The sequence below is a fragment of the Artibeus jamaicensis genome, unplaced genomic scaffold (genome assembly GCF_021234435.1).
Source record: "Artibeus jamaicensis isolate MK-2021 breed Jamaican fruit bat unplaced genomic scaffold, CSHL_Jam_final contig_410, whole genome shotgun sequence".
Lineage (NCBI taxonomy): Eukaryota > Metazoa > Chordata > Mammalia > Chiroptera > Phyllostomidae > Artibeus > Artibeus jamaicensis.
The window spans coordinates 810845-1917329 of record NW_026521820.1 but is presented as its reverse complement, the minus strand read 5'-3'; the positions used below and the strand labels follow the sequence as shown (position 1 = coordinate 1917329).

Sequence of the window (1106485 nt, the reverse complement as noted above, 5' to 3'; positions counted from 1 at the left end):
AGGCTACATGTCCAGGCTGCCTCCCACCTCCACTCTCCACTTCAGGGGCAGGTAATTCATCATGCTTCCCAAGGAGAAGAGGGAATCCTGGAACCCAGGGCTAAAGGATAACTCAATGGAAAGAATTCAAAAGCTAGATTCATTTAAAGGGTGTGAGGATAACTTTGCTCCACTGGGTTGTCTGATGTATGGAAGATCAATGAGACCTATGTAATAAGATAGGAAATTCAGTCTTGTCTCCCTCATTTTGAGCAATCTCTTCACTACACAGATATTAATTTCAAACTGCATTTCTGCACCTGCCTTTGTTTTCTTGACTTGCCTTTTCAGTTGAACATTATTAGCTTAGATTTCCTGATAGGACCAGTTGCTGCCCAGTTATTCCTGCATTTCATATTCCTCAGTGGTCCACATTCCTGTGGGGATAGCCTGTGCCTCATCTCTGCTTCCCACAACCCCTTTTCCATCAATTAATTTAATATCAATTATAATTTAATTGCTACACTGTGAGCCATAGTGTTATTTTTAAAAGCTGTTAACACAAGGGCCCTTTGGGAGAACATTTTGTAATACTCATTAATTTATTCATCAGGGAAGGTTGGAAAAAATGAGTTCCTCTAGTTTTAGTTCTGAAAATTAAAGCCTAAAGGAACCAAAACATTTATTTACCCAAATGCTTGTTTATTCATTTAATCTAACATCCACAGACTTGCTCTCCATGCCCATTAGAGTTGAGTGGAAATAGAACCACAGAGTGACATACCAGGGTTCCTGGAGGGGTGAAACCTTAAGTGTCTGGGAACCGACTAAGTGGCATTTGTAAGTACATCCCTGAGGGACTGAGTAGAGAAGGGAAGACCGACTTGAAGTGGGAGCCCAAGAGAAAGAGCTGGAATTCATGGAGATGGTCTACAACCCACACTGCCCTTGCCTCCTGGCCTCCACTTTCCAAGATGTTTTATCACAGAGCTCCCCAGGCCAAGCCTAGGTCACAAGAAGCTGATGGAGGAGGTGCAGGTGGGTTGTCTCTCCCCATGCCAGCAGGTGTGCAACAACCTGCACACCGACCGACCTTCACATCATAAATGTGGCTGCCACTTCGATTTTCCTTTCAACTCTTTAAACTTCTTTTGAAATCAGCCCAAATTCATTAATTCTGGAAACATGTTTCAGTTTAGCTAAACCAATACCAAAAACCCACCACTTATGTCCTGTATTGAAGGAATTGTGTCCACAGTCTCTTAATGTCATTCTCTTCTGTTTTTTTCCCCTAAAGTGACATGAGATGTTGATTCAAAGTTTATGGAACCATGGAGACTTTGGGGACGGACACATCTGGACTTTTAATCTGAGCTCCACTACTCACATTTCATCTTGAGAGTTACAAAGCTTCTGTTTCTTACCAGTAAAATGAGGCAAAAAGAGGACTTGTCTCACAGGGTGGTCCTAGGAATCAATATGTTACACAATATGTGACTTGACAGCTCAGGAGATACTCCAATGTCATCTCCCTCAGCCCCCGAGGGGCTCATCACCAGTGGAAGAAGGAATTTCACTTCAGTGTGGAATCAGGCAGAAGGAGCCACAGGCACAAAGCGCAGTGTGGTCAGAGAACAACAGGGCATGAATCTTGTGTGGTGGAATGTAAAAATGTAGAGGAGACAAGGGGGGGGGGACTTGAATCCCGTTTTAAGGGTTTAAAACCATCATCCAGGCAGCTGGCCTTTAAGCCAGAAGTGATATGCAAACCTGCATATCTGAGTGAGGAGGCCCTGGAAGAGAGTAGCCTGGAGTATTGAGTGAGGGGGTCCGGACAGTGAGGACTCTCTAAGAACAGCTATTGCTGAGCTTAGTCCTTTTCCAGGTAGCCCTGTTCTAGATGCTTCACAAGTACTAAGCTCAATTTTCAGCATCACCCTATGAGGCATTTGCTCATTACCCTGATTTTATATATGCAAAACTAGATGCTCGACATTATCCAATAAGTACAATTCAAACCAAAGGCCCAGAAGCAGGAGCCATAGAACATGTGAGATATTAAGGACTTCACATTGAGCATAGTTCCACACCATTTCTTGAAGATAAGGGTGGGCAAAAGAGTGCCTCACAGGCCTGTGTCCATGGTGATGTGCTTAGCCAAGATGGGACTTAAGACAAGGAGCAGTCACAGGAGAGATTGTGATTTCAGCGCTGGGCCAGTCAGGTGTCCAGTGCCTAAGGCACCATGTGTAGAGGTCCACTTGGCCATTGAGCAAATGAGTCTGGAGCTCAAGAAAGGTGTGAGCCAGAGGCACTGCTTTGGGGGAAGGAGGGTCACAGATTTCAGAGCAACTTAAGTCTGAGTGACAAGGAAGCCATACATTCCTCATTGCAGTTTGAACCTCGGAACCCACCCATATTTCCATGTGCTTTCCTTTGTATTTTTACCTTATCTGCAACTGTCTCATACTTGAGACACTTCACCTCCCAGTGGACGCTCAGGAGGAGACCATGCCCCTCCACTGCAGTGTTGTTCTCTTGTTCAGTCAGGGGTGAGCGTTACTGAGTTGCAGGAGATCCAGCCACACCTCCTGACAGCCCAAATATCCTTTCTCCCTAACAGCCAACAATCAGGTTCTTTTTGTATCCACCAGGCCGAGATATGGGCCACACTGATCCAAGTCTTTGTCTGAGCCTGTTAGCTATGTCACCCATAGCTAGTCATTAAGAGTTTTGGTAACCATATTACTCCAAAGACTAGGCTGACACACCATTTTAAGTGCCATTGGAGGCTGGCAAAGGTTGAGGGAGAGGGAGAATGGGGACATCTGTAATAGTGGCAACAATAAATAAATAAATAAATAAATAAATAAATAAATAAAAGGGCCATTGGGACAAAGGGTTGGTTGTTGTTGTTTTTTTAATTTTTATTTTATTGATTATTCCATTACAGTTGTTCTATCCCCCCTTCATTCCCCTCCACCCTGCACACCCCACCCCCACCATTTCCCCCTTTAGTTTATGACCATGTGTCTCAAGTTCTTTAGATTCTATATTTCCTGTAGTATTCTTGCCCTCCCCCCTATCTATTTTCTACCTACCATCTATGCTACTTATTTTCTGTACCTTCTCCTCCCTTCTCCTCCTCCCACTCCCCTGTTGCTAACCCTCCATGTGATCTCCATTTCTATGGTTCTGCTTCTGAGCTAGCTGTCCTCTTAGCTTGCTTTTGTTTTAGGTGTGGTTCTTAATAACTGAGTTTGCTGTCCTTTCACTGGTCATCTTTTTTCTCTTCTTTTTCTTAGGTAAGTCCCTTTAACATTTCATATAATAAGGGCTTGGTTATGATGAACTCCTTGAATATGATCTTATCTGAGAAGCACTTTATCTTTCCTTCCATTCTAAATGAAAGCTTTGCTGGATAGAGCAATCTGGGTTGTAGGTCTTTGGATTTCATGCCTTGGAATACTTCTTTCCAGCCCCTTCTTGCCTGTAAGGTCTGATAGTCTGATGGGAAGTCCTTTGTAGGTGACTGTCCCCTTATCTTTTGCTGCTTCTAGGATTCTCTCCTTCATTTTAATCTTGGCTAATATAATTATGATATGCCTTGGTGTGTTTCTTCTTGGGTCCAACTTCTTTGGGACTTTCTGAGCTTCCTGGATTTCCTGGAAGTCTATTTCCTTTACCATATTGGGGAAATTCTCCTTTATTATTTGTTGAAATAAGTTTTCCACTGGTGGCTGTGCCTTTCCCCCTTCTGGTACCCCTATAATTCGGATGTTGGAGTGTTTAAAGATGTCCTGGAGGTTCCTAAGCCTCTCCTCATTTTTTTGAATTCTTGTTTCTTCATATTTTCCTGTTTGGTCATTTTTTCCTTCCTTCTGGTCCACTCCATTGATTTGAGTCCCAGTTTCCTTTTCATCACTATTGGTTTCCTGTGCAATTCCCTTCATTTCCATGAGTTTAGCCTTCATATGTTCCTCTAATTTGTGACTAAAATTAACCAGTTCTGTGAGCATCCTGATCATCAGTGTTTTAAACTGTGCATCTGAAAGTTTTGCTATTTCTTCATTGCTTATAGTTATGGGTGCTGGAGCTTTGAGATCTTCTTGAGCCATTTTTGGTCTGTTCGCGTCCGTTAAGTATGAGGAGCAGAGCCTTAGGGGTGGGGCAGGGCCACCAGGGTGGGGTTGCTGAGTTGTGATGCTGTATGTGAGGGCGGGGTCAGAGCGGGGAAATGGTAGCCCTCATTGCTGCCTTCCGCCTCTGGGGGCTGCTCGGTCCTGTCTCACTGGCCACTCCCTCGCTGGTCTATCTGCTCAGGAATGCACCACCACTGTCAACCCACTGCCCTGCCAGTCTCTCACTGAGTTGCTCACTGGGTCACTCACTGGGTCAGCACTTTGCAACCCCACGCCTGGGATCCACGCACCTGAGTCCATCTGACTGAGTTTTCCTGTGCAACCCTACTCTGCCAGCTGCTGGCTTCACCCTTCTTACCAGTCAGGCTGAAGAATTTGTTGTTATCAGACTTCTGAAAAGTTCAATTTTCTGTGTTCTGGCTGTGTTTTTTGTTGCTAATATTTTGTTGTCACTAAACTTGGTTGTGTGAGAAAGTACGGCGTCTCCACCTATGCCTCTATCTTGGCAGAAGTTGACACCTTCATTCAAGGGTTGGTTGTTGATCACCCAGTCAGGGCCTCACTGTTTCCCAGTTCCTGCCTTCTGGAGGTCCTGACTAGGATCCCAGCTTCAGGAACAGAGGCAGAGCCCTAACTGCAGTCTGTTGTTCCTGCTATGGAAGAAAGGAGCCTCTGCTGTTTTCCAGAGCATGATATTCATATGCCCATGACTTGCCTATCTATATGATTGAGGCTCTGTGCTGCCCAGGGTGTGGGAGGAAGGAGGAGGGTACACTTGCAGCTGTCTGTCAGTGTCTGGGAGCACCAGACTAGCCTTCACCTTGACCAGGGACCATTTCCAAGCAGAGCAACTATTTTTGGCTGTCACTTTACTGTGTTTGTCTGGATCCAAGTACAGCACAAGGCCTGAATAGCCCGGAAACTGGCATCTAGAAGAGAGGGCCAGGTCAAGGAGAGGGAGCAGGGTTTGTGACACCAGCACTAATAGGAAAAGCTCAGGATCTGGCCCTGGCCTCCTGATGTGCAGCCAGGCTCAGGGGTCAGAGCTGCCTGTGGAATGGCAGTGTTGAGCTCATGGGCTACTTTACTAGAGACAATCCCCTGGTGTCTCTATAGTCCTCAGGCTAGTGCTCCCTCCTTGGATCTCCTCTCTGGAGCCTCCTTCAACCCCAGGAGGTGAGTATGCACCAGCCAATTCATTGTAGATTGGCTGTGGTGTAGAGTTCAGGAATATGTAGAGTGCCTGCCCCACCAAATGAAACCTTGTTCATTGTCAACCCTCCCAGGGACAGGAAAGACTGTGACTACTGCCTAGCATGCAATGGCCTGCCCAAAGCTGGGAGGCGGAGGTGAGTTTGGATCTTGATCCCATCCAGAGGCTGCATGTGAGGACCCAAAAGGCTGCAGATCACTAAGCGAACCCCAGCCCCAAAATGAGCCAGCCGGTAACTCTGAATCCACACTCTGCTTCATGTCTGCAAGCATCTTTTGTCTCATCTGAGGAGGCTGACCCACTGACACCAGCTCCTAGGTAAATAAGAGGCTCAGATCTCTGTGGGTTGAGGGAGGAGGAAGACACATCTGGTGCACTGGACATTCACTCTGACATCCTGAGATGGGCAAATAGAGGCTCAGTCCCTCTGCTGCCTCCACCTTGGTCCAGGAAAGAAAGCACATTTTGCTCTCTAGGAGTATATGTGCTCATAGGATTATACCCTCCTGCTCAAAAGCCTAATCCTCTTCATTATTCACATGCTGAATTAGTCAGCTTGGCTGCCATAACAAAACACCACAGATTGGGTGGCTTAACCAATGCAAATTTTTTTCTTACAGCTCTAGAGGTTGGGAAGTCACAGGTCAAGGTGCTAGCCCAGTCAGTTCCTAGCAAGGCTCTCTGCCTGGCTTGGCACATGGTCACCTTCTCCTTGTATTCTCACATGGCCCGATTAGTACCACATCCTGTGACCTCATTTAACATTAATTATTTCCATAAGGTCCCATCTCCAAATACAGTCATTTAAGGGTTTAGAGCTTCAACACACAAATCTTGAGGGAATAAAAATACTCATTCCATAACAGATATTCCTCTGCTTAAGACACTCAAAATTTAGCTCAGAGTAAACTAATCACTAGAAGAGAGACATTCTGAATTTCAGAATGATAACTAGAGAAGTCACAAAAAGTAACAGACTTGAATTGCAACAAGACTTTATTGCATTTTATTTTCTCATTTTTAATTTTTTTATTGTTATTAAATTACAATTCTCTCCATTTTTCTTGTATTATTCTCCCCTGCCCTACCTACCTACACCTCTCACATTCAATTCTCCCCCAACCTGTTGTCTTTGTCCATTGGTCCTTTATACATGTTCCTTGACTTGACCCTTCCCCGTCTTTTCCCCATTACTCCACCCATCCCCTTTGGTCAGTGTTAGTGTGTTCTTTATTTGCATGTCCTTTGTTCTATTTTATTCACTTGTTGTTCTGTTGATTAGGTTCCCCTTATAGGTGAGACCATAGGCATTTGTTTTCACAGCCTGGCTTATTTCACTTAGTATAATACTCTCCAGTTCCATCCATGCTGTCCTGAAGGGTAAGAGTTGAGTTGGAACAAGATTTTGATGAAAAAAAAATTTTGTAAGAGTGGAGGGTTGTTGATATTTCTGTCTTGCTGATTTTCTTGTATATTTACCATGGCCACACTCCTCAAAACCCTTATTTCAATTCACACCATGCCCCACTTGAGATGACCACTCTGGTATCTATGTATAGTCTGTGAAAGTTGAGCCTTTAAACAAAACCTTCTTGGACTTGTGGGGAAGATGGTGGCTGAGTAGGACAAAGGATTACAATTCCCCTCACACACTGGGGAAAAAACCTGGCTGATCTGCGGAGGAGTGCCTCAGACAGCCAACAGGGACCCAGCATATGGGAAGGTAGGACTCCAGAAATTGGAGCAGACTCTGAATGACCAGATGGTGAAGAGAGATGGCTGCAGGTCAATAAGGTACCAGGGAACAGTGCAGAGGCCACAGGCCCTCTGCCAGGCCGCACCAGGGCCCAGGACATGCCAGGGCCCAGGCTTGTCCGCCTCAGTCTCTGGGAGTGCCTTAGTCTCTGGGATCCAAGGGCTGCCTCAAAGACCTAGGGAGAGAGCCAGTCACCAGCTCCCTCCCTACCCAGCCTGGCACAGTTTGAAAAATGACAGGAGAGATCCGTTTGCTTGGAGTATCAGGAAGAGGAGTGGGTATGAAGAAGCAAAACAGAGAGCATTGATCACATGTGGAGTCTGTGGTTGCTGGCTTGGGAGAATTGAGAGTAGCCTTTGGGTTCCCACATAGCACTGGGAAGGGTTCTTGCCAAGGCTGGCGGGACCAGAGAAGCCTGGCCGGACCCATGTCCACACACCAGGCCAGGACTGTGAATCCTGGGGAGAGTCTGCTCTCAGTGGAGCACTGAGGAGAGGATTTTGGAAGACGAATCGTGAGACCAGCTGAGTTCATCGAGAAGGGAGAAGACAGTACTAATCGACCCTCAGACTCCTGCAGCTAGTGTGACCAGAAGAAGAGGCTTGACCAGCTGGAAACCAAGAAGAGGTGGGGTTTTTTTTCATTTTTCATTTTTTAACTTTATCATGGTTTTATCTTTCAATACTTTAACCCTCTCTCTTCTTGTTTCTTGTTTTATTCCTTCTTCCTTTCTTTCCAAACTCACCACTTTCTCCACCCTTCTGCTGCTTTTTTTTCTCTTTCTTTTTGACACCCTCCCACCCAAGTAAGATGAAAGACTTGGAGCGGCGAAAAGACCAGAGTTGGACTCAAAGAGGGGGTATCCCAACATTAGAGACAGAGAGACAAAATTCACTTTGCTATAACAGAAAAACTACAAGTTACTACATATTTGAGGTTTTTTTCATCATTTTGCATTATTATTACATCTTTTATTTTAATGGTATCTCTGTATTCCTCCTCTTTCTGTATAGTCTTATTTACATACAGCGAAAGAAAGCAGTATTAAAATAAAAAGAGATCCAGTTGTATGGGAAAACATATTTGCCAATGACAAGGGTTTAATCTCCAAAATATACAAAGAACTTACACTACTCCACTCTAAAAAGAGAAACAACCCAATTAAAAAGTGGGCAAAGGACGACATACAGAAGATCCAGGGACACATGAAAAGATGATCAATATCACTAGCTATCAGAGAGATGCAAATTAAAACCACAGCAAGATACCACTTTACACTGATCAGAATGCCCATCATAAACAAAGCAACAAACAAGAAGTTATGGAGAGGTTGCAGAGAAGGAGTGACCCTAATCCACTGTTGATGAGATTGCAGACTGGTACAACCACTGTGGAAAACAGTATGGAATTTTCTAAAAAAAAAAACTGAAAATTGACCTGTCTTTTTATCCAGCAATTCCACTGCTGAGATTATATCCTAAGAACCCTAAAACACCAATCCAAAAGAACCTATGCACCCTAATGTTCATAGCAGCACAATTTACAATAGCCAAGAGCTGGAAGCAACCTAGGTGCCCATCAGGAAATGAATGGATCAAAAAATTGTGGTAAATATACACAATGGAATTCTATGCAGCAGAAAGAAAGAAGGAGCTCCTACCCTTTGCAACAGCATGGATGGAACTGGAAAGCATTATGCTGAGTGAAATAAGCCAGGTGGTGAAAGACAAATACCATATGATCTCACCTTTAAAAGGAAGCTAAACAATGAAATAAACAAACAAACAAAATAAAAACAAAGACACTGAAATAGAGAACAAGGGGACATTGACCAGATGGGAGAGGGAAGGAAATTTCAGGAGGAAAGGGGAAAGGATTTACAGAAACTAGTATAAAGGACACATGGACAACAACTAAGGGGCGTGGCAATGGAAGGGAGGTGGGGAGCACTGGGGGAGGTGGGCTGGGATGGGAGTAAAAAACAGAAAACTGTACTTGAACAATAATTAAATAAATTTTTAAATAAATAAATAAATACATATTAAAAAATTTTTTATATAGTCTGTGTCACATAATACATAGTACATGCATTTCTTAGTTAGGCTATGTTTTTCCTCTCCAAAACATACATTGGAGAAAATCGTGGTATAGAAACTTACTCTCTCCTTTTTTTAAATATATTTTATTTTATTGATTATGCCATTACATTTGTTCTATTTTCACCCTCCATTCCCCTCCACCCTGCACACCCCTCCCCCACTATTCCCCCCCTTTAGTTCATGACCACGTGTCTCAAGTTCTTTAGATTCTATATTTCCCCTACTATTCTTACCCTCCCCCCTATCTATTTTCTATCTACTATCTATGCTACTTATTTTCTGTACCTTCTCCCCCCTTCTCCTCCTCCCACTCCCCTGTTGCTAACCCTCCTTGAGATCTTCATTTCTATGTTTCCACTCCTGAGCTAGCTGTCCTTTTAGTTTGCTTTTGTTTTAGGTGTGGTTGTTAATAACTGTGAGTTTGCTGTCCTTTCACTGTTCATCTTTTTTTAACTTCTTTTTCTTAGGCAAGTCCCTTTAACATTTCATATAATAAGGGCTTGGTGATGATGAACTCCTTGAATTTGATCTTATCTGAGAAGCACTTTACCTGCCCTTCTATTCTAAATGAAAGCTTTGCTGGATAGAGCAATCTTGGTTGTAGGTCTTTGGTTTTCATGACTTGGAATACTTCTTTCCAGCCCCTTCTTGCCAGTAAGGTCTCTTTTGAGAAATCTGCTGACAGTCTGGTGGGAAGTCCTTTGTAAGTGACTGTCCCCTTATCTCTTGCTGCTTCTAGGATTCTCTCCTTCATTTTAATCTTGGCTAATGTAATGATGATGTGCCTTGGTGTGTTCCTTCTTGGGTCCAACTTCTTTGGGACTCTGTGAGCTTCCTGAATTTCCTGGAAGTCTATTTCCTTTGCCATATTGGGGAAGTTCTCTTTTATTATTTGTTCAAATAAGGTTTCCACTAGTGACTGTTCCTCTTCCCCTTCTGGTACCCCTATAATTTGGATGTTGGAGTGTTTAAAGATGTCCTGGAGGTTACTAAGCCTCTCCTCATTTTTTTGAGGCCATTTTTTCCTTCCTTCTGGTCTACTCCCTTGGTTTGAGTCCCAGTTTCCTTTCCATTACTATGGTTTCCTGTGCATTACCATTTATTTCAATTAGTTTAGCCTTCATTCGTTCCTCTAATTTGTGACTAAAATAACCAGTTCTGTGAGCATTCTGATCACCAGTGTTTTGAACTGTGCATCTGATAGTTTGGCTATTTCTTCAGCGCTTAGATTTATTGGCTCTGGGGCTCTGAGTTCTCCTTGAGCCATGTTTTTATCTGTTTGTGCCTGTTACGTATGAGGAGAGGCGCCTTAGGTGTTCACCAGGGCGGGGCCTGCCAGGTCGCTGGTTTGTCGCTGTATGTGGGGTCAGGGTCAGAGAGGGAGCAATGGCAGTCCTCTCCGCTCACCCAGTTTGCCTCACCGCTCGCCCCTGCCTGTTTATCTAAGTGCAAATGTTCGAGCCCACCGCCCTGCGCCAGGGCCTGCGTGTCTGTCTCAATGCTTGCCTCTTCACTGGTTTATCTGTGTGCAAATTCGTGACTGGAGACAGCCAGCCATGCCTCTTCCCCAAGTCCGCTCATAGCTAGCCCACACCTGGGATCCTTGCCCTCAGCTGCCTGTGCACGGTCCAGGTCGGGGATCTTTTTTGCCCAACCCGCTCCACTGCTGGCTCGCCCCTCTCACTGGTTTAGCTGAGCACTTCATTGTTTTCGGACTCTGTATTGTCGATTTTCTGTGTGGTTTGGTCATGTTTATTATTATTAAAACTTTGTTGTTTTTAGATTTGGTTGTTCAAGGATGCAAAGTGTTTCCACCTATGCCTCCATCTTGGTGGAAGTCCCGAAACTTACTCTCTTTAAGAGTTGACGTATCCTTGTTCAGGTGATCCCTTTTTTGCTGTCAGAAAAATGATTCTGTAGCTCTTATATTATGAAACTCACCATGACACTGATATTACACAAAGATACTGCAACAGAATGCTTATGACAGTACATAGTATTTGAGACATAACTAATTTCATCGTCTCCTAAATGAGTGCATTGATTATGTATTCCACTCTGTGGATGGCTTTTGTTAAAAACCTACTCTTCATCGATATTTTTATTCCAAAGTGATTAGAAAGAGTGGAAACTCTTCAATACAGCCTTACCAGAGTGAAATGAACTGAGGGGCCCAAAAGGGTACTTTAAATTTCATATTCACTTAGACACTAAGAATTTATATAGTCCATGTTGTGTAGTACAGAAAACATGCATTTCTTAGCCTAAGTTTTTCTCTTTGAATGAATATTGGAGAAAACTGTGGTATACAAACTTACTCTCTTTAATAGTTGACATAAAGCCTTGTGCAGGCGCTCCCTTTTTTCCTGTTAGAAAAGTGATTCAGTAGATCTTATCTTAAAGCACTTACCGTGACATTGATATTGCCAAAAGATACTTCAACATAATGCTGATGATAGCACATAGTATTTGAGACACCACTCATTTCATCCTCTCCCGAATGAGTACATTGATAATCTGTTCAACTGTGGGGATGCCTTTGATGAAAAGCAGCTCTTAGAAGATATTTCATTCCCAAGTGATTCAGAGTGGAAACTCTTCAATACAGCCTTACCAGAAATAAGGCACTGAAAGCCCCAAAAGGGTATTTTAAATTTCATACTCACTTAGACATTAAGAACCTATATAGTTCACATTACATAGCACAGAACACATGCATTTCTTAGTTAAGCTATGATTTTCTCCTAGAAACAATACATTGGAGAAAAGTGTGGTATAGAAACTTGCTCTCTTCTATAGATGACATAGCTGTGTGCTGGCTTTCCCACTTTCCCTATCAGAAACGTGATTCGGTAGCTCTTTTCCTATCAAACCTATGATAAAAGTGATATTTCGGATAGATATTTCAACAGAAAACTGATAACAGTACATACTATTTGCAACACCAGTCATTTCATAATCTCCTGAATGAGCACATTGATTACCTGTTCAACTGTATAGATGGCTTTTGAATAAAACCTGCTCTTAGAAGATATTTTCATTTCCACCTGATTTAGAGGGATGGAACCTCTGCACTACTTTGTTACTGAAGTGAAATGCACTGTGAACCCCCAAGGGCTACTTGAAATTTCATATTCACTTGGACATGAAGAACCTATATAGTCTACATTACCTAGTAGAGAATGCATGCATTTCTTAGTTAGGCTATGTTTTTCCTCCACCAAACAATACATTGGAGAAAACTGTAGTATAAAAACCTACTCTCTTTAATACTTGACTGAGCCTTGTGCAGGCGCTCCCTTTTTTGCTGTGAGAAAAGCGATTTGGTAGCTCTTATCTTATGAAACCACAAACCTAATATTTCAGAAAGATATATCAACAAAGTTCTGATCACAGTACATACTATTTGAAAAAGCACTTATTTCAGGAACTCCTGGATGAGTGCATTGATAACATGTTCAACTGTGCCCATGGCTTTTCATGAATACCCACTCTTAGAGGATATTTTCATTTGCAAGTGATTCAGAGGGGTGGAACCTTTGCATTACTTTGTTACCAAAATGAAATGCACTGTGACCTTAAAAGGGTACTTTAAAATTCATATCCACTTAGAAATTAAGAACCTATATAGTCCAGGTTATCTAGCACAGAATACATGCATTTCTTAGTTTATGCTTTTCTCCTAGAAAGAATACATTGGAGAAAAGCGTGGTATAGAAACTTACTCTCTTTCATAGATGATATAGCCATGTGCCGGCTTTCCCACTTTCCCTGTCAGAAATGTGATTCGGTAGCTCTTTACTTATGACACGTATGATTAAAGTGATATTTCAGAAAGATACTTCAACTGAAAACTGATCACAATACGTACTACATTGGAGAAATATGCACAATACATTGGAGAAAACCGTGGTATAGAAACTTACTGTCTTTAATACTTGACAGAGCCTCATGCAGGCGCTCCCTTTTTTGCTGTTAGAAAAGTGATTCGGTAGCTATTATCTTATAAAACTTACCACAACACTGATATTTCAGAAAGATACTTCAACAGAATGTTGATGACAGTATGTAGTATTTGAGACACCACTCATTTCATCATCTCCTGAATGAGTACACTGATGACCTGTTCAACTGTGGGGATGGCTTGTGAAGAAAACCCGCTCTTGGGAGATATTTCATTCCCAAGTGAGTCAGAGGAGTGAAAACTCTTCAATACGGCTTTACCAGAGTACAATGCACTAAAAGCCTTAAAAGAGTACTTTAAGTTTTACACTCACTTAGACATTAAGGTTCTATACAGTCCATGTTACATAGTACAGTATACACACATTTCTTAGTAAGGCTATGCTTTTCTCTTTGAAAGAAATCATTGGAGAAAACCTTGGTACAGAAACCTACTCTCTTTCATAGTTGACATAGTCTTGTGTAGACACTTTCTTCTTTGTTTTCCAAAAAGTGATTTGGTTGCTCTTATGTTATGAAACTTACCATGAAACTCATATTTACAGAAAGATTCTTCAACACAAGGGTGATCACAGTATGTAGTATTTGGGACACCAGGCATTTGATAATCTCTTGAATGAGCACATTGATAACCTGTTCAACTGTAGGCATGGCTTTTGAATAAAACCTGCTATTAGTAGATATTTTCATTCCCAAGTGATTCAGAGGGGTGGATCCTCTGAACTAGTGTGTTCCTGGAGTGCAATGCACTAGGAACACATAGTTCCCCATAAAATTTTGTGATCCCCATAAAATTTTAAAAGATAAAATCTTCCTAAAAACATAACATCTCCCAAAATTGAATTAGAAAAAATCAGAAAATCTGAATAGATGGAATACAACTAGTGAAATTGAAGGAGTATTAAAAAAAACTAGCTTTTCTGTGGCTGCCTGTGGTGTAGGTTTGAGCTGGAATGAAGAAGTGCACTCAAGGCCGAAGGGAGCAAGGAGAATCTGGAAGGAGCTTGGTGAAGGGAAGCACACCTATTCTCCTTTGCTGCTGTGATGTTAGTGCTGCGCTGTGTGAGCCAGGTGGCAGCATAGGTAAACACAGCTTACCTTCTCACACAACCATGTTAAAAGTGAAACTAAATTATAGAACAATCATCACTCAGAACTGGCAGAAATTGAGTTAAATGGAAGTCTGACAAATATAGAATTAAAGACACCACAACCATTTAGATTGGTAGGAGGAGTGGATATGCAGATTGGACTGGTCCCACATACACATGTGGTGGGTAAAAATTCAGGAGAGATATTTTGGGAGCAAGGAATTCCAGCCCCATACCTGGCCCTCAGTCCTAGGGTACCAGTACCAGGAAGATAAGCCTGAACATCTCCTGCTTGCAAAAACCAGCAGGGAATGAGTTGGTGGAAGAAACTTGTGGCATCCCAGGCAGTTCCTCTAGAAGAACCCACACACAAACTTACTCAGACTCACTCCCTCTGAGTTCCAGCACTGGGATAACAGCTTGAAAGGCACCAGTGTCATACAGGGAGAAACCAAGTGGTAGGCATGTAAGGCGAGAGCCGGGGGACAGTTTTCTCCCAGACAGGAAGGTGAGCAGAGTCACAGAGTCAGCAGGTGCCATATCTGAGACTTCATCAGTCTGGATATTACTGTTTGCCAAGCCCTGGAGATCCCCTGAGACTCTGTCCCCACCCAACTTACAGCTGTTGACAGTAACTTTTCTATATGAATGATGGGTCTTGGCTCATACTTCATGACTTCCTAAATCCTTCAAACAAGCAACAGCTGGCCTCAGTAAGCCTCTAGCCCCAGTACCCCTTGCTAAATGGCCCTAGGCATGGTTGTAGCAGCAGCCAGCATAGATTAACAGCTTGGCTTTGCCTGGGAATCTCCAAGCCCAGCACAAGTAGCAGCCATCTCAGAAAGCTCTATAGCTTAGGCAGGGTTGCCCTGGGTAAAACACAGTTGGGGGCTTCCCTTCACCTGCACCACCCAGGACACCCCAGGGCCTGAGCACCCAGTGGACAGCTACAGACCATGTCAGAACACCACTACCCTACCCCTGCACAGCTGATCCTCCAAGGGGGTGAGGGTTGGTGATCAGCCAATCCTTGAAACTGACTGTTCTGGATAAGTCCCTATTTACCTTCCAACAGCAATCAAGGCTCAACTACAACAGGAGGATGTACCAAGCAAACACAAGGGGTGTACCCTGAGTACCCAGCTTGGGTGATAGGGAAGGCTGTGCCTGCGGATCCTACAGGACACTTACTACATTAAGCCATGCTACCAAGATAGGGAATCATAGTGGCTCTACCCGATACATAAAGACAAACACAGGGAGACTGCCAAAATAAGGAGATAAAAAAACATGGCCCAAATGAAAGAACAGATTAAAAACTCCAGAAAAAGAACTAAACAAAATGGAGATAAGCAATCTATCAGATGAAGTGTTCAAAACACTGGTTATAAGGATACTCAAGAAATGTAGCAAGGACCTCAACAGCATAAAAAAGATCCAGTCATAAATGAATGACACACTTATTGAAATAAAGAACAATTTACAGGAAAACAACAGTAAAGTGAATAAAGCCAAGAATGAAATCAATGATTTGGAACATAAAGAAGGAAAAAATAACCAATCATAACAACAAGAAGAAAAAAAGAATCTATAAAAAAGATAATAGTACAAGCAGCCTCTGGGACAACTTCAACTGTACTAACATTTGCATAACAGGGGCGCCAGAAGGAGAAGAGAAAAAGCAAGAAATTGGAAAAGTATTTGAAAAAAATAATGAAAGAAATCTCCTCTAGTTTGGTGAAGGAAACAGGCATGCAAGTCCAGGAAGCACAGAGAGTCCTAAACAAGATGGATGCCAAGAGGCCCACTTCAAGACACATCATAATTAAAATGCCAAAGTTTAAAGATAAAAAAAGAATTTTAAAAGCAATAAGAGAAAAAAAGTTAGTTACTTACAGGGGAGTTCTCATAAGACTATCAGCTGATTTCTCAAAAGAAACTTTGCAGACTAGAAGCTATTGGCAAGAAATATTCAAAGTCATGAAGCAAGGACATACACCCAAGGCTGCTCTACCCAGCAATGGTATAATTTACAATCATAAATTGTAATTGTAAATTGTGCTGCTATGAACATTTGGGTACATAGGTTCTTTTGAATTGGTGTTTCAGAGTTCTTAGGATATAATCTCAGCAGTGGAATCGCTGGGTTAAAAGTCAGTTCCATTTTTAGTTTTCTTAGGAAATTCCATACTGTTTTACACAATGGCTGCACTAGTCTGAATTCCCATCAGCACACTAGGGTTCCCTTTTTTCCATATCCTCTCCAACACCTATTTGTTGATTTATTTATGATACCTGTTCTCATGGGTGTGAGGTGGTATCTCAGTGTGATTTTAATTTGCATCTCTCTGATGGCTAGTGATGATGAGCATCCTTTCATATGTCTCTGGATCCTCTGTATATCCTCCTTGAAGAAGTATCTGTTCAGGTTTTTTGCCCCCTTTTTTAAAATTGGCTTGTTTGTTTTCCTAGAGGGGAGTCATGTGAATTCTTTATATACTTTTAAAATCACACCCTTTTCTCAGGTATCATTGGCAAATATGTTTTCCCACATAGTTGGTTCTCTTTTCATTTTAGTTTTCTTTAGCCATCCAGAAGCTTTTTATTTAGGTGAAGTCCAAAATGTTTACTCTTTCCTTTCTGGGGACATATCAGTGAAAATATTGCTTCATGGAAAATCTGAGTCTCTCCTGTTTACATTTTCCTCTAGGACTTTTACAGTGTCATGACTTATATTTAATTCTTTCATTCACCTTGAATTTATTTTTTTGTATGGTGCAAGTTGGTGATCAAGTTTCATTTTTTTACATGTAGCTGTCCAGGTCTCCCAACACCATTTGTTGAAGAGGCCATTTTTACTCCATATTATGCTTATGCCCCCTATGTCAAATGTAAGTGATGATAGAGGCTTAGGTTTATTTATGGGCTCCATTTTGTTATATTTGTCCAAGTGTCTGTTCTTATGCAGTAGGCAGTTTTGTTATTTTTCTTGTTGCTATATCAAATGGGAATTTTCCCCTCATATCTGTTTCTGATATTTCATTGTTGGTGTACAAAAATGCCTTTGATTTCTGATTATTGACTTTGCATCCCACAGTTCTGCAAAATTCACTTATTAGGTTGAGTAGTCTTTTGGTGGAGTCTACAGGATTTTCTATGTACAGTCTCTTGGCACTGGCAAACAATAACAATTTTGCCTTCTTTTTTCCAGTTTGGATGCCTTTTATTTCTTTTTCTTGTCTGACTGTTGTGGATGTAAGTTCCAATACTATGTTGAAAACTAGTGGTGAAAGTGGACATCCTTGTCTTATTCCTGATCTTAGTGGGAAAACTTCTAGTTTTTGCTGATTGGGTATGATGTTGGCTATAGGTCTCATATATGGCTTTTATTAGGTTGAGGAATTCTCACTCTATTCACACCTTACTTAGTGTTTTAATCATAAAAGGGTGCTGTACCTTATCAAATGATTTTCCCCATCTATTGATATGATCATGTGATTTTTGTCTTTGGTTTTGTTTATGTGATGTGTTACATTTATTGCTTTGCGAATGATGTACCATCCCTGGGATGAATCCCAGTTGGTCATGGTATATGATCTTTTTAACATATTGCTGGATACAGTTTGAAAATATTTGTTGAGGATTTTTGTGGGGGAGACTTTCCTCACAAGTCCCCCCGAGTGCCACGGATGAGATGCATAAATATGACTGAGATATGATGTGATCTGCTTAGGGAAGAGAAGTGGCCATTTTCCCAGAGGGAAAAGGCTATGGGCAGTGGCCAGTTTCTCAGGAAAAAAGGCCAGCAGTGGCCAGTTTCTCTGAGGAGAAAAAGGCCTTGAGCCCCCTCCTCCAGGGCCTTTTATTGGGTTGTAATACACAGGAATACAGGGCGATAAAGATCAAACAGTAGATAACATTTCAAAGAAATCTGAGGGCTTAGTTTGAGTCAGAGTCTGTCAGGAACAGAGTTTTAGGGTTTCTCACTTGAACCCTTAACATATGAATGAAAGCACTCTTATCAGAGCAGATTTCACAGGTTTATCAGCAAGTCTTTGTGATGCCAGATTTTTCTCCAAGACACGCTCTAGCAAGGCAAGGAATTGCACCTCTCCCCAACTGGTATTCAGGCTTAAGGGGATTAGAGCCAGGAAGCACTTCTCCCAGAGAACATGGGGACTTGGCCTATGTCAAAGCTTGGGGTCAAGAGTCCATTGCTCCCTCTTTGTTGCAGCCCCCCCCCCAGTCCTTCCATGAAGGCCACCCAAGTGATCTAGTCTGGCTTAGGTTGCCCCCCGCTGTGAGGGGTCTTACCCATCATTGACTTCCGACAAAGCTTTGGGGGCAGGAAGAGGAACTGAGGCAGCATTTGCTACCAGAGACTAGCTTTGTCTCCTGCAGCTCGCATTCCAGAGGTCGTCCCTCACTCTTAGCCTCAAGGGGTAGAGATACAATTCCTAGAACTAGGCAGAGCGGTCTACAACAGATTTTAGCATCTATATTTATCAGCAATATTGGCCTGCAGTTTCCTTTCTTTTTTGTGTCTATATCAGCTTTTTGGATTAGGATGATGCTGGACTCATAAAGAGTTTGGGAGCCTTCCATCTTTTTAAATTTTTTAGAATAGTCAGTGAAAGATAGGGGTTAGCTCTTCCTGAAATGATTTGTAGAATTCTCCAGTGAAAATATGCAATCCAGGACTTTTGTGTGTCAGGAATTTTTTGATTACTGCTTTCAATTTCATCAGCTGTTATTTGCCTGTTCAGGCTTTCTGTTTCTTCATTCAGTTTGGAAGATTATATTTTTCTAGAAGTTTGTCCATTTCACCTAGGTTTTCAAATTTCTTGGTACATACTTCTTCATAGTAATTTCTTCCAATCCTTTGTATTTCTGTGATATCAGTTGTAATCTCTCCTCTTTCATTTCTGATTGTGTTTATTTGTTTCCTCTCTTTTCTTTTTTATGATGAGTCTGCTTAAAGTCTTGTTGATTTTGTTTGTGTTTTCAAAGAACCAGCTCCTGGATTTATTGAGTCTTATGATTGTGCTTTTAATCTCTATGTCATTTAATTCTGCTCTAATCTTGGTTATTTCCTTCCTTCTACTTGCTCTCAGCTGTTTTTGTTGTTGTTCCTCAAGTTCTTGTAGGTGTAGGGTTAGGTTGTTTGTTTGATATGTTTTTATCTTTTTTAGGTAGGCCTGTATTTATATGAACTTCCCCCTCAGAACTGCCTTTGCTGTGTCCCATACATTTTGTGTTCCTGTGTGTTCATTTTCATTTGTTTCCAAAACCTTTTTGATTTCTTCCTTGACCTCATTCTTGACCCATTGATTGTTTAATAGCATGCCATTCAATCTCCATGAGTTTCAGTGTTTTTGATTTTTTTCCTTGAGGATGGTTTCTAGTTTCAGTCCCTTGTTGTCAGAGAAAATGCCTGATATGATTTCAATTTTATTGAATTATTGAGGCTTGTTTTGTGTGCTATCATATAATTTATTTTTGAAAATGTTCCATGTACATTTGAAAAGAATGTGTATCTTGCTTCTTTGAAATGAAAGGTTCTATATATATCAGTTAAGTCCATTTGATCTAGGACATTGTTTAATGCTGGAACATCTTTGTTGATATTTTGTTTGGGAGATCTATATATTTTTGATAGTGGGGTGTTGAAATCTTCTACTATAATTGTGTTGTTGTCAATATCTTTCTTAAAGTCCTCCAAGATTTTCTTTATGTATTTGAGTGATTCTGTATTGGGTGCATATATATTTACAATGTTTATGTCTTTTTGGAGGATTCTTCCCTTGAGTATTATAAAGTGGCTTTCTGGGTCTTTTTTAATGGTCCTTTTTTCAAGCCTATTTTGTCTAATATGAGTATTGGTGTCCAGGCTTTTTTTCCTGTCCATTTGCTTTGAAAATTGGTTTCCAGCCCTTCACTTTCACCCTCTGTGAAGGTCTTTTGTTCTGAGGTGGGTCTCTTGGAGGCAGCATACTTGTGGGACATAATTTCTTATTCATCCAGCTATTCTGTTTTTTCATTGGAGCATTTCATCCATTTATGGTTAAGATTATTATTGATAGGTACTCGTTCATTGCCATTTTTTCATACCTGTGTTCCTCCCTCTCTCATTCTTTTTCTTCCGTTTCTTAAAGCATTCCCTTTAGCATCTCTTGCAGAGCTGGTTTGGTTGAGGTGTATTCTCTTAGACTTCTTTTGTCTGGGAAACTCCTATTTGGCCTTCCATTTTAATTGAGAGCCTTGCTGGATAGAGTAGTCTTGGTTGCAGGCCTTTGTTTTTCATTACTTGAAACATTTCTTGATGGTCTCTTCTGGCTTGGAGCATTTCTATTGAGAAGTCAGCTGCTAGTCTCACTGGGGTGCTAGTCCCTTGTAAGTTACCTGTTGTTTCTCTCTTGCTGCTTTTAAAACTTTGTCTTGGAATTTTGCCATTTTAATGATAATGTGTCTTGATGTGGACCTCTGGGATCCTCTTGATTGGGACTGTGTGTTTCCTGGATTTGTGTGATTTTTTTTCTCTCATCAAATTAGGGGAGTTTTCCATCATTAGTTTTTCAAACAGGTTGTCTATTCCATGCTCTTCTTCTTCTCCTTGTGGTATCCCTATTATATGGATATTATTATGTTTCATGTTTTTCTGCATTTCCCTTAAAACTTTTTTTTTCTGAGTCTTTTTTCCTTTTCTTGCTGTGTCTGGGTGTTTTTTTCTACCTTGTTCTCTAGCTTGCTGATTTGATCCTCTGCTTTATCTAGCCTGCTTTTGCCCTACTCTGTTCTTCAATTCAGAAATTGTATTTTTCATTTCCTCTTGGCACTTGTTGATAGTTTCTATTTTCTTTTTCATGTTGATATAGTTTACAGTGAGTTCATTGTAGTTTACCTGTAGTTTCTGGTAATTCTCTGTGATCTCATTGAGCTTCCTTAAAATCATTGCTTTGAACTCAATATCTGATAATTGATTTGACTCTATTTCATTTAGCATTCTTTCTGAGGCTTTTTCATTTTTTTTATTTTAGGATTGTTTCTTTGTCTTCCCATTGTTTCTGAGACTCTTCTTGTTAGACTCTGCTTCTTAAATTGATCTGTCTGACTCCCTGGTTTTCTGTTGTGATCATCTATGGTAGAAAACCTGTGAGATTCAGTAGTGCAATCTCCTTGATCTCCTGAGCTCACTTGTCTTGGGCTGTTGCTCTGTATGTCTTTGGATTTTGATTGTTGTTGGGTCATTCTTTGGTGGATCCTTCCCTCCAAATAATGGAGGGTTACTCTGCCCAACACATCTTGGTATGCTGTTGCACAGGTGTGGACAGGTTGTCTTGAGGCTGGTTCTTCTGTCTGTCTGAGATTTTGAGATTTCTCTCTCACTATTGTTCAGTTGTTTGTTCTGGGTAATTTATCCACCATTTAGTTGTTATTCCAGATTGGTGCTGGGCGGATGTTAGTGTGGCTTCCACTCACTCCTTCACCTTCTTCCTTTATTACCTGTTGATGGTTCCTTTTTTGGTGTTTTCTCTCCTCCAGCAGGTATACTGGTGTTCACAGCATTCACCTACTCTTTTATGTGATGATCAGTTGGAGGGGGAAGGCAAAATGCTTTAAGACAGGAGAAGGGCATTTTATAGGATTAAAAGTACCAACCCATAGAGAATAGATAGGAGATCATGGATAAGTATAGTGTTAACCATGATGCTACACCCAAGTAGCCACTTTTTAGGAAGGGTGGGAAAAATATGACTCTTATTAGAGGGGGGATGTATTGTGAGTTGAATCTAGAAAACACTGGGCTTGTCGGAGGTCAGATTATGAGATGTCGTGAAATTAAAGGGTAGAAAATTAGGCATAGTGTGTGAGAGAAGAGTTAACCACAACAGTAATAAAGTTTCGGAAGACAGTGAAATGGGCTAAGATCTGGGGGAGGGGGATGTGTGGGTGGTGGTGGTGCTGTGTAATATTTACAATTGTATGGAACAACAATTATTATAATAATATTGGAACAATAATCATATGACAGAATCTATTTTTGGAATAACAAGAATAGGAAGTACACGACCTAGAGTAGTGTGCTATTGGAACACCAGTGAAGTGAAAGAAGAAAAATTGAAAATACACTATGAAAGGGAGGACAAGGAAAACCATTCAAATAATGCAATTGAAGAAACAAATAACATGAAGAAAACTAAACAGAAAGAAGATGAATAAAAATATAAATAAAATAAAACAAGTCAAAATGAAAAAAATGATAATAATGCAAATAAAGAATAATGTGCAAGAAAATTGTAATAGTATATTCAGTAAAAACTAATTTAGAAAAACAAAAGGCATTTAAAAATAAATGAGTTTGATTAGAGTGAGTTAAAGTGATAAGGTAAAAAAAAAACCCAAAATTTTCTGGTAAGCAGGATAATAAAAAGCTGAGATAGGAAAGCTAAAGATGTAATTCACAAACCATACAATTTACTTTTTAAACTATATGATTTGTTTGTTTTCAGTATATTCACAGTGGTGAAATGAGAAACATAATCCATTTTAGAATACTCTCATCAATTGAAAAAAGCCTATGCCCTTTAGTTGTCATTCCCTGTTTTCTCACCTTCCCCTGCCAAGTAACCACTACACAACTTTGTCTCATAGATTGGCCTATTCTGAACATTTCATGAATTATATAATATATGGTCTTTTATGACCATCTTACTTCACTTAGCATAATGTTTCAAAGTTTACCTATGTGTAGTATGCAACAGTACTTAATTCCTTTTCATTGCCAAATAATACTTCATTGGGTGAATATACCACTTTTTGCTACCATTCATTAGTTAAGAGACATTTGAGTTGTTTTCCACCTTTTTATTTTTATGAAATATGCTGCGATGAATATTCATATGCAAGCTCTTGTGTAAATATATGTTTTTATTTCTCTTTGGTATATACCTAGAAGTAGAATAGCTGGGTCAAATAGTAACTCTCTATTTAACTTTTTGAAGAGCTGCCAGACTGCTTTTTAAATTGGCCGCACCATTTACATTTTCACCAACAGTGTAAGAGGGTTCCAATTTCTGTACATTCTCAACAACACTGTTATAATGACTTTTAATTCAGTCACTTTAGTGGCTGAAGTGATATCTCATTGTGGTCTTTTTTTTTTTAAGAATGTAGTTACATATTTTATTTTATTTTATTTTATTATTTTATTTTATTATTTTATTTATCTTTAATGGGGAAGGGAAGGAGATAGGGAAAGAAATATCAATGTATGGTTGCCTCTTGTGTGTACACTGCGGGGAACTGGCCTGCAACCCAAGCATGTGCCCTGACTGGGAATCGAACCACGATACTCTGGTTCACAGGCCTGTGCTCAATCCACTGAGCTAGACCAGCCAGGGCTCACTGTGGTTTTGATTTGCATTTCTCTGATGACTAATGATGTTGAGCATCTTTTCACATACTTACTGGCTATTTTTTTTTAACTTCCTTGGACAAATGTCTTTTCAGATCCCTTGTCCATGAAAAATTTCTTTTTGAACAATCGAGCGAAGATCAGATTCTAACTCTTGGTTACTTCAGATGTACTCTTTTACTGTATGAATTATATTAGTCCTAATTGCATGAATTTGAATTCTTCCAATCCTAGCTAGGTCCATGAATCTATGGGTTGAAAGAAATCACACATCAAGCTGGATTTTCACTGAGTGGAAGCTGAAGATAAAGTGCTATGAAAGGTCTCCACTTTTGGAAGAAATGAGCATTTTATAATGTATTTTATTGATTACGCCATTAGAGTTGTCCCCTTCCCCACCTTCATTCCCCTCCACCCTGCGCACCCCCTCCCACCCACATCCCCCACTTTAGTTCATGTCCATGTGTCATAAGTTCTTTAGCTTCTACATTTCCCATACTATTCTTACCCTCCCCCTATTTTCTCCCCACTGTTTATGCTACTTATTCTCTGTATCTTCTCCCCACCTCTACTCCTCCCACTCTCCTGTTGCTAATTCTCCATGTGACCTCCATTTCTGTGACTTCGCTCTTGATCTAGCTTTTTGCTTAGTTTGCTTTTGTTTTAGGTGTGGTTGTTAATAACTGTAAGTTTGCTGTCCTTTCACTGTTCATATTTTTCATCTTCTTTTTCTTAGATAAGTCCCTTTAACATTTCATATAGTAAGGGCTTGGTGATGATGAACTCCTTGAACTTGACCTGCCCTTCCATTCTAAATGAAAGTTTTGCTGGATAGAGCAATCTTGGATGGAGGTACTTGCATTTCATGATTTGGAATACTTCTTTGCAGCCCCTTCTTGCCAGTAAGGTCTCTTTTGAGAAATCCTCTGACAGTCTGATAGGAACTCCTTTGTAGGAGACTATCCCCTTATCTCTTGCTGCTTCTAGAATTCTCTCTTTCATTTTAATCTTGGCTAATATAATTATGATGTGCTTGGTGTGTTCCTCCTCGGGTTCAACTTCTACGGGACTCTCTGAGCTTCCTGGACTTCCTGGAAGTCTATTTCCTTTGCCAGATTGGGGAAGTTCTCCTTTATTATTTGTTCAAATAAGTTTTCCACTGGTGGCTGTTCCTTTCCCCCTTCTGGTACCCCTATAATTTGCATGTTGGAACATTTAAAGATGTCCTGGAGGTTCCTAAGCCTCTCTTCATTTTTTTGAATTCTTGTTTCTTCATTCTTTTCTGTTTGTTTCTTTCTTCCTTCTAGTCCACTCCATTGATTTGAGTCCCAGTTTTCTCTCCACCACTATTGCTTCCCTGTGCATTTTCCTTCATTTCACTTAGGGTATCCTGCATTTGTTCATCTAATTTGTGACTAAAATCAACCAGTTCTGTGAGCATCCTGATCACCAGTGTTTTGAACTGTGCATCTGATAGGTTGGCTATCTTTGGTCACTTAAAAGTATTGGCTCTGGGGCTTTGATTTGTTCTTCTGTTTGAGCCATATTTTTTGGGTTAGGTCATGCCTGTTATGTAGTAAGGGGCGGAGCCTTAGGTGTTCACCAGGGCAGGGCAACCCAGTCACTCAGTTGTGATGCTGTATGTGGGCGCAGGGTCAGAGAGGGGACAATGGCACTTGCTCCATGCTTTTTTGGATTTCATTCCCCTCTGCAGCTTCCCACAAGCAAATTGGGAAGCCTTCTGATGTTGGTTCCCAGGTGGGTGGGTTTGTGTACATTTTACAACCCTGTGGGTCTCTCCAACAAATTCTGTGAAGCTGGGAGTCTCTCCCAGCACCCTTTTAATTGGTGCTTTTAGGCTTTATTTCACCAGCGCTAGAGCCCTGGGTTGGGCGGTCTGTCTCACTGCCCGTTTTTGCCCAGTTTATTTGCATGCGAATGTGTGACTGTGGTCAGCCCTGTGCCACCTGTGCACCCGGGTCTGGCAGCCACTGCCTTTTCCTGCCACAACCCCTCTCCACTGGTTTCAGACTCCACCCCTCTTACCAATCTGGATGAATGGTTGTTGGACTTGCATACAGTTCAATTTTCTGTCAGTTCTGGTGGGTGTTTTGTTTCTAAATCTTTCTTGTCCTTAATTTTGATTGTGTGAGGAGGCACAGTGTTTCCACCTACGCTTCCCTCTTGGCCAGAAGTCCAGAAATGAAATTTTGATAGAAGATCCATACAAATGAATTTCAGGTCTTTTGAGTGGTAAGTCCTGCCAAACAAATCCTCTATATTAGTACAAAAACTGGCACAGAAAGGAGCCAGTGGAGAAATGTGCTTCATTTTCTGTGACACATTGAAATTATTGCATAAAAAAATTAAATCCAGTTTTTGTCTGAGTTACATTAAGGGTACTGTATCTTCTATCTCAGGTAAAACTGTAGCTGAGGTACTTTACTAACTGTATGATGCAGCATAAAAATATGCACCCCAAGAAAAGCAATGCAACAGGGTCTCAGCATAAACATGTTCTTGAAGGGGCAGCCATGGATGGGAAAAGCTCGTATTTTGCTTCCGGGCCTTTCTCTTCAACTTTGTAATAAGTTATTATGTTGTCTCATTTAAATGTAAACATTCAAATACTTTTTTTTAAGTGGCTAGGCTCAACATTTCCAAAAATAAGGCTAATGATGGTAAGAAGGAAATAAGTATGTACCGACTTGTGAGTACATAGATGTAGATGCAAGGTTTGTGAATAAAGAGTGAAAAGTTATGACAACATCTGGAGCAGTTGAGGGCACCAAAGTTGATTACTCGAAAACATGAGCTCACTGAATATTTAATAACTAAGAACAGAAATTTTCCTTTTTAAAAAAAACACAAAAGGCCATTTATATTATCTATCACTAACATGTATACTACCATCCCAAACAGTAGTATTAAAAGAAATATTGTGAGGATTATATAAACAACTTGAAGAATCAAAACCTATCATTACATGAAGAAGGATAAATATTCAAATGATTATTAGAAACTTTATATTTTTAAAGAGAAAATAAATAAGTCAGAGTTTATTGATTATCCAAAATTCTCACAACTCATCTGGTTCTAGCCATAAAATGGAAAAAAAAATGCCAGCAGGGCCTTAATGCAAAATAACCTCCACAGTTCTCTGTACACTTGGTGTTTTGGCCTACCTTTATCTACCTCATGCTTCCTAGTCAACTGTTCTTCCACTTGATGGGTGCATGCTGATGGAGAAATCAATAGATATTCCTCTAAATCCAATCTCTGTTGTAGGTTTGGCATGCCAAATATCATCCAGGGCAGTTGAAGTCAGCCAGCACCTTCCATAAAGTTAAAAAACTGTCAATACCACATGGGATGGAGGAATGGCTGGGATTAATTTTTTCAATGTGTTCTTCATTCATCTTATAATAATTCAATTACTTAAACTGCATAATTTCTAACTTTAGACTCTTGGTAGTATCTTTAAGCAAAGAGCCATAAGGATACCTCACTGCCATCACCCCAGCCCATGAGCCAAAATATCAGAATAAACTACAAGTGATAGACATGAGGACCAAGAAGCAATGAATGATACTGAAGAGCTTTCAAGATGATGTCTAAAGTACTTATACTTCACATTTTACCAGGAAACACTGTGACCCATCCAAAGAGGTCTGTGTACATTTTCTGAAATGATTCTAAAAACCAAGAAGTTTGGTTTCAATTCATTATCTATGAAAACTTATAAACGGAACGATGGAATTCTAAATGTAGTGAAACTGGGTCATCCAGGACCCAGATAGTCTAGGCCGAACCTTCAAAGTTAATATATCACATAAAAATTTAACTACAAAATGCCACAAACTCTAATAGGAAATTTTCTTTTTTCCATATAAAATTTCCTTTATCTCTATGAGATCCATTTTTCCCTCAATATTGAGTTGCAGAACAGAATTGAAATTCATAGGTAAAGAAACTATTTCAGGACTTCCGCCAAGATGGAGGTTTAGGTGGATGTGCCGTGCCTCCTCACACAACCAAGTTTAGGGACAACTAAATATTAGCATCAGAAAACACAACCAGAACACGGAAAACTGAACTTTTCAGAAGTCCGCTAACAACAAATTCTTCAGCCCGACCGGTAAGGGGCGAAACCGGTGTCGGGTGAGGAGTTACAAAGGAGAGCTCGATCGACCCGGGCGCGGAATCCAGTCGCACGGGTTCCAAACCCAGGATTGGACCTAGTGAGCGACCGAGCGGCCCACCGGGTGAGCGACTACGGAGGAGACAGTGGGGAGGCGGTGGCAGCGAGTTGACTTCGGTTGCCTGGTTGCAAGCGGGTGAGGGAGTGAGCGGTCGGACCGGCAGCGGCGGCTCCCCGCTCTGACCACGCCCCCACATACAGCGTCACAACCCAGCGACCTGGGACTCCAAGGCGCCGCTTCTCTCACTTAAAGGGCCAGAACAGACCAAAAATGTCGCAGGGGGACCTCAAAGCCCCGGAGATAAATCTAAGTGATGAAGAAATAGCAAATCTCTCAGACGCACAGTTTAAAACACTGGTCATCAGCTTCCTCACAGATCTGGTGGACTATAGCCACAAATTAGAGAAACATATGAAGGCTAAATTAAGGGAAATGAATGGAATTCCACAGGAAACCCATAGAGATGACAAAAAAACTGAGACTCAAATCAATGGAGTGAACCAGAAGGAAGAAAAAAATGATCAATCAGAAAGGAATGAAGAAATAAGAATTCAGAAAAATGAGGAGAAGCTTAGGAACCTCCAGGACATCTATAAACGCTCCAATATCCGAATTATAGGGGTACCAGAAGGGGGAAAGACACAACCACCAGTGGAAAAACTATTTGAACAAATAATAAAAGAAAATTTCCCCAATCTGGCAAAGGAAACAGACTTCCAAGAAATCCAAGAAGCCCAGAGAGTACCAAAAAAGTTGGACTCAAGAAGAAACACACCAAGGCATATCATAATTACATTAGCCAAAATTAAAACAAAGGAGAGAATCCTGGAAGCAGCAAGAGCTAAGGGGACAATCACCTACAAAGGAGTCCCCATCAGGCTGTCAGCAGATTTCTCAAAAGAGACCTTACAGGCAAGAAGGGGCTGGAAAGAAATATTCCAAGTCATGAAATCTAAAGACCTACAACCAAGATTGCTCTACCCAGCAAAACTTTCATTTAGAACGGAAGGACAGATAAGGTGCTTCTCAGATAAGACCAAATTCAAGGAGTTCATCATCACCAAGCCCTTATTATATGAAATGTTAAAGGGACTTATCTAAGAAAAAGAAGTTAAAGAAACATGAACAGTGAAAGGACAACAAACTCACAGTTATTAACAACCACACCTAAAACGAAAGCAAACTAAAAGGACAGCTAGATCAGGAGTGGAAACATAGAAATGAAGATCTCAAGGAGGGTTAGCAACAGGGGAGTGGGAGGAGGAGACGGGGAGAGAAGGTACAGAAAACAAGTAGCATAGACAGTAGATAGAAAATAGATGGGGGGGGCAAGAATAGTATGGGAAATATAGAACCTAAAGGACTTGAGACACATGGACATAAGCTAAAGGGGGGTAATGGTGGGGTTGGGGGGGCAGGGTGGAGGGGAATGAAGGGGGGAATAGAACAACTGTAATAGCATAAACAATTCAAAAATAAATAAATAAATAAATTTATTTTAAAAAAAAAAAGAAACTATTTCAAAATGGAAATTGATGATATATTTGTGTCCAATCTGAGAAGCCCTCAAAAGCATGAGTTTTTCTTTGAGTTCTCAAAGGCCAGAGCTCCCTTTCCCTTCCGTGTCTCTGGAAACAGCTGGGTTAGTTTATAACATGTGAATGCCTGAACACCTTGTAAAACTTGTTTGGTGGGCAAACTGAAATATGCCAACAGCAAAGCACTTCTTACCTGCAATGGGTCACAATTGAAGTCAGATGTCTCCATGGTGACCTCTCTGAGCCAATAGGATGGAACTGTGGGGTTCATGACATGCCACGACAGGAGTGACCACAGTGCCGAAAACAGCTTTGACTACTGTAAGCCATCCCCAAACCTCAAATTCAGATGAAAAATATTAAGAACTTAATCCATATTGAGGGGTAGATAAGGGTGATTCTGGAGGGAAAATATCTCCATGTGAGATCCAGGGGGCCATTGCAACTCTTTTACCTTCCAGAGTACCCATAGTAGTACCTAAGAAGAAGGAAAGACCAACAAAAAAAAAGATTTTGAGCACTGATTGGAAAGACACCAAGAATGAAAGAATAAGAATTTTGTGATTGCTCATTGTTCTTTGATAGTGTATCCTACATTACCTGATGCCTGTCTCTGTATACTTTAGAAAGTATCATTTTATTAGAATTGCCAAAATAATAAAAACTGTTGTCCTAATTATTTGTGTAGCCTTCTTGAAACAACTTCAAGAAGATGAGATACTAAAATGAATTTTTATTTCATTTAGGTGGTTCCAGAGAGAAACCTTTCCAGGATCCATGTATAAGCACAGCTGTTTTCCCTGATCAAGATCCTTGTTGTATATACCCAAGTAAGATATATTTTATACCATCTCTGGCCACTGCTAATTGTGTTCTTTATTTCCTTTCTAATAGAAATTTTTTAATTTTTAAAAACATTTTATTTTGAAGCACTGATTCTGAAACATAAAAGAGTTATATAAAACTTCTTTCCAAAAAACCTTTGGACTACTAAAAAAAAAAAAAAAAAAACAGATTAAGAATTTGTTGTTCAAAGGCTGCCATCTGCTGGCCAAAAATAGTAAACCAGAAAAATAGATCATGAAAAGAACCTATATCCCTAATCACCTGGTTTGTTAGCAAAGATTGATAATCTGGAACATTATGTGAAGAAATATATGCAGAATTATGTGCAAAAATATTAGCATGTGTATGTCCCACTAATTCTGATCTGTAAGAGATACTATGCCTGTAAACAATGGTAGCAGGATGTTTATCAAAATGTTTCCAAAAGCCAGTTGCAACCTCACCAGACAACACACTTGACAGTTAAATCCACCTGCACCAGAGTTTTCTTTTTTTTAAGTAAATATTTTTTTAATTTAATTATTGTCCAAGTACAGTTTTCTGTCCTCTACTCCCATCCCAGCCCATCCCCCTCAGTGCTTCCCACTTCCCTTCCACCTCCATGCCGCTTAGCTGTTGTCCATGTGTCCTTTACACTAGTTCCTGCGAATCCTTCCACTTTATCACCTGAAATTCCCTCCCCTCTCTCCTCTGGTCACTGTCCCCTTGTTCTCTATTTCAGGGTCTTTGTTTTTATTTTCCTTGCTTGTCTGTTTTGTTGCTAGCTTCCTGTTAAAGGTGAGATCATGTGCTATCTGTCTTTCAACACCTGGCTTATTTCACTCAGCATAATGGTTTTCAGTTCCACCCATGCTGTTGCAAAGGGTAGTAGCTCCTTCTTTCTTTCTGCTGCATAGAATTCCATTGTGTATATGTACCACATTTTTTTGATCCATTCATTTCCTGATGGGCACCCAGGTTGCTTCAAACTCTTGGCTATTGTAAATTGTGCTGCTATGAACATTAAGGTGCATAGGTTCTTTTGGATTGGTGTTTTAGGGTTCTTAGGATATAATCACAGCAGCGGAATTGCTGAGTCAAAAGGAAGGTCCATTTTTAGTTTCCTGAGAAAATTCCATACTGTTTTTCAGAGTGGTTGTACCAGTCTGCAATCCCGTCAACAGTACACTAGAGTCCCCTTTTCCCCATAACCTCTCTAACACTTGTTGTTTGTTGCTTCGTTTATGATGGCCATTCTGACTGGTGTAAAATGGTATCTCATTGTAGTTTTAATTTGCATCTCTCTGATGGCTAGGGATATTGAGCATCTTTTCATGTGTCTCTGGATCTTCTGTATGTCTTCCTTGGAGAAATGTCTGTTCAAGTCCTTTGCCCACTTTTAAATTCGGTTGCTTGTCTTCTTAGAGTGGAGTAGTGTAAGTTTTTTATATATTTTGGAGATTAAACCATTGTCTGAAGTATCATTGGCAAATATGTTTTCCTATAGAGTTGGTTCTCTTTTTATTTTAATACTGTTTTCTTTAGCCATGCAAAAGCTTTTAATTTTGATGAGATACCATTTGTTTATTTTTTCCTTTATGTCCCTTGCTTTGGGGACATATCAGTAAAAAAAATTGCTGTGTGAAATATCTAAGATTTTCTTGCCAATGTTCTCTTCTAGGACTTTAATGGTGTCACGGCTTATACTTAAGTCTTTTATCCACCTTGAATTTATTTTGGTATATGGTGTAATTTGGTGCTCGAGTTTCATTTTTTTGCATGTAGCTGTCCAGTTCTTCCAACACCATTTATTGAAGAGGCTATTTTTACTCCATTTTATGTAGCTGCCCCTTTTGTTGAATAGTTACTGGCCACAGAGATTTGGGTTTATTTCTGGGCTCTCTGTTATGTTCCATTGGTCTATGTGCGTGTTTTTATGTCAGTACCAGGCTGTTTTGATTACAGTAGCCTTATAATACAGTTTGATGTCAGGTATTGTGATCCCTCCTACTTTGTTCTTCTTTCTCAAAATTGTAGCTGCTATTCGGGGTCATTTATGGTTCCATATAAGTTTTTGAAGTGTTTGTTCTGTGTCTGTGAAGTACGTCATTGGTACTTTAAAAGATATTGCATTGAATCTGTAAATTGCTTTGGGTAGTATGAACATTTTGATGATGTTAATTCTTCCAATCCATGAACACGGTATATGTTTCCATTTGTTTGTGTCTTTCTTGATTTCTTTCTTCAGTGTTGTGTAGTTTTCTGCATACAGATATTTTACATCCTTGGTTAAGTTTACTCCTAGGTATTTTATTTTTCTTTTTGCTACATTGAATGGGACTTTTTTCTTGATTTCTGCTTCTTCTGTTTCATTGTTGGCATACAAAAATGCCTTTAATTTCTGGATATTGACTTTGTATCCTGCTGTTTTGCCAAATTCATTTATTAGGTTGAGAAGTTTTGGGGTAGAGTGTATGGAATTTTCCATGTACACTATCATGTCATCTGCGAACAGTGACAGTTTTGTCTCCTCCTTTCTGGTTTAGATGCCTTTTATTTCTTTTCCTGTCTGATTGCTGTGGCTAAAACTTCCAATACTATACTGAATACAAGTGGTGAAAACAGACAACCTTGTCTTGTTCCTGATCTTAGTGGAAAAGATATTAGTTTTCGCCCATTGAGTATGATGTTGGCTTTAGGTCTCTCATATATGGCCTTTATTATACTGAGGAATGCTCCTCTACTTCCACTTTGCTCAGTGTTTTTTATCATAAATGGGTGTTGTACCTTATAAAAAGCTTTTTCCCCATCTATTGATATGATCATGTGATTTTTGTCTTTGCTTTTCTTTATGTGATGTATTACATTAACTGACTTGCGAATATTGAACCATCCTTGCATCCCTGGGATAAATCCCACTTGGTCATGGTGAATGATCTTTTTAATGTATTGTTGGATGCGGCTTGCCAATATTTTGTTGAGGATTTTAGAGTCTATGTCCATCAGCGATATTGACCTGAAGTTTTCTTTCTTCGTTATATCTTTATCTGGTTTTGGGATAAGGATGATGCTGGCTTCATACAAAGAGTTTGGAATTCTTCCATCATTTTGGAATTTTTAGAATAGTCTGTGAAGAATAGGAGTTAGCTCTTCCTTAAATGCTTTGTAGAATTCTCCTGTGAAACCATCTGGTCCAGGGCTTTTGTGTGTCAGGAGAGTTTTGATTACTGCTTCAATTTCATGTGCTGTTATTGGTCTATTCAGGCTTTCTGCTTCTTCTTCATTGAGTTTTGGGAGATTATATTTTTCTAGAAATTTATCCATTTCACCTAAGTTTTGAAATTTCTTGGCATAGAGTTCTTCATAGTAATTTCTTATAATCCTTTCTATTTCTGTGGGGTCAGATGTAATCTGTCCTCTTTCATTTTTTATTGTGTTTATTTGGGTCCTCTCTCTTTTTTTCTTGTTGAGCCTGCTTAAAGCCTTGTCTATTTTGTTTATCTTTTAAAAAAAACAGGTCCTGGATTCATTGATCCTTAGAATTGTGCTTTTAGTCTCTATGTCATTTAATTCTGCTCTGATCTTGGTTATTTCCTTCCTTCTACTTGCTCTGGGCTGGCTTTGTTGTTGTTCCCCGAGCTCTTGCAGCCATAGGATTAGGTTGTTTGTTCGAAATGTTTCCATCTTCTTTAGGTAGGCCTGTATTACTATGAAATTCCCTCTCAGGACTGCCTGCACTGTGTCCCATAAGTTTTGGGTTGTCATGAGTTAGTTTTCATTTGTTTCCAGAAACTTTTTGATTTCTTCCCTAATTTCATTCTTGACCCATTCGTTGTTTAGTAGCATGCTATTCAATGTCCATGATTTTGAATGTTTTGGGTCATTTCTTTTGGGATTGGTTTTCAGTTTCAGTCACTTGTGATCAGAGAAAATGCTCGAGATGATTTCAATTTTCTTAAATTTGTTGAGGCTTCTTTGTGACCTATCATGTGGTCTATCTTTGAAAATGTTCCATTTGCATTTGAGAAGAATTTGTATTTAGCTTCTTTGGGATGAAGGGTTCTATATATTATCAGTTAAGTCCATTTCACCCAGGACATTATTCAATTTCACAGTATCTTTTTCAATATTTTGTTTGGAAGATCTGTCCATTTTTGACAGTGCGGTGTTAAAATCCCCAACTGTAACTGTGTTGCTGTCAATATCTTTCTTGAAGCCCTCTATGATTTTCTTTATATATTTGGGTGCTCCTATGTTGGGTGCATATATATTTACAATGTTTATATCTTCTTGGTGGATTCTTCCCTTAAGTATTATGAAGTGACCTTCTGGGTCTCTTTTTATGGCCCTTTTTTTTTTTTTTGAAGTCTATTTTGTCTGATATGAGTATCGCTACCTTGGCTTTTTTTCCCTGGCCATTTGCTTGGAAAATTTGTTTCCATCCCCTCACTTTTAGTCTGTGTACGTCTTTTGTCCTGAGGTGTGGGTCATGCTTTCTTATTCCTTCATCTATTCTGTCTTTTGATTGGAGCATTTAATCCATATACATTTAAGATTATTATTGATAGGTACTTATTCATTGTCATTTTTATACCTGTGCTTCTCATTATCTCTCTCTTCGCCTTCCTTTCCTTAAAGCAGACCTTTTAGTATTTCTTGCAGAGCTGGTTTGGTAGGGTTGTATTCTTATAGACTTTTTTTTGTCTTGGAAGCTCTTTATTTGGCCTTCTATCTTGATTGAGAGCCTTGCTGGATAAAGTAACCTTGGTTGAAGGTGTTGCAGACCTTGTCCAGCAGAGTCCACCTGTTGTGGTTTACAGCAAGAATCAATGCACAGGCAACAAGAACCCTGTGAGGGAAAAGGGAACAGGCATGACTACTCTCTCAAAAGGAGAGTGCCTATGGTGCCTCGGCCACTCCCTCAAGAGGGGAGCACCCCGACCCTTGTCTAGACAGGCTTTTATTGTTTTCCTTGGGTCTTACATCAAAGAAAGATTTATTATCTATCACACAGAGCATTATTATCTACATTCTAGGTACAATCAAGGAAATAGAAATAGCATGCACAGGAGGATGGCAATGAGCTCATTAGCTCTGTCCTTGGGAGTGCTCACACGGCTTTTGGGAGTTACCTTGAGGATAAACAATATACATTTGTTACTTTAGACCAGGGTGAGGGAGTTGTAGCAAGAGTAAGCCATAACAGTCTGTAAGTATTTTCCCATGGAAAAACTTGGTTTGAAGATCTGGCTTCTGCCCACCACTTCACATCTATAGGTTTTCCATACAGAGATGAGTCACATTTGCCAGGCCAAGACAAACTGGTCCTACAGAAGGCCTCTGATTCTCATTATTTAGAATATTTCTTTCCATTCTCTTCTGGCTTGGAGTGTTTCCATTGAGAAGTCAGTAGCTAACCTTATTTGGGCTCCCTTGTATGTTACTTCCTTTTTATGCCTTGCTGCCTTTAAGATTCTTTCTTTGTCTTGAAATTTGCCATTTTAATGATGATGTGTCTTGAAGTGGGCCTCTTTGAGTTCCTCTTGTTTGGGACTCTCTGTATTTCTTGGATTTGTGTGACTTTTTCTCTCATCAAATTAGGGAAATTGTCCATCATTACTTTTTCAAATAGATTTTCTATTCCTTGTTCTTCTTTTTCTTCTCCTTCTGGCATCCCTATTACTCAGGTATTACTATGTTTCATATTGTCTTACATTTCTCTTAATCCCTCTTCATTCTTTCTGAGCCTCTTTTCCCTTTCCTGTTCTTTCTGTGAGATGCTTTCTACTTTGTCCTCCAACTCACTAATCTGATCTTCTGTCTTATCTACCCTATTTTTAATGCTTTCTACTGTGCTTTTCAATTCAGAAATTGTATTCTTCATTTCCTCTTGGCCCTTGCTAATATTTTCCATTTCCTTTTTCATGTTGATATAGTTCACGGTGAGATCATTATAGCTCCCCTGTAGTTTCTGGTAGCTCATTATGAGCTCTTTGAACTTCCTGATAACCAGTGCTTTGAATTCAATATCTGATAGATGACTTGCCTCTATTTCATCTAGCATTCTTTCTGAGGCTTCTTCCTTTACTTTCATTGGGGTTTGTTTCTTTGTCTCCCTATTGTTTGTGAGATTCTTCTTCTTAGCTTCAGTTTCTTAAATTGATTTGTTCTAGCTTCCTGGATTTATGGTGTGAACTCCTGTGGTATAATACCTGTGAGATTCAGTGGTATAGTCTCCTTGATCTTCCCAGCTCACTGGTCTTGGGTTGTCCTTTACATTGCCTTTGAATTTGCCTTTGGGTTCTTGTTGTTTCTGGGTATTTTTTTGTGTGGGGGGGTCATTCCCACCAGCTGGTGAACTGATGGTCCCTCTGACCACTACCCATTTTAATTTGGTGTGCTGGTGAGGGCAGGTGTTGTTGAAGATAGTTCTTCTGCATGTACAGGGTTTTTAGGATTCTCTTTTGCTCTTGTTCTGTTGTTTGCCCTGGGAAGTTTCTCTGCTATTTAGCTGTATTTCCATATAGGTCTTGGGTTGAGGTTTGTGTGGTTTCTTCTCCCTCCTTCACCTTCCTCTGTTGTTATGTGTTGGTGGTTTCTTTGTTGTTGGGTTTCCTGTTCCTTTGGGTATCCTGGTGTTTACTGCTTCCACCTACTCTTTTTTGTGTGTGTGTGATCAGTTGGAGGGGAAGGCAAACTGACTTAAGAAAACTATTATAATATTTATTTTTTAAATTGATTTTGAGAGAGAGTTGTTGTTCTAGTCATTTATGCATTCATTGGTTGATTCTTGTATGTGCCCTGACCAAGGATCAAACTCCCAATTTTGGTGTATTGGGATTATGCTCTAATCAACTGAGCTACTTGGACATAGAATTTTTATTTCTTAATCATTTCACCTTTTATTCACCAATTAATCTAAATCCAATTCACCAGGACATTTTACCTGACTTTCCTATAGAAAAAAAAAGCACGTAGAAGCAGTATGACACAAAGGTGCTTAACTTTGTCAAGTGTCTCAAAGTTCTGTTTAAAATTTTTAGAATTCCAATCTTAGGCTTCTGTACATTATGGTTGTGTCCTCTCAGAGGCTAAGTATATTTTATCTTAATTTTCAGAGATCAAGTAAATGAGATAAAACATAATTCATTTTTATTGTAGAAAAATTAATCACTAAGTAGTCAAAAGACTACCTTCCCCTAGAATGTAATTCTCTAAGTAGGCATAAAAAAGCCAAAATGTCATTTTTACAAAAAAAATTAGATATAGGAGATTTGTTAATGGCAATGTCTTTGTTAAATAAAGTTTAATTTAGACCTCCCTAAATAGTTTTGTTCTACTATTCTGTCACTTAAGTGTTTCTGCCTATATATGTTGGAACATTCATAACATCAGTAGTCTAGTTAATCCTCTATAACATAGTTATGAACCACCAAATGAAAAATACCTGAGTGGCCAAATAATTGTTAAGCTCATGCATGTACTCTATATTAAATATACTAAGCTTTCTATATGAAATATACTCTGCTTTCTACTTTGTGCCTATTTCATATACCATGTAATATACTTGGTCATCTGGTTTCCAAAACACATAGATAACGATATGATGATAGCAGCTGATAAGCAGAGACAGCTGTCATTTTATGTTGGCAGCTCCAGTATGTGGCAGTTGACTGACAGAGAAAATGGAGGGAGAGAAATCTTCTAAAATACAAGCAGAGATATAAGACCTCAGATCCCAGATATCCAGAGCAATTTAGTTTCTGGAAGACCAACCCAAAGTGGCCTCGGTAATCATCACTCTATTTCAACCCAGTGTGATAATTGATTTAATGATACTCCAATTTTGTAGCTGAAAAGATACACTGGGATTCTAGATAAGGAAATGGGGGCTTAGAAAAGCTTTGAAAGCCCAGTTTAGGGTCATAGTAGGTTGGTGGTAAAGCTGAAAATGGAGCCAGGATCTCCTGATCCCAACAAATTTTTTCATGACAAAAATGATTGAAGCCTCATTGGTTAAATATGAGAACTAACTGAGATAAAGTACAGAAGGTTAGCACTCACAGATAAAGATCAAAATCTTGTTAGCCTTTATTTTGAGTTAAAAACCTGATATTTTAAAATGATTGCACATTTTTAATACTAATCGATTAAGTAACTTTGCTCTTTCAGAAAAATAAGTGCTATGAAGCAATCCATTCTCAGATGCTAAATGTTCCCTTGACCACTGTATTAAAATTAGTACCTCTTTCACTTTCTATCTCCTTGCCTTGTTTAATATGCTTTATAACCTATCAACATATGAAGATACATATATATTTTCCCATACAGTTTCTTCTAAATTGAAAGCTTAAATATGACTTTTTTCTAGCTTTTAAATAAAATAGTTCTCTTCTTTCTTCAGAAAAGATTTAGTCTTTATTCTCAATCTCATAACGACAAAGCAATTAATATAAGCCTGTGGACTCTAACCAACTGAGTAATGGGACCTTTAAAATGATGGAGCTTAAATATGAGGACTAATATTCCATTTTAATCTGTGTTCCATCAATATTTTATAAATGTAGTTATGTTTTAAGAGAAAATTTTGCCTATGTTATAGCTGAATCCCTGTAACACAGGCATTTTTATAACATGGCTCCAATGTCACTCTTATTTTAGATGGCAGATAAAACTTAAAATATACTCCTGCCTTTCCCATTCCTTTTCTGCATTCTTTAAAAAAGCAGGCATATTGGACTTCTGGCCAAGATGGAGGCATAGGTGGAAACACTGTGCCTCCTCACACAACCAAGTTTAAAGAACAAAGTTTTAGTAACAAAAACACAACCAAAACACAGAAAATTGAACTATATGGAAGTCCAAAAACAACGAACCATTCAGCCAGGTCAGTAAGAGGGGCAGAGCCAGCGGTGGAGTGGGGTCGGGCAGGAAATATCCACTGAAACGACCCAGGTGCACAGGCAGCTGTTGGCGGATCCCAGGTGTGGGGTAGCAACAGGAGGTCCCAGTGAGGGCTCAAGGTATAGGCTGACCATGGCCACACATTCATGGGCAAATAAATCAGGCAAAGGAGCGAGTAGTGAGACAGACCATGTAGGTCCCAATGGTGGGAAGCAGCAGAGAAGACCACCATTGCCCCTCTTTGACCCCACCCCCACATACAGCATCATAACCCAGCAACTGAGTTGCCCCGCCCTGGTGTACACCTAGGGCTCTGCCCCTCATATGTAACAGGTGTGAACAGACCAAAACATTATGGCTCAAGAACTCAAAGCCCCAGAGAAACCAATACTGGCACTTTGAGTATTGTACAGGAAATGCACAGAAAACAATGCACAGGAAACCAATACGGATGAAAAGAAAACTGGGACTCAAATCAATGGAGTGGACCAGAAGGAAGAAAAAAATGACCAAACAGAAAAGAATGAAGAAACAAGAATTCAAAAAAATGAGGAGAGGCTTGGGAACCTCCAGGACATCTTTAAATGCTCCAACATCCAAATTATAGGGGTACCAGAAAGGGAAGAGGAACAGCAACAAGTGGAAAGCTTATTTGAACAAATAATAAAGGAGAACTTCCCCAATCTGGCAAAGGCAATAGACTTCCAGGAAATCCAGGAAGCTCAGAGAGTCCCAAAGAAGTTGGTCCCAAGAAGGAACACACCAAGGCACATCATCATTACATTAGCCAAGATTAAAATGGAGAGAATTCTAGAAGCAGCAAGAGATAAGGAGACAGTAACCTACAAAGGAGTTCCCATCAGACTGTCAGAGGATTTCTCAAAAGAGACCTCCCAGGCAAGAAGGGGCTGCAAAGAAGTATTCCAAGTCATGAAATCCAAAGACCTACATCCAAGATTGATCTATCCAGCAAAGCTTTCATTTAGAATGGAAGGGCAGGTAAAGTGCTTCTCAGATAAGATCAAATTCAAAGAGTTCATCATCACCAAGCCCTTATTATATGAAATGTTAAAGGGACTTATCTAAGAAAAATAAGATAAAAAAATGAACAGTGAAAGGACAGCAAACTCACAGTTATTAAGAACCACACCTAAAACAAAAGCAAACTAAGAGGACAGCTAGATCAGGAGAACCATAGAAATGAAGATCACATGGAGGGTTAGCAACAGGGGAGTGGGAGGAGGAGAAGGGGGGATAAGGTTAAGAAAATAAGTAGCACAGATGGTAGGTAGAAAATAGATGGGGGAGGGCAAGAATAGTATGGGAAATATAGAATCTAAGTAACTTGAGACATGTGGACATAAACTAAAGGAGGGGGGAATGGCGGGGAGGGGTGTGCTGGGTGGAGGGGAATGAAGGGGGAAAATAGGACAACTGTAATGGCATAATCAATAAAACATATTTTTTTAAAAAGCAGGTATATTATCCTTGATAATCAAGCACAAACTTAAGCATAAACAAAATTAACTAGAAAAATGCTTAGAATGAAATGGGAAGACATCATTTGGCATCTTAGTATTAGTTTGACCTAATTTCTTTATAAAACATCCTTTCTAAGTGAGAGGTAGAGAAATAGATTAGATTATATGGTTGAAGATGTAGAGAAGCACTGAGAAAATACCACTTCTTAAAGTATCAAAAATAAAAATAAAAGTAATCCCCTAACATAAAATGTTGTATAATTTACTTTAACATTGTGCTTACTTGTTCTTCCACTAACTTTACATTCATTAGTGGATTCCTAGGTACTAAAGAAATGCTTGCAATCAGAGATCAAAAAGAAATTAGAACTTAAGGTGAGTAATGTTCAATACAATGCCACCAGTTCCCTCTTATGATATTTATATTATGAATTAAACCCCCCCCCTCTGCCTGACCTCTAAGTGTTGGAATGTCTCAGGACTGAGTATTTCACCCTCTTTTCTCTTCCCTGGGTGGTGTCATCTACTTCCACAGCTTCCAATGTCATAAACCTGATGACTGAAATTATTTTCAACTCTGCCCTCTTCCTGAGCTGGCCCTTCTGTCCAACTGCTTATTGGACATAACCTTTTGGATATCTACTAGGCATCTCAAACTTCTTATGAAGGAAACCTGAGTTATTTTGCTCCTTCCAGACCATAACCAAAGACATTCTCATTTTAATGGTATCACAACTGCTCAGATCAAAAACCTAGGCATCCTTGATATGTCCACTAACCCCCATCAGAGTTGAAGCCACCATGAAACTCATGAAGCTTAAGCTGCTGAGCCCTTCACATGCACAGAAACCTTCTAAAGCACTTCATTTTGTATTGTTTATTTTTCTTATAAATGGCCCTCAAATTATGTAAATTTCATGTCCCACAAAACTTGGATCTGCCTCTGTACCCTATATCCAGGTCTATTTTCAAAAGAAAAATTATCTAAATCTGACCACTTCAGACACTGGGGAATCACTGTAGCCCAAGCCACCATCTTCTCTGGAGTGTTATAATCATGTCAATGCTCACCCACCTTCCCCACTTCCCTCCTACAGTTTATTTCCTATATAGAAGACAAAAAATCCTGTAAAGCTGTTTTACAGGTCACGTCTCTTAGTTAACCATCAAATGCCTTCCCATTCCACTTACAATAAGTCATAATACTGTACTATTACAATGCATTATGTGATCTGGCCCCTACTTACCTCTCAGCACTTTCCCTCATAGCTTACCCATCTCTATGTCAGTTTTTCCTTGCTGGAATGTATTAGACTCATTTTTTACTTGGGGTTTTTGCACTGTTTCCTGTTTGGGGGAAATTTCCCCCTTTTCTTCACTTGTCTCCTCATCTTTCAAGTCTCAGCTCAAATACCACTTCCCCTAAAAACACTGTGTCTCTTAAGTAGTGCCCAACTCTGCTTCAGTCATTCTTGATCCCGTTATTGTTTTTTGGGGTTTTTTTTTTTTGCCAGTGGTCACTGTTTAAAAATACGTTTCCTACTCAGTTTACTTGTTCATTGTCTGATTTCCTCGAAAAGATTTTGAGCTCCATGAAGGTGAGAACTCAATCCGCTTACTCACCACTGAATCCCCACAACCTATAAGTGCCCATTGCAGAGAAGATGCCCAATAAATATTTGCTATGTAAATAATTTGTTGAGTGAATACTAACAATAAAGTATAGCATAAAGCAGTACTACACATAGAGTGAGTAAAATTGAAGAATATGAACTACTGTAAAGTTCCTTTTGTTTCTTCCTTATTAACTTTAGGCTATTAAAAAATCTATCTTGCCAGGGGATGCTAATTTGAGATGTGGATTTATGTCACAATTAATATTCCACTATATAAGCCATCATAATGTATGAGGTAAAATGTGTATGTCGTTGTGTCTAAATTGTAAGATACTTGCTTTAAGTAGCAAATACATGGAGAGGAAATTATAGAGATTAAGTCATATCTATTTCTCCCCATTTCTCTTGCCCCCAAATAATGGTTTAGGAACATTCAGAAGGTTTGAGAACTATGAATGTTATTCATGTATTCTGAACTGAGTTCAAAATAATGTAAAAAATAGAAAAAAACCTCATTATTCAAGGTCTAAATTAAGTTTCTTCAGATCTTCAAGAAAAAAACAATTTTAAAGAGTAACAGCTTTCTTGAGATATCATTTACATACCATAAAGTTAATGCTTTTAAAGTGTACAATAGAGTGTTTAGAGTATTTAGAGTTGTGCAACCTTACCACTATCAGATTCCAGAATATTTTCATCACCCCAAAATGAAACTCCATACCCATTAGCAGTCACTCCACATTCCCTCCTCTCCTCTTCTGCTTACCCTCAGTCTCCCCAGGCCCCTAACAACCACTAGTGTACTTTCTGTCTCTATGGATGTGCTGCTTCTGGACATTCCATATAGCAGAAATAAAAAAATATGTGACTTTTTATGTCTGTTTTCTTTAACTTATCATATTTGTAGTTATTTATTTACTTATTTGCTTGTTTATTTATTTATTTATTTATTTGGGAAAGGGAGGAGAAAGAGAGGGAGAGAAACATCAATGTGTGGTTCCCTCTTACACACCCCCTACAGGGGACGTGGCCTACAACCCAGGTATGTGCCCTGACTGGGAATCAAACTAATGACCTTTGGTTCACAGGCTGGCACTCAATCCACTGAGCCACACCAGCCAGGGCACTTACCATGTTTTTAAAGTTTATCCATGTTGTAGCATGTATCGATACTTTCTTTTTATTGATAAATAATATCTTACTGTATGGTTATATCACATTTTGTTTATCTGCCCATCAATAGTTATACATTTGGCTTGTTTCTACTTTATGACTATTATGAATATGTACAAGTATCTGTATAGACATGTTACCATTTCTCTTGAGCACATACTTAGTAGAATTGCTGCATCATATGATAACTCTAAATGTAACTTTTGGAGAAGTACCAAACTGTTTTCTAAATTAACTGTATCATTTTATATTCCCATAAACAATGTATGAGGGTTCCAATTTCTCCATATCCTTACCAACATTTAGTATTGTCGTTTTTAATACAGCCATCCTAGTGGGTATGAAGTGACATTTCATTGTGGTGTTAATTTTTATATCCCTAATGAAATGATGTTGAACATCTTTTATTGTACTTATTAGTCATTTGTATTCTTGTATCTTCTTTGGGAAGTAGTCTACTCAAATGTTTTACCCGCTTTTTAATTGGGTTGTCTTTTTGTCATTGAATGTAACTATTTTTTATATGTTCTGGATATAAGTCCATTATATGATTTGCAAATATTTTTCTCCATTCTCTGGGTTGTCCTTCCACTTTCTTGATTGTTTCCCTTGAGGCATAAAAGCTTTTTTTAAATAAAGTTCAATTTTATCTATTTTTTCCTTTTGCCTACGGTGATTTGGGTGTTACATCTAAAAAACTATTGTGTAACCCAAGACCATGAAGATTGGTCTGTTTTCTTCTAAGAATTTTATAGCTTTAGCACCTACATTTAGGTCTGGGTTCTATTTTGAGGTTTTTATATGGTGTGAAGGAGTAGTCCAGCTTCATTCTTTTTCATGTGGCTGTCCAGTTCTACCAGTAACTCTTGTTGGAAAGTTTGCTCTCTCTTTCACACTGAATGGTACTGCACTTTTATTCATCAGGGTTCTCCACAGAAATAGGATCAATAGGATACAGAGAGAGATATTTAAGAAATTAGCTCACATAATTGTGGGGCTGGTATGTTTGAAATCTACAGGTGCAGACCAGCAAGTGGAAATCCAGGTAAAAGCTGATGTTGCAATCCTGTGTCTGAAATTTGCAGAGCAAGCCTGCAGGTGTTTCTGTGCTATAGTCTTGAAGCAGAATTGCTTCTTCCTCTAGAAACTAGTCTTTGCTTTCAATCAAGGCGTTCCACTACTTGGATGAGACCCACCCACCTTTTGGAAGTTCATCTGCTCTACTTAAATTCAAGTGATCTTAAATGTTAATCACATCCACAAATACCTTCACAGCAATGACTAGCATTTGATCAAACAACTAGGTACCATGGCCTGGCAAAATTGAAACATTAAATTAACCATCACAGCATTCTTGTTAAAAAAATCAATTGACCACAATTATAAGATTTATTTCTGGATTCTCCATTCAATTCCATTGATCATATGTCTATCCTTAAGCCAGTACCACAGTGTCTTCATTATTATAGTTTTGTAGTAAGCTTTAAAATCAATATGTGAATCTTCCAACTTCTGTTTTGTTCAAGATTGTTTTAGATACTTGTAGTCTCTTACAATTAATATGAATTCTAGATTAGCTTGTCCATTTCTTTAAAAAAAGCTGTTGTGTCTTCTGGCCAAGATGGAGGTGTAGGTGGAAACACTGTGCCTCCTCACACAATCAAAATTAAGGACAACAAAGATTTAGAAACAAAACACCCACCAGAACTGACAGAAAATTGAACTGTATGCAAGTCCAACAACCATTCATCCAGATTGGTAAGAGGGGTGGAGTCTGAAACCAGTGGAGAGGGGTTGTGGCAGGAAAAGGCAGTGGCTGCCAGACCCGGGTGCACAGGTGGCACAGGGCTGACCACAGTCACACATTCGCATGCAAATAAATTGGGCAAAAACGGGCAGTGAGACAGACCGCCCAACCCAGGGCTCTAGCGCTGGTGAAATAAAGCCTAAAAGCACCAATTAAAAGGGTGCTGGGAGAGACTCCCAGCTTCACAGAATTTGTTGGAGAGACCCACAGGGTTGTAGAATGTACACAAACCCACCCACCTGGGAACCAACATCAGAAGGCTTCCCAATTTGCTTGTGGGAAGCTGCAGAGGGGAATGAAATCCAAAAAAGCATGGAGCAAGTGCCATTGTCCCCTCTCTGACCCTGCGCCCACATACAGCATCACAACTGAGTGACTGGGTTGCCCTGCCCTGGTGAACACCTAAGGCTCCGCCCCTTACTACATAACAGGCATGACCTAACCCAAAAAATATGGCTCAAACAGAAGAACAAATCAAAGCCCCAGAGCCAATACTTTTAAGTGACCAAAGATAGCCAACCTATCAGATGCACAGTTCAAAACACTGGTGATCAGGATGCTCACAGAACTGGTTGATTTTAGTCACAAATTAGATGAACAAATGCAGGATACCCTAAGTGAAATGAAGGAAAATGCACAGGGAAGCAATAGTGGTGGAAAGAAAACTGGGACTCAAATCAATGGAGTGGACCAGAAGGAAGAAAGAAACAAACAGAAAAGAATGAAGAAACAAGAATTCAAAAAAATGAAGAGAGGCTTAGGAACCTCCAGGACATCTTTAAATGTTCCAACATGCAAATTATAGGGGTACCAGAAGGGGAAGAGGAAGAGCAATGAGTGGAAAACTTATTTGAACAAACAATAAAGGAGAACTTCCCCAACCTGGCAAAGGAAATAGACTTCCAGGAAGTCCAGGAAGTCCAGGAAGCTCAGAGAGTCCCGTAGAAGTTGAACCCGAGGAGGAACACACCAAGCACATCATAATTATATTAGCCAAGATTAAAATGAAAGAGAAAATTCTAGAAGCAGCAAGAGATAAGGGGATAGTCTCCTACAAAGGAGTTCCCATCAAACTGGCAGTGGATTTCTCAAAAGAGACCTTACTGGCAAGAAGGGGCTGCAAAGAAGTATTCCAAGTCATGAAATGCAAGGACCTCCATCCAAGATTACTCTATCCAACAATGCTTTCATTTAGAATGGAAGGGCAGATAAAGTGCTTCTCAGATAAGGTCAAGTTCAAGGAGTTCATCATCACCAAGCCCTTACTATATGAAATGTTAAAGGGACTTATCTAAGAAAAAGAAAATGAAAAATATGAACAGTGTAAGGACAGCAAACTCACAGTTAACAACCACACCTAAAACAAAAGCAAACTAAGTGGACAGCTAAAACAGGAGAGGAGTCACAGAAATGGAGATCATATGGATGGTTAGTAACAGGGGAGTGGGAGGAGGAGAATGGAGGAAAGGTACAGAGAATAAGTAGCAGAGATGATGGGGAGAAAATAGACAGGGGGAGGGCAAGAGTAGTGTGGGAAATGTAGAAGCTAAAGAACTTATGACACATGGAGATGAACTAAAGGGGGGAATGTGGGTGGGAGGGGGTGTGCAAGGTGGAGGGGAATGAAGAGGGGGAAATGGAACAACTGTAATGGCATAATCAATAAATTATTTTAAAAAGTAGTTGAAATTTTGATAGTTAATTACTTTAAATACATACGTAGGTCAATTTAGGGAGTGTTGCCATCTTGATATGAAGTCTTTTAGTCCATGCATTGTAATGAGTTTTCATTTGTTTAGACCTTCTTAAATATCATAATAAAATGTCCTCCTTTGCCTCAGATAACGATTTCACTTTAAAATCTATTTTGTGTGATACTAGTATAGCCATTTCAGATCTCTCTCTCTCTTTTTATTGTTGTTCAGTTACAGCTGCCTCGCCTTTTTCCTCATTGCTCTCCCCTGGCCCATCACCCCATTCCCACAGTCAACCCTTCCATTTTGAACAGTTTTCATGGTATATCTTTTTCCATCCTTTTACTTTAAACCTATCTGTGTTCTAAAACACTCACACATACACAACTTAAATATGAAATTCTTCTGCTAAGCATGTCTTTATTTCAGGTGTTAAAATGCAGCCAATGGTGGTTTTTAAATTCACTTACCACATTTAAAAGAAAATAATAAAAAAAAATAAAAGGTATTCTTTCTTCCGCCAACTCTTAACCAGTCCTTGATTTAAGTTATAAGTATTTGTTCTACAGGATCAAATCTGGAGTCTTACCTTCTAAAGGTTAACAAATCTGTCTCATGTCAAACCAGCAGGGAAAGAAAATTCCTCAGCAAGGAACCCTGCTCAGAGTATTGTGCCATGTTACCAAATTCCTGAGAATCCAGTGGGAAAACTGGAAGCAACAGAAAGCTCTATAAGGTAGCAAATTTTCACTTTGTAACAAATCACTTACTAAATCTAAATGAACAAAGTATGGACGACACCTGTATATAGCTAGCTGGTTATTTTATTCTCTAGTAAAGCACTGTCCAATAAAAATATGTGACTCACAAATTTAAATTACATATGTAACTTTAAAATGTCTAGTAGCCATAGTTTAAAAAGCAAAAACAAGCAAAATTGTTAATATAATAATTATACTTTATTAGTAAATATAATCAACACATTTAAATCAGTGTATTATCATTTCTACATGTGATCAGTATAAAACTGTTATTCTTAATTTATACTATGTCTTTGAAATTTACTGTGTTTTTATATTTAAAGCACACCTTAATTTGAACTTACCACATTTCAAGTGATCAATGACCATAATGGCTTGTGGCTACCACACTGGACAGTGCAACTATAGCATTTAAAGTTTAAAATGGCCTTAAAATACTCTATGATGACCATATCAAACTGAAAAGTTTTTTCTTAACTATAGTTATTATGCATTGTGCTATAGCATGACTGTTTCTATAATAGGATTATAAAAATGTAATAATCTAATAGGTAGATGTGCAATCAAGATTAATTTTACAAATTTTGGAGGTTTCAATCTGCATTAGTAATGACAGCTAATATTTATTAAGTATTTACTTTGTACCAGGCACTATGTTAAGTATTTTAACACATAGTGAAAGGTACTTCTGTTATCTCCATTTCATAGAAGAGGAAATGGGGACTGAGAAAAATTACTTAACTTGGGCAAGATCACATAAGCACACAAGTTGTGAAGTTATTATTTGAACTCTCAGTCAGGCTGGCTCTGGAATCTGTGCTTCTAGCCTCCAAACTTGACTGCCTCCCTACAATGCATCCTACTATCTATAGTCATTCAGTGACTTTCATAAATAAAACTATGAGAGAGAGCAAAAGAAGTTACCATAATTTAGTCCACATTTCCTCTGCCTGTGCTCAATTCAGCAATTTGTTGAGGGCCTTTTGAACGCAATGCTCTCAGGAAATGTGAAGGTTTCCCATGCCCCTGCCTGGAATACTTTTAAGTAACACACTGCTTCAGAGATCAGGGACTTGAATATATTGACAAAAAGCAGCTAAAAAAGTGTGAACAGTTCAGCATTTTTATTTTCAGTAAATAACCTTTTAAAGTGAGTGTGAGTGTAATGCACTTGAATTATCTACAAACCATCCCCAACCCCAGGTAATTGGAAAAATTGCCTTTAATGAATCTAGTCCCTGGTGCCAAAAAGGTTGGGGACCACTTTTTAAAGTGTTCTAATTTTTTTTTTTGCTGGCTTTTATCTAGGCAACAAACAATATTATTATTAGAATAAGTTAAAAATTATATTTATCAGCCAAGTGTTTATGAACTATCCTTAATCCATTCCACATACTATTTTATTGCACAATTGGGAGACTAATAGAAAATATACACATATATTTTAAAAACACAAAAATGTGACCCACACATCTATACCACATGTAGTTTTAAGGGTAATTATTTGCTTAGGTTGATTTCTTATTTAACCCCCAAATTCATCTAATTAATCAACAGCTAAAAATTACTACTATGTAGACACCATGCTATGTGGATTTAACAAATACTATCTTAACTTTTACAACACCCCTATGAAGAAGTATTATTCTCATTTTCAGATAAGGAAACAATGCCAATCTTTTTTTTTCATTGTACCATGTTAAATAATACCATCACCATACATCTGTGCACAGTTACAGATCCTAATTTATATTATCTATACTGACCCTCATAAGTTGTGATATAGAGAGCACATGTGCTTACAACAATCAGAACAAATGGTTATAGTTTTTTTGGAGTCTTGGGGCAACTTTTAAAAAATTACAATTGTTCATTTGGAAAAATCTTATTTTGTTTATATTCAGACTAATAATAAACGAGAAATAGGCAAGACCAAATTCTACCACAGCTGAGAGACCCTTTCACAGAGGTTTCATAAGCCTAACTTCTCCAGCAACCTCCCATTTCTAAAACACTTTCATTAACATGGAAGTCCATCAAAGAACGGTAGCTGGAGCATATTCTAATGCTCTTATTTTTTTAAAAGATTATTCACTCATTTTTAGAGAAAGGGCAAAGGAAGAAGAAAGAGAGAGAGAAACATTAATGTGTGGTTGACTCTTGCACACCCTGCACCAGGGACCCTGGCCCACAACCCAGGCATGTGACCTGACTGGGAATCAAACTGGTTGACCCTTCAGTCAGCAAGCCCAGGCTCAATCCACTGAGCTACACCAGCCAGGGCCTAATGCTCTGTTTTTAAGGAGTCTTGCCTGCTGTGTTTTTATAAATGTCATGATCAGACTATGCAATGACTTTTAACAAACATCAAAAATCCTAAATCAGCTAGATTTCATGTACCAATTGAGAGAAACTTCCAGTCTTCTATTTTCCCAACCTCACCCTTTTTCACAAGGGGTTTTAAATGCCCTAAGCAAATATGCTACAGAACCTAACTGATGTAAAGTCAGGTCTAATAAGCTAAAAGGAAAGGCATCAGGAGCTGGCCACTCACTGTAAATCATCCCAAAGCAATGGCAGCTGTCAGGAGTAAGCAAGATTTGAAGTTTTCCACCCTTCCATTTTATTTCCAAGTATAATATAATGTTAGAACTTTTGTGATTAATACTATACCTTAACAGTCCATTATTATTCCATTTTATAGATGAGTAATTGAGGCTTACAGACATTATGTGGTCACTGAAGTTTACATAACTAGAGACTAAAGACCCAAATCAACTCAAGTTCGTTTTTTACCTTCTACCATCTATTCCTGAAAAATAAACTCTCTATTTTGAAATGTGCAGACTTAAGTTGGAATTTCTATTATTTAATAATTACTGAACAAATATATATACTCTATGGAGTCACTGCCAATAAAAACACCACAGCAGGTGTTAAAAAATAACTGGAGATCATGCCACACTCTTGAGCAAGACTCCAGGCAATTTACCTGATTTCAATGGTAATGCAGTCATTAAAAATGGTTTGTAGTATGTGATTCCCCATATCACCTTGGGTGAGGAAAAAGCCTCCTCTGAATAAAGACATTCCAACTGCTAAGGTCTTTGAAGAAATGTATCATAATAATGATAAATTGTCACATCTAAAAAACCTCAATTCTACAAAGATAGGTCTGTAAACTTTTTGTAGAGAACCCTATCACTGTCACTGCTAAAACTTAGGGGAGTTTTCTCCACAAATTAATTAAAATCCTTTAAAATGTCTTGGCTGATAATCACAAATGTATGGGGATCCCAGTAACTCTGCCCAGAGATTCTGGACACAGCAGCCCAGATTCTAATGTACAGCCAAAGTTTTAAGTCCTTCGCCTAAAAGCAAATGTTTTAAGTAGACTTCCAAAGAGCAGAACTTGAGCAAAATAGTCAACAGGAAATTAAATTTCCTAAATTAAATACGATGGCCTGCCAGAAGTGTACTAACCTCCATCTCACCCAACGTGTAACCTCATTAGAAAAGCTGTGTCCTTTTAAGGCAAAGATGAATTGTTATTTTCTTCACTGTTAAATTCAGCCCAGTACGATGGACAAAGTAGGGGCTGATCTCTCAGCCTTTGGCAGCTCCAGTAGTAAAGATTGGCTGTATTAGCTAAGCATTAGTGCGCTGCAATTGAAATCAGGTCTCTGGGCTCTCAGTACCTGTGGTAATCAGTAACACTTGAGAGATCAGCCCTACAAATGTTGCTTTAGGGAGAGGGGTGTCTCTCTCAACTTCCCCAACCGTTTAAAGAACAGGACCCCCAAACCCGGAATTTAAGGAAACAGTCACGGTTCCCGAGGTGGGGAGGGAGTGGGGACATGTGCGCACACATCTCAAGCTGGATAGACAAGGCCTGGAGAGAGAGCCCAGGGCTGAGTAACCCTCTTCCGGAAAAGCCCGGGGCGTGAGTCACTGGTGAGCGCGGTGGGAAGGGGCGGTCTTGAGGGAAGTCAGAGGATCTGACAGATGGAGGGTTCTGGGAAACGCAGGGCGTGGAATTTAAGTGTAAAGTAGGTTTCAAATCAGCTCTCTCCTCGAGGAGTGGGAATATGAAATCGCAGGGGCCAAAGGGCTTGAAACTGGGAGAGCACCCCAACATGCGGCGAGGGCCTGGAGGTGATGAGGCCGGCTAACCCCGGACCCCGAAATCTCCCGCGCTCTGAGCTGGCCCCTCCTTCCCCCGCCTCGGCTCCAGTTTTTGCAGTGGGCAGCCCAGTCTGCCTACACCTCCCCCGACCCCGGCGACGCAGTATTCACGCCGCTAAATTCCTTACTCGCCCGGCCTACTCCAAATCCCAGCAGTACGCCCAGCGCCACCAGTGACCTTATTGCAGGGTGCTTGGCCAATCCGCACGACCCCGTCCCGCCCCACACTCCCAGGGCCAATGAGGCGAAGACGCCTGCGGCCACGGCGGGGTGAGGGGTCGAGAGGCCCCGCCCCATTCTCCCCTTTCCCCTTTGCCCCGCCCTTTCCCGCTTGCCTCCCGTCGTCCGGCGCGCGCGGCTAGTGCTGGGTCTCCGCGCTGGGCCCGCCTCCACCCCACCCCACCCCCGCCGGCCGCCAGCCGCCAGCGCGCCTCACGGCTTCTGTCTTCCCTCCCTTCTCTTCTCTCTCTCTCTCTCTCTCTCTCTCCCCCCCTCTCCCTCTCCCTCCCTGTCTCCCTCTTGTCTCTCTCACGCCTAGCGCAATGGCGGCGTCCGCGACGGAGCAGCAACAGTTCTACCTGCTCCTGGGAAACCTGCTCAGCCCCGACAATGTGGTCCGGAAACAGGCAGAGGTAATCGAGCTTGTCGCCCAGACTCCTTGCCCGGGCCAGCGCGCTGACTCTTCGAGCGACGTTGCCACACCGGGCCTTGGCTGCTCAGCCGCCACGGCACAGGCCGGGACCGGCGAGCGGTGGCTGTTCAGTCCACGTGTGAGGGGGCCAAAGGATCCCGGAGGTGCCCTGGGGCCCTTCCGACTCCTGCAGCCACGGGGGCCAAAGCCAGTTTTTTCCCAGCCTCGCCTCGCACACGTGTGCGGCTGCTGCTGACACACATCACCCGCCCCGATGGGGAAACCAGGCAGCTGTGAGGGGTGTGGGGCGGGCCCCGGGGTTCCCTGCTCCCCTTTCTGGCTCTCTCCCATTGGGAGCCTCCCCCATGGGGTCCACCCAGCCCAACCTTCTTGGTTTCCCAAACCCCGGCTGCTACCTAACCCATTACCCCTGCTTCTTTCCTGATCCATCATTTAAAGGTACCATCTGTCTCTCCATTCACCAATCTCTCCTTTTGAAATGTGTCTAGCCCTTTCGCCTTCCCACTTATTTCCATTTATTCTCTTCTCTTGCCTAGTTCTTAACACAGGAAGCTGGGTTTCTCCCACATCTCTCACAGTCTTGTGAAATTACCTTTATGGTCTCTTTCTAAGCAGCTTCTATCTTACTTTACTCTTCTCTGAACAGCAAAGTATTTGATCTCAAGAGATTTGTGGTCTCATAACATAAATGGGATGTCCTGGGACTTCCGTTGTTTAACTGGGCCAATGCTGTATGCTTAAATCTTTGATTTCGTTAAACCTAACCTGAATCTCGTTTTTTAATCACCTCTAACTCCTGACCTACAAAATGTGCATCTGTGATACAGTTTCAAAAGACGATGTTTCATGTACATTTGCAAGTTCATTTACCAAGTAGTAGTAAGACACATTTGGTGTATATAAGACTAACATTATTCTATCAATGTTGAGACCACAATTTATTCAACAGTTCAAGGGAAGGGCAGAAACTTTATAGTTTCTTTGAAATGCATTATCAGAACCTATCTTCAGACTTGATTATATCTGGAGTTCTTTGCCACCTGTGATTGAAGATTTCTATGATTCAGTGAAGGATGATGTTCAGCCATATCTTTTTACAGAGTAAACATTTATATTACATATAGCTAATGAATTGGGGGGACACTGCCTCCTCTAGACTCACAAGGTTTATAGTCTTTAAAATCACAGTGTTGTTCATAGATTTTGAATAGATTTAGGGATGCTGGTTACACTTAAGTGATTTTATAATTTGTAATGTAAATACACCGGAAGTTCTGTATGAAAAAGTACTTTAAATAGCTATTAACCTTATCGTAATGACTTGATTGACTTGTTTATTGTACTTGCAAAACTTGTTTGGGGTAAAAATTCAAAAGGTGCAGATAACTTTTAATCTCATTCTCTAAACATAACCACTTTTTAAGTTTCTTGTGTATCATCTGTGAAATTACTTTGCAAGAAGTGTTTGTATGTATATAGGTGTATGTATACATTTTTACATGAATGGGCTTCAATACACATGCTGTCGGTGCAGTTGGTATATTTCACTCAATATATTTCAAATTGCCACATAAGAGATTTTGTTAAAGCAGCTAGTTATATAGTATTCCATCCAATGGATGTACATATTGTTTATGCAACTAATTCTCTATGCATGGACATTGAGATTTCCAGGGTCCTGCTCTTGAAAACAGTGCTATACATAGAAGTCATGTATCCCTATCTTTTCAGACTTTACCAGGTTTGTTTGTAGAATACTTAAAAGGAGCATTTGACCTTCGAAGTAATATGCATTTATTAGTTGGATCAAATTGCACTCCTATCACTGGCATGTGACAATGCCTAGTAAAATATTTTGATGATTTCTGTTAACTCTACAGGTAATTTTTCACAGAAATAAGTTCTTAGTCCCAACCCGTAAGAGAGATTGTCGTGTGTTACAAAGTAGAACAGCATTGTATTTAGTAAGTTAGTTTAATTCTGCCTCTTCCTTCCAGTTGCTTAAGTCTCTATTGGGGTAGCTTTCTTCTATTGAACCAAATACACAGATGGTTCAGCTTGAATTCCAGTTGGTGCCTGTTGTAAATCTTTTATTACTTTTACCACTTTGGGGGTAGTTAGCAGCATTCAGTACATTTTCTCATTATAGAATAATTGCAAATAAGTACTATTATTCTCTTAAGTCTCTTTATTTCTAGTGAAAACATTAAAATATTATATTTTTACTTTTTTTGTATAGCCTTGGAATATACAGATATATTTAATCCTCACCTGAGGAAATGTTTTTATTCTGAAGAGAATAAAAACATCCCAGGTGAGAGGAAGGGAAACAAACATCAATTGGTTGCCTTCCATACATACATACCTTGACTGAGGCTTGAACCCACAGCCTAGTCATATGCCCTGACCAGTAATCTAACCTGCAGTGTTTTTTGGTGTACAGAGCAATGCTCCAACCAACTGAGCCACCTGGCCAGGGCTCTTCAAATGAAGCCTTAATACTCTTTTTTTTTTTTGCATCATGAAATGAGCCTTTTATTATAGTCTGCTGTAGCAAATACAGATTTTTTTTTCTTAAACTAAAGGCTTGGCAAGGGCTTAGTAAATATCTTTGTAATTTAATCAAAATAAAAGTACATAGCTGACACATACATACCAAACTGTTGACTAAGATGACTTGTTTTTATATTGAAATATGAAATCAAGTACAGTTAAAGGTTCATTTATAGTAATTACTGTTGAAATCATTGAAGGGCTTTGAAACTTTAAAATGTTTTTCATTGTTTTCCATTGTAAACCATTTGGTAGGATCTGTATCTTTTTTTTTTAAGGGGGAGAGGAAAGTACGGAGAAAACATTGATGTGTTGTGCCACTTATTTATGCATTCATTGATTGCTTTTTTTTTTTAATTTATTTACTTATTTTTTGGGGGGAGGCAGGGAGAGAAACATCAATGTGTGATTGCCTCTGTGCTTCCCCAACTAGGGACCTGGTTTGCAAGCTAGCATTCAATCCGTTGAGCCACACCAGCCAAGGCATGATTGCTTCTTATATGTGCTCTGACCAAGGTTCAAACCTACAACCTTGGCATAGGTGGATGATGCTGTAACTATCTGAGCTATACAGCCAGAGTTAGGCTCTATTTCTTCTACTAAAAAAATCTTAGAGGATTTTTCTCTTTAACTTAAAAAAAAATATTTGTGATATTTGAAGAAATCATTTAAATGTCCTTGTCTCAAAATATAATATGAATAAACAATTGAATAATTGACAAGTAATCCAAAGTTAAATATCCATGACATTCATAATGACATATAAAATATTTTATCAATCATGCATGGATTTTATATGTTCATTAATTTTTTGCATTGACTTTGTATTTCATTGATTCTTTTCTTAAGTATTTTTTATTGATTATGCTACTACAGTCTTCCCAGTTTTCCCGCTTTATCCTTTCTTCACCCTGCATGCCCAACCCTCCGGCATTCTCCTCCCCTTACATGGGTTTTACATATAAGTTCTTCGAGTTCTCTGTTTTCTATACCATTTTTTATCTCTTCATCTATTTTATGTCTACTAATTATGCTTCTTCCCTGTATTTTAACCCTGCTATTCCTTCCTTCCCTCTGCCCCCTGAAATCCCTCCATGCAATATCTATTTCTCTGATTCTGTTACTGTTCTAGTTGTTTGCTTAGTTGTTGTTTTCATTGTTTTTCTTTTCTTTTAGGTTCATTTGTTGAAAGTTGTGAGTCTGTTGTCATTTTACTGTTCACATTTTTTATCTTTTTCTTAGATAAGTCCCTTTAACATTTCATATAATAATGGCTTGGTGATGATGAACTCCTTGAACTTGATCTTATCTGGGAAGCACTTTATCTGCCTTTCCATTCTAAATGAAAGCTTTGCTGGATAGAGTAATCCTGGATGTAGATCCTTGCCTTTCATGACTTCACATACTTCTTTTCAGCCCCTTCTTGCCTACAAGGTTTGTTTTGAGAAATCAGCTGATGGTCTTATGGCAACTCTTTTGTAAGTAACTCTCCCTTTTGCTGCTTTTAGGATTCTCTTTTTATGTTCAATCTTGGTTAGTTTAATGATGATGTGCCTTGGTGTGTTTCTCTTGGGGTCCAACAACTTTGGAACTCGCTGTGCTTCCTGGAAGTGTATTTCCTTTGCCAAACTGGGGAAGTTTTCCTTCATTATTTTTTCAAATAAGTTTTCAACTTCTTGCTGTCGTTTTCCTTCTGCCACTCCTATAATTTGGATATTGGAATGTTTCAGGTTGTCCCAGAGATTCCTAAGTTCCTCTTCACTTTTTTAAATTCTTTCTTCATTCTGTTCTGGTTGGATGTTTATTTTTCCCTTTTGTTTCAAATCGTTGCTTTAAGTCCCGGTTTCCTTCCTGTCACTGTTGGTTCCCTGACTATTTTGCTTTATTTCATTTTGGGTATCTTTCATTTGTTCTTTCACTTTGTGAACAAGCTCAATTAGTTCTGTGAGCATTTTGATTACCAAGGCTTTTAATTCTCCATCAGATAGGTTGGCTATTTCCTCATTGCTTAGCTCTATTTCTGAAGTTTTGCTCTGTTCTTTCATTTGGGCCATATTTCTTTGTCTCAGCGCACTGGTCTAGTTGTTCTGGTTGACTTTTTCTTAAATTCCTCGATGGTTGGAGTTCCATGCAGTTTGATTTTTCTGGCACTTCTGGTTGTTTATTGACTTTAGATTGGTTGTTATCTTCCTTTTGGTTGTATGAGGAAGCAAAGGGTTTCTACCTACACCTCCATCTTGGCCCAAACTCTCTCATTGATTCTGGTACAGAACTTCATTAGCAAGATTTGAGTTGAGGGAAGGTAAGGAATGTATACTTGAAAAATGTACTTGAATTTGTTTGTCTCCTCTTTTATATATCTGTATACAAGGTAGGCTCCCTAAATATTTATGGAATGGGTGAGAAGAGTATATAGGGTGAAATGTGCTTTACATTGTGTGATTGTTCATAGTAGAATCAAATGGAATTGAAATTTTATTTGCCACATGCTGGTAACATTCACTGAACCTGCCTGGGCTAGTGGAAGGAATAGTCTTAGATATTTGCTTAGAAATATTCTTTCTGTTTGCTCAGAAATATTCTTTATACTGTAATGTTCTGTATGCTGGGAATACAGATATGGAAAAGATACCATACCTGTCTTTGTGGAACTCAACTGTTTCGGCTAAGAAAAAGTTGCACTTTAGATTTTAAAGCTGTGTTCTTTTTGTCAAACTATTACCCTTTTTTTCCTCCCAAACTGTTGTCCTTGACCCATGTTTTGTAATACTATATCTGGATTGCTACAGAGGAACATATCGAATAAGGAGAATCCTCTCTTAGGAGTCAGATGTCACTCATACTATACTCTTCTTCCTTGATTTCTAATTCATTATGGAATAGAGTTTAATATTTAATGTTTATATGTCTCTATTAGAATTAGCACTGGATAACTCACAATAATAGTCTCAGCAGGGCCAAGGCTAGAGACCATCAGAATTCATAACAGGTTTTCTGAGAGTGGTATCCTAAGAATTTTTTTCCAAAACTTGATTTAGCCACGGAAAATTTAAGTGTTAAACACTTACAACATCTACAGTACATGAGGGGCTAAGCTAAGCATTGATACAAGGAATAAAAAGATTTTTATTGTACTGTGAGATATTATATTTAGATGAAAAGGCTATATTGGTTTTTTAGTTGCTTTGATAAATGAAAAACCTGAAGATACCGTATCCATTTTTGCAATCTCGTGAATATCGTTACATAAATTATCTCATTTCTGGATAAATAAATGTAAACTATCTTCTCTCCTCAGCAGGGAATACTTTGTGTCATAGTTTTCAGCATTATAATGTCCCCATGTGCCTGTGTATTTGAGAGGAACCTGAGGTTATCAGAAGACATCAAGTTCTTTCTCCCAAATTTGTTCTTCCCCAAATTGAAATATGTTCGAGAAGTTTGAAAACTATGTAGCACTGCATAAATAGAACTGGTTATTTGGTGGTGCCAGTCCTCAGGGGTAAAACCCAGAAAGCATTTAGTGCCAAGGAGATTTTGAGTACAGTTTGGCCTCAGAAGACCAAGCAAGACCTTGGGCAGATCATTTAACTTTTGAGCCTTTATTTCCTTCTCTGTCAGTATCTCAAGGATGCTGTGGAGCATTCACTTAACTAAAGTGTAAGGTAGATAAGGATACAGAGAAGCCTTGTTTTCCCTCTCTTGTTATCACTTCTCTCTAGCAAAACCAAATAAATTTTATGGGTGGTAGTTATTAGAGAGTAGACAAGCTCTTTGAACTCAGACTTCACAGAAATTAAAGTTATCCACAATACCCTTAAAGTGGATACATCAGAGTAAACTATCTTATTTACTGATTGCCAATTCTAGTCAGTTTAAAGAGACTTTTTTTGGGGGGAAAATCAGTGTGCTAAAAATAATGGTTTCTTTTCCATTGTAGTACTACTATTGTTAGAATTTTTTACACATGCACATGAATTTATATTTCCACTCAATTTTATAGACATATACTTAGGCCTTGACTTTTGATCCATTTAGATCATTTACCTTTTTAATTGGTGTCAGCTTAGTTTTTATTGTTAACCAATTTGCTCTTATTTTACATTGTTAATGGAGAAGAAGATCTGAGTCTCAAAATCTAGATTTCTAGATCTAGTAAAGTCTCCTGGCCAAATTTCTTCAGACTGTATTCATTTATTGGTGTATATAAGTATGGTTTTAGTATAATCCTTGCTTTAAAGAAAAGGTACATGGAGAATTTGACTACTTTTCCTTTCTCTGACTTCCTTCATCTGAGGTAGTCTCTGGTGTTTCTTAGTGCACATTTGAACCAGTTCTACATCTTCTGATCTAAAAAATGTTGACAAGATAACCAGTTTTCCATGACATAAGGAGATACTCAGCACTTACTTTGCAGCAAGGTAGCTCAAGTCACACTAACGCCTACCCTCTATAAACATTAAGTTTTGTTAGTCAGGATATTAACAAAAGCTGGGGAAATGTATGCACACATCATTTTTAAAAGGGAAAGGTAGAAAGGAACTTGAAAGTAACTCCTTGAATTGTGTTCTCTTTCTGAAGATATTATACTATCTGAAGTATATTTTATGTTACAGGATAAATTTTTTAATACTAGTTCTAGATTATATGACTTCCCATGAATGGATCTTTCCCAGCCTTCATTTCTTTTCCCTAGTGTAATCATGAGGCTTTCTAATATTATATTCTAACCTTTAATGTTTTTCTTTTTTATGTAGGAAACCTATGAGAATATCCCAGGACATTCAAAGATCACATTCCTTTTACAAGCCATCAGAAATACTACAGCTGCTGAGGAGGTACTGTAATATTTGAGAATATATTCTTAGAAAATAAGTTGGGTATTAGATTGTGGTAAAAGTACATAGTAAAAACTGTTATTTACTGCCTGGATGTTACCAGAATTCTGAACTTATTATTTGGTAAAAGCTGTTTGGAGTTAAAATTTCTGAAAAACTCATATTAAGAATGAAAATATTTTTCCCCATGTCAGATGATATGTCCAGCATATTTAAAAATAATTATATTAAAGTTATTAAATATAAGTGATTTCTGTAACTAAAAAATTTTCTTCCTCAAACAAATTCATTCTAAAAGGAGGAAATTATTCAGTGTTTTAATGTGTTGCCAAATGATTTTGAAAAACTACTTTTTATCTATCTTTTAAAATGTTATGCTTATAGCCATCTCTAAGTAGAGAATAGTATATGCTATAAAGATGTTTAAGAAACAAAAGACACTTTGTAGAGTCCTTTAAAGATCCTGACTTTTAGCCTTAACTGGTGTGGCTCAGTCTGTTGGGCATGGGTCTGCAAAGCAAAAGATCACTGGTTCAGTTCCTGGTCAGGGTACTTGCCTAGGTTATGGGTTTGGTCCCTAAGGTAGTATAAAAGAAGCAGCCAATAGATGTTTGTCTCTCATATCTATGTTTCTTTCTTTTCTTCCTCCCTCCCTCTTCCTCTCTCTAAAAAAATGTAAATAAATAAAGACTTTTTAAAATAAAATCATGGCTTTTAGGAAATAAACTAGTTACTGTACCAAATCAAATACATAGTTTCTTACTGCTTTTCTGTGCATTTACAAGCTACTTTTTTTCTTTACAAAAGTAATATCTGTATATAACATTGAATATTAACCAAATATCCTGTTTGTTTCAGGAAAAACATCAAAATACCCAAGTGTATAAAACTTATCCCATTTATGAAATGAACTTAAAGTTTGTGAAGTGAGGAAGCTCCTTTATTAACAGTCACACTATATGTAAAATGCTTATATTAACACATGATGGAAATGAAGTCACACTAAACTAGCTAGTAATATACCTGACTTTATATTGGCGATTTATTATTCTCTGAAAGTATTTAGGAAACAATATACACATGCCCTGGTTTTTTAAAGTAGATGACAAAAGGTGCTCCTTCAGCTTTGCAATATTCTTTTTCTTTAATCCAAAATGAATGTCAAATACAAACAACAAAAAGATAGTACTTAAATCTCTAAAAAAAAATTGGCTATTTTAATTCTTGAAGATGGATGCAAGTTAGCTACGAAACAATGTTTTTTCATATTACAAGAGAAAGTTTATTTTTGAAGTTACAGAGGTAATAGAAGTAAGCCAACTGGCTGCATAGGCTTAGGAAAAAAGTTACAAAAGCAAAAGAAGGGCCCTTGGAGCTTGGGAGAGAGAAAGGCAAAGGGAATGTGCCTGGTGGGAAGAAGGAGGGGAATAGAAAGGCACAAGCGTGCTCCCCAGAGGGAGAGTGTGCCACTACAAAACAATTTTAAAGCTGAGATTATTATGAAAAGTATTGAATTTTATTTTTAAAAAACCTATACTGAACCCCATTTAAATATTGATTTAGGAATTAGATGATGATTATGAACTAGCCTTATCATGTTCTGGCTTCATAGTTTTCAGTGTATATGTGAGAATTGCATAAATTTCATCTGCTTTTATGGGAATGTTAACCACTTTGAATCCTTTCTAGAGCATAAATTTTTAATATGTTGACTATCTGCCAAAAGTATTTCAGATTAAAAGATTTCTCAGTGAAAAGTAAATGGGGGAGAAAAGGCAAATTTTATTTGTATAGCTTAACTCTTTTTGTTGATCATAGTCCCAAAGTAGTTATAGTGATAATGAATAGCTGCAGCCCAGAAAAGAAAAAAAACATGAATAATTGGGTTTATTATTTTCAATGGCTTATAGACTTAATATGATCAAATTTTAGAAAGGTGTATGTCTCAACTTTTTTTAATATATTTTATTGATTATGCTATTACAGTTGTCCCATAGTTTTCTCCGTTTTATTCCCCTCCACCCTGCACTCCCCTCCCACCAGCATTCTCCCCCTTTTAGTTCATGTCTGTGGGTCGTACATATAAGTTCTTTGGCTTCTCCATATTCTATACTATTTTTAACTTCCCCTGTCTCTTCTATACATACCATTTATGCTTCTTATTCCCTATACCTTTTCCCCCATTCTCCCTCCACCCCTTCCCTACTGGTAATCCTTCATGTGATCTCCATCTCTGATTCTGTTCCTGTTTTAGTTGTGTGCTTAGTTTGTTTTTTGTTTTGTTTTTTTGTCAGTTGATAGTTGTGAGCTTGTTTACATTTTACTACTGTTCATATTTTTTATCAACTTTTTGTTAGATTAAGTCCCTTTAACATTTTATATAATAAGGGCTTGGGGATGATGAACTCTTCTGTTAATTTGACCGTTGCTGGAAGCACTTTATCTGCCCTTCCATGCTAAATGATAGCTTTGCTGGATAGAGTAATCTTGGATGTAGTAGGTCCTTGCCTTTCATGACTTTGAATACTTCTTTCCAGCCCCTTCTTACCTACAAGGTTTCTTTTGAGAAATCAGCTGATAGTCTTATGGGAACTCCTTTGGAGATAACTCTCTTTTTTCTTGTTGCTTTTTTTTTTTAAATTTAATTTATTTATCTTTAGAGGGGAAGGGAAGGAGAGACGGAGAGAAACATCAATGTATGGTTGCCTTTCATGCATCCCCTGCTGGGAACTGGCCTGCAGGGAACCAGCTTGCAACCCAGGCATGTGCCCTGACTGGGAATCAAACCGCGACTGCCTGATTCGCAGGCCCGTGCTCAATCCACTGAGCTACACCAGCCAGGGCTTTTCTTGTTGCTTTTAAGATTCACTCTTTATCTTTAATCTTGGGTAGCTTAATGATGATGTACTTCAGTGTGTTCCTCTTTGGGTCCAACTTCTTTAGGACTCTCTGAGCTTCCTGGACTTCCTGGAAGTCTATTCCCTTTGCCAGATTGGGGAAGTTCTCCCTCACTATTTTTTTCAAATAACTTTTCCATTTCTTGCTCTTCCTCTCCACCCCTATGATTTGGATGTTGGAACATTTAAAGTTGTCCCAGAGGCTCCTAAGCCTCTCCTCATTCTTTTGAATTCTTGTTTCTTCATTCTGTTTTGATTGAATGTTTATTTTTTCCTTCTCCAAATCATTGATTTAAGTCCCAGTTTCCTTCCCCTCACTGTTGGTTCCCTGTATATTTTCCTTTATTTCACTTTGCATAATCTTTACTTTTTCCTCTCTTTTGTGGCCATACTAACCATTTCTGTGAGCATCCTGAGTACCAATGTTTTGAACACCTCATCTGATAGGTTGACTATCTCTTTGTTGCTTAGTTGTATTTTTGGAGCTTTGATCTATTCTTCCATCTTGGGGGGGGGTGTGCGTGCGTGTGCACGTGCTTTTGCGTGCGTGTGCACGTGCTTGTCTGTTAACATTCGGAGAAGTGGAGCCTTAGGTATTTGCCAGGGCGGGGCACCCCACTTCATTGTGCTGTGGGGGTGGAGTCCAAGAGGGAACAGTGTGTCTTTCTCTGCTGTGGGAGGTTTTCAGTCACTTCTGCCTTTACCCACAAGCAAATTGGGCCCTTCTGGTGTTGATTCCCAGGTTGGTGGGTATGTATACATCCTAGGACTTCCTGGGTCTGTCCAACAAACTTTCCTGTGAGACTGGGAGTTTCTTCCACCACTGCATCCCACACAGTTTTTTATACACAGAGGTTTTCGAGGCTTCATTTCCCTGTGCTGGAACCCTAGGTTGCACAGTCTCTCTCTCCCCCCAGTTGTTTCTCTGTTTATCCACAAGCGTATGTGGGATCACCCATTCCTCCAGCTGCCCTGGCTGCCCTTCTTCACCACTCCTACCAGTCTGGATGAATGTTTCTTCTTTAAGTCTTTGGTTGTCGGACTTCCGTACTGTTTGATTTTACAGCACTTCTGGATATTTTTTGTTTTTATATTTGTTGTTGTTTTTCTTTTGGTTGGTTGAGGAGGCAAAGTATATCTACCTATGTTTCTATCTTGGCCAAAGTCCTATTTGTCTCAACTTTTATAATCCAAAGGAATATTATACAGAAAATGACAAACTTGATTTAGTTCTACAGGTCTGAAAATGGGGTAAGAGTATACACATTGAAATTAATTATCACTTTTTAGATGTTGGGAACTTGTAGTGTTTCTTTATATGAATGAGGCATAAAGATAAATACATTCAATAACATTTTGTCTCAGAAGTTAATGGAAGGTCAGTAATACAGCAAGGTAGTCCAGGCTGGGAGTATTAAGATTATGTAGAAAAGGTACTTCACATACTAGAATGAGAGCCAAATAGAGAGGTAGGAAAAGAGCATTCTATGGTTTACAATTAATATTAAGATCTGTTTTTCTCCAAAGAATGTATTAAAAATAGGAATTTTAAACAGGTTTATTATTGCTATGATAGGTGTTCCTGTTTGAGATTTAATATGTTCAGGGTTTTCACTGAGGTATAAATAAAAATAGTTTTTTGTGGCATTTTCCATGCAGCAGGCTAATGTGATTACAAAGTTTTATTTTTCACAAAATCTAATAAAATGCTTTCAGGATAAATTGTAAAAATGGAATAGTGACATCAGTCAGTGGCAGAATGAATCTAGTATGTTGGAAATTCTCTAGTAAGACACCAATATATTAACCATGTTATCTTTTTATAGGCTAGACAAATGGCTGCTGTTCTCCTAAGACGTCTTTTGTCATCTGCATTTGATGAAGTCTACCCAACTCTTCCTTCTGATGTCCAGAATGCTATCAAGAGTGAACTACTACTGATTATTCAAATGGAAACACAGTCTAGCATGAGGAAGAAAATTTGTGATATTGCTGCAGAGCTAGCAAGAAATTTAATAGGTGTGTATGCAAAAGTACTTATTTTATAAAAGAAAATGAACACAGTTGACCCTTGAATGACACAGGTTCAAACTGTGTGGGTCCACTTATATGGGGATTTTTTGCAATGTATACCTGTACCTTTTTCAATTTATTGTTGGGAGTCTGGATGTAGAATGTTGACTGTATGCATTGTTCTACACCATTTGATATGAGAGTTGAGCATCTGTGGATTTTGTTATCTGACACAGGTCCTGAAATCAACACCCAGCACATAATCAGAGACAAATTAATTTTAGGGGAGTCAAAAGTTATGTGCATAGTTCTGTTGAGTTGAGGTTCAGTATCTCTAAACCTCCACATTGTTTAAGGGTCAGTTATATAGAGGTCTGTCTGGGAAAAGTCCAGCCATTGTTAATATAATGAGAACAGTTTGCATGACATCAGTGTAACCTTACAGCCAAGTAGAGTGGACTGGGATGCACATGTGTGAATAATGGTAACTTCACTGTACTAGTTAATGGGGGTTGTAGGCTCTGACGGGTGACATGTACTGTGTGGCTGTCACATTTAAAATGACTGAGGAAGGAGAGCAGTGAATCTGCATCAGATTTTGCATTAAACTTAAACATTCCTCCACGGAAACTATTTGAATGATTCAGAAGGCCGCAGCTATGGGCAACTGGTGATTGGCCGCTTTATCACAACAACACGCCTGCTCATGCTTCACGTCTCGTGCAGAGTTTTTAGTGAAACATCAAATCACCCAGGTGACTCAGCCCCTCTACAGCCCAGATTTGGTGCCTTGTGACTTCTAGGTTTTTCCCAAAACTAAAATTACCTTTGAAAGTGAAGAGATTTCAGACTGTCAATGAGATAGATTCAGGAAAATATGATGGAGCAGCTGATGGCAATTGGAAGAACAGTATGAGGTCCCAAGGTACCTACTTTTAAGGGAACTAGGATGTCATTGTCCTATGTACAATGTTTCTTGTATCTGTCTTCAATAACTGTCTCTATTTTTATTTTTTATTTTTTTTAACATTTTATATATTTATCTTTAGAGGGAAAGGTAAGGAGAAAGGGAGGGAAATATCAATGTATGGTTGCCTCTTTTGCGTCCCCTGCTGGGAACTGGCCTGCAACCCAGGCATGTAGCCTGACTGGGAATAGAACCGTGATCCTTTGGTTTGCAGACCCATGCTCTATTCACTGAGCTACACCAGCCAGGGCTCTATTTTCCATATTACATAACTGGATACCTTCAAGATAGACCGTGTAAATATATATATATTTTTAAGTAGAATCTTTAGAAGAAAATCTCCAGCTGCTTAAGTACCATTTATTCTGTTGAAAATGAGAGTGATTATGAATTCTGCGTTTGGAGCCAAAAGTTACACGTTTATGAAATGCAGTCATCATACCATTGGTTCTAATACAGTCATGTGGAGAAGTTTTTATAGTTTGCCTGAAAGTTGTCTGTTTTATTCCCTCTTAATCTGTAAAGTTTTGAAAGCATAGTCTAATTTAGAATCTTCTTTACAGACTTGCCAATAGAAGTCGAAATCAGTGGATTTCGACTCCAAGTGCTTTTGCAGTTATATTTGTGTATTTATAAATTATGTACATATCCTTTTATGCTACTATAATATTTACATTATAAAATACCCAAATATATGTATCTTTTAAGATTTTATTTATTTATCTTTAGAAGGGAAGGGAAGGAGAGAGGGAGAGAAATATCAGTGTATGGTTGCCTCTCATGCGTCCCCTGTTGGGAACTGGCCTGCAACCCACACATGTGCCCTGATTGGGAATCAAACTGAGGTTGTTTGGCTCATGGGCCCACGCTCAGTCCAGTGAGCTACACCAGCAAGGGCCCAAATATATTTTTAAAGGAGAACATCTACTACTGCATTTTATCAACTCTCAAAACCTTTTGGTCACTTCAAATAAAGTATAATTAAACATACTTTTGTGACAGATTCATAAATATGATTTTAAACTTAAATCATTTAGGTAGGATTTTTAAACGTCAAAAAGGATATCTCACTAAGGGCTAAATGAGAGAAGTTGGTTGGTTGTGCTTAGTATATCATAACACTAATTCTTTAATTTCAGCTACCTATTGAGTTCAGAACTCACGGAAACTCTTAATGTTGAATTATTTTAAAAGTTTAGAAGATTCTATTAAAAAATTTTAAGTGTACAAATAAGAATTTTTGTAGGCTACATTTGTAACTCAATCATTTAATAATGGAAACATTTTCAAAATGTTTCAGAGTGATCTCTTCATAGATTTTTTAAAGCAATTATTTTAAACCTCATCATTTTTATATTGAAGGGACAGATTAAGGGTGTTTTTTTTTTTTTATGTCAGCCAAGTAGTGTTCATTTCAGAAAATATTGGTAAATATGGAGGGAAATGTTTAACAAGAAAACATGTATAACTTGAGTGTGATTTCTATTGGGATGGCCAAAAAGTCTGCTTAGGTTTTTTTTTCTTTTTTTCACATAAAATAAAAAACACATTTTTTTCATTTTCACTAGTACTTTTATTGATTGGCTATTTTGAGTATGCTAGTTATCTCCTGCTATCTTTTAGTGAAAGAGGCCAAAGGTGCTGCTAAACATCTTCCAGTGCACCACAGCAGGAGTCATTTGGCCAAAATATCATTAGTACCAAGAAACTTTGCAAACCACTTTGATACTTTCCATCAGTCACAGCACCTCCTCCATACATTGCACAAATCGTTTTTGTACTTTGGTTGCATTTTTACCTTTCTTGAAGTAGTAAAGCATAATATGCCAAAAATGTTGTGTATCTTCTTCAGTATTAAAATGACTGTACAAAAATTCACTAGTTTTGATTTTTTTTATTGCATGCTGATATGACAGCTATCCCAGTACAATCTAACAAAATTGTTTGAATGAATTTAAGACAGCTAAGCACTACTAGAGCCATCTGATGGAAAAAACTTAAATGAACTTTTTGGCCAACCCAGTACAACTCAAGTTCTTTATAAGAGTATAACTAATGAGTCTCTTAACTAATATAGTAGTTTATTGAGATTTCTCATTTTTATTATAAGGTATGACAAAAATTTTATTATTTTAAAATCTTGTTGAAAAGTAAATACATAGATAACATCTGATAGGACTTAAAACTGGAAAGTGTGAGCACCCCACTCTGAGTCCTGGTTTAAAGACTTTGTTACCATATATTAACTTTGCCTTCTTTTTAAACTCTTTAATAACAATAGTATATATTAAAGATTCAACCAAACAGTCATAGTTATATTTTTTCTCAATCCTCCTCCTTCTAAATGACTACGGGTAACATCTGTGCTTAAGTAAATCAAATATAAACAGTTGCTTTTTACAAGATTATTGTGTTATTTTTAGGTTGAAGGACCTAATTGTATTGGAATTTTTAAAAAACATTTACAGCAAATGACACTTTCGACTACCACATATTTCAAATAAGACTTATAATGAAAGGATTCACCCTTTAGTTTTGACTTGCCTACTTTATGCCTGGACTTCTTTGTTTTTAGATGAGGATGGTAACAACCAGTGGCCTGAAGGCTTGAAGTTCCTTTTTGATTCAGTCAGCTCTCAAAATGTGGGATTACGAGAAGCCGCCCTTCACATTTTCTGGTATATACGCTGATCTCATTTTTTATTTTTTAAACTTGAACGTCATGAATATGCAAAGAACATTCTGATTTTTTTAGTCTAACTTAACTATTTTTTTTTAGTTTTTTAATATAATTTATTGATTATGCTATTACAGTTGTCCCATTTTCCCTCATTTATTCCCCTCTGCACTGCACACCCCTCCCACCAGCATTGCTGCCCCCCCTTAGTTACTGCCCATGGGTCATACATGTAAGGTCTTTGGCTTCTACATTTCCTGTACTATTCTTTTTTATGAGTTTACTTACTTATTTTTAAAGATCTTATTTATATTTAGAGAGAAGGGAAGAAGGGAGAAAGAGGGGGAGAGAAACATCAATGTTGGGTTGCCTCTTGGGAGCCCCTCACCAGGGTCCAGGCCTGCAACCCAGGCATGTGCCCTGGCTGGGAATCAAACCTGCCACCCTGTGGTACACAGGCCCATGCTCAATCCACTGAGCTGTACCAGCCAGTTTCCTATACTATACTTAATCTCCCCTATTTTCCACGTATTATTTATGCTACTTATTCCCTACACCTTTCCCCTACTTCCCCTCTCCTTCCCTGCTCATAACCCTCCAAGCGATCTCGATTTCTGCGATTCTATACCTGTTCCAGTTGTTTGTGCAGTTCATTTTTATGTTTGTTTTTTTTAGATTTGCTTGTTGACAGTTGTCGATTTGTTGTCGTTTTACTGTTTATATTCTTGATCTTCTTCTTAGATTAAGTCCCTTTAACATAATATAATAAGGGTTTGGTGATGATGAACTCCTTGCACTTGATCTTATCTGGGAAGCGCTTTATCTGCCCTTCCATTCTAAATGATAGCTTTGCTGGATAATTAGGTCTTTGCCTTTCATGACTTTGAGTACTTCTTTCCAGCCCCTTCTTGCCGGTAATGTTTCTTTTGAGAAATCAGCTGATGGTCTATGAGAACTCTTTTGTAGGCAATTCTCTCCTTTTCTCTTGCTGCTTTTAAAATTCTCTCCTCTTTAATCTTGAGTAATGTAATTATAAAGTGCCTTGGTGTGTGCTTCCTTGGGTCTACCATCTTTGGGACTCTCTGAGCTTCCTGGACTTCCTAGAAGTCTATTTCCTTTTCCAGATTAGGGAAGTTTTCCTTCCTTATTTTTTTCAAATAAGTTTTCCATTTTTTGCTCTTCTCCTCCTCCTCCTCCTGGCACCTCTATGATTTGGATATTGGAAATTTAAAGTTGTCTTGGAGGCTCCTAAGCCTCTCCTCATTGTTTTGAATTCTTGTTTCTTCATTCTGTTCTAGTTCAATGTTTATTTCTTTTTTTAATAATACATTTTATTGATTATGCAATTACAGTTGTTCCATTCCCCCCTTCATTCCCCTCCACCCTGCACACCCCCTTCCACCAACATTTCCCCGCTTTAGTTCATGTCCATGTGTCATAAGTTCTTTAGCTTCTACATTTCCCATACTATTCTTGCCCTCCCCCTGTCTATTTTCTCCCCATCGTCTCTGCTACTTATTCTCTGTACCTTCTCCCCGCCTCTCCTCCTCCCACTCCCCTTTTGCTAACCCTCCATGTGATCTCCAGTTCTGTGGCTCTGCTCCTGTTCTAGTTGTCCACTTAGTTTGCTTTTGTTTTAGGTGTGGTTGTTAATAACTATGAGTTTGCTGTTTTTTCACTGTTCATACTTTTCATCTTCTTTTTCTTAGATAAGTCCCTTTAACATTTCATATAATAAGGCCTTGGTGATGATAAACTCCTTGAACTTGACCTTATCTGTGAAGCACTTTATCTGCCCTCCATTCTAAATGAAAGCTTTGCTGGATAGGGCAATCTTGGTTGTAGGTCTTTGGATTTCATGACTTGGAATACTTCTTTCCAGCCCCTTCTTGCCAGTAAGGTCTCTTTTGAGAAATCCACTGCCAGTCTGATGGGAACTCCTTTGTAGGTGACTGTCCCCTTATCTCTTGCTGCTTCTAGAATTCTCTCCTTCATTTTAATCTTGGCTAATGTAATTATGATGCGCCTTGGTATGTTCCTTCTTGGGTCCAACTTCTTTGCGACTCTCTGAGCTTCCTGGATTTCCTGGAAGTCTATTGCCTTTGCCAGATTGGGGAAGTTCTCCTTTATTATTTGTTCAAATAAGTTTTCCACTCGTGGCTGTTCCTCTTCCCCTTCTGGTACCCCTATAATTCACATGTTGGAAGGTTTAAAGATGTCCTGAAGGTTCCTGAGCCTCTCCTCATTTTTTTAAATTCATGTTTCTTCATATTTTTGTTTGGTCCTTTCTTTTCCTCTTTCTGGTCCACTCCTTTGATTTGAGTCCCAGTTTCCTTTCCATTACTATTGATTTCCTGTGCATTTCCCTTCATTTCAATTAGTTTAGCCTTCATATGTTCCTCTAATTTGTGACTAAAATCAACCAGTTCTGTGAGCATCCTGACCACCAGTGTTTTGAACTGTGCATCTGATAGGTTGGCTATCTCTTGGTCACTTAAAAGTATTGGCTCTGAGGCTTTGATTAGTTCTTCTGTTTGAGCCATAATTTTTGGTCAGGTCGCACCTGTTACATATGAGGAGCGGAGACTTAGGTGTTCTACAAGGTGGTCAACCCAGTCACTGGGTTGTAACACTATATGTGGGGGCGGGGTCAAAGGGAGAACTATGGCACTTACTCCACTTGTATTTCAGTCCCCTCTGCTGTTTCGCACATGCAAATTGTGCCCTTCTGGTGCTGGTTCCTGGGTGGGTGGGCTTGTGTACATTTTTGGACCCTGTGGGTCTCTCCCGTGAGGCTGGAAGTCTCTCTGGGCATCTCCACCCCCACAGCGTTTTCAATCAGTGCTTTTAGGCTTTATCTCCTGGTGCTGGGGTCCTGGGTTGGGCAGTTTGTCTTGCTGCCAGTTTTTGCCTGGTTTATCTGTACTTGAATGTGTGACTGTGCTCAGCCAGCGGCCTTACACACCTTATTGGGTCTGCTTGTTTCCTCCCCCGGCCTGGGGTCTGTTAGCGCCACACCGCCTGCATTCCTGCCTGTGTGCCCGGGTTTGTCAGCCACCTTTTCCTGCCATGACCTCTCTCCACCAGCTGCCGGCTCTACCCCTCTTACCAGTCTGGATGAATGGTTTGTTGTTGTCAGACTTCAATACACTTCAGTTTTCTGTCTTTTCTGGTTGTGTTTTTGTTTCTAAATCTTTATTGTCCTTAATTTTGGTTGTGTGGGGAGGCACAGTGTTTCCACCTACACCTATCTATTATGGATGGAAGTCTGTTTATTTCTTCCTTTCATCCAAACCATTGATTTGAGTCCCTGTTTTTATTCCATCACTGTTGGGTTCCCTGTACATTTTCCTTTATTTCAGTTTTTATACTCTTCACATGTTTTTTTTATTTTGTAATCATACCCAACCAGTTCTGTGAGCATCCTGATTATCAGTGTTTTAAACTTTGTATCTGATAGGTTGGCTATCTCTTCATTGCTTTGCTGTAATTTTTTCTGGAGCTTTGATCTGTTCTTTCATTTGGGCGCTATATATATATTTATTTTATTTTATTTTATTTTTTGTCTTGGTGGGCTTGTTACATTCACAGCAGTAGAGCCTTAGTTATTTGCCAGGGCTGGGCAATGCACATCATTGGGTTTGGCGCTGTATGTAGGGGAGGGGTCTAAGAGGGAACAATGCCACATGTTCTGCTCTCTGCTGGTTTTCAGTCACTTCCTCAGCTACCCACAAGCAAATATGGCCCTTCTAGTGCTTATTCCCCAGGTGGGTGGTTTTGTGTACATTGTAAGACCCTGTGGGTATCTCCAATGAACTCTCCTGTGAGGCTGGGAGTTTCTTCTGCCATCTCAACCCTCACAGGTTTTTTCAGTCAAGTTTCAAGGCTTTATTTCCCCACCTTGGGACCCTGGGTGGCATAGTCTATCTCGTTCCCCCCGTTGTTCCTCTGGGTTTTTCAGCACACAAATACAGGACTGCCTGCTCCACCAGCCACCACTTTGCCAAGTCCCAGTCCTCCAGCTTCCACCTTGCTATGAGTCTCTCTCCACCAGGCTGCCAATCTTGGCCCCTCCCACTGATCTGGATGAATGTTTTTTAACTCCTTGGTTGTCTGACTTCCATCTAGTTCAATTTTCTGTCAGTTCTGGGGTTTTTTTTGTTTTTAAATTTGTTGTCCTTCTTTTGGTTTTACAAGGAATCACAGTTTATCTGCCTACATCTCCATTTTGCCAGAAGTCTCTGCAAAGTCCCTAATAACTTTTTAAACTTAACATAATACCTTTGATAAACTTTGTATTTGATTTGGAAGTAAAACTGAAAAGAAAGAAATCTTCGTATTTCATATTATGATCCTCATTTGTATATAAGGTTCTCTGGAGCTTGGTTTCTTTCCTTTATTTTTTATGATTGTGAAAAAGTTTCTGGAATGGTTTCTTATGCTTTATTTGGAGATTGACGCAGTATTAAATGTAACTCTGAGAAAGCTGCTTTAATAATGACATCTTGAAGAGAAAATGCTCGTGAATCCCCATTGTTTTCTGGGTCTTCTACAATCAAGCTTTATAAAATGTAACATTTTAATAAACTCTGTATTTATAAGGAGAGGATTGAGGTTTAGAGTGCAAAAACTATTTACATTAAGAAAAATTCTACCCTGCTATGTAATACAGTATACTGCATTTACAATATAAGTAGATTTATAATTTTTTAAGATCATATACATTTTGTTCAATATGATATACTTTGAGCATCAAAAAGCATGGGTATATATTAAAACCATTGTCTACTTTCCTTGTCAAATGTATCTTATTTATGTCAGTAATCTAGAGTAGAGGATTAAGTAAAAGTATTTAGTTTAATTGTTTACCTAATTTAAAGTAGAGCAGAATTTAAGCTGCCCTGGATCACCAAGACTAAGAGCAGATTATCAGAAAGCATGGGTGTTGCAGTACCACCTGAAACTGCTCTTCTTCCTGCCCTCTAAGTTAGCTTCTAACAGAGACAGTAATAAGAATAAAATATTGGACTACGGGTGGGTGGCTGAGTCCTGTACGACTGGGTCTCTCCAAGTTCCCAGACTAATCCTCTTTATTGTGTTTGTTTCCATTTATCCAACACCAAAAGAGGATTGCTTAGAGGGAGGATGGGTATTCAACCTTAAGTACTAATACACAATCTTCGAGTCATGCAGACATTTAATTAGATATTCTAGTTGATACTTTACTAACATGTAATGTACTTTTTAAAAACCAATTTGGATCATTTTTTAGGAACTTTCCTGGAATTTTTGGGAACCAACAGCAGCACTACTTAGATGTCATCAAACGGATGTTAGTTCAGTGTATGCAAGATCAGGAACATCCATCGGTGACTAATTTTAATTTCATTAATATTAACACCTAATTTAAGATAATATCTAATTCGTGAAAGAAATTTATGTATTTGGATATTGTCTTTAATACTTTAAAATATAAATACTAGTTTTTACTGCTAAAGGAAAATTACTAGTTTTACTGATAAAGAAAAATTTCATTTTGTGTAAGAAAACTTAAACTTGGCATCTGTTTAAAATGTCTCATGTTTGTCATTTTTTACTCTCTTCATTTTAGATCCGAACATTATCTGCTAGAGCTACAGCTGCATTTATACTTGCAAATGAGCATAATGTTGCTCTGTTCAAACATTTTGCAGATTTGTTACCTGGATTCTTACAGGTAAGAAAACTGTTTAAAATAGGTGATAACTATATTTTTATTAGCTTCTATCGTTTAATAAATTCACATCAGAGTTTACTAGTGCATTCATTTATTTAGTAAATATTGATCACCTATTATGCGGTGCTACTAAGCACTGAGGATACAGCAGTGAACAAAACATGCAGGTCTTTGTCCCAATTGAATTTACATCTATCCACTAGCTTTGATAGATTCTTAGTCTTCAAATATTTAGGTTAGAGTTTCAGAATTTTTCTATAATGAAAATGATATGAACAACTTATGTTTATTGAATATATAATTACATAGGTTATTCCCATTGAATGAACAAAATAACCTGTGAAATTAGCCTATGAATCATTTTACCTAAGGTGAAACCAAGGTCACAGTGTTGGTTAGTGGTAGAATCATGTATGATTCACACCCAGATAAGACTGCAGTTCTTACTGTTACCCAGAGGGTTTAACAGTTTGTATTAAAAAGTAAATAGTTTATGGTTCATTCCCATTATTGGATATTGAGGATAAGTTATTATTTTAAGGACACCTTCTGCCTCAGTGAGAAGATAAAATAAGATTGGCTGAGTTGGAGCAGTTATTCTTAGCTTTGTCAAACCCCAAACCATTTTTTAACAAACACTTTGTAACTTTTCATATTCTGTCCTAAAATGAAATGCATAGATAACATAACTCACATATATGCATGTTTTTAAAATATCAATGCACCTTTTAAAATATCCGAAGAAGAAATAAAAAGAAAGTAATACATAATAAAAATGGCATGCTTTCCACATACAAATTTTATGGCATGACTACCACAAGAGACATAGTAGATGAAGTGGTTTTTTTTTTAAGTGATCTATACAGATATAATAGCTAAAAATGTGAGCGAACAGATATAGAGGTCTCGTTGACAAGTCAAACACCACAATTGCTGTTACTACTTAACTACAGATTTCATTTCCAGAAGTGGTAAAGTTTTGAAAAAAATAAAGGTATTTATTCTTTTTTTTTTTTTTTAGATTTTATTTATTTATCTTTTAGAGGGAAAGGGAAGGAGAGAGGGAGAGAACATCAATGTATGGTTGCCTTTTGTGCGTCCCCTGCTGGGAATTGGCCTGCAGGGAACTGGCCTGTAACCCAGGAATGTGCCCTGACTGGGAATCGAACCGCGATATTTATTCTTGATTTATACAGTATTTACACTTAGGAGGGATGAATTTTTTAAATAACGCAAAAAAGGTTCAGATAATTATGAGTTTTTTTAATTTTTGTAAGTGTCAGACATTTATGATCATGAAAAATGTACGATAAGAAAGTTGTAAGTTCCTGAGAAGCATTCGTGTCACAGATGCAGACTATCTAGTACTCTTGGCTTTTGCCTGTCTTCAGCCATGACAGTCAAGAAAATACCTCCTAGGAGAAATAGCAACCCTGGTGAGAACTGGGTTAAAGAGAATTTATAGGAACTAAAACTGAAACATTCTACATGGGTCAAAGGATTTAGTAGAAACTTTTATCCCTGTAACATCAAACTGAAAAGATAGTTTAGGTCAGTGACAAGACATTAACTGTTCCATTCTGTTTTAGCAATTTTTATTAACAAAACATCTTGAATTACTTACTAAGCCTGATTTCAGATTCAGTTCCTCTGAATTTAGAGTAAGTTAAAATGTTAGACAAAACTTCTACGAGTTGTCACTCTGAAATAGGCAGTGGTAAATACAAAATGCACTCTTAAGTACTATGGTGACCAAGCTTGACATCAAAGAGAAATAAATTGGGTAACATGGGACACTTTAAATGTATCAAATGTATTTACTGTATATATAAAAAAGACTAGGGCATGGATATAAGAAGGATAGAGGAAAGGGATTCCTTTTGGTTATGAAAAAAAATTCCTTGATAGCCTTAAGTTTCATTGTGGTGGTTATTGTAATTTCACTGATTTTAATATTGACTTAGAATTAAATCCTTATTTTGTATGTCTAGTTAATATTAGTTAAAAGGAGGAAGTGAACATAGGGCTGTAGGTGGAACAAACATTTGCATAATGTAGATTGCTAAGTTATTTAGTGAAAAATATTCTAACAGTATTTCTCTGTTGTCTGCCTTTCAATGTTTTAGCTAATGAGTCATCATAAAGTGACTCCTGAGCACAGACTTTTTAAAATTCTCTTTCATCTTTTCTAGGCTGTAAATGATTCATGTTACCAGAATGATGATTCAGTTCTTAAATCCCTTGTTGAGATTGCAGATACTGTTCCAAAGTATTTGCGTCCTCACTTGGAAGCTACTTTACAGCTAAGTCTAAAGGTAAAATAAATAGTTCAGTAAATGTTCTGTTTATTATTTTCAATGAGTAAACTACTAAATGTATGCAAATGTGTCTTTGTAGTTGTGTGGAGACACTAGCCTCAATAACATGCAACGCCAGCTTGCCCTTGAAGTAATTGTGACCCTCTCTGAGACTGCAGCTGCTATGTTAAGAAAACATACCAATATTGTTGCACAGACTAGTAAGTCAAAGATCTTTAGTTTATATTAATGTGGAAAACTTGTTAAATAAATTTGCTGAGAGATATATAAGTTCACAGATTTGTTGATACAATGAATGTCCTTTCAAAATCAGAAGAGTGTGGGAAAGTGCAGCTCTATGTGCTTATACTCAGCTGGATGGATTTGCTTCAGCTTTCCAAATCCTCATGTGATAACAGGCATAACATGTGATACCTGGAAATCACTTAGAAGATGTTTAAGAACTTTATGGAGATAATTAGATAAGATATTGAAAGACTAAAACATTGAAAGAACTAAATATCAGTTTTCCCAAATTAATCTATAAATTTAATATAATTTTAGTCAAAACCCCAATAGAGTTGGTCGTAAGATTGATCCTGAAATTCCAAGTTAAAGAAAATGGGGCCTGGAGTAGCCAAGAGAATTTTTACAAACAAAATAGAGATCTAGCCCTGTCATCTGTGAAGATTTAGGAGTGGGAGCAGATCCACTCACATGGAAGCAAAAGCTGATTTAAAAAGATAATTCATGAAAGGTCATTGTGACAACTGGTTATTTCTATCTAAAAAAGCATACCAATCTTAAATATTCTATAACAGTCAGTTGGGGTTAATAAATTAAATACAGATAACATTTTAAAAGTAAAGGTTGATAGTAGAAAAGTATTATTTTTTTAAAGACTGGATCAGAAACCATAGGTGCAAAAACATTGCTAAATTTGCTAAAAGGAAAACAATTTTTTGACCAAGTACACCATAAGTGAAATTAAAAGATAAGTTACAGACTGGAAGAAAATAATTATAATGCACACAATCAACAAAGATTTGGTATCTGGACATTAGACAAAGGTTAGTAACAGGATATTTACAAAAGAAGAATCTAAAATAGCTAAAGAACACTGTACCTTCTCAATAAAAACAAGTGTAATTGTGGAATATAACTTGTTAGAAAATTTGACAATATCAAGTGTTGATAAAGGATGTAGTTAGAAGACTTTCTCACAGCTCCTGGGCACTTCACACATTGTTGTGAAATAAACAGGCCTTTTAAACTTAGAAATACAGGCTTATGCAACCAGTATGGAAAGAAGTTCAGTGATTTTTAATACCACTGAAGACACCTGCAGCAATTTCGTGTCCTGAACTAACACTTTTCAAGGAACTAAGTATAAAAATTTCATCAAAGCAAATTTTGTAATTGGAAAAAACCAAAATGTTCAACAACAGGAAAGAGTTCATGCAATGCATTGCTGTGAAGTAATTAAAATGAAATCCACATGTGTTGAGAAAAAAGAAAACTGCTAGAGGATCCATATAGTATGATACCATGTATTATATAAAAAATAAAAGCTTGAAATAGTTCTTTGTATATACATATTGAGATCTGTAGTTCAAGTGTAAAAACAGTTTGGGAATGGAACTATTTATTTTATCATGAAGCTCACTTATGCTGAATGGGGATGAGAATGCAATAGAACATGGAAAGTTTGGGGGTTTTTTTCCTTAATGTTACTTCTTAAAAAGAGTAAGATCTAAAGCAAATGTGGCCCTCCCTAAAAGGTGAAAACTTAACAAAATAGGCGTTGGGAACATAGGCAAATCGTTTTTTTGTTTCACTCTTTTAGAGGCAAAGTAAATTTTTTGTTTACTTCTTAAAATTCTTGTTTGTAAATGATTATATTGGCAGTAAAAAAGCAGTGGTCTTCAAGTGTGAAATTACTTTTTCCTTTAGTTCCTCAGATGTTAGCAATGATGGTTGATCTGGAAGAGGATGAGGACTGGGCAAATGCAGATGAACTAGAAGATGATGATTTTGACAGGTAATCAATCATACATACCAAATACATTATGGAGGTTCCTTGACAGGGAAAAGCAACATCAGGTAGCAGTAAGAGATCTCTTTCCTGATGTATTCTATAATCTGAAGTTAAACTTTTAAGTTTAGCATATGGAACGTGTAGGCTTTCTGTTGTATACATTTCTGCATCACCATTTTACTCTAAATTTTCTTCAAGATTTTTTATTTTGAGTATCTTAAAATATGGATAAAGAAGCTTTATTGTGATAATTGCCTTTTTATGTATACGTTTCATTTAGAATGGTTGTTTTCAGCACAGTTCCCAGTGAAACTTCTTATTTTCCTAATATAATACAATTTAACTTGCGGCTAGAGAGGAGACAGTAGTGGCAAGATTTGAACAGTAGGTGATAGTACCACTGGAATTACTATTTTACTTGTTGTGACTTACAAGTCCCCCATGAATACTGATTCCTGTGAAGTCAACCAAAATCTATATTCACTGTCCAATAGCAATGATGACCCCTTACATGTACATGAAACAACACTTCAGAACTCTGCTGATTTAATAGATTCTTTCAATAGTCATAAAGGTATATTATCATATTATTAGATGCAGTATGGAGAGAGAAGGTTGAGTGATTTGTTCAAGACTACATAAGCAGTTGGTAGACTGGGCTTTAATGCCATCTCTTTTACTTTTCCTAGGGCATCATACTACTATCTCCTTAAAAAGAACAAATTATTCCCCTGAAAGGCTGGTACACAGTATAAGTTAACTATAACAATACTAGAAATGAAAGAAATTTCACTTAGAGAATATATATAGTTTCTGAGGCTAACTGCCATCATTAAAAATGACTGACTTCTGGCTTAAATACTGTGTTGGATTGTATGAAGGTAGTCAGTCCTTCACTGGATATAACCTAGTAGGGCTCAGGAGGGAAATCAGTTCAGATCGAGTTTCCTCTTTCCAGTTCAGTTACTGTAATGTGCTGTTACCTGGCCCGGAATTTGCCCTGTAAAAGGCACTTGACTTTATATAGTTTATGAAGCTTTTTCTTCTGGACCAGATGAATACTATTTTCTTATCTGCGAGTAAATGACCATGAATATATTTTCAAGATCAGTTTAAGTCTACGACCCTCTTCTAAAGATCATTTGTAGCTTTATCTTTATATACAGATGTGGGCAAAAGTAGGTTTATAGTTGTGAGTAAGCAAAACGAGTTTATTATTTTCCATACGAACAACTATAAACCTACTTTTGTCCATCCTGTATATAGTCTTGTTCTCACAAAACAGTTAAAGATTATGCACATGACAAACTCTCTACTTTCCTTGGAGTTCTAAGAAAGTACAAAGACTTTTATGCCAGATTGTGTTAAGTTTTCAGCGAAAACACTGGAATGGAGTTTTACTTATACATAATTTTCGACAATGCAATTTATACCTCTTTAAACATAAATAAGCTTACAGTGAGGAAGAAAACTATGTACAGTCTCAGCACCCCTTTCAGTTTTCTGTGTTCCGTTCACTGATAAGTTTAAAGGATATATATCCAGGAAATGAGAAACACAAGACTCTTCTCCTGAGTCTTCAAAGTATCAGAAGCTAAGTTTTAGCCAGTGAGGGGTTTGTCATGTAAACAGAGAAGGGAGAAAGTCTTGAAAAATAAGATGCAGACTTAGGAGTTTTTAAACTACAATGGATTGTGGTAATTTTATTTGCCTTCCTCCCCCTTTTAACTTTAGGGTTTTTAACCCACAGCTTACTGCATATATTCAAGACTCCTTGACTTACTTCTTTTTCAATCCTCGTTTAATAACATGTACTGTTCTTGTGTATTTTGAACATTAAATTCTGTTGGTGTGTAGCAATGCAGTTGCTGGTGAGAGTGCTTTGGACCGAATGGCTTGTGGACTTGGTGGAAAGCTCGTTTTGCCGATGATCAAGGAACACATTATGCAAATGCTTCAAAATCGTAAGCTGTAACTTTCAAATAATAGAATACTGAAAAGTAGCTTATAAACCACAAACTCTAACAAATGCTTAGACTGTATCTAAAAATTAATCTTTATCTTTTTTTATATTTTCTTTAACCTGATTTTAAATTATACTGATAAAATTCTTGTTAGTTGTCTTTTCAACTCTCCACTCTTACGCCAAAAATATTTTTCCTCTATTAAAAGTACTCAAGCACTGTCCGCTGTCACTAAGCTGTTTGGGCGTCCACCAGTGGTTCGGTCCCCAGTTGGATCATGTGCAAGAGGCAGCTGATCAAAATTTCTATTATTGGTATTTCACTTTCTGTCTTTCTCCTTCCCTCTGCTCGCTCTTAAGTGTGTGCTCAGGTGAGGCTAAATAATCAATCAAGCAAGCAATTAATCAATCATACCCTATACCCATGAGAGGGATTAGAATCCAAAGCTGTACTTAATATTGGTGAAAAGTACTTTAATAATGGTAAATGGTACATATTTCTTAGCTAATGTAAGCCCCCTTTATTTTTTGTTTCTTTTAAATAATGAGTTGCAAGTTTTTTTTTTAATCTTTAAGTTTAGAGAAGGAAAACCATTTCCAAATTCCTATAATATGCCATCATCACATTTTATGCAGCGTTCATCAAGATACCTCGCACATTGAGAACATATGAGGCATATCTCTGAATCAAAAGGAGACATCTTTCTTTCAGTAAATATTTATTACTTTTCTTTAAATTTAATTGGTAAGTTTAGTATGCAATGATTAGTGTCAGATACTGATTGACATATTAGATTCCTACAGTTATTATTCCTCAGTTGTCTTAATTTTGGCTTAATGGTATATTAAGCCAAAACAAATACATATAATTGAAATAAATCTATATAATTTGGAGCACAGGTGGCAAACACGGCCCTCCACCTTGTTTTATCCAGCCCTGTACCTTGTTTCTACCTGGTGGCGGTGCCAAGCTCTCACTTAACTGTTAAGGAGTAACTACATTTATGTAGTTCTAAAATTACATCTGGCCCTTTGAAGGCAACCAAAAAGCTGATGTATGCCTCTGGTGAAAATGAGTTTGACACCCCTGATTTAGAGGAGTTCCAGCCAAGATGGAGGCGTAGGTAGATGCACTTTGCTTCCTTGCACAACCAAAAGGATAACAACCAGTATAAAAACAACAAACAACCAGAACTGCCAGAAAATCAAACTACATAGAAGTCTGACAGCCAAGGAATTAAAGAAGAAACATTCATCCAGACTAGTAGGAGAGGTGGAGACGTGAAGCTGGGTCATAGAGGAGGCACAGCAAGGCAGTGACTGGTGGACCACAATATCCCACATTCAAGTGCAGATAAGCTGGGAGGAACAACTGGGGAGCTAGACAATCCTCACAACACAGGGTTCCAGCATGGGGAAATAAAGCCTTAAAACCTATAGCTGTAAAAAACTGGGGGTGGTGGCAGTGGGAGAAACTCCTAGTCTCATGGGAGAGTCTGTTGGAGAGGCCCACAGGGTCCTAGAATATACACAAGCCCACTCATGCAGGAATCAGCATGTGAAAGGGCACAATCCACTTGTGGGAAGCAAAGGAAGTGACTGAAAGAGGGGCAAGAATCAAGCAAGCTAGGAAGCAGCGTTGTTCCCTCTTTGACCCTTCCCCTTCATAAGTGTTACAATGTAGTTAAGTGGGTGGCCCTGCCCTGGTGAATACCTAAGAATCTGCTCCTTAAACATAACAGGTGCATCAAGACAAAGAAATATGGCCCAGATGAAAGAATAGATCAAAACTCCTGAAAAGAAATAAAGAACAGCGAGATAGACAACCTATCAGATGCAGACATTGGTAATTGGGATGCTTGAAGAAATGACTGAGTATGGTCACATAATAAAGGGAAAAATGAAGGCTATCCAAACTGAAAAAAGGAAAATACACAAAGAACCAACAGATAAGGGAAGGGAACTGGGAGTCAAATCAATGATTAGGAAAAAAGGAAGAAATAAACATCTAACCAGAACAGAATGAAGAAATCAAAAAACTGAGGAGTGGCTAAGGAACCCCTGGGACAACTTTAAATGTTCAACATCCTAATCATAGGGGTCCCAGAAGGAGAAGAGGAAGAGCAAGAAATTTAGAACTTACTTGAAAAAATAACAAAGGAAAATTTCCCCAATCTGGAAAAGGAAATAGACTTCTAAGAAGTCCAGGAAGCTCAGAGACTGTCAAAGAAGGTGGACCTCAGGAAGCACACACCAAGGCACTTCATAATTACATTACCCAAGATTAAAGAGGAGAGAATTTTTAAAGCAAGAGAAAAGGAGAGTTTCTTACAAAGGAGTTCCCATAAGACTCAGCTGATTTCTCACAAAAAAAAAAAACATGCAGGAAGTGGTTGGATGGAAGTATTCAAAGTCAGGAAAGCAAGAACATACATTCAATATTACATTATTCAGCAAAGATATCATTTGGAATGGAAGGGCAGATAAAGTGCTTCCCAGATAAGGTCAAGTTAAAGGAGTTCATCATCACCAAGCCCTTACTATATGAAATGTTTTAGGGGGGACTTATCCAAGAAAAAGATAAGCTGTGAACGGTAAAATGATAACAAACACAACTATCAACAACTAAATCTAAAAATCAAAAACTAAGAAAACATCTAAAACAGGAACAGAATCACAGAAATGGAGGTCCCATGGAGGGTTATCAGTTGGGGGAGAGGGGTAGAGTTGGGGAAAAAGGTACAGGGAATAAGCATAATTGGTAGGCACAAAATAGATGGGGGAGGTTAAGAATAGCATAGAAAATGGAGAAGCCAACAAACTTACGTGTACAACCCATGGATATGGAAGGGTGGTAAAGGGGAGAAAAAATGGGACAACTGTAATAACATAATGTACTATATTGATATACTGTCAATAAAATATACTTAAAGATTTATATATTTTTAAAGATTTTATTTATTTATCTTTAGAGGGGAAAGGAAGGAGAGAGGGAGAGAAATATCAATGTATGGTTGCCTCTTGTGTGTCCCCTGCTGGGAACTGGCCTGCAACCCAGGCATATGCCCTGACTGGGAATCGAACCGTGGTTGCTTGGTTCCCAGGCCCAAGCTCAATCCACTGATCTATACCAGCCAGGGCAAGATTTATATATTTTTAAATATTTTATGTATTTTAAGAGAGAGGGGATGGGAAGGAGAAAGAGAAACATCAATGTATGGTTTTCTCTTGAGTGCCCCCCTACTAGGGACCTGACCCACAACCCAGGGATACACCTTGATTATGTATCAAACCAGCGACCCCTTGGTTCACAGGTCTGTGCTCAATCCGCTGACCTACACCAGCTAGGGCTAAAACATAATGTCATTACTAATGATAAAGTTTTAATGCTGAAGATAACATTAGCAATTTTTCAGAAAATCTCTACAGTAGAATTCGTTTTCACAGAGATCTCTTTACATGGGTTTTGGACTCTCCAACATGAAAAATTAAGTATGATATATTTTAGGATTTTTCTACAACACACTTAAACTCTTATACTACCAGTTCTTGAACTTTCCCTTAGTATCGCTTTACAGTCTTAAAAATTGCTGAGGATTCCACAGTGCTTTTGTTATGTGTGTTCATATGGGAAACAATACAATAATTAATAATGCAAGTGTACATTCTTTGTGTCATGTACTCAAAATTGTAAATCTGCTTTTCCCCTGCCTTGTATATTTGTATATTTTGCCTTGTTCTACAAGGAAATTGAAACAGCCTAAGGTGAACAATAATATATAAATATTTAGAAGTGAGAGTCATGGAAATTATAATATTAGAATAGGATATGAAGTCTAGTAAAAATAAGCGTTGTTTAACTAATATTCTGTTAACCAAAAAGCACGTATACATTATTAATATTAGAATACAAGTAAGGTTCACCCATATTTATTTACCACATCACTAAACAAAAATTCTTTAAAAGCAGCATTTTTTCTCCTTGGCTTTTTTCTGTTTTAAGGAAATACGATGATGGGAATTAGTAAATCTGTATTTAATAAACAGCAGTGTGTGAAACAGAAAATCTAGATATTTATTGCTTGTAGTAAAGTATTAGGAAAAAAGTCTCTTTACTATAAATATTTTATAAATACTAATATTAAAGCTCTTAGCTTTCATATATTGCCTTTTAACTCTTGGCATAGAAATGCTTATGTGACATAACCACTGTTAATACAATGAAATGACCTAGTCGGTCCTATTTTTTCTATCCAGTTTTTTTTTAAGATTTTATATATCTTTAGAGGGGAAGGGAAGGAGAGAGGGAAAGAAATATCAATGTATGGTTGCCTCTCGTGCATCCCCTGCTGGGAACTGGCCTGCATCCCAAGCATATTCCCTGACTGGGAATTGAACTGCGATCCTCTGGTTTGCAGGCCTGTGCTCAATCCACTGAGCTAAAACCAGCCAGGGCTATCCTGTTTTATTAATTAATAAATGTATAAAAATATTTTGTTAATCTTTTCAAAATAAGAACTTTTTATGCTTCTACTAGAATGACATGTTTGTAATGTCTCATTGCTGTTCTTTGATTTTTAATTTTCTATAGCTGACTGGAAATATCGGCATGCAGGATTAATGGCTTTATCTGCCATTGGTGAAGGATGCCACCAGCAGATGGAAGGAATTCTAAATGAGATAGTAAATTTTGTATTGCTTTTTCTTCAGGATCCTGTAAGTACCAGTAAATGTTTTGTTCATAATTATTACTACAATTTCACATGGGAAATGGAAAGCCTTTACTAATACCAAGGAGTATATTCCAGCATCCAAGAGTAAGGTATGCAGCCTGTAATGCTGTGGGGCAGATGGCTACAGATTTTGCACCTGGTTTCCAAAAGAAATTCCATGAGAAGGTAAATAACAAGTCCTCAGACACTTAAACTTTAAGAAGAGTGGTGACATTTCAAAGTGTGTGTTTACGTGATTTCATTTCACAGGTGATTGCAGCCCTGCTGCAGACCATGGAAGACCAAGGTAATCAGCGAGTGCAGGCCCATGCTGCTGCTGCTCTCATAAACTTTACTGAGGACTGTCCCAAGTCACTACTTATTCCATATTTGGATAATTTGGTGAAACATCTGCATTCCATCATGGTACTTAAGCTTCAAGAGGTAAGTTTTAAGGCCTTGAAGCCCCCTGGTTAGATATTAATTTAGGTCAATTTGATGGATAAGACCCCTGGAGAAAGGGGGACTTTTCAGCATGGCTATAAAGAATAGAAAGTTAGAGGGACATTATAGGCTTGACCAGAAAATGAGCCAGTTTTGGAATAGGGAAGATAACAGCCTAAAGGTTAGGTAAAGTTGATATATGGAATGCCTTGAACACAAAATTATTTTTTTAACTCTTTATCTAAACTTGGAAGAACCAGTTTATGTTCTTAATTGCTGTGAGAAATCATGATAATGTGATTTTAGGAAATCAGCACAGTAGCATTGTGGGACAAACGAAGAGTCAATTTAAGGCAAGACTATCTTGATCATTGTTCAAGGACCTTCCGTGGTAATACTGGAAATTGGGGAAAAGGTGACTAAAAAACATTTCTTGGGAAGCATTAGCAGTTTATTTCTACCAGTTTTAATTTTAAAATATGAAAGAGAAGGGGAAAAAATGTTGACCACTCTCCTAAGCTAGGTGATAGAAATAAAGGTGTGAAAAAGAATTCTTTCACCTTCCATTCTTTTTGCTTTAAATATGTTACTTTTAAAATACAGCCTGGACATTCAAATAGAAAATGGTTTATAGTTAGTTATAGCTTAAGAGAGGCAACCTACAAACAATTGAATGGCGTTATTAGTACAGCAGTGTATGTAAGAAAAGATGTGGATAAGGAAAGCAAAGATTGAGTCCTACTTATCAAGTACAATGAAAACAAATTGCAACTATAAAAATTAAATGAGTAAAAAGGACATAATAGCCTTTTTTTAACTATTTAACAGATATAAAGTTACTGTTAAATTGCTATAAAAGTTTTTTAAATAATATATTTTATTGATTATGCCATTACAGTTGTCCCATTTCCTCCCTTCACTGCCCTCCACCCTGCACATCCCCTCCCACCCGCATTCCCCCCCTTTAGTTTATGACCACGTGTCTCAAGTTCTTTAGATTCTATATTTCCCTCCCCCTTGTCTATTTTCTCCCCACCGTCTGTACTACTCATTCTCTGTACCTTCTCCCCTCCTCCCACTTCCCTGTTGCTAATCCTCCATATGATCTCCAGTTCTTTGGCTCCACTCCTGTTCTAGCTGTCCACTTAGTTTGCTTTTATTTTAGGTGTGGTTGTTAATAACTGTGAGTTTGCTATCCTTTCACTGTTTATATTTTTCATCTTCTTTTTTTTTTTTTTTAAGATAAGTCCCTTTAACATTTCATATAATAAGGGCTTGGTGATGAATAACTCCTTGAACTTGACCTTATCTGTGAAGCACTTTATATGTCCTTCCATTCTGAATGAAAGCTTTGCTGGATAGGGCAATCTTGGATATAGGTCCTTGCATTTCATGACTTGGAATACTTCTTTCCAGCCCCTTCTTGCCTGTAAGGTCTCTGAGAAATCCGCTGACAGTCTGATGAGAACTCCTTTATAGGTGATTGTCTCTATCTCTTGCTGCTTCTAGAATTCTCTCCTTCATTTTAATCTTGGCTAATGTGATTATGATATTCCTTGATGTATTCTTCCTTGGGTCTCTTCTTTGAGACTCTCTGAGCTTCCTGTATTTCCTGGAAGTCTATTTCCTTTGCCAAATTGGGGAAGTGCTCCTTTACTATTTGTTCAAATAAGTTTTCCACTTGTTGCTCTTCCTCTCCCCCTTCTGGTTACCCTTATGATTTGGATGTTGGAACATTTAAAGATGTCCTGGAGGTTCCTAAGCCTCTCCTCATTTTTTTTTTTTTAATTCTTGTTTTTTCATTATTTTCTGTTTGTTTCTTTTTTGTTACTGGTCCACTCCATTGATTTGAGTCCCAGTTTTCTTTCTATCACTATTGGTTCCTTGTGCATGTTCCTTCATTTACTTCATGCAGCCTTCATTTTTTCATCTAATTTGCAACCAAAATCAACCAGTTCTGTGAGCATCCTGATCACCAGTGTTCTTAACTGTGCATCTGACAGGTTGGCCATCTCTTGGTCACTTAAAAGTATTGGCTCTGAGGTCTTGATTTGTTCTTCTGTTTGAGCCATAATTCTTGGGTCAGGTCGTGCCTGTTATGTAGTGAGGGGCAGAGCCTTAGTTGACCCAGTCACTGGGTTGTAATGCTGTATGTGGGAGTGGGGTCAGAGAGGGAACAATGGTGCTTGCTCTGTTCTCCCTTTGGATCCTAGTCCCCTGTGCTGCTTCCCACAAGCAAATTGGGCCCTTCTGGTGCTGGTTCCCGGGTGGGTAGGCTTGTGCATGTTCTAGGACCCTGTGGGTCTCTCCAACAAATTCTCCTGTGAAGCTGGAGTCTCTCCTGGCACCTCAACCCCCACAAGTGTTTTCATTCAGTGCTTTTAGGCTTTATTTTCTGTTGCTGTAGCCCTGGGTTGCGAGGCCCGTCTTGCTGCCTGTTTCTGCCTGGTTTATCAACAGCATGAATGTGTGACCTTGGTTAGCCAACTGCCTTGCACTCCTCACTGGGTCTGCTGGTCTCCTCCCCACACCTGGGGTCCACTAGCCCTGTGCTGCCTGTGTGCCCTGGTCTTCCAACCACCACCTTTTCCTGCCATGACCCCTCTTTGCATGCCTCAGATTCTGCCCTTCTTACCTGTCTGGATGAATGGTTGTCGGCCTTCCACACAGTTCAGTTTTCTGTCTGTTCTGGTTGTGTTTTTGTTTCTAAATCTTTTTAGTCCTTAATTTTGGTTGTGCAAGGAGGCACGGTGTTTCCACCTATGCCTCCATTTTGGCCAGAAGTCAAATTGCTAAAAAAGTTTCTAACTCTCAGTTCCTCTACTTTAACATGAACTTGTAACAGATGGTTTTTAAACCACATTTTGCATAGCACTGGTCTAAAGAACAACAAAAAGGAAGACAAGATAAGCAAAAAAAAAGAAAAACCCTCATAGACACAGACAACAGTATGGTGCTTACCAGAGAGGAGAGGGGGTTGATAGGAGGTGGAAGTTGGTAAAGGGGGGATGAATAGTGATGGAAGAAGACTTGACTTAGGGTTGGTGGACACACGATACAATATACAGATGATGTATTATAGATTTGTGCACCTGAAACCTATATAATTTTATGAACTAGTGTCACCCCAATAAGTTCAATAACTAAAAAATAAAAATAACAATGTCTCAGCCCTGGCCCATGTGGCTTAGTTAATTGAGCCCTGGCCTGGGAACCGAAAGGTTACCCCTTCGATTCCAGACCAGAGCACCTGGCCTGGGTTGTAGGCTAGGTCTCCAGTTGGGGGTGTTGGAGAGGCAACCAGTCAACGTATCTCTCACACATTTATGTTTCTCTTCCTCTCTTTCTACCTCCCTTCCCCCCTTTCTAAAAATAAATAAAACCTTAAAAAATATATACAGTGTCTTAGAAGGCAAAGAAATGGGTTTGAAACAAAGGATATGTAAAGTGCCATATGATAGCAGAATAGGAATATGATAAAGGAATGTGAGTGTATCTGAGGATAAAGATGTAGACCCAGGTTGAAGGCACATTGGTTGGCTAGTTAAAACAGGAATTGATGAGAATTTGTTCAGGACTTCCGCCAAGGTGGAGGCGTAGGTGGAAACACTGTGCCTTCTCACACAACCAAGTTTAAAAACAACAAAGTTTTAGCAACAAAAACGCAGCCAAACCACAGAAAATTGAACTATATGGAAATCTGACAACAACGAACCATTCAGCCAAACCGGTAAGAGGGGCTGAGCCAGCAGCAGAGCTGGGTCAGGCAGGAAGGATCCACCTGACCAACCGGGGCACATGACCCAGGCGCTCTGGCAGCAGTGGGCAGGTCCCAGGTGTGGAGTTACGGGCTGACCCACTGAGGGTGCAAGGCAGCGGACCCACTGAGGCTGACCTTGGTCACATTTGCATGCAGATAAACCGGCAAAGGAGCAAGCAGTGAGTCGGATCGCACAGGCCCCAGCAGCAGGAAGCAGCAGAGGGGACTGCTATTGTCCCTCTCTGACCCCGCCCCCACATACAGCATCACAAACCAGCGACCTGAGTGGCTCTGCCCTAGTGAACACCTAAGGCTCAGTTCCTCATATGTAACAGGCACGAACAGACCAAAACATTATGGCTCAAGAAGAACTCAAAGCCCCAGAGCCCATAACTCTAAGCAACGAAGAAGTAGCCACACTTTCAGATGCACAGTTCAAAACACTGGTGGTCAGGATGTTCACAGAACTAGTTGATTTTAGTCACAAATTAGAGGAACATATGAAGGCTAAACTCATTGAAATGAAGGGAAATGCACAGGAAAGCAATAGTAATGGAAAGGAAACTGGGACTCAAATCAAAGGAGTGGACCAGAAAGAGGGAAATGACCAAACAGAAAAGAATGTAGAAACAAGAATTCAAAAAAATGAGGAGAGGCTTAGGAACCTCCAGGACATCTTTAAACGTTCCAACATCCAAAATTATAGGGGTACCAAAAGGGGAAGAGGAACAGCCACGATTGGAAAACTTATTTGAACAAATAATAAAGGAGAACTTCCCCAATCTGGCAAAGGCAATAGACTTCCAGGAAATCCAGGAAGCTCAGAGAAGTTGGACCCAAAAGGAACACACCAAGGCACATCATAATTACATTAGCCAAGATTAAAATGAAGGAGAGAATCCTAGAAGCAGCAAGAGATAAGGCGACAGTCACCTACAAAGGACTTCCCCTCAGGCTGTCGGCTGATTTCTCAAAAGAGACCTTACAGGCAAGAAGGGGCTGGAAAGAAGTATTCCAAGTCATGAAATCCAAAGACCTAGATCCAAGATTGATCTATCCGGCAAAACTTTCATTTAGAATGGAAGGGCAGGTAAAGTGCTTCTCAGATAAGATCAAATTCAAGGAGTTCATCATCACCAAGCCCTTATTATATGAAATGTTAAAGGAACTTATCTAACAAAAAGAAGATTAAAAATATGAACAGTGAAAGAACAGCAAACTCACAGTTATTAACAACCACACCTAAAACAAAAGCAAACTAAGAGGACAGCTAGATCAGGAGAACCATAGAAATGAAGATCACATGGAGGGTTAGCAACAGGGGAGTGGGAGGAGGAGAAGAGGGAGAAGGTACAGAGACTAAGTAGCATAGATAGTAGGTAGAAAATAGATAGGGGGATAGAGTAAAAAAAAATAGATAGGGGGAGGGCAAGAATAGTAAGGGAAATACAGAATTTAAAGGACTTGAGACACATAAACTTAAAGGGAGGGAATGGTGGGGGAGGCGTGTGTAGGGTGGAGTGGAATTGGGGGGGAATAGAACAACTGTAATGGCATAATTAGTAAAATATATTTAAAACAGGAATTGATAACCAAATATGATTTTACAAATAAGTCTGAATAGAGCGCTTAAACATAGAGATAGAGAAGGGAGTAAGTTAACGTCTTAAAGGAATGGTGGGATTTATGATACAAAGAGAGGAGCTCTGTGAAGAGTGTGGGTGTAGTTGATGGGGAAAATGTAGAAAACTTGGAGTAGTTACTCGGTCAAGTATTCAAATTAATCTTTAGGAATTATAAATAGTATTACCAGGTGACAGCATGAGTTTAGCTTTCACCTGGTAATGACAAATACCCAGGCAGTACTTGTTACTAGCAAGGTCAAAGAATACTGTAGATCTTTGGTGCAGCAGAAAGGATGACTACATTAAAGATGTAGAATGGAAAAATGAGTGAAAAAGAGGGCACCAGTATTATCATTAGTGGTATCTTCTCAGTTGAGTCTGATTAGAAAAGAAAGGAATGGATCAAAAAGGAAATTTCCTCCATCACAAAGAATAGGACAAAATATAGGGTAGGGGCAATAAATGGGGAAAAAATGAATAAGAAGGATAGGCATTTACTTGGTAGCAATTTTGTGCTCAAGGACTAGCTGTGCTTTGAGATAAAGCAAAAATAAGTAAGGAGTGCTGTGGTACAGAAGAAAGAGGATCTTCCATAAATAGCTCAACAGGGATTCTTCAATTTGCTCCAGAACCTGTCATCTCCACTCTGGCTGCTGAAGGGTGGTTGCCATTTACTGTTTCAGAAAACCATTAGAGTATTTCTTCCAGTTTCTCATTTATGTAATGTATTTTGTGTGTCTTCCTTCTAGTTGATTCAAAAAGGTACCAAGTTAGTTTTGGAACAAGTTGTGACATCTATTGCATCAGTTGCAGATACTGCAGAAGAAAAATTTGTCCCCTACTATGACTTATTTATGCCATCACTAAAGCACATTGTTGAGAATGCAGTTCAAAAGGAGCTTAGACTTCTCAGAGGAAAAACTATTGAATGCATCAGCCTCATTGGTCTGGCTGTTGGAAAGGAAAAGGTAAGTGATTTTGTAGTATGTGGAAATTACTGTATATAATTTTTCTATGGAGGCATTTAGGGTACAAGAAGGTTTTTTTGGATGCTTGTTTTTTCCCATTATCTTACTTTTCATTACTCCTATTTTATTTAAAAAATAAATTGTTGCCTTTTTTTTATTGTTAATATTAAGGTTCTTAACTCAGTTATGCTTCTGAGACCTCTCCCTTTTCTTACCACATGTACAGTCCAGGAGTTCAGGATCCATGTTTAGTTTCACCCAGCCTGGAAATATTCCAGTTGCTTTCGTGTTCACTAAAAAAGAATCAGGTGCCCTAGGAGAAAAATTTAGCTTTTCAGAAAATAATTAGGAAAGGCCATTGAGCCATTGTGTTTTTTTCTTCCAAGCCAACACATCAGAGTTGTCAAAGCTAATCCAAAAATAAATTCTTGTTATCAAACCCTTGTGTCCTCAGAATTATCAACATAGAACTAGAACCCCTTACTCTGGTTTCTGAAACCAGCAAAAGTATTAACTTACTTACAAATTGTTCTCTGTGGGTTACCAAGAAGCTAACCAGTAAAACATTTTTATGTTTTATACTCTGTATGTGGCTTTCAACTATTTTTAAAACACTGCCTGCTTATACAGTGGAGATTGCCAGAAACACAGAGTTAATTGAAAATTATACAGGTTTATAAAGCAATCCAAAATTTTCTTTCTGGATTGGTGTTTTTTTTACTGCTAGAAATGCATAAGCCATAGACCAAAACTTGATGCCATTAGGAATATCTTTATACTGCAGTTTACTTTGACTTAACAGAATATTTTTCTATAAAGAGCAATGAGTCTTTTGAATATGATGAATAATTTTCTGCATAATACTTATATCTGAGGGGTTATGATCCATATGGGAAATGTAATAGATCTTTTGGGGAAGTTTTGTTATTACACAAGAAACATAAAATGCCTCTCTGATTTGATATACGTAAGTAATATTGGTGTTAATTTTCTTAAATATCTTTTTTCTAGTTCATGCAAGATGCATCGGATGTGATGCAGCTGTTGTTGAAGACACAGACAGACTTCAGTGATATGGAGGATGATGACCCTCAGGTAAAGCAGCCTTCACACATTCATCTGGATCCACTTAGGAGTTGCAGCTAGTACAAGGCTAAATATACTTAAAAGAAAGAGAGGGAGAGGGAAGGGGAGAAGGGGGGCAGGAAGCAAGGAAGTGGGGCAGGGTGGGGGGAAGGGAAGGAAAAGAAAGGAAAGAAATTGAGTAATAGGTTTCCTGAGGTACCAGCCCCTGGTTTCAGAGACATTCTTCATTGGTTTGACTTCTACTTCTCATAATAATACTCACCACAATGCCTAACATAAATAAAACAGGCAGTTGTCCTAGCTGGTGTGGCTCAGTTGGTTGGGCATTGTCCCACAAAGTGAAAGGTCGCCAGTACGATTCCTGGTCAGGGTACATGCCTAGATTGCAGGTTCAGTCCCTGATCGGGGAGCAAGGCTACTCTCTCACATCAGTGTTTCTTTCCCTGTGTTTCTTACTCTCTTCCCTTCTCTAAAAAAAATATTAACAACAATAATTTCAGAAAAAAAACAGTCACTTAATAAATAGTTGAATTACATTTTGACCACTTTTTTTTATAGTTTCTTGTGGCTCTTCTTTAACTTTCAAGGTTCCGTTGCTCTTTAGGGTTCTGTCCTACACCCTCTTTTCTTCTCACACCTCTTAAGTTTAAGCAGTGTCATTTATAATCATGGCTTTGGTTTTCCTATGTATGCTTGTCACTTCAGATCTTTCTCTAAATTCAAGATTTGTCTAAATACTTACTAAACATCTCCATTTTGATGTCCCCTGCTCTTTTGAATGCCATGAGTTCCCTCCCCTGTCAAAAAAAAAAAAAGAAATACAGAAACTTAATGATCGTAGAATATGCCATGCTCTCTTCTCTCTGCCTGTGAATAAACTTAGACTCCCCCACTCAAACTGGCCAATAACTCCTTGTATTTCACATCCAATACAAGCTTCGATGGTAGGTACTTAATTACATTGTGTTGTATCATTTGTAATAATTATAAATGTTCATCCTAATCTTAATAGTATTCACAATGCCTAAATAAAACAGGCCCTCAATAAACAGTTTAATTAAATTTTGACTTTACACAGTCAGATTATATTTTCCATACATTTAAAATTTTTTTTGTTTTTCTAAATTAAGAGTGGGAAGTATATGCATGTGAGATAGATAGATATTGGGTAGTAAAAATCATATTCTGGGCCCTGGCTGGTGTAGCTCAGTGGATTGAGCGCAGGTCTGTGAACCAGAGGATTGCGGTTTAATTCCCAGTCAGGGCACATGCCTGGGTTGCAAGCCAGCAGGGGACGCACTAGAGGCAATCATACATTGATGTTTCTCTCCCTCTCTCCTTCACCTTTAAAGATAAATAATAAATAAATAATTTTTTAAAAAACCATATTCTGGGTTATAGGGATGATGAATTAGAACCAGATTCTCTATAGGTACTTTGTAGGTAATTAAATTTCTGTAAAAACAGTAGAAGGGTTTTAAATAGACCCAGCCACTTAAACAGAAAATTACAGTATCTAGGAGAAACAGATATATTGTTTCTTGACTGTAGTAAATATTTAATGAATGGAATACTAGGCAATAGGGATACAAAATCAAATAAAATGTGTTTGCCTTCAACAAAATTAGTGCCTAGGAATTGATATGTTAAGTGGGTTTTATTTGTGTGATTTGATGACATTAGAGAAAGCAATATATTGCTCATTGAAAGTAGGAAAAAATTGATACAATCGTAGTCCTCCTCTTTTGCCTCACTTGCTGACTGACTATATTCCAATGTAGGGGTTCATAGTGATTTTGTTACTGTTTTTAAACATTTTAAATATGACCTTAGAAAATGGAAGTATTGCCTAAAGAGCCATGAATGTAAAAACAAAAACAAAAACATTATTTCTATTAAATAGGGCAATGGCTTCTTTTATAATATCTTATTTGCCTGTTTTAAAGTTAATTTTAATTTTAACTTTCTCCCCAGATCTCTTACATGATCTCAGCATGGGCCAGAATGTGCAAGATCCTTGGAAAAGAATTTCAGCAATACCTTCCAGTGGTGATGGGGCCTTTAATGAAGACAGCTTCAATTAAGCCTGAAGTAGCCCTTTTAGATAGTAAGTGTCTTCATTAAGACAGCAATTGTAAAATTTCTCTTTGTTTCTAATTTTAACATGAATTTGGTTATTTTCCCTGTTAATAGCCCAAGACATGGAGAATATGAGTGATGATGATGGTTGGGAATTTGTGAACCTTGGAGATCAGCAAAGTTTTGGTATTAAAACTGCAGGACTGGAAGAAAAATCAACTGCTTGTCAGATGCTGGTAAGTGATAATAATGTTTACACATTGTTTAACAACTTCTCATAACACACATACTTTTCATCGAAAAGAAATTATTTTGAGGAGTAGGAATATATTCTTTTAAAAAAGTAGAAACCTTTTGACCCAACATTTCCACTTCTGGATTTCCATCCTAAAGAAATCATGTGGATAAAACTTCATTATCAGTGCTTGTTCTAATAACCAGAATTAAAAAGGACAAAAAATAAATAGTCTGCATAATGCCTATTATTAGGAAAATAACCAATAACTATAGTACTTTGGAGTATCATATACCATTACAAAGCCACGGAAGGCAAGGATTTTTCTGTTTTGTGGTTAGTGTATAAATAGGTAGCCAAGGAATTATTTCTTGAAATGTACTTCATTAAAAATGAAAACTGGTATGATTTCAATTGCAAAAGTAAACATGGTTGGAAAATTTAAATGTTTATAATAATTATCTTCGGTGGTGTTATGGAGGATGTGTGTTTAAGTGATCTTTGAATATTTTATTCTGTTCTTTATGAACATGTTATAGATCGTGAGGGTTAATATATTTCACCACTGAAATTATTTTTCTTTTAAGTACAAAATAGGATAAGCCTGTTGGCTACAGATTTACAAAGTAAGTGATGTACTACAATTGAGTTTTAGGGGTTTTATATCTTTTTAAATTATTTTTTCCTTAAGTGATATATATTGTTTGGAGTATTTTAAGAGTGCTGAAACTTTTGCTAAACTCACACAAATAAAAATATGGAGTATTTCAGACTTTAAGTGACTATATACTATAATTAATTCATGGCCCTTTCCATTTTATTTTATTGTATTTTATTTATTTAATGTTAGATAACTAATTTGACAGTCCTGCATGCATTAAATGTAAATGTATTCAGTCAGGATACAACATTGTGTGGTCCTTATGATTTTGCAATTTGTTAACTAAAAATACCTATAAACATGGACTTGATTTCTTTTCCAATACTTTGGTTTCAGGTTTGCTATGCTAAGGAGTTAAAGGAAGGCTTTGTGGAGTACACTGAACAGGTTGTCAAACTGATGGTCCCTTTACTGAAATTTTATTTCCACGATGATATCCTACAATTTTTAATTGCAAAATATGTCGAGATTTAATTAAATTCTAGTTTGTTCAAGTGTTATTAGACTTTGTGTTAACTGAAGGGTATATCACCATTATTGTTTGTATTTGCACTAACTATACTTTCAGATTATAAACTTGGTCCTTTGTTTCACTTGAGCCAAAAACATGAAAAAGAAATGTTACCTATCCTCTAGTTCAGCAGTGCTCAACTTTTTTGGCACCAGGGATCAGTTTTGAGGAGGGAGCAGGGCTTAAGCTCACCTGCTATGGATGGGGGAAGAGACAGGAGGCAGACAGAGCTCAGGTTGGGACCCCTGCTCTAGTTGGTAGTTTTCTATGACCCACTGAAGGATTTTAAGGATTAATGTTTTATTTGGAAATGTTTACATAGCATATAATTGCTACTTTTCCAAAATATCTTATGGTAATCTTTTAAAAGTAAGGTCTTTCTTAATAGGTTAGAAAGCCACTGATACTTAACTTTCTGTAGCGCAGAATCCTACATTGCAACTATGGGTAGAACTTTTGGAGATAAGACATCTCTTAGTAAATCTGTATGTTAAATGTTTTACTCTTTGACTTGGTGATAGTAAATGATATGTATATGTGCATTCTTATGCCTTTACACACATAAAATTTCATAGATGGGCTATAAATAAATAAATAAACAAGCAAACAGAATGGTAGAGCCCAGACCCAAACCTAGATCTGTCTGCTTTTGTTGTTGTTCCTCTTGGAATATTCTGGGTGGCATCCTTTACAGAAGATGGCTTTTGCTCAGCAGACACTTCTGTTACAAGAGGAAAAAACAGAATTATCGTTAAGAGGAAGTCTCAAGACCTTACTTTATAAAGTATTAGATAGGGAGAAGCAACTTAATCTTTACTGGGTACTGAAAAGGCTAGTCGAGGAAGCGATCCAAGAGCCCCCAGTTCTTTTCAGTCATTTTTATGTTTTTGGTTTACATTTGAGATTCATTCTTGCTATATTGCAGGTGACAGAACAGACAGGAGTTATGTCTTATGAGCAGGGAGACTTCTATTTTTATACACATACATTTAACACAAGCTCTTGGATGGTGGTCTTAGATAAACAGGTTGCCTAGAGCACATTTTAACTCAGTGATCACTTTTAACATTTAAGTGAGCAAAATGAAAGCAGTCTTTTGAGGATAATGATTACTATTTCCTTAACAATAAAACGTGTTCGAGTGGCAGCAGCAGAATCCATGCCTCTTCTGTTAGAATGTGCACGAGTTCGAGGTCCTGAGTATCTCACACAGATGTGGCATTTTATGTGTGATGCTCTAATCAAGGCTATTGGCACAGAACCAGATTCAGATGTCCTCTCAGAAATAATGCATTCTTTTGCAAAGGTAAATGTCTTTCTTTTAAAAGTATATATAAGGTTGTGTGTTCATTTATTAGTCTTGCTAATACATTGGCAGAATTTTTGTATGTGCTCTAACAGTTTTTTAAAACCAAATATGTTCAGTTCTTTTTTAAATATTTTGGTGTTGTCATTTTGTTTTTTAAGAGTAATATAGTCCAGTCTTGATTGGTTTCCACCATCATTTACCTATAATCCAATTACAGAAGTTCGGGTATCATCTCCAACTCATATCTAGTTTCTGTCCTAGTTTCTCTACTTAAATTCCTTTTTTTCACATTGCCTTATCTCTTTTTTGTGCTTTTGAAGTAGCCTCGGTTGATCTGTTCCAGAAGTCACTTTTTCTTTTCCTCCCAGTTTATTCTCCTTTTCTCAAGTATTAATTTGTCTTTTGTTTGAGTCACTCACCTTCTCATATCTTGGTCACCCCCATTGCTCACAGCTCCATAGTTTGTTCTACAATTTGTTTTAAAAGCGTCAGCATCTTTATTTGTCCACATTTCAAAATTTCTTCTATTTTCCCCAAGAATGCATGCTTCCATACCTCCATGTCTGCCCATATCATTCCCTCTGCCTATAATGCTCTTTCATGGCAGATTTACCTTTTTTCCAGTGCTGTCTTTTATAGAGTAAATATTTGTAATTGAGCTCCTAGATGCTAGTTGGTCTGTTCTGTCTTTGAAGCCTCAGCACCTACCATAATGCCTAGCATTTATGATATGCCAAGGACAAGTTTAAAAGGAAAGTTTCTAAAATTCTTTAAATACTAGCATTTTGGGAAAAAACAAAACCAAGTGTATCTACTCACTTAATCATTAGTTTCCAGTGTAGTGAATTATGTTAATTTATCTCATGTTTCCATGTGATTCTTAATGAAGTTTAACTTCTGACTCTTAAAAAACACATAAATCTCATTAGTTGCTTTCTTTCCTCAACCACATTTTAGTGCATTGAAGTAATGGGAGATGGATGCCTTAATAATGAGCACTTTGAAGAATTGGGAGGTATACTGAAAGCTAAACTGGAAGAACATTTTAAAAATCAAGAATTGCGGCAAGGTACCTTTTTTATATTTTTATTTCTGAATGCAATCCTTGATCTTTTCGGCAACCATTTAAAAAGACATTTATTTGGATGTGTTTTAGTTAAAAGACAAGATGAAGACTATGATGAACAGGTGGAAGAGTCACTACAAGATGAGGTAAATTACTCCCTTCAGAACTTAATTTACATCACCATTTACACCTGGGAGATTTTCAAATGCTTAAGTTTCTAATGCATCGGCTTGGCATTCTTCTGATGTAGTTATCAGTAATCTTTAGTAGGAGAATCTGACTTGTATTTTATTCATTAAATTAGGAAATAAATAGTTTGAAATTAGCTGATTTGTGTTTTGGATGCTGTATGTGCATTTTGTTGCAATATTTCACATATAAAAGTACTTTGGAATTTGCCTAGTATTTCCTTTTACATACTCCTCGTAACTGCTAGTGTTTTCGCTATCTTAAGACACTTGAACTCAGATGTTAAATTACTGCCTAAAGCCACACTTGATGACCTAGGGCATAAGGCTGGGTGTTTCTGTAATATGGGCTGTCTTTCTAATGTACCACAGAATAATGCAAATTTCCTTCCAGTAAATAATATATAATAGAATTTTTCACCTTGTTACTTGGTTCTCTCCTCATCAAACCACTTAACACCATCAAATACATTTAAAATGTGTATTTAGGATCCAGAATATGTGGTATTTGGCCATCCTGGTAGACCAATGCTGGTATATTCAGGTCATCCTAATCCTCTGCGTGTTGCTTACAGCACACCGTACACAAATCATTGGCAGGGATGAGATGTTGTAAGTAACATCTTACAACATCTGATCCCACATTTCCCCACCATCCCACCCCAAAATTCAAACCTTCCTGCAAAGAAAAAAAAATGCTCAAGTAAAAAACACCTTTGTTTCAGAACTTTGAAACTTAGGATAATTATTAATCATGTTTTTTAAGTATGTACCAAGAAAAGTCTTTGCAGTAAGTGCGATACTTGGGATACACATTTACCTTTCCATAGACACTAAGAGACATGACACCCATTGCTGAGGTAACGTGTCTCTAGATTCTTGATATGCCCTTAGGAAAGTGATGAAAGTGTGCTGATTTCAGGGCCCATGTGTGGAGGTGGAAGAGAGGGTATAAGGGGGATAAATGGTAATGGGAAAAAATACAATAATTTTTAATTTTCTACATTTCTTAGATTTTTAAAAATAAATGTTACTTCAATAATAGTGGAGATACTTTTTAATACATATGGGTGTGTTTTGTTTTGTTTTGTTTTAGGATGATAATGATGTTTATATTCTGACCAAAGTGTCAGACATTTTACACTCAATATTCAGTAGCTACAAGGAAAAGGTGTTACCGTGGTTTGAACGGCTGCTTCCATTAATTGTCAACCTAATTGTAAGTGTTGCCTCTCTTTGACAGTTACTTTAGATAACTGATCTGGAGTTCTTTCATTACACCATTTGAAAACTTACACTTTCAAGTTAAAATGGATCTTAGAAATCAACAGTTTTCCTCTATGCATCTTTAATTTTGTCAAATTTATTGCATTACTCTGGATATTTTCTCACTTGATATATACTTAAAGTTTGCTAATTAGGTTTTCCATAATTCAGTTAAATCATAATACATTCTATAGGCATGCAAGTGATTTCTTTTTATTATTTCAGATTATCCATGTCCTGCTAAGTTAGTAAATGAAAACAAAATGATTACATTTTTTGCAGTGGATCTTCAAGAATTCAATTAGGACCTTTGTTGCATACAACCAGCAATCAGATTCTGTTCTTTTGTTTTGTTTTGTTGTATAGGAAGACACTTTATTACATTGTTCAATCAAACCAGTCAGGAAAGAGGCACTTAGCACAGAGGCCAGTTTCAGCCAGAGAGCTGGCTGTCCAGGCAGTGGAGAGGCCATTGCTGCCACATTCTGGATGATGGCCTCATATTTCAGTTTTTTTAAATGTAAAGTAAATGTATATACATTGTTGCCACCCTCAGTTCTTTCTGGTGTATGGCAATGTCAGATTGTGGAATTCTGTATCAAATTACACAAGTCTTTTTTAAACCTGTACTTATTTAAATCTGTGATTGTTGCTAAGTTGTTTTTTGTTGCCTGTATCAGGAATATTTGTGTAAGCCAATAGTGATTATTTAGTTCTTTACATTTTTATGTACTTCAGTATTCAGAGTTTAAAACAGTATCTCTTTTGTAGTGTCCACATAGACCATGGCCAGACAGACAGTGGGGATTGTGCATCTTTGATGATGTTATAGAACACTGTAGTCCAGCCTCATTTAAATATGCAGAATATTTCTTAAGACCAATGCTCCAGTATGTATGTGACAGCAGCCCAGAAGTAAGGCAAGCAGCTGCGTATGGCCTAGGAGTCATGGCACAGTATGGTGGAGATAGCTATCGTCCTTTTTGTACAGGTACTGATGTTTATTTGGTTACCTGCATGTCCTTCCAGGCATCCCTTTTGTTTTTACCTCATTCTCCCTTCCATACACCCAAACATTATCTACCTATTTCTGCTTTATTATCTTTCTTTTTTTTTTTTTTCTCCCCAAAACTCCATCTGTAGCACTTAAGAATTTACAGCTTTTATTCTCATAGAAATGAAATGGAATCAGAGCCTCCCACGTTGATTTCATTTGGGTTTGGGAGGTATACCACAGCCCCAACACAGGATTTTTAAAACATACTGGAAGTGCCTGTATGTTTAGCACAAGAATATAGTTAGGTGGCTTTAAAAAAGCTTAAGTACCCTGAGGTGACCAGAAGTGTAAATTTGGAGGCTACTAACTTCTTGGGGTCTGTAAGTTAGTAAAATGCTAATGTTTGACTGTTGGGACAGTCTCTCTTCCACTCTCTTCCATTATATGTTAGTCATTCTCTGGACAAGATAAAACATTCCTTACACTTTAACATTTCCTCACTATAATGAATAACTGGACCAAAGATAAAAGAAATATTTATCCTCATTTGCATAAAATGTGAGCTTTTAACTGGCCTTTTTTAAATGCTTATTTTAGAAGCACTCCCACTGTTGGTAAGAGTTATTCAGTCTGTTGGTTCTAAGACCAAAGAAAATGTTAATGCTACAGAGAACTGCATCTCAGCAGTAGGGAAAATTATGAAGTACAAGCCTGACTGTGTGAACATTGAAGAAGTCCTACCACACTGGTTGTCATGGCTTCCACTACATGAAGATAAAGAAGAAGCTGTTCAGACTTTCAATTATCTGTGTGATCTGATTGAAAGGTAAGAAATAGAATAGCCCTGACTGGTGTGGTTTAGTTGATTGGGCGTTGTCCCACAAAGTGAGGGGTCAGCTGTTCAGTTCTCAGTCAGGGCACATCGGTCCCCAGTCAGAGGCACATACAGGAGGCAGCCTATCAGTGTCTCTCGCATTAATGTTTATCTTCCTCTCTCCCTCCTCTTTGCTCTGTAAATAAGTAAATAAATACATAAATAATTTTTTAAAAAGAAGGAGAACAGATGGACCTTACTTCTTTCCCCTTCACATATAACAATGCTTCCAGTGCACAGCCCTCAGGTCTGTAGGTTTGTAATAAAACTGTACTCCTTTCCTTTTCACATAAAACAGTGCTTCCAGTGCACAGCCCTCAGGTCCGTAGGTTTGTAATAATTCTGTCTTTATAAATCATGTTACTATTACTATTACAAGAAACCATATTACTATTAAGATTGCCTCGTAATCTAATTTGGGTTATTTATGGAATTAAATTGAGCAGATGAGGCATTATAGAATATGTTTTAAGACTTTCTTTTATTGTTCTCTCTCACCTCATTCATCCAATTCATTCATTCATTCATTTGGCTTTACATTTTCTTTTTTTTTACTTTTCATTTTACTGAGGTATAGATGACTATTAGTAGATGAGATTGAAATATTGGGTTGGCCAAAAAGTCCGTTTAATTTTTTTTGTAAAATGGAAGACAATTTTTTTCACCAATAACTTTATTGATTTGTATATTTTGAGTATGTCAGCTATCTCCTATGTGGTATAACATTGATTTTTCAGTTAATGTCTCGATTTGATAGTTGTCAACTTCAACTGTGGTCTACCCAACTTTGGAACTTCATCCAGGGAGAAATCTCCAGCACAAAACTTTGCAAACCACTTTTGACACGTTCAGTCACAATACCTTCTCCATACACTGTACAAATCTTTATGTTTGAGTTGCATTTTTACCTTAATTGAAATTGTAGAGCATAATATGTTGAAAATGTTGCATATTTTCTTCCATCTTCAATATTACAATGGCTACACAAAAATTTACTGATTTTGTTAAGTTTTTTTAACGCACGCTGATATGACAGCTGCCACGATGACAAAATTGTTTCTAATGAAGTTAAAGACAACTAAGCACTACTAGAGCCATCATACAGAAAAAAAACAAACTTTTTGTCCAGTCCAGTACATTTTAAGTACCATTATTTTTTTCCTCTGAAATTCTGTTGTTTTTCTCAAGAATCGGTGACAAAAGGAGGTATACCACATGGGCAATCAAGATGTGGCCCTGAGTCTTGGCATTATTAATACATTTTGTATCTATGAGTAAATCTAAGAATTTCAACAACCTGGAGGTTATAGAAGCCATTAAGGCATGTTCTCTGGTAGTATGTTTTTCAAAGTCCAAGTTCCCCTAAATATTAGATCTAGGCTCTCTCGCTATTAATTACTGCTTTTAGTTCATGAGTAAATCCAAGGCCTACAACCCACTCATCTCTTAGAGTTTTTAGAAATGGACTAATGGTCATATTTCTTCATGCTTGTAAGTTCACATTTACAGAAATAATTATCTTTGAGCCTTCCTGCTGAGAACAGCCATCCTGGAGACTATGCATTCCTTACCTGCTTCTGCCTCTGAAGTGACCATTTCCCACCATGCTGTTTGATCATCTCCTTTGGAAATGACTGCTCTGGAAATCTAATTAAATTCACTGTTACATTTCTTTGCATTAAACCTACCTGGAGTTTATTTCCTGGCTTATTCTCAAAATGCCCATCTATCATGATTTATTTTAGAAACCTTTTGCAGTATGTGAATGAAATTCGTATGAAGAAGCTGTTATTTGTATTAATATCTTTTTGTTTTAATAAGTCACATTATTTTTAGAGCAGTTAGAGTACAGCATTCTATTTTTTGGCCCTTAAGCAGCCCTGAGAGATGAGCCAAGTATTTTTTTTAATTTATATGGAAAAAAACTGAAGAGATAATATGTAAAATCAGCTGGGTTTCCTCCTACTGAATTTAAAAAGGCAGTTGATTTTAGTGCATACTCTGTTAAAACCTTATAACAAAATTTAGTGTTAGAGGAAGGGTGTAGGAGAGTATGAGTGCTTGAGTGATTTCTTTTTGTGATTTTGATTTGTAATGGGTTTCTTCTCTTTTGTCAGTAATCACCCAATTGTTCTTGGCCCAAACAATACCAATCTGCCCAAAATATTCAGTATAATTGCCGAAGGAGAAATGCATGAGGCAATTAAACATGAAGATCCTTGTGCCAAACGTTTGGCTAATGTAGTTCGCCAGGTACAGGTAAGCTGATCTGGTTAAATAGGTAAAGGGGAAGTAAAATGGTTTGGTGTTTTTGCTATTGTTTTTATATTCTTTATTAGAAAGAAATAAAGTTCTGAGCTAAGGAAATTTTATTTTTATAGTCTCTTCAACCCTCAAATGGATTATACTTATCTATATATCCTCATTATATATTAGAACTAACACCTTCCTCTTCAATTTGAGACATTTTGAACCTTTGGTTGGTGCTTAGCACATATTCGTTATGTATAAATTTGTGTAATTGGAGAAAAAAGATGCAGCTGGTCTCATATTTTTAAATGATTTTTTAAATTCATGTGTGTTGGTTACTTGAATGTGTCATCTACCTATTATAGCTTTATCAGTGCAAAAATGAAGAAAACTTACTGTAAATACAATGAACTTTAAAGAAATGAATAGTTCTTTTTTTAAATTAATTTTATTTAGTTATTTTTCAAGTACAGTTTTTTGTCTATTTTTCCCATCCCAGCCTCCCCCGCCCCTTGCTCCCCACCTCCCTCCCATTTCCACCCCCCTTAGTTCTCATCCCTTTGTCCTTCCTATTTGTTCCTCCAAATCCCTTCCCCTTTAAGAAATGAATAGTTCTTTTACAGTAATACTCATCAAACTAATCTACTTGGGAAGAAAGTATTTTGGCATTATTACTATCTGCCAAATTATGATTATTAAAATACTTCTAAATGACCATTTAGATTTCACCAAATCTAAATCTATGAAAATGTTTTTTCTCTAGACTTCTGGAGGATTGTGGACTGAATGCGTAGCACACCTCAGTCCTGAGCATCAGGCAGCCATACAGGAGCTCCTGAACTCTGCTTGAAGGGCCTTAATATCACCACCAGAAAACTAACTGCAAATAAATGTTACCATTTTGTTTAGGTTTCTTTGTTTTGTTATTAAGAAAAAGAGAACAGTAGAGTTGTGTGTAGGCTATTCTGCAAAGCTGCAACAACAGAAATAGAAGCACGGGGTTTCAGAATGGTATTTAAATGGATTCCTATCATACCACCGAAGAAGTTCCCATAAGCCCTATAGTAGAACTGAAGAATATTTTTTTATTGGTATTACCCACTGATCTGAAAGTGAAAGGGAAATTAATTTTTCTCTTTAGGCATAAGGAAATTTAAGATGAAAAGCTTTAAAATCCATTACTCACCGTAGATATGTGTTAGAATTAATTAGAGTGTGAGTCTTTTTATAAGGTAGAAAGATGCCTACCCTGCAAACTAGTAGATCCAAATATTGGAGGGGAAAAAAGCTGAAGATAAAAACAAGCATGAAGATGTCATATTTTATCTCACTTTCAGTTTTTTTCCCCAAAAGTCTTATGTGGCGACTCAGATTGGAAAGCTTTTTTAGCTTCCAGCCCTTGAATGTGAGGGGTCATTGGCATGTCTGGCAGTAGTTTCTCATTTGCTCCTCAATAAACAGCATTGAAATACAAAAGAAGTCTGTGTAAAAATTCCATATTGTCTGGCTTTGATTCATTTAATGTTTGTAATGTAAGAATAATATTTTTTAAAGTAGCAACTATGGCTCTGAATGTTTTTTCCCTAAAATTTTCCTTGTGCAGTTCAAACTTGAAAATACCAGGTTTTTACCATCTTCTTCTACTTAATTTAAGCTAAGTTATGATACATCTACTATGTTCACAGTTGGTGAACATTTTAAAACTTGTTATGATTAGATATAAAAAGATTTGGCTTAATATTTTCATTACAAATTGTAATTGCTATAAAGCCACACACAACTTTTAAGCATTTAATTTTATGAGAAATGTGATGACTAAAATTATTTTCTAATTCAGTAAAATGTTTGCTTTTTTATGTATTAACCTCATAGCAGTAAATGGCTTGTTTCCACAAATAATTTTTCTAAAAGATCTTAATAGATTTCTGTTGAAACATCAGTGTTAACATTTTTATGGTTTGTACTAAATTCAACCGTGATATAAAAATGCATTTTATGCTTAGATCAGAATTTAAATTAAAGGTTTTTTTCCTTAAGTGATTTGCATTATTTTATTAAAACTGAATCTGAAATGAAATATAAAGTAGAATGGGTTATATGAAGATGGTTCACTTGGTTGCAGCTTTGAATGCATTTTCAGTTTTGAGCACATTATTAGCCTGGAAACTTCAGTGTCTGAATAACATGTTGAATGACTTCACTGTCATAGTCATTGCTTTCAGTGGGTACCTATTTGACTTGTAATATTCGGTAATATTTGGGGCTACTTTATACTCCTTATTCTTTCATATATTTATTTTTATTTTTAAAATTTTTATTGAATTCATTTGGGTAATACTAGTTAATGAAATTATATAGGTTTCAGGTATGCAGTTCTATAATACATCATCTGTATTTTATCTATTCACCACCCAAAGGCAAGCCTCCTTCCATCACCATGGTATCACCTCGATATCCTCTTCTACCTCCTCACATCCCCCTTCCCCTCAGGTAATCACCATACTCTTGTCTCTGTCTATATACCCCATATTCTTGTTGGAGTAGAAATGTGTCAGAACAACCCGCTTCTGCTTTCTTATATAGAGTAGAGTTTGAAAGGCCAATCAACTGGAGCAATTTGAGTTTAATTATTACCACACTTAAACAAAACATGTTTAAAATGTGGCCTACCTGCCTACATTTAGATGGAAGTATAGTCTGAAGATGGCTACATTATTTTGGAGTGTCTAGTGTTTGCAAAGCACTATGCTAAGCACTTATGGGTAATAACTTCCTAGCTCCTCTTTTAAATATTAATGGAATAATCAGAAGATGGACCAGTGAAAAAGAGTGTAAGGTACCCAAAAAGAGTAAATGGACATAAATCAGTCAAAAGCTGACTGGATCCTTCTTGATAGAAAAATAAGTGGAGTTGAGTCAAAATAATCAGGGAAGGTTGGTACAAAAGGCTGTTATTGTGACATGATCTGTAATTCAGGACTCATAATTAATTGTAATATGTTATTCTGTTAATTATCTAAGGGAAATTTATTACTTGGTTTTATGTACGCTAAGATGAAAGTTGACAGTTTTTTTCTTTTATACCAAAGTCAGTGGCCTTGTGTTTCAGCCAGTAATGTAAACCCAAGCTATGTCAAGGAAGGGGGGAAATATGTGTGTCTCTTAGATTTTCTAACAGAGGATTGAGTTACATGCACAGGTTAGAAATTTTTAACATAACTTAATTTGTACTATTTTTTTAATGCTGTCAGCTTGAAAAGTAAAATTGTCAAAGCTAATCTGACAGTTCTGTAATAGGAGGCAACTGTATCAAAATGTTGCAGTTGTAGTTTGACTAACAGAACTATCAGTATATGCATAAGCAAATATTTTTGATGTACCTGGTCTTAGAACAAATAAGGGGGAGAGCATATCTACAGTGCTGTTGTAAGCATATTTTTATGATCTAATCTTTAATGATTATTTGAATTAATGCAATTTGAAAGGCTAAGGAGCTAGCTAGCTAAATGTTTTGCTTAAATTGGTACTACTTCGTTCTACCTACAAGTATATCAAAAGATCTAGCTCTTGTCTTGTTCCATAGAAATCACTTTGCTCCTCTTAATCCCTCTTTGCCTAAAATAAACAACATCCAAAACCTGCCATCATTCATTTTCTGAGCCCTGAAAGTGTGAGTACCAGTTTTTTTAAAGTGAATTATCTTCGAGGAGTAGGCACTGGAACTTCCAAATGAGTGTAAAGGGGGCTGGGCTGGTTAACTCTAAAACCATCAGTTGTAAGCCTAACAGTCATTTGCTAGACAGTATTTGAGCTTATTCTATATATTATGTATATTGCTATATATTTGAATGAACAAATACCAACACTTTGAATATAAATTGTAGCTCTACTTCTAAGAATAAAACCAAAAGCAGTGCAACAATGTTTTTTATGTAAAACATCACAAAATGGTCTTTAAATTCCAGTTGCAGCAGAGTAGAATTGTGAAATGTTCCTTGATAATTCTGGATCTTTCACTGTATGTTACTTGTTGATTGATCTAGACATCTGTTTTTGTCCTCTTGACTAGCATTCAGAACCTAACTGAAATTAAGACTAGTACCATTTTATATTGTTTAGAAATTAGTTCCCCTACTTCCCTGGGAGTTTTGTACCAGCCTGACAGAAAATACAAGTTTTGAATCACAGCCTGACAATATCCTGTGGTCTTAAAGTATACCTTGAAAGATTATAGTGTTTAACTGTTAAGACCAGGGATCAACAAATTCTAAAGGACTATACGATAAATACTTATATAGGGCATTGCAGGCTCCAAGGTCTCTGTCTCAGCTACCACAACCATTCTAGCACAATGCTAAATAAGTGTGTAGCTGTTGATTAAATTCCAAAAATAGGCTGCCCAAAGTTTGCCTGACACCTGACTAAAAACCATTGGCTGGGTTCAGAAATTTGTATTGTACATGTATTGATACCTTGGACAAATTCACCTGTGCCATAGTTGCCCACTCTCTAAAATGGGAATAATAGGACATGTGTGGTCCTAACTGCTTATGAGTCTGGACCTATGCCAAGCTCCTGAACCTCTTTCTGTATCAGTATTTGTGAAAGTTCAACTGTATCTACCCACAGGTTGGTTGTGAGGCTTGAGATAGTAGGCATACATAATATATAGAAATGCCTAGGACAGTGTCTGGCATTGAAGGTCCATTAAAAGTACACATTTGAAGAGATAGAGTTAAATTGCATTGTATGTGTTTTTACAAGTTGATTATCATATTCCATGGAAAATGCAGTACTCATGAACCAAAAAGAACCGTCATTTTTATTATGTAACAAAAACCACTGGGTTGGCCAAAAAGTTCATTTGTTTTTTTATCCATAAGATGGCTCTAGTAGTGCTTAGTTGTCTTTAATTTCATTCAAAACAACTTTGTTAGATTGTATTGTGACAGCTATCATATCAGCATGCATTTTTTAAAATATGAAAATTGGCAAATTTTTGTGTAGCCATTTTATTATTGAAGATAGAAGAAAATACACAACCTTTTCAGTGTATTATGCTTTATTATTTCAAGAAAGATAATGCAACTGAAACAATTTGTGCAGTGTGTGGAGAAGGTGCTATGACTGATCAAACAGTGGTTGGCAAAGTTGCATGCAGATTTCTCACTGGACGATGCTCCACAGTCAGGTAGACCAGTTGATGTTGATAGCAATCAAATTGAGGCATTAATTGAGAACAATCATTATACCACACAGGAGATAGCCAACATACTCAAAATATCCAAATCAATACATTTATTAGTGACAATGAAAAAACTCTTTTTACTTAAATGGATGTTTTAGCCAACTCAGTACAATGGCTCAAGTGCTGAAGAAAGCACATGGTCTGCCTTCAGGTAGGGGACACATAATTACATAGCAAGGAAAAGTATAGAGTGCTGAGTGTAATAGGAAGAAATCAGGGAAATGAGTCATTAAATAATGCAAGTAGGATGTGCATACAGTGGCTTTGAGACAGGATAGTAAGAAGCTAGGGAAATTCCCTAGCAAGTGACATTGGGAAACAGCTCAAAATTTACACCCAGGTGCAGAGTGTCACCAGAGTAGAAGGCCCCCAGTGCCAGGCAGTGCTCAGAATAACCTCTTCTGCCTTGACCTTTCCTTCCTGGAGATAACATCTAGGCCTCAGTTGTATTTCAGCTCCAGGCCCAGAGAAGCAGCAAAACCAGGTGGGCAACACCAGAACCAACTACAATAACTAAAGACCACCTACCCTGGCACTGAACATTCAGTAGAGACCATGACCCTGGAGAAGCGATAAATATTCTACTGCAACTGCCCCCTGAGAACCTCCTCTAAGATTCCCACCTGAAAGAAAGAAAAAGTCTTAAGACAAAGAACCTTAACGATTGTACTGTACGTGCTCTCCCCTGCGGAGAAGCCTGCACCATTCTCTTTCTCCTGCCCTTCACTTTCCTCACAGGCACTGGTGTCCTAAACTCTAAAGTAAATGCGCATCTGGCAGCTTGTCGAAGGCTAACCCCCTGAACCTGTTCCCAAAGCCCCCTTTCCTCTGACTTCCCAGTGAGCCAAGGCAGCCCAGCCTAGGCTCTCCTGTTGGCTGCTCCTATGCCAAGCTCTGGTTTCACTGTCCCCAGGTTTAATAAATGTATTTTATTAAAATACATTTGTATTATTTGTAGTCAACTGGACTTGTGAAATCTTTCCTACAAGAAGTCAAGAACCCACATACTCCAGCTGGCACCCAGGCAGACCTGCTTAGGGCAGACTCCTGTCTGGTAACAGCTCCAGTATAGGCATTCTAGCAAACCGCACCAGAGACAAAATATGCCCATTCCTGGTCATTGAAAAACCCTCCCTGGTGCAAGGCTTTCTATCCAGCTTTGCCACCATTGTGATTTTCGAGAGCCTGTGTGACAAATGGCCCAGAGTGGGGCACTTGGGACCAGTGCATAACAGGAGGGAATATCATGATTATGTTCACAGTGAGGAGAGATCATACCAAGTCATTTTTACCCCATTTAGACTTGGCCCCAACCTCCAACTGCAGTTACCCTCTTCACCGTATCTAGAAACCTCCCAGTGGAATAGGTGGCCTTTGTTTCTGTTCATCCCATTTGCATGTGGCTGCTGTTTACTACTTAAACTTCACACTCCCAGATTGTCTCAAACCCATCTCCTCTTGGCTTCAGCTCTCATTTTTCATGTAGATTTAAATATTTAGCCATTGAAATAAAGCCCTCTTTGGGCAAAAGAGTGAAAGAATAGTTATGATGTTCCATTTTCTGATTATAAAAAGATTTGAACTGTATTAAAGGTTCAAAAAAGAAACTTCTATTTCCAAAAATATAGATAGCCCATCAATACTTTAGTGCTCTTAAGTTGGGTCTCATGGGAAAAGTCACTGTAAATGATCAATAAGCTCATATTAGTAGGCATTTTAAGAAGAAAGTAAAAGTATAAAATAGCAACACAAATGTAGAAACAATTGTTCGAAATATTTCTCTAGAGTACCATAATAACCTAAATAGCAATAGTGAAGGATTCTGAGGAACAAGGTTTACATTTGAGAACACTTAATTTCTGATTCATAATAGGGATTATTTCTTCCCTCTGGAGATGATGAGTCAGGGGCTCTGGGCAGGCCTTCAGGGATTCTACTCACGCTGAAGTGAAGTGCTTCCCCAAACTACTCAATGTGAATGCAATGATCATCTCCTGAATGCAAAGTCATTCAGATAGAATGCAAAGTTGGAGGAATGGCCAGCAGCCCCAGATTCCATCCTAGCATTTGATTCCAGTCACCATATCCTCCCTTAGAGCCACGCTTGTTCCTTCCCACTTGTTAAGGGAATCCTGGACCCACGGGCTTTCTGCTGTTTAAAAACTGCCTCAACTTGCAGATAAGGAACTTTTTCTTTGTATCCACTTCTGCTTTATTGTACTAGGAAAGCATTTGTTTCTTGCCTGAACATGTTTTCATAGCAAACATCCCATCTTGGCTCTTGAGTTATCTAGAACAGATTATTTCTAAGCAGTTTCTTTTGGATGTTCCAAAGACTTCCTCTGATTTGTGTGTGAAAGTAAGTACTGGTGAGAGTTCAATGAAATAATGTAACCAAAGTGCTCAGGGGGAGAAGGCCAATGGGTGTTACTGTGACAGCTACATCCAAGCCCTGGAGACAAGCCCCAGTCATTCAAACATTCCAAAAACCCACCAAGATTGAGAACCTAAGCCCCGGCTGGTATAGCTCAGTGGATTTAGCGTGGGCCTGCAAACCAAAGGATCATGGTTCAATTCCCAGTCAGAGCACATGCCTGGGTTGCAGGCCAGTTCCCAGCAAGGGACACACGAGGCAACCATACATTGATATTTCTCTCCTCTCCTTCTCTCCTTCCCTCCTTCCCTCCTCTCCTCCTCTCCTTCCCTTCACCTCTAAAGATAAATAAAATCTTTAAAAAAAAAATTGAGAACCTATTGTTAACCTAAACTTCCTATTTCTGAACTCATCTGAACATTTTGCTCGAAATATTTTATTTATGAAAAGACCCATGACATTTTATCAAACCAGATGGCATGGGTAAGTGGATAAATAAGGAAGGAATGCTCTTTAATTTCCATGCATTACAAAATATGAAGGTATTTTGAGGAGAGTCCTGAATTCTAGAGAGTCTTCATTTTTATTTAACTTTTTTTAAAGATAGCATTTATTTTTAGAGCAAGGGGAAGGGAGGGAGAAAAAGAAGGAGAGAAATATCAGTGTGAGAGGCAGCCATCAGCTACCTCTGGTACACACCCAAACAGGGACTGAACCAGCAAACCCAGGCATGTGCCCTGACTAGGCTCCAACTAGAGACCTTTTACTTTGTAGGATGACACCCAACCAACTGAGCCACACAGGTCAGGGCTTATTTAACTTACTTTTTACACAACGGCTCACCTGTACCTCATTCAAAATTCAAAATTTACCAAACTTTCCACTCTGTCCCTCAGCTACCGCCACTCAGTTCCTTTGTGAAAGAAAAATTCACAGAACTTGGTCCCAACAGAAGGTTTTGGCTACCTGTAATTCATAACCTCCTTCTGGAAAGAAGTTAGCATTCCTGATGAAATAACTGAGTATCTTTCTAGTAGACACAAGTCAGGTTAAAAGCTGCTGAGAAACTACCCATCCACCTCATTAACAGAACCTGAATTGTTTAACAAGATATTTGAGTTATTTTTTTAATAAGCCAATGATCATCTATTGTAATTTTTTTTGCCTCTAAGTGCTTCTTAGAAATTGGCCTGCTTGGGGCCTATATCTTTGCAGTAAATTTATAGAAAGATTCCAACATAACTAAATTGTCTAAAAGAATTTTTTTAAACATCCTTCACAATAGGAAACATTATCCTTATGTATCCTTCCAGGATTATTCATATTCAAGTGGCTTTTTGGAATAAAAATTACTTCATTTTGGCTGGGAATAAATTCTCAGTGGAGATAGAGATTGAGCCCTGACTAGTGTGGCTCAATGGGTTGGGTGTTGTCCCACAAGTCGATGTTTCTCTCCCTCTTTTTCTCTCTTTCTTCCCCTCTCTCTAAACATAAATAAATAAAATCTTTTCTAAAAAAAAGAGGTTGAACATCCTTTGCTCTTTAATTGACATTTAAATTGATATGCTTAGCACTGGTTACCATGAAAATGTTAAAACTAGGTCATCACACTGACTTAGAACCTTGTTTCATCTTAAACTAAGTGGCATCAGGCTAAATATTCCTTTACTATTAAATCAGCACAAAAGGTTTCATTCTTATTAACATTTTAATTATGTGTTCATAAAATGATTATATTTACTAGCAATTTCATGTTATTTTTTCAAAATAACATTCTGGTTTTAGTATATTTTTGTGGTTGCTTACTGTTTTTTCATTTGTGGTAATGATTTAAATTTTCCTTTAAAGTACTTTTTGAAAAAAGCCAGTGAATTGATTTTTGAAAATAGTATAATGTAAACAATTGCTTTGGGGATGGGACAGAAATCATGCAGATGGTACTTATGATTGAAGTTTAGGAAATACATTTTCTTGGCCATGGTTTACAATGCTATCATATAGGTTCAAGAAGTTTTGTTTTACCTAGTGATGAGAAATACAATGCAATAATTATTCTGTCACATTAGATGAACAAAAGTCAGCAAGAATATGATTCACCCAACAAGACACTGAAAGGCATGAATGAGACAAAAACAAGAGTACCATACAGGGTTTTCTTAACTTTTTTTTTAAGTGAGAAAAAATGAGTTTTATTCTTATTTTGGTAAAATTTTTAAATGGAAGAAAGTGATTTTCATTCTTTTAACCAACATGTGGAAAATTTATTCAATGAGATTTCAAAGTAATGCATAGAGTACAATACTATTTTTGTAAAAAATAAAAAAATGAAAGTAGAGTTTGTGTTTGTGTGCTTGTCACTCAAGTGATTCCGAAGTAAATAGGGAGGGAAGATGGCAGCGAGATAGAGTCCACTAGAGGGAAGATGGAAGTGGAGTGGAGTCCACTTCTCCCTGTGCATGGGTGAAACACCTAAATGATCTGAAGAAAACAGTGGACAGCCAATGGTACCCCAGCATATAAGAAGATTGGAGGCCAAAACTGCAGAGGACATTGAAAAATCAGATGGTAGGGATAGTGCTTCAGGACAGTAAGGTCCCTGGGACCAGCACAGGGACCAGGGAGGCTGCAGCCCCAGGCCCAGGGCCCACCATGTCTGCCACAGGATTCTAGAGAGAGAGAGAGCCAGGTCAATGGCTCCCTCCCTTGCCAAACAAGATTTGAGCAGCACTGGGAGGGACCTGGATGCTTGAAGTCAGGGGGAGAATAAGGACAAAGTGGCAAACACACAGGGTTGGTGTGCACCCGCTGAAACTGTGGACACCAGGTGGAAAGAGTTGGGCAGTGATGGACCCTGACCCTGTCAGTCCCAGGTCTGGTTGGAGAGTTGGGCTGTGTAAGAGGCCAGGTTCTTGTATGCAGCAGCAGGCTTGAATAGGAAGAATTTTTGAAAAAGAAAAGGAAAAAAGAGGCAGTCAGGGGCTGTTTAGGGAATTCTTCTGCAGCAGCTGCCCCCCCCCACTCGTGCCTATACACTACCCCCGCACCCCACCCCCGCTACAGTGACTGCACTCCCACTGCAGCAGTGGAGACCAAGCTCTCATGTTCAGAGGACCAGAGGTGGAACACCCCTGACCCCACCATCCCTGCTGCCATAGCACTTGTGTGAGACTGAGCACTCACACCCAAAGCCCCGGGGACAGTGCACATGCTAACCCATGGTTCAGACACTGACAATCCCACTTCAGCAGTAGAGGCGGAGCACTCATGCCTGCAACCCTGGGACAAAGTGTTCCTGACCCTGCTGCCCAGAGGCACTTCACAGCCCAACCCCAGCACCCCCAGCACAGCTTGAGAGGAGGTGGGCACCCGCATCTGAAGAGGCAGCCACAGCTGCACCCCTGCCCTGCTGGGCTGACTGACTCTCTAAGAGAAAGGTGGAGAAGCCCCTGAAGAGGACAGTTACAGGGTTCAGGGAGTCAGCAATTCCCAGAAAGACTTAACTCAGTGGGGGAGGGGGCTGAACTACCCTGAAGAGACTAAGAGTCCCTGGCATCTAGGACAGCAAAGAGCAAAAAGGTGGTTTGTGATTGCCCCTAATTGGTGCACCTCAAGGACACCACAACTGGTGGACTTAAGGCACAGGCTGAGCACAGAAAAGCACTGGGGGCCCAGCAGCAAACTGAGGAACTGGACTGGAGGCTGGGCAACTGTGAAGAGTACTGCACAGACCTGGCCCCCATATGCACAAAATCACAGGAAGGGAGAAAAACGAAATCAACTCCCCCTCAGCTTGCCACAGCCAGGAGGACCAGCAGAACTGGCTAGACTAGTTTAAAGCCAATGGGAGGCCTTTTTTATTTTAATTCCTCCTTCCTTCCTTTTTTTATTCCTTCTTCCTTTCTTCCCCCCTCCCCCCAAGTGAGACAATAAAATCTGGAGCTGTGAAAGAACCAGAGTTAGGCCAAAAGATGGGTCGTCCCAAAACTGAGACAGTGAAACAAATTTCACTTTGCTACTCCAGAGAACTTGCAAGTTATTGTATATTTGCATTATTATTTTTCATTATTCCTACATCTTTTATTTTATTACTATTTGTTTCTCTTCTTTCTGTTTAGCCTTCTTGGTTTGTTAAATTGCACTGTTTGACTGGTTTCCCTTGTTCTCTCTTTCATAGTGTGTTTTTAATTTACTGTCTTTCACTTCACTTGTATTCCAATAGCACACTACTCTAGGTTGTGTACTTCCTATTCTTGTTATTCAGATCACATATATTCCATCATATGATTTTTATTCCATTATTATAGTAAATAATTGTTTTTCCATACAATTTTAAGTGCTAAACAGCACCCAGATCTTAGCCCATTTTGCTGTCTTCCAGAGATTTATTACAGCTGTTGTTAATTCTGTTCTCTCACGCACTATACCTATTTTCTATCCTTTACTCTCACTTTACCTCATAATGTGACCACCCACAACCACACTGCTCTCTAGAACCAACTCACAATACTTCCAGCCACTAACAAGAGTCTTATTCTTTTTCCACCCTTTCTAAAAGTGGATGATGGATGGGTAGAATATCATGGTTAACACTACACTTATCCAAAGGATCTCCATCTCTTCTCTATGGGTTGGTAATTTAAATACCATAGAATACACTCCAACTGTCTTAAACCATTTTGCCTTCCCCCTCCAACTGATCAGAAAAAAAAGTAGGTGGGAGCTGTGAACACCAGTATACCTGCTGAAAGAGGAAAATCACCAAACAGACAACACATGAACGTGAAAGAGGGAGTGGAAGCCACACTAACATTAACCCAGGACCAATCAGCAAATACAACTAAATGGTGGAGAAATTACTCAGAACAAACCACTGAACAAGAGTGAGAAAGAAGCCTCAAAACCACGTACAGACAGAAGAAACAGTTTCAACACAACTTGTCCACATCTACACAACAGAATACAAGACGGAGGGAACCTCAGTTAACCAGTTGGAGGGAAGGACCCATCAAGAAAGACCCAACAACAATCAAAACCCAAAGACATACAGAGAGCCAACATAAATGACAGTCCAAGACCAGCAAGCTCAAGAGATCAAGGAGACTGCACCATTGAATCTCACATGTCTCCTACCATAGAAGTTCACACCATAAACCCAGGGAGTCAAAAGAGATCAATTTAAGAAGCAGAGGCTAACAAAAAGACTCTCACAAACAATGGGAAAACAAAGAAAAAAATCCCCAAATGAAAGGAAAGGAGGAAGCCTAACAAAGAAAGCTAAATGAAATAGAGGGAAGTCAACTATCAGATATTGAGTTCAAAGCAGTGGTTATCAGGAAGCTCAATGAGCTCACAGAGAATTACCAGAAACTACAGGGAAACTACAATGAACTCACTACAAATTATATCAGCGTGAAAAAGGAAATAGAAACTATCTACAAGAGCCAACAGGAAATGAAGAATACCATTTCTGAACTGAAGAACACAGTAGAAGGAATCAAAGGCAGGCTAGATGAAGCAGATGATCAGATCAGTGAGCTGGAGAACAAGGTAGAAAAAAAGCCCCACATACAACGAGAAAAGGAAAAGAGACCCAGAAAGTTTGAAGAAGGGTTAAGGGAAATACAGGACAACGTGAAACATAATAATACCAGTATAATAGAGATACGAGAAGGAGAAGAAGAGCAAGGGATAGAAAACTTGTCTGAAAAAGTAATGATGGAAACCTCCCTAATTTGATGAGAGAAAAAGTCACAAAATCCATGAAAAAACAGTTCCAATCAAGAGGAACCCAAAAAGGCCCACTTCAAGACACATCATAATTAAAATGACAAAATTCCAAAACAAAGAGAGACTCTTAAAGGCATCAAGGGAGAAACAGGAAGTAACATACAAGGGAGCCCCAATAAGGGTTAGCTGCTGACTTCTCAATGAAAATGCTCCAAGCCAGAAGGGAATGGCAAGAAATACTGCAAATAATGAAAACCAGAGGCCTGCAACCAAGACTGCTGCATCCAGCAAGGTTCTCAATTAAAATGGAAGGACAGATAAGGAGCTTCCTGGACTAAAGAAGCCGCAAAGAATATACCTCCTCCAAACCAGCTCTTCAACACATGCTAAATGGTCAGCTTTAAAAACAGTAAGAAAAAGAGTGAGAGAGGAACATGGGTATGAAAAAAATGGCAATGAATAAGTATCTATTAATAATAACCTTAAATGTAAATAGTTTAAATGCCCCAATCAAAATACATAGAATAGCTGAATGGATAAGAAATCATGACCCACAGATATGATGCCTACAAGAGACCCACCTCAGAACAAAACACCTACACAGACTGAAAGGGAAGGGCTGGAAACAAATATTCCAACCAAATGGACAGGAAAAAGAAAGCCGGGGTAGCAATACCCATATCAGACAAAATACACTACAAAAAAAGAGCCATAAAAAGAGACCCAGCAGGGCACTTCAAATACTCAAGATAAGAATCCACCAAGAAGACAAATACTGTAAATACATATGTATCCAACACATGAACATTCAAATACATTAAAAAAAATCTTGGAGGACTTCAAGAAAGGTATTGACAGCAACACAAATATACTATGGGATTTCAGCACCCCATTTCAAGAATGGATTGATCTTCCAAACAAAATGTCAACTAAGATATGTTAGCATTGAATAATGTCCTAAATCAAATGAACTTAACACATATATATATAGAGCCTTTCATCCCAAACAAGCAAAATATACATTCTTTTCAAATGCACATGGAACATTTTCAAAGATAGACCACATGATAGGTTACAAAACAAGCCTCAACACATTCAAGAAAATTGAAATCATATCAAGCATTTTCTACAACCATGAGGGACTGAGACGAAACCAACCTCAAAGAGAAAATCCCAAAACATTCAAACTCATGAAAATTGAATAGTTCGCTATTTAACAATGAATGGGTCAAGAATGAGATGAAGGAAGAAATCAGAAAGTTTCTGGAAACAAATGAAAATGAACTCACAACAATCCAAAACTATGGGACACAACGAAGGCCATCCTGAGAGGGAAGTTCATAGCAATATAGGCCTACCTAAAAAAGATAGAAACATTTCAGATAAACAACCCTACACCTGCAAGAACTCCAGGAACAACAAAGACAGTGCAGAGCAAGTAGAAGAAAAGAAATAACCAAGATCAGAGCAGAATTAAAATGACATAGAGACTAAAAGCACAATTCTAAGAATCAATAAATCCAAAAGCTGGTTCTTTGAAAACATAAACCAAATTGACAAGCCTTTAAGTAGACTCACCAAGAAAAAAAGAGGAACCAAATTAACACAATCAGAAATGAAGCAGTAGAGATTACAACTGACACCACAGAAATACAAAAAATTGTAAGAAATTACTAAGAAGAATTGTATGCCAAGAAATTTGAAAATCTGGGTGAAATGGACAAATTTCTAGAAAAATATAATCGTCTAAAACTGAATGAAAAAGAAGCAGAAAGCCTGAACAGACCATTAACAGCACATGAAGTCAAAGCAGTAATCAAAAAACTCCCAGCACGCCAAAGACCTGGACTAGACAGTTTTAGAGGGGAATTTTTACAAAGCATTTAAGGGAGACCTAACCCCTATTCTTTACAGACTGTTTGAAAAAATCCAGGAAGATGGAAGACTCATAAACTCTTTTTAAGAAGCTACCATCATCCTAATTCCAAAACCATATAAAGACATAGTAAAGAAAGAAAGCTTCAGGCCAATATCGTTGATGAACCTAGACACTAAAATCCTCAACAAAATATTGGCAAACCGCATCCAGCAATACATTAAAAAGATCATACACTATGATCAGGTGTGATTCATCCCAGGGATGCAACAATGGTACAATATTTGCAAATCAATAAACACAATACATCCCATAAACAAAAGGAAAGATAAAAATCACATGATTATATCAATAGATGTGGGGAAAGCATTTGATAAGGTATAGCACCCATTTATGATAAAAACACTTAGTCCTCTATCCCCAAGTGGGAATAGAGGAAGCTTTCCTCAACATAAAAAGGCCATATACAAGAGATGTACAACCAACACCATACTCAATGGGAAAAAACTGAAGGTTTTTCCACTAAGATCAGGAACAAGACAAGGTTGTCCAGTTTCACCAGTACTATTCAACATAGTATTGAAAATCCTAACCAGATCAACCAGACAAAAAAAAGCGACAAAAGGCATCTAAATTGGAAAAGAGGAAACAAAACTGTCATTGTTTGCAGATAATGTGATAGTGTACATAGAATATTCTAGACACTCCACAAAAAACTGCCCAACCTAAAAAATGAATTTGGCAAAATAATGGTATACAAAGTCAATATCCAGAAATCAAAGACTTTTTGTATACTGACAATGAAATATCAGAAACAGAAATCAGGAAAAACATCCTGTTTGATATAACAACAACAAAAAAAATAGAATTCCTAAGAATAAACCTAACCAAGGAGGTAAAAAAACCTGTACTCAAAAAACTACACAATACTGAAGAAAGAAATTAAGGAAGACACAAACAAATGAAAACACATACCATGTTTATTGATTGGAAGAATTAACATCATCAAAATGTCCATACTACCCAAAGCAATTTGTAGATTCAATTCAATCCCTATTAAAGAACCAGTGACATATTTCGCAAATATAGAACAAATATTTCAGAAATTTATAAGGAACCATAAATGACCCAGAATAGCTGCAGCAATTTTGAGAAAGAAGAACAAAGTAGGAGGGTTCACAATACCTGATATCAAACTGTATTACAAGGCCACTGTAATCAAAACAGCCTGGTTCTGTCATAAGAACAGACACATAGACCAATAGAACAGAACAGAGAGCCCAGAACTAAACTGAAGTCTCTGTGGTCAATTTATATTTGAAAAGGGGCAAGAAGCATAAAATGGAGTAAAAATAGCCTCTTCAACAAATGGTGTTGGGATATCTGGACAAGTACATGCAAATAAATGATACTAGACCATCAAACTGCAGCATACACAAAAATAAACTCAGGATGGATAAGAGACAAATGTGAGTCATGACACCATAAAAGTCCAGAGGAAAATATAGGCAGGAAAATTTCAGATACCCCAGACAGCAATATTTGCACCAATATCCCTAGAGCAAGAGATATAAGGAAAGAATAAACAAATGGGATTGCATCAAACTGAAAAGCTTCTGCATGGGTAAAGAAAACATATACAAAATTAAAATGGAACCAACTGTATGGAAAAAATATATTTGCCAATGAGTTTCATCTCCAAAACACATAACTCACACGACTCCATACCATGAATACAAACAATCCAATAAAGAAATGGGCAAAGGACCTGAACAGACACTTCTCCAAGGAGGATGTACAGACAGCCCATAGACACATGAAAAAATGCTGAACATCACCAGCCATTACAGAGATGCAAATTAAAACAATGAGATTTCACTTCACACAGGTCAGAATGGCCATTGTTAATAAATCATCAAACAAATGCTGGTGAGGTTATGGAGAAAACAGAACCCTAGTATACTGTTGATGGGAATACAGACTTGTGCAAGCCACTGTGAAAACAGTATAGATTTCCCTCAAAAAGCTAAAGATGGAACTGCCTTTCAGTCCAGTGATCCCAGTGCTGAGACTATCATCTAAGAATCCTGAATCACCAATTCAAAAGAACCTATGAACCCTAACATTCATAGAAGTGTTACTTACAATTGCCAAGTACTGGAAACAGCCTAAGTGCCCATTAGTAAATGAGTGAATAAAAAAAAAAAAAAACAAAACAAAACACTGTGGTACATTTACATATTGGAATACTATGTAGCAGAAATAAAGAAGGAATTCCTATTCTTCCTGATAGCATAGATGGAACTGAAGAGCACTATGCTAAGTGAAATAAGCCATCAGGTGAAAGGCAAATACCATTGGATCTCACCTATAAGTGAAATCTAATCAAGACAAATGAGCAAAATAGAACCAGAGATTTGAAAATAAAGAACAAACTCACGGTGACCAGAGGGACAGCGTTTGGGGGAATAATGAGGGAAAATAGGGGAAGGGATAATGAAAGGACTGTTAATAAAGGATTCAGGGGCATGGACAATGGGGGATAATGACTGTGCAAGTGGGGGAATGGGGAAGGATGAGCAATGGGGGAAAAGATGGGAAAGCTGTAACTGAACAACAATAAATAAAAATAAATAACATTAAAAAAGAAGAGGTAGGAGGACTTCCGCCAAGATGGAGGTATAGGTGGATGTGCCGTGCCTTCTCACACAACCAAGTTTAGAGACAACTAAATATGAGCATCAGAAAACACAACCAGAACACGGAAAATTGAACTTTTCGGAAGTCCGGTAACAACAAATTCTTCAGCCCGACCGGTAAGGGGCGAAACCGGCGTCTCGTGAGGGGTTGCACAGGACTCCGGTCGGACGGACCCAGGCGTGGAATCCAGATGCGTGAATCCAGACGCATGGGTTCCAAACCCAGGATTGGACCTAGTGAGCGACCGAGCAACCCACCGGGTGAGCCACTACTGAGGAGACAGTGGGGAGGCGGTGCTGCGTGTTGACTGCGGTTGCCTATCTGTGGGCGAGCGGACAGGCGAGGGAGTGGGCGCTTGGACCTGGCCCAGCGGTCCCCGTGGCTTGCGGCAGTAGAGGGCGCCACCATATCCCCGCTCTGACCACGCCCCCACATACAGCGTCACAACCCAGCGACCTGGGAGTTCTAGGCGCCGCTTCTCATATTTAAAGGGCCAGAACAGACCAAAAATGTCGCAGGAAGACCTCAGAGCCCCAGAGATAAATCTAAGCGACGAAGAAATAGCAAAACTCTCAGAGGCACAGTTTAAAACACTGGTCATCAGGTTCCTAACAGATCTGGTTGATTATAGCCACAAATTAGAGAAACATATGAAGGCTAAACTAAGGGAAATGAATGGAATTCCACAGAAAACCCATAGAGATGAAAAGGAAACTGGGACTCAAATCAATGAAGTGGCCCAGAAGAAAGCAAATAATGGCCAAACAGAAAAGAGTCAAGGAGCAAGAATTCAAAGAAATGAGGAGAGTCTTAGGAACCTCCAGGACATCTTTAAACGCTCCAATATCCGAATTATAGGGGTACCAGAAGGGGGAAAGACACAACCACCAGTGGAAAAATTATTTGAACAAATAATAAAAGAAAATTTCCCCAATCTGGCAAAGGAAATAGACTTCCAAGAAATCCAAGAAGCCCAGAGAGTACCAAAAAAGTTGGACTCAAGAAGAAACACACCAAGGCATATCATAATTGCATTAGCCAAAATTAAAATGAAGGAGAGAATCCTAGAAGCAGCAAGAGCTAAGGGGACAATCACCTACAAAGGAGTCCCCATCAGACTGTCAGCGGATTTCTCAAAAGAGACCTTACAGGCAAGAAGGGGCTGGAAAGAAATATTCCAAGTCATGAAATCCAAAGACCTACAACCAAGATTGCTCTATCCAGCAAAACTTTCATTTAGAATGGAAGGACAGATAAGGTGCTTCTCAGATAAGATGAAATTCAAGGAGTTCATCATCACCAAGCCCTTATTATATGAAATGTTAAAGGGACTTATCTAAGAAAAAGAAGTTAAAGAAACATGAACAGTGAAAGAACAACAAGCTCACGGTTATTAACAACCACACCTAAAACGAAAGCAAACTAAAAGAACAGCTAGATCAGGAGTGGAAACATAGAAATGAAGATCTCAAGGAGGGTTAGCAACAGGGGAGTGGGAGGAGGAGATGGGGGGAGAAGGTACAGAAAATAAGTAGCATAGACAGTAGATAGAAAATAGATGGGGGGGCAAGAATAGCATGGGAAATATAGAACCTAAAGGACTTGGGACACATGGACATAAACTAAAGGGGGGTAATGGTGGGGTTGGGGGGGCAGGGTGGAGGGGAATGAAGGGGGGAATAGAACAACTGTAACAGCATAATCAATTTTAAAAAATAAATTAAAAAAAAAGAAGAGGTGGTATGTATACACAATGGAATATTACTCAGCCATAAAAAAGAATGAAATGTCACCATTTTGCCACTGCATGAATGGACCAAGAGAGTATTATGCTAAGTGAAGTAAGTCAGAGAAAGACAAATACCACAAGATTTCACATTTATGTGGAATTTAAGGAACAAAATAAACATAACTGAAACAGACTTCTAAATATAGAGAATAGAATAATGGTTGTAGAGGGGAGGGGTTTGGGCAGATTGGCTGAAAAAGGTGAAGGGATTAAGTACAAATGGGTAGTTACAAAATAATCACAAGGATGTGAAGTACAGCATAGGGAATATAGTGAATATTGTAATAATTATGTATGGTACAAGGTGAGTATTAGAAATATCAGGTAGTGGGAAACACTTTATAAGGTATTTGATTGTCTAGTTATTATGTTGTACACCTGAAACTAATACACAATAATATTGAAAGTAAATTGTAATTGAAAAATAATAAAAATATTTTAAAAAATCTTTTCTTTATATCCAATGCCTAAAAACTATCTGACCTTCAATAATGGTGGCAAAGAATTCATTGCTATTTAATATCTAGCATTATTTTTAAGTATAATTTACTGATTATTTTCTTATAGCCGTTCCATTTTTTTCCCACTTTATCCACCTCCACCCTGCACCTCTCCTCCCTCCAGCATTCCTCCCACTTAGTTCATGTCCATGAGCCATACATATAAGTTCTTTGGCTTCTCCAATTCCTATACTATTCTCAACTTCACCTTGTCTATTTTATGCCTACAAATTATGCTTCTTATTCCCTGTACCATTCCCCCCCCCCAATCAACCCCTTCTTACTCCCTGTTGATAACTCTCCATGTGATCTTGGTGTCTGTGATTCTGTTCCTGCTCTAGTTGTTTGTTTAGTTCATTTTTGTTTTTGTTTTTCTTTTTAGATTCATTTGTTGATAGTTGTGAGTTTGTTGTAATTTTACTGTTCATAGGTTTGATCTTCTTCAATTTCTTAGATAAGTTCCTTTAACATTTCATATAATAAGGCCTTGGTAATGATGATCTCCTCAAACTTGACCTTATCTGGGAGGCACTTTATCTGTACTTCCATTCTAAATGATAGCTTTGCTGGATAAAGTAATCTTAGATGTAGGTCCTTGCCTTTCATGATTTTGAATACTTCTTTCCAGCTCCTTCTTGCCTGTAATGTTTCTTTTGAGAAATCAGCTGATGGTCTTATGGGAACCACTTTGTAGGTAACTGTCTCCTTTTCTCTGGCTGCTTTTAAGATTCTCTCCTTATCTTCAATCTTGGCTAATGTAATTATGATGTGCCTCAGTGTGTTCCTCCTTGGGTCCAAATTCTTTGGGACTCTCTGGGCTTGCATGTCTAGTTCCTTTACCAGAATGGGGAAGTTTCCCTTCATTATTTTCTCAAATAAGTTTTCAATTTCTTGCTTTTCCTGATCTCTTTTTGGAACCCTTATGATTTGGATGTTGAAACATTAAAGTTGTCCCAGAAGTTCCTAAGCCTCTCCTCATTTTTTTTTTTAATTCTTGTTTCTTCATTCTGTTCTGGTGGAATGTTTATTTCTTCCTTATATTCCAACGTGTTGATTTAAGACCCAGATTCCTTTCTATCACTGTTGGATCCTTGTATGTTTTCTTTTACTTCATTTTGTATAGCCTTCACTTCTTCCTTTGTTTTGTGGCCATACTCAGTTATTTCTGTGAGCATCCTGGTTACCAGTGTTTTGAACTCTGCACCTGATAGGTTGGCTATCTCTTATCACTTAGTTGTTTTTCTGGAGTTTTAATCTGTTCTTTTATTTGTGCCATATTTCTTTGTCTCAGCATACATGTTACATTGTAAGGGGCAGAGACTTATGTATTTATTCACCAGGGTGGGGCAACCCACTTCATTTTGTCATGCTGCTGTATGTGAAGGAGTGGTCAGAGAGGGTACAATGCCACTTGCTTGGCTCTCATCTCACTTTCAGCCACTTCCCTCACTTCCCACAAGTGGATTGTGCCCTTTCAGGTGTTGTTTTCTAAGTGGACAGGGTTGTGTATGTTCTACAATCCCATGGGCCCCTCCAGGAGACTCTCCTGTGAGACTAGGAGTTTTTCCTCTCACTGCAACCCTCACATGTTTTTACAGACAGAGATTTTAAGGCCTCAGTTTCCTGCACTTAAACCCTGGGTTGTGAGGTCTATCTCATGCCCCACTTGTTCCTCCAAGTTTTTCTATATGCAAATATGGGACCATTTGATCCACCAGCCATCACCTTGCTGCATGTCCTCTGCTCCCCAGCTGCCCATCTCTGCCCCTCCTAATGGTCTGCATGAATGTTTCTTCTTTAACTCCTTGGTTGTCAGACTTCCACACAGTTCAGTTTTCTGGCAGTTCTGGTTGTTTTTTGTTTTTAAATTTGTTGTTACTTTTCTTTCTTTTGGCTGTGCATGGAAGTGAAGCATATCTACCTATGCCTCCATCCTGGCCAGAAGCTATTCCTGATATCTAGCATTATTTTTTTAAAGCAATGTATAGATCCCAGTTAATCACCTGTGGAAGAATTTGGAGAAGCCATGAGAGTTTATGATAAAAATAATAACATGGTAGGATTAAGGAAATCAATTAGGATGCATATTAGAAAATATAAAAAATGTTACCCTAAAATATAGGTGAATACATTTCTGCAAGGAAATATGTATACCATATTGTTAATGCCTTTTACATCTTTATAAATTTAGCATATGCCTGTGAAAAAATAATAGTCTTTATATATAATAAAATATGTAATTTTGACATAACACTGGATTTTTAAATTCTTCATTCTCCCACAGTAAGCAGTCAACATGAACACTCAATCTTTTAATTTCTGTGTATGATGAAAACTTATGTGTACTAAAATATGATATAGCTAAACATGTCGAACATGTTTTCAAGTGCTATTTTCCATGCATATCTCCTATGTGGCAAAGTATTTTTTTATATCTTTTGCCTTTTTTACAACTTGATTGCTAATCTGTGCATGTAGGGGTTTTTGTTGTCAAGTTTGGAAAGTTCTTTGCATTTGTAGATATAAGATCTTTTTCTGATATATGATTTGCTAGTATTGTTCACGGTTAGTAGATTTCTTTTTTAAATATATTTTATTGATTATGTCATTACAGTTCTATTTCCCCCTTCATTCCCCTCCACCCTGTACACCCCTCCCCCACCATTACCCCCCTTTAGTTTATGACCACGTGTCTCAAGTTCTTTAGATTATATATTTTCCATACTATTCTTGCCCTCCCCCCTATCTATTTTCTACCTACCATCTATGCTACTTATTCTCTGTACCTTCTCCCCCACTTCTCCTCCCACTCCCCTGTTGCTTCATTTCTATAGTTCTGCTCTTGATCTAGCTGTCCTCTTAGTTTGCTTTTGTTTTAGGTGTGGTTCTTAATAACTGTGAGTTTGCTGTCCTTTCACTGTTCATCTTTTTTATCTTCGTTTTCTTAGGTAAGTCCCTTTAACATTTCATATAATAAGGGCTTGGTGATGATGAACTCCTTGAATTTGATCTTATCTGACAAGCACTTTACCTGTCCTTCTATTCTAAATGAAAACTTTGCTGGATAGATCAATCTTGGTTGTAGGTCTTTGGATTTCATGACTTGGAATACTTCTTTCCAGCCCCTTCTTGCCTGTAAGGTCTCTTTTGAGAAATCCGCTGACAGTCTGATAGGAAGTTCTTTGTAGGTGACTGTCCCCTTATCTCTTGCTGCTTCTAGGATTCTCTCTTTCATTTTAATCTTGGCTAATGTAATGATGATGTGCCTTGGAGGATGAAAAGAAATCTACAGTTAGTATTTCTTTTCATCCTCTTAACAGTGCTTTTTTGCAGCACAAAATAAGATGGAATCTGTATGCTGCAAATCACAACATGCAGATAAAATGAATCAGATAAGATCTAAATAAATTGAGTGATATATTGGGCTTATGAATTGGAATACTCAATAGTAACATGTCAATTTTCCCAAAATTAGTATCTAGATTCAACACAGTTCCTATTAAAATCTCAGCAAGTTTATTTTGTAGATATAAAGAATCTTATCCAAAAATGCATATGGAATGGCAAACTAGAACAGCCAAAACAATTTTGACAAAGAATTAAGTGTGTGGAAGGGAAATACTCTACTTGATGTTAAGACTTACTATATAGTTATAGTAACTAAGATGCCTAGTACTGAAAGAGAAATAGACACAAAGATAATGGATAAAAAATGAGAACCCAGAAATAGATCAATGAAATATGTACAGTTAATTTTGGGGAAAGGTACAAATCAATTCAATGGCAGAATTATAGTCTTTTCAACTAATTATATTGGAAAATTGGACATTTATAGACAAAAAATGAAGTTCAACTTAAACTTCATATTAAATACAAAAATTCATTAAAAATGAATGTGAATTTAAATGTAAGACATAAAACTATAATGCTTGTAGAAAAAAGCATAGGCAAAATCTTTAAGACCTAGTGCAAGGTAGAAATTTTAGATAAGGAAATCAGAGTCATTGATAGGTTTTACATATTCTTCCTTTGAGATGGTAGTACAGGTTGATCCCACCCCTTCTCCAGGTCTGAAGGAAGGAATACCCCAGCCCACCTGTAACCCATGCACAGTATACTCTTCAGGAAGCTCTGCCATAGCCACCAAGTCCCTCCTCTTTGTATATGCTGTTTGTGTTGGATCCTTGTCAGTTGCAATGAAAGGAATTCTGATTACTTCAGGGCAAGTTAGTTTGTGGATCCAGGACTTTCTGATTTGAAAAGCTGTGGGGTTCTTTTTACCACAGTGGGGGCCCTCATGTTGTTGAAGCATCCTAGAGATACTTTTTTCTTTTCTTAGAAAATTGCCCTTTTGAGGGAATCATCATCTGTATGTCTAACGTGGTTTCCACTACCTTTTCAAGTAAAATGAATGTTCCTTTCAGTAAAGACTATTGGGATTTAATTAACTATTGTTGATTGTCTACACTATGTCAGCAAGTATACTTTCTCATGTTTTTTCATATAGTATTCAAGTATTCTTTAATGTAATAATTTCTATGTTTGACCAATGAGGACACAGAAAGTAAGGAATTGGCCCAAGACCAAAGGTAATCTCTTTTTTTAAATCTTTGCCTGAGGATATGTTTTATTAATTTTAGAGAGAGAAGAAAGGAGAGAGATTTAAAAAATCAATGTGAGAGAGAAACATCAGTTGATTACCTTATGTATATTCCTCAACTAGGGGTCAAACCCACAACCTTTTGGTGTATGGAATGATGCTCCAACCAACTGAGCACTTAGGCAAGGCAAAGGTAATTTTCATCCCATTAATAATCCTGTGTTCCCTGTGAACACTGCCCTTCATGAGCTCCAAGAATTTATATCCTCTCTAGTGCCTTCCTTTTTTTTTAATAATTAAAAAATCCTATTGGAACCTTCATGTTACTGGTGGAAATATAAAACTGTTCAACCACTGTGGAAAAATTGGCTGGTTCCTCAAAAATTAAACATAGATCCAGTCTTCATAATTGTGATAAAAAGTACCTGTTGTTTATAAGCCAAAAAAATTAAATATTGAATTACTATATGACCCAGAAATTCTATTCCTGTGTACATTCACAAAAGAATTGAAAGCAGGTACTCAAATACAAGTACATGCATGTTCATAGCTGTGCATTTCATAGTCAAAAGGTGGAAACACCCCGTGTCCATCAGTAAATGAATGGATAAACCAGATTAGTATATCTATACAAATGGGATATTCCTCAGCCATGAAAAGGAATGAAGTATTGATACATGCTACAATATGGATGAACTTCAAAAACATTATGCTAGGGGTTGGGATGGATGGGAGGAGTCAAAAAGGGGAAAGTTGGAGCCCTGGCTGGTGTAGCTCAGTGGATTGAGTGCGGGCCTGTGAACCAGACAATCGCGGTTCAATTCCCAGTCAGGGCATATACTGGGGTTGCAGGCAGGTTCCCTGCAGGCCAGTTCCCAGCAGGGGATGCATGAAAGGCAACCATACATTGATGTTTCTCTCCCTCTCTCCTTCCCTTCCCCTCTAAAGATAAATAAATAAAATCTTAAAAAAAAAAAAAAGAATTGCATGCAAAAAAAAAGGGGGGGGAAAGTTGGGACAACTGTAATAACATAAGCAAAAGCAATAAAATATTTAAATAAAAAAAACTTTTATGCTAAGTGAAAAAAACAGTATGCTAAGTGAAAGAAGTCAGACACACAAGTTCATATATTATATGATTCCATTTATAGGAAATATCTAGAATAGGTAAATCCATAGAACAGACTGCAGATTGTGGCTGCCAAGGGCTGGGGTCAGGGGTAGAGAAGGAATAGGGAGAAACTGCTTAATGGATACACAGGTTTTTTTGGAGTGATGGAAATATTTGAGAAATAGATAGAGGTATGGTTGTACAACATTGTCAATGCACTAAATACCACCAAAATTTTCACTTTAAAATATTTAATTTTATGTTATGTAAATTTCACCTGAATAAAAAATTTAATATTCTCATACATACATATAATGCATATCACTGAAATGTATGAAATTTACAGTCATTCTCTACTGTGATAGTTAATTTTATGTGTCAACTTGACTGGGCTAAGAGATTCCCAGACAGCTGGTAAAAAAAACTTTACTTCTACTTGTGTCTGTTAGGGTGTCTCTGGAAGAAATTAGTGTTTGAATCAGTAGATTGAGTAAAGATCAACCTCACCAATGCCAGTAGGCATCATCCAATTTGTTGAGAGCCTGGAATAGAACAAAAAGACAAAGAAAGGGCAAATTTTCTCTCTACTTGGGCTGAGACATCCATCTTTCCTGCTCTGAGACATTGGTGTTCCTGGTTCTCAGGCCTTAGGTTTCAGACTGAATTACACCGTGAGCTTTCCTGGTTCTCCAGTTTACAGATGGTAGATTGTGGCCCTAACCTCCATTATCCTGGTGTGTGTGTGTGTGTGTGTGTGTGTGTGTGTGTGTGTCCTGGTATATCCACATATATACACTATTGACTGTGTTTACCTAGAGAACCCAATGTAGCTTGGCTTTCTTCTTTTCCCTCCTCTCTGTATCTTCATATCATGTATTCTCCAGAGAAACTCATGTTAACACCGTGTTTCTCTCTATATATATGACATGTATACATATGTACATAGACATATACAAAGGTTTTTAGTTGTCTTATAAAATGGGATCATATTATATATGCCTTCTAGCTCTCCCTCTTTTTTTTCACCAGAAATTCCTACTGAATTAGATCCAAGCACTGGTGTAACTAATTTATTTATTTTTAATGGCTGTGTATTGCCCTTCTAGCAAAAACTGAAAGAAGACACTCATTCAATCTACAATGTTTGCTATTTCTTATTTTATTCATCCTTTTAATTTTGTTGTTCTCATGGTTCCTAAGCCTCTCATTTTTTTTTTTTAATTCTTGTTTCTTCATTCTGTTCCAGTTGAATGTTTATTTCTTCCTTCTGGTAGAAACCATTGATTTGAGTCCTGGTTTTCTTCCCTTCACTGTTGGTTTCCTGTATATTTTCCTTTATTTCACTTTGTATAGCCTTCACTTCTTCCTTTATTTTGCATCCATACTCAGTCATTTCTGTGAGAATCCTGATTACCAGTGTTTTAAACTCTACATATTATAGGTTGGTTGTCTCATCATTTCTTAGTTCTTTTTCTGGAGTTTTGATCTGTTCTTTCATTTGGGCCATATTTCTTTGTCTCAGTGTACCTGTTATGTTTAAGGAGTGGAGCCTTAGGTATTTGGCCAGGCAGGGCAAACCACTTCATTGCATTGTGGTGCTGTATGTGAGGGAGGGGTCAGAGAGGGAACAATGCTTCTTGCTTGGCTCTGGCCCTTATTTTGGTCACTTCCCCCATTACCCACAAGCAAATTGTGCTTTTCTGGTGCTGAATCCCATGTGAGTGGTTTGTTTAGGTATAGGATCCCATAGGCCCTTCCAGTGGACTCATCTCTCTGACTAGTTTCTCCTGCTGCCACAACCCCCACAGGATTTTACAGCTAGAAATTTTAAGGTTTTTATTTTTCTTCCACACTGGAACCCTAGGTTGCAAGGTCTGTCTCGCTCCCCAGCTGTTCCTCCCAGTTTATCAGCACTCAAATATGGCAGTGCCCAAACCTCCAGCTACCACCTTACCCACGCAGGCCATCACCTTGCTGCATGTTCTCTCCTCCCCAGCTGCTCATCTCCACCCCTCCTACCTGTCTGCATGAATGTTTCTTTAATTCCTTGGTTTTAGGACTTCCATACACTTCCATTTTATGGCAGTTCTGGTTGTTTTTGTTTTTAAATTGGTTGTTATCCTTCTGTGTTTATGCAAGGAATTGAAGTGTATCTACCTATGTCTCCATCTTGGCCAGAAGTCCTAATTTAAATCTTTATAGTATTTTTTTCATTACCATTTAGTCCCCTTATATGTCCCTCCTCCCAGTAGTTACCATGCTGTTGTCTATGTCCATGACTCATTTCTCCTTTTTGCTCATTCCATCTACTCCCTCAACTCTCACCCCATACTAGCTGTCATCTTGCTCTCTATCTGTGAATCTGTCCCAATTTTCCTTGTTTGTTCAGTTTGTCCATTCGATTCCACGTGTGAATGAACTCATATGGTCACTTCTGGCCAAGATGGACATGTACGTAGAAACACTGTACCTCCTCACACAACCAAGTTTATGAACAACAAATATTTAAAAACCAGAACGCAACCAAAACAGAAAGAAAATTAAACTGTACTGAAGTCAGACAAAAACAAACCATTCATCCAGACTGGTAAGAGTGGTGAAGTCAGCGGCTAGCAGAAAGGGGTCCTGCAGAAAAAAGCAGCCAACCGACCCAAGTGCACAGGCAGTGGTTGGCAGATCCCAGGCATAGGGTGGCAATGGGTGGGCCCAGTGAGGGCACAAGGTGGCTGGCTGACCATGGTCACACATTCACTTGAAGATAAACCAGGCAAAGGAGTGAGCAGTGAGATAGACCACGCAAACCCAGGGCCCAAGCGCTGAGAAATAAAGCCTTAAAGCACCAATTGGAAAAACTTTTGGGGGTCGAGGTGCCATGAGAGGCTCTCAGAGAGTTAACTGGAAAGACCCACAGAGATCTGGAGGGTGCAGAAGCCCACACCTCTGGGAACTAGCACCAGAAGGCCCAATTTGCTTGTGGGAAGCAGCAGAGGGGACCAAAATCCCAGAGAGAGCAGGAAAAAACTCCATTGCCCCTCTCTGACCCTGCCCCCCCCATACAGCATCACAACCCAGTGACTTGGGTTACCCTGCCCTGGTGAACACCTAAAGCTCTGCACCTCATACATAACAAGTGCAACCAGACCAAAACATTATGGCTCATGAAGAACAGCTTAAAGCCCCACAGCCAATATTTCTAAGTGACCAAGAGATAGACAAACTTTCAGATGCACAGTTCAAAACACTGCTGATCAGGATGCTCACAGAACTGGTTGATTTTAGTCACAAATTAGATGAAAAAATGAAGGCTACACTAAGTGAAATGAAGCAAAATGCACAGGGAACCAATAGTGATGGGAAGGAAACTGGGACTCCAATCAAGTGGACAAGAAGGAAGAAAAAAACAATCAAACAGAAAACAATGAAGAAACAAGAATTCAAAAAAATGAGGAGAGGCTTCAGAACCTCCAGGACATCTTTAAATGTTCCAACATCTGAATTACAGGGGTACCAGAAGGGGAAGAGGAACAGCCACGAGTGGAAAACTTATTTGAACAAATAATAAAAGAGAACTTCCCCAATCTGGCAAAGGAAATAGACTTCCAGGAAGTCCGGGAAGCTCAGAGTGTCCCAAAGAAGGTGGACCCAAGGAAGAACATACCAAAGCACATCATAATTACATTAGCCAACATTAAAATGAAGGAGAGAATCCTACAAGCAGCAAGAGATAAGGGGACAGTTACCTACAAAGAACTTCCCATCAGACTGTCGGCGGATTTCTCAAAAGAGACCTTACAGGCAAGAAGGGACTGGAAAGAAGTATTCCAAGTCATGAAATCCAAAGACCTACAACCAAGATTGCTCTATCCAGCAAAGCTTTCATTTAGAATGGAAGGACAGATAAAGCGCTTCTCAGATAAGATCAAATTCAAGGAGTTCATCATCACCAAGCCCTTATTATATGAAATGTTAAAGGGACTTACCTAAGAAAAAGAAGATAAAAAAGATGAACAGTGAAAGGACAGCAAACTCACAGTTATTAAGAACCACACCTAAAACAAAAGCAAACTAAGAGGACAGCTAGATCAAGAGCAGAACTATAGAAATGAAGCAACAGGGGAGTGGGAGGAGAAGTGGGGGAGAAGGTACAGAGAATAAGTAGCATAGATGGTAGGTAGAAAATAGATAGGGGGAGGGCAAAAATAGTAGGGGAAATATAGAATCTAAAGAACTTGAGATACATGGTCATAAACTAAAGGGGGGGAATGGGAGGAGTGTGTATGCAGGGTGTAGGGGAATGAAGGGGGAGAAATGGGACAACTGTAATGGCATAATAAATAAAACATATTTTTTAAAAAGAAATCATATGGTATTTGTCTTTTTGACTGGTTTATTTCACTTAGAATAATGTTCTCCTGATCCATCTATATTATTGCAAAGGCACAAGATTTTGCTGCTTCTGCTTTTTTCTAAGATTTTTATGGTTTGGGATCTAACAGTTAAGTCTTTGATCAATTTTTAATATATTCTTTCTGTGGTAAGAAAGTGGTGTGATTTCATTCTTCTGCACATATATATCTGTCCAATTTCCCCACTGCCATTTACTGAATAAACTATCTTTAGTCTATTGTATGTGTTTGTATGTGTCATATTAATTAACTATAAATTAATTTATAGTTAATGTATGGGTTTATGTATGGACTCTGTATACTTTTCCATTGATTTGTGTGTCTGCTTTTATGCCTGTACCACATTATCATATTAATAGATGCAGAAAAAAATCTGATAAAACCCAGTACCCATTTATAATAAAAACTCTCAGCAAAGTGGGATTACAGGAAACATACCTCAACATAATAAAGGCCATATATGATAAACCCACTGCCAGCATCATATTCAATGGGCAAAAACTATAAGCATTCCCCTTAAAATCAGGAACAAGACAGGGATGTCTGCGCTCACCTCTCTTATTCAGCATAGTACTGGAAGTCCTAGCCACAGCAATCAGACAAGAAGAAAAAGAAATAAAAAGCATCCAAACTGACAAGAAAGAAGTAAAACTGTCATTTTTAGAAGGCATCATACTGTACATAAAGAACCCCAAAGGTTCCACCAAGATAGCACTATAATAGATAAATGAATTAAACAAAGTAGCAGAATACAAAAGTAATATCCAAAGGTAGTTCCATTTTATATGCCAATAACAAACAGAAAGGGAAATTAAGAAAATAATTCCATTCACAATTGCTTCAAAAAAAGTACCTAGGAATAAATCAGATGAAGAACGTAAAACATCTGTGCTCAGAAAATTATAAGGCACTGAAAAAAGAAAGAGAAGATGCAAATAAGTGGAAGCATATACTGTGTTCATGGACAGGAAAAATTAACATTATCAAAATGTCCATACTTCCCAAAGCAATCTATAGATTCCAAGCAATTCCTATCAAGATTCCTATGATGAATTTCACAGCACTAGAAGAAATATTTCAAAAATTTATATGAAAGCACAAAAGGCCCCACATAGTAACAGTGATCTCAACAAAGAAGAATAAAGTTGGAGGAATCATGCTACCTAATATCAAACTATACTATGAGGCCACAGTATTCAGTGATTTCTCTTTCAAAGAAAAAATGTTCTGGTCACCAATTTTATAGTCAGTTTCTTCTACTCCAGGGAACACTAGAAAAGTACTCCAGGGAGTACTTCCTCCCTTCTTACCCAGTATATAGCCCCATTTATTGTTTATTTGAGTGGTGGATGTAATACCCAGTGGACCTTCTTTGAGAACTTATCCTCTAAATATACTGGTAGATATGGTGGAAAACTCACGTGCAGCAAGATTTGGTGCAGGGTTGTTTGTAAAAGCAAAACATCAGTTACAAAATAGATGTCTATTATAGGGAATGGTAAATAACATGGAGCCCATCCATGCCATAGGTAATGTGCCACTGTGAAGATGGGAGGTAGGTGTGTAAGCACTCACAGTGAGGCAAATTAAAATATGTTCTTATTTATGTAAACACAGTGACTCATGCATAATAATAAAAATCCGTAGCATTTATAATTATGTATAATATGCCAGGCTCAGTTCCAAGTATTAATACATAATTTATACTGTATAAATCCAGCTCATTTAATCCTCTTACCACACTGTGAGGTAAATTCTATTATTATCCTCCTTTTTACACTGAGAAAACTGAATCTGGTCAATGTTGCAGAGTTAGTGGCTGAGCCAGAGTTCAAACCCAGAACCCTGCATTCACCAAGGAGGGGTGAGTGCGTGTGCATACACACATACTTACACACTCATATATCAGTGGTATATTATTAGTTGTTGCCTTTGGGGAGGGAAGATTTTAAAGGATAGATGTCTCAGGTGCAATCAAAATATTTATTACTGAATACCATTTGTGCTATTGGTATTTATCATATTGTTCTTCTCAAATAACAAAAATGTTAGTACATTTTAAAAATTCACATGGTATGAAGAACAAAACAAAAGCAGTAAAGTATCACATCTATGTCTTTATTATGTGGAATATTTTTCTTGTCCCTCATTTTTTATCCCAAACTCCTTGTCAGCCTGAAATTGACCTTAAGTACCAAGGAAAAAAACAAGAATTCTTGTAAAAATAGCTTCTCATATTTAGGGGTAGTTAATGATACATTTTTGAAACTACAGCATTGGAGTAGTTTTTGTAACAATTTTATGACAAATAAAATAATTTTTCTCTAATAGCAATTATACTTATGTAAACCAATTACTAAACCCAGCTAATCATTGTAAAGAAAGAGTTTTATTACTTACTTGTACATATCATTCCACAAAAAAGTATTGCACACAGTAAGTATACAAGTTGCTTTTTTGTCTGTGATGTGACCCAGTGGAAAACCCAAAATGTGACCAACCTGCCTTCTTACTCACAGGATTGTGGTTGTGACAAATTACAGATGAATCAGTCCTTATATGGCTTATATGTTCCCTACAGAATGTTTAGCTATTCATGAAGTGAGTTAACTAAATATGTGGTGATTTAGGCAGTAGAAAACTGTTTCAAATTGACCACTGAGACAAAAAGCTTCTTGGGGATTCATGAAATCAGATTGTAATAAAGGATCTCAAGACATCTGTTAGTGTAGTCATTCCTAAATCTAACTGGCCACCAGAATCATCTGGGGAGTTTTTTGTTGTTGTTACTGTTTCTACAAATTGATGAGTCCTCCCTAATAATTCAGTAGCTCTTGGTTGGGATCCAAAAATGTGCAGTCCATCATAATTGATTTCTGATGCTCAGCCAAGTTTGGAATCACTGGTTTGGCTTATCCCACTCCATTTAGTAATGTAGTTTTGACTCATCTAATTGTGCTTTAGTGAAGTAGCTGGTAAGTCAATGAATAATGAAATGTACTTGAACAACAATAAAAAACATTAAAAAAGAAATACTCTATAATGTGTTTTAAGATAAAGTCTGCCCCATTTATATGGGCTATATTGATTATAATACAAAGAACAATATGTATTATAAAACATACACATTAAGCACTTTATAGTTAAAAAAGCATTTGCAGATACTGTAGTAGAAGCAGTATAGTGTAGTGATCAAAGAATAGGTTTTTAACTGAGGCCTTTTAACTTGCAAAGGCACTCAGAATTTGCCACCCCAAAATATGCCACTTTGGCATAAAAAGGATTGTGTTGAGCTGAAGGCAAATGAGAGTCGACACATGTTTAGAAAGTTCTTTGTCCTCTATTATCTGCCTAAAAGCAGGATATAAATTTCCTTTGGTGAAGATGCATTCCCCCCATACCAGAAAAAGAAGAGCAACCCCTATTACTGGAGACAGGGAAGTGACATTAAGATATATTTGCATAAACAGACCTTACTAAAATAGTTCTTGGCTTTCAGTAGTCCTCCCATATATTTCCTAGTCACTTCCCCAAGATCTATCATCTATAAAAGCCCAAATCCTCTTTCTTTTGTTAAAATGGTATAATAGCCCCTGAGTCAAACTATTCCTTTGAATTTCATTCTTTATTGTGAGCTCTAATGCACATAAATATTATTAGTCATATACTTTTTTCCTGTTAATATCTTTTGTTAGTTTAATTTCAAAACCGCCAGTGTATGAACATAAAAGGGTAAAACAAAAAGTTTTCCTTTACAAAACTTCAAACTTCAGTTCTATATTTTCCTATTTATGTGAGCTTGGACTCATTTTCTTTTTAAAATTTTCTCTGTGCATCATTTTGTTATCTATAATATTATGGTAATAGTACTATCATGGGTTTACAAAGTTCAAATAAGTTAATACTTTTAAGTCCTTACATCTGAGTCTGGAATATAGTAGTTGGCGGACATTAAGTATTTTATGTGGTTGTCACAGGTATTATAATCAAAATGTTATGACTATATAAATTGAAGTTTGAAGAGTTTAATTACTTGCCCCAGGTCAGATGTAAAATAGTGAAAACTCAATACCAGATCTTTTTTTTTTCATTCTAAAACATTTTTTATTGATTATGCTATTAAAGTTGTCCCAATTTTTCTCCTTTTTCCCCCTACACCCAGCAACCCCCACTTCCTCTGGCGATCCTGCTTCTTTCTTTAAGTCCATGTGTCATGGAGTTCTTTGACAACTCCATTTCCTATACTTGCTCATGACATCCCCTAGCTTATTCCTTCATTATGAATTTATACTTCTTAATGCCTTCACCTTTTGCCCCATTCCCCCAGACACCCCTCCCCACTGGCCACCATCCCAATGTTCTCCATATCTATGACTCTGTTTCTGTTCTGCTTCTTTGCTTAGTTTGGTTTTTAGATTCAGCTTTTGATAGTTATGTGTTTATTGTCATTTTAGTGTTCATAGTTTTGATATTTTTAAAATTTTATTTGATTTTACTGATTATGCCATTACGGTTGATCTATTCCCCCCCTTCATTCCCCTCCACCCTGCACACCCACTCCTCCCATTCCCCCCTTTAGTTTATGACCACGTGTCTCAAGTTCTTTAGATTCTATATTTCCCATACTATTCTTGCCCTCCCCCCTATTTTCTACCTACCATCTATGCTACTTATTCTCTGTACCTTCTCCCCCATTCTCCTCCTCCCACTCCCCTGTTGCTAACCCTCCATGAGATCTTCATTTCTATGGTTCCCCTCCTGATCTAGCTGTCCTCTTAGTTTGCTTGTGTTTTAGGAGTGGTTGTTAATAACTGTGAGTTTGCTGTCCTTTCACTGTTCATATTTTTAATCTTCTTTTTCTTAGATAAGTCCCTTTAACATTTCATATAATAAGGGCTTGGTGATGATGAACTCCTTGAATTTGATCTTATCTGAGAAGCGCTTTATCTGTCCTTCCATTCTAAATGAAAGCTTTGCTGGATAGAGCAATCTTGGTTGTAGGTCTTTGGATTTCATGACTTGGAATACTTCTTTCCAGTCCCTTCTTGCCTGTAAGGTCTCCTTTGAGAAATCCGCTGACAGTCTGGTGGGAAGTCCTTTGTAGGTGACTGCCCCCTTATCTCTTGCTGCTTGTAGGATTCTCTCCTTCATTTTAATGTTGGCTAATATAATGATGATGTTCCTTGGTGTGTTCCTTCCTGGGTCCAACTTCTTTGGGATTCTCTGAGCTTTCTGGATTTCCTGGAAGTCTATTTCCTTTGCCAGATTGGGGAAGTTCTCTTTTATTATTTGTTCAAATAAGTTTTCCACTCGTGGCTGTTCCTCTTCCCCTTCTGGTACCCCTGTAATTCAGATGTTGGAACATTTAAAGATGTCCTGGAGGTTCCTAAGCCTCTCCTCATTTTTTTGAATTCTTGTTTCTTCATTGTTTTCTGTTTGATTGTTTTTTTCTTCCTTCTTGTCCACTTGATTGGAGTCCCAGTTTCCTTCCCATCACTATTGGTTCCCTGTGCATTTTGCTTCATTTCACTTAGTGTAGCCTTCATTTTTTCATCTAATTTGTGACTAAAATCAACCAGTTCTGTGAGCATCCTGATCATCAGTGTTTTGAATTGTGCATCTGAAAGTTTGTCTATTTCTTGGTCGCTTAGAGTTATGGGCTCTGGGGCTTTGAGTTCTTCTTGAGCCATTTTAGGTCTGTTTGCGCCATTAAGTATGAGGAGGGAAGCCCTAGGTGATCACCAGGGCGGGGCAACTCAGTTGCTGGGTTGTGACACTGTCTGTGGGGGCAGGGTCAGAGCGGGGCAATAGAGGCTTCCTCTGCTGCTTCCTGCTGCTGGGGCCTGCTTGGTCTGTCTCACTGCTCACTCCCTCGCGGGCCCATCTGCATGTGAATGTGTGAATGAGGTCAGCCTGCTGCCCTGCGCCCTTGCTGAGTCCTCCCATTGCTCACTGGGTCCTCCCATTGCAACCCTACGCCTGGGATCCACGCCCCTGAGTCCATCTGACTGAGTTTTCCTATGCAACCCTGCTCAGCCAGCTGCTGGCTTTGCCCCTCTTACTGGTGTGGCTGAAGAATTCATTGTTAGCAGACTTCTGGAAAGTTAAATTTTCTGTTTTGGCTATGTTTTCTGTAGCTAAAATTTTGTTGTCTCTAAACTTGGTTGTGTGAAAAGGCATATTGTCTCCACCTATGCCTCCATCTTGGCGGAAGTCGATATTTTTCTTAATTAAGTCCTTTTAACTAACATTTTATGTAATAATGGTTTGGTGATGATGAACTCCTTTAGCTTTACCTTCTCTGAGAAGCACTTTATCTGCTCTCCGATTGTAAATGATAGCTTTGCTGGATAGAATAATCTAGGTTCTAGCTTCATGCTTTTCATCACTTTCAACACTTCTTGACAATCCCTTCTAGCCAGCAAAGTTTCTTTTGAGAAATTAGCTGACCATCTCATGGGAACACCCCTATAAATGACTAACTACTTTTCTCTTGCTGCTTTTATTTATTTTTTTAAAAATATTTTCTTTATTTATTTTTCGAGAGAGGGGAAGGAAAGGAGAAAGAGTGGGAGAGAAACATCAATGTGTGGTTGCCTCTCATGCGTCCCCTGCTGTGAACTGGCCTGCAACCCAGGCATGTGCCCTGACTGGGAATCGAACTGCGATACTCTGGTTCATAGGCCCGCGCTCAATCCACTGAGCTACGCCAGCCAGGGCCTCTTGCTGCTTTTAAGATTCTCTCTTTATCTTTAACCTTTGGAATTTTAATTATGATGTTTCTTGAAGTAATGATGCCCATCACTCCTTCTTGTTTGGCACTCTCTGCTTCCTGGACTTGTATGTCTCTTTCCTTTGCCAAAATAAAGAAGTTTTCTTTCATTATTTTTTAAAATAGATTTCAAATTTCTTGCTCTTTCTCTTCTTCTTCTAACACCCTTATGATGTGAATGTTGGCACCCCTATGATGTGAAGTTAGTTGTCCCAGAGGCTCCTTACAGCATCCTTAACTTGTTGGATTCCTTTTCTACTTGCTGCACTGATTGGATATCTTTTTCTTCCTTATATTCCAAATCATTTATTTGATTCTTGGATTCATCCACTCCTCTGTTGATTCTATGTAAATTGTTCTTTATTTCAGTTAGTATATCATTCATATCTGTCTGGATGGCAGAAATTTTTATGCTATTGAAATACTCACTGAGTTTCTTGAACATCCCTATAACCAATGTTTTGAACTCTGCACCTGATAGATTGCTTATCTCCATTTTATTTAGTTCTTTTTCTTGAGTTTTGTTCTATTATTTTATTTTAGACCATATTTCTTTGTCTCCTCATTTTGGCAGCCTCCTTGTGTTTGTTTCTATATTTTAGGTAGCGCTGCTTTGACTCTATGTCTTAGTAGCTTAATGTAGTGTGGCTTAATATAATAGGTGTCCTGTAGGGTCCTGTGGCACAGCCTCTCCTATACCCAAGCTGGGTATTCAAAGTGCTCCCCTAGTGTAGACTGAGTACTCCCTTCTCTTGTAAATGAGTCTTGATTGCTCAGGGGTCAGCAGGTCAATGGTAGGGATTTACCCCATCCACAGAGCTGGTATGACTGGCTGTGACTCCTGGCCATAAACCACCTCCTTCTATGGCTTGTGGAGGTGGTTGGGTGATGCTCTGATATAGCCTGTAATTGTTTGTTGGATGCGCAGATTCTGAGGTTTCTTAGATGGTGCAGGCTAAGGTCAGGTTCCCCATGTGCTCTGTCTAGGGCCCCTTGGCATAAGCTATAAAGCAATTTGCAGATGGTTGTTGCTAGTGCCAGACCTGGGGCCACTCAGCAAGAGGTGTGACGGCTGGGATCAGCTGTTGTTTTTTTGAGCAGATTTAGGAAGTATTGAAGCCTCTGCCTAACCCAATCCTTCATATGGGAAAGCTACTTTTACTAGGGTGGGAGCGTTGCTTAGGTAGGCCTGCAAGTTGGGTAGGGCATAACCTTAGGTAATCATTAGGGTGGGACTTACACTGTGAGCCAGGTTGATGGATTTTCAGATATGGTGCCACCGCCCTGTGGCTCTGTGTGAGGAAGGGCTCAGCAAAGGTACAATGGCCACTGTCTGCAGATCTGTCTGGGAGAAAGTTGTCCCCCAGCTCTTGCCCTGATGCCAGACACTTGAGTTCCTCCCAATATTCCACTGGTTCCCTTCAAGCAACTGCCCTAGTGTTGGAGCCCAGAATGAGTGAGTCTGAGTAAGTCCATATGAGAATCCCACAGTTTCTTCCACTGACACAACTCCTACTGGTTTTTATGGTCAGAAGTTATGAGGACTTATCTGATGGTATGACACTGGAACCCTGGGCCAAGCTATCTGATGTGGGGCTGGGATCCCTCACTCCCAAGACATCCCTCCATTTTATATTCACCACACATGGGTTTGGGACAAGCTGGTTCTGTGTTTACATGTCTCCACCTCTCCATTCCTTCTACCTGTCTGGATGAATGTGTTTTTTTCTTAATTTCTTAGTTGGCCTTCCGTTGGCCTTCCATACAGCTCAATCTTATGACAGTTCTGAATGATGGCTGTTCTACATTTTAGTTGTAATTTTACTGTGGTTACATACAAAGAGGTAAGCCGCCTTTATGTATGCCTTCATCTTGCTGACCAAAAGCAGATACTTTGACTCCAGATTTCATGTTTTTTAGTTTTAAAATATTTACTTAATGTTCTAGAGTTGTCTATAACTTTTATTCTTGCCAAGAGGATTTGGGACAAGTGTTTAATTCTGAGAGCCAGAGGACTCTTGGTAATATATGAAAAAATGGAAAAATATAAAACAGGAGAGATAACTCACTTTAAAAACATCTATTGACAACAAATATGATAAGCTTTAAACAACAATAAGTAAATGACATAAAAGTATGGCTATGAAGTTGAATTAGCAAGTGAGATTACAACAAATATTAAAAATCAGGTATGATTTTGTCAAATCTGCCATAAATGGGGGTAATATCAAAGAGAAGACAGGAGAAGAAGTTCCATCCCACAGTTACTTCCTCCCAGGTATCATTCAGTTGACTTGAAGACTATTCATAGACTTGTACTATATTATTGTAAGATATGGCTCACTCAAAACAATCATCTCAACACTGGGGTGAAATTGAATAGTGATCCAACTAGTATTCTTATAAAAATAGCTTCATGTGGGGAAAAAAATTATAAGCCCCATATTCTTTCATTCAAACTTGAATACAGATTATAACTGAAGCCAGAAACTATAGGCCCTGCAGGGTTTTTTTTTAATTAAAAGAAAGATGAAACAGATCTTTGAGATGGGTAAGCTTTCAGCCAGCTATTACTCTTTTTAAATAGACATGGAAAATTTACCAAATATTTACAAGCCTGTTACCATAATTTAAGTTGAATCTATATGGATTCTATAACTTGTTCTCTTAACATTATGTTTTTAAATTCTTTAAGAATGACAAAGAACTTTCTTATAAATTAAGAGGTAATTTTCAGTACTTCTAGGGAATATTCACTAGTAATTTTGAATCAAAATATTTGTCATATAAACCTCTTAAAGTTTATAGTTTATGTCAAGTTTACAGCTTATGCCAAGTTTGTAACTATGATTGAAACATGGCTTGATTTTACCTACCATGTTTGTAATAATTTACTGTCTTCACTAATCTAGCCTATTTAACTAAAGATCTGTGTAAATTATCTTAAATCACAAATCAAACTAAAGCACTTACTATTTGTAAAATTCTGAGGGTTTTCTTTTGTTTTACTGATGGTTCAAAATGGTATTACAATTCTCTGTTTTTATAAATAAAAATAAAAGATTTCTAATTGACTAAAATCTTGGCAGGTACATTTGTAGCTAGTAGACATGACTTGTAAGTCTTGGCCAAATTATGAAATGACTATATTTGGGTACTAAAATTAAACAATACAAACAAGGAGGAGAGACACTTAGGTCAGTGGAGTATGGATGATTGTGAGTTAATTATAAACCAAAAGGATGACAGGCTGCTAGAATATCCAGTGCAGACTCAAGCTAAACCACTGGACAAGTAGAGAACTAGGAATGAGAACAGGGAACAGAGAACAGGGCTTTTTTTTTTTCTTCATTTTTTAAACTTTATTTTTTTTTTAGTCCTGAAAGATGGCGACAGAGTAGGAGGGAGCAGATTCCACTCCCCCCTACACATGGGAGAAAAACCTGGCCGATCTATGGAGGAACAGAGCAAACAGCCAACAGTACCCCAGCATATATGAACATAAGAGACCAAAAATTGTAGCAGACACTGAAAAACCAGATGGTAAGGAGACTGCTGCAAGACAATAAGGTCCCAGGGACCAGTGCAGAGACCAGGGTGGCTATAGCACCTGGCCTGGTGCCCAGTGCCAGGCACTGGTGCTGGGTCTACCACAGACTCCAAGAGAGAGGCGGGCCTGCCACAGAGTCCTTGGGAGAGAGCCGGGTCAACTGCTCCCCACCTCCCTGGCCACTCAGGGTTTGAGCAGCACAAGGACAGACCTGGTTGCTTGAAGTTGCAGAGAGGGGAATAAAAACAAAGAGGCAAATACACAAGGGCCGCGATCACCCTCGGAGTCTGTGGTCACTGGCTTGGGGGAGTTGAGAGTCCCACAGTGACGCGCACTGACCCTGATAGTCACTAGTCTGGCTGGAGAATTTGGCTGTACTGAGCGGCAGGCTTGAGTAGGAGGAATTTCTCAAAAAGTAAAACTGTTTGGGGGATTCTCCTGTGACAGCAACTTGGTCTCCTCCTCACCCAGGTGGGCAGCGATCCCAAGGTTGCATGGAAGGCCCTGCATCCCCCCATAGCACTGGGAATAGTTTGACAAAGGCAACCTGGCCTAGCCCACGCATCCATGCGCCCACACCCCAGCCTACAGCAATAACCCTGGGGAAAGAGCACTCTGAAGAAGACCTGGATCCCCCACCCAAGGGGCCCTGGGGGGGGGGGTGCCAGACTACCTCCTGGGAGAGTGCTCACAAAACTGACTGAGTACAGACTGAGAAGGGAGAAGGCCACACCAATTGACTCTCAGCCTGCTGCAGCCAGCAACACCAGAAAAAACCTATTTGGCCAGTTTGAAACCAACAAGAGGTGTTTTTTTTTGTTTTGTTTTTTATGTAATCTTTTATTCTTTAATTTTTTATTGTTATTTCATCTTTTAATACCCCTTTCCTCTTTCCTTCTTTCTTGTTTTATTCCTTCTTCCTTTCTATCCAATTTTATCTCTTCTTCCTCCCTTCTCCTGCCTATTTTTTTTAATACCCACTAGTGAGCCAAAAAAAAAACCCTTGGAACTGTGAAAGGAGTAGAGTTAGATTGAAAGAGGGGGCACCAAAACAATAGAGACAGAGAGACAAATTTCACTTTGCTATTGCAGAGAAACTACAAGTTACTGCATATTTATATCATTATTTTTCATTATTCTTACATCTTTTATTTTAATCGTATTTTTTTTAATTTATTTATTTTTCAATAGAGGGGAAGGGAAGGAGAAAGAGTGGGAGAGAAATATCAATGTATGGTTGCCTCTCATGCGTCCCCTGCTGGGAACTGGCCTGCAACCCAGGCATGTGCCCTGACTGGGAATTGAACTGCGATATTCTGGTTCGCAGGCCCGTGCTCAATCCACTGAGCTACGCCAGCCGGGCCTAATAGTATTTTTGTATTCCTCTTCTTTCTGTTTAGTCTTCTTTGCTTGGCTGGTTATATGGTATTATTGGACAGATTTCCCCTGTTCTCTTCCACAATGTATTGCTAATCTACTATACTTCACGTCCCTTGTGTTCCTTTAGCACACTACTCAAAGTCCTATACCCACCATTCATGTTATCCAGATCACATAGATTCTGTCATCTGATTGTTGTTCTAATATTATTGTAAATAATAGTTGTTCCATACAATTGTGAATACTTCACAACACCCCTCCTGGATCTTAGCCCACTTCAGTTTCCTGAATTCTATTACTGTAGTGGTTAACTTTATTCTCTCACACACTACATCTATTTACTATCCTTTACTCTCACCTTACCTCAGAATCTGACCTCCAAAAACCTCACTGCTTTCTAGATCCAACTCACAATCCTTCCCTTCCAAACAAGAGTCCTATCTTCATTCCATCCTTTCTTAAAAGTGGCTAGTTGGGTGGAAGATGACAGTTAACACTATACATAGCCAAAGGATCTCCTATCTCTTCTCTACCAGCTGCTACTGTAAATATCATAGAATATTCTCCTGCTGTCTTAAACCATTTGCCTTCCCGTCCAATTGATTACAAAAATAGATTAAGTGGAAGCAGTGAACACCAGGATACCCACTGGAAGAGGAAACCCAACAACAAAGGAACCACCAACAGATAACAACACATGAACGTGAAAGAGGTCATGGAAACCACACAAACCTCGATCCAGGACCTATCTGGAAATACAACTAAATAGTAGAGAAACTACTGAGTACAAACAACTGAACAAGAGCAAAAGAGAATCCTCAAAACCTTGTACACACTGAAGCACTAGCATCAACACAACCTGCCCTCACCAGTACAACAAATTACAAGAGGTGGTGGACAGGGGGAACATCAGTTAGCCAGCTGGTGGGAAGGACCTACCAAAGAAATGCCCCAAAACAATCAAAACCCAGAGACAAACACGTAGTCAACTTAAATGACAGCCCAACATGAGATTGGGAGATCAATGAGACTACACCACTGAATCTCACAGGAATTCTACCACAGAAGTTCACATCATAAACCCAGGAAGGCAGAGCAAATCAATTTAAGAAGCTGAAGCTAACAAGAAGAGCGTTGCGAACAATGGGAAGACACAGAAACAATCCCCAAATGAAAGGAAAGGAGAAAGCCTCAGAAAGCATGCTCGATAAAATAGAGGCAAGTCAGCTATCAGATATTGAATTCAAAGCACTGTTGTAGAGGGAAATTGATAGTTATTTTAAAATACAGCACAGTATGTAGGGAGTGACTTGCTATTTTAGAATACCCCACAGCAATTAGGGAGTTATTTTTACAGCACACCAACTTGTTTTTCTTTTAGCTTCTTTTAAGCTGCTTATTGCCTGCATGCCAGAGGTAATGCTCCACTTCTCCTGCTTTTGTAAGCTGCCTCCTGCTTTTGCACCAGAAGTAATGGTCCAAAGGACGGGCCCCCCTTGCCCTATAAAAATAATTGCTCCCCCATTGTTCAGGGCCCAGAATTTAGAGACTGACTCCTCTGGGTCCATGTGCATAAAATAAAGTTCCACTCCATACACCCAAAAGCGGTTGAGTTGTCTTCTGTAACAATGTCATCATAAAGTTCAATGAGCTCACAATAAGCTACCAGAAACTACAAGGGGATTACAATGAACTCACTGCAAACTATATCAACATGAAAAGGAAAATAGAAACGATCAACAAGGACCAAGAGGAAATGAATACAATTTCTGAACTGAAGAACATAGTGGAAGAAATCAAAACCAGGATTTATGAAGCAGATCAGATCAGTGAGTTGGAGGACAAAGTAGAAAAAAAAAAAAAAGAACACCCAGAAAGAGCAAGAAAAGCAAAAGAGCCTCAGAAAGAATGAAGAGGGATTAAGAGAAATGCAAGACTATATCAAACGTAATAATATCTGAATAATAGGGATACCAGAAAGAGAAGAACAAGGGATAGAAACCTGTTTGAAAAAGTAATGAGGTAAAACATCCCTAATTTAATGAGAGAAAAAGTCACACAAATCCAGGAATCACACAGAGTCTCAATCAAGAGGAAACCAAAGAGGCCCACTTCAAGACACATCATCATTAAAATGGCAAAATTCCAAGAGAAAGAGACAATCTTAAAGGCAGCAAGGGAGAAGAATGAAGTAACATACAAGGGAGTCCCAATAAGGTTAGCTGCTGACTTCTCAATGGAAATTCTCCAAGGAAGAAGAGAATGGCAAGAAATATTTCAAGTAATGAGAACCAGAGGCCTGCAACCAAGGCTACTTTACCCAGCAAGGCTCTCAATCAAGATAGAAGGCCAAATAAAGAGCTTCTAAGAAAAAAGAAATCTAAAAGAATATGCCTCCACCAAACCAGCTCCTCAAGAGATGCTAAAGGGACTGCTCTAAGGAAAGGGAGGAAAAGAGAGAGAGAGAGAAAGAAAGAGAGAGAGAGAGAGAGGAACACAGGCATGAAAAAGGCAATGTATAAGTACCTATAGTTAATAATCTTAAACATAAATGGATTAAATGCTCCAATCAAAAGAGATGGAATAGCTGAATGGATAAGAAAGCATGACCCACAGATATACTGCCTATGAGAGACCCACCTCAGGACAAAAGACATACACAAACTAAAAGCGAAGGGCTGTAAAAAAAATTTACCAAGCAAATGAACAGGAATTAAAAAAGCTGAGGTAGCAATACTCATATCAGACAAAATACACTTTTTAAAAAAAAGTCATAAAGAGAGACCTAGAAGGTCACTTCATAATACTCAAGGGAAGAATACACCAAGAAGACATAAACATTGCAAATATATATGCACTCATCATAGGAGCACCCAAATACATAAACAAAATCTTAGAGGACTTCAAGAAAGATATTGACAGCAACACAATGATAGTAGGGGATTTCAACACTGCACTGTCAAAAAAGGACAAATCTTCCAAACAAAACATCAACTAAGATATGGTGGCACTGAACACGGCCCTAGATGAAATGGACTTAACTGATATATATATATATATAAAGAGCCCTTCATCCCAAAGAAGCTAAATACACATTCTGTTCAAATGCACATGGAACATTTCCAAAGATATACCACATAATAGGACATAAAATAAGCCTCAACAAATTCAAGAAATCTAAAATCATATCAAGCATTTTCTTTGACCTCAAGGGACTGAAACTAAAACAACAACCCCTCAAAAAAAAAACCTAAAACACTCAAAATCATAGAGATTGAATAACATGCTATTAAACAATGAATGGGTCAAGAATGAAATTAGAGAAAAAAATCCAAATGTTTCTGGAAACAAATGAAAATGAACTCACAACAAACAAAAACTTATGGGACACAGCGAAGGCAGTCCTCAGAGGCAAGTTCATAGCAATACAGGCCTACCTAAAAAAGACAGAAATGTTTTGAACAAACAACCAACCCTATGCCTATAAGAACTTGAGGAACAACAACAAAGACAGCCCAGAGCAAGTACAAGGAAGGAAATAGCCAAGATCATAGCAGAACTAAATGAAATAGAGACTAAAAGCACAATTCTAAGGATCAATGAATCCAGGAAAGATAAAATCAACAAGCCTTTAAGTAGGCTCATCAAGAAAAAGAGAGTACCCATATAATCACAATAAGATATGAAACAGGAGACATTAAAACTGACACCACAGAAATACAAAGAATTGTAAGAAATTACTAGGAAGAAGGTTATGCCAAATAATTTGAAAAGCTAGGTGAAATGGACAAATTTTTAGAAAAATATAATCTTTCAAAACTCAATGAAGAAGAAGCAGAAAGCCTGAACAGACCAATGACAGCAGATGAAATTTTTTTTAATTTTATTTAGTTATTTTTCAAGTACAGTTTTTTGTCTATTTTTCCCATCCCAGCCTCCCCTGCCCCTTGTTCCCCACCTCCCTCCCATTTCCACCCCCCTTAGTTCTCGTCCCTGTGTCCTTCCTATTTGTTCCTCCAAATCCCTCCCCCTTTTTCCCCTTAACTTCCCTTCCTTCTCCCCTCTGGTCACTATCCCCTTGTTCTCTATTTCAGTGTGACAGCAGATGAAATTGAAGCAGTAATAAAAAAAACAAAACCTCCCTACACACAAAAGCCCTGAACCAGATGGTTTCACAGGAGAATTCTACAAAGCATTTAAGGAAGAGCTAATCCCTATCTGTCACAGACTATTCCAAAAAATCCAAAATGATGGAAGACTCCCAACTCTTTTTATGAAGCCAGCAGCATCCTAATTCCAAAATTAGATAAAGACACAACAAAGAAAGAAAACTTCAAGCCAATATCGCTGATGAACATAGATGCTAAAATCCTCAACAAAATAACGACAAACTGCATCCAACAATACATTAAAAAGATCATACACCATGACCAGGTGGGATTTATCCCAGGGATGCAAAGATGGCTCAATATTCGCAAATCAGTAAATATAATACATCACATAAACAGAAGAAAGGCAAAAATCACATGATCTTATCAATAGATGTGGAAAAATCATTTGATAATGTACAGCACCCATTTATGATAAAAACAATCAGCAAAGTGGGAATAGAGAGAGCATTCCTCAACATAATAAAAATCATATATATTGCTTCTCGGCCTTTTGGCTAAGATCAAGTGTAGCCATATATGACAGACCTACAGCCAACATTATATTCAATGGGCATATCTAAAAGCTTTTTCACTAAGATTAGGGACAAGACAAGGTTGTCCACTTTTGCCACTTCTATTCAATATAGTATTGGAAGTTTTAGCCACAGTAATCAGACAAGAAAAGGAAATAAAAGCCATCCAAATCAGAAAGGAGGAAACAAGGGGACTTCCGCCAAGATGGAGGCATAGGTGGATGTGCCATGCCTTCTCACACAACCAAGTTTAGAGACAACTAAATATTAGCAACAGAAATCACAGCCAGAACACGGAAAATTGAACCTTTCGGAAGTCCGTTAACAACAAATTCTTCAGCCTGACCCGTAAGGGGTGAAACCAGCAGCTGGTGAAGCGGGGTTGCACAGGAGGACTCGGTCAGACGGACTCAGGCGCGTGGAATCCAGACACACGGAATCCAGGCACGGGGTTGGATCTAGTGAGCGACTGAGCAAGCGACCAGGCGAGCAACAGCAGGGGAGCGGTGCTGCGTGTTGACTGTGGTCGCGCATTTGTGCGCGGGTGGACAGGCGAGGGAGTGGGCGGTTGGACCAGGGCCCAGCGGGTCCCCGCGGCAAGCGGCAGTGGAGGGCGCAGCCATTTCCCTGCTCTGACCATGCCCCCACATACAGCGTCACAACCCAGCAACCTGGGAGTTCAAGGCTCCGCTCCTCACACTTAAAGGGCATGAACAGACCAAAAATGGCACAAGAAGATCTCAAAGCCCCAGAGCCTATAGATCTAAGCGATGAAGAAATAGCAAAACTCTCAAATGCACAGTTTAAAACACTGGTGATCAGGATCCTCACAGAACTGGTTGATTATAGCCACAAATTAGACAAATATATGAAGGCGAAACTAATTGAAATGAATGGAATTGCACAGGACACCAATAGCAATGAAAAGGAAACTGGGACTCAAATCAATGGAGTGGACCAGAAGAAAGCAAATAATGGCCAAACAGAAAAGAATCAAGAAGCAAGAATTCAAAGAAATGAGGAGAGTCTTAGGAACCCCCAGGACATCTTTAAATGCTCCAACATCCGAATTATAGGGGTACCAGAAGGGGGAAAGGCACAGCCACCAGTGGAAAACTTATTTGAACAAATAATAAAGGAGAACTTCCCCAATCTGGCAAAGGAAATAGACTTCCAGGAAATCCAGGAAGCTCAGAGAGTCCCAAAGAAGTTGGACCCAAGAAGGAACACACCAAGGCACATCATAATTACATTAGTCAAAATTAAAATGAAAGAGAGAATCCTAGAAGCAGCAAGAGCTAAGGGGACAGTCACCTACAAAGGAGTCCCCATCAGACTGTCAGCGGGTTTCTCAAAAGAGACCTTACAGGCAAGAAGGGGCTGGAAAGAGGTATTCCAAGTCATGAAATCCAAAGACCTACAACCAAGATTGCTCTATCCAGCAAAACTTTCATTTAGAATGGAAGGACAGATAAAGTGCTTCTCAGATAAGATCAAATTCAAGGAGTTCATCATCACCAAGCCCTTATTATATGAAATGTTAAAGGGACTTACCTAAGAAAAAGAAGTTAAAAAAACATGAACAGTGAAAGGACAACAAACTCACAGTTATTAACATCCACACCTAAAACAAAAGCAAACTAAAAGGACAGCTAGATCAGGAGTGGAAACATAGAAATGAAGATCTCAAGGAGGGTTAGCAACAGGGGAGTGGGAGGAGGAGAAGGGGGGAAGAAGGTACAGAAAATAAGTAGCATAGACAGTAGATAGAAAATAGATGGGGGGGCAAGAATAGCATGGGAAATACAGAATCTAAAGGACTTGAGACACATGGTCATAAACTAAAGGGGGAGTAATGGTGGGGATGGGGGGTAGGGTGGAGGGGAATGAAAGGGGGAATAGAACAACTGTAACAGCATAATCAATAAAAAATAAAAAAATTAAATAATAAATAAATAAATAAAATCTTCAAAAACAAAAAAAAGAAAGGAGGAAACAAAACTGTCTCTGTTTGCAGATGACATAATAGTGTATATAGAAAATCCTATAAGACTTCACCCCAAAATTCCTTGACCTAATAAATGAATTTGTCAAAACAGCGAGATAAAGTCAATATCCAGAAAGCAAAGGCATTTTTCTATACCAACAATGAAACAAAAGAAGCAGAAATCAAGAAAAAAAATTCCATTCGATATAGCAAAAAGAAAAATAAAATAACTAGGAATAAACCTAACCAAGGAGGTAAAAGACCTATATTCAGAAAACTAAAAAACACTGAAGAAAGAAATCAAGGAAGACATAAACAAATGGAAACATACTGTGTTCATGGATTGGAAGAATTAACATCATCAAAATGTCCATACCACCCAAAGCAATTTACAGATTCAATGCAGTACCTATTAAAGTACCAATGGCATATTTCACAGACATAGAACAAACACTTCAAAAGTTTATATGAAACCAGAATCGACCCTGAAAAGCAGCTGCAATTTTGAAAAAGGAGAGGAAAGTAGGAGGGATCACAATACCTGATACCAAACTGTATTACAAGGCCACTGTAATCAAAACAGCCTGATACTGGTGTAAAAACAGGCACATAGACCAATGGAACAGAAGAGAGAGCCCAGAACTAAACCCAAGTCTCTATGGGCAATTAATATTTAACAAAGGGGAGAGTAACATAAAAACAGCCTCTTCAACAAATGGTGTTGGGAGACCTGGAAAGCTACATCCAAAAAAAAGAATAAAGAAACTCGAGCACCAACTTACACCACACACCCAAATACCTTCAAAGTGGATAGAAGACTTAAATATATGCCATGACACCGTCAAAGTTCTAGAGGAGAACATAGGCAGGAAAATGTCAGATATTTCACGCAGCAACATTTTTACTTATATGTCCCCTAGAACCAGGGACATAAAGGAAAGAATAAACAAATGGATCTCATCAAAATAAAAAGCTTCTGCACAGCTAAAGAAAACATTATTAAAATAAAAAGAGAATCAACTGTATGGGAAAACATATTTGCCAATGATACCTCAGATAGGGGTTTAATCTCCAAAATATACAAAGAACTTACATGACTCCACTCTAAGAAGACAAGCAACCCAATTAAAAACTGGGTAAAAAACTTGAACAGACACTTCTGCAAGAAGGACATACAGAGGATCCAGAGATACATGAAAAGATGCTCAGTATCACTACCTACCAGTCAGATGCAAATTAAAACCACAATGAGATATCACTTTACACCGGTCAGAATGGCCATCAAAAACAAAGCAATAAACAAGTGTTGGAGAGGTTGTGGGGAAAAGGGGATCCTAATTTATTGTTGGTGGGGTTGCAGAGTGGTACAACCACTGTGGAAAACAGTATGGAATTTCCTCAGAAAACTAAAAATGGATCTGCATTTTGACCCAGCAATTCCACTGCTGGGATTATATCCTAAGAACCCTGAAACACCAGTCCAAAAGAACTTATGCACCCCAATGTTCATTGCAGCACAGTTTACAATAGTCAAGAGTTGGAAGCAAGCCTAGGTGCTTATCAGTAAATGAGTGAATCAAGAAACTGTGGTACATTTACACAGTGGAATTCTATACAGCAGAAAGAAAGATGGAGCTCCTACCCTTTGCAACAGCATGGACAGAACTGGAAAGCATTATGCTGAGTGAAATAGGCCAGGTGTTGAAAGACAAATACCATATGATCTCACCTTTAACAGGGACCTAAACAGCAAAACAAACAAGCAAGGAAAATACAACAGAAGACACTGAAATAGAGAACAGGCTGACAGTGACCAGAGAAGAGAGGGGAGGGAATTTCAGTTGAAAAGAGGAAGGGTTTACAGAAACAAGTATAAAGGACTCATGGACAAAATCTAAGGGGGGGTGGAAATTGGAGGGAGGTCTGCAGTACTGGGGGGGGGGAGCTGAGATGAAAGTAAAAGACAGAAAACTGTACTTGAACAACAATTACAATAAAACATTAAAAAAAAAACTTTTAAAAACTATTTTTATTATTATTGGAGACAAGTACAGTTGTCTCCATTTTCACCCCACCACAACCTCACCACCACAGCTGTCCCCACTTCCCAGCCTTGATCCTACCCCCGCTTTGATTATGTCCATATGTCCTTTATAGCTGTTACTGAAAACCTTTACCATTTTTGCCCCTATTATCCTTCCTACCTCCCCACTGGTTACTGTCAGTTTGTTTATAATTTCAGTATCTCTGACTATATTTTGCTTGTTTGTTTGTTTTGTTGACTGGGTTCCACCTATAGGTGAGATCTTATGGTATTTGTCTTTTACTTCCTGGCGTATTTCACTTAGCATAATGCTCTCCAGTCCCATCCATGCTGTCCCAAAGGGTAGGAGCTCCTTCTTTCTTTCTGCTGCATAGAATTCCATTGTGTAAATGTACCATAGTTTTTTGACCCATTCATTTACTCATGGGCACCTAGGTTGCTTCCAACACTTGGCTATTGTAAATTGTGCTGCTATGAATACTGGAGTTCATAGGTTCCTTTGAATTGGTGTTTCAGGATCTTTAGGGTATAATCCAACAGTGATATGGCTGGGTCAGAATGCAGATCCATTTTTAGTTTTCTGAGAAAATTGCATAGAGTTTTTCCATAGTGGCTGCACCAATCTGCAATCCCACCAACAGTGCACTGGGGTTCGTTTTCTCCACAGCCTTTCCAACATTTGTAGTATGTTGATTGCTTTACTTTGATCACAACTAGATTGTATATTGAGGCCCTATTTTGCAAGGGATTGTAAGAGTACAGAGTGTGACTCCATGTAGCAGCCATGGGGTTATACATCTGGGTTCTTGCTGTAAGAACTTTTGGTCCAGCAGTGGGAGATACAGAGAACAGGCAGCCCCCATCTGCAGCATTTTTAGTCTCTACCTCAGATTTCAGACTGAAGCCACACCCTGCCAAGGTATCCCCCAGCCCATGATTGGGCTCACAGGGAGTATGAGGCTTGGCCATTCCTTTCCAGCAAGACTCCTCTCACGGGCAATCTTTGAGCTCCTAGCTGGGTTCAGGAAGACTCTGAGACCTGCAAACCAGACTGAGGCTCTGTCCAATCCTGCTTCCTTCTTCCTTTCATTCTCCAGATGTTAGATTAGCATCATAATCTGAAGTCATTTTTTGCACAATTAATATTTGTCTCCCTTTTCTTCTCACAGGCATTACCCCCATCCCACCTGCCAAAATAGTTTGCACTCCTAACTGCATCTCAGCTTGTTTCCTGAGAAACCCAAAATGAAAGACATGATCAATAGTCCTTTAATTAATCAACCAATATTTTTTCTTCCATTTACTATCAAAGAATCAGGTTACAGCATGAAGAAACAAAAACTCTATTTTTTAAGAAGGATGAGTTAATTTTGGCAGCCTTCTGGTTAATGTTTGATATAAAAACCATGGGTCTTGCCTTGGCCAGCTCAGCTGGTTTGAATGTCATCCTGTATACCAAAAGGTTGCATGTGCAATCCCTGGTCAGGCATAAACCTAGGTTGCATGCTATTTGGTTCTATGAGTAATTGGGCATTGTCACATAAAGTGGAGGGAGCTGTTTTCTCCTGTGTTGCTGTAAAAGGTAGAAATAAAAGTAGTTATTGGGAGGAGGATTTTACTCCATATAGAGAAAAACATTTTAACAACCAGAAGAGCCCAGAACTGAAAGGCACTGCCACTAAAAGTTGTAGGCTCCTGTGTTAGTTTGTGAGGGCTGCCACAAGAAAGTATGACACATTGAGTGGATTAAATAACAGAAGCTTATTTTCTCACAGTTATAGAAGCTAGAAGTCTAAGATCAGTGTGTCAGAATACTTGGTTTCTTCTGAGGCCTCTCTCCTTGGCTTGCAGATGGCCACCTTCTTGCTGTGACTTCACATGGTCTTTCTTCTATGTGCATGTATGTCTGTGTCCAAAGTTTTTGTTCTTATAAGGACCCCAGTTATGTCATATTGTATTAGGGCCCACCCATCTTCATGACCTCACTTAATTACCTCTTTAATGATCTTTTCTCCAATACAGATATGTTTTGAGGTACAAGTGATTAAGGCTTCAACATATAAATTTTGTGCAAGAAACACAATTAAGACCAAACTAGCCCCTTCAATGGAAACTTTCAGTATGAGTCCTGATATGGCTGTCCAAAAATTGTAGACTATGTTTCCTGCATGAGTGTGCTTGACCCCCTGATGTGCCACTAGCTCCTCTACATTTCAGGTCCAATTTTGATTAATGTGCATGTGTTTCATGAGTTCCCCTAGAAACCAACCCTTAGACAAGAATTCAAGTGTAAGTAGTTTCTTTGGGCAGTGGTTCCAAGAAACACTGGTCAGGCAGGGAGTAGGAAATGATGCAGAAAAGAGGAAACCAATAAGAGGTACTCTTTTAAACAAAGCCTGCTGGAGATGATGTGGAGCTGCACCTCAGTTATCTCACCCCGGGGGTGAAAGAGCTGGAGCATTTGTCCACTGGCTCTACAGTGAGGGCTGCTTTCTGGGAACATTCACTCACTGGTGGTTCCATCCTGCTCTGTGCAACTAGAGCAAGCAAGTTGCCCAAGTCAGAAAGAGCCTCACAGTAAAGAGTTGCAGGTGCTAACAGTCAGAAATCAGAGTCTATATCTTTATGAAGTGTCTGAATCACTGTACTTAATCTCTATTTTTAAAGACTATTAAAAATAATTAAGCATGTCTAGGATTTTGAGCCATGATGGAGGCATAGGTATATATGCTTCACTTCCTCATACAACCAAAAGAAGAATAGCAACCAATATAAAACAAACAAACAAAAAAAACCAACCAAAACTGCCAGAAAATCAAACTGTATAAAAGTCCAACAACCAAGGAATTAAAGAAGAAACATTCATCCAGACTGGTAGGAGGGGCAGAGATGGGCAGATGGGGTGGAAAGGATGCATGGCAAGGTGGCAGCTGGTGGATAGGGGATTCTTACTTTCATGTGCTGATAAATTGGGAGGAACTGGGAACCAAGACAGACCATGCAACCTAGGGTTGCAGCATGGGGAAATAAAGCCTAAAACCTCTGGCTGCAAAAGTCTGTGGGGGTTGCAGTGATGGGAATAACTCTTAGTCTCATAGGAGAGTCCTTTGGAGGGATCCATGAAGTCCTAGAAGGTACAAAAACCCACCGACCTGGGAATCAGCACCATAAGGGCCAATTCACTTGTGGGAAGCAGGGAAAATGACTGAAAGCAGTACAAGAGCTGGGAAAGCAGCATTATTCCATTTCTGACCCCTCCTCCACCTACAGCACCAATGCAGCAAAGTGGGTTATCCCACCCTGGCAAATACCTAAGGGTCTGACCCTTATAATGTAACAGGAGCACTAAGACAAAGAAATATGGCCCAAATGAAAGAACAGATCAAAACTCCAGAAAAAGAACTAAGCAACAAGGAGAGAGAAAACCTGTCAGATGCAGATCAGGTTCAAAACACTGGTAATCTGGATGCTCACAAAAATGATTGAGTACAGACACAAAATAAAAAAAGAAGGCTATACAAAGTTAAATAAAGAAAAATATACAGGGAAACAACAGTGACAGGAAGGAAAGTGGAACTCAAATCAATGAGGAAGAATAAACATTCAATCAGACCAGAATGAAGAGATAAGAATTTTTAAAAATGAGGAGAGGCTTAGGAACACCTGGGACAACTTTAACCATTCAAGTATCCCAATCATACAGATGACAGAAAGAGAAAAGGGTGAGCAAAAAATTGAAAACTGATTTGAGAAAATAATGAAGGGCCCTGGCTGGTATAGCTCAGTGGATTTAGTGCCAGCTTGCAAACTGAAAGGTTACCAGTTTGATTCTCAGTCAGGGCATATGGGATCAGGCCCCCAGTTGGAGGCATGTGAGAGGCAACTCATTTATGTGTTTCACACATTGATGTCTTTCTCCCTTTCTTCCCCCTCTCTAAAAATAAATAAACTAAATATTTAAAAAACAAAAAAGCAAACAAAAATAATGAAGGAAATCTTCCCTATTCTGATGAAGAAAAATGACATACAAGTCCAGGAAGCTCAGAATCCCAAAGAAGTTGGACCCAAAAAGAAACACCCAAGACATATCATAATTAAATCACCCAAGATGAAAGGTAAGGGGAGAATCTTAAAAGCAGGAAGAGAAAAGGAGACAGTTACATACAAAAGGGGTTCCCATCAGACTATCAGCTGATTTCTCAAAAGAGACCTTACAGGCAAGAAGGGGCTGGAAAGAAGTATTCCAAGTCATGAAAACCAAAGACCTACAACCAAGATTGCTCTATCCAGCAAAGTTTTCATTTAGAATGGAAGGACAGATAAGGTGCTTCTCAGATAAGACCAAATTCAAGGAATTCATCATCACCAAGCCCTTATTATATGAAATGTTAAAGGGACTTACCTAAGAAAAAGAAGAGAAAAAAGATGAACAGTGAAAGGACAGCAAACTCACAGTTATGAACAACCACATCTAAAACAAAAGCAAATTAAGAGGACAGCTAGATCAGGAGCAGAACCATAGAAATGAAGATCACATGGAGGATTGGCAACAGGGGAGTGGGAGGAGGAGAAGGGGGAGAAGGTACAGAGAATAAGTAGCATAGACAGTAGGTAGAAAATAGACAGGGGGAGGGCAAGAATAGTATGGGAAATATAGAATCTAAAGAACCTGAGACACGTGTTCATGAACTAAAGAGGGGGACTGGTGGGGGAGGGGTGTGCAGGGTGGAGGGGAATGGAGGGGGGAAACAGAACAAATGTAATGGCATAATCAATAAAAAATATTTAAAAACTAAAAGAAAAAAGAAAAAAACAAGGATATAGCAGCATTAAGCAACACACTAGATCAAATTGATGCAATTGGTAATTACAGAATAGTTCGCACCAAATAAATAAAATATACATTCTTCTCAAAGGACATGGATCATTCTCAAACATAAGACCATATAGTAGGACATAAAATAAGCCTAAAGAAATTCAAGAAAATTGAAACCATATTAAGCATTTTCTTTTATTTTTGAACTTCTTATATTTTTATTATTTTTAAATATATTTTATTGATTATGCTATTACAGTTGTCCGATTCCCCCCTTCATTCCCCTCCACTCTGCACACTCCCTCCTATCCACATTCCCCCCTTTAGTTCATGTCCATGTGTCATAAGTTCTTTAGCTTCTACATTTCCCATACTGTTCTTGCCCTCCTGCTGTCTATTTTCTACCTACCATCTATGCTACTTATTCTCTGTACCTTTTCCCCCTATCTCCTCCTCCCACTCCTCTGTTACTAACCCTCCATGTGATCTCCATTTCTGTGGCTCTGTTTCTGTTCTAGTTGTTTGCTTAGTTTGTTTTTGTTTTGTTTTAGGTGTGGTTGTTAATAACTGTGAGTTTTCTCTCTATTTACTGTTCATATTTTTTATCTTCTTTTTTGTAGATAAGTCCCTTTAATGTTTCATAAAATAACGGATTGGTGATGATGAACTCCTTTAACTTGACCTTATCTGAGAAATGCTTTATCTGCCTCTCCATTTTAAATGAAAGCTTTGGTGGATAGAGTAATCTTGGATGTAGGTCCTTGCCTTTCATGACTTGGAATACCTCTTTTCAGATCCTTCCTGCCTACAAGGGCTCAATTTGCTTTGGGGAATCTTCAGAAGGGACTGAAATCCAAGAGAGTATGGAGCAAGTGCCATTGTTCCCTCTTTGACCCTGCCCCCACATACATCATCACAACCCAGTGACTGGGTTGCCCTGCCCTGGTGAACAACTAAGGCTCAACCCCTCACTATGTAACAGGTACCATCCGACAAAAAAATTATGGCTCACACAGAAGACCAAATCAAAGCCCCAGAACCAATACTTTTAAGCAACCAAGACATAGCCAACCTATCAGATGCACAGTTCAAAACACTGGTGATTAGGATGCTCACAGAACTGGTTGATTTTGGTCGCAAATTAAATGAAAAAATGAAGGCTGCATGAAGTAAAATGAAAGAAAATGCACAAGGAACCAATAGTGATGGAAAGGAAACTGGAATTCAAATCAGTGAAGTGGACTAGAAGGAAGAAAGGAAGAACCAAACAGAAAAGAATGAAGAAACAAGAATTCAAAAAAAATGAGGAGAGGCTTAAGAACCTCTAGAACATCTTTAAACATTTCAACATGCAATTTATAGGTGTACCAGAAGGGGAAGAGGAAGAGCAACAAGTGGAAAACTTATCTGAACAAATAATAAAGGAGAACTTCCCCAATCTGGCAAAGGAAGTAGACTTCCAGGAAATCCAGGAAGCTCAGAGATTTCCAAAGAAGTTGGACCCAAGGAGGAACACACCAAGGCACATCATAATTACATTACCTGAGATTAAAATGAAGGAGAGAATCCTACAAGCAGCAAGAAATAAAGAGACAGTCACCTGCAATGGAGTTCCCATCAGACTGTCAGCGGATTTCTCAAAAGAGACCTTACAAGCAAGAAGGGGCTGGAAAGAAGTATTCCAAGCCACGAAAGGCAAGGACCTACATCCAAGATTACTCTATCCACCAAAGCTTTCATTTAAAATGGAGAGGCAGATAAAGCATTTCTCAGATAAGGTCAAGTTAAAGGAGTTCATCATCAATCCGTTATTTTATGAAACATTAAGGGACTTATCTACAAAAAAAAAGATAAAAAATATGAACAGTAAAAAGACAGCAAACTCACAGTTATTAACAACCACACCTAAAACAAAACAAAAACAAACTAAGGAAACAACTAGAACAGGAACAGAGCCACAGAAATGGAGATCACATGGAGGGTTAGCAACAGAGGAGTAGGAGGAGGAGATAGGGGGAAAAGGTACAGAGAATAAATATCATAGATGGTAGGTAGAAAATAGACAAGGGGAGGGCAAGAATAGTATGGGAAATGTAGAAGCTAGAGAAACTATAAGTATGACACGTGTGTTGTGGACCACTCTGCCTGGTTTCAGGAATTATAACTCTATCCCCCGTGGCCAAGGATGAGCAAGTGACCTCTGGAATGCAAGCCACAGGAGATAAAGGTTGTCTCTGGTAGCAAATGCTACCTCAGTTTTTACTCTCCATGCCCCCAAAGCATAGTCTGTGTTGTTGATGGGTAAGTCCCCTCAGAGGAGGGGCAACCTAAGCCAGACATGATCACTTGGGAGGCCATCATGGAAGGACTTGGGGGGCTGCAACAAAGAGCAAGCAATAGACCCGTACTTCCTGGCTATGTGACATAGCCTGAGTCCCCATGTCCTATGGGAGAAGCGCTTCCTGGCTCTAATCCACTTAAGCCTGAATACCTGATGGTGGGGTGCAGCTCCTTGCCTTGCCAGAGCAGATCCAGGGGAAAAATCTGGCATCACCAAGAATTCCTGAAAAACTTGTAAAATCTGATCTGCTAAAAGTGCTTTCATTCATATGTTAAGGGTCCAAGCAGGGAACCCTAAAAGTTTCTGCAAAACTCCCTTCCTGACAGACTCTGACTCAGACTAAGCCCTCAGATATCTTTGAAATGTTATCTACTGTTTGATCCTTACTACCCTGTATTCCTGTGTATTGCAACCCAATAAAAGACCCTGGAGGAAGGGGCCCAAGGCCCTTCCCTTTTGAGGGATTGGCCACCTCTCCTCCCCAAGCAGATCATGTCTTGTTTACTTTCATCCATGGCAGACGGGGAGACTTGTGGGAAAAGTTGCCCCCACACATGTGGCCATGAACTAAAGGTGGGGAATGTGGGTGGAGAGGGTACGCAGAGTGGAGGGGAGTGAAGGGGTTAAATGGAACCCCAGTAATAGTATAATCAATAAAATATATTTTTAAAAATTACAAGAAGAGGAAATGCTTCCAAACTTTTCTTTAATGAGGCCGGTATTATCCTAATTCCAAAGACACAACAAAGAAGGAATATTACAGGCCAATATCTCTGATGAACACGGACCCTAAAATTCTCAATAACATATTAGCACACTGGATCCTGCAATACATTAAAATGATCTTACACCAGGCGGGGTGAGGTGGCAGCCAACGAGGTGTGAGCTGAGCCCACTTCCTCATGCCCCAAGCACAAATTTTTGGCTTATCTTCCAAAAGATTGTTCTGGTCACTTGTTAGTGACCTGAACAATCAATGGAATCTCAACTGACATAAATTTTTAAAGGCAAGAAGTACAGAGGATGCTTTGCACCACCTAGTAAGATACTTATAAGTTGAGGGGAAAATGCCCTTTATGAGGCTTCTGCAGCAGTTGAAAGACCAGACAGAATAAAACAGCTCAGTGCCTCCCTCCCCTCAAAGAGTGGGGGCTCTAGCCTCACACAGGGATTCTCCAACTCTAACAGGAGAGACTTGAGAGGATATAGAGAGTTTGGCAGACTCAGGCAGCACACACAGTGAGCAGAGGTCCACAGCTGCAGTGCCAATCAGGAGAATCGAGAGAGAAACTTTATCTCCTAAAACTTTTGGAAGTACTGGCAGGCTGTGGCCAGCCCTGATAAGAAAGAGACTTTTTGTTTTGGGGAAGGTGGAGAACATGGATAACCAGTTGGTGACTCAGGGCTAGACTATAGATGCCACATAGAGACTTTTTAAAAGGGAAGCTGAAGGGTGGCTGAGAAGGGACTCCACTTGTGTATGCACAATATCTCTGTCAGCAAAGAAATCAGATGGAAAGCACACTTCATTCCCACTTGTAGGGAAATACTTTGCATGGTGTAGAATTGTAGCTGAGCCTCCACAAGGAAAACCAGTAGGGAGCAAGTGGCATGCAGGACCACACCCATGGAGAGGTTTTCCCATGGGGAATCAGGCCTGCATTGTACCTAGACTGCTACGAGACTTGCTTTTGCTAAAACTCCCTCACCCTGAATTGAGGTAGCAAGGGCTTACTGCAGCTTCCTAGAATCTGAGCTAAACCTCCCGAGTATGAAATGTGACCAGTTCAACCACTTTTCCCCTTGGTTTGCAATATCCTTCTCTTTGAAGTAATTAGTAGCATTCTTTCCTTTGTTATCTGTAAAAGTTAATCACCTGCAGTGAACCTGTGCATAGTAAATGAGGACTACTGTTCATGTAATGTACCCAGAAAAGCAATAAAAGCCGGTCCAGGCAGAGACTGGGGTCCTCTGGCCCTCTCACCCTCTCTCAGAGTGGCCATGCTGTCCCTTTTTCTCCACAAGACTTGTGTTGTCCATGTATATTTGTTCACTAGCAGCCACAACATAGAAGGATCCTGCCAGCCAGGATCCGTCATACCCACTAAAGCCAGCTCGGCAGGATTAACAGAAAGTGGTACGGCAAAGTGTTTGCAGGACCCCAACCCAACACAGCTGGAGAGTGGGGGTCTGTGCAGAACAGAAAGTTTGTGTCTGAGTCACCTGTGAGAATAGTGGGCTGGGAGCTAGATGGAGAAGAGCTGAATTCCTGAAATTCTTTCCAGCCAGGCATTTCTCCTCACAGACAGCTGTGCCCACCCCCCCACCCTCATTTGTGGGATCAGACTCTGCAGAGCAGTGAGTTCAGGCTCAGGATACCCCTGCTGGGTACATATCCACAGGGGATGAAGGAGAATCTCCAAAAGGACCATTGCTGAATTTTTATCAAATGCTATGGGCTACTCTGGTTCCTCAGGCCCTAATCCATTGAAAACAACAGTGCAGAGAGATTAGCGGTAGATGCAGCAAGGGATGTTCAAGGTCCTGCCCAGTCTCAGCTCTTATACATAACTGCCATCAGTGCCAAGCCAGAAAGAACTTGCCCTTTTCTCTTTTTAAAATTAATTGTTATTTAGTTACAGTTATCCTCATTTTTTGCCCACATCACTGTCCCCTGCCTTACATTCCCCCATCTTTCACATTCAATCCTCTGTTCTCCTTTGTCTTTGCCCACATGTCCTTTATACATGTTCCTTGACTCTTCCCCTTCTGTCCTCCATTATTCCCCCCTATGCCATCTGGTGACTGTTAGTTTGTTCTTTATTTCCATGTCTTTGCTTCTATTTTGTTTACATGTTTGTTTTGTTGATTAGGTAACATTTATAGGTGAGATCATATGGTATTTGTGTTTCACAGCCTGGCTTATTTCACTTGGAATAATATTCTCCAGTTCCACTGCCTTTTGCCCCAACAATACCACTGTTGGGATTATACCTGAAGAATCCTGAAACACCAATTCAAAATAAGTTATGCACCCCGATATTCATAGCAGCACAATTTACAATAGCCAAGTACTGGAAGCAACCTAAGTGCCCATCAGTAAATGAGTTGATTAAAAAAACTGGTACATTTGTACAATGGAATACTATGTAGCAGAAATAAAGAAGGAGCTTCTACCCTTCACAACAGCATGGATGGGACTGGGGAGCATTATGCTAAGTGAAATAAGCCAGGAGGTGAAAGAGAAATACCAAACGATCTCACCTATAAATAGAACCTAATCAACAAAACAAACAAGCAAGCAAAATGTAACCAGATATGCTGAAATAAAGAACAAAATGACAGTAATCAGAGAGGAGGAGGGTGAGGGATAATAGGGGATAATAGATGAAGGGCCATCAAGGAACATGTCTAAAGGACGCATGGACAAAGCTTAAGGGGGAAGGTTCAATGGTGGGAGGCAGGGATGGGTGGCACAGGGGGTATGGTGGAATGAAAATGGTGACAACTGTACTTGAACAATAAAAAGAAAAAGAAGAAAAAATGTTCTCCAGTTCTATCACGCTGTCGGGAATGGTAGGAGTTCCATCTTTCTTTCTGCTGTGTAGTATTCTATTGTGTAAATGTACCACAGTTTTTTGATCCACTCTTTTACTGATGGGCATTTAGGCTGTTTCTAGCACTTGGTTTTTGTAAACAATGCTGCTATCAACATTGGGGTGCATAAGTTTTTCTGAATTGGTGTTTCAGGCTTTTGGGGTATAATGCCAGCAATGGGATTGCTGGGTCAAAAGGCAGTTTTATTTTTAGTTTTGTGAGGAAATTACATACTGTTTTCCATAGTGGTTGTAGCAATCTGTATTCCCACCAACAGTGTACTGGGGTTCTCTTTTCTCCACAACCTCCCTAGCACTTGTTGTTTGTTGATTTGTTTATGATGGTCATTTTGACTGGTGTGTAGTGGTATCTCATTGTGGTTTTAACTGGCATCTCTCTAATGGCTAGTGATGCTCAGCATTCTTTCACCTGTCTCTTGGCCCTGTGTATGTATGTCTTCTTTGGAAAAGTGTCTCTTCAGGCACTTTGCCCATTTTTTAATTTGATTGTTTTCCTATTATGAAGTCATGTGAAAACTCACCTGTTTACACAGATTGACCCCTCACATGAAACAGACAGCTAATTCATCAGAAACTATACATCACTGGAAATTATCTGAGGCAGACCAAGATAGACCAGGAAACACACCCACCATCTTCCCTGAAGACTGAAGAGCACCTCCCAGGGGTGATTCAGTGATCCCACCTTCACAATGACACCAGAGACCTCTTTGGAGGCAAATGGAAGTGGTACTTGTAGTGCTGTCAGATTTATATAAACCAAACCTGGGTCTTGTGCTGATGAAAAGCCAGCAGGACAAAATATCAAGGAACAGGGAGGCATGAAGGAGATAGCCATAGACTCCGGATCACTTGTAGCCTCAAACAGGCTGCCTAGGAGTAGAGTGGGACACCGTCTTAACCTCACCAGGGCAGATACAGAAGAAGAGAGTGGCAAACACTAGACTCTGCTGAGATGAATTTCACCTCATTCTACTTCATTATTTTTTTAAAGATTTTATTTATCTTTAGAGGGGAAGGGAAGGAGAGAGAGAGGGAAATATCAATGTATTGTTGCCTCTCATGCGTCCCCTGCTGGGAACTGGCCTGCAACCCAGGCATGTGCCCTGACTGGGAATCGAACCGTGATCCTTTGGTTAGCCCGCGCTCAGTCCACTGAGTTACACCAGCCAGGGCTACTTCATTATTTTTGGTTTTTTCTCCTACATAGCTTTTTAACATTTTTCCTTCAATTTTGTTCCTATTATTTCACTATTCTTTATTTTAGTTTTATTTTAAATCTCATATTTTAGTCCTCCTTTCTCTTACTCCATTTTTCATTCTTCCTCCCCTTTCTTATTTTCATTTAAAAATTTTCCATTTCTATAGCTTGTTACTATTTTCCACTCTTACTATTTCTCCTCCCTCCAGGCTCTAAAAACCATTTTTATTTCCATTAGTGATTTCACACTTTTTTATTTTTCTATAAAATCCTTATTCTCTCCCCTTTATTAATATTTGCTCCTTTGTCATTGATATTGTGGTTGTTTGTTGTACATCTTCAATTTTATTCCTAGACATTCACTATTTTTGTATTTCAAATCTCAAATACTACTGTTGCTCTGTTCCACTCTGCTTTGCCTTCCTCCTGCCCTATTTTCATTTTAAGTTTTATTTTTCCCCATTCTTAGCCTGATTTCTATTTCTTACTCTTGTTATTTCCCTTCCCTCTATCCTCTAAAAATCATTTTTCTTTCCTTTAGACATCTTGTCATCCTTTTCTCTTTTTTTATTTGTGATAGTATTCTTATACTCTCCACTTTTATTAACCTTTCTTATTTTCATTGATATTGCTGCAGTGGTTATTGCTGTAATTGATATTGCTTCAGTTTTGTTCCCATTTTTTCAGCAATTGATATTGCTGCAGTGGTTATTGCTGCAATTGATATTGCTTCAGTTTTGTTCCTATTTTTTCACTATTTTTAAAATTTCAAACCTCATTACACTATTCCCTTTTCTTACTCCATTTTGCCTTCTTCCTTCCCTTTTTTATTTAGGTTGTAAATTTTATTTTCTCATTCTCTGCTTTGTTTCTATTCCTTACTCTTACTATTTGTCTTCCAGGTACCTTCTCAGAATAACATTTCTTTCCATTAGTCATCGCATATTTTTTCTTTTTTATAATATTATTACTCTCTATCCACCTTTACTAATCTTTGCTCATTTGTTATAGATATTGCAGGTGTTGTTTGGGGCTATTTTTGCTTGTGTAAGTTTTGTTTCCTGAGTTGTTTGTTTTGTTCTGGCAGCACCTGTACAACAGAATACAAGATGTGGTGGGTGGTGTGACAGTCAGCCAGCTAGAGGGGAGTACATAGCAATGAATGAGCCAAAAACAACAAAAACCCAATTACCATAAGACAGCACAGGTAAACTGCAAAAAGTCATCCCTAGAGCATCCAGCTCAGGAGATCAAGGAGACTTCACTGAGTCCCACTGGTCTACCACAGGAGGTCACCCCATGAAGACAGGGAATAAAAGCAGATCAATATAATATGATGAAGCAACAAAAATGGGGACAGAAAGAAACAACCCCCAATAAAAAGGAAAGAAAGAATTCCCAGAAAAAGTACTGAGTGAGATTGAGGCAAGTGACTTATCAGAATAAAGTTCAAGAAGACTGCTTTAAGAACAGAAGAAATAGAAAGAGAGAGAAATTCAGGTACAAAAGGGAAAAGTGGCAATGATTAAGTATTTATCAATAATAACCTTAAATGTAAATAGGTTAAATGCTTGAATCAAAAGACATGGTGTAGGTGAATGAATAAGAAAACATGAACTGCATGTATGCTGTCTACAGAAGACCCACTTCAGGACAAAAGAGTGACACGGGCTGAAAGTGAAAAGAAGGGAAAATATTGTCCAAACAAATGGACATGAAAAAAAAAAAGGTGGGATAGCAATGCTAATATCAGACAAACAGACTTCAAAACAAATGCCATAATAAGAGACAAAGAGGGTAACTATATAACACTTGAAGGAGGAGTCCCTTAATCCTTGTAAACATATATGCACCCAACAGAGGAATACCTAAGTATATCACGAAAATCTTGGAGGACCTTAAGAGATTAATAGCAATAAAGTCATCATGGGGGATTTTGACACCCCACTGTCAGTAATGGATAGTGCATCCAAATAAAAAAAAATCAACAATGATGTAGCATTGAATGACAGTCTAATTCAAATGAATTTAATTGATATTTATAGAACATTTCACCCTAAAAAAGCAAAATATACATTTTTTCAAGTACATGTGGATCATTCATAAAGATAGACCACATTAGGACACAAAACAAGCCTCAACTTAGACAAAAAAACTGTACTTGAAAAATAACTAAATAAAATTAATTTTAAAAAAAAAACAAGCCTCAACAAATTCGAGAAATTTGAAATCATATCAAGCATGTGCTCAGATATGAATGGGTTGGAACTTTAAAAATCAACCTCAAGGGGAAATCTCAAGAACATTCAAATACATGAAGAATAAATAACATGTTATTAAATAATGAATGGGTTAAGAAAAGGATCAAGGGGGACTTCCGCCAAGATGGAGACATAGGTGGAGGAAACACCTCGCCTCTGTGCACAACCAAATCTAAGAACAACTATTTTTAACAGCAGTCACAACCAAGCCACACGGAAAATCGACAATACGGAGTCCAAAGGACAACTAGATACTCAGCTGGACCGGTACGAGGAGCGAGGCCAGCAGCGGAGCAGGTTAGCAAGAAAAAATTCCCGGGGCGGTGCGCGGTGCGTGCAGGCAAGCGAGCGAGCTGGCTGCCGGAGCGCACAGGGAAGAGGCGCGGTGGGTCGGTCCGTCGGTCGCGCGCTTTTACGTGCGGAGAAACCAGTGAGAAGGGAAGCCTGCTCGGGGCAGGAGGCTCGCACAGTTCCGATCGGATAAACAAGCCTGAGGCGTGTGGTGTGACTGAGGCGGGCTGGGCTAGCGGAGAGGACCGCCATTGCTCCCTCTCTGACCACGCCCCCACACACAGCGTCACAAACCAGCGACCTGGGTCTCCCCATCCTGGTAAACAACTAAGGCTTCGCTCCGCTCACTTAACAGCACAAATAGACCAAAAACGGCTCTAGGACAACTCAGAGCCCCAGAACCGATAGACCTAAGTGATGAAGAAATAGCCAGTCTTTCAGATGCACAGTTCAAAACACTGGTTATCAGGATCCTTACAGAACTGGTTGATTTTAGTCACAAATTAGAGAAACATATGGAAGCTAAACTAATTGAAATAAATGGTGATACAAAGGATGCCAATAGTAATGGCAAGAAAATTGGGACTCAAATCAAGGGAGTGGACCAGAAGGAAGAAAAAAATGATCAAACAGAAAGGAATGAAGAAATAAGAATTCAGAAAAATGAGGAGAAGCTTAAGAACCTCCAGGACATCTTTAAACGTTCCAACATCCGAATTATAGGGGTACCAGAAGGGGGAAAGGCACAGCCACCAGTGGAAAACTTATTTCAACAAATAATAAAGGAGAATTTCCCCAATCTGGCAAAGGAAATAGACTTCCAAGAAATCCAGGAAGCTCAGAGAGTCCCAAAGAAGTTGGACTCAAGAAGGAACACATCAAGGCACATCATCATTACATTAGCCAAGATTAAAATGAAGGAGAGAATCCTAGAAGCAGCAAGAGCTAAGGGGACAGTCACCTACAAAGGAGTTCCCATCAGACTGTCAGCTGATTTCTCAAAAGAGACCTTACAGGCAAGAAGGGGCTGGAAAGAGGTATTCCAAGTCATGAAAACCAAAGATCTACAACCAAGATTGCTCTACCCAGCAAAACTTTCATTTAGAATGGAAGGACAGATAAAGTGCTTCTCAGATAAGATCAAATTCAAGGAGTTCATCATCACCAAGCCCTTATTATATGAAATGTTAAAGGGACTTACCTAAGAAAAAGAAGATAAAAAAGATGAACAGTGAAAGGACAGCAAACTCACAGTTATTAAGAACCACACCTAAAACAAAAGCAAACTAAGAGGACAGCTAGATCAGGAGCAGAACCATAGAAATGAAGATCTCATGGAGGGTTAGCAACAGGGGAGTGGGAGGAGGATAAGGGGGGAGAAGGTACAGAAAATAAGTAGCATAGACAGTAGATAGAAAATAGATAGGGGGGAGGGTAAGAATAGTAGGGGAAATACAGAATCTAAAGAATTTGAGACACGTGTTCATGAACTAAAGGGGGAAATGGTGGGGGAGGGGTATGCAGGGTGGAGGGGAATGGAGGGGGGAATAGAGCAAATGTAATGGCATAATCAATAAAAAAAAGTTAAAAAAAAAAGAAAAGGATCAAGGAATAAATAAAGTATTGGTAAACAAATGACAATGAACACACAACAACTGCAAACTTATTTGACACAGTGAAGGCAGTCCTCCGAGAGAAGTTCATAGCAATACAAGCCTACCTAAAGAAGATAGAAAAAATCTCAAATAAACAACCTAACCTTACAGCTACAACTACTAGTGGAATAACAAGAAACAAGGCCCAGAGTGAGTAGAGGGAAGGAAATAATCAAGATCAAGCAGAAATAAATGATATAGAAAGTAAAAAATAATTTAAGAAATTAATTAACTAGGAGCTGGTTCTTTGTAAAAAAAAAAAAAACACAAAGAACAAAATTGACAAACCTTTGACCAGACTCATCAAGAAAAATAAAGAGAGGACCCAATGAAAAAAAATCAGAAAAAAAAAAAAGGAAAAGTCACAACCAATACTACAGAAATACAAAGGATTGTAAGAAAGTTACTATGAATAACTCTATGCCAAGAAATTAAACAACCTGTGTGAAATGAATAAATTGCTATAACCACACTGCCACGTCCACTGCCGCGTCCACTGTTGGATCCCTCTCTCCGTGACAAGGTCCTGAGAGGGGGTGTAAGACTTCAAGGAAGCAGTTTCCAACCTGGTGGACGTGGCATGGAAGGCCTTGCAATACCTATTGTGATTGTGCTTGCTTTAGAGATCATGACCCTTTTACTTTAATCACTATGAATACCCTGGCAGTGATTCAGATAGTGTGCCTGGACCTTTCCCGGCTCAATAAACAGAACAATAATATCATACTAGAACGTCAGGGAATATAGGCACAAGGAAACAATCAGAACAATCTGAGAATTCAGGCTTAATCAATAACAATCATTAGAAAAACACCCAAGATAAGATAGAATACTCTAGGAAATCATAAGATAATCTCACTACTTTCTTAGAAAGAATTAAAGTACAAAACATGTTTATAAAAAGAACTCCTAGAGAAACTTAAAAGAAGTACCCTTGAAAGCCCCCTGCTACATAGGAATAGCCCCTCCTTTACCTTGAATAGGAATATATATCAACTAGACAGGCAAAGTAATAAGAAAAGCTAGTTAGTTATTACAAACTGAACAGTTACTAGGGAGTCAGAATTTATGGTACACTGAAAAAACATTTTAAGCAAAAAAAGGTAGATAGCTAAGTTAGACATCACGAGGGCTTCATAATAAATCTCCTATTTTCTCTACTCAGTCTAGTGTATCCTTATGCCCTATACCAAATTCTGAGAAACTTTAATATACAATAAGATATTTTTAACTGTCTGATTAATGGCTCTCCTAGTTAAAATAATTTTTAACTGAATCTATGAGAACTTTTGTACTTTTACTGATTGCCTTTGTGTTGATTTTTTCTGCTTAAATGATCATGTTATACTGCAGATATTAATCACTACCTGAAATGAAAACTATAAAAACCTGCTTGTACTTTCAATAAACGGAACAGAGCTTCACTGTCCTTTGAGGCGTGTTGTCGTCTGTTACCCAGCGCCGACGCCTACCCTCACCTGTGGGACCCCCTGACCCGCTGTGGCTGGACCGCGGCACCACACAATCCTTCAAAACTGATTCAAAAAGCAGAAAACCTGAGTAGACCAATAATAACTTGCCAAATGGAGCAGTAATAAAAAAATCTCCTAGCATGCAAAAGCCCTGGCCAGGTAGCTTCACAAGCAAATTTTACTGAACATTCAAGAGGAATTAAAAAAATTGAATTGAAATCAATTCATCCTTCTCAAATTGTTCTAAAAAATTCAAGAAGAAGAAAAACTTCCAAATTCTTTTTATGAGGCCATTATTCCTAATTCTAAGAACAGGTAAAGAAACAACAAGGAAAGAAAATTACAGGCCGATATCTCTGATGAACACTGATGCTAAAATCCTCAACAAAATACTGGCAATCTGGATCCAGCAAAATATTCAAAAGATCATACACCATGATCAAGTGGGATTTATCCCAGGGATGCAAGGATGGCATAATATTTGCAAATCAATAAATGTAACACACCACAGAAACAAAATTTCTAGCCATAGCAATCTGACAAGAAAAATTAATTAAAAGCACACAAATTAGAAAGGAGGAAGTAAAACTGTCATTTGAAGACAACATGACAGTATACATAGAAAACTCTATGTACTCCATGAAAATACTACTCAACCTAATGCATGATGTTGGCAAAATAGTGGCATATAAAGTTAATATTTAGAAATTGATGGCATTTCTGTGCACCAACAAAAAACTATCAGTAAGAGAAACTAAGAACAAAGTCCCATTTAACATAGCAAGAAGAAAAATAAAGTACCTAAGAATAAATTTAACCAAATGGATAAAATGAAAGACCTGTACTCAGAAAATTACAGGACACTAAAGGAAGAAAATGAGGAAAATACAAATAAGTGGAAGCATATACTCTGTAAAGGATAAGAAAAATTAACATAATTAAAATGTCCAAAGCAATCTATAGATTCAATATAATTCCTATTAAAATACTAATGGCATGTATCACAGACCTAGAAAAACATTTCAAAAATTTACACGGAACACAAAAAATCCCAAAGATGGCCTCAGCAATCTTGAGAAAGAAGAACAAAGTTGGAGGGATACCTGGTATTAAACTGTACTACAAGGCCACTGTAAACAAAGTAGTCTGGTACTGGCATAAGAACAGACACATAGATCAATGGTACAAAATTGAGAGCCAGGAAATAAAACTATGTCTCTATGGCCAATTAGTATTTCACAAAGGAGGCAAGAGCATAAAATATAGAGGCATAAAATGGCCTCTTCAATAAATGGTGTTGGGAGAAGAGGATTAGTACATGCAAATAAGTGAAACTAGACAACCAACACCAGAATAAACCATACACCAGAGTAAACTCAAAATGGATAAAAGACTTAAACATAAGTTGTGTTACCTTAAAGATCCTAGCCAAAAAGATAGGCAGTAAAATCTCAGATATCCCATGTAGCAAATGGGACTACATCAAATTAAAAAACTTCTGTACAGCTAAAGAAACCATGATCAAAATGAAAAAGGAACAACTCTATTGGAGAACATATTTGCCAACTATATACTGGACAGGGGTTTTCTCTCCAAAATATATACAGAACTCATAAGATTCAACACCAGAAAGACAAACAATCAATTGTAAATTAAGCAAAGAACCTGAATAGCCACTCCTCAAGGAGAACATACAGATGGTCCACAAACACATGAAAATGGCTCAATGTCACTAGCCATCAGAGAGATGCATATTAAAACCACAATAAGATATCACTTCAAACCTGTCAGAATGGCCATCATTTGTAAATCAACAAAAAACAAGTGCTGGCAAGGATGTAGGAGAAAGGGAACCCTAGTGCACTGTTGGTGGGAATGCACAGTAGTGTAGCTACTATTGAATAAAGTATGGAATTTCCTCAAAATTAAAAATAGAACTGTCTTTTTACCCAGCGATTCCACTGCTGGGAATATACCCTAAGAATCATGAAACAACAATTCAAAAGAACTTATGCACCATGTTCATAGCAGGACTATTTACAATTAGGCAGGTTTTGGAAACAGCCTAAGTACCCACCAGTAGATGAGTGGATAACAAAACGGTGGCACATTTACATAATGGAATACTATGCAGCAGGAAAAATGGAATCCCTACTTTTTGCAACAGTAAGGATAGGCCTGGAGGCTATTACACTAAGTAAAATAAGCCAGTCAGTGAAAGATAAATACCATGCGATCTCATTTGAAGAGGAATCTAATGAACAAAATAAATGAGAAGCATGGAATATACTGACAGGTGTAAAAGGGAAAAGGGGAGATGCAGACTGATTTTTAAAAAGTGAAGGAATTAGTTCAAGAACATATGAGAAGGTCCCATGGATGTGGACAACGGTGTGGGGACTGACTATGGAAATGCAGAGTGGGTTGGGTGTAGGGGAACAAAGGGGAAAAGTGGGGCAACTGTAATAGCATAAACAATAAAATATTGTAAAAATAAAAATAATTTAAAATAAAAAGAATCAGACTGAAACAAAAGAAAAAGCAAATGGACAATTTATGTAAAGATATAGATATTGCTGTTATCAGTATTGCCTTATCTGGCCTGTATTTCATTCAATGTATCTGCTTTCACTGTCCCTACTTACTTTAGATAAGGATAAAAACACTGCTGTAGCCTATACCTCCCTATATCTCTCAGATTCTGTTCATCAGATTTTGTTCAACCTTCTCTAGTTTCCTGCCTAATATCCTCATTCTTCTGTTGGCACCACTTCCTCATGGGGTATAAGCAGCCAGTCCCACTGGGTCATCTATGATCTCTGCAGCTTTCCCATGGCTAAGCTCAGACTTACTGACTGGCTTTCCCTAATAACTGCTCAGTGGGGGGCTCCTGATGAGAAGTTCAAGGCATAACAAAAGTGGTTTCTGAAGTTTCTTGGTACAATTGCTATTCTGACCAAATATTTCTTTTCTGTGGGCCTGTCTTATGCAATGGTAGATGTTTAGAAGGACCCCTGGACACTATCTACTAGAAGCTAATAGTAGAAGATAGCTGACATACCAGTACTCAAAATATCCAATCAATAAAGTAATTGGTGAAAATGGGGAAAAAAAGTTAAAGACACAGGAAATTTGTCTCCTTGGAGGTAGAAGGGGGAAGCATGGCTTCATATTAATTATTAACACATTTCATTTACTAAGAATGTGCCAGGATCAATTAATTCTCCCTTCTTTAAGTGTCTGCTCATTTCTGTGCAGCAGCCTTAGGGTGGTTTCTTAAGGTCTTAGTCCCCAGGTATTGAGAGCTGTGTACCTATGCAGTGGCAACACCAATGCTTTCCACTGCTGGAGTCAGTCTCCATTCTCACCATTGTCTGAGGCTGGGGTGGGATGGAGTGAAGCTAAGGGTTTCTCCATATCCTGTGAAACAGAATGCTAATGAAATATGTCAGGTGAGTTGGATCAGTTATTGAATTCCCAGGTGATAGAAGAATCAACAAAGAATGTGCACCATTGTCTTCTTATGAACACAATTCATTTCCTACTCAGGTACCTGCATCTTAATTTTAATAGAGAAATGTGGGGGCAGTGGAGATTAGGTCTCTTATCTTACGTAAGCACTTAAATAAGGCAGAAAATGGCTCTTGATGTGTGAAGATTCAATAGAGGTTGAATTTACAAGTTGCATATGGATTGGCTGGGGTCAGGCCTCACATTTTCTCATTCTCCCAGTCAGGCCTCTGAAAGCCATACCACACACAGAAGGTACTTGGGAAATTCAACATTAATTTTCTTATTTTGAAATTCCTTGCTTGCTTTTTTCCCCAATGTATTTCTTCATTATGCCACATTTTAACATTCATTTTTCCTCTCTCTTCTCTGTTATCCTGTTACTTTTTACAGTTGTTTCTTTGAAAAAATAATTATAATAATAAAATTATTACTATACATGTGTAGGTCTGAGCACAGCATTCTAAGTTTTTGAACCAAATATACAATTTCACACATCAAATATATTAGAATTCATGAGTCCAGATTACAACTACTTAAAAATATAAATCACCAAACCCTAGGAGTCCTATAGGACCAACTTATTGTTATGAAACTGGTAACTTAAGATTTGGTCTGTCTTTCTAAATGAAGTGTGTTCCCCTACATGTTTCTTTTTCTAGAAGTGTTTGTCTCAGTTTCTATAAGTGAAGAAAGAACAACAGAATTAATATCTACAAATACTTCATTATACTTCTATAAAAAATAAAAATCTTTTTGCACACATAAATGATTTATTTTTATTTTTAAAGTATATTTTATTGATTATGCTATTACAGTTTTCCCAATTTCCCCCCCCTTTTTTCCCCTCTTTCCTGCACCCCTCAACCCTCCAGCATTCCCACCACCTTAGTTCATGTCCATAGGTTGTACTTATGAGTTCTTTGAATTCTGTTTCCTATACCATTTTTGACCTCTTCCTGTCTATTTTATGCCTACCAATTGTGCTTCTTATTCTCCATACCTTTACCCCCCTCATTCCTCCCCTAACCCTCCCCACTAGGAAGCCTCCATGTGATGTTCATTTCTCTGATTCTGTTCCTGTTCTTGTCTGCTAAATTTTTTATTTTGTTGTTTTTCTTTTTCTTCTTTTAGGTCCATTTGTTGATAGTTGTGAGTTTGTTCTCAATTTACTGTCATAGTTCTTTATCTTCTTCAATTTCTTACATAAGTCCCTTTAACTTTTCATATAATAAGGGCTTGGTGATGATGAACTCCTTGAACTTGACCTTATCTTGGAAGCACTTTATCTGCTCTTCCATTCTAAATGATAGCTTTACTGGGAACAGTATTCTTGGATGTAGGACCTTGCCGTTCATGACCCTGTATACTTCTTTCCAGCCCCTTCTTGCCTGCAAGGTTTGTTTCGAGAAATCAGCTGATAGTCTTATGGGCACTTCTTTGTAGGTAACTCCTTTGCTCTTGCTGCTTTTAAGATTCTCTCTTTATCTTTAATCTTAGGTAACTTGATGATGTGCCTTGGTGTGTTTTTTACTTTGGGAGCACAACTCCTCTGAGATTGTCTGATCTTCCTGGGCTTCTTGGAAGTCTATTTCCTTCACCAGATTGGGGAAGTTCTCTTTCATTATTTGTTCACATAATATTTCAATTTCTTACTTCTATTCTTTTCCTTCTGCCACCCCTATAATTTGGGTATTTGGAATGTTTAAAATTGTCCCAGAGGTTCCTAAGTTTCTCCTCATTTTATTTTTTGATTCTTGTTTTTTTCATTCTGTCCTGGTATTTCTTCCTTTTGTTCCAAATCATTGATTTGAGTCCTGGCTTCCTTCCCATCACTGTTGGTTCCCTGAATATTTTACTTTATTTCATTTTGGGTATGTTTCATTTGTTCTTTCATTTTGCGACCAAGCTCAATCAGTTCTGTGAGCATTTTGATTACCAGGGCTTTGAACTAACATCAGATAGGTTGGCTATCTCCTCATTGCTTAGCTCTCTTTCTGGAGTTTTGCTTTGTTCTTTCATTTTGGCCATATTGCTTTGTCTCTGTACACTGGTTATCTTTCTTTTGGTTGTTCAAGGAAGTGAAAGATTTCTACCTACACCTTCATCTTGGCTGGAACACATATAACCATGATTTAATTATCAAATTAAGTGTCCAAATGTTTGCACATGAAATTGCTTAGGCCAGAATCATCAATGAGCATAAACAACATAAAAAGAGACAACCAGGAGGAATATGGTGTTGAAATAGGTGATAGCTAAACCCACTTGCTTGTGCATCCACTGGGACACCTAGTCGATCTTCTGAGAAACAACTGAAAAACCAACAGAACTCCAAGTGGCATGAAGTTTGGAAGCCAAAGGTTGCAGAGGATGATTAAAAACACATGACAAGGTGATTTTGTAGGCCAGCAGGAGGGTCCAAAGGCCCTGCACCTGAGACTGGGCTGCCATGGAAACTTTGAAGGAGACCCAGGCCAGTAATTGTGACTTGGTGGCTCCCTCCCTTCCTAGAGTGGCAAATTTACAGACCTATGACAGGAGAGACCAGGACACTAAAAGTTGCTAAGAGGGTAAAGACTCAGTAAGAGACAAATAGCTGGCAGCATACCCCAGATGTGACTGTGGTGGCTGCCTGGAACAGTACCAGAGAAACTGGGGAGCTGAGTGACACCTGGAGGTGGGAGAAAAGAAGGGCTGTGACTGGCCAAGACTCAGTCTCTGGACTAATAAGAGAGTTGGTCTTTGTGGAAAGCTGAATGCTAGATAGAACAGCCTGCCTGCCTGCTGCAAACAAGGGGAATTCACTAAAAAAAAAAAAAAGGCTCTTAGCTGCTGTGCAAGGACCTCTCACACTAAGTGTAGAGAGGGCAAGTGTAGAGGGGGTGTGTGGGGGGGAAACAATTTGCTCCCATGCAGTGCACCTCATGGGCTGATCAAAAGTGGGTGCCAGAGGCTCAGAGAGGCAGCAGTGCTCAGAGAGACTTAATAGGGGAACTTAACTGCCCTGAAAGAATTTGCTCCCATGCAGGCCCAGGCCAACAAATAGGGAAAAGAATGGGGTCACTTTGTTCCCACTCAGTGCACCTCACAGACTAATCAAACAGTTGCACAGTGAGGTAGATTAGAGGCACTGGCCAGGCACATATATGAGACAATGTCAGCCACACAATGCTCTGAGGGAGTGGGTCTGAAACTGGGCACCCATAAATACTGTAGCCTAGACCAAGCACCCATCCTTGTGGAAACAAAGGAAAGGGGAAAAATACAATATAACCCAGCCCCACCCAGAAAGCCTTCAGGAAAACAGCAAAACTCACTTGGCAGGTTTATAGTAAGCAGGAGGGTTTTTTTTTTTCATTTTTGTTTGCAAGTGTAAGACAAAAAGACTTAGAGCTGTGACAAGACCAAAGATAGGTCCAGAAAGAAGTCAGAGGGCTAACACCAACAGTTGAGAAAATAGCACTTTACTATCCTTCAGAACTTGCATTTTTAATTTTTATTTTTTACTTCTCTCTGTTCAGTCTAGCTTATTATGGTTTTGTTTGTTTAATTTCATTGTTTGATTGGTTTTCTTTACTTTTCCCTTCACATTGTATTTTAATTTTTCTTTTTTCACTTCACTCATATGCCAGTAACACACTACTCTTGATCTTTAACTTTCTATGCTTTTTCTTCAGATCATATATTTCTAATCAAATTATTGTTATTCCAAATCCCACACAGCAACTTTCCCTGGTCTTAATCCACTTTGCCATCTTCCTGAGCTTAATTACTACTGTGGTTAACTTTATATTCTCACAACTATACCAAGTTTGTACCCCTTGCTCTTACTATATCTCATCATCTAACCTCACATAAGCACTCTGCTTTCCAAAGTCAGCTAATGTTCTTTTTCCATTCTAATAACAGTCTGACCAGTTTTTCACCTTCCATAAAGAAGTGTTAGTTGGGTAACACATCATGGTTATTGCTGTACTTCTCCAAGAATCTTCTAGCTCTTCTATACTTGCTATACTTTAAATCCCAAAGAATACTCTCCCACTGTCTTACTCCATTTCACCTTCGCCCTGCCCCAATCACATACAAGCCAAAATGGGAGTTGTGCATAACAGTTAACCCACTGGAGGGGAGAATGCACCAACAAAGAAGCCACCAACAGATAAAGACCAAGTATAACAAAAGAGCCCACACAAATAGAAGGAAGGGCAATGCTAGGGCATCCAGACCAGGAGATCAAAGAGAATGCAACACTGAGTCCCACAGAACTCCTACCAAAGAATTTCACTCTTCAAAGACAGCTGACAAAGCATAGCATCAGGAATCACATAAACAAATAAAAAGAATAACCTAAAATGGGGAGACAAAGAAAGAACCTGCAATCAAAAGGAATGAAAGAAGCCCTGGCTGGTATAGCTCAGTGGATTGAGCGCAGGCCTGCGAACCAGACAGTTGCGGTTCGATTCCCAGTCAGGGCACATGCCAGGGTTGCAGGCTGGTTCCCTGCAGGCCAGTTTCCAGCAGGGGACCCACGAAAGGCAACCGTACATTGATGTTTCTTTCCCTCTTTCCTTCTCTTCCGCTCTAAAGATAAATAAATGAATAAAATCTTTTAAAAAATAATAAAATATATAATTTATTATTCTGCACATCCATTCTTAAAGAAAAAAGGGAGTGAAAGATTCTGAAGTAAAAGAGCTAAATGAAATGGAGGTAAGCAAACTATTAGATATAGAATTCAAAAGGATGGTTATGAGGATGCTTAAGGAACTCACAGACAACTACAAGCAACTGAGTAGGAACTACAACAGGATGAAAAAAGAAAAAGCAACTATAAACAAAGCCAGGAAGAAATGAAAAATACAATTTCTGAAATAAAAAATACACTTGAAGGAATTATAATTGGGCTGGATAAAGTGAGCTGGAAGACACAGTAGAAGAAAACAAAACATCCAGGTAGAGCGGCTACATGAAAAAAGACTCCCAAAATATGAAGATAGCCCAAGGGAACTGTAAGACAAAATGAAATGCAACAACTTTCAAATCATAGGAATACCAGAAGGAGAAGAATATGAGCAAGGACAGAAAACTGCTTGAAAATACAACCACAAAAACTTCCCAAACCTGGAGAAGGGAAAAGCCATACAAGTTCAGGAAGCATAGAAGGTCCCAATCAAGATGAACTCAAAGAGTCCTACTCAAAGACACATCATAATTAAAATGGCAAAACTCAAAGACAAAGAGAGAACCTTAAAAGCAGCAAGGGAAAAACAAGAAGTAAAATAAGAGAGAACTACAAAAAAGCTAGCAGCTGACTTCTCAACAGAAACACTACAAGCCAGAGGGAAATGGCAAGAAATATTCCAAGTAATGAAAATCAAAGGCCTGCAACCAAGAGTACACTGCCCAATGAGGCTCTTAATTAAAATGGAAATTGATATAAAGAATTTTGCAGAAAAAAGGAGGCTGAAAGTATACACACCCACCAAAATAGTATTACAAGGTATGCTAAAGGGACTGCTGTAAGAGGATGAAAAAAAGAGTGAGATAGATTAATTCAGGTATAAAGGGAAAAAATGATTAAGTACCTATCAATAATAACCATAAATGTTAATGGATTAAATGCTCCAGTCAGAAGACATGAGGTAGGTGAACAGATAAGAAAATATGACCCCCACACATGCTGCCTAAAAGACACCCACCTCAAAAAAGAAAAGACTGACACAGACTGAAAATAAATGGTTAAAAATAATATTCTAAGCAAATAGGCAGGAAAATAAAAAGATGGTGTAGCAATATTTATATCAGACAAAGTAGACTTCAAAAAAAGGCCATAAAAAGAGACATAGAAGGGCACTTCATAATACTGAAGGGAAGAATACATCAAGAAGACATAAACATTGCAAACATATATACACCCAACAAAGGAGCACCCAGATATAAAGGAAAATTTGAGAGGACTTCAAGAAAGATATAGACAACACACTTTTATTTTTTTTAAAGATTTTATTTATTTATCTTTAGATGGGAAGGAGAGAGGGAGAGAAACATCAATGTATGGTTGCTTCTAGTACTTCCCCTGCTGGGAAATAGCCCGCAGGGAACTGGTCTGCAACCCAGGCATGTGCCCTGACTGGGAATCGAACTGCGGTCCTTTGGTTCGCAGGCCCGCGCTCAATCCACTGAGCTACACCAGCCAGGGCAACAACACACTTTTAGTAGGAGATCTTAATACCCCATTGTAAACAAACCTTCCAAACAATATATCAACAAGCATATTGCAGCATTGAACAACGCCCTAGATCAAATGGACTTAACTGATACATAGAGAGCCTTTCATCCCAAACAAACAAAATATACATTCTTTTCGAATGCACATGGAACATTTTGAAAGATAGACCACATGGTAGGTCACAAAACAAGCCTCAATGCATTCAAGAAAATTGAACTCATATCAAGCATTTTCTCAGACCACAAGGGCCCGAAACTAGAAAACAACCTCAAGGGAAAAACTCAAAACACTCACATTCATGGATATTGAATAGCATGCTATTAAACAATGAATGGGTGAATAGTAAGATCAGGAAGGAATCAAATGTTTCTGTAAACAAATGAAAATGAACTCATAATGGTCTAAAACTCAGGGGATGGAGCAAAAGTAGTCCTGAGAGAAAACTTTATAACAATACAGGCCTATGAGAAAAAAACAGAAACATTTGAAATAAACAACCTAACCCTACATCTACAAGAACTGGAGGAACAACAAACAAAGCCCAGAGCAAGGAGAAAACAACCAAGATCAGAGCAGAATTAAATGATACAGAGACTAATAGAAAAATCCAAAGGATCAATAAGTCCAGGAGCTGGTTCTTTGAAAAAATAAAAATCAACAATGATTTATACAGACTCATCAAGAAAAAGAAGAAGGGAGGTGGGAAGCATGGGGGGGGGATGGCCTGGGAAGGGAGTAAAAGGCAGAAAACTGTACTTGAAAAATAATTAAATAAAAAGAAAAAAAGAAAGAGGAAGGACCAAAATAAAATCACAAATGAAAGAGGAGAGATTATAACTAATAACAGAAATACAAAGGATTGTAAGAAATTGCTATGAAGAACTATATGCCAAGAAACTTGAAAATCTAAATGAAATAGACAAATTTCTAGAAAAATATAACTTTCCAAAACTGGATGAAGAAGAAGCAGAAAGCCTGAACAGACCAATAAAAGCTAGTGAAATAGAAGCAGTAATAAAAAAATTCCCTGCACATTAAAGCCAGTGTTTCAATGTTTTCACAGGAGACTTTTACAAACCATTCAATGTCTTTGGCTATATGCTTTGCTTGCTTGTTCATTTTGTTGATTAGGTTCCTGTTAAAGGTGAGATCATATGGTATTTGTGCCTCACCACCTGGCTTATTTCACTTAGCATAATGCTCTCCAGTTCCATCCATGCTGTCCCAAAGGGTAGGAGCTCCTCCTTCTTTTTTTTTTTCCTGCTGCATAGGATTCCCTTGTGTAAATGTATCACAGTTTTTTGATCCACTCATTTACTGATAGGCACTTAGGTTGCTTTGAGCACTTGGCTATTGTAAATTGTGTTGTTATGCACATTGGGGTGAATAGGTTCTTTTGAACTGATGTTTCAGGATTCTTAGGGTACAATCCCAGCAGTGGAATTGCCAGGTCAAGAGGCAGTTCTATTCTTAGTTTTCCGAGGAAATTCCATACTGCTCTCCATAGTGGCTGCACCAGTCTGCATTCCCACCAACAGTGCACTACGGTTCCCTTTTCTTTACAACCTTTCCAACACTTGATGTTTGTTGCTTTGTTTATTGTGTCTATTCTGACTGGTGTGAAGTGGTATCTCATGGTTTTAATTTGCATCTCTCTGATGTCTAGCGATACTAAGCATCTTTTCATATGTCTCTGGACCCTCTGTATGTACTCCTTAGAGAAGTGGAAACAGTCTGGTACTGGCATAAGAATAGACACATGGGCCAATGAAACAGAATAGAGTCAAAGAAATAAACCCAAGTCTCTACAGTCAATTAATATTTGATGAAGGGGGGCAGCAACATAAAATGGAGTAAAAATAGCCTCTTCAACAAATGGTGTTGGGAGAACTGGAGAGCTACATGCAAAAAAAAAAAAAGAAACTTATGCACCAACTTACACCATACACAAAAATAAATTCAAGATGGATAAAAGATTTAAATATAAGTCATGACACCGCTAAAGTCCTAGAGGAGAACATAGGCAGAAAAATATCAGATATTCTACACAGCAACATCTTCACTGATATGTCCCCTAGTGCGAAGGACATAAAGGAAAGAATAAACAAATGCGATCTCATCAAAACAGAAAGCTTCTGCATGGCTAAAGAAAACAGCATTAAAATGAAAAGAGAACCAACCATATAGGAAAACATATTTGTGAATGATATCTCAGACAAGGGTTTGATCTCCAAAATACATAAAGAAATCACATGAGTCCACTCTAAGAAGACAAGCAACCCAATTAAAAAATGGGCAACAGACTTGAACAGACACTGATCAGGTATTTAAATCTAACTACTAATTACAGCAAACACTGAAGTCAGTAGAACATATTAATACCACAAGCATGTGATTAGCAAAGTACAAAATATGGGAAGCTATACAAGGCAAATTATCTGATCTGTTTAACAACAAAATAATGAAAAACATACAGTAAGAAGAACCTATGTTAAAGGTGATTTATGAGACAACTGGAGAAATTTGCATATTAATGTCTAGTGAAAATAATGGTATTGTTTACAAAATAATCATGCACACATTATACACCAATATATTTAAATGAAATTATATGCTATTTAGAATTCACATCAAAATAATGCTTGATTTTGTGTATATGGGGAGGCTCATATGCAGGATTATAAATGAAACAAGATTGGGCAGGAGTTGGTAAATATTGAAGTCAACCTTTGAAAGTTTATTATATTGTAACAGAGGAGTCTGACCAGATGGCTGGGAGTAAGGAAGATACCCTGAGAGTGTAGAAAGGAGAGGGTTACAAGAAACATCAAAGGCACCCCAGGGTTGAAAATGGAGCTGAGGTTTATAGGTTTCTATGCCCCAGGGGAACTGTAAAGAAGGCCAAGGCAGCTATAGGAACCAGGTGCACTGCCCCAACAGGTGAGCATTTCGTGACAGACTACAGAGTCTATGCTGCCTGTGGGGGCTAGACGCTACACTTTATTTAGGCTGAGACATTTGCACTGCTGTTCATGGCCTGTAAACTTCCTCCCCTCCCACAACAGGGCAGCCAGAAGGGGCAGAAAGACCCTGGCAGGCTGACCAACATGGAGGACATTAGTGTGGATTGATTGACTGGCCTGATGCTCTGCTGTGCATGGATTTGTGGGCTGAGACTTTGAAACAGAGTGTGGGCAGAAACACTCTTTCTCTTCCTCACCCCACACCCTCAGGGTGTGGCGTAGAGTGTTTGTGGGAACCTGAGAGATCCTGGGCCCTAATTGTGGCTCCTACCTTGCCCTGCTGTCATAGTTTGGAGCAGGCCAGGATGCACTTTTCCAGTAGTGGGTGGCAGGATACTGCAACCTGTGGAAGGGTCCTGGACTGCTTCTACTGTCTCAGAGCAGGACACAGACACATAAGCTGGGAAAGTTCCTCTGGTCCAGAGGAATGAGCCACTCTGAGCCCTGGGTCCCCATGGAGGGAGATTCTTCTGCATGGTCAGCTGCAGTGAATTGGAAGCACACCCCAGACCCCAGGAGAGAAGAAGCTTCATGAGGCAATGTCACCTCTGGAGCCCACAAGTGTGTATCACTGAGAGGGAGAGCCTGAAAGCTGGAGTATGGAGACCTATTCCTATAGTAACTATGGGTTCCAAAAATAACAGATAAGCCTAATAGTGACCCTCTTCAGGAAAGTAGCAACTTGGAATAAAATCTGGCATGCCTCAGCTTTTCAGGGCAGAAGGTTACGTGCAATTAATTTTCTTTGCCTTCCTTTGGCTGCCTACATGTAAAAAATAAATAAATAAAAATAAAAAATACCTCCCCTCAAAAATAACAGACAAAGATGATGGGAAACTTCTGGATGTACATCTGGATTTCAGTCTCTCTGGGAACAAGGGGGTTTCTGTGTTTTGCAAGAGAATGGCTTGGAGAAAAGGAGACTTCAGCTCCCCCCAATTAAGAACCCTGTTAATAAAACCTTTTTCCATCTTTACCTATTTCTGTGTTACACTTGTGCATGGGGGCAAGCAGCCAAAACCCGGACTGCTTGGTTACAATATTATTCTTTCCAATTTGTATATGTCTGAAATTTTCCATCAAAGAGGAAAAATGAATGAAAGCAGCTAAAGCCTTGACATTCATTTTTCAATTCTCCTACATCAGAACAAAAACCTGTATTGATACAAATCATGCCAAACTTTAAAAATAATTAAATGTACATTTCATAAAGCGGAATTAGTCCACTTTAATATCATGTGGTCCTTAAATAATTTTAAATATTTTTCTCCCTAGGCCTTGAAAAACATTCCGTTTTCATCATGGCTTACTTGGAGATTTCGTATGTAATATGTACATAATATGTATTATATTTTTAAAAAATTTTCCCCCTGGGTGTTATAAAACATTTTTACTATCAACCTGCCTTAAAATTAGGTCAGCATTCATGGTTCGTACTTGATTTTTCTCTATTGTGTTCCTCATGCTGTTGGCCTAGTTAGTCTTGGCTGATGCTCTCTCTCTTTTAGCCGAACTGCAGGGATCCTATTGAATTATTGTCCCTGAAGCAACAGCTCTGACTCTCTGCCTTCCTTTGTAGGATGTAGAGCCCACTCTCAAAGTCTACTGCCCTCTGCTTTTTAGAATAAACAGGACAAAACAGTTTTTTTTTTTGCATTTGGAGAAAAGGTTTTTAATTTTTTTCCCGAATAAAGGGCTAAATCTTGAAAGGCTGTTAATTTTTAAGAACATTCAGAATTTGAGGATTTTTTTAAAGGAAAACAATACAAAAGTTATTTTGAGGTACTTTTAAACATTTATTTGTTGGGCTGAGAAAAAATAGTTTCTGCATGCAATAAAACCATATAAAAACATAGAATAGGCAGAGTATGATAATTTCTTTTTTTTTAAATTCAAGTAAAATGGCTAGTTTCTAGTCTTTAAATTAAAAAGAAAACTGGGCTTTTAAGTCCTTGTAGAGGCTTTATTTTAAAAGCATCATTTACTGCTTTAATAAAAACCTTTGCTGTTTTAATACTTCCTGTATTCTAATTTGGGAAACATTTATGGGAAATGTTAAAGCATTCCACTATGTTTGAATTGGAAGTAAAGGCTGAGAAAATAGAGATTAACTTTTAAAATACAGTTTTGCTTCTAATTTTATATTTCTTATTTTTAAGTTTTCTTACTTTCAAATTCTTTAAACTATGGGCAATAATCATAGTTTTGATACTACTGTGTACCCAGAATCCACTAATATTAACATGTTGGGAATATTATGCTATGACTCACCAGTAATTACAACTTTGCTCTGAATGACTGTCATTGCCATGTTAAACTCCCAGATTCTCATATATTTTAACAGTAAAATGAAATTTTATGGAGCAACAAGTAACAAATCTTAGTTTCAGCAAATAGGAGTCCCAATTTTTTAAAAGGAGTTAAAGTCGGATTCTAGAACCTATAGCCCAATGTTTGGCAAAAATTTCTTGCAAGCATTTAAGAAGTAACATGATTATGGAAGACCATATGGATCAACTAAGCATGTCATACAAAATTTGTATCATTTGTTTTTTTGAGGCAGACTCTAGGTTAATAAAGTGAAGCTATAGTTCAGTGTTCTGAATTTCACGAGGACATTAACATCATCTCTCAAGTTATAAGATAGAGAAATCTAAGGCTTAAGATAAGGAGATTTTAGATAAATTAAAATAAATTGATGTCATCCCAATGTTATTTAATGTCAATGGATTAACTTAGGAAGTTTCTAGGGGAATGTCATAGTGTGGCTTGTGAGTCCTCCTAGTGATGTCATATGAGATGAGTATGAACATGGACATGCAGAAGACATTTTGCAACTGGGCAGATAATGCAAAGATGGGAGAGATATGTACCGTGATAAAAGACTACCCCAGAGTTTCAAATGGTCATGACAGCTTGGAACACTGGGCCCAGGCTAACAGGAAAAAGTGTAATGAAGATAAATGGTAAACTGTTTAAAAATTTACCTGGGACTTGTTTTAATTAGGGATGGTAATACACACAGAAATGGAAATGACTGTAAGGCAAAAGTTTTTATTTAGTTGCAGTTCCCTAGAAACAGGAGGCAGAGCATGCCATGAAGAAACATAGGGAAGCACTAGGGTCAATTAGGTGGCAGAAAGAGCCAGGGGGAAAGGTGGACAAGAGCCTTTATGGTTTTCTTGGAAAAGGCAAGGAATGGAATGATGAGCTGGTTTAGATAATTTTAGCAGACTCTGGGGCACAGTGGGTGTCTGTAGTTGTCTTGAGATGATAAAGGCAGGTTATGATTCCAGAGTGTAAAAAATGCAGTAAAAGAAGTGGTTGGAGCCCTGGCTGGGGTAGCTCAGTGGATTGAGCACGGGCCTGCGAACCAAAGGATTGCAGTTCGATGCCCAATCCAGGGAGCATGCCTGGGTTGCAGGCCAGTTCCCAGCAAGGGACACACAAGAGGCAATCATACATTGATATTTCTCTTACTCTCTCCTTCCCTTCCCGTCTCCTCTAAAGATAAATTAAAAAATCTTAAAAAAAAAAAAAGAAGTGGTTGCAAATGTGGGCTCTGGAGGGTTGTTCTGCATTAGAAAGGTATACTTGCAGGCAGGTTTACTATTTCCAGAAGTTGGCTAGTCTCAGTGGGTGCTGTCCCTCTAGACTCAGCAAGGCTTCAAGATGTCAAAGCATCAGATAGAAAAATTAGAAAATGTGGTTATCACATTAATACAATGCATAAATCTCTTGCTGAGGAAAGGATAAAATTAGGCATTTTTAAAAATATTTTTTACTTTTCACTTACACTTGTCCCCATTTTTCTCCCTTTAGTCTCCCCTGCCCTACTCACCACCAACTTCCACATTCAACCCTCACAACAGCTTATATCTTTGTCAATAGGTCCTTTATACATGTTCCTTGACTTGACCCTTCTCCTTCTTTCCCCCATTATTCACCTCCCTCCCCCCTCTGGTCACTATCAATTTGTTCTCAATTTTTATGTCTCTGGTTATATTTTGCTCACTTGTTTGTTTTGTTGATTAGGTTCCACTTATATGTGAGATTATACAGTATTTGTCTTTCACCGCCTGGCTTATTTCACTTAGCATAATACTCTCCAGTTCCATCCATGTTGTCACAAGGGTAGGAGTTCCTTCTTAGATTCTGCTGCATATTAGTCCATTGTGTAAATGTACCACAGTTTTTTGATCCACTCATTTACTAATGGGCACTTAGGCTGTTTTCATCACTTGGCTATTGTAAATATTATTATTATGACCATTGGGGTGCAAAGGTTCTTTTGAGTTGGTGTTTCAGGGTTCAGAAGGTACAATCCAAGCACTGGGATTGCTGGGTCAAAAGGCAGTTCCATTCTTGGTTGTTTTTTTTTTTTTTTTGAGGGAGTTCCCTAGTGTTTTCCACAGTGGTTGCACCAGTCTGCATTCCCACCAACACAATCACAGGGTTCTGTGTGCTCTACCACGTCACCAGCATTTTTTGCTTGTTGATATGTTTATGATGGTCATTCTGACTCATGTGAAGTAGTATCTCATTGTGGTTTTAATTTGCATCTCTCTGATGACTAATGATCCTTAGCATCCTTCTATATATCTCTGGGCCCTCTGTATGTCCTTTGGAGAAGTATCTATTCATGTCCTTTCCCCAATTTTTAATTGGATTCTTCCTGGAGTGCAGTCATGGGAGTTCTTTATATATTTTGGAGATCAAACCTTGTCTGAGATATCATTGGAAAATATATTTTCCCATACAGTTGGTTCTCTTTTCATTTTGCTAATGTGGAAATTTTTACTTTAGCTATGTGGAAATTTCTAATTTGATGTAGTCCCAATTGTTTATTCTTTCCTTTATATCCCTTGCCCTAGGGGACATATCAGTGAAAATATTGCTGTGTGGAATATTTCAGATTTTCCTGCCCATGTTCTCCTCTCTTAATAGAGTTATGACTTATATTTAAGTCTTTTATCCATGTTAAGTTTTTGTGTGTATGGTATAAGTTGGTGGTTGAGTATCTTTTTGTTTTGGGGGGCTTTAGGTTTTTTTTTAATCTTATTTTTATAATTTATATATTTTTGCATGTAGCTGTCCAGATCTCCCAATACAATTTGTTGAAGGGGCTATTTTTCTCCATTTTATGTGTCTATCCCCTTTGTCAAATATTAATTGACCATAGATACATGAGTTTATTTTGGGGCTCTCTATTCTGTTCCACTGATCTGTGTGTCTGTTCTTATGCCAGAACTAGACTATTTGGATTACAGTGACCTTGCAATATAGTTTGATATCAGGTATTGTGCTCCCTCCTACTTTGTTCATCTTAAAATTGCTGAGCCTATTCAGGGTTGTTTATGGTTCCATATAAATGTTTGAATGTTTGTTCTACATCTGTGAAATATGTCATTGGTATTTCAATAGGGATAGCATTGAATCTACAAATTGCTTTGGGTAGTATGAACATTTTGATGCTGTTAATTCTTCTAATCCATGAACACAATATATATTTTCATTTATTTGTGTCTTCCTTAATTTCCTTCTTCAGTGTTGTATAATTTTCTGAGTAAAGGTCTTTTGTCCCCTTGGTTAAATTTATTACTAGGTACTTTATTTTTCTTGTTTCTATGGCAAATTGATGTAGTTCCTTATTTCTGTTCTGATATTTCATTGTCGGTATACAAATATGCCTTTGATTTCTTTTTTAAAATTTATTTATCTTTACAGGGGAAGGAAAAGAGAGAGGGAGAGAAATATCAATGTATGGTTGCCTTTCATGTGTCCCCTGCTGGGAATTGGCCTGCAATCCAGGCATGTGCCCTGACTGGGAATCAAACTGTGACCCTCTGGTTCGCAGGCCCATGCTCAATCCACTGAGCTATACCAGCCAGGGCTATGCCTTTGATTTCTGAATAATGACTTTGTATTCTGCTGCTTTGTCAAATTAACTTATTAGGTAAAGCAGTTTTGGGTGGACTCTATAGAGTTTTCTATGTAGACTATCATGTCATCTGCAAACAATGACAATTTTACTTCCTCCTTTCTAATTTGGATGCCTTTTAGTTCTTTTTCTTCTCTGATCATTGTGGCTCTGGAACTTCCAATACTATGTTGAATAGAAATGGTGAAACTGGACACATTTGTCTTGTGCCTGTTCTTAGTGGGAAAGCTTTTAGTTTTCACCCATTGAGTATGATGCTGACTGTAGGTTTCTTGTATATGGCCTTTATCATGTTGAGGTGTATTTCCTCTACTCCCAACTTTGCTAGTTTTTTAAATCATAAATGGGTGCTCTACCTTATCAAATGCTTTTTCTTTATCTATTTATATGATCATGAGATTTTTGTCTTTCCTTTGGTTTATGTGGTATATTATATTTATTGATTTGTGAATATTGTACTATCCTTGCATCCCTGGGATGAATCCCAAATGATCTTGATGTATGATCTTTTTAATATCTTGCTAGATGCAGTTTACCAATATTTTGTTGAGGTTTTTGTCTATGTCAATTTGAGGACTTTGTTGTTTATGTTCATCAGTGATATTGGACTGTAGTTTTCTTTTTTGTTTTGTCTTTATCTGGTTTTTACATTGATGCTGGACCCATAAAAAGACTTTGGGTGTCTTCCCTCTTCTTGGATTTCTGGAATAGTTTGGGCAGTATAGGGGTTAGATCTTCCTTAAATGTTTTGTAAAGTTGTCCCGTGAAACCATCTGCTCCAGGACTCTTGTGAGCGAGGAGTTCCTTGATCACTGCTTCAATTTCACCAGCTGTTATTGGTCTGTTCAGGCTTTCTGCTTCTTCACTGTTTTGAAAGATTGTATGTTTCTAGAAATTTGTCCATTTCACCCGTTTTCAAATTGCTTGATATATTGTCCATAGTAATTATTTACAATCATTTATATTTTTCTGGTATCAGTTATAATTTCTCTCCTTTCATGTCTATCATGTCTAATTTTATTTACTTGGATCCTTTTCCCTTTTTTTCTTGATGAGTCTGCTTAAAGGTGGGTTGGGTTTGCTTAGCTTATCATGGACCAGCTCCTGGTTTTATTGAACCTTTGAATTGTTCTTTTAGTCTTTATGTAATTTAATTCTACTCTAATCTTAATTAATTCCTGCCTGCCACTCACTCTGGACTGTTTGTTGTTGTTTCTCTAGTTGCTGTAGATACAGGGTTAGGTTGTTTTTTTCTTTTTTGAAATGTTTTTATCTCCCTTACATAGGCCTGTATCACTACGAACTTCCCTCTCAGAACTGCCTTGGCTGTGTACCATAGGTTTCAGACTGTTGTGAGTTCATTTTCATTTGTTTCCAGAAACATTTTGATTTCTTTCCTGATCTCATTGTTAACCCATTTGTTGTTTAATAACATGTTATTCAGTCTCCTTGAATTTAACTGTGTTTGAGTGTTTTCGTTGAGGTTGTATTCTAGCTTTTAGCCATTATGATCCAAGAAAATGCTTGATATGATCTCGGTTTTTTTTTAATTGGTTGAGGCTTGTTTTGTGTCCTATCATGTGATCTTTGAGAATATTCCATGTGCATGTGAAAAAATGTGTATTTTGCTCTTTGTGATAAAAGGTTCTATATATATCAGTTAAGTTCATTTGATCTAGTGCGTCCTTCAGTTCAACAATATCCTCGTTGATATTTTGTTTGAAAGATCTGTCATTGTTGACAGTGGGGTGTTGAAATCCCCTACTATGATTGTGTTACTGTCAATATCTTTCTTGAAGTCCTCCAAGATTTTCTTATATATTTGGGTGCTCCTATGTTGGGTGCATATGTGTTTATAATGTTTATGTCTTCTTGATGGATTCTTCACTTCATTATTATGAACTGTCATTCTGTGTCTCTTTTTATGTCCTTTGTCTTGAAATCTATTTTTTCTTTCTGATATAAGTATTCCTACGCTGGCTTTTTTTTTTTTTTGGTCACTTGGCTTGGAATTTTTTATCCAACCCTTTGCTCTCAGTCTTGTAGGTCTTTTGTTCTTGTGGTTCTGTGTCTCTTATAGGGAGCATATGTATGGGTGATGATTGCTTATCCATTCAGCTATCCTACTTCTTGGTATTCTTTTCTGGTGTGTAGTGTTTATATTGAGAAGTCCCCTGCTAGTCTTATTGGAGCTCCCATTTATGTTACTTCTTGTTTCTCCCCTGCTGCCTTTAAGATTCTTTCTTTGTCTTTGAATTTTGCCATTTTAATCATGATGTGTCTTGGAGTGCACCTCTTTGTGTTCCTCTTGACTGGGACCCTCTATGCTTACTGAACTTGCATGACTTTTTCTCTCATCAAATTAGAAAAGTTTTCCATCATTACTTTTTTCAAACAGGATTTCTATTCCTTGCTCCTTTTCTTCTCCTTTTGGTATCTCTATTATACTGATATTATTACTTTCATGTTCTCTTGCAGATCTTTTCAACCCACTTCATTTGTTTTCAGTCTTTATTTTTATTTTTTTGCTCTTTCTGGGAGGTTTTTTTTTACCTTGTCCTCCAGCTCACTGATTAGATCCTCTGCTTCATCTAGCCTGCTTTTGAGTCCTTCTGCTGTGTTCTTCAATTCAGAAATTGTATTCTTCACGTTCTCCTGGCTGTTGGTGACAGTGTCTATGTCCTTTTTCATGCTGATGTAGTTCATTGTAGCTTCCCTGTAGTTTTTGGTAATTCTCAGTGATCTCATTGAGCTTCCTTATAACCATTGTTTTGAACTTGGTATCTAATCGTTTCCTTGCCTCTAATTCATTTAGCACTCTTTCTGAGGATTCCTCCTTTCCCTTTCAATTCAGGTTGTTTCTTTATCTTCCCATTTTTTGGAAACTCTTTTTGTTTGCTTTGCTTCTTAAATTGATCAGTTGACTCCCTGTCTTTGTGGTGTGGACTTCTATGATAGGAGACCTGTGAGATTCAGTTGTGCGTTCTTCTTCATCTCCTGAACTTGATGCTGTTGGGATGCTCTTTATGCTCTTTATGTTGGTTCTGTAGATGTAATTGGGGTTTGATTGTTGTTGGGCAATATTTGGTAGGTTCCTCCTTCCAGCTGATTTTCTGAGGATCACTCTGCCCACCATGTCTTGCATATTGTTGTGTAAGTGCTATCAGGACAAAACCACAAAGCCCAGGAAATAAACTCACACCCACAAAAATAACTCCCCCCACCCTGCAATCCCACCATCAACAGCAAATAACCGGTATTAAGAAGGGTGTAAAGAGGTTAGGACTATTATAAGAAAGGAGAGCAAATAAGAGATGACCTACTGAAAGAAAAATGATTTTGGGAGGGTAGAGGGAAAAGCATTGATAAGAGTTTGGAGTCAGGGCAAAGAGGAGAAGTAAAATTTACATCATGAATTAAAAAGCGAAATGAAGAAGGGAAAATGGAGTAAGAGAAGGAAGCAGATAGTAGTAGGTTTAAACAGAAACTGAAATAAAATAAAATAAAGTTAGAAAGAGAAAAAAAGTACAGTAAATAAATATTTTTAAAAATAGGAATGAAATTGGAGAGAAAAATCCACCACAGCACTATCAACAACAAATGAGCTAAAATTAATATAAGTGAGATGGGAGTTGGAGGGGAAAAAAGAGAAAGAAAGCAAGGAAGAAAGGAAGAAATAAAGGAAGGAAGGAACAAAGGAATGAAGGAAGGAAGGAAGGAAGGAAGGAAAAGAAAGAAAGAAAGAAAGAAAGAAAGAAAGAAAGAAAGAAAGAAAGAAAGAAAGAAAGGTTTAAGAGAAGTCTAGTGGAAAGGGATTTTGAGATGATAAAAGGAGAAAGAATACTAAGAGTGAGGAATGAAAACCAAGCTAAGACAGGGGAAAAATTAAAATTTGAGAAAAAAAGAGTAGGAGAAGGGAATGATAAAATTTAAGTACTGAAATACAGAATTAGTGAAGATGTGGATATAAAATTGAAAAAATGCAATAACAACTACCCTATCCACAACCAATGAGCAAATATTGCTAAAGGTAGAGAAAAAACATGGTATTTTAAGAGCAGAAAAAAAGATGTGGGATGACCATTGACCAGAATATTGGTTTTGATAGGCTTAATGTGGGAGAAATAATAAGAGTGCAGAATGGAAACAAATTGTAGCAAGAGAGAACACAAAATTTAAAATGAAAATAATGAGAGAAAAGAAGGCAAAATGGAGTAAGACAATGGAGGGGAAAAACATGTGAATTGAAATAAACTATAGTATAGAATCTAGTGACTTAATATGCAGAAACTTAATGGACAAGAAATGAATGTTAAAAACTATATAGGAAAAGGAAATATCAGAAATCATGAAGAAAATATCACAAATCTGGTGGATTTTTGTCTCCATAGTATCTAATATTTATCACTGTTTTTATTCTGTGTGGATTAGTCTCTTGTGATGTCAGATGGTGACCCCATCTGACTTTAGGCAGCCTGTTTGAGACTTCCAAGAATCTATTGTCTGTGACTGAATTTTTCAGTTGTTAACCTAGTCATTTTGCACCCAGCAATCAGACTCAAGCACCACAACAAAGCACCTGGGGTTGGAGCATTGTTTCCCCTCAGGCAGCTGCCACTAGGAGAGGAGTAGTCTGCCTGAGTATGGTGGTTGCTGCTGTCTGGGGGTGATTCAGCACTGGGATCCCAGTGGGTGCTCTCTCAGTACTGCCCCCAAATCATACATCCCTAGTCTCACCTCTAATATCTCTAATCCACTCTACCCCCACCTTTGCCAGAGCCCAGGATAAATGGCTGCAAATTAAAATTTATATATTGGCCGTTTAAATGGTTCATTGTGTCCCCAGCCATTCACTTCTGGTAGACTGCAACACTACCACTTTATGATACTGGATGTTATCCATGTACTTTTGGGACTCTGATGCTCTAGGTTGGGGACCTCAGCCTAGGGTTTTGACTCCACAGTTCTCAGGGTGATCCACCAGGCCACTTAAAAATATCCCTCCAGCACTTTAGCTGCTGCCTGTGGGCGCCCTGCCAGCCCTCTCACATCTCTACTGCACTCCCTACCAGTCAGATTGTGCTAAAGCTGATTCTTCTGTCTCTCTGAGGTTATAAGGATTCTCTGTCATGCAGTTTGGTGGAATTTGAACTGGGCTTGAAGAAAGTGAAGGAACTTTTCAAACAGAGATTGAGATTTCCAGTAGAAGGAACTTCACATGGAGATCAGAATTAGGTGGAGATCAGAATTAGGTGATTGGAAAATAGACTGGAGGGTGATGGTGGTGGGCTAGAAGATTAGATTTTTTAAAATTTGTTTAAAAAAATCTAGGCTTTCCACCAGCATAAAAAAGAACATGGAAATTACCAATAAGAGCCAGGAGGAAATGATGAATACAATTTCTGAATTAACACAGTAGAAGGAATCAAAGCAGGCTAGATAAAAGAGAAAATCAAGGACAAGCTGGAATCATTAAGGAATCAGCAAGCTGGAGGACAAGGTAAAAAATATTCCAGAAAGAGCAAGAAAAGGAAAATAGACTCAGAAAGAATGAAGAGGTGGTAAGGGAATTGCAGGACAACATTAAACATAATAATATCCGTATAACAGGTATACCAGAAGGAGAAAAAGAGGTACACTGGATAGAAAACCTATTTGAAAAAGTAACGATGGAAAACTTCCCTAGTTTGATGACAGAAGAAGTCACATAAGTCCAGGAAGCAGAGGGTCCCCATTCAAGAAGAATCCAAAGAGGGGCACTCTAAGACACAACATAATTAAAATGCCAAATTTCAAAGATAAAGAGAGAATCTTAAAGGCAGCAAGGGAGAAACAGGAAGTAACATACAAGGGAGCTCCAAGGGAGCTCCAAGGGAGAAGCAGTTGACTTCTCAACAGAAATACTACAAGCCAGAAAGGAATGGTAAGAAATATTCCAAGTAATGAAAACTAATGGCCTACAACCAAGACTACTCTACCCAGCAAGGGTATCATTTAAAATGGAAGGCCAAATAAGGATTTTCCTTGACCAAACAAGGTTAAAAGAATATACCTCCATCAAACCAGCATTGTAAGTCATGATACAGGGGCTGCATTAAGAAGATGGAGAAAAAGAGAGAGGAACACAGGTACAAAGGGGGGAGGGAATGGCAATGAATAAGTACCTATCAATAATGATCTTAAATGTAAATGGATTAAATGTTCAAATCAAACATCATGAACAACAATTAAAATATTTTAAAAAGTCAGGGTAGCTGATGGATAAGAAAACATGACCCACATTTATGCTGCTTTAAAGAGACCCATGTCAGCACAAAAGACCTACATAGATTGAAAGTGAAGGGTTGGAAAAATATTCCAAGTACAAAGCCAGGAGAAAATGCCAGCATAAAAATACTTATATCAGAAAAAATTGGATTTCAAAACAAAATTCATAAGAAGAGACAGATGAAGTCACTTAACGATACTGAAGGAAAGAATTCATCAAGAAGACATAAACATTGTAAGCATATATGCACCCAACATAGGAGGACCCAAATATAAAAGAAAACCATTGGAGGACTTACAGAAATGTATAGACAATAATGTACTTATAGTAGGGAATTATGACACCCCACTGTCAACAATGGACAGATCTTTCAAACAAAGTATCAACAAGGATATTGTGACACTGAACCACACCCTCCATCAAATGAACTTAAATGATATGTATAGAACCTTTCATTGCAAAGAAGCAAAATATACATTCTTTTCAAATGCACATGGAATACTCTCAAAGATAGACTACGTGATAGGACACAAAACAAGCCTCAACCAATTCAAGAAAAATGAGATCTTATCAAGCATTTTCTTGGATCACAATGGCTTAAAACTAGAAAACAACCTCAAGGAAAACACTCAAACACAGTTAAATTCATGGAGACTGAATAACACGTTATGAAACAACAAATGGGTTAACAATGAGATCAGGAAAGAAATCAAAATGTTTCTGGAAACAAATGAAAATGAACTCACAACAGTCCAAAATCTATAGGACACAGCCAAGGCAGTCCTGAGAGGGAAGTTCATAGTGATACAGACCTACCTAAAAGAGATAGAAACATTTCAAAAAAAACAACCTAACCCTATATCTACAAGAACTAGAGAAACAACAGCAAACAGTCCAGAGTGAGTGGCAGGCAGGAATTAAGATTAGAGTAGAATTAAATTACATAGAGACTAAAAGAACAATTCAAAGGTTCAATAAAACCAGGAGTGGTTCTTTGAGAAGATAAACAAATTGACAAGCCTTTAAACAGACTCATCAAGAAAAAAAGAGAGAGGGCCAAAATAAATAAAATCAGAAACAAAAGAGGAGAAATTACAACTGATACCACAGAAATACAAAGGCCATAAAAATTACTACAAATAACAATATGCCAAGAAATTTTAAAACCTAGATGAGAATTTCCAGCCAAGATGGAGGCATAGGTAGATACACTGTGCCTCCTTGCATGACCAAAATAAGAACAACAACAACAAAAAAGAAACAAAATAACAACTAAAACTGAAAAAAAATTGAACTGTATGGAAGTCAGACAACCAAGGAGATAAAATAGAGACATTCATCCAGACTGGCAGCCGGGTGGAGAGGGATTGTGGCACAAAAAGCAGTGGCATTGGGTGCACAAGGCACCTTGGTTGCACAAGATGGCAGCAGGCGGATCCTGGGCGCACAAGTGGCAGCTGGCAGACCCCGGATGTGGGGTGACAACAGGCAGACCCAATGAGGTGGCAATTGTGAAGCGAGGCACTGCACACAAGGTGGCTGTCAGATGGGGCGTTCCCACATTCCCATGCAGATAAACCAGGTGAAATTGGGGAGACAGACAGACATTGCAACCCAGGGTCCCAGTGCTGGGAAATAAAACCTCAAAAAACCAACTAAAAACACCTATGGGGGTTGAGGTGCCAGGAGAGACTCCCAGCCTCACAGGAGAGTTTGTTGGAGAGACCCACAGGATCCTAGAACATATACAAGCCCACCCACACAGGAATCAGCACCAGAAAGGTCCAGTTTACTTGGGGTAGTGGTAGAAGGGACTGAAATCTGACAGAGAGCAGAGCAAGTGCCATTGTTCCCTCTCAGACCCTGCCCTTACATACAGTGTCACAACCAGTGACTGAGTTGACCCACCCTCGTGAAAACCTAAAGGCTTCGCCCCTCATACATAACAGGCTCGACCTGACCAAAACATTATGGCTCAAACAGAAGAACAGATCAAATCTCCAGAGCCAATACTTTTAAGCCACCAACTGATAGCCAACCTATCAGATAGCCAACCTATCTGATAGTGCAACCTATCAGATGCACTGGTGATCAGGATCCTCACAGAATTGGTTGAATTTGGTCCTAAATTACATGAAAAAAAATGAAAGCTGCATAAAGTGAAATGAAGGAAAATGCACAGGAAAGCAATAGTGATGGGGAGGAAACTGGGACTCAAATGAATGAAATGGATCAGAAGAAAGAAAAACCAAACAGCAAAGAATGAAGAAGCAAGAATTCCAAAAAAAATAGGGAGAGGTTTAGTAACATCCAGGATATCTTTAAACGTTCCAACATCTGAATTATAGGGGTACTAGAAGGGGAAGAGGAAGAGAATCAAGTGGAAAGCTTATTTGAACAAATAATAAAGGAGAACTTCCCCAATCTGGCAAAGGAAATAGACTTCCAGGAAGTTCAGGAAGCTCAGAGAGTCCCAAAGAAGTTGGACCCTAGGAGAAACACACCAAGGCACATCATAATTACATTACCCAAGATTAAAATGAAGGACACAATTCTAGAAGCAGCAAGAAATAAAGAGACAGTCACCTGCAAAGGAGTGCCCATCAGACTGTCAGCTGATTTCTCAAAAGACACCTTCCAAGAAAAAAGGGGCTGGAAAGTATTCCAAGTTATGAGAGGCAAGGACCTACATCCAAGATTGCTCTATCCAGCAAAGCTTTCGTTTAGAATGAAAGAACAGATAAAGTGCTTCTCAGATAAGGTCAAGTTTAAGGAGTTTATCATCACCAAACCCTTATTTTATGAAATGTTAAAGAGACTTATTTAAGAAAAAGAAGATAAGGGGACTTCACCAAGATGGAGGCTTAGGTGGAAACACTGTATCTTCTCGCACAACCAAGTTTAAAAACAACAAAGTTTTAGCAACAAAAATGCAATCAAACCACAGAAAATTGAACTATATGGAAGTCTAACAACAACAAACCTTTCAACCAGACCAGTAAGAGGGGTGAAGCCAGCAGCAGAGCAGGGTTGGGCAGCAAAGATCCACCGGACCAACCCAGGAGTGTGACCCAGGCGTGCAAGCAGCTGTGGGTGGATCCCAGGTGTGGAGTAGCAGCAGGCGGACCCACCGAGGGCACTCGGTGGTGGACCCTCTGAGGGCTGACCACGGTCACACATTCGTGCCCAGATAAACTGGCAAAGGAGTGAGCAGCGAGACAGACCGTGCAGGCTCCAGCATCGGGAAGCAGCGGAGGGGACTGCTATTGTCTCTCTCTGACCCCGCCCCGACATACAATGTCACAAACCAGTGACCTGGGAGGCCCCTCTCTGACTCTGCCCCGCCCTGGTGAACACCTAAGGCTCTGCTCCTCATACTTAATGGGCACAAACAGAACAAAACATGGCTCAAGAACAACTCAGAGCCCCAGGACTCATAACTCTAAGCAACCAAGAAATTGCCAACCTATCAGATGCACAGTTCAAAACACTAGTGATCAGGATGCTCACAGAACTGGTTGATTTTAGACACAAATTAGAGGAACATATGAAAGTTAAACTAATTGAAATGAATGGAAATGCACAGGAAACCAATAGTAATGGAAAGGGAACTGGGACTCAAATCAAAGGAGTGGACCAGAAGGAGGATAAAAATGACCAACCAGAAAAGGATGAAGAAACAAGAATTCAAAAAAATGAGGAGAGGCTTGGGAACCTCCAGGACATCTTTAAATGCTCCAACATCCGAATTATAGGGGTACCAGAAGGGGAAGAAGAACAGCCACAAGTGGAAAACTTATTTGAACAAATAATAAAGGAGAACTTCCCCATTCTGGCAAAGAAAATAGACTTCCAGGAAATCCAGGAAGCTCAGAGAGTACCAAAGAAGTTGAACCCAAGAAGGAACACACCAAGGCACATCATCATTACATTAGCCAAGATTAAAATGAAGGAGAGAATCCTAGAAGCAGCAAGAGATAAGGGGACAGTCACCTACAAAGGAGTTCCCAACAGACTGTCAGTGGATTTCTCAAAAGAGACCTTACAGGCAAGAAGGGGCTGCAAAGAAGTATTCCAAGTCATGAAATCCAAAGACCTACATCCAAGATTGATCTATCCAGCAAAGCTTTCATTTAGAATGGAAGGACAGGTAAAGTGCTTCTCAGATAAGATCAAATTCAAGGAGTTCATAATCACCAAGCCCTTATTATATGAAATGTTAAAGGGCTTACCTAAGAAAAAGAAGTTAAAAAAACATGAACAGTAAAAGGACAGCAAACTCACAGTTATTAAGAACCACACCTAAAACAAAAGCAAACTAAGAGGACAGGTAGATCAGGAGTGGAAATATAGAACTGAAGATCTCATGGATTAGCAACAGGGGAGTGGGAGGAGGATAAGGGGGGAGAAGGTACAGAAAATATGTAGCATAGATGGTAGGTAGAAAATAGATAGGGGGAGGGCAAGAATAGTAAGGGAAATATAGAATCTAAAGAACTTGAGACATGTGGTCATAAACTAAAGGGGGGAATGGTGGCGTAGGGGGTTTGCAGGGTGGAGGGGAATGAAGCGGGGGAAATAGAACAACTGTAATGGCACAATCAATAAAATATATTTTAAAAAAATTAAAAAAGAAAGAAAAAGAAGATAAAAATATGTATAGTAAAATGACAGTAGACTCACAATTATTAACAGCCACACCCAAAAGAAAAAACAGAAACAAACTAAGCAAACAACTAAAGCAGGATCAGAACCACAGAAATGGAGATCACATGGAGTGTTAGCAACAGGGGAGTTGGAGGAGGAGACAGGGGGAAAAGGTACAGAGAGTAAGTAGCATAGATGGTAGGTAGAAAATAGATGGGGGAGGGCAAGAATAGTATGAAAAATGTAGATGCTAAAGAACTTATGACACATGAGACTTCCGCCAAGATGGAGGCATAGGTGGATAAGCCGTGCCTTCTCACACAACCAAGTTTAGAGACAACTAAATATTAGCAACAGAAAACATAACCAGAACACAGAAAATTAAACTTTCAGAAGTTTGTTAACAACAAATTCTTCAGCCTGACCCGTAAGGGGCGAAACCAGCAGCTGATGGAGCGGGGTTGCACAGGAAAACTCGGTCAGAAGGACTCAGGTGTGCGGAATCCAGGCGCAGGGTTGGACCTAGTGAGCGACTGAGCGAGCGACGAAGCGAGCAACCGCGGGGAAACAGCCAGGGAGCAGGGCTGCGGGTTGACTGTGGTCGCGCATTGGTGCGCAGATAGACAAGCGAGGGAGTGGGGGATTGGACCGGGACCCAGCCCATCCCCGCAGAAAGCGGCTGGGAGGGCACCGCCATTTCCCTGATCTGACCACGCCCCCACATACAGCGTCATAACCCAGCAACTCTGAGTGGCCCAGGTGAACCACCTAAGGCTCCGCTCCTCACCCAGCGGCTGGAAACAGCAGCGGGCGCCGCCATTTCCCCGCTCTGACCACACCCCCACATACAGCGTCACAACTCAGCGACCTGGGAGTCCAAGGCGCCGCTTCTCACATTTAAAGGGCCAGAACAGACCAAAAATGTCGCAGGGAGACCTCAAAGCCCCAGAGATAAATCTAAGCGACGAAGAAATAGCAAAACTCTCAGATGCACAGTTTAAAACACTGGTCATCAGGATCCTCACAGAACTGGTTGATTATAGCCACAAATTAGACAAATATATGAAGGCGAAACTAATTGAAATGAATGGAATTGCACAGGACACCAATAGCAATGAAAAGGAAACTGGGACTCAAATCAATGGAGTGGACCAGAAGAAAGCAAATAATGGCCAAACAGAAAAGAATCAAGAAGCAAGAATTCAAAGAAATGAGGAGAGTCTTAGGAACCCCCAGGACATCTTTAAATGCTCCAACATCTGAATTATAGGGGTACCAGAAGGGGGAAAGGCACAGCCACCAGTGGAAAACTTATTTGAACAAATAATAAAGGAGAATTTCCCCAATCTGGCAAAGGAAATAGACTTCCAGGAAATCCAGGAAGCTCAGAGAGTCCCAAAGAAGTTGGACCCAAGAAGGAACACACCAAGGCACATCATAATTATATTAGCCAAAATTAAAATGAAGGAGAGAATCCTAGAAGCAGCAAGAGATAAGGGGACAGTCATCTACAAAGGAGTCCCCATCATACTGTCAGCGGATTTCTCAAAAGAGACCTTACAGGCAAGAAGGGGCTGGAAAGAGGTATTCCAAGTCATGAAATCCAAAGACCTACATCCAAGATTGATCTATCCAGCAAAGCTTTCATTTAGAATGGAAGGACAGGTAAAGTGCTTCTCAGATAAGATCAAATTCAAGGAGTTCATCATCACCAAGCCCTTATTATATGAAATGTTAAAGGGACTTGCCTAAGAAAAAGAAGTTAAAAAATCATGAACAGTGAAAGGACAGCAAACTCACAGTTATTAAGAACCACACCTAAAACGAAAGCAAGCTAAAAGGACATCTAGATCAGGAGTGGAGACATAGAAATGAAGATCTCAAGGAGGGTTAGCAACAGGGGAGTGGGAGGAGGAGAAGGGGGGAGAAGGTACAGAAAATAAGAAGCATAGACAGTAGATAGAAAATAGATGGGGAGGCAAGAATAGCATGGGAAATATAGAATCTAAAGAACTTGAGACATATGGACATAAACTAAAGGGGGGGTAATGGTGGGGATGGGGGGGTAGGGTGGAGGGGAATGAAGGGGGGGAATACAACTAATGACATAATCAATAAAATATATTTTAAAAAAGAAAAGAAACAGTTTATGTGAGGAATGTCTTTTATCAGATTTTCTTGGTCAAGTAGTTCACATTAATTTAGTGAAGCTCACTTTTCACTGCCTTTTTTTTTTTAAGACAATAAGTTTATTGGCTTTCTGTTCAATCTATATGACTTTAATAAAATAAATCAACACATTTATTTTTTAAAAACCCTGGGTGAAATGGGTAATTTTTAAAGGCATATAATCTTCCAAAACTGAATTAAAAAGAAGTAGAAAGCCTGAATAGACTGGTAACAGCAAGTGAACCTGAAGCAGTAATCAAGAAACTTTGGCACATAAAAGCCCTGGACCAGACAGCTTCACAGGAGAATTTTACAAAACACTTATGGATGAGCTAACCCCTATCCTGTCCTAACTATTCAAAAAATTCCAAGAAGAGGGAAGACTCCCAAACTATTTGCATGGGTCCATTATCATCCTACTCCAAAAACCAGATAAAGACACAACAAAGAAACTACAGGCTAATATCACTAGTGAACACAGATGCTAAAATCCTAAAAAATATTGGCCAAGCACATCTAGCAATACATTAAAAAGACATACACCATAATTAATTGGGATTCATTCCATGGATTTAAGGATGGTACAATATTCACAAATCAATAAACAACATGTGCTGGTTACGTGATGGAGAAAAGGGAACCCTTGAACATTGTTGGTGAGAATGCAGATGGATTCAGCCACTGTGGAAAACTGTATGCAATTTCCTCAAAAATCTAAAAGTAAAATTGCTTTTTGACCCAGCAATTCCACTGCTGGGATTATATACTAAGAGTTCTGAAACAACAATTCAGAAGAACCTATGCACTCCAATGTTCATAGCAGTGTTATTTACAATAGCCGAGTTCTATTGTAAATAACAACATGTGTTATTTACACAGCCCATGTGCCCATCAGTAATTGAGAAACAGCCCATGTGCTCATCAGTAACTGACTGGATCAAAAACTGTGGTACATTTACATAATGGACTACTACCAGCAGAAAGAAAGAAGGAACTCCTACCCTTCATGGGTAGCATGGATGGAACTGGAGAGTTTTATGCTAAGTGAAATAAACCAGGCAGGGAAAGACAAACACTGGATGATCTGACATATAAATGGAACCTAATCAAAATTTTTTTAAAAAGCAAAAAATAATCAGAGACATGGAAATTAGGAATAAACTGACAATGATCAAAGGGAAGGGGTGCTGTGAATAATGGGGAAAAGAAAGGGGAGGGTTAAGTCAAGGAACATGTACAAAGGACACTTGGTGAAGGGCAATGGAGTAGGGATTGTCTTAGGGAGCGGGGGTTGGATGGGGCAAGGGAGAGCTACAGGTTGAAATATGGGGATGTTGTAAATGAACAACAATAAAAGAAAATCTAGGGTTTCATTCTATTTTATTTTTGGTAAATGAACATTAACCAATGAAGCAGAGTAGCAAAGAAATGTTGCAGTTTGCTTTTCATATAGCAACTTCTCATCATTCAGGTCTCTGCTCATAAATCACCTCCTCAAAGAGGTCCTCCCGAACTACCCAGCCTAATACTGCTCCCCCTTCCCAGTCAACTCCCCATGTCATTTGACTGTTTCATGTCTTCCTGGCACTTACTCTCTGAAATGATCTGAGTTACTTACCTGTTTGCTTGTATATCTGTCTCCCCTAACAGGAATGCAAGCTCTAATTTACCTCTGTATCCCTAGTATCTAGAACAGTACCTGGCACATAATAGGTAATTCAATAAATTTTTGTTAAGTGAGCAAATGCAGAGCTAAAATAAAACGCAGCTGCATCTTGTAGTTGATTTCAAAATTAACGTTTCCTCTGATTTTGTTAGTAAACACAGAGTACAATATAATAAATTTTAGGTGCCACACATTTTAAGGAAAATATTGACAGAATAGGGAGAGGATGCCAGACCAGGGGTACACACACCTAGGATAGTCTAAATATTATCTTGTATGGAATTAAGGGGGAGTGAACGAATACCTAATTCACAGGTGTTATGTACTAAGAACTGTGTTAAGTTGTAAAAAAACAAACTTCTTGTTCTCACAGGTGGGTAACTTTCTTCTGTATAAAACTGGCTGGAACAAGGATTTGATCTCTAAAATATATAAATAACTCACGTAACTCCACTCCATATAGAGGCAATGGACCTGATGGGTGGGGGCAGAGGGATAATGTGGAAAAATAGGGGAAGGGTCATCAAGGAATATTATATAAAGGACATACGGACAAAGCCAAAGGTGGTAGGATCAAGGGTGAGAGGCAGCAATGGGTGGGATGGGGGTGTGAAATGGAGAAAACTACTTGAATAACAATAAAAAAACTGGCTGGAGTTGAGATGTGAATGTACCATTAGGAAATAGGCCCCCTAGGCCTATAATAATAGTAAAGCCCTGTTCTTTTATGTGGAGTCTGGAATTCAGCTCAAGCTGAGGTGCTTTCCTGGGAGAATGTAGACTTCAGCAAAAGCCAGATGGGGAGGGCTCTCTTCTTGGCTTAGAGGCAGCAACCTTCTTGCTATATCCTCACACCGGGTGGGGTGCTATATCCTCTCACTGGGGGGGTGAGAGAGGTAGAGAAAATGCTCTCTGGTTTCTGTTCATATGAGGGCACTAATCCTGTGATATAAGTCCTCACCCCCATAACCTCATCTAAATTTAATTCTCTCCCAAAGGCCCCATCTCCAAATACCATCACACTGAAGGTTAGGACTTCAACATATGGATTTGCGTGGGAGGGGCAGGGGACACAATTCAGGCCATTGCAGGGGTTTTACTTTCCTTGTGGCAGGATGGGAAGGGACCCCAGAATTATACTCTATTCTTCAGATGTATGCTGTTCTCTTCTGTAAAGTATTTAGTATTTTTTAAAAAATATTTTATTTAGCCCTGGCTGGCGTAGCTCAGTGGATTGAGTGCGGGCCTGTGAACCAGAGTATTGCGGTTCGATTCTCAGTCAGGGCACATGCTCAATCCACTGAGCTATGCCAGCCACGGCTTATTTAGTATTTTTTTAGTCCCTAAATTGGTAACCAATGAAATGGGACTGGCCCCATCCAGTCTTCTGGGATGATATATTAACACCTGGTACTAGATTCTGGCACATGGCTACCTCCTTTGATTCTGCACTGGACATCCACTAGCTTATGATCTCTCAGAAGTTCCCCATCTCAGCAGGCTTCAGATGACTTAGGGACCTCCTATAGGCACACGTAGGCTGTTGGGGAGGTAGGAATACCTTCGTTTCCAGTACAACTCACTCATTCACATGCTTTGCTGAAAGTGTACTGGATCCTAGAGGTGTGGAGGGTTCAGTGCCCAGAGAAGCACTAGCATTGACATTCTCATGGGTATCTGTCCTCTTGTAATGTTTCTATGATCTCTGGAGGGTGAAGAAATGGTGACTCTGGCACCTCCATTTCCATCTTCCCACACTCCAAAATTATTATCACTGTCTTCAAGGCCCTTCTTCAGAGAAGAGTTAACACAGCAGCCCTGACCATAACCTTGAGAGAGGCCTTGTTTGCAAGGTCAGCTATTGGAAGATACCTGAGAATTTAGATTTTGGGAAGGTTCCCATCATTAACTGGTAAGAGTAGCTCAAAGTGCCCAAATTAGTTGTACAAACAATACAGTTTACACTGAATACCTGCTTTCCTTCTGCAGTCTGGAATTTGGGTACATGCCAAGCAGAGTATTGTGTGCTCATCCAATAAAAACTTTGGGCACTGAATCTATGAGTTTCCCTGGTATACAACTGTTGTCGTAACACGTTGCTCTGAAAATTAAGTGTATCCTGTAAGACTGCAATGGGAGAGAAGTCTGGAAGTTTGCACCTGGTTTTCTTGACTACCCATGCGTTTGATGTCTTTGCTAATTTAGCTTTGGATCCTTTGCCTGTAATAAGCCATAGCCAAGAGTATGACTTATATGCTGAGGCGATAAGTCCTTCTATGAACTATTGAACCTGGGAGAGGTCTTGGGGATCCCTGACATACCCTGTATCATCTAGGCTAGGCACCTCTCTGACTTTATCACCCACCATGCTCTTACCACAACTCTCTACAAACTCAGGCACATCCACTGTTCCCTATATCTGGAGCACCATGCCACACACTACCACATGGCCTATTTCCTCACTTTATCAGCTGTTTCCTCACTGCTCTAATATCACCCATTCAGGTCTCTGCTCTAGTATCACCCATTCTGGAAAGAATTCCTTGTCCACCCCACATCATCATTCTCCATTATCTCACCCTGCTTTTATTTTTCTTGTTAGCACCTACCACCACCCAATACGTTAATATTTATTAATTTCTTGACTTATGCCCACTCCCAACTGTCAACAATATAAGGAAACCTCCATAATGTTTTTTCATTTAATTTCTGAATTGAGCAAACTTTCACAAAGGATGCCTGGGTGAAATGACATGATGTCTGGGACTTGATTTACAGAGTTTATTGAATTAAAAAGACACTGCCATGGCCAAGAGCACCAGGAACTCACTTAAGAAATTATCTAACATAAACTGTATGTTTGAGTTTACTATTATGTGATAAAGACAGGTTATCATATGTATTTTATTCACATGTATGTTTTAAGTGACCATGAAAAATTTAAAACAAAAGTAGAATAGTAGAATAAATTCCCATGAAACAAAAAATAGATTATCATCAAGATTTTGGCCACATTTGTGTCACATTTGCTTCCTCTTTTCCTCCCTCACTGTAATATTTTAAAGCACATTTCAGATCTCATGTCACTTTACTTCTATATTCTTCATAATGTGTCTCTAAAAATTACGGACATTTTCTTACATAACCACAAGGCCATTTGCACAGCTAACAAAATTAACAATAATTCCTGGAATAATAATATCTAGACCATAATAAAAATTCCCTGGTTGTCTGAAAAAATCTTTCTACATTTGTTTTGCTGGAATCAGACTAAACAAATGTCACACATGTTCTTTTGTTCTGTCTCTTAAGTCTTTTAAAATCTAAAACAGCCCCCCTTTATTTCTTTTTCATGCTAATTGTTGCATAATATGTTTTCCTAACTAAAGTTTTTATGTCAGAAACACACGTGAGGACAAAGAGAGGAACAAGAATGATATTTCCATGTATAGTAGAAATACAGTCTGGTTAAAAACACTTGGAAACAGAATGAAGGAATAAGGATCTCACTGGTTTCTTGCATAGTGACTGCTCTGTGGAACCTTGATTGAATTACAGTCTACTTGCTGTTTTTCTAAAGATAATATTTATCTATTGATTTGAGAGAGAGAGAGAGTGGTGAGGGGAGAGGGGTGGGGGAGAGAAACATCAATTTGTTGTTCTACTTATTTTTGGATTCATTGGTTGATTATTGTATGTACACTGACTGGGGTCCAAACCTACAAACTTGGCATATTAGGATGATGCTCTAACCAAATGAGCTATCCAGTTGGGGCAAGACAATAATGATTTTAAATTTATGTACTATAAATGTGTTGGTGTGGTCTCTGTCTCTGGAACATCTAGCTTAGTACCTGGTACACAGGAGGCTCTCTGTAGACAGTTGAAAAATCTGAAAATTTTATCATTAGATATTGTAAATCAATACATAATTGTTAGGATTTAATCATCAAGTGTGGTGAAGAGAACATATTTCCGATCTCAGGTTTCCTGGTTTGGGATGTGAGCCTTTGAGCAAGACAATAATCTTCCAAGTTCTCAGTTTCCTTAATCATAACATCTTATAAAAATTATTTTTAAGTGAAACAATATTTGGTGTATCTTTTTAATGAAACACCATTTTGTGTTTTTTAAAAAAATATATATTTTATTGATTATGCCATTACAGTTGTTCTATTCCCCCCTTCATTCCCCTCCACCCTGCACAACCCCTACCCCATCATTCCCCCCTTTAGTTTATGACCACGTGTTTCAAGTTTAGATTTTTTTATTTCCCATACTATTCTTGCCCTCCCCCCCATCTATTTTCTACCGACCATCTATGCTACTTATTTTCTGTATCTTCTCCCCCCTTCTCCTTCTCCCACTCCCCTGTTGCTAACCCTCCATGTGATCTTCATTTCTATGGTTCTGCTCCTGATCTAGCTGTCCTCTTAGTTTGCTTTTGTTTTAGCTGTGGTTGTTAATAACTGTGAGTTTGCTGTCCTTTCACTGTTCATCTTTTTTCTCTTCTTTTCCTTAGGTAAGTCCCTTTAACATTTCATATAATAAGGGCTTGGTGATGATGAACTCCTTGAATTTGATCTTATCTGAGAAGCACTTTATCTGTCCTTCCATTCTAAATGAAAGTTTTGCTGGATAGATCAATCTTGGATGTAGGTCTTTGGATTTCATGACTTGGAATACCTCTTTCCAGCCCCTTCTTGCCTGTAAGGTCTCTTTTGAGAAATCCGCTGACAGTCTGATAGGAACTCCTTTGTAGGTGACTGTCCCCTTATCTCTTGCTGCTTCTAGGATTCTCTCCTTCATTTTAATTTTGGCTAATATAATTATGATGTGCCTTGGTGTGTTCCTTCTTGGGTCCAACTTCTTTGGGACTCTCTGAGCTTCCTGGATTTCCTGGAAGTCTATTTTCTTTGCCAGAATGGGGAAGTTCTCCTTTATTATTTGTTCAAATAAGTTTTCCACTTGTGGCTGTTCTTCTTCCCCTTCTGGTACCCCTATAATTCGGATGTTGGAGTGTTTAAAGATGTCCTGGAGGTTCCTAAGCCTCTCCTCATTTTTTTGAATTCTTGTTTCTTCATCCTTTTCTGTTTGGTCATTTTTTTCCTCTTTCTGGTCCACTCCTTTGATTTGAGTCCATTTCCTTTCCATTGCTAATGGTTTCCTGTGCATTTCCATTCATTTCAATTAGTTTAGCCTTCATATGTTCCTCTAATTCGTGACCAAAATCAACCAGTCTGTGAGCATCCTGATCACTAGTGTTTTGAACTGTGCATCTGATAGGTTGGCGATTTCTTGGTCGCTTAGATTTATGGGCTCTGGGGCTCTGAGTTGTTCTTGAGTCATGTTTTGGTCTGTTCACGCCTGTTAAGTATGAGGAGCGGAGCCTTAGGTGTTCACCAGGGTGGGGCCACCCAGGTCACTGGTTTGTGACAGTGTATACGGGGGCGGGATCAGAGAGGGACAATAGCAGTCCCCTCTGTTGCTTCCCACTGCTGGGCACGGTCAAGTCTCATTGCTCGCTCCTTCAACAGTTTATCTGGGCTTGAATGTGTGACCGCAGTCAGCCCTCAGTGGGCCCATCGCCTTGCACCCTCAGTGGGTCCACCCACAACTCCACACCTGGGATCCACCCACAGCTGCCAGCGTACCTGGGTCGTGTGCCCAGGTCAGTCCGGTGGCTCTTTCCTGCCTGACCCCGCTCTGCTGCTGGCTCTGCCCCTCTTACCAGTCTGGTTGAAAGGTTTGTTGTTGTCAGACTTCCATATAGTTCAATTTTCTGTGGTTTGGCTGCGTTTTTGTTGTTAAAACTTTGTTGTTTTTAAACTTGGTTGTGGGAGAAGTTAGAGTGTTTCCACCTATGCCTCCGTCTTGGTGGAAGTCCTGAAACACCATTTTGTATGCTATAGATTAGAAAATGCTACCTACAATGCTAGCTTCAGTAACACATATACTAAAATTGGAATGATATGGAGAAAATTAGCATAGCCCCTGCTCAAGGATGACATACAAATTCGTGAAGAGTTCCATATTTTTAATATATAAAGAACTCACATGACTTCCTACCAGGAAAACAAACAATCCAAATAAAAATGAGCAAAGGACCTGAACAGATATGTCTCCAAGGAGAACATATAGAGGGCCAAGAGACATAAGAAAGGATGCTCAGCATCACTAGCCATCAGAAAGATGGAAATTAAAACCACAATGAGCCCTGGCTGGTGTAGCTCAGTGGATTGAATACGGGCCTGCGAATCACACGATCGTGGTTTGATTCCCAATCAGGCACATGCCTAGGTTACAGGCCAGTTTACAGCAGGGGACTCATGAGAGGCAACCACACATTGATGTTTCTCTCCTTCTCTCCTTCCCTTCCTCTCTAAAATAAATAAAATAAAATCTAAAAAAAAACACCCCACAATGAGATACCACTTTACATTGGTCAGAATGGCCATCATAAACAAATCAACAAGAAAGTGCTGGAGAGGTTGCGGAGAAAAGGAAACACTAGGGCATTGTTGGTGGGAATGCAGACTGGTGCAGCCACTGTGGAAAACAGTATGGAATTTCCTCAGAAAACTAAAAATGGAACTTCCTCTTGACCTGGCGATTCTAATGCTGGGATCATAGCCTAAGAATCCTGAAACATCAGTTCAAAAGAACCTATGCACCCCAATGTGCATAACAGCACAATTTATAACAGCCAAGTGCTGGAAGTAACCTAAGTGCCTATCAGTAAATAAGTGGGTCAAAAAACTGTTATACATTTTCACAATGGAATTCTATGCAGCAGGGGAAAAAAGAGAGCTCCTACCCTTTGGGACAGCATAGATGGAACTGGAGAGCATTATGCTAAGTGAAATAAACCAGGTGGTGAAAGACAAATACCATATGATCTCACCTATAAGTGGAACCTAATTAACAAAACAAAGAAGGAAGAAGAATATAATCAGAGACATTGAAATAAATAATGAACTGACTGTAACCAGAGGGGAGGGCAAGGGGATAATGAAGAAAAAAGGAGGAGGGTCATTAAGGAACACGTATAAAGGACCCATGGACAAAGACAAAAGGGTGGGGGGTAGAACTGAGTGTGGAGGTACTGGTGGGTGTGACAAAGAGAGTGGTAGGGGAAAATGGGGACAACTGTAGTTGCACAACAATAAAAAAAGAAAATGCTGTATTTAGATATCAGGTATAGTAGAACAGGCACATAAAAGCAGTTATAAGCAGACAGAAATCAGGTCAGAAAACCTGTATTTTGTTGGTTACACTTTTATATTTGTTTCCTCTGTGCCCCTTTGTAATTTAGTGAAAAAATGTAAAAGTTGTAGCATGTGTCAGGTGTGAAAAGAAGAAACAATAATAGGGGGTTGGGCCATGCCTAGTACATTAATTAGGACTCTGTTGATAATAAGTGGCACAAATCAGTTCTGACCAGACTACCCCAGGACTATATTATCGGAGTACTACAGGAATGCAAAGGCCAGGCTACAGCTGGGTCTTAGAGATGGAACCAGGGCCTATAACCAAGAACTACTTAGGTTTTGGATTGAACCGTGTACCTTAAAAAGATATGTTGAACTCCTAATCTCTGGTACTTGTGAATGTGACCTTATTTGGAAATAGGGTCTTTGCAGAAGAAATCAAGTTAAGATGAAGTCGTGCTAAAGATGGGCCCTGTGGGGGCAACTTTCGGAAGTCCCCCTGAGTGCCACAGATGAGAGTGAATATGATCGAGACATGATGTGATCTGCTTGGGGAGGAGAAGTGAGCAGTGGCCAGTTTCTACAAGGAGAAAAAGGCCCTGAGCCCCCACCTCTAGGGCTTTTACTGGGGTATAATCCACAGGAATACAGGGCAGCAAGGATCAAACAGTAGATAACATTTCAAAGAAATCTGAGGGCTTCAGAGTCAGTCAAGAACACAGTTTTAGGGTTTCTTGCTCTAACTCTTAACATATGAATGAAAGCACTCTTAGCAGAGCAGATTTCACAGGTTTATCAGGAAGTCTTTGTGATGCCAGATTCTTCCCCAGGACATGCTCTAGCAAGGCAAGGAGCTGCACCTCTCCCAACACGTATTCTGGCTTAAGGGGATTAGAGCCAGGAAGCACTTCTCCCAGAGAACATGAGGACTCAGGCTATGTCAAAGGGGGGAGGGGCAAGATTCCATTGCTCTTTTGTTGCACCCCCCCCACCCCAGTCCTTCCATGAAGGCCTCCCAAGTGATCATGTCTGGCCTAGGTTGTCCCTCCTCTGAGGGGTCTTACTCATCATTGACTTCGAATCAAGCTTTGGGGGCAGGGAGAGGAAACTGAGGCAGTGTTGGCTACCAGAGACAAGCTTTGTCTCCTGTGGCTCGCATTCCAAAGGTTGTCCCTCGCCCTTAGCCACAAGGGGTCGAGATACAATTCCTAGAACCATGGCAGAGCAGTCTACAACAGGGCCCTAATCCAACAGGACTGGTGTCCTCATAGGAAGGGAGAAGAGACACAGACGGACACAGAGGGAAGAATGCCATGTGACTATAAGACTAGAGACTGGACTAGAGTACTTACAAACAAGCAGCACAAGCATTGCCAGCAACACCAGAAACAAAGAAAAAGGCATGGAACAGATCCCCTGCTAGATTCTTCAGAGGGAGTGTGGCCCTGCCAATACCTTGATTTCAAACTTCTAGCCTCCAAAACTGTGACAGTATACATTTCTGACATTTTAAGCCATCCTAGTCTAAGGCACTTTTTTATGGCAGTTCGGAGAAACAAATACACTCTCTGCCTCTACCTCCCTCCACATATCTGTGTCACTCTTTTTTCATACTGCAACGTGAAGGTTTCTGTTTCCTGGTTCATATGGCAGAAAACAGTTGTCAACAATAATTTCCAAGTTTATATCATATAGCAATAGAGATACAGAGAGACTAAACAGTTTTCTTTATTCCTATTCCAAATTCTCAGGGAAGGGATGTTACCAGCATTGTGAGTCTTGGGTTTCCCAAGACAGAAATCAACAGGGAATTCCAGAGAAATTTCCAGGCAGGTTTTATTAATCTTATGCTCAGGTACAAGAGAGACAGCACAGAGGTAATAAAGGAAGGTCCTCTGAACTGGCTCAGGGGCTGGCTCTGCTTGGATACTTTTATAAGCTGGGGACAAAGCAGGCTTTCTGAGAAAAGGTGACTTTTTTTTTTTTAAAAGGCAGTCTTGCAGATTTTCCATTTCAGGGTTGGGTGACATCCTCTTCCAGCTGTATTGCCTGGTAACTACGTTTATACCTGCTCTGTGAGGGCAAGATGGCAGACTGTTCATTACCACCACCCTAGGAAGGGCAAATAGCAATCAAAGCTAGATCAACTGTGCATGCAGCTAAATAATTTAAACAGGCACTTAGCAGAAAAGTAAAATCAGCTACTTTTGTGTTTTTGAGTAGAGAATGGGGGGTAGTGACATTTTTGCATTCCTTCTGATCACCAGGTCTTAACCTGGCTTACTAGCCCCTCAGTATTTTCCATTTCCAAGTCCAAGTCCCTCTGCTATCTCAGGGACCCATGGTCCATCTTAGATTGAGTGCTCATCTTAGGTCCCATCAGATGCTCCCTGAGTGGTATGATTTAGGATTACAGCTATGCAGGAGGCAGGGTCTAATGCCCAAATAATCAAATGGATGTTCATAGATAGGTTCAGCAGAGAAGGAGCAAGAGGAAAGCCGGCCAAAGTCAGTGAAGTGAGAAAACCCCAATGGAAAGAGAAAGTTGGGGAAAAAGAGATAACTGACCATGTCAACTACCACTTCCCAGCAAGATATTTTCCTACCTATTGGGGTTTTGTCAATCCTTCTTTTTTTTTTTTAAAAAAAAGAAAGATATTTATTTTGCATAAATGTTTTAGTTGTATGATTTTATTTAATCCACCCAATAGTCATGTAAGGAAGCAACTTTCATTTCCACAAATGCAGAAAGAAACGCTATAAAAAATAAAATTAGAAGTTCAAGGTTAAATTGCAAATATGTAACAGAGTAAAGATAGCACATAAATGTAAGAGATTCTGGATAGTGTTGGGAGAGTTGAACAAAATACATTTTATGGCCTACGAAATTCTAATAATTCTAGGATGTTAATTCGTAGCAATACTAACAATACCCTTAAGTAACATCTTTTTTATAAGTATCTTGAAGTACTTCTCATATACTTCCATTTGATTTTATGTAATATCCTAAGATTTTTTGATATAAAATTAGTTTTTTAAATACAAAGTCATGTTTATGTTCTTCTGACCTAATCTTTCAGTTACCATTGGTTTTAATGGACATGTATTTCTGTTTTTCTTAAAGTGTATTTTATTGGTTATGCTATTATAATTGTCCCATTTTTTTCTCCCTTTTATTCCCCTCTGCCCTGCTCCACCATCCCACCAGCATCCCCCCCCCCCACCTTAGTTCATGTCCATGAGTCGCACATATAAATACTTTGGCTTCTCCATTTTCTACACTATTCTTCACCTACCCCTGTCTATTTTCTACCTACCAGTTATGCTTCTTATACCCTGTACCTTTACCCCCCCCATTCTCTCCCACCCACTCCTCACTGATAACCCTGCATATAATCTCCATTTCTGTCATTCTGTTCCTATTCTAGTTGTTTGCTTAGTTTGTTTGGTTTGGTTTCTTTTTAGGTTCAGTTGTTGATAGTTGTGAGCCTGTTATCATTTTACTGTTCAAAGTTTTGATCTTCTTTTTCTTAAATAAGGCTCTTTAACATTTCATATAATAAGGGCTTGGTGATAATGAACTCCTTGAACTTGACCTTTTCTGGGAAGTACTTTATCTGCCCTTCCATTCTAAATGATGGCTTTGCTGGAATAATCCTGAATGTAGGTCCTTGCCTTTCAGGACTTCAAATACTTCCTTCAAGCCCCTTCTTGCCTGCAAGGTTTATTTTGAGAAATCAGCTGATAGCCTTATCAGAGCTCCTTTACAGGTAACCATCTTCTTTTCTCTTGCTGTTTTTAAGATTCTTTCCTCTTTAATCTTGGGTAATGTAATTATGATGTACTTTGGTGTGTGCTTCCTCGGGTCTAACTTCTTTGGTACTCTGAGCTTCCTTGACTTCCTGGAAGTCTATTTCCTTTGCCAGATTGGGGAAGTTCTCCTTTATTAGTTGTTCAAAAAACTTTTCAATTTCTTGCTGCTATTCTCCTTCTGGCACCCCTATGATTCAGATGTTTGAACCTTTAAAGATGTACTGGAGGTTCCTAAGCCTCTCTTCATTATTTTGAATTTTCGTTTGTTCATTCTGTTCCAAAGAACGTTTATTTTTTTCTTTTTGTTCGTAATTGTTCATTTGAGCCCCAGTTTCCTTCCTGTCACTTTTGGTTCCCTGTACATTTTCCTTTATTTCACTCTTCATAGCCTTCACTTTTTCCTCCATGTTGCAACCATGCTCAATCATTATTGTGAGCATCCTGATTACCAGTGTTTTGAATTCTGCATCTGATAGGTTGGCTATCTCTTTATTTGAAGCTTTGATCTATTCTTTCATTTGAGATTATATATATATATATATAGCCTCTGCATGCCTGTTATGTTGTAAGCCTTATACCTAAGGCTGTGCTGCTTACAACAGGGCAACCCACGTCACTGCATTGTGGCACTGTATGTAGGGGGTGGTCAGAGAGAGAACAATGCTGCTTATTTGGCTCTCACCATGCTTTCTGTCACTTTCCCTGCTACCCACAAGCAAAATAGGCCCTTCTAGTGTTGATTCCCAGGTGGGTGGGTTTCTGTATGCTCTAGGACCCTTTGGGTCTCTCCAACGAACTCTCCTGTGAGGCTGGGAGTTTCTCCCACTGCTGCAACCCAGACTTTTATAGCCAGAGGTGTTGAGGCTTTCTCTTCCCACGCCAGAACCCTGGATTTTATGGTCTCACTTCCTAGTTGTTCCTCCCAGTGTATCCACACACAAGTGTGGGACCACCAGCTGCTGCCTCACTTACCCTGTTCTCTAGCTGCTGCCTTGCCATGTCTGCCTGTCTCTGCCTCTCCTAAAAGTCTGGATGAATGTTTCTTCTTTAACTCCTTAGTCATTGGACTTCCACACAGTTTGATTTTCTGGCAGTTCTGGTTGTGTTTTGTTTTTAAATTTGTTGTTTTCCTTCTTTTGGTTGTGCAAGGAGGCAAAGTGTATCTATCTATGCTTCCATCTTGGCCAGAAGTGCTATATATTTTTTCAAATACTTTTATTCTGTTTTTAAATACCGAAATATCAAACTACAATATATTAGGGAGTACCTATTTTAGAGATGCCTTGAATCTTACCACTTCTACCAAGGAAAGGTAATTTATTCTTACTTTCTTCTAGTAAGGATTGTTAGGTTGAGGTCAGATTCTGGATTTTGTTTTGTTTTTCTACCACTTACTTTATATTTCTATGTTATTCCCACACCATTCTCTTTGGCCCTTTTCTCATATTTTTTAAAGACTTATGTTGCTTTGTAGGTGTGTGCACCTTGTGTACTTTTCTGCATAAAGTAGAGTTTCCACTTCAGAGCTCCTATTCTGTGTTTCAGTATGCTCTGCAGATTGGTCTCCAAATACTGTACATTTTGAAGTCTCAGACATCAGTCAGTGTTTTTCCTTTTGGCTCAGTTACAGAGACCCAAAAGGGGTGGGTTTGGGTCTCTTATCTTTTGGCCTTCCTAGTTGCCTATTCAGAATGAGTTTGCTCCTGAGGACAGAGATTTGATGAAGTAGTTGGAAAATGGGAGTGCTTGTACTAAAATGGGGTCCGAGATCAACCCATCTTCCGCCTGTAGGAATTTTTTTGGGGGGGGGCTGGTTTTCTCTCCTCCTCTTCCATCTGGTCCACTAGAGTGATTCACTTTTCTTGTATTAACATTACTTTGATTCTAATTTTGCTAAATATACTCTAGCTTTATTTTGCTAAGAGAGCATCTGCTTCTCCTCCCCTCAACAAATCTCCTTCATTACTTTTTAGGCTAATTGACAATAAATTGTGTCATTCCCAAACCAACCCTTTGTAATTCTTTGTGCTTTAGGGCAATAGAGAAGCCTCCATTTACTCATCATGGAAACACTATGAAATAGAATTCACATAAAATGTAACCAGATGAACTCCATCATTGCAACATCTGTAAGTCAATGTAGTTTCAGTCCAACTTTTCCCAGGATTTAGGGAATAGAAGAATAAGGCAAATAATAAAAAGGAGTTTAATTATATGTCATGATAACTTTTCCCCACACAAAAAAAGGAAGTTCTCATTCAAGGTAGGTTACCATTCAATCTTAGAAGAGACAGCTCTAAGGACAAATTTTGGTTGATATACCATCAAACGCAGTTAGAAGAAAATTTAAAGAATATTAAGTAGGCAGTAACTATCATTTTATATTAGAAAACACCCCCAAATATTCACTGAGATAGAAAAGAGGGGGTCTCCTAAAATTCAAATATTCTCAGAGACACTCAGCAGCAAGAGTTGAGATATTGCAAGGTGTAACTAAGTCCACAAATATTTTAGCAAATAGTATTGAGAAAAGCAACTTTGAAGTTAAATGCTGCTGGGACCATCTTGTCCATTACCTGCCAAATCCGCTACCTGTTTCCTGCACCTTCAGGTCCCAGTTTAGTGTACTTTCTTTCCTCTCAGAAGTCTTCTGATGCATCTCGGTCTTCTTGCCTAAATTTAGGAGTAATTAGCATAAAATTATGTTAAGATAGTCAATGATGGGCAGTAGAAAGTTATTTAGACGACTGGATCATAAAAACTAGAATGGAAGATTATTGAGAGAATTAGAGGTTTTTCCTTGTAAATACTTTAAAATAAGAAAAATTGAAAACCTGTCTCTAGGAAGGAACCTGGGGGGTTGACTAGATATCAGTAGAAAGACCTTATTAGGTCTCTAATTTACACCAAAAAACTCAAATAAGTGAATAGACACACATAAAGTTCTCAAATAAGAAAAGACTTTGGGAGATGGTGACGGAGTAGGACGGAGCTGATTCTAGCTCCAGTACTCATGGGTGAAAATCCTGGCAGATCTATAGAGAAGCAGCGCACTAATCCATCGGTTATCCGGCCTTTGTGAAATTAAAAGAACAGAGATTGGTATGGACGCTGAAACACCAGAAAACGGCAGGTCAGTGGGGTCTTGGTGACTGGAGTAAAGACAAATCGGCGGCGGGGGCCAGCTCCCGCGGCCAGGTGGCCCCGGTGTTGCCTCTAAGGCCAGGGAACAGAGCCATCAGTCTGAGACCAACACCAGAGGTGTCTGCTACAGGAGCCTGGGCACCCAGCGGCCCCAGTGGCCACCAGCTCCCCTGCTCCCTGTATAAAGCAAAACTGGACAACACCGGGCAGGGACCTGTCTGCTTGCCTGGTTGCATTATCAGGGAGTGTTGCAAAGACACAGGGCCCGGTTCAACTGCAGACTCTGGGCTCGCAAGCCTGGGAGAACCGAGAGATGCATTGGCCTCACTGGTCTCGCTGGGAACTGGGCTGGACTGAGAGGCAGGCTGTCTGGAGAGTTTTGTGTTTTTTTTTTGAAAGTGGACTGAGGTATTCTCCTGCCAGGACAGCTTGGCTTGCTTTTCACCCGGCCTTGCAGTGAGCCAGGTGGAAAGTGGAGGCATTTGGGGACTCACCACAGGACTGGGAAGCGCCCTGCCGGTTTCTCGTCACCCGACAGACGGCCAGGTGGGCGCACGCAGGCGCAGAGGCTTCTGGGTCTCCGCCACAGGGCTGGGAGGCACCTTGCTGGTTTCTCCGATCCCAGACAGCTTGGCGGGTGCACACAGGTGTAGAAGCCTCTGAGTCCCCCACCCAGGACTGGGAAGTGCCTTGCCGGTTTCAACTGGCCGGTGTGCACAGGTGCAGAAGCGGTTGAGTCCTGCTACAGGACTGGGAAGGACCCTATCAGAACCCGTGGCACTCAGCCTCTGAGTCCCCGACATAGGACTGGGAAGCGCCTTGCCGGTTTCAACTGGCCGGTGTGCACTGGCGCCCACTCCCCAATCTGATAGCCTGGTTGGTGCGCGCACTTACACGGGCATCCCAGCCCACAGACAGATCCTGCTGCAACTAGAAGAACCAGTCTGGACATTTTGAAACCAACAGAGGAAGGGTTTCTCTGTTGTTGTTATTGTTTTTTGGTTGTTGTTTGTTTCTTTTTTGTTTTTTTCTTTTTTCCCTTTTTTAGTAACTTTTTTTGTGCGTTGGTTTAGTAATTTTATATATTTTAAAATTTTTATCACTGCTTTATCTTTTTACACTTTGTTCCTCTCCTTTCTTTTTCTGTTTTAGTCCTTCTTCCTTTCCTCTTAAGCTCATCGCTTTCGCCTCCCTTCTCCTACCTTTTTGTTTGATTGTTTGTTTGTTGCTTCATTTCCTTTTACCCACAAGAGACACAAACAACTAGGAACTGTGAAAGGACCAGAATGGGACCCAAAGAGGGGACATCTCAACAGTAGAGACAGACAGACAAATTTCACCTTCCTATAGCAGAAAAGCCACCAGGTGTTGCATAATTTTTTCATTATTCTCACTTCTTTTATATTTTAATAATATCTCTGTATTCCCTCTCTTTCTGTATAGGCTTCTCAGTCTTGAGTAGTTATATTGTATTATTAGACAGGCTCCCCCTGTCCTTTCCTCCACAGTGCTTTGCTAATCTTCTAAACTCCACACCACTTGTTTTCCTTTAGCACACTACCTAAAGGTCTATATCCCTTACTCAGACAGATCACATAGAGTTTGTTATATGAGGGCTGCTCCAATATTAGTGTAAATAATAGCTGATCTATACAACGATAAATACTCCACAACACATCTCCTGGATCTTAGCCCATTGTACAGGTCCCTGAATTCTATCACTGTAGTGATTAACTCTATTTGCTGACACACTACACCTATTTACCGTTCCTTACACTCACCTTCCCTCAAAATCTGACCATCTGAAACCTCACTGCTTTCTAGTTCCAACTAACAAGCCTTCCCTCCCCAACAAGAGGCTTATCTTTTGTCCATACTCTTGTAAAAGTGGCAAGGTGGGCTGAAGAATATGGTTAACACTATATGTAGCCTAAAGATCACCTATCTCCTGTCTACCAGCTGTGACTGTAAATATCATAAAAACTCTTCTGCTGTCATAAACCATTTTGCCTCCTCCTACAACTGATTACACATACACAATAAAAGGAGTAGCTGGAAACAGAGAACATCAAGATACCTGAAGGAGTCTGCACCACTGAAATTCACAGGTATTATACCACAGAGGTATAACATAAACCCAGTGAGTCAGAACAGATCAATTTTAGAAGCCGAGGCTAACAAGAAGAGTCTCACAAACAATGGGATGACAAAGAAAGAATCCCAAAATGAAAGAAAAAGCAGAAGCTTCAGAAAGAATGTTAGATGAAATAGAGGCTAATCAACTATCAGATAGTGAATTCAAAGCACTGGTTATCAGGAAGTTCAAAGAGCTCACAATGAGCTACCAGACATTACAGGGGAGCTACAATGATCTCATCGAAAACTATATCAACATGAAAAAGGAAATGGAAACTATCAGCAAGGGACAAGAGGAAATGAAGAATACAATTTCCGAATTGAAGAACACATTAGAAACTTTCAAAAGTAGAATAGATGAGGGGGAGGATAGGATTAGCAAGCTGGAGGACAAAGTAGAAAGCATCTCACATAAAGAGCAGGAAAATGAAAAAAAAAACCTCAGAAAGAATGAAGAGGGATAAAGAGAAATGCAAGACAATATGAAACGTAATAATATCCGAATAATAGAAATACCAGAAGGAGAAGAAGAAGAACAAGGGATAGAAAACATATTTGAAAGAGTAATGAGAGAAAATTTGATGAGAGAAAAAGTCATACAAATCCAGGAATCACAGAGAGTCCCAATCAGGAGGAACCCAAAGACGCCCACTTCAAGAGACATCATCATCAAAATGGCAAAACTCCAACACAAAGAGACAATCTTAAAGGCAGCAAGAGAGAAAAAAGAAGTAACATACAAGGGAGCCCCAAGAAGGTTAGCTACTGACTTCTCAATGGAAACACTCCAAGCAAGAAGAGAATGGCAAGAAATATTCCAAGTAATGAGAACCAGAGGCCTACAACCAAGAATACTTTACCCAGCAAGGCTCTCAATCAAGATAGAAGGCCAAATAAAGACCTTCCAAGACAAAAGAAGTCTAAAAGAATATGCCTCCACTAAACCAGTCCTATAAGAAATACTAAAAGTACTGCTTTAAGGAAAGGAAAGAAAAGTGAGCGACAGAGAGGAACACAGGTACAAAAATGGCAATGAATAAGTACCTATCAATAATAACCTTAAATGTAAATGGATTAAATGCTCCAATCAAATGACACAGAATAGCTGAATGGATAAGAAAGCATGACCCTCACATATGCTGCCTACAAGAGACCCACCTTAGGACAAAAGAACATCACAGTCTAAAAGTGAAAGGCTGGAAACAAATTTACCAAGCAAACGGACAAGAAAAAAAAGCTGGGGTAGCAATTCTTATATCAGACAAAATAGACTTCAAAAAGAGGGCCATAAAGAGAGACCCAGAAGGTCACTTCATAATACTCAAAAGAAGAATCCACCAAGAAGACATTAAATCGTAAATATATATGCACCAAACACAGGAGCACCAAAATATATCAGGAAAATCTTAGAGGACTTCAAGAAAGATATTGACAGCTACACAATTATAGTAGGGGATTTTAACACCCCACTGTCAAAAATGGACAGATCTTCCAAACAAAATATGAACAAAGATATTGCAGCATTAAACAACACCCTAGAGGAAATGGACTTAACTGATATATATAGAGCCCTTCATCCCAAAGAAGTTAAATACACATTCTTTTCAAATGCACATGGAACATTTTCACAGATAGACCACATGATAGGACACAAAATGAGCCTCAACAAATTCAAGAAAATTGAAATCATACCAAGCATTTTATCTGACCACAAGGGACTGAAATTGGAAACCAACCCCAAAGGAAAAAACCCAAAGCGCCCCAAATCATGGAGACTGAAAGGTATGCTATTAAACAACGAATGGGTCAAGAATTAAATTAGGGAAGAAATCAGAAAGTTTCTGCAAACAAATGAAAACAAATTCATAACAACCCAAAACTTATGGGACACAGCGAAGACAGTCCTGAGAGGGAAGTTTATAGCAATACAGGCCTACCGAAAGAAGATAGAAACATTTCAAACAAACAAACTAACCCTACACCTGCAAGAACTTGAGGAACAACAACAAAGACAGCACAGAGCAAGCAGAAGGAAGGAAATAACCAAGATTAGAGCAGAACTAAATGACATAGAGACTAAAAGCACAATCCTAAGGATCAATGAATCCAGGAGTTGGTTCTTTGAAAAGATAAACAAAATAGACAAGCCTTTAAGTAGGCTCATCAAGAAAAGAAGAGAGAGGACTCAAATAAACACAATCAGAAATGAAAGAGGAGAGATTACAACTGATATCACAGAAATAGAAGGGATTGTCAGAAATTATTATGAAGAACTGTACACCAAGAAATTTGAAAACCTAGGGGAAATGGACACATTTCTAGAAAAATATCCAAAACTCAATGAAAAAGAAACAGAAAATATGAACACACCAATAACAGCAAAAGAAATTGAAGCAGTAATCAAAAAACTCCTATCACACAAAAGCCCTGGACCAGATGGTTTCACAGGAGAATTCTATAAAGCATTTAAGGAAGAGCTAACCCCTATTCTTCACAGACTATTCCAAAAAATCCAGAATGATGAAAAACTCCCAAATTCTTTTAATGAAGCCAGCATCAGACTAATTCCAAAACCAGATAGCGACACAACAAAGAAGAAGAACTTCAGGCCAATTATCGCTGATGAACATAGATGCTAAAATTCTCAACAAAATATTGGCAAATCACATCCAACAATATATCAAAAAGATCATACACCATGACCAAGTGGGATTCATCCCAGGGATGTAAGGATGGTTCAACATTCGCAAATCAGTAATGTAATACATCACATAAACAAAAGCAAAGACAAAAACCACATGATCATATCAGTAGACGCAGAAAAAGCTTTTGATAAGGTACAAAACCCATTTATGATAAAATCACTCAGCAAAGTGGGAATAGAGGGAGCATTCCTCAATATAATAAAGGCCATATATGAGAGACCTACAGCCAATATCATACTCAATGGGCAAAAATTAAAAGCTTTTCCATTAAGATCAGGAACAAGACAAGGATGTCCACTTTTACCACTTTTGTTCAATATAGTTTTGGAAGTTTTGGCCACAGCGATTAGGTAAGAAAAGGAAATAAAAGGCATCCAAGTAGGAAAGGAGGAAACAAAACTGTCAGTGTTTGCAGATGACATGATTGTGTACATGGAAAATTCTATAGACTCTACCAAAAAACTGCTTGAACTAATTAATGAATTTGGCAAAACAGCAGGATACAAAGTAAATATCCAGAAATCAAAGGCATTTTTGTATACTAACAATGACTCAGCAGAAGCAGAAATCAAGAAAAAAATCCCATTTGATATACCAAAAACAAAAATAAAATATCTGGGAATAAACCTAACCAAGGAGGTAAAAGACCTGTATGCCGAAAACTACACAGCACTGAAGAAAGAAATCAGGGAAGACACAAACAAATGGAAACATACCTTGTTCATGGATTGGAAAATTAACATCATTAAAATGTCCATACTACCCAAAGCAATATACAGATTCAATGCAATACCTATTAAAGTACCAATGGCGTATTTCACAGACATAGAACAAACACTTCAAAAATTTATATGGAACCATAAACTACCTCAAATAACAGCTGCACTTTTGAGAAAGAAGGACAAAGTAGGAGGGATCACAATACCTGATATTAAACTGTATTACAAGGCCACGGTAATCAAAACAGCCTGGTACTGGCATAAAAACAGGCACATAGACCAATGGAATAGAACAGAGAGCCCAAAAATAAACCCAACTCTCTACAGTCAATTAATATTCGACAAAGGGGGCAGCAACATAAAATGGAGTAAAGATAGCCTCTTCAACAAATGGTGTTGGGAGAACTGGAGAGCTATGTGTAAAAAGATGAAACTTCAGCACCAACTTACACCACACACCAAAATAAATTCAAAGTGTATAAAAGACTTAAATATAAGCTGTGACACCATTAAAGTCCTGGAGGAGAACATCGGCAAGAAAATCTCAGATATTTCATGCAGCGACATTTTTACCAATATGTCCCCTAGAGCAAGGAATATAAAGGAAAGAATAAACAAATGGGATCTCATCAAAATAAAAACCTTCTGTGTGGCTAAAGAAAACAGTATTAAATTAAAAAGACAACCAAGTGTACGGAAAAACATATTTGCCAATGATACCTCAGACAAAGGTTTAATCTCCAAAATATACAAAGAACTTACATGATTACATTCTAAGAAGACATCTAACCCAATTAAAAAATGGGAAAAGGATTTGAGCAGACACTTCTCCAAGGAGGACATACAAAATATCTATAGACACATGAAGGGATGCTCAATATCGTTAGCTATCAGAGTGATGCAAATTAAAACCACAATGAGATACCACTTTATACCGGTCAGGATGGCTATCATAAACAAAGCAACAAACAGCAAATGTTGGAGAGGTTGTGGGGAAAAGGGGTCCTTAGTTCACTGTTGGTGGGATTGCAGCCTGGTACAACCATTATGGAAAACAGTATGGAATTTTCTCCGAAAAATAAAAATCGACCTTCCTTTTGACCCAGCAATTCCACTGCCAGGATTATATCCTAAGAATCCTAAAACATCAATATCAAAGAACCTATGTACCACAATGTTCATAGCAGCACAATTTACAATAGCCAAGAGTTGGAAGCAACCTAGGTGCCCACCAGTAAATGAGTGGATCAAAACATTGTGGTACATATACGCAATGGAATTCTATGCAGCAGAGAGAAAGAAGGAGCTATTACCCTTTGCAACAACATAGATGGAACTGGAAAGCATTATGCTGAGTGAAATAGGCCAGGTGTTGAAAGACAAATACCATATGATCTCACCTTTAACAGGAAGCTAAACAACAAAACAAACAAGCAAGCAGAATAAAAACAAAGACACTGAAATAGAGAAGAAGGGGACAGTGACCAGATGGTAGAGGGAAGGGAATTTAAGGGGGAAAAGGGGAGGGATTTGGAGGAACAAGTGTAAAGAACACAGGGACGAGAACTAAGGGGAATGGGAGGGAGGTGGGGAGCAAGGGTGGGGAGGTGGTTGGGATGGAAGAAATATACAAAAAACTCTACTTGAAAAATAACTAAATAAAATTATAAAAAAGAAATGACTTTGGGGAAATAATAATAAAGTGTAAATCAGAAATTTTGTTCTTTAAGGTTGTGGGAAAATGCTAAAAGTGTAAAGGTTGTATTTATAGGAACATTACTTTCAAATATTGGATGATTAGTTCAGTTGGATTGGCTTAATGCAAAGAAAATGGGAAATGTATAAAATGGTAGTTTAATTTTGGCTAATGATGGTCTAATTGCATATCAATACCCCAAAAAAGAAACATGTAAGAATATTGTTAGAAGGACTTCTACAATTATGGTGCAGTTTTGAGTAACACCTCCTAATTCCTCTGTGCTTTCATCTTTCACCTGGAGGCTATGCTTTCTATATATCAGTAGGCATTCAATTAATATTATAGAAGTGAATTATAGTATATAATGACCCCTTGGGCATGTAAGTAGTGTGTCCCTTTTGTCAAGGCTGGAGAGTGTCTACCTTTCTGTCTGCCCATCTGTCCACTCATCTCCTTGTTCCTCCGATAATTGATAAATTGTTGAATGGTGTGAGGAGTAGGAAAAATCACATGCCCTGAGATCATCACTTTCTTTGGTGCTGTTGCTGGGCCATAAAGGATATGAGTGTATAATGATAGGATAGAAAATAAGAAACACTTTTTAAAAAATTAATTAATTAACTAATTAATTAATTTTAGAGATGGGGAAGAGAGGGAGAAAGAGACAGAAACATCCATTCAACATCCATTTGTTGCCCCTCCCATGCATCCCAACCTGGGACCAGCCTACAACCCAGAGATGTGCCCTGACCAAGAATCAAACAGGCGACCTTTCAGTTTTTGGGAGGACACTCAACCAACTGAGGCACACAGTGGGTCAGGGCAAGAAAGGTTCTTAAACATACAAAAATACACACAACTTCACAAGTAAGAAGATATGTAAACCAAACTACACTGAGGTTTTTTTGTTTTGCTCTTTGGTGGGTTTTTTTCTTATAATACTAGAAAAAAACTTAAAACTGTGACAACCCACCTTACCGTGAGACAGTGGGAAAGCAGGAACTTTCATACATTGCTAGTATAAGTGTGAGTGGCAACAATCCTGTGAAGGTCAATTTCAAAATGTGCATCAGTTATATTCATGCATGTGCAAAATGGTACAGGCAGAGTCATTCATTGGTACATTGGCTATAACACCAAAAGGAAACAATATTAATGTCCATCAATAATTTGTCTTTAAAATAAATTCTCGTGTATCCATACAGTGGAGTACTATGCAGACATAAAAAATGAGGAAGCTCATTAAGCACTGATAGAAAATTATTGCCAACATTTTCCCAGAAAAAAAATAGCATTAAGTTCTACCACTCCTGTTTTTTTAATTTTTAAAGGGAAAAACAATATATATCTTGATTGGCTTGCATTCTCTAGAAACTATTGATAGTGGTGACCTCTTTGAGGGCTGGAAGTGGGATGAGAATTGAGTGATAGAGGAACAAGAAAATAGGAAAGCTTTTCATACAATACATTTTTGAATAGTTTGATTTAGAATCATGTTTTCTCTTTTGAAATTTTAAAGAGGTTGATGGTGTCATGCTCTGCCATGTTGTTGTCTATCTGCACACACTCACCCCTGCTGTAGGTTCTTGTATCTTGGGTCCACCTAGAGGAGTTAGACCATTTGGATTTAGGTTTTCAACTAACCCTCTGCCACCTCTCCAGGAACTCAGGATATTGCCCCAGGCCAGTGGTTCTCAACTCTACTGAATGTTCAAGTCTCCTAGGCTGTAAAAAATCCTGATGCCCAGATCACACTTCATATCAATTATATCTGGATCTCTGGGAGCAGGAGGAGGACAACCCAGGCATCAGTGCTTTTTTTTTTTTTAAGCCACCCAGAAGATTCCAATATGCATGCAAGTTTGAGAACTGGTGACCTACATAAATAATAGCTTTCTCATTTCACATGCACTCTCATTCCCTGTGTCTCTCTGTTCCTTTGGGACTTTACAGTTATCTAGGGTGAACAACAGAAAGAGTTTAGGCATTTCTAACTCCCTGGTCTGAGACATTTAGTAACTAGGAATTACTAAAACAAATAAACAAAAAACTAAACACTAAAAATAAAAAATAACCCCCTCTCCAAAAAAACCCCCCAAACCCCAAAACCCATCTGGTAGAATATTTGTCATTTGGTTGGAGTAAGTTTGATGAATCAAAGATTAATACTATGTTCATATGTTTTATGAATTTAGAAATTCCTTATTAAGAAATTTGCATTAAAATATACACATTGGAAAATATGACAGGATGTTTTCTCTTCATTTAGCTGAAGAGATCTGTGGTTCACAGGGCAATTAAGTGTGTGATAATAAGTCTGATCTAAACATTTTCCAGAGTTTTATTGACTATAATTCATAAACCATACAATTCACTCATTAAAATTATACTATTCAATAGGTTTTAATATATTCACAGTTTTACAATTATCTTCACAATCAATTTTAGTACATTTTTATCACCCCAAGAAGAAACCTGCTACCCGTTAACAGTTTAGTCCCCATTTCCCTCCAACTCCTCCAGCCTGAGGCAACCTCTAATCTACTTTCTGTCTCTTTAGATTTGCCTATTTTGACCTTTCATATAAATGCAATAATAATATCTATTATTCTATAGTGAGTATATTATGTGTTCTTTTCTAATTTCACTCACTTAGCATAATGTTTCAAGATTCATTGAGATTTAGCACACATTAGTATTTCATTTCTTTTTATTGCCAAATAATATTCCACTGTACAGATATAATATTTGGTTTATCCATTCATCATCTGATATTGGGTTGTTTCTACTTTTTGCCATCATGAATAATGCTCATATGAATATTCATGTATAAGTTTTTGTGTTAACATATGTTTTTATTTCTCTTGGGTTTATAACTAGCAGTGGAATTCATCATTTTACAATAAAGTTTTAAAACATACAAAAGTTGAGAGAATTTTATAGTGAACATGCTTCTAGTCACCAACGAGATTCTACTGTTAACATTTTATTCCCCTTCTTCTATTTATTTATTTTTTAGAGATTTTTAGAATTTATTCATTTTTAGAAAGGAGAAGGGGGAGAGAAACATCAATGTATGGTTGCCCCTCATGTGCCCCCGAATGGGGACCTGGCCCACAACCCAGGCATATGCCATGACTGGGAATTGAACCATAGATCCCTTGGTTTGCAGGCCAGCACCCAATCCACTGAGCCACACCAGCAAGAGCATATTCCCTTTCTTTTATTAAAGTTCAATATTTGTTTCATTTATTTTGAGGTAATATTTACACATGATGAAATCTTAAGTGTACATTCACTGTCTTAAAGTATTCATTAGTATAATCCCAACCTGTCAAGATAAATACATTATAGTCATTCTAGGACACTATCTCGTGTAACTTCCAGCCAATCTCCATCCTCTGCCCTTCAAAGACAATTTCCATGCTGAGTTTTTCTTCATGTATTTGGTTTGCCTATTGTAAAATATCATAAAAATAGAAAAGTACAATAAATACTTTTTTGTGTTTGAAGTTCCTTTCACTCAACAGAATGCTTCTGAGATTCATCTGTGTTGCTGCATGTATCAATAGTTCATTTCTTTTTACTGTTGACTAGTAAGTACATTGTGTATGAATATACCACAACTTACTTTTCCATTCTGTTGATGGGCATCTGGAGTTTTATGAATTAGGCTGTTATGGATATTTTTGTACAAGTCTTTTGTAGACATATGTTTTTGGTTTTCTTCAGTAAATACATAGGAGTGGAATTTGTTGGTCTTATAGTGAATGTATGTTTAACTTTATAAGAAACTGCCAGATTTTTCCCAAAGTGATTGCACCCCTTTGCATTTTGCAACTCATTAGCATGAACTTCAATTGTTCCACATCCTCATCAAGCTTTGATGGTGGTACTCTTTAATTTTAGCAATCCTAGTAGGCATGTAGTATGTCTCAATGTGGCTTTAATTTGTTTTTTTTTTCCAGACAGATAATAAGCTCTTTAATCACTGGCTATTCACATATCTTCTTCTGTGGTGTCTATTCAAATTTTTAGCCCATTTAAAAAAATTTCACTATCTTCATATTTGGGGCAGTACTGAAAAACAAAGGATAATATACAAATCTACTCTATTTTTAAGCATTTCTAGGACAGGAAAATTTTAATCTTTCTTTGGTATTGCATGATTTTTAACTGTAAAAAGTTAATTGATTTCAGATTTCTGTCAATTAAGTCCATTTCTCTTTGTTACTCCTCATTCAGAATTAAAACAAATATTTAGAGATAATTTGTGATTACACACTTATGTAGTTTATGTTTCAATGTTTAATAAGGCTTTAATTTGTTAAAGGATAAATATTATTCCCCACTGGTGTGGCTCAGTGACTTGGGTGACATCCCACAAACCAAAGGGTTGCATTTCTCCCAACTGGGGGACATTTCTGGATTGAGGGCCAGGACTCTGGTTCTGGTTGGGGATGTGCAAGAGGCAACTGATCAATGTTTGTCTCACACATTGATGTTTCTCTCCCTCTCTTTTTCCCTCCATTTGCCTCTCTCTCTAAAAAATAAAAATGATAGAAATTATTTCATTAATAATATGTCTTTACTGCCTCCTTTCCACTGGCATTTTCAATCTGTGTGAAAAAGATTAAAAAGAATAATTCAACCAAGTACTATTGCTATATTTGCCCACTTTTAACCCTTTTACTAATGAGATAAGGAACAGGCCTCTTCTTGCTGGGCTGTCAACATCCCATTGCTTAGGAAAAAAGTGTGGCTGTATTTAGCATTCACTTTATTTTCAAGGCTTAGGAGTTGCATTTAGGCAGCCTTGATTCCATGCAGGACAAAAAAGCACCAAAAGCCCAGTTCATAACAAATATTTCTCCACAGAGTTGGTGAGAATTGGGGTTGTTTAGGAGGACTAATTGTCCTATGCTATGTTGAGGGAAGAGTAAAGCTTGGCAATGCAAGCATCCATGTTGACCAGCAGCTGTCCCTCATCCTATTCAGGGAGGGGCAAGTATGTAGGTGATTTCTTCTTTAATTTATCCTTTGACAATCCTTCAGTATGCATTAGATTTTATAGATTTTCAGCAGCAATTATTAGGGGGAAGGGGGAGAAGAAGATTTAAATTTTTTGTCTTAAAATGTGTGTAGGTACAATTTTAAAAAGGAGATAATTACAGAAAGCATATGAAACTCCTACTACAGATTTCTATGGTATTTTTTGGACTGTAAGACACCTCTCCACCCCAATTTGGGAGGAATAATGGTTGTTAATGCTGCTGTTGAGTTCTGTTTACATTGGTGAAATTTTATTTATTTATGTTATTGAATATTTTACCACATTTTTTGCTTCAGAATCTTTTTTCCTACTTTCTTCCTCTAAAACCTAGGTGCATCTTCTGGTCTGAAAAATGCAGTAAGTGTTAGAGTGATTTTTGCATGGGTCATCATACATAAAATCAATAACCCAAAGGGATTTGCTATGTTGATTATGGAGACAAACACACACTCATATACTCCTTGGACCCCTACAATCCTATTTCAATTTTAAATGCATTTTGAAAAATGAAAATGCTTCAACTAACCATCAATAATGATATATTTCCCCTTATGTGACATTCATTCTCTGAGAATCAAAGGGCAAGATCACAGGCCAGATTCAAAATGACTGCAGTCTAAGGACCTTCCTCAGGTTACCTTCTAAATTTCTCCTTTTGCAAGGAAAGTTAAAAAATGACAAAAAGTTCTTACTTTTATCCCATTTTCTACCTTAAAAGAAGTATGTTTTCAATACTTTTCTTCAGTTGTCCTAGATTTATGAATCCAGAGCCACAACACAGCATGGTTAAGAGGACATTAGCCTCTGAAGTGTCATGACCTGAGTATGAAGTCCTTCTCTACCATTTATTTACTTGCTGTATGACCTTGGGAAAGTTACTAAGCCCCTCTTGGGCTCAGTTTCCTCATCTGTAATATGGGGTAAAAAAAAAAAAGAAGACCTAGGTAATTATAAATTTGTATAGTTTGAAAGTTAGGCATACATGACCCCAAATAATAAGAAAACACCTCAATTAATGAGGGTTTGATTGTCCAGGTTGCAGATTTTCTAGTCCAGGTACCCCTGGCTTTTCATGAAGAAGAATTTAAAAAGTGCTTTCAATTAGATTAGGTACAAAGCACAGAATGTTTGTTTGAGTTGGAACGAAGCTGGGGGCTTCTCTAGCCTCTGGTAGCTGGAGCCCCCAAGCCTCCCTTTTCTCCTCTTCTGTATTAACTCTTCCCCCACAGGCTCCTACCCTCAGTCTACTAACCTTCTTGGATGGCCTTTTTTAAAAGTCACCTTCTGAGAATGGCCATCACAAACAAATCAACCAACCTGTGTTGGAGAAGTTGTGGAGAAAAGGGAACACTAGTGCACTATTGGTGGGAATGCAGACTGGTGCCCTTACTGTGGAAAATAGTATGGAATTTCCTCAGAAAACTAAACATGGAACTGCCTTTTGACCCAGCAATTCCACTGCTGGGATTATATCCTAAGAGCCCTGAAACACCAATCCAAAAGAACCTATGTACCCCAATGTTCATAGCAGCACAAGTTACAATAGCCACGTGCTAGAAGCAGCCTAGGTGCCCATAAGTAAATGAGTGAATAAAAAACCCATGGTACATTTATACAATGGAACACTATGCAGCTGAGAGAAAGAAGGCACTCCTACCCTTTGGGACAGCATGGATGGAACTGGAGAACATTATGCTAAGTGAAATAAGCCAGGTGGTTAGGGACAAATACCGTATGATCTCACCTTTAAGTGAAATCTAATCAACGAAAGAAAAAAGCAAGCAAAATATAACCAGGGACATTGAAATTAAGAACAACCTGACAGTAACCACAGGGAAGGTGGGAGGGGATAATGGGGGAAAAGTTTTCAGGAACAACTATAAAGGACACATGGACAAAACCAAGGGGGACAGGGTAGAAGCAAGGGAGGGAGGTGGGTTTGGCTGGGGTGGGGGGGAGTGGTGAGGGTAAATGCAGACAACTGTAACTGAACAACAATAAAATAATTTTCGAGAAGTCATCTTCCCTCAAAAACGCTGGTAATATTAAGATAAACAACATTAGATGTTATATGCAATAGGTCCTCAAATAATGTTTTATTCAATGTTGTTTTGTTATAACATTGAGATGCCATAGAAACTCAACTTTTGTTTATATCAGTGAACCTCTGGCAAAATTGGTTTCATTATGGTGGTGTCCCTTAAAGTCACAAATCTATCACTGGCCATAAAGGAGGACTTAGTGTGTTATGATCATATGTATGTAAAGAGCAAAACAGTATTTGGCTCCGCGAAGCCTGGGCACTGAGGGTTTTTTGTTTGTTTGTTTTGTCTTGTTTTTTTAAACAACCTTAGGTGATTTTATGAATTTGAGACACATTAATCTAATATAATGATTAGGTCCTCAAAGTTAGGCCCATTACTATTAAGGAACCTGTTAGAAATGTAAACTTTCAGGCCCCACTTCAGCTTTGACCAGATCATTTAAATTAGCCCTCCCAGCGATTCCATTGCACACAAGATTGAAGAATTTGAAAAGGTAGGTCAGAAGTGGGGCCCAAGAATTTGCATTTCTTAGTTTCCAGGTGCTCCTGCTGCAAGTCTGAGGAGCATACTTACAGAATCACTGGCCTAAAACCTCTATTCACGGTTTGTCTACAGCAGGGGTCCCCAGCCCCAGGGTCTTGGACAGGTACCTGTCCTTTGGCCTGTTGGAAACCGAGCCTGGAGCAAAGCTTGCCTGAGCTCCGCCTCGAGGCTCCACTGCCCACCTTAGTCCCTGCTCCCATCTGGGGCTGTATGGGTTCCACAGCAGGAGGTGAACCCAGCGAGCAAGTGAAGCTCTCCTGACCCCTGCCCCCGACCATCACTACCCCCTCCTGAGCTCCACCTCTTGCCCTTTAGCCCCTCCATCCGTGGAAAATCTGTCCCCGGTGCCAAAAAGATTGGGGACCGCAGGTCCAGAGCCACACGTCTGTTAGATCAGAGCCAAACCTGGAACCCACTGTTTCTCTTCAACCAGAAACTACCCATCTGCCGTTTCTTCCTAGACCTGAGGTCTATATGCCCTTTTTACCTCCCCTTTCACCAAATATACAGGCAGTTAAAACAAAACAAAACAGTTCAGTACTTCATACTCAAAACATGTCTCTGCTCTTCTCCAGAAACCACTCACACTAGCTTTGCGCAAACACCCTTACTTGTAACAGGCCCTGCTCTTGTGTCAGACACTCTTCCTCATGGGGGCTCCCGCCTTGCTCTCACTCATCTGCAAGTTAACTTGAGGCCTCTCTCATGAAATCTCCACCCTGTGCTTGAGGCCACTGGTTACAAAAGGGCCAGGGACTTCAGAGGCGGACGCCCTCTAGTCTTGGGAAGTAACAGTGGGTTGCTTTCTTTCCTAACCTGCTGCCACCAGACCTTTTCCCACGAGCAGAGGGTCTACTGCGACAAGAAGATCAAGGGAAACCAGAGGTTCAGAAAGGGGAGATGGTAAGGCAGCAGAACTCAGCTGGACGGTGGGACAGTGACTGTTCCCCTTTAGGTCCTACATCCTCAGTCCCGAATCTTGCTCCCACCTTTATCCACTTCCACAAACGCCGAAGGCAAACAAAAATCAGCTCCTAATCATTTCATGCCTTTCCTCTGGAGAGGGGGTGGGGAGGGGATTGTCTTGGGATCCTCCGGGGTGGAGGACGCTGCGCCCAGGCAGTACGGTGAGGAGGCCAAAGGCAATTACACCTCCGTGGTTAAGTCCCTCGCTGCCCAGCGCTTGCAGCGCTCGGTTCGGTGGCAAAGAGCGTACAGGCTGGCTCTAGCCTTTGGACCAAGTAAGACACAAATCTGAGGTGTGCTCATCCGGGTCGCGGAGGGGCGCCCCGGACGCGCTGCCCCATTGCTCACCTACACCCTAGGTGGAGAGGGGCGGGGCGCGCCATCGCTCAGCTCCAAGGCCTGAACGCTGGGGGGGGCTGTGGCTCTCCGGCTGTCCCAGCTGCTGTAACTGCTTGGACTCTGGGTCCTGGCACTGGGGAGTGGCGCGAGCGGCTTCACTTCCCTCTCGCAGGCTTCAGAGGTGGCGAATCCCGTGTTGGCACCGAGTAGCAAGCGCTCGGCTAGGGCTTGGGGTTGGGGACGCGGCCGTCGTCAGCTTTGCGCCGCTCCTCCCCGCGCTCGGGGTGCTGGGCCTGTCATGGAGGCAGCGATGGCGACCCTGAGCACGCTCCCCACCCACCGTGCCTGCTCCGCCCTTCCCTCCGCCCCACGCCACCTTTGATGGCATCGACAACGCTAGCCACCGGCAACTTAGCTTGCACGGTAGCGCCGCAGCCGCAGCCGCAGCCGCAGCCGCAGCCCGAGGGTATTAATAGCCAAGCGTTCCAGCTACACTCGCAGCTCAAAGCCGCCGCACCCCTTGCAGCCGAGGGCCCGGAGCAGCTGAACGTGTAGGCCGGGAGTTGGAGGGAGCAGCGGGTGCCTGGAGGTAGGAGGCGCAGGGAACAATGACCGCTGTGGGGCGGGCGGGCGGCAATTTGTGGGAGCCCTGGCCCCCGGAGCTGACCCATTTGGGGTGCGGGTGGAAGTGGGAAAGTGGCTTGTAGGGTCGTTACTGAAAGCGGGATGGGGCGCGGGGGTGGGCAGGGGGAACCCGGTTTCTCCATCTAAGGCGGGAGATTCGCTCGCCGGGCCCGGAGCAGCCCTGGCAACATTAGCAGAAGCTTGGAGCCTCTGGGCTTCGCGCTGCCCTTTGCGCCTTTCTCCCCTTCTCAAGCTGGGGCTGCCCGGCTCTGCCTGAGCCTCCCTCTCGCCTTTTCCACCCCAGGGCGCCCTTCCTCCCTTTTCGTCCTATCCCACCGAGCGCCGTGACAGCGCCAGACTCCGCTTCCGGACCTCCGGCAGCAATCTCGGCCTCCAAAACAGATCGCTGGCCTGGAAGGTGGCCTCTGGTGCGGGTGCCATCGTGCTGCCAGGTGCCCCTAGGTCGCCCAGGCGCGGCGCTAAGACTCTGGTGGGTGACAGAGAGGAACACACCCAATGCTCACGTTAGATTTTGTATCTCTTTACCCCTTGCTTTTATGGAGAGCATTTTTTTTTCTTATTTTAAAGCAAAGGACACAGATTTTTGTGGTGAGCGTTTCAAAAACAACTTCTGATTGTGGTTTTACGATATAAGTTCCGGAAACTTTAGCTGTGTGAGCTGGCCAGAGCTTTCAGTGTACGTGTGTGTTTTATTTGGGGGCGGGGGAAGAAGGAGTTCACCGTAATGGGTTTGGCTTTTGTTTATGGCAGTTAGAGCCCAGCGGCTTGGGTTCTATGCACCGTTCCTCCATAAGAAGAGAAATGAGGTTCACAAAAAACGAGGGCCATGGTATTACATGCTCCTTGAGGTGTGGAGAGCTTGTGTCTCATCTGGAACAGTTTATCCATCTCAGCTTGTCTCTCTGAGCCTCTGGAGTACCATGTTAGCCTCTGGCTCTTTCGTTTTATTGTTGTTAATGTCTTGTTAGTTTCAGCCTGGCCCTCTTCTGTTTCCTTTTCCTCCTGAGCCATGGCTTTTATACACCCCCCATCTTCTCCTCTATTCAGGCAGTGCCTTCACCCTGGTTGTAGCTTTGGGTTATGTTTAATGTGGTGTCAGTGGTGACTTGCTAAGCCCATTTCAGGACATCCTCCAGCATTGTCTTGCTTTTTTAAATTCAGTCTAAACAGGCTTTTTAGTCCTGAGAGCTTTCGGTGAGTGGTATTAAAATTTGTCCTCATTGTTTAGATCAAGTGGGTCCTTGTGGAGTCCTGTATTTGGCTTTCTCCTCTCATTCCACAGCCTTCCTGCTGGAGGGTACCCTTAGCCTTTCCAGAGGGTTGGTTTTCTGGGTATTACATTTTATGATGATGCACTTCATATGTGGGTTCAGCATCCACATGGCTTACTTTGTATTCCTGCAGCATGGTTCTGCAGCAAGGCACCCGTATTGGAGTTACTCCAACCAGAATGAAACGTTTGTGTTTTTAGAATGTCTGGCTAATAAATCTGCTTCTGGGTAAGATAAATAGACACATTATTGGCCAGTGGTTGGTTTGATGAGTGAAGTGTTGGGGAAGATAGTGATGTCTTTCCAGCCCTTCCCAGAATCTCTTGTTTCTTTTATGTGGATGGGAAACTTCAAACACTTGGTTATGTTGTAGCTGTATCCCTTAGGGTCACAGGTTTTATAGCACACCCCTTGTGAGTTGGGGTATGGTTTTTCATGTAGGAGTTGTGTCCCTGCAGAAATTTTAGAGTTAGGTATAATGTTATTAGTATAATGCCCCTTTCATAGTAATAGTCTCATCCTGTAATTTATAGATGGATTTAATTACTTGGTTCATAAAAGAATATTAATGTTCTTCTATTGCCAAATATACTAAAAGGAGATTTAAAAATCCTAGAAAATTTTCTTCTGGTTTATGGCAGTTATTTCAGAAGTGAGAGTATAAGGAACACAGGTGAACATTTTTGTTTTGCTTCTCATGAAAGAAATTTTCCAAGAAAATGGCTTTTTAAAAAGACAAGAATTAAATAAGAATATTGAAATGTTTTCTTTTCAAAAATTGAAATTATTTCTCTAACATTCATTGAACATAGAAAAGTTTAATTCATTTGGAAAATTATATATATATGTTTATACATATATGAACGAGGAGGGTACTTGTGATAAATAAAATCAAAAGAGAAAACCCATTCCTGCTCTAAAGGAAGTAGAGAACACTGGACAAAAGAAAAAAAACCTTGTGTTTGATTGCTGAATGCTCTTTAGGAAAGGTGGCATTGTGACTTTTCCAGTGGATGAGGGAAGTTTTATGGATTCATAGGTACCTGGCTAAATGCTTTGACTGCATGGTGTCCCAGGCATTGAAACAAGCCCCTGGTAACTGGCCTTGCTTATTGCAGAGAACTGCCTAGTATTTTGAGGAATGCACTTTCCCTCCTAATTGAAGATGCTACAGGTAAGAGAGGGGCACATAATAAACCCCAAATATAGTTGCTTGAGTTCTTTCTACTTTGGGTATGTAGGTATTCTAGGTGTTCGTTACCACTGCCTGGGGAGAGGTGGAGGGCTTTCAGGTTCCTGTGTCTGTCTCTTCTATTGTGCTTTGCATAGAAAGGACTGCTCACCAAACCTGGAAAGTGGTGGATCAATTTCTTTTCTTGTTCTTTAGTGGTTAGAGTTTCTGCTGTGGCCTTACTTCATCATAATCTCTGCACCCTATGTTTCTGCCAGGTTACTGTGTTAACCACTTCTACATGTCTATGATGATCAGAGCCCAATAGTTTCCATTCAGGCTACTTGAAATACTGATTTTGCCAATCCTTTTATTCCAAATGCAACCTTTGTTTTTAATCAAGAAGCCCCCAGAAAATGTTTAGTATGAAGTAGGGCAATTGGCCTTTTATAGGCTGCCTTTGTCCTGGTTTAAGTCAGTTAAGTGCTTTGCAGAATGGGTACTTTGAGCAAAAGTGAATGATTGATACATATTAAATGTGCTCTAAGTTTTTGATGCTTGTGAAATAAGCCAGGGGACCGTCAAATATAGTTGCCTCTCACACACTCTTAGCTGGGGACCTGGCTTGCAACAGAGGCATGTGCCCTAACCGGGAATCATATCGCCACCCTTCAGGTTTGCAGATCAATGCTCAATCTAGCAATCACAACAGCCATGGCCTGCAGTTTTCTAATTTTAATGTGGGATGGAAATCATAGACAAATTGTAAGACTGGCAATTAAATTAACATGAGAATACATCACTGGTACTGAATTAATTTCATGTGTAAAATTGTCGTATTTTTACATGCATTTTCAAGCAAAAGAACTACAGATCAAACTAGATTGCCTTTAACTGTTGCCTTTATACATCTGTTACAGTAACATTCCTTGCAAAGAGTTACTTCACTTTACATGTAGACTTTTAGTTTTCCATACAGGTATCTTAAGAAGATTTGTAAATGTGGTATGATAATGACTTTTATTTTTTGTTCTCAAACTATTAATTCAGGATCTAGTGTAGTGCCTGGCACATAGCAAACCTTCAGTGAGCACTTATTGAGTGAATAAATAAGCCTAGTTTTTTATGTCCTTTCAAATTAATCTTTAAGGTTTTTATAAGAATTTGATATTAGCACTGATATATTAGTACTGATAGGTAGCTGTTCTGGGAATTTTAAAATTTGATATTTGATTTTGATTCTGTTTCATTCTAATCTAAAAATTTAAACTACCCTTTAAAGCTGTGTAATATTATAAAAAGATTCAGGTTTATTTTAAAAATCAGACAATAAAAGCATGAAGAAGAAAATAAAACTTACCTGAAATCCTTACCACACAAATCCACCATTGACCTTTTAGTGCCTGTTCTTTTATACATCCTTTTCATGTTTTAGGCTCCCTCAAATCGTCTTTGTTTTATATAGTTCTTGTCTATATAGATTTAATGTGCTCACCATGTCTACTTATATGTTGAAACTTGATTCTGTGATAATTTTCCTGCTCCCAGAGAGATATTTTTTAGATGTTCCATTAGTAAGCATTTCTTGATGGTAATGTCAGTTTTTGTATGCCTTTAAAATATCTCTGTTCTTGAATAATAGATTACCTGTAATAGATTTTACCTGTAATAGATTACCTATCCAAATCTGGATTGTTTTTCCTGTATCACACATATTGGCTGTCAGGTTAATTTTTTTTTTTTTTTGTAAATAGCCTGTCTTTTCTCCCTGGCTGTTTTTAGGTGCTCTGTGGTTTCATTCTGTCTAGCTGTAATTTCTTTTTTCTTTTTTACTTTATTCCTTCCTCCTCTCTTACTCCATGCCTCTCCTTCCTCTCATTTCCTTTCTGTTGTTCAGTAGTATTTCAGTGTCTGGATTATGTTACAGTTTAATTATCTGTTCACCTTTGGCCACTTTGGTTGTTTCCCGTTTTGACTATCATGAATAAAGCTGCTATGAACATTTGTGAACAAGTCTTTGTGCGATCTATTTTTGTTTTTATCAGTGGGTCTTATAATAAGTGTATACTTAACTTTATAAGAAACTGCCATTGTTTTTTTTTCCCAAAGCATTTGCCATTTTACATTCCCACCAGTGATGTATGAGCCAGCCAGTTACTGTAATCCTCACTAACACTTGAAATGGTTAGTGTTATTCATTTTAGCCATTTTGCTTGCTGGGCGTGTAGTGGTGTCTCATGGTTCAATTTTATATTCCCTGATGACTCATGATGGCTTTTCATGTGTTTATTAACCATTTGTGTATCTTCATTTGTTAAGTATCTATTATGTCTTCTGTCTTTCAAATTTTTAAAAAAATTTAATTGACTCTATTGGGGTGACATTGATTAATAAAATTAAATAGGTTTTAGGTGTACAGTTCTTTTTTAAAGAATATTTTATTGATTATGTTATTACGAGTGTCCCAGTTTTTTCTCTACTTTATCCCCCTTCTACTCTGCACCTCCCACCCTCCAGCATTCCCCCCACCCTTAGTTCATGTCCATGGGTTGTACACATAAGTTCTTTGGATTTTCCATTTCCCTTACTATTCTTAACCTCCGCTGTCTATTTTATGCCTACCAGTTATGTTTCTTATTCCCTGTACCACCACCCACTCTTCCCCTCCCCCTCCCCACTGGTAACCCGCTATGTAATCTCCATTTCTATTGTTTTGTTCCTGTTCTAGTTGTTTGCTTAGTTATTGTTTCTGTTTTTTAGATTCAGTTGTTGATAGTTATGAGTTTGTTTTTACTTTATTGTTCATAGTTTTTGATCTTCAATTTCTTAGATAAGTCCCTTTAACGTTTCATATAATAAGGGCTTGGTGATGATGAACTCTTTGAACTGGACGTTATCTGGGAAGCACTTCATCTACCCTTCCATTCTAAATGATGGCTTTGATGGATAGAGCAATCTTGGATGTAGGTCCTTACCTTTCATGACTTCAAATACTTCCTTTCAGCCCCTTCTTACCTGTAAGTTTTCTTTTGAGAAATCAGCTGACAGTTTTATGGGAACTCCTTTGCAGGTAACCACCTCCTTTTCTCTTGCTGCTTTTAAGATTCTCTCCTCTTTAATCTTGGGTAATGTAATTATGATGTGCTTTGGTTGAGTGCTTCCTTGGGTCCAATTTCTTTGGGACTCTCTGAGCTTCCTGGACTTCCTGGAAGTCTATTTCCTTTGCCAGATTGGGGATGTTCTCCATCATTAGTTGTTCAAATAAGTTTTCAATTTCTTGCTTTTCCTCTTCTCCTTCTGGCACTCCTATGATTTGGATGTTGGGATGTTTAAAGATGTACCGGTGGTTCATAAGCCTCTCATTTTTTTGAATTCCTGTTTCTTCATTCTGTTCCAGTTGGATGTTTATTTCTTCTTTTTGTTGCAAATCATTGACTTGAGTCCTGATTTCCTTCCTTTAACTGTTGGTTCCCTGTACATTTTCATTTATTTCACTTTTCATAGCTTTCAGTTTTTCCTCCATTTTGCAACCATACTCAACCATTTCTGTGAGCATCCTGATTACCAGTATTTTGTACTCTGCATCTGATAGGTTGGCTATCTTTTCATTGCCTAGTTCTTTTTTTTCTGAAGCTTTGATCTGTTCTTTCATTTGGGCCATATTTCTTTTGTATCATGGAATCTGTTATGTTGTAAGCACTGGAGTCTCAGGTATTCACCAGGGTGGGGCAACCCACCTAGCTGTGTTGTGGCCCTGTCTGTGGGACAGGGGTCTGAGAGGGAACAATGCCTCTTGCTTGGCTCTTAGACAGCTTTCATTCACTTCCTCCATTACCCACAAGCAAATTGAGCCCTTTTGGTGCTGATTCTCGGGTGGGTGGGTTTGTGTACATTCTAGGCTCCTGTGACTCTCTCCAACAAACTTTCCTGTGAGGCTGGGAGTTTCTCTTAGTGCCTCAAGCCCCACAGGCTTTTTTTCAGTCAGAGGTTTTGAGGCGTTATTTCCCCACACTGGAACTCTGGGTTGTGTGGTATGTCTCGCTCCCCAGTTGTTCCTCCTGGTTTATCCACATACAAAGGTTGGGACCACCTACTCAACCAGCCACTGCCTTGTGTGCTCTGGTCCTCCAGCCAGTGCCTTGCTGCAAGTCCTTTCCACCCAGGCTGCCTGTCTCCACCCCTCTTACTGATCTGGATGAATGTTTCTTCTTTTATTATTTTTTTAAAATTTTATTTATTTGTTAGAGAAAAGGGAAAGGAGGGAGGAAGAGAGGAAGAGGAATGTTGATGTTCACACGTTGATCAGTTGCCTCCTGTACACCCCCATCTGGACCTGGCCCTCAACCCAGGCATGTGCCCTGACTGGGAATTATATCCACAACCTTTCATTCTTGCAGGCTACTGCTCAACCCAGTGAGCCACATCAGACAGGGTGAATGTTTGTTCTTTAACTCCTTGGTAATTGGTCTTTCATACAATTTGATTTTTTGGCATTAGAAAGGGTTATTTTTTGTTTTTTAATTTGCTGTTTTCCTTCTTTTGGTTGTGGGAAGAGGCAAAGTATATCTACCTATGCCTCCATCTGGCTGGAAGTAAGTTTTTTTGGTTTTGTTTTTAAAGAAAATGCTTACTTATAAAAGTAATTTTAAAAATACACAAATCAACAACCTTTGCCCTATTGGCATAATCTAAAAAGCTTTCCTTTTTGAAATGATTGTAATGTGGGATAATGCAGTTCTGCCTGTTAATGCTGTAATTGAAAAGAAGGGTGACTGAAAGAAATCCAAAGTCTTTGCTCTATTTTCTTTCCAGGCCTGTGTTTTACCCTTTCCCTTTACTTTTCCTCTACCCTCATGCTGATCTGTGTGATGTTCCTGAAGCAAATTGCAGGAGCCCTTCTCTCTCACATCCTCTCATCTCTACCTCTTTTGTTTTCTCTGCCTGGAATGCAAGAGCTTTTTCTTCAGTTCTCATCTTTGATATCCACGCAGTTTCTGCCCACCTCCTTTCAGAAGTCCCTCCTGAAGCTAACTTCTATCTCTGCTGCTAACCTGGACCCTCTGGGTTTCTACCAATGTGTTTTCGCTCTCATCTACCCATTTTATTCATTTGAGCACTAACTTTTATTGAGTACTTCTGAGTCCCAGGCTGAGTTCTAATTACTTCATGTGTAAAAAGTTATTTAAACACCCCAACCTCACTGATTTTCAAACACAGCTTATAACTGGCAGAGCCAGGAAAGAAGCTCATGAAGTCTTTCCCCACTTATTGAGAGCATATTCTACTAAAATATTTTGCACCTCTGCATTGGCAAAAATTCCCTGAATGCAGGTAGGTTCTCGATAAATATTTGTTGAAACTTAACTCTCTTTATAGGTACACCTTGTCACAAATTATTTTTTTGTATTTCTTTGTAAAATGTGGTTTCCCCTCAGCCTTCTGCAGCATAATGAGGATCTGAGATTACTTCTAATGTTATTTGTTGAACCTCTTATGTCTAGGGTTCACCTACCTCTTCTTTTGTTATTCCATTTTGCTACTTAAAAGATGAGCACATATGTTTAAAATTCTGTGTAAGCTGTATGTTTATGTATGTCACAAATAGTTTTTTTTAACCTGTGATTTTCTTTGGATAGGACTAATATGAGTGTCTTTTTATTTTTTCCCTTTGTTTTCTAAATGTCCTATAATAAATTTTTATGGCTTTTATCATTAGCCAGCCATGTTATTTGAAATGATAAAAGTAAACTATTTTTTAGAGATTCAGGAACAGGAAAACCTTTTAAGGTTTTTTTCCTGCAGATTAAGCCAATCCTGTCTACATATGTAAATAGTCACATGATATATACTTTGGGCTTTGCAAATCTTTTCCCTCTGTATTATCGAAACCATCTACTCAAAGACCATTTTCTTCTTTCTAGTGTTTCCAAAGCACATAACAAGGAATATAGATCTTCATCACACTTGGGTGAGATGTGGTTTTCTAAGGGAGATGGCTATCAAAATAATTTATTTGTGATTTGGAAGTTCAGGTTTGCCTGAGGCCAGTGGTCCACATCAGTGTGTTGCTTTTGTTTAGGAGGTAGAATGATTTATAAGTCTGAACTCAGACTCTAGGTACCATTTGAGAGCAGTAATTCCCAGGTAGTGTAAATAAATCAGAGTCAGTGTTATCAGGTCTAAAGTTGACAATAAGACTCGGTGCCTATTGCTGGGGAACAGGATGGAGAAACAGTTTATTTTCCCAGATTTCTTAGGTAAATTAGTAAGAACTGTGGGCAATGATTCCATACGTTGAAGTTGGTCAGAAAATTCTGAGACTCGAAGAGATTGTTTTTGTCTTCTAGTCATGCTATGCTATTTGAGCATCACCTGCTTGTTCATCTTAAGGAGCTAACCAGAGTAGGCATCATCCTAGTTTTCCAGAACCCTCTTACTCTCTTCCCCTGGCATTATTCTGTGCTGGTGTTACAGAACAACAGAGGGGCTCCCCCAAAGAACGATATACTAATACTGTCAGGACCCCCTACTGGGCTTGACTGTCTTTCGCCAATAGGAAAGACATTTCTCAATGCCAGAGATTTGTGAAAAGGAAGAGAAATGTTTATTTAATGCTATACAGACTTAAAGTAGTGACCTAATGCCCCCGTTAAAATATCAAGGTCCTTTAGAATAACCACAGAGGTCCATAGCGCTTCCTTCTTCCCCTGTCCTAATTCAGGGTACCCGTAATTCAGGAAAAGAAGTGAACCTCTGGGATCCAGGCTTCTGCCACCATCCGGTGTCGCCGTCCAGGCAGGATCTCTAATTAATCCAAAGTCATGTGGCACCTTCTCATGGTCTACTGGCAAGAGTTCCTTGTACCCACTTTCCAGGCAAAGTCTCTTCTTTCCTTCACCAGAGCTGTGGGGGTCTGCACTCTGGTCAAACTACATAGATCTCTTTTCCTGGTACAGCCACGAGGGGGGTCTGCACTCTGCCAAAAGCACGTGGCTGTCTCTCCTAATGGCTGCCGTGTCTGGGTTTAAATCCCCGAGCCAGTCTTCCTCTGTACACCCATTTCCGACTCCTCCTACAATCAGTTATAACTGCCAGCATTCCTGTATTCTTCCAGCTCTACTGGGCTGCCATCATAAGTCTGGGCAGGTATGGCCCCATGGCATGGAGCCAGTCTTCTCCAAGCTCACATGCAGGCACTGTAACCAGGGGGAGCTGCCTCCCAGTTACATCTTGGGTGGAAGTCTCTTCCATCCCCCTGGCTTAAAGCATGGCCACAGCTATTTAACATATCTGTGAAACTAGTTGAAGGTTATAGATATGTTAAATGACCATGTCAGAGGTTAGCTGCAAAGCTGTTGCTATGCAAAACAGCTCTGCATGTTTCTACGCCATGTGTCCCTTCCCCCAACTCACACCTGTGGGGGAAGGGGTGAGGACATCTTATATGTCTCTGCAATATTTCCTAGATACCTTGATTTCTGGACCCCATTCCAAATCCCTTTTTGGGGCCCCCCTCTTTGCTGCACCCTGTATCACTGGGAATGACCATCAGTTCTAAAAACTAAAGAGACAAAAAGGAAAATCTGTCTTCAGGGTGATAGTAGGGAAAACCCAATAACCAATCAAAATCATCCCATGAAAATTGCTTGAAAGTGTACTGTGTGAATTAGAAGGGCAACTAGCACATAGAACACACATTCTAGCTTCCCCTTGGAATTCGGATACCAAGTGTGATGCTGTTTGGATTGCCAGTTTCCTAGTAGGTACTGTGCTAGACAGTGAACCTGGACTTTGCATATATTTTTATTTTATTTAAGGAGGAAGGTATTGTCACAGGTGGGCACAGGTAACCAGGATCTTGGTGATCGGGACAAAGATTTGAACGGAACACCCAGAGTTTATAGCAGAGAACATGGGAGCAGGCCAACTCCAAGCAGAGACTGACCTCATGGGCTGGAGGGACTCTATTCTTATAGGGCGGATCCTTCCTGGCTAATTTTGGCAGGCTTTTACTGTGACAAGTAGTTGTAAAGCTATTGCACATGTAGTCTCCTATGGTTTTCCCAGATTGGCCATCAGGGAAGGGGGTCCCACAGTGTTATCTAGTTGACCCCCCTTCTCCTGGGGTCCCCCTGTACTAGGTTCGCCTTTTCCTTCACCAGAGAATTATAGCTCTCCATGTTAGAGATTGGTGAAAAGGAAAGGAATTATTTATTCAAGTTGTACAGACTTAAGAGTAATGACTTAATGTCTTCATCAAAATCCCAAAGTCCCTTAAAACACCCATAACACACAGTCCTTTCCCCCTTTGCCCAGTCCAAGGTACCATATCTTAGGAAAAGAAATAGAAAGCTGCGTGGTGGTTCTCTGCTAAAGCTGCATGATGATTCTTCTCATGGCTTCGGGGAGAGGGGGGGTCTCCCCATTCTGGCCAAAAGCGTGTGGTTCCCTCTGCTAAAGCTACATGGTGATTCTGTCTCACATGGCTGCGCCAGTCCCCATTCTGGCCAAAAATGTGTAATTCTCTCTTCATTGGCTATCATGTCTACATTTAAATCCCCAGGGCCAATCTTCCTCTGCAGTCCCATTTCCGACTCCTCCCACAATGGTCTACACTTGCCAGGACTCCCATATCCTCCCAGCTTTACTGGGCTGCCATAGTGAGTCTCTGCAGGCATGGCCCCAGGGCATGGAGCCAGTAATCTCCAAGCTCTGGAACAGGTGCTGTAATGGGCTGGGGAATTGCCTCCTAGTTACATCTTGAGTGGAAGTCACTCCCTTCTCACTGGCTCAAAGCATGGCCACAGCTATTTAACATATCTATGAAACCAGTTAAAGGTTCTAGATAGGTTAAATGACCATTCTAGAGGTTATCTGTGAAACTGTTGCTATGCAAAACAACTCAATTGCCCTGCTCCATGTATCCTATCCCCCAGCTCAGATTTGTGGGGGTGAGGACATCCCATATTTTTAATATTTCTTGGACACCCTGAGTTCTGGACCCCATTACAAATCCTTCTTTTGGGGCCCCCTGGCTGCACCCTCCTACAGTATTACATCCATTTTAAAGAAGAGGAAACTGAAACTTAAATTAGTGGGTACCATGACCAAGTCAAGCAGCTAAATAAGTGAAATCAGGTTTTCCTAGAGTCCACACTCTTCTCTGTGCTTAGTTGGGATCTTCTGCCAGGACAGATCTTATCATACTGAAATTAGGATTTGGTGAAATGGTTCCTGCATTCAGGGTCAGATCCTGTCTTTATTTAAAAATTGCGTTACTTTGTTCATTGTGAAGCTTTTTACTTTTGATGTTGAAAATATTCTAAAAAGATAGTCTTAATTACAGAGTGTTTTGGTGCCCCCTTAAATTTTGCAACTAAGGCAAGGGCCTTACCTGCTTCTTAGTCCCAGTAGCAAGCAGTTCTGGAGTCAACAGGATGGTGGTTTAATCAGCTAATAGAGGATTTTGTCAGTGTTTTTAGCATTGTAATTCTGTTATCTTGACTTCACCTTAAAATATACTTCTCTGCCCCTGATAGACACAGTTATTGGTACTGTTGCTGTTGGAAGTGGGGGTCTTTCGGGGGATAGTGAGAAAAGCATTTCACGGACCCATACTTGGGAGATTGTTGTGTGGCAAGATTTATTCTGGTGGAAGTAGAAGGCTTCCATTGTGTCCCATCTCAGTTCATCCTGCCATGGAAAAAGTCCAATTTTGTCTTCATTAAGGCCAAAACAAATGCTAGTATCCAGAGTTTCTGTTTCATATTAAAGCTTAGTCCTTTGGAGTCCAGGTGGCTGGTAGGTGGTCTCAGTCCTCATCCTGGTAGCTTAGTAGTATTCTGAGCTGTTCTGCTATACCCAGGGTCTCACTTGGAGCCTGTGTTGGGAGTCCTCGTGGCTGCTAGACCCACATGGTTGCTATGGAGAGAAGGGGGAGGAGCAGAGAGAGAGAGAGAGAGATGGAGGGAAAGAGAGGGAGTGAGAGAGAGGGAGAGAGCAGCACTTCTTTGTTAAGCTGGGTTATATTATTTTGAGCTTGGAAAGGACCAGGCATTTTTTCAGAAAAACCAATCATCTTCCCAAGCTTCCCAGGCTGCTGAGGGCATCTATCTGTTGGGTCTATCTCCCACCTAATTGATCCCTTTCCAGGTTAGACTAACCAGGCCTGTATGGTCAAGCACCTCTCCCTATGCCATTTTGACTTGTACTGCACATGTGCTTATTTCCCCTCCCAGTGTTATGGGCGAGTGGTGGGGAAATTGAAAAGGTGGTCCATCCTATCTGTGTGGGGGAGGGTTGTTAATCCGCTTTGCAGGGCAGTGCTCTGATCCTCTGGGGAGTAGGTGAAGCTGTAATTTTCTCGTGGAACAAGTTTATGCTCCTCAGTTGATTATGCTTAATAATGTCTGATTTCCTTTGCTTCTTTCCTTATTAATATCTAGCTGCTTATGCTAATAGTACCATAGGTTACTCAAAGCAGTTTGGCTTTGAAAAACTGAGACTTATGTCCAATGAAAACCTGTTATACTCACCATAGCTAGAAAGCTGAGGATTTTGTACAACAGCTCAGTGCTAAGGCTTTGTAGTGGGCAGGAGCAGGAAGGATTTGTTTTTGAATTAAAGCCACATAATAAAGGAGCTGTGGTGAAAGTAGGCTTTCCCTGGATGCTAATGTCAGCCCTCTGGCAGGTAGGTGTTATTGGTCATTACCTGACGACAGGGGCCAGTGCAGCATAGCATAGGGCTGCAGCATGGGCCAACCTGGTGCAGGATGATGCTGGCTGTGCCTTTCCCCTGCACTGCTTACAAGAATTGCTTGAGTGTTCTGCTTGTCCTAAATAGATCACAAGTCTAGCCTAATATATTTTGTGTGGGAATTGGCTGTGTTTAACAGAATGTTTTTTATAAATAAAACATTTAAGAGTGACCTTGTTTTGTGTGTGTGTCTCTATTTAAATTCCCAAGATAACAGGGTCATCATAGAAATTATGAAAACGAAGACAAGTAGTCTGGCAAAACACACACACACACAGACATTGCTTTCTTCAGATTCACCTTATATAGTTTTTTTCTCCCTTAATTAAAACAAATAGACTTTATTTTTTAAAGCGGTTTTGGGTTCACAGCAAAATGGAGTGGAAAGTTCCACTTTGGAGTGGAAAGTTCCATTTGGGAACAGTGTCTGTAGACATTCTGCCTTCCTCCATTGTCAGCATCTGGCATTTTAAACTTCTAGATTTTTTTTACAATGTTTATTTTTTCCCAATTAGTAATATAGTGTACATATGTTTCGTGATTTTCCCCTCATTAATATTGCTTCAGTTATCCTTAATATGATTAAGGTCCAAGTTTTTATGAGGTCATTTCCTGTTGACCTTTCCTCAGAGGAATGCCACTAAGCTCACCAAGGGGAGGAGTTGGTCTCCAGATTGTTACAGGAAAATGAAGCAACCAGACACTGAGGGATTCTGGAGTACGAGGTTTATTAACGTGCAAGGGCCCAGAGGAGTTAGTCTCCAAATTCTGAGCCCCGAACAAAGGATTCTTGGGGGTTATATAGCCTACGGGGTCTTCCTGTCTACGTAGCAAAGCGGGATACAGAAGCAGAATGCAGTAATTAGTTCTATCTGCGGGGCAGAAGCAGAGTATAAAGGCCAAATGTGAAAATTAGTTCTATCTGCGGGGGTGCTAGCCCCAGTCCTTGTGACTATCCTGCTGTTTGCTTTTCCTAGATGGCCTTATCGCTCTCTCAGGGCACTTGGGATTTGGGTGAACAAAGGTCTTCCAAAGCTTCTCACTTCATTCCCCCCTGTCTTCTGTCTCTGCACCCAGGAGAGGGGTCCTTTGCTCGTATTATTGTTGAAGCATTAGTATGCGGCTGGCAGTCTTCCTTACTAATGTACTTTCTAGCTGGCTGACTACTGTTCTGATGGCCCAGGGCCCTACAGTAGTTATAAGTATGAGCACTATTACTGGGCCTAGGATGGGGGCAGGAAAGGAGAGTAAAGTATCCTGCCACCAAGACATGGGCCCATTCCCTGAGCCTGGCCTGAGTCTAATTTTTAATTCATTTATGTCCTGGATGTTTTCTTCAACTAGGCCGCTTTCATTAACAAAATAACAGCATTCTTCCCCTAGGAATATGCAGGTGCCTCCTTTGTCTGCAGTGAGGAGGTCCAGAGCTCGGAGGTTCTGCTTTGCTACTCTAGTTAGGGAGAGGATCTGGCCTTGGAGCGAGGCCATGGAGGTGGCTACTGAGGATAAAGCCTCGTGGAGTTCCTGGCATATGGCGTTTTGGGATTGCAGACTAGTGGCCAGGCCAGCTCCTCCTATGCTGATACTAGCAACGGAAGCTGCAAAACTTAGGCCTACTAAAACTGGGAGCAATACAGCTCGTTTACGCAAGGTAGAGTTGATATACTTAGCTTCTAATTCCCCTGGGGGATAAGCAAGGAGCTGAGGGGCTAGGGCTACTAAGATGTATACCTGAGTACCTGAGCAATTAATTTTTGGTATTAAGGTCTGGTTGGCCCAGAAAAATAGTCCATTTGGTGGGCAGAGGGTAGTGGTCTTCTTTCCCTTGCACCAGTCCGAGCTGTTGAGGTAGGACTCTTCTCCCTGGTTCTTATATAGGGGCGCCTTGACTGGTCCGGTGTGCCAGCCTGGGCTGGATCTTGTTGTCTGAGAGGGGGTGGCGTTTACTTCGACTGCTATCAGAGGGGGTTTACTGAGGGAAGCACAGAGGAAATAGTCTGAGAAGTTCTCAGGGCTACTTAAATTGAGGAGAGCTGCTCCCTCCTGGATTAGAGTGATCCAGGAGAAGGGGGTCCCTGGGTCGTTAACTGCTGGTTCATTATTCTCTATTGTTTCCTGAACAGTTTTTAGATGATGTAATCCTAAATATAATTCTCTTCTTTTGAAGACTATATATAACATCTACTTGTCCAGAATGGAGCATATTTACATAAACTTTCCCTTTAACTCCCTTTTCCCATTTTGGGTCTTCTGCTTTGTCTAGGGTACCTTCTTCCATCATTAGTGTGGACTCTGCAGTCTTGATAAGCACATCCTGCATATGTCTCTGGCCACCAATTGCAACTATCTTTGACCTGATCTTCTTGGAAGCAAACAAATGGGTCTGTGTCCCAAAACCAGTCATTTAGACATTCGAGGGCACTCACTTTAACGGCTGTTTTAGCTTTTCCCTTACACAATCCCTTGCAGTCTAAGGTAGCCGTAGTGGTTACTTTAGTCCGAGTCCCTTGTTTTCTACATTCTTGTACTACTATTGTCTCCTTATATTGCCCTGTGGTGAGGACGAGTGGGAAAGTTAGGACAGTCAGAGCAAGAACTATGGGGGTCATGATTCTATATAAAACAACTAAGAACTTGAAAAGTACACACTAGTCCAAGGTAAAGGAGTTCTAGGATGATTTGCTCCCCTGATGACCAGTCTCCTGGAGCGGTGTACCAGAGTCCAAGTCCCCTGAAGACAGTGAAGGTCCTGGTGATGGCGTGATATTCCCAGGAACAATGGTCCATTCTGTTCTCCCCTCCTGGGGGGTTTTCTGGAGCCTCAGGGCAGGTACTCAGTCTGGCTCTGATGGTCTCCTCTCAGCGGTTTCCTTGGGGGGTGCTGCAGCCTTGGCTCGTGTGTGGTGGATCCAAGGAGTTATACCTGCAACTTTTAAAGCAGTGGGGGTAGTTAACAGAATTAGGTAGGGCCCAACCCACCTGGGTTGGAGGGATTCCCTTTTCCAGTCTTTTACCCATACGTACTGTCCCGGCCGGAAAGAGTGGGCTGGCCCCGTCTGGACTATTTCTAGCTCAAGGTGAGCTTGCCTAATTCTACCTAGCTCTTGGCCTAACGCTGTTAAGTAAACAGTTTGTCTGGTTTCTCCTAACGTGGCTAGATCTGTTGTGCGGGGCAGCTGTGTTAGAGGGGTGGCTCTTCCGTAAAGGATCTCGAAAGGTGTGTACCCTGCCAGGTTAGGTGTGCATCTAACTCTAAAGAGGGCAAGGGGTAGCAGGTCTGGCCATGGCAGGTGGGTTTCTTGGCAGAGCTTCCCTAGAGTCTCTTTCGGGGTCCTGTTCATTCTTTCAACTTTTCCTGAACTTTGGGGTCCATAGGCGGCATGGAGGTTCCATTTGAGGTTCAGACTCTTAGTTAATAGCTGGATTACTTTGGCAGTGAAAGCTGGCCGTTGTTGCTTTGGAGGCTGTAGGGTAGTCGATGGTGAGGTATGATCTCCTGCAGTAGTACCCGGGCTACTTTGTGTGCCTTCTCTGTCCGGGTGGGGAAGGCCTCTACCTACCTTGAAAATGTGCAGATGAGGACTAGGAGGTACTTGTAACCGTGGCTGGGCTTGAGTTCCGTGAAATCTATCTGAAGGTCCACTACGGGCTGACTTCCCGTGTACTGGATCCCGGGTGGGACTGCCTTTGCTACTTTAGCATTGTGTTGGGCACACGTCTGGCACCGCGAGGCGACTGAGGAGCAAAGGGCATCAAGAGTTGGGTTGTACAGGTACTTTCCTAATAGCTGGTTCAGCTTTGTCCTCCCGAGGTGAGTTAGCTGGTGACGGTTTTGGACCAGGTTCCTTCCTTGGCTTTGGGGTATGTAGATGTGCCCATCTTGGAGTTTCCAAAGCCCTTCAGGGGTTTCCCGAGCCCATACTCACATGGCCCATTTGTGTTCTGGGCTATAATCTTCCTTGGCTGGAATGATCCCTAGCAGCAGTCCTATGGTGGTCGGGGCCTCTGGGGGCAGGCGCGCTGCTTCTTTAGCTGCTTGGTCCGCCAAGTGGTTTCCTTTTATTTCTTTACTGTTTCCCCTTTAATGTCCTCTGCAGTGTATGACTGCTACCTGGAGTGGTGCGTTGACAGCTTCTAGTAGTGTCAGTATTTCTTATTTGTTCTTTATCTCTTTTTCTTCTGAGGTTAGCAGTCCTCTTTCCTTATAGATGGCTCCATGGAAGTGTAAAGTGGCATAGGCGTATTTTGAGTCAGTGTAGATGTTGACCTTTTCCCCTTTGCTCAGCTCTAGTGCTCTAATGAGGGCAAACAGCTCAGCTCTCTGCGCCAACCACCCTGCTGGCAGGGCTTTTACCTTAACTATTGTGTCTTGGGTGGTCACAGCATATCTGGCGCGAAGATCCCCGGTTTCTGTCAGGTAACTGCTCCCGTCTGTGTATAATGTCCAGTCACTCGAAGGGAGCGGCTGATCCTTTAGATCTGGCCGACTGGCGTATACCTGATCTGTGACATCTATGCAGTGGTGATCTGGGGCCCCCTCCTCAGCAGGCAAGTACGTGGCTGGGTCGACTGATCGTACTGTCTTCAGGTTTACACGGGGGTTGCCCTGAAGTAGCCCTTGGTATTGGGCCAACTGAGGGTTGGAGAGGTACTTATGTCCAGCCCCCTCTAGGAGACTATGCATGGCATGGGGCAGATAGAGGAATGTCTCTTGCCCAAAGGTCAATTTGTCGGCCTCTTTCAGCAGGATGGCGGCGGTGGTGGCGACCGCTCTCAAACATGGCGGCCACCCAGCTGCTACGTTATTCAGCTGCCTGGAGAGGTAGGCTGCTGGTCACTTCCAGGGGCCGTAGTCTTGGGTCAGTACTCCCAAAGCAATTTTGTCCTTCTTGTGGAGGTAGAGCCAGAAAGGCCTCTCTGGGTCAGGGAGCCCCAAGGCAGGTGCACTGGTCAAGCAGTCTTTGATCTGTTGGAAGGCCTCCGCCTGGTCCCCAGTCCACTGAAAGGGCTCTGTGTCTGGGCCCTTGACCGCCTGATAGAGGGGCCTAGCCAACTGGGCATACCCTGGAATCCATAGGCGACAGAACCCGGTGGCCCCTAAGAACTCTCTGAGTTGTTGGCGGTTTGATGGGGCCGCCGTTTGTCTTATGACTGCTTTCCTCTCTGTGCCTAGCTTCCGCTGCCCCTGACTTATCTGGAACCCTAGGTATTTGACCGTCTCCTGACAGAGCTGTGCCTTTTTCTTAGACACCCGGTATCCTTGCTCTTGCAATAGTTGTAGAAGAGCCGCCGTATGGGCTCGACAGTTATCTTCTCCTTGCTCTGCCAGTAGGAGGTCATCTACATACTGGAGGAGGGTGACCTCTGGGTACTTGTCTCTGAATGGCTGCAAGTCGCGCACCAGGGCCTCACTGAAAATGGTGGGTGAGTTCTTAAACCCTTGTGGCAGTCGTGTCCACGTTAATTGAGTCTTTTCACCTGATATTGGGTCTTCCCACTCAAAGGCAAAGATAGCCTGCGACTGTGGAGACAACGGGATGCAGAAAATGCATCCTTTAAATCTAGCAGGTAAAATGAGTAGTGGTGTTTGGTATCTGACCAAGCAAGGTGTACGGGTTCGAGACAACTGGGTGCAAAGTTACTGTGGCCTGACTGACTGCCCTTAAGTCCTGGACCAGCTGGTACCCTGTCCCATCCAGTTTCCTTACCAGGAGCAGCGGGTTGTTCCACGGAGATTGGCAAGGGATTAAGATCCCTGTTTGTATATGCTTATTGATTATGGGCGCGATCCCTAGCCACGCGTCTCGGGGGATTGGGTACTGCTTCAAGCTCCGTGGGGTGGCTCCAGGCACTAGCTCTACTAGCACCGGCTCTCTGCCTCGAGCTAGTCCTGGTGGATTATTCTCTGCCCATACACTGGGATAGGCTTCCCATAGGGCATCCCGCAGTGCCGCCTCTAGGTGCTGGTGGAGTCAGTGTTTCTCCTCCCTCGTCAGTACTAGTGTGATTGTCCGTGGAATTGGAAGGTCTAACGTGGCTCCCCCTGGGCGGGAAAGTCACGTGCGCTGCTAGTTTGGTCAGGATGTCCCGGCCTAGCAGCGGGAGTGGGCAGTCTGGTAGTTATAAGAACTCGTGGGTGATCTGGTGGCCTCCTAGTTCCACCTTGCGGGCCTGGCAGAACCTCTGAGGGCTAGCTGAGAGCCCCTTCGCTCCCTGCACTAGTACCTCCCTTCCGGTGGGGGGGGGGGCTACCGGCTGGGTGACAACTGAGTGTTCTGCCCCAGTGTCTACCATAAAGTCAATGTCCTGGCCCCCTACTTGCATTCTGACCATGGGCTCTTGTGGGCCAAGAGTGATGGAGCCCGGTCGGCCCTGGTCTTGACCGAATCCTGCCAAGGCCAAAACGTTGGGGGCCGGTGCCCCATGACCAGGATCGTGGTCCCTGCCTAGTCAGAAGATTGTCCCTCCCGCTTCTTCCGGGCTGGGCAGTTGCGCTCCCAATGTCCCCTCTCTTTGCAGTAGATACACTGATCTTTCTCTGCCTTGAAATGGCCTTTTTTTCTAGTGGGGCCTTTTTGGGTTTGAGGCAGCCCACTTAAGGCTGCGGCTAGTAGGGCAGCCTGCACCTTTTGGTTCTGTAACCGAGCAGTGGCTGCTGCCTCCTCCTGGTTTTCAAAGACTTTATTGGCTACTGCCATCAACTGGTTCAGGTTCATGCCAGCAAATCCTTCCAACTTTTGTAATTTTCTCCTGATGTCTGGAGCGGACTGCGAGACAAACGTCATGGCTACCATACACTGATTTTCTGCAGCCTCGGGGTCGAAGGGGGTATATATATACTCAATAGGCTTCCATTAGCCTTTCAAGGAAATCCCCGGGGCACTCATCTGCCCTCTGGAGTATTGTGGCTACCTTGGTCATATTAGTCTGCCTTCGGGCTGCCACGCTAACTCCCTGGAGGAGGGAGTGGCGATAGAGGTCAAGGGCCCCCTGACCTTGTTCGGTGTTTGGGTCCCAGGCTGGCTGCTGTTCAGGTGCAGCTGTCCGGGTGTAGTCTAAGGGGTCTAGGGTCCCGGCCTGGGCATGCGCCTCCAGGAATCGCCGGGCCTCTAGGAGTATCTTTCTCCTCTTCTTGGTGTTGAATAAGGTGAGGATAAGCTGGCGGCAGTCAAACCATCTTGGCTGGTGGGTTTGGAAGATGGAGTCTGCTAACTCTATCATTGCTTGTGGTTTCTCTGAAAAGGGTGGCGTATGGTGTTTCCAGTTCAGCAGGTCAGTCGTACTGAAAGGTTAATAATAGTTCGTGACTAGACCCGGTTGGACCATCCCATCATCATTTATGCGGGGTGCTGCCTGGACTTCCATGAGGGGCATCTGGAATGGACCTTGGTGGTGGCTTCTTAAGTGAGCTGCCATTGGTGGTGAGTCTGGTCGGGGCTGAGGCAGCGCAGGGTAACGGACCGCCTCTAGCTCCTGAGGCTGCTGCGGGGAGACTGACTGGAGTGGTGTCAGGGGTTCAGCTGGCGGTGCCGTCGGAGGTGCAGGTGGTGCCTGATAAGGGGGGCGGCTGCAGGACAACTAATTCATCCTCCTGGGAGGGGTCTTGGTGTATCAGAGGCTTTGCCGGGCTACTCAGATGGCGGATGAGCCGCCGCCGCGGGATTGGGAGCAGCTAGATCGGAGATCTCGTCTGCCCCCTTTTGTTAGCGCCTCGCGGTTGTTAGCGCCTTGCGATCGACCCCGCACCCCTGTGCACTAGCTCAGCCACTGGGGCATGTCCTGCGCTAATTCCTGCCACCTATCTATATGGGAGAACTGATCTGGGTGTCCTGGCTTCCCTGTGACTATGACAGGGACTGCCCTAATTGTGGAGAGGTTCAAAGTTCCCTCTGGGGGCCAGCGGACTCCAAAGGTCGGCAATTCTGAGGTACAGAATGTTTCTAGCTGGTCAGCGTTTAGAGATGGGTCTTGTCCCCTGAATTTACTAAAATTCTGCAGCATGCAATCCAAGATGGTAGACGGCTTTCCTCCCATTTCGAAGCCTCCCACACGACGCGGACACACAAAGGGTGGGGTCCGTTCGCTCGTCTGCCTGGCCTGCTCCCTCGCGGGACTAAGTCGGTCTTGGCTAAGGTTGCCCCAGCAGAATTCGGGGTTAGCTGCCAACCGTTATGCCATATGACTTGACACAGGAACCACAGGTTGGGACCCACTCTTGCTCCCTAGGACCAGCCCGTGAAGCCACAAACACAGTCACTCACACTTTTGTTCTCAAGCACTCCGAGTTTAAACAATCCCTCCCCGGGTGAGGGCCTCCTGGGCTGAGTTTGGTTGGACTCCAACCGACCTAATTCTTGGTTTGAGAGGTGATCAGTCTCTCCCTGGTTTTGGGTCTGGTCCCCGGGGCACTTACTGATTTGGCGCCTTCTGTCAGGTCATAGCCCGAAACCCTTGTTTCCCCGCCTGGAGTGCGGGCTGGCAGCCGTAACCCCAACCGGACAGGGTCTGAGAAATCTCAGGGCACGTGCACCCCGCTTCCCCAGTTGGACCTCTGGCTGCCTCCCCGCTTATCCGGTTGGTGACAAGTTGGCCCGAATTTGTGTAAGGTCACTTCCCGGTCAGGGAATCAAATGTTACAGGAAAATGAAGCAACCAGACACTGAGGGATTCTGGAGTACGAGGTTTATTAACGTGCAAGGGCCCAGAGGAGTTAGTCTCCAAATTCTGAGCCCCGAACAAAGGATTCTTGGGGTTTATATAGCCTACGGGGTCTTCCTGTCTACGTAGCAAAGCAGGATACAGAAGCAGAATGCAGTAATTAGTTCTATCTGTGGGGCAGAAGCAGAGTACAAAGGCCAAATGTGAAAATTAGTTCTGTCTGCGGGGGTGCTAGCCCCAGTCCTTGTGACTATCCTGCTGTTTGCTTTTCCCAGATGGCCTTATCGCTTTCTCAGGGCGCTTGAGATTTGGGTGAACAAAGGTCTTCCAAAGCTTCCCACTTCAAGATGACTTACTTTGTGAATGATTATCATGTGTAGATTTTCCAAAATGGGCTTAGAAAGTTTTGGAGGCTCTTAAAATTCCTCCCTCCCCCCTGTATTTTTGTTTTATCACTGGATTTTTTTCTCAGTGGTGTTTGGAGGATGAGGTTTCAGATCCATTTTCTATTAGAATTGTTTAGCCTTCCTCATAAGTTAGAAAATAGAACTGTAGCAGGAGTGTTTCCAGAACAATCTTGAGTGTTAAGGGAAACACCTAATTCTGATGATGCCTGCAATTAAAACTCCTGGGGGCATGCTTGCCAGTTTGGGCTGCAAAGTGATGCAGTATTTCCAAGGTAGGAGGCAGGGGAGAAGTGGGAACATGTCTGACTCTTCTGTGATGTGTGCTGAAAAAAAGCCTCATGCCATTGTGTACCTGTAGACGCTGGTTTATTTCTGTGTAACTTTGGCCTAGCACAGGCCATATGGCCCATTGGTGGTCACAAAATCTTTGCCGAATGAAGGAAAATGAGACCCGTTTTGGGGGCTTGGTAAAATTATCTTGAACTTCTCATACCTGAGCTGACTTTCTCACCAGCTTTTTGGCTCCTAGAGTTTGTAAAATCCTTGAAATTACAGCCATAAGTTGATCTAAATCTAAATTTATACATGTATAAATTTATATACCCAATCCCTTAGATCACTTACCAGTTCATCTACTTTAGAATAAGTATCCTTCCTTCCCTCCCTCCCTCCCTCCCTCCCTCCCTCCCTCCCTCCCTCCCTCCCTCCCTCCCTCCCTCCCTTCCTTCCTTCCTTCCTTCCTTCCTTCCTTCCTTCCTTCCTTCCTTCCTTCCCCCAAGGACATAAATATCAAGCACTTCCCTTTCCTAAGTGCCCAACCAGGTCTGGACCACACACAGGCATGTGCCCTATCAGGAATTGAACTCATGACCTTTTGGTTTACAGGACAATGCTCCAACCAACTGATCCACACTGGCCAGAGATAAGCATATCTGTTATTTAGCTTCTGGGCTTTATTTAATCCTCATCAGGTACAGGCCTGCTTAGGCTCTAGTAACTTTAAAGATTGTTTAACTATTCTATAATGTCTGAGATACCATGCAAAGCAGGAGCTTTAAGATGTTAAAAAACAAATACTCTGTTTAGAGGAAAAAAATTACTTGTTTGGCAACTGTGATATTTTACATCATTACCTATGAATTTAACCTGGCATGGCCTTTTCTAATACTGTTTGCCTCTTTACCTGAACTCTGAGTAAATCACTAGATTGCTTGATTCTGTGAGTAGGGCTGTTGGCATCAACTCATATAAATTGTCGTTTAGTGATCAGTATACCTAATAGCATTTAAGATTGTCAGGGAGAGGAGGAAAAGAAAGGATCAGGAAATTAACATAGGAGTATTTGCCTTCATTAATGTTTGTTGATTTTCTAGCTACTGTGGTCTCTTGTGAGGAAATGCCATTTGTTTAAACCTTAAAGAGGCTGGTTGGATATCTGGACTCTATTTACCTGATACTTACTGGGCAGTATTTCACGGACTTTTGTTTTCAGAATGTCGGAAAGAGCATTTTAGATTGAGACCAAAAGAATAAGAAAGTCTTGCTGTTGGTTGGTTTGTGCTGAAGTCAAAGTCTCTTGATTGTTTTTAATTGAATCTCTTAACTACAACATAGTGCCACATCTGTGGCCTTGACTTTCTATGCATTTTTATTTTTACCTGCTGGTGTGAATCCAGTGGAGACATTACTAATCTGTTAGAGAACTTAGATTTTAGTTTAATGTGAAACAAGCTCATAGTCTTAATTGTTTTATAAATTATATAGCACTCTTTATTACTGTTGTTATAGCTTCCTCCTCTGTCATTGAATGTGTATTTATGTGAGGGGGGAAGTCTCTGTCTCTGAAACAGAGCCATCCTGGTTGGTCAAGGTGCTCAGCACTTAGGATTGTCGAAAGTGAATGATATGAATATTCCTTTAATGTTATCATTCATCTCCAGATACTATGATGTTTAGTTTAATTTAAAATTCTACTTTTGAGTCCACTTTTGAGCTTGTTATTTATCTTAAAAAAAACTTACAATTGTACTGTAATTTGGCACATTATGTTGATGTTAAAGAAACTTTTTTTGAGAAACATCAGTGCTTTAAGACAATTCATAATTTTTGATGTATTAATAGATATTGTGAGCACATCACTGTACATGTGAACCCCACTAATTAAGAGTTTAAGGCCATTTGAATTGTGTCAGGCTGAAGTTTGTTTTAACCCAGTGCTGTGGGAACTAGGTTGGTTAAGCAAATAGTGAAAATCAAGTTGCATGGAGAAAGTTTACTTTCTTTAAGAGAAGATACTTTTCCATCACTTTGGCAAAAATTATTCATGATTCTTACCCATTAAAACAAATTTGATAGGACCTTTATATGATAATCTTCGTTAAAAAAATTATTTCCCAAAATATTTTATGTAGCAACAATACAAATGGTAGCATGTAGTATATAGTGTTGTATTTTGTTCTCTTCACTTAATACACTCTTAAGATTGTTATATAGAGGACTTCCGCCAAGATGGAGGCGTAGGTGGAAACACTTTACCTTCTCGCACAACCGGATCTAAAAATAATAAAGTTTTAGCAACAATAAACACAGCCAAGCCACAGAAAAATTGAACAATATGGAGTCTGACAGTAACGAACCACTCAGCTAGACAGGTAAGAGGGGCAATAGCCAGCAGTGGAGAGGGTTGGGCAAAAAAGATCCCCCGACCCAGGCAGTCAAGGGCGAATCCCAGGTGTCGGGTAGTGATGGGCGGACTCAGTGAAGGTACAAGGTGGCTGGCTAACTATGCACATTTGCACGCAGATCGACCAGCAAAGGAGTGAGCAGTGAGACAGACCAGGCAGGCCCCAGCGGCAGGAAGGAGCAGAGGGGACCGCTATTGCTCCCTCTCTGACCCCACCCCCACATACAGTGTAACAAACCAGCGACCTGGGTGGCCCCACTCTGGTGAGCAACTAAGGCTCCTCATATGTAACAGGTGCGAACAGATCAAAACATTGCTCAAGAAGAACTTAGAGCTCTAGAGCCCATAAATATAAGTGAACAAGAAATTGCCAACCTATCAGAGGCACAGTTCAAAACACTGGTGATCAGGATGCACACAGAACTGGTTGATTTTAGTCACAAATTAGAGGAACATATGAAGGCTAAACTCATTGAAATGAAGGGAAATGCACAGGAAAGCAATAGTGATGGAAAGGAAACTGGGACACAAATCAAGGGAGTGGACCAGAAGAAAGAAAAAAATGACCAAACACAAAAGAATGAAGAAACAAGAATTCAAAAAAATGAGGAGAGGCTAAGGAACCTCCAGGACATCTTTAAATGCTCCAAAATCCAAATTATAGGGATACCAGAAGGGAAAGAGGAACAGCCACAAGTGGAAAACTTATTTGAACAAATAATAAAGGAGAACTTCCCTATTCTAGCAAAGGCAGTAGACTTCCAGGAAATCCAGGAATCTCAGAGAGTCCCAAAGAAGTTGGACTCAAGAAGGAACACACCAAGGCACATCATAATTACATTAGCCAAGATTCAAATGAAGGAGAGAATCCTAGAAGCAGCAAGAAATAAGGGGACAGTCACCTACAAAGGACTTCCCATCAGACTGGCAGCGGATTTCTCAAAAGGGACCTTACAGGCAAGAAGGGGCTGGAAAGAAGTATTCCAAGTCATGAAATCCAAAGACCTACATCCAAGATTGATCTATCCAGCAAAGCTTTCATTTAGAATGGAAGGACAGATAAAGTGCTTCTCAGATAAGATCAGATTCAAGGAGTTCATCATCATAAGCCCTTATTGTATGAAATGTTAAAGGGACTTACCTAAGAAAAAGAAGAGAAAAAAGATGAACAGTGAAAGGACAGCAAACTCACAGTTATTAACAACCACACCTAAAAGCAAACTAAGAGGATAGCTAGAACAGGAGCAGAACCATAGAAATGAAGATCTCAAGGAGGGTTAGCAACAGGGGAGTGGGAGGAGGAGAAGGGGGGAGAAGGTACAGAAAATAAGTAGCATAGATGGTAGATAGAAAATAGATATGGGGGAGGGTAAGAATAGTAGGTGAAATATAGAATCTAAAGAACTTGAGACACATGGTCATAAACTAAAGAGGGAGGGAATGGTGGAGGAGGGGTGTGCAGGGTGGTGGGGAATGAAGGGGGAAATAGAACAACTGTAGTGGCATAATCAATAAAATAAGAAAACAAAAAAAATTTTTTTTAAATACATAAATGAATAAATAAAAAGTCCAAAAAACAAACAAAAATAAAAGATTGTTATATGGTGCTACATACAGATCTGCCTCATTCTTTTTATTGGCACATAATATTTAATTTTATAGAGATACCTTTAATTATTTGTAAACTTGCCCTATTGGTAGACATTTAGGTTGTTCCAAATATTTTGCTGTTATAAACAATGATGCAGTGAAGATCCTTGATGTCTTTTTGTGAGTATATCTGAAATATAAATTCAAGAAGTGGAATCTGTGGTCAAAGGGTATATACTCTGGTCAAAGGGTACATTTGTTTTTAATATAGATAGATACTGCTGTATTTCCTTCTAAGAGTTTATACTCATTTGTTTTAGTAACTCTTATATAGTGATTACTTTGTGCCAGAATCTGTTTCAAGTGCTTTACAAATATTAAGTTGCTTAATCCTCAGAACAACCCTTGAGGCACTATCATCATCACAGCTTTACAGATGAAGAAACTGAGGCAATAGATATGACATAACCTGCCCATGGGCAGCATTCAGTAAGTGGCAATTTGAAAGAGGCAGTCTGGATCCAGAGTTAAAGTTTTCTGTTTACTAATCTGATTAGTGAGAGGTCAGTTTTCTTAATTGTTATTTTGCATTTTCCTTACTACTAGTTGAGGTTGGACACATTTTCATTGATGGCAAACTATGTGGATTGTCTTGGCTATCTAATCACTACCTGTTCCTATCTTTTGTTCATTTTTCTATTAGGTTGTAAATATTTTTCTTATTGATTCGTAGGAGTTCCTTTGCGCCAGGAGAAAATTAGCTGTTCATCAGATGTATTTCAAATGCTTTGTGCTACTTTGTACTTTGCTTTTGGCTTTGTACTTTATCAGTCTTTTCCTTTATGGCATTTGGGATCTAGGTCATGTTTAGAGAGAGCTTCCTCAGCCTGAGAGCGTTTTAAAAAATCTCATGTTGTCTTAGAACTTTATGGCTTATTTTTTTTGTAAAGATTTTATTTATTTTTAGAGAGAGGGGAAGGGAAGGAGAAAGACAGGGAGAGAAACATCAATGTGTGGTTGCCTCTCACATGCCCTCTACTGGGAACCTGGCCCACAACCCAGGCTTGTGCCCTGACTGGGAATCAAACAGGCAACCCTTTGGTTTCCAGGCCTGTGCTCAATGCACTGAGCTATACCAGCCAGGACTATGACTTACTTTTTAAAATGTATGTTGCTTCAAAGAATAATATGGAATCTAACTTTATTTTTTTTTCTAATCATAATCAGTAGCAATGATGTGCAGCTATACAAAAATGAAATACACACCTCACAGTAGCTTGGTACTTGCAAGTCCTGCTATTGTAATAGACTCTGCTTTGACTATTGATAGTAGAGCCTTACAGTTAGCATATGGCTTATGTTCACACCATGGCTGCTTTTCATTTTTTGCCCAACTTTGCTTTCCTTGGAGTTAATAATTTTCCAGCTTTTCCTCTGCTTCAATTTTCATATACTTATCTAATTTATTCTAAGATTCTCACCTCTTGTCTAAATCCCTTTCGGTATATTCAGACTCATCTGTTGCTCAGATATTCTGTGTTTTATCCATGAGATGATTTAGTTTTTGAAGTTTTTTGAGTTGTCTCCTTCTGGGCTGGGTTTCTCTCTTGGCCTGGTCAACATCAGTGGTCTCTCTGGCTTAACCTGGGAACCTCCCTTGCTTTTCTTTATGGCATCTGTTTCCTAGAATCTGTGTCTTTCTGTTTTCATGTTTTGCCCCTCATTTTGGTGGATCTTCTCCCTCAGTGTGTAGGGAGACCTTTTGGCTTGGTGGAAGATCTGAAAACAGGATGATGAGTTGAAAGGCTGTTTAAGTAGTTAAAACTTTCAGATTCCCCTGTCCTTCCTAATGCACACAGTGATTTAGCAATCTGAACCCTTATCTTACTCTTCTTTTCTCTCCCTCCATGTAATTATAGTACAGTGTTTTATTAACGCAGTCATTGTTGGATACGTCATTATCACTTAATGGTGTTCACTGTTTTTTTCTTCAAAAAAAATTTCTTTTCATGGAAATAATTTATTTCTTAAAATTTACTTATTTATTAATGTACCCATTGCTATTTTCTTCCAAATAACTTCAACAAGTCTGTCAATTTTCTTTCGATTTTTCCAATATTTTTTTATTACCAAACCCTCTTTTTGTGTGTAGTGTACCATCTGCATCACTCCCATCCTCAGACTCCTATCTGAATGTGTTGTACTTAACCATCATTCAGGGACTTTCCTTAACTAGTCTTCTTTCCTGGGCTCCCTCTTTTCTGGATTACATATCCTCTAATTTCATGGTTTATCCCATTGTTTTGATAGAACACATCCTCCATTGGCTTTCTCAGAAAGATTCGAGGGAGCTAATTTCTTACTAATCTTTGCATGTAAAAATGTCTTTAATGTCTACTTTAGGATTGCTTGATAATTTTACTACATGTGGAATTAAAATTTTGAAGTATTATCTTTTTAAAATATGTATAATCTTTATTATATTTTAATGATCATTTAGTGTCCTTATACCTGCCTCCATCCAGCAATCACCACACTGTTGTCCATGTCTATGAGTACTTTTTCTTTCTTGCTCAGTCTCTCCACCTCCTCATCTGCCTGCCTCACTAGCTACCATGTATTTACTGTCTATGAGCCTGTCTCTGTTTTGCTTGTTAGTTCAGTTTGTTCATTAGATTCCACATATGAGTGAAGTCATACTCATATAGGTATGAGTAGGGTATTTGTACTCATAGGGTATTTGTCTTTCCCTGACTGGCTTATTTCACTTAGCATAATGTTCTCCAGGTCCATCCATACTATTGCAAAGGGTAACATTTTCTTCTTTTTTATGGCCAAGTAGTATTCCATTGTGTATGTGTCCCATAGTTGTTTTATCCATTCATCTGTTGATGGACACTTGGGTTGCTTCCATATCTTGGTGTGTAAATAATGCTGCAATAAACATAGGGGTGCTTATGGTCTTTAGAATTATGTTTTGGGTTCCTTCAGATATATTCCCAGAAGCAGGACTGCTGGGTCAAAAGGCAGATCCATTTTTAATTTTTTGAGGGATCTCCATACTACTTTCCACAGTGGCTGCACAGTGTATATTCCCACCAACAGTGCAAAAGAGTTCCCCTTTCTTTTGCACTGTTGGTGGAAATACATCCTCACCAGCACTTGTTGTTTGTTGATTTATTGATGACAGCCATTCTGACAGGTGTGAGGTGGTATCTCATTGTGGTTTTGATTTGCATTTTTCTGATGATTAGTGATGTTGAGCATCTTTTCATATGTCTATTAACCATCTGTATGTCCTCTTTGGATAGGTTTTTTGCCTATTTTTTAATTGGGTTTTTTATTTTGGAGTTGAGTTTTGTAAATACCCCTTATCAGATGTATTGGTGATATGTTCTCCTATTCTGTGGGTTATCTTTTAATTTTGTTAATGATTTCCTTTGCTGTGAAAAAAGTTTAGTTTGATGAAGTCCCATTTGTTTGTTTTTTCTTTTGTTTCCCTTGTCTGGGGAAATATATCCAATAAAAAATTTCTATGAGCAATGTCTGAGATATTCCTACCTTTGGTTTCCTCTTAATGGTTTCAGGTTTAACATTGAAGTCTTTGATCTATTTTGAATTTATTCTTGTGTGTGGTGTAACAAGGTGCTCTAGTTTCATTTTTCTGCACTTACCTGTCCAATTCTCCCAACACCATTTATTAACTATCTTTAGGGCATTTTATGTACTTGTTTTCCTCTGTCAAGTATTAATGGGCTATAAAGGCATGGGTTCATTTCTGGGCTCTCTATTCTGTTCTATTGATTTATGTGCCTGTTTTTATGCCAGTACCCGGCTATTTTGATTACTATGCCTTGTAGTATAGTTTGGTATTATATAGTGTGATTCTTCTAACTTTGGTCTCCTTTTTCAGCATTGCTGTTGCTCTGTGGGGCCTCTTGTGCTTCCATATAAGTTTTTCAAATATTTGTTCTACTTCTGTGAAGTACAACATTGGAATCTTGATAGGAATTGCATTGAATCTATAGATTGCTTTGGGTAGTGTGGACATTTTGATGATGTTAATTCGTCCTATCCTTGAACACGGTATGTGTTTTCACTTATTTGTATCTTTTCATTTTCTTTCTTCAGTGTCTTATAATCTTCTGAGTACAGGTCTTTTACATCTTTGGTTAGCTTTATTCCTAGGTATTTCTATTCTTTTTGAAGCAATTGTGAATGGGAATGCTTTCTTAATTTCCCTTTTAGTTCATTACTGACATATAAAAATGCATCTGATTTCTGAGTATTAATTTTATATCCTGCTACTTTGCTGAATTCATGTATCAGTTCTAGTAGCTTCTAAGTAGAATCTTTTGGGTTCTCTATGTACAGTATCATATCATCTGCAAATAAAGACAGTTTTACTACTTCCTTTCCAATTTGGATGTCTTTTACATTTCTTCTTCTTGTCTGATTGCTCTGGCTAGGACCTCCAGTACTATGTTGAATAAGAGAGAGAAAAATAGACATCCCTGTCTTGTTTCTGATTTTGAGGGGCATGCTTGTGGTTTTTGCCCATTGAGTATGATACTGGCAGTGAGTTTGTCATTTATGACCTTTATTATATTTAGGTATATTCCTTCTATTTCCTCTTTGCAGAGAGTTTTTATCAGAAATGGGTACCGGATTTTATCAGGTGCCTTTTCTGCATCTGTTGATATAATCATGTGGTTTTTATCCTTCATTTTGTTTATGTGGTGAATCACATTCATTGATTTGTGAATGTTGGCCGTCCTTGCATTCTCAGGAAAAATCCCACTTGATCATAATGTATGATCTTTTTGATGCATTGCTGTATTCAGTTTGCTAATATTTTGTTGAGGATTTTAGCATCTATGTTTATCAGTGATATTGGCCTATAATTTTCTTTCTTCGTAGTTGTTACAGTCCGCTCTCACAAGCAAGAAGGATCGGAGAAGGTCGGGCAGTCAAAGATGTTTTATTGGCCAAAGTTTCAAAGTTTTACCTGCGCAGGGGCGAACTCTCGGGGTGTCCGGAGACACGGTGCCAAAATGGCTGCAAATGAGAGTCGCGCCTAAGGCTTACAGGCTAGGGTTTTTATTGAGGTGAGCAAGCAAGCGGGTTTCCAGAGGCAAAGGTGGCAGTTAGCGATAGGCTAAACGAGCTCAGGTGTGAAGCACTTAACAACTCCTGACACATGGAAGCCCTCTATACGTTTTGACCAATTCCTAACTCTCTGGAACACCTGCCTGGGGGTGGGTGCGGTTTCTACTCAGGCTTGAGTGAGCAAACAGCTTAGCACAAACAACTTATTTCCTCCTCGACTCTAACAGTAGTGTCTTTGTCTGGTTTTAGAATTAGGATAATGCTGGCCTCATAAAATGAGGTTGGGAGCCTCCCTCCTCTTGAATTTTATGAAATAGTTTGAGAAGGAGAGGTGTTAGTTTTCTTTGGAATGTTTGGTAAAATTCACCTGGGAAGCCATCCAGTCCAGGGCTTTTGTTTGTTAGGAGTTTTTAAAAAATTACTGCTTCAATTTCATTAGGTTTAAGCTGTCTGTTCAGAATCTTAGATTCTTCCTAATTTATTTTTAGAAGACTATATGTTTCTAGGTCCAGTTTGTTGGTATGTAGTTGTTCATAATATTTCTTACGATACTTTGTATTTCTTTAGTGTTAGTTTTTATTTCTCCTCCTCCATTTCTGATTTTATTTATTTGGGTCTTTTCTCTTTTTTTCTTGGTGACTCTGGTAAAAGGTTCGTCAATCTTGTTTATCTTTTCAAAGAACCATTTCTTGGACTCATTTGTCTTTTATATCATTTCTTTAGACTCTATTTCATTTATTTCTGTTCTGATCTTAATTGTTTCCTTCCTTCTACCCACAGTGGACTTTGTTTGTTGTTCCTTTTCAAGTTCCTTTAAATGTGAAGTTAGATTCTTTATTTAATCGTTTTCTTGTTTTTCATGTAATGCTATGAATTTCCCTCTTAGGATTACTTTCCCAGTGTCTCACAGATTTTTGGAGAGACTGTTGAATAAGAGAGATAAAAATAGACATATAAAAATGCAACTGATTTCTGCAAATAACCTTTTGCAAAATGACATTTCTGCAAAATGTCTTCCCATTTTGTCTCTTTTCCACTCTAGTGCTGTTGTGTCCTCATTTACATTTGTATCAAGGTATCTTTTGATTTCTTCCTTGATCAGATTGTTGACCCATTCATTGTTTAATAACATGTTATTTAGCTTCCATGTCTTTGTGTGTTTTTCAGTGTTTTGGTGTTTGATTTCTGGTTTCATAGCACCGTGGTCATAGAAAATGCTTGATATGATTTCAATCTTCTTAAATTTATTGAGACTTGTTTTGTGTTCTAGCATGTGGTCTTTCCTAGAAAATGTTCCATGTGCACTTGAAAAGTTGTTTATTCTGCTGCTTTGCATTGAAATACTCTGAAGATATCAATTAAATCTATTTGATCTAGCATGTCATTTAAGGCTGCTGTCTCCTTGTTGATTTTCTGCCTGCTTTCTGCCTGCTTTCTGTATCCACTGAAGTCAATGGGGTGTCAAAATCCTCAACTATGACTCTGTATCTATTGATTTCTCCTTTTATGTACATTAAGATTTGCTTTATATATAGATGCTCTTGTGTTGGGTACATTAATGTTTACTAGGGTTATATCCTCTTGTTGAATTGTTCCCTTTATCATTATGTAGTGTACTTATTTGTCTGCCTAGGTTTTAAAGTCTGTTTTGTCAGATACAAGTACTGCTACCCCAGGTTTCTTTTCTTTTCCATTTGCATGAAATATCTTTTTCTATCCCTTTACTTTTAGTCTGTGTGTGTCTTTTGATCTGAGATGGGTCCCTTGGAGGCTGTGTATATATGGCTCTGTTTTTTTAACCATTCAGTCACCCTCTGTCTTTTAGTTGGAGCATTTAAGCCATTTACATTTAAGGCGATTATTGATAGTCTGTAGTGCCATTATTGTTAGACTGTTCTCCTCTGTTTTTTCTCATCCTCTTTTTCTTCTCCTTAAAGCAAACCATTTAACATTTGTTGCAGTATTGGCTTGGTGTCAACAAAATCCTTTAGCTTCTTGTGTGGGAAACCCCTTATTTCTCCTTTGATTTAAAATAATAGCCTTGGTGTGTAAAGTAGCCTTGGTTGTAGGTTCTTGCTTTTCATCACCTTGGATATTTCATGCCACTCCCTTCTGGCCTGAAATGTTTTTCTTGAGTAATCAGATGACAGTCTAATTGGTGGTCCCTTTTAGGTAACTACCTACTTTTCTCTTGTGGTTGTTAGGATTGTCTCCTTATCTTTAAGCCTTGTCATTTTAATTATGATGTGTCTCCTTGTAGGCCTCTTTGAGTCCAACTTGTTTGGCACTCTCTGAGCTTCCTAGACTTGTGCAACTTTTTTCTTCACCAGAATAGGGATGTTTTCATCCCTATTTCTTCTAATTACTATTCTTCTAATAGCTTCTCAATCCCTTGCTTACTATCTTTTCCTGGTATTCCCTTGATATGGATATTGTTATGCTTCATGTTATCCAACATGTTTCTTTAAGCTCTACTCATTTTTTAAATTCTTTTTGCTTTTTTGCTGCTCCACCTGGATGTTTTTTTTCTTCCTTGTCTTCCAAGACACTGATTTGATCCTCTGCTTCATATAACCTATTATATATTGTTTGCAGTGTATTATTTTAATCAGATACTGCATTTTTTATTTCTGGTCTTTTTTTATGTATTTTTCATGCTGTTGAGAATCCTTATAATCATTACTCCAGACTCTCTGTCTGATAAATTGTTTACTTCCATTTTATCTAGTTCTTCTGAAAAATACTCTTTTCCAGAAAATTAAAATTGTTTTCATTTGGGGTCTGTTCCTTTGTCTTCCCATTTTATCTGCTTGTTTGTATTTTCTGCCTTAGTTGTTAAACCAGTTGCCTGTTAAACCAGTCGATTGTTAATGTAATCAATCTATAATCTGCATTCAGGTTTAAGCATCATGGGGTACGGCAGAGTAATTCCTGGTGGGGGTGCTATTTCTTCCCCTCAGGCTGGTGCCATTCATAGAGGAGTGCTTTGCTTGAGAGAGATATCTCCTGCAGTATGGGGGATGACTCTGCACATGGATTCTGGCAGTTGTTCTCTGAGCTCTCTCCCTAGAGCCACCTACCCCAGACTCTCCTCTCAAGTATCTCTAGTCCACTCTGCCCTCCCGTTGCCGGCATCTAAGGTAAGTGGCTGCAAATGAAATTTTGTGCTTTGCAGAAAACACTCTCTGTATCTCCTGCATTCTCTCCATGGCCGACTGAAACCCTGATGCTTTTCACAGGTAGATGTTATTTGGGTTCTTTTCCACTCTAGTGCTGTAAACTAGGTACCCAAGCTTGGGGTTTAGACTCCACACTTCTCGGGGTATCCTCCGGCTACTGAAATAACCCTTGAGGATTTCAGCTGCCACCCATGGGAGCCCAGCCGGCCCTCTTGTGTTTCCTCCATACCCCCTACTAGTCACACTGTGCTGAAGTGTTTTCTTCTATCTGTCCGTGGTTGTAAGACTTCTGTACAGGTGCTGTTCATTTGGTTATTCAAAATGATTTCTCTACAATTTAGTTATAATTCCAGATTGGTCTTGGGAGGAGGTTAGTATAGCTTTCGCTTAATCCTCCATCATCTTGGATCCTCAGAAAATATTATCTCTGAAGTTCTGAAAACATTGCTCCATTGTCATCTAGTATCCTTTATATGTGATTTATTTTTCTTTTTTAAAAAATAGTTTACTTATTTATTTTTAGAGAGAGGAGAAGGGAGGGAGGAAGAGAGGGAGAGAAATATCAATGTGTGGCTGCCTCTCAAGCACCCCGCTACGGGAGACCTGGCCCACAACCCAGGCATGTGCCCTGACTAGGAATTGAATCAGTGACCCTTTGGTTTGAAGGCTGTCACTCAATCCACTGAGCCACATCAGCCAGGGCTGATTTATTTTTTTCTCTTTATCTCCGAAACATTTTAGAATCTTCACTTACCTGTTATATTTTGAAATTTCGGAGTTTTTGGCATGTATCTCAATGGGTCCTTTTAAAATTACATATGGCGGGTGTTGCTTTTCTTTTAAAACTAGAGACTCTCATTTATCACTAGGCTATTTCTTGAATTTTGAAAAATAAATTATTTTAATTCTTTCTGTAATTCTCCCTATTTGAATATTAGGCCTTTTAGAAGATGCCCTACTTATTTTTAAAATTTTTCATATACTTATTTTTTGCCTGACTTTCTATAAAATTTCCTGAAATTAATTATTCACCTAACTATAGAAACAAAAATTTCAGGTATCTATATGTTAACGTCTAATAGTTATTGGCCTTTTTTCATAGCATCTCTCCCTGTAGTTGGAGATATGATATTCTCTCTGGGGATATGAATTCTAAATTAAAAGACTTTTTCCTATACTTCCTATAATGTCTACATGGTTTCAGAAGGCTATTTTCCTCTGCTTTGGTCCCAACTTTCATTTTGTAGGTTCTCCTTAAATTTTTGCTGATTGTTGGCTATTTATTAAGAGCAAATATTTAGAGTAAGGTACAAAAAATCAAATGTGTATCTTTGTGCATGTGGATAGGGCTTGTCAACTACTGATTTTTCTTTGTAGAGATGAAGCAACCCTCAAATATCAGTACATGGGTTCATACAGATTCTGCATGAATAACTTTCCATTTTTGTCCAGAATAATTTCACCAGGCTTGCCTAGGATAAACCTGGGATAAGTTATGAGTTTCTGGAAGCAGAATGGAGGAAGGGAACTTGGGTTCCTTGGGGTATTAAGTATATCCTTCCTTAATTTCTACCACCTCTTGCAGCATTTTCAGCCCTGAATCATATCACTCTTTTTCATTGTTCCTGGTGTTATATGAGTTTTTGATCTCCTTGGTTCAGCTTCTTTGAATAATAAACTTCTTCATCAGCAGTTGGGACAGATGAGGAAGGTGACCTAAAGCCCCAAGGTCCATTCTCTTTGTGTCTGATTTGCACCCTCTGTTCCGCCCTACCCAATCCTTCCCTTCAGCAGGAGCCTCCCAGGCACTATGAATGGGAACTGGCCTATTTGTCAAAACCCCTTTGAACATAACTTAGGACACAAGTCATCTCTTCCTCCTCTCTGCTACCTATCATCCAAGAGTCATTTGAATGTCTTGCTTCTGCTGGTATATATTTTTTCTTCTTTAAAAAAGATAGTTATACTTTTATTTTGGTAGGATTTTTGGTGAGAGAGGTGATGCAGGTATGTGGTTTATCTGCCAAGTTCAAATTATATTTTGAGCATGTTCATTTTATTTTGCCAAGGTGCAATATAAGAAGTTGATCAAAAAATTTACTATAGAAGCAGTAATACCAGATCTACATCGTTTAAAAAAGATGTAAGCTTTCTTTTTTCTAAGGGTGCATATTCAGTCCAATATTTATGGATTATTCAAAGAGAATTTATATGATTTGTTATATGATAGGTTTGCAGTTTAACATACTTGTGCCTCTGCGTGCTCATGCGTTCACATTTTTCTCGCCATCATACAGAAAATTAAATGTGAGAGGTTTGTTCTGGTTTTTGGTTTTGTTTTTAATCTCTTGACCAGAGATGTTTTCACTCTCTCTGTGGGGGCTTGTCAATGTTACATTAGTTTAGCAATTTTCTGCTGGATGGAACAAAGAGAAGATATCGCTGACAACTCGGACCTGGAAATCCTGCTGTGCTGTCTCTGCTCATTGCTGTTCTGTTGGGCAGGGTGGGAAAAAGTATGAGAATTCTAGTTCTGATTGGCCATGAATGACACAGTTCTGAGTAGGAATCCAGCACATACCAGGCTACTGGCTTAATTTTGGGCTGCTCAGAGAGTTTTTTGTTGGCATGGGGAGGAAGTGATGGGGAGAAGGGATAAATTGGCGGAGTAAACAAGGCTCTCAAAATAGGGTGTCATGAGGGTTGGTAAGAGGGATGGGACTGGTCTCAGGCTATTTTACCAGTGTCACTGAGCATTTATGTGACCCCCTTGGAATTTCCCCATGACTTAACCTCCCCAAGTATTGTAGGCAAAAGAATGAGAATCACAGGCTGCCTCTAGCAAAGCACCCTTCAAATACTCACCCACAATACTAACAGCTTCTTTTTTTATTTATTTTTATTTATTTAATATATTTTATTAATTATGCCATTACAGTTGTTCTATTTTCCCCCTTCATTCCCCTCCATCCTGCACACCCCTCCCCCACCATTCCCCCCCTTTAGTTTATGACCACGTGTCTCAAGTTCTTTAGATTCTATATTTCCCATACTATTCTCGCCCTCCCCCCTATCTATTTTCTACCTAATAGCTTCTTAAAGATCAGCATACAAAACCAGAAATATTACCTATAACCTGCCTACTTCCGGTTTTTTTGTAAGACCTTGAGCTAGTGTGATAGTTGCCATGTTTACTTGTTTGGATGTGGAGAAAATGGAGAGAGAAGGAAGTGAGCTAATTACTAGCTTTTGAACACACTGCTGATTTTGGCATTTCTTTGTATAGTATTTCGCCAAGCCCTTGAGATTGGTTTAAAGAAAAAAAGTTATTGCTCCTTGAATAACTGTGGGAGTGTTTAGAGCTCAGTGAGAATATGGGATAATTTACCACTTTTTTTTTAATGGGAAGGGAGGGGGAAGAGAGGGTGAGCAATGTTAATGTGCAGGAAATACTTCCATCAGTTGCCTCTGGCAGGCTCCCAGATGGACACCTGGCCAGCAACCCAGGCATTTGCTCTGACTGGGAATTGAACTGGCGACCTTTCATTTCCCAGGATGGTAGTCAATCCACTGAGCCACATAAGCCAGGACTAATGTAGTACATTTTTGAAAGTTAGAGTGAGAGACAACAGATACACTCTTGTATTTATGGGCAAGCATCCAGTAGTGAAGGCAGGCAGACAAATTGTGCCCAAAAGATGTATTCATAGTGCTGCATGATCACATTTTGAAAAATATGCACTAGGTAAGTGGCAAAATCTGCATTCTGTTTGCTTTATAAATAAAAGTAGTTGAGGATATCTGTCATTCTTACATATTAGCACTAATGTTGGATATTCATGTCAGAAAAAAGCACACCCAGTTCACTCAGTCTGCCCCTTTAAAACTCAGCATCATTTAATTGCATGTTAGTCTCTCACCTAGCTCTAAGTCAGGAAATCTCAGGTTTAATTAGGTCATTTGTTCTTGAATTCTGTCCTTGCAAAGCAAAAGAGGCATTTTATGGGCATTTGGCCTAAGTAAAAAGTCAATGGCAGATTGTTCCATGGTTTGCTTAAATTTCAGGTGATATTTATGAAAATTTCTTAGGAGGAATTTTCTGTATTTCAGGATATCATTCAGGGTAAAATTTCTTCAAATTTTGATTTTCATATATTCTTGGTTTTTGCCTCTCAACCTGGAGTCTTTGGATTCTTAAGGGGTTTATAACCTGGGAATGCAGGCCTGTGAAGTCTATTCAGGATTTCAGAAAGCCTATGACCCAGGGATGACAAACTCATTTTCACTGGGGGCCACATCAGCCTTGTGGTTGCCTTCAAAGGGCCAATGTAATTTTAGGACTGTATAAATGTAACTGCTCCTTAACCCAGGGCAAGGAGCTTGGCACTGCTGCCAGGTAGAAACAAGGTGCCAGGCCGGGTAAAACAGGTGGAGGGCTGGATTCAGCCCCTGGGCCTAATGTGTTTGCCACCTGTGCTATAACCAGAGTCCCTCAGACATGGTTGCTGGAATTGGTCCTGGGAAAAGGCAGCATGTCAGTAAAGTCCCTGAAAATCAAGGAAGACTTCCACATATTGTTGGGCTTGGCCAGATCTTTCTCACCTGGATGTGGTAACAGGCACTCTCATGCTGATCAGAGGACTTACTGACCAGTCACTACACGTGCCCTTCAATGAACAAAAAGGAAGTAGAGTTAGTTGTTGCTTTTTAACGTGCTGCCTGGCAGTTGTGCTATTTGATCAAGGGATTGTGGCTGGGGTGTAATGTGGTAAGAGACTAGTGAAAGGGAGACCAGATTCAGAGAGAATGAAGAGTTGGTGATCACAGTCCCCATGCTGCCCTGTTCACATCCTCTCGGTGTGCTGTGACAATGATCACCCTCAAAGGGGAGTGTTCTCATTCCTATTTGCTATTATTTAACCAAAAGCCAGGCATCTGCCACAGGTGTGGTCTTGGTGATGGGGAAGGACTCAACTGCCAGTGTTGTGTGGATTCCACTGGAGTCCTGGCTTCTTTCCATCTCTAGAATGTTATTTCATGTAGTAAAATAATAAAAACTGACAGCAAGTTGACCAAAGGGTTAACTTTCATTTACCGATTGTATACTGGTAAGGCAAATCACCACATTTAGCAACCCTTTGCAGGGATTGCTTTTCTGTTTTTATTTTGCAAAGAATCTATAATGAGATTTATTATCATTTTAAAGTGGGAGAAAAAGGTGTATTGTTTTCATGTGTATTTGGAATGTTTTCAAAGGTGATGTCTTGAAGCACTTGCTAGTGTTCATAAGGTATAGCTGAGCCTAGCACACCTCAGGGATTCTAAAACAGCCCTGAAGTTTTGTGATAGAAAGTCAAGTGAGAGTTGCAAAAAATACCACTCTGGGACCGAAGCTTAGAATTTCTGCTTATCCTCTCCTTGTTCATAAAGAGACTTAAGTCTTTCATCTTTAAAAACAATAGTGAACTGAAAAATTTCTTTCCCAAACCTTTCCCTATATTGACCAATTTCCTCATTCTCAAGTGGATTTCTTTTTTTTAATATATTTTTTATTTTATTGATTATGCATTACATTTGTTCTATTTCCCCCCTCCGTTCCCCTCCACCCTGCAAAACCCCTCCCCCATCATGCCCCCCTTTAGTTCATGAACATGTGTCTCAAGTTCTTTACATTCTATATTTCACCTACTATTCTTACCCTCCCCCCTATCTATTTTCTATCTACTGTCTATGCTACTTATTTTCGGTACCTTCTCCCCCCTTCTCCTTCTCCCACTTCCCTGTTGCTAACCCTCCATGTGATCTCCATTTCTATGGTTCACTCGTGATCTAGCTGTCCTCTTAGTTTGCTTTTGTTTTAGGTGTGGTTCTTAATAACTGTGAGTTTGCTGTCCTTTCACTGTTCATCTTTTTTATCTTCTTTTTCTTAGGTAAGTCCCTTTAACATTTCATATAATAAGGGCTTGGTGATGATGAACACCTTGAATTGGATCTTATCTGAGAAGCACTTTATCTGTCCTTCCATTCTAAATGAAAGCTTTGCTGGAAAGAGCAATCTTGGATGTAGGTCTTTGGATTTCATGACTTGGAATACTTCTTTGCAGCCCCTTCTTGCCTGTAAGGTCTCTTTTGAGAAATCAGCTGACAGTCTGATGGGAAGTCCTTTGTAGGTGACTGTCCCCTTATCTCTTGCTGCTTCTAGGATTCTCTCCTTCATTTGAATCTTGGCTAATATAATTATGATGTGCCTTGGTGTGTTCTTTCTTGGGTCCAACTTCTTTGGGACTCTCTGAGCTTCCTGGATTTCCTGGAAGTCTATTTCCTTTGCCAGAATGGGGAAGTTGTCTTATTATTTGTTCAAATAAGTTTTCCACTTGTGGCTGTTCCTCTTCCCCTTCTGGTACCCCTATAATTCAGATGTTGGAGTGTTTAAAGATGTCTTGGAGGTTCCTAGGCCTCTCCTCATTTTTTTGAATTCTTGTTTCTTCATATTTTTCTGTTTGGTCATTTTTTCCTTCCTTCTGGTCTACTCCCTTGATTTGAGTCCCAGTTTCCTTTCCATTACTCTTGGTTTCCTGTGCATTACCATTCATTTCAATTAGTTTAGCTTTCATATGTTCCTCTAATTTGTGACTAAAATCAACCAGTTCTGTGAGCATCCTGATCACCAGTGTTTTGAATTGTGCATCTGAAAGTTTGGCTATTTCTTGGTCGCTTAGATTTATTGGCTCTGGGGCTCCGAGTTGTTCTTGAGCCATGTTTTGATCTGTTTGTGCCTTTTACGTATGAGGAGAGGTGCCTTAGGTGTTCACCAGGGTGGGGCCACCAGGTTGCTGGTTTGTGATGCTGTATGTGGGGGCTCGGCCAGAGAGGGAGCAATGGCGGTTCTTTCCCCTCACCCAATCCGCCTCACCACTCACTCCCGCCTATTTATATGAGTGCAAATGTGTGAGCCTGCCGCCCTGCGCCGTGCGCTCTCAATGCTTGCCTCTTCACTGGTGTATCTGCGCACAAATGTGTGACGGACCACAGACAGACAGCCGTGCCTCTTCCCTGTGTCTACCCGTAGCTAGCCCGCACCTGGGATCTGGGCCCTCGGCTGCCTGTGTGCCACCCAGGTCGGGGGATCTTTTCTGCCCGACCTGCTCTGCTGCTGGCTTCACCCCTCTTACTGGTTTAGCTGAGCGGTTTATTGTTTTCGGACTACATATTGTCTATTTTCTGCGTGGTTTGGTTGTGTTTATTGTTGTTAAAACTTTATTGTTTTTAGATTTGGTTGTGCGAGGACGCAGTGTTTCCACCTACGCCTCCATCTTGGCGGAAGTCCTCAAGTGAATTTCTTGAAAGAATCTTCAGTTGCTGCTTAACTTCCTTAATTAACATTTGTTTGTTAGTGTATTCTGACACATCTTCCAATGGAGGAAGATTCCATTGTAATGGAGTCATCCACTGCAATCGTGGTTATCCTAAAACTCATACACTTATAAAAGATTTAAACATAGTGTGCACTCAAAGCAGAAAATAAAAGCACATATGCACACAAATACAAAGAAAAAGACATCTATAACCCCCCTTCTCAAAGTTAACTAATATGAATATTAACAGTTTCATGCATATTCTTTCTGGTATTTTTTCCATGTAGTTGTTTATTGACTACCATATCACACAGCATATATAAATTTGCAGTCTTTTAAAATTTTTTATAAAAGAAATATATGCATATATTAAAAAAATTTTAAACATTTATTTTATAATGAAAATCAGCTGCCCCATGCCCAGCCTGTCTACACCTCTTCTTTTTTTTTTTTAGTTTTTTTTATAATTAATTTTATTTAGTTATTTTTCAAGTACAGTTTTTTGTCTATTTTCCCCATCCCAGCCTCCCCCGCCCCTTACTCCCCACCTCCCTCCCATTTCCACCCCCCTTAGGTCTCGTCCCTGTGTCCTTCCTATTTGTTCCTCCAAATCCCTCCCCCTTTTTCCCCTTAACTTCCCTTCCTTCTCCCCTCTGGTCACTATCCCCTTGTTCTCTATTTCAGTGTCTTTGTTTTTTTTTCTGCTTGCTTGTTTGTTTTGTTGTTTAGCTTCCTGTTAAAGGTGAGATCATATGGTATTTGTCTTTCAGCACCTGGCCTATTTCACTCAGCATAATGCTTTCCATTTCCATCCATGTTGTTGCAAAAGGTAGTAGCTCCTTCTTTCTCTCTGCAGCATAGAATTCCATTGTGTACCACAAGTTTCTGAACCATTCGTTTACTGATGGGCATCTAGGTTGCTTCCAACTCTTGGCTATTGTAAATTGTGCTGCTATGAACATTGTGGTGCATAGGTTCTTTGATATTGATGTTTTAGGATTCTTAGGATATAATCCCAGCAGTGGAATTGCTGGGTCAAAAGGCAGGTCGATTTTTATTTTTCTGAGAAAATTCCATACTGTTTTCCATAATGGTTGTACCAGTCTGCAATCCCACCAACAGTGAACTAAGGACCCCTTTTCCCCCACAACCTCTCCAACATTTGTTGTTTGTAGCTTTGTTTATGATAGCCATCCTGACTGGTGTAAAGTGGTATCTCATTGTGGTTTTAATTTGTATCTCTCTGATAGCTAACGATATTGAGCATCTCTTCATGTGTCTCTGAATGTTCTGTATGTCCTCCTTGGAGAAGTGTCTGTTCAAGTCCTTTTCCCATTTTTTAATTGGGTTGGTGTCTTCTTAGAATGGAGTCGTACACCTCTTCTAGTACCTCCAATACCTAGAGGTAATCTTAGTAAAAAATTTTAACTCTTTTTTAAATGTCTATATTTATGTTTTGAAATAATTTGTTTATATCATTTTGATTTATTATATCAAAATCAAATAACAATTTATTAATTGTTCAGCAGACTTATACCGTAGAGTGGTCTATGTAATTTCTTGATTTCTTTTTTGAATTTAAGCTGCTTCTCTCTATTTTCTAGTATGGAAGATTAGAGGTAACTCACTTGCACAATTCCCCCAGTGCTGCTTCTATGGGATAAAGAAGCTGTTAAGAGTTTCTAGGTATTCTTAGACCCTAAAGCATCTCTACCTGGAGATTGCTCTGGGCATCTTAGACCCTGGAGCAAGTGAGATGAATGAGCTTTCATTGAACCAATGATCATTTGTCAGTCCTCCCTTTATTTCCTTCAACTGTTTGTTTGTTCTCATCTTTCATGTTGGAATTTTTCTACAATATCTTGTTATCTTTGGCTGTTTACCTCTGAGAGTGAGACACTTAAAAGCTGATTGGAATCCATGTGTGTTGAAAGGGTCGTACACAGGTGGGCCTCTCCTTTGTGTGATTGAGTTGGAGTTCATTATTATTATTTTTTGCAAGGGAAGGGACTCCCAGGTTCACTCTCCACAGGGACTGGGAAATATTCCAGATTTCAGCTGGCCTCCATCCTGTGTTCACTACCCTCTATTTTCATTGTTATCTGATGATGCCTGTAGTTCCTGAGCTTTCAGAGTTTGTCTTAGAATTGATGTACTATTTGTTGTCATCTTCCTTTTTAGGCTTAGGTTTCAGTGTTCTTCTATATGAGTTAACATTCTTCAGTTTACTTGTTTCTTCTAAAATATTGACATTCTTATATTCTTCTATCTTCTGACTCCTTTTGTGGGACCCTGCCTTTTTAATTTAATTATTATCATTGAGGTGGAGTTTTAAAGAGGAAAGAGATAAATTCTTGAGCACAATCATCTATATTTAAGTAGGAGTGCTGGTGGGCTCTCTTCACTTGGTGAGGTTTTTCCTATGGCACTTAGTATTTTTCATAATGTGCATTTTAATACCTGCATAGTAATGAATGCATGAGTCTACTATCCCTTATTGTAGCAATTCTCATGTTAGATATTGTGTGGCTGATTTTTTTTTGGCCATATAAATAATCCTCCATTTAATATCTTCATTTATATACTTTTTCTTGTCTTTGTGATTTTCTTAGATTAGATTTCTGAAAATAGAATTACTGTGTATATATATCTATGCATTTTTAAGCCTCTTGAACATATATTTCCAGCTTGCTTCCTGAAAGAGTTGTACCAGTTTCCATGCCCACCAGACATGAATAAATGTACCCATTTCATTGCAGATCACTCTTTCTTTTTTTTTTTTTTTGTCACTAGAGGCACAGACAAGCCTAGTGAGTGGGAAAAAGAATTGGAGTGAACCAAATTAACTCCAGTAATTCTGTTAGCATACCTGTTGTGAAGCCTGACTACCTAAGGTTATATCCTGGCTGGGTGACCTTGAGCAGATTACTTAACTATGGGTTTCAGTTTTCCTCCCCTTATAAAATGGAGATAATAGGCATAATAAGTGACTAGACTTAAATTTAGATATTTGCTTGGCTGACAGGAATGGAGAAGAGCAAAACCAGTAAAATTGTTTTGTAGGTAGTGATAAGATTTTCTTTGTTGTTGTTAGACAGTGATTTGTTTGGGGGAAATGATACATTCTTATTACAAAAAAGGTCAAATAGTACAAAAAAAAAAAGAAATTTAAAAACTAACCTCAAATCTCACCATTGAGAAATACAGTTGGATCTTTAACCACACAGGGTTTAGGGATGCCAACCCCTGTGCTGTCAACAATTCATGTATAACTTTATACTCCTCAAAAATGCTAATGTTGCCCTGGCTGGCTTGCTCAGTTGGTTGGAGCATTGTCCTACACATGAGTAGTTTACAGGTTTGATTCTCAGTCAGGGCATATACCTCAGTTATGGGTTTGATTCCTGGTCAGGGCACCTATAAATGTTTCTCTTTTACATCGATGTTTTCTCTCTCTCTTCTTCTCTCTCTAAAATCAATAAACATATCCTTGGGTGAAGATTAGACAAAAATCGCTTATGTTAACGTTTTGTGAATTCCACATAGAACTTACCATAGGTAAAGTCAGAAGGATGGATGAAATCTTACCTTACATGTTATTTTACTTAAAGGTATAAAATAAAATTCACTATAATTAAAGCAAAGAAAAAGAAATTAAAGTGAGCCTGAAAGAATTGCTGACTTTCTTCATCAGGAGAGATATTACAGTTTTCTTTTTAAAGTTAAACATATTTCTTTTTTTAAAAAAGATTTTATTTATTTATCTTTAGAGGGGAAGGGAAGGAGAGAGGGAGAGAAATATCAATGTATGGTTGCCTCTTGTGTCCCCTGCTGGGAACTGGCCTGCAACCCAGGCATGTGCCCTGACTGGGAATCAGACTGTGATCCTTTGGTTCATAGGCCCGTGCTCAATCCACTGAGCTACACCAGCCAGGGCTAGAGTTATCATTAGAAACCTAATTTATGAGAAAAAGATGAAATATATTAAGAATGAGCCCTGGCTGGTGTAGCTCAGTGGATTGAGCACTGGCCTGCGAACCAAAAGAATGAAATAATTTCTTAGAAACCGCTTATTTCAAATGGAGACAAACCAATTCCCTTGAAAGGTAAAAACATTGGCACTGACCTTATGCCACCTCTCTTCCCACCAATTTCAAGTTTTCATCAGTTATGAATTTTACAGTAGAAAGGATTATAACATTTATATCCTGTTCAAATAATCACAATCCCCATAGCTCTTTTACTAGTCTTTTTTTTTTTTCCAGTATTTTTTACTGTGGTTTTGCCATTCTTGACTTTCTTAAATTTTGATTCATTCTAGGTTGGCTGGATTTTATTGTTAGGTGGGTACTGGGTTTATTGTCTTTGTGGGTACTGGGTTTCCTGAGTTCTTTTTTTAAAAAATATTTTATTGATATGCTCTTAGACTTGTCCCATTTTTTTCTCCCTTTTAATTTCCTCCACCCTGTACCCCCCCCCCCCAGCATTCCCACCACTTAGTTCATGTCCATGGGTCATACATATAAGTTCTTTGGCTTCTCCATTTTCTATAATATTCTTAACCTCCTTTTGTTTATTTTGTACCTACCATTTATGCTTCTTATTCCCTATATCTTCCCCTGCCCCATCCTCTCCCCTCCTCCTCCTCCCTGTTGATAACTCTCCATGTGATCTCCATTTCTGTGATTCTGTTCTTGTTCTAGTTGTTTGCTTAGTTTTGGGTTTTTTTGTTGTTGTTTTAGGTCCAGTTGTTGATAGTTATGAGCTTATTGTCCTTTCACTGTTCATATTTTTTATCTTCTTTTTCTTAGATAAGTCCCTTCAACATTTCGTATAGTAAGGGCTTGGTGATGATGAACTTCTTGAACTTGATGTTTTCTGAGAAGCACTTTATCTGCCCTTAGATTCTAAATGATGGCTGTGCTGGATAGAATAATCTTAGATGTAGGTCCTTGCCTTTCATGACTTTGAATACTTGTTTCCAGCCCCTTCTTGCCTGGAAGGTCTCTTTTGAAAAATCAGCTGATAGTTTTATGGGAACTCCTTTGCAGGTAACTGTCTCCCTTTCTCTTGCTACTTTTAAGACTCTCTCCTTATCTTTAATGATGGGTAATGTAATTATAATGTAGTGAGTGTGTGCTTCACTGGGTCTAACTTCTTGGGGACTCTCTGAGTTTCCTTGCCTTCCAGGAAGTCTGTTTCCTTTTCCAGATTGGGGGAGTTCTCCTTCATTATTTTTTCAAATAAGTTTTTCATTTCCTGCTCTTCCTCTTCTCCTTCTGGTACTCCTATAACTCGGATGTTGGAATGTTTAAAGTTGTCTGGGAGGTTTCTAAGTCTCTCCTAATTTTTTCTTTTACTTCTTGCTTCATTCTGTTCCGGTTGAGTGTTGATTTCTTCCTTCTGGTAAAAAACCATTGATTTGAGCCCTGGTTTCCTTCCCTTCACTTCTGGTTTCCTGTACATTTTTCTTTATTTCAGTTTATATAGCCTTCACTTTTTCCTCTATTTTCTGACCATATTCAATCATTTCTATGAGTATCCCTGTTACTGATATTTTGAACACTGCATCTGATAAGTTGGCTATCTCTTCATCACTTAGTTCTATTTTTGGAGCTTTGATCTTTTCTTTCATTTGGGCCATATTTTTTTGTTTCCCTCACCTGTTATGTTGTAAGCAGCAGTGCCTTAGGTATTCACCAGAGCGGGGCAACCCATGTTGTTGCATTTTGATGCTGTATGTGGAAGAGGGGTCCAAAAGGGAACAGTGCCACTTGCCTGGCTCTTGGCCAGCTTTCAGTCACTTCTTTCACTACCCAAAAGTATATTGGGTGCTTCTGGTGCTGATTCCCAGGTGGGTGGGTGGGTTTGTGTACATTCTAGGACCTGTGGGTCTCTCCAATAAACTCTCCTGTGAGACTGGGAGTTTCTCCTTCCACTACAACCCTGACAGGTGTTTTTTCATTCAGAGGTTTTAAGGCTTTATTTCCCCCTTCTGGAGCCCTGGGTTGCGCAGTCTGTCTTGTTTCCCAGTTGTTCCTCCTGGTTTATCTGCATGCAAATGTGGGACCACCTGGTCCTCCAGCCGCTGCCTTGCCCTGTGTCCTTGCTGCCCCAGCTGCCTGTTTCCACCCCTCCAACCAGCCTGGATGAATATTTCTTCTTCAAGTCCTTGGTTGTCTGACTTCCATAAAGTTCGATTTTCTGGCAGTTCTGGTTATTATTTTTTTAAAACTTGTCGTTATCCTTTTTTTAGTTATGCAAGGAGGCAAAGTGTATCTACCTATGCCTCCACCTTGGCCGGAAGTTTCCTGAGTTTTTAACTGATTCAGAATGGCTATTTCTTGCCTTTATATTTGAAGGAGACTTTGGCTGAGTAGCAAGTCTTGAGTCACATTTTTTTTTGCCCTTGGATTTCAGACATTCCTCTTCATTTTTGTTAGTGGGTACTTGCAGAGGAAAAGGCTGAGGACAGGTTAGTATTTTCCTCTCTTATACATGACTAGCTTTTTCTATGCTATTTGCCCCTAGTATTCTTTCATTCTCTTGGAGTTTAGAGCTTTTTCAGCTTTTCTGGGCATTGGTTGTTTTATGTCTATAGATTTAAGTCTGATTTTGCATCAAAAAGTTTTCTTCTATTAGCTCTTATTTTCTTTTTCTAAAAATTTGCTTTTATTGTATTTTTTCTATTACTATTTATCCCCCGATACTCTCTTCCACCTCCACCCCCTTCATATGTCCTACAGTCAGTCACTACATTGTTTTCTGTATTCATGAGTTCTTTCTCTTTTTAGTTGCATCCCTCCATCCCTGAAACCTCCACCCCTTAAGAGCTGTTGGCCTGCTTTATATCTATGAGTCTGTATTTTGCCCATTAGTTCAGTTTATGGCCAAATAGACTTATGAAAAGTTGCTAAATATCATTAATCATTAGAGAGATGCAAATTAAAACCACAATGAGGTATCACCTCACACCTGTCAGAATGGGTATCATCAATAAATCAACAATGTGGAGAATGTGGAGAAAGAGGGACCCTAGTATGCTGCTGGTGGGAATACACACTGGTGCAGCCAGTGTGGAAAGTACTATGGAGATACCTCAAAAAATTAATAATAGATCTGCCTTTTGACCCAGTGATCCTACTTCTGGGAATATATCTGAAGAAACCAAAACTCTCATTTGAAAGAACATAAGCACCCCTGTGTTAATTGCAGCATTATTTACAATCACCTAGATGTGGAAGTAGCTGAAGTGTTCATCCGTAGATCAATGGATAAAATAGCTATAGTACATTTATACCACGGAATACTATGTGGCCATAAATAAAGGAAGAAAATTTTACTGTTTGGGACAACAAGGATGGACTGGGAGTACATTAGGCTAAGTGAAGTGAGCCAGTGAGACAAAGACCAATACCATATGATTTTACTCATGTATGAAATCTAATGGACAATCTATTAAATCTTTTAATATTTCTGTACATATTTTGAATTGTATTCATTTTTTTCTTTTTTTAATATATTTTGATTATGCTATTACAGTTGTCCCATTTCCCCCCTTCATTCCCCTCCACCCTGCACACCCTCTCCCACCCACATTCCCCCCTTTAGTTCATGTCCATGCGTCATTAGTTCTTTAGCTTCTACATTTACCATACTGTTCTTGCCACCCCCCTGTCTATTTTCTACCTACCGTCTATGCTTGTCCCTTTTCCCCCTTCTCCTCCTCCCACTTCCCTGTTGCTAACCCTCCATGTGATCTCCATTTCTGTGGTAGTGTCCCTGTTCTAGTTGTTTGCTTAGTTTGTTTTATTTTTTTCTTTTTGGTATGGTTGTTAATAATTGTGAGTTTACTATCCTTTTACTATACATGTTTTTTATCTTCATTTTCTGAGATAAGTCCCCTTAACATTTCATATAATAAGGGCTTGGTGATGATGAACTCCTTGAACTTGACCTTATCTGAGAAACACTTTATCTGCCCTTTCATTATAAATGAAAGCTTTGCTGGATAGAGCAATCTTGGTTGTAGGTCTTTGGATTTCATGACTTGAAATACTTCTTTCCAGCCCCTTCTTGCCTGTAAGGTCACTTTTGAGAAATCCGCTGACAGTCTGATGGGAATTCCTTTGTAGGTGACTATCTCTTTATCTCTTGCTGCTTCTAGAATTCTCTCCTTCATTTTAATCTTGGCTAATGTAATGATGATGTGCCTTGGTGTGTTCCTTCTTGGATCCAACTTCTTTGGGACTCTCTGAGCTTCCTGGATTTCCTGGAAGTCTATTTCCTTTGCCAGGTTGGGGAAGCTCTCTTTTATTATGTTCAAATAAGTTTTCCACTCATGGCTGTTCCTCTTCCCCTTCTGGTACTCCTATAATTTGGATGTTGGAGCGTTTAAAGATGTCCTGGAGGTTCCTTAGCCTCTCCTCATTTTTTTTCCTCTTCCTCATTTTTTTGAATTTATGTTTCTTCATTCTTTTCTGTTTGGTTATTTCTTTCTTCCTTCTAGTCCACTCCAGTGATTTGAGTCCCAGTTTCCTTCCTTTTCACTATTGGTTCCTTGTGCATTTTTCTTCATTTCACTTAGTGTAGCTTCATTTTTTCATCTAATTTGCTACCAAAATCAACTAGTTCTGTGAGGATCCTGATCACCAGTGCTTTGAACTGTGCATCTGATAGGTTGGCTATCTCTTCATCACTTAGTTGTATTTTTTCTGGAGCTTTGATTTGTTCTTACATTTGGGGGTAGATATATATATATATATATACATACATATACATACATATATGTGTGTGTGTGTGTGTGTTTATATATATATATATATATATATATATATATATATATATATATATATGGTCTCGTAGTGCCTGTTACATATGAGGGGCAGAGCCTTAGGTGTTCACCAGGGTGGGGCAACCCAGTCACTGGGTTTTGACACTTTATGTGGGGGTGGGGCTCGGGAGGGAACAGTGACCATTGCTCCCCTCTGTTGGATCTCAGGCCTCTCTGCTGCTTCCCCCAAGCAAATTGGGCCCTTCTGGCGCTGATTCCTGAGTGTGTGGGCTTGTGTACATTCTAAGACCCTGTGGGTCTCTCCAATGAACTCTTCCTCTGAGGCTGGGCATTTCTCCCTGTGCTTCCACCCTACAGGTGTTTTCAATTGGTGTTTTGAGGCTTTATTTCCTGGCACGGGGACCCTGGGTTGCACAGTCTGTCTTGCTCCCCAATTTCGCCTAGTTTATCTAAATTCGAATGTCAGACTGCCCTGTCAGCCACCTTGCACACAGTTCCTCACTCCACATTCGCAACCTGGCTGGGTCTGTCCTTTGTTGCCCTGTGCCTGGGTCCTGCCAGCCGCCACTTGTGTGCTGGAGGTGCTTTTCGTGCCTGGTGCCACTGCTTTTTGTGCTACAACCCATCTCTGCTTGGCCACCTGACTCTGTCCCACTTACTGGTCTGGATGAATTTGTCTATTCTTATCTCCTTGGTTGTCCGAGTTACATACAGTTCAATTTTCTGTCAGTCTGGTTGTCATTTTATTTCTGAATTGTTTGTATTCACTTTTCAAGAACTACAGTTACTGTATTCTGTCCTCTTCATCTTCCAAATCTAGTATTTGTTCTCGTAATCATTTATATCTTTGTTTCTTTCCATTTAATTTTGAGCGACTTCCTCAGTTTGCTTCCTATGTCTCTGTGTTCAGGTACTTATTCTATATTTTATTGTTGTAGTTGTATGACTTCTATTCTGTAATTTTCTTCTAATCCCTTTCTTTAGCCCTTTAAATCCATTTAAAATCTCATATTACTGACCATCATGTCTTGGAAACTTCATGTCTAGTATCTGAGTCCCCTTTTTTTAGAGAGACAATTTTATCTTTAATATTTTTCAAACATTGGAGAGCTATTTTTATTTCTGCACTCTTTCTCTGTTACCTTTGTTGATTTTCATGGCCAGCTTCAGGGGTGTGTGTCCTGTGCGAATGCACAGTTAAAGCTCACACAGTTAAATTAATGCTATGCTGTCACTGTCTTGAAAATCTTAGCAGTTTTTGAACAAGGGACCTGGATTTTCATTACGTAGTTACTCATGTTGATTATTTTTACAATGCATACTGTCATCTGCTTTTTACCTGTGTTCCTTCTAGTCCATGATTACTCATTTTTTAATGAGGCTGAGCTATTTGCTAAAAAACTGATGTGTGAAATATATTGAGAGTGTGAAGGCTGGAGTAGGGAGTATTGTGAAAAATCTATTTATACTCATTGCCTCCACTATCCTTTTTACCAATTGTTATTTCTTTTACTTTAAGAATGATGTTCCTTCAATTTTAGCAAGTATTTTAACATGTTATTTTAAACTGGTATAATAAGAGTGAGGGAGGATACAAAATAATTGGAAAATTGTTGATTTGATATTAAAATTTAAATGCAGTTTATGAAACAGTATGTGTAATATGATCCTGCTTTTTGCTTTTTGAAAAAGTATAACACGAACTTCCCTCAGTATGGAGGTGCAGGTGGAAATAGTGTGCCTTCTCGCACAACCAAGTTTAAAGACAACAAAATTTTAGTAACAGAAAACACAGCCAAAACATGGAAAATTGAACTATTTCGAAGTCTGACAAGAACTAATTCTTTAGCCAGACCAGTAAGAGGGGTGAAGCCAGCGACTGGCAGAGTGGCGTTGCGTGGGAAATCTCAGCCAGACCGACCCAGGCCTGCGGACGGGAGGTGGTTGGCGGATTCCAGGTGAGGGGCTGCGATGGGAGGACCCAGTGAGCAACGGGTAGACCCAGTGAGGGCGCAAGGTGGCAGGCTGACTGCGGTCACACATTCTCGCACAGATAAACCAGCGGAGTGAGCAGTGAGACAGACTGGGCAGGCCCCAGTGAGGGGAAGCAGCAGAGGGGACTGCTGTTGCCCCTCTCTGACCCCACCTCCCACATACAGCATCACGAACCAGCAGTCTGGGCGGCCCTGCCCTGGTGAATACATAAGGCTCCGCTCCTCATACTTAACTGGCACGAACAGACCAAAAATGGCTCAAGAAGAACTCAAAGCCCCAGAGCCCATAACTCTAAGCGACCAAGAAATAGCCAAACTTTCAGATGCACAGTTCAAAACACTGGTGATTAGTATGCTCACAGAACTGGTTGATTTTAGTCACAAATTAGAGGAACATATGAAGGCTAAACTAATTGAAATGAATGGAAATGCACAGGAAACCAATAGTGATGGAAAGGAAACTGGGACTCAAATCAAGGGAGTGGACTAGAAGGAAGAAAAAAATGACCAAGCAGAAAAATACGAAGAAACAAGAATTCAAAAAAAATGAGGAGAGAGTTAAGAACCTGCAGGACATCTTTAAATGCTCCAAAATCCGAATTATAGGGGTACCAGAAGGGGAAGAGGAACAGCCATGAGCGGAAAACTTATTTGAATATAACATAAGAGAACTTCCCCAATCTGGCAAAGGAAATAGACTTTCAGGAAATCCGGGAAGCTCAGAGAGTCCCAAAGAAGTTGGATCCAAGAAGGAACACACCAAGGCACATCTTAATTACATTAGCCAAGATAAAATGAAGGAGAGAATCCTAGAAGCAGCAAGAGATAAGGGGACGGTTACCTACAAAGAACTTCCCATCAGACTGTCAGCTGATTTCTCAAAAGAGACCTTACAGGCAAGAAGGGGCTGGAAAGAGGTATTCCAAGTCATGAAATCCAAAGACCTACAACCAAGATTGCTCTATCCAGTAAAGCTTTCATTTAGAATGGAAGGGCAGATGAAGTGCTTCTCAGATAAGATCAAATTCAAGGAGTTCATCATCACCAAGCCCTTATTATATGAAATGTTAAAGGGATTTATCTCAGAAAAAGAAGATAAAAAAGATGAACAGTGAAAGGACAGCAAACTCACAGTTATTAGGAACCAAACCTAAAACAAAAGCAAACTGAGGACAGCCAGATTAGGAGCAGAACAATAGAAATGAAGATCACATGTAGGGTTAGCAACAGGGGAGTGGGAGAAGGAGAAGGGGGGGAGAAGGTATAGAAAATAAGTAGCATAGATGGTAGGTAGAAAATAGATAGAGGGAGGGCAAGAATAGTATGGGAAATATAGAGTCTAAAGAACTTGAGACACCTGGTCATAAACTAAAGGTGGGAAATGGTGGGGGTGGGGGGTGCAGGGTGGAGAGGAGTGAAGGGGGGGGGAATAGAACAACTGTAATGGCATAATCAATAATTTTTTTTAAAAAAGTATGACTGCATTAAAAAATCCTGGAAGGAAAAAATACCAAAATGTCATTTCCTGATTTCTAAAATCCATTCTACTCTTGTGGTAACTATGGGTAGTGGTAGCAGGCTCTGTGTCCTTCAGGGTATCACAGTAATAATCTCTAAGAATTTGTGAGAAACTTCCAAAAGATTGTTTCAGTTACCCTACCTGTGGATTGAAATAAAATTCATTTTTATATTTTGAACAAATACTAAAGGTTGTTCACCTTTAAGTTTATAACTATTTTTTAAATGTACATAATTTTACTGATGAGGTAGTTTGAATAGGGAAGAACCAGTTTAACAACCAGTTCTCTGGAAAAACAAAAACAACACTCTGGTCCTTCAGTTCACTGATTTCTATGGTGTGAATATTTCCACCATATGGCTGGATTTCAGGCTACTTATGTGACATCATTGAACACAGAAAGGAATACGTTGTTCTATAATATTGTCACTGTAGAAGTACAGTAGTCAAAAAATAACCTCAAGATCATAGTAGAAATATAGGAAGATAATTAGGAAGTATTAACATTTGTGTAGTTATTATCCTTGTTTTAAATATAACAACTATAACTTTATAATAGTGTTTAATAATGTATTTAGTAACTGACTGGTAACAATTTCTGAAAAGTTGCTCTCATGAGCTGATACAAACTCGCTCTAGCATACCACTGAAAATAATCTTTTTTTAAATAGTTTTGATGATTGAAGATATTTATTTTCACAATGACAGTTTCTGCCCCCTTTTTTCTTCCTTCAGACCAACATGCATAAACACATACACACAGAGACTGGAAATAAACAAACATTTACTTGTCATATGTAGAAAAAAGGTAATCCATGGTATAGCTTGTCATCTTATAAGATCTTATGAAGATCAAAACTACTTTGGATAACTTTCTTTGTCTTTTATAATAACAAAGGTAGGTTAAGAACATATCTTGATAGTTGAGTGAGTTTTTTTCCTTCAAATTTCCTAGGTATTTTTGAATGGCTGGTGAAATAATCCAGTGGAGAGGTCTGATGGGGAAATGGAAAGTTCTTTTATTCCCATTCTTTTTGATGCTATGTCCAGGACCAGAGTTTTAATTTTTGTCTATCACTTTTTTACTTTTATTTATATCATTTAGTTGTGTGACATAATATATATGTTGACCATTCTCTAGGGAGTTATTCAAATCAACAAGGCAGTTAGTTGTGGCTTGAGGAAAATAAAACAGCCCTGGTGGGTGTGGCTCAGTCGATAGAGTGCTGGCCTTCGAACCAAAGGTTGCCAGTTGGATTCCTAGTCAGGGTACATGCCTAGTTGTCAGGCCAGGTTCCCAGTGGGGGGATGCATGAGAGGCAACCGCACATTGGTGTTTCTCTCCCTCTCTTCCCTTCTCTCTAAAAATAAATAAGTAAAATCTGAAAAAAAAAAACACGACACAAATCCTGAGGAGAATATTATTCAAATGTGAGAGATTTCAACCTGTGAGAGCAAATATTCTCCATCATCTAATGTTTCTTCCAATGGGTACAGTGTTCTGCTGAACATAAGGTGGCAGTATTACCAACTTGAACATGGCAGTTGGTCATACTTCCAGGTGTATTGCCTCTCCTAGTGAGGGTGTCCCATATTTCATATTTTGACAGTGCCTGGGAGGGCAGGGACTTTGTTTTGTTCACAGCTCCAGCCAGAAAACCTACAACAGTTTCTGTAAGCAAGAAGCCCCAATAAATGTTTGTTGAATGAATGGATTTTCAAGGTACAAAGGTGAGGGTTAATATTTAAAGGTTTTTAGTAATGCCCTCATGCCTTGACTACTTCCTGAACTGCCCAAATGTAGGGCCTGATGTGGGTCCCTCCGTGACTATGAGGACAGTGACAGCTGAGGTGGATACAGTTAATGCCCTTTGAAGGACCCACCCCTTCCTAGAGATGAGTCACTGAGTAATTAACAAGAGTGTTAAACAAGAGGGCTTGTCCTGGATATCCAAGATACAGCTAGTGTGCTTAGACTAGTTCTTTAATCGACATTGACGTTATGTGTGGTGGGGAAAAGCATGGGCTTCTTGCTCCAGGATGTTTCCAGGGTTGAAACTCCAGGTTGGCCGCAAACTGATATGGTACACAAAGGTTTCCAGCAAGTCTGACACCCCCAGCAAGTCTGTCAGACTTGCATCAGCTTCATAGCATCGGTGTGCACAGGGTAGTAGACAAGAGTACTTCCTCTTCAATCATTTGTGCTTTCCCAGGCCTCTTTACCATTATGTTCTCAGCGAGTGACTAGTACTGGGTAGCCTGCTGAGTGCTGACTGATGGAGACGTGCTCGATAACTAGGAGATAGAGGTGAGCAGGAGGCATGAACTCATCATGCCCTCTGAAGAATTTTAAGTAGATTGGGCACCTGAGACAGGCTTTTTAAGGTTGTGGTGGTCAGAAATAAGTTCTTTGTGGGTGTGTTGTTTTTGTTTGTTTATTTTTTGTAATCATGAAACCATATAAGAAAAACGTTTAAATTATACTTAAGGCCTTTTAAATAATATTCCTAAGTAAATGTTTAATGTTTACTTAGACTACCATTGGCTGCTTTAGACTAGGTTCACTGAGTATACCTGTTTATTTATTTTTTTCACTCTTTGATCACTGTTACAGGTAGATTGTAACTGTGTCTATGTGAAAATAATTAAAGATTCTGCTAAGACAACTGTTATTACAGTGAGCAGTACAGACATGGATTTGGATAAAGGATAAATTAGTCAGATTATATAAATCATAGAAATAGAAATTCCCAAATCAAGTGTATTAAAATTAAGTGTATATTCAGTACACAGAATGTGTACTTATTATTACCATGCATATTGCAAAGACTTATTAAGTTGTACATAGTTGAATTTTTAATATAAAAACTAGTTTTCAGGCCTATATAATAAATATATTTAATATTTTTATTTTCAGTTGCCCAGAAAATATTTCAAATGTAGTAGTGTATTATTAGAAAAGTGTATTGGAAATTTAGGAACAATAGTTGAAGTTTGTGATTTTAGTTAGCAGAAACCTTTGGTGTGATTCCTGTTTTTCTTCTTAATGTTACTCAAGTATAGTTGTCTCCATTTTCACTTCACCACTTCCCACGCCTGAAACTACCCTCTTTGGCTTTCTCCATGTGTCTTTTATACATGTTCCTTGATGGACCTTCTTAATGAAAAGTTTATGTTTTTCTTTCAGATTTAAGTTCTTCATTTTCATGTTATACAATATTTCCTTTACTAGAAATGTCTATGTTTAATGACTGGGATTTGCCCCTCTATCTTCTGCCTGTAACCATGTGTCATTCCCTCTCATTCCTATCCCTTTGGTTTTCATTACTCTGTCTATAATAGCCTTTTTTAAGGCTATTATCTTAAGCTTTTCTCTTTCTGAACTGACCTGCAGAAGTATTGTTGCTTAGCAATGCCTAGATATCTGCAGTGGTAGTGGGATTAAAATAATCTCCAGTCCTTTGTTATTTTTTTAGATTTTATTTATTTATCTTTAGAGAGGAAGGGAAAGAGAGAAGGAGAGAAATATCAGTGTATGGTTGCCTCTTGTGAGTTCCCCGCTGGGAACTGGCCTGCAAGTCAGGCATGTGCCCTGACTGGGAATCGAACCTCGATCGTGTGGTTCACAGGCCTGCACTCAATCCACTGAGTTACACCAGCCAGGGCTTCTTTGTTATTTTTTTTAAAAGTATTTTACAACAGTCTCTTTTCTGCAAGGTAATTTTGCATTGACATATGAACAGAATTGATTCTGTTCCTTTTATACCTCTAATCATCTTAATAAAAAGTAAAACTGAACAAAAATTTTTCCCTTAGGCCATTCTTTCAAGAGATACTTTCATTTTAAATCAATATTCAAGTAAGATCCTACCTCACGTTACAAATTTTTATCCCTGCATATGTTTATTTTGTACCTTTTGCTCTCTCCCAAATGTATTAGAAGCAGAATCAAGGTTGACTGATAGATTTGTGCAGTCCAGTTCCTTCTTAGCCAGGTAATTAATAGATAGCTAATGTAGTACGGCATTTGAAGTAGATCCATAAACTGTAGTGTCTTAGCTCAGGCTGCCATAACAATATACGATAAATTTATGATTTAAGAGAAATGTATTTCCCACAGTTCTGGAAGCTAGAAAGTCCAAGATCAAGGTGCCAGCTTATTTGATTCCTGGTGAGGACTCTTTCTGGCTTACAAATGGTCACCTCACTGTGTTGTTACATGGTCTGGTCTTTCCTTGGTGGGTGTGTGTGGGGAAGGGGCTGTTTCTCTTTTCCTTTTCTTATTAGGCCACCAACCCTTTCAGATTAGGACCCCGTCCTTATGACCCCTTTCATCATTAGTTAATTACTAAAAGCCCTCTTTTCAAATATAGTCATGTTGGGGGCTAGGGCTTCAACATATTTTTTGGGAAGAGGAGAACAGTTCAGTTCATAGCATATGGTTTCCTTTTTTTCCCCCCAATAAAAATGGTTACGTAGTTAGTTCTTGACTTCAGAATACCAATCATGAATACTCTAAATACAGATACTGGTTTTCTACCACCTCTCTCTCCTATACTTGTTCCTGGCTCCATTGCTCACCTGTGCCCCAACCCTTCATAAGAGTGGAAACTTGATAACACAACATGGCCAGGACTTTTATTCCTCCCATCCCACACTGCTGGAGGCATTATGGGAGCTTCCAGTCCTGCCTCAGCCATGATGGTGACCTCTGATGCTGCTGGGTTCCCTACAGTGGTCCCAGTTCTTCCTGCTTCCAAGAGCTTTGATCTGCAAAACACTTTAACATTATGAGCTGTTGTTGAGAATTTGCCAGGATTCTCAACATTAAAGACACTTCCTTGACTGGTCCCTTCCATTACCCTGCCCTTAGTGGAGCAAACTTAGGGGTCTGTGAAACAGATGAAGTGAGTATTGGGAACATTCTGCATTGGACTGCAGAATATAATTTTTAATAAAAGTGAAAGTATAAAATAGTAGTTAGACCTTGTCAATACTGTTCTAAGTTTCATTGTGCTGAAATGTGCTTCCCAAGGCTGGATTAAGAGCCCTTCTACTGTAACAGTGGAAAATGCATTTTAGTTTCTAAATATTCATCAATATGGAAGTAAATATTTGGAATATAACCTGTTCATAATGTATAGACTACCAAGATGGATTTTATCTCATTTTCATTAGTACCAGCAATGTAACTTTGACTTTTTCTTTTTATTCTACTCATAAAAAGAATAATCTCCAAAAAATTTATTTTGCCATTTAAAAAATCATTGAATATAGGTGTATATTTTAAACTGATGGGAAAAATGAGGAAGCCAGAGAAATTTACCCATATAAGTAATAAGAAAGGATGCTGTCCTTCTAATTTTCAGTGGATATTTTATCAAGCAAAGTTAGTTTTATGAGATGTATGTTTTTCTCCACTTCCTTACCTAAGCAACAAGTTGCAGATAGATGATAGATAGGTAGGTAGGTAGATAGATAGATAGATAGATAGATAGATAGATAGATAGATAGATATAGCTCACCAGTCTTTCAAAGTTAGATGCTAGGCTGCTAATTTTTGTCTTCTGATAATTATGGTTATCTAGTCACTAGCAAACCAGGTTCTTCTTAAATGTGTTTATTTCCCTTCATAGAAGTATACTCAAACAGCCAGCTGATTTCTTTATTTAGAACAGTATGTCAGAGTGGTGGCATACACTATAAAGAGATGTAATGTGGGATGTTTTGCATATTCTTATTAAATTCCTTCTTGGTGTTTCTGTGTTAGTCCTTCGTCATCCATAAATATGATTTTTATGCCATTAAAACCTTCACTGAAGCAATTAATGAAAGATACCAGGTAAGTTGCAATAATTAAAGATACTTTTTAATAATTCAAGACTTTGTTGGCATATGGTTCAGCCTAATTTATTTCTTGAATAATATTGAAACTGTGAGAGAATTTAATAGCCCATTCTTTAATGGTTTAATAGAAATTGCATTTCTTTCCACATCCTGAAGGGGAGCCCTGTCATATGTTTCCTTGGATTTGGTAACCTTTAGGAAAGCTTTCTTTTTTCTAAAAATTATATGACATCATGTCATTACTCACTCAAGGATACATGTCAGGAGATATGTTATATAGAATGTAGGACATGTTTATATTTGGGTGTTTATTTATTTATTTATCTTGACATCAGTAATTGTTGAACAAGTTAATTGATGTCCCCATTTCCCTCCTTTGCCTGCCTCCACCCAGCCCCCACACTCCCTTCCCTCAACATATATTTCTTAAGCATCATTTCCAGAGCATTTGAAAGTTTAGCAGAGAATAATAAATGGTGGGATAACTTTAGTTAAACCTTCCTTATTTAATAATGAGGCTGTTGGAAATATCTTGACTTATTTTGAAAACAAACTTAACAATGCTTTGTAGTTTACTAAAGAAAATACCTAATGCTTTTGACATTCTAGAAGTATTTTTAGTTATTTTATTGAGTCCTGCCATTTTCTCTTAAAGTAAAGGAAGAGAATTGTCTCTTAGGACCTGTGAGATAAGCTAAATTACCTGCCAAGATACTGGCTTGACTAAAGTGGAAATTAGCCACATAGTGTCTTCTCACTAAGCTCCAGGCCTTGTCTCTCATTTCTGACTCAAGCTGAGCTACTACTTTTGGAGGTAACATCTATATTCTCTCATTTGTATGACTGAAAAGCATTTCAGAGTAGACCCAAATGGAAGTAACAACACCCTGGCTCAGTTGGTTGGAGTATCATCCTGTAAACCAAAAGGTTGTGGGATTGATCCCTGATCAGGGCACATACCTAGGTTGCAGTTTCAATCTCCAATTGGGGTGCATATGGAGGCAACCAATTCATGTTCTCACTCACATTGATGTTTCCTTTTCTCTCTACCTCTCCCTTCTCTCTCTTTAAAAAAGCAGAAAGAAATGTCTGGTTGAAGAAAAAAATGGCAGCAACCACAATGTGTTTCATTAGGTTAATGGATAAACAAACTGTGGTACATCCAGACAATGGAATATTCTTTAGTGATAGGAAGAAATGAGCTGTCCAGTCATGAAAAACCATGAAGGAATCTTAAATAATGGTTTTAAGCCAGTCTGAAAAAAATGGTATACTGTGTGATTTCAACTATGACTTTATGCCAAAGGCAAAACTATACAGACAGTAAAATGATCAGTGGCTGTTGAGACAAGATGGGACAAAAGAGCAGGGATAAGTAGATGGAGAACAGGAGATTTTTAGGGGCAGTGCAATTATTCTTTATGATGTTATAATGGTAGATGCCTGACATTTTGCATTTGTCAAAACCCACAGTACTGTGCAACACAAAGAATGAACCCTAATATAAACTATGGAATTGACTTAATAATAATGTGTCACGATAGGTCCACCAGTTGTAAAAAATGCAAGATGTGAATGGGAAAATTGTGTGGGGAGAAAGACAATATTTAGGAACTTTGTATTTTCTTGGAAACATAAAAACTGCTGTAAAAACTAAAGTCTGTTAAAAATATTTTTGCTATCTGTATTACTGATAATGAGTCTGGCTTCTGCCTCCGTTTCTCAGTTGAATCTCTCTGCATACAACTGATTACCCAATCATACTGGACCAAATGAACAAACTTTTCTTAATCCTATTTCCTTATTTATTGCCCCCACAGCATTCAACATTGTGGTTCAGCCTCTGGTTCTCGATGCTGTTGCCTCCTTGATTTTCTGCTATGACTTTACAATGATTGTCGGGCTCCGTCTTTTATAAATTTAGGATTCATTCATCAGGGAGAAAGTTGTCATAGATGTTCTCCCAAAGTCTTTCTAACTCTGAGACTCCGATTCCTTCACTGATTCTACTTCTTCCTCCCACGCATGCATGATGTCATGAGCTTCAGGCTGCCATCTTGGTACTTTATTTTTGTTCTATTTCCGGCCTCTCCAAGGTGACGTCTGTTATAGTGTCACCTCACTTTTATGTGTGGATGACTTACAAAGTCACTTTCTAGAACCTCAGGCTTTATGCTCACCTTACCAATGTGAAATTTTGGAGAAAGCACTTGAGAGGACATAGTAAGGGGCTGAGGAAGGGCCAGTGTTGAGGAAATGGAGATCATGACTTTTGGAATATTACATGGCATCCTTCATGCCCCACAGTGACCTTCAGTCAGCCACAATTTGGACCTCTCGGCACTTTCTTATCCTGTTGCTTACTTGTGTCAAAGTTCTGGATTTGTCCATAACTCCATCTTTAGCCACATCTAATTTGTCATCAATTTGTAAAGATTGTTTTTTTTTACTTCTTTATATATCTTCTTTTTTTAGTGTTGTTCAGTTATAGTTGTCTTGCCGTTTCCCCCATTGTTTTCCCCTGACCCACGCCCCCAATCCCCACCCACTCTTATATCCAATCCCTGCCTGGTTGGCCATGCCCACGACTCCTCTATTCATGTTCCTTTTTTTAAAAAGTCTTTACCAATTGTCTATTGAGAAGGATTTAGCATTACTGTCAGAACCATATGGTATTTGTAGGTATAATTTACCTATTAATGAGCCTTTACAGTCATTAAAATGCCTAAATCCCCAGTGTGGATTTAGGCATTCTTATTTTGCCCTATCCATCACCATTTCAAAGTTTGGCATTACAGGAAGTCCCTGTGATGATAGTAGCATGAATAGTGAAAGGAGTGAAGCAGTAGACACATCTGATGACTCAGAAATGATTTGGCCCAGAAGGGGTAAAGCAAGGAAGCAGCTCCTTTTACCGAAAAGCCTATCTTTTGTGAGTGCCACATGTAAATTACCATTTCACACTCCCAAACTGTATATACCTCTTTGAATTTTTATTCATCGTGTAAGGGTATGATTACAATAGTTATTCCAATGAAAAGTATGTCTACAGTTAGAGGTCGGTATTTTTGGTGGGTCATGAAATTAAATTTCCCTTCAGTAGTGAGCTTATGTGGACAGTACATGGCACAGCTATGTACTTAAAGGATCTAAACCTAGAAGGAGGAAGTCTGTTACATTATGTAGATGACATCTTAATTACAGTGACATCATTTCAGTAATGTTTAATACTATAGCTACCTTGAACCATCTGGCATCTTTTGGCTATAAAGTATCAGCACAGAAGGCATAGATTTGCCATAAAGGAGTAAGTTTTCTTGGGTTCCTGCTTGAATCTGGCAAAAGAGTCTTACTGGAAAGCAAAAAGAAACCATAATGCAAATGAGAGTTCCCAGTGCCAGGAAACAGTAAAGAGGATTCCTGGGCATGGTGGGCAATTACTGCATTTGGATTCCAATCTTGGCTCATTGCTAAATCATTGTATGAAGTTCTGAAAGGACCAAAATATAGCACTTTAGCATGGATGAAGGAGTGTACTTTGGCTTTTGAGTCGCTGAAGATGCACCTGGCTTCTGTACCAGCCTTGGGGCTTCCAAACCTATTGAAGGCCTTTCAATGATATGTTCATGAAAGGCAGGGAATTGCTGTAGACGTCCTCACACAAATGCTTAGTAACATTCTGGAAGCCATCACATAATTGTCAAATTAGATCATGCTGTTTAAGGATGCCAGCCTGCTTGAGAGCTGTGGCAGCCACCTTTGAGCTTTTACAGGAACCTGAAAAGTTTTCTTTGGGACAGTCTATCACCTTTTATGCATCGCACCAAGTGTTGAGACTGTAGAGCAAAAAGGAAGTCCGTGGCTCACTGCTGGAAGAATGGGCAGGTACCAATCAATTCTTTTTTTTTTTAAAGATTTTATTTATTTATCTTTAGAGGGGAAGGGAAGGGAGGGAGAGAAACATCAATGTATGGTTGCCTCTAGTGCGTCCCCTGCTGGGAACTGTCCTGCAGAGAACTGGCCTGCAACCCCGGTAAGTGCCCTGACTGGGAATCGAACTGCAATTGTCTGGTTTGCAGGCCCGTGCTCAATCCACTGAGCTACACCAGCCAGGGCCCAAGCAATTCTTAATAATTCCAATGTCTCTCTCAAGACTGTAAGTTAATCCTGCCTCTCTTCTCCCTGAGCCTGGCTTGGCTACTCTAATGCATGACCGTGCTGAGGTAATTGATGAAATTTATCCTAGCAGAACTGATTTCCAGGACCGTCCTTTGGAAGTACACTGGACTCTGTGTGCAGATGGAAGCAGTTACAATGACAAAGGAAACAGAAAGGCTGGGTATACAGTTGTGACTTTGGAAGGACAGTAGAGGCCAAGGCCTTACCGTCAGAAACCTCTGCTCAGAAAGCTGAACCAATTGCATTGACTAGGACATTGAAATAGTTCCATGAAAAGAGAGTGAATGCATATACCTAATTTTTGCACACACATGGTTCCATCTGGAAGGAAAGAGGACTATGAACCTCCATGAAAAAGGAAACTTAAGCATGCAGCAGAAATTTTAAAATTATTAGAAGCTGTCCAGGTACCTTTATAGGTGGCAATTATGTATTCCTCCGGGCATCAGAAACAGGACACTGAAATGGCCAAAGGAAGCAGTCTGGCCGATTGAGCAGTGAAAGAGACTGCTAAAGGAACATTTGCAATGCCTTGGGTATCTGTTATATACTTGTCACAATGCTACCCTGAATATTTGACTGCAGACTTAGAGAAAGCTAAGAGCTGCTGTTGTGATGAAGAGGTCCCAGTAGAAGATGGAGAAAGAATAAGAAATGATTTGTGCTGTTTGCTGAACATTTACTAGAGCCAATCATGAAGCATTTGCATAAAGCTACTCACTATGGAAGGGATTCATGAACTGCCTATATTAAACCGTGGGTCACAGGTCCTGGAATTTCTAAAGCCATATGAAAAGTAATAGCTAGATGTATTGTGTGGCAGAAGAACAACCACAAGATACATCCCTATGAAAAGAAAGAAGTGAAATAATACCAAGGACTGAGCCCGTTTGAGGATTTGCAGAAACCCAGATTCCATGGATCTGAGGATGGAATGTTTGTTAGTCTTTGTTGATACCTTTTCAGGATGGGTAGAAACCTATCATGCTAGAACTGAGAAGTCCTTGGAGGTCGTGAAAATCCTACTGAAGGAAGTAATTCCGTACTTTGGCCTACCTGGCAGCATCCAGAGTGATAATGGACCTGCTTTTGATTCAGAAATTACACAGAAAGTTAATCAGTTTTTAGGAATCAAGTGGAGACTCCACATGACATGGAGACCTCAGGTTTCTAGGAAAGTAGAAAAGAGGACCCACACCTTAAAGAAAAATATAGCCAAACTGTGTCAAGAAACTCATCTCCATTGGGATTAAATTTTACCTATTGCCCTGCTCAGGATAATGGTGGCTCCTCGGAAATGGATTCAGTTGAGTCGTTATGAAATTGTGTACAGGTGACCATTTCAGGCTGTGATTCACATGGGAAATATGTCTGGAGGTGAAGGTAAAGAACTATGTACAACATTTAACTGAAACCTTAGCTTTAATTAATGACCTTGTTTGTATTAGAGACCTCTTCCTCATAGGGTCACTACATTCCTTTGAGCCTAGAGATAAGGTGCTACTCAAGACATAGAAGACAGGATCCCAAATGAGCCAACTGGACGAAAAGTGGATACAACCTTGGGACGTACTCCTCATCACCCTAACCATGGTGAAATTGGCAGGAATAAAACCTTGGATTCATCACACCAGAGTAAAAAAAGCACCGGAAGAACAATCGGTCACCAAACTGCAAGAAGACCTGAAAGTCATCTTTCAAAATTACTGACATACTTTTTTCATTACTTACTGTTTAATCCCATGTTATGGACAACTTATTCCTTTAAAATGAAAATAACAGGATTCTTTGGTATTGGCTTAATCTAAACTAACCTCCTAGCTGCCTAGTATTTATTGGTGGTCTAAGAGAGGCATTTGTTGCTTTCATTCTTTTTACCTTTTTCAGTATCATAGCTTGTTGCATACAGTAAGCCTCTGTATGTGGTTCTCTAACTTATCATATTCATAAACCCCCTATTGAGACTATCTAATGCTAAGTAAGATACATGCTTATCAGCAAAATGATTACTTCCATGTGAAACTAATCTCATAGAAATTAAGATAGTTAAAGGCTAACAGTAGGGAATGATGGGGGAACTCAAGAGTTCAAATTCTTTAGCTTTGGTGTAGTTAATAGGCTTAGTGATTAATGCATATAGAAAGCTGGTGTTCCAGGACTTGGAATGTATGACAGGACCTGCCCTGACTCCAGGAGGCCTGTAAGCAATTCAACCTCAAGTCCTCCAGGGAGACTGCAGGTGGTCAAGATGGTATCTGAGTAACTTTTTTTCCTGAGTTTCAGACTCCTTTCTTACCCTTTTCTTCTCCTTACAGAAAAGGTAAGCTTGAGATGAGTTGTTAAGATGGCATAACCTGCTATCTTCTCAGATTGCTGGCATTTGATTAAAGTGCCTGTAAAAATTCAATCCTTGTCTCTACTTTTTGGTTCTAGTAGTGACAGGCAGCATGAACACCAACTTTCCTGGTTTCACAGCCTGGTTTCTTGTCTTCAAGAAGACCACCTGTCTCCTTACATTTTGTTTATTACCCTGGACTTTCACTTAAAGATGTAATAGAGCGGGGGAGCTAATGTTGAAATTTTCACTCTCAGAATTATCAAGAAATTAACATTAAAATTGGAGATTTCTTTCTGGTTTTCTGATTTTTTTTCTACTTGGATAAAGGAGCCTTCTCTTAACAGCACCTTTTACTTCCACCTCCATTCTACACATTTTTGTCTTTGCCTATTTATTTAATTGAGGTAAAATGCTTACCAAATCAGTGAAAATACAAACAAAAGTATTATATTTTCACTTAAATTGTTTTTATTGATTTTTACAAAGCATTTTTAGAACAAGGTTAGAATATAGGTTAAAATTTGATTAAAAAAGGAATGCCAATTTTTCTTACCAGGAGCTGTTGAAAAAATGAGACACTCACTACATTTGATGTACAAGTAAAACGTGGAGTAGAGATTTTTTTTGAAGTTATCTAACCAAATAGATACTCGAAGTGTGTCAGTTGGATTTACCTATGTTAGCTGTTTGTCATTGGGCACCTGTTCTCAGGCTGTGGAACCTGCATCAGAACCCCTGCAAGGCTTATTGCAACCTAGGTGCTGGGCCCAGCCTTTCTTAAAAAATTAGCATTTCTGACAAGCTCCCAGATGATGCTGATGCTGCTAGCTGAGTTTCAAGCACATTTTAAGAAGCCCTATTATATTTATTAGCCTGCTGTATATGGTTGACTTTTTCTGTTTTCTAGGCAAATAACATAATGGCTAGAATGGATACAGGATTGCCTGAAATTCTTATAAGTCCCTAGGTGTGAGGCTAGGGCTGTCTCTTGAAATAAAACAAGAAGAGCACATCACATTTCTAGGTTATATAGATAGTACTATTCCTACCATTCTGGACTTGACATCTAGTTGACAGTGCAGGAAAAGGGGAGAAAGGCCTGGAGAGCAAATGAAATAAATACAAGCCGAAAGACACACAAAACTTTAAGGAGAATAAAGCGAGCTGTTCCCACTACCCCTGGATCCGCTCCCCCAGCCCACCATTTAAAGAATAGATAAAGAAGGGCTTTCTGGAGGAGATGCCCTTAGAGCCAGGTAGACAAGACAGTATTTTGGGAGGAAGAATATGTTGCCACCCTTCAAAGCCAGGCAGGTTCATGGTATTTGTGCAGACAAAAAAATATTCACAGAGAGGTTGGGATGTCTGGCATGCCTTTATTCATGGGTGGGTGAGCCACGCACACTGCAAGCTGCATGTCTATCTGCATGTCTCATGTCATGGCCCCTGCTCCCCAGCATGTCACCCATTGTGGCACCTGTGCCCTCGCATGTCTGTCATCATCACTGCCTGCAGAGAGCCCCTACTTGTTTAAGTACTAGAGAGGGGGAAAGCTGGCAAGATGCCAGAACATTACATAATTTTGCGCGTGCGAGCTCACTTCATGTTATGGGAACAGTTTATTGGACCCAGTCTGAAGGCTGTAAGAACACTAGTTATCAGGCCCCTCCAAGGCTATGGGAACACTGCTTCCCTTAGTTACCCAGACACCTGGGTAAGGAAGCCAGATCGCCTCTACTTACCCTACAAAGAAACAGTATCAACAGCACAGCACTAGGAAAATGCAGGTGTGCTAAACAGCAGAGTCCAGGTGGATTAGCAAACAGTTTACAAGGGGAGAAATCAGGGCAAACTATTGAAATGCCTTACTGGAAATTTTCACATTTAACTTGGTTTTTATTATACTCAAGTTTTTTAGTAGAAAAGGGATATGGTTAAAAGTAAACTTTTGAAATAACCTCTGTGAAAAGAGAAAATTTCTTTTTTTGCTTGGAATTTCCAGAGATTTGTTAAGGGGCATTTAAAATAGTCTGTTTAATTTAATTTTATTTTCTAGGAACAGAGAGGAAAGACAGTGAAGGAATAATCTTTATGTGGCTGCCACAGTTCAGTTCTCTTTACTTTGCATCTGCAATAGGGCACCTACTTGTAAATAGTATCCTGGTCTCCCAAATGATCAAACAGGTCAAACAGTCTCTGGCCTGTTTGAAGTGTCTGGTTGATGTAAAACTGCTGATCTGCAGTTGCTTCTTTTGCTCACAGACATTTTTGAAATAAGCAAATCTGTCCACACAGCTAGCTGTTTTTGAACTTGCTCAAAATCCCTTATCTAAAGTCCTTGTGGAAAAGCCAAACTTGGCTGCTTATGCTCTTAAGACTGCCTTACAGCCAGCTCTTCTGGGGTTATATCCTCCCTTATCTTCTCCCTCCCATCCCCACAGTCACCTCCTGGTCTTTGACTTCATGAGGGACAGGAACACAAGATAGCTTTGTAACCAGGTAGTGTGTGGCTCCCAAGGGAAGAGGCAAATTTGAATGGAACTGGTAGGAATCACACACCTTTCACCCTTTGCTTTCCTGGATGTCTGACATAGCTGATTTTTTGTCCCCACAAAATGGCAAATTCATGATCCTTCATGCTCTATATGGGGCAATTAGAAGTGCTTTCGTGGCTGTAGAGTCCAGCCCTGTAGCTTCCTACCAGTCTATCTTGTGAGCTTCTCTTCTCCTGTGAATAAACACTTTCTATGAATTTTTCTTTACCTAGTATTTTTAAGTGGCTTATATTTAAAACAGGAGGGAAAACTCTTGTCAAGAGTTCTTCTTGGTCAGCCTATTTTGATAGTTGTAACTCTTTAGTGTGATTTCATCTTAACTAGATTTCATTCTCTAAATGGGGTTGGGGTACCTGGCAAGATGTTCTTAGTAGATTTATTCATTTTATAAAATTGTTTACTTTTAATAGGTAATATGTAATATGATAAAAGATTTAAAAGGTCCAAAATGTGTACAACGACAGCCAAGTTTTAGGTCACTCTCACTCCTGTCCTTCACCAGACTGGTTGCCTCAGTGGAGCCAGCTTTCCTACTACTTACGTCTTTGTCCTTTCACAGAGGTTTTGTGTGTTCATAAGAATATTCATGTGTGTGTGTTCATTTACATATCATAAAGTTATGATATGTAACTACCTATTTGTTTTAAGTATACAATTCAAAGGCTATTTTGGAACTACCTATTTGTTTTAAGTTTACAATTCAAAGGTTTTTAGTAAATTTAGAGTTGTGTGACAATCTAGTTTCACCACAATGTAGTTTCAGAACATTTCCATTACCCTTCAAAAGATCTCCATGCCTTTGGCCCTTTGCTATTAGTCCCAGCTCCTGTCCTTAACCCCAGGCACCTATTTTCTGTCTCTACAGATCAGTAGGATCATATTCTATGTATTCTTTTGCATCTGGCTCCTTTCATTTAACAAAGTTTTTTGAGGTTATCTATGTTGTAACATGTATCATTGTTTCATTTCTTTTTGTTGATAAATAATAGTTCCTTGTGTCAATGTAAGAAACATTCAGACCCATAGAGAGAGAACTATTGTTTATTTGAGCCAAACTGATGACAATTGCCGAGAAGCAAAACTCTGGAAAATTGCAGTTTAACATCTCATTTTATACATTACAATCAAAAGAGGAGGTGTAAGGGGGTTACAAGAAATCCACTAATGATAGATTAGAGAGGTGGGAAAAAGCAAAGTGGGGGAACCTCTGGAACTGGATGAAAAGTGAAATGATAGATACTTTTATATAGGTGGGAATAGGGATAGTTAATAGTCAGTAATTAACACGATAATGATAACAATGTGGGGATTTGTGGTCTCTCCCTGGTGTGGTGCCTGGGCTTTGAGGGATCTGGAAAAGGGAAATGTGACATTCCAAAGGTATGTTATCATAGATGCAAAAAGACAACAGACAGGCTCAGGTAAGGTAAAGATTGACCTTTGTTAGGAAAACATACCTGCCTAGGACATGACTAGCTGCCATTACCTGCTTTTATTTAGGAAGTTTTAATTTTAGACCATCCTATCTGGTTACTTTAGGACTCTGAGTTTATAAGGCTGCCATATGGGCCTCCCCTGAGCTTGTCAGATTTTGCATGTGGCCCCTTTTCTGCCACACTTGTATGGATATACCACTTTTTGTTTATTCATTCACCAGTTGATGAACATTCGTGTTATTTCCACTTGTTGGTAATTTTTAGCTGTGCACACCTGCATCCATACAAGTCTTTTTGTGGACATTAGTTTCATTCATCTTAGCATGATACCTAGGAGTGGAATTGCTGAGTCACTAGGAAAACCCAACCCAAACCCAGCCCCTGGGTTGTGTGCTAAATTTGTGTTTACATTTTTTAAAAAGATTTATTTATTTATTTATTTTTAAACAAGGGGGGAGGGAGGGAGAAAAGTAGGGAGAGAACACTGATGTTAGAGAGAAACACTGATTAGTTGCCTCTCATATGCTCTCTGACCTGGGATTGAACCCAGGCATGTTGTCTGACTGGGAATTAAACTGGTGACCTTGTGAGAGGATGCCCAACCAACTGAGCTACTCTGGTCAGGGCTTTGATTTAATTTTTTAAAAACTACCAGTATGTTCGTTCACCAAAGTGTGTGTACCATTTTATATTGCCACCAGCCACCAGCATGTATGAGAATTCCAGTTTTTTCACATTCCCAATAATAGTGTTAGTGTTCATTCAGTGGGTGTGAAATATTGTCTCATTGTGGATGTAATTTGCATTTCCTAATGACTAAGGAACAGTGTTCTACATCTTTTTGTGTGCTTACTAACCATTTGTTTATCTTTGGAGATTTGAATTTTCTTTTTATTATTAATTTAAAAATGTGTGCTAATAGTTAACTTACAGTGCCTCTGACCACCTCTACTCCTTCCCCTGCCAATTTTTAGTTCTATTGTTGCTAATTGTCAGGACTTACAGTATTCTGCAGCTATGATCATTATTTTAGTCTTCCTTGCTATAATATTCTGCAGCTATTATAATTATTTTAGTCCTCCTCTTACAGTATAAATGGAAATTTACCAGTAATCATTTTCCATTGTTTTACCACTTACTTTTGCTTACTTTTACCACTTCTTGTTCTGCTGAATTTTATCCTTTAGGGGAGGTAGGGTAATATTTTTCTGAGTTCTCGACTACTTAACATATTTGGCTATTATATTTGAATGAAAATTCAGCTGAATTTGATTCCTCTGTTACTTCTTTGCTGACATTTAGGCATTGAATGTTGCTGTGAATAAGTCTGAACTTTTGTTCCCTCATATTTTTTTTAACATTTTCTCTCAGTGCCCAAATGATTCCTTTTTAATTTTTGAAGATCAGTGATGACACAGGAAATATCTTGGTGTTCATCATTTTATGTTAGTTATTTCTGGGATATGGTATGTTCATTTATTATGGAAAATCATCTTTTATTTCCAAAATGTTATCTAGAATTATACCTTAAATTTTTTTCTTATTCATTTAATTTTTTTTCTTTAGGGATACCAATTGTGGATATGTTGGATCTCCTATTTTTCCATGTCTTTCCATATTTATCATTTTTCTATCAGTTTAATATTTTCTTGTTTAATTATATTTTATTGATTAGGCCAAAAATTAGTTGTCCTGATGTTTCCCTCTTAGCCCCCCTCCACCCAGTGTTCCCTACTCCTTCAGGCAGTCTCCCACCATTTTTCATGTGCATGGTCATTTGTGTTAAGCTCTTCGGCTACTCCATTTCCTATACTGTACTTCACATTGCCATGGCTATTTTGTAACTACCTATTTGTACTTCTTAATCCCCTCACCTCTTCACCCTTTCTATCCACCTTCTCCCCTTTGGTATCATTGCAGTAACTAACTTCTTATCTCTTGCTGTTAAGAGTCTCTCTTTATCTTTAACCTTTGGCATTTTAATAATGCTGTGTCTTGGAGTGGGCTTCTTTGCATCCATCATAATTGGGATTCTCTCTGCCTCCTGGACTTGCATGTCTATTTCCTTCACCAAATTAGGGAAGTTTTCTTTCACTGTTTTTTGCCGATAGATTCCAGTTTCTTGCTCTTTCTCTTCTCCTTCTGGCACTGCATATGGGGCAAATATTGGACCTCCTAAAGTTGTCCGAGAGGCAGTTTATATGATCTTCATTTTTTTGGATTCTTTTTTCTCCTTGTTGTTCTGCATGGTTGTTTTTTGCTTCCTTATGTTCTAAGTCATTGATTTTATTCTCAGCTTCATCCATTCTACTATTTTTTTCCCTGTAGATTGTTCTTTATTTCAATTAATGTTCCCTTCATTTCTTTTTATAATTTTGTAAAAGATTTTATTATTTATTTGTTTTTAGAGAGAGGGGAAGGGAGAGAGAGAGGGATAGGAGCATCAGTGTGTGGTTGCCTCTTGCATGTCCCCTTCTGGGGATCTGGCCTGTAATCAAGGCTTGTGCCCTGACTGGGAATTAAACCAGTGACCCTTTGGCTTGCAGGCCAGCACTCAATCCACTGAGCCACACCTGCCAGGACCTAGTGTATCCTTCACTTCTGACTGGGGTCTTTTTTATGCTATTGAGGTCCTCACTAATTTCCCTGAGCATCCTTATAACCAGTGTTTTGAACTCTGCATTTGGTAGATTGCTTATCTCTACTTTGTTTAGTTCCTTTTCTGGAGTTTTGATCTATTCTTTCATTTGAGTCTCTTTGTCTTCTTATTTTGGCAGCCTCCCTGAGTTTGTTTCCATGTGTTAGGTAGAGATGCTTCAACTCCATGTCTTGGAAGTGTGGCCTAATGTAGTAGGTGTCCTGTAGGGTCTAGTGGCACAGCCTCCCGTCTCACCCAAGCTGGGTACTCAAGATGCACCCTTCATGTGGGCTGAGTATACCCTCCTCTTGTAGTTGAGCCTTAGTTGCTGTTGGTGGGTCAATAGGAGGGCTTTACCCCAGCTAGTGAGGTGCAAGGACTGTCTGTGACCACTGACCACCAACCTCCACCCTTCGTGGAGGATTGGCTGTGCAAGGACAGGATGGTGGTGCTCCTACATGGGCTGTAGCTATCCACTGGGTATAGTGTCCCTGGGGTTTCCTGGGTCGTGCTAGCCAAGGTTAGCCCATACCTTTGTTTTGCCCACTGCACCCTGCCTGAGCTGTAAAGTAGTCTGTGATGGCTGCTGCTTGCGCTGGGCTTGGAGATTCCCTGCGAAAGCCAAGCTGTGACTCTAATCTGGCTGCCACTAGGGCTCACTGAAGCCAGCTGTTGCTTGTTTTACAGGATTTAGGAGATAAGACCAGCCATTCTTATGGAAAAGCAGCTTGGGTGGGCTGGTTAATTGGGTGGGGTAGAGCTTCTGTGGATCTTCTAGGTGGGTCACACAGTGTTAGCCAGGTTGATGGAGTCTCAGAGATGGCACTAGCCTACTGGCTTTGAGCTAATAAGCAAAGGGATAATGGCCTCTGCCCACCTTGATGCCACACTTCAGTCTCTTCCTGTATACCACTGGTGCCCTTCAAACTGCCACCCTGGTGCTGGGGCTCAGAGGGAGAGTCTGAGAAGGTGAGTCCATTTGTGGGTTCCCCAAGAGGAACTGCTTAGGCCTCCAGCAACCTCCTCTACTAACTCAATCCCAGCTGGTTTTCATACCCAGAAGTTGTGGGGATTTATCTTCCTGGCACTGGAATCCTGGACTGGGGGGCCTGGTTTGGGCCTGGGACTCCTTGCTCCCAATATATCCCTCCCAAATTTTTATCCACATGGGTGTGGGGCCAGTCCATTCTGTGTCTGCACCCCTCCTACCAGTCTGGATGGATATAGTTACTTCAGTTTCGTAGTTGTCAGATTTCCATTCAAGTCAATTTCTGACGTTCCTGAGTGACAGTTGTTTTCTATTTTAGTTGTAATTTTGATGTGGTTGGCAAAGAGACAAGCCATGTCTGCCTATGTCACTGTGTTGACCAAAAGCCTTGTTTTAATATTTTTCAGTATTTCCCCTGAAAACCCTCATAGTTTCACCAGTGCATATTTTTTAGCTAGTTTAATTTTGATGATTATCTTAAGCTGATTGGGTTGCTATAATAAAACATCGTAAACAAGAAGAATTAAAAACAACAGAAATTTACTTCTTATAGTTCTGGAGGCTGGGAAATTTAAGATCAATGGCTAGTGGCTTCAGTGTCTTGTGAGGTCCCTTTTCCTGTTCATAGATGGCTGGCTGTTTTTTCATTTTGTCTTCACATGGTGGAAGGGACAAAAGAACTCTTTGGGGACTCTTTTAAAATTTTTTTTTCGTTTATTTTTAGAGAGGGGGAAGAGAGGGAGAAAGAGAGTGAGAAACATCTATGTGAGAGAGAAACATGAATTGATTGCCTTTCCCCCGGGACCCTACGGTGGGGGGGGGGAGCCCGCATCCACAACTCAGCCATGTGCCCAGACTGGGAACTGGAGAACTGACACTTTATAGGATGACTTATGCCCAGCCAGTTGAGCCATACTGGTCAGGGCTGGGGCCTATTTTTATAAAGATACTAATCCCATTAATAAGGGCTCCCCTTCCCAAGACTCTACCTCTTAATACCATTCACATTGGGGATTCAGTTTTAAAATACAGATTTGGGGGCAAGGCGCAAACATTAAGTTTATAGCAGAGATATTTTTTACTCATTCTTCCTTTTTTTCCTCTCTCAGGTCTGCCCTCCTACTTTATTTCCTTCTCATGTTTTTCCATAACTTCCCTGAAATCTTTTAAATTTTCTTATGTTTTATTTGTAGAATTGGTTATCTTAGTGCTTTGTTAATATGTGACAATACGTTTGTGCAAAATTTTGATCTGCACGTAACGTTTCTTTTGTGGGTGTTCTTCTGCCTTTCATTCTCATTTTTCTCTCTCTTATAGCATATCTTTGTAAACATCACTTTTTATTACCAGGTAAGTTTTTATGAAGTTGCTGTTTGCAGGAGCTTCCTGTGAGTCCTATGCTAGTAGAAATTCTGGTGACCTGAGCAGGGTGTGTGTATGTACAGGTAATATTTTTAACCTTTGTTTTTCTCTTAGTTGCTGAGACCTGACATTATTTCCAATGCTGTCTTTATCTTTTTTCACCTTGCCTTAGCAAATAGATTGCTTCCTGCAAATATGGCTTGGCTGTGTAATTTCTCATTCAAGTCCAAGTTGAGTGCTTCTGGAGATTTCCCACCACAATGCATCCAGTGAAGCGTTTAGTGCTAATCTGTATATCTGTTCCCCTTGTTCCCAAAAAGCTGTTGCTGGGTTTGTTGCTAAGAGTGTTCTACTTATTGGGGAGTGTGGCTCTGCAGGCATGGACAGCCTCTTAAAGCATTTTCCTCTTCTCTCTCTGACTTTCAGTGCAGTTTGGGCACCTCTTTGTCACATTTTGTGGTTCAGGATTGCAAGTATCTTTGTCTACATTCCTCAGTGATAGAGTTGCATTTGTGTGTGTGCCCAAGAGGAAGTCTTTAAGCCAGTACACTATGACAAGACAACTCTAACTCTGGTTTTTTATCTTTTCTCTGCCAATGAAAATATTATTACTTTTGTTTTAGCTACTATTTCCTTTTAACTAACTTTTCACATAGATCTAAAGAATAAAGTAGTTTTACAAATAGTTTTTTATTTTTGGTCTGGAATGATCATGTTAGTACAGTGTATCACAAGAAAAGAAATACTAATTTCCTTTACTCTGACTCTTGCTTAAGGCAGTCAGAAGTCAGAAGTTATGGAGGTAAAAATCAGAATAGAGCATGGCTTGATATTTATACACAGGAGGCTTTTAGGTTTGTTAGACTTCTAGTTATGAACTCAGTAGTTTAATATCAAGCATCCATTATGGTTACTTACTTATGACTTCACCAGTGTTCCTCAGATATTTCATTGACATTCTTAGGATGCTCAACTCAGAACTCTTGGCTGGATTTATATTTGAATTAAACAGTACTTTCCATGTATAGCAACAGTCTGCATACAAGTATGAAAGCAAAATAAAGTGTGATATACTTTGTTTAAACATTAATATCAAGAAGTAGAGATAATATAGGCATGAATGAAGTCCTTCAAAGACTAAAGAAAAAGTAAGTTAAAGTAGCAAGTATCTGTGAATCACTAAATCAGTGTTTTTAAAGGTGCTTAAAATAACAATATTCATCTGGAGATCTTGGGCCAGAGGGAGAGACAGGATTTAGTTTAGGGGATTAGGGGCCTTGCTCTTTGGGTAGGACAAGGAGAAAACGCATTTGTGGGGCCGGGCCCTAACACCTTTGAGTTGGGGTGACATGGGAGAATAGGCCCTTTCATCAGCTCCCGGGATGGGTGTCAGAGCCACAGCCAGACCCATGTTTCCCTGACTCAGAGCAGTGGTAAGCAGTGTGTCCAAGTCCAGCATCAATGTTGAAGGGCAGGACCCATTCATTCTGATGGTGTGCAGGGCAGAGAAGGCAGGTTCAGAGGTAGGATGCTTGGAGAGGCAAGGAGAGGTGAACACCAAAGTAGGGAATAAAGCAAAGAAGACAACTGGGAATGGGGGGAGGGGAGGCAACTGGACCGATATCATAGTTTTCTTGGGAAGTTGTATCTGTTGGGTTTGCCAAAAAGTCTGTTTAGTTTTTTCTGTAAAATAAAAGATATTTCTCATTTTCACCAGTAATGTTTTCAGTTTGAATTATTTTAAGTATGTCGGCTATCTCCCATGTGGTATAACATTGATTGCTCTCAATTAATGTCTCCATTTGATTGTTATCAACTTCAACTGGTCTACCAACCATGGATCATCATCTAATGGGAAATCTCCAGCACAAAACTTCACAAACCACTTTTGACATTAGTCACAGTACTTACTCCATACACATCACAAATCTTTTTTTTATTTCAGTTGCATTTTTACCTTTCTTGAAATAATAAAGCATAATATGCCAAAAACATTGCATATTTTCTTCTACCTTCAATATTAAAATGGCTACACAAAAATTCACCAATTTTAATAAGTTTCTTTTTAAACACATGCTGTTATGACAGTTGTCACAATACAGTCTAACAAAATTGTTTCAAATGAAATTAAAGACAACTAAGGACTATTAGAGCCAGCTTATGGAAAAAATCAAACAAACTTTTTGGCCAACCCAATATTTTTAACCATGAGACAATGAACAGAAAACATATAGGAAAGTGATTTCTGGGGCGCCAGCTGTTTTGTGAAGATTATTTTAAACACAACTGATTTCATAATTAACTAAATTTTTACCATCTAGATTTGATTCATTGACTAAATGTTGATGATCTCTTTTTTTACTTGCTATAAGGCACTGTGCTAAGCTTTATAGATGAACAAGGTCTAATCATGTCTCTTAAGACTAATGGAGGAATTAAGCAAAGCACAGATCACACAACCAAACTGGCTAGAATTAGGTTCTTTAAAAAACCTCATTTGCGGCCCTGGCTGGTGTAGCTCAGTGGATTGAGCGCGGGCCTGTGAACCAGAGTATCGCGGTTCGATTCCCAGTCAGGGCACATGCCCAAGTTGCAGGCCAGTTCCCAGCAGGGGACACACGAGAGGCAACCATACATTGATATTTCTCTCCCTCTCTCTTTCCCTTCCCCTCTGAAGACAAATAAATAAAATCTTAAAAAAAAAAAAACAAAACCTCATTTGCGGCAGAAATTAGAAAGGTACTTATATAACAGACCTGTGAAATCACAAAAGGGTATTCAAAAAAAATAGAGCAATTTTCAGAAAGGCTGGTCCTTAACTAGCAATGCCTTGTCATAGTACCCCAATTTTAAAGGATTGCATAAGGCTGAACAATAATCTCTTACAGGCTAGGGTGAAAGGTTGGTGGGGTGTGGGGGCGACTTCTCTGTGAGTCTTCCCCAGTGCCACAGACATGCGTGAATGACTAAATATATGGCTGAGACATGCTGGGTCTGTTTGGGGATGGAGGAGTGGGCTGTGGCCAGTTTCTCAGGGGAGACAAAGGCCAGCAGCGGCCAGTTTCTTTGAGGAGAAAAAGCCCCCAAGTGCCCTCATCCATAGCCTTTTATTGGGTTGTGAGACACAGGAATACAGGGCAGCAAGGATCAAACAGTAGATAACATTTCAGAGATCTGAGGGCTTCAGAGTCTGAGTCAGTGTCAGGAAGAGAGTAGCAGAAACTTTGGGAGACACTCATTTCCTCTCAGACCCTTATTGTATGAATGAAAGCACTCAGCAGAGCAGATTTCATAGGTTTATCAGGAAGTCTTTTGTGATGCCAGATTTTTTCCCCAGGACACGCTCTAGCAAGGCAAGGAGCTGCACCTCTCCCCATCAGGTATTTAGGCTTAAGGGGATTAGAGCCAGGAAGCGCTTCTCCCAGAGAACATGGGGACTCAGGTTTTGACAAAGTGGGGGGGGGAGGCCAGGGGTGAGAGTCCATTGCTCTTTGTTGCAGGTCGTCCGTCCCCCCCCCCCCCCGCCAGTCCTTCCATGAAGGCCTCCCAGGTGATTGAGTCTGGATTAGGTTGCCCCCCGCTGTGAGGGGTCTTACCCATCATTGACTTCTGACAAAGTTCTGGGAAGGGAGAAGAACTGAGGCAACATTTGCTACCAGAGACAGGCTTTGTCTCCTGCGGCTGGCATTCCAAAGGTCGTCTCTTGCCCTTAGCCACAAGGGATAGAGATACAATTCCTAAAACTAGGCAGAGTGGTCTACTACAGTGGGGAAAGTGTTGGGAGATGTAAGTAAATACTGTTTCTTATGTGGTGATCAGACCCTTTTCCTGCCTGATCAAAGGACATGTCTTTTTTATTATAGGGTGGTTTGAGGTGACTCTATTGCTTTTGATTTGCTACTTCATAGATAGCCCTTTGTATCATGGTGAGAAGGTCAGAGGTTTTGCTGAGAGGAAGGGAGTGTTTTCCATATGGAATTTTTTGTGGAGACTTCTGGAATCTGACCCTTAAGGATGAACATGAGTTGGGCAAGAAGAACCTACAAAATAAGATTTCAAACTGGTTAGTTTTTCCTGAAGAAAAGAGCTGAACGGAGACTCATTTTTAAATGTGCAGGTAATACACAGCCCCCTTAGTTTTGTCCCTTAGACCACAGGTGTCCCGTTGATGCCCCTTCCATGGCTTTCTTTGTCACTAAGTGTCACTTGGTCATTCTTCCCGTGCCTCTTTTCCATCTTCTCCATTGCCTTGTATGAGTTTGCTAAGGCTGCCATAACAAAGTGCCACAGACAAGTACTTTGTCTTAAGAGAAATTTATTTTCTCACAGTTCTGGAGGCTAGAAGTCTCAGATTAAATGTCAGCAAAGTTGGTTTCTCCTGTGGCCTCTCTCTCCTTGGCTTGCACATGGTTGCCTTCTTGCAGAGTCTTTAACATGGTCTTTCCTCTGTGTTTTCATATCCCTGGTGTCTTCTCTGACAATATTCATTTTCTTGAAAGGACAATATATTGAATTATGACCCATGTTAATGGCCTTATTTTAACTTAATCACAGCTTTTAATTTCTGCAAATATAGTCACATTCTGGTATTACTGGGGGTTAGGGCTTAAGCATAATTTGGGGGTTCAGCAAATAACAGACTTCATGACAGGGCATGTTTGTTATTTTTACTCTTTTGGTTCTGTGTCCCCGACTTTCCTTCACTTTCATCATGACTTTCACTTATACCTTGAGGCAGATTCTGAACCCATAGTTCACATCCAGGTCCACCTTCCTGGCAGCCTACTGCATGTCCTTTTTTTAAAAAAAATTTTTAAAGATTTTATTTATTTATCTTTAGAGGAGAAGGGAAGGAGAGAGGGAGAGAAATATCAATGTATGGTTGCCTCTTGTGCGTCCCTCACGGGGAACTGGGCTGCAACCCAGGCATGTGCCCTGACTGGGAATCGAACCTCGACCATGTGGTTCTCAGGCCTGCACTCAATCCACTGAGCTATACCAGCCAGGGCTACTGCATGTCCTTTTATAACCCTGAAAAGTGTCTCCAATCAAACACATACCTCCCCCTCCTACTTCCTCTCCTCTTCCCTCATTTAAAATTTTCTGATCATTATTATATTTTTATCTCTTGTCAGTAGCTAACCAATTACAATATCAGGTTAATTTTTTCACAAAAGTGGATTTTATACAGTCACCTTTTCATTTTCATCGCTGCTGTCCAGGTTATCTCCTCAAGCACAATCGTTGCAATAGCTTTGTAAGTAAATGCTCCCAGCTCTTGCCATCCCATCTCTCTTTTGGCACTCCTTATTATATATTATTTTTCAGATTCATTTTTCAAAAGTCCTATTTTGTGTCATTATTCTTAACCCAGTGGCTACCTACCATCTACAACGTAAACACCATATTTCTCAGTGGGCGTTTGAGGTTCTTTATCATCTGATTCCAAATTATTTTCCAAATGTATTTTTAACTCTTTGGCATTAATTCTCACTCTTTTTCCTTTATGGCATCTAATATCTGTCCCATAGCTTTGTTGGTGGTGTTGGCATTCTGGCATGCCTTCTCCTTGTGTATTTTTGTCTTCTTTCAAGTATTACCTGACATCTGAGACTGAGTTGAATTGAATTGAATCCCTACCTTTTCCATGATGGATGCCCCCTGTCAAATAAAACCCTCACTTCATCTCACATTGAAATCTCATTTCTTTGTGCTCTGGTCACATTTATGATGTTGGCCATGGTATAAATGTTCTGGCTGATTGATCCAGTCGTCAAGCAGGCATTATTGAATTCCACTCTGTGCTGGGCATTGTGCCTAGGTAGATGCTGAAGTCCCAAGAACATTCAAAATTTGGTTTCTCCTTTAGAGTTATCATGATGTTATGGCAAATGTAGATAGAACTGACCACTGTGCTGAAGCTTGCCAGGCTGAGCAAGAGTGGAAGCAAAACCTGAGCTCTGCCCTGCTGTCAGGGATGAGACATTTTAACTGAATTTTAAAGCTAAGGTAGAAGCTTCAGGTGGAGAATGAGTACAAAGCATTTATACAGAGAGAGCTAAACGTGCAAAAGACCTGGAGAAAGAGGCAGTAACAGAGTGGGAAGTGGGTTCGTGGCATGAAAGAAGAGTAGACAATTTGAAAAGATTATTATGTTTTATTTTTAGGAAAATAACTTTAAAAAATATTTTTATTTATTTTTAGACTGAGGGGAAGGGAAAGAGAAAGAGAGAGAAAAATACTGATATGAGAGAGAAATAATGATCCATTTCCTCTTCTCTGTGTCGACCAGGGACCGAGCCCACAATCCAGGCATGCGTCCTGACTGGCAATCGAATGGGCAACCTTTCACTTTTCAGGATAACATCCAACCAACTGAGCCACACTTGTTGGTGCAGGAAAATAACTCTTGATACAATGATAGATACTTGGGAAAGGGGTTATAACTTTGGATGGTGGCAAAGAAATGAATTAGGAGGTAATTGCCATGGAAACAAGCAGAAGAAATCAAAAGACCCTATATTACTTTACCTGTGTTCATGTGAGTGTACATTTAGTTTCCTCAACCAGGTTATAAACTTGGGAGCCACAATGTGTGTTATCTATTATCTTTATAATACTTATATTATTTCGTATATTAGCGTGTCCATAAAAAGTAATTAATGGATGCTAATGATATGGCTTAGGTACCATTAATCATCTTCCCACCAGACTTGAAATGTGTAAAAAGTAGTGCCTGGCTTATTGTAGACACCGAATATTTTGAACTCAATGAACTCTATGGTATGAATAATGAAGAGCTGACTGTAAAATGAGGAAAGAATAAAATATGTAAATATATGCAAAAGAATAAAATATGCATCAGTATTTTCATCCCTTGAGTGGTTAAAGGGGATGTTGTTGGTAAATGGACCAAAGCCTCACCCTGTGTGGTTCCTGTGCAGACAATGGAGAGCCTGGTGTGATTTGGGGAAATTCCTAAAATGAAGGGCAAAAGATGACAAGTGTTACTTAGGTGGTTTAAATGAGCGGGTCTTCTTCTGATTGATGTATTTCTCTTTGTTTCTGCTTCCTACAGATATTCTTTAATCCACTTTCATCATGGGAGAAACAGAACAGAGGCCAACTGCAGGATCACGACTGGGGGCCACAGAAAATTCGGGGATCAGTACCTTGGAACATGGACAGAGGCTGCCCCCACCACCTTCTGGAAAACTCATGTCCATCAAAATCCAGATGCTGGATGACACCCAGGAGGCATTTGAAGTTCCAGTAAGTTGGGGGTATATCTGTTAATTCAAGTGTGTGGGCAGCCTTCAGCATGGGGAGGTTCATCTCATTCCTGAGTTTCAGTGACATAAAGTGTCAGGAAGAAGGTTTATGTATTCTGCACCAGCCTACCTGGCCCCCCAACTTGCTCCTCTGACCTGCTCTAGTTCTGAACTGTCTCATATTTAGATTATGCATGAACTGCCTGTATAATGATATCAGTGGGTACATCACTTGAATTTTACTGATGTTCCATATGTAAGTATTCAGAGTTCGGCAGAAGTAAGGCCTGCTTGAGTGTGGTGGTAGGGTAATAATGGTGTAGTAATTTATAGTTTTAATTTAAATATTTTACCTAAAATGTCATATGGTGTACTTGACTGTGATATTGTTATGTTACAGAATTACATGCTTATGATTTTAATAATAAAAAGGGGCATATTTTGTGCTAAACCCTGTATATATGTATGTATGTGCATATTTATAATACATATTTGTATTTGAGAGAATTGTGGTCTTGTGACTGGATCTCAGTTTAATTTGCTTATTACAGACAGTTTCCTCTGTGTGTGTGCATGTGTGCATGCACTATTTCTATAAAGTACTGGTAAGAAAAATCCTGAGAAGACCATGGAAGACCGATATGGGTGTTCTCATACCAGAAGAGAAGTTGATGACCATGTTTGTGGGGAGTAAAGTATAAAAAAAATCCTGATCCAAGGCCATGGTGTGGCAGCTCTAGAGTGGAAGAGGCCCACTATCCCAGGGGCAGGGCAAAGAAGTATCTGGGAGCTGGGCAGTGAAGTAGGACCCGCCAGCCTCAGCTTCTTCCATCATTTGGAGCTCCATGCCCCCATGGTTCTGCTATTTACCTCAGAGTACCTGCCTCATCATCCTTCTCCCCATCCTCCTTCATAAACAGAACTCCTGCTAGAGGTTAGGGACCCACCATCAGTTATGTACAGATGGAGGATTTCTTGTTCCCAAGGCAGGAAAGGTCAGATGTGTGTGTCCAGTTATTCAGAACTTTGACTGCACTTTCCTCAAGAATCATTATTCCTTACATGGACCAGAGTCCATAGAATTCTTAGTACACTTGGGCTCTTATTTTTTGTATTCTGTCTTGAATACTAAGCACTACATCTAACATTGTTTGGGGGGAATAAAATAACTCCCGAACTGTAACAGCCAACTTACAAACAAATTTTGATACCGTTGACTAAAGCAACTGAAATTTAAGTTGGTGTTGTCATCATTTAATCATTTAAGTGATATGATTCACTGAATATATTCATTTCAAAGAATATTATCAAGAGAATGTGAAAAATCATTGTCTCAGAGAAAGATAAACCTCGGAATAGCCATGTGTAAAAACCACCAATTTACTGCACATCATAAACAACCTCTAATTTTCTTGTTTTAGAATTCATCTCTCTCAAGGCCTTGGAAACATCTTTGTATTTTGGTAAACAAAACTTGCTGAACTGCTGAAATTGTAAAAATAAATTGAGAGTGCACCTGCCAGTCTGTTAGAATTAGGCCTTTTAGAATGTGTGGCCTGCCCTCTCTTATCCCCAGGCAGTTTTTTCTCTGCATTGCTGGACTGGTTTGGTGAGGTATTTAGTTTCATTTTTTCCTATTTCATACTGCCAAGGACTTCTGTGCCCAAGTCTCTATTCTAGCAACAAATTCTATTAAATGGTGTTTCTGTATGTGGTTTGGACTGGAGAGCTATCAAATGCTGCTGTTGTGTGCATGAACTATAGGAAACATTGTACTATATTCAGTTGCAGTTCTTCACTTTCCCTAAACCAAGGGAACAGAGTTAAGGCTCTGTTCTTAGCTACTATTTAGGAACTATATAGGAGCTCCCTGCCTAAGAAATAAGAATAGAAATATGTGTTTATCTTTTAAATTTATATTACTTGACAATTTCTGATGTCTGTGCTTTGTATTTGTAACTCCTCTGCCTGGAGGGAACCTTTCACCTCCCTCCCCCTAAACTCATATGCACCCTTAAAGGCCCTATCAGCTATATCCAGATGCCAACTCCTTGAGGCAGTGGCTGAGAGTCTTTCTTCCATCAGTCAGACCTGTTTGCTCATATACTCATTAGGGTGGAGCTTGACTGCTTGGGTTCAAATCCCATCTTCTTTTACTAACTTATGATTATCCTGAACAAGGTATTTAAACTCTTTATATCTCAATTTTTCACCTTTAAAATGAGGCTAATAATAAACCCTACCCCATTTTATTTTTTCAAAAATATATTTTACTGATTATGCTATTATAGTTGTCCCATTTTGTTCTCCCCTTTATTCCCCTCTGCTCTGTGACCTGCCTCCTACCATCATTCCCCCACCTTAGTTCATGTCCATGGGTCATACATACAAGTTCTTTGGCTTCTCCGTTTCCCATACTATTCTTCACTTCTCCCTGTCTATTTGTACCTACCCTTTATGCTTCTTATTCCTTCTGCCTTTCACCACATTCTCCCCCATTCTCTTCTTCACTGATAATGTTCCATGCAATCTCCATTTACATGATTCTATTCCTGTTCTAGTTATTTGCTTAGTTTATTTTTGTTTTTCTTTTTTTAGGTTTGGTTGTTGATAGTTGTGAGTTTGTTGTCATTTTACTGTTCATAGCTTTGATCTTTTTTCTAGATAAATCCTTTTAACATTTCATATAATAAGGGCTTGGTGATGATGAACTCCTTGAACTTGACTTTATCTGGGAAGCACTTCATCTGCCCTTCCATTCCAAATGATAGCTTTGCTGGATAAAGTAATCTTGGATGTAGGTCCTTGCCCTTCATGACTTTGAATACTTCTTTCCATCCCCTTTTTGCCTGTAATGTTTCTGTTGAGAAATCAGCTGCCAGTCTTATGGGAACTCCTTTGTAGGTAACTGTCTCCTTTTCTCTGGCTGCTTTTAAGATTCTCTCCTCTTTAATCTTGGGTAATAATGCAATTATGATGTGCCTTGGTGTGTGCTTCCATGGGTCCAACATCTTTGTGACTCTCTGAGCTTCCTGGACTTCCTGGAAGTCTGTTTCCTTTGCCAGATTAGGGAAGTTCTCCTTCATTATGTTTTCAAATAAGTTTTCCATTTCTTCCTCTTCCTCTTCTCATTCTGGCACCCCTATGATTCAGGTGTTGGAATGTTCAAAGTTGTCACAGAGTTTCCTAAGCCTAAACCCTACCACATTTTCTGAGAATGAAAAATAGTTGATATAACTGAAGCGTTTGAAACAATTCTTAGCACATACAATGAGCTTGACACAAGAATGATTAGTAAAATTGACATCCATTTGCCACCCACTGTTGGCTTCTTGGCACAGGGGCCTTATCTCATTCCCAGTACCTAGCATAGCACCTTGGCATGTCGTGGGTTCTCATTAAGTGTTTGCTTACTGAATGTTGGACTGAGTTTATTTTATAAGTACAATTAGTTGTTAGTGTTTCACATGCCTCACCCATTCATATTTTATTTTTATTTTTCTAGTTTGGTTAGAATATTCCTTCTTAACCAATGGGCAACAGATGTTTTTATAATTGCTTGTAGAAAGGCAGGTATCAGCATTTTTATTAACTAACCTGATTCTCAATTGCTACCTTGTGCTCTTTAAGAAATGAAGCAACCAGGTCTTCATGCAGCTGGAAGACATCAGGCTGGCCATGGTGACACAGGATTGAAAGAGACCCAGCTCCTCATAACTGCTTTAAAACTTTGCTCCAAAACTCTGCTGTGAATACATCAAGGCTGAGTGACCCTAGAAGTACCCCCTTTCCCACATGTGATCCCTTCTTCAATGGGTGCCCCAAGAGAATGAAGTCTCCTTGCTCACTCACATTTGCCACACAGATGAGCAGGATGCATGGGTAGAAGTCATTACAGTTGTCCTTTGGGAACATTGTTCTCTGAAACATTTTTTTCCCTTGGGGATTGAATTTCCTGGGTGGTGGTGGTGTTTTTTTTTAAATCAAAGGCAAAATCATCTTTGTAAATGCAAATTCCCTAAACATTTCTGGCACAGATAATCAAACCATACTCTTCATGGTTGCCTCTATGGCAATTGGTATATATAGCCTTTAAAAAATTATTTAAGGGTTTAACCTTTCAAAAGGCCTCAGGAGTGAGCATCAGAATTTTCTACTCTGTAGCTAGTTTTACCACTACCTTTGCTGTTGAATTTGGGCAATCTTTTTAGCTATTTCCTGTGCAGAGTTGAAAGTTCAAAAACAGTATTTAGAGTAAATTTTTATATGGCGTTTTATCATCTTTATGTGGGTAAAACTGTGCAAATAAGCCTTACTCTGTGGTTTATGATATATGTAGCTTACTCTTTGAACCAGAGGTTATAAAACCAGCTGACTCTTGAGGATTTGAAAGGGTTAATTATATCCCTCCACTCCCCTGAAATTATTATCACCCCATAAGGTCCCTGAGAAGGTTTTATGTGTCCTGTCCTTATGACCCTGCTGGTAAACAAACTGGTTCCTACTGACATTTTGGGGATGAAGCAGATGGTTTTCTCTCCAAGTGTTTATTCAGTTTGTGTGTTTTCACTAGCACGGTCATTCTAGGAAGAGCCAAGAAGAACAGAGGAAGTAAAACCAAGCTACCTTTTGCTTCTTTTGAGCAGACCAAGTGAGAATGGTTGAGAAAGGTGCTCATGGGTGACAAGCAGACTACTAGTCTTTGTTGAGGAGTGAGTAGGAGTAGCCTGGGTGCAGGTGTGTAGAAAGTGATGGGGCCTTTATGAGGGCTGACCACAGTATTCACTGCGGCAGAAAGACCTCAGTGTAAACAGTGGTCATACCAGGAAACAATCATTTTGTATGTTTTTTTGGTGTCGTGTCTTGTCATCACTTTACCCAGATGCTTTATAGCTTCTAACTGCTTGAGGGTAAACTATGGACTTCTGAGTTGGAGAGGCTGGGAGAGACCAGTGATCCCTCATTGGGGGTCTGCTATAGACTACTCAGCTTTCTGAGCTGCTTCCATTGTTATCTCCACCATTTTCCTAGGCGTGTTACCTTTTGCATGAGCATCTCATGCCAGAAAATTCTTTTCTTTGTGTACATGCTAATTTTTGGCCTCCCACAAGTGGAGTGTGAATTCTTTGGGGAGCAAGGCCTCTTCTGTTCTTTTTTATCATTGGCTCCTACACCTGACCTGTTCCTGGACCCAGCAGATACCCGACACTTGTGACCAACTGCCGTACCTATGTTCACCCATTATAAGACAAGGTTGCTGTTGTCTTCCTTTTGAGATGAGGGAAAGAGGACCTTTTAGTCACTTCCTCATGTTTACACAGAGTTAAGATAGGACTGGGATTGGAAGTGACTGCAACCCAGGTGACTGCAACACTGTCTACCTTTACTGCACTAAGCAGCACCTTATAAGATCCATGGGCTTCCACCATTTCACCCCACTGGATCTTTTCATATTTGTCTCCAATGGCTCCCAAGTGGGAGGTCATCACATTCTTCCCTTTGTGCTGCTATGGATAATTCCCCATTATATATACCACTCATCCTCCACTTCTAACAAATTAATAAAATTCCACCAACTGTCCAGGCCTCCAACCAAACCCAGCTCTCACTGAGGGCCATTTTTCTCTTCTCACAGTACTTATTGTCTGTACCTCTAATTAGATTTTTAGTCATGGTCCCTCATCTTGCTTCTCTCCCTAATTAGTTCCTTTATATCCCTGCTGAGACTTTGTTTGCTCATCTGCAAAATGAGATGTTTGGTCCAGATGATATTTAAGGCTTCTTTTCTCCTTTGCATATTTGTGGAGAATATGCAAAAATATGCATATTCTCCAAAACTGCTCCCCCCCCACTCTGCCCCCTCATCCCCCTGGCCACCTTCCAAAGCCTGTTTAGACACAGTAGTTACAGTGTACCTGGTAAGTGCTAAAAAGAATATATGGTAAGGATAATTCAGTATGCAATGATTTATATATGAAATGCTACTTAAAGAACATCAGGAAATGTCAGGATTTAAATTGTGCGTGTGTCTGTGTGGTGGGGGGTAATAACATAAACCTCACTGAACTAAATTGGACTGAACTATATGCCACTTGGCAATGGGTGACAAAAGACTAAAAGAAATCAAATACATTCTAGAAGACACATTAGTAGTAGGAAATAAACAGGTTTCTTGAAAACAGAGAAATATCTAAAAATTTTTTAGAGAAGCAATTAGTTTGCATGTCATAGTAGAAGAGACTGCAAAGGATTTTTACTAGGTGCAAAATTGCCTCTGCTCTCTGGAAGACCTAGTTAGGGATCTCATACTGTTAGCCCTTCATTGATGAAATGTTTATTTCATTTTCTTACCTTTTGAAATTAAACAGTCGTGTAATTTCTTTCATTGTCACTGAAAACTGGGCTTGACATCATTTTAGAGTTTCTTCTTCCAAGGGTTTTATGATTCCAGGAAACGTCTTACATGATTGTAGAATTCTAAAGCCGTCTATATAACCTTTAGCTCAGAAAAAAGGATGAGGGAGATTCAAAGTGGTGGAGGAGTTAAGTGGAAGCTACACTGACCTCCTCCCAGGACCAATCTGGAATTACAGCTAAATTGTACAGAAATCATCCTGAATAACCAACTGAAAACTAGCGGGAGAGAAGCCTTATAACCACAGATAGACAGAATAAAGTATTTCACTACAACAAGACTGGTAGGGAGTGCAGAAGAGGTGCAAGAAGTCTTGCTTGGCTCCTATGGGAGGCTGCTGAAGTTCCAGAGTATTACAGCAGTTGGAAGGTTCCCCCCTGAGATGTACGGGGTCTAAACCCCAAGCTGAGCTCCCCAGCCTATAGGACCAGAACTGGGAAAGAAACCCAGATAACATCCAGCTGTGAAAAGGAGCGCAGGGTTCCTGTCCATCAAGGAGAGATGGCTAGATATGGAGAGCCTCTTAAAGGGCCAACACTCAAAATTTCATTTGCTGCCACTTACCCTGGGCTCCAGCAAAGGGAGGGCAGAGTGGACTAGAGACACTTGAGGAGAGTCTGTGGTTGATGGGTCTAGGGTGAGAACAGAAGAAACAGCCAACATGATCACTGTGCTATCATTCCCCATACTGCAGAGGCCATCTTTCTCAGGCAGAACACTCCTCTCTGAATGGAATCAACCTGAGGGGAAGCAATAGCCCCGCCTGCAGGAATTACTCTGCCCTACCCTGTGGAGCATAACTGGGACTGCTGTTTAGACCTTGAGGCTATATACTGATTAGTTTAACAATGGAGGTAGAAGGGAGACCTCCATGAGACTTAAGGTGGTAGTCTGCTAGAGCCTAGTGCTGGTAAAAGCAGGCCTTGGTACACAGCCTGGTTCTTTCAGCACACAAACAAGTGCAGCAGAGGGAGCCACACACTATGGATTGCTAATAGCTCCAAACAGGTTGACTAGGACCAGTCACAAGCAGAATATGACAAAGGTATACACCACAGCCTTTTCAGATCTACCTAATACATAGAAATACAAAAAAGTAGCCAAACTGGGAAGGCAAACACACCCCAAATGAAAGAACAAGAGTATTTTCAAGAAGAAGAACTAGACGAAATGTAGGCAAACAATTTATCAGATAGGGAGTTTAAAGTAGTGGTTAGAAGGATACTCAACAGCATAAAAAAGACATGGAAATCATAAAAAATGATCAGTTAGAAATAAAGAATGCAATATCTGAGATAAATAATACACTGAAAGGAATAAACAGTAGGTTAGATGAAATAGAGGATTGAAGCAGTGATTTGAAAGACAAGGGAGGAAAAAACACCCAGGCAGAGGAGCAAAAGAAGAAAGAGTTTTAAAAAATGAGGAGAGCGTAAGAAACATATTGGACAACATGAAGCATAACAGTATTGCATCATGGGAATGCCAAAAGGGGAATAGAGCAAGCAAGAGAATGAGAACCTATTTGAAGAAACAAGGACCCCAAACTTCCCTAATCTGGTAAAGAAAAAGGACATACAAGTCCAGGAAGCTCAGAAAATCCCAAAGAAGTTGGACAAAACAGGCCTACACCAAGATGCATCATACGAAAGCAGCAGAATATATATACTTTTCAAGTGCACATGGAACTTTTTGTAGGATAAACCACATGTTAGGACACAAAATAAGTCTCAATAAATTTAAGAAGATTGAAATCATATCACACATTTCCTCTGACCACATTGCTGTGAAACTAGAAATCAAACATAAGAACAACACTGAAAACCATTCAAAGACATGGAAGTTAAATAATATGGTATTAAACAATGAATGGATCAATAACTAGATCAAGAAAAAACCCAAAATGTACCTTGAAACAAATGAAAATGAAGACACAAAAATCCAGAATCTGTAGAACCCTGGGAAAACAATTCTTACTTTTTCAATTTTTTTATTGTTGTTCAGGTACAGTTGTCTCCATTTTCCCCTCACCACTTTCCCCTACCCCAGCCATCCCCTCGTCCTACCCTCAATCCTACCCCCCTTTGCCTTTGTCCATGAGACCTTTATAAATGTTCCCTCATAACCTTTCCCCTTCTATCCTCCATTATACCCCTTCACTCTACCCTCTAATTACTGTCTGTTTGTTCTTTATTTCGGTGTCTCTGGTTCTATTTTGCTTGCTTGTTTGTTTTGTTGATTAGGTTTCACTGCTAGGTGAGATCATATGGTATTCATCTTTTACCTCTTGGCTTATTTCACTTAGCATTATTCTCTCCAGTTCCATCCATGCCAATGCAAAGGGTAATAGTTCCTTCTTTCTGTTGCACAGTATTCCATTCAGTAAATATACCATAGTTTTTTCATCCATTCATTTACTGATGGGTATTTAGGTTGCTTCTAGCTCTTGAGTATTGTAAATTGTGTTGCTATGAACATTGAGGTGCAAAGGTTCTTTTGGTTAGATGTTTTCAGATTAGTCGGGTATAATCCCAGCAGTGGAATTGGCAGGTTAAAAGGCAGTTCCATTTTTCATTTTCTGAGGAAATTCTATACTGTTTTTTACAGTGGCTTCACCATTAGGCATTCCCACCAACAGTGTGCTATGGATCCCTTTTCTTCACAACCTCTCCAGCACTTATTGTTTGTTGATTTGTTCATAATGGCCATTCTGATTGGTGGGAGAAGGTATCTCATTGTGGTTTTAATTTGCATCTCTCTGATAGCTAGTGACACTGAGTATGTTTTCATATGTCTCTGGTCCCTCTGTATGTCCTCTTTTGAGAAGTGTCTGTGTATCTCCTTTGCTTATGTTTTAATTGGATTGTTTGTCTTCCTGGTATGGAGTCATATGAGTTTTGTCATATTTTGGAGATCAAACTCTTATCTGAGATATCATTCGCAAAAAAATGTTCCCACACAGTTGATTCCCTTTTTGTTTTGATGATGTGTTCTTTAGCTGTGCATAAGCTTTTTATTTTGATGTAGTGCCATTTGTTTATTCTTTCCTTTATGTCCCTTGCTTCAGGGGATTTATAAGTGAAAATATTGCTGTGGGGGATATCTGAGATTTTCCTGCCTATGTTCTCCTCTAGGACTTGTATGGTGTTGTGACTTACATTAGAGTCTTTTATCCATCTTGGTTTTATTTTGTGTATGGTATTAGTTGGTGGTTGAGTTTCTTTTTTTTTTTGCATGTAGGTGTCTAGATATCCCAACACCATTTGTTGAAGAGGCTATTTTTACTCCATTTCATGTCTTCCTCCTTTGTCAAATATTAATTGACCATAGATACTGCTGTGTATATCTGGGCTCTCCTATTCTGTTCCATTGATCTATGTGTCTGTTCTTATGCCAGTACCAGACTGTTTGATTATAGTGGCCTTTTAATATAGTTTGATGTTAGCTATTGTGATCCCTCCTACTTTGTTCTTTCTCAAAATTGCTGCAGCTATTTGGGATCACTTATGGTTTCATATAAATTTTTTAAATGTTCTGTGAAAAATGCCATTGATGTTTTAATAAGAATTGCATTGAATCTATAGATTGCTTTGGGTAGTATGGACATTTTGATGATGTTAATTTTTTCAGTACATGAACATGCTATATGTTTTTATTTATTTGTGTCTTCCTTAATTTCTTTTGTGAGTTTGTGTAGTTTTCTGAGTCTTTTACCTCCTTGCTTAGGTTTACTCCTAGTTACTTTATTTTTCTTGTTGCTATGGGCCAGTGGGAGTTTTTTCTTGATTTCTGTTTCTGATATTTTATAGTTAGTGCACAAAAATCCCTTCTGATTTTTTAATATTGACTTTCTATCTCACTCCTTTGCCCAATTCACTTACTGGGCCAAATAGTTTTTGGTGGAGTCTATAGGGTTTTCTATATACACTATTGTATCATCTGTAAGCAATGACAGTTTTATTTCCTCCTTTCCAATTTGAATGAATGCCTTTCATTTCTTGTCTGATAACTATGGCTAGGGCTTTTAATACTATGTTGAATGTAAGTGGAGAAAGTGGATATCCTTGTCCTGTTTCTGATTTTAGTGGGAAAGCTTTTAGTTTTGACTTTTGATTATTGGTGCAACCAGCATGGCTAGATTGGTCAGGTCCATGAGGGAAGGCAATGGGGGATTGAGAAATAAAGAGACAGAGTCAAAGCAGGGTCAGGTGGAGTCGCTTCTCTAGGATGCAGAGGAGGGAACTGTTTACTGGTGAAGTCAGGCTGTATATATTGGGCCAGCTTTGAAGCAGAGCATGAGAAAGACAGACCGAGAGGCTAGGTACATTGTATGTTTTAAGAACATTTGCTGTTCCTTCTTGGTACAGTCATTTAGCAAGTAGCCAAGTCATTCTTTTCTTACAACAATATATCAGACAGTCTTCTGTGGCCTGGGACAGCTGTGCTGAACCCGAGGCCTGCTTCCAGCTCCGCTGGCATGCATTATCCTGTTTGGCTCTCCACAGAGCATGGTGTTGAGTGTAGGTTTTTCATATATGACCTTTATTATGTTGAGGTATGCTTCCTCTACTTTCACTTTGCTGAGTGTTTTTATCCTAAATAGTTGTTGTACCTTATCAAATGCTTTTTCCTTATCTGTTGATATAACCATGGGATTTTTTTCTTTACTTAATGTTTATGTGCTGTATTACATTTTTTTGATTTACAAATACTGTACAACCCTTACATCTCTAGGATGAATTCCACTTGATCACTGTGTATGGTCTTTTGTATTGCTGGATGCAGTTTGCCAATATTTTGTTGAGGATTTTGTCATCTATGTTCATCAGTGATATTGGCCTGCAGATTTCTTTCTTTGTTGTGTCTTTATCTGGTTTTGGAATTAGGATGATGCTGGCCTCATAAAAAGTGTTTGGGAGTCTTCCCTGTTCTTAGAATTTTTGAAATAGTCTGAGAAGGGTAAGGGTTAGCTCTTCCTTAAGTGATTTGTAAAATTCTCCTGTGAAACCATCTGGTCCAGGGCTTTTGTGTGACAGGAGTTTTTTTTTATTACTGCTTCGATTTCATCAGCTGTTATTTGGTCTATTCAAGCTTCCTGCTTCTTCTTCATTCAGTTTTGGAAGATTATAGTTTTTTAGAAATTTGTCCATTTCACCCATGTTTTTAAATATTTTTCATATTAATTTCTTACAGTCATTGTATTTCTCTGATATTACTTGTAATCTCTGCTGTTTCATTTCTGATTGTGTTTATTTAAGTCATCTTTGTTTTTTTCTTGATCAATATATGTAAAGGATTTTCAATTTTATCTTTTTAAAGAAGCAGCTCCTGGAATTTTTTATTCTTTGAATTATTCCTTTAGTTTCTATATAATTAATTCTGTTCTGATCTTGGTTATTTTCCTCCTTCTACTCACTCTGGGCTTTGTTGTTTTTCTTCCAGTTCTTGTATATGTAGAGTTAGGTTGTTTATTTGAAATATTTTTATCTTTTTTAAGTAGGCCTGTATTGCTATGAATTTTCTTCTCAGCACTGCCTGCACTGTGTCCCATATGTTTTGGATTGTTGTGTTCATTTTCATTTGTTTCAGGAAACTTTTGATTTTTTTTCTTGATCTCATTGTTAACCCATTCATTGTTTAATAGCATGCTGTTGAATCTCCGTGAGTTTGAATGTTTTTCACTTTTTTCCTTGAGGCATTGCTTTGTAGTTTCAAGCTCTGTGCCTTGAAACTAGAGTGACCCTTTTAGGGTCACTCTGCCTACCACATCTTGTATGCTGTTGTACCAGTGCAGCCTGAAGAAAACTACAGGCCCAGGAAACAATCCCACACCCACAAAAATAACTCCCTTCTGTAATCCTACTATCAACAGCAAATGAACCATTATTAATCAGAGAAGGGTTAAGACAATTATAAGAAATGAGAGCAGATATGACATGACCTACTGAAAGAAAACTTGTTTTGATAGGCTAGAGGGGAGAGTGCTAGGAAGAGCTGGGAGTCTGAGCAATGTGAAGAGAGAAAGTAAAATTTACATCATGGATAAAAAAGTGCAGAACGCAGAATATGCAGAAACTTGAGGGAGAAGAAATTAATGTTAAAAAGCTATTCAGGAGAGAAAATAGCACAAGTCATGGAGAAGACTACAGTGGATTTCATCTAGGTAGCCTCTAGTATTTACCACTGTTTTTTGTTTATGAATCCACCTCTGGTGATGTCTGTTGTTGACACTATCTGATCTTAGACAGCTTATTGGAGACTTCTAGTGATCTACTGTCTATGGCTGTCTCCTTCAGTTGTTAGTCTAGTCATTCTGCACTGAGCAGTCAGGCTTAAGCACCATAGGGTGGGACATAATCACTCTTGGGGTTGGAGGTATTTCTTCTCAGGCTAGTGCAGCTCAGAGGGGAATGGTCTGCTTGAGCCAGGATGGTTGCTGCCTGTGGGGGATAACTCAGCACTTGGATCCTGGTGGCTACTACCCAGTTCTCTCCCCAAATCTTCTGCATCCTTAGTCTCTTCTCAAGCTCCTCCAGTCCACTCTGTCCCTAACGTTTTGCCAGGTAGCTACTGTCTGTGTTTGACTGCTTTGGTTGTTAATCTGGTCACTCTGGACTCAGCAGTCAGGATTAAGCCCCACAGGGTAAGGGAGACTTCTTCCTGGGTTGTGGGTATTGTTTCTGCTCAGGCTGCTGGTGCTTGGACAAGCGTAGACTGTCTGAGCAAGGTGGTAGCTGCTATATGCGGGATGACTCAGCACTGGAATCCCAGTGAGTCTACAATCTTACTTCTCTTCCCAGTGCTTCCATCCACAGTCTTTCCTCAGGTATCTCTAGCCTACTCTGGCCTGGACTTAGCCAGAGCACAGGGTAAGAGGCAGTCAGGTTGTGCTGAAGCTGATTCTTCTCTCTGTCCAGGATTATAAGTCTTCTCTCTAAATATTGTTCAGTTATTTGTTCTATGTGATTTCTCCACAATTTAGTTGTAATTCCAGATTGGTCCTGGGAGGAAGTTAGTGTGACTTCCATCTATTCCTCCTCCATCTTGCCCTGCCTGGGAAAGCAATTCTGAGAGGGAAATTCGTAGCATTATAGGCCTATGTCAAAAAACAAGAAAAAGCTGAAATAAAAAACATACTATTATACTTGAAGGAACTGGAAAAAGGACAACAAGTAAAGCCCAAAGTGAGTAGAAGGAAGGGTATAAAATTAGAGCTTAAATAAATGAAAATCTAAAAACAAAACAAAAGATCAGTGAATCCTAGAGCTGATCATTTGAAAAGATAAACAAGACTGAAAAAACCTTTAACCAGACTCATCAAGAAAAAATGAGAGAGGACCCAAATAAATAAAATCAGAAATGAAAGATGAAAAATAACAACTGATACCAAAGAAGCACAAATAGTTGTAATAAATATTATGAACAACTATAAGCAATGAACTGGGCAACCTGGATATAATGGATAAATTGCTACAAATTTATCCATTATATCCAATCTTCAAAAAAATAAATCAAGAAGAATCACAGAATCTGAATAGACAGATTACACCAAGAGAAATTGAAACGATAGTCAAAATTCACTCCCAAGAATGAAAAACCCTGAATCGGATGGGATTCACAGGTGAATTTTACCAAACATTGTGAGAAGAAATCAAACCTCTCCTCAAAGTATTTCATAAAATTTAAGAGGAGGGAAACTCCCAAACTCATTTTATGAGGCCAGCATTATCCTAATTCTAAAAGCAGATAAAGTCACTAGAAAGAAAGAAAATTGTAGGCCAGTATTCCTAAGGAACATAAATGCTAGAAACCTGAACAAAATATTAGCAAACCAAATTCAGCAAAGCATAAAAAAGATCATACATCATGATCAAGTGGTATTTTTTTTACGGGAATTGAGGGATGGTACAACATTTGCAAATCAATAAGTATGATTCACCACATAAATGAAATGAAGGATAAAATCCATGGTCATATGAATGGATGCAGAAAAAACATTTGATAAAATCCAGCAATTATTTATGTTAAAAAACTCTCAGCAAAGTGGAATTAGAAGAAATATACCTAAACATAATAAAGGGTATATGTGACAAACACACAGATAACATCATACCCAGTGGGCTAAAAGTACTAGCATTCCCATTAAGATTGGGGGCCAAAAGGGATGTCTGCTTTCACGTCTTCTACTACTATTCAACATAGTAGTAGCCAGAGCAATCACACAAGAAGAAATAAAAGGCATCTAAATTGAAACAGGATTACAGCTAAGGTGGGGTAGATAGTGGGTGGAGGGATTGAGCAAAAAGGAAAAGGAGTAATGGATGTGGTGATTGCTGGGGTGAGGGGGGTATGAAAAGACTAACTTGTCATGGGAAAAGAATTACAATAAAGATTAAATCAAAAAAGAAAAGATGAGCAGAAGTTGGTCTTTTTTAAAAGCTCTGTTTTTGTTTGTTTGTTTTTTTGTGGGCCTCCAATTTATACTAGGAAAAGCTGAGGTTGCCAGCTTTGATCTTGGAATGTGCTCATTCATAGCCCCTTGGTCTTGAGGAAATCCTCTTCCTTTTCCCTTTGTTTTATTTATTTTGAAAGAATTTTGTTTTCCTTTTTTAGTTTTTTTGAGCCATCTTAGGGGGAATATGCCATATTTTTAAAGTACATTTTATTGTTTATGCTATTATAGTTGTCCCAATTTTTTCTCCCTTTATTTCCTTCTGCCCTTACAACTTGCAGCATTCTGTCTCTTGCCTTAATTCATGTCCATGGGTTGTACATATAAGTTCCTTTGCTTCTCCATTTCCTATACTATTCTTAATTTCCCCCTCTCTACTTTGTGCCTACTAATTATGCTTCTGATTCCCTGTACCTTTCCCCCCCATACTTACTCTCCCCACTGATAACCCTCCATGTGATCTCCATTTTTGTGATTCTATTCCTGTTCTAGTTGTTTGCTTAGTTTTTTGTTTTTGTTTTTTAGATTCAGTTTTTGATCGTTGTGAGTTTGTTGTCATTTTACTGTTCACAGTTTCTGATCTTTTTTTTCTTAGAGAAGTCCCTTTGACATTTCCTATAATAAGGGCTTGGTGGTGATGAACTCCTTTAATTTTACCTCATCTGAGAATCACTTTATCTGCCCTTCCATTCTAAATGATAGCTTTGCTGGAGAGAGTAATCTTGGATGTAGGTCCTTGCCTTTCATGACTTTGAATACTTCTATCCAGCCCCTTCTTGCCTGTAAGGTTTCTTTTGAGAAGTCAGCTGACAGTCTTATGGGAACTCCTTTGTAGGTAACTCTCTCCTTTTTTTCTTACTGCTTTTAAGATTCTCTCATTATCTTTAATGTCAGGTAATTTATTCTTAATCTCGGGTAATTTAATTATGATGTGTCTTGGTGTGTTCCTCCTTGGGTCCAATTTCTTTGGGACTCTCTGAGCTTCCTGGACTTGCATGTCTATTTCCTTTGCCAGATTCGGGAAATATTCCTTCATTAATTTTTATTTTTTATTTTCTCTCTATTATACTTGTATTAGAATTACATACAGAGCTTACAAAAATATTCTTTGCCTTACCTCAGTTTCAATTCAGTTATTGCACTGGGTTTATCTGAGGCAGCTTGTATGTAGGCTTAATGGCCTGAATAATTACATCTCTTGTTTTCCCTGATCTGTGTGTTATTTTATCCCACATAATTTTAGATGGTTGCAAGCATATAGCAACATATACTTTCCAATGTATTTAATATACTAACAAACTCAGATGACCCAAGGCACCTTAATTTTGCTCTAACTTCATCTCTTACTACTTTTCTCCTCAATTTACAATGTTCTAGCCACACCAGGTTTCTTTAACTTCCTCAATCATGCCAGGACCCTCCCTGCCTTCTTGAACTTCATACAGTTCCTACCTCACATCATTAAAAAAATTCCAAATGAGTTAAAGTCAATAAATAAAGCCATGAAAGTATTATAGTGTATCATGGGAGAATATGTATAACCTTATGATAGGGAAGGCATTTAAACATGTTAAAACACAAAACCTATTAAGCACAAGTTTGATACATTTCAGTGTGTGAAAAAATTGTACATAACAGAATAAGGCTTCGAGAATTAAAAGTTATGTAGAAAATGTCGTATAACAATATTTTTTTCAAATATGTTTTCAAATTCTTGCTCTTCCTCTTCTTCTTTTGGCACCTCTGTGTTTCAGATGTTGGAATGTATAAAATGGTCCAAAGTGTTCCTCAGCCTCTTCTCTTTTTTTTTTTTTAATTCTTGTTTCTTCATTCTGTTCTGGTTGAATGTTTATTTCTTCCTTCTGTTCAAAATCATTGATTTGAGGCCCACTTTCCTTCCCTTCAACATTGGTTCCTTGTATATTTTCCTTTATTTCATTTTGTATAGCCTTTGCTTCTTCCTTTATTTTGCACTTGTACTCAATCATTTCTGTGAGCATCCTAATTCCAGTGTGATGAACTCTGCATCTGATAGGTTGGCTATCTCTTTGTCACTTAGTTCTTTTTCAGGAGTTTTGATATGTTCTTTCATTTGGGCCATATTTCTTTGTCTTGGCACACCTGTTATATTGTAAGGGGCAGAGCCTTAGGTATTCGTCAGGGCGGGATAACCCACTTTGCTGTGTTGTGGTGCTGTATGTGGGGGAGGGATCTGAGAGGGAACAGTGCCACTTGGTTGCTTGCTCGCCCCACGTTCTTTCACTTTCCTCACCCCCCACAAGTGGATTGTGCCCTTGAGGGCACTGATTCCTAGGTGGTTGGACTTATTTACATTCTAGGACCCCAAAGTCCATTCCAATGGACTCTCCTGTGTTACTAGGAGTTTCTCCCACCACCACAACCCCCACAGAATTACAGCTAGTGATTTTCAGGCTTTATTTCCCCACACTGAGACCCTGGGTTGCATGGTCTGTCTCACCACCCAGTGTGCCTGTGCCTTGCCTGCCCCATCTGCCAGCTGCTGCCTTGCCTTGTGTCCTCTCCCCCTTTACTTCCCATCTCCACCCCTCCTACCAGTCTGGATGAATGTTTCTCCTTTAACTCTTTGGTTGTTGGACTTATATACAGTTTGATTTTCTAGCAGTTCTGGATGTTTTTTGTTTTTACATTGGTTTTTATCCTTATTTTGGTTGTGAGAAGAAGCAAAACATTTCTACCTATACCTCCATCTTGGCTGGAACTCCAGAATATGCCTTATTTGATAAGCCAGTGATATTCTTTTTCTCTTATTGCTAAAGTGGTGGGATGTATATTTAACTAAAGGCCTTGGGGGAAAATATGTCTTATTTTCTTATGTGTTCTACTTCCCACTCCAGTTTACCTGATTATAGTGATATTAGAAGTCAGGTATGAGTTCCCGGGCTACTTTATTGTCTTTCTTTTTTGTAACATTAAATTTATTGGGGTAACATTGGTGAATGACATTATGTAAGTTTTAGGTATACAATTCTATAATACATTTCCTGTATATTGCATTATGTGCTCGCCAACCAAAGTCAGGTTTTGCATGACATGCCCATTAAAAGAAGTTTTGAGGGTGGTGGGGATACCTAAATAAAATATAATTGGCCATTTAAAACCAGAAACAAGATATGTATGTCCAGAGCTATATTAAATACCTCTTAAGCAGCTACAGTTTAAATCAGAATGAGGAAAAGGAATGTCACAAGTTCACTGAGCTTTTGAAAAATGGGTCAGTGTTTCTTCCTTCTTATCAGTGTTGCTTTTGGCTCCTTTTATTAGCAAAGTTTCTGAAACAGTATTTATGTCCACTCTGCTTTGCAAACTCCTTTCTGTGTTTTATTTAACTTGAATGATAAATGGTGCTATCTGGGTCTGGCCTCATGTGGATACATTTAAAGGCTATTTTAATAGATTAAAACTTTTTTCATAAATCATTTGAGCTCAATACTGTTAGCCTTTCTTTCTAGCTCCTTAGAAGCAAAGAGTGTTATTTAAATGTTGGCCTGGAATGTTTGTGTGTGCCCCTTTCAACTTTAGACAGTTGTGTGATCAAAGTCAGATCTGTAGCTCTGAAATGATGGCAAGAATTCTTTAACAGCTGTTTGCTATTTTCTCCCTGAGAAAAAGAACGACTGAGTAAAACCTAATAAATAAGAAGATAAACTGTAATTGAGAAGGTCTGTATCTGACATTAAAGTGGCCAACATTCTGAGAAAAAGTAGGGAGTTTGAGAAGCTGCTCTTTTTCCTCTCTTTTAAGTGGAGATAAATTTTCTTAATGATAAGAAATAACAGGTTGAAGGGGAAAGTGTAGGACCTTGGATTCTGGCTGTGTGGCTCTGGGTAAGTAGATAACTATTCCTAACCTATTTCCTTCTATCTAAATAAGGAGATTCCCTACTTCATGCTGATGAGGTAAAACTCGGATGAAATACACTCTGAACAAAATGCTTTGCAGAGTTCTGGACACATATTAAGTTCTCATTAAAGTCTGTCTTTTTTTTTTTTTTTTTCTTCATTCTAAGCTTTAGGTTCATTATTGTTCTTTAACAGAATTGAGACCCTGCTTTCATTGTAGAGCTGTTGGGTAGGTGAAATGAAACAAAAAGAAAGCATGTGAAAACACTTTAAAATAAAAAAATTGCATACTTGTGTTGGTGGAGATGGGTGGTTAATTCTCTTCCCCCTGTCCCAGCTTTTTGTAGTCTCAAATTAGAGTTGAGCTTTCTTTGGAGGGTGATTTATTAACTAAAACAGAGATTACCCCAGGTGGCTTTCAAAGAGCTATAAGAATGAAGTGACTCTTGGACAGTGGTGATGAATTCCTAAATTTCTGATAGCATATTTACTTCCTTTTTTTAAAAAAAATATATCTGCAGCTTGTCTGAGTTTAGTTAGGTTATTTTTTTAAATTGAGGGTGTTCTTTCAGCTTCAAATTCTTTTGTGTATTTTTGCTTTGCTGAGTTTTCTTGATCCATTTACTTGGCCCAAAGGTTTTCCATTTTCATAGAGCCAGGATTTTTCTAGGAGAACCTTGCCTCTGTCAGGTACAGACCAGATGTTGGTTTTCAAGACCCTCTGGGGCAGCTCTTCACATTGTGAGCTCTACAAGCCCATGTGAAAAGAATGCTTTGCTGGCTACCCACTTCTGTTTGAATGTTAATCTGAAACATACTGACATACAAATCAGACTGATTTTTAATTTGTTAGCTTTTAAAATCATTCACTTATTTGCTGTCTTCTGTCACCTTGAACATTTGAGTTGGGCATCATGGTTTTAACTCCTAAGAAAAGCATGAAAGAAATTATTCAACTAATTTGGGATCGTCTATAACTAAAATGATTGTGTAGAGTGATTCTAAAAGTCTTAACTATTTTATATTTGTGAGAGTTTTGTAGGTTTATCTTTCCTCATTTGGAAAGATAGTGCCTTCCTGTTTCCTAACACAAACAGGAAGTTAGCCTGGATACCCACAGTGGAATTCTGTGGCTCTGGTGTTATTATTTTATGGAATGTGAACTTGGAAATGTGATAACCATTCTACAAATGTTTGTGGACATGTGAAGCAAGGTGCTTCTGGTGATAAGAAACGAATAAAAATAATGGCTATCCCTTTAAAGATTCCTTGCTGTGTTATAGACATTGTGCTAAGTCTGAGCAGACATAATCCCATCGATGGCTGGTCAAGTGACCCTATGAGGTAGGCATGAATGACCCTGGTGAGACTTAAAGGGCATAAGGGATTTATTTGATCAGGGTCATAGAGCTGGGGACAAGAAGCCGGTCCTGGCCCAGCACCACCCCACACTTACATGCTTTTCCAGCACCAGTAGATGGTTCAGCCACTAACATTCAAAAAGGACCAGTCAGAGAGGATAACCCAGCATGTCACTTATGCTGTTCCCCAGGACAGATGCCAGTGATAGGCTCTCTTAAGTGGGTAGGTTATTGAACAGGGCTGAGTCTGTGGGAGGGATGCCCAGTGAACAGAGTACCTGCAGTGTGCTATAAGCATGGTAGAGACTGATAAGGGCCTCAGAAAGAATGCAGGAACTGACAGACACGAGAGAAGTGGAGGAGGTAGAATTGGTAAGACTTGGCAGCTGGTGGGAAGGGAGCACCCAGAGAGTGGGAGAACATAGACAGTCCTTAGGTTTATAACCTGAGTAGTGCTTTGCCGTCACAGAGGACTAGGAAATCAGATGGCACAGCCCTTTATATGACAATGTTATACTTATAGGGAACCAATCTGCCTGGCAATGGCAAATGTAGCCCAGCCTTATTGCAAAGCCCATAGGCATGTGGCAGCACACAGGATGCCAAACCCATGGATCAGTTCTCCCTTGGGAGACCAGGTCTGCATTATACCTACGCTGCTTTGTGACTTGCTCTTTTTTTTTTAATTTTTAAAATTGTTGTTCGAGTACAGTTTTCTGCTTTTTTCCTCCACCCCTCCCCATCACCCTGGTTCTCCCTTTCTCCTTCCCCTGTTTCCACCCCCCTTGTTGTTGTCATATGTCATTTACAGTTGTTCCTGTAAACCCTTCACCCTTTTCTTCCTTTATCCCCTCCCCTCTCCATTCTGATCACTGTCAGCCTCTTCTCAATTTCAATGTGTTTGGCTATACTTTGCTTAGTATGATTAGGTTCCTGTTAATGGTGAGATCATATGGTATTTGTCTTTCATTGCCTGGCTTATTTCACTTAGCATAATGCTCTCCAGTTCCATACATGCTGACGCAAAGGGTAGGAGCTCCTTCTTTCATTCTGCTGTGTAGAATTCCATTGTGTAGAAGTACCATAGTTTTTTGATCCATTCATTTACTGAGGGGTACTTGGGTTGCTTCCAGCATTTAGCTATTATAAATTGTGCTGCCATGAACATTGGTGTGCATAGGTTCTTTTGGATTGGTGTCTCAGGGTTCTTAGGATATAATCCTAGCAGTGGAATTGCTGGGTCAAAAGGCAGTTCCCTTTTTAGTTTTCTGAGGAAGTTCCATACTGTTTTTGACAGTGGCTGCACCAGTCTGCATTCCCAACAGTGCACTAGGGTTCCCTTTTCTCCACATCCTCTCCAAACATTTGTTGTTTGTTGATTTATTTATGATGGCCATTCTGACTGGTGTGAAGTGGTATCTCACTGTGGTTTTAATTTGTATCTCTCTCTTTCATATGTCTCTGGACTCTCAGTATATCCTCCTTGGAAAAGTATACTCATCTTTATTTTAATACTTACCCAAGGATATATTTATTGATTTGAGAGAGAGAGGAGGGGAGAGAGAGAGAAAGAGAGAGAAACATCAATGTGAGGGAGATATATCGATTGGTTGCTTCCTGTATGTGCCTTGACCTGGGATCAAACCAACAACTTCTTTGTGTATGGGATGACACTCCAAGTGACTGACCCAATTGGCCAGGTCTCACCTTATATTTTTTAATGCCAGTTTTAAACAGAAGAGCATTAACTCATATATGTGGAATCACTGAAATTACGAAGTTATTTCTTTGTGACTTGCTCTTGCTAAAATTCCCTCACCCTGAGATGAGGCAGAAAATTCTTATTGTATATCTTTAAAGTAACTTCCTGAAGTCTGTGCTGATTCTCCCAAGGACTGAAGTGTAACCAGACCAATTACTCTAATGGTTGTCTTGCATTTACAACATTTTTTTCTATGTTAATCTGTAAGAAGTAATCAGTAACATCCTTTCTGTTGCTATCTATAAAAAGTAATTACCTAAAGGAAACCTAAGTATAATGAATGAAAACCTTTGATGTATGCTATTAGAAAGCCAAAAAAGTCTGTCAAGGCAACGGTTGGGGTGCTCTCCCCTTGAGAGAGTGGCCGTGCCGCCCCTTTTTCTGCACAGGACTCAGTAGTCTGTATGAATTTGTCTCATCTCATCCATAATGCCATGGACACTGTGGGCCAGTATCCACATCAGCTGTGGCCCGGAAAAGAGACCCAGAGCTACCAGCTGTCATTGTGGACAACACATCAACTTGGTTGGAGTGTATGCATCAGCTCAGGTAAGGGCCGATGACACCAGGTGCTTTTTGGTTAGGTCATAGGGTGTGTTGGATTTCAGAGGAAAAGGGTTTTCTTCCTAGGTCACTCTCTCTTGTGACTGCTTTACAACTGTACCTTCTTTAGTAAGCAGAAGCCTTGCTCTCTCTCCCAGGTATTTGCTGCAAGGTCGAGCAGTTAAGAGCCACAACGGTGCTAGCCACTAGAAGACACCCATGAGAGGATGATCTAGAATGTGGACTGGGACAGAACACTTGGTTTCCTGCCAGCCTCAAGTAAAAGTGCACGCAATGAGAGGCACACTGTAAAAACACTCACAAGTCCATCCCCTAGGCACAACCCCCAACTAGGTCTGGGCTTGGAAGAAAGAGCAAAGACTTTCCCTTTAATCAGCTTTAAAAACAGCAACGAGTTATAGGGCTATTTATAAGCATATCAGCAAATTGCTTCTTTTAGGCTGCCTTTTGTGGTCTTTTTGATTTTGCCTTTTCCCTCTGCCCACTTGCATAAGGAAAAGCAGATACTGAACGAGTGTTTCGGTTTTGACTGGACTCTGAAGATTGCTTTCCAGAAGAATTTAGTGTTAATCACAGGTTTTTTATGAGAGCTTTTGGCATTTGTTGAGTTCTGAAGACAAAAGGCATTTCCTCCCCTTGGCTCAAGAAATTGGGTGTCCCCATGTGGGTCGGAACCTTGCAAGGGTGTCTGGGATCAATTCCCAAGATGTGCAGGGGCCTTATAGAGACCTCCAACACCACTTAATCTAACTTACAGCTCATCCAGGGAAGCGCAATACAAAGGTTGGTCATCTAGTGCTTCGAGCCCCACCTCGCAGTCTTAAGCGCTTGGAGGAGGACCAGAGACCCATAAGCACAGTTAGGGTACTCTGAAAGTTCATTACCCGCTACCTGACTGTCTTCCGCCAATAGCACATTTCATCCCACCACAGTATGTCCACCGGTAACTAACCAACTAGGGTTCAGTACAGATGGCAGAGTCTGAAAAGACAACAACTGAAAGTAAAAAGAAGCCTTTTAATAGCAAGAATGGACTCTGGTTTATCTAATCTAAAGAGCAGTAAGTCTACCTGTGTGTGTTACAGCAACTCTTCTGGGGAGCAGGATGTAAGGTAAAGGAACAGCATCTCATTGAGCTTTTACAAACTATAAAGGAATACTACTACCCTGCTTTTCCTAACAAGGGAACCTTAGATATTGAAATTTGGGAAAAGGCAGGCAACAAGTTGAAATCTTTATTAGGACAGTGGTGTTTCTATCGGAGATCACATCTTAGTAACTTGGGGACTAGTCAGGACTGCTCTCATGCCCATATGCACTAAGAAAATGGAGTTAGTCACAGAGGAGAATGAGGAGTCTAGTTTAGAGAAGGAAGTCATATACGGTATAACAGGAGAACAGGCCATGAAAGTTCTGCCTTCAACCCCACCGGAGTGCCTGCTGCATGGTTATTGCTCCTTGTCCCAACGCAGGGAGCATTCCTCCTCACAGGATATGTTAACACCAACAAAGCAAGAAAATTCAGACAAATATCCTATCAGGGCTATGCGACAGTGCAGGCAGCAGAGGCTGGGGATTGGGATGCCCTTTTAGCCTTCCCCATTATAGTTAAGGGTCAAAGAAATGTGCATGAGTCTCTTCCCTTTTCTCTTCATAAGGGTTTTTTAAAAAGCATTAAGGAAAATGGGCTTTGGTCTCCCTATACTAGTGGGCTATTTCAAGCCATTACTGATAGTTATAAAATGGCCCCTTGTGACTGGATTGCCCTCACCAGGACTGTTTTAACCCCAGCTCAATTAATTCACTGTCTGGCATTCAGAATATTCCCAATGGGCTGGCACCCAAGCCAAGCTGCTGAAAATGTATGAATAAATAATCCCATCACCCTCCCTATGCTGCTTAGGTCTGGTGAATTTGCCACCACTGCGGATCAAACCAGGCTTAATCCCCATGCTTTTAGTCAAACTGCTCTAATTGCGCTCAGAGTCCTGTCTGATTCTCAGACCAAGGAAACCTACCTTTGTGAATATCTGTCAGGGTGCTACAGAGGCATATATTGACTTTATCGATCGCCTCCAAGAAGCTATTGAAAGACAAATAGATAATGACAGAGCAGCCAAAATTCTTTTGTGCCAGATAGCTTATGAGAATGCTAACAAGGACTGCAGGGTCATTATAGGACCCCTGCAAACTACCACTGAAGACCTCAGTGAGTTTACAAGGCTTGCCAAGTTGTAGGCACAGAGCAGCATACGGCCTCTCTTTTATCTGCTGCTATTAAGTGATATTTGAAATGTTATAACTGTAAACAGTCCGGTCAACTGCCAGGGACTATCCATCCACACCAAGAGGGGGTATAAGTAATGACAAGCCTTCCTTCAAGGATTGTCAGTGCTGTGGCAAAGGTAAACATTGGGCAAGAGAATGTCGCTTTAAATTGAACAAAAGTGACCAGCCCACCGTGCATGACCACTGGCCCCATTTCCTCCTGCACATCTGGTGGGCCCTCCTCCAGGTGGGCACTGCTACAGTAGCCCCCTCACCCTTTGTTCTGATGTATATGCTGAGCCTCTACTGCAACCCACCCTGGGAGAACATCATCTGCAGTTTGCAGGCACAAGATGTGGAGGTGGATGGGCACAACTGGACCTTTGCTTTTGACTTCTCCTTCCTGAGCCAAGAAGAGGATTTGGAGTGGGCTGAGCACTGGCTACAGTTATCCAGCCCTGTGAACCTTTCCCCTGATGTCCCACTCTCCATTGAAATTTTCCAAATCAGCCAAAGCCAGAGGCAGATCTACACCCAGCTAGGTGCCTAGAACGTCTTCGGATGGAACTGTTCACTGTCTGTCCCAGGTTACCTTTTCCTTGGTCAGCATGGTCCTAGAGGCGACAAGGCCACTCTCCAAGTGGCTGAAGCACCCCAGGGAGCTGAAGGAGCAGATATCCAGTTTGGCTCAAGAATGTTGGCAGTGGCCTCCCATGCCCCCTGTCACCAATGTGCTCCTCCTGTTGTACTCCAACCTCTCTCCTGAACAGAGGAGGCTGGGTGGCCCCACCTTGCTGTGGGAAGCTTCGAGCTCCTGGAGGGCCCAGGAGCAACGGCTCTTCCAGGAGAGGGGAAGGAGGCACCCTTGACATCCTTTGCCCGACAGAGGCCGACTATGTCAGACAGTGAAGTTCCAGGTGGACTTCAACCTGATATCCCCTGTAATCCTACAAGTCACAAAGCAGCCTACGTATAATGCAGGCCTGATCTCCCAAGGGAGATCCAGTCCATGGGTTTGGCATCCTGTGTGCCACCACAGGCCAATGGGCTTTCCAATAGGGCTGGAAAGCCCTATTGGAAATGTAGAGGGTCTCTACATTTGCCATTGCCAGGCAGATCGGCTCCCTATAATACTAGGAATGATGTCTTCCTTCAGTTGATGTGAAAGGAACATTGCTAATGTTGCTAACAAAAGGCATTGCCTTATTATGATCACAAAGAAGAATGTGTGGGTCTGCAAATGAACCTCTAAGAATCATAGTACAAACAAGTATGAATTGGAGGTTGATTGCTTGGTTTCCATTTCTATTATAAAAATTATTTGCTCATTGCTTTTCAATTTCCTCATTATCTAGAAGCTACTCAGTTCACCTTGCCACACACAACTGAAGGCTGGGCTGGGAATACATTTAAATCTAGTATCTTCAACAGACTCTTTTCAAAAAAAACACTAGAAAGGGTAGGAGTAATTGCTTTTATTAGCTTGGTTAATTATGATGAAATTTACTTATGAAGTGAACCATAAAGTGCATTTGGCTATTATATAACCTTCCACTGATCATTTGTCAGAATGTTTCTGACAGAAAACAGAACTCAAATGCTTAGTTACCTTTGATCTGGACATAAGGCTGAATGTCTTACTTATTGAAAAGCAAGACCAGAGAGTATTGGTTATTAGGGTATCACAACAATACCTTTTTTATTATTAAAATCTGTGCTAATTTCCTAGGGCTGCTGTAACAGAGTGCCACAGATTGGGGGACAAAAGTGATTTATCCTCTTAAAGTTCTGGAGGCTAGAAGTCCAAGATCAAGGTGCTGGCAAGGTTGGTCCCTTCTGAGGGAGAATGTGTTCCACATCTCTTACCTTCTGATGATTTACTGGCAATCTCTAGTATTCTCCAGCTAGATGAAGGTCAATCTCTGCCTTCATCTTGACATGGTATGTAGATGTCTCCAAATTTCTCTTTTTTATAAGGACATGGGTCATATGGAATTAGGGCTTACCCTAATTACCTCATTTTAACTTGGTTACCTCTGTACAGAGCCTATTTCCAAATAAGGTCATTCTGAAGTACTGGAGGTTAGGACCTTAATACATGAATTTAGGGGAACATATTTCAACCCTCAACAAAAGCACATTTAACATTGTAAAAAAAAAAGAACATGTATTTCACTATGAGCCTCAAGAAGGATTTCCCTCAACATACAGCTCATTAAAATAAACCAGTGTAGACTTTACTCTCACTGCAAATTTTATAGAAAGATTTCCTTTTTTTAAAAATACATTTTGAGAAAAAAATAATTAAGACTTATTGTGTCTAAGACACTATCTGATAGATAAGTTAAAGCATCCCTTAATTCAAAATTCTGAGTATGTGGAACAGCAGAAGACATAAAGGGCATGCGTGACTGGTCTTCTCAGGGTACAGGGGACCCTTGAATGTGATAGATGTCCCATAGTAAATACTTAGTAACATTTCCATGAAAACTCATACCCTGGTGTTGGTGATGCTTTTCCATTGAGGTGGTGTTCTGAGTCCTAACTGATCTATTTATCTTGTCCCCTCCCAATATATCTGTCCTTTGGCTTGGTAGTGACCTCAGCCTTCTTTTCCCAGACACCTGGCCCTCATTGATTCTGTGCTCTCTGCTCAGATCTCAGGGATTTAGCATTTAGGATATTCATCCTATGCCAGCACCTCAGATCCTCCACTGCCTTGCTGCAATTCTGGCAGCAGCCCCAGCTCCTCCCTTCTTTGCTGCTATACCTGGGCAGTTAAGAGCTGTTGGAAAAAATTGGCAGTTGTCACCACTGTAAATTTACAAACTCAGATCTCACCTGGTCCTTGGAGCTTCCCTTGGACCACTGCTTTCCTGTGTCCCATGGAGGATCTTGCCGACCTTTCAGATCCTGCAGGTCCTTTTAGTCCTGTGACCCTCCCAACCCCTGCCACAAGTCAGATTCATGGCAGGAAACACATAACACCCTCAGAAGGTTTTACATGGAAATGATTTACTGACAGAACAGTTCATAGAATTGTGGACAGGAAGATTCAGGAATTCAGTAAGGGATAATGAAGCAGTATTGGGAAAGTCATCACCCTTAGTCCTAAAGGGGCAAGGAGAAGAATTGGGCCTCAAGGCAGTCATGCTGTGGCTAGCAGGAGGGGCCAGTCAGCAGAAGACGACCACTGCAAGGCCATGCAGGAACCAGAGGAGGGTGAGCAATGAATAGCCCAGTTTTTCTTCCTGACCACCCATCAGTGCCTATCATCACTGAACCCAACCAGAGCCCACAGGGAAACAGTGGTCAGCCTGGACAGGCCAGCCAGCTGGGGCAGTGAGATAATAGTCATCTCTTTTTGAACAGATGACCAAGACTCCTGCCTCACAGAGAAAATCAAGGCCTTCAGGGTGGGCTCCATCAAGGTCATACCTCTAAAACTTAAGCTTGTCTTCCTTTCACTGCCTTCATTTCTATCTCTGCAGTCTCAGGTAGTGTGTTCCCCTTTATATCCACTGAATCTCTATCCTTTATTCCATCTTTTGTAGGATGTTGCTTCACATATATGAGTAAAAGTCACCAAATACCTTTTCTTCATATTAAGTTCACATATGGACATGCTTTTATTTAATTTGTAGACAGTTTTATTGGTAGAATCTAAATGAAGAATATGTATGTGAGTTGAAACAAAACAGATTGGTTAGCCATTTTATCATCCCTTAGCCTGATTTAATTAATTTTATAAGTATCAAGATGACATATATTAGTAGAACAGGAATGTCTGGTTTCATAATATAGTGTGGAGAATTACTTTCCCTGTATTAATTGGGTTTCAGTTGTGTTTAATAACTTACTGCATCCAGATGTATTTCACTGTGATGACTGGAGTTCCTGTGTGCTGACCACATGATGAAGCACCTGGATTCATGCCATTGACCTGCTCAGAGTCTTTTGCTGTGTTGAACTCTCCCCCATTACTCACATCTAAAAAGTACCTTCATTCCAAGCAAGATCTGAGTGTTTCTTAACTTTCAGAACCCCTAGTGAAAAAGATCATCTTTTTTCCCTAACCTTTCCATTCCAAGGACAGTTTATCTAAGGTTGGCTTTTCTGTCAGTGCCCCCTGCTGCTTTGTTTCTGTTGTGAAGCTCAAAAAAGGTCCCTGGCAGTCTTAGAAAGTAAAGTCCTAATTTTCTCTGTAAAACTGGTTCACCAGAAACTAAGACACCACCAGCAGCCCTCTATGGCATCCTGCCAACCCAGGGCCATTTAGAGAGAGGTTTTATGTGGGTACAAGTAGCATTGTTTAGCTGCCAAACTTATTTTTGCCCTCTCTCTGGCTCCAGAAGTTTCCTGGGGTGTTGGTCATTGTATGGTGGAACACAAGCAAGTCCTTTTTCTCTGTGCCCTGTACCCACGTGAACCCTTGGTGGTCGGTAATGGTTGTAAGTCATACTAGCAACACGTTCTGCTGTCACATCAAGATGACACTTCAGTTGTAGTCTATTTCTTTGGCTATTTCCTCACTTAATGACTCACATTTTTTTAAATATAGGTATTAGTTTGCTAGGGCTCCTGTAACAAAATACACAGTTTCATATCTATTGTCTCACAGTTCTGAAGGCTAGAAGTCTGATATCAAGGTGTTGGAAGGCTTGGTTCCATCTGAGGCTGTGAGAGAGAATCTGTTCCATGCCTCTCCCCAGCTTCTGGTGATTTGCTGGCAATCTCTGGTGTTCCTTGGCTTAAAGCTCTAGCTCTGCCAATCTCTGCCTTCATCTTCGCATGATGTTCTCTCTGTGTGTGGTGTCTGTCTCCCAGGTTCTTCCTTTTATAAGGTCACAGTCATTGGTTAAGGGCCCACACTCATGACCTCATCTTAAGCTGATCATCTGCAAAGACCCTACTTCCAAATAAGATCTCTGGAAACTGGGGCTAAGGACTTCAGCATAAGAATTTTGGGGAGACATGATTCAAACTAAACATATAGCAGCTTTCACTGTTTGGCTTCTTAATGAAACATCATTTGAGAAATGGCTGCTCTGACTTCTAGCTGTGCAACCAACTTACATATCCAGTTTTTGTCTTTGATTCCTTTGGAGCACAGTGTAGAATGGGACATTTTTCCAAAACTGGAAGTGAACATTAGTTCCCTAAACTTTCTTAAATCATACACATGCATAATTAAAATGAGACCTGTAATTTGGACAGCCATATTAGATGAGAAATCTTGGCTGTTAAATCAAGTGAACTGTAGGAGTAGGTTGGTTTTGAATAATTTCCCTTTCTCCCCCCCAAAATTTCAGTGACTCAGTAATGGGAGAGTGCTAACTTGAAGGTCACTATATAGTACTTCCTAACATAGTCCTGTTGTGTTTCTAAAATTACATACTCTGATTCTGGCAAATAGCCATTCTTTTGATGTATTAGTCCAGGTTGAAAAAAAGATAAGCCTTCACTGTTATTCCAGAATTCTCTCAAGTCTCCAAAGAGTTATGCCAAAACTCATTAGTGAAACTCAAATTAAAACCACATTAGAATGGCTGCTATCAAAAACAGAATATAACAAGTGTTAGTGAGGATATAGAGAAATTGAAACCCTTATGCCCAGTTGATGGGAATGTAAAATGGTAGCCTCCATGGAAAAACTATATGATCCAGCAATCTCACTTCTGGGCATATGTCCAAAGTCATTGAAATCAGGATCTTGAAGAGATATTTGTACATCTGTGTTCATTATGGCATTATTTACAATAGCCAGGAGGTGGAAATAACCCAAATGTGTATCAAGGATGAATGAATAACATACTTTGAAATATTATTCAGTCTTAAAATGAAGGAAATCCTGTAAAATGCTACAACATGGATGAACCTTGAGGACATTTTATGTTAAGTGAAAAAGCCAGTCACAAAAAGACAAATACTATATGAATCCACACACAGGAGGTAGTAAGGAGTAATCAAATTCTTAGAGACAAAAAGAAGAATGGTGACTGTCAATTGCCAGTTGCTAGTCAATTGCCAGTGACTGGGGAGAGAGAGAAATAGAGTGTTGTTTTTTAGTGGGAATGTAGTTTCAGTTTTGCAAGATGAAAAAGTTCTGGAGATCTGTGTGAATATACCGTAATATTACTGAACTGTATACTTAAAAACAGTTAATGTAGGAAATTTGATGTTTTTTTACTACAATTTAAAAAATAAGGAAACTAGTGAAAATAGCCACTGCTGATTTCAGCTGTCGAGAAAACAAGTCTAGACCTTCATTCGCACTTGCACATACTACAGTTGAATTCTGACAGTACACCAGGCAGGTGCTGGGGGATGTGGGAATAAATTAAATCTTTGGTAAGACTTGGAGGACATGAAAAATTCATTTAAATGAACTGAAATACTACTTTTCAAGTATTGTCACTTTAGCTCTATAGATGACTAATGAAGATGCTTTGAAGACATCTAAGGTAACTTTAGGTTTCACTGCCATGCAGGGCATTATTGATATTTGTCTTCTGTCTACAAATCATTAGTTAATATTTTTATGGATCTTGTTTCCCAGAGAGATGTTAAATCCTTTAAGGCTGCACCTGGATTCTTTGTGACCCCCCCACAGCTGCAAGCGTGTGTCTTGCACGTACTAGGAATAGTTAAAAGACCCTTTTCTATCCATTGATCTACTTGTGGGACCTTTAGCAAATTACTTAATTCTAAGGATAATTTCACCTCCAGATGCATTATTTTCTGAGTTTTACACTATCTGATGATTTAAAACACATTGCAAAGATAATTTCAAGATGATACTGAAGTTACTAAGAAAGTGCATATTTATTAATATAGTTTTATTTTTGAATTTTTAAAGTTATTTAAATGTTTTTATTACAGTTGTCTGCCTTCCCTGACCCCCACTCCTCCAAACCTGAACCAAACGCAACTCCCTCCCTTGCTTCCATTGCCCCCCCTTTTGCTTTTGTCCATGTGTCCTTTAAACTAGTTCCTGAAAACCCTTCCCCTTCGATATCCCTTCCCACATCCCCTCCGGTTACTATCAGACTGTTCTTACTTTCAGTGTTCCTGGTTGTATTTTGCATGATTTTTTCTTTTGTTAATTAAGTTCCAATTAGAGGTGAGATGATATGGTATTTGTCTTTCACCACTTGGCTTATTTCACTTAGCATAATGCTCTCCAGTTCCATCCATGCTGTTGTGAAGGGTAGGAGCTCCTTCTACCCTTCACAGCTCTCTCTGCTGTATAGTATTCCATTGTGTAAATGTACCAGTTTTTTTATCCATTCATTTACTAATGAGCAAGTAGGTTGCTTCTAGTACTTGGCTATTGTGAATTGTACTGGTCTGAACATTGGGGTGCATAGGTTCTTTTGGATTGGTGTTTCAGGGCTCTTAGGATATAATCCCAGCAGTGGAATTGCTGGGTCAAAAGGCATTTCCATTTTTAGTTTTCTGAGGAAATTCCATACTGTTTCCACAGTAAGGGCACCAGTTTGCATTCCCACCAACAGTGCACTAGGGTTCCCTTTTCTTCACATCCTCTCTACACTTGTTTGTTGCTTTGTTTATGATGTCCATTCTGACTGGTATGAAGTAGCATCTTATTGTGGTTTTAATTTGCATCTCTCTGATGGCTAGTGATGCTCAGCATCTTTTCATATGTCTCTGGGCCCTCTGTATGTCCTCCTTGGAGAAGTTTCTGTTCAAGTCTTTGACCAATTTTTTTATTGGATTGTCTTCCTAGAGTGGAGTTGTGTGAGTTCTTTATATATTTTGGAGATCAAACCCATGTCCAAGGTATCATTGGCAAATATGTTTTCCCATACGGTTGGCTCTCTTTTCATTTTGATGCTGTTTTCTTTAGCCATGCAAAAGCTTTTTAATTTGATGAGATCCCCTTTCTTTATTATTTTTTATGTCCCTTGTTCAGGGTACATATCAGTGAAGATGTTGCTATGTGGAATGTCTGAGATTTTCCTGCCGATGTTTTCCTCCAGGACTATTATGCTGTCGTGACTTACATTTAAATCTGTTATTGACCTTGAATTTATATTTGTGAATGGTGTAAGGTGGTGACTGAGTTTCATTTTTTTTTTTTTTTTGCATGTAGCTGTCCAGATCTCCCAACATCATTTGTTGAAGAGGCTATTTTTGCTCCATTTTATGCTTCTCCCCACTTTGTCAAATATTAATTGACCATAAAGACATGGGGTTATTTCTGGGCTCTCTTGTTCTGTTCCATTGGTGTATTTGTCTGTTTTTATGCCAGTAACAGGCTGTTTGATTACAGTGGCCTTGTAATACTGTTTGGTATCAGGTATTGTGATTCCTCCTACTTTGTTCTTCTTTCTCAGCATTGCCGCAGCTATTCAGGGTTGTTTATGGTTCCACGTAAATTTCTGAAATGTTTGGTCTCTATCTTTGAAATATGTCATGGGTACTTCAATAGGGATTGCATTTAATCTATAAATTGCTTTGGGTAGTATGGACATTTTGATGATGTTAATTCTTCCTATCCATGAGCATGGTACATGCTTCCATTTGTTTGTGTCTTCCTTAATTTCTTTCTTCAGCGTTGTATAGTTTTCTGAGTACACGTCTTTTTCCTCTTTGGTTAGGTTTATTCCTAGGTACTTTATTTTTCTTGTTGCTAATCAAATGGGACTTTTTTCCTGATTTCTGTTTCTGATATTTCATAGTTGGTATACAAAAATGCCTTTGATTTCTGAATATTGACTTTCTATCAAGCTATTTTGCCAAATTCACTTATTAGGTCGAGTAGTTTTTTGGTGGAGTCTGTAGGAATTTTTATGTACACTATCATGTCACCTGCAAACAATGACAGTTTTGCTTTCTTCTTTCCAATCTGGATGCCTTGTATTTCCTTTTCTTGTCTGATTGCTGTGGCTAGGACTTCCAGTACTGTGTTGAAGAGGAGTGGTAAAACTGGGCATCCTTGTTTTGTTACTAATCTTAGTGGGAAAGCTGTAAGTTTTCCCCATTGAGTATGATGTTGGCTGTAGGTGTGTCATATATGGAACTTATTATGTTGAGGAATGTTCCCTCTATTCCCACTTTGCTAAGTGTTTTTATCATAAATCGGTGCTGTACCTTATCAAAAGCTTTTTCAACATCTATTGATATGACCGTGTGATTTTTGAATTTTGTTTTATTTGTGTGATATGTTACGTTTATTGATTTGTGAATATTGTACCATCCTTGCATCCCAGTTGGGAATTATCAAGTGGGATGATTCCCACTTGACCATGGTGTGTGAACTTTTCAATATATTGGTGGATGCTGTTTGCCAATATTTTGTTCATCATTTTAGCGTCTGTGTTCATCAGTGATATTGGCCTATAGTTGTCTTTCTTTGTTGTGTCTTTATCTGGTTTTGGAGTTAGGATGATGTTGGCTTCATAAAAAGTGTTTGGGAATCTTCCATCTTCTTGAATTTTTTTGTAATAGTCTGTGAGGATAGGGGTTAGCTCTTCCTTAAGTGCTTTGTAAAATTCTCCTGTGAAACAGTCTGGTCCAGGGCTTTTGTGTGATGGGATTTTTTTGATGACTGCTTCAATTTCATTTGCTCTGTTCAGGTTTTCTGCTTCTTCTTCATTGAGTTTTGGAAGATTATATTTTTCTAGAAATTTGCCCATTTCACCTAGGTTTTCAAATTTCTTGGCATATAGTTCTGTGTAGTAATTTGTTACAATCGTTTGTATTTCTGTTGTATCAGTTGTGATCTCCCTTGTTTCATTTCTGTTTGTGTTATTTGGGTCCTCTCTTTTTTTAAAATTTTTTTGTTGATTATGCTGTTACAGTTGTTCTATTCCCCCCTTCAGTCCCTTCCACCCTACCCCGCCATCCCCACCATTACCCCCCTTTAGTTTATGACCATGTGTCTCAAGTTCTTTAGATTCTATATTTCCCATGCTATTCTTGCCCCCCCCCGATCTATTTTCTATCTACCATCTATGCTACTTATTTTCTGTACCTTCTACCCCCTTCTCCTCCTCCCACTCCCCTGTTGCTAACCCTCCTTGACATCTTCATTTCTATGTTTCCACTCCTGATCTAGCTGTCCTTTTAGTTTGCTTTTGTTTTAGGTGTGGTTGTTAATAACTGTGAGTTTGTTGTCCTTCCACTGTTCATGTTTCTTTAACTTCTTTTTCTTTGATAAGTCCCTTTAACATTTCATATAATAAGGGCTTGGTGATGATGAACTCCTTGAATTTAATCTTATCTGAGAAGCACTTTATCTGTCCTTCCATTCTAAATGAAAGTTTTGCTGGATAGAGCAATCTTGGTTGTAGGTCTTTGGATTTCATGACTTGGAATACTTCTTTCCAGCCCCTTCTTGCCTGTAAGGTCTCTTTTGAGAAATTCACTGACAGTCTGGTGGGAACTCCTTTGTGAGTGACTGCCCCCTTATCTCTTGCTGCTTCTAGGATTCTCTCCTTCATTTGAATCTTGGCTAATGTAATGATGATGTGCCTTGGTGTGTTCCTTCTTGGGTCCAACTTCTTTGGGACTCTCTGAGCTTCCTGGATTTCCTGGAAGTCTGTTGCCTTTGCCAGATTGGGGAAGTTTTTCTTTATTATTTGTTCAAATAAGTTTTCCACTCATGGCTGTTCCTCTTCCCCTTCTGGTACCCCTATAATTCGGATGTTGGAGTGTTTAAAGATGTCCTTGAGGTTCCTAAGACTCTTCTCATTTTTTTGAATTCTTGTTTCTTCATCTTTTTCTGTTTGGCCATTATTTGCTTCCTTCTGGTCCACTCCCTTGATTTGAGTCCCAGTTTCCTTTTCATTGCTGTTGGTGTCCTGTGCAATTCCATTCATTTCAATTAGTTTAGCCTTCATAGGCTCCTCTAATTTGTGACTAAAATCAACCAGTTCTGTGAGGATCCTGATGACCAGCATTTTGAACTGTGCATCTGAAAGTTTGGCTGTTTCTTCCTCGCTTAGATTTATGGGCTCTGGGGCTCTGAATTGTTCTTGAGCCTTGTTTTGATCTGTTTGTGCCTGTTACATATGAGGAGCAGAGCCTTAGTTGTTCACCAGGGCGGGGCCACCCAGGTTGCTGGTTTGTGATGCTGTATGTAGGGGCGGGGTCAGAGATGGACAATGGCGGCTCCCTCTGCCACTTCTGGCTGCTGGGGCCTGTGAGGTCCATCTCAATTCGAGGTCCATCTCACTGCTAGCTCCTTCACCGGTTTATCTGCTCGTGAATGTGTAACTGCGATCAGCCTTCAGTGGGTCCAACGCCTTGCACCCTCAGTGGGTTCACCCACTACTCCACACCTGGGATCTGCCCACGGCTGCTGGCGCGAACCTGGGTAGCACGCCCAGGTCAGTCCAGTGGATCTTTCCTGCCCGACCCCACTCTGCTGCTGGCTCTGCCCCTCTTACCGGTTTGGCTGAAGGGTTCGTTGTTGTCAGACTTCCGTGTAGTTCAATTTTCTGTGGTTTAGCTGCATTTTTTGTTGCTATAGCTTTGTTGTTTTTAAACTTAGTTGTGCAGGAAGGTGCAGTGATTCCACCTACGCCTCCATCTTGGCAGAAGTCCATAAACAGCTGTTTTAATGGGGGAAATGTGCCTATTGCACATCTAATACTAAGCTTGGGTTAGGTATATATTACATAGTATCTCGAAGAATAACAAACTAGTTCTTTCCAAAATGTTCTATGATTTTTTAGCTGTTTCTACTGTACTTTGGTGGAATGAGACTTGATGGACTCAGTCAAGACCAGATGGAGTAGTGGATGAGAAAATAGCTGCGCATTACACAGTATGAGAGTCTCCCAGAACATGTGGCTCACTCAACATAATAGTTTTTTATGGCCATGGAAGTGATAAGCTGTCCTTTTATAGGATGCAACAGTGTCAGGGAAAGAAATGTCAGATATACTTTTTTATCATAACAAAAACTTCAGAAACATTTTTGGATGTTAATTTTTAAAATTGATGTGCTGAATTATTAATACTTATTGAACTATGGGCGATCCTTATTATTCACAGATTCCAATGTTTGTGAATTCACTTATCCCTCAAATATATTTGTAACCCCCAAATCACTACTCATGTTGCTTATGTGATTCACAGAGGGGTGAAAAATATGAGTTGCTCAATGTTTCCATCTGGGATTGAACAAGGCAACGTTCTGCCTTCTTGTTTCAGCTCTTAGTGTAAACAGGTGTCCTTTAGTCATCTCTTTAGTGCTCCATTGTCCACGTTTTTGTGCTCTTTGTTGGTAATTTTGCTGTTGAAAATGGTCCAAGGTATAGACCTGAAATGCTCTCTGGCGTCCCTAAGCACAAGAAGGGTATGATTATTATGCCCTATGGAAAAAGTGCATATGTTTGGGAAGCTTCATTCAAGCATGAGTTATAGTGCCGTTGGCTATGAGTTCAGTATTAGTGAATCAACAATATATAAATTAATAGTAGATGTCTTTAGACAGAAACACAGATAAAATGAGATTATATATTGATTGGTGAAAATGTTGAGAGAGAGGCTCATATAAGCCTAACCCTGTATTTCCCACAGGAGCAATGGTTCAGTATTCCCTAATTTAGCAGTAACTTTATAGAATATAACACAGGGAAAAATGAGAATCAATTGTATTTCAATGAAATGAACACCCAAGTTAAGCAGTGACTGCTTTTGGTTTCACAGTTTTCATTTAATAATCTAATAGTAGTTTCCAGATATCTTGTTTGCAAATGAGCACAGATCAGGTGCTCTTTACTTTTACGACTTTACCTTTGGAAATATCCAAGCCTAACAGCTCCTTGTTAATGTGTTAGGGGCTTTGGGGGAAAATGTTTTGGATGGTGTGATACTTCTTTTACTTGATGAGGTAAGAACTTAAACATTTGTAATATAAAACCCTTTTTTGCAACTGTCAGTCTTTGATCCACTTATTAAGGGAAGAGATGTTCTGCATTTTTGCTTGAGAAACATAGCATTAAAAATAACCATTAAAAATAGTCAGCCTTTCTTTTTCCTTATGCCACAGTAGCAAAAAATCTTGTGTTTCTTCCCATGTCCTCTGCACAAGTGATGGTTCTTGATGACACATAAATTGTGTAGCTTTCAAATTGATTGATGTCACACAGAGCTGAATCTTGGGAAAGCAAGATGGTGACCAGGTGAGTGTTTATGACAAAAAGATCCCAGAAGTCCTGTGTTTATACCTATCTTTGTGATAATAGAGGAAGAATGATCAGGGCAAACCTGACACAATGTTGTTTTTTTAATGTTGGTGTCCAGTGGTCATGTTTAAAAAATGAAATTCCAGTAGGAAATGAACACTAGTTCCCCACGTCTATCCTTTCAGTTACATGTGATCTTTGACAGTTCCTTCCCCAGATATCTTTTGGAAGTATTTAAAATTAATCAGGGATTATGTTGTTGACCTTTTCAAAAATCAAATTTTTCATATTTATAAGTTTTCATATCCTTAAGCCTTAGGTCTGGAAATGTATTTAATAAAAGGGAAAAATAATGTGTAATTATATATGTTAAATAATACATTATTTTAAATACATTTAAGAGATTTACCAGTGATTTTTGAACACTCATCACTGGAGCTGTCCATTGACTTAATTGCAAGAAGTTTGGCACTTTGAAAAGAAATGTGGGATTAAACTGAAAACAAACCTGAAGTTTGTTGTTCTTTCACATATCATCTCAAGTGGCATCCAAGCTATTAATCCTAAAGCCTGAAACCATTTATGTTTTGGATGCTTTAGATTCTAAAGAAATGTTCTGTGATGCCAATCTTTTGGGTTTATACATGATTTTTTTCTTAAGTAATCTGTTGAAAAATGACATATTTGCAAAAAGCTATTAAATGTGCAGTATAATTTTTCAAAGTACTTGCTGGAAGGTAGTTTGGTCTGTCTAAACTTCTCAGTTATTTAGTGTGAGAGTCTCATGCTAAAAGAAAATTAGTGTATTGGTATCACTCAATAACTTATGACTTCTAATGTGATTCTTAGCTGGTTGATATCCAGAGAGTCTTTGGTAGACTAAATACATATAAGATTTGTTACCTGACTTTTTTTTTTTTATGTTCCAAAAGATGATGTTTCTCAAAGAATAGGGCCTGGGTTTTGGTGTTTGAATTTTCTCTCGACCCCATTCCCTTTTACGGGACAGGGGCCTGGACATGAGTGGGTGCACCCTGGACCTGCCAGTAGCATGTGAGCTCTTAAATTCATGTAGGAAAATTTTTACAATGTGAGTCCAGGCAACTCTAAGGATGTATTTATTAAAGCTGGGAACAGTGAAACAAGGAAGGGCCTAGCTTTGATGAAGCAACAGAAGAGCCTAGGCTGGGCTGTCTTAGGTCACTTGGAAGGCAGGGAAAAGGGGGCCTTGGAGACAGGTTCAGGGAATTAGCCTTAGATGAACTGCTGCTGCCCATTTCTCCCCTGATTGCAAGTCTCCTGAGGAACCTTAGAGTTTAAGAGACTTGTGCCTGTGGGGAAAGAAGAACGGAAAGGGAATGACTGGCCTGCTCCACAAAGAGAGAGCTCTGGCCCTGGGTCCTTTGTTTTGAGGCTTTTATCTTTCTTGCAGCTGGGAATCTTTTTTTTTTTTTAAGCTGTTTTAAATATTTCATTTATTTTTAGAGAAAGGAAGGTAGAAAGAGAGAAATATCAATGCATGATATTGATATTGCATGGTTGCCTCTAGCATGCCCCTTACTGGGGACCTGGCCCACAACCCAGAGAGGGTCCTCATTGGGAATCCAACCTACAACCCTTTGGTTCACAGGCCAGTACTCAATCCACTGAGCCCCACCAGTCAGGGCAGCTGGGAATCTTAACAAAGGTCTCAGGAGAGGGTTTCAGTAGAATATTCAGTTCTTCAGATGTGCCCTTTTGAGGTCATGATCTCCACTGATTGGTCAGTGAGAGGGCAGGGTGTCTTCAGTCATTGTAGTTGGTTCTGGTGTCACCCACCTGTTTCTTCTGCATTTCTGGCCCTGGAGCTAAAATACAACTGAGGCCTTGATGTTATCTGTAGGGAGGTGACTTTCTGCATCTGACTGTAAATTGCTTAGCAAATTCAGCTGTGTGTCTCACTTTCCCTATTCTACTTCCTAAGGTAGCTTCTTACTTGGGCATGCACAACGTGTACACATACAGGGATGATTTTTTCACATTATTTTGACATGTGAAAATTATTTTCACATTGTTTTCACATTGTCTTTGACATGAACCCAAAGACAAGCCAACACTGGTCCAGCAAAAGGGCAAGAGAGATAGGATAGCAGACATTCAGGCCTGACCTCTACAGAATGCTCAGATTCCCACCTTCATAGGCTGCTTTGGAGCATGCCCTCTGAAAATACCAGCCATCTCTGTATGTTGTGCTTTAAACACTTTCGTAGACTTTTATCTCTCATACAAACCAAAGGCCTGAAATTATATGTAAGTCACTGTTAACAAAAGTGTCCAGTCTTTGAAGAAAGCTGTCTATTAGCCTACTCAGATATTCACATCCATACTTCATGAACCCTGGTGATAACTTATACTTTAGAGGAAAATATACTTGCCTCATTGTTACAGTGTTATTTTTAGAGCACTTCCAAATTGTTTGACACCCAAAATTTTTCCACTTGATTTTGGCAAGCATAGAACTCTGAAATTTTCAAGTAGCTTTTATCAAAGTAAAACCAGCTACTTGGGTATAAGAAAGTAGAATTCCATGGTTGGCACTGATTTTGTAAATGTGGAGTGCAATGAATTAATAACAGTATGTTGATTTAGCTGTAAGAAAAGCAGTTTTCAAGCCAAGACTGTTCAGTAAGAAAAAATGTGAAGTTTCTAATCTTTGAAAAGGGTGTTTAGAGAGATGAAAATAATTTTAAGCTTTAAGAAATACTATAAAATGTTTATTGGCAGTAGCCCCAAGTTTAGTGTTTTATCCTCTATAACATGATGATGTGGTGGTGGTGGTGGTGATGATAGTTAGGATGATGATGAAGATGATGAAAACATCAGTAGCTACCATTTAAAAAAATTTTTTATTGTTGTTCAATTACAGTTGTCTCCATTTTCCCCCATTATTCTCCTCTGCCCTGCCCACCTCACCTCCCACATTCAATCCTCCCACTCTCCCCCTCCCCCCATTGTCCTTGTCCATGAATCCTTTGTACATGTTCCTTGACTTGACTCTTCCCCTTCTTTCCCATGTTATCACCCTCCTCCCCACCCCCCGTCACTGTCAGTTTGTTCTTTATTTCCATGTCTCTGGTTCTATTTTGCTTGCTTGCTTGTTTGTTTTGTTGATTAGGTTCCAATTATAGGTGAGATCATATGGTATTTGTCTTTTACCACCTACCTTATTTTGCTTAACATAATAATACTCTCCAGTTCCGTCCATGCAGTTGCAGGGGTAGGAATTCTTTCTGCTGTGTAGTATTCCATTTGTAAAGGTACCACAGTTTTTTGACTCCTTTATTTACTGAGGGCTGTTTACAGCACAAGGCTGTTTCCAACACTTGCCTATTGTAAATTGCACAGCCATGAACATTGAGGTGCATAGGTTCTTTTGAATTGGTTTTTCAGAATTCCTAGTGTATAATCCCAACAGTGGAATTGTCGGGTCAAAAGGCAGTTCCATTTTTAGTTTTCTGAGGAAATTCCATACTGTTTTCCACAGTGGCTGCACTAGTCTGCATTCCCACCAACAGTGCACTAGGGTTCCCTTTTCTTTGCATCCTCACCAGTGCTCGTTTGTTGCTTTGTTTATGATGGTCATCCTGACAGGTGTGAAGTTGTGTCTCATTGTGGTTTTAATTTGCACCTCTCTGATGGCTAGAGATGTTAAGCATCCTTTCATATGTCAATGGGCCTTTCGTATGTTCTCCTTGAAGAAGTGCCTGTTCAGGTCCTTCACCCATTTTTAGTTGGATTGTTTGTCTTCCTGGAGTGTAGTCATGTGAATTCTTTATACATTTTGGAGCTCAAACACTTGTCCAAGGTATCATTGGCAAATATATTTTCCCATATGATTGGTTCCCTTTTTATTTTGCTGATGTTTTCTTTAGCTGTGCAGAAAATTTTTATTTTGTTGTATTCTGGATGTTGTCTTTAAGTACAACTGAATAAAGTAGCTACTGTTTATATTAAACCTTATTTAAAGACATCATCCCACATTCTATATCTTGTCTCAGGAAATCACTGTAGCAGTCCTCTGAGTCAGATATTCTGATCTTGTTTTTCAATGAAGAAACTGAGACTCATATCAAGAAACTAATGATAAACAGAAATTGCATTTGAATCCTGTTTCTGCCACATTTTTTAGTGTGTGCTGGGTTTTGTCATTCTAAACATGAGGATAGTAGTTTCTACCTCAAAAATGGTTTTGAAGATTAAATGAGGTAATGTATGTGGTAATGAAATGTAACATATGAGGTATAGTCAGTCCTTTGTATCCATATGTACTCCCAAATCCAGAGGAAAGTTGGCTTATATCCTTGGATTCAATCAACTGTGGATCAAAAATACTGTTCTTGACCCATGGTTGGGAATCTGAGGATGCAGAGGGGTGACTGTATGCACTGTTCCATGATATTATATATAAGGGACTTGGGGATCCTTGCATTTAGTATCTGAAAGGAGTCTTGGAACCAGCACCCCATGAATTTTAAGCAATGACTACACACAGTCAGTGTAGATTGCTGCTGGCATTGCTATTTTTGCCCAAAACATTGGTAAATGTTGAGCTCATTTTTATTTTAGTTTACTTTTTTTAGTTTATTTTATTGATTATGCTATTACAGTTGTCCCATATTTTTCTCTCCTTTATTTCCCTCCAGCCTGCACCCTTCTTCTCTCCAGCATTCCCCTTCCCCCACCATTAGCTCAGGTCCATATGTGTGGGTCATACATATAAGTTCTTTGGACTCTCCCCTTCCTATACTATTCTTAACCTCCCCTTGTCTATTTTGTACCTACCAATTATTCTTCTTATTCCCTGTACCTTTATCCCTTCCTTCCCCCGGTGTCTCCCCACTGATAACCCTCCATGTGATCTCCATTTCTGTCATTGTGTTCCTGTTCTAGTTGTTCCTTTAGTTTGTGTTTTTCTTCTTTTTTAAGGTTCAGTTGTTGATAGTTGTGAATTTGTTGTCACTTTACTGTTTGTATTTTTTATCATCTTCTTTTTCTTAGATAAGTCCCTTTAATATTTCATATCATAAGGGCTTGGTGATGATGAACTCCTTGAACTTCACCTTATCTGGGAAGCACTTTATCTACTCCTCCATTCTAAATGATAGTTTTGCTGGATAGAGTAATCTTGGATGTAGGTCTTTGCCTTTCATGACTTGGAATACTTCCTTCGAGATCCTTCTTGCCGGTAAGGTTTCTTTTGAGAAATCAGCTGATAGTCTTATGGGAACTCCTTTGTAGGTAACTGGCTTCTTTTCTCTTGCTGCTTTTAAGATTCCCTCCTTATCTCTAATCTTCGGTAATGTAACTTTGATGTGGCTTGGTTTGTGCTTCCTTGGGTCCAGCCTCTTCGGGACACTCTGAGCTTCCTGGGCTTGCATGTAAATTTCCTTTTCCACATCAGGGAAGTTTTCCTTCATTATTTTCTCAAATAAGTTTTCCATTTCTTGCCCTTCCTCTTTTCCTTCTGGCACCCTTATGATTTGAATGTTGAAACATTTAAAATTGTCCTGGAGGTTCCTTAGCCTCTCCTCATTTTTAAAAAATTCTTATTTCTTCATTTTCTGGTTGAATGTTAATTTCTTCCTTCTGCTCCAAATCATTGATTTGAGTCCCCATTTCCTTCCCTTCACTTTTAGTTCCCTTTTTATTTTTCTTTACTTCACTTTGTATAGCCTTCACTTCTTCCTTTATTTTGTGGCAATATGCAATCATTTCTGAGCATCCTGGTTACTAGTGTTTTGAACTCTGCGTCTGATAGATTTGCTCTCTCCTCATCACTTAATACTTTTTCAGGGGTTTTGATGTGTCCTTTCATTTGGACCTTATTTTTTTGTCTTAGTGTCATATCTGTTACATTGTAAGGGGTGGGGCATTGGCTATTCACCACAGTGGGGCAACCCACTTCCCTGCATTGCGGCACTGTGTATGGGCAAAGGTCAGAGAGGGAACAGTGCTGCTTGCTCAGCTCTCTCCCCACTTTCAGTCACTTCCCCCGTTTTGCACAAGCAGATTGTGCCCTTTTAGGTGGCGCTGTCTGCTCATTCCTTGGTGAGTTGGCTTATGTACATTCTGGGATCCTATGTGCCCCTCCAATAGAATCTTCTATGAGACTAGGAGTTTCTTCTGCTATTGCAACCCCTGAAGCTTTTTACAGTCAGAGGTTTTGAGTACTTAGTTTCCCACACTGGAACCCTTGGTTGTATAGTCAGTTTTGCTGCCCAGTTGTTCCCCTTGACTTATCTGCATAAGTGGGACCACCTGGTCCACCAGCCTCCTCCACTGCTTTGCCCACCCAGTCTACCAGCCCAGTTTGCCAGCCACTGCCTTGCCTGTGTGTCCTCTCCACCCTTGCTTCCCATCTCTGCCCTTCCTACCAGTCTGGATGACTATTTCTTCTTTAACTTTTTGGTTGTCGGACTTCCATACAGTTCGGTTTTCTGGAAGTTGTGGTGTTTTTTGTTTTTAAATTGTTTGTTCTTTTGATTGTGCAAAGAAGCAAAGTGTATCTGTCTATGCCTCCATCTTGGCCGGAAGTCTCTGTTGAGCTCATTTTTAGACCTCAGTTTTGATTCTGAGCTTTGAACCCAGGATTTTACCCATTTGACTTTACAGCCCTTCATTAGTTCACAGCAAATTTTCATGTAATCTGGGCCTTGTGGTTATTTTTTGGTTGGTTATAACAAATATAGTATTTGATAGAGGAGGTATTTCTGGGCTTGAGGTCAGAATCTCTAGTGTGTGCCTGTGTACATGCACTCACATATACTTTCCATGTGGGATCTGGAAGAAATTGAACATCAGTTTTTTCTGTTCGTAGTACAGTGTGGGACATATCAGATCATTGAGAACATTTTGAAAAGAACACTCTCTGTAGTTGTCCATGTGATCATTCATTCCAGTTACTTGTATTCTTAGGCTACCTCAGCTCACTCACTTCTCATTATGGGGACTCTGAGCTTCTAGACAAAGTGGTGATATGAGTGGGTGCCCTTGAAAAGCACCATGTCCTCCTCTACCATGCCCAAATAGTCATCTCATAATGATATGTACCATTACTCGTGTTTGTCTTGTCTTAGCATTTTGGGTTTGGTGCAAGAGGCAAGTGTTCAAATCTGAGCTCCACTCTTAATAACTGTGTGATTCTGAACAAACTACTTTACTTTGGTGAGTCTCAGTTACATTAACTGTAAAATTATGAGAATAATATTTGTCTATTTTTGAGTTAGGAATAGTGCCTGTAAAGTGACTAGATTGCACGTGTGAAATAATGAGATATGTCTGGGCACTTAACAGGTGCTCGGTAAAAAGGAGATCTTCTATCCTGGTGATATGAGGCTGTTGGAAGAATTTTGTCTGTATTTGTTTTGAATCTATTAATGAGAAAAGTACTCTTCTGCCTATATTGCTCTAAATGCAGAATAAGATTTAAGCCAGATAAGCCAAATACATAATAGTTTAGTGCTGGCCAGCTGTTTACACATTCACATTCAGCCTCTGCATTAATTACCTTACATGAATTCACAAGAAATTGTGGAGAATTCAGGAGTTAGCTCAGTGCTAGGATTAATTTCCTTTCAAGAGACTGACTGTCTAGAGAATATCCATAATACTATAAATGAAAAATGTATGTTACTATAACTGACAGTGCAGAAATGGGAAAAGTAACCACAGAGATTTTCAGGAACAACTTCTTGGAGAAGAGCTGCCGGCTTTGCCACAGCTGGGGGAAAGAAAAAGACACATTTAATACTAAGTTCCTTTTACGGCAATCCTCTTTTTTGAGATTGTTTGAATTGAAAAGCATATTCATAGAATAAAATAAGGAAACAATGAATTTCCAAAACCAAGGTAAGAAATGAGATTTTGGGCATATAGGGGAAGCAAGAGTGGGTAGGCCTCCCTTGGCCACCCCAAATTAGCTCAATTAATGAGCAAGAAAAAAATATAAAAAGTAGAAAATGTTCATTTTGCAAATTTTCTTGTGAGTGCAAAAGTGGTTATGTAATCATAAGATACACTGATTTGCTGACAACTTAAAATATTACAAAACAGCTGTTTTAAATTGAATTTATTTTCCCTGGGTTGGTTTTGAAAAATATTAATAATAAGAATTAGGTGGACCCATGTATTTATTTATTGTCTCCTATATAACCATTGTACATAGCAAATTTCTTTTAGAATCAGTAAAGCATGATACCTGTCAACCAATGATCATTGGTTTGAATTCAACACCAACAGGAATCTCCAATTTGGGGTGCAGTTAAGAAGGAAATTATTTAGTACAAACAGCGCAACAATGATATAGAATGGCTGCAAAAACAGTGCTGCTGTGGAACAGCTTAATTGTGCTACAGGGTGGCCATGAAAACTGTGCTGTGGTCAAGCTGCCCCAGGGTCAGGCCCCTCTTCAGCTAGGTGGCTCCCCTCTGCACAGGTCCACTGAGACATCAGGCAGGGAAATGCAATCTAGAGTTTTCAGTAAAAAGTGTGCTCCCCAATTCAGAGGGGAGCTGGCTTATACAAACAGAAGTCTCCACACCCTGGTCTCTGGTTGGCGAGACTAGAGTAGCTAATTGAATGGGGAAAGCCTCAGTCCTATTGGTTGAAATAGAATTTCAGGAACTCATTATGAGTGTTGGCTCAGAAAACACAGTTCAGGAAGGCAGTTTAGCACAGAGACTTCTCCATGAAGTACAGTTTTGTGGGAGGTCTTATCCCACAGAGTTCTCCTCTCTGCCACAGATGAGAATGAGTAGTCCTTGACATAATCTGTTGTTCTGGTGGGAAAGGGGGCAGCAATTCCCTCTAGTGGAGAATGCTAGAGCCCTTCTCCAAAACAGCTTTTATTGGGATTGGTATGCACAGGGGTATACAGTATGCATGCAAAGTTAATCAATGTCTAAAGGCCATAGTTACAGAAAACAGATATAGTCTATAGATAACAATTGAAGAAATACAGAGATCTGTTTCAGGTCAGGGTCTGTTAAAAATGTTGACACCAGATGGTTGTTAAGGGGTGTTTCATGAGATTAGGAGTTCACGCCCTTATGCTTTGAATTTAAACATCTGGTTTATATCAATAGGGCTATACAAAGCAAAGCAAGCTTCAAAGGATTCAGTATATTTTTCAGGCTTGATTTCTTTTCTTTTTTTAAAGTTTTTTCCTATTTAATTATTTTTCAAGTATAGTTCTCTGTCTATTACTCCCTTCCCAGCCCACCCTGCCCAGTGCTCTCCACCTCCCTCCCATTTCCACCCCCCTTACTTATTGTCCCTGTGTCCTTTATACTTGATCCTCTAAATCCCTCCCTTGTTTCCCCTTAAATTCCCTCCCCTCTCTCCTCTGGTCACTGTCCCCTTGTTCTCTATTTCAGTGTCATTGTTTTTATTTTGCTTGCTTGTTTGTTTTGTTGTCTAGCTTCCTGTTAAAGGTGAGATCATATGCTATTTGTTTTTCAACACCTGGCTTATTTCACTCAGCTTAATGCTTTCCAGTTCCACCCATGCTGTTGCAAAGGGTAGTAGCTCCTTCTTTCTTTCTGCTGCATAGAATTCCACTGTGTATATGTACCATAATTTTTTGATCCATTCATTTACTGATGGGCACCTAGGTTGCTTCCAACTCTTGGCTATTGTAAATTGTGCTGCTATGAACATTGGGGTACATAGGTTCTTTCAGATTGGTGTTTTAGGGTTCTTTAAGATATAATCCTAGCAGTGGAATTGCTGGGTCAAAAGGCAGATCCATTTTTATTTTTCTGAGAAAATTTCATACTGTTTTCCATAATGGTTGTATCAGTCTGCATTTCCACCAACAGTGAACTAGGGTCCCCTTTTCCCCACAACCTCTGCAGCATTTGTTGTTTGTTTCTTTGTTTATGATGGCCATTCTGACCAGTGTAAAGTAGTATTTCATTGTGGTTTTAATTTTCATCTCTCTGATGGCTAGTGATTTTGAGCATTTTTTCATGTGTCTCTGGATCCTCTGTATGTCCTCCTTGGAGAAGTGTCTGTTCAAGTCCTTTTCCCATTTTTTTAATTGGGTTGGTTGTCTTCTTGGAGTGGAGTCATGTAAGTTCTTTGTATATTTCGGAAATTAAACCCTTGTCTGAGGTTTCACTGGCAAATATGTTTTCCAATACAGTTGGTCGTCTTTATTTTAATACTGTTTTCTTTGGCTACACAGAAGCTTTTTATTTTGATGAGATTCCATTTGTTTATTTTTCCTTTGTATTCCTTGCTATAGGGGACATATCAGTAAAAATGTTGCTGTGTGAAAGATCTGAGATTTTCCTGCCAGTGTTTTTCTCTAGGACTTTAATGGTGTCATGGTTTATATTTAAGTCTTATCCACCTTGAATTTATTTTGGTGCATGGTGTAAGTCGTGCTCAAGTTTGATTTTTTTGCACATAGCTGTCCTGTTCTCCCAACACCATTTGCTGAAGAGGCTATCTTTACTCCATTTTATGTTACTGCCCCCTTTGTCGAATATTAATTGACTGTAGAGAGTTGGGTTCATTTCTGGGCTCTCTGTTCTGTCCCATTGGTTTATATGCCTCTTTTTATGCCAGTACCAGGCTGTTTTGATTACAGTGGCCTTGTAATACAGTTTGATATCAGGTATTGTGATCCCTCCTACTTTGTCCTTCTTTCTCAAAATTGCGGCTGGTATTTGGGGTCGTTTATGGTTCCATATAAATTTTTGAAGTATTTGTTCTATATCTGTGAAATATGCCATTGGTACTTTAATAGGTATTGCATTGAATCTGTAAATTGCTTTAGGTGGTATGGACATTTTGATGACATTAATTCTTCCAATCCATGAACAAGGTATATGTTTCCATTTGTTCGTGTCTTCCTTGATTTCTTTCTTCAGGGCTGTGTAGTTTTCTGCATACAGGTCTTTTACCTTCTTGGTTAGGTTTATTCCCAAATATTTTATTTTTGTTTTTGCTGTATTGAATGAGATGTTTTCCTTGATTTCTGCTTCTGCTGATTTATTGTTAGTATACAAGAATGCCTTTGATTTCTGGATATTGACTTTGTATCCTGCTGTTTTGCCAAATTCATTAATTGGTTCGAGCAGTTTTTAGGTAGAGTCTATAGGATTTTCCATGTACACTATCATGTCATCTGCAAACAGTGACAGTTTTGTTTCCTTCTTTCTGATTTGGATGCCTTTAGCCACAGCCTGATCGCTGTGGCTAAAACTTCCAATACTATATTGAATAGAAGTGGTAAAAGTGGACATCCTTGTCTTGTTCCTGTTCTTAGTGGAAAAGATTTTAGTTTTTGCCCATTGAGTATGATGTTGGCTGTAGGTATCTCATATATGGCCTTTATTATATTGAGGAATGCTCCCTCTATTCCCACTTTGCTGAGTGTTTTTATCATAAATGGATGTTGTACCTTATCAAAAGGTTTTTCCGCATCTATTGATATGATCATGCTGTTTTTGTCTTTGCTTTTGTTTATGTTATGTATTACATTTTCTGATTTGCGAATATGGAACCTTTCTTGTATCCTGGGATGAATCCCACTTGGTCATGCTGTATGATCTTTTCGATATATTGTTGGATGCGATTTGCCAATATTTTGTTGAGAATTTTAGTGTTTATCAGCGATAATTGGCCTGAAGTTTTCTTTCTTTGTTGTGCCTCTATCTGGTTTTGGAATTATGATTATGCTGGCTTCAGAAAAAGAGTTTGGGAGTTTTGCATTGTTTTGGATTTTTTGGAATAGTCTGTGAAGAATAAGGGTTAGCTCTTCCTTAAATGCTTTGTAGAATTCTCCTGTGAAACCATTTGGTCCAGGGCTTTTGCGTGACAGGAGTTTTTTGATACTGCTTCAATTTCATTTGCTGTTATCGGTCTGTTCATGTTTTCTGCTTCTTTTTCGTTGAGTTTTGGAAGATTATATTTTTCTAGAAATTTGTCCATTTCCCCTAGGTTTTCAAATTTCCTGGCATACAGTTCTTCATAGTAATTTCTTTCAATCCCTTCTATTTCTGTGATATCAGTTGTAATCTCTCCTCTTTCATTTCTGATTGTGTTTATTTGTGTCCTCTCTCTTCTTTTCTTGATGAGCCTACTTAAAGGCTTGTCTATTTTGTTTATCTTTTCAAAGAACCAGCTCCTGGATTCATCCTTAGAATTGTGCCTTTAGTCTTTATGTCATTTAATTCTGCTCTGATGGTGGTTATTTCCTTCCTTCTGCTTGCTCTGGGCTGTCTTTGTTGTTGTTCCTCGAGTTCTCTTAGGTGTAGAGTTAGGTTGTTTGTTTGAAATATTTCTGTCTTTTTTAGGTAGGCCTGTATTGCTATAAACTTCCCTCTCAGGACTGTCTTTGCTGTGTCTCATAAGTTTTGGGTTGTTGTGCGTTCATTTTCATTTGTTTGCAGAAACTTTTTGATTTCTTCCCTAATTTAATTCTTGACCCATCGTTGTTTAATAGCTTACCATTCAGTCTCCATGATTTGGGGTTTCTTGGGTTTTTTCCTTTGGGGTTGGTTTCCAACTTCAGTTTCTTTTGGTCAGAGAAAATGCTTGGTATGATTTCAGTTTTCTTGAATTTGTTGAGGCTCGTTTTATGTCCTATCATCTCATCTATCTTTGAAAATGTTCCATGTGCATTTGGAAAGAATGTGTATTTAGCTTCTTTGAAATGAAGGGCTGTATATATATCAGTTAAGTCCATTTCATCTAGGGTGTTATTTAATGCTGCAGTGTTTTGAAGATCTGTCCATGTTTGACACTGGGGTGTTAAAATCCCCTAGTATAATTGTGTTGCTGTCAGTATCTTTCTTGAAGTCATCGAAGACTTCAAGATATATAATTTTCTTGATATATTTGTGTGCTCCTATGTTGGGTGCATATATATTTACGATGTTAATGTCTTCTTGGTGGATTCTTCTTTTGAGTATTATGAAGTGACTTTCTGGGTCTCTCTTTATGGCTCTTTTTTTGAAGTCTATTTTGTCTGATATGAGAATTGCTACTCCATCTTCTTTTTCTTGTTCGTTTGCTTGGAAAATTTGTTTCCAGCCTTTCACTTTTAGTCTGTGATGATCTTTTTTTCCTGAGTTGGATCTCTTGTAGGCAGCATATGTGTAAGTCATGCTTTCTTATCCATTCAGCTATTCTGTGTCTTTTGATTGGAGCATTTAATCCATTTACATTTAAGGTTATTATTGATAGGTACTTATTCATTGCCATTTTTGTACCTGTGTTCCTCTCTGTCTCTCTGTTTTCCTTCCTTTCCTTAAAACTGTCCTTTTAGTATTTCTTGTTTGGCTGGTTTGGTTGGAGGCATATTCTTTTAGACTTCTTTTGTGTTGGAAGCTCTTTATTTGGCCTTCTATCTTGATTGAGAGCCTTGCTGGGTAAAGTAGCCTTGGTTGTAAGCCTCTGGTTCTCATTACGTTGAATATTTTCTGCCATTGTGTTCTTGCTTGGAATGTTTCCATTGAGAAGTCAGTAGCTAACCTTCTTGAGGCTCCCTTATATGTTACTTCTTTTTTTTCCCCTTGCTGCCTTTAAGATTGTCTCTCTGTCTTAGAATTTTGCCATTTTAATGATTATGTGTCTCGAAGTGGGCCTCTCTGGGTTCCTCTTGATTGGGACTCTATGTGATTCTTGGATTTGTGTGACTTTTTCTCTCATCAAATTAGGGAAATTTTCTTTCATTACTCTCTCAAATATGTTTTCTATCCCTTGTTCTTCTTCTTCTCCTTCTCGTATTCCTGTTATTTGGATATTATTACATTTCATATTGTCTTGCATTATTCTTAATCCCTCTTCATTCTTTATGAGTCTCTTTTTCTTTTCTTCCTCTTTCTGTGAGATGTTTTCTATTTTGTCCTCCAACTTGCTGATCCGATCTTCTGCCTCATTGATTCTACTTCTGATACTTTCTACTGTGTTCCTCAATTCTGAAATTGTATTCTTCATTTCCTCTTGTCCCTTGCTGATAGTTTCCATTTCCTTTTTCATGTTGATATAGTTTTCGGCGAGTTCATTGTAGCTCCCCTGTAGTTTCTGGTAGTTCATTGTGAGCTTTTTGAAGTTTCTGATAACCAGTGCTTTGAATTCAATAGCTGATGGTTGACATGCCTTTATTTCATCTAACATGTTTTTTTAGGCTTTTGCCTTTTCTTTCATTTGGAGATTGTTTCTTTGTCTTCCCATTGTTTGTGAGACTTCTCTTGTTCGCCTCAGCTTGTAAAATTGATCTGTTCTGACTCCCTGGGTTTATGGTGTGAACTTCTGTGGTAGAATACCTGTGAAATTCAGTGGTGCAAACTCCTGCAGGTATCTTGATGTTCTCCCCTCTACTCCTTTTTTTGTGTGTGTGTCATGAGTTGGAGGGGGAGACAAAATTGTTTATGACAGCAGAGGAGTATTTTATTATATTTACAGTCACAGCTGGTAGAGAAGAGATACAAGATCTTTAGGCTATATATAGTGTTAACCGTAATCTTCAACTGAACTTGGCACTTTTAAGAAAGGAGAGACAAAGGTAACATCTTGTTGCGGAGGGAAGGATTGTTAGTTGTAACTAGAAAGCAGTGAGATTGTAGACGATCAGATTATGAGTTAGGGTGAGAGTAGAGAATAGTAAATAGGTGTAGTGCGTGAGCAAATAGAGTTAATTCTTCTAGTAATAGAATTCAGGAACTTGTAAAGTGGGCTAAGATCTGGTAGATTTGTTGTGAAGTATTTACAGTTATATAGAACAGCTATTATTTACAGTAGTATTAGTGCAACAATCGTATGACCGACTCTATAAGATCTGTCTTAATAGTGGGTGTGGAGCTTCCGGTGTGTGCTAAAAGAAAACGAGGTGTGAGGTATAGAAAATTAGCAATACATTGTGGAGGAAAGAACAGAGGAAACATGTCAAATAATGCAATATAACCAGCCAAGACTAAGAAGCCTATACAGAAAGAGGAGGAATACAAAGATACTATTAGACTATAAAAGAAGTGAGAATAATGAAAAAAATAATACAAGTATGCAGCAGCTTGTGGCTTCTCTGCTATAGCAAAGTGAACTTTGTCTCTCTGTTTCTATTATTGAGATTCCCCCTCTTTGGGTCCCACTCTGGTCTTTTCACAGTTCCCAGTTGTTTGTGTCTCTTGTGGGTAAAAGAAAACAAAGCAACAAACAGATGAAACGAAACAAAAGAAAACAAAAGGCAGGAGAAGGGAGGAAAAGCAATAAATTTGGGAAGATGAGAAGGACTAAAACAGGAAAAAAAGAGGAGAGGATCAAAGTATTGAAAATAGAGCAATAATAAAATTAAAAATATATAAGATTACTAAAAAAACCCCACAAAACAAAACAAAAAACTTGTTGGTTTTAAAGTGTCCAAACCGGTTTTTCTGGTTGCAGCAGGACCTCTCTATGGGCTGGGTTGCTGGTGTGCGCCAACCAGGCTACCAGACTGGGGTGCAGACATCCCTGCACCCGCCAGGCTGCCTGGGTCCCTCCGTCTCTGGCACCGGCACCGGAATTTCCAGATCTGTGGTGGGACTCAGATCCCTCCGCCCCTTCTCTGGGTCGCCCGCAGGCTGAGAGTTAAGCAAGCCAAGCTGCAAGGGATGCCCTTGCAGGAGAGCACCACAGTCCATTTAAAAAAAAAAAAAAAAAGTCCTCTACAGACAGCCTGCCTCTCAGCCCAGGCCAATCCCCAATCAGACCGGTGAGGACAATGCGCCTCTCAATTCTCTTGGGCTGGCGACCACAGAGCCCGCTGTTGAACATGGCCCTTTTTTCTTGTTACTCTCTGCGTAAACTCAAGCAGACAGGCCTCTGCCTGGCATTGCTTAGACGAGGAGGGAGGGAGCTGATGACCTGCGCTGGTCCCCTACCAAGGCCACTGGGTGTCCCGGCTCCCATGGATGATGCCTGCATCGCTGGTCCCAGACTAATGCCTGTGAACTCCACCGGCCACAAGGGCAGCAGCACCAGGGCTGCCTAGCCCAGCTCGCCTGCCCAGTCGCCGCCCCTCCTGTCTCCACTCAACTCCTGAGACCCCACAGACCTGCCGCTGACCGGTCCCTCAGAGTCCATCACAATCGTTGCTCTCCCAATTTCATAAATGCTGTGGATCTGTTAGTTGATTGCGCTGTTCCTCAGTAGATCTGCCAAGATTTTCACCCTCGTGTTCAGGAGCTGGAATCCACTCCATCCTACTCCGTCACCATCTTCATTCCTCCCCAGGCTTTATTTCTTTCTTTCTTTTTTTAAAAATATATTTTATTGATTGTGCCATTACAGTTGTTATATTCCCCTTTTCATTCCCTTCCACCCTGCACATCCCCTCTCCCATGGTTCCGCCCCTTTAGTTTATGACCACATGTTTCAAGCTCTTTAGATTCTATATCTCCCCTACTATTCTTACCCTCCCCCCTATATATTTTCTACCTACCATCTATGCTACTTATTTTCTGTACCTTCTCTCCCCTTCTCCTCCTCCCACTCCCCTGTTGCTAACCCTCCATGTGATCTTCATTTCTATGGTTTTGCTCCTGATCTAGCTGTCCTCTTAGTTTGCTTTTGTTTTAGGTGTGGTTGTTAATAACTGTGAGTTTGCTGTCCTTTCACTGTTCATCTTTATTATCTTCTTTTTCCCAGGCTTTATTTCTCATAGGAACCCTCAGTGTTATTATAGGGTTGTGCTTGCCTCCTGCATCCCCCTCCTTCTGGTGGAGACTTACAGGCAAGGCCTTGCTCTGGCAAGGCTACAGTTTCTGATACTACACAAAGTGGTCCCCAACACAGTTTGCCTGACAGAAATGGATTCTGCTTTTTGTGCCTTTTTTTTTTTATCGCAGTTAGCCACCAGGAGCCCTTTTTAGTTCTAAGGGTTCACACAGTATAAATTCAAGTTTTTAAACTAAAAAAGGTCCCTTTCAGAAAATCTGATTCCCATTTCATGAGTATTCATGACCTTTATAGATTTCATATACTGTATGTCAAGCAGAAGTAATGTGGGAAAATCTCTTATAACTTCAAGAAAAGGATGTATAGCAGAAATATTTATTGAGAACTGTGGGTCATTGTTTGGGCATCGTCTAGCTTTTTTCCTTCCCCAAATCCAGAAAAAGCAATTTGAATACTAGAAATATCAATGAAAATTAAAGCAAAGACCCTTTTGGTGGGCAATTTGGCAACTGATCAAAAATGTTAAAAATGTGCATAGCTTGCTCCAGCAATTTCATGTCTAGAAAGTGCTCTTAACAGAGCTAGTAGAAAGAAAGAGCCCATGGAAAGGTGTTCATGAAAGTGATGTTAATAATAAAAACAAAACCATAAGTCTATTTCAATTATTGTTTAACCACACACAAAATTCTGTGTAACTATTATTAAAATGTTGATAAGTATTTTATTGCAAATAAATAGGATATTTGTCATCCTGTTTAAAGTAATGAATCAATATTTGAAATCTGAGAAATGTTTGAATAATGTTATTAATTCTGAATTTATGAAACTGTAAAGTGGATATATGGTAGAGACAGAAAGTAGAATGCTTGTTGCCAAATACTGGAGAGAGGAACAATGGGGAGTTATTGGTTAATGGTTACTCAGCTACAGTTTTGTGAGATGAAAAAAGTTTTGGAGATGGATGGTGATGATAGTTGCATGACCTTTATAGATTTCTTATAACATATGTCAGGCAGAGATCATATGGAAAAGATCTCTTATAACTACAAGAAAAGGATGTATGGTAGAAGTATTTAGCAAGAACTGTAGTGCTCATGTGCTTAATGCCACTCAATAACTGCACACTTAAAAATGGTTAAAATGGTACATTTTCCTTTTTTTTTTTTCTTTTTAAAGAGTGGGAGAGAAACATCAATGTATGGTTGCCTCTCATGCATCCCCCGCTGGGAACTGGCCCGCAACCCAGGCATATGCCCCTGACTGGGAATTGAACCCCGATACTCTGGTTTGCAGGCCCGCTCTCAATCCACTGAGCTATGCCAGCCAGGGCTAAAATGGTACATTTTGTCATATGATTTTACCACTAATTAAAAAAAGTGTAATAAAAATAATGAATATTAGCAATAATAACTTTTAAAATGTGTGTATGGTTGACACTCACCATTGGAAAGATATACTTTCTAAAGGAAACTTTTGTTTTCAATTAAAAACACTTTAGTATGTGCCTATCAAAATATCAATTCTTTCAGCATAGTTACTATACCATTATCACATGTAAATACTTATCAAAAATATCTTAACATTTTGAATACCAAAAAAACTTTTTTGTTAAAAAATATAGTATGTGTTCATCTCCATTTCCTCAAGCTTTTTTGAAAATGGAATCATCTGTGTTTTTAGAACACCACTGGTGTTGGCAGTGTCAAGAATCTGATACAATAGCCCTGACCAGTGTGGCTCAGTTGGTTAGGCATCATCCCACAAAGCAAAGGTTAAGCGGGTTTGGTTGCTGGTCAGGGCACATGCCTGGGTTCGGGTTCAGTCTCTGGTCAGAGCATATAGGAGAGGCAGTCAATCAGTGTTTCATTCTCACATTGATGTTTCTATCCCTTTATTTCTTCCTCCCTTCCCCTTTATCTAAAAATAAACCTTTAAAAAAGAGAGAGAATCTGATACAATAAAAATATGTTCTGTCGGACATGGTAGGATTTTATGAAGGGTGAGGGAGAGTGATAGGATTTGATAATTTTTCTTCCTGACAGAGTATAATGATGTCAAATTGAAAATAAGCATTTTCCTTTTTTCTCTTGTTTTTATTACTTTTCCCTCATCCTTTACTGCCTTCTACCTGCTCTGTATACATATATCTGTTCAAATCCCTGTTTAAGAAGTAGAACCCTGATGATGTGTGGCTACAGTGAAGATATCCTAGCTAAAACTTTCAATCTCTCAGATGCTGATGTTTTAGTCATTATTTACCTAATGAATAGGACCTGTTAAGAGTACATGTGAAACCCTCTTATTCTCACTATGATTTTGCCTTTAAAAACTCTGATAGTAGAGTTTATAAAGCCACTAACCAGTATGGTTTCATGTGAAGATGTCAGTACATCTTGATAATGTATTAGACCTGTGAACACAGTACTTGTTATTTGTTGAATTAAATGAGTATCATTTAATTTGAGAATGGCAAGTTACCAAGAGTACTGGTTTCAAGTGAGAAACCTGAATGATTGCAAAGAAGGTAAGGGAAGAAGAAAGCAAAAAATCAATTAATACCTCTCTGTTGAGCCTCTCATTCTCTGCCAGGCATCTAATTTCTTGCCATCATAACAAAGTGACAAATTCTAGGTCAAGCAACCCAGGAATGCTGCCATCTAGTAGGATTCTTTCTGTGTATTTATGTGATTTTATTTGGTAGTTAATTCAAGAATTGGAAATGTTCTCAATTTCCTTTTTTGTTTGTTTTGTTTGTTTAACCAGCAACACACATTTGCTTGACTTAAGAAATTTATTCTGGAGGTGGGCTGGGCATGTAACAGCTATCTACATGCCCATCTGCCCTCAGTGTTGGCCCTCCCCATACTGAGCATAAGGGACCAGAAGTTTGTATGCCCAGGTTTCCTGGCTACTAGCAGCTCACACCATCCTCTTCAACAAGTTTCAGTGTTTCATTATAAAAATGGGTATCATTACATTTTTTAAATTAATATTTCAAATGGTTTCTTGAAAACTTGATCTCGTGTACACTTTAGAGAATTAGAAGAAAAGAGGGACAGGCTCTTGGTATAAGCCAAATAGAGATTCAGAGCAAAGAATCTGGTTAGATGGAGAGAAGATGGCTCGAGGAATAGAAGTTCCCCAAGGGTCTATAGAAATACAAAATTTAAAAATGCACACAAAGGGTGTGTGTATATGCATGTCTGTGTATGTGTCTTCTCAGTTTATGTCTGTGTGTGTGCATATGTATATGTTGAGAAGAGCTGTGTAACCTTGGCAAGTTAACCTCTGAGCTTCAGTTCCAGTGTTCATAAAACAACAAATGATTCACTCAGGTACTTTTCTGCTGTTAAAACTCTGGGTTTCTGGACTATTTTTGATGTACAAATTCCTGCATTTGTTAGATGGACAGCCCATGTCAAGGGAAATTCTAGAATAACTAATGCTTACATTAGGTAAATGCCACAACAACAACAACAAAAATCAGGCACTCATCAGGCTTTATAATACATTTTTTTCTTTCACTGTCCACATTCAGTCTGAGAGCATTATTGCCTTTTGCAAGTGGGGAGGGACACTTTTTACTTTTAATAAAATTATTGGTTTTTTCTGCCCCTGAAAAGAATTTTTCACTACTAATGTTAGCTGGTTTAATAAATGACAGGGCTTTTTTCTTATTCCTTTTCTTATTTATGACTTAGAATACTCACTAGTTGTCCTGAGTGGTTCTGGACACCATGCCAATGGTATAATATGTTCTTTTGTGTGTATTTTTGCTCATTATTCATCTGACTGCTTAAAATGCATAAAGTTTGTTTAAATTTCAATAGGCTATTAATTGTTTCCTCTTTTGCCGATTGAATGTTAAAACATTGCTTCATTTAAAATATTTTTTATTTAAATTATTTTATTGTTGTTCAAACACAGTTGTCTGTATTTTCTCCCCACCTCTCCCTGTCACCCCCTCCAAACACACCTCCCTTCCTTGCTTCCACCTTCCCCCTTGGTTTTGTCCATGTGTCCTTTATAGTAGTTCGTGGAAACCCTTCTCCCCACTTTCCCCTCCCCCTCACCTCTGGCTGTTGGTAGATTGTTCTTAATTTCAATGACTCTGGTTATATTTTGTTTGCTTTTTTATTTTGCTTTTTTTCAGTTAAAGGTGAGATCATATGGTATTTGTCCCTTGCCACCTGGCTTATTTCACTTAGTATAATGCTCTCCAGTTCCATTCATGCTATCGCAAAGGGTAGGAGCGCCTTCTTTCTGTCTGTTGTGTAGAATTCCATTTGTGTAAATGTGCCATAGTTTTTTTATTGTTGTTGTTTTTAAAGATTTTATTTATTTGTCTTTAGAGGGGAGGGGAAGGAGAGAGGGAAAGAAATACCAATGTATGGTTGCCTCTCATGCGTCCCATGCTGGGAACTGGCCTGCAACCCAGGCATGTGCCCTAACTGGGAATCGAGCCTCAATCCTTTGGTTTGCAGGCCCGCACTCACTCTACTGAGCTACACCAGACAGGGCTGTAGGATAGTTTTTTGATTCACTCATTTGCTGATGAGCACTTATGTTGCTTCCAGCACTTTGGCTATTGTAAATTGTGCTGCTATGCACACTGGGATGCATGGGTTCTTTTGGATTGGTGTTTCAGGGCTCTTAGGATATAATCCCAGCAGTGGAATTGCTAGGTTAAAAGGCAGTTCCATTCTTAGTTTTCTGAGGAAATTCCATACTGTTTTCCACAGTGGCTGCACCATGTCTGAGGTATCATTGGCAAGTATGTTTTCTCATACATTTGGCCCTTTTTTAAATTTTAATGCTGTTTTCTTTAGCCATGCAGAAGCTTTTGAGGTCCCATTTGTTTATTCTTTCCTTTATGTCCCTTGTTTTAGGGAACATATCCGTGAAGATTTGCTGTGTGGAATGTCTGAAATTTCCCTGCCAATGTTTTCCCCTAGGACTTTTATGGTGTTTTTATTTTCTTCATATCTTACATTACAAAAAAAATACAAGGTTCAATCATTGGTCTCCTTCATCTATGCTGAGTTCAGCTATTGCAGATATCCTCTTCTTCCCAGATTAACTGTGCAAGCTTATGAAAGACTAAGGTTATGGTACCCAGAGATCTGGAACTCAACCCAGCTCAACTTTGGGCCTGTGAAAGGAAAACATGAGGGTAATTCTCAGCTTGCCCACAAGTACTTGATTATTAAAACTGTCTGAACTCCCTCCTTCTCTACCTGCCTTGTAGGCCCTTGTTCTTAGAATCCCTGACACTTTTAACTAGAGCTGCCTGTTCATGTTGTCCCAAGGCAGTGAGTTCTAACAGATACACTGTATTCTTTCTTTAATTACCCTTTCTACCAAGAAACTGGCCAGTGTTTGAAGTTCACTTTTTATCTGCTAGTTGCCAAGTTTACCAGTTCAAGAGCAGTGTTAAATGAGGCCACAGACCAGAGGCAAAGGGCCAAGCACAATCCCAGAGCCCTACCCACTGGAGAATCAAGGCTCTCAATATTAATCAGTTTGATAGACACAGAGGCAGGAGAAGAGGGCTCTGGAGAGACTTGCATGGTCTGAGACTTACATTCATATTTAATTCTTGCTCTGTTGAGGTGCTTATGAGGACATCTTAGACTGAAGTATAGACAAAAGTGGCAGTTTTCAGGAGAGGATTGGATTCTGAGGCCACCACCCTGTGAGATTTAGTATTGCTGATAGAGGGTGTGTTTTATAGGTGAGGCCAGAGTAGGACAGAGAGGGAGATGTCTTTCCCTGGGCTCCATGAGGAAGTGCTGGCCCTCACCTTTGGGTCCCTGAACAGTTAGGATTTGTTGTGCAACTGGTTCATCTTGGAGGGGGTGGAATTCCTGCCTTCCAGGAAGAAACTGTGTTGTCTATTTGCCTTCACCTCCCTTTGAATGTAACCTTTTGTTCCATACCCTCTTCACTTCTTTGACCAGACAACATTCCTCCTCATAGATTTAAATCAACCCCCATAAATCTGCCTGACTAATTTTTTGACCGGGAGCTTTGAATGGAATGAGGATATGGGGTAGCAGGGTTCATGTGTGGGACAGTGTTGGATAGGAAGAGCATTTATTGATGTTTGTGAAAATAGCAGTTGTTAGTATAGATGCTACCTTTTTCATATATAACATGCTTGTGTAGGACTGAGGAAAAGAAAGAAAAAGCAATACATAGTTTGATTTTCTGTGTGTGGATGGTTCCTTGAACAGCCCCTCTTTGTATTGTTTTGCTTCCTACAGGCTGATAATACATTATTTTTATTTGCCAACTGTTTCTCTTCTTTCAGGTTCCAACTGATAATGCTCAATACACACAGCTTATTTTAGGGATCCGTTAAGCAGCTGGGCAGTGGCTTATAAGTATGATTTACTTCTGTGCTGGGGTAGGTATTCAAGTGTTTTTCCATTCAAGATCATGGAAAATGGAGCTTCTTGCAGAAATGACCAATTAAAATGGAAATGGGTCATTCCAGACAGTGTCCTTGGAATCCATGCATTTTGTATTCATTAGAGATAACCTGGTGATATTACTGGCGTTGAATTATTGTGTTAAAATGGTGTGTTGATAATTTTAGTTGCACATAAATTGTAGTTGAAAATTTTTCCAAGAAGTATAATTAGAACAATGAGAATAAAGACTCTAATTTGTCAGACACAAGTTTAATTTACTAAACCATTCGATTGCTGTTCTTTGGGATATAGAGGGATTGGATTTTTTTCCATTTCATAATATTATCGATGTTCAAGTACAGTTGTCTGCCTTTTCCCCTCACCACTCCTCCTACCCCAGTCATCCCCACCACCACCCCTGATTCAAACCTTCCTTGGTTTTGTCCATGTGTCCTTTATACTTGTTCATGAAAAAACTCCTGTTTTTTCCCCTCTTATTCCCTCCTCCCTCCCCTCTGGTTACTGTCAGTTTGTTCTTTATTTCACTGTCTCTGGTTATATTTTGCTTGCTTGTTTGTTTTGTTGATTAGGTTCAACTTAGAAATGAGATTGTGTGGTTTTTGTCTTTCACCTCCTGGCTTATTTCACTTAGCATAATGCTCTCCAGTTCCATCCATGCCAATGCAAAAGGTAGGAGCTCCCTCTTTTTTTCTACTGCATAGTATTTCACTGTGTAAATGTACCACAGTTTTTTGATCTACTCATTTACTGGTGGGCACTTAGGTTGCTTCCAGCCCTTGGCTATTGTAAATTGTGCTGCCATCAATATTGGAGTGCATAGGTTCTTTTGAATTGGTTTTTCAGGGCTCTCAGGATATAATCCCAGCAATGGAATTCCTGGGTCAAGAGGCAGTTCCATTTTTAATTTCCTCAGGAAATTTTGTACTGTTTTCCACAGTGGCTTTACCAGTCTGCATTCCTACCAACAGTGCACCAGGGTTTCCTTTTCTCTGCATCCTTTCCAACACTCTTTGTTGATTTGTTTATGATGGCCATTCTGACCGGTATAGAGTGGTATCTCATTGTGGTTTTAATTTGCATCTTTTTGATGGCTAATGCTAATTTTTTCATGTGTCTCTGGGCCCTCTGTATGTAGTCCTTGGAGAAGTGTCCTGTTCAAGTCTTTTGCCCATTTTTTTAATTAAAAAAGTCTACCTTTATTAAGATATTAGACACAGACCACATACACAATTTAAGGTGTATGACATGAAGGATTACTACATGTATAATTGTGAAATAATTACCAAAATAACATTAGTTAACACCTATGTCCCCTTCCATAATTACCATTTTTTTGTGGTGGTAACATTTAAGATGTATTTCCTTAGTATGAGCAATACTTTAAACTCCCTTTATGGATTTTTAAAAATATATTTTATTGATTTTGCTATTACAGTTGTTCCATTTTCCCCCTTTATTACTCTCCACCCTGCACATCCTCTCCAACCCACATACCCCCCTTCATTTTATGTCCATGGGTGATACATGTAAGTTCTTTGGCTTCTACATTTCCTATACTGTCCTTAGTCTCCCCCTGTCTATATTCTACCTGCCATTTATGCTACTTATTCTCTGTAACTTTTCCCCATATATTCCCCTCCCAATCCCCTGCTGATAACCCTCCATGTGATCTCTATTTCTGTGACTCTGTTCCTGTTCTAGTTGTTTACTTTGGTTTTTTTTTTGGCTTTAGGTGTGGTTGTTAATAACTGTGAGTTTGCTATCATTTTACTGTTCTTATTTTTTATCTTCTTTCTATTAGGTAAATCCCTTTAACATTTCCTATAATAAGGGCTTGATGATGATGATGAATTCAGTGAATTTGATCTTATCTGAGAAGCACTTTTATCTACCCTTCCATTCTAAATGAAATCTTTGCTGGATAGAGTAATCTTGGGTGTAGGTCCTTGCCTTGCATGACTTGGAATACTTCTTTCCAGCCCCTTCTGTACTGTAAGGTTTCTTTTGAGAAATCAGCTGATAGTCTTATGGGAACTTCTTTGTAGGTAACTGTCTTCTTTTCTGTTGCTGCTTCTAAGATTCTCTCCTTATTTTCAATCTTGGGTAATTTAATTATGATGTGCCTTGGTGTGTTCCTCCACCAAGTGTGGGTCCAACTTCTTTGGGACTCTGTGAGCTTCCTGGACTTTCTGGTAATCCATTTCTTTTGTCATATAGGGAAGTTCTCCTTCATTATTTGTTCAAATAAGTTTTCAATTTCTTGCTCTTCCTCTTCTCCTTCTGGTACCCCTATGATTCAGATGTTGAAATGTTCAAAAATGTGCTGGAGGTTCCACAGCCTCTGCTAATTTTTTTGAATTCTTGTTTCTTCATTCTATTCTGGTTGAATGTATTTTTCTTCTTTCTGGTCCACACTCTTGATTCGAGTCCCATTTCCCTTCACTATTGGTTCCCTGTACATTTTTCTTTACTTCAATTAGCATAGCCTTCATTTTTTCATCTAATTTGTAACCAAATTCACACAGTCCTGTGAGCATCCTTATTACCAGTGTTTTGAACTGTGTATCTGATAGGTTGGCTATCTCTTTGCCACTTAGTTGTATTTTTTCTGGAGCTTTGATCTGTTCTTTCATTTGGGCCATTTTTTTTTTTTTAATCTCAGCACACCTGTTATGTAGTAAGGGGTGGAGCCTTAGGCAGTCACCAGGTTAGGGCAACCTACATCAGTATATTGTGACACTATATGTGGGGGAGTGGTCCGAGAGGGAACAATGTCCCTTGCTGTGCTCTCTACCAATTTTCAGTCACTTCCCCCACTAACAACAATCAAACCTGGCCCTTGTGGTGCTGATTCATGGGTGGGTGGGTTTGTGTACATTCTAGGACCCTGTGGGTCTCTCTAATGAAGTCTCCTGTGAGGCTGGGAGCTTCTCCCGCTGCCGCCTCAACCTTCACCGATGATTTAAATCAGAGGTTTGGGGCTTTATTTCCCTGCACTGGAATCCTGGGTTGCATAGTCTGTGTCCTCTGCAGTTGTTCCTCCTAGTTTATCCCTATGTGAATGTGGAACCACCCGGTCCACCAGCCGCTACCTTGCTGGATCCTCCAGATGCCACCTTGCCACAAGTCCTCTCTGCCCAGCATCCTGTCTCCGCCTCTCCAATCGGTCAGAATGAATGTTTCTTCTTTAACTCCTTGATTGTGGTACTTTCATACAGTTCGATTTTCTGTCAGTTCTGGTTGGTTTTAGTTTTTAAATTATTGTTGTCCTTCGTTTGGTTGTGCAAGGAGGCACAATATGTCTATCTATGCCTCCATCTTGAGTGAATCTCTTACCCATTTTTTAATTGGGTGTTTTGTCTCTGGAGTGGAGTCGTGTGACTTCTTTATATATTTTGGAGATCAAGCCCTTATATGAGGTGTCATTGGGAAAAATTTTTTCCATATAGTTGGTTTTCTCTTCATTTTAATACTGTTTTCTTGGACCATGCAGAAGCTTTCTGATTTGACAAGGTCCAATTTCTTTATTTTTCCTTTATGTCCCTTGGTTTAGAGGATGTGTCAGTGAAGATGTTGCTGCATGGAATGTCTGAGATTTTCCTGCCAATGTTTTCCTCTAGGACTTTTATGGTGTCACGACTTATATTTAGGTCTTTTATTCCCCTTGAATTCATTTTTGTTTATGGGGTAAATTGTTGATCAAATTTCATTTTTTGTCATGTAGCTGTTTAGATCTCCCAAACACCATTTCTTGAAGAAGCTATTTTTACTCCATTTTATGCTTTACCCCCGTTGTCAAATATTAATTGACCATAGAGACTTGGATTTATTTCTGGGCTGTGTATTCTTTTCCACTGATTTATGTATCTGTTCTTATGGCATTACCAGGCTGTTTCGATTACAGTGGCCTTGCAGTACAGTTTGATGTGTCAGATACTGTGATCCCTCCTACTTTGTTCTTCTTTCTCAAAATTGGTACAGCTGTTTATGGTCATTTATAGTTCCATATAAATTTCTGACATGGTTGTTGTATATCTGTGAATATGTCGTTGGTACTTTAATAGGGATTGTATTGAATCTATAAATTGCTTTGGGTAATATGGCCATTTTGATGATGTTAATTCCTCCAGTGCATAGCAAGGTACATGGTTCCATTTGCTTGTGTATTCCTTAGTTTCTTTCTTCAGTGTTGTATAGTTTTCTGAATACAGGTTTTTCACACTTCCTTGGTAATGTTTATTCCTAGCAACTTTATTTTTCTTGTTGCTCTAACAAATGGGATTTTTTTTCTGATTTCTGTTTCTCATATTTCATTGTTGGTGTACAAAAATTTCTTTGATTTCTGAATATTGACTTTCTATCTGGCTTTTTGCCAAATTCACTTATTAGGTCTAGTAGTTTTTTGGTGGAGTCCATAGGATTTTCTATGTACACTGTCATGTCATCTGCAAACAATGACAGTTTTGCATTCTTTTTTCCAATTGGTATTCCTTTTCTTTCTTTTTCTTATCTGATTGCTGTGGCTAGGACTTCTAATACTATGTTGAATAGGCGTGGTGAAAGTGGGCATCCTTATCTTAATGGAAAAGCTGTCAGTTTTTGCCCATTCAGTATGATGTTGGCTGTAGTTCTCTCATATATGGCCATCATTATATTGAGGAATTTTCCTTATATTCCCACTTTACTAAGTGTTTTTATAAATGGGTGCTTTCCTTTATGAAATGCTTCTTCCACATCTATGGATATAATCATGTCATTTTTGTGTTTTGTTTGTTTATTTGGTGTATTATGTTATTGATCTGTGAATATTGTACTATCCTTGCATCCCTGGGATGGATCCCACTTGATCATGGTGTATGATCTTTTAATCATATTGCTGGATACAGTTTGCCAGTATTTTGTTGAAGATTTTAAGCATCTATGTTCATCAGAGATATTGGCCTGAAGTTTTCTTTGTTTATTATGTCTTTATCTGGTTTGGGGATTAGGATGATGCTGGCTTCAGAAAAAGAGCTTGGGAGCCTTCCATCTTTTTGGATTTTTTGGAATAATCTGTGAAGAATAGGGGTTGGCACTTCCTTAAATGCTTTGTAAAATTCTCCTCTGTAACAGTCTGGTCCAGAGCATTTGTGTATCAGAAGCTTTTTGATTACTGGTTGAATTTCATCATCTGTTGTTGTTCTGTTCAGGAATTCTGCTTCTTCTTTATTCAGTTTTGGAAGACTATATTTTTTTAGAAACTGGTCTAGATTTCTAGACAGATTGGCATATAGTTGTTTGTAGTAATTTTTACAATCCTTTGTTTTTCCATGGTGTCAGTTGTAATTTCTCCTCTTTCATTTTTGATTGTGTGTATTTGGGTCCTCTCTTTGTCTTAATGAGTCTGTTTAAGGTTTGTCAATTTGGTTTATCTTTTGAAAGAACCAATCCCTGGACTTTTTGATCCTTAGAATTGTGCTATTAATCTCTCTATTGTTTAATTCTGCTCTGATCTTGGTTATTTCCTTCCTTCTACTTGCTCTGGGTTATCTTTGTTGTTGTTCCTCATGTTCTTGTAGGCATAGAGTTAGGTTGTTTATTTGAAATGTTTCTATCATTTTAGGTAGGCCTGTATCTCTACGAACTTCCCTCTCAGGCTGCCTTCTCTGTGTCCTACAAGTTTTGGATCATTCTGAGTTCATTTTCATTTGTTTCCAGAAACTTTTTAATTTCTTCCTGAATGTAATTTTTCACCCATTCATTGTTTAATAGCACATGCTATTCAATCTCTATGACTTTGAGTGTTTTGGGTTTGTTTGTTTTTTTTGGAGGGGTTGGTTTCTAGTTTCTAGTTCAGTCCCTTGTGGGTTTGAGATGATTTCAGTTTTCTTGAATTTATCAAGTCTTGTTTGTATCCCACCATGTGGTCTAGCTTTGAAAATGTTCCATATGCATTTGAAAAGCATGTGTATTTTCCTTCTTTGGGGGAAGGGCTATATATATATATCAGTTAAGTCCATTTCATCTAGGGCATTGTTCAGTGTCACAATATCTTTGTTGATATTTGTTTGGAGGATCTATTCTTTTTTTATAGTGAGGGGTTAAAACCTCCTGCTATGATTGTGTTGCTGTCAATATCTTCTTCAAGTTTTCCAAGATTTTGTTTATGTATTTGGGTGCTCCTATGTTGGGTGCATATATATTTACAATGTTTATGCCTTCTTGATGAATTCTTCCCTTGAGTATTATGAACTGACCTTCTGAGTCTGTTTTTATGGGGGCGGGTGTGTTGAAGTATATTTTGTCTTCTATGAGTCTTCTCATATTTGTCTTCTATTGCTACCCCAGCTTTTTTTCCTGTCTATTTGCTTGGAATATTTGTTCCCAGCTTTTCACTTTCAGTCTGTGTAGGTCTTTTGGTCTATGGTGGGTCTCTTGTAGGCATCATATGAGTGGATCATCCTTTCTTATCCATTCGTCTATTCTGTGCCTTTTGATTGAGGCATGTAATCTGTTTACATTGAAGGTTATTATTTATAGGTACTTATTCATTGCCATTTTTTTGTATTTGTGTTCCTCTGTCACTGTTTTTCCCCCCCATTCTTAAACCCTTTAGCATGTCTTGTAGTACTGGTTTGAAGGAGCTATATTCTTTGAGGCTTCTTTTGTCTGGCAAGCTGATTATTTGGCCTTCCATTTTAATTGAGAACCTTGCTGGGTAGAGTAATCTCGGTTGCAGGCTCTGGTTTTCATTACTTGGAATATTGCTTGCCAGTCTATTCTGGCTTGGGGTGTTTCTATTGAGGAGTCAGCTGCTAGTCTTATGGGAGCTCTTTTTTATGTTACTTCCTATTGCTCCCTTGCTGCCTCTAAGATTCTCTCTTTGTCTGTAATTTTGCCATTTAATTATGTGAGTCTTGCACTGGGTCTCTTTGTATTCCTTTTGATGGGACTAAGTTTGCTTCCTAGACTTGTGTGCCCTTTATATTTTCAAGTTGGAAAGTTTTCCATAATTAATTTTTTATACAGATTTTCTGTTCTTTGCTCCTCTTCTTCTCCTTCTGGTATCCCAGTTGCACAGATATTGTACCTTTCATGTTGTCCTGCATTTCCCTTAAGCCCTCTTAATTGTTTTTCCATCTTTTTTTCTTTTGTTGTTCTTTGTGGGAGTTTTTTTTTTCTACCTTGTATTCCACCTCACTGATTTCATCCACTGGTTCATCAACCCTGCTTTGATTCCTTCTACTGTGTTAATTCAGAAATTGTATTCTTCATTGCTTCTTGGCCCTTGTTGATTGTTTCTATGCCCTTTTTTATGCTGACATATTTTTCAGTAAATTCCCTTGCTTCACTGTAGTTTTTGGTAATTTGCTCTGACCTCATTGAGTCGTCTTATAACCATTGTTTTCAACTTGATATCTGATAGTTGACTTGTTCTATTTCCTTTAGCATTATTTCAGAGGATTTCTCCTTCCATTTTTTAAAAATTTATTTTATTGATTATGCCGTTACATTTGTTCTGTTTCCCCCCTTCATTCCATTCCACCCTGCACACCCCTCCCCCACCATTCCCCCCTTTAGTTTATGACCATGTGTCTCAAGTTCTTTAGATTCTATATTTCCACTACTATTCTTGCCCTCCCCCCAGTCTGTTTTCTACCTACTGTCTATGCTACTTATTTTCTGTACCTTCTCCCCCCTTCTCCTTCTCCCACTCCCCTGTTGCTAACCCTCCATATGATCTTCATTTCTATATTTCCACTCCTGATCTAGCTGTCCTCTTAGTTTGCTTTTGTTTTAGGTGTGGTTCTTAATAACTGTGAGTTTGCTGTCCTTTTACTGTTCATCTTTTTTATCTTCTTTTTTGTTAGATAAGTCTCTTTAACATTTCATGTAATAAGGGCTTGGTGATGATGAACTCCTTGAATTTGATCTTATCTGAGAAGCACTTTACCTGTCCTTCCATTTTAAATGAAAGTTTTGCTGGATAGAGCAATCTTGGTTGTAGGTCTTTGGATTTCATGACTTGGAATACTTCTTTGCAGCCCCTTCTTGCCTGTAATGTCTCTTTTGAGAAATCAGCTGATGGTTTGATGGGGACTCCTTTGTAGGTGACTGTCCCCTTAGCTCTTGCTGCTTCTAGGATTCTCTTCTTCATTTTAATCTTGGCTAATGTAATGATGATGTGCCTTGGTGTGTTCCTTCTTGGGTCCAACTTCTTTGGGACTCTCTGAGCTTCCTGGATTTCCTGGAAGTCTATTTCCTTTGCCAAATTGGGGAAATTCTCCTTTATTATTTGTTCAAATAAGTGTTCCACTCTTGGCTGTTCCTCTTCCCCTTCTGGTACCCCTATAATTCAGATGTTGGAACATTTAAAGATGTCCTGGAGGTTCCTAAGCCTCTCCTCATTTTCTTGAATTCTCGTTTCTTCATTCTTTTCTGTTTGGTCATTTTTTCTTCCTTCTGGTCCACTCCCTTGATTTGAGTCCCAGTTTCCTTTCCATTACTATTGGTTTTCTGTGCATTTCCCTTCCTTTCAATTAGTTTAGCCTTCATATGTTCCTCTAATATATGACTAAAATCAACCAATCTTGTGAGCATCCTGATCACCATTGTTTTAAACTATGCATCTGAAAGTTTGGCTATTTCTTGGTCACTTAGAGTTATGGGCTCTGGGGCTTTGAGTTGTTCCTGATCCATAATGTTTTGGTCTCTTCTTGCCTGTTACGTATGAGGAACTGATCTTTAGGTGTTCACCAGGGCGGGGCTACCCAGGTCGCTGGTTTGTGATGCTATATGTGGGGGCAGGGTCAGAGAGGGACAATGGCGGTCCCCTCTGCTGCTTCCTGACACTGGGGCCTGTGAGGTCTGTCTCAATGCGAGGTTCTTCACCGGTTTATCTGCGTGTGAATGTGTGACCTCGATCAGCCCTCAGAGGATCTGCCACCTAGTGCCCTCAGTGGGTCAGCCTACTGCTACTCCACACCTGGGATGCACCCACAGCAGCTTGCGCTCCTGGATTGCGCACCTGGGTTGTTCTGGTGGATCTTTCCTGCCCAACCCTGCTGTGCTGCTGGCTCCACCCCTCTTATGGGTCTGGCTGAAAGGTTTGTTGTCACACTTCCGTATAGTTCAATTTTTTGTGGTTTGTCTGCTTTTTTGTTGCTAAAACTTTGTTGTTTTTAAACTTGGTTGTGTGAGAAGGCATAGTGTTTCCACCTACACCTCCATCTTGGCGGAAGTGTCCTCTCCTTCTCTTTTGATTGTGGGGGAGGGTCTTATCTTTGTCCTCCCAATATTTGGGGGACTATTCTTGTTTTCTTCTCCTTCTTAAATTGATCTGTTTTGACTTTCTAATTTTGTGGTGTGAACTTCTATTATAAGAGGACTATTAGATTCAGTGCTCCAGTTTCCTGATCACCTGAACTTTGTGCTGTTTGGATGACCTTTATGCCTTTTATGCTGGTTCTCTATATATAATTTCGTTTTGATTGTTGTTGGGTTTTTTATGTGTTATTTCCTCCAGCTTGTTGACTGAGAGTCACCACACCTATCACTTCTTATGTGTTGTTGTGCAGGTGCTGGCAGAATAAAACCACAAAGCTAAGGAACAAACCCCCACTCACAAATATAACTCTCCCTTCCCATCCCACTATCAACAGCAAATGAACTGGTGTTAATAAGATTGTAACGATATTAAATCTATTATAAAAAATGATAAGGGATATGAGATAACATGCTGAAAACAAAAACAATTTTGAGAGAACAAAGGAAGGAGCACTAATAAGATTCGGGAGTTTGAGAAATGGAAAGAGAAAGTAAAATTTATCTCAGGAATAGAAAAGGGGATGAAGTATGTGGAATGAAGTTTGAGAAAGAAGCGTGTAATATTAGGTTTAAACAGAAATTAAAATAATATAAAATAATATGAGAGAGATAAAAAAGGAAGGAAAAGTAGTAAATAATTAATAAAAATGTTGGAGCCTAATTGGAGAGAAAAATCCACCACAGTAGTATCAACAATAAATGAGCTAAAATTAGTATAGATGGTATGGGAATAAGAGGGGAAAAGAAACAAAGTGTAAAAGGTGTTTAGAGGAATGGAAAATGATTTTGAAATGATAGAGGGAGAGAGAATACTAAGAGCGAGGAACAAAAACTAGGCTCTGAGGGGTAAAATAAAATTTGGGAATGTAAGGAAAAAGAAAAAAGGGAAAAAAGAGAATAAAGAAAAATAAAAAGAAGAATGAAAAAATAGAAGAAAGATAAAATGGAAAAACAGTCTATGACAGCAAAATTGAAATTTGAAATGAGAAAAAGGAGAAGGAGACCAGCAACATGTTATATTTGAAATATAGAATTAGTGAACCTGTAGAGATAAAATTGAAAAAGAATGCAAGAACAACTACCCTACCCACAACCAACTGGAAAAGATTATTACAGGTGGAGAAATAACGTGGGTGTTTTAAGAGCAGGGAAAAGTATGTAAATTGACTCTTGTGAAGATAATTGGTTTTGTGTTTCTGGACAGGGTGGAAATAATAAGAATACAAAATGGAAACCGGTTGTAGCTAGAAAGAAAACCAAATTTGAAATGAAATATTGTGAGGAAAGAGGAAGGTCGAATGGGGTAATAAGAGGAGGGAGGGGCAAAATATGTGAATCGAAATACACTATTGTATAAAATCTAGTGACTTATTATATATAAACTTTCTGGACAAGAAATGTGGTAAAAAGCTATGCAGGAAAGAAAATGTCACACATCATAAAGAATACTACAGTGATTTTTGTCTCAGTAGCCTCTTGTATTTACCATTGTTTTTTTCTGTCTGGATCTGCCACTAGTGCTGTCAGATGCTGGCCCCATCTGACCATAGGCAGCCTGTTCGATACTTTCAGAGATCTGCTGTCCCTGGCCGTCTCTTACAATTGTTAATCTTGTCACTCTGTACTTAGTAGTCAAGTTTAAGTACTATAGGGTGGGGCTGAATCCCTCCTGGTGTGTGGGGGCTATTGTTTCCCCTCAGGCTGCTGCCGCTCTGAGTCATCTGCCTGAGCACATGGCTGCTGCAGTATGGGGGATGTCTCAGCACTGAGATTCTGGTGGCTGGTCTCTCATTTATCTCCACAAAGCTTCAGTCCTTAGTCTCTCCTGAGGAATCAGCAGCCCACTCTGCCCCTGCCTTTTCCAGCAGCCCAGTGTAAATGCCTACAAATGAAAATTTGTGTGTTGGCCCTTTAAATGTCTCTTTGCATCTCCAGCCATCCATCTCTGGCAGAGAGCAACCCTGCCACTTTTTGCCATCACTTGTCTGTGTACTTTTTGGGCTCTGGTGTTCTAGGCTAAAGATCACAGCTTAGGGTTTAGATACCATTCTTCTCAAGGGGGTCCAGCCAGCTGCTTAATGATCCCTCTGGCACTGCCACTTGTGGGCATCCAGCCAGCCTTCTCAAGTCTCTACCACACTCCTTACTGGATAGGGACAGGTTGTGCCAAAGTTGGTTTTTCTGTCTGTCTGAGGTTATAAGGCTGCTTTCTCATTATTGTTCCATTGTTAGTTTGGGGTGGTTTCTCTACAATTGGGTTGTCATTTCTAGATTGGCCCTGGGAGGAGGTCACTGTGACTTCCACTCACTCCTCCCCCATCTTCCAGAATCCCTACTTCTGATTTCCAAAAATACATCACCCAGTGTGCTGGGACATAGCCTTTGCATATGCTGTTTCTCCAACTGGAATAACTTTCTTTCATGATCTCTTTTACTCCACTGCCCCATCTTGAAAACTATTCCCCTTCCAAACCTTGCTGGGGACAAATTTTCTCATTTGGGAGGTCCATGTCACCTCTGTATCTACAATGTGGTTTGTTATGGAACCTGAACAAATGATATTCTTTGTAGTTGCTTACATAGCACAATTCCTTCCTGACTTGTGCTCTTTAAACACAAGATTTTGGTCTTAGTTAACTTTATAACCTGATAAGGCACCAAGGATGGAGGATGGGCATCAAGAAAGGGGTTATTACTTTATCAAGGTGTTTAGCAAATTAACATAGTAAGATCTATTCTGCATAAACAGTTGCATTATTTAGCCATAGGCTAATTCTGAAACAAGGATCCCTTTTTTTTTTTCTAAAGAATCCCCCTCACTCTGACATAACCTGTTGGTTTTGTGGCATCTTGGGGAAGACCGACTGCAGGTGTTCTCCAAGCTTGTCTTCCTGCATCACAATCTCTGTTTTGTGTAAACTTAAGCCTCTCTACCTTTGTCTGGTTACTAGTGTGCAGGTGGGAAATGTGGGGTTTGTAAATGCAGCTTGTTTATCCTTTGTTGATTTTGTAGATGCTTTCCATAGCCTGACTGTGTCTCTCCAAACTTGTACTTGGTTTTTCTACAGGTCCTCTCCTTTGGCCATGGGGTGGGGGGAGGGTGTGCAGTAGCCTGGGGCCCCTGCCTCTGCTATATTCCTAGGTAGTGCATCTTTAAAGAGCTAGGTGGGTGGCTGTCAAAAGGACATGAAGACCCTTCCTCGGCTCCAGTTTTTTTCCCGGTAGGAAGGGATTCTAGTTCTTGGAAGTTCAAAGAGGCTAAAGGGATGTACCCTCAGTTCCCAAACTCTTAGGTGAGGTCAAAAGAAATATGACAGGAACCAAAACAGTGTCTTTGCCCTCACACAAAGGGTTACAGGACTCTAGGATTCCGGTTAATTGGCCTGTAACTGAAGCCATGTCTGGTGATTCTGACTGCTATTTTCTAGTCACTTTTGCTGAACTTGCAGAATATCTCACGGTCTGTCTCAAGATGAAGTTGAAAGGTGAGATTACATTAAGGGGCCGGCAAAGTACTGGCTAGTGGGAATGGTTCTGCTTTTTTTTTAACTTAAAATAAGTTTTGATCGTGGCAAAATACACATGCCATAAAATTCATCATCTTAACGAGTTTTAAATGTAGAATTCACAAGGGTTAAGTATGTTCATATTGTTGGGCCACAACAATCAAAACTCTGTTACACCCGAAGAGCCAACATCAATGTCATAAAGGGATCCCAAGAGCACCAAGTACAGAAGATCAAGGAGACTGCAGCACTGAATCCCAGAGGTTTGCTACCGTAGAAGTTAACACCACAAAGACAGGGAGTCAAAGTAGATCAATTTAAGAAGCAGAAACAAGCAAGAAGAGTCTCCCCTAAAATGGAGAGAGAAAGAAACAACCCCCAATCTAAAGGAAGGAGGATTCCCTAGAAAGAATGCTAAATGAAATTGAGGCAAGTAAACTATCGACAAGACATTGAGTTAAAAAAAGTGGTTATAAGAAAGCCCAATGAGGTCAGTGAGAATTGCAGGTGACTATAGGAAAGCTATAAGATACTTACTGTAAACTACATCAGCATGAAAAAGAACATAGCAACTGTAATAAGACCCGAGAGAAATGAAGATATAATTTCTGAACTGAAGAACAGTAGAAGGGGTTAAAAGCAGGCACAGTGAAGGAGAGGATTGAATCAGCAAGCTGGAAGACAAAGTAGAAAAAAATTCTCAATAGAGCAAAAAAATGAAACATGACTCAGAAAGAATGAAGAGGGATTAAGGGAAATGCAGGACAACATGACATGTAATAATATCTGTATAATACCAATACAAGAAGGAGAAGAAGAGGAGCAAGGGATAGAAAACCTCTTTGAAAAAGTAATGACAGAACTTCTCTAATTTGATGAGATAAAAAAATCATAAAAGTCCAGAAAGTACAGAGGGTCCCAATCAAGAGGGACTCAAAGAGGCCCACACCAAGACATATCATAATTAAAGTGACAGAATCTAAAGACACATAGAATATTAAGGGCAGCAAGGGAGAAAAAGGAGGTAACATACAAGGGAGCCCCGATAAGGCTAGCAGTTGATTTCTCAACAAAAACATTACAAGCCAGAAGGAACTGGCAAGAAATAATCCAAGTAATGAAAAGCAAAGGCCTAAAACTAAGGCTACTCTACCCAGCAGAGCTCTTATTTACAATGCAAGGCCAAATAAGGAGTTTCCCAGACAAAAGAAGGCTAAAATAGTACAACTCCACCAAACCAGCATTGCAAGACATGCTAAAGGGACCGCTTTAAGAATATGAAGAGAAAGAGTGAGACACAGTGGAACCACAGATACAAAAGGGGGAATATGACAATGAATAAGTATCTATCAGTAATGACCTTAAATGTAAATAGATTAAATGCTTTAATTAAAAGCTATAGGGTACCTGAATGGATAAGAAAACATAACCCACACATATGTTGCCTACAAGAGACCCACCTCAGAACAAAAGACCTATACAGACTGAAAGTGAAGGGTTGGAAAAAATATTCTAAGTAAATGGACAGGGGAAAAAATGGAGAAGAAATGCTGAAATGAGACAAAATAGGTTTCAAAACAAAGGCCATAAAATAAGACATAGAAGGACATTTCATAATTAATACTCAAGGCTAGATAGAATCCATCAAGAAAATATAAACATTATAAACATATATACACCCAACATAGGAGCACCCAAATATGTAAGGAAAATCTTGTAGAACATCAAGGAATATATATACAGCAATAAACTTATAGTAGGGGATTTTAACACCCCACTGTCAAAAATGAATAGATCTTCCAAACAAAGATTCAACAAGGATACTGTGGCACTGAACAGTGCACTAGATCAAATGTACCTATGATTGATATACTCAGACCTTTCACCCCAAAGAAGCAAAATAAACTTTCCTTTCAAATGCACAAGGAACATTTTTAAGATAAACCACATGATCGGACACAGTACAAGCCTCAACAAATACAAGAAAATTGAAATCATATCAGGCATTTTCTCAGGCTACAATAGCTTGAAACTAGAAACCAACCTAAAGGAAAAACTCAAAAACAGTCAAATTCATGGAGACTGAATAACATGTTATTGAACAATGACTGGGTTATCAATGACATCAAGGAAGAAATCAAGTAGTTTCTGGATACAAATGAAAATGAACATGCAACATCTCAAAACCTATGGGACATAGTGAAAGCAGTTTTGAGATGGAAGTTCATGGCAATAAAGGCCTACCTAAAAAGGGTAGAAAATTTTCAAATAAACAACCTAACCATGCATCTACAAGAACCAGAGGAACAAAAACAAACAAAGCCCAGAGTGAGTAGAAGAAAGGAAATAATCAAGATCAGAGGAGAATTCATGGCACAGAGACTAAAAGAACAATACAAAGGATCAATAAATCCAGGAGCTGGTTCTTTGAAAAGATAAAAAAAATTGAGAAACCTTTAGCCAGAATCATCAAGAAAGAAGAGAGAAGACCTATAAAAGTAAAATCAGGGGATGCTGGGAAGATGGCTATGGAGTAGAACGGAGCTGATTCTAGCTCCTGTACTCATGGGTGAAAATCCTGGCAGATCTATAGAGAAACAGCACAATAAACCATCAGTTACCCAGCATTTATGAAATTAAAAGACCAGAGATTGTGACCGACGCTGAAACACCAGACAGCGGCAGAGTCAGCTACTGGAGCTGGGATGCACGTGGCCTCTGTGCTGCCGCCATAGCAACACGCCTGGGAGGCCCCTGTGATGGTCCTGGGCGACAGAGGAGTCAGGTACCGAAGCTGGGACATTCTCGACCCCAGTGCCGCTGCCATAGCTACGGGCCTGGGCAACAGAAGAGTCAGTTGCAGGAGCAGGGACACTGGAGGTCTCTGTGCCGCCTCCATAGAGACAGGCCTGGGCGCTGGGGAGCCAGCTATGGGAGCCGGGACATTCTTAGCCCCTGTGCCGCTGCCGTAGCGACGGGACTGGAAGCTGGGGAGTCAGGTACAGGAGCTGGGACACTCCAAACCCCTGTGACGGTCCTGGGAGGCAAAGGAGTCAACTACGGAACCCAGGCATCGCATTCTCAGCCCCTGTGCCCCTGCCATAGCGATGGGTCTGGGCGGCGGGGAGTCAGCTGCAGGAGCCGGGACACTAGAGGCGCCTGTGCCGCTGCCATAGTAAATGGACTGGGCGCTTGAGGAGGCGGCTACTAGAGCCGGGACATTCAGCAGTGGTAGACAACCAACTCAGGGACCAGCGCGAGGACCAGCGTGAGAGTAGGTGGAGACGGAGAACATCAAGAAACTTCAAGGAGTGTACACCATTGAACTTCACAGGTATACCACAGAAGTTCACACCATAAACCCAGGGTTCCAGAACAGATCAATTTTAGAAGCAGAGACTAACAAGAAGAGTCTCAAACAATGGGAAGACAAAGAAACAATCCCCAAATGAAAGAAAAAGCAGAAACTTCAGAAAGAATGTTAGATGAAATAGAGGCTGATCAACTATCAGATAGTGAATTCAAAGCACTACGAAGTTCAAAGAGCTCACAGTGAACTACCAGAAACTACAGGGGAACTACAATGATCTCTCTGCAAACTACAGCAACATGAAAAAGGAAATGGAAACTATCAGCAAGGGACAAGAGGAAATGAAGAATACAATTTCCAAATTGAAGAACACAGTGGGAAGTTTCAAAAGTAGGATAGATGAAGCGGAGGATAGGATTAGTGAGTTGGAGGACAAGGTAGAAAGCATCTGACAGAAAGAGCAAAAAAATGAAAAGAAACTCAGAAAGAATGAAAAGGGATTAAGATAAATGCAAGACAATATGAAACGTAATAATATCCGAATAACAGGAATACCAGAAGGAGAAGAAGAAGAACAAGGGATAGAAAACCTATTTGAAAGAGTAATGAGAGAAAATTTCCCTAATTTGATGAGAGAAAAAGTCACACAAATACAGGAATCACACAGAGTCCCAATCAAGAGGAACTCAAGGAGTCCCACTTCAAGACACATCATCATCAAAATGGCAAAACTCCAACACAAAGAGAGAATCTTAAAGGCAGCAAGGGAGAAAAAGGAAGTAACATACAAGGGAGCCCCAAGAAGGTTAGCTACTGACTTCTCAATGGAAACACTCCAAGCAAGAAGAGAATGGCAAGAAATATTCCAAGTAATGAGAACCAGAGGCCTACAACTAACACTACTTTACCCAGCAAGGCTCTCACTCAAGATAGAAGGCCAAATAAAGAGCTTCCAAGACAAAAGAAGCCTAAAAGAATACGCCTCCACCAAACCAGCTCTACAAGAAATACTAAAAGGACTGCTTTAAGGGAAGGAAGGATAAGAGGGAGACAGAGAGGAACACAGGTACAAAAATGGCAATGAATAAGTACCTATCACTAATAACCTTAAATGTAAATGAATTAAATCCTCCAATCAAAAGACACAGAATAGCTCAATGGATAAGAAAGCATGACCCACACATATGCTGCATACAAGAGACCCACCTCAGGACAAAAGACCATCACAGACTAAAAGTGAAAGGCTGGAAACAAGTTTTCCAAGCAAACAGACAGGAAAAAGAAGCTGCAGTAGCAATTCTCATATCGGACAAAATAGACTTCAAAAAAAAAGAGCCATAAAGAGAGACCAAGAAGGTCACTTCATTATACTCAAGGGAAGAATCCACCAAGAAGACATTAACATTGTAAACATATATGCACCAAACATAGGGGCACCCAAACATATCAAGAAAATCTTAGAGGACATCAAGAAAGATATTGACAGCAACACAATTATAGTAGGGGATTTTAACACCCCACTATCAAAAATGGACAGATCTTCCAAACAAATTATCAACAAAGATATTGTGGCATTAAACAACACCCTAGATGAAATGGACTTAACTGATATATATAGAGCCTTTAATCCCAAAGAAGCTAAATACACATTCTTTTCAAATGCACATGGAACATTTTCACAGATAGACCACATGATAGGACACAAAACGAGCCTCAACAAATTCAAGAAAATTGAAATCATACCAAGCATCTTCTCTGACCACAAGGGACTGAAATTGGAAACCAACCCCAAAGAAAAAAACCCAAAGCACCCAAAATCATGGAGACTGAATGGTATGCTATTAAACAATGAATGGGTCAAGAATTAAATTAGGAAAGAAATCAAAACGTTTCTGGAAACAAATGAAAATGATCTCACAACAACCCAAAACTTATGGGACACAGCGAAGGCAGTCCTGAGAGGGAAGTTTATAGCAATACAGGACCACCTAAAGAAGATAGAAACATTTCAAACAAACAACCTAACCCTACGCCTTCAAGAACTCGAGGAAATGACAAAGACAGCCCAGAGAAAGCAAAAGGAAGGAGATAACCAAGATTAGAGCAGAATTAAATGACATACAAACTAAAAGCACAATTCTAAGGATCAATGAATCCAGGAGTTGGTTCTTTGAGAAGATAAACAAAATAGCCAAACCTTTAAGTAGGCTCATCAAGAAAAGAAGAGAGAGGACACAAATAAACACAATCAGAAATGAAAGAGGAGAGATTACAACTGATACCACAGAAATAGAAGGGATTGTAAGAAATTACTATGAAGAACTGTATGCCAAGAAATTTGAGAACCTAGGGGAAATGGACACATTTCTAGAAAAATACAATCTTCCAAAACTCAGTGAAAAAGAAGCAGAAAATCTAAATACACCAATAACAGCAAAAGAAATTGAAGCAGTAATCAAAAAACTCCCATCGCACAAAAGCCCTGGACCAAATGGTTTCACAGGAGAATTCTACAAAGCATTTATGGAAGATCTAACCCCTATTCTTCACAGACTATTCCAAAAAATCCAGAAGGATGGAAAACTCCCAAATTCTTTTAATGAAGCCAGCATCATCTTAATTCCAAAAGCAGATAGAGACAGAACAAAGAAAGAAAACTTCAGGCCAATATCTCTGATGAACATAGATGCTAAAATCCTCAACAAAATATTGGCAAGTAACATCCAACAATGTATCAAAAAGGTCATACATCAAGACCAAGTGGGATTCATCCCAGGTATGCAAGGATGGTTCAACATTCGCAAATCAGTAAATGTAATACATCACATAAACAAAAGCAAAGACAAAAACCACACGATCATATCAATAGATGCGGAAAAAGCTTTCGATTTAGGTACAACACCCATTTGTGATAAAAACACTCAGCAAAGTGGGAATACAGGGAGCATTTCTCAATATAATAAAGACCATATATGAGAGACCTTCAGCCAATATTATACTCAATGGGAAAAAAAGAAAATCTTTTCCACTAAGAACAGGAACAAGACAAGGATGTCCATTTTCACCACTTGTATTCAATATAGTATTGGAAGTTTTAGCCACAGCGATCAGGCAAGAAAAGGAAATAAAAGGCATCCAAATAGGAAAGGAGGAAACAAAACTGTCACTGTTTGCAGATGACATGATAGTGTACATGGAAAATCCTATAGACTCTACCCAAAAACTGCTCGAACTAATTAATGAATTTGGCAAAACAGCAGGTTACAAAGTCAATATCCAGAAATCAAAGGCATTTTTGTATACCTACCAACAATGAATCAGCAGAAGCAGAAATCAAGGAAAAAATCCCATTCAATATAGCAAAAAGAAAAATAAAATGTCTGGGAATAAACCTAACTAAGGAGGTAAAAAACCTGTTTGCAGAAAACTACACAGCCCTGAAGAAAGAAATCAAGGAAGACACGAACAAATGGAAACATATACCTTGTTCATGGATTGGAAGAGTTAACATCATCAAAATGTCCATACTACCCAAAGCAATATACACATTCAGTGCAATACCTATTAAAGTACCAATGGCATATTTCACAGACATAGAACAAACACTTCAAAAATTGATATGGAACCATAAACGACCCTGAATAGCAGCTGCACTTGTGAGAAAGAAGAACAAAGTAGGAGGGATCACAATACCTGATATCAAACTGTATTACAAGGCCACTGTAACCAAAACAGCCTGGTACTGGCATAAAAACAGGCACGTAGACCAATGGAACAGAACAGAGAGCCCAGTAATCAACCCAACTCTCTATAGTGAATTAATATTCGACAAAGGGGCAGCAACATAAAATGGAGTAAAGATAGCCTCTTCAACAAATGGTGCTGGGAGAACTGGACAGCAACGTGCAAAAAAATGAAACTTGAGCACCAACTTACACCACATACCAAAATAAATTCAAGATAGATAAAAGACTTAAATATAAGTCGTGACACCATTAAAGTCCTAGAGGAGAACATCGGCAAGAAAATCTCAGATATTTCACGCAGCAACTTTTTTACTGATATGTCCCCTAGAGCAAGGAATATAAAGGAAAGAATAAACAAATGGGATCTCATCAAAATAAAAAGCTTCTGCGTGGCTAAAGAAAACAGTATTAAATTAAAAAGATATCCGAGGACTTCCGCCAAGATCGAGACGTAGGTGGAGGAACCACCTTGCCTGTGTGCACAACGAAATCTAAGAACAACTATTTTTAACAACAATCACAACCAAGCCACACGGAAAATCGACCATACGGAGTCCAAAGACAATAAATGCTCAGCTAAACCGGTAAGAGGAGCGAAGCCAGCAGCGGAGCAGGTTAGCAAGAAAAAATTCCCGGGTGGTGTGCGGGGCGCAAGCAGCTGAAGGCGCTGATCACGAGCTAGCTACGGGAGCACACCGGGAAGAGGCGCAGCGGGCTGTCTGCGGTTGGTCGGTCGGTAGGTCGGTCGCGCATCTGCGTGCGGAGAAACCAGTGAGAAGGGAAGCCTGCGCGGGGCAGCAGGGTCGCACAATTCCGATGGGATAAACAAGCCCGGGCTAGTGGTGTGACTTGACAGGCTGGGCTAGCGGAGAGGACCGCCATTGCTCCCTCTCTGACCACGCCCCCTCACTCAGTGTCACAAACTAGCGACCTGGGTTGCCACGTCCTAGTAAACAACTAAGGCTTCGCTCCACTCACTTAACAGCACGAATAGACCAAAAATGGCTCTAGGACAACTCAGAGCCCCAGAACCGATAGATCTAAGCGATGAAGAAATAGCCAGTCTTTCAGATGCACAGTTCAAAACACTGGTTATCAGGATCCTTACAGAACTGGTTGATTTTAGTCACAAATTAGAGAAACATATGGAAGCTAAACTAATTGAAATAAATGGTAATACAAAGGACACCAATAGTGATGGAAAGAAAATTGGGACTCAAATCAAGGGAGTGGGCCACAAGGAAGAAAAAAATGATCAAACAGAAAAGAATGAAGAAATAAGAATTCAGAAAAATGAGGAGAAGTTTAGGAACCTCCAGGATATCTTTAAACGTTCCAACATCCGAATTATAGGGGTACCAGAAGGGGGAAAGGCACAGCCACCAGTGGAAAACTTATTTGAACAAATAATAAAGGAAAATTTCCCCAATCTGGCAAAGGAAATAGACTTTCAGGAAATCCAAGAAGCTCAGAGAGTCCCAAAGAATTTGGACCCAAGAAGGAACACACCAAGGCACATCATCATTACATTAGCCAAAATTAAAATGAAGAAGCAGCAAGAGCTAAGGGGACAGTCACCTACAAAGGAGTTCCCATCAGACTGTCAGCTGATTTCTCAAAAGAGACCTTACAGGCAAGAAGGGGCTGGAAAGAGGTATTCCAAGTCATGAAAACCAAAGACCTACAACCAAGATTGCTCTACCCAGCAAAGCTTTCATTTAGAATGGAAGGACAGATAAAGTGCTTCTGAGATAAGACCAAATTCAAGGAGTTCATCATCACCAAGCCCTTATTATATGAAATGTTAAAGGGACTTATCTAAGAAAAAGAAGATAAAAAGATGAACCGTGAAAGGACAGCAAATTCAGTTATTAAGAACCACACCTAAAACAAAAGCAAACTAAGTGGTGACAGCTAGATCAGGAGCAGAACCATAGAAATGAATATCACATGGAGGGTTGGCAACAGGGGAGTGGGAGGAGGGGAAGGGGGGAGAAGGTACAGAGAATAAGTAGCATAGATGGTAGGTAGAAAATAGATAGGGGGGACGGTAAGAATAGTAGGGGAAATACAGAATCTAAAGAATTTGAGACACGTGTTCATGAACTAAAGGGGGAAATGGTGGGGGAGGGGTATGCAGAGTGGAGGGGAATGGAGGGGGGGAATAGAGCAAATGTAATGGCATAATCAATAAAAAATGATTAAAAAATAAATAAAAAGATATTCAACTGTATGGGAAAACATATTTGCCAATGATACCTCATACAAAAGTTTAATCTCCAAAATATACAAAGAACTTACACAACTCCACTCTAAGAAGACACCCAACCCAATTAAAAAATGGGAAAAGGACTTAACAGACACTTCTCCAAGGAGGACATACAGAACATCCAGAGACACATGAAGAGATGCTCAATATCATTAGCTATCAGAGAGATGCAAATTAAAACCACAATGAGATACCACTTTATACCAGTCAGGATAGCTATCATAAACAAAGCAACAAACAACAAATGTTGGAGAGGTTGTGGGGAAAATGGGTCCCTAGTTCACTGTTGGTGGGAATGCAGACTGGTACAACCATTATGGAAAACAGTATGGAATTTTCTCAGAAAAATAAAAATCGACCTGCCTTTTGACCCAGCAATTCCACTGCTAGGATTATATCCTAAGAATCCTAAAACATCAATATCAAAGAACCTATGCACCACAATGTTCATAGCAGCACAATTTACAATAGCCAAGTGTTGGAAGCAACCAAGGTGCCGGTCAGTAAATGAATTGATCAAAACATTGTGGTACATATACACAATGGAATTCTATGCAGCAGAGAGAAAGAAGGAGCTACTACCCTTTGTAACAACATAGATGGAACTGGAAAGCATTATGCTGAATGAAATAGGCCAGGTGTTGAAAGACAAATACCATATGATCTCACCTTTAACAGCAAGCTAAACAAGAAAACAAGCAAGCAGAAAAAAAAAAAAAACAATGACACTGAAATAGAGAACAAGAGGACAGTGACCAGAGGGGAGAGGGGAGGGAAGTAAAGGGGAAAAAGGCGGAGGGATTTGGAGGAACAAATAGGAAGGACACAGGGACGAGAACTAAGGGGGTGAAAATGGGAGGGAGGTGGGGAGCAATGGGCGGGGGTGGCTGGAATGGGAGAAATAGACAAAAAAACTGTACTTGAAAAATAACTAAATAAAATTAAAAAATAAAATAAAAATTAAAACAAGAAAAGTAAAATCAGAAAAGAAATCAGAGAAATTACAACCGATACCACAGAAATATGTAGTATTGCAAAAATTACTAAGCATAACTATATGCCAAGAAATAGGAAAATGTGTGTGAAGTCCACAAGTTCCTAGAAAATTGTTATCTTCCAAAACCAAATCAAAACAAAGCAGAAAGCCTTAAGAGGCTTAGAGAACAGCTGGTTAAATTGAAGCAGTAATTTAAAATCTCTTGCCAATCAAAAACCCAGGACTGGATGGTTTCAGAAGAGAATTTTACAATACATTTTGAAAGAGCCCACACTATCCTTAAACTGTTGAAAAAAATCCAAGAAGAGGGAAGACTCCCAAACTTTTCATGAAGCCGGCATCGTCCTAATCCCCAAACCAAATAAAGATACAATAGAGAAAGAAAACTACAGGCCAGTGTCACTGATGAACATAGGTGCTGAAAGCCTCATCAAGGTATAGACAAACTGCATCTATGAATACATTAAAAAGATCATACACCATGATCAAGAGGAATTCATCCCAGGGGTGCAAGGATGGTACAATATTCACAAATCAATAAACGTAATACATCACATAAACAGGCAGAAAATCAAAAATCACATGATCATATCAATGAATGAATGCTGAAAAACATTTGATAAAATGCAGCACCCATTTATGATAAAAAGACTCAGCAAAGTGGGAGTAGAGGAAGCATTCCTTAACATAATAAAGGTCACAAATGACAAGCATACAGCCAATATCCTAAATAACAGGCAAGAACTTAAGGCATTCCTCCTCAGACAAGGAACTAGACAAGAGTATCTGCTTTTACCACTTGTATTCAACATTGAATTGGGAATTCTAGCTACAGTGTTCAGACAATAAAAAGAAATTAAAGGCATCCAAATTAGAAAGGAGGAAAAAAACTGTCATTGTTTGGTGATGACATAATAATGTACATAGAAAACCTTATGGCCCTGGCTGGTACAGCTCAGTGGATTGAAGTCTTGTCCTGTTTGAAAGGGTCCCTGGTTCGATTCCCAGTCTAGGGCACATGTCTAGTTTGAGGATCAGGTCCCTAGTAGGGGGCATGCAAGAAGCCTCCACACATTGATGTTTCTCTCCCTCTCTTTTTTTCTCCTTTCCCCTCTGTATTAAAAAAAAAAGAGAAAAAGAAATGAAATCTTAAAAAAAGAAAGAAAGGAAGAAAACCCTATTGACTCCACCAAGAAATGTACTCAACCGAATAAGTGAATTTGGCAGAACAGCAGGATACAAGGTCAGTATTCAGAAATCAAAGGCATTTTTGTATACCAACAGTGAGTCAGCAGAAGCAGAAATCAAGAAAAAAATCCCATTTGATATAGCAAAAAGAAAAATAAAGTATCTGGGAATAAACCTAACCAAGGAGGTAAAAGACCTATACTCAGAAAACTACACAACACTGAAGAAAGAAATTAAGCAAGACACAAATAAATGGAAACATGTACCATGTTCATGGATTGGAATAATTAACATCATTAAAATTTCCATACTACCCAGAGCTATATATAGATTCAATGCAATCACTATTAAAATACCAATGACATATTTCACAGATATAGAATACACATTTCACAATTTTTAAAAAGATTTTATTTACTTATTTTTAGAGAGAGGGGAAGGGAGAAAGAGAGGGAATGAAACATCAATGTGTGGTTGCCTCTCATGTGACCCCCACTAGGGATCTGGCCTGCAATCCAGGCATATGGCCTGACTAGGAATCTAACTTGCGACCCTTTGGTTCACAGCCCAGGGTCAATCACTTTGCTACACCAGCCAGGGCACATTTGAAAAATTTGTGTGGAACCATAAATGACCCTTAAAGGCCTCTGCAGTTCTGAGAAAGATGAATAAAGTAGGAGGAATTGAAATGCCTGATATCATACTTTATTACAAGGCCACTGTAATGAAAATAGTCTTGTACTGGCAAAAGAACACACACATAGATCAACAGAACAGAATAGAGAGCCCAGAAATAAACCCATGTCTCTATGGTTAATTAATAGTTGACGAAGTGGGCAGGAGCATGAAATGGAGGAAAAATAGCCTCTTCAACAAATGGTTTTGGGAGACCTGGCCAGGTATATGCAAAAAAAAAAAAAAGAGAGAGAGAGAGAGAGAGAGAGAGACTGGATCACCAACTTACACCATACAGAAAAATAAACTCAAGATGGATAAAAGACTTAAATATAAGTTGTGACACTATCTAAGTCCTACAGGAGAACATAGGCAGAAAAATTTCAGATAACGCACACAGCAACATTTTCACCAATATGTCTCCTAGAACAATGGATATAAAGGAAAGAATAAACAAATGGGACCACATCAAATTAAAAACCTTCTGCATGGCTAAAGAAAATATCCACAAAATGAGAAGAGAACCAAAATATGAAAAAATATATTTGCCTGTGATACCCCAGACAAGGATTTGATCTCCAAAATGCATCAAGAACTCACACAACTCCCCACTAGGAAGACACACAATTCAATTAAAAAATGGGCAAAGGACCTGAACAGACATTTTTCCAAGGAGAACATACAGAGGGCCCATAGACATATGGGCATATACAGAGGACGCTCAACATCATTCTCCATCAGAGAGATGCAGATTAAAACCACAATGAGTTGCCACTTCATACTGGTCAGAATGGCCATTATTAACAAACTGCAAACAAGTAGTGGTGAAGATGTGAAGAAAAGGAACCTTAGTACACTGTTAGTGGAAATGCAGACTGGTGCGGCTACTGTAGGAAACAGTATGGAATTTCCTCAAAAAACTAAAAAGGGAACTGCCTTTTGATTCAGCAGTTCCACTGCTGGGATTATACCCTAAGAATCTTGAATTGCCAATTCAAAAGAGCCTATGCACCCCAATATTCATAGCAGCACAATTTACCATATCCAAGTGCTGGAAACATCCTAAGTGCCCATCAGTAAATGAGTGTATAAAAACACTGTGGTACATTTGCACAATGGAATACTACATAGCAGAAACAAAGAAGGAATTCCTACAATTCTTAACAGCATACACACAACTGGAAAGCATTATGCTAAGTGAAATAAACCAGGTGGTAAAAGAAAAATACCATATGACCTCACTAATAGGTGGAATGTAATCAACAAAACAAACAAGCAAAAAGAAACATAGGCATGGAAATAAAGAATAAACTGACAGGGACTAGAGGGGATGGGAGGTGGATAAGGGGAAGTGTCAAATCAATGAACGTGTATAAAGGATCCATAGACAAGGACAGTTGTGGGAAGGGGTTGAATGTGGGAAAGGGAAGATGGCCAGAGCAGAAGAGAGCAATGTGGGAAAAATGGTGACAACTGTAAGTGAACAACAATAAAAAAAATTTTAGGGTTTTATCTGCATATTAGGTATATTTGGTATTCAGATCAAATCATTTCTCTCTCAAGGTTTTAATTTAGGTCAGGTAATGGAGATACTTGGCTATTAAATGATTTGTTAGTTTGCAAATAATATGCTTTTATTAAAAAGTGAATTTTATCCTCATGAAACTATTTGCCTTGTTGCCCTTGAGTAGTCAGTGAATTAGCTTGTGACACAGGATTGCATTCATCTGCTAAATATCTTCTCAAAGGAACATCACAGTTATGAGCAGAGGACTGAGGCAATGGTTTCACTTACAGAGATTTTGTATTAAGTTAATGCCTTAGCTTAGTCTCTAATGTCACCAGATTTTACAAACACCAAGAATTGAATTCTGGTTCTTATCATTCAAAAGTAGAGTCAACATACTGAACTATTTACATACATGAAATAAGTGATATCTGGGATTTGCTTCCACATAAAATGGATCTTGCTATGTATGACTGCTGTTAGGGATATAAAATAAACAGGATCCATCATGGGTTGATTGTTGTTGAGGATGTTTGGTAATTTGATATATGTTTTAAAATATTATGTACTAAAAAATTTAGTGGATTTAATTGTTTTCCTAAGGGCAAAATCTGACAAGTCTCCAGGGAGGAAAACGCTTGGCCAAATAGAGTAATTTGTCACATTTTTACATTTTGAAAGGAAATTGCTGGCCACCCTGTCCCCACCCCCCACTTTTTTTTTTCTCTTACAGACTGAGATGAACTATTGTGACAATTAGTATAAAATGTCCCTCTTTCTGAATGACTGGTTGGCTTTTGGTGACTCACCAATTTGGGGCCTGAGAAGAAAATAAAAGCTTAGAGTGACTGATGAATGGCTGACATCTGATCTCCTGGTCACTTTCTGGGGCTGCAGGTAGTGTGGCTTGTGTAACATTTAAACACAGTTGAGAGACATAAAACACTCTTCCTTGTCTGAATTTCTTAGTGCATTTTTAAAATGTTTTAATTGAAAAGCTGCAAAAGTTACAATCTGCATGTGAAACTAGCAGAGATGTGAGTTGCAATGGGTGATTATAAGAGGGCATAAGGGATACTGGCAATGCTGTCTTCATTCTTCTCACCCTTGTAGGCAAATGGAGGTCCACTTTGTTTGATTGTTGACAGCTCTGTGTAGTGTTTTCAAGGGCTCACATGATGGCAGGCCAGGCCATCACTGATGGCTTTGTTCCTGTCACCATTGTCATTAAACATAACTGAAGCCTGGAGTGCTGTGTTCAGCCTTCCCTTTATTAATGTGCTTGATTGAATGAGGACCTAGATACCAATAATGAGATCAGTTTCTAGATTACCGTTTATTTCAGAATCTCTGAATAAGACATTCAGAAGCATCCTAGACTACTGATTTTGCCTGGGGTGTCCAGGGTTTGTAACAGTGTAAGAGAACAAGAATTCTCCCTGGGTCACTGTGTCTACCTCTGCTTGTTTTATGGAGCTCTTGATTCATATATTACAGTATAATTGTAACTGAAAATAGAAGAATTTGAGATTATATGTAAATCTTCATTATAAAAGCTGTATCAGGATATTGCATATTGCACCAGTAAACAAATAGAAGACCTGAACAAAATTTTTTAAAGATTTTATTTATTTATCTTTAGAGGGGAAGGGAAAGAGAGAAGGAGAGAAATATCAATGTATGGTTGCCTCTCGTGTGCCTCTTGCTGGGAACTGGTCTGCAACCCAGGCATGTGCCCTGACTGGGAATTGAACCATGATCTTTTGGTTCACAGGCCCACGCTCAATCCACTGAGCTACACCAGCCAGGGCGACCTGAACAAATTTATAAATAGTTGTGTTAGGGCAAAGGGAATATGGGTGTTTTTTTCTTGTTTAATTTTATTTTTAGTGTTGTATTGTTTTACAGTTGTATTTTTTGTGGACAGAAGTAAAATAAGTTGGCATTCAGAAGTTCCAAAGATGAAATTTCCTATCATAATGAAATGGTTTAAATGGTTAGGTATGTAGGAAGGATAAATGAACCCATAATTTAATGGAATACCACTTAGCACATCTCTGTGCCATTCCTGAGACCTGAATATTACCTCCCAAACCCTGTGCAAGGGGAAGGGATTCCTGCTACTGCCACCTACCACCCACACTGGGTACTTTTCCAGCGAGACTGTGTAAAAAAGATTAGAAGAGGAGGAAGATTCCATTACTGCTTACATACAGGATTGTTTGCTATTCTGTTCTTAATTTTAAGATTTCCTGGTATTTTGTGTTGATGACAAAAGCTGATTGATATAAAAGCCTTAACACCATAAATACAAATACTTTGTGAAAGGTTTTCTTAGGCTCTGCCGAGGAAGAAATGCCAATCAACCACAAAGTTGAGCTTTATTGGAGTTTGCGCACCAAGGCGAGGTTCTCTGGTCCGAAAAGTGGGGCCAAAGAAGTCGCGCCCAAGCAGGGAATGTGGCAGGGTTTTATTTTGTTGGCTCTCTTCATGGGAGCTGGGAATTGGTCCCCTTTGAACAAAGTGGCAATATGTCATTGGTGGTTCTCCTCGGGCTCAGGTTGCTATGAGGATATCCGTTTTGGCAAAGCCCTTCGTTTTGGCTTCCTGGTTTGACTGAGCCGTCTTTTCCCGATGGTAGTTCAGCCGCCATTTTGTTCTACCCCACCCATCCTGACACTTTGTTCAAAGTGATCTGTCTCAAATCAAAAAATAGCCTGGATATTGTTCCAGACTATATCAGAACTCTTGGATTTCCTTGAAAAACATTTTAATTTACTCAACATGTATAAAAAAGTATTTATACCCACACAAATTGGTTCCATTTGTTCAATAGGCCATCCTTGAGTACTAGTTATGGTCACATACTGTGAGGAGGTAATACTGTGGAATTAGTGAAGGCTTGGTGTGAACACCTGGATGCTACCTTCAGGATAAATTCATGCACTTGTGGCAAAGCTTTGGACAGATTCAGTGGAGTGAGTCTGATTTCCTTGGGCTTATTTTGGGCACATGGCTGCTATTTGTTTCTCAAAAACAAGGCATCAGTTCATCTGTTGCAGGAATACTCAATCCTCCCTGCCTCCTAGAGTCACGTAGGAATCTTGTAAAACACACATGCCCAAGTTTCAGTACAACAAATAATGATACAGTTGATCTAGAGGGGGCCTGGGAATTAGTATTTTTAACGAGCTTCCTAGGTGATTCTAACATGCAGCCAGGGTTAAAATTCAGTGTCCTGGTGGATAATAGGACATTGTTTTAAATTGAACTTAAGAAAAATACTATTGTGACTATTAAAAAGGGCTGTGTTTTTTCCCACAGGTCCTTAATAAGACTTTAATAGTTTGCACGAAGACTATGTGAAAGTTTTGTCTAATTCCTGGCAGTTGTTTCCAACCCTATCTGCATATTATTTTTCCTCGGGGGCTCTTAAGAAACACAAGTGCTTGCCCTTACTTGCCACCCGCAACCCATTCTGAAGGACATGGTCTGGGACTGGGCAATAATGTGAGTGTGCTCATGTGTGATTATGATTCCTCAGATGACCTCAACATGCAGATAGGTTGAGATTCATCCACCTTTATTGGAACTCTGTTTCTACCTTCCAGGATTAGCAATTTAAATATGAACATTATATATGTATAGATATAACTACTGTTATCTGGCAATAAACATATCAAAAGGCACATAGGACTTGGTAGATTTAATAGTTTTAAATGCTACTTTCAGCAGTTCCTCAATTCTGGTTTCATAGAATATGTCATAAATTTTAAAACATGAATTAAGAACATTTATGAAAGCTTCTTTTTTTTTTTTTAGTTTGAGCCCCAAGTATAATTTTTATTTTATTTTACAATTATGATTTACATTCGATATTATTTGGCATTAGTTTCAGGTGTACATTGTAACTGTTAGACAATTATATACTTTAAGAAGTGATCCCCACAATATTTGCAGCACTCACCTGGCACCAAACAGTTATTACATTATTGTAATAACTATACCTTACTTTACATACCTTACATCCCCTATACCTTACTTTACATCCCTGTGACTATTTTGTAACTATCAATTTGTACTCCTTAACCCATCCCTTCAACTTCCCTGCCCTCTGGCAACCATCAGTCTGTTCTCTGTGTGTATGAGTCAGGTGTTTCTGTTTTGTTTGTTTTTTAAAAATATTCTACATATAAGTGAAATAATAAGGTATTTATCTTTCTCTTATTTATTTCACTTAAAATAATACACGCTAGGTCCATCCATGCTGTTGCAAAAAGTAAGATTTCATAATTTTATGGCTGAGTAATATGCCATTATATAAATGTACCACAGCTTTTTTATCACTCATTTACTGATGTGCACTTGGGTTGCTTCCATATTTTGGCTATTGTAAATAACGCTGTAATGAAAATATCTTTTTGAATTAGTGTTTAGGGATTTTTAGGACATGTTCCCAAAAATGGAATGACTGGGTCAAAGGGAAGTTCCATTTATAATTTTTTGAGGAACCTTCACAGTTTTTCATAGTATTTGCACCAGTCTACATTCCCACCAACACTGCATGAGGTCGCTTTTCTCCATATCCTTGCCAGCATTTGCTGTTTCTTGATTTATTTATGATAACCATTCTGACAGGTGTGAGGTGATATATTATTGTGGTTTAAATTTGCATCTCTGTGATAATTAGTGGTTTTATGACATCTTTTCATCTATCTATTGGCCATCTGTATGTCCTCTTTGGAAAAGTATATATTGAGGTGCTCTGCCCATTGTTTTTAAATCCTCACCAAGAATATGTTTTTATTGATATTTAGAGAGGGAGGAAGGGAGAGAGAGAATGAAACATTGATCAGTTGCCTTCCACATGTGCCACAAGAGGGGATCATATCTGCAACATTTTTGATGTATGGATTGAAGCTTCAGACAACTGAGCCTCCTGGCCAGGGCCTCTGCTCATTTCTTTATGGGTTTTTTTTCTTTTATTGGGGGGAGGGATGTAGAGTTGTATAAGTTCTTTATAAATTTTGGATATTAATGCCTATAATGACAAGACTGCAATATTGATTTTTAAAAGATTTTATTTATTTATCTTTAGAGGGGAAGGGAAAGAAATATCTATGTATGGTTGCCTCTCATATGTCCCCTGCTGGGAACTAGCCCACAACCCAGGCATGTGCCCTGACTGGGAATTGAACCACGATCCTTCGGTTCGCAGGCCCATACTCAATCCACTGAGCTACACCAGCCAGGGCCAATATTGATTTTCTTAACAATTTTTCCTCTTTCCACATTTTTATGTTTTAATTATATTTTATTGATTATGCTATTAAAGTTGTTCCAATTTTTCCCTTTTTCCCCTCTCCACCAAATATTCCCGACTCCTGATCAGGCAGTCCCGACACCATTGTTCATGTCCGTGGGTCATACATATAAGTTTTTTTGACTACTGCTTTTTCTATACTTTATATGCCCATGGTTATTCTGTAACTACTTATTTGTACTTAGTCCCCTCACCTCTTCATCCATTCCTCAATAACACTTCCTATCTGGTAACCATGAAAACACTCTCTGTATCCATAATTCTATCTCTGTTTTTGTTTGCTTAGTTTGTTTTTTGATTCAGTTGAGATGGATATTTATTTATTACAATTTTACTATTCATAGTTTTGATCTTTTCTCTTAGATAAGTCCCTTTAACATTTCATATAATAGTGGCTTGATGGTAATGAACTCCTTTAGTTTATATTTGTCTGGGAAGATCTTTATATGCCCTTTGATTCTAACTGGTAGCTACTGGGTAGAGCTATCTAGTCTATTGGTCCCCACTTTTCATAAATTTCAAAATTTCTTGCCAGTCCCTTCTAGCCTGCAAAGTGTATTTTGAGAAATCAGCTGACTTCTTATAGAAACTACCCTGGGGTAACTAAGTGCTTTTATCTTGCTGCTTTTAAGATCCTCTTTTTATCTTTAAACTTTGGCAATTTAATTATGATGTGTCTTGGTGTGGGCCTGTTTGCATTCATCTTGTTTGGGACTCTCTGTCTTCCTGGACTTGCATGTCTAATTCCTTCACTAAATTAGGGAAGTTTACTTTCATTATTTTTTCAAAGAGATTTCTAGTTCCCTTGCTCTTTCTTTTCTCCTTCTGGCACCCAAATCATGCAACCGTTGGAATCCTTGAAATTGTCCCAGGCTCTACTTACAGTATCCTGGGTTTTGGGGATTCTTTTTCCTTCTCGTTGTTCTCATTGGTTGTTTTTTACTACCTTATCTTCCAAATCTTTGATTTTATTCTCGGCTTCATTCACTCTACTGTTGTTTCTCTGTAAATTGTTCTTTATTTTAATTAGTGTATACTTCATTTCTGACTGGATCTTTTTTATGCTGTTGAGGTCCTCTCTAAGTTCCTTGAGCATTCTTATAAAACAGTGTTTTGAACTCTGTATCTGATACGTTTCTTATCTCCATTTCATTTAGCTCTTTTTCTGGAGTTTTGATCTGTTCTTTCATTTGGGCCATGTTTCTTTGTCTCCTCATTTTGGCAGGCTCCCTGTGTTTTTTTCTATGTATTAGGTAGAGTCTATGTATTAGGTAGAGCTGCTTTGACTCCCTATCTTGGTAGCATGGCCTAATGTAGTAGTTGTCCTGTAGGTTCAAGTGGCACAGCCTCCCCTATCACCCAAGCTGGGTACTCAATGTATACCCACTGTGTGGGCTGAGTACACCCTTTTCTTGTAGTTCAGTCTTGATTGCTGTTAACAGGTCAATGAGAGGGATTTATCCAGGCCAGTCAGGTGCAAAGATTTGCTGTGACCACTGACCACCAACCTCCACCTTCCATAGAGGAACAGCTATGCAGCGGCAGGAGGGTGGTGCTCCACTGGGTGCATGGGCACTGGTGGTTCCCAGGAGGTAAAGGCCAAGGTCAGCCCCATCTTGTGTTTTTCCCAGGGTGACCCTGCATGAGGTATAAAGCAATCTGAGATGACTGCTACTGGTGCTGGGCTTGGAGATTCCCAGGTGAAACTAAGCTATGAATCTAGGCTGGCTGTTTCTACTGCTGGGCCTGGGCTCACTTAGCAACAGTTATGGGGGCTGTGGACTCACTGAGGCTGGAGGTTGTTTGTTTGAGAGGATTTAGGAAGTTGTGAAGCATGAACCAAGACCAGCCATTTATATGAAAATGTTACTGTTAAACATTTGGGTGGGCTGGTAAGTTTTGGTGGGACAGAGTCCTAGGGGATCTCCAGAGCAGGACAAACAGTGTTAGTCTGGTTAATGGAGTCTCACCTATGGTACCAGCCTGCTGACTCTGTGGGGTGAGGGCTCAGAAAGGGAACTGTGGCCTCTATCTGCCTTTCTGTTTGAGAGAAAGCTGTCCCCCAGCTCTCTCTTGATGCCAGACACTTATTTCCTCCCTGTGTGCCACTTGTGTCTTTGAAGCTGCTACACTGGTGCTGGGGCTCAGAAGGAGTGAATCCAAGTAAGTCTATGCACGGGTCCTTTAAAAGGAACTGCTTTGGATTCCACAACTCAGCTCCTTTGGATTCTTTCACCAACTCAGCTCCTCCTGGTTTTTGCATCCAGGAGTTATGAGGACTTAAATACCTGGCACTGGAACCCTGGGCTGGGGGCCCTGGTGTGGGACTGGTACTCCTCACTCCCAAGATATCCCACCCAAATTTTTATCCACCACACATTGGGTGTGGGACCCGCCTGTTTCATGTCTGCACCCCTCCTACCAGTCTGGATGGATGTGGTTTCTTTAATTACCTACTTTCCAGACTTCCATTCAACTTGATTTCTTGTGGTTCTGGGTGATGGTGGTTCTATAGTTTATGTGTGATTTTGATGTCATTGTGCAAGGAGGTAAGCTGTGCTTACCTATTCTGCCATCTTGATTGGAAGTTTTTCTTAACATTTTAATGTTATTTATCCACATTGACAGCATAGTAAATAAATACTAAGTTTATACATATATACTAGGAAAACATTTTTAGGTAGCTGTGTTGGCATTTGAAGTTTGTTGTTTTAACATTTGTATATTCAAGACAATTTTATAGTTGGTGTATATATTTGTTTTCTACATTGATTCTCTTCACTGAAAATGTTGAAATAATCAATAATGATTAAGTGAAATTTCTACTTTTTTATTAGTAAAATTAAATTTATTCACCCTTTGAACATGCCTGTTTGAGACAAATTCCACACAGTGCTAGTTCACAGCAGCTCTGTGTGATAAAACTCCTGTTATGAAGGAAATGCCTGCATCTGTGCTACTTCTGGTAGGTACTTGAAATATGGTTCTTGACACAGACTGAATTTCTAATATTATTCAATTTTAATTGATTTATATTGCAATAGTCACATGTGATTATTGGCTACTGAATAGGCAGAGCAGGTTTCAAGGTTTGTTCAGCATAACTTGAGAAGAGTTTTGGCTGAGCTGTCCCTTAGTGGCAGCTGTCCCATGTTAGAGGCCTTTGTTCCCATGGATGGCATGTCCTCTGCCATCCCCTGCTTTGGTACCCTCACGGAGGCTGTGATGTTGGGAAAGGATATAGCGCTGTTGGATAGATGCAGTTTACATGCCCAACCCATGTCCTCAGACAGCCTGCTCTAATGTGTGTAACTATGTTTTTCAGGTATTCTCAACCTCTAGCTTTGTCCTGCCTCATTTCTGTCAGGATATAAGTATTGTCACAGCAATGTCCCTATCTCTGACTCTGCCTGCCTTTTTCCCATTCCTCTTTAGTGCACTGTCCCCCTACTTCTGTCACTTCAGCTGAGACCACAGTCCATGGCTTCCCTAAGAAAACAGGCTCCTGAATATGCTTTAGGGACCTCCAGGATCACTTGTCTCCCCAACTTCACCTTTGCTCCCACCCCTCAGCCCCAAAACCACTACAGTAAATACTGTGAACTGCTGCTGGGCCTTGGCAGCTTCCTAGTTCACATCTTCCTGAATTACGCTCTGTCATGGTTCATCTAATGATTGCTCCTTCTTGTGTTGGCTGACATGACTACAAGAAGCCCAGCCAACCTGTCCAGGATGGTCAGGTATCCTTTCTGAGTGTCCAGTCCTTGTGGTATGTAGTGTGTTCCCATGATGAATCTGTGAAGCCAAGTCATGCTTGGAAGGACCCTGAGCACATGTTGTACAGTTGGTGACTGCATTTGGTGAATGAGCAACATGAATAAGTTCATCATTAAACTCAGATTTTAGCTGGTATCTGCTTGTGCACATTTCTTTAAATCCTAAGTGTGATAAATTAATAAATTTTACAGAGAATCTGACTGCCTGAACTTCATTCCTCAGACTTTTTTTATTGATTGCTCAATTTCATCAACTTCATATTTTTCTTTTTACAAATGCTATATTCCTGTTCTGGGGCTATTAAATTGCTCACTTGGGGCCCATTGTATTTTAATCATCAACTATAGATGACTGAGTTCTAACTAAGAAAAGTAAAAATACAGATAGGATTGCCTTTCTTATGAGTAAATTTTTAAAGGACTTCATATGATACTGTTTAAAAAAGTTTTTGTATACTATAAATGATGAAAGGAGAAACAAAAGAATATTTACATTTATAGATAACAACTGATAAAAATCATTTGTTTTCTAAAGATAGTTTTCAGAGGAATAACTTCAGTGACATTCTGTTTGTTGATTACTGTTCTCTTCAATATATATAGTGCACGTGTCTGCCCGCTAGCTTGCATTTTCTTGTTGCCCTACATTCAGGTACAGATACATTCGTTCCATGTCCCCACCTTCCCATAAAATCAGCACAAGAAGGTCATAAAAGAAGATCACCAAAATGCTTTATGCACTAGCTAGTTTCAACAGGAAAAAATTAAATGGCACTAACTACCACGAGATTCTGCCACATGGTCACCATTATAGATGATAAGCCTTTGGCATTGGAGGCATTCCAATTTATGGCAAAGGCATTCATAAGCTGTTAATGAGCTATCATCTCTCTGATTATCACAAGAATTATATGGTTAACTTAATTCTGTCTAATAGTAAAATTCACCAATTAATTTTATATTAATTGAAATTGGGACGTTAGGTGTTCCTTGGAGGCCACACTTTTTTGGCTTCCTTCTCAACTTTAGCACATGTCAAATTCTAATATGGGTGTGGGTGGGAAGGAGAGCGGGACATGATCCTCTGAGTGCTTCAATTGTCAGAAATCCTCTGCTCCTCAGGCCTGAAATTTACTCTTTAGCTCCTCATTCAAAGCATAATTAATTCAGTTAAACTACACAGGCTTGGTTATTGTTCTTATTCCATGGAAAATTGGAAGCTATAATCTGGAAGATTAGGCAAAGCAAGCTGTGAGGGTTGATAGCTGTTGCTGACTTTGAAGAAGTAAAGAGTAACTAAAAAAGCAGCTACATAGAGGTAGAAACTATAGTTTGAATAGTAATAATATTTATAAATGTTCAGTGAAAAGTTTGACATTCAGTTCTTTTTCTTTAAGAAACTCAAGGAACTATAAACATTTAAAAATGATTTTTATCAAAGAGGATTAAAAGATATTTGAACTTCTCTTCTGAATGCTGTATTTTTGACATTGCTGTATATATGAAATATCATCGTACCTACCACCTTAGAATATGTATTTCACTAAAATAATTGTTCAGTGTGCACGTTATGTACTTTTCTGTATAATAAAGGACTTTATGTGCACTTGAAAGGATTTATCTTTCTATACTTTAAAAAGGATAATTTTTCTTGATTAAACAGGATAACCACATACAATAAATGCTGTGAAAGAAAATATCTTTCCCATAAATGGTGAAAGAAAGTGTCTTTCCTGTAAACTGACTTAGTTTGAAATGTCCATAAGGTAAATGAGGACATCTTTATCCATTCCAAGGAGAAAACCAAAGAGAAGTTTTAGAGGAAGCTATTTTTGCAAAATTAATGTCAGTAAAGGCTAAAGTTATTTGGGGATTTTTACTATCTTCAGACTTTCAGAATAGTAGAATGCATTTTCTTCTGTAAAATGTCATGCATAGTGGTTAAAACTTAGTATTTCCTCAAAATGCCTAAGGACCCAATAGAGTTTACTGAGGTATTGGTATAATCATCCAGAAGACCTTTTAGAGAGGCAAGATAAGAATTCAAGTCACTTGGTGCAATTGTGGCCAAGCCTGAGATTCATTATAGGATGCTATGACATTGTTGTTTTGTTTTTTATCTTAAAAGTTTTTTTATAATAAACCTTCTGATTTTATCAGACCGTCTACTACTATTCGCCTAGATATTTGTTTTTACTTGTTTTGAAGAAATAAAACAAAAAAAAATGTGCTTTTACATAATTGATGTACTCGTAAGTGAAAATTTCTTTGGTATGGATTGTCTATATATCTCTGAAGATGAAGATTAATTAATTCGCTGGGTTTTGCTGACTATACTTAAGGACTTACACATTCCTTAAATAATCCTAACATTTTCAAGGTTAGAATTTATATTTGGGTGCACAGTTGACAAAGTATTTAGGTTGTATCTTGTAAGTCTACACTATTTAATATGGTGGCCAACAGCCACATGTGGGTATTTAAACTTAAATACACTTAAAATGTTAGTTCCAAAATCACACCAGTCATGTTGTGCATTCTCAGTTGCCTCATAGAGATCTAGTGGTTACCATACTGGGCAGTGCAGATATGTGTAGAACATTCCCATCATTACAGAAAGTTCTCTCTTTTTTTTTTTTTTTTAAGATTTTATTTATTTATCTTTAGAGGGAAAGGGAAGGAGAAAGGGAGAGAAACATCAATGTATGGTTGCCTTTCATGCATCCCCTGCTGGGAATTGGCCTGCAGGGAACTGGCCTGCAACCCAGGAATGTGCCCTGACTGGGAATCGAACTGTGATTGTCTGGTTCACAGGCCCGTGCTCAATCCACTGAGCTACACCAGCCAGGGAGAAAGTTCTCTTTAGTCAGCACTTGGCTGACCATTGCCATCACCTCCTCTCTGTGTAAGTGTCTTAAAAAGTTGGGGATGATACATACACCATAATTTTTTCTGCGCTTGCCCTGTCCCTGCCCTGCTATCACTTCTCTAGGCAACAAAGCTAACTTCATGATAAATGTTCACACCAATTTGAGAGTTAGAAATTGAGCCCCAAGAACCAGGTGGATAAGCTGGCTTCAGCAGACACAGGATACTTGGAGGGTGGGGGCAGCAATAATTTTTTACAATCTCAATAATTAGTTGAGTAAACTGATTGTCCTTATCATTCTCCTGAGTGTAGTAAGGATTCATAGACTCTTCAGAATTATGAATCCCAGTTATTTATCTAGATTGCTGACTCCCTGTCTTCTTCAATATCCTTTTCTGGTTATATTTCCAAGTAAAGCTTGTTCTCATAATGAATTGAGAAGGCTAACTTTTAATATTCATAGGCTTTCAGTATGCCTCAGGATAATTTGAGTATGTTTGGCATTAGACAGACACAAAAATTACTCTTTCATTGTAAATTACTTGTTATGACTCTCCTTCAACTAAGACACACATCTCACTAATGCTGAGAGTACTTATTCCCTATTGGATAGATAGGAAAACAGCAAACATCATGAGCTCACCTGGACCTGAAAGCCACGTGGACTCTGTCTAATATTGTGGTCTGGCTTGTGATCTGATTTCAGAACAAAAGATTTTAAAAGCTGCCTTCATGTTGCTCTTCAAAAATGTGCCAGTATTATTTTTTGTTATCCAAAAAGTGGTGTAATGTTCTCATTGACATTATTTCATTCAGTAAAGAAGGCAATCTAGATTATAACAGTATAAATTTTTCTTTATCAGATTTAACAAAGCTATTTTAATTTTAAAGAAAAAAGGGCAACATGTACACATTTAAAAATTATTCCTAAATTTGTTCTAATTTGAAGAAGATCCTCTTCCCTCCAACCTGGAGACTGTCTTACTTATAAGGAGTTAGTAAAGTTGTCGTGAAACAGATTAATTTGTATTTTCTAGTCACGAATCCCAGCCTCTTCCCAATAGCTACATTTTCTTTACTATTGGATAAGCTATTCACTTACTTCATTCAGAAAATTCCAAGCGATTATTCTTCATCTCAAAGAGGATCCAGGAATATGTTTGGCTGCTTAGTGATGTCAGTGCTAGTGAGAAAGCCAGGTGCTTGCTAGACGCTAAAGCACACTCATTATCTTTCCTATAATCTGCTCCCTTGTGTTCACAGAAACTCAGAACTTAAGTAGATCCTGGTTGCAATGAAGAGAGTCATCCTTAGTCCTTTTGACATCTGACATGGGGCTAATTTTTTTATGCATACTGTTTTCAACTGCTTTTTCACCCAATAGCCAGCATTCAGATGTCTGTTTTCTTTCTGTGGACATAGTCTAATTCATGCTTGAGCTATTAGCAGTCTTAGAAGTTGAGAGGAAATGCTTATAGCAAATTGCTTAGTAAGATCAGTTGTTGCTTTCCAGTGATCATTTGCAATAATAAAAGGGAATTTGATGGGAGTCATTTGAGACAAAACCCTCCCAGTTTTTGCAACCTCTGGATTGAATCCTCTCTCCAGGCTAATATGTCCTGTCTTACCTGTGGCCCCACAGACTGACATATCTCCAAAGTTCACTGCACTTCCTGGCTTTCCAGTCTGTGCTTCTTTGGCGTATCTTGACCCCTGGTTTCTTGGGCAAACATCTGTATGGAGCTTACCACTGTCACTTCTTGTGAATCTTTCCTGATATTTCATGTGTGATGTTTCTTCTTTGTGCTCCCATAGCTTCTCTATGCCCCATCACCCAAACAGTATTTATTTTCTCCTCCAGGAGATTCTGAGACCCTTGGGGCAGAGATGATATCTTCTATCAATTTATTCTTGGTAGCTAGCATAACATCTAACATATAATAGGTCCTTTGTAAGTCTAATGGTAAGGGAGACCTACAAATGGAACCTTTGTATTAATGGAGGTAGTAACATCTAGTTTCTGCAAATGCTCAGGTAAATACCCAAATCCCTGTCAGATCCAATGAGTGAGATTCTGTATTTGGTCGGATATTGGCCTACATGGCATTTAAGTTTTCCTGTTCTGAGTTGTCACTGCTTGGTTTTCACTACATAATTTTTTTCCCAAGCTCCCAAATGTCTTCATTGAATCTGTCATATGTTATGAATTCTGTTTCTGGGTAGTATAGGAACTACTGTCCTAGTGCTTTTTTCTGTGTATGAGCAATTGAGCTCAGTGGGACAATGATATTTTATTTTATAACTCATTATTATTTGTTATCTTGTGTACCCAAATACTCAGTGCCAGCTCTCAGTTACCATTGGGGTTGATTCCACAGACCATCAGAATGTACTTTTCTGCTGTAGTACTCCTGTGTCAAGAATCAAGGGAGCATGCTGAATCCAGTAGCAGACAGGAACCACATGCTCTGCCTGGTATGGGTACCAAATCCAATCATGTCTTTCTTTCTGCAAAGAAAGAATTAACTTAAATGTTGCTTTGGCTAATGCAAAGTATCAAAATTAAATTAAATACAATTAAATTAAGTACAGTATATGAAATTCTAAGAGGTTACCCATAAAATGGAAAGCAGTGTCATTCCTATGGAGCGTAAATCTGGCTGCATGTATGGTGTCTAAGGTCATACACTTAATGTGGACTCCTGTGACACATAGTATGATACTTAAAAAAATACATCAGTTTCCAACAGTAGATGAGAAACATTTATGTGAACTATTCCTAAGTAGTAAACAACCTGAAAAATGTTTGGTTTACTACTAATTTTCAGTTGATCAGTACTTACCACATCCTGTGACAGTCTTCAGTCTTTTGTTGAGCTTTTACTATGCATTGGTAATGATGAATGGGAAAAGGTCCCTTGCTTACAAGGACATCACTGACTAGATAAATAAATGTCTGAGCACAGTGATTTATTTACATGAGGCTGTTTGCCAGATCTGTACTGTATGCTTTTTCTTCAGCAAAACTCTGGAGGAAGACCTGCTACCCTGGAGGTTAAGTCATTTAGTTTAATCCTGAGAGGATAAGCTTTGGCATCTGGTATTGTCAGCATTTATTATTAAAGGATCTGCTAAGATGGAATTAAAATTAGCTTGTACAGGAAGAACATGGGAACCATTAGTGAGATACATATTTCTGTTCTGGAAATAAATGGGAAAAACTTCACGTTGTGGTCAACTTTCTCTCAAAAGTAAAAGCAACCATGCCTCCCATGATGTCTAAGGTGCCATAAAGCCGCACAATCTCAGGGCTACTGGGGATAGATTAAATGTCAGACCCTTCCAGCTCTGAACTGGTGCCTTCATTATTCAGCAGACATTTATTTGAGCCCTTGCAGAGTTCTTGGTTCTGTGGAAGGCCCTGGGTATAGAAAGGTGAACCTAAAGGACAAGCATGCTGTCTTTACAGAGCCTTCTATGTGGTGACTGAGGTCAGGAGCAGGTCTAGAGGAGCACACAGCTTCCTTGTTGATGATAGAAAGGAGAACAGAATTTAGTGTCTAATAGACTTCTTGACAGAGTGGTAGGTGTTATTCACACACACCACATGCACATTCATTTTTGTACTTGACTGTACAACCTTTTCATGTAGACACATGTGGTAGACATTTCTCTCTCTTTTTTTTTAAGTGGGCGAGAACCATCTATGACCACTAACCCTTACTTTGCAGGGATTCCCTCATTTTATGTGGCTGAAGGGGAGCCATAGTCCCACCTCTGACCAGAATAGCTCAGTTGGGCAGATGTGTCTTTCACTTTGAGAACTGGAGGGAATGCTTCTGAGAAAGAACTATTTGAGGAATTAGGGAGTATAATTTTAGACTGGAGCCAATGACACGGAACTGTATTGTCTTAACTTTATTTGCTTTGTGTAAATTAAATTGTAATATTATGGTCCATAACTACATGAGTCTTCTTCATGATGTTTACATAGTTACAAAAATTTTAATTTTGAGAGAAGTCTGCTTTGTAAAGGACCAACCCAAACATTCAAAAGGAAAACCCACACATATTTATTGAGTACCTTCTATGTGCTAGGCAGGTCCTGATATAGCAGTGAACCAAACAGACAATACTCCTGCCCCCATGAAACATAGTCCGGCATAAAAAGATAGAAACAGAACCAAATACATCAAATGCCAGGTATTATTAAGTGATGAGAAGAAAAATCAAGCAATGGAGAAAGGAGTGTGTAGTGGTCTACACTTTAAAAAACTTATAGTGTCCATATTTTAGATAAACTTGTAAGGAAGCTTCTATGATAAAATGGTATCTAGCAGACCGTATAGGAAATGAGGGAGCGAGTTCTACATTTTGGGGTAAAAGTCATTTCTCAGAGAGTGAAGGGGATGTGCAAAGATTCTGAGGCAGGAATGTGTTCAATGTATTTCAGGAACAGTAAGGCTACCACAGTGGCAGAATAAATGAGTGAGAAATGGAATGGCAGGGGGTATGTTGCCCAGAGAAATAACAGGGTCTGGTAAGTCAGGAGGAGTTCAGACTTTATTCTAATTGACATGAACTGACTGGACCTTATACAAGGATCATACCACCCACTGAGTTCCACAGACTATAGTGCTTGGGTAAGGAGGCCAATGAGAAAGTAAATGTGATCAGGAAGACTAATAGTAGCAGTGTCTAGGATATATTCTGAAAGTAAAGCTCACAGGATTTGCTAAGGAACTGGATAGTGGTTGAGAGAGAAAGAAGCAAAGATAACTAGGAGGGTTTGGTCTGAGCATTTTTTGACATGGAGTTAGTTAACAGTTTTGCATAGAGGAAGTCTAAGAAGTAAACACAAGGAAAAGAATGTTAGCCCTGAATCTTATCTATTTCCTTTGCTCAATACCAGGGAACTTGAAATTCAAAAGGATGCATATCTCTGAATGTAAAAGTAAATATTAACAATTTGCCTAATGTCCGAGAGTATTTAGATCTGAGGTTGTTTTTAGGGTTTCTGTTCACACAGTACCCTGGGTTCCATGCAGCTTCCGTGTGTGTATTCCAAGCTTGCAGAGTAGCTCTTATGATGGGCAAATTTCTGCCAGTGGGCACTTTCCACACCAGCCCGAGTGTTCTACATGTCCAGCAAGATGTTGCATCCCAATACTAAGCATAGTTGTTTTGGACTTTCCCCCAGCTAGCTACCACCCAATATTGGGGCAAAGGGTGTTCTTGCCACAGGTTGCTTTCTCCCATTTGGATGGAGTGACTGACAGTCTGTGGTTTCTATTCTTTGGTGTTGGGTGACCCTGCCACCTCTCTCATGTTCATTCTGGGAACAGTCTGTAAATACCACCAAGCTGATACAATTTGGCCCAATTATTCAGCAGCATTTTCTCTGAGACTGTATCTCCGAAAGCATAAAGACAAAGCCTTATTTGAGAAGAGTTGTTGGGCGAAACAATAGCATCTGTGTTCTGTACAAGAACCTGTTTGAACAGCAAACTAAACTTGGGTGGGTGGACATTGAAAAGGTTTTCTCAAGAGTAGGAAACAAAATGTAATTCTCCTCCTTTGCCAGGCTTTTTCTGTTGAAATTTCCTGCTCCTTAACAAAGCATAGTATGCACCCTGAAGTGCGTAGTTGTGGAAGCATCTACAGTCATTTCAGCATCTCTTAACATGCTGTAATTTAAAAGAACCCATATATCACACAGGTGGGGGAAAGTAAGGCAGATAGCATCAGTAGTTTTAACTAGAAACCTAAAGTTTTAATCTGCCTCCCATTTTTTTTCATTGAACTATTAACATTTTCTTCAATGAGAGGAAGGGTACTGTAAGTGATAGAAGATAATAAGCTCTTGGTAAAATGAAATAGGATGGTGGAAAGCTGCAGGGGGGGGAATGGATTTGTCAAAACACATTAGTTTTTAAATAAAGTAAAAATAATTGTATCTCATAGTCAGAAACTGTACCATCCAGTACAGTAATCAATAGCCTCGTGTAACTATCTAAATTAATACTGTTGCCCTAGTCACATTCATGTGCTTAATAGCCATTTGTGGCTCATGGCTACTGTATTAAATCAGATATGGAACATTTCCTTCATCATAGAATGTCGTATTGGACAGTACTGGTCTAGAATATAAAATAGAACAATTTATGATAAATTGTCATACATTTCACACATTGCCATCCTTTTTATTTAGGCTGATGTTTATCTTAAGGCTCAGGGCCTTAAGGTAGGAATGTGCTGAGAGGCTGAAAGAAAATCTTAAGTCTTCTGAAAATGGTATGATGTTGGAGGTGTTGCATGGGAGGGGAGGGGCTCACTTTGCATCCTTCGGTTTGCACCTTTATCCTGCTTGTAACTCGGGTGGAAGACAGTTAAGAGTTACCATGTGGTAACATGCTTGCTTCTTTCGATGATACTTAAATAGAAACATAACCATTTTAATAAGAAAGTACTGTATTTTTCAGACTATAAGATGCACTTTCTTTCCCCCAAATTTGGGAGGAATAATGGTTGTTAATGCTGCTATTGAGTCCTGTTTACATTTACATTGGTGAAATATTATGTTATTAAATATTTTACCACATTTTTTGCTTCAAAAATTTTTCCATATTTTTCCCCCTCTAAAACCTAGGTGTGTCTTATGGTCCAAAAAAATACAGGTAGTGGAGTAGTTTGAATTAATGAGGCCATAAATATACAAAGCAGAATGGGGGCAATTTTTAAGTTCTATGTGTATTGTGTGATTCGACTCTCAATAACAGCTAACCAGATGGAGGGATCTTTTCTTAATTTGATTGTGGATTACCAACATGGTATTTATATCGGTTATGTTTAAATAGAGTCAATTGTTTTCTCTTCTAGTGTGATGAGTAGACAAAGTCTGGTTAGCTTTCTTTTGCCTTGGTCAGGTATGCTGAGTAAATATCTACTAAGCTGGCTAGGCCTGTAAGAACACAACTGGGTTGGGGTGTCTGGCAGCCAGTAACATTCCCCTCATAGCAGAGGTGCCTGACACCACTGCTCCAGATACATCAGGTGTCTTGAGGTTATTACTTCAAAGGAGGTGACTCCCAGCCACTTGGTGGAAGGTACAATGACTTTTAAATCGAGACCATTAAGGAAATGTGACCCTTCTCTGAGACACCAAATCCCATTCCTCTGGTTGCCCCAGAGCCATGGAAAAACTTCCAGGTATAATGCAGCCCACCCAGAGAGAGGCTTGGAAACACAGGAAAGAGTCAACACAACATGAAATATAGTCAGTATAAGTAATTGGAATTCCTAAGTTCACAGCTTATCAAGAATGTGTGCTGAAGCCAGTGATGTTGTAATGACAAACAGTAATAGGAGAAGGCTGGGGTAAGGCAGAAAAAGGATTTATCAGGTCAGCATGCATGGGCCAGCAGAGAAGGTTCCCTGGCTGGCCTTGAGGGAGAGGGGCTATAGTTTTGCTTACCTAGATCTTTTCTCCTATGTTCACTACTAACTCAGTAAAACTTTTGGTCATGGCTGTGTTTCCAGATGTGAGGTATATATGATGATTCCTGAGAATATGCTGCTTTAAAGACATGTTGGTAAAGCAACCAACTTTAAAAACAGCTAAGTTAAATACAGCAGATTATTGGATAGCCTGAAAATCAACCATCACTTTTCAGGCATCCAAGAAATATTGATAAATGTTATTAATATATTTTGTAAACTTTATTTATATCGTGCCATGCAGTTGGGTTTTCCTAGATGTCATATTACTTAATTTTAAAAAATAACTTGTGAGGTAAAGGCAATATCCTTACCACTTACTTCTCTATAGTGAGTCCTTGTATGGAGTGTCATAATGAAATACACACAAATCTGACTCTTGGAATGAAGGTGAGTTTATATTACTACTTTTGAAGAGATTATGCTCAAAGGTTAGTACAAAAGGTTGCTTTGAGATTGGGTTTTTTCCTCATTCCTTCTTTCTCTTCTGACAGGAATGAAAAGCATTTCATTCTTCCCCTAAAATTTATGTCTTGAAACATTTTTTTGTAAGTCCACTTCTTACCTAAAAGGGTATGCTGTTAGTTTAAATGAATGGAATCAATGTTCTGGGCTTTTTGCCTGAAATAAATTGGTATTCTTTTGAAGTAGTCCTTGTGAAAGATTTTTTTAAGTGGTATTAAATTATGGTGCAAGAATCATAACTTGGTTTTAATTTCATCACTGAGTCCAGTTGATTCATGAAGCAACTGGACATGAAAGCCACTGAAGGAGCACTGTGTTGAAGGACAGCAGGTGTTATTGTTAGTGGTGTCCTTGTTGGACATGAGAAGGGTGAAGGGGGAGTAGACATGACCCCGATTTGCTGACCTTGCTACCTGGGGAGTGCTAGCCATTTAGATTTATGAAAGTATGCTGGGTTGCTACCTCTGATTCACCTATTTTCCTTATAAACTGCAAATTAGTCAGAATGAAAGCATCGAAGCTTTTCAGATAAACAGCATCTGCTAGGCCTCCCTCTCTCTCCCATATTTTACTGGTGGGGTGAGTCAGTTTACAAAGTATATTGGACTTGTTAATCTTGTTCAGAGAAGCATCATGGTCTTAAAGAATGGTTCAAAGTATAAGGAGACATTCACAATTTTTTTTTCTACTCATGTGATCCAGAAATAAAGGTCAGTTTGGATTTGTTGGTATCCATATTAATTAGGACATCTTGCATATTAAATTAATGTTAAAATTCTAGCTGTAATGAAGAGCTGTATCTGAAGCATTGTCCTATGTGTTGTACTGAAAACCTTCTCTCTGCATTATTTTTTTCACTCTTAAAATTGGTATATGAAATTAAAAGGCAGTAATTGCTACAGTTTAAAGCCCAAGAGAGAGCCCTGAACTTGAATGTCCTTAGGTGCCTGCTTAACCTTTAGGTCAGTGCTTTTCTGTGCCAACTGCACATTAGACTCACCTAGGGAACTTTTTAAATGGAACACTGATGCTCAGATCCCACACCAGGCTAATTGAATCCAAATCTTTGGAGGTGGGACCTGAAGGGCAATGCATTTCTAGAAGCTCACTAGGTGGTCTTAATGTACATTGTGGTTTGAGAACAACTGCTCTAGCCATTCTATGTCTTCAGCTTCCTTATCTATAAACTCCCAGTATCCACAGTAGGAAAGACCATCCTTGGTGTGGCCCACCTTTTCCTGTGCCTCATCCCCTATCACTCCCTCCCCTTGTCCTGGCTCCCCAGGCTCCTGCACCTCTAGCCTGCAGAAGAGCGCCCTTTTTCACCTCTCTACCTTTGCATTTGCACACACTATTTCTGACTTGAATGCCATTTTCCCAGTCTCTTTCCATTTCAATTCTTTGCACAAAGTTACTTTCTCCCTCAGAACCATTGTGTCCCTCCCTCATAAAACCATCCCCTTTCCTCCCCAAGGCACACTTGGCATTCTTCTGTATTTCCATGACCACTGGAAGATAGGGATGACCCTTCTTTACTCCTCCACACCTAGTACAACCTATATTCAAAAAACCTTTGTTAATAAATGGTGAATTGGCCTTTCTTTCTAAGCTTCTGAGATTCTGAACTATGTTAAAGTGCTTGCTTGTAAACTGTAAAGCATCTTATAAAGTGACTTATGATTATTATTCATTTTGATCCTTAAATGATAGCAAGTAAATATTCATTTTTCACCTTTATGTAGACAAACTACTCTTTAAGTTATAGTGTGGGATGTTGTGTTTTGTTTATTGTTTAGAATGTAATCTGGTTGCCTTCCAGGTGGGTGCAACAGCCCCCACGCCCTGAGGACAGGCTGTTTGGTACTCTACATGGGTCCACTGCAGAGTGCAGCTCAGCTAATTAGTTGAAGCTAATTGGATGCCATGTTTGCCTTGGCAACATTTCCATAATTCCAAAATTATGTCCAAATAACTGAGTTGCCAGTGAACTTTTATTGCGTGGGCTTTCGTCTCTCAAGGTTGTCTGTGAGTTTGATTTTGTGAGGTAGTTATGTTGCAGATGTGCAAAAGAGTCGAAGTAATAGATTAATTATTTGGTGAAGCAGCAGGCATTTTTGGACCAGAGACTGGATTCACATACCTCTCAGGTTTTCTTCATGATATTTGTTCTTTGGAATTTTAACACAACCTAAAGAGAGAGAATTTTTGGGACTGCAGCCAACTGTATGTATAATAATTTTTAAAAGTCAGATTGTTCCACATTTGAATTACAAGAAGGCCTGCCTGATTCTTTTATTACTACTGTGGGGCAAGGGTCTTTAGGATAGGGATGTGTGTTCATGAATTGTCTGAAATGTAAGCAAAATTGAGATATGTGTATATGAGACAGTATAGTAAGAAGCTAGGAAAATTTGTTGGCAAGTGGAATGGGAAAACTGAGACAGATAGCTGAACACACTGGCCAAGCAATTTACAACCAGATGCAGATATACACCAGGGCAGAATGCCTGGTAGGGGGCAAAACTGGGAAAACAAGGACCTTACCCCCAGGGTAACCTGTTCTCTTTTGACCTTTCCCCCAGAGATTATATCTAGGCCTCAGTTGTATTTCAGCTCCAGGCCCAGAAAAGCAGCAAAACCAGGTGGGCAACACCAGAACCAACTTGGATGACTAAAGACACCCTGCACTGGCACTGACCAGTCAGTAGAGACCATAACCCTGAAAGGGCACACCTGGAGAACTGATGAATATTCTACTAAAACTCTCTCCTGAGACCTCCCCTAGGATTTGGAGCGGCAAGAAAGAGATAAAAGCCTCAAGACAAAGGACTTAGCATAGAGGCTTACCTATACCATTCCCTTTTCCTTCTTCCCCCACTTCTTTTTCCTACAGGTACCCCTAAGGGTACCCCTAAACTCTAAGGCAATGGGCAGCTGACAGCTTGTCCCAGGCTAACCCCCTGAACCTGTACCCAAAGCCCTCTTTTCTCTTACTTCCCAGTGAGCTAATGTGTCCCAGCCTATACTCTCCTGTTGTTTCTTCTATGCTAAGACCTTTCCTGTTCCCAGCTTTAGTAAGTGTATCCTCACAGTCACCTGGACTCATGTTGTGAAATCATTCCTACACAAAGTCAAGAACCCATACACTACAGCTGGCCACAGGCAGACCTGCTCAGGACTAGGCCCCTGTCCAGTAACACATATATTGCGGGGAAGGAGGCCTCTGTCTTTCATAAAGTTCTCAAAAGGATCCTGTGGAAAACCTTCCTTCAAGAGGAATGAGAGTATTATGATTTGTGTCTCTTGAAGTTGTCAGTAATATCTAGGAGTTCAAGATAGATCTTGAATGAGTTTCTTGTCATTCTCTATGACATAGAAGTAGATCTTCATCAGAAGCCAATTCTTTTCTGAATTATCCATAATCCTCTATCTTTTTTGCCATCATCCTATGCATTTGCATTTTGATCTTGACATTTCTGATGAGGACAAACAAAGAGTGGGAAAGTGAAATGAACCACAAAATAGGAAGTTAAGAAAAAGATGATCCAAGATTTTTGTGGAAGGCTGTGCAGGTCTGTGGTGGAAATGTCCTCCATAGCCCCAGAGCTGTGTTACACAGTGGTCCTTGGTGTATCCTACATTTTTGAGTACCTGTCACATATCGGACCCTTTGTATTTATGAGGTCTGTCTAGAAAAGTTCAGCCACTGTTAATATAACAACAGTTTTTGGGACATCATTGTAACCTGATAGCCAAGGAGAGTGGAATGGGATACACCAGCATGAACAATGTCAACTTCACTGTACTAGTCAGGGGGGTGGTAGACAATGTTGAGTGAGCATTTGTACTGTGTGGCAATCACATTCAAAATGACTGAGCAAGCAGAGAAACAAATCTGCATCAAATATTGTGTGAAGCTTGGACATTCCTCCATGGAAACCATTTGGATGATTCAGAAGGCTGCAGCTATAGGCACCTGGTGATTGGCAGCTCTATCACAACAAGGTGTCTGCTAAAGCATTGCATCTCTTGCAGCATTTTTGGTGAAACATAAAAAATCACCCAGGTATAGACAGGTATGCCAGCCTGTGTACAGCCCAGATTTGGCACCCTGCAAATTCTGCCTTTTCCCAAAACTAAAATCACCTTTGAAAGGGAAGATATTTTAGACCATTGATGGGATTCAGGAAAATATGACGGGGCAGCCATTGGGAGAACTGTGCAAGGTCCCAAGGTGCCTACTTTGAAGGGGACTGAAGCATCATACAATGTTTCTTGTGTCTTGTATCTTCTTCAGTAAATGTCTTTATTTTTTATATTTTGAGAAGGCTGGATACCTTCTGGACAGACCTGGTACTTTTATTTTTAGCCCTCAGATTGGCATTTTGAGGAGGCTTAATTGTCCACATCTACCGAAGAAAAGTGAAGAAACTATGGCATGTTACAGTATGGGGACTGCATTGGAGTAGTCCCATACCTGCACAGAGATTGGGCTCAGGAATAATTTGTTAAATTTAACTGACTAACAGAGGAAACATAAATCCCAAAGTGGTAGATATAGCTTTCTTACGGAGCTGTACTTCAAGACTCTTTGCTTTGTATCATCAGTTTATGTGAAAGATTTAGTTAGGGTACAACAATCAGCTTAATTCTTTTTGGCTTACTGTGTGTTTCAGTTATTTTGAGTTAGTTCTGCTAGCTGTTCTCAGGAATGCAGCAAACTCCTTGTTTTGTCTTTATCTGAATTATTGTTGTTGACCTTTGGTGCAGTCTTTTCTTCATTAGACATGTATCAATTCTGTGGTCATGGGAACTAAGCACTGCGCAGAGGAGTTAAACACAGTTCCTGTCTTGTAGGAGCTTAGACCATCATAATTTACTACGTCATAAAGTACTATTCTGTCTTTTCAGCAACTTGGTCTGTATAGTAATTTGGGCTGTAAATGAGGTGAGTTTTACCTGCTGACAACTAATCTATTTCTTGCTTTAATGTTAAAATATAAAGGAACTAGTGAGCAGGGTTTAGGAATTAATTGGTCGTATACTAAGCTTGGTGTCCACATAGAGGATTCTGGATTTCCGGCCAAGATGGAGGCCTAGGTAGACACACTGTGCCTCCTTGCACAACCAAAAGAAGGACAACAATAAATTTAAAAACAAAAAACAGTCAGAACTGACAGAAAACTGAACTGCATCTAAGTCCGACAACAAAGGAATTAATGAAGAAACATTCATCCAGACGAGTAGGAGGGGTGGAGACAGGCATCCAGTTGGAGAGGACTTGTGGCAAGTCAGTGGCTAGAGGACCAGGCAGTCCCACATTCACATGCAGATAAATTGGGGGTAACAACTGGGAAGTGAGACAGAGCCCTGCAACCCAGGGTTCCAGTACTGGGAAATACAGCTTCAAAGCCATTGACTGAAAACACCTCTGGGTGTTGAGGTGTCAGAGGGAGAAACTCTCAGTCTCACAGGAGATTTTGTTGGAGAGACCCACAGAGTGGGGAACATACACAAACCCACCTACCTCGGAATCGGCACCAGAAGGGCCCAATATGACTGTGGGTAGCTGGGGAAGTGGCGGCAGAGAATGGAGCAAGTGTTCCCTCTTGGACCCCTTCCCCACATACAGCATCACAACGCAGCAAAGTGGGTTGCCTAAACAACCCACTTCATGAACACCTAAAGCTCCACCGCTTTTTATGTAACATGCATGCTGAGGGAAAAAAAGGCCCAAATGAAAGAATAGAACAAAGCTCCAAAATACAACTAAGCAATGAAGAGATAACCAACCAATCAGATGCATAGTTCAAAACACTGGTAATTAGGATGCTCACAGAAATGGTTGAATATGGTCACAAATTAGAGGAAAAAATGAAGGCTGTGAAAAGTGAAATAATGGAAAATGTACAGGGAACCATCAGTGAAAGGAAGGAAACCAGGACTCAAATCAACAATTTGAAACAAAAGGAAGAAATAAACATCCATCTGGAACAGAATGAAGAAACAAGAATTCAAAAAAATGAGGAGAGGCTTAGGAACCTCCAGGACATCTTTAAATGTTCCAACATCTGAATCACAGGGGCACCAGAAGGGGAAGAGGAAGAGCAAGAAATTGAAAACTTATTTGAACAAATAATGGAGGAGAATTTCCCCAATCTGGCAAAGGAAATAGACTTGCAGGAAGTCCAGGAAGCTCAGAGAATCCCAGAGAAGTTGGACCCAAAGAAGCACACATCAAGGCACATCATAATTACACTACCCGAGATTAAAGAAAAGGAGAGAATCTTAAAAGCAGCAAGAGGGAAGGAAAGAGTTACCTACAAAGGAGTTCCCAAAAGACTGTCAGCTGATTTCTCAAAAGAAACCTTGCAAGCAAGAAGGGGTTGGAAAAAAGTGTTCAAAGTCATGAAAAGCAGGGACCAACATCCAAGATCCAGCAAAGCTGTCATTTAGAATGGAAGGGCAAATAAAGTGCTTCACAGATGAGGTCAAATTAAAGGAGTTAATCATCACCAAGTGCTTATGATATGAAATAATAAAGGGACTTATCTAAGAAAAAGATGATAAAAAACAGGAACAGTAAAGTGACAACAAACTCAAAACTATCAACAACTGAACTTAAAAAAAACAAACAAAAACAAAGGGAACAACTAGAACAGGAACAGAATCACAGAAATGGAGGTCACATGGAGGGTTATCAGCTGGGAGAGGGAGGGGGAGAATGGGGGAAAAGGTACAGGGGATAAGAAGCATAAATGGTAGGTACAAAGTAGACAGTGGAGGTTAAGAACAGTATAGGAAATGTAGAAGCCAAAGAACTTATATATACACCCAAGGACATGAACTAAGTGGGTGGGAATGCTGGTGAGAGGTGGGTGCAGAGCAGAGGAGCATAAAGGGGACAGAAAAAAATAGACAACTGTAATAGCATAATCAATAAAATATATTTAAAAAAATAGGATATTCCATGCAGAAAAAATAGACACCAAAATTTTATAACTACAGTAAACGATCCATGGTAGAATTTCATTTCCTTCTCTTTACTTTCTTTGGGCTCATTTTTTTTTTTTAGATGGGAGAGATACTACTTTCCTACTGAGAATTAAAGTAAATTAATTTTTTAAAATTATAATACAATCAGCATTTTCTGAAGTTGGACATTATGTTGGCTAGAATGCCTAGTAGGTCTGCTCCCTACACTCCTAACCAAACCTCTGCTTTTCTATTCCATTCCTCCAGCCAGATGTCATCTGAGCAGGATGCCTCTGAATTTGGCAACCAACTGTACTGACAATGTGATCGTCTTATTGAGACTAGGGTCAGAACCTCTTTTTAAAAAATATATTTTATTGATTATGGTATTACAGTTGTCTCATTTACCCCCTTTAGTCCCCTCCGCCCTGCACACTCCCTTCCACCAACTCCCCCTTTAGTTCACGTCCATGGGTGTATATATAAGTTCTTTGGCTTCTACATTTCCTATACTGTTCTTAACCTCCACTGTCTACTTTGTACCTACCATTTATGCTTCTTATCCCCTGTACCTTTTCCCCCATTCTCCCCCTCCCTCTCCCAGCTGATAACCCTCCATGTGACCTCCATTTCTGTGATTCTGTTCCTGTTCTAGTTGTTCCCTTTGTTTTTGTTTGTTTTTTTTAAGTTCAGTTGTTGATAGTTTTGAGTTTGTTGTCACTTTACTGTTCCTGTTTTTTATCATCTTTTTCTTAGATAAGTCCCTTTATTATTTCATATCATAAGCACTTGGTGATGATTAACTCCTTTAATTTGACCTCATCTGTGAAGCACTTTATTTGCCCTTCCATTCTAAATGACAGCTTTGCTGGATCTTGGATGTTGGTCCCTGCTTTTCATGACTTTGAACACTTTTTTTCCAACCCCTTCTTGCTTGCAAGGTTTCTTTTGAGAAATCAGCTGACAGTCTTTTGGGAACTCCTTTGTAGGTAACTCTTTCCTTCCCTCTTGCTGCTTTTAAGATTCTCTCCTTTTCTTTAATCTCGGGTAGTGTAATTATGATGTGCCTTGATGTGTGCTTCTTTGGGTCCAACTTCTCTGGGATTCTCTGAGCTTCCTGGACTTCCTGCAAGTCTATTTCCTTTGCCAGATTGGGGAAATTCTCCTCCATTATTTGTTCAAATAAGTTTTCAATTTCTTGCTCTTCCTCTTCCCCTTCTGGTGCCCCTGTGATTCAGATGTTGGAACATTTAAAGATGTCCTGGAGGTTCCTAAGCCTCTCCTCATTTTTTTGAATTCTTGTTTCTTCATTCTGTTCCAGATGGATGTTTATTTCTTCCTTTTGTTTCAAATTGTTGATTTGAGTCCTGGTTTCCTTCCTTTCACTGATGGTTCCCTGTACATTTTCCATTATTTCACTTTTCACAGCCTTCATTTTTTCCTCTAATTTGTGACCATATTCAACCATTTCTGTGAGCATCCTAATTACCAGTGTTTTGAACTATGCATCTGATAGATTGGTTATATCTTCATCACTTAGTTCTATTTTTGGAGCTTTCATGTGTATTTTCATTTGGCTCATACTGTTTTTTGTTTCATCACACCTATTAGGTTTTAAGGGGCAGAGCATAGGTATTCACCAGGGCAGAGCAACCTACTTTGCTGCGTTGTGATGCTGTATGTGGGGGAGGAGTCCGAGGGATAGAACACTGCTTGCTTGGCTTTGGCCAGCTTTCCGTCACTACCCACAAGCAAATTGAGTCCTTCTGGTGCTGATTCCCAGGTTTGTGGTTTTACATATGTTCTAGGACCCTATGGAGTCTCTCCAGTGAACTCTCCTGTGAAGCTGAGAGGTCTTCCTGCTGCCATAATCCTCGCATGTTTTTTCATTCAGGGTTTGAGGCTTCATTTCTCCACACTGGAGCCCTGGATTGCACAGTCTGCCTTGCTCCCCAGTTGTTCCTCCCAGTTTATCTGCACACAAATGTGAGACCGCCCAGTCCTGCAGTCACCATCTTGCCATGTGTCCTCTCTACCTTGGCTGCCCGTCTCTGCCCCTCCTACCAGTCTGAATGAATGTTTCTTCTTTAACTCCTTCATTGTTGGGCATGCATAGAGTTTGATTTTCTGCCAGTTCTGGTCATTTTTGTTTTTAAATTTGTTGTTGGCCTTCTTTTGGTTGTGCCAGGAGGTAAAGTATATCTACCTACACCTCCATCTTGGCCAGAATTCTGAGTGCCCTAATAATATTGACATTTGCTAAAATCAACCTTTCTCTTTATACTATCTCTGTCATAAACTGACAATAAATGTTAACAGTCTAGAGGCATAAAACCTTTCCCAGGCCATCTCCATTTGAAAGATGGATCCTGGCTGGTGGAGTGTATGGAAGTGTATGGAAATTCTAGAGGAAGATAGCAGAGGTTAGTGACCAGCTCTTAACCTTCTCATTGCATTTTCTGTCTCTTCTTTTGGACTGGGGTTCTCTCTGGTCTGTGTTTCACTTTCAGCACTTTCAGTATCCATTGACTATCTGAAACTTCTCTAGGTGAAAAGATGGAAGAGCTTGCTTATGGAATAAGTGAGATAGGCTCAATTAAAGAAAACAACGTTTCTATTATGTGATGTTGCTAGCAAATGTGAGAAGCCTGAAGTCACTGCATATGTGGAGATGTTGGTTTTCTAAGCCATGTTAAAAATATGTGGCTTGTTTTCTTCTCTCATTTAGAGTTTTTTTGACAGTGACTTGAAAACCTGGTGTTTGTTTACTTTTCCATATTTCCAGTACATTTTGGGACTTGGATTGTTAAAGGCTTAGCATTTTCTAGATGATCATGTATCATTTAATCTTCCTAGGGGTTGATGCCTGAAGAAGAGGCCTTTTGACAAAATAAATTAACATGATTGTATAAACCTTTCCATGATCTTTCTCAGGGAGAAAAACAAGCCAAGAAATCATGGCACATTGAAAACACACAGAGGCATATGTAACTTGCCTTAAGAAGCACATGTTTTTATTGTTTATTTATTTAATGGCACATGTGCTTAGTGGCATATGGCTTAGACCTCTTTAAAAAGCAGAAATTGAAAACTGTCCCCTAAGCAAAAGCCGGGGCAAGAATGTTGCCCAGAACAACCTTGTTAATTAGGGTGATCCAATTTCAGAAACAAAATAGTCCTGGCAATTTTCTCTAAGGAAGCTTGATTCCTTTTAAGGAATATTTGTAGACACATCTCAATTTTGATCCCATATGCAGGCACTCTCTGTACATCTCCTTAACTCCTCTGCCAAGAGGCAAGAAGCAGAAAGGAACTTTCCATGCTTTGGATTCAGTTGCCACAAAATCCAGGACCCACCAGTTTGCTAGTACTCCACTGTTTGATAGAAAGTCATCATCAAACCTTTAGAATTAACAGGACAAGTGCACTTAAAGAAATTCATTTCTGCCACTTCTATATACTCTCCTGTGAGGACCAAGTGCCACACTGTGCTTGTCGTTTTGTCTGTCACAAGGAATGAGTTTGTACCTCACTGTATTCTTCCACTCTGCCAAGTTACTGTAAACACCCGTCCCCACCAGAACACAAACACCTTTTATTAACTACTGCAGTCACAAATGGCCAAAGATGGTCACTTTTGCTTTCCATGTGCCACTTCTTCCCAGCCACAAACAGATCTAGTTTGCCAAAATCTTATCCTTTATGGGCATGATCATTAAGCACCATCTGCTTTCTCCATAATAATAGTTCTCTGGGCTGATAGAGAAAAGGAATATGAAGAATAAGGAGGAACTGATGATCTAATTAGAGTAAAAATGGTCACAATCACTTTTCAGTTATGGGACATAATCCTCTTCACTGAGAGAAAGAATGAAGCAGCAGGTAGCCTAGTGAATAGTGACCCCTCAGGTTGGAGGCAGGAGTCTGAGCTGAAGCTGTGGATGCTTTGAAATTGGGCAATGGAGTTATAGTGAGTGAAATAAGCCCACTTGGGTGAATGAGAAGAGAGGTGTCAGGCAGGCTCTGGTGTGGTAGTTCCTGAGACAAGAACTGAGCAGAGAGTCTGTGCGGTAGTCTGCTCAAAGTCTGGAGGTGACCATTTGGCTCTAGTGGAGTTTTTAGATTTCCCTTGGGTGTGCTTTCTGGGTAGCAGGCACTTTTTGATCCTGATGGGAATATCAGTAAAATTTACTTCAATAGGCAGAAGGTATAGGGGGGATAAATGGTAATAGAAAAAAATTAAATACATACATACCTCATTTGAACAGGCTTACCTTGTATGAACCTCACAAACATTATGATAAATGAAGGAAGCCAGGTAAAAATGACTACCTGTCTATTCCATTCATATGAAGTGTTAGGAAGTTTAAAGAGACAGGAAGCTGATAACTATCGTTGACTGCGAATTGGATTGGGGAACATTTAGGAGAGATTGAAATGGTTTAGAACTGGATTGTGATGATGTTTACACAACCCTATGAACTTACTAAAAATCATTGAATTGAACACTTCTGGCTGAATTTTGTAAGATTTAAATTATACTTCAGTGGAATTTTACTTTGATTGGATTTTAATGGTGGGCTTGTAGGGAGCAGCTGAGTAATGCACAAAAAGAATTACATGGTATGGAGTTGGTCCCCATTATGTTGATTCTGATTTGGGGGAAATAGTTGATGAGTGATGCTATTACCAGTTGAAACTTTTAAGCAAAGTCCTAGTCTGAACTTGCTCACCCAGCTTTAGTCAGTAGACCTGTTATGATCCTCATTCATTTTCTGAAATGCTTAATATAAAGTAATTCATAGTTTATATATATAGGTATACATTTTTATAGATGGGAAGATGTCACTAATTTGGGTATTTAAATATAGTCCAAATTAAGAACATCTCTATGTGTAAAAGGAGTAAAATTCTGTAAGATCTCAGGGTTGGAAAGGACTCTAAAGGTTAAGAGCTAGAGGACAGACACTGAGAAATAGCAGATGATTTAAAAAATTAAAGAATCTGGAGTATATTTGATTAGCAGATTTAAAGACCTCAATCTAGTGAATGCCCCTTTAATTAGAAAGTTCTCTTCATCAGAGTTTATTCGTTATTTGACCACAGTACTGGTCTGAATTTAATCGTGAGTCTCCTTTCTCCTTTCCCTTGGTATTTAGATAACTCCACCCCTAATGGTACTCCTGGGTTTATTTTGGAGAATACTGTGATTATTAGTAGGGCTGCTAATAATTGATTCAAGTCTAGTGAAAATGTAAGCTTTTCTTTCTCTACCTCCACTGGTAGATTTGTGTTGGTATGCAACTAGTGGGGCCTGAGCTCGCTTCCAAAAACTTCTCTTACATTGCTAGACTTGATTATAGATTACAGCATCACAGTTAATAGGCTGGGACTTTCTAGCTGCTTAATTGAAGGCCCTTGTTTTCACCCTTATTCACCAGTTTTTCTTTATGATTTTTACCTGAGACCAGGTGGGCAAAAAAAATAATTTTTAAATGGTTATAAAAGACTGCTGAAGCAATTTACATTCTTTACTTATTTGTTCACTGGGGAACTAGTATTAAGATTGTACTTTGCATAGTTATTCCCGGTTCTCAATTAGGGAAACTATACCTGAAATTTGAATTGTGTTGTTTGGAAACTGGTGATATTTAACCAAATCGTGGTATCTGAAATTGGTGCATATCAATTATACAAAGTGGGGACTGCCTGTATTCTTAAAAATATAGGAAAAGGGGCAATCGTTTGACCCACTCTAGTTCTTTTACTTAAGGTGAGGAAGTAGCAATGCAAATCACAGAGAAGCTCTGAGTCTAAACAGAGTCTAATCATCCCTCATATGACTACTATGCTGTTTCACTGGTATTATTCTACAGCTTAATTCTTCACTTATATATTGTAGGGGAACAGATTAGAAAGCTGGAAAAAAGCAGAGGTTTAGGGCTTTACTTATAAATATTGATATTTTTCTCAAAAGGTGGTTTTAGTTAATATAAAATTAATGACTTTTGAATTAGGTTAGGAATTTTACAAAACTTATTAAAAATTGAATTTAAATACATCATACAGATCATGAGGGATCTATGGATGAGGATTTATAGAGGGTTATAACCCATGAGGGTTATGGATGGGATTTATAGAACTAATTCCTAATGAAAAGTATTTTCTTTTCCCACTGAAACACATCTCTTGCCTTAGGTCCACCAGATCCATGTCATTAACTGACTCCTGTCCTAGGTGCTCAACATTGTGGGTGTCCCTGAGGTTCTCTCCTAACATTTACTGTCACCCCACAGGCCTCACATCTTGGAGATTACCATACCAGACATACAACAAATGAATTCACACTGCTGTCTTATCTGTGTCCTCTTTTCTTCAAGGCTGCACCAACTTCCAGTGCCCCCCTGCTGAATAAATATTCCTCAACATCTGTTTATTTCATTTATTATCTCTGTTGCCAGTGATCTGTTTAGTTCTCTATAGCAGCTAACTGGAAATACAAGGCCTATTTTCCTTATGTTTTTGTCTTCCCCCCTTCACTATTACCATACCTTCTACCAGAATTTCTAAATTCCAAATTTGACAATGTTATGCTTTTGCAGTATACTTCAGTGATTATTCATTGCCCACAGGATAAGTTCAAATTACTTAGCAGGACATACAAGATCTTTTACAATGTGACACTTGTCTAACTTCCTGCCTTATTCCCTTGTCATCCTTTTTGCATGTCATATGTCTTTTTTTGGAACGAGACTCTAAAAAGTCATGCTTCTCAGCCTTAGCATAGTCTTTCCCTTGCCTTGGTTTCCCCTCCCTCATCTCTGCGGATTTCCTGGGCTCTGAAACCCACAGAATTCATTATAACTATTTCTCCCACTGTGGTTCCAGCACATATGACATTCCTTCAACACATAACATTCCTTGTATTATATTTTGTTTCATTTACATAGCTCCTCCCAAAGGATAAAGACCTTGAGGACAATTAACTGCCATGTCTGCATTTTTCATATAGTGGGTATTTGGTAAATATTTAGTCATTGAGTAGATTTCAAGACCACTGCTCCTCTGATGCTCATTTGGGTCCAGTTATATATGCCTAGAGAACCAAGTTAAAGGATGTCCTCTATTGATCCAGTAGTTAAGAACTATGACTTGGAGAGATTGACAAATCTTCACTCACTTAGATGATACATGGGATGAATGATAAAGGGAGGATGGTAGATAAAGGTAGAAGATAGGCTAACAGGCTATACCAATATAGTCACATGTTGCCAATGAGTACTTGAAATGTGGCCAGTCTAAACTGATTTCAGACTTAGTTACCCCCCAAAAGTAAAATAGTTCAATTTCAAAATATTGATTGTTAAAATGGTAGTATTTTTAATATATTGGATTAAATAAAGTATGTTAAGGTTAATTTCATTAGTTTTTTTAACTTTTAAAACTAGAAAAATTTTAACTTTATTTGTGTTTCACACTACATTTCTCTTAGCTGGGCTAGAGAGTTGCTATAGGAAGCAGAGGATGAGAGAAAGAACAAATGCTTAAAAAATAATCAAGGGAAAAGAAAGGGAAGTGGGGTGGTATTTTTGACAGAGTGAATAATAATATACTGTGAAAAGTTCAAAGGAATAAAAAAAAACAGTGTATAGGCAATGTGGAACATAGACTAAGTAGGCAGCCCCTTTCCTAAAACTTAGTTCAAATAGTAGATGAAAACTTGGATTTTTTTCCTTATGAAGTCATTCCTGTTTACTGTAGCAAACAGGAGGAAACATTTATTATCTATAGTTCTAGTCTTCAAAAACAATACCCTTAAACCTTGGTATAATTCTATCTTTCAGATCTCTCTGTATTCATATGCATTTCTATTTGGTTATTATGCAAATGAGATCATTCTTTATATACAGGGTCCTGCAGAATTAAGGCCTGGTTGAATGTGATTGGTAGGGTAATAATATGGTTATGAGAATTTATAGTTTTAATTTGAATATTTCACATAACATGTCATATGATAGGCTTGAGTGTTATATTGTTGTGTTACAGAATTACATGTTTATGATTTTGTAATAAAAGATTTTTGCCATGGCTTGTGTGGCTCAGTGGATGGAGTGCTGGCCTGTGAACCCAAAGGTCACTGGTTTGATTCTCGATCAGGGCACATGCCCGGGTTGCAGGCTGGGTCCCCAGTTGGGGGCTTGTGAGAGACGCAACTAAATCATGTATCTGTCACACATTGATCTTTCTCTCTTTCACTTTCTCTCTCCCTGCCCCTCTCTAAAAGTAAATAAATAAAATCTTTTTTTTTAAAGTTTGTAATAACTCTTTCTGTAAGGGGCATTCATTATTTGTGCTGCACCCTGTATACTTCTCATAATCTGCTTTTTTGTTCCACTTAATAGATTAAATATTTTCCCAAAGTAGCCTTAAATTTAAGATACTTATTCCTGGGATATATAGAAAAGTAAAGATAGAAGATGAATGTTATTTCCATAATGCAGAATGTTTGGTTCCTTCCTTCTCTGGATTTCCTGTTGGGGTGTCAGCATTTTTTACTGACCTTGATCTGACTTTCAGAGAAGCAGGTCACCTCTATGCTCCCTCAGGAATGGCCCAGTTAGAGGCATTTCCTAAATTCCACTGCTTAAACCCTTTCTCCTTCTAAGAATTATAGCAATAGACTAGTAATTCAGATTCAAAGTCCATCATTGCACACAGCTGTGCATATGCCTGGGCACAGCTGTGTGTAGGGGCCCAGAGCACATTATACTGAGGAATTTGAAGTTAAAATAGTTTTTTGAAATTACTATTCTAGATGAAGTTTTTAGAATTACTCTTTTACTAATTCACAGGTTGTATATCATGGAGACCCTAATATGACATTTGAAGGTGGAGTGGATAGGCTGCCATAACAAAATACCACAAACTTGGAGGCTTAAACAACAGAAATATATTTTCTCACAGATCTGGAGGTTGGGAAGTCCAAGATCAAGGTGCTGGCTGATTCAGTTCCTGGTTAGGACTCTCTTCATGGTTTGCACATGGTTTCCTTCCCTTTGTGTCTTCTAATAGAGAAAAACAAACTTGTGTCTCTTCCTACAAAGATACTAATCCTGCCAATCAGGGCTCCATCCTTCTGACCTCACTGAACCTTAATTACTTCCTTATTCCAAATTCAGCCATACTAGAGGGTAGGGCTTCAACATAGGAATTTTAGAGGAAAACACAATTCAGTCTATAAAAATTGTTACTTCACATAATCAGGTAGAAAAGCACAGGAGGTACTCTGGTGTAAAAGGTCAGACCACCCATCATAATCTGTCTTTTGAAAGTGGCTTGTTGTTTTCCTGGACTTCTTGTCACTTTTCCTGTCTGGTCTTGCATTCTGGCAGGTGGTGAGGGCTGGACTGTTATCCAGGGTGCTGGCACTAGTCCACCAAGCAACCCGTCTTTTCTTTAGTTTCTTTTGCCGTCTACCCTGTTCCTTCTAAGCTCCATGCTCCTGCCTCCACTTTCAAGCAGCAGGTGATGGGTTCCCATTGCTTGACCTTGCACCTTGTGGCTTTTGTATATGGAGTATGTGTGTTTTGTTTATGCATCTGCATGATACATAAAATAGATATATCTTCAGATATGTATATAGTACACCCTTTGTAGTTTGGTTTTTAAACTTAATAAAGTACTCGGACAAGAAAAATATAATCCACTATAGAAAATCAAGAATAAATTCACAGTCTTTACTTATTTCTCTAATTCCCCCCCTTAAGTTATATATAAATCTATAGGAAAGACAACTCTCAACTTAGGTATAACTTGGCAGGACCAAATTATTTTTGTTTTTCTCAAATAACTTGTTATAATCCACTATTCTAGAATATTTTTTAAAGTTCAGCTTTATTTATATATAATTGACATAAAATTGTAGGATTTTGAAAGTATACACCATGCCGATCTGATACATGTATACATTATGAAAAGATTCTCCCCATCTAGTTAATTAACACATCTATCACCTCACATATTTATCTTTTTTTTTTTTTGGTACGAACATTTAAGTTCTTCTTAGCAAATTTCATTTATACAATACAGTGGTATCAACTATAGTTATCATGTGTTATGTTAGATCCTCAGACCTAATTCATCTTATAGCTGGAAGTTTATATCCTTCTACCAACTTCTTCCTATTTCCTCCTCTCCCCAGCATCTGGTACCCACTTTTCTACTCTGTTTCTCTAAATTTGACTTTGGTTGGTTTGTTTTAAGAGTCCGTGTATAAGTGATACCATGCCTGGCTTACTTCATTTAGCATATTCCCTCAAGAACAAAAATATTCCACAATATTTTAAGTATAAATCCAAGCCTAGTTTTTATTTTTGAAATCTGGACAGCTATATTCACTGTGGAGAAAATTTAAAGTGTACTTCTGAATTGGACATCTTAGGTTATAAGTGAAGGTCTATTCAGCAGAGGAAGAAAATCGATTCCCGGGCTGCAGGGGCATCTCAGCCACTTTGGTTGAAATGCAGTTGAGGATTGTGAGTATTCAACCCTAGTCTGAGGGTCAGACACACTGTCTCCTTTTCTTGTGAGCCTGTCCTTTTCTATCTGCAGAGGCCTAATGGAAAGTGAGAGATGCCAATTCTTGGAATTGAGTCCAGGATCACAAGGAGAGGTGCAATGTCATTTTCTCAGTAGTGATTCCAAATTCCTGAAAAGGCTCTCTCTGATTGGCCCAGTTGTACTAAGACTCCCTCTGTCTCTCTCCCCCTTCCCCCATAGAATAGTCCAGATGTACACCTCTTGTTTGTCTGAATGTAGTTTTGCTCAACTTTCCACACACCACTTGGGAATAACTCGTATAATCATCCTAAGCCATACAAGGCTGAATTTTATTTTATTTTATTTTTATTTATTTATTTTTATTTTTTTGTCTTTTAAGTTGAGAATTTAATGCATTTACATTTTATTATTTAAATATCACCTTTAGAAGATTAGAATAAAATGGAAAAAGAACAGGTATTCTCTTCTCCTTTTACTTCTTTCATTCCCCATAGCTGGTGACAAAACACCTAATGAAATACTAACATGGTTCCTTAAGTCAGATCAGAATAAGCAGATTCAGCTTGCTTTCTTGGTGTCCATGTGACACCTTAAGCTATTACATAAACTTTAGAATTTGTTAGAATTTGAAACATAGAAACATAGGCTCTTTGTTTCTTTCTGTGTATATTTTTTCACTTTTATTTTTCATTTAATATTTATTGTATTTTTTCCCATCACCATTTGGTCCCCTTATGCCCCACTCCCTGCAGCAATCACCACACTGTTGGCCATGTCCATGAGTCCTTTCTCCTTTTTGCTCAATCCCTCCACCCCCTAACCACCTCACCTCCAGCTGTCATCTGGAGGTGACAGCTCTCCATCTATGAAGCTCTTAAGACAGTCATTTTAGTCATTTATTCAGAACTTCTCCGATAGTGACCTTTGAAGAAAAGCAGGCATTGTTCTTATCCCATTTCCAAAAAGCCACCAATCCTGCAGGTTGATAGGGGCTTCTGGAACCAAGTCCTGTGTCAACAGCATCAATGTTATTTGGAAGTTAATTGTGAGCTCTCCATCACCTCTGTGCCCTCTGTACAAGACCTGTGAATCTGAATACAAACTGGAGCTGACATTCCCAAGAGGCACTTCCAATTTGGGAAAGTACAGTTGACCCCCACAAGTGCTTGTCATTGTCTGTGACTCAAAGACTTAGAGTCCTTTGAGTTGTGTAAGAGGTATATGACTGGAACCTCTAACCTTTCACAGACTCCTTTTACAACATTTGAAGCTCTGTTGTGCTGCTGTTAATCTGATTCAGACAAACCCTCCAGTCCTGCTGGTCTGGAAAGCCAGGGAAAGCCAAGGCGCCGCCACTGACTTTACAGAATGAATAAACCCCTTCTCTTTTAATTGTTTGTCACCTGTTGTCTGGCTTCCTCCGTGCCTTGAAAGTGAGGATCCCACTTCTTTCTGTAGAGTCAAGAAACACACTCACAGCCCTTGGCCAATGGATTAACTTATGAGAAAACTCTTAAGTCCAGGTGACTAAAGCAAACCTGAGTTACATATCAAAGCATTAACCTAGTTTAAGTTAAATTTGTACTTAGAGATGGTTAGGTCTGAAAAAAAAAGATCTAAGAATTAAGCAGCTTTAGGGTAGGAAAACGTCACTATTGATTTCATGCAAGGTTTTAGCAGTATCATGTTCTTTAAATGAAAGTTGGCTGAAGTGGCAATACTCAGAGAAAATTCCAGGAGAAAAATGATGTGATGTTATTGCAGAAAAGAGCCATATTAATGTTGAGGTGGAAATAGAAGGCTGTGGAAAGTTAACCATAAGTAATAAATGGTTGACTCATCTAAAAAAATCAGTTGAAGAAAACCTCTTTGCTTCAAATGACCTTCACATTTTAACTTCTCAGTTAGTAAAAGAAAAGCATAGCTTGTGTGAACATTGCTATTTGTAAATCTTATGGAATGGAAGAATTCTAATTCCTTCTTTAAATTTTTATTATATTTTCAATTAAAGTTGCCATACAATATTATCTTAGTTTCAGGTGCACATATTGATTAGACATTTATATAACTGTTGAAGTGATTACCCCATTAAATTATACCCATCTGACACCATACATAGTTATTACAGAAATACTGATGATATTCCCTGTGCTATGCTTTACAGGCCTGTGGCTGTTTTCGTAACTGGCAGTTTGTACTTCTTAATCCCTTCACCTTTTTCATCTATTCCCCCTAGCCCTCCATCTGTCTGGCCACCATCAATTTGTCCTCCATATCTATGAATTTGTTTCTCTTCTCTTTGTTCATTTATTTTGTTTTTTTAGATACCACATGTAAGTGAAATAATATGGTATTGGTCTTTGCCTGTCTGACTTACATAAATGTTTTTAACTTATTTATGCTTGTGTTAAAAGTATAACTCTAGAAAGCAATAATGATATATCTATATGCAAAATAATACCCTTTTAATACAGAAAGCAAGTATCTAAATATAAATAAGTAAATAATTGAATTAAAAATTAAAATGAAGGATTTTCTTTCTGAAAGTTTGGGCCAAAAACATTGGTGCACATTACACATGGGAAATAAGGTGTTTCACTTAGCATAATACTCTCTAGATCTATCCATATCGACACAAGTGGCAATATTTTATTCTTTTTTAAATAATTGAGCAATATGCTGTTTTATATATATACCACATCTTCTTTATCTATTCTGCTATCAATGGACAGTTAGGTTGCTTCCATTTCTTTGCTATTATAAAATAATGCTGCAGTTAACATAGAAATGTATATATTGTATCAATTAGTATTTTGGATTTCTTCAGATAAATACCCTGAAGTGGATTTGCTGGGTCATATAGTAGTCCTGTTTTTAAATTTTTGAGGAAGCTCCATACTGTTTTCCACATGGCTGTATCAATTTCCAATCCCACCAACATTTCATGAGGGCTCCCTTTTCTTTACCTCCTCACCAGAAATTGTTGATGCATTGATGATAGTCATTCTGCCAGGTGTGAGGTGATATCTCATTGTGCTTTTAATTTGCATTTCCCTGATGATTAGTGATGTTGAGCATCTTTTCATATATCTAGGTGGGCCATCTGTATGTCCTCTTTGGAGAAGTGTGTCTTTAGATCATCTGCCCATTGTTTAATCAGGTTGTGTGTATACATGTTAAGTTGTATGAGTTCCTTTTATATTTTGAGTATTAATGCATTATTGGATGTGTCATTGGCAAGTATCTTTTTCTATTCAATAGGTTGTCTTTTCATTCTGTTAATGGTTTTCTTCACTGTGTAAAAACTCTTTTTAGTTTGATGTGGAACTATTTGTTCATTTTTTTCTTTCTCTTGTCTGAGGAGACCTATCCAAAAAAAATATATTAACAATGCCAAAGTATTTACTGCCTCTGCTTTTTTCTAGAAGTTTTATAGTTTCAGGTCTTAAATTTAAGTCTTTAAGAGATCTTGAGTTTATTCTTGTATATAGTGTAAAAAAATGGTTTACTTTTTTTTGGCATGTGTCTGTCTAGTTTTTTCCAACACCATTTATTAGAAAAGCTAACTTTACCCCGTTATATATTCTTGCCTCTGCTGTCATAAATTAATTAACTGTAGAGGTGGATTCTCCCTTCTGTTCCATTGGTCTTTGTGTCTGTCTTATGCCAGTACCATACTGTTTTGATTACTATAGCCTTGTAGTCTAGTTTGATACCTCCAACTTTGTTGTTTCTCAAGATTGCTTTGTCTATTTGCAGTATTTTGTGGGTTATTATTTCTAGTTCTGTGGAAAATGGCACTGGCATTTTTTTATAGGGATCACATTGGATCTGCAGGTTCCTTTGGTAGTGTGGGCATTTTAATTAATTCTTCCTATCAATGAATGTATATTCTCTTATTTATTTGTATATTCTTCACTCTCATTCTTCAGTGTCATAGTTTTCCAAATATAGGTCTTTTACCTTTTTGGTTACATTTTTTTCCTTGATATTTTGTTCTCTTTGATGTAATTGTCAGTTGATGGTTTTCTTCTCTTTCTGGTGGTTCATTATTGGTATATAAAAATGTAATCAATTTATGAATATTAGTTTGTATCCTGCTACTTTACTGAATTCATTTGTTAGTTTGTTTTTTGTTTTTTTTTAAAGATTTTATTTTTATTTACTTCTAGAGAGAGGGAAGGGAGGTAGAATGAGAGGGAGAGAAACATCATTGTGTGGTTTGCTCTCACATGGCCCCCACTGGAGACCTGACCCACAACCCAAGCATGTGCCCTCACTGGGAATTGAACCAGTGACATTTTGGTTCACAGTCTGCACTCAATCCACTGAGCTACACCACCCAGGTCATTTGTTAGTTTTAATTGGGCTTTTGTGGCTTCTTTAGTGTTCTCTATATATTATCATACATCTGAAAATTATGATAGTTTTACTTCTTCCTTTCCGATTCAGATCCTTTTATTTCTTTTTCTTGTCTGATTCCTGTGGGTAAGAATCCCAATACTATGTTGAATAAAATTGATAACTGTGCACATTATTGTTTTGCTCCTCATCTTAAAGAAAAAGCTTTCAGCTTTTCATTGTTGTGTATGATGTTAGCTGTGGGTTTGCATTATATGGCCTTTATTGTGTTGAGGTATTTTCCCTCTATCCCCACTTTGGTGAGAATTTTTATCATAAATGGGTGCTGGATTTTCACAAGTGCTTTTTAAAAATATATTGATATGATTATATGATTTTTATCCTTCATTTTGTTTATGTGGTAAATCACATTAATTGATATGTAGGTATTGAACCAACCTTGCATGCCAGGAATAAATCCCACCTCATTCAGTTTTAGTAATATTTTCTTGAGGATGTTCACCTGGGATACTGGCCTATAATTTTTGTTTTTGTAATACCTTTGTCTGGCTTTGGTCAGGTTATTATTGCTGGCCTCATTGAATGAGATTGGAAACCTTCCCTTTCAATTTCAAAAATTACAGGAAGCCTTCCTTATAATTTTTTGGAATAGTTTGAGAAGGATATTAATTCCTCTTGGACTGGTAAAATTGATCTCTGAAGGCATCTGGTCAAGGACTTTTGTTTGTTGGGAGCTTTTTGATTAGTAATTCGATTTTGTTTGGAGCTATCAGTCTGTTCCAATTTTCCTAATTCAATCTTGGAAGATTGTGTTTCTAGGAATTTATCTGTTTCTTCCAAGTTGTTCAATTTATTGGCATATAATTGTCGTATTTTTTTTAATGAGTATGCTATTACAGTTGTCCCATTTTCCCCCTTTATTCTCCTCCTCCCTCCACACTCCTCTTACTCACATCTCCCGCCCTTTAGTTCATGTCCACTGGTCATACATATAATTTCTTAGGCTTCTACGTTTCCTATACTATTCTTAACCTCCCTCTGTCTATCTTGTACCTACCATTTATGCTGCTTATTTTCTGTACCTTTTCCCCTTCTCTCGCCCTCCCACTCCCCCACTGATAACCCTCCATGTGATCTCCATTTCTGTGATTCTGTTCCTGTTCTAGTTGTTTGCTTAGTTTTTTTTTAAGTTCCGTTGTTAATACCTGTGTGAGTTTGTTGTCATTTTACTGTTTATATTTTTGATCTTCTTTTTCTTAGATAAGAACCTTTAACATTTCTTATAATGAGGGCTTGGTGATGATGAAGTCCTTTAACTAGACCTTATCTGAGAAGCACTTTATCTGCCTTTTCATTCTAAATGACAGCTTTGCTAGATAGAGTGATCTTGGGCGTGAGTCCTTGCCTTTCATGACTTCGAATACTTCTTTCCAGCCCCTTCTTGCCTGCAAGGTTTCTTTTGAGAAATCAGCCAATAGCCTTAGAGGAACTCCTATGTAGGTAACTCTTTCCTTCACTCTGGATGCTTTTAAGATTCTCTCCTTTCTTGAATCTTGGCTAATGTTGTAATTATGATGTGCCTTTGTGTGTGCTTACTTGAGTCCAACTTTTTTGGATCTCTCTGAACTTCCTGGACTACTCAGAAGTCTATTTCCTTTGCCAGATTGGGGAAGTTCTTTATTATTTGTTCAGATAAGTTTTCAATGTCTTACTCTTCCTCTTCTCCTTCTGGTACCCCTATGATTCGGGTGTTGCAATGTTTAAAAACATCCTGGAGGTTCCTAAGCCTCTCTTAATTTTTTTGAATTGTTCATTCAAAAATTGTTTCTTCATTCTGTTCTGGTTGAATGTTTCTTTCTTCCTTCTGCTCCAAACCATTGATTTGAGTCCTGGTTTCCTTCCCATCACTGTGGGTTTTCTGTAGATTTTTCTTTATTTCACATAATGTAAACTTCATTGCTACCTGGGTCTTTCTTATGCTGTTGAAGTACTCAGTGAGTTCCTGGAGCATCCTGATAATCAGTGTTTTGAACTGTATATTCGATAGGTTGGCTATGTTCTCGTCACTTAGTTGTATTTTTTTCTGGAGCTTTAAACTGTTCTTTCATTAGGGCCATTTTTTTTGTCTTGGCACACCTGTTACCAGCTTGTCATATTTTCTTATAATCATTGGTATTTCTGTGCTGTCAGTTGTCACTTCTCTTCTTTCATTTCTGATTTATTTGAGTCCACTCTTATTCTTGATGAATTTGATTAAAGGTTTATCATTTTATTTATCTTTTTGAAGAACCAGTTCTAGATTTTATGCATTTCTATATTTTTGGGTCTTCATTTTGTTTATTTCTATTCTGATAGTTATTATTTTCTTCTTTCTAATCCCTTTTGGCTTTGCTTGTTGTTCTTTTTCTAGTTTCTTTAGGTGTAGGTTAGTTAGACTGTTTATTTGAGGGTTGGTTTTTTTTTTTTTTTTGTCATTTCTTGAGGTAGGCCTCTATTGCTATGGTTTTCCCACTTAGAAATTGTTTTGCTATGTCCCATAGCTTTTGGTTCATTGTGTTTTCATTTTCATTTGTCTGTAGGTGTCTTTTGATTTCTTCCTTGATCTCATAATTGACCCATTCTTTGTTTAATAACATGTTACTTAGCCTCCATATGTTTGTATTTTTCATTTTCTTTGTAGTAGATTTCTACTTACATAGCATTGTGATCAGAGAAGATACTTGACATAATTTCAATCTTCTTAAATTTATTGAGACTTGTTTTGTGCCTTAGTGTGTGACTAGACTAGAAAATGTTCCCTGTACACTTGGAAATAATGAATATTCACTGCTTTGGGTGAAATGTTCTAAATGTATCAGTTAAATCTATCTGGAGAGATCAAACTGAAGCTCATTGCCTTCCTTACTGTTTCATAGTTGTGATCGCCTTACAGATTTACACTTCAGCATGTTTGACCAAGCAGGGTTTTTCAAATTTCACCGTGCACCAAATATCCCTGGAAGGTAGTTTAAGATAAAGATCCTCAGGGTAAAAATAAACGTTCTGTGTCCATTAGGTTGCAGATAACAAAACCAATCTACTTAGTTTCAGAAGAAAGAATTTTAACGCAGGCAATTGGATGCCCACACAGTTGTTGGGGAGAGTTTGTGTACCTGGCTCCAGGTGTGACTTCCAGGAATAACTGCCCAAATAACATCATGGAACTTGGTCATCAAGGGAGCTTCTTTGCCTGTCCTGATTAGGCCATTAAGGAATTAGTCAATCTCTGCCGCCAAATATGCCAGCAAAATAGATAGCACTCCCCTCTCCTGGGAGCACCAGAAAGCTATGGAAGAAGAACAGGGAACACCTACAGTTGTCCCAGGAAAGTCTGACCATAACCTCACCTACATGCAGCAGAAATAGGGAAAGTATCAGGAGAAGGGCCACTGCTTCATAATAGCCACTCCTTCCCTTAAGTTTCATGGCTGTATCTGCTTGCAAAAGAGGAAGCTAGTCTGAACCATCTGCTACATACCCTAAGTAAATCTGATGCAAGTATCAGTGGTCCAAAAATTGGGAAGCAAATTACCAGATGGTAACTCACTGGGTACAAGTTGGTGGATTCTAAAAAAGATGAAGAACATCCGCCAAGATGGAGGTATAGGTGGAGACGCCATGCTTTCTCACACAACCAAGTTTAGAGACAACAAAATATTAGCAATGGAAAACACAGCCAGAACACAGAAAGTTGAACTTTTCGGAAGTCCGATAACAACGAATTCTTCAGCCTGACTGGTAAGAGGGGAGAAACCAGCAGCTGGTGGAGCGGGGTTGCACAGGAAAACTCAGTGAGACGGACTCAGGCTCGTGGATCCCTGCCATGGGGTTGCAAGGAGCCGACCCAGTGAGCAACCTAGTGAGCGCCATCCAGTGAGCAACCGGCAGATCTGGGGAGGGTGAAGGGTGGCAGGTTGACTGTGCTGGCGTATTCCTGCACAGATAGACCAGCGAAGGAGTGGGCAGTGAGAGGGGACCAAGTGGGTCCCAGCCACAGGAAGCAGCAGAGACTGCCGCCATTTCCCAGCTCTGACCCCACCCCGACATACAGTATCACAACCCAGTGACCCCGCCCTGGAGGCCCCGCCCCACCCCTAAGGCTCTGCTCCTCATACTTAATGGGTACAAACAGACCAAAAATGACTCAAGAAGATCTCAAAGCCCCAGAGCCCATAGATCTAAGTGATGAAGAAATAGCAAAACTCTCAGATGCACAGTTCAAAACACTGGTGATCAGGATGCTCACAGAACTGGTTGATTTTAGTCACAAATTAGAGGAACATATGAAGGCTAAACTAATTGAAATGAAGGGAAATGCACAGGAAACCAATAGTAATGGAAAGGAAACTGGGACTCAAATCAAAGGAGTGGACCAGAAGGAGGATAAAAATGACCAACCAGAAAAGGATGAAGAAACAAGAATTCAAAAAAATGAGGAGAGTCTTAGGAACCTCCAGGACATCTTTAAACGCTCCAACATCCAAATTATAGGGGTACCAGAAGGGGGAAAGGAATAGCCACGAGTGGAAAACTTATTTGAACAAATAATAAAGGAGAATTTCCCCAATCTGGCAAAGGAAATAGACTTCCAGGAAATCCAGGAAGCTCAGAGAATCCCAAAGAAGTTGGACCCAAGAAGAAACACACCAAGGCACATCATAATTACATTAGCCAAGATTAAAATGAAAGGGAGAATCCTAGAAGCAGCAGGAGTTAAGGGGACAGTCACCTACAAAGGAGTTCCCATCAGACTGGCAGCGGATTTCTCAAAAGAGACCCTACAGGCAAGAAGGGGCTGGAAAGAGGTATTCCAAGTCATGAAATCCAAAGACCTACAACCAAGATTGCTCTATCCAGCAAAACTTTCATTTAGAATGGAAGGACAGATAAAGTGCTTCTCAGATAAGATCAAATTCAAGGAGTTCATCATCACCAAGCCCTTATTATATGAAATGTTAAAGGGACTTATCTAAGAAAAAGAAGATAAAAAAGATGAACAGTGAATGGACAACAAACTCACAGTTATTAACAACCACACCTAAAACAAAAGCAAACTAAAAGGACAGCTAGATCAGGAGCAGAACTATAAAAATGAAGATCACATGGAGGGTTAGCAACAGGGGAGTGGGAGGAGGAGAAGGGGGAGAAGGTACAGAAAATAAGTAGCATAGACAGTAAATAGAAAATAGATGGGGGGGCAAGAATAGTATGGGAAATATAGAATCTAAAGAACTTGAGACATGTGGTTATAAACTAAACGGGGGAATGGTGGGAGGGGGGTGTGCAGGGTGGAGGGGAATGAAGGGGGGAATAGAACAACTGTAATGGCATAATTAATAAAAAATATTTTTTTAAAAAGATGAAGAACAATGGAAGAAATGGCCTTTCTAAACATGCCTGCATTTTAGTGTTACTACATATGTTATAATTACTGTGAAATACATAAAGATACTATCTATGAAAAAAATAAAAATAAAAAAATCTATCTAGTCTTATGTGTCATTTAAGGCCACCATTCCCTTGTTGATCTCCTGTCTGGATGATCTATCGATTGATGCCATTGGGGTATTAAAGTCCCCAACTATGACTATGTTACTATCAAGCTCTCCCTTCATGTTCATCAGTGTTTTCTTTATATATTTGGGTGCTTTTTTATTGGATGCATAAATGTTTATAAGAATTAGATCCTCTGTTGAATTGCTTTCTTTTCATTATGAAGTGTCCTTCTTCATGTCTCATAGCCTTTGTTTTAAATTCTATTTTGTCTGATACAAGTATTGCTACCATAACTTTTTTGTTTCCATTTGCATGGAATATCTTTTTCCATCCCTTTACTTTTAGTTTCTGTGTCCTTAAATCTGAAGTGGGTGTCTTGTAGGTAACATAAATACATAAGCACAGGGTGTAGTAGACAGCAATACCCACAAGGTAATTCATGCATAATATTGCCAACTATGCAGAAACTTCAGTGACATGCAGTTGACTCCCAAAGTGAATGCCAGCCTGCCTCTGGCCTGAGTCTGTATGCCTATAACACTGTGATTTGGACCACTCTCCACCCTACTTTGCAGCAGCAAAATGCTGTGCTTTCTTTCTTTTCTGTTGTAAGTGATCCTTGGCTGAATGTAGTTTTCTCTGAATGCCATGTGAGCAAGACCATGATGTTGCTGGAGTGTTCTTTATTGGAAACAGAAGGCCAACTCTTGAGGAACACAGAAGAAGGCAGTAACTGAATAAAAGCTGTTACTTGGGAATTATCCAGGGATCACAGTTTAACTGCAGAATTTTTATTATTAGTGTAGAATTTACAAATTTTATTTTTTTGTTGTTGTAGCCATTTTGCATAAGTGGCAGCCAAACCCAATCAACTGGAAGCATGCACACACCTACACATCATACATACCACACACATTAATGACAGCAACAGAGAGAACTGCTTTACAGAAAAAGGTATATTTATCTCATTTGTAATGATCTGTGGTAAAAGAAAACATTTGTTGCACTTAATATATAAGATGATCAATATGTTTTAACACCTTTGAGAGAGGGCTGATTTTTAGTTGTTAAAAGCAATTACCATACAAGTATTTCATAGAAGGTTTTAGATATGTTATTGCAATTTTTATTAGTATATAGCAGAATTAGAAAGGCAACTAGACCTTATTTAAAATGTGGTTCAAAAGACCTATATAATGAGAAATTCATTGACTTACATATTCTTTTTCTTTTTCTTGCTGAGTTTCCTACTGGCTTCAAAGGTGTAGTTATTTAAAGTAGTCTTTTCCCACCATTTGAGACTTCATCATTATTATATCAATAAGAGATATGTCAAATTTATGCCTATTAAATATTTTCTAGCTTCTTCCTAACACATAAAAATATCACATACTTTTCTTGGTCTACATGTCTTTCGGTTCTTTCTGGATTGCATCATTTTAAAGGAAAATTCTTGAGGGCTATCTTTTAGATTTCCCTAATTGACCTACTTATGCTTATTAATTTTTTACTGTTTAAAAATTAATTAACTATTTTTGTAATTTTAATTGTATATATTCTATTACCATTTACCCACCTTATACCCCCCTTCCCCCTGCAAATCACCACACTGTTGTCCATGCCCATGAGTCCTTTTTCCTTTTTGCTCAGTCCCTCCACCCCATAACCTGCCCCCAGCAAGAGCTGTTATCCTGTTCTCTATCTATGTGTCTAATGAACAATCTAAACTAACAAGCATAATACAATTTTTTACTTTTAAAGGAGCCTAGAAAAACAGGTCTTCAAACAAATATATCTAGTTTACTTTGTTACCGAAAATGTAACAAAAAATTTACATTCTTACTTTTTGCTTTTCACCTTATTCAACCTTTAAAGGGAACAAAAAAAATATCTCCCTTTATGGAGTAATTCAGAGAATATTTGCAATGCCCCATAATTTTGTCTTTCTGTTGAGTGTCAAAAGTTTTGTTTTTAATCCTCTATGGAAGTTACCTTTATAGCAATTATATACTTAAGAACCAGAATAGAATTCACTCATCTTTATATTTATAACTAATACACATTTTGAGATGCCTCACAACTGAAATATATCTAAAGAATTGAACATAAATCAGAGTTGTATTACTTGGTTAACAGATTCAATGCAATAGGAAAATTTGCTCATAGGTCTGTCATTTAAGGTTTAAAACAGTTCTTCACTTTATTCCATCTGTATCTTTGAGTTCTTTTATAGTGCTGCTTTTAAAGATGTTTTCTCAATTCCAGGTGGCTCTCGGTTTTCTTTGTGTTTTAATTTGTACCTTGGAAAGAAAAAAAAAACATTCAAGTTGCTCTCATACTTTATTGCCTAGTCTTTCATGAAGGAAATCCCATTTTCATGATGAAATCTTGGTACACGTAATTCAGCCTGTGTATTTTGGCAACAGGGACAAGGAAAATACAGTTCCTACTGCCCCTTATGTAAGATTTATTTTGTAGTGGGTAACCTTGGTGTTTAGACTTTTCACATTTAATTTACAACTTATCTGCAAATTATTACCAACCTGAAATTCATGATCCATCAGTTTAGACTGTATAGTCTGATGGAATCATGTTTTGACATTTTCTGGAAGGAGTCTTCTTTTTGATACCTTGCCTTTACAGAACTCTTTTTATATGTCTTCAAAAGAAAAAAAATTTTACCATCATCAGGAAAAAAAATGAAATACTCACAGGTCTATTTTCTGTGGTCAAAATCTGTTGACAGACCCCCTGTGTTTCTGAGCATCTTCCACAGCCTCTGCCTTCACACCCATTCCCTTTCCAAACTCCTTTCCTTTCCCCTTTGGATTGGTAAAGACCCCTGGTAGCATCAGGTCCTAATGAGCTAGAGGCCCATTCTGGGGCTTTGCAGGGTACTGTTGTTTCTGCTGTTCACTGTCTAGTGAGGACTTAACTGATCTATTGACCTCCATGATCTTGGCTGCCTTCCTAAGTGTTATGGCAGGCATTGCGGACTTCTGTTTCATGGCCATGCCTAACAGCCTTAAGACATTAACAAGGTAATTGAAACTTCTTAGTCAAATTATATAGAGAATGTGAACTAGATACTGTGAAAGCAGTTCAGGACACTGTTGAGAACCATCAGAAAATAAGGAAAATTTCTCAGCCTGGTTGGTAAATAACTTGTAAGGAATATTCCTGAAAGTAAAGAATAAAAGAAAAATTGCCTGGTACACAGTGGCAATTATTATTACAAAGTAATAGTTAAGACAGCACTGTCTTGAAACACCATTATGTTATGGGGTTTCCTTCTGTGTGTTATGGAGAGATATACCAATCCTATTTATATTAGAAATCCTTGAAGTATGTGATTTTTATTTGTTTTAGATGCCAGGAAACACATACTTCAGTAGAGGGTCAGTACTGGAGGGTGATTCTTCTATTCTTATATTCACTTTTCATCACTCCTCTTACCAAAGTAGTATTAACAGGAAGTCAAGTTCCATGATATAACAAGGGATGGGCAGCTCCTTCACTCTCTAGCTCTCATTCTTCCCCAAGCCTGAGGTGATCTTGGCAGAAATTCACAGAGCACCAGCTGTGTAGTTCATCTTCCTCTCCTCTTCCTCCTCCCAGACCCCAACACTCAAGGGAAGGGAAGGAGCAGCAAACAGAAGCTGTCTACTTTAGGGTAACATAGAGGACAGCATCAGCATTCTTGTGGATACCCATGGTATATCCCATAAGCAGGAAGTTTGTAAGGCCAGTGCAACAGACTGCTGTTCAAAACTACTCCAAGTTAATATTGCAGGAGCCTGACTAAAGGAGTAAGAATCTACAACTTAAGTATTTGTCAGATTTTAGGAGCACAGAGTTAGGTCAGTGATGAAAATAAATGAATTCTATCAAGTTATAACAATAATTCATATAGAAACATGCCCAAATTACAAGGTGAACACACTCAGATCAACTAATAGATTTTCAATCCCTAAAAGTTTCTCCTTGCTGGTCATTACTTCCCCCAAAAGATAGCTACTATCCTGATTTGTAATATCATAGATTAGTATGACAGATGGATTCATGAAGAGTGGAATGAAATGTTTATTCTTTTGTGTGGATTCTTTCATTTGACTTTATATTTGAGAGTTTCATCCATAGTGTTACTGTGGCTGTAGTATATTCATTCTCATTGCTGGAATGAACACCACAATTTAATCATTCATTCTACTGACAATGGACATGTGGATTGTTTCTAACTTGGGGCAATTACAAGTGTTTTGGGGAATATATATATACCAGTTTCTGTTGCATGTTTATGGAATTGTTGGGTCTGTGCATACCTTCAGCTTAGAAACTGCCCAGCAGTTTCCCAAAGTAATGGCACCAATTATTCTCCCAACAGTTCCACTTGCTCAATGTCTTCACCAATATTTGGTATTTTCTGTCTATTTCATAATAATATACTTTAAATTTTTTAATTGTGGAAAAATACATGCAATGTGAAATTTACCACTTTAACCATTTTAAAGTTCAGTATTATATATATTCATATTGTTGTACAATCTCCAGAATTTTTTCATCTTGCAAAATTGAAACTCTATGCTCATGTACTAACAACTCCCTGTATGTCCCTCCCTAAAGGCTCTGGAAACCACCATTGTATTTTCTGTTTCTATGAGATTGACTATGCTGGATACCTCATAAATATTATCACCCAGCATGTGCAATATTTGTCCTTGTTGTGACCATGAAATACTTTTAAAGAATAGTGTTTGCCTACTTAATATGAAGTTAGTTACATTATGTTGAATGCATAGTCACATTAAGTTGCATTCAACCTAACATTATGCAATGTAGAATTTTAAGATACTTCATTAGACTCAGTAATGGTACATGTGAGCACCCAAAGCACTTGACATAATGTGAAAGGCCTTGAGGAGTTCATCATACTAAACACTTAAAGCAACTTCTCTTTGCTGTTTAAATGACTATGATTAATCACAGTACATTTTTCTTTAAGTTGGTAAAAAAATGTAAATTTATTCTTTCTTTTAAAACAATGTATTATAGGAAATCCCAAACTGTAAGCCTCTCGCTCCACTCCCTTTATAACTACTATCTTTAAATTATTTTTCAGGTGTTTCTTTAATGTCATGCATTTTCAATTCCATCACCTCTTGTGGAACTTAAACAGATTTAACTAAACTTTGTTGTTTTTGTTTTTTTTTTTCAAAAAGTCACATACTTTCCTAAGTGTCATTTAAATAGTGATGGTAACATTGTTTTATCTGGGTGGGGGTGTGTATGGAAGAAAGTGTGGAGAGATTTGGGTCCTAGATGCACACTCTTCTGCCTAGACTGACAGCCAGTACCAGCTGCCTTAGGAAATCAGCTGTCTCTTACAATGTAAATCCTTACTTGAGATGCAGATCACTAGGCCACTTATAAATTTTGTTGTGAAACTAATTTGTGGCCATGTACACACAAACCCATGTATGTATGTCATAACTGAATTCATAGGTCCATTTATTCCTCAATGTTACTCTGACCATATTGTTTCAAGTGATATTCCATTTCCCCACTGGATCACATATCTTGGTGTTTGATGGCACTTGAGACCTTGCTTATCCAGATGCAGAGTATTCTGCTTCATATTACATTTTAGAACTATAAAAAAATAAAAATCTAACCATGGGCCCATCCAGGAGTAAAAAACGAACTAGAAGGTAAAGCAGAAGAACCAATGTCTGGAATTTGGGGAGAAAAAAGCGCCATGAAGCAGGTAAAGCAACATTCTTTCTAATGCCAGTGTCTTTTCTATTATCTGATTTATATTTAACCCTGTTGGAGGTGGCAGCTTTCTAAGACACACTGTTAGGCTGTTGAATATTTTTACGTCAGAAGGTTCATTCTCTCTAAACTAAAAATCTCCTTTCCTATACATTTTTTAATCCTCACCTAGGGATATTTTTATTGATTTTGTAAAAGGGGAAAGAGGGAGTAAGAGAAATATTGAGTGGTTGCTTCTTATACTGGCCCCAACTGGGGATCAAACCTACAATTTTTTGGTATATGGGATGATGCTTCAACCATCTGAGTCACCCGACCGGTGCTCCTTTCCTGTAATTTTTGATGTTTTCTTAACCTTTTGGGCCCTAGCCCTGCCCTGTCACTACTGGCTGAAACAGTGGAACAACTCTACATTATCAGCTACAGCATTGGCTGCCCTTGATCTTAGAGTCAGTTGCATCCGCATTATTTGTCATTTGAATGGTTTGCCCTTCTTGTCCCATTTTTAGAAAGTGAAGATCTGAATGTTAAGTTTTTCTAATGTTAAATTTTCTTTGCTGGCTCTTATTTCTCCTACCTACAAGATCTAGTTGGCCCTTACTTCTTTATATCCCTCCAATAGCAGATGTATTTTTCCTAGGTGGTTGGATCCCAAATAAAATGGGTACAGATTCCCTCCCACTTCTTTCTAATGTAAAATGTGTTTTGGTATAGTTACCCCAGGATCTTAGGTCCAGGCTAATCTAACAATATAATACCTTAGACTAGGTGGCTTAAACAACAAATTTATGTCTTACAATTCTGAGGCTGGGAAATCTAAGATCAAGGTGCCGGAGATTTGGTATCTGGTAAAAATACAGCCCTGGATCTCTGCACTATGTCCTTACATCAAATATGAGGGACAAGAGAGGTCTTGGGAGTCTCTCTTATGGGCACTAAGCCCATTCGTGAGGGCTCTACCTCCATGACCTAATTATCTTACAAAGGCCCTCCTAGTATCTACACATTGGGGATTAGGTTTCAATGTGTGAATTGAGGGGCAAGGGGGTGCACAAACATTCAGTCCACTGTACCAGGGGTGCTAAGTTTACACATTTGATATTGAAATGGGGAAATTATTTCTTTCCTATACTCATTCCCATGAGTACTGAAAACAGTACTTCTAGGAATACGTACTTAATTTTTTTTACATCATTGGACCCATCTTTACATGCAACTTATTGCTGATTTGATTAAAAAAAACAAACAAAACGTTAGCCTTTGTTACTAGCTCTCTAATTCTTGTACTGTTCCCAGTATACTTGGGTATCCATACGATGTTACCAAAAATAAAGGCCCTTGCTTCCCTCATTAGCTGATTAAATTTAGGTTAGGTGGGTCATTTGGGAAGTAAACAGTCTCTCCAGCACTCTTCCAGCTTCTTCATTGGTGAAGTAATGTAGACTTCTGGGTGGAGAGTTATAGCTGAAGTCTAAGGGAAATGCTAGCCCTGCCTATGTTGCTAATAATCCATTTTGTACCTGTGAATTCAAAATCAGGTTTCTCACTTCAATATTACATGTGTGTCAAAGGTATTGGTAAATTGGAGATGTACCTTCTTGAACACATACTCAGTAGTTTTCTCAATAATACTTACCTAATATTTGTAGCTTTTCCAGTTTGGTCTCAATAGAGCTGTAGTACAGAAAGAATTTGTGGCTAGGGAGTTGGTAAAACACAGTATCTTGGTTAAACTTATGTCTCCTGTTTTAAAGAAAGAAAAGTAGAAACTGAAACCACCAGAGTCTGAAAGCTTTTTACTTTTCCTAATACCCTGAAACAGCCACAGAACATTTCAGCAGAGAAAACAAGCTTATTTTGTTACTCCTTCCTTCCTTCCTTCCTTCCTTCCTTCCTTCCTTCCTTCCTTCCTTCCTTCCTTCCTTCCTTCCTTCCTTCCTTCCTCCCTCCCTCCCTCCCTCCCTCCCTTCCTTCCTCCCTCTCATCTCTCTCTCATCTCTCTCTTTCTCTGTGTCTCTCTTTCTGTCATTCATTCATTCCAGATTGGGGCCATAGGAGGAATGGAGTCCAGGTCTTAGCTTAGGTTCCACTGTCCTGTGTCCCTGCAGCATCCTGTGTCTCTCAACCCATCAGAACACTCAGCACATGGCATTGTCCCTCCTGCTTCATTGCTGGTCTGTCCTACCTGTGAACAAGTACCATGTCTGATCTGGTCATCAGTTTATTCCCAGTGCTTTTGCATATGATGGGCATGTGATGAGGACTAATGAACAGATAGATGATGGTAAAGGAATATTGCCCAGATACATACTTTTTTGAAATTATATTTTATTCATAATGCTATTACAGTTGTCCTAATTATTCCCCCTTTGCCCTCCTCCACCCACTCCCTGCACCACTCCCTCAAGCTATAGATTTGCCTAACAGACTTAGAAGCACATTGAGTTAAATTGAAATTGTTAACGTTATAATAAATGCTTTTGAAATTTTCCCATTGGGAATTCCATCAATAGATGGCTGCTTTGAAAAATGGATGAAAATCAAACATAAAGACACAAATGGCTCACTCAGTAATAAATAAACACATGACAAAGAACATTCAAGTGCATGTGTGTCACCTGTCTATAATGTTTTATTTCTGCTTTATATTTTTGTTCCATGCAGGTAATAAATCACCTGGCCTATAGTATCATGAAGGGAAGATTCTATTCCACAGGCTCATACTTAGAGATTTAGTCTTTCTTACTTACTTTAAAAAAAAAATGTGGTTAAAAACACATAACATTTTCCATCTTAGCCATTTTTAACACAGTGGAATAGTGTTAAGTATATTCACATTGTTGTGAAACATGTATCCAGAACTTTTTCATTCTGCAAACCTGAAACTGGATACCAATTAAAAAAAACAGCACCCCCTCCCCCCATCTCCCATCTTCTAATAACCACTATTACACTTTCTGTTTCTATGAATTTGTTCTTTTACAAACAATTACTCCCAAGTCTCCTCTCTTGCTTCAGTACCATTTGGACTAATCATGCCTTTAAATAAGAGAGGATTCTATGTAATTTTCACAGTGACTTTATAAAATGTAGTGTAAACTCACACTTAGGAGTAAATGGGCTTCTAATTAGGTTTTAGCATGTAGCATAAATGTTTAAAATATATTAAAGTCATCTTGCATGATTAACTAAGAAATTAGATAATGAGAGGCTAACCAAGCTTTAAAAAGTAGATAATTTTCCTTTCTCTCTCAGCCAGAATTGTTGGACTATCCAATTACTAGGTAAACCTGTTAACTCTGTTTATTCTACCAGGGTATATTTAATTTTGAACAGATGATGGAATCTGTTTCAAAAACATGCTATTGCCCTCCAGTATTTTAGTTTGATTGGTTTTCAACACTAATGTAACTATTTATAAATTTGGACAAAATGCATTTAATGACTACACACTTGTTAGAATGTCACTTTGAATAACATTAACTTTATTGAGGGGACATACTCAATTCTCAGTGGCATGTACCCCTTGCTGTGTCCCACCACAGCAGATGACTGTTGTGAATGCTATGAAATTATGGAGGACTGTTTTTAAATATAACCCTTAAAGGTTGGCTTTGTTATTGTTGTTGTTTTTTCTAGAAACATCTGTGTTTTTCAATTGGCTTTTTCTCTCAGTGCTGATATTATGTCACTGGAGGCTGCCCCGTTACTAATTTAGCTTATAAATTTATAATGAGCAAAATTTTACTCAAAAGGTGTAATCTGCACCCATTCCTTTCACTGTTTTTTTAAAAATTATTTTATTGTTGTCCAAGTACAGTTATCTGCATTTACCCCCACAACTCCCCCTAACCCAACCCATCCCCACCTCACTCTCCTGTTTCTAACCCCCCTTGGATTGGTATTTCAGAGTTCTTATGATATAATCCCAGCAATGGAATTACCGGGCCAAAAGGAGGTTCCATTTTTAGTTTTCTGAGGAAATTCCATACTGTTCTCCCAGTGGCTGCACCAGTCTGCATTCCCACCAAAAGTCCACTAGGGTTCCCTTTTCTTCACGACCTCTCCAACACTTCTTTAAATAGTTACACATGAGTAAACTAATGAACCTGCTCAAAAGGGAGCTAATGTCCTGGATCCTCCAAAAGCACTACACCAAAACAGCCAACACATTGACATGTCCTCTGAACATTTGAAAGAACATAAACCCTCCTTTTATTTATACTGGTGATGTGACAGTTTTCACTGTCAGTTCAGTCTTGTGTATTGTTGCCCAGTTTGACATTTGTTTCCTAATTAGTGGAATGGCATTCTTTATTTTCTCATTTTCCTTGTAACATTTTCCCCTGTAGTTTTTTCAAAATATACTCAGATTGGCTTTAGAATTTAGACCCCAGCCTATAGTTGTATATATTTGTTAAAGACTTTGTTATTATAGTATCTCTGTGAGAATTACAGTTTTAAAGTAATTTCATACATTCATCTATTCAGCCCCATTCATCCATTTATTTATGAACCCCCACTGTGTATCATGCTGTTGTGATGAACAGAACGGATGCAGATCCACGTGCTAGTAGAACATGCATTCTATCAGAAAAAGACTACCATGTATAAGAACCACTATAAACACATTGTTTTGGGGACTTCCGCCAAGATGGAGGCAAAGGTGGAAACACCGTGCCTTCTCTCACAACCAAGTTTAGAGACAACTAAATATTAGCAACAGAAAACACAGCCAGAACACAGAAAATTGAACTTTTCGGAAGTCTGATAACAACAAATTCTTCAGCCTGACCGGTAAGGGGAGAAACCAGCAGCTGGTGGAGCTGGGTTGCACAGGAAAACTCGGTCAGACGGACTCAGGCGCGCGGAACCCAGTTGCAGGGTTGGACCTAGTAAGTGACTCAGCGAGGGACCGCGGGGAAACAGCGAGGGAGCAGGGCTGCAGGTTGACTATGGTCGCGCTTTCCTGCACAGATAGACAAGCAAGGGAGTGGGCGGTGAGACTCCAGGACTGAGCAGGCCCCACGGCGAGCGGCAGCACAGGGTGCCGCCATTTCCCCGCTCTGACCACGCCCCCACATACAGCGTCACAACCCAGCGACCTGGGAGTCCAAGGCACCACTTCTCACACTTAAAGGGCCAGAACAAACCAAAAATGTCGCAAGATCTCAAAGCCCCAGAGCCCATAGATCTAAGCGATGAAGAAATAGCAAAACTCTCAAACGCACAGTTTAAAACACTGGTGATCAGGATCCTCACAGAACTGGTTGATTATAGCCACAAATTAGACAAACATATGAAGGCAAAACTAATTAAAATGAATGGAATTGCACAGGAAACCAATAGCGATGAAAAGGAAACTGGGACTCAAATCAATGGAGTGGACCAGAAGAAAGCAAATAATGGCCAAACAGAAAAGAGTGAAGAAGCGAGAATTCAAAAAAATGAGGAGAGTCTTAGGAACCTCCAGGACATCTTTAAACGCTCCAAAATCCGAATTATAGGGGTACCAGAAGGGGGAAAGGAACAGCCACCAGTGGAAAACTTATTTGAACAAATAATAAAGGAGAATTTCCCCAATCTGGCAAAGGAAATAGACTTCCAGGAAATCCAGGAAGCTCAGAGAGTCCCAAAGAAGTTGGACCCAAGAAGGAACACACCAAGGCACATCATAATTATATTAGCCAAGATTAAAATGAAGGAGAGAATCCTAGAAGCAGCAAGAGATAAGGGGACAGTCACCTACAAAGGAATTCCCATCAGACTGTCAGCGAATTTCTCAAAAGAGACCTTACAGGCAAGCAGGGGCTGGAAAGGGGTATTCCAAGTCATGAAATCCAAAGACCTACAAACAAGATTGCTCTATCTAGTAAAGCTTTCATTTAGAATGGAAGGACAGATAAAGTGCTTCTCAGATAAGATCAAATTCAAGGAGTTCATCATAACCAAGCCCTTATTATATGAAATGTTAAAGGGACTTATCGAAGAAAAAGAAGTTAAAGAAACGTGAACAGTGGAAGGACAACAAACTCACAGTTATTAACAACCACACCTAAAACAAAAGCAAACTAAAAGGACAGCTAGATCAGGAGCAGAAACATAGAAATGAAGATCTCAAAGAGGGTTGGCAATAGGGGAGTGGGAAGAGGAGAAGGGGGGAGAAGGTACAGAAAATAAGTAGCATAGACAGTAGATAGAAAATTGATGGGGGGGCAAGAATAGTATGGGAAATATAGAATCTAGAGAACTTGAGACACATGGTCATAAACTAAAGGGGGGTAATGTTGGGGACGGGGGGTAGGGTGGAGGGGAATGAAGGGGGGAATAGAACAACTGTAATGGCATAATCAATAAAAAAGAAATTAAAAAAACATTGTTTTGGATACTGTGGAGTTCAAATTGAAAGTTAAAATGAAAAGAAATGGAGCAGAATAAAAGGGATGGAGGTGTGGGGGCAAATTACAATTTTTAAGTAGGGTATTTAAGGTTAGTCCTTTTAAGAAGCTGACCCTGAGGCAGAAGCTGCCCTGAGGCAGAGGGAAGAGTCAGTGCAAAGGCCCCGAGGCTGGTATGTTTCTGACATGCTCAGAAAACAGCCAGGAGTCCTGTTGTTGTGTGGCTGGAGCTGAGTGATCAAGAGGGAGAACAATTTGATATGATCTTGAACACATGACATGGGGTAGAGCAGATTCCCTGGGACTTTGTTTTCCATTGACAGAATTCTTCCTGGCTTTTACTCTGAGTTTTGAGCAGAGGAGTGATACATCTGATTTAGTAAAAGATGACTTTCTGATAGAGCTGACTTGGGAAGCTATTTGGAACTTAATTATATGGTAAGTCAGTAATCATAAGTGACAAGAAATACAAGGAAACTTTCATGAAAAAGTTCAAGGTATTCAATAGGTAAATTTGAGGAGAATGTCATAAAAGGTAAGCTGAAAGGTTTCCAAGTTCTTGTGTGCCATCTATGTGTGTATGAATCAGAATTGTTGAGAGATACTTTCCCAAACCCTTAATAACATGTGAGACTCCAGGTATGTATGAGGTTATACTCACCTGTGGGTGATCCGAAGTTTCCAGATGGACCTGATTTTCAGAATCTCTGAAATGGTAGAATTAGCTCCTTAATTAAATCCTGGCTGCTGATCAGCTTTCCTTCCTAGTAAGTTTGTAATAACTTAAAGAATCTGTGATGTAAGCTATGCAGAAAGATCTTGTTTATGAGCACTATAGCTTATTAGCACACAAGGGGCTTGTTGTTTGATACTTAAAGGAAAAATGTGTTTAGTTCATACTCTTGGCAGTATTTCTAGTGGAGTATTTTTGGATGTGCTTTCCATACTTTTGCTATATACTTATTTGTATGTTTCTTTTTCCTAAATGTATGGTCTCTGTGCTTATATTTTATTGTACTCTAGCAAGTTGCAGGTGGGAAGGGACTATCATCAAAAGTGAATGTACAATTTTTTACTTTTTTGTGGTTTTCCAGTTTTTAGATCATGCAGTCTGTCTCTCTTCACCCCCAACACACACTTTCTCTTTTATCCATTATCTCATTCCCCAACCCTTCATCAGAAGATACTTGAATATAAGGGAAAGTATATGTTTATTTTATAGTGGTTAAAGTAGTTAGGCTTAAAAATACTCAAGAGGGGGTTTGCATAGCAACCAAAAGTTGGAAATAACCTTGAAGAAGTTTCAGCTAAGCTAAAGTATAAGGTTCACTGTGATTTTTTGAGTACCTTATACATATGGGCACTTTACGTGTCTTTACCTTATTTAATTATCCAGCCACTTCTTTAGGGGGTATTATTATTTCATTGTATTCCATTGTTCAGACTGGAATATCAATGCTCAGGCAGTCCATTTAACTTGCTTGGGCCACATAGCTGGTAAGTGACAAATTGGGCATTGAAGCTGTGACCTGATGATACTCTGTGCTGCTTTCAAATGTAATCTTATACATTTTTATACCTAATAGTAATAGTTTCATTGGAAACGATGCAAAAGTTAGGTTTCCCTCTATTTTTATAATGAAAATGCTTTTAATGGGTCTTGACTCCCTCCCCCCACCAAATTTACCAGTCCCTTAAATAGAGTGTAAATATTTTTGGATTTTTTCCAATATTTATTGTGGTAAAACTACATATAATATATACATTTATTTAACCATTTGTAAGCATATAGTTCAGTGGCATTAAATACATTCACATTGTGCATCCATCTCCAGAACTCTTTGTATTCCCATACTGAAACTCTGTAGCCACTAAACAATAACTCTCCATTCCTACCTCTTGCTAGGCCCTGGGAACCACTATTCTACTTTCTGTCTTTATTGCGTATGCTTCTGGTACTTTTATTATATACTTACATATAAGTTTCTTTTTCCTAAAAAGAAAGTGCTTCTGTATTTACATTTATCTGAGTAATTCAGTTTTTCAAAGGAAGAGAAGTGTTAACTTTATGACTTCCTTGCAGATACACAAAACTGAAGCTGGAACCCACCCCCACCTCAAGTTGTACTGTTAACAAAATCCTAACCTGAGAAGTATATGAAAAAGAATGAAAAATAATATTGATTTGGGAGGTTTTCTGGGTATTCCAGAGCCGAGAATAAGTTCTTAAAGGAAACTGAAAGCAATTATTTACATATTTTTAAATTTAAAAGCCATATGTATAAAATAATTAAAAATCTTTGTTTAGGGTTGAGAAAACATTTCTAGTCTTTCTAGTAATTGAAAAGCACTAAAAATGTGTTCTGATTAAAGTGTCTGTAAACATTTAACAATAATTTTCTTTCATTTAATGTTCTTAGAATTTCTCCAAGAACCTTGGGAAAAGGCTGTATTTCAAAAACCATGGTTTAAGAACTCTTCCTGAGGATAAGGAAAGATGAAAACCAGGAACTACATTTGGTGGTTTTGTTTTACAAAGTCTTTACCTTTCTGTTCAAATGTTAAACTAAATTCAATAAAATATCTACTTTCCATCTTCCTATAGAATAATCATTTTGGAGGCCAAGTGTATCATGTGAGGTATATTTTCAGAAAGTTTAGGCTCAGCAGGCTGAATGCACTTTTGAGGTTTAATTAGATAGACCACTGAACCCAACAAGAAAAGTGCCAAAGCAAATGAACATAAAGAAAATGCAAGCATTTTGTTGCTGGAAAGGATTGAGTGCTTTCTTTGAGCAGTCATAATCTAGTTTCTTCTCACCTCATTCATTATTTGTGTGATATTTTAGTTCCTGCCGAATGGATATTTAAAGTAGCAAGATATCAAGCAGGATTTTTTTTATTCTGGTGGGTGAATTTTGGAATATTTTTTACTCATCTATTTCTAAAAGTGATCAAAAGACAATGAATCGCTCAAGGTCAAGAGCAGACAAAGCCAGCATCATGAATAGCCAGCCACATTCTCTATAAATATTTTTTCTTTTGCTCACTACAATACAATGAGCAAAAGAAAGCAATAGAAATTTGCTATTGAGTGAGTGTGCATGCACATATACACAATCTTGGAGTGAAGGAAGAAGAGCAGTTCTCTATTAATGACGCTGTGGTTATAACATAGCTAAATTATAGCAAAGGAGCTGAAAGGGCCCATTCTCTTCTCGGCCTGGAGTTGGGACTTTGAAATCCAATCTGAAGTGTGTTTAATGAGTGTTCTGAACGCTGGGGCTCAGTGCATAGGGGAACAAGGAGCACAGTGTGTCCTGGCAGACAGTATGGCCACCCGTGGAACCACAGCAAGGAGAAAGAATTGCTGCATTTGTGGACCCAGTAGATGGGCAGGCTTAATAAACATTTAGCAGTATTCTCCCAGAATGAAAACCTTTACCTGGTTCCCCAGACTTTGGTTTTAAAGTTGTAATTCCTTTTCTTGCTCTGGTTGGCATTTCACAACAATGGTGATCACACTGTATGTTGACCTGGCTACCACCGGGTCTGCTGTTCGGCATCTGAGTGATTTTCTTTCCAACTCCTCCTCCCCCACCACCACCACTACCTTCCCCACCATCACCACCCCTCCCACCATTTACACCCTCACCCTCACTCTTACCCCCCACCACCCAATAGAGCTTACTTAGTACTAGATACTATTCTAAGAGCACAGTGTATACTAAGTCATTTAACCTGTACCACAACCCTTGGAAGTGAGTCAGCCATTACTCCCAGTCTACAGAAGAGAAAACTGAGACCCCAAGGTAACTTGACCAAGGTCACACCTCCATGGACTAGAGATGGGGGATTTGCAAAGAAGCCTCCAGAGTTTGTATTTTTAATGATTATATAGCCTCTCCAAGTCACTGAAGGGCTGAAGAAACATCTCCCACATTTCAGCTTTCCCATTTCTGTTTGCTAAAAATTTATTTTTAATTATAATTGACATACAGTATTGGTTTTCATTGTACAATACAGTGATTCAACATTTATATACCTTACAAAGTGATCACCACAATAAGTTTAATAACCATCTGTCACTGCGCATAGTTATTATGATGTTATTGACTCTATTTCTTATGCTGTACATTTTAGCCTAATGACTTATTTTACCACTGGAAGTATGTACTGAATATAAGAAGTACAAATGTCCCATTTCTTTGTTAACTAAGGATTCCTGCCTTTGCAGTGGAAGATCCTGCTTGGTTTATGTGATACTCACTGTAGCTTGCAGGGACAGTCATACTATGGTCATACTAACCATATGTATCATACTAACTATACATATCATACTGTATATCCTATTAACTAGCTTTGGTGCCTTAGCACTCGCAAAGCCTGAGCCTCTTCCCTTGGTTTTATCAGCAAGTTTTCTCTAGGACAACTTAGTTCATCAAATTATGGATGCAAGTCTTGAAAGAGAATAAGAGAGTAAATAGACTCTGCGGTGTAATGGTTAGGAGCAGATTCTCTGAAGCTGGGTTTGAATCTGAGGTCCACAGTAAGTGTGACCTTGGCAATGTTGTACCCTCCAGCCTGGCATGTTCCAGGGCATGTAGCTTAGGTGAACTGCAGGTGTCAGATGTATTGATCCTTCTGTCCCCAGGGTGAGCCCCAAGAGCAGTCACATCTGGTCTCCAGTGTCTATTTACTGCAGCAGGTCACACAGACATTATTATTAATATCCCATAGGGAAAATTATAGGGACTCGCTGTTCTGGCTTCTAATGTGCTGTCAAGAAGTCTTGTGCCATTTGATTCTAGCCTTTGCTTTTCTCATAACTTTTAGAATCATCTTTTCAATCCTTGCATTTCTGAATTTCTTTGCCTTGAAATGGGTTGTACTCCATTCTGTGAGATACTGGCTCTTTCAGTCTAGGAAGTTAAACCTTTCAGTTCTGGAAATTTTCCTTATGTTATTCTTCCATTATTTTCTTTCCTCTTGGGTGTCTCTACCCAGAAGTTACGTTATTTACATGTTGAAACTTTTGAACAGAGTCCAAAACGTCTTATATTCTCTTCTGATTTCCATCTCTATGTCATAAGGACTAGTTTCTAGGAATTTTCAACTGGATCTTTAGACTCTTCTAGTGCAAGTTTTATTTCTGAAGTGCCATTTTTTTTTATTTTGAAGAGCTCTTTCTTGTTATCCAAACATTTCTTTTTATAACCTTCTAATTTTTTCTCTTCGTTGTAAACTCTTAGCTATATGAGGATACAAATTACAACATTTTCAAAAGTTATGCTACCCTGCATTATTGAAAGTACCTGGCATCTCCCATTTCTGACCTTCTAGGGAGTTCTATGTGGTTTGGCTTCTTGTTCCTAACTCTCTCTCCTCTCCTCTGTGATTAGATTTCATCTTTCTCCTCTGTCATCTTCTAGAATCTGGGGGGAAATCTCATGCCTATTGTCTCTTCTTTCGTTTTTACTGTTTTTTAATGAATATATTCCTTTTTTCTTTTACTGTTTTGTTTTGTTTAAAGCAGGCTTTCTGGGTATTGCAGAGATAAACTTGCACATATTTAGTCTGCCATATTTAGTCACAAGTCTGACATTCTTTTCGTCATTTATATTAAGCCATGGCCTTTTGCTCAAACTGTACTCTACTTCATTGATAGCTCCAGACTGTGTGCAGAGGGGCTGAAAAGGTGACGTCCTGGATGGATCTGGGGTGGAGGAAAGGGTGTGATCTGTGTTACTTTTTAGTCTGAATTCCACCCTCTACATCACTAGGTAGAAGGCTCTCAAAAAAGAATACTTTATAAGAAGAACTTTAGTTGTAGAACACCATTCACATCTGACGCAAAATAGTAAATAGAGGAACATCTTTTAACAGCAGGAGAAATGAATTAATTAATCAACTACTACTATAATTAGTCAACTACTAGCTGAGTATATTTGGTTATCAAGGTGGACAAATTTGAAGCCAGAATTTTTATCTCAGACCCATTTATTGGGTTATTAACTTGTTGTAATCCCTTTATTCAAAAGGGACAGTGCTAAACATGAATTCTTTGTCCCTGAGAAGTGGGTAATGGCACCACTAAAAATGGCTGATAGAGTTCGCAAGAGCTGCTGTGACAAAGTACCACCAATGGTTGGCTTACAGTAGCAGAAATTTGGTCTCCCACAGTTCTGGAGGCTACAAGTCCAAAATCAAGTCATAGTCAGGGCTATGCTCCCTCCGAGACTGGTAGAATCCAGTAGAATCCTTCCTTGCCTCTTCTAGCTCTTTTTAAGAGGGACATCAAACCTTGGTGTTCCTTGGTTTGCAATCGTATCAGTTCAGTCTCTGCCTCCATCATCACATAACCTTCTCCCTTTGTGTCTGTGTCTTCACATTATCTTCTTCTAAGGGCACCAGTCCTATTGGGTTGGATAGGGCCCACTCTAATAACTTCATCTTAGTTTAGATACAATGGCAAGACCCTGTTTCCAAATCCACATTCACAGGTACTAGGAGTTAGGACTTCATATCTTTTTGAAGGACACAATTCAGCTTATAACAGTAGGTTGGGTATTTTTTTGCCAGAGACCATAAAGCCAGCCAGCCCTGCCTGTCGAGGATCCACCTGTCATTCAGTAGTAACTCATCCACGTGTGTGTACCTTGTCATTCAAAGTATAGTCTTAACAACAGCAGCAGGGAACTTGTTAGAAATTTAGATTCACAGGCCTCACCCCAGCATCTGTAGCTTATCAAGGTCTGCAAGTGATGAGTGAGCACATAAATTGGAGAACTGCTACTTGGAATCACCTCCCACAGGGTTCTAGGACAGAATAAGCATGGACCCAACTATAGGTTCTGCCCCTGGGGACATTGTCACACAGCATGTCAATGTGTTAGCCAGGCTTTTCATTCTGTGACATTGCACAGACATGACTTTAGGGTTAATAAGTGGGCCCCCTTTTTTTCAATGTCAGTCCATTCCTTCGCCATGAAATCTTATAAATTAAGATTTCCCCCATCACAATAGCAGTGACAATAATGGAGAAGTTTTGTTATATGCCAGGCCCTTTTGTCAGACGCTTTGGGGTCATTGTTTTATTTCATTTTCACATTGATCCTAGGAGGTACATAGTATCTCCAGTCTTTTCATTACTCTATGTGCTGTGAACTGAATTGTGTCCCCCACTCCTCTCCCCAATTCATAAGTTGAAGCCCAATTCCCAATATTGCTGGATTTGGAGTAAGGAAGTGATTAACGTGAAATGTCATCAAAGTGAAGCCCTAATCTGGTAAGACTAGTGTTTTATTAGAAAAAATGCCAAAGAGTACATGTTCACTCATTTTCTCTCTCTCTCCCCCCTCCCTTCCTATCCCCCTTTCTGCCCCTCTCCTTCTCTGTTTCTAACACAGCACTTACCACATATTCTGATTTAGCTGGTTATTTGTACCCCAACTCAGAAAGAGATACCTATTGATTCCATTCACTCAGCACCTAACACAGCACCCGAGCATGGCTACTCACTTCATAAGTGTACCCCAGGTGTCTCAAACCATCATAATTATTACTATTTCTACTCACCTGGTCAAAAATTGCCAAAGGACCATTACAAAATCTGCGACATTTTAATGCCCTAAGATCGGACATGTTAAAGGCTAGTGATTTATGGGATTTGGAACAATATTCTAATCAATAATAACTTTTAATGGTAGCAAAAAGGGGGAAAAGGCCTTTGAGAAAAGCCCTTCCCTTCTGCTAGATAACAGCATACCCTAGTCGTCATGGTTATGTTGATCCCAAACCAGAAAAACCAAAACACTTTCAGAAACAGCTCTCTGAAACCTGCTAATAAAAATTTTATAAACCTGGTCATTGTCTTCATATATTTCTGTCTATGAAATTATATCAGAAAGGCAGAACTTGCTTGTATCAGGTAGGATGAACCATATTCGTTCAGACCTTGTGAGGAGGTGGAGAGGGGGAGGTGAAGACACCCCCAACTCAGAAAGAGTGGTGTCTTCCTTCTTTTAGGGGAGGAAAAGAAGTACTCCCACATAAAACTTTATGTAACGGAAGTAACCTGAAGGCACAGAAATATTTTAAAAGCACAGTAAACTAAAGGAACTTTGGTTAACAGTTTTTAATAGCTTGAAGCCGTATGTGAATACAGCTTTCTTTCTGTTAAATAAAAGACATATTTTTCATTTTTACCAATAACTTTATTGATTTGTATATTTTCAGTATGTTGACTGGCTTCTGGTAGGTAGTTGCCAGGGGTGCCGCTAAACATTTTCCAGTGCATAAAACAGCCCCACAGCATACACTGTTTATTATTCAGTACTTACTTGTCAGACATTCCCCAAGAATGTAAACCTCCTCCTAAAATTTAATTTCATAGCATTCCATGAAAATCTAATTCAAAATGCAGAAAGCATAAGGCATACAGTTTGAAATCAGTCAGTTTATTTGTGTAATAGATTAAAATTCAAATGCCTTTGGTGTTTAATAAAAGTAGCCAATAAGAAAAAAAGTGATAAAATTTGATTATTTAGTTTCACTCCTCATGGGGTTGTTCTCTAAAATATAACATATAATTACCATTTGGCTTCTTTTTTGTAAGGAGCACACTTCTAGAATATGTTAATAAAGGTTGGCAGTGTGTGTGGGTCACAGTTTTTTAGAGGCTGTGGGAATCTTACAGGTCTGCCCCTTCACTCCCAATTCAAACACTTGGGGTCAATCTTTTCAATTTACTTGTCAAAAGATCCCTTTCATATTAAATCATTACTAACAAATATAGCTTTTCAAAAGATGCCTAAATAACTTGATTTCCCTTCCTCGTGTATGATAACCATATATAACCATAAATGTTAATGGTATATCTTTGTGTTTCTTAAAGAAAGTTACTATTTGAGAAAAGTCCCTTTACAGGTGAATTTTCCTCAGGATCTCTTACTTTCTGTCCTGCCAGTTTAATCTATGCTCTTGCCGCCTTTTCCACCATTCGGATTTTATTCACTTACATGTTCATATTAGTAATAAAGCGCTAGTGGATTTGTAGTTTTTAACCTCATCATCAGTTTTTTTCTTCTTCTTTTCTTTTTCAAGTACAGTTATCTCCATGTTCCCCCCACAACTCCCCCCACCCCACCTATCATGGGCTCAATGTCCATGAGTCTTTTATACATGTTCCTTGACAACCCTTCCCCTTCTTTCCCCCACTATTCCCCTCCCTTCTCCCCTCTGGTTACTGTCAGTTTGTTTATCAGTTTTCAGTGTAAAGCCTGCACCAAATGTATAATTTGTGGTTACTTCCAACAATGTTTATTTTATGCCTTTTTTGCCAGGCACATATAAGAGCTCTGAATTATGCTTAGAAATATTAGCAAAATTTTAGTGTACACATGTGGATATTCACACATTCTTCCCATGTGATAGGCTTTTCCTCACACCATTCCGCTTGAGCTGGATCCAACCCATCAGTGTTTTTCTGAGCTCTTATGTGAAGTAAATAGATTCTATTGTGAGTAAGTCTCTCCAGTTGATTAAAATGTGAACCCCATTTCTCAGTTCTTTTTTCCTCCTACATTTTTATATTGTGCCAAAATAGACATAATATAAAATTAACCATTTTAGCCATTTTAAAATACGTGCTTCAGTGTCTTTAAGTACATTCACAATGTTGTTCAGTCACCACCACTCTGCATTTTGCATTCTGTGATATGATTTGAATAGAATGACTTCTATAGGGTTTGCCAAAAAGTCTCTTTAGTTTTTTTCCTGTAAAATAAAAGACATATTTTTCATTTTCACTGATCACTTTATTGATTTGGATATTTTCAGTATGTTGGCTGGCTTCTGGTGGGTAATGGCCAGGGGTGCTGCTAAACATTTTCCAATGCATAAGACAGCCCCACAAAAAAAGAATTATTTGGCCAAAATGTCAGTTTTTGAAGAAACTTCAAAAACCACTTTTGACATGTTCAATCAGTCATAGCACCTTCATACATTGCACAAATCTTCTTTTTTTTTGCATTTCAGTTACATTTTTACCTTTCTTGAAATAATAAATCATAATACACTGGAAATGTTGCATATCTTCTTCCATCTTCAGTGTTACAGTGGTTGTACAAAAATTCAATTTTGATAAGTTCTTTTAAATACATGCTGATATGACAGCTATCACAATGGGGTCTAACAAATTTGTTTTGAATGAGATTAAAGACAACTAAGCACTACTAGAGTCATTATACATAAAAAACTAAACAAACTTTTTGACCAAACCAATAGCATGAAACTCAAAAAATTCATTGGAGACAAGTATAGAGAAATGATGTTGCAGACTGATGGAGAAAATCCATAGTAGAAGGAAAAGGAGGGATAATTTTTCTTAAAGAATGAGGATGCAACTCTTTTGCTTCTTTTCTTCTCCAAGATGCTTTATCTAACACAGAATTTAGCCTTGGTACCTGGATACTCCCAGACATTTCTACCCCAACTCCTAAAAGTAAGGTAAACTGGGTCCCTGAACTTTGGAATCATGATGTCTAGAAGCATTTTTTTAATGCAGTGCCTGGTACACGTTGGACTGTTAATGAATGCTGAGGACCAGTTACCCATGAAATTGTCATGTAGTGCCTGCATTGAAGCCTTATAAATACTTTCTAGCAATGCTACATACTGGGTTTTCTTATATCCCTGAATATTAACAGCATTCACAGAGAAATTAATATAATGCTACATAGACACTTATTTTATAGATGAATGTTAATAGCTAAAGTATCATTCAAACTCTAACTTTTCCCTGCATAAAAATTGTGGTATTTTAGAAAAGTCATTTTGCACTAAAGTTATTTTGTAGATAGGATTTGTATAAAATAAAAAAATTTACGGACTTCCGCCAAGTTGGAGGTTTAAGGTGGATGTGCCTGCCTCCTCTCACAACCAAGTTTAAGGACAACTAAATATTAGCATCAGAAAACACAACCAGAACACGGAAAACTGAACTTTTCGGAAGTCCGCAAACAACAAATTCTTCGGCCCGATCGGTAAGGGGCGAAACCGGCGGCGGGTGAGGAGTTACAAAGGAGAACTCGATCGACCCGGGCGCGGGCGCGGAATCCAGTCGCACGGGTTCCAAACCCAGGATTGGACCTAGTGAGCAGCCCACCGGGTGAGCGACTACGGAGGAGTCAGTGGGGAGGCGGTGGCAGCGAGTTGACTGTGGGTGCCCGGTTACGCACGGGTGAGGGAGTGAGCGGTGGGACCGGCTGCGGCAGCAGCGGTGGCGGCGGCGCCATTTTCCCCGCTCTGACCACGCCCCCACATACAGCGTCACAACCCAGCGACCTGGGACTCCAAGGCGCCGCTTCTCTCACTTAAAGGGCCAGAACAGACCAAAAATGTCGCAGGGGGACCTCAAAGTCCCGGAGATAAATCTAAGTGACGAAGAAATAGCAAATCTCTTAGACGCACAGTTTAAAACACTGGTCGTCAGCTTCCTCACAGATCTGGTGGACTATAGCCACAAATTAGAGAAACATATGAAGGCTAAATTAAGGGGAAATGAATGGAATTCCACAGGAAACCCATAGAGATGAAAAAAAAACTGGGACTCAACTCAATGGAGTGAACCAGAAGGAAGAAAAAATGATCAATCAGAAAGGAATGAAGAAATAAGAATTCAGAAAAATGAGGAGAAGCTTAGGAACTTCCAGGACATCTATAAACGCTCCAATATCCGAATTATAGGGGTACCAGAAGGGGGAAAGACACAACCACCAGTGGAAAAACTATGTGAACAAATAATAAAAGAAAATTTCCCCAATCTGGCAAAGGAAACAGACTTCCAAGAAATCCAAGAAGCCCAGAGAGTACCAAAAAAGTTGAACTCAAGAAGAAACACACCAAGGCATATCATAATTACATTAGCCAAAATTAAAACGAAGGAGAGAATCCTGGAAGCAGCAAGAGCTAAGGGGACAATCACCTACAAAGGAGTCCCCATCAGGCTGTCAGCAGATTTCTCAAAAGAGACCTTACAGGCAAGAAGGGGCTGGAAAGAAATATTCCAAGTCATGAAAACTAAAGACCTACAACCAAGATTGCTCTACCCAGCAAAACTTTCATTTAGAACGGAAGGACAGATAAGGTGCTTCTCAGATAAGACCAAATTCAAGGAGTTCATCATCACCAAGCCCTTATTATATGAAATGTTAAAGGGACTTATCTAAGAAAAAGAAGTTAAAGAAACATGAACAGTGAAAGGACAACAAGCTCACAGTTATTAACAACCACACCTAAAACGAAAGCAAACTAAAAGGACAGCTAGATCAGGAGTGGAAACATAGAAATGAAGATCTCAAGTAGGGTTAGCAACAGGGGAGTGGGAGGAGAAGACGGGGAGAGAAGGTACAGAAAACAAGTAGCATAGACAGTAGATAGAAAATAGATGGGGGGGCAAGAATAGTATGGGAAATACAGAACCTAAAGGACTTGAGACACATGGACATAAGCTAAAGGGGGGGGGTAATGGGGGGGTTGGGGGGGCAGGGTGGAGGGGAATGAAGGGGGGAATAGAACAACTGTAACAGCATAAACAATTCAAAAAAATAAATAAATTTATTTAATTTAAAAAAAATTTAAGGAAGTTATTAAGAATTGAGATTAGATTGGTCATTTATCAACTAGATTTCAAGCATCTGTTTCCAGCTTCTTAGTATTACCAAGATATCTTTGATATGTTCACAAAAACCTCTGCCGACTCAGTAAAAGACACAGTTCAGGTGGTTAAGTACACCTCATCTCAGCTTGTTCCACAAGGTGCTTAATAGAACATCATGTCTAAAAACATCCACTGCATATTGAATTATTGTTGTTCAATATGTTGGAAGAATTACACTTCCAGCACTGAATTGTAAAATCTTATTTTCCAGACTGTAAACCCTAGATGAAGTTATCAAATTCACTTATTTCCAGGGATTCTTGGGAAATATGAGTGCTTATCAGTTGGTCATGTAATTGGTAGCTCATATTTTAACAAGTAGGAAATATCAAAAATTGTGAGAGGGGACTTTTTTTCAAGATGGTGGCATAGGCAGACATAGCTCACCTCTTTGCACAACCATATCAAAATTACAATTAAAATACAGGACAATCATCACTCAGAGCAGTCAGAAATCAAGTTGAATGGAAGTCTGACAACTACGGAATTAAAACATCACATCCATCCAGAATGGAAGGAGGGGTATAGACGCAAAACAGACTGATCCCACACTTGTGTGGTGTATAAAAATTCAGGAGGGATAGCTTGGGAGCTAGGAGTCTCCTTCCCACACCAAGCCCCCCAGCCAGGAAGATAGGTCACCATAATTTCTGGCTGCAAAACTGGTGAGGGGGTTGAGTCAGTGGAAGAAACTTCTGGAGCCCCAAGCAGTTCCTCCTAAAAAACCCACACATGGACTCACCTACTTAGACTCACTCTGTCTGAACTCCAATATGGGGGTAGCAGCTTGAAACACCAGTGACGTACTGGGAGGAACTGAAGGATCTGGCATCAAGGCAAGCAGAGGCCATTGCCCCTTTTCTAAACCCTACTCCCACATAGCCACTGGGCCAGCAAGCTGATGTCATATTTCAGATTCTATCAACCTGACTAACACTGTTTGACCCGCCTTTGAGATTCACAGAGACTCCCCAGACCCAATTTATGGGCCCACCCAAGCTGTTTTCCGTATGAATGGCTGGTCTTGGCTCATGCTTAACAACTTCCTAAATCTTTTCAAGCAAGCAACAGCTGGCCTCACTGAGCTCTAGGCCCAACACTAGTAGTAGCCAGCCTAGATTCACAGCTTGGCTTCGATGGGAATCTCCAAGCCCGGCACAAGTAGCAGTCATCTCAGATTGTTTTATATGTTTTATACTTTAGGTAGGGTATAGCCTTGAGCAAAACATACATTGGGGCTGACCTTAGCCTGCACTATCCAGGAAACCCCAAGGCTAGTGTACCCAATAGACAGCTATAGAGTATGTAGGATCACCACCATGCTGTCCCTGAACAGCTGATCCTCCATGGAGGGCAGATTGGGGGTAAGTTGTCACAGACAGTATTTGCAGCTTACTGGCCCAGGCATCTCCCTCCCTTGGTCTACCAACAGCAACCAAAACTCAACTACAAGATGAAGGTCTACTCAGGCATACACAGGAAGGGCACACTTTGAGTTACCTACCTTGGGTGATAGGGGAGGCTGTGCCATTGGACCCTACAGGACAGCTACTGTATTATGCCATACTACCAAGACACAGAGTCACAGCAAATTTACCTATTACATACATACAAACAAACACAGGGAGCAGCTGAGACGGAGGCGTATGTAGATATACTTTGCCTCCTCACATACCAAAAAAGGAAATCAAATGTCAAAAAAACAAAAACAAACCAGAACTGTCAGAAAATTGAACTGTATCTAAGTCCGACAACCAAGGAGTTAAAGAACATTCATCCATTCCAGGAGGAGGAGCGGAGATGGGCAGTCAAGGTGGAAAGGACTTGCAGCAAGATGGTGGCTGGAGGACCAGGGCAGGCAAGACAGTGGATTGGCTGAACTGGTGGTCCCACATTTGTGTGCAGATAAACCAGGAGCAACAAAGGGAGTAAGACAAACCACAAAACCCAGGGTTCCAGCACAAAGAAATAAAGCTTCAAAACCTCTGAAAAAACCTACAGGTGTTGAGGCATCAGGGAAAACTCTCAGCCTCACAGGTGAGTTCATTGGAGAGACCCACAGGGTCCTAGAATGCACACAAACCCACCCACCCAGGAATTAGCACCCGAAGGGCCCAATTAGCTTGTGGGTAGTGGAGGAAGTGACTGAAAGCTGGCAGAGAGTAGAGCAAGCAGCATTGTTCCCTCTTGGTCCCCTCCCACACATACAGCATCACAATGCAGTGAAGTGGGTTACCCTGCCCTGGTGAGTACCTAAGGCTCTGCCTATTACTACATAACAGGCATGTGGAGACAAGAAAAAAATATGGCCCAAATGAAAACATATCAAAGATCCAGAAAAAAATACAACTAAGTGATGAAAAGATAGCCAATCTATAAAATGCAGACTTCAAAAAAATGGTAAGCAGGATGCTCACAGAAATGGCTGAGTATGATCGCAAAATACAAGAAGAAATGAAGGTAATGAAAACTAAAATAAAGGACAGTATACAGGGAACCAACAGTGAAGGCAAGGAAACTGGGGCTCAAATCAACGATTTGGACCAGAAAGAAAAAATAAACATTCAACCAGAACACAATGAAGAAACAAGAATTCAAAAAAATGAAGAGAGGCTTAGGAACCTTTGAGACAACTTTAAATGTCCCAACATCCTAGTGATAGGGGTGCCAGTAGAAGAGGAAGAGCAAGAAATGTAAAACTTGTTTGAGTAAATGATCAAGGAGAAGTTCCCTAATCTATTAGGCAAAAGAAATAGACTTCCAGGAAGTCCAGGAAGCTCAGAGAGTCCCAAAGAAGTTGGATCCAAGGAAGCACACACCAAGCCACATCAAAATTACATTACCCAAGATTAACAATAAGGTGAGAATCTTAAAAGAAGCAAGAGAGAAGGAGACAGTTACCTATAAAGGAATTCTCATAAGACTATTAGCTGATTTCTCAGAAGAAACCTTACAGGCAAGAAGGGGCTGGAAAGAAGTATTCAAAGTTATGGAAGTCAAGGCCCATATCCAAGATTACTTTATCCAGCAAAACTATCATTTAGAATGGAAGGGGAGATAAAGCGCTTCCCAGATAAGGTCAAGTTTAAGGAGTTCATCATCACCAAGCTCTCATTATATGAAATGTTAAAGGCTCTTATCTAAGAAAAAGAAGATAAAAAATATAAACAGTAAAATGACAACAAACTCACAACTATCAAAAACTGAATCTAAAAGAGCATAAACAAAACAAACTAATGAAACAACTAGAAGAGTAACATTCACAGAAATGTAGATCATATGGAGGGTTATCAGCAGGGAGAGGAAGGGGGGAATAAGGGGAATGGGAAGAAAGGTACAAGGAATAAGAAGAACAAATGATAGATACAAAATAGACAGGGGTAGGTAAGAATAGTATAGGAAATGAAGAAGCCAAAGAATTTATATGTATGACCCATGGGCATGAACTAAGGAGGGGGAATAAGGGTGGACCGGGGGTGGGGTATAAAGGGGAGTAAAAAATGGGACAAATTTAATAGCATAATCAATAAAATACATTTTAAAAACAGGAAACAAATACAGAGGCTGCCAAAACAAGAAGACAAACATGGCCCAAATAAAAGAATAGACTAAAGTTCCAGAAAAAGAGCTAAATGAAATGGAGATAAGCAATCTATCAGATGCAGAGTTCAAAATACTGGTTATAAGGATGCTCAAGGAACTTAGTGAAGACCTCAACAGCATAAAAAAACATCCAGTCAGTAAAGAAGGATTCACTAATTTATTTAAAGAACTAGTTACAGGGAAACAACAGTAAAGTAGATAAAGCCAAAAATCAAATCAATGATTTGGAACATCAGGAAGAAGCAAAAAACAACCCATCAGAACAATGAGAAGAAAAAAATAGTCCAAAAATGGAGGGTAGTATAAGCAGCCTCTGGTACAACTTTAAGAGGTCCAACATTCGCATTATATGGGTGCCAGAAGGAGAAGAGAAAGGGCAAGAAATTGGAAATCTGTTTGAAAAAATAATGAATATTTCCCCAAATTGATGAAGGAAATAGACATACAAGTCCAGAAAGCATGGAGAGTCACAAAAAGATGGATGCAAAGAGGCCTACTTCTAGACACATCATAATTAAAATACCAATGGTTAAAAAATAAAGAGAGAATCTTAAAGGCAGCAAGAGAAAAGCAGTTAGATACCTACAGAGAGTTCCCATAAGACCATCAGCTGATTTCTCAGATGAAACTTTGCAGGCTGGAAGGGATTGCCAAGAAATACTCAAAGTCATGAAAAGCAGGGACCTACAGCCAAAATTGTTCTACCCAGCAAAGCTGTCATTTAGAATGGAAGGGTGGATAAAGAGCTTCCCAGACAAGAAAAAACTAGAGTAACTCATCATCTCCAAACTATTATTATATGAAATGTTAAAGGGGCTTTTTTAAGAAAAAGATCAAAACTAAGAACAATAAAATGGAAAAAATACATACCTATCAACAACTGATCTAAAAAATAAAACTAAGAAAACAAGAACAGAGACAGAATCATGGACATGGAGAATGTTTTGGTGGTTGCCAGATGGGTAGGGGATGTGGGGGAATGGGTGAAGATATAAGGCGATGAAGTACCAGTAGGTAGTTACACAATAGCCATGGGAATGTAAAGTACAGTATAAGAAAATGATGTAACCAAGGAACTTATATGTATATGTCCATTGTTCATGGATATAAACAATGATGGGGAAATTTCCTGAGGTACTGTGGGGTCCTGGGTAGAGGGGACCACAGGGGGGAAATTCAGGACAACTCTAATAGCATAAACAATAAAACATAATTTTAAAAAAGAATTGGGAAAAAGGATTGTGAAACTGGCATGTGGTCTTCTCTTTAAAAAACATAATATAAGAATACTTCCACAACTTCTTACCTCCAGGCTCTTATTTATTATGTTGTTAATAATGCCTGCAGATTTTACTGGACAGAGAAGAGGACTTAAAGAGTTGTGTATCAGTGCTCGCTTCGGCAGCACATATACTAAAGAGTTGTATATCAGTTACTCATGTAGCTCTTTGGAGGTGGGTGTGAGAACTTGCACCCAGGACCCTGCTTTAGCCTGGCTGAGGAATTTCCAAATGCTTTCAGCAAGACTGAACAGGGCACAGTGGTGCCACAAAGAAAAGAAAAATAAGATTGGTGACCAGAAATTCATGTGGCTCTTACATCCACTGGGTAAATGCAGGTGTATGGGGGAGGGTATTTTTGACAGAAGAGAGTGGGGTTTTCATTCAATCACATTACTCCTGCCATCCATCAGTGCAAGTAAAATGACTTAACCCTTGGACCATGCATTCAAAGTCTGAAGCCTGGTGAGGTTGGAATTATCCATGGAGGATGCTGTTCTCCCTTAGATAGTGGTGAGTATCTTATGGATTTTAATGATGAGTAATCACAGCATAAATTGATATCTGTTCAAAACAAAGATGCTTTATTGCTGGACTTTGAAGCACCTTTGATGGCTCCTCAGGTCACACTGGGGCAGCCCAGTGAACACATTCATCATTGTACTTGTCAGACTCTGACTCTATCAGCTAGTCTCCTGGGTTACTAATTGGTTCCTAAATGTTCTGCTCTTCTCAGAAGGGAGGTGAAGCTAGGAAACTGGCAACTAGAGATAACCATGTCTTTGAAACATTTTTCTTTCAGTGTTTGTTGTGGTGGGGTTGGATATATTTTACTGGTGGATCATTAGGAGTCCACTGGATAGTGAAGAGAAACCAAAGCATATGATTCTAAGCTTTTAGGGTAGAAATCAGATTCTTATATATCATGTTCCCTTTCCTTACAGATTCAGTGCAGTATTGATTTAGCAGACATTGATAAGGTGCCAGTTGCTTTGCTAAGCAGTAGGACTATAAGGTGAATTAATAGTTCAGAATTTAATTAGAGAGATAGACTCATAGCTATTTATATATAATATAGTGGAATAAGAAACTTTTCTGAGTCATTCATTTTAACAAAATTGGTTGTTCTTTAAACACTGTACATCGAGGGATTAATAAAATGTGGCCTTTACCTTCACTGTATGTGTAGTCTAGATGAGTCTGCAAAAAGTGCTATAGAAACCGAGAGAAAAAAGCCATAAATTTTCATGGAGGAAAGAGGCACAGGGCAGAGTTTCAATGGCCACAAAAAGGGAATGGGATCATGAATTGAAAACTTACATCCACCCCAAACCCACACACAAGTATTTGTAGCAACTGTATGCATAATTGCAGAAACTTGGCAACTAACATGTCCTTCAATAAGTGAATACATAAACAAACTATGATCAATCTAGAGAATGGGATATTACTCAATGATAAAAAGAAATGAGTTATCAAGCCATGAAAAGACATAAAGGAAGCTTAAATGTACCTTGCCAAGTGAAAGATGCCGGTCTGAAAAATCTACATACTTTGTAATTCCAAGTATATGATATTGTTTAAAATGTAAAACTATTAACACAATAAAAAAAATCATTGGTTGCCAGGGCTAAAGGAGGAGGAGGATAGAGGTTGAAGAGGTAAAGCACAATGAACTTTTAGGATGATGCTACTGTTATGGTGGATACATGATATTATACATTTTTCAAACTCCATAGAACTATACAACACAAAGAATGATCACTACTGTAAACAGTGGACTTCAGCTGATAGTAATATATCAATATTGGCTAATTATAACAAATATATTGCACTACTGCAGTGATCTTCAACCTTTTTCATCTCATGGCACACATGAACTAATTACTAAAATTCTGTGGTAAGCCAAAAATATATTTTTCACAAATATGACAAAAAATAGGTATAATTTTGATTCGTTCACATCAGATGGCTATTGTGTTGGCTGTTGTGTCATTTTTTATTTGACAATCTAAGGGATAAGAGGTGAGTGCCCCTGGCTAAATACTCAGGTATTATATGTTTAAAAAATTCTTGCAATGCACTGGATGAAAATTGCTGCACTAATACAAGATGATAACGACAGGGAACATTGTGTGTGGCAGGGGAGGTATCTGGAAACTCTTTGTGCACCTGCCTGTTTCAGAGGGCATAACTTCTCTTGTTTCTGTTCCCAGGAAAGAGCCCCAGGGAAAGTGTTGCTGGATGCAGTTTGCAACCACCTCAACCTTGTGGAAGGTGACTATTTTGGCCTGGAGTTTCCTGACAACAAAAAGATCATGGTAGGTGTTGTCATATTGATATTGCTATTTTATTTCCTGTTTCATTTGGGAGAAGGGAATGATTGGGACCTTTTCTTGACCATACAGAAATATACAGAAGAAAAACACCCAGAGCACTTTAAATCTTTTTCTGAAAGTAACGTGTGGATGGCATTAAAAGAGAATACACAAAGAAGACCATCTCCCTCTCACCCTTTTCCCACAACTTTCCCTCCAGGGCCACCATTACCAGTCTCTTATGTGTCCTTCTGATCAAAGTCCATGTATATATATACATTAATACATATTTTTGAAATACGCTAATATAGGTGTCACACACACCCGTACTTTTCATACCTTCCCCCATTAAAATGTCACTAAGATCATTCCTTTTCAGGACCTAAAAAGAATTCACTTCCTTCTTTTTAAATAGTTTCTTAGAATTCCAATGAATGTATATGCCCTAATTGGTAACCTCTATTTTAAATGATGGGATACTTAGGTTGTTCTCAACCTTTTGCTGTTACAAATGGTGTTGCTATAAACATACTAGTACATTTGTATTTGCACTCATGGCCACGAATAGCAGTACTTCAGATCCAAAAGCACTGACTTTCCTAGTGCATGGGTTTGCCTGTTGGCTAAATACACAGTGGGACAAAAGTAGGTTTACAATCGTGAGTACACAAAACAGTTTATTCTTGTATTATTATTATTAATTGTTGTATTATTTTCCATACAAACATCTGTGAACTTACTTTTGCCCCACCCTGTATGTCATATTGTTCTCTTAGAACATAGCTTACTGTTTTTTTCTTTTTTTAATTACCTTATTGTTCTTCAGTTACACTTGTCTGCATTTTCTCCCCCCTCCCCCCAACCCCAGCCAAACCCACTTCCCTCCCTTGCTTCCACCCTCCCCCTTGGTTCTGTCCATGTGTCCTTCCCATTGTCCTCTCCTGTCACTACACTCCCCTCTGGCTATTGTTAAATAGTTCTTAATTTCAATTTCTTTGGTTATATTTTGTTTGCTTTTTTCTTTTGTTAATTATGTTCCAGATAAAGGTGAGATCGCATGGTATTTGTCCCTCACCCCCTGGCTAATTTCACTTAGCATAATGCTCTCTAGTTACATCTATGCTGTTGCAAATGGTAGAAGCTCCTTTTTTTTTTTCTCTTTGCTGCGTAGTATTCCATTGTGTAAATGTACCATAGTTTTTTGATCCACTTATTGGCTGATGGGCACTTAGATTGCTTCGAGCACTTGGCTATTGTAAATTGTGCTGCTCTGAACACTGGGGTACATGGGTTCTTTTGAATTGGTGTTTCAGGACTATTAGGGCATAATTCCAACAGTAGAATTGCTGAGTCAAAAGTCAGTTCCATTTTTAATTTTCTGAGAAAATTCCATACTGTTTTCTACAGTGGCTGCACAAGTCTGCATTCCCACCAACAGTGCACTAGGGTTCCCTTTTCTCCACATCCTCTGCAACACTCATTTGTTGCTTTGTTTATTATGGCCATTCTGACTGGTGTGAAATGGTGCCTAATTGTGGTTTTAATTTGCATCTCTTGATGGCCAGTGATACTGAACATATTTTCATATGTCTCTGGGCCCTCTGTATATCCTCCTTAGAGAAGCATCTGTTCAAATCTTTTGCCCATTTTTTAATTGGGTTTTTGGTCTTCCTGGACTGGAGTCATATAGTTCTTTATATATTTTGGAGATCAAACCCTTGTCCAAGGTATCATTAGCAAATACATTGGTTTTCTTTTCATTTTAATGCTTTTTTCTTTGGCCATGAAGAAGCTTTTTAATTTGATGAGGTCCCACATGGGTTTATTCTTTATGTCCCTTGCTTTAGAGGAGGAATCAGTGAAGAATGTGCTGCATGGAATGTCTGAGATTTTCCTGCCAATGTTTTCCTCTAGGACTTTTGTGGTGTTACGACTTATATTTCAGTCTTCTATTCAACTTGAATTTATTTTTATCATGTAAGCTGGTGATCGAGTTTCATTTTTTTGCATGTAGCTGTCCAGATCTCCCAATACCATTTGTTGAAGAGGCTATTTTTACTTTATTTTTTGCTTTCCCCCTCTTTGACAAATATTAATTGACCATTGGGACTTGGGTTTATTTCCAGGCTCTCTGTTCTGTTCCATTGGTCTATGTGTCTGTTTTTATGCCAGTATCAGACTGTTTTGATTACAGTGGCCTTGTGATACTGTTTGATATCAGGTATTGTGATTCCTCCTGCTTTCTTCTTCCTTCTCAAAATTGCTGCAGCTACTTGGGGTCATTTATGATTCCATATAAATTTTTGAAATGTTTGTTCTGTCTCTGTGAAATATTTCATTGGTACTCTAGTAGAAACTTCATTGAATCTATAAACTGTTTTGGGTAGTATGACCATTTTGATGATGTTAATTCTTCCAATCCATGAGCATAGTACATGCTTCCATTTGTTTGTGTCTTCCTTAATTTCTTTCTTCAGTGTTGTATAGTTTTCTGAGTACTGGTCTTTTACCTCCTTGGTTAGGTTTATTCCTAGGTACTTAATTTTTCTTGTTGCTCTATCAAATGGGATTTTTTTTCCTGATTTCTGTTTCTGATGTTTCATTGTTGGTATACAAAAATGTCTTTGATTTCTGAGTACTGACTTTGTATCCCACTGTTTTGCCAAATTCACTTATTAGGTCGAGTAGTTTTTTGGTGAAATCTATTGGATTTTCTATGTGTTAGGTCATCTGCAAGTAATGATACTTTTGCTTCCTTTTTTCCAATTTGGATTCCTTTTCTTCCTTTTTCTTGTCTGATTGCTGTGTCTGGGACTTCTACTACTATTTTGAATAGAAATGGTGAAAGTGGGCATGCTTGTCTTGTTCCTGATCTTAGTGGGAAAGCTTTAAGTTTTTGTCCATTGACTATGATGTTGGCTGTAGGTCTCTTGTATATAGCTTTTATTAGGTTGAGGAATGCTCCCTCTGTTCCCACTTTGCTGAATGTTTTTATCATAAATGGGTGCTGTACCTTATCAAATGATTTTTCTACATCTCTTGATAGGATCATGTAATTTTTGCCATTCATTTTGTTTATGTGATATATAACATTTATTGATTTGCAAATATTGTACCATCCGTGCATCCCTGGGATGAATCTCACTTGATCATGGTGTATGATCTTTTTAATGTATTGCTGGATGCAGTTTGCCAATATTTTGTTGAGGATTTTAAGCATCTATGTTCATCAGCGATATTGGCCTGAAGTTTTCTTTGTTGTGTCTTTATCTGGTTTTGGGATTAAAATGATGCTAACTTCACAAAAAGAATTTGGAAGTCTTCCATCATTTTGGATTTTTTGTAATAGTCTGTGAAGAATGGGGGTTAACTTTTCCTTAAGTGGTGTGTAGAATTCTCCTGTGAAACCATCTGGTCCAGGGCTTTTGTGTGTTGGGAGTGTTTTGATTACTGCTTCAATTTTATCAACTGTTATTGGTCTGTTCAGGCTTTCTGCTTCTTCACTGAGTTTTGGAAGATTATATTTTTCTAGAAATCTGTCCATTTCACCTAGGTTTTCAAATTTCTTGGCATGTAGTTCTTCATAGTAATTTCTTACAACCCTTTGTATTTCTGTGGTATCAGTTATAATCTCTCCTGTTTCATATCTGATTGTGTTTATTTGGGTCCTCTCTCTTTTTTTCTTGATGAATCAATCTACTTAAAGGCTTTTCAATTTTGTTTACCTTTTCAAATAACCAGCTCCTGGATTTATTAATCCTTAGAATTATACTTTTAGTCTCTGTATGTCATTTAATTCTGCTCTGATCTTGGTTATTTCCTTCCTTCTACTTGCTCTGGGCTGTCTTTGTTGTTCCTCGAGTTCTTGCAGATGTAGGGTTAGGTTGTTTGTTTGAAATGTTTTTATTTTTTTAATGCAGGCCTGTATCATTATGAAATCCCCACTCATGACTGCCCTCACTGTGTCCCATAAATTTTGGATTTAGTGAGTTCATTTTCATTTGTTTCCAGAGACTTTTTAATTTTGATCTCATTCTTAATCCATTCATTATTTAATAGTATGCTGTTCAGTCTCCGTGGGTTCTAGTGTTTTTGAGTTTTTTCCTTGAGGTTGGTTTCTAGTTTTAGTCTCTTGTGGTGCAAGAAAATGCTTGATATGATTTTAATTTTCTTGATCTTGTTGAGGCTTGTTTTGTGTCCTGCCATGTGGTCTATCTTTGAAAATGTTCCATGTGCATTTGTAAAGGATATTTTGCTTCTTGGGATGAAAGGCTCTATATATGTATCAGTTAAGTCCATTTGATCTAAGACATTGTTCAAGCTTTAAGTTGGTATTTTGTTTGGAAGATCTATTCATTTTTCAGAGTGGGGTTTTAAAATTTCCTAGTATAATTGTGTTGCTCTCAATATCTTTCTTAAAGTCCTCCAAGATTTTCTTTATGTGTTTGGGTGCTCCTATGTTGTGTGTATGTATATTTACAATATTCATGTCTTCTTGATGTGTTCTTTTCTTGAGTATTATGAAGTGACCTTCTGGGTCTCTTTTTATGGCCCTTATTTTGAAGTCTGTTTTGTCTAATATGAGTATTGCTACCCCAGATTTTCTTTCCTGTCAGTTTGCTTGAAATATTTGTTTCCAGCCCTTCACTTTCAGTCTGTTTAGGTCTTTCATTCTGAGGTGAATCTCTTGTAGGCAATATATGTGTGGGTCATGATTTCTTAATCTATTTAGCTATTCTCTGTCTTTTGATTGTAGTATTTAATACGTTTACATTTAAGGTTATTATTGATAGGTACTCATTCATTTCCATTTTTTGTACCTGTGTTCCTCTCTCTCTTACTGTTTTTCTTCCTATTTTTAAAGCAGACCCTTTTGCATGTCTTGCAGAGCTGGTTTTGGTGGAGGTGTATTCTTTTAGACTTCTATCATCTAGGCAGCTCCTTATTTGGCCTTCCATTTTAATTGAGAGCCTTGCTGGGTAGAGTAATCTTTGTTGCAGGCCTCTGGTTTTCATTACTTGGAATATTTTTTTGCCATTCTCTTCTTACATAGAGCATTTCCATTGAAAAGTCAGTTGTTAGCCTTATCGGGGCTCCCTTGTAAGTTACTTCTTGTTTCTCCCTTGCTACCTTTAAGATTATCTCTTTTTCTTAGAATTTTGCCATTTTATTTATGTTGTGTCTTGAAGTGGGCCTCATTGGGTTTCTCTTGATTGGGACTCTCTGTGTTTCGTGTATTTTTGTGACTTTTTCTCTCATCACATTAGGGAATTTTTCATCATTACTTTTTCAAATGGGTTTTCTATCCCTTGCTCTTCTTCTCCTTCTAGTATACCTATATTATAAATATTGTTATATTTCATGTTGTCTTGCAGCTCCCTTACCACCTGTTCATTCTTTCTGAACCTCTTTTTCTTTTCTTGCTCTATCTGGGTGGTTTTTTGAAGCCTGTCATCCAACTCGCTGATTCTATCTTTTGCTTCATCCAGCCTGCTCGTAATTCCTTCTAATGTGTTTTTTATTTCTGAAATTTTATTGTTAACTTCTTCCTGGTTTTTGTTTACAGTTTGTATTCCCTTTTTCATGGCAATGTAGTTCTCACTTAGTTCTTTGTAGTTGTCTGTGAGTTCCTTATCTTTATAACCACTAATTTGAATTTTACATTTACTTTTTACATTTAGGTCTTTTAATGGGGAGTCTTCCATTCCTTTTGATTGCATGTTCTGTTTTTGCTTCCCCATTTTAGATGACTCTTTTAGTTTGTTTCTCTTCTTCCTGATGTTTCGCTTTGCTAACTGTCTTTGTAAGGTAAACTTTTATGGTAGGATTCATTGGGGTTCAGTGGTGTGGTCTCTTTGATCTCCTTGTCTGGGTGCTCTAGATTTGCCCTTTCTTCTGTTTATGTGGGCTCTCTTGTTGTACTTGGGTTTTTACCTTTGGTGGTTCCCTTTTTAGTGGTTCTTCTGCTCCAGCAGAATATACTAATATACTAATATAGTATATATTAGTATAATATATACTATATTATACTAAGAATATACTAATGTTCACTGCTCCCACCTATTCTTGTATGTGATCAGTGGCAGTTTGGAGTTAAAATGGGTTAAGACAGCAGGAGAGTATTTAATGGGATTTAAAGTACCAGGAAGTAGCGAGGAGATCGGAGATTCTTTGGATAAGTATAGTATTAACTGTGATAATTCACCCAAGTAGCCACTTTTTGTAAAAGGTAAATGAGAGATAAGACTCTTGTTAGCTGAATTATGAGCTGAATCCAGAAAACAGAGCACTTGTGCAAGGTTAGATGATGTAATATAGTGAGATTGAAGGATAGAAAGTAGGTATAGTGTGAGAGAGAATAGAGTTAACCAGAACAATAGTAATGCTTAGTATTAAAGTGAAGTGGGCTAAGATCGTGGAGAGTTGCTGTGTAGTGTGGGACAACAATTATTTATAATACTACTGGAAAAACAATAATATGAGAAAAAATGTATGATTTGGGTAGCCAAAATAGAAAGTACCCAATCAAGAGTTGTGTGTTTTGGGGACACAGGTTAAGTGAAAGAAGGGAAATTAAAATACAATAAAGAAAAAATAAGGAATATCAGTGAAATAATGTAATTAAACAGGGAAATAAAACAAGGAAAACTAAACATAAGAAAGATAAATAAAAAACATAATAGTAAAAGTGGTAAAAATAATGACAAGATAATAATAATATACTTAAACAGTGCCAGCTCTATGGGACAGGAAAAGTGACATTTGTCTTCGTTTCTCAGTTTTGAGAGTTAGCCTTGTGCTGCTCCTTTGGATCTGTCTCTGGATCCTTTGTAACTCCACATCTTATTGTCTTACTTGGGGGAAAAAGAAAACGGAAAAAAGAGTGGATCCAAATAATAATAATAATAATAACAACAACAACAACAACATTTAGCCTCCTGCTGACTTTAAGCCTGTTTATGGAGTTCTGGTGATCTTCCTAGATGCCACAGGAAGAGGGGGGTTAGGGTTTGCTTTTCTTTCTTCCTATGGTTTGAGAGGATGGGGACCAGGTCTGGGTCATAATATTCGCAGTTTCCTGGCCTCCAGCCCAGGTTCTCTGTGAGCTGCAAAGCTCAAATCAACCACTCAGCTGCTCACAGCATTAGTCAATCTAGGGTGTGTAGCCGGAAACAAGCAGGGTGCGCAGTACTGCTCAGATACTGTCTCTGGGTGATCGCAGCTGACACCTCCCTTGGGGTGAGCCAGCTGCTGCTGGAGAGTTCCTTACAAAGCAGCTGCCCTTAACACAGCCCAACTTTCCAACCAGTCTGGAGACTATCCGGGTCAGGGTTTCACAGTGCCCCCAACTCCTCCCTTCTCCAGGTGTTGCCTGACACCTCAATTTCTCTAGTGCTGGTGTCCACTGTCCCAGCGGTTGCGTACCACCTCTGTGTGTCTCCCACTTTGTTTCTATTCTCCCTCCTCAGGGACTTCCAGCACCCAGGTACCTCCTGGTGCTGGGCTGCCCTCCCTGCTCTGGTGGGAGAGGGAGCTGGTGATCTAACTCTCCTTCCTGTATACTGAAGTAGGCACCAGCAGAAGTAGCCCTGGTTCCCAGGCAGATTCCAGGAACCTTACCTCCCGGCACAATCTCACTGTCTATTTTTCAATGTCCTCTGCAATTTTTTCCTCCAGACTTCATATAAGCTGAGATTCTGTTGGCTGTTCCTCAGAAGATTGCCTAGGTGTTCCAGCTGGGCACACACTGGGTTCCACTCCCACCTACCTCACCACCAACTCATCTTCTGAGTCTATGTTTTGTTTTGTTTTGTTTTAATTGACTTTTGTTTAGGGAAGTTTTAGATTTAAAGGAAAACTGAGTAGAAAGTACAGAGAGGTTCCCATATACTACCCTCCCCCAACATATGCACAAGTGACTTCTTTTATTAACAGCTTATAGTAATGTGATACATACATTACAATTGATGAGCCAGTATTCATACATTATTATTATAGTCCAGGGTTTACATTATGGTTCATTCTTTGTATCATACATTCTACAGGTTTTCACAAATGTGTAATGACATGTATCATAAGGGATAGCTTTACTGCCCAAAAAATCTTGTTTTCCACCTCTTGATCCCTCTCTTCCCACTGAGCCCCTAGCAACCACTGATTTTTTTAAATATATTTTCTTTTCTTGTTTTCTCTGTTCTTGGTGTTCTGATATCTGGGGTGTTGCTGAATGGAGAGTGACTGCCCTTCCCAGGGCTAGAGATAGGTCTTAAAATCTCAAACTAAAATTGTGAAATTGTCAGTTTCTTTTTGTAGTTTGACCAGTTTTTGCTTTATGTACTTTGAAGTTCTTCTTTTAAATGTATAAATGTTAAACACTTTTATATTTTCTTGATTAATTAATTTTTATTAGATAAAGAAATTACCTTCTTGCCCTGGCTGGCATAGCTCAGTGGATTGAGCGCGGGCCTGCGAACCAGAGTATCCCGGTTCGATTCCCAGTCAGGGCACATGCCTGGGTTGCAGGCCAGTTCCCAGCAGCGGATGCAGGAGAAGCAACCATACATTGATGTTTCTCTCCCACTCTTTCTCCTTCCCTTCCCCTCTCTCGAAAAATAAATAAATAAAATATTTAAAAAAAAAAAGAAATTACCTTCTTCATCCCTAGAGATATTCTTTATTCTGATATTTACCTTGTCTGATACAAATATAGCTTCTTTAGTTTTTAAAATGTATTATTGTTAGCATACAACAATAATACTTTTTCATCCTTTTCCGTTTAACTTATGCCTTTATATTTACAGTGCATTTCTTAGAGGAAGTATACAGTTGGGTCTTGTTTTGTTCAGTCTTGATAGTCCTTTTTCATTTGTAGTATTTAGACCATTTGCATTTAATATGGTTAGTGATATAGATTAAATCAGGCATCTTGTATTTGCTTTCTATTTGTCTTATTCATTCTTTGTTCCTGTTCTTCTGCTTCTTTTTGATTAATAGAATATTTTTAATAATTCCACTTTATCATCTATGTTGGCTTATAAGGTATAACTCCGATTTTTCACTTTAGTGGTTAGTTTGGAGTTTGTATGCATCTGTAACTTATTAGAGCCCGGTTTCAGGGGATACTATGTCACTCACATACAGTGTAAAAACTGAAAATCATATACTTCCATTTTCTCCTTGCTGATCTTTTTGCATAAGTTATAAACCCCACATTACTATTACTATTGTTTGTTGTTTTTTATGTAGCCATAAATAATAAAAAATCTTTAAAGCATCTTACCTGTATACCATGATTTAACATTTTGGTATTCCTCATTCCTTTGTGTAAACACAGATTTCTATCTGATATCATTCTTTCTACTTGAAGGACTTTAATATTTTATGTTACATGAGTCTACTGATGATGAAGTCTCTCAGCTTTTATGTTTGAAAGAGTCTTTATTCTGCCTGCTTTTTTAAAAGGTATTTTTTTAGCCCTGGCTGGTGTAGCTCAGTGGATTGAGCACAGGCCTGTGAACCCAATGATTGTGGTTCGATTCCTAGTCAGGGCACATGCCTGGATTGCAGGCCAGTTCCTAGCAGGGTGCGCATGAAAAGCAACCATACATTGATATTTCTCTCCCTTTTCCCTTCCCTTCCCTTCCCTTCCCTTCCCTTCCCTTCCCTTCCCTGCCCTGCCCTGCCCTGCCCTGCCCTGCCCTGCCCTGCCCTATAAAAATTAAAAAATAAAATTATTTTTTTAAAAAGGTATTTTTTTGCTGGGTATAAAATTGTAAGATGAGTTTTTCTTCCAATATATTAAATTTTTGTTTTACTGCATCCTTACTTACATTGTTTCTAACAAATCTACTGTCATGTGTATCTTTACCCTTTTTTTAGCATGCAAAAATCAATAGCCTTTATTTTTTTCTTTTTTAACTTTTTTATTGTATTTTTTCAATACCATTTAATCCCCCTATACCCTTCTCCTGCAATCACCACACTGTTGTCCATGTCCATGAGTTCTTTTTCCTTTTTGCTCAATCTCTCCACCCCATAATCTCTCCCACTTAGCTGTCGTTGTGCTCTCCATCTATGAATCTGTCTCTCCTTTGCTTCTTAGTGTAGTTTGTTCATTAGATTCCACATATGAGTGAAATCATATGTATTTGTCTTTTTCTGATTGGCTTACTAATATCACTTAGGATAATGTTGTCCAGATCCACCCATTCTGCTGCAAAGAGTAAAGTTTTCCTCTTTTTTACAGCCAAGTAGTATTCATTGTATAAATATCCCATACTTGTTTTATCTACTCATCTACTTAGGTTGCTTCCATATTTTGGCAACTGTAAATAATGCTGTAGTGAACATAGGGGTGCTTATGTCCTTTCAAATTAGTGTTTTGGGTTCCTTCATGTATATTCCCAGAAGTAGGATCACTGAGTCTAAAGGCAGATCCATTTTTAAATTTTTGAGGTATCTCCATATGGCTTTCCACAGTGGCTGAACCAATCTGCATTCCCACCAGCAAAGCAGAAGGGTCCCCCTTTCTTTACATCCTTGCCAGCACTTGTTGTTTGTTGATTTATTGATAATAGTCATTCTGGCAGGTGTGAGATGATATCTCTTGCATTTGCATTTGCATTTCTCTGGTGAATAGTGACATTGAGCATCTTTTCATAGGTCTATTGGCCACCTTCATGTCCTCTTTGGAGAAGTGTCTATTCAAGTTCTTTGCCTATTTTTTAATTGGGTTGTTTATTTTTTTGGAGATGGGTTTTTTAAGTTCTTTAACAAATTTTGGATATTAACCCTATGTAAGATGTATCAGCAAATATGTTCTCCCATTCTGTGGATTTTTTATTTTAGTGATGATTTCCTTTGCTGTGCACAAACTTTTTAGTTTGATACAGTCCCGTTTATTTATTTTTTCTTTGTTTCCCTTGCCTGAGGATATATCTGATAAAGTACGAAGAGCAATGTCTGAGATTTTGCTGCCTATGTTTTCTTCTACGATTTTTATGGTTTCAGATCTAACATTTAAGTCTTTTGTCTATTTTGAATTCATTCTTGTGTGTGCTGTAAGAAGGTGGTCTGGTTTCATTTTATGCACGTATCTGTCCAGTTTTCCCAACACCATTTATTGAATAAACTCTCTTTAGCCCATTGTATATGCTTGCTTCATCTATCAAATATTAATTAACTATAAAGGTATGGGTTTATTTCTAGGCTCTCAGATTTGACTTTTAACACCTGTTAGGTGGAACTGGTATAGTCTACAGCATGGAATAAATTATTCTGTACTGCTAGGGATGGCCCTTCAGCATTCTACCCAATGCCCGTGAATCATGAAGTTTTCCAATCTGCCTGGTGCACATAAGTAATGTTCCTAGCCCTGTGTGAACATCAGGCACTGTGACATCTAATCTCTTTATTGTTTCTTTTTCCCAATCTTGGTATTTTTTTCACAAGCATATGTTGATCAGTATTCAGTTGATTACTGAAGGGTAACCTTCTTTACTCTCTTTCTTTACTCTCTTTCTGAAGAGAACTTTCTCCTCTTTGGAACTCTCCTTTGAATTCTTGCTACCCAGGTTCCCTATACTCTCAGCCCCGTCTCTTCAACTCATGGATTTTTCCAGGTCATTCCTCCCTGCATCACAGTCTAGAGACTATGCTCAAGACTTGCAAGTTGCTCAAGGTGGAAGGCTGGGTTGACTGCAGGGATTGTGATTATTTTGTTATCTCTCAGGAAATCACTGCTACTCATTGCCTGGAGTCCCAGATCTCTTGTGTTATATATTGTTTCCATTGTTTTTATTGTTTCATGTGGGAAGATCCTGTCCCCCTTACTGTATTTTGAGCAGAATCAGAAACCTCTAGTGGGTTTTAAAGCAAAAGCCATACTTTACATATCTCTTAAATATAAACAAATGTAAAATTACTAAAAACAAAAATTCAAAGTAAAGTTATTTCTTCTAGGAGTCATCCTGAAGAAAGGCTAAATTGGTGCAATGATTTCTAGATACTGGATAATTTTTTATAACCTATTTTTCTGATTCTATATATGTTATAGTTGACAATGAAATATTTTTGTTGTATACAGTTTTGATTTTTAAACATGAAGATAAGACTTGAACTATTGTTGAGTCTTACAGTTTTTGAGAGGCAAGATATTTTGATGTAGAAAAAGCAATCGTCTAAGAGTCAAATAAACTTGATGTTGAACCCCAGCTATATGACCTTGGGCAACTTAAATAAGCTTTCTGAGTTTGGCTTCCTTCCTGTGTAAAATGACCACATTGTTATGAATATTAAATGAGAATATATAAAGCACCTATACAATGCCTGGCACATAGTAATTGCTCAGGAAACAGTCTCTTTTCCTTGCCCCTTGTGTAATATCAAGTAACTGACTCTGTTTTATATTTTATTTACTTATTTTTTTAATCCTCACCCGAGGACATGTTTACTGATTTTAGAGAGAGAAGAAAACATTGATGTAGAGGGAAAAATCAATAGGCTCCTTCCCACAGTATGCCTATGGGGAATCTGACACACAACCCAGGTGTGTGCCCTGACCAAGCATTAATCCCACAACTTTTTGGTGCACAGGATGACACTCCAGCCAACTGAGCCACCTGACCATGGCCTGACTTTCTTTTAATAAGACCTTTTCCAAAATACCTCAAATATTTCAGTTGCCTACAAAATCCGCCTAAGATGTCACTCACCAAAATAATATGGGCAAAAAATGTTGAGGGAAAGAAGAGAACAGCTTTGGGAACAGTTATTCATCTTGCCTTGCCTTTGATACCTAAGCACTAAAACATTTCTTCTCAGCTAACAGTATTTCAGTACAGAAAGCACATTCCAAAGGGGGAAGTAATATTAACAGAGTGTTGGAGGAAAATAGGGAGCCTGAATAAAATGTATATAAGCAGGATAAAGGTGTGTTGAAACCAAATTGTGGAAAATAACTGTAATAGGCTGAATTGTGTCCCCTTAATATTTGTATGTTGAAAAATCTAATGCTTGGTACTTCAGGATGTGACTATACTTGAAGATAGGGCCTTTAAAGATGTGATTAAGTTAAAATGAGACCATTATCATGCTCCCTAATCCAATCTGACTATGTCATTTTTTAAAAACAAATGGAGGAAGGGAAGGAGGGAGGAAAGGAAAGAGCGAACAATTGGGTTGCCTTCTTATACATACACCTACTGGGGATAGAACCTGCAACCTGGGTATGTGCCCTAACTGGAAATCGAACCCACAGCTTTTTGGTGTATGGAACTATGCTTCAACCGACTGAGCCACACCATCCAGGGCTGATGGTATCATTTTTAGAAGAAGAAATTTGGAGATACCTGAGAAACGCAGGGGCATGTGTTCACAGAGGGAAGACCATGTGAGGACATAGCCAGAAGGCAGCCATTTGTAAGCCAGTGAGTGAGGCCTCAGGAAAAACCAAACCTGCCAACACCCTGCTCCTCCAGAACTGTGAGGAAATAAATTTCTGTTATCCATTCCCACCTAGTCTGTGGTACTTAGTCATGGAAGCCCTAGCAAACTCTTCCAATAGGCCTTCAAATTTCATCGGGGAAGTCCCTTGATTTGGTGAGTCCTACGCACTGGGAATGACATTTCTAGAAGTTCAGAAGTTCATTCATTTTAATCAAATTTCTTTACCGTCAAGTAATGTGTATGTGTAGTTGTGTTCTGGAGATGAGCAGCATGGTTTTAGAACAAGGATGTGTGGCTTGGTTGAAGGGATGGAGGTTTGGGTTCAAGATACATCATTACAGTTGTGACCCTCCTGAGATCTGTTCACAGGGAAAGGCAGATTATGGTGCTTTGGTGCCTTTTTAACTCATGTGAAACTTGTTTCTGTTCTGCTTAGGTTGAATGAACAAGTGATGTGTCTAAGGCGATCTGATTCAGTTTAAATGTTTCCCGGTGGCCCTTCCTATATATCAAACTTCAGTGTTTTAACTCTAGTCAGCAACCCTAGTTTTCTTCTTAGAAATGAGAGGAGCTCCTTCCAGCCCATCCATTTATAGTATATGTGAGCAAGACCTTTTCTCTCAGCTCTACAGATATTAGTGTCACTGGTTAATGGAGAGGTTCCCTCAGGTTCGGTGTTCTTGCTCAGTCCACTGCAGCTGTGATCAGTGCCCTGTGGCATTACTGCTGAAGAGCTCAACCAGATGGGTTCATTCAGGCCGGTCTGATGTTTTTAGACCTACATATTCTAAAAACTACATGCTTAGTTGGCTCAAATTGGTGTTTGTATTTGATGCTTTCCACAGTAAGAGGGTTGCCAAACGTAAGAGGATTGTTTTATAACAGTTCATAAAATTGGCAACTATGTTGCCAGAGCATAGTTGTTTTGTCCTGAGTCGCTTGCAGCGTTTAGGCAGATCCTGTGGCAGAATTGATGGTAGTGAAATATCTCAGAGATGGGTTTCCTGAGGCAGCTGTGGAGGCCGAAAGAACACAGGATAGCAGGTGTATGAATGTGAGCTCAGCAGCCCTGCAGAATCCCACTAGAATTCTGTATTAACTCAATGCCTCATGAAACATAACTATTTTGAATCTTCTCCGCATGCCTCAATTTACCAACTTTCAAATTTTAAAGGGGAAACAGAAGGCACTGAAAAGGAACTTTCTTATCTTCCCAAGAAAGAAATGTAAACTTAATTACATTTATAATTAACTTTTCCATCTTTCTCCCCAATGGAAGACTTCTCCTTTTCTAATTCAAGTCTTTGCCCTCTGTTTTAGAGCTCTTGTCACATCATTTCAAGTCCCTTAGGACATCACTTAACTCTTTTGGCTCATATTCTCAATCCCTCCACTTTTTTAAAGTACCCAGGGCTTTCCTGTTAAAAACAAGCAAATGATCAATGCCATTATTTGATTTTTTTTTACCCTCTATACTCCTAGCCTCTTGTCTTCCTCCTCCTTCACAGCCAAGCTTCTTTAAAAAACCCTTCATCATTTAAGAAGTACAGATCAGTACTTACAAAATAGCTACAGGATGTAAAGTACAGCATAGGCAATATAAGCAATAATATTGCAGTAAGTATTTATAGTGCCAGATGAATTCTGGAAATAATGCAGGGAACACTTCGTAAAGTATATGATTGTCTAACCTCTATGCCATGCACCTGAAACCAATATAAAATCATACTGGAAGTAAACTGTAACTGAAAATATATATATGTTCTGGCTCTCCCATCTATTCTCACACTTCCAGACTAATGTTTTTAAAGTGCACATCAGATTGGATCAGCACCATGCTTAAACCCTTCACATTGTTCTCAGGATAAGAATGAAGAAGCTTAACCTGACCTCTGTGAGGTCTGACCCCTTCTGACCTATCAGCCGTGTTGGTATCCTTTGCCGCTTCAGGCATCTAGACAAGTTTTTTTAATTTTTTATCTTCTTTATTTTTTGAATATATTTTATTGATTATGCCATTACAGCTGTTCTATTTCCCCCCTTCATTCCCCTCCACCCTGCACACCCCCTCCCCTGCCATTCCCCCCCCCTTTAGTTTATACCCACCTGTCTCAAGTTCTTTAGATTCTATACTTCCCATACTATTCTTGCCCTCCCCCCCTATCTATTTTCTACCTACCATCTATGCTACTTATTTTCTGTACCTTCTCCCCCCTTCTCCTTCTCCCACTCCCCTGTTGCTAACCCTCCATATGATCTTCGTTTCTATGGTTCTGCTCCTGATCTAGCTGTCCTCCTAATTTGCTTTTGTTTTAGGTGTGGTTCTTAATAACTGTGAGTTTGTTGTCCTTTCACTGTTCCTCTTTTTTATCTTCTTTTTCTTAGATAAGTCCCTTTAACATTTCATATAATAAGCATTTGATGATGATGAACTCCTTGAATTGGATCTCATCTGAGAAGCACTTTATCTGCCCTTCCATTCTAAATGAAAGCTTTGCTGGATAGATCAATCTTGGATGTAGGTATTTGGATTTCATGATTTGGAATACTTCTTTCCAGCCCCTTCTTGCCTGTAAAGTCTCTTTTGAGAAATCCGCTGACAGTCTGATGGGAACTCCTTTGTAAGTGACTGTCCCTTTATCTCGTTCTGCTTCTAGGATTCTCTCCTTCATTTTAATCTTGGCTATTATGGCTTTAATACTCTGGTACTCCTTAGCTTTAATCTTGGTAATTATGATGTGCCTTGGTGTGTTCCTTCTTGGGTCCAACTTCTTTGGGACTCTTTGAGCTTCCTGGATTTCCTGGAAGTCTATTGCCTTTCCCATATTGGGGAAGTTCTCCTTTATTATTTGTTCAAATAAGTTTTCCACTAGTGGCTATTCCTCTTCTCTTTCTGGTACCCCTATAATTCAGATGTTGGAACATTTAAAGATGTCCTGGAGGTTACTAAGCCTCTTCTCATTTTTTTGAATTCTTGTTTCTTCATCCTTTTCTGTTTGGTTGTTTCTTTCTTCCTTCTGGTCCATTCCATTGATTTGAGTCCCAATTTCCTTCCTATCACTATTGGTTCCTTGTGAATTTTTCTTCATTTCCCTTAGTGTAGCCTTCATTTTTTCATCCAATTTGTGACTCAATTCAACTGATTCTGTGTGCATCTTGATCACCATTGATTTGAACTGTGCATCTGATAGGTTGGCTATCTCTTTGTCGCTAACAAAATTTGGATTTTGTTATCCAAATTTAAGGTAATTTGGATAACAAAAAAGGTAGAAGACAAGAAATCACTTGTCTTGCAACCTCTCAAACACATTTTTCTACATTCATAAGTATTTATCAAGAACATAATTTTTAATTCCTACATGGTAATGTTATATAGATTTAGATTATTTATTTATTTATTTTAGTTATTGGGGGAAAATTAGTGTTATAGAAATGTTATTAACAGTCCTTTTATATAAATATTTTTGTGCATAAATGTCTAATTACCAAAAGTTGAATTACTGGGTTAAAGAGGGTGTGTAGAAATACTTTTTAGGCTTTAGATAATTATTCCCAGATTAGTCCTCCAGAAATGTACCAATTTATATATCCACCCAAATAGTAAGAGACTGCCAATTCCCCACAATAAATCATACAAGACACATAGGCATATATAGATGCAAATCTAATGGGTGGAAATTGTATATGGTTATTTAAACTTGTATTTGTAGTGCAGATCACTTCTGAATTTGAACATTTCTCCTTAGCTATTGTCATTTTTTCTTCATCAATTACCTGTTGTTTTTTTATAGTTTTGTGTTCTCTTTTTCACATATAAAATCGTTTTTATAGTAAGTGCATTAACCTTGTTTTTGTCATGTATGCAAATATGAGCTTCAGTAGAACCTTTTTCAAATGGCTGCAAATTCAAGGAGAGTTTAAAGAAAACCGTTGTAAAGTGAGGTAAAATGGTTACCATACTTTATTAATAAGGGCAGCTGGTATCTCTCTCTCTCTCTCTCTCTCTCTCTCTCTCAAATTTTGCAACTCAAACTGCATGCTAAGGCAAGTATGTGTGAAAACAGTCTAGACTTTGAAATTAGGCAGGCCTTATTTCTGTCCTGCTTCTTTTGCTTTGGAGCTAAGAGCACTAGGACACGTTATTGAACCTCTCCAACTCTCAGATTTCTTTCCTGGGTAACAGGAATTCTTCTGGCCTTGTGCATAAGTAAATAGCTTCTGGATAGTGCCTGGTGCAAAGGTGGTATTCTATAAATACCATTTTCTTTTCATATCCCTCTAAGCTATTCTGTCTGTACATATGATATGTACCCTTACATGCATTTTGTTTCATTAGGGAGCGTGCATATTTCATTCAGGTTGTAGCCAGACATGCAGTCATACGTTAATACTTGCTGACTAGGTAATTATGACCAAAGTACCAATGAGGGTAGAAAAATTCATAGTTAACTGAGTCTAGGAGAGGTTTTAATTTTGGATCTTAGGGATAATGTTAGTAAATTTGGATCTGTTCTATAAAAGTGGTATATGATGTAAGATAACAAAATTCTGGAGAAGAAAGTGACAACTTCAACTACACAAAAATTTTATTTTAAACAGCTCCACATTAGTTTCAAATTACTTAAACTCTTTTATTGAGAATTTGTGTCCCCTTTTTTCCTTTGTAGGTGTGGCTGGATCTCTTAAAACCTATCGTCAAGCAGATTAGAAGTAAGTATATACTATATGTTTAACAGTGATATTAAATATAAAACCAGACAGTTTCCTCATCTAGATGTTGTCTGTCCTGTGGCATCAAGCCCACTTAATGACACAAGTTCTTTTTTTACATCGTAATTGCCTTTCATCATCTTTTAATCCACATACCATTAAAATATATGTTCTGCAGTTTTAATAAGTAGCAATTTGGTAATCAAAACCCTGCTTGGGAAATCAAATATCATTCTGATTAACAGCTAAAGCATGATGTTAAGCCCCCAATTGAACTTGTCTTATTTGTGCCCAAGTTTTTTATTGTCACTTTTTAAGAGGGGAGGAAGAGGCATTTATTTATATTGGTGTAAGATTTTTTGTCCTGCCTCATCAAAGCCTGTGAAATCAGAATGCAAGTGAGGGTTGGAAAAATAAGGTGCATGTGTGTGTCTGTGCATGTGTTTCTGAATTTCTGAATGGCAGCCAGAAGTGAAGTGAGTCTGACTTGCATTTAGGCCATGTGTTGGAAAAAAATTAAGGAAGATCTAGGAAAGAAGGAAGGAAAGAGAACACCTGCTTTTTCTCTCCCTTCTCATCATGCCTCAGCACTGGACCTTCCTCCCCTCTCTCTGCTAATGGTAGAGAAGAATCTCTTAGCATATTACCAAATGCAGACAAAGAGAGTCTGCCCCTATGAGGTCAGCCCTGGGTGCTCCTTTTCATCCCATGTGCTGTGTAACTAGCCATGTGTGACAAAACAGTCATTTTGTGTTTAGTGCTAGCAGCTACTCAACTTTAGATTCTCTAAGGATCTGAGTGCCCTCATTTAATTCCCTTCTCTGTAAAAATAACTAAAAGGAAATAGCATGGCCTACCCATCTTCCCCATGTTGCTATTGTTCTTTTGTGACCCAGAGTTGACATACAAGGGTTTTGTTAATTTTTAGAATGATTAGGGAAAAGCCCAGCTTCTCTTGGCTTCCATATTTGTGTGCCTTGTTTTTTCCTCCTAATTGTGTGTATACTGGTGACATCTTTACCTCATCATATATCATTTTCGTTTTTTTCCTAAACTTGAATGTGTTAGCATAGAAATTATAATATACATCTATTTTTGTGATAGTAAATGGTAGAACAAAAAGATATTTTCTGCTTTTATACACGTACTGTTAAAATTGGGACTAAAGCAGCTAATTGGGCAATTTTTAAAGGGAAGTGCTTTTTAAATCTGAGTACAATTGAAGTCTTCAGAGAAAAAGTTTAACATTTCTGTAATATCTTTGTTACAGTTTTTTAAAAAGCCATCTGTTTCTCTGAAATGTAAAAGTGTGATTTAGTAGTAACTGAGCTTAACTAGTCATTCAATGACTTAGGCGTTGCCAGGTGTACACTTTGCAGCTTGGAATGAGACTTATTATTTGGTATATAATATACCCCAGAAAATATTTTTCTTTAACTGCTTTTGAGACAAATCAATAACTGCTTTATTTTTTTTCTTCAGGGCCAAAGCATGTTGTTGTTAGGTTTGTGGTGAAATTCTTTCCACCTGACCATACACAACTTCAGGAAGAACTCACAAGGTTAGTGGTTTGGCTATTTATTGCTATGAGATGATAAGGAGAAGAGAAAATTGGTGTTCTAAATCAATTTGATTACCATTTTCTCAATGTCTGCTCATCTAGCATCAGTTCTGTGCTTAACAGTTTAACCCCCTCTCTTCCAGTTAGGCTTATAAATATGGGGGTAAGAAAGTACCATGTTTTTCATAAAGCCTCATTTCTTTGAGGCTGTGATTCAAAATGGACTGGACTTAACCTGTTACTGCCATATTTTCCCTCCTTTATCTATCACATCACAAGATAGTTTTGGAAAGTGAATCTCTTCTATGAGAGAAGAGATTCTCTCTTCTGTAAGTTGTTAACTCAGAGTTTCTCTTCATTGCTGTCATGAGTGGGTGGACATGAACTGTAGGTCAGTTTCTTTGTCAGCTTGGCCAAGTAGAAGCAGCATAAGCATCAGATCTTGCCTGGCTTCGGCATCAGTCATTCCTTTGATAGCTCTGTGACTAGCCAGTTACTTGTTACCTCTGCACCTATATTAATTCCTCTGTGTCAGTGTGAGTATAAGGCTGGGTTGGACATGGCTGTTTTGAGGATAAGCATTACTACACATAATGGCTAGAATCCAGTAGGGACACCATGAATGATAACCATCATCACCATCACTATCATCATTGTCACCATCATCACTACCACTACATATTTCATAATTTATGGCAAGATACACAGCTTTCTAAAAGAGATCAGAGCTCAGTAGGAACACATGAAGATAAAAGTCTCCCTTTCAAGAGTGCTTTTTGATACACTAGTCTGACCAACCAAATTCTTGCCACACATGCCTTTTAAACTGTAACTGTTTAAGACCAAGACTATCACATCTTTCTTATCCTGTCATTTCTGATATAGAGCCCAGTGTCTTGGGTGAATAACCATCATTAATGAAGGGTTGAAGACATTCAGTCAAATATTTATGAAGTGTATACAATGTGTCCAAGAATTGTTCTAGGCACTGGGAATATATTGGTGAAAAAATAAGCCTGGTAATAGACAAGACGGTTAAATAAAGAAGAAAAACATCAGATAATGGTAAGGGCTCTTAAGGTCATTGAAATAGGATGATGGGTGACAATTTTAAATTGAACTCTTTAGGGTGCCTTCTGAGGAAATGATGAGGATCTGTCAGTCATTTTCAGAGGGAGAGTGTTCCAGATAGGCAGTGCCCAAGACAGGAATAAGTGATGTGTCAATCATAAAAATACTGGTATGGCAGGAACCCTGAGGGTGAAGTGCAATGAGGTGGGACAGAGGCCCAAATATATGTACTGTTGAAATACTAGTTGCCATATGGATGTTGTGAGGAGGATGACTGCAGGGAAGCCACTGAGAAAGCAATGTTGGTCATCCATGCCACGTGATGGTGATGGAGAGGATAGGCGTGTGAATAGAGACACGTGGTAGCTTTTGCAATACTTACTGGAGGTGGGGTCAGTCCATCTGGGTGATGGGGTAGGGATAGAGACTGAAGGAAGTAGAAGAGATGTTTAGATTTGACTTCAGCAATTGTCCGGGTGGTGGTAACGATGACTAAAATGAGAATGGGTGGAGAGAAGTAGAGGATTGGGGAGGGGAAGAGTCAGGAGTTTGCTTCTGCAAGGCTGCACTTGAGATACCTACTCCACCTTATGTAGATGTGTCAGGAAGGTCATTGGGAACATGAATGTGGATTCCAGGGAGAGACAAAGGCTTTGTGTTTTCTGAATGAGTCTTTACTCCTTGTTTACCTCCATTTACCATCCTCAGATCATTGAAGCAATTAGAGGTGGCTAGGAACTGCAGAAGCCATTAGCCTTCTGGAAACTGTATGCAGTTTTCCAGAATACTTAAAGTAGAAGAGGGGCAGCTGGAGCTACTCTACCAAATTGCACCAGACAGAGGGGCCAAGTTTTCATGAGGTGTCATTATTAGGGCTACTGTCTCTCAATTTCTGGGGCCAGCCTTCCTGTTGTGGGAACACTCATTGCTCCAAGCTCAGTGTATTGAAACAAATCTAAAGGCAAGTCCAGCTGTTGGTCAGCAATGTGCTTTATCCTTCTGCATTGTATTGGGGCCTCTATACTGCTTAGAAAATTGGCAGCATAAATCCCCCTTTTCCCACTTTTTCTTCCTGTTCTACTTTGCAATGAGTTTTGTACTCTTTCAATTTTTATGACTCATTGCCTTTAGAAGTTTGTAGTTTTCTTCCATTCTGGTCCTTGTTATAAAATTCCATAAAACGTGTTCTCCTTAAGCCAAATGGGACCGGTATCGTTCCTGGTGGTCTGTTTGACCTGATAAAACTCCCTCACATTACATAAGCTCAGCTGGATGCAGCAAGTTTAGGGTTTTGTTTTCTGTCTCACAGTGTTAACTGACATTTAAAAAATCTTTTCTGAAGAGAGAACTCTTTGGGCTCAAGGGTGAATAAAATTGATATGAAATTTAGAAGCTCCCCATTGCTTTCTACTTTGTCATGATGTATAATATGAGGATCCAATGTATTGACTCCCACACTCTCAAATTCCTGCATAAGCAAAAATCAAATGATGGGACCATCGAGATTCCAGGAACTTTTCTATCGCAGATGGTAAGGGAGGGAGGGAGGGGTTTGGAGAAGGTCTGTGTGGACAGTGCTTTTAGGCAAGGGATGTGTGGAAAAGAGCGAGATAGATAGAAATGGGCCTGTAGACTATAGTTTGGCAGACTGTAGTAGCCCTGTGGTTAATTCTTTGAGCCTCCAGGAATAGCTTTCAGCTTCCTATTTATATAGATGGAAGATTAAATTTTACTTGGTGGTTAAACAAGAAGCTGAATTCCTATTTATTAAACTATACTTTTGGTGGAACTCTGTCCTGTTGACAATGTTTAGAAGGACAAAAGCTGACTCCAGTGCAAGTTTTAAAAGGTAGGGCAAGATCTTTGGAAAAGAAATTATCAGGCTTTCTTTTTTTCTTTTTTTAAATTTTATTTTAATTATAGCTTAAGTACAGTTTTCTTCCTTTTACCCCCATCCTAGCCCACCCCCCAGCCCTCCCTACATCCCTCCCATTTCCTTCCCCACCTTGTTTTTGTCATATATCCTTTATACTTATTCCTGCAAACCCTTCCCATTTTCCCCTAAAATTGCCTCCTCTCTCCCCTGTGGTGGCTGTCAGCATATTCTCAATTTCAGTGTTATTGCAGAGCCCTGAGTCATTTTTTGTCATGCTAATGAGTTTAGACACACTTCTTTATGGGTGTCCCATCATCAGTCAGACATAATTTCTACTCAGCTGTGTTCAAACAGGTGAGAGACCCTGTCACAACTTACTGGTATGCAAGGTCTGCTAAAGTGTGTTTCCTTAGGCTGGCAGAGGAGTTGTACATGATACTGGGGAAGAAAAGATGGAGTCACATGAAACCTCCCTCATGAAATAAATGAAAATAGACATGTGTAAAATCAGGCATCAGATGGATGTGATTTGCAACTCTTGCGGTCCCCAGAACTGAAAGCCCTTCTTGAGGAGTCCTGCCACTGTCATTGCCTCTTCCTCACATCCACCCAAGGAGACTTAATTCCCTTTTGAGTGCTTTGAACATTTCTGTGTGTTTACCAGTTTAATTTTATTTAGTGTCTACTAAGTATGTCTTAGCCTTTAGTTCTTATGAATTTGATTGGAATTGCTTCAGCTTATAGGGGTGTTGCTGAATCTCTTTTTAAAAAAATTTTATTTAGTTATTTTTCAAGTACAGTTTTTTGTCTATTTCTCCCATCCCATGTTCCCCACCTCCCTCCCATTTCCTCCCCCCAGTCCTCGTCCCTGTGTCCTTCATACTCTCTGAAGTTAGCCTTGTGATGAGTGTGCTCAACTTACACCTGTCATGAAGAAGTCAGTACCCAAGAAGGTCTTTCTCATATTACACTGACCTTAGAATAGAAAGAGTTGGTATAATTAGGGTGACAAGTTCTTCCTGCACTCTGCAACATGGCACTTGCCCTCTAGCTAAATGTGTGACCTTTTAGAACCTGCTGCCATCTCGCAGCCCATAGGACACTGTCACCAAAGGCCACCAAAGCCTGTCAGACTCTGAATCCATTCCTTTGAACACAGGATCCTGTGTTTCAACTGGAAGAGAGTAAAATACTCAGAATGTAATGTTTGTGAAACACAAAGTTCTCCTTATTTTTAAATTAACCACATAGGTGACAGTTAAAGCCTGTAGCTCTAAGAAGTGTTGAATTCAAAAGACAATAACCACTACCTAATGCAGAAAGATGGTTTATACTACCTTTTCTCATGTAACCCTATATGTTAATATTTGTTATTTCATATTCCCATCTTTTTTTCTCCCCACTGACTTCCCCAAGAGAGAGAAGGGAGGTGGAGAGAAACTTGAGAACAGAAATAAACATTGCAGGGGTTGGATAGAGGTCAACTGTTAATTGGTAGATTTCTAGGTGATCTAGTTTTATTTTGAGGTTTTGTTTTATTTTTGGTGGTTATAGATTTGCCCCTTATTTTTTAGTTCTCAATAATGGAACTTTCTAAATGACTTAAAGAGGGTTAGTTTTTATTTTATTTAAAAAATTGCTAACATTTACTGAATGTTTTTGGTTTAGTCACTGTGTCTTCCATGTATTATCTCATTTAATGGAAACCTGTGGTTGGTCTTGCTAAAGACTTTTTTTAATTAAAAATAACCTTTTATTATTACAAAAGCAATCAGAAGATAGTGTAGAAAGTTACAAAGTACAGATAAACAAGAATGAGAACATAAAAATACTATATTCCTATTGTCCAGAGATTATCATTGTTAATAAACACGTGAGTATGCTATCCTGTCTGAATTCTTTCTATACACATATATGTATTTTTATCTCATCTAATACCCTAGCCACACTGAAGTTTCCCCATTTGTTTCCCAAATGCCATGTATATCTGGTTATTCTAAAATGTATTTCACTAAAGGACCACACATTGCATGTCCTTGAACCTCCTTTAGTCTTTCAGAGTCCCTCAGTTTGTTTTGTTTTGTTTTTTTCAAGATACCCTCTTAGTAGAAAAATTGGACCAGTTGTACTATAAAATATGTTGCCTCTTGAATTTGTCTGGTTGCTTCCTTGGGCTATTTAGCTTATTCCTCTAGTCTCTGTGCTTTCTGAAAACTGGAAATTAGTTCTAAAGACTTGATAGATACAAGTCAAATATTTTTTACTAGAATTCATCATAAGTAATGTTTTGTGCTTCCTATATCATTAATGACACAAAGAATGATTATTAGGATAGTGACATTCTGATCTTTCCATTGTGAAATAAGGTCATGTTACTTTGTCTCTATGCAGATATCCAATTTACTAAATGTTTTTTCATCAATTAACAATCCTTGCCAAAGTCAATAATAATAATAATGCTAACATCACTAGTTAGCATTCTTCTGTAACGTAAAACTTGGCCTCATCCACTTGGACTATCTGTATATCCTGCAATACCCTTCATACCAAAGAGGCAGATTACATCACCACTTTTTTCCCATGGGTTATCAATTTTTAAATAAAGAATTGGTTTAATAGTCTCCTTAAATTGATGACATATTCAGGGATTTTTGTTGTTGTTGTTGTTTTCTCCTTTTTTTGAGTATCATTATGTGAACTTTTTTTTTAACTTTTTTATTGATTATGCCATTACATTTGCTCTATTCCCCCCTCCATTCCCCTCCACCCTGCATGCCCCTCCCCCACCACTTCCCCCTTTAGTTCATGAACACGTGTCTCAAATTCTTTAGATTCTGTATTTCCCATACTATTCTTACCCTCCCCCCTATTTTCTATCTACTGTCTGTGCTACTTATTTTCTGTACTTTCTCCCCCCTTCTTCTCCCACTTCCCTGTTGCTAATCTTCCATGTGATCTTCATTTCTATGGTTCACTCCTGATCTAGCTGTCCTCTTAATTTGCTTTTGTTTTAGGTGTGGTTGTTGATAACTGAGTTTGCTGTCCTTTCACTGTTCAACTTTTTTATCTCCTTTTTCTTAGGTAAGTCCCTTTAACATTTCATATAATAAGGACTTGGTGATTATGAACTCCTTGAATTTGATCTTATCTGAGAAGCACTTTATCTGTCCTTCCATTCTAAAAGAAAGTTTTGCTGGATAGAGCAATCTTGGATAGAGGTCCTTGCTTTTCATGACTTGGAATATTTCTTTCCAGTCCCTTCTTGCCTGTAAGCTCATTTTTGAGAAATCCGCTGACAGTCTGATGGGGACTCCTTTGTAGGTGACTGTCCCCTTAGCTCTTGCTGCTTCTAGGATTCTCTCTTTAATTTTAATTTTGGCTAATGTAATGATGATGTGCCTCGGTGTGTTTCTTCTTGGGTCCAACTTCTTTGGGACTCCCTGAGCTTCCTGGATTTCCTGGAAGTCTATTTCCTTTGCCAGATTGGGGAAATTCTCCTTTATTATTTGTTCAAATAAGTTTTCCACTGGTGGCTGTGTCTTTCCCCCTTCTGGTACCCCTATAATTCAGATGTTGGAGTGTTTCAAGATGTCCTGGAGGTTCCTAAGACTCTCCTCATTTCTTTGAATTCTTGCTTCTTGACTCTTTTCTGTTTGGCCATTATTTGCTTTCTTCTGGTCCACTCCATTGATTTGCGTCCCAATTTCCTTTTCATTGCTATTGGTGTCCTGTGCAATTCCATTCATTTCAATTACTTTCGCCTTCATATATTTGTCTAATTTGTGGCTATAATCAACCAGTTCTGTGAGGATCCTGATCATCAGTGTTTTAAACTGTGTGTCTGAGAGTTTTGCTATTTCTTCATCGCTTAGATCTGTAGGCTCTGGGGCTTTGAGATCTTCTTGAGCCATTTTTGGTCTGTTCACGCCCTTTAAGTGTGAGGAGCGGAGCCCTGGACTCCCATGTTGCTGGGTTGTGATGCTATATGTGGGGGCGTGGTCAGAGCGGGGAAATGGCGGCACCCTCTGATGTTTCGTGCCACTGGGTGAGGAGCAGAGGCTTAGGTGGTTCACCTGGGCCGGGCCACTCCGAGTCGCTGGGTTATGACGCTGTAAGTGGAGGTGGGGTCAGAGCCGGGAAATGGCGGCGCCCTCACTGCTGCTTGCCGTGGGGGACCTGCTGGGTTCCGGTCCAATTGCCCACTCCCTCGCTTGTGTATCCACTCACAAATGTGCGACCACAGTCCACCCACAGCCCTGCTCCCTCGCTGTTTCCCCGCAGTCACTGGCTTGGTCGCTAGCTCGGTCGCTCACTAGGTCCAACCCTGCGCCTGGATTTCGCGCACCTGAGTCCATCTGACCGCGTTTTCCAGTGCAACCCCGGTCCACCAGCTGCTGGTTTCGCCCCTTACTGGTCAGGCTGAAGAATTTGTTGTTAACAGACTACCAAAAAGTTCAATTTTCTGTGTTCTGGCTGTGTTTTCTGTTGCTAATATTTAGTTGTCTCTAAACTTGGTTGTGTGAGAAGGCACGGCATATCCACCTATGCCTCCATCTTGGCGAAAGTCCTCTTTATTTTCCTTCATTATTTGTTCAAATAACTTTTCCACTTGTTGCTCTACCTCTTCTCCTTCTGGTACTCCTATAATTCGGATGTTGGAACATTTAAAGATGTCCTGGATGTTCCGAAGCCTCTCCTCATTTTTTTTGAATTCTTGTTTCTTCATTCTATTTTGGTTGAATGTTTCCTTCTTCCCTCTGGTCCACACCGTTAATTTGAGTCCCGGGGTCCTTCCCATCACTATTGGTTCCCTGTACATTTTCCTTTATTTATCTTAATGTAGCCTTCATTTTTTCATCTAATTTGTGACCAAATTCAGCCAATTCTATGAGCATTCTGATCACTAGTGCTTTGAACTGTTCATCTGATAGGTTGCCTCTTTGTCGCTTAGTTGTATTTTTTCTGGAGCTTTGATCTGTTCTTTCATTTGGGCCATTTTTTTTTGTCTTGACATACCTGTTACATAATGAGGGGTGGAACCTTAGGTGTTCAGCAGGGTGGAGCAACCCAGTTGCTGGGTTGTGATGTTTTATATGGGGGGATCCGAGGAGGAACAAGGGCACTTGCTCCTGTCTCTGCCGGATTTTAGTCACTTCCCTTGCTTCCCACAAGCAAAGTGGGCCCTTCTGGTGCTGATTCCTGGGTGGATGGGTTTTCGTATGTTCTAGGAGCTTGTGGGTGTCTCCAGCAGACTCTCCTGTGAGGCTGGGAGTTTCTCTTGGCACCTCAATCTCCACAGGTGTTTTCATTCGGTGTTTTGAGGCTTTATTTCCCCAAGTTGGGACTCTGAGTTGCGTGGTCTGTCTCGCTGTCCAGTTTCGCCTGGTTTATCTATGGGTGAATGTAGGACCGCCCAGTTCCACCCACCACCTTGTACGCCAAGCCCCTCTACAATCCGCCACCTTGCTGTGTCTGCCCACTACCACCTTGCGTGCCCGGGGTTGCCAGCCACCGCTTTGCTACAACCCCTCTCTGCCCAGCCACCTGACTCTGACCCTCCTACTGGTCTGGATGACTGTGTCTACTTTAACTCCTTGGTTGTCAGACTTCCATACAGTTCAATTTTCTGTCAGTACTGGTTGTTTATTGTTTCTAAACAGTTGTCCTTATTTTGGTTGTGCAAGGAGGCACAGTGTGTCTACCTATGCCTCTATCTTGGCCGGAAGTCCTTAAGGGTTGCTTCTGAGATGACACTGTTACTAGGCAGTGGACAAACCTAGTAAATACCTTTCTAAAAGTTTATGAGTTCATACTGATATCTAATTTTTTAATTATATTTTACCAATTATACTATTACAGTTGTCCAGTTTTTCCCCTTTGCCCTCCTCCATGTAGTCCCCACCTTTACTCCCTCAGGCAATTGCCACACCATTGCCTATGTCCATATGATATTTTCAAATCAGTTTTAACAATGACTGTTTTTCCTTAATTTCTTTGTTTTATGAATCCCTCTTTTCTCTTTTGCCAAAAATGTTCCCTTGCTTTATGCTACAATGTAAATAAAAGAGTTTTAAAATAAATTGATTCTTATACTTCTGGGAGCTGATAGTATGTATGGTAGTAGCTAAGTGAATACTATGCCACAAAAAAGACACCCCTGTCTTGCAAAGCTATTACTAACCATAACAAACTATTGTTACTGTCTCAGCCATAAAGCCATTTTTAAATATATTTGATCTGTGAAAATTTTTTAAATGTTTGCTGTGCCCTATAAAAATATATAGGATGGTAAGTCACAGTCTTATGTTTTTTACCACTGTATCTCTATATAAAATTAAACGTATTACTTATTGTGTGAGAAGATTAGAGCACATGTCTCCCTGTCCTTTCAGGAAGGTATGAGTATCTTCATGGCAGTCAGTGGCACCAGGAACTCATCCCAGCCTTGCAGACATTCTTTTCCTTGGTTTATGTACCTCTCTTTAGTTGCAGATTGCCAGGGGTGCCTGACACCTGACTTAGATGGGGACCTTCCCCACCCTCTTTGCATGCTGCCCATCTCTGTTTTTATGACGCTCATCTCTGTGTTTGCAGGTACCTGTTTGCTCTGCAGGTAAAGCAGGATCTGGCTCAGGGCAGGCTGACGTGTAATGACACCAGTGCTGCTCTTCTGATCTCACACATTGTGCAATGTAAGTTCTGTTGGTTTTCTTTAGAAACCACATTGGAAATTACACAATGATCTGATTGACTGGAAAGAAAATCACATCCATAAAAACAATACTGTTATCTTTGTGTTCTTTTGCTATTAGCATAAATGTTTATGGGTCAAAAACAGTACTCCTAATTTTATTTAATATGCATATCACCAAAACATCGACCCAGCAATTCTATGTTCTGGTGTTTGTCTACCCTTTTCAAGGACTAGTGCAACTGTTGATATCTAAGTTGTCTCAAAGGAGAAGCTTAGAGGGACAGGGTCCAAGTGGACTAAATTTGTTCTGGCCTTTATCATTGAATATAGCTCATTAGCCATAGACATAAAACTGTCAAAGATTTTATTTTTGGTATTCTTCTCTCTAGCTAGACTAAATCCTAGTGATGCTTCAGAATGAAATATTTTAACTTTCTTAACCTAGACAAAGGATAAATTAGATTGTGTTCATTCTAAGGCTTACTGACCATCCACCTGAGCATTTATTTCTTTTCTCTTGGCCAAGGCAGAAGTTACTTAAAGTAGAATATACACATGCTGTTTTGGGAAAGTAGTTATGTATATAGACAAAGGTCAACATGCATAAGTACTAGCCTAAAAAATATTATGCTATCATTTCAAAATTTCCAGTGTATACAAAGCAGTTCCATATAAGTAGCCTCGTCTTGTTTGATAACTGTCCAGTTAATAAGACTTCCAAAGTATTGTAAGAAATATCACTCCTAGTAGTCAAAAAATTACCTTAGTCTAACATGGTGAGATGTTTCTATAAACCATGCTTATACTTTTTTTTTTTTTGGTATATGGGCATTATTGAATATCTACCAAATTTAGCAGAGATATTTTCATATCATTTTGAAAATTTAATGTGAGGGGAAAAAGACAAAAATAAAAACAGGTATCCTTTGTTAAGTGTCAGCACTGTGTATCCCATTTAAATCTTGCAACAACTCTGTGAGGTCAGTATTCTTATTATCCCCATTTTTATGAGTGAGGAAGCTTTGTTACAGAAAGTTACATAGCTTTTGTCTGTTGTGTTTGGTCTTCCCTCTTTATATGATAGTGGAGAGAGGAGGCCTTTGAATCAGGCAGACCCCATTTCTATCAGTTGATTGATGACCCTGGTGTGTTATCCACCCCTCCTCACTACTTGTTATTTCTTTTGGAACATGAAAATAATAAAACTTTTTCATAAGGCTGTGAAAATTAAATACCCAGTACATGTTAGGTATTCAGTAAACATACTCTTTCTTTATCTCACTCACCTGCAGCCCTCCCTTTCCAAACAATGGAAAAATTTTAAATGAATGAAGCTTCTTTATTGGATAGTAACTTTATAAAATGTTTATAATCCTGGGCTTTTTTTATAAGCAGAAGAGAAACTTACTTTACTCAATATTCCTCATGCCACTTAGTTTTGTGCCTGTTTCCTCCTTTTATGTTTCATCCTTTTTAAAGTCTGTTAACTCCGTAAATCTGACTGGCACATACGGGAAGTGGAGGCTGACTGGCACTCAGAAAACCATGTGCTCCGTCTGATTGTTCCCTCTTTCCTAGATACCAGCAAGAAGCTCAAAATTACCCAAGAATCTTGAGTTCTCCAGAGAAAATGAAATAGATGGGTTCAAAAGTACACTTGCTATTTGAATACTATTTGTTCAGTGATAAGACACAATATTTTTATAATCTTCTCATACTTTTAAAGCCCCATCCCTACATTTTTAAGCATCTCATGGTCTCAGTCATGGGAGGATGAATTTCACAATCCTCTGTGAATAGTCTTGTTCAAAATTATTGATTGTTATTTGCATTACCTGTAAGGTATAAGGGGTCAACTCATGTCCCTTTTATAGAAGCTATCTTAATAGTGATGGAAAATTATCTTGAGTGAGCTATGTTTATCTCACATCCATTTATACATGCAATCTGAATTTTTACAAAATCTTCCTTTCTTGAACTCATGGAGTTGTCTTTCAGATAATCTCAATTTTTTCATTTGTTTCTCTCTCACTTTTAATTTTCTTAAATTTACTGTGAATCAATTAAGCAGGACAAGCTGATGAAGAATCAATCACTAGATAGCCCTGATGTTAAAATTCCACTTGGGTAACTTGGAATCATGACAGGGCTACATTTTCAGGTTGTGTCTCCATGCTAAAGATCATGCATAGCAAATAGATTTGTCCAAGCATATCCTCATGAGATTTCCTTTAGTAAAATCACAGATTTTGGGGTGTTCTTGTTCCTATTTTTTGCTGTGAGTAGACTGCTATGGAATGTAGTATATGCATAAGCTAGTAAGATATCTTGGCGTAAAGATATTTGAAAATATTAATCAGTTCTTGAATATTTGTCAGCTTTCAAACTCTCCATAAATAAGGTGGAGCCTATTTTCATATTTCAAAGAAGGGAACACTGAGGGGAAAATGTATGCCATCGTCATACATTGCTGTTGAATTTTAGGTGTACAGTGAAGGGCAAGTGACTTGGAGGAAAAAAAAGGACAGGTGTATTGACCGTGATGCCAAAGGAAAAATAGGAAATCTTAACTCCATTATTATATTGACTTATGGAAAAGAGTGTTTTAAAATCCATATGCAATAAGAAGCCTAAGCTTAAAGCTCACAAAAAATTAGAATTTAGATGAGGTTCCCCCATGCAGTCAATCTTCATTATATTATATAGTCTGCATTTGCAAATTCACCTACTCTATAAAAGTTATTTGTAACCCCCAAATCAATACTTGTGGTACTTTTGTGGTCATTGGCAGACATACACAAGACGGTGAAATATCTGAGTCACCCCATGCACATGTTCCAGCTGAGGTAAAAAAAAATGTAGTACTTTGCCTTCCTGTTTCGGCTCTCATACCCTAAAAAGGATGCTTTTCACAGTCTCCGTAGTACCACACTGTTGCATTTTTGTGGTTCCCCTGTATACAGTGGTCCCCAAGTGTCATGTTGAATTGCTGCCTAGTGCTCCTAAGTGCAGGAAGGCTATGATGTGCCTTACAGAGAACATTAAATACATGTATCAGATAAGCTTTTTTCAGGCATGAGTGATAGTGCTGTTGGCCACAAGTTCAATGTTAATGAATTAAAAATATATATAAAATATGATGTCTTTCAACATAAACACACATAAAACAAGGTCAGTTGACAAAAATGTAATTTCAGTAGTCTTGCAGAACCCTAACCCTGTATTTCTCTTAAGAACAATGGTCTGGTATTTGCTAATTTAATGTTCAAGGGGTCTTCGTAGAACATAACTTATGTGAAGAATGAGAATGAGCTGTACTTTCTCAAGGCCAGATAGAAAGAATGAAAAGTCAATACCACCATCATCAAGGCAACCAGTGAAGATGGCATTATGGTCAGAGAGCTCCCCCCAACTTCTGTGCTGTTTCTGTGATGGACAGTTGCAATTTTACTGTATTTAGGGAAGGAAAAATTAGTCTGGAAAGGGCAATTAGGAAGTTGTGTTACTGATCTGTCATAGCCAAAGGAAGTGATTGATTAATTCTTCCAGCTGGTGCCAGGTGAGTTGGCACCATTTTACACAGAGCAAATAATTGTCAGTGGGTAAGATTTATGGTTATGTGTAAGCCATGTCCTGCAGGAGTCCTGGAGGGGCATTGGCTAAAGTATGACAAGCTACTTCACATGACAAAATGGGAGGTAGGTTTCATAGCAACAGTTCACTTGCTTTTACTTAAAACAGCTGGTCTCTGGTCATTAGACTACTTTTTTTTTTTAAGCTTGTAACACAGACTATATGACATAAAGAAAAATGGCATGCTATCCCAGAGGCATTAAATCAGCATAAACAGAGCTGGAACTGTTGTCAAAGTACAATTATTGTTTTGAGGCTCCACCATTTAAATTTCCCAACTACAATTTGAGGATTATGTTGAGGTTGCATGGACAAAGATACATCCTATTTCTTGTAGACAAAAAGTTCAATGGATTGAGTTCCAGCCTACGAACCAAAGGGTCACTGGTTCAATTCCCAGTCAGAGCACATGCCTAGGTTGCAAGCCAGGTCCCCAGTAGGGGGCACATAAGAGGCAACCACACATTGATACTTTTCTCTCTCTCTCTCTCTCTCTCTTTCTCCCTTCCTTCCCCTCTCTCTAAAAATAAATAAAAATTTTTTTAAGTTCTTAAGTATTTATAGTCTGACCAGTCATTTCTGGTACAAGGACTACATGAAATTTAGTAAGTGGTAATTTTTTTTACCCAAATTGGATTTCATACCTTTATACCTATTTACAGTAATCTTTTCTGTACATAATAAGCATTTAGAGTTTGCACCAATCATTGTTATATGTGAGGCTTTCAAAGCTGATTTTGTGAAGTTCTGAAATTTGGGGGCTTATTTAGAAGTCATGAGTCAAAAACCACATCTCAAATTATGTACCTAGAACAGAAGTGACCCCTGGTTGGGTGGGGAGGAAAGAAACAAACCAGGAACATGAATGGCTAATGATGGATAATTCTGAAGTTTTCTTTCCAGCTATTAGAGATGAGAAGAAGAAACCATGATTTTATATTGGAACAATTGTTAAATATGTCCTCATGTCCACGTCTTTTGACACCCAGTCATTATGCTACCCACCAACTAGGATCGCCTTGTGTTGTCATCTATCTTTTGATTTGCTAGTTGGGGTTTATTCCACTGGGAATATAACAAATTGTAATATTAAGCACATGTGGCTGGCTTTTCTTTCTGTCTCTTTGTAGCTGAGATTGGGGATTTTGATGAAGCATCGGACAGAGAGCACTTAACAAAAAATAAGTACATACCTCAGCAAGATGTACTAGAAGACAAAATTGTGGAATTTCATCATAATCACATGTAAGTTTCATTTGTTGCTTTGAGCTTCCTTTCAACTGTTTCTATACTTCTGATATACATGGTACACACACATGCACAGACACTGTAACTATTGGAAGAAATATGCAAAGGGTGCAGGGGAAGACCACAGCAGCTTACATGTTGTTGCTATTCATCCTAGACTCTGAAATGTGCAGGTTACTCCTGAAAACCAGAGCTCCAGGCCTCTTGGCTTTTCTTCCTGTGAGACCTAAGTAACACTGGAATTTTAGGGCAAGTGATGCTTTGGAATAACAGAGAGAACATAAGGCCAATTTAATAGGAAATTGGGAAAGTGACATGGTACACTAGGGACAAAGTAAGAATATTGTGAAAACCTAGAACCTTTGTATCATCTCCACTTTGTTTTTTTGTTTGGATCTGTAAAACAAGTTTCAAATGATTCTCTGTGTCTTTTGTTTGTGTTGTTGTTTTAAGGAAGGCATTTGAGTCCTGATAATATGACTTGAACTTTGCTTGCACGTTTAGGTCTATTGTAAGTGACTAAAAACTTGTTTCAACACAATAGTGTTTTGCTTTTTTATGACCTTAAAGGAAGCTCTTTGAGATTCAAAAAAACTGGTCAAGTTTGAGGTAGACCTTTGGGGTTTTGTGTTACACAAACAATAGAGCTTTTGTTCAAGCTACCCAACTTGGGCTTATAATGAATGGGGGGTTGGGTGTCATCTGATCGGGTAGCCCCATTGTTTGTGATGAAATACCTTTTTATTTTCCAAGAGAAGCTCCTTAATCTCAAATGGACATAGATAATTCAAATTTCCTGGCCTTTCTTTCTAATTTTTGTTTTTCAGTGGACAAACACCAGCAGAATCAGATTTCCAACTCCTGGAGATTGCCCGTAGGCTAGAGATGTACGGGATCCGGTTGCACCCGGCTAAGGACAGGGAAGGTACTAAGATCAACCTGGCTGTGGCGAACACAGGAATTCTAGTGTTTCAGGTAAGAGCATTTAGAACACAGCTCAGTTCCCTTGGTGTCAGGGAGATAAGAATGGGCCCTTCAACTCTGATTCCATGCTGTGGGGTCCAAGGTAAGGCCTCCAGTAGTTATTTTTAGGTGAACAGGCAGTAGGGAAAAACTAACCTCATCTCAGAGCTTCTGTTTCTTTCCAGGCACTCAACTTACAAATTCTGTCAATCCACTATAATAGAGTTCTTTGCATTTACTCACTTTATAGGATCACAGAAATCTATATCTTTCTGTGGACTTATGCTTAGAACATGCATGATGGGATCAAGATTTTAGATTCCAAAACAACCTTTTTCACACTTTTCTTTAAACCTAATTTGGATTTTACATAAGCTTATTTTTGATTACAGATTTATCTAACTTAAAAAGAAAAATGTAGTATCCACTTGTAAGATATAGCTGTTTCATAAGTTTATAAGAGCCATGTCTGTACTGCAGTAATTTTGCAGCAAGATGCACACTGCACTTGGATGGATCCTAACTATGTTATTCTCTATATATATGTATATATTGTTATTGATTATGCTACTACACTTGTCCCATTTCTTTCTACCCTTTATTTACCTCTACCCTTCACCACTTCTCCCACCAGCATTCCACTGCTTAGACCATGTACATGGATAGTACATATAAGTTCTTAGGCTTTTCCATTTCCTCTACTTTTCTTAACCTCCTTCTCTCTACTCTGTACATACCAGTATGCTTCTTATTCCCTATCCCTTTTCCCCATTCTCACCCCTCCTGCTCCCTTCTGAAAACCTTCCCTGTGATCTCCATTTCGTGATTCTGTTCCTGTTCTAGTTGTTTGCTTAGTTTGTTTTTGTTTTGTTTTTAGGTTCAGTTGTTGATAGTTGTGAGTTTGTTATCATTTTACTGTTTGTAGTTTTTGATCTTTTTCTTAGATGAGTCCCTTTAACATTTCATATAATAAGGGCTTGGTGATGATGAACTCCTTGAACTTGACATTTTCTGAGACGCACCATCTGCCCTTAGATTCTAAATGATAGCTTTGCTGGATAGAGTAATCTTGGATGTAGGCCCTTGCCTTTCATGACTTGGAATACTTCTTTCCAGCTCCTTCTTTCCTGTAAGGTTTCTTTTGATTAATCAGCTGGTAGTCTTATGGGAACACCTTTATAGGTAACTATCTCTTTTTCTCTTGCTGCTTTTAAGATTCTCACCTTACCATTAATCTTGGGTAATGTAATTTTGATGTGGCTTGGTGTGTGCTTCCTTGGGTCCAACTTCTTTGGGACTCTCTGAGCTTCCTGGACTTCCTGGAAGTCTATTTTGCCATATTAGGGAAGTTCTCCATTATTTTCTCAAATAAGTTTTCCATTTCTTGCTCTTTCACTTCTCCTTCTGGCAGCCCTATGATTGAAATGTTGAATGTTGAAACGTTTAATGTTGTCCTGAAGGCCCCTAAGCCTCTCCTCATTTTTTTTTCAATTCTTGTTTCTTCATTTTATTCTAGTTGAATGTTTATTTCTTCCTTCTGATCCAAATTGTTGATTTGAGTCCCAGTTTCCTTGCCTTCACTGTTGGTTCCCTGTATATTGTCCTTTATTTCACTTTATATAGCCTTCACTTCCTCCTCTGTTTTGCAACTGTACTCAGCCATTTCTGTGAGCATTATGATTACCAGTGTTTTTAACTCTGTATCTGATAGGCTGGCTATCTCTTCATCTCTTGGTTCTATATTTGGAGCTTTGATGTATTCTTTCATTTGGGCCATAATTTTTTGTCTTGGTGCACCTATTATGTTGTAAGGAAGCGGAGCCTTAGGTATTTGCCATGGCAGGACAACCCACATCACTGTCTTGTGGTACTGTACGTGGGGAAGGGATCCAAGAGGGAACAATGGAGCTTACTTGGCCCTCAGCCAGCTTTCAGTAGCTTCTTCTGTGACCCACAAGCAAATTAGGTGTTTCTGGTGCTTATTCCTGAGTGGATGTATTTGTGTACATTCTAGGACCCTGTGGGTCTCTCCAATGAACTCTCCTGTGAGGCTGGGAGTTTCCTCCCACAGCTGCAACCCCCACAGGTTTTTACAGCCAGAGGTTTTGAGATTTTCTTCTCTCATGCTGGAACCCTGGTTTTCAGGGCCTGTTGCCCTCCTCAGTTATTATTCCCAGTTTATGCACGTGCAAATGTGGGACTGCCCAGTCCACCAGCCACCACCTTGCCTGCCCCAGTCTGCCAGCCGCTGCCTTGCCACACATCCTCTCCACCCTGGCTTCCCATGTCTGCCTCTCCTACCAGTCTGGATGAATGTTTCTTCTTTAATTCCTTGGTTGTTGGACTTCCATATAATTTGTTTTTCTGGCAGTTCTGGTTATTTTTTGATTTTAAATTTGTTGTTGTCCTCCTTTTGGTTGTGCAAGCAGGCAAAGTTTATGTACATATACTTCCTTCTCAGCCAGAAATCTACCTGTTTTTCTTAAGTACATAATGATTTTCTGCAGTTTGAAATGTTACTTGACATATAATAAAATGCACATATCTAAAATGTGCCATTTGATAAGTTTTTATATATGTATATCCTGTAAAACATCAATGAGTTCAAGATAATAAACATATTCACCAACACCTCCCCCCAAATTTTCTCAAGGCTTTTCTTTTAAAGAAAAGTCAGTGATCTGTGCCTTGGTTTCAAATGGGTGTGGAGAAAACATCTATCTTTCTCATGCAATAAAGTCAGATTTCACCCAGTTTTGGAGGTGTAAGTGTGTATATGAGCTAAAACTTTTTTGAGCTCTACCTGGTTTGGTTACATTTCCCCTGTCTTATTTCACCAAAATAGCCTATGATTCTCTGCTCATGTATCAGATGTTTATGATGGACACTAATTATCATAGACCTGTGCCCCAAGAAAGGAATTCAAGTTGTGTTTCGCATGGGATACTAGGGATGTGTTGAAATCAGTGTGGTATTTGAGAAAGTGACTCCTCCTGATAGGTTTGGACCTGCAAAAATAATGTAGGACTCTCTGATGAAAAAACACAACAATAAACTAAGTGTAGTTTTCAATACTATCATTAAATTTCAAAATTAAATCCCTGAAACATTTCTAAAAATCATAGAGCAGGAAAAAGAAGTGCCTCACAATTGAATTAATTTGTTTTGATTGTTAGGTATAATCTAAATACTGAGAGTTGCTCAGTAATTTAATTATGTACAAAAGTTGTATCTTGGAATTAACCTTCTTCTCAGTGTATAATTGCTTCATTATTAACCAACTTAAATAAATGTTCCTGGTGTTCAAATGGACTCAAGAGGAATTCTATTTTCAATTGATATGATAGGACACGTAGGAGCTGGTGTTTGGCAACTCCCTCTTACTTCTCCACCACTTCCCACATGGTTATCAAAGATGAGGATGTCCTTTCTGTACAATGTTCTCTGGCCTAGAAGACACAGGGAAGGCAGGGCCCTCCTTCCCAGATCCTGATTTTGCTGTTGGATGCCTAGTGGACATGGAAGCCAGACCATGTGGATAAGGGGGTGATTGCTAACCTGTAGTGTTGCTTCTGTGTTGCTAACTGGTGGTGTTGCAGCTGCTGGTTAAGACACATGCTCAGGAATCTCATTCTGCCATTCAATTTGTTGTTTTGGCCAAATTAAAATATATCCATGCAACAGATACCACACCTATAAAATGAAGATAAGAAAGCCATCTCAGTGGGTTTTGTATAAGGTTTGAAAAGATCTATAAAGTCCTTAGGCCATTGCCTGGCATGCTATAAGTGATGATTGCTAATTATTGTGGTGGTTGTTATGGTTTGTATTTTTATTTATTTTTCTCTGTATCATTCCCTTGGCTAGCCTTTTTCTTCCCTGGAGGCAAATTTAGTTGGAATGCCAAATCATGTAATCCATGAGAAATAATGATCCAGGAACCAGCATCTTCCCCACAGCTGCAGATCTGTGAATTCTCCAGCAAAATGAATTCTTACAGAGCCACAGGATATCAGTCCTCCTTGCTGTTCCCCATAAGCAACACACAACAACTCCCATGTTGCTTATTGTGCATTTCCTGGCTCACTGGCTGATACCTTTCTTTTTAGGGTTTCACAAAGATCAATGCCTTCAACTGGGCAAAGGTGCGAAAGCTGAGCTTCAAGAGGAAGCGCTTTCTCATCAAGCTCCGCCCAGATACAAATGTAAGTGGCTCCCAGAAAAGGGGGACACCTGCTGAGCCTTCCCTGTGAGCCATTGGGATGGGCCAAGCTAGGCATAGGCTGAAACTGGACAACAGCCATTCAGGTATTTGAGTGTCTTACAGAGAGATGTTTCCAAATGCTTGGTAATGCCACAGTTGTTACTCTCAGTAGAAAGAAGGTAAAGGATGAGTAGCACAGATGTGTGCCTGGGGATAGGGTAACTACCTATGCAAACACCAGCAGCTTTAACATCACCCTCAATAAACAACCTGAGCTCTGCAGTTGCTGTGTCTCCAGCCTCTGGGTCACCTTGAGACCCTATACAGCATTCTGCCATATTGCAGGCATATCCCTGCCCACACACCAAAAGTCCCAAACTCTTGACTGCTTGCTGTTATCCCAGACCTCTGACAGTGCATTGTCATGAGCTAACCGGGTCCACTTCCCACAGAAACCCTACAGATGTTGCTTATACTGGGACTGGGTCAGGGAAGGAAGAACAGCATCTTCTTCTGCTGGAAATAACAGTGGAAGAGATGGATAATATATCTCTGATGTCCCCAGCCAGTACTTGGGAGTGCTTTTTCCCATGGAAAAAAGATTATAAATGTAAGTCTAGGCTTATAGTTTAGCTATAGCATGGTTTAAGTAGGCTTTTATGGCCTGACCTCAGAAACAACACCCATTATTAGTTGTTTTCCATGGGAAAATGCATTTTGTGTTCCAGAAGGCTGATTTACACGTGAAAAATTACAGCACAACTACTTTTTAAGTTGACACTCCACTGCCCAGAACTGTGGGATCTGCCAAATATTTGGAACGGCTAGGAATGTTAAAGACTGTGGTAACTTTTATTTATATAATATGGCCCCATAAATTGGGGGCATTTCATCTGGGAATAGAAAATTACTGTGTCCTCTTTCCAAAATCAAAGGACATGAGTTTTTCAGTCTTGACTGATACATTTGTGCTCCAGAAAGAAAAAATGTTCTTCTTGTAGGGTCCCTGAGGCCACCTGGGACTAACATATATTTTCTGATAGAGAACAGTCTTAAGACCAATTTTTAAAGTTGGCCTGAACCATGAGGGAGAAAACAGAAAGAAGAATTGTGTTTCAGTTATTTTAAGGATGCAAAAAAGGAATTTCTGTGCTGGGATATTTTTTAAGGAAATGTAAACCAAGTAAATACAATTTATTTATGAATTTTGTCAAAAGCAATACAATTTTTGCTGAGTACCCCTGGTTTCTGTTAGTTCCTCTAAGGAATTCTGTGGAGAATAAAATGTTTGAGTGATAACTATATTTTGTCATTAGGAACAACGTTTTACTAAATACGTGAATTTATGGTCATGCTATAATAAAATACACAGTTGAAATTTTATTGGACAGATTTTTTCTTTTCTTTTTTTATTTTTTCAGTTCTTCAGTGTCCATGGGTAATGGATAAAAACCAAAATGATATTTTCTCTTTTTAGAGCTCATACCAGGATACCTTGGAATTTCTCATGGCCAGTCGGGACTTTTGCAAATCCTTCTGGAAAATCTGTGTTGAACATCATGCCTTTTTTAGACTTTTTGAAGAGCCCAAACCAAAGCCAAAGCCTGTTCTCTTTAGTCGAGGGTCATCATTTCGGTTCAGGTAAGTATGCTACTTCACTCCTTTCTACTTCACTCCTTTTTGTTTGTCTTCCCCTGAGACTTTCCTTGTGCTATTACCTATTACAGCTGCTGTGGTATGCAGCAAGGAGGTAAGGTCAGAGCCAGTCTCCAGTTTGCTAATGGGGTTTTGCTGGTCATCCCAGCAGACTCCTTGGCAGACCCTTGCTGCATTCTGTCTGAATGTCAGTGAGGCACAGGACCATCTACCTTGCCATTGGGACTCTTAATGGGACTCTCTAATTCAGAAAGGATTTCCTTTCTCTATAAAAGCAAAAGTGTTTATTAATATTTGATGTAGCTTCATAAAATACTATGTAGACTTGCCTATCATTGGGTCACTTTCTTACTCATTCTTTCAACACTTTGTCTACTGCATGTCAAATACTCTTCTAGTCATTGGGAAAACAAAATTATCCCTGCCTTCTCAAAGCATACACACTCAGAATGTTTGCATAATAACCAATCATAGAATTAAGTGGTTAATTGAACACTTTCTTTTATTTTTAAGGGAAATATTAAGAGGTAGACTAGACATGAAAACATGGTTTTTCTTAGTCTGCTTATACTGCTGGCTAAATGAGAAAACCCACATATCTCCCCATCATGCAAGGGGAGGTAAAGGTAGTGGAGTGTTGTGTTTTGTGTTTAAATGAGAATGCCTTGGTGTCTTCTTCCCTTTCCTCTCATGGTCTTCATTTTAGTGGTCGGACTCAGAAGCAGGTTCTCGACTATGTTAAAGAAGGAGGACATAAGAAAGTGCAGTTTGAAAGGTAAGAGGAACTTCTATGCTACTTCTGATATGGGAGGAGTCAAGTCATTCTTTCCAGGTAAAAGTGCAATGGCTGTGAAATAGTGCTTCACCCAGTCTTGGTGAGTTAGAGAATCACTGCTTCATAGTCACCTTGACCAGTTCAAACAATTTAGTGTTAGTTAGGAACATTGGAGAGTACAGGGGCATTTACTCAAGGTAAGAAGAGGTAAGGAGAATGGACTGAGAGAAACAAGTAAGAAAGAAGAAAAAGGAGCCAGCAGAAGGCAGGGAGGGAAAAGGAACAGGAGATTACAGTGGAGATACAGTGCTATAAAACTAACCAGGACTAAGGACTGGTTAGTCCTTAAATATTTGGGGGTTTGTATTGAATGTATTTTTATAAACTTTTCAATTAAATAAAGTTTGGAGGAGAAGAAACTGGATTTATTACTGCTGTTGTTAGCAAATGTTTATTGTTCATGTGATATACTGGGCAGTATTCCAAGCTCTTTACTATATTAACTCATAGTCTCTATACCAACGCTGTTGAGGCCCGTGCTATCTTATTCTATTTTTAAAGATGTAGACACTACAGCTCAAAGAGGTTGAGTAACCAGCCCAGGTCTCCAAGCTGGTGAGCAGCCTCTGGAGGCTGGCTCTGGAGCCCACTGCCCTTAAGCCTTGCGCTGCCTCCCAGACGGGGAGAAGCAGAGAACCCAGAGGGACTAAGATGCAAGGGTAAAGGGGTGAGCGATGGTGCTCCAAGGACTGTTTAGCACAAGTATTTTTTAAATCTTCTTTTTTCATTTTAATACACTTAAAACTTACAATAAAGTATATAGAATGCAGCAAACACCCATATTCTTACTACTTAGAATTAACATTTTAACATGTGCTGGAGTTCTTTTTCTTCTTCTTTTATCTGTAGCTATTGTTAGTGATATGGCCTTCTTACCAGCAGTCTTCATATTTCCCTTCTCCCCTCCCCAGAGGTAACAACTGGCTAATTCATTTTACTGTTACACATCTTCATGCACCCAAAAAGATTATGTAGAATATGTGCTTTTTTATTTGTGTAAGTAATATCACACTATCTATAATTCTGCAACTTGCTTTTGAAACCCTTCCCTGATTTTGAGATCTATTTCGAGTGGTTTTGGTATCAGAGTATTACATTATATTTATCTGATTCCCTATTGGTAAGCATCTAGTTGTTTGGTATTTTGCTTTTGCTGCAACAAACCTGCTGCTTGTGACCATTCTTGTGTATTTCTCCTGATGCAGGTCTGGGGTTGTTTCTCCCTCCGTGTTCCCAGAAATGTAATGTTCAGAAGGTTATTTGCATGCTTACCTTGATACAACAAGCCCCATAATTTCCTTGGATAATCCATGATTAATCTTTTGAAGATCATAGAAGTGGTCCAATTTGTTCTCTTATTCAGACTGTGGATGTTGCAGAGCTTTTGAGTATTAATTGGGAGTATTTTGACAAAATTTTGGCTGTACATTGGAATTTAATGTTTATACAGTTTCACGCTATTTGCGTACCTGAGAAGTTTCTAATGCTTGTTCACTGGAGAGGAGAGAGACAGACTAAGGAAGGGGAATTATGAGAGAGGAGTTAGTGGCATTAAAGCCAGTTTCTTCTACTATTGAGTCTATAAATTCATTCATAGGGCAGGTCTTCTCCTCTGAACTTAATACTGTGAAAGAATTAACTGATTAGTAGTTAACACCTCTATTATAAAACTGATCTAGAAAATTATTACCCCCAAAGCACAAATTGATTTCATTATGCCATAGCTAACAATTTAGAGCATATGTGGGCCCCCTTACTTCTTCCTCCCAGTGACTTTTCCTATAACTAGACAGTGCTCCATTGCTGGGCTCCTAATTGGCTATGCCCCTCAAATGGGAACAGGGGATTGCTGAGAACTTTTTCAAGGTTTAAGTAATCCTGGAACCTGCAAGAAATGTGGAAAAGGTGACTGGGTCTGTTTCCAGGGAGCATTTATAAAAACTGTTTTGGGTACCTTCATTTTTTAGGAAGTGTCTAATGCTGATATTTTTCATTAAGAAAAAAAAATACACTCACCTAACTTTAGCTGTGTTATGTGTTTTCCCCAAGGAAACACAGCAAGATTCATTCCATCCGGAGCCTTGCAGTGCAGCCTACAAAGCCAAATTCAGAAGTGCCAAAACAAGTCAGTAATGGTGATACACTGCTATAGCTCTGTTTTTCACCTGACTTAGTCTGCTGAGTTCTGTATTTCATAGCATGCTTTCAAGTTTTCCATTCTTTACCCTTGGGGGTGTTTCACAGAGGAGAGTCCAGTTGTGCACCCTGACTTTGAGCAGATACATTCTCTGTGCATTGCAGACCCCCATCCTGGGCTCAGTGGCTCTGAAGTGTGTCCTTTTCAGCTGACTATCTATCTTCCCTCCCATGCTTTTGTCATGGAGAAGTTTGCTCTGTTGGCCTTTACTCAGCTGAGGGGTGGAACCTTCCATGAAAGCCAGGAGGGCAGAGCCCATCCTCCAGTTAATGTATATACTTCTATGAAGAAATCGGGACCTGCTTTGCAGTTGATGGGTATAGCTCCCATTTGGTGCCAAGGTCAGAACCTTTCTCTGGCAATGGACTGGGTGGTGAGCTCCCAGGGCTTGTGTTACAGGGCAATGACCATAGTTGCGACAAGAGACATTATCAATCTTGCTCTCAGGGTGGCAAGAGATCATTTTCCCTGGAGTTGGTCTCTGGATGGGTTTTCAGGGTTTTCTCTACAAGATAATAACATTGTTGAGAAAGAACCTGAAGGAGATTTCACTATGTGAATCCAAAAAGACTCCCTAATCTGTTCGTTCTAGTCTTAGAAGTATAAACAAAGAAGTTTTTTTTGTCATTTGTCTGAAATACTTGTCAACTTGCCTTCTGGGGTCCATGAAGTGTTATCTTCTGCTCCTGTTCATGCTTCCTCAGGAAGCCTGTGACCTACAGGGACTCTTTCCAAAGACACTTTGGAAACCCAGTGTGAGGCTATGGGTCCTAGAAAGCAGAGACACTGCTTAACGTGTGTTGCTGGGGACCCTGCACTGTCAGTTTCCATACCCTGAAAGAGCTTTCTGGATACTGACCAAACACTCAAGAGTGCTTGCTTTTTGTCAGAGTGCTCTGTCCTAATACTGTGGAGGCAGCCTTTATTTGGTGATACTTACAGCTGCTCAAAGCTTAAAAAGGAGTTAATAAAGTAGACTCTGATGTCTTGGTTTTTTTTTCCCCCCAACTCTGGTGTAACAATCTGCCTTTTCTCTCCCATTCCTTCATCCTTTTCTTGCCCCCACCCTGCCCAGGCTCAGCACAGAGCCAGCCTTACACTTGGAGAAGGTGCTGAATCCCCAGATGGCCAGAGCTGCCAGCAAAGAAAGGAACTGGAAGTTTCCACCACCGAGTATGGGTCATGCCAAAGCCCTGCTCTGCAGAAGAGCCCAGTGGGTAACAAGAAGGCTGGTGGAGGCATGAAGGCAACAACAGAGGAAGAGGAGGAGGTCATTACGGATAGGACCCAGCAGAATAAACCTCAGCCCCAGCAGCCAACAGGTCCAGCATCCAGGGCTGCTAGAGGCAGCAGCACTTCTATTCCTTTCATTGACTGCAGTGATATAGATAGTGAATACGATCTTCTCAGGGAACAAACGTCCCAGTCACAGTCCCAAACAAATGACAATTATGAGGGTGATTTGACCAGTGGTGTTTATCTGCTCTCCAGGGATGAGAGGCAAATAGAAACTAGGCACAGGGCATCCCCTCACTCTGTGAAGTCTTCCCAGCCTCCTTCCAGAGAATTGCTTGATGACGATTCAGCAGACATCACCTTTGATATGGGTGGGAGTCCCAGACTCCCAAGACATAGCTCTCTGATAGATGAGATGTTCAGGGGTTCAGGCATTCACTGTCCCCTGGCCATAGCATTGTCCCCCAGCAGCAGAAGTTCAAGTCCAGATATCAGTTGGGACAGGATTGGGTCTCAAGGGTATGTTTCCAAAAACAGACATGACCGTACAGAGAGAAGGATGGGAGAAAATACTCTCCAGAGTCAGGGTCCTCGTTATGAAAACTGTTCCCCCATCTTACAAAGGCCATGCTTACAAAATCTTCCCTGTAAATATAATAAGTCAGAGACAGATCCACTCATCCTTAGCCAGGTAGTATCAATCCCAGAGGCAATGGATAGGCTTGATGGCCATAAAGAGGGAGAATTGGCCAGTCTGGCTGGTTTAGAAGGTAGAATGCTGGCTAACTGGACACCTCTCCTGGGTCCCACCTCAAAGGTCCTCATCATGCAGACAGGGTGTGCCTGTGGCATGGCGGACCAGCTGGCACCCCTGCAAACAACCGAGGGTTCCACCAGCAGTGGGACTGAATCCAGTGATTCAGATTCTGAAATAGTAAACCCTTCCAGCCATCCCCTCATGTTTGGTAATGCAGCAGTACTGAGTCGCCCTCCCATGCTGAGAAGTAGTAAGTCCTTGGGTAGCCTGCATTTGAGTGAGGAACAAGAGGAAGATGAATGAGGAAACGAGAAGGCATGTCTTCAAGAGTCAAGAACCTGAAGTCATGAGGCCAGGGCTTCAGTGGAGAATACCTATTCTAATGACTTACTAATTTTTAATAAACATTTGTTAGAGGAAGTTTTGGTCAGGCACCTGTTTGGATAGGGCATGCCTGACTTCTAAAATCTTTCAGAAAAACAAAACTTCACATGGTGGCTTGTATTCCAAAAAAGATTGTCAAGATAAAAAGTAAGTCATAATGACAAGTTATCAGGAGCTTGTTGATCTTTCTAGTTGAAATCCTTCACTAGGAATCTGGTCATGCCTATAGTGTATTGTATTTGTGTGGAAATTTTCTGTATATGTTTAATTTTGTGTGCACATCACCCTTCTATTTTTGGAATGTTTTGACTGAAGTGTCATTGAGATCCAGAAAGGTGTTGGTTTTACTTTTCCCCCTTCTTTAAAAGGAGGGCTGCTTTTCTGAGCCTCATAAAGTGAGGAATTAACAAAATTCAAGGCCAAATGTGGTAAGTTGATTGCTAGTTTAGATCGTGTTGGTGAAATCTTAGTCAAGAGTAATGAATATTTTAATCAGAAGAATTTGGAGTTATTTCATATTTCCTGACTTCAAAATGATATAAAGGTTGTCAAATTTTCATGAACTGTAATTTACATGGGAATGCTGATTTGGTTTGGATTTGCATTGATGGATCAAATTTTTCTTTTTTAAGAAGCTATAACTCTGCTGTCAGAATCCCTTGGTGAATCAGAAATGCTGTTTAGTGATGATGCAGGAGAAAGTCAGTCCTTGCAGTAGGTATTTGTCACTAGCAGGTTAACAAACAAAATGTCTGCCTCTCAGTTGTGCAAAGTACAGAGAAGGATCATTTCCTTGGTACCTTTTCTTGGGAAGTGACTTTTGATGTTTCTCTGTTCAGGAAGAAAGTGTGAGTAGTGAGAACTCTGATTTCCTTTTAAATCTTGCCCACCTGTGCCAGTGCCTTTTACCCAGCATTCCTATATTTTAGATAGAAGAGAGTCTGGTTTTAACTTTCATTATTTCTCAGCCTTAGTGTCATATTTTAAAATTGGTAATGCCTAGACCTTGACCCTAGAAATTTTGATCTAATTAGGCTGGGGTACCACTTGGGCCTCTAGATAGTTCTGCTAGGTAGCTAAATGTCACTTCTCAGCCAGACACAATTGCCTTCTAGAACCAGTGAAATATATTTAAAATATTAGCTGAATTTTGGGCGTGTTTTCAGAGTAAGAAAAGCGTCACAAATGAAAATATTTTTTCATGCCTGTTATTTGGTACTTTTCAGTCTTTGATACTTTTATATAAAGATGAATTGTAGAATCAAATATTTACATCCTAAGTAGCTACAAAATTATTGAAAGAGTTATAAGAAGGATACATCCCTGGTGCACTACCACACCAGTGGCCTTACTAAACTCATTACATAACTCTCACAGAGGAAGAACTGAACTTGTTTGGGAAACTGAGTAAAATTTGGCAGCAGCATATTATGGATAACAGTATTGACTGACCTTGTGGTTCACAAGTGATTACTGGTCCACATTGCAATGCAAGACGTTTGTTTTAACGATTCTGAGAACTTAATCCATTTGTAAACAAATTTTTGTTGTATCTTTCTAATCATTTGATTCAGTGCAGGATTCATAATCAAATTGATAGTTTGAAAGGTGTTCATTAAATTTACATATGTCTTGCTTTAGATTTATATATGTAATAGAGTCACAGAATTTTAGAACTAGAAGGAACCTTAGAGATCACCTTCATTTTCTGGATGAGAAACCTTGTTCAGATGAAGTTAAGAGACATCACCTAGTCACACAACTAGTGTGACAAAGTTCAAATTAGACCCTGTCTCTAGACTTTAGCTTTTACTTGTTGTAACATCTTGATGCAATAGGACCTTTCTGAGTCAATATTTTAATTTTTGAAAATCTTGTATGGATTAATAATTAAAATAATATGCAGACCAGTAATCATGTAGATTTAAGTAATTATAGTTTATACTAGGTAGAAAGAACTATTGCTTTTTATATCATGAGGTTTTTGCAGTTATAACATGTTTCTGCATATTCTGTTTTGGACTTAGAAAAAGATATCAATTTACTATATAAAAATCTAGTTGAATGTGAGTTAAGCAGACTCACATTTGCAACCCTGTTGTTTGTTTGTGAAGGTGATTTGTTCAAATGAGTTATCTTTTTACGTCGAATTATAAAGCAGCCTGATAATGAAATGTAAATGAGTGATAGGTATTAACTTACCCAGCGTATGATGCAAATCATCAAATGTAAACCTTTAAAGCCAAACAGGCTCCGATAATTTGTTTTGCTTTTTCTTAAAGAAGTGATTTTATCTGAAGTGTCTTAAAAACAGTTGATCAGTGGTGGAGTATTCAGTTCTATACTGAATACATTTCCCACTTTCAGTGTTGCTTATAGTTTTTTGTTGTGGTTTGGTACCAGCCAAGCAACTCAATTTTTGCCTCTTGGCCAATATTTTGAAAGCAACAATCCCAGTGTAATTAATGGTGCTTAAAAGGAAAAGGGTGTGGTTTCTTCAAAAGCCACATACCCGTAAGTGCTGAGAATACTCACTAATTGCCTCTGGAGGAGCTTGATTCCAAGCATTGGTGGGAGAGTAAATGTAAGCATTCTCTGAGCCTGGTTGAGCCAGATCACTGAGGTGATACAGTCTTTCTCTGTGTGTTGATCAAGAAAAGCCAACAGACTCCAGCATCCCACCTTCCATGCCTCCTGCCTTTTGCGCAACTCTGGTTCCCAGGTCTTTACCTGGCTTCCGGAATCTTACTGTGTGGCATAAAGAGGACATGCACGTGCATAAAGTTGACATGAGAGTGCAGGAAGATGAGGTTGAGGGGTGTTGGGATGAAGAATAGACAACAGAGATCAAAGACCTGTGAATTCTTTCAGATTTTAAAGGGGTTTCTAAGACTCATCAATGAATTTTTCTAAGACAATAGCAAGTATAGAGATCTCCTGAATCAGCAGAGTACCCAGGTCTTCACTTAATAGCTACTCTCTGAAATGATATTGTAAGGCCTTGAATGGAAGACAAACCATATATAGAAATAAATCTTCAAGCCACTCAGGGCTACTCCAGGGCCTCCCATATATTTGATTAGATAGCATTTCAAAATACGTAAATCGTAGACCCTTTTGTGGTTGATTTTGTTGCTGCTTGTTCAAGGCAAAATAAAAGTACAAGACATTATCTTAGCATGAAGAAATACATTTATTTAATGAGTTCCAGAACTTAAAATGAATTGTTCCAGCTCTTTGAACATTAATGTGTATGCCATTGACGATATTTTATTAGGCATTCACTTAAAGTCTGCAGGCCAGATTCTTACCCAAATATGTAATTCATATTTGGAAATTTCTCATAGATTTATCTCACCAAACTGTGCTGTGTGGACTGTACTTAAAATGTGAATAATCCCAATTTTATTTTCCAGAACTTCTGTGAAGATTCAAGCCAAGTAATGCTAAAATAAGCTATTCCTGCAAAACTAAAATATAGCATGAGTCTCATAAAAATACCACCAAATACACAAAATCCAGTTTGTCCTCTGTTGAATCAGAAACTCAGCTTGCATTATTAGCTCTGGATTCATTTTGATTCTGTTGCCAAGCAGTTTCTAAAAGATTAAAATATTAAACTGTCATTTTAAATTGTATTAAAAATATTGGGAATGTGCCTACAGCTTTCTCTTTTATATTTATAATCAGTGTTCACATGCTTTTAATCAGCTTTTTCCACTTAAATTGTTTTTCCATATTTCAACACAGAATAGGTTTGGTGCAGTTATAGCCTTTAGTGAGTAAATGTGAGTTACTGTTAAGCCCAGCCTTAAATTAAGAGGACTAAGAAAAACCTTCATAGCCCTGTGGTGTAGCTCAGTGGATTGATCATGGGCCTGTGAACCAAAGAATGGCAGTTCGATTCCCAGTCAGGGCACATGCCTGGGTTGTTACCAGTCCCAGCAGAGAATGCACAAGAGGCGACCATACATTGATATTTCTCTCCCTGTCTCCTTCCCTTCCCCTCTAAAGATAAATAAATAAAATCTTTTTAAGAAAAGAAAGAAAAACCTTCATCCTTAGGTTTGAGTTGCTTCTATCCCATTCACTCTGTTTTATGTAGGTCCTTAATCTTATTAGTCAGAATTTAAAGAGATCTCAGAGCTGCCTTCCCAAGAAGGGCTCTTTTTGCTAGATTTCTCCTTTGCAGTACATAAATATTCCTCTTCTGATAGTAATGAGCTTAGTTACCCTAAGGCTAGCCTACCTCTAGTTTCATAAGATGATTCTGTTTTATTTATGCAAATTTTATAAATCAAATTTAAAAAGAGTTTCTGTGCAGTAGAATAAGTCTCTTTGAACATGAAAGACGTGAACATTTCAAAATAATCCATTGCAGGTAGCTCTTAAGATGACATTGACATTCAGCCACATTAGCCAAATCTATATGATCAGATGGGAGGGAAGGTACTAGTAAATGAACTTCTACCAGCAGTAAGTGATTAAAGAATTTTACTCTGGCAACATTAAATAATTTACTGGTGCTGCTTTTTCCTTGTTAGTTTAATTTCATCTGTTTCTGTTTAGTTGAGTAAAAGTTAATAAAGGGAAACAGGACTCTAGTATATATTTGTACATACCTCTAACACTAGCTGCTAGTATTTAAACTTAAGCCATGACTTTTAGATCAAAATAAGCATGTCACTTAAGGTAGCAGTGCTCTTTTTATTTTTAAAAAAGTGAAATAATGAAAAAAAGTCCATGATGATTTGGCCCAGTGTTCTTGGCATCAAAGATTAAAAGTGGCCTGGTTGCCACCTGTTTAGATGCACAATAGAAAAGGGCTACTTACTGTTTTCTTGGGTTGTAACCTAGAGATTTTCAAGTATTTGCCCTATGAAGAAAAGTTGCAAATGCTAATTTGTATGCCCTACGAACATTTGGGAGGAGGTGGGTAGAGTCTTACTTTTGAAAAGAAAGTTCTTCATAAAATAACATACAGCTTCAAAAATTGTAGATGAAACTTCTAACATGAGGAACTTTTTTTCTTTGCCAGCGAAAGCAATTAAATACCCTGGTGGAAGCTAGGGAAGAATTAGAACATCATTTCCTGGAAGTTTTACAAATGGAACAGACTCTGATTTGTTCAGGATCATTTCACTGGATCAACTAAATGACACGGGCTTCGTAGTTTAGCCTGGAAACTGCCTGCAGCAGGATCTTGGCCCTTGGCATGTGGTTATAACTTCTGGTGGAAGGCAGCTCATTTGCCTCTTCATGTGGGTTCCAGATCAGGTTATTTGAACATGCCTTTATATCTGAAAGCAGGGAGAATTAAAAATCAACTGTTGACATGGGATACATGCAAGACTAATGCTATTAATGTAGTCATAGAAATGGTACTGAAGATACCTGAGCTTCCTACTGGGGCCAGGACTGATGATTTCAGAGTATTGAAGAGTAGAAATCACTGCAAAATGGAACACAAACCAAGGGCATTAAGGAAGGAAGGAGGTGTGTGTGTATGGTAGAAAAGCCTGGAAAAATGACTAACTCTACTTTTGAATTAGAGGTGGAAGAGGTACTGGGGGTGTGGAGGCTATGCTCCTGCTTTGTTATAAACTGACTTTAAACCAGGAAACAATAGAAGTGTCATTTTGGAGCCTGCAGTGGTGTGTTGATAGGCCTGTCATTACTCATGGATGGGTTTTCTGGGTCATAAAACTGGGCTAACAATGGCAGTTATTTTTTTCTGGGCCTCAAATTCCTTTATAAGAATCAAGTCGTTTGTCACTCTGCCTACAGTGGTATATAGAAAGACCAAAGATGATAGGTTTTCCTTAGTGAAGAACACACACCTGCTGCCCTCCCCATATGCACCTAAATGGCCAATGGATTCAATCCCTTATGCCCCACCCACTTTCTGCCTGGAAAGTTGCCATGAAAACCTAACTAACCAGATCTCACAAGCTCGACCTATATTATTAACCCAATTTTCTTCTGTTCTCTCTGTGTATATATTTAATACTATAGAGAAAATATTTTATTAAAAATTTCTAATACACCAAATTAATTTTAAAATAGAAAAGGCTGGGGACTTCATTCTCATTTTTGTCATTTGTTTAATAAATTTAAGACAGCATTTTTCTGTTATTCCATTGTATGCACTGTTTTGTCAGCATGTACCTAAGAGGAAAAAGCTTTTTCCCCAATGTTCTGTCTTTATACTCAAAGCATGGTATACCTTCTGTTCTCTACATTGTTGGAGCACCGTCTGATGTCTTTTTTTTTCAATGCTGAATACCAATTTGTACTTGGAATACCTGTTTCCTCCAGAGTACAGTGATCCTATTCACTGAACAGCAAGCTTTAACACTGGGTGGTGCCATATTTCACTAAGGGTGGGGAAATAAAGTGAATAGAAGACTTCACTTTTCTCATTTCATCTTCTAATAAGCCTAAACTTTGTACTGTGTGCATGGGGTAGCGGGGGAGGGCAGTCTTTGCAAGTGAGCAGAATCACTGTGGCTGGGGGAGAGCATCCAAGAAAAACAGAGAGCATCTGTGACAATAGCTTACAAAGGGGAGCTCAGACAACTAACCAGAGGACTCTGAATGGGAACGTCTATTCAGGGGGGATGGAGAATTTTACATAGTTTATATCTATAACAAAATTTAGTTGTGTATTTTTGCTTTGGAGGGGTGTGGAAGTTAGTGTAGAGAAGACCTCACCTAGCTCAGCCCCACTTGGCCACACATGGCCAAATAAGCTGTTTTTAGTTGTGATACATACCTAAAATGTAGGCTCTCACAGATGCTCTCTGGTTTCATCTCTCCATGGCTGAAGGGTGCAGTATCTCAATAAAGCATGGATTTACACCACTAGAAAGGTTGCCAGCTTCTCTAATAACAATGAGCCTGGTGATTGTTTAAGCATGGAAGGCCAAACTCATGTAACGGTGTATGCATGATATTAATGTTTCTTGTTAATCTAAACTGAAGAGGCTTTTACTTGTCCTAACAGGTATCTTACCGTAAAGACTGTCGATTGTAACTGTTCTTTCCCACTGATGGCTGAAGCATTGGCCTGAGTGCAAGTTGGTATTTTTTATTTGTATGAAGCACTGTGTGCCCCAACCCAAACACTGCCATCACCATGTTCAAACAAAGGAAATTATCCTTTATCTTTCCCCATAAGTCAGAACAAGCTAGTGCATTCACTATCATTTTCCATTGGTGGCATTTTTTCTCTTTATTTCTCTGCAAGTAGCATCACTATTGCACTTCCGAATTGCTTGATGATGAATGGTAAAGTTGATATTTAGCTGCTTGTAAAACTTTTCTTAAAGGAATTGGTCTAAGAAGCATATATACATTACCTTCAACAGCCTAAGTTATCAGGAAGAGGACACCACCACTTTGATTGGTAATCCTATAATCTAGTTTTTCTTGTGGAATCTTGTAATTTCAATAAAACTGTCAGCTTTTTTTTTTGCATATTCCATTGGGGTGGGATCCAGCTAAGTTATCAGAGTGAAACTGCCAGTTCTAGAGATGACCCATTCATTATGCAACACAATACTGACTTTTTTTTTTTTTTGATAAGTGGCTTTCAAATGCAGACAGTCTTCACAGAGAGTTCATTGTATTTTCTTCTAGAGGGAGGCTATGAATTTAAAAAGATACTTAAAAAAAAAGACGAAAACCTACCCCTGTAATGGATTTCCTGTATGTGCCTTTGGAACATGTTCTGGGTATATAGGGATAAAGAATCTCCTATATTCTAGGACCAAGTAACAGGAAACAAATCATGATAGATGGGTGCAATCGAGAAGCATGCCAAATGAAGTTATTTATTTGAGGGAATATTGAAGAATAGTATACTTTTTTTAATCTTTCTTTTTAAAAAAGATTTTATGTATTTTTAGAGAGGGGGGAAGAGAAGAAGAGAAGGAAAGAAACATTAATCACGTGCCTCCCGCACGCCCCCCAACTAGAGACCTGACCTACAGCCCATGCGTGCACCCCCACCAGAATCAAACCAGCGACCTTTCAGTTAGTGGGAGGGTGCCCAGCTCACTGAGCCACACCAGTCAGGGCAGCATTGATTTTTTTTTTTTAAAGAATAGTACTTTTTAAAATTTTTAAAAGAAGACTTAAGAAAATGATCAATATTCTCATTTTCTTAAGTATTCTCATTCTTACATATTTAAATAATGTTTAACAAATCTGTGGATTACTATTTTTAAATTATTGTCATGTTTCTAGTTTTCTTAACAGGAAAACTAACACATTTCAGTTTTAAAAAATGAAGATTATCAAATTATTGCCCAATTTAAAATAATGAATAGGTACAAGAAAATCTCTTTTCCCACACTTGTATGAATTTGCTTTTCAGCCTTTAATATAGTCAGAGGCATTGTATAGTTCCTGGGCAGCTTGTGCTGTATCCTAGAAAGGAATACAGGCAGGAGGTATTTGGCTTATTGGTCATAGATTATGTTCCCACTGTGTATGTGCCACTGATGAAAAGCTGATCAAAGATTTTAAAAAGTGATTAGCAGAAATGCCTCCCTTGAGAGCAATATTAGTGAAGATATTTCCCATCCATGATGGAGGCAGGGGTTGCCTTAAACTCAGTCCTCTCGATACAGATGAATGACAGGGAGGAGGACGTGGAGCAGGGGAGGAATCATCTGGAAGAGGTGGAGGATTTAATAGTTATTAACTGAAAATATAAGTGAATGCCTAAAAAAATACCAGGTAATTTCTGGAAATAGAAAAAATAATTTTTAAAAAGAATGAAAGCTTCCAGACTTTCAGGGTGTAACTGACCTTTTTCTAATCTCTTCAAACTTCTTTCATCTATTGCCTTAATACCCAGGTGCTTTCTCAAAAGGACCCCCAAATTATTTACCCAGACTCCCTTGCTAAAAGAAATTTTTTTCTTTCAAGTTGTCACAGGGGGGGAAAAAAGACAATACCCAGGCATTAGTAAGTTCATTGAGTGGCAATGATGTGCCTTCAAACCAGGTCCCAGGCTGAAAAGATTTCAACAGGCTGAGTAAAGCAGCCTCATTTTGTCTAGCTCTTTTTGTAAGATGGACTATTTCAGTGATAATTGGTTACATGTAGTTCTAGTAATTGTCACCTTAGTTGCTGACTTTCTTTTAAGACTCAGCTCTTCACTCTTACCCAAAGGCGGGCCCAACATGAGCACCAGTTTGTATAGACCATTATCACACACTGACTGAAAGTCAGAAGAGAATTTTAATTACTCATTAAGCTGTTAAATTCTACTAAGTACCCTAGTCAGACTATTTCATTGACTACTGAATGGTAAATAAGCTAAATGTTTTTGTTTGGGCCCTGTCACCTATACATTTTCAAAGTCTTGAGTAGTTTATTTTGCAAGGGTAGAAGAGGGCATTTCTCCATGGATGCAGCTCAAATGAGCAAATGTGAACTTCAGAGTTTTGGACCTTTCCCTTTCTTAGAATTACTGATAGATTTCTAGAACAGGATGCTTCGTATTTATTATTTATTGTTCTAGCAGTGTAAATACACCCATTGCCTGGTCTTTCTTAGGTCCCAACAAACCAGTTGAAGTAGCCACTCTGGAAATAGAAATGGGCCACCCTGATTTGATCATCCTCCAACACTATGTATCACACATGGAAAGTCAGTGGTTACATATATATCTTTAGGCTACATGAGTGAATGAGGCTTTTACCCAACAACCTGTGCCTGACCTGGGGCAGTCTCCTACTCTACCTAGGAACACAGGTTGTTGTGAAGTTTACTTTCACATTACTGTGCCATTTTCTGAATCCTGTCTCTGATATGGTCCAGTAGGGATTCTTCTAGGTGGCTGTCTTTGAAATGGGTCCTATCTTCTTGTCAGAGTGTAAACCTAGTCTGTTTGCTCATTCTTTTTGCCTGCTCAGTCTACTAAATAGAAGTGTCCCTGGGGGAATGCACAAGGGCAACAGCTTTTGACCTTAGGTGGGGAGAAGTGGGTGTACTTGAGTGTGTTGACCCTTGTTTTCTCCCTCACTATGTGGCAGTTGGTTCTTTTACCGATGGTGGATGTTGTCCAGGGCTAATTGGTCCTGTTTACCCACCCCAACCCCCATTCCTCTTTCAAGCTAGCCTTTTAACTGCTTTTTTATTCTTGGCTTCAACTCTTTAAATGACGAAGCGAATGCTTTTTCTATTCCATGTCCCTACAAAATCAAGGCCCAACACATTCTCACTTATAACTGCCTCACCTGATCTCATGCACAGTGTGAGAGCTGAAGGTAAGCTCCCAAATTTTATCAGATAATGATGGACAAATAAAAAGGGACTCTCAAACAGCAAGTCACAAAGGCATGAAATGTTTTGATCTCCAGACTGCCAGAATTTGTTTTTTCTAATTCTTATTTGTAGTAGTAACATTTTTGTGATTTTTTTAAAAAAGAATAGTGTAGTACCTTGAAACAATTGCAGTTCTAATTGTTGTCACTATTTCTATTTCTTGAGTTTCAGTTCTTCTGAATTTATTGTATTCAGTTGTGCACTAGTGTCAATAAAATTGACATTTGTGAAGCAATTTCTGGCTTTTTTTCTCTGGATTTCACTGGGGCTGGTGGTGTGTGGGGCAACTGGGTCTTTGTCTAACAACAGAACTTCATTTCAGTAATTGTATATTTAAATGTCAGGATTTAAATGGAGGGATTTTTAAATATGGACTTCGTGATTCTGCCTTTTCCTCACATCTTTTAACTTTGTTCTTCAAAGATCATTGTACTAACCAATAATCAGTGGGCAGGATGCATGCTTTCCATTGTTTTTTCTGGGTGTGATAGCTTTTTCACCCATGTGTTCATGACACAACTAGCTAATCCACCTGGGACTGAGTGGGGGCTGGTGGTGGTTTCTTCATTCATACTGGGATCAAGTTTACTGCCCTATGTTATTCTAGGCTGCCCTATCTTATAATTTCAAAACAGACATGACAATCTAGAGGGAGAGGATAGATGTCAAGAGAATGGCACTTCGTCTTTTCCTCCAAGATCCTTGATAGTGTGTGGAATAGCAATGAGCTGAAACTGTATATTGGAAAATGGAGAAAATATTTACATTGTCTTTCCTTATAATGGTAACAGACAGGACTAAAGGCTGCTTTAACTTTGTTTACCCTGATACTAGTTCTAGTAAATCTATATTAGGTAAAAACACTTAGGTTAAGGGTATATTTGAAATATCCTGTTTAGCTTCCATAGTTTGATGTATTGATATTTGCAAAATTCTGTAGGTAAAGAGTTTCATGCACACATCGTCTCCTTTAGGCTGACTCATAATGGGCAATTATACATTTCTATGTTATTTAATATGGTATCCTTTTCAGAGGAATAATTAATTACCTGTCACTTTTTGACTCATAAAGGGAACTTGGGGTGATGTAATGACCTCCAGCTTTGTATTTTTAAATGATCATCTTTGCATGTAAATGTGATGCTAGTATTTCTGTCCCAAACAGTGAGAGAGACATGGAGTGACATCACCAGGTATAACAAGTTTGCTTCTGCTTTTTGTCCAATGGGGAGTTAGCTGCTTTAGCTTTCTTTAGCTGCGGCATGTTGTTACACGATGTAGTCTGTCCTCAGTGTAGCAGTCATTTAGTTCCCTATTAGTGTAGCTCTATTTTCTGGTCATTTCCCATGTCTCGCAGTAATATAGACAGTGTGTCTTTCTTAAGGAATTCTTAGAAACTAAGGAAGGCAGTAGTTAGATGAAGATTCTATTTGGAAATACACTATTCTTTTAACTTGTAATTATTCTCTAAGCAGAGTGCTCTGCCTTATCATTAATCACATAACTGAGACTCCATTGAATTACTCATACTATAGTATCTTTATTATTAAGGCAGTTGCAACTTAGGAGAAAAAACTAGAAAATAATGAAGCGTATCATTTGCCACAGAGTTGTCAAGATTCTAAACATTTAAAAAGGTGAAAATTGTAAGCAGAAATCAGGTCCTAGAAGAATTACCTTTTTTTTTAACTTCTCATCCCCAAACAGGCTCCCTGACTGGTAGCCCTCACCTTTCAGAGCTGTCTGTCAACTCTCAGGGAGGAGCTGTGCCTGCCAACTTGATCTTGTCTCCCAACCTGAGCCCAGACACCAAGCAGGCCTCCCCATTGGTCAGCCCACTCCTGAATGACCAGCCATGCCCACGGACTGATGACGAGGAGGAGGGCCGCAGAAAGGTACGGGGACTCATGCACAACAGCATGTTATTCTTTGTTTTAATTGTAGTAATAAACATAACATAAAATCTGCCATTTAGCCACTTCTAAAGGTACAGTTCAGTGGCATTAAGTACATTTACATCATATAACCATCATCACTATTTATTTCCAGAGCTTTGTAACTCCATACCCGTTAAACAATAATTCCATTCCCTTTCCCCCAACCCAGCCCCTGGAAACCACCATTCTACTTTCTGTCTCTGTGAATTTGACTACTCTAGATAACTCACGTAAGTGAATCCTAAACTACTTATCCCTTTCCAATTGGTCTATTTCACTCAGCAGAATATGCTCAAGATTCATCCATGTTGTAGTATGTGTCACAATTTTCTTTGTTTCTAAGGTTGAATTATACTCTATTGTATGGATATACCACATTTTGTTTGTCCATTCATGGGTTGTTTCCTCCTTTTGGATATTGCAGATAGTGCTGCTAGGAACATGGGTGTATAAGTATCTATTCAAGTCTCTGCTTTCAGTGCTTCCTTGTATATCCCCAGAAGTGGAATTGGGTGGACTCTTCTGGGAAGCAAGATAGCTAGCACCAAGTTCCTTTTACTTATTGTTTAAAGAGAAAACAGGCCCTGACTGGGTAGTTCAGTTGGTTAGAGTGTCATCTCGCTATGCTAAGGTTGCAGGTTCGATCTCTGAACAGGATGCATTGAAGAATCAACTAATGAATGCATCAATAGATGGAACAACAAATCAATTATTTCTCCCCCGCTCTCTCCCCTTCTTTCTCCTTTCCTTTCTCTCTCTCTCTCAAATCAATAAAAACAAATAAAAATAACTGGCCTGATCTAAAGTGGTTCTGCCTGCTTACCTAAACAATGGGCGCCAAAGAATTGAGTCACACTGGTATCACCACCACCCTCATCTGTTTCTATAAGTCACCCTTCGTAGTCCCACAAACAATGTGACTTCTGTTTCCTGAACACTAACACCACCAGCCCGGCACCTGGGACAAAGGCTGCTAATGGTTTCTGTTTCACTTATTTCCTTGAAGACTGCATCACTCTGATGTTTTACTAATGAATTAGATTTTCAGATGCCCAATTTTGAATGAATAGTCCTCAGTGGTGGCTAACATACTCATTTGAGACCTTTCACTGAGGATAATATTTGCTTGGAAGGAAATTCTCCTAGACTGTTTTCTCATCGTGGAAATTTATTCTCTTCTCGTACATAGTACCTCATACAAAAAAGAATAAATAAGAGTTCAATTAGACTTGATTTCAGCTAACAAAAGATGTACCATTTTCTTGTAATCAAGATACTCTCAGAGACTCATACTGAAAAATTATGTCTCATTTCTTTTTATGGACTTTGCAGAGATTCCCAACTGACAAAGCGTACTTCATCGCTAAGGAAGTATCCACCACTGAGAGGACATATCTGAAGGATCTTGAAGTCATCACTTCAGTATGTGTAACATTTCCACTAAAGCATTAAATTACATAATTTATCTCAACTAATACTCAGCTTTAGGAGAGAAGCTGGATCTAATTAAAAGTTGGATTCTCTGAATTCAATTAACAGGAGTTTGGTCCTGGTTTATAGAAATTAAGGTAGTAATAGTATATGTAATTTGGAATGTGCTCTATAAAAAATTTTTAAATTGTGATTTTTTTAAATGTAGAGGCAGGATGTTTTAAAAGTGGATAAAATTAAAACTAAACAGCCCTGGCTGGTGTGGCTCAGTGGAGTGAGCACTGGCCTGTGAACCAAAGGATTGCTGGTTTGATTCCCAGTCAGGGCACATGCCTGGGTTGCTGGCCAGGTCCCCAGTTGGGGACCTGAAAGAAACAACCACACATCAATGTTTCTCTCCCTCCCTTTCTCCCTTCCTTCCCCTTCCTCTAAAAATAAAGTCTTAAAAAAAGGAAAAACATAACTTACAAAAAATTTAAAATGGAACACTTTACTATCTGAGTGCACCAATGCTGAACATTTTGTTTCCCATTGTCAAATAGAGTTGCCATATTTTTGGACTATAAGATGCACTCCCCCCACCCCCCACCAATTTGGAAGGAAAGGGAGTATGTCTTTTAGTCCAAATGTAGCATTCCTGGCTTGCTGTGGGGCAGGGGGGCCTATGTTATTTATGTTATTAAATATTTTACCACATTTTTTGCTTCAAAATTTTTTTCCTATTTTTCTCCTCTAAAACCTAGGTGTGTCTTATGGTCTGGCGTGTCTTACAGTCCAAAAAATGTGGTACTTATTTTTGCCTAAAGGAGAGCTCAGAGGGAATAGAAGCCTCCTTTTATCTTTCATAATAAATTGAGCTATGTTAGCAAAATCTGCCAGACGACTATCTTTTATTATTTTAAATGAGCTCTGCTTAGCCTTAGAAACAAACTTAAAGCATTGTGAAAGTCTTTATGACCCCCAATTTCTGGGAAAGAACTGGCCCTTTGGAGGTCAGCGAAATCACTAGGTTTGTGTGCCTCCTGGATGTCATGTATGGTGACTGGCCTTGGGCAAATGTTCAATAAACATCCTGGTACCCAGCCCTGCCTTACCTCAGCAGCATGACTGGCACTGTGAAAAGGTAGCAGCTTTATCTCTGTTTCAGCCACCTTAGTGCTCAGCATTTTAACAGAGGAGCAGAAATAAAAGTTCCTAAAGTACTTAGCCAGGGAGTGTTCAGTGCTATAAACTAGTGATCACTCAGTGACTTGGCCAGAATGGAGGATTTGATTTAAGGACCTGTTCATTTCAGAGATTTGTTCTGACTTCAGCAATTTTTGGTAACCAATCTCAGGAAGCAGTAAGAAAGAGATTGGTGCTTCTCACCCTATCTGATGAAAGAAGCCACAAGCAGAGAGGCCTGAAAGCCTCTGATGCTCCAGAAATACTACAAACCCGGTAGTAAAGCCCGTTGTCCTCAGGAATAATTGGCTGCAGCATGCTTTTGAAGAACTGCAAACACTCACCATTTACCTTTACGCTTCTAACTAACAGTGTGCTCTTTTTATTCCCAGTGGTTTCAGAGTACAGTGAGCAAAGAGGACTCCATGCCTGAAACATTGAAAAGTATCATATTCCCAAATTTTGAACCTTTGCACAAATTTCATACAAATTTTCTCAAGGAAATTGAGCAACGACTAGCCCTGTGGTAAGTACAGTTATGTTTAATAATTATATTTCACCTCCACTTCTCTCTCTCCTCATTCTATTTCCAATGTTATTTTTATGTTGGTCCTTATAAGCAGCAGTCATGAGAAAAGATAAGAGCAAGAAACTGTCTTAAGACAAGCCAACCTGAAAATGATGTTCAGTTAGATTGCACATGTAGTTAGATCTCATCCTGAATTTCTTCCCTTTGGTTTACAGTTCTTCAAGATGCATGTTTTTGTATGATAATTAAATGAATGTCACAAAATAAAGGTAGTAGTTACTTCTGGGAGAACAATATGGGTTAGGTAAGTCCCTCTGCATATGAGAGGCTTGAAAGGTGTTGGTAAGATTTCACTGGTGCTTGCTTTTTTTTTTTTAAAGACTTTATTTATTTATCTTCAGAGGGGAAGGTAAGGAGAGAGGGAGAGAAAGATCAATGTATGGTTGCCTCTCATGCCTCCCCTGCCAGGAACTGGCCTGCAACCCAGGCATGTGCCCTGACTGGGAATCGAACTGCCATTCTTTGGTTCACAGGCCCGTGACCAATCCACCGAGCCACACCAGCCAGGGCATGGTGTTTGCTTTATAGTCATTTGTTAAGTATTTGTATGTCTCATGATGGAGTCTTCTGTATTACATTTCACAGTATTTAAAAGTGCTTTGTAAAATACAGAGTGCTGTGAACACCTCACACATGCTCTCTCACCTTGAATCCCACTCCTAGGAGTTTATCTTAAAGATATATTCTAATATGTGAAATGACATACGACAAAGATATTTATGGCAGGATTAAAAGATTAGAAATGCAGAAATCTGAGCTTCTGGTCAATATGGCGGTATAGGTAGACATGGCTTGCCTCTTTGCGCACCAATATCAAAATTACAACTAAAATATAGAACAGCCATCACTCAGAACCATCAGAAATCAAGTTGAATGGAAGTCTGACAGGTACGGAATTAAAGAAACCACATCCATCGAGACTGGGAGGAGGGGTGCAGATACAGAACAGGCTGGTCTCTCACCCACATGTGGTGGATAAAAATTCAGGAGGGATATATAAGGAGTGAGCAGGCCCAGCCCCACACCAGGCTCTCCTGACCAGGGTTCCAGTGGCAGGAAGATAAATCTCCACAACTTCTGGCTGCAAAAACCAGCAGGGATTGAGTTGGTGGAAGAAACTGCTGGATCCCTAAACAGTTCTTCTTAAAGAACCCACACCCAGACTCACCTACTTAGACTCACTCCCTCTGAGCTCCAGCAGCCCCAATGGCAGCTTGAAGGGCACTAGACACATGCTGGGAGAGACTTAAGTGTCTGGCATTGGGCTTAGCAGAGGACTTTGTCCCTTTTCTGAGATCTCATCACACAGAGATATGGAGCCAGTAGGCTCATGCTATATTTGAGACTCCATCAACCAGGTTAACACTGTTTGACCTGCTTTGAAGCCAGACACCCTATACCACCCAACTCACTGGCTACCTATGCTGCTTTTCCATATGAATGGCAGGTCTTGATTCATGCTTCACAACTTCCTAAATCCTACCAAACAAGCAACAGCTGGCCTCAGTGAGCCCCAGGCCCAGCACCAGCAGAGGCCAGCCTAGATTCACAGCTAGGCTTCACCTGCGAATCTCTAAGCCCAGCACAAGTAGCAGCCATCTCAGATTGCTGTATAACTCAGGCAGGGTGGCCCCAGGGAAAACACAGGTGGGAGCTGACCTTGGTCTGTACCACCTAGGAAACCTCAGGGCCAGTGCAACTAGTGGATAGCTATAGACTATGTCAGAGCACCACCACCCTGCCCCTTCATAGCTGATCTTCCACAGAGGGCGGAGGTTGGTGGTAAGTGGTCACAGCCAATCCTTGCAACTTACTGGCCTGGGCAAATCCCTCCCATTGATCTGCCAACAACAAGTGCCAACAACAAGTCTCAACTACAAGAGGAGGGTGTACTCAGCCCACACAAAGTATGCACCTTGAGTACCCAGCTTGGGTGATAAGGGGCTGTGCCACTGGACCCTACACAACACCTACTCCATTAGGCCGCGCTACCAAGACACAGTCAAAGAAGCTCTACCTAATACATAGAAACAAATGTGAGGAGGCTGCCAAAATGAGGAGACATGGCCCAAATGAAAGAACAGATCAAAACTCTAGAAAAGGAGCTAAACGAAATGGAGGTAAGCAATCTAGCAGATGCAGAGTTCAAAACACTGTTTATAAGGATGCTTAAGGAACTTAATGAGGACCTCAGCACCATAAAAAAGGTCGAGTCAGGAACAAAGGATTCACTAAATCAAATAAAGAACTAGTTACAGGGAAACAACAGTAGACTGGATGAAACAGAATCAAGTCAATGTTTTGAAACAAAAGAAGCAAAAAACATAAAGAAGCAAACATAAAAACATAAAGAAGCAAAAAACAACCATGCAGAACAACAAAAAGAAAGAAGAATCCAAAAATAAGGATAATATAAGCAGCCTCTGGGACAACTTTAAGAGGTCCAGTATTCACACCATAGGGGTGCCAGAAGGAGAAGAGAAAGAGCAAGAAATTGGAAATCTACTTGAAAAAATAATGCAAGAAAACTTCCCTAATTTGGCAAAGGAAGTAGATATACAAGTCCAGGAAACACAGTCTCAATCAAGTTGGACCCAAAGAGAACCACACTAAGACACATCATAATTAAAATGCCAAAGGTTAAAGATAAAGAGAGTATATTAAAAACAGCAAGAGATAGCCCTGGCTGGTGTAGCTCAGTGGATTGAGCACGGGCCTGCGAACCAGACAATCGCGGTTCGATTCCCAGTCAGGGCACATGCCTGGGTTGCAGACCAGTTCCCTGCAGGCCAATTCCCAGCAGGGGATGCATGAAAGGCAACCATACATTGATGTTTCTCTCCCTCTCTCCTTCCCTTCCCCTCTAAAGATAAATAAATAAAATCTTAAAAAAAAAAACAGCAAGAGAAAAGTGGAGAGTTACCTACAAAGGAATTCCCATAAGACTGTCAGCTGATTTCTCGAAAGAAACTTAGCAGGCAAGACGGGGCTGGCAAGAAGTATTCAAAGTCATGAAAAGCAGGGACCTACATCCAAGATTACTGTATCTAGCAAAGCCATCATTTAGAATGGAAGGGCAGATAAAGTGCTTCCCAGATGTGGTAAGGCTAAAGGAATTCATCATCACCAAGCCATCATTACTGAAATATTAAAGGGACTTGTTTAAGAAAAAGAAGATCAAAATAATGAACATAAAAAGACAACAAACTCACAACTACCAACAACTGAGTCTAAAAAATAAAAACAAACTAAGCAAACAACCAGAGCAGGAACAGAATCATAGGTATGGGGGATCATTTGGAGGGTTATCAGCTGGGAGGAGGAAGCAGGAGAATGGGAGAAATGACCAAGAAGCAGGGACCAAGAAGCATAATTGGGAGGAACAATACAGACAGGGATGTTAAGAATATTATAGGAAAGGGAAAAGCCAAAGAGTTAACTTATACACACTACTCATGTACATGAACTAAGAGGGGGAGGACATTGCTGGAGTGAAGGGAGGTACCAAGCAGAGGGCAGCAAAGGGAAAAAAATTGGGCCAACTGTAAAAGCATAATCAATAAAACACACTTTAAAAAAAGAAAGAAAATAATGCAATAATCAATAAATAATAATACAAGAATAAAAAAGAAATCTGAAAAAATAAAATGAAAGATAAGAAATGACCTAAATGTCCATGAATAGCAGATTGGTTAAAAATAATATTACATCAGTTTTACTAAGCCAAGTAAACATTAATCTAAGGGAAGATTGTGGCACAAAAAATTAGGGAAGACTGCTGTGGAATACAAAATCTCTGATATATCCTTAGCTAAAATAGAACCTTTTTGAGAAAAAATTTTATAGGGTTTATGAAGACAAATATTATATGTAGACATATGGGGAGTTGATTGTTTACTAAACACACTTTTAAAAATGCCAGGATAAAAGTAGGAGAATGGTTCTACCATGGTTTTGGCAGAAATGGAACCCAGTTTATGCTGTGTCCTCACTGCAGATGAAACTTGGTTGAAATTTGTCTCTGGGGCATTAGTGACTATAGGATCTGATGAAGCTGGGATGAGGTCGTCTTGCTCCAGGTGATGTCAGATCATGGGATTCAAGCTTCAGCTTAACAGGTTAGCAGAGCTGCTCCCCTGTGCTGTGAAACAAATGTGCTCAGGCATCCAGGTTTGTTTGTTCTTTATATCTGGAGATAATTTTGTGCACTTCTCTATCCTGAGATTGAAAGATGGGAAGCTTGACCTACATGCCCCAGGAAAGACAGTACAGCCAGGATCGAGAAATAATAGGTACTGAGGAGCCTCACTAAACATGGGGAGAGAGTGAAAATGCTACTTCAGAGTCTTATTCTAGGTTGGTACTGTGAATATAAGAGAAATACTACTTTTCAAAATTAAAAAACAATCTACAAAATCTTTTTTTTACCTTCCTGAGTTTGTTTACCTGGAAACTTCCAGTTGTGTTCTGCCATGTTGCTTCATCATTCCTACAAAATTGAATGATGTTTCCATAATGGAGTCAAAGACTATACAACTCTAGAGAAATCAATTAACAGTTTGTTTTCTGGCCAGTGAGATATATGTTAATACAGTTTTAATGTTCCCATAGACTCAGAGCAGCCTTTTTTAAAAAAGAAATTATTTATTTTAAACATTTACAGTTTTCACTTTAAATACAAAATAGCTGATTAAAAAAACATTGAAAAACATTATACTGACCCTTTGCCCCAAATATAGGCACCAGCCTTTGATATTTGCTTTTAGATAATTAGGTAAATAAATAAACTGAAAAGTATTATTTCTCTCCAAAACAAACAAATTGAGGTATTCTATTTAACGAATGTGTGATCTCCATCCAAAAATGGTTTCTCTGTTAATTAGCAGCCTTGCTACATGCTCCTGTGATCCTTTTCTTCCAAAGCAGATCTTCATTTGAGCATATATTCATTAAACTGACAGTGTTCCTTCATAATCATTAAGGTTCAAAGTAATATGGAATGTCAACTCTAACTGAAAAGAAATAAAATTAAAATTTGCAAATAAAAAAAATCACTGAGGTTGCCATAGAAATGCACCGGGGCTAGCACCACACCACACAGAAGATAGGATGCTGGAAGGGCCTAAGGGCCTTTAGGAGATACTCAGGGGCATCTTCTAGCTGCAGCCCCACTGCCTGCATGGGAAAGCTGGGTTCTCTGCTCATGTTCTGAAACACCAACAGTTGCCCCTGCTTATTTAAATTAGGATAAATTTCTCACCAACTCTGCCTGGAGCTGGGTGCCAGACTCCTCCCCAACTGAGTCTACCTTAGAGGAGGTGATACAGCTCAGCAACAGGGCAAGATATTCCAGAACATTCTGCAGGAAACGCACAAACTATGGTCACTCCCAGCCTGCTCACTAGGCTCTCTTCACCACCAGGTGTGCTCCCATTCAAGTACTAGCAGCAGATTCCACACCTTGGCATGGTATTTCCTTCCCCTACCTCTACATCCTGTCAACCTCAGGAGAACAGGGAAATGGAGACACTGTGAGTCCAGAGGCTGGCATGCAAACCACAGAGGCGCAAGCTTCATCAGAGCAAAAGGGCTCTCAGGGTTATCAATGGCTTCATAGTCAGAGCCAATGCTACTTCCTTGACATTGGAAAGCAATATTTTATTAATACTATAAAAATTAATGAACACTTTTGAGGACTTCCGCCAAGATGGAGGTGTAGGTGGAAACACTGTGCCTTCTCCCTCAACCAAGTTTAAAAACAATAAAGTTTTAGCAACAAAAAACGCAGCCAAACCACAGAAAATCGAACTATATGGAAGTCCAACAACAACGAACCGTTCAGCCACACCAGTAAGAGGGGTGGAGCCAGCAGCGAAGCAGGGTTGGGCAGGAAAGATCCCCCAACCCAGGCGTGCAGCTGAGGGCAGATCCCAGGTGTGGGATAGCAATGGGCAGACCCAGTGAAGGCACAAGGCGGCAGGCTGACCACGGTCACACGTTCGTGAGCAGATAAACCAGCAAAGGGGCAAGCAGTGAGACAGACTGTGCAGGCCCCAGCAGTGGGAGGGACTGACATTGCTCCCTCTCTGACCCCGCCCCCACATATAGCATTACAAACCAGAGACCTGGGTGGCCCCGCCCTGGTGAACACCTAAGGCTCCCCTCCTCATAGGTAATAGGCTCGAACAGACCAAAACATGGCTCAAAAAGAACTCAAACCCCCAGAGCCAATAACTGTAAGCGACCAAGAAATAGCCAAACTTTCAGATGCACAGTTCAAAACACTGGTGATCAGGATGCTCACAGAACTGGTTGATTTTAGCCACAAATTAGAGGAACATATGAAGGCTAAACTAATTGAAATGAACAGAAATGCACAGGAAAGCAATAGTGATGGAAAGGAAACTGGGACTCAAATCAAGGGAGTGGACCAGAAGGGAGAAAAAATGACCAAACAGAAAAATATGAAGAAACAAGAATTCAAAAAAATGAGGAGAGGCTTAGGAACCTCCAGGACAAATTTAAACATTCCAACATCCAAATTATAGGGGTACCAGAGGGGAAGAGGAACACCCACAAGTGGAAAACTTATTTGAACAAATAATAAAAGAGAACCTTCCCAATCTGGCAAAGGCAATAGACTTCCAGGAAATCCAGGAAGCTCAGAGAGTCCCAAAGAAGTTGGGCCCAAGAAGGAACACACCAAGGCACATCATAATTACATTAGCCAAGATTAAAATGAAGGAGAGAATTCTAGAAGCAGCAAGAGATAAGAGGACAGTCACCTACAAAGGGATTCCCATCAGAGTGTCAGCTGATTTCTCAAAAAAGACCTTACAGGCAAGAAGGGGCTGGAAAGAAGTATTCCAAATCATTAAATCCAAAGACCTACAACCAAGATTGCTCTATCCAGCAAAGCTTTCATTTACAGTGGAAGGACAGATAAAGTGCTTCTCAGATAAGGTCAAATTCAAGGAGTTCATCATCACCAAGCCCTTATTATATGAAATATTAAAGGGATTTACCTAAGAAAAAGAAGATAAAAAATATGAACAGTGAAAGGACAGCAAACTCACAGTTATTAACAACCACACCTAAAACAAAAAGCAAACTAAGAGGACAGCTAGATCAGGAGGGAACCATAGAAATGAAGATCACATGGAGGGTTAGCAACAGGGGAGTGGGAGGAAGAGAAGGGGGGAGAAGGTACAGAAAATAAGTAGCATAGACAGTAGGTAGAAAGTAGATGGGGGGGCAAGAATAGTAGGGGAAATATAGAATCTAAAGAACCTGAGACACGTGTTCATGAACTAAAGGGGGGAATGGTGGGGGAGGGGTGTGCAGGGTGGAGGGGAATGAAGGGGGAAATAGAACTGTAATGGCATAATCAATAAAATATATTAAAAATTAAAAATAAAATGCATAAACTAAAAAAAAGAATTAATGACCACTTTTATTTAGACCTCGAACGAGCGTATTTTTAACTTTTCCAACCCAGCAGGATAAGTTATCATATTTAATACAAATTGTCACCATCTTAACATCATCATTATTGAAGATAAAAGGCAGCACATAAGCTGCAGAAACACCTGTAAGAATGAATGACCTGTGGGTTGAAACACAAGGTCACTGACCATAGATTTGAGGACAGAGAGAGCTTAGGGTATATACATACCTGTGTACACTGTAGGCTCAAAGCATCTTGAGCTGGGGTCACTATATCAGATTTAGCACACATGGCAGTTGATTTAAGTAATGTTAGGAAGGTCACACATAGGATATGTCATCAATTGACATACTTGGCTGCCCAGAGCAGTAGCTTTAGCTAGCTCTTGCCATTAGAGAGAACTTTGGAGAGTTGTATTTCATTCTAGGAATAAATGCCATATCCTTCAATTTATCCACAACCATAAATCTTCAGCATCTGGACCTTATCTATGAAAGAATATCCAATTACTTAAAAAACAGCTGCTGTCATTTCTTTCTCAAAGAATTTTCAGTATAGTATATTTTAAAGATTTATAATTTTATGCACGTTTTACATGAAGATACCAGAAATCATATAAAAGATTCAAAGCCAGAGAAAGCAGAGTATAGAAGTAGCTCAATTAACATGACCTTCAGTAGCCTTGGAACAGTGGACCCAGACCAAATTGATGATGTTTATCAGGAATAAATGTAAAAGTCTGCCATTAAGTTCAACTAACCAATTCTTCAAGTGCATAATGAAGAAGACCTAGCTAGACAGGGATTCAGGGAAAAAAGCCTGAATGTGAATGAGTTTAGTATGAGCTCATAGAATAACATGGAGATAAACCATTGTCTGTATCTGTAGCTATCAATATTGACTTCTCATTAAAATCAGATGGAAAACTAAAGAACCTAGCTATCCAGGCAGAACTCAAAAACAGTTATATCAGAATCTCTGGAAGGTAAGACCTAAGCATCAGTGGTTACTGAAGCTTCCCAGATGACTCCAATGTGTAGCCAAGGTCAAGGACCTTTGCCCTAGACTACCACATTAGAAAGAGACTAGACCATGGGAAACAATTGCTGCTAGAAACATCAAGGTTTAGAGGTCCTTCAGAATGCACAACCCAATTCTGAGTTTTGCATTTGGTTTAGAAGAGAGAACTTTTTTAAAAAATATGATGACTCGCTTCAGGTCGATGGTATGAAAAAGGGAGTACATGTCTTTCTGGTTGTACCAGAGGACAAAATTTAAACAAAGGATTGACTTTCCAAAGAGGCACGTTATGTTGACTATAGAAAAGGATTTCCTAACACAAAGTACATCTTAGCAATGGAAAGCTGCCTTATGAGGTAATAAGCTTCTCTACCTTGAGGTTTCTTAAGCAGAGGTTGACTATTTCCAGAAGCTATTTATTGGGTGAAACTCCAAACCTTGCAGTGCATCAGAATCACCTGGGACTGGGGGACAGGGGAGTTTTGGAAAAATACAGATTTCCAGGTGCCATCCAGCCCTTCTGAATCAAAACATTGGGGTGATCCAGAAATTTGTTTTCTTAGAGTGCTTCTCAAGATAATTGTGATTAATACCTTTGCTGTAAACAACTAGTGTGGAGTGCCCCAGACAAACCTGAGATTCTGATTCCTTAATTTGCATTTTGGTTACAACTCTTGTTTCTTCTTCAAACAATGAATGAATGCATGAGTGGGTGGGTGAGTGAATGCGAGAGCATTAGGCTTTGCCCACTGGGACTTGCATTGTCAGAGGAGGAGGCAGGCACGTAGAGGTAGGGGGACCAGGCCCTCTCATAGATATGTGTGCCATGTCCAGTGTGGGCACAGAGTGTCACCAGTTCTGCCTTGGAGGACATGTGTACCATTAATGCCTGCACAGAAGAGGCTACCTGTGAGTGAATATATTCAGTGAGAAGAATGGACATAGGGAAGTTAACCAACAAAGGAGTTCACACTGAGTTACTGACTGACAAATTCTATATAAGAGTGTGTGCATATATGTGTGCATACACACACACACAGGGTCCAGCGGAAGTAACTCCTGCTTGAGTGTGATTGGTAGGGTAATACTATGGGTATAATAATGTATACTTTTAATTTGAACATTTCACCTAAAATGTCAAATGGTGTACTTGAGTGTGATATTATTATGTTACAGAATTACATGCTTATAATTTTGTAATAAAAGAGTTTATAATAAAAAGGGGGAGGGCATTATTTATGCCGGATCCTGTATGTATTTGTACTATGACATGAGAAACGTGGGTCGGCTCATGCAGGTTGGGATGTTTGTGATTCACATTCAACTGTCATGCCACCACCTGAGGTCTGTGTCTTGCTGTCCATGCCCCTTGCAGAGTTTCATTTCCTCATTTATAAAATGTGGAATGCAGCTTCCACCTCTTACAGCTCTTACATGAACTAAGTGAGACAGTGTTCGTAAAGGGCTCAGTCTTTTGACCCACACATAGAAAGGGGGAAAGCTGATCATTTTTAAAAATAAACTTTTTATTTTGAAATAATTTTAGACTTAGAGAAAAGTTTCAAGGGCAGTAGTTTCTGCACACCCCCACCTCTACTCTTCTACTAATGTCAGTCTTTAACATCATCATGCACATTCATCAAAACTAAGAAACCAGAGTTGGTACATTACTGTAAACTAAACTCCAGACTTTATTCGGTAGTATGTTAAATTATTAATTAGGGGAAAGAAATCTGAAGTTTATTATACACCTAAAATTCCCAAAATTTCATACTTAAATTATAGCCACTATGCTTTTCTTTTGCAGTCCTATATTGGGTTGTCATATACTTCCATCAACAGTGGGAAATTACAGGGGAGAAATATTACCAGGAAGTTTTCGTAAATGATTAGTCTGAACCTCAGCTCAGTAAACACACCTGCCCCTGTGTTGTTTAATCCATGTGAGTGGATTTAAAAAATGTGCGATAGCACGCACTAAAATATTCAGCTTTACAAAAACAGGACATTCTGACACAGGCCACAACATGGATGAACCTTGAGAACATTAAATTAAGTGGAATAAGCCAGTCATCAAAGGACAAATATTGTATGATTCCAGCTATATGAAGTTCCTAGAGTAGTTCAATTCGTAGAGATAGAAAATAAAATGGTAATTGCCAGGGGCTGGGGAGGGAAAGGGGGAGTTACTTTTCAAGGTATATGAAGTTTTAGTTTGGGAAGATGGAAATGTTCTGGAGATAGTTGTTGGTGGTGGATGCATAACAATGTGAATGTGCTTAATGTCACTGAGCTATACACTTAAAATGATTAAGACAATAAATTATATATATTTATAATATATAGCTAGAGACTTCAACACAGTGCCTTACACCAGAGTGCCTGAACAGTGCAGTGACTGTGTGGGGCACCAACCAAGTGCTGCCCTGAAAGAACTCATTTAAAGCTCAGGACAGTGGTAGGTGGACCTCAGGAGGCAGTGTACTTGTTCATTGAACCATTTTCATTCTGCCCTAGTCAGCATTGGCAGTTGGGCCTTAATAAGGTAAGTTGAACTGGGGGCCTCCATTTAAAGCTAAAACCATCCTTACACTGAGGGGAGAGTTCAGCTTTTCCCAGCTTATTGATTCAAACTCTGTTGGGGGTGGGTGGGGTTTACCAGGTGCCTTTTCCATCTGAGTGTAGGCCTTATGATGCTCACATTTTACTTTTTATCTTTTCCTCAGTAGAAGTTCTTTCCATCTTTTGTTACCGTTTTATTGCTCAACAGTCCAAGAGGTTGCAGGGCTTTATACTCCACAGATGGGAAGTGAAACGGCCTTTTTACCTTTCAAAACTGACCTAGTAAGTGGGCATTTGGGGCAATCATCCTAGTTGGTGAGATGTTGCACTTTTTCCGCTGAGGGGAAACCTTTGATGTTAAAACCCATGCCTTCTCAGGTCTACATTTGAATTAGGATCAATATGGGAAATGCTAGAAAGGAGCTCTATGGTGGGACAGCCTGTTTTCAAGGAGCTTGCTACATGCACCCTGAGGTTCCTGTAAGCAGGGCAGGCTGGGATACTGCTGTTCTTACAGGCCCCTGAAGTCTCCTATGTAGTCACCCCCACCCAGTCTCCTCCACTCCCCAGAAAGGTAGCTGCGCCTTAAAACAGAAGCAGTTTCTCATAACATTCTATGTCAAAGGGGCAGTGTTCACTTGTGGTTGAGGCAGGTATCGAACTAGATCCAAGCACATACCGTGTTCTACATGTGTGTACACACACATCCCACCTCTTCCCTCAATCCTGAGAGTCAACACCACCACTCGGCTTCATCTCTCTCTCCCTCGGAAGGACAGGTAGGACCCAGCAGCATACTCTTATAAGGTTGCCAGTGGTGACTATGGGATAGTGCTGGCTTTGCCCGTGCAGATAGTTTATTTGATACAAAAGCTTTGGTCCCCTAAAGTTGTTCTCTATAAACTGCTCTCTGTTCTCTTTCCATATCCACAATAAGGAAAGAATCTGGTTTCTGTATTATTTTGTTATTACCCAAGATCAAAATATTTGTAAAGGTGGATTGACTGTGGAGAATCCCTTGTCATTATTTCCCAGGGTGATAATTACTGCCACAGTGTGGAGGTCTCCTATGTTACCATAGTATATTTATAAGGGACAATGAAAACTTTCTTTACTTCTTTTAGCATAAAATCAGCTGCCGTGCCTTTTCTCATGGAACATTCTTATGTGACCTGTCCCACTGTCTTATAGGATATAAACAATCCCAATGTCCCAGTAGCCATAATTTCAGTCATGAGCAAGGAATCAGGGTTACAACCCTGTGTGACTTGAATCCCAAGTCTCTCCTTAATCTGACAAAGCCAATTAAGCACATTGATTTTTCTACCTGAAAAACTGAGTTAGCCCAGTTCATAAGCTATGATTCCTCCCTCCCCTCTCCTACCTCCAATCTCCACCTCTCCTCTGAATTCCTGTGATCGGTTACCCACTGATCACTTTTCACCTGGAATGTCAGTTCCTTATGTTCATGCCTCACCCCACGGCCAAGACTATGGATTCCTCTGGGGAAAACCATCCCTGAGCCACTTAGTTTAGATTAGAACTCAGGATGATGTTTGCTTGCTTGACAAATGAATTATTTTTCATTTATAAACTGCATCACAATTCTTATTAGGGCTCATTTTTGTTGTGGTTTTTAATCCTTTTATGCCTCATCTTCCTCAAAGATTTTGAGATACTTTACAAATGGAAAATAATGTAAGTGATAAACAAGAACACCAAACACTGTTCTTTCCAATGTAGTAGCCACTAGCCACTTATAGCAATTTAAATTTAACATAATTTAAGTTTAAATAAAAATTCATTTTCTTGGTAACATGAGCAACATTTCAAGGGCTTATTAGCCACATGTGGCGAATAGCTACTGTATTGGATAACAGATATTAAAAAACATTTCTGTCATCACAGAAAGTTCTTCTGGACAGCATTGATCTGAAGAATAAAAAAGGAATTAGTACTCAGTACCATAATGAACACAGGGCCTGCCACATAATAGTTGCTCAAAATACTTACAAAGCAAATGCATGAAAATGTCTTGGTTTCCTCCGAGAAGTTATAAATTTACTATTGTTGTATTTCAAAGACTCGAAGCAGAGGGGGCCTGGCTAGTAAGACTGGACATTGCTTTTGCACATCTAAAATCATATTCATATCCAAAGTTTATGGCATAACTATTAATAATAAACTACCATGTTTATTAGGCTTTAGACCTAACACTTAGAGCAGTGGCGTCAAGCTCATTTTCACCGGGGGCCCCATCAACCTCGCGGTTACCTTCAAAGAGCCTAAACAATTTTAGGACTGTGTAAATGTAACTACTTCTTAACTGTTAAGGAGTTGAAATTACATTTGGCCCTTTGCAGACAACTGCAAGGCTGATGTGGCCCCTGGTGAAAATGAGTTTGACACCTCTGATTTAGAGGAAAGAGCTCTGAGAAGCAGCCTCATTGCTGTTCACTTGTAAAATGAAAAGAACTTCCTGGCTCCCTGCAAACCTCAGCCTTATGCACCTGCCAGCTTGTGCCACTCATGCCTTTCCTGCCAAACTATACACAGACTGTAGACAGGATGAGGTTATGACACTCCTTCTTTTGTTACACCCTTGGGGTTTTGGTGGCAGGAGCCATCTCAGCACTTCACAGCCTTGAGTAGTGGACTGTGTATTTGTGCTGTCTGTTTTAGACCTTATAGGATAGTAAAGAAAAAGCAGGCCTTGGAGTGAGACAGCCTTTACTTCAAAGCCCAGTTTCATCCCTCTTTACCACTGGGTGTCCTTGGGCAAGTCACTAAACCTTTCTACGCTCAATTTCTTTATTTGCAGAGTGGAGATAGTGATATCTTGCCTATGAAGCATGAAGGAGAGGACTTGGTAAAGCATTTGGCATAATTTCTGGAACACAGTGGCAGTCAACACACAATAGCTAAAACCCTCCCCAGTAAGATATTTGCAGCCTCTACCCTGGTGCAGCCCTGAGAGCTACACTCTTCCTTATAATAATGCCATCAACAAAGGAAAGAGCCTGGGTATTTTCCTTTTTTTTTAAGATTGTATTTATTTATTTTTAGACAGGGGAAAGGGGGTAGAAAGGGATGGAGAGAAACATCAATGTATGGTTGCCTTTTGCATGCCCCCAATTGGGAACCTGGCCTGAAACCTAGACATGAGCCTTGACTGGGAATTGAACCAGCATCCCTTTGATTTACGGGTTTGCACTCAACCCACTGAGTTATACCAGTCAGGGTGGGTTTTTTGTTTTTCTTTTTGTTCATTTGCATCAGGGGCCATGCAAATGTGTATGTCAGCAAATGTGGCCAGAGTGGCCAGGGTCTTCTTTCATTTGTTCAGCAAGTATTAATTGCATCCCTCCTTTTTCTCACTATTCAGTGAACAAAACAGGCCACAGTACCCATTCTCCTAGGGCTTGCATTCAGCTCACATTGTGTGCTCTGCTCTGCATCAAGGATGCAGCCAGAACCAGCCTGATAAGATTAAGTAATAGATCCTGGGGATAGCTTAAGAGACCCTGTTTTATTTTCTACTTATGCCAAGACATATCAATGAGTATCTGACGCTTTTCTCAGAACAGGAATCATTGTCAAAATTCTAGCAGTGTTAAGAGAAAACCATAGCTTTAAGACTGGAAATATACATACAGTAAAGCACCTTGCATTTTTTTGCAGTATATTTTAGAGCATTTTCCTTTAAATTGTCTCATTTGACAGTCAAAACAGTTTGTGGAGTTGTCCTCATGTTTCCTCCCATGGGAAATGAGGTTCTGAAATGGAGAGGGCCTTTCCAGAAGTTGTTCAGAATAAAGGTGTGCAGGAGGACTGTACCCCTTTTCTTACTTTCCCTAGAGACCAGGAATGAACATGAGGGATCGAGAAGTAGTTATCAACATTACCTATTCTTTGTTTTAATCTAAAGCAGTGCTTCCTGACACACAATGGAAATACTCTGTGTCTGCATTGTTCAATATATTAGGCACTGGCTACATGGGGCTACTGAGCATTTGAAATATGACTACTGTTGCTAAGGAACTGGATCTTTAAGTTTTATTTTATTCTAAGTGAAGTTAACATTAAATAACTATATGTGGATACTGTATTGGAACAACAGTTTTAGAGGCTTGAAGGAGAGGCACCATGAGGTGGGCAAGACAATGGACGCAGTCTTCCTCTCCCATTGTGACTGAAGGCCCAGCACACTAAGTCCTTTACCACCCACTGTCCTAGAACTCAGAGTACTTGAGGCAGTTTCCAAAAAGTAGAACTCAAGGACAGTTATCTGAGCCCTGCACTCCCTGCTTTAGCTAGATCAGGGCAACATCTCTTGTGTAAAAGCTTTAGTTGGAAGATTTTCATTAGTTGTAAAAACAAAACCATACACAAAGAATTTAAAAGTCACTGCTTTCAAAGTAAATAGCAGTGAAATTCACTGGAGACAAAGCAGTGTGGTCTACCTGGAAGACAGGTTAGAAGAATACACAATGAAAGAAAGATTAGACGGAAGTTAGGACAAGATAAGAATTAGGGGTATACCATAAGGGGAAATCACTTGTATGAATTTATTTAGGGTTAAAAATTTTACATTTATTGGTTTCAAAGGCAAGAAATATGCTTCAGGGGCACTGTGATATTCCCACTATATTCTGTCCCACCCTACTCTCCACTGTTTACCTAGGGTTCCAGGGATAATGGATATGGGCGACTGTTTCCTTGTCATACATTGGTAAAATTGCTGTTGCCAGTCATATGTGGTAGCTAGTTTTTCCTGGGTTTTCTGCTTTATTCCTGACTGTATAGCCCCTGTGCTTTGAGAGCAAGCTTCTTTTCTTAGAAAATAAAAATGATTATTTCCAGTTGCCTGAATCAAGATGGCTTTCTGCCGGAAAACACTTGAGAAAGAGCACGCTCCAGGTCAATGGAGAGTTGAAACTGCTGTTTTGCTGCATTTTAATATATGGCTCATTAACAAGACTGGGTGACCACAGGGGGGGTCTCATCTGGGTCTTGTCAAGCAGGCTTTACAAGCTGTATAACTTCAGCTCCTCTAATTAAACTGGAAGTTAAACCTCAGGAGAGGTAAAGGCACAACTTTACACAATGCAGTAGTGTAACTGATGGGCACAAGATAGCCAAGAATAGGAAGTGGGTATATGCCCATGGCACCAATGTATAGGATGAATCTTTTATCTGTAGTTGCCCAAGGAAAACTTGAGTGCCTTGCCTAGTGAAGGAAAACAGCTCTTACACAAACATCTTTCCTAAAATTAATGGGATTTTTCCACTCTAGGGATTTCAAAGGCTATAGAAATCCATCAAAAAATGTTGAAATCCACATATATTACATGTGGCTAATATATATATACAAGTTAATACACAGTCATGTACCACACAATGATATTTTAGTTGACAATGGACTGCATACATGATGGTGGCCCCATAAGATTATAATGGAACTGAAGAATTCCTATTGCCTAGTGAGGTAGCCATTGTAATGCCATGTCACAATGTATAACTCACACCTTTGTGGGAATGCTGGTGCAAATAAACCTGCTGTGCTGCTGGTGTGTAGAAGTGTAGCACATACCATTATGTACAGCACTTAATACTTGATAATAAATTACTATGTTACTGGTGTATGAATTTACTACACTAGAGTGTAATATTACAGGAAAAAAGTTGGGCCCTGGCTGGTATAACTCAGTGGATTGAGCGTGGGCCTGTGAACCAAAGGGTCGCCAGTTTGATTCCCAGTCAGGGCACATGCCTGGGTTGCAGGCCAAGTCCCCAGTAGGGGGCATGTGAGATGCAACCACACACTGATGTTTCTCTCCCTCTCTTTCTCCTTCCCATCCCCTCTCTCTAAAAATAAATAAGTAAAATTAAAAAAAATAAAAAGACGCTTTTTAAAAACCTTGCTGTAAAACCATGTCATGTTATGCCACCAGCAGCCTCATACATTTCATTCTTACTATGTCTCTTGACCGCATCATTTCTCTCGTGCTGATTCAATGTTGTATTATTTGTGCAGTAACATACTGTACAGGCTTATAGCCTCAGAGCAGTTATACCATATGGCCCAAGTGTGTAGTAGGCTAGGCCATCTAGATTTCTGTAAGTACATTCCATGATGTTGGCACAGTAATGACATCGCCTAACCACACATTCCTCAGAATGAATTCTAGTCATTAAGTTGTGCATAATTATACGATTACTCTAATTCATTAGCTTTTTGAACTTAGCCGCTCTCCCTACCCACATATAAATGGAAGGTATTTTATTCATTTACTTATTTTTGCATTATTCTTTTACTTATGCAGATACACAAACCCATGTTATTACTTTTTTTTTCATTTAGAATTATAGAAGCCATGGGGATGTGATGTGTGTTTTGCAAATGAGGCTTCACATAGTTAATCTATTTCCCCAGGGTTGGGGAGAACCCAGACGCAATGCCAGGTGAAAAAATCAGCCCTCCAGCTCCTAGATGTACAGTTTACTGTTGTATTTCAGTCTAAGGAGATGACTCTTCATTTTGTTGGGAGAAGATGAGGAGAGCTGCATGTTTAATAACATGCTTAGATTAACACTGGGCTACTTAAAAAGAGTGGGTCAGTTGTTGCCTATTTTCCCTGGTAAAGAATCTCCTCTGACACTTGACCTAAGCCCCGGCTTGACCTCCTGCCCTCCTGCCCTTGAATTATTGATATCAGTGTCTTCCATGAAACACAGGGGATTGATGTTACTAACCCAGAGCAGTTTCTAAAATGAAAGTTAAGATGCTAAAGATTTAGGGAAATAGATAGTGTTCTGCTGGCAAGCCAATGCAGAAAAAATGCCCCCTTTCAGTTTAGGGTTTTAATATCAGTACATTTTCTTTTGATAAATACTTGGCAAAAGAAGGAAGAAGTGAAGTTTGGCTTCTATCACTGCTCTATACCCATCTCCCAGTATCTGCCTCCCAGCACTTCATTTTCCCCTGAGTGTGGGGCATTATCTGTGAGAGGAGGAAACTGCTCATTATTAATAGAAACTAGAGACCTCCATTTCTCCCCTTGCCCATCCAATCCAGAGGACTCTAAAATATCTAAATTATAGCCCTGGCTGGTATGGCTTAGTGGATTGAGCACCAGCCTGCAAACCAAAGGGTCGCTGGTTCAGTTCCCAGTCAGGGCACATGCCTGGGTTGCATCCCAGATCCCCAGTATGGGGTGCATGAGAGGCAACCACATTTTGATATTTCTCTCCTTCTCTTTCTCCCTCCCTTTCCCTCTATCTAAAAATAAATAAATGAAATATTTTAAAAAATAAAATACCTAAATTATGTGCTTCTAACTAATTAAAGATCAAGTGTGCATTATCAGTGGTATGACTGTTTGAAAGTTTGGGGTCAATTATTTAAGCTACATTCTCACAAGTCAAGTCTAAATTGTGTTTTGCCTCCTTTTATTGATGTGTGGCATATACTCAGAATCAGGTCATTCTGGCTGAGCTAGGTGCCCTTTTATTGTTCAGTCATGAGGTACAGTAGGCAGAAAGAAGGAGGGCTTTCTAGCTCCTAGAAGAGCTTCATGTGACAGTGAAGATGCAGGGGCTGGGTGTTTTTATAAATAGCAGAAAGCCCCCACTTCCAGCTGGAGCTCCTTTCTGCTCCCAGTGGGAAGAGAAGAGCAACCAGTGAATTCTCAGCCAAACCCAGTCATATGCATCAGGATCAACAGAATGGCCAGATGATGAGTGTCCCAACAGCAATTTGATTAATAACCATTTGTCAAAAATTCAGAGGTACTTCAATCCTGCAGCCGATGGGGTGTTTTGCAATGAACTGAGAACTATCTTAAGAGCAAAGCCTGGGTCTAAGTCAGATCCTTGAGCATTCTCCATTTGGGGGTAGAATTTTATTTGATTGGTGTAGATACAAGACACAAATGAGTGAGGATAACAGATTTCTAGCTTGAGACTGGGACATCACAGGTACATCATTAAGGAAGAAAATGCAGGAAGAGGATTGGGTTTGGACAGCAATAAAACTAACTATGTGTAGAGCCTGTTGAGTTCGAGATACCTGTGGGGTCATTCATGCGGAACCCTCTGGAAGGTATAGGAAATACAGTACTTGGATCAGTAGCTACAAAGAACACTTGAGTATAGATTTGGCATCATGAATTGAAACTATGTGGAATAGAAGGATGACATAAGAAGAAGTAGAAAGTGAAGAGAGAAGATAACCACCAAAAGAACACAGACAGCTTAGTAGTAGCCTGAAGAAGAGTTGCAAAGAGTGCTCAAGAATTGAAGAAGTTTGGCAACCTGGAGACAGAGGCTTCCAGAAGCTAAAGAGCAGAGAGCCAGGAAGTTTGGGGCCAACTAGCCCAGAGAGGTCAGCTAGGTGCAGGAGTGATGATACCTCAATGCTTTAGGTCATTGAGAAGGTAATGGTAATCTTCCATTGGACCATTTCAGGAGTGCTGAGCACAGAATTCATATTTTAATTCATAGAAGTGAGTAGTAATTAAGGCAATTGGCCAGCAATGTTTCTTTTGGCAGCCAAGATGAAGCAGAAGGGTTGAAGAATGAGCTCTGTTTCTGGGGGGAAGAGAATGGAATAGGTTACATGGAGGCAGAGCCTGGAGGAGTCATTGAAGACCGCAGGAGGGGCTGGGGGCAAAAAGGATGCTCTCCTTTCTTATATTTCAGAGAAGCTTTAATTAGCTAATAGGTCTGGGTGCACTGTCTCCTCTGCAGTGTAATTTTATAATATAAGCTCAGTTAAAACTGGTGGATTAAGTGGCATGGTATGGACAGCCAGGAGCTATGTAAGAAACTAGCTCCTCTGTGTCTACTTGCCCTGGATTTTCTACACCCTCTTAGCAGGCACATTCCCCCCGCCATACCTCGCTTCCCCACCTGAGATATTTGATGAATCAGTGATTGAGTCAAGAGTTCTGGCAGACTCCAGCTGCTTCCTCTGAGATGGCAGTTGTTTCTCCTATTGCCGGAGGTATATTAGCGATATACCTCCGGCACCTGTGGGGTGTAAATCACGGTCCCTCTTGACTTGTGTTGCACATGCTGTTGCACATGCTGTTATCCACACTGAATATTTCTCACTTCCCACTCATACCCAGATTACTACCTTTATCTTTTTAATTCATTTATTTTATTTAAATTGGCTTCAGGCTATCCTGAATAGTCGGTTTGGAGATATTAGCCTGGTCAGTTGTTGAAAGTCATGTTCTAATTGTATCTGAGAAATTCTTTTCTTGTCATCAGGTAAATTTCACAGGAATTTTAAGCACTGATATCATGATTAGGAATATAGATTCAAACTAGACTCCTGGGCTTAAATACAAATCTCACAGTCTCATGATAGCTAACATTGGACAAGTTATATGGCCCTTTCTGCCTCAGTTTCTTTAGCTATTTAATGAAGTTGCTAATGGTACCTACCTCACACTGCTGCCATAATTATTGGCATTAAATGAGTTAGTTCCTGTAATGTGCTCAGCATGGTGGACTGTACTTAAGAAGTACTAGCTACTATTATTATTACTTTTCTCTCTTTTCTTTAAGCCCCTGGGTTATCAATATTGGCTAAACCACTAAACTATAAGAAATATGAATATATACCAAATACTCGCTGAAAATGCTCACATCTTTGTCATCTGCCACTTAGCGCATCTTGGGGTATCTTGGTCCCTCCTCTCCCTGCCTATCTCTGAACCTGGGACACCCATCCTGCCTTCTTCTGGATCATTACTTTCCATTACCTCCATGCATGGGTCTCCTGCACTTTCTCATTTGTATTTTTCTCTTCGCAACTCATTTTCACACAGTTCCTTTTATGCTTCATGCTAAGGGATCTTGGGAATAGAAACTTTGATTTTCGAAGCTAAGTCTTGCTTCTTACAAGAGTGTAAAATTAAAATGAGATCAAATTAAAATGATCAGAAAATAGTCTGCCCTGTCTTTTTCAAAGGGAAAATAGAATTCACTGTGTGCAGAATGACTGCATTAATTTCATAATTTCCTCCCAGTGCTAACAATTTCTAACACCCAAAAAGGAAGAGGCACAAATAGGCAATGGGAAAGAAACCTCAGTTTTGCTATTTTGTGATCTAGCACTGGGACATTTTTCCAGTAATGTTTTTGGTGCTAACATCTTCGTGTCTAATCTTTTCCTTTTGTCTTCAGGGAGGGCCGCTCCAATGCTCACATTAAAGGAGATTACCAAAGAATTGGAGATGTCATGCTGAAAAACATTCAGGCCATGAAGGTAAGCTGCTTTGGAATCTGGGCACAGCTAATTCCCCAGGAAAAATAATGCTGTGGCTTCCAGAGTCAGCCAGCCATAATAGCCTTTCAGTGAACATACAGTGCATGATATGACAGTCTACACCTAACACAGAGCAGGGTAAATATAAACTCTTCTATCTTTTCTAAATAATTTCCTCTTCAAGCATAATGAGAAATCCAATCACTCTGAGGGAAGAAACACTTTTGCACATTTTCTACTCAAAAACTGTGTTGTAACCAAAACAAAAGGTATTTTCCGTGAACAGATCATTCAAAACTTGTTTTTAAAAGTTGTGTACACAAGTCCTGACTGGATGGCTCACTTGGTTGGAATGTCATCCTGTGCACCAAAAGGTTGAGGTTCAATCCCTGGTCAGGGCTCATACCTATATTGCAGGTTCGATCTCCAGTCAGGGGACATACCTAGGTTGGAGATTTGATCCTCCATTAGGGTGGGTATGGAAGGCAACCAGTGTTTCCTTCTTACACTCATATTTCTCTCCCTCTCTCTCTCTGACTGAACATTCCATTTTTAGTCAGTTGTTTGGATTCTTGTAAGCATGACAAAAATATCGGATTCAAAGCTGTATAACAATTCTAGTCAGGTGTATGACTTTAAAAAGAATAAGACTTTAAATGTACAAGAAAGACTTCCAGTCAAGATAATGGTGTACACAGACATGTCTTGCCTCTTAGCACAACCACTCACTCAAAATTACAACTAAAATATAGAATAACCATCACTCAGAACAATGAGAAATCAAGATGAATGGAAGTCTGACAACTCAGAATTAAAGAAGCCACATCCACCCAGACTAGTAGTAGGGACCCAGACGCAGAATGGACTGGTCCCACACCCACCTGTGGTGGATAAATATTCGTGAGGGATATCTTGGGAGCTAGGAGTCCCAGGCCCATACCAGACGCCCCAGCCCAGGGTTCCAGTGCCAGGAAGATAAGTCTCCACAACTTCTGGCTGCAAAAACCAATGGGGATTGAGTTTGTGGAAAAACTTCTGGAGCCCCAAGCAGTTCCTCTTAAAGAACCCACATGTGAACTCACCTATTCAGGCTGACTCCCTCTGAGCTACAGCACTGGGGTAGCAGCATGAAAAGTACCAGTGACATATGGAGAGAAACTGATGTGGCTGGCATCAAGGTGAGCAGAGGCCATTGTCCCTTTTCTAAACCCTCCCCCAACAGAGCCACAGACCTGGCAATCTGGTGCCATGTCTAAGACTCCATCAGTTTGGCTAACACTGTTTGACCCACCTTGGAGATCCCCAGAGACTCTGCCTCACCTAACTTATGGGCCCGCCCAAGCTGCTTTTCCACATGAATGGTTGGTCTTGGTTCATGCTTCACAACTTCCTAAATCCTATCAAACAAGCAACAGCTGGCCTCAGTGAGACCCCAGCCCTGCACTAGCAGCAGCCAACTTAGATTCACAGCTTGGCTTCACCTGGGAAACTCAGCTCAGCACAAGTAACAGCCATCTCAGATTGCTTTTTAACTCAGGCAGGGTAGCCTCTGAGAAATTACAGGTCGGGGCTGATCTTAGCCTGCACCACCCAGGAAACTCCAGGACCACCCAGGGAACAGATACAGACCACTGTGGAACACCACTCCCCTGCCCCTGCATAGCTGATCCGGGAAGGGGGAGGGAAGATGGGAGGTAAGTGGTCACAGCCAATCCTTGCAGCAGACTGGCCTGGGCAAATCCCTACCATTGATGTGCCAACAGCAACCAAGGCTCAACCACAAGAGGAAGGGTGTACTCAGCCCACACAAAGTATGCACCTTGAGTACCCAGCTGGGGTGATAAGGGGCTGTGCCACTGGACCCCACAGGGCACCTACTACATTAGGCCCCATTACCAAGACACAGATTGAAAGCACCTCTACCTAATACATAGAAACAAACACAGAGAGGCTGCCAAAACAAGGAGACAAAGAAACATGGCCAAAATGAAAGAACAGATCAAAACTCCAGAAAAAGAGCTAAATGAAATGGAAATAAGCAATTTTTCTGGTGCAGAGTTGAAAACATTGGTTATAAGGATTCTCAAGGAACTTAGTGAGGACCTCGGCAGCATAAAAAAGATCCAATCAGAAATGAAGGATTCACTAATTGATATAAAGAACAGTTTACAGGGAAACGGCAATAGACTGGATGAAGCTGAGAGTCAGATCAATGATTTGGAACATAAGGAAGCAAAAAACAACCATGCAGAACAACAACAAAAAAAGAATCCAAAAAATTAGGATAATATAAGCAACCTCTGGGACAACTTTAGGAGGTCCTACATTCACATCATAGGGGTGCCAGAAAGAGAAGAGAAAGAGCAAGAAATTGGAAATCGATTTGAAAAAATAATGAAAGAAAACTTCCCTAATTTGGTGAAGGAAATAGACATACATGGCCAGGAAGCACAGAGTCCCAAACAAGGTGGATGCAAAGAGGACCAGACCAAGACACATCGTAATTAAAATACCAATGCTTAAAAATACAGAGAGAATCTTAAAAGCAGCAAGAGAAAAGCAGTTAGATACCTACAGAGTAGTTCCCATAAGACCATCAGTTGATTTCTTTGCAGTTGAAACTTTGCAGGCTGGAAGGGATTTGCAAGAAATATTCAAACATGAAAAGCAGAGACATACAGCCAAGATTACTCTACCCAGCAAAACTATCATTTAGAATTGAAGGTCACATAAAGAGGTTCCCAGACAAGAAAAAACTAGTGGAGTTCATCATCACCAAACCATTCTTATATGAAATGTTAAAAGGACTTATTTAAGAACAAGAAGATGATCAAAACTATGAACAATAAAATGGCAGAAAATACAAATCTATCTACAATTAAATCTAAATAACAAACTAAGCAAACAGAACAGAGATAGAATCATGGACAGGGAGAGTGTTTTGATGGTTGACAGATGCCGGGGCCGAGGGAATGAGTGAAGAGGTGAGGGGATGAAGAAATACCAGTAGGTATGGGGATGTAGAGTACAGTATAGGAAATGGAGTAATGAAAGAACCTATACCCATGACCATGGACGTGAATGATGGTGAGGGGATTGCCTGAGAGAGTGTGGGGAAGCTGGGTAGAGGGCAACAAACAGGGAAAAATCATAATATCTGTAATAGCAAAATCAATAAAAACAATTGTGTAAAAGGATGGTTAAAATGGTATATGTGTGCAATTTACCACAATAAAAATAATTATTTAAAAAATCAATATACAAGCTAAATATATTTTTAACTATCACTAGTATCTATAATGATACAAGAGTGAAAATATACCAGAAAAACTCATTACTTATTGAATCAGTATTCTACTTGGTTTGGGGGGGGGTGTTTGTTTTTAATGAATTATTTTATTATTCAATTACAGTTGTCTGCAATTGTCCCGCCCACTCACCCCACCCCAGCCAAATCCACCTCCCTCCCTTACTTCCCCCTTACCCCTTGATTTTGTCCATGTGTCCTTTATTGTAGTTCCTGAAAATCTTCCCCCCATTATTCCCTCTCCCCTCCCCTCTGGTTACTACCAAACTGTTCTTAATTTCAATATCTCTGGTTATATTTCATTTGCTTTTTTCTTTTGTTGATTATGTTCCAGTTAAAGGTGAGATCATATGGTATTTGTCCGTTACTGCCTAGCTCATTTCACTTAGCATAATGCTCTCCAGTTCTATCCATGCTGTCCCAAAGGGTAGGCGTTCCTTTTTTCTTTCAGCTGCGTAGTATTCCGTTGTGTAAATACATCAGAGTTACCGTGAGTTTCGACCCACTCATTTCCTGATGAACACTCAGGTTGCTTCCAGCACTTGGCTATTAAAAATTGTACTACTATGAACACCACAGTGCATAGGTTCTTTTGGATTGCTGTTTCAGGGCTCTTCTAGAATATAATTCCAGCAGTAGAATTGCTGGGTCAAAAGGCAGTTCTATTTTTAATTTTTTAAGGAAATTCCATATTGTTTTCCACAGTGGCTGCACCAGTGTGCATTCCCACCAACAGTGCACTGGAGTTCCCTTTCTCCTCAACCTCTCCAACACTTGTTTCTTCATTTCTTTATGATGGCCACTCTGAACAGTATGAAGTGGTATGTCATTGTGGTTTAAATTTGCATCTGTCTGATGGCTAGTGGTGCTGAGCATCTTTTCATGTGTCTCTGGGCCCTCTGTATGTCCTCCTTGGAGAAGGAGATATCTGTTAAAGTCTTATGCCCATTTTTTAATTGGGGTTTTTTTCTTCCCGGACTGGAGTTGTGTAAATTCATTCTATATTTTGGAGATCAAGTCCTTGTCTGAAATATCATTGGCAAATATGTTTTCCCAAATAGTTGGTTCTCTTTTCATTTTAATACTGTTTTCTTTAGCCATGCAGAAGCTTTTTAATTTGATGAAGTCCTATTTGTTTCGTTTTTTTTTTTTAATAAAAAACGTATTTTTTATTATACTGAAAAAAACTAAATGGACATTTTTGGCCAACCCAATATTTTTTTAAACATTTTTTTATTGATTATGCCATTACAGTTGTTCTATTCCCCCCTCCTTTCCCCTCCACCCTGCACACCCCTCCCCCACCATTCCCCCCCTTTAGTTTATGAACATGTGTCTCAAGTTCTTTAGATTCTGTATTTCCCCTACTATTCCTACCCTCCCCCCTATTTATTTTCTATCTACTGTCTGTGCTACTTATTTTCTGTACCTTCTCCCCCCTTCTCCTTCTCCCATTCCCCTGTTGCTAATCCTCCACGTGATCTTCATTTCTATGGTTCACTCCTGATCTAGCTATCCTCTTCATTTGCTTTTGTTTTAGGTGTGGTTGTTGATAACTATGAGTTTGCTGTCCTTTCACTGTTCATCTTTTTTTATCTTCTTTTTCTTAGGTAAGTCCCTTTAACATTTCATATAATAAGGGCTTGGTGATGATGAACTCCTTGAATTTGATCTTATCTGAGAAGCACTTTATCTGTCCTTCCATTCTAAATGAAAACTTTGCTGGATAGAGCAATCTTGGTTGTAGGTCTTTGGTTTTCATTACTTGGAATACCTCTTTCCAGCCCTTTCTTGCCTGTAAGGTCTCTTTTGAGAAATCAGCTGACAGTCTGATGGGAACTCCTTTGTAGGTGAAAGTCCCCTTAGCTCTTGCTGCTTCTAGTATTCTCTCCTTCATTTTAATCTTGGCTAATGTAATTATGATGTGCCTTGGTGTGTTTCTTCTTGGGTCCAACTTCTTTGGGACTCTCTGAGCTTCCTGGATTTCCTGGAAGTCTATTTCCTTTGCCATATTGAGGAAGTTCTCTCTTATTATTTGTTCAAATAGGGTTTCCACTCGTGACTGTTCCTCTTCCCCTTCTGGTACCCCTATAATTCGAATGTTGGAACGTTTAAAGATGTCCTGGAGGTTCCTAAGCCTCTCCTCATTTTGTTTACTCTTTCCTTTATGTCCCTTGCTCTAGGAGACATATCAGTGAAGATATTACTGCATGGAATGTCTGAGATTTTCCTGCCATTGTTTTCCTCTAGGACTTTCATGTTGTCATGACTTATATTTATGTCTTTTATCCACCTTGAATTTATCTTTGTGTATGGTGTCAGTTGGTGATTGAGTTTCAGTTTTTTGTATGTAGCTGTCCAGATCACCCAACACCATCTGTTGAAGGAGCTATTTTAGCTCTATTTTATGCTACTGCCCCCTTTGTCAATTATTAATTGACCGTAGAGGCTTGAATTTCTTTCTGGGCTCTCTGTTCTGTTCCACTGATCTATATGCCTGTTTTTATGCCAGTACCAGGCTGTTTTGATTACAGTGGCCTTGCAATACAGTTTGATATGAAGTATTGTGATCCCTCCTACTTTGTTCTTCTTTTTCAAAATTGCTGCAGCTATTCAGAGTCATTTATGGTTCCATATAAATTTCTGAAATATTTGTTCTGTCTCTGTGAAATATTTCATTGGAACTTTAATAGGGATTGCATTGAATCTATAAATTGCTTTGGGTAGTATGGATATTTTGATGATGTTAATTCTTCCAATCCATGAGCATGGTACATATGTCCATTTGTTTGTGTCTTCCTTAATTTCTTTCTTCGGTGTTGTACAATTTTCTGAGTACAGGTCTTTTACCTCCCTGGTTAGGTTTATTCCTGTGTTGTTAATTCTTCCAATCCATGAGCATGGTACATACTTCTATTTGTTTGTGTCTTCCTCAATTTATTGCATCTTCTTGAGTTTTTGAAATAATTTATGGAGAATGAATGTTATCTCTCCCTTAAATGCTTTGTAAAATTCTGCTGTGACTCTATCTGGTCCAAGGCTTTTGTGTGTCAGAAGCTTTTAATTACTGTTTCAATTTCATCAGCTGTCATTGGTTTGTTCAGGTTTTGTGCTTCTTCTTCACTGAGTTTTAGAAGATTATATTTTTCTAGAAACTTGTCCATTTTATCTAGGTTTTCAGATTTCTTGGCATATAGTTAGTTCTTTGTAGTAACTTCTCACAATCCTGTGTATTTCTGTGGTATCAGCTGTAATCTCTCTTCTTTCATTTCTGATTGTGTTTACTTGGGTCCTCTCTCTTTTTTTCCTGATGAGCCAGCTTGAAGGCTTGTTGATTTAGTTTATCTTTTCAGAGAACCAGCTCCTGAATTCATTGATCCTTAAAATTGTCCTTTTAGTCTCTATGTCATTTAATTCTGCTCTGATCTTGGTTATTTTCTTCCTTCTACTTGCTCTGAGTTATCTTTGTTGTTGTTCCTCAAGTTCTTGTAGGCGTAGAGTTAGGTTGTTTATTTGAAATATTTCTATCTTTTTTAGGTAGGCCTGTATTGCTATGAACTTCCTTCTCAGGAATGCCATTACTGTGTTCTATAAGTTTTGGGGTTTTGTGAGTTCAATTTTGTTTGTTTCCAGAAACTTTTATTTCTTCCCCAATCTCATTCTTAACCCATTCATTTATTAATAACATGCTATTCAATCTCCATGATTTTGAGTGCTTGGGGGGTTTGTCCTGGAAGTTGATTTCTAGTTTCAGTCCCTTGTGGTTAAAGAAAATTCTTGATATGATTTCAATGTTCTTCCATTTGTTGAGGCTTCTTTTGTGTCCTGTCATGTGGTCTATCTTTGAAAATTTTCCATGTATGTTTGAAAAGAATGTGTATTTTGCTTCTTTGGGATGAAGGGCTGTGAATATATTAGTTAAGTCCATTTCATCTAGGGCATTGTTCAATGCCACAATACCTATGTTGATATTTTGTTTGGAAGTTCTGTCCATTTTTGACAGTGGGGTATTAAAATCTCCTACTATAACTATGTTGCTGTTAATATCTTTCTTGAAATCCTCCAAGATTTACTTTATGTATTTGGGTGCTCCTATGTTGGGTTCCTACATATTTACAATATTCATGTCTTCTTGATGGATTCTTCCCTTGAGTATTCTGAAGTGACCTTCTGGGTCTCTCTTTATGGCCCTTGTCTTTGAAGTCTTATTTTTTCTGATATGAATATTGCCACCCTGGCATTTTTTTTTCTGTCCATTTGCTTCAAATATTTGTTTTCAGCGCTTCACTTTCAGTCTGTGCAGGTCTTTTGTTCTGAGGTGGGTCTCATAGGCAGCATGATTTCTTATCCATTCAGCTATTCTATGTCTTTTGATTGAGGCATTTAATCAATTTACATTTAAGGTTATTATTCATAGGTACTTATTTATTGCCAGTTTTTCTTACCCTTGTTCCTCTCTCTCTCACTGTGTTTCTTCCTGTTCTTAAAGCAGACCCCCCTTCAGCATCTCTTGCAGAGCTGGTTTGGAGGAGGTATATTATTTGAGGCTTCTTTTGTTCATGAAACTCCTTATTTGTCTTTCCATTTCAATTTAGAGCCTTGCTGGATACAGTAATCTCGGTTGTAGACCCTTGGTTTTCAGTACTTGAAATATTTCTTGTCATTCCCTTCTGTCTGGAGCATTTCCACTGAGAAGTCAGCTGCTAGCCTTATCGGGTCTCTGTTGTATGTTATTTCCTTTTTCTCCCTTGATGCCTTTAAGATTCTCTCTTTGTCTTGGAATTTTGCCATTTTAATTATGATGTGTCTTGAACTGGGCTTGTTTGGGTTCCTCTTGATTGGGACTCTGTGTTTCCTGGATTTTTGTGACTTTTTCTCTCATCAAATTAGGGATGTTTTCCAGCATTACTTTTTCAAACAAGTTTTCTATGCCTTGCTCTTCTTCTCCTTCTGGTATCACTATTATATGGATATTATTATGTTTCATGTTGTCCTGCATGTCCCTTAACCCCTCTTTTTTCTTTCTGAGCTTCTTTTTCTTTTCTTGCTCTTTCTGGGTGTTTTTTTTTTTTTTCTACCTTGTCCTCCAGCAGCTTATCTGATCCTCTGCTTCATCTAACCTGATCCATTCTGATGTGTTCCTCTTTTCAGAAATTGTATTCTTCATTTCCCATTGGCCCTTGTTGATAGTTTCTATTTCCTTTTTCATGTTGATATAGTTTGCAGTGAGTTCATCGTAGTTTCCCTGTACTTTTTGGTAATTCTCTGTGAGCTCATTGAGCTTCCTGATAACCATTGCCTTGCACTCAATATCTGACATTTGACTTGCCTCTATTTTATTTAGCATTCTTTCTGAGGCTTCCTCCTTTCCTTTCTTTTGAGGATTCTTTGTCTTCCCATTGTTTATGAGACTCTTCTTGTTAGCCTCTGCTTCTTAAATTGATGTGTTCTGACTCCCTGGGTTTATGGTGTGAACTTCTATGGTAGAAAACCTGTGAGATTCAGTGGTGCCTTCTCCTTTATCTCCTGAGTTCACTGGTCTTGGTCTGTCATTTATGTTGTTTATCTGTATGTCTTTGAGTTTTGGTTGCTGTTGGGGCTTTCTTTGGTGGGTTCTTCCCGCCCTCTGGTTAATTGAGGGTCACTCCATCCACCACGTCTTATGTTCTATTGTGCAGGTGTGGACAGGTTGTGTTGAAGCTGGTTCTTCTATCTTTACATGGTTTTGAGGCTCCTTTCTTTTTCTTGTTCAGTTGTTTGTCCTGGGTAATTTCTCCACCATGTAGTTGTATTTTCAGATTGGTTCTGAGTGGAGGTTATTAAGCCTTCTACTCCCTCCACCTTCTTTCATTGTTATCTGTTGGTGGTTCCTCTGTTGGCATGTTTCCTCTTCCAGCAGGTGTCCTGGTGTTCACAGCTCCCACCTATTCTTTTTTGTGATCAGTTGGAGGGAAGGCAAAATGGTTTAAGACAGCAGGAGTATATTCTATGGTATTTAAAGTACCAACCTATAGAGAAAAGATAGGAGATCCTTTGGATATGCATAGTGGTAACCATGATATTTCACCCAACTAGCCACATTTTAGAAAGGGTGGAAAAAAAGATAAGACTCTTTTTTGGAGGGAAACAATTGTGAGTTGGATCTAGAAAGCAGTGTTTGTGGGAGGTCAGATTATGTGGTAATGTGAGAATAAAGGATAGAAAATAGGTGTAGTGTGGGAGAGCATAGAGTTAACCACAACAGTAATTAAGTTCCAGAAACAGTGAAGTGAGCTAAGATTTGAAAGGGGTGCTGTGTAGTGTTTACCATTGTTTGGAACAGCAGTTATTTACAATAGTAATGGAGCAACAGTTACATGACAGAATCTATGTGATCTGAATAACAAGAACAGGAAGTAAAGGATGTAGAGTAGTGTGCTACTTAAAGTAGCACAAGTGAAGTGAAAGATGGAAAATTAGAAATACACTATGAAAGAGAGAACAAAGGAAACCAGTCAAACAATGCAATTAAACCAAGTGAAGAGGACTAAACAGAAAGAAGAGGAATAAGAAAATACTGATAAAATAAAAGATGTAAAATTAATGAAAAAAATTATAATGGAAATATATAATCACTTGCAAGTTCTTTGGCGCAACAAAGTGAAATTTGCCTCACTGTCTCAGTTGTAGGGATGATCCCTCTTTGGGTCTTATTCTGGTCCTTTCACAGCTCCAAGTTTTATTGTCTCACTTGTGGGAATTTAAAAAAGAAAGGAGGAAAGAATGGAAGAAGGAATGAAAAAATTTAATTCAAATGAAGAAGCTTCTACTGGCTTTAAACAAGCCAAGTCAGTTCTGCTGGTCTTCCTGGCTGCAACAGGCTGAGGGGGAATTGGACTTCGCTTTTCTCCCTTTCTGTGGTTTTGCGGGAATGCAGGCCTGGTCTGAGCTGCACTCTTCATAGTTGCCCAGCCTCCAGCCTAGTTCCTCAGTTCTCTGCCAGGCCCCCATGCCCTTATGTGCCCAGCCTATGCCTTCAGTCCACCAGATGCACTGTCTTTGAGGTGAACCAATTAGAGGCAACTCACACACCACCTTCTCACTCTTTGCTGTCCGAGAAGCTAGGGACTCTCTGCTGTCCGAGAAGCTAGGGACTCTCAGAGTGTCTTCAGGGTAGTTCAGCCCCCGACACCACTGAGTTAAGTCTTTCTGGGGATTGCTAAATCCCTGAGCCCTGCTGCTGTCCTCTGCGGGGGCATCTCCACCTTCCTCTTAGAGAGTCAGTCAGTCCTGCAGGGTGGGAGCGCCGGTGTGCTTGCCGAGGGGGATACTGGCGTGTGCCTCCTGCTGCTGCATCAGGGGCAGTGGGTTTGGATGCAAGGTGCCTATAGGCAGCAGGGTCAGGTGCACACCACCCCTGGGGCTTTGGGTGTGAGTTCGCAGCCTCCACTGCTGCAGCAGGAGCACAGCAGCTGGGGCCGGAGGTAGGGGCACAGGAGGCAGGGCAGTTGCTGTGGGAGAATTCCCTAATCAGCTGCTGAGTGCCTTTTTTTTTTTTTTTTTTCTTTTTGAAAAATTCAAGCCTGCCACTCCAAACAAGCATCTGGCCTCTCACATAGCCCAACTCTCCAACTACACTAGGGACTATCTAGGTCAGGGTTCATCATGGCCCAACTCTTTCCAGCAAGCATCCACAGTCTCTGTGGGTGCACACCACCCTTGTGTGTTTGACACTTCATCCTTACTCAACCCCTGCAACTTCAAGCATCCAGGTCTCTCCTGGTACTGCTCAAATCTTGCTTGGCAGATTAAGGAGCCATTGACCTGGCTCTCTCCCAATAATCTTGTGGCAGACCCAGCAGGTGCTGGACCTGGGGCTGCAGCTGCCCTGGTCTCTGCACTGGTCCCAGGGACCTTATTGTCCTGAAGCACTATCTTTAGCATCTGATTTTTCAATGTCCTCTACAGTTTTGGCCTCCAATCTTCATATATGCTAGGATACCATTGGCTGTTCACTCTGTTCCTCAGAAGATCAGCTAGGTTTTTCCCCCATGCACAGGGAAAGTTGGACTACACTCCCACCTATATAACTGCCATCTCCCCTCCTCCTCTATGTTGTTTTTGAAAGCTGCCCCATCTTTTATATCTGCAACTTTCGTTTTTGCATTTTCATTTTAATCTATGAATAATTATTTTAACGTGACTTTTAATTCACACAACTTATTTTTTAATATAAATACATCTACATTTGCATTTTAAGGCATTCTTCCTATATCTTGACTACCCCAGAGCCTGCCTAATAACCTTAACTGATAACTGCCCTGAACAAGCTAATAACCCCCTAAAGAAGGAAGGTTGCTCATAACTTTCACCATTTCAATCTGTCCAACCATCCAATCATCTGTCCATCCATCCATCCATCCATCTATCCATCTGTCCAGTACCTACTACACATAAGGCACTCAGAATAAAAGTTACTGTTGGGGATAGAATTAAATCCCAAGAATCTGGCTAATTTGTTTAGAGTTTAATGTATTTCCTTTAGAATTGTATAATCTCATGAGATAGGGCAGGGGAGGATTTAGGGGGTGACATATGCCCCAGCAAAGATAGGATCTAAAGCTTATCAAGAGATTTCCTGTTTCTCTTAATAAGCATCAAGAAATTATCTAACAGACCTTGAGCTGTAGCTTGTTTTTTCATAGTATTCAAAAAGCAGCCTTCTCTGCTGTGGACAATATCAGAGGCCATGGAAGTGATTGGGATTGCGGATTACCATGCTAAAAAAAGAGCAAGGATGACCTGGCTGGTGTAGCTCAGTGGATTGAGCATGGACCTGAAACCAAAAGGTTACAGGTTCGATTCCCAGTCAGGGCACCTACCTCAGCCAGGTCCTTGGCAGGGAGCTCATGACAGGCAACCACACGTTGATGTTTTCTCTCCCTCTCTTTCTCCTTCTTTTCCCCTCTCTCTAAAAAATAAAATAAAACCTTAAAAATAAATAAAGATGGAAATAATTTTTTTTTTAAAAAGAGCAAGGATTATCCAAGATGTTCCACAACTATGGTATTGTTGTTGGCACAATGAGGTTGATGTACAAAACTCAGATATAACAGTACCAGACATCTGTTCACGTCCATGTGTTTTTTAAAAAATTAATATAATAATGCCTTATTCTTACCACCATACCATACATACAGGGTCTCCCCATTATCATGCATTTGTGTGGCAAATTTCTTATAACTGATGAACCAATATGGATATATTATTATTAGTTAAATCCATAATTTACATTAAGATTCACTTTTTCTGTTGTACACTCCATGGATTCTGCCAAGTGCATAATGTCACATATCCACCATGATAGTCACATTCGGGAGAGTTTCACTGCCCTAACAGTCCTCTGTGCTCCTCCTGTTCATCCCTCCCACCTTTCCACGCTGGCCACTACTCTTTTACTGTCTTAGTAGTTTGGTCTTTTCCAGAATGTCATAGAGTTGAAATCATTGCATATATAGCCTTTTCAGGCTGGCTTTTTTCACTTGCTAAAAATAGCCTTTTTTTTTCTCTTCTATGACATGTTTTTGTTACTGTTTTCCTTCCTAATTATTTTTCCTCGCAGAAAGCCTCTTTTTCCATATTCTGTACTTTTTCTTGGCCCAACTTGATTTTTTGCCTTTTCTCACAGTGTTTCCTTTATCTGAAATTATAAAACTGAACTTGCGTCCTTCAAAGAGGCCTGGACTCCACCATGGCCTGTGGGGACAGCAGTGGAAACCTGCCAGTTACATTCCCCAGCCCCTCAGGGACAGTTCCCAGAGTTTTCCATTTATTAGCTCTACTTTGTGGGTCTCTCTGGCCTGTCTGCTGATTTTCCATGGAGAGCTGACATTGAGTACACATCGGCCCTCTTCTCTGTTCACCTAGCACCTAAGACCTAAAAATATACCCAATTTCTGCTCATAGCAATTCTGTCTTCTCAGTCTGTTGAGTTGGCATTTTTACATTTAGTCCGCTTCCTCGGCTGTGCTGGCATTTTAGTTATTGGGCCGATGCCATGAGCATTTATAGTACAGAACTCTGCACAAGCAAAATGGAAATAGATGGAGAGGTTCAGAGCCAATAGCAGACTTTTGGAGATTATTATTTTTTAATTATTACTATAGTTATTTTTGGTTTTAAAGAGTTTTTATGAAGTGTGGAAGGGAGCAGCAGAAGATACAGAAGCCCAGGTTAGCATTTTTGTCCAAAATGCTTAGGGTGATCTGCTTTCACTGTCTTTACTGCCCATCCCCCAACCTGTGTATTTAGCTGTATTTGCAGAGGCTCATCAAAGCGCTATCATTACCCTTCGGCTGTTCCCAGACCCTCTGCACAGGACTGAAGGAGCTGGGCCAGGAGCTCCATTCCCCACCAGAAAGGCAGAGATATCCAAATCGTGACCTCTAGCCCACATAGTGAACTTCCAACTGGAAACATCTGCCACATGCACAAAGGCACTTCAACATCCACACAAAGAAAGGAGGGCCTCACCTTTCATCTTGATCTTTTACCTGCCACCGATGCTAGGACCTTCATTCACACCTGAGTTGTCTGTCTCCCCAAGCCTCTACCTCCTGCCTTAAACTCCTGTGACATTACTTTTTCTGGCTCTTTCCTGGTGACATTACTCTTTCCTGGATGACTCACTCAATTTTCTGATGAGTCTCTCTCTTTTTTTTTTTAAGATTTTATTTATTTTTAGACAGAGGGGAGGGGAGGAAAAGAGGGAGAGAAATATCACTGTGTGATTGCCTCTCACACACCCCCTACTGGGGAGCTGGCCTGCAACCCAGGCATGTGCCCTTTGGTTCTCAGGCCCATGCTCAATCCACTGAGCCAACCGGCCAGGGCCTGATGAGTCTCCTCACTTTGCATTGAGCCTTTATACCAGCCTTTATATTACAGCCAGACTGACAAGACTCAAAACCCTTGTTGTCTGTGATTTGGAGAATGCAATCTAAACTTTAAACCTGCTGAAAAATCCTTCACACTCTTTTCAGACCCCTTCACCCCATTCTTTCACATTCTACTCTGTGTTCCTGTACCATGAACTCATTTCTTCAGGCACTCAGGTCCTCGTAAGACTCCTGCCTCAGCTGGAGTCTGTAGGCAACAGATATTTATTGAGCACCTACTATGTATATCAGGCCCTAAGGATGTAGTGACATGACACACTACAGGTGAATGCATTGTGTAACTGTTTATTTGGTGTCATTCAAATAAACTCAGTGGATTGTACCAGTGTTTTTCTGGTTGTGATGTTGTCCTGTTGTTATGCTTAATATTGACATGAAGAAGGCAAGTGAAGATGCAGAGGATCTCCTTTCACATATCTTTGTAACTTCCTATGAATTTATGTATTTTTTTAAGTCACAAAATAAACTCTACAGAGGAGACAGTGATAAGGACAAGGTGGACAAACACAGTGTGAGAACAGGAGGATAACCAAGTCCCTAACTCTGCTGGAAAACAGGGAAGGCCCCAGAGCTAACCCTGAAGGGTGAGGTGGGGTTGGGGTGGAAGGATATCTTAGGAGGCTAGTGTCATATGCAGAGGCTCTGGCACATTCAAGTGCAGGCTGTTCAGTGGATGGCCTGGGATGAGCAGCAAGAGGTGAAGATGAAGGGCTAGGACAGATTTCATCCTAAGAACCCTATGCACCTTGCTGAAGACTCTGGGGGTTATCCTAAGATGGTGGGAGCTGTTTTCATATCCAATCAATCGGTGACCTGCTCAGTTAAATTTTAAGTTCCTGTTGGTGGCTGATATGCAATAAGGTGGTGGGTGAGGAGTTGTGGCAGAGATGCCAGTGGAGACACCATTACAGTGGTGGATGGCGCAAGGCTCAAAACTGCAGGAAGACAGACACAGGTTTGATGGTTTTAGGAGGTAGAATTGGTAGGACTTGGTGAAGGATTAAAAAAATGAGGCACTCTGGAATGTTCTCCAGCATTTTCTGTCTTGAGTAAGTGGCTGATGGTGGCACTGTTCTTGAAGTTAATTACAGGGTGGCCCCAGGTGTGGCAGGTGGTGGCAGGTTTGTGTCTGAATTCATTGAGTTGCTAGATGTTTCTGGAGAATGAGAGTGCAGATGTTGGGATTAGAACTGTAGGTGTGGGGGCTGGCAGCAGCACACAGATAGTAAGCCCATTCCTGGGAAGTACTTACGGGGTAAGACTGGAAAACAACTGCTGTTCTCTAGTCCTGGAGTGTGTCATGTCTCTCCCATCCCATTAGTACCCACCTATCTGGAAATGTGCTCCCTGGTACTCCTCCCCACCTGCTGTGAGGATTCAGTCCTCCTTTAGTGCTCTACCATCAAACTTTTTACCCTGCATCTGTCTCCACCATGACTTGTTAAAGGAAAAAAAAATATTCAACACTTAATAGTAAAGCAGACTTTATTTAGGGCAGTTGTGATAGATGTAGGACCACTGCTATGGGATTTTATAATGAGGGTGGCAGGGAAAGGTTAGGCTTAACTCTGAATACAGTGTGGGCAACTGGGAATTTATAGCTAAGGAGCAAGGTCATGGTCAGAATGGAAAAATACTAAGAGAAAACATCTGGGGTGAGGAGGGATTCTTGTTGAAGACAGGACAAGGCAATCAGACATCACCTTAAGGATGGTAGGCAATGAGGAACTTGAGATCATGCACACCAGATACGCAGGTTGAAGGGTTCTGGTTTAACTGCCTTAGCAGGGTTTTTGCTAAAACTGAATACATGGAAGTGCACTTACAGGTCTGAGAGAAGGTTCTGGAGCCTGATCAATGTGTAATCAAGCAAAGGAGTTTGATCAGACCCAAGAAGAGTAGGGGGGCTAATTCTCATCCAGCTCCCTGGAGTTCAGCAGAGAAGATGGCTGATGACAGATTCTTGGACATTGCATGGGCAGCTAGGAGAGTTAATCGGAAATATTTTTGTAATTCTATGACATTTATTGAATGGTTCTAGTCTATTTGACATCTTGCAACAGGTGGAAGAAAACCATAAGCCCCCCCGAAGGAGCTCCTGTTCATTTATTTCCCCTCGGTTTTGCCAGTCTGGCTTTTAAAAGAACATTTATACCTCTGATATGATACATAAGTCTCCTGTTTATAAATCGTATGTATTTTAAACTGCTCATTGCTTTTTTAATACATTTTATTGATTATGCTTTTATAGTTGTTCCATTTTCCTCCCTTTATTCCCCTCTGCCCTGCACACCCCCTCCCACCCACATTCCCCTCCTTTATTTCATGTCCATGGGTCATACATATAAGTTCTTTGGCTTCTACATTTCCTATACTATTCTTAACCTCCCCCTGTCTATTTTCTACCTACCATTCATGCTACTTATTCCCTGTACTTTTTCCCCTTCTCTCTCCCTCCTCCTCCCCTGTTGCTAACCCTCCATGAGATTTCCATTTCTGTGGTTCTGTTCCTGTTTTAGTTGTTTGCTTAGTTTGTTTTTGTTTTAGGTGTAGTTGTTAATAACTGAGTTTGCTGTCATTTTACTGTTCACATTTTTTATCTTCTTTCTCTTGGATAAGTCTCTTTAACATTTCATATAGTAAGGGCTTGGTGATGATGAACTCCTTGAACTTGACCTTATCTTAGAAGCACTTTATCTGCCCTTCCACTCCAAATGATAGCTTTGCTGGATAGAGTCATCTTGGATGTAGGTCCTTGCCTTTCATGACTTCTTTGAATACTTCTTTTCAGACCCTTCTTGCCTGTAAGGTCTCTTTTGAGAAATCAGCTGACAGTCTTCGGGAACTCCTTTGCAGGTAACTCCCTCCTTTTCTCTTGCTGCTTCTAAGATTCTCTCCTTATAATTAATCATGGGTAGTGTAATTATGAGGTGCCTTGGTGTGTTCCTTCTTGGGCCCAGATTCTTTGGAACTCTCTGAGCTTCCTGGACTTCCTGGAAGTCTATTTCCTTTATCAGATTGGGGAAGTTCTCCTCCATTATTTGTTCAAATAACTTTTCCACTTGTTGCTCTTCCTCTTCTCCTTCTGGTATCCCTATAATTCAGATGTTGGGACGTTTAAAGATGTCCTGGAGGTTCCTAAGCCTCTCCTCATTGTTTTGAATTCTTGTTTCTTCATTTTATTCTGGTTGAATGTTTCTTTCTTTCCTCTGGTCCACACCGTTAATTTGAGTCCCAATTTCCTTCCCATCACTAATGGCTCCCTGTGCATTTTTTTTTATTTCCCTTAGTATAGCCTTCATTTTTTTCATCTAATTTGTGACCAAATTCAACCAATTCTGTGAGCATCCTGATTACCAGTGTTTTGAACTATCCATCTGATAGGTTGGCTATCTCTTTGTCACTTAGTTGTGTTTTTTTCTGCAGCTTTGATTGTTCTTTCATTTGGGCCATTTTTTTTTCTCAGCGCACCTGTTACATAGTGATGGGCAGAGCCTTGGGTGTTCACCAAGATTGGGTAACACACGTTGCTGTGTTGTGACCCTGTATGTGGGGGGAGGGGTTCAGGAGGGGTCAGTGGCACTTGCTCTGTTGTCTGCCAGATTTCTGTCACTTCCCCCACTATCCACAAGCAAAGTGGGCCTTTCTGGTGCTGGTTTCCAGGTAGGTGGGCTTGTGTATATCCTAGGACCCTGTGGGTCTCTCCAAAAAACTCTTTTGTGAGGCTGGGAGTTTCTCTCGCTGCAGCCTCAACCTCCACGTGTTTCCAATCAGTGGTTTGAGGCTTTATTAACATGTGCTGGAACCCTGGCTTGCATGGTCTGTCTTACTCCCCACTTGTTCCTCCCAGTTTATCTGCACACAAATGTGGGACCATCCACTCTACAATCCACCACCTCACTGGGTCCGCCAGCCACAGCCTTTCCTGTCCCAGTCCTCCAACCAGCCTTGCCAAGAGTCCTCTCTGCCCTGCTGCCTCTCTCTGCCCTTTATACCCATCTAGATGAATGTCTCTTCTTTAACTCCTTGGTTATTGGACTTCCATACAGTTCAACTTTCTGTCAGTTCTTGTTGTTGTCCTTCTTTTGGTTGTTCGAGGAGGAACAGCCTGTCTACCTATGCCTCCATCTTGGCCAGAAGTCCCTCATTGCTTTACTAGAGCTTTTTATTTCATCCTGAACTTAAGTTAATATAATAAAATAAATCATGAAATTTGAAAAATGTGAAAGTTAATAAAATGAAGGAAAGTGAAGGTAATCTTCATTTCCAAAAGCTAATGTGTGGACCATGTGCACATTCAGTGAAGCTGATCAGGACCCTTACTCCAATCCTTGTCTTTCACCCCCACCAGCAACTGGCTGCCCACCTGTGGAAACACAGCGAGGCTTTGGAGGCCCTGGAGACCTGCATCAGGAGCTCCCGGCGGCTAGAGAACTTATGTAGAGACTTTGAGCTGCAGAAGGTGTGCTATCTGCCTCTCAACACCTTCCTCCTGCGCCCCCTGCACCGACTTATGCACTACAAGCAGGTCCTGGAGCGGCTGTGCAAGCATCAACCGCCCAGCCACAATGACTTCAGAGACTGTCGAGGTAAGTGCAGGACAGGCACTGCCAGACCCAGCCCTGTAGGGAAGGGGTTTCTCTGGTGAAGAGCTCTGTGATCACAGTCCCAGGTTTTCATAATCATGCTGGGTAGGCACTGCTTTTTAGTACCTAATCAAATATTTTCTCTTATCTCTTGATCTTTCCATTAAAAAAGTGATGATCATTAGGACCTCTCTTTTATTTCCCCTACTGCGTACACTTTCTCCTTGGATCCTGAGTGGTTTAGTGCAGTCAGCCTAGAGAAGCTACACATAGAGTCAGTCCCTCCAAAACCCTTTCCTCTATCTACACAGTTGAAACTCATCACTACCTCCTTGGACTGCCCACGGAAAACAGCTTGTAACAAATAGTGTTCATTGCTGCTGGGCATTGGTAATATGCCAGTCACCTTACTGATCACTTCACCTGAATGAATTGGTTTTTTTGTTGTTTTTTTTGTTTCTGAAAGTTTTTTTCCCATTGTCATTTAATCCTTATACCTCCCTCCCTCCTTTAATCACTGCACTGCTATCCATCACCATGAGTCCTTTTCCTTTTTGCTCAATCCCTCCACTCCCTACCTTCCCCACCCCTTAGCTGTATTGCTGCTATGGGTCTGTCTGTATTTGCTTGTTAGTTCAGTTTGTTCATTAGATTCCACATATGAATAAGATTATATGATATTTGTCTTTCTCTGACTGGCTTATTTCACTTAGCATAATGTTCTCCAGGTCCATCCATATTGTCACAGAGGGTAAAATTTCCTTCTCTTTTACTATCAGTCTTTAAAACAAACCATGATGATTCATGCCTCATGCCTTGGCATATTCTCTTCCTTCTGCTTGGAGTCATTGCTACCACCACCTTGTCCTTTCCTGCACAATGCTATTCCTCATTTAAGCTTCAGTTCCTACCTAACCATGAGGTTAGATGACCCTCTCTGCCCACCTGTCTTGTTCCATTGTATCAGCGTTGCCTGGACAGGATAACCCAAAGCCATTCCAGCTCTGAGGACTCAGAGCTGTGCAGATATGTTACCCAGGAGGGTGAGGAATATCTTTAGTTTTGCATGTGCTGTCTTTGGCTGACCTGCCCAGTTTGCATTTTACTAAATAGTACCCAATGAGAAAAGTCTATCCTTGAAATTAAGTGGAAAAAGCATTATATAACTTAAACCATATGGTAGCATCATTGTGAAAAGGCTGCGGAAATCAGAGTATACCTGAATGTCAGTGATGAAGAGTGCCAAGAGCTCTTCCCAAGATGCCTACTGCATGATCTCCTGGAGACCAGGGCACCATCCCTCCCCTGAGAGGCTCCTCACCCTGACCTGACTGAGCATTTGGTGTCCAGTAATTGTTCATTGGACTAAATAGGCTGGTAATGTCTGAAGACTGAGCAAGCCTTGGGGTTTGTTGCTGTAGCTTAAACCAAGCATTCTGTGATAAGCCGGGAAGCATTTAATTTGCATCCACAGGGAGAAAGCCAGAAAACAGTATGCTTCCCTTCCAAAATTGAAGTGCTGGGATAAAGGAGCTGCTTCGTTTTCTGGTGATTGAAGTTCAGTTGACAAGTATTTTTTTTTGCTTTCTTGACCAAAATACCTAAATGCTCAGCTATGGTGGCTTTGCATGCCAGCCAAACTCATGCTAATTGAGCATTAGCTCCTTGTACACATTGGGTACCTACCAGTACAGAGAGGATGTGTCCATATTGCAAAATAAAGTTTTGTTTTGCAGTTATCCTTTATAACAATCTTGGTAAACAGTATGATTTCTGCAGAAGGTAATGCTGGTAAGTGCTGGAATGAATGTTCATTACTCAAAAGTTGCATTATCAATTAGACTGTCTCCCAGAAAGATCCCTGTTAGCCCCAGATGTTTCTTTGGCTTCTCTGGACTCTCTTCTTTCCAGGGAAAGGGGATAAAAAGATCTCTGCCCTGGAAACAGAATTCTAGGAACTCTTATTCCCCTGCAGTTTTCCCTTCTATGCCAACTTACATTGTCACAATGCATTTGGGAAACTCAAGCTAAGTGAATAAATACATAAAGTAAAGTAGACCCATTAAAACAAATCACTTGGTTTTTATTCATGAGAAGTAACAGGGTTTTCCCTAGAAGGACAGCATCTAACATAGTTCAGCTACTGAAAGATACTACCCTAGAGAGTTGAGCTTAAATATGTTGGGGGAAAACCCTTATCTGTATTAATGCTGCAGTCTCTGTGTGTTTCCTTCACTAGCTGCTTTGGCAGAGATTACAGAAATGGTGGCACAGCTTCATGGTACAATGATTAAGATGGAGAATTTCCAGAAGCTGCATGAACTCAAGAAGGATTTGATTGGCATTGACAATCTTGTGATTCCAGGAAGGGTAAGCAGCTGTGCTCTCTCATGCGTTGGAAGTAAAGATAGAAAAGCAATATTTAAGTGACTTAAATTTAAACATTTGGAATACGGATACTCCAAGTTAAAATATCCTCCTTCTGAAGGGTCTTCCTTCCACCTGGGGGATAAATGGAGGAAAAACCTTGAACATTACAGTGTCATTTGAAAATTTTGTGTCAGAAGGAGATAAAGCAAGTGTTTGGCCTCGTATTCTGCTTTTTCTCCTTACTGGCTGATTTGCTAATTTACTTTTTACCCTACCATGCTCTAAGACAATTTGTTCACATTTAAGTAAATGAAAATGGAAGATAAAAATTTTTAATTGGGTAAAATAGATATAAAGGCAGAGGAAAAGTTAATGCATGAAAGCATGCTGTAAAATCCCATGTGTGAAACTATTTTTAAAAGATACAATTTTCTGTATATAATTTTAATTAGGAATTAAAATGTTTTAGCCAGAACATTATTCTCAAATAAATGCAATTTCTCTTGTGCTGTTAACCTTCACCAAGCCAGCACCCTTCATGAGATGTATAGGTTGTTTGCAGTGAAACAGAACTTTATTGCATAAACATGCTTCTTCCAGGCCAAATAGGAATTTTAAAAACACAGCACAACCTGCCTTTTTTTTTTTTTTTTTTCAGTTCTCTTCCTAAGAATCAAAACTATCAGTCAGGTGATACATCTCATCAAATCTCTCAGTGCGATCTTTCTCCTATAGTTACCCAATTTTCAACTATCCATCACCCAGGTCCAGAAGGGAATTTTAGTCTCTGATCTGCTCTATACCTGCTTCAACCTTCACACAAGTTGCCATTATGCCAGGGGCTCTCAGTAGCTGCCCTGGAAACTTTAAACCTGTGAAGCCTACAGAGGATGTGGGAACATCTCTGTGTATTTGGTATTTCTGTTGGGAAGCCTTATTATAAAACTGACCAAATGCCAGTTGTAAAGGGTTGTCAGAAGAGTAATGTGTAAGTATGGATGGAAATTAAAGCTGAGATTTGCTTCAGCCCTGACAGCTCTTCTACTGAGAAAATCCCACCAGGCTTTAGCATCCAACACCCATGTTACCCACCCACACAGAACTCTTAGTAAAGGCCTGTGAAATCAATGTAATTTTCTCTTACATTTGGACATTATAAATATTTATCATATTATGCTACATGGCAAACAGACCATTTGTAAATCATTTATTTTGAAGAAAGGTTTCCATGGTGCTATGAACAAAGCATTGGCTTGGAGTAGGTGGCCCTAGGTTGAAATTCTACCTGCACCAGAGCTAGGCTCTTTCACCAACTGACACATTCCTTCCCTTCTGTTACATGGGGATGATATCCTATCCTTCCTAGGTCATGAGGATTTAATGAGATTTAATGTGTAAAACTAACACGATAAATATGAATTATCTTCCTCCTTGCCCCACCTCCATTTATTTGAATGACTAAATACACACTTATTATAATGTTTTGGAATTTTGCCATTTTAATGATGATGTGTGTTGAAGTGGGCCTCTTTGGGTTCCTCTTAATTGGGACTCTCTGTGTGATTCCTGGATTTGTGTGACTTTTTCTCTCATCACATTAGGGAAATTTTCTCTCACTACTCTTTCAAATACGTTTTCTGTCCCTTGTTCCTCTTCTCCTTCTGGTATTCCTATTATTCGGATATTATTACGTTTCATATTGTCTTGCATTTCTCTTAATCCCTCTTCATTCTTTCTGAGCCTCTTTTCCCTTTCCTGTTCTTTCTGTGAGATGCTTTCTACTTTGTCCTCCAACTCACTAATCCGATCTTTTATCTCATCTACCCTATTTTTAATGCTTTCTACTGTGTTTTTCAATTCAGAAATTGTATTCTTAATTTCGTCCTGGCCCTTGCTAATAGTTTCCATTTCCTTTTTCATGTTGATACAGTTAGCGGTGAGATCGTTATAGCTCCCCTGTAGTTTCTGGTAGCTCATTGTGAGCTCTTTGAACTACCTGATAACCAGTGCTTTGAATTCAGTATCTGATAGTTGACTTGCCTCTATTTCATCTAACATTCTTTCTGAGGGTTCCTCCTTTCCTTTCACTTGGGGATTGTTTGTCTTCCCATTGTTTGTGAGACTCTTCTTGTTAGCCTCAGCTTCTTAGATTAATCTGTTTTGACTCCCTGGGTTTATGGTGTGAACTTCTGTGGTGGAATGTCTGTGAATTTCAGTGGTGCAGTCTCTTCTGGTTATCCTGTCGTTCTCTGCTTCCACCTACTCGAATATGCAGCAACTTTTGGCTTCTCTCCTACAGCAAAGTGCAATCTGTCTCTCTGACTCTACTATTGGGAGGCCTCTTCTATGGGTCCAGCTCTGGTCTTTTCGTATTTTCAAGTTGATTGTGACTCTTATGGGTAAAAGAAAGAAAAGACAAAGAAAGAAATAAAAGGAAGAAATAAAAAGGGTAGGGGAATGGAAGAAAGAGCGATAAGTTTAGAAAGAAAAGAAAAAGGAATAAAACAAAATCCGAGAAAAGAGGACAAAAGTATCGAAAGATGAAACTAATAAAATTTAAAAGAAATAACAGATTACTTTAAAAAAGCAAAAAAGATAAAGAAAAGGAATGAAAAAAGTAAAAAAAAGAATAAAAATGAAATAAAATAATAAAATAAAATAAAATATAAAATAAAATAAAGAAGAAAAAATCCAAAAACAACAACAACAAAAGGAAACGTCACTTGTTGGTTTCAAACTAGCCGAACTGGTTTTTCTGGCTGCAGTTGGCTGAGGGTCAATTGTTGTGATTCTTCTGCCAGCCCTCTCTCAGGAGCCAGACACTTGGCGCCTCTCCCCAGCTCCCTACAATGGGGAACTAGGACTTCCTCACAGGGCTCCCCTCCCAGGGGTTACCGCCATGGGCTGGCATGCAGTGCTTGCGGGCGCCTGCGCCGGCTTAGTTGCCTGGTTCCCTCGGGATTGAACACAGACCTGCCCCCATTCTGTGGGAAAGCTCTAGGCCCTCTGCCCAATCTCAGGTTGGCTGCCAAGCTGGGTGTGGAGCAGACCAGGCTGTTGTGTCTATTGGATTCAGAGCCTCACGCTGTACCTATCAGATCTCTTGGGCTGGCAACCACAGAGTCCTAGGTTGGGGCCCTTTGTCCTCAGCACCCTCTCCACAAACTCTTATCAAACAAGTCTCTCCTGGCACCCCACCTTGCTTGGCCAGAAAGGGAGGGGGTTGAGGGTCTCAGCTCTTTCCCCAGGACCCCTCAGCGCCCGGGGCTTCCAGATAGTCTGAGGGGGATGAACTGGAAGCCAGGAGCCAATCTGAGGACTGGGCGCTGACCTAGAAACTCTGTGCGCACGTCATGGCACACTGCGTGGTGTGTACTGATCCCCCGAACTGTGCGCGGGCTGAAATCCCTTCTGCTCCTGTGTTTGTCTGGGTCTCCTGGCCAACCTCCGCCAAAAAATCCTAGGGAGGGAGCAGTTCAGGGAACCCATCTGGGCACTTAACGCTGTTCCAGGCGCCGTCAGGCACTCGCGGAGACACACTGCGCACCAGGCGCTGGACCCCCGAACTGTGTGCAGGCTGAAATCCCCTCTGCTCCTCTCTGTTTGGGCCACTTAGCAGGTCCTGGCGGAAAAATCCCAGGGAGGGAGCAGCTCGGGGGGACCAGTCTGGGCACTGGACGTTGTCTCAGGAGCAGTCCGGCACTCACCCAGATACACTACACATCGGGCACTTAGTCCCCCGAACTGTGGGCAGGCTGAAATTCTCTTCTGCTCCTCATTGCTTGGGCCACTTGGCCAGCCCCGGCCAAAAAATCCCAGGGAGGGAGCCGTCTGGGCACTGAACGTTGGCCCAGGCACTGTTGGGCACTCACCGCTGGGCGCTGGCCCCCCAACCATGCAGCAGCGGAGATCCCTGCTGTTCCTCTTTGCTCCGTCCCGAGACTACTGTACCGCTGCTGTCTCCCTACCATCTGGTTCCTCCGTGACCATCAAGGTTTCTGGTCCCTTATTTTCATATATGCTTGGCAACTGCTGGCTTGCTGGCTTCTCCTCCTCCGATCAGACAGGTTTCTCTCCCTTTTGTACTAGGAACTGATATCTGCTCCGTCCTACTCCATCGCCATCTTGAAAGCCCAAAATCTATATTTTAGCTTTTGGGGTCCCTTGGATGCATTGATCATACCTTCTTTCTTAAAACTCTCCCGTGTTTTTGTTTTTTCCTTGAACTGTTTCCTGGTGTTTTTCTTTCCCTCTCAGTCTCTGTGTTTAAATCCCAGTGCCCATCTTCCTCTGCAGCCTCATTTCTGGCTCCTCCCACAATTCTTATTATAATGTTATTGGTTACATGGCCCAGCATTGTAGAAGACATCATAAGCATTTAACCAAATATAGGCTCTATAAACCAGAACTGACAAGGTGATCTGGGGCAAGTTTCTAATCACTTGCTTTTCAGTTTCCTCATTGGAAAAATGGAGATAATATTGAATTTACAGGCTCATGTATGAAGCTGACATAAACACACTGCATATTTGAGTCATACACCACATGTTAAATAAAAGGTCATTGTTATTTATAAAGGTGAAGTCGGAATTGGGGTGCTGTTTACTAACTGCAGACCCACCTTATTTGCATATTCTTTTGCTCTTCAACGGGCTTCACAGCTATTCACTGTTTCAAGTCAGCCCTGAGTAACAGGGAAAGGGGAGGGCTCAGGCCCTCAAGGGATGAGTTCTAAGATGGGGCATTCCACACACCAAGGCCAACTGATTATCATTAATTAATTTTCCATTGTCAAATAACATAATGAGTAGAAGGAAGGTTCTGATAGATTTGTCTACAGGTGGAATTTGAAAAACAGGTTTGAAGGTGAGCAGGTAATTTTAGAAATGCCCCCTAAACTACCTGCAGTCTAATCCCTAACAAGGCTTTCAGGAAAAATCCCATTCACCCTTCTGCTGGGCTTAGTCTGAGATGGTTTTATGTCCTGATAAGTAGGACACTTTGGCCTGAACCAGGTCCCCTGGGGCTGTTTCTCTATCCTAGGAATTGCGTGCTTTCTAGGTTATAGGAGCACATTCTTCTTCATTAAACAAAATGAAGCAGGGAAGGGGAGGTGGGACAAGGGGAAGGGGGTTCATTCGGTTAAGACTCAGAGGTGTAGACATCTTTGGATGGATTTTTCTCCAGAAGGAAGCAGCTTGAGCTTAAAGTTTTTAAGGGTTTTTTTCTTTTTCTTTTTTTCCCTGTTCCACAGTTTAGAAAGGGGGAAAAAAGTTCTAGGCAAGAGACATTTTTCATCTCCAGCCCTCAGATACTGACATATGAGTCCATAGCCCTTCTTCTCCTTGCCCCTGAAGACCTGGAACACAATTGCCAGACCACACTCCCTTTTATTTCTGTAGTAAGTACATTAGGCACCCTGTCTTTCCCGTCCCACTCAGGTTACAACTGAGATACCTACAATTCGATAGGAAATACATGTGTTTTAATGGCAACAAATGTGTAAGGTGGAAACAGAGTGACAGCAGCATGTTAGGGTCCCCATTCTTATTCTCTGATACCCTTCAGTGATGAAAGCAGCCCCCTAGCCACCATTTCCTCATGTTGTATTGTTTATGCCTGGTAACATCCATCCTACAGTCCTACAAGTATTTATTATATTATTACTTTGTTGATCTCCAAAATAGGTCAATGAAATTACTAGCAGACATAGTCTTTGATCCACATTTCATAAAGCAGCAAACAAAGAGTCATTAGGCCATGCCGAAGTCTATAGAATCAAAACAAGTTGGTTGAATCCCTATTCTTGGCTCAGAAGCTGCTATGAGCACACAAAAACCTCAGGGCAGGTGCTCCAGGAATTTATTATTCTATGAGAAACTACTCCAATAATTAGTGGCTGAATACAACCTTTTAGTATATGTCATGGTTTTGCAAATCAGGAATTGGGCAGGGCTCAGCCAGGTTATTCTTTTGCTCCATGTAGTATTGACAGAGATCCCAGATGGAATGGCATGGAGGGGCCAAGGCTGATGCCTAGCAGGGACAACTGGAGGCTGGGCTTAGCTGGGACTGCAAAGACAGGCCATGAGGGGTCTCCCTAGTTTGGATTCAGAGTGGTCTTACTACCTGCACCTCAGAGTTCCAAGAGCAATCATTTCCAAGGACATAGCAGAGGCTATATATACTTTTATGACCTAGTCTTGGAGGTTACATGGTATCACTTCCATACTCTATTGGTCAAATCAGTCACCAGCCCACCCACATCCAAGGGAAAAGGACAGAGACCCCACCTTGTAATGGATGTCAAAGAACTTGCAACTGTGTTCTAAAAGCAGAGCTGTGGAGAGAGTTTCCTCAATAAGTTAACCATAGGACCCAGCAATTCTACTCCTGGGTATATACCCAAAAGAATTGAGAAAAGGTATTCAAACAAAAACTTCAACACGATTGTCCATGGTAACACTATTCACGGTTAAACAAAAGGGGAAACAACCAAAATGTACCATCAACAGTTGAATGGATAAACAAAATGAGGTCTGTCCATACAATGAAATAGCCACAGAAAGGAATGAAGTACTCATGTATGCTACTACATGGATGAAACTTGAAAACAAACACTATGCTGAGTGAGTGAAGTCAGACACAAAGGGCCATGTATATGATTCAACTTATATGAAGTATCCAGATTAGGCAAATCCAGAGTTTAAAAAAAAAAAAAGATTGGTGGTTGCCAGGTGGTAAGAGAAGGGGAAATGGAGAGTGACTTCTTAATGATAGCTTTGTTGGGGGTTTTTTCCTAAGTGACCCCAAATGGTTCATACCCTCAAGAGTTTACAGTTTAGGAGGAAGAGTTCCTTAGATATATTTGCTTCTTGCTCTGTTACCCCAGAACAGTTACTAATTTTTGAGAAGCAAAGTTTTAAGTCATAGAGAAGATTCCTCAATTCATAGTACTCTCCTAGGGCTATGACTTCTGGTCCCTGGCTGCCACTTTGTATCTGGCCAGGTCCTCTCCCCCTCCCTTACACTGGGAAGCCCGCAGGGCCTAAAGATTAACTGCATAATTATAGGCCTGCGTGAACCAGCAGGCACACCATGGGACCTCTGAGTGCTTAGTGGAGCCCATAGTAGTCCCTGCCTCACAGCTTCCTGGGAAGGAGAGGAGCTTAGAGAAGGCATAGCACAGCATTCAGTAGTCACCATGATCGCTATGATTTTTTAGTATGAAAGGGGCTGCAGTGTTTAGGAAGTCAGAGTCTCTGGGTGGACTCAGGTTTGTACACTCCCACCCAATTGTTTTCTCTGCAGGAGTTTATTCGCCTGGGAAGTCTCAGCAAGCTCTCTGGGAAGGGGCTTCAGCAGCGAATGTTTTTCCTGGTAAGTGGTAAGAGCTTTTTGTTCTATGACCCATGATCCATGGGGTCACAGGGCCAGGGCTCTGCTGTCCAAGCGGGGGGGGGGGGGGGGGGGGGAGGCGCACCTGGAAGGCAGGAGGATCAGCCAAAGCTGCTCAGCCTAAGGTTGTTGAGCAAATTTTCATGCAAGATTTTAGAAACATTTTCTGTACTTTTTGGTTTAAAATGGAGCTCATGCATCTCAGCCACCCATGTTCTTTCTCCTCTAGTTCAATGACGTCTTGCTGTACACAAGCAGGGGACTAACAATCTCAAATCAGTTTAAAGTTCACGGGCAGCTCCCACTCTATGGCATGACCGTGAGTATGCAGTGTGGGTATGAGGCCAGGGCCTCTCCCTCTGGGCTGCCTGTGGTTTGCAGACCAGGTTAAAGGAGCAAGAGCTAGTGAGAGTGACATGAGGAAGGAAAAAAGGAGACTTGACTAGGAAGTGAGAGCATCACAGGTGCCATGAGAAACATGGGCCTTAAGACTCCCTGAGAGGGGCTCTGGGACCTGGCTTCTCTTCTGCATGTGGGATACATGTTGCTTCTAGAACCAAGTGAAGAGGCAAGATGGTGTGGCCATGTGGGGTGAGTTTGTCCTGTGCCCAGCCTCAGGGGCCCTGAAAGACAATTCTCACCATCTATGTGGAGTCATGGAGCCCACTCATAAACCAGAGAGCCACTTTGACCTTCCCTAAGATGTTCCAGTGGACAGTTCTCCATATTCTGTTACTCTTGGTTGGCAGCTGCTAACAGGCCAGTCAGCAAAGCATTATCTGTCTTATACCCACATTCTCCTCAGTGACTGAGTAAAAAGAAGTTTATGTCCTCTGCCAAAAAGATTCAGTGCCTTTGACCTTTCATTTACCTTTCCAATTATGAAATTTTCAGACTTGGTTCTCCCAGCTGTAGCCATTTTAGTGAACACCTAAAAATGCATTGATTGTCTTGCTTGCTTCTTGGCAGTAAGTTATGAAAACTTATCCCACAGATAGAGGAAAGTGAAGATGAGTGGGGCGTGCCCCACTGCCTTACCCTGCGGGGCCAACAGCAGTCCATCATCGTGGCTGCCAGGTAACTCGGGGACCTCTTACCTGTTTACTCTTTTACTGGCTGTGGTCTGAAAACCTGACATCCACCTCTTCTTCAGTTCCCGGTCCGAGATGGAAAAGTGGGTTGAGGATATACAGATGGCCATTGATTTGGCAGAAAAGAGCAGTGGCCCCACTGCCGAGTTCCTCACCAGCAGCCCCCCTGACAACAGTAAGTGTGGGGGAGGCTTTCCTGGGGTGGGACACAGGCCCATCATGTCAAGGAATTAGCCATGGAGGGGCGGGACATCTCTGGCTTACAGAAGGCAAGCATCCTATTGCATTTAAAGTCACCTTACCTAGTAGGCCTCAGATCCATGGACTGTATTTGTATGTAAAGCTAAAAATCAAGGAAATTCCATTTCCTAAAAACATTTTTAAAACCTTAAAATGGTGAGAGAACAGAGAAGTACTCTTTTCTGGAGCCAGCATTACTACTTCTTACACAGAATGTCATGACCTAGAAAATAAGGCCATCCATATGCTGGGTGAGCACTGTGGGCCAAGGGCCCGGCTCCCTGGCAGACGGGCTGGTGGGATGTTCCACATGGTGGGACCCTAACAAGCAGGTGGCTGCATGGGGGTCCTCAGGGCCATATCACTTGAGTGCCTTCAACCATCTGGGCCCATTCAGATCCTGAGAAGGGTCAGAAAAGGGTCCCTTCTGGAGAGCAAAGATCAGAAACCTTTTATCACATCCTGCAGAATCCCCTGATGAGGCCACAATGGCCGACCAAGAGTCAGAGGATGACCTCAGCGCCTCACGCACCTCGTTGGAGCGCCAGGCCCCCCACCGTGGCAACACTATGGTGCACGTGTGTTGGCACCGCAATACCAGTGTCTCCATGGTGGACTTCAGCGTGGCCGTGGAGGTACCAGCTGTGACCCCAGAGGGTAGGGGGCAGGGCAACAACTCATCCTTTTGAACATTTGAGCTTGACCTCTCGGGTTGGGCCAGCTAGCATTAACCTTTTCTTGGGAATGCAAACAAGTCTCCTGGCCTTCATTCATCCCCAGATTTTGTTCTCCAGGCCATCCTGTTACCCTTCCTCTTGTGGAGTTAACTGTGGGGCAGAGACTTCTCCATGCATTTAGCCATGTGTCTGTGCCAAGACCTAGAAACAGGTTCCCAGCGCAGGTGTGGATGGACAGCTCCCAGCACCAAGGCTGCCATATCCTACAGCGGCCAGCCCCCACCCGACACGCACACACCTGAACTCAGGCGCAAGGAGGCAGTAGGGTCAGAAAGCTGGTGCCAACCAGAGCCACGGCACATGCAGTTCATGAAGAACCTTGGAGTATAGCCTCTGGGGGTGCTGGGAGTTGTTCTGAGAGTTGGCTTTGGTGATGGGACTCTCCCCAGATTGTGACTATAAATCTTCCATAACTTTCCAAACGCCATTCCCTAAGCATCCTCTAGTCCCAGGCCGTAATCCCTAACCTTAAAACATCAAACCCAGAAAGCTCTAAAACCACCAAGTTCTCTTCATATCTATCCCATTGACAACAGAACCTGAGCTGATCGTGTTTTGTGTAAATGTTCACATTTTGGCAAATGATCCTGTTTGACCCCACTGCCAGGGGTGCCATAGTAGATGCGTGTGATTAGGAATTCAGAACTTTTCCATTTTTTCAGAAAGAGAAAGCCACCTGGCCCCAAAAATGTCACTTAAGAGACTATGCCAAGAACAGCGGTTTGTTTGGTTTTTGAACCAATAGTATTGGGAATGTATGTCAGATTGTTTTCTGGAAGTGACCTGCACAATTCCATGGAGCTTATTTTGCATTTGCTTGATAGTGTTCAAAATCCCATATGTGCTTCTAAAGCTGTCTGAGGCACAGGACCAGGGTGTGAGGCTCCCAGGGCTGTGCCTGGCCTCGTGCAGGCTGCAGTGACCATTCTGTCTCCTCCATCTCCCACAGGGATAGCCTTTTCCCTTACAGGCTCATCATATTCAACATTCTTCCTCCCTCCACACTGGGTCTGTTTGCAAAGCTTGCCAGCCAGAATTTTCTCCCAGGGAATAGTGAGTTTTCCAGCACAGAGGGAAAAACCAGTGACAGTCTGGTGGGAAAAACACCTGATCTGATCTAGCCTGTCCAGTCTAGTCCAGTGAAGCTGGTGGAAGTGCAACACCATGAGAAGGAACTTGTCCCTGCCTTACTTTACAGTGACTTTTGTGAGGTGTAGTTAGGATTGTCAGGGCATGGGGATTTGGTAGATCTGAAACCTCTTTTTTAATTCCTAGAGGCATGTAGATCATTCAAGGATGCAACTTGACACCCAAGTCAGGTAGGTCATCAGCAGCCCAGAAAAGCCTCCTCAAGGCCAGCCAGATGAATCTAGAAGCCAGGCCAGCAGACTGGCCCACAAACAAAATCCTACCCATCCCTGGTTCTTTACAGCCCATGAACCAAAAACAGGGTTTTACATTTTTAATGGGTACTACAAATACAAATATCTGATTTTTCCTTATGGCCCCAAAAGCCTAAAATACTTAATATGAGGCACTTGGAGGAAAAATTCCAAGGAAGCTTCTAGGTGTGTGGTTTTAAGATGACAAAATGCAGGTTAAATACTCATGGAACTGACTCATCTGTCACTCTGCAAATGTCTCTCCCTTGCCAGATCCTCCACCCTCCCACCCCTGGCAGACGAGCTCCACTCCTCCAAGACCTTGAGTCCCGCTGCCTAAGGAAAGCAGCAGCTCCTTTACTCTTGCTATGCTTTCTCACCAGCCTTCACTTGTTTCTCTCTTCCAGTTCTGCCTCCTGTGGGACCATACCAGTAGAAATGAGTAATAGGGATGTTTGGGGATACAGAGAGGTGAGCTCAGTTTGGGGTCAAGCCATCGGGCACTAGGGGTTCACATTAGACATGGGACAGTCTGATGCCTGGATGGCCAGTGTGAAGCCTGGCATTTGGAGGAATCTGAGGCAAAATGAGCAAAGTTCCTTTTTAAGACTGGAGTTAGGAGGTGTGTAGATCTAGGAGATATGTGTGCTATTTACAGTCTGATAAGGTGAGGACAACTGGGAGGGGACAGTTAGTTTACTGTAGTTGCCACAGAAATTTTATCTTCTACACTGCTGGAGGCTAGCATTCAAAGATCAAGGCATTGGCAGGATTGGCTACTGCTGGAGGCCCTAAGTGGGAGTGTCTGTTCCATGCTTATCTCTTGGCGTCTGGTGATGGCCTGCAATCCTTGGTGTTCCAAGGCTTGTAGATGCATCACTCTAATCACATCTGTCTCACTTGTGAGTATTCCCATGTTCAAATGTTTTCTTATGAGGACAAGAGTCATTGGGATTAGGACGTACCCTACCTACTCCAGTTATGACCTCCTCTTACCTTGACTGCACCTGCAAAGGACTGATTTCCAAATAAGGTCACCTCCACAGGTGCCAGGACTTTGGACTGTTGTCTGTTCTGGAGCAGAGACAACAGCAGTTTGGGAGCCAAGAACAGAGAGCAGAGCAGAGAGGCCTTTCTTCAGTCAGAGTCTGGGGTAGGAGGCTGCTGTGAAAGGTAGCAGGGAATGGGGCGTTGGCTGGTCTGGGGCGAGGATGTTGACCTCTCTCTTAAGGGTTCACCCTCTTGAGAGTGACAGAAAGAGGAGGGCAGAGCATAGGGAGCCGGGTTAGCTAAATAAGAGGCTGAAATGTATTGGAGAAAGTTTCAGTGTCACTGGCAACTTTGGAGACTATGGCTAGGGCGATGGGGAGAAAAGGCCAGTGGGTATGATTATTAAGAAGCATCTAGGCCATTAGTATGGCAAGACCAGGGGAATTTATTCAGTTTACACCCTTCCATGTTCCAGAAAGGATTTAAATAGTTGGCATTCTCATGAATCTACCTCGATCTGGTGTGTATACCACAGTGGGACTGGTGGCTCTTGTCCCACAGATAACTGCACCTAAGACTTTTGGACCCTATCTGGAGAAATTTACTTGGTTCAATATAAATATAAAGGAAAATAAAATGTGCTGTTCTCCTTGCCTGCACAGTGTGACTTGCACATAACCATTTCTCATGATGCAAAAGCTCCACCCCCACCTTTCTGGCTGTGCCATCACCTACTTGGCACTCAGAGCTCCCCACTTTCCTGTGCCTTTCTGCCAGTTGGTGAATGGCAGCCAGATGTGGTGGTCTCTTGGTGCAGGGATAGGACATCCTCCATCTGTGGTCCCCACTCCATCCAGCTGAGCTCCCGACAGCAAGGACCGGCTCTCCTTCCCATGTGTTGTCAGACTCCCCTTCAAACTACAAGCAACTTGAGGGCAGACACATGTAAAATTTTGTCTCAACTCCTGTCTTAAATGGGCACTTAAGCATGCTTATTAGATTAAATACAAGTTACTGGAGACACACCAAAGGGACAGAATAAATTAGACAAAATAAATGAAACATTTTTTTTTTTTACTTGTGGCAAACTTGGCCATTTCAACCATTTGTATGAGCAGCAGTACAGACATTTGTGGAGTTTTGTGCCCACCACTGCCATCTGTTTCCTCTTCAAGTCTCCCTGGCAATGAGCTGCCAGCTAGCTTGTCAGGGACATGGATGGCCTTCCCAGTGTCTGCTTCACAGCCAGACATTGAGGCGTCTTGGGGTCGACAAGGACATGCATCCTCTACACTTGATGTTGCGTCTTGGATGCCTGGGAGTTCACACTAAAGCCCTGTGCCTGCAAGTCCTGCAGGCACTGGGAGACCACAGGAGCTACCAGATGTCTCTGAAATGCTTGCTTTTACCAGTGTTTACCTGTATGTCGTGGAGAGAGGCCACTTCTCTCCCAAAGTCCAGTGTTCTACCTGGGCCACTAGATGGCAGCCAGGAGCTGCTGGTGCAATGCTCATGGCAGATTACTGTTGAGGGGTCTTAGATCCTTGGACCTGTGACAGCCACAGCAAACCACCACCAAATGGGCAGCACAAACAGATTTGTCTCACCATTCTGGAGGTGATGGGTCTGGAAATCATGGTGTCAAGAAGGCCAAGCCCCCTTTGAAACCTATAGGGGGGATCCTTCCTTGCTTCTTCACATTTCTATAGTTTGCTTGGTTTCCTTGGTGTTCTTTACATACATCACTCCAGTCCATTTCCATCATCACATGGAGCTCTTCCCTGAGAGTCTGCCTCTCCTCTCTCAAAGGACATCAGTCACAGTGGATTAAATGCCTACTCTGTTCCATTATGGTTATCTTTTAAGTAGCGTCTTTGTGAGATGATCCACATTCTGAGGTAATGGATGTTAGCATATCTTTTGGGGAGGTCGGGACCATAATTCAACCCATAATGGGTGACAAGAAAAATTAAATGAAGCTCATGGAGTCCACCTCTCCAAGTTTTTCCATCCACCAGAGAGTAAGGCCATTTTTAAAAATCAGTTACAGGAAGCCTGTTCTCAGAACCACAGACCCCACCTGTGGGTCTGTCAAAGAACAGCCTCACTAGACTAAAGATTGAGACATCCTTCCCACAGCACCAGGCTGCACCATACTGATGTTGGGGGCTCCCATCTGCATTCCTTACAGCCGTACTTGTCTTTCAGAATCAGCTGTCTGGGAATCTGCTGAGGAAATTCAAAAACAGCAATGGGTGGCAGAAGCTGTGGGTGGTATTCACAAACTTCTGCCTGTTCTTCTACAAGTCACACCAGGTATGTGAGTCATGCAGGGCAGGTGGCCCTGTGACCCTTCAGATGAAGCATCTGGTGTGCAGGCTGGGAAGAGCCTGAGGGACCCCCAAAACAGCATCCTCCCCTCTCGTGGGGCAGGCATGGAAAGAAAGAAGCCAGGTGTTGAAAGGGGTGTGCAGGGCAGGACCATATCCATGAGGCCCTCAACTATTAAGTCAAGACTGACATCCACTTGCTGACAGGCAATCTGCCTGTTGGTTGGATAAGGGAGTGGGGACAACTTAATTGATGGCTCACGTCCTGACTGGGAGGCACCAGGTGGACCACAGAGCATTGGCCAAAACCAGCTGCTTTGGTTTCCCGAGTTGCTTCAGGGTGAGAGGCTGCAGCCAAGCTCAATGCCTGTAGCCACCTTCCAAAGCCACCTTCTGTTGACCCTTTCCAGGACAATCACCCCCTCGCTAGCCTGCCCCTGCTTGGGTATTCACTCACCATTCCCTCGGAGTCTGAGGACATCCACAAAGACTACGTGTTCAAGCTGCATTTCAAATCCCATGTGTACTACTTCAGGGCCGAAAGTGAATACACGTTTGAAAGGTAAATGTTCCCCTCTACCCAGGGACCTACAGAAAAAGGATATTCCTCTTCTAAATAGGATTTCTCCCAAGGAAGCAAGTGGGTAAAGGCTCTCCGTACAGCCCACTGTGGGCGTTCACAGCCTTCCAGAATGGGCTTGTCCTCCTAACCTCATCAACTGCTTAGAATAAATCTGGGGTCACTCTGCCAAAATCCACCTCTGTTCTCAGAGAAGTGGAACCATGATTCCCCTGGGAAACAGGCTGTCCTTAACCTGTACATCTTTAGTTACTATTAATGTCACACACATTGCACTTCTAAAACTCTTTTACTTGTGTTTTTTTCAGTTTGTGACTTCAGTAGTTCAGTTCTAACAACCCCGATGGGGCTATGGCCAAAGGCTGTTTCCAGTCAAAAGACCACATGAGGAAGGGAAAGTAACCTGGTGCTTATTACTTAGAGTGACTACGGGTACAATCAGACACAGGGGCAGTAGTCTTCATTGAGCCATAAAAATTAAATGGAAAGAGCCCAGCTATCACATTTGACCAGTGGCTTCAGTCTGCTTCTGAAATTTCAAGTGCAAAATCTGGGCCTCTGAAATAGCATCCTGATGCAGACTACTCAAGGCAGTTGTCAACTGCTGAACCAGCACCTTGGGGGAATCTTCAGGCCACAAACTAGACCAGGCAATAGTCCCCACTCCCATTTAGGCAGAAAATTCTCTTCACCATGCTATTTGACAGGAAAATAATTTGTTTTCTTACCCCCCCACTGATACTGAACCCACAAGGGTTTCTGATCAATGGTCCAGTTTTGATCTGTGTGCAATCCCTAGTAAGTTATTTGAGTGGAAACAGCACAGTGGCTTAAAACCAGGGCTGAAAGCTCCCATGTCGTCTAAGCAGCAGTCTCTAAGGTACACTGCTTGAGCAGGTAGCCCAGGGCATAGCGAATCTCAACTATGATGCTGGGCTAGAAAATTTATCCAAGTTCGGATCCTGTTGTGGCAAGGTAAGTTAGCCTTGCAGTGCTAACCTCCTAAGAGACCTACAATTACAGAACATCTGAAGCCATGCTGTAAGTTCCAGGAAGGCAAGAAGGTTGGCAGACCCCAGGTTTTCTCAACCTTGGCACTGTTGACACTTTAGACTATATAATTCTTTGTTAGGGTCAAAGTGGGGTCTGTCCTGTGCACTGTAGGATGTTTTGGCCTCTACCCACTAGATGTCCGTTGCACTGCTATCGTGACAATTTAAAATGTTTCCAGGCAATGCCAGCATCCCCAAGGTATGTGAAAACTACCAGCACACTACAAGTACTCAAATATAGAAAACAGAATTCTCATGAAGCAGGACAAAATGTATAGCAGTGTCTGTGGGAAGGATTACAAAGCAGAACTCTCCAAACAACCAGATGCCACCTCTAACTACTCTCAATGGAGTGTGCTGCTGCATCCTGGGCAAGGCATATCCAACTCAGGCACTTCTGGTTCTCTGGAAAAATTAGCACATCAAGGTCACTGGTTCTCAAACTGATACTGAGGAATACCTGAAGTAACCCTTAACCCTGCTTTCCATTACTTGGGTGCTGAGAGTTCATTTAAGAACTCTTCATCTGCTAAAATGGCAGATGAGCCCTGGCTGGTGTGGCTTCAGTGGATTGAGTGCTGGCCTGCAATCTAGGGCATATGCCTGAGTTGCAGGTCAGGTCTCCAGCAGGGGGCACACGAGAGGCAACCACACATTGATGTTTCTCTCCCTTTTTCCCTCCCTTCCCCTCTCTAAAAATAAACAAATAAAATCTTAAATAAATTTAAAAATAAATAAAATGGCAGATTACAAATAAGAAAAATACCAGAGATAAAAGTTTATAAAATGTAGCGCTCAACAATTGCTTCTCACTTCCTTGTTTTAGGTGGATGGAGGTGATCCGAAGTGCCACCAGTTCGGCCTCCCGCACCCACATTCTGAGTCACAACGAATCTCATGTGTATTAATGGCAGAACATAGCTGTCAATTGTTTCAGTAGTGGCTGCTTTCCTGAAAGACATTTAAGGAAGTAAATGTCTGTATTAATGAAGCCTAGTAAAATTGACATCTGTCTAGAAAACAAAAACATGGTTTTACAGCAGCTCTCATCTGTCTCCATGGAACTTTTTTTAACCTTGTGTTTTTCCACTGTTAATTTCTCATCTGAAAGGAAGTGCTTCCACCTCCAAGGCTTGGTGGTGTTCTCTCTGTTATTCTCTTGACGGGCTGTTTTTAGCTTGTGCCAGTATTAAAACATTGTCATTAATATAGTGCCAAATGACAATTTTTCCTCCGTGACTGCACATTAAAAGCAGTACAGACACATCCGTTCAACTAAAAGACAGGGCAAGCACTCTTCTTTTATAGGCTGCTGCATTTAAAAAAATTTTTTTTCCAGTGTTTGCAATACACATGGCAGTCTGAAGCAAATGAGATCATTTTCAGGTATCATTTTTTTCTCAATCTTTCTACTTTTATAATAATAGGAAGTTAGTCAGATTGACTCCTTTGATTACTAAGAAATTTGGAGCATACTTCATTCCACTCTGGGGTCTTGTGATCCAGTGAAATGCTGGTACCAGACCTATTTGCTGGTGCAAGTTGACTAAAATGTTTAAGTGATTACTATTTACAAAGTGTAGTAGGTGATTTTCTATTAAGTGAAGCAGAAATCCAGTGCAACATCTAGACTGTCACACTGTACTGCTAGTGGTATATATAATGGGAAGATATTAAGCTGTGGTGTTTTGCTGTCTGTCTCACAAGCATGAAAACCTGTTATGTCACTAATCAGGGCCATCTGTGATGTTGTTATGTTATGTTATGAAGGGGTTTTGTGAGCTTCAGTGAATGCAGAAGCACTATGAATAATGGTGTGTAGTCGCCAGGCACCCATTATCATACCTATCTGTATCCTACTGCAACTGTGGTTTGAAACTCCACGTTCTATAGTAGTATATATCGTGCCTGTCTTCAAAACACATTCTTTTTCCTTTTTTATACTCATTCCTCCCCAGGTATAGGGTATCAACACTATGACACTGCACATCCTTGATAGTCAGACTACATAGGGACAATTGTTTCCAATAATAATTTCCACTGGTCAAAATCTGTTTGCCTATTCTCTGTGGAGATCAGGTGGCTGCTATTCCCCAGTGTTCTTAAGCCCTTTTTGAGTCCAGAAGGGGGCAGCCAATCAACCCAGTTCTCTTCCCTGCACCACAGCTGGGAAATCCCCTTACCTAAAACACACAGGACTACCCCAACTTTGTGGAGCTGTGACTGGTTATTGTGGAAATGGCAATGTAAAAATGGACAAGTAGATTGAAATGTGTTAATCATTTGCCTTACAATGTGTACCAGATGGTTTTAAGTACTAACAAAAGGGAATAAAAATACCTCACACCACAATCCAGCATATTGAAGTTTTAAGGCAGAACAACTCACCTTGTCTCTCGTCTTTATTTTCATTTAATTTGGGTGGTGATGCATCTATGGGCAAAGGTCAGAGTTGGCTGGTCACTACAGAGTGCAAGTCAAAAAGAAAAACAGAATGAACTCAACTGTTCATTGAGACAAACAATGTTTTGAAAAAATCGGTATTTTATAGTCTCTTGTTTCATTCAACTTGGCCCTCAGAGATAGAACTTTTCTAGGAGACTGACCTTCAGTGGCTATAAAAGACAATGACTAAAACCCAAAGAAGGAGGGCAAAGCAGAGAAGGGCTACCTGGCACTTCCTATATAAAAAGAACTCTGGAGACAAGCTAGTTCCTTGAGATTTCTCCCACATTCCTGGGGCAGACCAACACCCACCCAACAGGGAAGATGAAGCTTGAGTACACATGGCAGAGGCAGTATCAGTAAAATTCTCCAGAAGTCTACTAAATTTTACAAGGCTCAGGGATAAGATGGTCTCCGTATCAGTATTTCTGAATGATGGAAACAGTTCAGACCTATGAGTAGCACCACTGTTCTCCCTGCTCCTTTGTGACTTCAGAGAAAACCTTTGAGTCCAAATCACATGGGCTTTAGACTTATCCCAAGTTGCCAGGAACAGTTTCAGATGCCTTCTGTCTTAGTCCATTCAGGCTAATACAACAAAATACCATTGACTGGGGGGACTTATAAATAATAGAAATTTCTCTTACAGTTCTGAAGACCGGGAAGTCCAAGATCAAAGTGCCGGCAGAGTCAGTGTCTGGTGGGACCTTCTTCCTAGTTCACAGCCAACTTCAATGTGTCCACACAAGGTGGAAGGAAGGGCTGAGTAATTTCTGTGGAATCTCTTCTCTATGGGCACTAATCCCAGATATGAGCTCCATCCTCATAACCAAATCACTTCCTCCTACTACCATCACACTGGGCATTAGGCTTTCAACTTACAAGTGGGGTAGGGCAGACATTTAATCTATTCCCTGTACACATAAGACAAAATTACAAAAACAACTTTTCTGTGAACTTTACTGACCCTAGCATGATACGGTACCTGTGTTTAAGAGCACACTTTGCAGCATTTTCCATTTATTGCCATATTTTATAGGAGAAATATAGAAGCCATATTTTTAAAGAAGAAAATGTAAAAATGCTTATAAACAGACTATATGCTGTGCCAAAAGGAAGGTACAAAATACTACATGAAGAATTAAACTAGACACTTCTTCACAAGACCAACCTGAGGGAAAAAATGTCAAGATTCAGAAAATGTGTGGCACTTGCTTACATCAACACAATCATGAGACTGGCTGTTAGGGCACCAAGACAATCTCAAACCACATCAGTGGCCACCTTGCTTAGTATGTCCAGTGAGGACACAGAAAAGACAATTCAAAAGCATCAACAACCAGTCAGACATGGTCAACACGCTGTTTCCATTTCCAAAAGGTGGTAGCCACACTCGTGTGTGCACCCACAAGAGGAGCTCCACCACCACCTGCAGTCTCCAAGCAGACAAACTGTAACTGCTGGGGTTTGGCATCAAGACGCTTGCCAATCTTCATACGTCTACCCTGAATACTGAGCTCACAGGTGTGGTTCAACACCAATAGCAGTTTACATGGTCTGAGGCAGGTCCCATTTTAGCGCTGGTACCTGGTCTATCTTTTCTAGTGAAGGACCTGAAGCAGATACACAAATGCCAGCCTCCTAGGCTAAATAGGATACCCTTAAAAACATATAAACTGAGTTTATGTGTTTATAGAAAGTAACAAATCAGAAAAGACTATATAAGGAGGTGATCCACTTCTAAAATCCAGTAAAACCACATCTTTCCCAGGAAGCTTAATCAACAGAAGAAACTACCAACAAACTAAAGAATAATTTGCTGCTTTACTTTAGAGACAGCACTGTGTATTAAAGTCTAATGATTGCTGAATATCTCTAACCATTTACACCAATAGGCTTAAATGGAATCCAGTCTACCTATGAGCATGACCATTACTTGTATTTGTAATTGGCTTCAGCTTGTTTGATACAAGGTCTGTCCAGAAGGTACCCAGCCAAGTAATATGAAAAACAGAGACATTTATTGAGAAAGAATCAAGAAACATTATTGTACACAGGCCAATGACACCTCAGTCTCCTTCAAAGTAGGTACCTTGGGACCACAGTTTTCCCATTTGCCACTGGCTGCCCCATCGTATTTTCCCGAATCTCACTGGCAGTCTGAAATCTCTTCCTTTCAAAGGTGATTTTAGTTTTGGGAAAAGCCAGAACTCACAAGGCACCAAAGCTGGTGTGGGGGTCCAAGTCACCTGGGTGATTTGATGTTTTGCCAAAATACTCTGCACAAGACATACATGAGCAGGCATGTTGTTTTGATGAAGCTTCTAAGTGCCAGTTGCCCATAGCTACAGCCTTCTGAATCATCCAAATAGTTTCCATAGAAAATTGTTCAAGCCTAACACAAAATTTGATGCAGATTCATTGCTCTACTTGCTAAAAGCCATTTTGAATGTGATGGCCACACATGCTCACTCAACAGTGTCTACCACCCCCACTGACTAGTACAGTGAAGTCATCTTTGTTCACGCAGGCACATTCCAGTCCACTCTCTGGCTGCCAGGTTACACTGATGTGCAAAATGTTCTCGTTATATTAACAATGGCTTGACTTTCCAGACAGACCTTGTATGTCGTCCAGTTACAGGAACTTTGAATCAAAAAGATGCTGCCTATTCTGTCTCTCTTAAAATTACACAAGCCCTGTGGGGGAACACTGTTCATTTGTGGGAGCGACTTCTCGCGAGTCCCCCCAAGTGCCACAGACAAGAGAATGAATATGGCCAAGACATGCTGAGATCTGCTTGGGAGAAAAAAGGCCCTGAGCGCTCTGCTCCATAGCCTTTTATTGGGTTGTAATACACAGGAATACAGGGCGGCAAGGATCAAACAGTAGATAACATTTAAGAGAAATCTGAGGGCTTCAGAGTTTGAGTCAATGTCAGGAAGAGAGTTGCAGAAACTTTGGGAGACATACTCATTTCCTCTCGGATCCTTATCGTATGAATGAAAGCAGTCTTAGCAGAGCAGATTTCACAGGTTTATCAGCAAGTCTTTGTGATACCTGATTTTTTCTCTAGGACACGCTCTAGCAAGGCAAGGAGCTGCACCTCTCCCCAACAGGTATTCAGGCTTAAGGTGATTAGAGCCAGGAAGTGCTTCTCCCAGAGAACATGAGGACTCGGGCTTTGACAAAGCGGGAAGGGGGGGGGGGCCACAGGGCACGAGAGTCCGGTGCTCTTTGTTGCAGCCCCCCCCCCACAAGTCCTTCCATGAAGGCCTCCCAAGTGATTGAGTCTGGCTTAGGTTGCCCCCCACTGTGAGGAGTCTTACCCCTCACTGACTTCTGACCAAGCTTTGGGGGCAGGGAGAGGAACTGAGGCAGCGTTTGCTACCAGAGACAAGCTTTGTCTCCTGCAGCTCACATTCCAGAGGTTGTCCTTCTCACCCTTAGCTACAAGGGGTAGATACACAATTCCTAAAATCAGGCAGAGAAGTCTACAACATTCATACTTTGAGTGATTCTCCTGTAATGAACAAAACTGATCTTTGGTACATGCCTCACAGGGAAATCAAAGTTCCCTTATACTCTCAGAAACACAAAATGAAGTATTCTCAAAACTTATTATTTGTTAACAGTCTTGCTGCAGAATTAACATGCACAATAAGAATTAGCAAGTCAGTTCTATTTCCCATAATCAAAAAGTATCCTTTATAGAAATTCAACCCAAATGTACTTCTAATTAAAAGTATATATATTTCAGGATTTAAAAATTAGACCCCATTAACAAACCTAAACAATAACCACCCACTCTAGTGTCTCTGACTCAGGCCTCTGTCCTCTCCCTGTAGCATCCAGGTCACAAAGCCAGCAGGTATCTGACCTTCCACCCCAAAGTTTACACAGTAACTTCCTTGCCTACAAAAATCCTTTGTCTTCCCCCTCAAGAACTGCTACTCCAACAAGAGATGGACAATGGTTCATATCAACAAATATTGAACGTGCCACACATACATAAATCAGACAGTCAAGAACTGCTATAAGAACCCTAATTCCCATATCAAAGACCCAGAGATCTTCCCCCTTGGCAAGCAAAACCCTGCCACAAACCAAGAAAAGTATACACCTGGCTGACAAGCTAGCAGACCCGGGCCCCTATAAGAGAACAAAACCCTTAATTGAGGTCCCTGGGAGGAAAAAGCAATTTTACAAATCAGCAGTGTTCATCTTTATCATCTCAATGACCAATGTTTAAAACTTGCATACAGAACTGACCTGAACATTCAGCATTTGGAATGTGGGCCCTTCTTTCCAGAGTATTCTACAATGTCTTGTCACACATTCACACACACAAATACAGCAGGGTATACTGCTCCCTCACAACAGTCACATTTCAAGGAGAGCATGCAAGATAAGTGTTATAAAATTTATTCGTGGAAGCATTCACATATTTTTAGGTGGGAAAGGTGATATGCAAATTTCACTACAAGGTGCAACAAAATCATACAGGAAAGAATGGTACAGCTGACGCAGGATTGGCAGTGGAACAATTCCAAACAAATGTTAGATGAGAGCACTTCACTGGGGAAAAACTTAAAATAATAATTTAAAGCTTCATGAGACAAGATATGCTCCAATTTAAAACACTAAGAAATAGTACCATCAATGAAAAAGGAAATCAACTTCTAAGTGTACCAAAAGGGCTGGAGGGCAAACGAAAATTTTCAATTGTTGAGGTACAAATAGGAGTGGTTCCTTAAGAGGGGCATTAATTATTATTAATGATGAACCCTGCAAATACAAAATAAAACCCCAATCACTCGTCACATAATCCAAAATTTACATGTAATAAAGGCAAGGCAATAGACTCAAGTTATGGCCTGTCAAATATTTACTCCACTGACATTATCTACAGAAGCACTTGGCCAATTTGTACACAGTGATTCCTTATGCACGCTGAAAAGGTTTCTGTAAAAATGACACTATATACAAATCTGTACACTGATCCACCAGAGCGATTCTCCATCTCCCGGGGAGGGGAGTTACAACTTAAAGCCAGATACCTGAGGTTTCATTTCTTCAGTTGCCTTTTCATAATCCTAAATATACACTTTTGGGTTTGATTTTTGTTTTTAAAGATACTTTCCTTGATGTGTGTGCTATGGTTAAAATTAAAAACAAGAATAATAAAATAAAATTATCACTTGAAGGGGCGGACCCTCTCGATCCCATCTAGAGACTTATCTGGCCAAGGACCTAGTGAAGAGGGACCCGTGGCCCTGAACAGGCAGCCTCAGCTGGGGGGTACGTATCTTCAGCAAAGTCAGCAAAGGCTCTCATTGACTTTTTTGAAGGAAGAGGACAAAGAAGAAAGAAAAAACAGAATCCCAAATGCCAAAGGGATTTCAGTGGGATGACGTTCCTCCACCACTTAGAGAATATCTAGGAAAAAACAAAAAGAGAAATATAAGTAAATAAATGCCATTTCTCTAAATTAAAAATTTAATTTGTAAAAATTCAATCAATAACAAAAATCTTAATTTTTTCAGATATTCCCAAGTCATAAAACAACAGAGCAACTATCGATGAATTAATTATATAAAGAATTCAGCCCTGGCTCGTGTGGCTCAGTGGCTGAGTGCCGGCCTGCAAATCAATGGGTCACCGGTTTGATTCCCAGTCAGGACACATGCCTGGGTTGGGGGCCAGGCCCCTCGTAGGGGGTAAGAGGCAACAATACATTAATGTTTCTCTCCCTCTCTTTCTTCCTTCCCCTCTCTAAAAAATAAATAAAACCTAACGAAAAGGAGATATATAACATTTAAAAAAAAAATTCATAAGAATTAAGAAAATCCTGATTCTGCCCTGGCTGGTATAGCTCAGTGGATTGAGAGCAGGCTGTGAACCAAAGGGTCCGGGTTCAATTCCCAGTCTGGGCATATGCCTGGGTTGCGGGCCAGGCCCCCAGTGGGTGCCATGTGAGAGGCAACCACACATTGATGTTTCTCTCCCTCTCTTTCTCCTTCCCTTCCCCTCTCTGTAAAAATAAAGAAAGAAAATATTTTTTTAAAAAAAGAAAATCCTGATTCCAACACAAAAATTTTCATTGTTAGGTAAAAAGTGAGAATGTGATTCAGCCTTCCAGAGGGGGAAAAAAAAGATGTGAATAAAACAGTAAATAATACATCTTTAGTTATAATCAATTTTTAAAAACTGAAAAATCAGTAATACCCAATGATATAGTAAGATTCCAGGAATACAGAAACATGGCTGGTTTGAGTACCAGTGCAAGAAAGTATTTTGGCCACAAAAACACTGACAGTTGTTCAGGTAATCCACCTCCTGGCAAGGTCTTTTTTTGTAATTATAATAATTAGGAAGCAATTCTGACATCCAATAAAAGAGAAATAGTAAATAAGCATCTAAATAAAACAACAGACCAGAAATTATAATTATATCCAAATATGAAAACTATACACAGTAAGTGTACACAAAATTATACATGTAGTTTTATAATTTCTTTATCCTAAATACAAAAAATGTCTAAAACTTATATGTGCACTACAATTTTCATAAATGTAAAAAGTTAGTAAGACACACACATACACACACACACAATCTCCAAATACACACATATAAAAATAAAAAAATGGAAGGCAACAAACCAAAAATAATGAATGATAATGGTATCTGGGCTAGAGGGGTGTGATCATGTACAATTTCTTTTGTTTTCTAAAAATTCTATAGTACGTTCTTGCTCTGGAATATAAAAAAGGATAAGGATGAAGGTGGAGGGTCCCCTCATGGCTAAGATTTCCTCAACCACCTCGAAACTGACCTAGTCACAGCAGATGAGTCCCATTTAATGGGACTTATTATAAATATTCCAACCTAAATGCTTCTTTTCAGGCATTTATAATACTTGGCATTCTCACAGAAAACAAATGGTTACGTAAGCACCTCTTCAAAAGCATGCTTTAGCACAGATCCTAAGACTCACTTTTCAGAAAACATAAATGCCTTAGTCACAGGAGGAACTGGTGCCACACAAAAGGATCCACACATTAATTCAAACTAAGATGTACAGGAAGCCTTTGAAATGCTTTAGACAAAAGTTTTGTTTTTGTTTTTGAGGGGATACTATGAAACATGAGCAAGGACCTCTGTGGTTTGACAGCATTTGGGTAGGGATACTCAGGAAGAGCATGGGGAGTCCAGAAGGAGTAAATGGACAGTACCAGCCAAGGCCTGCAAAAAGCAGATAGGGACCCCAGGGAGGAGGGTCATCTGATGGCTGAGAAGCAGGGTTCACAATCATAACAAAGGAAAAAAAAGAGAGAGCCATCTGGGGAAGAAAGAAAGAATGCTAACTTATAGCATGTCTAATGCATAAGTGGAAAGTAAAACCTCAAACATAATGTGGACAGTTGTGTTTGTATTACATGGCTGCTGAGCATCTAAAATGTGGTGAGTTCACCACAGATGTGCTATGAAATGTATGTAAGACACATACTGGATTACAAAGAGCACCAAAAGAAATGTTAAAAACCTTACTGATAGTTTTTTCTAATGATTACATGGTAAAATAAGATTGCAGATGCACTGAGTTAAAAAAATATAATATTAAAACTTACTTTACTTGCTCCTCTTTTTTTTAATGTGGTTACTACAAAATTTAATTACTTTCCTACTAATGCTGGTACAGATCAACTCATATCAGCAACTGAAGAAAGGGGAACAGAGACAGACCAATTAAATACGCACAAGGCCACACCTGAGTCCTGGAGCTGCAGGGAAACCAAGGCACATATAAGAATCACTAGTAACAATTTCAGGCAAGTTGGGAAAATACCAGCCCTAGAAGTGGTGCTACAAAAGCAGAAAACAAGACCAAAAACAAGATGGTAATGCCACTGGTTTCTGGTTTAAGTTCTCTTTGTTTCAGACTTTAAGTCTTCTTTATTTTTAGTAAGAAGTAAATGTCACTAAAATGAAGTGTGAAGTGATTCCAAATTTCTTTGAGAAATTAGAAAAATGGACCATTATACATAAGAAAAGCTTATGCGATGATAATATGAAAAAAATCAATGAATATTACAACAAAGCTACGTTAGAAATCAATTGCATACACACAATAGACAGACATACATGAACATTGTAACAACAGTGTTTGTGTGAGGATGTGGTGACTTTTTTTTGTTCTGTTTTCCTCTATTTTTGTAATTTATTAGTATCAAAAGGGGCAGGGGAAAGAGGACAATTCTTCCTATTGCTTCAAAATTGAAGGAAGACAAATAAACTGTCTGTATTCTCTAGCCTAAACTTCGGAGCAAGTCAGTGTTGGGATGTCTTTTACAAAGAAACCTGAGAGTTCAGGAGAATATAACTGAAGGGTAAGAATTAAGGTTTCTCTTGATGTCCCTCTTTAGAGGGACTCTTCACAGGATATCAGGAAGCCCCTTCAATCATCACTTACAAAAAGTAGCAAAGATGACCCCATGTACTCCAAACTTCTTTATATGCTATCAAGCTGACACTTCACAACAGACCTGAAATGTTCCAAATTCTCGGCAGGGCTCAATCATCATTTGGAAGGTGAATGTCAAAGCAATGACATGCCTTGTGCTCAGGGTATTGAAGGTTTAGGATTCGGAGGAGAAATGGAGCCACAGAGATGCTGGGCAGCACCCATCCATTCTCTCTAAATACCCCCAAATGACTGTATTTATGCCAGGGTATCAGTCAAGGAGTCTGCTAAAATGAGTTCGAGAGAGTGGGTAGGGATACGGGTCATTTTCCTCACCCACAACCAGGGCCACTAGTGGGGACCAGGAGTACCCTGCAGGCTGGTATAGACAGAGTGTACTGAGTCACAACAAAACTTTAAGGCAAGAGGCAGAGCTGAGATCTGGCATGGCAACCCAAGGAAAAGAGCAGACCCACATCTATCCTCATGGAACTCACCAAGCCCAAACTTACAGAATTTTTGGACACTTGACTTTAAAGTATAAAACCAAACAGATAATTACCAACATCTGGCTAAGGACTATATAATTAGGCTACATCATTAAAGCGGGTATTTTAAAGTCATTCTGTATTCATGTGGCAAAAAGTTCTGTGGTCCTTCCCAGTCATTTCCAGATTCATATCATTCATTCATACTGATTTCTACAATTCAGAACAAGGGAAGAGAAACAGAGTAGGAACTAAGTGCCAAACTGGCAAACGGAGGATAGAAGAGCAGTCTGTTTGAAGGTGCTCCCACACCCAGCCTTCAAAAGCCAGAGGACAAATGGTATAGCCTCCATGAAGCTCTGTTCCCTGGAGGCAGTGACCTTGGCTGCAGCACTGGTGGCAGTTACCTCTGGAGCCGCTGTACGAGCTGGGCCACCATGGTGTCCGAGATCCCAGGGCATGCCTCTTCTGCCAGGTAGATGGCCCCTCGCAGTTCTTCTATGGACCCCATGTTACCGCCACACGCTTGGCTCTTCTCCTTCAACTTGAAAGACACAAATGTGAAGATCATAGGAATCAACGAGCATCTATTTTAGAGAGTAACAAAACGTGTGGATCCATAACAACTCCAGCCACATGAGTACTGGCAGCGACTTCAGCTCAGGAACCATTTCTTTCAATGAACAGTTTTCTGAATGCTGAGAACACTATGTATAGAAAGGTCATTACTGAGACTTAAGTCATTACCCTCACTAGAGTGAGCAGAGACAACTAGCTTCCTGTGCATCTTTCCAAAATGTGATGATGGCAATCTGTCCTCTTTTATTTTTCCATTTCAATCTAATCTTATACCAGAAAAGCAATTTTGAAATTACTACTTTCCACACTAAAGTTGCCATGTGAACCATCTAAAGCTTACTAATTAGATAAAATTTATTAATATTAATAGGTTGGTTCATAGATGCCAACGAACTGTCTTGTTGGTCCTCTTTTCTCAAAATATTCTATTTCATGTAAATAAGTACCAGCCCTAAATTCTGGGAATCTGCAACATCCCTCTTAACACCTCTGCTCCCATGAGAAATCATGACAGTATCATGACAATCTGTTCAGGCACCTTTCTCATTTTAAGGTCAAATTGGTCTCTTCTTGGAATTCGACTGAAGTGTACAGTGCAGAAGAGGAGCTGCTCAGGTCAAGGAACAGCCAAGTCAGGACTGTGGGCCACCTGAACAGGCTCCGGTTGGCAGGTGTAGAGAAAAAAAAGACTTTCTCTTCAGGAGTCCTCCTCCCTCCTTAGTTTCATGTTTAAGAAATAGTTTACAAAATAGCTTTGGCTTTTAAAGCTGCTGTGAACACATGCTATCATTCCCAGCATCAGTCTCATTCAAGAAATAATAGTTTCACCTTCTCCCTGCTAAAGGGACATATAGAACAACAGAAAAGGCCTGGCCTGTGAGTTTACCTTTAAGTTTAGCTAGAATACAAAATGAAAGTATTATTACATCTAGGATTACTCATTAATTCTGAGTAATACTTTCAGAATAATATTTTTATATGCCCAATAACAAATAAACAAGCTTTGGACCTATAAGAAAATATATGCCATTTTCCCCAATTGCCTGACTGATCCCAGGAAAGTCACTATAAAGGGTCTCAGGAAAGCAAGAGAGCATCTAGAACACTTGAAGGATCAATCTCCCAAACAACATACAAAAAGAGCAAATGGGGTCTTATAGAAGAGCAATGGTACCCAGCAAATCAACAAAGGCTAGAGCCAGAAAGCAACACAGAAGGGGCCTCTATCTGCCCTGTGTTGTTTAGTTTTCCAACTAAAAGCAGCGTGTTCAGTGGTTACAGGGTTGGACCCTAGTCTGCCTGGGTGGCAGGAGGGCCCTTAAGCAAGCTAATGAAAGCAGCTGATGGCCTGAGAAAGGGGTGGGAGCTTGGAGGAGAGGCTAAAAGAGGGAATAGGATAGGGACTGGCCTAGAGCACCCTGGGCACGGTGAAGGCACTGTGGGACTGGGTTCAGGCCAAGGGGAGCACTTCCTTCCTACCTTTGACAGCCCACCTCAAGTCTGAAGGTTTTGTGACACAGAATCCCTGGAGAGCACTGAATCACTACACAAACAGAAGTTACTGACTAGTGTGACTCACTCTGAATTATCTTAAAGGCCACCTGAACCAGGAAGTAGGCACAAGAAAATGAAAAGAAAGGGGTATTTCCAACTTTTTTTCTACTCAGATACTAATCAAATAAAAAATAATCTTCACTCTCACGAAATCTCTTCTTAAAACATCTCAAATACAGCATGCATATAGATATCTATATCTATATGCCTCCTTGAGAAGGAACAGGGAGGTGGCACAGGATGCAGTCACACAATAAGGAACTGAAAAGGACCCTCACCTGGTAAACAAGTGACCCTGTTGGGTAAAGTGACCACTCTGGTTAACTGAGTAAGGGTTAGGGTTAATCTGGGGGCTCAATGGGAAACATGAAGACTCCAGGGAACCTGGTGTCTCCTTTAAAATAAAAATTGACTTTTTACACTGCCATAAATATGTCTGAGCCAGACAGATCACATTACACCCAAATACTTTTTGTTGAAAGCAGCACGACTGAAGTTAAAAACTGCTCTGGTAATACATGGACTTAGGTTGGGTCACTGATGCCCTGTCTGTATACTCAAGGCGGTAACATGGTGACATTTCCAAGAGACTGGACTCTAGCCAGCCTTCCAGGAGCAAACCTCTCTCCTGCATGTTCTAACCTCTGAGATTCTACTGGCAACACTGTCACAGAAGGAGTGCCCTGTTCTCTAGTCCTTTTCCTCCCTTCTCAGCTCCCCCCAACGGTCAACTGGGTGTCTTACCTCTGCAAACAAAGGAGAAATAATTGTAGACAAACACTGAGAGAAAGGCCTCTTTGGGATGTCTTTCATCTTGGGGAAGAAAAAAGGTGATTAGAAATATTTAACATCCACGTTTGCAAAAATTCCATAAACTTCTGATGGTTGCTATCCAAATATAATGTCTGCAATGTTCTCTCTTCTGTACAAAATCTGAATAGAACTGCTTTATTATCCTTCCCTGAACAACAAAGTTCCACTAGCAGTGACATGCAAAACCATGGTCTGGATTCCACATGGAAAGGTACTAGGGGTCCAGAAAATTGCACTTTGTGGATGCAGGCAATGCTGAATTGTACCACTGTGCTACCTATGTAGGACGACTTAACCAATGAATCCTTGGAAATTGAGGCCATGTCAGAGCTGGTGGCTGTCATAAAACAGTACCCTATTTTTCACTTTTGCAAACTCTATCTGAACACTTAATGACTCATACCCACTTATCAAAGAAGGACTTATCGTAACACTAAGGGACAGCAACTGGTCAACTGAGAAATTACACCCCTGAGCTTTAAGAAAATGCTAAATACAGCTTTTCATAAACTTAAAACAGGCATAAAATCAATTAATCAAAATAAAGTTTTATATAACTATCAAAAATGATACATTTAAGATTTTTCCAACTACAATTGACACCCAGTATTATTTTATATTAGTTTCGGGTGCTGAGCATAGTGATTAGACATTTATAATTTACAAAGTGATCCCTCTGGTAAGTCTAGTACACACGACACCATAGTTACTATAATATTACTGACTTCCTTCCTTATGCTACATCCCCATGACTATTTTATAACTGCCAATTTGTACTTCTTGATCCTTTAACATTTTCACCCAGCCCCCTAAACCTCCCTTCCATCTGGTAACCATCAGTTTATTCTATAAGTTGTTCTTTTGTTCATTTATTGGTTTTTTTTGTTTTGTTTTTAAAGATTTTATTTATTTATCTTTAGAGGGGAAGGGAAGGAGAGAGGGAGAGAAATATCAATGTATGGTTGCCTCTCATGTGTCCCTTGCTGGGAACTGGTCTGCAACCCAGGCATGTCCCATGACTGGGAATCGAACCATGATCCTTTGGTTTGCAGACCCGAGCTCAATCCACTGAGCTACCCCAGCCGGGGGGCGAGGGGGTGGGGTATGTGTTAAGATTCCACATATAAGTAAAACCATATGGTACTTATCCTTCTCTGACATTTCATTTAGCATAAAAGCTCTCTAGGTTCATTCATGTTGTCACAAAAAGGGATGAAAATCCTTTTTTTATGGCTGAGTACTGTACATATGTATTACATCTTCTTTATCCATTTGTTTTTTGATGGGCAGTTAGGCTACATAATATCTTGGCTATAATAAATAATGCTGCAATGAACATAGAGGTGCATATAGTCTTTCAAATTAGTGTTTTGGATTTCTTTAGATAAATATCCAGAAGTGGAGTTGCTGGGTCATATGGTAGTTCTATTTCTAATTTTTTGAGGAATCCCCTACTGTTTTCCATAGTGGCTGCTAGAATTTGCAATCCCACCAATAATGCACAAGGGTTCCCCCTTTTCTCCACATCCTCACCAACATCTGTTGTTTGTTGATTTATTGATGATAGGTATTCTATCAAGTGTGAGGTGATATCTCACTGTGGTTTTAGTGACTTTAAATAAAACTTAATCTCAAAATTCTAGTACTTCACATTACCCTATGTGCAAAATAGGCACAGTCCTGTCAAGAGAGCTTTAAAGTCATCACATATTTGAAACTTCACCCCACAACCCATGACTCCCACTATATGTCCAAGTGTCAGGAAATGCTGACTCCACAGCACAGCAGGACAGAGAGCAGAAACTAGCACTGCAGGTCTGACTCTCTGAGTAAGCGGACAAGACAAAAATCTCTTATTGTCAATTCATCGACAGCAAAATTCCAAAACAGGCTGCCCTGAGGGATCTCACCCAGCCCCCTAACAGTCACAGAAAAGTGACTGAAAAATGCTGACTGATAACAAGCGTTAGTCACTCCAGTAACAACCAAACATACCTTATTTCTTTCTAAATCCAATGGCTGAAGAGCTCCATTCTCAAGACTCTTTGGATCTTTCTCTCGTATTGTGAAGATCCAGTCTCCCGAGTCACTCCCTCCAGCTGCTTGGCCATCTGTGTCCGTTTCCCTTAACAAAGAAACCCAGGAGAACTCCATGAGTAACTTGGCTCTGCAGGGGCTAAGACTTCATATGGAGGAGATCCACTGGTGGCCTCTCAAATCACAACTCAGCACTCAACACTGCCTGGCTACCATGCATGTCTTCTCTGTCTCACACTCACTCCACAGCTACTTCCAACCTTCTCCACTCCCCACCAGTGACACCCACTCCCATTCCCTCTTGGGCTTCAGAAAAAAGCTTGCCTCCTACCTCAGAGAATAGAGAGACCATCAGAATGTGGTTCCCATAACATCCCACAGTGCCAGCTGCATCCACACCCACCCCTCCCACCTATTCCTCAAATGGAAAGCAGGGTCTCCTCCCCTGCAGAACAATACTCTCCTCCTCTGACAGCCCCCTTCTCTTGGGTTTTTCTCCCCTTAGGCTCCTTCCCACCCCAGATTCAAAATGCATTCCTTTTGCTTACTCAACACTCTCCTTTCTACCTGCCGCCAGTCTCTCTGCCACAGTTCTTGAATGGTACTATACCTACTACCTCCATTTCTTACCTTCCATTCATTCTAACACTCACCCCACCCCTGCAACTGCTATGGCCAAAGCCACCAAGCCTCTATATACCATTAGACAAACGAGTTACTGGTCAATCCTTAACCTGCTCGAACCATCAGCTACAAATGATCCTGCTGATGACACTTAGCTCCTTTAGATGCTCCAGACTCCTGAGGCCACACTGTGTTCGAATTTCTTCTGACTCATGTCATTCCCAGGTTCACCTTTATGCTGGCATTTCCTAATACTTGGTCCTAAGCCTCAGGCCCTCCTCACTCTGCAGGTATGCCCTGAATAACACCATTTGTTCTCATGGCTCCAGTGACCATTTTTAGAGTGGTGATTCCTAAATCTGTATCATCTACCAAAACATTCGCCTAAACTCTAAATCTCAGTGCCACTCTCAACTAGACACACCCTCTTGGTCATCCTGTCTGCAATTCAATCACATTGCACAACGAACTCAGTTTCCTATACCCTGGCCTCCACAGACCAGTCTCTTCTCTAACATCATCATCTCAACATCATCCACCACACTGCTGAAGCCAGGACTGTCTCCTCCTCCTTTACCCAAATCCATGGCCGCATCTAGGTTCTCCATTTATCTTTCTATCCCCATTGCTACCACCCTAATTCCTCAACATCACAACCTCAACAAATTCCAAATCAGTGGTTCTCATTCTTGCCTTTATAATCAATCACCCGAGACCTTAAAAAAACACTTGGGTTTCATGCCCAGATACTTGGATTCAACTGGCCTGGCTTCCCTTCCCCTTTTATGTACTGAAATGGCTCCTAGACCTCATTCATCTCTTTAGCTAACAGAATTCATAGATGTTTAACTTGACACCTTAACTTCATGATTCAGAGTTTTTACAATGCCCAGTATCTACTAGAACACAACACAGTATCACAAAAACACATAATTGTATCTTCTTAAAATATGTATCTAAAACAGTTTCATCTGATCAGAATTTTGAGAGCAGGAAGTATAACAAAGGCAAAAGAAACCCAGTCAAGTTCACTTTATAAAGTTTTATCACAGACTTTGCACAGGAAAATCCCACTGACAACAAAAAGAAGCTAAAAAAATCCCAAACAGCCCCATACTTTACTAACACAAGGAGTACAATCAACCTGGATTAACTAAGGAAGGGATGAGAAGGAGGACTTAAAGCCCACCCAAAGAAGAGACTAGAACAAACAGCCCATGCCCCCACCCCCATGCCTGCAGCTCAGGGCACACAGCAGTCATGGACACACCATCTGGCTCATACAACACCTACAAGACTCAGGAGGAGCCAACTTACGTGTCAGAATCTTCAGAGCTAGAGTCTTCATGGCTCTGTTCAGCCTTCCACCTCTTGTACCTGTCAATGAGCTCAGTCAAGTAGGAAGTTTTCTTTGCATTGCGTATTATAAACTTGTGCTTCAGTAACTCCTTGGCAGAAGGTCTCTGGAAAACAAACCACCAAACAATGAAAACAGAGAAAGCATGAGATGAAGTCCCTACATTTTACTTGATTCTACCCCAAAAGTCAGACTCTGCCTCGAAATGGCAACCAACCACACTAATAGCTAACGATCAAATTCTACTTCAAAGTTTGTTCCCCTAAGACCTATTCAATGAATAGCCATTTAGCACCTCTGTGTGGGACACTGCGTACAGTGTGGATATAGCATTTAGTATCTGATGTTAAATTCTCAGGAAACCATTCAATGAAAGCAAGAGAACTTACACAAAAAAAAGCATTTACCTAGAAAACACTCCAGAGAATTTCATGAAGGTCATTCAAAAGAGCTAAAATATGCCTCCTAGTTTTTATAAAACATTTTATTGCAAACGCTGGCAAGAAAGAAAACATACTTTGTATTACCTTGTTAACTTTCTATATTAATGTTTGGCTCCACCCCCCCAAAATAAAGAAAAATGTTCATTTGGCTCCACCTAGAAAAAACTAGAAAAAAGATTAAGAGTTACCCTTTTCCCGTTTGCTGAAAGAGTGTCTGAGTTCTTAGTCATCCAGCTCTCCCAATTTAGAAATGCAGGTTTCCCAAGTCTGCCTCTTTTGTGGTGGTCGGGGTGAGGACTTCATCCAGGCCCTGGACTAAGAATGGCCACAGCCAGACAGCATGCTTTGAACTTGGCCAACTCCTTTGCCCTTGAGGTTGGCAAAACAAATTATAGGGAGCATACGTCCCAAGGAAGCTGAGTAAAGCCCAAATTGGAAAAGGCAGCGGGAACACACAAGTCAGACTAAACTCACACTTATTCCAAATTACTAAAGCTTTATTAATGAGAGGCAGACATGTTTGTCAAATTGAAGCTTGTGAAAAACCTGGGCCACCTCAGATATTTCTCTCTCCCTATCCAGGTGATTGAGAAACCCCAAGTATCTCAGAAGTGCTCACATTCTCAGCTTCTCATCCTTCTCTCAGTGTATTTGGGGTCCAGGTAGGGGTAGAGAAAGTAAACTTATACCAGCAAGTATTTTTAACGGTAAGATGTATACATGTATGGGTGTATCTTCTTGAGTGCTGGTGCCCTGTGACTAGGAGCTAACATCAGGATACAAAGTTTGGAACACCATGGCCATGTAGAACAAACAGCCCCACCAATGCCTGGTATATTCTGCATCCCCTAGCAGGGGTGTCCAACATTTTCGTGTCTGTGCCATACTGGAAAAATAGTTGTCTTGGGCCACACATTCAATACATTGAGACACGTAATTGCACACAAAAAAATCTCATAATGTTTTAAGTAAATTTACAATTTTTTGTAAGGCTGCATTCACAGCCATCCTGGGCCACATGCAGCCCATGGGCCACAGGTTGCACACCCCTGCAGGAGGATCTTAGAATATGCTGCACTCTCCTTTAACGCTCTAACAAACCATGGTGCTCTTGTAAAACTAATCACCCATTTTTAAATAAGAGCAAATAAAAAGGGGTCCAGCTAACCCTGCTGGAAAAGTTCATAAGCAAAACAAAGACATGTGGTGCTATACACAACACCAAAATATACAGATAGCTCTCAAATAGTGTCCTAATTCAGAGAGAAAACTAGGCTAAAGTTATGTACTTGTTACTGTCACACAGCTCTCCCAGAGTCAATAAAACATAAAGAAGAAAGAAGAGGCGGAAAGAGAGGTGGTTGGTTCATTCACATTTTATTTGCTTTTCTTTTCCAGGCACATGCCAAGAAGAAACTGAAAACATTTGCTCTAAAAACTTTAGCCATTATTTTTCAGGCAAGACTTTCCAATTACTAAAAAAAGCTTAACAACTTATAGCCTGACTTTCCACCATAAACATTAAAAACTTATGATTACACATGTAACAATAAGAACAATATTCAAGCTTGATAAGGAATGAGACACTAAAAACCTGAAAAATAAATTTTAATCCTCCAAGACAAAAAATAAAAACATATTTGCAGGACTTCCGCCAAGATGGAGGCATAGGTGGAAACACTGTTCCTTCTCCCACAAACAGGTTTAAAAACAACAAAGTTTTAGCAACAAAAACACAGCCAAACCACAGAAAATTGAACTATATGGAAGTCCCACAACAACAAACCATTCAGGCAGACTGGTAAGAGGGGCGGAGCCAGCAGTGGAGCAGGGTTGGGCAGGAAAGAGCCCCCAACCCAGGCGTGCAGCTGAGGGTAGATCCCAGGTGTGGGGTAGCAACGGGCAGACCCAGTGAAGGCACAAGGTGGCAGGCTGACCCCGGTCACACATTCTCGAGTAGATAAACCAGAAAAGGGGCAAGCAATGAGATAGACCGTGCAGGCCCCAGCGGTGGGAGGGACCACTTTTGCTCCCTCTCTGACCCTGCCCCCACATATAGCCTCACAAATCAGAGACCTGGGAGGCCCCGCCCTGGTGAACACCTATGGCCCCCTAATCACATGTAACAGGCTCAAACAGACCAAAACATAGCTCAAGAAGAACTCAAACCCCAGAGCCAATAACTCTAAGCTACCAAGAAATTGCCACCCTATCAGAGGCACAGTTCAAAACACTGGTGATCAGGATCCTCACAGAACTGGTTGATTGTAGTCACAAATTAGAGGAATAAATGAAGGCTAAACTAATTGAAATGAACGGAAATGCATAGGAAAACAATAGTGATGGAAAGGAAACTGGGACTCAAATCAAGGGAGTGGACCAGAAGGAAGAAAATAAATGACCAAACAGAAAAGAATGAAGAAACAAGAATTTAAAAAAATGAGGAGAGGCTTAGGAACCTTCAGGACATCTTTAAACGCTCCAACATCCGAATTATAGGGGTACCAGAAGGGGAAGAGAAAGAGCAAGTGGAAAACTTATTTGAACAAATAATAAAAGAGAACTTTCCCAATCTGGCAAAGGCAATAGACTTCCAGGAAATCCAGGAAGCTCAGAGAGTCCCAAAGAAGTTTGACCCAAGAAGGAACATACCAAGGCACATCATCATTACATTAGCCAAGATTAAAATGAGGGAGAGAATCTTAGAAGCAGCAAGAGATAAGGGGACAGTCACCTACAAAGGAGTGCCCATCAGACTGTCAGCTGATTTCTCAAAAGAAACCTTACAGGCAAGAAGGGGCTGCAAAGAAGTATTCCAAGTCATGAAATTCAAGGACCTACAACCAAGATTATTCTATCCAGCAAAGCTTTCATTCAGAATGGAAGAACATATAAAGTGCTTCTCAGATAAGATCAAATTCAAGGAGTTCATCATCACCAAGCCTTTATTATATGAAACGTTAAAGAGACTTATCTAAGAAAAAGAAGAGAAAAAAGATGAACAGTGAAAGGACAGTAAACTCACAGTTATTAAGAACCACACCTAAAACAAAAGCCAACTAAGAGGACAGCTAGATCAGGAGTGGAAACATAGAAATGAAGATCACATGGAGGGGTTAGTAACAGGGGAGTGGGAGGAGGAGAAGGGGGGAGAAGGTACAGAAAATAAGTAGCATAGATGGTAGATAGAAAACAGATAGGGGGGCAAGAATAGCAGAGGAAATATAGAATCTAAAGAACTTGAGACACATGGTCATAAACTAAAGGGGGGGAATGGTGGGGGAGGGGGTGTGCAGGGTAGAGGGAAATGAAGGGGGGAAATAGAACAACTGTAATGGCATAATCAATAAAATATATTTAAAAAACATATTTGCAATTCAAAGATACAATCTTATCCATTTAGAAAGAGAAAAAAACTGAGACTGTGAAGACAGCTGACATGACTGATTTAAAAATTCCACTAAGATGTATCTAGACCAAATCAGGCTACACAGGAAGAGGTGCCTGCTCATTCTGATCTCATGAAACTCACAAAGCTTGGCTCCTTGTTCAAACAGGCTTCAACAAACTCCTTGAGGGGTTTGCTGTAGTTTCCTTCCAGCGTCGGGGGGTTGTTCTTTGGAATGAGGAATAAAACCTTCATGGGGTGCAGCTCAGAATGAGGTGGTTCCCCTTTTGCAAGCTCTATGGCTGTTATGCCCAGGGACCAGATGTCTGCCTGCAACAAAAAAAAAATATCTTAGATACCTAAGAGACCTACCAAGTAGGAATAAATTCAAGCAGGAGTAAATTCAAATAAATATACAAGGTCTGTCCAGAAGGTATTCAGTCCCAGCCATGTAATATAAAAAGAGACATTTATTGAAGAAGATAAAAGATACAAGAAACATTGTACATAGGACAAAGACATCTCAGTCCCCTTCAAAGCAGGAACCTTGGGACCTCACACAGTTCTCCTAACTGCCCTATTGTATTTTTCTGAATCTCACTGATGCTCTTAAATCTCTTTCCTTTCAAAGGTGATTTTAGTGTGGGAGTGTGGGAAAAGCCAGATGTCTGCAGGACACCAAATCTGGACTGTTGGGGAGCTGAGTCACCTGGGTGATTTGATGTTTGCCAAAAACCTCTGCACAAGACATGATGCATGCATGAGTGGGCACTTTGTCATGATAAACTGCCAATCACCAGTTGCCCATAGCTGAGGCCTTCTGAATCACTGGTATAGTTTCCACAGAGGAATGTGCAAGCTTAACACAAGATTTGATGCAGATCCATTGCTTTACTCGCTTAATCATTTTGAATGCCATGGCTACACAGTACACCTGCTCACTCAATGGCACCTACCACCCCCCACGGACTAAGTACAGTGAAGTCATCACTGTTCACACGTGCACATTCCAATCCAGGTTACATCAATACTGTACAAACTGTTATCGTTATATTAATAATGGCTAGACTTTTTCCAAACAGACCTCATACTTCTTACCAAAAATGTACCTCTCAATATACTCTTTAAGGTTTTGAAAACATTATTTTTTACCAAAAATAAAAAAATATAAGCTTTTGGTTTAATTTCAAAATAGGCAACACACAGGAGAAAATTTAATATACAAAACATCTATCTCTGAACTGAAGACAGCTTTTACAATTACTCCTCTTTCACTCACTGTTGCAGGTATAATGCATTCAATGCCAACTGTAGTCCCTGAGTCAGTCAGTAGGGTAGGCCAACAGAGGTGAGCAGAGAGGGCAGATCTGGGGAGTGGAGGTGTGTTTGCCAGTTAAGTAATGCTTAGAACTAATGTAATGCTCTGAGATTGGGAACAGCCATCTGGGTCTTACAGAACAAATTTAAATACTAGCTCTATCACAAAAGTCTTGTAACGCTAAGACAAAAGATCTAATCTATGAGCCTAGTTCCCTCATCTGTAAAATGCGAACAGCAACATGTTGACTGTGCAAGGTGCCTAACACAACACCCAGAATTTAATGTACAAACACATGAAGAGACTTCCGCCAAGATGGAGGCATAGGTGGAGACGCTATGCTTCCTCACACAACCAAGTTTAGAGACAACTAAATCATAGCAACAATAAACACAGCCAAAACACAGAAAATTGAACCTTTTGGAAGTCTGATAACAAATTCTTCAGCCTGACCTGTAAGAGGGGCGAAACCAGCAGCTGGCGGAGCTGGGTAGCACAGAAAAACTCGGTCAGACGGACTCAGGCGCGCGGAATCCAGGCGCAAGGTTGGACCTGGTGGGCAACTCAGCAAGCAATCGCGGGGAAACAGTGAAGAAGCAGGGCTGCGGGTTGACTGTGGTCACGCGTTCATGCACTCGTGTGTGGATAGACAAGCGAGGGAGTGGGCGATTGGACGAGAGCCAGCAGCCCCAGCAGCCCCAGCAGCCCCAGCAGCAAGTGGCGGGCCGCCATTTCCCCGCTCTAACCCCGCCTCCACATACAGCGTCATAATCCAGCGACCTAAGTGGCCCTGCCCTGGTGAAGAACCTAAGGCTATGCTCTCCACCCAGCTGGGCGAAACAGCAGACGGGGCTGCCATTTCCCCGCTCTGACCCCACCTCCACATACAGCGTCATTATGCAGTGACCTAAGTGGCCCTCACCTGGTGAACAACCTAAGACTCTGCTCTTTACCCAGCTTCGAGAAACAGCAGAGGGGGCCACCATGTCCCCGCCTCCACATACAGCGTCACAATCCAGTGACCTGGGAGTCCAAGGCTCTGCTCCTCATACTTAATGAGCGCGAACAGACCAAAAATGGCTCAAGAAGATCTCAAAGCCCCAGAGCCTATAAATCTAAGCGATGAAGAAATAGCAAAACTCTCAGATGCACAGTTTAAAACACTGGTGATCAGGATCCTCACAGAACTGGTTGATTATAGCCACAAATTAGACAAACATATGAAGGCAAAACTAATTGAAATGAATGGAATTGCACAGGAAACCAATAGCAATGAAAAGAAAACTGGGACTCAAATCAATAGAGTGGACCAGAAGAAAGCAAATAATGGCCAAACAGAAAAGAGTCAAGAAGCAAGAATTCAAACAAATGAGAAGAGTCTTAGGAACCTCCAGGACATCTCTAAACGCTCCAACATCCGAATTATAGGGGTACCAGAAGGGGGAAAGACACAACCACCAGTGGAAAACTTATTTGAACAAATAATAAAGGAGAATTTCCCCAATCTGGCAAAGGAAATAGACTTCCAAGAAATCCAGGAAGCTCAGAGAGTCCCAAAGAAGTTGGACCCAAGAAAGAACACACCAAGGCACATCATCATTATATTAGCCAAGATTAAAATGAAGGAGAGAATCCTAGAAGCAGCAAGAGCTAAGGGGACAGTCACCTACAAAGGAGTTCCCATCAGACTGTCAGCAATTTCTCCAAAGAGACCTTACAGGCAAGAAGGGGCTGGAAAGAAGTATTCCAAGTCATGAAATCCAAAGACCTACAACTAAGATTGCTCTACCCAGCAAAACTTTCATTTAGAATGGAAGGACAGATAAAGTGCTTCTCAGATAAGATCAAATTCAAGGAGTTCATCATCACCAAGCCCTTATTATATGAAATGTTAAAGGGACTTACCAAAAAAAAAAAAGAAGTTAAAAAAAAAAAAAAGATGAACAGTGAAAGGACAGCAAACTCACAGTTATTAACAACCACACCTAAAATGAAAGCAAACTAAAAGGACAGCTAGATCAGGAGTGGAAACATAGAAATGAAGGTTAGCAACAGGGGAGTAGGAGGAGGAGAAGGGGGGAGAAGGTACAGAAAATAAGTAGCATAGACAGTAGATAGAAAATAGATGGGGGGGCAAGAATAGTATGGGAAATGTAGAATCTAAAGAACTTGAGACACATGGTCATAAACTGAAGGGGGGAATAGAACAACTATAACAGCATAATCAATAAAAAAATTTTAAAAAAACACACATGAAGAAGTGGAAAATACTCATATAATGCACCCTCATATACCTATCACAAGAATTTAACAATCATTAATACAAGTTTTGTAGTATATGACAAATAATAGATTAAAAATGTCGATATTTTCCCCCAGTACTTTCAGTTTGCCAATACAGTTTTTATTACTTATTAACATCTAAAATTAACATCTGTGAGAAGTAGCCAATCAATGTTTCTCTCTCACACCACCGTTTCTCCCCCTCCCCTTTCTCCTTTCTACTCTCTAAAAATAAATAAAGTTTAAGAAAACCTAAGACTTATGTTCCCTTTTAGTTCAGTGAGATGAAGATGCTAGTGAGGCAAATAAATCCTTTTCTTTCCCCAGCCTGATCTTCCTTTGTGAATCACTGTGCATACCCGAAGATGGAACTGATGGGAGCATGCTCTCATGACACTAATAACAGAATGAACCCTGCTATCCTACACCTGTTAAGCTCTACCTGTGATACAGAGACCAGTTGTGAAAATGTCCAGAAGATACACAAAGAAAAATAGAAGGGAGAAATGGGAAAGAAGCTGAATTAAACTTGTGTAGCCAGAGACCACAGTGACCAAAAGAGCAACAGTGCCATCAGAGAACAAACTGTTCTGTCAGGGAAAACCTGTGTTGAAAACATGCATTCACTGGAAGGATATTCCACAAAGCAACCTCAGGAAAAGGCCCTTTGTTTAGGCATTGCTTATAACAAGAACTACTAGCCCAGAGTTAAAACTAATGAAGGTGTGTGTATGTGTGTCATACCCCTAAGGCTTCAGCAAGCCTTCCAACAAGCCTCAATTCTCAGACACAGACACTATCCTCACCTGCAATTTCCATACCTCCTGGGTCAACAAACTTGGGAAGTAAATTTCACATAAATATATTTTCACAGATTGTTTCTACTAAAGAGTCGTTGAAAATTTTTAAGAAATTTAAAAAATGTTTTAAAGAATTAAGCCACTGGTTATGACACAAGCAAATGAGTTTACTTTAAAAATAAACCAGAGAAAAAGGTAAAGTAATTAAAGGTCAGGTGACAGACTCTCGAGGTTCCAATCAAGTGTGCATTTCAGGCAACATCTTTTTTTAATGTAATATATTTTATTTTTTTAATATATAATCTTTATTATATTTTTTCCACTACAATTTAGTCCCCCTACGTCCCCCCCACCCGTCAGCAATCATCACACTGTTGTCCATGTCCATGAGTCCTTTCTCCTTTTTACTCAATCCCTCCACCCCCTTCACTCCACCCCCACTTACTATTTGTCATCTGTTCTCCATCTATAAGTCTGCCTCTTTTTTGTTTGTTAGTTCAGTTTGTTCGCTGGTTTCCACATGTGACTGAAGTTATACGGTATTTGTCTTTCTCTGACTGGTTTATTTCACTTAGCATGATGTTCTCCAGGTCCATCCAGACTATTGCAAAGGGTAAAATTTTCTTTTTTTACAACCAAGTAGAATTCCATTGTGTAAATGTCCCACGGTTGTTTTTTTAATCCATTCATCTAGTGATGGACACTTAGGATGCTTCCATTATCTTGTCAACTGTTAATTATAATGCAATGAACAACAGGGGTGCTTATGTTCTTTCGAATTAGTGTTTTCAGTTCCTTCAGATATATACTCCCAGAAGTAAGGTTGCTAATCGAAAGGCAGATCCATTTTTTTAATATATTTTATTAATTATGCCATTACAGTTGTTTTATTCCCCCCTGCATTCCCATCCACCCTGCACACCCCCTCCCCCACCATTCCCTCCCTTTAGTTTATGACCACGTGTCTCAAGTTCTTTAGATTCTATATTTCCCTACTATTCTTGCCCTCCCCCCTATCTATTTTCTACCTACAGTCGATGCTACTTACTTTCTGTACCTTCTCTCCCCTTCTTCTCCTCCCACTCCCCTGTTGCTAACGCTCCATGTGATCTTCATTTCTATGGTTCTGCTCTTGATCTACCTGTCCTCTTAGTTTGCTTTTGTTTTAGGTGTGGTTGTTGATAACTGTGAGTTTGCTGTCCTTTCACTGTTCATCTTTTTTCTCTTCTTTTTCTTAGGTAAGTCCCTTTAACATTTCATATAATAAGGGCTTGGTGATGATGAACTCCTTGAATTCGATCTTATCTGAGAAGCACTTTATCTGTCCTTCCATTCTAAATGAAAGTTTTGCTGGACAGAGCAATCTTGGATATAGGTCTCAGGATTTCATGACTTGGAATACCTCTTTCCAGCCTCTTCTTGCCTGTAAGGTCTCTAGTGAGAAATCAGCTGACAGTCTGATGGGAACTCCTTTGTAGGTGACTGTCCCCTTAGCTCTTGCTGCTTCTAGGATTCTCTCCTTCATTTTAATCTTGGCTAATATAATTATGATGTGCCTTGGTGTGTTCCTTCTTGGGTCCAACTTCTTTGGGACTCTCTGAGCTTCCTGGATTTCTTGGAAGTCTATTTCCTTTGCCAGATTGGGGAAATTCTCCTTTATTATTTGTTCAAATAAGTTTTCCACTGGTGGCTGTTCATTTCCCCCTTCTGGTACCCCTATAATTCGGATGTTGGAGCATTTTAAGATGTCCTGGAGGTTCCTAAGTCTCCTCATGTGTTTGAATTCTTGCTTCTTGACTCTTTCCTGTTTGGCCATTATTTTCTTCCTTCTGGTTCACTCCATTGATTTGAGTCCCAGTTTCCTCTTCATCACTATTGGTTTCCTGTGCTATTCCCTTCATTTCAATTAGTTTAGCCTTCATATGTTCCTCTAATTTGTGACTACAATCAACCAGTTCTGTGAGCATCCTGATCACCAGTGTTTTGAACTATGCACCTATTTCTTGGTAGCTTATATTTATGAGCTCTGGGGCTTTGAGATCTTCTTGAGCCATTTTTGGTTTGTTCACATCCATTAATTATGAGGAGCAGAGCCTTAGGTGTTCACCAGGGCAGGGCCGCTAAGGTCGCTGAGTTGTGAGGCTCTATGTGGGGGCGGTGTCAGAGCAGGGAAATGGCAGCCCCCCTCTGCTGCCTCTCCCCACTGGGGCCTGCTCAGTCCCGTCGTCTCACCGTCTCACCATCCACTCCCTCGCTGGTCTATCTGTGCACGAATGTGGGACCACAGTCAACCCGCCGCCCTGCACCCTCACTGCGTACACCCATCGCTCACTGGGTCACTCACTGGGTCCACCTGTTGCAACCCCATGCCTGGGATCCATGTGCCTGAGTCTGTCTGACCGAGTTTTTCTGTGCAACCTCGCTCCGCCAGCTGCTGGCTTCGCCCCTCTTACCGGTCAGGCTGAAGAATTGGCTGTTATTAGACTTCCGAATAGTCAATTTTCTGTGTTCTGGCTGTGTTTTCTGTTGCTAATATTTTGTTGTCTCTCAACTTGGTTGTGGGAGAAAGCACGGCATATCCACCTACGCCTCCATCTTGGCAGATGTTCCATTTTTAATTTTTTAAGGTACCTCCCTCCATACTTTTTTACACAGCGGCTACACCAATCTACATTCTCACAAACAGTGCAAAAGGGTTCCCCTTTCTTCACATCATCTCCAACACTTGTTGTTTGTTGAGTTATTAATGATAGCCATTCTGAAAACAGGGATATATCACACTGTGGTTTTTATTTGCATTTCTCTAATTAGTGATGTTGAGCATCTTTTCACCTGTCTACTGGCCAACTGTATGTCCTCTTTGGTGAAGCATCTATGCAGGTCCTTTGCCCATTTTTTATTTATTTATTTTTTGGTGTTCAGATTTCTAAGTACTTTATAAATTTTCAATATTAACCCCTTATCATATGCATTGGCAGTTATGTTCTTCCATTCTGTGGGTTGTCTTTTTTTATCTTATTGATACATCTTTTCTTGCGCAAAAACTTTTTAGTTTGATGAAATCTCATTTGTTCATTTTTTCCTTTTGTTTCCCTTGCCTGTGGAGATATAACCAATAAAAAATTTCTATGAGCAATGTCCAAGATTTTGCTGCCTGTGTTTTCCTCTAGGATTTTTATAGTTTTAGGTCCAGCATTTAAGTCTTTGATCAATTTTTTTAAGTATATTTTATTATCTTGTTACTGTTGTCCCAATTTTTTTGTCCCTTTGCCCTCCTCTGCCCATTACCCTCCTTCCCTCTAGTAACACCCCCACTTATTTCATGTCAATGGGTAGTCATGCCTGTAAGTTCTTCAGCCTCTCCCTTTCCTATACTACTACTCTTAACATCCCCCTGTCTATTGTGTACCTACCAATTACGCTTCTTGATCCCTACACCATTTCTCCTTTTCAACCCCTCTGGTTGTTTGCTTAGTTTTTGTTTTTTGATTCAGTTGTTGATAGTTGTGAGTTTGTGCACATTTTGGCATTCATAGATTTGATCTTCTTTTTCTTAAGTAAGTCCCTTAAACATTTCATGTAATAATAGCTTGGTGAAGAATTCCTTTAGCTATACCTTTTCTGGCAAGCACTTTATCTGCCCTTCTACTCTAAATGAAAGCTTTGCTGGGTAGAGGTCCTTGGATGTAGGGTCTACATCTTGGAATGTAAGGTCTACATCTTGGATGTAGGTCCTTGCCTTTCATGACTTTTGAATACTTCCTGCCAGCCCCTTCTTGCCTGCAAAGTTTCTTTGGAGAGTCTTATGGGGACTCCTTTGTAGGTAACTCTCTGCTTTTCTCGATGCTTTTAAGATTCTCTCTTTATCTTTAAACTTTGGCATTTTAATTATGTAAAATAATTAGTGTGGTCCTGTTTGGGTCCAACTTGATTGGGACTCTCTGTGCTTTCTGGACTTGTATGTCTATTTCCTCTGCCAAATTAAGGAAGTTTTCTTGCATTATTTTTTCAAATAGATTTCCAATTTCTTTTTCTTTCTCTTCTCTGGCACCGCTCTGATGGATTCCGACCTCGATGACCTGGGTGGTAGTACACCAATGTGGACTATAGCTGTCCACTGGGTGCACGAGCCCTGAAGTATCCCAGGTGGTGCACGCCAAGGTGAGCACCTACCCGTGTTTTGCCCGAGGCCATTCTCCCTAAGCCATAAAACAATCTGAGAAGGCTGAAGCTTTTACTGGGCTTAGAGATTCTCAGATAACGTAAGGCTGTGAGTCTAAACTGGCTGCTACTACTGCCTGGCCTGGAGCTCACTGAGGCCAGCTTGCTTATATGATAGAATTTAGGACGGGGGTGTCAAAATCATTTTCATCACGGGCTACATCTACCTCACAGTTGTCTTCAAAGAGCTGAATGTAACTTTAGGACTGTATTAATGTAACTACTCCTTAACAGTTAAGTGAGAGCTTGGCACTGCCATGGGGTAGAAACAAGGTACTGGGCCAGATAAAACAAGGTGGAGGGCCGGATTTGGCCTGCAGGCCTTGTGTTTGTCACCTGTGATTTAGGAAGTTGTGAAGCATGAATCAAGATCTGCCATTCATATGGAAAAGCAGCTTGGGATGGTCCATAAATTGGGTGGGGTGGGGTCTCTGGAGATCTCCAAGGCAGGTCAAACAGTATTAGTGAGGTGATGGAGTCTGAGATATGGTATCTGCCTTCCTGCTCTGTGGCTCTGCAGGGGGGATGACTCAGAAAAGGGACAATGGCCTCTGCTCACCTTGATGCCAGAAACTGCAGCCTCTCTCAGTATTCCCCTGGTGCCCTTCAAGCTGCTACCCTACAGCTGGAGCTCAGATGGAGTTTGAGTAGGTGAGTCCATGTGTGGGTTAAGAGGAAATGCTTGGGGCTCCAGCAGTTTCTTCCACCAACTCAATCCCTGTTGGATTTTGTGGCCAGAATTTTCAGGGACCTATCCTCCTGCCATTGGAACCCTCGGCGGGAGGGCTTGGTGTGGGTCTGGGTCTGCTTGCTCCTGAAATATCCCTTCCAAATTTTTACCCACCACACATGGGTGTCAGACCAGCCCATTTCCCATCTGCACCTCTCCTACTAGTCTTGATGTAAATGGTATCATCAATTCCATAGTTGTCAGGCTTCCATTCAACTTGATTTCTGATGTTCCTGAATGATGGCTGTTCTATATTTTAGTTGTAATTTTCATGTGGTTGTGAGAAGAGCTAAGCCATGTCTGCCTATGCCACCATCTTAACCAGAAACTCGGAGGTATCAAATCTTTGATTCATTTTGAATTTGTTATTGTGTGTGGTATGAGAAGGTGGTCTGGCTTCATTTTTCTGGACTTACCTGTCCAATTTTTCCCATGCCATTTGTCAAACAAACTATCTTTAGCCCAATGTATGTGCTTACTTATTCTGTCAAATATTGACTGAAAAAAGTGTGGGTTTATTTTGGGGATCTTTATTCTATTCCATTGATTTATATTTCTGTGCAAGTATCAGGCTATTTTGATTACTATGGTCTTATAACATAGTTTTGATATTATGTAGCATGATTCCTCCATCTGTTCTTTTTCAGGATTGAAATTGTTATGAGGTCCTTTTGTAATTCCATATAATCTTGGAAATATTCTGGTTTTGTGAGATACACCATTGGAATCTTGATAGGAATTGCGCTGAATCTATAGATTGTTTGGGGTAGTATGGACATTTTAATGATGTTAATTTCATCCTATCCAGGAACATAGTATGTGCTTCCACTTATTTGTATCTTCTTCAATTTCTCTCTTCAGCGTCTTATAATTTTCCAAGTACAGGTCTTTTACATCCTTGGTTAGGTTTATTCGTAGGTATTTTATTCTTTTTTTGAAGCAATTGTTAATGAAATTGTTTTCTCCCCTTTCTGTTAATTCACTATTGGCATATAAAAATGCAACTGATTTCTGAATATTAATTTTGTATCCTGCTATTTTGCTGAATTTGTTTATCAGTTTTAGTAGTTTCTTGGTAAATCTTTGGGGTTCTCTACGTATAGTATCATGTCATCTGCAAATAAAGACAGTTTTACTTCTTCCTTTCCAATTTGGATGCCTTTTATTGCTTCTTCTTGTCAGATCGCTCTAGCTAGGACTTCCAGTACTATGTTGAATAGTAGAGGTAAAACATTCCTGTCTTATTTCCAACCTTAAGGGGAACACTTGTAGTTTTTGCCCATTGTGTATGATGCTGGCACTAGGTCTGTCATACATGGCCTTATTATTTTTAGGTATGTTCCCTCTATTCCCACTTTGCTGAGTTTTTATCATAGATCATTGCTGGATTTCATCAAAATCTTTTTCTGTATCTATTGATATAATCATGTGATTTTTATCCTTCATTTTGTTTACATGGTGAATCACTTATTGATTTGCAAATGGTGTGCCATCCTTGTATGCCTGGAATAAATCCCACTTGATCATGGGGTATGATCTTCTTGATGCATTGCTGTATTCACTTTTGCTGAGGATTTTAGCATCTATGTTCATCAGTGATATACACCTATAATTTTCTTTCTCTGTAGTATTTTTATCTGGTTTTGGAATTAGGATAATGCTGGCCTCATAAAATGAGTTTGGGAGCCTTCTCTACTGTTAAATTTTATGAAATAGTTTGAAAAGGAAAGGTGTTAATTCTTGTCAGAATGTTTGGTAAAATTCACCTGTGAAGCCATCTGGTCCATGGCTTTTGTTTGTTGGAAATTTTTTTATTATTGCTTCAGTTTTATTACATGTAATCTGTCCATTCAGATTCTCTGATTCTTCTTGATTTATTTTTGGAAGAGTGTGTATTTCTTGGAATTTATCCCTTTCATCCACGTTGTCCAGTTTGTTGGCATGTAATCATTCATAATATTTTCTTATAATTTTTTGTGTTTCTTTGGTGTCTGTTGTTATTTCTCCTCTTTCATTTCTGATTTTATTTAATTGGGTCCTTTCTCTTTTTTTCTTGATGAGTCGGGTTAAAAGTTTCTCAGTCTTGTTTATCTTGCCAAAAAAAAAAAAAAACAGCTTTTGTTTTGATCTTCTGATACAGATATATTTATCTTCTCTTTTTTTGGACTTTCATTTATTTTTGCTCTGATCTTTATTATTTCCTTCCTTCTACACATATTGGGCTTTGTTGTTCCTTTTCAAGTTCCTTTAAGTGTTGAAGTTTGATCATTTAGCTGAGCTTTTTGTTGTTTTTTTGAGATAGGCCTTTAATGCTATGTACTTCTCTCTTAGGATTGCTTTCCCAGTGTCCCACAGATTTTGGATAGTTGTATCCTCATATTCATTTGTTTCAAGATATCTTTTGATTTCTTTCTTGATCTTATTATTGAGAGATAGCATCTTTTAATCTACCTAAAAAGAATAATGCAGCCCTGGATGGTGCAGCTCAGTGGATTGAGCGTGGGCCTGCAAACCAGAGGATTGCGGTTCGATTCCCAGTCAGGGCACATGCCTGGGTTGTAGGCCAGTTCCCAGCAGAGGACACATGAGAGGCAACCACACACTGATGATGCTTCTCTCCCACGCTTTCTCCTTCCCTTTCCCTCTCTCTAAAAATAAATAAATAAATAAAATATCTAAAAATAAATAAATAAAAAGAATAATGCAGCATCTTCTGATCAGACAAGAACATGATGATCTTGAACACCTGGGGGGCAGGGAACTCCAAGAAATAAAGTAGCAAAGCTTTTTGATATATTAAAATCCCTGCTTCTCAGAGCCTGCCTTTGAGCATCCAGAGAGACCCTGTACTAGTTAGACAGGTGGGGCAGAAAACAGGGCAGCCAGGACAATTCTTGAAGAATAACTGTAAAGTGAACAATGGTGGGTAATAATGAAAATATAAGATCTGAATCCTGCATCACATGTGCCACAATTGATCAGCTAATCAGTGTGGTACAATCAAATGAGTTATGAAATCTAGATTCAACTCCCTACCAAAATGTAGGCCTATGAATTTTAATAAATGAACCTGAGCTTCAAATAAAGAGAATACACTGAACATGTAAGTCCTTGTCAAGGCCTAAAATGAGATGTCCCCAGCAAAAGGCCAATATCAAAAGTGGCTGCAGAGATTAGAAACAGCTATAGGGTAATCTATCCATCACACAGGATAGAGCTCTAACAAACAACAAACACACCAAAGACTAGGCAGCTCTCCTATCCCAGAGGCTGAGAAAGGGCAGCCTGTGGGAGTCTGGAATCAAATCTGAGATCCAGGAGGTAGGATCTTTAGATTTTTAGTCTGTACTAAAAAGGTTAACAGAGTTGAAAGGCAATGTGTGTGTGTGTGTGGGGGGGGGGGGATGCAGAAAAATATGACATGTACAAGAGGTTTAAAAAAAGGAATTATAATTTTGTCTCATGATGGCTAGGAGCCTGTGAGATTAAAGATACTAATTGGGAACTAAAAATAATGAAAGGAAAAATCTGCAGCAATCACTAAAAGCACTATTCTTTCTAGAATCTGGTCTTACATTTTTGTGGATTCTGTATCACTGGTAGGATCTCTATCTGTACTTGCCCCTAAAATATCATTCCGAATATGGTCCAAGGTCCTCTTCCTTCACTCATTCCTGTTCACAACCCTGGATCCCTCTCTGTGGGCCCATACCCCACATGCTTCTACTGGGTGCCTCCACCGTGGTTACCACCATGATCCTCCATCCCTCCATACCCATCTTCAAATACCCTCCTTTCTCATTGTTCCCCACCACCACCAAGCTGATATTGTTTAAGCTAAAAAACTCATTAACTGTGGACTGGATAAATAAAAGGTATTAAATGATACAGTAGGGGACAAAGAAGAAACCTGTTTTTAACCAAGTCCAAGAATGACCTTTATGACCTACTTCAAGGGGCCAGTCTTCACTCTAACTAGAAAAACTACAAAGTGAAAATACAAAAGTGGAGAATTCTCCAGACCGAACAAGCATGATGTGTCAACACTAACCTTTGAGTCATAGGCTGACTGTTTAATGACTTCGGGTGCCATCCAGAAAGGGGTGCCCACGAAGGTGTTTCTTTTTATCTGGGTATCTGTCAGCTGTCCCGCCACTCCAAAATCAGCCAGCTTCACCTCTCCATGTTCAGAGAGCAGAACATTGGCAGCTGCAAAATAAAACCATGATGCCTCCTGGGATTGTTTACTGCGCTGTTCTGTCCATTTTCATTTTAGGAATGCGTACGTTCTCTTCCCAATGGGACCATGTTTTCAGTAAGAAAAAGCACCAAGGGATATTTTTGGTTAGATACCCCTCAAAGCCAACTTACCCCCATGCAGCTGAAGGTACTCTACAAAAACCCATAGGACAACCTCCCTTGAGGAGCATAGTTTAATTCTACAGCACATTCCTACCCACCTTAGGTATTTCGAAGGAATAAAAACAATATACTTTCTTACCTTTGATATCTCTATGAATTTTTTTCTCCGAATGCAAATAATCAAGTCCTTTCAGTATTTCTCTTAATATAGTAGCAATCTGAGTTTCATCTAAAGGGCCAGGTTCTAACTAACAAAAAAAAAGTATTAAAGTTACTTCTATAATTATAAGAAGTTTGAAATGATAAAACAAAGTTAATACTCATGTTAAATAGATGAGAATAATTAAAATCTAAAAACTTCTCTACTCCAAAACAGGCATTTTTGTCCAATTAAAATCTACTTAAAGGGCCCTGAAATGAACAACGAAAATGAACCAGAGAAAATGACTTTTCTGAATGAAGTGAAGCTGGCTAAGAATTAAAGTAGGACCAGTTAGAAAGCCCATGGTCAGTCTTGCCATGGTTACAAGTTGAGCTATAACAAATTTTAGTCCAGAAAGCAAAAGCCCAGAAGCTCACAGAACTTGCTGGATAGGGTACAAAGCAGCTTGACCCTGTCCTAGCATATGTAATGGTAATAAAAACAAGTAGTTCAAAAGAGAAGGCCTGAGAGCCCACTGCTTTCTGAGGCTACCCCTGCACCAGAATTTTTTAAGCCTAAATTTTAAAACATGGGGAAAGCAGGAGAAAGAACTCAATTCCTGATGATGGAGAATTTTTTGCTGTATTTTGTATATATAAACAAAAGTTACTATATTATCCCAAATGAGATAATAATTTCTTCTGAAAACCTTCATTCTGAGAAACTCAAAGAAACTGATACTGACTTAATAGCCACAATTGTATAAAGATGTAAGGAAGAAATGTCAAGAAACATTTAAGGAAGAAATGCCCATTTTAAAAGGAAAAAAAAATAGGTTCTAAAGCTCAGTTCAAATTGGAAAGGTTCACCATCACTTGCAGAGCAGGGAATTCAACCACAACTTAATAATTATAGCAAAACAACTGAACACTCCCTAAAGAACTAATAAAAGAACTGGTGGGGGTCAGAATTCTAATATTAATTTTCTTTCTGAACTATGGTCCTCAGTATTGCATTTTCAGGTTTGACAACATAACCCAAATTCACATCATAGTGAAAGCTATCATAACCCAAATTCACACAATCCTGTGACATTCACTAAGTTTTAAAAAGATTGATGTGCTTTAAACCAAAGGGAATAAATACTAAGACACTCCTTGAAAAGTAGAGTTCTGATTGAAACTCCTATTTTCCTGTGTGTATCATGGCCTTCACTGGGACAGTGGTGACAGCACAGTTGTTTGTGGAGTCTAAGGTGGGGGCAGCTGAGACACAATTTCTGCTTCATTACAGCTTTACTTGTGTCTGGAACAGCTTTCTGGTTCATCTAGTGACCCGTGTCTCCTCTGCTTACTCACCCAACCTGTTGTACACAAAAATCCACAAAGTCTGGAGAAAAGATGGCAAGGTTAGTGGGCTTATCTGGTAGCAACTTCGAAGCTCCCTCATCTTTAGGACACAGGTGTAGGAGAATGATGCTACTCGCTATAGTCTTACTGTATATTATATGCTTAGTCACACTGCTTGGACCAACTAGCCTGCCAGAAAGTATCCCAAATTCTAATTAAGATACTATCCAAACATTACCTCAGAAGCAACATGTTGCACACTTTATTCCATAGAACCTAACTTTCCCCAGTTATCTGACCAAGAGTCTTCTTTTCAAGAAACATCCCCTGAAACTACTGTTCCAAAAAGCACAGTCTGTAACCCTCCCTGTCTGTCTTCTCCACGTCTATTTTTGACTGTTCATGCAAAATAGAAATTTTAATACTCAAAATGAGGAAAAGGCACTATTTCTCATAAACTGGGGAAAAGAAGAAAGAAGGGCAGAGATGCTGGCATATTTGCTCTTAGTCACAACACCAGAACACAGAAGGATAATCCAGTTGTTCAAAATCGTATCACAGAATGTAAGTTCCAGTTCCTCCTCCAGCACATTTTGCCCCAAGCCAATTATCAGTTAACATTTGGCTAGACTTCTGCTTAACTTTAACCTTCCTTCTATTATCGTCTCAGAAAGAAAAGGTAGAACAGCCTGTAGCAAGGGGAGATAAGAAGAGTTGAGAAAAGCTAATAGAAAAATCCTCCCCTGGATATTTAAGAACTGGCTCTCTGATTAATGTATGTATTTAAATGTGGCCTAAACACCACCCACCAATGATTTAGTCACCAGGGGTGAAGAGGGTAAAGTAGAGGTCCTTCTCGGTGTCAAAATTTACTATAAGCATTATACAGTTGCTCTCTACATCACAGAGATCCTCACTAGTGAGTGAGACCAGGATGAGATAACTTCTTGGAATAACATATTAGCATACTCCACCATTTCTAAACAATATAAATACAGCAGTCTCTATCATTAAGAGAACTGTGGAATCTTCAAATAATCTCTATAAAAGAAGACTCCCAGGAAAAAAATTTAGGCTGTACCTCATCTCTGGATGACTTCTAATTCCCTCTCATTCTTCCTCTGCAATAGAGACTATTAACCAAGCACATGGCCACCCAACAAGATGCCACATATACCAGCCTCTGCAGCACCAAGTCTGCCCATGTGAGTAGGTTCTCCCGAGTGGAATATGAGCAGAAGTGACACATGCTCCCTTCTTGGTCTTGGCCTTGAAACACTGGCAGCCAGAGAGAACAATGACTGAAGACCATAGAAAGCCACAGGTTACCGATGGTAGACCCACCCACTAGTGCAGGACCCTGAAGATCACATGGACTAGAGACCACTGACCCCCACATGTTTGAGAGAAATAAACTTCTATCATGTGTGAGACACTGGGGCCACTAACAACAGCAGCTCAACCCAAACCTTAATGAATATGCTATCTCATTTTTTAAAAACATCTTGCAGATACAGTTTTAAGTTTATCAAACACCTCTACATAGTTATGAAATTGTTATGTGTGACAACAACACTGGTTTTTTAAATTTTTTATAAACATAAGGCCATCTCAAAATAATACTAACAGTTTTCAACATGCAAAAAATAATTCTTGTATCCCATTATTAAAGTGTGTCCTCTTCTAGAGAGTTGGGTGCAGGCAGCCAACAGAAAAGGGAGAGAAGACGAATAAAGATACAACAAAATTAGAGGGAGGGGAAGTACAGGATGGTATCAGGGAAGGCCACACACAGGCTTTATACCTGGTCACAAGACCCAAAGGCCAGCTCTGTTGGCTGCAGGTGACACCCATCTTCCTAGTGTCTCCATCTCATCATCAATAAAAATGAGATGATTAGGGATCTCCAAAAAGGGATGCCTATTTCTTGTCACCAGGACCATTGATGTGTAAGACAGACAGCAGTCTGCTGGGACTCTCATACCATATGGGATTTTATTTAAAGTGGAGAGTTCTGAACTTCTTATACTATAATGTCTAAAATTTCACGGATTTCAATTAGAAGCTCCCAGAAAGTTACCACTAAAGAAGTTAAATTACTGGAGCTTTAAGAATGAATAAATTACAACATTTAGAGAGAACTGCTGCTCTTATGATTCAAGGTCAGAAAAAAAAAGTCCCTGCAAACAACTTTGTATATGTCACAAATGAAATTCACTTAATATAATAGAAAATCTAATTATACAAAATGAGATAACTGTCTACAGTCCTGTAGCATTTCCCAAAAGAGTAAAAGTGAAATGAAAATTTCCTTGTGTAATGTGAATATTTATTGAAAAGCAGCAAAGTAAGTTATAACATTTATCCAGCTGTTTTGTGTCTTTTCCCATTTTAATGTAATGGTTTACAGCATATCAAATTTTTTTAACTTTCCTTTGAGCATCATTTTGACCAATTGCCTTTATGGTTTATAACATTAGATGATTTTGTTTTAAATTGGGTATATAAGTCTTTTAGGAATTTATAGTTTTATAAGTTTATCTTTCCCAAAAAACTATGAATTGCTAATGTAACTACGAAAAACCAAGCACCTTTTAACCAAAGTGCACTTCTTTCCTTAGTGAGTAAAATCTGTGTAGACCATAACCACTAACATACATGGGCTTCTTTCAGTTCTCAATCTGAGAGCCATGAATAATGCAGACCCCTCATCCTGATAACTTTCTATCAGGCAGGACCCACGTTCTAACACCAAAATGATGAGTTAGGCTTGTCTTGGAAATCACCACTCACCCCACATCCCAGCCTTTACCGTTCAGATAGGCAAAGAGAGCTGATTACATTAATTTCACTGCACTGTAACCACAGTGGGGATGAAATGTCAAATGCTAAACAACTGTGTGAGTTCTTTAAAAATTTTGTCTTGCATATACTGCACCTCAAGGAATATTTAAGCAATGCTTATGATTCATTGCTTATTTCTAAGCATCTCATCAGTGATACGTAAACCATGTTTTACCATAAGACACAAGTCACAGACTGCAACTCTGAGGTCATGCAATACCTAACTTCTACTACTTTGTGTGGAAGACAGTGGGGCACACTAATGGCACAGCAGGTAAGAGACCAGGTAGGAGATGGCCACTGGTGCTGGCCCAGCTCCACCATAAACACACTCATAACCTGATCACCACTACTGTCTGTGGTACCACACTGCAACCATCACACAGTGCCAGTCTCTTACTCCTGAAAATGTTTTAATTTTTAAAGATCCTAATTTTGCCCTGGCTGGTGTAGTTCAGTGGACTGAGTGCGGGCCTGCGAACCACATGATTGCAGTTCAATTCCCAGCCAGGGCACATGCCTGGGTTGCAGGCCAGTTCCCAGCAGGGGACTCATGAGAGGCAACCATACATTGATATTTCTCTCCTTCTCTCCTTCCCTTCCCATCTAAAGATAAATAAAATCTTTTTTAAAAAATCCTAATTTTAACAAATTATAAATTAAAATATTACCCATATATTTTGCAAGCTAAGTTACTATTTGAAACAATGATGGGGTTTCAGTTCTACAAATATTAAAACCAGTTTTGGAAAACTAACAAACTGTTCTTCAGTAAGATAATGACAGACAAAATCCTTGTCAGCTTTTATGAATGAACTCATGGATTTCCCGAGAAACAACAAAACTGGTTTCAAAAATTTCAGTGTATCAGACCTATAATTTTCAGTGTATCAGAAGCAAAAATACATATTATAAGAAACAGTTTGGCCCATTTTTCATGGAATATAAAAGAAAGAAACAGAAATGGGTAAGCACAGAATTACATTCAAAATCAAGATTTACTGAGAAGGGCTTCCAACTTAATACTTACTAGATCTAGTGCAGAGCCTCCACCAAGATATTCCATTATTATCCACAATTTAGTATCCTACAAAAACAAAATAGAGATAAATTACTTTTAAAACAAGCAAACCCCTCCAAAAATTAAATAATCTAAGGAGGTCTTTTTATTATTCTGAAACTAGTAATTTTTATAAATACCCATACATCATCAAGAAAAGTGTGTCCAAGTTGAATCAAGCGCGGGGAAAAAACTACACAATGTCAGAGAAGGGCTTTCACAGTCTGGCCTGGACCCCAGAATCAGCCTCTTCCAGGCAGTGTGTTCCAGACATCATAAACCAGAATCTCTGAAGATGCGAAGGGGGGCAGGGGAGAGGAGGGGCGCATGTTATTCTTAAACAACTTTAGTGACCTAGAAGAGCAATAGCATTTGAGAACCAGTTCCCAAAGCCAGTTAAGGATAGCAGCTGTCACACAAGTCCCACCCTGGGTGTCAGCCAGGAGGTGCCAGAGCACACATGGGATCAGGTCACTTGCCTGCTATTGTCTTGCAGCCCTGAGGTGCAGGGACTGACCCTCAGTCCCTGTGAGCAAAGGAAAAGGCAATACTGCAAAGGTGGGATGGCAGCTAACATGAGCTTCTTATGAAGGCAGCCAATTTCAGACTCCCCGCAAAGGCTACTGTCCTCTCTTCAAGGGAACTTTCTAGGAAAGCAGGCCCCTGCTTCCTGAGCTTTGTACCTGTGTCCCTTAGCTCCCCCTTCATCAGAGGGTGAGATGCCACTTGTGACTGTCTTTTCCTTTTGTCTTTCATGAAGCTGGAGTTTTCTTTTTAGACATAAACCCCAAAACTGATTCTATCCTGAAAACAAACAAGCAAACACATATATCTGCACCATTCCCAGAGAGGGAGTGCCTATGTGGTGATCAGAATATGTGGGCTTGGGGAGATGCTAGATCAGGGTTGAGATTCTGACTGACTCCTCTTTACTATCTGAGGGGCCAGGGAAATTATTTCCTCTCTAAGCTTCTGATTGAGAGCTTAGCTAAGTGCCAGAAAAACAGCTGGTGACATGCATAACCCATAACAGCACCAGTGGCAAATAAGCCATCAGTAATATTGCTGGGAGATAACCTAGCACAACACTGGTGGGTATTCTGGCCTGCTACCTGGGAGCCAGAATCATGGGCATGCTTGTATCAGCATGATTCATTGCTAACTCAGTATTTTATGGTAGCTTTTGTATGCATCAGGAGAAAATAGAAAAACAAAACCTTTCCAAGGCTCTTTAGGATCTTCAGGATGGAACCGTGCCTTGACTCCTCAAAATATCTCCAAGAAGGCCCCTCTGCCATGCACCCATGCAAATCTGTGGTTCTAGTGACACTGATGCTGGCTTCTCATGCCTTTCACCTGAGCAGTTCACTGGTAGGAAAACCCTCATCTGCCCTATATGCTGTGCAGACTTCTGCTTTAGCAGAATTGGTCTTCCATTTTAGGTTTACTTGTCTGTTTTTCCCACCAACAACAAACAAGTGCCAGGGGACAGTGCCTTAGATGCTCAATCTCTTTAGTTATGGTACTGTGTAGTCAAGGAAAGTAAGTTATATTGCCTGGGTATTCACTTCAGGGAAGCACTAAGGCATGTTCCGCATTTGTAAAATAAACTCCTGCTAAAATTTAAAATAAATCCGGACATCTGAAGTCAATTCTATAATGTTATAAATAAAAGTCCAAGTTTGATTGTATATAGAATACTTTCTCAAGCTTTTTAATGCCCTTGACTACTAATGTAATGAAGATAATTTAAGTCTAGACTGGAAAAGGCTTAAATGGTATGTTTGGAATTCACTGTATCCATACAAAGATTTTATTCACTTAAGAACCATCCATCCAGTCAAGAGCACCTGCCTTGAATGGGCTCAATCACCTCCTGGATCTGATTTAAAGAGAACTTTCTATCAGAAGGAGTATTCCCCAGCCTTCTTCTCTTTTCACGCATACGCCCAACGGTAGATTTCTGTAACACTTGCTACTGGAGAACGTTTGTGTTGCTCCTTCTGAACATTTCAAAAGCATCTTGTCTGATAGCTAGAAATAAAGTATTCCAGGGAACACCTAATACCATTTTCAATGAAATGGAAAATTTAAATTGTCTTTCTTTTATTTTTTCTTTTTAATGAAAGGTTTGTTTATTTTTTTATCCTTACCTGAGGACATATTTTCATTGCTTTTAGAGAGAGAGGAAGGGAGAAAAACATCAATGAAAGACAGAAGTATTGACTGCCTGCCTCCCATATGAACCCAGACAAGAGATCATACACTTTTAGACTAGGGACTGAACCTACAACCCAGGTATGTGCCCTGACCCTTCAGTTATAGGAATCAAACCTGCAACCCTTCAGTTATAGGACGATACTCCAACAGAGCCACACTGACCAGGGTCGAATTGTTTTCCTGACTTCCACCAAGATGGAGGCATAGGTGGATGTGCCGTGCCTTCTCACACAACCACGTTTAGAGACAACTAAATATTAGCAACAGAAAACACAGCCAGAACACGGAAAACTGAACTTTTCGGAAGTCAGTTAACAACAAATTCTTCAGCCTGGCCAGTAAGGGGCGAAACCAGTGGCTGGTGAAGCGGGATTGCACAGGAGGTCTTGGTCAGCCGGACTCAGGCGCGGAATCCAGGCTCAGGGTTGGACCTAGTGAGCGACCGAGCGAGCCACCAGGCGAGCAACCGTGGGGGAGACAGCGGGGAAGCGGTGCTGCGTGTTGACTGTGGTCGCGCATTTGTGCGCGGGCGGACAGGCGAGGGAGTGGGCAGTTGGACTGGGGTCCGGCGGGTCCCCGCGGCAAGCGGCAGTGGAGGGCGCCGCCATTTCTCTGCTCTGACCCCACCTCCACATACAGCGTCATAACCCAGCGACTCTTGAGTGGCCCAGCCCAGGTGAACCACCTAAGACGCTAATCCTCACCCAGCTGTGAGAAACAGCAGAGGGGGTCGCCATTTCCCTGCTCTGACCATGCCCCCACATACAGCGTCACAACCCAGCCACCTGGGAGTCAAGGTACCGCTTCTCACACTTAAAGGGCCAGAACAGACCAAAAATGTCGCAAGATCTCAAAGCCCCAGAGCCCATAGATCTAAGCGATGAAGAAATAGCAAAACTCTCAGACGCACAGTGTAAAACACTGGTCATCAGGATCCTCACAGAACTGGTTGATTATACCAACAAATTAGACAAATATATGAAGGTGAAACTAATTGAAATGAATGGAATTGCACAGGACACCAATAGCAATGAAAAGGAAACTGGGACTCAAATCAATGGAGTGGACCAGAAGAAAGAAAATAATGGCCAAACAGAAAAGAGTCAAGAAGCAAGAATTCAAACAAATGAGAAGAGTCTTAGGAACCTCCAGGACATCTTTAAACACTCCAACATCCGAATTATAGGGGTACCAGAAGGGGGAAAGGCACAGCCACCAGTGGAAAACTTATTTCAACAAATAATAAAGGAGAATTTCCCCAATCTGGCAAAGGAAATAGACTTCCAAGACATCCAGGAAGCTCAGAGAGTCCCAAAGAAGTTGGACCCAAGAAGGAACACACCAAGGCACATCATAATTACATTAGCCAAAATTAAAATGAAGGAGAGAATCCTAGAAACAGCAAGAGATAAGGGGACAGTCACCTACAAAGGAGTCCCCATCAGACTGTCAGCTGATTTCTCAAAAGAGACCTTACAGGCAAGAAGGGGCTGGAAAGAGGTATTCCAAGTCATGAAATCCAAAGACCTACAACCAAGATTGCTCCATCCAGCAAAACTTTCATTTAGAATGGAAGGACAGATAAAGTGCTTCTCAGATAAGATCAAATTCAAGGAGTTCATCATCACCAAGCCCTTATTATATGAAATGTTAAAGGGACTTATCTAAGAAAAACAAGTTAAAGAAACATGAACAGTGAAAGGACAACAAACTCACAGTTATTAACAACCACACCTAAAACAAAAGCAAACTAAAAGGACAGCTAGATCAGGAGTGGAAACATAGAAATGAAGATCTCAAGGAGGGTTAGCAACAGGGGAGTGGGAGGAAGAGAAGGGGGGAGAAGGTACAGAAAATAAATATCATAGACAGTAGATAGAAAATAGATGGGGGGGCAAGATTAGCATGGGAAATATAGAATCTAAAGGAATTGAGACACATGGTCATAAACTAAAGGGGGGGTGATGGTGGGGATGGGGGGGAGGGGAATGAAGGGGGGAATAGAACAACTGTAACAGCATAATCAATAAAAAAATTTTTTTTAAAATGAGGGAAGAATTGTTTTCCTATAAAGGAACTTAGAACTTCAAATTTCTACTCCCATTCCCTTTTTATGGGGCTGTTTTACCCAGCTCCTATCTTTTTTATTATTTTATGGGCATTAAGGGCAAGTTTGCTGAGAACAAGATAAACCTTCAACGGGTAGGTAATCTCTCCTCTCCTCTCCTCACTCCCAACCTGTATATAGGGAGCTGTACAATAGCACACCCTGGAAACAATCTTTGCTGACTCTGGAGATTCCAATTTCACCAAACTACTTCCTGGAACAGCAAGAGGCTGAGTGACCACACCTTGTCTGCCATTCCAACACTCCATACTCCTAAATCCCTGACGGGCTAGCCCAGCAACTACCTACAAGGAAACAAAATACCATTTAAAAATACTATATCCTCTTTTCAGGGATAAATGACACATTTTCCAGTGGTATCCTAATACCACAAGGGGCACCACGAGGTTCTGCAATAGCAGAACAAGTGGCAAACTAAGTGTTCCCTAGCTGAAAGGCTAAAACCCCACCCCTTCATTGTAAAGACCCCACCTTTCTGGAAAAGCAATGCAGTAAAATGACGAGCCTGCTTCTATTTTCATCTAGCTGCTTCCTGGTACCAGACATACTGGGGTGTGAATGCTATTCACAAGTACAAAGTCTGCCAGATTCAAGGGCACCTAAGAAAACAATGTTAGGTCCTTTATTTGGGCCACTGCTTTTCAAGTACCCTGGCTAGGTCCTATGACTTTTGTCCCCAGTTCCATCATCACCACTAATCCACTAACTGAGGAACAGAATGGAATTTGCAACATGAAAACCTCCACTGGCTATGCCTCTTGCATGAACTTGCTTTCCAACCTTACTCAGTATGTCACAGACTCTTGCCATGGACAGTGGCTAGTCCCTATTCGCTCCAAGATGAGCTGCCACTGGGCAGCCAGCACCAGGAGGCAGCAATAAGCAGCATGAGCACCTGTCTTCCCCACAGGGAGCTTTCATTCTAGAGCTGAAGATGACCTCCAATGAATCATAACTTACAAGTGGGTGCCATGAGTGGGTACAGCAGAGATCTGCCAGTTCGAGTCAGAACCAAGTGCCTTTTAAAATAAAGCTGAATGGTAAGTTGGCACTGGGATCGCAGGAGAAACTAAGGAAGGGGACCAGGGGAAGAAGTGCAGGTCAGCAACCAGAATGGCAGGAATGAAGCTGCAATGCAAGGAACAGGCAGCATTGAGGACCTAAGGGAAAGAAGGCACAAGGAGGGGGCCCTGTGGCGAGCAACCTGAAGTAAAACCACAGAGAAAGGCTGATCTTATAGTAGCTGGAGGCAAACATGTCAGACTTTTTCGTAAAAGTCACTGAAGGGTACCAAAGCAGATACTCATTTTGGAATAAGCCCTTAATATGTGTGAGCAGGGGCTGGAAATAGTTAATGGCTCTTGCATGGTCTGCAGAGAGGGGAGGTGAAAGGTGAGTATGATTTCATCTGCCGAGGCTTCGGAGGCAGAAGTGGCAGGACTCCATGGTGCACAGGAAGGTCAAAGCAACTTCCGGCATTGGCCTCACTCAAATAAACATCTGGCAATGCCATCTGCTGACAGGCAGCACAGGGAAGGAGGTAAGGGGGTGTGAATATGACAGGTCTGACATAAAGATGCCCCGCCCAACATTATAGACAGTGAGTCAATCTCCTTTATCTTAAAAAAAAATAACATAACCCTGGTTTAAAAATATCTGACAGCTTCTACTAAATTCTATTATGATTTCCAAACTCTTTGGCTTGGTGAAATACCCCAATCACAAGCATGTAGCCATCTGTCTCCCCATCTCATTTCCACAAGCTCTGCACCATGCCCCTGGAATGTAACCCTGTCTAATATCTGCATGTTTCTGCACAGCAGCTCCCTCTGATCCTCTGAGGAGATGATACAGGGTATCTATCTCCCTACTTCATTCCACAGACCCAAATATCTGTCCTCACTCTTCCTCTCCCCTCAGAGAAAAGTCCATTTCATCCTCCATCCAAGAATGGCCATGCAGCTAGCTATATCAGGGTTTCTCAGCTTTGGCACTACTGACATTTGGGGAATAATCCTTTCTTGTGTGCACTGTCTGGTGCACTACAGGGTGTCCAGCAGCATCCCTGCCAGTGCATCTCCAGTCCTGATAACCCAAAGTTTCTCCAAAATTTCCAATGACCTCTAGGAGCCAAAGTCATTGGAAGCCACTAAACTATATGATCAACAGTGATAAACACAAAGTATTATTATACCAAGAACACTGACAAATAATTCCCTCCTTATTCTAACAGAATTGGTTTTGCATATATCCTGAAATGTCCAGCTAAAAGATTATCACTAATTCACCATGATACATCTAAGCTTTGGATTCCTCATCCATTAAAAAAATGGTAATAATCTCTATATTTCCAAACCTCACAGTTCAATTGACAATAAAATGAGGCAGTAAATGTTAAAGCATTTTAGAAAGTTCAAGTTACTAACACATGGGAAGTGCTATAAGGTTTATCAACATCACCACTCATAAATGCCTTAAAATAATCTGCTAAAAGCCAAACTGACAGAACAAATAGTATTTCTCTGCATAGGAGTTTCTGAGGGGGAAAAAAAAGTGAAACAATGATTCCTACACATTCTATACTGGAATGAAAAAAATAATTACTGTTCTACCAGGGATACCTTAGCCTGTTCTCTATGACCAAATGACCACACAGTCACTGCCCAGATATAAATGCCCTTTATAAAACCTTATAAATGGTGATCTGTGAGGCGATCTTAAAATGAGAATAATTTTATCAATTTCATTTTTTAAAAATGACCTCAAACAACGTAAGTCATAAATACGATTTTCTTAAAAGGGAAAGAAAATGGCTTATTTAATTAAGGATCAGAATGTAGAAGATACTCAAGTATATGCAGTGAAAATCTTCCCTCCCATCCCTGCCCCCCCAGTCCAGTCTCCATGTCCAACAAGTTATCACATCTTACATAACCTCAGAAGTATTTTCTACAAATACGTACCTAGAAACTCTCTCTCCCCTTATATCTAAACGGTAACATTCTTTACACCGTTCTGTATGTTGCTTTTCATTAGAGTATTTAATACGTGTCCATAAAGGGCTTTTTTTTAAAGATTTTATTTATTTATCTTTAGAGGGGAAGGGAAGGAAAGAGGGAGAGAAATATCAATGTATGGTTGCCTCGTGTGTCCCCTGCTGGGAACTGGCCTGCAACCCAGGCATGTGCCCTGACTGGGAATCAAACCATGGTTGTTTGGTTCCCAGGCCCGAGCTCAATCCACTGAGCTACACCAGCCAGGGCCATAAAGGGTTTTTTAACCATAACTAATCCACGCCAAACTGACAACATTACGTTTACCATTTCTGTTGTTGTTGTTATGAGCTGACTCACGAGAACCTGTCATTTGGGGAATTCCTGGAATTCCCAAATCCCACTTGAATTTTAACAGATAATAATAACAAATGACTCTTCGAAGAGGTTACTTCAATTTATACTACCTCCAGCAATGTATGAGAATCTTAATTTCCCCTTTACTACAGTATAATCAAACTATTTTTTACATGCTTACTGATTTGAGAGATGAAGGGAGAGAGAGAGACACTGATGTGAGGGAGAAACATCAATCAGCTGCCCCTCATACATGGCCCAACCAGGGATCAAAACCACAACCCAAGGCATGTGCCCTGACCAGGAAAAGAACCCACATCCCCTTGGTATATGAGATGACACTCCAACCAACTGAGGCATCCACATTTGAGCCTGAGGCATGCAGGGCTCAAACTATTTGGAGGTCCTGTTGTCATGGACTGAATTGTATCCCCCCAAATCTGTATTTTGAAGTCCTAATCCCCAGCACCTCAAAATGTGACTATATTTGGAGATCCAGTCTTTAAAGAGGTGATTAAATTATAAAGAACCCATTAGGATGGGCCCTAATCCGATCTGACTGGTATCCTTGTAAGAAGAGATTAGGACACAGGCACACACAGAGGTTAAGACCAGTGAGGACACTCAGAGAAGATATGCAACTGCAAGCCTGAGGCCCAAGGGGAAACCAACCCTGACTTAATCTCAGACTTGTAACCTCCAGATTTCTGGGAAAATAAATTAATTTATGTTGTTTAAGCCATGCCATCTGTGGTACTTTGTTGTAACAGAAAATGAATGAGATCCACAAGTGAGAAAAAATAGTATCTCGGGGAGTTTATCCTTCTCTTATTGTAAAGTTGAACATCTTTATATATTGAAGAGTCATGCACATTTTCTGTGAACCCTCAATTAATTTCCTTTGCTTATTTTTTATTGGGTTAAAGATATTTTTTAAAAACAGGAGCTTTTAAGATATTTAGGAAATTAGCCTTCTTTTTCCTCATTTGTCTTTGGATTGTTTTGGGTACTTTTGGCTTGCAGAAATTAATGGCAACACAGCATTAATAATGATACTGTTAGGTAGAAGTTTAGGAGAAGAAGGGGTGAATGGGGATATACAGTACTTACAGAAAAAGCCCATAAACAACTGATTAACTGCTTCCACCAAGTATCTGTTTTTAACAGGATAAGAGGTAGTCTAGACCAAGATAAAAAACTGAGTTAACAGACCTCCACCTGTCCTTATGTTAAGGAAGTCACACCCTCTCTTAAAAGAGCACACACCCTGTTCTCCCAGCAAACTGATGTGTTATTCCCTCATCCCAGCCCACAAATTATATAAATCCTCAGGACCAAGAGACCAATCACCTATGCCTTTCTCGCCCACCTCAGCTAGGCCTCTTCTCTTCCTGACATATCACTAATAAACTTTGTTTACATGCTAATAGGTTTGCTGATCTGTAATTCTTTATTGGTTGTCAAGAAGAACCAAGCCTCCCACAATACCACCCTACATTTAAATGTACTCTGTTGTTTGGAACTGTTTCCTAAGAACCTAGAATTGGTCACTCAAAATGGGGGCTCCCTTTTCAGCAGGAGCTTAACAGACATCAGCAGATGACAGAAAGGTTTGAAGGAAGTAAACAAGATAGTAGATTCTGCACAGTTAACAAGAATTTTAAGTAGGAATTCTAAAATGAACTAAGTCTGCTTTGCATCTATACCGCATTCAGAGGCCTCCAAATTCATTATCTGTAACAAAAGGCTGAGCTCAAGAATTATCTACAATGCAGTAAGTCTTTTTAAAACAACATGTGGTCACAGACTTCCTTAAGAATATGGTTTTTAAAGTAGAAATACCTTTCTGTTAAGATGTGGGCATGAATACAGAATGTTGAAGGTGAGGATGGCTGGGGTGGGAGGAATGGTGGGGTAAAAATGGAAACAACTACTTGAACAACAAAAAAATGAATGAATGCATGAATGCATGAATGCATGAATGAATGAATGAATGAATGAATGAATGCATGAATGAATGAAAAGAATGTTGAGGTGGGGTTTGACTCCTGTCTATGACCCTTACCATCTCTCTGACCCTAAGACGAGTCCCTCAGTGACTCCCTGACACCACAGCCCCTTTCAACTGTATTCAAGTACAGAACACAGTTCCTGACCTCAAAAACTATTCCCCTGTCTCACTGATCCTAGAATTTCTTAAGTGATATAGAATGCTACTGTGCACACGGTGTTATTGAGTGGTAAGAAAAAAAAAAGTAATAAATACCTAGGTTCTGACTTTAAGGAACTTCACATAATGGAAAAAGTAGGCAAATAACTACAATCAGACAACTTGTGATATGGTAGGCGAAACACAATTTCATGGGTGTTGAGAGGAGAGGCCCATCTGAACTGATGAGGAGAAGGCTTAGATGAAGTGCCAGGAAAGAAGTAGTATTTGAGCTGCACCTTGAAGAACTGTGACAGACTGGCTCAGGGCTGACAAGGAATGTGTTTCTGGCATACTCATGCCAGAAAAGCAAAGTGGATGGTCAGGGAATAAACGAGTGATCCTGTTCAGCTAAAGCAACAGAGAATGATGCCAATTCATAAGGTTTCAGCTTAACTTAATAAGCAATGAAGAAATCACCAAAAGTTTTAGATAAAAGGCTAAGTAACCAGCAACTACCTACACTACAGAATGAATGGGGAGAGAAAGAGACTTGACTTGGGGTGGTGAATATACAACGCAACATGCAGATGATGTGTTACAGAACTATATACATAAAACCTATAATTTTATTAACCAATATTACCCCAATAAATTCAATTAAAAAATAAAAAGAATGAAAAGGGAGAGAAAAGTAAGAAGATCATCACAAAGCAAAGCAGAAGGTCAGAGCAAGACCTGCAGACATTCTAGAAGTGTCATTGATGAGTGTTTGCTGAGAAGACAAATCAAAACTGTCCCACTATTTTGAGCCCCAGTAAGTGAGGACTCCAGGAATACAAATGTGAAGGTCAGAAAGAGGACAACTGGGTGGACAGGGGAGGGAAAATAGAGACAGCTCTTTGCACTTTCGAAATATTATGAGACAGTCTGGCAGATACACCAGAGCAGGTAAAAATACGGTTTTGAAGTTCAGGCGACAGACTAGGATCAACATAGAGATGATAACTGATATATAGTAGAAAGTGTACAGGGAACCACTGAGGACCCTTGGGTTGGTATGAAAATTATTTAAGCTGAATACAAATATTTGAGATTCAACAGATCCTGAGAGAAGCCTTCTAGGAGCTTCCCTTATCTGACTAAAGCAGCTACTTCTAGTAAACAAGGCTGCTGAAAATCCCTCTTTGGGGGTGGGTCTACTCTCAGAAGGAAGAACAGAATAAAACCAATCATAAATTCCCCTCAGGATCTGAAAGAGGAAGCAAGACCTTTCCCATTTTTAAAAACAAACTACAATTTAGTTACGTCCTGTTTGTACTTGTAAAATCTCATTTGACTTTCCTAAAGGAATACATCTGTTCTTCCTCTCCCATTCCCCTACTAGTTAAGATATAAGCCTCTATCTTTAATCATTTAATGAGTAGGCATTCTTATAAATTTACCTGTTAATCTGTCTTTTGTCATTTTAATTTGCAGGCCCTGTAGTCAGAAAGAGAATAAAGGAAAAGTTGGGTTTTTTTCCCTGTAAGTGATATATTATAAAATTTTACCTGAAGGGGTGCCATTGGGAAAATGGAGTGAGTCAGGCTCCCTTCACCTGGAAGTCTGGTCAACTGTAACTTAGCAGTATTCATATAACCTTGAGTATGAGCCCACATGCACAGAATCAAGATCTGTACCATAATAGTTTGGCACACTGACGGCTTTGTGTGCATTTAGTATATAAGGGAGTCAGGACTTCCTGGGGTGGCTTGGGGCTCGAGTGGCTCACCCTACCCTGGAATAAAGGCATATCAGACATCTGGACAGCTCCATGAATTGTGTTCTGTCTGCCCAAATCACATGTGAACCTGCCTGGCCTTGAACAGCTGAAGGACAGGTGCTCAGAACATACAGGGGTAGGCAAAAGAGGTTTATAGTTATAAGTATACAAAACACAAGAGTTTATTCCTGTATTATTATTTATTCTTGGATTATAGATTTTGTCATGCAAACAACTATAAACCTACTTTTGCCCATCCCTGTATGCAAGCCACCCCAGGTAAATAAAGGTCAGTTCCTATCATTTTACTGATCTTCAGTGAATAAGATGGCCCCATAAGCACATGAGAACGTTAAATCCCTGTGAGTCACTTTCCCCGCTGGCTACCCTAGTTCTCAACCACATTCTGAAGGGGGTGGAAGAATAACAGTGCTGAGTCTGGTAATATTCAGGGTCAAAACTTTCACCTGGGGGAGGCTTCAGTTCCCCCAAGTGATCATTATCAAAACTAACCAACCTAATACTGGACATTGTGGTAGGAAGGAGGAGGCTAACTCTCCCACTTTCTTCCCTCATCCTCCAAACCAGACTCACATAGCAGTTGTCTATCTCTAATACTCTCTGGTAGGGAAGAAGGCTTTACATTTAAAAACAACAACAACAACATAAAAAAAGAAATTTTTGTAGAAAATCATTTCTATCAACATTGTCAGAAGCGGCTACTTCGAGTAAAGAAGAAAAACAGAGATCCAGCATAAGGTAGTTCTTTGGAAGAATTCGGCACTATGAAGCGTCCCAGGACAGATGTAGAGGCAGCAGACTGCCCCACAGAAAGCTGTAATTTGCCTAGCCGCAGCAAGAAAGTAGGTATTGTACACTTTTTAAATGTTAGGCACAGTACGAGATGCTATACATACATTATTTCCACCAGTGCTCACCACATTCCTATGTTTCAGTTGTAGTATGCACGCCCATGCTCTAGAAAAGGAGTCTAAAGAGTACGATAACTTGCCAGATCCTAGAATGCAACAGGTCCTGAAGCCTTTACTCAGCCTTACCACCTCTCACTCCATTAGCACACCACTTCTCTGCTCACCCCAAAGGAAACCTGAGCAACAGACAGGTGACAGGGGAATCATTCAGCCCATTAAACATAAGAGCACTGGGGGCAGAGGGTTTCCCAATGATAAGTAAAAGGGTAGGAAAAAGAAACCCCAGTCTTTCCTCTTCTCAGTGGCCCTAACGGGAGGACAACGGTACTGCAAGGCAAGGAAAGTCTTCCAGTGTTGGAAATAAGTACGAAATGGGAGAAAGGCTAGTATACACAAATATCAACTGAGAACAGGTTATACAAGAAAACCTGAAACAGCACAAATGGAAACAAATTAACTGAAAATTACTGGATCAAATCTGTAGCTCAAACAAAACAAACAACTACAAAAAAACACAGCACTATACATTAGCTAAAGATACTGTTGAAAGCAGTACATACACCAAAGCTACACAAAAGGCCTGAAGATTTATCCAAAGGGAAACTTACACCATTATGTACTTCTATTACCAAGTCAAATAAGAAAAATATTTGAGTGCTCAATCCAAAAGTAAAAAAGGCAAATGGAAACCTAAGGAAAGAAATCAACCTAAGGAAAGCAAAGAGAAAAATTAATAAAGATAAAGACACACGTATAATTAATAGAAAATGTTAGGGCCCCGGCTGGTGTAGCTCAGTGGATTGAGCATGGGCCTGCGAAACAAAAGATAGCGGGTTCGATTCCCAGTCAGGGCGCATGCCTAGGTTGCGGGCCAGTTCCCAGCAGGGGATGCACGAGAAGCAACCATACATTGATATTTCTCTCCCTCTCTCCTTCCCTTCCCCTCTAAAGATAAATAAATTAAATAAAAAAGAAAAAGAAAATGTTAGAAGAAAAATTTTCAAGTAATAGATAACATGCAGTTATTGTAATCAAGAAAAAAATAACAAACACATTAATATAACACTTAAAAAAGAATATTATTACAGAGAGGAAAAACTGTTAATGCAAACATATCACAATATTTTATGACAGTAAATTTGAAAATCCAGAATAAAACAGATAATTTCTTTGTAATCCATAAATTAAAATTTACTAAAAAAAGAAAAAGAACTACAGGCAGGAAAAGGTGGGTTAAGGAAACTGATCAATAAACCTCCTCTGAATACACACACACACAAAAGAATGGACAGAGAGCAAGAAGTTCAAATGATTTTTGTTCTTGAAAAATTCTGAATCTTGAAAGAACAGATTATTCTAGCAACTACCCTTACACACAGGACTTTTCATGACATCACAACACAATACTTACTTGTGGAAAAACTCCAGAAGTAGGAGGTGGAGAAGGTTCCTACTAAGGAATGGACACAACTCCTAGGAAGAGGGATGGTACTAGGGCAACCAGTGCAGTTCTATGTGCAAGGATACGGCACTGACTGGGCCCAAAGAGGATTAGTTCTACAGAAGAAAAGGGTGCTTTGGGAAATGAATGTTAGGTATGAGAGTCTCTGTATACATACATTTTTCATCTGGTTTTCCAATATCACTTGCCCTACCCCTACCAACTCTCAGGATTTGCTCATACCAGCACAGCCTGGTCTGCTTTCAGGAGGCTTGAACTCACCTCTGTATTTGCTCTACTGCATAACAGATAGCCCTGACTTTGCAGAAACCTGAAATGACAGGAAGAGAAGTCAACTCCATGGTTTCTTGCAGGAGGAACTGTTGTCTTCCAGGGGCATATTCTATCCCTTCGGACCACTGGGGCCAACTCAGATGTAAACCAGTGTTCGGAGGGAACATTCATTTAAGAAAGGGAGGGCCAAGTCCTCCACAGTACTAGGGATGGCCACATTCTCCTTCACAAAGGGTGGCCATAGGCTCCTTTAAGAAAAGAAACAGCTCCAGAATTTCTAGTGTCTTCCTCTTGGTCAGGTAGGTGGGATTCCCACCATCATTTTACATTAGTGAAAGGCAGCAACACTCCACAGATTACTAACTACCTTCCCAGAGAATAATTCATCTGATTCAATTATCCTGTCTACTTAGGTAATCTGTCTTTTCCATGTTACAAATTAAGATACCTAGACAAGGGAAAGGAAGGATACCAGCTGAGAGTCAAATCCAGATATACTGACACTGAGTCAGAAACCTAAACAAGAATTACAATAACAAAAATCATAGACGCTAAGCAATTTCTAAAGAATTCCAGTGTGGAAAATACATTCCAATGTAACTTAATTATTGTTCTTAATATTTAACTGTTTCATGAGTTTCTTTTTAGAAATCAACTCTAATCTGCCTGAAAACTATAAAGTGTTTACCTGGAATTTGAGAGATTGGAACACCCCAGTGAATCATACCCAGTTTAAGAATTCCTGTCCTAATGTCTTTTAATAAGTTGGAAATAACACCGGGCAGTCCCTAAAAAGCTCTTCTTGGGGCTTAAGTCGCAAGACTGTCTCTTCCGGTAGAGGCTGCCATATAACTGTGTGTACATGTTCATATATTTTATTGTGATGGCCACAAAGTCCAGTTAAGATTTTTCCCAAAAATAAAAGACACAACATGTTTCCACTTTCACCAATAATATTATTGATTTGGATATTCTGAGCAAGTTGTCTATCTTCCACATGTTGACTATTCTCAATTAATGTCTCCATTTGATCTCTATCAACTTCAACTGGTCTACCCCACCATAGATCATCCAGCGAGAAATCCCCAGCACAAAACTTGGCAAAACACTCAACACATTCCATCAGTCTCAGCACCTTTTCCACACACTGCATAAATCTTTTTTTCTGTGTTTCAGTTGCATTTTCACCTTTCTTGAAATAATAAAGTGTAATATGCCAAAAATGCTGCTTATTTTCTTCTACTTTCAATATTAAAATGACTACACAAAATTCACCAATTTTGAGAAATCATTTTTAAATGTACACCAACAGGACAACGATCCTAATATAATCTAACAAAACTGTTTCAAATGAAGTTAAAAACAACTAAGTGCTACTAGAGCCAGTTTATGGGGAAACTGAACAAACTTTTTGGCTAACCCAATAGTAATTAAGTCTCCCCAATGGGTAGGTATATTCCTCTCTCTTTCATCAACATAAATTTGACACAACGCAGTAATAAATCTATTAAAGGGACGGTCGTATGCTGAATGCTCATAGATATTTAGATGAATAAAAATACTGCTTAAATTTAAAGACGTTTACAAGGTTATCATAAAAATACACTCACAAATAATCTAAATCGAAGGGGAAAGAAGTAAAAAAGAGAAGCATGAAAAAAGTACCCTGGGGAAACGAGAAGCATTTTTCTTTAAGAGAAAACATCAATCAATGATTACAAACTGCTATATCAAACAAGTTCTATGCCACAAATCTTGCTGTGAAGCTAACGATATGTTCTTTCTGCAAAAGTGAACCATTTTAGTAATTACAAGATTATCTTCTGCTAGGTAAAGATCTCAGTGGTCTTTATGCAACATATGTCAGAAATATCAATCACAAAAACCATAAAACCAAGTGATTACAGAAAACTTAGCATTAATTCTTTGATAAAAACCCAGCCTAAAAAGATCAGACAAGACCAAGTCAGAGGGTGGCTGAGGGAGGAAGAATATAGACTTTATTGTGTTTTACAAACTTTTAAAGAGGTGCCTTTAGTATTATCAAACAATTTATGGAATTGGTAGGTTCACAAAAAACAAATGACGTGTTTCAAATACATGGGTGGCAAATTAATGTTTGTACTATCATTGCCATATGTGGAGTTTGGCCTAAAGGTAAATAGCTACCAAAGGAACATTTTTAATATGTGTGACTGCTGAGAGCTTGACTTACTAAGGAAATGCTTCTGCTACTTGAACCCTCTGCTTCTCTTCCAAGCCACTTTGCTAATGTTTATTTTCTGCACAGGTGTATTCTACAGTCAGATGCATGCACATGTTCTCAACTTATAATCAGACATGCAAATCCCAAGGTGCCCTTGATGCCTGTCCAGTGCTGGTATTGTGGCCTGTGCCTAGAGTAAAAGAGCAGAAAGCAGGGCCCACTGGGGCAGTGCTGCGATGCCTGCAGCGCCCGCCACCCCACCCCAGGGCATGACAGTGCAGGAGGAAGTCATTGCACTGAGCATGCTCCAGGCTACTGAGGGTGATTGGCTAAGGGAAAAGCTCCTACTCCCTTCCAATTAGGTCAGTACACTCTGGGAACACCTGTCAGTCCGGTCTGGGAAGACAGGATTGGTTGAGAGAGGCCCTACCAAAGGACATGGAAGTTGGAGCACACAGTCCACATGGGTAACTTATATAAACCGAAGGGGGAGACACCCGCTCTCTTGGTCCCTCCACCAGGACATGCGGGCCAGTGCTTTGTAGGACCAACTGGCACTGGAAGCCACACGGCAAATGGCAACTCTGAAAAGAAGGAAGCCTGAGGACCGAGAGTGGCAGGGAGAGAAGCTGAGATGCTTAAAGGGCGACTCAGAGGCCACTTGCAATTCCCAAAGATGGTATTTTTAATGGAAGAAGGAACTCTGGGTGCAGCTTGGGATTGGTCTGGCAGAGGGTGGCAGAGTTTTCTGGAGGGGATGGCTCTGAAGCAGGAGCCTGCCATCCTCCCAGATTGTATAGCTTTTGAATAAAAGACCTCTTTCCTTTTCTCACCAAACCTCTGCCTCTAGAATTTGCCTACGGGTGGCAGTGGGCAGCAGAACCCCACTTTCATTCAGTAGCACCCTCAACTGAGGCAAACCTCGGGCTCAAAGGTCAGGCAACAGAAGACTCACAGCTCAAGGATGGTAAGCAAACATGTGCTCACAACTCCACTATAAAAATCCACACCACTCCTTACATACGCCTACAAAACAGGAGACTAACTACTCCAACACCCCGCAAACCGTTCATGGTTAGTCAGCAAAGATCATGACAACATGTAACTGCTTGGCAGGATTCAATAAAGGGGCTTGGTTCTAGCAGCCCAATTTTCTTATTTTGAAACAGATGTTTTCATTTACCCAAATGCCTAAAGTCATGCATGCTGTGCTACATATACCACAAGACAAGAGAAAGTCTATTCACCTCACTGGGAATCAGGCTTGTCTTTAAATACATACCAACCAGCTTATTACATAATCTAGGTAAAGCCTTGTGATATCATGTATAATACCATGTTTTAGAAGCTTACTCAAATATAAAAGTTTTAGGGGGAAAAAGCATTTGGCATAATTAGTTATCGTAACTAAATATAGCAGCTGAGTGCCTCCAGCTGGTATAGCTCAGTTGGTTGGGCATCGTCCAGCAAACCAAAGGGTAGACAGTTCAATTCCCAGTTGGGGTGCATGCCTGGGTTGTGAGTTCTGTCCCAGGTCAGGGTGCACACAGAAGGCACTAAAATAAAAAATAAATATATCAGCTATATTGGCTACTGCAGACAGAGGTTTAAATATACAGAACATGTACAATATACTGAGAAAAAGGGACCCAGAAATACAGTTAATACATAATTTAAACTACGTAACAGCCAGAAAACAGAGTTGAGTTTCTTTCTAAAGTAAAATATTTAGCCTAATTGAAATTTTAATTCATTCAACTCTCTGGGTAGAAAAACATAAAATGGAACTGCCAAGTATCTTCAGGGATTTTCAATTATACTAGGACAGCTTGCTCAGGAGAAAGGCATCCGCAGTCCCTATCCTCAGAAACATTTCAAAGCAGATCTTTTACATTATCTTTGGCAAGGAACCTACAATTTTTTCCCATGACTGATTGTAAAATGAAATGTATTCCCATGTGATTTCAAAGAAAGATCTACTTGCATATTTGTTTAGTCCATCCTCAAAAAAAAGTGAAGTGGTTCTGCTTTCACGCACAATCACCCTGTTGTCTCTGATACCATGGGTTCCATGTATTTTTTCTATTTTTCCCAGAAACATACAAACAGATTCTTGCAGAGTAAAAATCACTCCCTAAGAAAACAGATGCACTGCTCCCTCTCCCCGAAGCTGCAGCTGTTCAGGCCAATGGGGAATGCAGCAGATGACTTCCAAATGGTAGAGGAAGACTTGGGAGGGTGCTGCCACTGTTGTTCCAACCGAGAACCCATTTGGGTTAAATGGCTGCACAGATGTGTGCAGGGAGCACCTATTTTAATGCAGGGAAATGATGACTCTGCTAGCTAAGGGACAGCAAGCACACTCTCAAGCCCTGAAGACATCCTCTCTCAAATCTGGAATCAACAAGTATGAGCTCTAAGCCTTGACAAGGCAGCAAAAGTGGAAGAGATCATGGTTAAAATCCTTGCTTAAATCACAAGCATAAAGCTTTTGTTTACTTATGTTTAGTGCTCAGAGAAAGGAAATTCTCAGAGAAAACAAGAAGTCTGCACTGTCATGTGAGACAGAAGACATGAGGCTACTCTACTGTGCAAAGGAAAAGCTATCCCAGCAGTGCTGCAGGACCAGCGACAGGCTGTTGCTGCCAGTTAGTTGTCTGCATGACCAGAAACCAATGAGTAAAACAAGTCAGCATCTATCAGATGGGCTCTGCCCTGAGTCATCCATCATCATCAGTAGTCTCCTCTGGATGTAGGATAAATAATTTGGTCCCTCTTAAAGAATGCTGTAACTCCTCCTCCACAAATTAAAAAAAAAAAAAAAAAAAACATCTGGGAAATTATTGCTCAAAGGAGGTTTCAAAGAGCTATGCATCTGATCATGTTTATTAAAGTGTGCATAAACTTCTTTTCAGGGACTCTACTTACTACAACATACCCAAGTCCTTAAATAGAATCATAAACCCCAAACCCATTTTCTTTAGAGAGTAGGAGATTAATTAAAGCCAATACATAGTGAAAATAGAAATAAGAAGCATGGAAACAAGACAGCTATTTGGAAGTAACCTTGAAATCAAAATAAGCCAGAAACCTTAAAACACACACATACACTGAAAGAATTACAAAACAGATGATAATGTGAGCAAATTATATTTTCTGGCACACAGTCCAGTCTCCCTTCCAAGTTTTAATATACTTAACAGTCTAAAAAGTTTAGGCAAGCATTTCTAGAAGCAACAGGCATATTCCAGACTCCTCCTAACTCCACCAGACAAATTCTAGGGCCAGGGAAGCAAGCAGGTCAGGCGTGGAAGCCTTCCTTACCTGCCAGCCCTAATCCTTGCCATCGCCATCGCCTCAGCCCACAGAGCCCTCCCTCCCAACAGCCAGTCTGCTTCCTTCCTCCCTTCCTCCCTTCCTCCCTTCCTTCCTTCCTTCCACAGGTTTCTCTGCTCATAGCCACCTCCTGGGAGATTCCCTGACCACTGCAGCCCCTACAGCACCTATCAGAGTTAGATCCACCGTGTGTTTTTATGTATTACATTGTGATCTCCCACTTTGAGGACAGTCAACAAAATTCTTTTTGGACTATTGCTTTTTCCCACACCTGCCCAATCAATGAAAGTAAAATGCCAAATGTTTTCTGCCCACTTATTCTACTTTCCATGCCACAAAAACAGTGGTGATGCCCTGCAAATTTATGGAAGCTAAAACCCATTTTTCCCAGTCTCACACTGTACACCTCAATTATGTGCCATGGTCTTTGAGCAACTTAACTGAATTAAGTGTTCCAGATATACGGGTGGGGGTCCTGCTGCAAAGCTCACAAAGGCCACTCTGCCTACAAAACGGCTAGGCCCCTGCTGACCTTTGCCTCTAAATTCTTCAGACCACCCAAACCCTCGCCCTCATCTTCCACCTGGAGAAAAGGAGACTTTTTCCTCTCATCCCTAGAGTAGAGGTGAGTGGATAACAAGATATGTAAAGAGACTGGCACTACAATGGACCCAAGAAGGACAGGTAATCTCCATCCCTCAATTACACCAGCAAGAAAAAGCAAGGGGAACAAGCTAGCTGCACAGAGGTGGACAGCTGAGAGTAACCTCACGAAGTACCCAGCACCCCAAACCCCCTGCTTGGTAGGTGGTGTGACACAACCTGTAGGGCTATCACTCTTCTTCCACACTGCCTCTCCCTCAAAGGGACAGGAGGGATCACCTGCTTCAGTGAATCTGCCTGTACTCCCCACCTGGAGAGCACGGGAGGAGCAACACTACAGAAAGGAGAGGGAAAGCAGGATGTAAGGAGCACTAAGGCATCCATCCTAGACAGCAGCTTGTAAAGAATGTTCTGGTAGCTGCCTCCAGATTATCTCCTACAGACCACTGGTTGATCCCATAAGGGCCTTCAAAATGGCTCCTAGGAAAATAGTTTTAAATAAAGGCCTCCAAAGGTGCACTCTTACAAAGCACTGACACAATTCTAAGGTACCTTCAATGCATGGCCTATGACAGATTCAGAACCAAGGAATTTAAATCAGGTCACTCATAAACACCCCCAGGTCCACTGCCTAGAGATCCCAGCTCGGGGTAGCACAATGGATATGTAGCTTTCAAAGCCCTATGTGTCCCTGTTTTCAGTTACTACCTCTGGAGTAAATTAAGGCACCTTCTAATCAATCCCTTTGTAATGGGAACTTCTGACTTACAGAGACCCAGCTGATCAATCAGAGATTTCACTGCTTTGGGCATGTTGATTGTGAAGTTCTCAGGAGAGCTGTCTGGCAGATGCTTCCATAACTGAATCTTTTTTAGAGCGGGTCCCAGTCTGGGGCTAAGATTTGAAAGCTCAGGCAGTAGTTAAAAGATCAGCCTAGATGAGCATGCAAAAACACAAGCAGGAAGAACAAGCTAACCACCAACAGTAACCAAAGTAAAGAATGGCGAACAGAGACACTAGAAATTCTGATCAGAGAAAGGCGATAATGCTCCCCAGACATGGGGGCAAGGTCATCACTGCTCTGCCCACTGCTGCACTCCACAAAGCCAACAAAGTAGGTTATTAACACTCAAATATCCACTAAATAAAACAAAAAGTGAACCACACTCATCTGAGGCAGAGGAAATCTTACCTATATCCTTAGAAAAAAATTAAAACAGACAAAAAAAATTTAGGGTAATATGGTATTAATCAGAATCCTCTCAAACCCCGAAAATTTCTGTTCACTAAAATTTTAACCTACTGTAGGTTTCAGCTCATGATTTTATGTAACATTAGTTTCCTAAGAAACAGAACGTGCCCAAATATTTCACACTTTATTTTCTCTCAAGTTCTGCAATATCACTCAGAAAATCATTCACTGAAAAATAAAACTGCTTAATACATTAATATTTTACTTCAGTAGTTACCTTTTATTTACTGCTTCATGATCTTTGTTAATTCATCCAGTTTTTAAAATCACCAAGATTTTAAGTAATGCTTTTCAAAAGATAGCAAAATAGCAGGAGACCAGCAGAAAGCTATTACTTATAGCTAACTTGACATCTCCAGACTTACTAGGTTCTTAACCATATGGAGTTTCCTAAGGCTAATCTTCCCAAGCATGCTGACTAAAGAACTACTTCAAAAGAGACCTGCCAGGGACTTGGTATAGAATTAATGAAATTCACCATTAAAAAAGAAGAGTTACAAAATGGAGGGTCCAAAAATAAAATACAATCAGGAAATGCTGCATATGTGCCTCCCTTAGAGAGTCTCAAACACTCTGAGAATACAATAATAGAAACCTGCTACACCAAACACATCCAGAATTTTATCAGGTAGCACCTTCTAACATCTCCAAGAATGGGAGTCCTCCAGAAGAGCCCGCTCAAACCTACTTATGGAGCTATCCATCAGCTAGAAGCTGTCTAGCTCACCAGTCAATCAGAAACCCTTCATTATCTCCTCTCACACCTCACCCCACTCCATGCCCTCCCCATCCATACCACCACCACCACCATGGAGCCCAATTATGTGCGTGTGATGAGATTGAGCATGCAAAGGTTGGGTAGGCCTGACATACATAATACAGTATGAATGGGATCAGTAGCAAATTTCATTATTCAAGAGACTCATGAGAACAATAGGGGACACATTTTTAAATTACATGTCTAGACTTTGAAAGTCAAAAGTCACAGATCTCTATATTCTCAAGTGCCTACACCTTTTCTTATTACATATGAGTACAACAGATATATCCATGTCAGGCTAGCCAACACATTGTTCTTCTAGAAACCACCTTGTCATTTAAGTTACTGCTTAAACTTTGAAATGAGAATACAGGGGAAAAAAAGAAACCATAATAGAGGGTTTTAACAATATTTATATCACATTATTCATACCTATTATGTGTGGTTTGAAACTCCTGAGCCTCTAAGTCACTGAAGTGACTAAAAACATTTCTGTTTTCAGAATCTGAATTAGGTGAATTAGGGTTCACTTGCACAGCCTCACAGGCCCACGTGGTCGGCCAAGAACAGAGCAACCCCAGGCTAGAGCCACACAGAATCTGCACACTACTTGCTCTCATTTCCTGGGGTCACTGAGGCTGTACACAGACACAGCCAGGGAGAGCAATGGTGGGGGCAGGGGGGGTGTTACTAGGAACAGTCAAGAGAGGCAAGTAGAGAAATGGGACAGCAAACAGACTGACACCCACCTATGTCAACATTTCAGAGGAAAAAAATTTTAAGTGAAATTCCTTTTTTTAAGATTTAGGAACAGAAAACCATGCTATCTGTTTAATAAACTCTGAAAACTGGTGCATGTATAGAATTGCCTCGTCTGATCAAATACAATTCAAACTAAAGTTATCTGACACTGAACAACACTCATGTACAACTCCTATGGTGGGACAAGTACAATAAGCAATCACCTAAATGACAGCTTCCTTACACGGCCCAAAGTTCCAGTTTGGCTTTCCTTTCTCCTTCCTTCAGTTCAGTGTCTTTACTAAGAAATTTCCCTGATATGTCTCCTTTTCTTTTAAAGTTTTTAAAAAGATTAATTTTTTTTTAGAGAGAGGGGAAGGGAGGGATAAAGAGGGAGAGAAATGTCAATGTGTGGTTCCCTCTTATGTGTCCCCTACTGGGGACCTGGCCCACAACCCAGGCATGTACCCTGACTGGGAACTGAATCAGTGACCCTTTGGTTCACAGACTTGCACTCAATCCACTGAGCCAGAACAGCCAGGGTCCTTACAGCAATCTCTTAAATCTCCCCCACCTTCTTGATCCAGGCTTCTCCCAGAGTCTCCAACACCAATCAAGGCTATTTTCTTTTAACTGCTCTCTTGGCTTTCTACTCCTAAGTCAGTGCTAGAGCAACTCCAAGAAAAGGATCCAAGAGTCCTGCCTCCCCCATCCTGCCCTGGATGGGTGCTACCTCCTGTTCTCCAAGCACACCTTTGTGCCCTGCCAGAGCACTTATTCAGGTAATGACTACTGGTTGTTTTTTGTTTGTTGTGTGTGTGTGTGTTTGTTTTGTCTCTTTCCCTCACTACACCAAAGAAGTTATGCGTACAGGGCCCAAACCTGCATTCCTATCCCAAGGCTGAGCAGCAGGGCTCTGAAAGCTCAGGAATCAGGAATCAGGGAGCCACAGCAAGGAAGAAGATACGGATCTGCTGCCAAGTCTCAGAGCCCTAGAAACTGGGTCTTAGGATCAAGAAAGAGTATGACCTTCAGACACAAACACAGAAATGATTTCAATACAGCTGTAACGCACTATTGGAGGGAGATGGTGGCCCTGGTAATCCCAAGTACTTTCTTCACATATGTGAAATCACATTAACAATTTTTTAAAAGCAAATATTGTGAGAATTACCTGTGGGGGATGATACTTCGGATCCCAGGTAACTAAGGTTCACATACCTCATGTTGAGCATATTGGAAATATTTTCTGAGCATGTTTTCCTCAGTAGTTAAATGTGTTCTATGGGCTCCAGTCCTAAACCAGATAAGAGATGCCAATTTATCAAATAAGAGACTCAACTTTTAAAAAGTTAAAGATGGACACAACTCTGCACGCTTGTATTTCCAGTGTAGGTTTAAGGTACCCAATAATTATTTGCTCAAAGAAGAAAGCAAAAAGGCAGAGACTAAGAACATGTCCCTCTTATTGATAGCTATTTCAATGGACCAGTCCTAATTTCCCAATTACACAATGGAGAAGGAAACATGATTAAAACCAGAAAAGGCAGTATCAAACTTACTACATTACTAAACCAAGATGTGAAGCTAGAATTAAATTCACTTAATAACCTTTTGATAAACACCTGCTAACATATATGGAAGTTCACTGTGGCTACCTTCCATTAAAGCTGCTGCCTCCTTGTTCACACACAGCCCATAAAAGGACAAGCAAGAAATTGCACATGGCTTGATGTGCCTCTTAGAAAGTAAACATAATAGTAAGAGATCTGAAAAGTTAAAGAACATGTAAGAACCAGGAGATAATCTTCCTAACACATTCTGCAGTAGCCAGAGCCTTACAAGAACACAGCTGCTAAGTGTGCCCATGAGCTGAGAAAGGAGATCCTGACAACAGTCATAAAGATGATCTTAATGGGTTAGAAGAATAAAAGGCAAAAAAAAAAGATTAACAATGAACATTTTTCTTTTTTGTAAAATGGCTTCAACTTGTTGTAAGGAAATGTTCACAGTGAGGTTACTAAAAGAGCAATGAATCTCAGCAACCAAAGACAACAGGCAGCGAGCACCACAGCACCTCTGGCAGCCTATCGCTTACTCTATAGAAAAGAGCCTTGCAAAAAAACACTGACTTCTTAAACCACCAACAGCTCCCAGGTCCTGCAATATCTGAACACACTCACTCTCCTCATTAGTGTCAAAATGGCAAATGTAACCTCTACTAAATTTAAAAAGATCATACTCAGGTTAAAATCAATTTTAGCAGCCATTCTTAAACTCCTAAAGTTTTACATTAAAACAGTAGAAGTAAAGGTTCACTCCCAGGGATTTTCCCAAGGAGATAAGTTAATATTTCTCCTCTTTTCAATACTGTAACCTAAGCTTGTCATTAAAGCAAAATTTTAGATGGTATTGCTCCAGATCTTGACCTAGGGAAGGCATATCAGACCAGAATCATCTCTCCAGAAAGTGGATTGTGACTCTGGACAAGCTTGATTGTTGTTGGCAGAGATTCTGTTTCCTTCTACTGTATTGCTTTATTCTTAAAGATACATATATAGAGATATAGACACAGATATATACAGATACAGAGATATAAAGATATATATCAATCAGAACAAATTAGAGTTTCCTAGCATATTTTTGCTGTTGAAACTGTTTTTAATTACAAGTTAAGGTTACAATATTAAAAGAGGATAAATTTTAACACAATTTAAACAACTAAACACATTAACTTCTGATACATATATTTCTTTAAGAATAAAGCAATACAGTAGAAGGAAACAGAATCTCTGCCAACAATAAACTTGTCCAGGGTCACAATCCACTTTCTAGAAAGATGATTCTGGTCTAGTATATGTTCCCTAGGTCAAGATCTGGAGCAATACCTTCTAAAAAGTTCAGAGCTTGGTCTCTAAAATTCAAGCACATTAGCATCAGACTCAGGCAGGAGTACCCACCATAGTAATTAAGGCAAATCCATCAACAGTTTATCTCCTAATACAAGCAAGAAGAGAAAGAAACTCTCTGCAACTTAACCTCAAATGCCACCAGTGGCCAGAATTAAGCTCCATGTACAATGACAGACACAAAGCCATAAAGGATTGACCATAAGTTCAAGACCACCATGTCAACCAGAAGAAAGCTGCCACAGCAATCTTTCACTGCACTCATTCCTAAGCCCCAAGGAAAAAGGGGTACTTGTCATCTAAGGAGCCAGAACCCTAGCCTTGGCTGGAAACAAGAGAAAAAGCCTCAGGTTCTTTGACCTCATGTGCATAAGGTATGGATGGAAGCAGGGCTCAAGACTGATGAGGAAGATGCATGCCTGTCTGGATGACACTGACAGAGCAGCTTACCTCCATGGAAGTCTGTCGATATCAGGGTCATGTGCCCACTGTCCATTGGACTGCCATCCCTTTCAGGAGAGGGAAACACTGATGGGAACCAAAGGATCTTCTAAAGGCAAGTTCTTACTGCAAGCTGGCCCAAAGGTCCCTGCAATCAAAGAAATCATTGTGGTTTGGCATTTGGCATATTTATGCCCTTTCTTTTAGGGACAAGTCTGAAAGACTTCTGAATAAACTTTAACTTTCAAAAAGAAAGCATCCAGAAATACGAACTACCTAGGTATAAAAGAGACAAGACAAAGGCAGGAAGCCTCATGCTACAACTCGACAGAAAGTCAGCATAATAGCATATCCTTCCCAAAGAGGAGGAATAAATCAATTGTTACCTTTAAATAACCAATGCCTTTCTACCAAACATTTCAACACAAGCCTACTCATCACACCGGTTTAAAATACGTGATCCATGACGACTCCAAAATCCACATGCCACCCTATGCCAACCAGCCTTGGTTAGAAGTAAAAAAGGCTTGTACGTAAATGAAAAATATAGGTCATTAACTTCTGTAAACGCTGGTCTATAATCAACCTGGCCATTGACCTATCTCCACTGATTCCACTGATAAATACAAAGAACAGTCATTAGAGCTGATCAAAACATAACAAATTACAAAAGCAATTTCATACTACATCAACCAAAAAGCATAAAAATTCAGAAAACTAAGTACCCCACCCAGTGTAACAATGGTTGTTGTTTTTAGCAATTCAATCTGCCATAAGCCAATAGGCACCCAATGCCAAAACACTGATACTTCCCAAATGACTGCAGAGTTAGCAAAGCTCTTTGTGTATATTTCTATTATATCACCTCATAATTTCCTTTCTAAAAAAAAAAATCCTCTTTCCTTCAAGCAAAGAAATACCTAAGATATTTCATCCTTGCCACCACAGTAATGCAAATAATAAATCGGAATACTCTTTTTTATAGTTATCTGTGCATCACACATAGAAAGAAAGGAAGAAGGAAAAAATAATCTCATAATGAGGGACAATGTGTTTTAAAAGTTTGATTCAATATATCTTTTGGATATCCAGTCAAAGAGGATGGAGAAAAGGTATCGACAAATTAATTTACTCCTTTTAAAATGAATCAGCATAATAGGGACCAAAACACTCCCAAACAGACCAATGAACCCTTTAGGTTTGGTAGGTTTTCAAAAGGGAAACGTCTAAAGCCCTTCTTCACCCTTCACCCACTCCTGAAATGACCAGGAACTAACTCCACATCATTCTATCCCCTTCAGATCCCAACAGTTCTCAGTTGTAAGATAAAAAAGCAGTATTATCACCAAGGACCTGCCCTATGATATAAGGGTGAAGAACAAACACAAGCTGTCAGGAAAACCTCCTTTCTTCAGAAAGCAAGTTTGCTAATAAGTAACTGGACTGGCTATAAGGAGAAGGAAAGTCATCTTAGCCAGATTGTTTTATGGGCCACCACAGAACCATCCACAGGTGAAAAAGGAGGCATGCTGACAAAGAAAGATACAAGACCACAAAACCATAATGATTCTTGGAGGAGACTAGGTATACAAAGGAGCTGGAGGGACAAGGGCCACCCTGCATGGCAGCTGAAGCAGCTCTCCATTTTCCAGAGTGCAAGAGTCCAATTTCGCAGCAACACAGTTAAGATTTTTCAGGCATTGGCTAGGTGTCTGTATCTATCTCACAGTGGGCCATAGCTACTGGAACAAATTCTAATGCAAATCCATTCATTTAAGATATAAGAGCTACAGAGTAAACATCACCTATGCAATGAAAATTAAATAAAACTATTTATACATGGTAGGCAAGAATTTCCTCTGTTGAACTACCCAAGAAGTTAATGAAAATTCAACAGCCTCTGATTCAAAGCAAATGTGAAATGGTGATCGTGGGCTAAAAGCCTACAGATCCATTGTCTGGCTAATTTGCTCAAGTTTCCAGTGGATCCCAACAGTCACAGGCACAGGGGATGCTCACAGGTAAACAGATGCCCAATTACACAGAAGGATGGTGGTATCGAGCAGACATTCAAAAAATGGACATGTCAAAGGCAAAACCTACCAGAACTCCTCGTCAGAGGTGCTGATGGTTGATCCACTCAACTAACACCTCCACCTTTCTCTCTCTCCTGACTTCGTGACTCTGGAGAAGTTCCACTGACCCTTCTCCCAGGTCTGGAGATAATTCCTATCTGGTGGGAGCCAATGAGGTGGCCCCAAAAACCAAGCCAGGGTCTGACTAAGGCATCAGTCTGCAATGGGTTCTAATGAATTAAATATTAGGAAAGTGGTCTAGTGAGGCTTCTGAGAAAGGTTTCTGGAACCTGACGAAGCAAATTCTTCCAGAGGGAAAAAAAAAAAGGTTCCTTTTCTGTCCACAGGTAAAGCCTATAAAGAAAAAAGAAACCTGTATTCTCAATGACACTTTATCACCGGCTGTACTGCAACCTGGAACTACCCCTCTTTGGGAATATTTTGCTATGTAAGGACACACCCTTATTGTTTAAACCTTCCAAGTTGGTACTTTTTCTTAACAATTAAAACATCCTTAGTGGTAATTTTCTCTGAAAGCAACCTTCAGTGTGCTGATCTCTGCTGATGCCCTTTCTCTCAAGATGATCCTACAGATCAGCAGGTTTTCACCCTTGACCTCACACAGAATCATCTGGGAAGCTTTTAAAACTCCCCACCATCTATGCCACAAATGAAAACTGGAATCTCAAGGCAGGATCAGGCCTCAGGAGTTTTTAACCTTCCCAAGTGATGCCAAGATCCCACTCCTGCAGGTGATCAATCATTCCCCTTAAGGAGAGAAAAGATGCAAGGGTAATGCACCCCTTCCTCAGAACTAAATGGTTTTGGTTTCGCTCAAGTAAAATGGGCCCAGCTACTGCCTAAGACATCTGAAATATACTCTGTAGAAAGGGGAACAAGCCATCACAGAGAAGAAATCCAGTGAGGCAAAGAGGGGAGAAATATCTGATAAGACAACAGTCAAGTGCAGGGAAGTCAATGGTAAACCATGATCAAGGAACCTCCAGCACTGAACTCCAGCTTACCTACCAACCCTGTGTCACTAGGAAAATATTAATCCACTCAACTTCTCCTGCTTTGGTTTTCTAATATAGAGAATAAAAAGTATGGGCCAGGTGCCTCCAAGTTCCTTTCCTCTTCTAATAATCTATGGTTTTAATTTCTCTGACTGTGCTCAAGAAATACTTTAGTAATAGCAAGCTAAGCCAAATCAGAGACTGACAAAACTGAAAAAACAAACATGTCCAATCTCAATATTTTGCAGATGAGGACACAGGCCTCATTCATACTACCTGTAGTATGAATTCATACTACAAAACATGTCAAAACATCTAAGTGTAAAAAGCTTCTATAAAACAGAAAATACAATGGAAACGTCACAAAAAAATATGAATAACTCAACAAAGTAGAAAATGCTAAGGGCTAAGAATATGAGATGTTTAAACTTAATATTAATAGTAGAAATGCAAATAAGCATAATAAAATCCTTTATTACACCTAAGAGAGTGGGAAAAAGTGAACAAGAAAGGAAACCATTCAGAAAATAAAAAAGCAACCTAAGGAATGGGGAAAATAAATGCAAATCGTATATCTGATAAGGGGCTAACATCCAAAATATAAAAAGAATTAAAACAGCAAAAAAAGCAAACAATTCAAAATAAAAATGGGAAGATATGAATAGACATTTTTCCAAAGAAGACATATAGACACATGAAAATATGCTCAACACCACCAATCATCAGGAAAATGCAAGTCAAAATCACAATGACCTATCTCCGCACATCTGTTAGAATGGCTATTATCAAAAAGAAAACAAGTGTTGAGGACGTGGAGAAAAGGGAACCCTTCCGTACTTTTGGTTGGGAACACAAACTGTGGAAAACACTATGGAAAATGGCATGGAGATTCCTCAAAAAACTAAAAGCAGAATTAACATATGACATACCAATTCCACTTCTGAGTCTTTATTCAAAGAAAATAAAAACAGTAATTCGAACAGTAACTCCATGTTCACCGCAGCATTATGTACAATAGCCAAGATATGGAAGCAACCTAAATAAATGTCCATCGACAAACAAATAAATGAATAAAGAAACTGTGATACACACATATATATGAGTATTATTTGGCCATAACAACAAAAAAACAAAATCCTACCATTTGTGACAACATGAATGGACCTTTAGGTCATTATGCTGAGTGAAATAAGTTAGTAAAAGACAAATACCATAGTATCTCTCTCATATGTGGAATCTAAACCTAAAAAAAAAAATACATACAGAAAACAGACATATGATTGAAAGAGGCAGGTGGAAGGGAATGAATGGACTGGATTTGGGGGTTTTTTTGTTGTTGTTTTTTAAAAATATTTTATTTATTTATCTTTAGAGAGGAAGGGAAGGAGAGAAGGAGAGAAATATCAATGTGTGGTTGCCTCTCATGAGTCTCCTGCTGGGAACTGGCCTGCAACCTAGGCATGTGCCCTGATTGGGAATCGAACCGCGATCGTGTGGTTCGCAGGCCCGCGCTCAATCCACTGAGCTACACCAGCCAGGGCTAGATTTTGTTTTTTTAATTTTTTGGTTTAAATAAATTCTATTTAAAAAATTTTAATCAAAAGGAAAAATTGGGAAGTTTTACATCAGTGTTGGTAAGAAAGGAAACAAACCATGCTCTACATCATTAACCATGAGAGAAATGCAAACCCAAACCACAATGAAATATCACTTCACACCCAGTAGGGATGGCTATAATCAAAAGGGCAGATAACAAATGTAATGAGGATATGGAGATATTGGAACCCTCAACTCACTACTGGAGGGAGTATAAAATGGTGCAGATGCATCAGAACACAGTGCAACAGTTCCTCAAAAAGTTAAACATGGTTACAATATGACCCCATAACTCTATTCTTAGACTTATACCCAAGAGAAATTAAAAGCTGCCGTACGATCCAGCAATCCTACTTCTAGGTATTCTTTTGACTCATTGGTCATTAGACTAGTGTTAATGAACAAAAACTGCACATGAATGTTTACAGCAACATTACTCATAACTGCCAAAATATGGAAACAACCCAACTGCCCTTCCACAGGTAAATATGGTACATTCATATAATGGTATACCACTCAACAATAAAAAGGAACAAACAACTGATACACATACAAACTTTAATGAATCCCAAATGCATTATGCTAACTGGAAGAAGCCAATAACAATAGGTATGTGATTCCATTTACATGACACTACAGGAAAAGCAAAACTACAGGGACAGAACACAGATCAATGGTTGCCAGGGGTTGAGGTAGGGAATGGGTCAGGAATTCTTTGGGATGCTGAGACTGTCCATATCCTACATGTAGCAACGGTTACTAAAATCTACACAAGAGTTCAAATGCACAGAACTGTAAGAATTGGATACTCAAAAGTTAATTTCATTGTGTTCAAATTTTTTTAAATCCCTATATGTAGCAAGGAAAAGTAAATTCATACACAGTACACACAAAAAATGTCTTATCTGCTGAGGACATACATATCCTAAGCCATATCAGAACTTGTGGTACAGCCCTGACCAGTTTGGCTCAGTTAGCTGGGTGTCCTCCTGCAAAGCAAGAGGTCAATTTCAACTCGCAGTCAAAGCACATGCCCGGATTGCAGGTTAGGTCTCAGTGTGGGAAGAGTATAAGAGGCAACGATTAATCGATGTTTTTCGATCAATCGATGTTTTTCACACATTAATGTTTCTCTCTCTTTCTCCCTCCCTTCCCCCCTCTCTAAAAATACCTAATTAAAAAAAATAATAACTTGTGGTACAAAAGAGAAGTGCAGTAGGGATGAAGAATATTAAAATGAATCAAAAAAGAACAAGGGTTTTACACCAATCAATGATGATGGCGCCACAAATCAAAAAATATCAAACTCAACTCAACTCCCCTCATCTAATGTCCACAAATAGAAAGGGGAGAAAGAAACCCAGGAAAAAAATAATCACTTGATTTAAAATAAGCCAGTTTACTGGCAGGGCAGTAAGCCCAAAGCTCAGAAGCTAAAGTAGAAAGATTTCTGTTTTAGCATTATGAGTGACATACCACGTGGAAGGGAGGAAGGAAGGGAATGAATCAGCATTTTCCTTGCTTTTTCATTCATTAACACTACTCTAATGACCAAGTCAAAAGAATATAACTTAAAAAAATTATGCCAAAGTACATATATCTGTAGTGTACAAAACATAATCAATCCTTTACCAAAATAAGATGCACTTACATAAAGAACTTACTTTTCTAAAACTCATCAAGGGTTTTTTCACATTAGTTTTCCTAGTGAATCCAATGGGTAAAACTACCCTAAAAAATTTAGGAACTGTAAAAAAAACTTACTATGAAGTCAGGGACTTGAATCTACTGGTAGACAAATACTCACTTTACAGATATATTTCCTTAATAGTCATACTATTGCGTTGGCCAAAAAGTTTGTTCAGATTCTTTTTCCATAAAATAGCTCTAGCAGAGCTTAGTTGTCTTTAACTTCATTCAAAATAACTTAGATTGTATTGTGACAACTATCGTATCAGTGTGCATTAGAAAAAAACTTAGCAAAATTGGTGAATGTGTAGCTATTTTAAGTGGAAGAAAATAAACAACACTTTCTGCATACTATGCTTTATGATCTCAAGAAAGGTAAAAACACAACTGAAACACAAACACAAAAAAGATTTTTGCAATGTATGGCACAGGTGGCAAACACAAGGTCCACAACTGGCCAAATCCGGCCCAGCACCTCGTTTCTACCCAGTGACAATGCCCAGCTCCTTGCCCCTAGTTAAGGAGTAGTTACATTTATACAGTCCTAAAATTACATTCAGTCTTTGAAGACAACCTCGAGATTGATGTGGCCCCCAGTGACAATGAGTTTGACACCCCTGGTGTATGGAGAAGGTGCTATACTGATGAATGTGTCAAAAGTATTTTGCCAAGTTTCATGTTTGAGATTTCTCACTGGATGATGCTCCACAGTCCAGAAGACTAGTTAAAGTTGATAGTGATCAAATCAAGACATTAATTGAGAATAACTGACGTTATACCACGCAGAAGATAGCCAACATGCTCAAAATATCCAAATCAATAAAGTTATTGGTGAAGATGAAAAATGTGTCCTTTATTCTATGGGAAAAAACTCAACAGACTTTTTGGCCAACTCAATACAACAAAAACAACTAAGATGAAGCAAACATTTCAGAAACACGCCTTTTTTGTTTATTGGGTTTTTGCCTTCAATCTGATTTTCTTGGGTTAAACTGGCTTGATGTTTGAGAGTACTACATAATTTACTGTAAAAGAAAATGATAAAACTATAATAATCTTTTAAGACTCATGAACTCTAAGTCATTTGGCACAGATAACTTTTATCTTATTAAAAATATTAAGTTATCATTTGCTAAAAATCACCTACATGTCAGGGACTTTACTTGTATGTAATTTCAATCTTTATTAGTAGTCCAGTAAGGTAAGTTCATTTATCTGCATTTATCTGCATTTTACCCTTGTGGCAGTCAGCAGCCTGAAGAGCACCCACATAATTAAGTACCTATACTAGGATCTGACTAAAGCCCTGGCTTTAACTCTTAGTAAATCTCAAAGTGGAGATTTTAATAGTCTGGCACCTCTACCAAAAAAAAAATCCTTAGAGATTTATATTGTTAAAGAGAATGAGAACTTGTGAATGCTTCATTAAAAAAAGGTTTAGAATCCTACAACGCCAATTACTATCCTCTGTTATGATTTTATATCATCTTAGTATGTCTTCACTGCTTAAAAAATAAAAATAAAAAAATCCGCTCACTTCCTGTACATCTCCCAAAGTACTCCCTTACACACAAATACACAAAGCTTCATTATGACCTTGTGGATGGTATTTTTCTGGGGGTAAAGGGGAAACGTCCAGTGGTACTATGGTTGGGACACAGAGGTCTCTGGTTAATTAAATGTCCTAGCTGGTTTAATTTCCCCCAAATTAAACATTTAAACCACAATAAAATTTAAGTTCTTCTATGGTATGTCATAATCTATCGGGTACTTTCCAGGCCTCAGATTCATCAAAATAAACAAATTTTCACTGTTGTATTATTCCTTCTCTTCCCTAAATTGTCATTGTGTTTAATCTTTCCAGGGGAAACATGTTACAGAGCAGCACTGTGATTTGATCACAACTACAGAGTCAAAATCAATTCTACTCCCCTAATCTTAAACAACATTCATAAATTTACACCATTTACCTATTGTTTTCAGTGTTTTTCTAGACTACATCACTGAAACCAAAACACTATGAGATCTTTTAATGATAACCTAGTAATGAAGAAACCATTCCCAGCTAATTTCCTCTTTGACCAATCTTGCTATGTAAAGGCCCTTTAACATGAGATGAAATCCTAAGCCCCTCCTCCCATCACTATTTTAAAAAACTACGAATATTACCTCTGACAATACTATGGGGAACTTTTTAAAGGGGAAAAAACATATAAACCATAATTATTTTCAATTGTGTGTCCAAGACCCATTGCTTACATAGCAATTTAATTTGTATCTTACTTGACAGAACTATACTAGTTTAAACTTCATAAGCCTACTGAGATAATAGGAAAGCAGCCTCTGACTCATCATGAGGGTCTTCCTCTAGGCCAAGAAAATTCTTGAAACTCTGTTATACAAAAATGGGCAGATAAAATCACAGGTCTGGAACTTGTGCTCAAGAAGGAGGCACAGGTAAAAATGCCTTGCCTCCACACATAACTATAGCAAAAAATACAACTACAGTACAAAAGAAGTATCACCCAGATTTGTCAGAAAATCAAGCTGTGTGGAAGCCTGACAACCAAAGATTTAAAGAAGCCACATTCATCCAGATAGGTAGGAGGGAGGAAACACAGAGGGGCACGGAGACATGGAATGGCACTGGCATGAAGAAGCACAGAGACAGGAATGGGTGGTCCCACATCCATGTGTGGTAGCTAAAAAATGGGAGGGATACCTAGGGAGTAAGGGGTCCCAGCCCCAGTCCACACCACCCACCCTAGAGTTCTAGCGCCAGGAAGATAAATCCCAGTAATTTCTGGCTATAAAAACCAGTGGGGGCAGAAAAAACTGTGGGATTTGCAAGAGACTCCTCTTAAAAGGCCCCACAACTGGCTTAGGACTCACACAGACCCACCCACTCTGGGATTCAGCACCAGGGCAACAGCTGAAAGGGCAACAGTGACATATGGGGAGAAAATGAAGTACCAGTGCAGGGAGACAGCTTTCTCCTGGGCAAAACTCCAGAGGACAGGCAGGGGCATTGTCTGTTCTATGAGCCCTCCCCCACAAAGAGCAACAGATTGGTAACAGAGATTACCCTGCACTCACAATTATCGAAGGTTCCACGACATACAACTTAACAAGTATGCTTTTCTACAACAGGGCACACTACTAACACAGAGAGTCAAAGCAGCTCTACCTAATACACAGAAACAAATACAGGGAGGCTGCCAAAATGAGGAGACAAAGAAATATGGTCCAAAGGAAAACAAAATTAAAAAGGACAAAATTCCAGAAAAAGAACTAAACAAAATAGAGATAAGCAATCTATCAGATGCAGAGTTCAAAACACTAGTTATTAGGCTGTTCCAGGAACTCATCGGGTACTTCAATGGCATAAAAAAAACCCAGGAGGAAATAAGGGCTGCATAAGTGAAATAAAGAATAATCTACAGGGAACGAACAATGGAGTGGATGAAGCTGAGAATCAAATCAATGTTTTGGAACATAAGGAAGCAAAAAGCATTCAATCAGAACAGAAGGAAGAAAAAAGAATTCAAAAAATGAGGATAGGCTTAGGAACCTGTGGGACATCTTTAAATATATCAACATCTGAATCATAGGGCTGCCAGAAAAGAAAAGAAAGAAAATGAAAACTTATTTGAAAAAATAATGAAAGAAAACTTTCCTAATTTGGTGAAGGACATAGACATACAAGTTCAGGAAGTACAGAGTCCCAAGCAAGATGGACCCATACAGGACCACTCTAAGACACATCATAATTAAAATGCCAAATGTTAAAGATAAAGAGAGAATGTTACAAGAAGCAAGATAAAAGCAGAGAATTACCTACAAAGGAGTTCCCATGAGACTGTCAGCTGATTTCTCAAGAGAAACCTTGCAGGCTAGGATTCAAAGTGATGAAAAACAAGGACCTACAACCTAGATTGCTCTATCCAGCAAAGCGTTCATTTAATATAGAAGGGCAGATAAAGTACTTCCCAGACAAGGTAAAACTAAAGGAGTTCATTATCACCAAGCCATTATCATATGAAATGCTAAAGGGAATTATATAAGAAAAAGAAGATCAAAACAATGAACATTAAAATGACCATAAATTTACAACTATCAACAACTGAATCCAAGTAAAGAACTAAGCAAACAAGCAGAACAGGAACAGAATTACAGATTTGGAGTTCATGTAAAGGGTTACCAGTTTGCAGGGGAAAGGGGAAAATTGCAGGACAATAAAGAAGCACAAATGGTTACATACAAAATAGACAGGGGGATGGGATGTTAAGAATAGTATAGGTAATGAAATAGCCAAAAATGCATGAACCATGGACATGAACTAAGTGGGCCAGGGGGAAATGGGGGGACAAGACAGTACTGCTGGAGAGAATGGGGATACCCTGGGTTTTCTGTTACCCAGGCAACGGGAGAAAAATTGGGAAAATTGTAACAGCATAGTCAATAAAATTTATGTTTTAAAAAAAGATGTATAAATAACCCTAGTCCTAAATCTGTAAACAACGCAAGGACACCTCCCTTTATCATTACATTCAATATTATATCAGAAGTCCTACCTAATGGAATAAGGCAAAAAAAAAAAGAAAGAAATGAAAGGCATAAAGAGCAGAAACAAAGGCTTTAAATATTCTCTACTTACAGATAACATGATTGTTTACATAAAAAACCTCAATTAAGTTGCAAAGCAACTAGAACTGTTAAGTGAATGTATAGCAAGTTCACAGGACCCAAGGTTAAAATACAAAATCAGTTTTATTTTAGTTACTAGCAGCAAAGAAATGAAAAATAAAAATTTTAAATCCCACTTAGGAGTTCAAAAGCACAAAATACATAAAAATAAATTTTGTAAGAAACATTCAAGATCTTCAACTGCAAACTATGAAATACTCGTGAAAGAAAATAAAGAATATCCAAATAAATGAAGTTCATGTATATAACAAGTTCCAAGGTAATGGACTGGATAACTCAATATTAAGGCCTCAAATCCTCCAATTAATTAACAAATTCAATAAAATCCCCATCACAATCCCACTAGGTTTGTTCAGGTTAATTTTTTTAATAAACTGATAAACTATTATATAATTGAAATTTACTACAGTGGAACTCAAATGCTTTCACCAAAAAGAATAGAAAAAATTTATGAGCGACTTCTAAAATTTATATTTAAATGTAAAGAAAGAACCTAGAATATCCAAAGTAAGACTGAGAAACAACAAAGTTGCAGTACTTAATACTTCCTGACTAGATCAGGAGTGGAAACATAGAAATGAAGATCTCAAGGAGGGTTAGCAACAGGGGCGTAGGAGGAGGAGAAGGGGGGAGAAGGTACAGAAAATAAGTAGCATAGACAGTAGATAGAAAATAGATGGGGGGGGTAAGAATAGTATGGGAAATATAGAATCTAAAGAACTTGAGACACATGGTCATAAACTAAAGGGGGGATAATGGTGGGGATGGGGGGTAGGGTGGAGGGGAATGAAGGGGGGAATAGAATAACTGTAACAGCATAATAAATAAAAAATAAATTAAAAAAAAAAGAAAACTACATATTCAAGACAATGTTGCATAAGAACTAACATGGGACAAAATAGAGTCCAGAAATACACTCAAACACATAAGGTCATTTTGTTCTTTTATCGAAATATATTTTACATACAGAAAAACTTGGCCTATTTAATGTACTGTTAGTTATATGAATTTGAGGGCATCTTCTATACTACTTTGAAATTGGGTTTGTCTCTCCCTTTGCCAGTACAACATTGTTTTTCTTAGTACTGCTTTATAATAAATGTTAATATCCAGTAGAAAAAAAGAATCACAGTATGGATTTTTGTCCTGCCTAATTTATCATAGCTAATATTGTTTAACAGCAGCAATTCACTATGTTTTTAGTCAAATGAGATAGAATCATCTTTTACATGTTTTAAGAAATTAGGATAACTAGCCCTGGCCATGTGGCTCTGTTTTCAAGCATTGTCCTATATACCGAAAGGTCATGAATTTGATTCCCAGTCAGGGCACTACCTACACTGCAGGTTCAGTCCCCAGACAGGGCACGTTATTAAGTGGCAGCTGATCGATGTTTCTCTGTTTCTCTCTTTCTCTCTCTCCCTCCTTCCCTCCCTCTCTTTCTCTTTCTCTCTCTCTCTCCCCCACTCCCTCCACCCCTCTATAAAATCAATAAGCATGTCCTTGGGTGATGGTAAAAAAAAAAAAAAAAAAAGAAAAGAAACCAAGGCAACTTTTCACAATTGTGATATGGTTGATTTCCTGGCATTCCTGAGGCAGTTATATTTTCTAAAGAAGAATTTGCCTAGTAAAAAAATATACAAGACATTGCAGACAAAATTATAAAAACTTTTCATCCTACCTGAAAAGTCAATCAAGAAAATCATTCCATGAGTTATTTCACTTCCTTTACACATAGTAAGTGGCTTTGGAAAGGAATGGCAAGCTGAGCACCAAGACCACTTCCTCTTCCATGAAGCACATGATTAGGTAACATATTTTCCAGCCTTGCTTGAGTTTAGGTGTGCTTGTGTAACTGACTTCTGACTAGGGCAATACGGGCAGAAGAAATAATGGGCTGGACACATGAAAACTTCCCACAGGAACCTCCATTTTTTTGACCCCCACAATGATTTAAGGCAGACAAGCACAGCCATATGTGGAAAATGGAAGGAAGAGAGCAACAAGGTAGAAAAAAGTTGGGTTCCTCAATCACTGTTTAGAGGAAAACTGCCCACATATCAAGGCTACCAGTGAATAAAAAGTAAATATCTATCATATCTGAACCATTATAAACAAAGGGGGTTATTCTAGCAGCTGAACTTATGTTGACTAAATAAATTAACTGGGCAACTCTAGTCCAAGGTTAGGTTGACTTGAAATGTATGTTCTAGAATCAGTGACAGAGGCAATCACAGGCATACCAGTATAGTATATTTAGAGATTCCAGATGGAATCTCTAAATATACACAGTCGAGGTAACACCAGGTTTGGCCACAATAAAGCAATATATTCCAGAATGAAGTAAATATTGTGCTGAGCAGCTAAGGGTGAAGAAGATACTTTTGAACCACTGATACTATTTCCATAGTTAAATATTAGCTGGTATTAATCACCTAGAGTTTGTGAGGATCTTCTGTACTTCCATTGCCAAAGGTACCATAATTCATATTAAAGCACAACGTTAGAATACTACATGAAATCCAACTCTGAATTTACTTAAAAACTATTGTTGAAGTCATTGCACAAACGGTGTTAAGTGATACAGGAGCTAGAGTTAAAGTTGGGTTTCTTCAGATGTTTCTTTTTTCTCAACAGAAATTTAACATCATGATCTTTCCTTTCCCACATGGGAAGTTGCATGGGCTCTCCTCTTGGTCATGAGAATGACAAAATGTACAGTGCTTCCCTTTATGCCCTGGTCAAGACTCAAAGTAGATGCACTCCCAAAGGAACATTGATTGTTATTGTTGGTACACTTCCACCTTGCTTTGACCTCAGTTGGATAAGTCCTTCATTGCCACATAATTTCATACCAGATGAGGTATGAATAAACTGAATCAATCCGGGAAGGAAATTAATACTCATTAAGTAGCTAGTACATGCTGGGTACTTTAATACAATCCTATCTCATCTTTGCAACAATGAGGAATTTTCCATTATTTTCCACTCCACAAATGAGAAACCAGAGAAGTTATTCAAAACTAAAAAAAAAATGCTGAAGGCCACACACCCAATCAAGATTCAAGTCATCGACATCTGACTCCTAAACTTATCCTTTCCATTTCAAAATGCTGCACTTAACCTATTACATATTGCCAGACTTCAGGCTATGAAAAAAAATAGGATTACCAACTCAATTTTTATTTCCTTTACACATTCATTTTAGTGAGCCAATGGTTCTTAAAATGTCCATCCTTCCACTTACACCGTATTATCACTTTTCCACAAAATGAAAGCTTGCACTGTCCCTTTGACTACAGAGTAAGCTGCAATCAGCAACATCGAGAATTTAGAGGATAAACCCAGGACAGGAGGAGGCCTAGTCTTTCTTGCATTATCTGGACTTAATCGCTGCCTCTCTGAGGAAATACTTGTTTTTTACCTATTAAGTTTTAGTTTCCCCAAGAATTATTTCAGAATATTTTTCAGTAGTTCTTGGATTTCCGAAACCCCATTTTGAAAGATACATTTCTTAGATTACTAAAACAGGTATATGTCAAGGAACTTGAAACACAGTATGACATGATTTTTACCCTACAGCATCTAAAATACTTCCGGGTAGGACTGAAAAACCAGTTTTAATACTGTTCTCTTCCACTTAAAGAGCTGGGTGAAGATCAAGGACAACATGTAGTGTCATACTATAACTACTATTGTATTTTATTTTTTTAAAGATTTTATTTATTTATCTTTAGAGGGGAAGGGAAGGAGAGAGGGAGAGAAATATCAATGTAGTGTTGCCTCGTGTGTCCCCTGCTGGGAACTGGCCTGCAACCCAGGCATGTGCCCTAACTGGGAATCGAACCTCGATTGTCTGGTTCACAGGCCCGTGCTCATATAACTACTATTTTAAGTAATTATTTACTTACCTAGAATACTTAAAAGTCCAATGTAGATAAACTGCTCACTAATCAACATTATCAATTTTCAGCAGCAGTTTTTTTTAAAAGTGTTAAATCAAACCACATTAATATCAAAAGACTAAAATATGCTTAAGTTGGCATGAGTTATCATAAACCATTCTAAAATTAGGGGTTTAACAGTCATTATTATAACTTAATAAGATGTATTTTTATGACAAAGTCTCACTCAAAACTACTGTTAGAAATGCAATTCAGTATTAAACACTTTTACCAAAAGTATATTTCTATAGTGACATTTAACATGATTAAACTATCAAAGCCCAGTTCTTTTAACTGCAAAGGTCAAAACATTTATCCTTCCTTTGAAAACCTGCTATGCTATTTATTGAAGGCCTTCACATATACTATTCACATCTCAGTCCAGTGCTGCATCATGGAAAATGATGTTTTTATTTTTAAGCCTTACCTTCAAATAGGATCCATAATATTTGGTTACATATGGACTGTCACACTGACTCAGCACTGTAATTTCTTGTTGAATGTCCTCTATCTCATCTTCAGCTTCTTCTAGATCAATGATTTTTATGGCAACCACTTTCTGAGTCCGATTGTCAATGCCTTTGAACACCTCACCAAAAGAGCCCTTTCCAATTTTCTCCAGTTTTGTAAAAAGCTCTTCTGGATCTGCTTTTAGGTTCTATAGGAGAGAAAGAAAAGGCAAACTTCAATAATTCACAGTACTGGGATTGCTTTTTCCTTGCATTTATTTATAACATACAGACCACAGTCTTTTTTTACTTTTATTTCTTGATTTTCAGAGAAAGAGAGAAAGGGAGAGAGGAGAAAGGGAGAGGGAAAGAGAAAGAGAGAAGCATGGATTTGTTTGTTGTTCCACTTATTTATGCATTCATTGGTTGATTCTTTTATGAGCCCTGACCTGAGATGGAACCCACAACCTTGATGTATCCGGATGACACTGTACCCAACTCAGCTACCTGGCAAGGGCCAGACCACAGTCTTTCAAGTACTGATCCATCTTCCTCATTTAAGGACCAGGCTGGTTGTGACCACGGTTCTTCATATTTAGGACTTAAAAATTTCTAAGTCTCATATGGGTGCATTAGACTATCAACACAGTATGTAAACATATGCAGGTTATAAAAACTGGAAAATGCTCCAGCATTTGTATAGTTAAAGTAAAAAAAAAAATTAAAATACTTACTTGACTCCAACTACATTATGATATATAGATTTATTTAAAAACCTCTCATCTAGAGAAAAATTCTACTTTTCTCCCCACCCCCTCCTCAATTTTCTAACTTCAGATTGATTATAAAACACAGTTTTTATAGCTATATCATGTAACAGGAAGAAACATTTATGCCCTAACTTAATTGTTTCCTAACAGGCCATGACTTTAAAATCCAACAAATACTGTGTCATGTATCTTCACTTACAGCACCTGCCCTGACCTAACTAAGTATTTTACAGAACGTAGGAAACAAAAAGCAACCTGTCTTCTTTGGTCATTTACACATCATGCTTTTGGAATGGCCTCTAAAAGCTCTTATCTACCAACATGGTTAATTGAAAACACATACACAGTACACATTTTCAAGAAATACAGCTGTAGCGACTACAATACCCATTCTAACAGTTCCCTGACCACAGAGATATGTGAACAGCTAAGTTCTCAACAGGCAACAACCTGTCATCCCCAGGGGGTATCTGGAAATGGTATAGAGGGTACCTGTCACAACCTAGGGGCAATGCTGGCATTTAACAAGGAGAGCTTAGGGACACTACATATCTCACCATGAGGAACTGCCCAGCCCTAAACGCCAATGGCCTGCAACCCCATAAAGTAAGAGAGAATCCTGACAGCCACTAACCCTTACAGATACACCTTCCCTTAGAAACACTTCACAAGAACCAGAGGGTACCAGGCCAACCCTCAAGAAGTAATACTAATGGGAAAAGGAAAAGAGAAGGAAAGGAGGATTGAAAAGAAGGAAGAAAGCACGCATAGGAAAAGGAGGGAATCCACAGATGATTAAACGTTATAAACACAGAATTATAGCATTTTGAGTTATATGAGCTTTGTGGTCTTAACAAGGCACTAACCACTAACTTGCTTTCCCAAGTGAAACACGGAATCCTAAGCAGTGCTTTACAAGGAAACTGCTGAAACCTAGCCAGCCTATTTCCAATGTGGAGGTCAAGGGGTGCGGCAGTTCCGACACTGCAGAAACAACAGTCATGGCTGGCCTCACTTAACAACACCAAAGAGGCCCTGTTTTGAGACTAGGTAATGAATAATGTAGAACTCCCAAAACCCACCTAGCCTATCAGTAAAAAGAAACAAAGTAAGTGAGAAATACACCAGGAAAAAGGGACATGAGAGAAACCATGTCTACTTTCAGCGGCTACAAATTCACCTGTTTTCATAACCTTTCTCTTACCTCCTTCCTTGAAGGATGAGAGAGAGTAGCTCTCCTTATCTTAAAGGCCAATCCTAAAAGCTGGGCCTTTGAATCCATCAGGATATCCTGATGTGGCTTCATCAATAACTATCTTGCATTTACCCCTCTAGACTGCCTCTCTGCCCTGGGCAGGCTACTCAGGTTTCTCTCAAAAATAAAAATAAAAAACAAAAAACCTTGCTTTGCTTCATCAGTTGCCCTCTCCTTCTTTCTCTCCCTTCTCTGAAGTTCTCTGAAAGTCATCCAGACCTGTCAGGCGCCCCACCTCTCACTGGTCACCACCACAGTCTGGCTCCAGCTCTGGCTACCAATGGTGCAGTGCTGTGCATCTGATCCTCTTCTTGAACACCCTCCCCTATTAACTCTCCAGTCCCTTGGTGTCTACAATCCTGTTCTCCACTCATCTTCTTCCAGTTCCCCTGGTCCCAGAAGAGTCTTCACACTCAGACTCTATGTCAGCCCAGAATCACAGGCAGTTCCCCACAAGGTTCCAGACTTAGCCTCCTATTATTTCTCTTCTCATCCCCAGGCCGTCATTCACTTTCATGGTTTGGTGCCATGTTCCCAAATCTAGCTGGTCAGAAACATCTGGGACACTGAGAGATCTCAAACATTTACAGACATGAGGGAGGAGTGGGGCATGCATAATCCACATTTTTAAAAGAACCCAAATGATTCTAATAATGAAATGCCACCTTTGAGGAAAACTCATTTTGAATCATGGTGTACACAGGGACTTTCAAATTGCTAGCTCCAGCCTTGCCTTTTGTGTTTTAACTCCTACATTTAATTACTTGCTAGATGCTTCTTTCTACCTAGATATTGGAGCTCAATATGTATGAACTGAATTATTTCCCCTGCCAAACTGGCAGATCTCCCACAGCACACTACACCTTTGATAGACTATATAAACTGAGAGCGTTCAAGAACCTATCTTACTCACCTCTATAGTGATGTATCTGAGAAAAATAGCTGAGGTCAATAAATATCCTGTGAGCAGTTAAGAAAACCCCAGCCTTACACTGACACAAACAGGATCCAGGGCAGACACAATAAATATCCCAATTCAGAGAGAGCTGCAGGGAATGGCAATAAGGTTAAGGAAGAGGTGCTCAGAGCCAGGAGAGTGAATCTCCCATCTTAGCATCAGAACCACCTGGAGAAATTGTTAGTTAGAGTCCCACTCCGGAGTTCCTCATTCAGTACATTTGGTGTAGGGCTCAAGAAACAGAGAGTACCCAGGTAATATAGTTGCTAGTGGACAGGGGACCACACTGAGATCCAAGGCACTAGCCACACACAGGCCTACTGTACACATGGAGAGAGAGCCCCTGCTTCCTAGCTGTCCCTGCTGAGCCCAGGCCAGCAACTCCCTAGCTAAGCACCGGCACATGAGTGAGCCCAAGCCAGAGGTACAGAAAAAACCCTTGGCCAACCTGGGGAACTATGAGAAACACTAGGTTATTGTTATTTTAGATTCAAAAGAGATCACTGCAGGAGGAAAGTGTTTAAAGGGTACCAAAACTGCACAGGTTTCATTTTAAAAACTGCCTGATTTTCCTTTTGCTTGGCCTTAGAAAAAAGCTTAGAAATAACTTTCACTACTGCTTGACCATCTTCCTCAAAGGCCCTTTCCCAGAGTCTGCACCTATAAAGCTAATGGCAATTGCTTGGTCTTGCATCTGCTCAAGTGTAGTGTGTCATTCCACACTCTTTGTCCCTGTTAGCAACTGTTAACTGGGCTAAAAACTGTCTCTGGCAAGAATAGAGACATCTGCTAAGATAGTGACATCAGGGCACTAAACAAGCAGGGTTCCTTGCCCTTTGGCAATCCTTGCATAAACTGAGATTACATGCAGTGCAGCCCAATGGCTGTAAGAAAAATCAATGCCAACAGTGATGTGTTTCAAAAACGACCTTCAATACCCTGCTGCCAGAATCTGCTCTCCGAGGAAAGGAGCTTTCCTTGGTAAAAAAAAAAAGGTACCATTCTGCCAACCATTTTGAGGATTTTCTTTCCAGAGAGGTTTCTACTGAACTAAGCACAGGTCATCAGTCCAGATTAGGAAGGCCTCCACCCATCCCAGCCTGCCCATTCCAAGTGCTTGGAAGGCAACAGGGTCTGGCTGATGAGTCAAAGTAGCTCAGTCTTCTCTGAATCTAAAGCAGAGGAATGTCAGGACCCTCTCCTTAGATGCCTCCTTCTTAAGAGAGATGAGGCTGAGAGGCTGGGGGGTGAGGAAGCAGGGGTTGGGTTCTGCCAGTCATACACATCCCAGGCCTCGGGACCCAGACTCCTCAATCAAAAATACCAATGCCCAGTGCAATTTCCCATTCCCACAGCTGAGCTAGGAGATTATCATTCTAAGGCAGAGATTTTCAATCTTTTTCATCTCATGGCAAACATAAACTATTGGGTTGGCCAGAAAAGCCCATTTAGTTCTTTCCCATAAAATAAAAGACATATTTTTCATTTTCACCAATAACTTTATTGATTTAGATATTTTGAGTATGTCAGCTAACTACCACATGGTACAATGTTGACTGTTTTTTTTTAATTATTGTATAACTTTATTTTTATTTAAAATATTATATTTCTTTTTTAACAATTTTTTCAGTGTTGTTCAAGTACAGTTTTCTGCCTCCCCCCCACCCCTTCCCACCACCCCACCCCTCCCTGACAGTTCTCAATTAATGTCTCCATTTGATCACTATCAACTTCAAATGGACTACCCAACCATGAAGCATCATCCAGTGAGAAATCTCCAGCACAAAACTTGGCAAATCACTTTTGACACTTTCGATTAGTCACAGCACCTTCTCCATACACTGCACAAATCCTTTTGTGTGTTTGTTGCATTTTTACCTTTCTTAAAATAGTAAAAACTTTAAGACTCCTTTGAAGAGAAAATCCACAGTATAATTAATGTCCTGCTCCTCACTCCAAGATTTAAGAGAAATTTCAAAGCTAGGCCGTTCTGGAACTCAGGCTTCTACAATATAATTCACTGAATTTCATAATCCCTTAAGAAAATTCAGTAAAATAGTTTTAGGGTGACATGTATTTTTTTTTTATTTTTAAACCTGAATAGCTATTACTGTTTTCTTTTGATCATTTCTGGCAATGAAAAATGCATTTGGCATTACTAATCAACTTTCAAAGTTTTTTAGTTTCAGATGACCACTTGCAAAGTCAAACCACACTTATACCACTCTGACTGAAGAAGCCAAGTTTTACACTGTTTTTTTCCATGAAAATAGAAAGGAACTAAGTTTGATGTGTTCTAATTCCTGCTACTTACACATCACTATCCCTACAGCAAAAGACAAGAAAACACTGTAGTTTGGGGGGGTTTAGACCAGGAAGGTAAGTTGTAGCAGGTAAACCCCCCCTTCTTCTGAACTTAGCAAGCATCCCTAATAAACTGCAGAACTCTCCCCCTAGAGCTGAACTGGGCCTCAAAATCCCTCTCACCCCACCACCCTAGGGAGCCACCACCAAAGCAAGACAACTGGGCACACAGGTGGAACCTATCTGGTAGCCTGATATAGTCCTATTATGTGCAGATCTCTGCACGGATGTTCACCATCATCATATCCTTCCATATCTGCATAACCCTCTCAAGCAGGCTGTCCCCATGCTTTTCACTGCCAGTAGTATTATTACCTCCCATTTCCAAAGCTGGAATCCCCTGTATCCCAATTCCTTGCTTACACCAACATCCAAACTGTACCTTCATTCTTCCAAAATGTCTGACCATGTAGTTCCCGTGACACACCCCAGCCTAACTCCACACCCTGCCCTCTCTCACCCACAGCATCCAACCGACTTCAAAACCTACCCCCCCCCACTAACAGAGTTTACCTTCCTCAAAGCTCAAGGGTTTCCTTCACTGCTTTAAACAATCAAGAACATACCAACTCAGACTGAAATTACCAACACTTGTGATTCTAACTAAACCCTATAAGCTCCTTTTTAGTCCCGCTGTCTGCCATTACTCCCACTTATACTCCCATCACCCAAATTCTTAACCCTGTGTACGAGCATCAAGGGTTGGATACTATATGATTTCATTTATAGAAAATTCTCTGACAGAATTAGAGTGACAGAGAACAGATGTGTGGTTGCTGGGAGTTGGGTGAGGGAAGAAAGAGGGTGATGGGTTACAGGTAACACAGGAAGATTCTTTGTGGTGATGGAACCACAGCATTGTAAGTCAAGAAAAAAGAACGTGCCAAAACTGGTAACATCTGAATTGAGGTCTGCACCTGAATTAACAGAACTGCACCAACATCATCTTCCTTGGTTTTACAGACAGGGGTGTCCAACCTTTTGGTATCTCTGGGCCACACTGCAAGAAAAGTTGTCTTGGGCCACACATTAAATAAACAAAAAGTGATGAGCAAAAAAAAAAAAAAAAAGAGTTTTAAGTAAATTTACGATTCTGTGTTGGGCCACACTCACAGTCATCGTAGGCTGCATGTGGGTCACAGGGTTGCACACACCTAGTTATCACTGGGGGAAACTAGGTGAAGGGCATACAGGAACTACCCATCACTGCTGCAACATCTTATGAATGAAACTATTTAAAAATAAAGTTATTAAAATTCCAGAAATATATTTTTAAAGCCCAATCTCAACTTTTCTTCTGCCCCACAGAGGCCACTCATTTCACTGTTATAGGTGGAAAATTCCCATTTGCTGTTTCAAATCCACTCAAGCCCTGGCTGGTGTGGCTCAGTGGATTGAATGTCAGCCTGCAAACCAAAGTGTCACCAGTTCGATTCCCAGTCAGGGCACATGCCTGGGTTGTGGGCACATGCTCAAGAAGCAACTCTCCCACTTTCTCCCTCCTTTCCCTTCTCTAAAAATAAGTAAAATATTTTTTTAAAAAAAGAATTCAAACATGACAACTCCCTTGAGTAAAAACAGCTGCAGTCTCTCCTTTTTCCCAGAGTACATTGTTATGTCTCTGGTTGAAAAGTATATTAATATACATGTTGCTTCCCCTCCAGATTATGATCTACTACTAAAAACTGTATCTTATAATCTTGCTAACTGTGTCTCCGGGCCACACACAGACTTCCTTATAAAGCAGTCTCAGACACACCAAAATAATTGAAAACAAAAACCCAGCTCAAATTCAGAGCATTACATGAACACAAGGAAAATATAGCCATGGCCTAAAAAACTGCAAGCAAATGTGCACCAAATAGCTGTTTTGTTCTAATTTTGCAAAATATTTTATTTGGAGTAGTGTCTATTATACAAAACCTCGAGAGGTAAGATACTAGATACATCCCCAAAATAAGCTATGGGACAGAGTTATTCAATATTGTCTTTCTTAACACTTAAATTATTGCCCAAAACTATGGTTCCTAAGGGCCAGAGGCTTAGTATTTAAACATAATGTCATACCTCGGCTCTGCCAATTTACTAGCAAGTTACTGAGCAACCCAGCCTGTTTCCACATCTGTGAAACAGGGTAACACTACTTCTCAGGATAAAATAAGGAACATAAGGAAAGCTCCTTAGACAGTATCTGCTGATCAATACGTAGTAACAAGTAAAAACTGCTTTTGTTGTGGTATTTTTGGTGTAGTACTAAGCTATTCTTTCTGACAGTACATGTTCAAGACTCAGTAGTTCCTTAGAAGTATTTCACTTGAACTAGAGCCAGAAGCAAAGCCTAGATCAACTAACTCACAAAACCAGTGCACTTTTCACTGCACTATCCTAAAATAATGAGACCTTCTTCCCACAGAAGAGTCAAGAGGAATTCTAGGAGGCCTGAGTGAGCATCCTCAGAAAAAGACAAGGGAAGATCTGCAACAACTCCTAAATTACAGAGGCTGACCCTCTGGAGGCCATGTGTGATAGAATCCACATGTGATACAGGTTAATAAACCACCCACCAGAGAGGCCAACGGGCCCCGCGGCCTGGGTGATGTTCTAACGTGAGGCTTTTGGAGAAAATGCTGAGGCACGGGTGCAATCACTCCAAGCCCAATTATAAGACTCTTAGGTCTAAGAAATGATGCTAGAAACTATAAACAAAGATCATGGATGGCTATGAGAACTTTCTTATAATGTTGACTACCAAATCCCTTAAAATCAAAACAGAAAGAAGACTCTATAGGTAGTCTCAGGAAAAGGGACTCAAGTTAGATGAGAAGAGACTTCAAATGGAAAAGGACAGCAGGCCCATGTCCAGGGAGAATCACAGCTAAGAAAGCAAGATGCAAAAAGCACTGGCCTGAGGGACAAAACTCACCCAGCCAGCTTGTCAAGAGGTCCATGTGGTTCCCAAGCAGAAGCACTTTACCTTTAGACAGTTTGTGAAAGATATAAATAACCTCACTAACGATTGCTGAGCAGAAACTTAAACTTAAGAGACTATCTTGCAAAACAATCTGCAGAAGATTAAAATACATAAGAGAGCCACATATTGACAGACATAAAGGAGCTGGAGTTCCAGAATGCCTGGCCTTCCCTATGTCACAAATCAGGTGAAAGCTATAGTCAGAGGCTATGTAACTCTTTGGTCTTAGATGTGGCCCAGGAAAAATAAAGCCATAACAAAAATTACTACCATTTCTGAGTACCTACTCTGAAGGATGTATTACTACAACCGATTTACAGCAGCTTTACAGTTTGTCTAAGGAGAGACTGCATATGACAGTCCTGAACTAGAATCCCATGGTCATCTGATTCCAAAGTTTGAACAGGTCTATCACTACCTCCCTGGCTATGATAGCAAGATACAAGAGAAAGAGCACAAAATTAACAATCAAAAGACCTGACTGTCCTCTGGCCATAATAACTTGCTGCATGACCTTGAGCAAGTTGACTTCTCAGTAAAACAGAAAAATGACACCTGAAGTATATATTTACCTCACAGGTTTGTTAGGATCAAATGAGCCTAAGGTAAGAGGGGAAAAAGTGAGGGCACTCCCAAACTTTTTGCAGAGAGATAGGTAGTTGATTGTTACTTTGGCTAGAGTTGGCGTGGACTTTTACCAAGCACATTTAAGTGAGGTCATCTCTAAAACAGCACTTGATTTTGGAGACATTTTTAGAAACCATTAAAACACTGGCCAAAACACTTACTGAGAATATACTATGTATAACAAACACAATACAACACAGTGCCAAATAGATTACAAACTACTGTTTTTAAGTATGGCTGAATTTGATTTTCCTATTTTTATACAATTTAGTCTTCTTCCCATAAATAAGAAACCTTGGGGACTTCCACCAAGATGGAGGCATAGGTGGAAACACTTTGCTTCCTCGCACAAACAAATCTAAAAACAACAAAGTTTTAACAACAATAAACACAACCAAACCACAGAAAATCCAACAATACGAAGTCCAAAAACACGAACCGCTAGGCTAAACTGGTGAAAGGGGCGAAGCCAGCAGCGGAGCCCGTCAGGCAAAGAAGATCCCCTGACCCGGGCAGCGCCCAGGCAGCCGAGGGCGCGGATCCCAGGTGCGGGGTAGCTACAGGCAGACCCAGGGAAGGCCCGGCTGGGCTAGCTGTCTGCGATCGCACATTTGCAGGCAGATAAACCAGTGAAGAAACGAGCATTGAAGACAGACCACGCAGGCCCCAGCCTCCCACATTTGCGCTCAGATAAATAGGTGGGGGCCAGTGGTAAGGCGGACCTGCCCAGCAGAGAGGACCACCACTGCTCCTTCTCTGACCCCGCCCCCACATACAGCATCACAAACCAGCGACTTGGGTGGGCCCGCCCTGGTGAACACCTCAGGCTCCACTCCTCATACGTAACAGGCACAAACAGATCAAAACATGCCTCAAGAGCAACTCAGAGCCCCAGAGCCCATAAATCTAAGCAATGAAGAAATGGCCAAACTTTCAGATGCACAATTCAAAACACTGGTGATCAGGATGCTCACAGAACTAGTTGATTTTAGTCACAAATTAGAGGAACATATGAAGGCTAAACTAATTGAAACGAATGGAAATGCACAGGAAACCAACAGTAATGGAAAGAAAACTGGGACTCAAATCAAGGGAGCAGACCAGAAGGAAGGAAAAAATGACCAAACAGAAAAGGATGAGGAAACAAGAATTCAAAAAAATGAGGAGAGGCTTAGGAACCTCCAGGACATCTTTAAACGCTCCAACATCCGAATTATAGAAGTACCAGAAGGGGAAGAGGAACACCCACGAGTAGAAAACTTATTTGAACAAATAATAAAGAAGAATTTCCCCAATCTGGCAAAGGAAATCCAGGAAGCTCAGAGAGTCCCAAAGAAGTTGGACCCAAGAAGGAACACACCAAGGCACCTCATAATTACACTGCCCAAGATTAAAATGAAGGAGAGAATCCTAGAAGCAGCAAGAGCTAAGGGGATAGTCTCCTACAAAGGAGTTCCCATCAGACTGTCAGCTGATTTCTCAAAAGAGACCTTACAGGCAAGAAGGGGCTGGAAAGAAGTATTCCAAGTCATGAAATCCAAAGACCTACATCCAAGATTGCTCTATCCAGCAAAACTTCCATTTAGAATGGAAGGACAGATAAAGTGCTTCTCAGATAAGATCAAATTCAAGGAGTTCATCATCACCAAGCCCTTATTATATGAAATGTTAAAGGGACTTACCGAAGAAAAAGAAAAAAAATGAACAATGAAAGGACAGCAAACTCACAGTTACTAAGAACCACACCTAAAACAAAAGCAAACTAAGAGGGCAGCTAGATCAGGAGCAGAACCACAGAAATGAAGATCTCAAGGAGGGTTAGCAACAGGGGAGTGGGAGGAGGAGATGGGGGGAGAAGGTACAGAAAATAAGTAGCATAGATGGTAGGTAGAAAACAGATAGAAGGGAGGGCAAGAATAGTATGGGAAATATAGAACCTAAAGAACTTGAGACACGTGTTCATAAACTAACGGGGGTGTATGGTAGGGGAGGGGTGTGCAGGATGGAGGGGAATGAAGGGGGGAAATAGACAATTGTAATGGCATAATTAATAAAATATATTTTAAAAAATAAAATAGAAATATATTTAAAAAAAAGAAACTTAAGGCTAATTACAAGCAAATAAAATGCCCCAGAAACCCACCTCATCATATTAATCATTACATTTCAAGAAACTTTCTGTACTGAACGTAATATTGGGCAATTTGTCTAACCAAGCCTATTAACCTGTCAAGTTTTTCTCACCGTCTACAACTTTGAAGCTCACTCTTTATCAGGATCTTTCCCACGCTTCCTCCACCTGAAAATCAAGCTGCCCTTTTAATAAAAACCTACAGAAATAAATGTATCCAAGGCCAATGTAAAGCTTATAAACACCCCCAAAAACCTAGAACCCTAAAAAAGCCAACCTAAGACACATTTTGACATGAACATCAGAAGGTAAACCTGTTCGGAGCGCCTTATTTTGACTTGATTTTTTAAAAAAGTCTAAAGCCAGGACATTTATTTTTACACCAAATGTAGACTCAGAACACAAGAGCTCCCTCTTTGAGGAGGAGGAGGAAAAAAATTGTAGTATGTTTCCTATACAGTCAGCCAGCACCATTCAAAGGTACTAACAACAGCTCTGGCCAGTGTGGCTCACTTGTTTGGAGTGTGATCCTGTAACCAAAAGCTTGTGGATTTGATTCCTTGTCCAGGCACATACTAGGATGCAGGCATGTATGGTAGGCAACAAATCAGTGTTTTTATGTCTCTCTCTGTCTCTCTCTCTCTTCCTCTACCCCTTCCTCTGTCTCTAAAAGCAATGAGGAAAAAATTTCCTCAGGTGAGGATTTAAAAAAAAAAAGGTACAAACAAACAAACAACTAACCACCCCAAAGTGTCTGCCATCTCCAAGACAGCCTCAGAAGTGAGCAAAACCACACAGATGTAGTACTGTAAGCAGAGCCAGGAGACACTGTTGGAAGGGCGCAATGAGAACAGCAGCTGCATTTGCTGTGCAACCTCAACTTCAAGCACAAACAGTGGTTTACAGGGTGGCCCTCCCCCACTGTGTATGGTGATCCACAACACCGGCAGCTTGAGAACCTTAAACCACTTGGTGCCCCAGCCATTAAATCTGCATCTATGAGTATGGGACCCCAGCACCAGTATTATTTACAACTCCCCAGAAGATTCCAAGTGCAACCAAGGTGGAGAACCAGAAGTGTAGTCCAGGGGATTGCTCCAAACTGTTGGAGCAATCTTTATCAGGAAGTTAGGGTGCCCATGGAAACACCTGGAGAACTTTCAAAGGCATACCCACTTTCTCCACCTGGGAGGGAATCCCATCACTGTGCAGGGGAGGGAGTATCTCCATGCAGCTCACATTTTTCATCTTTTTTTTCTCCAATCCTTTCTTCCTCTGCCTCAGCTGACAACCCAGTCACTGACCCTGCCATTCTCCACCTCTAGCCCCAAAGTGTTTGCATACTAACTAGTTGGTTAATCTAAAACCACCACAATAAAAACCTTATTTACCAAATAAAAACTACTAAATAGCAAATGGCTGCAATTAGCTCCAAGTAACCAATTTCCTAATCCCCAAATATTCTCTAGCAAAAAAGTCTCATTCCTAGCTAAATGAAAGATCATTTTTTCCCACTGAAAGCTCAAATCACAGATATATACAGAAACATACTTTCTTCCACATTACAAAAAATCTACTAATCACTAAAAGGAAACATGTCCATGAACAGATCATTTTCTTTTCTAAATGGCAGCATTCACTTTCTCTACCTGAACTCTTCTAAGCATGTTACAAATACTTCCACAATCTGGCTTAGTAAATTCATTTCCCCCACATTATACTCTTTGCTTTGATCCTGCAACTACCACATAATCTAGAAGAAAGTGAATAAATATTCCACACAAAAAGAAATTTGAGACAGGTGTTGTATCCTATGAATCCAAACCACCAGGAGTTTCATGGAATCCTAGTCCCAGCATCTGCTCATCTTTAAACGGATGTTTATTTATGGTAGAAACTACTTTAGCTAGTAAGAAATATGCAAATACAATTTTTCTAAAAACCATTTAAAATAGGGGAAAAATGTCTGCACCACCAAAGTGAATTTGTTTCTAGCCTCAGTATGTATCTAAAAACCCCTTACCCCCATACACACACCCCTGCTTGTTAACCTTAGAAAGAAAAACACTTGTCTGAAGCTCTGAGGTCCAAAGTTCAGGGAAAAGCCATGCTAGGGGGCACATGATCAGACCTGAGACACAGCTGTCTGGACATGTACTCCTGGCATATGCAGGGGACAGAGTCCAATGTCTAGGCTAGAAAGCTGCCTACAGAGAATCTTAGGCCTTCACTCACCTGGCCTCGGGCTCTTTCTCAGTGTGGATTGAACAAAAGGCTCTGAGGCTCCTGCTACTGTTCTGCAGATTGCCTGACAAGAATCAAATACTCCCACTCTGCTCATTCACATCGCTCCTGGTCCACAAGAAGACTGATAGCAAAAGTAAACTGCTGGTGGTCACAGAGCTCCATGTTAAGTACTGGCCCCTAGCTAGATTTCTTCACCCTGAGTCCTCAGCAGGTTCTCCCAGTGGTTGCTGGGTTCACCCTTCTTCAATAAAAGGTTCCCTGGATGAAAGATGAAGGCCTGGGGCTTCCTTGAGATGACAAGCAGACACAGACACCAAGACAAATACCAAAATCAGGATGATTTCACTTGTTGAAAAATCAATGCATTCCAAATAAATTATATATAGCTCAATGAGAAATGAATCTTGGCATCTCCTTTATGAAAACCAAGACGCAAACAACAAACAAGTCATGGAAAAGATTCTGACCCTACTGCCCAAAGCTCCTCCATCCAAAGGCTCCATGCTAAGAAAATGTCCCAACTCTTCCTTTATAGACATCACAACCAGCCCAGGAGAAAGAGAACATGACACAGCTGAAAAAACCTGGGGGCAGAGGGCAGATCACCTGAACAAGGTCCCCTCCCAGGTATTAAGTAGGGTTTAAGTCTCTGTGTATCATGGGTCATCCTCCAGACTAAAAAGTACCTGTAAACTGAAAGCTTGGCAGGATGCCTGATTAAACAACCTAGTTGGCAAGGAATGCCCCTGGGTTATCACACTGGAATGACACAATCAGCAAGAGTGACACAATCTGATACTACTTCCAATTCCCTACAGATCAACTCACCTTCCTATCTGCATATAATAAAAGCTTCCAGTCACAAGACTGTCAGGAAACACTGCCTATTCTAAAAACCAGACCCAATGGTGTTGCTGTATGTATATTTAAATCAATAATTACATTTCTTTTACCTGAACATCCTTCAGCTTCTAGAGGCATCAGGAGGAAAATGGCTGGAAGAGAAATGCTAAAGTCATGGACAAGGTTGATTTGTCACAAACAGGAATACATGAATCATGCCCACTAGGAGAGAGAGTAGTGTCACTAAGCATTCTTTTATCCCTAGATGGAGCAGCAAGGGCAAGAGAGAGTGTAAGATGCATTCAGTGTTACCTAATCTTACATTTCACAGAGGTCCTTTGGCCCTGTGTCAATCAGTAAAATGACTGTTACCAAATCAGCTGTCCTGTGTAATCTTCAAAGGATTAAAGACTCTTCAGGCAGTAGCCTCTTCAGGGGCAGCATACCTTTTCTGTGAGGAGCTAGATAGTAAACACCTTAGGCTTTGTTGGCCAATTAGTCTACGGTGCATATTCTTTTTCAATGATCATTTTTTCCATTTTTTAAATTATTTTAAGTATATTTTATTGATTATGCTATTGCAGTTCTCCCAATTTTTCCCTTTATCCCCCCTCTGCCCTGCATCCCCAACCCTCCAGCCTTTCCCACTCTTAGTTCACCTTCATGGGTTATACATATAAGATCTTTGACTTCTCTGTTTCCTACACCGTTTTTTTATTTCTCCCCATCTATTTAATCCCTACCAATTATGCTTCTTATTCCCTGCACCTTTCCCCCAATTCTTCCTCTCCTCCTGATGTCCATTTCTCTGATTCTGTTCCTGTTCTAGTTTTTTGCTTAGTTTTTATTTTCTTTTTTTTTAGGTCCAGTTGTTGATAATTGTGAGTTTGTTGTCATTTTACCATTCATAGGTTTTGATCTTCTATTTCTTCAATAAGTCCCTTTAACATTTCAATAAAGGCTTGGTGATGATGAACTCCTTTAACTTGACCTTCTCCAGGAAGCACTTTATCTGCCCTACCATTCTAAATGATAATTTTATCTGCATAGAATAATCTTGGATGCAGGTCCTTGCATTTCATGACTTCGAATACTTCTTTCCAGATCTTTCTTGCCTGCAAGGTCTCTTTTGAGAAATCAACTGATAGACTTATGGGAACTCCTTTGTGGGTAAACTGTCTACTTTCCTCTTGCTCCTTTTAAGATTCTCTCTTTACCTTTAATCTTGAGTAACTTAATGATGATGTGCCTTGGTGTGTTCCTATTCAGGCTGAATTTCTTTGGGACTCTCTGGGTTTCCCGAACTTCCTAGAAGTCTATTTCCTTCACCAGATTGGGGAAGTTCTCCTTCATTATTTTTTCAAGTAAGTTTTCAATTTCTTCCTATTGTTCTTCTCCTTCTGGTACCCCTATGATTCGGATATTGGAATGTTTATAGTTGTCCCAGAGGTTCCTAAGCCTCTCCTCATTTTTTTGAATTCTTATTTCTTCATTCTGTTCCAGTTGGATGTTTGTTTCTTCCTTTTGTTTCGGATTGTTGATTTGAGTACTGGTTTCCTTGCCTTCACTGTTGATTCCCTATATATTTTGCTTTATTTCACTTTGGGTACCCTTCATTTGTTCCTTCATTTTCCAACAGAGCTCTATCATTTCTGTGAACATCCTGATAACCAGTGTTTTGAACTCTGCATCAGATAGGTTGCTTATCTCCTTATTGCTTAGTTCTTTTTCTGGAGTTTTGATCTTCTCTTTCATTTGGGCCGTATTTCTGTGTCTCAGAGCACCTGTTCTGTTATAAAGGGGTGGGGCCTTAGGTATCCCTCTTTGCTGCTTTGCGGTACTGTCTGCTGGGGAGTGGTCAGAGAGGGAACAGCACAGCGTGGTTGGTTCTAGCCCCACTTTGTCATGTGAGACTGGGAGTTTCTCCCACCATGGCAACCCCTAAGGTAGTTCACAGCCAGCTTGAGTCTTTCATTCCCACTCAGCCATCCCCACCTCGCTCACTAGCCTGCTGCCTTGCCCACATGGTCCTCCGCTTTGCCCTGGGTCCTCTCCGCCCACCTGGCTACCTGTCTCCATCCCTCCTATCAGTCTGGTGAATGTTTCTTTAACGCCTTGGTTGTTGGAGTGCCATGTACTTTGATATTCTGGCATTTATAATTAATTGGTTTTTAAAATATTTCATTTATTTATTTTTTAGAGAGAAGGGAAGGAGAAAAAGTGGGAGAGAAACGTCAATGTGTGATTGCCTTCCATGTGTTCCCTACTAGGGACCTGGCCTGCAACCCAGGCATGTGCCCTAACTGGGAATCGAACTGGTGACTCTTTGCTTCACAGGCCCATGCTCAATCCACTGAGCTACACCAGCCAGGGCTAATTAATTGTTTTTAGACTAGTTGTTATCTTCCCTTTGGTTGTGTGAGGAAGCAAAGGGTTTCTCTACCTATGCCTCCATCTTAACTGGAACCCCTAATGACCCTTTAAAAATGTAAAAACTCCCTCAACTCATGAGTGTACAAAAAGAGTGGGCAAAAACAAGTTAAAACAGCTGTAGTTTACCCAACACCCTGCTAGATAATCAAGATGGTCAAAACATGAAACTATGTCCCTTATCTATCATACTAGTAAACACTGCCTAAACCCAATGAAGAAATAACCAGTACCAATTCGAGCAGGCAAAGGAGCTGTCTGTGACCTCCCAGAAATAATTTCCATGCATCATTCAACAGCACCAACAATACCCCTCCCTCTTCCCCATCCTGCCAGGCTCCTTTCCCTGTCCTCTAGCTGCAATCAGGGGAAAGAAACATAACAGTCTGAGCACTTTTAACACTGTACCCAGAGCTTTCTTCACTTAGGCTAGTCTTGTCTCCTCACCCAACACTCTAAAGAAGCTCACTTTTATAGATGAGAAAATGGAGACTTAACAAGTATATTGTACATGTTTTAACATGACTCCTAACAGTATCTTTTTAGATATGTTTCCTCGGGCAAGGGCAACAAAAGAAAAGATTTTAAACCTGAGACTACATTAAACTAAAATGTTTTTGCACAGTAAAAGAAACCATCAACAAAATGAAAAGACAACACACTGGCCCTGACCAGGTGGCTCAGTTGGTTGGAGCATCATCCCCTACACCAAAAGGTTGCAGGTCCCATCCCCGGTAGGGTGCGTATAAGAGAAAACCAATGTTTCTCTCACACTGATGTTTCTGTCTCCCCTTCCTCTCTATCTTAAAAAAAAAAAAAAAACCAACAATCCTCAGGTGAGTATTAAAAAAAGACAAAGAAGAAAACATACTGAATGAGATAAGATACTTGACAATGATACACCCAACAAAAGGTTAATATCCAAACTCTATAAAAAAACTCATACAACTTAATAAAAAAAGGAATCCAGTTAGGAAAAATGGGCAGAGGACCTGAAGAAACACTTCTCCAGAGCACCTTCAGATGGTCAACATACATATAAAAACATGCTCAACACTCAGTATCACCAATCATCAGGAAAATGCTAATTTAAAGCACAGTCCCACCTGCCACCTAAACTCCTAGGCTCACCTCATCATTACTTCTGTCCCACAGGGCCACTGGCATTCCTTCCTTTCTGCTCCTTAATTAACCTGAAACAATTTCATTGCTACTGAGAAAATCATAGTAAAAGTATTTTGTTCGATCCTTCCAAAACCTGTCACAATTTCTAGAGGATATCATAAGGAAAATTAAATGAGGAGACACAGGAATCCAGGACTGGAAAATGACTGAAAGAAAAGGATTAATAACCAAAGTTTAATATAAAGAATTATTACAAAAATCCTGACACCCACCAAGACAAAACAAGATGGTTTGTATCATGTCAGTCTGCTGATCACTTTGTACACCACTACCAATTTCCATTCTGTTCTCTCCAATCATACTGCCCTGAACCACACACACCTCTTCCATGGGTGGGTTAAGCTGGCTAGAACACTAAAATGCCTCCAAAAGAGTAAATAATGTAACATAACTTTTTGTTGTTTTTGGTTGCTTTTCTCCATTTCGTCATACAGACATAATATACTGATGTTTTACTGACATAGTGGTAAATCAATTAAAAGCACAGTATGTTGTACCTTCCTATAATAAACTGCTGGAGGAATGTGAAATAGTACAGTCACCTACAAAAGCAACTGGGCAATTTCTCAAGAAGTTAAACACAAAACCACCACATAACCCAGAAACTCAATTCCCAAGAAAACTGAAAACACACATCCACACAGAGACATACACACTAACATTCATAGCAACATTATTCACAATAGCCTAGCACTGGAAAAAATCTAAATGCCCATCAATTGGTGAATGGATAGACAAATGTGATACCTCCACAATGGGATAATATTCATCAATAAATGGGGGCAAACTATCGATACATGCTATATCATGAACCCAAAAACATTATGCTAAGTGGAAGAAGTCAGTCACAAGAGATTAAATTCTGTATGATTCTATTTATATGAAATGTCTGGAAAAGGCAAACTGATAGAGACAAAAAGCAAATCAAGGGTTTTCTGGGGCTGAGAATAAGGGATAATACCAGGGGACGAAATATTCTAAGCAGGTTTGTGGTAATGGCTGCACCACCTTGTAAATTACTAAAAAAAAATCACTAACTTGTATACCTGTAAGAAGGGCATTTTTATGACATGTAAAATATGTCACAACAAAGCTTTGTAAAAAGATAAAGCACAGACTATAAGTCTTTATAAAGGCAAAGACTTCATTCAGTTCATCTTAACCCAACATCTAGCAAAATTTTTACCTGACATAGAGTGAGTGCTAAAATGTCCATGAATGAATGACTTTTTTGAAAAACAAAGTTTTGTCTTTTCCATAAGTCCATGGTGTGCCGAGACTTCACATCCTTATCTACTCTTCTATCCAATCGAGCCCCAAAACAGAACAGCTTGTAAAAGTCTCAAAGCAAGTATGTCCAGGAAGCTCCAAGCTGATCAAAACATGACCCCAACACTTCAAGATGTATTCTGACCAACTATTTATGAAGTGCAATAGTTGCTTCTGTTCAAAGTCTAAAAAGAAAAACCGTTTCCTATGTTTTCATAATAGCAATATTATGATAACTTTTGGGGCTGTCAAATAGAAAACAAAGCATAATATAAGTAAGATTGGATTCAGAAAAGGTGAAGGTTTGGGAAAATTATAATCTAACTTAAAATAACTCTTATATTTTCAGGAAAAATACTAATTTTTACTTAGAAGCAGCCAATTTAATAAAGGTACCAGATACTGTCCCAAGGGAATTAAATAAATACTGGAAGCAAGGAAATGGAATAAGCTTTGACTCACTTGGGTTCTGTGTTGTTTTAGGTGTACCAAATAGCTCCCAAGAGGAATTTGTTTCAGTAGACTCTAACTATTGAATATCAAGGAAGAACAATACCAATCTTCTTTGAAATGAAAGATTTTATTTTCATAACCAGTACTGCAGCAGTAAAAATGTATTGCTACCTAGAATTCCACGTGATGTGTCCTACTTAATCCCAAGTTTCAGTCACACCAGTATCAGGCAGATACAGAAACATAATACATTTCCTTATGTATAAGTGTGAAGTATAGTGGTTATGGTGTAGGCTCTTGAGACAAACTGGTTCTTGTCTCTACCACTGATTTGCTTTGATCCGGGGCAATTCATCTAATCTTTGTGTCGTGATTTTCTTAACTTCGAAAAGGTGAGGATTAAATGATTCAACTTCCCTTAAATTTAATTGCAGGCTATTTATAGCTTACTTCTTAGCCCAGCTTGAACACTAAGGTCCTCACAAGACTGCATTATTTTCTGGACATGGTAACAGCTCTCATGATTTAGTATTTTCTTGGCACCCCATTCCACTACCCAAGTATAGACTGGTATTCATCCATTAGGAAGCATTATAAATAAAGACTTAAATAAGCAACCTTTTGGAAGGTGTGAAAACCTAAATAAATATTGCTGAATCAGGACCATTCCAGCCAACTTTGTATTGTCTATTAGGTAACGGCAAAAAAGCATATATATCAATCTCTAATAGCAGATCAGTTCCAACTTCCTCCCAGCCCTGCATTTTTACTGATGGTAACTAAAACTGAGCCAACCTCACAGATCCTGGATTCGACCTAACTGTATTGTGGTTATTCCTCACAACTATCCTATCGATGACTTCTTAGATGCAAGACACAGCGTAACACAGTTCATTTACTTCAGATTAAGAAAGACACATTAAAACTCACATGGCTGAGCTTAATAAAAACTCAGGCTTCCTAACTACTAATTTCCATTACACCTTTCTGTATCATATTCCCTTTTCATGAAGAGGAAACTGAGGGGAAACAAAGTAGACCACAGCCCCTAGTAAAGTGGATGCTGGAGTTGACTTTATTAAGTCTTTCTGTTTTACTATATTTCTCTATCTACATGTCCAAATATTAACACTCACTGAGCTGCAGTAACTGTTTAAATTCAGACTCCGTAATTCCCAAACTGAAAGTCATAACATACAGCCTCCCAAGAATGGCTGTGTTTGTAAATATAGTGGGACAGAAAAATTTCAGACCCTCTTATCTACAGTACCTTAAAACCCTCCAGGCAGACAGTATATAAGGAAAAGCCACCTAACTGAAGCCACACTGGGCCTGAAAATTCCAGCAAAGGTAAAAGAGGGAAGATAAGCCAAGGCTCATTTCTGGCAGATTTAAAAAAAAAAAAAAAGCCAGTGATACAATCCTCCCAAAGTTCACAGCTCCAGTGAAAGCTCTCCCTACCCAATACCCTGTTATAGGCAGAGGTATCCAACCTGCCGCCCCAAGACCACATGCAGCCCAGGATGGCTGTGAATGCAGCCTAACACAAAATCATAAATTTACCCAAAACATTATAAATTTTTCACGAGTACATGTCACAATGTATTTAATGCGTGGCCCAAGACAACTCTTCTTTTTCTTCCAGTGTGGCACAGAGATGCCAAATGGTTGACACTCCTGCCCTACAGAGCTTATGCATTCATTCCCAAAAAAGATAACTAAACAAAGAGAAAATCAAATGAATAATACAATAAATTTGCTCTTCCTGGCTGGACTCAAAAAAGAGGTATGCATATATTTAACTGAAGCACACACAACTATTCAAGTATCGCAACTCTTACTTAGATTCAGAGGTCGGATTTTAGAAACCCTAACTTTCCAGAAGCACAGAGCAAAAATTTAGGCCTCCATGCACAGAAATAGCTGTCAGGAATCCTGGGTCCTGAATTCACATGCACTGCTCATCACAAGAAGGGAACCCAGACCCTGTTTCAGAATATTTGGGACCACAAACAACACACATTCTAAAAAAGGCCAAATACCTGGGTTCCTATCCCACAACAAATTAGAAGCAGCAGATTAGAAGCAGCAGAATGGGCAAGAGTGGCAACAACCCTAAGAAGTGGCTTTGATTTCTATCAAGAGAGAAAATGCAGAGGATGAGGCTAGCTATCTGAGGCCCCCTGGTGTAGCACCAAATCCCTCCATTCCCAGCTAGTGCCCAAGGACATCACTGACTTAAAGTATGACCCAGAAGACCTCCCCAACTGTGAGAGGAAATGCCAGGCATCCCCCATATGGTAAAGTCTGAAAATACCCTACTGAAATAATGAAGATGTATACCCTCCAAAAAGGACTTGCTGCTAATACAAAAAGGTACCAGACATTGCCCCAAGTTTCTCCTTCAAGTTATCCTCTTCTCAATATTTCTCAATTTTACAAATGGAATTGGGGGAAGTAACTTCTGTAAGGTCCCTTCTATAAGGAAGCTGTGTATGGGCTCCTGTCCACACTGCTGCAGCAAGTGGGGCAGGCTGGGTCAGAACCAGACCACAGAGGAGGACCAGTGAGTGTAGGGTTCCCACTACCTCAACAGATTACAGTGATACAAGTGACCATTTTTTCCAATAGGAAAGTGATCAACAAACACTGTTAAAGGAAGCTTTAAATTAAGAGGCATATCTTTAAAGGACTCCCATCAAAATCATTTACTCTCATCAAAATCATTTACTAACCATTTACTATTAGATATCTGGTAGACTCAGTCACCCACACATCTATCTATTCTAGATAAACACATATACACATAATGTGTTAAACACATATTATACAAAAGAAACTTCATTTTACTTCTAAGTCCTTCTTGATCCTATGCTTAATGAGTGTGCAACACAGACTGACTCTAATTTGAAGTCAGGCATGTTGATGGAACCTAAGCTTAAAAATAACTATGAGGACACTTCCAGTAAAGAAGTCAAACTGAAAGGCACATGTATACTTCTCTCCTCTAATTCACACTGAAATAATAAAAATGAGAAGAAAAGTTGATCTACAGCAAGACTAGAAAAGAGCCATAACCCAAAACCACAAATAGCAAAGACTAGCTCTAAAAATACAGTGACAACTGAACCAAAGTGAAGAAAGAAGAGAGCAAATCCACAACTTGCTAGGCCTGGCGCAAGAGGAGGCTTTTAAAACTGAGTTGCCCTTTTCTAGGAATGGCATGGGCTGAGGTTGTAGGCAACATTCTGGGGTGGTAAGTATTCATCCAACCTGCAGGCACCTGGTTCACACCACAAAGCCACCCAGGAGGCCTGAGGGCTGGCTGATCAGGGCTATCTCCACTTCCCCAAACGGGAAGAGAGGCCAGCTTCCCACTATGGACCTAAGGCAGAGTAGTCCATTTAACCCTTACCAAGTGAGCCACCTGCATCATCATGTAAGAGCTAGTGGAGGCATAATCCTTGACAGGCAGCAAATAGGGTCAGACAGGGTGTAAGAGGATAGAGCTGACCTAAATGGGCAGATGCATTGGAGGGGCTCCTATGTCCCCTGCACTAGTCTGAGGCAGACTTTAAGCCCAGATGAACTGCTCCTTCAGCGATGCCTCCTAAACCAAAAGACTCCACATAGGGACATGCAGAGATGCCTGTAAAAGAAAATGGGGTGTAGAAACAAAAGTACGAGCTGAAGGCAGAAGGAAGTAGACATTTCTGAGGAATTCCCAAGGGAGAGGGGAAAGGGTTCAGACAAATACTCCTCTTGACTCTCAAAGAAATTAAAGAAAACTGGAATGATCTTTTCTAACAACCTCAAAAAAGGATCAATACAATTGGAGATAATAAAAACCATTACCAAAGTAAAAATCACCTTAAAAGCAGCAAAAGTATAAGAGACACTGCTAAAAAACAATTACAGAGAGGACAAACCACCTAAAAATGTGAAGCTATAAATGATCACATAAAATGCTACCTATATTGAAGCAACAAAAACTCTATGTACTGTACCTGAAAATGCAAATAAGGAAGCAGCAAAAATCTCACTTCTACTTTATCCTAAGGAAATAATTAGGTGAGTAGAAACACTCATATATTCATTGGAGTTCTCCACAATTTTTTTTTAAGATGCAAACTAACTAAGCAGATGTCAATGTAGGATTAATTATAGAAACTGCCCTGCAACTATACAATGAAATACCAGCAGCCACTCAAAATAATGTTGATTTACTGCCTTGGAACATCATCCTTATGTTTAATAAGGAAAGAGCACATTATAAGAACAGAACATATAGAATGGTTCCATTTTTGTTGTGTGGAGGGTTTGGGGGATAACACAAAAAAAATTGGAAGAATATACACTAAAATATTAACAGTACTAATCTGTTTTTTAATCATTGTCTTTCTGCACTGTCCCAATTATTGACAACAAGGTTATTTTACGAATGTATTATGCTAAGAAAAGTGGAGCTGTAACCTTTCCACACTAAAAGATGACAGAAAGCCAGGCTTGACCTCAGGAATATTTTAAGTTCATGGCCCAGAACCCTTGGATCAAGCTAGTCTGGCTACAAAAATACAAAATATTCATTATTAGACATCTCTAATCCATTGTCCTAAATCAATCTGGATACTAAAGTTAAATGCAGCAAATGTCCTTGTATGTATTAGAGTAAACATCCTGAATTATATTATACCAAACACTGTAATTACTGCATTACTTTTAAACAATTCTCTCCATAAGGAGAGCCAATAAACAAAATGAAAATACTAAAAAACATAAATCATATTAAAACATCAAGAAAACTTAACTTCCACTATGTTTGCATTCATTTTTAAATCCATTTACGTTTGTACTCAGAAGGTAAAAAAGAAACATGTTGTTTAAAAATTGGGAGATCTGAGAATTTTTAAAAAATATGTTTACTGATTTTAGAGAGAAGAGAAAGGGAAGTAAGAGAGAAACATTAACTGGTTGCCTCCCCTACATGCCCCAACCAGAGACTGCAACCTAGGTATGTATCCTGACTGGGATTCGAACCCCCAACCTTTTGGTGTACAGGACAATGCTTCAACTAACCAAGCCACAGCACTCAGGGTGAAAATTTCTTAAGATATGGTATAATTCAAATACTACTCTTAATTTGTCATTGTAGGTTTCACTGAAAAAACAGAAGTAACTTCAATATGGGAAACCATTACATTTAAAAGCAATGAGTTGGTTCCTCTTCGGGCAAAGAATAAGACGTGGCAAAACAATTATCACAGTAGTAAAGGCTGAGGAGGTTGCAGGGGTTCCACAGTGGACACCTGGTAAAGTTCTGGCCTACATGTGGCATTTGATCAACTGCTCCCAAAAACTGTTCTCCCTCCAGATAAGTCTCTACCAGTCAGTCCAGGCACATCTCAAACAGCCAACCCCATAAATGGAAGGAAAAAAACCCACCTTTTTACTCTCAAAGACCTACTTACCTTCTTTCCACTCAATTTTACAAAACTCAGTACTTGAGTAATTCATTGTAAAAGTCTTCTTATATTTTTGGTTTTGCTTTTCTCTCTCTCTTTTTTTAAGATTTATTTTTAGAGAGGAGGGGAGAGAGGGAGAGAAACATCCATGTGCGAAAGAAACACATTGGTTGCCTTTCAAATGCCCCCAGATTGATACAGGGTGCAGCCAGGGGGGGGCCCCCAAAAGATTTGGAATAGTGTCCAGAATTCAAAGTGTACAGGAATATTGGAGAGACATATAAGATGTCCTCACCCCCCCCCCAAGGGGGAAGGAACGAATGGAGCCAGGCCATTGAGAGCTGTTTTGCATAGCAACAGTTTTGGAGCTAACCTCTGGAATGATTATTTAACATATCTATAACCTTTAACTGGTTTCATAGATATGTTAAATAGCTGTGGCCAAGTTTGGAGCCAGGCACTGAGGATGGAAGGAGGAGGACTCAAGATGGAAACTAGGGGCTGCGCTCCTGAGTGAAAAGGGCTTGGACTCAGGAGGATGTAACAAGGGGCTGCACTCCTGAGTGAGAAGGGCTTGGACTCGGAATGAAACTAGGGTCTGGGCTCCAGAGTGAGAAGGCCTGTGTGGGAGCTTGAAAAAGACTGGCTCCAGGACACGAAGGGTCCCCGCTTGGCCAGATGAGAGAGAGCCACGCGGTTTCAGCAGAGTGAGGACCCCCCTCTTGGTGAGGTGAAAGAGGGAGCCACGTGGTTTTGGCAGGGTGCGGACCCCCTCTTTCCCAGGTGAAAGGGAAGAACCACGCAGCTTTGCCAGAATGGAGATCCCTGCAGCCAGGTGAAGAAGAAAGCCACATGCTTTTGGTGGAGTGCGGACTCCTGCAGCTTTGGTAGAAGAAGCCCACGCGGCTTTGGGGTGCCCCCTTTGGCCGCGTGGCCTGAAAAAGCAAGAGAGACTTTGACTGGAACTGGGTACAAAGGACTCTTGCCAGTGGACCATGAGAGGGTACCACAGTACTTTGGATTAACTAGAGAGAGATCCTGCCTGCACGGTGACACAGCTGACGGTGCCAGCGGCCTGCAACACAGACGTGTGCTCTTTTCCTGATTTACGGTACCTGGAGTTGGGGCAGTGGGAGAAGGGAGTGCTGTATGGGTGTAGGTGTACACCCTAAAGGACTTTGATATTTTAGTGGAGGCATTAGACCTGAATAGCATTAAATAAACATTTTGTTTCCTTTTCACAAATCTCTGGCATTGAGAGATGTCTTTCCAATTGGCGGCGGACAGAAGAACCCAGTAGATATCAGTATTTTGTCTTGGGAGGGGCCCCTGTTGTATAGCAGTTTTTGGCATCCCTAGGTGGGCCAAATATTGTATTGCCCCTCCCTCGGACCTCTTGTTCGGTAACACTTCTACCTGGCTTCCTTTTCCAACCAACCCAAAGATAAGCAGGCTGGCTGCTCATCTTCCAAATTATCACCCACAACAGGACTTCTTATATCACCAGTCCCACAAAAGCAGGTAGAATAACCTTCACCATAAAAAGTTAAATTCCCATTTCTCACTTCCAAAAAGGTGTTGAGAACCAAGCAACAGGCTCAAAAGAGCCAAGAAGATGGATTTTCTCAACTAAAAACTGACATAACACAATCTATTCACGCTTGTTACGTGAACCCTTATAGAGTTATTCACACCTTGACCTCTAAGGCCCTCCAACACCTCAGGTTCCCCTTCTTCCTATATCTAATTGTTTTAAGGCACAACTTTTTATATTTAAAAAGCTTAAAAGATGATACAGATCGAAAAGTCAGTATAGTGTTAGCTGTTATGTTGTTTTCCCAATATTCGTACCAAAACATCTCTTGTCCACAGATTCCTGTTAGGGTATGCCAAGAAGGTGGGGGAGGGAAGGTTATTACGAGGTGTCATCTTTAACTGCCCATCACTGTTCCTCTGCCAAGCTCCCAGTAATGATACTGGGTTGATATCACCAACTCTTTCTGATCAACTGAAAAAATGCACGACACATACAAGTAACCTTTTCTATATCTCAATACCATAGCCTCAATCACCTATCCAAGTAAATACTCCAATAAATCAATCCCAAACTATATTTCTTATCCATACTAAACAACCTGCTGCTAAACCCTCACGGTAGGTGATGTCATTTATAGGGTTGGATCACCAATCTCTCCCTTTTCTCTTGAGAACCTAGCACAGTGTAAAGAAAACAACATGGTGCCAGATGTGTGTGGATTCAAATCCATCTCTACCTCTTACTAGTTATTTGTTTCACTAGGCCTTAGTTCACTCTTTCACAAAAGATGAGTTAAAATGCATACATACTATAGTTTTCCTGAGGAAAAAAACATATGAAAACTAATATTTTGAAAAACTGATATATAACAAATATTCCCATGTTCCCATTACAGCTGCACTTCAGTTGCATTTTTCTTGAGTCACAACTGCCAAAATTATAGGCATTACTAGTTGAAACACAGATGACAGGCACACAGTAAATTTCAACTGATGGCTGGATATGAGAAGATGAATCATGCAAGTGTCAAGGAACTGACACATCTCAAGAGTTTATTATTAAATCAAACACCTAACCATGTACACATGCCCCTATTCTCCCTCATGCCACTTCTTTCTCAATGAAAATCAATAAACTACTTTCTCTATTCTATGACCTTTGATGTACATCTGCATCTTTCAGGGGAGCTCTGTAAGTAATTAAAATAGAGAAGATCATTATCCCAGGCTAGGACCACAATGGTCATAGTTCAGGGGCCTCTGCAACTGGGCTACTGCTAAAACAACTCCACCAGCAGCTCCATGCTGAGACCACAGAGACAGCATACCTGCTATGAAACACAAATATTTCAGTTAAAGGAATTTTTTGCTCCAACCATGTGAAACATGTTCAGCAAATTATCAATTGAGCTTAACAACTCCCCATCAGCCTAATACTACCCCTTCTCTCCTCTCCCCTGCCTGCCTATGCTTGGTGTAACCTGTTAGTAGGAAATCATGCATTACAACTCTTTAACTTAATGATCTCAACTTTTCTACAGGAATCTCACTTACTCATTTAACATATTAATACACTTATTTACAGTTACTAAAGCTGTAATGCTTCAGGTTTCCAACCTCAACAGGCAAGTTTTCATCCTAATTCACAAAACATCGCTAACAGTCACTGTCAACTGAGGTGGTTCTACAGATAAGGTGAAAGAGTTTGTTTCTTCTGCATTAAAAAAAAAAAAAAAAAAAAAGAGCAGCCTCCTTCCTACAATTTTGTGATTTTCTCAAAAGACAAACCACCAATAACTATCATTGAAGTCCAACTGTGCTTCCTAATACACTGGCTTCCAATAAAAGCTCTCAGGCCCCACTATTCTCTTCTCAGATTACAGAAGCCCCAAAACTCTTGGCTCAAAGGTACAACACTCACTTGAATATTATTTTTGTATAAACTCTATTTAGTTCTAAAGGTTCAACTCTAAGTATGAAAATAAAATGAAACCATCTATACAGCCAAAGTATATTTGGCTCAATTTTTTAAAAAAGTGTCTTCTAAATCAGGAATGAAGATTAAGCTCAACTTTTTAAAAAACCTATATAAATGACCAGCCTATAAAAATCAAGACCTACCTAGGTTTCCAATCTCTCCTAGTTTATCTGTCCCTGAAGCAAATCAAAAATAAGATAAGAAGCCACCAAGACCACCTTAAGATTGATCCAGATATCCAATCCATTAAAAAGTACCCCTATCATATTTCCTTTCTTTTTTAGTACTTTTATCCCACTCCAAACTAAAATGTTTCCAATACCTTTTCTTTCCCATTTTCTCAGGTAGAAGGAGGAAGAAGGAAAACCCTGACTGAGTCTTACTTCTCTACACCAGTCATCCTAAACTACAGAGAATTCTATTAATATACCCTATCTGCCTGGAATTCCTTTACCCCCTAGCTCCTTAAACAATTGCTTAAATACATACTTAAATGCCGCTTCCTCCAGGAAGATTTCCTTTCTTTTACCCACTTTCTTTAATTTTACCTTGTCCTCCCAGGACTTGTTTGCTGAAATATCTGCCCAACAAAGCTGGGCTGTGCATTTATTAAGAACAGTGGGAATAGCTCATCAAATCCCTTGGCCTCTAGCATGGTGAATTAAACCTAGAAGACATCCAGTAAATTTCTATTCCTTGAAGAATGAATATCATGCCTCATCAGGAATATGAAAAGCACTTAAGTGCTGGTAGAAATTAGATTGCTTAAGAGGTCTTAGTTAGAGGTCAGTGACATTTCTGATGAAACTGCTGTGATAGAAAGAAAACAAAACATCAAATGGAATTCTCAGCCTTCCCTTCCATTCTAAATGGTAGATAGTGAACAATTCTTTGCAATTAAGGTAACCACAGAATATATACCCTCAACATTAGTTACCCCTGGGAAATAAAATCATACAATTCTATAGTTTGATTTTTCTACAATTAGTTATGTATTATTTCTATAATATTTTGAGTGAATTAATATTTGAAATACTCATTTTTTTTTACAAAAGTTTGTATTAGTTGGTGGGGAGGGGGGAGGAGAAGAAGCATCATGTGGTATTCTTCCCTCCTTACAATCACCAACAGCTGTCCACGAAATATGGAGTTAGGGAAGTGATTTAGACAGACCCTACGTACCAAACCAAGGTCAGAAACATGACAGACATGGAGGATAAGACAAGGTGAGGGCAGCTTCACAGGGCCTCAAGGACCTACAAGAGAAGGGTGGTGGTGGAAAAAGGAGAGGCTCAGAGGCAAACCACCTGCAAAGGCTAAGGAGCTTGCCTGTTCCATCCCTGGGGCGAGATCTCTTTCCACTTGACCCAGCTGGTAAAGGATAAGGGGAATTATAGGGAGTCAATATAAAAAGAGGGAGATATATACAGAGAAAAAGGGACCTCCATTTTCAGTGTGGACATTTGTTTTTTAACTTAACAGTCTCAAAATAATTGGAGGTGCAAAGACTAAAAGGAACTGGCCTATTAGAATCTTCCCTTGTTGGGTTCCTGGGTGGCTGCCAAGAGCCACTAACTTCTCAGGATTTAATTTCAGAAACTCACACCTTGAGAACCCCAAGTGAGTGGAGCTTTCATAATGATAGAGAGACCAAGGGCGATTCAGGCACCACCACACCAAGAGAGACTACTTTCAGCTGAGTCAAAAACTAAAAAAAACCAATTAAGAAAAAAAATGGTATATACAGGAAAAAAATCAGTAGACATTCAAAATGATGTGATTTTGAAATACCCTCACTGATTTTTAGGGAGGTGAAACTATCCTGTATGATCCTATAAGAGTAGATATATGTCATTAAAATTTTGCTAAAACCCAAAGAATGTACAACTCCAGGAGTGAACCCTAATGTAAACTATGCAATTTGGGTGCTAATGTGTCAACATAGGTTCATCAACTGTGACAAATATAATATGGTACAGGAGATAGATGGAGGACAAAGGGAGGTATATGAGAAATCTCTGTATCTTCCACTCAATTTTGCTGTTAACCTAAAACTTTTCTAAGATACACTCTATTTTAAAAGTATATCCCCATTATTCCAGTTAACCCCCAAAGAGCCCACATATCCCTAAGACATGTAATGCCCAGAATAGAACAGAATTTTGAAATGAACCATTTCACTTTAATTATGGAAATCATTTCTAGCTAAAATAGTTATAAAACAAGAATTCCGATTTAATCTGCCAAGTTTAATATAAACTGTCATCTTCGGACCCCAAGTTATGGGGTCTAAAACATCATGCCTCTTAGAGATTAGATTAATCAAATGAAAGTAACCAACTACATGAAACTCCAAAATCCCTTTCTCATGTAAAAAACATTTTCCAGCCCTGGCTGGTGTAGCTTAGTGGATTGAGCACGGGCCTGTGAAGCAAAGGGTCGCCAGTTTGATTTCCAGTCAGGGAACATGCCTGGGTTGCAGGCCAGGTCCCCAGTAGGGGACACATGAGAGGCAACCACACACTGATGTTTCTCTCCCACTCTTTCTCCTTCCCTTCCCCTCTCTCTAACAATAAATAAAATATATTTTTAAAAAAACATTTTACAATGCTTAAATTGTACAAATAGTAAATAAATTATTTTAATAACATAATCACTTAAAATATCCTACCCCTAACAGTGTTTTCATTTTTTTCTGATTAATCTCCAGGCTGTGCCAGGCGGGGTTAAAGCAGCACCACAGGAACCCTAGTATCATCCATCTGGGTTAAAATGAAAGCTTCCTTGGTTTAGTTAACCAAGAGGTTTCTGTATCAATTTTTGCAAGTATAACCAGTGTATCTCAAAAACTTGTTAAATTCTATTCAACTCAATCAAAAGTTATTTTCTGATCATCTTTAGGAGTGACATCCGCTGAAGTACACATTAATGAGTTTCAGGTCAAAAATAAATAATTACTATGTATCTGGAGCTCTGACATGATTTATCTAATAAAGCATTTAAAAAGTAACTCCTGTCACTTAACAAACTACATACAAGCTGCTCTTCACTTACAATCAATTCGTGATCTGCTCCCACTGATGATAACAGATTACCTATCTACAGCACCCCTCTATTCTGATCCATCCACCTGGGCCACATGTGGAAATCACAAGTAAAAATTCTGACACTGTGAAAGCAGTCTGAACTCTGTAGATAGCAGATAAAGCCAAGTGGACCATCTAGGTGACTGTGCGAGAGCTGAAACATGGGCTCCTCCCTTTTCTTTTTTTTTTAATATTTTATTTATTTTTAGAGAGAGGGGAAGGGAAGGAGAAAGAGTGGGAGAGAAACATCAATGTGTGGTTGCCTCTCATGTGTCCCCTATGGGGACCTGGCCTGCAACCCAGGCATGTGCCCTGACTGGGAATCGAACTAGCGACCCTTTGCTTCACAGGCCCAGGCTCAATCCAGTGAGCTACGCCAGCCAGGGCTGGGCTCCTCCCTTTTCAATCACCCTTTTCATAGTGCTCACAACACCTGTTATATTGCTAACCACCACTGGTGCCCCGATTAAACTGCCAGCCTCAGTTCCTAGCCTGGACTCTTCCCCCAAGCTCCAACCAGACCCATATATGTAACCAACTACTGATCAACTCCACCCACATTCCAGTTTTTTAAAATAGAACATCTTATCTACATAGGTTCTTCAACTCCTATGCCTGGGTGACTGACTGACAAGCCAGAACCCTAGAAGACATACCAGGACTGTTCCCTCCTCCCATTTCCATTATAACCAAACCTGTCCCATACTACCCATAGGTCGTTCTTGAATTCCTCCCCTCCTCTTCACCCAACCATGGGTGACTCAGTCCAATCCCCATAAGCTCTCTCCTGGACCACAGCAATGGTCTCCAGGCTGAGGGACCAGCCTCTGCCTCCTAGAGTCCAACCACCAAACTGTTAAAATCCAAAACTGGTCTCATTTCTGCCACTTCAAACTTTCCTGGGAATTTCCTATCACCTAATAGGCTAAAGCCCAAACCATTCAGCATGGTCCTTCCTTTATGAACTGGTCCCCCAAAACCTTCTTCAACTTCAAGACTCATTTTTTATTTCCCCTTTAAGTCCAGCAAAACTGAATTTCTTACACTTTTCCAAACCCTCCATGCTATTAAAAAAAAAAAAAAAAACCTCTCTGGATTCCTTTTACATTTAACAGAAATTCTTCTAGAACAGAGCTCAGACATCATTTCCTTATTAATCTTCAAGTTGCCATCTCTTGATATTTAACTGTTCCCTCCTCTGTGTTACTTCTGTGCCTTATAGACTGGCCAAAAATTTAGTTTAATTATTTCTCTATGATGGTTCTAGTAGTACTTAGTTGTCTTTAAGTTCCTTGGAAACAATTTTGTTAGACTGTATTGTGACAGCTCTTTAAAAATCATCAAAATTATCGAATTTCTGTGCAGCTATCTTAATATTGAAGATGGAAGAAAATATGCAAAATTTTTAGCATATTGTACTTTATTATTTCAAGAAAGGTAAAAAATGCAACTAAAATGCAAAAAAGATCTGTGCAGTATATGGAGATGGTGCTATGACTGGTTGAACAACATGTCAAAGACAGTTTGTGAAGTTTCTTGTACTTTTAACATTTTGATCACATAATTCTTTGCTGAGGGGCTGTCTCATGCATTGGAAGATGTTTAGCACCACCCCTGGCCTCTTCCCACTAGAAGCCAATAGCAGAAGATAGCCAACATACTATACTCCAAACATCCAAATCAATAAAACTTATTGGTGAAAATGAAAAATGTCTTTTATTTTATGGAGAAAACATAATGGACTTTTTGGCCAACCCAATATTTCACAACTTTCCTTCCACAACTGCATTTATCCCACTGAAATGCACGTTCACATACATGCCTCTATTAAGAGACTTGTAAATTCCTAGGAGAGTTAGCATTTATCTTCCTAATCCCAATCCCAGCACAGTATCTGACACATGGCAGATTCCTCTTCAACATCAAACACGTTCTTATATAACACCATCAGTTTTTCACTGTCTGATATTTTACCTATTAGCTGTCTAGATAGATCAACACACATTCTTTCTCCCTATAATTAAAAGCACTACAACCTTGCACAAACTGTATAAGTGCTATCCCAACACCTACCTAAAATCAATTTTAAAACAAGAAACGGGAAATTTAATTGGGAACTACTGAAATTTACTGAAGAGATGTAGTAAAGAGGGCATCACACTGGAGCCATGGTATCAAGAAGGAATTATAGAACAGAGGAAAAGGGGACTGGAAGTTAACAGTCAGGGCTAGCACAGAACAATCTGAACTCAGAAATATTGCACAGAACCAGTCCTACACCAAGAAAAGTTAAGAAAATTTTTCTCCTCCAACCCTTATACCAAGTAGCTTCCACCTTCCAGAACCATGAACTTAACTCTTAACATTATAGGCTTCTGTTACACAAGAGGAAAAATAATTTAATGAAGTGAGAGTGCTTTTCTAGTGCAGAGGAAAAAGCTCCCATTTCTGCACCTTAGGGCCTTTCAATTTGCTTCTGGGTAGTGGGGTGGGGGTGAGGGGAAGTGACTGAAAGCCAAACGAGAGCCCAGCTAGTGTTGGTATTGTTCCCTCTTGGACGCCACCCCCCACCAGCCGCCATATGCAGCACCACAACACAGTGAAGTGGGTTGCCCCACCCTGGCAAATACCTAAGGCTCACCCCTTCTTGTGTAACAGAAGCCAAAGAACTAATACATTCAACCCATGGACAAGAACTAAGGGAGGGTGGGGGGAACAGAGGTGGGGGGGTGTCCAGGGTGGAAAGGAATAAAGCAAAGAAAAAAATGGGACAACTGTAATACCATAATCAATAAAATATTAGAAATAAACAGACTGATCCAAAAATATTTTGCAGGAACAAATGTGGGGCAAACTCAATCTTAGTGGCAACAAACAACCGCTGCTCCAGCCCCACGGGCTGCTCCATGCAGCCAGGCATCCTGTGTCCTGTCTTCGATGGTTGTCACCACTACTGCCAGCAGTCCCTTACTCATGTAGGCACCTTGCACAGGAAGAAAAAATGTATACACAGTATGTTGTTATTGTTATACCCAGCTAGGAAAATTACAGCTAGGGCATTACCCAACCCTAAATCTGCAGTTCCTGGAACAGGGTAATGAACAAACATCAGGGAACAATTGGGTTTAAAATTCTAGCCAAATAAGGTAACTAACCCGGCCCGCCAGAAAGTGCCCGCCAGCAGCAGCACCCACCAATCAGGGACCCTCGCCGTTTTTAAATAAGCCAATAGCTAACCGCCACCTCTGCTTCTGTATGCCTTTGCTTGCTTGCTAGAAAATATAAATACCCAGTAGTCTGTAAGCCAGGCGCGACTTCCATTTTGTAGCTCTGAGTAGCTACGTGACTCCGGTCACAGTTGGGGAAGTTCGCCCCTGCGCAGGAAAATCTTTGGCCATTAAAATTTTTATCAATTCAGTTCCGGACTCCGAGAGTGTGTATTTACCCGCCGATCGTCTACAACAGTTATCTCAATGACTACTGCCACCTCACTTAAAATGTACGTAATATGAAACTGTTAAAAACAGACTGGTCCCATTTTGGAATAAATATTTATACAGCAACAATATTAAGTCACAATATTTGTGCCTATCATAGTCCTGGGAATGTCCATGTCTTCTACAACTTTTCATCGTACAGGATATAAAGGCTATTTTAGCCCTGACTGGTGTGGCTCAGTTGGTTGGGTATCATCCTGAAAAGCAAAAGTGGATGGCGGGTTCAGTTCCAGTCTAGTTGTGGAGCATACAAGAGGCAACCAATAAATATTTCTCTCTCACATCCATGTTCCTCTCCATCTCTTTGTCCCTCCCACCCCATCTCTCTAAAAACAAATAAATAAAATCTTTTGCTCAAAGCTATTTTAAAACTAAAATATTTATCAGATACACAATGTACTCATCTGAAGGACAATTAAGAAGACTATAATTCAGCCAGGCAGAATTACCCATTCTTCTTCCTTAGGCCCTTTCACTGACAGCTTAGAAGAGGTGGCCCAGAAAGGAGAGTGGTTTTGTTGTTCCAAGTTAATACTCACACACTCTTTGTGGGCCCCAGTCCACTGTATTGCCCTCTGTTTATAGTACAACTGGTCAAGGGGCGAGGAGCCCAGGGTGAATTTGTAATACCACTTGGTGAATGGTCTATCTTATCAATGTGACCAAAGCAATTAACTACAAAAACCTCATTAAGTAACGACAACAGCGTTTCCCAATAATGCTGTTGGGGAAGAGAAAGGGTAATTTTTTTCTTTCCCCAAAGGAAAAAGAAAGCAGCAAGATCATTCTTTCTAACCAACAGAGCCAAACTGGAACTGACTATAACTCTTGTGTCCAAAGGAGGCAAGGAAAGTAATCATCAGGAAAACTGTATAGAAATAGAGAACAATATTTATGATCCACTTCTGAATAGAAAATATAAAAGTGCATATGTATGACTGAAATTACCTAAAGATACATATACATACATACACACACACACACACACACACACACACATATATATATATATAAACAACCAGGAAATAAAATAGAAAACAGCTATTTAAGTAATGTGATTATAGATGCCTTGGCTTTAAAAATAATTTAATGAAGGGTAAAGTGAGAGTGCTTTTCTAGTGCAGAGGAAAAAGCTCCCATTTCTGTACTGATCTCCAACCCCCCACTTCATATTATTTTTTAATAGCTTATTCAGACAACGTGGCCAGGGCAGGAAATGGGGCTGGAACACTGCAGCAGATAAGCAACCAAGAGCTCTTCCACTCGGTTTCAAAGGGCCTTACCACCCACCACCAACTCCCCAGCAGAAACATGAATTACAGATACTCTAATAAAGAAGAACTAAGAGAAGAATCATTTTCACAGGGTTTCAAAACCTTATTTGACCTCTTTGGCTAACACGTTAAGAAATAATCCATGCAACAAACCATGTATAAAAACACTAATAATTTTGCCATTTGAAAAAGTCTTAAAATAGACTTCCGCCAAGATGGAGGCATAGGTGGATGTGCTGTGCCTTCTCACACAACCAAGTTTAGAGACAACTAAGTAATAGCAACAGAAAACACAGCCAGAACACAGAAAATTGAACTTTTCGGAAGTCCGTTAACAACAAATTCTTCAGCCTGACCGGTAAGGGGTGAAACCAGCGGCTGGTGAAGCAGGGTTGCACAGGAGGACTCGGTCAGACGGACTCAGGAGCGCGGAATCCTGGCGCAGGATTGGACCTAGTGAGCGACCGAGTGAGCGACCACGCAAGCGACTGCGGGGGAGACAGCGGGGCAGCGGGGCTGCGTGTTGACTGTGGTCACGCATTTGTGCGCGGGTGGACAGGCAAGGGAGTGGGCAGTTGGACCGGGGCTCAGTGGGTCCCCGCTGCAAGCGGCAGTGGAGGGTGCCGCCATTTCTCTGCTCTGACCCCACCTGAACATACAGCGTCATAACCCAGCGACTCTGAGTGGCCCAGCCCAGGTGAACCACCTAAGGCGCTGCTCCTCACCCAGCTGTGAGAAACAGCAGAAGGGGTCGCCATTTCCCTGCTCTGACCACGCCCCCACATACAGCGGCACAACCCAGCCACCTGGGAGTCCAAGACGCCTCTTCTCACACTTAACGGGCAAGAACGGACCAAAAATGGCACAAGAAGAACTCAAAGCCCCAGAATCTATAGATCTAAGCGATGAAGAAATAGCAAAACTCTCAGATGCACAGTTTAAAACACTGGTGATCAGGATCCTCACAGAACTGGTTGATTATAGCCACAAATTAGACAAACATATGAAGGCTAAACTAATTGAAATGAATGGAATTGCACAGGGCACCAATAGCAATGAAAAGGAAACTGGGACTCAAATCAATGGAGTGGACCAGAAGAAAGCAAATAATGGCCAAACAGAAAAGAGTCAAGAAGCAAGAATTCAAAGAAATGAGAAGAGTCTTAGGAACCTCCAGGACATCTTTAAATACTCCAACATCCGAATTATAGGGGTACCAGAAGGGGGAAAGGCACAGCCACCAGTGGAAAACTTATTTGAACAAATAATAAAGGAGAATTTCCCCAATCTGGCAAAGGAAATAGACTTCCAGGAAATCCAGGAAGCTCAGAGAGTACCAAAGAAGTTGGATCCAAGAAGGAACACCACCAAGGCACATCATAATTACATTAGCCAAAATTAAAATGAAGGAGAGAATCCTAGAAGCAGCAAGAGCTAAGGGGACAGTCACCTACAAAGGAGTTCCCATCAGACTGTCAGCAGATTTCTCAAGAGACCCTACAGGCAAGAAGGGGCTGGAAAGAAGTATTCCAAGTCATGAAATCCAAAGACCTACAACCAAGATTGCTCTACCCAGCAAAACTTTCATTTAGAATGGAAGGACAGATAAAGTGCTTCTCAGATAAGATCAAATTCAAGGAGTTCATCATCACCAAGCCCTCATTATATGAAATGTTAAAGGGTCTTATCTAAGAAAAAGAAGTTAAAGAAACAAGAACAGTGAAAGGACAGCAAACTCACAGTTATTAACAACCACACCTAAAATGAAAGCAAACTAAAAGGACAGCTAGATCAGGAGTGGAAACATAGAAATGAAGATCTTGAGGAGGGTTAGCAACAGGGGAGTGGGAGGAGGAGAAGGGGGGAGAAGGTACAGAAAATAAGTAGCATAGACAGTAGATAGAAAATAGATGGGGGGGGGCAAGAATAGCATGGGAAATATAGAACCTAAAGGACTTGAGACACATGGTCATAAACTAAAGGGGGGGATAATGGTGGGGATGGGGGGGTAGGGTGGAGGGGAATGAAAGGAGGAATATAACAACTGTAACAGCATAATCAATTAAAAAAAATTAAAAAATAGAAATAAATAAATAAATAAATAAAAATAAATAAATAAAAAGGCTTAAAATATTTTACCTTAAGTAACTTTTTATTCCAGTTATTTTTCAGGATGTTGAGGATATTGTTCCTTTTGGAAATATGGAGGAAAAATTAATTCTGACCATGAGTGCTACAAGCATGAGCTTCTTTAGGCTACTTACTAATAAAGTCAGATTATGATTACAAAAAAATAAAATAACACATTTTATGCACACGCATATATACCATAAACACATACGTGCAGACATATTTGGAAGGGGGAGAGCTAAGAAAGCCTGCTCTAAAAAACCACTGGTTCCACATAAACAGTAACTCATTCAAGAGTAAAGAGTCAACTGCTCTTCAACTCAAAACATTTTTAAGTTACGTGATCACTTTAAAATATGACTCTGCTTCATGCCTTACACGGAGAAGAAATTCCATCCCTCAGTATCTAGGATCACACTGGTGCTAACAGCACCAGGCCCCTTTGAGAGTGACCTGAGACCTCCAGTTACTAGGTGAGCAGCCTCCAACCACATCCCAACCCGCTTCACAGATAAATACAGACAGCCTGTGTGACTCAGGCCAGGAAATGAAACAGTTTCACTTTTAAGTGCTTCATTTTTTTTCTTAAAAAAGACAATATGGAGAAAAGCATTCTGAATGACACAATGGGATTTTTTTAATGACTTCAGATTCTTCACTGACAACTGGAAGGAGTCCAAACCTCACAACTTCCTTTCCTGTCACAGTCAATGGCATAAGTCTGCTTAATATGTCATTTACCTTATATTGGAAAAAAAACAAAATAAACCAAAGGAAAATTACAATACACTCGAAAAACAAAAGTCAAGCACCAACACCCACCCCTCTCCCAAAAGAACCTCAAATAAGCAAGTGTGGTAAGATCAAAGTCTAGCTAATTGCAGCATGTGCTAAGAAAAAGACTATTAATACAGATCATTGTTTGAATTAAAAATCAAATCAACTATTTATAAGGGGGGACCCCCCAAAAATCAGAATTATTGTCAGGATGGACGGGGTAGGACAAAATGGCAGCTGAACTACAACCCGGAAAAGACGGCTGACATCAAACCAGAGAGCAGGAAGGGCAGGCTTTGCCAAAACAGATATCCACATAGCAACCTGAGCCACCAATGATATATTGCCGCTTTTTTCAATGGGGACCAATTCCCAGCTCCCACGAAGAGAGCCAACCAAAATAAAAACCTGCCATATTCCCTGCTTGGGCGCAACTTCCCTGGCCCCACTCCTCAGACCAGAGAACCTCACCTGGGTGCACAAACCCCAATAAAGCTCTATACTGCCTAACTTTGTGGTTGATTGGCATTTCTTCCTCAGCAGAGCCTGAGAAAACCTTTCAATTATCTTCTGGCCAGCAGGCCCCTTATACTACAGGTTTCCCCGGTGACGTGAGTATTCTATGAAGCCATCTGTATCAGTGTACCAGCTTGTTGTGAGAGGTCGCTTCAGTTCATTTTTTTTTTTGAAGACTCAACAAGTTTGCCCATTTCATAATGGGTAATTTACAAGCACACTTGCCCACACTGTGCTGAGTGTTCAGCAGTTTTTTGCCTGCGTAACCCTCCCTATTCACCTGATCTCACCTGGAGGAATTTTCCCCCTCCCTATTCACCTGATCTCACCTGGAGGAATTACCCCCCCCTTTTTTGTTTCCCCAGATGACAAAAGTCCTCAAAGGGAAATGTTTTGATGATGTGGAAGAGATGAAACTAAACAAAATAAAACACAGCAGAAGCACTAAAGGGAATCAAATTTCAGTTGAAAAACTGTTTTGAGCAGTGGAAAATAACATCTCAATAGGTGTACTGTATCAAATGTAAAGTACTTTAAAGGATGCTGAGGTTTAAACATGTTAAGAATACACAATTTTTAATAAATAAAGTTCAATTTTGGGGGGTCCCCCTCATATACATAAAAAGCATAAAAACTACCCTGGCTGGTGTAGCTCAGTGGATTGAGTGTGGGCTGCAAACCAAAGGGTTGTCAGCTCGATTCCCAGTCAGGGCATACACCTGCTTTGCAAGCCAAGTCCCCCAGTGGGGGCCACATGAGAAGCAACCACACAGTGATGTTTCTCTCCCTCATGTTCTCCCTCCCTTTCTCTCTCTCTAAAAATAAATAAATAAAATATTTTTAAGCATAAAAACCTCTGACATCCCAAACATTAAAAGATCTACTGGTCCAGAATATTTTTCCTAGTTCGGAGATATACATACATCTTCGATTAAGTGTTAAACAGAACAATTACAAGGGAGAAAAAAATCAAATCTGACAAAGAGAACCCATTCTAACTGGACCCCTAAACCCAACAGATGCTCAATGCTTAAAGCTTAAAATCCAAAAGAGGAAACATGATATAAATAACTAACAACTCACAGGGGTCACCAGGCAAAAAATGGGGGAGGGGGTACCCTACAGTGATAAGCAAGTTCTCAGGGGCAGGAGGAGCACAGGGAAGCAAAAGCAAGGTGAGCTGACAGGGAGAGGTGGTTGGAAAGCTGCCCAAAAGGAAGCTTAGTATTATTAACGCAGACCTTGAATTTTAAACTGGTGTTTATTTACATTTGATGCGGAAGCAACAGGAAGCCACCAAAGGTTCTTAAGCAGGGAGTGACAATGCAAAAACTACCGTTAAAAGTGGAAGATTATCAGGTTCAGGATTTTCCAAAAGAACCAAGGAATGCTAGTTCTGACAGATGCATTTCTTAAGATCATAAAGACATGCCTTCCACTACACCTCGACAGTTGTGTAATACATGATAAAATAGTAAAGGCACTAACTGTTCTTAAAATTAAAAGCCTATTCAACTCCTAAAGTGAGACCAATGGTTCCAAGTCAGTCTTCTGAAATACAAGCCATACATAGGTCCCAAGAATTGTTTCTACTGAGGTGCTTTTCAGTGGGGATCGCTGTAGTATACTCCACAGTGGAGAGGAATAGGGATTTAAGGAGTTTTAATTCTCCTGCAGTGGTTCTAATACTAGAAAATTTGTTAGAAACAGAAAACCCCATCCCAGACCTATAGACCAGCAGTCCGCCTCCAGGTAATGAAGATAAATGCTAAAATCTGAAAACTACTATGCTAGATTTACAGGGTATTTTTTCAGTTAATATTGCTTCGCAGTTCAAAACAATCTGAGCAATACCTGAAAGGCAATAAACAGACGAAGGCCTAAGGGCTTTATCTCTAGAGAGAACAGATCAAAGAAGGAACAGGGAAAATATCAAAGGCCCAAGTCACCACCCCCCACACAATCCTACCTTCCAAGATGCCAATTAAAAATAATACAGGAACAGTAACAAAATCTTCTTTTAAAAAAGTCAAAAAAACAGTGGAAATAAAAGTGTCTAAAAACACCATCAGTTACTAGCCCTGAACTGAGACAGTTTCAATGAAGCTGTATGCAAAGTAAAATAGGAGCCCATGGGGGCCCAATAGCGGAGAAGCAGGATCTCAAATGGTTGGTAGGAGGCATGCTGGTATAAAGAAGCAAGAGAACACAAATGGCTGGCACCAAAAGTTAGAGCTCTAATACTAATGGGGCTATGTTCTCTCTGATGGGCCCTGGGCAAGCTTCCAGAGCCTCAGGATTGTCCTCCATTAAACTAGTGTAACAGCAGCACTAAGGATTACCCAAGGGCATCAGCAGCCTACTATAGTGCCTGGCCTACAGGAGGAAATAAAATTCATTTCCCATCCCACAAGGCTTCCACTAAGACCAACAAATTTTTATTGTATTGTCATCAATACAGCAAGTCAAAGGTATGTTTACTTTTCCAATTATCTATTCACTAACACAATGAAGCAGAAGGAAAAACAAAAACCTCTAGCAGTAGGAAGTGCTGAGTAAATGAATATTTCTTTGTACTTGCACATCTTTATTTTTTACACCTTTATTTCTGAAAATATTTTATTGATTATACTATTACAGCTGTCCTGGTTTTCCCCCACTTTACCACCCTCCACCCAACACCTCCCACTCCCTCAGGCAATCCCCCCACCATTGTTCACATCCATGGGTCATGCAAGTAAGTTCTTTGGCTACTCCATTTCCTACACCGTATTCTACATCCCCACGGCTATTGTGTAACTGCCTATTGGTACTTCTTAATACCCTCACCTTTTCACCCATTCCCCCACACCCACCTCCCATCTGGCAACCATCAAAACACTCTCCATGTCCAAGATTCTGTACTATTCTTCTTGTTTGCTTAGTTTTTTTTAGATTCAGTTGTTGACAGATTTATATTTTTGACATTGTATTGTTCATAGTTTTGAGGTTCTTCTTTTCCTTAAATAAGTCCCTTTAACATTTCATATAACAATTGTTTGGTGATGATAAATTCCTTTTTTCTTGTCTGGGAAGCTCTTTATTTGCCCTTTTATTTTACATGACAGCTTTGCTGGGTAGAGCAATCTTAGCTATAAGTACCTGCTTTTCGTAACTTTGAATATTTCTTGCCAACCCCTTCTAGCCTGTAAGGACATGGCAAGAAATATTCAAAGTTATGAAAAGCAGGTTGGTTCCTTTTGAGAAATCATCTGACAGTCTTATCAGAACTCCCATGTAGGTAATCTGATTTTTCTCTTGCTGCTTATAAGAGTCTCTCTTTATCTTTAACCTATGGCATTTTAATTATGACGTATCTTGGCATGGACCTCTTTGCATCCACTTTGCTGGGTACTCTCTGTGCTTACTGGACTTATATGTCTATTTTCCTCACCAGATTAGGGAGGTTTTCTTTCATTATTTTTTCTAATAGATTTCCAATTTCTTGCTCTTTCTCTTCTCCTTCTGGCACCCCTGTGATGCAAATGTTGGACATTGTGAAGTTGTTCCAGAGGTTGCTTACACCACCCTCACTGTTTATTGGATTCTTTTTTCTTCTTATTGTTCTGATTGTTTTTTGCTTCCTTGGGTTCCATATCATTGATTTGATTCTTGGCTTTATCCACTCTACTGTTGTTTCCCTGTAAATTGTTCTTTATTTCAATTAGTATTTACTTTGTTTCTGATTGGATCTTTTTTATGCTGTTGAGGTCCTTGAGCATGTTTATAAATGTCACAGGTGGGCACCAGTAACCAGGTTCTTGGTGATCAGGACAGAGAACTGAACCGAACACCCAGAGTTTATAGCAGAGAACACTAGAGCAGGCCAACTCCAAGCAAAGATTGACCTCATGGGCTGGAGGGATTCTATTCTTATAGGGTGGACCCTTCCAGGCTAGTTTTGGTGGGCTTTTACTGCACATGTGCAAGTAGTTTTATTACTTTAAAGCTACTGTGCATGTGGTTGGTCTCTCATGATTTTCCAATTGGCCCATAGAGAAGGGGTCACGCAATGTTACAGAATGGGCCCTCCCTTCTGCTGGGGTCCTCTGCACTAGGTTCACCTTGCCGACTGCCAGGGAATTATAACTCTTCATATTAGAGACTGGTGAAAAGGAAAGGAATTATTTATTCAAAAGTTATACAACCTTAAGAGTAATGACTTAAGTCTTCATTAAAATCCCAAAGTCCCTTAAAACACCCACAAACACACATAGTCCTTCCTTCCCCACTTTGCCCAGTCTGGGGTACCGTATCTCAGGAAAGGAAATATTAGTCTGTGGCTCTTTGAACTGCTAAAGACAGAGCTCCGCATCGCTGCTACATCTTGCTTTCTGGCCTTCCTAAGCTGCATCACAAAGAAAGACCCACAGCCAAGTGGTTCTCCCCTGCCAGAACCACATGGTTCTTCTTGTCACAGTTGCCACGCCTGAGTTTAAATCCCAGAGCCAATATTCTTCTGCAGCCCCATTTCCAATTCCTTGCACAATCAGCTACACTTGCCAGCATTCCCATTATTTTTCCAGCTTTTCTGGGCTGCCACAAAAAGTCCAGGCAGTCATGGACCTGTGGTGTGGAGTCAAACATCTCCAAGTTCTTATGCAGGCTCTGTAACCAGGGGGAGTTGCCTCCCAGTTACATCATGGGTTCAAGTCACTCCCTTCTCCCTGGCTCAAAGCATGGTCACAGCTACTTAACATATCTATGAAACCAGTTAAAGGTTATAGATATGTTAAATGACCATTCTAGAGGTTATCTGCAAAACTGTTGCTACGCAAAACAAGCAAAACAACTCTCCATGGCCCTGCTCCATGTGTCCCACCCCCCAGTTCAGACTTGTGGGGTGAGAACATCCCATATTTTTAATATTTCCTGGACACCCTGAGTTCTGGACCCCATTACAAACCCTTCTTTTGGGGGCCCCCTGGTTGCACTCTCTTACATAACCAGTGTTTTCAACTCTGCATCTGCTAGATCGCTTATCTCCATTTTATTTAGCTTTTTTTCTAAAATTTGGATCTGTTCTTTCATTTGGGTCATGCTTTTCCCCTCATTTTGTCAGCCTCTCTATGTTTGTTTCTATATATTAGGTACAGCTGCTTTGACTCCATGTCTAGTAGTGTGTCTTAATGTCTTGTAGGGTCCAGTGGCACAGCCACCCATATCACCCAAGCTGGGTAATCGAGGTGTGCCCTTCATGTGAGCTGAGTATACCCTCCTCTTATAGTTGAGCTTTGGTTGCTGTTGACCGATCAATGGAAGGTATTTGCCCAGGCCAGTCAGCTGCAAGGACTGGTTGTGACCACTGACCACTAACCTGCACCATCTGTGGAGAAGCAGCTCTGGAGAGGCAGGGTGGCGGTGCTCTGAAGTGGTCTGTAGCAGCCCACTGGGTACACTGGCCCTGGGGTTTCCCAGGTGGTGCAGCCCAAGGTCAGCCCCCACCTGTGTTTTGCCCGGGGACATGCTGCCTGAGCGATAAAGCAATCTGAGCCCTGGTTGGTGTGGCTCAGTGGATTGAGCACCAACCTGTGAACCAAAGGGTCACTGGTTCAATTCTGTCAGGGATCATGCCTGGGTTGGGGGCCAAGTGCCCAGTGGGGGTGGGGGGGGGGGCGAGGCACATGAGAAGCAACCACACATTGACGATTCTTTCCCTCTCTCCCTCCCTTCCCCTCTAGAAAAAATTTTTAAAGAAAAAACATAAATGAATAGATGGTAGATAGATAGATAGATAGATAGATAGATAGATAGATAGATAGATAGATAGACAGACAGATAGATAGACAGAGCGAGCAATCTGAGATGGCTGCTACCTGTGCTTGCTTGGTTTAGAAATTTCCAGACAAAGCCAAACTGTGACTCTAGACCAGCTTCCGCTAGTGCCTGGCTTTGGGCTCACTGGGGCCTGCTGTTGCTACTTTGAAAGGATTTAGGAAGTTGGGAAGCAAGAGCCAAGACCGATTATTCATATGGAAAAGCAGCTGGGGTGGGCCCATAAGCTGAGCAAGGCAGAGTCTCTAGGGATCTCCAAACTTAGTCAAACAGCATTAGCCAGGCTGACTAAGTCTCAGATATGACACCAGCAGCAGGCTCTGTGAGGAGAGGGTTTAAAAAAGGGACAATGGCCTCTGTTCACCGCAATGCCAGATACTTTAGTTTCTTGCTATATGCCACTGATGCCCCTCAAGCTGTCAACCAGCTCTAGAGCTCAGGGAGTGAGTGTGAGTAGGTGAGTCCCTGAATGGGTTCTTTAAGAGGATCTGCTTGGGACTCCAGAAGTTTATTCCACTGACTCAATCGGTGCTGGGTTTTGCAGCCAGAAATTGTGGGGACTTATCTTCCTGGCACTAGAACCTTGGGCTGGGGGCCTGGTGTGGTCCTGGGCCTCCTCACTCCCAAGATACCTCTCCGGAATTTTTACCACCACACTGAGAGATTAGCTTGTTCAGTGTCTACACCCCTGCCACCAGTCTGGGTGGATATAGTTTCATTAATCCCATAGTTGTTACTCAATTTCTGATGGTTCTGAATGATGGCTGTTCTATTTTAGCTGTGATTTTGACATAGTTGTATAAGGAGACAAGCGATTTCTGCCGATGCCATCTTTTTTTTAATATATTTTATTGATTATGCCATTACTCCCCTTCATTCCCCTCCACCCTGCATACCCCCTCCCACCACATCCCCCCCTTTAGTTCACGCCCATGTGTCATAAGTTCTTTATCTTCTACATTTCCCACACTACCTTTGCCCTCCCCTATTTTCTCCCCATCGTCTGTGCTACTTATTCTCTGTACCTTCTCCCCTTTTCTCCTCCCCCCACTCCCCTGTTGCTAACCCTACAAGTGATCTCCATTTCTGTGGCTTTGCTCCTGATCTAGCTGCCCACTTAGTTTGCTTTTGTTTTAGGTGTGGTTGTTAATAACTGAGATTGCTGTCCTTTCACTGTCCATCTTTTTTATCTTCTTTTTCTTAGATAAGTCCCTTTAACATTCCATATAATAAGGGGTGATGATGAACTCCTTGAATTTGACCTTATCTGAGAAGTACTTTATCTGCCCCTCCATTCTAAATGAAAGCTTTGCTGGATAGAGCAATCTTGGATGTAGGTCCTTGCCTTTCATGACTTGGAATACTTCTTTCTAGCCCCTTCTTGCCTGGAAGGTCTCTTTTGAGAAATCAGCTGACAGTCTGATGAGCACTCCTTTGTAGGTGACTGTCCCCTTATCTCTTGCTGCTTCTAGAATTCTCTTCTTCATTTTAATCTTGGCTAATGTAATTGTATATCACAATTGGTGTGTTCCTCCTTGGGTCTCTTCTTTGGGACTCTCTGAGCTTCCTGGACTTCCTGGAAGTCTATTTCGTTTGCCAGACTGAAGAAGTTCTCCTTTATTATTTGTTCAAGTAAGTTTTCCACTTGTGGCTGTTCTCCTTTTCCTTCTAGTACCCCTATGATTCGGATGTGGGAATGTTTAAATATGTCCTGGCGGTTCCTAAGCCTCTCCTCATTGTTTTGAATTGTTTCTTCATTCTTTTCTGTTTAGTTGTTTCTTTCTTCTTTCTGGTCCACTCCATCGATTTCAGTCCCAGTTTTCTTTCCATCACTGTACATTTTCCTTCATTTCACTTAGTGTAGCCTTCATTTTTTCATCTAATTTGCGACCAAAATCAACCAATTCTGTGAGCATCCTGATCGCCAGTGTTTTGAACTCTGCATCTAATAGGTTAGCTATCTCTTGGTCGCTTAGAAGTATTGACTCTGGGGCTTTCATCTGTTCTTCTGTTTGAGCCATAATGTTTTAGTCAGGTTGAGCCTGTTATGTATGAGGGGCAGAGCCTCAGGTGTTCACCAGGGCAGGTCAACCCAGTTGCTGGGCTGTGACGCTGTATGTGGGGGCAGGGTCAGAGAGGGAGCAATGGCGCTTGTTCTGTTCTCTCTTGAATTTTGGTCCCCTCTGCCGCTTCCTACAAGCAAATTGGGCCCTTCTGTTGCTGGTTCCCAGGTGGGTGGGCTTGTGTACCCTCCAGGACCCTGTGGGTCTCTCCAACAAACTCTCCAATGAGGCTGGGAGCCTCTCCCAGAACTTCAACCCCGGAAAGTTTTTCCAATTGGTGCTTTTAGGCTTTATTTCCCAGCGCTGGGGCACTGGGTTGAGCAGTTTTGCCTGGTTTGTCAGCACACAAACACGTGTCCGTGATCAGCCAGCCACCTTGCGCGTATCACTGGGTTTGCTTGTTTCCTACCCACACCTAGGCCTGCCAACTACTGCCTCCTCCTGACGCGACCCCTCTCTGCCAGCTGCCAACTCCGCCCCTCTTACCGGTCTGGATGACTGGTTCGTGGTTGTCAGACTTTGGTACAGTTCAATTTTCTGTCTGTTCTGGTTGTGTTTTTGTTTCTAAATCTTTGTTGTCCTTAAATTTGGTTGTACAAGGAGGTACAGTGCTTCTACCTACACCTCCATCTTGGCCCCTATGCCACCATCTTGACCAGAAGGCTCTATTTTTTTAAAATTACCTCTCAAGAAATGTTTGATACAATGAAAGTGCATGAACACAATAAAGGAACTTTCAAACAATATCTTTCTCTTGAGCAGGTTCTCAGTTCATCCAGAGTTCAGGTAGCAATTTAACAACTTTGAATAACCACAAGTGAAAATGATTTTACAGTTCCATAAAACTCTGCTTCAAATAGCTGCTGGCTAATCCCAGATTCTGGATTACTTTCCATTTTCACTCAGCGGTTTGTTACTGTAAATTTCTACTCCCAAAAAAGTATTTTGTACTTAAGTCTGATATCATTTTAAGGCAGTCTCCCAAAGAACAGTTTTCCCTGTTTCTATGTGCTCCCTTGAGTCATTCACCCACAGATGTCTCATGTGTAAGGAACAACACCATGCAGTGACCAAGCTTTTGCTCTGCACTGAGCCCAAGATACCTATTCTCCATTCCTCAGTCCACTATCTTCTGATGAGTAGCAAACTGAATCTGCCACACAGGCTCCTGAACCCACCCTGAAAAGCTATTCAACATTTGCTGTGCACCTGTGCTCAAGTGCTGTGCTGACAGCCATGAAACAGCCATGACTCACACTGCCCTCACCATCCTCCCAAGAAGCAGACACTCAATTCTAGACGACCATGGCCTAAAACCCCAAAACATCAATCAACTTAAACAAATGTTTTCTCCAAAGAGGGCTCCCTAATTGGTTCTGTGCCCACAAGATCTTGGGGCCAGTAAACAAGACAAAATAGAGAAAAACAGGTTCTCAGTTCAAGTTAGGGAGGTGGAGGTCAATGGCTATTAGAGATATGGAAAAACAAGCATATGTTTATATTTCTGTATACTTACAGAAAGAAAACAGAAGGCACAATCACAGAAGAAGGGAACAATGCAGCCCAAACAATCCTGACACTGGAATTCAAATTCTATTCATTCATCTATGGTGACTTCCAGGTAGAGAGCACACTGAGCATGGGCTTCTATTTTGATTAATCCTGAAATCTGTGTGTACCAAGAGGGGAGGGAAAACCAACAGCACTGAAATTCCAGAAGCTGGAAAATAGATGGTGAGAAAATGGAGAGGAGAAAACAAATGCTAAAAGACAAGTGGAAAAAGCAGAAATCAACCTCACTTGCAGTGGTGAATCCCCAAAACTCAGGAACTTGAGCACAAGAACCTCTGGAAGGGAGCACCTACAGTGCTCCGATCTGGTACTCTGACTTTCCCCACCCTTCAAAGTCAGGCAACTGCTTCATGCATTCCCTATCAAGAAAACAACTGAAAACATATTCCCTGGAAAGGAAACTGAGGGTTTCTGGAACAGAATGAAGCTACATAAGACACTGTGCCCACACTCAGTCCTTTCCCTCCCTCCAGCATTCAGGTGGGCACAAGGCCTCAGGCCAGAGAAGGGGCATCAGCCTGAGTAGTATATAAGGTGTAAAGAAGGACAACCAGTCCAGATGGGAGCAGATCAGAATACCTCAGGCAAGGCTTCCTCAAGAAGAAGAAATGCGTAAAAAGATGAAAGAGCCCTGGTTGGTATAGCTCGGTAGATTGAACATGGGCCTGTGAACCAGAGGATCACCACTTTCATTCCTAGTCTAAGAGCATACCTAGGTTGCAATCCAGGTTGCCAGTAGGAGGCGCACAAGAGGCAACCACACATTGATGTTTCTCTCCCTCTTCCTCCCTCCCTTTCCCTCTCTAAAAATAAATAAAATCTTAAAAAAAAAAAAAGAAATTGACATAAGCAATATCCTTAACTATCCTGTCCAGTAAGAGCACCTGACAGTAGTGTTAAAAAAAAAAAAAAACCTTTCAAGAGCTCAGATTTCTAACTGTCTCAGTAGTCTCCCACTCTTACATATTAGTGAACATCTGAAGGTGGCCTCTACCACAACAATAGAGATCAAAACCTACCAAAGGAGTCAGGGAGACTCTATTGGGAAGAAAAAAATACCAGAATTAATATATTCAGGGAGATAAGAACAGATATTTCAACTGCAACAAGAACAGAACAGTGTAACAAAAGAACATTCAGAGAACCAAAAAGAGCTCTTAGAATTTATAAAACAAGAGCAGAAATGAAATACTCATTAGAAGAAAAAGTTGAGACAACCACTAAAGCCAAGGAAAAAAGAGAGACAGAGATTAGGTTTAAAAGGGTAAGATTATTTGAAGACCAGTCCAGAAGGTCCAACACCCAAAAAATAAGAGTTTAAGAGAGAACAAACAAAAGGGAAGGGAAGGGGAGGGGAGTCCAAGAAATAATTCAACAAAAAAGACCTGCATTGACCACTTAAAGAGACCTAACAAAGTACCTATCACAAAAAAATAAAAAGACCCCCATATAAAGATGTCAAGGACAGTGAGGAGAGGTAACGTGAATGCAGGAGACAAGAAAAATTCAGATTCTACAAGATTGGTGTGACACTGCAACTGGAAGCTGAAACAGTGAAGAAGTGACTTCAACATTCTGGAGGAAAATAATTTCTACCCTATGAGTCTATTGCATACCAAAATATCAATGGAAGGGAAATACAAGGAAAATTTCAGCCCTGGCTGGTGTGGCTCAGTGGACTGAGTGCCAGCCTATAAACTGAAAGGTTGCTGGTTCGATTCCCAGTCAGGACACATGGCCTGGGCTTCGGGCCAGCCCTAGTTGGAGGCTTGCGAGAGGCAACTGAGAAGCAACAGATCCATGTATCTCTCACATACTGATGTTTCTCTACCTCTCTTTCTCCCTCCCTTCCCCTCTCTATAAAAGTAAATAAATAAAATCTTTAAAAAGAAACAGAAAATTTCAGGTATGTAAAGCTTCAAAAACCTGTCTCCCATGTACTCCATTTGCAGGAAGGCAATGCAAAGTAATTCTACCAAAACAATGATGTAAACCAAGAAAGATAACAGGAGGCAGAAAACCGGACATGCCAACAGAGCAGCATGAGAAATCTGGAAGACAAAACAAAGGAAGCCAGCAATGCACCAAGTGTGGAGGATCACCAGTCCCCAACAAGCAGATCCACAGGCTCACGGGAAGCCTTCTGCAGAAATGTGAAACTGATAGAAAACCTGTCTACTCTTTCTGCACTTCCCAAGAGAGGATGGGTTTCAACAAATGGTGCAAGTTGGGAGCTGAAAAAATACTGCTACAGACTGAATGTTTGTGTCCCCCCTCCGAAATCTGGATGTTGAAACCTAACCCCCAATGTGACTGTATTAGGAGGTGAGGCCTTTGGGAAGTGATTAGGTCATGAGAATGGAGCCCTAAGGATTGGAATTCATGCTCTTATAAATGAGACAGACCTCAGCAAGTTCCTTGACCCTCCTGCCATGTGAGGGCACAGCAAAAATACACTTTCAATGAATCAGGGTTCTCACCAGACACTGAAGCACTTTGATCTTAGACTTCCCAGCCTCCAGAACTGTGAGAAATATATGTCATTTAAGCCACCCAATCTATGCTATTTTGTTAAAACTAAGTACATTACCAAAGAAACAACTTCCAAAAAAGATTTGAAAAGTAATCCTGGTTTACTAACAGCTGGGCTGTGAATACTGTTTATACTGTCACATTAATTATTCAGCTAATCTGACCAAAGTTTCAATGTAACTAACTATACTGGAGAAAGAAAGGGGAAAGTGAAGGAGGCAAGAAGTAAATCCTCATCTTCAGAAATAATGCCTGAAACTAGGAAAAAAAGTAGCACCAATTTTTAAATGTTCTTTATAAACAAAGGAGTATCAACAACAATCAGCTAAGAGATTAAAGAGGCCTGCCTTGTGGGAGGAGGAAATGGAGGCAAGGGACAAGTAACTGCTATCTTTCCAAACAAACCGTATGAAACCATTTGATTCTTTAAAACATATGCATAATTTCTTTAATAAAATCTAAATAAAATCCTACATAATTAAACATTTATAAAAGGACTTCGGTCTCTATGGTCCTTTCAAATCTTAAAACAGGAAAGTCTTTTTAAAAACAGACTGAAGACTTCCGCCAAGATGGAGGTTTAGGTGGATGTGCCGTGCCTCCTCACACAACCAAGTTTAGGGACAACTAAATATTAGCATCAGAAAACACAACCAGAACACGGAAAACTGAACTTTTCGGAAGTCCACTAACAACAAATTCTTCAGCCCGACCGGTAAGGGGCGAAACCGGCGTCTGGTGAGGAGTTACAAAGGAGGGCTCGGTCGGACCCGGGCGCGGAATCCAGACGCGCGAATCCAGACACACGGGTTCCAAACCCAGGATTGGACCTAGTGAGTGACCGAGCAACCCACCGGGTGAGCGACTGCAGAGGAGACAGTGGGGAGGCGGTGCAGCGTGTTGACTGCGGTTGCCTAATTGCGCGCGAGCGAGGGAGTGGGAGGTTGGACCGGCCGCGGCGGCGATAAACGGCGGCCGCGGCATTAGAGGGCGCCGCCATTTCCCCGCTCTGACCACGCCCCCACATACAGCGTCACAACCAAGCGACCTGGGACTCCAAGGCGCCGCTTCTCCCACTTAAAGGGCCAGAACAGACCAAAAATGTCGCAGGAAGACCTCAAAGCCCCACAGATAAATCTAAGCGACGAAGAAATAGCAAAACTCTCAGACGCACAGTTTAAAACACTGGTCATCAGCTTCCTCACAGATCTGGTGGATTATAGCCACAAATTAGAGAAACATATGAAGGCTAAATTAAGGGAAATGAATGGAATTCCACAGGAAACCCATAGAGATGAAAAGGAAACTGGGACTCAAATCAATGGAGTGGACCAGAAGAAACCAAATAATGGCCAAACAGAAAAGAGTCAAGGAGCAAGAATTCAAAGAAATGAGGAGAGTCTTAGGAACCTCCAGGACATCTTTAAACGCTCCAATATCCGAATTATAGGGGTACCAGAAGGGGGAAAGACACAACCACCAGTGGAAAAACTATTTGAACAAATAATAAAAGAAAATTTCCCCAATCTGGCAAAGGAAATAGACTTCCAAGAAATCCAAGAAGCCCAGAGAGTACCAAAAAAGTTGGACTCAAGAAGAAACACACCAAGGCATATCATAATTACATTAACCAAAATTAAAATGAAGGAGAGAATCCTAGAAGCAGCAAGAGCTAAGGGGACAATCACCTACAAAGGAGTCCCCATCAGACTGTCAGCGGATTTCTCAAAAGAGACCTTACAGGCAAGAAGGGGCTGGAAAGAAATATTCCAAGTCATGAAATCTAAAGACCTACAACCAAGATTGCTCTACCCAGCAAAACTTTCATTTAGAATGGAAGGACAGATAAGGTGCTTCTCAGATAAGACCAAATTCAAGGAGTTCATCATCACCAAGCCCTTATTATATGAAATGTTAAAGGGACTTATCGAAGAAAAAGAAGTTAAAGAAACATGAACAGTGAAAGGACAACAAACTCACAGTTATTAACAACCACACCTAAAATGAAAGCAAACTAAAAGGACAGCCAGATCAGGAGTGGAAACATAGAAATGAAGATCTCAAGGAGGGTTAGCAACAGGGGAGTGGGAGGAGGAGATGGGGGGAGAAGGTACAGAAAACAAGTAGCATAGACAGTAGATAGAAAATAGATGGGGGGGGGGGCAAGAATAGCATGGGAAATATAGAACCTAAAGGACTTGAGACACATGGACATAAACTAAAGGGGGGTAATGGGGGGGTTGCGGGGGCAGGGTGGAGGGGAATGAAGGGGGGAATAGAACAACTGTACCAGCATAATCAATTTAAAAAATAAATAAATTAAAAAAAAAACAGACTGAAAATAATAGAAAGATAAACACCAGGTACATATTTGATAAAACATTCTCACAATTTACTCACATATCAATAGGATGCTGAACAGACAGGATTCCTTTTGCTGGCCAAGAAGCTTCATGAGAACATAATGAAAGGTACCTAAAGTCAAGGTTGTGCTTGTGCTTGTTCAAGGGTGTATAAATCAAGTACCTTTGTAATCCACAATATGGGATGTTTTATACTTTGTAATTACCAAAGGTACATCTTGTTTAGTTTTCTCTAATCTCAGCCCTGGAAACCAGGGAGCCAAATTTTACATTAGGAAACTCCATGTTCACCCCCAGGAGCCAGGTGTTGCAAAAGCCGTATTTTTATTTTCCCCAAAGCACTTGGTATTAATAGTTTTAAATGCAGTGCAATGCAAAAATGCAAATTATGGGAAATGACAGGTCCAATGGCAGTGGTTGACTCTAAGCAGCAAAAGAGGGCTATCAGAGAGCAACTTCTATTTCCTGTACTCCTGCCATGAGATTCCATTATGATAACAATGCTCAGCTAAAGCAGAAAAAAAACCACAGAAGGGTTGGTTGGGTGTAGTTCATTTCCTTCAGGTACAGAGTTTCCAAGCCAGCAATTGTGAATCACTGGGAGAAATCACTCAAAATAGAGGGTTAAGTGGCATGTTTCCCAATAAATCATCAGTCTCCTCTCCATAGAAAGCAGCAGCAACCAGACTCATTTCTTCAGTAACCATTCACACTACGTCCTGAACCGAGGTCTTAGAAAAATACTGTCCAACTGAAAAGCAGTGTCAACCTACATCAAATAAGTAAGCTCAGCTCCACACATTAGAGCCATAGATCAAAAATGAGAACAAAAAAATTAAAAAAGAAACAGGATACAGTGACAATGGCTGCCACTTACCCTTACCTACTCTCTGCTGGAATTGTACTACATTAGCTGCCTAGAAAAATCTAATCTGACCAATTTTTACTTGAAGCTGACTTGGTTCTATGTGAAATACTATCAAGAATGCTCCAAACTACATTTTTAATTTTAATTTTTAAAAATCTTCTGACAACTCTCACCCCTAAAATACATTCTTAAGCAAAACAAATTCTTAATACTGTTAAGCTGTGATGACGTAGGAAAAGAGGAATGTGAAGTATTAAAGTAGATATTTTTTAAAAACTTAAGCAACTAATAGTTACAAAAAAAATGTGCCTTTATTTTCCTTACTACTCCAGCATAAAACAGCAAAAAGGGTCAAAAGAAGGGGGGTGGGAAACAATAAATAAAAGACTATAAAATGTTCATTGAGAGTTCAAATGACCAAGGTTTAAGTGAACCTTGTGAAAAGGTCCACCCAGGCTACCCTGACACTGGGACCTCCAACCACTATCTTCTCTGCTCCTATTCTCACTTTCCTGAGGTTCCTCTCTCACCTAAAGTGCTACCACTACCTTCCAAGCTGGCACCCACCACTCCCCAGAATCCAACTCTTTCCACTTTCTACTGAGGAAGCACGATTCCTAAAGTATAGGACACTCAACGATGGTACTGGACTGTAGCTGGGAACACAGGCCCCCTTCCCTGGGCCTATGCTACCCCTCTATGCGGAGGTCTAAGAGCCAGCTTTTCAACCACACACCTCTGCTCTTTGTGTACCTCAGTTACTCATTTAAATCAGCTATCACTAAGCTGCTGATTTCCTGAGGACAGGACCAAAGGAGTTTATCACCTGTACCTCACGCAGTGGCTGACACCACACTCCATAGACAAATAAATGTGTTGCATGAATGCAGGCTCCCCATCCATTCCAAAATTCTAAGACAACAGGCCGCATTCTACAATACAACATCTCCCTCAAAGAGCTTTTTTAGAACCTAAATCTCACAAACACCCTAGATGTCCACACTCTTTAATAGGCCAACCTTTTCCTTGAATGTAGATGGTAACAGGCTGAACACAGGGAGTCCTCTCCATGGAAACAGGAAAAAAAAAACTATGGAAATGTGACACTGGGTGGGGGGGGAGGACAGGAGCACTTAAGCCACAATTAAATCCAGCTGTCTCTCTGTTTACCTTCATTTCCCAGATTCTGCAGAACACACGTTTCCCCAGGGTAAGCAAGAACACTTGAAAGACGTTCCCAATGCATTCATTCTGGCCATTAAATAAATATTTTTCACTCTCTCCCCACACCAAGGGGCAGTCTCAAGCCAAGTAAAAAAGTGGAAGGGTGATGCTAACCACTAGAAACTTTAAAATTTTCTAGCTATTCCTCTAAAGTGTCTATACTTTCAAATACAAAAATATCTTAAACTTATGGCATCCTCAAAACATGCTAACTGATCTCAGGCCCTACTTCACATGTGACATAGCTAATCAGTGTCTCAAACTTAGGTCAAAATCACTCAGGTATGTAATCAATTTGGTGTTGCAACCAGCTTTTTAATAATAAAATAAAATACAATACATCACACAACTACTTCACCAAGTAATAATGATTAGGACTGTCTTCTAAAAGTTCTGTTTCAGGTCTTGATGTAAAATATATTTCTCATGTGGGTCATCATCCAGAAAAGTTTAAAGTGACTGATAAAATTCTGTAGTAAAAATTAATAAACCAAAATCTATTTCTTTGTAAATTATAACTATGCAAACTATAAGCTGATCAGTGCACCAGCCTCCAACTGAAGTTTGATTTTCTTTTCATCTTAACTGAGTGAAATGCCACCATGTTCAATGAAGAACAAGGTACAGTTAAATCCACAAATTAAGCTAATTTCTTCTTGTCTATTTGTAGTTATTACACTCAGTTCATGATTTCTATTTTTTCCCCTTTGTTAATATGAAACTGGAGTGTTGGAGGTAAAAAAGAAAAGGCTTTTGGGCAATTTTCATTAAACATTTATTTAAAATGATGTTATTTAGGTTTACAGTCATTAATTACCTAGGGCCTGGCACATTCAGTTAACGACTGCTGATTTATTAAAGAAGACATCAATCCCACATTTCTCATTTCTTCAGCTAACCCAAGTTGGGATGAATTACACATTAATTTATGTAAAACTAATAAAAAAGCAGTAATACAGCATGGTGAGAAGTATGCTCTAAAAGGTAGGAAAAAAATCTGGTTTTCAAGTCACGAATTTGCCATATAACAGTACCTGGGTCAGTTCAATTAGTCTCTGTTGGTTTGCACATCTAGAAAAGAGCATGCTTTGAGTGGTACCAGAAAGAATCAAGAGACATAAAAATGATTTTCAAGACAGTGAAAAATGATGTTTATACTAAACTGTTGTTTCATTCAGGTTTATTTTTTTAAGCACCTTTGCCTAGGCCATCAACTTATTCTGCCATCTTTCTGAAATTGTTAAGCCAAATCCTTGTAAGCCCTGGTCATGTGGTGAGAGAGGCTAAAAAAGGAAGGGATGTGAGATGTATCAGGGCAGGGCACAGAAGGGTTGGTGCTTCTGTTTTATCCCAGAGAGCAGTCTAAGGCAGGTATGCCTTTTAACTTAATCCTTAACAACTCTAAGGAAAGCCTCCCTGGACAGCAGCAACTACTAATTCAAAGAAAATAAATGTGCTTGGTTGTTGTTTTTTTTTTGGGGGGGGGCGGGATTTGGAGGGTGGGAACAAGAAAGGAATGTTCTTCCCCAAATAGGACACTAAAAACAATTATATACAGTTTGTAGGTGTACAATACTAATACAGTATCACAGACTGTCAGAAGTCACCCTCACACCACTGAAACTGTAACAACTGCAAATTTGGTTGTTTCAAACAAATAAAAACTTATCGGCTGTTACACTGAGAAAGCAAAATAAAAACGGTTCCATTGTACCATTATCTAGGAAATACACTATATTTGGGGAGCAAAATTATAAAAGAAAGTTCATGTTTTCCCAAGATTTAAAAGTACTGGTCCACACTCTTAAAAAAAAAATGAGGACAAAAGAAGTAGAGACTAGAAACCACCTAGTTTCTGATACTGACTTCAGGACACCAGCTAGTGGGGCTTTAAGTAGCTTTTCAAACTGATTCTCTTTCCACCAAGGCCGAAGTGAACTCTAAGCAGTTATTTGTGCTAGATCGCAACCTAACACAGCATAAAAGTCAGTCCAAAGGAAGTATTGAGTAAAAGTTTGGGTTGGGTTTTTTTTTGTTTTTTAAATTACAAGAGGTCCTTCTTACTCTCCTGGTCAGAAATAATTTTCACCCAGTTCACACTGCCTTCCAATTCAAACCAAAGCAAAAACTTTAAAAAATACCAAGAAACTACATCTGATTTTTACCTAACAGTCAGCAGAAGCTTAGGTTTTAAATGCCTGTCAAGTTTTAAAACTATTTAGATGAAATCCAAGGGCAATTTTTCTTGAAGCACCCTTCTAAGAAACTAACTTTAACTGCTACTCCATGGAGGAGTTTTAAAAAAAAGTGGACTAAAATTCTGGCTACATTATGTTACTATTTTTCTATTTCAAACCTGAAAAATGAAATCCAGTTTTCTTATTATAGTTTTAAAAACAGAGGTAATGATCTGTGTTAGATGAGGGGAACAGAATCCTGGCTTCTAAGAGGCCAGCGGTATTCCTCTCAGCCCTCAAAAGCGAGGGAAGAGAAAATGAGCCGGTATCTGTAAGATAAATAATCCAATTGGATACTGTGGTTGTTTTCTTAGGCTCACTCGCTTACATAAACGAGTGAGAAAGTAAAACTTACAAGACAAACACTAACTGCATCGTGAGATTTTAATCCTAATCATTTGCCACCATTTAAGCGCTTACAAACATTACAAACTAGCCAAGGATAGTAGTTTTATTTTTCAAAGGACGAAAAACAGTCCTAAATGAAGAAAAACTTTAATGCACTCATGTAAATTTGAAATTCAACTTCTCCGCACCCTCCAAAAAAGTCACTGGTAGGCCAAGATGCCACAAAGCATCAATTAAGAGGTTTACTGGGAAGGAACTCATCTGGATCCAATCAAGTCTCAAAGTAAAAAAGCCCGGGATCCCGCGGCTCAGCCTCGGCTCCGAGTGCAAGTAGTCCGAAATGATTCCTTGTTCCTGGTTCCTGGTTTAAAGGGTCGCACACTTTCCCCCCAGTCTGCACAAACAGGAAACGCGCGGAACACGCTAGAAGTGGGGCTAGCAGTTACACCTTCCTCCACTCCACCCAGCCTTCTCCGCCCCGCCCGACTCAGGACAAGTGTCAGCGCGCACCCCATTCCCCTCCCGCCTCTTAACTTCGCTGCCCGCTCGTTTGGAGGACAGGGGCCTCCGCCACCCCACCCCACCCCCGCACGCACGCACGCAGGGCCCAGAGCTCGCGCAGGGGCCTCCAAAGCCATTTCCCTACATCACTTCTCCCTCCGGGCTGGGGCCCGCGCTGGGCCTGCAGCTTAGAGGCATTGGGGAAAGACGGTAGCGGCGAGGGCGGGGAGGCCGGCACCCCACATCCCCCCTTGACCACCGCTACTCCAGACTAGGCCGCGGCCTCAGGCGCCTGCTACCCCCACCTCCAGGCCCAAGAGCGGGTCGCCACGCCGGGCAAGGATGCCCTAGAGGGCTGGGAGAGCGGCGCGAGGCCGGCGCGACCCCGGGAGGGGCAGCGTGGGGGGGCCCGTGTTTACACCCGTAAGTTCCCCGCTTCCTCCCGGGCCGGCGCATCCCTCCCTCCCATCCCTCTGCGGCCCTGCTCCTGCCTACCTGCATGCCAGGCAGGCCTGACTGCACCGGTGAGTGAGCCATGGCGGTCAGGACGGCCACTTCCTGAGACGGGACGGCCGGGCTGCGCCGACTTACGCTGGCGACGAGGCCCGCGAGCCACACGCAGCCTCCGGACGGCGGAGGTAGCCGGCCAATCAGTAGTCTGGCTTCGGCAGAACCGGCCGAAGCCCGAGGCCACCCAGCCCTCGCGGGTCCCGGGCCAAACGGTGGCTCAGCGGCAAGTGGTGGACGGTGTCTCCATGCACAGCGCCGGGGAGTGGCTGCGAGGGGCGCGGGGCAGGGGCTGCCGCCGCTACCACTGCTGCTGGTTGGAGACCGGCAGCCCGGAGCCGGGTGGGAGCGTACGAACCGCAGAACCCGCTAGCGCCGAGCACGTCCTGCCTCACCCGGACCCCGCGCCCGCCTCCGCAGCCAGGCCGGGGACCCCGCCCCGCGCTTCCGGGAGGGGGAGGTGGCTCGCGGCCGCCCGGCGCTGTAGGCCGCAGCGGTCTTGCGCAACCTGCGCCGCGTTCCGCCTGTGCTGGCGGGGAATCTGAGCGTCGCTAGCGAATTGCTCCTCAGCCCCAGTTGGCGGCGCGGGAAGGAGGCAGGCAGTTGGTGCAAGGAGCGGGCCTCAACTGGGTGTCCTCCCTGCGTGGAGAAGTGGATACCCTGCCCGGGCCCCGTTGTGAGCTTAGGGAGTCTGGTGAGTGCTAACCGCTCGTTAGCACTAACTCTTACTCTACTATCTTCCTCCTTTCCTCCAAGCAACCCACGCTTCCCTATCTACCCGCCGGCAAACGGGGTCTGGTCGACCTCCTCGAAGGCAGTTTGGGGCTGGGGGACTTCAGGAGGAAGAATGCCCAACAGGGCCTCAGGCACGGGCCGGTTCAGAACTACCTGGGCGGAGCTTCCTCGGCGTCTCGGTGAAGTTTCCAACCAACCCAAAGAGGAAACTGGGAGGGGAGAGACCGAGAGCTGTTAATGCTCGGTGTTTTTGCCTCTTGAAAATAGACCCGCTTGGCATGCTAGGCGCCGTAAACTTAGCTAAGGAGTGAGTGAGGGGCTGACTCCACCGCTTCTGGGCTCTGGCGCGAAGCCGGAGAGTCCACTAGGAGAAGGGGAAGTGGAGGGAGGGACGAGAAGAAAGGGAGGACAATCGAAGAAAGCCAGTCTAGGCTTTCCCCAGTCCTCTCCCTCTCTTTCCACTGCCTACAAAAGCCCAGGCCCCACCACGGGCAGCAGTACTGTCTCCACATGTTACTCCTCTATTTTGCAACTACAAAGGAAAGAAAGAAGAAGGAATGAGACCGTGCTGCCTCCAGAAAGTATTTATTTATAACCACAGAGTGGTAGCCAGTGAAGTTATCTGTACCTCAGATTATTGGGACGCTGATACCTCCTTGATGCATGAGTGTCCATGTTGTACCATTGTTGTGCGAGGGTAAACATGCAAAAAATGAGCCCCAAAGAGTTTACAGACTATTGGAGGAAACTCTAAAAAGTCCTCCACTGAGATAGGAACTGTTTTTCTGAGATCATTGTATTCAGAATTTCAGTTCCCTCCCGTGCTCTGTATCACACAAGGCATGGATGATGAAACTTAACACCTGCTTTCCCATGAGAAATATGCTCATTTTTCCTCAGGCTTCCCCAGGACACCTTCAAATACCTCCATGGTTATCATTTGGTACTACACTAACTTCATTAAAGCTTTGCCAGCCCCAAGTACTGTGAAGACTGGCAAAGCATGAACCCTGCTACCTAGTTTATCATCTTGTGTAAATTTTGTGTACCTAAAAAATGGATACATAGGAGAGGAACAGCAAAACAAGCAAGAGTATAAATATTTAAAGTGTTCATAATATTCAGCCCAGGAATTTTTACAGTAACATGTGCTAAGGTAAACAACCAAAAAGTGCATAAGAATGAATATAAAAAGATGCAGTGCAGTGATATTTAGAATTGTGAAAAAACTGGGAACAGATTAAAACACTAACAAAGATTGTTAAGTAAATGATGGTATATTCATACAGTGAGTGCCACATAGTCATTAAAAATTATGTATTTCAATATTTGGTATTATGGAAAAAATATTTTCATTTTATATCAAGAAAAATTCAGGGTACAAAACAATATAATTTGATCTCAAGCTAATTCATGTATATGAAGTTATATTTAAATATATATCATTTACATATATGTGTAATTTTATGTCTATATGTATAAATAGAAAAACCTGAAAGTATATAAACCAAGATTTAGCAGTGGCTATCTCTGGAAGTAAAGATGATTTTGTCAGCAGTAGTCAGCCAGTAGAAACTGTCATTATAAGATGTCTCTCCTTAGGGTCAGCAGTCAGGGCAATAAATAACATGTCAGCAATATCAGGAGGAAAAAACAGGACGAATAGAAATGTTTGGTTACTGATCTGAGGCATTACTATAGGAAACTAAAGAAACACTGGGGCCTATTTTGCAGTGGACTAATTTCCAACCAATAAGCCCCAGAGGGCATTGGATCATAATAATCTAGGTATAAAAAGTAATCTAAGTCCCTTTTTGTATCCGCGGACGCTAGTGAGGTTAAGAATATGTGGGTTACAGTGGGATGTAATCTATCTGGACACTGACTTGCCTTAATTAGTTGGTCTATTTCCCTATACCCTGCTTATCTCCTCATGACAACTGAACTTCATTTCCTCCTTTTACTATATTTGTACTATTGAACACCATTCTCCTTGAACAAGAAGAAGCAAAATAGAAGTTAGTGTTCCCCTCAATCATATACAGACATTACCCAGTATCCTCAGGACAGTAGTCCTCTCCCTTTGTTTTAGCAGAGCAGAGATTATTATAGACAGGGCCTGAGCCCCAAATGTTCATTACATTCATACACTAACACAGTTTTTGAAAGCCATCTGACTACATGTCAGACATTTGGTTCAATGTTAGGCATATAAATACTAGATTCTCAGATCCTATCCTCCCAGAATCCTAACTTAAGAATCTTACAATAATAGAATTGATTAAATTTAGAATCACAAAAGCTATATTTCTACTAAGGAAAGAAGGGGGTTATCCTTTCATTCTCTTCCCCTTGTCACTTTTCCTCTGCCTTCAATTTACAATTACAAAGATCATATACTACTGTAATTTAAGAAGGAGAGATTTTGAGGGTCTCCATAGAGATTATGCATTTCCTGGTCTCCATGGAGACACTAACCCATGGAATTTTCATCCCCAGGCCCTTGTTGTCTATTGACCTAAAATCGTGAATTGGGCTCTGACACATATTTGGACCACGAAGGACATTTCTATAACCCTGTATAAAGCCCCTCCATATATAGAACCCTGTGTATTGACTCCCCCTAGGCCAGCCCATAGCCTCAGCAGAACTGAGAATGCAGCCCAAAACAAGAATTCAACAATCACTCTCTTCACTTCTGAGTTGAAAAGATAAACATCCCCAAATGCCAAGTTATAAAGACCCCTAGACAAGTAGCACATTAGCAATTTAAATTTACAGATTAATGAAAGAGATTTACATGGTGAACTTTAAAGAGGGAAATATGAGTAGCTTGGATAAGTAGCAGAAGGCTTGACAAATTTCTACATGTGTTCAGCAGGTAAAGATGCAAAAGAGGAAGACAGATAATAAGATCAATATAAAGAAGCATGCCTAGTCATAGTTGGATCATATGACAGCAAGAAAATGTATGCTAAAGCCTTCAGAAAAGATCCAGCTACACTGTGGAATGGTGAAAATACAATTTCATTCTGTGGGTGTAATGCTCAGAGCACAAGCTCACAGCAACATCACTCTAAGTCGGTTTTAGTTGCATCCACATCGCTTTGTAATGGCTCAGGCTGTCATTACAAAGTACCATGGGTGGGGTGGCCTAAATATCAGAAATTTATTTACTCACAGTTTTTGAGGCCAGAAGTCCAAGATCAAGTTATCAGTAGGGTTTGTTTCTTGTAAGGCCTCTTTCCTTGGCTTGTAGATGGCCATTTTCTTCCTGTGTCCTCACAGTCTTCCGTGTGTATATGTGTGTGTATGTGTCCTGATCCTGTATTTTAATGACACTCACCATATTTGATGAAGGCTTACCCTAATGCCTTTTATTTTAACTTAATTACCTCTCTAAAGACCCTGTCCTCAAATACAATCACATCCTGAGATACCGGGGCTTGAGACTTCAACATATGAACTGGGGAAAGCTGATATTCATGATTCAACCCATAATGCACTCATTTTAATGTACTATATATGTGTTTCTGATCAGCCCTCTGTGACTTGTTCCTCCAGGCTGAGCTCCATGAGCAAGAGCTTCTTTTGTCCTCTCCCAAGGCCCATGGACCTTGCTACATACTTCACATTTCTGCTAAAAGGCATTGCTTCATATTTTGTTGGGTGTAGTCTCTAAACTTATCTCCCATAGAAACCAGAGCACTAATCTCCAATCACTGGACAACTGAGTGCAGAAGCAGAGCTTGGTAAAGCCCAGCTTGTTTGCTTGGTAAAATATTTTTAATGATGAGAAATCATTTGGAATACATGGAAAACCCTGCCAGAAAAGAGTTCAGAATATTTAGCTGGGAGTACATAAAAAATAATAAATACTCATTTCATCCAAAAGTTTACACTTTAATAAGGACTGTCTTTCTCTCTAGTGCCTCCTTCATCCATGAGTGTCATTGTATTTGGAAGTGAAATTCACCAGGAGGACTGGGGTCTGAGATTCCAACTGGGGGAGGGCAGTGGAGGCAGCTTTTAGGTACACATTCCCAGTATGGAAGTTCCAGAAGCTCACACTAGAGAAGTTTAGGCTGTATAGAAGAGGGCTCTAGAACAGGCTCACTAGAAAAATTATCAGGCACAATTTTGTTCAGCAAAGAGCCCATTAACAGCATTCGTTCCCCTCTAAACAGTGGCTCCTTAACCCTACCAATCAGCTTATAAAGCCTTCAGTATACGAAGACTCATAAAGCTATGTGTGGATTTCCCTCTGTCCAGGGGCAAGTTTGCCTTCTGAAGATATATCCAGAAAGAGCATAAATGAAGGCATCCCCAAAAGGGTGATGTCATCCATTCTGCAGTTTACAAAAATTGCAGCACCAGCTCTTGAAAGCCCTTGGCCCTACTTTCTGACAAGGAAGACAATTATGGAAAATTATTTTAATTTCATTTCAAGGAGATCTAGGAAGTTATGTGCATAAAGATGATTATATAACCACACAAAAGTAAAATGTGCCTTTGAGTTACAGGCATTGGTTCCTGAATGCACATAACCAAGTATTATTGGAACCTCACGAAAATACTGATGAAAACAGTACCATTTGATCAAGGCTTCACCTACAAAAGGTAAGCATGTAGTCTCATACATTGATTTTCCAGCCCATTTATTTGGTTTCCTAAAAAGCTGTATTAGTGATACTATCAGTCAGACCTCTTTGAGTAAAAGTGACAGAAACCTAGCTCAAACCTGCATAAGCACAAAGGGGAAATTTTAATTCAGTGAAAGAATCCAAGGTTGGTTGAATCAGGCTTGGATAAATCCAGGAGGGAGGGTTCAGTAATAAAATCAGAACTCATCTTTCTCTATGCCTCTCCTCTATGCTTTTCCTCTGCTAGTTCTGTGTGGCTTTATCCTCATATAGGTTTTCTGTGTGGTGTCAAGAGTCACTCTATTTGGTCCTTGTAATCCTAGCGAAAAGAGAGTGACTTCTCTTATTTAGTGTCCATGTGCCACATCTAGGGGAGAAACTCAAATTTGTTTATGTGAATTCTTCTGACCAGAGGACAAGAAGACACAGGGAGGAAACAGTCCAATTCACATACCATGCAATGTGGAAGAGGCAGTTTCTGAATGGAGATAAGACTCTGGCTTGATACATTCCACCCCTTGGCTGTCCAGCACATGCATACACTTGTATACGCACTTATTCTCTTTTTCCATATGTATAATTTCTTCTGTACCCTTCCCAACATAATACAGCCAACCTATGTGTTTCCATTCATGTACTTATTGCTTCCCAAAAGCAAGTGTAGCCCAAGTGCCCTTTAGTTAGATCATAGTAATTCAGGGGCTCTGGGTAATATGCATTGTTCTTTGTCAAGACTGGATATGGCATTTCACAGGCCAGCAATCTATATCTAAATGGTAAGTATTAACATCCTTAATGTGTTTTATATATCATGGAAAAGTTTTGATAACCATCTTAAAAACTCACATGAAAAGGGGGGAATGGGAAATTGTGGGGGTGACTTTTCCCTCAAGTCCCCCCATCTGCCATGGATGAAAGTAAAAACTACCAAGATATGATCTACTTGGGGAGGAGAGGTGGCCAGTCTCTCAGAGGAAAAAGGCCTCGAGCTTCTTCCTCCAGGGGCTTTTATTGGGTTGTAACACACAAGAATACAGGGCAGCAAGGATCAAACAGTAGATAACATTTCAAAGAAATCTGAGGGCTTAGTCTGAGTCAGAGTCTGTCAGGAAGGGAGTTTGCAGAAACTTTAGGGTTTCCTGCTTGAACCCTTAACATATGAATGAAAGCACTCAGCAGAACAGGTTTCACAGGTTTTTTAGGAATTCTTTGTGATGCCAGATTTTTCTGGGATCCACTCTGTCAAGGCAAGGTGCTGCACCCCTCCCCATCAGGTATTCAGGCTTAAGTGGATTAGAGCCAGGAAGCACTTCTCCCAGAGGACTGGGGACTAGGGCTATGTCACACAGCCCAGGGGCAGGGGTCCATTGCTCCCTCTTTATCGCAGCCCCCCGAGTCCTTCCATGATGGCCTCCCAAGTGATCGAGTCTGGCTTAGGTTGCTACTTGCTATGAGGAGACTTACCTATCATTGATTTCCAACCATGCTTTGGGGGCAGGGAGGAAACTGAGGCAGCATTTGCTACCAGAGACAAGCTTTGTCTCCTGTGGCTGGCATTCTGGAGGTCGCTCATTCATCCTTAGCCATGAGAGGTAGTTACAATTCCTGAAACCAGGCAGATTGGTCCACAACAGGAAATAATAATCTGTAATATATAGTTGACCCTTAAACAATGTAGGAGTTGAGGTGCCAACTCCCTGTGCAGTTGAAAATTCACACATAACTTTTGACTTAACTACCAATAGCCTACAATTGACCAGAAGCTTCACCAATAACATAAACAGTCAAGTAACACATATTTTGTATGTTATATATATTATATAATATTTTCTTAAAGTAAGCTAGAGAAAAGAAAATATTATTAATAAAATGATAGAAAATACATTTTACAGTATTTATTGAAAAAATCTGCATGTAAGTGCATCTGCCCAGTTCAAACTCAAGTTTTCCAAGGATCCGCTGTGCATCTTTCTGGAAATTAAGGCATTAGGAGTGCCTGGGTTAGCCTCTGGTGCTACACTTGGCTCTGTTCTTTGGAAGATTCTACCTTTTCCATAGTCCTCCATGGCCACATTCAAAGAGGAACCTGTGTGAGCTGGTACTTCTAGAGGCTGCACCACTTTACTAGCCCAGCTCTGTTGGTAAGGATTTAGGGTTCTGGTGATTGTCTTGGCACAGAGGTACCAAACTTTTTCTTTCACAACCTTCTTAGTATCTTAGTAATTTTTTTATAACACCTCTGAGCCAGAGAAATATCTGTCTAATTAACTGAAAAGCTAGGTACAAACAACTTGACTATTTCTGTCTTAATAGCTTAGTAGCCATTTGAAAAAATAATGCTGCAAATTAAAATAATATTTTAATTTCACTCTTAAATAATTAAAATTACCTGCTAAGGGACATGTGTTACTATAGGACACAGTACAACTTCTCAGACCTTAAAGTCAGATTGGACACCGCCACCTTGATTTTTGTGGTATTCATCATAGAAACTGCAATACATGTAAAAGCAACTACTTTGCAGACATATCACTTCATCAAAAAGAATGTTAAAACTGTAAACTACCTGTCAGTGTGGTATCTAACAGGTGTTTAGCACTTCTGTGTTTCCTAAAAAATTTAAAATATCCCATGGTACCTTTGCAAATTCTCCACAGTACTCAGTGCACCTTGGGGTAGAGTTTGGGTACCATGTATATGAGATTAAATAGTCAGTAAATTGCTCCTGTGACATAACTACTTTGAAAACTAAGTAGGAGACCAAAGTCATCAACCTATTAAGTCAGGGTCCTTGAACCTGAACCTTTTTATCTTGTTAAGTATTGAGATGTGGCATTCCAATATGGCAGATATCCATGCCAAGGACAGTGCCAAGGTACCCAGAGCTCCAGGCCAGTGACTTCTGCAGGGGAGCACACTCTTTTGTTTAGATGTATGTAGATGTGGATGTCATAACTTTCCATCCCTTATACCTATTGAGTCCAAAGTCTACAAATGATCCAGGTCCTGAAGCATGACTGATAACAAACAATTCAGTCAACTTTACCAAGAATCATTCAAGTCAGGGATCACCAGCTCACTAGATATAGGGACTCCTATTATAATCCATTTGGTCTTATCCATGCCAACTACACAATTTTTCTCTTGTACCTTCCATTCTTGGCTCCAGTTTTCCTACTTGTCTAAACTTGTTTGCTTTCGTATGACAGAAGTTCAATTAATATTAGCTTAAGGAGAAAGTAATTTATTGTCTTGTATAGCTGTGGACTATAGTATTTATAAGTAAGTCATAGTCAAGTTCAAAGAAAAAAATTGTAAGAGGTGCAACTACCTCTGACAACTCGATTTGCAGATTCAAAGAAAGTAACCAAGACTCTGTGTGTCTTGATATTTTGGCTCATTGGCCTCTTCCTGAGTTACCTGTCAGACAGGCTCTTGCCATAGGAGAAAAGGATGGTTATATCAGCCTTAGGTCTTCATCAGCCTCACAGACTGAGAGCCCAGATTTAAAAAGAGCATCTGTCCTAATAGCTCTACCATAAATTGTGGGGAGTATTCCAATTGGAGTAGTGGGAGAGGCAGAATCATCCCATCAGAATCCAGGAACAGAGGACAGTTTCTTAGAGGTTAGGGTTTGGGGTGCAGAGCAGACAAGAGCCTTATACCCACCGTAGTGGGAAAGTTGGACGTTTGTTTCCTATAGGTGATTAATCTGGCAATGGGAAAATCTTTCTTATCCAGGATCTTCTTATAGAGTTCTGAAGATTAGGGGTTGGCAAACTCTCTGTAAAGGGCTGAATAGTAGATATTTTAGGCTCACTGGATTGTGTGATTTCCAGTGTTGTCAGCAAAACAGCAACAGCCAATGCATGCAAATGAGCACAGGTGTTCCAAGGACAGTTTGTTTATGAACACAGCTGGCAGGCCAGATCTATACCCAGGGTGTTCTTTGTTGAATTCTTATCTACATGAATGACATTGGTAAGTTGGGTGAGGTGTCAGACTGTTGAATAGAGTTTACACAGGACAAATTTAGGGAAGTACATGAAGGAGGAAAAAAGAAACTATAAGCATACTATATGGATATGTAGAGTTGACAGAAAGAGATAAAGGAGTTATGATAACTGGGTGCTCAAATAAGTGTCCATACTACATAATTGCAGTTAAAGATAAAGGCAGGGTCCAAATTACAAATACAAGTGGTGAGAACATGAGGAGGGAAATTTCCATACTGAGGATTCAGGCCTCCCAAGAACATTACCTATGTACCTTCATAATGAAAAGGGAGTCATGGAAGAATATCTATGAGCAATCATGAGCTCCTTAAGATTGAAATTTAAGTTTAATTTTTTTCTTGTGATCCTAAAAGTGTTCCTGATGTATAGATATGCGAGAAACCTATAGTAATTGCTTATTTGTGTCAGACACAGGCAAGTTTGAAAATTAAAATTCTATTTACAAAGTGCTTAAAAACATAGGGCAGCTGACACTTGTACACTACTTGTGGAAATATAAATTGATGTGATTTTTCTAGAGACTCTTAATATAACAAAAACACTTATATTGTTTAATATTACATTTTTATTTCAAGATACTTAGGGAATAACTATGAATACTTAGGAGAGTATATATGAAGATAAGCATTATATTGCTATTTGTAACAGAGGAAAAGATAATAGAATTATTAAATTATAAAGCTTTGGCAAAAAAATATGATTCACTCATAGAAGGTATAAATTTTATGTAGCAACTTAAAATTATTCTGTAAATCAATATTGACAAACTTATTAAAGATACTCATAGTTCACATGAGGATGTGTAAGGAAACAAAGTTACAGGAATGTATGTATATTATAATATTTTTCTTTAGAGTATATGAAGAATTCTGCTTCTGGCAATGGCTGACTAAGTTATTTCAGAACACTTCTGCCACTGAGAATGACTAGAGGCTTCCTGTCCAGATGGCAATGTAGGTAGACATGGCTCACCTCTTTGCACAACCATATCAAAATTTCAACTAAAATATAGAACAACCATCACTAAAAAAACATTAGACGTCAAGTTGAATGAAAGTCTGACCACTATGGACTTAAAGAATCCGCAACTATTGAGAGTGGTAGGAGGGCACAAATGCAGAACAGGCTGGTCTCTCACTGATGGGGTGTATAAAAATTCAGGATGGATATCTCAGGAGTGAAGAGTCCCAGCCCCCCAGCCCAGGGTTCTAGTGCCAGGAAGATAAGTCCCCACAACTTCTGGCTGCAAAAACCAGCAGGCATTGAGTTGGTAAAAGAAACTGCTGGAGCCACAAGCACTTCCTCTTAAAGAACACACACATGGACTCACCTACTCGGACTCAGTCCCTCTGAGATACAGCACCAGGGTGGCAGCTTGAAGGGTACCAGGGGCATATTGGAAGAGGCTGAAGTGTCTGTCATCTGGGTAAGCAGAGGCCATTGTTCCTTTTCTGAGCTCTTCTTCCCCCTCCCCCCCCCCAAAAAAAAACCCTCATGGAACCAGCAGGCCGGTTCCATATTTGAGACTCAACCTGGCTAACAGTATTTGTCTCACCTCTGGGAGATCCCCAGAGACTCTGCCCCACCCAATTATGGGCTCACCCAAGCTGCTTTTCCATATGAATGGTTGGTCTTGATTCATGCTTCACAACTTCCTAAATCCTATCAAACTAGCAACAGTTGGCCTCAGTGAGCCAGGGGCCAGGCACTAGCGACAGCCAGATTAGACTCATAATTGGCTTTGTCTGGGAATCTCCAAGCCCACCATGAGTAGCAGCCTATCTCAGACTACTTTATAGTTAGGGAGAGTAGCCTGGGAAAAACACAGGTAGGGGCTGACCTTGGCCTGCCCCAACTAGGAAACCCCAGGGCCAGTGCACCCAGTGGATGTCTACAAACCACATCAGAGCACCACCTCCCTGTCCCTGCACAGCTAATCCTCCATGGAGTATGGAAGTTAGTGGTCAGTGGTCACACCCAGTCCACGCGGCTGACTGGCCTGGATAAATCCCTCCCATTGATCTGTCAACAGCAACCAGGGCTCAACTACAAGAGGAGGCTATACCCAGCCCACAAAAAGTACATGCCTCGAGTACCCAGCTTGGGTGATAGGAGAGGTTGTGCCACTGGACCCTACAGGACATCTATACTACATTAGGATACACTATCAAGACAGAGCCAAAGCAGCTGTACCTAATACATAGAAACAAACACAAGGAGTCTGCCAAGATGAGGAGACAAAGAAACATCGCCCAAATGAAGGAACAGATCCAAATCCAGAAAAAGAGCTAAACAAAATGGACATAAGCAATCTATCAGATGCAGAGTTCAAAACACTGGTTATGAGGATGCTCAAAAACTTAGTGAGGACCTCAGCAGCATAAAAAGATTCAGTCAGAAATGAAGGACTCACTAATTGAAATAAAGAACAATTTATAGGAAAACAACAGTAGAGTCCATGAAGCCAAGAATTAAATTAATGATCTGGAATGTGAGGAAGAAAAAAAACCACCCAATCAGAACAAGAGCAAAAAAGAATCCAAAGAAATGAAGGTAGTATAAGCAGCCTCTGGGAAAACTTCAAGAGGTCCAACATTTGCATCATACAAGTAGCAGAAGGAAAAAAGAAAGAGCAAGAAGTTGGAAACCTATTCAAAAAAGTAATGAGAGAAAACTTCCCTAATTTGGCAAAGAAAATACACATACAAGTCCAGGAAGCACAGAGAGACCCAATCAAGTTGGACCCAAAGAGGAACATACCAAGACACATCATAATTAAAATGCCAAAGGTGAAAGATAAAGAGAATCTTACAGGCAGCAAGAGAAAAACAGAGAGTTACCTACAAAAGAGTTCCAATAAGCCTGTCAGCTGATTTCTGAAAAAAAGCTTTGCAGGCAAGAAGGGACTGGAAAGAAGTATTCAAAGTCATGAAAAGCAAGGACCTACATCCAAGATTACTCTATCTAACAAAGCTATCATTTAGAATGGAAGGGCAGATAAAGTGCTTCCCAGACAAAGTAAGGCTAAAGGAGTTCATCATCACCAAACCATTATTATATGAAATGTTAAAAAGACTCATTTAAGAAAAAGAAGAAGGATACTGGAAGGAAGATGGCAATGGAGTAGGAGAGAGCAGATTCCACTTCCCCCTACACACAGGAGAAAAACCTGGCTATGGAGGAATGGAGCAAACAGCCAACAGTACCCCAACATATATGAAAATAAGAGGCCAAAAATTGTAGCGGACATTGAAAAACCAGATGGTAAGGAGAGTGATTCAGGACAATAAGGTCTCAGGGACCTGCTCAGGGACCAAGGCAGCTATAGCCCCAGGTGCCATCGCTGTGTCTACCACAGATTCCTAGGGAATAGCCATCCTGCCACAGAGTCATTGGGAGAGAGCCCAAGGACTGCTCCCTCACCCCTCACCAGCCAAACAAGGTTTAAGCAGTACCAGGAGAGACCTGGTTGCTTGAAGTCACAGAGAGGGGAATAAGGCCAAAGAGGCAAACACACGGGCCGTGATCACCCTCGGAGTCTATGGTTGCTGGCTTGGGAGAGTTGGGAGTCACACAGTGACACGCACTGACTCTGATAGCCACTGGTCTGGCTGGAGAATTGGGCTGTATGGAGAGGCAGGCTTGAGTAGGAGAAATTTCTCAAAAGGAAAAACTGTTTGGGGAATTCTCCCGCAACAGCCACTTGTCCCACTCCCCTCCCAACTGGGCAGCAATCCCGAGGGTGCACGAGTACCCCCACAGCACTGGGAAGGGACTGAGGCAGCTTGGCCGAGTGCACCTGCACCCCAGCCCACAGCTGTAACACTGAGAAAAGAGCCTCTGAGCAAGACCTGTATTCCACATCCAAGGCACCAGGGTGAGGTGCCAGACCACCTCTAGAGAGAGTGCGCAAGACTGCCTGAGTACACATCAGGAAGGGAGAAAAGCCATACCAATCGCCCCCCACAGCCTGCTGCAGCCAGAAAGACCAGAAAAACCAGTCTGGCCAGTTTGAAACCAACAAGAGGTGGTTTTGATTTTTTTCTAGTAACCTTTAAAAAAAAAATTTTATTATTGTTTTATCTTCCAATACCTTTTCCTCTCTTTTCTTCTTTCTTGTTTTATTCCTTCTTCCTTTCTTTACAATTGTGTCTTTTCTTCCTCCCTTCTCCTGCTTTTTTAAAAAAAATCCACTACTCGGGGCAGGGGCGCTGGGATGGGAGAAATAGACAAAAAAACTGTACTTGAAAAATAACTAAATAAAATTAAAATAAATAAATAAATAAATAAATAAATAAAAAGGAAAAAAAAATCCACTACTGAGACAAAAAAATCTGGAACTCTGAAAGGACAAGAGTTGGACACAAAGAGGGGCCATCCCAACAGTTGAGACAGTGAGACAAATTTCACTTTGGTACTGCAGAGAAACTGCAAGTTACTGCATATTTGTATTATTTTTTTCATTATTCTTACATCTTTTATTTTAATAGTATTTTTGTGTTCTTCTTTCTGCATACTCTTCTTTGCTTGGCTGATTGTATTGTATCATTTGACAGGTTTCCCTGTTCTCTCTTTAACAGTGTATTGCTAATTTACTTGTGTAAATTAGCATCACTTGTGTTCCTTCACATCACTTGTGTTCCTTTAGCACACTACTCAAAGTCCTATACCCACTATTCTTGTTATCCAGATCACATAGATTCTGTCATATGATTGTTGCCCTAATATTATGGTAAATAATAGCTATTCCATATAATTGTAAATACTTCACAACACCCCTCCCATATCTTAGCCCACTTCATAGTTTCTTGAACTCTATTACTATAGTGGTTGACTCTATTCTCTCACACACTACACCTATTTTCTATCCTTTACCTCACCTTACCTCAGAATCTGACTTCCCACAACTTCACTGCTTTCTAGATCCAACTCACAATCCTTCCCTCCCCAACAAGAGTCCTATCTCCTTTCCATCTTTTCTTAAAAGTTGCTAGTTGTGTTACAGGAAACAACTCAGCCACTTTCGGGTGTACGGAGTAGAACTTTACACATGCGGACCCAGAAGAGTCAGTCTGCAAATTCTGGGCCCTGAGCAGCGGGGGAGCACTTATTTTTATAGAGCAAGGGAGGGCCCATCCTTTGGACCATTACTTCTGGTGCGAAAGCAGAAGGCTGTTTACAGAAGCAGAAGGAGCCGAGCGTTATCTCTGGATGCAGACGATAAGCAGTCCAGAGAAGCCAAAAGAAAAACAAGCCATCAGGCTTCAAAAACAACTGGGCTGCAAAAACAAATCACTCTCTATTTGCTGTGTTGTGTCTTAAAATAGCTATCAATTTCCCCCAACAGTTGGGTGCAAGATCACGGTTATCACTATACATATTCAAAGGATCTCCTATCTCTTCTCTACTGGTGGCTACTGTAAATATGATAAATACTCTCCTGCTGTCATAAACCATTTTGCCTTCCCCTCCAACTGAACACAAAAGAGTAGGTGGAAGTGGTGAACACCAGGATACCCCCTGCAAGAGGAAACACAACAACAAAGAAACCAGCAACAGATAACGAACACATGAATGTGAAAGAGGGTGTGGAAACCACACAAACCTCAATCCAGGACCTATCTGGAAGCACAACTAAATAGTGGACAAACTACTGAGTACGAACAACTGAAAAAAAGCAAAAGAGAATCCTCAAAACCTTGTACACGTGAAAGAACTAGCTTCAACAAAACCTTCCCTCACCTGCACAACAAAATACAAGAGGTGTGGTGACAGAGTGACCTTAAGTTAACCAGCTGGTGGGAAGGACCCACCAAAGAAAGACCCCAAAACAATCAAAACCCAAAGACAAACACAGAGCCAGCCTAAACAACAGCCCAAGACCAGTGAACTTGGGAGATCAAGGAGACTACACCACTGAATCTCACAGGTATTCTACCACAGAAGTTCACACCATAAACCCAGGGAACAAAAACAGATCAATTTAAGAAGCTGAAGCTAACAAGAAGAATCTCACACAAACAATGGGAAGACAAAGAAACAATCCTCAAATGAAAGAAAAGGCAGAAGCCTCAGAAAGAATGCTAGATGAAATAGAGGCAAATAAACTATCAGATATTGAGTTCAAAGCACTGGTTATCAGGAAGTTCAATGAGCTAAAAAATGAGCTACCAGAAACTACATGGAAACTACAATGAACTCACTGCAAACTATATCAACATGAAAAAGGAAATAGAAACTATCAACAAGGGCCAAGAGGAAATGAAGGATACAGTTTCTGAACTGAATAACACAGTGGAAGGAATCAAAAGCAGGATCAATGAAGCAGAAGATCAGATCAGTGAGTTGGAGGACAAAGTAAAGAAAAAAAAACACCCAGAAAGAGCAAGAAAAGGAAAAGAGGCTCAAAAAGAATGAAGAGGGATTAAGAAAAATGCAACACAATATGAAACCTAATAATATCCATATAGTAGGGATACCAGAAGGAGAAGAAGAAGAACAAGGGATAGAAAACCTATTTGAAAGAGTAATGATGGAAAACTTTCCTAATTTGATGAGAGAAAAACTCACACTAATCCAGGAAACACACAGAGTCCCAATCAAGAGAAACTCAAAGAAGCCCACTTCAAGACACATCATCATTAAAATGGCAAAATTCCAAGACAAAGAGAGAATCTTAAAGCCAGCAAGGGAGAAAAAAGGAGTAACATACAAGGGAGCCCCAATAAGGTTAGCTACTGACTTCTCAATGGAAACACTCCAAGCAAGAAGAGAATGGCAAGAAATATTCCAAGTATTGAGAACCATAGGCCTACAACCAAGGCTACTTTACCCAGCAAGGCTCTCAATCAAGATAGAAGGCCAAATAAAGAGCTTCCAAGACTAAAGAAGTCTAAAAGAATATGCCTCCAACCAAACCAGCCCTACAAGAAATACTAAAAGGACTGCTTTAAGGAAAGGAAGGAAAACAGAGAGACAGAGAGGAACACAGGTATAAAAATGGAAATGAATAAGTACCTATCACTAATAACCTTAAACGTAAATGGATTAAATGCTCCAATCAAAAGACACAGAATAGCTGAATGGATAAGAAAGTATGACCCACACATATGCTGCCTACAAGAGACCCACCTCAGGACAAAAGACCATCACAGACTAAAAGTGAAAGGCTGGAAACAAATTTACATGCAAACAGACAGGAATAAACAATAAGAGCCAGAGTAGCAATACTCATATCAGACAAAATAGACAAAAAAAGAAAAAGGCCATAAAGAGAGACTCAGAAGGTCACTTCATAATACTCAAAGGAAGAATCCACCAAAAGACAAAAACATTGTAAATATATATGCACCCAACATAGGACCACCCAACTATGTAAAGAAAATCTTGGAGGACTTCAAGAAAGATACTGACAGCAACACAATTATAGTAGGGGATTTTAACACCCCACTGTCAAAAATAGACAGATCTTCCAAACAAAATATCAACAAAGATATTCTGGCATTGAACAATGCCCTAGATGAAATGGACTTAATTGATATATAGAAAGAACCTTTCATCCCAAAGAAGCTAAATACACATTCTTTTCAAATGCACATGAAATATTTTTAAAGATAGACTATATGCTAGGACACAAAACAACCCTTAACAAATTCAAGAAAATTGAAGTTATACCAAGCATTTTCTCTGACCACAAGGAACTGAAACTAGAAACCAACCCCAAGGAAAAAAAACCCCAAACACTCAAAATCATGGAGATTGAATAGCATGCCATTAAACAATGAATGGTCGAGAATGAAATTAGGGAAGAAATCAAAGAGTTTCTGGAAACAAATGAAAATAAACTCACGATAACCCTAAACTTATGAGATACAGTCCTGAGAGGGAAGTTTATAGCAATACAGGCCTATCTAAAGAAAACAGAAACATTTCAAACAAACAACCTAACCCTACACCTGCAAGAACTTGAGGAACAACAACAAAGACAGGCCAGAGCAAGTAGAAGGAAGAAAACAACTAAGATCAGAGCAGAACTAACTGATAGAGAAATTAAAAGCACAATTCTAAGGATCAATGAATCCAGGAGCTGGTTTTTTGAAAAGATGAACTAAATTGACAAGTCTTTAAGCAGGCTTATCAAGAAAAAAAGAGAGAGGACCCAAATAAACACAATCAGAAATGAAAGAGGAGAGATTACAAATGACACCACAGAAATACAAAGCATTGTGAGAAACTCCTATGAAGAACTGTATGCCAAGAAATTTGAAAACCTAGGTGAAATGGACAAATTTCTAGAAAAACATAATCTTCCAAAACTAAATGAAGGAAAAGCAGAAAGCCTGAACAGACCAATAACAGCAGAAGAAATTGAAGCAGTGATCAAAAATCTCCTGACACACAAAAGCCCTAGACCAGATGGTTTCACAGGAGAATCCTACAAAGCATAACCCCTATCCTTCACAGACTACTCCAAAAAATCCAAAATGATGGAAGACTCCCAAACTCTTTTTATGAAGCCAGCATCATCCTAATCCCCAAAACAGATAAAGACACAACGAAGAAAGAAAACTTCAGGCAAATATCACTGATAAACATAGACACTAAAATTCCCAACAAAATATTGGCAAAGCGCATCCAACAATGCATTAAAAGGATCATACACCATGACCAAGTGGGATTCATCCCAAGGATGCAAGGATGGTCCAATATTTGCAAATCAGCAAATGTAAAACATCACATAATCAAAAACAAAGACCAAAATCATGTGATCATATCAATAGATGCAGAAAAAACATTTCATAAGGTACAGCACCCACTTATGATAAAAACACTCAGCAAAGTTGGAATACAAGGAGCATTCCTCAGTATAATGAAGGCCATATATGAGAGACCTAGAGCCAACATCGTTCTCAATGGGAAAAAACTAAAATCTTTTGCACTAAATTCAGGAATAAGACAAGGTTGCCCACTTTCACCACTTCTACTCAATATAATATTGGAAGTTTTAGCCACAGTGATCAGACAAGAAAAGGAAATAAAAGGCATCCAAATCAGAAAGGAGGAAACAAAACTGTCACTGTTTGCAGATGACAAGATAGTGTACCTAGAAAATCCTATAGACTCCACCAAAAAACTGCTTGACCTAATAAATGAATTTGGCAAAACAGTGGGATACAAAATCAATATCCAGAAATCAAAGGCATTGTTGTATACTAACAATGAAACAGCAGAAGCAGAAATCAAGAAAAAAAATCCCATTTGATATAGCAAAAAGAAAAATAAAATACCTAGGAATAAACTTAACCATGGAAGTAAAAGACCTTTATGCAGAAAACTACACAACACTGAAGAAAGAAATCAAGGAAGACACAAACAAATGGAAACCTATACCATGTTCATGGATTCGAAGAATTATCATCAATGTTCATACTACCCAAAGCAATTTACAGATTCAATACAATACTTATTAAAGTACCAATGACATCCTTTACAAACATAGAAGAAACACTTCAAAATTTATATGGAACCAAGCCCTGGCTGGTATAGCTCAGTGGATTGAGCGCGGGCCTGCGAACCAGACAATTGAGGTTCGATTCCCAGTCAGGGCACATGCCTGGGTTGCAGGCTGGTTCCCTGTAGGCCAGTTCCCAGCAGGGGACACACAAAAGGCAACCATACATTAATGTTTCTCTCCCTCTCTCCTTCCCTTCCACTTTAAAGATAAATAAATAAAATCTAAAAAAAAATTATATGGAACTATATAAATTTTTTATATGGAACCATATAAATGACCCAAATAGCAGCTGCAATTTGGAGAAAGAAGAACAAAGTAGGAGGGATCACAATACCTAATACCAAACTGTATTACAAGGCCACTGTAATCAAAACAGCCTGGTACTGGCATAAAAACAGGCACATGAATCAATGGAACAGAACAGAGAGCTCACAAATGAACCCAAGTCTCTATAGTCCATTAGTATTTGACAAAGGGGGCAGCAACATAAAATGGATTAAAAATAGCCTCTTCAACAGAAGGTGTTGGGAGAACTAACAGCTACATGCAAACAAACAAACAAACAAACAAACTGGAGCACCAACTTACACCATACACCAAAATAAATTCAAGGTGGATAAAAGACTTAAATTATAAGCTGTGACACCATTAAAGTCCTAGAGGAGAACACCGGCAGGAAAATCTTAGATTTTTATGCAGCAACATTTTTACTGATATGCCCCCTAGAGCAAGGGATATAAAAGAAAGAATAAACAAATGGGATGTCATAAAAATTAAAAGCTTCTGCATGGCCAAAGAAAACAGTATTAAAATAAAAAGAGATCCAACTGTATGGGAAAACATGTTTGCCAGTGATACCTGAGGCAAGGGGTTAATCTCTAAAATATACAAAGAACTGCCCTGGCTGGTATAGCTCAGTGGATTAAGCACAGGTCTGCGAACCAGAGAATCGCAGTTCAATTCCCAGTCAGGGCACATGCCTGGGTTTCAGGCTGGTTCCCTGCAGGCCAGTTCCCAGCAGGGGATGCATGAAAGGCAACCATACATTGATGCTTCTCTCCTTCTCTCCTTCCCCTCTAAAGATAAATAAATAAAATCTTAAAAAAATAAAATAAAATAAAATATACAAAGAACTTACACGACTCCACTCTAAGAAGACATCTAACCCTATTAAAAAATGGGAAAAGGACTTGAACAGACAATTCTTCAAGGAGGACATACAAAATATCCAGAGACACATGAAGAGATGCTGAATATCACTAGCTATCAGAGAGATGCAAATTAAAACCACAATGAGATACCACTTTACACCAGTCAGATTGGCCATCATAAACAAAGCAACAAACAAGAAGTGTTGGAGAGACTGTGGGGAAAAGAGGACCCTAGTTCATTGTTGGTGGGATTGCAGACTGGTACAACCACTATGGAAAACAGTATGGGATTTTCTCAGGAAACTAAAAATGAATCTGCCTTTTGACCCAGCTATTCCACTGCCAGGATTATATCCTAAGAACCCCGAAACACCAATCCAGAAGAACCTATTCATAGCAGTACAGTTTACAATAGCCAAGTCTTGGAAGCAACCTAGGTGCCCATCAGTAAATGAATGGATCAAAAAACTATGGTTCATTTACACAATGGAATTCTATGCAGCAGAAAGAAAGGAGCTGCTACTCTTTGCAACAACATGGATGGAACTGGAAAGCGTTATGCTGAGTGAAATAAGCCAGGTGTTGAAAGAGAAATACCATATAATCTCACCTTTAACAGGAAGTTAAACAACAAAACAAAAAAGCGAGCAAAATATGACCAAAGACACAGAAATAGAGAACAGGCTGACAGGGACCAGAGGGGAGAGGGGAGGGAATTTCAGTAGAAAAGGGGAAGGGTTTACAGGAACAAGTATAGAGGACACATGGACCAAAACTAAAATGGGTGGAAATGGGAGGGAGGTGGGGAGCACTGGGGGGGGGGCGGCTAGGATGGGAGTAAAAGACAGAAAACTATACTTGAACAACAATTAAATTAAAAAAGAAAAAGAATAATATAAAAACTGTGAACCTTAAGATGACAATGAACTCACAACTGTCAACAGCTGAATCTAAAAATTAAAAATAAAAACACAAATAAACTAAGCAAACAACTAGAACAGGAACAAAATCATAGATATGGAGATCATTTGGAGTGTTATCAACTGGGAGGGGAAGGGAGAGAGAGGCAGAAATAATGACAGGATCAAGAAGCATAATGGTAGTTATAAAATAGGCAGGAGGAGGTTAAGAATAGTATGGAAATGGAGAAGCCAATGAACTTACATGCATGTCCCATGAACATGAACTAAGCGGGGGGTGGGGGGTGAAATTGCTGGAGGGAGGAGCATATTGATTGAGTGGAGGGGACAAAGGAAAAAAATGGGACAACTGTAACAGCATAATCAATAAAATATAAAAAGATACTTAAAAAAGAATGACTAGAAAAGCTAGACAAAATAATTAATAGAAAAATTAAGCAAGACAAAAAAATAGTGTGTCAAAAGTCAACAGAGAAGTAGTAAGGCAATTTTGAAAGCCAAGAGCCAGAAGAAAGAAAAGCCAAGAGGGCTGAACGTGGCATTTAGAACTGTTTTTTTTCTTTTCTTGAGGCAATTACTAATCTGAAAGAGACAACTGAAGTAGTAAAAAGAATAAAACAGAATTTCAGCACTTTTACAGGGCCTTGTCAGCAAAGTTTAGATTTCAGTTGCCTCTAAGAAAGATAAGTTCTGGCAAATAACCTAGCCTTTTGATGTGGACTACAAAGTGCTACATCCTAAGAGTAAGGGCGAATCAGAAATAGACCAATTCGTACAAGAAATGAAGTCTAGCTTCAAATCAGCTCTATAAATTAGAAATTAAGATGATATACCCCAGCCTTACCCTATGCCAGAAATTAACATAAATTCTTTCAGGAAGAAGATGACATCACCTAGAGTCTCAAATTACCTCTACATTTTTCATAAACAGTGTATGACACTCAATAAAAAATAACCCAGCATAGTGAAATAGAACTTACAAAACAAAACTAGGCATACAAGAAAGGAAAACTTGACAGAAAGCCAAGAGAAGAAATATATAACACAGACTCATAGCACATATTGAAATGACAAGAATGGCCATTTCAATAAATATGACACATATTCAAGAATTTAAATGACAAGATGGCAAATTTTAACAGAAAACTGGAAACTATAAAAAAAGAATAAAAAACAAACAAGCAAGCAAAATATAACCAGAAACATTGAAATAAAGAACAAACTGACAGGAAGCAGAGGGGAGCAGGGAGAGGATAACAGGGTGGGAGGGGAAGGGCTATCAAGGAATATATATAAAGGACACATGGACAAAACCAAAGGTGGGTAGGATAGAGGGTGGCAGGTGGGGATGTGTGGGGCAGCAAGGAGTGTGAGGGGAAGTGGAGACTACTGTACTTGAACAACAAAAAAACGAATCAAATAAAAATTCTAGAAACAAAAATAAAATTTTAAGTAAAAATGATGGTTTTGAGAGCTGATTGTATACAGCTGAAGAGAGATTTAATAAACAGAGGGATTGTGTGTGTGGGCAAGCATGTGTATATACACAGAAGCTCAAAACAATGTTGAGTAAAAGAAGGCAGACATAAATGAATATTGTACATGCAGAGGACTGTATGGTTTAACTCATATAACGTTTAAAAACAGACAAAACTAATCTATTGTGTTAGACATCCTGAATGGTTAGATTTGGGGAGATAAAGGGATTAATGATTAGATGTCAGAATGAGGGGGTCTAGGTCTTATTCATTAAGCTGTTTATGACTTATATACTTCTGTCTGTATATATTATACATAATAAAATGTTAAAATATATGTGAATACTTACATGCAAATATGAAAGACTATTAAAAGAGGTTATATTTGAGCATTATAGACAATTTTTTCATTTTCTTTTTTCTGTAATGATCATAGATTTCTTGTAAAAAAGAAAATAAAAGAGAGAAAAAAGAAGACTAGTTTATATTTATTATAATTCTTCTGATCATGGAATAAAAGAAAGTGGGATTTATATTTGACTTAAAAAAGAATATCCTGGCACTAAAGTTGTTAAACAGAAAATTATGGATTCTTCTTTAATGATGATTTAAAAAAATAGAATACATGTTAAGTGTGGTCTTCCTTGAAAGCATGACTGTAGACCAGAATACCTCTTAAGATTAATTTTGCATCTATGATCCTATAGTTTTCAGTATGAGGAAGATATACTGAAGGAACTTCTTTCATAGTGAGTTTACCTTTCAGGTAGTGAGCTAGTGACTGGGAATAATAATATGTAATCCTATTTTTAGGTCCTCACAGTCTATGAAGGTCATATAATTATAGATGAAATGTGATAGAATAAATGCCATTCACTCATTCATTAACAATTAACTGTATAGGCATGAGTCAAACTCTACTTGGAATGGAATATTGCAGTAAACAGAACAAAATGCATGCTTTCATGGAGTATATATTCTACTAAACAAACACATATATATTTATATAACACATCAGGTGGTGATAAGTGCAATGAATTTTAAAAGGCAGAGTAAAGATAAAAAATAATGGTAGAATGGTTGTACAGATTGACCTATTTTAGATAAGATAGACAAAAAGGCCTCTATGATTGAGGACATTGGAACAGACACCTGACTGAAGTGGGTAACTAAGTGATTCATATGGTTTTCCATATTTGAGCAATCCAGAAAGAAGCAGTGTGTTTGAATCATCTCAGGAGTTGCAACAAGGTCAGTGCGGCTGGAGCAGTATGAGCAGGCAAGAGAGAATGGTTAGAGATCAAGTAGCTTGGAACAGACCACGTAGGGACTTACAGTCCATGATGGGGACTCAACACTTTATCTTTGTGTAGTGAAAAACTACTGGGGAGTTTGGAACAGAGGCACGATATGATCTAACTTAAGTTTTAAATATCTGGCAGCTGAGTGGAAGTAAGATTGTTAGAAGGTTTTTGCTCTTCTCTAAGCAGGACAATAGTAGTTTGGACCACTGCCACAGAGATATTACAGAAACTAGGGAAAGGGGAGATAATTCTGGAGATATTTTGAAGGCAAAGACAATAGGAGAGGTGGAGTATAAGAAAAATAAAGGAGTCAAGAATAACTCCAGGAGGGATGCTGGGAAGATGGCGACGGAGTAAGATGGAGCTGATACTAGCTCCTGTACTCATGGGTGAAAATCCTGGCAGATCTATAGAGAAACAGCACAATAAACCATCGGTTACCCAGCATTTATGAAATTAAAAGACCAGAGATTGTGACCGACACTGAAACACCAGACGGCGGCAGAGTCAGCTACTGGAGCTGGGTCTCATGCGGCCCCTGTGCTGCCGCCAGAGCAACAGGCCTGGGAGCCGGGGAGTCAGGTATGGAAGCCGGACACTCCAAGCCCCTGTGACGGTCCTGGGAGACAGAGGAGTCAGGAACCAGAGCGGGGACGCCCTTGTGCCGATGCCATAGCTACCGGCCTGGGCAACAGAAGGGTCAGTTGCAGGAGCTGGCACACCAAAGGCCCCTGTGACGCTGCCATAGAGACAGGCCTGGACCGTGAGGAGCCAGCTACGGGAGCCGGGACGTTCGCAGATCCTGTGCCACTGCCATAGCGACGTGACTGGACGCCAGGGAATCCGGTACAGAAGCCAGGACTCTCCAAACCCCTGTGACGCAGCAGAGGAGCCAGCTACGGGAGCCAGGAAGCTCTCAAATCCTGTGCCGCTGCCATAGCGACAAGACTGGACGCAGGGGAGTCAGGTATGGAAGCCGGGACTCTCCAAACCCCTGTGACACAGCAGAGGAGCCAGCTACGGGAGCCAGGAAGCTCTCAAATCCTGTGCCGCTGCCATAGCGACGGGACTGGATGCAGGGGAGTCAGGTACAGAAGGTGGGACTCTCCAAACCCCTGTGACACAGCAGAGGAGCCAGCTACGGGAGCCGGGAAGTTCTCAAATCCTGTGCCGCTGCCATAGCGACGGGACTGGACACCAGGGAGTCAGGTACGGAAGCCAGGACACTCCAAACCCCTGAGACAGCCCTGGGTGGCAGAGGAGCCCTCTACGGGAACTGGGACATTCTCAGCCCCTGTGCTGCTGCCATAGCGACGGGACTGGACACTGGGGAATCAGGTATGGGAGTTGGGACTTTCTAAGCCTCTGTGCCACTGCCATAGAGACAGGACTAGACTCCGGGGAGTCAGGTACGGAAACTGGGACACTCCAAACCCCTGTGACGGCCCTGGGCGGCAGAGAGAGCCAGATACGGGAGCCGGGACATTCCCAGCCTCTGTGCCACTGCCGTAGTAACGGGCCTGGGTGCTTGAGGAGGCGGCTACTAGAGCCGGGACATTCAGCAGTGGTAGGCGACCAACACAGGGACCAGCGCGAGGACCAGCGTGAGTGTAGGTGGAGACGAAGAACATCAAGAAACTTCAAGGAGTCTGCACCACTGAACTTCACAAGGATCATACCACAGAAGTTTACACCATAAAACCAGGGTTTCAGAACAGATCAATTTTAGAAACAGAGACTAACAAGAAGAGTCTCAAACAATGGGAAGACAAAGTAACAATCCCCAAATGAAAGAAAAAGCAGAAACTTCAAAAAGAATGTTAGATGAAATAGAGGCTGATCAACTATCAGACAGTGAATTCAAAGCACTGGTTATTACGAAGTTCAAAGAGCTCACAGTGAACTACCAGAAACTACAGGGGAAATATAATGATCTCTCTGAAAACTACAGCAACATCAAAAAGGAAATGGAAATTATCAGCAAGAGACAAGAGGAAATGAAGAACACAATTTCCAAATTGAAGTACACAGTAGAAAGTTTCCAAAGTAGGATAGATGAAGCGGAGGATAGGATTAGTGAGTTGGAGGACAAGGTAGAAAGCATCTCACAGAAAGAGCAAGAAAATGAAAAGAGGCTCAGAAAGAATGAAGAGGGATTAAGAGAAATGCAAGACAATATGAAACGTAATAATATCCGAATAATAGGAATACCAGAAGGAGAAGAAGAAGAACAAGGCATAGAAAACGTATTTGAACGAGTAAGGACAGAAAATTTTCCTAATTTGATAAGAGAAAAAAGTCTCACAAATCCAGGAATCACAGAGAGTCCCAACCAAGAGGAACCCAAGGAGGCCCACTTCAAGACACATCATCATCAAAATGGCAAAATTCCAAGACAAAGAGAGAATCTTAAAGCCAGCAAGGGAGAAGAAAGAAATAACATACAAGGGAGCCCCAATAAGGTTAGCTACTGACTTCTCAATGGAAACGCTTCAAGCAAAAAGAGAATGGCAAGAAATATTTCAAGTAATGAGAACCAGAGGCCTACAACCAAGGCTACTTTACCCAGCAAGGCTCTCAATCAAGATAGAAGGCCAAATAAAGAGCTTCCAAGACAAAAGAAGTCTAAAAGAATATGCCTCCACCAAACCAGCTCTACAAGAAATACTAAAAGGACTGCTTTAAGCAAAGGAAGGATAAGAGGGAGACAGAGAGGAACACAGGTATAAAAATGGCAATGAATAAGTACCTATCAATAATAACCTTAACGTAAATGGATTAAATGCTCCAATCAAAAGACACAGAATAGCTCAATGGATAAGAAAGCATGACCCACACATATGCTGCCTACAAGAGACCCACCTCAGGACAAAAGACCATCACAGACTAAAAGTGAAAGGCTGGAAACAAGTTTTCCAAGCAAACGGACAAGAAAAAAAGCTGGGGTAGCAATACTCATATCAGACAAAATAGACTTCAGAAAAAAAAAAGGCTATAAAGAGAGACCCAGAAGGTCATTTCATTATACTCAAGGGAAGAATCCACCAAGAAGACATTAACATTGTAAACATATATGCACCAAACATAAGGGCACCCAAATATATCAAGAAAATCTTAGAGGACTTCAAGAAAGATATTGACAGCAACACAATTATAGTAGGGGATTTGAACACCCCACTATCAAAAATGGCCAGATCTTCCAAACAAATTATCAACAAAGATATTGTGGCATTAAACAACACCCTAGATGAAATGGACTTAACTGATATATATAGAGCCCTTCATCCCAAAGAAGCTAAACACACATTCTTTTCAAATGCACATGGAACATTTTCAAAGATAGACCACATGATAGGACACAAAACGAGCCTCAAAAAATTCAAGAAAATTGAAATCATACCAAGCATCTTCTCTGACCACAAGGGACTGAAATTAGAAACCAACCCCAAAGAAAAAAACCCAAAGCACCCAAAAACATGGAGACTGAATGGTATGCTATTAAACAACGAATGGGTCAAGAATGAAATTAGGGAAGAAATCAAAACATTTCTGGAAACAAATGAAAATGATCTCACAACAACCCAAAACTTATGGGACACAGTGAAGGCAGTCCTGAGAGGGAAGTTTATAGCAATACAGGCCTACCTAAAGAAAATAGAAGCATTTCAAACAAACAACCTAACCCTACGCCTGCAAGAACTCGAGGAACAACAACAAAGACAGCCCAGAGCAAGCAGAAGGAAGGAAATAACCAAGATTAGAGCAGAATTAAATGACATAGAAACTAAAAGCACAATTTTAAGGATCAATGAATCCAGGAGTTGGTTCTTTGAAAAGATAAACAAAATAGACAAGCCTTTAAGTAGGCTCATCAAGAAAAGAAGGGAACAGACACAAATAAACACAATCAGAAATGAAAAAGGAGAGATTACAACTGATACCACAGAAATAGAAGGGATTGTAAGAAATTACTATGAAGAACTGTATGCCAAGGAATTTGAGAACCTAGGGGAAATGGACACATTTCTAGAAAAATACAATCTTCCAAAACTCAGTGAAAAAGAAGCAGAAAATCTAAATACACCAATAACAGCAAAAGAAATTGAAGCAGTAATCAAAAAACTCCCATCACACAAAAGCCCCGGACCAGATGGGTTCACAGGAGAATTCTACAAAGCATTTAAGGAAGAGCTAACCCCTATTCTCCACAGACTATTTCAAAAAATCCAGAAGGATGGAAAACTCCCAAATTCTGTTTATGAAGCCAGCATCATCCTAATTCCAAAACCAGATAGAGACACAACAAAGAAAGAAAACTTCAGGCCAATATCGCTGATGAACATAGATGCTAAAATCCTCAACAAAATATTGGCAAATCGCATCCAACAATATATCAAAAAGATCATACACCATGATCAAGTGGGATTCATCCCAGGGATGCAAGGATGGTTCAATATTCGCAAATCAGTAAATGTAATACATCACATAAACAAAAGCAAAGACAAAAATCACATGATCATATCAATAGATGCGGAAAAAGCTTTCGATAAGGTACAACACCCATTTATGATAAAAACACTCAGCAAAGTGGGAATACAGGGAGCATTTCTCAAAATAATAAAGGCCATATATGAGAGACCTACAGCCAATATCATACTCAATGGGAAAAAACTAAAAGCTTTTCCACTAAGATCAGGAACAAGACAAGGTTGTCCACTTTCACCACTTCTATTCAATATAGTATTGGAAGTTTTAGCCACAGCGATCAGGCAAGAAAAGGAAATAAAAGGCATCCAAATAGGAAAGGAGGAAGCAAAACTGTCACTGTTTGCAGATGACATGATAGTGTACATGGAAAATCCTATAGACTCTACCCCAAAACTGCTCAAACTAATTAATGAGTTTGGCAAAACAGCTGGTTACAAAGTCAATATCCAGAAATCAAAGGCATTTTTGTATACCAACAGTGAATCAGCAGAAGCAGAAATAAAGAGAAAAATCCCATTTGATATAGCAAAAAGAAAAATAAAATATCTGGGAATAAACCTAACTAAGGAGGTAAAAAACCTGTATGCAGAAAACTACACAGCCCTGAAGAACGAAATCAAGGAAGACACAAACAAATGGAAACATATACCTTGTTCATGGATTGGAAGAATTAACATCATCAAAATGTCCATACTACCCAAAGCAATATACAGATTCAATGCAATACCTATTAAAGTACCAATGGCATATTTCACAGACATAGAACAAACACTTCAAAAATTTATATGGAACCATAAAGGAGCCCGAATAGCAGCTGCTCTTTTGAGAAAGAAGAACAAAGTAGGGAGGATCACAATACCTGATATCAAACTGTATTACAAGGCCAGTGTAATCAAAACAGCCTGGTACTGGCATAAAAACAGGCACATAGACCAATGGAACAGAACAGAGAGCTCAGAAATCAACCCAACTCTCTATAGTCAATTAATATTCGACAAAGGGGGGCAGTAACATAAAATGGAGTAAAGATAGCCTCTTCAACAAATGGTGTTGGGAGAACTGGACAGCTACGTGCAAAAAAATGAAACTTGAGCACAGACTTACAGCATACGCCAAAATAAATTCAAGGTGGATAAAAGACTTAAATGTAAGTCATAACATCATTAAATTCCTAGAGGAGAACATTGGCAAGAAAATCTCAGATATTTCACGCAGCAGCTTCTTTACTGATATGTCCCCTAGAGCAAGGAATGTAAAGGAAAGAATAAACAAATGGGATCTCATCAAAATAAAAAGCTTCTGCATGGCTAAAGAAAACAGTATTAAATTAACAAGACAACCAACTGTATGGGAAAACATATTTGCCAATGATACCTCAGACAAAGGTTTAATCTCCAAAATATACAAAGAACTTACACGACTCCACTCTAAGAAGACACCCAACCCAATTAAAAAATGGGAAAAGGACTTGAACAGACACTTCTCCAAGGAGGACATACAGAACATTCAGAGACACATGAAGAGATGCTCAATATCATTAGCTATCAGAGAGATGCAAATTAAAACCACAATGAGATACCACTTTACACCAGTCAGGATGGCTATCATAAACAAAGCAACAAACAACAAATGTTGGAGAGGTTGTGGGGAAAAGGGGTCCTTAGTTCACTGTTGGTGGGATTGCAGACTGGTACAACCATTATGGAAAACAGTATGGAAGTTTCTCAGAAAAATAAAAATCGACCTGCCTTTTGACCCAGCAATTCCACTGCTGGGATTATATCCTAAGAATCCTAAAACATCAATATCAAAGAACCTATGCACCACAATGTTCATAGCAGCACAATTTACAATAGCCAAGAGTTGGAAGCAACCTAGGTGCCCATCAGCAAATGAATGGATCCAAAAATTGTGGTACATATACACAATGGAATTCTATGCTCTAGAGAGAAAGAAGGAGCTACTACCCTTTGCAACAACATGGATGGAACTGGAAAGCATTATGCTGAGTGAAATAGGCCAGGTGCTGAAAGACAAATACCATATGATCTCACCTTTAACAGGAAGCTAAACAACAAAACAAACAAGCAAGCAGGGAAAAAAAAAAAGACACTGAAATAGAGAACAAGGGGATAGTGACCAGAGGGGAGAAGGAAGGGAAGTTAAGGGGAAAAAGGGGGAGGTATTTGGAGGAACAAATAGGAAGGACACAGGGACGAGAACTAAGGGGGGTGGAAATGGGAGGGAGGTGGGGAGCAAGGGGTGGGGGAGGCTGGGATGGGGAAAATAAACAAAAAACTGTATTTGAAAAATAACTAAATAAAATTAATTAAAAAAAAAGAATATTACAGGAAATGGAGAAGTCAAAGAACTTATATGTATGATCCATGGACATGAACTAAGGGGGGGAGATTGCAGGAGGGAAAGGGAGTACTGTGTAGAAGGGGGTAAAGAAGGATAATTGGGATCATTGCAATAGTGTAATCAAGAAAATATACTAAAAAAAAGAATTTACAGAAAGTGCTCCATCCTTTTTTGTCACTGAGTGAGATTTGTTGAATGTATATACTATAATTTGTTTATCCACTCTCAATAGGTTACTTTCAGTTTTTGGCTCTTCTGAATAAAGCTGCTATGGACATTCTTATTTGAAAAGAGAAAAAAATGGCAGTCATATTGGACATTTTTACTGCCCTTTCCCAGCCCACTTTTTTCTCTAACCTTTGCTTCATCAACCTGCTTTGAGCACCTTCCCTCAGCTGTACCACACATCTGGAACTTCTCCAGCATGCACTGCAGTACTCATGAATGTGGAAATGGAAAGCTGGTAGAAAAAATAGTCCCCTTTCTCTCTGTGGGTAGGCAATTTTGTCATGTTCTACATGACTCCTCTTAAGGCCCCAGCTTGACTGAACCGTAGGTGCCCACTGTGGTGACAATCACAATGCACTGTACTGGCTTTCCCTGGCCCCCGCTTCCCTTACACTCTGTCTACCTCTTGCTCCTGTTCACTGGCATCAGTCCTCAGTAAACTGCTCAGATGCAAGCCTTTGCTTCAGGCCCTGCCTCCCAAGTGAATGCAGCATCAGAGGGCAAATTCAGCATGTTATTTAATAGTGTACAGGCAAACCGCAGAGATAATAACTGAAAATGTTAAAGTATAACTATTTTGTGGTGTTCTCTAACTTGGAGACTAAAGTTTCTTCTTCTTTCTTTCCCGGTAAGATTCATTTCAACTTCAGCAAATTCAGAAGCTCATGCATCTTGTGTGTGAGTATATATGGTTGTCTTGGCATTTACTATCTGGCTGCTTTGCTCTTGTGATTATCACACTGCAGAGACAGAGTTTGTTAAAACATAGGTGTTTAGCAAATATTTGTGAACAAGAGAATGATGGACAGTAAGGAAAAAGAAAGCTGAGGAAATTGAAGTGAGTTTTAGAAAAATAACTGTAAGAGATAAATACTTAATAAAAGACTTGAGGAGAAAAGGAATTAGGACTGAATCCCCAGGAGCCTGAATGAATCAATAAAGATGATGAGTAGGGCCAGGACCAAGAAATAGTTTAACCAGCAAGAGACCAAGAGAGGGCTTCCCCTGTAGTCCCTTCTTTGCTGCAAGAAGAGCCTAATAGGCTCAGCAGAAGGAAATGGTTTTGCTACTATTCCATTCTCAGAATTTCAGAGAAAAAATAGAGTCAAAACAAATATTTAATAAGCATGCTTCCTAAACTAGCTTATAGCAAATTTTCTGTAAATCTTTCCAGTGATGCTTCTATAATCTTTGGAGGAAATTATATTTCTCATTTCCTGGTGATACCACCTCTCAGAAAACATACTTAAATTTTACAGATTAAGATGATTATTGTGGATTAATAAAACAAAAACTGGATCAAAATGCCATGCTAATAACAAACAGGGTCATTTTCAAACAGAAAGAAATGGTATTAAAACTTCCAAAGATTTGCCCCAGTAGATGCCTCGATCTGTTTTTGAAAAGTTTTGTTTGTTCCCAAAGGTAGGACCCTGAAAATACTGCAAATGCTCTGTGTAATGAACCAGAGAAGGGTAGTATATATAAAGAGTAGTTCAGGAAAATGAGTGGATATTCCCACCCCTCCCCATTAAGAAAATCGGATACAGATTTGCTTTACAGAAGTTTAGACTGGGTAGAAAAATAGTTTACATTCCTCATCTCATGCAGAAGGTGATGGTGAGGATTTCTGATTACCAGTGTAAAAAATTTCTTCATTGGAGAGTATTATAAGCTTAATCAGGTAAAGGCTGAGTTGTTTTAATGGTTGATGTTTTAAGTAGAGCTTTAACCTTCCTAACCCTTTTAGAAACCTATAGATAACAGGCATTAGGCTTGTGTGCTAGGGTAACAGACCATTCAGGGGCCTATCAAATTCTTTGTTTCAGGTACATCACTACCACTGATGTCCCTGTAATACAATGGGAGCCATTGGAGACTTTGGAGCAGAAGAGTAGCATGATCTGCTTTTATTTTAACTGGATCACTCTGTTGAGCAAGCTCAAGGCACCAAGGACGGAAGTGGGAAAACCATCTGGGAACCATTGTAGCAATTCAAGGAAGAAATGGTAGATCAGGAGTGGTGTCAAGGAGGTGGTGAGAAGATGTAAGATTCTGAATATATGTTGAAGGCAGAGTCCAATGGATTTGATGACAGATAAGATATGGTATAGAAGAGTTAGAGTGAAGGCAAAGATGCCTCTGGGGTTTTTGACTTGAGGAACTGGGAAAATGGCATGTCATTTACTGAGAAAGGAAAGGCAGTGAGAGGATCAGGTTTTGGAGGATATCAAGGGCTCAATTTTGGACAAATTAAGTTTGAGATGTCTATTAGATAGTAAAGTATAGATGTTTATTAAGCACCTAGATATCATCCAGACCTGGGAAAGAACTCTATTGGAGATACAAATTTGAGTCTTCAGGGCTAAAGATTGATCTTGCCAAAATTTACAATATAGTGAAATCTTCATTTTATGCAGCAGGAAGTCAACAATTGATAGCTAACAAAAAAAAAAAAGAAATAGCCATATATAAATCATATGAAACATTCATCACTAATACAGTTCAATATCTTTACATTTTTCTTATCTCTTTTGTTGGGGTATTTTTTAGAATTTATTTTAATTTATTTTTAACAGTTTTCTTGAGATATAATTGACATACTATACAATTCAACTATTTAAACCTTACAATTAAGTACTTTTCACTGTATTTACAGTTGTACAATCATTACTGCAATTTTAGAATATTTTCATTATGCCAAAAAGAATCCCTGTACCTCTTAGCCTTTGACCTGCTATCTCTCCATCCATCTCCCCCAGCCCTAAGAAACCAATAATCTACTTTCCATCTCCATGGTCTTGCCTTTTCTGAGTGTTTCACACAAATGGAATCATACAATATATGCTCCTGTGTAACTGGCTTCTTTCATTTAGTTGTTTTCAGTTTTTTTGATCCTACTCCAAGTTTAGTCCTTTCAAACTCATCTCCAAGCTTCAGGTTCTTTTGTCCCTGCTTTGCAAAAGTCTCACTGTCATCGCTCCTAAAAGCATCCTTAGGAAATTCTGCTTTTGCTTGTGGCTCACCCTGTGACACCACCAATGGTTGTCATCCAGTAGTTCAGATGAATCAGAAACATTCTGAAGGAGTCCCTTAGTCTTCCTGGAAGTATCTTGAGCTCCCCTACCTAAAAGCAGGGCTGCCTGATGAATTCAGACAACTTAAAGTTTATCAGCAGTACCTCATTCCCCACTGCAAATTATAAGGTATAGAGAGCTTTTGAGGAGAATCTACTTTGCATTTTATATTTTGGATTGCCTTATGAAATATTTCTGCTCCAAAATTTCTCTTTTATATTTAAAAAAGAGGAATGTGTTTAATTGAATTTTATGACCCAATAGTAGTGCTTTTCTTTTCAGAGGTTTATAGGTTACCATGATAACAAAAACTTTCTCCACAGTGGCACTGACATAAGAATTGTAACAGAGTGCTGAGCCTGTTTTTAATATACTTGGATAAATTAGATGATGTTACTTTCAAAGAAGTGGACCTCATGCCCAAGATACTGTCTCCCTCATAAAAAATAGATAAAACTAATAAGAGTTTTATTTTCCATGCCTACAACATTCAAATTTTAATCCTGTGTATCCAGTGGGATTTATCTCTAGCTTTCAGAGCATAATTTATGGCATTTTGCAAAAAAAAGTTACTTCTTTAATACTTGAGAGCCTTTTATGTGCATCTGTTATATAAATTAACTAACTACCTAAAATGAGAAATAGTCCCATTTGCAATGCAAACATAACATTCATACAAAAAACAAAATTAGCTAAAAACATTTATTGAAGTTACTTTCTAAAAATTAAAGCTGTCAAATATTTGTGTTGAAAGAGATACAATAAAAGTGAAGATAAAGGACAACAATATCTTGAATCATAGCATAAAATAGGAAAAGTATATAGAATATATACTTTATTCTAAAAAAAATGGGAGTCTATTGAATGGCTTTTAGTATGTGAGTGATATGATTTGGTTTGCTGTGTGGAGAATCTTTTGGAAGAGGCAAAGATAGAAGCAGGGAGATCAGGTGGGGAAGTTACAGACTTTTATGTGCAAACAAATTACCTGGGGTTCTTACTAACTGTTCATTTTGATTCAGTAGGTCTGGGGTGGGGCCTGTGACACTGTGTTTCTAACAAGTTCTGAGATGAATATGATACTCCTGGTTATGGACCACACTTGAGTAGCAAGGGTTAGAGTAGGGCAGTAATGGCACAGATGGAGGAAATGGATGAATTTAAGAGCCATGTAGAAGATAGGATAATAGGATTAATTGATTAATAAGGAGAAGTAGATGCAAGGACCAAGGATGAGCCCCATGTTTTTGAGTGAGTGAATTTGTATAGTCTGATTAGTCAGTGTTAAGAACACAGTAGGAGAAACAAGTTTGTCAGGGGAGATCTTGACCTTTGGAAACATCCAAATGTAGATGGTAGGTAGATAGTTGGATTTAAAAGTCTTGAACTCACAAATGAGGACTAGAAATACAGGAGTCATCTGGATGACTAACTGGCATAATAGATGCAAGAGAGCAAAGCAGAGTAAGAGGATGAGAAGGATGGAACTGAGCCTTAAGAGCTTCCAGTATATTGCCCTGGCTGGTGTGGCTCAGTCGACTGAGTGCCAGCCTGTGAACCAAAGGGTTGCCTGTTGAATTCCCAGTCAGGGCACATGCCTGGGTTATAGGCCAGGTCCCTAGTAGGGGGCATGCAAGAGGCAATCACACATTGATGTTTCTCTCCCTCTCTTCCTCCCTTTCCCTCTGTCTAAAAATAAATATATAAAACCTTTAATTAAAAAAAAGAGCATCCAGTATTAAAAATTTGAATAAAATAGGTTGAATGCACTGGGGACACTAAGAAAGAGAAGCCTAAAAGATAAAATATGTTGGGAACTGCTCTGCCTGGTCTCAGGAATTGTAACTGCCCCCCATGGCTAAGACTGAATGAGCAACTTGCAGAACAACGTGCCCTCAGTAGTCCTCCTCCTCCAGGAGTCACTAAGGAGACAAAGCTTGTCTCTCACAGGAAGCGCTGCTTCTGTCATCCCCCTGCCCCCAATGCATGGTCGGTTAGTCCATGACTGGTAAGACCCCTTAGAGGAAGGGCAACCTAAGCCAGACATGATCACTTGGGAGGCCATCATGGAAGGACTCAGGGGGCTGCAACAAAGAGGGAGTGATGGATCCCCGTCCCCCAGCTATTCTGACATAACCCGAGTCCCCATGTCCTCTGGGAGAAGTGCTTCCTGGCTCTAATCCACTTAAGCCTGAAAATCTGTAATGGGAGAGGCGGTGCAGCCCCTTGCCAGCTAGAGCGGGACCCAGGGTGATCAGGCATAAGAAAGAGTTCCTAAAAGTCCTGTGAAGCCTGCTTTTGCTAAGAGTGCTTTCATTCACATGATAAAGGTCCAAGCAGGAAATTAGTATGTCTCCCAAAGTTTCTGCAACCCCCTTTCCTGACACACACTGACTCAGACTAAACCCTCAGATTTCTTTGAAATGTTATTTACTGCTTGATCCTTGCTGCCTGTATTCCTGTGAATTACAACCCAATACAAGCCATTGAGGAAGAGGCTCTTGGCTTTTCTCCTCTGAGAGATTGGCCACCTCTCCTCCCCAAGCAGATCATCTTGGTAGTGTTACTTTCACTCATGGCAGATGGGAGGACTTGCTGGGAAAGTTGCCCTTACAAAAGGAAACCGGAAGAATGTGTGATACAGGTGTCAACAGAAGAGATGCTTCAAGAAGGGGGCACAGTCAACCATGCCAGATGCCGAGTGAAAGGATAAAGGCTGCAAATAGCCCATGAGATTATCCATCTGGGTCACTGGTGAATTTAGCACAGTTTCTGTGGAGTGGTGGATGTACAACAGATCGGAGAGATCAGAGATGGGAGGATAAAGTAAAGAAATTAAACACACTTTCAAGAAGTTTGTTTGTGGAGGGAAAAAGATGGTTGGGATAGTAGATGGGGAGTATGTAGTATGGAGGGAAGGTTGTTTCTGTACCTTTTCAAATAGAATAGACATGAGGATATTTAAATGCTGATGGGAAAGATGGAGTAAAAAAAGAGGCAAGATCCAGAAGTGACAGAGAACAAGAAAGAGCATAAAATCATTGAAAAAGAGAGAAGGGTGGAGGAAATGGGCTTAGAAGTGGGGAAGGTCATGTCCCCAATTGTAACAGAAAGAGAGAATTGGGGCCAATGTCTATAGGTTTGTAGACATGAAGTGTCTACTGAGAGGGTTTTCATTTGATGGCTTCTATTCTCAGCAAAGCTAGAGAGCAAGTCATCTAAAAGAGTGGCATGGCAGAGGTGGGGTGCTCCACTGTGAGGAGAGTGGGAGGACAAACCCTAGAGTAGCAGAGGTGATGATTTGAGACTGGTGGTCTTATATCTGTCGCTAGTCTGCCCAGCAACTGAGATTTACCCCAGTAGCTCAGTTTCCCAGTTGTAAGAGAAAGAAAGTAGATGTCTAAGGTTGGAGATTTGCCAGGCAAACATGCATGAAAAGTCTAAAGAGATACAGAGTTTGGTCTATGGCCACACCACTCTAAACATACCTGATCTCGTCTGACCTTGGAAGCTAAGCAGAGTCAGGCCTGGTTAGTACTTGGATGAGAGAAATAGAGTTTGGTTTCCAGGGATATCCAAACTTTTGGCATCTCTGGGCCATAATGGAAGAAGAAAAGTTGTTTTGGGCCACATATTAAATAAATACACAAACACTAATGAAAACAGATAAGCAAAAAAGTTTTTAAGTAAATTTACAATTTTGTGTTGGGCTGCATTCACAGCAATCCTGGGCCGCAGGTTAAACACCCCTATTAGGGCCTAGCACACAGTAGGTTTAGATTCACGAAAATTGTGTTTATTATTACAGGGGAAGAGGGACAACTCTCAACCTTCTGCCAGCCTTCCACTATTCCTGCCCAACCACCATCACCTATACACATAACCCCAACATTTTGTCCCCCCAAAAATGTTTATACAGAATGCGAAGGTGCTTTTGGAGGTAGATGTGATATTTATTTTACATAGTCAGTCATTTCTCAATTATTTTATGTGTCCCTACTTTGTTATTATATAGGTGAGTATGTAAAGCCTCAGATATTGGGTTCTTTGTTCAGTTATTCATTTTACCACTGGAGTAATGTTATGTGCAGCTAATTCTAAGTTTCAACAAATAAACCATGGTATGTAATTTATTATAATCATAATAATTTTTAAAGATTCCTTATTGAGAAAAATCACATTTTTCTAAATACAGTGGCACTTACAGTGTTTTTTTCCCCTTTAAAGTTGTTTATTACTGCTGTTGGTCTGTAAGGGTTCCATTTGGTCTGCTTGATGTATATTTAAATCTTCTACAGAAGAAGTAGATTTTGACATAAAGGTCATACTGGGAATGACTAGTGACAAAACCAGAAACATGTTTCAGTACAAGGAATTAGGAAGTTGGGCAAATAAAATTGCTTGTTTAAGGCTGAGTTTCTTCACCTATAAAGTGAAGAAATTAGAAAATATGACTTCCAGGCCCTGGCCAGTGTAGCTCAGTGGATTGAGCACAGGCCTGTGAACCAAAAGGTCTCTGGTTCAATTCCCAGTCATGGCACATGTCTGTCTCTCTTTCTCCTTTCCTTCTCCTGTGTCTAAAAATAAATAAGTAAAAATCTTTAAAAAAAAAAGAAAATATGACTTACAATATTAAGAGCCTGCACTATCTAAACAGTAGTCACTAGCCACATGTCGCTACTTAAATTTAAATTCATTAAATTAAATTATAAATTTAGTTCCTTAGTCACTCTAGCCACATTTCAAGTGTTCAATAGCTGTATGCAGTTTATGGGTACTCTATTAGGCAGCACAGATATAGAACATTTCCTTCATTAGAGAAAGTCCTGCTGAGCAGCTCTAGCTCTATAATTCAGCTTAATACAGCTGCAACACAGCGAAGATGTTAAGATGCTTCCAGAAGTCATTATATTATAATTTTTCACCTAGTCTCAATGAACATTTCTGAAATACACCTATGTTTCACTTGGCCCAATGGATCAAGAGTGAACTTAAGCCAGGTGGATCTGTTGCAATAAAATAAGTTCCAGGAAATGGAGAGACAATACATTTTCTAGACTTTTTTCCATGTTCCTTCCCTTCCTTTCCTACATTTTTTATTAAGTGCCAAGTTCTGAATCTTCTATTGGGCAGTCAAATATAACTGATCCTGTCCATTTGACCTGGCAGAAAAATAGGTGATAATAATACAATGTATTAAGTAAAGAAATATGGTAAAACAATCCTCAGAGTTCTATGGACATCTACAGGAGAAGCACATAATGCTGATAGGCAAAGGAAAGCTTCCCAGAAAGGTCTATTTTTGAGGTCAGTACAAAGGATGTGCAGGAGTTAAAATGGTTTCCAGGAGTGAATATTATGTTTTGATGTTAATTATGATCCTATTAAGACAATTTAAAAAATTATCAATTTCATTAATTGATATTAATTGATAAAAATTATCAATTAAAACAGCTATTTGACAGCAAATAGCTGTTTTAAAATTATTAGCAAAGGGAAACCTCAACATAATAAAAAGACAGCCCTCAGAATGGAAGAAAATAATTGCCAATACAGCTGATAAGGCATTAATATCCAAAATTTAAAAGAACTTACAATATCAACACCAAAAACCAGACAAACAAACAACCTAATTGAAAAATAGGCAAAGGACTTGAATAGATACTTCTCCAAAGAGGACATACAGATGGCCAACAGACTTAAGAAGATATTCAATGTCATTAATCATCAGAGAAATGCAAATTAAAGCCACAATGAATATCATCTTACATCTGTCAGAATGGCCATCATAAATAAATCAACAAACAAATGCTGCCGAGGATGTGGAGAAAGGGGGACCCTTTTGCACTATTGGTGGGAATGCAGCCACTGTGGAAAGCAGTATGGATATACCTCAGAAAATTAAAAGTGGATCTGCCTTTTGATCTAGCAATCCCACTTCTGGGAATATATCCAAAGGAACCCAAAACACTAATTCAAAAGAACGTAAGCACACCATTGCAGCATTATTTACAATCGCCAAGATAGGAATGCAACCCAAGTGTCCATCAGTAAATGAGTGGATAAAACAACTATGGATGGGCCATTTACCCAATGGAGTACTACTCAGCTGTAAAGAAAAAGAAAATTTGACCCTTTGCAACAGTATGGATGGACCTGAAGAACATTATACTAAGTGAAATAAGCCAGTCAGAGAAAGCCAAATACCATTTCATTTCACTCATATGTAGAATATAATGAACAAGCTGAACTAACAAGCAAAATAGAGCCAGATTCATAAAGAGCAGGATGACAGCTAAAGGATGGGGGAGGTTTAAGGGTGGAGGGATTGAGCAAAAAGGAGAAAGAACTCATGAACATGGACAACAGTGTAGTGATTGCAGTAGCGAGGGGTCAATAAGGAGGCTAAATGATGATGAAAAAATCAATAGAAAAAGAAAAAGAAATTAAAAAAATTAGCGTTACAAACTCTGAGATGTGCAAAATTTGCAGTCACTATCAAAAGGCAAGAATGGTTTCTTTCATCCATTCTGAAGATTTACCTGCCTAAGTCTTTTTAGTTGCTACCTCCTTTGTATTAAGAGAACGGTAAGTTGATTCTGCTATGATATTCTCTTCATACCACTTCCAAACTGCCTTACTCAAGACTACTGCCATTTCGATAAATGTTGCTTCTCAATTCTCTTAGTTTCTCAGACCAGAATCTTTGGAGTTATTATTATTATTATTATTATTTATTTTAGAGAGTTTATAATTTATCAATACAGTATGTTCATTTCTGCTAATGTGTGGTAAGCAAAGCACTAAAATGCAATAGTTATTTCTTTCAGCAATTGGAAAAAAAATAATTTTTTTTTTACTTGTGAACATGTTAATTTTTTTTTATTTAGTTATTTTTCAAGTACAGTTTTTTGTCTATTTTTCCCATCCCAGCCTCCCCTGCCCCTTGCTCCCCACCTCCCTCCCATTTCCACCCCCCTTAGTTCTCGTCCCTGTGTCCTTCCTATTTGTTCCTCCAAATACCTCCCCCTTTTTCCCCTTAACTTCCCTTCCTTCTCCCCTCTGGTCACTATCCCCTTGTTCTCTATTTCAGTGTCTTTGTTTTTTGTTTTGTTTTTTTCTGCTTGCTTGTTTGTTTTATTGTTTAGCTTCCTGTTAAAGGTGAGATCATATGGTATTTGTCTTTCAGCACCTGGCCTATTTCACTCAGCATAATGCTTTCCAGTTCCATCCATGTTGTTGCAAATGGTAGTAGCTCCTTCTTTCTCTCTGCAGCATAGAATTCCATTGTGTATATGTACCACAATTTTTGGATCCATTCATTTACTGATGGGCACCTAGGTTGCTTCCAGCTCTTGGCTATTGTAAATTGTGCTGCTATGAACATTGTAGTGCATAGGTTCTTTGATATTGATGTTTTAGGATTCTTAGGATATAATCCCAGCAGTGGAATTGCTGGATCAAAAGGCAGGTCGATTTTTATTTTTCTGAGAAACTTCCATACTGTTTTCCATAATGGTTGTACCAGTCTGCAATCCCACCAACAGTGAACTAAGGACCCCTTTTCCCCACAACCTCTCCAACATTTGTTGTTTGTTGCTTTGTTTATGATAGCCATCCTGACTGGTGTAAAGTGGTATCTCATTGTGCTTTTAATTTGCATCTCTCTGATAGCTAATGATATTGAGCATCTCTTCATGTGTCTCTGAATGTTCTGTATGTCCTCCTTGGAGAAGTGTCTGTTCAAGTCCTTTTCCCATTTTTTAATTGGGTTGGGTGTCTTCTTAGAGTGGAGTCGTGTAAGTTCTTTGTATATTTTGGAGATTAAACCTTTGTCTGAGGTATCATTGGCAAATATGTTTTCCCATACAGTTGGTTGTCTTGTTAATTTAATACTGTTTTCTTTAGCCATGCAGAAGCTTTTTATTTTGATGAGATCCCATTTGTTTATTCTTTCCTTTACATTCCTTGCTCTAGGGGACATATCAGTAAAGAAGCTGCTGCGTGAAATATCTGAGATTTTCTTGCCAATGTTCTCCTCTAGGAATTTAATGATGTTATGACTTACATTTAAGTCTTTTATCCACCTTGAATTTATTTTGGCGTATGCTGTAAGTCTGTGCTCAAGTTTCATTTTTTTGCACGTAGCTGTCCAGTTCTCCCAACACCATTTGTTGAAGAGGCTATCTTTACTCCATTTTATGTTACTGCCCCCTTTGTCGAATATTAATTGACTATAGAGAGTTGGGTTGATTTCTGAGCTCTCTGTTCTGTTCCATTGGTCTATGTGCCTGTTTTTATGCCAGTACCAGGCTGTTTTGATTACACTGGCCTTGTAATACAGTTTGATATCAGGTATTGTGATCCTCCCTACTTTGTTCTTCTTTCTCAAAAGAGCAGCTGCTATTCGGGCTCCTTTATGGTTCCATATAAATTTTTGAAGTGTTTGTTCTATGTCTGTGAAATATGCCATTGGTACTTTAATAGGTATTGCATTGAATCTGTATATTGCTTTGGGTAGTATGGACATTTTGATGATGTTAATTCTTCCAATCCATGAACAAGGTATATGTTTCCATTTGTTTGTGTCTTCCTTGATTTCGTTCTTCAGGGCTGTGTAGTTTTCTGCATACAGGTTTTTTACCTCCTTAGTTAGGTTTATTCCCAGATATTTTATTTTTCTTTTTGCTATATCAAATGGGATTTTTCTCTTTATTTCTGCTTCTGCTGATTCACTGTTGGTATACAAAAATGCCTTTGATTTCTGGATATTGACTTTGTAACCAGCTGTTTTGCCAAACTCATTAATTAGTTTGAGCAGTTTTGGGGTAGAGTCTATAGGATTTTCCATGTACACTATCATGTCATCTGCAAACAGTGACAGTTTTGCTTCCTCCTTTCCTATTTGGATGCCTTTTATTTCCTTTTCTTGCCTGATCGCTGTGGCTAAAACTTCCAATACTATATTGAATAGAAGTGGTGAAAGTGGACAACCTTGTCTTGTTCCTGATCTTAGTGGAAAAGCTTTTAGTTTTTTCCCATTGAGTATGATATTGGCTGTAGGTCTCTCATATATGGCCTTTATTATTTTGAGAAATGCTCCCTGTATTCCCACTTTGCTGAGTGTTTTTATCATAAATGGGTGTTGTACCTTATCGAAAGCTTTTTCCGCATCTATTGATATGATCATGTGATTTTTGTCTTTGCTTTTGTTTATGTGATGTATTACATTTACTGATTTGCGAATATTGAACCATCCTTGCATCCCTGGGATGAATCCCACTTGATCATGGTGTATGATCTTTTTGATATATTGTTGGATGCGATTTGCCAATATTTTGTTGAGGATTTTAGCATCTATGTTCATCAGCGATATTGGCCTGAAGTTTTCTTTCTTTGTTGTGTCTCTATCTGGTTTTGGAATTAGGATGATGCTGGCTTCATAAACAGAATTTGGGAGTTTTCCATCCTTCTGGATTTTTTGAAATAGTCTGTGGAGAATAGGGGTTAGCTCTTCCTTAAATGCTTTGTAGAATTCTCCTGTGAACCCATCTGGTCCGGGGCTTTTGTGTGATGGGAGTTTTTTGATTACTGCTTCAATTTCTTTTGCTGTTATTGGTGTATTTAGATTTTCTGCTTCTTTTTCACTGAGTTTTGGAAGATTGTATTTTTCTAGAAATGTGTCCATTTCCCCTAGGTTCTCAAATTCCTTGGCATACAGTTCTTCATAGTAATTTCTTACAATCCCTTCTATTTCTGTGGTATCAGTTGTAATCTCTCCTTTTTCATTTCTGATTGTGTTTATTTGTGTCTGTTCCCTTCTTTTCTTGATGAGCCTACTTAAAGGCTTGTCTATTTTGTTTATCTTTTCAAAGAACCAACTCCTGGATTCATTGATCCTTAAAATTGTGCTTTTAGTTTCTATGTCATTTAATTCTGCTCTAATCTTGGTTATTTCCTTCCTTCTGCTTGCTCTGGGCTGTCTTTGTTGTTGTTCCTCGAGTTCTTGCAGGCGTAGGGTTAGGTTGTTTGTTTGAAATGCTTCTATTTTCTTTAGGTAGGCCTGTATTGCTATAAACTTCCCTCTCAGGACTGCCTTCACTGTGTCCCATAAGTTTTGGGTTGTTGTGAGATCATTTTCATTTGTTTCCAGAAATGTTTTGATTTCTTCCCTAATTTCATTCTTGACCCATTCGTTGTTTAATAGCATACCATTCAGTCTCCATGTTTTTGGGTGCTTTGGGTTTTTTTCTTTGGGGTTGGTTTCTAATTTCAGTCCCTTGTGGTCAGAGAAGATGCTTGGTATGATTTCAATTTTCTTGAATTTTTTGAGGCTCGTTTTGTGTCCTATCATGTGGTCTATCTTTGAAAATGTTCCATGTGCATTTGAAAAGAATGTGTGTTTAGCTTCTTTGGGATGAAGGGCTCTATATATATCAGTTAAGTCCATTTCATCTAGGGTGTTGTTTAATGCCACAATATCTTTGTTGATAATTTGTTTGGAAGATCTGGCCATTTTTGATAGTGGGGTGTTCAAATCCCCTACTATAATTGTGTTGCTGTCAATATCTTTCTTGAAGTCCTCTAAGATTTTCTTGATATATTTGGGTGCCCTTATGTTTGGTGCATATATGTTTACAATGTTAATGTCTTCTTGGTGGATTCTTCCCTTGAGTATAATGAAATGACCTTCTGGGTCTCTCTTTATAGCCTTTTTTTTTCTGAAGTCTATTTTGTCTGATATGAGTATTGCTACCCCAGCTTTTTTTTCTTGTCCGTTTGCTTGGAAAACTTGTTTCCAGCCTTTCACTTTTAGTCTGTGATGGTCTTTTGTCCTGAGGTGGGTCTCTTGTAGGCAGCATATGTGTGGGTCATGCTTTCTTATCCATTGAGCTATTCTGTGTCTTTTGATTGGAGCATTTAATCCATTTACGTTAAGGTTATTATTGATAGGTACTTATTCATTGCCATTTTTATACCTGTGTTCCTCTCTGTCTCCCTCTTATCCTTCCTTTGCTTAAAGCAGTCCTTTTAGTATTTCTTGTAGAGCTGGTTTGGTGGAGGCATATTCTTTTAGACTTCTTTTGTCTTGGAAGCTCTTTATTTGGCCTTCTATCTTGATTGAGAGCCTTGCTGGGTAAAGTAGCCTTGGTTGTAGGCCTCTGGTTCTCATTACTTGAAATATTTCTTGCCATTCTCTTTTTGCTTGAAGCGTTTCCATTGAGAAGTCAGTAGCTAACCTTATTGGGGCTCCCTTGTATGTTATTTCTTTCTTCTCCCTTGCTGGCTTTAAGATTCTCTCTTTGTCTTGGAATTTTGCCATTTTGATGATGATGTGTCTTGAAGTGGGCCTCCTTGGGTTCCTCTTGGTTGGGACTCTCTGTGATTCCTGGATTTGTGAGACTTTTTCTCTTATCAAATTAGGAAAATTTTCTGTCCTTACTCGTTCAAATACGTTTTCTATGCCTTGTTCTTCTTCTTCTCCTTCTGGTATTCCTATTATTCGGATATTATTACGTTTCATATTGTCTTGCATTTCTCTTAATCCCTCTTCATTCTTTCTGAGCCTCTTTTCATTTTCTTGCTCTTTCTGTGAGATGCTTTCTACCTTGTCCTCCAACTCACTAATCCTATCCTCCGCTTCATCTATCCTACTTTGGAAACTTTCTACTGTGTACTTCAATTTGGAAATTGTGTTCTTCATTTCCTCTTGTCTCTTGCTGATAATTTCCATTTCCTTTTTGATGTTGCTGTAGTTTTCAGAGAGATCATTATATTTCCCCTGTAGTTTCTGGTAGTTCACTGTGAGCTCTTTGAACTTCGTAATAACCAGTGCTTTGAATTCACTGTCTGATAGTTGATCAGCCTCTATTTCATCTAACATTCTTTTTGAAGTTTCTGCTTTTTCTTTCATTTGGGGATTGTTACTTTGTCTTCCCATTGTTTGAGACTCTTCTTGTTAGTCTCTGTTTCTAAAATTGATCTGTTCTGAAACCCTGGTTTTATGGTGTAAACTTCTGTGGTATGATCCTTGTGAAGTTCAGTGGTGCAGACTCCTTGAAGTTTCTTGATGTTCTTCGTCTCCACCTACACTCACGCTGGTCCTCGCGCTGGTCCCTGTGTTGGTCGCCTACCACTGCTGAATGTCCCGGCTCTAGTAGCCGCCTCCTCAAGCACCCAGGCCCGTTACTACGGCAGTGGCACAGAGGCTGGGAATGTCCCGGCTCCCGTATCTGGCTCTCTCTGCCGCCCAGGGCCGTCACAGGGGTTTGGAGTGTCCCAGTTTCCGTACCTGACTCCCCCGGAGTCTAGTCCTGTCTCTATGGCAGTGGCACAGAGGCTTAGAAAGTCCCAACTCCCGTACCTGATTCCCCAGTGTCCAGTCCCGTCGCTATGGCAGCAGCACAGGGGCTGAGAATGTCCCAGTTCCCGTAGAGGGCTCCTCTGCCACCCAGGGCTGTCTCAGGGGTTTGGAGTGTCCTGGCTTCCGTACCTGACTCCCTGGTGTCCAGTCCCGTCGCTATGGCAGCGGCACAGGATTTGAGAACTTCCCGGCTCCCGTAGCTGGCTCCTCTGCTGTGTCACAGGGGTTTGGAGAGTCCCACCTTCTGTACCTGACTCCCCTGCATCCAGTCCCGTCGCTATGGCAGCGGCACAGGATTTGAGAGCTTCCTGGCTCCCGTAGCTGGCTCCTCTGCTGTGTCACAGGGGTTTGGAGAGTCCCGGCTTCCATACCTGACTCCCCTGCGTCCAGTCTTGTCGCTATGGCAGCGGCACAGGATTTGAGAGCTTCCCGGCTCCCGTAGCTGGCTCCTCTGCTGCGTCACAGGGGTTTGGAGAGTCCTGGCTTCTGTACCGGATTCCCTGGCGTCCAGTCACGTCGCTATGGCAGTGGCACAGGATCTGCGAACGTCCCGGCTCCCGTAGCTGACTCCTCAGGGCCCAGGCTTGTCTCTATTGGCGGCGTCACACGGGCCTTTGGTGTCCCAGCCCCTGCAACTGACCCTTCTGTTGCCCAGGCCAGTAGCTATGGCATCGGCACAAGGGCCGAGATTGTCCCCGCTCCGGTTCGTGACTCCTCTGTCTCCCAGGACCGTCACAGGGGCTTAGAGTGTCTGGCTTCCATACCTGACTCCCCGGCTCCCAGGCCTGTTGCTCTGGCGGCAGCACAGGGGCCGCATGAGACCCAGCTCCAGTAGCTGACTCTGCCGCCGTCTGGTGTTTCAGTGTCGGTCACAATCTCTGGTCTTTTAATTTCATAAATGCTGGGTAACCGATGGTTTATTGTGCTGTTTCTCTATAGATCTGCCAGGATTTTCACCCATGAGTACAGGAGCTAGTATCAGCTCCATCTTACTCCGTCGCCATCTTCCCAGCATCCCCTCCTGTAATATTCTTAACACCCACCTGTCCATTTTGTACATACCAAATTTTCTTCTTTTTTATTTTTCCCCAATTTTGTTATGCCCTTTATCCCCTTCCTCCCTGCACACTACCACCCTCCAGCATTCATTCCCCACCCACCACTTAGTTCATGTCCATTCATTGTATATGTAAGTTCTTTAGCTTCTCCTGTCTATTTTGTGCCTACCTATTATGCTTCTTACTCCCTGTAACTTTTCCCCCTATTTTCCCTCTCCCCACTGGTAATCCTCCATGTGATCTCCATTTCTGTGATTCTATTACTGTTCTAGTTGTTTGCCTAGTTTTTGTGGTTTTTCAGGTTCAGTTGTTGATAGTTGTTTGTTGTCATTTTAATGTTCATAGTTTTCATCATTTTCTATTTCTTAAATAAGTCCTTTTGATATTTCATATAATAAGGGCTTAGTGATGATGAACTCCTTTAACTTGACCTTCTCTGGGAAACACTTTATCTGACCTTCCATTCTAAATGATAACTTTTCTGGATAGAGTCATCTCGGATGTAGGTTTTTGCTTTTCATGACTTTGAATACTTCTTTCCTGTAAGGTTTCTTTTGATAAATCAGCTGATAGCTCAATAGGAACTCCTTTGTAGGTAACAATCTCTTTTTCTCTTGCTGCTTTTAAGATTCTCTCCTTATCTTTAATCCTGGATACCTTAATTATGATGTGCCTTGGTGTGTGCTTCCTTGGGTCAAACTTCTTTGGGACTCTCTGGGCTTCCTGGAATTCCTGGAAGTCTATTTCCTTCACCAGATTGGGGAAGTTTTCCTTCATTATTTGTTCAAATAAGTTTTCAATTTCTTGCTCTTCCTCTTTTCCTTCTGGCACCCCTATGATTCAGATGTCTGGAGTGTTTAAAGTTGTCCTAGAGCTTTCTCAGCCTCTCCTCATATTTCTGAATTCTTGTTTCTTCATTCTGTTCTAGTTGGATGTTTAGTTCTTCATTTTGTTTCAAATCCTTGGTTTGAGTCCCAATTTCCTTCCTTTCCCTTTGGGTTCCCTATATATTTTCCTTTATTTCACTGTACATAGCCTTCATTTCTTCCTTCATTTTGTGACCAAGCTCAATCATTTCTGTGATAATCCTTATTACCAGTGTTTTGAACTCTGCATCAGAGATGTTGCTTATCTCCTTGTTGCTTAGTTCTTTTTCTGGAGTTTTAATCTGTTCTTTCATTTGGGCCATATTTCTTTGGCTTGGCATATCTGTTATGTTGTAAAGGGTGGAACCTTAGGTATTCACCAGGGCAGAGCTGTGGAGGGGCTCCTACTGCAGAGTCCCTGCCCCCGCCCACTGGCCATCAAGGATATGAATAAGTCTACAAAGACAGGATCTGCTTGGGTAGGAAAGGTGGCCAATCTCTCATAGGAGAAGGGTGAAGAGCTTGAAGAGCTTGCTCCTCAATGGGCTTTTATTGGGTTTTCTTTGCATAGGAATACAGGGTGTATGTACGTAAAGCTCATCAATGATTGTCAGGTAGTAATTATCAAATAAAAATAACATTCAGAGAACTCTGAGGGCTTATTCTGAGTCAGGGTCAGATAGCTAAAGGTCCATAAAACTTTGGGGAAGCAAACTCATTCTATGCTTGGACCCCTATCATTTAAGTTGAGGGTATTAGCAAACTTCTGGCCAAGATGGAGGCGTAGGTAGGAACACTGTGCCTCCTCACACAACCAAGTTTAAAGACAACAAAGTTATAGTAATAAAAAACACAGCCAAAACACAGAAAATTGAACTGTACAGAAGTCCAACAACAATGAACCATTCATCCAGACCAGTAAGAGGGACGGAGTAAGCAGCTCTCGGAGCGGGGTCAGGCAGGGAAAATCTGCAGAACTGACCCAGGAGCACAGGCCACGGTTAGCAGATCCTAGGTGTGGGGTGGCAATGGGCAGACCCAGTGAGGGTGCAAGGCAGCTGCCTGACCGCAGTCACACATTCGTGCACAGACAAACCAGATGAAGGAGCAAGCAGTGAGACAGACCTCGCAGGCTAGGGCCCCAATGACAGGAAGTAAAGCCTAAAAGCACCAATTGGAAAAACTTTCAGGGTCGAGGAGCCAGGAGAAGCTCCCAAGCTCACAGAGAGTTTGTTGGAGAGACCCATGGGATCCTGGAGAGTGCACAGGCCCACACACCTGGGAGACGGCACCAGGGGGGCCAGGATTGCTTGTGGGAAGCAGAAGAGGGGACCAAAATTCGAGGAACAGAGTGTGGAACAAATGCCATTGCCCCCTATGACGCCGCCCCCACATATAGTGTTACAACCCAGTGACTGGCTTCCCACCCTGGTGAACACTTAAGGCTCTGCCATTCATACATAATAGGTGTGAACAGATCAAAACATTATGGCTCAAGAACAGCTCAAAGCCCCAGAGCCAATAATTCTAAGTGACCAACAAATAGCCAGCCTATCAGATGCACAGTTCAAAACACTGGTGATCGGGATGCTCACAGAACTGGTTGATTTTAGTGACAAATTAGAGGAACAAATGAAGGCTAAACTAATTGAAATGAAGGGAAATGCACAGGAAAACAATAGTGATGGAAAGGAAACAGGGACTCAAATCAATGGAGTGGACCAGAAGGAAGAAAAAAATGACCAAACAGAAAAGAATGAAGAAACAAGAATTCAAAAAAATGAGGACAGGCTTAGGAACCTCCAGGACAGCTTTAAATGCTCCAACATCTGAATTATAGGGGTACCAGAAGTGGAAGAGGAAGAGCAAGCAGAAAATTTATTTGAACAAATAATACAGGAGAACTTCTCCAATCTGGCAAAGGCAATAGACTTCCAGGAAATTCAGGAAGGTCAGAGAGTCCCAAAGAAGTTGGACCCAAGAAGGAACACACCAAGGCACATCATCATTACATTAGCCAAGATTAAAATGGAGAGAATCCTAGAAGCAGAAAGAGATAAAGGGACAGTCACTTACAAAGGAGTTCCCATCAGACCGTCAGTGGATTTCTCAAAAGAGACCTTACAGGCAAGAAGGGGCTGGAAAGTAGTATTCCAAATCATGAAATCCAGAGACCTACATCCAAGACTGATCTATCCAGCAAAGCTTACATTTAGAATGGAAGGGCAGATAAAATGCTTCTCAGATAAGGTCAAGTTCAAGGAATTTGTTATCACCAAGCCCTTATTATCTGAAATGTTATAGAGACTTATCTAAGAAAAAGAAGAGAAAAAAGATGAACAGTGAAAGGACAGCAAACTCACAGTTATTAACAACCACGCCTAAAACAAAAGCTAACTAAGAGGACAGCTAGATCAGGAGTGGAACCATAGAAATGGAGATCACATGGAAGGGTTAGCAATAGGGGAGTGAAAGGGGGAGAAGGTACAGAAAATAAGTAGCATAGACGATAGGTAGAAAATAGATAGGGGGCAGGGCAAGAATAGTATGGGAAATATAGAATCTAAAGAACTTGGACACATGGACATAAACAAAGGGGGGGAGGGGGTGTGCAGGGTGGAGGGAAATGATGCGGGGGGAAATAGGACAACTGTAATGGCATAATCGAGAAAATATATTAAAAAACATAAATTGAGGGTATTAGCAAGGTAGCTTTCATAGGATTTTAAGCATTCTTTCTTAGGCCTGATCACCCCAGGGAACCTGCCCTTTCCATCACAGGACTGCACTCACCTTCAGCATTGTTTCAGGCTTAAGTCAGGCAGGGGAAGCAAGGCAGCCAAGAGATTAGGAGACTTATCACAGACAGAATGAAGACTCAGGCTATGTCAAAGCTGAGGGGAGAGGATCCGTCAACCCCTTTTTCTATAGCCCCCCAAGTCCTTCCCTGAGGGCCTCTTTTGATCATGCCTATCCCTCCTTAAAGGTCATCCCTCCTTTGAGGAATCCTACTTGTCACTGGCAACCCGTTATCCACTCAGGGCCAAGCAGGGTGAAGTAAAGGGGGCAGAGGCAGCACCCCTGCCAAGAGGATAAACTTTGTCTCCTTAGTTGCTTAGGGTCCCAAGGTCTTTTTACTCAGCCTTAGCCATGGAGGGTTACAGCTTCTGAAACCAGGCAGGGCAGTTCCCAACGCAGGGCAATCCTCTTTGCTGTGTTGTGGAGCTGAAAGTGGGGAAAGGGTCAGAGAAGGAGCAATGCCACTTGCTGGCTTTGTTCTATCCCTACTTTCCATCACTTCTCTCACTTCCCACAAGTGGATTGTGGCCTTTCAGATGCTGATTCACAGATGCGTGTGTTTGTGTCTGTTGTAGGATCCTGTGGGGCTCTTCTCACAGACTCTCCTGTGATCCTGAGAGTTTCTCCCTCTGCCACAACTCCTGTAGATTTTTACATCCCAAGGTTTTGAGCCTTTAGTTTCCCAGGCTGAAACCCTGGGTTCTGCTGTCTGTCTCACTTCCCTGTGGTTCTTCCCAGCTTATCAGCCCACAAATGTGGGACCAACTAGTCCACCAGCCACCTCCTCAGCTGTGGTCCTTTTTGCCTTGGCTGCCTGTCTCCACCCTTCCTACCAGTCTGGGAAGAATGTTTCTTTAACTCCTTGGTTGTTAGACTACCATGAAGTTTTAATATCTGGCAGTTCTGGTTGGTTTTTGCTTTTTAATTTGTTGTCCTTCTTTTGTTTTTTTTCAGGGAAGTGAAGGGTTTCTACCTATGTCTCTAAGCAGTTGTGGCCGGAACTCCTGGGCTGCTTTCTATCTCTAAGTTCCAAGTTTGGAATGTTGGTAAATTGATGCTTCCAGAGACCTCCTCCAAATCCTCGGCGTATCAGTACATGAGTAGATCTGATACAGGGTGCAGCCAGGGGGGCCCCCCAAAAAAAGGATTTGGAATGGTGTCCAGAATTCAAAGTGTATAGGAATATTGGAGAGACATATAAGATGTCATCACCCCCCCCCCCCCCCCCCCACCCCCGGGAAGAAACGAATGGAGCAAGGCCATTGAGAGCTGTTTTGCATAGCAACAGTTTTGGAGCTAACCTCTGGAATGATTATTTAACATATGTATAACCTTTAACTGGTTTCATAGATATGTTAAATAGTAGTGGCCAAGTTTGGAGCCAGGGAGAAGGGAGTAGCTGAAACTCAGGATGGAAAGAGGGGCTGCGCCCCTGAGTGAGAAGGGTTTGGACTCAGAATGTAACTAGGGGCTGTGCTCCTGAGTAAGAAGCCTGTGTGAGAGCTTGGAAAAGACTGGCTCTGGGACATGAGGGGATAACTGCCCAGGTGAGAGGGAGAGCCACTCAGTTTCAGCAGAGTGAGGACCCCCTCTCGGTGAGGTGAAAGAGGGAGCCATGTGGTTTTGGCAGGGTGTGGACCCCCTCTTTCCCAGGTGAAAGGGAAAAACCACGCAGCTTTGCCAGAATGGAGATCCCTGCAGCCAAGTGAAGAAGAAAGCCACATGCTTTTGGTGGAGTGCGGACCCCTGCAGCTTTGGTAGAAGAGGCCCACGCGGCTTTGGGGTGCCCCCTTTGGCCGCGGGGCCTGAAAAGCAAGAGAGACTTTGATTGGAACTGGGTACAAAGGACTCTTGCCAGTGGACCATGAGAGGGTACCACAGTATTTTGGATTAACTCGAGATCCTGCACAGTGACACAGCTGACGGTGCCAGCGGCCTGAAACACAGATGTGTGCTCTTTTCCTGATTTACGGTACCCAGAGTTGGGACAGTGGGAGAAGGGAGTGCTGTGTGGGTATAGGTGTACAACCTAAAGGACTTTGATATTTTAGTAGAGGCATTAGGCCTGAATAGCACTAAATAAACATTTTGTTTCCTTTTCACAAATCTCTGGCATTGAGAGATGTCTTTCAAATTGGCGGCGGACAGAAGAGCCCAGTAGATATTAGTATTTTGTTTTTGGGAGGGGCCCCTGTTGTGTAACAATATTTGGCATCCCTAGGTGGGCTGTTACATCCCCTCCTTGCGAGCAAGAAGGGTCGGAGACTGCTCGGTAGTCAGAGGTGTTTTCTTGGCCAAAGTTTCAAAGTTTTACCTGCGCAGGGGCGAACTCTCGGGGTGCCTCCAGAGACACACGAGTGCCAAAATGGCTGCAAATGAGAGTCGCGCCTAATGCTTACAGGCTAGGGTTCTTATAGAAGCGAGCAAGCAAGCAACTTCCAGAAGCAAAAGGTGGCAGTTAGCTACTGGCTCAGGGGCTTATGCTAGGGCTCGTGATCTTGCTGATGATTGGCTGGCAGGGCTCATGAACAGCTCGTGCTCAGGTTAGCCATTGGCCTAGGGGCTCATGCTAGGGGTAAAAATTCCCCCCCCCCCATTGGATGCTCCAAGAAGCTATCTGCTTAACTTCCTGGAACATTTGCCCAGGGGTGGGGGTGCAGTCCCCTCACCCAAGCTTGAGCAAGCAGCTAAGCTTGAACAAACAACTTAGTTTTCTTAAGACTATTTCCCTTAGCCCCTAACAGGGCCAAATATTGTATTGCCCGTCCCTCGGACCTCTTGTTCGGTAACAGATCCACCCCAATTATTATTCTTAATCCCTGCACCTTTTCCCTCATTCTCCTCCTTCTCCCTCCAAGCTAATAGCCCTCCAAATGATCTCCATATCTATGATTCTGTTCCTGTTCTGATTGTCTGCTTAGTTTATTTTAATTTTTTTTAGATTCAGTTGTTGTTTGTTGTCATTTTAATGTTCATAGTTTTGATCTTCTTGTTTTTCTGAAATAAGTCTCTTTAACATTTCATATATTGAGAGCTTAGTGATAATGAACTCCTTTAGCTTCACTTTGTCTGGGAAGCACTTTATCTGCCCTTCCATTCTAAATGATAGCTTTGGTGGATAGGGTAATCTTGGATATAGGTTCTTGTCTTTCATGACTTGAATACTTTTTTCAGCCACTTCTTGCCTGTAAGGTTTTTTTTAAGAAATCAGCTGATAGTCTTACTTTCTTTGTAGGTAACTGCCTCCTTTTCTCTTGCTCTTTTTCAGATTCTCTCCTGATCTTTAATCTTGGGGAACTTAACTATGATGTGTCTTAGTGTGTTTCTTCTTGGATCAAACTTCTTTGGGACTCTCTGAGTGTCCTGGATTTGCATGTCTGTTTCCGTTGCCAAATTAGGGAGGTATTTTTTCAACTAAGTTTTCAATTTCTTGCTCTTCCTCTTCTCCTTCTGGCGTCCTTATGATTTGGATGTTGGCACTTTTGGAGATGTCCCAGAGTCTTCTTATACTATCATCACTTTTTAAATTCTTGTTTCTTCTTTCTGTTCTAGTTGAATGTTTATTTCTTTTTTTAAAGATTTTTATTTACTTATTTATTTATCTTTAGAGAGGAAGGGAAGGAGAGAAATATCAATGTATGGTTGCCTCTCATGAGTCCCCTTCTGGGAACTGGCCTGCAACCTAGGCATGTGCCCTGACTGGGAAACGAACCTCGATCGTGTGGTTCCCAGGCCCACACTCAGTCCACTGAGCTACACTAGCCAGGGTGTTTATTTCTTTCTTATGTTCCAAATCATTGATTTGAATCCTGGCTTCATTCCTTTCACTGTTGGTTTCCTGTAGGTTTTGCTTTATTTCATTTAGTGTAACCTTCATTTCTTCCTTTACGTTGTTGCCATACTAAGTGAGTTCTCTGAGCATCCTGATCACCAGGAGTTTGAATCTGCGGCTTATTCGTTGGCTATCTCCATTTTGTTTAGTTATTTTTCCAGGGTTTTTTCTTCTTTCATTTGGGCCATGTTTCTTTGTCCCCTCTATTTGACAGCCTCCCTGAATTTGTTTCTGTGTATTAGGAAGAGACGCTTTGACTCCCTGTCTTAACACACCTGTTAAAGTATGGGGCAGAGCCTTAGGTGTCCACTAAGGTGAGGCAACCTGTTTCAGTGCTTGTGGCTCTGTGTGGGGAGGGCTCAGAGAGGGGACAATGCTGTTGCCTGGCTTCTAGAGTTTTGCCTGGCACTCTCTTTGTCTTCAGTCACTCTTCCCACTTCCTGTATGCAACTGGTGCCCTTCTTGATGTTGCCCTGGTGGTAAATGTAAAAATGGACCGGTTTGCACACATTCTAAGTCTGTGAGGCCCTTTAAACAGACTCTCCTGAGAAGCCAGAAGGTTATTCCACTGCCCTAATCCTCACTAGTTTTTACAGTCAGAAGTTCTGGGACTTTATCTTCCTGATGCTGGAACCCCGGGCCATGTGGTCTTGCCTAGGGCTGGAATTGGTCACTCCCAATGTATCCCTCCTGATTTTTATCCATCACACTTAAATGTGGGAGCACCCGTTCTGCCACCACCACCTTTCTGTGCCACATCATGTCTCCTCACCTCTCTGCTCCATATCTGTACCTCCACCGCTCCTACCCATCTGGCAGAGTGTGGCTTCTTTAAATCTTTGGTTGTCAGACTCCCATACAGTTTGCTTTTCTGGAAGTTCTGGGTGTTATTTGTTTTGAGGTTAGTTGTAATTCTTCTTGTGGTTGTGTGATGAGGTAAAGCATGTCTACCTGTGCCTCCATCTTGACCAAAAATTCCAGGATGGAACATTCATATATGCAACAACATGGGCAACTCTTAAGGGCATGATACTAAGCAGAAGAGATTGGAAATCAAAAAGTACATACTGGAAGATTCTTCTTATATGAAGTTATAGAAAAGGCAAAACTAATCTATGGGTGTGGATTGAAACTGTGGCTCTCTGATGGGATATGAAAAGTGACTGCAAAGGAGCCTGAGAGAATTTCCAGAATGATAGAAATCTTCCATAACTGGATTTACGCATTCACCAAAACACATTGCATTGTACATTTAATATGTGTACATTTCACCTAAAAGAAACCATAAAGACATATTTAACTCTAGCTAGTAGATTTACCTCTCATAGCGGTATAGGTTAGTAACTCTGAAATTACTTTCTGTGTACTCAGGTCTTGAGCAAATAAACAGGATATATTCAGCATAATGAGAGCTAGGCTTCTCAGTGTTGGGGGAGGGAATTATAAATATGGACAGAGGGAAGACTACAATGTGTGCCCTGTGGTGTGGGTTTGGAAGTGGAGGTATCAGTAAACTCATGGTTTTATATAAATAGAAATATACTTACATGTATATGTGTACATGTAGTATGTATGGATGTATACACATGTACACACATGCACACACATTTACTAACTCTATCTGCTGAGAGGGCCTGGAAGCAATGATGTACCAGGAATAATGAGCACATGCAGAGTGCAGATCTTGGTTTCTAAATACAACCCTCTACTAAAAGGAACCAGGGGTTTTTGGAAATGGCTGACTCCAGGGCTGGAGCAGGGAAAGTACAAAGTGGCCCCAAAACATCCTGTGCCATTAAGTTAAAACGTAACTTAAATACTAATGGGGATATATCAAAGGAACAGAGGGACCAAGTTGAAGGAGTTCCCAGTGGTCTAATGTGAGGTAATCTGGACATTGAGATAAATAATGATTGTGATGGAAGTTCGTTGTTGTGGAACCCACTGACAAACTAATTGAAAATTATGTGGATAAACTAACAGTAATTAATAAAATAGGAATGACAGTAGTTGGAGAACATGTTCTACTCAAGAAATTACTATTAATGCCCTGATAAATAGCATCCTTTTCCTGGACTGCAGGAATGCCAACTATCCAAGTACACACACTTGCTGCTAACTTACCAAGAGCTTTGACATCACTTCCAACTCTAACAACAGTAACCATAGCACACCTAGTGAGAATAACAGTTATAAAACTTAGTTCAGAAATTTAAGGTATTAAAAATAATTCATTTCCTTCCTTCCTCCCTCCCTCCCTCCCTCCCTCCCTCCCTCCCTCCCTCCCTCCCTCCCTCCCTCCCTCCCTCCCTCCCTCCTCCCTTCCTTCCTTCCTTCCTTCCTTCCTTCCTTCCTTCCTTCCTTCCTTCCTTCCTCCCTTCCTTCCTTCCCTCCTTCCTTCTTTCCTCTCCAGTCAATGAAAGGGAAATTTTATTGAGGAACCATGTGACAGGATTCAGGCAGAAACAACCTGGGCCCCATCCTGTGGGCCCAAGGAGGTGGTGGAGGAGCCTTATTTAACCTTCTTGGGGCACAGGTTGTTGGTACGGCCACACTTTTTCTTGCGGCAGTTGACAGCACTGAGGTACAGGCAGACATAGAATTTGCAGCAGATCATCTTTCTACAGTTGTACTTTTGGATGAATTGGTGGGGGAAGGGCTCAGTGATGCTACCCCACAGATGAAACACAAGTGCAGGGTGGGTTCTTTCTGAATGTTGCAGTCTGAGAGTACAGCACTCCTCCAACTGTTTACCTGCAAAAATCAGGCACTGCTGGTCAGGCAGGATGCCTTCCTTGCCTTGAATTATAGCTTTTGGATTCTCACTGGTGTCACTGGGCTCAAACTTGAGGATGATTGTCTTGACAGTCAGGGTCTTCATCAAGATCTGCATCTCTGCATCTGCTGGAGGAGCTGCTTGGACGCCACCACTGACTCACTCTGCAGCCTCTCTGAGAAGCTAACAAAGTTCATTAGTTCTTTATATCAAACTAAATCTTTTGACCCCCTGGCCTCCTTGGCTGGAGGCAAACTAAATTTCCATTGTTATTAAGTCCTTTCTCCTCTCTTCCCAGATTTTTAACAGAAGTCTGAAAAAATACACGCAGGGCAGAGAACTTGCAAGTCCACTCTCCTGGGTTTTGTGTCCTCTTTGTTATGTCCATTTTCTAAACCAATCATGGTCTCTTTAAGCTTCTGCTTCCTTGGGGTCAGGAGTCTGGTAGTTATGGTCCAGCCTCCCTAACCCTTCCTAAATATCAATACTCTCCACAGGGAGCAAAGTGGAAATGCTGGAAGGCCCCTCCTTCTTCCCTGCCTTTGCCTCTAAGATGCTTCTCTTCCCATTGGTGTCTTCAGAGAATGAGAGCATGATTTATCTTATGAGGTTTGGTTTTTAGAAAAATAAAGATCAAAAGATAAAGCATCTTTTGAGTAATTTTATTCTTGGTGTACTAGCCTCCAACTTCCTCTGAGGCACAGGATTAATTGTGGAGCTGAGGGGGCACAAAGGTCCTACCCAGCTTAGTGAAATGGGAGAGGAGGTGTGTGGGAAGTTGGAAGAGACACCTCAATAAGTCATCTTGTCACATAGCTTATGTATAAGTGACCCTGTGTTGTTTGTAAAATGAAAATCAATGACTTGTGCATTAACCATTCATAAGAACCAAAAGAAAACTTGTGTTTTTAGATTAGTTTTAGGTTTATCATGGGAATTTTGTGGTCCATTAATCCTTTTTTTTAAGGATTTTATTTATTTATTTTTAAAGACAGGGGAAGGGAGTGAGAAAGAGATGGAGAGAAATATCAATGTGAGACAGAAACATCAATTGGTTTCCTCTCATCTGTGTACACACCGAGGACAAAACCCAAAAACCAGGCATGTGCCCCCAACCAGAAATAAAACTAGCAACCTTTTGCTTTGCAGAAAAATGTGCAATGAACTGAGCCACACTGGTAAGGGCCACCAATCCTTCTTCAAGCATCCTGTCCAGGTCCAAACTCCCATCATGTAGGACACACATGTCACTTAGCTCCTGCTCCATCGTGTCCAGGCACAGGAAACAGCTGTTCACTGGGGGAAAATGATGCCTTTTATGAACAGCTCCAATTTAAGGCAAATTCTGCCTCTTTAACTTCTTTTCATTAACCCATCTTTCATCCTTTGTTGCCACCCTGAATTTGTCTAGTTTACTAGCAGTGGTTTCAGGGACTTAATTTAAAAGTTTTCACAGGACTCTGGGTAATAATCTGCCTGGGTCTGGAATCTTAAACTCATTTAAAGCAAATAGATCTTATCTTTACTCCTCCTCTATCCAGAACTTTGTACATTCTTAAGAATGTTCTCCATATTTCATTTGAAAATTTTCTTATTAAAAAAATGAAATTGAAATTATGTAGCTCTCCTTTTCTCTTTCATTGTTTAACTTTATTTGTCATTATAAAAACAATGGAAGTTCATAGTTTTTTTAAATAGTGAAAAAAGGTAGACCATGAGAAGAAAAAGTTACCCATAAACTCAACACCCAGATCTCTCTCTCTCTTTTTAAATAAATAAGTATAAGCATGATTATACATTTACTAAATGTATAATCCAGTGGGATCACTGGCTGTACTGTTTTGAACTTACTTTCTCCACTTAACAAATACATCTTGAAAAGGCCTGCATTCTCACATTATTCTTTTATCATTATACCACAGTATGAAGCAGTGAGTTATTTGTTGGTGATTCTTTTAATTTAAAATATATCTATTTTGACTTCCACCAAGATGGAGGCATAGGTAGAGACACCGTGCTTTCTCTCACGCAACCAAGTTTAGAGACAATTATATATTAGCAACAGAAAACACAGTCAGAACACAGAAAATTGAACTTTTCAGAAGTCTGTTAACAATAAATTCTTCAGCCTGACCAGTATGAGGGGTGAAACCAGCAGCTGGCGGAGTGGTGTTGCACAAGAAAACTTGGTCAGATGGACTCGGGCACGTGGAACCCAGGCGCAGGGTTGGAACTAGTGAGAGACCCAGTGAGCGACCTCAGGGAAACAGCGAGGGAGCAGGGCTGCGGGTTGACTGTGGTCGAGCATTCATGTGCAGATAGAAAAGCGAGGGAGTGGAAGATTGGACGGGACCCAGAGGGTCCCCGAGGCAAGCGGCAGCAGATGGTGCCACCATTTACCCGCTCTGACCTTGCCTCCACATATAGCATCATAACCCAGTGACTCTGAGTGGCCCTGCCCTGGTGAACCACCTAAGGATCTGCTCCTCATCCAGCGGCGTGAAACAGCAGAGGGGGCCGCCATTTCCCCGCTCTGACCATGCCCCCACATACAGCGTCACAACCCAGCGACCTGAGAGTCCAAGGCTCTGCTCCTCATACTTAATGAGCGCGAACAGACCAAGAATGGCTCAAGAAGATCTCAAAGCCCCAGAGCCTATAAATCTAAGCGATGAAGAAATAGCAAAACTCTCAGATGCACAGTTTAAAACACTGGTGATCAGGATCCTCACAGAACTGGTTGATTATAGCCACAAATTAGACAAACATATGAAGGCAAAACTAATTGAAATGAATGGAATTGCACAGGAAACCAATAGTGATGAAAAGGAAACTGGGACTCAAATCAATGGAGTGGACCAGAAGAAAGCAAATGATGGTCAAACAGAAAAGAATGAAGAAGCAAGAATTAAAAAAAATGAGGAGAGTCTTAGGAACCTCCAGGACATCTTTAAATGCTCCAACATCCGAATTATAGGGGTACCAGAAGGGGGAGAGGAACAGCCACCAGTGAAAAACTTATTTGAACAAATAATAAGGGAGAATTTCCCCAATCTGGCAAAGGAAATAGACTTCCAGGAAATCCAGGAAGCTCAGAGAGTCCCAAAGAAGTTGGACCCAAGAAGAAACACACCAAGGCACATCATAATTACATTAGCCAAGATTAAAATGAAGGAGAGAATCCTAGAAGCAGCAAGAGCTAAGGGGACAGTCACCTACAAAGGAGTTCCCATCAGACTGTCAGCTGATTTCTCAAAAGAGACCTTACAGGCAAGAAGGGGCTGGAAAGAAGTATTCCAAGTCATGAAATCCAAAGACCTACAACCAAGATTGCTCTATCCAGCAAAACTTTCATTTAGAATGGAAGGACAGATAAAGTGCTTCTCAGATAAGATCAAATTCAAGGAGTTCATCATCACCAAGCCCTTATTATTTGAAATGTTAAAGGAACTTACCTAAGAAAAAGAAGTTAAAAAAAGATGAACAGTGAAAGGACAGCAAACTCACAGTTATTAAGTACCACACCTAAAACAAAAGCAAACTAAAAGGACAGCTAGATCAGGGGTGGAAATATAGAAATGAAGATCTCAAGGAGGGTTAGCAACAGGGGAGTGAGAGGAGAAGTGGGGAGAAGGTACAGAAAATAAGTAGCATAGATGGTAGATAGAAAATAGATGGGGGGGCAAGAGTAGTATGGGAAATATAGAATCTAAAGAACTTGAGACACATGGTCATAAACTAAAGGGGGGGTAATGGTGGGGATGGGGGGGTAGGGTGGAGGGGAATGAAGGGGGGAATAGAACAACTGAAATGGCATAATCAATAAAAAATAAAAAAAAGAAGTAGTTGCAATTCTCAGTGAGTTTTCAAGGCGCTCATCATATATTTTGTTTCTAATTTTACTCCTAATGTAATGGGGTGCTGAGCTAGAGTTTCCCCCCAAATGCAGAAAACTCTGATGGCTATCATTTGGGAAATACGGGAAATGAAGCAGGGCCACTGAGAGCTACATTTCATACCTGAAGATCTTGGTCAGTATTTTAATAACAAAAAGCTCTGCCAGTGCTCAGAGACAGGGAGATGGGTATGACTCTAACCCATGATGTGATGTAGGGGTTTCCTGTGCCTTGTGAGAGCAGCTTGGAGGCAACTTCTGTGTCAGGTGGCCACATTTGCCCGGACTAACAGTGGTAGCCAAGAAAGGCAGATTACTGACAAGTGTAACCCAGTGTGAGAGGAATTGGAAATGGGGTCATGGAGGAAAATCCATGCTGGGATTTAATACCTAGGTGTGGCTGCCATGCTGGGACTTTGCCATGTGGTATGGGAGCAGAGAGCTGGCTCTCTTGACCACGCAGTTTAGAAAGCAGTAAAGCAGGATGTAGCAGCTGAGCAGAGCTCTCTCTCTTGGCCACATGGTCTGAAAGAATGCAGAAGGACTCCCATCAGCCCACCATGAAGATGCAGTTTTGAATTAATAATGGGAGTATAGCTGAGCTATGGACTTCTGTTTCTTTTCCTAAGATATGGTATCCCTGACTGGCCTAGTTTGGCAATGGGAGGCAGGACTGTGTATGTGGGTGGGTGGGTGAGTGTTTTATAGGGACTTTGGGATTTAATGGGGACATTCTGCCAGTACTCTAAACCTGTATAACAAGACCCCCAGGGGCAGGGAGATGTTTCTGCAATATTAATGTGTCTCATTCTTGAAAATAGATGCTCACGAATATAGGTGCTGCTATATAGCCATGATTTGAATAATGCATGATTGTGAAGCAAGGGATATGTGTCTTTGGGAAGATAGGACCTATAAAAGTCCAGTGGAGACATGATCAAATTTTTCTTTAAGTTCAATGTCAGATTGCAGCTCTATCTATTCCATTTGAAAATTGATGGGTAACATATTTATGTCAACTGAAAATGGAGTCACAAATATAGCAAAATATTGATTATTTTCCCAGAAATCTGTTTTAAAATTCTTGTATAAAATCAAAAAGCAAGGCTGAATATTTTTCACTGTTCACAGGACTGTGTTTAGCCAATATGTTGAAATGCATAAAGTTGTTTGCTTTAATTTAAGCTTGCCATAATTTCAGTTTCATTTGGAATGCTGTTATGGTTTGAAACATGGTATTGATGAGTTGGTTTTCACTTTGAAGATGCATGTTTAACTAATTTAAATGAGTGGTTAAATCCACTAAAATGCTAAATCTTTAAGCCACTTTTTATTATTAAGTTTCAGCACAAATTTATTTTTTGATACCATAAATGACTTGATAACATGTTGCAAATCACAAAATCTTTTCAACATCTGGCCTCAATTTAGCCATCTTACTTCCAAAAAGTAAACATTATTGCCACAGTTGGCATCAATACTTCCAAGGAATTTCTAAAATTGGCCATCCATCAATACCTTGGCTCTTATGAAATACAGTCTTGATGATTTGCATGTTGTTAATAATTTTAAAGCTTTTGTGCATAAATTTTCTTGATGTACTATGCAATGATACTTCATCAAACACGAGTTTTAGGTGGCAATTCCATCGTCTTCTATTAATTTTACAAGTCCCTCTCTTTTCCCTACCATTGCTGGGCACCATCAGTAACTGCCAGATATGTTGACAACAGACAAAGAAAATCATATTAACAAATTTTTTACTGCCTCCTGTAAATCTCTTGATTTAGTTGTGTCTTTTAATAGCACTAAAGAAGCCATTTCTTCAGTGACATTATATCATCATCAATACCTCAAATAAAAATGGCAAATTGAGCTGTATTTGTAGCATCAGTACTATCATCCATCACCAAAGCATAAAATTTAAATTAGCAGCTTTACTCTTCAAACCTTTTTCAATTGATTTTCCAATTTCTTAAGTTCACCTGGCTATATAGTCTTGTGAGACAAACTGATTTTAGAAATATCCTCCCTTTTTCCAGGGCAAATTATACCTGCCACATTTTCTATACATTGCTTAATAAACTCACCATCAATAAATGGTTTCGATTTTGTTGCTGTTAAATACTACCACATAGCTAGCTTTTACAATGGAATCTGCCTGGGTTGTAACTTTTTGAAAATTTTTTTTATCAAGAAGACAGACTTATTTTCAGTTCTGTTGTTTTTGTCCTTATGATACAATCCTTCATATGCATTGAATTTGGCAGCATGTTTTTGTATATAGTGCCTTTTCAAGTTATAGTCTTTGTAAACTTGCACAAATTCCCTACAGATTAAGTAGAGTGCCTTACTATTTGCCTAGACAAAAAGGTAGTCATCTGTTCACTTTTCACTAAACAGTCTTCCTTCAACTGTAATTTTTCTGGTTGGGGTTTTTTCTTTTGAGACATTGTAGAAACCATGCTGGGGTTTTAAAAAATAATAATAGATAAGGAACTTTTATTTACTTTTATTGTTAAAATTAACTGACAGGAAAATAGAAAGTGAGGTTTTGGCCCTTCCACAGCCTTCTTGTCTGCTGATGCAGGGTGAAGTGGAGGACTGATTGTAGTGGAGGGCCATGTGTGGTGTGCCACTGAGGTGTGAAGTACCATTAATAAATAAGAATGCTTACCTGACTTCTAAATAACTTATTAAGCTTGGGGATGTAAAGCACCTAATGTTGCAATGGTTGGTTGAAATATGATTGATAACCACTTCTTCACTAAGTCACCACAAGCACATGTAACATCTGATGGTGTCAATTCTACTGTCAGAACTTGGAAGATAACTCATTGGAAGCCTCACACCACTATAAAACTGAAGCCACACATGTGTACAAATAGAAAGAGCATACATATGTTTATTTTATGTGACATTGTGACACATAATCACAGACACAAAAATCTCATAATGTTTTAAGTAAATTTACAATTTTGTGTTGTGCTGCATTCATACCCATCCTGAGCCACATGTGGCCTGTGGGCCGTGGGTTAAATGGCCCTGGTTTACAGGGAAACAACAGTAGAGTAGATGAAGCTGAGAATCAAATCAATGATTTGGAACATAAGGAAGCAAAACACAGAACAACAAGAAGAAAAAAGAATCCCAAATATGAGGATAGTATAAATAGCTTCTCAGACAACTTCAAGATGCCCAACATTTGCATTATAGGGGTGCCAGAAAGAGAAGAGAAAGAGCAGGCAGTTAGAATTCTATATGAGAAAATAGTGAAAGGAAATGTCCCTAATTTCGTGAAGGAAATAGACGTGCAAGTCCAAGAAGAACAGAGAGTTCCAATTATGTTGGATACTAAGAGGCCATCTCCAAGACACACCATAATTAAAAGGCCAAAGGTCAAAGATAAATAGAGAGTCTTAAAAGCAGCCAGAGAAAAGAAGTTGGTTATCAGATGTTTGCCAGGTGGAAAGGAGGAGGAGGAGAAAGGGTGAGAAGGTGAGGGGATTAAGAAGTACAAATAGAGTCCTGGCTGGTGTAGCTCAGTGGATTGAGTGTGGGCCTGGGAACCACACAATCGAGGTTTGATTCCCAGTCAGGGCACATGCCTAGGTTGCAGGCCAGTTCCCAGCAGGGGACTCATGAGAGGCAACCATACATTAATATTTCTCTCCTTCTCTCCTTCCCTTCCTCTCTAAAGATAAACAAATAAATCTTTAAAAAAAGAAGTACAAATAGATAGTTACAGAATAACAATGGGACAGAATAACAATGGGAATGTAAAGTACAGTATAGGAAATGGAGTAGCCAAAGAACTAATACACATGACCCATGGATGTGAACAACGGTGGTAGAATTGCTTGAGGGAGTGGGGGATGCTGGGTGGAGGGGGTCAGAGGGAGAAAAATAAGGAAAACTGTAACAGCATAACCAATAAAATATAATTTAAAAACAAAAATAAAAAACAGCAATGAAAAATATTATTTTAATGGACAGTTCATGTCTTTTGCCCTTTTATATAAAAGTCCATTTATAGAGTGAAAAAAACAAGCTCATGTTCCTCATTTGGTGTTTGTGCTTCTACTATAGCCTGCCTAACAAAGATTTTTGTTTCTGACACACAGTTTCTTTCTTTTTTTAAGGTGTGTGCCTAAAAGCCAGTGACTTATTTGTATATTAGTTGCCAAGTTCCTCTTGGGTGTGACAGAAAGTAATATCAATCAATTGACTTTTCGGTCAATGCACTGTTTCCATTGTATTGAGAACCCATTATATAATAATGTAAAGATACAGAATATCAGGAAGAAGAGTGGGGATTACTGTGGACTTAGCAGAAGCCATGTCTCCATCAAGTCACCATCCCACCTGGGTTTCACTGTGCTCCTTAATAAAATAATGATGTGAACATAAAAGACCTCAACAGTTCCTTACAATGCTCAAAAATGAAATACTGGAAGGAAATGTTAGCTACACATTGATTTGGAGAAGTACAGGACTGGAAATGACTTCTCATTCCTTACTCAATGCTTGTCTTTTTTCCATTATCTTTAAGATCTTGTTTTTTTATTCTCCCCAAACTCTTCCTTGGTTTTCAGTCATTCTTTTGACATCCCAATCACCTTTAACCTTTAGGCACATATGAGCAATACTTTGGGACTCCAAACATTTTTATCTGGCACTATCATAGGTCACTGGACTTGATTTTGTTGAATGCTGATTGCAAATCTAGAGGGCCTTTTGCACAGCACTGTATATAATATTTCAGTAAATCCTTGCTAAGTGGCTGGTCAAAGAAGTCAGAGAGGGTATATAGAAATCCCTTCGAGACTTCTGGCCAAAATGGAGGTGTAGGTAGATACACTTTTCCTTCTTGTACAACCAAAAAAAAAAAAAAGGACAACAAATTTCAAAACAAAAACCAACCAGAACTGACAGAAAATTGAACTGTATGGAAGTCTGACAACTAGGGAGTTAAAGAAGCATTCATCCAAACTGGTGGGAGGGGCAGAGACAGGCAGCCTGTTAGGAGAGGATGCATGGCAAGGCAGCAACTGGCAGTCCCACATTTGCATGTGGATAAACCAGGAGGAACAACTGGGGAGTGAGACAGACCACCCAACCCAGGGTTCCAGTGCCAGGGATAAGTCCCTATAACCTCTGACTATAAAAACCAGCAGGGGTTGGGGTAGTGGAAGAAACTGTGGGATTCTCAAGATTCTCTATTTAAAGGGCCCACAGTTTACTTAGGGCTTAGCAGACTTACTCCCTCTGGGGTCCAACACCAGAGCAGCAGCTGAAAGGTAACTAATGGCATGCAAGGGGAAACTGAAGTGTCTGGTATTAAGGAGAGTGCTAGGGGACAGTTTCCACCCAGGCAAAACTCCAGAGTATAGGCAGCAGCATTGTCCCCTTTCTGAATCCTCCCTTACACAAAGGTACAGAGCAGTAGCACCATATGGGGGGCTTCATGAACCTGGTTCACATGGGTTTCCTCACCCTGAAGATTACCTAAGTCTCCACCCTAACCAACTTACCAGTGTACTTGTATATCATAGGCCACACTACTAAGACAGGGAATCAAAGCAGCTCTACCAAATACATGGATACAAACAGGGAGGCTACCAAAATGAGGAGACAAAGAAATTTGGCCCAAATGAAAGAACAGAACAAAACTCTAAACAAAATAGAAACAAACAATCGATCAGATGCAAAGTTCAAAACACTGGTTATTAGGATACTCCAGGAACTCACAGGGTACTTCAATGGCATAAAAAAGACCCAGGTGGAAATGAAAGTTGCATTAAGTGAAATAAAAAAAAAATGACAGGTAACCAAAGTGGAGTGGATGAAGCCAAAAATCAGATCAATGATTGGAACATAAGGAAGAAAAAAAGCAATCAGAATAGCAAGAAGAAAAAAAGAATTAAAAAAAAAAACAAAAAAAAAAAACAAGAATAGGCTGAGCCTCTGGGACAACTTAAAACGTAACAACATTTGAATAATAGGGGTGCTAGAAAGATTAGAGAAAGAGCAAGAAATTGAAAACTTATTTGAATAAATAATGAAATAAAACTTCCTTAATTTGGTGAAGAAAATAAACATACGAGTCCAGGAAACACAGCAAGTCCTAAACAAGGTGAACCCAAAGAAGACCACACGAAGACATATCATAATTAAAATACCAAAGTTTTTGGTTTTTTTGGTTTTTTTAAAGATTTTATTTATTTATCTTTAGAGGGGAAGGGAAGGAGAGAGGGAGAGAAATATCAATGTATGGTTGCCTCTCATGCGTTCCCTGCTGAGAACTGGCCTTCAACCCAGGCATGTGCCCTGACTGGGAATTGAACCTCTATCATTTGGTTCCCAGGCCCATGCTCAATCCACTGAGCTACACCAGCCAGGTAAAATACCAAAGTTTAAAGATAAAGAGAGAAGAAGAGAAAAGTATACAGTTACTTACAAAGGAGTTCCCATAAGACGGTCAGCTGATTTCTCAAAAGAAATTTGCAGACTAGTACAGCCTGGCAAGAGGCATTCAAAGTGATGAAAAACAAGACATACAACGTAGATTACTCTAGCCAGTAAAGCTATCATTTAAAATTGAAGGGCAGATAAAATGCTTCCCAGACAAGGTGAAGCTAAAGGAGTTCATCGTTATCAAGCTATTATTATATCAAATGTTAAAGGGACTTATTGAAGGAAAAGTAGATGAACACTATGAACATTAAAATGACAATAAATTTACAACTACCAACAACTGAATCTAAAAAACAAACTAAGCAAAGAAGCAGAACAGAAACAGAATCATAGATATGAAAATCATTTGGGTGGTTGGTTATCAGCGGGGAGGGAGAAGGGAGAGAACAGGGGAAGAGGTGCTGGGTGAAGAAGTACAAATTGGTAGGTACAGTATAGACAAAGGAATGTTAAAAACAGTATAGAAAATGGAGTGGCTAAAAAACTTATATGCATTGCCCATGGACATGAAATAAGAGGTGGGAGGCTGCAGGAGGGAATGAAGAGTACCAGGTGGAGGGGGACCAAGGGGAAATAATTGGGACAACTGTAATAGCATAATCAATAAAGTATATTTTAAAAATATAAAAAATAAAAAGAAGATGCAGAAGCCTGTGAGGTTTTTTTGTTGTTGTTGTTATATTTTTTGAGGTTGCATTTATTAATCTCATATGAGTGTTGGATTTAAAGTAATGATAGAAGAGTTTCCTACCGAAAATTATTTTATAATTCTTTTTAATGCTTTTTGAAAAAAATGGTAGGGAACCTATGAGGTGGAAATAAGAGAGAAACAGAGATTTAATGAGGCATTACTGTAGTCTGTGTTTCCTTACATAATGTCTGAGAATTAAAGTTGAATTATTTTGAAATTAATTTTTTAGTGGACTCTTTAATTACACACCACTTGAGCCTGGACTGTATGAGTGAGAGCTATTTAAGTGTCATATTACCAAAGATTAAAAGGCATCCACACTCAATTTTAACACACACATCTCTTTATTGATGCAAAGTGAGATAAAATTCAAGCGGCCTGAGAAATTTAAGTATGATTTTAAGAATGACCAATAAATACATGTCAAGATTTTCATTCTTATTCGACATCATGAATGCAAACTAAAGCTCTAAGGTAACACTAATACATGGTTAAAATAGAAAAAGACATATACTGAGGGCTAGTCAGAATATAGATCAAGAACATTCATGCAATGCTGTTGTATATTTTTAAGTAGATATCAAAGATCAGTGTATGTATATGTGTGACAAAAGGCATATATAAGAATATTCATAGCAGCACTATTGAAATAGTCCTAAATTGGAAGCTATCCAACTCACCACTAACAGTAAAATGGACTATGAAATTATGATATATTCACACTGTTGTAAAGAAAACTCTGTAAATTGAGGATGAATCAACTTTAACTACATAAAATAATATGATAAATCTCACAAACATAATGTCAAGTGAAAAAAAATAGACACAAGTGAATGCATACTGTATGAATTCCTTATAAAGTTAAAAATGAGCTAAATTGACCTAGGGTGCTAGAAATTAAGATAATAGATACCCTTGATGAGGGGTATGAGAGAAAGAAGGAATGAGAGGACTTCTGGGATTCTAATAATGTTCTATTTCTTAACATGAGTGCTACACATGGATATGTTCAATTGGTGAAAATTTACCAACTAGTATACTTATGATTTAGACATACCCCTATGTATTTAACACAATTTTAAAATACTTAGTAGGTTCTTATTTAGGGAACATGGTAGCTAACAGGTGGAGTAAGACATAACTGGCACCAAAATCCAACCACATGATGCTTTACTTTTAATATTCTGTTGGATTCTGCTTGCTAATGTTTTATTTAAGATTCTTCCATTGCTATTAATAAATGAAACTGATCTATAGTTTTCTTTCTTGGCGCCATCTTTATCAAGTACTGGGACCAAAACGACACTCGTTTTATAAAATAGACTTGGAAATTTTCCTTCTTTTTTTATGCTCTGGACTATGCTAAATAACTCTGGGATTATCTGATGTTTAAAAGTAAATAGAAGATAGAATTCCCCTGTGAAATATGGATATAATGTATTTTTTTAGTAAAATTTTACTTTCTTTATTTCTTCTCTGGTAATTAGTCTGTTTGGACAGTTTAGTTTTTTTTTTTTTTTTTTTAGTCCTCATCCAAGGACATTTTCACATTGCTTTTAGAGAGAGAGAGAGAGAGAGAGAGAGAGAAATATCAATGTGAGAGAGAAACATCAATCAGTTGCCTCCAAAATGTGTTCAGACACTGGGACCAGGGATGGTATGCACCCTGACTGGGGAATGAACATGCAGCCTAGGTATGTGACTTGATGGGTAATTAAACCTGCAGTCTTTCAGCTGTGGGGTGATGTTCCAACCAGCTGAGCCACACCAGCCAGGTCTAGACAGGTTATTTTTTTCTTTCAAATGTATTTTATTGATTAGGCTATTACAGTTGTCCAATTTCCCCCCACTTTATTCCCCTCCACTCTGCACAACCCCTCCCACCCACATTCCCTCTCCTTTATTTCATGTCCATGGGTTGTACATATAAGTTCTTTGGCTTCTACATTTCCTATACTATTCTAAACCTCACTCTGTCTATTTTCTACCTATCATTTCTGCTTCTTATTCCCTCTGTACCTTTCCCCCATTCTCCTACCTCCCCCTCTCCACTGATAACCTTCTATGTAATCTCCATTTCTGTCACTTTGTTCCTGTTCTAGTTGTTTGCTTAGTTTGTTTTTGCTTTTTAGGTTCAGTTGTTGTAACTGTGAGTTTGTTGTCATTTTACTGTTCATATTTTTTACCTTCTTTTTCTTAGATAAGTCACTTTAGCATTTTATATAATAAGAGCTTGGTGATGATGAACTCCTTAAACTTGTCCTTACCTGGAAAGTACTTTATTTGCCTTTCCATTCTAAATGATAGCTTTGCTGAATAGAGTCATCATGAATATAGGTCCTCGCCTTTCATGACTTGGAATACTTCTTTCCAGCCCCTTCTTTCCTATATGTTTTCTTTTGAGAAATCAGCTGATAGTCTTATGGGAACTCCTTTGTAGGTAACTGTCTCTCTTTCTCTTGTTGCTTTTAAGATGCTCTCCTTTTTAATCTTGGCTAGTGTAATTATGATGTGCCTTGGTGTGTGCTTCCTTGGGTCAAACTTCTTTGGGACTCTCTGAGCTTCCTGGACTTCCTGAAAGTCTGTATTCCTTGCCAGATAGGGGAAGTTCTCCTTCATTACTTGTTCAAATAAGTTTTCAAGTTCCTACTCTTCCTTTTCTCTTTCTGATACCCCTATGATTCAGATGTTATAACATTTAAAGATGTCCTGGAAGTTCCTAAGCCTCTCCTCATTGTTTTGAATTCTTGTTTCTTCATTCTGTTTTGGTTGAATGTTCTTTCTTCCTTCTGCTCTGCACCATTGATTTGAGTGCTGGTTTCCTTCCCTTCACTGTTGGTTCCCTGTACATTTTTCTTTATTTCACTTTTTATAGCCTTCACTTTTTCCTCTATTTTGTGATCATACTCTACCATTTCTGTGTGCATCCTCATTACCAGTATTTTGAACTGTGCATCTGATTGGTTGGCTATCTCTTTGTCGCTCAGTTGTATTTTTTCTGGAGTTTTGATCTGTTCTTTCATTTGGGCCTTTTTTTTTTGTCTCAGCACACCTGTTATGCAGTAAGGGATGGAGCCAGGTGTTCACCAGGACAGGGCAATGCACCTCACTGGGTTGTGATGCTATATATGGGAGAGAGGTCTGAGAGGGAACAGTGCCACTTGCTATGCTCTCTGTTGGCTTTTAGTCACTTTTCCTGCTACCCAGTGTCAAGTTGGGCCCTTCTGTTACTGATTTCTGGATGGGTGGGTTTGTGTACATTCTAGGACCGTATGAGTCTCTCCAACAAACTCTCCTATGAAGCTGGGAGTTTCTCCTGCTGCTACCTCAATCCCCACAAGTGTTTTTTTGTCAGAGGCTCTGAGGCTTTATTTCTTGGTGCTGGAACCCTGGGTTGCACAGTTTATCACACTCCCCAGTTGCTTCTCCTGGAGCAATTGCATGTGAATTCTGCATGCAGTTGTTTTTCATGTGAATGTGGGACCACCTGGTCTGCCAGCAACTGCTTTGCCTGCCCTGGTCCTCCAGTAGCTTCCTTGCCATAAGTCTTCTCCATCTAGCTGCCTATCTCTGCCCATTCTACCAGTCTGGATGAATGTTTCTTCTTTAATTCCTTGGTTGTCAGTTTAATTTTCTGCCAGTTCTAGTTGCTTTTTGTTTTTAAATTTATTTATTTTGTTTTAAAATTGTTTTTCTTTTGTGTGAGGAGGCACAGTGAGTCTACCTATGCCTCCATCTTGGCCAGAAGTTTAGACAGACACATTAGTTTTGATAAGTAGTGTTTTTCTTAAAAATTACACATTAGATCACTAACTATATTATCTTAGGCTAGTTTCTTAATAACTGAAAACCTCAGTTTCCTTGCCAGAAAAAAGAGTACAATGACATAAACTCCTTCATATATGAAAAGCTCCCGCCTGGTAAATAGTAGATACTTGGTATATATTAGCTGGTATGCTAGCAAACTTTATCTTTCAGAACACAATTAATCTGCTTTGATATTTGAAGAATCAATAACACCCAAATCTACTGCCTTGCTAGTAATGCCCATTTTTAGATAATAAGCAATTATAACATGTTAAAATTTGTTGCATTTTCAATTTTCTCTATAGTTGTCAAAGCAATTTCACATATACTATATTCATTGCTTTCTCATAAAGATTGACAAGAAGGTAGTGCTTTATAAATACTTTCAGAATTTCTAAAATAAAATTCATAGGTGCTCATTAAAAAGTTTTAGACATTTTGGAAAACAATTTTTTTCAGTATAAAAATGTACTATTCTAACACCAAAAACAAGCACTCACATAATGGTGTCCCCCCCCAAATATTTTCCTATGAATTTAAGAGAATAAAAGTTTTGATTCAACTTTATATGCAATCTTGTGTCCTGGTTCTTAATAATGTGTCCTGGTTCTTAATATAATGAAAACAACTTTATCATCTCCACACCAGTCTTAGCACAGTGTTCCATACAATAAGCACTCATCTGGGACTCTCAAAAGCCTAGAGAGATAAGGTAGGATTTTACTCAATGTCTCTTAAGAAGATGATGATGGGGAGACATTTGAAGCTGGTGAAATAATGGGAAGTCTGCGAAAAGTTAAAGTGGTATAAAATGGATTTTTGGATTTTTAAAAAAGATTTTATTCATTTATTTTTAGACAGAGGGAAAGGGAGGAAGAGAGGGAGAGAAACATCAATGTGTGGTTGCCTCTTGCATGCCCCCTACTAGGGACCTGGCCCACAACCCAGGCATGTGCTCTGACTGGGAAATGAACTGGAAACCCTTTGGTATGCAGGCCAGTGCTCAATCCACTGATCCACACCAGCCAGGGCTGGATGGTTTTATTTTCATGAGTAGAACTGACAATTTCTACAGATAATAACAGGATAAGAATTCCTTTGTTGTTTGCTTTTCTTTAGCCTTCTGGGCTAATTGTCCCCCAACACAGATTCTCTCTCCTAATTTGATATAAGTGGGATCACCAGGTGGGCATATGGTAGATCTACTAAAGACTACATTTTCCAGACTCCCTTGCATTGAAAGGGTATTGTGACCAAATTTTAGCCAATGGGTGTGCATAAACTGATTTTCATAACTTCCAGGTTGTAGCCTCAAGAAAAGGGTGTTTCCTTTTCTTCCCCTTCCATCCTTCTCCTTGACTAGAACAGAGGCACTAGAACAGTCATCTTGAATTATAAGATGGAAGCTTAGTGGTGGATGGCAGTACCACAGAATAGAAGGAAACTGGGTCTCTGATATTGGGAATCCAGTTCCAGAGAACCTGCTTGGATTTCTCAGCAACAAAATTATACTTCCATTTGTTAAATAAAAGTTTCTCTGCTAGAGAAGCCAAACCTAAATCCTAACAACACATCTTCTCACATGAGCTTATACTCAGTTCCCATTGGCTTTATCCTTATTCTGTCCTTTGACCCAGTGGCTGGGCATCTTTGTGAATGCCTGTTCACACAAGGGTGGCTGATACCCATCCCTGTTCGCAACCCTCCTCCACCCAAGCCCATCTGTTCCCATCCTCATCCAGGTTTGGGGCATGGAGATCATTTCCTTCTATCCCGGAGCCTTTTCATCTCTATTAGGTAGAGGACTCTATTAAGCACTTTAATAAAAATGATTACAAACTTTATAGAAATAGGATTTTGATGGCTGAAAATATTCCATTGTATGTTTTAAAAAAGATTTTATTTATTCATTTTTAGTCAGAGGGGAAGAGAAGGAGAAAGAGAGGGAAGAAATATCAGGTTGTGCTTGTCTCTCAAGGGCCCCACGCGAGGGACCCGGCCCACAACCTAGGCATGTCCCCTGACTGGGAATTAAAATGGCAACGCTTTGGTTTGCAGCCCATGATCAATCCACTACACCAGTCAGGGCTCCACTGTATAATGTTTAAGTCAATCCCTATTATTGGCTATTTATGTTGTTTCCTAATATTTGCCATTACAAAAACTGGCAAGGCATAGAGGAAAGAAAGTCAGCTGTGAGAAAAGCGATGATGACTTCTGCTTCTACCACATACCATGTCTAACTAATTTGGGGCAGCATTTCTTCTGTCTGGCCTTTAGTTTTCTAATTTGTATAATAAACACTATAATGTTCCTCCCTCTGATTTACTGTGAAGATTTGAGATGATTATGTCAATCAGCACAGCAGCACTCACATACGGCAAGCTTAACAAATACTAGTTATAAATAAAGGGGTGATAGTATATTTTTGTACATAATGCTATTTCTGCATACCAAAATTTTTCTTAAATAATTAAATTCCTGAAGTGGGAGATTATTTGTTCAAAGGATAGAATGTTCTTTAGATTCCTAATATGCACTTGGTAGGACTCACTGACATTTTACAAATTAAGAAACCAAGGCTCAGAGAAGTAAATGATTCAGCTATGGTTTTAGCACTCATAAATGGTAGAGTCCAGACTAAACCCCTATTTTCTAATTTTTGTCTTGGGCAATTTCTATTAAATGTCACAGATCCAGAACCTTAATCTTTGCAGTATGGGAAACACTTTGTGAAAATCAACTGTGTAAAAGCTTCCTTGTAATAATACTGTTTCATTCTGACTTATCCTTTCCTTAGTAAATTTTATGGGCATGCAATAAGAAAGGGGGTGAGGGGAAAGGCATTAGGTTTGGTCAGGGAATTAGGAAGTCTATTGTTTGTTCCCAGCCCTGTCATTTACTATTCATGTTATCTTAGCAGAACAGTCAACATATCTGGATGACAGTTAATTTATTATTGTTGAAAGTCCTATCATTAAGTAGAGTAATGTGGACAAATCAGGGTAATCAAAACTGAAATTATCTCTCTGGCCGGGTGGCTTACTTGTTTGGAACATTGTCCTATGCACCAGAAATTTGCAGGTTTGATCCCAGTCAGGACACATACCTAGGTTGTGGGTTCAATCTCTGGTTGGGGAGCAAATAGGAGGCAACCAATCAGTGTTTCTCTTTCTCTCTCTCTCTCTTTCTTCTTCTCTCTCTAACATAAAATAAACATATCCTTGGGTGAGGTTTTTTAAAAAAAACCTGGAACCCTTTTCTTAGATGCCTTCTGCTAAATGTTATGCCGCAGCTGAATCAGTGGTTGCAAATGTATGTACATTCGTCCACATTTTCTTTCAAAATATCTTTAATATTTTACTTATTTATTTTTAGAGAGAGGAGAAGGAAAGGAGAAAGAGTTGGAGAGAAACATCAATGTGTGGTTGCCTCTCATGTGTCCCCTACTAGGGACCTGGCCTGCAACTCAGGCTTGTGTCCTGACTGGGAATCGAACTGGCGACCCTTTTCTTCACAGGCCCATGCTTAATCCACTGAGCTACACCAGCCAGGGCTCAGAATATCTTTAGACACAGAAGAACAACCCATGTGTTCATATCCCACAAATGTTTATTAAAACATGGTGTTGAGATTTTGAAGTTGAGTCTGCTCAAGAGTTTAATATGTGAAAAAAACATGTATTTGTATGGTTAAGAACTAGAAGGAAAAAGAAAAATTAAAGCTATTGGATTTGGGAAATAGCATAAAAGTAGAACTTTTCCTTTCTATTATCCTCAATGTTGTTTATGCAATTCCTGCATCAACAACAATGATACTTCTTAAGATGCTTGTGGTAAATTCTGGCTTTGAGAATTTTGCTTCAGAACTTTAAAAAAGTAAAGTCTTGTTCTTTCAAATTTTTTCAAAATCCATTTTTAGTTTTTTGAGGAAATTCCATACTGTTTTCCATGGTGGCTGTACCAGTCTGCCTTTTCATCAACAGTGTACTAGGGTTCCCTTTTCTGCACAATCTCACCAGCACTTGTTTGTGGATTTATTAATGTTGGCCATTCTGACCAGTATGAAGTGGAATCTCATTATGGTTTTAATTTGCCTCTCTGACGGCTAGTGATGCTGAGCATTTTTTTCATGTGTCTATGAGTCCTCTGTATGTTCTCCTTGGAGAAGTGTCTGTCCAGGTCCTTTGCCTATTTTTTAATTGGATTGTTTGTCTTCCTGGTGTGGAGTCATGTGAGTTCTTTATGTAGTTTGGAGATCAAACACTTGTCTGAGGCATTGGTAAATATGTTTGCCCATATAATTCATTCCTTTTCCATTTTGTTGATGTTTTCTTTAGCCATGCAGAAGCTTTTTAGTATGATGTAGTCCAACTTGTTTAGTCTTTCTTTTATTTTTATTTTTTAAAGATTTTATTTATTTATCTTTAAGGGGAAGGGAAGGAGAGAGGGAGAGAAACATCAATGTATGGTTGCCTTTCGTGCGTCCCCTGCTGGGAACTGGCCTGCAGGGAACTGGTCTGTTTGTCTCCAGGAAGACAAACAATCCAATTAAAAAATAGGCAAAGGACCTGAACAGACACTTCTCCAAGGAGAACATACAGAGGACCCATAGACACATGAAAAAAATGCACCCAGGGCACCCAGGCATGTGCCCTGACTGGGAATTGAACCGCGATTGTCTGGTTCGCAGGCCCGCGCTCAATCCACTGAGCTACACCAGCTAGGGCCTAGTCTTTCTTTTATATCCCTTACCCTAGGGGATGTATCAGTGAAAATATTGCTGCATGGGATATCTGAAATTTTCCTGCCTATATGCTGGGATTATACCCTAAGAATACTGAATCACCAATGCAAAAGAACCTATGCACCCCAATGTTCATAGAAACATTGTTTACAATAGGCTGGAAATAGCCTAAGTGCCCATCAGTAGTTGAGTGGATAAAAAAACTATGGTACATTTACACAAATCGAATACTATGCAGCAGGCAGAAAGGAGGAACTCCTACCCTTCAGGATAGTATGGATGGAACTGGAAAGTATTATGCTAAGTGAAATAAGCCAGGTAGTGAAAAACAAATACCATATGATCTCACCTGTAAGTGAAACCTAAGGAACAAAACAAACAAATGAGCAAAATACCCTCGGAGACCTGGAAATAAGGAACAAATTGATGGTGACTGGAGGGGAGGAGGGAAGGGCATAATGGGGAATGAAGGGGAAGGGAAAGCCAAAGAACATAAATAGAGGATTCACAGGCATGGACAACGAGGAGGGTATTGACTGCGGGAGTGGGTGGTGATGAGGCAAGGGAGAGCGATGGGGGAAAAGTGGGACAACTGTAATTGAATTAAAAAATTGCAAAAAATTTTTTTTCAAAATCCTATTTAGTTTGGGCCAGAGTGAATAAACATAATAGATGTAAGTAGCCTTCAGGGGTGTCTCCAAATCTGTTTAGAGTCTATAAACAGGCAGATGTCTGCACAAAGCAAATTTAATGGTTTGCTGCATAAAAAAGTTTTTGAGAGATACTGGCAGGGGACCATCTGAGCCAAATGTTTCAGGATATACCTGCTCACTCCAACCCTTTCCTCACTCCAGTCTCTCTCTCTGTGTACCTACCTGCAATTAGAGGCAATTAGTGTTACCTGCTTTCCTGCCCCTTTACATATATGGTTCTTATGCCCCCCCCCATACCAGGGATATTTATCAATGCCTGGATACATTTTTGGTTGTCATAAATGAGAAAGTTGCTTACTATCTAATGGGTAGAGGCCAGGGATGCTGTTAAGCATCCTACAATGCATACTAAAGTTTCCCACAGCAAAGAATAATCTAGCCCAAAATGTCACTGGTGCTGAGGTTGAGAAACTATGCTGTAGAGATAAGATGAATGAAGATGGTGGGCACAGGCTGGCATTTGCAAAGGGCACAGAAAGTAACTAAAGGGTCATAGCTAGTCCTGCAGTTCTGCCCAGTGACATCATCGGACCTGGAAATCTGGTACCAGAAAGCTATCTTGATGAACACTGACATGACTGGGGTCTGCTCACATGTGAACACGTGAAAATGGACTTTACCCTGAAATACCACCAGTGACATATATTCCTACACACTCATGCCTTGTTTGTGCCAATTGCCCTTTCTGTAAATACTGTTTCTCACCACAGCAAGCTTCCTGCAAAACCAGTTTCTCAAGCTTGACAGCATATCCTTGACACTTCCAAATCTCATATTTCTTGATTATGTGAACTCATGGGCACGCGAGGGCATGTAGGCAATGAGGTCAAATATAAGGTGAAGGGGAAATTGGCTTAAGAAGAGAAATTATCAGAAACAATGGGCCCTGGCCCTAACTCAGTGGATTGAGCACAGGCCTGCTGACCAAGAGGTCACCAGTTTGATTCCCAGTCAGGGCACATGACTGGGTTGCAGGCCAGGTCCCCAGCAGTAGGCAAGTAATAGGCATGTGGGAGGCCAACACATATTGATGTTTCTCTTCCTCTCTTTCTCCTTCCCTTTCCCTCTCTCTAAAAATAAATAAACAAAATCTTTTTTTTAAACTTTTTTTACTGATTATGCCATGACATTTGTTCTATTTCCCCTCCTCCATTCCCCTCCACCCTGCATACCCCTCCCCCACCATTCTCCCCTTTTAGTTCATGAACACGTTTCAAGTTCTTTAGATTCTATATTTCCCATACTATTCTTACCCTCTCCCTATCTATTTTCTACCTGCTGTCTATGCTACTTATTTTCTGTACCTTCTCCCCCTTTCTCCTTCTCCCACTCCCCTGTTGCTAACCCTCCACGTAATCTTCATTTCTATGGTTCACTCCTGATCTAGCTGTCCTCTTAATTTGCTTTTGTTTTAGGTGTGGTTGTTAATAACTGTGAGTTTGCTGTCCTTTCACTGTTCATCTTTTTTATCTTCTTTTTCTTAGATAAGTCCCTTTAACATTTCATATAATAAGGGCTTGGTGATGATGAACTCCTTGAATTTGATCTTATCTGAGAAGCACTTTATCTGTCCTTCCATTCTAAATGAAAGCTTTGCTGGATAGAGCAATCTTGGTTGTAGGTCTTTGGATTTCATGACTTGGAATACCTCTTTCCAGCCCCTTCTTGCCTGTAATGTCTCTTTTGAGAAATCAGCTGACAGTCTGATGGGAATTCCTTTGTAGGTGACTGTCCCCTTATCTCTTGCTGCTTCTAGGATTCTCTCCCTCATTTTAATCTTGGCTAATGTAATGATGTGCCTTGGTGCGTTCCTTCTTGGGTCCAACTTCTTTGGGACTCTCTGAGCTTCCTGGATTTCCTGGAAGTCTATTTCCTTTGCCAGATTGGGGAAATTCTCCCTTATTATTTGTTCAAATAAGTTTTCCACTGGTGGCTGTTGCTCTCCCCCTTCTGGTACCCCTATAATTCAGATGTTGGAGCGTTTAAAGATGTCCTGGAGGTTCCTAAGCCTCTCCTCATTTTTTTGAATTCTTGTTTCTTCATCCTTTTCTGTTTGGTCATTTTTTTCCTCTTTCTGGTCCACTCTTTTGATCTGGGTCCCAGTTTCCTTTCCATTACTATTGGTTTCCTGCGCATTTCCATTCATTTCAACTAGTTTAGCCTTCATATGTTCCTCTAATTTGTGACTATAATCAACCAGTTCTGTGAGCATCCTGATGACCAGTGTTTTGAAGTGTGCATCTGAAAGTTTGGCTATTTCTTCGTCACTTAGATTTATTGGCTCTGGGGCGCTGAGTTGTTCTTGAGGCATGTTTTGATCTGTTTGTGCCTGTTACATATGAGGAGAGGCGCCTGAGGTGTTCACCAGGGCGGGGCCACCCAGGTTGCAGGTTTGTGACCCTGTATGTGGGGGTGGGTCAGAGAGAGGCCACCGAGGTCGCTGGTTTGTGATGCTGTATGTGAAGGTGGGGTCAGAGAGGGACAATGGTGGTCCCCTCTGCCACTTTCTGCCACTGGGCCCTGCACAATCTGTCTCACCACTCACTCCTTCACCGGTTTATCTGCGCTCGAATGTGTGACCATGGACAGCCCTCAGTCTCTGGAAGAGTCCACCTCCTTGCGCCCTCTGAGTCCACCGCCTTGTGCCCTCAGTGGGTCCGCCCACTACTCCACACCTGAGATTTGCCTACGGCTGCCGGTGGGCCTGGGTTGCATGACCGGGTTGGTCTGGTGGATCTTTCCTGCCCGACCCTGCTCTGCTGCTGGCTGTGCCCCTCTAACCGGTTTGGCTGAAGGGTTGGTTGTTGTCAGACTTCTGTATAGTTCAATTTTCTGTGGTTTGGCTACATTTTTGTTGCTAAAACTTTGTTGTTTTTAAACTTGGTTGTGTGAGAAGGCGCAGTGCTTCCACCTACGCCTCCATCTTGGTGGAAGTGGTTTGCAATTTTTTTATCTTCTCAAAGAAGCAGCCCCTAGACTCATTGATTCTTTGAGTGGTTTTGCAGTACCTGTATCTTTTAATTCTGCTCTAATTTTGATTATTTCCTTCCTTCTGCTCACTGGGCTTTGTTGTTTTTTCTCTACTCTAGTTCTTTTAGATGTGGGGTTAGATTGTTTAGTTGAGATTTTTCTATCTTCTTTAAGTAGGCCTATATTGCTACGAATTTTCCTCTCAGGACTGCCTTCACTGTGTCCCATAGGTTTTGGGTTGTTGTATGTATATTTTTATTTGTTTCCAGGTATTTTTTCATTTCTCCCTTGATCTCATTATTAACCCATTCATTATTTAATAACATGTTATTCAGTCTCCATGTACGTGAATGTTTTTGAGTTTTTTTCCTTGAGGTTGGTTTCTAGTTTCAAGCCATTGTGATCCAAGAAAATACTTGATATGATTTCAATTTTCTTGAATTTGTTGACACTTGTTTTGTATCCTACTGTGTGGTCTATCTTTGAAACTGTCCAATGTGCATTTGAAAAGAATGCATACAATGATTCCTCATCTTTCGAGGGAGTTATGTTTCAGAGACTCCCGCAATAGGTAAAAATTCAAGAAGTAGTGGCGTTATATTTATTTTATTGTTTATATATATTTTAAGGCTTTATAAACCCTTCCCACACTCCTATAAACCTTTCCCACTCTCTTATTAACCTTTACCACATTCTTATAAACACTTCATATGCTCTCAAACACTTTGTACCCTCTTAAGCCTATGTAATTTTAACAATATATAAAATTCTATATGGGTACTCATCAGTGAAGTATAGTGCAACTTGAATGATGAAGATCATGAATTATGTAGCTGTGCAGTACTGATGGTGATGAAGTGATGACGATGAGATGAATATACTGCACAGCCAAGAAGAGCATTACAGCTCTTTCACTTCATTAGGCGATTCATCCGTGGTTCAGTATCTTCACTCTGGGCTATAACTTCTATTTCTGATAAAGGTGTAGGCATAACTACACCTTTGTCTGAGTGATAAATATAGTTATGGGGAGTTGCTGGCACTGCTTTTTATCCACAGAAACAGCTTCTCCATGCAGAGAAGCGCTCTTGAGTCCAAAGTGTCTCTGAAATTTGTCAAACCAGTTCTTGCTGGCACTGAATGGTGTTGGTCTGGTAGAGAAGCACTCAATGGTCCTGCATCTGCATCCTCATCACCATCACCATCATGAACATCTGTGCTTTCTACAAAATTATCATAAAGTTTCTTGGCCTTTGTCTGGATGGTGTTGGTATCTGGTGAGATATTCTTCTTCTTGCAGTCATTTATCCACAGGGCCAATGCAGACTCCATCCTCACAATGGCCTTTTTGAAGGAAGTGACCACCATCTTTGCAGTCTTGTGAAAAGTCATTGTTGCTGTAGACCCAATATTCTTCTTGTCTTTTTTTACATAGTGAACAGCAGATTTGTTGATCCTGTAATGGCAGCCTACAGCTGCATAGCTTTTGCCTTCCTTTAATATGTCAAGAAGTTCCACCTTTTCTTTGGTGGTAAGCATATTCCTCTGGTGCTTGAGTTCACTGCCAGAAACCTTAGAAGGAACAGAACATTTGGGTGGCATTGTAATGCTCAAAATAAATTAAAACTTTTACTAAAATTTCACAAAAAACACAACACTGCACGCAGCGATCAGACGCTGATGTGAAGTGGACAAGGAGAGATGCTGAACATATGGGCACAGTGCAGGAGAGCAAGCAGACTGATAGTATGGTCATTGAGCCAATCAGCACCCAGGATACAGAACACAGTGCTGTGGTTGGTTGCCTTCCATTCCATTATCCAGTAGTGTGCTATGTACAATCTCATGTTGGCAAACTTGTGTAAGTAGTAGTGGCGTACTGCATTTCCATTTTGTACAGTATGGTATTCATCCACTGATGAAATATATACTGTATTTTATTTCAATTTAATATTCTTTTAATGGTTTGAATTAACATTTTTATATTGTTTTAATTTTTTAGGCAAAAATAATTAAAATAATAAGCATTATACAGTACCTATATACCGCAAAATCCTGCGATATAGCGAAAACTCCACGATATAGTGAAGCCGCAATAAGTGAACTGCAATATAGCGAGGGATGACTTTATTTTGCTTCTTTGGGGTGAAATGCTCTGTAAATATCAATTAGGTCCATTTGATCTAGGGTGCTATTCATGCCACAATACCTTTGTTAATTTTTTGTTGGAACATCTGTCTATTGTTGCCAGTGGCGTGTTAAAATCCCCTACAATGACTATATTGCCCCCAATCTCCTTCTTAAAGTCTTCCAAGATTGTCCTCATGTATTTAGATGCTCCTATTTTGGGTGTATATGTTTACTAGGGTTTTATACTCTTATTGGACAACTCTCTTAAGTATTGAGTAGTGACCTTCTCTTTCCCTTGTTTTGGCCTCTACTTTGAAGTCTATGTTGTATGACATAAGTATTGCTACCCCACATTTTTTCTCCTGTCATTTGCTTGGAATGTTTTTTTTTTCATTACTCACTTTCAGTCTGTGTAGATCTTTTGTCCTAACGCCAGTCTCTTGTATAAAGCATATATGGAGGTCATGTTTTCTTTTTTTTTTAAATTTTAATTAATTTTATTTTGGAGGTCATGTTTTCTTATGCATTTAGCTATCCTATTTCTTTTGATATGAGCATTTAATTTATTTACATTTAAGATTATTATTGATAGGCATTTATTCATTGCCATTCCCCCCCCCGTGTGCCTGTGTTCTCTCTTTCTCTTCCTTTATCTTCTTTTTTTTAATATTAAATTTTATTTAGTTACTTTTCAAGTACATTTTTTTTTTTATCTATTTCTCCCATCCCACCCCACCCCCCCGCCCGGTCTCCCCCCTCCCTCCCATTCCACCCCCCCAGTCCTCATCTCTGTGTCTTTCATACTTGTTCCTCAAAATCCCTCCCCCTTTTTCCCCTTAAGTTCCCTTCCCTCTCCCCTCTGGTCGCTGCCCACTTGTTCTCTATTTCAGTGTCTTTGTTTTTATTCTGTTTGCTTGTTTGTTTTATTCTTTAGCTTCCTGTCAAAGGTGAGATCATATGGTATTTGTCCTTCAATGCCTGGCCTATTTCACTCAGCATAATGCTTTCCAGTTCCATCCATGTTGTTGCAAAAGGTAGTAGCTCCTTCTTTCTCTGTGCTGCATAGAATTCCATTGTGTATATGTACCACAATTTTTTTTTGATCCATTCGTTTACTGATGGGCACCTAGGTTCCTTTATCTTCTTAAAAATATTTCTTTAAAAAACATTTTGTTTATCTTTAGAGGGGAAGAAAAGGAGAGAGGGAGAGAAATATCAGTGTATGGTTGCCTCTCATGAATCCCCTGCTGGGAACTGGCCTGCAACCCAGGCATGTGCCCTGACTGGGAATCAAACCACGATCCTTTGGTTCACAGGCCTGCACTCAATCCACTGAGCTACACCAGCCAGGGCTTAAAGAAATTTCTTTAGCGTTTCTTGCAATGCTGATTTGGTGGAGATATACTCTTTTAGCACCCCCCCCTTTTCTTTTGGTCTGGGAACCTCCTTATTTCATCTTCCATTTTAAATGTGAGCCTTGCTGGATAGAGTAATCTAGGTTGCAGATCTTTGCTTTTTATAACTTGTAATATTTCGTGCTGTTCCCTTCTGGCTTTTAGTGTTTCTGTTGAGAAATCAACTGATAGCCTTATTGGAGCTCCCTTGTATGATACTTGCTGCCTTTAAGATTCTCTCTTTGTCTTTAGATATTGTCATTTTAATTTTGATATGTCGTACAGTTGGCCTTTTTGAGTTTTTCTTAATTGGGACCCTCTGTGCTTCCTGAACTAGCATAATTTTTCCCTTGGAAGTTTTCTGTCATTATTTTTTCAAATAATGGGTTTTTATCCCTTGCTCTTTTTCTTCTCCTTCCGGAATTCCTTTGATGTGAATATTATTCTGTTTCATTTTGTCCTGAAGCTCCCTTAAACTACCTTTGTTCTTTCTGAGTCTTTTTTCATTTTGTGGTGCTAACTGGGTGTGTCTTCCAACTCACTAATTTGATCCCCTGCTTCATCTACCCTGATTTTAATTTCTTCTAGTGTGTTCTTCATTTCAGATTTGTATTCTTCATTTCCTCCTGGCTCTTATTCATAGTTTCTGTGTTTTTTTTCCCCATGCTAATCTAGTTCCTACTAAGTTCCATGTAGTTCTTACTGAGTTCCTTTGGCATACCTATAACTTTGAACTCTATGTCTAATAAATGGCTAGCCTCAATTTCATTCAGCACTTTTTTGGGGGAATTCTTCCTTTCCTTTTGTTTAGAGGTTGTTTCTTTGTCTCCCTATTTTAGGTGGCTTTTTTAGTTTGTTTTGGCATATTAGATTGACTACTTTGACTGTGTTTGTGGGGTGGCCTTCTGTGGTAGGAGGCCTTATTCTCAGTGGTGCAGTCTCTTTGAACTCCTGAGATGGATAGGACACCTAGAGATGCCCTTTATAGAGTTTATGTGGGCTCTTTGTTGTATTTGAATTTTTATTGTTGTTGGCACACTCATTGGTGGGTTCTCCCCTCTGCCTGGCTGACTGAGAGTCACAACCCACACCACCTCTTGTATGCTGTTGTCCAGGAATTGCCCAAACAGAATAAACAATCCAGCAAACAATACCCATACCAGCAAACATACCCCCCAAACACCACCATGATATCAACCACAAATGAGCTAAGATCAATAAAGGTAGAAAGAGAATAAGAATATTATATGAAAGAAAAAAAGAACATGAGGTGACTAATGGAAAGAAAAATATTTTCAGAGGGTAGGTGGAGGATAAATGATAAGAATAAGGAATAGAAACAAGGCAAAGAAATAAAATTTATAACATAAATAAAATATAAGGGGGGAATAGGGCCAACTGCAGTAAAAAAAGGGAAGAGTATAACATGAAGTTTGGAGAAAGAAAATAGTGGCCCTGGCTGGTGTGGCTTAGTGGATTGAGTACCAGTCTGTGAACCAAACTGTCACAGGTTTTATTCCCAGTCTGGGCACATACCTGGGTTGTGGGCCAAGGCCCCAAAAGGGGGTGCGAGAAGCAACAACACTGATGTTTCTCTCTCTCTCTCTTTTTCATTCCCTTCCCCTCTCTCTAAAAATAAATAAATAAATAAATAAATAAAATATTTATAAAAAGAAAAAAATAGTGAAACTTTAGGAACCAAATTTAAGAAAAACAACCATTACAGCAATATCCATGACAAAAAAGCAAAGATTAATAAAGGTGGAGAGGAAATAATAATATTATAAGAAAAAAAGATTGTGAGATGTCTAAAGGGAAGAAAACTGATTTTGAGAGAATAGAGGGAGTAGAAACAATAAGTGTAATGGTTACAAATCAGGCTAAGAAAGAGAGAAAATAAAATTTAGTGAAAACAAGACAGGGCAGGAGCAAAGTGAAATGGAGTAGACTTCTGCCAAGACGGAGGCGTAGGTGGAAACATTGTGTCTTCTTGCACAACCAAGTTTAAAAACAACAAAGTTTTAGCAACAAAAACACAGCCAAAACACAGAAAATTGAACTGTACGTAAGTCCAACAACAATGAACCGTTTGGCCAGACCGGTAAGAGGGGTGAAGCCAGCAGCAGAGCGGGGCTGGGCAGGAAAGATCCCCCAACCCAGGTGCACAGGCAGCCAAGGGAGGATCCCAGGTGTGGGGTAGCAATGGGCAGACTCAGTGAGGGCGCAAGGCAGCAGGCTGACTGTGGTCACACATTCACGTGCAGATAAACCAGGGAAGGAGTGAGCAGTGAGACAGACCGCGCAGGCCCCAGCAGTGGGAAGCAACAGAGGGGGCCACTATTGCCCCTCTTTGACCCCACTCCCACAAACAGCGTCACAACCCAGTGACCTGGGTGGCCCCACCCCGGTGAATATATAAGGCTCTCCTCCTCCTACATAACAGGTGCAAACAGACCAAAACATGCCTCCAGAAGAACTCAAAGCCCCAGAGCCGATAACTCTAAGTGACCAAGAAATAGCCAACCTATCAGATGCACAGTTCAAAACACTGGTGATCAGGATGCTCACAGAACTGGTTGATTTTAGTTACAAGTTAGAGGAATAAATGAAGGCTAAACTAATTGAAATGAAGTAAAATGCACAGGAAACCAATAGTGATGGAAAGTTAACTGGGACTTAAATCAAGGGAGTGGACCAGAAGGAAGAAAAAAAGAATGAAGACAAACAGAAAAGAATGAAGAAACAAGAATTCAAAAAAATGAGGACAGGCTTATGAACCTGCAGGATATCTATAAATGCTCCAACATCCGAATTATAGGAGTACCAGAAGGGGAAGAGGAACAACCACAAGTGGAAAACTTATTTGAACAAACAATAAAGGAAAACTTCCCCAATCTGGCAAAGGCAATAGACTTCCAGAACACCCAGGAAGCTCAGAGAGTCCCAAAGAAGTTGGACCCAAAAAAGAACATACCAAGGCACATCATAATTACATTAGCTAAGATTAAAATGAAGGAGAGAATCCTAGAAGCAGCAAGAGATAAGGGGACAGTCACCTACAAAGGACTTCCCATCAGACTGTCAGTTGATTTCTCAAAAGAGACCTTACAGGCAAGAAGGGACTGGAAAGAAGTATTCCAAGTCATGAAATCCAGAGACCTACATCCAAGATTGCTCTATCCAGCAAAGCTTTTGTTTAGAATGGAAGGGCAGATTAAGTGCTTCCCAGATAAGGTCAAGTTCAAGGAGTTCATCATCACCAAGCCCTTATTATATGAAATGTTAAAGGGACTTATCTAAGTAAAAGAAGAGGAAAAATTTGAACAGTGGAAGAACAACAAACTCACAGTTATTAACAACCACACCTAAAACAAAAGCAAACTAAGAGGACAGCTAGATCAGGAGAGGAACCAAAGAAATGGAGATCACATGGAGGGTTAGCAACAGGGGAGGAGGAGAAGGTACAGAGAATAAGTAGAATAAATGGTAGGTAGAAAATAGGGGGGAGGACAAGAGTAGTATGGGAAATATAGAATCTAAAGAACTTGTGACACATGGACATAAACAAAAGGGGGGGAATGGGGGGAGGGGTGTGCAGAGTGGAGGGGAATGAAGGGGGGAATAAGACAACTGTAATGGCATAATCAATAAAGTATATTTTTTAAAAAGGCAAAAAAGAAAAAGAAAAAGAAGAAGGTTAAACATCCAACTGGAACAGAAAGAAGAAACAACAATTCAAAAAAATGAGGAGAGGCTTAGGAACCTCTGGGACAATTTTAAACATCCAACATCTGAAATCTAGGGATGCCAGGAGAAGAGGGAGAGCAAGAAACTGAAAACTTATTTGAACAAATAATGAAGAACTTACCCAGTCAGCAAAGGAACTGGACATGTAATCCAGGATGTTTGGAGTCCCAAAGAAGTTCATTTAAGAAGAAAAACACCAAGACACATCACAATTAAGTTATCCAAGATTAAAGATAAGGAGATAATCTGAAAAGCAGCAGAAGAAAAGAAGACAGTTACCTACATAGGCTATCAGCTGACTTCTCAAAAGAAACCTTATGGGCAAGGAGGGGCTGGAAAGAAGTATTCAAAATGATGAAAAGCAAGCAAAGACCTACAATCTAGAATACTCTATTCAGCAAGGCGAGTATTTAGAATGGAAGGGCAGATAAAGTGCTTCCCAGATAAGGTCAAGTTAAAGGAATTCATCATCACCAAGCCCTCGTTATATGAAATGTTAAAGCAACTTATCTAAGAAAAAGAAGGTGATAAAAAAATATGAACATTAAAATGACAACAAACTCACAACTATCAACAACTGAAACTGAACAAAAATGAACTAAGCAAACAACTACAGCAGGAAGAAAATCACACAGATGGAGATCACATGGAGGACTTTTAGCAGGGAGGGGGAGGGGAAAAATAGGGAGGGAAAGATGCAGAGAATAAGAAGCATAATTGGTAGGCACAAAATAGATTGGGGGAGGTTAAGAATAGTATAGGAAGTAGAGAAACCAAAGAACTTATATGTATGACCCATGGACATGAACTAAGGGAGGGGGAGTGCTGAGGATGGGAGGGTGCAAGGCAGAGGGAGATAAAGGGATGAAAAAATGGGACAAATGTAATAGCATAATCAATAAAATATACTTAAAAAAGAATTACCAAGACTCCAAAAATGGTGGTGAGGTAGATGGGAGCAGAGACCACTTCCCCTTGCACATGGGTGAAATACCTAGCTGATCTACTAAGGAACAGAGCGGACAGCCAACAGTACCCCAGTATATATGAAAATAGGAGACCAAAAATTGTAGCAGACACTGAAACATCAGACAGTAAGGAGAATGCTTCAGGACAATAAGGTCCCTGGGACAAGCACAGGGACAAGGGTGGCCGCAGCCCCAGGCCCAGCACCCACTGGGTCTGCCACAGCGTTCCTGGGAGAGTGCAGGAGAACATTCTGTGTGGCATGGGCTCAACTCCCATTCGGAGATACACAGGACTCACATCCACAGATAGGTTCTCCTGTGGGGAACCAGGCCTGCAATGTACCTAGGCTGCTTTGAGACTTGCTTTTGCTAAAACTCCCTCACCCTGAATTGAGACAGAAAGTGCTTACTGTAACTTCCTAAGATCCGGCTAAACCTCCCCGGTATGGAGTGTAACCCATTCAACTACTTTTCCTTTTTTCATTTGCAAATATCCTTCTGTGATGTGATTAGCAGCATTGGCTCCTTTGTTTTCTGTAAAAGGTAACCACCTAAAGCAAACCTGTGCATAGTATATGAGGACCATCATGTAACGTGTGGAGAAAAGAAATAAAGGCTTGTCATGGTGGAGGCCGAGGCTTTTGCTCCCCTTGAGAGAAAAAGCTATGCTTGCCCTTTTTCTTCACAGGACTCGGTAGTCATTGTGAATGTCTTGTGTTTCATCCGTAACACCACAGACACTGCAGGATGGTGTCCAAGTCAGGAGAGAGCTGGGTCAACAGCTCCCTCCCCTGCTAAACAAGGTTTGAGCAGCACTGGAAGACACCTGGTTGCTTGAAGTTGCAGAGAGGGGAATAAGGACTAAGTGGCAAACACACAGGGGCTATGAGCATTCATGGAGTCTGTGGATGCTGGCTGGGGAGAGTTGAGAGTTGGGCTGTGACAGGCCCTGACCCAGATAGTCCCTGGTCTGGTTGGAGAATTGGGCTGTGTGAGAGGCCAGGCCTCTGTATAGAGCAGCAGGCTTGAGCAGAAGGAATTTCCCAAAAAAGAAAAAGGGGGGGGGGGCTAAGATGGGAGTAAAAGACAGAAAACTATACTTGAAAAATAATTAAATTAAAAAAGAGAGAGAGAGAAGAGACACTTGGCAGCTGTTTAGGGAACTTACCTGCAGCAGCCACTCCAGCCTCCTCCCACCCCAGCTGCACAGCCCTCCAGAGGTGGGGCAGAAGGCCCTGCACACACTCTAGTAGCTCTGGGAAGAGTGTGCTCCTGAACCTGAGGGACCAGAGGTGGCCAGGCCAGGTGAACACACCCAGAACCCTGGGGGAGAGTGCTCTCTGGGGAAGGCCTGGTGCCCACACATGAAGCCCCAGAAAGAGGCCCCCAAGCTGACACCCAAAGCCCCAGGGAGAGTGTGCACCCAGACCAGAGGCTGCTGGGGAACTGGGCTGGAGGCTGACTGCTGATCAGGAAGGGAGAAAATAAAAATCAATCACCCCTCATCCTGCTGCAGCCAGGAAGAACAACAAAACTGGCTTGTCCAATCAGAAGCCAGTAGGAGGCTTTTTTTAAAGTAATTCTTTATTTAAAAAAATTTTAAAATAGGAATTAGTATAAAGGACACATGGACAACAACTAAGGGGGGTGGAAATGGGATGGAGGTGGGGAGCACTTGGGGGGGTGGAGTGGGGTGGGAGTAAAAAACAGAAAACTGTACTGGAACATCAATTAAATAAAGTTTTTAAAAAAGCTACAATAATATAGACAGCGTGACACAGGTTCCAGAGTAGACTAATGGAGGAACCTAACATGAGGCTGATGTGATAGGCAAAGCTATAAATATTTAGACACTTAATTGTACAAAAACCAATAAATATTTTACAAAAAAAATTTTGTATCTTTGAACTCCTTCCTTTTTTCTTGTTTATTCCTTCTTCCTCCCCTCCTTTTTATCTCTTCTTACTTCTTGTTCTTTTTTTTTTTATAATCCCCACAAGCGAGACAAAAAAAATCTGGAACTGTGAAAAGATGAGAGATGAACCCAAAGAGGGGGCATCCCAACAGCTGAGATAATGAGACAAATTTCACTTTGCTGCTTCACTTTGCAAGTTATTGCATATTTGTATTATTATTTTTTCATTATTCTTACATCTTTTATTTTATTAGCATTTTTGTACTTCTTTCTGTTCAGACTTCTTCGCTTGACTTTAAATTGCTTTCTTTGATGGGTTTCCCTTCTTCTCTCTTTCATAGTGTATTTTGGTGTATTTTTAATTTACCATCTTTCACTTCACTTGTGTTCTATTAGCACACTACTCTAGTTCCCATACTTCCTTTTCTGGTTATTCACATCTCATAGATTCTGTCATATGATTGTTGCTCCATGATTATTATAAATAATAGCTGTTCCATACAATTGTAATACTACACAGCACCTCTCCCAGATCTTAGCCCATTTCACAGTTTCCTGAACTCTATTACTGTTGTGGTTTACTCTATTCTCTCACACACTATATCTATTTTCCATCCTTTACTCTCACTTTACCTCATACTCTGACCTCCCACAAGCTCACTGCTTTCTATATCCAACTCACAATCCTCCCCCCCCCCCCAACTAGAGACTTATCTTCTTTCCATCCTTTCTAAAAAGTGGCTACTTGGGGGAAATATCACAGTTAACACTATACATATCCAAAGGATCTCCTATCTCTTCTCAATAGGCTGGTACTGTGAATATCATAGAATACACTCTTGCTGTCTTAAACCATTTTGCCTTCCCCCTCCACTGATCACAAAAAAAAAGAGTAGGTGGAAGCTGTGAACACCAGGACACCTGCTGGAAGAGGAAACCCACCAATGAAGAAACCACCAACATATAACAACAGAAGAAGGTGAAGGAGGGAGTGGAAGCCACACTAACCTTAACCCAGGACCAATCTGGAAATACAACCAAATGGTAGGGAAATAAACCAGAACAAACAACTGAAAAAGAGTGAGAGAGAAACATCGAAATTACATAAAGACAGAAGAGTCAGCTTCAACACAACCTGTCCACACCTGCACAACAGAACACAAGATGTGGCAGACGGAGTGACCCTCATTTAACCAGCTGGTGTGAAGGACCCACCAAAGAAAGCCCCAACAGCAACCAAACCCTAAAGACATATGGAAAGACAATGTAAACGACAGCCCAAGAACAGTGAGCTTAGGAGAGGAAAGAGAAGGCACCACTGAATCTCACAGGTCTTCTACCATAGAATTTCACATCATAAACCCAGGGAGTCAGAAAAAATCAATTTAAGAGGCAGGAGTTAGCAAGAAGAGTTTCACAAACAATGGGAAGACAAAGAAACAATCCCAAAATTAAAGGAAAGGAGGAAGTCTAAGAAAGAATGCTAAATGAAATAGAGGCAAGTCAACCATCAGATATTGAGTTCAAAGCAATAGTTATAAGGAAGCTCCATGAGCCCACAGAGAATCACCAAAACTACAGGGAAACTACAATGAACTCACTGCAAACTATATCAACATGAAAAAGAAATTAGAAACTATCAACAAGGGCCAAGAGGAAATGAAGAATATAATTTCTGAACTGGAGAACATAGTAGAAAGAATCAAAAGCAGGCTAGATGAAGCAGAGGATTTAATCAGTGAGCTGGAGGACAAGAAAAAAAAAACTACCCAGATTCAGTGAGACAAGGAAAAGAGGCTTAGAAAGAATGAAGAGGGGTTAAGAAAAATGTAGGACACCATGAAACATAATAATATCTGTATAATAAGGATACCAGAAGAAGAAGAGCAAGGGATAGAAAACCTGTTTGAAAAAGTAATGATGCAAAAGTTCCCCAATTTGATGAGAGAAAAAGTCACACAAATCATGGAAACACAGGAAGTCCGAATCAAGAGGAACCCAAAGGGGTCCACTTTAAGACACATTATAATTAAAATTAAAAAATTCCAAGATCAGGAGAGAATCTTAAAGGCAGCAAGGGAAAATTAGAGAGCAACATACAAGGGAGCCTCAATAAGACTTGCAGCAGACTTCTCAATGGAAATGCTCCAAGCCAGAAGGGAATGGCAAGAAACATTTCAAGTAATGAAAACCAGAAGGCTGCAACCAAGACTACATTATCCAGCAAGGCTCTCAATTAAAATGGAAGGCAAAATAAGAAGCTTCCCAGACAAAATAAGCCTCAGAGAATATACTTCCTTCACATAAGCTCTGCAGGAAATGATAAAGGGTTTGCTTTAAGAACAGGAAGAAAAACAGTGAAAGAGGAGGAACACAGGTACAAAAAAATGACAATAAATAAGTACCTATCAATAATAACCTTAAACGGAAGTGGATTAAATTCCCCAATCAAAAGACACAGAATACGGGACTGTATGAGAAAACATGACCCACACATATGCTGCCTACAGGAGACTCATGACAGAACAAGAGACATACACAGACTGAAAGTGAAGGGCTACAAACAAATATTCCAAGCAAATGGAAAGGAAAAAAAATGCCAGGGTAGCAATACTCATATCAGAAATAATAAGACTTCAAGAACAAGGGCCATAAAGAGAGACCCAGAAGGTCACTTCATAATACTCAAGGGAAGAATCCATCGAGAAGATATAAACATTGTAAATATATATGTACCCAATATAGGTGCACCCAAATACACAAAGAAAATTTGGGGGGACTTCAAGAAAAATTGTGTTGCTTGGGGGAGAGCAACACAATTATAGTAGGAGATTTTAACACCCCACTGTCAAAAATGGATAGACCTTCTGAACAAAATATCAGCAAAGATATTGTGGCATTGAACAATGCCCTTGATCAAATTAACTTAACTGAGATATATAGAGCACTCATTCCAAAGAAACAAAATACCCATTCTTTTCAAATGCACATGGAACATTTTCAAAGATAGATCAAATGATAGGACACAAAACAAGCCTCAACAAATTCAAGAAAATTGACATCATATCAAGCATTTTCTCTGACCACAAGGGACTGAAACTAGAAACCAACCCCAAGGAAAATATTCCAAATACTCAAACTCATGGAGATTGAATAGCATGCTATTAAACAATGATAGGGTCAAAAATGAGATTAGGGAAGAAGTAAAAAATTTTCTGGAATCAAATGAAAATGAACTCACAACAATCCAAAACTTAGGTGACACAGTGAAGGCAGTCATGAGAGGGAAGTTTATAGCAATACAGGACTACCTTTAAAAGATAGAAACATTTCAAATAAACACCCTAATCTTACACCTACAAGGACTTGAGGAACAACAACAAAGACAACCCAGAGCAAGTAGAAGGGAGGAAATAACCAAGATCACAGCAGAATTAAATAACATAGAGACTAAAAGCACAATTTTAAAGATCAATGAATCCAGGAGCTGGTTCTTTGAAAAGATAAATAAAATAGACAAGCCTTTAAGCAGCCTCACCAAGAAAAAAAAATTAGGACCCAAATAAATGCAATCAGAAATGAAAGAGGAGACATTACAACCGATACCACAACAATACAAAGGATTGTAAGATATTACTACGAAGAACTATATGCCAAGAAATATGAAAACCTAGATGAAATGGACAAATTTCTAGAAAAATGTAATCTACTAAAACTGAATAAAGAAGAAACAGAAAGCCTGAGCAGACCAATAACACTTGATGAAATTGAAACAGTAATTAAAAAGCTTCCAACACACAAAAGCCTTGGGCCAGATGGTTTCACAGGAGAATTTTACAAAGCATTTAAGGGAGAGCTAACGTCCATCTTTCACAGATTATTTTTAAAAATTCAAGAAGATGGAAGACTCCCAAACTTTTTTCATGGCGCCAACATCATCCTAACCCAAAAACAAGGTAAAGACACAACAAAGAAAGAAAACTTCAGGGAAATATTGCTGATGAACATAGATGCTAAAATCCTCAACAAAATATTGGCAAACCACATCCAGCAATACATTAAAAAGGTCATACACCATGACCAAGTGGGATTCATCCCAGGGATGCAACGATGGCACATTATTCACAAATTAAAAAGCATAATACACCACATAAACAAAATGAAACACAAAAATCACATGATCATAGCAACAGATTCAGAAAAAGCATTTGATAAGGTACGGCACCCATTTATGATAAAAATACTCAGCAAAGTGGGAATAGAGGGAATATCCCTCAACATAATAAAGGCCATATATGAGAGAGATACAGCCAACATTATACTGAATGAACAAAAACTTAGAGCTTTCCCACTAAGATCGGGAACAAGAAAAGGATGCCTACTTTCACCACTCTATTCAACATAGCACTGGAAGTTCTAGCCACAGCAATCAGAGAAGAAAAAGAAATGAAAGGCATCCAAATCAGAAAGGAAGAAACAAAACTGTCACTGTTTGCAGATGACATGGCAGTGTACCTAGAAAATTCTATAGACTCCACCAAAAAACTACTTGACCAAATTAATGAATTTGGCAACACCGTGGGTTACAAAGTCAATACTCAGAAATCAAAGGCATTTTTGTACACCAACAATGAAATAATCAGAAACAGAAATCAGGAAAAAAATCCCATTTGATATAGCAAGAAAACTAAAGTACTTAGTATTGAATAAACCTAACCAAGGAGGTAAAAAAAACCCTGTATTCAGAAAACTGTACAACACTGAAGAAGGAAATTAAGGAAGACACAAACAAATGGAAGCATGTACCATGCTCATGGATTGGAAGAATTAACATCATCAAAATGTGCATACTAACCAAAGCGATTTATAGATTCAATGAAATCTCTATTAAAGTACCCATAACATATTTCACAGATACAGAACAAGCATTTCAAAAATTTATATGGAACCATAAATGATCCTAAATAGCTGCAACAATTTTGAGAAAGAAGAACAAAGCAGGAGGGATCACAATACCCGATATCAAACTGTATTACAGGGCCTCTGTAGTCAAAACAGCCTGGTACTGGCATAAGAACAGGCACATAGACCAATGGAACAGAATAGAGATCCCAGAAATAAACCCAAGTCTCTATGGTCAATTAATATTTAACAAAAATGGAAGAAGCATAAAACAGAGCAAAAATAGTGTCTTCAACAAATGGTGTTGGGTGATCTGGACAGCTACAAGCAAAAAAATGGAACTTGGTCACCAACTTAAACCATACACAAAAATAAATTCAAGGTGGGCAAAAGACTTACATATGAGTCATATCACCATAAAAGCCCTATAGGAAAACATCAGCAGGAAAATTTCAGATATTCCATGCAGCAACATCTTCACTGATATGTCTCCTAAAGCAAGGGACATAAAGGAAAGAATAAACAAATGGGGCTTCATCAAATTAAAAAGCTTCTGCATGGCTAAAGAAAACTGCGTTAAAATGAAAAGAGAGCCAACCGTATGGGAAAACATATTTGCCAATGACATCTTGGACAAGGGCTTGATCTCCAAAATATATAAAGAACTTACACTACTCAACTCCAGGAAGTCAAAAAACCCAATTATAAAATGGGCCAAGGCTTGAATAGACACTTCTCCAAGGAGGACATATGGAAGGCCCAGAGATGAAAAGATGCTCAGCATCACTAGCCATCAGACAGATGCAAATTAAAACCACAATGAGATACCACTTCATGCCAGTGAGAATGGCCATCATAAACAAATCAACAAACAAGAAGTGTTGGAGAGGATGTGGAGAAAAGGGAACACTCATGCACTGTTGGTGGGAATGCAGACTGATGCAGCCACTGTGGAAAATAGTATGGAATTTCTTCAGAAAACTAAACATGGAACTGCCTTTTGACCCAGCAATTCCACTGCTAGGATTATATGCTAAGAACCCTGAAACACCAGTTCAAAAGAACCTATGCACCTCAATGTTCATAGCAGCACAATTTGCAATAGCCAAGTGCTGGAAGCAACCTAAGTGCCCATCAGTAAATGAATGGATCAAAAAACTATGGTTCATTTACACAATGGAATTCTATGCAGCAGAGAGAAAGAAGGAGCTCCTATCCTTTGCAACAGCATGGATCAGAACTGGTCATTATGGTAAGTAAAATAAGCCAGGCAGTGAGCAACAAATACCATATGATCTCACCTTTAACTTGAACATAGTCAACAGAAGAAAAAAGCAAACAAAATATAAGCAGAGTCATTGAAATTAAGAACAATTTGACAATAGCCAGAGGGTAGGGGGAGGGGACAGTAGGAAGAAGGGTTTTCAGAAACTACTGTAAAGGACACATGGACAAAACCAAGGGGGAGGGTGGAAGCAAGGGACAGAGGTGGGTTTGGAGAGGGGTGGGGAGAAAACACGGAGAACTGTAATTGAATAACAATAAAATAATTTAAATTTTAAAAAATTGCCAAAAAATATTTGATTATCAGCACATAAAGAAATACTGGGACAATTACTTCTGGATTGCAACTCTTATCTGATTGACTTTTCCCCGAAACCTTAACCTACCCTTTTCTTCTCCTTATAAAAACATTAGCTTGAGATAAGATTTTAAGACTTTTTTTTAAGGCACATAACCTGCTGTTTTCTTAGATGGTGAATATCTAAATAAAGAGTCCAAAGCCCTGGCTGGTGTAGCTCAGTGGATTGAGCGCGGGCCTGCGAACCAGACAATCGAGGTTCGATTCCCAGTCAGGGCACATACCGGGGTTGCAGGCAGGTTCCCTGCAGGCCAGTTCCCGGCAGGGGATGCATGAAAGGCAACCATACATTGATGTTTCTCTCCCTCTCTCCTTCCCTTCCCCTCTAAAGATAAATAAATAAAATCTTTAAAAAAAAAAAAAAAAGAGTCCATAAAGATTCAATCCTTGGTTCTACTTGTTGGTTCTGAAAGTGACAGGCAGCATGAATGATTACTTTCCTGATTTTAAGAGGACAGCCACAACCAGGGGCAAGCAGCAAAATAAGGAGTAAGCAAGAGACTTTATACCACCTTGGGGTCCTGCAATTCTTAGTGAGGCAGGAACTAGCATAGGAAGAACTCTGAGATTATGCTACTGTTACTGGCCAGTGTCTAGCATTCTGGTTGCCAGGAAACGCCTTTTATCACTTAGGTAAAATGTGTACGGTAAACAGAGGCAGTCAGGCTTTCTCACCCAGATGTCTGGGCAACTGAGGCAGGGTCTATAGAACTGTATTCTCATAACCTTGAGGTGGCCTGCATGCACAGAATCATACTGTTATACAATGTTTTGGCACCCTGCCAGCTTTGTGTACATGTAATATATAAGAAACTTTGGGCTTCCTGCTGTGTGACACATGGCTTGCAGTGAGTGTGGATCTCCCACCCTTGAATAAAGGCATGTCTGGCATCCTAATGGCTCCATGCATTTTCTTCCATCTAACAGAATCCTGAGTGAATGTGCCTGGCCTTGACAGGCTGCAAGAGAAATGAATAGCAAACCAAGGCAGGGAGGAGGAGGAAGACTTGTTTCCCCCACTAACTCAGCAGTCCTGAGCCTGGTCTGATAACATTGCCAGGTGTTCCAACATCACAAGAAACACTATGTTAGAATGGAAGGAGGGAAGTCCTTGAAATTCTATATAGTGTTTCCACTATCTGGGAAAGAAAGCCTTGAAACTGTGCTTTCATCCCAAGGTTTGAAATGCAGGGAGGTTCTGCAGTGCCCAAAGAAGCAGCCCATAAATAACTTTCAGTAACTGCCCCAACTTTAATTAACTGCCTCCTGTTGAAACCAGATAAGACTAGCATTCATGCTGTGTCACATACAGAATCCAATAGGCAGAGACAGGGATTAAATCTTCATAAGCACTTTATTCAGATGGCCAGCGATCTGAGAAGATGACAGGTTCATATCCTAACAGACCATCTTAAATTCTATTTAAAAATGGCCCTTTTTATAAGGAGAACAAAGTGTAGGTAAGGGGTTTGGAATTCAGGGAAAAGTTCACTGGATTAAAAAAAACTGCAGCATTCTCCCCCAGGGCAGTGGTCTTTTAGCTGTGTCCCAAGTGGTGGTCATCTCACCCTGGAGTACAGTGGCTCAGGTACCATCTTGAATTGTTTGCAGTCCTCCTGAGGCACAAAGGTGGAACTGCTTATAGTCTCTTGGCGTCAGTGTGGGTCATACCTTTAGTTCCTAGAACAATAGCTTTTACATGCATTGATTACTAAGTTTATTAGCTATTACTTAAAATAAAATTTTCCAACTCTTGAGTCCCCTATCATTGCCATGTATCTGTTTTACAACAAGATAAACAAATGGAGTCTGAAGCAAGATAAATATTTGGGCTAACAGACCCCCACACACACCAAACTTTGGGTAGTCAGGCCCCCCCGGGGAAATTAACACCACATCTACCTATCAATCAATATGTAACTTTTTTACTGTCATCCTGCCAACTATGTAAGTTCTCAGAACAAAGAACTCATTCTCTCTTGGCTCTCTAGCCACCTGGCTTCAGGTCACCTGGCCTCTGGCCACCCAGGGGCTTGCCACCCTGGCCTTCAGCCACCCTTACTTTTTTCATCCTGCTTTATCCTAAACCTCTGCCTTTCATCACCCCCTGGCCACACACATGCACACACCACACACTCACTAGCTAGGCCCAATTTCTTCCATGGGAACAGATCACTAAAAAACTCTGCACGCTAATGCATTTGCTGATCTGTAATTCTTTGCATGCCCATGTAAGAAGAACCAGGTCTCTCCTGTCAACAATAGGATTCATACCATTTACCTGGCCTCTCAGGTTGAATGTGGAATTCTAGATAGAATTAAAGCATGTGGGCTATCAACAGTCCTCTCATGTCACTTACAAACCTCTGTTCCTATAGATCAGGGGTGTTAAACTCATTTTCACCTGGTGCCACATCAGTCTTGAGGTTGCCTTCAAAGGGCCAAAAGTAATTTTAGGACTGTATGAACATAACTTCTCCTTAACTAGGGGCAAGGAACTCAGTGCTCCCACCACGTAGAAACAAGGTGCTGGGCCGAATAAAACAAGGTGGAGGGCCACTTTGAGTTTTGTGGGTCTTGTGTTTGCCATCTGTGCTGTAGATTGAACCCTATAGATTCAAAGCCTACAGATAAAAAGTAAGTGGTTAGGGACCTGGGAGAGAAGCCACAGAGGGCGGGGACTGAACTGTTTTTGTTGGGTCATTAGAGAGATTCCATGTCTCCTGCTTGTCTGACATGAAATTCATGTCATTGGTGCTGTACAAAGTGTGGAGAATATAATTAAAAATGAAATCCACTCCTAACCCCCAAAATCTCACCACAAAGGTAAAAGAGGAAGAAAACAGTTGTATTATTGAACAAGCATAAACCAGAAATGAGCATCTGAAGAGATTGCAAAGATAAAGCAATCTCACTCTTATGTTACTATGTAGATAAATTTGATTAGATTAGGTAGGTTTCCACAAATGGAGTTAAGTGGCAATTTAGACCATCTGCTCCCAGGAAACTGGTAGGTAGGGTGTTATCTTCCTTGATGATAACATTGCAAAGAGGTGGCTTCCAGGTCCTTGAGGAAACAATCCTGAGTTGTAAGACTGGCAAGTAACTTATGTGGCCACAAAAAAATTTAAGTACATATGAAAAGGACGAAAAAAGAAATCTGAAAGAAAAGGGAGTGGTGGGGGAAGTGCTTTTTCCTTTCTTTCACCTGGAAGAATTAAGTCTTTTACTTTTAAATTAATAGTTTCCCTTAAAAAGCCACACCTGATTCAGGTCAAGGACTGGGGCTGGTTTAGAGGGACTCAGCTGGAACCTGCAGCCACTAAGCCTGGTGTGGATGGACACATAGGACTGTGGGAGCAGTTTTCTATTCAGATGAGGTTCTATCTTTCCTCTGCCCCATGCAGCCCATGGTGAGAGAAGAGGGTTCTGAATTCCTGGTAGAAAAGCCCTCTGGGGCAAAGCTGGGGTGGGAATAAGCCCTTTATAGGAGCTTATTTCTCCTTTGCTTATCTCTACTCAGTCTTAACTCCCACTCTATCCCCACTGTTTCTATTCTCTTGTTTTTGTCTCTCATTTTGACTCTCAAGATAAAGTTTCTATAATGGAATACCAGAGTAAAAACAATCATCAGGTGGTGAGTTAGAGACATTCAACAAGCAACTTAAGAAGCCCTGCTCCAAAGGCTGCAGCATGAACTCTGGAGAACAGACACCTGCAAATAGAACAGTCCTTACATACACACACGTTTTCTCCCTTTTACCTACAAGAATATTTTTCCAACCTAGTCTTGTCTGGAAATGCTGCTCCTGTCCTTTTGATTGCTTTCCAGTGGAGTGGACCTCCTGCTCCTTCTAAACCATTCTCTAGGGCCCCAGGCACCTATGGCAGCCTCCTACCAGAAACTGTCAGAGATTAAAATAGATCTCAGATAAACCATAAAGTCTAATCCTCTACCTCCAGACAGGTCCTGATGTCCTCAGGCAGGTAGCTGCTGGTCTTATCTTAAATAAAATGTCAACATTGCTACAATCTACTAGATATCCATTCATTCCTTCACTCATTTAAGCTATTAACAAAAATAGATTGATGGTCAACTTTGAGTTGGTCATTACTCTGATGGTGTGGACGGATTCTGCCTGTGCGCAAAGAATAAATATGAGAGAAGAACAAATATGTCAAGTGGTAGGGACTAAGCCATCTATACCCAAGGAAATGAGCCCTTCAATGTCCAGGGCCCCCAGGAAGCACCTGGTATGTGATCTGAATCCTGTTGTCCCTCACTTTCCCAGAAAGTGTTCAGTAGAAAGACCAGGAAAACTTTCTTGAAAAATACCTGGCAGAGGATAAGGCTGTGTGGACAAAAAAGAGGCCACATACTAAAACTAATAAGCTAAGAGAGGCATGTAGGGTGGACCTTACAAACTGAGACAAAAGTAACCACACAGAGTGGACTGAACATAAAAAATACATGGTGGCTACTCACGACCCAGGCATATAACATTAGTAAAAGGTTTATCTTTGATAGGGGGAAGATGGTGGTGGAGTAGGATGGAGAGGATTCTGCTTCCCCCCACACATTGGGGAAAAACCTGGCTGATCTATGGAGGAACACAGCAAATAGCCAACAGTGCCCCAGCATATAGGAAAATAGGAGTCCAGAACTTGTAGCGGATGCTGAAAGACCAGACTGTGAGGAGACGGCCGCAGGTCAATAAAGTTTGAGGGACCAGTGCATAGGCGGCAGGCCGAGGCTGCCGCCTCTGCTGCGCCAGGTGCCAGGGGCCTGGGTCAGGTCTGCCTCCAACTCTTTGGGAGCTGAGGGCCACCAGCAGGGTCCTTGGAAGAGAGCTTGGTCATTAGCTCCCTCCCTACCCAGCCAGGTGTGGTTTGAAAAACACCAGGAGAGACCTGTTTGCTTGAAGGGTCAGAGAGAGGAATGGGCACAAGGAGGCAAATGTGGGGGCCTTGATCACCCGCGCAGTCTGTGGTTGCCAGCTTGGGAGAACTGAGAGTTGCCCTTGAGTTCCCCATACCACTGGGAAAGGTTGGGGCCCAAGCCTGGGGGACTAGGGAAGCCTGGCAGGGCACATGCACCTGCACCCCAGCCCACAGTGGTGACTCCTGGGGAAAGAGTGCTATGAAGAGGACCTGGATTCCCTGGGTGGGGTGCTGGGGAGAGGCACCAGTCTGGATCTTGGGAGAGTGCTTGTGAGACTGGCTGAGTACACCATGAAGGAAGAAAAGCCACACCAATCGCCCCTCAGCCTGCTGCAGCCAGTGAGTCCAGAAAAACTAGTCTGGCCAGCTGAAAACCAACAAGAGGTGTTTTTTTGTTGCTGTTGTTTGTTTGTTTTAATTTAAGTAATCTTTTATTTTTAACTTTATTATTGTTTTATCTTTTGATACCTTTTTCTTTTCTTTCCTTCTTTCTTGTTTTATTTCTTCCTTTTGTTCCAAACTTTCCACTTTTTCCTCCTTTCTGCTGCCTCCCCCCAACCCCACAAGTGAGACAAAAAACTTGGAACTGTGGAAAGACCAGAGTTGAACCCAGAGAGGGGGCATCCCAACAGTAGAGACAGAGACAAATTTCACTTTGCTATAGCAGAGGAACTACAAGTTACTGCATATTTGTATTATTATTTTCATTATTCTTACATCTTTTATTTAATAGTATCTTTGTATTCCACCTCTTTCTGTATAGTCTTCTTTGCCATGGCTGGATATATTGTATCACTTGATGGGTTTTCCCTGTCCCCTCATTCATAGAGTATTGCTAATTTACTGTCCTTTACTTCCCCTTGTTCCATTAGCACACTATTAAAGGTCCAATACTCCCTATTCTTGGTATCTCATAGATTCTGTCATATGATTGTTGCTCTAATATTATTGTAAATAATAGCTGTTCCATACTATTTTAAATACTACACAACACCCCTCCCAGATACCAGTTCATTGTTTCCTGAACTATAATACTGTAGTGGTTAATTCTATTCTTTCTCACACTACACCTATTTACTATCCTTTATTCTCATCTTACCTCAGAATCTGACCTCCCAAAACTTCACTGCTTTCTAGATCCAACTCACAAAACTTCCCTCCCCAACAACAACCTTCTTTCCATCCTTTCTAAAAAGTAGCTAGTTGGGTTGAAGATTATGGTTACCACTATACATACCCAAAGGATATCCTATCTCTTCTATACTGGATACTACTGTACATATCATAGAATATTCTCCTGCTGTCATAATCCATTTTGCCTTCCCCTCCAATTGATCACACACACACACAAAAAGAGTAAGTGGAAGCGGTGAACACCAAGATACCCAAAGGAACAGGAAACCCAATAACAAAGGAAACACCAACAGATGGCAACAGAAGAAGGTGAAGGAGGGAGTACAAGCCACACTAACCTCAATCCAGGACCTAGCAGGAAATACAACTAACTGGGAGAGAAATTACTCAGAAAAAACAACTGAACAAGAGCAAGAGAGAATCCTCAAAACCTTGTACACATGAAAGAACTAGCTTCAGCAAAATCTGCCCTCACCTGCACAACAAAATACAGGAGGTGTGGTGACAGAGTGACCTTAAGTTAACCAGCTGGTGGGAAGGACCCACCAAAGAAAGACCCCAAAACAATCAAAACCCAAAGACAAACACAGAGCCAGCCTAAACAACAGCCCAAGACCAGTGAACTTGGGAGATCAAGGAGACTACACCACTGAATCTCACAGGTATTCTACCACAGAAGTGCACACCATGAACCCAGAAGCCAGAAAAAATCAATTTAAAAAGTTGAAGCTAAGAAGAAGAGTCTCACAAACAATGGGAAGACAAAGAAACAATCCTCAAATGAAAGAAAAGGAGGAAGCCTCAGAAAGAATGTTAGATGAAATAGAGGCAAGTGAACTATCAGCTATTGAATTCAAAGCACTGGTTATCAGGAAGTTCAAAGAGCTCACAATGAACTACCAGAAACTACAGGGGAATTACAATGAACTCACTGCAAACTATATCAACATGAAAAAGAAAATAGAAACTATCAGCAAGGGCCAAGAGGAAATGAAGAATACAATTTCTGAACTGAAGAACACAGTGGAATAAATCAAAAGCAGGATCAATGAAGCAGAAGACTGGATCAGTGAGTTGGAGGACAAAGTAGGAAAAACTCCCAGAAAGAACAAGAAAAGGGAAAGAGGCTCAGAAATAATGAAGAGGGATTAAGAGAAATCCAAGACAATATGAAACGTAACAATTTCCAAATAATAGGGATACAAGAAGGAGAAGAAGAAGAGCAAGAGATAGAAAAATCTATTTGAAAAAGTAATGATGAAAAAATTCCCTGATTTGATGAGAGAAAAAGTCACACAAATCTAGGAATCACAGAGTCCCAATCAAGAGGAATCCAAAGAGGCCCACTTCAAGACACATCATCATTAAAAGGGCAAAATTCCAAGACAAAGAGAGACAAGCCTTAAATAAAATAGACAAGCCTTTACAGGCTCATCAAGAAAAAAAGAGAGAGGACCCAAATAAACACAATCAGAAATGAAAGAGGAGAGATTACAACTGACACCACAGAAGTACAAAGGATTGCAAGATATTACTATGAAGAACTGTATGCCAGGAAATTTGAAAAGCTAGATGAAATGGACAAATTTCTAGAAAAATATAATCTTCCAAAACTCAATGAAGAAGAAGCAGAAAGCCTGAACAGACCAATAACACTTAATGAAATTGAAGCAGTAATCAAAAATCTCCTGACACACAAAAGCTCTGGACCAAATGGTTTCACAGGAGGATTCTACAAAGCATTTAAGGAAGAGCTAACTTCTATTCTTCACAGGCTATTCCAAAAAATCCAAAATTATGGAAGAATCCCAAACTTTTTTTTATGAAGCCAGCATCATCCTAATTCCAAAACAAGATAAAGATGTGGGGGCAACTTTCCTCACAAGTACCCCGGAGTGACATGGATGAGAGTAAACATGACTGAGACATGATGTGATCTGCTTCGGGAGGAGAAGTGAACAGTGGCCAGTTTCTCCGAGGAGAAAAAGGCCCCAAGCCCCCTCCTCCAGGACCCTTTCTTGGGTTGTAATACACAGGAATACAGCGTGGCAAGGATCAAACAGTAGATAACATTTTAAAGAAATCTCAGGGCTTACTATGAGTCGGAGTCTGTCAGGAACAGAGTTTTAGGGTTTCTTGCTCAAACCCTTAACATATGAATGAAAGCACTCTTAGCAGAGCAGATATCACAGGTTTATCAGGAAGTCTGTGATGCCAGATTTTTCCCCAAGACATGCTCTACCAAGTCAAGGAGCTGCGCCTCTCCCCATCAGGTATTCAGGCTTAAGGGGATTATAGCCAGGAAGCACTTCTCCCAGAGAACATGGGGGCTCAGGCTTTGTCAAAGCTGGGGGGCAAGAGTCCATTGCTTCCTCTTTGGTGCAGCCCCTCAAGTCCTTCCATGAAGGCCTCCCAAGTGATCCAGTCTGGCTTAGGTTGCACCCCCCTGTGAGGGGTCTTACCCATCATTGACTTCCAACCAAGCTTTGGGAGAGGAAACTGAGGCAGCATTTGCTACCAGAGACAAGCATTCCGAAGGTTGTCCACACCCTTAGCCAAAAGGGGTCGAGATACAATTCCTAGAACCAGGCAGAGCAGTCTACAACATAAAGGTACAACAAAGAAAGAAAATTTCAGGCAAATATCACTGATGAACATAGATGCTAAAATCCTCAAAAAAAATATTGGCAAACCGCATCCAACAATACATTAAAAAGATCATACACCATAACCAAGTGGGATTCATCCTAGGATGCAAGGATGGTTCAATATTTGAAAATCAGTAAAGGTAATACATCACATAAACAAAAGCAAAGACAAAAATCACATGATCATATCAATAGATTCAGAAAAAGCTTTTGATAAGGTATGACACCCATTTATGACAAAGGCACTCAGCAAACTGGGAATAGAGGGAGCATTCCTCTATATAATGGAGGCCATATATGAGAGACCTACAGCCAATATCATACTCAAAGGGAAAAAACTAAAATCTTTTGCACTAAGTTCAGGAACAAGACAAGGTTGTCCACTTTCACCACTTTTATTCAATATAGTATTGGAAGTTTTAGCCACAGCAATCAGACAAGAAAAGGAAATAAACGGCATTCAAATCAGAAAGGAGTAAAAAAAACTGTCACTGTTTGTAGATACCGTGATAGTGTACATGGAAAATTTTACAGACTCTACCCCCAAACTTCTCAACCTAATAAATGAATTTGGCAAAACAGCAGGATAAAAAGTCAATATCCAGAAGTGAAAGGCATTTTTGTATACCGACAATGAAACAGCAGAAGCAGAAATCAAGAAAAAAAAATCCCATTTGATATAGCAAAAAGAAAAATAAAATACCTAGGAATAAACCTAACCAAGGAAGTAAAAGACCTGTATGCAAAAAACTACACAACACTGAAGAAAGAAATCAAGGAAGACACAAACAAATGGAAACATATACCATCTTCATGGATTGGAAGAATTATCATCAATGTTCATACTACCCAAAGCAATTTACACATTCAATACAATACCTATTAAAGTACCAATGACATCCTTTACAAACATAGAACAAACACTTCAAAATTTATATGGAACCATAAATGACCCGAATAGCAGCTGCAATTTTGAGAAAGAAGAACAAAGCAGGAGGGATCACAATACCTGATACCAAACTGTATTACAAGGCCACTGTAATCAAAACAGCCTGGTACTGGCATAAAAACAGGTACATGAATCAATGGAACAGAACAGAGAGCTCACAAATGAACCCAAGTCTCTATAGTCAATTAGTATTTGACAAAGGGGGCAGCAACATAAAATGGACTAAAAATAAATAGCCTCTTCAACAGAAGGTGTCGGGAGAACTAGACAGCTATGTGCAAACAAACAAACAAACAAACAAACTGGAGCACCAACTTACACCATACACCAAAATAAATTCAAGGTGGATAAAAGACTTAAATATAAGCTCTGACACCATTAAAGTCCTAGAGGAGAACACTGGCAGGAAAATCTTAGATATTTCATGCAGCAACATTTTTACTGATATGCCCCCTAGAGCAAGGGACATAAAAGAAAGAATAAACAAATGGGATGTCATCAAAATTAAAAGCTTCTGTATGGCCAAAGAAAACAGTACTAAAATAAAAAGAGATCCAACTGTATGGGAAAACATGTTTGCCAGTGATACCTGAGGCAAGGGGTTAATCTCCAAAATGTACAAAGAACTTACAGGACTCCACTCTCAGAAGACAAGCAATCCAATTAAAAACTGGGCAAAGAACTTGAACAGACACTTCTCCAAGGAGGACATACAGAGGACCCAGAGACACATGAAAAGATGCTGAATATCACTAGCTATCAGAGAGATGCAAATTAAAACCACAATGAGATACCACTTTACACCAGTCAGGATGGCCGTCATAAACAAAGCAACAAACAATAAGTGTTGGAGAGGTTGTGGGGAAAAGGGGACCCTAGTTCATTGTTGGTGGGATTGCAGATTGGTACAACCACTATGGAAAACAGTATGGGATTTTCTCAGGAAACTAAAAATGAATCTGCCTTTTGACCCAGCAATTCCACTGCTGGGATTATATCCTAAGAATCCTGAAACACCAATCCAAAAGAACCTATGTGCCCCAATGTTCATAGCAGCACAATTTACAATAGCCAAGAGTTGGAAGCAACCTAGGTGCCCATCAGTAAATGAATGGATCAAAAAAATGTGGTACATATACACAATGGAATTCTATGCAGCAGAGAGAAAGAAGGAGCTACTACCCTTTGCAACAACATGGATGGAACTGGAAAGCATTATGCTGAGTGAAATAGGCCAGGTGTTGAAAGACAAATACCATATGATCTCACCTTTAACAGGAAGCTAAACAACAAAGCAAACAAGCAAGCAAAATATAACCAAAGACACAGAAACAGAGAACAGGCTGACAGGGACCAGAGGGGAGAGGGGAGGGAATTTCAGGGGAAAAGGGGAAGGATTTACAGGAACAAGTATAAAGGATACATGGACAACAACTAAGGGGGGTGGAAAAGGGAGGGAGGTGGGGAGCACTGGGAGGGGTGGGCTGGGATGGGAGTAAAAGTCAGAAAATTGTACTTGAACAACAATTAAATAAATTTGAAAAAAATTGAAAAAAAAGTTTATCTTTGACTTAAGCAAGCCCTGTTCATTGTTTTTGTTCATCTGGCTTAACACACCTTTAAAATACTTTTTTAAAAAAAGTAACCACCTTCATAAGAGCACATAATTTTAACTACTCTGTAATCCAATCCCTGACTTGCTTTCTTCCACCTTAATGCGATCTTCCTTACGTTCCTTCCTTAATTCCAAATGCATAAAAGCAGCTGCAAACTGTCATTCTTGGAAGAATTGTTTTCTTAGTCTGTTAAGATCTTTCTTTCAGATATATCCTGTTTGGCTCAAGTAAATTTTTATATTATATCAACACTGACATCATCAAAATGGGTTTAGTGACCACAAGAGAAATTATTTTTTTAATTTTTGATAATTTTATTTAAAAGCACAAAAACACAGATTTTCCACTTCCATATGTAATATGTTGCATTTTCCAGTTTGTTCAATGCTTTAAAACTCTGAAGGATGCCTCTGTTTTGGATTGTCTATTGTTCTAAAGCATCCTAGCTTTGGGCAAGTAGGCAGCAAACTGGACAAAAAATCAAAATAGAAACAAGGCAGACTAAATACAAGGCACTTCTGTAGACATATGATACATTTGCAAATTACAATGTCAGTAAAAGTGATATAGTTTAAAGCTGAAATGAAAGTATGTGGGGGCTCTGGTTGGTGTGACTCAGTGGACTGAGCGAGGGCTGCAAACCAAAGGGTCATCAGTTTGATTCCCAGTCAGGGCACATGCCTGGGTTGTGGGCCAGGTCCCCAGTGGGGCCACATGAAAGGCAACCACACATTGCTGTTTCTCTCCCTCTCTTTCTCCCTCCCTTCCCCTCTCTTTAAAAATAAATAAATAAAATCTTTCAAAAAGAAAGAAAGTACCTGGACTGGTCACAATTTCTGAACCTGGACTGATAAATATTTTTCTCTCTCTCTTGCTCTGTGTGTGTATTATATATATATATCCAGAACACAGAATACCCAGACTCTGTACCACCAACTATTCCAGAAGGCAATGCCCTCCCCTTTCTCAACACCACAAACATATACAAGAAAAGGAAGAAAATATTTTCCCAACACCCCAGAAATGCTCCTTAACTCTTGGCAAAACCTGCATATGGGCTAAAAACATACACCCTGCAAATTTCAAGGCATTTATCTCGCCTTCTTATAGGCCTCAAAGTATAACCAAAAGATCACGGTAATAGTGGGCAAAAGTGTTTAATCCCTCTGGGCTCCCTGTAATTAGTGAGCCACTTGAGTCACAGAAGATATATAGACGTTTCAAGTGAATTTCTCTTTCCAGTGGGTCATTTGTTACCCAAGTTGATGACAGCAGGAATTTTAGAGTGATGCTTATTAACAAGTCTAGATTAATTAATTACTTGCATTCACACTTCAAAAAAATGTATTTCATTGATTATGCTATTACACTTGTCCCATTTTCCCCCCTTCACTTCCCTCTACCCTGCACATCCCCTCCCACCCACATTCCCCCCTTTAATTCATGTACATGTGTCATATTTACAAGTTCTTTAGCTTCTACATTTCCCATACTATTCTTACCCTCCCCCTGTCTATTTTCTACCTACCATTTATTCTACTTATTCTCTGTACCTTTTACCCATCTCTCCTCCTCCCATCCCCTGTTGCTAATCCTACAAGTGATCTCTATTTCTGTGATTCTGTTCCTGTTCTAGTTGTTTGTTTAGTGTGTTTTTATTTTTGTTTTGGGTGTGGTTGTTAATAATTGTGAGTTTGTTGCCATTTCACTGTACATGTCTTTTATCTTCTTTTTCTTACATAAGTCCCTTTAACATCTCTTATAATAAGGGCTTGGTGATGATGAACTCCTTGAACTTGACCTTATCTGAGAAGCACTTTATCTGCCCTTCCAATCTAAATGAAAGCTTTGCTGGATAGAGCAATCTTGAATGTAGGTCTTTGGATTTCATGACTTGGAATATTTCTTTCCATTCCATTCTTGCCTGTAAGGTCTCTTTTGAGAAATCAGCTGACAGTCTGATGGGAACTCCTTTGTAGGTGACTGTCCCCTTATCTCTTGCTGCTTCTAGAATTCTCTCTTTCATTTTAATCTTGGCTAATATAATTATGATGTGCCTTGGTGTGTTCCTCCTTGGGTCCAACTTCTTTGGGACTCTCTGAGCTTCTTGGATTTCTTGGAAGTCTATTTCCTTTGCCAGACTGGGGAAGTTCTCCTTCATTATTTGTTCAAATAACTTTTCCACTTGTTGCTCTTCCTCTTCCCCTTTTGGTACCCCTATAATTCAGATGTTGGAACATTTAAAGATGTCCTGGAGGTTCCAAAGCCTCTCCTCATTGTTTTGAATTCTTGTTTCTTCATTCTTTTTTGATTGGATGGTTCTTTCTTCCTTCTGGTCCACTCCATTGATTTGAGTTCCAGTTTTCTTCCCATCACTATTGGTTCCCTGTACATTTTTTCTTTATTTCACTTAGCATAGCCTTCATTTTTAAATCTAATTTGTGACAAAATTTAATCAATTCTGTGAGCATCCTGATTACCAGTGTTTTGAATTATGCATCTGATAGGTTGGCTATCTTCTTGTTGCTTAGTTGTATTTTTCTGAAGCTTTGATATGTTCTTTCATTTGGGCCATTTTTTTTTGGTCTCAATGCACCTGTTATGTAGTAAAGGGCAGAGCTGTAGGTGTTCCCCAGGGTGGGGCAACCAAGTCACTGTGTGGTGTCACTGTATGTGGGGCAGGAGTCTGAAAGGGAACAGTGGTGCTTGCTCCACTCTCTGCTAGACTTCAGTCACTTTCCCCACTTCCCCCAAGCAAATTGGGCCCTTCTGGTGCTGATTCCTGGGCATGTGTGTTTGTGTACATTCTAGGATGCTGTGGATTTCTCCAATAAACTCTCCTGGGAGGATGGTTGTTTCTCTCACTGCTGCTTCCACCCCCACAAGTGTTTTCAGTTGGTGTTTTGTGGCTTTATTTCCCCATGCTAGAACCCTGGGTTGTGTGGTCTGTCTCACTCCCCAGTTTTTCCTGGTTTATCTGCATGTGAATGTGGGACCAGCTACCTTGTGTGCCGCACCCCTCCATAGTCCACCACTTCTCTAGGTCTGCCTGCTGCCACCTTGTGCACCCAGGGTCCACCAGCTGCTGTCTTGTGAGCCCTGGGGTCTGCCAGTTGCTGCTTTGTTGTGACCCCTCTCCACCCATCTGTCCAACTCCACCCCTCCTACCGGTCTGGATGAATGTGTCTACTTTAATTTCTTGGTTGTTGGACCTCTATACAGTTCAATTTTCTCTCAGTACTGGTTGTTTTTTGTTTCTTAATTGTTGTCCTTATTTTGGTTGTATGAGGAGGCACAGTGTGTCTACCTATGCCTCCAACTTGGCCGGAAGTCACATTCACAATTAAAAACAAAAACTAACAAAAACAATTTCAGTACAAGAGATTAAATAACCATGTGTAGTCTCTTGAAACAAATTCGATTCCTTAAAAGTCTATTCACTTCCATTTTTTAAAAATCAATTAATTAATGGGGAACTTCTGGCCAAGATGGAGGTGTAGGTGGAAACATTGTGCCTCCTCACACAACCAAATTTAAGAACAACAAAGATGTAGAAACAACAACACAACCAGAACACAGAGAAAACTGAACTGTATGGAAGCCTGACAGCGAACCATTCATCCAGACCAGTAAGAGGGGTGGAGTTGGTGGTCTTCAGAGAACAGTTGCGGCAGGAAAAGTGGTGCTTGGCAGACCCAAGCGTGCAGGTGCCATGGAGCTAGCAGACCCCAGGTGTGGGGAGGAAATGAGCAGACCCAGTGAGGGCAAGGCACAAGGCAGTTTGGTGGCTACAGACACACATTTGTGCGCAGATAAACCAGGCATAAACTGGCAGTGACACAGACCATTCAACCCAGGGCCCTAGTGATAGGAAATAAAGCCTAAAAACACCAACTGAAGAAACCTGTGGAGGTTGAGGTGCCGGGAGAGACTCTCAGCCTCAGAAGAGTTTGTTGGAGAGACCCACAGGGTCCAATAATGTACACAAGCCCACCCACCCAGGAACCAGTAACAGAAGAACCCATTTGGCTTGTGGGAAGCAGCAGAGGGGACTGAAATCCAAGAGAAAGCACAACAAGTGACATTGTTTCCTCTCTGACCATACCCCACATATAGAGTCACAACCCAGGGAATGGGTTGTTCCACCCTGGAGAACTCCTAAGGCTTCACCCCTCATATGTAACAGGTGCAAACAGACCAAAATATTATGGCTCAAACAGAAGAATGGATGAAAGCCCCAGAGCCAATACTTTTAAGCAGCCAAGAGGTAGCCAACCTACCAGATGCACAGTTCAAAACACTGGTGATCAGGATGCTCACAGAACTGGTTGAATTTAGTCACAAATTAGATGAAAAAATGAAGGCTACACTAAATGATATGAAGAAAAATGTATAGGGAACCAATAGTGTTGGCAAGAAAATTGGGACTCAAATCAATGGAGTGGACCAGAAAAAATAAAGAAACAACCAAACAGAAAAGAATGAAGAAAGAGGAATTCAAAACAATGAGGAGAGGCTTAGGGACATCTTTAAATGTTCCAACATGTGAATTATAGGGGTACCAGAAGGGGAAGAGGAACAACCACAAGTGGAAAAGTTATTTGAACAAATAATGAAGGAGAAATTCCCCAGTCTGGCAAAGGAAATAGACTTCCAGAAAACCCAGGAAGCTCAGAGAGTCCCAAAGAAGTTGGACCCAAGGAGGAACACACCAAGGCACATCATAATTATATTAGCCAAGATTAAAATGAAAGAGAGAATTCTAGAAGCAGCAAGAGATAAGGGGACAGTCACCTACAAAGGAGTTCCCATCAGACTGTCAGCTGATTTCTCAAAAGAGACCTTCCAGGCAATAAGGGGCTGGAAAGAAGTATTCCAAGTCATGATATCCAAAGATCTACATCCAAGATTGCTCTATTCACCAAAGCTTTCATTTAGAATGGAAGGGCAGTTAAAGTGCTTCTCGGATATGGTCAAGTTCAAGGAGTTCATCATCACCAAGCCCTTATTATAAGAGATGTTAAAGGGACTTATCTAAGAAAAAGAAGATAAAAGACATGTACAGTGAAATGACAACAAACTCACAGTTATTAACAACCACACCTAAAACAAAAGCAAACTAAGTGGACAGCTAGATCAGGTGTAGAGCCACAGAAATGAAGATCACATGGGGGGGGTTAGCAGCAGGGGAGTGGGAGGAGAAGGGGAAGAAGGTACAGAGAATAAGTAGAATAAATGGTAGGTAGAAAATAGACAGGGGTAGAGCAAGTGTAGTGTGGGAAATTTAGGAGCTAAAGAACTTATGACACATGGATATGAACTAAAGGGGGGAATGTTGGGGGGATTGCATGTGCAGGGTGGAGGGGAATGAAGGGGGAAATAGGACAACTGTAATGGTATAATCAATAAAATATATTTAAAAATTGATCAATTAATTAATTTTTATTTTAAGTATATTTTATTGATTATGCTATTACAGCTCTCCTAGTTATTTTCTCCCCTTTATCCCCCTCCTCCCTGCACTGCCCCCTTACCCTTAGCACTCTCCACCCCCACAGTTCATGTCCATTAGTCATACATATAAGTTCTCCAGTTTTTCCATGTCCTATACTATTCTTTTTTTTTATTAAAAATTTTTATTTAGTTATTTTTCAAGTACAGTTTTTTGTCTATTTCTCCCATCCCAGCCCCCCCACCCCGTGCTCCCCACCTCCCTCCCATTTCCTTCCCCCCTAGTCCTCATCCCTGTGTCCTTCATGCTTGTTCCTCCAAATCCCTCCCCTTTTCCCCCCTTAAATTCTCTTCCCTCTCCCCTCTGGTCACTGTCCCCTCATTATCTATTTCAGTGTCTTTGTTTTTATTCTGCTCGCTTGTTTGTTTTGTTGTTTAACTTCCTGTTAAAGGTGAGATCATATGGTATTTGTCTTTCAGCACCTGGCCTATTTCACTCAGCATAATGCTTTCCAGTTCCATCCACGTTGTTGCAAAGGGTAGTAGCTCCTTCTTTCTCTCTGCTGCATAGAATTCCATTGTGTATATGTACCATAATTTTTTGATCCATTCATTTACTGGTGGGCACCCAGGTTGCTTCCAACTCTTGGCTATTGTAAATTGTGCTGCTATGAACATTGTGGTGCATAGGTTCTTTGATATTGATGTTTTAGGATTCTTAGGCTATAATCCTAGCAGTGGAATTGCTGGGTCAAAAGGCAGGTTGATTTTTATTTTTCTGAGAAAATTCCATACTGTTTTCCATAATGGTTGTACCAGTCTGCAATCCCACCAACAGTGAACTAAGGACCCCTTTTCCTCACACTCCCTCCAACATTTGTTGTTTGTTGCTTTGTTTATGATAGCCATCCTGACTGGTGTAAAGTGGTATCTCATTGTGGTTTTAATTTGCATCTCTCTGATAGCTAGTGATATTCAGCATCTCTTCATGTGTCTCTGGATATTCTGTATGTCCTCCTTGGAGAAGTATCTGTTCAAGTCCTTTTCCCATTTTTTAATTGGGTTGGGTGTCTTCTTAGAGTGGAGTTGTGTAAGTTCTTTGTATATTTTGGAGATTAACCCCTTGCCTCAGGTATCATTGGCAAACATGTTTTCCCATACAGTTGGATCTCTTTTTATTTTAGTACTGTTTTCTTTGGCCATACAGAAGCTTTTAATTTTGATGACATCCCATTTGTTTATTCTTTCTTTTATGTCCCTTGCTCTAGGGGGCATATCAGTAAAAATGTTGCTGCATGAAATATCTAAGATTTTCCTGCCAGTGTTCTCCTCTAGGACTTTATGGTGTCACAGCTTATATTTAAGTCTTTTATCCACCTTGAATTTATTTTGGTGTATGGTGTAAGTTGGTGCTCCAGTTTGTTTGTTTGTTTGTTTGTTTGCACATAGCTGTCTAGTTCTCCCGACACCTTCTGTTGAAGAGGCTATTTATTTTTAGTCCATTTTATGTTGCTGCCCCCTTTGTCAAATACCAATTGACTATAGAGACTTGGGTTAATTTGTGATCTCTCTGTTCTGTTCCATTGATTCATGTACCTGTTTTTATGCCAGTACCAGGCTGTTTTGATTACAGTGGATTTGTAATACAGCTTGGTATCATGGATTGTGAAGATAATTCCTTTTAACATTTCATATAATAAGGGCTTGGTGGTGGTAAACTCATTTAACTAGACCTCATCTGGGACTCACTTTATTTTTCCTTCCTTTCTAAATTATAGCTTTGCTAGACAGGGTAATCTTGGATGCATATATTTGCCTTTCACGACTTCAAATACTTCTTTCCAGCCCATTCTTGCCTGTGAAGTTTCTTTTGAGAAATCAGCTGATAGTCTAAGAGAAACTCCTTTGTAGGTAAGTGTCTCTTTTTCTCTTGCTGCTTTTACGATTCCTTATCTGTAATCTTGCATATCTTAATTATGATGTTACTTGGTGTGCTCCTTCTGCACACTAGGATCTACTTTCTTTGGGACTTTCTGGGCTTCCTGGACTTCCTGAAAGTTATTTCCATTGCCAGATTGGGGAAGTTTTTCTTCATTATGTTCTCAAATAAGTTTTTAGTTTCTTGGTCTTCTTCATCTCCTTCTGGCACTCCCAGGATTCAGCTGTTGGAATGTTTAAAGTTGTCCTAGAAGCTCCTAAGTATCTCTTCATTCTATTGCATTCTTGTTTCCTCATTCTGTTCCATTTTGATGTTTATTTCTTCCTTTTGTTTCGTAACGTTGATTTGAGTCACAGTTTCCTTCCCTTCACTGTTGGTTCCCTGTATATTTTGTTTTATTTCACTTTGGGTAGCCTTCATTTGTTTGTTCATTTTGCCACTGAGCTCAATGATTTCTGTGAACATTCTGATAACCAGTGCTTTGAACTCAGAATCAGATAGGTTGGTTATCTCCTTGTTGCTTAGTTCTTTTTCTGGAGTTTTGATCTGTTTTTTCATTTGGGCCATATTTCTTTGTCTTGGCACACCTGTTACTTGTAAGAGGTGCAACCTTAGGTATTTGTCAGGGCAGGGCAATCCTCTTTACTGCTGTGTGGTGCTGTCTGTGAGGGAGGGGTCAGAGAAGGAACAATGCCATTTGCTTTGTTCTAGTCGCCCTTTCTGTCACTTCCCTCACTTCCCACAAGCAGTCTGTTCCCTTTAGGTGCTGATTTGCAGGTGGGTGGGTTTGTGCTCATTTTAGGACCCTGTGGGTCTCTCTAAGTTACTCTCCTATGAGGCTGGGAGTTTCTCTTGGTGTCATAATCCCCACAGATCTTTTCCTCAAACTGTGGTTTTGAGTCCTTAGTTATCCACACTGAAACCCTGGGTTTTGTTGTCTGTCTCCGCTTTCCCCCAGGCTTGCCTGCATGAGAATGTGGGGTTGCCTGTGAGGTCTTCCAGCAGCCACCTTGCTGCATCCTCTGTGCCCCACTGCCTGTCTCTGCCCCTCCTATGTCTGGCTGAATGTTTCTTCAATTCCTTAGTTGTTGGACTTCTATGCAAATGTTTTTCTGTCAGTTCTGGTTGTTCTTCATTTTTAAATTGGTTGTTTTCCTTCTTTTGGTTGTGTGAGGAAGAAAAACATTTCTGTCTATGCTTCCATCTTGGCCCTGCCCCTATTTATTTATTTTTAGATAGAGGGGAGGAGAGGGAGAAAGAAAGGGAGAAAAACATCCATTTGTTGCCTCTTGTATGCACCCAGGAATAAAAGCAGTTAACTTTTGCTTTGCAGGATGATGCCTAACCATATGACCCACACCAGCCAGGGCTCAGATGCCTTTAAAAAAATAACTATTGTGTGTGTATAAATAAACATATATAGTTTTATATATACGTATATAAAACAGGGTGGGTGAAATGTAGGTATATAGATGTTTATAGGTAAAATAATACAATGAACAAATAATAACACAAGACTAAACTGTTTTACAAACTCACAGCTATAAGGCTACTTTTTCCCCATATTGTCTTCATAACTCTCTTTATAAAACTATACATATACATACACAATCCTGTGGTTCTATTTATGGTTCCTCTGCTGTGTTGAAGATCTATTAGGATATAAACCTTATGTCCTTCATGAGTGGTGACTCTAATGCTAACGACAGTTACAAGTAGCAGTCTGGTTTTTCATTGATCTGGACTGTTTATGGTTTCCTTGAAAGTGATTATCCTTTGGGATCTTGCCTCTGCAAATTCTAAACAGACTTCCTCTCTTTAGTGTGATATACAATAGCAGCCCTCAGGCCAAAAGAACCTCAGTTATCATTCTTTTCTAGGCCTCTCTGGTATCTCTGCTCTTTGTTGAAGCCTAACATAGTGTTTATAGGAGACACCAGAGGACTTTGCTTTTATACCTCATAGTCCTTTGAGAGAAACACTAAAGCACCTTCACTGTGGGCATTTGCTATGCCTGGGTTTCAAGGATAAGGCTCCACTCTCCCTAGTCCCAGATTTTAGAATGTTACCTGGAACTTGAGGACTAGTCTGTTCCTCCAGCTCATAAGGCTTGGGAAACACAGGATGCACTTGGGAAACACTTCCTGAGAGGATCATTTTAGCACCCTGTGAAAGCAAAGTGGCAGAATATTTCCCTGGAAATGTCACCTGATTCACTATGTGATGTGATGACTTTCCAATAGTCTCAGGGGCAGCACTGAATTTATTTATAAATGATAACTCCCACTGATTCTGGGAGACATCCCCCAGGTTTTGCTGATCTGTCTGAAAGTATAGAACTACTTGTGCTAATCTCAACAGCATAGTTTATACATTTGAAGGGTCGATCAAAAGGCTGGCCTTAATTTGTTCAACAGCTGCTAAAGTTGGACTCATGTCCTGGAGAATTGAATCAGCCCCAGAAGAGATGGGTTTTAGTATATTAGCAGCAGCATCTAGTAGCAGATAGCTGACCTCCTGGAGAATACCCATTCGCATCTGTCCCTCCTAAAACAGGCCCATTAGAAATAGTTTTACTCACTGACATAGGGACCTGAGATAACCAACTTGAAGATTGGGACAGAGTTTTCCCAGTAGATGATGAAGAGGATGGTGACATAGAAGAGATCTATACAGTTTTGTTGAGGTTTTCCTTAACTTTGCTTTCTTAACTTAGTTTAGTACTACCATTATCCACTGGAAAAACTTGGGGTGTTTTACATAGGGTCCACAAATCCTCTTAGGAGACAACTGCAGAAGCATGCTTTCCTTTGGGCCAATCATCATACTTTTTTGCTGCTCACTCTAGATTTAATATCACAGTTTTTCCACTGCAGGTTTTCCTCAACTTGTTACTCAAAGCCCAGGTTCATACTTAGAGATGGGCTTAGAACAACCTATTCGACTTCCCTTTCTTCCCATTTGTTCAGTGTAGTCAGGTTTAAAAGTCTATTTAATACTGGGACACTGGTCTCTTGTTGCATTATTTTGTTCTGCAAAGATTTAGATTTCTACAACCCTTGACACTATTGTACCTAGCTTTTCTTTTGTTAGGAGTGGTATATTTGCTCTCAGATCCACTACCATTATTACCTGCTCCTTTGGTCATATAACTGTTAGTAATATAGCCAGAATTAATTGTTACAACACCATTTGAAATTGCTACACTATCACTCTCATTTATAGACTGGTTGTCTCCAGATTTATTTTTATGAGACTTCCCATTATTTTTGTCCATACTGTTTTTCTGAATGAAATTCCTGGTTTTAATTCCTGCTTTTCCAAGGGTGCTAGCCTTTAGAGTCTGCCTCAGGTCAGTGGTTAAAAGTTGTTGGCTGCCATTGATGACCCTAGAAATAGAGTTGGTAGCTACATAAGAAACCAGATTCTTTTTTAAAAATATTTTATAGATTATATCATTACAGTTCTATTTCCCCCCTTCATTCCCCTCCACCCTGCACACCCCTCCCCCACCATACCCCCTTTAGTTTATGACCACGTGTCTCAAGTTCTTTAGATTCTACATTTCCCATACTATTCTTGCCCTCCCCCTATCTATTTTCTATCTACCATCTATGTTACTTATTTTCTGTACCTTCTCCCCCCTTCTCCTTCTCCCACTCCCCTGTTGCTAACCCTCCATGTGATCTTCATTTCTATGGTTTCGCTACTGATCTAGCTGTCCTCTTAGTTTGTTTTTGTTTTAGGTGTGGTTCTTAGTAACTGTGAGTTTGCTGTCCTTTCACTGTTCATCTTTTTTATCTTTTTCTTCGGTAAGTCCCTTTAACATTTCATATAATAAGGGCTTGGTGATGATGAACTCCTTGAATTTGATCTTATCTGAGAAGCACTTTATCTGTCCTTCCATTCTAAATGAAAGTTTTGCTGGATAGAACAATCTTGGATGTAGGTCTTTGGATTTCATGATTGGAATACTTCTTTCCAGCCCCTTCTTGCCTGTAAGGTCTCTTTTGAGAAATCAGCTGACAGTCTGATGGGAACTCCTTTGTAGGAGACTATCCCCTTACCTCTTGCTGCTTCTAGGATTCTCTCCCTCATTTTAATCTTGGGCAATGTAATTATGAGGTGCCTTGGTGTGTTCCTTCTTGGGTCCAACTTCTTTGGGACTCTCTGAGTTTCCTGGATTTCCTTTGCCAGATTGGGGAAATTCTTCTTTATTATTTGTTCAAATAAGTTTTCTACTCGTGGGTGTTCCTCTTCCCCTTCTGGTACTCCTATGATTCAGATGTTGGAGCGTTTAAAGATGTCCTGGAGGTTCCTAAGCCTCTCCTCATTTTTTTGAATTCTTGTTTTTTCATCCTTTTCTGTTTGGTCATTTTTTCCCTCTTTCTGCTCCACTCTTTTGATTTGAGTCCCAGTTTCCTTTCCATTACTATTGGTTTCCTGTGCATTTCCATTCATTTCAATTAGTTTAGCCTTCATATGTTCCTCTAATTTGTGACTATAATCAACCAGTTCTGTGAGCATCCTGATCACCAGTGTTTTGAACTGTGCATTTAAAAGTTTGGCTATTTCTTCATCACTTAGATTTATCAGCTCTGGGGCTCTGAGTTGTTCTTGAGACATGTTTTGATCTGTTCGTGCCTGTTATGTAAGAGGAGGTGTTCACCAGGGCGGGGCCATCCAGGTCGGTGGTTTGTGATGCTGTATGTGGGGGCGGGTCAGAGAGAGGCCACCCAGGTCGCTGGTTTGTGATGCTGTATGTGGAGGTGGGGTTAGAGAGGGACAATGGCGGTCCCCTCTGCCACTTTTTGCCACTGAGGCCTGCACGGTCTGTCTCACCGCTTCGCTCCTTCACCAGTTTATTTGCGCTCGACTGTGTGACTTTGGTCAGCCCTCAGTGAGTCCACTGCCTTGTGCCCTCAGTGGGTCCGCCCGCTACTCCACACCTGGGATCCGCCTACAGCTGCTGGCTTTCCTGGGTTGCTCGCCCCCGTCGGTCCAGTGGATCTTTCTGCCCAACCCTGCTCTGCTGCTAGCTCTGCCCCTCTTACCGGTTTGGCTGAATGGTTCATTATTGTCAGACTTCCATGTAGTTCAATTTTCTGTGGTTTGGCTGCATTTTTTTTTGCTAAAACTTTGTTGTTGTTAAACTTGGTTGTGTGAGAAGGCACAGTGCTTCCACCTATGCCTCCATCTTGGCAGAAGTCCAGAAACCAGATTCTTGAAAGATATTTCTTTTTCTCCAGCATTACCATTTAGTTCACCGTAGCCTGTTTTTCTCTTTGATGTGTCCTGGTGCTGAAGGAGGGCATGTTTCTGCTCATGTTTCAGTGGCTTTGACTGAGCCTTGGGGCTGCCCTTGGCTCCATGCTGTACATACATGGTATTGGTTAGGCCACCTGTGATGGTGGTTGTGGCTGTGGTTCTAGAAATCATAATGATGGTGGTGGTGTAGCAGCTGGTGGCTGGTTGGGCTTCTCCTCTATTGAAAGTGGCTGGGACTTTCTGGCTAAGGCTGAGGGCTGCTACACCATCAGAATCTGGACAAGAAAAATTATTGTCTCTATGTTAAAATGTCATGTTAAAAAATATCAAATATGACATTTGACTTCTAAAATTTTTAATAGTATCATTTAATCATAATTAAGTAATTCTTGATGACATTCCAGATTTATTTTTGTAGCCCTTGTGTTTAGTTTTTGATGAGTTAAAGCTTTGATATTTGGCTTCAACATCAACTGGATGTTGATTTTAACCCTCAGCTATTCCCATTCAGCCAAAAGAAACATTCAATGCATCTGTAGTCCCAGAGGACATCCTTATTTATGCCAAGCCCACGCAATTCTACATGACTGGTCTATGGGAAAATTGAAGTGGAGTGGTGTGGGTTGGGGGTAAGTGAATGACAATGAAGGCAAAGATCAAAGGATAGCCAAAATAGGTGAAGAAGTTGTGAGCTCAAGATCTTATGATAATATTAGTCTTGAAGCTGATCCTACATGGATACTCTCTTCCTTCTCAAGGAAGGGACACCTGTGATCTGTTTTTTTTTTTTTTTAGACCAGTGTGCTATTTGGTAGGAGCATTTTAACACCTGCATTCTCATTTTTTCTCCACTCCTGTTCCAAGTTCTTTTGTCCTGTGGCCATGGTTCCTCCAGGACTGGGATCTTATAGTGTCCTCTAAAACCCGAGGGGTCCCAATGCTTACCTTTGAAACCCTGAGCTTGTGGCTACACCCCTATTGCCCAATGTGAGGTTCTCTGACAAGAGGTTCCATCTTCCAGAAACTAACCATGTGTCCTTTTTACTGCCTGTCCTTTCCTGAGCTGAGGCCAAACTCTCTTGGATGGGCTGTGTGTACCTCTGAATTGCATGGGCTGAAACCCTGTGATAATAGCAAAGCTGCCATATGGTTAAATAGAGAAATATACTTGATCAGAGCTTTAAGACTAAATGGACTGAAATTCAAGAACTCTTGGGAATCAACAGGTAAAGGAAGAAGAACATATCATAAGTTCAGGCATTTAAAAACATAGCTCTTATACCAAGCCACCTAATACCTGTTCTTGAATTGATACTGATTATATTGATAAATAGTCCTCCTGGAATGGGGACTCCAGGAGGACTTGCATCAGATAGCTGTGGGAGAGTAAGTAGAGAGGTCACTGTTACAGTATCTTATTTTGTCTTGATTGAATGCCTAAAATAGTAGAGTGTATGCTGAAGAAAATTTGCCATATAATTAAATGAATTGGAAATCCTCCAATGTCTGCCTTTTTCAAAGGTTTGTTAATATTTGATTTGAAATTTTACAATGCTTATATTTTTTAATTTAAACTTTTTATTCTGAAAAAAACTCAGATATCAGAAACTTACAAGAGTAATACAATGAACCCCATGTACCATCAGCAATTTTAGCCATTTTACACGTTTGTTTTCTTGCTGTCATTTTGTCTTCTTTCTCTCCTTTCTCTCATAAAACAAAAACATTCTTTATCTATGTACATTTAATCAAAATCAGGAGATTTCATTATAATGCCACTTTATTATCTAAACAATTGTTCAGTAAATCCTTTATTGCATTTATTTTCTGATCCAGGATATAATTCAGATTACACTTTATATTTAGTTGTCATGGTTCTTCACTTTCATTTCTTTTTTTCCCTGTGTATGTGTTGGAAGCTTTTTATTTTTAATTATATTTCATTGATTATGCTACTGCAATGGTCTTGATTTTTCCCTTTCAGTTCCCCTCCCCCTAGTCTCCCTCAGGCCATACCCTCACCATGTTCATGTCCATGGGTCATGTTTATAAGTTCTTTGGCTACTCCATTTTCCATACTATACTTCACATCCCCCAGCTATCCTGTAACAACCTATTTGTACTTCTTAATCCACTCACCACTTCACTCATTCCCCGATACTCCATTTCCATCTGGCAACCATCAAAACACTGTACATGTCCATGATTCTGTATTCTTGTTGGCTTAGTTTGTTTTTTAGATTCAATTGTTGATAGATTTTTATTTATAGTTATTTTATTGTTCATAGTTTAGGCTTCTTCTTTTTCTTAAATAAGTTCCTTTAACATTTTATATAATAATAGTTTGGTGATGATGAACTCTTTTATATTTTTCTTGTCTAAGAAATTTTGTATGTGCCCTTTGATTCTAAATGATATCTGTGGGGTAAATGCTGTCAGTCAGTCTCCCTGACCTGGATGTCCAGGCAACTCTGACTTAGCAGTATTCATATAATCTTGATCATGGGCCTGCATGCAAACCATCACCCTCTGTTACATAATGTTTTGGCATCCTGCTGGCTCTGTGTGTATTTAGTATATAAGGGAGTTGGGACTTCCCATTATGAGACACGCAGCTTATGGCATTCGTAAAGGCATGTCAGACATCCCAGCAGCTCTGAAATTTTCTTCCATTTCTCTGAATCCCATGTGAACCTGCCTGGCCTCGAATGGCTGCAAAACATTTGGCATAGTTGGCAGGATTTATCACAGTATGATATGGAGGAGCCATTGGTACCCTTGGAGGGGCCTTGGAGGGGTGGCCCCTCTGTGTATCTGTACCACAGATACAGCATGTGGTACCCAGTGGCAAGTCTCCTGGTGACTTGGGCTCACCACCAGAATTGGCCCAGTGTTAGTGGTACCCCTGACACAGTGGACAAGGCCCTGTGGAGGGTAGGGAAGACCCTGGAGAAGCTGAGTGCCTGAGCAGCTGCAGGGCCGTGGGATGGATATTTCTTTCAGCTTTGTCAGCTGAGATGAAGACTGTACTTTTAAATGCAGCAAAATTATGTGAACTCAACTCCAAGGAAGAGAGGAAGCCTTGGAGGCCAGAATCTGCAACCTGGAGGAAGACGTCTGAACAGTAGAGCTGCAGGATTCCCCCTCCCTAGTTATAGCAGAGGAGTTGGAGGAGTGAGAGGAGGGGGAACTGAGCTCCCTGGAGGCCCACCTAGTACTGATACAAAAGATGAAGTCTCAGTAGCCCATGGCACCAGTGGGGAATCCAACTGGCCCTGCCCAGATGGTTGAGCACACCATGAATTTCCCCTATATGCATGCCAAACTAGTTGATCTGGGAAAGCAGTTTTGGCAGCGGGCCGTGGAGGCCTTAGCAGTGTGGCTCCTCTGCCTATGGGATTTAGGGGTGGATAGTATTATGTGCACTGTAATGAGGGAAAAGTTAGCTTCCATCATGACTCACACCTCTCTGAGACAGCAGCTGCAAAATAGTTGGTGAAATGGGAGGGTGCAGGGTTCTTATTCTCTGTTGAAACAGGCCATGGCTACCATTGGTACAGCCTGGGCAGATGCAGGAGACATGCCAGACACTGTGAGAAAATGGCAGTCCCATGCAGACTTAGTGAAGATCCTATGGGTGTTGGGCATGCACCAGGTTATGTTCAATCCTAATACTCATGGCCCCACTGATGAATGCTTTATGGCGAGGATGAGGGCTCTGGTGCTGAAGCATGCCCCTTCTGCCTCTTTTGGATCCATCATGGCTACGTTGGCCCCATATGTTGGGTGTCACATTAACGATGTCGCCATAATGGCAACAAATCTGGGGGAGGCAGAGACTTGGTGGCAGCAGAAAGGAGTGCAGATGATGTCTCAAGCTGTATTACAGTCAAAGAGCAACACCATGTGGGTAACAAGGACCCAGATGTAGTCAGTCGTTTTGAGGCCTGGAGTAAATCAAAATAGGCAGCAAAACACTTACCTATTAGACCTCTGGAAACAGCTGGGAGCTGACCGACATTTCCTGTGGCCCTAGAAGAACAAGGTAATGAGGAGGAAACCCAGGGATGCAACCCGAGAGGACTATCCTATCTGGCTGGAAGACCACTTGGCTGTGCCATCTTCCCAAGAAGAGGGAGGAAATATCCTTCGGACATTTGAATAGGGGGCAGGCCAGGAATCTGTCTACAGGGGACTGGTGGGGACCAGAGGTTGCATGTCAAATTGGCTATTCTTTAGTCCCCTACAAATGTCCAGTGGGTCTTGGCTCTTGTGGACACAGGAGCTGAGTGTAACCTCCTACATGGAAACCCCGAGAAGTTTCTGGGGACTGTGGCCTCCATTAATGGTTACAGGGGACATAGTGTAAAGATGAAGGCTGCACAGCTCTCCCTGAGTATTGGGTGACTGCCCCCCTTTAAGTATACTGTATATGTGACCCCCATTCCTGAGTATATCCTGGTCACTGATATGCTCCAAGGGTTATGACTACAAAGTACTGCAGGAGAGTTCTGCTCAAGAGTGTGAGTGGTAAAAGCTATTCTGTGAGAGCTGAACATCCCCCCATTCTATTGCTGCCCACATGATGGGTGATGGCAGTTAAGCAGTAATGGCTGTCCAGTGGCCATGAGGAGATCACAGCTACTATAGGAGAGTTGGAAAAGTTGGGGATAATTAGGGCCACTCAGAGTCCCTTCAACTCTTTTGTGTGGCCAGTGCAGAGAATGGATAATACCTGAAGAATGACAGTAGATTACTGGGAGCTCAATAAGGTCATTTCCCCAATACATGCAGCAGTCCCTTCGGGGGTGGACTTGATGGACTGGGTAACCAATGAGCTGGGAACATACCATTTTGTGGGTGATCTGGCAAATGCTTTTTTCTCCACTGATATTGCTCTGGAGAGTCAAGATCAGTTTGCCTTCACATGGGAAGGCTGACAATGGACCTTTACAGTACTTTGTTAAGGGTATTTGCACAGCTTGACTATCTGTCACGGGCTTGTGGTGGAGGACCTGGCTAAGTGTCCATGGCCTGCTGAAGTGTGCCTTTTTCACTGCATCGATGTCATTTTGCTAACCAATGATTCTCTTACAGAGTTAGAGAAGGCAGTTCCTCAAGTGTTGTCATACCTGAAGTCATGTGGTTGGGCAGTCAATGAGGCCAACCTTCAAGGGCCTGGATTATCTGTCAAATTCTTGGGGGTTGTGTGGTTCGGTAAGACAAAAGTAATTCCTGATACTGTGATAGATAAAATTCAAGCATATCCTATCCCTACCACTTTGAAGAAGCTCGAAAAGTTTTTGAACCTGCTTGGGTACTGGAGGGTGTTTGTGCCTCACCTTGCTCAGGTTGTTTACCCCTTGTATGCCTTGGTAAAAAAGGAAATGAGCTGGGACTGGACCCCAACCTTGGAATAAGTGTTTCAAGGAGTGAAGTACATCATTTAATGTGTTCAGGCCTTGCATGCTCTGGATCCTGTTAGACCCTGTGAGCTTGATGTGCATGTGACACAAGAAGGCTTTGGATGGGGACTTTGCAGCAATCAGAATGAACACATCAACCCTTGGGATTCTGGTCCCAACTATGGAAAGGTGCAGTACTCCCTAACTGAAGAGCAATGAGTGGTGGTATATGATGCCATGTTGGCCTTGGAGGCTACAACAGGAACTCCCTCATGACAGTAAGGACCACTTACCCCATTGCAAAGTGGTTCTAAGACTAGATGGCCAACCTCACAGTGGGATAGCTCAGATGTCCACATTGGCTATGTGGGGGGCTTATCTGCAACAAAGTGTGGGGGTGCCTTTGCCCTCAAGTCCTCCCATCTGCCACGATGAAAGTATACACTACCAAGACATGAGCTGCTTGGGGAGGGGAGGTGGCCAGTTTCTCAGAGGAAAAGGTGAGGAGCCCCTTCCTCTGGGGGCTTTTCTTTTTATTTATCTTTAGAGGGGAAGGGAAGGAGAGAGGGAGAGAAATATCAATGTATGGTTGCCTCTTCTGAGTCCCCTGATGGGAACTGGCCTGCAGCCCAGGAATGTGCCCTGACTGGGAATCGAGTCATGGTTGCTTGGTTCCCAGGCCCGCGCTCAATCCACTGAGCTACACCAGCCAGATTTTGTTTGTTTGTTTGTTTGTTTTTTTCCCCCTCTGGGGGCTTTTATTGGGTTGTAATACACAGGAATACAGGGCGGCAAGGATCAAACAGTAGATAACATTTCAAAGAAATCTGAGGGCTTAGTCTGAGTCAGTGTGTGTCAGGAAAGGGGGTTTGCAGAAACTTTGGGAGACATACTTATTTCCTGCTCGGACCCTTAACATATGAATGAAAGCACTTTTAGCAAAGCAGATTTCACAGGATTTTTAGAAATTCTTTCTTATGCCAGATTTCCCCTCCCCGTCAGGTTTTCAGGCTTAAGTGGATTAGAGCCAGGAAGTGCTTCTCCCAGAGGACATGGGGACTCGGGCTATGTCACATAGCCCGGGGGCAAGGGTCCATTGCTTCCTCTTTGTTGCAGCCCCCCCTTCCGAGTCCTTCCATGATGGCCTCCCAAGTGACCCAGTCTGGCTTAAGTTGCCCCTCGCTGTGAGGAGTCGTACCCATCATCAACATCTTTGGGACCATGCTTTTGGGAGCAGGAGAAGGAAGCTGAGGCAGCATTTGCTACCAGAGACAAGCTTTTGTCTCCTGTGGCTCACATTCTGGAGGTCAGTGGCTCATCCTTAGCCATGGGGGGTAGTTACAATTCCTGAAACCAGGCAGAGTGGTTCCCAGCAACAAAGAAGTACTCTTTCCACTAGCCCTCTATGGGCTGAGTTGCAGGAAATGTTGGGCCCTGTTACCTATGTAGATGAACAATCTACTGTTCTTGCCACAATTGAAGAACCAGAAGCTAGCCCCTTCCATGAAAGGCAGACACCTATTCCTTCAGATGTGTGGTATACTGATGGGTCCACCAGGGGCCAGCCTGCCATGCGGACTGTTGTGGCAATTCAGAGACAGACACAATATGGTTTGACACTGGCATGGGTCAGAGTAGCCAACAGGCAGAACTGTGAGATGTGTGGCTCATGACTGCCAATGAAGCACAGCCCCTATTTGCACAGATAGTTGGGCAGTGTACTGGGGACTAACATTATGGATCTCTACATGGCATATAAATAAATGGATTGTTATGTATAGGCCATTATGGGGACAGGCCTTGTGGTAACACCTCTGGGAATCAGGCCACCAGAAATAAATCACTGTGTATCATGTGACTGGAGATGCACCCCTTGCCTCCCTCTGGAATGATAAGGCTGACATTCTAGCCAATCTGTGATGGGCCAATCTCTGCCTATGGGCCCATCAGGAAGAGAAGTAGCTCAGTGACTACACTGTCGGCTGTTACATACTGGACAGAAAACGATGTGGTCTACTATAAAAGCTTGAGGGTTAGCTGTCACCTAAGCAGAGGTAGGGGCTTGTGACACCTGTGTGGTGTGTTTGTGAAAGCATCCCTAGAGGCCTGTGGGAATCACCAGGCAGGTAGTGCAGGGAGGAATACCACTGACCCAGTGGCAGGTTGATGTGATTGGGCCTCCACCTAGTTCAGAGGGGTATAGGTATGCAATCACATATGTGGACATGGCTACTGGACTTTTAGCATATTCTGCATGCCATCAGGATCAAAGAGTGGTAATTGCAGTGCTAGAGTGTTTATGTGTTGCTTATTGTGGACATTTGATCATTGAAATTGATCAGGGGATGCATTTTACAGGGACCTTGGTGCAACAATGGGCACGAGACATGCAGATTGACTAGAAGTTCCACATGGCCTATTACCTGTTGCATCCACCAACATGGGAGACAAATTGTCAGAAACTTTCAGGATTCAGAAATGTTATTTTATTGGCCAAAGTTTTAACCTGTGCAGGGGCAGACCCTCAGAGTGTCCAGAGACATGGTGCTCGTAAGAGCTGCAAACGAGAGCCATGCTAAGCGCTTACAGCTAAGTCTTTTTATAGACGCGAGCAAGCAAGCATTGTATAGAAGCAAATGTGGCTGTTAGCTACTGGCTACTTGGGTGGTGCAAGCAAGCAAGCATGACCTAAGCTTTCTGGGTTTTGAGTAATGAAAAAATTTTAACCTAGATACTTGAACAGATGGTCCTCTACTTGTTCAGCCCCATTGGTTTTGTAGTTCCGCCTTCTCCGCTCCCTATGTTTTTTCTTAACTTTCTTGTGGTTTCTGCTCTAAGTTCCTTGTTCCTCCAGGCCAAGTCTCTTTAAGGCAGTCCCTATTTTATTCCCTATTTTTCTGGTTTCAACATTACCCCCAAGGTGCTAGCATGATTGAATGGTAAAATAGTCTCTTAAAGCAGGGCCTGTGAGCCACAGCTGCTACCCTGATGTTGGGGGCCTGAATGAATGCTTATGGACTGTACTCTGAACTCTAAATGAGAGGAGTCAGAGTGGGTACTCAGCTTTGGTGGAAGTGCTGCTCTACCAGACTGCTGCTCCAATTCAGCTGTAGGTACAGAATAAGGGTGCTTTGCTGAAACCAGGCATGGGAAAATAAGGGAACATTCTGTTGCCTGCACCTGAGGGCCTGAAGCATGGACAAAAGGCCACTTGAATGTGGACTGTGGAGATAAAGGTCCCCTCCCCGACATGCGTCTGGTGGCTCTTGTTGCCTCATGGGGAAAGGGGTGGAAAGGAACTTGCAAATAATTCCCTGGGTGATCAAGATGTGGCCCCTAATCTCACAGGTAACATACTCAGGACCAGAAGATCATGAAATGCTCCTTTGTGATATCCCTATGGCCCATTATGAGTTCTCCACTGTTGCTATCCCAGTTGAGGTGCACAAGTTATGGTATTTGAAACCCCCTCTGCCAGCCATTATCTTATTGGCTGAACAGAAACTTGTCTATATATTGCCTGAGAGTCATGATCTTCCATTGTTGGTACCTATAACTGCTTGGTCTTTTTGCCCCTAGGATACAAACTAACACTTTAGTGCCTGGGTACATATCTATGCCTCAGTGGCTAACCAATTCAGCATGCTGGATCTGCACTGAAATCCCCTGAGCACATCTGCTGGCCTCCCATGGCACATCTCTCTATTGGACTTGGTTATAGCACCGTTGAAAGAGTGAACATCCCTTATGGAACATGACTTGGACCAACATCTATGCTGTTATGAAGCAACAGTATGACTGGCCCAGATTGTTAGCTGGCTACTCCATATGTCATGACTTGGGGTCACTCATAGCTGAGACTGTGGACCTGGCTTGACCAGCTCCCCTTTGTACTGAGAAACTCAAAAGACCAACACAAGTGGGTAGGACTTCAATAGGTCTGAAGCATTCCTTGGAGGTTCAGAATAATGTGTTGGCTGAACTTCCCACTGGGGCCCTCTGGGTGTGTGACTCACATGGGTGGCCTTAATTACTCAGGAATTGAACTGGCTAATGTACGTGGGGTGGCTCTATTTGCCTTCTTGAGTTCAGAAAACTCTTGCAATCCGGCCAACCAATTGGGAAGTGTTTAAAGTGCAACACTGGGTAAAGTGTACCCCTGGTGGTACTACTCATTAGCCATTTTTTCTCCTCAACCTGCTTCTATAGTCACTGAGGCTGACATAACTGCTTTAGCCTTGTATATTGCCCATGCATTTAATGCAACACATGATTCCTCTTAAATGAGGAAATGTAACAATTGAGAAAAGTAGTCTTACAAAGTCAAATGGCCTTAGATATGCTCACTGTATCACAAGGTGCGGTAAGTGTTCTAGTTGGGGCCAAATGCTGTGTGTACATTCCAGATGTTCATCACAAAGTTAGTCAAGCTCTACGAGCATTAGCTTCTGAGACCTATGCTACTGATTACCTAACAGTCCATCCCTTGCAGGAATGGTGGGCATACTTAACCACTGAATAGTGGGTGGGTCATTGCTGTCTTGGGTGTCAGTGCTTGTGTTTTCTTTGCATGCTATTGCAGTTTGTAGTGCTGTTGTGGCATATGGGTGCAGGGCTCTACCCTCATTGCCAAGGGACCCTCACAGAAGACACTGTCACATAGATTGTATAGTGAGGAACCCTACAGGGGTGGATTGTAGGAAAAATGGAGTCAGTCAGGCTCCCTCACCTGGACATCTGGACAATGCTGACTTAGCACTATTAATATAGTGCTAAGTATGGGCCTACATGTGGAGAATCACTCTCTTAAATAATATTTTGGCACCCTGTCAGCTTTGCGTGCATTTAGTAAATAAGGGAGTTGGGACTATCCTCGATGCAATGCATGGCTTATGGCATGTGTGCCCTACCCCAGAATTAAGTCATGTCAGACATCCCAGTGACTCCGTGAATTTCCTTACATCACTCCGAATCCTGTATGAAGCTGCCTGGCCTGACAGGGCTGGAAGACAAATCTCCCATTTGGCAAATATCAAAATGCTCTCCATAGTTATTATTCTGTTTCTGTTTTACTTGTTTGCTTACTTTGTTTTTTAGAGTCAGTTGTTGATATATATTTATTTTTGTCATTTTATTGTTCATAGTTTTGATCGACTTGTTTTTCTTAATAGTGTAGTGGTGATGAACTCCTTTAGTATTTTCTTATCTGAGAAGCTCTTTATCTGTCCTTTTGTTCTAAATGATAGCTTTTCTGGGTAGAGCAATCTTGGCTGTGGGTCTCTGCTTCTCATGTTTGAATATTTCTTGCCAATCCCTTCTAGCCTGCAAAGTTTCTTTTGAGAAACCAGCTGATAATCTTATGGGAACTCCCTATTGATAACTAATTTCTTTTCTCTTGCTGCTTTTAAGATTCTCTCTTTATCTTTAACCTTTGGTATTTTAATTATAACGTGTCTTAAAGTGGGCCTTTTTGCATCCATCTTGTTTGGGACTCTCTGTGCTTCCAGGACTTGCTTGTCTATTTCCTTTGCCAAATTAAGGAAGTTCTTTTCAAAAGATTTCCAATTTCTTGCTCTTTCTCTTCTCTTCTGGCACTCCTTAGATGTGAATGTTGGACTTCTTGAAGTTGTCCCAGAGGCTGCTTATACTACCCTCATTATTTTGTATTCTTTTTTCTTCTTGTTCTGATTGGTGTTGTTTTTTTGTTTGTTTCCTTATATTCCAAATCATTGATTTAATTCTCAGCTTCATCCACTTTACTGTTGTTTCCTTGTAAATTGTTCTTTATTCCAATTAGTGAGTCCCTTGTTTTTGACTGGATCTTTTTTATGCTGCTGAGGTCCTCACTGAGTTCCTTGAGCATCCTTATAACCAATGTTTTGAACTCTGCATGTGATAGTTTGCTTATGTCCATTTTGTTTAACTCTCTTTCTGGAGTTTTCATCTGTTTTTTATCATTTTGTCCATGTTCTCTGTATCCTCATTTTGCCAGCCTCTCTGTGTTTGTTTCTATGTATTAAGTAGAGCTGCTTTGAGTCTGTGTCTTGGTAGTGGGGCCTAATGTAGTACATGGTATTGTCCTATGGCATAGCCATCCCTATCACCCAAGCTGAGTACTATTGATGTGGGTTGAGTATATCCTCTTCTCCTAGTTGAGTCTTGTTGCTGTTGGCAAATCAATGGGAGGGATTTGCCTAGCCCAGTCAGCTGCAAGGATTGGCTATGACCACTGATGACCAACCTCTGACCTCCGTGGTGGATCAGCTGTGCAGCAACAGGATTGTGGTTCTCCAATGTTGTCCATAGCTGTCCACTAGGTGTGCTGGCCCTGAGGTTTCCTGGGTGATGCAGGTGAAAGTTGGCCCCCATGTGTTTTGTCTGGGGTATCCTACCTGAGCTATAAAGCAATCTGAGATGGCTGCTACTTGTGCTTGGCTTGGAGATTCCCAGAGAATGCCAAGCTGTGAAATTAGGATGGCTCCTGCTAGTGCTGGGCCTGAGGCTCACTGAGGCCTGCTGAGGCCTATCCAGATAACTTGGCTAGGCCAGATATCTGAAGGATGAGCCAAAACCAGTGATTCATATGGAAAAGCAGCTTGGGTGAGCCTGTAAGTTGGGTGGGGCAGAGTCCCTGGGGATCTCCAAGGTGGATCAAACAGTGTTAGCCAGGTTGATGGAGACTCAGATATGGCACCACTTGCAGGCTCTGTGATGGGAAGGTTTAGAAAAGGGACAATGGCCTCTGCTGAAGCAGATGCCAGATCTTCAGTGTCTCCCTCTATGCTACCAGTACCTTTCAACTGCTACCCCAGTTCTGGAGTTCAAAGGCAGTGGGATTTGAGTAGGTGAGACTGTGTGTGAGTTCTTTAAGAGGAACTGCTTGGTGCTCCAGAAGTTTCTTCCACTGATTCAATGTCCCTTGGTTTTTGCAGCCAGGAGTTGTGAGGACTTATCTTCCTGACACTGTTGGGACTGGTGTGGGTCTGGGACTCCTCACTTTCAATATATCCCTCCTAAATTATTATGCACCACATGTGGGTGAGGGGCCAGCCTGTTCTGCATTGCACCCCTCAGAGCAGTCTGGATGGATGTGGTTTCTTTAAATCTATAGTTATCAGACTTCCATTCAACTTGGTTTTTGATGGTTCTGAGTGATAGTTGTTCTATATATTAGTTTTAATTTTGTGGTTGTGTGAAGAGATGAGCCATGTCTGCCTAGCCACCATCTTGACTCGAACTTTCCTTTAACTAGGGTCATTTTCTCAGGATTATTTTTTGTTGTTGTTCTTCAATGACACTGGCTTTTTGAACAGTACAGGCCATTTGTTTTGTAGATTTTTCTTCCATTTTATCTTAATTGTTTCCTTATGATTGCAGTCAGCTTTCCTTGTGATTAGAATTGAGTTTTTTGCTTTTGGCAGTACTTCTTTTTTTTTAAGATTTTTATTTTTATTTATTTATCTTCAGAGGGGAAGGGAAGGAGAGAGGGAGAGAAATATCAATGTATGGTTGCCTCTCGTGTGTTCCCTGCAGGGAACTGGCCTGCAACCCAGGCATGTGCCCTGATTGGGAATCAAACTGCGATCCTTTGATTCACAGGCCCGTGCTTAATCCACTGAGCTACACCATCCAGGCTCTTTTGGCAGTATTTCTCATTGATGATTTTGAATCCTTCTTAGCACAGCACATTAGGGAGCATGTGAAGTTGTTTATGAATCGAAGTACCCGCTGAGCTAAAGCCAGCCCAAAGTTGTTTAATCCCATTATTGGTGACCACTCAGTGAAGGTAATACTGTTTAGGTCTAAACAGCAAAGTTCCTTTTTTTCCCTTTGCAACTACTAAATAAATTGTGAGGATATATTTTGACATATATAATAACCTATAATCCATTGTATTAGTCAGGGTTCTCCAGAGAAACAAACAAGCAAAGAAAAATATATGTAGATATATAGAAAAATCTATATAGATAGAGAAATATTGAGATTAATTGATTTAAGAAATTGGCTCACACAATTGCAGAAGCTGTCAACTCCAAAGTCTTCAGGTAAGAGGCAGAATTTTCACCTCTGTGGGGGACCTCAGTCTTTTTCTTTTAAGGCCTTCAACTACCCATTATCAGGTTAGATGAGGCAAACTCACGTTGTGGAGGTTAAACTACTTTACTCAAAATCCACTGACTTACATATTAATTGCATCTAAAAAATACCTTTCAGTGACATTTAGAGTAAAATGGAGTATAAATATTAAAACAGACTCAAATTAAATGGGAATTAGAATTTGATAGAAGTGTCTTAAATCATTAGGAAAAAAATGGACTTTTCAACAAAAAGGTTAGGAAGATAAGGTAGTTATCTGGTGGAAAAGTTAAGTTGGCTCCATATGGCACAATGTACTCAGAATAAGTTCTAAATGAAGCAAAGGTTTAAATACCAAGGGGGGGAAAAGAAAGAAACTTTGCGGAACTGTACACATCAAAGTAAGTATATATATACTTAGTATATATACTATACTATATATATATATAGTATATATACTATATATACTATATATATACTATATATATAGTGTGTATGTATATATATATATATATATATATATATATATATATATATATATATATATATACTATACCTCTCAGAAAGAGTTGGAGGAGAACTTAGCTTTATTTGCAATTTTCTAACTTTTTAAAGAGCTAATAAATATGAATGTAATAATAAAGTGAGACTATTGCCATTTTTATCCTTCATAGTAATGATTGATTAAAGGTAAAATTATCAGTGAGTACTAAAATCATTGAATGAAAGTCTGATGAATGTGATGGTTAATTTTATGTATAACTTGGCTAGGCCAGATGTCTGATTTTGACTTTATTCAGCACCTCATATCTTCGACCAGCACCGTGTAACTCTGCCAGATTATGGTCCCAGTTGACAAAATCTCTTAAGGTAGAATTTCCTCAATGGTCTTCTTATTTAGAGTTTTATTGGTATTCTTGCATATTTATTTGTCCAACTTTAGAATTACTTTATCTAGTTCTTAAAGTCAGTCAATCAAACAAACAAACAAAAACTTGTATTTTTATATGGAGTGTGTTACTTTTCCACATCAATTTAGGGAGAACATATAACTTCATTGTTAAATGTTCCCCTTTTCTATTCTCATGGTCAACATTATAATCCAGGTTCTTCAATTTATACTTGAACTACAACTCTTTTAAAAATCAAATCTTGGACTTAGTTTTAAATAAATTGAGCAAAAGCACTTTTAAACCTGGAGGATGAAAAGCACAGTGGACAGACATGGCTTGTCACCTAGAGTCTAGGCTTCATCTGAAAAATGGGTAATTACAGAACACACCCCACCGGGCTGTCAGGACATGAAATGAGTTCATACATGTGATTCAGGCATGGTAAAAGCTCAATAATTATTAGTAATTGTAATGATTATCGTTATTTCTTTTTTATAGTAGTGATCTTTCATCTCATTTTGTTTGAAAAATCCCACATCTAACCATTTTAATATGTGCAAATCTGTATGGTGAGGAAGCTTTGGAGAATTCTTATATGAAAATATGGCCCTAGCAGTGTATCTCAGTGGATTGAGTACCAGTCTGTGAACAGAAAGGTCATCAGTTTGATTCCTGTTGGGGCCCATGGCTGGGTTGTGGGCTGTGAGAGACAACCAGTCTATGTATCTCTCATATATCGATGTTTCTCTCCCTTTCTTTCGCCCTCCCTTCCCATTGCTCTAAAAATAAATAAATGAAACCTTTAGAGATGAAGATCACATGGAGGGTCAGCAATGGGGGGAGTGGGACAAGGAGAGAGTGGAGGGGGCGCAGAGAATGGGTGGCATGGATGGTGGGTGGAAAATAGAGGGAGGGCAGGAATGGTTTGGGAAGTATAGAAGCTAGAGAACTTATGACACATGGACATGAACTAGGGGGTGTGTGCAGGGTGGAGGGGAGTGAAGCAGGGGAAACAGGACAACTGTAATAGCATAATCAATAAAATATATTTTAGGGAAAAAAGAAACCTTAAAAAAAGAAAATATTTAGCCTTCTATTTTAATTGAGAGCCTTGCTGGATAATGTAGTTTTGGTTGCAGACCTCTGGTTTTCATTACTTGCAATATTTCTTGCCATTACCTTCTGGCTTGGAGCATTTCCATTGAGAAGTCGTCAGCTGCTAGCCTTATCAGGGCTCCCTTATACGAAACATCCTGTTTCTCCTTTTCTACCTTTAAGATTCTCTCTTTATCTTGGAATTTTGCCATTTTAATTATGATGTGTCTTGAAGTAGGCCTCTTTGGGTTCCCCTTGATTGGGACTGTCTGTGTTTCCATGATTTGTGTTACTTTTTCTCTCTTCAAATTAGAGAATTTTTCCATTATTACTTTTTCAAGCAGGTTTTCTATCCCTTGCTCCTCTTCTTTTCCTTCTGGTATCCCTATTATATAGATATCATTACATTTCATGTTGTCCTGCATTTTCCTTAACTCCTCTTTTTTCTTTCTAAGCCTCTTTTTCTTTTCTTGCTCTTTCTGGGTGTTTTGTTTCTACCTTCTTCTCCAGCTGCTTTATCAAGCTGCTCTGATCCTCTGCTTTATCGAGCCTGCTTTTGATTCCTTCTACTGTGTTCTTCAGTTCAGAAATTGTATTCATTTCCCGTTGGCCCTTTTTGATAGTTTCTATTTCCTTTTTCATGTCGATATAGTTTCCAGTGAGTTCATTGTAGTTTCTTTGTTGTTTTTGGTAATTCTCAGTAAGATCATTGAGCATCCTTATAACCATTGCTTTGAACTAAATATCTGATAGTTGACTTTCCTCTATTTCATTTAGCATTCTTTCTGAGTTTTCCTCCTTTCCTTTAATTTGGGCATTGTTTCTTTGTCTTCCCATTATTCGTGAAACTCTTCTTGTTAGCCCCTGCTTCTTAAATTGATCTGTTCTGAGTCCCTGGGTTTATGGCATGTACTTCTATGGTAGAAGACCTGTGAATTTCAATGGTGCATTCTCCTTTATCTTCTGAGCTTGCTGGTCTTGGGCTGTCGTTTATGGTGGCTCTCTGTATGTCCTTGGGTTTTGATTGCTGTTGGGCTTTCTTTGGTGGGTCTTTCCATCCAGCTGGTTAATTGAGGGTCACTCTGTCCACCACATTTTGTATTCTGTTGTACAGGTCTGGACAGGTTGTATTGAAGCTAGTTCTTCTTTCTGTAGGTGGTTTTGATGTTTCTCTCTCACTCTTGTTCAGTTGTTTGTTCTGGTTTATTTCTCTACCATTTAGTTGTATTTCCAGATTGGTCCTGGGTTGAGGTTAGTGTGGCTTCCACTCCCTCCTTCACCTTCTTCTGTTGTTATTTGTCGGTGGGTCCTTTGTTGATGGGTTTCCTCTTCCAGCAGGTATAGTTGTGTTCAGAGCTCCCACAAACTCTTTTTTTTTGTGATCAGTTGGAGGGGGAAGGCAAAATGAGTATAACCTCTTCTTAACTTGGTTACATCTGTAAAGTCCCTATTTCCAAATAAGATCACAATCACAAGTGCTGGGGATTAGGACTGCAACACATCTTTTTTTGGGAGGGGATGAGTGAATATAATTCCGTCACAACTGAGCTTGACAAATGTAGTGTCTTAAGGGAGGTTTTCTCTCTCTCCAGGTTCCCATGAGCCCAAATGTCCCTCTATTTGTCTTTCTTCCTGCTTCACCTTCTTGAAGGGTTTTGCTACTTGATTTCCCAATTACTTCAATATTTTCCTGAAAACTCTTCTTTTTCTTCTGACCGTATTGCCATTCTAGTTTTAAGGCATTCATTTCCTTTGACTTATCCTGGTCTTCTGATTAACCCCCCACCTTCCAGACCTGAGCCAAGTTGCCAAGGCATTCTCTATTCATAGTTATTAGTGCAAACATGGATAGCTGGTGATCTACAATTAGCATGAAGAAGAGGAATTTTGTTTAATAGATAGGGGTAAGTCTCCCTTTCTTTCTGTTCCTCTTACTGATGTAAGAAAAGTCCAAATTTGTAGAGAATTTTTATGAGTTTATTTGAGCCAAACTGATGACAATTGCTGGAAGTCAACATCTCAATGGATTAAGAAAATGCTCCAGAGAATATCAGTTTTACTCTTCATTTTACATATTACTATCAATGGAGGAGGCAAAAGGAAGGTTACATGAAATTCATTGGTAGTACATTAAGAGGCAGAAGAAAGCAAAGCAGGGAATTCCCTGAGATGGGACAAAGAGTGAAATGAAAAGAGAAATACTTGTTTTGCTTTAGTTGGTACAGGATAGTTAACAATGATTATACACAGCACATAGAGATAGTATGTGGGGAACAAGATAACCTTGAGGGATTCTTTGGTTTGGGTGTTCTGGTGGGAAATTTTTACCCTGAGGGATCTGGAAAAAGAGAGATTACTCTGACATTCCAAAGTTGTTTTATTGTAGATGCAAAAAGACAATGGACAGCCTCACTTCAGTTAAAGATTGATGTTTATCAAGGAGGATACTGGCATGGGATATGACTATATGACTCACCTATTTATTTTTTAAATTATATTTTATTAATTATGCTATTACAGTTGTCTTAATTTTCCCCCTCTGCTCCCTCTGCCTGGTACCCCAATTCCCTCCAGCAATTTCCTTTCTTAGTTCATGTCCATGTGTCATGCATATAAGTTCTTTGGCTACTCCATTTCCTATACTCTTCTTAACATCCCTTATTTTGTTTCTACTGGTTACTGCTTCTTAATCCCTGCACCTTTTCCTACTTTTCCCCCTTTCTGTTCCTGATAATAACCTTCCAAATGATCCCCATATCTGTGATTCTGTTCCTGTTCTGCTTGTTTTCTTAGTTTGTTTTTTTTCACTTGTTGACAGTTATGTATTTATTCCCATTTTAATGTTCATAATTTTAATCTTTAAAAAATAAGTTATATTAATATTTGATATAATAATAGCTTGGTGATGCTGAATTCCTTTAGCTTTACTTTGTCTGGGAATTACTTTGTCTGCCTTTCAATTCTAAATGTTAGCTTTGCTTGACAGAGTAATCTAGGTTGTAGTCCTTACTTTTCATCAGTTTGAAAACCTCTTGCCAGTCCCTTCTAGCTTGCAAAGTTTCTTTTGAGAAATCAGCTGATAATTTTATGGGAACTCCTTTGTAGGTAATTATCTGTTTTTGTCTTGCTGCTTCTAAGATTCTCTTTTATCTTTAACCTTTGGCATTTCAATTATGTGTCTTGGTGTGGGCCTCTTTGGGTTCAACTTGTTTGGGACTTCTCTGTCCTTCCTGGCTTACATATCTATTTCTTTCACCAAATTAGGGAAGTTTTCTTCCATTATTTTTTCAAATCAGTTTTCAACTTTTTGCTCTTCCTCTTCTTTGGCACCTCTATGATTCTGATGTTGGTATGTTTGGAGTTGTCCCAGGCACTCCTTAGTCTATCCTCATTTTTTTGATTCTTTATACTTGTTGCTATTGTGATTGAATGCTTTTTTTCCCTTTCTTTGTTCTAAATTGTTGATTTTATTCTCAGTCATCCCCTCCACTATTGATTACCTATAGATTTTTCTTTATTTCATTTAATGTAACCTACATTTCTGCCTGGGTCTTTTTTATGCTGTTGAAGTGCCCAATGAGTTCTTTGAGCATCCTGATAACGTGTTTTGAACTCTGCATTTCATAGGTGGTTGCTTATCTCCATTTCATTTAGGTTTTTATTTTCTGGAGTTTTTATCTGTTCTTTTGTTTGGATCATATTTATTTGTCTCCTCAATTTGTCAGCGCCCCGCCCACTGCCCCTTGTTTGGTTCTGCGTATTAGGTAGAGCTGCTTTGCCTTCCTGTCTTAGTAGTATGGCCTTTATAGAAAAGCACACCTGTATGTTGTGTGAGGTGGAGGCTTACGTAATCACTGGGGTGGGACAACCTGTGTCACTGCTCTGTGGTTCTGTGTGGGAGAGGACTTGGAGGGGGACAATGCCACTGCCTGACCTATACAGTTTTGTCCAGCAGGAAGCTGTCCCTCAGCATTTGCCCTGTTGCCAGTCACTTCAATTTTTCTCTGTATGTCAGTGATGTCCTTTCAGCTGTTGGCCTGGTGCTGAATCCCTGAGGCAGGTGGGTCTGTGAAAGTTTGAAGTCCATTGTGGGCCCTTTAAAAAGAGTCTCTTGAGAATCCTGAAATTTCTTCTGCCACTCCAACCCCCAATGGTTTTTACAGCCAGAAATTATAGGGAGTTATCTCCTGGCACTGGAACCCTGGGTGGTGTGGTGTGGTCTGGTGCTGGGGGCCCTTTCTCTCTAGGTGACCCTCTCGATTCTTTTATCCACCACATATGGATATGGGACCACCCATTCTGTGTCTTCATGCCTCTCTGAACATTTCAGCATCTCCACCCCTCTTACCTATCTGGATGAATACGATTTAATCCTTGGTGGTTGGACTTACATACAGCTTGATTTTTCTGACAAATCTGGGTGATATTTGTTCTATAGTCTAGTTATAATTTTTGCTGTATTTGTGCAAGGAGGAGAGCATGTTTATATATGCCTCCATCTTGACCAGAAAATTATGACTCAATTTTAGTTAAGAAGTTTTCATTTCATGCTATGTGGTTACTTTAGGTCTCTGAATTTGTAAGGCTGCCATGCAAGCCTCCCCTTTTTCTTCCACACTGTCATGTGCACACACATTGATCATAAGTCAGGAAGCACTGCTATTAGCAGAGCCTTCCTATAGCCATGAGGCAAACTAGTTTTAGAATGAAACAAGAATAATGTGGAGGGAGAAAAACTGAAAGAATATGAAAAGCCATTAAGAACTGAGTCAGTGATGACATTTTAGAACAGCTGGATCAACCAGGCTTGCAGGCTGAACATCCTTCAGACTTTCAGTTATGTAACTTAAGAAAATGTCCATGTCACTTATTAAGTCAGTTTAGGTTGGGGTTTCTGTTACTTGCAGCCAAAGGCAATTATACCACTGGTGGGTTTTTTTGTTTCTAAATCACTAATAAGATGGAATAAAATATACCTCACATGTTCCATTTCTCAGGAACATATTATAAGAAAGTTCCCAATACCCCCTCCCCAAATTAAATACAAATCTAGAAAATAATTGTCATGGGTGTGAGGTGGCCAGATCAGAATTTGAGGCTACCTGGTTCTCAGTCAGGATGTTGATGGGAATCACACCTAGTCTTTCCAGATCCGTGCATTTTCAGCCCCACTGGATCTGTTCTGAGTAGATGCCACAAACTGGATTACCACTTGAAACCCCAATGGAAGGAGAGCAGGTGGCAACCTCTGTAGGATCAATCTGACAGATTGCTTTGGGCTTGGGAAGAACAGGTTAGGGAACTACACCTGGAAGAAAAGGTAGCTTTTCCAAGTATTTTGAACAAACTGTTAGGAAGAGTAGACAGAAAGCATGTTTAATATAAAGAAGGCTTTATTAGGACTGTTGGATAGAGATGAAAACTAAATATAAATATAAATTTACATTTAATTCTGCTTTAAAAGTCACTAAATGATAGCAAAGATGGTAAGATATATTCTTTTAAATGTATAAGCCTACAGGAATTGGAGAAAAGACAATATTGACAGTTTTAGAAACTAAAAAGCAGTGGTAAGTAACTTAGCTGATTTCAGAAAGCTGTATCAAAAACTTGTTAAAACAAGTCAGATTGTGCCTTGGCAGGTATGGCTCAGTGGATAGAGCACACCATGAACTGGAATGTCACTGGTTTGATTTCCTGTCAGAGCACATGCCTGGGTTGTGGGCCAGGTCCCTGTTTGGGGGTGTGTGAGAGGCAACTGATTGATGTTTCTCTCCCTCTCTTTCTCCCTGCCTTCCCTTCTAAAAAGAAATAAATAAATAAATAAATAAATAAATAAATAAATAAAATCTTAAAACAACAACAACAACAAGTCCCATAGGAAGCAGGAGAGAGCAACAAGTAGAAATTTGATCATTGAGTCCCTCTTCCCCCTGCACAGTTGAGACCTTTTTCTGCCCTACCACCTCAGTGGCTCAGTGTAGTTTAGTGTCTGGGGAGACTGGCTCAGGAGACAGCTGGCACAATCGGAGGTAGGGTACTAGATGGCAAACATAAGGTGTAAATGAAGGTTTATACATTGAATGTTAAGCTACTCCTCCTCCTCCTCCAGCTGGAACTCAGGACAGTCATACTTTCCCCCTCCCATCTGGATTACCTGAAGGGAAAAAATTCTAAAAATGCCACCTTCTGGGTTTCTGCAATAAAATGGCTCGTCCAGATTTCCCTGTGGTAAAGATCATGTGCACAGAGATTCCAATCAGCTGTTTAGACCCCTCCTCTTAAATATGAGCAGATAGTCAAGAGTCACAGGACATTAAAGGAAATGTGCTGTTTGAAAAACAGATTAAGAAAAAAGTGAATAAGAAGAATAGCAACTTGGAGGAAATACAGACTATACAGGGGAAGAGCCCTCAAAACAACCATACGAATAGTCTAAAAGTTGGACTAGAAGATGCAGTTGTCAAGAAATATGAGCTGGATACTATCATAAATAACAATTTAGAATTAAAAAGACTCTTTGGATTAAAGACATGGTAGTAGAAATTTAAAAAACACATTACAGAGTTTGAAAAATAAATTGAAGAAATCTCAAAAATAAAACAAGAAGAAAAATATTAGGAGAGAAAGAATAAGAAAACTAGAGGGCTGGTCAAAGAGGAATAACATCTAAATAACAGAAGTTCTAGAGATAACAGGAAATGGAGGAGAGACAATTTTTTTAAATTCATGAAAATGTCCCAGACTCAGAGAACATGAGTTTCCACATCAAAAAGGCCCACTGAGCATTCAGCACAATACACAAAATGGACCCCCACCAACATACATCACCATGAAATTTCAAATTACTAGAAGGCTTTAAAGCAAAAAAATGTTTTCATACAAAAGATCAATAATCAGAATGGCTTGGGCTTTTCAACAGTGATATTGAAAGCTAGAAGACAATAGCTTTCAAAATTCCTAGGGAAAATGGCTTTCAGTGGAATTCTACACCCAGCCAAATGTCAATCAAATGGGAAGGTAGAATAAAAACATTTTCCTACACACACAACCCTAGAAAAAAAATACCTAACATGTTCGATTTCTCTGAAAGATATTACAAAAAAGTGCCCAACACCCCCCCAAAAGAATAAATCGGGAAAGGTGATGTAGGGTACACAGTGCAGGAGATGACAAAGTAGAGAGGTAAAGGACACCCCAAGGTACTTTTGAAAGTATCTTTCTGGCCCTCGGAAAGTTCCAGAAGAAGCCTCTTTAAAATGATGAAATGGATAGAATATTTAGTGTATTTGATCATATTGAGAGGAGATTTGGAGGTCGAATTAGCAAAAATATGTAGAAAGTAAGCAAAATTTTAAAGGAGCTTAACTATAGGAAAACCAAACTATGGTACTATGCAGGGAAGAAAAATCTAATCATAGTGCACTATATGGCTTATGTGAAAATAGAATTCACATGAGCATAATAATGTAACAGTAACACTAATCTAACAAAAGTCACTATATTGCCATTGTGGGGAATGGGGACACCCTGTCCCCACACACAGACAAGTGTGAATTGTTGCTGGTGTGAATGGAGAATTAAAGTCTCATCCTCTATAGTAGAAAGTTAATATAGAATGTTTAAAACTAATAAACCAACAAGTAGTTATATAAGAAAGGTATTTAGAGAAAATTAATCATATGAAAAAAATTCAAAGCATTCGCCAGGGAGAGTGAATTGGCAGGGCAGAGAAAATGAAGGATTACTTTTTTTCAACTCAAATCTTGTAGAGATCTTTGCCTTTTTAGATTTTGCATACACTGATTGGATAAAAATAATAATAAAATCTAATTTAAAAATATACTACATTATACAGAGTATTCAAGAGAATGGATTGGGTTTGGACAAACATTTTGCTTCAGGTAGGTAAGGTGAGATTTCATGCACCCAAAGCTCCAGCGAGAATCTGACTGGGTGCGTTACCTCCATGTTGTAAAAATAAAGTTGGGGTAGCAGGAGACCAGCCACTCTGCATGTAGTCTTGCCAAGCTTAACGTTAAAGGACCATGATCTGCAAGCCTAGAGTACCAACATGTACTGTGCCATTTGCACTCCACTAGGTGCTCTGGAGAAGAACAAAGGAGGGCTAGCTAGCATAGTGCTCTTTCTTACCTCTGTGCCAAACCACAATGTTTAGATCCAATATTCTTTTTTTCATAATTGCAAGACGTGAACATTTCAGAGACCAATCAAAAAGCTTCCTGTGCACTTTAATCTCTATTAAATGTCACTTCCAACTGACACTTGGTTTTTATTTATTTATTTTTTAAGATTCTATTTGTTTTTATAGACAGAGGTGAAGGGAAGGAGAAACAGGGACAGAAACATCAATGTGTGGTTGCCTCTCACATGCCTCCTACTGGGGACCTGACCCAAAACCCAGGCATGTGCCCTGACTGGGAATCAAACCAGTGATCCTTTGATTCTCAGGCACATGCTCAAATCCATTGAGCTACACCAGCCAGGGTGATATTTGATTTTTATCCACAGGAATTTCAATCTTCAGCCTGAATGTGGGAAACAAAAATGCCAACATTTACATCTAAAAGTTTCCTGGACACAGGGCTAGGAAGGTTGCTGGTGTCAAGGAGTGGGGTGAGAAAGAAGTGGTCAGGAAGAGGAGCTTGCAGGATTCAGCAAGACTCCTAGAGGGAGTTTCTGCAAACGGAGGGAGTGTTCCAACCTGTTGGTAATCAGTTATCTTCCCAGGGCAGAGGTGATGAGGGAATCTCATCACACTTTATTTTGTAGCGAAATGGGGTCCAAACAAGCATGCATATATAATATTCATAGCATGCAGAGGTTCTAATGTTGAAAGAAAAGCACAGTTGTCTTGGTTGGGCTATCCTGCTTGAGAAAATTATCTAAAAATTACACATGCCTGTGCCAAGGTCCCAGGCACCACTGAAATCCCCTTAGGAGACCCCCAATACATTTCTTTTTCCAGGTCAAAGTCAACACATTTGCTTAATTAAATTAATGTTATTTCCACAGATCCCTTCAGCAGATCACATGCTGATGTGGACAGAAAAAGAAAGCAAAGGCACAGGAGGAGGGCAAGTCGTGAGAGGTGTTTCACAGTTTATGGAGTTGTGATCACCAGCCTCTCATTATACTTGTTATTAACAATAGCACAGTGGAAGTCCAAAGCTTGCTTTGGAGAAGTGTATATCTAAACTTCATATTCTGAAAAATACACAGTAACAAAATGCCTGTATTTTAGCTATACCACCATGTTTATTGTGACTGCCATCATAGCACTGAGTGACTCATGATGCTTTTAAGAAGTGCATTTTCCCCAGTAAAGATTCATTTGTGTTGACGGGAGACAGGAGTTCCAACTTAAAATTGTTGGCTTTAAAGAGCTGTCTTCAATAACCCATGCCTCATTTCCATGCACTTACTAGATCTAAAGTCTTCCAGAAAGGCACATATTATTAATCATAGTGTTCACATTATGTTTTTGCTATTTTTATTTTGGTTTCACGCATGCTGTTGAATGCTGTGGTTTGAGTCATGGTTGCTTATTAGAATCTCTGGGAGCATTTAGAAAAAAATCAGCATGCCCGGATTGCAACTCCAGAGTTCTGATTCCAGTTGTATAGGGTGAGGCCCTGGTGTTGGAATTAGAGCTCCTCAGATGATTTTAATGAATAGGCAACATTGAGAATCACTGCTCTGATGGCTTCCCAACATGTATAAGACAAAATACAAGGTCCCTATCATGGCCCACAAGGACTTACCTGATCAATCCGAGTCACTTCTCCCTTGTCCCTTGCTCATTATGCTCTAGACACAGGAGCCTCTTTGCTGTTCTCAAACATACCAACCAAATTCCCATGTCAGAACATTGGCTTTTGTTGGGATGCTTTCTGTAAAGTTCTTTCCCTAGACATTTGCCTGTCTTGCTGCCTTAGTCCATTCAGGTCTCTGCGTAAAGGTCACCTCCTCAGAGAAGCCCTCCTTGGCCACCTTGGCTAAAATACCAGTCTTCACTGCTTTGTATCCCCTTACTCTGTTTCTTTTTGCTTCCTAGCATTTAGAACATCTGACATATTTTAGTTTTTCTGGCCTACATAAATACCTGGAGAACAGTAGAAACTTAATAAATATTTTTATTGCTTATTCTATTAGAGTTGTCCCAATTTTTTGCCTCCGTTATCCATATCCCCTCTCCGTTATCCATGTCCATGAATCATTCATACATGTTCTTCATTTGACTAGTCCCTTCCCCTTCTTGCCTCCATTCCCCCCTCCCTTCCTACAGCCACCAGTCTGTGAAACTTAATAAATATTTTTTAATAAATGAAGAGTGGATAAAGATACATGTAAAAGAATGCAAACTCTGGCAGGTAGGAAGTACTTGATAAAGGTCTCTTTCCCTATTCATGTAAATCCTATTGTTCCACAAACAGCCTTGTGACACACTGAGAAACAGCGACCCCTGCTGGAATTTGTGTCTGAGTCTCAGAATACTAGTCCACTAATGCTAGTCTCAAGATACTAGATGTATAAGTACTCGGTATCTAAGACTGCTGATGTGCACTCATGAAAAATTCCTAATAAGAGGTTTCTGACATTTACAAAAACCCCTGGTCAGCACCACATTTTCCAAAGCATGTTCTTTTCTACTATCTTGTGGCCAACATGGGAACTTACAGACAGTTTGTGATGACCTTGCTTAGTCAAAAGGAAAGTTCAGGGCACCTGGACTTGCCCAGAGCCACTTGGCAAAATACCTGCGGTCGTTTGACCAAGCCCTAGTGCTATCCAGCTTCTCAGGCTTCCATTTTTAGAAGCATGAAAAACAGATGACTGCCTCCTTTGGTGGCTTCTGTAGAGGTCAGATAAGGAGAGAGCCTAAGGGCCACCTCCCCACAGCCCAGCCCTGTCTAAACTTTGTCCCCACATTTTCACACAGCCTCCATTATCAACCAGTCACAGCTAGATCCTGATCTCAATAAACTCTTGTAAACTCCACAAGGGCAGGTTTTATCTATTTTGTAAGCCCTCATATATTAAATCACATTTAGCACGGAGCAGGTTACTGAATAGTTGTTGAAGGAATCACATAATAATTGCTAGCACTTACTGTATGCCGAGCACTTAATGCATGCCATGCACTATAGGAAGTCCAAGCACTTTACATTCATCGGTTCATAAATTAGGGTGACCAATTTGTCCTAGTTTGCTCAGAACTGTCCCTGGAATTCCCTCAGTCCCTAACAAATGGGGACAGTTGGTCCCTGTATTAGTCATCTCAGGCTTCCATAACACTCTACCACAGACTAGGGGCTTAAATGACACAACAGAAATTAATATGTCATAGTTCTGGAGGCTGAAAGTCCAAGGTACCATCAGAGTTGGCTTCTGGTGAGACCTCTCTTCCTGGCTTGTGGACTTTGCACTGTGGTGAGAGGCAAGCTCTTCTCTTCTATGAGGACTCTAAGTCCAGTACGTGGGCTCACTAACTCACTCACTCCTGGGATGCCTGCTGTAGGTCCCTAACACTAACTGGTATGTCCAAACATGGATTGTGAGTTTTAGCAGTTGAGTGAGACATACAGGCATAGCTTGTTTTACTGGGCTTTGCTTTATTGTGTTTCACAGATGTTGTGGTTTTTACAAACTGGAGACAAGACCCTCCATCAGTGATAAGATTACAACTCGCTTTATTGCGGTGGTCTGGAACTGAACCAGCAAGGACTTGAGGTCTGCCTGTACTAAGAATTCTTTCCAGGCTTGTAAACCAAACCAAGGGCCCAAATAAGACTAGTGACATGTGGAAGTTTAGTCTCACTGAAGGTTGGTCTTACCAAAGACTAAAATCTGGATGAACAACAAGGGGCAGCAGAGAATGTCATCTTTGCCCCAAAGTACATTTTAGTAGGGGGTCTTAGCACATTTTGCTGGCAACTGCAAAGCAGGGGAAATCTGTCAGAATTCTCTGACAGCTGGCCTATACCTCCTTCCTCTCTTTTCTCTGGTGATGGGGGACATTTTATAGGAACCCCCTATAAAATGGAAACTTAAGGGAAACTTGTGGGACTCAGTGCTTAGGATAGGACAGTACCCAGGCACAAAGGCCTGCTGTTGTGATTAGTCCTGCTCCAGAGTCACCAGAATAGTGATCTAGCAGATCTGACTCCTTTTCCTTTTGTCTTTAAACACATTTATAAATTCTACAAGTCTCATTAGAACAAGCCAGATGTTACATCAAATAAAAACTTTGGTGGCTCTAATTGCCAGAGGATAGCAGAATACAGGAAAATGAGACCAGAAGTCATCCTGGTCACACTGCAATTGATGGAGGTAAACTTGTGTCCTTACTGACACACCTTGGAGTCCCAGGAGGCCCAAGCTCTCTCTCCTGCTTATTGCCTTTGGTCAGGTTGGAGACAGAGGCCCCTGACACACAGGGTTCCCTCTGACAGCACCTGATGGAGGCTAGTAGAAGGAGAAATGCTTTTTGTTTCTCTGGAGTCCTCTGCAGGGAGAAGGGCATGGGGAGTTGGTAGTTTTGCAAGATGAGAACAGTTTTGGAAATGGATGGTGGTAATGATTGAATAGCAATGTGAAGGCTCTTAATGCTACTGAACTGTACACTTAAAAATGGCTAAATGGTCAATTTGTTATGTATACTTTACCACAATTAAAAAGTAAACAAAATGGCCTGTTCTTTCTCTGCCACCTTGTGCTGTGGCTTCCCTGCCTGATTTAGCCTCCAGCACATCCATGGCCACTCCTCCTCACATCCACCTCTGCCCCTCAAGCTAGCTGTTCCTCAGGGTCAATCACTGAGCTCTGCATGGCAAGCTTCAGAGCAAATCCCTATGACCTTTAGGAGCCAACATTGGGACTCCCATTGACAATGGGGATGTGCAAAACTCATATCCATGTGGGGGGGGGTAGGTTCTAGTGTCTTTAGGACATCAACAAATCCTTACAGGAGGCCCTGGTTCCTCCTGTTCTCCTCCTGCTCCTCCTTTTCCTTCTTCTTTTTAAATTAACAGCTTTATTGAGATGCAATTCACACATCATACAGATTACTCTTTGTTTTTTTATAATTATATTTTATTGATTATTCTATTAGTTTTCATGATTTCCCCTTTTGCCCCCCTCTACCCAGCACCCCTTGTTCCCTCTGGCAACCACCCTCCTCCATTGTTCTTGTCCATGGGTCAAGAACATAAATTCATTGGCTACTCCATTTCCTATACTGTACTTTACACTCCTGTAGCTATTCTGTAAATACCTATTGTATGGGGGAATACCTATTCCCCCACCCCCCCCACCCATCTGGCAATCATCAAAATACTCTCCATGTCCATGATTCTGTCTCTGTTCTTCCTGTTTGCTTAGTCTGTTGTTTTTTGTTGATAGATTTATACTTTTCATCATTTTATTGTTCTTAGTTTTGATCATCTTTTTCTTTCTTTTGCCTTTTTAAAAATATATTTTATTGATTATGCCATTACAGTTGTCCTATTTCCCCCCTTCATTCCCCTCCACCCTGCACACCCCTCCCCCACCATTCCCCCCTTTATTTTATGTCCATGTGTCTCAAGTTCTTTAGATTCTACATTTCCCATACTATTCTTGCCCTCCTCCCTATCTATTTTCTACCTGCCATCTATACTACTTATTTGCTATACCTTCTCCCCCTTCTCCTCTCACTCCCCTGTTGCTAACCCCACCATGTGATCTCCATTTCTATGGTTCAGCTCCTGATCTAGCTGTCCTCTTAGTTTGCTTTTGTTTTAGGTGTGGTTCTTAATAACTGTGAGTTTGCTGTCCTTTCACTGTTCATATTTTTTATCTTCTTTTTCTTAGATAAGTCTCTTTAACGTTTCATATAATAAGGGCTTGGTGACGATGAACTCCTTGAATTTGATCTTATCTGAGAAGCACTTTATCTGTCCTTCCATTCTAAATGAAAGCTTTGCTAGATAGATCCATCTTGGATGTAGGTCCTTGCCTTTCATGACTTGGAATACTTCTTTCCAGCCCTTTCTTGCCTGTAAGGTCTCTTTTGAAAAATCAGCTGACAGTCTGATGGGAACTTCTTTGTAGGAGACTATCCCCTTATCTCTTGCTGCTTCTAGGATTCTCTCCTTCATTTTAATCTTGGGCAATGTAATTATGAGGTGCCTTGGTGTGTTCCTTCTTGGGTCCAACTTCTTTGGGACTCTCTGAGCTTTCTGTATTTCCTGGAAGTCTATTGCCTTTGCCAGATTGGGGAAATTCTCATTCATTATTTGTTCAAATAAGTTTTCTACTTGCTCTTCCTCTTCCCCTTCTGGTCCCCCTATAATTCAGATGTTGGAGTGTTTAAAGATGTTCTGGAGGTTCCTAAGCTTCTCAGTTTTTTGAATTCTTGTTTCTTCATCCTTTTTTGTTTGGTCATTTTTTTCTTCCTTCTGGTCCACTCCCTTGATCTGAGTCCCAGTTAACTTTCCATCAGTATCGTTTTCCTGTGCATTTCCCCTCATTTCAATTAGTTTAGCCTTCATATGTTCCTCTAATTTGTGACTATAATCAACCAGTTCTGTGAGCATCCTGATCACCAGTGTTTTGAACTGTGCATTTAAAAGTTTGGCTATTTCTTCATCACTTAGATTTATCAGCTCTGGGGCTTTGAGTTCCTCTTGAGCCATAATTGGTCTGTTGTGGTCTGTTCATGCCTGTTACATGTGAAGGGCAGAGCCCTAGGTGTTCACCAGGGTGGGGCAACTCAGTTGCTGGGTTGCGACGCTGTTATGGGGACAGGGTCAAAGAGGGGCAATAGCAGTCCCCTCTGCTGCTTCCCATCACTGGGGCCTGCATGGTCTGTCTCACTGCTCATTCCTTCGCCTGGCTTATCTGTTCATGAATGTGTGACCACAGTCAGCCTGCTGCCTTGTGCCCTCACTGGGTCTGCCTGTTGTGACCCCACACCTGTGATCTGCCAACTGCTGCCCACATGCCTGGGTCGGTCTGGCTGAGTTTTCCTGCGCAACCCCGCTCCGCCAGCTACTGGCTCCACCCCTCTTACTGGTCTGGCTGAATGGTTCATTGTTGTCAGACTTCTGTATAGTTCAATTTTATGTGTTTTGGTTGCATTTTTGTTACTAAAACTTTGTTGTCTTTAAACTTGGTTGTGCGAGGAGACACAATGTTTCCACCTACGCTTCCATCTTGGCCAGAAGTCTAAGACTCAACTGTTGATAGTTATGTATTTATCTCCATTTTAATGTTCATAATTTTGATCTGTTTCTTAAATAAATTCTGTTAACATTTCATATAATGATGATTTAGCAATGGTGAACTCCTTTAGCTTTACTTTGTCTGGAAAGCACTGTATTTGCCCTTCAATTCTAAATGGTAGCTATTCTGAATAGAGTAATCTAGGTTGTATGTCTTTGGTTTTCATCAGTGTGAATAATTCTTGACTGTTCCTTTTAGCTTGCAAAGTTTCTTTTGAGAAATCGGCTGATAGTCTTATGAAAACTCCTTTGTGGGTAATTATCTGCTTATCTCTTGCGGCTTTTAAGATCCTCTCTTTATCTTTAACCTCTGTCATTTTAATTATGATGTGTCTTAGTGTAGTCCTCTTTGGGTCCTATTGTTTGGAACCCTCTGTGCTTCCTGGACTTGTACATCTATTTCCTTCACCAAATTAGGGAAGTTTTCTTTATTATTTTTTTCAAATAGGTTTACAATTTCTTGCTCTTTTACTTCTTCTGGCACCCCTATGATATGACTGTTGGAAAGTTTGAGTTGTTCCAGAGGTTCCTTACACTATCCTCAGTTTTTTTGTTTTTTGTTTTTGGTTCTTATTTCTTTTTGCTGCATTGATTGGATGCTTTTTCTTCCTTATGTTTCAAATCATTGATTTGATTCTTGGCTTCATCCACTACACTGTCGATTCCATGTAAATCATTCTTTATTTCAATTAGCATATCCTTTATTTCTGCCTGCATCTTTTTCATGCTGTTGAAGTATCCACTGAGTTCCTTGAAAACAAGTATTTTGAACTCTACATCTGATAGATTGCTTATCTCCATTTTGTTTAGTTCTTTTTCTGGAATTTTGATCTGTTCTTTCATTTGGGCCATATTTCTTTGTTTCGTCATTTTGTAGCCTTCTTGTGTTTGTTTCTCTGTGTTAAGTAGAACTGCTTGTACTTCATGTCTTGGTAGCATGGCCTAATGTAGCAGGTGTCTTGTAAGGTCTAGTGGCTCAGCCTCCCTTATCTTCAATGAGTACTTGAGGTGTGTCCTTCACGTGGGGTGAGTACTCCCTTCTCCTGTAGATGAGTTTGATTACTGTAAGCAGGTCAATGGGAGGGATTTACCCAGTCCAGACAGCTGGTAGGACTGGTTGTGACCCCTGGCCAGCAACCACGTTCTTCTGTGGTTTGTGGAGGTGATTGGGTGGTGCTCTGACCTGGTCTGTAACTGTACACTGGGTGCCCAGGCTCTAGGGTGTCCTGGGTGGTACAGACCAAGGTCAGCCTCCACCTGTATTCTGTCTGAGGTCCCTTGACATAAGCTATAAAGTGATCTGCAGGTGGCTGCTGCTAGTGTTGGGCCTGTGACCATTCAGTGAGAGGTATGGGGGGCTGGGCTGAGCTTTGCTTGTTTGAACAGATTTAGAAAGGTTTGAAGCCTGTGCCTAGCTCAGCCCTTCATATGGGAAAGCCACTGCTACCTGGGTGGGAAGGTTGCTTAGGTGGGCCCATAAGTTGGACAGGGCAGACCCTTAGGTAATCATCAAGATGGGACTTACCTTGTAAGCCAGGCTGATGGAGATGCAGATATGGTACACACTGTGGCTTTGTGTGGGCCACTGTCTACAGCTCTGTCTGGAAGGGAATTGTCCCCCAGCTCTCACCCTGATGCCAGACAGTTCCTCTCTGTATGTCATTTGTGCCCTTCAAACTTCTGCCCCAAGTGTTGGAGCCCAGAGGGAGTCAGTCTGAGTAATTGTTTGTGCATTGTGAGGACTTTAAAAAGAAGAGGCCTGAGAAATCTGTGGTTTCTTCTGCCAACCCAACCCCACTGGTTTAACAGCCAGAAGTTATTGTGACTTATTTTCCTGTCACTGGAACCTTGGACTGGTAGGTCTGATGTGGGATATCACTCCCAAGATATCCCTCCATTTTATATTCACCACTTGTGGGTTTGAGACCAGCCAGTTCCACATCTCTTTACCTCCGCATTTTCACATCTTCGCATTGCCACTCCTTCACACTTCCTATCCATCTAGGTGAATATGGTTTCTTTAATTACTTAGTTATCTGATCTTCATATTGCTCTGATGGTTCCGCGTGATGGTTGTTCTATATTTTAGTTGTAATTTTGCTGTGGTTGTGCAAGGAGGTGAGCTGTGTTTATCTACACCTGCATCTGAACAAAAGTGCTGTGGCTCCTTCTAAGGTAGTAAATGTGTTTAATCTTTCCTGTTTAATCCTTTGAGAGAGCAGAGTTTACCAGCCACTTCTCCCTACACAAAGCAGCTCTTGTCCATCTAGGGAAGCCCTGAAGCATCCACCCTGAATTTCAAGTGGATTATTGACTTTCTGAGGTTTGCTCTCTTGCCCTCTTTATATCATCTCCACCATCACATGTTTGCATTTCACTACATGAAAGGGAACAACATAGCCTGGTGGCTAAGAGTCAGGTCTTTCTGTTCAGATATGCTTGGGTTCAAATCCTGGCTCAGCCAACTGCTTGATGTATGGCCTTGGGCAAATTGCATAAACTAGAGAGTCCTCAGTTTTCATATCTCTAAAACAAGGGTAATAAGAACTTTCTTGTTATTACTAAAGGATTAAATCGAGTCCATCCACTGTGCCCATTAAACATCGGCCAAGAGGCAGGTTTGTGTAGTGGCTGGCAGCCTGGGCTTTGGAGCCAAACATGACCTTGGACAAATTATTTGGTTTCTCTGTGCCATTTTTTCCTCTGTGGAATGGGACTAATAATAGTCATCTACATTATAGGTCTGTTATAAGAAGTACATGTTTGTAAACTTCATGTAATAGACATTTAACATGCTATCTACACATATTCAGTGTCCAATAAATATTAACTACTATTGTTTATCATTAAAAAATGAGACTGTAGCCCTGATTGGTGTGGCTCAGTTGGTTGGGTATTGTTCCACAAAGTGAAAAGTCACCTGTTTGATTTCTGGGCAGGGTGCCTCCCTGGTTTGTACCTTTAGTCCCCAGTCAGAGCCCATACAAAGGCAATCAATCGATGTCTCTCTCATATTGATGCTTCTCTCCCTCTCTTTCTCCTACCCATCCCCTGTCTGTCTGTCTAAATAAATAAAGAAACAAACATCTTTTATTTTATTATTTAAAAAATTTTTATTTAGTTATTTTTCAAGTACAGTTCTTTTTTGTCTATTTCTCCCATCCCAGCCTCCCCCGCCCCTTGCTCCCCACCTCCCTCCCATTTCCACCCCCCTTAGTTCTCGTCCCTATGTCCTTCCTATTTGTTCCTCCAAATCCCTCCCCCCTTTTCTCCTTAACTTCCCTTCCCTCTCCCCTCTGGTCACTGTCCCCTTGTTCTCTATTTCAGTGTTTTGGGTTTTTTTTTTTTCCTGCTTGCTTGTTTGTCTTGTTGTTTAGCTTCCTGTTAAAGGTGAGATCATATGGTATTTGTCTTTCAACACCTGGCCTATTTCACTCAGCATAATGCTTTCCAGTGCCATCCATGTTGTTGCAAAGGGTAGTAGCTCCTTCTTTCTCTCTGCTGCATAGAATTCCATTGTGTATATGTACCACAATTTTTTGATCCATGGGAAAACATATTTGCCAATGATACCTCAGACAAAGGTTTAATCTCCAAAATATACAAAGAACTTACACGACTCCACTCTAAGAAGACACCCAACCCAATTAAAAAATGGGAAAAAGGACTTGAACAGACACTTCAACAAACAACATCTTTTAAAAAACATGGTTGCAAAAAAATTTCAGAATGCATGACAAAATGTATGGCTAAAATGGTCACTAAAAATCACACTTGAACATACATTCAATAAACTTTTTAAAAAGTCTAAGATAGATTGCAGAACAAGTATTTGTACACTGAAAGTGCTTAAAGAACATCCACAAAGTAAAAAAATATAGAGAAATGTGGCATCAAAATAAGAATAGGTCAATATATTAAATAAAAAAGATTCAGGATTTTGGAAGATGGCAGTCAGGTAGGTTGGAGATCTCACTTCCCCCTGTGCACAGGTGGAACATGTAACTGATCTTCTGAGGAACAAAGTGATCAACCAACAGTATCCCAGCATATATGTAACTTGGAGCCCAAAATTGAAAAACTGATGGTAAGGAGATTGCTTTGAGATAGCAAGGTTTCTGAGACCAGCACGGGGACCAGGGCTGCTGCGTCTTCTCTCCAGGTGCCTTCAGGTGCCTGCTACGGGATTCTTGGAGGAGAGACAAATCAACAGTTCCCTCCCCTGCCAAACAAGGAGGATAAAGTGGCACCAGGGTGGATCTGGATACTTGAAGTCATTGGGGGGGGGAATAAAGATGAAGTGGGAGATGCACAGTGGCAGTGTTCACCCACTGAGACTGTGAACACCAGCTGGATCATTACCAGAGAAACTGGGGAGCTGGGAGATGCCTGGAAAAGGGAGAAGAATTGAGCAATGATGGACCCTGACCCAGATAGTCTCCAGTCTTGTTGGAAAGTTGGGCTGTGCAAGAGGCCAGGCGCTTGTTAGGAGTGGCAGGAGGATTGAACAGGAGGATTTTGTTCAAAAGAAGGCTGTTGGAGGCTTTTTAGCGAACTCTCCCACAGCAGCTGCCCCACTACCCAGGCTTTGCCCATGCCACCACTCCTGCAGTGGCCATACCCCTGCCCCTGCTGCCACAACCACAGCTGCGCAGGTCCCTGCTGCCCCAGTGTCCACCAAGGCACACCAGCACCCACGTGGCCAGGCTGGCTTGCTAAGAGGAAGGAGGAGGCACCCTCTGCAGAGGACAGCAGCAGGGCTCGGGAGTTAGCAGTTCCCAGAAAGAACTCAGTGGTAGAGCTGAACTACCCTGAAGAGACTTTGAGAGTGCCTAGCATCTAGAACAGCAAAGAGTGAGAAGGTGGTGTGTGAGTTCCCCCTAATTAGTGCTCCTCAAGCAGGCACAACTGGTGGACTGAAGGCGCTGGCCTGGCACAGATAGGCAGGGGGGCCAGCAGCAAGTGGAGGAACTGGGCTGGAGGCTGAGCAACGGTGAAGATTGTGGCTTAGACCTGGCCCCCAGCCTTGCAAAACCTCAGGAAGGGAAAAAAACCAAGCCCAATTCCCCTTAGCCTGCAACAGGCAGGAAGACCAGCAGAACTCTCTTGGACTGTTTAAAGTCAGCAAGATGCTTATCTTTCTTTTTGTTTTTTACCCCAAGTGAAACAATAAGACCTGGAGGCAGACCCAAAGAGGGATCACAAGGCTAATCGCAACCACTGAGCAACTGAGACAAATTTCACTTTGCTATTCCAGAGAACTTGCCTGTTATTGTTTATTTGTAGTATTATTATTTTTTGTCATTTTTACTTCTTTTATTTTATTAGTATTTTTTAAATTTCTCTTCTTGAGTCTTTTTTGTTTTATTTGTATGTTTAATTACGCTGTTTGACTAGTTTTCCTTGTTCTCTCTTTCATAGTATATTTTAATTTTCCTTTTTCCACTTCACTTGTGTTCCAGTAGCACCCTGCTCTAGGTCATGTACTTTCTATTCTTGATATTCAGATTATATAGTTTCTGACATTTTATGGTGTTCCAGTATTATCGTAAATAATTGTAGTTCCATATAATTGTAAATACTATACAGCACCCCTCCCAGATCTTAATCCACTTCACTATCTTCTGGAACTTCATTACTGTTGTGGTTAACTCTATTCTCTCACACACTACACCTATTTTCTGTCCTTTACTCTCACTATATCTCATAATTGGACCTCCCACAAGTCTTGTTTTCTGGATTCAACTCACAATCCTTTCATCCTCTAACAAGAGTCTTGTCTCTTTTTCACCTTTTCTAAAAAGTGGCTAGTTGGGTGAAATATCACAGTTAGCACTATACATATCCAGAGGATTTTCTATCTCTTCTCTATGGGTTGGCACTTTATTTTTTTAGTTTTTATTTTTTAAAGTATTTTTATTGATTATGCTATTATGGTTTTCCCAATTTTTTCTCCTTTATCCCCCCCTGACCCCCAACCCTCTAGCATTCCTCCCCCCACTTAGTTCATGTCCATGGGTTGTACATATAAGTTCTTTGAGCCCTTTGTTTCCTATACCATTTTAATCTTTTCCTGTCTATTTTATACCTACTAATTATGCTTATTCTTCCCTGTACCTTTCCCCCCCCATTCCTCCCTTTGCTTTCCCCACTGAATTTCCTCTGTGTGATGTCCATTTCTCTGATTCTGGTCCTATTCTGGCTGTTTGCTTAGTTCTTGTTTTCATTGTTTTTCTTTTCTTTTAGATTCATTTGTTGATAGCTATGAGTTTGTTGTCATTTTATTGTTCATATTTTTTTTTAATTTATTTATTTATCTTTAGAAGGGAAGGAAAGGAGAGAGGCAGAGAAATATCAGTGTATGGTTGCTTCTCGTGTGTCCCCTGATGGGAACTGGCCTGCAACCCAGATATGTGTCCTGACTTGGAATCGAACCACAATGCTCTGGTTTGCAGGCCTGGGCTCAATCCACTGAGCTACACCAGCCAGGGCTGTTGTTCATATTTTTATCTTCTTTTTTCTTAGATAAGTCCCTTTAACGTTTCATAGAATAAGGGCTTGGTGATGAACTCTTGAACTTGACTTTATCTGAGAAGCACTTATCTGCCCTTGTATTCTAAATTAAAGTTTTGCTGGATAGAGTAATCTTGGTGTAGGTCCTTGCCATTCATGACTTTGAATACTTCTTTCTAGTCCCTTCTTGTGTGCAAGGTTTCTTTTGAGAAATCAGCTGACAGTCTTATGGGAACTCCTTTGTAGGTGACTGTCTCCTTTTCTCTTGCTGTTCTTAGGATTCTCTCTTTGTCTTTACTCTTGGGTAACTCAATGATGATGTGCCTTGGTGTGTCCCTCTTTGGGTCCACCTTCTTTGGGACCCTCTGGGCTTCCTGGACTTCTTAGAAGTTTATTTCCTTTGCCATATTGGGAAAGTTTTCCTTTATTATTTGTTCAAATAAGTTTTAAATTTCTTGTGGTTGATCTTCTCCTTCTGGCACCCCTTTAATTCAGATATTGGAACATTTCACAGTGTCCTAGAGAATCCTTAGCCTCTCTTCATTTTTTTTGGATTCTTGTTTCTATGTTCTGATCCAGTTGGATGCTTATTTCTTCCTTTTGTTCCAAATTGTTGCTTTGAATCCTGGTTTTCTTCTCACTGTTGGCTTCCTGAATATTTTGCTTTATTTCATTTTGAGTATCTTTCATTTTTTTTGACCAAGCTATATCAGTTCTGTGAGCATTTTGATTACCAGGGCTCTAAATTCTCCATCAGTTAGGTTGGCAATGTCCTCATCACTTAGTTCTGAGGTTTTGCTCTGTTCTTTCATTTGGGTCATATTTTCTTGTCTCTGGGCACCTGATAAGTTGTAAGGGGGTGGGGCCTTCAGTGTTCTTTGAGGCAGGGCAACTCTCTTTATTGTGCTGCCTGTGGGGGAGGGGCCAGAGTGGGAGCAATGCAGCTCGCTTGCCCATCTCTAGTGCACTTTCCAACAGACTCTTGAGCCAGACTGGAAGTATTTCCCACCACGGCAACCCCAGCTGTAGCCCACAGTGAGCTGTGAGTCTCAGTTCCCCCCTTAAGTCAGTTCCTCCTGTGCAGCTCCTCCAAGCTCAGCAGTCAGCCCTGTCCCTCAGCTGCCTTGCTGTGAATTTTCTGAGTTGCTGACCCCTCAGGGTCTTCCTTACTGGTCTGGTTTTTCTGATTGATTTTTTTTCTTAATTCCTTGGTTGTCAGAGTTCCAGGCAGTTTGATTTTTTGGTGCTTCTGGTTGTTCATTGATTTTAGATTAGTTGTTACCCTCCTTTTGGTTGTGAGAGGAAGTGAAGGGTTTCTACCTATGCCTCCATCTTTGCCAGAACTCTGGTTATGGGTTGGTACTTTAAACCCCATAAAATATATTCCCACTGTCTTCATTGTACTTTTCCCCTGCAACTGATCACATAAATGAGTAGGTGGGAAAGTGAACACCAATATACCTGCTGGCAGAGAGAACCCACCAACAAAGGAACCACCAACAGATAATAAAGGAAAATAGCAAAGGAATGAGTGAAAGTCACACCAACCACTACCCAGGGCCAATTTGAATTACAAATAAAAGGTGGAGAAATTATCCAGAATAAACAACAGCAAAATAGCAAGAGAGAAGCCTCATAACCTTGCACAGACTGAAGAACCAGCTTCAACACAACCTGTCTGGACCTGCAAAACACCATACAAGATGTGGGTAAAGTGATCCTTGGTTAACCAGCTGGACAGAAGGACCCACCAAAGAAAGACCCAACAACAATCAAAACCCAACTATATCCAGAGAACCAACATAAAGGACAGCCCAAGAGAAGCAAGTTCCAGACTGTTCCACTGGATCTCACAGGTCTCCTACCATAGAAGTTCACAGCATAAGCCCAGGGAGTCAGAACACATCAATTTTAGAAGCACAGGCTAACAAGAAGAGTCTCACAAACAATGGGAAGACAAAGAAACAATCCCCAAATTAAAGGAAAGGAGGAAGACTCAGAAAGAATGCTGAATGAAATAGAGGCAAGTCAACTATCAGATATTGAGTTCAAAGCAAGGAAGCTCTATGCTCTCATAGAGAATGGCCAAAAACTACAGGGAAACTACAATGAACTCACTGAAAACTATATCAACATGAAAAAGGAAATAGAAACCATCAATAACAGCCAACAGGAAATGAAGAATAGGATTTCCAAATTGCAGAACACAGTAGAAGGAATCAAAAATGGGCTATATGCAACAGAGAATCAATCAGCAAGCTGGAGGACAATGTAGAAAAAACTCACAGAAAAAAAATTAAAAAGACTCAGAAAGAACAAAGAGGGGTTAAGGAAACTGCAGGACAACATGAAACATAATAATATACATATAATAGGGATACCAGAAGAGGAAGAAGAAGAGCAAGGGATAGAAAACCTGTTTGAAAAAGTAATGATGGAAAACTTCCCTAATCTGATGAGAGAAAAAGTAACACAAATCATGGAAACACAGAGAGCCCAGTAAAGATGAACCCAAAGAAGCCCACTTCAAGGCATCATAATTAAAATGCCAAAATTTCAAGACAAAGAGACAGCAAGGGAGAAACAGGAAGTAACATAAAAGGGAGCCCCAATAAGACTAGCAGCTGACTTCTCAGTGGAAATGCTATAAGCCAGAGGGGATTGGCAAGAAATATTCCAAGCAATAAAAAACAAAGGCCTAAAATTAAGACTAATCTATCCAGTAAGGCTCTCAATTAAAATGAAAGGTGAAATAAGGACCTTCCAAGACAAAAGAAGACTCAAAGTATACGCCTCCTCCAAACCATCACTGCAAGAGATGCTGATGGGTCTGCTTTAAGGGAAGGAAGGAAAAGAGTGAGAAAGAGAGAGAGGAACACAAGTAGGAAAAATCTGGCAATGAATAAGTACCTACAAATAATTATCTTAAATGTAAATGAATTAAATTGTCCAATCAAAAGACATAGAATAAATGAATGAATAAGAAATCATGACACACACACATATGCTGCCTACAAGAGACGTACATCAGAACAAAAGACCTAAACAGACTGAAAGCGAAGGGCTGGAAAAAAATATTTCAAGCACATGGACAAGAAAAAAAGGCCAGGGTAGCAGTACTCATACCAGAAAAAACAAACTTAAAAAAAGAGCCATAAAGAGAGACCCAGAAGGTCACTTCATAATACTCAAAGGAATACTCCATCAAGAAGACATAAACATTGTAAATATATATATATATATATATATATATATATATATATATATATATATATCCAACATAGGAACACCCAAATCTATAAGGAACATCTGGGAGAACTTCAAGAAAGACATTGAGAGCAGCACAATTATGGTAGGAAATTTTAACACCCCGCTGTCAAAAATGGATAGATCTTTGAAACAAAATATCAACAAAGATATTGTGGCATTGAACAAGTCCTAGATCAAATGACTTAAATGATACGTATATAATCATTCATCCCAAAGAAGCAAAATACACAGTCTTTTCAAATGCACATGGAACATTTTCAAAGATAGACCACATGACAGGACACAAAACAAACCTCAAGAACATCAAGAAAATTGAAATCATATCAACCATTTTCTCTGACCACATGGAACTAAAACTGAAAAGCAACCTCAAGGAAAAAACTCAAAAAGCTAATCATGGAAACACAGAAAGCCCAGTAAAGATGAACCCAAAGAAGCCCACTTCAAGACATCTTCAAGGAGATTGAATAGCATGCTATTATACAATGAATGGGTCAAGAATAAGATTAGGGAAGAAATCAAAAAGTTTCTGGAAACAAATGAAAATGAACTCACAACAATCTAAAATTTATAAGACAAAGTGAAGGCAGTCTTGAAGGGGAAGTTCATAGCAATACAGGCATACCGAAAAAGAAAAGAAAAGAAACATTTCAAATAAACAACCTAACCCTATGCTTACAGGAATTTGAGGAACAAGAACAAGGACAGTCCAGAGCAAGTAAAAGAAAGGAAATAACCAAGATCAGAGCAAAATTAAATGATATAGAGACTAAGAGCACAATTCTAAGGATCAATAAATCCAGTAGCTGGTTCTTTGAAAAGATAAACCAAATTGACAAGCCTTTAAGCAGACTCATCAAGAAAAAAGAGAGAGGACCCAAACAAACCCAATCAGAAATGGAAGAGTAGAGATTACAACTGATACCATAGAAATACAAAGGACTGTAAGAAATTACTATGAAGAAATATATGCCAAGAAATTTGAAAACCTAGGTGAAATGGACAAATTTCTAGAAAAATGTAATCTTACAAAGCTCAATGAAGAAGAAACAGAAAGCCTGAACAGACCAATAACAGCTGACAAAATTGAAGCAGCAATCAAAAACTCCTGGCACACAAAAGTCCTGGACCAGACAGTTTCAAAAGAGAATATTACAAAGCATTTAAGGAAGAGCCAACCCTTATCCTTCACAGATTATTCAAAAAAAAAATCCAAGAAGATGGAAGACTCCCAAATGGTTTTTATGAAGTGAACGTCATCCTAATCCCAAAACCAGATAAAGACACAACAAAAAAAGAAAACTACAGTAGAATATCACTGGTGAACATAGACACTAAAATCCTCAACAAAATATTGGCAAACTGCATCCAATAATACATCAAAAATATCATATACCATGATCAAGTGAGATTCATCCCAGAGATGCAAGGATGGTTCAATATTCACAAATCAATAAATGTAATACATTATATAAACAAAAGCAAAGATAAAAATCACAGGATCATATCAATAGATGTGGAAAAAGCTTTTAATAAGCTACAGCACTCATTTATGTTCAAAACACTCAGCAAAGTGGGAATACAGGGAGCATTCCTCAACATAACAATGGCCATATATGAGAGACCTACAGTCAACATCATACTGAATGGGCAAAACCGAAGACCTTTCTAACTAAGATGAGGAATAAGACAAGGATGCCCAATTTCACCACTCCTATTCAACATAGTATTGGAAGTCTTAGCCACAGCAATCAGGCAAGAAAAAGAAATAAAAGACATCTAAATTGGAAAGGAGGAAGCAAAACTGTCATGTTTGCAGAGGACGTGATGATGTACATAGAAAATCCTGTAGACTCCACCAAAAAAACTGCTCAACTTAATAAATGAATTTGCTAAAATGGAGGGATACAAAGTCAATACTCAGAAATCAAAGGCATTTTTGTACACCAACAAACATCAGAAACAGAAATCAGGGAAAAAAATCTCATTTGCTATAGCAACAAGGAAAATACTGTACCTATGAATAAACCTAACCATTGAGGTAAAAGATTTGTACTCATAAAACTACACAACACTGAAGAAAGAAATTAAGGAAGATACAAACAAATGGAAGCATGTACCATGTTCATGGATTGGAAGAATTAACATCATCATAATGTTCATAATAACCAAAGCAATTCATAGATTCAAGGCAATCCCTATTAAAGTACCAATGACATGTTTTACAGGTATAGAACAAGCATCTCATAAATCTATATGGAACCATAAATAACCCTGGAGATGCAGCAATTTTGAAAAAGATAAACAAAGTAGAGGGATCACAAAACCTGATATTAAACTGTATTACAAGGCCAGTGTAATAAAAACAGCATAAAACAGGTACTGGCATAAAAACAGGCACATGGAACCAAACAGAGAGCCCAGAAATAAACCCAAATCTCTATGGCCAATTAATATTCAACAAAGGGGGCAGCAACATAAAATGGACTAATAATAGCCTCTTCAACAAATAGTGTTGGGAGATCTGGACAGCTACATGCAAAACAATGAAACATGACCATCAAGACTTAACTATAAATTGTGACACCATAAAGTCCTAGAGGAAAACAGGCAGGAAAATCTCAAATATTCCATGCAGCAATATTTTCTCTGACATATCCCCTAGAGCAAGGGACATAAAATAAAGAATAATTAAAGACCCCCCCCAAGGGGTATCTCATCAAAATAAAAAGCTTCTGCATGGCTAAAGAGAACAGCATTAAAATGAAAAGAGAACCAACCATATGGGAAAACATATTCACCAATGATTCCTCAGACAAGGGTTTGATCTCCAAAATATAGAAAAAACTCACACAACTCCACTCCAGGAAGAAAAAAAAACCCAATTTAAAAGTGGGCAAAAGACCTGAACAGACACTTATACAAGGAGGACATTCAGAGGGCCCAGAGAAATATGAAATGTTGCTCACCATCACTAGCATCAGAAAGATGCAAATTATAATCACAAGGAGATACCACTTCACACCAGTCAGAATTACCATCATAAATCAACAAACACAAGGGTTGGAAATGATGTGGAGAAAAGGGAACACTCGTGCACTGTTGGTGGAAATGCAGACCAATGCAGCCACTGTGTAAAACAGTATGGAATTTACTCAGAAAACTAAAAATGGAACTGCCTTTTGACCTCGCAATTCCACTGCTCGGATTACATGCTAAGAACCCCGAAACACCAATCCAAAAGAATCTATGCACCCCAATGTTCATAGCAGCACAATTTACAATAGCCAAGAGTTGGAAGCAACCTAGGTGCCCACCAGTAAATGAATGGATCAAAAAACTATGGTACATTTACACAATGGAATTCTATGCAGCAGAGAGAAAGAAGGAGCTCCTACCCTTTGCGACAGCATGAATGGAACTGGAACACACTGTGCTAAGCCGAATAAGCCAGGTGGTGAATGACAAACACCACATGATCTCACCTTTAACAGGAAGCTAAACAACAAAACAAGCAAGCAAAATATAACCAAAGACACCGAAATTGAGAACAGGCTGACAGTGACCAGAGGAGAGGTGGGAGGGGATAATTGGGGGAAGAGAGAAGGGTTTTCAGGAGCAACTATAAAGGACACATGAACAAAATCAAGGGGGATAGGGTAGAATCAGGGAAGGGAAGTGGGATAGCTGGGGTGGGCGGTGTTGTGGGAGGAAAATACAGACAACTGTACTTGAACAATAAAATTTAAAAAAGAAAAGGAAGAAAAGAAATAAAAGGATCCCAAGGAAAAAATATAATAAAAAATAAAGGCTCATATTTTTTATAACCAAAAAAATAATCTTTAAATTAATTTGGGACCACAGAAAACCCTAAATTTTCAATGCAGTTTTAATAGAAAATTAATACTGTTGAAGGTAAATAAATAAATAAATAATTTAATTTAAAAGATTCATATGAACCTTATAAACTCTTCTCACAATATTCTTCAATATATTCAGTATAAACAGTATACCTTTTCAGTATCAACAATAAAGCCCTGCTATTTTCTTCAACTATAAAAAAATATTGATTTTAGAGAGAAAAGGAGAGGGAGAGAGAATATTGATTTGTCATTTCAGTTATTTTTTAAAGATTTTATTTATTTATCTTTAGAGGAGAAGGGACAGAGGGAGGGAGAGAAATATCAATATGGTTGCCTCTCGTGCATCCCCCTGCTGGGAACTGGCTTACAGCCCAGCCATGCGCCCTGATTCAGAATCAAACCATGGTTGTTTGGTTCACAGGCCTGTGCTCAATTCACTGAGCTACACCAGCCAAAGCTGTTATTTCAGTTATTGATACATTTATTGGTTGATTCTTGTATGTGCTCTGCCTGGGGATCAAACCTGCAATCTCAGTGCATCGAGATGATGCTCCAAACAACTGAACTATTTGGCCAGAGCAGCCCTACTATTTTCTTTTTTTTTCTTTATTTTATTTTATTTTATTTTATTTTTTTAAATTGATTATGCTGTTACAGTTGTTCTATTCCCCCCTTCATTCCCCTCCACCCTGCCCCCCCATCCCCACCATTACCCCCCTTTAGTTTATGACCATGTGTCTCAAGTCCTTTAGGTTCTATATTTCCCATGCTATTCTTGCCCCCCCATTATTTCTATCTACTGTCTATGCTACTTATTTTCTGTACCTTCTCCCCCTATCTCCTCCTCCCACTCCCCTGTTGCTAACCCTCCTTGAGATCTTTATTTCTATATTTCCACTCCTGATCTAGCTGTTCTTTTAGTTTGCTTTCGTTTTAGGTGTGGTTGTTAATAACTGTGAGCTTGTTGTTCTTTCACTGTTCATGTTTCTTTAACTTCTTTTTCTTAGATAAGTCCCTTTAACATTTCATATAATAAGGGCTTGGTGATGATGAACTCCTTGAATTTGGTCTTATCTGAGAAGCACCTTATCTCTCCTTCCATTCTAAATGAAAGTTTTGCTGGATAGAGCAATCTTGGTTGTAGGTCTTTAGATTTCATGACTTGGAATATTTCTTTCCAGCCCCTTCTTGCCTGTAAGGTCTCTTTTGAGAAATCTGCTGACAGTCTGATGGGGACTCCTTTGTAGGTGATTGTCCCCTTAGCTCTTGCTGCTTCTAGGATTCTCTCCTTCATTTTAATTTTGGCTAATGTAATTATGATATGCCTTGGTGTGTTTCTTCTTGAGTCCAACTTTTTTGGTACTCTCTGGGCTTCTTGGATTTCTTGGAAGTCTATTTCCTTTGCCAGATTGGGGAAATTTTCTTTTATTATTTGTTCAAATAATTTTTCCACTGGTGGTTGTGTCTTTCCCCCTTCTGGTACCCCTATAATTCGGATATTGGAGCATTTAAAGATGTCCTGGAGGTTCCTAAGACTCTCCTCATTTCTTTGAATTCTTGCTCCTTGACTCTTTTCTGTTTGGCCATTATTTGCTTTCTTCTGGTCCACTCCATTGATTTGAGTCCCAGTTTCCTTTTCATCTCTATGGGTTTCCTGTGGAATTCCATTCATTTCCCTTAATTTAGCCTTCATATGTTTCTCTAATTTGTGGCTATAATCAACCAGACCTGTGAGGAAGCTGATGACCAGTGTTTTAAACTGTGCGTCTGAGAGTTTTGCTATTTCTTCGTCGCTTAGATTTATCTGTGGGGCTTTGAGGTCTTCCTGCGACATTTTTGGTCTGTTCTGGCCCTTTAAATGTGAGAAGCGGCGCCTTGGACTCCCAGGTCGCTGGGTTGTGACGCTGTATGTGGGGGCGTGGTCAGAGCGGGGAAATGGCGGCGCCCTCTATCGCCTTGGCGCCCTCTATCGCCGCCGAGGCAGGTCCAACCGCCCACTCCCTCGCTCGCGCGCAATCAGGCAACCGCAGTCAACATGCTGCACCGCCTCCCCACTGTCTCCTCCGCAGTCCCTCACCCGGTGGGTTGCTCGGTCGCTCACCAGGTCCAATCCTGCGTTTGGAACCCGTGCGTCTGGATTCGCGCGTCTGGATTCCGCGCCCGGGTCCGACCGAGCCCTCCTTTGCAACTCCTCACCAGACGCCGGTTTCGCCCCTTACCGGTCGGGCTGAAGAATTTGTTGTTAGCGGACTTCCGAAAAGTTCAGTTTTCCGTGTTCTGGTTGTGTTTTCTGATGCTAATATTTAGTTGTCCCTAAACTTGGTTGTGTGAGAAGGCACGGCACATCCACCTATACCTCCATCTTGGCGGAAGTCCCCTACTATTTTCAATTGAAAGTATTTCCATGCTCTCCAACCCATGTTGAATCATACTTTAAGAGTCAGTTGATTTTTCAAGTGCAGTATTTTGATTATACACTGATCAGCTCAGAACATAGAGAAGGGCATCAGGCACACACACAAAAAATGGGAGCTGAGGAAAGGGTGGAAGGCCAGAAGTTATTGATCTAGCCTCATGTGTACACCATCCCTAAACCCATATCCCATGATGTTTGTTATTCTCTAATGTCTCACATCCAGAACACCCATCAGTTTTGATTACATTTAGAAGATTACTCTGAAAACTCAACCCTGATGAGCCAAGTGCCCCCGTTCCCCTCCATGCTTCATCATATTGTTTAAAGGCCAATGAAGATGATGTAAGAGTCATTTCCATCCATACACAAAAGCTATCTATAGTGTTAACATCAGAGTTCATAGAGGGACAGGGCTTCATTCAAATATTTGGAAGCCTACTGTGTGCCAGACACTCTTGAACAAAGAAGTTTTAAGGCCTCAGATCAACCAGTGTTCTCTTTGTTTTAAAGGAGAAGGAAATGAGATCTAAAAGATCCAGAGTGGTTCAAAGCTCCCTGAGGCTATAAGAGGAATTAGAATTAGAATATCATTTGTAGATTTAAGATTAGTTTTCTTTAGATTATTGACAAGAGAAGTAATGAAAACTGAGTGCTCATTACTGTAAGTATTAATTTACCCATCAAAGGCAAAAGATAGAAATTAGAAGGTAGAAATGATCAGAGAAGCAAAATTAGGTATCCCTTATAGCTACTCTGTCACATTAGTGTTCATTAATTAGTCCCATTCAAATCATTACTGAATGTTTAGTTCTCTTCTTCCATCTCACTCCTCATAGCCCAAAAGGTTTAAAAATTTTATTTAACATGTAGAGGCCTACGTTCACAGAGAATGAACACAGAACAGGGTACATGTAGAAAGCTTCAGCCCAGGGAAAACTACATAGTTATAGTACACTGAGGGTGTGTGATGGCAGAGACCTCAAAGAAGACACAGCCTAAAGCAGGGGAATGGCGACAGGAAAGCTTTTGGAGGAACTAGGCTGAATCCTGCAAATGAAAACTGAGCCAGGTGAAGGGGAAGGGTGATCAGTAGGTATAAAATAAGTGTCTCAGGACCTGGTTTTTCTTTAGCCTTTGACTTGGAAGTAAGAAGTTGATGCATTCCAGGAACTAGAAGAAACTCAATGTTGGTTAGATTGGAGTGAGCAGAGAGAAAGGAGATATATCCAGAGAAAAAGGAGGCTCATGGGCCCAGGTTAAAGAATGAGCACTTGATCCTAATGGTGGAAAAGGTCTTCAGCAAGGTGTGATCACATGTGTGTTTCTTGCTTTGGATTTTGAGTCTCCTACTTCCCTCACCAGCTTCATTCTGTTTCCACAGTTCAATGACAAGTTTGTGCATGAAGCTTGTCTAACATGGGCCCTCCTTTCGAACCAAGGGACCAGTTCCCACATTCAGAGTTGTGCACAAGTTTATCTAAGAACAGTTACTTCTTTTTAAATACCAACATTGATTTGTTTTGGCTGTGAAACCTGGGAATGGTTAAATGATAAGTACCTATAGACTAAATTAGGCATTAAGTTTTGGAAGAATTTTTATTCAAGCAGAAAATGCTAATGAGTATATGCTAATGAGTATTGAGAAAAAAACTTTGAGATGGTACATAAACATGCACATAGAAAGATCCAAGTAATAAAAGAGAAGTATATCTATCCCTGGGGAGAATAAAACCAGGACGACACAAACCTCTATATTTCATGTTCCTGGAATTTATTATATGTGGGCATTTCTTTTGTTCATGCTTTTATCAATTTCTGATGAAATTTTAATGTGGGCAACGCTTTAATAATCAGAAAACACATTAAGAATTTCTTGCCTTACCCAAAGACACAGAGAAACTTATTCTTTTGAGTGGGAACTTATTTCTTATCATTGAGACTCCAAAAATCATTACTGGCTTCTACCTGAGTGACCTTTTGAGTTACACATCATTTAAAAAGGGGTAGGGACTGGAAAAAAAAAGGTAAAGGTATCAGTTAATACTAGCTTATTATACACCATCCTTAAACATATAAATTCACTTTCACATTGTCTTTGGCCTTGCTTAAGATTGTTTTCATACAGTGTTAGAATGCAAACAATATGGAACTTTTGTTATCCTTTCAAAAAATTAAGTTAGTTCAAAATAACTTTATTCGTGCAATAGGAAAGGAGTTAAATGCAGGATAGGCTTTCAGTGCATAAAAGTGTGTGTGTGTGTGTGCATGCATACATTAAAGACTTTTTTCTAAAAGACTTCTTCCAGAGTTTTAGGTTCACTGATGGCTGCTTCAAAAATTCTTTTCTTGGTTTGGTTCATAATTCTGAAGTCTTCCCCATCAGGGGCCATCCAACAGTGTCCTGCCACCTTGGGACAGAAGTCAGAGCATGTTCTTGGCCCAATCCATCCTGCACTGGCTTCCTGACATTCACATCTGTGTCTGTGAGATGGGATCCAATGTGCTATATAGGTTTTCTGGCTTCTTTTTCTTTTCATCCTCATCAAACTGAGCTTCAATCTCTGCTGGATTGATGTAAGTGTAGAATCGAGTCATGATGGCAAAGATTATGCAGACAACCAGAAGCAATGAAGCAAACAGAATGTACTCGGCCCACTTTGAAAGAATTGGAGATGGAGCAGGAAAAAAACAAAAACAATATCAGTTATAGTAGTGTATATAGCACATGTATATTTTCTTGCTATGTCCAGATGGAAGATGTTTTGAAATTAAATTGTTAGGGGAAATTGGCAGGCTTCTGCTATAGATATAGCATGGTCAGTTATCACCACTGATACAGAAGGTCCAGCATTTTGTGAATGCTCAAGGATTCTAACATTTTTCTAACAACACTGGAATGTAGAAACATGAAACTCTGGGAAGACAACACAAAATTTCTAAGAAACTCAAGTCTTAAGGTACATAGTCAGCCCCTAAAAGGATGGAGACCAAGAGAACGCCAGGTACTTGAAAGAAAAAGAATATGCTGAACTGTTTGAAGTTAAGAGCCCCTGTTATCCTTTGGCAGTACCTTGAGGTCATAAGCATGCTCTGAGGGGACCCAGTAGAAGATGTAATGAAACTGATGGGGTGGAGTACGGGATAACTCCCTTATGGGGTAGATATGCTGATATGCTGAAGGAGAGAATTTAAGCATCATAAAAAGCACTTACTTTATTTTAGCTGGAAAAATCACAACAATCTTTAGAATGGCTTTAACTTTAGTAGCTATGACAGCTTCTGGATAACATTTCTAGTTAGGGACTATTAATTTACATTCATTGAAGCTAGGAAAGATCTTTTCTTTGCTAGTAAATGACATTAGGGTATATGTATGTTAATCCAATCTGGTTATTTTGGTTGTCACTTTTCAACTGCATAACTCCCAGTGGAAATAAGAAGAATCAGTACATGCTCGGCCATAAGACCACTTGGTAACCACCCTATTTGGGCAGTCTGGCAGTTTTATTCAGCCAGTAGCTGAGATGACCATGTATATATAGATGGCTAGGGAGGAACATCATAATGACCACTGATAGATAAGACAAAGGTACATCTCCTTTTCTACCTCATACCTGTTCACTGAACTGGCCTGCTCCTGCCACAATCAGCACAATGATGTTGCCAACTGCCACTGTCAACAGCCATCCTGCTTGAAGAACTGACTTCATGTTGGAAGGAGCCTGAGGAAGCAAAGCAAAGAGAATCCCAATCCAGATCTCAACCTCAGCAGGAGAATACAACTCACCAATTCATTTAATTAAGCTCTCATGCTAAAAATGCGCATTAAAAGTCAAGCTGACTTGAATGTAAAAGAGATAATTGCTTTGGTAGCAAGATACTCTAAATTTTCAAGTTGTACAAACATGCAAGAAGCCCTTGTTTTCCCCTCTCCACACACTTGCAAAGTTTCCATCCTAGTTAAACAGACAACTCTACAAATGAACTGATTCTATTTCTGCAGAAGAGTTTCCAAGTAAAGATATCCAGTGTGACACCCCCCACCACCCCATGGAGGCTGCTGTCTGGAGGCTGCAAGTTTGCTCTTCTGTGAGCTTCCCTTACCACATCACCAAAACCTCTCTTCAAACTCTTGTTATCTGTGTTATATCATCTCCTTTATTAGACTGAGGTGACCACAGAAAGGGTTTATCCAGTTCATATTTACAATTTTTAGTGAAAATTTGAAGGTACTAGATATTATGGGGATATAATTACTATAACTGTAGCTTTGATAAAATCATTCACAAATTAAACTCTACAAAAGGTATCAGCAAGATTTGCCTCATAGTATATATACATAAAGTAATAGCTTTTTAATGTTTAAAATCTAGGCCTTAGTCAGTATGTTTATTAGGAGCTATAGAGAGACCTCAAATGGACCTTAAAGATAATGAGAACACAAACCTGGAAATGAACACTGTTATGAATTGTTGAAACCATTTGGTTGCTTCAGAATACAGACGTACCTGACTATCATGACCTTTGTAACCATTGTTAATACAACTTTTCCTACTAGGAGTATAAACCTCTGTGTATGACTGTGGGAATGTAGACATGTGTAATATATGCACTCATGAAATTAAACAGTAATATTCATAGTCAATATAAAGACAAGGCATGGTGACCTCAAAAACATTGTTTGGTTGAATATACCATAATGTTTTCTAGAATTATTTTACATTATAAATATATGGCTAACCCAGATTTAAATGAAGGCCCTGCAGCATTTTGAAGGCTGAGGTTTAGAGGAAGGGTCATAAAACCAATGAAGAAGAAACCTGAGAATATGAGAACTCCAATCCTGTGACAGAGAAAACCACCTCCCCACAAGTGATGAGGAAATACTGTGGGATTTGCAGGGCCATGCTAACTGAATTGGGTGAAATATCTTCAAATTCTTTCAGTTCAGGGCAGCCATCACCCTAAATCAATAAAACAAAAGTGAGAAAAATAAATTAAAATCAAAATTGCTTCTAAAGTAAAAATTGTTCTAACTAGCAAGCTGAGTTTTGATTCTAGGGTTATGTCATATGATTTATCAAGTACACATTTTCAATGTAAATACACAACATTGTGTTTTATACTTGTGATGAGATAGCCATGATGGAATTTGAAAATATGTTCACTAGCGTTTTCCCCTTAAATAAGGGAGTAGATTGGCAGTCAGTTTTGTTCAAAACATTGCCATCTCTGTGAACTAAAAGTATGAAATACTGGTCAATGTGAACTGTTAGTGAGTTCAGTTTTATTCTAATTGTGAACTTCAGTCAATGTTAAGTAAAGACTTGGTGGTAAACTTAATTAATTCTAAGGCAGGGGTGTCAAACTCATTTTCACTGGGGGTCACGTCAGCCTCGTGGTTGCTTTCAAAGGGCCAAAATAGTTTTAGGATTGTATAAAGGTAACTACTACTTAACTGTTAAGGAGTTAAAATTACACTCGGCCCTTTGAAGGCAACCATGAGGCTGATGTGGCCCCCAGTGAAAATGAATTTGATACCCCTGTTCTAAAACCATTTAAAATACAGATCCTAATAATAATTTATATCATGACCATGTCCTAGGTGTTTGTGAGGACTCAGGTGAAGAAAGTTTGAGAAGCACTTCTGATTTGATTGAACAGGTTACTAACCTTCTTGATGATTACATAGGTATATGCACTACCAAAACCAAGGTTGGTTGTAAAAGTATTGCTGCAGTTACTTGGAATCCCTGAGAAGCTTAGTGTGATGTTTTTTCTATGGAAAGAAAGAATAATATAGGTTAACATTCTAGGTATTAAAAGCTTCAATATATTCAGAGACATGAAAACATGGAACAGATGAAGAGTGTCCAGAGGCGAGGGTAGAGGGGGATAATGGTGGACAGAAAAGGAAGGGAATAGTCAAAGAACATGTATAAATGACCCATGGACATGGACAACAGTGTGAGGAGTGACTGTGGGAGCAAGGGAATGAGCTGGGCAGAGGAGGACAAAGGGGGAAAAATTCAGACAACTGTAATAGAATAACAATAAAAAAATTTTAAAGCTTCAATATAGTGTTTAAAAAATGACTTGATGTCCTTGAACTTTGGAACAAACTGTCTAGTATAGGTACTTACATGCCAGAAGAAAAAAACTGATATATGCTGGCATTGTGGCTGGTGACATGTTCATATACTTTCCCATCCACTGTGGCATTGAAGCTCTCACCGAAAGCATTTACAAATCTGAAACAGAAAACAGGAATCTGTCTTGTGACTGGACTAAGGAATTCTCAATCAGCTCTAAATCACAGCACCTGAAGAGGGCTATACTTCCTATTAGAAGGAACTGAAGATGTTTACTCTAGAAATCATCTAGATTTCTAGGATGGCAACAGTTAACCAGGATGGCAATCTTCTAAAAAATCTAAAAGATTTCTAGAGGAAGGGCAGAAAATATACAACCCCAGGCTTGCCCTTGCTCACCCATTCATGAGAACACACCTAAAATTTTAATGTAATTAAATACCAGGAACTGTTCTAAGTACTTTGTAACTAGGAACTGTTTCAAGGATGTTTGGGATGTTAAATATGGACTGAAACAGGTATTGATCTCTTTCCCTTCAAGAAGATAGATATGCCATTGTGTTCCTTGCTTCATGAGCTTTAGAGCTAAAGTGGTGGAGGACAAAAAGCAGAAATTGATCGGAACTTATTAATTAAACTCAGGTCCTCACATCCTTAGGCATTCAGCGTGTTGTAGTTTGATAGGTAATTAGTATAGGAAAGTGAACCTGATATGTGTCCCAAGTAACCCAATAGGTAGAATTAATACTGCCCCAAATACTCAAAGCTGCCTTTATCAGAGATTAGAATGAACCACTCAAAAGAGACAGTGGGAAGAATATGAATTTAGGAGCTTGGGCCTGGGGCCTGGGGCCTGCCTTTGTAGCTTAAAAGACTGAATAAATCTCACCGTAAGGCTAGAGTACCATACTAGAGTACTATTATCTTCCTGACATACATCTCAGCCTGTATAAGAAATCAAAAAGAATAAAATAATCTGAAAAAAGGAACATCATACATATCAGACGTGTTTTAAACAATAGAAAATAGAGCATATCCAACACAATCTGAGTGCTTTGAAGGGTGAGGAGAACAGAGATCCAAGGTCTCTTATGCTCTATTAATTGTGATCAGGCCCAGTCAGTCCTTGTTAAAGCTCAAGTTAGCTTAGGCTGCTTACAAGTGCCAGGATCTAAGGCTACAAAGTGATCATGGAATGAGGTATGGAAATGGGAATCAGCTGAGAAAATGAGAAGATGGGACCAGTTCCTTAAAAAATAACCAAGGCACCTAGAGGTTGGTTCCTTCTCATTCTTTTAAATGGCTTTGTGAGATAAATTTACATACAACAAAACTCATCCATTTAAAGTATACAATTCAGTGACTTTAGTACATCCACAGGGTTGTGCAACCATCACAACAATCTAATTCTCATCACTCCAAAGAGAAATGCAAACTCATTAGCAGTGACTCTCCATGGCCCCTCCCCCAGTCCATGGCAACCATTAATCTGCTCTGTGTGTACGGATTTGATATCAGTACCTTATTCCTTTTTAAGGCTGAATAATAATCCAATGTATGGATAGGCCCCAGTTTGTTTATCACTTGATGGCCATTTGAGTTGTTTCCACATTTTGTCTATTGTGAGTAATACTGCTATGAACATTCATCTAGAAGTTTTTGGGTAGACATATGTTTTCATTTCTTTGGGTTTTCATTTCTTAAGAGTGAAATTGCTAGATCATGTGGTAATACTATGTTTAACATTTTGAGGAACAGTTCTTCAAAGTGGCTGCATCACTTTACATTTCCATCAGCAGTTTTCAAAAATTCCAATTTAACCACATCCACATCCTCACCAACAGTTGTTATTGTATAATTTTTTTAAAAAAAAATAGAGCCTAATAGTTTGAAGTGGTATCTCATTATGGTTTTGATTTTTATTTGTCAAATTATAATCATCTGTAAATTAAAATTTTGTCGTTAAAATTTTGTCATCTGTATAGTCATTAAAATTAATGATTTTAAGAAACTTTTCATGTTTTTTTTGCCATCTGTATATAACCCCCCTGTTCAGACAGCTCACATAGAGTCTGTCATATGATTCTTGCTCTAATATTATTATAAATAATAGCTGTTCTATACAACTGTAAATACTTCACAACCCATCTCCCGGATCTTAGCCCACTTGACAGGTTCCTGAATTCTATTACTGTAGTGATTAACTCTATTTGCTCACACACTACACCTATTTACTATTCTTTACTCTCACCTTACCTCAAAATCTGACTGCCCTGCAACCTCACTGCTTTCTAGATACAACTCACAAGCCTTCCCTCCTCAACAAGAGACTTATCTTATGTCCATTCTTTCTTAAAAGTGGCAAGTTGGGTGAAGATTACGGTTAACACTATATATAGCCTAAAGATCTTCTATCTCTTCTCTACTGGCTGTAACTGTAAATATCATAAAACACTCTTCTGCTGTCATAAACCATTTTGCCTCCCCCTCCAACTGATCACATACACACACCGAAAAAAAGGGAGTAGGTGGAAGCCGAGAACATCAAGATACCTGAAGGAGACTGCACCACTGAATTTCACAGGTATTCTACCACAGAAGTTCACGCCATAAACCCAGGGAGTCAGAACAGATCAATTTAAGAAGCTGAGGCAAACAAGAAGAGTCTCATAAATAATGGGAAGACAAAGAAACAGTCCCCAAATGAAAGAAAAGGAGGAAGCCTCAGAAAGAATGTTGGATGAAATAGAGGCAAGTCAGCTATCAGATATTGAATTCAAAGCACTGGTTATCAGGAAATTCAAAGAGCTCACAATAAGCTACCAGAAACTACAGGGGGACCTATGATGAACTCTCCACAAACTATATCGACATGAAAAAGGAAATAGAAACTATCAGCAAAGGCCAAGAGGAAATGAAGAGTACAATTACTGAACTGAAGAACACAGTGGAAGGTATCAAAAGCAGGATCAATGAAGCAGAAGATCGGATCAGCGAGTTGGAGGACAAAGCAGAAAAAAAAACTCCCAGGAAGAGCAAGAAAAGGAAAAGAGGCTCAGAAAGAATGAAGAGGGATTAAGAATAATGCAAGACAATATGAAACGTATTAATATCCAAATAATAGGAATACCAGAAGAAGAAGAAGAAGAACAAGGGATAGAAAACCTATTTGAAAGAGTAATGAAGTAATGATGGAAACTTTCCCTAATTTGATGAGAGAAAAAGTCACACAAATCCAGGAATCACAGCGAGTCTCAATAAAGAGGAACCCAAACAGGCCTACTTCAAAACACATCATCATTGAAATGGCAAAATTACAAGACAAAGAGAGAATCTTAAAGGCAGCAATGGAGAAAAAGGAAGTAACCTATAAGGGAGCCCCAAAAAGGTTAGCAACTGACTTCTCAATGGAAACACTCCAAGCAAGAAGAGAATGGCAAGGAATATTCCAAGTAATGAGAGCCAGAGGACTACAACCAAGGCTACTTTACCCAGCAAGGCTCTCAATCAAGATAGAAGGCCAAATAAAGAGCTTCCAAGACAAAAGAAGTTTAAAAGAATACACCTCCACCAAACCAGCTCTACAAGAAATACTAAAAGGACTGCTTTAAGGAAAGGAAGGAAAAGAGACAGACAGAGAGGAACACAGGTACAAAAATGGCAATGAATAAGTTCTTATCAATAATAACCTTAAATGTTAATGGACTGAATGCTCCAATCAAAAGACATAGAATAGCTGAATGGATGAGAAAGTATGACCCACACGTATGCTGCTTACAAGAGACCCACCTCAGGACAAAAGAACATCACAGACTAAAGGTGAAGGGCTGGAAACAAATTTTCCAAGCAAACGGACAAGAAAAAAAAAATCTGGGGTAGCAATTCTCATATCAGACAAAATAGACTTCAAAAAAAAAGGGCCATAAAGACAGACCCAGAAGGTCACTTCATAATACTCAAGGGAAGAATCCACCAAGAAGACATTAACATTGTAAATATATATGCACCCAACATAGGACCACCCAAATATGTAAAGAAAATCTTAGAGGACTTCAAGAAAGATACTCACAGCAACACAATTATAGTAGGGGGCTTTAACACCCCACTGTCAAAAATGGACAGATCTTCCAAACAAAATATCAACAAAGATATTGTGGCATTAAACAACACCCTAGAAGAAATGGACTTAATGGACATATACACAGGCCTTCATCACAAAGAAGCCAAATACACATTCTTTTCAAATGCACATGGAACATTTCCAAAGATAGACCACATGATAGGACATAAAACAAGCCTCAACAAATTCAACAAAATTGAAATCATACCAAGCATTTTCTCTGACCACAAGAAACTGAAATTGGAAACCAACCCCAAAGGAAAAAACCCAAAACACCCAAAATCATGGAGACTCAATGGCATGCTATGAAACAACAAATGGGTCAAGAATGAAATTAGGAAAGGAACCAAAAAGTTTCTTGAAACAAATGAAAACTAACTCACAACAACCCAGAACTTATGGGACACTGTGAAGGCAGTCCTGAGAGATAAGTTCATAGCAATACAGGCCTGTCTAAAAAAAGATAGAAACATTTCAAACAAACAACCTAACCCTGCGCCTACAAGAACTGGAGAAACAACAACAAAGACAGCCCAGAGCCAGTAGAAGGAAGGAAATAACCAAGATCAGAGCAGAATTAAATGACATAAAGACTAAAAGCACAATTCTAAAAATCAATGAATCCAGGAGCTGGTTTTTAGAAAAGATAAACAAAATCGACAAGCCATTAAGTAGGCTCATCAAGAAAAGAAGAGAGAGGACACAAATAAACACAATCAGAAATGAAAGAGGAGAGATTACAACTGATACAACATAAATAGAAGGGATTGTAAGAAGTTACTATGAAGAACTGTATGCCAAGAAATTTGAAAACCTAGCAGAAATGGACACATTTCTAGAAAAATATAATCTTCTAAAACTCAATGAAAAAGAAGCAGAAAACCTGAACAGACCAATAACAGCAGATGAAATTGAAGCAGTAATAAAAAAACTCCCATCACACAAAAGCCCTGGACCAGATGGTTTCACAGGAGAATTCTACAAGCATTTAAAGAAGAGCTAACCCCTATTCTGCACACCCTATTCTAAAAAATCCAAAATGATGGAAGACTCCCAAACTCTTTATGAAGCCAGCATTATCCTAATTCCAAAACCAGATAGAGGCACAACAAAGAAAGAAAACTTCAGGCCAATATAGCTGATGAACATAGATGCTAAAATCTTCAACATAATATTGGCAAATCGCATCCAACAATACATCAAAAAGATCATCCACCAGGACCAAGTCGGATTCATCCCAGGGATGCAAGTTTGGTTCAATATTCACAAATCAGTAAATGTAATACATCGCATAAACAAAAGCAAAGACAAAAACCATATGATCATATCAATAGATGAAAAAAAAAGCTTTTGATAAGGTACAACACCCATTTATGATAAAGGCACTCAGCAAAGTGGGAATAGAGGGAGCATTCCTCAATATAATAAAGGCCATATATGAGGGACGTACATCCAACCTCATACTCAATGGGTATAAACTAAAATAGTTTCCACTAAGATCAGGAACAAGACAAGGATGTCCACTTCACCACTTCTATTCAATATAGTATTGGAAGTTTTAGCCACAGCGATCAGACAAAGAAAAGGAAATAAAAGGCATCCAAGTCAGAAAGGAGGAAACAAAACTGTCATTGTTTGCAGAGACATGATAGTGTACATGGAAAATCCTATAGACTCCAACAAAAAACTGCTCAACCTAATAAATGAGTTTGGCAAAACAGCGGGTTACAAAGTCAATATTCAGAAATCAAAGACATTTTTGTATACTTACAATGAATCAGGAGAAGCAGAAATCAAGAAAAAATCCCATTTGATATAGCAAAAAGAAAAATAAAATACCTAGAAATAAAACTAACCAAGGAGGTAAAAGACCTGTATGCAGAAAACTACACAACATTGAAGAAAGAAATCAAGGAAGACACAAAGAAATGGAAACATATACCGTGGTCATGGATGGGAAGAATTAACATCATGAAAATGTCCATACTACCCAAAGCAATTTACAGATTCAGTGCAATACCTATTAAAGTACGAATGACATACTTCACAGACAGAGAACAAACACTTCAAAAATTTATATGGAACCATAAATGACCCCAAATACCAGCTGCAATTTTGAGAAAGAAGAACAAAGTAGGAGGGATCACAATACGTGATACCAAACTGTATTACAAGGCCACTGTAATCAAAACACCCTAATACTGACATAAAAACAGGCACATAGACCAATGGAACAGAACAGAGAGCCCAGAAACAAACCCAACTCTCTACAGCCAATTAATATTTGACAAAGGGAGCAGTAACATAAAATGGACTAATAATAGCCTCTTCAGCAAATGGTGTTGGGAGAACTGGACAGCTATGTGCAAAAACAATGAAACTTGAGCACCAACTTACACCATACACCAAAATAAATTCAAGGTGGATAAAAAACTTAAATATAAACTGTGACACCCTTAAGGTCCCAGAGGAGAACATTGGCAAGAAAATCTCAGATATTTCAGACAGCAACTTTTTTAGTGATATGTCCCCTAGTACAAAGGACATAAAGGAAAGAATAAACAAATGGGATCTCATCAAAATTAAAAGCTTTTGCACGGCTAAAGAAAACAGTATTAAAATAAAAAGAGAACCAACTGTTTGGGAAAACGTATTTGCCAATGATACTTCAGACAAAGTTTTAATCTCCAAAATATACAAAGAACTTACATGACTCCACTCTAAGAAGACAAGTAACCCAATTAAAAAATGGGGAAAGGACTTGAATAGACACTTCTCCAAGGAGGACATACAGAGGATCCAGAGACACATGAAAAGATGCTCAATATCACTAGCTATCAGAGAGATGCGAATTAAAACCAGAATGGGATACCACCTTACACTAGTCAGAATGACCATCGTAAACAAAGCAACAAACAACAACTGTTGGAGAGGTTGTGGGGAAAAGGGAACCCTAGTTCACTGTTGGTGGGATTGCAGACTGGTACAACCACTATGGAAAACAGTATGGAACTTTCTCAGGAAACTAAAAGTGAATCTGCCTTTTAACCCAGCAATTCCACTGTTGGGATTTTATCCTAAGAACCCTGAAGCACCAATCCAAAGGAACCTGTGCACCCCAATGTTCATAGCAGCACAATTTACAATAGCCAAGAGTTGGAAGCAACCTAGGTGCCCATCGTAAATGAATGGATCAAAAAACTATAGTACATTTACACAATGAAAGTCTATGCAGCAGAAAGAAAGAAAGAGCTCCTACCCTTTGCAACTGCATGGATGGAACTGGAAAGCATTATGCTGAGTGAAATAAGCCAGGTGTTGAAAGAGAAATACCATATGATCTCACCTTTAACAGGAAGCTAAACAACAAAACAAACAAGCAAGGAAAATATGACCAAAGACACTGAAATAGAGAACAGGCTGACAGGGACCAGAGGGGAGAGAATTTAAGGGGAAAAGGGGAAGGATTCACAGGAATAAGTATAAAGGGCACATGAACAAAAACTAAGGCAGGGGATGGGGAAATGGGAGGGAGGTGGGGAGCACTGGGAGGGTGGGCTGGGATAAGAGTATAAGACAGAAAACTGTACTTGAAAAATAATTAAATAAATTTAAAAAAAAGAATTCTTTATGCAGCATCCAGCAGAAGTAATGTCTTCTTGAGTGTGTTTGGTAGGGTAATAACATGGGTGTAGTAATTTATAGTTTTAATTTGAACATTTCACCTAAAATGTCATATGGTGTGCTTGAGTATTATATTGATATGTTACAGAATTACATGCTCATGATTTTGAAATAAGAGATTTGATAATAAAAAGGTTTATTATTTGTGCCAGACCCTGTATGTTCAGAATATAAGTCTCTCATCAGATCTATGATTTGCAGATATTTTTTCTTATTCTGTGAGTTGTTTTTTCACTTTTCTGATGATATCATTTGTAGCACAGAAGTTTTCATTTTGATTAAGTCCAAGCTAGTGTTATTTTTTCTGTTGCTTGTGTTTTTGTTTCATACCTAAGAAACCATTACTAAACCCAGATCACAAACATTTATTCCTGTTATTCTTCTACATTTTACTATATTAATTATGTTAGGTTTATGATCCATTGAGTTAATTTTTGTGCATGGTATCAGGCCAGGAAAATCTAACTTTACTCCTCTACATGTGAATTTCCAGTTGTTTTAGCTATTTTTGTTGAAATTTTACTTTTTAAATGAACGTTTCTTTTTGAATCTACTTAAAGCCAAAAGTAGATTCAATCTACTTTTTGAATCTACTTATGTCTCACCCTCACTCCTTCCTTAAAGTATTTTTATCAGTAGGACAGGATTGAAATAAACCTAACTTAAAACCAGGATTCTGCATAGCTTTTCTTCAACTCTTAAAATTGAGATTTTTAAAAGAAACTAATGAAGCATACATTCACATTATCTATACTAATTATGTCTGTACCTATAATGAATAAAAATATTTGTAAAATATTGTTTGTTTACTTTTCTCATTTTTTATATTTATTTGTATTACTATGAGGTACATATTAATTTGGTACAGTTATATGTTGGTTATATGTACAAATTTATAAAGAATGCAATATTCATCCATTGTGGTTGTGTGCTCAAAATATTTTCTTTTTTTTTTTTAATTAAATAAATTTATTTATTTTTTTGAATTGTTTATGCTGTTACAGTTGTTCTATTCCCCCCTTCATTCCCCTCCACCCTGCCCCCCCAACCCCCTCATTACCCCCCCTTTAGCTTATGTCCATGTGTCTCAAGTCCTTTAGGTTCTGTATTTCCTATACTATTCTTGCCCCCCCCCATCTATTTTCTATCTACTGTCTATGCTACTTGTTTTCTGTACCTTCTCTCCCCGTCTTCTCCTCCCACTCCCCTGTTGCTAACCCTCCTTGAGATCTTCATTTCTATGTTTCCACTCCTGATCTAGCTGTCCTTTTAGTTTGCTTTCGTTTTAGGTGTGGTTGTTATTAACTGTGAGCTTGTTGTCCTTTCACTGTTCATGTTTCTTTAACTTGTTTTTCTTAGATAAGTCCCTTTAACATTTCATATAATAAGGGCTTGGTGATGATGAACTCCTTGAATTTGGTCTTATCTGAGAAGCACCTTATCTGTCCTTCCGTTCTAAATGAAAGTTTTGCTGGATAGAGCAATCTTGGTTGTAGGTCTTTAGTTTTCATGACTTGGAATATTTCTTTCCAGCCCCTTCTTGCCTGTAAGGTCTCTTTTGAGAAATCTGCTGACAGCCTGATGGGGACTCCTTTGTAGGTGATTGTCCCCTTAGCTCTTGCTGCTTCCAGGATTCTCTCCTTCGTTTTAATTTTGGCTAATGTAATTATGATATGCCTTGGTGTGTTTCTTCTTGAGTCCAACTTTTTTGGTACTCTCTGGGCTTCTTGGATTTCTTGGAAGTCTGTTTCCTTTGCCAGATTGGGGAAATTTTCTTTCATTATTTGTTCAAATAGTTTTTCCACTGGTGGTTGTGTCTTTCCCCCTTCTGGTACCCCTATAATTCGGATATTGGAGCGTTTATAGATGTCCTGGAAGTTCCTAAGCTTCTCCTCATTTTTCTGAATTCTTATTTCTTCATTCCTTTCTGATTGATCATTTTTTTCTTCCTTCTGGTTCACTCCATTGAGTTGAGTCACAGTTTTTTTTTCATCTCTATGGGTTTCCTGTGGAATTCCATTCATTTCCCTTAATTTAGCCTTCATATGTTTCTCTAATTTGTGGCTATAGTCCACCAGATCTGTGAGGAAGCTGACGACCAGTGTTTTAAACTGTGCATCTGAGAGATTTGCTATTTCTTCGTCACTTAGATTTATCTCCGGGACTTTGAGGACCCCCTGCGACATTTTTGGTCTGTTCTGGCCTTTTAAGTGAGAGAAGCGGCGCCTTGGAGTCCCAGGTCGCTGGGTTGTGACGCTGTATGTGGGGGCGTGGTCAGAGCGGGGAAAATGGCGCCGCCGCCGCAGCCGGTCCCACCGCTCACTCCCTCACCCGCGCGTAACCGGGCACCCACAGTCAACTCGCTGCCACCGCCTCCCCACTGACTCCTCCGTAGTCACTCCCCCGGTGGGCTGCTCACTAGGTCCAATCCTGGGTTTGGAACCCGTGCGACTGGATTCGCGCGTCTGGATTCCGCGCCCGCGCCCGGGTCGATCGAGTTCTCCTTTGTAACTCCTCACCCGCTGCCCGCCGGTTTCGCCCCTTACCGGCCGGGCCGAAGAATTTGTTGTTTGCGGACTTCCGAAAAGTCGCGCGTCTGGATTCCGCGCCCGCGCCCGGGTCGATCGAGTTCTCCTTTGTAACTCCTCACCCGCTGCCCGCCGGTTTCGCCCCTTACTGGTCGGGTCGAAGAATTTGTTGATTGCGGACTTCCGAAAAGTTCAGTTTTCCGTGTTCTGGTTGTGTTTTCTGATGCTAATATTTAGTTGTCCTTAAACTTGGTTGTGAGAGGAGGCAGGCACATCCACCTTAAACCTCCATCTTGGCGGAAGTCTCAAAATATTTTCATTGAATATGATGAAAGGCCTAAAGACCACTTCCCTAGAGAAACACTGACATGTAGACAAAGAAACACATGAATGTAGATTGTGGAATTGTTTGGAAAAATGTGAAAAGCCTAAATTTTCTTGAAGGAGAAATGGACAAATTGTGGTATGCCCATACAATAAACTATTATACAGTGGATGTCAATATGGCTAAACATTAAAAAATTTTTATAATATGGTTTATATTATTGCAGAATGACATATACACATGACAATACCAATTATTTTAAAATATGCTCATAGTGTTTATAGACATGTACATATGTAGTAATATCTAATGTCAAAAAATGCATAAGATAGAAGGATCCAGGATGGTAGTAGAATAAATGGAAGATACACTTACCTCATACCAGGGTGAAACTGGAGTTACAACTAAATTATAGAGCAAACAATCTGAATAACCAATAAAAGACTAGTTGAAGAGAAGTCTTATAACCAAGGATTTACAGAAGAAGCCACATCAAGATTGGTGGGGAGAGTGGAGATGTGAAAACAGCTGGCTGCTCTTTCACCCATGGGCAGTGATTGAGATTCCAAAAGGATATCTCAGCTATGGAGTCCCACCTGAGAAATGTGGGATTTCGGCCCCAAGCTGGGCTCCCCAGTCTACAGCACCAGAGCCAAGAAGAGGCACCCACATAACATCTGGCAATGAAAATCAGTGGGGATTCTGTCTACCAGGGAGAGACAGAAGTCTGCTAGAGACACAGGTGCCCTCTTAAAGGGAAATGTACAAAATCTCATTTATAGCCCTTCACCCTACACTCTGCTGGAGGGACCCTAGAGTCACATGAGTAGAGACTGGGGTTTGTGGCTCTTGGGGAGAGCTGAAGGGAGCTACTGGAATCCCTGAGCTGAGTTCTTCTCCCACACCACAGATGACAACTTTCTCAGGTGGAGCACTCCCCTCTATACAGCATCAGATTGGGGGAGTGCAATAGCCTTATCCTCTGGACCCCCTGCTGCCCATCCATGTGGAGTTTGCATCCTGCCAAGGACTCAGCTGCTTGGGTCAGGGTGCAGAAATCTGAACTGAGGGGGTGTCAGTGATTGAGTTGTGTGACTTTGGGGTGAGAGCTATTTCCTACATCTTCCCTTGAAACTGACTGGTACCTCTCCTTTACAGAAAATCCACAAGCCCAACCCCATGGCTCCATCCCCCATGACTTCTGGAGGCCCTGCCCTGCTGAGGGCTGGGAAGAATCCAGGACAGATCGAATTGTGTGGCTCTTGGCTGGGGACTACTCTCTTTACCTTCTCACAAGCCTTACTGGCACTTCCCCCTCATGGGAGATGAATTAGCTGCCCCCACTGCTGAGATCAGGCTCTGAGAAAAAGTTAGGACAGACTGAGTTGTGTGGCTCTAGGATGGGGGCCTTATTTCCTCTGTATGCCTGACCAGTGCACAGCTCTCTATTTACATGGTCAAATCTTGGTCTCTTTGGGCCTGATAAACTCTGCTGGCCTCACCCTGACAACTATAGCAGATTTACCTAACACACAGAAAGAAACACAGAGAGGTAGCCAAAATGGGTAGACAAAGAAACCTATCCCAAATGAAAGAACAAGAGAAATCTCCAGAAATAGACCTAAAAGAAATGGAGTTAAGCAATGTATCACATAGAGTTTAGAAAAAATGGCTATAAGGATGCTCAAAGAAACTTAATAGAACTACAAGGTACTTAGTGGGAACTACACGATTTCCTTGAAAAAGGACACAGTAACCATAAAAACCAGTCAGAAATGAAGAATACTATTTCTGAAATGAAGAATACACTAGACAGGTTGGATAAAGTAGAAAACTGAATGAGCAATTTGGAAGATAAGGTAGAAAAAATAATCAGAGCAGAAAAAAAAAAGAAGATAGTTTAAGGGCTCTTTGAGACAACCTGAAGTGAACATTTGCATCACAAGGGAACCAGAAGAAGAAGAGAGAGAGAGCAAGAGATCAAGAACCTATTTGAAGAAAGAATTACCAAAACCTTCCCTAACTTGGTGAAGGAAAAAACATACAAGTTCAGGGAGTACAGAGTTCCAAACAAGATGAACCCAAAGAGGCCCACACCAAGATATTTTTAATACATCATGTTTAAAATGGCACAGGTTAAAAACAAAGAGAAAATCTTAAAAGCAGCAAGAGAAAGACAGTTACTTACAAGGGAGCTCTCATAAGACTGACAGCTGATTTCTCAACAGAAACTTTTCAGGCCAGAAAAGATTGGCATGAAATATTCAAAGTGATGAAAAGCATTGACCTATGACCAAGATTACTTTACCCAGTAAGACTATCATTTAAAATTGAAGGAGAAAATCTAAAGGAGTTTGTTACCACCAAACCAGTATTACAAGTAATGTTAAAGGAAGAAGGAGGAGGAGGAAAAAACCCACATCAGAGGAAATAATTAAAACAGTAAAATAGCAATAAATATGTACCTATCAATAATCACTTTAAATGTAAAGGCTTAAATGCTCCAATCAAAAGACATTGGGGAGCTGAATGGATAAGAAAACAAAATCCATATATATGCTGACCATAAGAGACCCATATCAGAAAAAAACATACACACAGACTAAAATAAAAGGATGGATAAAGATATTTCATGCAAATGGGGAGGAAAACAAAGCTGAAGTAGCAACACTTATATCTGGCAAAATAGACTTTAAAACACACACTATAGTAAGAGAGAAAGAATACCACATAATGATAAAAGGAGGAATTTAACAAGAGGATATAAACCTTATAAACATTTATGCACCCCACATACAAGCAAACATAAACAAAATGAAGGATAAAAATCACACATATCAATAGATGCAGAAAAAGTATCTGATGAAATCCAGTACCCATTAATGATAAAAACTCTCAGCAAAGTGGAAATAAAGAGTATCTACCTCAACATAATAAAGGTTACATATGACAAATCCACAGTTAATATATTCAATGGGGAAACACTAGAACATTTCTCTTAAGATCAGGAACAAGGCAGGATTTCTGCTTTCACCTCTCTTATTCAACATATTACTGGAAGTTTTAGACACAGCAATTAGACAAGAAGAGAAATAAAAGGTATTCAGAATGGAAAGTAAAAGCAAAGTGATCATTATTTGCAGGTGACATAATACTGTATATAGAAAAATCTAAGGATTCCACCAATAAACTACTAGAACCAATAAGTTAATTCAGTAAAATAGCAAGATACAAAATTAATATCTGAACAAGTGGCATTTTTATACATCAATAATCAGAAAGGGAAACTCATTTCTGATTATTGAAATGAGTGATTAAGAAAACAATCTCATTTGCAATTGAATAAAAAATAAGTATCTAGGAATAACTCTAACCAAGAATGCAAAAGACCTGTACTTGAAAAGTTGTAAAACACTGAAGAAACTGAAGAAGATACAAATAAGTGGAAATATATATATCATGTTAACAGATAGAAAGAATTCAACATAATTAAATTGTCTATACTATCCAAAGCAATTTACATTTTCAACACAATTCCTGTCAAGATACCAATGGCACATTTCAAAGAACTAGAGCAAATATTCCAAAAATTTATATGGAATCACAAAAGACCCTAAATAGCCACAGCAATCTTGAAAAAGAAGAACAAAGTTGGAGGAATCATACTACCTGATATACAACTGTAGTAGTAGGCCATAGTAACCAAAACAGCATGGTACTGGCATAAAAACAGACATAGAGGTAAATGGAACAAAATAGAGAGCCCAGAAATAAGTCCATACTTTTCTTGTCAATTAATATTTGACAGAGGAAGCAAGAACGTACAATGGGGTAAAAATAGTCTATTCAATAAATGGTGTTGGAAACATTGGACAGATACATGCAGAAATGAAAATAGACCATCTTTTATATCAGAAAAATAACCTCAAAATGGATTCAAGACATTATGTTAGACTCAAAAACCATAAACATTTTTCCAATTTACTTTCCATAAAAGTCCTAGTAGAAAATATAAGGCAGTAAAATCTCAGAAATTTGTTATAGTAGTATATATTTTTTGCTGTATCTTTTTAGCCAAGAGAAGCAAAAGAAAAATATGCAAATGGGACATCAAACTAAAAAGTCTGTGCACAGCAAAGAAAACCATCAACAAGATGAAAAGACAACACACTGAATGGGAGACCATATTCACCAATGATACATTTGATAAGGGGTTAATATCCGAAATTTATAAAGAACTGATAAAACTCAACACCAAAACAAGAAACCCTAAACAATCCAATTTAAAAATGGGAAAAAAGGAGGAGGGGGTTTCAAGATGGCGGTGGACTAGGACGGAGCAGATACCAGTTCCTAGTACAAAAGAGACAGAAACCTATCCGATCGGAGGAGGTGAGGCCAGCAAGCCAGCAGTTGCCAAGCATATATGAAAATAAGAGACCAGAAACCTCATTGGTCACGGAGGAACCAGACGGTAGGGAGACAGCAGCGGTACAGTAGTCTCTGGGACGGAGCAGGGAGAAACAGCCGGTGCAGGGTAGGGGAACCAGCGCCCTGTGGCCAGAGCCAAACGGCTCCTGGGGCAGCCTTCAGCGCCCGGACTGCTCCCTCCCTGGAATTTTTCTGCCAGGCAGGCCGAGTGGCCCAGGCAAAGAGGTGTGGAGGAAATTTCAACCTGCGCGCAATTTGGGGAGCTAGTCGCTCCACACGCAGTGTGTCTGGGCCAGTGCCGGAGGGCGCCTAGGCCAACGTTCAGCGCCCGGAAAGCTCCCTCCCTAGGATTTTTGGGCCGGGGACCTGCCAAGTGGCCCAACCAGAGGGGAGCAGAGGTGATTTCAGTCTGTGCATAGCTCGGAGGTCCAGCGCCTGGTGGGAACTGTGTCTGGGAGAGTGCCTAAAGGCGCCTGGGACAGCGTTCGGCGCTCGGACGGCTCCCTCCCTGGAAGTTTTCTGCCGGGCAGGCCGAGTGGCCCAGGCAAAGAGGTGTGGAAGAAACTTCAGCCTGCGCTCAAGTTGGGGAACTATTAGCTCCACACGCAGGGTGTCTGGGCAAGTGCCTGAGGGCGCCTAGGCCAACGTTCAGCGCCCAGAAAGCTCCCTCCCTAGGATTTTTGGGCCTGGACAGGCCGGGGGACCCAACCAGAGGGAAGCAGAGGAGATTTCAGCCTGCACACGGTTCTGGGTCCAGCACCCGGCGTGGTGCTGCTACATCCCTAGGGTTTTTTTGTTTTTTGTTTGTTTGTTTGTTTGTTTGTTTTGTTTGTTTGTTTTTTTGCCAGAGGTTGGCCAGGGGACCCAGACAAACACAGGAGCAGAAGGGATACACACCACGCACGTGCCATGACGAGCACACAGAGTTTCTAGGTCGGCGCCCAGTCCTCAGATCTGCTCCCAGCTTCCAGTCTACCCCCCTCAGACTATCTGGAAGCCCGGGACGCTGAGGGGTCCTGGGAAAAGAGCTGAGACCCTCAACCCCCCTCCCTTTCTGGCCAAGCAAGGTGGGGGGCCAGGAGAGACTTGTTTGATAGAGTTTACAGAGAGGGTGCGGAGGACAAAGGGCCCCAACCAAAGACTCTGTGGTTACCAGCCCAGGAGAACTCAGATGTGCAGCCTGGGGCTCTGAATCCAGTAGCCACGGCAGCCTGGTCTGCTTCACACCAAGCTTGGCAGCAAGCCCAGGATTGGGCAGAGGGTCTGGGGCTTCCCAAATGAACGGGGACAGGCCTGTGCTCAATCCCGAGGGAACCAGGCAACTAGGCAGGTGCAGGTGCCTGCAAACACAGCAAACCAGACTATGGCAGTAACCCCTGTGAGGGGAGCGCTGCGAGAAAGTCCTAGTTCCCCATTGTAGGGAGCTGGGGGAGAGGCACCAAGTGTCTGGATCCTGAGAGGGGCTGGCTGGAAAAAAAAAAATCACAACAATCGACCCTCAGCCAACTGCAACCAGAAAAACTGGTTCGGCTAGTTTGAAGCCAACAAGTGACATTCCTTTTTCTGAGGTTGTTTTTGAGAGATTATTTTTGTGCGTTTTTTGTTTTTTGTTTTTTTTTTTTACTTTATTTTATCTTTATTCTTTCTTTTTTTTATCTACCTTTCTTCCTTCTCCATTCCTTTTCTTTATCTTTTTGCTTTTTTAAAGTAATCTGTTATTTCTTTTAAACTTTATTACTGTTTCATCTTTCCATACTTTTGTCCTCTTTTCCCGGATTTTCTGTTTTATTTCTTTTTCTTTTCTTTCTAAACTTATTGCTCTTTCTTCCATTCCCCTACCATTTTTTTCTTTCTTCCTTTTATTTCTTTCCTTATCATTTCTTTCTTTTACCCACAAGAGTCACAATCAACTTGAAAATATAAAAAGACCAGAGATGGACCCATAGAAGAGGCCTCCCAATAGTAGAGTCAGAGAGACAAATTGCACATTGTTGTGGGAGAGAAGCCACAAGTTGCTGCATATTTGAGTAGGTGGAAGCAGAAAACAACAGGATAACCAAAAGAGGCTGCACCATTGAAATTCACAGGCATTCCACCACAAAAGTTCATACCATAAACCCAGGGTGTCAAAACAGATTAATCTAAGAAGCTGAGGCTAACAAGAAGAGTCTCACAAACAATGGGAAGACAAAGAAACAATCCCCAAATGAAAGGAAAGGAGGAATCCTCAGAAAGAATGTTAGATGAAACAGAAGCAAGTCAACTATCAGATACTGAATTCAAAGCACTGGTGATCAGGAAGTTCAAAGAGCTCACAATCAACTACCAGAAACTACAGGGAAGCTACAGTGATCTCACTGTGAACTATATCAACATGAAAAAGGAAATGGAAATTATTAGCAAGGGCCAAGAGGAAATGAAGAATACAATTTCTGAATTAAAAAACACAGTGGAAAGCATTAAAAATAGGGTGGATGAAACAGAAGATCGGATTAGTGAATTGGAGGACAAAGTAGAAAGCATCTCACAGAAAGAACAGGAAAGGGAAAAGAGGCTCAGAAAGAATGAAGAGAGATTAAGAGAAATGCAAGACAATATGAAACGTAATAATAGCCGAATAATAGGAATACCAGAAGGAGAAGAAGAAGAACAAGGGATAGAAAACATATTTGAAAGAGTAATGAGAGAAAATTTCCCTAATTTGACAAAAGAAAAAGTCACACAAATCCAGGAATCACACAGAGTCCCATTCAAGAGGAACCCAAAGAGGCCCACTTCAAGACACATCATCATTAAAATGGCCAAGTTCCAAGACAAAGAGAGAATCTTAAAGGCAGCAAGGGAGAAAAAAGAAATAACATACAAGGGCGTCCCGATAAGGTTAGCCACTGACTTCTCAATGGAAACACTCCAAGCAAGAAGAGATTGGCAAGAAATATTCCAAGTAATGAGAAACAGAGGCCTACAACCAAGACTACTTTACCCAGCAAGGCTCTCAATCAAGATAGAAGGCCAAATAAAGAGCTTCCAAGACAAAAAGAAGTCTAAAAGAATTTGCTGCCACCAAGCCAGCTCTACAAGAAATACTAAAAGGTCTGCTTTAAGGAAAGGAAGGAAAAGAGACAGACAGAGAGGAACACAGGTACAAAAATGGCAATGAATAAGTACCTATCAATAATAACCTTAAATGTAAATGGATTAAATGCTCCAATCAAAAGACACAGAATAGCGTCATGGATAAGAAAGTATGACCCACACATATGCTGCCTACAAGAGACCCACCTCAGGAAAAAAGACCATCACAGACTAAAAGTGAAAGGCTGGAAATAAATTTTCCAAGCAAATGGACAAGAAAAAAAAGCTGGGGTAGCAATTCTCATATCAGACAAAATAGATTTCAAAAAAAGAGCCATAAAGAGTGACCCAGAAGGTCACTTCATAATACTCAAGGGAAGAATCCACCAAGAAGACATTAACATCATAAATATATATGCACCCAACATAGGAGCACCAAAATATATAAGGAAAATCTTAGAGGAATTCAAGAAAGATATAGACAGCAACACAATTATAGTGGGGGATTTTAACACCCCACTATCAAAAATGGACAGATCTTCCAAACAAAATATCAACAAAGACATTGTGGCATTAAACAACACCCTTGATGAAATGGACCTAACTGATATATACAGAGCTCTTCACCCCAAAGAAGCTAAATACACATTCTTTTCAAATGCACATGGGACATTCTCAAAGATAGACCACATGATAGGACACAAAACAAGCCTCAACAAATTCAAGAATATTGAAATCATACCAAGCATTTTCTCTGACCATAAGGGACTGAAACTGGAAACCAACCCCAAAGGAAAAAACCCAAAACACCCAAAATCTTGGAGACTGAACGGTATGCTATTAAACAATGAATGGGTCAAGAATGAAATTAGGGAAGAAATCAAAAAGTTTCTGGAAACAAATGAAAATGATCTCACAACAACCCAAAACTTATGGGATACAGCCAAGGCAGTCCTGAGAGGGAAGTTTATAGCAATACAGGCCTACCTAAAGAAAACAGAAACATTTCAAACAAATGACCTTACTCTACGCCTGCAAGAACTCGAGGAACAACAACAAAAACAGCCCAAAGCAAGTAGAAGGAAGGAAATAACTAAGATCAGAGCAGAACTAAATGACATAGAGATTAAAAGTACAATTCTAAAGATCAATGAATCCAGGAGTTGGTTCTTTGAAAAAATAAACAAAATAGACAAGCCTTTAAGTAGGCTCATCAAGAAAAGAAGAGAGAGGACACAAATAAACACAATCAGAAATGAAAGAGGAGAGATTACAACTGATACAACATAAATAGAAGGGATTGTAAGAAATTACTATGAAGAACTGTATGCCAAGAAATTTGAGAACCTAGGGGAAATGGACACATTTCTAGAAAAATATAATCTCCCAAAACTCAATGAAAAAGAAGTAGAACAGCTGAATAGACCAATAACAGCAAAGAAATTGAAGCAGTAATCAAAAAACTCCCATCACACAAAAGCCCTGGACCAGATGGATTCACAGGAGAATTCTACAAAGCATTTAAGGAAGAGCTAACCCCCATTCTTCACAGACTATTCCAAAAAATCCAAAAGGATGGAAAACTTCCTAACTCCTTTTATGAAGCCAGCATCATCCTAATTCCAAAACCAGATAGACATACAACAAAGAAAGAAAACTTCAGGCCAATATCGCTGATGAACATAGACGCTAAAATCCTCAACAAAATATTAGCAAATCGCATCCAACAATATATCCAAAAGATTATACAACATGACCAAGTGGGATTCATCCCAGGGATGCAAGGATGGTTCAACATTCGCAAAACAGTAAATGTAATTCATCACATAAACAAAAGCAAAGACAAAAACCACATGATCATATCAATAGACGCAGAAAAAGCTTTCGATAAGGTACAACACCCATTTATGATAAAAACACTCAGCAAAATGGGAATAGAGGGAACATTCCTCTATATAATAAAGGCCATATATGAGAGACCTACAGCCAATATCATACTCAATGGACAAAAACTAAAAGCTTTTCCACTAAGATCAGGAACAAGACAAGGATGTCCACTTTCACCACTTCTATTCAATATAGTATTAGAAGTTTTGGCCACAGTGATCAGGCAGGAAAAGGAAATAAAAGGCATACGAATAGGAAAGGAGGAAACAAAATTGTCACTGTTTGCAGATGACATGATAGTGTATATGGAAAATCCTATAGACTCTACCCAAAAACTGCTCAAACTAATTAATGAATTTGGCAAATCAGCAGGATACAAAGTCAATATCCAGAAATCAAAGGCATTTTTGTATACTTACAATGAATCAGCAGAAGCAGAAATCAAGGAAAAAATCCCATTCGATATAGCAAAAAGAAAAATAAAATATCTGGGAATAAACCTAACCAAAGAGGTAAAAGACCTGTATGTAGAAAACTACACAGCACTGAAGAAAGAAATCAGGGAAGACACAAACAAATGGAAACATATACCGTGTTCATGGATTGGAAGAATTAACATCATCAAAATGTCCATACTACCCAAAGCAATATACAGATTCAATGCAATACCTATTAAAGTACCAATGGCGTATTTCACAGACATAGAACAAACACTTCAAAAATTTATATGGAATCATAAACGAGCCCGAATAGCAGCTGCTCTTTTGAGAAAGAAGAACAAAGTAGGAGGGATCACAATACCTGATATCAAACTGTATTACAAAGCCACGGTAATCAAAACAGCCTGGTACTGGCATAAAAACAGGCACATAGACCAATGGAACAGAACAGAGAGCCCAGAAATCAACCCAACCCTCTACAGTCAATTAATATTCGACAAAGGGGGCAGTAACATAAAATGGAGTAAAGATAGCCTCTTCAGCAAATGGTGTTGGGAGAACTGGACAGCTACGTGCAAAAAAATGAAACTTGAGCACCAACTTACACCATACACCAAAATAAATTCAAGGTGGATAAAAGACTTAAATATAAGCCGTGACACCATTAAAGTCCTAGAGGAGAACATTGGCAAGAAAATCTCAGATATTCCACGCAGCAACATTTTTACGGATATGTCCCCTAGAGCAAGGAATATAAAGGAAAGAATAAACAAATGGGATCTCATCAAAATAAAAAGCTTCTGCATGGCTAAAGAAAACAGTATTAAATTAAAAAGACAACCAACTGTATGGGAAAACATATTTGCCAATGATACCTCAGACAAAGGTTTAATCTCCAAAATATACAAACAACTTACACGACTCCACTCTAAGAAGACATCGAACCCAATTAAAAAATGGGAAAAGGACTTGAACAGACACTTCTCCAAAGAGGACATACAGAATATCCAGAGACACATGAAGAGGTGCTCAATATCGTTAGCTATCAGAGAGATGCAAATTAAAACCACAATGAGATACCACTTTACACCAGTCAGGATGGCTATAATAGACAAAGCAACAAACAACAAATGTTGGAGAGGGTGTGGGGAAAAGGGGACCTTAGTTCACTGTTGGTGGGATTGCAGACTGGTACAACCATTATGGAAAACAGTATGGAATTTTCTCAGAAAAATAAAAATTGACCTGCCTTTTGACCCAGCAATTCCACTGCTAGGATTATACCCCAAGAATCCTAAAACATCAATTTCAAAGAACCTATGCACCCCAATGTTCATAGCAGCACAATTTACAATAGCCAAGAGTTGGAAGCAACCTAGGTGCCCATCAGTAAATGAATGGATCAAAAAATTGTGGTACATATACACCATGGAATTCTATGCAGCAGAGAGAAAGAAGGAGCTACTACCTTTTGCAACAACATGGATGGAACTGGAAAGCATTATGCTGAGTGAAATAGGCCAGGCATTGAAGGACAAATACCATATGATCTCACCTTTGACAGGAAGCTAAAGAATAAAACAAACAAGCAAACAGAATAAAAACAAAGACACTGAAATAGAGAACAAGTGGGCAGCGACCAGAGGGGAGAGGGAAGGGAACTTAAGGGGGAAAAAGGGGGAGGGATTTTGAGGAACAAGTATGAAAGACACAGAGATGAGGACTGGGGGGGGGGGAATGGGAGGGAGGAGGGAGACCGGGCGGGGGGGTAAGGTGGGATGGGAGAAATAGATTAAAAAAAAATGTACTTGAAAAGTAACTAAATAAAATAATATTAAAAAAATAATAAAAATGGGATAAAGCCCTGAATAGATCTTCAAAGCAGACATACAGTTGGCCAAAAGACATGAAAAGATGGCCAACATCCCTGACCAACAGAGAAATGCAAATTAAAACCACAATGAGCCCTGGCTGGTGTAGCTCAGTAGACTGAGCATGGGCCTGCAATCCAAAAGATAGAGATTCGATTCCCTGTCAGGGCACATGCCTGGGTTGCAGGCCAGTTCCCAGCAGGGGCCAGTTCCCAGCAGGGGATGCACCAGAAGCAACCATACATTGATATTTCTCTCCTTCCCTTCCCTTCTAAAGATAAATAAATAAAATTAAAAAAATAAAATAAATAAAACCACATTGAGATATCACTTCACAACAGTCAGAATGGCTATTATTTATAAATCAATAATGAACAAGTGTTGGTGAGGATGTGGAAAAAATGGAACCCTTGTGCAATGTCGGTAAGAATGCAGATTGGTTCAGCCACTGTGGAAAGCAGTATGGAGTACCACCTCAAAAAATTAAAAGTAGTACTACCTTATGAACCATTGTTTCCACTCCTGGGTATATGTCCAAAGAGATCTGAAACACTAATTTGAAAGAATATATGCACTCTTATATTCATTGCTGCATTATTTACAATAGCCAAAATTTGGGAGCAGCCCATGTGCCTATCAGTATATCTATGGATAAAAAGCTATGGTACATTTACAACCTTTTGTGATTCCATGGATGGACCTGGAGAACATTATGCTAAGTAAAATAAGCCAGTCAGAGAAAGACAAGTACCATATGATTTCACTTACATGTGGAATCTAATGAACAAAATAAACTAACAAATAAAATAAACTAACAAATAAAATAGAGATGTACTTATAGATAAAGAGAACAGGCTGACAGCTGTCAGAGGGGAGGAGGGTTGAGGGGCTGGGTGAAAAAGGTGAAGTGATTAAGCAAACAAAATAACCAACACACAGACAGCAGTGTAGTAACTACTAGAGGGAAAGGGGGGTGGAGGGAGGTTGAAAAGGGTAATGGGGGGAATAAATGGTGATGGAGGACATTTGAGTTGAGGTGGTGAACACACAATACAATTTACAGATGATGTATTATAGAATTGCACACCTGAAATCAATATGATTTTATTAACCAATGTCACCCCAATAAATTCAATAAATAAAAATTTTAAAAGCATGAGAAAAATGCCTAAGTATCAAAATTTCAACTAATTTTTGACTAAAGTATTGCCACCTTATTTAAAAGCTCTATTTAGGGTAGTCTATTTACATCCTGCAACTTAGTTATACCACATAATTAAAATGATACCATTTTGCTTAAAATTTGGTGTGCTCTTTGTTTTCTTTTTAATTTGAAAGAACACTTTTTAATCTAATGAAGTAAAAATCAAGTTTGTTCACATTTTCTCACACTGAATGATATAATTTTAGAAGAAATTCAGCTTAAACACAATAAGAAAAAAAGAACAATGCAAAATTATAATTATCATGCATGTCAAATTCACACGAAATCAATTTTCTTAGATATTTATTTACTAACAAGTGAATACATTTGGAACTGCATGATCTTCTTCCCTTATTTTGTTTCAGTTTTGCAAATTAATAAATTCAAAGAAAATATTATTATATCATGGTTGGAAACACTTCAGTTAAACATAAAGTTAGAATCTTCTTTCATATTTACCCCATTACCTTTCTTTTTCTTTTTTTTTCTGGAATGAAGGATTTTCTTTTTTTTAATTATTGTTCGACTACAGTTATCTCCATTATCCCCCATTACTCTACTGTGCCCTACCCACCCCACCTCCCATCCTATCTGCCCTATTGTCTTTGTCCATGAGTACTTTTTACATGTTCCTTGGCTCAAACCTGCCCCTTCTTTCCCCCACCCCTTCTTTCTCCTGTTGTCCTCCTCACCACTCCACTATGCTCATTGTCAGTTTGTTCTTTATTTCAATGTCTCTGGTTATATTTTGCTCACTTTCTTGTTTAGTTGATTGGGTTCCACTTACAGGTGAGATCATATGGTACTTCTCTTTTACCAGCTGGCTTACTTCATTTACAATAATGCTCTCTATTTCCATCCATGCTGTCACAAAGGGGAGGAAGTTATTTTACTTCCTTCTTTCTGCTGTGCAGTATTCCACTGTGTAAGTGTACCACAGTTTTTTGACCCACACATTTACTGATGGGCACTTAGGTTGCTTCCAGGACTTGGCTATTGTAAATTGTGCTGCTGTGAACATTGGGATGCATAGGTCCTTATGGGTTGGTGTTTCAGGATCCTTAGGGTATAATCATAGCAGTGGAATTGCAGGATTAAAGTGAGTTCCATTTTTAGTTTTTTGAGGAAATTCCATACTGTTCTCCACAATGGCTATACCAGTCTGCATTCCCACCAACAGTGCACTAGGGTTCCCTTTTCACCACAACCTCACCAGCACTTGTTGTTTGTTGATTTGTTTATGATAGACATTATGACCAGTGTGAAGTGGTATCTCATTGTGGTTTTAATTTGAATCTCTCTGATTGCTAGTGTTGCTGAGCATCCTTTCATATGTCTCTGGGCCCTCTATAGGTCCTCCTTGGAAAAGTGTCTGTTCGGGACCTTTGCATATTTTTAAATTGGATTGTTTGTTTACCTGGTGTGAAGTTGTGTGAGTTCTTTATATATTTTGGAGATCAAACCCTTGTCCATCATTGGCAAGTGCATATTCCCATACGGTTGGTTCTCTTTTCATTTTAATACTTATTTTTTTTTAGCCATGCAGAAGCTTTTTTATTTTTATGTTTATTCTTTCCTTTATGCCTCTTCCTCTAGGGGACATATTGGTGGAAATATTGCTGCATGGAATATCTCAAACTTTCCTGTTTATGTTCTCCTGAAGGACTTTTATGGTGTTGCAATTTATAATTCAGTCTTATCCATCTTGAGTTTATATTTGTATATGGTATAAGTTGGTGATCAAATTTCATTTTTCCCCCCATGTAGCTGTCCAGATCTCCCAACATCATTTGTTGAAGAGGCTATTTGTACTCCATTTTATGCTGCTGTAACCTTTGTCAAATATTAATTGACCATACAGATGTCAGTTTATTACTGGGATTTCTATTCTGTTCCATTGATCTATGAGCCTTTTTTATGCCAGTACCAGACTGTTTCGATGATAGTGGCCTTGTAGTATAGTTTGATATTAGGTATTGTGAGATCTCCTACTTTGTTCTTTCTTAAGATTGCTGAGGCTATTCAGGGTTGATTATAGTTCCATATAAATTTTTGAAAGGCTTGTTCTATATCTGTAAAATATGTCATTGGTATTTTAATGAGATGGCATTGAATCTATAAATTGCTTTGTGTAGTATGGACATTTTGATGGTGTTAATTCTTTTAATCCAAGAACATGGTATATACTTCCATTTATTTATATCTTCCTTAAATTCTTTCTTCACTGTTGTGTAGTTTTCTGAGTACAGGAATCTTATCTCGTTGGTTAGGTTTACTTCCATGTACTTTATTTTTCTTTTTGCTATATCAAATGGGATTTTTTCATGAATTCTTTTCCTGATATTTTTTTGGTGGTGTACACAAATGTCCTCAGTTTCTGAACATTGACTTCATATCCAGCTGTTTTCCAAATTCACTTATTAGGTTCAGTAATTTTTGATGGAGTCTATAGGATTTTCTATATATACTATCATGTCATTTGCAAACAGTGACAATTTCACTTTCTCCTTTCAAATTTGGATGCCATATTTTTTCTTGTCTGATTGCTGGAGCTAGGACTTTCAATATTACGTTGAACAGAATTTATGAAAGCTGACATCCTTGTCTTTTTTTAATTTAATTATTGTTCAAGTACAATTTTCTGTCTTTTACTTCCATCCCAGGCCACCCCCACCCAGTGCTCCCCATCTCCCTCCCATTTCCACCCCCCTTACTTCTTGTCCATGTGTCCTTTATACTAGTTCCTGTAAATCCTTCTCCTTTTCCCCCTGAAATTCTCCCCCTCCTCCCCTCTGGTCACTGTCCCCCTGTTCTCTATTTCTGTGTCTTTGGTCATATTTTCCTTGCTTGTTTGTTTTGTTGTTTAGCTTCCTGTTAAAGGTGAGATCATATGGTATTTCTCTTTCAACACCTGGCTTATTTCACTCAGCATAATACTTTCCAGTTCCATCCATGCTGTTGCAAAGGGTAGAACCTCCTTTCTTTCTGCTGCAGAGAATTCCATTGTGTATATGTACCACAATTTTTTGATCCATTCATTTACGATGGGCACCTAGGTTGCTTCCAACTCTTGGCTATTGTAAATTGTGCTGCTATGAACATTGGGGTGCATAGGTTATTTTGGATGGTGCTTCAGGGTTCTTAGGATAAAATCCCAACAGTGGAATTGCTGGGTCAAAAGGCAGGTCTATTTTTAGTTTTCTGAGAAAATTCCATACTGTTTTCCATAATGGTTGTACCAGTCTGCAATCCCACCAACAATGGATTGAGATCCCCTCTTCTCCACAACCTCTCCAACACTTGTTGTTTGTTGCTTTGTTTATGATGGCCATTCTGACCAGTGTAAAGTGGTATCTCATTGTGGTATTAATTTGCATCTTCCTGAGAGCTAGTGATATTGAGCATCTTTTCATGTGTCTCTGGATCTTCTGTATGTCCTCCTTGGAGAAATGTCTGTTCAAATCCTTTGCCCACTTTTTAATTGTGTTGCTTGTCTTCTTACAGTATAGCTGTGTAAGTTCTTTGTATATTTTGGAGATTAAACCTTTATCTGAGGTAGCACTGGCAAATATGTTTTCCCATACAGTCAGTTCTCTTTATATTTTATTTTTTAAAATATATTTTATTAATTATGCCATTACACTTCTTCTATTTCCCCCTTCATTCCCCTCCACCCTGCACACCCTTCCCCCACCATTTCCCCCCTTTAATTTATGACCATGTGTCTCAAGTTCTTTAGATTCTATATTTCCCATACTATTCTTGCCCTCCCCATCTATTCTCTACCTACCATCTATGCTCCTTATTTTCTGTACCTTCTCCCCCATTCTCCTTCTCCCACTCCCCTGTTGCTAACCCTCCATGTGATCTTCATATTTATGGCTCTGCTCGCTATGCAGAAGCTTTTTATTTTGATAAGATCCCATTTGTTTATTCTTTCCTTTATATTCCTTGCTCTAGGGGACATATCAGTAAAAATGTTGCTGTGTGAAATATCTGAGATTTTCCTGCCAATGTTCTCCTCTGGGACCTTAAGGGTGTCATGACTTATATTTAAGTATTTTATCCACCTTGAATTTATTTTGATGTATGGTGTAAGTTGGTGCTCGAGTTTTTCTTTTTTTGCACATAGCTGTCCAGTTCTCCCAACACCATTTGCTGAAGAGGCTATTATTAGTCCATTTTATGTTACTGCCCCCTTTGTCAAATATTAATTGCTGTAGAGAGTTGGGTTTATTTCTGGACACTCTGTTATGTTCCATTGGTCTATGTGCCTGTTTTTATGTCAGTATTAGGGTGTTTTGATTACAGTGGCCTTGTAATACAGTTTGGTATCACGTATTGTGATCCCTCCTACTTTGTTCTTCTTTCTCAAAATTGCAGCTGGTATTTGGGGTCATTTATGGTTCCATATAAATTTTTGAAGTGTTTGTTCTCTGTCTGTGAAGTATGTCATTCGTACTTTAATAGGTATTGCACTGAATCTGTAAATTGCTTTGGGTAGTATGGACATTTTCATGATGTTAATTCTTCCAATCCATGACCACGGTATATGTTTCCATTTCTTTGTGTCTTCCTTGATTTCTTTCTTCAATGTTGTGTAGTTTTCTGCATACAGGTCTTTTACCTCCTTGGTTAGTTTTATTTCTAGGTATTTTATTTTTCTTTTTGCTATATCAAATGGGATTTTTTCTTGATTTCTGCTTCTCCTGATTCATTGTAAGTATACAAAAATGTCTTTGATTTCTGAATATTGACTTTGTAACCCGCTGTTTTGCCAAACTCATTTATTAGGTTGAGCAGTTTTTTGTTGGAGTCTATAGGATTTTCCATGTACACTATCATGTCTCTGCAAACAATGACAGTTTTGTTTCCTCCTTTCTGACTTGGATGCCTTTTATTTCCTTTTCTTTGTCTGATCGCTGTGGCTAAAACTTCCAATACTATATTGAATAGAAGTGGTGAAGTGGACATCCTTGTCTTGTTCCTGATCTTAGTGGAAACTATTTTAGTTTATGCCCATTGAGTATGAGGTTGGATGTACGTCCCTCATATATGGCCTTTATTATATTGAGGAATGCTCCCTCTATTCCCACTTTGCTGAGTGCCTTTATCATAAATGGGTGTTGTACCTTATCAAAAGCTTTTTTTTTCATCTATTGATATGATCATATGGTTTTTGTCTTTGCTTTTGTTTATGCGATGTATTACATTTACTGATTTGTGAATATTGAACCAAACTTGCATCCCTGGGATGAATCCGACTTGGTCCTGGTGGATGATCTTTTTGATGTATTGTTGGATGCGATTTGCCAATATTATGTTGAAGATTTTAGCATCTATGTTCATCAGCTATATTGGCCTGAAGTTTTCTTTCTTTGTTGTGCCTCTATCTGGTTTTGGAATTAGGATAATGCTGGCTTCATAAAGAGTTTGGGAGTCTTCCATCATTTTGGATTTTTTAGAATAGGGTGTGCAGAATAGGGGTTAGCTCTTCTTTAAATGCTTGTAGAATTCTCCTGTGAAACCATCTGGTCCAGGGCTTTTGTGTGATGGGAGTTTTTTTATTACTGCTTCAATTTCATCTGCTGTTATTGGTCTGTTCAGGTTTTCTGCTTCTTTTTCATTGAGTTTTAGAAGATTATATTTTTCTAGAAATGTGTCCATTTCTGCTAGGTTTTCAAATTTCTTGGCATACAGTTCTTCATAGTAACTTCTTACAATCCCTTCTATTTATGTTGTATCAGTTGTAATCTCTCCTCTTTCATTTCTGATTGTGTTTATTTGTGTCCTCTCTCTTCTTTTCTTGATGAGCCTACTTAATGGCTTGTCGATTTTGTTTATCTTTTCTAAAAACCAGCTCCTGGATTCATTGATTTTTAGAATTGTGCTTTTAGTCTTTATGTCATTTAATTCTGCTCTGATCTTGGTTATTTCCTTCCTTCTACTGGCTCTGGGCTGTCTTTGTTGTTGTTTCTCCAGTTCTTGTAGGCGCAGGGTTAGGTTGTTTGTTTGAAATGTTTCTATCTTTTTTAGACAGGCCTGTATTGCTATGAACTTATCTCTCAGGACTGCCTTCACAGTGTCCCATAAGTTCTGGGTTGTTGTGAGTTAGTTTTCATTTGTTTCAAGAAACTTTTTGGTTCCTTTCCTAATTTCATTCTTGACCCATTTGTTGTTTCATAGCATGCCATTGAGTCTCCATGATTTTGGGTGTTTTGGGTTTTTTCCTTTGGGGTTGGTTTCCAATTTCAGTTTCTTGTGGTCAGAGAAAATGCTTGGTATGATTTCAATTTTGTTGAATTTGTTGAGGCTTGTTTTATGTCCTATCATGTGGTCTATCTTTGGAAATGTTCCATGTGCATTTGAAAAGAATGTGTATTTGGCTTCTTTGTGATGAAGGCCTGTGTATATGTCCATTAAGTCCATTTCTTCTAGGGTGTTGTTTAATGCCACAATATCTTTGTTGATATTTTGTTTGGAAGATCTGTCCATTTTTGACAGTGGGGTGTTAAAGCCCCCTACTATAATTGTGTTGCTGTGAGTATCTTTCTTGAAGTCCTCTAAGATTTTCTTTACATATTTGGGTGGTCCTATGTTGGGTGCATATATATTTACAATGTTAATGTCTTCTTGGTGGATTCTTCCCTTGAGTATTATGAAGTGACCTTCTGGGTCTGTCTTTATGGCCCTTTTTTTTTGAAGTCTATTTTGTCTGATATGAGAATTGCTACCCCAGATTTTTTTTTTCTTGTCCGTTTGCTTGGAAAATTTGTTTCCAGCCCTTCACCTTTAGTCTGTGATGTTCTTTTGTCCTGAGGTGGGTCTCTTGTAAGCAGCATACGTGTGGGTCATACTTTCTCATCCATTCAGCTATTCTATGTCTTTTGATTGGAGCATTCAGTCCATTAACATTTAAGGTTATTATTGATAAGAACTTATTCATTGCCATTTTTGTACCTGTGTTCCTCTCTGTCTGTCTCTTTTCCTTCCTTTCCTTAAAGCAGTCCTTTTAGTATTTCTTGTAGAGCTGGTTTGGTGGAGGTGTATTCTTTTAAACTTCTTTTGTCTTGGAAGCTCTTTATTTGGCCTTCTATCTTGATTGAGAGCCTTGCTGGGTAAAGTAGCCTTGGTTGTAGTCCTCTGGCTCTCATTACTTGGAATATTCCTTGCCATTCTCTTCTTGCTTGGAGTGTTTCCATTGAGAAGTCAGTTGCTAACCTTTTTGGGGCTCCCTTATAGGTTACTTCCTTTTTCTCCATTGCTGCCTTTAAGATTCTCTCTTTGTCTTGTAATTTTGCCATTTCAATGATGATGTGTTTTGAAGTAGACCTGTTTGGGTTCCTCTTTATTGAGACTCGCTGTGATTCCTGGATTTGTGTGACTTTTTCTCTCATCAAATTAGGGAAAGTTTCCATCATTACTTCATTACTCTTTCAAATAGGTTTTCTATCCCTTGTTCTTCTTCTTCTTCTTCTGGTATTCCTATTATTTGGATATTAATACGTTTCATATTGTCTTGCATTATTCTTAATCCCTCTTCATTCTTTCTGAGCCTCTTTTCCTTTTCTTGCTCTTCCTGGGAGTTTTTTTTTCTACTTTGTCCTCCAACTCGCTGATCCGATCTTCTGCTTCATTGATCCTGCTTTTGATACCTTCCACTGTGTTCTTCAGTTCAGTAATTGTACTCTTCATTTCCTCTTGGCCTTTGCTGATAGTTTCTATTTCCTTTTTCATGTCGATATAGTTTGTGGAGAGTTCATCATAGGTCCCCTGTAGTTTCTGGTAGCTTATTGTGAGCTCTTTGAATTTCCTGATAACCAGTGCTTTGAATTCAATATCTGATAGCTGACTTGCCTCTATTTCATCCAACATTCTTTCTGAGGCTTCCTCCTTTTCTTTCATTTGGGGACTGTTTCTTTGTCTTCCCATTATTTATGAGACTCTTCTTGTTTGCCTCAGCTTCTTAAATTGATCTGTTCTGACTCCCTGGGTTTATGGCGTGAACTTCTGTGGTAGAATACCTGTGAAATTCAGTGGTGCAGTCTCCTTCAGGTATCTTGATGTTCTCGGCTTCCACCTACTCCCTTTTTTCGGTGTGTGTATGTGATCAGTTGGAGGGGGAGGCAAAATGGTTTATGACAGCAGAAGAGTGTTTTATGATATTTACAGTTACAGCCAGTAGAGAAGAGATAGAAGATCTTTAGGCTATATATAGTGTTAACCGTAATCTTCACCCAACTTGCCACTTTTAAGAAAGAATGGACATAAGATAAGTCTCTTGTTGAGGAGGGAAGGCTTGTGAGTTGGATCTAGAAAGCAGTGAGGTTGCAGGGCAGTCAGATTTTGGTAAGGTGAGAGTAAAGAATAGTAAATAGGTGTAGTGTGTGAGCAAATAGAGTTAATCACTACAGTAATAGAATTCAGGAACCTGTCAAGTGGGCTAAGATCCGGGAGATGGGTTGTGAAGTATTTACAGTTGTATAGAACAGCTATTATTTACAATAATATTAGAGCAAGAATCATATGACAGACTCTATGTGAGCTGTCTGAATAAGGGGTATAGAGCTTTGGGTAGTGCACTAAAGGAAAACAAGTGGTGTAAAGTATAGAGGATTAGCAATACACTGTGGAGGAGAGAACAGGCAAACCTGTCAAATAATAGAAAATAATCAGCCAAGACTTCCGCCAAGATGGAGAAGTAGGTGGAGGATCCACCTCACCTCTGTGCACAACCAAATCTAAGAACAACTATTTTTAACAGCAGTCACAACCAAGCCACAGGGAAAATCGACAATACGGAGTCCAAAGGACAACTAGATACTCGGCTGGACCGGTACGAGGAGCGAGGCCAGCAGCGGAGCAGGTTAGCAAGAAAAAATTCCCGGGCGGTGCGCGGTGAGCGCAGGCAACCGAGGGCGCTGATTGCCAGCGAGCTGGCTGCCGGAGCGCACAGGGAAGAGGCGCGGTGGGTCGGTCGGTCGCGCGCATTTACATGCGGAGAAACCAGTGAGAAGGGAAACCCGCGTGGTGCAGCAGGCTCACACAATTAGGATCGGATAAGCAAGCCCGAGGCGTGTGAGTGACTGGATGCACTGGGCTAGCGGAGAGGAACGCCATTGCTCCCTCTCTGACCCCGCCCCCACACACAGCGTCACAAACCAGCGACCTGGGTCGCCCCGTCCTGGTAAACAACTAAGGCTTCGCTCCGCTCACTTAACAGCACGAATAGACCAAAAATGGCTCTAGGACAACTCAGAGCCCCAGAACCGATAGACCTAAGTGATGAAGAAATAGCCAGTCTTTCAGATGCACAGTTCAAAACACTGGTTATAAGGATCCTTACAGAACTGGTTGATTTTAGTCACAAATTAGAGAAACATATGGAAGCTAAATTAATTGAAATGAATGCTGATACAAAAGATACCAATAGTAATGGAAAGAAAATTGGGACTCAAATCAAGGGAGAGGACCAGATGGAAGAAAAAAATGATCAAACAGAAAGGAATGAAGAAATAAGAATTCAGAAAAATGAGGAGAAGCTTAGGAACCTCCAGGACACCTTTAAACGTTCCAACATCCGAATTATAGGGGTACCAGAAGGGGGAAAGGCACAACCACCAGTTGAAAAATTATTTGAACAAATAATAAAGGAGAATTTCCCCAATCTGGCAAAGGAAATAGACTTCCAGGAAATCCAGGAAGCTCAGAGAGTCCCAAAGAAGTTGGACTCAAGAAGGAACACACCAAGGCACATCATAATTACATTAGCCAAAATTAAAATGAAGGAGAGAATCCTGGAAGCAGCAAGAGCTAAGGGGACAGTCACCTACAAAGGAGTTCCCATCAGACTGTCAGCAGATTTCTCAAAAGAGACCTTGCAGGCAAGAAGGGGCTGGAAAGAGGTATTCCAAGTCATGAAAACCAAAGCTCTACAACCAAGATTGCTCTACCCAGCAAAACTTTCATTTAGAATGGAAGGACAGATAAAGTGCTTCTCAGATAAGACCAAATTCAAGGAGTTCATCATCACCAAGCCCTTATTATATGAAATGTTAAAGGGACTTACCTAAGAAAAAGAAGAGAAAAAAAGATGAACAGTGAAAGGACAGCAAACTCACAGTTATTAAGAACCACACCTAAAACAAAAGCAAACTAAGAGGATAGCTAGATCAGGAGCAGAACCATAGAAATGAAGATCTCATGGAGGGTTAGCAACAGGGGAGTGGGAGGAGGGGAAGGGGGGAGAAGGTACAGAAAATAAGTAGCATAGACAGTAGATAGAAAATAGATAGGGGGGAGGGTAAGAATAGTAGGGGAAATACAGAATCTAAAGAATTTGAGACACATGTTCATGAACTAAAGGGGGCAATGGTGGGGGAGGGGTATGCAGGGTGGAGGGGAAGGAAGGGGGGAATAGAGCAAATGTAATGGCATAATCAATAAAAAAAAAAAAGAAAATAACCAGCCAAGATTAAGAAGCCTATACAGAAAGAGGAGGAATACAAAGATATTATTAAAATATAAAAGAAGTGAGAATAATGAAGAAAAATATGCAGCAACTTGTGGCTTCTCTACTATAGCAAAATGAAATTTGTCTTTCTGTCTCTATTGTGGAGATGCCCCCTCTTTGGGTTCCACTCTGGTGTTTTCTTAGTTCCCAGTAGATTGTGTCTCTTGTGCGTAAAAGAAAACAAAGCAATAAAAAGCAAACCTACAAAAAAAGGCAGGAGACGGGTGGCAAATCAGTAAGTTTGTGAAGAAAGGAAGAAGGACCAAAACAGGAAAAAAGAAAGGAGAGAAACGAAGTATTGAAAGATAAAGCAATAATAAAATTTAAAAAATTTAAGATTACTAAGGAAAAAAGGTTTAAAGAAAGGAAAAAACCAACAACCACAATGAAAAACATCCCATGTTGGTTTTAAACTGTCCAAACCGGTTTTTCTGGTTGTAGCAGGACCTCTCTCTGGCCTGGGATGGTGGCGCAGGCTCTTGCCCCATCCCGTGGCAGGACTCAAATGCCCCCGCTCCCCCCCTGCATCGCTGACAGGCTGGGTGGGACGCAAGCCTAGCTGCCCTGGCAGGAGAACACCTCAGTCCACTTTCCAAAAAACAATCCTCTCCAGACAGCCTGCCTCTCAGCCCAGCCCAATCCCCAGCCAGAGCGATGACACAGTGCACTTCTCAATTCTCCCAGGCTGGCGACTACACAGTCTGCAGATGAACACGGCCCTTTGTCTTTGTAACCCTCCCAGTAAACGCAATCAGACAGGTCTCTGCCGGTGTTGCCCAGCCTTGCTTAGATGGGGAGGGAGGGAGCTGCTGACCAGTGCTTGTCGCCTACCAAGGCCACTGGGTGCCCGGGATCCTGTGGCAGACGCCTCTGGTGCTGGTCTCAGACCAATGCCTCTGGACCCTGACCTCGGAGGCAGCACCAGGGCCACCTGGCCCTGGGCGCCGGCCCGGACTGCAGCTCTTGTCTTTACCTAGATCTCCCAGACCCCACTGACCTGCCACTGTCTGGTTGTTCAGCGTCCATCACAATCTCTGATCTTTTAATTTCATGAATGCTGGGGACCCATTGGTTTATTGTGCTGTTTCTGAGTAGATCTGCCAGGATTTTCACCCACCTGTACAGGAGCTGGAAATTGCTCCGTTCTACTCTGTCACCATCTTCCCCCCAGTCAATTCTTTTGCTCTATTTTTAATTGGGTTGTTTTTTTATATTGAGTTTTGAGAGTAATTTATATATTCTGGATACAAATTCTTTGTCAGATATGTGATTTGTAAATACTTTCTACCAGTATGTAGCTTAACCTTTCACTCTCTTAACAGTGAGATATATAGAACAGTGAGATATATAGTTTATAGTTTGGATGAAATCCAACTTATCAATATGTTCATATATATTAAATTTTTCATTATGTATATAATACATAATATATATAAAAATGAAATATTAGTCATCCCTAAAAAGAAAAAAAATTCTGCTATTGTGACAACATGGATGGATGTGGAGGGCATTCTGCTAAGTGAAATAAGCCAGTCAGAAAAAGACAAATACTGTATGGTATCATCTATATATGGAATCTAAAAAAAAAACCTGAACTCATAGAATAGAGAGAGAATGGTGGTTGCCCGAGTGTAAGGGTTAGGAAATGGGGAGATGTCGATTAAAGGGTATAAACTTTTAGTTCTAAGATGAATAAGTTCTGAGGATCTAATGTACAACATGGTGACCATAGGTAATAACATTGTACTGTATATTTGAAATTTACTCAGTAAATAGATCTTCAGCAATCTTATCACAAAAAAGAAAAGGTTAACTGTGATGTGATGGATGTGTTAATTGTGGTAAATACTTCGTAATGGATACACATACTAAATCATGATATTGTACACTTTAAATACATGCAATTTTGTCAGTTATAACAGAATAAAACTGGAAGAAATAAACAAGAAATAATGCTATGATTTTGATGAGAATTGTACTAAATCCATAGATCAATTTGAGGAGAACTGAAATCTTTACAATATTAAGTTTTCTAATTAATGAACCCAGCATATATCTGTCCATTTATTTTGCTCTTCATTGATTTCTTTCATAAGCCTTTTGTATTCAATTCTCAATTCCTTATATGTTTCCTTATAACTAGTATTTCATCCTTTTTTGGAGCTATTGTTCATGCTATTTAAAGTTTTAGTTTCCAATCAGTCACTGTTGGTGTATAGAAATATGTTTGATTTGTGGTTGGCCTTGTATCATGGACTCTTTTCAAACTTACTTATCAGCTCCATGAGTTTTTTTGTATAGTCCTTGGGATGTTCTCTGAAGATAATTATATATCTGTGAATAGTGAGTTTTATTTCTTCCCTTTCAATCTAGATATTTTTACTCCTTTTTCTCATCACATTGCATTAGCCTCCGAAAGGATGTTGAATAGGAGTAAAGAGAGTAGAAGGTCTAACCTTGTTTCAGATCTTATGGGGAGAGCACTTTGACTTTCATCATTAAGTATAATGGTAACTTGGGGATTTTTTTAGATGCCATTTCCTGAGTAAGGAAGTTGACTAGTTTGCTGAGAGTTTTTTCTCATAAGTGGATACTGACTTTTATCAAATGCTTTTTTTCTACATCGATTGATATGATTTTATACATTTTCCTCTTTAGTTTATTAAGGTAATGAATTATATTGAGTAATTTTTAAAAATATTGAACCAAATTTACTTTCTTTTAATAAACCCATACTCTCATTTTATATCCTATAAGTTGGACTTTACCATGGATATGCATTACTTCCATAAGAAGCTGATATAGGTGAAATTAAAAAAAATACATATACCTGATTCCATTTTGTCCTTTTTCTGGCTTCTGGTTAAGGCCATCCTTTACCTGAAAAAGAAAGCATTTAAAAATCTCATCCATTATAATACATTTAGATTACATTTCAGCCTCTGAAAAGGAGAATGATGTTGACATTTATCCTGGAAGCTGAGGGCATAATGATTACATTTGCAGGACTCTATCCTTCAGCCCTGGTTTTCTTTGAAGTTAACATGAACCTATACAATTTTTCATGCTTGATTTCCAATGGTTCCACAGAATATTACTCTCTGAGAATGTAGAATTTGCCATTCAACAGCTCCCTAATTAAACACATGATCCAGAAGTCCTAACTCTATATTGCAGTTCTATGGAAGTTCACTTAAATTCACTTTACAGAATATCCACAACTCCTTCATTTAGCTCAACTACATCTTCAAAACTGCTTCATATGCTGAATGGCATATCCAGATACCTATATTTGTAATGAAATATTTATATGTATTTTTATTGCTTATACCTAAAATATTCACTGTATTTTTTATAAAAACTGCTCCAATTTTCCAATTGCTCAGTGAAATTTTAAAATTTATGCAATTAAAGATATATTTTAAACTTCACCTCAAAAAGTCACTGAGAATGCACATATGTACCCTGTGTGACTTGTATATATGTATACACACATGGACACACACTACACTCAAAAGTTCTTTTAAAAAAATTTAATATTAATCCCTTCCATCCACCAGTTAAACTTTTATTGGAAGTTGAATGACTTGTATCTTTAAAGAAGGAAGAAATTGAGGAATAAATAAATTTAGTGAGGAATAAATTTATTGAGGAATAAGTAAATTACATTTATCAATTGTAAAACTACATAGGGGTAAAACAAAGTCACACCACTAAAAGACCATGTATTCAGTATGACATATAACAAATAAAGTCAGCTGTAGGTATCCTGCTACTTACCACTTGGTAATGGTTGGGGTTCCACACTAGAAGGGTATAACGATGGCCCACCTCAAAGTTATGAGTTACTGGAGTAACTGCTGATCCAGCAGAAGAAATTTTTATACTTGTCAGTTTGTCCACATCAAAAGTCCTAAATATATTAGTCTGTAACAGGAAAAGGGGTCATAATTAATACCACAGAATCTTTCTCTGCACTGTGTCATTGAACACTGTCATGGCATATTATTTGACATTGCCAGTGCATGTTCAAACACATTGAAAAATGCCTTGGGGGAGCTGGCATTGGTTTGTCTTAGCCCCTCACCCTCAAGGACCCTCCCATGAGGTTGCTTAGTACTACCAGAGGAATTATAGTTTTCATCCAGCACTTTGCTTTTGTTTTATCAAGATAAATGCTATGGAAATCAGGTCTATCATTGGGCAAAGAGGAACATCAGCCATGGAGATAATAAATACTAGGCTGTGCCTAACATCAGGAGTCAAATTTTCTTTTTTCTTTGAGATTATTCATTTGGCCAAGTCTAAGGTAGTAGTTCTTAACTATGTCTAAACAGGAATGAGGTCAGTTCAATCAAAATTTGTGGGGGTGGGGCCCAGGTATCAGAATTTTCAAAGCTTTCCAGGAGATTGCAATATGGACTCAAGACTGAGAACCTTTAATCCAGACCAGTGACTGTCTGTATCAGGTTTTTCCAACCTCGGCACTATTGACACATGGAGCCAGATTACTCTTTGTTGGGATGGGGTACTGTGTACATAGAAGATGTCAATAGCACTCCCAGATGTGACAACAAAAATGCCTCCAGAAATCGTCAGATGTCCCTTAACTATGTAACATCCAATTTCTAGGATCTGATCTCAGACTAAGGACATTAGGGGTCTAGTTTAGCCTTGTTGTGGGTCCAAAAGGCATGTGAATTAGCTTGGAAATTAATCATTATTAGAAAAGTTAGAACACAAAAGGGAAGTCTATCAAAAAGACACATTTCTGAAGTACTTTGTAAATGCTGAACTTCTTTTAACCAGATCTTTTAGGAGCTAATGTTGTGAAGAACAAGTTCCATAAACTTTCTCCCATTATATATTGCTCCTGGTGGAAGACGATCGACACAGCCTTTGCTATTTAAATTGTGGGTCCATGCACTACCAGCAGCAACATCACCTAAAAGATTCTTAAAAATGAAGGTTAAAGACCTACCAATCAAGAATCTGCATTTTAACAAGCTCCCTCAGTGATTCACATGCACATTAAAGTTTGATGTGCATTTGTCCAGTGTTGGGAACCATCCTACCTGGTTTCAGAAGCTGTAATCCCACAAAAATGGGAAAAGGCCTCACAGCTAGGGGGACTTGGGATCATAAGCCACTAAGGAAACAAAACATCCTCCTGGCAGGGGTACAGCCTCCACCCCCTTTACTTTACCTTGCTTGGCCCCTGAAGGATGGCTGGATAGTCAATGACTTGTAAGATTCCTCAAGAAAGTAACAACCTAAGACAGGCACAGTTGTGAAGGTGCCATCAGAGAAGGACTTAGGGTATTGTGGAGAAGAATCAAAAAAACCCCTACCCCTTGGCTTTATCCTAGCCTGAATCCTCATTCTACCTGCAAAAACTCTCCTAATATCTTGGTTGCCTTGCTTCCCCCACCTGACTCAGGCCTGAAACAATGCCGAAGAGGGGTGCAGCCCTGTGCCAGAACTGATGATTCCCAGTGCGGGGAGGGGGGGTGATCAGGCCTAAGAAAGAATGCATAAAGTCCTGTGAGACCTGCTTTGCTAAGAATGTCCTTAATTTTTTTTTGGAGGCACATTTATTCAGCATCATGATCAGACTATTACATTTAGCAGTCAACAGCATGGGTGCAAAAAGGAAAAAAAAACTGCATTAAAAACCCTTTGTTGTAATGCTTCACACTTTCTACAGAACAGAAACTAAAATAACCTGTTATACAATTAGTCACAAATACAGTCCTTGAGTTTTTTTGCCCATTCACATGAGTATTGTCTAAAACATGTCTTCTTTGTAGCCGCTAGGCCCTGCCACAACTGTGCTCAGCTGAGTTCACAAATCTGTTGTAACCTGTAGCTTCCTTGTCACTTCTCTGGCTCTCCTCTTCCACTAAGCTTTGTTTCCTGGCATAATTAAAACTTTCTTCCACTGCCATAGCTACTGCTGTTGCTGGAACCACCATAGCCACCTTGGTTTCATGGTTTGGCAAAGTATTGGCCTCCACCACCATAGGGGCCAGAGCACCTGCCTCCAAAGTTTCCTCCTTTCATGGGTCCAAAATGTGAAGATTGATTGATGTAATTGTCAAAATCATTGTAGCTTCCACCACCTCCAAAGTTGATTCCATCATTACCAAATCCATTATAGCCATCCCCACTGCCACCATATCCATCACCACCATGGCTACCACCAAAGCCACCTCGACTGCTGAAGTTTCCTCCATGACCAAAGTTGTCATTCCCACCAAAACCACCTCCACAACCATGTCTGAAGTTTCCAGAATCACTTCAACCTCTTTGGCTAGATAAAGCACTAGCCATCTCTTGCTTAGATAGGGCTTTCCTTACTTCACAGTTGTGGCCATTTACAGTATGGTATTTCTGAATGACAATTTTGTTGACAGAGTCATGGTCATCGAAGGTTACAAAAGCGAAGCCTCTCTTTTTGCCACTGCCTCAGTCAGTCATGATTTCAATTACTTCAAATTTTTCCATACTGTTCAAAATAATCCTTTAGGTGACATTCTTCAATGTCTTCTTTAATACCACCAACAAAAATCTTTTTCACAGTTAAATGGGCACCCGGTCTTTGAAAATCTTCTCTTGAGACAGCCCTCTTTGGTTCCACAACTCTTCAATCCAGCTTGCGTGGCCTTGCATTCATGGCTGCATCAACCTCCTCCACAGTGGCATATGTGACAAACCCAAAGCCTCTGGAGCACTTGGTGTTTGGATCTCTCATCACCACACAGTCTGTGAGTGTTCCCCATTGCTCAAAGTGGCTCCTCAGACTCTCATCTGTTGTTTCAAGACTCAAATCTCCAATAAAGAGATTCCATAGCTGTTCTGGCTCTTTGAGAGACTCTGACTTAGACATGACGACTGCAGAAGAGAGAATTTCAATGATGCTTACTCAGCGGCGTCCACTGGCAGAAAGGAGTAATGTAACGAACGTACCTCGAATGTCCTCAATTTAAATGTTACAGGTCCAAGCACAAAATAAGTTTGTTTCCTAAGGTTTCACAGCCAACTGGTGTCACCCTGTCTACCAGATCTTGACTCAAAAAGACCCCCATGATCCCAGAAATGTTACCTGTAAACCATACCTCCTTTCTCTGATATGCATCCCTATGCAAGCTAACCTCAATGAAAGCCCATTGACAAAGAAGCTAAACACCTTTCTCCTCTGAGAGACTACTGGTCAGCGTTTCTTCCTCAAGCAGATCATGTCTGGGTAGACTTATTCTCATCTGCAGTGGCTGGGGGAATCTCTGTGGGCAGAGCCTCCCCCAGTCCAGAGTGAAGCCAAAAGGAGATCAAGATAATAAGACATTTCACTTCTGAGCTTCTCTTATACAAGGACCAAGAAGATCAGGTCCCACAAATTCTACTATAACTCAGATCAGATGATTAAAAAGAAAACTGCAGTTCCTTCTACTTACCTGAGACATTTGGACAAGGTGCACTGTCTCTTCAGGAAAATATATAGTCATATTATCATTTCCTATATTCAATACTTTAATTTGGACTTCGTTTCCTTTGGGGAAGACTGGAAGAGTTTTCTGAGCAAAATAAAACATAATTTGAAGTGAGGTCTTCAGTTTGTATAGAATATAATTTAATCATGGCACTGTTGTCACTTTCCCCAGCCATGGAAAGCTGTGCTGGCTAAGGTGCACTAAATAGTCCTCTGCCAAGCCTCTAATCTCTCACTTTATTGCACCCACAGAAAATGATGTAATGAGAAAGAGGCTGTTCTTGTTCATATCTTGGATCTACCCATCTACCTCTGGGTCAAGGGATGCTAAGTTATAAAGCTTAACATCTGAGGGGGTCAGAGTAACCATAGTTTAAATGAATGCCTATCTTGTGGCACCTGAGATGTGCTTTCCCTGGATGCCTCCCCTGTACCTCCGGAAGCCCAGACATCAGCCCTAGACTGGTACTCTAAACAGTCTCTCACAAATGCTTTATGCCCTCCTGCCTCAGGGTTTCTACCTTTTCCCTACATGTCCTCCCTCAAATTCCAGTGTCACTAAAGCAATCTATTTCATTTTAGCCCCACAATTCATTTTCCACAAGACTAGCTATGTTCAAGGGAAAGTGAGTACACCTATGATCTTAGTAGCATTATTAATAATAGCCAAGAGGTGAGACAAACCAAGTGTCCATCAACAAATGAATGGGTAAAATGTGTTATTTCCATATAGATTATTATTCAGCCTTAAATTTGCTATATCCATACAGAATATTATTCAGCCTTAAAAAGGAAGGGAATTCTAACACACGTTTCATATGGTTGAATCTTGAGAACATTATGCTAAGTGAAATAAGCCAGTCATAGACAAATACTGTATGATTTCACTTAATACAGTCCCTACAATATTCAAATTCATAAAGACAAAGTAGAATGGTAGTTACGAGGGGTTATAGAGTGGGGAGGAGGAATGAGGAGTTGTTGAATGAATATAAGGTTTCAGTTTGTGAAGATATAAAGCATTGAAAGATTAAGTGCACAATAATGTGAGTGTACTTAACACTACTGAACTGTACATATACACACAATTAAGATAGTAAATTTTGTTATGTATACTTAATCACAATTAAAAATTAAAAAATAGAGCTCTGGCTGGTGTGGCTCAGTGAGCTGAGTGCTGACCTATGAACCAAAAGTTCATTGGTTTGATTCCTAGTCAGGGCACATGCCTGGGCTGCAGGCCAGGTCCCCAAAAGAGAGGCATGTGAGAAGCAACTGATGAATGTATCTCTCACACATCAGTATTTCTCTCTTTCTTCCTCCATTCCCTGCTCTGTAAAAATAAATAAAATATGTTAAAAATAAAATTAAAAAATAGAGAAAGAATGAGGGAATGAGGGAGAGAGAGTGAGAATGGGTGTGGGAGGGAGAGAGAGAGATATCAGGTTTCTAGGACCTGATCTCAGACTAAGGGCATTAAAAGCCTACTTTAGTCCCATTGTGTGTTCAATAGACATGTAAATTAGCTTGGGAACTAACCATTATAAGGAAACTTAGAATACAAAAGCCAAGATACCCATCAAAAAGATAATTTATACAGTTTTGAAGTAATTTGTGAGTGATGAATTTCTTTTAACTAGATCTCTTAGGAGTTCATAAAAGAACAAGTTCCATAAACTTCTCTCCCATTATAAGAACTGCAATGGAAGCTCCTTATGTAACTTCTGTCTAGTTTTTCTCCTAATTAAGTGTACCCATTTGACTTTATTCCTGGCATCCTTTGCAGAGCTAAGAACCCAGCATGGACCCATGCTGTCGGAAGGGACTATTTTGCCCCTTAGTAGATCATCCATATCTCCAGAACTTATTTTATCAGCAAAAATCATGGCCTCCCCTAATCCTTTTAGTCCTAGAAAAAGAAGACTTCTGAACACCCCACCTAAGCTAAGAAAGGCCACTGGAGAATCAGAGGGCAACTCACATCAATTTCCACCTGCACAACTGCAGCTGCCACAAAAGCCATGGAAGCCAGGAACATTCCCACTGTCATCTTCTTCAAGGAGCTGATGGGACAAGCAAGAGAGTGATTTCCAATCAGTTTCAAACAAAAAAGCTAATGATAAATTCCCCAAAGAACCACTCCTCTCCTACAATCCCCCCAAACAAAACTAACTTCCCTCACAACATACATGAGATTGAGAGCATCTCTTCATCTGTTTTTCATCACCAAGACTAGGGATGCTAAATGTAATACAGCTTCTCATTTACATTTTTACATTTAATTTCTAGAAATTATAATCCTGGTGATACTTTGAATTATAGTTAACATTTCTATTGTCTATATTATGTGGGAAGAAGAAATTTTTCTTTACCTTTCTGGGTTCTTTCTGCTGGTTTAATAATTAAATTGACATGTATCTCATGTCAATTTAATAAGAGATTAACAAGAGAAAGTAACAAAATTTAATTGCATACATATGTATGGGAACCCCACATATATGAGAAATTCAGAGACAGAAAGGGAAAATGAGGTATATGTGGCATCCTGAGTCAAGGAACGATGAAAGATGCCTTGGGACTTCAGAGGGGAGAAGCACAGTTTGCAAGATGATAAAAGAAGCAGGTGTTCAGTAATTTAGATATTTACCCTGCCATATAGATAAGTCATAAAAAGTTATTTCTGGTAATGACCCATTATGGGAAAGTCCCCAAATTTAAATTACTTAAGGGAGAGGTAAAAGTTTTTTGTAAGCCCATAGGGTCTGGATTGCTTTCAGGTCAAGACCCCCAATTTATATTCTTCTAGGTAGTGTAGGGAGGGTCAGAAAATTCTCCTGAGCCTGCAGGGTCTAGATTGCCTTCAGCTGAAAATACTCTGTGGGCCAAAGTGGTACATCCTGGGGAAGCCTGTTCTGAACAATCTTCAATATATATAAGAGAGCCTTAATTACAGGCTTTTACAGGCTGCTGTTAATAGCACTTTTATTTTAAGGACAAATTTTCACAAACATCAGCACATAAAAATCTAATTCAAATGTATTTCTTTAAAAGCCCCATTATATAGTTGGTGTTGTGGGAAGGAAGAAAGACTTCTTTCCATGGAGGTCTGGAAGATGAGGGAGTTCAGTCTAGTTGCGAAGCCCTAAGACTAATGGAGGCTCCCACCAATCCCAACACTAACATCACCTACGTGAAGTTGAAACCACATTTTGCAATCAGAGGATACACCACAGCATCTATGATGGGGACCATGATGATGATCAAGATGGCATTGACAGTCTGCAGGTAAAGTGGAGATGAAGTGTTACCATTGTTTCGAAGGTGACTTTGATCTCCAAAAGCAATTTAAATATTTTCTCTTACCTGCATCTGATCTGGCTGAATTTCAATACTTCCCTAGAAATGGGGGTGGGGGAGTCTCATTGAATTGATCATCTAGTTTCCACAGATGATCAATTTGGGGGTTAAAAATGTCATGAAAGGAAAAGAGAAAGGGGACAAAGGGACTAAAACAAAGAGATAGTGACCAGGGGAGTTAAAATATCCTGATGGCTCACACTTACAATTTTCCCATTCATAGTTGTTGCTTGAAGTGTCCACCTTGAGCCCTTAAAAACAAACAAGTTTACTGCATCATTAGGAGCATGGGTTTTAAACATTTTACAACTCAATCAATATTGAGTTCTTTTCAAAACAGGAAGGAGGTCTGAAATATTACAGGATCTACAATTATTTTTTTCAACATCAAGTTCGTCTCCCAGTTCCATTGTAATACTGGATGAGAAGAAATAACTTGCATTTCTGCTTTGCAAGTTAACATAACATATAGTATCCCCACCCCCACAAGGAATCTGCAAAGTACTACTTTGAGATAGAGCTTTCCTCAGGAAAGACAAAAATGCATTTCTTTTTTTTTTTTTAATATTTTATTTATTTATCTTTAGAGGGGAAGGGAAGGAGAGAGGAGAGAAACATCAATGTATGGTTGCCTTTCATGCATCCCCTGCTGGGAAGTGGCCTGCAGGGAACCGGCCTGCAACACCGGTATGTGCCCTGACTGGGAATCGAACCGCGATTGTCTGGTTCGCAGGCCTGTGCTCAATCCACTGAGCTACACCAGCCAGGGCAAAATGCATTTCTGAGGCTTGTTGGGAGGCAAGACATTACCTGTAAGGCAAAAGTAGCTTTACACCCTGGGGATATTCTACATTCACTGGCATCATAGTGTCAAAAACATTATTATTGCTAAGAATAATTTTTGACAGGCTAGGCTGTCCTAGAATGTGATTCCAGGAAGAGACTGACAAATTTAAACCTGGGCAGCCTGATTACATTCAACCCATTTTATAGGAAAAGATGACTCAGGACTGTATAAGTACAAATGATCATTTCCATGGATAACTAAAGATATAAATGTGTCCATATAAACTATCAACTCCACTAGGAGAACATCATAGAAAGCCATGAAATATACCACTGCTTGTATTATTTTTCTTTTTATAAATAGCTCATTTTTTATTGTATATTTTTCCATTACCATTAATTGTTTGAATTCTTCATATATGCCAGTCTCTGGTTACTTTATATATGTTCTCCATTTTGATCCTTACAAATTTGCCATCTGTTATTACTCTTTCAGACAGGTTAAGAGATTAACCCAAGTCACACAGCTAAAAGGTGATGAATGTATTTCTAGTGCAAGTCCAAATCCAATAACAGCTTTGTATTCAACATGCAAAACCACCTCCCTGGTCTTTAAAATGCTGTTCTAAATTCCATACTTACAAATAAGGAGAATAATGTGTACACTCAATTTTTTTCCAAGAGATGGTTTACCCTTATAATAACCCTTCCAACACAATAAAATTATGCATGTTTGAAAATTTTATTGAAATTCCATTTTCTAAAAGGAATAATATCTTAGTACTTTGATTAATAGGCACCATACATTGAATTTTCTAACCCTGTATTGAAAAATTCCTAGGCACACATCTTATAGCTGTGGGAGAAAGAGCAGGTGACATGGCAGTGATCAGCGTTCTAGTTCCCTGTGCTAACAAGAATGACTTTCCATCCCTGGATGATACTTCTAAACCAAGCATTCCATTTTACATAGGAAGATAACAAGTCCCTGTCAGTTTAAATATTCTGTGGATCCCATAAAAGGTAATACATTCATTTACCATGATGCATCAATAGAAAAACTCCTTCTTCTCAGTTTTTTGTTTAATTTTCTTTTTTTCCTCAGTTTTTCTTTTTTTAAATTTTCTTTAGTCTCAGTTTTGATTTGAAAGAGTCTTGGACACTTTGATCAAATCTTTCCTAAGGCTCCTTCACTTGACCACATCTAATTTATTCTTTGTTTTGCAACAGAGATACAGATGGAACCATCTAGAGTTGTTTTTTAAAAAAGAGATACAATGTGATTAAGTGATCAAATACATGAATAAAAGAGAAACTGGAAGAGAACCTTTTTAAGAGCTAGATACTAACAATGGCTTGGTATGTGGTAGTGACCAAAGGATGTTTGCTACATGAAGATATACAAAACACAGTTTCATATTACCTGCTGATCAAACAAGGCCCAGAACATGGGGAGTGGAATATACAGGAACATCACCCTTGTAACCATCTTAGTTTGAGAGATAAGCCGCTCCTGTAGTTGGAGTGGGGGAGGGACAAATAAGAACCACCTTGTGTTACAGTTAGCAGCAATGTTAGTTTCAGTGTAGATATTTACATCTAGAGACAACTTGGGTGGTGGTTAACAGTTCTAAAAACCCTTCCTCAGGTTTCTTTGAAAAAGTAAAAGTTCCTAAACTATTTAAAGTATGAGTGAAACTACATAAAATATGAGTGAATATAACTTACCTCTGTTTAGAAGGTAAGTTACTTGAATTTATATTTCGGTTCCACTAAAGGTAAATTCCACTACCATCTTTTAATTCTTCTCTGTTCAAACTAGTTATGTGATCACAATTTCATATAATAATTGGCAGACTGTACCAAATGAAAATCTATGACAAGATAATGTTGTTTCCAGAAACTCTTCATTTCCTTGCACAACCAAAAGAAGGATAACAACCAGTCTGAAGTCAGTAAACAACCAGAAGTGCCAGAAAATCAAACTGCATGGAACTCTGACAACCATGGAATTAAACAAACAATCACAGAGAACAACCAGACCAGTAAGGTGGCAGATGGAGAGCAACCTCAGTGAGGCAGTGGACAGCGGGGGTGGGGCTGGCTGCAGACTTTGTGGGAAGAGCTGACTTAAGGGGAAACTGAGACTCAGAGGTGGCTGCAGACTACAGCAGTTGCCGAGGTGAGAGAAACTCCCAGTCTCACATGAAAGCTCTTTGAAAAGTGGGCTAGAGATGAGCAGGAGAGCTGCATTGTTCCCTCTCTGGCCCCTCCCCCACAGGCAGCACCCCAGTGGAGCAAGGAGGTTTGCCCCTGCCTGGGTAAATACCTAAGGCTCGGACTTCTGCCAAGATGGAGGCATAGGTGGATGTGCGGTGCCTTCTCACACAACCAAGTTTAGAGACAACTAAATATTAGCAACAGAAAACACAATCAGAAAACGGAAAATTGAAGTTTTCGGAAGTCCGTTAACAACAAATTCTTCAGCCTGACCGGTAAGGGGTGAAACCAGCAGCTGGTGAGGGGTTGTACAGGAGGACTCGGTCAGACAGACTCAGGCGCGGAATCCATACACGCGGAATCCAGGCGCAGGGTTGGACCTAGTGAGCGACTGAGCGAGCCACCAGGTGAGCGACCTCGAAGGAGACAGCGGGGAAGCGGTGCTGCGTGTTGACTGTGGTCACCCATTTGTGCGCGAGCAGACAGGCGAGGGAGTGGGCAGTTGGACCGAGGCCAGTGGTCCCCGTGGCAAGTGGCAGTGGAAGGCCCCGCCTTTTCCCTGCTCTGACCACGCCCCCACATACAGCGTCACAACCCAGCGACCTGGGAGTCCAAGGCACCGCTTCTCACACTTAAAGGGCCCGAACAGACCAAAAATGTCTCAAGTTCTTAAAGCCCTAGAGCCCATAGATCTAAGCGATGAAGAAATAGCAAAACTCTCAGACGCACAGTTTAGAACACTGGTCATCAGGATCCTCACAGAACTGGTTGATTATACCGACAAATTAGACAAATATATGAAGTCGAAACTAATTGAAATGAATGGAATTGCACAGGACACCAATAGCAATGAAAAGGAAACTGGGACTCAAATCAATGGAGTGGACCAGAAGAAAGCAAATAATGGCCAAACAGAAAAGAGTCAAGAAGCAAGAATTCAAAGAAATGAGGAGAGTCTTAGGAACCTCCAGGACATCTTTAAACGCTCCAACATCCGAATTATAGGGGTACCAGAAGGGGGAAAGGCACAGCCACCAGTGGAAAACTTATTTGAACAAATAATAAAGGAGAATTTCCCCAATCTGGCAAAGAAAATAGACTTCCAGGAAATCCAGGAAGCTCAGAGAGTCCCAAAGAAGTTGGACCCAAGAAGGAACACACCAAGGCACATCATAATTACATTAGCCAAAATTAAAATGAAGGAGAGAATCCTAGAAGCAGCAAGAGCTAAGGGGACAGTCACCTACAAAGGAGTCCCCATCAGACTGTCAGCTGATTTCTCAAAAGAGACCTTACAGGCAAGAAGGGGCTGGAAAGAGGTATTCCAAGTCATGAAATCCGAAGACCTACAACCAAGATTTCTCTATCCAGCAAAACTTTCATTTAGAATGGAAGGACAGATAAGGTGCTTCTCAGATAAGATCAAATTCAAGGAGTTCATCATCACCAAGCCCTTATTATATGAAATGTTAAAGGGACTTATCTAAGAAAAACAAGTTAAAGAAACATGAACAGTGAAAGGACAACAAACTCACAGTTATTAACAACCACACCTAAAACGAAAGCAAACTAAAAGGACAGCTAGATCAGGAGTGGAAACATAGAAATGAAGATCTCAAGGAGGGTTAGCAACAGGGGAGTGGGAGGAGGAGATGGGGGGAGAAGGTACAGAAAATAAGTAGCATAGACAGTAGATAGAAAATAGATGGGGGGGCAAGAATAGCATGGGAAATATAGAATCTAAAGGACTTGAGACACATGGTCATAAACTAAAGGGGGGGTAATGGTGGGGAGGGGGGGTAGGGTGGAGGGGAATGAAGGGGGGAATAGAACAACTGTAACAGCATAATCAATAAAAATTAAAAAAAAAAGAAAAAAATACCTAAGGCTCTGCCCCCCTTATAACTTAACAGGGGCCCTGAACACAGAAATAGGGCTAAAATGAAAGAACAAAGCAAAATCCCAGAAAGAGAGCTAAGTGATGAGGAGATAGCCAACTGATCTGATGGAGAATTTAAAGCCATGGTAATCAAAATTCTCACAGAACTGATTGAGCTTGGTCGAAAAATGAAAAAGCAAATGAAAGATACCCAAAATGAAATAAAGAAAAACATTCAGTGAACCAACAGTGAAGGGAAGGAAACCAGGACTCAAACCAATGATTTGGAAGAAAAGAAAGAAATAAACATTCAACCAGAACAGAATGAAGAAACAAGAATTCAGAAAAGTGAAGAGAGTCTTACAAACACCTGGGACAACCTGAAACATTCCAATATCCAAATTATAGGGCTGCCAGAAAGAGAAGAACAGTGGCAAGAAATTGAAAACTTATTTGAACAAATAATGAAGGAAAACTTCCCCAATCTGGCAAAGGAAATAGACTTCCAGGAAATCCAGGAAGCCCAGAGAGTCCCAAAGAAGTTGGACCCAAAGGGAAACACACCAAGGCACATCATCATTAAGTTACCCAAGATTAAAGACAAAGAGAGAATCTTAACAGCAGGAAGAGAAAAGGAGACAGTTACCTACAAAGGAGTTCCCGTAAGGCTATCAGCCGATTTCTCAAAAGAAACCTTATAGGGAGACTTCCACCAAGATGGACCTTACAGGCAAGAAGGGGCTGGAAAGAGGTATTCCAAGTCATGAAATCCAAAGCCCTACATCCAAGATTGCTCTATCCAGCAAAGCTTAAGTTTAGAATGGAAGGACAGATAAAGTGCTTCTCAGATAAGATCAAATTCAAGGAGTTCATCATCACCAAGTCCTTATTATATGAAATGTTAAAGGGACTTACCTAAGAAAAAGAAGAGAAAAAAGATGAACAGTGAAAGGACAGCAAACTCACAATTATCAACAACGACACCTAAACAAAAGCAAACTAAGAGGACAGCTAGATCAGGAGTGAACTACAGAAATGAAGATCACATGGTGGGTTAGCAACAGGGGAGTGAGAGAAGGAGAAGGGGGGAGAAGGTACAGAAAATAAGTAGCATAGATGGTAGGTAGAAAATAGATAGGGGGAGGGCAAGAATAGTAGGGGAAATATAGAATCTAAAGAACTTGAGACATGTGATCATAAACTAAAGGGGGGGAATGGCGGGGGAGGGGTGTGCAGGGTGGAGGGGAATGAAGAGGGAGAAATAGAACAACTGTAATGGCATAATCAATAAAATATTTTTAGAAAAGAAAAAAATAAGTTTCCCCCAAGACAAGCAATTTAGAGGCTATCATAAGGATTTGTTTCAGCTTTTGTTAGTTATCAATTTTGTATTCAAGTTCCCTAAATAAAAGCAGAGAATGTGTACACACACACACAAAAAAAAAGAAACCTTACAGGCAAGAAGGGACTGGAAAGAAGTATTCAAAGTCTTGAAAGGCAAGAACTTACATCTGAGAATACTCTATCCAGCAAAACTATCATTTAGAATGGAAGGGCAGATAAAGTACTTTCCATATAAGGTCAACTTAAAGGAGTTCATCATCACCAAGCCATTATTATATGAACTGTTAAAGGGACTTATCTAAGGAAAGGAAGATAAAAAATATGAACAGTAAAATGACAACAAACTCACAACTATCAACAAATGAACCTAAAAAAATAAAAGAAGAACGAAACCAAAAACTAAGAAAACAACTAGAACAGGAACAGAATCAGAGAAATGGACATCACATGGAGGGTTCTCAGTGAGGAGGGGGAGGGGAGGAATGGGGGGAATACAGGGAGGAAGAAGCATAATTAGTAAGCATTAAATGGATGAGGAGAGGTCAAAAATGGTGTAGGAAGCAGAGAACTCAAAGAACTTACCTGTACAACCCATGGACATGAACTAAGGAGGGTATGCTGGAGGGTTGGGGGTTCAGGGGGATAAAAGGGGAAAAATTGGGAAAACTATAACAACATAGTCAATAAAATATACTTAGAAAAGATAATATTGTTTCTAGATAAATTATATCTATTCCCCATCAAGTTCTTTTCAATATAAAAAATCACACTCCCAGAATCTTTCTTAATGTGATATAAAGGTTCTGAAGATACAGCTGATAATCTTGTCCATGGAGCCTTAACAATATGAATTGTAATTATGGAGTTTACTTTCTAGAGGAAGGTCACTGGGACCACTGTGGCAATAATGATCACTTACATCATACTTCTCTTTGGCCCAGTCTAGCCAGTGCTCCCTTTTGGGAAATTCCTTACTCCGGTGCCTAAACTTATTTTTGATGGCAAACTGAAAGAAGGAAGAAAAAGGGAATTTCAAAACATGACTAATTACTTTACCAGGAAAACAAATTTCAATTAAACTCCTTTTAATGAAAAACTTGTGAGAGAAGCAAAATAGAAAATTGTATACACTAATATATATATGAAAATGCTAAAAGGCATGACATGCGTTTATCTAATCTTTTACTAACTACGAGTGTGTGAGTTTAAGGTAAACAAAGTCATTCTGTTACTACTCTATGCTCTAGAGAGGAACATTGAATAGAAATAAAAGGTGACATTTATGTTTTCCGGCAGCCATATTAAAAAGCAAAAAGGAAACAGGTAAAATTAATTTTAAATACATTTTCTTTAACCCAAGAAACACAAAACATGATCTTAATATGTAATTGATATTTTTAAAATTCATAAGAAGTTTTACATTCTTTTTTAAACCAAGCCTTTGAAATGCAGGGTATACTTTACCCTCACAGCACATTTTAATTTGAATGCTAAATTTTTATTAGAAATATTTGATCTGTATTTACATTTCATAAAATTTGTGTAAAAAAACTAGATTTATATACCTATGAAGTTCCAAATATACTTTAAAGTTTTCCAATAACTGAACTAAGTATTGTTGTTGTTTTTTTTAAAGATTTTATTTATTTATCTTTGAGGGGAAGGAAAGGAGAGAGGAGAGAAACATCAATGTACGGTTGGGTTGCCTTTCGTGCGTCCCCTGCTGGGAACTGGCCTGCAGGGAACCAGCCTGCAACCCCGGTATGTGCCCTGACTGGGAATCAAACCGCGACCTTCTGGTTCACAGGCCCGTGCTCAATCCACTGAGCTACACCAGCCAGGGCTTTAGTATTGGTTTTTAAAATCTAAAAGAACACATTATATAGAAATACATGTATATGAAATTATATAATTTAAATTAATTGAAGTGAAATCCAATTAAAAACTATGTTCCTTTGTTGAACTTTTTGCATTCAAATGTTTAATAGCTACATGTGTCTAATATTTACTATATTAGATAGTAGAGGTCTATAATAAATGGATCATAGCTACATAAAGGACAGTGAGAACCCACTACACAGAAATGGATTTATAAAAAATAAGGGTTATAGCTGAACATGTTTTAAAATATGGTAACACTGATTAGAAAAAGATGGTGAGATTGGTTGGGAACATACATGAATGTGACTAAATGGTAGTAAATAACCCAAAGCTGTGGGCTGATTTTGGATGCTGGGCAGTACAGTTCTCATGACTCTGAAGGGCTTGAAGTTCTTCTTTTGGATTTTGAACTAAGTTGTCAATTACTAGGGAAGTAAGAACTTGAAGAGACCATCAGTAAGATACCTTCCTAACTTGGAAAACAGTCTGCGAAGGGAATCAATCTAATTGCTGTTAGAGGAAAGTACAAAAGGAAAAAAAATGGCTGAAAGGAAATATAATGTTTTTTTAATTGTGAGAGGACATGTTTATTTCATGAAGTAAAGTACACATGTATAATTTAATGCAATAAAGCCAGGCAAAGGGAAAGTAAGTGTCCTAACATTGCCTTCAGGCTGCCTTCACATCCCCAAAGTTATCCATACATATTTTTTTACAAGTAAGTGACACATTTTCCTCTGATTATATGATATATACATATTCACTAAAAAACATGAGAGAAAAATAGGGGTTATTTGATTTCATTATTTAAAGATTCCTACACTCAACATTTATTTCTTGACTTTAAATGTGCCTGTATGTACATACACCATGTGGATATATATGGAGGAATTCATATTCTGCATGTTCCTGTCACTAGATAGTCATTGAAGACAAGACTTCTGATGACTGCATAATATGGCACAGATGTGCTGTAAGTTAGGCATTATTCTCCCATTATTGGCAACTTGAAGGACTTAAATTTTTGCTACTGTAAATATTTTGTTTTGTGTTGTTGTTTTGGTATTTTAAATATTACATTAATAATCTTAGAGTGTGCATTTGTGTTCATTTATAAAAGTAACTTTTTAGCCTGATTCCTGAAAGTAGTATTAACTGACACTTTCAGTTCCTCAGACTCCCAATGCACAGCAGTGCCAAACCATGCCTCCTCCTTTTTTGTTTCTCTGCTCTCTGACAAAGGACAAACTTTATTTACCATTTTTATAGGTGAAGAGTCACTGATTCTATTTTCTTTGACCACTGATCTTATAAGTTCCAGAGTCATTACTGTCCTTCCCTTTTTGAATTCTGTTGTGTCCTTTTCTATGTGGTAAGTTTTATAAGAAGCATCAGTTTATCAAAATACAGGGGTGGGCAAAAGTAGGTTTACAATTGTGAGTATGCAAAATACAGTTTATTCTTGTTTTATTACTTACTGATTAATATCCTTACTTTCGATTTATCTTTTAAGCAATGATGGCAGGTAATTTAACTTACTTTTCCTTATACCCATAGAAAAGAACACTAATAAAATGCTTAAAGGAAAGTTAACACTTCACTGAATTTTAATTTGAAGAAGGTGGAAGGTTTGGAAGGTTCTAGGTTGACTGAAAATTTCATTGAGAGAGAGCTACTGAGATACTTACACCAATGCATTTGACTACTTTCCCCATGATGTTACCCTGGGGCTGGAACTTCTTGTACATTCTACTGCCAAGGACAAATACAACTGGACAGAACAAAAGAATATGTGTTAAGAGGGTATTGTCAGAACTACTTCAGACCTAGAATATGTGCTTTTATTTCAGTTATAACCTTGTTTCGGATATACTAGGATTACTCATAAAATGGGTTTACCTACCTACCTCCCAGTTTAGAAAATGCTTTTGATTCTAATAATCACAGGAGCTTCTGAATAATGTTATATTTGGGTTCTCACATATAAACAATGCGGTCTACTACTATTTACTTCCCAAACCTGGGGCAGCTCAAAGAAACTAAATATCTACCAATCTAAAGAACTTGAGGACTTCCACCAAGATGGAGGAATAGGTGGATGTGCCGTGCCTTCTCACACAACCAAGATTAGAGAAAATTAAATATTAGCAACAGAAAACACAGCCAGAACACAGAAAATTGAACTTTTCGGAAGTCCGTTAACAAATTCTTCAGCCTGACCGGTAAGGGGCGAAACCAGCAGCTGGCGGAGCAGGGTTGCACAGGAGGACTCGGCCAGACACACTCAGGCCCGCGGAATCCAGGCACAGGGTCGGACCTAGTGAGCGACCCAGCGAGCAACCAGGCAAGCAACCGTGGGGGAGACAGCAGGGCAGCGGGGCTGCGAGTTGACTGAGGTCGCGCATTTGTGCGCGGGTGGACAGGCAAGGGAGTGGGCAGTTGGACCGGGCCGGCAGGTCCCCACGGCAAGCGGCAGTGGAGGGCACTGCCATTTCCCTGCTCTGACCCCACCTCCACATACAGCGTCATAACCCAGTGACTCTGAGTGGCCCAGCCCAGGTGAACCACCTAAGGCACTGCTCCTCCGCACCCAGCTGTGAGAAGCAGCAGAGGGGTTCGCCATTTCCCCGCTCTGGCCACGCCCCCACATACAGCGTCACAACCCAGCGACCTGGGAATCCAAGGCGCCGCTTCTCACACTTAAAGGGCCCGAACAGACCAAGAATGGCGCAGGAGGATCTCAGAGCCCCAGAGCCAATAGATCTAAGCGATGAAGAAATAGCAAAACTCACAGACGCACAGTTTAAAACATTGGTGATTAGGATCCTCACAGAACTGGTTGATTATAGCCACAAATGAGACAAATATATGAAGGGGAAACTAATTGAAATGAATGGAATTGCACAGGACACCAATAGCAATGAAAAGGAAACTGGGACTCAAATCAATGGAGTGGACCAGAAGAAAGCAAATAATGGCCAAACAGAAAAGAGTCAAGAAGCAAGAATTCAAAGAAATGAGGAGAGTCTTAGGAACCTCCAGGACATCTTTAAATGCTCCAACATCCGAATTATAGGGGTACCAGAAGGGGGAAAGGCACAGCCACCAGTGGAAAACTTATTTGAACAAATAATAAAGGAGAATTTCCCCAATCTGGCAAAGGAAATAGACTTCCAGGAAATCCAGGAAGCTCAGAGAGTCCCAAAGAAGTTGGACCCAAGAAGGAACACACCAAGGCACATCATAATTATATTAGCCAAGATTAAAATGAAGGAGAGAATCCTAGAAGCAGCAAGAGCTAAGGGGACAGTCACCTACAAAGGACTTCCCATCAGACTGTCAGCAGATTTCTCAAAAGAGACCTTACAGGCAAGAAGGGGCTGGAAAGAGGTATTCCAAGTCATGAAATCTAAAGACCTACAACCAAGATTGCTCTATCCAGCAAAGCCTGCATTTAGAATGGAAGGACAGATAAAGTGCTTCTCAGATAAGATCAAATTCAAGGAGTTCATCATCACCAAGCCCTTATTATATGAAATGTTAAAGGGACTTATCTAAGAAAAAGAAGTTAAAGAAACATGAACAGTGAAAGGACAACAAACTCACAGTTATTAACAACCACACCTAAAACGAAAGCAAACTAAAAGGACAGCTAGATCAGGAGTGGAAACAAAGAAATGAAGATCTCAAGGAGGGTTAGCAACAGGGGAGTGGGAGGAGAAGATGGGGGGAGAAGGTACAGAAAATAAGTAGCATAGACTAGATAGAAAATAGATGGGGGGGGCAAGAATAACATGGGAAATATAGAATCTAAAGGACTTGAGACACATGGTCATAAACTAAAGGGGGGGTAATGGTGGGGATGAGGGGTAGGGTGGAGGAGAATAAAGGGGGAATAGAACAACTGTAACAGCATAATCAATAAAAATTTTAAAAAATAAATAAATAAAGAACTTGAGACACGTGGTCATAAACTAAAGGGGGGGAATGGTGGGGGAGGGGTGTGCAGGGTGGAGGGGAATGAATGGGGGAATAGAACTGTAATGGCATAACCAATAAAATGTATTTAAAAAAGAAACTATAACTATTTAGGCACAAATTCTGTCACTGTGTAAAGGGAGAAAAAAGGAATAAGTGCTTTCACATAACAGATTAATGTATAACTCTATACAGACTAAAACCAGCTTTATTTTTTCAGTTGCAATGACAGGATAAAGTTTCTTTTTATAATCTTCAGAAAAAATAGGAACTAATCTCTTGAAACTTTTACTTAATCAAATGTGACAAAATTTATTCCATGCTCATGGTCCAGTAACACAGTTACAGTTTTACACAAGAAAAAGCACTTACACAAGTAGCCAATTCTTCCATAAACCCTCTTAGAAAAGACATATTATAAAAAACAAAAAGCAAAAAACAACAAACTTAGGAAAAATATTTCTGGAAGAAACTCTGAAAACACAATCCCTGTTACCAGAATTTCTGATTATCCAGTACTGGAGTTCAAAATTTTTAAATCATCAGTGAATTGTCTGAATTAGACTTTTTCCCCTCAGTTAAGAAAGGGCTTGAGATTTTGAAAGGTGCTAATTCTCAAGCATATCTCCAAATTGAAGAAAGGGGAGCTTGCTCATATTCTAACCCAATGCCAATTGCTTCTTCAACTGACATGGATGGTAGAGGTTGAGTGTACATTTTTGCTAACTAATATTTTAATCTTTAAGCTTCTGATTAACTAATTCAAGCATAAGATTGCTGCAGATAGAAACTTCTAGAGTTGGTGTTGATACATAGGATTTGGCCTGTTCTCAATTCTTCCATAAAAAGAAGCATAATCTTTGATGTAAGAAGGACTCATACTAAATGACTACTTACCTAATACCAACTTAATACAGTGTCCAGCCTAAAACATTTTTTTAAATCCTCTTTATCTCCACTTCCTTACTTAGAATTAGAGAAGAGAAGGCACATATGAGCCTTTTAGGGAGTAGGGAAGTAGTTAAACAATTAGGGAAGAAATTGGACATATATAAAAAGGAGAATGCTGAACTCTTGCATAAGCGTATGGAAAAAGCTAAATTTCTACATGAGCAAAAGATGTTAAAAAGGTGCATACTTTATACTATTAAGAATTGAAAAAATCAGCAGAGAAAGTAATAGTGCTGACTCCTACCTCATTGAGTGGGAATAGCAGCTAGGAAGGTTTGAGACAGCAAACTGGGCTGTTTCCTTCTTGTACTACTGTCACAGGTTGAATTATGCTCCATGCCCTGCCCCAGATATGTTGAAGTCCTTATCCCCAGGACCTCAGAATGTGACAAGGTAAGATGAGTCATTATGGTGGCCCTACTCTATCATATGACTGGTAGCCCTTTAAAAGGGGACATTTGGACACACAGAGGGAAGGGCATGGGTAGACTGACATTATGCTGTCACATGCCAGGGTTCTTCAAGAGGGAGAGAGGCCTGGAAGAGATTCTTCCCAGGGTCTTAAATAGGAGCACAACCCTTCTAACACATTGATCTTGGACTTCCAGCCTCCAGAACTGTGAGATAATAAATAAATTTCTGGTTGGTTAAGCCACTCAGTCTGTGGTATTTTGTTATGATAGTCCTAGGAAATGAAGACCCCTACCATCTCTCACACTATACTGTCCCATGTAGAAATCTCTTCATGCTTCTTAAAAAGTGAGTGCCAGAACTCACATGCAAATGAATGCATCTAAAACAAACATATACATTATGATAGAAATATTTTGAGATGATACCTTATAGAAATCTAGATAGTACTGGAGGTATTTAAACAACTGGACTAGGTTACCATGTCTTCAAGTTGTAGATGGTTACATGTTGACAGGAAGAAAGGCTTTCAGATATGGGTTCAACCAGTCTAGCCTATTCTATCATCTTCACCTTATAGTATCAAGCCTAAAGTATCACTAGCCTAAATAGTATCACACCTTTAGATGTTCAACTCAGTTGATCCCTTTTCCTGTAAAACTTCTTTGACCTTATTTCCTCTGTAAAATGCCAAGGTTACTTTCTTTAAATTCCCAGAGCATGTTTAACATAGGATGGCAATTCTTCATACTACTTCTTATTATCATTTGTTATGTGAACTTTAAAAATCAGTTATAATAATTAATGTGAAGGCCTGATCTGATCATAGGATTATATTAATTCAACTCATTTCTACTTACTCAGAGCAACAGCCATGAGAGCAGCAGGAACCCCAAATGCCAATGGGTAACAAGCTTGCTTACTGTGAATTCCACATTCTTGAACTGGGGAGAAATTACAAGATTAAAGCTTATTATGGCATTGATAATGTTTATCTACTTCCCATTTAAAAAATCCCTAGCTGGTTATTACATATTTGTTTTCACTTAATCTTTTAGACTTATCTATTTGCCTTACTAACACAGCAGAGAAGTTGTTGAGTAGCTTCATTAGATTGGCTCACATGCAGCAGGCCAAAGACATAGAAATGCTGGCACCCCAGGTCAGAGGTGGCCAAGCCTGGGAAGGTATTAACTGCTAGGAGCAAAGAAAGAATTGACTTGGAACTTTTGAGATGATCCCTAACATACTGTAATGATGTGCTTCCTCCTCTGTAACAATATTGTTTTTTTTCTCTTTTTGCCTAACTACTTCAACTGCAGGAAGTATGGGGCCATTTCAGGATTTGGGCTCTCTGTAATTAAGTGGATCCTCATTGTCAGGTTTTCCCCTGTTTCCCTGGATATTTTGATGGTCAGTATTGGGTCTAGTGGCTGTTGCTAGTTTTACGCTTTCTCCTATTTCTTAGAGGGTATGACAGTTATGATGCCAGAAACTTTCTCTCGCTTGTTTTGCTTATCTTTATTTGTGTGGTCCATTCAATTCCTTGTTCATGACCACCAAGAGCCTGGACCCCATATCCATCTGCAACAATTTGGCAAATGAGCAAAGGAGTTTTGTAGTAAAAAGAACAGGAGGTAGAGACTGGTCTAATCTCAGCCCTTAAGTAGCTATCTGATACTAGCTAAGCCCAAATCAGTTCTTATGTCCAGTGGGTTTTCTTAGTGGGGGAGTTAAAAAATAACCAGAATACTCAGTAAATAAAATCAAAAGTGGCTTGGAAAATCATGGTTGCATGTTCCTGAATTCACACCAATTTGAAAACAATTAGATGATCCAGGGCAGAGGTCAACAAACTTTTCCATGAAGAACAAGGGAGTGAATGTTTTAGTAAAAATATGGGCCATTTAGTCCTTGTCCCAACCACTCAATCCTGCTTTTGTAGGGTGAAAGGAACAACAGACAATACACAAATGGATAGTCTTTTCTACATTTCTGGATTTGGCCCATGAGCCATAGTTTTGCTAACCCCTGACTGAGGGACAACTTTAACTCTGAAATCCTAGGATTGGTGTGAAAATAATTAAGATTTTGGAAGGGGCAACAGAGAATTCTGGAAATCCTTTTAATGGAATGTTGGAACCTCCATGAATCTTATCTTAAAGGGGTTTTAACTTTGTCTTTGACTAGCTATTTCATAATTCTCTAGAGCAAGAAGTTAACTAGTAGAAAACTAATAGTCACATAATGTTTCATATTCATGGCAATACAAATAAATTTCCCCTCTATAAAGAATATAAATAAATCCTTGTTAGTCAAATTCCTATTTCAACTATTACTCAGTTCCCTCATTAATTAATAAGTTATATAAAATATTTGTCACATGCTTATTTCATATTTGTGTGAGAGTCATGATTTTACCTTTAAAAAAGTTATCCTTTAAGACATTCTCTAATTCAAACATGCATAGTAGATATTCTAGTAGGTGGGGAGGTGGGAGAGGTGGGGGAGGTGAGGGAACATAAGAATAAAAACTACTAAATTTTTATAATACAAGTTGAAATGTGGTTTAAGTACATCTGGAGATGTCCAGACTACTAGTCTATGCAGATATCCAGAAATCCTTACAAAATATTTTATTTCATAATTTAAAATGATTCAGTGTGCACATCATAATCTTGTTTTGGTCTAATTTGCCCCCAAATATCCCCTCCCATGTCAAAAATTCACAAACTCTCAATGGATCATTAGTAAGCATCAAAATCTGAATAATGTTGCTAGTTGCTGCCTCATCCTCTTTCCTGGGCAGTTCTTTTTGAAATATGTGAGATTATAGAAAAGCAAAGAATAAGACCTTGCCCACAAAATTCTTCCTAACTCACAGAACATCACTGGGGAGCAAAATCTGAAGGCAAAATGTGTGGTTTCCACAGTCTCTCCTGTCTTATCTTTTACCGTAAGTAAGGACTTTCTGTTAGTAATAATTTAGAAAAATTGACTGCTATGCTAAGGATGCCATAGATTCTTCAGTAGTCACTAGGATAAGGGATTCAAATAAGATTGAAAAGGAGATAAAACGCAAAAGAAAAGAAGCACATATTCTGGATTTCAGTGTGTACTCCAGTGTGTCTGGTAGCTGAAGTATAATTGGAGACTAAAGATACAAAACAGACAAAGCAAGGACTTAAACTTTTAATCTGACTTTCTCCCCACAATTAAAAAAAGAAAAACAGTAGTCCCCTTCTGATATTTTTACCTCTGAGAATGGGAGTGATGATAGTAGAAAGCAAACTTCCAGCATTAATGGCCAAATAAAATATGGAAAAAAATCGGTTTCTTTGTTTTTCCTATAATAAAAAGGATAAAGTTAAAGTATAATAGCTTTGGCTATATATCGACTGATCAAATGTGGCTGATGACCTGACTTTACTTCTCAGATTTGGTCAGTATCTCACTTCAAGTCTACTTGAAAAGAATTGGAACTGGAGAGCATTATGGTAAGTGAAATAAGCCAGGTGTTGAGGGGCAAATACCATATGATCTCACATTTAAGTGGAATCTAATCAACAAAACAAACAAGTAAGCAAAATTTAACCAGAGACAATGAAATTAAGAATAATCTGACAGTAACCAGAGGGTAGGTGGGAAGGGATAATGGAGGGAAGGGGAGAAGCAGGGAGGGGAGAGGGTTTTCGGGAACAACTATAGAGGACACATGGACAAAACCAAGGGGGGTTGGAAACAGGATGGCTGGGGTGGGGGTGTGTGGTGGGGGGTAAATGCAGACAACTGCACTTGAACAACAATAAAATAATTTTTAAAAAGAAAAAAGAATCCAGTGGAGAACAGACTTTATGTCAGTAGAATTTGATTCCTGGAGGTTTATAATTCATTTATGTAGTTTCTGTGAATGCACATGCTCTTACCTGGCCCTCTTCAAACTGATCTCCACCAAATGCAGACACACAGGGCTTGATTCCTCCAGTACCAAGAGCTATCAGTGCCAGGCCAGTCATGGACAATGCCCTAGAGAAAGAACAGGGTGGGAGTTATTGCTGAAATGTAAGATCCTTATAAGCAGGAGTCTCTTGTTTCCTAATTTCCCTCTGAGGACCAGGTTCAGCAGTAAACACAGAAAAGGGACACAATCTATATGAGAGGAAAATGCACAGACATGCAGTCTTGATGGGTGAATGGAATTTGATCTCTTGGACCTTTAAGCTTATACCATTATCTAATAATTTACTAGCTAGAAACTTTAAAGTAATAGCTTGAATACTGAATAACAATTTTTGTAAGGAGTTCTTTTGCAGCCTTATCATTTTCAGTAAAAGAATAGATAAGTGAAATGTTTAAGCATTGTCTCTGGTATAATCTTAATAGACTCATAACAGTCATTAAAAACATTAGAAAACATGATTTAATTGCAAAGCAGAATATCAAGTTATTTAGTATGATATTGTTTACAGAAGACTAAAAGAAGTAGAGAAAAATATTATTATAATATTTTATAATATTAAAATATTATTTATAATAATTAGAAGGATAAGGGTTATTTATGTTTATTTACTTTTGCATTTTCCAAGTTATCTATATGTGTTTTACTTTCTTAATTGAAGACAATCACTCAGAATTTACCAACCCTCACTTTGTAGTTCATTGAATTATAGCAGGTGCTACAAATTTTAGATTTTATGATTTTTTCCATATCTTCCTGGTTGCTATGTTGCCTTAAAATGCTAAAAAATATTTAATGGAACAGATAGAGTCAAGAGAGATACAGCACATAAGAAAAAATATTTTTTTAAAAAATACATTTTATTGGTTATGCTATTACATTTGTTCCATTTTCCCTCCTTCACTCCCCTCCACTCTGTACATCACCTCCCACCCACACTCCTCCCTTTAGTTCATGTCCATGTGTCATATATATAAGTTCTTTAGCTTCCACTTTTCCCATACTATTCTTGCCCTCCCCCTGTCTCTTTTCTACCTACCATTTATGCTACTTATTCTCTGTACCTTTCCCCCTTTCTCCTCCTCCCATTCCCTGTTGCTAATCCTACAAGTGATCTCTATTTCTGTGATTCTGTTCCTGTTCTAGTTGTTTGCTTACTGAGTTTTTGTTTTTGTTTTAGGTGTGGTTGTAAATAATTGTGAGTTTGTTGTCATTTTACTGTACATGTCTTTTATCTTCTTTTTCTTAGATAAGTCCCTTTAACATTTCATATAATAAGGGCTTGGTGATGATGAACTCCTTGAACTTGACCTTATCTGAGAAGCACTTTATCTGCCCTTCCATTCTAAATGATAGCTTTGCTGGATAGAGCAATCTTGGATGTAGGTCCTTGCATTTCATGACTTGGAATACTTCTTTCCAGCCCCTTCTTGCCTGTAAGGTCTCTTTTGAGAAATCAGCTGACAGTCTGATGGGAACTCCTTTGTAGGTGACTGTCCCCTTTTGTCTCACTGCTTTTAAGATTCTCTCCTTATCTTTAATTTTGGCTGAGTTAATTATGGTGTGCCTTGGTGTGTTCCTCCTTGAGTCCAACTTCTTTGGGACTCTCTGAGCTCCTGGACTTCCTGGAAGTCAATAGACTTGCCAGAAAGGGAAGTCTATGGCCAGATTGGGAAAGTCTATTGCCAAAGGATGGGCAGTCCTTTGCCAGATTGGGAAAGTTTTCCTTTATTATTTGTTCAAATAACTTTTCCACTTGTTAATCTTCCTCTTCTCCTCCTGGTACCCCTATAATTCGGATGTTGAAACGTTTAAAGATGTCCTAGGTTTTCCTAGGCCTCTCCTCAATGTTTTGAATTCTTGTTTCTTCATTATTTTCTGTTTAGTTGTTTCTTTCTTTTTTCTGCTCCACACTATTGATTTAAGTCCCAGTTTCCTTCCCATCATTATTGATTCCCTGTAGATTTTCCTTTATTTCACATAGCCTTCATTTTTTCATCTAACTTGTAAAAAATTTTTCTAATTTTTTCATCAAATTCAACCAATTCTGTGAGCATCCTGATCACCAGTGGTTTAAACTGTGCATCTGATAGGCTGGCTATCTCATCACTTAGTTGTATTTTTGCTAGAGCTTTGATCTGTTCTTTCATTTGGGCCATTTTTATTTGTCTTGGCATGTCTGTTTTGTAGTGAGAGGCAGAGCCTTAGGTGTTCCCCAGGGCAGAGCAACCCAGTAACTGGGTTGTAACACTGTATGTGGGGAAAGGGCCTGAGAGGGAACAATGGTGCTTGCTCTACTTTCTGCTGGATTTCAGCAACTTCCCCCATTTCCCACAAGCAAATTGGGCCCTTCTGGTGCTTATTCCCAGGATGGTGGGTTTGTGTACATTCTAGGACCCTGTGGGTCTCTCCAACAAACTTTCCCGTGAGGCTAAGAATTTCTCCAGCTTCCACCACAACCCCCACAGGTATTTTTCAATCAGTGGTTTGAGGCTTTATTCCCCTGCTCTGGGGCCCTGGGTTGTGTGGTCCATCCCGCTCCCCCTTTGTTTTACCTGGTTTAACTGTGCTTGAATGTGGGACCACCTGGTCTGCCATCCAGAGCCTTGCCAGCCAGCTACAGCCTTGCGCACCCCATTCCACGATCTGCCACCTCGCTGGGTTCGCCAGCCACCACCTTGCTGTGAGTCCTCTCTTCCCTGGCTGCCCGACTCCGCCCCTCCTACTTGTCTGGATGAATGTGTCTACTTTAACTCCTTGGTTGTTGGATTTTCATCCAGTTCTATTTTCTGTCAGTTCTGGTTGTTTTTTGTTTTTAAATTGTTGTTGTCCTTCTTTTGGTTGTGAGAGGAGGCACAGTGTACCTATCTATGCCTCCATCTTGGCCAGAAGTCCAAGAAAGAATTCTCTTAAAAATCATGTTCATCTTCCCAAATTAGATGATCCAAGAACCTCTTTCATTGTTTGCTTTTTAATACAACTTAAGTGCTGTCACTCTAAGCATTTTTTTATTCCAGAGAGAGAAGAAAGGAGCAAGAAAAAGAAAGAGAAACATCAATGTAAGAAACATCGATTAGTTGCCTCTTGTGTATGCCCTGACCAGAGACTAAACCTGGGAATTGAAACTGCAGTCTTTTGGTTTACAGAACAACACTCCAACCAACTGAGTCACACCGGCCAGGGCTGTCACTCTAAGTATTTCAGAATACAACAAAAACATGGCTAGTTGAATATAGTATACCATGCACTCTTGTGAAAATTGTTAGTATTAAATGCATTAATACTAACTCCATGAAATAAAATAAGTAACTAAGCTTTCTTGAGTACTTCTCGCTCGCCAGACAATGTTCCAGGTGCTCTATTTGTATTAACATACAACAGTCCTAGATGAGATAGTTGCTATTATGAATAAGGAAACTTAGGCTCATAGGTTAGAAAATTTGCTTAAGATCTCACAACTAGTAAGGGGCACAGCCAGAATCTGAACCCACATAGCCAGGCTCCAGAGTCCATGTTCTTAATATTGTAGATTAGAAGACTGAGGCACAGAGAAGATAAATTGCCCCAGGTCTGGGAGTCAAGTACTGAAAGCCTGAGCTGCTGCTAATAGCCACTCCCCTCGACCAACATAGTTCCCTATGGGCACTGAGAGTATTGTGTCAAGGGACCTAGTATAGACAGCAATCTGACTGATGAACAAACCAGAAATACAGGGACTGAAGATATGAATTTGAATGTCAATTATATTTTCCCAACCGATAAGATGGTTTACTTAGAGATCAAGGAACTGAAGCACAGGAACAGGAAACAAAATAAATCTTTGTAATGTGTCTACTAGACCAGACTGCTGTGAAGAGAAATTAATCTCACAGAGGAGCATTTGTCAATAGCAGTTTCCATCAAGGACTCAGAACACAGGACTCAAATACGTATTTATAAACTGAATTACTGAAAGCTCAGCAAAAATGTAGTACATGACAGAAAACCAAAGGTACAGAGTCTTGAGGAAACCTGGCACAATTAACTATCAAGGTCAGTAGGAGTTATGTCTCTCTAGGGAAGATCAAGATTAATGCAGGTATTCTGTGCACTCACTGTGTGAGATGTACTCTTGACAGCAAGCCTCCAAGTTAGCAATGATTCCAGACAACTGCTAGGATGGCGACCCACTGAAGAACCAACTCTTAGTCAATTAAATGCCTTTCTCTATACTGCTAATGAGGGAGTAAAGCCCTTCTTATGCTTACAATGAAGTTCAAGGGAAAAGATGAAAAATTAGAGCATCAGATAAGACCAGAGGGAGGGTTGGGGTAGGGCAGCAGGGGTAACATCAACTCACACATGTACAGCAATGTTGTTAGGGGTTCCATCGTGGTCGAAGTCTGAGAGGTCATTAATGGAGCTTACCGAGGTGACTGCCTGTCCAATTGCGTAGACAATGGATAGTGACACAATTGTCCTGCATTTCAAGGGGTTAAGAAAATCCAAGTTAATTGTACAGCCCACTTCCTATTCTACCACAATAAGGTCCCCTACCTTAAACTTTCAAGAGCCCAGACACAAATATATTTGTTCCTCAAACTTGAGTAAAACCAGTAACTTTTAGAAAGGCAACCTGCTGAAGAATTTGTTGACCAGCCCGCAAGTACAGAGCAAAGTTTTGGCTGGAGGAGCCAAAGCAAGGAGGAAGATGCATTTCATGTTTGAACTCTTTGAAAGACTCAGTGTTCACTTTAACCTATTGGAATCAGTACTTAAAACTTCAGATACTTATTTTCTGCCTGGTAGCATTTGGGCTGGAATGGACCATTGGTTATTTTTGTGCTGTATTAAATTACTTTGAGAATGAATTTTCCTGCTCCTATGCACTTCATGTCTTTAGCCTGGAAGAGCCTCCACTTCCTTGCTTATTGAGTCCTAGGAACTTCCTGATAATCAGCTATTGAATGCACTTCCTGAAGGACTGGGTGAGTGTCACATGTCCTCTCTACTCATGGAGAAGTGTGAGCCTTTTGGCAACTGGGACATAAATTAGGAAGTTTCTTTGTTCTCCCTGCCCTTAACTCAGTGCCCCACACATTATTAATGATACACAGTATTCCTGCTACTATTTCGAGATGAGACAAAGATGTTATCCCTGTCTGAAGGAGGGAAAAAAACAAATCTACCAATGCTATTTGCAGTCACTGCTAAATGCCAGGCACAGTGCCAAACTCTGGGAGTAAGATGATTAACTGAAACAGAGTCCAGCATGCACTCCTAAGAGTTTTATGCTCCCAATTCTTTGCTCCCAGAGTCCACGATCTCAAATCACAAAGCTAGTAATTACGTTTTGTCTTGTTAGTGAATAAAAAGGTTGGAACAACTCACTTGAACTTTCCGAGCCAGGAGTCAGCAATGAGAGCACCGAGAACTGGTGTCAGGTAGCACAGAGCAACAAACGAGTGGTAGACTGCAGTGGATAGATTGTCATCCCAACCAATGAACTGTGTGAAGTACAAAATCAGGAGCGCTTTCCGAAGTGGACAGGGGGAAGGGAGGGAAACACAGTTAGGAGTGGCTGTGGTATCTGGCCCCCTTCATGCAAAGGGGTGGGATGTTGAAAATATTTACCTCTCATGCCATAGTAGGAAAATCTTTCACAGAACTCATTGATCACGATGAAGAAGATGCTCAGGGGATACCCAAAGCAACTCTGACAAAAAGAAACAGTCAGGGGTTAAAATATGCTCTTCATTGGCCCATATTTACAAATGAGTGCTAATGGCATGAAAAGTGGCTTGTACCTATTTAGAAACTTGTCAGTGACTATCCAGAGGTAGAATATAGGATTTTAAAATCCTATATTTCTATTCCCTTACACACCACACAGAGACAATGAAACAAAGCATCTAGTTTTACTGTTAGTCTGAGAAGGGCTAAATATAGCATTTCCTAAAGAGAAGGCATGTCACACAGAAACTCAGGATTGTCCTCTCACTCATGTTAGATGCATGATACAAATTTGTTATGTAAATGAAACACAAATATGAACATTTAGGAGCAAAACAGACTAAAGTTTATAAGATGAAGCCAAATGGAAAAAAAAAAAGGGTACTTACCTGTGGTTTGGACATTCCTGAAAGAAAAACAAAGATGCCACTATTAAAGTCAAGTAACTAACATACCTTTTGTTGAGCCTAAACTCAGACCCTCTGACTTTTCCTGGCAGTCAGATATGTTGAGTCCAAGGGTCCCAAACCACTCCCAACCCCACCCAACCAGGCTGCACAGTGGGAGATGAGAGGCAGGTGAGTTAGCAAAGCTTCACTCACATTACTGCCTGAGCTCTGTCTTCTGTCTCCCTCCCACTCCCCATCCCCTTCCCTGGTCTATGGAAAAAATTGTCTTCCATGAAACTGGTCCCTGGTGCCCAAAAGGTTGATGGGATTCCAGATGGCTCCAGACCTCTCCAGGGTCCCAGCCCTAGACCATGTGTCTTATCCAGAGTAGGACCTGGCAGTGGAATTTCCTTTTAATTAACTCTGGGCAATTCTCATGTGCAGTCAGAGCAGAGAACCAGAGGCACAGAAAATGGTGCCAAAGCCATTTTCTTCTTAAGCACTTCAAAGGCTGCCTATTTGCCCACAGAATAAAATTCAAACTTTTAGCATGTTCTTTAGTATCTCACAAGGTCAGTGGATTTGGTGAGGATTAAATAATGGAAATACAAAATGCTTATGGGTACCTAAAACACTGAGGATTCAACTACCATTCCTGTTAACTAGACCCATTCTTCTTCCAGTCCCTACCCCATACATAGAGGGCTCCCATGATACCCAAACATTTGTTCATTGACCACCTTGTATACCCACCCAAAGCCCTTAATGCAGAAGACAGCAAATCCTCTAGAAGGAATGCTCCTTTTATGCCCTCCTTCCCTTCATGAAGCCTTCTCTGACCTCCTATGTTAGCACAGTGCAATAACAGTTTATATTTTTGTCCCACTTTCACAGAAGAATCATGTGCTGGCCATCTCTACATCTTTTCCAATACCTACCAGAGCAGGACCTATTATTAGAAGAGCGAAAACACAAAGGGTGAGAACCTAAATGAGTTGGTACAAACAAAGGGCATTGACTATCTTCTTAACTTAGTGCCCTTCATCCCCACTGCCTAGCCCCTGATCTTCTGTCTCCCCTGAATTCTGACAAAAACTGAACCATAGTCTTGTCTCAAGTCTTAACATTTCTTTGTATTACTTCCTACACCAACACATTGCCCTGTAATTATCAGTGGCTGTCACATGCTAGGCCTCTTTCCATGGGGAATCATCTCCCTCCCCCTCTCCAGCCCTCATAGACCACATCTTAGAGTTCTTTGCTGTTGAGATCCTGTTCTCAGGGTCCCCGGAGCCCCCTTGCCTCACCTTGCCTCTATTAGGAATTAGTGATTCCACAGCAGTGTTTCTCAAACTGGTATGTACCTCACCATGACCCCAAGGGCTTATGAGAAGTGGTTGCTGGACCATATGCCCAGAGTTGTTGTTCCTATAGGTCTGGGGTGGCCCCTTGAGCTTTCATCTCTGACAAGTTCTAAGGTGATGTTGATACCCCGGTCCAGGGACCACACTTTGAGAACCACGGGTGGGCTGTGATGTTGAGTTGTCTGACTGATCTACATAAGTAAGTTTTATCACTTCACTTCACTGATACCAGAGACCATTCTGTGTCAGTTCAGAGCAGAAACTGACCACAGAAGCTGGACAGTACGCTGAAGTTTTCACCAAGGCTTCCCATCTCAAACTCCTACATGGTTCCCCATTCAGGGCCCTTTCTCCTGGGTCTATTATGTGCAAGTCCAGGGCCCCATGACACAATAAACAAAACTGAAACTCTACCTGAGGAACTCCGTTCTTGGCCCATGTGGTCTTTCAGGCCTCCACTCGCTCCTCTGGTGGGGCCATACTTCCTGATTCTGGTCATGTTTTGCTGTGGGTATTTGCACTTCTCCAGCTCAGCATGGCCCCATGGCCTTATACCAGATAGTTTCACTTTGGTGCACTTAAGAACAGTAATGCTATTTTAGTCCTTGTCTTTAGGAGGAAAATAAACTGCCCTGATCTCAGAATCAGGGCTCTGATTCTGAACTCTTCTTGCCTACGAAAGTTCTGGAAGGAGATTCCTCAACACTAAAAGACTGGTTTTCCCATATGATCTCACCTATAAGTGGAATGTCATCAACAAAACAAACAAACAAGCAAAGTATAACCAGAGACATTGAAATTAAGAATGAACTGACAGTAACCAGAGGGGAGGTGGAGGGGATAATAGGCGGGGGGAGGGAGAAGGGTTTTCAGGAGCACCTATAAAGGATACATGGACAAAATCAAAGGCAGGTAGGATCAAGGGTGGGCAGTGGGGATGGCAGGGGTAGGGGGAGTGTAGGGAAATGAGATCAACTGTACTTAAACAACAATAAAAATAAAGACTGGTTTTCTTCTCAGTTAGACTTCCTTGTGGGAATGGGCTGCTTTGAGGGGCATCATACGAAAATGTGGGCATGGGTTCATATGATTGAATCTCAGTCTGGTTACTTTCCAGCTGTGACCTTGGGCAGCCTGCCTATCAAATGAAGATAATGCCACATACCTTACAGGACTGCTGTAAATGTTCTGTGTGAAAAGCCTTAGCCCAGGGCTTGACACATCATTCATTGGGAAATTCTACTACCACAGAGTCCTCAGCAACTTGCAGGGTGCTTTTCACAGAGTGGAAATTGAATGTTTGTTGAATAAATACATATTCCAAAGGAACAAGTCATCAAGTACATGTCCAGATCTTGGCTCTGCTACTTGCTAGTTGCATTTGCCCCTCCTGCTAGCCACTTTCTGCCCATTAGGCTGAACTGCATGGATTTTAGGACACATGTTTTGTAAAGCCTGTTGGCAGTATTAGAAGCCCAGTTTCATTGCAGTGGTGGTCTGTCTTCTTGAGGACATGGCAGGACCTTACAGTGTTCTGCCTACTTGGACTCCATAAAATATTGTCTTACTATTGTCTCCCAAAGACCAGACACAGAAGAAACTGACACCCACAGACTGGTCCTTGCAATGAACCTTTAGAAAAACAGGAGGGAGGTATGAACACTCAAACTCAACAGAGATAGGCAAGATCTTCACTGCAATCATGCCTTCTGAGAATTGCTCAGAATTTCGGTTTTCAAGGAAAGACTTGGTTTGGCTGAGGTAACATCTATAATTTTTCTTTTGCTAAATTTTATTTAACACTGATTGTTTGTTAAATAATAATGGCAAAGGTTTTGTTTAGTTCAAACATAAATAGGATTATAGAAAAGAGACCAAAACAATTAGACAACTTAGGTCTTGTTATAACCCATCACACCCAGAACTACATTATGGAAAATAATATTTCTAAGCTCACTCAAGAAAAAATCTGAGTATACAGCATAACTTAGGAAGTTTTTTATTTTCTGACAGGTGTACTTTTATAAGGCATATATCACAGGGCAGAAGTTGATAAACTCTTCTGCAGAATTCAGAGCTATTTACTATATGTAATTCTGTAGTCAGTATTTTTTTTATCTTAAAACACCTGTGTTAACAGGATTTCTATCTTAGAAAGCAGAAGTGGTGCTTATGTTGAGCCTTAAATCTGAACTCAAATTTCAACTGTCACGAGAGTCTGTTTATTCTGGTACAACTGTGTCTGTTCTTGGTATCCAGATAGTAAATCAGCATATTTGAGTGGTCAGATGTTTCTAGCATCATTCATGGGTTGATTGGATTTAACTACTGATCCAAGTAAACCAGTTTGGAATCAAACTTGCCATGGAGCTAGCTTAGCCAGTACCAGGCACATGGCAAGCACTGATCAAAGCTGGTTCTTATTGTTATTCTAAGACAAGTGGTGCTTTTATATTTCTTTTGGCTAAAGAATTTAATAAAATAAATATACATTATACATTTGTATAATTATTGACTTGGGAGTAGTATCAGGATAAAACAAGAAAGACAGTTTACACTTCTTATTACTTAATGAAATCTCTCCATTTAGGTGACTATTTCCTACTATCTAACAAAACACATTGCATTTTTAAAACCATTTAGGAATAGAAACCATAACTTTAACTGTCGTTACCTAGAAATTAAAAACTCCCTCAGCACCATGATGGGTTTAAAGAGTGAGTTTTTAGCACTTGGACTTAAGGAGAGAAGGAATGAAGCATTTTGCTGAAGTTTAACAGAGTTCTCACCTTCATGTTGACAGAAAAATTTTCCCTATGAATACCAAGAATGAACTTGAGGGAATACTTAAGTGTTGCATAATTTGTTAGAGATGGTATTTCCAAAGTTGTGTGGTGTGGTATGCAGTACGCTGGTGCCTCAGAGAAGTCCATGTCCTAATCCTTTTGCAGTTGTGGCCATGTTACCTTCCCCAGCAAAGGGACTCTGTGATTCAGTGAAAGACCTTGAGATGGAGTGTTCACCCTGAATTATTTGGGTGGCTTCAGGGCAATCACAAGGGTCCTTAAAAGAGTCCAAGGAGGAGATATGAGGCAAGAAGCAGAGGTTGGAGTGATGGCAATTGCTGGAAGGCAACCAAGAGCCAAGGAATGGTGGTTTCTAGAAGCCAAAAAAGGCAAGAAAATGCTTTCTCCCCTGGAGACTCCAGAAGGAATATAGCCTTGCTTGCTGACCCTTTGATTTTTAGCTCAGTGGGATCCATGTTGGTTTCTGACCTCCAGAACTGTAATACAATACATTTGTGACATTTAAAGCCACTAAGTTTGTGCTAATTTGTTATAGCAGCAATAGGAAATAACACATGTGCAGCTTCAAGCTTTGTAAACATAGTTTTTATCATAATTTATATAGAACCAAGACTTGAACTTCTTAGCAGTTTTATTTGTTGACAGAATGCCCTTTTCGTATTTTTTTCCCTAGGCTACATTTTCTACCTGGGGCTTTAGAAGTCCATACCTGGCACCTTCCTTTTTGATGTGATCTGGCAGCATCTGTATGTGCTCAGCTACCTTCTGCAGATTACTGACTCTCCATCTCTAATGCAGGGATGCTGCCTTCCAGGGGTGCTGCAAAGTGGGGGTGGTCTGCCAATAGTTTCATAAACCAGGATTTAAATTAGTTAAGTTGATCATTATTGTTTTTAGGCCATACACATGCTTCACAAAGTAGGTCACATAAGACCCCAGGTAGTGGTCTCTGCTAGAATACACTTAGCCTCATTCTTAGTCTAAATGGTTTATGAATTAAGGTGAGAATTCCTCTCTAACACTGCTCCCGAATCTAATAGAGGCAAGGACATGGGCCTTGGAAATAAGGAGGTTGAACCGCAGCTTGGAGACATTCTTCCTAGCCAAGTCGCTTTGTTCAAAGCACTTAACTACTGGACCTCTGTTCCTTCATCTAGAGAGGATAACTTCTTCTCTGCAAGTTGATTAATCAGAGTCTACATTAATACAATGAAGTTTGTTAATCATTCCACCCCATGAAGACAGCTGGGTAGCATAGATGGATGTTTCAAATGAATTGACTTAAGATGAAAATATGGAGAATTTTCCATGGTGAGCCTTGGCTGGGATGAGAAGGCTCTCAAAGAAAGATGCAGTCCCCTCCAGGGTTGCTGACATTGACCAAATACAGAAGGTCCTCATGATGTCACCCTGGGAACTTCAGGCAAGGACAGAGTTAGGACAGAGAAAAGTCAATCTTCTCAAATAGGAGCCACAGTGGCAAGCATTGCTTTTCAATCAAGCTGCTTTTTCAATGGGCAGAACTATAGTGTGTGACATATGGGTAGCTATAAGGGTTTAAGGATCATTTTTAATTCCCCAAGGCAGTGGGTCTCAAAGTGGGGTCTCTGGACCAGCAGCAGCATTACCTGATGATAACTCATCAGAAATGCAACCTCTTAGGTCCATCCCAGACCAACACAATCTGAAACTCTGGGTGGGGCCTGGCTTTCTGCAAGTTATCAAGCCCTCCTGGTTATGCTGAAGCCTAGAACGGCATTACACCACTACTCTAGAACGACACTACAGAGCATAAAGAAATGGGCCTGGTGCAAACATGTGCATGCTAAGTGGCCACTCCTATCCAGGTGATTAGCTCCTCTGATATGATTCTGGCCTTTGCTAATTTTGCCTGTTTCTAAGGCTCCATCCTTCTTTTACCTTCCAGTCTTCTGTCCACTCAACCTGAGCTTCCCTAGATGGTGCATTTCAGGACTGCTCTCAAACTCTGCTTGTTCTCTGTTACCTGTCCTGTCAGACCTGCTGCTCCACACAGCACTCAAAGCCATTTGGGATCTGACTTCCATCTCCCTCCACCCAAAGAGAGTGTGGGCACACAACTTCTATCTTTGTGCCAGGTTCTTCATAGTTTCCTGAACCATTAGAGCGGTTAGTACCTCACCTGCTCTCAGCCTCCCAAATATTTTCTCACCATCTTAGGTCTTTTTGGTCAACTGCCCCTGACCAAGCACATTGTTCTGGTTTCTGAGAAAAAGTTAGAGCCTCACATGTCACTTTTTTTTTTTTGAGAAAACAGTATGTACCACTTCAGAAAGAGCCTACCAGGATATGCATGAGGCATAACTGTGGTTGCTCTGAGGCAAGGCAATGTGGGAATACAGGGGAAGATGAGAAAACTTGTGTGCCTTGTGTTGCATACTTGCTTTAATTTTTTTCCCAAAATTGATCAACTTTGATCAACAGTGAAAAGTGCTCTGGCCTGTGTGGTTCAGTTGGTTGGAGCATCATCCTGTAAACTAAAAGATCAAGGGTTCAATTCCCAGTCAGGACACATGCCTAGGTTGTAGGTTCGATTTCCGGTCTTGATGCATACAAGAGGTAGCAAATAGATATTTCTCTCTCATGCCAATGTTTCTCTTCCTCTCTCTGTCCCTCTCTAAAATCAATAAGCATATCCTCAGGTGAGGATAAAAAAAAGTGAAAAGTGCTTTTCTCTCCCTAAATGAGTGATTTCATAACAGCAGATGAACTTTAGACCAAATTCTGTGTCTGTAACCAGTCCCTTGTTTCTGAAGTAGCTCTTCTTGAGTCTGTTTCTTGACTGTTCCTTGGCAAGTAGAATAGGGAAATTGAGACACACAGCTGAACAAACTGGCCCAGCAATTTACAAGAAGATACAAAAGGTCACCTCCCTGTAGATATCATCTAGGCCTCACTTGTGTTTCAGCTCCAGGGCCAGAGAAGCAGCAGAACTGGGTGGGCAATGCCAGAACCAACTACAATGATTAAAGACCGCTGCCCTGGCACTGACCAGTCAGAGGAGATCATGACCCTGAAAGGGCACACCTGAAAAACTAATGAATATTCTACTGAAACACTCTCCTGAGGGTGAGACCTTCTCTAAGATTCCTGCCTGCAAGAGAGAGAGGTAAAAACCTGCAAGAGAGACAAAAGACCCAACGTGCATGCCTTCTGGGGAGCAGTCCAGGCCATTCCCTTCTTTTTCCACTTCTTTCCCCACAGCCACCCCCAAGTCCTAAACTGTAAGGCAATGGGCAGCAGCAGCAGCAGCAGCTTGCCCCAGGTGGTCCTCAAGGCCCCTTTTTCTCTGACTTTCTAGCAAGCTAAGGCAGCCCAGCCTAGGTTCTTCTGTTGCTTTTTCTATGCTAAGCCTTTCCTTGTTTCACCATCCCTAGCTTTAATAAAGGATACTTTAATGAGGATACTATGTATCCTCATAGTCACCTGGACTCGTGTTGTAAAATCCTTCCTACACAAAGTCAAGAACCCATACACTACAGTGGCTCTAGGCGGACCCACTCAGGGCCAGGCCCCTATCTGGTAACAATGTGATCAGTTCCCCGCCCTCCCTTACTTGAATGTTTTGCTATATGTCCTACCCTCAGGGTCCCTGCTAGTCCACATGGCACTTCTTTTATGCATTAGGAAATTGTAATCTTTCAGGCCAGATGCTGCCCAGGGAGGTACAGCTTGATGAGTGGACAGTGACTTGGCTTCAATAATAAAAGGTGTCCTAGGGAGGATGCATTGCTTGGGAGTGGAGCATGGGCTACATCCCAGCCCCTGGGGCCCTCTTGCTGGGGCCTTCATGCAGGATACAGCCTGTTCACATATGGGCAGAAGCCCTGCCCATCCTTCATTTTTTTCTTTTATAGAAACAGCTCCCTTTCTACAACCACCTTCTTTCCCGCTAAGAGAGAATTTATTTGTTCCCTGATATTCAACAAGTAGCTATATAAACACCAAAGGCACTAACATATGTTGTGCAGAATTAAGTCACTTTAAACAAGCTACTCGTTTTCTTGTCTGCACCATTGTGAAAAGCTAAGGAGTGATCATTCCTTTCAGAACTAAGAGCGTCAACTAAACCCCAATAACATGAAGCTGATTTAGAAATATGGGGAAATCAGTGCTAACGGCACAGCATGGGTATTATTAAGTGACTTTGGCATGATACCATTGCAAGGAATGGCTCAGCTCTGGAGCACTTGCAACCTTACTTGTACACACGCAGACAATGAAGGCAAAGATGTGAGCCTAGTTGATGAGGAATGGAGCTTTCTGTCCAGCTTCCATCCCTCCCCTCCCCCCCCAGAAAACAGATACAGAATATAAACCCACTTAGTCTGTCTTCCTCTGTCATAGTCTTCTCAGCAACGAGGCATCTCACAACACATGTTGCCACCATGAGCTCTTGTTGTTTCAGCGTTGCCCTTTTTGTTGTAGGGACAGGGACCACAGGGAGCTGGCACCTTTGGCTAGTTTTCCCTTGCTGTGGGTATAATAAACTGCCTTGTTGTGTCTTTAGCCATCCATCAGCCAGGTCTTGTCCTTGCCTTGTCCTGGGTGTGACTGACAGCTATGCCTCTGCCTTTCTTTAAACCACCTCATCCATCAGCTTAGGAATCCACTGGTCAGGACTGAGGGAAACAGCTCATTAGTTTCCTGGGGCTGTCATAACAACATACCACAAATGGAGTGGCTAAACACAATGGAAATTTATTGACCCACAGTTCTGGAGGCTGCAAATCCAGGATCAAGGTGTGGGCAGAGCTGGTTCCTTTTGAGGGTTGTAGGGGAGAATTATGCCAGGCCTCCTCACTAACTTCTGGTGGCTTACTGGCGATCTTTAACTTGTAGGAGCATCAACCTGATCTCTACCTTCATCTTCACAGGATCCTCTTCCTGTGTGCATGTCTGTGTACAAATTTTCCCTTTTTGTAAGGACCCAGTAATAGTGGGTTAGGGGCCCACCTACTCCAGTACAACCTTGTCTGAACCAATTTTATCTACGATGATCTTATTTCCAAACAAGGTCACTTTCTGAGATACCATGGGTTAGGCCTTCAGCACACAAATGTGGTGGTTTGGGGAGCAACAGAGTTCAATCCATATCAGTCAGAGAACATTTGTAGTATACAACCTAGTATTGTATGCTACAGATATTCTCTTGCCATTTAAAAAGATTTCTACACATGACAGGCTTAAGAGGTCCGTAATAGCTGCCTCTGATGGTTTCATAAATAAGCCATGACTTTTATCATTGTTACCATAACTACATTTGTGCATCCTGACCACCACTTCTGTTCTCTTTCAAAAAAAGAATGAGCTCTATGGGTCTCAGGATCCAACTGAGATTGGATCTCCAACTAAGATCCAGTTGGACATGCTCTGAGATTGATCGTTCCTCAATTGTAGGGAAAGGAAAGCCAGGCCAGAGGGTGCTAGAGAATTAATATGCAATAATCTGTCATGCAAAACAGGCTTAGGCTCTGCCTCAGGTGGAAGCAGGGAACAGTTACTCCAGGGAGGTGACTTTATTGGGTGTTAGGAAGGCAGCACCTGCTGTCCATGTGATGTCCTTTATCTACACCTGGACAGTCTTTTACTCTAGAAGAACACCCTTTATTCTGCACATCGAGTTAGGCTTACTTTAAGTGCTATGGTTGCTGAGAGTGAATAAATTCTCAGGTTAAAGAGAAGGGAGATTCCAAACTGAAATAAGAGAACAGCACAAGAAGGGAAGCAGCTATCAGCTGCCTGAACAATACCCTTCCACCACAGGTAATTACCCACACCCAGTAGGAGACACTAGCAAGTTTATTGGCCTTAATAATATTATTTATTGTCATGCGAGAAAACAATACCAAAAACTCGCAAGTGTCACTAATTCAAAAGGAACTAATATTCTTGTCCTTGGGTGGGGGGCGTGGGGTAGGGTAAGGGGGTGTTGCTTTGGAGGCAGTTAAGTTAGAGACTTTAAATATTATAGACAAAGATTTACTCTTAGATGTTAAATCTTGGCTAGAAAATTTGTTTTATGATCATGGAACATGTGAAGTTAGGCTACAAAGCTATGTATATTATGCACATTTCCCCCCACTTGATATTTAGATTGCACATGCCTCATTCCTATCATGAGACTATCTATAAGAAGTTTCTAGAACTACAATGCTGCTAAACTATTTGCATATTTTAAATTCTGTTAGATGTTACCTAAAAATTCTCCATAGAAATGTTAGGTGACTCATTTTTTCCATTCTTGTAATTTTTAAATACATAGAAGAAATAGCTATAAAGAAAAGGTTAAACATTATCCATAGCTAAATGTTGCCTGGAAATTTTACCCACATAATGGACATAACTTTTAGAATTAATTTAAGGTAAATTACCTGAATCTATGACATCACTGTGAGCATCTCTGATTCAACAGATATTATACATGGAAGTGTTTTCTACATACTAATTCTGTTATTAAATGGATTGTTGCTTACAACGGATTAAAACTATGACCAGAAAAGTCCATCTACTGTTTGGGGGGCAGATACTAGTCACCAAGTTTAGCACCTTAAGCTGAGGATGCAGATTGCAATATAGTTTTCTTTACACATGAAGAATATTTTCTACCTAATGCTATGTATTAGTGATATACATATTTCAGAAAGAACATTTTCTATTACCATGTATACTGGGTTAAATGGTGTGTGTCCCCAAAACTCATTTCCTTCTCAGAATCTCAGAATGTGACTTTTTTTTGAAATGGGGTCACTACAGATATAATGAGTTAAAATGAGGTCATACTAGAGTAGAGTGGGTCTTCAATCCATATGACTGGTGTTGTTATAGGGAGACAGCCATGTGAAGACAGACATGGTACAGAGGGGAGATGAGGTGAAGACACACAGACAGTGCATGATGGCCAGGTGACCATGGAGGCAGAGATCAGAGTGATGCATCTATAAGCCCAGGAATGCCAAGAAACTAAGAGGGAGACGTGGAACACATCCTCCCCAAGAGTCTTCAGAAGAAGCATGGCCCTACCAATACCTGAGTTTCGGACTTCCAACCTTCAGAACTATAAGAGAATACATAGAGGTTTCCATTGCTTTAAACCACCCAGTTTGTGCTACTTTTCTTACAGTGGCCACAGGAAACAAATATACCATATGAACTTATGTGTTTTGGCTAAATGAAAAAAAGATTTGTTCCTCCGAGAACATCTCAAATATACCTCCTGATAGTTGTAATGGATTTCATAACAAAATCTTCCCACTTTGGGCAGATTGTAGAAGATTCAAATGCTTGGTATGAGAGCTTTCAATGAATTGTCACATGTAAATATATTTTGTGAACTTTCCAGTCTTAAGTCTGATTCTTAAACCACATTTTCCTTTGGGTATTTGCTCAGTTATACAAGTTCCACACAATAACTGATGACTTTAAACCCAAACCCAATGAGAGACTCTTTTTGGAAGACCAGTGGGAGGCCTTGGTTGGTTTCCAATCTGGAAGAACTAAATTATCTATGAGGGTCCTATCCCTTCCCCCTGACCTTGGTAATTTCCAACTGAGGAGACTGTTCAGTGAATCACTAGCTGCACTTGTACCCAATCTTGGCAGTGAACACAAGCATGGCCAGGCCTGACACAACCCTGTTCACATCAACCCCATGAGATGACCCTGTGGCCATTTTCCTCAATGATATATTTCTGGCTTCTGAAACCAACAGATGAAATTACAAAGCAGCAATTCTCTGTTTTTTGTGTTGCAACCCCAGTCTATGAGTCAATGTTCTCATTCACCTGCTTATGATACTACTCTCATTCTTTCATCACCCTCAGATTCCACCCTTGGTTTTAGTTCTTTATCAGCTCACCTGGGACACCTACCCACTGTCTCTCCTGACAAGGATGAAATCAAGATGCAATTGTGTCCTAGAGCTACCCTGGGAGGGGAAATAGCTGGCTATGTAGTCCCAGATCCATGTTTCTACTCATGCCCTGATGACTGTCCCTCTCACTAGTGAACTTTTCCAATGGCTCAACAAGCCCATTAACTAATAGTGATTCAAAAGGCAGCAGGAAAATTATTAATCCAAAAATCCAAGTAAACCAATAATGGCATACTCCCACTCAGGACATTTTGTGTGAAGGATTATGTAAAAATTTAGCATTAAAATGGCTAATCATCCAACTTGGACAAGCAACTTTTAGGGGCTGCTTTCACTGGTCTTATACTTCATGTACCTCAACCGTAACTCAGTGTGGAAAAATGTTATTTATGGGCTTGTGTTTCTCTTCCTGAGTATATGTATTTCTTCAAGGCAGGATTCTTTTCTACCTTTACATGATAAATAAATATCTGCATAGATTTTAAAGGAATTTTTAAGCTGGCCCCCTGCCAGCCTTTGCTGAGCTATATAGATTCATCACTTCTATTCTTTCCCACCCCAGGTTCTTAGCCTTTGCAAGCTAGTTTCCAAATTTACCTAAAACTTGATCACCATGGACAAGCCAGGGACTAGACTGCTCAAGATCTTCTAGCCATGACCCCATTTGGGGGCACAGTGACTACATTTGGACAAGGTGAGGGTCAAGAAAAAGAGAGCCTGTCATTTAAAGCAGTGATTCTCCAAGTGTGGTTCTGGGACCAGCCCCAGCACCTGGTAGCTTGTACAAACATTAACCCTTGAACCTTGCCCTAGATACCCTGAAGCAGACACTCTAGTGACAGGGCCTGGCAACCTGTTAGAATAAGCCCTCACTCTAGTGATCCTGATGCATGCTAAAGTTTGAAGACCACTGACTTAGAGTCATGCCAACATGGAAGAACCAATGTCAGTTTTTTCTTCTTGCTGTCTGGGATGAAGAAGATTCCCCCAGGGGTCAGAGCCCAAGGCCACCTTTGGTGTGCAGCCATCTCAGATTCTAGCTATACATATATAGCCTGTAGCAGAAGTGCCAGCTGCTCTGAGACCTCAGTATTGTTCTCTCATTTACCCAAGAGCCTTGAGCAAAAAGAGAGGATGCAAAAGGGTTTTTTTAATAGCCTGGTCTTCTACACCTTTAAGGCTAATCCATCATTTTAAGCTCAAGCAGGAGGCTGATAACTGGGGAATTGGGGCAGGAACATAATAAAGTGTCCTTTCTTAAGTGAGTGAATTTCTCCAATCAGCCTGGAGGCCCTGGAAGAAGGAGAACTTGAAGCCTCCTCATACTTAATTTTCTCTTCTTTTCTTTTTTTACTGTATTTTTTTCCATTACCATTTAGTCCACTTATACTCCCTCGCCCCACCCCACAACCACCACACTTGTCCACCATGTCTGAATCCTTTTCCCTTTTTGCTCAATCCCTCTACTCCCTCATCTTCCCTTAGCTGTTATCCTGCTGTCAATCTATGATTCCGATTAATTTTCAGTCAGATATGTGGCAAATGATAGAGCAGGATCTATGGTTTTTCAGACCAAAGTAATTTGTGATAGTAACAAATTTAATGTAGATGCTTGCTAAACTGTGGACAAGAAAATGGGGTGGAGTAAGAGGAGAGAGATAAAAAAATACTTAAAATCTTCAAAGAAAGTCTAGCTCCACAAAGGCCTGAGAGGCAGCTCTCCAGTCACTTGAGGGGTTCTCAGTCATTCTGAGACCTAACTACAAAAGACCGCCCTTGGGAAACTGATCCTCTCTCCATTCCCAACTCTCATCAGCACACCCATATTTTAAAGCAAGGGCCAGCACACCATGTTTCATGAGCCAAATCCAGCATGGTTTCTACATTTTTAAATGATGAAAAAACTATTTAAAAAGACTATTTAGTGACATATGAAATTACATAAAATTCAAATTTCCATGCCCATAAATAAGGTTTTTTAAAAAAATCCTTATCCAAGGATACATTTATTGATTTTAGAGAGATGAATGGGTGGGAAGGAGAGCAAGAGAGAGAGAGAGAGAGAGACATCAATTGGTTGCCTCCCGTATGTACCCTGACTGGGGAGTGAACCTGCAACCTAGGTATGTGTCTTGACTGGGGATTAGACCTACAACCTACTGGTGCATGGAACCATGCTCCAACCTGGCTAGGGCTATAAATCAAGTTTTATTAGAGCACAACTCTACCCATTTGTTTATGTGTTTTGAACTACAAAGGTGGAGTTGAGTAGTTGTTACTCAACTGTATAGCCCCTAAAGCCAAAAATATTGACTATCTGGCCCTTTGCAAGAAAAGTTTGCTGACTCCTCTTAAAGCAAAGTGTTGGTATTAGAGATTCTGACCAGATTCTGCAGCCAGATTTAACTATCCAGCCTCACCCCAAAGCAATTTTCTGTCCAGTTTATTCTTGTGGATTCTCGTTGCTTGCGTTACTAAGTCTAATGCCTTAACAGTACAGGTCTGACTCTCATCACATCTCTCACTCTCCTATTTGGTCATAATTTTTGCCTCTCCATTCTTAGGGTGAGTGAAAGAAGCTGGTGTGAAAATTAGTTCCAATGACACATGAGATGAAATCAGCTCAAAGCAGGACTTCGCCAAGATGGAGGCGTAGGTGGAAATACCTTGCGTCCATGCACAACCAAATCTAAAAATAATAAAGTTTTAATAACAATAAATGCAACCAAACCACACAGAAAATAGACAATACGGAGTCCGAAAACAACGAAATGCTCAGCTAAACCAGTAAGAGGGGCGGAGCCAGCAGAGGAGCAGGTTGGCCAAAAAGATCCCCGACTGGGGTGGTACGCAAGCAGTGGTAGGCGTGGATCCCAGGTGCAGGCTAGCTACTGGCGGATATGGAGAACAGGCGCAGCTGGCTGTCTGCGGTCAGTCGAGCATTTGCATGCAGATAAACCGGTGAAGAGGCGAGCATTGAGACCACACGGCACAGGGTGGCAGGCTGGCACATTTCCACTCAGATAAACAAGCGAGGGCAAGCGGTGGGACGGACTGGGTGAGCGGAGAGGACTGCCATTGCTTCCTCTCTGACCCCGCCCCCACATACAGCATCACAAACCAGTGACCTGGGTGGCCCCTCCCTGGTAAACAACTAAGGCTCCGCTCCTCATAGGTAACAGGCACAAACAGATAAAAACATGGCTCAAGAACAACTCAGAGTCCTAGAGCAGATAAATCTAAGTGATGAAGAAATAGCCAAACTTTCAGATGCACAGTTCAAAACACTGGTGATCAGGATGCTCACAGAACTGGTTGATTTTAGTCACAAATTAGAGAAACATATGAAAGCTAAACTAATTCAAATGAATGGTAATGCACAGGAAACCAATGGTAATGGAAAGGAGACTGGGACTCAAATCAATGGAGTGGACCAGAAAGAAGGAAAAAATGACCAAACAGAAAAGGATGAAGAAACAAGAATTCAAAAAAATGAGGAGAGGCTTAGGAACCTCCAGGACATCTTTATAAACGTTCCAACATTCGAATTATAGGGGTACCAGAAGGGGAAGAGGAACAGTCATGAGTGGAAACCTTATTTGAACAAATAATAAAAGAGAATTTTCCGCCCTGGCTGGCGTAGCTCAGTGGATTGAGCGCGAGCCTGCGAACCAGAGTATCACGGTTCGATTCCCAGTCAGGGCGCATGCCTGGGTTGCAGGCCAGTTCCCAGCAGGGGACTCACAAGAGGCAACCGAACATTGATGTTTCTCTCCCACTCTTTCTCCTTCCCTTCCCCTCTCTCTAAAAATAAATAAATAAAATATTTTTTAAAAAAAGAGAACTTCCCCATTCTGGCAAAGGAAATAGACTTCCAGGAAATCCAGGAAGCTCAGAGAGTCCCAAAGAAGTCGGACCCAAGAAGGAGCAAACCAAGGCACATCATCATTACATTAGCCAAGATTAAAATGAAGGAGAGAATCCTAGAAGCAGCAAGAGATCAGACTGTCAGTGGATTTCTGAAAAGAGACCTTACAGGCAAGAAGGGGCTGGAAAGAGGTATTCCAAGTCATGAAAACCAAAGGCCTACAACCAAGATTGCTCTATCCAGCAAAGTTTTCATTTAGAATGGAAGGACAGATAAAGTGCTTCTCAGATAAGATCGAATTCAAGGAGTTGATCATCACCAAGCCCTTATTATATGAAATGTTAAAGGGACTTACCTAAGAAAAAGAAGATAAAAAAGATGAACACTGAAAGGACAGCAAACTCACAGTTATCAACAACTACACCTAAAACAAAAGCAAATTAAGAGGACAGCTATATCAGGAGTGAACCGTAGAAATGAAGATCACGTGAAGGATTAGCAACAGGGGAGTGGGAGAAGGAGAAGGGGGGAGAAGGTACAGAAAATAAGTAGCATAGACAGGTAGAAAATGGGGGGAGGGTAAGAATAGTAGGGGAAATATAGAATCTAAAAAACTTGAGACATGTGTTCATGAACTAAAGGGGGGGAAGGGTGGAGGAGGGGTGTGCAGGGTGGAGGGGAATGGAGGCGGGGAATAGAACAAATGTAATGGCATAATCAATAAAAAATGTTAAAAAAAAAAGAAATCAGCTCAAAGCAAACATTTTTCTGTGAACTGTTTCCTTGCTTCTTTCCCTCCTGCTGTATTCACCAACTGTTCCAAGTGTCCCCTTCAGTCACCAGGGGATCTAAAACAACTTGGCATAATCTAAGCATCAAAGATCTTAAAAGTTCTTAAAAGGGGAAGTTACTGCTAGATCTTTATTAAAAACTTTTCCAATTATTTCTTTCACTTACTAACTAAACCTAGATATTGAAAATTTAGGACCTCAGTTAAAAATAAAACTGTTGCCTGTATAAACTTTTTGTTGCTACTCACATGCTATGCCAAACTCCTATGCAAAATGAAAACAAAACTCACTTAAGAACCAATCTGTAAACTGGAAAAATTCAGTTCACTAGGGCTACATTTCAAAAGCTAGTTGTGTCCATTCATCAATAATCAGCCATCCTGACTGGAAATATTTTAGGGAAGTTGTAAATCAACACAGATGCTATTCAGGTATTTGCCAGCTGAAGACCAAAACAAATACTCAGATTACCTCCCAGAAAAGTTAACCAGCTGACAAGCCAATTGTGTTTGAGGTGGGATCCAGAACTACAGCCCAGGAGCCTGTCCACCTGCAAAGCACACACTGCTGACAGCCTGCACCTGCACCTGCACCTGAGAGAGAGGCTGTAATATATTTCTGGAACAGCACAGTTAGACACAACTACAAGTCCCACATGGAAAGCACTCAGAACTGGTTCCTCAGAACCATGACAATGCTCAGGACAGTGAGACTGTGTATATAACTCAACACAGTCACTGAGGTCAGTACTGATACTTCTGTTCAATGGCTGAGGAAGTCTGGCCCAAAGAGTTTATTTTACTGAGGCAAAATCATAGAAGTAGCAAGTGGTAGAGCAGGGGTATTAGGGCTGGCAGGTTACAGTCTGACCCCCAAAGCCACACCATCCCTGCCTGGGCCCATCCATGGCACCCAGTTAAATCACTTGATTTGCTTTCCCCATGTTTAAGGGGAAAGAGGTCTGGCTGATCTCTGGTCTCTTCCAGACCCTACTCTCTGCTTCTGCATTTATTGCAGAGCAGTTTATTCTGAAGTGGGAAGCATGAAGTTGTTTCCTAGATGTTCTGCTGACACCCTACCTATGGAGAACCAGCAACTCTCCTCTGTGCCTTCTCTTGAAGTCTGAGGATAGTGACAGAATAAAAAGAAAGGCCATAAAGGGCCAGCCCCAGTTCGTCTGGGGCCAGGCAGGACTCCCTCCGGAGCTCTGTGGCACCAGCCACTAAGTGCCCAAGGCGGGTGGAGGTTCTGCTAGCCCTGCTGTCATGCCCACACCTCCAGCCCACAGGGTGGAAACCCCAGGACTGAGGATTCCTAACAGGCGTGGGCTGGTCAACTTTATTGCGTTCATTCTTGCAACCTCTCAGTCTGGGCACGTCAGGGCCCTCCCTGCATCTGCACCCAGGAGCGAAGACACCCCCTGGCAGGCGATCCCGCGCCCAGGAACCTTCCCGGAGTCCTCGAACTCCAGCTCCACTAACCCCTCATCGCTTCTCTTCGCTTCGACGAGTTCCTGCGGTTCCTCCCTGAGCTGGCCCGCGGTGCCATCCCTACCTGAACGGCGTGCCTGTCTGCGAGCTGCAGGCGACAGCAGGGACTAGCGTCGCAGCCTGGCTGGACCCTTGACACCCCCTCTCAAACGCCCTGACCACGCAGCCTCTGAAAACCCCGCCCGATTCCGGACACAGGAGCCTACCTGTGGTGGCGGATACAAGAGCTTCCTAGGACTGGCGACCGAGGAGTCTAGGCTGGAAGACTTTTTTCCAAGGTGTTGCTCCTTTGACTTTATTTCCAGGCCCTGCCCAGCCACCTGCGCAGCTGGAGGTGTGCGGGCGGGTTGGCAGGACTCCACCCAGGGAGCAGAGGTTAGCGCTCCCTGAGCCTCGGCAGATGCATACCTGTCCCTTGTCCAACCCCCGGACGCCTTTGATCCGCCCCAGGCCCTTGGAGGAAGGCGAGGGGCAGGGCTGCATGTGGCAGCGGGAGTCCTGGGCTAGGGACACCCCAACGTGAGTGCTCACTGAGGCACTCGGAGGGCTTCTCAAAACGCAGGTTCCGTGCCTCAACCCTATTTGCTGACATGGTAGGTTGGGGTGTGGGCCCCAGAATTTGCATTTCTGACAAGTTATAATGTGATTTTTCTGCTGCTCCTGAGGACTCCACTTTGGAAACCACTGCGCTGAGAAAACACACTTCTGCAGCAGGAAGCAAAGTGGGTGGGGCATTGACCAATTTCACCAGTGTGCCACCTGACAAACCTGGAATGTGAACCCAGGGAAAGCATTTCTGGAGGATTCTACCTACCCATCTTTTGGGGGCAGGTAGTAAGAAGCTAGGAAAATTCCTTGGCAAGTGGAATGGGGAAACCGAGACTGAGAGCTGAACATACTGGCTGAGGATTTTACAGCCAGATACAAAAGATCACCAGGGTGGTAAGCCCCTGGTGCCTGACAATGGACAAAACTGATGCTGCCTGGCCCCCAAGGAGTCCTCTCCTCCCCTGGTAGACTGCTGGTCTTGTGGTTTAGACCCCTGACCTTTCCCCTTGAGATAACATCTAGGCCTCAGTTGTATTTCAGCTCCAGGCCCAGAAAAAGGATCAAAACCAGGCAGGCTTTGCCAGGAGCAGCTGAAATGACTAATAACCCTCTTCCCTGGTGCTGACCAATCCATGGAAACCGTAAAAAGGCACACCTTGGAAAAGATGATGAATATTCTATTGAGATCCTCCCCTAAAACCACCCCTAAACCCCTGACCTTTAAAACCCTCAAGCCAAAGGACCCAGCGTGCTTCCTCTTCCTCTGGAGAGCAAGCCTGCACCTTTTCCTTTCCCCTCTTCTTCCCCCCACAGGTATGCATCTTCCTGGGAAGCAATGCACAGCAGCAGCTCATCCTGGGCTAATCCCCTGAACCTGTCTCCAAGGCTTCCTTTTCCCTGACTCTTCAGTGAGCTGACAACAGTCCCACCTTGGCTCCATTTTCTTCCTGGAGTGCCAAACGCAGCCCTGCCTAGTCTCCCTCCTGTTGCTTCTTCTATCAAAGACCTTTCTTTTGTTCCCCACCCCCAGCTTTAATAAACACACTCTCAAAATCACCTGTACTTTGTCTGAGCTGGTACCCTAAAATAACAAAAACAAAAATAACAATGATATAGTGATTATCTCCAGGTTATTTTTCTGTTTCCTTATCTGACTTGAGAGATGTGTGCTCTGCAAACACTGAGAGAAAAATTAAAAATGGAAATGAAGGTGAGTTTCTATTGCCTTTAGATAATTGTGGTAAAATATATGTAACATAAAAGTTACCTTCTTAATTGTAAGTGTACATTAAGTGCCATTAAGTACATTTACATTGTTGTGCAAACATCACCACAATTCAATTCCAGAACTTTTTCATTTTTTCAAAGAAAGTATATTAAACACTACCCATTAAACACTAACTCTCCATTCCCCCTTTCTTGGCCCCTGGCTGTTACCCTTTTACTTTCTGTCTATGAATTTGACTACTCTAGGTACTCAACGTGGCTGAAATAAAAAAGTATTTGTCCTTTTGTGTCTGGCTTCTTTCACTTAGCATGATGTCTTCAAGGTTCAACCATGTTGTTGCATGTGTCAGAATTTCCTTCCTTTTAAAGGCTGAATTAAATTCCATTGCACACACACTTTGTGTGTACCCATTCCTCTGTCTCTATTAATTTTGTCTTAGCAGTTCCTCTAGCCTGACTGGAAGACTGTGGTAAGAGAGAAACCCAGGCAGCTAGCTCTTCCCTGAAGGTGCCTGGACCTGCCCTCCTCAGGCTGCTTCATTGTGCATAAGAAGAAACCTCTTCATGCAGTGGCTTCATTGATACACACAGGAGCAGCTGATGTTACCAAAAGGCATGGAGCTACAAGTAGAAACACTACATCAAATAGAAAAATGCAGCATTGACTGAAGGAAAAAAAACTTGCTCTTGAAAGATTGAAAGCATGCTTCATAGTTGTCCTGCTGTCAGATAAGGCAGGGGTAGAAAGGAAAAGCTTGTGGTATTTTCTCTTGATTAAACTTTTCTCTACCAGGTGGTATTTCTGTTGATGAGCTCATGAAGCTGAGAATCCTGGGCACTCTTCTAGGCCATGTTAATCTAAAAATAAAAGGCCTTTCAAAGTGAGAGACAACAAGCATTTATTTCAGATCAAAGAATATAGCTATGGGGAAGCACTGATTCAGGCAGAACCCTGAATAATATTCCAATTAGGAGACAAAGCCAATGGGTATTTGAAAAAGGGAAGGAAGTTATTTCTATCAGTGCAGATGGACTAACATAGCTCTGCTAATTCCAACCCAAGTCCGGTAGTTAAAATAACTTCTTTCTTATTATCTTTCTTTGCAAACAGCCCTTTGAGATACAATGTTGCTTTAGGCCCAGACCAAAGGTTATATTGCCCTGTTTCGACATTCCAAAGGTTTGAAGCATGAGATGCTTGAGGTAGCTCCAGCTCCATTTTAAAGTGGCTCTGATTATTATTATTATTATTATTATTATTATTATTATTATTATTATTATACAGCCAGTGGTTCTCAAAGTAGGTTCTGAAAGGGTAAAGCCAGAGCTATTTGCTATCGTGGCACTACTTACTGAGCAGGCCTACAACCTTGTTAAACATGACTGCCATTTTACTTTTTTGAGCTTGTCCCCAGGACTGGAAATTACTGGAAAGCAAGAACAGAACATGACTTAAGTGACTAACCACTGCCTACAACCACAGGCAGAAAATAACATTGGAACAAACTACTAGCTTTATGTTACAATGACCTCAACAGCCCAGGGGCCATACAACAGCACCCTCCACCCTTTTTAAATCCAATTATAATCTATTAAAAGCTCATAGGCCCCACCTCTCAATGCTGCCATAAGTCTCCACATCATGCCCCTTTCCTTTCTTGGAGAGTAAATAAAATCTTTACTCTCTACATTTTCTTCTCTTTGTGAATTCTTTTACAGCCAGTGTCACTGACCACCATGACAAAGTCTGCAGACCAGCAGCATCAATATTACCTGGGAACTTGTGACAAAAGAAATTCTCAGGCCCCATCCCAGGTCTACTGAATCAGAAACTCTTCAGTGGGATGCAGCCCACTTTTCAGTACTCCTAAAACAAATGCTATTTCTTCCATGTGATTATTTAAGTGCAGTTATTATTTATTTATCATCTCCACAGGCAAAGTACTATACTAGTGACAGGTATCAGGCAAACAGCCTTGTACTCACAGAGCTTATGTTATCTTTTAAACATCAAAAGAAGAAGTTAAGTTACTTGAGATGGAGAAGCAAAACTGAAGAACAAAAATTTAGGGAGTAGAGACAGTGCTTTTCCTCCTAAAGGCTACAGTGGGGATCCTTCCTTGCTTCTTCCATCTTCCAGTGGCTCACTCCAATCTCCATCTCTGTACTCACTTCCCCTTTTCTCTGCTCTCCTGAGGGAACTTGTTATTAGATTTAAGACCCACTCTACCTAGGAGGATCTCATCTTAAGATCCGTAACGTAATTCTGTCTGTCTTTTATCAAATAAGGGCATATTCAATGGCTCTGTATAGACTAATCAGGGGCAGAGGTGGGGTAGGGCCATTGAACCCACTATACATCCCCAAAGTGCCCCCAAATGTAGAAATTGAATGTGCAGAATTGACAAACTGGTTCTGGATACACAGAACTGTTACTTAGCCTCAGAGAGTGGTCCTCATGAATACTATTAGGGGAGAAGTGAATGTTAGTGGTAACACTGAGATTGGCACAAAATGCTTGTATTAAGAGTGTTTTAAACCCAGACCATTCATACTCTCTTTTACTGAAGCAATGGTACAGAGGTTTAATAGAATTTATTTCAGTAAGTATGCTAAGTGGGAAGGTGACTTGTGAACTTTTTTTAGTAATAGAGTATCATTTTCTCCAGCTCTGCCCCTCAGATTTCTTGACTGTAAAGACCTTTTAATTTGGTCTCAGAGGAAAATTGAGTAGAAGTCTTTTTTACAAAGCAACTAGAGTCACAACAGAGATGCTAATGGTTAATAGAACTTTAGAAATAAACAACAACAAAAAAGGTGGGTCCCACTGCTACCTATTTGAGAAGAGTGAGAGACTTTGTAAAATGGCCTGGCATGGGGAAAGGAAGAATTTGAGGTCTGAAAATATGCTAAAGTTCATTTGGAAAACAGGTTTCAGGAGATTATTAGCAACCAGCTCAAACTGATTCTAAGGTGGTTGTCTGTTTTTTATTTAGTTTTATATTTTTACTGTTGTTCAAGTACAATTGTTTCCACTTCCCCCCATCACTTCACCCTGCCCCACTCACCCCAACCTCCCACCATCAATTCTACCCCCTTTGATTTTGTCGGTAGGTCCTTTATACATATTCCTTGACCACCCTTTTCCTTCTTTCCCCCATTATCCTCTGTCCCCCTCCTCTCTGGTTGCTATAAGTTTGTTCTTTATTTCAATGTCTCTGGTTGTATTTTGATTGTTTGTTTGTTTTGTTGATTAGCTTCCACTATGGATGAGATCATATGGTATTTTTCTTTCACTGTCTGACTTATTTCACTTAAGAGAGCATAATGCTCTCCAGTTCCATCCATGCTGTTGCAAAGGGTAGGAAATTATTTTACTTCCTTCTTTCTGCTGTACAGTATTCCACTGTGTAATTGTACCACAGTTTTTTGATCCACTTATTTACTGATAGGCCCTTAGGTTGCTTCCAACACTTGGCTATTGTAAATTGTGCTGCTGTGAACATTGGGATGCATAGGTCCTTATGGATTGGTGTTTCAGGATTCTTAGGGTATAATCCAGTGAAATTTCAGGGTCAAAAGGCAGTTCCATTTTTAGTTTTGTGAGGAAATTCCATACAGTTTTCCACAGTGGCTGCACCAGTCTGCAATCCCACCAAAAGGGCACTAGAGTTTCCTTTCTCCACAACCTTTCCAACACTTGTTGTTTGTTGATTTGTTCACAATGGCCATTCTCAATGGTGTGAGGTGGTATCTCACTATGGTTTTAATTTGCATCTCTCTGATAACTAGTGATGCTGAGCATCTTTTCATATGTCTTTGGACCCTCTGTATGTCCTCCTTGGTGAAGTGTCTGTTCAAGACCTTAGCCATTTATTAATTGGGTTGCTTGTCTTCTTAGAGTGGATGCATATGTGTTCTTTATATATTTTGGTGATCAAACCCTTGTCTGAGGTGTCATTGGCAAATATGTTTTCCCATATGGTTGGTTCTCTTTTCATTTTAATGCTGCTTTCTTTAGCCATATAGAAGCTTTTTATTTTTATGACATACCATTTGTTTATTCTTTCCTTTATGTCCCTTGCTTTAGGGGACATATCAGTGAAAATACTGCTGTGTGGAATATCTGACATTTTCCTGCCTATGTTCTTCTCTAGGACTTTAATGTTCTCATGACTTACATTTAAATCTTTTATCCACCTTGAATTTATTTTTGTGTATGGTGTAACTTGGTGCTCGAGTTTCATTTTTTTCTTTTTTTTTCCGTGTAGCTGTCCAGTTCTCCCAACACCATTTGTTGAAGAGGCTCTTTTTACTCCATTTATGCGGCTGACCCCTTTGTTGAATACTAATTAACCATAGAGACTTGGATTTATTCCTGGGCTCTCTGCTGTGTTCCATAGGTCTTTGTGTCTGTTTTTATGCCAGTACCAGGCTGTTTTGATTACACTGGCCTTGTAATACAGTTTGATATCAGGTATTGTGATTCTTCCTACTTTGCTCTTTTTTCTCAAAATTGCTGCAGCTATTTGGGGTCATTGATGGTTCCATATAAATTTTTGAAGTGTTTGTTCTCTATCTGTGAAATATGTCATTGGTACTTTAATAGATATTGCATTGAATCTATAAATTGCTTTGGGTAGTATGGTACTTTGGGATGATTCTTTTGGTCCATGAACATGCTATATATTTCCATTTGTTTGTGTCTTCCTTAATTTCTTTCTTCAGTGTTGTGTAGTTTTCTGCATACAGGTCTTTTACCTCCTTGGTTAGGTTTGTTCCTAGGTATTTTATTTTTCTTGTTGCTCTATCAAATGGAATTTTTTTCTGAATTCTACTTTTGATGTTTCATTGTTGGTATACAAAAATGCCTTTGATTTCTGAATGTTGACTTTGTATCCTGCCATTTTGCCAAACTCATTTATTAGGTTGAGCAGTTTTTGGGTGGAGTCTATAGGATTTTCTAGGTACACTACATGTCATCTGCAAACAATGATAGTTTTGTTTCCTCATTTCCAATTTGGGCCTTTTATTTCCTTTTCTTGTCTGATTGCTGTGGCTAGGACTTCCAAAAGTATGTTGAATAGAAGTGATGAGAGGGGATGACCTTGTCTTGTTCCTGATCTTAGTGGGAAAGATTTTACTTTTTTTGCCCACTGAGTATGATGTTGGCTGTAGGTATCTCGTACATGGCCTTTATTATGTTGAGGAATGCTTCCTGTACTCCCACTTTGCTGAGTGTTTTGATCATAAATGGGTGTTGTACTATATCAAGCGCTTTTTCTGCATCTCCTAATATGATCATGTGATTTTTGTCTTTGCTTTTGTTTATGTGATGTATTATGTTTATTGATTTGAAAATATTGTGCCATACTTACATCCCTGGGATGAATCCCACTTGATCATAGTGTATGATCTTTTTGATGTATTGTTGGACACAACTTGCCAATATTTTGTTGAGGATTTTAGCCTCTATGTTTATCAGCGATACCAATCTATAGTTTTCTTTCTTTGTTTAATCTTCATCTGGTTTTGGTTTAGGATGATGCTGGCCTCATAACAAGAATTTGGGAGTCTTCTGTCTTCTTGGGTATCTTGGATACCCAAGTCTGTGAAGGACAGGGGTTAGCTCTTCCCTAAATGTTTGTTAAAATTCTCTTGTGAAACATTCCTGTCCCGGGCTTTTGTGTGTTGGGAGTTTTTTGATTCCTGCTTCTATTTCACTAACTGTTACTAGTCTGTTCAGGCTTTCTGCTTCTTATTAATTCAGTTTCGGAAGATTATATTTTTCTAGAAAATTTTCCATTTCACCCAGGCTTTCTAATTTCCTGGCATATAGTTGTTTGTTGTAATTTCTTATAATCCTCTGTATTTCTGTGGTATCGGTTGTAATGTCTTTTTTCATTTCTGATTTTGTTTATTTGGGTCTACTCTCTTTTTTTCTTGATGAGTCTGGTTAGAGGTTTGTTAATTTTGTTTATCTCTCTAAAAAACCAGATCCTGGATTTACTGATCCTTTGAATTTTTCTTTTAGTCTCTATGTCATTTAATTCTTCTCTGATCTTGGTTATATGTTCCTTCTACTTGCTCTGGGCTTTGTTTGTTGCTGTTCCTCCAGTTCTTGTAGATGTAGTATTTGGTTGCTTATTTGAAATGTTTCTATCTTTTTTACGTAGGTCTATATTGTTATGAACTTTCCTCTCAGGACTGCCTCTACTGTGTCCCATAGGTTTTGGACTATTTGTGTTCATTTTCACTTGTTTCCAGAAACTTTTTGTGTTCTTCCTTGATCTCATTATTCACCCATTCATTGTATAATAGCATGCTATTCAGATTCCATGAATTTGAATGGTTTTTAAATTTTTTCCTTGAAGTTGGTTTCTAGTTTCAAGCCCTTTCTGGTCCAAGAAAATGTTTGATATAATTTAAATTTTCTTGAATTTGTTGAGTCTTGTTTTGTGTCCTATCATGTGGTCTATCTTTGAATAAGTTCCATGTGCATTTGAAAAGAATGTTTATTTTGCTTCTTTGGGATGAAAGAATCTAAATATATCAGTTCAGTCTGTTTGTTCTAGGGCATTGTTGAAGACCTCAATATCCTTGTTGATATTTTGTTGGAAGATCTATCCATTATTGACAATGGAGTGTTAAACTCCTGTATTGTAAGTATGTTGCTGTCTGTTTATTTCTTGAAGTCCTCCAAGATTTTCCTTATATATTTGGCTTTTCTATGTTGGGTACCTGTATGTTTATAATGTTTTTGTTTTCTTGGTGGATTCTTCCCTTGAGTTTTATGAAGTGAGCTTCTGGGTCTCTTTTTATGGCCTTTGTTTTGAAGTCTATTTTGTCAGATATAAGTATTGCTACCCCAGCTTTTTCCCCCCATCCATTTGCTTTGAATATTTGTTTCCAACCCTTTATTTTTAGTCTGTGCAGGTCTTTTGTTTTGAGGTGGACCTCTTGTAGGCAGCATATGTGCAGATTTTGTTGTCTTATCCATTCAGCTACACTCTGTCTTTTGATTGGAGCATTTAAACCATTACATTCATGGTTACTATTTTAGGTACTTATTCATTTTTTCTGCTTTGTACTTATGTTTCTCTCTCTCTCTTTCTCTCACTTTTTGTCTTCTTAAAGCAGTCCCTTTAGCATATCTTGCAATGCTAGTTCGGTGGACATGTATTCTTTCGATCTTCTTTTGCCTGGGAAACTACCTATTCAGCCTCCCATTTTAATCGAGAGCCTTTCTGGATAGAGTTGTCTTGGTTGCAGGCCTTTGCTTTTCATTCCTTGGAATATTTCTTGCTGTTCCATTCTGGCTTGAAGTGTCTATTGAGAAATCAGCTGCTAGCTTTATGGGCGCTCCCTTGTATGTCACATCCTGTTTCTCCTTTGCTGACTGTAAAATTCTCTCTTTGTCTTTGAAATTTGTCATTTTAATTATGATATGTCTTGGAGTGGGCCTCTTTGGGTTCATCTTAATTGGGACCCTCTGTGCTTCCTGAACTGTAGGAGACTGGTTTGTCTTGGCCTGGCAAATGTTACTCAGCTCTGTATGGAAAACCTACAGATGCAAAGTGGTGCGCAGGAGCCAGATCTTCAAACCAAGTTTTCCTGTGGGAATCAGGCCTAGAAAATGCATACAGATTGTTAAAGCTTGCTCTTGCTAAAACTCTCTCACCCTGGTCTAAAGCAACAGATGTATATTGTCTATCTTCAAGGTAATTTCCAAAGCCTGTGTGAGCTCTCCCAAGGACAGAGCTAATCAGCTCATTGCCATTCCCCTCTGCATGTTATTTTTATTTCCTTGATTGTACTTAGAATGTAGACAATAATATTCTATGTGATAGATAATAAATCTTTCTTTGATGTTAGACCCCAGGAAAATAATAAAGCCTGTCTAGGTAAGGGTTGGGGTGCTCCCCTCTTGAGGGAGTGGCCAAGGCATCCAGAGGCACTATCCCCTTGAGAGAGCAGCCGTGCCTGTTCCCTTTTCCCACACAGGATTGTTGCCGCCTGTGCATTGATTCTCATCGTAAACCACAACAGGCGGACTCTGCTGGACAGGGTCTGCTATAATGAACTAGCATGGCTTTCCCTCCTCCAGGTTAGGGATGTTTTTTTATCATTATTTTTTCAAACACATTTTCTATCCCTTGCTCCTTTTCTCCTCCTTCTGGTATTGCTCTGATTTAAAGGTTGTTGTGTTTCTTATTGTCCTGCAGTTCCCTTAAGCTGTCTTTATATTGTTTAAGTCTTTTTGGTACAGCTGCTCTACCTAGGTATTTCTCTTTACCTTGTCTTCCAGCTTACTAATCCCATCCTCTGCTTCATCCAACCTGCTTATAATTCCTTCTAGTGTATTTTTTTATTTCAGATATTGTATTGTTCATTTCTTCCTGGTTCTTCTGTATAGTTTTGATTTCCTTTTTAATTCTTTCATAGTTCCCACTCAGTTCCTTGTAGTTGCCAGTGAGTAGCTTGAGCATCCTTATAACAATTTTTTTGAATTCTATATATGATAGTTTGCTTGCCTCTATTTCATTCGTCTTTTTTACTGGGGAATCTTCCATTCCTTTTGATTGTTTTTTTTCCTTTGTTTCCTAATTTTAGGTGACTCTTTTGGTTTGTTTCTATGATTCCTGATACTGCGCTTTGCCTTTGTAGGGTGAACTTCTGTGGCAGGGATTCTGGGGGACTCAGTGGTGCAGTCTCTTTGATCTCCTTGTCTGGATGCTCTATGGTTGCCCTTTCTTCCATTTGTGTGGGCTCTCTTATTGTCACTGTGCTTTACCTGTTTGTGGCTCCTTTGTTGATGGGTTCTCCTCTCCAGTGGGTTTACTGGTAGTCATGAGTCCCACCTAGTCTTGTATGCTTTTGTACTGGTGTCAGTTAATAAAGCAATATTACCGGGCAACCAAATCTACACCAGCAAAAAGAATCCCCTTACCACATCAGCAGTCTCAACCATAATTGAATGAATGTTAATAAAGGTGAAGAGAGATTGTGGATATTATAAAATATGAAAAAGGGAATATGAAATGACTAAAAGAGGGGGAAATGTGTGGTATTAGGGAAAAGAACTGATGAGAGTTGGGATACAACTGAGGCAAAGAAAGGGAGAAAACAAAATTTACAATCTAAATAAAATATGGGAGGGTGATGAGAACAATGGTGTAAGAGGAAAGAGTATACTATGAGGTTTGAAGTAAAAATGAAAATGTACTGGACCAGTGGGAGCAAAATTGCAGAAAAACCACAGCAGGGTCTATAGCAATGATAGCTTATTGATGTTTAATAAAGGTAGAATGGGAATAAGAATATTGTAGAAAAGTGAAAAGTGAGTATGACATGTCTACAGTAAAGTGAAATGATTTTGGGAGGATATGGGAAGCAAACTAATAAGAGTAGGGAGTAAAGCCCAGGTTGAGAGTGGGGGAAAAAAGAGAGAACACAATGAAATAAAATTTCTTACTCAAGTGATCTGGGGCAGGGTGAAGGTGAAATGGAGTAAGATGGAGGGTCAGGGGTAGGATTCTATGGCATTTAAAGTACAAATAAGTAGTGAACAAATAGAAGTTCCTATGGAGAAGTATGATAATAGCTGTGATACTTCACCCAACTAATCACTGTTTATAAAAGGTGAAAAAGAAATAAAGACTCTCATTAGAAGGGAAAACAAATGTGAGCTAGCTTAAGAAAGAAGAGTGTGAGGAATTGGGGAAGATGGTGGTGGAGTAGGACAAAGGATTTCACTTCCCCCCACACACCAGAGAAAAACTGGGCTGATCTGCAGAGGAGAGCAGTGGACAGCCAACAGGGACCCAGTATATAGGAAGGTAGGACACCAGAAATTGGAGTGGTCTCTGAATGACCAGGTCTCTGAATGGTGAGGAGAGATGGATGCAGGTCAATAAGGTCTGAGGGAATGGCGTGGAGGCCACAGGCCTTCCACTGGGCCCCACCAGGCCTGAGGCCGCACCAGGGTCCAGGCTGGTCCACCTCAGTCTCTGGGAGCCAAGGGCTGGCAGCAAGGACCTTGGGAGAGAGCCAGTCACCAGCTCCCTCCCTACCCAGCTGAGCGCAGTTTGAAAAATGCCAACAGAGATCTGTTTGATTGGAGTATCAGAGAGAGGAGTGGGTATAAAGAAGCAAACCAGAGAGCTTTCATCACCCGTGGAGTCTGTGGTCGCCAGCTTGGGAGAATCCAGAGTCACCTTTGCGTTCCTCCATAGCACTGGGAAAGGTTTGAGCCCAACCCGGTGGGACCAGAGAAGCCTGGCCAGGAACTCAAGTCCACACCCCAGGCCAGGACTGTGAATCCTGGGGAAAGTCTGCTCTCAGGGGGTGCTGAGGAGAGGATCTTGGGAGAGCAATCATGAGACTGGCTGAGTTCACCGAGAAGGGAGAAAGTCCACACTAATTGCCCCTCAGACTGCTAGAGCTAGTGTGACCAGAAGGAAAGGCTTGACCAGCTGGAAACCAACAAGATTTTGTTTGTTTGTTTGTTTTTGTTTTTTTAAATAATCTTTTATTTTTTAACTTTATTATTGTTTTATCTTTCAATACTTTTACGCTCTTCTTGTTTCTTGTTTTATTCCTTCTTCCTTTCTTTTCAAACCTACCACTTTTTCCTCCTTTCTGCTGCCTTTTTTTTTTTTTTCGTTCTTTTCAACCCCCTCCCCCTGAAGAGAGAGAAAAGACTTGGAATGGTGAAAAGAGCAGAGTTGGACTCAAAGAGGGGGCATCCCACCAGTAGAGACAGAGAGACAAAATTCACTTTGCTATAACAGAAAATCTACAAATTACTGCATATTTGTATTTTTTCATTATTCTTACATCTTTTATTTTAATAGTATCTCTGTATTCCTCCTCTTTCTGTATAGTCTTCTTTACCTTGGCTGAATATATTGTATCACTTGACAGGTTTCCCCTGTCCCCTCAACCATAGTGTATTGCTAATTTACTGTCCTTTACTTCCCTTTGCCTAGTTAGTAAACTATTGAAAGTCCAATATTCCCTAATCTTGGTATATCATAGATTCTGTCATGTGATTGTTGCTCTAACATTATTGTAAATAATAGTTGTTGCATGCTGTTGTAAATACTACACAACACCCCCCCCGCCAGGTCTTAGCACACTTCATTGTTGCCTAAACTATAATACTGTAGTGGTTAACTCTATTCGCTCTCACACTACACCTATTTACAATCCCTTATTCTCACGTTACCTCATAATCTGACCTGCCTCAACCTCACTGCTTTCTAGATCCAAATCACAAGCTGTCCCTCCCCAACAAGAGCCTTATCTTCCTTCCAACCTTTGTGAAAAGTAGCTAGGTGGGTTGAAGATTATGGTTGTCACTGTACATAGTTGGGAGATTGCCTATCTCTTCTCTACTGGCTGCTACTGTAAATATCACAAAATACTCTCTAGCTGTCATAAACCAGTTTGCCTTCCCCTCCAACTGATCTCTCACACACACACACACACACACACACACACACACACACACACACACACACTCTCACAAATAGGTGGAAGCAGTGAACACCAGGATACCCAAAGGAAGAGGAAACCCAACAACAAAGGAAGCACCAACAGATCACAACAAAGGAAGGTGAAGGAGGGAGTACAAACCACACAAACCTCAACCCAAGACCTATCCAGAAATACAACTAAACAGTGGAGAAACTACCCAGGGCAAGCAACTGAACAAGAGCAAAACAGAATCTTCAAAACCCTGTATATGCAGAAGAACTAGCTCCAATGCAAGCCGACCTCACCAGCACAGCAAATTAAAATGGGTAGGGGACAGAGGGACCATCAGTTCACCAGCTGGTGGGAAGAACCCACACAAAAGAAAGACCCAGAAAAAATAAAAACCCAAACACAAACTCAGAGCCAACGTAAAGGACAGCCCAAGACCAGTGATCTGGGGAGATCAAGGAGACTATGCCACTGAATCTCACAGATATTCTACCACAGAAGTTCACACCATAAACCCAGGAAACCAGAAGAAATCAATTTAAGAAGCTGAAACTGACAAGAAGAATCTCACAAACAATGGGAAGACAAAGAAACAACCCCCAGACGAAAGGAAAGGAGGAAGCCTCAGAAAGAATGCTAGATGAAATAGAGGCAAGTCAGCTACCAGATATTGAAGTCAAAGCACTGGTTATCAGGAAGTACAAAGAGCTCACAATGAGCTACCAGAAACTACAGAGGAGTTATAATGAACTCACTGAAAACTATATGAACATGAAAAAGGAATAGAAACTATCAGCAAGGGCCAAGAGGAAATGAAGAACACAATTTTGGAGCTGAAGAACACAGTAGAAGGTATGAAAAGTGGGATCAATGAAGCAGAACATTGGATCGGCAAGTTGGAGAACAAAGAAAAAAAAACACCCAGGAAGACCAAGAAAAGGAAAAGAGGTTCAGAAAGAATGAAGAGGGATTAAGAGAAATGCAAGACAATATGACACATAATAATATCCAAATAATAGGGATACCAGAAGGAGAAGAAGAAGAGCAAGGGATAGAAAATCTATTTGAAAAAGTCATGATGGAAAACTTCCTCAATTTGATGAGAGAAAAAGTCACACAAATCCAGGAATCACAGAGAGTCCCAGTAAAGAGGAACCCGAAGAAGCCCACTTCAACACACATCATCATTAAAATAGCAAAATTTTAAGACAAAGAGAGAATCTTAAAGGCAGCAAGGGAGAAAAAGGAAGTAACTTATAAGGGAACCCCAAAAAGGTTAGCAACTGACTTCTCAATGGAAAAACTCTAAGCAAGAAGAGAATGATAAGAAATATTCCAAGTAATGAGAGCCAGAGGCCTTCAACCAAGGTTACTTTATCCAGCAAGGCTCTGAATCCAGATAGAAGGCCAAATAAAGAGCTTCCAAGACAAAAGAAGTCTGAAAGAATATAACTCCACCAAACCAGCTCTGGAAGAAATACTAAAAGATCTGCTTTAAGGAAAGGAAGGAAAAGAGACAGACAGAGAGGAACACAGGTACAAAAATGGCAAGGAATAAGTACCTATCAATAATATCCTTTAATGTAAATGGACTAAATGCTCCAATCAAAAGACATAGAATAGCTGAATGGATAAAAAAGCATGACCCACACATGTGCTGCCTACAAGAGACCCACCTCAGCACAAAAGACATACACAGACTAAAAGTGAGGGGCTAGAAACAGATTTTCCTAGCAAACGACCAGGAAAAAAAGGCCAGGGTAGCAATACTCATATCAGACAAAAGAGACTTTTAAAAAGGGCCATAAAAAGAGACCCAGAAGGTCATTTCATAATACTCAAGGGAAGAATCCACCAAGAAGAGATAAACATTGTAAATATATATGCACCCAACATAGTAGCATCCAAATATATAAAGAAAATCTTAGAGGACTTCAGGAAAGATATTGACAGCAACACAATTATAGTTGGGGATTTTAACACCCCACTGCCAAAAATGTACAGATCTTCCAAACAAAATATCAACAAAGATATTGTGACATTGAACAACACCCTAGAAGAAATGGGCTTAACTGATATATATAGAACCTTTCATCGCAAAGATGCTAAATACACATTCTTTTCAAATGCGCATGGAATATTTTCAAAGATAGACCACATGATAGGAAACAAAACAAGCCTCAACAAATTTAAGAAAATTGAAATAATCCCAAGCATTTTCTCTGTCCACAAGGGACTGAAACTGGAAACCAACCCCAAGAGAAAAGACCCAAAACATTCAAAATCATGGAGATTGAATAGCATGCTATTAAACAATGAATGGGTCAAGAATGAAATTAGGGAAGAAATTTAAAAGTTTCTGGAAACAAATGAAAATGAACTTATGACATCCCAAAACTTATGGGACACAGTGAAGGCAGTCCTGAGAGGGAAGTTCATAGCAATACGGGCCTATCTAAAACACATAGAAACATTTCAAATAAACAACCTAACCCTATGCCTACAAGAACTTGAGGAACAACAACAAAGACAGCCCAGAGCAAGTAGAAGGAAGAAAATAACCAAGATCAGAGCAGAATTAAATGACATAGAGACTAAAAGCAGAATTCTAAAAATCAATGAATCCGGGAACTGGTTTTTTGAAAAGATCAACAAAATAGACAAGCCTTTAAGCAGGCTCATCAAGAAAAGAAGAGAGAAGACCCAAATGAACACAATAGGAAAGGAAAGAGGAGAGATTACAACTGACCCCACAGAATACAAAGGATGCTAAGAAATTATTATGAAAAACTGTATGCCAAGAAATTTGAAAGCCTAGCAGAAATGGACACATTTCTTTAAAAATATAATCTTCCAAAACTCAATGGAGAAGAAGCAAAAAGCTTGAGCAGACCAATAACATTTGATGAAATTGAAACAGTAATTAAAAATCTCCCTAAGCACAAAAGCCCTGGACCAAATGGTTTCCCAGGAGAATTCTACAAAGCATTTAAGGAAGAGCTAATTCCTATCCTTCACAGGCTATTCCAAAAAATTCAAAATGATGGAAGAATCCCAAACTTTTTTTATGAATCCAGCATCATCTAATCCCCAAACCAGATAAACATAAAACAAAGAAAGAAAACTTCAGGTCAATATTGCTGATGAACATAGATGCTAAAATCCTCAACAAAATATTGGCAAACCGCATCCAACATAACATTAAAAAGATCATACATCATGACCAAGGAGGAATCATCCCAGGGATGCAAGGATGGTACAATATTTGAAAATCAGTAAAGGTAATACATCATATAAACAAAAGCAAAGAAAAAAACCACATGATCATATCAATAGATGTGGAAAAAGCTTTTGATATGGTACAACACCCATTTATGATAAAAATACTCAGCAAAGTAGATAGAGGGTGCATTCCTCAATATAATAAAGGCCCTATATGAGCCACCTAACACCAACATCATACTCACTGGGCAAAAACTAAAATCTTTCCTACTAAGATCAGATACAAGACAAGGTTGTCCACTTTCACCACTTCTATTCAATATAGTATTGGAAGTTTTAGCCACAGTGATCAGACAAGAAAAGGAAATAAAAGGCATCCAAATCAGAAAGGAGGAAACAAAACTGTCACTGTTTGCAGATGACGTGATAGTGTATGTGGAACATCCTATAGACTCTACCTGAAATCTGCTCAACCTAATAAATAAATTTGGCAAAACCGCAGGATACAAAGTCAATATCCAGGAATCAAAGGCATTTTTGTATACTAACAATGAATCAGGAGAAGCAGAAATAAAAAAAAATTCCATTCGATATAGCAAAAAGAAAAATCAAATACCTAGGAATAAACCTAATCAAGGAGGTAAAAGGCCTATATGCAGAAAACTACACAATACTGAAGAAAGAAATCAAGGAATACACAAACAAATAAAAACATATGCCATGTTCATAGATTGGAAGAATTAACATCATCAAAATGTCCATACTACCCAAAGCAATTTACAGATTCAGTGTAATACCTATTAATGTACCAATGGCATATTTCACAGACATAGAACAAAGACTTTAAAAATTTATATGGAACCATAAATGATCCTAAATAGCTGCTGCAATTCTGAGAAAGAACAAAGTAGGAGGGATCACAATACCTGATACCAAACTGTAATACAAGGCCACTGTAATCAAAACAGCCTGGTAATGGCATAGAAACAGGCACATAGACCGATGGAACAGAAGAGAGAGCCCAGAAATAAACCCAAGTCTCTATGGGCAATTAATATTCGAGAAAGGGGGCAGTAACATAAAATGAAGTAAAAATAGCCTCTTCAATAAATGGTGTTGGGAGAACTGGACAGCTACGTGCAAAAAATGAAACTCGAGCACCAACTTATACCATACACCAAAATTAATTCAAGGTGGATAAAAGACTTAAATATAAGCCGTGACACCATTAAAGTCCTAAAAGAGAACATTGGCAAGAAAATTTCAGATATTTCACACGGCAACTTTTTTACTGATATGTCCCCCAGAGCAAGGGACAAAAAGGAAAGAATAAACAAATGGGATCTCATCAAAATTAAAAGCTTCTGCATGGCTAAAGAAAACAGTATTAAAATAAAAAGAGAACCAACTGTATGGGAAAACATATTTGCCAATGATACCTCAGACATGGGTTTAATCTCCAAAATATACAAAGAGCTTACACAACTCCACTCTAAGAAGACAAGAAACCCAATTAAAAAGTGGGCAAAGGACTTGAACAGACATTTCTTCAAGGAGGACATACAGAAGATCCTGGGACACATGAAAGGGCTAGGCCCTAGCTATCAGGGAGATGCAAATTAAAACCACAATGAGATACCACTTTACACTGGTCAGAATGGCCATCATAAACATAGCAACAAACAAGTGTTGGAGAGGTTGTGGAGAAGAGGGGACCCTAATCCATTGTTGGTGGGATTGGAGACTGGTAGAACCACTGTGGAAAACAGTATGAAATTTTCTAAAAAAAAAAACCTAAAAATAGACCTGCCTTTTCATCCAGCAATTCCACTGCTGGGATTATATCCTAAGAATCCTAAAGCACCCATCTCAAAGCACCCACCTCACATTGGGGTGCATGGGGAACCTATGCACCCCAATGTTCATAGCAGCAAAATTTACAATAGCCAAGAGTTGGAAGAAACCCAGGTACCTGTCAGTAAATGAATGGATCAAAAAATTATGGTACATATACACAATGGAATTCTATGCAGCAGAAAGGAAGAAGGAGCTCCTATCCTTTGCAACAGCATGGATAGAACTGGAAAGCATTATGCTGAGTGAAATTAGCCAGGTGTTGAAAGACAAATCCCATATGATCTCATGTTTAACAGGAATCTAAACAACAAAACAAACAAGCAAGCAGAATAAAAACAAAGACACTGAAATAGAGAAGAAGGGGACAGTGACCAGAGGGGAGAGGGAAGGGAATTTAAGGGGAAAAGAGGGGAGGGATTTGGAGGAACAAATAGGAAGGACACAGGGATGAGAACTAAGGGGGGTGAAAATTGGAGGGAGGTGGGGAGTACTGGGGGTGGGGTGGACTGGGATGGGAATAAAAAACAGAAAACTGCACTTGAACAATGATTAAATAAATTTTAAAAAGAAGAGTGCTTATTTAGTGAGAAGAGAAATAGTGAGAGTAAGTGATAGGACATTGGCATAGTGTGACAAAAAATAAAGTTAACTGTAACAGTAACAAAACTCAGGAAGATGGTGAAATGCATTAGGACCAAGGAAGGGTACTGTGTGGGGTTTGGAATAACAGTAGTATGATAAGAAATGTATAATCTGAGTAAACAGAATAAAAAGAAAATATCAAGAACAGTGTGTTATTTGGTATACAAGTGAAGTGAAAGAAGAACTACTAAAATGCAATTTTTTTCTAAAATGCAATTTGAAAGGTAGAGTAAAAAATGAATCAAACAATAAAAACAAACAAAACAAAACAAAAAAAAACCCTAAATAAACAGAAAGAAGAAGAAAAAAAAAACCCGCCAAGTGCTGAAGGATAGCAACATGAAATTTGTCTCAGCTGTTGGTGTTCACCTTCAGATTTCTTTCTGGATCTGTCTCTGGTTTTCTCTCAGCTCTAGGTCTTATTAAGTTACTCTTGAAAGGAAAAAAAAACCATTAAAATAAAAAAAAAGAAGTTGTAACAGGGTGCGACCAAGAGCGGGGCCCGAAATAGGAATTTGGAATGCAGTCCAGAACTCAAAGTGCCCAGGAAATATTAGAAAAAAATATATAGGATGTTCTCACCCCTTCCCTCACCACAGGTGTGAGTTGCGGGAAGGGACAAATGGAGCAGGGCCATTGAGAGCTGTTTTGCATAGCAACGGCTTTGCAGCTAACCTCTGGCATGGTCATTTAACATATCCATAACCTTTAACTGGTTTCATAGATATGTTAAATAGCTGTAGCTCTGCTTTGAGCCAGGGGGATGGAAGTGACTTCCACCCAAGTTGTAAGTGGGAGGCAAATTCTCCCTGGTTATAGTACCTGCATGAGAGCTTGGAGATGATTGGCTCCATGCCATGGGCCCATACCTGCCCAGACTCACTATGGCAGCCCAGTAAACCTGGAAGGATACGGGAATGCTGGGAGGTGTAAGCAATTGTAGGAGGAGTTGGAAATGGGGCTGCAGAGGAAGATTGGCACGCGGATTTAAACCAGATGCAGCAGCTGTGGGGGGGGGACGACTTTTCCCACTAGTCCCCCCATCTGCTATGGATGAAAGTAAACACTACCAAGACATGATCTGCTTGGGGAGGAGAGGTTGCCAATCCCTCAAAGGGGAAGGGTCGTGAACAGTGGCCAGTTTCCCAGAGGAAAAAGTCCTCGAGCCCCTTCCTCCAAGAGCTTTTATTGGGTTACAATACACAGGAATACAGGGTGGCAAGGATCAAACAGTATATAACATTTCAAAGAAATCTGAGGGTTTAGTCTGAGTCAGTCTGTCAGGAAGGGAGTTTTGCAGAAACTTTAGGGTTTCCTGCTCGGACCCTTAACATATGAATGAAAGCACTCTTAGCAGAGCAGATTTCACAGGTTTTTCAGGAAGTCTTTGTGATGCCAGATTTTTCTCCAGGACACCTCTAGCAAGGCAAGAAGCTGCACCTCTCCCCAACAGGTATTCAGGCTTAAGGGGATTAGAGCCAGGAAGCGCTTCTCCCAGAGAACATGGGGACTCGGGCTTTGTCAAAGCTGGGGGGCGAGAGTCCATTGCTCTTTGTTGCAGCCCCCCCACCCAGAGTCCTTCCATGATGGCCTCCCAAGTGACCATGTCTGGCTTAGGTTGCTCCCTGCTGTGAGGAGACTTACCCATCAACAACACAGACCAAGCTTTGGGGGCAGAAAGGAAACTGAGGCAGCATTTGCTACCAGAGACAAGCTTTGTCTCCTGTGGCTCACATTTCAGAGGTCACTCGCTCATCTTTAGCCATGGGGGGAGGGTAGATACAATTCCTGAAACCAGGCAGAGCAGTCTATAACAAGCAGCCATTGGAGAAATAATCACGTGGCTTTGGCAGAGTGAGGACCCCCATAGCTTTAGTGAGAGTGAGGAGCACGTGGCTTTGGGGTGCTCCCTTTTGCCACATGGCTTAGGAAGCAGGAAAGACTTTGCCTGGAAGAAAAGGGGGTGAAAGGACTTTTGCTGGTGGGCCATGAGAAGGTGGCACATGGTTTTGGATTAACTGGAGATCATGGCAGTAACACAGCAGATGGTGCTGAGAGCACAAATCACAGACTGTGTGCATCTGTGGGTATCCTATAAGACTTTAATATTTTAATGAAGACATTGGGTCACTACTTTAAGTCTGTCTGTATAGCTTTAGACTTTCCTCTGGCAGTGCGCATAGCGAACCTAGTGGGGAGTCCTTTTAGAAATAGTATATCATATACCCTCCTGTGGCTCTGTTCTGTAACAAGGTCTCCTGCTGATTTTAAACCTGCCGAGCCAGTTTTGCAGGTCTTTCTGGATCCTGCAGGCAGAGGGTACTGGGCTCTGTTTTTTTCCTTTCCTGGCTCTGCAAGGATGGGGACTCAGTCTACAATAATCACAGGTGCCCAGTTTCCAGCCCATGCCCTCAGAGCACTGTGTGGCCTGCACTGTCCACTCTGTGCATTTGTACCAGGCTGGCACCAATAACCCACCTTGTTTTGCACCCCTTTGATCAGTCTGTGAGGTGCATTGATTGGAAACAAATCACACCCACCCTCCTCCTTCTTTGTTGGCCTGGCTGCTGCACGTGTGCATGAGGTATCTGCCCATTCCCCTCTTGAAAAAAGTCTCTATGAGTGCTGCTGATACAGGGTGCAGCCAGGGGGCCCCCCCAAAAAAGATTTGGAAAGGTGTCCAGAATTCAAAGTGTATAAGAATATTAGAGAGATATATAAAATGTCTGCTCCCCCCCCCCCACAGGGGGAAGAAAGAATGGAGCCAGGGCCATTGAGAGCTATTTTGCATAGCAACAGTTTTGCAGCTAACCTCTGGAATGGTTATTTAACATATCTATAACCTTTAACTGGTTTCATAGATATGGAAAATAGCTGTGGCCAAGTTTGGAGCCAGGAAGAAGGGAGTAGCAGGGCCAGAGAGAAGGTTGTGGAACTGGGGGACTCGAGAAGGAACTAGTGGAGACTCAGAATGTAACTAAGGGCTGCTCTCCTGAGTGAGTGGACTGGGACTCAGGAGGATGTAACTAAAGTCTGGACTCCTGAGTGAGAAGGAACTAGCAGGGACTCAGGATGGAACTGGGAGGACTCAAGATGGAACTAGGAGCTGCGCTCCTGAGTGAGAAGGGACTCGAGATGGTAATGAGGGGCTGCTCTCCGGAGTGAGAAGGGCTTGGACTCAGAATGTAACTAGGGGCTGCGCTCCTGAGCGAGATGGCCTGTGTGGGAGCTTGGAAAAGACTGGCTCCAGGACATGAAGGGTCCCCGCTTGGCCAGATGGAGAGAGAGCCACGCGGTTTCAGCAGAGTGAGGACCCCCTGTTGGTGAGGTGAAAGAGGGAGCCACGTGGTTTTGGCAGGGTGTGGACCCCCTCTTTCCCAGGTAAAAGGGAAAAACCACGCAGCTTTGCCAGAATGGAGATCCCTGCAGCCAGGTGAAGAAGACAGCCACATGCTTTTGGTGGAGTGCGGACTCCTGCAGCTTTGGTAGAAGAGGCCCAAGCGGCTTTGGGGTGCCCCCCTTGGCTGCAGGGCCTGAAAAAGCAAGAGAGACTTTGACTGGAACTGGGTACAAAGGACTCTTGCCAGTGGACCATGAGAGGGTACCACAGTACTTTGGATTAACTCGAGATCCTGCACAGTGACACAGCTGACGGTGCCAGCGGCCTGCAACACAGACGTGTGCTCTTTTCCTGATTTACGGTACCCGGAGTTGGGACAGTGGGAGAAGGGAGCGCTGTGTGGGTGTAGGTGTATACATAAAGGACTTTGATATTTTAGTAGTGGCATTAGGCCTGAATAGCATTAAATAAACATTTTGTTTCCTTTTCACAAATCTCTGGCATTAAGAGATGTGTTTCCAATTGGCGGCGGACAGAAGGGCCCAGTAGATTTTAGTATTTTGGTTTTTGGGAGGGGCCCCTGTTGTACAGCAGTTTTGAGCATCCCTAGGTGGGCCAAATATTGTATTGCCCCTCCCTCGGACCTCCTCTTGTTTGGTAACACTGCTGCCTCTAAAAGCCTCTGCTGTCCTCCTTTGATAAATCCGTGATGCACCTTGAGAGGGAGCAAATTGCATCTACACTTCTCCCTCTTTGCTGTCCTGCCCACTGTGCACTCGAGGTGCCTGCAGAGCAGCTCAGTTCCTTTTTTTTAGAAAAGTCCCCTTGGGTGCTGCCTGTTGCTTCTAACAAGCACCTGGTTTTCCACACAGTCCAACTCTCTGACCAGTTCAGAGTCTATCTGGGTCATGGCCAGTCAGAGCCCATCTCTTTTCCCAGCTCCAGGGGTCACCCACCTCCTCAATTTCTCTGGTAATGGTCCAGTTGATGATCGCTTTCCTAGCTGGGTTTTGGCGCTAGCTGTGTGTCACTTACTGCCTTTTTATCCTCTCAGAGACTACTCGTGCAGGCCTCTCCTGGCACAGTTCTGGGACCTCCCTGTTCTCTGAGGGGAAGGGAGCTGTTTGGTTGTTATCCCTGACCCAGCTCTCCTCCAATGCTATGCTCAGCTCCCACCTACATCATCCCCATCTTCTTACCTCTCCACTTGTCTGGTTTTGCAATTCATGCCGTTTCTGCTGGATCCCAGTGCTTTACACATAGCTGCTAAGAACTATTCTGCAGAAGCTCCTTGTTGAGCAATGTGGGGAGCACAAACAAGTATATAAGATTTCCTCTTCCTTAACACACCTCTCTTTAGAACATTCCAAAATCACTTTAACTATACATATTTATATCTGAACAAACTCTTTCTTACAGCAAGGGTATGACAAAATCAAAGTTCAGGGTGAGATGACTTGTTTGTGAAGGCACGGCCTGGAGGAGGGGTGTGGAGGAGTATGAGGAACACAAGCTTTCAGCAACATACTAGTGTAGGGTTGGGAGGTGGACTGGCAATGTTCATTACATTAATTAGAAAGAAAAGTCAATGACAACAACACAGAGTGTTTCTGAGCATCTTCCATCAGTCAGAGAGAGGTACACTCACATGATTTCAGGAGCCTCACAGTCAGTTCCAGAGAGTTGCTGGCTCAGTGGTGTCACCTTCCTTCACTGGGTTTCATCTTCCTTTCTTGTCAAAGAGAAATCTGGCCTCCAAAACTAGGCTTACTTTCTTTACAAAGGTTCCAAAGGAGAAGTTGGTTGTGGTATTAGGTTTATTGTAGGGAAGAGGGAGACTGTCACTGTTGCAAGGTAACTGTTTAAGATCTGAACCATTATCACAACTGCTCCTGCTGTCTTGTTCTTGTCTGTCCCAACTGTAAGTACAGGGTCTAGCACTTAGTAAAAAACTCAACAATATTTGTGTGTAACTGACAGACTCATTCTTATACTGATGTGGCTGAATCTCTTACATATATTATATTTAATACATGTATATTAAATACATACATATAGTTTATAAGATATACCCACTCTAAATAAAAATTTGTTTTCTTTCACAAAAACCTTGCAAGTTGAATGTCAACAACCATAAAATCAGCAATCCATGGTATTTGGAGGGGTTGGAGTGGGAATGGTTCCCAGAACTCTGGGTTAGATGCCACTTGGATTGCTGAGATTCTCTGGAATACTGGGGTCCTAGGGGTGGGGAGAAGATGGGTATCAGGACCCAGCATCTCTGGGTTGACTGAGCTCCAGTGAGAATTAAATAGATTGTGAATTCCTCAACATGGTGTATGGAGAGATTTTGGCCTCTGTGGTCATGTTACTGTTTTTTTCTTGTAATAGCTTTATTGAGATATAATTCATATCCCATGCAATTCACTCATTTAAAATGTACAATTAAAGATTTTTCAAAGTTGGACAGCCATCACCACAATTACTTTTAGAATATTTTCATCATCTTTGTAAAGAAACCTCACACCTAGCCCTGGCTAGGTAGCTCAGTGGCTTGAGCGCAGGCCTGTGAATCAAAGGACTGTGGTTCAATTCCCAGTCAAGGCACATGCCTGGGTTGCAGGCCAGTTCCTAGGAGAGGACACATGACAGGCAACCATACATTGATATTTCTCTACCTCTCTCCTTACCTTCCCCTCTAAAGATAAATAAATAAAATCTTTAAAAAAAAAAGAAACCCCACACCTATCAGCAGTCACTTTCTCCTCCCACACTCCTAGGCAACTACTCTTGCTCTTTGTCTCTATAGAGTTTGCCTATTCTGGACATTTCATGTCATGCATTATGTGGCCCTTTGTGGCAGGCTTCTTTCACTTAGCATAATGTCTTCAAGCTTCATCCATGTTGTAGTGTGTGTCAGAATGTTCTGCCTTTTCATTACTAAATAATGAATATACTAACCTTTTTTTATCCAGTCACCATCTGATGGACATTTGGGATTAGTCCACTGGTTTGTAATTATGAGTCTGTTATGAAAATTTAGGCACAGAATTTTTGTGTGAATATATGTTTTCACTTCTTTTTTGCATATACCTCAGAGTAAAATCACTGGGTTATATAGTAACTTTATATTCAATCGTTTGAGGAATTGCCAGACTGTTTTCCAAATGGCTATACTATTATATAGCTCTATCAGCAGTGTATGAGGGTTCTACTTTCTGCACATGATCACCAACACTTGTTATTATGTCTTTTTGATTATAGCCACCCTAGGTAGTATAAAATGATGGGATTTGTTTTTAATATTTTAACATTATATTTACATATGGTGTAATATATTTACATAATATATAAACATATTTAATGTATTTTAGTATTAGTGGAAGCACTTGAAATATTTCTTCAACCTGTTTTCTTTAGAGCAAGGCAGACGCTGAAACCAGAAAAGTTGGCATTTGTGCTGCCTGTCACTACCTGAACCAATAAGTAAAGACAAGGATTGAACTTTATGGATGCTTTATGCAGATGCTGGTGATCCGAGAAGATGGTGTACCCTCAAAAACCGTTTTAAACATCTTATTTCAAGCTGACCTTTTTATAAGGAGAAGAAAGGGTGGGTAAGAGGTTTGGGAAAAAGACTAATTGGGTAAGAGTTGCACTCTGGTAGCAATTTTCCTGGTGCTTTCTTAATCTGTTGATCAACAGTTCTTTATCTGAGTCAGGGAAATTCCCTGCCTGGAACATGCTGGCTCAGCTTGCAGACCCCTGGGGCACAACACCTCCTGGAGTCAGGTGTTCCAATTCCTGGAATAATAGCTTTCCTCAGCATTAATCACTGAAGCCTATCAACTACGGCTAAAGCTAACAGCTTTAACTTTTTAGTTCCCCTATCAGAACTTCCAACATCCCCAAGCTGTAATGAGAGTGATCACTGTTTTTAGTAGAGTTACTGCTAGGTTACATTCTTACTGGGTGGATGGGGGGAAGATTACAGGAGTGGATGTACCTCCAGAGGGTGACCATGGGGGATGGAGAATCAGCATTCCAGATTCACAGATGAGGAAGGATAAAGAATAGATATACCATACTTTAAACAAAAGGCATATTTTAGAATAACCTATGAAATGTTGATTCCCTGTGAATAGCTTGCCCTTTATGAATTATTTTCCTTTCATAAATGTCTCCTGTTCCTTAGCCATTAAGGTCTTTATGTTCCCTTTCTCCATCAAAATCTACTCTCAGGAAGGAATCTGGTAACTCTTCCATACTATGAAGTAAATGCCTGTTAATCCTCAAAGTATTACTTTTTAAAAAAATATCTGCATTTTAACAGGGAGGGGGAAAGCTACCTATTTAAATTAGACAAAGGAAACTTTATCTGTGAAATTGAGGGAAGGGAAGATATTTTTAGAAGCAAGTTTCTTCCCAGCATTTAGGCAATTATACCACATGGGCCACCTCCTATGCATAAGACTGGCTTGCCTCACAATGGCTTAGGTGTAGCCTGAGTCACAGTTTCTCCATGGCTTCTTCTTTTATCCTGACAACACAGCCTGGTTGGTCAGCCACTGAGTAAAAAGTTATGGGAAGTATGGACAGAGGCATAGCCTGGGGAGGGGAAGATGTGTAACTAAAACTGGTGCCCTCAGCTTGACCAGCAAAGAGAGAAAATGGGGGGTGAGGAAGGGACTGATCCAGGGTGCTAAATAATCTAATCTCTGTCTTCATCAAAAGTGCCAAAAATAAAACAATGATAATAACAAACCCAAATTATTTTGATATAAAAACATCAATTTTTTGGAAAATAAAGGCCATCAAATAATTCTAGACCTCCATATGTTGAGAGACCAAATAACGTAACATGATTTACCTTCTGTAGGCACTTGGAGGAAACTAAAGAGGTCCATATGATAACAATAGAAGGAAATATATATATATCATAATTTTCAGACTATAAGACACACTTTTTTTTACCACATTTTTGCTTCAAAAAATTTCCCCTATTTTCCTCCTCTAATACCTAGGTATGTCTTATGGTTCAAAAAATAGATGCACCTGGGTTTTAGAGGAGGCAAATAGGAAAAAAATTTTTCCTACAGTCCTAAAAGTACTGTGCGCACGCACACACACACACACACACACACACACACACTCCACCTAGATCAGCAGTAGATGCTGGAAACTTTTCATTATCTATAATGTCACTGCTTTAGAAAGTGTTAGGGGAGTGTATTTTGGAAAAACTTCTAATTAATGTAAAATCCCTGGGACAATCAAAAATAAAAATGAAAGCAGATATCTTTTCATTTTCTGTGTGTTCTTTCCACTGCTTTTTCTCAAAAGAAATTAAATTAAATCATTAGTAGTTGCTCTGACAATTAGTAGTTGCTCAAAAATTATTTCAAACAGCTAGGCATAAAAATGATAATGTCTCATGCATACTAGTTTATGTGCCAATAATATTATAACATTTATCATTTGATATAAGAAATACAGACCCAAATGCCCCATTTATTCTCTTCATGTTTAGTTACACAAAACCAGAATTTGTCAAAGTTTATCTATGTAATGACCTGTCGTAGTCAATTATTGCTAACTTGAAATAATATAAGTGATGGAGTCTAGGGAATTTACTGTGAATAAATAAATGCTTTTGGCACCTGGTTTACTCTTATACAATTATTCAACTTTATTTTCTAGAATTAATAAAGACATACGATCTCTGCAAATGCCACGGAAGGCACAAATTGAAAAATTCAGTCATTTTTCTAACATATCACTTAATTTATCTTTCAAGTTTTATATCACTCAAATATACATTATTGGCAAATAAAGAAAGTATAAAAAAATTTTGAGGCAGTATATTAATTTCCTATTAAAATTGGAAAAGACACTGGAGTTCGGGCAGCCTGTCACTACCAAACCAAATAAGCAGAGACAGGGAGTGAATCTTTATGGGCACTTTATTCAGATGGCCGGCGACCTGAGAAGATGGTGGGTTCATATCCTAACAGACCATCTTGTCTTTTCTTTCTAGGCCAAGGTTTTTATAGCAGGGAATAAACAAGGTACAGTGAGGGGGTTTGAAATTTGGGGAAATATTAATTGGATTAGAAAAAAACAACTTCACCATTCTTGTCCTGGGCGGTGGTCATCTCACCCTGGAGTTCAATGGCTCAGATATCATCATCTTGAGTTGCTTGCAGTCCTTTTGAAGAACAAAGTTGGAACTGCTTATGGTTTCCTGGAGTCAGGGTGGGTCATACCTTTAGTTTCTGGAACAAAAGCTTTTACATGCATTAATTACTAAGCTTATTAGCTATTACTTAAACTAAAATTTTCCAACTCTTAAATGCCCTTTTGCTATTGCTGCTGTAACAAATTACCACAAATTTAGTGGCATAAAGCAACATGAATTTATTAGAGTTCTGGAGGTGAAAAGTTGAAATGGGTCTTATGGAGCTGAAAGTATTATGTTGGTGGCGGGTTCAGAATGAGCCACCCCAAGGTGTACACTATGGTATGCAGATTGCTTTAAACTCAGGCAACTTTAGCCACTTTGGGCAACTTCAGCAAGAATAACTTCTTGCCCCCCTTAACTATGTAGGAGAATTTAAATTAGAGGCCTTGCCCATAATAAGACATTATCTGAGATAACCTCTTTTGATTTACCTATAGGGCAGAGCAAACTTCTATTCTGCTCTCATCATGTTGCAACAACCCCTTGAAGCCTTCAAGGCAATTTACCTCATCCCTAGTTCATAATGGCTTATATATCTTAACTTGCCATTCTCTCTCTGAACCTCCTCTGCATGTGGGGTCTCTCACTCTCTCATGTATGTGGGGTTCCCATACATATTTATGTATTAAACTTGGTTGCCATGTTTTGCCATGTATAATGCACACCCACGCTTCTATGTGCATTATGCCCAGGATTATTATACCCATTATTATAACCATAGTACGTAATCATCATACCCATGTATAACACACATCCTTATTTTTCCCTAAAAAATTTTGGCAAAAAAGTGCTTATTATATATGGCAAAATGCAGTATTTTTCTCTTGTTAATCTGTCTCATGTCTATTTGATTACTAGACCAGCCAGAAGAACTGTGAGGGTAGAGGAAAGTTTATTCCTCACCAACTAGCAAAGCTGACTTCCTTCTGGAGGCTCTAGATTAGAATCTATTTCCTTGTCTTTTTCAGCTTCTCAAGGCTGCCTGCATTCCAAGCCCAGTGTAGCATCTTCAAATCTTGCTCTCTGATACCCGCTTCCCTGGTCACATCTCCTTCTGACCCTGACCCTGACTCTCTTGCCTCCGCCTTATAAGGACCCTTGTGATTACGGTTGACCAACCTGGATAATACAGGATAATCACTCCATGTCAAGATCTTTAGTTTAATCATATCTGGAAAGTCATTTTTGCCATCTAAGGTAGCATATTCACTCAGATCCTGGACATTTGCGCATGGACATATTTGTGCAGACAGGACATTTTGCTGTCCACCACAGGCAGTAATAATACCAAAATATTGGTTTCTACCATTGTGACTGATCATTTCTTTATATGGTTAAAGATGGTAACATATTTAACTGAATACCGCTAGTATGTGACAATGTTTTCTTAGAGGGAAACACTATGGCACAAGATTTTAAAAGCATATTTTGGATAACATCAAGTAGATTCCCTCAAAATCACAATTAATGTGCAGGAGAGACTATTCCATGACATGACTGCTGCCTGACCCTGCCTGACTGCTACTGGGCCCTTGTGCTAGATCCAGCTAGATCTGGGTCAGAACAGAGATCCCTTTGCCTAAATCCCTTCAGAGACTATCTGACCACTCCCCTGTGCCTTAGGTATGCTGGTTCCTGGAAGAAGCCCTGGCCCTGGTAAAGTATGTAAAGGCATTTCCCCTGGCTCTAGGGTGGCAGTATACCTATCTATCATACTGTCCCATTTAACCCTTTAGCTTCTGCCACATGATGCAGGGATATCCACGTGGTCTTGCCACCACCCAAGATGCACCTCTTTGTAAATTTCCTGAAACTCTGATGTAACAAACTATGGAGTTGTCAGTTTCTTTCTCCAGCCTCTTGGCCCCCAGAGATTTCATATAATATGCAAGAATAAAACAAAAGGAAAAGCAAATGAATATGTAAGGAATCCTGAGCATTGATTGTCCTACATGTATAAAAGTCCTAAGTGTATATAAGCCTTCAAATGTGGAGGACCAATGCACTGCAGTACTTTCCTCATGTGAGGAAAGTAATGAGATACTTTTTCTTCATGTGAGGAGTGTAAATCTCATTAGGAAAGAAGTAAGGGGAAAACTGGTGAATAATTAAAAATTATGATATGGGTATTTACAAGTTAGATGCTTTGTCATTATTAGAGTCATTACCTAGCCACTCTAAAAACCCTTTGGGAATGTTAAGGAACTGGTAGCCAATAGAAATGAGCAATCAAAGGATATTGCATCTAGTCTCAAAATATCTTCCCAGGAAATTTATTACAAGAGGAAAACCAGTAACTTTCCTGTGGAGACATTTTACAGATACCACCTTGACCAAGTGATCAAGGTCAATATTCACAAAGAAGACAAGTCAACACATATGCCCCTAATATGGTACACTGAGATGGGTAGGATATCACTTCTGTAGAATTATTGCCAAAAATGCACAACTTTATAATGAGAAAACATCAGACAAACCCAAACTGAGTTATATGCAACATAATAACAGATCAGTATGCTTAAAAAATATAAAGGCTATGAAAAACAAGGAAGACTGAGGGACTGTCATAGATTAGAGGAAACTGAAGATATATGAAAACTAAATGCAATGTGGGATATCAGAACAGAAGAAACATGTTAGTGAAAACAATCAGTGAATTCAAACAAGGTCTGTAATTTTAATTAATAGTCTGGTATCATTATGTCACAGATGGGCACAGGTAACCAGGTTCTTAGTGATCACGGACAAAGAATTGAACCAAACACACAGAGTTGATAGCATAAAGAGAGATTTATTAAGTAATAGTACACTACACAGAAGATGGGAGTAGGCCAATGCTGAGCAGAGATTGACCTCATGGGCTGGAGGGATTCTATTCTTATAGGGCAGATCCCTCCTGGCTAGTTTTGGCACCCTTGTATTGTGCATGTACAAGTAGTTGTATTTTAAAGCTACTGCGCATGTGGTCTCCTATGATTTTCCTTGACTGGCCACAGGAGAAGGGGGTCACACAATGTTAATTTATTATAATGAAGCAAGGGTCATGTAGCATCCTCTGTGCAGGTGCACTCATGAGTCACCATGATTCAGTGCTTTTCCAGGAAGCAGGAACAACCAGTCTTAGAACAGTGTCTCTGTCTTGTATGGATGTCCTTTATCTTAGCCCTGGGGATACCTCCGGAGTTTCCTCCTTCCTATCTCCTGCCTCAATTAGACTATAGAATCGTTGCTAATGTTTTGGATTTGATTGTTGTACAGTGATTATATAAGATGTTAACATTAGGGGAAATGGGGGCAATAGTATATGGTAACTCTATACTACTTTGCGATTTTTCCGTAAGTCTAAAATTATTTTAAAATAAGAATGTTTTGAAGATATAACATCCAAAAATTACACATTTATTGATAGGTTGTGGTAATTAAAAATTTTTCATTTGATAAAATATGATAAATTATTTTTCTTTTATATTACATTGCTGCATTATGGGATATTTCTTTATTTTTCATCCTTAAATTTTTATTTAGCAAAAAATATTTTTAATTTCTTTTTTTATGGTGGAACCTAATCTTTATTTAAGTTATCTTTACAGATCTTCATACTATAAGATGTGAAATTCTACATAGAAATAAGAAGCCCATTGAGAGGAGAAGTTTCATACAGTATGTACAGTTTGGAACTGTTCAAGTATAGTGTCATTGCAAAAACTGTGACAACAACAAACCACATTTAAAAAAAATTCTTAGTAGAAAAACAGTAAGACAAATTTATACCAAACGTAGTACACAACCCCCCCCCCAACATTTTATGCCTTAGCTGTACACTCTAAAAGTAAAGGTATAAGGAGTGCCATCCTGAACTTGGAACGTATATTCTGGCCATCTGTTGTACCATCAGAGGTAGATTCTGGCACAACATTTTGATCTTCCTCTTCCTCTACAGAGAAATACTTCTCAGTCAAGTTGAATGAAGCTTTGTATACATATTCATTTTCATCATTTTGTAGAGATTCAATTTTGCCCAAACCTCCACATTCTTTGATCATTATACTAAGTTTCTCAGTTTCACCTAGTTTCTCAGCAGCCTGGAAGATATTTGAAATGGCATCCAGAAAAACCAGAATAATTTTGGTATCTTTCATAGTTAAGATGTTTACCAATGGTTCTATTATGCCACAGTGAATAAGATATACAATCTGTTCAACTGTTCCATCACTTGTATAGTTGATCACAGGCCAAACAGCTTCCTTTTGTGTCTTAAAGTCTGCCTTAGAACAGCAATGAGGAATGGGACTAATCCATGATTCACAGCTTGCTGTATCTGGTCCTGGTGGCCAGCTGTGATGATTGACATTGTCTATGCAGCTTCCTTCTGAATAGTAGTCTTAGAGTTTATTATCAGACTAGGAAAGATGGCAAGTGCTCCTGCATTTATTACAACCTGAGTCTGTTCATTTGTCCCAGTGACAATATTTCCTATGGCTCTTAGTACAGGAGTCACAATTGGCAATTTAGTACCTCCCAGGAGCTTCATAAGTTGGGGCACAGCTCCTGTTTTCACAATCATTTCAATCCATTCATTTGGACCATTGGTAAGGTAGGAAATGGCCCAGCTGTTATCTGCTAATACTTCTGGGTCATCATGATTCAGGAGATGAACTAAAGTAGGAAGAATCTGCTCAACAGCATCTAACAGGGGTGCAGGATTCTTGTTGTGACAAAGGTTTAAAAGTGTACAGGTAAGATTACAGAAATAACCACATGTTAAAGATGACATATCAGGAACTGCAAGAAGAGACACCAGTGGTTTAACTGTACCATACTAGATAATCAAGTCTTGGAAAACTGAACCATCACCTGTAATATTTCCTAGAGCCCATAAGGCTTGTTCACTGATTTAAGTATGGGGAGATGCTAAGAGAAATGAATCCTGGGATAGTACCTCCATCTGTTGGTCTTGGTTTGTTCCAATGTCCTGGAAGCAATGTTAGTGAGGGCCCAGGCAGATTCAAACTGAATGGGACTAAAATCAGTTCTGCCCAAGAAAGACAATTTTTGAAATCAAACCATCCCAGATTATGTTGTCTATGCCTGGCTGTTTTCCCCTAGAATGCAGTTTCCTTGCAGCCTGAGTATCTTGGAGCTGGCTTTCTACATTGTTGCTATTTATGCGTTTGACAATGTCCTCAACAGACCAATTTATAGTACCCTGGTTGTTGTGGTTTTCCTGCAGTGCAAAAGTGGCATCATCAAGAAAGAAGCTTACATTTCTTCTTTTCAGCATCTCTTCATACTTCTTAGCTTTTCTCAGCTTAATATTAACTTCTGTTCCACTACTCCTCATTTCTGTACTAACTTTCCCCTTGTTTTTAAATCTATTAAGGCAGGCAGCTGGCGAATTAGCATTCTCATTAGTGGACATGGTTATGAGACACAGGGAGATGGCTCTCTGGCTGGACAGGGCTTGAGTTTATACCTAGACAGCTGGCTTAGGCTGTTCACAGGTGACAGTGGAAAGAGGATGGGCTGTGTTTTGCTTGCTCTGAAAATGCCCAACATTAATCAGCACAGAGACTGTGTAAATTTAATTTCTAAGAGCTTTTCTTATTACATTTATTCTTTTTATTTTAAAGATTTTTTTTATTCTTGTTCAAGTACAGTTTCCTGCCTTTTCCTGCCAACCCTCCCCACCTCTTCCCATTTCCACCCTTCCACCCTTGTTATTGTCCATATGTCTTTTATAACTGTTTCTGTAAACCCTTCACCCTTTTCCCCCATTATCCCCTCCCCTCTGGTCACTGTCAGCCTGTTCTCAATTTCAATGTCTTTGGTTATATTTTGCTCGTTTGTTCATTTTGTTGATTAGGTTCCAGTTCAAGGTGAGATCATATGGTATTTGTCTTTCACCTCCTGGTTCATTTCACTTAGCATAATGCTCGCCAGTTCCATCCATGCTATTGCAAAGGGTGTAAGTTCCTTCTATCTCTCTGCTGTGTAAAATTCCATTCTATAAATGTACTACAGTTTTTTTTTATCCATTCAATTACTGATGGGCAAATATGTTGCTTCCAGCACTTTGCTATTGTAAATTGTCCTGCTATGAACATTGGGGTGCATAGGTTCTTATGGATTAGTGTTTCAGGGTTCTTAGGATATAATACTAGGAGTGGAATTGCTGAGTCAAAAGGCAGTTCAATTTTTAGTTTTCTGAGGAAATTCCATACTGTTTTCCATAGTGGCTGCACCAGTCTGCATTCCCAACAGTGCAGTAGGGTTCCCTTTTCTCCACAACCTCTTCAACACTTGTTGTTTGCTGATTTGTTTATGATGGCCATTCTGACTGGTGTGAAGTGGTATCTCATTGTGGTTTTAATTTGCATCTCTCTGATGGCTATTGATACTGAGCATCTTTTCATATGTTTCTGAACCCTCTGTATGTCCTCTTTGGAGAGTGTCTGTTTAAGTCCTTAGCCCATTTTTTAATTGGGTTGCTTGTCTTCTTAGAGTGGAGTTATGTGAGTTCTTTATATATTTTAGAGATCAAACCCTTTTCTGAGGTATCTTTGGCAAATACATTTTCCCAAATAGTTGGTTCTCTTTTCATTTTAATGTTGTTTTCTTTAACCATGTAGAAGCTTTTTATTTTGATGAGATCCCATTTGTTTATTTTTTATGTCCCTTGCTCTAGGGGACATATCAGTGAAAATATTGCTATGTGGAATATCTAAGATTTTCCTGCCAGTGTTCTCCTCTAGGACTTCAATGGTGTCATGACTTATATTTAAATCTCTTATCCACCTTGAATTTATTTTTGTGTATGGTGTAAGTTCATGATCGAGTTTCATTTTTTTGCACATAGCTGTCCAGTTCTCCCAAAACCATTTTTTAAAATTTATTTATTTTAATTGTTGTTCAAGTACAGTTTTCTGTCTTTTACTCCCATCCCAGCTCACCCCCCCCCTGTGCTCCCCACCTCCCTCCCATTTCTACCCCCCTTAAGGACACAGTTTTTGTTCATATGTCCTTTATACTTGTTCCTGTAAAGCCTTTCCCTTTTCCCCTGAAATTCCCTCCCCTCTTCCCTATGGTCCCTGTCAGCCTGTTCTCTATTTCAGTATCTTTGGTTATATTTTTCTTGCTTGTTTTATTGTTTAGGTTCCTGTTAAAGGCCAACACCATTTGTTGAAGAGGCTCTTTTTACTCCATTTTATGCTGCTGACCCCTTTGTTGAATACTAATTGACATAGAGACTTGGATTTATTTCTGGGCTCTGTTCTGTTCCATTGGTCCATGTGTCTGTTCTTATGCCAGTACTAGGCTGTTTTGATTACAGTGACCTTATAATACAGTTTGGTATCAGGTATTGTGATCCCTCCTACTTTGCTCTTCTTTCTCAAAATTGCTGCAGCTATTTGGGGTCATCGATGGTTTCATACAAATTTTTGAAGTGTTTGTTCTCTATTTGTGAAATATACCATTGGTACTTTAATAGATATTGCATTGAATCTATAAATTGCTTTGGGTAGTATGGACATTTTGATGATGTTATTTTTTCCAATCCATGTACATGGTATATGTTTCCATTTGTTTGTGTCTTCCCTGATTTCTTTCTTCAGTGTTGTGTAGTTTTCTGCATACAGGTCTTTTACCTCCTTGGTTAGGTTTATTCCTAGGTATTTTATTTTTCTTGTTGCTATATTGAATGGGATTTTGTTTCTGCTGTTTCATTGTTGGTATACAAAAATGCCTTTGATTTCTGAATATTGACTTTGTATCCTGCCATTTTGCCAAATTCATTTATTAGGTTGAGCAGTTTTTGGGTGGAGTCTATAGAATTTTCTAGGTGATGACACTATCATGTCATCTGCAAACAACAACAGTTTTGTTTCCTCCTTTCCAATTTGGATGCCTTTTATTTCCCTTTTTTTGTCTGATTGCTGTGGCTAGGACTTCCAAAAGTATGTTGAATAGAAGTGGTGAAAGGGGATGACCTTGTCTTGTTCCTGATATTAGTGGGAAAGATTTTACTTTTTTTGCCCACTGAGTATGATGTTGGCTGTAGTTCTCTCATATATGACCATTATTGTGTTGAGGAATGCTTCCTGTACTCCCACTTTGCTGAGTGTTTTGATCATAAATGGGTTTTGTACCTTATCAAATGCTTTTTCCACATCTATTGATATGATCATGTGATTTTTGTCTTTGCCTTTGTTTATGTGATATGTTTATTGATTTGAGAATATTGTACTATCCTTGCATCCCTGGGATGAATCCCACTTGATCATGGCATATGTTCTTTTTGATGTATTGTTAGATGCAATTTTGTTGCATCTATATTTTGTTGTGGATTTTAGCATCTATGTTCAGCAGCAATATTGGCCTGAAGTTTTCTTTCTTTGTTGTGTCCTTATCTGGTTTTTGGATTACAATGATGCTGGCTTCATAAAAAAAGTTTGGGAGTCTTCTATCTTCTTGAGCTTTTTGTAATAGTCTGTGAAAGACAGGGGTTAACCCTTCCTTAAATGCTTTGTAGAGTTCTCCTGTGTAACCATCTGTTCCCGGGGTTTTGTGTGTTGAGAATTTTTTGACTACTGCTTCAATTTTGTCAGCTGTTATTGGTCTGTTCAGGCTTTCTGCTTCTTCTTCATTCAGTTTTGGAAAATTATATTTTCCAAATATAATTTTCCAAAACTAGAAACCTGTTCATTTCACCTAGGTTTTCAAATTTCTTGGCATATAGTTCTTCATAGGAATTTCTTACAGTCCTTTGTATTTTTGTGGTATCAGTTGTAATCTCTCCTCTTTCATTTCTGATTGTGTTTATTTGGGTTCTCTTTTTTCTTGATGAGTCTGCTTAAAAGCTTATCGATTTTGTTTATCTTTTCAAAAAACCAGCCCCTGGATTCATTGATCCTTAGAATTGTGCTTTTAGTCTCTATGTCATTTAATTCTGCTCTGATCTTGGTTATTTCCTTCCTTCTACTTGCTCTGGGCTGTCTTTGTTGTTGTTCCTCATGTTCTTGTAGGTGTAGGGCTGGGTTGTTTATTTGAAATGTTTATATTCTTTTCTTTAGGTAGGCCTGTATCACTAGGAACTTCCCTCTCAGGACTGCCTTTGTTGTGTTCCATAAGCTTTGGGTTGTTGTGAGTTAATTTTCATGTGTTTCCAGAAACTTCTTTATTTCCTCCTTGATCTCATTCTTGACCCATTCATTGTTAAATATCATGCTAGTCAATCTCCATAAGTTTGAGTGTTTTGGGTTTTTTTCCTTGCGTTTGGATTCTAGTTTCAGACCCTTGTGGTTGGAGAAAATGGTTGATATAATTTCAATTTTCTTGAATTTGTTGAGACTTGTTTTGTGTCCTATCATGTGGCCTATCTTTGAAAATGTTCCATGAGCATTTGAAAAGAATGTGTATTCTGCTTCTTTGGGATGACAAGCTCTCTATACATCAGTTAAGTCCATTTCATCTAGGGCATTGTTCAATGCTACAATATCTTTGTTGATATTGTGTTTGGAAGATCTGTCAGTGACAGTGGGGTATTAAAATTGCCTACTATAATTGTTGCTGTCAGTATCTTTCTTGAAGTCCTCCACAATTTTCTTTATGTATTTGGGTGCTCCTATGTTGGGTGCATATAAATTTACAATGTGTAGTCTTGATGGATTCTTCCCTCGAGTATTATGAAGTGACCTTCTTGGTCTCTTTTTATGGTCCTTGTTTTGAACTCTCTTTTGTCTGCTATGAGTACTGCTACCCAGACTTTTTTTCCTGTCCATTTGCTTGGAATATTTGTTTCCAGTCCTTTACTTTACTTTCATTCTGTGCATGTCTTTTATTCTGAGGTGGGTCTCTTTTAGGCAGCAGATGTGTGGTTCATGTTTTCTTATCCATTCAGCTATCCAGCTATTCTATGTCTTTTAATTGGAGCATTTAATCCATTTATGTTTAAGGTTATTATTATAGGTACTTATTCATTATATGAACACAGTTTTTCATACTTGTGTTCCTTTCTCTCTTACTCTTTTCCTTTCTTTTCTTAAAACAGCCCCTTTAGCATCTCTTGTAGAGCTGGTTTGGTGGAGGTGTATTCTTTTAGACTTCTTTTGTCTGGGAAGCTCCTTATTTGCCCTTTCATTTTAATTGAGAGCCTTGCTGGGTAGAGTAATCTTGGTTGCAGGCCTCTGGTTTCTGTACTTGGAATGTTTCCTGTCATTCTCATTGTGCTTGGAGCATTTCCATTGAGAAGTCAGCTGATAGTCTTTATCAGGGCTCCCTTGTATGTTACTTCCTCTTTCTCCCTTGCTGCCTTTATCTTGAAATTTTGCCATTTTAATTATGATGTGTCTTCAAGTGGGCATCTTTGACTTCTTCTTGATTGGGACTCTCTGTGTTTTCTTGATTTGCATGACTTTTTTTCTTAGGGAAGTTTCCCATCATTACTTTTTCAAATGGGTTTTCTATCCCTTGCTCTTCTTATCCTTCTAGTATCTTTATCATATGGATATTGTTACGTTTCATGTTGTCTTGCAGCTTCCTTACCACCTTTTCATTCTTTCTGAGTCTCTTTTTCTCTTCTTGCTTTATCTTTCTTTTCTCTCCTCCAGCAGGTATGCTGTTGTTCACAGCTCCCATCTATTCTTGTGAGTAGTGGCAGGGAGTAAGCAAAATGGATTAAGACAGCCTGACAGTACTGTATAGGATTTAAATTACCAGCATGTAGAGAAGAGATAGGAGATTCTTTGGATAAGTATAGCACTAACTGTGATATTTCACCCAACTAGCCACTTTTTAGGAAAGGTGAAAGAGAGATAAAACTCTTGTTAGAAGGAAGGAGGATTTTGAGTTGACTCCAGAAAACAGACAGCTTGTACAAGGTTAGATGATGACATATAGTGAGAGTAAAGAATAGAAAGTAGGTGTAAGGTGCGAGAGAATAGAGTTAACCACAACAGTAATAAAACTCAGGAATAAAGTGAAGTGGGTTAAGATCAGGGAGGGTTGCTGTGTAGTATGTACAATTCTGTGGAACAACAATTATTTATAATAGTACTGGAACAACAATAATATGACAAGAAATATATGATTTAGATAACCAGAATAGAAAGTACCCAATGAAGAGTAGTGTGTTATTGGTATATGAATGGAGTGAAAGAAGAAAAATTGAAATACAATAAAGAGAGAGTAAGGAAAACCAGTCAAACAATGCAATTAAACAAAGAAATAAAATGAGGAAAATTAAACATAGGAAGAGAAATAACAAAAATACTAATAAAAGTGTTAAAATAATATAATAATAATAATAATACACATAAACAATAAAATGCCAGCTCTGTGGGACAGCAAAGTGACATTTGTCTTAGTTTCTCCGTTTTTGGGGTTAGCCTTGTGCTCCCCCTTTTGATCTGTCTTTGGACCCTTTGTACCTCCACATCCTAATGTCTCACTTGGGGGAAGGGAAAAAAAGGAAACAAAAAAGAGAGAGGATCCAAAAAGAAAAAACAATAATAATAAGCCTCCTGCTGACTTTAAACCTGTTAAGCAAGTTCTGGTGGTCTTCCTAGATGCCATAGGAAGAGGGGGACCTGGACTTTGCTTTTCTCCCTTCCTATGGCTTTGAGAGGATGGGGACTAGATCTGGGTCTCAATATTTACAGTTTTCTGGCCTCTGGCCCAGGTCATCTGTGATTTTCCAGGTTCAAATCAGCCACTCAGCTGCTCACAGTATGAGTCAATCTCGGGTGTGCTGTTTCACTCAAGCACCCAACCTCTGGGTGTGCAGCGTGAGACAAGTGGGGCACGTGGTTCCCCTCAGCCACTCAGTCTCTGGGTGCATACAATGGAAATTGTCAGTTGCTGCTGGAGAGTTCCTTACAAAGCAGCTGCCCCTGGTTCTTCACAAGCAACACAGTTATTGACACAGCCCAACTTTCCAACCAGTCCGGAGACTATCCGAATGAGGGTCTGAAATGGCCCAACTCCTCCCTTCTCCAGGTGTCGCCTGGCACCTCAATCTCTCTGGTGCCAGAGTCTACAGTACCATTGGATGTGTATTGCCTTTGTGTGTCTCCCCCTTCATCTCTATTCCCCCCAGCGACTTCCACCATCCAGGTCCCTCCTGGTGCTGGGCTGCCCTGCCTGGTCTAGTAGGGGAGGGAGCTGATGATCTAACTCTCCTCCCCATATTCTGGGGCAGGTGCTGGGCCCAGGACCACAGCAACCTTGGTCCCCACACAGATTCCCAGGGAACTTACCTTCCCAGCACAATCTCCTCACCATCTGTTTTTCAATGTCCTCTACAATTTTTGGCCTCCAGACTTCATATATGTTGGGATTCTGTTGGCTGTTCATAAGACTGGCTAGGTGTTCCAGCTGGGCACAAGAACTGGGATCTGCTCCCACCTACCTTGCTGACATCTTCTCTCCATTTTATTACATTTAAAGGTGTAATATTTTCTTTTTCTTTTTTAGGTGGCATTTTTTTAAATTAATCTTTATTGTAGTTTTTGGAATATTTTCTTGAATCTCCCTGAGGATACAAATTAAAATTTCAAAATAAAATCCCTTCTTGTTCCTAAATCATCTCAGTCCCCCTCCAGGGTCTTGTTCAACCATCTATGGGCTCCTCCTTTAAGCTTTAAGTTGTTGGATTTCCTCCTCAGTTTGGTGAGCCTTCTTTATTTGTCATTTTTTCTTTTTAAATATATTTTATTGATTATGCTATTGCAGTTGTCCCTTTAAGGAATGAAGGAATATGTATGTAGACTTTTGTAGGCAGCTGGCATGGATTTCCCCTATACTTGGGCACGTAGATCGACGTACTCAGTGGTCCCTTCCTTTGAATGGAGAGGCTGATGGTGGGAGCTCTGGAGTGCGAGGAGCAGTGGTGCACTGGGGAAGCTCACCCTGAACTGATTGTGTACCACTCTTCCCAACTCTACCTTTAGACTTCAGATAGATGGCTTGATATCAGCAACAATGGGAGCATTTATGCTGAAGAAATTGGCAAATTCTCTAACTACAACTGTTTTATTTTCTCCAAGAGCTGATTTATATCATTATAAATTATTTATATCATTATAAATACCAATAACATAGTGTTTACATATCACATTATTTTAAGATCATATGTTTTTGTTTCACTTATGTTTTGTTTCAAATGATATAAAATCTATTTTTCTTATTAAATTCTGTAAGTATCTATAAAGATCTACTATACTGCCCATTATTCTGTAGTATTTGCTCAGGCTGTTTTGTAAATTTATTTCTTGAAAAAAGAAAACAGAGGATGAATGATATGAACCTAATAAGGGTAAAAAGCACTCACAATTGCAGTATGAACCAGCTTCCCAAAGCTTCAAAACTATGCATCAGGCAGGGGGAAAACTGCATGCATAAAAGAAAGGAAGTTTAACAGGAGCAAGGTTGTAAATGAATAATGTGAGAGGTGGCGTCATTTTGTTACAAGGGTTGCAATACACACTTCTTGCTAATAATTATGTAAGTCCCACATCACAAAATTATTTATGAAAACATGTTTTTCATAAAAATTATGCCCTTCCAAAATACCAATGTGCTTTAGTAAATGATTTGAAACTTTTCTGTGTGATGACAAGCTATCAAGGATAGATTGATATGATAGTATAAAATTGTGCTTTGATTTTCAGCTTCTGCTACATGTGGTCCACGGACATCGTGAACAGGAAGAGAGAAGATAAGACTCTTGTTAATTGGGGTTTTCAGCCTTCTTAAGGCATTTAAATAATTTCCTTTAACTCTTCAGTATGTGAGAAACTTCTATTACAGTCTTAATTTTCTACCGTAAGAAATAGGCTTTGTTTTGTTTTTCTTTTTTTGTTTTGTTTTCCTTTGAGGAGTAAGTTAATTATCAAAACTTGGTGGCTTAAAACAATAGAAGTTTATTCTCTCATAGTTCTGGAGACCAGAAGTTCAAAATCAAAGTGTCGACAGGGCCATACTCCTGGAGGCTCTAGGGCAGAGTTCTTCCTTTCCTTTTCTAACTCTGGGGCCTGGGGGCTGCATTCCTTGGCTTGTAACCACATCAATCTCTGCCTCTGTCTTCATATCATCTTCTCTTCTGTGTGTCCTCAAATCTCCCTCTGCCTCCTTTTTATAAGGATACCTGTGATTGCATTTAGGGCTTACCCTTGTAAACTAGGCCCATCTTAACTTAATTACATCCACAAGAACCCTGTTTCCATATAATTAACATTTACAAGGTCCAGGGATTAGGACCTATTTGGGGGAAGGTCACTAGTCAATTATCACACCTAGTATTCTATATTTTTACTGTTGGTCAACCTCCAAGACCTCACCTCCTTTGGGCAAGGTCATTGGTAAAACATATAGCAACTAAGATACCAGATTAGTGAAACATGACAGAGGTTGCCACATTTGGCATGATGGATATGGTCTCAGAGCCAGCGGCAAGAAAAAATCATCCTAGGTGCAAAATTGTGTAACTATGAAATTGAGTTGAACTGATAAGCATTGGGGACTTATCTGTCTTTGAAATTGGAGATGTTATTGAAATTTTCAAATCCCCAAATGTGTACAATGTAAATGCAATGTAAATGTACAACAGTTATTGGTCAAAAGGTCATGTTTATAATTTTATGTGTGTTTGTATTTCATTGAGGGCCAGCTAATTAATTGGTGAATTAGGTCTTCGTGTAAAATAAAAACACACGCCCTCTTATTCAAAAAGCAGGAAAGTTCTTCTCTTCACTTGTCACACTGTTCATTTGCTATTTCATGCCATTTTAAGTAAAGAAAAAGGTAAATTATTGGTATGAATTTTACTGTTCATCTTTATATTATGTGATGTCAGTTTAAATGCAAGTGTAAGTACATTTAACTCCCATGCAGAATCATCAAAATTACATAATTCTTACTTCACAGCTCATACATGCATATGTATTTTGTTCTTACCAGAAGAGAGAAACACTAGGTGAAACAAACTTACTATTTTTTATTTCAGTTCTTGTTACACACACATTCTACCAACACTCTCAAACTTTGGCTTACTGATGGGGAAGGAGATCTGAAAGGAAAAGGAACTATGAGTTGCTCTATCTTCCTTTTTCCTTCTATGTTGTCATTTTCAGTATAAGCCTTTGGCTAACACAGGGAACAAGAACACAAGTCAAGAAAGGATATGACAGAGTTTTGTGGTTGTGTTTCTTAGAACATAATTGCCTTCTTTCTGCATCAGAACAAGTTCTGGTTGTAATGGAAAGCATGGCCTCTTGGGGCTGTCAGCACCTCTGCTTACTCCTGCTGAACTACCACACATCACAGGTCCACTGGAATCTCATGGGCCAATGGGGCAGTAAGGAATAGCAGCAGACAATGGTACCTCCACTGCTCATGCTCCAGTGTCCCATCAGATTTCACTTGCAAAACACAAAGTATAAGAAATGTTTAAGGATTGATGGTTCAGTTTAAGTTCTTTTATATCCTTCCAGCTCCAACATTTACTAATATCAGTTAGTAACACACTGGAAATCCCTCAAGCTCTGGAATGAGGGATTTCAATTTTGTTGCATATCTTGTGTGTGATTGGACAGTTTACTTAACACAAATGTAAAAATACAGATAATATTTAATTCATAGTGATATTGTGGGGATTAAGTACATATCATATAAAATGTCTAGGCCTAGGAGTCCCGTAAAACAAGGAAGGACTCAAAATTGGAAGCAATTTTTATTATGAAGAGATGATGATTTGCATAAGTATACCTATGACCTGCTCCCTCAGTGTTCTCCCTGAGAAAACACTGTTGACAAAATGGCATGGGATGAGTAAAGTTGAAAACTTAGGACTGATTCCTGAGTGATCAAATGATAGCTACATGAAGTTAGGTAAGTCACCTTCAAGTTTCATATATGGGTTCTCTTTTTGTAAAAGACTAATAAGAATGATCTTTCTCATCAACTTATAAAGGTTTAATTAAGATAGTATATATGAAAGTGCTCTGTAAAATCACCATCAAATGTTAGTCACTACTCTAGCAGATGGCACTACATTTGTTAAGCTGTGACATATGAGGATTGTTTCATAGAAATTGGAATTAAGAAACTTTGTTCACTTTTATTTTCAATCTTTCTAAATTTCTTTGTTTTAGATTTGTTTCTTTCAAACATCATAGAGCTTAGATTTTCTTTGTGAGCCAATCTGCAACTCTTATTTAATAGGTGAGTTAATCCATTTACAGATGTTAGATTTAATTGTCATATTGTTTTATTTCATATTTTATGTTTTCATAGTATAAGAAAGCTTTTCCTTATGTGGTCACTGTCTTTGTAGTTTTAACAGCTTTCTAGATATACAATTTATATAATTTAAAAATTGTCCATTCTAAGTATGCAGTTTGATAAGTTTTAGTTTTTTGTATTTTGAGGACTTACTTTTTCCTGATATGTAGGGAAGAAGATTAGTATTTTTGCCCATGTGGTCAGTTTATAATTATAATCTTATGTAATAACCTTAACTATCTATTAAGGTTATTTTCTTTAGATATTACCAAATGTTTCCTGCTATGAGAAATAACATTAAAGTGTTTCTCTTCCTCTTGTATTCTTTTCCTCTTCTTCACCACCCAACTTAAGGATATTCTCTTTCTTGGTGTTTGTGTTTATACTGATACATATACTTATACTTCTGTTATTTGATTTATCAGTTTTAAGGAATATTTTTGACTTTCAAGTATAGATGAGGTAATCAACAAACCTATTCTACTCTACTCTCCACCCTCATCACTTTTTCCCCAATGAGTTTTATTGGTTGTGTCCTTTCTAGCTTTCCAAGACTTTAAACATTTAAATTATAACCTGTCACTTTTTTTCTCAGATTTCTTTTAGTCTCAACTTTACTTTTAAATATATTCAGTATTTACCCTTGGTTCCTTTGCCAAAATTTCCCAGTTATCTTTTGGTGAATACATTTCATTCATTCATAGTTCCTATAGGGTTCATGGGAACGATATTCCCTGAAAAATATTTCATGAACAAGGCGAATTGTATCACTTCAGTGGGGATAATATAAAACCATAAAGCATACTTCCCTTTGAATGAGAGACTCTGTGACTAGACAAGAAAAACAGCTTTAACTTAATGTGTTACTGATCTCTGAAAATAAGATTTTCTGGGACAAATATCAGAGTATTATATTACTTTGGGGACTCTACTCTCTAATAACCTACAGACAAGCAACAAGTGAAATACAGTGGCCAGAAACTCAAAGAATAAGTTTACTGATTTTATTGGGTTGATAAGTCCAGAGAGGAAAAAAGTACCAATAATTCTTTGCACAGAAGTTTTCTTATCTGTAAAGCAAACCAAATAATGCTCATTTCTCATGGTCCAGGAGACTGTGTCCTAAGACCCTAGTGTATTACTATCAATAAGAACAAACTGGACCTGCAGAGATAAGATACACATTAACCTTCCGTACCCTAGTCTAGTTAATAAGTAATGTTTGTTTTCCATAGTAAACATACTGGGAAATTATCTCTCTTTTTTTGAAGGTTTATTTTTTTATTTTCATTTAAGAGAGAGGGGAAGAAAGAGAGAGAAACATTGATCTGAGATAGAAACATCAATTGGTTGCCTCCTGCACATGTCCTGACTAGGGATCGAACCTGCAATCCAGGTATATGTCCTGATGGGGAACTGAACTGGCAAACTTTTGGTGCATAGGACGACTCTCCAACCAACTGAGCCACATCAGCCAGGGATGGAAAATTCTCTTTTTAATCATAGATAATTTCTCTAAACATACTAACAGAGAAGAGTTAACATCCTTCCTAAAGATAAGAAAGTTACTCCCATATTATCAACAAAATGAAGGGGACAATTTTTTAGGTATCTTTTTTTTTACCTCTTCTGAGTATAAAAGTAATACACTTCCATTATAAAATTTGTTGGCAAGTTTTGAAAAGTGTATCCAAAAAATCTAGCTATAGCTAATACTAATATTTTATTGTCCTTCTTTGTAGACTTGTTCTTTGTACATAAATTAATAAACTCAGTAACATGGATCATTTCATACATGTTGCTTATAACCTATTTTCACTCAACCTTATCTCCTGGACATCTTCCCACATCACTAAGTAGTCTTCAAATTATTTTTTAATGGCTGTATTTCTTATAAATAGGTACCATAAATAAAAAAGGTTTTCCCTTTTATTTGGGCCTTTATTTTAGTTGTTGTTGTTATTGTTTTGTTGGCTATTTTAACAACACTACAATAAAAACTCTAGTACTGAAATAGTTCTGTGTCTCTCCAATGATTTCCTGAGTACAAATTCCTAGAAATTGAAGTTTCTTGGTCAAAGGGCATGATAACGATTTTAGGCTCTCTTTAAACTCCTATGCTTCCCAACAGTATGAATGAATCTGGAGATCATTATGCAAAGTGAAATAAGCCAGGCCATGAAAGAAACATATCATATGATCTCACCTATAAACTAATCAACAAAACAAACAAGTAAGCAAAATATAACCGGAGACATTGAAATTAAGAACAAACTGACAGTAATCACAGGGAAGGGGGAAGAGGGTAATGGGGGGAAATGGGAAGAATGGTTTTCAGGAACATGTATAAAGGACACACAGACAAAACCAAAGAGCGGTAGGATCAAGGAATGGGGACAGCTGGGGTTGGGGGGAGTGGTGGGGGTAAAACGGAGACAACTGTACTTTAACAACAATTAAATAAAAAATAAAAATAAAAAAGGAAAAATAAAATAAACACATTGCCAAATTGTCTTCCAGAAATACTTTTTTCTCCTCAGCAGTGTATGAAAGTAATGAGGCAAATGTACTGACTATAAAAAAAAAAATCTCATAAACTTAAGGAGAATATTTAATGTCATTACTGTTTTAAATGATCTATTTCCAAGATTGTTATGGGCACATACTGATGGAAGCTCCCTGTGCAGCATTTACAGGCAACTGGTAGGTGGCTCACTCACTCACCTCAAAATCCCTCTGCGGCCAGGTGCGGCTATGCTGCCATGTGCCTGCTTCTTCCTTACTCCTTATCCTCTGGCATTCTCTCTTGCACAAACCTGCCACTCTCCACTTCACTAAAGATGTAGACCACACAGTATTTTATAATGATTTGTGCAAAGCACACAGCTGCAGCTATGTGTGTCTTCAGATTGAGCTCTCATGCTGGTAACCTCTGGACAGTTGGTAAACTGTCATTATTTGCTGTAATAATATGTGACTATGGCTGAGGAAGGGAGGCTTCTGGTAGGAGGACTTCAGGAGGAATCCATGTGTACCCTTCAGCCTCTGGAAAATGTTTTTAAATAAGAATAGGAAAGGCAGATAGATGGTACATTTGGCTGAAAGGGGAGCACATAATCAAGGACTCGTTACCTGATTTCTCTAACCCTCAGTTTCTCCATTCTATAATCGAAGAAAATTACCTTTCCTGGTTATTATAAAGAGGAGAGGTAGTCTATGTTCAGTGCATAGCATATAATAAGAGCTATATAGGTTCTATTTTTAATTTATTTTTCTTTTTACTTTTGGTCTTTAGAGAGAAAAGAAGGGAGGGAGAAAAAGAGGGGAAAAACATTGAAATGAGAAACATTGATTGATGCCTTCTATATGTGCCCCAACTGGGGACCAAACCTGCAACCCTGGCATATGCCCTGACCAGCAATCAATTCAGTGACCTTTCACTTTGTGGGACAATTCCCAACCAACTGAGGCACACCAGCCAGGGTGATACTGTTTTAAATAATTATTATTAGTTGAGTGACCCTGTAATATCAAGAAACCCAAGCACAGAATCTAAATTTAGTTGAGCATCACTTTTCAGAAGAATTGAACTTTTGCTTACACTTTTGACAACTTTATTTCACCAAATCTAAGATGCCAACTATTATGAGAAGTTGCATGAATTACTAAGAAAGAAAAAACTACAGTTCAATGATGACACAAGGCTTTCTTATCATTGACTATATGTGGCATCTAACTTCAGAGATGTTTAAATGGGAAAATGCACCTTGGAATCAGTGAGTAATGGTTCACTGTGCTTCAGTAGATAAGTTCTGTGACTTTTGAACTCTCACTGAGGCAGGAAGCAGGGTAAGGAGATGAACATAGGCAGGTAAGAAGCCTCTGAAAATACAGCCAGGACAATAGGGTAGGAGCCAAAATGTCTGGGTGAATTTTAATCCTTTGCATGTACATGAATGTTCCTGAGCATAGGTTGAATACACAAGTTACACACAAGCTAAATTTCCTAGGGACACACCTCTGAGAAGGCTGTGTGCTCAGAGATGGAAGCAAGAGGCTGCCAGACAATTTCTGGAGATACATAAGAGATCAGAAATTCTGTCTTAAACTTCCTAGCTCTTAAAGAATCCTATAGGGTCTCTAACCTTTTAAAATGTGTCTTATGTCACTTTCAGGGAGACCTGAAGAAATACAGATTTTACACCAGAGTGAAAAAAGAAAATATTCTGAGAATTAATTCTTTGGTTCAAAAATATTTACTGAGACTTCCAGACAAGATGGAGGCATGGGTAGACACACTGTGCCTCCTCGCACAAGCAAAAAAAGGACAGAAACAAATGGAAAACAAACAAACAAAAAACAACCAGAACTGACAGAAAATCGAACTGCATGGAAGTACAACAACCAAGGAGTAAAAGAAGAAACATTCATCCAGACCAGTAGGAGGAGCAGAGACAGGCAGCTGGGTGGAGAGGACTCATGGCTGGAGGATGGGGCGCTGGTAGACAAGGCTGTGGCTGGTGGACCTGGTGAGGTGGCAGATTGTGGACTGGGCAGTCCCACATCCATGTGCAGATAAACCGGGAGGAACAACTGGAGAGCCAGACAGACTGCTCAACCCAGAGTTCCAGTGCAGGGAAATAAAGACTCAAACCTCTGATTTAAAACACCTGTGGGGATTGAGGCAGCAGTGGGAGAAACTCTCATCCTCACAGGTGAGTTTGTTGGAGAGACCCAGAGGGTCCTAGAATGTACACAAGCCCACATACCCAGAAATCGGCACCAGAGGGCCCAATTTGACTGTGGGTAGGAGGGAAGTGACTGAAAACCAGCAGAGAGTGGAGCAAGCACCATTGTTCTCTCTCAAACCCCTCCCCCACATACAGTGTCACACGCAGCGACGTGGGTTGCCCCACCCTGGTGAACACCTAAGGCTTTGCCATCACTACATAACAGGTGCACCAAGACAAAAGAAAATGGCCGAAATAAAAGAACAGATCAAAGCTCCAGAAAAAATACAACTAAGCAACAAAGAGATAGCCAACCTATCAGATGCACAGTTCAAAGTACTGGTGATCAGGATGCTCACAGAATTGGTTGAAACTGGTCACAAATTAGATGAAAAAATGGAGGCTATGCTAAGTGAAATAAAAGAAAATGTACAGGAAACCAACAGTGATGGGAAGGAAACAGGGACTCAAATCAACAATTTGGAACAAAAGGAAGAAATAAACATTCAACCAGAACAGAATGAAGAAACAAGAATTCAAAAAAAAATAAGGAGAGGCTTAGGAACTTCCAGAACATCTTTAAACATTTAAACATCGAAATCACAGGGGTACCAGGAGAAGAAGAAGAGCAAGAAATTGAACATGGACAAAACCAAGGGTGGTGAAATCAGGGGAGGGAGGTGGGAGAACCAGAAAACTGTAACTTGAACAACAATACAATTTAAAAGTATTTTAAAAAATAAGAAAAAGAGGAAGCTAAGCAAGATGCTACATATCAGATGGGATCTTTAGAGCCTGGGGCCCAGAACTGTTTCTACTACTTACTGGCTCTGGGATCTTGGACACCCAGTTTTGTGGTGGTCTCTGTGCCTCAGTTTCTGCATCTGTAAAATGTGCCTTAAAATAATACTTATGTCTAAGAATTACTGTGAGGACTCAATAAGTTACTAAGTGCTTGCACATTATCAGTACTTATTAAATGTTCATTATTATAAGTTAGAAGGCTCTACCCAAATTTCTTCCCAAATATTAAAATTAAAGAGTATAGGAGAGTGAAAATTCTTTCTCCCACTTCTATTCCTCAGCTACCCGCTTCTCCCAACATCCAAATTGTCTTCAGAGATAATTTACGAATGTATAAGTCAATGGTAGCACATATATAAAAAAGAGCATACTACACACACCATTCCACACCTTGTTTTTTTAAACTTAAAAGTTTATCTTAGCTAGTTTTTTCCAAAAAAGTACACAAAGTGTCCTCATTCCTTTTTTGATGGTGTTGAATTTTTTCTGTTCATGTATATTTGAATCATAAATTACCTTACAATTGCCTTTTAAAAAGTGCCTTTTCGAAAATAATAAGATTTTTTTTTCAAAATAGAAGAATTGGAGACTTAAGATGGCAGTGAGATAGGTGGGAGTGGAGCCCATTTCCCCGTGCACATGAGTGAAACACCTAGATGATCTCCTGAGGAACAGAGCGAACAGCCAACAGTACCTCAGCATATATGAAGATAGGAGACCAAAAATTGTAGAGGACACTGAAAAATCAGACAGTAAGGAGAGTGCTTCAGGACAATAAGGTCCCTCAGACCAGCTTGGGGATCAGGGTGGCTGCAGCCCCAGGCCTGGAGACCACTGGGTTTGCCACAGGGTTCTTGGGAGAAAGCTGGGTCAACTGCTCCCTCCATGTCAAACAAGGTTTGAGCAGCACTGGGAGAGACCTGGTTGTTTGAAGTCACAGAGAGGGGAATAAGAATAAGGACTAAGTGGCAAACATGCAGGGGCTGTGAGCACCCACAGAGTCTATGGACAGTGGCTGGGAAGAATTGAGAGTTGGGCCATAATGGGCCCTAACCCAGACAGTCCTGGGTCTGGTTGGAGAATTGGGCTGTGTGAGAGGCCAGACCTCTGTTTGGAGTGGCAGGCTGGAGTAGGAGGAATTTCTCAAAAAGAAAAAGTGAAAAAAGAGGCACTCAGTGGCTGTTTGGGGAGTTTTCCTGCAGCAGTCACTCTGGCCTCCTCTCTATCCAGGCGCTAAGCAATCCTGAGGTAGGGTGGAAGGTCCTGCACACACACCTGTAGCCTTGGGAAGAGTGTGCACCTGAACCTGAGGACAGGAGGCAGTCTGGCTTAGCATGCATGCCTGCAGCCCCGGGGAGAATACACACCTTGGAAGGCTTGATGCCCACACCCAAAGCCCCAGGAAGAGGCCTCCAAGCCCAAACCTGTAGTCCTGGAGAGAGTGCACAGCTGAACCTGCAGGACCAGAGTCTGCTGAAGAACAGGGCTGGAGGCTGACTGAGTGCCTATAAAGAAGGGAGAAAATTGGTTTAATTGGTGATTAAACCAATCACCCCTTAGACTGCTGCAGCCAGGAAGACCAGCAAAACTGGCTTGGCCAGCTTGAAGCAAGCAGGAGGTTTTATTTATTTATTTTTCTTTAAGTAATTCTTCATTATTTATTTCATTTTATTTTTTTATCTTTTAACTCCTTCTTCTTCTCTTTCCTTCTTTCTTGTTTTATTCCTTCTTCATTTCTTTCCCTTTTTATCTCCTCTTACTTCCTTTTTTTATTTTTTAATACCCACAAGTGAGACAAAAAACCTGGAATTGTGAAAAGACCAGAGTTCACCCAAAGAGGGGGCATCCCAACAGCTGAGACAATGAGACAAATTTCACTTTACTGCTACAGAGAACTTGCAAGTTATTGCATATCTGTACTATTATTTTTTTATTATTCTTACATCTTTTATTTTATTAGTATTTTTGTATTCCTCTGTTTAGTCTTCTACACTTGGCTGGTAAAATTGTATTGTTTGACTGGTTTCTCTTGTTCTCTCTTTCATAGTGTATTGTTAATTTATTGTCTTTCACTTCACTTGTGTTCCATTAGCACACTGCTCAAGGTCCTATACTTCCTATTCTGGTTATCCAGATCACATAGATTCTGCCATATGATTGTTGCTCCCTTATTATTGTAAATAATAGCCATTCCATAAATACTACACAGCACCCCTCCCAGATCTTAGCCCACTTCACAGTTTCCTGAACTCTATTATGGTTCTGGTTTACTCTATTCTCTCACACACTACACCTATTTTTTATCCTTTACTTTCACTTTACCTGATAATCTGACTTCCCACAAGCTCACTGACTTTTAAATCCAAATCACAATCCTTCCCTCCCCAAGAAGAGTCTTATCTTCTTTCCACCCTTTCTAAAAAATGGCCAGTTGGGTGGAATATCATGGTTAACACTATATATATCCAAAAGATCTCCTATATCCTCTCTATAAAATATTTACAGAGGTACTGTAAATATTATAAAATACATTCTCACTGTGTTAAACTATTTTGCCTTCCACCTCCAACTGATCATAAAAAAAGAGTAGGTGGAAGCGATGAACACTAGGATACCTGCTGGAAGAGGAAACACCAACAGATAACAACAGAAGAAGATGAAGGAGGGAGTGGAAGACACACTAACTCAACACAAGATGTACCTGAAAGTACAACTAAGTAGTAGAGAAATTACCCAGAAAAAACAACTGAACAAGAGTGAGAGAGAATCCTTAAATCCTTGTACACGTGGAAGTCCTGCTTCAACAAAATCTGCCCACACCTGTACAACAGAATACAAGATATGGTAGATGGAGTGACCCTTAGTTAACCAGCTGGTGGGAAGTACCCACCAAAGAAAGACACAACAACAATCAAAACACAAAGACATACAGAGAACCAACATAAATGACAGCCCAAGACCACTGAGCTCAGGAAATCAAGGAGACTGCACCACTGCATCTCCCAGGCCTTCTACCATAGAAGTTCACACCATGAACCCAGGGAGTCAGAATAGATCAATTTAAGGAGGTGAAGCTAACAAGAAGAGTCTCACAAATGATGGGAAGACAAAGAAACAATCCCCCAATTAAAGAAAATGAGGAAGTCTAAGTAAGAATGCTAAATGAAACAGAGGTGTCAACTATCAGATATTGAGTTCAAAGCAATGGTTATAAGGAAGCTCAATGAGCTCACAGAGAATTATCAAAGCCTACAGGGAAACTATAATAAACTCACTGCAAACTATATGAACATGAAAAAGGAAATAGAAACTATCAACTAGGGCCAAGAGGAAATGAAGAATACAATTTCTGAACTGAAGAACACAGTAGAAGGAATCAAAAGCAGGCTCAATAAAGTAGAAGATCTGATCAGTGATCTGGAGGACAAGGTAGAAAAAAACACCCAGAAAGAACAAGAAAAGGAAAAAAGGCTCAGAAAGAATGAGGAGGAATAAAGGGAAACACAGGATCACATAAAATGTATTAATATCCATATAATAGGGATACCAGAAGGAGAAGAAGAAGAGCAAGGGATAGAAAACCTTTTTGAAAAAGTAATGATGTAAAACATCCCTAATTTGATGAGAGAAAAAGTCACACACATCATGGAAACACAGAGTCCCAATCAAGAGGAACCCAAACAGGCCCACTTCAAGACACATCGTAATTAAAATGTCAAAATTCCAAGATAAAGAGAGAATCTTAGAGACAGCAAGAGAAAAACAGAAAGTAACCTACAAGGGAGCCCCAATAAGACTAGCAGCAAAATTCTCAATGGAAATGCTCTAAGCCAGAAGTGAATGGCAAGAAATATTCCAAGTAGCAAGAACCAGAGGCCTGCAACTGAGACTACTCTATTAAGCAAGGCTCTCAATTAAGATGCAAGTCCAAATAAAGAGCTTCCAATACAAAAGAACCCTCAAAGAATATACCTCCCCCAAACCAGCTCTGCAGAAGATGCTAACGGGACTGCTTTAAGAACAGGAAGAAAAACAGTGAGAGAGGAACACAGGTATGAAAAAATGGCAATGAATAAGTACCTATTAATAATGACCATAAATGTAAATTGATTAAATTCCCCAATCTAAAGACAAAGAATTTCAGAATGGATAAAAAAACACGACCCACACATATGCTGCCTACAAGAGACCCACCTCAGGACAAAGACCTACACAGACTGGAAGTGAAGGGCTGGAAACAAATATTCCAAGCAAATGGACAGGGGAAAAAAAGCCAGGGTAGCAATCCTCATATCAGACAGAATAGACTTCAAAAAATGGGCCATAAAGAGATACCCAGAAGGTCACTTTATAATACGCAAGGGAAGAATCCACCAAGAAGACATAAACATCATAAATATATATGCACCCAACATAGGAGCACCAAAATACATACAAAAAATCCTGGAGGACTTCAAGAAAGATACTGACAGCAACAATTATAGTAGGACATTTTAATACCCCACTGTCAAAAAATGAACAGATCTTCCAAACATAGTATCAACAAAGATATTGTGGCACTGAACAATACCCCAGATGAAATAGACTTAACTGATATATATTTAGAGAGAGCCCTTCATCCCAAAGAAGCTAAATACACATTCTTTTCAAACGCACATGGAACATTTCCAAGATAGATCACATAATAGAACACAAAACAAGTCTCGACAAATTCAAGTAAACTCAAATCGTTTCAAGCATTTTCTCTGACCTCAAAGGACTGAAACCAGAAACCAACCACAAGTTAATAACCCCAAAACACTCAAACTCATGGAGATTGAATAGCATGATATTAAACAATGAATAGGTCAAGAATGAGATTAGAGAGGAAATCAAAGTTTCTGGAAACAAACAAAAATGAACTCACAAGCGCCCAAAACTTACTGGACACAGTGACGGCAGTCTTGAGAAGGAAGTTCATAGTGATACAGGCCTACCTTAAAAAGACAGAACATTTAAATAAGCAGCCTAACCCTATACCTACAAGAACTGGAGAAATAACAACAAAGGCAACCCAGAGGAAGTAGAAGGAAGGAGATAACCAAGATCAGAGCAGAATTAAATGACATAGAGACTAAAAGCACAATTCTAAGGACCAGTAAATCCAGGAGCTGGTTCTCTGAAAAGATAAACAAAATTTACAAGCTGCTAAGCAGACTCATTAAGACAAAAAGGGAAAGGACCTAAATAAACACAATCAGAAATTAAAAAGGAAAGATTACAGTGATACCACAGAATTACAAAGGATTGTAAGAAACTACTAGAAAGAATTGTATGCCAACAAATCTGAAAACCTAGATGAAATGGACAGAGTTCTAAAAATTACAATCTACCAAAACTCAATAAAGAAGTAGATAGCCTGAACAGACCAATACACCTGATGAAATTGAAACAGTAATTAAAAACCTTCCAACACACAAAAACCCAGGACCAAATGGTTTCACAGAAGAATTTTACTAAGGAAGAGCTAACCCTCATCTTCCACAGATTATTCTAGAAAATTCAAGAAGATGGAAGACTCCAAAACTCTTTTTATGAGGCCAACATCATCCCAATCCCCAAACCAGATAAAGCCACAACAAAGAAAGAAAACATCAGGCAAATATTGCTGCTGAACATAGACATTAAAATCCTCAACAAAATATTAGCAAACCACATCCAACATTATATTAAAAAGATCATACACCATGACCAAGTGGGATTCATCCAAGGGATGCAAGGATGGTACAATGTTTGCAAATCAATAAATGTAATACAGCATATAAATTAAACACAAAAATTACATCATCATATCAATAGATATAGAAAAAGCTTTTGATAAGGTACAGCACCCATTTATGGTAAAAACACTCAGCAAAGTGGGAATAGGGGGAGCATTCCTCAACATAATAAAGGCCATATATGAGGGACCTACAGCCAACATCATACTCAATGAAAAAACACTTAGAGCTTCCTCACTAAGATCAGGAAGAAGACAAGGATGCCCAATTTCACCACTCCTATTCAACACAGTACTGGAAGTCCTAACCATGGCAATCAGACAAGAAAAAAAAATAGAAGGCATCCAAACTGGAAAGGAGGAAACCAAACTGTCACTGTTTGGAGATGATATGATAGTGTACATAGAAAATCCTATAGACTCTACCAAAAAACTACTCAACCTTATAAATAAATCTAGGAAAACAGCAGAATACACAGTCAATACTCCAAAATCAAAGGCATTTTTGTACACCAACAATGAAACATCAGAAACAGAAATTGGGGGTGATCCCATGTGATATAGCAACAGGAAAAATAAAGTACCTAGGAATAAACCTAATGAAGGAAGTAAAAGATGTGCACTCAGAAAACTATACAACACTGAAGAAAGAAATTAAGAAAGAAACAAACAAATGGAAGCACGTACCATGTTCATGTATTAGAAGAATTAATATCATCAAAATTTCCATACTACCCAAAGTGATTTATAGATGCAATGCAATCCCTGCTGAAGTACCCATGATGTATTTCACAGATACAGAGCAAACATTTCAGAAATTTATATGGAACCATAAATGACCCCAAATAGCTGCAGCAAGTCTGAGAAAGAAGAACAAAGTAGGAGGGATCATAATACCTGATATCAAACTGTATTATAAGGCCACTGTAAACAAAACAGCCTGATACTGGCATAAGAACAGACATATGGACCAATGGAACAGAACAGAGAGCCCAGAAATTAACCCAAGTCTCTGTGGTCAATTAATGTTTAACAAAGGGGGAAGAAGCATAAAATGGAACAAAAATAGCCTCTTCAACAAATGGTGTTGGGAGAGCTGGACAGCTACGTGGAAAAAAAAAATGAAACTTGAGCACCAACTTACACCATACACAAAATAAATTCAAAGTGGACAAAAGACTTAAATATAAGTCATAACACCATAAAAGCCCTACAGAAAAACATCAGCAAGAGAATCAGACATTCCATGCAGCAACATCTTCACTGATATGTTCCCTAAAGCAAGGAACATAAAGAAAAGAATAAACAAATGGGACCTCATCAAATTAAAAAGCTTCTGCATGGCTAAACAAAACAGCATTAAAATGAAAAGAGAGCCAACTATATGGGAAAACATATTTGCCAATGATACCTCGGACAAGGGTTTGATCTCTAAAATATATAAAGAACTCACAGGACTCCAGGAACACAAAAAGCCCAATTAAAAATGGGCAAAAGACTTGAACAGATACTTTTCCAAGGAGGACACACAGAGGACCCAGAGACATATGAACAGATGCTCAGCATCACTAGCCATCAGAGAGATGCAAATGAAAACCACAAATACCGCTTCACACTGGTCAGAATGGTCATCATAACCAAATCAACAAACAAGTGTTGGAGAGGATGTGGAGGAAAAAAAACAAACCCTAGTGCACTGTTGGTGGGAATGCAGACTGATGCAGCCACTGTGGAAAGCAGTATGGAATTTCCTCAGAAAACTAAAAATGGAACTGCTTTTTGACCCAGCAGTTCCACTGCTGGGATTATACCCTGATTCTTGAAACACCATTCCAAAGGAACCTATGCACCCCAATGTTCATAGCAGCACAATTTACAATAGCCAAGTGCTGGAAACAACCTAAGTGCCCATCAGTAAGTGAGTGGATCAAAAACCTATGGTACATTTACACAATGGAATTCTATGCAGTAGAGAGAAAGCAGGAGCTTCTAACCTTTGCAACAGCATGGATGGAACTGGAAAGCATTATGCTAAGTGAAATAAGCCAGGTGGTGAGGGACAAATACCATATGATCTCACCTTTAACTGGAACATAATTGTAACAAGAAAAATGCAAACAAAATATAATCAGTGTCATTGAAATTAAGAACAAACTGACAATAGCCAGAGGGAAGTGGGAAGGGACAGTGGGGAGAAGGGTTTTCAGGAACTACTATAAAGGACACATGGACAAAACCAAGGAGGAGGTTGGAAGCAAGGGAGGGAGGTGGGTTTGGAGGGGGTCAGGGACAGGTGTGGGAAGAAAAAAAAGACAACTGTAATTGAACAATAAAAGAATTTAAAAGAAAAGAAGAAGAAAGAGTAATAACAAATAAAAACCAAGAGTGTCCATCCTCCATCTGATCACTCATTGATTCCCTCACTGTATCACAGACCCTAAGTGAAGAAGAACTTATAGGCTGATGAGGAACACAGATTTAATAAGCAATCACATCAATCAATGCACAATTACAGACTGATACAAATACCCTGAGAAAGAGGACTCGGTTCTGTGAGTTCATGTCTGTCCTAAACCAAGGGGCTAGAAGACTTCTCTGCACTTCTGGGGAGGTTGTACTTGTGTGGGTATGGGTAGGAAGTATGTGAGAACTCTACTTCCACCTCAATTTTGCTGTGAACATAAAACTGCTCTAAAAAATAAAGTATTTTTTAAATTTTCATAATTCCGCGGTCAAATATGTCAGAATAAAAAGGTACATTTGAAGAAGTCTAGTTTCTGTGCTTGTCCCTCCTTAAAGAAAAGCCTTTTCCTCCTCCTTAAAGAAAAGCCATTTTAAGCATTTTGGATTATGTTCCCATTTTTTTTTCAATATAATACACATGCACACTATTCCTACTCATCACTATCTCTGGAAATTTCTCTACAGTTGTTGTATGTGGAACTTTCCATCTGAAGACTTGATTTTGTTACTTGGGAAGCACAGTAGTTTTTCCAACTGTTGAAATACTGTCTCATTTTTTCCTTCAGAGCAATAAAAGCTAATAGCCCATTTTCAAATAAACAGGCATCCACATAGGCAATAGTCATTAACAATTGTCCTCTTTGCTCACTCTCTCTGTGGTGTTCAGTCTCCAGGCTCTCATCCACCCTCAGCAGGACCAAAATGCCTGTCTTCTCAATTAGTGTTGGACCTCTGCTACCATCCTGATGTGCACTGACCAATCAGCCACTCATCCAACCCCATTTAAAGCCTTCACACACCTACTGGGCCCCATGGATAATGGGAGCAAAGTCCCCTTGTAAAGAAAGGAACACATTCTGTTGATTTAGATAAATTGCCCTCCATTGCTCCATTGCTGAGCAGGAGTGAATAGCACTTGTCCCAGCAGGTGGGCTCCCATCTGTCTCATCATGGAGCACCTGTGTGGGGAGATCTGACATCCCCTCCCGGACACCCCCACCCAGTCACACCACACACCAGGGTCCCTTTGTGAACTCTGGCAAATGCCACTGCACCCAGCCTTAGCTGGGGTGGGGGGTGGCGCTGCTGCATGTAAATGTTGTGAAGAAGGTTGATCTGTGACCTTATACCTTTAGAAGTAAAATAAGAGGCCCGATGTCCCCAGCTCTAAGGGGTTTTGATATGGGCTTTTGACTAGAGAAACCTGGACTTGGGAGAGTTTTTGAAAGTCATCTAATCCTATGGTTCTCAACTGGGAAGGATTTTGTCTCCATTTGGAGACATGTTTTGGTTGTTTCAGTTGGGGCTATGGGTGCTACTAGATTCTGGTGGGTAGACTCCAAGGATGATGCTAATGGTCTTTAGTATAGGGAGACCCCGACAACGAGTAATTGCCAGGCCCAGAATGTCAGTAGTGCCACAGCTGAGAGACCTTGATCCAATTAATCCCTCTGTGTTCAGGATGTGGTCTCTAGACCAGCAGTCTCAAGCAGACAAGTGAGCAAGCTTGTTAAATAAGAGGATCTTGGCCTCGACTCCAGACCTACTGAATCAGAATCTACATTTCAACATGACCCTAGGTGATTCATGCTAAGGTTTGTGAATCACAGTTGTAAGTGATCTCCAACCCAATGCCAAGAGGGGCCTGATAGCAAAAGTCAAATCCCCCACCAAAATGTAGTGTTCAACAGAAATTTTGTCTAAATAGCCAACTCTTTTAATAAATTTAAGATATTTTTAAGGAATGATTTAGCCTTCTTAGGACTTCTTAGTTCTATAAGTATATACTATATAATGTGTGAAGACAGGTACCATCATAATTTTGATTTTTAATCTCAGAATAAAAAGATTCCACAAACCTTTCAGTTGCACATTCCAGGATTGTGAAACTCCCTTAAGGCCCTCTGTCAGAGTATCTGCTGGTCAGTTACAGAGGTGCAGCCTTGAAGCCCACTACCCACTCACTCCCCCACCCCACCCAAGTTATTTCCTGTGTATTAGAATAACCTACACAGAAAGCAAGCTTCACAAGAAAGCTGGCCAAGCACAGTGCTGGGCAGTTAGTAAATATGGTCTTCCCTTTGTGTCTGCAGAGAATTGGTTCCAGTAACCGCACAGATACCAAAACCTGCAGATAATCAAGTCCCTGTGTAAAATGCTATAGTATTTCTATATAACCTATGCACATCCTCCTGCATACTTTAAATCATCTCTAGATTACTTATATTACCTAATACAGAGAGACTTCCGCCAAGATGGAGGCATAGGTGGAGACGCCGTGCTTTCTCACACAACCAAGTTTAGAGACAACAAAATGTTAGCAACAGAAAACACAGCCAGAACACAGAAAATTGAACTTTTCGGAAGTCTGATAACAAGGAATGCTTCAGCCTGACCGGTAAGAGGGGCAAAACCAGCAGCTGGCGGAGCAGGGTTGCACAAGAAAACTCGGTCAGATGGACTCAGGCACGCGGATTCCAGGTGTGGGGTTGCAAAGGGCAGACCCAGTGAGTGACCCAGTGAGCGACCTGTGGATCCGGTGAGGGCGCTGGGTGGTGCATTGACTGTGGTGCCGCATTCCTGGGCAGATAGATGGGTGAGGGAGTGGGCAGTGAGACGGGACCAAACGGGCCCCAGCGGGTCCCAGCAGCAGGCAGCAGCACAGAGGACCGCCATTTCCCCGCTCTGACCCCACCCCCACATACAGCGTCACAACCCAGCAACCTCGCCCTGGTGGCCCCGCCCCGCCCCGCCCGGCCCCTAAGGCTCCGCTCCTCATACTTAACAGGCTCGAACAGACCAAAAATGGCTCAAGAAGATCTCAAAGCCCCAGAGCCCATAACTCTAGGCAACAAAGAAATAGCAAAACTTTCATCTGCACAGTTCAAAACACTGGTCATCAGGATGCTCACAGAACTGGTTGATTTTAGTCACAAATTAGAGGAACAAATGAAGGCTAAACTAATTGAAATGATGGGAATTGCACAGGAAACCAATAGTGATGAAAAGGAAACTGGGACTCAAATCAATGGAGTGGACCAGAAAGAAGGAAATAATGACCAAACAGAACAGGATGAAGAAACAAGAATTCAAAAAAATAAAGACAGGCTTAGGAACCTCCAGGACATCTTTAAACGCTCCAACATCTGAATTATAGGGGTACCAGAAGGGGGAAAGGAACAGCCACCAGTGGAAAACTTATTTGAACAAATAATAAAGGAGAATTTCTCCAATCTGGCAAAGGAAATAGACTTCCAGGAAATCCAGGAAGCTCAGAGAGTCCCAAAGAAGTTGGACCCAAGAAGGAGCACACCAAGGCACATCATCATTACATTAGCCAAGATTAAAATGAAGGAGAGAATCCTAGGAGCAACAAGAGATAAGGGGACAGTCACTTACAAAGGAGTTCCCATCAGCCTGTCAGCTGATTTCTCAAAAGAGACCTTACAGGCAAGAAGGGGCTGGAAAGAGGTATTCCAAGTCATGAAATCCAAAGCCCTACATCTAAGATTGCTCTATCCAGCAAAGTTTTCATTTAGAATGGAAGGACAGGTAAAGTGCTTCTCAGATAAGATCAAATTCAAGCCCTTATTCTATGAAATGTTAAAGAGACTTACCTAAGAAAAAGAAGATAAAAAAGATGAACAGTGAAAGGACAGCAAACTCACAGTTATCAACAACTGCACCTAAAACAAAAGCAAATTAAGAGGACAGCTAGATCAGGAGTGGAAACATAGAAATGAAGATCTCATGGAGGGTTAGCAACAGGGGGGTGGGAGAAGGAGAAGGGGGGAGAAGGTACAGAAAATAAGTAGCATAGACAGTAGATAGAAAATAGCTAGGGGGAGGGTAAGAATAGTACGGGAAATGTAGAATCTAAAGAATTGGAGATACATGGACAGGAACTAAAGGGGGGAATGGTGGGGGTGGGGGGTGCAGGGTAGAGGGGAATGGGGGGACTAGAACTGTAATGGCATAATCAATAAAATAAAAATAAAAAAATACCTAATACAATGTAAAAGTTGTGTAAATAGTTGTTATACTATATTGTTTAGGGAATAAGGACAAGAAAACAGTCTGTAACGTTCAGTACAGATGCAACAAACAATCATTGTAGGCCTACATAGTGCATCAGCAATAATGTAACTTTTTTCTGAATATTTCTGATTCATAGTTGGTTGAATCTGTGGATATGAAACCCATAGATAAGGAGGACTGACTGTATTCCACAGGTTGGATTAAGAGAATTGAGAGAGTGGGGAGAGGGAGAGGGGGAGGGAAGGAGAATGGAAGGAAGGGAAGGAGGGAGGAAGGAAGGAATGAAGAAAAGAAGAAAAGCCGCTGCCTCCAGAAAACATTCAGAACACAAAATTTTAAGTCCATAGAATGAAGCTCCCTAAAGTACAATCCCCATAGTGCTCATTTCCGCCACTGAGAGGGTGGCCGAAGAAAGCAGTGAGATACCAGAGCTGGTCAACTTCCACCAGTACCCTCGCAGGTCTTGGAATTGCTTCAGAATGTTCTTCTGGCTGAAAATCATCAGTTTGAAGTCTTTACTTTCCCCTCTGTACCCACAACAACACGTCACTTCTAGAATGATATTATCTGTGACTTGCCAAGAGTTCAAGGGCTAGCAGGAATTTGGACCTAGCCCCTGAGCTTGCTTCCCACTCTTGACTGCCCTTCCTTGCACATTTGTGAGCAGAAATCTGAGTGCTGGTACTCTGTTTCAGTAGAACTCTCACCACAATTATGCCTGTGATTGTGCTGATAAAGTACCTGGTCCAAGTGTTTTGTGCTTATGTTGTTATTCTTCACCACTTCACAGTAAAGTTCCATAACAGGAAAAGGAGGCCCAAAGGGTATAATGACTTGCTGGCAGAGTCAGGACCAAAACTCCAAGTCCCCTATGCTAGTGTTCCCTGATCCAGTACAAACAGCAGTGGCTGACAGAGCTGCTAAAAAGATAAGGCTAGAAAAGAGAGGCCTCTTTATTAAGACTTTAATATGTTTAACTAATTTATTTGTATTTCATACTGTCTCATAAATAACTTAAGGTAGAAATTAGAAGGTGGTGGGAAAGAAGAAAACAAGACCAGGAACATAAAAGAGAGGCAGGGGTGAGACTGAGACAAAAGTGCAGAGTTAAAGACCTAGACATTTGCCCACAGGAAAGCACACATTTGGCTTTTTACTTGCCAGTGAAAGAAATTCAGTTTTCAATAGAAGAGTAAAACAATTGTCAAAGGAAAATAAGTGGTCCTGAAACTGAGATACGACATGAACTTCTTAGGGTCCCTAAAGAATGGCCATTTCGACAAGCTTCCAGTAGATCTTGTATATCAAAAAGCCAAGGGTAGCATATGGAAGGGCAATTCAGTAAAAACATTTCTATGAAGGGCATCACCACGCAATGCTAGCACACATCTCTGTGGGTCTGGTTAATTTCAGAGGTAGACCTGAATCACCAAAAGTCTGCCTCCAAACATGACCATCACCTCCTCTGAGCACCCCACTCTTGAGCCTCTTAACCAAGTCTTTGAATCTCCCAACTACCAAGAAGAGCTCTTCCTTAACTTTTTGTCTTCCCAAGGGCTCCAGCATCCTTTTTTCCTTACCTCGTTCCAATGAGGAACAAAATCATGGCTGGCACCCATGAGAGACTGTAGAGCAGAATGAAGAGTTTTGGGGCTCTGGAGTCAAGGGACCTGGGCTTGAATTCTGACTCTGCCACTTCCTGACACTGTGACTTGGAGCCTCTTACTCATATCTGCCATAGTAAATGGAGGATTATAATGGCATCTACCAACCAGGTTTCCTGTGAAGAGTAAATGAGATTATATAGTTGCTCAACAATTTCTTGAGCTCCTATTATATACTAGGCATTATTTTGAACCTTTGGAATACATCAGGCCACACAACTGATAAAGCCCATGTCCTTGTAGAACTTAACAGTTCTGTTATATGTATGAAACCGTTTGCATATAGTTAGGAAATGTTAGCTACCCAGTGCTGTTGAGAAGGAGTTAATGGTAGTAACAGGAAACATCTTTCTTTGTTTCAGTCAAGTAGCTAATGAGGATGAAGGGGTAACTAGAGAGATGGCAAAAGACTCATTCATACTCTCAAAGTTCACAATCCCCAGGAGGAGACAAAGTCTGAGGAAAAGATGTTCCTCTCCTCCCTGCTCCTGGCAGCTATTGACCTACTTTCTATCTCTATGGACTTGTTTATTCTGGACATTCATATAAATCAATTAATACAATATGTGGTCTTTTGTGACTGGCTTCATCCACCTAGCATAATATTTCCAAAGTCCATCCAATGTTGTAGCATGTGTCAATTCTTCATTCCTTTTTATAGCTGACTAATGTAAATAGACCACATTTTGTTTATTTTTACTCAGGTGATGGACACTTGGGTTGTTTCACTTTTGGTCCACTGTAAATGATGCTACTATGAATATTTGTGCACAAGTTTTTGTGTTTTCAGTTCCCTTGTGATTTACCTAGTAGTGGAATTGCTGGATACAAGGTTCAATAGACCTGCCTACAGCAGACATTCTTGCCTTGTTTTTGATCTTAGGTAGCAATTTGATAAAAGGCTACCTTTTGAAAGGTAGCCTTAATCAAATTGAAGGAGTACCCTTCTATTTCTAGGTTGTTGAGTGTTTTTAACATGATAAGGTGTTGGATTTTGTCAAATGCTTTTTCTGTGTCTATTGGAATAATTATTTGGTTTTGTCTTTTAATCTATTAGTATGGTATGTTATGTTGATTTTTATAGTTAAATCTTATATTTTGGGATAAATCCCACTTAGTTATTGTGTATGATGCTTTTTATTTATTGCTAGATTCAGTTTGTTAGTGTTTTTTTGAGAAATTGCTTCTATTCATAAGGTGAGTTGACCTTGCGATGTTTTTAGATTGGTATTACAGAAATGCTGGCCTCATACAATGAGTTGGGAAGTGTTTCCTCCTCTTCCATTTTGTCAGAGTTTATAAAGGTTTGGCATTAATCCTTCTTTAAGTGTTTGGTGGAATTTACCCATGAGGTCATCAGGGTTTAGGCTTTTCTTTGGGAAAAGTTTTTGGTGTAGTAATTCAACCACTTAATTTGTTAAAGGCCTATTCGAACTTTTTATTTCTTCTTGAATCAGTTGGAGCAGTTTGAGTCTTTCTAGGAATTTATCCTTTTCAGTGATATTATCAAATTGGTTGTTATAAAACTGCGTGTATTATTTCTATATAATCTTGTTAATTTCTGTAAGGTCAATAGTGACGCTCTCTCTTTTATTCTTGATTATAGTAATTTGAATTTCTCTCTTTCTTTCTTGATCTAGCTAAGATTTGTCAACTTTGTTCTTTTTTTAAGTCTAATTTTTATTTATTTTTTTAATTTAATTTATTTATCTTTAGAAGGGAAGGGAAGGAGAGAAGGAGAGAAATATCAATTTATGGTTGCTTCTGGTGCATCCCCTCCTAGGAACTGGCCCCTGCTGGGAACTGGCTTGCAACCCAGGCATGTGCCCTGACGGGGGATCGAACCGCAATCTTTTGGTTCACAGGCCCGTGCTCAATCCACTGTGCTACACCAGCTGGGGCTTCTTTTCTTTTCTTTCTTTTTTTTTTTTTTTTTTCCTAAGGAAGAACCAACTTTTGGTTTTACTTACTTTCTCTATTGTTTTTCTATTCTTTATTTTTTCACTGTAGTTTTTTTTATTTCCTTCTTTCCTCTTACTTTGGATTCAGTTTCTTCTTTTGTTTCCAGTTTCTTAAGGTATACGCTTATTAATCTGAAATCTTTTTAAATTTTTAATATAGCAATTCACAATTATAAATATTCCTCTGAGAAGTGCTTTACCTGCATCCCATATATTTTAGCATTGTATTCCCTGTGCCCTTGAAAAGAATTGATATTCCGCCTTTGTTATGTGTTATGTATTTTTATTTAATTATTGTTCAAGTACAGTTTTGTCTTTTACTCCCATCCAAGCCCATCCCCCCCAATGCTCTCACCTCCCTCCCATTTCCACCCCTGTTAGTCTCTGTCCATGTGTCCTTTATACTTGTTCTTGTGAATCCTTCCCCTTTTCCCCTGAAATTCCCTCCCCTCTCCCTTCTGGTCACTGTCAGCCTGTTCTCTATTTCAGTGTCTTTGGTTATATCTTGCTTGCTTGTTTGTTTTGTTCTTTAGGTTCCTATTAAAGGTAAGATCATATAGTAATTGTCTTTCACCTCCTGGCTTATTTCACTCAGCATGATGCTTTCCAGTTCCATCCATACTGTTGCAAAGGGTAGGAGCTCCTTTCTTTCTGCTGCATAGATTTTCATTGTGTAAATGTACCATAGTTTGTTTTTGTTTTTTTTTTAAGATTTTATTTATTTATCTTTAGAGAGGAAGGGAAGGAGAGAGGGAGAGAAATATCAATATATGGTTGCATCTTGTGTGTCCCCTGCTGGGAACTGGCCTGCAACCCCGGCATGTGCCCTGACTGGGAATCGAACCTTGATCCTCTGGTTCGCAGGCCCGTGCTCAATCCACTGAGCTACACCAGCCAGGCTGTACCATAGTTTTTTGATCCATTCATTTACCGATGGGCACCTAGGTTGCTTCCAACTCTTGGCTATTGTAAATTGTGCTGCTATGAACATTGGGGTGCATAGGTTTTTTGGGATGGGTGCTTTAGGGTCTTGGGATATAATCCCAGCAGTGGAATTGCTGGATGAAAAGGCAGGTCTATTTTTAGGTTTTTTTTTTAGAAAATTTCATACTGTTTTCCACAGTGGTTCTACCAGTCTCCAATCCCACCAACAATGGATTAGGGTCCCCTCTTCTCCACAACCTCTCCAACACTTGTTTATTGCTATGTTTATGATGGCCATTCTGACCAGTGTAAAGTGGTATCTCATTGTGGTTTTAATTTGCATCCTCTGATAGCTAGGGCTATTGAGCATCTTTTCATGTGTCCCTGGATCTTCTGTATGCCCTCCTTGAAGAAATGTCTGTTCAAGTCCTTTGCCCACTTTTTAATTGGGTTTCTTGTCTTCTTAGAGTGGAGTCGTGTAAGCTCTTTGTATATTTTGGAGATTAAACCCTTGTCTGAGGTATCATTGGCAAATATGTTTTCCCATACAGTTGGTTCTCTTTTTATTTTAATACTGTTTTCTTTAGCCATGCAGAAGCTTTTAATTTTGATGAGAGCCCTATGTTTATTCTTTCCTCATGTCCCTTGCTTTAGGGGACATATCAGTAAAAATGTTGCTGCGTGAAATATCTGAGATTTTCCTGCCAATGTTCTTCTCTAGGACTTTAATGGTGTCACGGCTTATATTTAAGTCTTTTATCCACCTTGAATTAATTTTGGTGTATGGTGTGAGTTGGTGCTCAAGTTTCATTTTTTTGCACGTAGCTGTCCAGTTCTCCCAACACCATTTATTGAAGAGGCTATTTTTACTTCATTTTATGTTACTGCCCCCTTTCTCGAATATTAATTGCCCATAGAGACTTGGGTTTATTTCTGGGCTCTCTGTTCTGTTCCATTGGTCTATGTGCCTGTTTTTATGCCAGTACCAGGCTGTTTTGATTACAGTGGCCTTATAATACAGTTTGGTATCAGGTATTGTGATCCCTCCTACTTTGTTCTTCTTTCTCAAAATTGCAGCAGCTATTTAGGATCATTTATGGTTCCATATAAAATTTTAAAGTGTTTGTTCCATTTCATGGTGTTAATTCTTCCAATCCGCGAACATGGTATATGTTTCCATTTGTTTGTGTCTTCCTTGATTTCTTTCTTCAATGTTGTGTAGTTTTCTGCATATAGGTCTTTTACCTCCTTGGTTAGGTTTCTTCCGAGATATTTTATTTTTCTTTTTGCTTTATCTAATGGGATTCTTTTCTTGATTTCTGCTTCTGCTGTTTCATTGTTAGTACACAAAAATGCCTTTGATTTCTGGATATTGGCTTTGTATCCCCCTGTTTTGCCAAATTCATTTATTAGGTTGAGCAGTTTTTGGGTAGAGTCTATAGGATGTTCCATGTACACTATCATGTCATCTGCAAACAGTGACAGTTTTGTTTCCTCCTTTTCAATTTGGATGCCTTTTATTTCCTTTTCTTTGTCTGATCACTGTGGCTAAAACTTCCAATACTATATTGAATAGAAGTGGTGAAAGTGGACAACCTTGTCTTGTTCCTGTTCTTAGTGGAAAAGATTTTAGTTTTTGCCCATTGAGTATGATGTTGGCTGTAGGTCTCTCATATATGGCCTTTATTATATTGAGGAATGCTCCCTCTATTCCCATTTTGCTGAGTGTTCTTATCATAAATGGGTGTTGTACGTTATCAAAAGCTATTTCCGCATCTATTGATATGATCATATGATTTTTGTCTTTGCTTTGGTTTCTGTGATATACTACATTTACTGATTTTCAAATATTGAACCATCCTTGCATCCCTGGGATGAATCCCACTTTATCATGATGTATGATCTTTTTAATGTATTGTTGGATGCAGTTGGCCAATATTTTATTGAGGATTTTAGTGTCTATGTTCATCAGCGATATTGGCCTGAAGTTTTCTTTCTTTGTTGTATTTTTATCTGGTTTTGGAATTAGAATGATTTTGGCTTCATAAAAAGAGTTTGGGAGTCTTCCATCATTTTCTATATTTTGGAATAGTCTGTGAAGAATAGGGGTTAGCTCTTTCTTAAATACTTTGTAGAATTCTCTGTGAAACCATCTGGTCCAGGGCTTTTGTGTGACGGGAGTTTTTTTTTTATTTTTTATTACTGCTTCAATTTCATCTGCTGTTATTGGTTTTCTCAGGCTTTCTGCTTCTTCTTCATTCAGTTTTGGATGATTGTATTTTTCTAGAACTCTGTTTTACCTAGGTTTTCAAATTTCTTGGCATACAGTTCTTCATAGTAATTTCTTACAATCCCTTCTATTTCTATGGTGTGAGTTGTAGTCTCTCCTCTTTCATTTCTGATTGTATTTATTTGGGTCCTCTCTCTTCTTTTCTTGATGAGTCTGCTTAAAGGTTTGTCAATTTTGTTTGTCTTTAAAAAAAAAACCAGCTCCTGGATTCATTGATCCTTAGAATTGTGCTTTTAGTCTCTATGTCATTTAATTCTGCTCTGAACTTGGTTATTTTCTTCCTTGTACTTGCTCTGGGCTGTCTTTGTTTTCTTTCCTTGAGTTCTTGTAGGTGTAGGGTTAGGCTGTTTGTTTGAAATGTTTCTACCTTTTTTAGATATGCCTGTATTGCTCTGAACTTCCTTCTCAGGACTGCCTTCACTGTGTCTTATAAGTTTTGGGTTGTTGTGAGTTAATTTTCATTTGTTTCCAGAAACTTTTTGATTTCTTCCCTAATTTTATTCTTGACCATTCATTGCTTAATAGCATGCTGTTCGATCTCCATGATTTTGAGTGTTTTGGGGTTTTTTCCTTGGGGTTGGTCTCTAGCTTCAGTCCCTTGTGGTTAAAGAAAATTGTTTTCTTGAATTTGTTGAAGCTCGTTTTGTATTCTATTGTGTGGCATATCTTTGAAAATGTTCCATGTGCATTTGAAAAGAATGTGTATTTAGCTTCTTTGGGATGAAGGGCTCTATATATATCAGTCCATTTCATCTAGGGTGTTGTTTAATGCTGCAATATGTTTGTTGATAGTTTGTTTGGAAGATCTGTCCATTTTTGACAGTGGTGTGTTAAAATCCCCTACTATAATTGTGTTGCTGTCAATATCTTTCCTGAAGTCCTCTAAGATTTTCTTTATATATTTGGGTGTTCCTATGTTGGGTGGATATATATTTACAATGTTAATTGTTGAGGTCCAAAACAGATGTTGAAAAGGGACAATCCCGAACGAGCCCCGGATAAAGTTAGGCTGACCAGGAACAGGGAAATTTTTACTTCCTCAAAGGGCTAACCACCAACTACACAAAGAGCCTTTTGAATTTCCCTAATAAGCCAATGGCAATCAGCTGTTTAGAGCTAGATATAAGGACATAGCTGTAAACGCTGGGGCGCGGCTCTCATCTGCAGCTCTCCTGAGCATAGTGTCCTCGGACACTCAGAGAGCTTGCCCCTGTGCAGGTAAAACTTGGCCAATAAAGTAACATCTTGAAAATTCTGAAAGTCTCCGAACCTCTGTTTCTCGTGACGGCGGATGCAACATTAATGTCTTCTTGGTGGATTCTTCCCTTGAGTATTATGAAGTGACCTTCTGGGTCTGTCTTTATGGCCCTTTTTCTGAAGTGTATTTTGTCTGATATGAGTATTGCTAGCGCGGCTTTTTTTTTTTTCTTGTCCGTTTGCTTGGAAAATTTGTTTCCAGCCCTTCACTTTTAGTCTGCATAGGTCTTTTATGCTGAGGTGGGTCTCTTTTAGGCAGCACATGTGTGGGACATGCTTTCTTATCCATTCTGCTCTTTTGTTTCTATTGATTGGGGCATTCAGTCCATTTACGTTTAAGGTTATTATTGATAGGTACTTATTCATTGCCATTTTTGTACCTGTGTTCCTCTTTGTCTCTCACTTTTCCTTCCTTTCCTTAAAGCAGTCCTTTTAGTATTTCTTGTAGGACTGATTTGGTGGAGGCGTATTCTTTTAGACTTCTTTTGTCTTAGAAGCTCTTTATTTGGCCTTCTATCTTGATTGAGAGCCTTGCTGGGTAAAGTAGCCTTGGTTGTAGTCCTCTGGTTCTCACTACTTGGAATATTTCTGGCCATTCTCATCTTGCTTGGAGTGTTTCCATTGAGAAGTCAGTAGCTAAGCTTATTGGGACTCCCTTGTATGTTACTTCTTTTTTTCTCCCTTGCTGCCTTTGAGATTCTCTCTTTGTCTTGGAATTTTGCCATTTTAATGATGATGTGTCTTAAAGTGGGCCTCCTTGGGTTCCTCTTGATTGGGACTCTCTGTGATTCCTGGATTTGCGTGACTTTTTCTCACATCAAATTAGGGAAATTTTCTCTCATTACTCTTTCAAATATGTTTTCTATCCCTTGTTCTTCTTCACCTCTGGTATTCCTATTATTCAGATATTATTATGTTTTGTATTGTCTTGCATTTCTCTTAATCCCTCTTCATTCCTTCTGAACCTGTTTTCCTTTTCTTGTTCTTTCTGGAAGTTTTTTTCTACTTTGTCCTCCAAGTTGCTGATCTGATCTTCTGCTTCATTGATCCTGCTTTTGATTCCTTCTACTGTGTTCTTCAGTTCAGAAATTGTATTCTTCATTTCCTCTTGGCCCTTGCTGATAGTTTCTATTTTCTTTTTCATGTTGATATAATTTGCAGTGAGTTCATTGTAGCTCCCATGTAGTTTCTGGTAGCTCATTGTGAGCTCTTTGAACTTCCTGATAACCAGTGCTTTGAATTCAATATCTGATCATTGACTTGCCTCTACTTCATCTAGCATTCTTTCCGAGGCTTCCTCCTTTCCTTTCATTTGGGGGTTGTTTCTTTGTCTTCCTGTTGTTTGTGAGATTCTTCTTGTTAGCTTCAGCTTCTTAAATTGATTTGTTCTGGCTTCTTGGGTTTATGGTGTGAACTTCTGTGGTATAATACCTGTGTGCTTTGGTGGTGTAGTCTTCCTGATCTCCCAAACTCACTTGTCTTGGGCTGACATTTACATGAGCTCTGTGTTTTTCTTTGGGTTTTGGTTGATTTGGGGTCTTTCTTTTGTGGGTCCTTCCCACTAGCTGGTTAACTGATGGTCCCTCTGTCCACCACCTGTTTCAATTTGTTGTACTGGTGAGGGCAGGTTGTGTTGAAGCTAGTTCTTCCATTTGTACAAGGTTTTGAGGATTCTCTTTTGCTCTTGTTCAGTTGTTTGTACTGGGCAGGTTTCCCCACTATTTAGTTGTATTTCCGGGTAGGTCTTGGGTTGAGGTTTGTGTGGTTTCTACTTCCTCCTTCACCTTCCTCTGTTGTTATCTGTTGGTGGTTTCTTTGTTGTTGGGTTTCCTCTTCCAGTGGTATCCTGGTGTTCTCTGCTTCACCTACTCCTTGTTTTGGGTTTTTTGGGGGTTTTTTTTTGATCAGTTGGAGGGGGAGGCAAAATGGTTTATGACAGCAGGAGAGTATTTTATGATATTTACACTCACAGCCGGTGGAGAAGAGATAGCAGATCTTTAAGGCTATGTATAATGCTAACTGTAATCTTCAACCCAACTAGCCACTTTTAAGAAGGGATGAACAGGAGGAATTCCGCCAAGATGGAGGCATAGGTGGGAACACTTTGCGTCCTCGCACAACCAAATCTAAAAACAACAAAGTTGTAACAACAATAAATGCAACCAAACCACACAGAAAATCAAATATGGAGTCCGAAAACAGCGAACTGCTCAGCTAAACCAGTGAGAGGGGCGAAGCCAGCAGCGGAGCAGGTTGAGCAAAAAAGATCCCCGACCCAGGCGGTGCACAGGCAGCCGAGGGCACTGATTCCAGGTGCGGGCTAGCTATGGGAGGAGCCCAGGGAAGAGGCACGGCTGGCTGTCTGCAGTCGGTTGTGCATTTGCACGCAGGTAAACCAGTGAAGAGGCAAGCATTGAGACAGATTGCACAGGCCTCGGTGGCCGGCGCAGGGCTGCGGCTCGCACATTTGCACTCGGATAAGCAGGTGGGGGCCAGTGGTGAGGCGGACTGGGTGAGCAGAGAGGACCGCCATTGCTCCCTCTCTGACCCCAACCCCACATACAGCATCACAAACCAGCAACCTGGGTGGCCCCGCCCTGGTGAACGCCCAAGGCGCCTCTCCTCATACCTAACAGGTGCAGACAGATCAAAACATGGCTCAAGAACAACTCAGAGCCCCAGAGCCAATAAATCTAAGTGATGAAGAACTAGCCAAACTTTCAGATGCACAGTTCAAACCACTGGTCATCAGGATGCTCACAGAACTGGTTGATTTTAGTCACAAATTAGAGGAACATATGAAGGCTAAACTAATTCAAATGAATGGTAATGCACGGGAAAACAATAGTGATGAAAAGGAAACAGGGACTCAAATCAAGGGAGCAGACCAGAAGGAAGGAAAAAATGACCAAACAGAAAAATATGAAGAAACAAGAATTCAAAAAAATGAGGACAGGCTTAGGAACCTCCAGGACATCTTTAAACGCTCCAACATCTGAATTATAGGGGTACCAGAAGGGGAAGAGGAAAAGTTACAAGTGGAAACCTTATTTGAACAAAGAATAAAAGAGAACTTCCCCATTCTGGCAAAGGAAATAGACTTCCAGGAAATCCAGGAAGCTCAGAGAGTCCCAAAGAAGTTGGACTCAAGAAGGAACACACCAAGGCACATCATCATTACATTAGCCAAGATTAAAATGAAAGAGAGAATCCTAGAAGCAGCAAGAGATAAGAGGACAGTCACCTACAAAGGACTTCCCATCAGACTGTCAGCGGATTTCTCAAAAGAGACCTTACAGGCAAGAAGGGGCTGGAAAGAAGTATTCCAAGTCATGAAATCCAATGACCTACATCCAAGATTGCTCTATCCAGCAAAACTTTCATTTAGAATGGAAGGACAGATAAAGTGCTTCTCAGATAAGACCAAATTCAAGGAGTTCATCATCACCAAGCCCTTATTCTATGAAATGTTAAAGGGACTTACCTAAGAAAAAAAAGATAAAAAAGATGAACAGTGAAAGGACAGCAAACTCACAGTTATCAACAACCGCACCTAAAACAAAAGCAAACTAAGAGGACAGCTAGATCAGGAGTGAACCATAGAAATATGAAAGACACAGGGATGAGGACTGGGGGGGGAGGAAATCGGAGGGAGGTGGGGAGCACTGGGCGGGGGGCGGGGGGACTGGGATGGGAGAAATGGATAAAAAACTGTACTTGAAAAATAACTAAATAAAATTTCAAAAAAAAATGAAGATCACATGGAGGGTTAGCAACAGGGGAGTGGGAGAAGAAGGGGGAGAAGGTACAGAAAATAGGTAGCATAGACAGTAGATAGAAAATAGCTAGGGGGAGGGTAAAAATAGTAGGGGAAATACAGAATCTAAAGAACTTGAGACACGTGTTCATGAACTAAAGGGGGGAATGGTGGGGGAGGGGTGTGCAGGGTAGAGGGGAACAGGGGGGGAATAGAACAAACGTAAAGGCATAATGAATAAAATAAAAGATATTAAAAAAAAGAATGGATGGACAAAAGGTAAATTTCCTATTGGGGAATGAATGCTTTTAAGTTGGATCTAGAAAGCAGTGAGGTTGCGGGCAGTGAGATTCTGAGGTAAGGTGAGAGTAAAGGATAGTAAATAGATGTAGTGTGTGAGCAATAGAATTAACCACTACAGTAATAGAGTTCAGGAAACTATGAAGTGGGCTAACTTCCGGGAGATATGTTGTGAATTATTATTGTATAGAACAGCTATTATTTACAATAATATTAGAGCAAGAATCATATGACAGACTCTATGTGAGCTGTCTGAATACGGGGTATAGAGCTTTGGGTAGTGTGCTAAAGGAAAACAAGTGGTGTAAAGTATAGAGGATTAGCAATACACTGTGGAGGAAAGAACAGAGGAAACCTGTCAAATAATACAAAATAACCAGCCAAGACTAAGAAACCTATACAGAAAGAGGAGGAATACAAAGATACTATTAAAATATAAAAGAAGTGACAATAATGAAAAAATAATACAAATATGCAGTATCTTGTGACTTCCCTGCTATAGCAAAGTGAAATTTGTCTCTCTGTCTCTACTGTTGGGATGCTCCCTCTTTGGGTCCAACTCTAGTCTTTTCACAGTTTCAAGTTTTTTGTGTCACTTGTGGGTAAAAGGATAAAAAAAGGCAGGAGAAGGGAGGAAGAAGCAGTAAAACAGGAAAGAAGAAAAGAGAGGGAAAAAGTATTAAAAGATAAAACAATAATTAAATTAAAAAGATAAAAGATTACATTAAAAAATGTTCTCTTGTTGGGGTCAAACTGGACAAACTGGTATTTCTGGTCTCGCTGGCTGTAGCATGTTGAGGTGCAATTTCTGTGGTCTTTCTGTGAGCGCTCTCCCAAGAGCTAACCTGGCACCTCTCTCCAGCACCCCACAAGCGGGATCTAGGTCCTCTTTAGAGCACTTTCCCCATGGGTCCTCCCTGTGGGCTGGGGTGCAGGGGGTGCGTGGGGTGCATGGGCGTGCCAGCCAGGCTCCCTGGGTCCCATGGGATCTAGCACAGACCCTTCCCAGTTCTGTGGGGGAATGCAAGGGCTTCAGCCCACCCTCTGGATTGCTGCCAGGCTGGGTGGGGATCAGGCCAAGCAGCTGTCACAGGAGAATCTTTCAGTTTACTTTTCAAAAAATTTCTCCTTAAGGAAACCTGCCTCTCAGTACAGGCTAATCCCCCAGTCAGACTGGTGACTGTTGGAGTCAGAGTCCAACACTGCGCCTCTGAATTTTCTTAAGCTGGCTAACACAGACTCCATGGTTGATCACGACCCTTTGTCCTTAGTACCCTCTCTGCTGACTCAAGCCAGCAGGTCTCTCCCTGCACCCAACCTTGCTTGGCTGCGGAGGGAGGGAGCTGATAACCCAGCTCTCTCCCAAGGACCCTTCGGCAGGCCAGGGGCTCCCAAAGAATTCGTGGTAGACACACCGGGCACCGGGCTAGGCCACTGCTGCTCCTGTCTTTGCTCCGGTCCCTGAGACTCTACTGTCCTGCAGCTGTCTCCTTACCGTCTGGTTTTTCAATGTCCGTTACGATTTCTGGTCTCTTATTTTCATATATGCTGGGGAACTGTTGGCTGTTTGTGCTGTTCCTCTGTAGATCGGCCAGGGTTTTCTCCCATGTGTATGGGAAATGGAATCCAGTCTGCCCTACTCCGTCGCCATCTTCCCAGTCCCCTGGTCATCTGGTGGTAAAGGAGTTTTATCTTTGTTCTGAGTGTGGTATGAGGCCATTAAAGCACTTTTTCAAGGAAGGTTCCATGATCACTGTTGAGTTTGGAAAGAGTTGGTTCTAGTTAAACCTGCCCCATTCCGTTGTGTGGGGTGTAAACTGCCCAGCCTGTACAGCCCCGTGTATGTATTGGGGCATATGGAGGCAGATTTGGAGGACAGCCTGAGTGAATCTGATATGTATTATTTAGATGTCAATTAAATTGAATTGGTTGACAATGTTCAAATCTTCTGCATCTTCACTTTTTTCTACAAGTGATTGAGAATGGGATATTGAAGTCTTCAATAATAATTATTGAATTATCTCAGAACACTGAAGAAAGAAATTAAGGAAGACACAAACAAATGGAAGCATGTACCATGTTAATTTATTAGAAGAATTAACATTATCAAAATGTCCATACTACCCAAAGTGATTTATAGATGCAATGCAATCCCTGCTGAAGTACCAATGACGTATTTCACAGATACAGAACAAACATTTCAGAAACTTATATGGAACCATAAATGACCCCAAATAGCTGCAGCAAGTCTGAGAAAGAAGAACAAAGTAGGAGGGATCATAATACCTGATATCAAACTGTATTACAAGGCCACTGTAAACAAAACAGCCTGATACTGGCATAAGAACAGACATATGGACCAATGGAACAGAACAGAGAGCCCAGAAATTAACCCAAGTCTCTGTGGTCAATTAATGTTTAACAAAGGGGGAAGAAGCATAAAATGGAACAAAAATAGCCTCTTCAACAAATGGTGTTGGGAGAGCTGGACAGCTACGTGGAAAAAAAATGAAACTTGAGCACCAACTTACACCATACACAAAATAAATTCAAAGTGGACAAAAGACTTAAATATAAGTCATAACACCATAAAAGCCCTACAGAAAAACATCAGCAAGAGAATCAGACATTCCATGCAGCAACATCTTCACTGATATGTTCCCTAAAGCAAGGAACATAAAGAAAAGAATAAACAAATGGGACCTCATCAAATTAAAAAGCTTCTGCATGGCTAAACAAAACAACATTGAAATGAAAAGAGAGCCAACTATATGGGAAAACATATTTGCCAACAATACCTCGGACAAGTGTTTGATCTCTAAAATATATAAAGAACTCACAGGACTCTAGGAACACAAAAAGCCCAATTAAAAATTGGCAAAAGACTTGAACAGATACTTTTCCAAGGAGGACACACAGAGGACCCAGAGACATATGAAAAGATGCTCAGCATCACTGGCTATCAGAGAGATGCAAATCAAAACCACAGTGAGATACCGCTTCACACTGGTCAGAATGGTCATCATAACCAAATCAACAAACAAGTGTTGGAGAGGATGTGCAGAAAAAAAAAAACAAACCCTAGTGCACTGTTGGTGGGAATGCAGACTGATGCAGCCACTGTGGAAAGCAGTATGGAATTTCCTCAGAAAACTAAAAATGGAACTGCTTTCTGACCCAGCAGTTCTGCTGCTGAGATTTTACCCTAAGACTCTTGAAACAACAAGTAAATGAGTGGATCAAAAAACTATGGTACATTTACACAATGGAATTCTATGCAGCAGAGAGAAAGCAGAAGCTTCTACCCTTTGCAACAGCATGGATGGAACGAGAGAGCATTATGCTAAGTGAAATAAGCCAGAAGATGAGGGACAAATACCATAACATCTCACCTTTAACTGAAAAATAAACAACACAAGAAAAAAGCAAGCAAACTATAACCAGAGAAAGTGAAATTAAGAAAAATCTGACAATAGCCAGAGGGGAGGGGAGAGGGGACAGTGGGGAGAAGGGTTTCCAGGAACTACTATAAAGGACACATGGACAAAACCAAGGGGGAGGTTGGAAGCAAGGGAGGGAGGTGGGTTTGGCTGGGGTGGGAGGGAGTGGTAGGGGTCAAATGTAGACAACTGTAATTGAACAATAAAATTAAAAATTAATAAATATATAAATGAAGAAAAGAGTTGATTTACACTTATTACTTTCTGCCTCATTTAACAAGAGATTTTTTAACATTTTTTATTGATTATGCCTTTACATTTGTTCTATTTCCCCCCCTCTGTTCCCCTCTACCCTTCACACCCCTCCCCCACCATTCCCCCCTTTAGTTCATGAACACGTGTCTCAAGTTCTTTAGATTCTGTATTTCCCCTACTATTTTTACCCTCCCCCTAGCTATTTTCTGTCTACTGTCTATGCTACTTATTTTCTGTACCTTCTCCCCCCTTCTTCTCCCACTCCCCTGTTGCTAACCCTCCATGTGATCTTCATTTTTTTTTGAAATTTTATTTAGTTATTTTTCAAGTACAGTTTTTTATCCATTTCTCCCATCCCAGTCCCCCCGCCCCCTGCCCAGTGCTCCCCACCTCCCTCCGATTTCCTCCCCCCCCCCCAGTCCTCATCCCTGTGTCTTTCATATTTCTATGGTTCACTCCTGATCTAGCTGTCCTCTTAGTTTGCTTTTGTTTTAGGTGCGGTTGTTGATAACTGTGAGTTTGCTGTCCTTTCACTGTTCATCTTTTTTATCTTCTTTTTCTTAGGTAAGTCTCTTTAACATTTCATAGAATAAGGGCTTGGTGATGATGAACTCCTTGAATTTGATCTTATCTGAGAAGCACTTTACCTGTCCTTCCATTCTAAATGAAAACTTTGCTGGATAGAGCAATCTTAGATGTAGGGCTTTGGATTTCATGACTTGGAATACCTCTTTCCAGCCCCTTCTTGCCTGTAAGGTCTCTTTTGAGAAATCAGCTGACAGGCTGATGGGAACTCCTTTGTAAGTGACTGTCCCCTTATCTCTTGTTGCTCCTAGGATTCTCTCCTTCATTTTAATCTTGGCTAATGTAATGATGATGTGCCTTGGTGTGCTCCTTCTTGGGTCCAACTTCTTTGGGACTCTCTGAGCTTCCTGGATTTCCTGGAAGTCTATTTCCTTTGCCAGATTGGAGAAATTCTCCTTTATTATTTGTTCAAATAAGTTTTCCACTGGTGGCTGTTCCTTTCCCCCTTCTGGTACCCCTATAATTCAGATGTTGGAGCGTTTAAAGATGTCCTGGAGGTTCCTAAGCCTGTCTTTATTTTTTTGAATTCTTGTTTCTTCATCCTGTTCTGTTTGGTCATTATTTCCTTCTTTCTGGTCCACTCCATTGATTTGAGTCCCAGTTTCCTTTTCATCACTATTGGTTTCCTGTGCAATTCCCATCATTTCAATTAGTTTAGCCTTCATTTGTTCCTCTAATTTGTGACTAAAATCAACCAGTTCTGTGAGCATCCTGATGACCAGTGTTTTGAACTGTGCATATGAAAGTTTTGCTATTTCTTTGTTGCCTAGAGTTATGGGCTCTGGGGCTTTGAGATCTTCTTGAGTCATTTTTGGTCTGTTCGAGCCTGTTAAGTATGAGGAGCGGAGCCTTAGGGGCCGGGCGGGGCGGGGCCACCAGGGCGAGGTTGCTGGGTTGTGACGCTGTATGTGGGGGCGGGGTCAGAGCGGGGAAATGGCGGTCCTCTGTGCTGCTGCCTGCTGCTGGGACCCGCTGGGGCCCGTTTGGTGCCGTCTCACTGCCCACTCCCTTACCCATCTATCTGCCCAGGAATGCGGCACCACAGTCAATGCACCACCCAGCGCCCTCACCGGATCCACAGGTCGCTCACTGGGTCACTCACTGGGTCTGCCCTTTGCAACCCCACACCTGGAATCCGCGTGCCTGAGTCCATCTGACCGAGTTTTCTTGTGCAACCCTGCTCCGCCAGCTGCTGGTTTTGCCCCTCTTACCGGTCAGGCTGAAGCATTCCTTGTTATCAGACTTCCGAAAAGTTCAATTTTCTGTGTTCTGGCTGTGTTTTCTGTTGCTAACATTTTGTTGTCTCTAAACTTGGTTGTGTGAGAAAGCACGGCGTCTCCACCTATGCCTCCATCTTGGCGGAAGTCTCTCTGTATTAGGTAATATAAGTAATCTAGAGATGATTTAAAGTATGCAGGAGGATGTGCATAGGTTATATAGAAATACTATAGCATTTTACACAGGGACTTGATTATCTGCAGGTTTTGGTATCTGTGCGGTTACTGGAACCAATTCTCTGCAGACACAAAGGGAAGACCATATTTACTAACTGCCCAGCACTGTGCTTGGCCAGCTTTCTTGTGAAGCTTGCTTTCTGTGTAGGTTATTCTAATACACAGGAAATAACTTGGGTGGGGTGGGGGAGTGAGTGGGTAGTGGGCTTCAAGGCTGCACCTCTGTAACTGACCAGCAGATACTCTGACAGAGGGCCTTAAGGGAGTTTCACAGTCCTGGAATGTGCAACTGAAAGGTTTGTGGAATCTTTTTATTCTGAGATTAAAAATCAAAATTATGATGGTACCTGTCTTCACACATTATATAGTATATACTTATAGAACTAAGAAGTCCTAAGAAGGCTAAATCATTCCTTAAAAATATCTTAAATTTATTAAAAGAGTTGGCTATTTAGACAAAATTTCTGTTGAACACTACATTTTGGTGGGGGATTTGACTTTTGCTATCAGGCCCCTCTTGGCATTGGGTTGGAGATCACTTACAACTGTGATTCACAAACCTTAGCATGAATCACCTAGGGTCATGTTGAAATGTAGATTCTGATTCAGTAGGTCTGGAGTCGAGGCCAAGATCCTCTATTTAACAAGCTTGCTCACTTGTCTGCTTGAGACTGCTGGTCTAGAGACCACATCCTGAACACAGAGGGATTAATTGGATCAAGGTCTCTCAGCTGTGGCACTACTGACATTCTGGGCCTGGCAATTACTCGTTGTCGGGGTCTCCCTATACTAAAGACCATTAGCATCATCCTTGGAGTCTACCCACCAGAATCTAGTAGCACCCATAGCCCCAACTGAAACAACCAAAACATGTCTCCAAATGGAGACAAAATCCTTCCCAGTTGAGAACCATAGGATTAGATGACTTTCAAAAACTCTCCCAAGTCCAGGTTTCTCTAGTCAAAAGCCCATATCAAAACCTCTTAGAGCTGGGGACATCGGGCCTCTTATTTTACTTCTAAAGGTATAAGGTCACAGATCAACCTTCTTCACAACATTTACATGCAGCAGCGCCACCCCCCACCCCAGCTAAGGCTGGGTGCAGTGGCATTTGCCAGGGTTCACAAAGGGTTCTAAGGCTGGTGTGTGGTGTGACTGGGTGGGGGTGTCCGGGAGGGGATGTCAGATCTCCCCACACAGGTGCTCCATGATGAGACAGATGGGAGCCCACCTGCTGGGACACGTGCTATTCACTCCTGCTCAGCAATGGAGCTCTTCCTCAAGAGGCAAGAGGGCAATTTATCTAAATCAACGAATGTGTTCCTTGCTTTACAAGGGGACTTTGCTCCCATTATCCATGGGGCCCAGTAGGTGTGTGAAGGCTTTAAATGGGGTTGGATGAGTGGCTGATTGGTCAGTGCACATCAGGATGGTAGCAGAGGTCCAACACTAATTGAGAAGACAGGCATTTTGGTCCTGCTGAGGGTGGATGAGAGCCTGGAGACTGAACACCACAGAGAGAGTGAGCAAAGAGGACAATTGTTAATGACTATTGCCTATGTGGATGCCTGTTTATTTGAAAATGGGCTATTAGCTTTTATTGCTCTGAAGGAAAAATGAGACAGTATTTCAACAGTTGGAAAAACTACTGTGCTTCCCAAGTAACAAAATCAAGTCTTCAGATGGAAAGTTCCACATACAACAACTGTAGAGAAATTTCCAGAGATAGTGATGAGTAGGAATAGTGTGCATGTGTATTATATTGAAAAAAAAAATGGGAACATAATCCAAAATGCTTAAAATGGCTTTTCTTTAAGGAGGAGGAAATGGCTTTTCTTTAAGGAGGGACAAGCACAGAAACTAGACTTCTTCAAATGTACCTTTTTATTCTGACATATTTGACCCCGGAATTATGAAAATTTAAAAAATACTTTATTTTTTAGAGCAGTTTTATGTTCACAGCAAAATTGAGGTGGAAGTAGAGTTCTCACATACTTCCTACCCACACCCACACAAGTACAACCTCCCTCACTATGGACATCCTACACAAGAGTGGAACAATCATCACACTTCATGAACCAACAGGTCATTATTAACAAAAATCTACAGCTTAAGACAAAATAACTACAAAAAATATTTTTAACAGTTTTCAACACTTGGCATTATACAGTTATTTTTTGAGATAGTGTTGGTATTGTTATTATGAGGCTGTCAGGTATAAAATGTGGAATAAAGTTAACAGGTTATAGTGATAGTCTATCATTTCTGATGTTCTGAAAGCAAGAATTATTAGTGTGGAAGAAAGGGTATAGAAGTGGAAGATAGACAAAGCTAAGTGAACACCTGCAGTCCCAGAAAAGTAGCATTAGGAGCTCATGGTGTAGGAAGTATTTTATAGATTTGTATTTTCTAGCTCTTTCACTGTAAAGGCTTCAAACCAGTGACCAACCCAGAGTAATGAGTACCCTTTTTGTCCAGACTGTGATTTGCAAATTTCTAACCAAACAACAAAAACAAAAACAAAACTCAGGGATCCTTGGAGAATGGGGTGATTCCACATCTGTGCCAGGAAATATACATGATGAATCTGAAAAATCTCATGATATCAAAAAGAGAGAAGTTAGTTATCAAAGACTTTGAGGCTCATGGCAACAGGGCTATGGTGCAGCCCAAGGAAGCATCCACTTCTTATTGATGACAATTTGAATACCAATAATACCGCAATGCAACATTAAATATGTTCAAATTTGCGCACTCATAATGGCAATAAAATGAAAACAAATTGGTTGCTGTAGGAGAATGCAAGTGAACTAAGTCACTATTTTGAAAAATGGTAATAAAGAAGGTTGGCCAAAAAGTTCATTTGTTTTTTTCCAAAAAGATGCCTCTAGTAGCACTTAATTGTCTTTAACTTCACTTGAAACAATTTTGTTAGATTGTATTGTGATAGCTCTCATATCAGTGTATATTTTTAAAGAACTTATCAAAATTGGTGAATTTTAATACTGTATATAGGAGAAAGTACATATTGTTGGCAGATCATGCTTTTTTTTTTATCAAGAAAGGTAAACACACAATGGAATGCAAAGGTTTGTGCAGTGTATGGAGAAGGTGCTGTGACTGATTGAAAGTGTCAAAAGTGGTTTGCAAAGTTTGGTGCTGGAGATTTCTCTGGATGATGCTCCACAGCTGGGTAGACCAGTTGAAGTTAATAACAATCAAATCAAGACATTAACTGAGAATAATCAGTGTTATACCACACAGGAGATGGGTGACATACTCAAAATATACAAATCAATAAAGTTATTGGTGAAAATAAAAAATGTGTCTTTTATTTTATGGAAAAAACTACACGGACTTTTTGGACAACTTGATCTTTAGCTCGCTTTTCTTATATGAAATGTACTGAGGACTAATGGAATGGTATATGAAGGGCAGTTTTTCTTACTAGAAGTATTCCAGTTAGGAAACAAAAAACATCACTATTTTGCAATGTCTAATTAATTAATGGAATTGAATTCTTAACAACTACACAAGACATTATGTACCCTGGGATGGAAGAATACACTACCACCTACAAAATAATCTTGCTAAAAAAAAAAATCCAGTTCTGAAATTGATCAAGCCTCTGGATCCCAGTTCCCACTGATGGGCAATACAAAGGATAGAACACATTAAGAGACATTGTAGGGATGCAATCTGGAACTCTAGTAGGAAACTCCACAGGACAAATGGCCTACTTTCTTCAACAAGTAAATTTCAAGGAACTAAAAGATAGAGGGGAAAACTATTAATGAAAAAGGCTTAAAAGAAATGTCTACTTCTTAAAATGCAGATATCAATAAAAATACTTTGAGAAAGTATGACATTAATGAGACAATTGGAAATAAACACTGACTGGATATTTGATGATATTAAGGGACAATTGTTAATGTTAAGGTATAATAATGGTATTTTCATCTTTTAGAGATACATTCTGAAATACTTGGGGATGAAGTGAGATGTGTTGGGGATTTGCTTCTAATTAGCACAAGACAGGGAAGTGGTGAGGGTAAAGGTGAAACAAGATTGGCAGTGAGTTAGTTGATCATTGCTGAAGCTAGGAGATGGGTTCATGGGGAGTCATTGCACTGGTTTAACTCTTTTGTATGCATTTGAAATTTTCTATGATGAAAAAGTAAAAAATAAATACAGGTGTGGGCAAAAGTAGGTTTACAGTTGTAATACAAGGAAATAATAATAAGTAACACAAGAATAAACTCTGTGTTTTGTGTACTCACAAGTCTAAACCTACTTCTGCCCACCCCTGTACATCAGAGTCAAGTGTTTATAAAACCCTTAGGCTCCAAAGGAAGGGATGTCTTTGCCTTTTGTTGTGTTTCCTTTCAGGCTCTATCACTATTCAGTACTAGCTGCCTGATCTGTAACCTGGGCCTGCATGCAGTCTGAAGGATCCTTAGTGATGGCTCTAATTTGCAGAACAGCAGGATGGTGACGAGCATGGACTTGGGAGCCAAGTGCATAGCTTCAAATTCCAGCTCTTCTATTCCCTAACTATTTAACCTTGCATCCTTTCTTTCTTTCAGTTCCCTCATCTGTGAAATGGGGCTAATAGAAATACCACTGTAGAGGCTGTTGGGCAGATTAAATAAACTCACATTTGTTAGTTACCAATATAGTGCCCACCACATACTAAGTGCTAAATGCATGTTAGCTTCCCCTCTTTGCTATTTCACTATTTCTTCAGTTCCAGCTCAGGGCTCAGAGAGTGGAATAAAATAGGGTTAATTAAGAAGCACAGAGCACCATGTGGGTGCTGCCTCTGCTTGGGGGTATGGGCCATGCCCCCAAGGATGTAACAGCTAATCAGCACCCACATTATGGAGAGGGGTGTAGTGGGGCCAGGGTATCCCAGGCCAATGTTATTTCATGTGCAAAGATGCAACTTTGGGGCAGGTGAAGCAACAGTGCATGGTTCATTTGGGCAGCAGTGGGACAAAGAGGGTCCCCAGGATGTTTCCGAAACTGCAGCCTCTGCACAGTGCAGGGACAGGATGGAAAGGCACCTTTCCTAAGAACTATGTGCCAGACTCTGCTATGCAGGATTGGATCCTTGCAACAGTCCTCTGATGTTGGCAGGGGCAGGGAGTATGAGTCACCTGCCCAAAGTCATGTTGTTAGTAAGTAGGTAAGCTAGTATTTGAGCACACCAGCCTGTGTGGTTCCAAAAGCCCTTTAGGAATTTGACTTTTACCAGATTCTCCTTGGTTCTGGGAAAGTAAAAGTAAAGCAGTGTATGTATATATAACCCTATTTGCTTACACAACATACCTCATTTTCATTTGGCAGTGCTATCAACTGGACCAAGAAAGGCTTTCACTGATGAGTACTTTGACTTGGCACATTTGAATTACAAATTCTAATCCATTTCCAAGTGGGGTTGTCAAATACACAGGTAAGTAGAGAGCCTGGAGTTTGGAGAAGTCTGTAGTGGAGATGTGTGGAAGCCATCATACATAGGGTAGAAGTAATCATACAACCAGCATGTAAAGGGTATCAGTCGATATCACCAAGGGAGTAAGTGAAGGCAAACAAAAGAAGTGATGCTGAACACTAGGGACTCTGAAAAGAAAAAGTTGGAGGGCAGCAAAGGCACCTGGGGGGCAACCATGAGACAGGAGGAAGGCAAGAGAGGGTTGTGTTTTAGAAGCCAAGTGAAGACAGTAAGTCAAGGAGTGACTGTTGTATCCAATGCCACTGGTGATCAGGCAAGGTGAGGACTGAGGGTTGTCCAAGGGATTTGGCAACATGAAAGGCATAGGAGGATTTTATAAGAGAGGTTTTGGTGGAGTGGTGGTAACCTCTCAGGCCTAAAGCATCCTTTGTGACAGCTCTGACCTGGTAGATTGTGGTGGTTAGGTGTATGTCCAAGGAGCTTTGCAAAACAACTCAATTTGTGCCAGAGACCTGAGGTCATGGGAACACAGTTGGAACTGTGGTACCTTCTTGACAGGACCCCCAGGAAAGGCTAGATTCTTGGGTGCTTTTGCTGGGTCTAAGGGCCTTTTGCCAATTGCACCAACTGCTACTATTGTCAGGTGGAGTGGCCTAGACAGGTATAGCTTTGGTGGTGCTGTGGGAACTGAAGGGATCTGCAATCTGCCATGGCCAACCCCTGCCCTCCACTAGGCTGAGGGAGATGCTTGTTCTCAGGGCAGAGGTCTCCAAGAGGCCCAAGCTGTAACCCCAGGGGAGTACATGATGACCCAGAAGGGCAACTGCCATGTGGACAACTCAGGACGAATGGGAGAGCTCAGTCCCCCTCTCTCCAGCAGACACTAAAGGATGCTGACACTTGAAAGAGACCAGGGGAAAGAGGTTGGCCCAAGGGTTCCATGGAACTAGGGACCTATACTGACAAGGAGAAGCAGGCAGGGCCACTGGCACCTCCCACCATCTAGTACCTCCAGGGGCTACAGGGTGCTCTCTGCAGAGCCAGAGAGGGTTGGTTTCCTCAGATTGTAAATGACTTCTCTTACTTCCTCCAACAAGACTTCCCTCCCTGTAGTGCAGTTAGTATCACCTGGGAAAAGAAAAATCATGGATTGACACAATTATCACAAAGACTTGGAGTGGGATTTTTAAATGGCATGTGTTAACGAAAACAAAACAATCTCATGTTTTAAGTAAATTTATGATTTTGTGTTGGGCCACATTTGTAGCCATCCTGGGCCACTGCAGGTTGGACACCCCTAAATTTGGTGATAGATGTTAACAGGAATTATTGTGGTGATCATTTTGCAATATATACAAATATCAGATCATTATGTTGTGCACCTGAAACTAATATAATGTTATGTCAATTACAACTTAATTAAATACAAAAAGAAGGGGCAAGGAAATTTAGATTGGTACAGTCTTTTTATTATTTTTTTAATGGAATGGGATCATGATGAGGAGTCCTTTCTCAAAGCCCACTCTGCCTCCAGGTAAATTTTACCAAGAAAATAAAAATATTGGGCAAAAGAAGTTAATAGTAGGTTAGTACCAGGTTTCCCACTAGACTGAGGTCTCTTACAATTGGCACAAAGAACCCTTTTGGGGAGGGAATTGGTTGAACTCAGTGTTGCAATGAGATGTCCACAAATCTACCCTGCGGAGGCAGCTGATGCCTTGAGGTCCTCAGGTGGGATGAGGTGAAGCTGGTACCGGGGACAGACTGCTTAGTTTTGTTTTAAAGGAAATGAGCTCCAAGTCCAAAAGAGGTTGACAAGCTGGTAATACCAGGTGCTCCTACACAGTGTTTACCTGGAACAAAAATTTCTAGGGTTGAGGCAAGCCAAAATATGTAGGTCAAGAATAACTGGGAGATTAAAAAACATAGGGAAAACACTGGAATTAAGTCAATTGAAATGTTGATGAGTTATCTGGAAGGGAAAGAGCAGGGAAGATGGATATATTGATTCTTATTTATATTTTTCAGTATTTTATTTATTTTATACTATAAGCAAGTATTGCTTTCATAATTAGAAAAAAGAATAAGTACTATTTTTATAGAGGAGAAAAAAGTTTACTGGATTTTCCTAGAACATGAGACTGAGAAGAGATAAGTGATAAAGTTTTTTTTTAAAGTTTTATTTACTTATTTTTCAAGTACAGTTTTCTGTCTATTTCTCCCATCCCAGCCCAACCCACCCTGTGCTCCCCACCTCCCTCCCATTTACACCCCCCTTAGTTATTGTCCTTGTGTCCTTCGTACTTGTTCCTCTAAATCCCTCCCCTTTTTCCCCCTTAAATTCCCTCCCCTCTCCCCTCTGGTCACTGTCCCCTATTCTCTATTTCAGTGTCTTTTGTTTTTATTCTGCTTGCTTGTTTGTTTTGTTGTTTAGCTTCCTGTTAAAGGTGAGATCATATGGTATTTGTCTTTCAACCCCTGGCTTATTTCACTCAGCATAATACTTTCCAGTTCCATCCAAGCTGTTACAAAGGGTAGTAGCTCCTTCTTTCTCTCTGCTGCATAGAATTCCATTGTGTATATGTACTACAATTTTTTGATCCATTCATTTACTGACGGGCACCTAGGTTGCTTCCAACTCTTGGCTATTGTAAATTGTGCTGCTATGAACATTGTGGTGCATAGGTTCTTAGGATATAATCCTAGCAGTGAAATTGCTGGGTCAAAAGGCAGGTCGATTTTTATTTTTCTGAGAAAATTCCATACTGTTTTCCATAATGGTTGCACCAGCATGCAATCCCACCAACAGTGAACTAAGGTAAGGACCCCTTTTCCCCACAACCTCTCCAACATTTGTTGTTTGTTGCTTTGTTTATGATAGACATCCTGACTGGTGTAAAGTGGTATCTCATTGTGGTTTTAATTTGCATCTCTCTGATGGCTAGTGATATTTAGTGAGATTAGTGATAAAGTTACCTATTCTAGACTTTCTAGAAATGTAGGAAATTTGAGTTCAGAACCTGGTGGATGGATTCTTCATGTTTTGACCCTACACATTAAAATAAAACTATTATTATTTTTAATCATCACCCAAGGACTTTTTTTCATTGCTTTTGTAGAAAGAGGAAGGGTAAGGGAGAGAAACAGTGGTGTGAGAGAGAAACATTGACCAGCTGCCCTCTGCATGGGCCCTGACTGGGAACCTAGAGTGTAATCTAGGTATGTGCCCTGAGTGAGAATTGAATCCGTAGCCTTTGGCTTGTGGGATGATGCTCCAACCAAATAAACCACATTGGCCAGGGCATAAAACTACCATTTTAAATACTGTGTAATGCTTTACTTTTTAAAAAGAGTACAGTAACTGAAAAAGCAGTATCTTAAACTTTATAGTTTTTCCTATTTTTGAGTGTTCTCACTTTTTCTCTTGGCTGTTCAAAGATAAATTTGGGGCTTAGTCCATGTTTTATAGTACAGACATACCTTGAAGATTACGGGTTTTGTTTCAGACCACTGCAGTAAAGCAAGTATTGTAATAAAGCGAGGCATAATCTTTTTGCTAGTGGAAGGTCTTGCCTTTAATTTGTAAAAATATGCAACATCCATGAAGCTCAGTAAAGTGTGACAAAATGAGATATGCCTATAGTACAACGATCTGTTCCTTGACTTCCATTATTTTATGGTCACTTAGATGACTCTATTTAATATCTTTTAAAAAATATTTTATTTACTTATCTTTAGAGGGGAAGGGAAGGAGAGAGGGAGAGAACTATCAATGTATGGTCGCCTCTCATGCATCCCCCGCCGGGAACTGGCCTGCAACCCAGGCATGTGCCCTGACTGGGAATCGAAATGCAATCCTTTGGTTTGCAGGCCCACGCTCAATCCACTGAGCTACACCAGCCATAGCTTAATATATCTTTAAAACTAGTTCCCTACCATCCTTTTAGAGAGGGTGTGGAACATAATATTAATGAATGATCTTGTTTGAGAAAAAACCTCTGTGATGTCAAGAGAAACAAGGATTTTTCTCATTTACGGGTGATGAGACTGATGCTCAGAAATTGTGAATATGGCTCCACACTTGATGTACTTGAACTAGAACCCAACTTTTCAGACTACTCATCCAGTGCTTCTTTCACTGTGCAAAGTTAAGTAGTGGGGCATTAGGATGGCTCTCTGTGACACTTGCCAAGGATGGCGATAGGTAGGGCCCTATTGCCTTCCAATCCTGGTGAGCCCCCATCTGGAAAGGTACCAAGTAGTTAACCAGGTTGTTCATCTACTCCTAGGAAGCACATTAAGAAGAACCAGTCAAACAAAGCTGCCAAATTCAATGGTGACAATATTCCCCAATATTGGTTTCAGAGTAAGGCTTAGTTCCTCCAAAGACTTGCTGTTCTCATTTCTGTCCTGGTTTGGTGATATTTTTTGTTGTTGTTTTAAATGTTGTCCCTTTGAGCGTCCTGGGTCCCTCTACATGACCCTGGGGAAGTCTTTGCCCTGTCTTCCCTCATCCAGGAGAATCTTGCTGTGTTAGGTTCTTGGGGTTGCCATAACAAGTACTGCAGACTGGGGGCTTAAGTGACAGATTTATTCTCTCACAGTTCTGGAGGCTGGAGTCTTAGATCAAGATGCCAGCAGGATTAGTTTTTTCTGTGGTCCTTCTCCTTGGCTCACACATGCCATCTTCTCCCTATGCTTCACATTGTGTTCCTTCTGTGCGTATCTGTGTTCAAATTTCCTCTCCTTGTGAGGACACCCATCATACTGGATTAGGGCACACCCTAGAAACCTCATTTTAACTTGATTACCTATGTAAAAGAGGTCACATTCTGAGGTACTGGGGGTTGGGACTTCAACATTAGAGTATTGGAAGGACATAATTCAGCCCATAATACTTAACCTTTGGAGGTTTGGGCCACAGCTTCTGCAGAGGCCTATGTTGCTAGGTGGCCCCAGGCATCCAGGCTAGCCAGGGCATACCCGTTTTTCTTAGCCAGCAGCTGACCAGACTTCTGGTCAGACAAATCTTAACTAGAACCCCAGATCCACCATTCATGTGTGACCTCTGGCAATATCCTCCACCTCTCTGAGGTTTGGTTTCTTCATATGAAACCACCACCTACTTAACAGGATTGTTATTAGAATTAAGAGTGACAACATCTGTAAACTGCTGTCATCTGGGAGGAGCACCTGAGACAAAGCTATGGTTGATACTTAAGCAAACTGCCAGCTTTTGCAAGGGATGCCAGACTTGTTCTACTTCTAAGCTGATGGGTCAGTCACACCTAGAAAAATTTTACCTGGAAGTTTTTTGGTTTCCTCAATGAATGATATCCTCCTCCACTGAGCAACTTTCAGAGTTCAGCTCAATGTCTTGTGTCCAAAGAAAGAAAGAAATTCTCTTTCAACTTCTCTCATGCCTGGTGACTCCAACATCCTAATAGTGGGCCTAGGTGTCGAATCAGGTGTAATGCTGCTCAAATACCTAAGGCTTAGTTAGCAATTCAATGTAATTTCTCCACATGGTTCCCTTTACGAAGCAGGGTTCATAGGTGTGACTGGGCCATAGGACACCCAGATATTTGGTCTAACGTTATCCTGATTGTTTCTATTAGGGTGTTTTTAGATGAGGTTAACATTTAAATCAGTAGACTAATGTGGGTGGGCCTCATCCAATCACTTGAAGGCCTGAATAGTACAAAATATTGACCCCTTGACCCTTGAATAAGAGAGAATTCTTCCTTCCTGACAGCTTTTGAACTGGGACATGGGCTTTTTTCCTGCCTTTGGACTCAAAGTAAAACACTGGATCTTCCTTGGTCTTGAGCCTGCCAACTTCAGACTAGAACTACATCATCGACTCTTCTTGGTCTCATGCTAGGTGACACATCATACAGATCTTGGGACTTCCCAGCTTCCATAATTGTGTGAGCCAGTTCCTTAAAATAAATCTTTTTATACACACACACTGTTGGTTGTTTTTCTAGAGAAAGCTAATACAATAATCGCCAGTAAACCTGTAGGTGACACCACCCCCATCTCAACCAGTGAATCTACATTCCAGCAACTTCTAATTGACAAAGACAAGAGGAGGGTGTTCCTTCTCAGCCTTGATGATCCCCCCCTATAATATGCATACCACCCCCATCTGATATAGGAGATGACATGGCTTTACCCTTGACTTGTAGAGGGAGGTACAGAGTGAAAGGTGAATCTACTGAAGTCATGCGCAGACAAGGAAGGAACATGCTCGATTTTGGTTCCAAAGTGTTTGCTCTTCAATGCCTGTGCAGCATGACAAGCCCCAGATCCTTGTGGGGTATCAGGCTGATCTGTGACATGCCACTTCATACATCAAGAGGGCTTGGCTGATCTGGCAGAGCAACCCTCCCCTTCTCCAGTCAATGTGTATCCGACCCCATTGCATGGGCCAAGGGCAGCAGCACATGGATGCTCAGGTAGAGGAGGTGACTGCTGCATCTGTATTCCTAGCTGGAGTTGAAACAAGTATATCAGAGCCACTTCTCTACACAGAACTGGGAGAGAAAGCAGGGCAGAGAATGATCTCATGTGGTCTACAGGAGCAGTCCCGGAGTACTAAGTATAACCTTTGATACCACTAGCTGGTGAAGAAGGGAATGGCAAATGATGGGCATGCTGGTCAAAGGGATTGTTTGGTTGACAGTAGGACTCAAGGCCAGGTTCTCAGGCTCTGTCCCAAGGTGGGCATTACTCAAAGAAATTTGCAAGGTTAGATTGCACTGACATGGGTGAAAACTATGAGAGTGCCAAGAGAATGACAAATGTGTATTCCAAACTCTGTGGGGAACCCCCTTCCAGATTTGTCACCATGGGGTTAAGTCACATATGAGAATGGGGACATGCATAGTTATGAGGAAGAGGACCAGAGAGTGAGTCAAGAAAAGGGAACTTCATTATTTTCATACCATGTGAGACCAGCTTGCTTAAAACGACATTACCCTTCACTGAATCATCTGGCAGGTATTTATGGCCCTAACCCTAAGCCAAGCCCAGTCACATGTTCTCTACTTGATGCTCAGCTGTGGTGTTGGCTCTGACAACCCCCCTAAGGGCAGCACAGGTCATCCCACCGGTAGGAGCATTTGGCTGGCAGGTGACAAGACAGGCAGCAGGAAGCTTCGGGGATCCTCCATGCTACCTTTTCACAGTCCCCAACTTCCCTTCCATTCAACCTCCTCTTTAATCCCTGCCAACCAGTAATCTGGTATCTATCTCTATAACTGTTATTTCGAGAATGTTATGTAAATAGAATCATACCATATGTAACTTTTTAGGACTGGCTTCTCTCACTCAGCATAATTCCCCAGAGTGTCACAGGTCCTTGTGAGTGTCAGTAGTTGTTTTACTGCTGAGTAGCACTCTGTGGCCTGGATGTACCAGTCATCTGTTCACCTATTGAATAGCATCTAGGTTGTTTCCGATGGGGGCTATTATATTGTATATAAAGTTTCTATAAACATTTCTGTATAGGTTTTTGTATGAATATAAATTTTCATTTCTCTGGAAGAAGTGACCAAGAGTGCAATTTATGGGTGATATGGTCTTTACATACTTAGCTTTTTAAGAACATTTTGCAGAGCAGCCGTGCCATTTTACTTTACTACCAGCAATAGATGAGTGATCCAGTCTTTTTCACCAGTATTTGATGTTGTCACTATGTGTGATTTCAGTCACCCTGGCCAGTTGTGTAGTGACCTCTCATTGTGGCTCTGATTTGCATTACCTTCATGGCTAATGATGCTGAGTATCTTTTCATTATTTATCATCTGTCTACCCTTTCCAGTGAAATGTCATGTTCTAAAAGGATTGTCTAGAGAATTATAGTGAGTGAGAAGAGCCAGTCCTAAGAGTAAAAACTTTGGCTCTTAAGATGCTGTTAAGAGGATGAAAATGCAAGGTACAGACTGGGAGAAAATATTTGCAAACTAACATATCCAAAAGAGGACTAGTTACGATTTCAACCATTTTAATGCATACAGTTTTGTGGCATTAAGTATATTCACATTGTTGTGCAACCATCACCACCACCCATCCCTAAATTTTTATCTTACCCAACTGAAGCTGTGTACCAGTTTAACACTAACTCTCCAGTTTTCCTCTTCAAAGACCCTGAAAACCACCTTGCTACTTTTTATGAATTTGACTGCTTTAGGTACCTCATGTGAATAGAATCATCCTTTTGTGTCCAGCTTATTTCAGTAAGCATAATGTCCTCAAGGTTCATTAGTATTGTGTGCTACAATTTTCTTCTTTTAAGGCAGAATAATATTCTGTTGTATTATGCACCACATGTTGCTTATCCTTTCACCCATCAATGAACATTAGGTTGTTTCCATCTTTTGGCTGCTGTGAATAATGCTTCTATGAACATGGGTGTACAAATGTTTTACTTCCCACTTTCATTGCTTTCGGGCATAGCACCAAAAGTGGAATTGTTAAGTAATATGGTAATTCTATGGGTAATTTTTGAAAAATCACACCATTTTCCACAGTAGCTATACACTTACATTCCCACAGAAATGCACAGGGGTTCTAATTTCCTCACATCCTCACTACTTTG

General features: G+C 39.8%; 5 protein-coding genes, 2 non-coding genes and 4 pseudogenes across 13 annotated transcripts; 5 read left to right on the top strand and 6 right to left on the bottom strand.

The window, feature by feature from the left end:
• Positions 1 to 52242: 52242 nt before the first annotated feature.
• On the top strand, positions 52243 to 105981 carry IPO5 (importin 5). The gene is made up of 26 exons (XM_037154556.2): positions 52243 to 52476; positions 59807 to 59887; positions 64611 to 64803; positions 68340 to 68442; positions 73714 to 73810; positions 74053 to 74157; positions 76350 to 76472; positions 76555 to 76675; positions 78408 to 78495; positions 80350 to 80456; positions 85047 to 85171; positions 85264 to 85353; positions 85438 to 85611; positions 91746 to 91964; positions 92976 to 93059; positions 95025 to 95157; positions 95244 to 95365; positions 96362 to 96458; positions 97670 to 97842; positions 98803 to 98914; positions 99002 to 99057; positions 100196 to 100318; positions 101137 to 101356; positions 101960 to 102188; positions 104354 to 104495; positions 105250 to 105981. Exons 1-26 carry the CDS (start codon positions 52387 to 52389, stop codon positions 105334 to 105336), a joined length of 3294 nt encoding a protein of 1097 aa, XP_037010451.1. The 5' UTR covers positions 52243 to 52386; the 3' UTR covers positions 105337 to 105981.
• Positions 105982 to 186301: 80320 nt separating this feature from the next.
• On the top strand, positions 186302 to 186424 carry LOC128627464 (small nucleolar RNA SNORA67). The gene has a single exon (XR_008391642.1). It is a non-coding gene; the product is annotated as a small nucleolar RNA SNORA67 (small nucleolar RNA).
• Positions 186425 to 212276: 25852 nt separating this feature from the next.
• On the top strand, positions 212277 to 212383 carry LOC119043572 (U6 spliceosomal RNA). Its single transcript, XR_005081451.2, has one exon. It is a non-coding gene; the product is annotated as a U6 spliceosomal RNA (small nuclear RNA).
• A 24413-nt stretch (positions 212384 to 236796) lies between these two features.
• On the top strand, positions 236797 to 610411 carry FARP1 (FERM, ARH/RhoGEF and pleckstrin domain protein 1). The gene is made up of 27 exons (XM_053665353.1): positions 236797 to 237306; positions 320272 to 320465; positions 487331 to 487435; positions 505546 to 505588; positions 507071 to 507149; positions 516691 to 516788; positions 521554 to 521668; positions 522499 to 522646; positions 526744 to 526839; positions 528316 to 528479; positions 529201 to 529269; positions 531379 to 531454; positions 532602 to 532848; positions 545952 to 546139; positions 547514 to 547603; positions 549169 to 549302; positions 570595 to 570676; positions 589272 to 589509; positions 591746 to 591876; positions 599188 to 599256; positions 599504 to 599593; positions 600269 to 600351; positions 600428 to 600540; positions 601074 to 601240; positions 605923 to 606030; positions 606455 to 606606; positions 608503 to 610411. Exons 2-27 carry the CDS (start codon positions 320295 to 320297, stop codon positions 608582 to 608584), a joined length of 3138 nt encoding a protein of 1045 aa, XP_053521328.1. The 5' UTR covers positions 236797 to 237306; positions 320272 to 320294; the 3' UTR covers positions 608585 to 610411.
• On the top strand, positions 342744 to 349816 carry LOC119043571 (nodal homolog; annotated as a pseudogene).
• A 4119-nt stretch (positions 610412 to 614530) lies between the features above and the next one.
• STK24 (serine/threonine kinase 24) lies at positions 614531 to 751228 on the bottom strand. 6 transcript variants are annotated; one of them, XM_037138148.2, is made up of 12 exons: positions 690959 to 691048; positions 675514 to 675652; positions 673376 to 673451; positions 648948 to 649004; positions 643722 to 643830; positions 643272 to 643429; positions 630013 to 630198; positions 625998 to 626143; positions 624015 to 624144; positions 621951 to 622019; positions 619481 to 619617; positions 614531 to 615560 (listed from the first exon to the last, which is right to left on the bottom strand). In XM_037138148.2, exons 3-12 carry the CDS (start codon positions 673409 to 673411, stop codon positions 615524 to 615526), a joined length of 1065 nt encoding a protein of 354 aa, XP_036994043.1. In that variant the 5' UTR covers positions 673412 to 673451; positions 675514 to 675652; positions 690959 to 691048; the 3' UTR covers positions 614531 to 615523. The 6 variants fall into 6 exon arrangements, with proteins under 6 accessions (XP_036994043.1, XP_036994040.1, XP_036994045.1 ...); XM_037138145.2 differs by lacking the exons at positions 673376 to 673451; positions 675514 to 675652 and adding an exon at positions 750757 to 751224 and having other exon boundaries at positions 690959 to 691189; XM_037138150.2 differs by lacking the exon at positions 673376 to 673451.
• A 56889-nt stretch (positions 751229 to 808117) lies between these two features.
• LOC119039029 (ubiquitin-60S ribosomal protein L40-like) lies at positions 808118 to 808498 on the bottom strand. Of its 2 annotated transcripts, XM_053665357.1 has the most exons (2): positions 808396 to 808498; positions 808118 to 808314 (listed from the first exon to the last, which is right to left on the bottom strand). In XM_053665357.1, exons 1-2 carry the CDS (start codon positions 808496 to 808498, stop codon positions 808118 to 808120), a joined length of 300 nt encoding a protein of 99 aa, XP_053521332.1. The 2 variants fall into 2 exon arrangements, with proteins under 2 accessions (XP_053521332.1, XP_053521331.1); XM_053665356.1 differs by having other exon boundaries at positions 808118 to 808498.
• Positions 808499 to 868787: 60289 nt separating this feature from the next.
• Positions 868788 to 874475, bottom strand: LOC119039028 (FMR1-interacting protein NUFIP2-like; annotated as a pseudogene).
• A 47136-nt stretch (positions 874476 to 921611) lies between these two features.
• SLC15A1 (solute carrier family 15 member 1) lies at positions 921612 to 995530 on the bottom strand. The gene is made up of 23 exons (XM_053665391.1): positions 995446 to 995530; positions 993668 to 993684; positions 993180 to 993261; positions 992937 to 993078; positions 991906 to 992025; positions 987535 to 987634; positions 986865 to 986955; positions 984469 to 984552; positions 979957 to 980039; positions 977307 to 977393; positions 972368 to 972457; positions 970365 to 970409; positions 970165 to 970197; positions 969992 to 970080; positions 968783 to 968864; positions 966767 to 966886; positions 963093 to 963239; positions 962143 to 962192; positions 925286 to 925393; positions 924816 to 924921; positions 923963 to 924106; positions 922757 to 922864; positions 921612 to 921797 (listed from the first exon to the last, which is right to left on the bottom strand). Exons 1-23 carry the CDS (start codon positions 995528 to 995530, stop codon positions 921612 to 921614), a joined length of 2199 nt encoding a protein of 732 aa, XP_053521366.1.
• On the bottom strand, positions 965238 to 966201 carry LOC119053900 (heterogeneous nuclear ribonucleoprotein A1-like; annotated as a pseudogene).
• A 48747-nt stretch (positions 995531 to 1044277) lies between the features above and the next one.
• Positions 1044278 to 1045886, bottom strand: LOC119053890 (importin subunit alpha-1-like; annotated as a pseudogene).
• Positions 1045887 to 1106485: the final 60599 nt, after the last annotated feature.

What these genes read in the sequence shown, in the direction of transcription:
- IPO5 (XM_037154556.2), top strand. Translation starts at nt 52,387, where the DNA reads ATGGCGGCGTCCGCGACGGAGCAGCAACAGTTCTACCTGCTCCTGGGA. An exon ending in GCCGCCCTTCACATTTTCTG is followed by an intron (nt 68,443 to 73,713) that starts GTATATACGCTG and finishes ATCATTTTTTAG; the next exon opens with GAACTTTCCTGGAATTTTTG. An exon ending in AAAAGAAATTCCATGAGAAG is followed by an intron (nt 85,354 to 85,437) that starts GTAAATAACAAG and finishes TTCATTTCACAG; the next exon opens with GTGATTGCAGCCCTGCTGCA.
- FARP1 (XM_053665353.1), top strand. Translation starts at nt 320,295, where the DNA reads ATGGGAGAAACAGAACAGAGGCCAACTGCAGGATCACGACTGGGGGCC. An exon ending in AGGAGGCATTTGAAGTTCCA is followed by an intron (nt 320,466 to 487,330) that starts GTAAGTTGGGGG and finishes TTCTGTTCCCAG; the next exon opens with GAAAGAGCCCCAGGGAAAGT. An exon ending in GAGCAACGACTAGCCCTGTG is followed by an intron (nt 549,303 to 570,594) that starts GTAAGTACAGTT and finishes TTTTGTCTTCAG; the next exon opens with GGAGGGCCGCTCCAATGCTC.
- STK24 (XM_037138145.2), bottom strand. Translation starts at nt 750,798, where the DNA reads ATGGCTCACTCACCGGTGCAGTCAGGCCTGCCTGGCATGCAG. An exon ending in AGTCAGCCTATGACTCAAAG is followed by an intron (nt 630,199 to 643,271) that starts GTTAGTGTTGAC and finishes TTTTTGTTGCAG; the next exon opens with GCAGACATCTGGTCCCTGGG. An exon ending in TGGATTTAGAAAGAAATAAG is followed by an intron (nt 622,020 to 624,014) that starts GTATGTTTGGTT and finishes TTCTTCCCCAAG; the next exon opens with ATGAAAGACATCCCAAAGAG.
- LOC119039029 (XM_053665356.1), bottom strand. Translation starts at nt 808,498, where the DNA reads ATGCAGATCTTGATGAAGACCCTGACTGTCAAGACAATCATCCTCAAG.
- SLC15A1 (XM_053665391.1), bottom strand. Translation starts at nt 995,530, where the DNA reads ATGACCAGAATCAGGAAGTATGGCCCCACCAGAGGAGCGAGTGGAGGC. An exon ending in GGGCCAAAGAGAAGTATGAT is followed by an intron (nt 972,458 to 977,306) that starts GTAAGTGATCAT and finishes CTCCAACTACAG; the next exon opens with GAGCGGCTTATCTCTCAAAC. An exon ending in AAAGGACAAAATGGAATCAG is followed by an intron (nt 925,394 to 962,142) that starts GTATATGTATTT and finishes TTTCTGTTTCAG; the next exon opens with ATTTGTAAATGCTTTCGGTG.